Source organism: Tympanuchus pallidicinctus, unplaced genomic scaffold (genome assembly GCF_026119805.1).
Source record: "Tympanuchus pallidicinctus isolate F22 unplaced genomic scaffold, pur_lepc_1.0 scaffold2, whole genome shotgun sequence".
NCBI classification, from domain to species: domain Eukaryota; kingdom Metazoa; phylum Chordata; class Aves; order Galliformes; family Phasianidae; genus Tympanuchus; species Tympanuchus pallidicinctus.
In genome coordinates this window covers 36281113-37434545 of record NW_026294721.1, presented here as the reverse complement: position 1 = coordinate 37434545, position 1153433 = coordinate 36281113, and the positions used below count along the sequence as shown (strand labels likewise).

Here is a 1153433-nt window from a genome sequence, read left to right as displayed (position 1 = left end):
GAAAGGAAAGGAAAGGAAAGGAAAGGAAAGGAAAGGAAAGGAAAGGAAAGGAAAGGAAAGGAAAGGAAAAAGACTGTCTCTGAATTTATTACCATCAGAGAAGGAGACTGCGTACAGGATGATGCACTTTAGCGCTGGCAAAGATACCTAGATGGAAAGAGGCAAAATCTAGTGACTCACTCTGAAGCAGAGGCTGGACTTTGTCTGTTTGCCCTGATTTTGTTGGCTTTTCTCTGTTTTAAAGCCTCTTGATGGAAGACGTCAAATGCTTTTGGCTTTGTGGGAGCTGAGGATATTTAGTTCCCAGAAGACAGACTCTGTAATTACCATCGTTTCTGTGATCAGTATATTGATCTGCAGTGAAATGGCACTACATCACCATACCTGAGTGTTCCTTTCATCTTTGAGATAAAGACTCAGAGAGCTTATTTTCATGTGAGATTATTGCCTTCTTTTTTTTTTTTTTAATTTTTTTATTTGTTTTATGCAAACCATTAAAAATATGAATGAAGTAGCAAATATTTCAAGAGTGGATCATTTTTATTTACTAGGGAAATATGATCTACTAACAGAAATAAATAAATCAAGCAAAAAAAAAAAAAGGAAAATTACAAACATGAGAATGAGAATGACAACTAATTTAGAGTTTTGTACAGTTTTTTGCTTACCTTCTTAATGCAATTAACAGAGGCTATTACAAGGCACCTATATGGTTTGGTGTATATTAAACTAGAAGAGATAAATTCTCTTTTCATATGACCAAAAAATTCATACAACCAAATAGATGTAAGAACGGGCTGTGTTTTTCCTTATGAAGCACATCGGTTTGAATTCTGCACCTAGCTTCTTTATATGCTGCATTCGTTTGCTTTTTGCTCTGGGCAGATAAGCTGAGAACTATAAATATGCATTTCCATGTATTAATATGTTAATATGCAATGGTTAAATGCAGATAGATAAGGAGGTAGAATGAAATAAAACGTCCTCTATCCATCCAGATTTTCAACTATGTTCAGGTTTTCACTTTCTTTTTGAAGCACTTTGCTAAGAATTTGACTTTCCAAAATGATAAAAAATAGTCCCTCAAGAAAAGCCAAGTAGAATAAGAAAGAAACCCCCGCTTACATTCATGTTGGTCCCAGTGTCTTTTGTGTAATCACAGCCATCACAGGCTTCCTTTCTGAAGTCAGATCAAGCCATGATGTTATTACCCTACTGGGTGCTGTCTGCATTTTTTAAGTAACTCCTTTGAATAACTGCTTTTCAACAGCATCATTTTACCACTGCTTCTCTGTGAGGTGCATGCTGTTGCTGCAAACCAGTCTACTTGCTTACCAAAATTCTCCTGTGACTTTTTGAATATATATAAACTAAACACTGCAGGCTGTCAATATACATCTTTGGAGGGAAGGAGGGAGAAAAGTTAAAGTATTGCAGGTTTTTCCTTTTTTAGGAAAATTATGTGCTTACAACCAATTAGCATCAGTTGCAATTAGAATAAAAGTAGAAGTCATATAATGGCAAGAAATAGACTATGTCAATAGAAGTCTGTTAGCAAAGATATGCTCCAGCTTTTTAGGACTCTGTCACCTGAGGCAATCAAGAGCAAGCATGAACTTTCCTATGCTGCCTATAAATATGAAGGCAAAACAGAGATTTCAGGCTCCTTTACAAGTAATTATTAAAATGCCTTAAACCTAAACAACAGGATATTTACTACTCTGGACTTGAGTTTGTCTGGAAGAGTCCAAGATTTCCATCATAGTCTGTCTGACTGTGTGCAATGCTTCCCTCTCTGACCATTCACATTTGGAGCTACGCCCCTTCTGGGTCCTCTCTCAGTTGACATTTTTGTGGTTGGGGCCCAAAGACAGGGAATTAAGAGGATTCTGTCCCAGGATTTTTCATAATTCACAGTTAATATATACATTTTTATTCTTTTTTTAAGAAAAAATAGATTTTGTTTCCTATATACACAGGCCAAAGTTGTGCCTTGGTCTCCTGTAGGTTTGTTGCACCATGACCCACTGGGTCATTGAGTAAAAGTCTGGTCTTGCTTTTGTGTTCTTTGTTGCATCACAGTTTAAATTTTTCTTGGCCAAAAGTATTTCCAGACACAAATGTTGACTGCATTCTGCTTAAGTCTGTGAATAGTTTGGGGGTGAAAATAAACTGCAGTTTTTGGCAAACAGTTTATTTGCTTCCAAGAATTTATTGGCTCTGCATAGAGCAACACTGCAGACTCAGAGCACTAAAGCTGTCTCCTGAAGCTAGAGTGGGTTCGTTGGGCAAAGGCCAGTGAACTGTGTAAGCAGTATGGTGTTACTAATCTCTGAGCCTCATGTAGGTATTAAGAGTTCAACCCGCAGGAGCTGTGAGCTTTTCCCTGTTCATATGCCAAGGTCAGACCTGCTTGCCTCCAGAAACAATACACAGAAAACGCAGAATTTTCCCAGGCTCAGGAAAAGTCGTCAGAATCAATTAAAGATATACATTTTAAATGCGCTGCTTAGTTAGATGTGCAGACTTGTGGTATAGCAACACTAATTTAACGCTGATTACTCTTGCTAAGAATGACTTTGATTTTTTTTTTTTTTTTTAAGAGAGATAATCTAACTTAGAAAAAAAGAAAAAAAGGATTCTAAATGAAGTTATCTACTTGGGGTTCCACACAGTTTAACCTGTATAGATACGTTTTTATTCAGATGAACTCTCAGGAGTTCAAATCTTGCTAAGAAGGCTATACTTAGAGTTTTGGGGAACTCACCAGTTTTGAGTAAAAGATATATTTGTATGTGACCTCAATATACAAAGATGTGAACTCAAGTTTCAGCATATTAATTTAATATTTAATTAATATTTAATATTACTAAGCTGCTCTGACATACTGTCCTGTATGTATCATTTCCGTAATGCTATTGCTATGCTGTAATGTTATTGCTGATGTTTAAAAACAGAAATGTGTATATAATTACACAATGTAAGCAAACACAAGACCCATGGACCTCCAGAGAAAATCCAAAAGAGGAGAAATCCTGTCCTTTCTAACAGTTAAAAATGTTTCCTCAAACAGACTTTGCGGGCCTTTTGTCTCCTGCTCTCAGCAATCATATTTCTGTGCAAGCAGTAAGTTTGACACAGACGGCAGAGTGAGAAAGAAAGAAATATAGGCAAAGCACACCACAAAGAAAAGATAATTCAATTTTTACTTTTTTTTTTTAAAGTAACTCAAATGAGATCCACCAAATAAAGCTTATGGAGGTTGAGATCACTGTTCTGTGCTTCTGTTTATCAGAAAGGGGAAATAATATTGCATTATTTTTATAACTAAATACTATAAAACAGAAGCTTCTGCTGTAACTTTGTTTCTTTCCTATAATGGCTATTGTATTATTCCATTCACTTCAATCCGAGAGGAGAGGAGAGGAGAGGAGAGGAGAGAAGAGGAGAGGAGAGGAGAGGAGAGGAGAGGAGAGGAGAGGAGAGGAGAGGAGAGGAGAGGAGAGGAGAGGAGAGGAGAGGAGAGGAGAGGAGAGGAGAGGAGAGGAGAGGAGAAGAATACTTAGAAATATCTAAATACATATAAAGAAAAATCTATATTTCTAAAAGAAAAAAAGGAGCAATATTGTACTTTTTCAGAAAAATGTGCTAATGACTCATGGTGTGGATTGTGCAACTGTATATTTTTCTCTTTTTAATAGGTGCTTTTAATCTTCCCCCATCAATTTCCTACAGTAGGAACAATCTAGGAAATGTCAGGTGTACATGTGTAGTGAATCTATCACTTCAAGGTTACAATAGTTTTTTGAAACAGCCTTTGTATTGGTTAATTAGATTGAATGTAGCATGGTAATGAGGTCACAAAAACTCATTTTATGACCTGTGTTATAAATAGATAATAATTAATGTATAATTAATCTCCACATTCATCAGAGGCATTGCATCTGAGCAGTATAGTAGAACAAAATTAGAAAACATTGTATTCCATGCTATATGCAATTGTTGATTAAACAGCTACTGTATCTTAATGATTTCCAAATTGTCAAACAAAGTAACTATGAAGGTAATCAAATAACAATGATTTGTTTAGTGTTAGAGCTTGCTCAGTAGTAATGTGAATGTGTCTGATGACTACAAGGTAAAATATGAAGGAGCTGCTTAAACACAGTGCAGACCCACCAAGACATCCTAAAATAGCATTTTTTGTTTACAAGCAAGAAATCTTACTTCTGCTAATCTTTGGATTTCCTGATGGGGAAAAAAGTATACTTCTTCTAATATAAGCAATGATTTAATATCACATAGGCTTTTATATAGATCTTCAGAGTCACTAGGAAGATTTCTTAATGATCTAACTTATAAATGTGCTGTAAGAGTGAAGTAAAATGCTTCTGGATCCATGGGTTTGAATACTATCTCTCCTTTCCCCACCCTGCAGTGAATAATGGCTCGCACAAGCTCATAGTCCATAGATCAGATAGATGCAAAGCCTTCCTAACACAGATACACAAATTGAGGCTCTTTTTTTCCTTTCCACTTCTGTTCTTATCTGCAAATTATTTTGTCAAGCTTTGGTGACAAATTTAGGAAAATAGATTCCTCTGTTTTTCTCTTCTCTTTACCTTTAATTCCTCCTCCCTCAGCACAGCACAAATATTAGCAGAGCCTAATAGCCAGATCAACTGCCAGCTCTGGAAGTGTGGATTTAAAATATTAGATAAATTCAGCAAAATGACTTCAAATGTAGTACATCTTGGACAATATTACTAATGAAGAAAATGACATGCTTTGTTGCTTCACAGATCAGAAGATAAGTTTTAATGAAAAGCAATATAATAGAGTTCAATAGGAAGAGCTAACAAGCAGCAAACTTCTTATGAGTTGTTATAATATCCACAAGTGGCCATCTTATTCCAGCTAATCAGAGATGACTGAAATGGATTAGCTGCTGTTATATTTTTTTTAGGCACCATAGAGGTCAGTACAGCCACTGGAACTGGAGTTGTGGTGATGAGGAGCAGAGCTCCCTGGAGATTCTTGAAAGCGAACAGCTCAAGGAAAGACAGTGATAAAACTAGCAGCTTCTAAGCAGATCACACTGATTTTTGTTCTTCTCTGCTCTTGTAATGATGTGCAACCAGGACGGTCTTTTGTTCTTGTGTTCCTCTTGGCTTCCCCATTTCTCTCATGATGAAATGAGAAAGGAAGGGATTTTGGCAGACATCAGCTTGGGAGTCTGCAGATGCTACCCAGGTGACAGTCTTCTTACATCTTAAGTACAGTCCCAGCAAATCTGCCTACAAAGTGTAGCTGCACAGTCAAGTTCTCCATTTCCAATTGCTCTGATTCCAGCTCACTCACATACTTAGAGAAATCACTCTCAAATCATCGTACTTCAAGTAATCACTTTTGTATGGCCATAAGTGAATATTCAAAAAAATTTTCAATATGTTGAGACTTGTTCAATTCTAGAAAACAGTTGTAAAAATAGTGCTTCATTGGTTCTAAATGATTTCCAGATCAAAATTGCTTGAAATTAAAGCCTCAATCTGCAAACATTTATAAGTAGCAACCTTTTCATGTCAATAGTTTTACTGAATTCATGTTAGGAACTGAGAAAATGAAACCGTGCCCCCTCATTGCATACTCAAGCTAGGACACTGACTGTGTTCTGTACTGCATTATACAAATTACAGAACTGGATTTTCATTAGCACCAGGGCTAATCAAAGATGTTTGATCCAAACTGTTTTGACAGAGTATTGGCCTCTTGACAAAATTAATATTTTTACGAGAAGACTTTCCAAAGAAAGAGCCAATTTTTATTTTATTTTTCTAAAAGGAATTGCTCTCCTTTCTTTTTCCCTCCCACAGTTTTAGACACACACATGCATATACACCAGGGATTCTGAGATGCTACCAGAAATTCCTAGTGCTGTTTGTGTGGAGATCCCTGTACTACACCACATCTTCTGTGTGGAACTGATCCTTCAAATTAGAGAGCAGATGAGGATGCTTCACGGGAAACAACATCCAGGCAGAAATCCAGGGATTAAAAAAATAAAAGAAGTAACAGATTCCTGTTCTTCAATTTCCATTAAATACTGCTACAGCTTTCTGATTTCACTTCTTTGGTAATAGAAAGTATTTGAATCTCTGAGAAGCTGAATATTTCTTTGAAAAATGTTCCCCGAGTTTTGGATTAGGTATCATGCAGTGTTTTGTTGTAATTGGTAAATCATAAAAAAAAGAACTTACTGAAGCATAGCTATTGCCTTGGAAAATAGAATTAAAATAAATACTTTTAAATAGTGCCAAGTTCTCTGATCTCTTACATAGAAAACTGAAAACATAAAGCAAAAAACTAGAAATGCTGGGACTACAATCAGGAGTAATATTGAAAGGGTCCTTTCAGCTAATGTCGAACATGTTTTTAAAAATCCCTTTTTAACATCTACTGCAATCATTATGATTATCCTTTGGATTTGAATAGAAATTAAAATGAAAGACCAATACTAATAATAAAATGCAAGATCAAGACATCTCTAGAAGTCAGACTTGTGTCTGATCTGTGTATCTGGCAGAAGCAGACATCACAGCAATCATGCAAAAACTTGAGTTCATTGTTTAAAATTGAAAAGAAAAATAAGCAGCTAGCACTAGGGAGCTCTTTGTATATGTAACAAAATCAATCATTTCACAATCACGCGTAAGAAACGTTCAATTTTACATTGTGGTATGTTTTGGACAACTTCCTTTACAGCTCGTCCAGTCAGCGTGAGGGCCTCAGCGCAGGCACCTGCTTCCGCCATTTTGTGCCCTGCCAGGAGGAGGCGCCCTGGGATCCTTCTCACCCATCCCAGTTTTTCTTTCTCCAAGGAATGCAAGTCAAGGCTTAATACATTTGGGTAAGTCTTTCATTACCTTGTCCCTTTGCTGTTACCTCTGCCAAGTGACAGGAAAGCTAACTTTTCACACAAGAGGAACTTTTGGCACGGAGGCGCATTTCACATTGACAAGGTGTGTTCTGAGGTGCATTGCCCAAATGCTTCTTGAACTCCGGCAGCCATGGGCAGCTTGTTCCATGCCCACCACCTGCTGATGCAGAACCTTTCCTAACTCCCACCTGACCCTCCCCTGACACAGCTCCATACGTTTTACTTGGTTGTGTTGCAGAGCTCAGTGCTGCCCCTCTGCTCCCTGTACAGAGCTGCAGCCACCACAAGGCCTTCCCTCAGCCGGCTGTGCTCTGGGATGAACAAACCCAGGGACCTCAGCCACATCTTATAGATCTTGTCCTCCAGACACTTCTCCATCTTCATGACCCTCCTTTGGATGCTCTCTAATAGCTTCATGTCCTTCTTATATTGTGGTGCCCCAACTGCACATAGTGCTTGAGATGAGATCACAACACCACAGAGCAGAGTGGAACAGTTCCTTCCCTCAGTCAGCTGTTCATTGGGCTCCTGCTGCTAGCTCAGTGTTGACTAATTTATCCAATTTCTTTGAACGCTAACAAGATCTTCAGAAGATTTTACACAATTACAGTTATCACTCTCATGGTGTGTCTTACAGTACAGAGGGTATAAAAAAAGTATACATCACATTGTATACTGACATTCTGCTTTTCACACAGATAAAACTTGTATTTGAAGGAAAGTACTAAACTTGAATGTTGATTAGGATTATTTCTGTACATTTCTGCTGTACATTTCTGTGTGTCCTGATGATTTTCTTGCATTTTCTGTAGGCAAAGGATTAAAAAAAAAAAAAAAGAAACCACCTCTTTGAGCTTCCTGGTTAATAAGTGTTAGGCATGTGACATATTCTTAATACTTCTTTAAGAGTCCTCTGCATACACATAAAACTCATTGTTGCTTTTATCAAGAATTACTGCAAGGATGTTTTTTAAGATTGTGTTTGTGCTTCATGGCTGGAGGCTCCCTTATACAAAGAGCAGTGCATACTTGGAAAACATCCCAGCATAGAGCTTGCATGGTCCCTGCCCACGATGGAGGAGCCTAGGTGATGAGCAAGGTCAGAATGAGAAATAAAGAGATCATGGCACCTGTGGGTGAGCTCAGAAATTTTATGGGGTCAACAGGAAAAAAATGTGGGAGAACCTTGCCCTGAAGGAACCCTTTCTGACTGCCTTGTCCCCTAGCTAGGTCAGGACCTGTCTCTCCAAATGGCGCAATATGAAAGCAGTATTATGCAAGCACTGCTGTCTGGTACTTCATGCCAGTGACCAGGAACCAGAGGTTATGGGGTCAGTGGCCTTTCAGGATAATGCTCTGAGCCAGTAGCAGCACATTAGAGATAAGCCTGGTCTGCTCTTGGCTGTATTTTTTTAAATTCAATTACCTAGTGGAAAAGCTACCCTCAAAAATACAAATTAATATTGCAGGCTTACACAGATTTGGACAAATGCTTATGTACATGCAGCCAGGCTTGTCACTAACACTAATGCTGTTAGATATTTTGAACGTGATGACTTCCTCCTTGAAAGTTTTAACCAGGAAATTTGTTTCCTGAAGCACTAGTCATTCATCTGATGAAAGTAAGTTTCCCTTGGAGGTCTAAAGTTTAATCATCTTAAAAATAACAGCTTCTGAATTTAAGAAAGAAAAAGAAAAAAGCAACAGACCAAACTTTTATGAAAGAGCTGGGGAAAAAGACAGATTCAGAGAGCCTGAGTACTGATATCATTGTCTAGAAAGCCTTTTTATTGTCCTGACTCTATGTAAGGACAAGTCCCAGGATGACATTTTCCCCTTTTTCACATTGTGATTTTTGTGCTGCAGCCCTGGGATGCTGAAGCTGGACAATCAAAGAGCAGAGGCTGTGAATGCTGCAGAGATGGGACAGACTGGAATTTAACTTCTAATGCAGGTATTTCTCTCCCTGACAAAAAAAAAAAAAAAAAAAAAAAGTGACACAACTATCACTAAATAGTAGATATACAAACAGGAAAAAGGCTTATTTGCTCTTCTTCAACAGTTTTGTTTTTGTTTTTTTTTTTTTGTTTTTTAATGTGGGTTTTCTGAAAAGACCTTCATATTCTGTCATTTTCCTATGGTAGATAATGTTTCTAATGCCATTTAGTTCATTACCCAGGAGTCTGTAGAGTAAAACACAATTTTCATACTTGGATTCCAACCATACCTGCCATGCATAACAAAAACCATGCAGTCATGTCACAAAACCAAATCAAATTCCTTTTGAGATGTGTTTTATAGATGGCTGAATCTGCAGTGTTTCTAATTAGTTTAAAATGAAAAGGCAAAAGAAAGAGAAAAAAATTCTCCCTCTGGATATTTGGTCTCAGTGTTACAACACCTTCTGGAAAGGAGGATTGCCTGTTTCTTTAAATAGAGCATTACTTGTTAGCCATGTGTACTGCACAATTAGGCATGAGACAATTGCTCCACTGTCTGTAGACCCAGGAGGAACGCATGCACACAGATGCATTCTGTTCTGCTAACAGGCTGGTGAGCAGCATCCTGCAGCTGCTCTATGCCTCCCCACTCCTGGCTGGCAGATTTTAAGGGCTAATGTTGCTTGATGGGCTCAGCAGGGACAAAGCCACAGATCCAGAGCTGGAGCCTCATCCCAAGTGAGGAGATATCAGCAATGATGGTCTCATTCCCTACTGTTTACTTACCACTATGCCAACAACCTACGGGCCTTTCTAGATTAATCTGATGGTGCAAATATGTACTCCTCCCAAGAGAATCATGGAATCATAGAATGGTTTGGGTTCAAAGAAGTACTGGTCTATTGGTTTATTAATTATTATGACTCTCTATGTTGCCATTTGGTGTTTTGCTCTGGAAGCGGCACCCTGCTGTGAGGAAGGTACTCGTGGGGGCAGAACCACTCTGACATCTGCATGGTGGAGCAGTAATATTGCACTGGGTGCTTAATGCTTTTAGCTTCCACATGGGTCAAAGGAATCGAGGCTTGCTCAGCACTTCAGAGGAGCATGCACTAATCATGATGCAGTCAGCAAAAAGATTAAGAGGCTGTCGTGTTACCTCACAGGAAATCATTAGCCACTATGTTTTATAAATTAATGATAACATATAGTACTCTCTCATCTCATACCTGCTTCTCCACTAAATATAATACAAGTTTGTAACAGAGAACATGAATATTCCAGCACCTCTGAAATCTGCATGGAAGATGTGTACACTTCTGTTTCTCTGTCCTCAACTTGCCTATTGCTGGGCACTCAGCCAGCATGAGAGCTTACAAAATTGGTAATGACCATATGAAGACATTTGCGACTCAAGGCCAAGAAGAATTCCCATGTGCATTTCCAGTATCTGCTTATGGCTAGGGACTGCCCTCTGCCAGATCTTAATCCAAATCTAACTGAAGTCAATCAAATTATGGCTTCTGCTTTCCCTGGTATTCAGAGAGGTCCCTAAGTCATCTGAATGCATAAAAGTATCACCATTGCAAAGGTTTTAGAGAAGGGCTCATATTACTTGCCATACCTGCAAGGTTTGTTATACATCTGGGCTGGTTGAAGGATGATGTATCAGTAAATACTTGTTTTAAATATACCTGTTATTCTTCCCTTATTTCAGGGGTTTTATATAAAGTAAGGTTAGCTATTAAAACTACATCATGTAAGAAACATAAATTTTGTGAAAGTGGTTGCTGTGTGTGTGATTAGGCAAGATAAATAAGTCCCAGGACTCCTACTGCCTTAACAAGGGATCTTAAGATTATAGTGGCACAGTTAATTTTGAATACAAAGCTTCTGATGTCTAAATAAATAGTTCTAAGTCTAAGTAAATAAGTTCAGGATTTCACTGGTCATTCATTCTGATCTGCAGTTAGATTTAATATATAAATTAAGATTTGAATGTTCATCAGGCCTGTTGGGAAGGAAAATATTTGAATAAAATTTCTTCAGGTCCTCCATTTAGACTCTCCCAAACTGATTCAATTGATATCTAGATTTGTGAGTGTTTTTATGCCTCATGCCCACAGGTAAAACTCTAACACAAGCTATACAAAATGATTAACCTTATATTAAGAAACAAAAACAAATACCAGCTTACCTACTTACAAAGAGACTTACCTATGGTTACATTTTCCTCTTGCCGTCTGTTTGTTATTGCCTTTATTGGAAAACCTACAAGAATATGAGTGCATTTTGTAGCCATTTTGCCAATGATAAGTATTGTATTTGCAGTAAAGTTTTCTATTTACAGTAAAGAAAGCAGTAACAGATCTGGCAGAAATGTCTTCATTCACAGCTACTTCTCACAGAGGCTTTTCTGAAATGTTTCACAGTGGCATGGACACCTTCTCAATAAGATATCTACGGCCTCATCTGGAGAACTCTGGGAAGGAACAGCTCACACTCAGCTGTAGCTTATCTATCCCCAGGTTCTCCACTTCTGTAAAGGAAGGGAGCACAAAACAGACAGAAAAGAGGAAACATTTTCACCAACTCCTGTTTGTCCGTTCTTGGCCTCTCTCTGCGTTAACCCATTAGCTTAACTTTAAAACACATATATTGGAAGAATGCTTTGTTAAGTTACTTGGTACTTGAATTACCGGTTACTATCACAGTACCAAACCAGACATTTCCAGAGTGATAAATTAAAAATATTACGAGAACACAGGCAGAAGCACTAATAGTGTATATATCATTAACTTGAGCTGATAAAATATTAACAGCTTAATTCCTACCAAATACATTAGATACCTCTTCCAGTAGTATGCTAATGTTTGAAGATTATCCATCAGGAACTGACAGTAGTTTAACTTTGGTTTAATCAGTATAGCATTTATGCAGTTTGGACATGCATAAAGAAGCAAACAATTCAAGCAAAAGACAAGGTTTTAGAAATTGCATTATTTTATACTTTCATAGATTATTAGAATTTGTGACCTTTTAGCTCAAATATTTTCAGCCCCTCCAAATGACCAAGTTTCAGAATGTCTAAGGATGAGGAGTAATGCACCAAGGCATGGAGTGCTTGGAAAGAATTTTGACAACTGAGTTTGAGATACAGCAAAGAAAATGTGCAATCCTATTGAGTTTCCATATTTTTTGTTATGATTTATCTTTAAGAAATGTTCCATTATGGCCCACTGGATGGCTCTGCAATCATTCAGTCATGGAGAGAGGTTGAATGGCACCAGTGTAAATCAGGAGTAATTCTACTTTTGTGAGTAGAATTACTGAGGTGCTGAATTTATGAGCATCTGACTGAATGAGCATCCTTTTAGATTATTCGTACTCATCTTTTATCAAATTCAGTGGCATCTCCCCAGACAACTCACAGTGCCTACAGGTGAAGTTTCTCTTTGTTTTTATTTGGGATTTTCTCCTCTTCCTAAAGAGATCAGGAAGAGAGGAGGAAGAAAATAGGGAGAATAGGGTTTTTTTCAGACTTTGTCTCCTGAAAACAAAAGGAGCTAAAGGACTAAGATTTTATATCCACATCATTTGGAGGTACAAAACATCAATAGATTTTCTTTTGGAAAAAGTTACTGCAGAGTTAAAAATTGCCCGTCGACTTCCAAGTGTAGGCAGGACAGAACGAAATCTGTGACGTCTTCTCCCCAGCTCTTGGCCAGGTGTGGACATTGATAAGAACTCCTAGGCTTAGAAAGCTCAGAAAAAACTTGGCTTTCTTGAAAATATCCAATGAAAGAAAGAGAGTTATAAGATGTTTTATCATGACAACATGAGACTTCCTTTTGACTACTTCTTCAAAAAGTCTTAACAGGAGAGAAATTATCCACGCACAGATAATTTTATGAAAGTCATGTAGGTGTCAGAAAAATTCTACCAAGATCCTCATTTTCCATACTCAGTGCCATGATGTTTTCAGCCACAGGACAAAACATTCTGTCTTGGCAAAGTTTAATTAATAAAAATTTTAAACCAGATTCTGTGGCATCTTCTAACTGCGCTTCTCCTTCAGGATAGATCTTTACTATACCTTTGTACTGAGAAAAGCTTATTTTGCTTTTATAGACTAGGAATTCCGCAGGAAAACTCTCCATTCTTTGTAGATCTTTGAATAGTTGACTCGTATATTTAATCTGTCAGTAGCACTTCCAATCTTTTTTGAAACCTGGGACAAATTTGTTAGCCATGTTATTCCCCTTCTGAAGGGAATTTTTATTCTCTTAAGGATAAAAATACAGCTTGATACTGCTGTGGGAAATTCTGCCTGCCTGGAAATGTATTCACACTTGCATGCGCTTTGTGTGCCATCAGCTCTCAGTAGCTGGACTGAGGTGAGGAATTAAACTGGAGCACTTTGGGAAAATGTATTCTTATACAGCACAGGAAAAACTGATGAGGTGTATATGCCACATCTTGTGTAGGCTGGGTAAAGCAAAGCCAACATTTATCTCACTGATATCCTCAAATCAACAAAAGTGCATTTATCAGGGAGAATACAGAAAGTAGTATTAATCATCCAACCAAGTTACCATCCACTCTGTCTGAATTTCTCAGACAGGCTCAAAAGAGAGAGATAAAAAAAAGAAAACCAGTAAATTCCACAGTCATGGGCCAACAGTAAAGGAATGCATTAATGTTAACCTCTCCAAGAAGTGTGCCAAGGCAGCGTTCCATCCTTGATTGGTAGAACACATTCCCACCTGTTTAGGCTTAAAGAGATTATATTCTACCTAATGGACATGGTAGGTCCCTTGTTGTTTTTTGGGATTCTGACACCTGGTTCTTTTTATCGGGAATATCACCAAGTAAATATTTCTATTCCTGAAGTCAAATTTAGTTTGTATTTTCCTGTAGACACTGAGACTCTGATGGGCAATCGTTCTTGCCCCACAGGTGAGCTATACACACAGTTCAATTCAACCATGTAATTAATGGCCTCAACTTAAAAGCTGTATTTCATTTGATTTATAGCACATGACACTCTTCTTCAGCCCCGCTTGTTAATTAGTCGTATTAGTAGCCCTTTTTTCCTTCATTCCTTTCATTAGCTACATACAAGAGTTTCCTGATTTTTGAGGGCAAGGGGACAAAATAAAAGCTTCTCAAAATTATCTACAGGTTAATTGTCAGCTTGCCCAACCAGCAAGGTCAGAGCTATGCCAGCAGCCTCAGATGCCACAGTCATGTTTCAATCCAGGGCTGTGACACATCACTGTGGGGTGATGTAGCGGCAAGGAAGAGGCCAAGAAAGGAAACCTGGGGATCCGGGATTTCCTGCATCAGAGCCTTCTCTCCTCTTGTCCAGTAGGCACTTAGCAGGAGCATTCTGTGAGCTCCCAGCCCTCTTCCTCCTCTGAAAGTAGCAAAAAAAGGGCTTGAGGGGAAAAAGTATCTTCAGCAGGGTGAAACTCTAAGGCTATGTCTGAACAGACTCTCCTTACTGGTAAGTGGCTATAGAGCACTTAGAGGCTGCCTAATTGTCACAGATAGATCAGAAAGCCTCTCTGAAAACTATGTCAGCCCCATTTAATTATTTTGCTTCACACTCCAGTGCCTTTAACACAACAGTGCTTGCAAGGTCCTCTCTGTGCCCACGGCTGCTGGGAGAAGAGTAGCTGATTTAGAGGTTGGAGGGGATCTAAAGCGAAGATTCATTATGGTTTCCAAGGAAAGCAAAATGAAATGTAACAGGAACTGTTAAAAATTGCCCCAGTGATCAGCCTCATGATTAAGGAAATGGGCCAGAGAGAGACCAGAAGATGCATCATAAACCTTCTGGATTGCTGCACAGAGATATCTTGCTGCTCACCACTTTCTGAAAGTGCAATTTGGATGCTAGAAAACACTGAGGTGCCACAGTTTCTGGTATGGACAACGGCATAGATAAGTTGATATGCTTGGTCATATTTTCATTTTCTCTAGAGCTCTTCTGAGCTGTTACGCATGTAGCTTTTCGCAGAGGTGTACTGATAAGAAAGTGGATTTTCTACATAAGTAAATAATGTCCCTGATTTTTTTTCACAGTTGTAAAGTGCTATACATGACCTTGTACTATAGATACAAACATAAAGGTAGTAGGAACCCAAACTCAAAAATCTATAAAATAATATTAGCCATGACTAACATTAGTTTTGCCAGGGATTATGTTTTCCAAATTCTGTTCTGCATTTGCTAATAGCAATCTGAAATTATATGGCACGTTACTCAAACTGCTACTTACAGTAACAATAAAACGTAGCACGCTAACATTATACCATAGTAATTACTCTTGTTGCTACAATATAAAAAATATATGGTAAAAGAAGCAGGTACTTGTCTACTCTACAGCTGTGTCTGTACAAATCAGCCATTCTGCTATCTGAAATGTTTCATGAGAGAAAAGAAATAAGGTTTGGTCTCTATACGATATAATTGAATCAAATACCATAGCTGACTATCCTAGTCTTTCTTCTTTATGAACGCTATTCTTCTATTAAAAATTGTCATGAATGAGATATGACTCTTTTATGTTTTAATGTTTTAAAACATTAATAAAATTAGATATAAAGAATTAGTTTTCATCATAATTTTACATTTTCTTTAACTTAATGCTGTTTGCAATTTTGTTATCACATTTCAACATTACAGGTTTCCTCAGTTGGCATCTTACAGAATTCTCTTTTCATATGTGAATTTTCAAAAAACTTTAATCTTATCATATGAAAAAATATGCTAAATGCAGCTAAAAAGCTGTTACTTGTAGCTAACGTTTATGTGATATGCTAATGTAATATAGATGTTATACATTATAAGAATTACTTAATAAACATTTTACTTTTAGCTCCTACTTTGTAGGAACCATAGATGTTACTGTAATTTTAAATCAAATGTAATGGTGCACTGTAAAGATTGACCTCCCTTACAGTTAAGTGCATTTATTGTCTTGTCTACTGAAAGTGAAAAGTGAAAAAACAAAGGGAAGAGAATTCCATCAAAAACAGCAATGATAATTGCAGGGAGGGATCTGAGAGTATGATTTTGTGGAGCTGGTGAGAGCTGAGATATAACCCAACAGTCAACCCAGCTCAGGAAAGATCTTTAATGGAGAAAATTTTGCCTCAATATCTAGAAACTTTTCATTGAGTTAAGTGATGTGTCTGATTAAGGTAGATTTCTGCCAGTGGGGCAAGGAGGGCTTAGCAGTTTTTCAGGAAAGAGGTGTATTGGTGGCTACAAAGTGCACAGGAGTCATTGCTTGCAAATAGGTCCACGCAGGACGTATCAGCTTAGCATAAAAGAGGCTTTAATACCTGCTTGTAAAACCCTGCTCTGTTCCTGGAGTAGTTCTATAAAGGAGATTTGTTTTATCTTGTAGTAATTCATGGCTGACTTGAGTTAAAACATGAATGCTTTAGTGCTCAGAAATGGAAAAACCAAATATTTAGAAAGACTGGAGAACATCTAAGAAATACACACCCCCTCCTCCATCTGTCATTGTAGCACCCTCGTGGGAGCATTCACCAGTCAGCCTCATGACAACTGCAGCCACACAGGGGCTGCCTTATGGGATACAGCTCAATTCTGCCCCTTCAAGAATTGCGCGACTACCACAGAAAGTGGCACATGGCCGTGTCTGAGTAGGAACTTGGCAGAGCCTGTTTGCTCCTCCAGGCAAAGGATTAGAATGCTCCCAGGCATTTCTGGATTTTTTTGGTTCTGCACTGCTTACGGTCAGCCCTGAGAAATTCTTGGCAGCTGCAAAGGGCAGATCATGAGCTGAGAGATGCACGTGTCCAGAAACAACTGGGTCTGACCCCTCACTGTACCAGGATTGCACTGTCAGCACACGTGTATGTGTACTAGAGAGAGACTGAGGAGAGACAAAAATAAAGACAAAAGAAATCTAGTCTGTTGCATCACTTCACAAGCATGATTTAGTTGGTGGTATGTGAAATCATTGGATTTCTGCTTTATAGAAATAATTGTTGTTGGTGCCAGCTTATCTCATACCTCAGTCTGTGGGAAGATCACATTAGATGCAGAACAGTAATGAATAAAGAAGGCTATTGGTTATTTTTGCCTCACCCCCACTCCTCTGCCTCTCCTTTATACTTTTCTCTGAAGTACTATATTTCAGCTGCTTCTACAGCTTACTTGTGTTGTCTCTTATGTGAGGTTTATTTATCCAGAAGATGCCTTCACATTCCCACAGGCCTGAATTCTTTCGACTGCTATTTCTGCTGTGCTGGTTGGTTGTTACATGGCTTTAAAATATCTTCAGCTTTGAAAGAAGCAAAGGAGATGAAAAAATAACCAAAAAAACTGTGAGAGGAAGGAAGGTCAAAGTACTTGACAAGAGTCTTTAAAATGGTGTCTTCTGAATAAATACGTTGTTTTCCAAAAGTACCAGGCCTTGGAATATGCGCACTGTAGGAAATCTCTAACACCAAGGAGCCAATCAAAAGCACTACAGTACTTTGCCATGAGGATAGAAAACATCTATCCTAGAATCATTTCAGGACCAAATCCTTCCCCTCTAAGTCAGTAAACACTCAGAGCTTGTGAGACTGTATTTGAAAGAGCAGGTTTTGGACAGGCTTGCAAGAATCTTAGTCATATTGTTATCCATGTGCTCAAAGAAGTGTTTATTATATGGGAAATGTATTTAAACAAGAGGATAAAATGCTACAGGAAAAGTTTTCTTCTGTAAAAGAAGCACAACAGAGCAAACCAATTATTTTTGAGCTTAAAAGAATCATTACTTCAACTGAAGCAAGTGATAATATTTTAAATGCAAAGCTGTCCATATTGAACGCTTTTCTCCTTCCTATGCCTGTTCTCAATTTCTTTCTTTAGTTTGCTGATGGCTATCAAGAACTTCACACAGATAAGTAGAGTGAGATGCTTTCTTCCTTACTGCCAGCCTTTGGAAACATTTGAAGTAATCCAGCACACACCCATCATTCCTGCTGGATTGACATCAGCAGTGCAAATACAGGCCTGCAGCATCACAGGAAGAGGTTATAGGGTGCTGATTACCTGGGAGAAACTTTCTTTCTATTGGAAACAACAGAAAAACAAAATCATTGGTGCTACAGTGAGTATTTAACGCTTGATACATGGTGCTGGTTGGGAAATAAAAAGGCAATTTTTGATTACAATCCCAGTTCTACACTTCCCAGTTGTGACAGCCTCAACACCAAAGCTTTTAATGATTCATAGGTGCCAAGATTAAAAAGGATTCACTGTGTGTCAGCATGTATGCAAACAGTGTCTCCTTGCACAGCAGGATATTCTTTCCGTACTGTCAAGAAAGTGCCAAAGAGTGAAAGCAAACAGGCTCTATAAATCCTAACTCAAATAAAGACGGTTTCAATTGACAATTGAGTTTCCCAAGTGACAATTCTGTGACCATTATAACGTGGCTGTTACAGAATATTCTTCATTTTAATGAAGCTCCCTGTGACTCCCTATGCTGAAGAGAAATGCATTTTCCATTTGCACTAAACAAATACTGTTACTGCAACATGTCCTGTGACCTGTGCAGAGCTATGATATGGACTTCACTAGGCACAGACAGCCTATCCTGAGCCTGATATAGGATGAACTATGTATAAAAAATCTCAGAATAGCTGAGTTTGGAAGGAATTTCTGGAGGTCACCTGGTCCATCACTGCTCACGGTAGGCCACCCAAAGCAAGGTGTCCAGGCCCACATCCAGGCAGCTTTGAAGATCTCCAAGGAGGAGATTCCGCAGGCTCTCTAGGCAGCCTGTGCAATTACTCCATTAACCACACATCACAGAAGTGCTTCCTAGTGTTCAAAGAGAACATCCTTTGCTCCAATTTGTGCCCATTGCCTCTTGTCCTGGCGCAGGACATTGCTGAAAAAAGCCTAGATCTCTCTTCTTTGCATACTCCCTTCAGGTATTTATACACATTGAGAAGATAGCTCCTTATCTTCACCTCTCCCAGCTCTCTCAGCCTCTCATCATAGGAGAGGTGCTCCATCACTTTGATCATCCTAGTCGTTCTCTGCTGGACTCTTTCCAGTATGTATATGTCTCCCCTATCATCTCCCATGTAATCTGTGTGATGATCTTTCTTATTATCCCTTGTAGCACCTATTTGATGTGGTCATATGTATACTGTACCTATCCTGATCTCAGCTTTGTAGCCTTACTCCCACCTCTGCCAATGCAAAAGAGTTAAGACCAGCCTAAAATGCTGAAGTAGGTGCCTGCTAGGCCAGACATCAAATGAAAAAATGTGGTTGTGGTGCATGAGAATGGTTGCTCAACTGTTTTTAATGTATAATTCATTCACTTTTACAGGAGAATAAGTGAAACAGACAGTATAAGCAGTCTTGGAAAGACTGAAAAATACAACTTTGAGACTTCTAGAGAAAAGATTTATGGTGTTTCAACATTTCAGAGAGATAAAACAGCCCAGAGATCTGAGTTATGGCCAAAATTAAATGAACATAATGTTGCTTGTCTAGCCCCATGGAGAGAATTGTCCACACATAAAATCACCTTGACCAAATCCAAAGCAAGCCAGAACCTGAAGGAAAGAGGACACTAACAGTGCTTTGGTTAAGCCATGCTTTAGGTTTGCTGGTGAGCAGTGCAGAAGTGAACAGTGAGATGACATAGGTAGACATGCTGGACATGTCATCTCTAACGTGTGTTGGAGATGAGGAATTGAGGGTTGAGACCAAGCTCAGCTTTCCATGCTTGTCTTCCCTGTCATTGAATGATTATGGTCCATGTTGTCCACAGATGCTGTCAGTCAAAGTAACAGCTAGGGCTACCAGGATGCCAGCAGGTCAGCCCCTATCACTGCACCACACTATGCAGATGGCAGCTCATACAACTTCTAGAAAAGAGAGGAAAACCTTTTTTTTCCCTCAAATCTACTCCTTTATTTTTTTCCATAGGATCAAGTTTTGATTTGGATTTACTGTAAAGCTAAACAGTATAGTCAGTAATAGATGGGAAAAGAAATTACAGCAGTACTTCTGCCATAATATTTGCAAGTCATGGATGACCTCCTTCTTACTTTTCTCTGTCAAATAATGATACTGTGCTGTGGTGGTTTTTTTTTTAGTTAAAAATTTATACGATAATATTTTCTAAAATTTCCCAGAAATGTCTTTTTCAGTACACTCTCTGTAAATTTATATATATATAATCTGTGTTGACTGGAGAACAAAAGCAAACATGAATTCCTCACTGCATTTCCTTTTCAGTCTCTTCCCTATCCTATCTCAGACAAGATACCACTGTGAGTCACAATGCCTCCTTTAATGCTTCCACATGAGGAGAAAGGGGTCTTAATCCAAAAATGAGGATTTTTACCCCTCTGGACCCCATTTGTGATTGTGGAGAGAGATTTGGCAGGGAAACCTAGTATGTAGCTGTAGTTTGCAGTACATCACATCAGCCGCATCCAATATCTCATATCCCACATCCTGTACCCTACATCACATCCTGGTGCATCTTAGTGAGTTTATTGGGAGGTTTTCTACAATGAGGCCAGGTGGAGAAATAATAGACTGCAGATGAAGCTGATCTTGGTGTTATGGCTGATATGGTTCTTGTGATGCCGTGGGGATTGGCTTTGCTTTTCCCAGCAGATCATGGCAATGAAAAAATGGTTAGAAGCTTTCATCTATTATTCCAGTAGTAGTAGGAAAGACAGACATATATATACCCAGCTAAGGCAACATAGTGGGGAGCATTAAGTGTGTGGCTAATTGTAATTACAATTACACAAGCCCATATAATAAAATCATTTCCCATTACCTTTTTTCTTGTCCAGTGGCATGCTGCAAAACTTGTGATTCTTCTTGTTCTTGGCATTAAGGTCTCTGCAGACAGGATAGGACAGTTCATATTGGATTTACACAGCTCTTTGTCCAAAGAAATGCTTTTGTACAGAATGGCTTTGGTAGTCTGGTTGAGTACAAAGAAAAATTCTGGTAAAATGTAGAAATAACTTCCTTTTTTAAAAAAAAAAAAAATTGTTGCACTATATCCTGAAATCCTGTCTAGCAAGCAGCACCAAACACACGATATTTGAATGAGCAGTGTTAGAGTGATCAAAACTCCTCTGCTCCCCATTAGGAAGAAAAGGTTTTTTTCTGTTTCTAAGCCATCTACTTATCACAGCTTCTTTTACATCTAAAAACCGATAATCATAACTTCTTACAGCCTGTTCATATAATACAGGCATAATGTTCCAGAACGATACAATGAAGTAATCACTTAATTTCAGCTCTTGGATACTGCACATAAGCAATGTAAGGAGGAGCAATTACTGCATTGCAGTTTAGGACTACACACCATCCTGCAAATGAGGCAGCAGCTCAGGGGTTTGTGACATTGCCTGGCTATTGCAACACATTGTGCTGCAGAGTAACACATGTGAAGCACAAATGAAAAACATTCAGAAGTGGACAAACATGAATGAAGGACAGTATTATTAATTGCAGTGCAATTTCAGCAGAGTCACAGTTACCAGCTGTAGAACTAACAAGAGCAGGACAGACAGCTCCACATACCACAAGCAGGGGATAAGTCAGAGCAGATATTATGGTGGGGAGCAAACACTCTAATGTGAGCTGTGTTGTAGGATTGTGCAGGACGAACAAAAGGGTGGAAAAGTGTTCTGGATTCCAGAATTAGCCCTTCCTCCACTAAGTCACAACAAATGGAGTTGTAGATAATATTACATAGCATAGTACCAGGAGTAGTTCTTAAATTGGTCTGGTGTCAACACTTTAGATTTGAAGTGTTTCTGTGGAAATTATTCCAGAGGGAAATCGCAGTGAGTTACAGAGACAGCTGTCACTGGTCTTAGAGAACAAAATAGGCATGGAGAGAAACCTTAGAGTATCAGGATACCAGCTAGGAACCAGGTTGCAGGGAACATATGAGACCAAGGAGCCAGAAAAGGCATAAAAAGGCATACCGAGTTATGTAAACTGAAAGCAAATTCTATTTTCTACAAGAAAGGTAGGCAAATGAATGGAAAAATGATGAAAAAAGGTCCTGAACCAGACCATGTATAATACAAGAAAAAAACCAAAATCTTACTGTGTTTGCATAGTTATGTTTTATACATCAAATCTTCAGTTTACAGTTTACTTCAAATTCAAAAACTGGTGATAAAAAAGAACTGCACTTCAGTGATGTGTGCGTGTGTAAAAGCATATACACATACACTGTTTACTTCTATATGCCGTATACTTCCATATACTCTTAGGAATCATTTGTTGCCTGAACTCTGCCTGTGCTCTGGCTGAGATCTCATCAGTGGCAATAAATCTATTCCATACAGATCTAATCTTGTCACTGAAGAGAGGATTATTCTCACTGATGACACTCAGGTTAGCTTCTAGTTCCAAGTGAACACATAGTTTATCAGTTAAATCTATGACTCACTAGAAAAGTAGTTTTCAAGTGTACTTTTTCCATGCAGCAGAAATAATTCAAGATGTATTGTTCCGAAGTATTCTAGGACATTTTACAGACTGTTTAAGCTATGTGCATTAAATTTTGTCAGGTTACATTGCTGCAAATCCACAGTTACTCTATCAATTTCAGTAAAATTAGACCTCTGGAGCATGTATACATACTCTCTAGCTTTTATGTTTTTCACTTGAGAATAACTTTTTTTTTTATTTTTTTTTAACACATTATTTCTTTAAGAGAATTCCTAAGCATGTCATAAACCTTTCTCATAAGTGTGTGTATATGGTGAACAAACTCCAAAGCCAACTGGTGTATGTGCCATTTTTTATCGTGATTTTTTCTGAGAAGTATGCACAGAGGATTTTATTAGTAAAATATTACAGGAACAATTGAGGCCAACTACTTGTGGAATTTATAAAGAGCACATAAAATGTACTTTGTTTCCTTGAAACATATAAGACCTTATCTGAAGCCAGCTCTGTCAGTCTTTCCATTGGTTGTATCACTGCAGAAAGTGTCCAAAACTTTTGCTTTTGCAACAACACTGATTCAAGAAACCCCTCTCCATCCAAGTTTTTCCTTTTTTTTTTTTTGTTCACATCCCCACTCTTCAGGCTCATAACCTCACCAGTTCCAGGCAACAACATGCGGACTGGGAGAAATTTTACTGGGAGGGGCTTGGCTGCTAATGCTGCTTCAAGTGGCACAGCCAGACTTTCAAGCTTGTGAAGTAAATTCTGAACTGCCTGGAAAATCATAGAATCGCAAGGTTGGAAACGACCTGCAAGATCATCTAGTCCAACCACCCTCCCATTCCCAGTACCACAAGCTACTAAACCATCTCTTGTAGCTCCTCATCCAGGCGCCTCTTGAACACTGCCAGGGACGGCGACTCCACCACCTCCCTGGGCAGCCATTCCAGTGCCTGACCACCTTTTGAGAGAAAAAGTTTCTCCTAATGTTCAACCTAAACCTCCTCTGGTATAACTTCTGGCCATTTCCTCGGGTCCTACTATTTGCCTGGGAGAAGAGGCCAGACCCTTTTTCCATCACAACCTCCCTTCAGGAAGTTGTACAGTGCAATGAGGTCTCCCCTGAGCCTCCTCTTCTCCAGACTGAACAATCCCAGCTCCCTCAGCCGCTCCTCATAAGACTTGTGCTCCAGACCCCTCACCAGTTTCATTGCCCTTCTCTGGACACGTTCCAGGGCCTCAATGTCTTTCTTGTAGTGAAAATGCAGCTAGGAAGGGTTGCATCTGAGGAGCCTTCATCTGGCAGCAGCTAAGTCTTGAGGGCTAAGAAAAAGATGGGTGAATATAAAGTAGGTGGCAAAAGAGAGAGTTTCTGAGAAAGGAAATACCTCCCATGGTGGATGCTGCCCTACAGTGTGAGAGATATCGGCAAAGGAAGGGAGCCTGGCAACCACAGACTCCTGGCTGAGGACACCAGATGCACAACTGCCAGGAATCTATTAAATATTAAAGAGCGAGCATTCACCCAGCAGTGGAAAAGCAACATATTGATTGAGTCATTTTGATGATCAGAGAAGGGCTTTGTGATATGACTTGCAAAAACAATATGCTCTTTCCTCCTGTTTACTGCAAAGGAAAGTAACAGAAGGAGACTCCAGTGCGAGCGCAGAGCCACAGCAGCCGGCTCTCATCCTTGTGCCAGCACCCGGATATCAGCAATACCCCAAGCCTCTCACAGATTCCTTTTGGCAGCTCCATGGCTATCACGTGCTCCCTGCATGCAAACAAAAGCCTTGACATTCACTTGGGGGCTGTAAATGGCCTGCTGTTAATATCATAACATCTGTGGGGCAAAACAGGCAGTGCATACATAATTTTTCCCCTCCTTAGGATGCAGTAGAGAGTGAGGATTTTTCACAGTGGGAAACTGGGTCCCTTGATTATGGTTTATTCCGTTGGGTATCTAAGCAACTGTTTGCTGCATGTGGACCTTGACTCTTAGGTAGGTTCACAAACTGATGAGGGAGAAACATTTTATTCCAAGCCATTCAGTTCAATCAGAGCACTTTTCATTTGGCTGGAAATAACAGCTTTCATCACCAGCTGGTTGGTAAATGAATTATTACAAAAATATAATTACAGTATGCCAGTAAAAGAGGTTGATGCCATTATCAAACTTTACCACTTCAGAACAGTCATTTTTATGGAGGTGCAGTAAATAAGTACTGTTTTACTGGATGTCTTTTGCTTTTAGCAGTAGCAGAGTAATTTATTTCTAACATACCTAAATTTAACTAAACCATATTCTAGCAGTATACTGTCCTCTTCCCTTTGAATAATATGCATTTTTCTATGACACATACTTTTTTTTCATTCTTTAATTCAGCTTGAAGCTAGAATCTTGGTAGTCAGCATGATAGTTTAGAAAAAAAAAAAGGTTCTAATCTTCTGTTCTTAAACCTTTAAGACTGAAAAGGTTGGCTTATTCAGGAATTTAAAAAATTGTGTCATTTTCTAACATTTCCACAAAAATTAAGAAAGAATCTACTTCATACTATACTGGGCAAACACTCTTTTCAAAGACATGAAAGATGGGCCTGAAGAATAACTGCAGTATCAACTTCCACACTTTTTGAGTGGTTCATAGAATCGTTTAGACCTTAAAGATCAACTAGTTGTAAAATCCCTGCCATGGTCTGGTTGCCACCCACCAAATCAGGCTGCCCAGGATCCCATGCAATCTGGTCCTGAATGCCTCTAGAAATAGAGCATGCACAGTCTCTCTGGACACCCTGTTCCAGAGCTTCTCTGAGTAAAAAAAATCTCTTCCTAACTTCCAACTTAAATTTTCACTCTTTTAGTTTACAGACATTCCCCTTTGACCTATCACTACCAGCCCATGTAAAAAGTCAGTTTCCTTCTTCCTTGTAAACTCCATTCAAGTACAAGAAGGCTGCAGTGAGGTCTCCCCAGAGCTCTCTTCTCCAAACAAAACAAGCCCAAATCCTTCAGCCTTTCTTCACAGGAGAGATGCTCCATCCCCTGACCATCTTCACGGCCCTCCTCTGGACTGCTTCAACAGCCTCACATCCTTCCTGTGCTGAGTGCTCCAGGGCAGGATATCAGGGATTCTTCCGGACTGTAAGACATTTAACACCTAGAATACACTCATCCAATCAACAACTGCCCCTTTCTTGCTCTATTTGATTGCATGGTCTCCTCTACTTTCCCCATGCCCCTTAATTCTGCTTACTAAACATAAATAGCTTTTCTTTTTTTAATTGTCAGATTCTCTAACTCTTTTTTAGTCAGACTCAAAACATACTTCTCATATTTGTTCCATTCCATAGCAGTTACAACAAGGCTTGGGAATATGGCAATAGGTTCAAAACCTGTGAAGCAGTAGCAGATCTCACCACTGTGAATATGTTCTTGAAACCCAATTAAGAGAGATTTTATTTGTTCCAAGATTGTTGAAATAGCCATTCACTTTAAAATAACATTGCAATTTTCCTTGCACTATGCTAAACTGAGATTTTCAGGTCTACTGTTACTTTGTTTTCCAGGATAATTGTTAAGTGTCTGTATAATCAATGAATATTAAGATGTTATAATTACAAAATAAACAAGAGAGCCTGGCAAAGCAGATTATAATAACAAAAAGAGAATTGACAGAAAGCTTACCCGTATCCTGGGCTCACCTACCAAACTCCAGCAAAGTGGATCTGCACAAGAGATCCCCCCTCATAGCCAGCTCTTAAATAGGTCTAGGAGGGGCGCAGCCAGGCTCCAACCCTTCCAGCAGCACAGGTGAATTGCCTTCACCTGTGCTCCCGTGGCTGACTCATTGCTTGCCTCAGGGGTTGAGGCTGTAACTCAGCAGTTCCCATACAGTGTCATTTACAGAATGGTTATTCACACATATTGCATAGATTTCTTTTTTTCTTTCTTTTTCTTTCTTTCTTTCTTTTTTTTTTTTTTTTTTTTTTTTTTTTTTTTTTTTCATAAATTATTCATCTGCCAAATTTCAGTTTAACAAAGTGCTTCCTTTATTTTTCTGTGCCTATGCCCCCATGATCAAACACAGTAGTTCGCAACCATCCTTTGTACACCTAAATGATAGACTTTTCCTTTTGTGCCCAGGCCTTTGTACACTACCTTGCACTATTCAAGTGAAAATCAAAGTTGTGCATGTGATTCTCTCAGGTTTTTTTGTTGTGTCCATGAGTAAAAAGAAAAGTTAGCAGACTCCATGCATGCTTCAGGCCACTTTGAAAATGTAGTTCAAAATCTTCCTGTTTTAATTAAACTCTCTTGTCTTTTCTGAATGCCTCTTAATATTTTAACATCTTTTGCTTGTTTTGTTTTGCTTTGTTTCCAGCTATACCGCCAAAAGGAAAAACCTTAATTTTCTCACTGAACTCTGTCAAAAATACTTCCAGTTTGACATAAGTAAGGAGCCTCTGTGGAGGTGGATTAATTACCTTATGATAACCATTCTCATCTCAGAGAAAGTTAGCCCAAAAACCAGGTTAATCTAGTCAGGATCTCTTTTCCACATATCAAACTCACTATCCACTATTGGCAGTACTGGTGGAGGAGGGAGAAGGGAAACTGAAAAGGAGCATATATCCTGATAGTCTATTTAAGGCAACATTAATTGATTCCTAGATACAGGCCTCAAGGATCACCCAGCTGAGGGAGATAGAACCAGAGTACACTGTTTTTGGCATTTTCTCTCTTGCTTCTCCTTTTCCTCCTGGCCAGGACCAACCTTCAGGCAAAGGAGAAACAATTTTGTACAGGTTAGAATGAACAGCCTCCTGCAATGCCCACATCTGCCAGCTAACCTGGCTCCCCTCTGCTCTTCTTATGATGATCCTAATACAGTGAGTCAGAAACCAGTTTTTCTTCAATTCTTGCTATAAGCACTCAGCTTGTTGCTGTACAGGAGATAGCATAGCGGGACCCGCTGCTCATGCATTTCAGGGCACTCTTTGATGCAAGACAATAGCAGAAGCATAAACAACCTGCCCACAGCCACACATTTAATTGAAAGCTGCAACCTGCTTACTAAGACTGCTACTATTACAATTTTAATTAACCTCTGCACTTTCTGCAAGCTATTTCATCTATGGACTGAATTAAGCAGTTCTCGCTCCCGTCATAACCTGCCCACTCCCAACCCACACACCTCTGAAATGACTTAGCTTTGTGTGGAGGTGGCACAAGGTGCCAGTCTGAGATCTGGACTGCTGAAATGTCTGCAATCCGGGGTATACAGCTTACAGTTTGACAAAAGATCAATCTTCATTTTCTTCTTTATATTTCTTTGGGTTCAGCTCTGGAATTGTAAGCCATCTGGATGTAAAAACTCCTCCATTCTAAGAAAAATCACCTGAATTAGAGGCTGTAGACAAAGAGGGAAGAAAATGTTTGCTTTTCTTTTTCCACTCACCTCTCCAGGGATAGAATTTCTCCTTCTTCTACTGCTGCTTGTCACTTTCATTACATCTTCATGGACTCCATCAGTTTCCTGTTTCAGCCTCTCTACTAACCTAGGAAAAAAGAAAAAGAAACCCCTGCCACTCCTCTTTTAGAGGTTTGTGACTCCTTTTATTACATGCCTATCATTTCCAGACTGGCCCCTTTACACTTCTGTGTGAAGATTGACTGCTCTACAACATTTACTATCAGTGAAACTACAATCCTTGCCACTTTTGGTCAATCAAAATACAAAAAGACATCAGAATTTTTTAGTATCCAGTCCAGCTTGCATTAAAATCAGTGGGAGTTACATTAGACCTCCTAGAGTGTAAAAATTACAATTTTCATGCTCAGATGATTCCAAAATAGCAGATTTTCTCCAGCTTTTGAAAACGATACAGCCCTAGACTGAAAATATAAAATTATTCTGATATGGGATTCTGAAGCATGAACAAAAGATGTTTTCAAACTTTTGCATCCATTTCAAGGAAAATAACTAAAAAAGCGTCACATCTGCTGGACTATTTCAGGGAAAATGACCTTTTTTTGGCACAGATAAGATGTCCAAGCAGGTGACACTGCTGATTAAAAATGATAATTGCTCTTAACTACCATGAGCTGGATGACTTTCTTCTCTCCCTCTGAATGGATTACAAATTTTCTGCCTCAGTGACCATAAAGCAGAGTTACGTTCTAGAGGGGGAGAGTCCAGCCCTATTCCACCACCCTCAAGGAGGAGACAGCTTGTTGCCAGCAATAGCACAGCATCTTGTCCTCCCCAAGATTGGAAGGGGCTCCAGGTTTGGCTGGGCTTCCCCATAGAAATGGCTCTGTCCTGCATGAGGCAAAATGGATGACGGGAAGCGCAGAGCCAAATGCTTAGAGCATTGTAACATTTTTCTTTGGTCTTCTTATTCTCTCTCTTTCCAGGGAGACACAGATATTTCTCCTTTGATTCTATTCATTTTCACAATGACTTAAGCCACCTGAGAGGCATTCAGGACACCTAAGAGCACATGTGGCTCTTTGGTTCAGTTGCATTCCAGCCAGGCAAGGAAATAGCTCTGACAGAGGAGGATTTGGGGGATGGTACACAAAGGAGAGCATCCAGTGGCCCATTCCAAACCCAATTAGAATTTCTTAACAAAAGATGAAAATTCTTTAATCTTTATTCAAGGTTAAGAGGTTCACATTTTATTCCCATGTGCTCTGACCTTCCCTAATTAGCACACTGTTGGTATTTCACATATGAAATATGAATAAGCTATTCATTATCACCACAGCCATTATTCTTCTGAAAGCTACCAGAAAGAAAAAGTTGCTTCTTTTCATAGGAGACAAGGTCAATCTACTCTATTAGTTGACTAAACTTGAATAATGTATAAACTGTTTTTCACAGTAGACTTTCTCAGTTGGACAGGTGATAAGAAATGAAGAAATGCATACCCGTAATGATGGTCAAGCAGCAAAGATAATCTACTGCTTGGAAATATTTTTACTGTGATACATTTGCTACCTCTACCTATTTGATACCTGCAGTACCATTTGGAGTGAGTGGGTCTTTACAGATAGAAAGCTGACTGTATTATCTCTTCACTTCAATTCCTTCTTTTTAAGAAAGTGGGAGTTATGATGCAGTCCATACCTGGCAGTGAAGATAGATCAGGAATTTTATAGCAGGAAATATTTTTTGTGTCTGATGGTTGGTATCAGATAAATCTCCACTCAGTGCCTATGTTTAGTAAGCCTGCTGATGTGCTTACAGAGAGGTAACAGCTTTCACTAAGTGACCTAAAACAGTTGAAAAAAATAGATGAATCCTTGGCATAAGAGCCTTTCTGGAGGTTACAAAATAAAACTCAACTTTGCTGATGTTTGTCTTCAGGCCTGAGGAAGTTCACGTGTGCCAAAAACCTTGTCTGCCTTCTCCAGCTGTATCGCTTCACTCAGAATTCTCTCTTACCTCTCCCTTCAAACCTTGCCTTGATACATCCTTAGGGCATCACAGCACAACAACATTACTGCTAATTATATTAACTCATCTCACATAATGAGAACTAATGAGAATTCTGCCATTCTGTAGACAGGTCAGGAGCGTAGTTCAGCACCAAAGACATTCTTAGCATTTCTTAGCTTTTTTTTTGTTCAATGTTATTTCTACATAATTTATTAGCTTTATTGTTTTACATACATGTGGAACACAGTAACACACACACCAATTTCTTCCTCCTCTGTCCAGTGATGAAGTTTTGTACTTCTGGGTCTATTCTAGGAAATGGATTTCATATCAAATAATTGCATCATTGCTTATCTATGTCTTTGCTTCTAAAACTAAAGTGAAAATTGCATATTTTTCATAGAGGCTGTTTTTTTAGTATCTTCTATCTTTGATCCAAATTAATACCTCTCTAATATCAAAGGAATATGAAAAAATGCTTTGTTTACAACGCAACCTTCAGATTCTGTAATGGCAAAACCGAAATGATTCCAATCTACAGCATGAGGAAAATTTTACATCCTTTTTTTCCAAGTATCTCTTCCTGATTAAAAACAAACAAACAAACAAAAAAAAAAAAAAAACCCAAGAGGGAAAATTAATATCATGCAATATAGCATATGTTCAGTTCCTTAATCACACGTATCTTTAACAATTTAGCTACAATGACTGTACAGCGGCTTTATATCTTAAAAAGTGACAATGTATGAAAACTAAAGTCTAGAATCATAACACATACATTTTGTATTTTGAGTCTGATACGTGAGCTTCCTGATGCTATCAGAAATTTTAGATTCTTCCTTATATATATATATATATATAATATATATATATATATATCTTATATCTATCTATTTCTTATATCACTTCTATTCAAGTGAGCAGATGAGGAGTGTCAGTAGCAGGAGTTCCCAAATAGGATTTGAATATTTGCATTACACTGATGAGCAGTGCAGACGGGTATGGTGGCCCACATACAGAAACAACACCATCTGAAAACCGAAGCCATTCTTCTCAGAAAGCTTTGCTCTCACAAAAAGATGCTGACCTCAAAAGAGTGTGACTGTACTTTAACCCTGGTTACATTCACTGCACTGTTGCAGCATCTTTGCTTTGATATAAGCACACCATTTCCATGTAACATCAGTATGGTTTTTGGGGAGCACTTTAAAAACTGAACACTTGTTGACTGACGTGGTTCGTCTGTGTCTCAGATCTGTGATCCTTTCATGTACCTTTGGCTAATCAGGAAACCACAGCTAATGAAGGCAAGAGAAGTGTCTGTTTAGTGTCTGCATTGCTGCCCAGAGAAAGGTTGCCATACGTGACTCATTAGCGTATCGCATTTAGCAGCACTGATGTAATGCCTCTGGAGAAGGCACATTTTCTCTTTCCTGAGGAAAAAGAAAGAAATAAGGTTTTTGAAGTGTTTTTTTTTTTTTTTTTTTTTTTTTTTTTAACCACACTTTATCCATGCCTTTGCATGGATTGATTGCTATGTGTGGGGTTCGTATTCAACCCTATTTTGACTGAGAGCCCCTTTCCATGCAGCACGAGCTCAGAGCTGTTTCATGGTGAAAGGGCAAGTAATACACTAGCTGTACAAGCATATATCTCCATGTGTGCACTGAGCAGTTAGTTACCTCAGGTGAAGTCAGTGAGGTTACATGCACAGATGTGTTAGTCTAAGACACAGCAATATATCACCCACTCTTGGTTATTGCCTACAAATAAGAACAAATAAAAATGTGCGTGAAAAGAACTTGTTTCCAGAAGTCTTCTGTCCAAATGCTGTTCAGGCTGACTACAGCAGTCACATATGCACAACAAAATCTAAAATCTAAAATGCTTGATCTCTCCAAAATTCTTTAACATTTGTTTCAAAGTGTTTTGATTTTGGAGATATTAAACCATTTCAGTTCCAAAGATTTTTTTTTCTCTGTTTCTTTTTTTTCCTGCATTGCCCTAATACAGACATAAACTTGTTGATTTCAGAGCACATTATTAGCACAAATCCTCTCTATCTATGGAAGTGACTCTACATATGAAAGTCTGCATTTGCTCATGCCTTTATATCTCTGCAGTCATCCATCTATGGCTGAAGAGTTTAAGGTCAGCAGAAAGTAAAGTCTTTGAATGTAATACAACTATAAGCCCACTCTGAGGATTTGATTAAATCTTCCCTGAAATTCCCTTGTTTCCCATATCCTCATGCCCTAGCTTGCATGTGGCCTAAGTGCTATCCTAATACCATTAGTAGTCATTTCACAAGTGCTCTTTAATGAAAAAAAAAACATAATTCTTGTCTGTGTGAAGGATAATAATAAATCAAAAACTTACTTTAAATTCTTCGGGTCAGATTTGCTAAGTCTCCCCTTAACACATTTCTCATGATGAGCTTGATCATTAATTTCTGTAAGAGAGAAGGCTATGTGACATGAAGCAAAATGGTGAAAGCAGTATTTTCCAGTCTGCAGCACTTACACCTTTTAGATGTTTCTCACCTTAAATGTTGAATTAATGATAACATTCTTACAGAAGCAAAAGAATTCTGGAAAATTTGCAATGGAAGAAATGGGGCAACAAGTTGGATGCTATGGACAAAAATAGGGTTGAGCCAATTCCTCAGAGCTTGCCTGGAAATTTGTTACAAAGGTGATGCTGTTTTCTGTGATGCTAATGTCCAAGCCTGTGACAGTGTCAAGTCACAGGCAAGTGTCTTCCAATGACAACTAGATCCTTTGCTTTCTTGATAAATTAGGTGATATTATTTAAGCAGTAAAGTCAAGGAATTTAAATTGGACATCTCTGAAGTAAAATGTGATATCCATCACTTTCAGTGATAGTGGTGACTTCTTCCTGGCTATATTAGTGGAAAGTTAGAATCATAATTGTCATAATTTCTTTTTCAGAAGTAGATTAATACAAACTGTCTTTTTCCCCAGGGCAAGTAAACCTGAAAAATATTGTGTCCCCTTGAATCCCCTTTATGAAAAAGGTTTTCCTTTTGCACGTAGAAGAGCAAGTTCTCCGAGTAGCCCTTGTAAGAACAGTATTAAGACATTTGTGAAAAATATGTTGTGTTATTTTATCAGCTATGTATATTTAGGGTAAGGAGGATAAGATGGTCAAAAGTTACATCGAGTACTTCCAGGATCTGAGTTCCTAAACATCCTGATGAAGAAGCTTGCTAAATGCCCTTGTCTCCTTTACATCTTGTATTGCTGATGGTTTTTTTTCACAGAAACTAAATGTTTTGGTCAGGAGGAAAACCATCACAAGATTTATGTGGCAATTTTACTCAGAACTCTGACACAATTTTTTAACTATTTTTCACCGAAGAAAAAAATGAAGCTTTTTCTTGAGTTTATTGCTTATGCCTTTTTGGATAATAATATTTTAAATGAAAACTAGCATTAACTTTGAAGTGAAAAAGGGCATTATGTATTATGGCCAGTTCTATTCTGTTATGCATCTACACAGCTGAAGTACTGTTCTCTTTTTACACCTGTTACAAGAATAGCAATTTGCAACACTGAGATGAAAAAAAAAAAAAAAGTTAAATAAAAAGTCCTGCAATGCAACAGCTCACCCATACTGGCAAAAATGGCCAGGGTGCAGGAAATAGCAAGCAGCAGACAAAACACACACTTTCCTCAATGAGAATCACTTTCTGTTCTACTTATCACTTGTGAGGCTACACAGCTGAAAGGATATGAAACATGCTTCCATCCTTTTCAGGACTATTAAAGAAATCTTTGGTGACCTGAATTGAATCAACAACTTCTTGAGAAGATATCAGCCTATGCAGGAGGTTGTAATACACTGACTTCTATTTATTTTATGTTTGAATGTTTTCTAAACCAAGAGAAATCCAAGTGTGATTACATGAGAACTGAAGTATACAATAAGGAGAGCAGGTGCTGCTGTGACTGGTGTTCAGAGCTCTAATTAACAGCTGGCATGCTTTTCTTAATCTGCTTGAGATATCAGCCTGCTAAACTGAAACACAAAGTTCCCCTGAGTTCCAAGAACACTGGGTGCATAACTCATTACTCCTTGTGGAGTCAAATGCTAATTTTAAGTGCTATTTCTCACTGCCTGAAGAACACTGCTAGTTTAAATGCTTGCAAATCTGACAAACTGGCATTTTTGAATGGATGTTTTAAAAAGGAAATATTCATGTTATAGCTTCAAATACCTAGACTTACAAGGAAAATCCTGAAATGTAGGTCACGTAGAATTTGGTCTGGAACCTCACAGAAACAGGACAATGATCCTCTTCTACTGTGAAAATTAATTGGAACTGAGATGTGAGCACTGAGAATAACAACACTTTTCAGCAGTGGGTAACAATCAGCAAAGGAACTCTAGACAAGGAGGATATAGCAGCACCATTATAAGAATTTCTTATAGAGGCACAGAAAGCTTTGCCACAAACGAATTAAATGTCATTCTCTTAGCAAAGGAAACATTTAGTGCTTTTAAATTGAACACAGGTGCAAACGCCAGCATGGTGCCACAGAAAAGCACTATCAAGCTTAAGAGAAAAGGAAATAGCTGATTTATGCTGGGAGAAAATGTCTGCCTGCCCTCTGGCAGGTGATGAGGAGAATATAGGGATAAACCTTTGATGGAAGATAGAACAGGGTATATCCACTCAAAGGCTTCACACTGTAATTTATGTCTAATCTGATGAACATGTAGAAATGGAAACATTTCTGTGTGATCTAACTTTGAAGTTGGTCCTGCTTTGTACGTGTGGTTGGGCCAGATGACCTTCTGAGTTGCCTACCAAACTAAATATTTTCTATGATTTTATCCTTATCTACAGGTAAATTTTTTTCTGTTAAATATTTTTCCTCTTTCAAAACATCTGTGATGTTCTGCCTGAAGCCTTCAGAAAGAGAGCAGTCTTGTGTGTGCAGTTGGCAACTCCCATGAGAAAGGCTGCCACGTGGGCTGAGGTTGGCACCCACGATATCTCTCAGAAATGGATACACATGCTTTTTGATGTACAATCATAGCAACCATAAGCGATTATGTGGTTTGTGAGGAAAAAATTCTATCACAAGCATATGAGTGAGAAAACTTAGAGCAATTTAGTGTGGAGTTAAAATAATTGAGTTTATTCTAATTAAACATCCACAGACAAAAATAAGCTGCATGAGAGAGGTGGGAGAAGTTAGAGCCCAGTAGAAGGGCTGTCATCCTCAGCAAGTCTTTTTCCGGAAAGGAGGAAAGGGAATTAAAACTCATTATAATTGTGGAATGTGAAAAAAGTGTGACTGATCTATCTGCTCATGCCATGAACTTGTGACATTCTGCAGCCCTGGTCCCTCAGCTGTGTGGTTGTGGGACTGGGCTAGACACTGCAGCTTCTCTCTATGCACTCTCTATGGTCTGTGGTTTAATTTCTCCAGAATCAGGGCATGGCAAAGATTTTAAGATCCCAGGATTTACAATGAGTGAATACAGTTCGCAAAGGCTACGAATGTATGGGAGGTCTGTGCTACACAAACCTGTCTTCAAACGTCGTACTTTAATGTCCTCCTAGTACTGACAGTACATATGGGAGGCTATTTTAGGATATAAATACTTTTTTTTTTTTCAGTGCAATATCTGAGAACAGTATTTATACACAAGCATAGAAAAATACATTGAAGAAGCTTAAATAAGTGCAAGTCTGATAAGCAAACAAAACAAAAATAAGCGAAAAGCAAACAAATAAAACATTAGGTGGCAGTTTGATAGGTGAGATGTGAATAGAAATTGTGAGAGCCACAGCTGATGGGAAATCTTGAACAAAATAGCTAAGGCTTTTAGTACAAGGTTACTAGGCTAGCCTGTTCCTATCATCTATAATGAATTGATGGCAGAGGCTTTATTATGACAAATGATTTGCTTAGAGGCACTAGATAATATTCCATAATCTGGGACAAAATATAAAGTGAAGGAGGGCATGCAAAAAATGATGTAAATACCTGTATTATTGTATATAAATATTTATAAGCCTGAAAAATTGTAGCTCAATGCATCATCCTATGCATAGGTGTATTATAATACTGCATTCTTCATAAAACAACAGAAATAGAGTGTTGCGCCCGTACTCCTCATATTTATATCACAACAAAATAAATATAAAGAATTTGTGAAAGTTAATTGTTCTGCACATCTTTAGAGATGTTGGCGAATAGTTACTTCATTTAATTTTGCAGAAACAGACATTTCTTGTCAGACAGATTTCTCAGGTTCAGCAGGGAATTTCTGTTCTAAGAAAACAGCAAAACATCCATCCAGCATAGCTACTAAGACACATAGACTGTTCTAAATCAGTTGGAGAAGGGCCTTGGGTGGCATTCCCTCATTTAACTGTGAGAGAAACAAGAGGCTTTTCTGGGGTGGCTTGCTTGGAGAGGAATATTCTCTCAGTCTAGATCCAATAGCCTATAAAGATTCAAGTTTCTTCAAAAAGCATGTGGAAATCCATACTCACTCCCTTACCGTCCCTGACCTGACTTCTTCTCCAGCTGTCTGATGACTACCCACTGGTTAGGCTATTGGTTGTCTCTTTCTCACCCATGAGATATTCAACCATTTATACAAAATGGAAGAGTCCCAGTAAAAGGCAAAGACTAAAAGTGGAAGATTGGCCCTGAGGGCTGGCAATTAGAGAGCTCATCTAGAATGGCAGAAAATAGTTTGCTTTTTCTTTCCCAGGGAGTATTTAGTCATTTATGCAACCCACTGTTGATTGTAGCTGGGACTTTCAGGATTAGTGGTCTGGTCATGGGTTCATACAACCTATGATACAAAATTTTCTTATTTCTAATATTAAAACAACATACAACCTCAGCTTAATTTCATATCAGTCTTTTTATCCTCTTGCATAACTGGTTTGGTAGGAGGTAATCTTACAGCTAGCCACAGCACTATACATAAACACATAGATATACACACCCATAAGAACGTATGTCTTCAGAAAGCTCAGCTCTTCTCTACAGAACATTTATCTTACTTAGCAAGCAGAGAGAGAATTGATTACATTTGCTGTTGTGTTTTTTTTTTTCCCCCCACAGAAAGCAGGACATTAGTTATACAGTAGTCTGGGTGCATAATCCTCAGGAAATAGCTAGTTATGCATTTATGGATGATGAATCTGGCATGTCACATTGCTATGTGAAGTGCCCTGTTTATTGTTATACCTTACAGCACTCCATTTTTCCTCCTCTCTATATATAAAGCAATGAAAAAAAGAATGTTTATTTAGAAAATTTAACTGACTCTCTAAAATGAAATTCAACATACTGTGCAAACTTTTTATTGACTTGAAATCTCACTTTACAACATTTTGTTTCACTGCATATGTATTTCCTTATGTACAGTAGTAAAGGATTTGATATGGATTTTTTTTACATTTGATCACCTGTGACCAGGAAGACACAGTTTCTTCCTGCTTCTCTTAGCACAGACAGATGCTGTAGTCAAGAGAACGCTGCATGCCTCTCAGTAACTGAGATCTGCAATGGTTGGTATTTCCTATAGGGTATGTGGGAAATATATTGCTTTCCACTTTCTGAAAAAGTTATATTGTCTTTCCTGAATTTATTTATCTTTAGTAACCAAGAAAATGTAATGACAAAGTCTACAGGAAGAATAGAAATGGATGCATCCTAACAGATAAATTCGGACAGTGTCCTAAAAAACTCTGGTTTCCCCTCTGGTTGAGGGGGGAGAATAAAGGAGTTTGTCTTGGCACAGCTGAACTCTGTGAATCAGCTTTTTGGAGGAAAAGAAGTTGAAACATTAACTTTTAGTGTATTTAACACTGCAAGTGACAGATTCTTGTACTTCATGAGAAAAATGAACTGGAGAATGTTTTGAGAGCAGCATCCCTTCTCTGGACTGAAAGAAAACTGTTTCTCTTGTGACTTTTCCTTTCCTCAATAGCCTCCACATTTTCTGCTCTCCATACCCACTGCAGAGGTCTTCAGAGTCTCATTCATGGCCTCATTTCCCATTACTGGATTCTCCAGAGTAATTTCACTTTGGGTTTTTACACAGTGACAGGGCCCAGTGTGGGTGGAATATACGTCTCCCTCAGCTCTTTCATTCATCAGCCTGTCATGGTTCTTTCACCTGTAGCATCAGACTGCCGTTCTACTCTTCAGTATTTCAACTACCAAAGAACCTAGTGAGGTAAAAATACACAAATACCTGCAAGTCCTGACATGATCTCTGACAGTAGTTCAAGTGTGGTGAGATCACTCCTCAGTTCTTTAACTTGAACTAAAAGTCTGGATTCAACATAAGTTTAGTTGCGCCCCTCCCCCCCCTCCACTTTCTTACGGAGGTAGTATCTAAGTAATCAGAAGAGTAAGTGATTTGCAAAACACAGACAAAAACAGGTAGCAATGGCAGGGAGTAAGATGTCAGAGCACCCAAAAGAAGTGGAAAGACTGGTCAGGCCTCCTGAACCCCGAGGCCAGATGAGAAGCAAACATCTCACAAAGCTGGGCAGAGCAAAGTAGTTAAGAAACCAAGGAGAGGAGAAGAAAACCAGAAGACTAACCTTATAATATGGCTGTCTCTCCTGATACTGATTCAGAGATAAAGCACTGAAGCCATTTCATTAAATTTATTTTCATTTTATGGAAAACTCTATGAAATGAGGTAAGAGCAAAACTTCGCACTACTTCTTGGCAAGTGTTTGAAATTGAAAAACAGGACTGAAATCTGCTGTCAGTCAGATTTCACTCAAGAATATGCTGAAGATTGAAACCTAATCTCATCAAGTCCATTGGGCATAAAGCCTACAATTTAGGTGAACCAAGATGAATTTGGTATTCCTGGAATGAATATTCCAAATATCCAATGGAATGATATCCAAATATCTCAAATAAAATGCTTTCATGTCGTGTTTGTACAGTAAGTGTTTGGTTTTTTTTTAATAAAACATTCAGAGCATCTCCAACCTCTTTTGCTGAAGAAGCACAAACAAGGACACAAAAATGTAGATCAAAGAAGATACATTTATTCAGGTTCTTTGCATTATCTTCATGCTCTCATCCCTGGGTATTAGGTGTGAGACATTCTCTCTCAGCTGGATTTTCTTCAAAGTTTCACATGTAACACTTTACCTTCCAAAAGCATCTAGTGAAAAAAACTGAGAGGTAGAATAAGAGCTGGAAAACCACTAAGCCAGTCCTATGGCAATTAAGACAGACATTTATCTAAGATACAGGAAGGCTGTTTGAAGTTCACCTTTCACACCACGCAGAGGGTGGATGGGAAGCTATCTAGAGTATTGGGAAAACTCCCAGAAGTGGCTTATCAGTCTTTCTTTCCTCTTCGCCAACCATTTCTGCTCTTTCTTTTCCATTGCTATTAAAACACCATGATAATATGAAATAATTTAGTAGAGCCCTATTAGAACTGAGGAAAGAGGCACTGACTCTGCACAGGGACTTATGATTCTTTTCCAGAAGTGGCAATGGTTAATGACAGTTATTTTGGACTAGATGTAACAAACTTGTTTACATGCAAGCAACATCAGTACTCATTCTACCTACTATATCTGATCCTTTTTTCTCCCTCTTGCAAATGTGAGAGATGAGGTTAGCTGCTAGTTTATTAAGATGGATTGCACAATCCTGGAAACTTTAATAGTAGTATGAGCCTTGGGATCACCCACATGAAACATAGTGGTTATTCAGAAGACTACACGCCACAGTGCAGTATGGGCTGCTCACTATTGCTGAGGCTTTTTGAAGAAATCAGCTGTTTTCTGCAGAAGACTCCACATGGAGTCTACCTGAACTGCTGCCTCAGTGTTTCTCTCTATATCCTGAAACAAGTACAAGGTCCGCATGTAACATTTATAACCAAGATTCATAGTTTCATAGATTCATAGTTCATTCATAGTTTGTCTTTCCTCAGGGACTGTTGATTATATCGTTGTATTTCTATTGTCACAAAGGAAGTTCTGTACATGAATCAGCATGTTGTTAGGTTGTTTTCTTTTAATTGCTTACAAATTCTGATGATCAGAAGTTTCGAATGAGTTTCAACTCAGCAGTAGTTGGGAAAATATGTCAAGCCTACCAGTGCAAAATAATTCATTACAGAGCTGAATTCTTTACTGTCCTCATACTCAACCACATGCTTGCCAATACAGCCTTCAGACAAGATTTTGGAGGCAGAAGTCTTATGATCCAGAGACCATAACTTTAGATAGGAGGAATACTTTAGATAGGAGGAATAATTTTAGATAGATTTGGAGGGAAGTGAGGTAGAAAAAGGCTGGGGATTTAACCAGCCCTTGTTACCTCAAGGTATACTAGTTCTGCCTTTTGACAGGCATCACATTGAAAGCAGATGACAAGTCACCCTATACAGGAAAATTAACAGAGGGCAGGATTACAGGGGTAGGGCCTGTTGTGGACAGGTGCCTTTAAAGTTGTAGATAATGAAGAGAAATACATGATCTTTAGAAATCTCTGAACACTGGGGAATAAGACTATAGACCTATTTGGGTTTTTCCATTCCATGGAAACTACAACCAATACAAAGAGTACACCATTATCTGCTAGAGCAAATCTGGTGGTGTACCATTAGCTGTACATTTTCCCCAGTGATGAACAAGAGCTTGCGCAACATGTTTTCATAGAAATCTTCACCAAAGGTGACCCACTGTCACCACTGCAGAAACATACCACCCACTGCTTCACTATGCTCACATCCACAGCTTGTTCTCCATAAACATTCAGTAAACACCAGTGAATGTCAAGGGGAGCCATTTTTTTCTGCATAGAGAAATTTAGTTACACACCTTTGCTTCATACAAACTTACGTCAGTGCATAATCAATGGATATTAAGATGATATTATTATGAAATAAACAAGAGAGTTAGGCAAAGCAGATTATAATAACAAAAAGAGAATTGACAGAAAGCTTACCTGTATGCTGGGCTCACTCACAAAATTCCAGCAGAGTAGATTTCCAGAAGAGATCCTTCCCCACTGGTAGCCAGCTCTTAAATAGGTCTAGGAGAGGTGGAGCCAGGCTCCAATCCCTCTGGCAGCACAGGTGAATTGCCTTCAGCTGTGCTCCTCTGCCTGACTCATTGCTCGCCTCAGGTGATCAATGGCCGTGACTCAGCAGCCCCATACAGTCAGACACTGTTCTGTCAGACTGCCCCTCTGTTCCCATCTGTCACATGCTAACAACATGGACTGGAATACTGGTGGGAAGGTTCAGCCTCTGCTGCCATACCACCAACATGAGCCTCATGTTGCAGGTCCACATCATAAAACAAGAGGCATTACTTTTGGAGCAGCCTTTGTAAAATATACAATATTTTTAATAGATAAGTAACATAACATTTTAATTTTTAATATTAAAAAACAAATTAGAGAAGAGAGAGAAACAAAATTATTAATGTGACATTGGACACTGTTTTTCTCAAACAAATGCCTCAGGCTGGTTAGATAGCAGTGGCTGCCATTCTCAGTGAGCTCTCAAGGTGCTCATCAGAGAATTTTGATGAAATTTTACTCTTGCTGTACTTCTCCTTGACAATTGTTCACAAATGTGTGTACTGCCAAAAGTGATGACATGAATAAGTTGTGTCTGTAAAGTGAGGGATATTTCTTTCTGGTAAGAGAGGTCTTACGAAAGTCTGGTAAAGAGACATGGTCTGATTTTTGAGATGAATATCTGATTGCATCTCTATAGATTCCATTTGAAAATTCACAGGCAACACACGTATATAACTGAAAATAATGCTGCAAACATAAGTTCATGATTTTTTTTTTTTTTTTTTCAATCTTGAAACTTATTCTCAAATTCTTTTATCAAAACAGAAAGCAAAGCTGTGTACTCTTTGCTGTTCAGAGCACTGTGTTTAGCCACTGAATCAAATTGCATACAGTTATTTGCCACTGCTTGTGTCAGCACTGCCCAGCACTGTCCTCCCCATGCCCTGGTTTCAGTCAATACAGCGTTAATAGTGCACTGACATTTTGGATGTTGCTGAGCAATAGGTGCTTACTGGGGCCGCTCCACAAGGAAGAGCCACCATCTTTATAGCATGGGACAGGCAGCAGCTTCAATGCCAGTTATGCTGGGCTGCAAGCAGGCTCCGGGCTGTGGGTTGGACATGCCTGTTACAATGGCTTCATTCATCCTTCTACTGTAGTCATTTGGTCTGTGCATTTCTTAATATTCCTGAGACGGGAGGGAGAAGGTGATAGAGGGAAAGATTCCACACTCTCATAAAAGAAAGCTTGTAAAGAACAAGTCCTTTGAGAAGTTGTAGGATGTGTTTGACCTTTCATACTGTAACATCTTTAATTCAGATACTGCGTTGCTGGTGCTTCAACAGCCTAACCCTTTCCAATCTGCACTTGCACAGCTGAAGTTAGCATTTACATAGTATCTCTTTCCTGAGTGATCCCAATATTTCTGTTACTGTTCACATTTTACAGTAACAATTTAGCAAAATAATATCCGTGTTTGCGCTAGTCTAAAAAGCTGTTCTTTCAAGTCTTTAAATGGCTGAATGTGTGACTGCTCCCTGACTCTTATGCTTGAAAATAATTAAATAATCCAATGTTATTTAATTGTTACTGACACAGCATGCAATAGATTGCTTGCTGCTTTCTGTCATACACATATCACCTTGGTGAACTTAATCCCACTAAGAATGAATTCTGAAGAACACTGTAAACACTGTTTAAAGTCCCTCTGTGAAGTGAGGTCTCTTTACAGCATTGTGATTATGATTAATTTTATTACTCTGCATCACCTTGCAGTGTTTGGTAGTACAAGGTGCTCTTTGCATTTTTATTTGAATCACACAACATTCAGCAATATGTTTGGAGTAGTAATATTGCCTACAGTCACTGGAGATAACCACAGTCCAGCTAACAGCCCTGGCATTTTGGGACTGTGGCTTGGAGCAGCATTGATATTGCTGACCACTGTGATGGACTCTTCCCCCAGCCCTCTCCAGCATGCCAGGCGCGTACTCCTCAAATGATGAAGCAAAGATTTGACACAAGCAAGAATTTCCCTAAGCATGGGAGGAAAAAAAAAAAAAAGATTTAAGATTAGTATACGAGTAAAGTGTCCAGATTGCTTACAGCCATATCTTTTGTTACTAAAATAGAAAGTGCAAAAAGCCATGTGATTAATCACAAGTCCAGGGAATAGCAGTCATACAAAACTGATATTGTGGTTTAATAGTAGATACAAACAACTATGCAGAAGGAATTTCAATATTAAAATAGAACATCTTAGTTAAACATAAAAGCAGAGCAGCATTATGGGTAGCTAAGTTATAACTTTCAAGAGCACCAAAAATTTCATTAGAGAGACAGGACTTCCATTATGGGTTCCTGGTAGCTTAAAAGTTAAGTGCACTTCTTTAGCTTTTGGAGAGGAAGTCAACACACACAGCTTTTGAAAACTAGCTGCTGGTATGGGCTGATGATAAACAAGGCTCAAATCCCTTGCCTTGTGGAGCAGAGGTGAAAGACCATCTGCCAGTGTACCTTGCTATTATGTTCTCTTTTCAGAGCTCTCTGGCTGAAGTTTTATATTGTTTCTGCAATTATTTGTTCTTTTAAATTATGTGGGAAAGTGTTTAGAAGAAGCACAAAACTTTTCCTCAACACATTAGGCTTGGCTTTGGCCACATTTTAAAGCTTTCAGAATTAACAGACTCTTTTCTTCAGCTGAACCAATGAACAAATAAAATCTCTAGGATAGAAGAATATTTCCTCTGATAAAAACAGTCACGCCTCACATATTGAAAACACATTTCCATATCCTATATTCTAGATTAAACTTTCATGTTAAACTTGTAACCTCAGCTGCAAAATTACTGCTCTATCTTGAAAGCTAGACTTGTAAAAGAAAAAAAGAAAGCAAAGAAATAACAAAAAGGAGGAGGAGAAAAGAAAATAGATACATTTTCTTAGCACACTTGCTAACATTATTACATATGATGTAATGATGGGTGCTTCTGCGGTATTTTAGAAGATTGCATTGTGTGGATGGATTATTAATACCAAGTAGAGAATTGGAGTGCTTCAGGAAACCCCTGTGATAATTCTCTTTTTCAAACTAGGATGAAGTATTCTGAAGCTTTTCAAACAAGCCTACAGAAAATAATAATAATAATGATAATAATAATAATAATAATCTAAATTAGCATTCATACAGCAGGTTAAATAAGCAAGTAGCCATGTATTAAATAAGAGAATTGCCACAGTCTACACGTTGTGAACTTATCCCCAAAGCCTCGAGCCAGCTCCATCACTTGGTCAGCCATTTAAGGTACTGAATGCCCCATCAGCCTTTTGTTTGTTTTTGTTTGTTTGTTTGTATATGTTTGGGGTTTTTTTGATGTTGTTACTAATTTTGGGTTGTTTTTTATTTATTTATTTACTTACTTATTTTGCTCTTTAGTAGAATCTCTCCCACACATACGCTTCCCTTGAATCATATGTCTGGACTTCAGTAGCATTTCTTGCCTGCTTTATAGTCTCACTGTCCTTCTTAGACATGGCTTCTCCTCCAGAGCCTTCCTGCAGATCCTCCTACTGAGACTTGTAGTGCAGCAGCTTGCAAGCTATCAACAGTCAAATAGCTTTGTCTTCTTGTCCCAGCACCATCCATGGTGCTGCCTCTGTGCAGGTGTGCATGCTAAACTTGGCATAAATGAGGTTGAGCCAGACATAGGCTATTGCAATAAAAAAATTTGCTTGTGTGGAAGCGCTGGGAGGAAGAAGTCACCAGAAAACTAAGTATCGTCATTTTTCCCCAAACTCCTCAAGAGCAATTTATGTTTTAAGATCTATTGCAGATCCTGTGTCACGAGAAGAAAAATGGTCTGTTCATTTAACAGATAGAGTACATTGGGCAGGGAGCTTATCAGCATGCAAGCAAGGTATTTTATACAGAAATGAGCCTAAGAGATTCATGGAGGTATAACTTGCTCATCATCCAAATTGACATGATGTTGACCATATTCAATCAAAGCAGAAATGTAATTAATAGATTCTATTTTATTCCTGACTGTGTAACACTATATATTTCACATGATAGAGTAGAGAATTTCTTATTCCAGTAACAGAAAACATAAACAGTCATGATTCTGGGATTCTAGTTTCATTCTTTTTACATTCCTCGCAGAAATATCCAAGAATCTTCTGATCCATGAAATTAATGAACCTTCAATACAGACTCTCAACTTATTCCAGAAAAAAAAAATTGCAGTTTACTGGATAAATAATTGGGTGTAATCTTCCAAATGTCCAGAGTTTTCTCGTACTGCATTTTTTTGTGTCTCATATTTAATAATGTGTATGATCTTTGATATTAGCGTAAACAGACAGAGAAATCAAGAAGGCAGGCTCCTCCAGTGCATTTCAGCTGTCTCACCTCCATTCTGTTTACAGACACAATAGCTCTTTCTGTCAAATGTTCTCCTCTTATTGAGCTCTAAAGACTGAATAGAAACTGAAATACAGTTTAGAATCATTGTTGCTGCTAAACTCCAGATAACTGAACACTGTTTGCTGGAGAAGAACTGGAAAAGACAAAAGTTGCTTGCTAAGTATCTTTTCATCTGTCTTTTGTCAATAAGCACTCCCAGGAGAAAATAACAGTGCTCCTACGTCTTGAAATATATGAAGGACGTATGATAGTCTGAAAAAGAAAAGAAAGGAAAAAAAAGCATATAGTAGTAAATATAAATTAGCTTTGAACAGTTATTTTGACATGTACATGGATTTGGCTTGTTACTCATCTACCTATAGGAAGTAATGGAAATGATGAGAACATGTATCATCCAACACTCATGCTTTGCAAATTCACAAATGTGTGCTAAGGTGATGTCAAACTCTGACCAAGTTTCAACTGAATAGATGCCAGTTAGTGGTTTTGAGCAGAAGCCATGAAAAATATGGTAGTTTAAACTGGATTTGGAGGGTCATCAAAAGCATAACAATATCTAAACCAGTAATAATTTAACTGAAGCCAATGAAGTTCCACCCATGTAAGGCAGAGAACTGAAATCCGGCCAAAGGTTGGTAAATGTCTACAGGATAAAAAGAAGAGGCACATCCTTTGGGCCAACACAATAAAGCCTGTGTAAGCTGTAGTTAATGCTTTCACCTTTCAACAGGTTCTTTACTTTCATTCATACCCACCTCTTTTAAAGGAATTGTATGGAAAAACTTCAAGAAATGTCAGGATGTGTTCTTACAGGAAGAATGGTGTCATCTTTACATGTCCTTGGAGATATTTTTAACAGAAAAATCTCCTGTCCAACTCTGAAGCATGCTTTGCTTTTAGTCTGTCTTATGGAAGACAGAGGAGTGACTGGAAAGAGAGCTTTTACCTCTAGCTTACAGTCTTTATTTCAGCTGTACTCTGTAGCAAGTAAACATCAGGTAGCAATTTGACAGCCTGCGTCAACCAAGTTATCAGGTTGCATCAAGTTTCTGTATGGAAAAATGCCATTTTATGAAAATCATTTTCTAAAATTGCACCTTAGATGACAATCACTTTCTGGGAAAATGAATGTATTTTCCAGAAATAACATTTGAATCTATTTAGAGTTGCAATCTCTCTGCATACAACATGAAAATGTAAATAAGGTGAGATGACATTAAAGAGAAGAGGAACCTTTTATAATCATGTCTGAAAGCTGAATTTCTTGTTTCAAACAATTTTCTTTGAACCTTAGTAATGTCGGTAAAACAACTGTCAGGTAAAAACATTTTGGAGGCCTGCATAATAAAGATCCTGCAAACAGCAGGGAAAAGGAACATAACAAACTTTACACTGACCTTTTCCTTGAGGTATCTTTTAGTACAACTAGCACCATCACTTCTCCACACTTTCTCATGGCCCACCCTGGGGTAGTACCAAATATTGAGTGTGTGTTGGAAACACTGCTGGAAACATGAAAGTTCCTATGGCAGTTTACCAACTTTGTCTTTTGAAAGGATTTCAAATCTTTCATCTTACCTACTATAATTGTGTGTGTTACTTCTTGCCTTTGGCCCTTTTTCTCAACAGAGTAAGCATGACTGTAGCCAAGCAATTAGAGCTCCTACCTACAGAGTACAATAGGAAAGCCTAAAATGTCATCTCCATCAAAGAATCAACTCTAGAAGAGTGGGTGATACATATGGAGTGCATAAGCTATCCTCAAATCAGAGATGCTTCCCAGATGAAAAAGAGTTTTCAGAATGTCATGTTCTGGACCTAGGCAGAATTCAATGGCCCTTATTACATTTCATTTCCAGTTGTACATGCTTTGTGGTATCAAGACTTAGGTCTTTGAAGAACTGAAAGATCCATGAAAGGATTCTTTATTTCTCTGAATTTGAAGACATCTTGAAGAAGTTGATCTCAAAGCTAACAACTGTACTATCTCTGCTTCTTTTCCTTATTTACAGTTTCTTAGTTTAAAGGAAGAGGATCTTTAGGGATGACCACTTGTGCCAACCCCTTATCATTTAACTGACTTAAAAGATTTGAAATGTACATTGCTACTCTGGTAACTTAGTCTGCATCTTCAGATTTTAATTGACCACTAAAAATATTCAATTATGCATTTATTGTGAAAATATACATTTAGCATACAGGAGTATAAGAGCAGCAGTTGACCTTTGGTTTAGGTGCTGTGCACAAATCTTAGCTTCTTTTAGTTATTTGGGAAATATTACAGGATCAAACAAATCCAGACTACTGTAAGTGTTCCACATATACATCAGCTATTTGAGAATCAATTTTTGTTATAATTTAAAAAGGAAATAAGCTGCATATGGCCGTCTTTTTATGACAGAGAAAGGAAGGCAGAAATATAGGCTAGTTACAGTGGAAGAAAAAAAAGCTAACTTTCCAGAGATTTCCAGCCTGACCTGTTTGCTGTGTTAAATTCAACCCCCTCCTCTGCTTTGCTGTGAGATGTTAACACTGCAACAGGTGTCAAAGGGTCACCTGGATCCCTGTTGAAGCAGATAAGAGCTAGACATATTATGGAGCTCCATGCAGCTGCAGGAGCTTGGAGAAAAAAAAAGATGAGAGGAGAAAAATGAACTACATGTCTTAAGATATCTGTAAGTTGTTCACCATTGAGTTGTATATCAGTACAGACTTCTTTCCTCAGGGAAGGAAATGTTGAATGAGAGAGGAATGAGATATAGCTTTAATCAGCTATTTCATGCTAACAGTATCTAAACTGAGATGAGCATTAGTAAGGTTTTGGCACCCTTCTCAGGTACCTCAGGCTAGGCAACATGTCCAAAGCATGCAACAGCAACTCTGCTGGCACACTCTTAGCTCTTATTCCTTAAAGAGAACATCCCAGAGAGAAGAAAAGGAGGAGGAGAGTTTCTTGGGCATATACCAAGCAGAAGCTTCACTGCAGAACTGCTTCAGCCTATATGAGTGCTATTTACAAGGCTGAAACAAGAGCCAGTGTCTGTGCATGCTCATTTTGAAAGTTTGCACTCCGACGTGAGGCGATGAGTGACAGAGCACTGCCAGTCCCAGCAGGCAGGGCAGAGGCACTTCAGAAACATGCCCAAAACTCTCCTCTGGCATGCATGGGCTTTCCCAGTGGTTATTACCTGTATTCCTAGGAAAAACAGATGTAGGAAGGCTGCTATAGGAGTAGGTGAACCAAGCTTCCCTTAAAGTCTGTAACTGAAGTCAAAGCCATAAAGCTGTCCCTTAGAGTCAAGAGTCATTGAATGACTTGTGTTGGAAGGGACCACAGAGGTCATCAGGTTCCAACACTCCTGCTGCAAGCAGCGTGGCCGAACACTGGACCTTTAAATGGAGTTAAAATAATTAATTAAACAACACACTTTTTTGGTGCAAAATGTACTTGTAAACTGCATTATTTTCAATGAAAACATATAAAATCATCAGTACTATGATTCAACTCCAAGCAGAGGAAAGAGCTCCAGTCACAGGGAAGGGAAAAGTGTGATGCGAGAGAAGCAGCTGAGCAGGCATTAGAATCTATGCTGTGAAATGCCTTGGAGATGTTTCTTTATGTCTTCTCATTGGCCTAAATGCATCTTACCGCAACTGAATCAAGAAAATAGCTGTGACACTCAGGGAAAGTACAGAGCAGTCATGGACTTCAGCAGGACATGAAACTTTCTGTACTGTTTGTGCATGAGCAGCAGTATTGATGGAAACAACTCAGACTTGCAGAATTGTCCTACTTAATCTACATTAACTGGAAATTCAAAGTTAAAAACTGTTGTTTCAAGGATCTTTTGGACCTTGATAGGATTAATGGATGAAGAATCAGGAGAAGATTTCACTTTATACTTGTGGTCGTAACAGCAGTTGTAATTTCACATCTGAAGATTAAGTTTGCTAGAAAAAATACCAAGAAAGCACCTTGGGTAGTATAGACCAAAGTATAAATATCTCAAAAGATATAAAAGCAGGGAATAGAGGGGAAAGGAATTGCTATTGGAGGCAGAGATTCTAAACATAGCTTAAAATTCTGCCAACCTCTAAACATAGGAAAGACCCAGAGCATGTCCATGCCTGTATATGAGCACTAAGATAGTTTTTGTGGCCAAGATAAAAAGTAAATTTTGAAATAAAATGCTTGGTGCTAAGTCTGCCAAGCTGAGGCTCCACTGTAACCTGCAGCATTACCCAGAGGCAGAACTGATCCCTGGTTGTGTACACTGGCAATTCCATGTCTAAACACACTGAGAGATCCAAAAGCTCTCATGGAGCAACTCCAAGGTACAAGAGAAGGGACTGGAACCAGAAGCAAAGTTACGCAAATGTACACTCTAACTCATACCTATGGGAGTAGCTGAAGACCCGGGAAGACTTTGACAGAAATAGTCCACATTAGGTAGGCTTTTAAATTTCTTCCAGTTTTTTTGCTTCAGACATGCTTTCAGACATGACACATGTCTTGTGTCAGAGGAAAAAAAGCAACAATTAAATCATTTCAAGCTATGTTGGACACTATATGGACCGCTCCAGTGGAAATGCAATCTTGTTCAACAAGAATTTTCCCATCTTCTTCAGTCTGTGCAATTGATGCATTAAAATGATTTCTTTGTAGTACATTTACACAATTGTATTAGCCTGGGACAGAACAATAGCACCTGATATTGTGTCTGTACTAAGCAGATGAATCACACAAGGAGTTTTCCTTCTCCAAAAATTTATACAGATTGTTTAATTGCTGAGTTCTTTAAAGGACTCACAGTCTTCTCTTGCAGGTTTAAATCAGAAGTAACCCCATAGAGTTACACATTACATGAAAAATGCAATCAATATGCAGTGTCGGTGTACAGCTGGCAGCCAGAGCGTTGCAGTTGGTAAGGGGCGTTCTGAACCGTAACACATTTAAAACCCCTCTCTTCTTTTAGCAGAGCTGGTGCACAAGAAAGATGGGGTGACCTAGGTATGGACACACGTAATGGCTTTGCAAAACATGATATTTTTAACATGGTTGTTTCTTGGTTTTTGTTCTGAACATAGCTTGCTGTGTTATGCTACTCTGAATCCTCTAAATGACTTTGAGGCAGTAGTGTGTTGATGACAGCCATTTGCCGGGTTGAATTTAAATTTACCTTGTCCCACATCATTTAAGCTACAACAGACACTGACAGCCAGCGGTCACAGACAGAAAATGGGAATGGTTCAAAATCATTTCTCCCATTAAGTACAAAGAGAATATTTGAGGGAGAAGAACTCATTAAGACAAAATGCTACATTCAGAGCAATATAAATTAAATATTGTGTTGACATGCTGGTTGTCGGTAAACTTTTGTAACAACATTTATTGTTCCTGAAATGGGGCGGAAAGTTACCATAGCATGAAAGTATGTAACTGCAAGAAAGGAACTGTCTCTTTGGTACACTGTTCTTTCCTTTCCACTGCCTGGCAGATGATGAGCAATGTTATTCACTCTAATGCAGAAAACAGGGCCTGACCCTTGCAGACAAAAGGACATGTGGATTTATGGTGGATTAAAGTAACAGAATTGTTGAATAATTGAGGTCAGCAAAAACTTCTGAAGGGGTACTGGACAAATCCCTGCTCCAAGCTTACTCTGAAGTTTGGTTAGGTCGCTCAGGTCCTGTCCAGAGGACTTCTGAAGATCTGCAGGGATGGAGATACCACATACTTTCTGAATAATTGCTTGCTCTCTGTTGATCTCTGTTACAGTGAAATTTGTCCTTCTGACATCTTCTGTCTTTGCTGCATCATGACCATTTTATTTGCTTCTCTTTAGTGGAGTATGCTTGAGAAAAGACGGGCTCCATCTTTTCCACTTACAGTTTTCATATTCAGCTTCCCATTCGGAAGCTGAAATCATTAATTTGTTGCCCTCATCACATTTTTTGTCTCCTGGCCAATCTAACACGTCCCCTCCCCACAGGATTGCTCTACAGCATCTGATTAGGAAAATGTGTGTATTAATGGAAGCTAAGATCAGATCCCAGGCACAGATTACAGTACTGTTGTAGATTGATTGCACCAGCTTCTAGAAGATCTGAGATAACAGAGAAGCTCATTTTTCTTATTTTCCCCTCACCCTTTATCAAGACTAGTCCAGTTTATCATGTCAATCATTGTGCTGAGGTTGAAGTGTTTTGTCTCTCACTGAATCAATAGGGATCAGACTTTTCTCAGTGCAACGAAGGATTAAATCTATGAGTTCCCATTCACAGGAAACCCAGACTGACCTTGCTGTGATGCAAAAAAAAAAAAAAAAGGTATTTAAACAGCTTGATGGAAAACTGAGCTCTCAGTTGTCGCCTGCTTTTGAAAAAGGTCTTCATCAGGCACAAGGGCACTTTTTTAGAAGTGCACAGAAATGAAGTCTCTGAAAATTTTGAAATCTTCATGTAAATTATCTCTCACAAAACTGAGCCATTGCATTATCCGCTCTTATTTCACTATGTAAGGTGAAAAATATTGCCATTTTGCAATATATTAATCTATCTTCTGGTAAGTATTCAGCTGCTTTTCCTGAGCAGATATCTTAGTGCCCACACAGGCTGTGAAGATAGAAGCAGACTGTCTGCTGGCTTTGCACTTTGTTGTCCTTCGAATTATAGCTGTGCTACTTTAACTATGTCAAAAGCACTAGTCCTCAGGGACAAATAACAAAAAATATGCCTAGGGCTTACTGGGTTGCACAAAAGTTTCTGCTACATCTCTTTTCCTGCCTCCACCATTCCACACAGAAGTGAGTTTGGTGCAGAGGCTGGCTGAAAGATTCCTGTATCAGGGAACAGCCTCATCTGGCTCTGCAGAGCTCTCAGGAAGGCCTGCTGCTGCTGAAGTGTGCAGAGCAGGTTTAGTTTGAGCTGAGAATCAGGCAAGAGGCATGGATCAGGCAAGGTCACATGGACATGAACATGTGCCTTTAATATAAAAATCATTTAGTGACTATTAGTACTTTAGGGGCACAGTAACAATCTGAAGCTCCCTTTTCCTAAACACATAAGAATTCACAGGACAGTGCATTAATACATAGATGAGAAAATTCTCAGTCCTTACAAAAGGACTGTGCTCTGTAGCACACCACATAAGAGAAACATTCAGCAGGTCAGTAACATCACCACCAAGGTAAATGCGTGCCCAGCACCTCCCCAAGAGAAAAGCCAGTTATGGACGCTCACTCACCTTCCCTTGATGTGAATAAAGGCAGCACAGTTCAGCTGCCTTCCCCTTATACAACACATTTATTTGGGAATTTTCTGAATGATAGCATGGATGCTTTGCCCTCTGCCCCAAGCTGTTCCACAGAGACAGAGAGTAGAAGAGACAGGAAAGGGATGTGGAGTGCCAAGGAGAAATGCTGACTAATAGGCTCTGTTCCTAGATGTTCTGTGGCTTTACTATGTGTATTCATCACTAACTTTCAACATGGGCCTATTATAAAGAAACTGGATGTCTTGAGGTCTATATTTGGAATTGCTGAAGCAAGAAAAATCCAAAATTGCAATTGTAGCCTACTGAAACATTGAATTTGTGCTCTCTCTAATTAAAATTTCTTATATAAACTTGAACTTCTTTAAGCATGCAAATTATTTTTCCTGTCTCTGCCTAATGTTTATATGTTCAGTGCCTGCAGAAGATTAATACCATATTCTTTTCCAAGACCACCCCCATTTAAATTGCAGTATGCTCTTTTTCAGTATCTGTGCCCCCAAAACGGGTGCAGTGTCTCCATCTCCAGCTGCTATAAATTTGCTGTAGCGCATGAGGAGCTAATAAATTAAGGAGTTACATATATATGTTTGCATGTACAATAAGCACACAACATTAAATATATTTATAAATAATATGAGAACTACCTATACAATAGAGAAACTTTTTGTGTGTGTGTTGGTGGGATTTTTTATTGTTTTGCTTCCCAATAATAGATTTCTTGCTGTGAATTCACTTCCTATGTGCAACTGAGGTGTTTTCTGCAAACAAAAAGAATGACATGCTTCTCTTATAGTGATGCCACAGTTGTGACTCACATCTATTTATATTCAATCCTGTCTTCTGCCACCAGTTTCAGACCTTAACTTGCCCTTCCCTCTCCTCTTTCAGTTTGCCTCAGCACTGGTTGTTCCACAAATGGCAAAGTGAAGCTGTGTGTAGCACGATAGCAGACTGAATTAAAGGGCTTAATGAACTGCAAACACTATTGAATGCTTCCCTTGCTGCATCCTCAAGCAAAAACTCTAGCAGCTAAATTAAAAAAAAAAAAATCTATACTAGGAAAATTATAGGAATGGTATTTTGAAAGAGGAAAAGAAGATAGAAGGGGTGAATATATGACTTCAGGCTTTAGTCTGAAAAAGCAAAATGAAATATTCAAGTCACTCTGCAGACTTCTGCAGCTGTAGATTAGGAATGTACATTGAGGCAAGCCGGCTAGCAAAGCAAAGAAGACATTGTTCTAAATATATTCTTTTTCAGCAGTAATGCATACCACAATAGTTTAGAGCTGCACAAAGACTTAGAGGATACTGTGGAATGCAAAAAGGTACATCCTTTGTCTATTACTTTAGCTGTTCTACTGTTACAGCATCCCTAACATCAAGAAAGCTGATAACCTGCAGCAGTTCTGCTACAATTCACCTCTATCCATGGGTGGTGTGTTCCCTTCCAAAAGATTTTCAGAGGGTCAGGATTATAGGGAGGCTTGCAGTTTAGTTCTGCTTGCAATACTGTGTTCTATCAAAATGACTTTTTAAAACTCACTAATTTGCATGCATTTCATCCATCCTTTCTGGCAAATCCTGCTTGTTTTCTGTTACTGTAAGATGCACGGAGCTAGGAGAGCCTTGCTTTCATTTTATTTACCTGTCACTGAATGGCATCCTAGCATTTATGATAGTTTCTGGATGTTGAACCTGGAAACCTCGTCTCCAGTCACCTTGTCCAGGATTGTGACACTGCTCACATGCCATGACCCATGGCACAAGGCAACAAAGCCACCTGACAAGGTCCTGCCACAGTCCAGATGGGACCAAGGCACTACTGGCACATCCAGTATCAAACTTCAGGGTTAGAAGGGTCTCTGTAGATTGGCTGCAAGATCATCCTCTGGTGACTTTGGTGCTGAAAAAGCTCAGCTGCACAGATTTGCAAACAAAGCAAATGAGAATCCTTTCTACTTACATCAGACCTCAATTTGCCAGTGCTTATTCTCAGCCCCGAAGAACAAAATGACTCTTTTACCAGAGAAAAGAGAGCGGAAAACACCAGTGTGATTGTTTTCATAAATAATGGAAGAAAATTCTCCATCTCACACTCAGCAGTGAGCAACTGAGGTTTTCATTTGAAGCAGCAGAATATTCAATCAGTGATTTAATCACTATAGGAGACCTATGGAGTCTGCCACAGACACAAATAAAAATGCAGCCAGCGCACACAGGAGGCGACGCAGAGGAATCAGATAAAGCAGAACTAGTTATTTTTAACAGTCATTAATATTGCAAGAGAAGCTGTGACAAAAGCAGCAGCTTTAGAATTTCGGATAGTGTTCTCATTAATGCCAGCAAAATATTATCCAATGAGATATGTCATATCAAGGATAACAGAAAATGAAGGCAAGAACAGACTTACAATAAAACTAACACCAATTATATATATTATTGAGAGATTTTGAACAAAATTTTCACTTAATACAATTAACAGATATTGCATTTACTGCATGCTTCAATATTTTAGTTGTAGAAGAGTAGAAACAATTCCACAAAGTGATGTTTTACTCAGACAGCAAGACAAGGTGCTGAGTATATATTTATAGAAAAAACATACATTCATTTTATGCCAATGATTGCAGACACAAACTGAATTACCAAAGATACATTAAGAGATGCTTGACTGAAAAGCATAGAGGGAGAATGAGATTCCCATAATCTCTTACCTGATAAAGTGGTTGTTCAAAAATTCAGATAATATGGATGCAGCACTGAATACACTTCAATCTGTTTCATTTCAGTGAATATGGAGAGGAAAAGATGTAACTGAAATAGTGCAAACAGAAGGTATCTTAAGACATCTAAGACATTTCTGGAAATTATATCAACTGGGGTACTGTAAACATTTTGCTGACAAAAAAAAAAAACAACAAATAAGTGGGGTAGCCTTCCCTAGCTCTTGCGCTTCCTGTGATTAACTTTAACAACTTATTGTTGAATAAAATAAAACAGAATCCATGGACTTTACAGGTGCTGAAATCATTAGCATAGTAGAGCTGGACTTCCACTAAAAACTATTTTTCTCCAAGGCTTATTGGTCAGTTGATCTATACAGCTATCTTTCAATCATAAAATAACTTTTCATAACAGAAGCATTTGATATTCCTTTCTTCCATGCTACTATTTATATTCCCAAAACTTCTTTTTTTTTCCAATCACTTGCGATAATGAATTCAATTCATATCACCAGAATACCAGAAAAAATACAGCATCCTATCTGATAATCTCAGTTACATAACTCAAGTGATAGTTCAGCTGTAAATAAATTGTCACGTTATATTTGTTCATTGAACAATCTATTGATTAAAAGATCACTATAATGAATACTAATTTATGGGCTATCTGTGAACAAACAAACAAGACTAACTAATGACATTTATTTATGTCTTGGATGACTCTCATCTCTAGTAATCAGCATTCTTACTGCAAAAGAAAACAGTCTGACAGACAACTTGGTAATTTCAGGCAACAGTTGTAAGAACATCAACCGATGATGTACTCTGTGTGGCATGAAAATCATAATGCATATTAAATGTGGCACTTTAAACATGACAGCAAATCATTGCTTTTGAATGAGGTAGTCCTCCCAAGTTCTCATTCCTAAGATGAATTAATATTTATTAGCATGAGCATTTGTGTGGTCACTCAATTAGGTCATGAGAGTGATCTGGATTAAAATTAACTTGACAAGGTAAACGAACAATAGTTGCTTTCAACATTAATTTTAAGGATTGCATTCATTTCTCCAGAGTGAAGGCCTTCTCCTATCTAATTCAAAGGATTTTTTTTCCATAATTCTTCTTCTTTACTTTATTCTCCTACCTTTATTAAATAAAATAAAATTGATTCTTGAAGAGATGAAAGAAAAATAAGTACTGGCAGTTATTAGTCTGACCAAAATTTCAAAATAATTGTTATTCTTTTTTAGCTTTCAAAAGATGTTTGTTTTCTTTTAATGAGGAAAAGTCATTATGAAAAACTAGGCATTCTGAAAATAAACTCACCAGAACACCTTGTTTTACATCCCCCGATAGCAATTTTCCCAGCAGTTTCACCTGAAGCCTGCAGCAGCTCTTCCTTGTTGTTGTTGTTGTACTGTTCCAGAAGAGCAGGAAGGAAATTTCACAGAAAAAACCTTGCTTTCAGGATACACAAAGACTCACACTCCGTGGGAGTATTTGTAACACTGTGAAGCCCAATGCTTTCTTCTACGTGTGCAGTCTGCTGAGTGGTACAAGAGCAGCAGAAATCTCATTGTTCAGGTCGCTTCTGCTGAAAAAACAGCGCAGCGCTAGCCAGGCAGGGGCTACCCGAGCTCTTCTACTTCTGACATTTCCATCAACTCTTTCCATTTGTCTGTCTACAAGCAGTACAGTGTATCACAACTTATCACTACAGCCCCTTCTAAGAACAAATGATATGCAACATCTAATGAAAGCACTTCTATTGTTCTAAAGACCTCCAAATTTTAACCTGCTACTTCTAATTACTAAGAAATTGTTGGATTTCCCTATCTCAGCTGGGAAAACAGGCTCCTTTCTATACATGTGCTGAAGAAGAGCATAGTACTGAAAAAACAGAGGAAAGTTGTGATATACAGTAAACAATTATAATGATGTTCAATAGCAATATCCCACTGGAAGTGTGCGTGCTAATCTGAGAACATGAAACATATCTGAGAATGAGCTAAAAGGAAAGCTACAGCCTGAAACGTATCACTTCAAAACAATTTTATGAAGTCACTGAGAAGCAAAAAGTTCCTCTTAAGCTCTGGTCAGGACTGGCATCTCCACATGTCTCTACAAAGCTTGGCTCAAGAACACCACATTCCCTCCATTTGAGCATAGGACCTTCATACTCCACAGCTTAGTATGACTCAGCTATGAGGTACGCCAGCTTGGTGTCCTCCTCCTCTGCACTTGATTTAATGAGGAAAACCTAAGGTCTGCAGGCTAGAAAGAGCCCATTGTAGATCCCCAACAGCAATTTACAATTACGTAGGAATACTATTCTATCACTAGATCTGAAATTTCAGCATTTTTGTAGGTTTTTTCTTCTGCCCATGCTAGACAGAACTATTGTACCACCATATGTGTGCCTTAATATATATTGAAAGATCACAACTGTTCTCTCATAATAATTTTCAGTAAATACATTTTTAACCCTGGGCCATTTTTATACATTGCCCATATAGTACGGACTTCCAGACACCTAATTTGCAGGGAATCAGCAAATCCTGCTTGTTACCAGAACATTTCAGGTATCACATGTTGCTGCAACTTCTCTTGCACACTTCCTTTTAGGTTATTCTCCACACTAGATAGCCTTCAGCTAATGGGTCCATGGGGTACACAGAAATCACACGACTCAGTGAATTTCAAATATCATGTTTCTATACTCTGGATACTATAAAAGATGTTATTTACCTAGTCTTAAACAATATGTTCTCAGAAGAATGGAAATGTTGGATAACATTAGCTCCCTGTGGCCTACTTTTCAATGATCTAGTAATGTAAATGAGCTGCAATGTTAACATAGTCAATTTTCTAGGGATATGTCCAACATGGGTGAATTTTCTGGGTAGATGAGATCTTCCTACATCACCTCAGTTGGTCACCAGCAGAGGGTGGAGCCAGACAGAAGGGGTTGTATCCATCCTCTACCTATCCTTCACATCTTCTCGATGTGTGGATAGTCCCTGAAGATACAGGCAGATGGGCCTAATTTATAATAGCCCCAAGGCAATGCATAATTATTCCAGAAGCCAGCCTAGACTCCAGACACTGCTAAAAAACAAAAAAGCAAAAAGCTAGCAGTCAGATACATTTTCCTGTTCACTTGTACTTAACAAATGTCAGCTGAAGACGAATTATTTCTACGTAATTATACTATGTTTTCAAGCGCTGATCATGTAGTTAGGAGGCACTACGGTGAAACTGAAAATAAAGCATAACAATGTTTTTATTTACATCCCTGATTCAATACAAAGCTATATATAACATCAAAGAAATCATAAAATGCAGAGCACTAATATCTAAGTAACAAATTGTCTCCATGTAGTATTCATTTCTGTGCTTTTCTTTATAGAGATAGATTTGAGGAAGGCTTGTCTTTTCCAGTTTTTTGTTTTTTTTCTTATGTGGAAGCTAGATTTAATTCACTTAGAAATAAAAATAACAATGAGCTTATAAAAAATGTTGAAAAAGATTTGAAGAAAGGAACAGTTAAGGTGAGGAGTCAGACTGATAAGATAGTTGGTAATTTCAGAATTCCAAGAAGTTAAACTAGACAGTAACAACCCCCTTGGAAAATAATAATAATAAACTCTAATTAAAACAGTTGTCTGTTTGCTCAAAATCAAGTTGCTGTAATACATACTCACAAATTATTGACAGAGAAGACAGCTGAAGAAAATGAAGTCCAGTTTAGTCATTACCAATATGAAGCTATTGCACAGAATAAATCTCAGAAATTAGAGGCAGAACAGAACTATCTGGTGGTTTGTCCCATGTCCCTGGCAGTTGTTGAATCTACACATTAGGTGACACTAGGCACAACTCCCAGTACTTCTTTTGCAAGTCTGTGATAAGCTAAAGCTCTCCAGTACAAAACACTTATTTCTGCATGGTCAGTTCTGGTAAAAATCATTTTGCTAGCCATACATATATTCTGTTGTATTTTTATGAATATTCCACACTCTAATATAAGTAGCCTACATGGAGTTATGAAGACATTCCTTAGAGACATTCTGACAAATTGTATTCAGCTTCTGAGTTTGATTTTTAATTCAAGTAAAATAAAATCTTGTGCAGCTGTCATTAAACTAAATTTCTACAGCAGAGATACTAGTGTCTTATCTGACTAAACATTTTAACAGACTACCTGCAAGCATCACCCATAGCCTTCCCCTGAATGGAGAAGGAAAGATTTAGTGATTAAGAAAGACAATTATTTTCACTAGTTTACACTCATGATGCATTTCACCTGCATCTTTGAGTCTTTGTGCTTCTTTACAGCTCCTAGTTTTAGGATGAAAATAACATTGCCATTTTACAAGTGAACATCTTCTCAAATGAACTCAGAGACAGAAGTGAAGCTTAGGCGTTAAGCGAAAGGGTGTTTAATGAACTGCCACAGAGAAAGGCACATTTAGTATTTGGGGACTTTCACTGCAACAGTCATGGGATCCATGCTGGACGAATAGCAAAGAGGAAATATCCGCTTCCCAAACTAGATACTAATCCCACCCCTAAAAGAAAAGAAAAAGTCCCATTCATATCAGTCTGGTTTGAAACAATCATGTGAGAAAGAGGTTTCATATCAAAGTTTAGATACTAATACAGATATACTACCTTGTCTCATCTATCTGCAGTGCATACATGGAATACCAACTCCTCACTGTTAACTCAAGCTACAGAATAAGACTGGTGATGAAGTTAGAGATGTTTTTTTTGCTTTTGGTTATTTTTGATGGGTTTTTTTTCTTCTTTTTTTTTTTTTTTTTTTTTTTTTTTCACTTTGAAAAACAACTTATGCAGCCAGTGTGATGATTGGTGGCTTGGACAGTATTGTTTAAACCAGGCTTATGTTAAAGCAACAGTTGTTCCTAATCAAATCAACGATAATTCATTTAGCTCTGCTAAGGTTCTTGCCCAGTTTCCAGACACTAAAGTAATATGCTGTAGTGTGATATGCTTTTTAAGAAAATATTTCCCATATCTCTTCTAAATAAATTGCTTAAATTTAATGGTATCCTATTAAGCAAAATAGAAGCTCATTAATCACTTTCTTGATATCATCCGTTAGTTTATATTTCTCCTCTCCAAATATAATTAATATTAATATTTTAAATTACTTCTAACATAGAAGACCCCTGTGTCTTTAATCATGCTCATTTCTGGAGCTGTTTAAAATTCTTCTCTTTTTTTCAGTCAGAGGGCATGACTGAAATTTTAATGCTGTCTGCAAAATGGATACGTGCCACTGTTTTATTGTATGTAGTGACATTCATTTCTCAGATAGCTCATCTGGCTTTCTATTGTTACACATTTAGCAAAAGTGTTCTTGTACATCCACGATACCATAGTGAACAACATCACAGAAACCGAATAATGGACTTTTCCAGGGTAGGCATTGACCTGTTTTCTCATCCTGAATGTGATCATTTTGGCTGAGGAATATTGCTGGAATAATTGCTTAGTCTGTACTCAATTTTGGATAAAATTTCAGAGACACTCTTAATAGCCTTGCTTCATTCACAAAGACTGTATACACCAGTGAATTTTACAGATAATACAAAAGATTTTTGCTCCAGAACACTAAAGAAGCTTATGGTTAAATAAGGCGTCTTTTGAATTATTTTTCTAAATGTCCCTTTCTTTGTAAGTACAATGAATTGCTGGATGCTGCATTAAGAATTCCTCAGAGAACCACACAGAGTAAGATCATACTTAACAATTGGTTTAGGCAGGTTTATCCATTGCCAGTCAAAGGGAGAAAGCCGATACGATGCCAGCTACAGTCCTTGCAAGTATCAGTGAGGACATTTTAAATTAAAATGTCTTTTGTCCCTAGCTTAAATGAATAGATGGTGTATGTTTTGTCATTAGAGATGGTGCTGCACAGTCACAGTAGCAAGTGAAGAAATGGTAATAAGCTCCCCTTGGGGCACTGAGGATTGTGGCAGTGACTTACTTGTGTGATCTCATCCCTCTTCACTTGGAAGAAGCAAGACCCAGCACTTCATAATCCTTCTGAATAGACAAAGCTACAAGAAAGATGGTTCAGTGGAGCTGAATTAATTTCTCAGTCCGGTTAGCTTGAAAATTGCTTGCACTGTTTTGCTTTAGGAGAAATTTTAGGATGCCTGGCAACAGATAAATTGTTGAACATCTATACAGTGTGGGGAAACTCTTACCTGGGAGCCTACAGAAGGAAGTTCTTGCATTTTCTTGATACAAACAAGATCCAGTACATCAGTGAGGACTGCCTTCTTTTTAGCCTACTGTTCCCTTTGACCAACAAATTATAGACAAGCCAATCTAAACTCACCTCTTTTTTCTTTTTTTCCTGTCAATTACATTACTCTCTTAGACAATCATTGTTTCTGTTTGATTCAGCTAGGAGATCTTAAAGACAAGGAAGTATGGTGTAAGCATAGAACGTATCTGGTCACCACATCATTGTATTATCTTTACCTTACTGAAAATCTATTTTCCATCTCTTTCCAAACATCAGATTTTGTATGAGTATAGAGTCAAAGGGCAGAACAATCTGAATTCTTGGACAAGGTTAATGGGTAGCCAAGTTTTTCAAAGCAGCCTTCAAAATGAAAAGCGCTAGCTCAGTGACAACACAACTTGCAGGTTGCCTGTACAGCCTGCTAGAAACCTGACAAAAATCTGTGCTATAAGAGTTATTTTTAACAGATTTAAGCCCATAGGTCCTATTTAAAGAAGCACCAGCACTTTATTTAACTCTTTGACCTACAGTGTTAATGTAGATTTTAATGCCAATAATGGGCTGTATTGTATATCAAGTATTTGGATATTACCATTTAGCCACTGCATTCTCAGCTTGAGGACAGTAGTAATTCAGGAAGTTCATTTTTTTAACACACAGTGAAGTCTATGATCCTATAAATCATGCCAGGTTTCAGAGCTTGCCTGAGGCCTGGGTTCTCTTGATAACCAATGAACTTCATAGAATGAGAATTCAGAAAAACATACAGCAATTCCTGTCCCTTAACTAACCAAATAAGGCAGCTATTCCTGAGGATGAGCATTTCATTTATATTATACAGTAGTGATGAGGTATCACAACAAATTGTATTAGGGGCTTATTGCAGTAAGATAAATAAAGGCATAGTAAAAGATAGCTCCTGTCACCCCCAAATAAACAAGTGCAACAAAATGCAACTTCTCAAGAAGAAAGACTAGCATAGAGAACCCTCATTATAGATGTCACAGCTTTCTGGTGGAAGTTCTACGGGCAGGAGACCAGCAACCCAGTACAATACAATCGATTACACTTATACCAATTTTTTCCATATTTACTTCCTACAGTGACTGTCAGCTTGACTCCATCCCTCATTTTTCTGTCTTTTTAACCTGCTATCTATAGTATCTGTTCACTCATATTTGATGAAATGATACATAAGAATGAAGGATGAAGGGAAGAGGCAGCTTGGTTGGCAGAACTGTGCAGAAATAGAGATAATGGACATGAAGGCAGGAGGAAAAAAAGAGAAGGAGTTGCAGTTAAAGTTTTATTGTTTCAGAAGTAGGGACAGAAAGAGGTTGAAGCCCAAAACAAAATTCAACTGGCAATGATTATTAGTAACTGAAAACAGTAACTGCTTTTACGAGTGGATTTCAATGCTAAGAGGACATCATACCTTACACTCACTTAGAGAATAGCCATAGGGAGCATCTGCATTTGACTGTGATTTCATCTCTCTTACAGCTTAACCGTTCTCTTACAACTGAGCTTAAAAAAAGCATTGAAGTGATATTAGGCATTAAAAACACAAGTACAAAAGACCATATAGTGGACTCGCTTTCCTTGCAGTTAGAATATCTGCATGTCCATTTGGTTCTTTGGTTTCACTGAAGTTGGTCTGGTGCAGATGATTGCACCCATAATTAATGCCATATGGTTATAGTAGGGAAGAGAAGAAATTTTGCTTTAGAATGTTTTATTAGCACAGTACCCATTACATTCTCTAGTTCTTGCAGTACATGCGAGTTGAATTTTGCAGTTTTTGTAAATGCCTTGGGAATACAGAACATTTCATTTTTATGTTTACATTTTGCACAGTAGCCAGCAGTCAGACACGGAGGGTATTCATACTGCAGAATTAGTTGTTTCACTGTGTGACAACATTTTACATAGTTCCCAGTATTCTGCATATGTCTGTGAAGAAACAGGCACAGTTCTTAACAAATAACCTACCTTCTCTATTCTGTTGTGGTCACATGGATTTGACTGAAATTTCCTCTTTGAAGGTAATTTTTGTTACTGCTGAAAGATCATAGTGAAACATACCATCTAACAGACTATTTCTTGACCCTGAGCTATAGATGTTAAATATTTCTTGTAGAAAATGAGAGAAATTGCCGCATAGCTTTTAAATTCCAACTACCAGGAATGAAGCTGCTGAGTAGTCAAAGCTTTTGTGACTTCAGACCTGTGCTTCACAGGCATTTGTAGTAGGGATGACTATTTGGAAGAGCTTAACTTTTACAACACAAAAATACAAAGACTCACAGTAACACATTTTCTCTTCTTATTTATGACATTGCTTGGAGTGCTGGGGTTTGCCATTAATTCAAGGAACTAATGAAATTACACAGGCATCAAACTTCTCCAGATATAACATGAAATACATGCCCTTCATATTTTAATTGGAAATAAGTGCAGTAGTACCAGCCAGCTTACTGTTTCAAAACTCTTTAGTGTGGTAAGAAACTACACCATTTAGCAAACAGATAATAGTACAATTGATTCACTAACTAAAAGTAAGCTTCCATTCTGTTTTCAGTAATTCAAGCACAGTTTTTATTGGTTCAGGAAATTCTTTTTGAGACTCGTCTCATTCTAAACTAATTATTGAATTGAGACTCTCCAATGAATTTCTTCCTCACAGTCCGTTTCAGACAATTACTATGTCTGTAGCAAAAACAGACTGCCAAAAATGATAGTTGGTAAAAATGACCCTGTTTAGAGAAAATGACTTGGTAAATTCTGCTCTTCTGAGTATTGAAAGCTGTCATTTTTCAGGAACCACTATTGCACAGTACATTAAACTATCCAACAGGAAATTTTTGACAAGATCAGTGTTTGGGAATGGCTTAGGACTGACACTCCTAAATAGTTTTTCATGTGACTATGTGAGTGTTTTCTGATCTGCCATCTTAATTTTGATATAGACAGCCAAAGTAACAGCAGTGTCAAAAAAAAAAAAAAAAAAAAAAAAAAAGAAAACCTGTTGGACATCCATATTCTTGTTTTCCCACAAAAATGATCTTTTTCACACGCAGGTGGCTGCTTTTTCCACACCATGTTTTACAGTTACTTCACTAAAAAGGATTTCTGATGCCTCTGCCGTTCAGCACTGAGCACTTTTAACGGCTATCATGTGCTTCTTGGAGTTTAAAACATTTAGCAAATTTTCTACTACATATACAGGCCTTCTGACACTGGTACTGCTGCTGTATAGAAACATTCAAGTATCTAAGTCTCTTGGTAAGAAATGCTGTCACCTATATTATACAGCTTGTCTTCTTTTTGATAGATTACTTGCTACAATGAAACATGCTACTTGTCCATATAATTTAACTACATACTTGAACAATGATTATGATATGCATTGCATTTTAAATTATCTTCCATTATGTTTCATTTGCTGTACAGATTTCAGTTGGCATTTACAAGACAGACAGAAAATTACAGCAATTATTGAAAACTATTGTGATATAAAAGCAATGTACTTCCCCTCCTTTTATCAATTTTCTTTGTACCGTAGATTCAGTGCCTGAGAAAAACTATATTTTTCCTCCTTAACTATTAACTGTGCAGAGAGAATTAATTCTATTCCCTTAGTATTTTTGGTAGCAAACATTGTTAGTTCTGAACTTGATTGTGCTTTTTATGGAGCCTTTTAATTAGATTAGAATTTGTTAAACGTACATGCACATTCACACGTATTTCCACAAGCATAACAGTCAATTCTTAATTCTTCTTAAAAAATATAATCAATTTTTAATTTCATTATCACTTTTCTAGTCCAGGTTGAGGAGATTTTAACAAGAATTTCTTTGGTCAGTCTTTCTTATTACTTCATTTATCTTAATGGCAGGGACCTGTCCCATAAACTCATCTATCCACGGTTAGTTCTACATTCATGAGTAGTTTCTCAGGATCCTATGGGTATAATCACACACAGAAAGTTAAGCATTTGTGTGTTTATATAAGAACAAGGTCTTATTTTGCCTGTGCTTTCTTAAATACAGAGCACGTTGTGTTCATTGTGTTCTTTAAGGGGAGAAACAACTTGAAAGTGTTTGAAAAAGGGGATTAATATTTTTCATAGCATGCATAAATAATAGCAATAATTTTCACCATGTATGCCTAACTCTAAAGTAAAATTTGTAACACAAATCTCTATAGTGTAGCATAACAAACTTGTACTTTGTGTATTCATGTGATTTAAATTGAATCTGGCATTGCAAATGGCAGGAATTTTAATTACTTAGAATAATATATGCATTATGACCTAACATACTAGTACAAGGGGATGCTGTTTGATTACAATTCAGATCTAAATGTGTGAATCTTTTTTCTTTACGATTCTCCAAAAAACAAACATATATATATTATTGTGACAAGAAGGTGTCTCCTAATAGCTGCTGGAAAAACAACCATCAAAAAATAACTGTTAAAATTTTAAAATAAAACAACAACGTCATAATTCCTAGTTAAAACCTTGTCATATTATATCCATTAGAATAGCTACTGGAAGACATAAGAAATTTCTCTGATGTGGGATAATGGCATATGCTCTGTCGTGATGTAACAAAGTAGGAGAAGTACAATAAGCAGGTCTCTTATTATTTACCTTTCCCTTCTGTCATGGTTTTCTCTCCATACTCCCTCATTTTTTTTCTTATCAAGTTTTAGCTTTGAAAAAGGCCACCAGGAACACAGATGAAGCACAGTTTAACCATGACCTTAGTTTGAAATAGCCAAGCACCACTGTTGTCTGCTTGGTATCAGTGTACACTCTGTTCAGCATATTGGAGACATGGAAGGTGGATGTTGTGATAGCTAACAGCAATGCCATGAGCAGGAGATGAACTGTGAAATGAGAGCAAGAAATCAAATACAATGTAGCCAAACGTCGTAATCTTCACTAATTCTACTTGATTATTTTGACACAATTTGAGGCACAAATTATGCTAATTAAATTAGGGAGCTTGCTCCCACACATCTATCAGTATTTTTAGAGACCTTCATTGATTTCTTCCAAGCATTCTGCACATGTCAAAAACTGCTACTTATAATAGTAACTGGTGATTAGTGCCACAGCAATTTTTAGCATTAAACACAACTTTCTCATTGTTTCTGATGAAAGCTGAACAAACCAATTTCAGGAAGATAAACCCTCTGGTTTGGGAATTGGCTTAAATGAGCTTTTCTCTTTCCTACACCCCTCCTCTTCACACAAGAAAACAACCCCAGATATTAGTGCAGCTTTAAAAAGTTACTATTCCAGGACTCTGTGGTGCTGTAGGTAACCAACCTGAAAATGCCAAAGATGTCACTGATTTCTTCTCCTCCAATTTTTGGAAGACTGAACACCCTTGGATCTGGTCCAGCTCTACTTCTGGGGTCCCTCTCATTTAAATGACGACACTGGCAAATTTTACAACACCTCACATATTATTTGGCTACAGATAGTCACAGAGCATGAATGCTTACTACTGATTATAACCAGATGAGCATATGTCACAGAGCTGCTTAGCATTATGGCTTAAAAATAGATGTATATTTATGTCAGCTCTAGTTGCCATGGGTAAGTCTAAATGATACTTTTTTTAAAACAAACAGTGCTTTAAGTTATGTGAACTCAAATTCAGAAACCATTCAATTTGCACTGAAATTTGTATATATATATATATGTGTGTGTGTGTGTGTGTGTGTATGAAGTACAGTTGACAGCAAGGTACAGTATGGCACATGTACAACCAGACAGTTTAGGAAAGGCTAATCTACCAGTGTCCTGCATCTGTCATTCATAAAGGAAGCTATCTACCCAGTATACATGAATATAGGTTACTATAGTAACACTGAGCTCTTATTTTTCTTCAGGTTTATTATATGGAAGCCAAGGAGTTTGTCCAGACACTGAGTGCATTCATAACCTCTAGAAATGTCTGGTGAATGCCTCCTTGAAGGCACTTCTAATAGACTTGTTCACTGCTAAAGACTGCAGCCTGGAAACTAAAAGTAGACAGCCCCCATAACAACAATATAAAGCCATTGTCCAGGCTTGTACCTATAATAAATAATAAAATACTAAAAATATAAAAACAAAATAATGAAAACTAAGATGACGTCAAAAAAAAAAAAAAAGAAAAAGAAAAGAAAAGAAAGAAAGAAAGAAAACCAAACAATTAATTCACTGTTACCTTTTTTTTCCAAGACTAAACTCAAGGGACCTATGGGCAGGACTTCCCCTAAGCCACCAGAAAGGAGCAATTCTGAGGAGCTCTGAAATATGGAGTAATATATGCACTTTGTTACAGAGGGAGTTCTCAAATCTCCTGTTAGATGTTCTTAGAGATTACCATGTGCAAGGGGTTCATTACAAAAGGAATACACAGATTCCACAGCCTGCTAAATGCTGGGCAACCACATAACAGAAAGGGTGAAACACCCTGGGATTTCTTACAAAACACCCATCTTTTAAGACTCATCTCTTCAATTCTCATTAAGCACCGATCAGTTTTAAGACTGAAATTTTTTGTGTAGCTTCAGAGCATCATAGACAAGACAAAGAGAAAGCAGTGGTGCTCCAAGATTGCATGGCTCTTACCAGGAAAGATATGAAGTGCCAGACCTAAGAATACATGCACGATCTATTTATAGCACTGTTATATTTTCTCATTCATTCATTTCCTTTGGGAGCTTGCTGTGTTGTGGTTGCATTCAGGAGCAAGTCTTCAATCCCATGGCCCTGTGGTTACAAGAAAAAAGCAGCTGAGGGTTGTATCATATTTTTATGTAGCTGTACAATAACACTTTGGGCATCCTGGAATGAAAAAAGAAAGAAAATTAGCTGAACTTTTTTTTGCTTTGCCACAGTGGACTGCTTTGTGGCAGGGATGCAGGATGATCCATGGTTAAGGAACTGGTGATACACTTGGGGATGAAAGTTTGGTTCCTGAATATTGCAGGAGGTTTTTTATTTCCGTAAGCAGGATTGTCAAAAGTAACTAATGATTTCAGCTTCCTCCAGATGAGCTTGCCCAATTGAAGACAATTTAATGGATAATAATGGATTTAATGGACAATTTCCTGGATTTCTCAGGAAACTGAGTATCAACATTCCCCCAAATAAAGTTTCTTTGTCTTCAGTTTAGGCAGTCCAGATTTCCTCATAACATTCATACGTGCTTTCTGGAAATATGGGCAATTGAGCCCCAGAGATATTGGGCTATCTACATTGAGAGAATACTCACAGTATGTTCCCCATCCTTTATCTTTCTTTCATTTTTATTTTTGTCTCCTGAACTGCAAATCCCATTTAATGTGTCAGTGTGCAGTGTCTGGTATTGAGTTCTCAAATCCCAACTGAGGATTTTCACTGTTACTAAAATACAAATGTCTCAGTATCAAAATCATGCAATTTCAGATGCATCTTTTCCAGTGCTTTGTACCGAAAAAAAATGTCCTGGACACCTGCATCCAATTAGAGTGTGGGCTAGTTAGCATACAGAAAGCAGCTGGAGTGCCTTAAAATATTTTTCTTGCCATGACACTGTGGCTTCTGTCAGATTCCCTTCTCTATCCTTCCTATTGCTGCCATGGGTTGGACTGCATGCAGATACAATGGCTGGCACTGGAGCAGATATGGGGGCACCACTGACCTCATCTCACATGGGCCAATTGGGTGTCAGGGAACACACAGCCCCCAGAGGAGATAAGCAGATTACTTTAGCCCCCACATTTCTGCTACACTCTCCTGTATTCAGGACACTGCAAGAAGCACTCTGAGAAGCACTGATCTGCTTTAGTACTCTTCATTAAAATTTAAATCCAATCAGCTGAAACATGCTGTGATTTAACAAAAAATCAGAAGGACTGAAAGAAAATAAAACAGTATCTCAGCCTGACCTGAGGACAGAATAGTTCAGCTGAAGTAGACATTCAAAGATCATCAAGACCAACTTCAGCAGAAATAAAACTATTTACTTAATGGTAATTTCTCATGATGATTATATTAGTTCCAATTCAGACAAGGTAAAGACAGCAGATCTCCACATTTATTTTAACTCCAGTTGCTATACAATCCAGGCAGTAAATCTTTGGTAAAATACTCTATCTAAACAGTCCACAAGCTTTATAGCAAAGTGTTAAAAACCTAGCAGTCTTCTACTGACTTTCTATTCCTGTTCTGACATTTAAAGCTTTACAGCATCTTTGTTTAAACTATCCAAGTTTAGAGAACACTTAAATTCAGCCTTATACTGACCTTGTTGAACAAACCGTAATTTTTTTTGGCACCAAAACCCCTGGCTTCAGGCTGCTGCTGGTTGTGTGCTGTGTTGTTTTTTAGGAGACATCCCTTGAATGCACTTCCCAGATAACAGCAAAAGACTGTTTCCTCTTCATGTCTAGACACTTTGCCAAGTGTTCATTCTTGAGTAAGCAGTACAATGAATTATCTCTTCTATACAGAACAGCAGCCACAGAGCAATCCACAGGTTAAAACAGGAGCCTTTGGAGCTATGGAGACATATGGGAGGCTTGGAAGTTCTGTCTTGTAAACATGAGAAAAATGTGACCTTCTCAACACCATATGAGATCATACTATGCATACCTGCAGACATCTGCTTGACCATATGTAAATGCTTCATGCATTTATTTTGGAGGTCCTGGCAGGTAAGAATAAGACTGGAAATCAGGAGTCAACATAACATAATTGTGGGAGGCATCCAGAAAGGTATAGCAAGGTACAAGCATCATAACTCGACAGGGAGAGCAGGAAACATTGGTGATATGGTTTCTCGCAAGAAAACTTATCCTGTATTTAGCTTTGTTAGGTTTTCTGGTTCTTTGATTGCTCTTTGGATCAGCACTGAAAAAGACCTAGATCTGAAAAAATACAAGTGAAGGTGTACAGCTTGTAACTTTGTAGGTCTAATGTAACTGGAGGAGCAAGATTCTCCTAGAATTCAGGCCAGAAAAAGTCTGACATAATAAAAATAATATATGCAATGCAGGGGTATTATAGCATCAACTCTATGCCTGGCAATATTTTTGAACCTATTTTTCTGTTAACTTATTTAAATATCTGTCAGCTTGAGTTCTCATACACAGTGTCCCGAGGCATTAATCTCCTTAATAAAATGTTATGCATTCCCACAGAAGCCAACAACACAAAAATGAAAGGGAAGCTCTGCTCATAATTCACCATAAAAATAATCTTGAAGAATTGCTGAGCGCATAGTTAAAAATGTACTGTAAGTTTGCTATCTAAAACTTCCTCCTGCAATACAGTAACAATGAGGATATCCTAGGAAAATAGGAAATAGCAAGAACGTGCAAACCGAAAATATAACCTGTGTTAGTTCAGCACCAAGAGAAACAGGATTGTACCAACACCTCTGCCTGGTTCTGGAGCCTGTTTGAATATTGTGACAAAGAAAGGAAAAATAAATGCTCAGAAACAAATCATTTCCAAACAGAATGAAGCCCTCAACATCATGCATAAGTTGTTAGGAAGCATGGATTTGCTGAGCTTAATTTCATCATTCTGTGCTACCACACTGGGCTAGAGAAACCCATATAAAAGGAATGGACCTACATGACCCAAAAAAGACATATTTGGGCTGCAACTCTTATTATATGATAGAGACGATGGCTCATCCTTATACCCTCTGGGAGAAGGTTCATTTATAGTAGCCTGTCTTCTCATTACATCTTTTCTAGGTATAGCAGGAAGCATGATAGTTGAGGAGATTTGCTTTTGACTCATGCATCTACTGCATATGCAATATGCATGGGTCATACATAGCTGCACAATGTAAGATAAAGCATTTTTGTGTGAAACTTAGCTATGTGAAATTGCTTTCTAACTCTTTTGCTTCCAAATGCCTTTGTTAGGGATTCGATATTTTTTTCCCCATTGATTATTTCTGGGCACAGGTCATTATGTTATAATTATTGGAAAGCTGTCATTTGTGGTTAAATCTCCGTGCTGAAAAGGATTACTTATCAGTATCTAGGAAGTTTGTGTCAGTATAATTCAACAGATCAGGGACTGGATACTATAATTTGGTGAATTATCACAGTTGCTGAACAAGTCACTCCAACTTTAGTGCACAATGCTAATAGCTGTGTTTTAATAAATCCTTCGTTTGTTTTAATAAATCCTTTCTTCATCTCTTTATAAATCAGAAGATATTATTTTCCTCATTTTTTTTTCCCACTAAAGGACCCTTTTCAGACCATATTCTGAAGAGAATCATTACCTCCAAGTTGCAAGGAGTTATTTCCCAGGCTCTTTCCCAGACCAGTTGTGAATGAAAAGATAAAAATGATCTCAAAAGCTATAATGTGCAGCACTGCACCTGTCAGTCTTTGTTTTTCTAAAAAAAAGTCATAAAAAGAAAAGCAATATCCCTTGCCACTCTCCTCTCAGGAGAAATGACACCTCATAGCCAGTCTGTACATTTAAGCAACCAGTCGCCAGGATGCATGCTTATTCGAACCACAAAATAGTCTGTCTTAGCAATTAAACTTGGTGTTGCCTTGAACAACTGGTAACACCCACTGACAAAGCAAGGCTGATTACCCAAGACCGGTACCCAAGATGGTTCAAACAGATAGTGCTGTGACACTGAGACTAAGGTTTGAAGAATGAATAAATAATCATTGATTAGACTTTCCCTTTGGTGACATGTGAATGGTTAAAGACATTTACATTCTTCATAGCTCACTATTTCTTCCTTTAAGACGCCAATGCAATCATCTTTCCCTGCCAAGTAAAATGGTATAATTTCCCAAATGGGTAAAAATTCCCCTCAGTTATTGCTAAAATTTCCCGTATAAAAAAGGAAATTATGTTTCTGAGAGCCTGGGGATTGAACACAATTTTCCAGAGTCAGTCAGACAACCTATAATGCAGAGCTTTTGAAATCAGCCACGCAGCATGGTATGTAGCAGCATCCTGCACCTAATTACGCTCCCATTTATATGAGGGTGTGAAACAAACCTGCTATCTCTTTATATTGCACATATACTTCTAATTATGTCTACAGCTTGTTATCAAAAATATAATTAGGCAAGGTGCCAATAGGTCATGGAGCTGAGTTAGTAACTGTGGCTGGCTGGCTAACTGCCTGTAGTTAACAATTGGGCTGATACACTCAAATCGTAGTTATTAAGGGAAAATCTCTGCAACTGATGGTTGTTTGCTGTTTCCAAAGCAATTCTAACATTCGGTTGGTTTTACTTCAAATAACTTCCCACTCTCCCTTCAAAGTGCACAGGCAGCAGTGAAGAGAATTAAACAAGTGTTAGTTAGCTTTGCTATAGCCTTAACAGTTTACTAATCAAAATAAAAACCAACAGGCTCCTAAACCTTTTTAATTAGCATGGAGTTTTATTAAGATCAAGGCTAGTCAGTTGGATTTTTTGGAAAATTTGGAAGAAATACATCAACACTATTTTCGTCCAGGTACTTATTAAATATTACTGACTTTCTCACCATCTCCATAAACTCTATGTGGTTTTTCTATCCACTAAATGAATAAACGAAGAGAAGTGAAGCAGCTTGATTCTTCTGTCCTTACTCCCTGCACGCACTGTCTGCATGCAGACTCTTGTTTAATTCACTGGGATTACAGATATGGGTGAGTTGCTCATTCCGAGACATTGATTTTCTTACCACAGCGCATTTTGTACTTTGAATTTACCAGTTCATGTCAGAAATTGCTCAGACTTTTTTTGCCTTTTGCTTCAAGCTGAAGTCAAAGGTGCTCACAACCACGCATATTTCGGCTAATTCTAAACTTTGCAGATGGGGACTCACAAATCAAAGCAGTATATATTGTTGATCTGTTCCGTATAGTAAGAAGAACGGAGAATCTCAAATGTAAACTATTCCAAGTTAATTTTAACCAACTTGTGACACATTTTTAAGACTGAATCTAAATCTACCAATGAGCAGGCAGAATCCACTTTACTTAAATTCACTCTGTAACAAGGAGAATCTGAGATTTCTGCCTTAATCTGAGATGATACCTTGCCTAACACTGTATCTGAACATTTTTACACCACCATGGAAGTCTGGGTTCAGATCTGGACCTAAACATCATGAGTTGCAAGTAGCTATGTGTTTTTCTTCTGTATAATGTCACCCTAGAATTGCATTTCAAAGGTCTGTTTGTCTGTACGATGAAGGTCGATTAGATTCATGTCCATTATCTCAGATCTTTATCCAATGCCTTCTCCAAGACATTAGTGATGAAGAGTATAGCTCTGCCAAGGTGACCTACTTCAGTGCTTCCTAAACTTCACTAATGCGAAACTTCTCTTACTGCCTGCTATGACTCATTCCAGTTTCAGCCCATTATTTCTTGTCACAGTGAGTATTTTGGCAGACATAAAGTGCTGCATTTCAGGATAATATTGTGACTTCAGTTTAAAAATATGCTGGTTAGCCCTTTACAATCATCTACAGATAACCATGCATACAGGTGGTTTTTTATTTTTTTTTAACATCTATCCAAATCATCAACAAATTGTTCTTTGCTCTTTTCTCTGAGAATTTCATATTCTTAAGCATAGGTACTGTAAGTAAATGTAAACACTGCAATAACATTAGTAAACAGAAATCACTCAGTATTGCAGTCCATATTATAGGAAACTCTCTTTGTAACTGAGGACTCTTCTTCATTGTTAATATTTCCAGATACAATAAAATGGATTTTTTTTGATCGTAGAATTCACTTTCATCTTTAGTTAAGTTTCAACATTTGCTTTGTTTTAAAAGGATTTTTCAAGGCAACAGAAATGTATTGGCTATGCAGAGCTCTATTTAGAGGTATGGACAATATTGCAGCCAGTCATCAGTTTATTTACAGCAGCATGTTTAGTATAGCATTTAGAATTAGCTTTTCAAAGCTGATCATGTTGCCCATTATAAGTTTCTGACAAATTTAACATTTTTTAACTTTTTAATCCTCTGCAAAAAGGTTCAATACCAATATTGAACAATGAATATCCAAAGGATACAGTTTAAGTTTCTAAATCATAAGATGGGCAATTTCACACATCAAATATTTCTTCTGTTCACCAACTGGAATGATGGACTTTTCTATAGACTTTGTACATAGAAGTATAAGTCACGCTAAGCTTTTAAATATTCAAATCAGCTGGGTAAACTTAGGAAAAATGAGAATCAAAGTAGATTTCTAATGGATAATGCCTTCAGCACAAAGGCTTTGTTTCTAAATTACATTTGTCATCACAACACTTCTGCATAACCTCAGCTGAAAATAAAACTTACTTGCCTAAATGTGAACAGGCAAATGAGCCACAGAAAACAGATTTCAGAAAACAGAATATCAAGATCTCCCTGCAATTCACAAAGATGTCATGCTGCTAGGAAATTGTTTTCAAATATATTCTGAAAGGCAGAAAACAAAACAAAACAAAGCAAAACAAAACAAAACAAAAAAAAAAAAAAAAAAAAAAAAAAAAAACCCAGAGGAAAAAAAAAGACAAAAACAAGCACTTATAAAGAGGAAGTGGAGAATAATAGCTGAGATAGCAACAGTCTCCAGAGAGGGGATCCATCAGCTGGTGTAGGGTTCATGATGGATGTCTGACTTCTTCTCAGAGTTAATAGGAGGGCAGAGAGGGAAGAGCATCCATACAGATTTTCCACCCAAAGGTAATTGTCTAAGCTAAGCAAAATGCATCTCTCAGGCATATTTCTCTTTATGGAAAGAGCTCAAACAGATTTAGACAGATCCTAAACGACTGCTTGGCCCAGGGACTTACATTTCAAGTGGATGAAGATGCAAGGGAAAGGATCTCATTCTCTGTGACAGACTGTGAGAATGAAATATCCAGGAGATAGGACCTATCTTCCCATTTATCTAGAAATACGTATCCCTACAGCAGGGCTTTGTGTGTGCATTTTGTTGTTGTTTATAACTAAAAATGCATAAAAGAGTCTTGAGACAACATTCCAGCCTGTCCCCTGTGGATAGGTGCCTTCAGCCACAGCCCACAGATCTCAGTCTATTTTCTCCTTTCTCCAGGCTGAAGAATAAGGAACATTTCCCACCTCCTGCATGACAGTCTAAGCAGTATCTCAGTAATTACAGCCCTCTCCTGCCAAGTAGAAGGTAGATCTCCACTTTTCTGAGGCTCCAGCTGCGCAAGCAATTTTAGACTCCTTAAAATTCTCTAAGTCACATAAGGAAAACCTATGGGTAAAAACCCAAGAGGAGAGAAGTTTAAGCTATCCTCCTGCCAGCACTTTGCATCAAAGCAACTAAAGCTTCTTCCTGCTCAGCACAGACACTGCTTTGCATCCTCCTCAGAAGTTTCACTCTGGCCATATGTTGGCCATACAGAGAATTTGGCACCTCACCCAGCGTTCTGAAGCAGGGAGCTGGCAACTCAACACCAACACAGCAACACTCCCTGTCACCATACACATGTCCCCCCACACACCTGCATACCTTCAGCTCTGCTTTTAAGATCAGATAAGTACTTGATTGGATAACTCAAGACAGGAACTGATGACTGATTTTGCTGTCTTTTGGCCACTGTGAGGACAATACAGAAGAACATTTTAAAAGCCCCAGCATTTTTCTAAATGGTATTAATTGTCATTTCTCTCCTCAGCTGTGCTCTCTACTTTGTGCTTTTTATCTGGCAATTTTACAACAGGGCAGATGCAGTTCACTTTTGCTGTATGCAGTTAGTTTTGAAAATTAGGTCTAGGACTCCTTGGGATAGCAGGCAGTATATAAATATGAAATAACATGAAAAGCATAGCCAGCTAGCTTCTTGCAAAACTAACTGTCGTCTTATAGGACATACCAGACTCCCAAGTATACAAAAGGAAAAAAAAAAAAACAAAAGAAAAGTCAAATAAACTCTAAAAGTAATGTGTTCACTTTTTCTTTATTCATTGACAAATGTACATATATGACATTTTAAAGACAGGTGGCTGTTTAATCCCAAAACATGGTATGGCAGCACACATAAGTGTTTAAATAATTAACAATGAACTTCATCAATGACCAAGAACCAGGGACTTTACATTCCTGAATCTTTAGTTGAGATACTGCAGATTTTTCTAAAGAATGAGGATGAGAAAGTCAGATTTTTTTTACTCTCAAAATATACGAACTTGAAATCTAGATGCTTTTATCCTGTCCTTGGCTCTCTTAGTGGATCTGTACCTAATAATACAGAGTACAAAATACATTTGATTCTGAACATTTGTTTTAATTATTAAAATGATGTAAACCAAATTCATGATGTAGTAGTAAGATAAAATAGAATCGCTTCAATTCTACAAGTTGCACAGTAACCAGAATGTAAGTTTCAAAGCTAGTCTAGTTGGTAGATGCACACATGTAGTATTCTTCCTATTTTATCTTGTAGTGCAGCCTAGAGGTTTAATCCATACAGTATACAAAACAAACACAGAAGAGATAATCCCCTATCAGTTAGAGCCTTCTCTACCTCAGCCTGATCCAAAACCCATTGAAATAACTGGAAAGGCTCCTACTGACTTCACTGGGTTTTAGGTCATGATGGTAGAAAGTCTGTTTACATCTCTAAATTATTTTGTCTAATGAAGGAAAGCAGAAGAGGATTAAAACTGCCATTCTTCCATTTAGTCCATAAACACCTTCAGAACCAACAATGAAAGGAGCTCACTAGTACACATATCTTCAGTGAATTGTGATTTTAGCTAGCACATAACTGTGTGCTGTATTCAGAGAAAGCAGATAACGTAACAGCCGAAGTTTTCAATTCTTTCTGCTGAGGCACTATTTCTGCTCCCTAAAATCAAGCAGAAATAAAAGCATAATGAACTCACTTTCTGATCAGAATAAGAATAGACGTATTTATACAGTCAACACTAAGGCTTGTCTTGCATACGAAAACCACCAGCATTTCTTCGGAAAGGCTTAAAAAACACACAGAAAAAATATTCAGGATTTCTTGATCACATACAAAGAATTTAATGTCATTTTTATGTATTATTTTTAGCAATAAAAATTAATTTTCTGATAATTACAATATTATCCATCCAACCAAAATTTTGTCCAAAGGAAAGTTCATGGAAAAAATATTAATTCCCATAGAACTGGAGTGGAATGAACAACAACAAATTACAAGTGGAAAGCATAGGAACAAAGAGAATACTGCAGTAAACTGGACACATACATCTAACATGACCAAATCAAATATTTTTGCACAAATTAGGTAATGCTAAAAAAGGATAGAATTTATATATAAATAAGAAAATAAAGAAAGTCATTCAGCCATCTTCAGCCTTCTGTATTGTTCTTTCAAGAGCCTTATCATCAGTGGTAAGGACACGCACCCAAACTGATAAAGAATACTGTAAACACACAATATTTAAAAACTATTTTATTTCCTTTGACATTACTTTTAAATTTTGTGTTTGAAAACAAAACTGAACCAAATCAGTGGAGAAGTTGCCAAGGTGCTAAGGTAATGTCTTTTATTGCTGTTGTGAGATATATATCTAATATTGAATGACCAGTGAAATGAAAATGCATTTGCTTTGGAAATCAGAAGCAAAAAACTCCTTTAACAAAAACAAAAGTTCTGTCTGTATTACACACACAGTAGAGTATCCTCGTAGGACCTTGAGAAGAAATGAATACTCCCGGGTGCCCCTTAGTTTGTTGAAAATGCTGAGCAACTTCAAAGATTTAGTATCACAAAGTCTACACAAAATGATCCCTCTGTGCACTCTTGCATCTGCACATAAATACACCTCACCACATTAAACTGGATGGAAGATAAATGATGGGATTATTTGTAATATGATACTTGATTCTATAATTCACGTCATCTTTTCCAGCTGTGCACTATTTTATGCTATGGTCCTCTGAAACTGAAGAGGAAACTGAAGTAAAGAAATAAATTAACCTAAAAATATTACGATTGTATGGATTCTGCTAATAACTAGCAAAAGTAAAGTGAAAATGACAGGGTTTTTTTTTTTTCATTAAACAATTCCTGAAGATTTGTTTGGCTGTGTATCATGAGTTAATTTTATGGTCTGCATTCTTTTCTAGGGAAAATTTTTCTGAAAACAAAATACAAATAAAACTGATGGGAAGTTCTTGAACTTCCAGAGCTGCAGCAGGAAATATCTGACCTTATTAGACCCCTAACTGTGATGTTTCCATCAGGGAAAAATATCACTTAGCAGAGTCTACAGTAAAGCTGTCTTACAACAGCAGTGAGGAATTTAAAAAAAAAAAAAACAAACTATGTCAAGTGTAGTTAAAATCAGAAGAAAGATCAAATCTCGGTTAACATTACCATATAAACAGCCACTACCAAAGCAAGAAACAACCTCTCCTAAAGATAATAGGGACAGCAAGCATCTTGTTTAAGGAAGCTGAGAAGTTCAGAGTTTATATGTGAGTATGTCTATCATTTCTTCCATTTGAATTTATACTGTACGGGTACACAAATTTTGTTGGTCTTTCACAAAGTTCAGCTGCAATGCAGTAAACAAGAGGAGATTTTATTGAACAACATTTCTGCTGTTCGATAAAATATAATTAGAGACTTTTTGAAGAATATTATTTAAACCTGTGGAAAGTTTGTAAGGGAATTTCCTTCTACACTGTGGCAAAAGCAAAGAGAGCCTCAAAATGCCCCAGAGCAGTGGTCACAGCTCCAAGCTGCCAGAGTTCAAGGAGTATTTGGACGCTGCTCTCAGACACAGAGTTTGAATTTTGAGTGGAGCCAAGAGATGGACTCGGTGATCCGTGTGGGTCTCTTCCTACGTGGGATATTCTGTGATGCTACTGATTCTGTAGGAATACAAAAAGGTTTTCATGAGAACTAATGATAAATAAATACAGAGCTAATAACTAATGATAAATAAATACAGGGGGAGGGGGGGGGAGGAGGGAGGGGGTTTGGGGTATTTCAGCACAACGCTGGCTCCAGTACAAGTTTGAGTGATGCTGTAGGAGTATCTGTGGGAAGCACATGAAGGATAAGAGGTGTGGCAAGGAAGGTATCAGAGTGGATTGTAAGACTTCTGTGGTTGAAGCTATAGTAAAACTAAATGCTAAGTGGGTGGAGAAAGGATTGTACCTATTGAGTATGTGTAAGTTAGTGTTCTGGAATATTTTTAGTGTGACGGTTTCTTTGTATTATAAAAGAATGCCACCTTGAAGAGTGTTACTGTAACTTATTTTGTGAAGCTTTCTGAGGAACTACTGACTGACTTCCTGCATTAAGACGTCTCCTTAAGAAAGTATTTATAATCAATTTCCCATCACTATACAGTATTTTCAAACCTTAGACTGATAAATCTTTCTATCCAGTTTTTTTGCTTGGAACCTTGGAACCTCGTATGTCTTCCAAGTACTGCCATGTACCATTTGCCTTTTGGGGCGAGTTGTATGTTTGTCGGCACAAGGAAAACCTTTTGGAATTCAAACATTGTTTGAATTCTGCAGATCTGAATAGTGACTCTTTAGATCTCATCTCGTATGCTGAAGACAGATTCAACCACATGAAGAAAAATGTTGACAAGTACATTATTGAATTATTTTTGTTATCTTCTTTTCTCGCTCAAAAGCATCAAAGGAAAAGTTACAGCTTTGATTACTTTAAAATTTAAGACTGACTAATGAGCAAAACAATCACAAGTTACTAAAGCTTATTTATTTGTATTTTTAAGGGGAAAAATAAAGGCCTCTTTAGATGTTGTTTTTTTCAAGGTCAGATTTTCATTTGTATGAAAGAGAAATAGCAACTGCAGTTGTGCAGTCTCCACTATTTGAATTAAATAAAGATTCCACTGGAGATCTTCCAATCTTCTGTCTGGAAAATATGTAGGATACATAACTTTAAGATCCTTTCTCATTCTTTTTTAATATTTTTTTTTTTCCTTTCACCTGCAGTTTCTAATGTAGACTAAAATCTTTATTGTCAAATTATTGTAAGTAGTAATGATATATGGATGTCATGAACTGATGAATCACAAAAAGTACTATTTAAAATCTTATGTAGGTGATTCTTTGCTAGCTATCATAGAAATGAGCTAAGATTCTGAGGTGAATATCATCACTTGCTCATCTAAATAAGTCATAAGACATGAAAAAAGAATCTGAGAGATAAACTATTTAGATGGTAAATAAAGATGGTTGATTAGGGCAAAGAAAAAATACAGAAAATGTAATGGAAATATTTTTCTTTCAAGATGTTCCTAACGCAAAACATTATCAGCTGAGCGTCATTAGGAAGGCTTTCTGAAAGGAGCCATAGAAATTTAGAAATTAAATATTTTGTGGTCCTCAAAGCATGACTATAAAGACCTGAATTCACAAAACTCTGGAATCTAACAAATAAAGGACAATTTTAATTACTTGTGCACCAATATATGTAGTACATTATTGTATTTCAGTGGAAGGTAAAATTGCATGATAACATCTGTAATGAGCATCTCACTCAGCATTCCTCAGGGGAAAATGTTTGAATGAGCTTGTTAAGGTTGTGTAGCTCTAGGAAGTGAAGAGTGCCAAAAAAAGTCAAAGGTGCTTGAATAGTGGAGAGCCCAGAGGTTTGAAAGAGGCTTTAATTCCTCAAGAAATGAATTATCTGCTCTTTAGACTACCTTCCAAGAAGACTGCAGCCCCAGATCAATGACTTGAGCTGGCTGCAGTTCTGATGAAATCCTGTGGGGAGTGGGAGGAACAGACCATTGTACTTCATTCCTCACATGTTTTGAATAGCACAATTGTGTTTTCTTTGCCACTAGTCTTTCCCCTGAAAGACCTTGCTCTCTGTGCAGCGTGGCAGCCTAAAAAAAGCCTGCTGCTTATCAGAATTTCAGGGGGCCAAACTGTTGGAAGGAATCTGTTACTCATGGCTAGTGATACCAGTGCTGTAGGTGCAGATGTAAACCTATTCGTGACTCCCACCAGCTTCTGCTGAGTGCCACACTATACAGCAGGGTTGCAAAGTGGCAGTCATGCTACTGCTGAAAAAATGCTGCAAGGCAGCCAGCAGGGGAGAATTGAGAACTATTGGTGATAGGTGGATGGTTGGACTGGATGATGTTGTAGGTCTTTTTTTTCCAATCTTGGTGTTTCTGTGATTCTCTGAAACCGCAGGCTGGGGAATAGACTACAGCAGGAGAGTGGGGAACTAGGGCTGAGTTGCTAATCTTGCTAATCTATTTCAACGAGGACCTACCAAACCAGCCAGTCTTCATCTAAATCATGCTTCTCCCTGCCTAATTCTATTAGGAAAGAGATGACCTTTGGTGTCTGCAAGGGAAGGGTGTACAGAGCTACACCAACAGCTTTTTCTTCCTGAGATTCAATAGTGCATACAAAAGGAGTCTTCATCTTGTGTGCCCCCTTGCTCTTGCCACAATTCTACAGAGAAGGAGCACATAATGCCTTCTACTGTCCTCTGAGATATAATTAAAATAGTTTTTACTAATTTTCTGATTTCACTGGTTAGATTCAAGAATTAGAAGCAAGACCTTGTGATACATAAACTACCTTCTTCAGCAGAACAGGTAAGGCATCTGAAAAATTCCAATGTGCTTTTTTTTTTTTTGAGATTCATCAGCAACTTATTGAACCAAAAAGTACTAGTTTCACAACTAGAAACTTGTCTTTTAAATGCAGTAATTTCCTTGGAAGGCAGATGTTTATTTAAAAACAGCCTAACTTATGTTTCTGCCAGGCATTTCTGAGAATGAAAGACCACATCTTTGGAAGCCTGCAATTTTAAGCAAGTTTTTGGGATTCATGGAAACAGAAGATCAAGTAGGTAACCAACAGGCAAAGGAATTATTTCAATCCTACTTTGGATTCACTTGTGTCTTTTAAGTTCTACACAGATTCTAAAAAACTTCAGACAGCATGGAATAAAACATTCTTCTTTTGAAATAATATTTTTGTTTGACATACTGACTGACCAGGACAAGAAGTGTTGTAACACAGCTTTAATTTGGTCTTTTCACATGAGCCATACTACATAATGCCTAAAATTGGAAATCTTTTGGAAGGGCACAGCATATGAAAATCTGTTTCACTGATTTCTGCTGTTGGTGGAAAAGCCAAATTGAATTCTATTGCAACTCTCCACTTTTTCTTTTGCATAAGTGTTCATATATTCAATATCCTACTTAAATAACTTGAAATTGAGTTAGGAATAAGGTCTAAAAGCCCATTATGTTAGGACTGAGTATATAATACCTCACTCCAGTAGAACCACCTGTGGAATATAAAGCAAGTCATTGCCAGAAAGATTAATAAAAATCAAGCTTTAAGTCTCTTAGTCATGTTCAGGAGTTACTTCTGTAGATAGGGAAACAATTCATTGTTTTTCTTGGGAATTTTAGATCCACAAAATACTTTTTCTTCTAGATTACTTTTCCAGAAGGCTTTTCTGTATGCTCCAGGAAGATACTGAAGATACCAAATAGTGGAAAAATGTAATTCCTAAAGCATATATGAGCATACACTCTTAATGTCTTGCGTCTGAGAATACCTACAATCGCTTATTTGAAAACTGAAACTTTCTGTTGTTGCAAGACAAATGGAAAGAAGGGAATTTTACTTTGTTCTCCAAGTATTCTTTACATCCTGGAAAAGCTATTTAACCTGTATTTCATTAAGTCGCCTGTCCCTGCAAGAAAACTCATAAAGCCCAAGTAACTAGTAACATTGATTGTTTTGGAAGAAACCTTTTCTTTCCATTTATTTTACCATTCAATTAAATGTAACAAAATTGATGTCAAATATTCTGGCTGAAATTCTTTGCCCCATATTATGCAAAGAGAGCAGAAAAGCATAATTATTTCCACAAATTACTACTCATTTAGCTGGATGAGACTTTTCCTTTGGAAGAAAGGGTTTTTTCTTGACAAATAGTCTTTACTCATCCTCTGCTACTTAAAAACCACTGGATATAACTGTAGTTGTAAGGTCTGATTTATGAGATCTAGCCATTAAAATGATTTAGAAAGCTCATCTCACTACTGCATTTCTCATAATGACATTACATGATGTACTCATTAGATAAAAAGTTTGGTTACTATTTTTAAAAAAGCTGGGATGTCTAATGGTGGTGTCAGAGACATAACAGTCTCAATAAAGGCTCAATTCACATCCTGCACAATAACAAGTGTATTGTGTTCTTTAGGGGAAAAGGTAATCAAAAGATTTAGGTATGATCTTTAAATTCTGCAAATGTAAAAATCTAAGTTTATATTTTAGAACTCTTTGACAAGCCAGTAATTCACATAAAAAACTGATTTGAGAGGAATTCTTAACCTCTTCCTTTAAATACTTCCATACTGCTATGGATTCAGTACCCCAAATGATCATTTGTTGTTACGTAATCTCACACTTCTTCAGCCTTATATTCCAACATTTTACTTGTATTGAAACTGGGAAATATGTGTTGATACTTCCCTTGAAAAGGAGGACTTTCTATGGGTATGCTTTTTCTTTTTAATGAATATTCCTATCTTGTGCAATCAAGCATTCTTCATGTGTGTCTGCCAGTCTTCTGTTCAGTACTTGTGAATCCATTAACCACTTTAAATCAGTTCTGATTGAATGATAATAGCCCCAGTAATGCAAAATTCTTGCAGGTTCTGTGGAAGTAGATGACAGTTTTTTTTTTTAATTAAAAAAAAAAAATGGAGAAAATGTCTTGGCTGAAGGAAAGGGTTTCAGTGTGAACTGAACCCCAGACGGTTCACACAGGATTATGTAGCTGATGTATGAACCTTTGATTATTGCACTCTTTAATAAAACAAAGCTGTAGGAAACAGTGTTTTATCCTTCTGTTGCTTTAATATAACTTCAGTAGCGACTTGTTTAAAGTGTTTGTCTCTGTACTTACTAGTGCATATTATTATCCTCCACTTCTGCATGATCCAGCACATAGCTACTGGTCTGATCGGAGGTGATAGGTTTACAAATTCTAGCTCTGTCCTCTATGGCGAGAAAAGATTTAAGAGGAAGTACTTTTTCAAAGAATGGAAAACGTTTTTGGAGGCAGGAACAAAAACAGCTGTGCCATTAGATAAGTAGAACTTAAGACGTGAAAGATCAATGTAATTGAGATGTGATTTTATACACGTATGTATTTCTATGTGCTCTGCAGCCTGAAACATGAGGGGTTAAACAGCAATTGTTTTCTTTAGATGCCTTATCAATCCATTTAGAAAGTGGCAAACAACTGTCATTGCATCCAGGAGGTGCAAAGCCAACAATCTGCTGAGAGAACTAATGTTGGATGTGAGTTCAGATGTGGAACTGTTCTTTTACCCGTACTGCTTATAACAGGAAGCTGCATTAACATCATCTAAGGGTGGTTTTGCTCTGGAGCAGACCCAGAAAGAGGTATAAATATATGTTCCAATCATAGAGGATCCTTGTTCTGTTGGATTAGAGATGATTAATGTCTTATTACTACAGCCCAATCCATATAAGTCTAATAGATTTACAATGTATTTTATGGGAACTGCCAAGTCTCCTGCTGCCATTGCTAGAACATTTTGTCTGATCTTAGTTCCATCTGCTTCCCAGTCCAGTCTCTTCCTGGCATGATTGGAGTTCTTCATCCATGGACCTCTAGCTACTTTTGATCATGGTTTTGCCATGTTATGTCAGAACAAGGCTCATGGGGAAAACAAACCTAACTGAAATACTGATCTGAAAATCAGGGAGATGCAGAGATTTGACCAGCAAACACCAAACCCTCTCAGTAATCCCTTTTCAACTATTTAAAAAACAAGCATTGTCAAATGTCATCACCAAGAGCCTCTTTGACTCCCTGAGAAAACTGAATGATGGTTTATCACCCAGGCAGAATTCTGTTCTGTTATGATTCTGATATGATTTTGCTAAAAGATGAGCATATTTTCTAGTCTTTGGCAGACTGTCATTTTACAGCACTAAAGGTGATGGACTAAGATCCTTGGCTAATGTGAAGTAATAATGGTTTTGCCCATGTTTGTAGATGTAGACAAGTTTAAATGGCATGAGAAGCTGGATCAATATTTTAACTGCAGTTTACTTCTCTTGCCCTTGCTATATACCTCTCTTTGCATGGGAAGAAAACTATCCTTCAGTAGTAGTGCAAGTCCCATCTGAATCAAACCATTAGTTGTTTTTTTTCCCCCAATACCTCACTTGCATCCCAGGAAAAATATAAATTTCAAGCTTTATACATCAAGATTTTTTTTTTTTAACTTTTCTTGGATACAGCTAAGTAACTTATTTCCCCCCCCCCCCCCCCTTCGAGATGAACATAAGGAGTAGTAGGCCTACTTGGCATCTGTTGAAGTGTTTCCTCAGACAAATCTGTGTGGCTGCTACCCGAAATTCTGTTCACACATTTGCACAACTCGGTGCTCTTTCTTGCCTCCTAGAAATAAAGATTGATTTAGAGGGCCAGTTCCATGCTCTGTGTTTAATTAAAGCCTACACTGTCCTCCTTTTCACCATACTGTCTTTCATGTCCTGGAACTCTTTACAGAGCGTATAACTGGTGTTATTCAATTTACCCTTTTGTGATCTTATTTCTTACCATTAATCACAGTTGTTTCATCTTTACTGCAAAACCTTCCAAATCCATCCATATTCTTCAGTGTGGGCTTCATTTCTCCCTGCAAAAGCTTGCAGACTTTTCTTCTATCTCAATTTTCTGATTCTGAAGACCTTCGGGATATTAGTACTCAGCTTTTCCACAGAAACCCTTGTAGCAGCCCTACTGATCTTTTAATGGCCATCAAAAAAAAAAAAAAAAAAAAAAAAACAACCCAGATTTTCCTGTTTGTTATCTACAGCCCATTAAAATACTTGCCTATCTCTCCCAGAGCTGCCCAAGTACCTTTTAAGAAAATAAAAATAACTTTAAAATTCCTTGTCCTTGAAACTGCAAGGCTGTATGATTCCTGGCTGATGTGCATGCTCTTTTTTCCTCAAGGATATATTTTTGCCTACCACATTTATTTACTATGTCTAGGGATGTTCTCTGAGAGAACATTCATGTGCATTTCTCAATTTTACAGTGCTCGTGTGAGTGTATTACAGAGCAGACTTTCCTAAGCAAAGATTTGTTGGCTAGCACTCTTTTCTCTCTACCCAGCAGTTTGTAAAGTTTCCCTATTTCTATTGTTAACAGCCTATGGTAGAAGAAATTTGATATTAAATGAAGTTTTAAAGGGCTCTATGTTTCAGTAAAGATTCATAGTATTCTTACATAGCTAAATATTTTTAAAAATCTATGAATAAGTTTATAGTAGGTATCTCTAACTGTGTTTCAGGGTATCTTCAATGCAGGCATTGTTTCACGGTACAATTTGGGTCCTAATAGTGGAATACACATTTCTGTGGGTAGATAAACATAAATTAAGCTCCTGTTCATATAGATCCCTCTGGCACAAATATACATATGCACTTGTATATGTTGTATATGTTAACAACTACACATGAATATGCACGTTGTTATTTAGAATACAAATCCAGAGTCTCACATTCAGCTTTTAATACACTGACAGTCCAAAAGGATGGTGAGATATTTCACAGTTACACAGGTAAGCATGGGTTAAACCACACAGGCTACTACTAAAATATGGTTCCTTGATGTATGTAAGTGGAAGTGTAAAGGTTAGCTGAAGGTTGCCTTCGAATACAGCTGTTGTTCTTAAAAATCAAGAACTTCAAAGAGGTTTTAAAATACCGATTTTAATATAAAGGCTATTAAAAGTGGCATTATGGTACTTTTTATATGTTTCTCAGACTGCCACTCTGAGAACAATTAATGTAGCTTAATCCATTTTTATTCGCTTCTATCTTTTTGTCTTTTATCTGGCTCCTTACTTCAGCATGAAAAAAACACTGAATTACCAACCCCACTACTTCAGCTTCTACTCTAAGTATATAACCTGTTTAACGCAGCAAAAAGAATAAAGAAATAGCAACAGTGTGTGTAAATGTTGACAATTTTGAAATGCATCAGGAACTCTTCGAAGTATTCTATCATTTTGAAAAGCTCACTGTGAAAATTACTTTGTATGGTTGGCAGTTTCAATTTTTCTACCTTGACTTGCTAATACAAGGTTTTTCCAATTGCAATGAGCACAGCTCAAATCTGAAACTGATCAAAAACATTTTAGTTTTATTTCATTGTCCAATTCAAATGGAATATTTGAAATAAATAAGATTTAACTTAAATTGGCTAGATACTATTAGAAACAGAACATAATTTTCTGTAATGGTTACTGACGAGAAATCATGATTTCTATGAGACAGCATTTGGTCCAGTGTTGAGCAAAGTCTTTCTAATGTACATTAAACATCTTGATAGCTCAAAGTATGTTTGGATTTAAATGAATCATGATAACATTTCAAATGAATGTACTTTATTTTTAAAGCCTAGTGTTTCTTGACTGACTGATATTCGCTAACGCTGGCAAAATCTCTACACTAGTGATGAGTTTTCCAAAGGTAATGCTTAAATGATTTTATTTCCCTGGGTAAGGTACTCTGAAAGTAGATGGCAGTTGTGAAGTGTATGACAAATTCCTGCTTCCTTGAGATTTTACTTCTGTAGCTACTGTAATTAATAATTATGCAGCCATTAGGATTAAACATAAATGTCACACTGATGCTATTCTTAATGAAGCAGATTTCATACAGGAGACAATGTGCCTTGCTTACAAACCAGCACGCTGACAGTTGTCATGCATTTCTTTTTGTGTGAGGTCTAAATATTCTACGCTCCTGGGAAGAACAGCAGCAACATGTGTTTGAGTCATCTGGCTCTGTTATCAGAACATAATTATGTACACTCATTTCTCTGACTCCATACCCATGAGGGCTACTGCTGCCATGTCCTCCCTGCTCTGGGGAAGTGACAGACATGGTGAGGACTGATTTCACATTGGGGTCTTGTCCTCTTCCAGTGCAGCAAATTGTTCCTTCTCAGGCCTCAACTATATTAAGGAAAATCTGGATCCCACGTTCTTAAAACACTTGCTTTGTATTGTCATAATTCCCCTTATCTCTTCTACCCACATGTTGTGTACAAAAACAGACATTGGTTTCAAGGAGTTTAGGAATCTGATAACCTGAGTTGATTACCATTTTAATAGAGCTAATAGTGATACTCAAAGATGAATTACCCAATTATACATTTACAGAGGTAATATTTGAGCTGTCACTCAGTATCTGGTGATGCTGTGCTTACTAAGATTTTATACTATTTTGCGCTCTTCAGCTTGGCTTAAAACTTTTCGTAAGTGTTCTCTTTGAAAGTACCAATTCAAATCGCTCTTGATATGACTAGCAGTTTCAGAATTGTCTGTATGCTGCAAACAAATTTTGCCCTTCCAGTATCAGCAGCCTACTTTCTGAGCATCTGATTAATCTATCTAATCTACAGCACTCAGCAAGGACCTAATGCCATCGCATAATTATATTTCCCAATTAAATATAAATTGATTTCCTTTGGAGAGATTTACTCTTCATGGTGTGGGTGGGTCTCAAGGAGTGTTTAGAAAAATCAAGCTAACTAGCAGTGGAGCTGGTGGTTGTAAACCCAAGAGAATGCAGGCAAAATGCTAAAGAATGTCACCAGCCCATGCAGGTGGTTAGGGTGAACAGATCAGACACAGGAAAGTAGCAAGTATGAAAGCTGGAAATAAAAAATATTTCTACTAAATGAATGTATACAGTCTTCCTGGATGATAAAGTTGGGTCAACTGTTGTTGTCTACATTGCTTTATATATTTCTCACACCTGACTTTGGTCTGTGTCTAGCAGTTGATACACAAGAGTGCTATTACCTACAATAATAAGACTCCAAATTAGTAGTAAAACACTTAATCCTCTCTCACTGAACTTAATGCTCTGACTATAGTGCAAGAGAATACCTGGATGATGCTAACACTTGAAAATAGCTGCTTTGTTCACTTAAGAGTTGCAAAGTAGAAAGTGTGTCCAAGTTATTGAATGAAAGTCTGTGAAATTTTAGTAGAACAGTGATTTCTGAAACTGGGAATGCTTGACAAAGTAGGGGAAAAAAGTCTGTTACAGAAATATTAGCATGAGATTAATGGAGAGACATAATTCATCATTTTTAATTAGGAAGGCATTGATTTATTTTATTTTCTGTTTTTGATAGAATGTGACTCAACTTCTGAAAAAAATGAACTTAACCTATTCATTTTCATTCACTCTAAGGGTAATCGTGATCAATCTATTTGAGATTAAATGGGAGGGAAAAAAAACTGAAACAAAACATTGTAGATATGATAATGGACTCTCATCCACCAAACAGACGCTTAGCACTTGAGAAATAAATAGGTATGAAAATAACTGCAAAAGTATTTCAAAATGAGACTCATAGCAGTGAGACTGCAAAACTGTTGATGTTATGAATACAGAAATAATATGTAATTGATTTCTACCAACATTTTCAGCATGTCTATTTGCTGTATGGTTCTCTTCAGACTACTTTCAATCTTTGCCCTTACAGCAAGTCTTTACCATGGTGATTAATGCCCTTTTCATATGTCTGTGGATACTGACCTTTCCATGCTCTCCTGTTTCACTTCCAAGTCCCCAGTGAAATGTTGGAAGTTCCTTTTCTTGTGCTAAGAATTACCCTGCAATCCTTAGATAACACTTGTATGGGTGCACACAGCTCCAAGCAGTTGCACTACTGTGACCATGTCATGTAAACGGGAACTTTACTTATACCAGCAAATAAAAAAAAAAATCCCCTTAGTGTTTGCACTTCCCCAGTAATTCACACCTGCCTCCCACCCAGATAATTTAATCTGTGGCGGCTTCAGGACTCCATTTATCATTCTCCTTCTTCTCCTTTACTAGATAGCTAAAGTTATCTCCACCTCCCCCTGCCTGAGTCCCATCGCCCACTTAATCCATTTAAATCCTTCCATTATTTCTTTCTTCTGCTAAATCCTCAGCTTCAGCGTCCTCTGTGTCTCCTCTTAATGTGTCGATAACCAGCACAAAGCTACTGGAGTGTTCTTGCTGAGACTTAGCAGAGCTTGCAAAATAAAGACAATTTATCTTTTGCCCATCATCTGCTGTTTATGACTATGCTTTATGCTTTTTTTCCACTTTTTTTCCATTCTACCTGCAAGATCAGGATTTCAGGAATTCAGTCATAAGGAAGTGAACAGCTCAGACTGGTACTCTGCTAAATTTAATAGGCCATCTTTAACATATTCAGAATTGCATCTTTAAATGTTTTGGGTTTTTTTCTTTTAACCTCAAATTTAGTTGTTTCTATTTTTCTTCTTTCTTCCTTTCTGACTAGACCTGCTTTAGAGAGACAGCAAAGACAAAAAGGCAAGCCTTTCTCCTCATCTAAATACACATTAATCTTTTTTGGACAGAGTATTTCATGGTTATAAACCCTCTGCTGCATAGCCAGATCTTCACCACTCCTCACAGGTTTCAATTTCCTTGTTTGCTTCCTAAGGGTATTAACAGGACTTTATGAAGATGGGGCAGTCGTGGAAACAACCTGAACTCAAACCCTTGGAGCTTTGAAGATATGGCCTGGATTTTGACATCAGTATGCATTTCTACAGTGTGCTAATGCAAATTGCAAAAAATGCAAAAAGCAGGGTATTTGGTAATATACAGTGAATAGTAGGAACTAATATTGATCAGTGAGATGCTCAGTAAGGTGTCCTTGCACTCAGACAGATAGTAGAGCCACCCCAAGGCCTTTTTCACATCTGTTCTCAGGTTCCCAATGCACTCGTCAATGGTTTTTAGAACGGTCTGCCTCTCAATTTCAGAGAGTACATTGCCACTTGCAGTTAAAAAGGATACTGTAGAAGCTGTTGGGGTTATTAGCTTTACTCTTATTTAGATTGCAGTGGCTTCCCACACGCTCCACAGGCACACACATAAAAAAAATATTTTCTGTTCTGATTGCCACTTCGCATATGTTATTTCATAATGTAGTGTTTACTGCAGCTCTATACGCATCTTCCCTCATATTATCCACGTCTGCTGGCATTTATAGAACAATTTTTGAGGACTCCTCCAAAAAATCCTATTAATGTCCACAGTCTGTAACTGCCCTGAAATTTAATGCCAGCTTTCTGTTCAGCATTATGTACTTGCTGAAATTCTCCCGTGTGATTTTCAGCATGTGAAGTTATATGTGAAACATACAACTACGTTTTGTGGGTACATTTTAGTCCATTAAATACCAATTTTTGACGTGCTGGGACAAAGAAAGTAGCAAAGTTGCTTACTTTGACATAGCCTTCTCTTCCAATATGCACAGAATTTTCTGAATCATTTTACAGTGTTGCATGAGAAACTACAATTTGATTTTTTTCTTTTCATTTTTTTTATAGAAGGAATGATTTTAGATTCCTTCTATTAAATCTATTAATATCATCTGGAAAATGGGAAAGAATTTCTTATTTGGGAAAGGGAGTAAAATTTTGCTTATCAAAGTAGACTCACGATCAAACTAAAATTGACTTCCACATTAAATGCAATTTTTTTTTTCAATCAACATTAATTTCTCTCATTTTATTTTCAAAGTCTAACAGTACCTGCCTAGGAATATATTTTAGCTTCTCTAAGGAATATATTTTAGCTTCCTTTTCTGGATCTAGAAGATCTGTAATTAATCTAAGCAAATGTTCATAAATGTGTTAGAAAAGCGCTAGTCAAGCTGTATCTATTTCATAGATACAGCTACTTCAGGAGAAGCCAGCTAGGCAAAGCTTGAAAGGACAGGCAAAATTAAATCCTGTAAGTAAGGAGTAAGATCTTCTTAGTCCTAAAGTGATGAGTTATGGAGTACTACAAATTTAGGAAAACAGCAGAAGTGCTTAGTGCTTAATGAAGCAAGTGCTTAGTGACCTTGGATATTCTATCAAATGGGCAGTTTGTCTCCACAGGGATTGCAGAATAGTGTTTAAAATGCATGAATTCACAAATACCAAGAAATGGTTTTGAGATAGAGTAAACTACGTTGAGAGACAAATGAGTTAAATTGACTATACAGTATATCAGCATGACTTCTCACACAAGGAGCATATGAGCTACAATGGGCTTAGGGCAGAGGTCTACAAGAGCCCATACAGTGAAAGGGATTTGGGTTATTTACTACTTATGGTTTAGTCTGGATAGCTCACACTGATTCAACAACACATCAGTCAGACCTGGCCAGTTAGAGCATTGCTACCTGGTATTACTGAAATAGTACAAAATATTTTGGTACATCTTGCTTTTGCTTGCAGTTAGACCAGGCTTAAGAAAGCAAATAGGAAAGATTTACTATCCTTATTGTACCAATGGGGAAACAGAAGCAGATAAGGTTACAGCAGTTGCTCAAGATCACAGAACGGGTCAGGACAAGCATTCAGGTGCTGATGAAAGTAGTGAGATTACATGAGCAACACACAGAAAGAGCATAAGCTATTTACACACACATTCCTAATGCTTACAGCTTAAATATTTCCAACACAAATCAAACACTACTTGATCAGATTTCACTAAGTTTGTATGTAGTAATTTTGATTCTTCATATAAGCATTATTTCTTATTTGTAGGCATCTGTTTATCTTTTGTCATGCACAGTCAATGATATTTTGACCAATATATTTCTGGTCTAACTCACATAAAAGGTCATTTTCTTGATTTAGTTTTATTATGGCTTACTGCTGACAGATTTTTTTCTTTCCACTCCACAGAAGTTTTCATGCCATCATTTAATGACATTTAAATTCTCTGCAGATCCTCATACATTTTTATCCAACATAACTAGTTATCTACTGCAGCACAAGTTTTCCAGAATTTTATACCTAATAATTAAGTTTGACTGGCATCATGTGTTGTCAACTCCTATTAAACAGAACAGTAATGTTATACCATAATTCAATTGCACCAATATTGGTTAATATGCTACTCTAGGGCAGGAGGAAGCTGGAGTGTATTCCAAACCTGCACACTTAGCAACATTTGAGGTTCGAATGACATAGGCCACTACGTTAGCATGCATTTCTTAGATTCTCTAGGCCACCGTTTTAAACTTTAGTTCTGTTTAGTTGCCCAAGTATTGCAATGTATTTTGCAGACAAACAGCTAAACCCACACTCAATATCACAGGTTGAGTGTCAATTTTTAAACATAAAATCTGCCTCTATGCAAATAGAGCAGATGCATATGCAGATACTAAAAAAATGGTGCAGCAAACCCTGGAAGCTATTGCCTGAAGTACTGGGCATGAAAGTGTCACTCTGCCCATTGACTGAATTTAGTTTGTGATCTCCAAATCTAAACTGGAAGGATGGTGCTCTCGTGTCAAGAGAAAGGCTTCTCCAGAACCATTTCAGAGCATTTGAACTGGGTTCTTGTTGGCAATAGCTACCTGAAGAAACCACATTTTATTTTATTTTTGTCCTGACAGTGTAGGTAGCGATGAGCAATTGCACTAGTAGCACGATAGTGTCACAAAATCATGGAGGTCAGAAGGGACTTCTGGAGATCATCTCGTCCAACAGGCATGGCAGCATGGCATTTCAGTTTGTCCTGATTCTGTTGAGTTACAAAATGACTGTGCCCGAAAGGTAAGGATGCATATATGAGAGCTACCCTCTTGCCCTTTTGGTGGCTGCAGGATATACGCAGTATTTTAAAGAGCCAGAGTCTGCCAGAATGCTGACCTGAATGTATCAAAGGCAAGTTATCTTCAGTAATCCAAAGCATAGTAGCCATTTTTCCACCAAACAGCAACTGGTATATATTGTAGCAGCAGTTCTATAATAACCTATAAATTAATGCTGTCAGCCTGGAAGTGGGAACAATTTCTTTGTAAAGAGGAATGAGGATATAGCTCTTTCCTCTCCCATTCAAGTGTTTGAACTACTGCGTTATCATACCCAGGATCTTTCGTTTAATTTTTCTTCAGTTCCATCATTCTTGCATCCTTTGTTCGCAGAGATCCCGCTTCAATAGATGGGATAGATAGTACCTCTACCCAAATTACTGGGTAATGAGGAAGGAACTGAAAGGAACTATTATACTTCCTAACTATATTCTTATGTAAAATAACACTATTGCCTTCATCTATTGAAAACCCACACCGCTGAGGAAAACTCAGCTAGAATAAAGTAGCATTATGAATAGCATTATGTTCCATTATGTTTTTTTTTTAAAAAAAAAGGCAAGAAGAAGCATCAAGGGAACTGTGTGGTCAGTGTCAATTCAGGCTGAGACCTCATAAAGCAGCTCTTGGGGTCAATTTCCATGTAGTCAGGGAAATCGTGCTATGCCAGTGCAAACTGAAGGGGATCCACAAACATGACAGTAGGTGTCAGGTTGAGCATGAGCTCCTTTGCATACAGGACTTCCAGATTGCTCTGTGGAGGAATTTTGTATGATACCATGAGGCCTAAAGAATATCTCACCCTGGGCAGGTTTTTGAGCTGGGATCTAAATATTAGTATCACTGAAATTAGACACTCATGCCTTTGCCTAATTGTTTCATGTGATAAAGCTTCCACTGTTTGCTTGGAAAATTATAATGTGCTTTTATGTCAATGTTCCTGTGTTATATCAGGTCTGCACTATCTTTCTTTACCATCAAATTCACTAATTTCACCTGTCAGAGAAAGTACCTGAATTAATAATGCGTAATTATGCATGAAAATCAGTAAGTTACAGTTAGAAAAGTAGTTAAAATGACTGCTGCAAGTTGGCAACGATGCTTCAGATCCACCCCTAAAAACTGTTTATTTGGGGATGTGAATGCATGTTTACCAAAAGCTCTTACATGCTCCTGGGATCTGCAGCTCCACTCCCTTCTCGCGCAGACGTGGCACTGACTTGACGGGACATGCAGCACCTAGACAGCAGGACCAGGGCTGGGTGTGAGTCATACACAAAACAGAAAGCAGCCAAACCGATAACACTGCTCCAAGCTATGTACAATGCAAATGTTTTTATGTGAACGCGATTACTCAGGTTTTGATGACTTTAAATATCAGCCTTAGTCCTACCTTCGCCATCACAATTGATTACATTCTCTGGCCTATCAGAGATGATTTATCTTAAAACAACCCTTCCTATCTGAATAGCATCATATTTTAACTGCTAACACATTAGTGGTCTTTACTACCGTTCTCAGAAAAGATGCTGCAATTTATTTAGAATGCGTAATAGCTTTTTTTTTTAATCAGCCCCTTAGATTTTCCAAGCACAGATTTCATAAAGTTAGAATTTTTTTGTTTTATCTTTTTATTAAAGTTTCATCTCATTTTCTCAGTGTTAGCTAGTATTTATAACCATAAAATTATGCCTGGAAATGCATAGCAGAAACCTTCCACTGTACCTTAAGATCAGGTTCTTGAACACATGAAATGTGTCTTCATTTAAGCAGCCAGGTTATTACCACCTCAGACCACTGAAGCTACAAGAAGAGTATATTTTTTTCAGATTGGAGATTTTGATATGTTTTATCTTCTTAGTGTCTGCTTGAGGTCTTATCTGTCAGTCTTGGAGTCTGCAAGGTGAACCCAATTATATCGTGGTTGGTTTGCTATCTATGTCAAGTTGAGTTATACAAAACCACAAAATAAGGTTTGGTTCTTATCCTGTCTCATTAACTACAGCATTGCACAATTGTATCAGCAATATCTGACTCTTAGCTATAATAATTCACCAGGATGATGTCATGGAGGCTGTGGCATTAGACATAGGAGGTGCTATTCAAATACACTTGATAACAAAATTCCTTCCTTGCTTTTGAAAGTTGACTTCGGGGTCTTACTCTTTAGCATACAGATGAAAGCTCCCAACCTCAGCAGCTGTGCCTTCTTTTTTTTTAACACTTCCAACATTTTTTAGGATTTTTTATTTATATTTTAATTATTCAGTATCTTCATGCTTCTTGCTCCTTCAGTGTATATATGCTTTTTGCTTCCTAACTAATTCAGGCAGGCAATGCAAGGCCACTGTGAAAATTCACCTTTAGGTCATATATGCATCCTTTTGAAAAGAAGCATGCAGGTCATACTTTCCACTTTGCAATATTTTGTCATCTTTTGAAAAACTAAAAACCCCCCCACTGAGAAGGGTATAATTGCATTCTAGACCAACTGCATTTTTCCTGAGTTTTATTCCGTCCTTTCAGCCTGCTTTCTTCTTTCCCTTTGCCATTCCCACAAGTAATTTCCATTCACATTAGTTGTAGAACTGATCTGAATGGAAGTTCTGCTCAAATGCATGATTTTGAGGGAATGCTTATTGTGTGTCTTCTGTTCCACGCTAAAATCAAATTACTGTCATCTATTCAGTTGCAGAATTTATATATTAGCATGGAAAAATTAGTATTTTCTAGTCGTTGTCTACAATACAACCTTGATTACATTTAAATATCTAATTTTAGCAAACTACACTATAATTCTTACTGTTCGTGTTGGATGTTGTGGAATCTAACAGCAATTTGTCACATAAATCAGTCTTTGCATCCCAGTCAACAGGAAAGGGGGAGCTCCTTTTCCCTTAGGGTTTTATCATGGCCCAAATTTTCATTTTTTCTGTTTTGTTTCCCTGAACACCCACCAGCCTAATACTTGTGTCTATGATGTAACCCTCAGCATCTTGATCTTTTTGGTGTGTTTGTGTGTTCGGTTTTTGTTTGTTTGTTTGTTTGTTTGGGGAGAGGGTCTTTGGTAGATTATTATTTGTTGGTTTTTTTGCACTCGCACTCTGTCAACCTGTTCTGTCTGCAGCCAACTCAGCTGACCAGAACTACAATTTCATCATTCTAAATGTTATCTATCACTATTCATTCGCTGTTAAGAGAAAAACAAAGGGGAGGCGGAGTGGGAGAGATTTAGCAGTTCAAAGGCTCTCATGAGGAGGTGCTGCTAGGAAAGAAAAAAGCTTAAAGAAGACTATTTGCCTGAAGTATGTAGTCTAGAAGAGAAAACAAATACATACATATAGATGTATATATAAAACCAACAAAACCAACACTTTTTCTAACTACTATTCTTATTTCTGTTTCTCCCCCACTCCCCATTGCTTTGCAAATTCGTAATTCAGTGCTTCCAAAGGTTCTTCAAACTTGTTCTACTGGTTTCCAGAAGTAGGCAGACTTGTTTTTCTAAGCTCTTCAGTATGCCAAATGAATTTATCCTTCATTTTTTCATTTTATTCCTACAGAGAATCCTGGGACACTCCTTGAAGGGCAGTAAATGAGTGTGCCATATTGCATGGATGTACTTGGTGTAAAACAATGCTTTAACTGCCTGGTGTTCAAAGCCGTACAGAGGGAAGGCTCTTTACCAACCATAAAGCCCCTGATCAGAAAGTAATAGGAAAGATCTTAGTATAAATAATGTGGCCAGCCCAAGAGGTGAAATTTTAATGGAAACCGTTCCCCTCCTTGCTCTCAGGCAGCCAAATAAGGGGTGAACTCCCACTTTCTCCCTGCATGTAGGCTGCACTGCGAAAGGTTGCTGAGCCCAGTGATGTTTCCAGCCCTGTCAAAGGGACCTCACAGCAGTTTTCAGGGGTATACAAACTGAAGGAGGGCGCAGGAAGGCAGCTGTGTTACATGGGTCTGTATCAGTCCATCTGCCCCAGGCTAGAGTGCCACTAAGCCCACACTCAGGCCTGCGGCAAATTTGGAAAAACGTGTTTTTCAGTATGTGAGGTGTAAGGAGCAAGGGGAAAATTGCTTGGAATCACCACATACGTTCTACGAAGCTGCACTGCCTCAGTGCACGTAGCAAAACACTGCCTGGGATGGGCTGGTTTGGGTGAAATAGGAACAGGCAGCAGCCAGGCAAAGGGAAAACAGCTATTAGGCCTACTCTTTTCTAGATTAACAAAAGTAAGGAAAGCTGAAGTCGTGCACCTAGAGAGATGGCATACATGATTTACACAGTGCGATTACCGTGCTCTGCGCGTAAGTAAAACAAACAGCCATCGATCCAACCGTTCGCCGAGAACCTTTATTTTTCAAGTTTCGATGCTCCCGCCCCCCGCAGTTCCCCTCAGGGCGCTCCGCCCCATCAGGGCAAACCCCGCGACCGCGCCCCGGCGTCGGGAGCCGCGCTGCCGCCCCCTGCAGGGCCCCGCCGGCGGGGGGCTCCGGCCGTTGGACGCCCCCTCTTCAGCAGCGGCGGCGGGACAAAGCGGAGGGGCGGTGAAACGCCCGCCCGGCGTCTCCCTCCGCCCAGGACTACTTGCCGCCAGATGTCGGGCCGGCAGGCGGGCAGGGGGCGGGGCGTGAGGCGGGCGGAGGCGGGGGCAAAGCGAGGAGGCGGGGTCTGGCGGAAGGGGTCAAGGAGTCGCGGAGGAGAGCACGGGCGGGCTGAGGCGCCGCGGAGCGGGCTGGCCGCGGGCCTGGCACGGCGGAGCCCGGGGGCGGGAGCCGAGTGGCACGGAGGAAGAGGAGGGGCGCGCCGAGCCGAGCCGCTGGGAGGCTGGAGCGGCCGCTGGTGGAGGTAAGCTGAGCGGCGGCGGGGAGGCCCCCAGCCCGGCGGCCGTTGGGGCGGTCGGCGGCCGTTGGGCGGTACCTGGCGGAGGTGGGCAACGGAGTGACAGCGGCGGGCTGGCGGCTGCGGCCGGGGGCTTTGTGCGGAGCCGTGCTGGGGGAGGGGAGCGGGGGGGCACGCGGCCGTTCGCTCGGCTTCGGGACCGCCGGCGCGAGTCGGGTACCCGGCCGGGGAGCCGCGCTGTGTGGGGCGACGCAGCCCGGGCTGAGGGCGCGGGCGGGGAGCCGCTGGGGCTGACAGGAGCGGCAGCCGGGGCAGCCCCCGTCCTGCTGCGGGCGGGCGGCGAACAAAGGGGTGTGCGAGGAGCCGTGGGCACAGCCCGTCTGTGGGATAAAGTTCCCGAGAAAGCCGTGGGCAGCGGCTGGAAGGCTGCGCGCAGGGAGGGTTCGGCGCTGGAGCCGTGGGAGAAAGAGTGAGTGGAGATAAAGGGAGCGTTCGGCTCTCGTAGGGAGGAAGTGTGGGGCTCGTTGTGCTGTGATTCTGAGGCCGCTGTCACAGCTGTCTATTGTTATGTTTTGATATATAACCGATTTTGTACCTTGAAACAACATTTTTTTTTTTCCTTTTAAAGCAGCTTTTTAGGTGAATAGTACAGGCAAAACTAAAGATAAGAGCCATTGACTTCACTCTTTGTTGTCTGCTTTGCAGCTGACTGAATTACGACTTGCATGCAGGGTTAAAAGTGCTGTCTTCTTTATTTCAGAGCTCTAGGGGAAGATGTTGTCTCTTCTGACGTCTCTCGATTAAGATACCTGAGAACAGGTTCAGTAAGAATCCTGGTTGTTGAAGAAGACACTTGCGAATATACTGAAATGAGAAGTTGTAAACACTTTTTTCCCTTTCATCTCTACTGCCTAAGAAACCATAATCCAAAGCACTTCTGAGACGCTTGCCCAGATACATGAAGTCTGCAAAGTTTCTTGTCCAAACTGACCGTTTCTCAGTAAGTTGTGCATATCCACATGGTTGGGATATGTATATAGTACTCTGAAGAAGAATTGCTTTCTGTATAAAATTCCCAGCAGGAACATTTTGTTATGGACAGCTTTTTCTGGATTTATATCCGGAGAGATTAATGCCTAGAGTTGAAAGGCATTTAGTATACACTGAAAAGCTGGCTTCCCTTCAGTTTTTCCAGATGTAGTGTCTCCCCTGTATGCTGGGAACGTGCACAACTGCATAAACTACAGATGTAGCCATGGAGCTGTGTGGACTTTTGAGCCATAGGAGAAGTATTGTTGAGCATTGGTATCAGATGCTGCTTCATGATGTCAGCTGAGCAGTGATTGTGTTTCACTACTTGTAACAGCATTCAAATGGAGTAACACCCTTTGCGAGAAGATGCTGTTAAGTGTTATGTGGAAGGTTAACTGATCATGTTACGCGTTGTCAAGTTCTGAGCAGAAGATCTTCCTCTGCAAGATGAACCCCTGCCTTCCTGTGCTAAGATGTTGAAGGTGTACTACTGCTTATGACAAGTCCAAGAGAAGAAGCTTTGTAAAATGGCTCAAACCAGCTTGCTGCAGGGAAAGCAGTTTTACTGTAGGGAGTGGGTTTTCCATAAACTTCAGCACTGCCTCCAGGAGAAAGCTAACTGCAGCGGTAGTGCTGCCAACAAACCATCTCTTGCAGCGAGTTCTGGGAATAATACTGGTGTTGTCTCTGGGAGAGGAGCTGCCTGGGGTGTATTGTTGGTAGGAGGGCCCGGTAGTGGGAAGACAGCCCTTTGTACTGAGTTACTCTGGCCAAGCTCACCTGCAAACCTACAAAGAGGCTTACATCGGCAAGCCCTAGCCTTCCATTTCTGCAGAGCCCAGGACTCCGACACGCTGTGTGTTGGAGGGTTTATCAGAGGTTTAGTTGCACAGATCTGCCGCAGTGGACTGATCCAGGGATATGAGGACAAACTAAGAGATCCTGCCATTCAAAGCCTCTTGCAACCTGGGGAATGTGAGAGGAACCCTGCTGAAGCATTTAAAAGGTAAAAACTAATAAACAAAAAAGCCTTGCCTAAAGCAAAAGCCAAATAATAATTTAAAAAAAAAAAAAAAAAAAACAACCTTGTTTCTATTTAGGTTTTGCTTCCAAAGAGTCTACAGTATAGAGGATTATTACATGCCTGTCTCTTGGTTTGTTATCTCTGCGGATTACTTAGAGCTTTCGGACCTACTGTGGAAAAATGAAGTTTGTCCTTATAGCTGATATAAATAAATATTTGCTTTTAAAATAAAATTTACTATTGATAGTGAGTTTATTTACATTACTTTAAAGTAATGGACTTAAGGGTGGACAATAGCTAGGATAAAGTCGGTGGCCTTCATGTTCTGTTAAAGGTAGGGTAGTTATTCACAGATGCGAAACAGACCTTTTAGGACCCTTGTGAAAGCTTCCAACACTGTTCTTTGTCAGAGAGGAAACTGGACTAATGGATCTCTGGGTCTGATCCAGCACATCAGTTTTATGTTTGTCTAAAAACATGTGGTAGGAAAATGTCAGTTAACTCCTGATGTTACTTCTCACAGTGTGGATGAATTATGTCATCTTTATCACTATTTATAAAATAAAGGCTTTAAAGTAGTAGGTGGATCAGAAACTCATCAAGAGAGTTTACCTTCCTCCTTCTTAGAACATGTGTCAGCTAAGCTGAATAAAAATATTAATTTACCGAAGTTTTTTCCAGCATGTTGTTGGGAATTGTATTTCTCTGAGAGTACTTGTGGGGTATCCATATCCCTTAAAGTAGTCTGCCATCTTGAGCATGGCATTCACATCAGTATTCCTTTGGATCACAGTGAAGGAAAATCCGGCAAGGTTAAGCAGTAGAATTTCTGCTGGTTGTTCAGCTAACCTGAAATTTCTTACTATTACATGGTGGTTTAACTGTTGTTTTTCTTCTTTGAGGACTGAGACTGGTCAAACAGATACTGAGGTTGAACACAGTGCTTGATCTTAATGTCATGATGCTGGAGAAGAGCCTTCCAGCTCTGGTGGCTGTGCTACCCTTGCCTGGTTAATAAACAGGATGCAAATCTACGTTGTTCGCAGCGTAGTGTCTTCAAAATAAGCAGACTAAACTAAGACTAATTCTGAATGATTGTTGTTGTTGCTAACTAAAGATGCAACTTCTAGCAGCTCTTAAGGTCCTAATTCCAGAACTATTAAGTCCTCTCGGTCTCTAATGGCTAAAAAGTGGGAAAATTGTCTGTAAACAGAATAACAGACTGTCTGGCTTTAAGCAGTCTTTTAAAGACATGGAAGTGGATTAATCTGGTGAATGAGAGCTTGTTTAAATTTAAACATCTATTACCAAGAAATCTTACTAATTTAGAGCAAATTATAAGAACCTGAACCTTGCCTTTATTCTAAGCACAACTAGCTTGCTCAGAAAAACTGTGGCTAAGTGTCCTTAGACAAAAATGCAGCACAGAAATATAAAAGATAATTGTAAGCTAGACTTAGCTTTTGAGATAAGACTGCTTTATGAATGCAAGATTTAATGATGGGCTGTTTGAGAATTTAGGTGTTTCTACAGGATTCTTGGCTTTGTATTGGAAAAATGAGATGACAGCATTCGGTAGCAGTTTTTTTTTTCTCAATTTTCTTAGCAGTGGTTGTACCCTCTTAAGCTAAAAATACTGAACATAGTGCAGCAGCTTCAATCAAGGGTTTATTTTTATTAGAATTTTATTTTTATTACAATTTTGTTTTGTCTCTTGCTGCCCACCAACCCTGGTCTCCTGTTCCCAAAAGCAGCTGTGGTAGCTGATATTCATCTTCAGATTTAAGGGAGATGAGATGTTAGTGCTGAGGTGCTGTATGTTTTCACTGCTATGGCAGGGGACCAGCAGGTGGCTGCTGACAGCAGTGCCAGGAGCTGGTTCTGCTGCCCATATGGTGTAATCCCAGTGCACAGACATAAGGAACGGGGCAATACCTCCTCACCCTGACGTACCTCAATCACTTGCTAATATATAAAGCGTGGGAGAAATATTTATCAGAAATAAAGCTTTGTTCACAAGCTCCAAGATGTAATATTCCAGACATATCCCAGTCCAGTACATTTATGTATGCTTCCTGCTAAATGCAAGCTGTATGTGAGCTTGAAGAAGACTTAACAGTCAGCTGATGGCCTTTCGTATTGAATAATGGCCCTGAAATGACACAAAGCTTCCATCTCAATGCTCCATTGACTTTACCTTATTTTAATTTTCTTTCTTCAGTAGAAGATGGCAAAGACCTTTCTTTAAAATTACTGTCAGTTTTTTCTCTGCTTTGCACAGCAGCTGTAGCCCAGCTATGCCTTCATTGCCTAAAATGGAAAGTCTTCTCTTTATAAGTGCTAAGCAAGCTCACACTTTTCTATTTTTGTGCTAATTTTCCTAGAAGTAGAAAGAAAGATAACTTGCCAGTGCCTTGTAAAGTGTCAGTTTATAAACAATGTAATTCTTTAGTCACTTTAGCCACTACTAAATCTTCTCATGATGAGCATTTTTAAACAGATTTCCAGAAAACCTTATGGTGCCCTATGCAAGTGGTTACCCATATAGCTAAGTCTTTTCCTTATTTGAATCTCTGCTCTTTAAAAAAAAAAAATAATAATAATCTAATGTATTTATAATCTTTAAGTGCTCTAAAAATTCTTTCAGGATTGGATCTTACCAAATTGCAGGTCTGGAAGGTTTGCTATGTACAAGTGTATTTGGCATTTGTTGCTATCCTGACAGCTGAGAGAAAGAAGAGCTACTTATGGCACTGCTTCTGAGGCATTTCTCCATGCATGTGGTTCGGGAGCATGAAGCGGTCTTAAGAACATGAGGGAGAAAGCTGAAACCTCATGTTCAAATTTTAAGTGAAAATTAAGACGAAAGCGTAAAGAAAATGAAAAAAATATTGCATGTTCCAAAATTCAATATGTTTAACTGAACAAATTTAATCAAAAAAGGGCAGTTAAGTTTTTCTTCCCCATATGAATAGAAAAATTAGAACCAGAATACCCCTGGATTTTGCCAGACTACATCTAGAGTTGTGAATGGGGGTTATTTTCAGTTCTTTTAGAGCAATCTTACATTTCCAGTAACTGGTAGGGATACAGGGAGCTGTCTGTTCCAAGCTGTAAGGAAATGGTGGAAGTCAGATACAAGCCGTGGATAGTACTGAAATGGTTTAAGCTTTGGTGTAAAATAACTCTTATCCTAGTTTGTTTTTCAGAAAAAAGCGATAGCATTATACCAGGCAAGAGGGAAAGAGTGCATCTGCTGCATGTTGGGCTGCATCTGGTATTAGGGACAGAAGAATGGGGTTGGTTAGGTCCCAGCCCTGAAAACTGGACTGTGCTGGAGGTGTGGGACCAGTTTACACCACACAGCTGATTTCATTTCCAGCCTGTTGTTGCTCTGAGTTTGAAAGACATCCAGCACCAGAGCTCATGAGTCAATTTCAGAGAGAGAACATCTGTCTGTTAAATAACATCACATTAAGTTTGTAGAGTGTGTGTGTTGGTCTGGTACAAACTTAAGGAATAGTCTGGATGTTGTCTAATGTTTGGGTGAATTGATGAAGTGAATAAATACCTCAAAACGGTGAATTACCACGTCTCTTGGAAGGCTGGTGTGGATGGAGCTGCTTTCCTCTCACAGTGAAGTTACTTTCTGTCTTCTGCATCTCTTTTTAAGAGGCTTCAAGTCAAGTCTTGTGAGATTTTGCACAAATGGTGAATGATGCCTTGAAACAGTGGTTGAGCACCTGGCAGAGAGGCAGGGCTAACCCAGGGGAGCTCAGGTGCCTGCAGTGTATCTGAGTGACCAGAAGGGGTGGAGCCAGGATCCATCCCTTCCCAGCCCTCATTTGAGGATTGGCAGTGGAGGCAAGGGGATCTTGCTGCACTTTCTATCACGTTACAGGTCTGTTATGATTTTTTAATTTGCCCTAGAACTTTTAGTATTAAGGGATATCTATACAACTACTTTAATGTAAGATGGACTTATCAAAGGGATGTACATACTAGAAAAGCGAAGCTGAAAATTCTGATCTTTACTTGTTTGCATTGCTGAAATTGTATTCTCATGTAGCTAGCTGTCCTACATCACTAGGGACCCAAGAAAAGAACAAAAATGTTGAGTGCTCTTCTGTGAAGTTTTTATGCAGTAGCATATGCAAGTGCATGTTATATCTTCACCAAGAAATGAATGTAGCAGAAAGAACACAATAGTAATGTCTTCCTTTGTGTTTCTTACACTTCATCTGTTCTACTTATTTGAAAAGTAGTTCCTGTGAAGAGTTAACTAAAATAAGCAGCTGACAAGAGTCACCTATACCATGTATCTACCCAAATTCTGGAATTCTCAGTCAAAGCTAACAGGCACTTTTATCCACCCTCCACTCCCTTACCTGTGTTGGATTTCCATGTTTGCAATTTTATTTCTTTCTACCACTCTGTTCTCTGCCAAGAGTTGTGAATGGTTGGAAGGGTATAAATTTCAAGTGTACAAGAGAGTTTTCAATAAGGGGAAAATTCTAGGCTGTTGTAGAGGTTTGTTTCACAAATATTCTGTGACAGTTGTCCAAGGTCTTTAAATCTGCAATATGAAATGCCATTTTTCTTGCAATATGTCTGGAATAGATGAAGGTAAAGGTTTAGAAAATGGGTCTTATGTGGTAAGATGAAATGTGTTGAAGCTGTTCTTTTTGAAACTCCTTGTATGATCCTTGAAGTCAGTAATATAATTAAAATTATCATTGACTGTGTGGACTTGATGGAGCAATTAACTACTGGGCCTCTTCAGTTTGCCAGAGTAGCTTATTCATAGTTGTAAAAACTTTTTTTTTTTTTTTTTTGAGTAAATCTGAAAAGGTGAGGGCCAGCTCCTTTCCTTTACTTTCTCTTTTTTTTTTTTTTTTTCCTTGTATCAATTTATTTTCACATTGCCTTTAGCTAGTAAGTTTCAAACCCACCTTGATGGCTGAGGCAAGAGGTTAATTAGAGCATCCCAACTTTCATGAGAGCAAGAGGAGTTGCTCTTTGTAAAGTATTTAACTTTGTGTTTTCTTGGTAGTGGCACGTATATGCTTCTGCTGCTGTCTGTAGCTGGTAATTTATTGTAGTTTTATTGACAACAAAATTTGTGATTGCTGCGAAAGTAATCATAGTATCATAGAATGGCTTGGCTTGGAGAAGATCATCTAGTCCCAACCCCCTGCTGTGGGCTGGTTGCCCCCACTGGATCAGGCTGCCCAGGGCCCCATTCAGCTTGGCCTTGAGTGCCTTCAGGGATGGGGCATCTACAGCTTCTCTGGGCAGCCTGTTCAAATAAGCAGTATTTGTTTTACTCTGAAGGTAGTGAGGTGGTAGTGTGAGGGGGGTAGTGAGGGGGTAGTGTGGTATTTACTTTGTGGGGTTTTTTTTGTAAATGCATTTAGTAAAAATATGTTTCTACCATGACCTTAGGAAGTACGTGGAGAGGCAGCATACTAGAAACAGTTACAGGTGCCTGGGCTCGTTTTTTTGGGAGACTTGAACCTATTGGAATTTCTGCTAATTTATTCTGTAAAACATTAGTAATTCAGTCTTAATCTTTCTATATAAAAGAGTTGCTTGACTTTTTTCATCCAAGTCTCAGACTCTGTGGAGGTGATCTGTGTTTTAGCTCTGATCACCTGCTGGCTGCGAGGGACTGCACAGGCCTTCCTGCTGCCTCTGCAGCACCAGTACAATTTTGTAGCTATAGCTTTGCCCCAATTGCAAGGTACCATGAACATGGATCTTGTCAGACTCTAATTTCATGTAGCTATAAACAATAGAAATGAAGCCAAAGCCTGTGTCCTGTTTCAGTGGAAAATCTGAAGGCATAATGAATTAATTTACAGGATCCTTTTAAGAACTTCACAGTGTGTTTATTCATTTACCACATGTAAAGTTCAAACATACAAGTAACTGACTTCCACCTAGATAGAAAAGGGAGGGTTGGAGGTCACCTCAGAAAATGAAGTCCATGTCCTTGTTCCAGGCAGAAGCAGCCAAGTCTGAGAGATATGCTTGTTTCATCTACTCTGAGAAAAATTCCCATATGCCTAACTTAAGCTTTTTTTGCTCTAATCTGAGCTTGTTACTAATGTTACTAATTATGGTATTCTCCAGAGATGTGGAGAATAGATTCCTTCTTCCTTCTTCTTGTGACAGCTTTTTACCTATATGAATACCATCTAATTTCTTTTATCTCATAATTAAGTTCCATAATGCTCATGGGTTAGAGCTTCCTCAAAGGTCACACCTAAGAATGTGACACTAAAAAAAATTCCTTGGCTAAATTAAGGGGTTTTTTTTGTATCTAGATGGAAATGTCATTAACAAAATTTTAGATGTGTACGTGTATATCATTTTACTTCTATACATTCTCAGAATTGTGTCTGTTCCTATATCATTCCCTTATGCTTGACTGGAATCCTGAAGTGAGTTGGATCCTAACCCAGAGAAGCTTGAACTGGTACAAGATTGAATTCCGCTAAAATAGTGGCCATAACCTTTTCAGTTAAAAGCAATCTCAGAGATGATTTGTTTTGTCCTGGGTACCTTTTGTAATCATCCAAGGATTGATACATCTGTGAATTGTTCAAGATCTTAGCACCTGTAACTTGCCAAAGGAGAAGCAGGTTTCTAAAGAGTCACAGAATCGTAGAATGGTTTGCGTTGGAAGGGACCTTTAAACTCATCTAGTTCCAACCCCCGTTCTATAGGCAGGCACACCTCTAGACCAGGTTGCTCGAAGCTCCATCCAACCTGGCCTTGAATGCTTCCAGGGAGGGTGCATTCACAATCTCACTGGGCAGCCTTTTGCAATGTCTTACCACCTCATAGTGAAGGATTTCTTCCTGATATCTAAATCTACTCTCATCCAGTTTAAAACTGCACTACATGCCCTCCTACTACGTTTTTGCTTTCCAGGAGGTAGTGGAAGAAGAGTGCCTTGAGTACTTTGTTTAGTTTTGGGCCTTTCGTTATAAGAAAGACGTCAAGGCCTTGGAGCATGCCCAAAGAAGTCAACAGAGCTGGCAAGGGGTCTGGAGCATGAGTCTTATGGGGAGTCTGTGAGAGAGCTGGGGTTGTACAGTCTGGAGAAGAGGAGGCTCAAGGGAGACCTTATTGCTCTTTGCAACTACCTGAAAGGAAGTTGCAGTGAGGTGGGGGTCAATCTCTTCTCCTTCATAACTAGCGATAACCAGGGGAGGTTCAGGTTGAATAGTAGGAATCATTTATTGTCAGAAAGAGTAGTGATTCATTGGTACAGGCTGCCCAGGGAGGTGGTGGAGTCACCGTCCCTGGAGGTGTTCAAGGAATGTGGAGATGTAGTTCTTAAGAGACATAGGGAAATATTGGTGGTAGATGAATAATCAGACTACATGATTTTGGCCTTTTCCGACCTTGGTGATTCAGTGATTGTAAGAGTTGTGGAGCTCAACAAACTTATTTCTTTTGAAATTGTACCTTTTTCCCTTATTCAACTAGGGGAAACAATATGGCACTGTTTCTATCTACTTTTCAGAGAATTTGGAGGAGAATTAATTTTGATTGCTGCCATGAGGGATATAGACTTTTTAATTAATGGTGATAAAGTTTATAAATGTGATGGAAAAAATTGTCTTCTGAAACCTTTCTGCTGTCATTGCATTGATTCTGATTATAGCTAATCATTGAGACTTTGTAGAAAGCCATGTATTCCCTTGCTGTCCCCTCCAGCATTTTAGAAAGCTTTTTTCTACTTTTTTTTCTACTTTTTTTTTTTTTTTCAGAAAAAAAAATAATCACTATTCTTGTTACATCTTCCTCCCCCTATGTATTTCAGAATATAGATATTGGGTCTTAAAGGCTGGAAAAGAATTCTAGGCGAAGAATTCCTAATTTGCAAAGCATATGCAGAAGGTAGCTGGAGTAGCCTTCTGAATCCTATCCTTTTTTAAAATTTGGTGGTTTGTCCCATGTAGTCTAATTTTGAAGTTCTGTGGAAGTTGGGTGTTGGAATGACAGGTTCTCAACTCTGTGACTACAGGCTGAATTAGTGAAAATACTTCAGTCTTTCTACTTCTTGAAAATTATGAGACTACCACTGCTGGTATTTTGTACTCAACCATAATGGAATAAATACAGAAAGGACATTGAGATACTGGAGCAGGTCCAAGGAAGGGCAACAGAACTGGTGAAGGGCTTGAAGAATATGTGCTTGGAGAGTATGAGGAGCGACTGACGGATCTGGGGCTGTTTGGTCTGGGGAAAAGGAGGCTGAGGGGAGGGAGACCTTATTGCTCTCTTCCAATAACTGAAAGGCGCTTACAGCAAGAATGGGGTTGGTCTCTTCTCACTGGTGACAGGGGACAGGATGAGGGGAAGTGGCCTGAAGTTGCACCAGAGTAAGTTTAGGTTGGATATCAGGAAACGCTTCTTTACAGAAAGCGTTGTTAAGCACTGGAATAGACTCCCCAGGGAGGTGGTTGAGTCACCATCCCAGTGGAGGGTTGTTAGGGTTAGGATAGTATAGTTAGATTGTGATGGACTTGATGGTGTTTTAGGTCTTTTCCAACCTGAGCAATTCTATGATTCTTTAATTAGATCTTGCTTTTAATACCTGATTTCTGATGAAGGAACTTAATGTCAGAAGTATCTATCTTCAAAATCAAGTGGCTAAGGGACTCTTTAATTAAAATATTTACTAAAGATCTGCTTAAACAGCACAAGTTCTGCGGGTTTCATCAGAAAGTCTGGATGGTTTTTCTGACTTTAGCTTCCTAGTAGGATAGTGTTCATATTGTGGGGCTTAAACTTAGTGATTGTGTAGGGGGAGACATAAAATATTAAAAACAGCAGACAGCTTTCACAGCCCAAAGTCTTTTACTACTCTTCATAGGAAGCAGCTGCATGTAAGCTGATATCTGCAAGATCAAAAGATCTTTTGAGATCTAATGAAGAAAAATGGTGTACAAGACAGTTTGTATGAAAGAAGTAAGGAACAGCATAAGAAAATCTTACACAGAACTTTAGTACAATCTCCTGCGTGGTGGTATGCTTTGAAGATGTAAGCAACTACAATGAGTGAATACTAAATGTGTGGTAAAATGCTGCTGGTCTTCAGTGTGTGGCTTACCAGTTACAGCAGTTCAAGTAATTACTAATTTCTGTGCCAATTTTCAGTTTTGTGTAGTATGAATCTGTTAATTTAGAAGTATTTACATGCTTTCGTTGTGTACCTTATGGAGACTTACAGTAAAGATAAAAATCTGTCTATATTTCAATTACTCAGCAGCACAACTTTATGCTCAGAAATGCTGTAGGAGCAGAACACTAGCAGAAGTTCTTAGCAATTTATGGGTATAGGGAGAAACGAGGTTTTTCTAAGAACTTGCACAAGAGGTTAAAACAGTCTGCTAACTCAGCTTGTATTTCCACCGTGTTGAAATTGATGTTCTGGAAGGTTAATTGGTGTGTTGGAAGCTCAGTCTGTTGAAAGTATTTCTGATTCCTGTAGTCCATGTAGTGTTTAACTGATGCTTTGTGCTTTTGCTGTTGCTGGGCGTCATAGGAAATGCTGTATTCACGTGCTCTACACTCTTAGAAAGTTGAGCATTGCATGAAGCTTAAGTACTTTGTGGCATGTTTCTCTTTAGGCTTTTACCTTAAATCTGTGGAGTTAGTGGGTCACTTAGCAACAGCTGGTGTTTCTGCAAGAGTAAGTTGTATGTTGTTCTTTCACTGTATGGAAGCACTGCATACAAGGTGAACGTAATACCATTTAAGGTTTTAACCTTTTCAGTTTGAATTAACATAAGAAAGTTTCCCTGAGGCATTTTAATAATGACAACTTACATAGGCCTTTTTGTCTTCTACTTCTATAGGCATTAACATTTTGCCTTTAATCTATGTGGCTCAGTCTTAAATCTTGCAGGTTTCCCTATAAGCCGTTTAGTTAGATGGACCTTCATAGCAATTCTCACTTGTTAATTATTTCCCTTCCCTCCTGTTTTCTATGCACATGTTCATAGCTTGTGCAAGGGTTTAAGTTTCTTTTTTGTTCCTTTCTAATGAAAAAAATGAAAAGGATTTGGAGGATTGTGGAGCAGAAGGGATTTAGTGTCTAAGATAGTGGGAAAAGTTAGCATAGAAATATCTCTTTTTGAAAGTGTTAGTGAAGCAGTGCATTGAAGAGGTTTCAGTTTCTATGTGATGATGTGTACAATGCACTGGGAATGTTCAGAAACCTTCCAAATGCTAAGAGAAGGTGTGTTTTAAATATTTAATGCAGAAAGACTCCAGGACTGATGAATCACCAGTCGGAAAGAAATAAGGGAAAAAAAGTGATTTAAAAATAATAATGATTGAACACCTATATATATATCCTTATTTCAAAGGTGTTGTGGGGGAAACATTGTGAAGAATGTAGGTGGGTGAGCTCCTGGTACATTTGAATGACATCAGAATGTAGTAGAATAGCATGAAAGAACTGAAAATGAAATTGCGGAGAGAAGCAATAGGGAAATTTTACGTAGCTGATGGAGCAAATGGTGCAGAACACTTGCAATCAGAGTTCTCTCCATAGTGCATTTGCAAATGCCTTCACACAAAGGAAGGACCAAAGTATCTTTGATAGAAGGCGATTACTCTTGGCTCAGTTTTGGTTGCTGTTGTTTCAATGGACAGGAATGGGAATTAAGGATTGTACGTGAGTGGACTTCCAGGTCAGCGGTCATTGTGGCATCTTTTCCTTTTTTTTTTTTTTTTTTTCTCCTCTCACTTTTGTCACATGCTAAAGAGAGTTGGTTATAGTGGTGCACATACAGAGGACAAAAAAAATGCCAACCACCTTGCACAAAAGCAAGTTTGTGTGCTAAACTTCTGTGGTTGTCTTAGATGAAAAGTTTGTAGGAAGCAGCATCCAGGACGTGGATTTGTCTTGGAAAAAGAAAACTTTTGTTAGTGAAAATAGTGGCTGTGTAGAGATGGCTTTAACAAGTGGATATGAATGAACCTCACAAGGGAAAACTGCTGAGAAAAGGATTACAACATGATTTCAGTCTTAAAGCAGCTAATTAACAAATCTTGGATCAACTGCATTAACTCTCCTGTAGTGATATAAATCATTAGTCTGTCTACCCTTTTTCTGTGCTTTCAAGAAGTGCTGTTCAGCAAGACGGTGGAAAAAAGGTGTATTTGTGGGGCAGGTGAGGTGAGAGGAATTGTCCTATGACTGTATGTTATGCTGTATAAGTGAAGGAGTATTAACACTGCCTTCTCTACCAGATATGTGCTTAAGGAGTCAGCAAAGCAAAAAATGTTAAGTTGCCTTACAGTTGTCTTGGTGTAAGTTATAGGAATTGTACCAACACATCCTAGCTTTGACAGACCTGCTGAAGCTTGGGTGAACTTTCCCAACTTTTACAGCATTCTTTTGCCAATTGTTTGGTTTCAGTAGTTTTACTTTGTATTGGATAGTGCTGCCGTGTTCTTTGCTTTGGCTTTGATCCATTTAATTTGTTGTTTTTAAAAAGAGAATTTTTTCCTCCACTGGATTTATAGCATGTACTGCACGTTAATATTAAGCTCAATTTTTAAAACTTCAGGTGTACTTTATTTTTTTCTTAGTGCCCTGTATTTTAATTTGTCAAAAGCATCTTTAACACAGTAAACTCTTTTTGGTGTATAGAGTGTTACGGATAAAAGAAGATCAAGTGAAATAAACTGCATTACCTTTTGTAGTCGAGACCAAAAATAGATCTAATTAAATATATAGCTCCAGAATTGGTTCCAAAGCTAAATGCACCACTGCTGTGAGGTAATAGAATCAGGTGAACATGGCGCTAATCTGGCAGTGTGTTTTTAAAGCAAATTACAAAGAGCTAAAAGGGACCCATAGGAGGCATAAAGTCAAGAGAAGCTGTATCTTTTGGAGGATGGTGGGTGAGAAAGGGGAAAAGAAAAAAAAAAAAAAAAAGCCCAACAACTTTACAAGGTTATTAAAATGGACTCTGAGTGATATAGGAGGTACATCTGCTTTGTATTCTACTTTTGGGAGTGCGGTAGAGTAATTTTGACTGGGGCACATGAAAGCTGCTCCATCTGCTGCCTCTTCAGATAAGACAGTGCAATTAAGGGTTAGGACAATCCCTTCGACTTGAGAAAATAATTTGGAAAAAAAATGCATGGTAATGCAAATATAGAAGGAAAGCTGTCTTAAGTGCATGACTCATAAGGTAAAATCTTAACAGCTTTTCATCTAGTATTTGTGCAGAGGATTTTCTGAGAATGAGGTCAGTATTATCTTGTGATCAGTACAATGATCTGAAGTAGGGGGTGCAAGAAATGAGAACGGTGGGTATATAGCAAGCTTACCAGGGAATGGCAGAGACTTCAGTTTTCACTGTTTGTTCAGTTTCCACCATTTCAGGATCCCCACTTGAAGAAGTTCATCCCTACAGCCCTTGCAACACCTCTTCTTTGTACATCCTGATTAATAATGCATTTTTCATCAGAAATCAGGTGTGTAGGAAAAATAACATTGTGATTGTCAGGGTGACTGTTAGCTATCGTAGTAACTGACTGGTTTTGTGTTGTCCATGCTAAGCTGTTGTCTTTTGTCACACAGTTATGGGGCAGCAGAAAATAAATCTGACTGGACGGTAAACTAGGATGTAGCCTAACAAAAGCCACTCAGTTGAGTGTATCCAGTGTAGTTTTCTAATTGTATCCTCTGTTGTTTTGTTTTAGTTTTTAGAGATAACACTTCTCTCATGTCAACAAATAAAATTGTATACGTGGAAAGCAAAGTCTATCTCTTCAGCTGTTTATTTATGTTCTGCATAAGTTGAGGTACAAGGAAGAAATGGATTTTGTCTGCCTCCAAAACACAGAATGATGCCAACAAATTAAAATGCCTGTTAGGCTACAAAAATTTGTATTCGGCTGTACATTAACCTCTATAGATAACGCTACTTCTAGTTGAAGCTAGATTTGATTAACAGATAGAGGTTAATTTTTATATGAAAGAACTAAAGGACCAAATGATTGATGAGAAAAACTGAGAAGACTATATTTTTAGTTTGCTATACCTTTCATTTCATAAATGATTTAAATCTTACTTTGCAATTTTAATATGTTCTCTTGCATATATGAGCTTGTTAGTTTTTGTTATTATGGTACCCTATAGCTACCTTTTGCATTTCAACTGGAGACTTCTGAGTATATACAAATGTATTATCATAACTTCACAGGTGTAAAAAAATAATGTGCCTTATGGGTAATTCTCTCATTTCAACTTGTAACTTACAGTGAGCCTGATTTGATACTTTCTTCTCATGCATTGATGTAAAACGCAGTTTCTTTGACTTTTTTTTTTTTTAAAGTTATTCATATAGACAGTGAGAGTGTAATTGATTTTTCAGAAAGAAAAGCAATGATGTTCTAGCCTAACAAGAGGCATCTTTTAAACCACACACAATTGATGACGAATCCTGGGGATAAATATAAATAAGAGTAACATGGACAGTAGCTCAAAAACTGGAGGTGGAGGAGGGGAGAAATGAAGGGTATTCAGGTAGGGACAGACAAAGAAGATGAGGCAGTTAATCAACTGTCATGAATATCTTTAATAGAAAAAAAGGTATGGGGTATAAAGAGACAGAACTGGAAATCTTAGTACACAGAGTCAAGGTTGATTTAAATGCTTCTTTTAAAGATCTTTCAGGATAACTTGTGTGACTGGTGTTGAAAAAAAACCAGCTTGTTTAGGAGTTGCTTTCTATATTGTAAGCTTGCTTTGAGTTCTAGAATAAACTAAATTTAAAATTACTGTAAAGTCTGTCAATGAAGAAATGCATTTCATGTGGGGATAGTTTTGTACATATGTATATCTATTTAAAGGATGAAGGTAGCACTTTCATTGGTAAAAATAGACCTACCCTATTAGACGATCTTGTCTATTTTTAAGATTATCTGTATTGGCAGATCATAGTTGTGGTCAGTAACTGAGAAATTCCCTTACCTGTCAGCTGTGTTTTTCTAAAACCTAAATGTTTTACTCTATCAAACCAGCAAGATCAAGTAAACTGACTTTCTTTAAGAGAACAAATGAGTTGTCCATAGCATAGGCTTTGGGTGAGAATGTCTGTGTGGCGGAAAATATTGAATTGTCGTAATAGGTAGGAGATGAACATTATCTGGGAAACAAGAGTCTGTCAGTGATAGATTTCTAGTGTGAGAGAGGAGAAAATAATGAATAGAAGGACAGAAATCTGCTTCCAGCAGATTGGAAAGAGAAGATGAAGAGCAGCTTTTGTTGATGGTGACTGTGAAATGATCTTAAATGCGTAATTTTTAGAAGAGAAAGAACAAACTAAAAGCAGTGGACTTTGCTCTCAGGTAATTTGTGGGTGAGGTCTTGTGACTGCAAGTATAAAGAAAGGAAGGAATTAGCTGGAAAGAATCCCAGTGTATTAAATAGCAGTTTAGTGAGACCAAACTCCTCATCATTCATATGTTAAACCTAAGAACAAAATCAGGAAAGTACATCAGCTACTGAATATGAATTTAAGATTGCAGAAAAATATCCTGGAAGAAACAGCAACAAAAAAATATAGAGTAGGTGAGATGATCTTAAACAGTCTATGAGTTGTCACTGTTGTCTTCAAAGGACAGGTTATCTTTTTCAAGATGGCAGAAAATGTGGTCTTGAAAGAAAAAGATACTTAATGTTTTGCTTTATAAAGGGATAAAAAGACATTAGAGAATTGTAGGCCTGTCAGTTGAATAAAAAATGCTGGAACAAATAATCAAGCTATCTGCAAGTGGCTGGAAGATAAGAGTCGAAATGACAGCCAACGTGGCATGACATGGTTTGTTTTTTACAAATCTAACTAATTTCTTGTTGTAAAGGACAATAATAGTACTTGTGGGTAAGGGATAACTATGAATGACATTTTTACTTCAGATGGGCATTGGGGATGTTTATATGATTCTGCTGCAAACAGGCAGTTTGGTAGGTAGACTGGCGTTTGGCTCCACTCGGAGGGATTTGGGTACCTTGGGAGTAACTAGGAGCAGTTCACAGTGACACTGCACGTCATGTTGGGCATCGCTGCTGTCTGTCCTGCATCTGTCCCTTCAGTGGGCTCAGTGACCTCAGCCACTGAAGCATTGTCTGGGAGAATTTGCGTAGGATAAGTAACAATTCTTTACTGTTTATTCAGGAAATTCTTTATAGGAGTTCTCATGCTCTCCTCCTCTTTCCCTTTGATAGAGACACAGATTTTTGTATGTTAGACTCTGAAAAGTTAGAACATATTGTGTAAGTAAGAACATAAGGCAAATACCTTCAGATAAAAAAAGAAGTGTGCAAAGACTCAACCTGCTCCTAGCAGCAGGTGTGAGTGGGTTTCAGCCACACTAGTCTTTCCTTAATACAGCTGAGTTGTTTGCAAACTGTTCTAGGCAGTCCAACTATTAGAACCAAAATATTTGCTCTTAAGGCTTCTTTTTCTGAGTAAATCTACCAGTAGATCCACCTGCGGAGCTGTGTAGAAGAAAATTACTTATATATTTGTATGAGACAGTGGGAGATCTCTAATCAATAAGCAGGGGTCCAGCATGCTGTGTTGTGTGAGTGATGGTGCTGGCTGTATGATAAACTCTGCTTTTGTCTGGCTCTATACCCTGGAGTTAGCTTTTGTGCTCTCCTTGTGGGATTGCAGCTCTGCTTTACAATGGCAGATAAAACTCAGGTTACTCCAAGGCGCTGCAGGATCAGGTGCTGAATTGCACAGCATGCCTTGCCTGCCGTTTCTAATTTGCCAGTCTGAAAACCCTGGACCTGAAATTTACATGCAAACATTGGAGCTTACTTAATGGGTGATTGTCTACAGTTTTTTTTTTCCTTCTTTCTGCTTCATAAGACTTCCTTCTTAAATCTCCCTTCAGTTGGTTAGAACCGATAGGGCTGGTTTATCTTTCTGTGCAGTCTGTGAATTACCAATTCACTTGAAACAATCATAGGTATTATACTATCGTTCTTTGGTGTGTATAGTTTCAGTATTGTGCTTTGTCAGGAAAGTCATAATCAGTTGCAGGCATGCTTTTATCATGTTGAAATATGGCTGAACAGCCACCTCAATAACTTGACCACATGTCTGAGTATGTACACAGGTGTGCACACAAAATCAAGCCAGGTAATTTTACTTTCACAGAAGGCATCTGTTGAACTTTACCATTAGATTGAGCCTCAATCTGTAATTCAGAAACCATACAACAACTAGTCAGGAAGTGTGATGATCCAGATGAGTAAGCTGCTGCTAGTTGTGATCCATAGGACCTAGAGGAAAATGTGCGCTGATCTAGAAATAACACCATAGGTGATTTGTGAAGATGTTCTTTTTCTTCTGAGTGAGTTCAGCTGCTGCAGGTATTCTCAGGAAGGGGTTAATGTTTCACCAATTGACCAGCTAAAACTGTCTGTTTAATTAGAAGTGAAATTTCCCTTTGCCTCTTTCATTGTGACCCATGTTCCCTATACGGTTTGGAAAACAAAAGAGAAAAATTCAGCACCTGGCTTTATGGATGCATATGCTGAGATGTCTAGCAATATTTAACAGCTTTGTCCTCCCTATCTTCAGTCTGCAAATCAGAAACCAGAATACCGACAACCTCACAAGTTTACATTCTGCTAGTTGACCACTGAAATATAATATACAAATGGGTACAGGAGGCAGTGGGAAGAGAGGTGGGCCACTTGCTGTCACATGTGAAAATTTTTTAAGTAGAGATTTAAAGAATAGCAATCTTGAATTCTGAATTTTGCCTTCTATTCTGAAACTGTGGATCAGTGCACTTTAAAGCATGATTATTCCAGTTCCAATGGATCTAATAAAAATCTAATTGCCTAGAGCTTTATATCCTTTGGCACTTCTGTCCTTAGGTATTGTGCATTGACCTGGGATTCTCCCTGAAATGATTTTATAAAATAATTCCTTCCAGCTGTGAGCTGGAGAGGATGGAGTTCATCTTCCACCAGATAGAGCCACCAGGAGCTGAGTTGGGATGCCTACTAGGCTTCTGCATGTGATTTTCAGGCAAAAATTCCAGTAATTCTTACGTTGCTGGCAAAAATTGTTATAGCATTAACTTAGTAAGCATAATTGGCTTACTTAAAGTTTCGTTTATGTATTTTGTCTTCCTGAATTTTCTGATACGGCGTAAATGAAAATGAGTGTCTTAAAAGTAGCATAGCAGGCTGCTGTGGTATATCAAGTAGTAAGTCATCCATAAGAAGAATGATGATTCTTTGTTTTTCCAGAGATGAACGCTGATGTTTGAAGAAATGTCTACTTAGCTATTGAAATGTGTGTATGTGAGTATATAGGGAGGTATTTATCCATTCAGTTTATATATAGGCATCCTTTACAATTATTTCAGTCTTCAATAACTCTTTAGATAAAATGTGCAAATGTGCAGTTTTGTAGGAAATATGCAAGGCAGTCTTATCTCTTGCCAAGGATAACACCGTGTAGTCTCTTTCATGTTAGGAGAACGTTTTATGAGGTTCTATTGGTAAGTTTTTCGCCAATGTAACAATAAATTCAGGTGAAATTCAGTGTGATATTGATTGCCAATTCCAGATGATCAGCTCCATTATGTTGCTTGTAGTTACTAAACTTAGTTTTCTGTGGTATTATGATTAAATGGGGTTTTTTTGTTTTTTTTTGTTTTGTTTTGTTGTTTTTTTTTCAATGAATGCAGTTCTCAAAGTTGTTTATTTGAAGTTGGCTGGTATTTTCCAGTACTTAGTGGGATCACTAACTGGCAGTGTGGTTTCTTGCAGTTCAGAATAGTTGCAAGCAATGTGGCATTGGTGTTAAATTAATTGTAAGTACCACATGTAAACCACCTCAGTGACAATGACTATTGTCTTCCTTTTTGAAATGTCAGATATCTTTGGAAAAGAAGAGAATATGCAGAGATCTCTGTAGTGAGGTGCTGGTGATTTCAAGTAGGAGAATAACAATTTACAAAAATTCTACAACTCCTAACTGAATGGAGGAGAAAGATTTGCTAAAGGAGTGGATAACAGCCTTACCTGCCAGGTGACAGTAAACATCACTGCTGAGCATTTAGCTCAGCATCACTTGGAGAAGAATTGCTTTTTTTGTACTCTTTTCCTGTAGTGTCATTTTGTGTACGTGTGTGTATATATGTGTTCCTCTATGTCCCTGCTGTTCTACCTGAGCGAAAGATGCCCAGTGCTATGCTAATGTTGTTTGCACCATCTTGGAGACTCATTGCACACTTGGTAAAAGTAGCAGCAAAACTTGGGAGAAAGCAGGAGGCTCTCTAACCCTCATGAGAAGTCGGTTTGGTTAGCCTGTACAGAAGTAAATTTATAGTGCTGGGGAGGCAGTGTGTGTGCCCAGTCATTGCTCTCTTTGAAAGATAAATCTATTGCCTGCTTCTTAAAACAACTCTCTTCTAAAAGAACAAACATTGTAAATGTATAATGGGCATATTATGTAATGTATACTATATATGTCACACGTATTGGTGTGGTAGTTCTTTGTGACAGCAGTGACTGTAACTGAAATGTAAGTGCTGAACCCTAATATATTGGCAAGAAAATGGCTTGAAAGGCAATTTGTAAAATAAATGTCATACTGATACAGAAAACGAAATGCAAGAACAGTAGTAGCAGTTAAACAGTTTCCAAATTCATTTGTATCATTATGAAATTTGAAATATTTTGCATTTTCCTAAAAGTAGCAGTGCTTAGACTTGGACAGGTATTGGATTTCTGTTCCTTCTTGTTTTCTCCTGCTACTTTGTCTAGGAGGTGAGTTTTATACTATTTTTCTGTGTGCTTGCCAGTAGTGAGCACTAGAAGCTGGCTAGAGGAAAGGGACCCTTTTGAGGGATAAGCTTTATTTGTGCTCTAACAGACGTCAGAGAATTTAAGTGGGGATGTAACTCTGACTTTCCTGTACACCAGAATCAGTCACATTAGGGGCATTTATAACAAAGTAGGCTTTATCACCCTTCTGCTTCTAGAACTGCTCATTCAGTGTTACATGGCATGTTTGCTTTTTTTTTTTTTTTTTAACAAGTATGTGCATTCCACTGTGACTTTCGGTCTTTGTGGACACTGCTGCTATCCCTCTACTTTCTTCTGTTGTGTTTCAGCATTTTTGTGGATCCAATCTAAAAATCTCAGGGATAATCATTTGCAGAACTTCAGCCTTACAGTTATATATTTCTTCCATATGTGGAAAATCATATTTGCATGGGTTCAGTCAACTCAGTAGCAGTCTGAAGAATTTTGTGGGAGGGTTCATTGTTCTAAGGACTCTCTATTTGCTTGAGAGCATACAAAACATAGCTCTGCATAAATAAGTCATTACATTACATTCCTGTTTAGCAAATTCTATTATTTAAGATACCTAATTGTGCTGCTTTTTCTAAAGATATTGTAATTTACTTAGCAATTTCTATTTCAGAACTATTTTGTAACAGGGATCTGCTATGTAATGAGAACCACTTTTATATCTGTATTGGCTGTAAAAATACTGAAGATAAGGCTGTTTGCTATTATCCTTTCAGAAGGTAAAGAAAACTCCTCATCTTTTGAAAGGTACACTGCAAATTAAGCAATCTATTACAGTGCTCTGTAGAGGAATCACCATTTACAGAAGTCCATTTGAGACATTTGTTCCGTGTTGATTGATGTGATTTCCATATGCAAGAAAGATGTTATGGGACAGTGGGAATTACTAGGTCTTGAACGTCTGAAAAATTTCAGACGTTATATTATCTTTTATATTATATTATTATCTTATCTTTTATTATATTATATTATTATATTATCTGGCCCTACTCTGAATTCAGAGATAGAAAAGTTTAGACAGAAGTGAGGCTATCAAGTGGTTCCTGTGAGCACTTTCAGAGAAAGCTATATCAGTGTCTTGTCAGTGCCACACTTTGAGTAATATAGCTGTGAGCTAGAAGACGTCGTCATGTCTCATTGAGTATGTTCTTGTATGTGTATGTTTATATACATAGGGGTTTTTTTCCCCAATGGAATGGAAGTTATGCTACCACTCAGAAATGAAAGTATTGTGAAGTGGAAGGGATGCCAAGTGGAAAACTAAATCTCTGTTCCGCAAAGCTCCTGCAACCACTGCAGTCTCAGAGATATGGAAAAATGTGATTTAGTGCTTGCGCCACTTATTTTTAATACATTATTCTTTGGACATTTTCTTCCAACCCTGTTTGGAGGCAGGATAAGCTTTTGGTTTGACCTACTGTGGCCAACTATTGCATGCTGTAGAATAATTCAGCAGAATAACTTGGGACTCTTTCCCAGACGTACCTGTTAGCTTCTCTTGGTATTTCCTCCAGGTAAATACTAACACACAAGAACATTGTCAGATTCACCTAAGGTATTGCATAGGTGTTTTGTGACAATCACTCAGATTTTAGGTGTGATTTTGCATTAAGGTATTATTTATTCACATCTCAAAGCAAAGTAAATACCTGAGGCTACAACACTGCATTCTGCTGGGGAAAGAGGTGGAAAATGGAAAATGATGCAATTTCAGGCTGCCTCCTTTCATTGTGGGGTTGATATCACTTTGGAAAGTAATTTTAGCCTTATGGCTACACTAATTTCCTGCTGTGTAACTTAGTAGCTGCTTAACTTCCTAGCTTAGAGAGCAGAGATTCTAGCTGTGCTGCAAGCATCTTCTGAAAGAGGGAGCAGCTTTGGGAAGTAACAAAGAATCCAAAATAGTTTTGCATTTCTGGAAACGTGAGGGGCCAGAGTTAAGTATTTAAATGCAACTAATACTGAAAGCTTTCAGAACTCATCCTTTCTATTCCTTTGGGAAAATGTCACCAACTGCAATAGATTGCCTAGCTGGCTCTGCTAGATTCCTTGCATGCCTCCAGGAATGGGAGATGGGAAATGTATTCAGTGGAACTTAAGGGCCTAAATGAAACTTGTCCACAAAAAAATAGTGTTGTATCGAAATACTAGAAGGCATGTGGCAGTTACATATAAGCAAGAGTTAGATATCTTTTAACAAGTACTACTAAAAATAACTGTACATGCAAATATGAGACAAACTCTGGATATTAGCTATGCCAATGCATTTATTCAGCTCCTTGTTCTGAGAATGCAAATAATCTTTTTTTTCAGCTACGGGGACATGGCAACTCCAATATAAATAAAAAGCAGTACCTCACCAGCCTGTTCGCTAAGAAATTAATTTGCATTTTAAGTGTAGTACAAGTGCAGAAATTCAGATCTTTGTAAAATTTGCTTACTTGGGGTTAAACTTTTGAGCTCTGATACTTCAGATGTCTTTTTACTTAATTTGATATCATGATCAGCTTCTGATAAGCAATAATAATAAGTTTGACAGAAAAAAAAGAGTAATGTACTTTTTACATTTTAGGCCAAGTAAATTCTGGTGTACTAAACTACCATTTTTCTAAATATTCTTATGAACATTGAACTATGTTACACTGTTTTAAAGCACTGTTAGACATATCAAGTTCATTAAAATGTAATTTTGCCTAAGCAAAAATTGCATCACTGCTTATTCAAGCATTTGATATATTGTTACATTTACAAGATTGATTTTGTTCTTCCTTCCTTGCAGGTGCATTCTGCTTCCTCTTCTGGGAATGAAGCCCCCTCAGCAGAGCCTCTTCTTGCTCGTAGACTCAGTTGATGAGGGCTGCAACATCTCTGAGGGTGAACAGACCTCTACGAGTCTATCTGGAACGATAGCAGAACTGTTAGCTGGCCACTTCGAGTTCTTCCCTCCCTGGTTGCTCCTTCTGTGTTCTGCCCGCAAGCAGAGTAAAGCTGTTACAAAAATGTTTACAGGTAAGTGCAAACCCCAGGAAGCATCATTAACTCTGTCTACAATGAGGAACTGGTATTTACAAAACCCTTGGTGATGGTTGAAAGCACTAATGTGTGCATAGTTCTAAAAAATGATAATGGCAAAAATGGTAATTCTAAAAACCTCGTGTTCCAGTTTATCTATCAAAAGCCTGAAGTGGCATTTAGAGGTAAATTATGTCTCTGCAATAGAGCTGTTGGTGGCTTTCAGTTCTCTTTTTGCTTTGCTGCTTCTAAAAAGCTTTGAAACCATGTAGGTAATGTGTAAGTGCATAAGTATGTTGGCTGTATATGCCCATTCTTCACAACCTCAAAAGATTTTTTTATCTCCTATTAAAATATTTCCCCTTATATTCAGAAAGCAGTGAATAACCTTTGAAGGTGGAACTTGAGAGGGTAATGCTGTCCATGTGGATTCTTAGCCTATACTTTTGGCAAAGGTTACTCGGTAAAGAATTCTTTACAACTTCTTCATCCAGTCTTTACAGTGTCATGAGAACATTTCTTCACTATAATCACATTGTTTCTGGATGTTGTCTGAAATTTAATAAAGGCCAATATCTAGACTGGATTTCAGGCCTATGTATAAAGCCTGTGTGCATTAAGGCAACGATTAGGACAAAAATGTGATTATAGAACATAGACCCATAGGCTTGCTCGTTTCCACTGTGGCAAAAGGTCAATGTGATAATTGCATTCTGGAATGTAGTCCTGTATTAATCAGCAGCAGACATGAACGTTGGTATTTAGGGGTATGTGAGAACTAAAGGAAGCTTTAGAGTAGTTTCATAAGGGCTCTTTTGGATGTTCGTATGGGAATAGTTTCATCAGAGCTTGGCTGATTAGATAGGTTGTCACTGCCAAAAATACTGACAAAACTTTTTTCAGAGCAGCTTTATTTCCTTTCCACTGACTCATATAATGTTTCAGACTAGTCCTAAAAAACTGTTGTTGTCTTTTAAGTATGCTTCCAGATGGAATTCTTGACAGGAAAACTCAGCAGAATTAATAGTATGCCTTGAAAATAAATTTAATTTGAAAGACTAAATTTCTCACTTACACAGTGAATGATTTGATGAATAGCTTAAAGAGAGTTGGCTTGTGATGTTATATTGCTATCTTCGCTGTGAGAAAAGGTGCAAAAAAAAAAAAATATATTACCAAAGAAATTGAACTCAAAATGAAATTAAGTTATAGGGCCTACTTGTGGTGAGGGGTGTTGTTGCTGCTGTGGTGGTGGTGGTGGTTTTTTTGTTGTTGTTTTTTTGTTTGTTTGTTTGTTTGTTTTTCAAATAGAGAGCAAACTGTGATGTTACATCCTACAGTACACTACTGGATGATTTTCTTCCTTATAGCCAACATAAGAAGGAAAATCTCAAGTATGTGAGGAGTATGATTGAAGCTTCTGTCAACTTCAGATACGTTGGAACTTTGTGTTGTAAAACTTGAAATAATATTGGTTTTTCTTTTTTTAACCTGCAAAGGATAGGCTGTTGTTAATGCTTCCTTTGGGGTACGCTTTTCTTCCCCTTTGCACAGTGTAGACGTTTACTTTTAGCCAAGTAAATTTCTTTTTAAAGTTATTTATTTGATGAATATGCAGAATTCAAGATTGATGAGAAGCGTTTTTTTGCACTCATGGCTGAAGAGATGATGTGTACAACAATGTGCAATGTACTCTGGAACACCATTATACTGAATTTCTAATGCTTTCTTATTTCTCAGCAAATGGTCGCAAGTGTAACATCATAATCACTACACATCTTCGGATGTGTTTCTTCCATTTGGAACAAAGAAATTGGTTTTATGCTTAGTAAGATAGGCTGGAATATTTTTAGCATTACTTTAGGAAAACAAGTCCATCTGTAGGCTTTTGTGCTAAAAGTTTTAGAATAAGATGTAATGTATGTACTAGCCGGTATTTATTTAATAATCTGTTTTTTATTGGCTTTCACTTAAAATTTTGATGTGTGAAATCTTCTTCCAGAAATGTGCTGAAATAAGAGCTAAACCCATTAGTCAGCATGTGGTGTAAGTGATTGGGAGCAGGGTTGCTGCAGTAGTGTGGCCTTGACAATATTCTTTTTTGGGTGTTGAATACGGACGAGTTCTGCATGCATCTCTCCAGCCAGAAATAGTCACGGACATGGAAGAAAGAGTGCAGCCTTTCTCATCTTCTGTCATCTTGCTGCTGCCAGCGGGGATGATGGATTCATCATCCCCACTACCAGATACCAAGCAAAGGAGCAGATTTATTCTAGTCCATTTCTTTCCTCTTGCTGGGGACTTATTTACGCAAGCTGAGTAGCTGTGCTTGCATCTGTTGCAGCCCCATGTTCAAGGGTGTATTGAGAGTTTCTGTAGTAGCACAGAGCACTACAAATTTTTTTCCTCTCATACCAGATTCTAAGTTTTCAATAATTAAAAATAAAATGTTTTTTGCCTCTTGTGGTTGCAAAGGCAACCTCAAAAATACGAACCAAATGTAAATTGATGCCTGCATGAGTCTGCGGTCACCCTCCACAATGAGCGAAAGCCAGCCAACTGGGGAGAAAAGGAAGAGAACAGATAATGCATGTCCTCCTGCCTCCTCTTGTATGCACTTCATCAACTGTCACATCATGCCTATTTACTTTTCTTACAGACATCTGTTTTGAAGGTTGCTGTTCTTTTTTTTGTGTCCGTGTTATCTCGATAGTCCTCTGCGACATCATTTGCTCAAAAGTGTGAGCAGTCAGGCAGCTGCATTAAGCACAGTCTTTCCAACCTTTTTATTATTTGTTAGAAGAAATTTTATTTTTCTAAATAACTTCAGAAAACTTTTGTAAGTTGCATAGGCATGCAACTTGTTTAGGTTTTATGTTTCAGCTAACTAGCAAATAGAAATGTTTCCTCCAAAATGAGGTTAAATATTAAAAGTGTATCAGTTATTCTTGCAAAACTAAATTCTAAATTCTTTTTCTAAGTTCTATCATAAAAGTTAAAGATCTTAGACATTTTAAATTCTGAAAATTTTACTTAGGTAAACTGGAGTGAAAATGAGGTATTTCCTCATTTGATAGCATAAAGGCAAACAATTGCATATGTACAAGTGCTCTGTTAATTGGTCTGAAGAGGCATTTTAATAGTCACTTATTTGTTTCATGAATGTTGCTCAAAAGAAGAAATTGTCTTTTGCATCTGGCTTGGTTATACCACTCAATTATTTGCCATTCTTGATCAAAATAGTTCCTTTTCATACCTAAGACATGCGTGCACCAGAGTTGTGTAGCCTATGTCAATGGCATGTCTTAGGGAGCTGTAGTTAGTATAGAGATAAAGTTAGATAATGGAAACTAGAATAAAAAGAATGAAAAATGGACATGCAAGCATTCACTGCAGCATCAGGGCAGCTTATATTCCATTCACCCACTTATCCACAGGCAGAAGCAGACCGTTTGTCGTTTTTCACTCTTGCATTTACCTGTCATTCAGCTCCAAGTGCACAGATATTAAGATATTCATCCAGATTTACTCCGAATTAACAATCTTGGGAGCATCAGTCTTTCTGTGATGTTTTTAGTTTGCCAACTCTGGTTGGAATAAATATAGAGGATTGTTCTTTTAGCCTTTCTTAAAATTAAATAATGAGCAAAAATGTGAAAAGCTAAGAAAAATGTACTAAAATAACTCAGTTTCTGCACCAGAAAATACAAGCTGCTTGGTTAGTTGTATTGCTTGCCAAATTTGGAACTGCACCTTTTTTTTTTCAGCCTTCCCATTCCAGAGAATAAATAGCACAAGACTGCTTTAGGAGAGATTGCTTTAAATAAAGAAAATCTTAAGTTTCACCATGCTTTAGAACTTATGTAGGCAGTTTCACATACTTTAAAGTCTTTGTAGGAGTTTGAATTTTGACAATAAAAGGTTATTTAGATACGTTTAAATATGTTTATGTAGTTGTACATTTTACTTCAATGTTATTAAAGCTGTGAAATAATTTGTTGATGTTGTGGCCATGACTCTACTTAAGATTTCCTCTCTTCTTACTCTTTGGATTACCACTTCAAGAATGTGATGCTAGGGATTTTATTATTTCGTAAAAAAAAAAGGTTTCATGTAAGTTTTCTATACAGCAAAGTGGACCAATGACAGGAGCAGGATTCAGCCCCAAGGCTGGTCCTGTGTCTCTTAATGTCTGTGATGGATAGGATATAATTTGTAATGGATTGTACACTGCAAATACGCTACAGACTAAGCATGCTGCTTCAGTTTTCAAGTGCTTTTTACTTTTCTGGATATGTTATTCTTTTTGAGTGGGTGTGTGTAAATGGCCATAGAAATACCTGACTTAATGTATGTTTAGATCACCAGTGTAGATCAATAATGTCAAAACATTGCCATGTTTTTAATCATTTAGGTTATTTCAAAGTTATCAGTTTAGTTAAAATGGGGTATATCAAAGTATTTAAACCTTCAGGGCAATTAGATGTATTTAATTAAAGATACAGAAATTGAAAGAGATTTACAATTATTTAGTGGAACCTGGTTGCTAATAGTTTATTTTTTTATTGTTAAAGTTTGAAAAGGTTGATATAGTGCAAAAGTATTTATATAGCCTAGATACTTTTTTCCCTTTAAATGACCACAGACCTTGCCAAGAAACACATTTGGAACTGATTTGTTTACAGAAGTGCCAGGAATTTAATAAATCAGGAAGACCCATACTGGAGCACCCATTGGGTTGAAAGTGATGTGTTGGAAGAAAAATCTTAACAATGCAAAAGGCAGTGTCATGGAACTGCAAGTTCTGTCTGCTATGCTGCTGTTCTGCTGAGCTGAAGTAGTTCATGGGAATGCATCTGAAACAAATGAGCTTTCTCTTAGTGTTTTGATGTTTCTTGTCCTTGAAAATAAATTATTGTGGTTGGTAGGGTGGGAAAGCAAATTTGCATAGTCTTTGTTCAGAAATGTAAAATGACTTATTTAGACAAAAGCTTCAGCAAAAAAAAAAAAACCCACACAGTTTTATTTTGCTCCTTCACAAGAAGAATATCAGGGTTTTGTATTTTTTAAATATCTTCTATCTGTAAAACTTCTCTTTGGATTACTTACTGTACTATGGCATGGTACAGTGGTTTAATATAACAGTCTACTTCTGTTCAAAAGGCTGTTACAAAGGAAGTGTATTAATCCCAGTCCTTAAGGAACGTACTGTCCTTGGGACATGTGAAGGCTGGGAGACGAGGGGTGTGAGGAACAGTCATTAGCCAGCCCTGAGCACTGGCTGATGTATCTGCATTGCTGTCCAATGGGTCTGTCAGAGGCTTTCTGGCATGGCTGAAATGATATCAGCTGCTCTACAAATTGCAAAAGCAGCAGAGTTATTTAAAAAATAAAAGTAATTTAGGTGCATATGTATTGGAAGGAAAGACTTGGGCATGGGATGGCTGTCATCCAATCCCCAACATGGGATGGCTGTGAGAGATGGGGATCTGGTGTGAGGAGTCCTAGGGCTAAATGCACTGGGAAGAACTTTGCAGAGCTCTGTGCCTGCTTTTCTTCAGGTGTAGATCTGACTATCAGGAATGTTTACTTCTCTCATATGAGAGAGGTGTAAGAAACTAGCAGGTGAGTGAATGACAGTGGCATTTGCTCTGAATTGAGCAAATCTGAGCTGTTCCCTTCGCGTGACATGGGCTAATCTAAGTGATGCTTGGCTGAGGGCAGCCTGCACATAGGCATGGCTGTGAATGCATACATCAAGCATTGTTCTCTTTTTAACTTCACTGTTTGCTTTTCTTTCTTCTGAATGTTCATAGTCTGGGAGCTCAAAAAGAAGTCTTGGCACCTGCAAAATTGGAGGGCACCAGCTATCCTTACTCAGCAACATCTCTTGGCTTATGTGAATTGGCTTGTGTGAATTATGGTCTCTGCAGAACCGCGCACAGAATATTTTAATGAAATGCACAGTCAATCAGTGAATTATGCTGTGCTGTGTGGGTCAAGTTAGTACATTGCTCAAAGCTGTGGTGACAAATTGCAGTGGATAAAGATAGTTCTGTATTTTGGAAAGCCAGAAAAAAAAAAAATGCACCTGTAGAACGGTGAGATCCTCCCGGATCTTATTTTCTACCTTCTTGACATTAAATGCAAATATCTACAAGTAGAAAGTCTTATTGTTCTTCTAACATGAAAAAATGACTGTGCCAAAAATATTCTGTCTGATGATTTTATTTTGAGAAGCATACTTTTAAGTGTTCTATTGATTTAGTCAGGTCAGATTTGTCATGCTACCATAATTAATAAAGGAAGAGGAAATATATATGTATATATATATATATTTTTTTTTTTAGTAATATCACTCTAAACTATTAGCAGAAGTTGTTGAATATCCTGTTCAGAATCTCTGCTGAAGACATTTGGGAACAAAAAACAAAGCTCAGTTATTGGAGCAAACTTCCAGACTAAGCATTTTGATCCACAGAATATTCAAATATAATAAAAACAGAGAACTGAAAATGACATTCTTCAGGGTGTCACTTCCAATTATTTGTTCCATGAAGCTAAGGCCAAGATCGCATTGACTGGGCTGCCCTATGGTTTCTTTTCCTTCAGGATAATTTGGGGATTAGTAACTGCTTTGGTTTGCAAAGCAAAGCTTTTTTGGACTAGATGAGCTGACTCTAAAGAAACTTTATGCAAACTGCTAAGCTAGAGGAAGAGATGAGAGCTTGTCCTTGGAGAAGCGAGGTGCAATTCTGGCCTAAAATAGTTACAAACCTGGTCATTCCAGATACTATGACTGCATCCTCTGCAGTTTTCCTCTAGCTTCCAAAACAGCAGCATTCAAATAACATAATATTTCATTAAACATAGAAAGTAGGTCTCCATCGAACTCCAATGTTTTAAATTATATAGCTGTGTATATCATGGCACAGTAACATCGTTCGTAAATACCATTCCTGCTTGGTCTCAAGAGCTTGTACTTTGTGAGTTGTGGGAGTGTGTATGCAGGGAGGAGATGTACACAGCATACACAGATGAAATAATTTCCCTTTTTCCTCTTAGAAGTAAACAGGCTGAAAGAACAATGGGACCGTATGAATCTCAGAAAAACTGTTTCCTTAATGCAGTGTGCCAGCTGTCAGAGAACTGAGCTGTTTATCTAAAAATCAGCCCTTATTTGAAAAGATATGTACTAGTCATAGCACACAGATATATAGGTATTTTAAAGTAGTTTTGAGTGTGTCTCTCTCTCCTAGATCATAAGAGTTTTAGAAAGAAGCAAAGGTAATCACGTTAACGTGATTTATGTTCATTTCTTCATGAATGTGTACCACACGTTGATAATATCTTCTGTAATTATATTAACATAATGATTGTCTTAATCTCAGTAGCTGAAAATTATCTGGAATTCCACTGCTGACCACGTTGGATAAATGATTATTCCGTAATAATATAGTAAGATTTACTAATCTTAAGTTGCAGTTTTGATTTTACTTTATACTTTATTTTTGGTCTTACTTAGGTGTTTAGTATTATCCATGGCAGACACAAAGTGTCTGACTCAAGGTTTGTTTTTTTTTTAAATGTTCTTGTTTATTAATGTGTATTTTGCATTATAGCAGATTATGATTAAAAAATGTGTTTGTTTTGTATCAAAGTGTTCTGCCGTTATTAATAATGATTTACGTTCAGTATGTTTGCATACAAGATATAAGTGGGTGTTTCCTACCTCAAAATGTATCTTTTTGCTAATGACTTTCTTCTCCTCCAATAGGTTTTAGAAAAATAAGTCTAGATGACCTGCGGAAGGCATACATTGTGAAGGACGTGCAGCAATATATTCTGCATCGTTTGGATCAGGAGGAAGCGCTGAGACAACATCTAACAAAAGAAACTGCCGAAATGCTGAATCAGCTTCACATCAAAAGCAGCGGCTGCTTTTTGTATCTGGAACGTGTCCTAGATGGAGTCGTGGAGAATTTTATTATGTTACGAGAGATCCGTGACATTCCGGGAACACTGAACGGCCTATACCTTTGGCTCTGCCAGAGACTTTTCGTGAGAAAACAGTTTGCAAAGGTGCAGCCTATTCTTAATGTGATTCTTGCAGCTTGTAGGCCGCTAACCACGACGGAGCTGTATCATGCGGTGTGGACCAAAAATATGACATTGACTATGGAAGACTTTCAGCGCAAATTGGATGTCCTGTCCAAAGTTCTTATTGATGGACTTGGGAATACAAAAATATTGTTTCATTATAGCTTTGCTGAATGGTTGTTGGATGTGAAGCACTGCACACAGAAATACCTGTGTAATGCAGCTGAGGGGCACAGAATGCTAGCCATGAGCTACACCTGCCGAGCAAAGGATTTAACACCGTTGGAAGCTCAAGAATTTGCGTTGCATTTAATTAATTCCAATTTGCAGTTAGAGACTTCTGAGCTGGCCTTGTGGATGATATGGAATGGCACACCTGTCAAAGAATCCCTGTCAACCTTAATTCCCAAAGAACAGGAAGTGTTACAGCTCCTAGTGAAAGCTGGTGCTCATGTCAACAGTGAGGATGACCGTACATCCTGCATTGTGAGGCAGGCTCTGGAAAGAGAGGACTCCATCCGCACTTTGCTAGACAATGGGGCATCAGTCAACCAGTGTGACTCAAACGGGAGAACGCTCCTGGCCAACGCTGCCTACAGCGGCAACCTCGATGTGGTTAATTTGCTGGTTTCCAGAGGAGCAGATTTAGAGGTAGAAGACACTCATGGTCAAACAGCACTTACCTTAGCTGCACGGCAGGGGCACACCAAAGTGGTGAATTGCTTGATAGGGTGCGGGGCCAATGTAAATCACACAGATCATGATGGCTGGACAGCATTGAGATCCGCAGCATGGGGTGGGCACACCGAGGTAGTTTCTGCTCTCCTTTATGCCGGAGTCAAAGTGGACTGTGCAGATGCTGACAGCCGAACTGCATTGAGAGCAGCGGCCTGGGGAGGACATGAAGATATTGTGCTGAATCTGCTTCAGCATGGGGCTGAAGTGAATAAGGCTGATAATGAAGGCAGAACAGCATTAATCGCAGCAGCATATATGGGGCACAAAGAGATTGTGGAGCACCTGCTGGACCATGGTGCAGAGGTGAACCACGAGGATGTGGATGGAAGGACGGCACTGTCAGTTGCTGCACTTTGTGTTCCAGCCAGCAAAGGGCACGCCTCGGTGGTCAGCCTTCTCATTGACCGAGGTGCTGAAGTTGACCACTGCGATAAGGACGGCATGACGCCGCTGCTGGTGGCTGCTTACGAAGGACATGTGGATGTTGTTGACCTGCTCCTGGAGGGAGGAGCAGATGTGGATCACACAGATAACAATGGTCGTACACCGCTCCTGGCTGCAGCCTCCATGGGCCATGCCTCAGTTGTAAATACGCTCTTATTTTGGGGTGCAGCTGTTGATAGCATTGATAGTGAAGGGAGAACAGTTTTGAGCATAGCCTCGGCACAAGGCAATGTTGAAGTAGTACGGACTCTGCTGGACAGGGGGCTGGATGAAAATCACAGGGATGATGCAGGCTGGACACCTTTGCATATGGCAGCTTTTGAAGGTCACAGGTTGATATGTGAAGCTCTTATAGAACAAGGTGCTAGAACAAATGAGATTGATAACGATGGACGCATACCTTTCATATTAGCTGCACAAGAAGGTCACTATGATTGTGTGCAGATATTGCTGGAAAATAAATCCAACATTGATCAGAGAGGCTACGATGGGAGAAACGCTCTCCGTGTTGCTGCTTTAGAAGGTCACAGAGAGATAGTTGAACTACTGCTCAGCCATGGAGCAGATGTAAACTATAAAGATGCTGATGGCCGGCCAACACTCTATATTTTAGCATTAGAAAACCAGCTTACAATGGCTGAGTATTTTTTAGAAAATGGTGCAAATGTAGAAGCTAGTGATGCTGAAGGAAGAACAGCACTCCATGTTTCCTGCTGGCAGGGCCACTTGGAGATGGTACAGGTGCTGATAACATACCATGCTGATGTGAATGCTGCAGATAATGAGAAGAGGTCTGCTTTGCAGTCTGCTGCATGGCAAGGTCACATGAAGGTAGTGCAGCTTCTCATTGAGCATGGAGCTCTGGTTGATCATACATGTAACCAAGGTGCTACTGGACTCTGCATCGCAGCCCAAGAAGGGCACATTGATGTTGTCCAGATATTACTTGAGCATGGTGCTGATCCAAATCACGCCGATCAGTTTGGGCGCACTGCAATGCGTGTTGCAGCTAAAAATGGGCACACTCAGATTATCAAATTACTGGAAAAATATGGTGCATCTACTCTGAATGGCTGCACTCCATCTCCAGTCCACACAATGGAGCAAAAACCCTTACAGTCAGTCTCCTCTAAAATGCAGTCCTTAACAATGAAGTCAAATAGTTCAGGGAGTACTGGTGGAGATATGCAGCCTAGCATGCGGGGCTTATCTAATGGGCCTGCTCATGCCTTCAGTTCTCCTTCAGAGTCACCCGATTCTACGGTTGACCGTCAGAAGTCATCTTTATCAAATAATTCCCTGAAAAGTTCCAAAAACTCTTCTCTCCGTACCACGTCGTCGACAGCAACTGCTCAGACTGTGCCCATTGATAGTTTCCACAACCTCTCCTTTACAGAACAAATACAGCAGCATTCCCTGCCACGCAGCAGAAGCAGGCAATCTATTGTTTCTCCTTCTTCCACAACCCACTCCCTAAGTCAAAATCATAATTCTCCAAGTAGTGAATTTGAATGGAGCCAAGTGAAACCTAGTTTGAAATCAACAAAAGCTAACAAGGGGGGAAAAACAGATAATTCCAGCAAGTCTGGATCAGCTGGAAAAAAAATCAAACAAAATATTTCCTCCCAACCAAAAGTGTTAGAGTATGAAATGACTCAGTTTGATAAACGAGTACCTATTGCCAAATCTGGGACAAGCGTGCCACTCAAATCTATGCCACCAGACCCACAGTGCAAAATCTTGGTGCCGCCAGCTCAGCAAGAGGTCGGTCGATCTCAGCAGCAGTTCCTAATTCACCAACAGAGTGGAGAACAGAAGAAGAGGAATGGAATCATGACGAATCCCAATTATCATCTTCAAAGCAATCAGGTTTTTCTTGGTAGGGTTTCTGTCCCACGAACAGTGCAGGATCGGGGGCATCAGGAGGTGCTGGAAGGCTACCCTTCTGCAGAGACAGAACTCAGCCTTAAGCAAGCCTTAAAACTGCAGATAGAAGGTGGTGACCCAAGCTTCAACTACAAGAAAGAAACACCGTTATAAAAGGTAATCAGTCCATTCACAAAGGACTGTAATGTATATTTTGTCACGTGCGTTTTAAATAAGCTGAAAATGCACTTCATTTTAGCTTAACATTGTGATTGTTTTCTTAATGAAGTATCTGTTTTGCTGTAATTTAAAGCACCAACTTTGGAAGAATTGGTTCAGGGCTGTATTTTCTGTTCAGTAGTGATTGCTCAAATCTTGCCCCACTGTTCTTGATACGCAACATAACAAAATACAAAGTTTCACGTAGCATAAATCTGGAATTCTCCAAGGTAAGAATAGCTGGGAGTCTTAATGTGTGGTATTTTCAGGTATAGTCATTATTTCGTGTAGTTCCACCTATATTGAGTAACTATTCATATTTGCAAAGATGCTTTTCAGGAAGCTTATAAAGGTTCTCACAAGTTACAGGCATTAAGCTTTTGTGAATTTGAATGGGAAATCTCAGATGTATCTACAAATTTGCATGGTACCATAAGACTTCAAATTTATATTTCTGTTACCGCAAAGTAATCTCCTATGAAAGAGGTGACATTCCTGATAGCAAAATGAGAGTCTCTCTCATTATCAATTTCCTCGCCATTCTGTAGTATGAGCTGAAAATCAGCAGAGTTCACTTTGGTTTTTCACTCTCTCTTTTACTGAATTATATGCTGAGAAAGAAGTGTTGTGTACCATTTTCAAACGTAAGTTGTCAGCAAGTCAGCAAAAACTGGGCTATTTTTCTGCCTTATCCTGATGAAGTTTGTTTATCTCAGCGTATTTGGATTATTAATAATTAATATGTACTATTTGAATTTCAAACAAGCAGCATCTTAATGAAATGTATGCAGCTGTCTTTGCTTATTTGCTTATTTTGAAAACAATTTTTTTGTTTGTGTAAATGCTGCCATTTTTCCAGACCAGACAGCTGCTACTTAGAACCAGAATGTTCTTGGTAGCCAACTCAGTTCTGCTGCTGGTCATTGAAGGCTATGTTTTTATAAGTCATTTACAGTTGGTGCAGAATCCAGAGATGGGAGATTTTGAGTTGTGGAAAAGTGTATTGGCAGGTTTTTTGGTTTGGGTTGGGTTTTTTTTCCCCAAAAAAGTATCTGGTGAATAGAATTCACTTTAATGGAACTCATCTCTCTAGATGTACCAGCGGTCTCTTGTGAACAGCAGAGTGCTGGACTGTGAGGCTGGTATCTTGGTTAAATGAAAATATTTGAAACAGTGCAGTGTTTCAAGAAGGTGTATACTGCAGTCTAACATGCAAATACTAGTGTTGTTTTCCAAAAGGTCAGATGAACTGTGAAGCAGAAAATAGCAAAGAGGCAGAACTATGGAAGCAGAGAGAGGAGTAAGCAAGAGGAGACAGGCCCTGGATATTAGGAAAAGTAAAAAGAACTTCAGATTCATGCAGTTCTACATCATGTCTAAACCAGCATTTAAATGTGTCATTTTTCCCCCTTCTACATACCTGCACCTGATACTCAGTGCAGGCACTCATGTGGACATACTCTCTATACTTCTGACCTAAGACGTATTGATTTGACCTGACCTGTCATCAAAATACTAGTTTTGATGCATTTTTCCTCTCTAGATTTTACAACAGAAAGCACGGGGAGTTTTTAACACTCTATATACAATTCTACAACTCAAGCTGGGCTTTTTTTTTTTTTTTTGTCAGTAGCAAACAGTACTTCTTCAAAAACGCCAGTTTTCCTGTGTGAAGCACTTGTTTCTGCAAGAAACAGGTGATATAATGGATAACTGAATTGTTTCTTTTACTTTTTTTCTAATGATTTCACATAATTTTAAATCTAGAAGTGTAAAACAATTGTATGCATTATGAATTGCTTGGTGCAGGCTTTAATTTACCTCCTCTTTTGCCCAGTCTTGAGCAAAAAGGCAGTTATTTCCTTGACCCCTGAGTATGTTAGTCACCTGTGCAGAATCACATCAGCAATATTCTGCCAGAGCACCTTGAGAAACAGCTTTCCTTCCCCTGTTGCTGCCTCTAAGCTGTATTCAGAAGCTTTCTTGCTGCAGGGACCTTGTTGCTGCTTTGGATGTCTGCAAGCACAGGAAATCCGTCATGTGATTTGAGTTAGTCAGGAAATGCTTTCCGTCATTGGCATGCTGTTGTGTGCTTTTAACTCTAATTAGAAGTTACACAGCTGTCTTGCTGACAGCACTGCATGTATTATGGAATATTTCAAAACTTGGTGTGTTTGTTTTATACTTCTAGGTCAGTTTCATGATGCCGTGAACAGAAGCGCTTCTGCTCCAAGTGATTTATCAGCGGGCTGGGATGGAAGCAAACAGTTCTTGTTTAGTCCACCTAAAAAACTCAAGAATGTGAATACTACAGTACAGTTACCTTAATTACTGTAACGTGCCTACATTTTCGGGCTGCCTTCCACCATATTATCCTCTGTGCTTCAAAAGTTTATTTTGTGTACTTCATATTTAATACACAGAATGAGCACTTTTTTTTTTTTTTTAATTGCAGAAAGATAAATGCGATATTTCCCTGAAAACAGCTGAAAATAGTAAGAACGAGGAATTGTGATTTCCTCTTCCAGAATGCTTGGCAAAGGTGCTTGTGCCAGAGTGAACTGCATATGAGAAGGCCATGCTTTCTGTATTTATTTTCCTGTGGCTAAAGGAAAGAAATGCAAACGCTTTGTCACATTTGCATTGATGTAGTGTATGGTCAGTCTTTTCTGTGTGCTTCAAAAAGTTCTCTCGAGAAATACAAACCTTGTAGTGGGATTTTATAAATGCTGTACTTGTATGTTCTGTCTATGTAATAGCTGATCAGTGGTAGCAAAGGAGTTGGACTGCAGCCCTCTGCAGTGTCCTTGGGATTTTCGAGAAACAAAATCCAGTGTCTGGTACTACAGCACCAAATCTGGATGGCAGACTGTGACCACTGAAAGTGATAGGTGAATTTGGTCTTGGACTCCTGGTCTTCAATAGCCTCAGTTATTGTTACAATAATGAGGTAACTGAATATGGGTATTTCTTAGGTGCTAAAGTAAAAGGTCTGATCCTGCTTTCCTGTATGTCTTTATACATTAGAAACAGCTCTTTATTTTTCCAAGGTAAAGGACTGCATTGAAATTGTCAATAAAACCAATGTGGAAAACACAGAAGCTTTGTTAGGCTGAAAGAATACACAATGAGAGTATAATGGAGAAAGAAAAGGTTAGGAATACCGTTGTCTGTGGACTAGAAAGATTACTGAGTTATCCCTGTCCTGAGACAGTAACTCTTTAAAGCACAAATTTGTATGAATGTGGTTACTGCTTCTGATGGATTAGGTAGAGACAGTGTGCTTCTCTGGACACAGAGCATGGTTAATCAGCAGCGTGCCTAGTCCCTCTGCAGGTAATGGAGACCTGGTTCATTGCTCTCACAGCTGAAAAGCATTACAAATATAAGGGAGAGCAAAGTCAAGAAGACGGTCGTCGTGAAAGCAAACACTTTGAATTTTTCCCTTGAATGTGTGTATCTTACTTGCACAGGTCTGAGTGATAGAATGAAACAAGTGATTATTTTCTCCTAAAAATGTAATCTATATTCTGCTATTCACCTTGACATGGTCCTGCTCTTTAGAAAATAAGCCTATTTTTGTAAGTCAGTATTTCTTCTAAAGGCTTGAGATTCGTCTTTTTCATACTCTGATTCTGATCATTCCACAAAGAAGATGGTACAAACCTGGCGTTATTTTTTCATAGAGGATTAATTAGATGTGTGGCTATCGTTGAACTTTGCTCAGTGGCCCTTGATGTATATGTAGTGCATATATGTAGTGCATATTATGAAGCACTAAAGGTCATTGTGTTTTGTTATCATAATTAACAATCGTCAGAACATTTTCCGAAGTTTTTTGTGGGTTGTTTTTGTTGCTTTTGTTTTTTTTATATCTTGCACCTCCATTCTTATTAGCTTGTTACTAAATGTAAAAAAAAACTTTTATAGTCAGGCATTCAGTGCATAGTAAGATTAAATGTTGAAAGTTGACACACAGCAATATTGATTATTCTGTATGTTTCAGGCATTAAATCTCTTGTCCCTGTGGGACAATTATAACATAAACATAACAGGAGTCTTGAAAAAAAAACTTGAGAGAGTTAGTGGCTCAGTAAAGGGAGAGTACCAAAATGTTCTCAACAATTGTTCTGAACCTCAAGTACAGTGCATTTGCAATGCTGTCAAGAATAAAACTTTTTTTGGTTGTTAGGTGTATGTTTTGTTCTGTAGAAAGGGATCCCGGAATGCTGTCATTTTTCTACTGACCTTGGCTGTCATTGGGATTATATTTATTTAATTTTATTGTGTTATTAATTGCACCTTGTGGACAGAGGACATAAAAATGTGGTCAGTTTCACAAGGGGCCACCATTTATAGATAGCCTGATGGTTTTTGTGTGAATAATATTTACATTTGAAACAGCTGTTGAAGAAATCCTGTATCCAAATCAGCAGAAAGCAGACCTCTTGAAAATGTTTTTAGAAAGAAAATAACAATTCTTACAGATTTTGAACATTAGCTTTGGAACAGAGCATGAATTGCTTTAAAGCATTCTACTTTCTCAGAAGGTCTGTGTAATTCCACATTGCTGTTGTGTGTGAGTTTTTTAATCTTATTGCTTGTGAGGTTTCTGCGTCCAAAGGCAAGTTGCTGTTCCCCTGTTGTTCTCTCTGTTCTGCTCTGCTCCTTTATATCTGTACAGTCTGGCAGAGGTGAGTGGAGTTGCATAGCTGTGACTCAGCACGTTTTCTTCTGACAGTGTGACGGTCCTCCCAACCCCCCAAAAAAACAAAAAGCAAACGAATAAAACATGAATCCTCTTTCTCTTCATCACATTTCACTGCTCCCTCCAAGGTCATCTCCACAAAACATCTGAAACTCCTAGTGGTGGGAAAGCTAGGGAAAAGACTGTTTTGTGGACAGCGATGTCAATACTGCATGCATGTGGAAAAACTCTTCAAAAGAGAAATTTATTAAGAAGTATAGAGGCACAATGATGCATTTTTGTCCTCTCTGTGATCAGTATTGAAAACATTACCATTTATTTAAAAATAAAAAGGTATTTTCCCTCCTCAGTTACTCTGCTATGCAAATGTCTGTTATACTTAATATTCCCCATCTGAACTCCTCAGTTAACTTGGTTTGCAGATAGACTTTTTCCTGGAGTGGGTTGTAAATAGCCTTTAATGTACATTGAACGAATTTCACATTGTAAAATTTTTATTTTATTCCTTGTATTATATTAAGTGAAAATCCCTGTGTATATGAAAGTGCATAATAAATATATTTGCTTTTCAGCAGACATCTAACTGTTTTAATTTTACTACCTCATTTCCTGGGATATCTCAAGAAAAGGCTATTAAACTTGATTAACATTTGTGTGGTACTTAGTAAAACACAATGTATGCGTCAGGCTGTCTGGACTAGCAAGACTCAGAGACCAAGATTAGTTCCTACAGCCCTTCTTATCACCCTACTGACCTTCCTCTTTTCCCCATTAAAAGCGAGTCAACATTTGCAGCAATTCTTTTGGTTAAAATGACAACTTATGCCAGCTGTAGCAGAAGGGCCAATAAATTAACTATTTCATTTGCTCTTAGTTCTTTACCGCCTCAAATGATATTTATTAATCATCTGTTTGTTCAGTGTCTGTCTGTAGTACTGTCACTTTTAGCAGAAACTTGCAGGATTTCTGCCAGCACCATCTTTTCTTGAACTTGTTACTAAGAAGTAGTAGAAATACTTGGAGAAAGGAGAGATTTTCCACTCACCGCTGTAATCTCGTTTACCCATCTTACTTCAGATCATATACTGATGGTGATCTCTCTGCAGAGTTTGGAGTGTGGAGTAAGAGTCTGCCTGTACTTTTTGGGGGAACGATTCAGGTTTATCTCTGCACATGCTGGTTCAAACTGACTGTAGCTGCTGCCGCTCACCAGCAGCAGACTGGTTTGTAAGATTAGGAGAGTGACATGAAAATGTTGGTGACTGCTCACTTATTTTCTGTATTGTATTTTTGTGGTTTCCCACTGTATCTATTGACACACTTCTGTTAAGTTCTTTATGTCTGAAATGGCAAAGTATAAGATGCGTTTGTTCAGTGGCTGTTTTTCACAGAGACAAATATGTACTATATTATGTTTCAGAGACATTTTCTTCAGATAATCACAGGAATAATATGTAAATGATTATTCAACACCTCTTTTTAATCTCTAATCCTACGAAATATAAGCAGTCAGGCTGAATAATCCTTCAAATCTTCTGTGAGAATCTTTGTAACAGTTTGGCTTGTGTATTATATATATTTTCCAAAAGAAATCTGGGATTAGTTGGCACAGCGAACAAGAGCATGGCTTTGCAGTCAGAGGCCCTGTAGACAGCAATGAGAATTTGGCATTGATCTAAATCCTGACTATTGTACGCTACAAAGAGTCACAGTAATAGGGCAAGGGACTGAGAAATCTACTCGGCACATCATCTTATTGAAAAAGTCTCTGAAGTTATATGGAAATAATACAAACAAATTGACCTTTATGGTGAAAATTTAATTTACTGGTGTCCCAGAAAGACCCGCTGTTTTCACACTTATGCTTATCAGTTACTAAGTTTGTATTAGACCAGCCAAGTTATAGAACTATAGATACAGGCAGATTTTAACCTAGAGAAAGACAGCTTCTAACAATCTCCTGTGATACAATCTTGAGGAATTTGATTTGTGTTCTGAAACCCTTTCGTACGGATTAAGAATGTAATAAAGGATCTTGTAATTCGGGACCTTTAATTCTTCTCTGTCTCATCAATTCATCTTTGACTTTCCAATCTGTTCTGTACTTTCGTTTGGGGGCTTTTTCCCAAAGTCCAGTATTTGTGCAGGGGGTAACAGAGCCACAGTAGGTTTCAGCCATTTATAGTGCATACCATTAAAAAACTTGACTTGGCAGTCTCTTACAGACATTCTTCAGTTTTCCTTGCTGATGGCCTATGCTAAATTGGTGAGGAAACCCTTGGTACGCTCTGTTTACTGTCCCTGTGCTTTTTGAAAGGGTGATGGTTCAGAGTTGACATAAGAAATCTGGCCTGCTAATTGTGGGTAAGGTGCAGCCTCATCAACAGTGATTTTCAAACTGGTCTGCAAAATTCTCATGATTCATGACTGAATTTTAGTGGTCCATAAAAAGATGATAAAGAGTCACGCTCATAAGGGAACCTGCCTTAGGCATTTGCAAATCAGAAAGCCACAACTCTGAAGTTCCAGCTAAATAAAGTAAGGTGTTTATGGATAGAAATATTTTATTTTCAAGTTACTTTAGGAACAAACTAATTTGCTCTCCTGAGCACTTATTGCAGCTTGTCCATTCAGAACCTGGCAGTTGAGTTAGGATTGAATTTAAAATTAGGATTGAATTTAATTGGGATTGAATTTAAAATTAATTGTATTTCTAGTTAAATCTTGTTACTTACAGACGTAGGGCAGACTGTAGACACTTTGTTTTGTATACGGTCATTTCTGTGTGCAAGGCTAGTTTTCTCAAGGAAAAATATCACAGAGAAGTGGTGGTCAAATAAGATGGTGAGGGTTGTAATGCAATATTGTCAGAGTGAGAGTTTCTATTTTTAAATTGCTAGGTTGGTGATGATGTACTGTCAGATAAGTATGGAGAAGGCAACGTTTGGAACTGCCAAGGGAGCAGGAGATTTGGAGACAATCCTTTGGAAGTTGTTTGGTGTATTTATTAAGGAGTGTGCAAGCAAAACAAACAACTTAGTTCCCAATGAAATTAAAGGTTTCTCCATGAAGTTGAAAATTCCACAGAGGAAAGATTTGGGGACAGAACAGAACAAGCTCTTGAGTGGGAGTGCTGCTTGTTTTACTTTCTTTAATGCATCCTGTTTTCAGTCAGCATCTCCTAGAGGGAAAGAAAATAATAATAATACAAATCAAGTAATATAGTTATTATTTTCCTTTCTGTTTTGGTTCATGCACAGCTGTTTTGTGCTTGCTGTGTCTTGACAAACAATAAGCAACCTCTCAGGGAGACTATTTAAAATTCTATGCTTTGTTCATACATGCTAAGGATAAAGTGGACTTTTATTATGATTTATTCTGTCATTTTTCATTATACTGGACATTCAGTTTGCTCTTTTGTGTTCCCCAACTAAAGAAGAGTCCAGGCCTGTTCAGCAGTTTTATCTGGATAAAATGCCATGCTGGTGCTTGAGATTGCTCTAATAAGCATGATGTAATAATTACAGCGGTGATTTTCTATATTGCTCTTCTATAAAATGTTACTTTTTACCAGTAAATCTCAAAACACTTTGCAGAAAAGAGCAGTATTGAGGTAAAGAAATTCCTGCTCTCTCAGACCAGAAACAAAGCCAGGAAAAACTGCTGGGTCTCTCCCAGCACTAGGCAGATCTGTTGCCTTGAATAACCTGTTGTCTAGCATTAACACATCTCCTTTTTTTATTTGCTTTCTTTGTGTTTGAAGCATAACCCATTGGAGGCTATCCACACAGCTGGGCACAGCCAGCTCTAACACTCTGGCCAGCCATCAGAGATGAGTCAGCTCAGATTTGGAGCCTCTCAGACAGCAGATCTGTATTAGGTTGGGCACTCTGATGCATTGCTGCAGCTATGGGACATTGAGGTCAGATCTGGCACGCGCTTGAGAAGCACAGCACATGAGAGAGCTCTGTATGTAGTTGTATTCATTATGCTGCTACAAGCAATTCTTTCAGAAATCCCTCTTAAAAAAATCAGACTTAGCCAGGAACATGATTGACAGTTGTAGGAACATCCAGACTTTTCAAATGCTGTGAGAAGCAATAGTTGGCATGCATCCCAGCTTTCATATTTGGTACTGTTTTTGTTTTTTTCCTCTCTGATGTAATGTTCTGAATTGAATATAACGCACCATGAATGATTCTGTGTCTGCTAACTTGATGTCTCCCTTGGCCAACTGTCAGTCTTTCGACAAACTAATGGGTCAGTCTATTTCTGAAGGTCATCATCTTGACTCTAGTTGAGATCTTTTGTGTGTACGATGTCCAAAGAGTTCTTTTCACAAGCTGATAGGACCGAGCTGTCTGCGTATCTTTCCAGTTGCACTTTTTTTGAAAGGTGGGGAGCAGAAAGCAAAAGAAGTATTGAGGTACAAGCTTTGGTTACATGGGAGAAAAGCTGAGGGCAAGACAGATATCTCAGAAGTCTTCAAAAAACAATTCACTCGTTGCCACAACCAGTAACTTCCTTATTAATACAAACCTTGGGATTATTAGTGGGTAATTAAGAGCAAGAGTCCCCACTTGTCCACCAAAGGTGATCACTGCAGATGAGACATAGGGCAGAAATGCCTTCCCTCTGGCTCTGTTGCGGTGTTAGCCCAGCAGTAACCCACTGCTAATTCAGTCTGCTTGCCTTTGGTTGAGATTTCCTGAGAGAGGGTGGGATTAAGTTGCTTTTTAAAAGATTCTGTTAATTAGTTTTTTTACATGTGCAATTAATGAAGAAAACTATTCAAGGGCATTCTTAATTACATGGCATAGAAACTCCTTCCTGGAGTTACACTTAGTTTTGCTGATTCTGTTACAGAACTTGATGGGCACACACACTCACCAGAGAGGTAGGAGGATCTGCTCCTCGACTGCTGTTACAGTGCTTTTTGGCTTGTGCTACCAGCTCATTTACATGAAGCCTGTTTTTATAAAGGGTGAGTCTCTCTTTGCCAGGATGGAATGATGAATTTAAGAAGGGTTGCTCTGGGACATCAGAGATCTCTCCAGCCCAGCAATCTGTTTTAAGCAATGACCAATACTAGCTATAAAGCAAAGAATGTAAGAACAGGGTAAACTTCTAATGATTTTTGTCCTGAGCGCTCTCCAGCAATCCGTGGTTTGAGGATTTCCAAACGGGGAGGCTGTGTCTTTATCTATAATATTTTATATGTTGGTCAATATTAAGCAAATCAGAGAAGCAAAGAAGGAAAAAGAACACTATTTTTTGTTAAGAAATATGTAATATTTGTTCTTTAAGAGTAAGATTGCTGAACAATCAGCCACAAAAGATAAGATTAAAGCCCTAGGTAGATTGATATTAGAGCTCTATATTAAAAAAAAAAAGAAAAAAGAAAAAAGTTTATTATGGACTAAATGTAGTTCATATTAGTAGCAATTCATATTAACATTATACAAACAAACTAAAGATACTATTTGAGACAAAAGAATGTCTCAAAACACTTTCAGAAAGTGTTTTCTTGCAATAAGCAAGAAAAAAACATTACCATGGATCCTTGTAGGGAAGCCAAGAGGTTTTTCTGCAGGGAGACAAGACAGACCCAAGAGTGAAAACATCAGTTATTGTATCCTTATTACCTGTTAGCAACAAGAACAAGTTTCAATATTGTTTCTCCACCTCTTAGTCAAACACATCAGTGAAATGAATGTTTCCAAAATTAAAAGTGAAAAAAATACCCATAGCTCAGCTTTAACATTACTTAATGATGTCCCATTCTGGAACTGTGCTTGGTAGAAACATAGCGCTATTTGTAGTCAAAAAATGGGAACAGAATGCTTTTTAAGTAATGATCCAGTATTCTTAAGCTGCAGCCCAGCATTGCTGGCACACTTGAGAATGCTGGCCCTGCATTGGCCCTGCAACCCCACTTAGTGGGGTTGGCAGCAGTAAGAAGCTGGTCAAGCTTAAGCCAGCTGCAGGAGTGCTCTCAGTTTCAAACAGTAATCTGAATGCTCATCTGCTGTCCACAGATTTGTTTTGTGTATTAAAGAGTGTTTCCACCACTCTTTAATAGTTCTCACAAGACCATTAGTCTGCTATACTCTTACTGGGAGACTATCTCATTTCACCAGGTTTTATAAATACCTCAACCATCAAGGATGAGTTTCTCTGTATTTTGCCCTGTGGTTTGAGCAATACAAGTGAAACACCAGTGCATGAAAGCTGAGCTGAATACCATGCAATGAAGTGCAGATCTTCTAGGGAACAGCAGACACACAGCAGTTGTGCTTGCTTCACTTCACAGCCAGCAGTGAGCTGAGACACTGTGACAAGTCAAGCCTCTGTGACTGCCATAAAGCAGCAGTCCTGGGCACAAAGGGAAACACAGGTGCAAGAAAACATTGCTGAAATGCTTCTCTTCTGTGTGACCTTGCTACTCAATAGTAACTGGGTGAAGAGGAATCTAGCAGGCTTATTCCCTCCTGCATTTCCTGAGCTGCCAGTTTGCAAGCCTTTTTGCCAGGATCAAGCTGCTATCCAGCAGAACTAATGACTGTCTTATCAATCTGTTTTCACTTGGCTCTGATTTTTGCAGATTATAAGAACAATGACTAGAAGTTGACAAGTATTGTCAAGCTGATTTAAAGTTGATGTTCCCTCACTGTACTGGAATACTGGAACCGTTAGGTCCACAGGCTGAAACAATGATTGAGCACCTGGTGAAGGGACATAGCCAGCCCTGGGAGCACAGGTGCAAGCAATTCACTGGGGGGTCCTAACCACAGCTGGCAGCTGAAAGGGAAGAATCTCGACTTGGAGATTGCCTCTCTGAGTTTACTCCTGAGCCTGGTATCCGCAGAAAGAGGTAAGATATTCCTTCTTTATTACTGAATTGTGACAAATACTTTTCTTGGATGATCTGAAAACTGGTCAATGGCAGCCGTATCCTCTGCCTTTTACAATACATTAATGCTTGCAATTCACTCCTTTTGAAATAGAACAAATTTCTACAATGTAAATAACATCTTGGTCAAAGTATTCCATGGCTGCTCCAAGCTTTCTTTCTCCTCTCTGTTAAATCTGCTCTGTTCTTCATTTAGACATACCAATTATGGAGCAAAGTGCTGCTGTACTTGGAGCTGGACAAGCAAAGCAGCACGCTGTCTCTCACCACAACAGCAAGTACCAACCTCAGGCAACACGTATGCATTTCCTAGGCTAGGAAACAGTGAGCCAACAGAACTGATGTCTGTTTTTTTGGGGGTTTTTTTTTGTCTTTTTTTTTTTTTTTTTTTTTTTCTTTTCTCTAAGCTGAAGTTTTATCAGATTTTGAATTCTTCAGTGTAAAAAATAATTATTAAGAAGGCTTGTGGAGGGAAGAAGTCTTTTTTTTTTTTTTTTTAAATGTGGATGTTTATTACTTTCCCAACTATGAGAGAATAGCTTGTTTGAACATCCAGCACCACAATGGGCAGTACAGTCTGGACAGAAGAATGAGCTGAAGATTTAAGATTATTTTTAATATGGCAGAGGAAGGGATGCCTTCTAACAAATTTATGGCATAGCAAGAGCTACGCTAGAAAAACTGTCATTGAACAATTACTGCAAATGGAAATAGTAGAAGGTGCAAGACAGAGGCGCTCTACGTCCTGAGAGAAGGTCTTGTATCCAAGAGTTTGCTGAGAGTCACAAAATAGGAACCTAAAAAAGAAAAGTCTGAGTTGAAGGGTTCAAGGGGAAAGCAGGTTAGCATACTGTGACTGCTGCCTTGGGATGTGGGCTTTAGTCCCCGCTTTCATTAGTCTGAAATTGCACAAAACTATTTAAGTGGGTTTCTTCTGTATTAAGGCTAAATCCGTTGTGCAACTGAAATTAGCCTATTCTATGTGATGTGACTGGCTCTGTAGCAGGGTCACTGCATCCAAAGCTGCTTCTGCCAGAGCAAGGCAGCTTTCCAGGTGTATGTTCTGTCTGCCTACAGGTTACTCCCAGCACACCTCCTGTACTCATGGCTGTGGGGAAGGTTAACTGCACAGGGCTAAGTCCGTTTGTTCAGGGCTTATTCAAAGAGCTTAAGCCTAGTTCTGCATACAAAATGCTGTTTATACCCCAATCAATTCTCTATTAGCTGAGATTAATAAAAGACTGAGTTGGCATGCTGTGGCCTGTGCTTGGGAATTGCAGTGTACACACGTCAGCTGGGCACGTTTGTTAGCCCTGAGGCAATGCTGGCTTTCCCTTGCCTGCAGCCTCCTGGCCACAGGCTTAGCCATTCCCTATGACTCACTGCTCCCACTTGGCATTGCCACCACGAAGAGGCATCCATGCAGGGCTAGTAAGCCTGTTGGATCTCGCTGTTTCTTAGCACCCTTGCACTCTTTTCCTGATGTGGGACACAGACCCTGCCATAAGGAGACCACCTGTGCTCTGCCTTCCTGAGCGAGCATGCCCTATCACATCTGCACCCCCCTGCCAGCCAGCCCCAGTCCTGTGACCAAATTCACACCTGAGACCTGGCTGCACTGATCTTGAGATGAGAGCACTGTGGGGTGCCCTGAGTGACCCTGCAATTACCGGGCCCCTTGTAGGCCTGGTGGGCCTGTGAAGAGTGAGGCCGTGTGGCCCACATCTCATGAGCTTTGCACTGGGCCTTTCTGTCTTAGCTGCACCCGTTTTTTGTGGTTCACAAGTAAAATTAGCTTCCAGCCATAGGGTGTGCTGTGATTAGTATGGTCCATGCTTGCTTTCTGAGGTAGGTAGCTATCAGCTTGCTGGCACAGCTTTCTCTCTATCATTAGGTTGTTTAGAGGAAACCAGAACAATATATCTGTTCATTTTAAGTACCACTTTAATCCCAAAATATCTGCTCAGGCTCAAGTCTACTGCAAAGTGAGAATTAGTTTACTTTTAAAGCATTCTAAATGGAGCATGATTGAAAACGACATAGCCAACTGCTTGTGCACCAACCAGCCGGCAAGGGGCAAAACATCTGCGCAGACATGGAACAGGCTGACAAAAAAAGGAAAGCTGTTCACATAGCGAGGCCCAGAGCCCTTTTCTCCCACCAGGTTGCGTGGCTGTCAGAAAGAGCAATGCAATATGATTTGTTTAAACATAGGCTTGACTCCCAAATGTTTTCCCTTGTTCTGTTTTTATTGTTGCAGTAGTGGCTTGTGAAACGTGAGTGTGAAAAGGCAAAAAGATGATAAACTTGGAACCTGTCTGAATGGCTCTGTTCCTGTGCTTCTATGTGCTGTTGTTCTATGTATAGGCACAGAAAGAATGACAACTGTTTATCACTTAGTGATGAAATTGCTTTATTACTAGTCACTAGTGTCAGTTTAGAAACTGAAATTCCACTGAAAGAAAGATATTTTATTGCTGAGTTCAGAAGCCATGGCAAAGCACCTCCAGAAACACAATTGCATTTTAGTCTGTGACAAATTACAGGGTGTTTGGACAGTCCTTGGTATTAACCAGATACAGTCAGATTCATTTTTCTCCATTGTAAAAGAAAATGACTCACATATTCCACTTTTATCCCAAGGGACAGATGCAAAACTGATTGCAGACTTTTATGCTGCTGTCCTTTCATGCAGTTGGGCCCATCCTCTACTCAAGCTGGGTTTAAAAAGAGAAGATGCTTGTGTGTAAGAGATGAAATATGTTCACACTGTACTCATTAGTTACTCCTGCCCATGGTGCTGTGCTTAATTCGCGGTGTGCTCCAGTCCTGGGGTGTGATTACAGGCTGAATCAGTATTGCATTCTGTTTTCACTCTGGTGTTGCTCCACTTGCTTTGCAAACTTTCTGATCAAAGGTATGGGAAACTACTGCTGCTTTAATCTGGAGTCTACTTCAATGATAAACATGCTTTATTTCCATGGAACTTAGATCTAATGAAAGTTTGTCCCAATTAAATTATGTTTATATTACAGTATTTGAGTGCTCTAAGTGCTGATGAGACTCAAAGCCAAACATAACTTGCAGTCAATGCAGACCCAGAGAAATTATTTTCAAATTCATGCCAACAAATGGTGATTAATTTGTTTGTTGTGATACAAGCTCACTTCTGAGCATGTTCCACGTTAGCTTGACAAGCATCCAATGCAGACGCTGGTGCACTGCAGAACAGATCAGTTCTTCCTTGTTGCACTGATGGCACAACACGCTGCAACCTCACTGAAAAGCTATGGAAAATGCTATGCTCTGAGGAGATGCTTATGACCAGCCGAGATAAATGTCATTTCTCTTCCTGGTCTGTATTCAGCAACAAGCAATGTTAAGGTAACGCATCTTAACTCTGACAATTAAATGATACCTCTCCATAGAAGTGACTAGTTGCCTTGTCCCTCAGATTCTATTGATTCAAGAATAGTCAGGAAGGTTTGGAAAGCTTCACATATCACACAGGTTTTGTTGCTGGGAAACCCAGGGAAGGTCTGTTTTCTTTAAACAATTCCCCTGGAAGTGGCATTTTATCTGAATTGAAACTGTTCAGTCAAAAGCATATATTTAGAGAAACACCCTATTTTAGTTTTCTCCGTAGTTCGAAATCACTGGAGCATTTTCTTTGGTAGTTTGACTACCTCTCCTTTTTAAAGTAAAATTCACAGTAAAAACAGAAATAAAAGAGAGCAAATTGTGCAAAATGCTAAAATAAGCAGACAGGACTTTTTAGCTGGTCTGAGGTGGTTTCTTCTTTAGATTCTAGGTCACATTAGCACTCAGGTGCTGACCCCATAGTATAAGCCGATATAAGCTTTTGCCTCCTTTCAGTTTGCTTTTTTTCTTTTGTGAAAATCACTCAGAAGTATGAGCAAGCAGTCTTTCATCATTCTGCTCTCTGACTTTCCTTTGGCTGCTTTCCATTAGAAAGAATTAAAAAACCACAGATGCAGTGTGGCTCTAAGGAAGCAGAGGTGGGGTTTCAGAAACTACTGAGACAGGACCAAAGGGAAAAAGAACGTGGGTGAGGAAACACATTTCCTCCTCCTGCATATTTTTCTCTTGATTTAATCATTCCAAGGACTCTGTAGATATCAACTCTGAGCATGGGTCCCTTATCTACTCATGTATAAAGTTTCAGAGCTTCTGCTCCACGTAAAATGAAATATGTGTTCTTCCACAGAATAGATTAGCTCATAATTTCATAGAATAAGTCACAGAATAATAAAGTCATAGAACAAAATGGTTTGAAAGGGACCTTAAAGACCATCTAGTTCCCACCTCCTACTGTGGGCAGAGTTGCCAACCACTAAATTAGGCACCAGATCGGGTAATCTCACGTTCTTGGCAAATGTTATAGTGAACTCCACTGATTGGATTTAGAATGATGGAAAATAATGTCTTTGCTTCTCTAAAATAAACATAATTATTTGTATAATCACAGTAATCTGTTCAGAGTTAATTTCAGAAGATCAAACAATTAGTTTATGATCTTAGTATGTATGATGACTAGTCTTTTGTTGTACAGACTCCATAAATACCAGATTCCAAATAGTTAAAGTAACTGGTAGAAGATCATACAAATTCAGAACCTGGTGCAGCTTTAATCTGACTGGAAGTTGTTACACGGATCTTCCAGTACTGTTATTTATGGCACTATGATCTTTTTACTTTATGACTTAGAGCCGTGACTGCCTGAAGTCATATCATCTTGCACTGTGATCAGTTTTCACAATCAAGTGGAGTCGCACCAGATATGTTCTAGGGTGGGAGTCCTTAAAAACACACCTAGTTTGCTGCAAGCAAAGGCACCTGACCCTAAGCTAGGAGGGATGCTTCTTCTTGGAGGTCTCTTCAGATGGGTGAATCTTAATCTGTCTTCTGTATACAGCACAGCTACAATAAGAAGGGTGTAGAGAACAGACCCTTTCTTTCATTCCATAGAATCATAGAATCACCTCTTTTAATCTCACAGGGCAGAATAGGATGGAGTAGAATGGAATTAATATAATAATACAGAACAGTTTAGTTGGAGTAGACCTAAAGATGTCGTTTGATCTAACTGCCTGACCACTTCAGAACTAACCAAAACATAAAGCATATAACCAAGGGCATTGTCCAAATACCTCTTGAACGCTTCTGGTACCGACTACCTCGCTAAGAAGTCAGTTCCAGTGTACTGAGCTGTGGCTCACTTCCCAAGGGACAAATTTCGCTACCAATGCAAGCCTGGTAGCTATCAACGTTGTAATGTTGTATTATGACTGTCTTTGTTAGTAATGAATTTGTTCTTGTTCTAGTGTCTAGGTATTTATCGGCCTCTTAAGCATGTAGGACCCAAAAAACCGTTATAGCTCCCCCTGGTTCTTTGTTTCACTAAAGAAGATGTTGAAGCTAATTATACAGACGCCAGGGCCATTACCGGCTTCATTCAGAAAGTGGCAGGCACAATAAGTGTTAATGAGAGTGATTTCTTCACAATAGCACTGGGCCTGTTGCCTCTGGGTCTCAATTGCGTGAACTCTGGGATGTATTTTTATACCTTTCAGTTTGCCTTAGCATAGTCTTGCAGAGACTGTTCGACAATAACCTTTAATGTGGGGAGAAGGCAGCCTTTTAAAAACAACAACAAAACAATTAACCAATAGAGTATATTTTTAAAGAACAGGAGTCCTCTCCTGATTAAGTTGTTCTGAGAGGATATTTTTAATTAGGACATCTCTCAGAGAAGTAATATGCTTTAGCTTGTGCCTTAAGCTAACAAGTACGGAGCCTTTTTCCTCAAGAATGAAAACAACCCTCGTTTTAAATATACACAAGATATTCCAGAGGGAGTCTTTTTGAAGGCAACTTCTTAACAAGTATTTACTAATATAACCAAAACAAAGTTGGGAAGTGTTCTGATTATAGCTAGGCTCAGATTTCATTTGAAGGAAGAGTCTTTTGATTATGTCTTAAATAATAGCTTGCGATAATATGAGCTCCTTTGTAATGGTTAGTTGGAAACAGTTTATATAAAAATAGAGACATTTAATGTAAAATAAACCTGATCTTGTCTGTATTTTGAACAGTGATATGCTTGATGCCCGACTAGGAGATCAAACAATTTTCATCTCAGTAGATAGCTGTTTAAAAAGCAGACCTAATTAGTTGCAATGTAATGCCTAACAAATATCTTAACCATTTCAAGGCTTGCTAAGAAAGGGATGCAATAACTTTGACAACTTAAGCTAGAGTAACTCATAAGAGTTTGAGTGTGTGTTGCTAAAAAAGGGAAAGATTCTTTTGTTTCCAAAAATCTTTTAAAAATCAACTAAATTGCAAAGTCGTTTCAGCTTTAAAGAGGTTCTGCCAGTAGCTGTAACTGCATTGCTTGATTTCAACACCAGTCTTAGAGGAGGTCAGCGCTGAAATTCTTGTGTTGTAGGGAGGAAACCCAAGGCACAGAGGAGGGGTGAGATACTGAGAACTGCTCCAGCAACCCAGGAAAAGAAGTCCACCAAGCATTCCACGTGGCAGCCTAGCCTCCCTCCCTACTGTGGGACAGTGTCATTCACAGACATGATAAGGCTAAAGGAGCAAGAGAAAAGGTAAGAGCAACCAACCTAGTTCTCACTGGGTTGGTATGAAAGGAAGGATGATATTAGTGTGATTTCTACCCATTTTGCATCCATGGAGTCTTTACAACCCTAAGGATTACTAGGTTTTCTGATATGTATGCAAGAGACTTCATACTAACCTAAAAAAGTGGATTATGGCTAATATTGCTGAGAAGGTTTCTAAGTCTAAAACAAGGAAAGAAATGATATTTGTGGATCAGAAACTGAAATCTAGGTTAGATTTTCAAATATATTTCAGATTTGTTATCTATACTGCTCAATAACACTACAATCCTTGGATTTTTTTTGCTGCAGTGAAGTCAGTGTTCCTTGAACAGAGGAAGTGGTGCTGATATTGCATGCTTTCTCCAACACAGAATAAATCTTAGAATGGTTTGGGTTGGAAGGGACCTTAGAGATTGTCTAATTCCAACGCTACAAAACATGTTCTTCATCATAATGAAGATGTGTGTTTTATACAAAGTCACACTCTTTTTTGTTTTGTTTTGAAAACATGTGAATTCTCAGTTGTACTGTGCTAAAAAGCTTGTGACATAATTTAGCAGAGAAAAAAACTGTGATGCTGGACTGGCTATTTCTGACTTAAATATAATAGTTTATGCAAGCCAGCCAATTGAGAAACGTTGTGTAGGAAAAACAGAAAATGAGATGGCTTAGATCTGAAAGCCAAGTCTTGAAGAAAATTAAGCAAAGCAATTATGATCTATGTATTTTTAATTAAATTTCATAGATTTTAAATGTCATTCAAAGAGATGAGAATTCCCAAGGCTAGCAATTATTTTACACAATTTATAATATCTAGAAAGTACTGATAACTTTCATCAAGCCAATGATAAAAATAAAGAAAGAAAATGCCTTTGAGTGTAATTTAGGAAGATTTATAGTACTGGAAAGGTTTGCAAGAATGACAATGTTAATATCCTAGCTTTAATTTTGGTGATGTTTGCCATTCATTTAATCTTTTTGCTTTAATCTCTGCAAATGAAATTGACTTAAAACCTCTGATTTTTGTTGATATCTAAGCTAATTCTAGGTCGTCCAAAAAAAAATCTGTAATAAAGGTGCCTGAAGGATGATAGAAATTGCTCTATTTGGCAATTGCATTTATGCAGGGTGTGCTTTGTACTATAAGCAAAAGTGCTACTGGTTTATCATCACATGCGATCTTTCTCTCTTTTCTTTCCCTTCCCCTCCCCCCTTTCCTTGTATTTTGGTTTATATTTAATTTCTTCTTGGTATGCGTGGAACACAGCTCTCCAATAGCAATATTCAGTTAGCCCGTTAAAGAAAAGCCTAAGGACATATTTCTAACAAGTAAAAACTCTGAAAAGAAAGGGACAACTGATAAAGTACCCACAGAAACAATTTCTCCAGAAGATTCTGCTTTTGATAATATATAATTATCTAATCACTTCCATCCTGGAATGAAGCGCACAATTATCTGACATCTTCTTACAAGAGAACAAATTCCAAAAAAAAAAAAAAAAAAAAAAGAGACATTCTCTTACAAGAGAACAAATGCAGCATGCATTCAATTAGAAAATTATTTAATAAAGATGCTGCTAGAGTTCAGTGCAAGAAGATACTAGAGGTATTCTGATTTCTTTGCCCTCTCTAATCATGTTGGTTGTATCTCTTAGCTTGCTCAAGACAAGAATTCTGGCAGCAGAGGAAGGCAAAACATGAATCAGGAAAACTATTGTTTAAATAAACTGGTAGACAATGCCAGTCAGAATACATTCAAAACAGTGAGGTATATGAATGATTCTTGCTTACCTAAGATCTTGAGTTTTTAATTAATATGGCCAAGAAAAGCCATCTGAGCAAGTTCAATGACTTCTTGAGCAACAGTCTTTAGACAATATGGTTTATATCACTATGAACTGAATTACATCAGCATACTGAAATGTAGGAAGGTGATAATTTTAAATAGCTGGTAGGTAGTACATTTGGTATGTAATGATTTGTTAAATTTACACAACGAATCGTTATATACTTAAGTACATAGTAACTGAGGTTCTGGCAAGTAGCAGTTTGTAGCTTACCAGTTATGAGATTGAAACTAATGGAAAAACCACTATGAGTAAAATGTGAAATCTTCCAGAAAAATAATGCTACCACGTGCAATAGAGTATTCAGCCCTAGCTTCTAATATCTTCCTTGACTTCCTCTTCTCTAAAGCAGATCTTTTGAATTAATGAAATTCAAGTGGTAAGCAAACGAGAGCTTTGAGAGAAAATATTCTTTTAAAGTGTATGGATGTAAAAAAAATACAGTTAAAACACAGAAAAATAGAACAATTATAATTCAATATGCTTTGCAAAAAAGCAAACCTGTATTTACATGTGGATGTACAACAAGTCAAAATGCCAGTTATGCAGTTTTCTTTCATAACTGAACTGTTGTGATATTGTGTGTTGTACACAGCAGATTCGTATCTGTAATCTGGAGTCAATGACACAGCCAGCAAATGTATTTGTTTCATAATCACAGCTATTTTTCTAGCGTGTGATCTCTGAATCTGGTTCCAATTTTGCTGGCTGTGTGCATAAAGTATTATTCCCAACAGATATCCCTCTGTCTCAATGTCTGTATTGGTTTGGAATGGCCATCTGTTAGTGAGACCCATGTGGGCCTGGAGAGCAGGAATGAGGATAGGCCTTCAGTCCTTGGTTAAGCAGAGCTCAGTGCTTCAACTGTAGAATCTCCTTAGAAAATGCTGGTTGTATCTTTACAAAAATAGACTTGCAATGAGGAAGATGGGAGCACGCCACACAGGGAGGCACTACCCAGGCTGTGCAGGGTGCTGTCTGTCTGGCTACGGGATTTCTGCTGGCCTTATGACTGTTAGCAAAAGACCTCTAGTTTCTAAAGTGGGGCTATGTCAACCCTAGACTTCCAAGAATTTTCTTCTCATTTGTAAATGCAGTTTAGTGGGCTAGGTTAGGGGTTTCATACCATATGGCCTCAGTACAGTGCTGTCTGCTTTGGGTTTAAAACAGATTTTGTCTTGTTATTTCAATTTTTTTCTTTACTAGTACCTAGAACTTTTACTTTCTGAAATGGACAAAGCATCTTAGAAAAGGTGCAGGAATATTAAGAACACAGTTTTATGACAGCTGTAAAAACTGTTGATTATGTATACCATTATATTTTGCAAAGCATTAGTAACTGCATCCTAGCTACAGGACAGAATTGCATTGCTTGGTACAGTATTGAGCATTAACGAGATTCTTTCCATCTGCCTAATTATTCCAAGCCAAGGATACTATCATGTTTTATTACGGCCATTTAAAAATTCCTGATGCTCTTCCAGGCTCACTCAGGATATGATACTACACGATTTCACCCAAAGTATTTTATAGGACAACTGGACTTCATAAGGCACACAAGGATAGTGTTTTGCCTGATGTTATCTCAGGTTTGTTTTCACTATCATAAAACATCTTTAGGTTCATTAATTATTACCAATACTTTTATTATTCTCTTTATTATCTCAGAGATATCTCAGAGTATCTCAGTACTGAAATACAAAACTGCTTTTCTGAGACCAGGAACTCCACAAAATCAGGAATGAGTGAACCCATATTTTTGCACGTTAATTAGCTGTTCAGCTTTCTCACTGGATAGCCAAGTAATTTAGCAGCAAGATTTGATGAGGTGTTCATTGTACCAAATCAGCAAATAGTTTAATGGAAAGTCCTGAGATCCTCACCCTGGCTAGCTCCTTCTTGCTGCAGCAGCTGCACACACAACATACTTCCCAGTTAAAAGGGGTTGTAATATCATTATGATTTTTAGGGTAAATGAGGAATTTATCTTGGGTTGTAAGGATGTGAGATCTTGGCAGAGTGGTAACTTTCCTATGTGCTATAGTTATCGAGATCCCTCCTTTGCCCTCATGTGCTGTCAGCAAGCATACATGCAAGCCCATGCTCTCAGGGTAGCAACGGCTATACAGAGGCACAGGTGCAAATACAAATGATGGCTTGTGAGGAAGAACAGTGGCAAATCAGTCTGCACAAGGAAGAGCAAATGCATTTGCTATTTCTCACTAGGATCGTGTTGACACATCCTGCTCCCTCCAGGAAAAGCAACACACACAATCAAACAGGCTGCTTATCTTTCCTTCTTTAACATAAACTATTTTAAATTTTATTCTTGGTATCTCACTCTGAGCAAATTTTTGGCATTAATTCCTTACTTTACAATACACTCCTGTACTTTCAAACTTCTAACTCATTTGTGAGAAAGAAGTAAGATATGTTCTCTGTGCATTTTAGCCCTACCTGGACAAAAAATAAATGCAAATGTCCACAGATTTATGGAGTAGACAGCATGCCAAATTTCCAAATTATAATAGGCTGACAAGGCCTCAAGAAATTGTATGACAGTGTCTGCCTGTTGTCTGAAGTTAGTTGATGTATAATGGGATGAAGGATTTGTTAGCAATTGAAACAGCCTCTTTTCGCCCCAGACAAGGGAAGACTGGAAGCTCAAGAGAATATTTCATGTATATTTTAGATCAGTGTGGAGGTGCTAGATAGGTATCTCTGTGATACTGGAACCCCACCTTGAATTGGAAGTGTCAGCATGTTGTTCCAGTGAAATCTGAGCAGTGATACCATTTTGTGCGTTTTTCCTCAGCACATCTATTGTTTCAGCTGTCTTTAGTGTCTTGCTTTGAATTGTTGATTATAAATGACCTAAAACCTCAAATTACCATTTGTATATTTTCTTCACAAAGCTTCTGTCAGAGTCCAGGACAGAATATCTTAGGAAGAAGATCTTAAAATAGACACGTGATTTTTAGAATAGAAGAAAAACACTGCAGTCCTCAAAACAATCTGAGTAGAAAAGTGATCCGTCTTTTGCCTATCCTAATTAGAGAATCAAAAATAGAAATATTGGAGTGGTACATATCCAATTAAACTTGCCATTCACTGAACTTGAGGCTTTCCTACAAAGACTTCTACCATAATGATAAGGAGATGGAAAAAGAAAGCAGTCATTAGCAATGCTCTGGGAATTCAGTTTTCTTGATGTGAACCACCAATGTTGTAGATCTTAAAGGCAGCAATACTCAGTGGCTTTTTCTTAGATATTTCTCCTTGTAGTGAAAAGTGTAATGACAGCTTTCTTGTAGCACTGAAGTACGTTGGTAATACTACTGAAATAGCTTAATGGATCTGGAAAATATACTTCTCACATTTTTTTAGATTTGTATGACTATTGCATTTAAAGGAACAACTTATTATCAGTGGTTACCATCGTGAAAGGATTTCGGGCCTTGATTCAAAACAGAAACCTTCCAGGATTTGGTGGCTGTACTGGTAGAAAAGATACAGGATGCTTATGTTTATTGGCAGAACAGGAATAAGATAACAAGTTTGGGTCATCAGTTCTTGCTTTTCTCTTCTGAGGTTGGTGTATTCTCAAATGGCTCCTTCCAAGGTATTGCACAGGCTAAATAGAGCACCTCTGGCAGCTGCTGCAGGTCAAACTCTGGCCAAAAAGCTGTTATTCCCCAGCAAAACCATGACTTAATGAGCAGAATCATTATGTCTATAAAGAATGAAAACGAGTGCAATCTGTGTGCAAGTGAACAAACTGTAGCCAGGAAGACAGGCTGAGAATCGTTTTGTCGTACATCTCAGGAAGTTTTGGCAGATGTCATGTCGCTGAAAGATTAATTATCAGATGAGATTTGTGGGAGGGAAGAAATTCTGAGACCAGTATATACACGTACTGCTAAAAACTTACCTGAAGTAATGTTTATAAGCTCTAAGACAAAGTCTAAGATTAGACAATCTCATTTGCCAATGAAATTAGTGGATTGGTACATTGTTAGGTTAGTTTATATCTACAAAAATAGTTCACTACTTTACAAAGAAGAATACATCATACTAAAAACTGTCCTGCATTTCAAACTATGGATTAATAGCAACTGAATGCATGCTGGCACATAATTTAGATTCTGCCATGAAGTCTCTGAATTGTGAACTGGAAACAATAATATATTTCGTAAATACAGCTATTGTTTTTGCTGGCATCACATCACATTGCATGTAGCAGCTAGAAGAGCACTCAGTGACTTTTAGTGATCTTAAAGACTGAGGAAGTCTGAAAGTCTTTGCATTATTTGGAGGATTGAAAAGTTTTTTCAAATTGAAATAAAATACACAGGTCGTATTACTAAAATGGAAAGTTTTTATATTAATGGTTTTGAAGTTTTCCCTAATTTTAAGTCCTGATCTATAAGGGAATATTTTACTAAAACAAATTGTTCTTAAGACCGAATATTTATCTAACTATTAGGTCATAGCTTTCTTCTGCATAGAACGCTTGCAGATGTTGGATATTTGGTGTCAAGGATGATTTGATGAGGAATCAGGATGTATCACTGCAGTGAACAATCAGTGAACCCAAGCAAATTTATTTCTCTCCTGCAGTGATGTTATCAGGCGCCTCCTTACCAAATCATGGCTTCTAGAAAATAAAAGCATCTGTGTCTTTCTTTTAGATCTGGGACCACAAAACACATCTGCTGAGCCATGCATGTATCAAATTCCAATCTCAACACCATAAACTAGGTGTAATTCTCTGTTAGGACTAATGTGATTTCATTCTATGTGTAAGGGATACAAGGAGACTTGAATACATGTCCTCTTCTTTTGTTAGAAATGGACATTATGGCGTATCTTTTTTATGTTTTAAATCACATAAAATAAAAGGAGGATATGAATTTTCCTCCAGAAACATTTTTCCTATGGGTAAGCTTTTGCACACTTGCATGAAATTAAAATAAATTTTTAAAACCCCATTTAAAGTTTTATTCATCCATATTCTAAGGCGGATGAAGGATTTCAGGAGTGAATCTGATGTGCCTGATTCAAGGCAAATGGAGACAAGAGGGAGAAGTAATTCTGTTCCCTGAGCACAGGCTGCAACAAGATTAGCTGAATAGGCCGTTGCCCATCCTACTTGAAAAGTTTCTACTGATTTCTGAGGGAGCTCATGCTGACTTTTTCATAAGAAAGCAACACATGCTACAGGAATAGTGCCTCGATTCCCTTGAAGAATATTAGGAGCTTAGTGACTCAAAACACAGAAGCTTTCAGCAGTCATACTGTGAGCCCAGATTTTCACAGCATTTAGGTTGCTGGAGGCAGTTGTCTTATCAAGAAACTTTGGCCTAAATGGGCCCAATTCACACAGAGAATTTCATTAAATTTGTAGGCTGTAGGCATAGGGATGTAACACATCCTGTATTAGCAGCAGGAACACATGGAGCTCCCACTACTTGGACTCAGCTCCTGAGTGCTGAGTATTAGGTGTGAGAACAGTTAAATATCTGACAAGTAAATTCAGAAAAGATAGCACATTAAACCAGGAGTCTCCAAAGCAATAGCAGGAAAGGTTGAGAGGAGAATTTTTCCTTGAAATCCATCTTTCAAAGACAGCTAGAAAAATAATTCCTGGCAACAGTATGGCATTTAACCCCAAAACGAAATTATAGCTGTGAATCTTTCTCTCAAGTTAATTACTAAAACTAAGGGTGCTCTTTTTCAAAAGCCACAACAAAATACGAGGAGGGGCATGTCTTCTTTTCAGGAGAATGCTCAATAGCACTGTAATGAATCCTGGCTACATTTTGCAAGAAATATGATGTCCTGTTCTCATACTCCACTCTTCTGATTTATCCCGGTAAAGTTTGCACTTTTACAACAGGTATAAAGGAAAGAAATTAGTTAGTATAGTCTTTTCTTTATTGGCAATGCTGGCTTGGTGCCATGTCCTAACCCTTCCTCTCGTTCTCTCTGCAAAGCAGAGCATCTTCTTTATTATGACCCAAGTCACCAACCGAAGGATTAGGAACTGATGGTAGTAATCACAAGCTTTTGCTTTGGTGTTCGATTCTGAGGAGAGCCTGGGATATTGTACATGAAAGATAATGAAGAACTTCTCAGAACTTGTAAACTAGCGTTTTCCACAGACATAAACGTGATTACATGTCTTGCTATGAACTGTGATTGCTACTTAGCCTCATGACAACTAGTTGGGCTCTTAAAATATCCTCCTAGGTGGTACCTTAAAATATCTGATCATCTAGCAGTGTCATTCATATCATACAATCGTGCTTACCTGCAGTGGTTCTTTATCTATTACACTTCCAAATTTCAGTATAAATCCATTACTGGTGTATTTTTTTTCCCCTCTACTTAGTTACCTGTTCAATTTCTTCAGAGTTAAGAAAACCATGATAGGGACAATGTTTTTTAATGTATTTGAATATATCTAGATATCTGAAATACAGACTTTTAGAGTTGGATTTTTTGGATTTTTTAAAAACCAATGAGTTTGAGTGTTAAAGGTAATCACATAATTGGGTGTCTGTGTGACAAATTGCAAAATTGAGGATTTTGTCTTAAAAAAAAACACAGAACAAAACATTGATTTTGAGGTTTTTCTTGGGATTTATGCTATTTCCAAGACCTTGAGAATAGAGCTTCCCAATTCTATTGACAGATGGGGTACAGGAAAGCTTGGAAAAGGAGAAGGAAAATGTTGTTCTGACAGTTTCATTTCTGACAGTCTTTGAAAGAGAGCATTAATTTCTCATAGAATCATAGAATGGTTTGGTTTGAAAGGGACCTTTAAGATCATCTAGTTCCAACCCTTTTGCTACAGGCAGGGAGACTTCCCACTAGACTAGGCTGTTAAAAGCCCCATCCAGCCTGGCCTTGAATGACTCCAGTGTGCTTCTCTGGGCAACCTGTTCCAATGTTTCACCAGGTCACAGTCACAGCAAAGAACTTCTTTCTCATATTTAGTCTAAATGTACCCTCTTTAGGTTTGTAGAAGTAAATGTGAAAGCTTTACCTGCACACACCTCAGTCGCTGGAGCCTGACCCTTGTTTGTAAGAATCACAGAACTGTAGGTGTTGGAAGGGACCTCTAGCAGTCATCAAGTCTGGAATCCTACTAAAGCTTGTCTACTTAGTGTTATTAATAACTGGCCTGAATTCTGGAGAATAGTGCACCAGACATAAATCTCTCATCAGAGTTGTCATTTTAGCCCACGCAAGTGTAATAAAATACATTTTAACACTTTGTGTTGTGGACTTCTGACAATGCAGCTCTCAGCCACTTAGTTATAGGAAATTAAGAGTTTGTAACCAGAAAGCAATGAATGGGTTGGAATTAATCCCATTTAATCACATGCAAATACACTGACCACCTGGAAGTTCATTGTTAACTAGTTATATTGCAAATGCCTTTGGGTCTTTATCCAGAGACATACTTAGTTTTTTGTACTTTATTATAGTTATTCAGGACCATTTTTTTCCTGTTTTTATACACCAGCTTATAAAAATACAAAAGCGAAATAAGCACAGTTTTGTGTAACTTCTTTGGATGCTTATAGAGAGCAAATGCAGTTTTCCATATCCATTGCAAACTTGTAAAGATTCCTCAGTTTGCCGATATAATTCCTGGCAAAAGTTAGAAATGTAACTTCAAGCAAGCTATTTATGCATTAATACTCAGATGAATGTCTGGCAAACACATCTGGATATATTTGCCTTTTGGTAATTGCTGATTTGTTCCTCCACAAGTATAAAACCATATTAGTTGCATTCTTTTTGTTGGGGCTTCTAAACAAATCAGTGAGGCATAAGAGTAAGGTACCCATCTATAAACTTCATTGACCATGAAAAGCCTTGCATAATTAACCGATACTCCAAAGAGCTTTAACCAGGGAAGGATGAACGGACCAGTCAATCACTGTTTAGTAATTTCTCAAGAATACTCTGAGATTGTTAGACTGTTTAGTCTATTTTATTTAAAAATAGGGGTATTAGCTTAGTATATTAATTTTCCAGATAACTTATAGGTGGAAATTATATCACTATGAATATATTTATATGAGACATGAGAAACAATCGGGGAAGTCATCTGGGATTAGCATCCAATACACTGTTGGGAGCCCAACTGATTCAGTTCAAATCTGAGAAGTTTAAAGTGGTGTGTAAGCAATGTAGTATTTCTGACAAGGCCCTTTCCTCCAGCAGTATGTTGTGACAGGTGGCTCCTTAGGTGCTATCACTACTGACTAATTAGCAGGGAAGAATCTGTTTCTTTGTGTTCCTTTCTCTTTTATCTCCCAAATCACATATGTGTGCTTCATCCACAAGAGTGGATTCATGAAGCCATGCACCTACAGTTCTTGAAATTGGGACTGAGTTGACCGGTGCATTCCAGTTTAGTCTTATTTACTGAATACATAATTGCATCAGGCTGTGGCTTAAACATTGATTCTTCATGGTTCAGAGAGCACTTTCAGCACTTCTGTGACATTTGGGCAAAGCTGGTGTGGCTAAAATTTATGGAGTCAGGCTGCAAAACTGTGATTTACTGAGCACTATCAATCTGACAGCGTGGAGGGAGAGAGCGAAGGACACGTGACAAATAATAGAGGCAGTGCTCTACTGTAAAGCATGATGGGAATTGAGTTGTAGATGTAAATCCCTTTCCATCTGAAACTGCAAAAACAACGAGTGATTGGAATTATCTGATAAAGGTTGCTAAAATTAAGAAATGCTACAGATTTTAGTGCCAAAGTCTCTGAGAGCGCATTCTCTACAGACTTACTCAGCCCTAAGCAGTGCAATAACCTCTAATGGAAATTCATTGGGGAAATAGAAATGTCAAAACTATAAAGTAGCCTGTACCAATTTCAGTCCCGTCCAAATAACCACTTTGACCTATGGATCTAAACACTTAAAACAAATAGGAGTCTTCAGCTACTGAGATTCCTGCTCTATCCTCACTGTCTAAATTTGAACAAAACTGACCATTCTTGTAAGGATCCACTAGCCACCATTCCACAGCAATGTGTGGCCATTTTTTTTCGTAATTATTACTTTTTAAACATAGCAGAACTGCTGTACTGTCCTCAGACTCAGTGGCACACCAGTCATTTGGCTGACATTTCAGTAAACATCTGTTTTTTTCAGAGCAAACCACAATAGTCATCATTGTTAGGATTTCCTGGCATTCTAATGTCATCTCCATGGATATTGAAGTCTGTTCCTGCAGAAACAAAACAACTATAAAACAAACCAGCCTCTCCAGAACTTAGAGTGAGATGGAAAGACCTTGAGAGCTTTTGTCCCTCTCCATTTGCGCTTGCCACCTGGCCCTGGAAGCAGTTTAGCCCTTATAAAGACTCACTAGAGGCTAGCCTTAACTTCCCCATGTGGTGAAGCCTTCCTAATGTAGAGCAAGGTTTCTGGGCTTTCCTGGAAAGGGAAACTGCAGTTGTCCTGGTCAAGCTGGAAGCATGGCGTTCTTCCTCAAGATCATTGAGGCTGAATGTTCAAGGGAATGAAGTGTGCCCAAAAGAAGAGGTTTTGCTGTCATTACGCTCTAGTATGGGTATTAAGTTGTGTTCAGAGTTTAAACTAGCACAATCTCTTGCTTCAGAAATGCACATATTTTTTAAAGATGTGGGATGATGGGAGTAACACTTCAAGGTGGTGAGACAGAGAGAGAGAAATTGCTTTCTCGTAAATTGCCAGCTTAAATAAATAGTGAATGTGCCAGACAACCAAACCTGTAAAAACAGTGTTGTTTCACTGCTTCTTAATCCATACTAACCAGGAAATGCCAAGAGAGAAAATGGTAGCAAGAGCTATGTTACACTGTGGAAATATTCTGTTATGACTTAGAGTTCATCTCAGTGAAACTCAATTTTTTTTTTTCTGAGGTCACAAGGTGAGAAACTTTAGAAAGTGAGAAACTCATATTTATAAAGGGATATGGACTCACTTTATTTTCATCTGATAACAAGTTAATCATTAGGTAACTGGCTTTGGAAACCTCTGCATATATATATATGTATTTATTTGCATTAAAGTGCAAAAATATTTGCTGAAAAACCTTAACAGACTATTTAATTACTGAGCATGTGTGCTGGGAAGTGTGAATTTCTGTCATCTTTGTTCTTATCAGAAGTTGCAGGGCAGGGGTAGAAAAAACAAATGTCTGAAAGTAAAGAATCTCAAAATACAACTTAGTGTGGTTTGAAAGTTGTAAATAAGCTCCCACACACATATGCAGAGCAGAAACTAAATATAATTTATCATATGAAAATTCCTAGATTTAATTTAGAATTGACCTTCATCACTACAGCCCAGCACATCATACAGATGTCTGCCTAAAGCAGGAAATCAGGCAAAATCCTGATCATGTTTCTGAGCTTTCATGGGATCCCAAAGGAGATCTGCAGATATTTTGTTATTGTTTGGGGTTTTGTTTATGTTAATTTTTAGGATACACCACTTGGCATCTGCCTCATTCAAAGTACAGCTGGGTATACTGAGTGAATCATCAACTCTGCTGGAGTACCTTGGAGCTGTGTTCTGGGTTTCATGGCAGATTCAATAAGGAACAGGAATGGAACAAATCCCTTAAGGCAGCTGGAAGGTTACATATGTATTTCAGGGAAAGGGAATACTCTTCAAAAATCAGAATGAAGGCTGCGCCTCAGATTATCCTAACAGTAGTTAAACTATAATAATGTCTGGGACCTATAGGCAACTGGCAATGGGTTGCAATGTGCTGGAGAAGGAGATCAGAGATTTTATTCATGTTTCAGACGGAGAAGCTGAGATGAATGGTTGTTGATTTGCACCATATGGAGAGGTCACGGTGCCTGTGTAGTCTCACTGGCCGTGTTCACTGTGGTTACAAATGCTGCACTTAACTTCTAGGGCAATATCTCACTCAAGAGAAAGGTAAGTGTTGCTCAGGACCGGTGAAATGCAAACAGCTCAACAAATGACACCCCTGTGCTTTGAGAAAAATTAATGATGTTATGTTAATTGCTACTCTGGCAAAAATTTAATCTTGAGCTCTCCTACAGCTCCCACCACTGCTCTGATATGCTTGCTCTACCTCATGTCATGCATATGTTGAACTCTTGAGCTCCTATTTGTACATTGCACTGGCTGGCTTTAAGCCTTCTATCCTTCTCTGAGAAATATCATTGCTCATCATTGCCCTGTCTCCTCACATGACAGCCAGTGAGGTTACTGTCAAAGCTTTCATATTTTCAGTGCCTTCTGAGCCCTGCATCCTCTTGACAGCTTTCCACAATATAGAACAAGTTCTAACAGAGGGTGACCGTGTAACAGCAGTAGTGTTGCTCCAGCAAAAACCTCCTGCTTGTCTGATATTCACAGCTCCGCCGCTTGTGATCCACTAAGCCAGGTTGCCTATTGATTTTCTAATATCACCAGTCCCACAAGCCAGCTGACTTCTTACAGAGTTGGTCATGTTCTGTATAAAGATAGAAAGAGAGTAGATCCTGTTTGCATTTGTTTTCTTGAAAGCATTGTTGACTCCAGAGTCTTCCTGGGAGGAGTAAATGCTAAATGTCAGGAAAATGTTTGTTGACACGTGGCATGTAAATGGCATGTACAGCCATTGCTTTACAATGACTGCTTGTACAAAATTGCTGTGAATCAAATTTAGACAACAAAGAAGGAGAAAGGGTGTTCCTGGTCTGTGCATGGGCCATCCCAAGGCAGGGGCTGATCCCAGGCTGACCAGACAGCTGGGCAGCACTCCAGTCCCAGGTTGGGACCTGAGCAAATCCAATATCATAACGCCTGAAGGAGCTGCAGTGACATAAATTTGACTTGGTACAGAGTTGGTAAAACTCTGCTTTCAACTGTCCAATCATTTTCAAGCCATCTTATTGAGGGCAAAGTTCCATTAGGTACGTTGTCACTGGAGTATATGAGAGAATATCTCAAACTAAATGACAGTATGAGCAGGCAAGTACTCTCCCTGGTGAAGAGGGTGAAGCAGAACAGACACACAGTAGCTCCTTCCAAGTCTGCTGATCAAACAGAAACGCTGTCAGTTTAACCTCCAATTCTTTAAAGAAATCAGAAATTCTCAGTACAGAGAGATCATTTTAAAAATATTTGAGAGTTATTAGTAGGGAATAAAAAATAGCTGGGCAAATTGGCACTGCCTGCCACTTTTTCCTCAGCTGTAGTTTCCATCTTCCTAGTGTAAACAGATTTAACTGTTCAGAACTGTTCAACTACTGCAAAAACAGTGTCACTGAACATTTATCTCAGCAGTGATCATCACAGCCTGCCCTTTAATGAAGAACGCCTATGCTATTAGCTTTTTAGAAGAATAATGACTGGTAGTTATCACGATTTGTTGAGCTATTATTTAAGTTCAACTTGTACACAAAAGCACAAACTTACTGTGTAGCCTGTGTGTCCACGTGGCATGAGGGTAGAATAACTGGAGCAAAAATTTTGGAACTCACTGTGCATGTTTTCCTATGTTATTCATCAGGGGTTTGTGAATAACAAACTGATTTTCTCTCATCTGAGAAGTTGGAATTACTTTCTGATGAGGAAATTGGATGCACAATTAAGATAAGTTATAGTAATAAATTAATCAATAGTTCTGCTTCTCTACATGTAAGGACTAACAGATCCACTCATGGCAATGCTGGGGAGTTTTAATCTAATCAGTGCACATAACTTGTTTATATTGTACTTATTGAAACTGAGATGTGGTATTTGAAATAGATAGACAGATTTTGGAAAGACACAGGTCTTAAATATTTATTGGTCTGGAGAAACCTATTCTTCTGCCCTTTGGCTGTCTAAAAGCATTACATTTTATTAATCTGCTAGAATTAAAGCTGCTTTCTCATTTTTTGGAAGTGCTTCTCTAGCTACAGAAGAAAGCAAGGAGCACCAAGCCAACGGGACCATTGGCTGCCCAACTTCTCAATATGTTGTCAAGTCCACACACATCTGCTCAGATAGGCCTGAACATGATCCAGGCTTCCCCAGAGAAGCTGAGCTGGCAGGAGATTTTAGGTCAGACTTCATGTATAGATGACTCCCAAGACAAAAAGAGCATTTTTGACCTGTGTTCTTAAAGGTGTTAATGTGATGTAATTCCAGCTCCCCTGAGAGAGAGTTTAAGGTGCTGAAAAATCTTTTTGGTGGCTCAGTTCCAAACGTAACTTCTCTGAAGTAGGGTTGCATTAAGATATGAATACTTCATACTGAATCTATTTTACTATTGAAAATTGAATCCAGCTGCAGGATGCTTTCAAAACTATTGGTTAATATAGTTGATCAAGATGTGGAGGTTTTCATTGCATTGGTTAAAAATTATTAATAATTCTGAGAAGATTCGCATTTTTACAATGCTTAGTAATCTTCATTAATGTGCTTTAATTCAGCCTATCTTAGTTATTTATTAATGAAAAAAGCAAAATAATAATATTGTAGGTCAAGCAATGTTTTTGTTTGTTGTCAGTGTTGTTTTTTAGAACTCCATGACAAATAACTGCAATACCATCTATATTCTTGATATAGTCAAAACAGACTTCTGAGCATTCACAGCAGAAGTAAATTTGAACTGGTCTGTAGCTGAGCTTTTGATCTTGCAAATTTTTTCCTCAAGTAGAATCCAAAATTTACCAAATAAGCTGGGAATTATCAAGCAATGGCAAGAAAATGTGTTGTGTTTTGAGGACTGGAAAAAAATATCTATGTTGTATTTAAAAAAAAACCCAACACACTTCATCAAAATTAAATCTAAGCATGGGACATGAATTAACTTCTCTTTTCTCTCTTTTTTTTTTTTTCTTCCAAATTTCTCTGTTAGAACTCTGTGTGTTTTGCAGTGAACAGAACTTGCAATGTTACTTCTTTGAGACTAGTAGGAAATATATTGTATTCAACATTTGCCCTTTGCAGTGCATGGATCCTTTCAAGTTTCACAAGGTGGCTTTCACTCTTTGCTGCAGTTTCTGAGGTGTGCCTTCCATGAAATGAGGTAGAAATGCAGAACAAATCTCCTGAATGGAAAAACTGGGTTGACAAGTCTGACATTTTTGTGGTTTATATTACCTCTTAGTAAAAACAAATAAGCAAACCCCAACCACATTAGGCAGAGAGAGAGAGGATAATTTGTGCAAATGTTTTCCGTCTTCCAGCATTTTTAATTACCCAGGTTTGGTTCTTCATGTCTTATTTTCCTGGGCTGAAAAAAGCATGCTAATGGACTTTACTACATGAAGCTATAAATTCTTCTAAGCATTCTGCGTTTGTTGTAATGACATCAATTATATATGAATTGTTATTACTTAGTGAAAAAAAAAAGGAAATCTTCCATTATTCTCTCATATCAATCTCCTTAGGAAGTGTGTTTTAATGTGTCAGCTTGGAATTGTATGTAGTAGGTTGCCAAAACCAAACATAGGTTATAAAGGATTGATAGCCACAAGCATGGACACGTTGCTTTGTTACAAACAGTCAAAATGCTCTAGCTGCAGTATTAGAAGTAACACTTTAGCACTCATTTCTTACAACTTACTTGAAAGGATTTGAAGGCTGCTCCCTTGAACATAAGCAGATCCCTTGTTTTTGGAACAGGGAAGGTTGCCAAATGAATTAATATATTAAAATTATATAATAATGGAATTTGTTAAGCATAATAAACTGTTACAGTAGCAGACATAAAATGAGCTTCTGCACCCAAAATTATTGCACTGAAGTCAAGATCAGGCACGATAGAAATAGATACGTCTGAAGGAAATATTGTAGACTTGCATTAAAAGAGAGAGAGAGAGAGAGAGAGAGAAAGAGAAAATCCCCTGATGACCTGATGAGGAAATCTAAGCGTGGACAAGAAGGGTTGGTAATGCCATGGTGTGTCTTCACAGTCCTTGGGCAGGCATGGCACAACTCCCATGTTCAATCTCCACCTTGGCTGAAGAGGCTGTTGCTGCTAGCTGCACTGCAGGGTCGGGTGGTGTGGTCCATGTGGGCAGGGCCACCATCAGCAGGTGGAGGGAACCATACAGGTCCACTTAACTCTGTACCTTAGATAAGTGCTCATTTGGAAATTACTAGTTCATACCTTTTTTTCTAGTTCACATCCTTTCTCTTTTTTTTTTCCTTTTAAAAATTTTCTTCCAAATTTACTTCTTAGAGATTCACATTGCTGTTTGCAGGAGTTGTCAGCATCTGCTGTAGGTGTCATCCTTCAGCAGTAGGTGTAGCATCTTTCCAGTCTGGGAGACCCCTCCTGCGCTCTCAGCCTTGTTTGCCATGGGGATATGGGGTGCTGCCCTCGCCATGTCCCCTTTTGTTCACCAATGACATGAGAGCTTGCTGCAGGCCTCTCTCCACTGTGTCTCTGATTCTCCTACAAATGGATCTGAAGCTTGGTATAGCTCTGGCATATGTCCTTCATGTGCTCGCGCTCTCTCTCTCTCTCTCTGCCTCTCTCCCTCTCCCTCTTACCTCTCACTCTCTCTCACTCTCCCTCTCACTCCCTCTCCCTCTTACCCCCCAACCTCCCACCGCCTCTCTCCCCCAGCAGAGGATAGAAAGTAATTGCTTCACTATAGGGTCAGGCAGAGCACCATATCCAGCTCTGTGGCTGCTGATGGTCCCAGCCCATCTCCAAAAAGATGCTGGAAGGCAAACTCCTGGGTTGGCAGAAGAGTCTTAAATGTCAAACGAGTCAGGGCAGAAAGTCAGCTGCAAGTAATCCCTACTCCAGTAGCCTGTTGTAGTATTGAGTTTTCTGAGGAGAGTGCCTTGTGCCATGTGGGGCTGGCAGCTCTGCTCCCTGTGTGAAGAACAAATACAGAGTACTTTCATGGGCTGTGCCACAGGACTGCTCCCACTGGTCTGATCACAGCTCTGTGTTTACAAAGGTAGGGAATGGCAGAGGAGAGCTGACTGTATCTCAAAGAGAAGGTTTTTTGAGAGTAATTTTTATATAAGGAAAGAGAAGGAGAAGCAGGCGTTCAAGGAGATGAACAGAAGCAAAACAAAGTATTACATTTTTAAGCCCTTTAAAAAGGTCATATCTGTCTAAGTTAGAAAGCAGCTCTGAACACAGATATGCAGTTGGCCCCTCTTCCCCTCTTGAAGATTCGCTAAAAGAAATTTCTGCTGGATGTCTGCTGCATGTTCGTTTTTACTTTTCTAATCTTAGGTGCTAGCTGTGCATCTCATATTCTGGAGTCCTAGAGGAACAAGAACTTCCTGTTTCTACCTCCCACCCACGATAGGTTGCCCAGTGGTCCACTAGTGGTCCACTAGTGGTCCTTCATGGACTCAGACCATTAAAGAGAGGACTACAGACTGGGGACAGGCATTCTTTCTATTCCTGTCTGTCAGTGAATATGAGGAAATGAGAGCATGGGCCAGACCTCACTCCAGGTACTCCTGTGCTGCTGCTGAGGACAGCTATGAATCAGAACTATTCCTCTTTTTAGTTTGTTGTTAACAGAACTAAATCAGCATGACAAATAATATAAATGTTTCTCCAGATGCATCAGGTTGAAGGGCTCCCCCTGACCAGCCCTGCAGTCTTTTGCAGCTGAGGAAATGCCATGTAAAGCAAACATCTAAACCAACTGCAAATACAGAGGGTGACTATAGGCTGCATTCAGAGCCCTGACCTTCTGGTAGGACTACTTTCATTTAAGGAGCTCTGGGTAGTCATCAGGACCAGCAGTTTTGGAGTGCCAGGGTGTGGGGCCTTCATCCCTCTATAACTATCCTTATGCCATTTTCCTTGAATGTTAAGGCAGGCTATGTCAAGTTATTCTTTTAGTGCTGAAGCTGGAAACAGCACCATCATTTGGAGAAACTGCTGCAACCTCCTTTCTGCAGACATATTTGTTGTGCTGAGCAAATACTTTATTCTTTTGTTCACCAATACTTTTTTAGACATAAAGTATTTTTCTTCGTCAGAATATTGCAGTTACATCCAGCAGCTGTAATTTCTGTGGAAACTTTTTTTTCAAGCCAAAGTACTTGTAATTAGATTTAGATTAATTTAGATAGTATAAACATGTTTCAAAATGTGAGACAGCTGCTCTGTCTCAAATGATAAGAGAATTAAAAAGGTCATGTTTTCATTCATCATAGCAGAGGATCAGGTGGCAGAGATAGATTGCAAAGGTAAGATAAAGCTTTTCTAACAGGTGCTGGAAGTCCTTTCGATCATGAAAGGATGCCATTGAACTGCTGAATCTTAAGTGACAGCACAGAGTTCCTTTGCACAGAAACATTGTCTTCAGGCTATGCTGACAACGTAAAATGTTCGTGCCATCAAGGACAATCTGTTTCTGAGCCTTCCTTACGGGTATGGAGGTGTTAGCTGAACATAACTTATCTGAGGCAACTTTTTGATGTGTTCCCGTATGGAGAGCAGAGATTCTGGGGAAAAAGGCAAATTACAGATGGTGCAATAGCATGTTGATGAAAGCTGTGACTTATGTATGGGTGTAAGAAACAGGACGTAGGTCCTCATCTACATTTTAGTTCATTCCAATCCTTAGAGAAGTTGCTTCCATCTGATGTTTTGGTTTGGCCCCATATGCAACTAGAGATCTGCCTTCAAATGTCATTCTCAATCTGGATTCAGTCAGTGAGCAGCCTGCTTTACCAGGTTAGAACAGGAGCTTTAACTTGGACCTTTATAAGGATTTGTCTTCATTCTGATTTAAAAAATACATGGCCCTTCAGATTCTGTTTTCAATGACTGAAAAGTCTCCTAAAATCAAAAACTTTGTCTTCAACTCTTTGAAAGAGAATGTTGAGGACTCTGATGCTGCCTCCACTATTACCACTCTAACTTTTTGTCCATTTGCTCTAAAAAATGAATGTACAACTCATTAACCTGGCTGTAAACTTAAAATCTCTAAAAAGCACTGACTTTCTAGAGACTTTCCAGGGCCAAAGAAAGCTATTGTGTAACTGAGTTTTCACTTTCTTGGTGTCTATCTGTGTAAGATATCTGTGGCTACCATGGATAGGCATGTAGGCATGTGTTGTCTTGCATTTGTTACGTGGCTCTAGGTATTCGTAGTTTCCATTTTGTGGTTCATTTAAAGGTTAAAAAAAAAAAAAAAAAAAAGGAAAAACAAAAGCTTTCTTCCTTCCAGTCCTTGCCACGCATTGTGAAAAATAGCTCCAACCAATTTAAAAGAGTTTTGTTTCTTATATTCTGAAGAGAAGATATTATCATGAGAAAACTAAAGGAAGTTAATTTTGCATTTAATTTGGCACACAGCAAAGTCATAGCTCTCCCCTGGGAATTCCATTTTATCTTCTGGTGATCCAGCTCCCAGGAAAGTTTCTGTATAACTGCCTCCTTATGGACCATTCTTAAACCGTTCTAAAAATGAGGACAGTGGCTATGACTGTTCAGCATCTTTCCTTCATATTATTTCCGTAGTTCATTTTAATTTTTTTTTTTTAAACAAACTGCATTTCTATAATGCAATCTCTTCACACCAGTAGCAGCAGCAGAGTTTAGAGATGTATGAAAGCTGTGTCTCCATACTGTGAATGGTGTAGAAGGTGATAAGAAGCTTAGAGGAGAAAATAGCTTGGGAGAAAGGAGGATTAACCTCCCTTACTTAGAGTGGAACAGATACCAAATTATATTTGACTTGACTTGCATTCCTAGTTTGGATTCATTCAAATTCGAGGGGAGATGTTCTTGGGGAAGTTGCGTGGGAAGGAGCTGTAGTTCTTGTATTTTACACTGGCTACATATGCAGTGGAGACTTGGTAGCAAATACAGAGCTGTTTGCTAAAACAAAGTATTTTTTTTAATTGAGGAGAGTGGTTATTTAAAAAAAACACAACAAAATCCTCTTCCCTGCACCATTTCAGAGAGCGCTTCCTCCCTGAGCTGCCGTGTCCTTCTTGGAGCTGTTCCTCAGAAATAATTCCCAGGGTGAATCCATCAGCAAACAGCACTGGTGACCGCAGCTAACTCCTAGCTGTTGATCTTGGAATGGATGATGAAATGCAATCCTCTTTTGTGGAGGATTTTGGGTCTGGTTCTTTTGGTGCTGTTCCAATCCAAATCTAAACCCAAGCATTTCTGAGTTCTCTATGAAAGGAAGCAACACCATAGGTGGATTGGGACTTGTAGGCTCTCCTGGGGCTATGGGTCTCCATTTGTGAAGGAGACCACATGGTGTGCTCTTCTGAAGCTGCAAAGCTTGTGGCTACAGGCCCGTGGAAGCAGGGTGAGCATGAAGGCTGTAACTTAACACTGAGAAAGACAGACAGGACCTCTGGTACAAGGATGAAACAGAAACTGCAAACTCCTAAGAGCCTCCTGCTCTTAGAACAGCCTCAGCGCTGCAGAGCAAATCTGCATGGGCAGAAGGCCAGGCTTTCTGCATGGGTGACTAGGAGAGTGCAGTTCCCCTGGGGCTCAAAAGTCTCTGCCTGAACTTTAGGGAAACTGCTCTACGTTTTGGATCTGTGTCCCAGCTTTCTCCACAATTTCCTCTTCCTCAGCAGAAATATGTGGAATATAGCTGACATGGAAATGAGGCATTTAAAATTTTACTGCTTGGCGTAGCACAATAGTTGTACTGATGGTGTCCGTAGAATGGCTTTCTGCATTCAGCCATAAACCTGGCATTTGCTATCATCACTTATGCTCGCCCCAAGGAGGGCTGTCATTTCCCCTTTACTTGTACTCAGGGCTTTCTTACCCCACCCCACCCATGGTGTAACTCTGGTTGCCTTACTAAATATTTTAGAAAACATAATTTCAAATAAAATCTTCAAGGCTTAATTTAGACAAGAATACTTAAACTTTTCCATAGACATGAAGTCACCAGTTGGCACTATTCTGTGTTTATAGAAATAGAATCTGCTTTTTATTATTTGCTTTTTGTTAGGTAAGCCTCTTTAACCCATGCTGTCTACTACACTGGTCTGCACACAGTGGTAGCCTGACAGGTGATGAACTTCTCCATCAGCTGGTTTTTCAGTGGCTGAATAACTTCCACAACTAACTAGTGGAAGCATCAAAGTCAGACCTGAATAATACTTCTTGTGTGTAGTTTTTGGATTAAAATGAAGACTAAGATTTAAGGCTATGTCTGAAATCCTATGGAAATCCTTTTCCTTGGCACCTCAACATAATAAGAGCAATGACTACTTTAAAGAAAATATTACATAATTGTGGGAAACAATTTTTGAGTCCATAATCAATAAAATAACTTAGAATGATAACTGACTAGTGAGCAGAGTGAATTATACCTTGGGTTCCTCTAAACCATTGGTACAAGTTACGTTTCAGAAATTTCTGCAAATATAAGTCTGTTCACAAAGGAGCCATTGATCAATAATTAAGGATAGAAAATATTTGGAAGACATTTTTTAGAAATCAGAAATCAACAATAAGAATCTATTCCTATGTGATACATAAACATGAAAGAGAAAAAGAGATGAAGATTATAGTATTTATTTTACATTTTTGTCTGACTTTTAGGTTTCTGGATAACTGTAACAAACTGTAACTTAAAAGGTATTATGAAACGATGATAAAAATCTAAAGTTTCGAAACACTGTTCCCAAAGAAGATGGTAATTGTGAAAACTAGCTCTTCCCTATTCAAAAGGAATATATCTTGAATGAGTGCCAAAATTGCATATTATTTCTGTCACTTTCATGAACATCAAAATTAGTATGCTTCTTTAAGCAATGTCCAAAAGAGAGTGAAGGGACTTCATTGTTAATGTTTATTGTGTAAATGTTTCTAAGCATTAAATGGCAGGCTATACTGTTTATATTGGACTTAGATCCAAAGCAGTTCTTGAAGCTGTTTTGTCAGGTGTTAAACTGCACATAAATATGCCATATTACTGATTATTGCAATTGTGCCGTAAATTAGATGATGTAAAGAGGACAGTTCACTGCTATTGTAAAGAGGAACTGTAAAGCACATAAATCTTCTATAGATATCAATAACATGACAGTCACAAGATTAAACTCTGACCATTCTTTTGCTGTCTGGCCATGCAGCGTGTGTTTACCTGAAATCTGTTTTCTGCCTTGTGAGGTGTGCAAGTATTTACAAATGGATCCTCTTGTGACTACCACTGGGTTTGAGGGGCATGGACATTTGTGTATGTGCACATTGAAGGAATAAGACTTTTGCACTTAAGCCAGAAAGATAAACTTGTCATTTTGTAGAAATACTCAGCATTCTCATATATTTTTAAATGTAAATCATAAGGCATAAACAGACATTAGGACTGCAAATTCCGTCCAATAGATTCAGAGACCATTCGCCCAAGGCATGTACTTCAAGGATCATGAAAACAGCAGATCCATGTTTAGCTATGATGCATCTGCAAGATGAAGTTTGTTCCATTGACAGCTGAAGAAAATTATTAGTGAGCAGAGGCCCCACCCTCCTTGTGCCTACACTGAGATGCAGAAAGACCTATAGAAAATACTTCTTCCCATTTTGAAGAAACCATCTGATAGTGTTCAGCAACTTTTTGTTTCAGTCCAATTTATGTGCATAATCCTTAAAAGCAAAACAAGGTAAGCAAGTAGGAATGTTCATAATTTCCTTCTCTGGCTCACACATGGTATTTTTGGTTGTGTTGGAAACCTAACTCACATCTTATGTTTCCAATGCTTTATAAGAGATCATTTGGAATATTGCATTTTACTGTCTCGCAGTGCATGGGTATTTCAAAGTAACGGCACCCAGCTGCAATCTCCTGCTACTAGCACATATCCCAACGGAACGACGTCCAGTATGAAAATACATTATTTTTAATCATAGTAACATTACTGAACCTTCCACATGGTTCTAAACTTCTGAGAAGTGTTTAAATGTAGCTTAACATTCAACCCAGTCAGCCAATTTGATCTTGCCTGCTCTTTGTCTGGTTGCAGAACATTGTATCTCTGTGAAATGCATTCCTAGTAGCTTCCTTCCTTTATCTTACACCAGTCATGGTACAGGTTTGTATTGCACAAGCCTGTACTGTAATTAGGAGATTTTCCTTTTTGATTTATATTTCTGGAGATTGTAGTTTATTGCTCTTAGCTGTACAGTACTAAACTGGCAGAAATGTGAGCAACTTTGTTTTTATGTTCAAACCAAGGGAAGAGCTCTAAACCTGCCTAGCAAAAGTTCTCAGTTTTGACAGCTTTTACCACTACTGGGTTGTATTCTTCCTTGTTTGCAAGATGGTATATTTTCAGGATTTTGCAAGGTATTTGTTGCCTAATAATTTTGTACATTTACTTTGTTAATATTCTTTTAATTGCTGTTTATGTTATAATCAACACAGTTATTTGGGTCTGAGCCTCAAAACGGAGTATCAAAATAGCATTCATACTAACTTCCATGGAAGTATATGATATTATTTTTACAAAGAAGCAATCTTACAAAAAATTTCAGGATTCAGCAAAGTCTAAAAGATTTTTCAGTTGTTGTTCTTGTGTTTTATTTGTTTTTGTTTTAGTCATTGCTGTTTAGTCATTGCCGGGGACAGTCCAAAAACTGTTTTGTAGTAACAAATGTTAGCCTGCTTCTCCTTTAATAGCTCTGCAGCAACGGGATAAACTCTTAACTGGACATTAGCCAGGGAAGAAAAGTATCTGGGAAGAGTTTCATTCTCTGTCAGGACTGTTTAAATGATACTGAGCAAGAAGTGGGAGACGGTGGAATAAGAAAAGAGCTTGTGCTGGTGTTGCTCCTCTTAGACAACATTTCATTGCTACTCAAAGCCAGAAAGACTACTTAGGAAGCAAAATCTTTGCTGTATTTTTTCCCCTTCCTGATATTTTAAGGAAGGATTCTTATTAATTAAAGCCTTTTTTTTTTTTTCTTTCCATTTTCTTCTATTTATATTCCCCTCCCTAGCACCCCCTTTTTCCAAGCTGCTTATCGCTGAGCTCTGTTTCCCACCAAAGAATTCGGAGAAAAGAGGGCTTTTCACTATTTTCTCTTGTTTATACTCTTCTCTTAGGGATTAAAGTTCTTTTTCTCTGCTATCTCAGTCCTTAAGGCATTCTAAAGCTTTCTTCATCTTTCCAACAGACACCCAGTTATTCTTACTAGAATCATTGGAGATCATTCTTTGTAAGGTTGTTATAGGTTTGAAGGTTCTTACAGGGTTTGTTGTGGAAGTCTTGAAAGAAACATCTCTCGTGGGTCATGTCTACACAGTCCCTTGGAAAAAAGGCACTACCTGCAGGCTTGGCTAGCCAGGGAAGTTAACTCAGTTTCAGCACCACTCTGCAGCTGTTTTTCTTTTATCTTACATAACCGGGAAATGATTTGGAGGTCAAAAAATATACTGACAATGAAGAAACAGTTATAGGATGGATCATTTTCAGGACATCTGAAATAGGAAGTCCAATATCTTTTTAACCTTATGTGCATATCACATTTATATGAGAACTGTGCATGTAAATGTGAATAAAGCTTAGCCTGAGCTGTGAAATAATTACTGTGAGACTGAAATTTTGTGGGATTAGCTGGTGATCACAAACTGAAACTGTCATTGACTGTAGCCATCAACCATGGCTATCAGACCACAGTTAGGTCAACTGCATAAAGATAGTGTCATCACAAATTAATTTCAGTATCAGCTTTATCACTTCCTCTTGAGGCAACAGGAGAGCTGACATTGGGATGACTTTTTGTATTTGATTGAAGGGATAGTCTCAATGTTTCAAATTCCCCTGTCTTTGAGGGATCTGAAGAAGACATGTTCTCCTGCTGTAAGTGTTGTGGGAGCAAAAGAGAAGGAAATGACCGACTCTTCTTGATTTAGAGCAGTTTTCCCCCTTCTCTCCCAGCCTGTGTTCTGAGAAAGGCTGACCAGTTGACTCAGGATTATGGAAAGCAGGATTAGGTGCCTGCATTTTGTTTCTCATAAATACGTTATTTACCCTTTTTGGTGAAAGTTCTGGGTAATAGCGCTTCATTTTTTTTTAAACCACTACTCTCTAATCATTTAAATTATCATTTTGTTACATGCATTTAAGGTATTTAAGATCAATAGGCTATTTAGAATTACTGCAAATGGTAAGGTTATGGTAAAAATGTAGATAAGCTGAATATCAGCCTGCTAAAAGTAAATAGCAATGAGCTTGGTTTCCTTTTGGCAAAAAAAAGAACAAATACTCTCTGCTGATAGCTCCTGCAGTCCTTACAATGTCATTTAAAGACTTTGCTGAAGTATGGTAGTATATATTTCATTTAATTTGCATTAAATGTTATTGATTTGTATTTGTTCATTCTTATTGTTTTTCTGATATGCACAGATGCTGCACAGGCAACCTGATTTCTTTTCCCCACCCTGAGGGTGCCTGTTTCAGCAATGTCCCCGTAGCTGATGAGGTTACAGTTGGGTGGGAGAGGAGCAAACACATGTTATGTAAATCTTCAGATCTCAGAAGCCAGGCTAAAGAGTTTCTCAGGAACTTCACCTGTGTTAAAAACAAAATGCTGTTATAAACTTAAAAGATGACTATGCTGAGTTATAAAAGATGCCTGTTATCTAAATGGTTTTCATGGCTACTCATTATTTTATTTTCATTCTACTTTCATTTTCTTGTCCCATTTTATAGACAGCTTTATAAAACCTACAGTGTTTTAACACAAATATCATGCCTTGCTATGATCAGGAAGCACTTATTCACACAAAAAAAAATATTGTAAAAAAATATTGTAGGGAGGTTAGCATACTAATTCTTCCTGACAGGTAAAGAGTTAAACTCATAATAAGTTCCCAGCATGAAAAGGGCAGAGGATTAATTTTTGTCTGTTGTGAGCATGGTAGTCTTGATCAAGCAAGTACCAAGAAGCTTTTTCATCATACAGAACATCAGCCTATTTGCCACAGCCTGCACAGAGGGCTCCAGTATGAAATTGCAATATTTGAGCAGCTGGTTTAAAGTGTCTGGAAGGAAAATAACTGCTGGATTATCTCAGGAAGCTATTACTAAACAGCAGTAATATATAAGAAGGATTGATTCTGCATTTCTCAGTTGTGTAAATCGAGTGTACAAGCACTTTTCAGAACAAATTACTGCTAGAACCATTTTTTTTCCGTGAAAGAATTAACTTGGTGCTATATATGTCTGAAAACTGATTTTTTCTTCAAACTACTCAAAGTGTGTTTTGGCGAAGTATGTATTTACATTGAAACACTGATCAAAATACCATCTAGGTTTAAGAGAGGAGTTCCTGGGCTGGATTTCCCTCTCCTACTGTCATTGTACCCAGAGGGCTGCCCTGAATCAGTGGTTCCCAGGGGCCACTATTTCTGGCTGGTGCCAGCAGGACACTTTCCTGGAGGTGCCAGAGTTGTGGTTTTGGGACAGCTCAGCTGTGTTCACATGGCTGCATGCTTTTGTAGTTAATGTTTTTCACAGAATTCTCCCTTTGCAACAAATATCAGAGATTCCACCTCTCATCCGGCATTTGTAACTCCTCCTTCTTCTGGAGAATGTATTTTGAGCACTCGCACCCCACTATAACTAGGCTTTATTTATTGACCGTCAGCCACGCAGTGCTGTTTGCAGAGAATACAAAAATGAGTCATCAGCTGGACATTCTGAGTATGTTGTTGTACGCCAATACCTCTTGCATGTGGGAGTGATAATGGTCTGTTGCTGATGTGCTTAATGAAAACTGCTGTAGGTGATGCTGCTCTGAGTCTGTTTACAAACAAACAAACAGCCTCCAGCAGCTACACCCTTGGGGCAGGCCAGACGCTGAGATTTGTGTGCATCATTATGCGTGTGTGGGCAGTTAAGATATTTGTGGTGAAACCGTGGCCTCATTGAAGTGGGTGGCAGCTTTCCCACTGCCTTCAGTTTGGCCAAATACTAGCCTTTCTGTTGGTATTTATTTACCCAGAACACTTAGCTGAGTTCAAGAGAGACTAAGCAGCATAAAATTCAGCAAGATGCTGTTGCCTTGCAAAATGAGTTCTGAAATAAGTTGACATACATGGAGTTTGTATTTATTTTACTGTCCAAACATAGTGGACAGTATAAATTTGAAATTGTTTTAACTCAGGATTTAGCAGAGATGATCTGTAGGTCCCCTGGAAGCGTTTGCAATTTTCTTGCTACACAATTCCCTATGTAATAAGAATAAATGATTAAATTCAGGTCCAGCAAAATACATGAGGTTCCAGAACAGGATGACCAACAGATGCATGATGGATTAAACCACATTCTAAAAGCCTCCCTCTTCCATGTGAGTTTCCCACAGAATAAGACTGAAAAAGAAAAATTTGATTTTTAATATTAAGCAGCAACGTCTGTGCACTATGTGAAAGCTGAACTTATCTCTGTGCTCCTTTTTTAACTGAATGTGCTAGGACTCCTTGGGGTTCAATTCCAGGCAAAGAAACGCTCTTGCATGAGGTCTATGAGTTGTTGCTGCTTTATAAAAATCCGGAGTATTTCTATACTTTCAGAAAATCTGTGGTTTTTAGTGGCATATAATAAGGATGGGCGAATCTGAAGCGGGAGGGTACATAACCTTTGGAAAGAGACTGTGTAATTATTGCCTGTATTACCATTCAGTAATGCTGTCTCTACCGTGACATATCCATCTTAGACTGTAAGACATAAAGCTGTGCCTTATCATCAGAATCTATTTCAACTGGTATGGCTTAGATTGTCCTGTTTTCTCATTTGTCTCTGGTATTTCCTGGCCTTAAAATCTCCAGACCACCTGGGGCTCTTAACCCCCTTTAATAAGTAGGTCCATCACATTTCCCCCGTGTTCAGAAATGGCACAGCTGCTTCCAATATGCTCTGCAGGGATCATAAAAATAAGTACAGTATAAAACATTATAACCCTATTTCCATTTTCTTTTGCATAGCTTATTTCAAGACATTAGACATTCTGCAAGTGCTGCTGTGATGGTTCTCTCTAACCACTCTGTTTTTAAACATCCCAGTCAGATACTGGTATCTTTAGGCCATGAAGTAGCAGTTTAATAGCCTCAAACAAACCTGCATGATTAAAAATAGTGTGCAGAATCCTGTTCCTAGAGTTTTTGACCCCCAATGCAAGTCGCTTACTCTTCTGCCTGGGCTCTGGGATGTTCAACACAGGCATCACCTGCACAGGACATGGGGCAGTATCTGTGCATGGTCTTCAACAGTGGGTCCCTGGCTTCTCCTGCACTTTGGTGTCTGCAGGCGCCATCTCTCATGTACAATAGTTTCTCCTGCTAGTGGGTCTGGACAGAGAGGAGCCGTGGCTTTCAAACAATATTTCTTTAAAATACTGCCTGAACTCATTCTGTGTTTGTGACCTGGACTAACAGAGTAGCTGTCAAAAAGTGGTGTGTGTTGTTTGGGTTTTTTATTACTAATCCAGTCGTTCTTCTCACATCAGCAAAGAGGATACAAATGTCTGTATGCATGCATCTCTGCAGAGCTCAAGGGTTTATTTAAACACATCGCAAGATGTTTTCAGGAATTAGCAGAAGGTGAGTGATGCTGGCCTTACAGAGGCTCAGTACCAGCACTCGTGCTGATTAATCAGGGGTCAGAGTTTCACCCAGGCTGCTCATACTGTACGTGATTCAAAAACTGCAAGCAGTTGTAAATGACCACACAGTTCAGAGGTTCACCATTTGTATTTAACCTACATTATAAGCAGCCATCTGCAGATTGTTGTACACCAAGAAATACATCATGTATTGGAGATAGTAAACCTAACTGTCATTCATAATCTATTCTACGTTTTGTTTTCATCATGTGTGAGTTATCTTTTTTGTTTCATTTTTTAATTACTTCACAGGTGTCATTGCATAGACTCCAATGAACATCTGTGCTAGGTGACAATATTCTTTTTTTTTGACTAGTGTATTTACAGTTCCTCCTTCTGGAGAACAAGTTTGTGAATGTGATTTAGGAAGGAGAAAATGCAGCAACAGCATTTTGCTGGCTCCCAGTATCTGATGACTTACACCTACAGCTGCATGTGGCATTAATACATTGAACTGGTCTTTTTCCAGGAGCAAGATACCGTTTTCAGCCCAGTGCCTCTCAGCATGTTCCTCTGGTGCACACAGCTGCAGCATCACCATTTCTCAGGAGACATCCATCTCCTTGGAACCCCCCAATAGTAACAAATTGCTTAGGGCCGTTTCTGTTGGAGTAGACTTTGAAATATGTACTTCTGCAAGTGATTCTGTTTTCTTTTCATACACCATTTTTCTTGCTACATTTACTGTTTCTTAGTATCATCAGTGCCTAAATAAAGGCTATATAACCCTCATAACCAAGTTTCCATTTGGACCAGGGCATGCCAGGTCCAGAATTCCCAGGCCCAGGATTGCAGACACATTGCTATGGCAACAAAGCAACATCATAAAGATACAGGCTGTGACGTCACAGAGGCATCCCAAACAATTGAGAACTGGATAGAAAAAGCCGTATTGTCAACTAAATAGAGTTTGGTCATGGGCAGAAAGGAAGACAAGAGCTGCAAATTATATTTTATGTCCTACAGATGATTTTCTTTTCAACTTTGCTTCCCTGCTTTGCAAACTGCTAAGATCTTTTTAGAAGCTGGAAATCTGTTCTTAATCCAGTCAATTTAGGCTTAACACAAGCAGAGTATAACAAATGGATAATGAAACATGCCTCCTCTATAAGTACTTCTCAAAGTTTACTAGTGAATGACGATTTTCAAATGAACTCAGGCACTTTTAACTAAACTTTCATCATTATTTTAATGTTTCTCTTTCCTTCAGTGCTAAAAGGCACTGATTACAGATGTAATCACCAACCAAGCAGTCCAGCAATACCCCTAGTAAGGAAGAAAATAATATTTCCTTGAGCTAGAATAAAAGTGACAAATTTGACTAAAAAATGGTGAGTGACAAACAGGCAAAGGGAAAAGGTACTTCAAGAACTTTTAACAATTGAAGAGACAGACAAATTATTGAGTTGTGTCTGTTAGATGTAAAGAGAATCTAAAACCCAAATATGGCACAATATTTTTGTGTTCCTTTTTTTTTTTTTTTTTTTAATAGTTTTCAAATATCCTAGATCTTCTATGATCTCTCTACATGAAAAAGCTATCAAATTATTTTCATCCATATCTGTTGTACAGCACATACTTCTCACAATTCAATCTGAGGAGTGCAGCCCATGACCTAATTGCGACGACCTCATGCGTCCATGAACCTGGCTCCTTTCCATGAGTGTGAATCATTCACAAACAGGCCTGGAGCCCTGTGAATATGTACAACCAGTTATTTTTAGCAACTACTTATTTTTTTCCAAAAAGCGTTGACTTCTCTGTTGAGTCCCTGGGGTTCTCCTGCTCTCAAATGCCAGCAGCCTCTGGTGCCAACAGCCGCAACTCTGCTGTGCTGCCTTGCCAGTCAGCAGGGTAGGGCAGCAAACAGCCACTCATAGCTTTCAGTGCTAAGAAGTATAATACAAATAATTTGTGACATCTGAGAGAGAGTTGTTAAGCCCGGGCAGCTCTGGATTGTCAGGAGTCCCTCTCTATCATCAGGAGTAACATTTTCTCTCACTTCCAAAAATGGTAATGAAATTTGAAAAGAGGGCTGGTTTGTTCTGATGCGGTGATAAAAGTGAGAGATTTGCTATGTTTGCACATCATGCTTCTATTCTTGAAATGACTGTTTTATGAACAACGGTGAGGAAATTAAACAGGATTTGAATTTGCCCTTCAGGTTATAAACAGCTCTAGTATTTACAATGCACTTTGCACTTGAGTCTGTTGTAGCAGCAGTGTTAACAGCAGCTAAATTAAAGTTGCCTAAAGATTTCCATTAGCCCATGCAAAAGATATTTTTAAGTACTTGTGTATATAATCTTTGACTTGCATGAAAAATCAAATAGTTATTTGTTGTAATACTTTCCATATTCATTTTTGGATATACTAAAAAGAAGCTCAAGATTCTCACTGTAGGTCAGCTTATGGCTCAATTTTTTAATCTTTTCTCCTTTTTCAGTCATTTTTTTTTAATGTTGAGAATTGTAAGAAAGCTCTGGTGCAAGGCAAGTACCTAGATTTGCAGAAGGCTCAGCACAGAGCACCAGCTAAGCGGAGAGCACTGGGAGAAGCACACTATCTCCAGCCTCCTAGTGCAACAGTCTCTGATTGACAAATGGAGGCTTAGGGTCCCTTTCATTGACTTGCTGAGTGTGAGGAATTGTTATCTGAGACAAAAGATACCTTCATTTTTATCCAGTGTGAACAGTGAATGTTTGTCAAAGACTTGGTTTCTTGATGTGGTTTTTAGCCTTTTTTTTCTTTTTTTTCTCTCTTTTTTTTTCTTTTCTCTTTTTTTCTCTTTCCTCTTTTTTTCTCCATTTCTCTGTTTCTCTCTTCCTCTTTCTTTTTCTTTTCCCTCTTTTTTTTTTTCTCTTTTTCCTGAAAAATAAAGAAAAGATAATAGATTATTCTTCTATACTTGTAATAGCAAGATTTTCAGATACACCTGGTTCATTATTATAGGTATATTTCAAAAGTGTAAATGAGCCTCTTTTCCCAGCTCTGAAGCAGTGCCTAGACGTAGAGTTAAGAACTTGAATTTGACCTGTCCCACAATCTAGACTTTAGCATAACTCAGCAAAAGCTGAGGAGCTGCTTTGCATGAAATTAGTCTTGTTGTATAAGCAGACTTATCTTGTCAGGTGAGAGGGAGGAGTGGGCAAAATAACTATCTGTAGCTGTTCCTCTCAGACTTATCAGAGAGAGTAATCTCCTGCATGATTTCCAGGCCCCACAGTGTTGGATATCTGCCATAAACAGCAGGAATTTGGTTTGCTGAGAATTTGAATATGTAGAAAAGATTCAGAGAGGTACCCTGAAATTCATAAACTTCACCCTTTTTTCACCATCAAGAGCAGTAGCCTTGACCTATGCATCCTAAGAAGTCTTTCTGTCCAAGTTGGGTGTCTCCCCTCTCACTCGAGAGTTCATTTTCATTTGCTATTTGAATATCTAATATCTTTATGAACTATATAGCGGAGAAAACAATCTATACTTTCCTCATTCTACCACTGAATGACTTTTTTAAAAATTAGAGTTGTTTCTGTGCTTCATTTAACAGATGCAGAAATAGGTGTACATTGCTGTTCAGCCTTGAATCAAGGTACCTTTGCTCCAGCAGCCTGCCTCCCACCACAAGCACTTCTGGAGGCCATATGAGAACTTTGGTACATGTAAATGTAAGATAATTCACTTTCCACAATTGGTCTTATCTGCATTTCTAATAGGTCATGACTTAAAGCTTAATTATTAAAAATGTTCTCAGAGCTACATTAAAAAAATAACAAAAACAAACACAAAGCAAAACAAAAAGAAAACCTGGAAACTTTAGCATTGAGATAAATAATCAAAGTGATTTTGATATTTGTTAAACTTTTGCTAGCAAAAACACCAATCAGCTTGGGTCCTTGGACCCATAACCATCCTTTCCTTGTAAGTTCCATTGCTTCAGTACTTGCTGTTATAACAACAGACACTTTGCATATTCAGTTAACATTATTTGGTTATAAAATGCAATAAACGATTGCTTCACCTCTGCAGGTTTTGCTACTAGTAAGCCTCAAATTTCCACAGCCAAAAGATTTACTGGAATATTCCTTATTAAAAAGCTTACCTAAACTAACAAAGCACTTTGAGCTTGCATTTGATATGTTTGGTATCTGTGGTATTCTTCATAAAATCAGGTTAATCTGAGATGGTTTGTTAGTTTGGCTGTGGTCCCCCTCCTCAGAGTAGTGACATGGAAGGAGACTGAGTATTCCTGAAACACTGATGGAAGTTGTACATAGAGGAAATGCTGCATTTCCTTTGTTCTTTATATGTTCTATAAATATTTAATGTGTTTGTTAAAGCTGTGTTATTTCTGGAAGCATGCCTACTCTCTTGTTTAATTTTTCCTGAATCCTTCACGGCTGTAGGTAGCTTGGGATACACAGAAATTTAGCATTCCATATTTATGCTTTGCTAATAGACTCCACATGAAGATTGGGAATGTAAATGGGTTACAAGGAACAGAGAGGGAAATTTTTAGCACATCTAAAAAAGATCTGGACTTAGAGTCCTTTGGGTGAAAGACATTTCTATTACTCATACTTATGACTTTCCATCCTTCTCACAGAAAAAAAAGAATGAGAAAGGTCATCAAAGCTTCCTAAGCCTGATCAGATATCAGGACGGTCCTGCTGTGTTTTGCATCTTGACACTTTGAATTACAGCAAAAGAATTTTTAGCAACATTCTCTTCTTTTTCCATCTTTTTATATTCATTTATCACAGCTAGTGATTGTTCCTGGCTTCTTTTGATCATAGCCAACTTCTTTCCCTTGGGAGAAAGTATTTCTTAATATGAAAAAGTTATCCATTTGCTTCTGCAATTAAATATAATCACTTCGTTTCCATTTTCTTGCCATAATGCTCCTAATACGTTCACCCTGCCCAGCTCTGAATGAACATTTGTAATATTTTGTCTATGGTAATATGTGCAAGAAAGATGCATAAATATTAGACAGAATAATAAATAAAACTTTATGTCTCTGCATACACAGAGAAAAATGAGTAAAAATGCTGAACTTCTTTCCAAAATGACTTACTCCTTGTACTCCATTCAGCTTGAATGACAGGTCAGCCAATGAAAGTTAGGATCACAAACACAAGGTTATTGAAGATGATTTTTAGAGTGGTTATTCTTTAAAGTCAATACATGGACCCATGTTCCTGAACTGCTTCTGGAAATTCTACTTGTGTTTTTATTTTACATTCTCTTCTACTGTTCGTTTGTTTACATATTCATGTGGAGGAGTTAGTGAAAATGAATTATGAATAGCAATTCTCTGTACTTTCAAATATAATAGTAACACTGTTTTGAAAGGAGTTATCCCCCACAAAAAGGACTCTTTCCCTTGAGCAGCTTTTTTACCTCAAGGCCTTGTATCTTTGCCTGGAAATTCAGCAGTGATGCTGGTGTGGTAACACCCACTGGGAGTCACTAGAAAAACACAGAAAATCTGGGTGTGAGTAGATTTTCCAATGCAACTGGAAAAAGAATGATTTCACCTTATGCTGTGTACAGAAGACAAGTAGTTTAAATGCGTCCTTAAGCCTTAGAATCATGGGGTTTCAGGTTGTATTTTCCATGATTATTGTCATCTTCAGGATGAACAGATAATGTAGAGGATATTTGATACAACACTAGATATATGTAGGGTGAGATTTTGATGGCTTTAAGAAGTAGTTAAAAACAATTTATCTCCAGAGTAGTCCAACCAAAAGCAATAAAACTTCTTGCAATATAAAATGCTGAGCAGAAAGTATAAGGCGGCCTAAATGTGTCTTCTTGTGTTTGAACTTCCTCTACAAGGTAGGTAGGAAAGGTCAGATGTATATTCAGAAAACAGGAGGCTGATTGATGCAGTAAACCTCAAGGCCCTTTCTTCTGTTTCCAAAAAAACTGAGCATAAAACCCCTGCGCTCCCCAGAAAATAAAGACCTCGGAGAACAGAGACCAGAAACATCTGATCTCCCCAGGGATTCAATCTTTTTATTTGTAGTGATGATATCTGTAAGAAAGCAAGGCAATGACTGATTCACAAACCACAATGGGAGTTTCAAGGGTATTTGCCCAGTGAGTTAAATCCTCAGGTGATTTCTACAAATCTTGGCAATTTCTCAATTATTTTTATTGCAGTTTTAAAATTCATCTATGCCATTTCCCATGTGAAAAACAAAACCCACACAGGTTTCTTGTGCAGTATTAACATTCTCCAGCTTTGTATGAGGTCCCACATATCAGACTGGAGACCCCAATGAAAAATGAATGTGTTCCTTGTTTCTCTAAGACAGAAATAATCAGGAAAGAACTTTGCCTAAAAATTCATCAGTTTAGGGTCCTGGCTCTATATCCAAATATCTACCAACATTTTAACTGAGAGCAAGTATTTAAAAATCATCTTCTCCTGTAAGCCTAGCAATCCAAATTGAAGTAAAAAGAGCTTTTGAAGTAGTTAAGAGCTCTGCTTCCTTTAGCCGCGCCACATGAAACTATTCGAAGTAGACATCTCTTAGAGTCAACAAAAGGTTCTGCTGCCAAGAGAGGAAGAGAATCAAGCCATAAAAGAGGAAAAACAAATTGTTTTGCACTAAAATTTGTTGGCAGTTTTCATACTGGAGTCAGAGCCTGTTTTCCTCCTGCCACAAGTAGATGAGACTAATGTTGAAGATTACAGCATCGCTGACACAGCCACAGCCTTCCTTATGATCCCAGTTTATACAGCAGAATATCCCACAAGTGCACAGGCTCTTTAAAGATATCATCATGGGGAATTTCCTTCAATAAAACCTTATAATAGAATCATAGAATCGTTTGAGTTGGAAGGGGCCCTTAAAGGCCACCTAATCCAATTCCCCTGCAACGAACAGGGACACCTACAGCTTTGTCAGGTGCTCAGAACCTCCCCCCCAGCCTGACCTTGAGTGCCTCCAGGGTTGGGGCATCCACCTCCTCTCTGGGAAACTTGTGTCAGTGCTTCACTACCCTTACTGTTTCAAAACAAAAACAAAAACACAACTTTTCTTATATCCAAGAAATATATAGTTTGAAACCATTTCCCCTGGGTACATTATCTCCAGGGGTTTGTGTCATTTCTCTGGATTGATTTAATGCAGGCAAATCTTTCCAGTGTTTTAACAATTCTTCGGTTGTGTTGTTATAATGCTTTTCAATGTTAGGATACCACAAGTATTTATTTGTTTTTGATTTTGAAGGGGTTTTATCAAGATCTTCTTGAATGTAATGAGAGATTTTTTTCATTTACTTTTATGGTGCATTTCCATCAAGTTCAAAACATTCTAGTCGATGCCCTCTAAGTCTGTCCGCTTAAAAAAAAAAAAAGAAAAAAAAAGTGATTCAAATATAAATATTTTTAATGACTCACCTTAAGAAACTGAAAGAATTACATCATTTCAAACCCTGCCCAATCTTTGTAGTTTCTACTGGACTTTCAGTCTGCCATCAGGAATCTGAGATCACTTTATTTTCCTGCAAATTCTTAGCTCTTTACAGTCATCAGTGCCAGTGTTTGAACTGCAAAATCTTGATTTGGAATTTCTGGCAGATTTGTACAGAACGGTATCTCTAATCCCTTTCAATACATGTTTTGTAAGCTGAAAGAAAGGGATTTTTTTAACATAGGCAAAATTTTACAAAGGTTCTTACCTAAAAAATTTCCCCTAACACAATCCTCTTTAAAAACGTGAAACCCAACACCAAATAGACACTAATTCAAATTTGTAACAAAAGCAGGAAAAGATGGGAGTGCCAGTTGATATAAGTCTCAGAATGAGCCAGACAACTTAATAACACTGTTTATTAGAGAAGCCTGTAATCCCCTTAGAGCTATTCAGCAGAACACTGATATTTTTCTGAAATGTGATTGGAAGCAGATAGGATTTCTTGAACTAAACGTGAACAGCTTTCCAGTACACCTCATTCCTTCTCCTCCCCCCCCCCCCCCCTTCATCTTTTACTCCCAAGTGCTACAGACCTTGATGCTCCACCATCCTCTCCATCCTCTCACTTGATGATGAGGTGAAACTGCTGCTCTGAAATAGGGAGGGATGGAAAGATGAAAAGGCAATTATCTACAGTTCTTCTCATAATGGCATGGTAAGAGAGCTTGTTGATGCTGCCACAGATTCCTTTCCTAGCACTGTGTAGCTGTGTAGTGGTAATTCAGGCAAACTGCTCTCTTTGTGTGGATATTAATTTCTGCTATATAGATTTGGGTTTCAGCTGCATGGGTACAGCTACAAACATGAGGGAAACTGGCACGTAATGCATCTGGTTGTGTGTGGGCATTGTTCCCTCACATTTTCTTCATGTTTAGCAATACTTGTGTTCCCATTCATGGAAAGCTGCATCTCAAATACGTGAAGTGTCCCCACTTGCATGCAAGGCCCTGGCTGAGTTGTTAGTGTGTGGTGAACCCTCATTGCTGAGAGCAAAGAGTGATGGTTTGACAGAGCTACAGAGAAATTTAGAATGACAGGAAACTATGATCTTGTTTGAACTTGAGAAAGAGTGAATTTCTGTTTTAAAGCACTTTATCTAAACAGCTCTTAAGGAAGGAAATCTTGTGAACTCTTGTTAAAAACCTATAGCTATAATTTAGCAACTCCTTTCATCTAGCATGAAGGGATTTTTTTTGCCTTGAAGAAACAAGGATGCAGTGTTCTCATTTGCATGTACTGTGTCAGGGAAACAAGGATATTTTCTAGCATGCTCTTTTCACTTTTAAATACCTGTGATTCTCTTGAATGGTTGGGACTCTTGAAGATCACCACAGAAATTGTCCTCAAAAAAGAGTAGGTTTATTTCTTCTTTATATACGAGCAGTGTCTGCTGTTATTTGGGCTTAAAAACATAAGCAGGTGCCTGTACTCTGTATAAACATTCTGAAGTAGTTTAATCCAAACAATCACCGACCTACAAGGATATCTGATTTCTCTAAAGGTGTCCATAAGCATAAGGCAAGGCTCTGCACCAAAACATTGCACAACTGTTCTATGGTTGGGGAAAAAAAAAAAAAAAAAAAAAAAAGAATATGATGGATCCAAAGGATTTTTTTCTTCTTCTTCAAGTCAGTGAATGCCTACTTTCGTTTGGGATAGTGTATCAATGTGAAAGCAGAGGTGTGAGCCAGTGAAGCCACTAGTTAGTGAATCCTTCCAGACATTGTTAAGCCTCTCCCATCAGGACTTTGCAAGGCTCTGGAAAGGATTTTTAATCTGGTGGTTGCCTGGGACTTGTTTCCCTAAAGGTGCTATTTTTGGAGTGGTTGAAATGTTGCTGGTGGTAGGGGTGTCTCCCCCAGACAGTTGCAGTACAGAGCTTCTTTGGGGTGTTAAATGTTATTTCCTAGCAAAACTGCTCTGCAACTCAACTTCTGGGTAGCAGCATTGTTTTTGTCAGTGTGTAACTGAAAGAAGCTCAGTGATTTTAAAACAATGATGGCTAGATGACTCTTTCCCTTCATGGCTGGGCATAAAATTTTCAAGGATCTCTGAGGACTGGGAAGTTTTATTGAGCCTTCCCAGAAACCTTATCTGCTGCTAAAACAGGTTATATACTACTCTTTTAGTAGCCTATGATTAAAAAGTGGAATCATTCTTTCTTTTTTTCTGAATATTAGCTTTTATTCAGGGATTTAATGTTTTCTAAAAATTACTCCTTTTGCCATGTATGTTTAGACTTTTCTGATTTTTTCTGATAAAACTGATGCTTACCAACACCACTGTGTCTGCTATGTACATAGCCTGTCCAGTGGCTTACATGTTATTTCTGTAAAACATCCCTGATATACCTGAGACGCCCAAAGTTTCTTTTTGTTTCTCCATACCAGCTCCATCTCAATGAATTATAGAGAGGAATGTGTTGATTATTTTCCAGTTTTTGCATGAAATGCAGGCTTTCCACACCCTGGTCTTAATTCTGACTTGTGTTCTGTTTCTGCCTTGGATGTTCAGGTGACTGGAGACCACATTTTCCAACATGTCCCTCTTTGTTCTCTTGCCATCTTTTCATCAATTGAATTTTATTTCATTTTGGCCTGAGGAAAATTAAGTCGAAGGAACAAAAGTCATCTTCCCAAATATGGTGGACAGAATGGGAGGAGGATGTTATTCATCTTGGAAATATGTCAACTATAACCTTCTACATGCTCTGCCTGGCTAGTGCCATTATTAATTTTGTTAGGATTCCTCTGCAGAATGAATCCATGCAGTTCATATATCCCATACTGGAAATATCCCCCTTCTTGTGGTTTTAGCATTGTTTCCTATATTTCGGTATGTTTTTGTCTATTTTTCTTCCTCTCACCATAGAGATTTTACTTTCAATTTACTCGGGAGCTGTTGACATGAATTCCTATAATTGCAACTTTTCCTTTACAATGAGCATTTCAACTTGCATCAATTCAGATGTTAGATTTCTTACAGCTAGAAGTAAATTGGCTCTACCTGATTGTTTCTCTAAGTACACAGAAATACGCATGTTTTAAGTTAAAACTGATTCTTAGTACTATAGATTTTTTTGATACATGTGATTGGTGCTTGTTTCAGCAGTCTTTTATATGCACTGCAGAAATGGGACCTTGTTGATTGTGCTTTCAAAATAGATCATAGTAAGAATGTTACAGCATTATTGAAAGACATGAAGAGAACTCTCTGAGGTTTTAGTGAAACTGGATGGATTGTTGTTGCATAAGTGAGGAACATAAAAGTTGTCAATGACTTCATTTTCTCTTTCCTTTGCTTCTGGGTGGGCAGAGCCACAGAAGGGCAACAAAAGGCATCTACTGGCTCATCATTTAAAAGCTCAGTGAAATACTGACTAGTATGTGTACTGAAAAAGCAGAGCTTCTGTCATCTGACAGCCTCTTGCAAACTGAGACCCAGCGTGCTGGGCAACTTCATGTGGGAGGAAGGAGAGGAGATGCTGTAAAGTTGCATATGCCCTTGTACAGTGGCAAAGCTTTCAAGTCTTCACTGAGGCATGAGGGCAAGCTAGGGAAGGGTCATGAATGCTGTCAGTCGCCAAGAGTTTAAAGCCCTTTGGCTGCTGCCTTTTCCCCATTCCATTCACATAGCATAGTTACCTAAACTCTGGTTGCCAACTATGTAGTTTAACCCAATGATCAGGTGGTAGAGGGCTTCCATAGGGCAGGAAGTGATGCAGGCTTCATCAGCTAAATAAAAACTTAATTTACAGAAGGGGGCAACAAGTTGCTGTCTTCTTTTGTTATTTCATTCTTGTTTTCTAAATACATAGCATCTGGATTACCTGGAAGTGAATACTCCCTGTCAAAGAAATTAATATCCAAATCACTGTTCTCCAAAGCGTAACAAGAAAGTACCAGGGTTTCTGGGAAAGTTCTTTTTCTACACTTGTCACACATTATTTCTTTCATTGATGTAACAGATTCATTGCTGCTTTGAGATATTTTTCTTTACTTTCCTTCAGGCTATGCATTTTTTATTAGAAGTGAGTGAATAATTTATTGCAAATTGCTTATTAGAAAAGGTTTACTCTATTTCATTCAGTCCAGGATAATAAATTTTCAAACAATTATTCAAATTATTATTCAAGCAATCCTCAGATAGTTTCAGTGAAAAATTATTGGTCTAAAGCTTACTTGGAAACATATTTGTCACAAAAGACATGAAACTACTGAAGAATATTTTCAAGTATTTTCAAGACTGTAGGCTGGTTTGGAGTAGGAGAACAGGTATCTCATTTTGCTCCACGTCTAACTGGTTGTTAACCAGTCTGTTCTTGGTTTAATAATGTAAACACTCTTGTGTTTTACAACACTCACTTTTTATAAATATTCTCTACAATTCAATGAAAATGTGCTATTTCTATAAACATCCCTGCTATTAAATTCATTTGAAGTGATATTCACTGGTAAATAAATGTAAATGGTGCAAGAAGACATGAAAGAAAAATCCCTTGGGGAAAGAGCAGGAGGAGAAATCAGAGATAACACATCCTTTGGAAGTTTTTATATAAATAGACCTACAGATTTCCACATATTTAGCCACTGTAGAAGACTAAAACGTTTGATGTGTGGTTACCATTGCACATGAAAGCAAACGGTAGTTTTTCAATTGCGTTTGGTCCTTATAATTCAAATGCTGACAATCACTAAAAACCTAATTTAATGATCATTCTATAACACCTTCAAGTACTGCATGGAAATTCCACCCCTCCTTGCAGGGCTGTTCTCTCCCTCTTTTTATGGTTCCATGTCTGTAGGCCCATTCTTTGCAAATCCTCATGTGCCACTGTTTCCCATCTCCCTGTTTGCTGTCTGGAGCTGCTCCCATTGGTGCAGGATCTCAACATGCCCACAGCTGCTTTGCTTTTCTTGGCCCTGATGGGTAATTTGTTTAAGCAACACAATTACTTGCAGCTCAGTCGGCACAACAAGATGAACATGCTGCCAGTCTCAGGGTTTCTCATCTCATTCCCAGAGGCATGCCCCTGATACACCACAAATGCTGATGCCCTTCCAAATGTCTGTAAGGTGTCACTCTAAAGCCAATCACGGGTCAACATCTCCTGCTTTCCCTCCCTCTCCTCAGTGAGCCAGCTGGATTCAGCTAACCCACAGGACAGGCACCAGCCCTCCAGAGGACAACTGCTCTCTGAATCATGGAATCACGGAATCACAGAATGGCCAGGGTTGGAAGGGACCTCAAGGATCACGAATCTCCAACCCCCCTGCCACTTGCAGGGCCATCAACCTCCCCATTTAATACTAGACCAGGCTGCCCAGGGCCCCATCCAATCTGGCCTTGAACACCTCCAGGGACAGGGCATCCACAACCTCTCTGGGCAGCCTGTTCCAGCACCTCACCATGTTCATAGTAAAGAACTTAACTCTCTTCAGCTTTTCTGTAATGTCCTATCATTTAGTGCTCTCAGCTGGGCTTGCTTTCTCTTGGAGACGTGAGCTATGATATCCTGGGGATTTATCACTGAATCATCATTTCTTCTTGTCTCTTCCTGTGAGGAAGACTCTTGATATGAGGTTGGTGGCAGATCACAAAGGACTTTTGTCACTTTTACCATTCTTGGTTAGCATGGTGCCCTCAGATAAATGCTTTTCATCCCTCATTTCCCCTGTGCTCTTAGGGAAACAGAGATTTAATTTTGAGCATAAAAAAAAGATTCCTCTTGAACAAATTTTTTTTGCTGGCATTTCTAGGGGCACAGCTATTCCATCAGGGTTGAGCAAGAAATTTGTGTATGGCCCTGAGTGAAGGAGGAGTTTGGCTGTGTTCAGGAAGAATGCTGTATCCAAGCAGTTGGGGGAAGCTGCAGAAGGAATTTTATTTCTTGAGTAATCCGTGCAACATGAGCCTTTGAGCAGCTTACATCCCCAGAGCAATGCGCACTGAAGGTGGCCATGTGCATTCGGAAGAGCACAGGAAAGGCAGGAAGCATAGAAGGGCAGGAGGAAAGGGAGGCTCTTTGTTTCCTGAATAACATTAGGACAATATGGTTGCTCAGAATAATTTGAGCATTTGCCAAAGAAACAGTTGCAGCCGTCCACAAATGCTGTGTAATGTTGCAGAGAAGATGATGGAGAATAACAATTTACTTGTGATAGATGTCAGCGGTTGCACCCACCTCCCCCACTGACCCAAAATTCTCTCTTAAGCTTTTCCATTTTGTCAGGAAAAACAAGACTTAGAGCGGGCCTTCAGTCGTGCTGTGGTTGCTTTTTAACATGAAAATAGAGTGGATACTTTGCCTTTTTCCTTGTGTCAAGCTGCCAGCGGTGCTGCAACAGTGCTGAGCCAGCCTGAGGTAAGGTGTAGTATTGCAACCAGGCAGCCTCACCTGAGAGGACATAGGCAGTGCAGCAATAGATGCTCTCCACAGCACTCCAAGATGCTTAGGGTCCTTAGGGTCAGTGATGTTTCCCTGCTCCTGTCCACTGTGAGACCCACCTGGTTTCCACTGGGTCTTGTGGCAGTGGCTCTCACAGATCAGGTTGAACCCTGTGTATAATAGAGATGTTTTCACAGATCCTCCTGTTTTCAGTGATGTGAACAATGCTATAAATGCAATTAGCATGAATCTTTTTTAAATCGTGAGAGAAAAAGTCAGGAAAATTCACCATAGGAATATTTTATGAATGCTTCCTGGCACAAGTGCATAAAATAAAAGAGCAGACATTTTTCACATCTTCATGCTTTTAATGAGCCTAAGTGCAAGACTCAGCACTCAGAACAGATTTTGGATGGAGATTTTCAAAGCAGTCTAGTAATTTCAGTATTCATTTCCCAGTGAAAGCTCCAGATACAGAGAAGAGTTTTTTAAGGGTAATCACTGCTTTCCAGCATATTACAGCATCTGTCGTTTCAAGAATGGCTTTTTTAATGCCCTCTCCTTGTTCTTGAGACTCAGGTTTCCTTCTTTTGTTCTCTTCCTCACTCCACCCCTATCTCAAAAAATAATGCACGTCTGTTAACTAGCATGCCTCTTTTAATGCAATATGAAATACAGAGAACAGATGACACTGTGCACTATGTGATAGCAAATGGTCATCAGAGGCAGGGCATTGAGCCTGTGCATAGAGTGTTTCTAAGTTTAGCTCTGTAGCTAAACCAATTGGCATCTCTTCTCTCCAGACAACTTACAACTTAAAAGGGAATATGGACTCAAGCCTGGAAAGGTCTAGTATCTATTTTATGCACATACTCTACTTTCCGTTATGCAGGGAATTGTTTAATATTCTTGTTTGATTTGGTAATTACTAGAATGCACAACGGCCTTTTTCACCTCTGCTTAATCTGAATGTTCCCAGTTGGTACTCATTTCATCCAAACTTAATAGATTTATTTCCTTCACTGCCCTATCTACTCTCAAGACTAAAAGAAGGTATAAGATATGAAAACTCATGCCTTTGGGGCCAATCTCCTTTTGATTTCTATATGCATGCTTCTGTCTGTGCAACTTTCACATGTACCTTCTAAAGATGCACCTCTTGCTAATGCACAAGGTACATGTTTCACCTGGCAGATCCTTCTTTAATTTAACATCCACCATAGGCAGTATTCCTACAGGAAATCATCGCCCAAGCCAATGGTTAAACTTAATTCCTTTCTGTGTTTGTGACTTTGGAAGATATATGCAACTATATGTGAGCTAAAAAAAAAAAAAAAAAAATTATTTCCAAAGTTATTTCAGACAGCTTAAAGAACTTTTATTTTCCTTCCAAGAATCTAGATCCAGTCAGAGATCAAGCATGGACATTTTCAACTCAAAAGATAAATATTTGGAAAATAATGCAATGTTTTGCAGAAGGGACACTGAACCTAACAGTCTCAGTACTTGATGACACTGTGTCATGAGGGCTCAAAATATGCTGTAATACAAATAAAAAAGGCATAAGCCATGCTATGGTGGGCATCTCTCATACTGCATTGTTCTGCAGGATCCTTGCTTTGTTGAAAGCAGAAACATAAATAAATTATATACCTAAACAGAGGTAGTCTCCTAGGCCTGCTCATTTTGGTCCAAATAGGTGTTTTTCATAGCCTTATTTAAACAACATGCAGACAAACAACTTTTTATGCAGATACTGGCCCTAATGCTGGGTGCAACTGGGAGGCTGGATTTAGGTGGGGGCAATTCAAACTTCACACCCCCTGGTTCCCCTAGCAAGGCTCTGTGGAGCTGTGTCCTTCTCTAGGTATCTAAACATGAAAGCCTCTAGTTCCTGAGAGATTGTCCACTTCTACACTCAGTTTGGGCCAGCCAAAGTAAGCTTCCTGCTTTTGCAACAGTGAGGTATGAAAAGAATAAGCACTAAATTGTTCTTCTAAGATGAGGAACAGGATGGAGAAAGGAAATGTTACTGAAATGTTTTGGTCTTGCTGATCATGGTGGCACTGTGAAACAACCTGCTGACCCAAGCTGGTGGGAATTAATGCTGGCTGAGCATCAGCATCACTGCTGTTACTTTCTGTGATCATGGAGAGCTGCTGGAAGAACATGGTCATGGCACAGCCCAGCAGCATGAGGCTGGAGTCAGGTTGTGTATCTAGCTCTCCACAGATCTCTGAGCATCCTCTGAGCCACATGACCCACCAGGCAGGATGGCTGCCTCTGACATCCCCCAGGAATTCTATCGAGGGTTAGATATCCTGTCAGCCTTATTTCTGCCCTACCAGACAAGAAGCTGGCTGCTTTGCATCTTTCTTGAATGAATTTTTCCTAATAGAGATGTCATTTCAGAAAACTATTTTCTGACAAATGTCTTTTTTTTACCATGTATCTAAAAACAAAAGGAATGACTGAAGCTGGAATAAATGACAAACACAAGAATGGAAGTAATTCTGAGCATTTCACCTGTGCCTTAGTTCCATGAAGCCCTTATTTGCGACAATGGCAAATTGTATAGTGCAATGTATGTGGCAACCATAAAAACCACACCAAGTGGTATAATGGCAGGAAGGTTAATCTGTGTGCATAGATACAAAAGAGGAGAAGAAATTCCAGAGAGGGAGGCCTAGGAGGAAACAGATTGAGACCAGCCTGAGCTTGACCCTGAAGCTTTTATCTCACTGTCTGGATGGGTCTCGTCTGGGCAGAAGAAGCAACAAGTCCTGATATATGGATGTCCCATCTCTTCCCTATGCTCTAAGCAGTTTTTGGCATGACAGAGTTGGGCACAGAGCCTGTCATGTCTGTCAGCTATACTGGGGTTCTGGCCAGACTCAGGCACTGGGCGTCTTTTGATGTCCCACTGCATCTTTCTATTGGTAAACTGCTTTCAGTAGACTTGAATCCTATTGGCAAGCTTGGTTGTGACTGGACAGTCATGCTCAGTTATGGGTGCAATGATAAGCAGACAGACAGACCATGTGGTCTCGTGTGCCTTGTTTCCTTTGGAAACTGGGCTAAAAATAACACAGTCATGAATAGGGCTTAATTGAGAGGCACACTGCAGAAACAGGCTGATGGAGACTGCAAATGAATGTGACTGTCCCATTGTTATTTCACAAGTCTGAATGTCAGCAAATGCCCCTCAGAATATTTCTAGCCATTTGCTCGCTTGAAACAGAGAATACAGATGGGTCTCCAGAGCTGACTGTTCTCAGTGAAAATTAACATATTGGTAATTTTAAACCCTGAAAAACCACTGAGAACTCCAGCAGATCTGGGATGAAGTCCAGTAGTTTTTTTCTTCTCACAAGAATCCCAAAGATAATAATTGGATGTTATGTTTAAATAAACAGGAGAGCTGCTCTCAGTGCTCCTGACTACCTCTAAAAGCATTCATGTGAGTTCATGATCTTAGAACTTCCTAGCTGAAGAGGTATTCAAGGGGTCTAGCATCAAGAGGACAGAGGTGAAACTAAAACACAGACTATTGCAAAGAAAACTGGAAGCATAAATGATCCTAGTTAAAAAAAAATAAATAAAATAGAGCAGAGATCAATACAGAATAATTATGAAGCTGATAGCAACAATTTTCCCCAGTGCACATTTTTCTTCCTTAGAGGGGGACAAGAACCAGGAGCTGGCTGTTCTGCAGCAGACAAGCTGTGCAAAGGATTGCATGCACAGGTGCAGTTTGGGCAGTAAACACAAATGCAGAGGTGCTTTTGCATGGATTTAGGTAGCTGGAGATTTTGGTGTCCCTGACCAAATGTAAAAATTGCAGAAATTCCTAACACGTGTGGTTTCTTTATTGGTCAGGGCACATTCATTCAACATTTGAACCTTTATGTAATTTTAGCTGTTCCTGCTCAGCTATTCAAATGGGAGGAGGTAAGAGAAGGAATTGAATACACCTCCAATTAAATCTGTTCATAATTGTGTTTTGCATTTCAGTGAACACCATCCAGAGAGTGGAAAAGTGGGAATTCTGGAGAACTGAACTCCACAGTGCTTCCCCGATCAAAACCAATTATGTTGACTACCTTTGACAAAAGGAGAAAATAAGATCATATACAATAACAAAATATTAGCAGAACAGGCTGCTCACCATTTGCTGATGATACATTCATAACATACAACTTTGTGGATACAAACAGGAAAACTATCTCCTCTCCCTCTCTCTTTCCTCTTCATCTCTACCACCAGCACTCCTAGTCTTGGGTACAAATCAAAGCAATTAACACCATACCATTCACTCCATACTGAGAGCCATATGCTGGACATTTTGAGAGGCATGAATATGAGAGTTTGAAAGCTGGTGCTATCAATCCTATTTTGTTCTAAGTGAGATGTAGGTACTTTACTTCATTTTGCTTGCCAGAAATCTTGCAGGTACAAGCTCTGATTTACATCAACTGTTTATCTTTTCAGGTACAAAAATATCCACGTAAACATGCTCACTGAGATAAAAGTTTAGCCAGGAGATGACATCCCTTAGGCTAAGCAGAAAATGAATAATCCTGAAGATGATATTTTAGAGCAACATCCATAAGGTGCTGAGTGCTGACTCTGATATTTACATTTACATATAATCATACCTGGCTCACTCTCCTGCAAGTGTATTTTGAAAAGCTCCTCTCTCTGTCTTCTGATTTGGGCTCATTTATGCAAGAACAACTCCCTCTCTTCCCATGCATGAGACAGTTTCATATAGGAGTGTTTGTGTGCTCTGCCCAGCTGTATATGTTTGAATGCATTGCCAGACAGAGCCATTCCAATGAAATCATTTGACTGTTATTCAGAAGGCTGAAATTTCACCCACTTCATAATTTATTTTACTCTTCATGGAGCCAGTCCATCACTTACCCACTGGAATGTGTTGCCAGCTGTCACAGCATACTAATACTCCTTGCTTAGTGAAACTTCAAAGTCTGGTAAGCTGTCCCAGCAGGGGTGGGAGGAATTGGCTGATGAATTTGGTGTTTCTTCACAACAGTTTGCTTACAAAGAATGCACAAATTCCTGTTTCCCATGCACCACAGAAGCCAAACAAGAGCAGAAAACCTGCTTGCTGTCCCTCACCTCTTTCAGACAGCACCCATGAGTCTCCCACAGGACTCTGTATGAATCAAAAGACTGTATCTGTGTGAATGAGAGCAACTTCAAGCTCTCATGTCTCTGTACTGGTATGGGTATTTTCTGCATTAAATATAATATCCTCATCTAACTTACAGGGGAAGGACAGTTCCAAAAGAAGTGGAAAAGCGCAAATGAGAAAGGCAAGAGGAGTTGGCCAAGAGATTCTGAGTGTTGGGCATCTCAGTTTTCCACTAGTTTCCAGAACCCTGCTTGGCTCTTTGGACCCTGTCTTCCATTTCAGAGGTTACACACAGCATCCTTGTGTTATAGAGGAGGGTTTTTTATCAGTTGTGCTAAATGACTTGCAAAAATTGCTATGATGGTGGTAGCAGGTGTTCCTCTGTTCATGCATTTTGCTCACAGCAATGAAAGGACTGGAAAGTTCACGTCACTAATATGTAGGGGTGAGGAGGTTATTGCAAAGTTAATACCAAAGCCGAGAGAGATATGGGGGATTTGCTTGTGGCCCCTGTGCCTTCAGGAAGAGCAGTGCTTGAAGCTTCTGTGGCTCACTCACTCTGGCTCTTGTGTTGGAGATGACGAGAGGAGGTGAATCTGGAGAAGGGGCCATGTCCTCCCAGCAACAGAGGGAAATCTTCATCAAGTCCTGGGTGTGCTGCCTATGCCTTGCACAGTGACATACGTGCTTAAATGCTGTTCTGGGTTTTCCCATCATCTGCCTGCTGTTCCAGAGAGATTAGGTCAAAATAAGGCATTCCTGCTCTGACTACTGAGCTTTTGATCTTAACCTCAACTGTATATGCATAAGGAGGTTGACAGAAAACTTTTGCCCTTCTTTTGTGATTTTCAGAAGATTAATGGTAACTGGTCACCACCTCATTTATTTGCAAGAATAACTTAAAGAGAGCACTGATTTCATCAGAGGGGTTGGCAACAAGTTCTATGTTACACATAATCTCCACCAGCTGCAAATATAGCTATCTGACATACCTTAGTTATGTGACTATCTGTCTTCTTCCTTTGCTCTTTTTCTTAGATATTAATATTTCTAAGGAATTTTACTGGGAGAGAGGAGAGAGAGAGAAAAGCAGCCCATTCTTCCTCCCTGCCATTTCCTGCTCTGTATACCTAAATCTGCTTATTTCCCCTTTGACCATTGCTTTTTTGTTGCTTTGTGCAATCCTCCCACTCAGTCCCTTCTGCTGTTTTACACAAGACTCATCTCCAGACTGCATCTCTGTAAATGTTCCCTCATGGTTAAACATAAATCTCTGTGCTGGTTGTGTTGTTTTTCTGTGAAATGTTAAGTACACCAATCTCCAACTCTTGTCTGAGCCACAAAGGAGTGTCATCAAAGCATTATTTCAGGTAGCTGAATTTCTTCATCTTTTATTAGCCTTGATTTATTTGTTTTCTTTTATAAATGTTAACAAAAGCTGTGTTTACACTTTTGTATCTTTCAAGTTGGCTGTGGTGCTTTTATTTTGGGAAGGAAGGACGGAAGGAAGGAAGAAGGAGGCATCCCTTCCTCTTAGAACAGGGGCTGTGCTAGCTTGGGGGCAGCTGTATTTCTGAAAACCTGGTTTCATTTCTGAAAAACAGAGTATTTAATGGATGGGCTAATACAGGTGGAGGCTCGTTCCAGTGATAAAACTCTTTTTGAGACTGTTTTGAAATGTGGTGTCTATTTTTAATATCACTGCACACCTGTGTCCTTGAGGCTTGTTATTGTCCAAGAGGAGGGAAACAAGGAGCAGAGAGGAGTGGGTATGGACTATCTGAGGGAGAGGGAATGCCCATCACTGAGGCCAGCTGAACAGTTTTCTTCTCTTTCTTTGGTGAAAAATATTACTTTTGTTAATTTTGAATTAAATTTAATTCTTTCTTCACAAATTATGAATTTCTCTATTCCATGTAAAATCACTTTGATGTGACTTATTTTTTTGACTCGGTTGTCTTGGCCAGCAGAGTACACATGAGAGAGATGTCTTCAGTGGTTTCAGAGCTGTTCCTGCTCATCTCTGTCTCTTGATGTTAACAGAAGGTAGGAGAAAGTGAAGGTTATAAGGACTTGCAGATGGTCACTTCACTTCCTTCTTAGCGCCTTAAACAATGGCGAAACTCCAACACAGCAAAAGAACACCGAGAAGGAAAGTTCCTGCATTTCCCAGGAATTTCAGATCCAAAACCTACAGCAAGGTGTTCTTGCCAAACCCAGCTACCTGCACTCCTGCTCACCCATAGCAGTCTTGCAAGAGGCACATGAGTTCAGTCCACAAAAAAACAGTATCTTACAATGGATGCTGAGATTCCCTGTGCCTTCTCCACCTTAAGACCACCACAGCTGCATTTTAAAAAGCCCAGTAATCAACCAAATATTCATACCTCAAGTAGATGTGGCATAAAGCTATGCATAAGTCACACCCTCCTCAACACTTAAAAATAAATAAATAACAAAATCTTGAGAGAGAGAAAAAACATTCAAATCACCTAGTTATTTGATTTGATTCCTTTTATCAACCTTTGCTAAGTATTTTCGAGGTGTACAGCTGTAAAATATTCATTACACAGAAGCACATATTCACTATGCAAATGGTCTGATGACTAAGATGGACTAACTCTTTGTTCCAGCAGGGCAATTCATACTGTTGTATCTGCTACAACAATACAGATTTGCACTGTTGTGTCTACTGAACTATTGCACGCCCATTGGATTGGATACAAAATAGTATTTTTCAAAACACTTGACAAATGTTGTAATTTATTTTTACTATGCCCCACAAGTCATAATTACATTCCAATTTTATGGAAGAATATACTCTATATCCTTTTGATTCTCTCAAACATAATCTGTTCAGTATCAGGCATTCAATTCTGCATTGGTAAATAGCCATTTGGCTGATACAGTCCTGAGAACGTCTGGATAAATGTCTGGGTATTTTCAGCTTGAAATTGCTCTGAGCCATTTGCAGCCCAGTCAGAAAGACTTCAGTCTGCTCCCAGATACTCTGAGTCACCAAAACACAATAAGAACAAGAGGAATAAGTGGGCCCCCTATCAGATAGATCTGTTAAGTCGTGGAGCAGTGGTGGTTTGCGTGATCCTTCATAAAAACTGAAAAACTACAGTGCAACTAAAGCCATACCAGAGTGAAATCTTCACTGAAAGATTCAGCTTCCCTTTCATCTGCCTCCATAGCGTGTGACAGAGCAACTTTCAAAAGTTATTTAGTTGAGGAAAAGCTTGGAGTTTTAATATAAAGCCTAATATGAAGTGCCTAGTATAAAGTTCCTAGCACTTCTTTCTTACGTCCTTCAGAAAGGGCTCAGAATCAATTGTGCATTCCCTTTGCATGGGATGCCTCTTGGAGGTTGATAGCACATGGATTTTGAATGTTTTCTATGCTTTTTCTTTTTCTTTTCCTTTAACCTTGAGATTATCCTTTATGAACACATGGTATTTCAGATCTCATTGATAAGCTGCTGGCAAGCACTAATCTATGTGACCATGAATGGCTAGTCAATAAGAGTGAACTGCATTGCATCTTACCACTCCGAAATGTCATTTCTCTTGACATTTGCATGTCACCTTTTAAAAATCACGCACAGCCGGAGTCTTGTGAGTGTGCTGGTTTTTTTCCTTACTGCTGGCTTTGAGTGGGAGAATTTACTACTCAGCTGCTTTCTCCATGCAGTCATGGCCATTTAGGAACTTCACCTCTGAAAGACAGCTCATGCTCTGCTGAATGTCCTGAGCCCCTTCAGACAGGCAGGGACCAGTCTCCTGGTGACCTTGCTCTCCCTCCCTCCACCAGGGCTGTGATCCCAGTGCTCAATTTATTGATTGTTCATTACGCTTCTGGACAGAGAAAAGCATTTTGCTTTTCCAAGGTTTTCTGTAGCTCTAGTAAAGTCCTACTCAAACTCCTCAATCCTCCCTTCAGAAGAGGCATCTAAATAAAAATGATGACAATGCTCAATGGAGGATATATAATCATTAAAATTTATTCTTTGTGCTTGTAAAGATATTACAGTGACTTCCTCTTCTTCACTTCTTATTGATTGAAAGTGGCATAAAATTTATTTTACAGTGTAGTTTTCATTCATTCTTAGCTGGGAACAATTTGAAGGACACAAAGAATAAAGCATGAGAAGCGTGTTAATTAATGAGACAATGGGAAGAGTGATTCAACATAGAGAAGGACCTGGAAGTAATCTTCCATATTTTACACATAGTTAATAATTCCCTCAGGAATTTGTGAAGAGTTCACAAGTAACATGTTTTTAGTCATTTACATATCTCCTGTATGGATTATTTACATAATCTGCCCCTAAAGTTTTTCCTTCTCTCGTAACCTATTTTGCACTTGCTGGCATGTGTCATGTCTGGTTGTAATTATTTGATTACCATGTTGCATTAAGCAATGCAAATGCTTCATTGGTTTTGTCTAATACTGCTGTGCGAGTTGTAAGTGCTGGCATTTCCAATCAAATTCACACATCTCCTTAGATTTTCAAAGATATCACTTGGTCCAATAATGAAAAGAGAGACGATGTGGAAGTAATGAGCTAACCACAGAATGAAACTATTCTGAAGTGTTAAGACCTTACAAGATTTACAGCTTGCTCCATTTTTCAATGAGGACTTTTTACTTAGAGACAACTATGTTCTAAATGCATTGTCACTCCCTCTAAGATGTACACACTTAATACTTCTCAGTACTGTGTTTGTGTTAAAAAATGTTCCCTGAGCTATACACAGCAGTGGCAGTGAATTGAACATAGTTTCCTGCAGAGCTCTTCCCGTGTCACCAGCAATCTGACCAAGAGGAATCCAACAAACTTTGGGCAAATGTGTATGCTATTATGTTTCATTATTTGGGTTTGGGTATGTGAGCTTGTAATTAACACCCCAGTCTTGCAAAGATTTATTTAAATGCTTAGCTCTACCCTGTGAGTAATCCCATTTGTATCACGTTATTCTGCAGCACGGAGAGAGTCTTCCAAAAAAAGGTTGTCATAGTGTGCATGCAGTAATGGAAATGGTTTTCAGAATGAATTATGCCAGCACTAAAAAATAAAATAAAATAAAAATGCATGGTGAAAAAGGATTGGAGAAATTCCCTCCGAATTGAAATTGTTATACTTAAATTTTGTTCCCGTCAATAGGGTGGCCTCCATGGAATGTCATAAAGACTTAAAGTTCTGAGATTCTGCACTTGACCATGATAGGCAGGTAGTCATCTATAATCTTAGGTTAGGTTGCTCTATACTCTAAGGGTATGACAGGGGAAAATATTACTTAAAGCCTTATATCCTCCAATTTTTGATTCAGAAAGATGAAATGTACTTCGTAGCCAGGCGCTGCCCTGACTTACACTTTGTATGATCTTACCAGCTTTGGCACGTCTCTCTGAGGTGTAAGTCAGGAGGGGTTTTGCCTCCTTTGCTTTAGTCCTAGCCCTGTTGATGAAAGCCAATGCACTGCTGGGACTGTATTTATTGCACCAGCAAAAATATTTGACAGGAGGACAGCACATGAACAGCTGTGAGCCCCTGCTATGGGCCTCTTGGATGGTATGAAAGTTGTGAGAATGCCATGGCCCCCAAAAAACTGTTGGAAAGACTGCCTCCCGTCTTTTCTCCATCCTCTTAGGCAACTTGTGCATCCAAAACACTAAGAAAATACCAACTCTTCCTGCTGAATGAAAGCTGGAATGCTACAAGTCCCTGATGTGTGTTCAGAGACAGAACAAGGCAGAAAAGACAGGGGATGTAATAAAAGGATGGGAACAGTTTCTGCACCTTCAACTTTAATGTTTGTTTTCGTAGTCACTTACTAAAGAATTCCTGTCTCTGAAAGCATGAAGGAGTGATCTCTACTTTGATGAAAAGAAAGCAAGCTCCTTAACTTCATGTTGAAACTGGACCAGAGGCAAGCACAGGTTGGGTTTCCACAGCCTTGTTTGGTGCTGGTCACCAAACTAGCTTTCTCAGTCTGGGAAACCTCAGTACCTTATGTCCAGAGTTTTGTTTTGTGATACAAACAAGTACTGAAATCAGTCAATCTTATGCCTAAACCACATCCTTGTGTATCTGGGCATTTATGCCACTGTGTTAAAAACAGTAAGGGCATCCTGATCTTTTCCTCCCTGCTCCCTGCTCAGCAGCCAAGGATACTGAGGCAGATTATTTTTTGGTAAGGTAATTTCTGTTCTGTGCCTCTTGCTGCTTGCACTGAACCTTACATATTAAAACACTGTTGAACAAGAGCAAGTCTCATGTTGTTAGCAATTTGTCATCTCATCCAAACGAACAGTCCAGCCTTTCATACCCATTATAGTCTCTCTGCTGTGTAGCTGAGCTTTACTGCACAGTTCACTGTTCAGTGTTTAACATAGCCAGACATTTTTCTCTTTCTCATCTTTTTCCTATCAATCTCAACGACATTTTCTTTCCTTTCAGTGATGTTGACAGAAAAAATACTATCCCTCCCTCTGCCCTTTCAGCAATCCAGCCTCTCCTTTTCCTGTGCTTTCCTTCACCAGGAGAGATACTTAAGCTCCCTCTCTGGATTTTCCATTACTCAATTTTTTTTTTTTTTTGTCACTGTGCATCCTTCTGAAGTATCAAAAGCTGATCTGATACACATTTATCTCAGTCTGAGTGGGAAGTTTTTCTCCAATTTGACTTTTTCACTAGGTTAACTGTGAACCTATCAGTGAACCTACTGGTTTGTCTGAATTCAAACAACTATTTGCTTTCTGATGCTAATGCAGAACTTTGAAATAAGTGCTGAGGATTATTGCTAAATGTCATCACAACAAAACAGAGAAAGACAGGCTTGAAATAATTAATGTGATTGGTAATGACACTACCTAACACAAGAAAGAAATTAGGAATTCATTGGTTTAATAAGAGGTTTGTTGCTTGTTATTATATGAGAAAGTACACATGTTTTTCTGTCTTTTACATGGGGATAGATGAGTGAAACAAGAAAATCAAAACAAGACAACTTTCTGCTAGCGGTGAAAAAGTGTTCTCTTGTCACTCAATTTATACCAAAAAAAAACCCCCCAACAATCATTACATGGAACTGAAGCTTTGTGTCATTTACCCTGGAGGAGCAATTTCAAAATTACATGTGCTAGATGTTTATATATGTGTGACTTGATCCATAATCTGCTGAAATCCTTGCAAATGCTCCCGTTGGTTCCAGCTGGATCACTCCCTGCTTTTAGTTTTCTTAAAGTATTGAGAAACATGCTTCTCTTGGGATCAGGGCAAGAAAGAATATAGCTACATTTTTCTTCATCCTGTGCTTTGTGCAAGCCTAGATCTCAAAGTCAATAAAGCTCCTGGGGATTTTAAGGTTTAGGAGTTAGGCTCCATGCTGTCTTCAGTTAGTGTATCCTTCTACTTCCCTGTATCATCCTTCCTCTTCACTTCATTCTCCTACCAGTGTAACACCAAAACATTCCACTACCATTTTGATAGTCTTCAAACTTCAGTGCCTTAGTTTTGATTAAACTAAGAACAGATCATTCAGCTGCAGATTATTTTGCATTGCTCCTCTCAATCTCTGGTAGTCTGAAAACACATTTGTTCTTATAAAAAAGGTCCTTCCTTTATCTTGTAGATAACAAAAATATTAGTGCAGACATTATGTGCTAAGGGAGAGTTTTTTATCCAATAAACGTCACAAAGAACAAAATCTCTAGATGAAAACTAAATGCAGTTTATGTACAAATTAGATTTGTTTGTGTGTGCACATGGGAGTGTGCAAATCCACATACATACTGAGGAATCTGTGTATGTTCAAATACATGTGTGCATGGTAACCACCTTTCTTTCTTTAAGGAATCAGGCTCTTTAGAAGGATTATGTTGTGAAGCAAGATATACCCTTGCAGCATGCTTGACTCACTGTGTTTGGCTGTGTGGGTATTTCTCATCTCCATTCTAAACAATGGCTACTTATAAGAGGAAATGACATCACTCTTTATCAATAAAAATCAAATGGCATTGAAAGTTACCATAGAAAAATAATAAGAAAGTTATATTCGTAACTGGGAAAGGAAACCTAGAACTGTGAGTTGTCAGTCTTGGTTGTGCCTACAGTATAATATAAGGATGTTGTGAAGACATTTGGTCATTTTTTTAAAAACTACCATTTAAAGAAATTACAAAAGCAACAGACAGAAAGAGAGGAGTTCAAATAAATTGCTGCAGGCAGGGTTGGCTACAGTTTGAGAGTTTATGTAATTGTTTCCTGTTAATGCTTGCAGTTCAGCAATTTGAATAACGCTCCGTGACATTTCAAATGTCCTCCTTCTGAGAAATTCACTTAAGTTTATGGATAGGGATATGAATGCAGCTGCAGGAAAATATACTATGAGGCTGAATCTTTAAACATCTAAGTGAGTTGACACCAAAAACAAATGCACAAATTAAAGGGAGTGAGACTGTACACTGGCTTCTGGCAAATTGAGTTTTTTCCTGTTTCAGGCAAAGTGACAAGTCAGATACCTACAAAGACAAAGTAAAGCTAAGCGGGGAAAGTAAGAGTTTTCTGCTGGCAGATTAATCACTGAAAATAATAACTAACTGCCTATTTACGTTACTGATCTATCTGGGAGGTGAAAGCAAGGACATGTTACCCCCCACATCCCCAGTTTTTACAAAAATAAATAATTGTAAAGCATTTGACTGCATGCTCTGCAGTCTCACTGACTCCAGTGGCATGACCTGTAGAGAATAAAACTGAGGACATGCACAAGTCTTTGAATCAAGTTTAAACGTACAACAATCTTGCTTCCAAATGTTTGGTAATATGCCTGCAGGCAAATGTGCCTGTGCCCTCCAGTAAAGCACGCCTTTTTTCCATGCTGTTTATATTATCTTTTGCTAAATTTCTTGCAGTTCTTCCCTAACGTTGTGTGGTTTTCTGCCTGGGAATTTCAGATAGAGCAGAATGCACATTTCTACTGGTTACTCTTATGTGGGTAGCCTGCCCTGTATTGCCACACTGTGCCAGCCAGCATCCTACAAGGCAGTTTTTGGGTAATACTCATCTGCAACATTGGAATTACTTGGATCAACAAATAACATTGTGTCTTTCCTGTTGTGTGGTTTAGTTCATCGGTGTGTCCCTTTATTTGCCATGTTGCAGCGGAAAATGAGGAAGGAAGGAGGATGTTTAATGGGGAAGAAACATTTGCAAGGATTGAATGATAACTTTGTGAGTTGCTGTGACCTTTGGAAAACAGAATAAAAGTTCAGCTGCAAATGGAGCCAGCCTGCCATGTATGTAGGACATGCATCAGGACAAATTTCTTTGAAAACAGAAAATGACAGGAAGCCACCTGACTACACGAATATATGAATGCATGCAGCTTATCTTACAGAATGCTATGCCTTTATGAATGTATTTGACTTTTAAATCTGTGTATCACAGACCCTCAGAATTTCATTTAGGTGAGACTTGAACTTTGGAGTAGAAAATGTGAGATTATTTCCTGGGCTCAGACTGCCTGCAATGACTAGCAAGCTCCCACCAACTGGGTGAACAAGCAGGAGACATTTTTTGCCTGCATTTGGTCAAACATCCAGCAAAGATTTCTTCAGCAAATGACCTTGTGAGAAAAACGTCTTTTTTTCTTCTAAATGCATTTGCAAAAGTGCCATCAGTGTGATAAAGAGGTGTGAAATATTTGCATGTATGCTACTTTACATTTTACAAGGTAATCAGAAAAAAGCCATTTGCAAATGCTTGAAATTCAGCTAAGTTATGCCACAGACCCTACCAGTTGCCTGCCACAAGGTTAAAGGTAAGTTCATCTCCAGTGTAGACATTAGTGTCGTACATATTTATGACCAAAAAAGTCAAGATACAACAGCTGTTAATGAATATGTTAATTATATCTGAAGGTTGGTGGCTAATGTGTGTTCTTTCCCAAGATTATCAGTGTTTCTATTACTTAAAGAACAGAAAGAAAACCAATATTAAGATAGGGTCCATGATTTTCAGATTGAATGAAGTAGCTGTATAGTTTTCTATCTCGTGTGTCTTCCTTCACCTCATCCTCCTCTGTCCTCCCATCTTTCCTCGTTAGAAAAGAATAAAACACACATATTAAGACCATATAATTTCAACATAAATGTTTTCCTGTGTATTTCTCACAGCAGCTAATGCCATCTTTTTTAGTGTAGCCAGGAAGGGCAGAATGTCATTGAATCTGTTTTTAAATGTTGGGTAACTGAATATAAAATATAAGAGAGTGAGAAGAGATTTGTCAAGGGAATTGAGTCTGTGGATCTGTAAAAGAGGCTTCTTGCATAAAAAATAATGGGAAATTTAATACTGGTCTTCAAAAGAAATATTATGCAAGGTAGTAAATTCCTGAGAGAAGAAATACTCGTGTTTTTTTTTTAGTGGACACAGACTGTATATCGCATAATCTTCACCTATGAGTTCAGAAGGGCATATGCCATGCTCTTTTTGTGTACATGGAAAGCCTCAGTTTTACTGAATGCCTGCTGGCAAGTAGTGCTGTTTGGGTTAACTTCTGCTAAGCTCTGCACAGCAAAGGCTCTCTTAAGTGATAGTAGTTACCCAAAACGCTGATTTAGAGGTACAAAAATGAAGCCCTATTTCTCACTACGTACACTTGTGGGGTTTTCCACCTACCAGATCCCCTATTGTTTTTTTGTTTTTTTTTTTGGTTTTTTTTTTTTCGCTATTACCTTGCCTACTACTTCTTTAATTCTAACTGAAAAAAAATAGGAAGTATTTACTTTATGAGAAATATAGGAACATAGTGTGGTCTGATGTTATATAAGTGTGTTGATCCTCTGTTGGGTCCACTAGAAAACAAATATTAGTAGCAACTTAGCTGTAGGAGATGTCATGTTCAGCACTCAAGATCAAGGTGACAGCCAGCAGCCTAGAGTTGCTCTGCTGTTGTTGAGTTAGTGATCTCTAAATAGTGATACTGGAGAGCATTTCCCATCACACAAGGGAGGTGATATCTCCCACCATGCCTCTGTGCTAAGGGAGACTAGGATATGCACTGGCTTCTTATCAGATCGTGCTTCCTGATAGGTGAAAATGCTAATAAGGATGCTGAAAACCAAACTCAAGTGTATTCTGACAAAACATGCATGCCATGCACTTTCAACATGTCTTCAACAACTACACCGATATAGAAGGCAGGCATATGGGCACTGGGGAAACTGCTCTCATCCAGTAGAAATTATCTTCCTCCTTTCATTGTAGAGATGCAGATTCTGTGGCACTCTTGTTTGCATCCTGCTTCCTTCATTATCTTTAATGATGAAAGACATCTCAGAATGACATAGGCAGTCAGAAACCAGAGATGTGATTTTGTGAATGCTCCAGTCATCAATCATGCATAAGCATTAGCCAGAAGCATGGTGCAGAAGCGGAAGTTAGGACAAAGTTATTAAAGCTATTCTCATTATCTCGTGTCTTGTCTGGGAAATGCTGATTGAGAAATCGTCTTTGATGTCATGACAATTAAATTGAGTAATAAAATTAGAAAGTGTACTACATGAAATGCTTTTTACACCATCCTTGGCTAGTAAAGCACTTCACGGTGCAAAAAAATTGTACTGATCTAAAGCAAATGTGTAATGCACTGTGTGCAGAGAATACAGACAATTTAAATCCTTCTCTTTCAGAGGACAGGAAAATTTAAAAAAATGAAAGTGGTAAGTCTTCTCTGCATGCATCTTTTCACTCTGCCATGTTATAATTAATGTTTTTGTCACCTACTCTAAGCTTTCATTATGCTTTTTGTTCTATACAGTGCCAGTAACTATGCAGTCTCACTGCAGGGTAAAAGAAAGTCAAGAAAAATGATAAATGCGTTACTAGAACATCTATTGATGATTTTGTTGAGCCTTGAACTCTGATTGTTTGAAATGTCAGCATCAGGAGAAACATACCCACTCGCTTATGTATGTAAAACTTTTATTTAGAATGTAGCTTTATTGTTTTTTTTCCTGACAGATTTCAGGATATGCATGCACTTCTAATCTCATAACACAAATTCAATACTGCAATTACCTCTGTGACTCTTACAAAATTCTCCCATGTACCAAAGAGAGAGAATAATAGCAAGCCAAAAGGAATTACATAGAGGGAGTTCCATCAAGGTTTTCTGGTGATGTTATAAACTAATAGAATGAACATCAAATTACCAGAAACCTGAGTCAAAATTATAGACCCATGGTTCAAATGAAACCTTGTAAAAATTAATATGTGAGTGTCAAATTTATAGCATTCATTTTAAAAGTTATGCAAAGGATCGTGTTCTTAAAATGTGCCTGACTGCCTCTCTTTAATGTTTGAGAGGAAGGAATCTTCCATTATTTCTGTCTTGCAAAGTAAATCTGGTTTGATGCTCTTTGATTTGGAGACACATTTGTAAGTACTTTCAGCAGTTTAACATTCTGTAGAGTTGCTAGCCCTCTAATCCATACTCTTTAAATTATTTTTGTCCAGGCTGAGTTAAAGCCTATAATCACAGGGCACCAACAGTTCTTGTGGTTGCAACACAAGTGCAAAAAGAGATTGCATATGCCCATAGGATGCAGAAAAAGTGTCATTTAAAACTACATGTATAGATGAGCTTTTGGGATATTTTCAGCTTTTCTCAAGCAACAAGGTAGAGACTTGACTAAGAAGGAACTACAGCCCCGAGAGGGGCAGATGGGGCTGTGCCAAGATTTCCCCAGGGGAATTTCTGAGGTGCTGTAGCCTGGCCATGCCTGACCCTACAAAAGATAGCCAAGCTAAGAGGTGTCCCTGAGAGGCCACATTAGAGTTGATGCAGGTGCTTTCTTTCTCAACTGTCTGCTCACACGACAGCCACATGCAAAATGTGTTTATCCTCAGGTAACCTCTGAATGCCATTTCTTTAAAACTTAATTCAGTCCGAAGTGATGATTGGAGTTTGCTTGCTACCCCAAAGGATAATCAGTGAGGAAACAAAGACTAACAATTTGCCACGCTGAAGCTCCAAAAAAACCTTTCATCCCTTAGCATGATGCATTGAAAGTGACAACCGTTCTTCACATTAGCATCTGCAGACTATAATTATCCATGTAATCTAACAGCTGGGGTAGAGGTTTTGTGATGCTTCGGGCTGCAGGTTGCTTTGGAAGGCTGAAGAGTGCTTATGAATAATAGGACCTCAAAGAAGTTCTATGGCTCTCCTTGTGACAAGGCCCCCTCTCTCTCACCCTGAGCTGATGGCAGGGCACCATGAGGCCAATGCTGAAACTCTCTACAACTGCCCTTTTCCTTCTGCTGTCTGATGTCCTGCCGTTCTCCAGTCAATTTGGCTGCCTGTTTTTTTTTTGTTGTCTGAGAGGCCTTTTCCTCTTCACGCTGCAAAGGGAAGCCTGCTTTGTCCTTTTTGGCATTTCCAGCCCAGGGATCTGCAGCTGGGACTGGGCAGCCAGGAGGAGGTGAGGAAAGCAAGCCGGGACCTCAGCCTGCAGGAAGAAAAGAGAGAAGCTGGCTTCACAGCCTTGCAGACAGAGTGCTGTCTGAGAAAGAGAAAAGGGTTTGTCAGCCCCCTGCCTGGACCATAAGGGCCAGAACAGTTCCTGGGTTTAATTTATTTTACCCATTAGCTGCCTGCGGTGGCTTAAGCAGACCTGCAGCTACAAAAGGGAAGTCCACAGAGTTATTGCCCCTTAAATACTCTTTCCCTGTCATGTGTTTACAAACAGTCCTTGCTGTCATTGACACATCTATCACACAGAATTCAAGGTTTTCCTGTGTGGAGTGTTAAAACAGGAAGGAATTCAAAAGCTCCTGAATGCTTTCCGTGCTGAGGCGCTATGCATGGCTGGCATGTCCAAAGGCTTTAACCCTTTGTAAAGTCTTTGTCTAACAAGTGCAGAGGCACAAACTTGTTGAAAACCATACTTGAAACGTCCAGGGTTTGCATCACTTGTCACATCCATGGGCTGCATGGCAGGTTGGAGAGAGTTTAAGGAGGCCACCAAAGGACAGCGATGTAGCAGGGAATCAGAATAAGATTTATTAATGTATGGCAGAAACAACTGTCCCCATTAATGGCAGCCAACAAATACCCCTTACAACTTGCCGCAGATACAGGACAGCAGGATGTCCCTGTTTGTTGTAAAGGGGTTGGAACAGATGACCTTTAAAAGTCCCTTCCACAGAATCTAAAGATTCTGTGATTCTATGATAATATTTATTCCCTGAAATTTAACTCTAACCACTGAACAAGCACCAAATCTGCTCAGTTTGCTGAGCGTGCCCAATGTGCCCTGGTGGTGGGAGGGTCTCTCAGATGGCAGAGTAATGCAGGAAGTGCGATGAAGGAAGGGCATCTTTGCCCTAAGTGAGCCTTTCTGTCTTCCTTCGGGTTAGCTGTGGCGTATCAATACCATGTTAGAAATCTGAGTCTCAAAATGGAGCCCAAGATGGTTTTTTTGAGTGAGAGGCATAGCAAATGTAGCCCTGACAGCTATACAGGGGGTGATAATATAAGGAACAGACAGAGCTGAGGGTGCCAGCTGGTTATACCTTTAAGGGAAATATATATCACACATTCTGGTGCTGGGATCTGCTGTCTGCCCAGTTCTTTCAGTTTCTGATGCAGCAAGAGGCAGCAGTCTCCCCAGCTTCCTACTTTCTCAGCTGACACAGAAGACAGGGACAGCTTTCCCTGAAAATAAGCATCAGCAGTAACACGCATCTATTATGTCTGCTACTGAGTCACAAACGTCTTTTGTATAGAAACAACTGGGAAGTGAAGAGCACTGTTCAAAAGATGCTTTCTCTCCTTGAATTGGCTGTAGGGTGCCTGGGCTATTTTAGGGATAACAGTTACTCTTTGTTCTTAGTTCTGCTTGCTATCGCCAGGGCTGAGAAGGAGATTTGTCTCATGGAGAGCTGAGCAGTGAGTCAGCAATGGAGTCAGGGAATGACCCCGGCAGCATTGCATCCTAGTTTCCTTTTCCCAACCCTACATAGTATCCCAGAGAATTTTGAAGTCAGAGGTGCAACATGAAACCCTGGGAAAATTAATAAGCAATATCTGCAGTGGCCAATTTTTTACAGTACTGAAACTGCCAACTGAGACTTCAGGAGACAAGGGCATATTCCAACTGAGCAAGATATCAATTAAATTAATTTCTCCCCTCAAGTGCTGCACATGCCTAGTTCCAAGATATTCTACCAAGAAAACAAGAACCAGATCACATGAGTGTTTCCCATCTAGATTTTGTCTAAGCTAGAGACATTAAAGAAATCTTCAGGGAAAATAAAGAGGCAAGGAAAATTGGCTCACTCTTCCCACATTTTGCTTTAGTAGAAGGATTTGCAAGGAAATGAAACTTCAAGCTATATTTCTTAATCCCAAAGCCCATAGCAAGCTGTCACTCTGTGTTTTCCCATGGAATTAGGTAAACAGAGTATACTTGGCCTTTAATAAATGAGAAAATGTACACATGAAAGAGCACTTGATTAGAAGTGACAAGAGAAAGAGCAGAATGATCCAGAGGAACAAATAAAGCTGTGATATTTTATAATAATGTTCCCTAAAAATATTACAAATTTTTTTCTCACTATTGTAAGGTTCCCCGAATACATTCTTCCAGAGCTTAAATTGTGTTCCATCAATGTTTCTATTGCTCTTGATCAAGACAAGGAAACCACCTCAAATTACAACTGGAAGTCACTTTAAGAAATTGTTCTCTCATGTTTTATTTCAAGGTGAGTACAAATTTATGATCTGAGAAGCCTAATTAGTGTTAACTGCCTATGGAGAAATGATGGGCTTGCTTGTTTCAGCTGTCCCTAGGGGTATGCCCTTCCCAAAAGAATTAAGTTGCCACTGTGTGCATCTGATGCTTAATGAATTGAGGTGTTATTACCCTTGGGTAGAGGTGGAATAAAATTGAGTCCAAGGCCTTTCCATTCATTTTGCTAATTATTCTCTGCATTCATTGCACACAGAAGAAATGATGACAGACTCCCTGTTGTGCAAGATTTGGACACTTCACACTTGAAACATAAATTGAACTGATCATCTCTACAACATTATTGTCACATTTGTGAGTTTTTGTGTCAGGAAAACAATAAGCTGTGAACTGCTCTATTTCCAGTCTGTCATCCCTCTGGGGATAGGAAGGAAAACCCTTTCTTTGTATGTTCTTCTTCAGTTTCATATCTAGATCATATTGGCACACAGTCTTAAATTAGAGATAGATTCTCCTCTCCTCTCTCCAAATGTATAAACAGACATCACTCTGAAACATCAGAGATCCTCAGATCATGTTTCTAAAAATTAGCTTCTATTCACCTGTACCCATGCTTACTGGTTAAAAGCAAGAGGCAAAATGCTGAGATGTTGTAAGCACCTTCTCTTGGCACTGCCTGCTGGGGAGCCCAGTGCAGGAAATCTCTTGATGAGTTGGTTTCTCATATGTATTATTGTCTGCAAAGAGACCTCAAGGGATTTGAGTTCATGCCGTAGACAGGCACAAAGTCTGGAATGTTTTGATCTTCCCCTCTTTTAACTTAATTGTTCTTGGTCATAGGGAAGAGGAGTTCTTTACTGTTGGGATGCTTGTGTCCTGGGGACATATATCCCATGAGGATATATTCAGCTGCTGATCCATTTGCACTGCACATGCATTTCTTCATATTTCTGTAGCACTGTCCCTTCTCCATTAGGATAGGGCCTTAGGAAAACCCAGCACTGCCCCAGATATGAAATCAAGACTTAACAGTCACCTCTTCAGCCTGTATTTTTCCAGAAATGCCCCATATTTGTGTATGTGCATGTATGTGTATACGAGCAAACTGAAAACATGCAATATACACGCACACCTTCATGTTACAGGTAATAAAAGCAAGCTGCTGAGACACACTAAATTCTAGTGTTACAAGTCAATAACTTAGAGAAATTTGTGGTTGTCATAAAACTTGAAATGTTTACGATAAATATTTCTATTTTGAAGAAAGATTTCAGAACATTCAGATTAAATGGTTTTTTGTTGTTGTTGTTTTTTTTTTTTGTTTGTTTGTTTGTTTGTGTTTTTTTTTTGTTTTTTTTTTTTTTGTCAAAAATCTCCCAAAGATAACAAAAAAAAATCTTGTATAGAACTGAACAAACTGGAGCCATCTCATACATGAACTTTGAATTGGCTCTTACTTATCTGCCTTGGATATGTGAAATAAACAAATGATTTGTTTTATTAAGTGTCTTGTCTGGCTAATGGCTGCAGCACTAGCATATGAAAGAGACTATGTAAACCAGGGGACTAGATTTATCCTTCAGCTGTTCTCTAGTAAGGAAGACAATGTTGAAAGCGGTAACATCTGTGTTGTGTGGCAAAGACAGCATAAAAGATGGCTGTAAACTTCACAAACTGCAAAAACTAGGGAAGTGTTTAACATCTGCATTCCCATTTTGTGATAATATGACTGTGTTCTTGAAAGAAATAAACTATAATTCCAGAATTTAGAAATAAGGCATTATTCCAAAGCCTCCCAGAATCTCATAACCTTGGCCAGTATTAACATGGACTTCAGGATAATTATTCCTGGAAAACTTTGGAAAGCAGAACATACATACAAATTATTTTAAAAATAGTGGCTTCTAATCCTGGAGTTAAAGAGCTTACTTTGGTATATTAGGACTGAATCTTAGGATTCAGTTTCAGGATTAGCAAATTTTGAGGTAATTTGGGAAGAGAAATCTTAATGGGATCCACATGCTCTTAGCACTGGTCCATGTGTGTTTCCACCAGAACATAGCTATCTCTTGACAGACATGCACCAGACATGTGCAATCTGCTTTTGGGTTGAAGGGGCATTGACAGTCGTGAGAAGACAAGCTGGCCACAGCGTGGAGCGTGGGACTTTTTCTTAGAAAATCTTTTTGCTGCAAAAGCAATTTTGTTGCCTAAGTACAAGCTGTTCATTGTTGTTTTGTGCTGTATGTTAGAAAGATGCAGCCAAATACGTAGACATGGGGACATGTCATGCCCACTCACCAATTCGCAGTCCTAGAACCGAAGTGTCTCTATGTGAAACGGCCACAGTCCTCAGGGTGTAACCATGTACCAAATTTTGAGAAACTATTTCTTAAAACAGTCACTACACTTCATTTCTGAAGTAAGGAATACTAAGGCAACTTCTTGAGCTGAGATGAAACTGCAGAATGTTCTTTGTACGTCTGCTAAATGCCTTCCAAATTGTTGCTACTCCAAAAAAATGAAAATAGAAATCACATAGAGCTGTTCTTCTATGAAAATTATTACAGCTTCTCAATCCAGACGCACTCTTGGCCTGCTTAGACTGTATTTATTCAAAGCCACCGTAATAAATGTAGTGTTCATGAAATGGGCTACTTACACTACCCACTGACATTAAACCATTCATAGTAACAGTGTCCAACAAACAAGTACATAATAATTTTATTGATAAAACCAGACTCAATTACTTTGCACACCATAGTTACAGTGTACTTAGCACTTGACAAGATATAGTTTGGTGACTTCTTTCTATTAAAAAGACTGTAGAAGTAACTGTAAAAAAAAGTGTTGCAGGACTCATGGAGCAGACAGGGTAGTGAGCTAGCTATATTCTATAGGATTTTTGTATCATGGGATTTATATCTTCTATGGACCAGCTGCTAAAACATGCTTCACTGGGTCGTTACCAAAATCCTCCTGAGGGGCAAAGTAATACAACAGTCAAACAGGTTCAAGGAAGAGGAGGAAAGTTTTCCCAGCAGGAGCCACTTCAGAGTTGAGAGTTGTGCAGTGGTGAGCACATTTATAAGGGAAGTGGTATTACCTCCATCAGGCATACAAATATTGTTCTCTCATGCACTTTTGCATAGTTTTTACCAGATTGTTGTGCTAGTCAGTGACATGAGACATTTCCTACCATGTCTCCCAACATATATGTTGACTTACATTCTCTCGTGAACTCTCATATTTGATAAGACACCCTCTTATACATGATTAAGAACTGGAAATGCTTCTCCTTGCCTCAGTAGGTGTCCCTCTTTGTCAGCAGTGAGCAAGACCAGAGCTTGTGGGAATACTTGGCAGCTTGTTCAAAACTACGTGTACATCAGATACAAAGATCTGAATTGCAGTATTAAAAGCAACATTTGACTGGAGTGCCTGGTGTTGGAATCACTGATAAAAGCAAGAGTGTTGCCTGTTTATTTTCCGGTTGAGAACATTTTGTAGGCTTTCTGTCTCTGTTGATAGTTATGAATGTGTTGCTTCTTTGAACAAGGAACACAGACCTGGGACTCTTCATTAGGGAAGAATGATATACAGTATGCAGATGCTTTGCATGACATTTCTTGGCTGAGAAAGGTTCAGTACTCTTGGAAGAGGCCCTGCATGCAAAATACCAAAGCTATCCCAGTACTCAAATAAGGAATCCAAACTTAAAGGAATTTTAGATAGCTCATTCACCCTTAATTATCTTGTATCCACTAAAGACATAATACGCTGTAACTCATTGACTGAACATGAAAGGCAACAAATTGGTTAATTGAGAGAAAGCAATCCAGTGCCTAATCTGTCTTCAGGAGACAAGGCATCTGTTTCTCAAGCAGAGTTGCACCCAGAGGGGCTGAGGGGCTATTTCCAAGCTGACCCTGTGCACCCTCTGGAAACAAAAGCTGCAAACAGCTTGTTGTGCTGCAAGGATCCTGCCACGAGCCAACTCTGGTGTGCTTCTTTTGCCCTCCCATGCCCACCCAAAATGCACACCTATTTCCTACATGTTTGAAAGACCCTGGATCCAAGCAGCAGACGTTCTTATTCCCTTGCTAATGTCCTTCCTGCCTCAAAGTACCTTTTTTGCCCCTAATTCTCCATCCCACTCCACCATTTGCAGGAGCTGGGAAGGGAGAAATACGGTTGAGCAAAGTTATTGCATCCGGCCTGCATGGTACTGGAGCAGCTGTCTTTTTCCTGGGCTTTGAGGATTTTTCCATATATCCTGCTTCCAGCTGTTTAGCTGTCAGGGCTGCTCAAATGCTGATGCCATTTACTCAAATTTGTGTGGAGGAAGCTCTCTACATAGCTTGTTCTGCTAATGACATGTATGTCCCTCAGTTCAGTAGGTCTGATGAGACTTATCATCTTTGCTTTTGGGGCACCATGCAGATATCCAAGATAGACACTTTGATTTTAAAGGAAAAGGTCAATTTTTAATAGTTTTCTCTTTTTTTTTTTTTTTTAATTCTTAAAAAAAGAAAATAATGAAAACCTTTTGTTAACTTTACCAACTAATGCAACTAATCCAGTGAGAAAAAAAACAATATATTGTTAGTCTTATTCCTTTTCTTGATAGATTTCTAAGAATTTGAATGCTTGTACTGAATGCTAGCCAATTGCTTTCCTTTGAATCTAAAATGATTGAAATAGCAACCGTGACCTTCAGCTAACTCAGAGTAGCATCACCAAGCTTTAGCCAAGTCTGCTCTATAGCTCTTCTCTAGCAAAAGGGAACTGTATTACAAGAACAGTGCTCACATGCCATTTTTCTTTTCAGTTTTACTGCCAGAAATATCACAGTTATGTTTCAAACATCTGCAATCATTCCTGAGAGTCTTGTGATGCTGAAATGCTCAGCGGTTTTCCAAGTCAAGTCTGCAAATTCTGGAAACCTTGAAACTCCTTTTAAAATCAGTTTACTAAGGCCTAACTTGCATTTGTATGCCTACCTCCAAGCTTCTTCAGCTTATCCTAAGAACAGAATACCATCTTTGCGAGTTAATATGCTTGAACGCTGAACAAACTTGCTTTCGTTGTGACTGACAAAATATAAATTCATTTAGGTTATGTAACGGAGACAGCAGTGGACACAATTTTTCCCATAAGGAAGACGTGGCTTGAAAATTCCTTATTAGTATAATGTCTCTGCCCAATGTGATATTAGATTTCTTGAACACTGAATGAAATCATCTTAGTCAAATGGGAAATAAAAGAGGCCTTGACCAGGTCCACTACATTATAGAAATTGCTACTCTGGAGCAAAAAGATGTGACAGTTCAAATGGTTTTGAGTTTGGAATTTCATTGGACAGACACTTGATTACTTTATTTTGAGGGTGGTTTTTTTTCCATTTCCTCATTCTGATGTTAATTATACAAACGTCTTTGTCCACATGCTTTTACCTCACTTGGAAAGGAAAATGATTTGGGCTTGTTTATACCTGTGTGTTCCTAGCAACTTATGGCAGTGCATGCCATTACCCTTCATTAGTGTGATGAATACTGAGAGCAGTGTGTATGCTCAAAATTCTCTGCAATGTTTCAGACATTAACATAAACCAGCAAGTAGGGCTGTCTGCTGCTCTGAGAACATGCAGCAGTTTGCATGGTTACTTGTGCACATACAGTGTCAGAGCCCAGCTGAAACCAAATCTAAGTATCATTTTGCCCGCTTCATGCACGCAAAGTGCATTTTAACAGCCTTTGTGTTAGTTACTGCATATGTCTAGCAGCTGGAAGTGAGAGACTGGGAAACAAACTGTACAGAAGAGCCATAAGGGAGTGATTGAGGAATACTTTCTATGTGAACAGCAGAAATAAAACTACAAGTAGAAACCACAGTTACTCTAACACTAATTCTATCTCAGCACCACACAGATTTCCCATTAGCTATTCTCCATGCTTGGCTTTCTTTTCACCTCTGACTTTTGATAAGAGATCAATTGCTGTACAGCTGTTCATCTCACTGGGATTCTAATATAGACAAGATTCCAAAGGGGCCTCATGAAAGCAGTTTATATTACAATATTCTGTCCCATACAGATTGTTTTGTTTTGTTTCTTCTATGGAAATAAGCATCATGTAAAGATGGAAACGATTTAGTTTTTGTCTTGTTCCCAGATGCTATTAGATGGTGTTCTTGCTGGGAGATGTCAGAGATAGAGCTTCCAAAGATCAATCACATTTTTATATACTTTGTGAAAATAAGTGATGAGGTTAAGAAAGAAGTCTAATTTGATGTAACATCAAGTATTAGACTTGATGATTCATTCACAGTTCCAGACTGCATTTTCTTAGACCTTTAAGTCACTTTACCACAAGACTCAAATCTGTAGGACAAGTATTCAGATTAATTCCCTTAAATACACAGATAAGCAAATTCGGAACCAATGTAGAGCTGAAGTATATTAAAGAAATCTTTCCTGAAAGATTTCTTAACAAACATTTTGTTTTTTATGGTGAAATATATATGCAGACATGTTAGCAACAAAACCAAAGGTTTACTACCACTGAGTTGCTGGTAAAGTAGAAGAGTGAACTAGTAAAAAGGTTGGAATTTATTTCTATCTTCATTGTTTATCATCAACAGAATTTTTATTAAGATGGCAGGACTGTCAAAGAACAGCCTCTTGTAAGATAATATTTATGAAAGCTATAATCATGTAGGTGATACCTAATCACAGATGATTACCTAGTCTGGCCAGGAATTGAATGAGGTCAGTGAAAAACAACTGAATTATCACAGTTGGAAGTAATTTTGGATCAAGCCATCATGTGTTGATTTGGTCTAAATTAAATAGAATTTAATTATAACAGGTTTGGGATTTCAGACAGAAAAAAACTGAGAAAGTAAGGGTACAGGTCAGTGAAAACACTTGGACTGGAAAAAAATAGTCAATTTAATTATCTCAAGGACAGGAAAACTATCAGGACTTATTTTGGGGAAAAAAAAAAATCCAAGTAGAAGTTTGAGATTACATAACACAAGCAAAGAAAATAGAAAACTACAACATTATAGAAATTCAAATTACAGAATTGTGTATTGAAATGTACGTGGTTATTTTCATAGAATCACAGAATCACCAAGGTTGGAAAAGACCTTCAAGATCATCCAGTCCAACCATCCACCCATCACCAATAGTACTCACTAAACCATGTCCCTCAGCACAACATCCAAACATTCCTTGAACACCTCCAGGGTTGGTGACTCCACCACTTCCCTGGGCAGCCCATTCCAGTGCCTGATCACTCTTTCAGAAAAGTAGCATTTCCTAATGTCCAGCCTAATTCTTCCTGGCACAGCTTGAAGCCATTCCTCTAGTCCTATCACCATTACAGGAGAGAAGAAGCCAACCCCCAGCTCACTACAACCTCCCTTCAGGTAGTTATAGAGAGCAATAAGGTCTCCCCTGAGCCTCCTCTTCTCCAGACTGAATGATCCCAGCTCCTTCAGCCACTCCTCATAAGGCCTGTGCTCCAGTCCCTTCATCACCTTTGTTGCCCTTCTTTGAAACCACTCAATGTCTTTCTTGCAGTGAGGGGCCCAAAACTGGACACAGTACTCAAGGTGCAGCCTCACCAGAGCTGAGTAGAGGGGGACAATCACTGCCCTGTTCCTGTTGGCAACACCGTCCCTGATGCAAGTCAGGATGCCTTTGGCTTTCTTGGCCACCCAGGCACACTGCTGGCTCATGTTCAGACGAGCATCAACCAATCCCCCCAGTTTTATCTGCTATATTATATTAATTATATTTAATATTGATATTTAATAAAATAAAAAATATGTAACGTTAGTAGGAGCCATTGAGAGAGCATAGAGAACAGTTGCCCTCTAAAAATGATTTACTATTGGCTTATTCAGATAGATTTCAGAAACTTGTCAACAAACACATTCTGTGTGCTTGGCAGTATTAACACACTGGATGGTGTTAACATGAAAATAAAAAGGAAAAGTGCTGTCAGCAGGAGATGATTGCTCTAGACCAGGAATAACATAACCAATTATCTTAGCCCAGCTGATATTCCGGGCTAACTAATCACTGAAATTGCAGAAGGAAAAGAATCCAGTTCCATGGAAAGCAGCTTTCAATACACGTACAACAAAGATTGCGTGCTTTATTTCCCTCCAAACTCCTTTTCCTTAGCATTAGACAAAAACGGACTGTTCCAGCCCCACATTTTGAGGTGAGTCTGTTTCCTCCTTAGTGAGCACTGTTGAGTCACCTGGCAATCTCACCTGATTTCAATGATGTGGAGTTCATGAGGAACAGCAGTGAAACTGGGTAGGGATTTCTTTGTGCGGGAGGCATTTCAGTGTCTTGAGAAAGGGTGGCTGCTGGATGGAAGAGGGAGTGGGTGATTTCCTTAAGCAAATCGTAAGGGCTTAATATTTTCTTGTTTGGTTGTTGTGTAGTGGTTTGGAAAATGTTAAGATCAATTGAATTAATTGTGTGAAGTATTTCACAAATGGTAATTGAAGTCTCTTTTAGGGAGTTGAAGCATCTTAAATTATAAAAGTAAGATAAAAACTTTGTCCCTTATTGTATTTCCAATATACTTTGAAAATAGCTCCATGTTTATTTGTGTAGAACAAGATTATTTTTATAGATGTAGAACCTATTGAAGCATGCTCTGTAGCCCTTTCACAGTTAAAGCTGTGACTTCAGTTTTTTGACTGAAAGCTGTTTTCAGCTGCTTTTGGTGTTCAAATCTCTGTTTTTTATACAGGGTCCTAACTGATGAGTCTGGGTGAAATGAGTTTGATAAGGAAGATGGATAGATACAGAATTCCTGGAGTGCAGTTATGGAAAGAAATTTTATCAGTTGGCTCTAAAGCATCTCACTTGTAAAACTACATACACAAGGCTATCTTTTGTAAGTGCTGATATGCCTGTAAGGTGTGACGTTATGCAGTGGTGATGTGGAGAGGTAGCTTTCTGTGCCCAAATAGCAGCATAGTGATCCTGTATGGGTCTTGCTGTCATAAATGACTAACTGTTCCTGTGCTCTGGAGGTGCTACAAGGTCTAGGGGTGTGGGAGAAGCAAGGAGAACTGTTGAAGTGCAAGGGTAGCTCCTAGAGAGCAGTGAGTCTCTTTCCTCATGCAAAACTATGTAGGCAGTCCACTATCCTGCTGCAGGGTGGGCTGAATCCTTGAGAGGAGGGGAAAGCAAAATTAGTAGTTTCTCTTCCATTACAGGCAGCATAGGTTACACCTCATAAAAGTTCAAAGTAGATAGCCTCACCAAGCAGATCAGCCTCTGAATTCAAGCTGTAGTGTTGCTGACCAGCTTCTTCCAAGCTGTGTTCCTTGCTTCTCTCTCCCCACCTCTGTTTCCTCACAAAAGGCTAAGCAATGCGACATTTACCTGCAGGGTGAGTAGTAGTAGAGGTGAATTGTCAAGTTTCTGGTGAGCATCTGAACATAGAAAAATTTTTGTGCCTGTACATTGTCTTTAGAAAGCTGCAATTGTTTCCTCAGGAAATGGTTCTCTAAGTAGGAAACCTGCAGATGTATGCAAGTGTAGAGGTGATAGCAAAGCTGGCTGATACCCTGCCTCCTGCGCAGTGGTATCTGAGCCTCTCAAAGAAAAGCCACAGCTCTGTGAAAGGTCATGGCTTTGCACTAAAATGGTTGCAAAAGGGAGGGAAAGAGGGGACAGGAAGATGCTGTTGCTGCCTGTAATTCATACAACTTCTAAGCTGGTTTGTGTGGGAAGAAATGGTTGTCCAACATGCATCCTAAATCTGACAAAATCATAACAAGGCTCATAAAGCACAACTATCCTATAACTTCAAATAAAAAAAAAAAATCTGATGGTGAAACAACGGGGAGACTGATGGCATTAATAAATTGATCTTTCCATGATAATCATAGCTGGAAAGGAGTATGTGTCACAAAGGGTAAGGTGTTACACTTCTTGCAACTCAAACTGGATGCTATACTGAAGTCACTAGGACAAACAACTTAGTAAAAAGCAGAAGGTACACGCAAAGTTGCTAACACTTGTACTTCATATGGTGCATACTCACACCAAGACGAGTGAAAAAAGGCATGGAGTGGGATTTTTAATCTGATTCCCCATGAGGATGAAGAAATCCAACCTCTTTGTTCAGATCCTTGTATAGCCATCCATACTTTCTAAATAGCTGAAACATGCTGACAGATGGATCAAGAGAAATTGAATATATTGGAGAACTGCATAAACTCACAGGCTAAGCATGAGATTTAGTCTAACGAATGCAAGATCAGCTTGTAATGCAGATGAGAATACTGATACTGTGATTACCATGCTTGAGTATTTCAGTGCACATGCCTGTTTCCAGCTGAAGTCTGAAATAGTTTTCTATCCGTTTTGTAAGGAATGTCTATGTTTTATTTATTTAGAGGAGTGGTTAGAATCCTACTGTTACATACAATAAGAGTGGGAGATGGGAATAGAGATGTAAATGTCTTGATTCAGTTCAGAGCCATTCATACTCCTTCCATTCTTTAATAGGAAGGCAGTGAAAGGTGTGGGGTGGCTTACTGGTGTAGCTCTGTCTTGTGCATTGTTGAACAGATCAGCCTGTGCAGAAGATAGCTTGCTCTCCTGAGTCACACCTGTGGCCTGGCTGCACCCTTGCTTGGTGGGAGGAGAATGCGCAGCTCAATTAAATGCAGAGGCTGTAATCTAAGCTCCTAGTATCTGCTGTGTGTGCTTTTACTGAGCTGGTTCTCACTGCTGTTAGCACTCTTGATTGGCCTGGGTGTGTTTTCTTCGCTGCAGGAAAACCACTTAGGCTGTGAATAATTTACTTATTTCTACTCTGTAGAGAAATGGTTTTAACTCCCATGTTGAATCTCTAAGATGCAGGCTTGGGAGGTCTGATGTAGCTTGTCTTGACCTTATGTGGAAAGCAGCATCCTTTACTGGCATGGCTGCCATGTGCTAAATACTCTGCATTGCTGCAGTGACAGAGGTGTGTTCTGATGTCTTTATGTTGCTGTGGTATCTGAAAGCCACGGGCCATTAGTCAGGTGACAGTTTGTGCCTAGATACTGCTGTGATTGATGCCCTATAAATACTTGAGAGGAAAGAGGTGAGAGGGAGAGGGATAGGCAGATAGAAATGCCCTTATTCCAGGAGTTGGCCATCATGTGTATTTGACATAAAAGTTAAGGCGAAAAAAATTAATTCTAATCAACTGAACTCAGCACAATAAAAAAGAGGAACTAAACTAGAAAGCTCCCTTTCTTGAATTGTGACATCAATAGTAGCCGATTAAAATCGGCAGGACATACTTGGGCATGTGGAATTATTAGAGCATACAAAGGGAAGAGCCTCTCTGAGGTTTAAAGTGTTATGTTAGGACCCAGGACTTGATCACCCCGAGGACTTCTTATGCCACTGTAGTCAAGTCACTTATTGTATGGGAACTGTTGAGTCATGGCCTGAACCCTCTGATTGATCACCTGAGGCGAGCCATGAGTCAGCCAGAGGAGCACAGGTGAAGGCAATCCTAGACCTATTTAAGAGCTGGCTACCAGTGGGGAAGGATCTCTTCTGGAGATCTGCTCTACTGGAGTTTTGTAAATGAGCCAAGGATATAGGTAAGTTTTCCATCCATTCTCTTTTTGCTATCATAATCTGCTTTGCCAAACTCTCTTGTTTATTTCATAATTATACCATCTTAATATTCATTGATTATACACTTGTAGCCTGTTTCCCTTTTTAAACATAGGTAACTTTCCACACAGTTACCTGGTAAAAGGTATTGTTTTTCATAGTGAAAGTGCATTGGCTACTATAATAAATTCAAGTACTATGTCTAGTAGAAGATTCTTGCTAAGATAAGTAATTACCTGTGATAGAAAGACAAAACAGTGTTTGTCCCTCTCATGTTTGCTCTGCGCAAGGCATTTAGTGCCAATTATGACCAGATCTCAAAAAAAAAAAAAAAAAAAGTCACTTAGAATCAGATATGCAAGGATGGCGTTTCTGCTGGTTTCCTTTGTGCTGGAAAGCCCTCTCTGTAGGGAAGAGCCTGGGGCTGAGCAGACTCCAACAGCATCTCCTTAAAATAACTCTATCAGTCTGACATGGGAAACTTGAAACAGATTTTGAGAAAGCTGTACACAGTTGTTTAGTGCATTTAGGATGAGACCTTTTGGAATAGGTGCTGCCCAACTCAAGCAATGAGTGAAGTATGAGGCAAGGGCCATCCAGGTCCTCTTGCAAAGGAGTGGTAAATTCCCTGTTTATTTTACCTTACCGTTTTCAGGCCATCTTTTTTGTGGGGCACAGGCTATTTTTTCTGTTAGTACAAGATGGTTCTGCAAAATATGCCAGTGATTCAAAAAAGCCAAATATCATTTTCATGTCTACAACTTCTTGTGTGTCTAAAGGGAGGTTGATGCTGTGTAGTAAATGTTTATTCTTTGATATTTTGGTATTGTTGCCAAAATATGCAGTGTTAGTGATGGCTTGCTCTCTGTTATTGAACAGCTGGGGGTAGTTGTGTAGGGGAACAGTTTGTTCAGGGCTGGTGATTGAGCACCTGGGGAAGGGGTGTGGCTGGATGAGGGAGCACAGGCAAATTGTTTGCACCTGTGCTCTCAGGGATCAGAAGATCCAGGTTGGAGTCACCCTGGGCTCATATGAGTGCCAGCCACCGAAGAGAGAGTATCTCTTGCACCTAGGCTGCTTCCTGAGGAGTGCTGCAGAGCCAGAGAGCGCCTTCTCCAGTTGGGTGAGTTCCATTCTTTCTGTACAAGACTACTAGCCTACATGCAGATACTTTGCCTGGCATCACTGAGAACCTGTCTGAAGCAGTTTTGCTTCTTTGTGTGTAGAACAACTGGCAAGCTAAATTCTATTCTGCTCTTGACTGCTTTGAATGTTGCTGCTTGATGTTGACCTGATTAGATTCAGGTGTGATGTAGAGAAGAGAAAGGACTCATGTTTCTGAAAGCACTACAGTTCATAAAATGGATTAGCATATAATTCACAGCACTGTATTGGGAGCTGTCTTCTACTATCTGATATTTGATTGCTATATTTTTGTTTAAATCGATGAATGTTGTGGCAGATGCCTTCCATTAAGCTTTGCTTTTTGTTTTTCTGATCAATTCTACAGTAAATGAACGAGCGTTTTTCTCTAGCATGTCTACACCACAAAGTCAAAATGGGTTCTCACTCCAGATTAAGTAAATTAGTCAAAAGCTTAGACAGAATATGATCACAGCATTGGTTTGGGGGTTTTCTTGGTGCTTCTTTTCCCCATGCTATTATATCTTTCTGTATCATTAGGCTGCAGAGGAGATATTTACCTGGTTTGAAAGGTATCTGAATATGTCAGCTGCATGTTACAATTGCATTCCAGTTTGTCTCCATTAGCTGCTTTACAATACAGTTACTTCTCAGGCAAAGTGTCTTACTGTTGTATCTTGTATTTATGCATTTCTTTTTCTGTGCAAATTTGATGTTTGGTAAATCTCTTTTGGCAAACACATTCCATCAGTTTCTTACTAATGTTGGACTAAGTGCTTTCAAATAATCTGTTTTTTTGTTTTTTTTTTTTTTGTTTTTGTTTTTGTTAGTAGTTGAGGAACTACTGTACTGAAGTAGCTGTGTCAATTTCTAAGAAAGGAGTAAGTTGATCTAATCTATAGCCAAGGTCAGGATTTTCAATCGCAGTTAGCACTGCCACTTGAAGAAAGAAAAAATCAAAACCCTTAGGGTACAACTACTTTCGGTTAAGAAAGTTACTAGACTATTTTTGAAGGGGACAGAGTGCTAATCCTGTCACAAACAAGAGGAGAATTTGTCTGCTTATAATATTCTGCAATTAGTTAACAATGATTAGCCAAAAAAGCAGATGAGGGTACTCAGCTTCTGAGACAGACAGGTGTGTTTCTCAGTGCTACAAAGAGTAAAAACCTTGCAGTAATTTGTTTGAAATTCCGCTTTTGTTTGAGAGCTAGTTATAAAGATATAACTATAACTAAGATATTTTGCTTTCTTTAGCCTTCGTTTGTATAAGGAGAGCAGGGGACCATGTCAAGGATAAGGTCTACTACCTATGTTGTCTTGGCTCATTGCTGTTGGAAAATAATGTGGCTTTGTGTTCTGTACTGCTTACCTTTTGTGGAAGCCTCTACTACTGCATCTTTGCTTCTGGAAGCCTCCCTTCACATGTTACCAAGCATTGGGTGCTACTGGCAGGATTTCTTATTTGGAGAAAACATTTAGGCAATGCTGTCAGAGGTCATGTTGTTAAGAAGCCTTCTGTGCTCTTCATAGGTATCTCATGGACGTTGGCACATAGTTTTCTTATGTCCTGTCCTGTGAAGGCTCTTTGGTAATCTCAGTATAGCAGGTGGCTATTACTTTTCCATTGATGGACATTTCTGTACAAATGAACAAGTCATTCATTGCTCTTTGCAGAAAGCCAGTAGTTTTCTTTGCTATGCTTGTATCAAAGTGCTATAGAGAAGCATGAGGGAAGTGAGAAATCTCATGGAATAAAAGTGATAGCTGAGCTTTTCTCGGGTAATATTCACCCTGACTGTTTCTAGGCCAGGGGAGGGATAACTGAGGGAACTGTACTGTGAATGTGGAGTGGGTGGAATATCTAGGATAGTCCTTAGGCTCAGATTCATGCTAATATATCTGCAGCTAAAGTCTATTTTCAGAACTGAAATTCCTGGATACATCTACAAAAATGCTCCTTATTGTGAAAGGTGAGATTTGGCATATCAGTTCTACTGTCCAAAACCCAGAGGAGAATAAATGAAGTAACCATACCTTATAATAAATCTAATTTTAGCAAGTATTGGCTTGGCTCTGTGTGAACTTGCCAGGAATTTTGCAGGGTAATTTTCTGTCTATCTTAAAACCACCAACCAAACCCAGGCTGAACTTTCCTCATGTAAAAAACATGCACGGGTGATCAAAGGGAAAATTTTAAATATGATTATGCTTTGCTTGTATTGAGTAGTACTAGCCATGTAGACTGCAGTTGCATTGGGGGGAGGGAAATAAAATGCAGACCTTGATGTGTTCTTATTAGATAATAACCTGCATTGGATGTTGTATATGGATTTCCTTGTCTTTCTAGTGAGTTTCAGTGTGTAATAGCATAGTGAAAGAAGGAATAGGCTGCAGAGGGGTAACTACTGTGATCAGTCAACTCAGTTTTCCTGGGCTTTCTCCTTACTCAGCAAAACTTCAGGTTCCCTGAATCTCTTGTTGAAGTGATCAGCCTCCAAGAACCCATAAACAAACTGAAAAGCTTTCAAAATTAATACTGGATGAAGACCCCACATCTGTCTCTGTTATGCACCTGTCTGACAGAGATCAGATATTCCTTCTTTCTTAATTTCTACTCCTTTCTCTATGCATGCTAAATCTGTTCTGATGGATGTAACTAAGTATAGCTGCAGTGAGTGAACTTGCATGCTTCATAAAGTGTGCTTTTTTTTTTTTTTTTTTTTTACTATTAGCAACCTGGTCTCTGAATTTCAGCAGCCATCAGTGGTATCTTAAACACAATAACGTTTGTGGATATTTCTGTAGGCAGAAAACATGCAATACCGAGTAAGAAGACTTGTGATGGTGAAAACTGAATTTTTTAGCAATGCTGCAGCAGTCTGAACCTTTGCATGTATATGATCCATTGCTAATGCTATTGATGCAATCAGCTTCATCAGATCCCAAGGGCCAGAGAACAATTTAATATGTCATGAACTGCTATAATTTTAAGTAACATAACGCTTGGCCTCTATGATACAACCAGTTTTAAAAGTTGTAAGATGATGTTGCATCAGCTCTAAAAATGCATTGCATAATTTAATTTCATGAGTAGAAACTAAAGCAGTAGGTATGTGACTACTTTCATTTGCTAATTGCCTAACACCCTTTCACAACTGTGCTGTGCGCTCTATTTTGTTTACAGACTATGATTAATGAACTTGTTAGCTCCAGATTTAAGTTTGTATGTAGGCAGGATGCTCAAGTTGACACTGAACTGGTTCTACAAGTGAAAGCAGCCAATAGGCAAGACATAGTAAGGTGGTCATAAACACACATTCAGTTAATGCTTATTTTTTTCTGTTGTCTTGCAAATTGGGTGAGTCTGAATTACTACATATCTCTCTGCAAATGGGGAGGTAACCAATGTGTTTTCTGTGTTTTGTGTGCTGAGTGATGCCTTACAGCTAGGAAAAGATAGCTTAGTTAAAGCTACCTGTGTATGGCATTCCTTGTGTTCAGTGTTCTGCCAGCTTGCAAGAAGGAGCTGTAGTTCCTCATCAGATCAAACCTCATAGTAGAGTATCAGTTTCCTTCAGCGTAAAATGTAATTTCTTCTTGGTCTCTACCATTTAAAATACATCTATTTCTTAACTCTTTAAATATTGGCATCATTCCTTTGCTTATGAGGACTGGCTTTTATTAAGTCTAGTTGGTGACTTTTATGTTCTGTGATAAAGAAGACTGTGAAATCTGTCAGCAGTACTGTAACCCATGGCTCTACGTATGTGACATCTGTTTCACTGTTGTCACAAAATCACCTTGGTGGATGGGGCACTGAAGCAGATGTACTGTGCTTACATGTTTCATTCTAGCAGCTGAGGTATGGTAGAAGTAACTCCTTGAAGGATCACTTCAACCAACCAGTGCAGTGGGGGCAAATATTTTCAGTCATCACTGACGCATCTGATAGCATGCTTCTAGAAAGGGAAGAAACTGCATATCACACACCTCAGTTTCATATTCTCAGTTACATTCTAGCCTTGGCATGGGTCTTCAATATCCACTGGCTGGCAATCCCTTCCTCGTGAAGTGTATCTGTCCTGCAGCCTGGATATATTCTGTGCTGAGAGTGGTCTCCAAAGGCTGTTATTGAAATGGGCATATATGGCAGGAAAAAATCCTTTTTTATTGTATATACTCAATTCCTCAATGCTTTAAAGTTTGAATCGTCAGTTTCAAACCAGCTGGCTTTCATGCTTTTTTGTAAGACAGTTTTGCCAAAATACCAACAATGGTCTCAACTGTTGGTTTGGCACAGCTGTGCTCACAGTGGTCTTCACAAAACAACTGCAATATTTAGAAAAATGCACAAGAAACTTGAGCCTGTTAAATACTTTCGTACAAGGCATGACATTGAAAAGATTTTGCTCTGTTTTTCAATTTCTCATCTGTGGGAATTTCCAGTCTTCAGTGACAGTTTCTCTTATTATTGTTTTTTTTTTTTTAAAAAAAAAAAAAAAACAAAAAACAAAAAACCAGGCAGCAAAAACAGTCAATCCTATTTTAGTAGTTTCAATAGTAATGAAATTATTTTGGTCAATCCAAAAATTCATGGAAGCTACAAATGAGTTTCTTATTATAAAACCGTTCAAGTGGAAAGCAATCTGATCCTGTTTAGCCAAACTGAATTTGCAAAGTTGGACTCCAGAAGAAAAAACAATAAATCACACATAGTAGGGGTTCTCACACCCAGCCAAAATGTATTTGCCCCCAGTGTTTCCTCTTCTTGACCCTATTGTTGTCCTTCTAGAAGCTCCAGGCCTCTCATATGGGAATCATTTGAATTGTCTCTAGTCATCCTAGCATCACTGAAATGACTGTGGATTGATCTCTTCCAAGCTTGGAGAGCTGTGATCTCTATCTTCCTAGTGTTTAGAGAGCACATATCAAGATGGAGCAAGCCCTGCAATGCCACTTACTATGTAGATACCAAAAGAGAATGAGGCAGGTATCTAGATACTCAAAGAAGTCCTGTGGCCACCAGCTTCCTAAAGGATTTTAGCCTCCAGAAGAAGGTAATACCTATGAAGGAATGAGATTATTGCATGGCCTACATTGTTCTGTTTTTCTAGATCTTTCACATTTCTTAGCTGGTTAGAGGTTATCTTTATGATAAATTTAGTTGTAGTTGGTTCTGTGTTTTACTTCTCAATATGTTACAGAAATGTCCACAGCCAGTAGACTAAGTTCTTAATTGGCAATCCAGCAGTTACTTCAATTCTGTTTCATTTGACACGTTCTCTGTATGCTTTACATTGGAAGAGGGATGGCCAGCAGGGATAGGGAGGTGATTGTCCCCCTCTACTCTGCTCTTGTGAGGCCCCATCTGGAGTACTGCAACCAGGTCTGGAGTCCCCAGTATAAGAAAGACAGGGAGCTGTTGGAGATGACCAGGGGACTGGAGCACTTTCTCAGCCTGTCTTCATAGAGGGAGCTGGGCTTGTTCAGCCTGGAGAAAAGAAGGCTGCAGAGCAACCTCATTGCAGCCTTTCAGTGTCTAAAGGGAGCCTACAAACAGGCGGCTAAAGGAGCCTACAAACTCTTTGAAAGGGTAGATAACAGCAGGACAAGGGGAAATGGTTTTAAGTTGAGGGAGGGGAGATTTAGGTTGGATGTCAGGGGGCAGTTCTTTACAGAGAGAGTGGTGAGGTGCTGGAACAGGCTGCCCAGAGAGGTTGTGGATGCCCTGTCCTTGGAGGTGTTCAAGGCCAGATTGGATGGGGCCCTGGGCAGCCTGGTGTGGTATTAAATGGGGAGGTTGGTGGCCCTGCATGTGTCAGGGGGGTTGGAAATTCATGATCCTTGAGGTCTCTTCCAACCCTGGCCATTCTGTGATTCTGTGAGTGAAACCATGCTAGATTATTCCTGCTAAGTGAGGTGCTGTGCTACATTCAGACAATTTCTCTTCTTGAAGATTCTTTCGTAAGTACTTTGTTTCTAGACTACTCCTCAAGTAGTCATCTTGCTTCTGACAGCCCCTTGAGTCTTTAGGCTACTTATGCTGACTATACTGACTGGGCTTCATTCCCTATGCAAGTAGGGGGAAATACTATTAGTTTCCTAGGTGTACCTTGCCCTGGCTAATTGGGTCTATTCTGTATACTGAAGGATGCCTGTTAATTGGTCACTTCTAATCAGTGCCTGTCAGGGGAGAGGTTGGTAATAGTGTGAGCTATAACCAGAACCTTATCCCACATTTGGGGGTTTCTTCTGTAACTGCAGCAACGGACTGACAAGTTATTTAAAAGATAAATATTTGAAACAAATGCATGGAAAGGTCAGCTGAAAGAATTTGAGCTGTAAAGCTACCACTTCAGGGAATAGAGAGAAAATGACCTCCTTTGCTGTGGTGGTTGTGCTGAAATATTGCCAAGCCTTGAAATATTCACATGATTGGTTGGCTGCCAAAAATTTGTTATTCATGAAATGCTGAGTGTATACAAGCTTGTAGAGCTATTAGAGATCCTAATGAACTGCAATAGAGACTTGCTTTGCAAAAGGCAGAGGAAGCGGTTTGTTCTTCCAGATCCTTTGTTTTAGTGGAGATCTGCAAGAGTAGGAAAAGAGGACTAAGTGACTTTGAGTTGAGGGACTGGCTGTCATTGCTCATATGCACAGAAATGGATTTGCCATGCAGGCAAGCCCTTCTCTCCAACTCACTGGACAATGTTGTTAGATTTTGCCTGACTATTTATGCACCAGTATTGGTCCCCACTTCAGACCAGACTGCTCAGTTTTGAATTAGTGATTAGTGCAGCCCTCCTTTCCCTGAATTCCCCCTCTCCAGGCTTTGCACATCTGACAGAGATGGCAAAGCTTTTGATTAGATGGAGAATCATGTCCTGCTGCTCTGTCAGTCGTTTTTGGCTTATTCAGCTAAGTAGCTTACTGTTTTACTTGTAATTGCAAGGCAGGCACCATTAACAAGCTACTTGCTTTCTCAAAATGAGGCTCTGCACCATGTGTTACCATTCACATACTTTCTGATCACCAGAGCCAAAAGGTTTCTTTTATCATTGGCTTTCTGTCCTTTTTTGTTTTGCCTTTCTTTCAAAGCATTTACAACATAACCCTGATTTATTTTTTTTTTCTCTCCCTTTGCCATTAAATTGAGAACTGCAGGTGAACTCCTAGCCAAATGTTCAAACTATTCAGATCTTGCTGTGAAAAGTCTTTTCCTGAATTTCCTCCATGTTCTGGCCATTAAGCTAATGCTAAAAAAGAATCTGGAAAGTGGTCTGATATTTATGGCTGAAGACTTGGCAAAATTTCTGAGAGGGAAACCAAATGGCAGCTTGAGGATTGTGCTTTACAAAAATGCTAACAGTCTGTGGTTTTTGTTCATTGTCTTTCCCCCCTCCTTGATTGAGAAAAAGGTCAGGGCTCTTCAGTTTCTCACACCTTGGATACATATCACTATCGCAAGGATTAAATGTTGTTCTTGGGGTGCTGCATACTTCTCCTGTAATTTAAGAGTTTCTAGGATAATCCTTGCTATAAAGGTTGGAAGGGAATATAAAACACATGTAATAAGAGTTTATTGAACTGTGCAAGTAGAAAATGTATCCCAAAAAATAATAGAATCTGCATAAGATTTTTCACTGAAGGAACATCAATCTGTAAACATCAAATAAATTGGAAAAAGCTTGACTTGTTGAAAATAAACTGAAAATATTTTGGTGACCTTTCTCATGAGCTCTGTGCTGTACAATACTGTGTAATGCCTGCTTTAGCATGTCAGAAGATAAAGGCTATTTTCTTATGGTATGCTAATGCTATATTTGAACATGCTGTATTTAGACTAATAAAACATTATCTACTAACAGAGCCATTAGCTGCTCTGTATTGTTGCAAGCTAGTAAAACTGCAGTGTGGGAGTGCAATTTCAGTTTCCTGAGCCGAGATATTTCTGCATTACAAACTGTCCTGGATAATACTTGAGACTATTCTAAATTCTGAATGGCAAGCCATTAGGACTTCAGCTTAAGTTCTGGGGAAATGCATACACATATTTTTTCAATCTGCTGGGAAAGATGCTGTATGTTTCGTGATGGCAACTTGGGCAGAACTTCGTGGCTACCTGTACTTGTGCTGTGAAGCCAGAGCAGAAGCCCTTCTGATGCATAAAAGGAATAGCTTGTCTTCACCTCGTGGCTTTTTTTTTTTTTCTTGTGCTGGTTTTCCAACACAAGCTAGTTGGAAGTGTCATGTTCGCGGCTGCCTGGCTCGATGCTCTCTCCATCGGCTCGGGCTCTGCAGGGCATTTGCCGGGCTCCAGATGACACCTGGTGGCAACTGTGCAACAGACCGGAGCCGGTGGGTCCACCCGAGGCTCGGAGTGATGCTTCATCTCCTTGGCCCGTGGTTTGTCCTACTTTGGCAGACTCTTACAAGTAGGTGGGAAAGATGTGTATATATTATATGCATATTACAATGATATGGATGATCCTGCTGTTTTATATGTGCATCTAGTTTGCTCTGTCCTCAGAAGGGTGCAAAAATCTGTTAGAGGGAGAAGCAGTTGCCCTTTGTCTGCCTAATGACAAGAAGCTACTTAAATCTCATCTCCAAAAGAGTTATTGGGTGATGGAATAAGCTGCCTGGGGGATGATGGAGTCACTGTCCTGGAGGTGTTCAAGAAACAGGGTGTATAGCACCAAGGGAATGTGGGTTAGTGGGGAAATATGGGTGGTAGGTGGATACTTGCACTAGATGATCTCAAAGGTCTTTTCCAGCCTTGATGATTCTATGACATGTACCTCTTGGTTGCTTGCATCAAGAACCTTAATGATGTCAAGAGAAATCAAATATTTTGGGAGGTGTACTTGGGCCAGAAAGGGGAGAAAAGAAATGGCAATGATGGTGGGAAATAATCCCACTTCTGTAACTATTTCTATGGCAGATACAGTTTAGTAAATACCCTCTAACAAATCTTTGAAAGGGGGCTTTCATCTGCAGTGATAATAATTTTGTTCTAAAATCTTATGTTTCTGAGGTGTGTTTAGTTAAAGCCATGAGGAAAAAGTTAGTTCCAAACTTTTAAATGTTACTCCAGTTAATAGGTGTGTGTGAAAAGTATGCAGCCATAAAAGAGCAATAAAGGCATCTGTGTGCAGCATGCATACTTCAGGGCTGTATTGTCCTGGGATTGGTCTAAGATGGTCTTGAAGCCAAATCTCAGATCCAAGCAAAACTGAAAGCCCAGAACTTCTGTCTGGCAGCTGGGTGGTGTTATGAAGTCAGCTGTATTTAATTGCATGCTGTAGTTATCTGTAACCATGGCAACCATTCCCAACAACAATAAATTATTCCACTTTGAGGTCTGGGAGCCAATTATCCTGTATGTTAAAGTCATACAGTATAAGGGCTTTGGTGGAGGGAAAAGTCAGACCTCAATAGCTATGGAGAAAGCAGCCACCTCCTGTTGCTGGGGAGAGTTGGCCTAAAGCTCAGGTTTCTCGTTTGAGGAGATTAGTTTGTTCTGCCACACACACACAGGCTCCCAAGGTCTTCAGCTGGAGTTACCTGCACATAAAAGAGTGACTAATGTGGCAAAAGATTTAAGTATTTAAGTCTCTTTAACATAATCTCCATTAATTTTTATGGATTAAGGAATTCTGTGTTAATGCAGTCACGGAGGCTTTTGAACTTCTGGTTTGCTAATTGGTGGACAGAAAATAATTCCTTTTGTATGTCCAGATAACTGCGGACTGTTAGCAAATTAAGGAATTAGAGAAAACTCTGCTTAAGGCTTTATTGTCCTCTTGATAAACATGTAGTAAGCACTGAAGAATTAGGAAAAATACCTAGAAATGGTTGATAGACTTTCAGTGTGCAAATTGCCAAATCATCTAAGCTAAGAAGGTCAGAAAGGATGCTGTCAGAGGTGAACCTGCACTTTTTCCTGAAAATAATGAATCTTTAGAGCAGTCAGTTAGAAGGATGCAGAGAACAAGAACACAAACATTGAGGTTACAGTCCTATTTCAATGATATTAAAAAAAAAAAAAAATTGGGCAAATCATCTTGCAACTCTGGATATTTCAAGATTCCTCTGCAGAGGTTTGTTTCATCTGCAAGTTTCTCCTGGTCAGAAGCTGGGGATAAAGACGCTTGCATAGGAAGATGCATGTATGCAGTGTAGGGAGGGCTGCAGTAAGGAAGGCAGCCCTATTGCAAATGGGTATGAGCAAGATGGTGAACTTCTTTCTATAAGGCGCTGAAAAATAATGTGCTCTAAGCTCAATCTGTCTGAAACAGGATTCTAAATACTGTACCTGCAGGGAAACAGGATGTTGTTCAATAAATTCTGGGGAGTGCAATGAGTGGGAAGGAGCACAAATCCTCTCCATTCCACGTAATTCAGTTAAGCTCTTAGGTGGGGAATTGATGTCTGAAATAATTTCCTGTTATTGTTGCTGTGTTACTTTCATTTACTGCTGCCAACAGCAGCATAGGACAAACACTGAACCAGCAGCTGGCAATCTCCAATACACATGTTTTTATTGGTGCAAAAATAGTGTCTAGAAATCAGTACTTTCCAGGATCAGAGATGCTTACTTCCTGAGATTTAAGATAGCATGCTTGTTTTAACCACACATTCCTTGTGCTTCTTTACCTCTCCAGCTGAACCTATTTCAATCATTCCAGCCCTTGACTCTGCTTTACTGAAACAAATTTCATAAACTAATTAGGTAAGGATGTGTTCTAAGGAAATCACAGTATCCAGAGAATATAAGTAAGCATTGATGTATATTTCCTGTTTGTTCTAAGGTGAAGTATGTATGAAAAGTATAAAGCATATGTTACAGTGTGAAAGATGCCTGTTAGACTTCCAACAACAAAATAACACAGCAAGAGCAGGATTTTGCTCAGCCTAGTCTCTTGCGTTGAAATGGCTCAGCTGCATCAGTTCAGTGCTCTGCCTATGCTGTTGCAGTTACAGCCAACAAATGTGTTGCTGTCATGCTCCTAGAGCACAGGCTCTGTGCACTGCTTTGATCTTAATGGGTAACACCTCTGGGAGAGGGGAAAAAAAAAAAAAGGGACCCTACTCAGCGCTGCAGCAATTCTCTTCAAAATTTCCCTTTCCGGGAAACTGTCTGTCCTTCAGCATTATCTAAACATCCTGCTTGCAATAGCTACCTTATAAAAAGTATTAAAAAAAAGTTGTCCTGCTGCTCTCTCCATTCTTCCCTCTTCCTTCCTTTACATACGTACACATTCCTAAGTAGGAAAGATTCTGAGACCCTTTCCTGTGTTCATGCATATTCTAGCAAGGATCTGCAAGACTTGTGAACAATTTCTCATCTCTGCAATAAAGACATCACATGGGAATTATTGGAAGGTGTCAATAACCATATTGCAGTATCTCTTGGACACTTGGCTATAGGATAATGGTGGATCTGGGAGCCTAGGCACAGTGTACTGTGGACATGCAGCTGATGATCCCATTACAGCAGAGTGATGCTGAGGAGACACCAGCGGTCATTATACCTCCCATGACCACATTATCCACAATGAATTACACCAAGGAACTGAATTTTTGTTTTGCTGCTGTTTATGGATGTTAAGTCTGATTAATTTTATCTAGTTGTTACTTTAACTGTCTGGCTTCTTAATCTGTCTGTTCTGTGGCAGTGAGCCATGATTTCTACTTTATTCCAGTTTTCTGATGTGGGAGGCTATGTAGAAATAAGTAAAACAACGTGATGTGACACCCTAGTATGAAATCACACAATCTACTGGCAACTTAACAAAACTGCTGTCCTCGGATGCCCAAAGGGGCAGAGATGCTCCTGTTCTGCAGGGTGCAAGGACTTCTCTGCATCCTTCCATCCTATCACAGGACCAATGTTTCTACTGTTCCTCTGAGGGAACAGCACTATCAAGCAAAGAGGAGTCACAGAACAGAGGGCAGCTGGCTGCTGTTAAATTGCTAATGCAAAGTATGCACCCATGTTTGCAAGGAAATTTCAGTAAATATGCACAACAGTTCTGAATTTTTTTTGAGTGGGGAGTATGCTTACCCACTTAAGCTGCCTTCCCTCCTCCATGTTTCAAGCCCTTTTGTTTTTCCTGTTTTGTTGCTCAATGGCTTTCCTCCATCCATTTCTTGTTCCATGAATTTCCAAGTTAATGCTTAAACACTAAGCAGCCCAATAATCAGGCACCTAGTATTATTAATTACAAAGCTTTATTTTTCTTATAATACTCTTCAAATGCACAGCTTTAGCTTGGAGTTGAACTCTATGAAGTCAGCCAAAAAAAAGTTAATTGGGTTAGCAGGCTTGTTTCCATTGTCTGCAACTGGCTTTGGATGAGCCTTGGAGTGGGTGGGAGGTTAACACTGCATCAGCAGTAAGCTAGTATGACTTCCCCATCATGCAGTGCTCTTTCAGTATATCTCACTAATATTAATTCTCAAAGCATATAGATGAATGGTTGCTTTGATAGGCATTATTCCCAAAATGCGGAATGTGGAAGACAGTTAATTTTTATCTAAGAAATACTGAAAGACTTGACATAATGCTGCTAATGAATCTCCAGGAAAAACAACTTTCACACTGAAAAATGTGAGTAACCTGACTGGCACTCGGAGAAAAGACGTGGGCATGGTTGGGAAGATTGGAAGGACTTTCTGAGGCAGAGTATTGTGCTTTAGCTGAGGGATAGCTAAGGAAAGAGGTGACTGCTACACAAACAGTGAAACAAGATAAAGGAAGAAGGCTTCTTACAGTAGGAAGACCAAGTCAAGAAAACAAAAGGCCTATGCTTTTCTGACTTGTGAGAGTTATTTTTCAGTTTTTATTTTTATTTTTTTTTCTGACAGGCATAAGGTTGAGGTAGAAGTATTTATTTGGGACTTGTGCCATTTTCTGGGATTAAGTTCCTTAGAAGTAGTTAATAAAATGTAAAGCTACATTGTAGCTATGTAAAATATAGTAATATTTGTCATGCTCTGAAATGAATGCATTACGTAGAAAAATCATACTCAGAAGATGGTGGCTTAATCTCTGGAAGGTATAAACCCTTGTGCCTCCATATGACTAACTTAGGAAATTATTTTCTTTTAGCTATTATGTAGATTCCACTGTTTTCTTGTGGAGAGAAAACTGATAAGCTTTAGGTTTTATCTGACACCTTTACTCCAAGATGATATGAGCTGAAAGATGTGGGGTCTGTGTTGGTATTAGAAGTGTGGGACTCTCCTTAGAAATGGTGAGCAACTGCTAGATGTCACTGAAGGGAAGGAAGTAATTCAGACTATGGCCATCTTAAGGAGTATTTACCATTTACCTGTCATGTTGTGAGACTTCTTAACTTCTGTGTTTTGGCTATTTCACTGACACACAGTTTTTATAGATCCTATCTCCTGTATTTTTCTCTGAGTTCTGCTCATGAATATCATTGGGATTCTGCCTTCATTAGGAACAATTTTTTTTTTTTTTTCTATCACTGACATCAGTGCATCAGTGTAAGATCAAATAACAAAAGGTTAAAAGGCAAGAGGGAAGGAAAAAAGAATCTGAAACATTTGTTTTACTGGAATACTAAGTTCACAAATTACGGTAAAAGAAATACATTTTTTTTATATGAATGAGATCATGATTTACCAAGCCTGCATGGTTCCTTGGAATGTCATCTTGATGGTGTGACATGAGCTGTACACATAAAAATTCAGATGGAAGTTTGATTATCTGTAGAGACACTGGGGAGCGAATCACGTTGAGGTCTCTTCCACATCTTCATCTGCTCCCAAAGACTCTGGGACCACAAGAGGACTTACATTAAATAAGGAATGGAAAACATTAGTTCATGTAAGGTTAAGTACTACAGCTTCACCTAGTACCATAATGCTTGGAGTGAAGATGAATTCAGGTTGCTTATCAACAAATAAGTGTCAGACTGTTCTTCCAGGAGTTACGACTCAACTGCAAATGCATTGCTTGTATCTGGAACTTGGCAAATGAATCTTAAATCCTGTGGAAATTAGTTAATGTAAATTCCTAACACTAGAATTGCTTGGCAGTCTCTTTCCCCTCTAGCCATCCACTAAGTAATTATATAAACAAAGACCCAAAGCACAGTGGTTCCAGATGTTTATTTGCACTCAAATGGGAGGGAAAAGATTTGTGATTTTAAATTAATTTAGAGATTTTTTCTGGGAAACATTTTCATTCAGAACTCAGTGTTTGAACATTAATGCCAGCAAGCTGTAGCTGCATCAGTGCTGCTTTAAACGCTGTATAGTTTGCAATCCTGAATTCCAGCTTCAGCTGGAGCTGCACAGAACTCTGTGAAGCGAGTCTGAACTTGCTTGGCTGTTGCATTGCAGCCTTGAAAAACACTCAGGTGTGCAAGCCAAGCCTACCACTGCTCACTCACACTAGGATTTGTAGTGGGAAGTCAGGCATGTGAAAGTGGTCTTTCAGTGAAACCGAGAGATGGCAAAAGAATATAAATATTTGACACTTGTCACCAAAACAGCTCAGTTTTGGTACCTCCATTTTGTTGCTGCAAGTAGACCTCACTTGTATGCCAGCTCTGTCCTAAAATAAAGCTAAGCATGTAAATAAGGTACACTAACTAAGCTTCTACTGCCTAGAAGAGTTGTCTCAGTTCTTGTCGCTTTTATTTATAGATTTGCTACCGTTTACCTTTGTCTTCACCTTCTGCTCTCTGCCCTTCACTTCAGTGAAAACTAAATTTCCCATGGAGCATAAAGTTAAGAGAACTGTGTGTTCTTTTTTTTTCCCTGTCATAACTACAGCAGCCGAAAAGAGGATGCTAACATGGAACCTGAGGAGCAGATAGGTTATGCTAAAGACTGTCCTCAGTGGGACTGTGCTGTGTCCTTACCAGGCGGGCATCCCACGAGTTGAAGATCTGTTTGCAGCTGTTGTGCTCCTGAAACCCACATTCAGTTTCATCACTGGGTCTAATAGATACTCTAGTGCAGATGGATGTCCCCAGTCCTTGCTTCTAGCCTCTCTCAGCTGTGTTTATTACTTTTGCTCAGGGAGAAATCTGTGCTAGGTTTCCCCACTTCATCCTCCTAAATATCTTTACCAGAGGTATCAGGCAATTAACATACTGTGCAATCCCACCCACTGCTTAGCGTGTTGCTTAATTTTGAGGCAGTATTCCCTCTTGAAGTATGCTTTAGGAAAACTTGAGTCTCTATAAGGTCTGGCTAACTGAATCTCTTTCTGTTAGTGCAAACTGTGTTATGGAGTAGCTTTTAAAATCTGCTTATGTGGAAGAATAGCTAGACAAGAACAGTCTTCAGAAATTTGCAGGAACGCCTGTTTTCTGGTGTTTATGTCTGAGCCAGTGCTAACTGCTTTACAATCATAAAAGCTTTAATGGAGAAGGAATGCATTTTCATGAAGACTTGTAAATACAGGTGACTTCTCTATTGCAGTAGTGTTATAGTTCAGTACATTTGGTTGGGTGTTGATGGCAGAGGAGAGTGAGTAAAGCTCTTTTCTTTGGCAGCCAATGGCCAAAGATTGTGTCAATCATGGAAACGGTTTTCTCTAACAAAACTGCAGGTGTTTGACTTATTCATTGTTTTGCTGTAAGTCTCCATCCATCTATTCTTAGCATGGGTAAAAGATGTCAATTACAAAATGGATAATAATCCACTAATAATGTCTGGATTTAAAATAGCCATTTATTTTAATTCGTTCTGTAAAGCGCTGTGTTGTACCATAAAACTCTTATTATTGCTTGAGCACAGAACTGCACAGAAGAACTGCTGATTTCATAAAATACGTAATGACATTTAAAAAGTTAAACCACTGAAGTTTTACACGAGTATGAAGATACTGGTATAAAAACTCCAGACCAGAAAGACCCCGAGTTGCCTCCTGGACCTTTCAATTTATTTTGAAAAGTAAAATCCCAGGGGCACAGCTCCCCCTGCAGCAGAGGAGCCTTCACAGTCAGAGCCGGGATGTGGATGCCACCTCGTGGAGTGTGGAAGCTAGGAACAGGGAGAGGTGGTGCCTTGATTCAGCGCATATTACGTAGTCCTGAATCATTTTCATGTTAGTTCTCCTAGATGCACTCTGACCTAAAGGCACTGATTTCCTTATGCATTCTGTATTGGTAAAACTACACGAGATTTTGGATAGCTACTGTAGGTGGCTCACATACTTAAGGGAGTAATGGTAAATCATTATGAAGTCTGGCATATATTTCGCATAGACCAATGAACTCTGCCTTATGTGGCAACGTTTACTGTTCTGAATAAAAAATGAACAGATATTTCAAATGAAATATGGGATTTATTTACACACTGCATTATGTTGGGTATTTTTTTTATTTTTATTTTTATTTTTTTCCTTAAGATACCCTTGAGAAGGATTTTGCTATAGCTTAATAGTATCTGGGTTGTTTTATTTACTGTTCTCTTGGCAAAGTTGCTAAAAGAGAGGGAGATCAAGATCTTTGAGTCATGTAAATTAGTTCAGAATAATGGAGAAATTCATTTTTGGCCATGTGGAAAGACTCTAGTGTGAGAAGATCATTCACCAAATGCACTTGGAGAAGGCTACCCAAAGTACTGACTCATCTATCAGTATGGCTGCAAGAAGGAAAAGAAAATGAGGTATTTTTCACTAGCAAAGAGTAAAATGGGAGAAAAATAAGGTGTATGGAAGAAGAAATTGACTCCTGCAGCTAAGTTAGGCAATGCCTGCTTGACTAAAGATCAGGACTTTTGTGTGCAAGTGTTTGTACTATTCCCAGAGATGGCTTTTAGGGATCTCTAGTCCCTAGGCAAGATCAGGGTACTGCTTGCTAATGGAGGGCCTCTTAGGATACTGTCACAGCTACAATGCAAATAACATGTACTAATTCTCAGGGAAGTAGTGTCCCAGTCTCCAACCTCTTTGATGCTATGACCTTCTCATCAGACCAGATGCTAGAAATGAGATTTGGCTGTAACGAATTGGCTTGGAAGCCAGCTCTACATTCCAGTGCTTCTGGGTTCTGTAGAGGAGATTATGGGCCACTGTTCAGAGGTTGTAACGGGATGTCATCTCACTCTTATCAGCCAGAAATCGCTACAAGGAGAGAGCTGTCCTAGCCTTGGGATAACTATGGGATCACCATGTATATATGCTGTGGGATCACCACAGCTGTCCCAGAACACATGCTTGCCCTGTGCTCCTGAACTCTCTTTGGAGGTGTTGTTATTTGATATCAAAGCAAAGTGGTGGTTCTGAAAACGAGGACCCAGCTCAATCTCTTGAATATCTTGTGAAATCTGACCAATATTCCTGATGCGTTGGGTTCCCATGGTCTTTCCTTTTTTTTTTTTTTTCCCCCCCAAATATCTGGAAATGTCATCATATTAAAGATAATACTATTATGAAGTGCTTTTTCTTATGTTTTTTTCTTCATTTGCCAAGAGTTTGACCCCCAAAATTATGATCCTGGGCAGCATAATTAGTTAATGTCAGTGGGGTGGAGATTAGTGTTCATCAAATGCAAGAACTAACTTGTAAAGCTGTGGCAAGCTTTCTTATGATTCCTCCTACCATTTGTTAGGGCTTACAAAGAGGCTTTATAGTCCAAGTGGTGTTTTCTATTCAGATGCTAAAATATCAAAGTAAATTGCAAGTGATTGAGACTGTGATTTAGTACAGCACGTGGCTCTGTCCTCTACTCCCACCTCACCTCGATCTGTTATTCCTGCTGTTATTCCTGCTGTTCTCCCTTGCCAGGCCAGCACATGGGCAGAACACGTACCAAACCTGAAGTGCATAGGGAACAATGACCTTGGCTATATTAGGCTGTGCGTCAGCCACTGTTTGCTATCAAAAATCCTGGTGAGGGTCTTATAATTAAAATAACAAAAACAACAACAAAACCTTGCTACTGATGCCTTTCGTTCCTAGACTCTAAAGCGAGGGCACAGAAGTCTTCTACTGGATCTAGAAATGAAGAAACAGAATATTTGTGAATTGCAGAGATTGCTGCCATCAGCAATCATTTTGGTTAAGAATGTTTTACAAAGTTTTGTGGTTTTTTAGGCTTACGGGGAGTTCTTCAGCGTGTAGTCTCACCTGGCTGGTGTTCCCACAAAAGTGTGGATCCTAATAACGCATAACATACCAGGCTGCATTTGAACTTTCTAGTCAGGTAATGACGAATTAGATGCTTGTCGAGTAATCACAGTGCCGCTAGAGGGCACAGGCGGTCTCCAGTTTTGAAAATGTTAGGCGTTGCAACTGCCTCCACAACAGGAAGAAACAGTGCGTCACTGAGAGCACGGTGCCGTCTGCCTTTTCAATTAATTTGGCACAGCAGTCACCTCGAAACACAAAAATATTCTATAGCTTGCTCCGAAAATAATGCCTTCTGGTTATTTGCATGAAAACTACAACAGCTATAATGAGCACAATAACAGTGTTTGATGAAGCAAATTCTCAGCTACAAAGCACTTTTTTTTTTTTTTTTTTTCTCCAGTGTAGTTTCCAGTGATGAACAAGAGCCTGCATGCTGTGCTAGTTAATTTCCTTTTTTAAAAAAACAAAAAACAAAACTCTGCATCACTGGAGGTGGAATTTCTTTGTCTTATAAACTTTCCATGCTTAAGTGTTTATGGAGTCTGAATCTGACTTTCCTATAGCTGAAGCTCTTCCTTAACAGAGGTTGTGGTTTCTAATGGCCAAAAAAGATTGCCAGTTAGAAGTTGTTTGTATTGATTGTCACACTTTGGCATAACTACTTGGCTGATTTTTAGTAATCTAATCCTCCACTTGGTTTACATCTGGGAAACAGTGGAAGCTATTGAAATTGACTTCTTTTTTTGTGCATATGACAAAGAAGATTTCATGAATCAATCTCTAATGAAGGATTTGACTGAAACTAGTAATGTTTTTTCATTTACTTCTTCCTTCTTCAAAAGAGATTTGAGCAAAGAAGTGAAAGTTATTAATTTAGCCATTAGGACTGATTGACATCCATGCCTGCATATGGTCTTCCTAAGATGTGTCATTTAATTCCTTTATTGATAGGTCCAAAGCGTTATTTGACCAGAAGTGTTCACTAAAAAATAGGATGCTTGTTTCTTAATGTTGCCTTTCATTAATATGTGTGTATATATAAACATATATATATTTATATACCTTTTTATATACAAATGTATAATTGTATTTTAGTAAAGATTTTCATGGCCAGCCTGCATACCTAAGAGTTTGTTTTGTAGTTCCACTTAAACATCCCTAGGAGTTTGTGAGCTTAATTTCTGAGGATGACAATCACTTTGATATCGAGTAGCTTAATAAAAAAGCAGTATGAACTAGTGAAAACAAAACAACCTTTAGCTCCATTCTACTTCTATACTGCAGTTCATGACTATTGATCACTGCAGGTATGGGCCCTGGTAAGGTGTGTGGGTCAGTGCCAGCGGTGAGCAGCAGCTCAGACAAGCTGGTTTATAGTATTGGCCTTTGAAATTACTTCTTGTGTTAAACACTATATGAAAGCATTTACAGGAAAAGGAAGAAGAGATGGGACTTGAGTCCATCAGGTTTTCTGCAAGGAGTATCTGTCTACTCCATGTCACGGTGTTATACCAAGGGGAAATGTTGCTGGGGGAGACTCCATTTTGCCCAGTGTGTTTATCATGAGTGATATAAACCAGCCCCTGCCTTTGTTGGGCACAAACAGCTGCATTCAAACTTCTATTTTCACTATAATTAGAGGCTTAGGCACTATCCCCTCCTCCCTAAAAGGGTTATTTGACATCTGTCTGAGAATCTAGGGGCAGCTAGGCCCCCACCTTCAGTTGTAACTTAATTCAGTTGGGCTCTATAATTGCTGCTTGTTTTTCTCTAAACAAGTTTTCTTGCTGGCTGCTGCATCAAAACCAATGATGTGCATGCTCTGCTGATGTATCCAGCTTGTTTTCTCTTATTGTATGTTTTTATCTGAGAAATAGGCAGCTATATAAGCTATATATATATATATATGAGCATATTAAACCCAGTTCCGAGAAACGTTATTAAAAAAATTATATTTTAATTATGCACCCATCTTTGAAGTTTTATGGTACTCACATGGCTTCTGCATGTTCTTAGGTATTTAGAAACATCTTTTCCTTATGTAATACATCTATTTTTTTAGTAGATGACATTTAGAATAAAATAATATAATAAATGGGGGAATGATTTTACATGGAAAAAAACTTTCAACTTATTTCTTTAGTGCTAACTGTCCTGCCACACTCCTTAAACTTTAGTGTATTTTAATGCTAAGCCTTTTACATTGCATGCTCCCAGCTATTTCAGATACTGTTAATAATGGTTAAGAATGTTTTGGCCAAATACACAGGAGTTTAGACTAAAACTCCTAAGCCATTAAAAATGTTCTGTAATGCATTTGCAGAAGATAGTCATACCTCCATGCAATATGTGAGGAGTCCTGCTGGTGGCTTTAGCTTTCCAGGACACATGCTTGCCCCCATTCATGGCCTTCCCTTGTATTTCAGGGCAGGTCCTTTGCAGAGGTGGCAATACATATCACTGTAAATCCCACAGATCATAGGTTCATGGCTTGTGGAGGCACTGGAGTTCCTGCAGGCATTTTCTTGATTAAGTGCAGTGGCAGATTTAAGCCAATGGGAGGTAGCTGATTGCGCAGTTCCTAATTACAGGCTTTCCACTATACAGGGTAACTTGTGTCGCACATAAACCTGTCAGGATTCCTCCATGATACAAAATGTAATGGAAACTCATGCTGACCAGCAGCAAAGGATTGAGATCGCTTACAATCATCTTTAAGTGAAATGCTGTCTCTAGCTGTCTTCTGCAGCTGGTATGTGGCATGTACATGTTTAACAGGAAATTGTGCAGTGCTATAGATGCCAGAAAGCAAAATGACATCTCAAACTGTTTTCCAGCATAAGGGCAACGTTCACGTTTATCTGGTAGTATCAATGAGCACCATGTGCAGGAAGAGGCATAAAAAGGGCAGTTTCAGCTATCACTGATTTTAAATTGAGTTTCTCTTAACGCTAAAAGTCTAGGGTCTCTAGGTTTAGCTGGAACAGCTTTATTTCTCTTAGAAGTCAGATTTAATGAGACTAAAGTAATGACTGCTGACACAGCATGAAATTGAGTGACATACTTATTTGCATGACAACATAATTTTAATTAAAAACTTGCAATTCTTTATGCATTATGGTAGATGCTTCAGGGCATGTACAAAGGAGACTGTGCCATATTCTAGATGTGAGAATAAGTACATGATCTCTAATGGACTCCCTAGAGCTTTTATTTCACCAGAATCTCAATTTTTCATCACTTTTTGCCTTCACTTTGGCAAAAGTCTTCTGTAGTGCCTTCTGATACCCAACTGTAGTCCTTGCAAAACTTTTGTATTTATTAGTAAAGGATGAAAAGAATAGAAACTGTAGCTTCTTGTTGCTAGTATGGTTTCTCGTATCATTTTTTATAAATAAGCATCTCCCACTTTGGTAAATCTGATAACAGATTGCAAGCATCATTACTTTAGCTAATCAAAGTATAACACAAGAAGAACTTCTCTCTTTGTTCTATAGTATTTCAACATCTGATCTTGAAACTAAGCCAGAAATGAAAGAAAATAATCGACCACAGCATGAGAAACAAAAGGAAGCTCATTCAGAATTAATTTGATGTTCTGAGAGAGCACTGTGCTTGAACATTTGCAGGATGAAATGGCAGGATAGGGTTCTGATAGCATCAAAAGAAAAGTGGTGCTTATCTCATGGTTATGCAGTTTTGTTTAATCCCTAGGAAATTGTTTAGAGTCTGTGCCCAACTTCAGTAATAAGACAGAGAACTCTAAAAGGGGAAATGAATGTGCAGTGCTTATGCATGACATGAATCTATGTTGTCAAGCTTTGTGAAGCATCTTGAAGGGAAATAATGCTGCATGTTTCTATATTGTCTTAGTATCTCGTGTTTATAAAATCAGCTGGTTTTATTGAGTTCTTTAAATTGTTAGCGTGGAGTTTTCAGAGCTCCAGTGTTTAGATATCCTTTGTAAACAGTATATAGCTTCCTAGAATAAAACTGCACAAGTCAGAAAAAGAAATGACAGCAACAATAAAAATTTAAGTTTGTTATGCTTTGGGAGAACTCTGCAGGTTTTTGGTTTTGATTTGATTTCTTGGTTGTTAATTCCTTCTTATTTTCCTGGTTCCAGGTCCAATAACAGCATCGTACTAGTGCTCACAAGATTGTTACTTATGAAATCCTTCAAGCTTTTTTGCAGTTTTGTACTTAGAGAAGGGGAAGTTTGGTTTTTCAGGATGCTTGTTCTTTTCTTTCCTCTTGAAACTTTGAGCAAAATTTGAAGAGATGAGTATCTCGGAGAATTCACAGCTATATCTACACTTCAGCACTTCTACCAATGTACCTTTGGGGTATTCCAAGCAAAAGCTATCACCTATTAAAATGAAGGACCTTCGTATGTGAGGGAGAAAAAAAATTCTCCACAAAAATTGGTCGCTTTAGTTTTGATAGGGTGTAAGTAGCTAAAACTCTGCTAATGATGGTATAGCTGCAATTACTAGTTTTGATGTCAGCTGCAGGTGCTGGTGGTTCTTTCTGGCAAAAAAAAAAAAAAAATCCTTTGATGTTAAAAATGGTGTTAAGATATCCACCTTTAATTCCCTCCTCCTTTTTTTTTTTTGGTATTTTAGTGATCCATTGAAGCACACCACTTCACTGACAAGCTTCAGCCAGTAAGCAGCCACTCATTACTTTTGAGGCTTATGTTGCTTATTACTTTTTTTTTTTTGCCTTCCAATTTGTTTGTTCAGCACATTTCAGTGGATTTACACTCAGTTTTCATTAATGTCACGTTAGCAGGTATTATTAAAGCTGTTGTGCTGTTAGTCACTAACAAGTGTCGCATCAATGCAGAATGATAGAGAATCAAGCACTCTTTTATAAGGTGGAGTTATAAACCACCATATGCAGATCTCAGCATCAAAATCTGATTTGAAGCATTTTAATAGAAGTGGCTTTATTTTGGGAAGAGAGTGATAAGGATTCAGTTCTTAAGCCCACAACTTTGACCATTCCTAATTCAGAAGAAGCGCATTCTCTTGCCCAGGAGGCAGATATCCGCTGCGTTCCCACAAAAGAGTGAGAATGATGAGGACTTGCCAGGGTTCCCACATGAGTGTTGAGGAGCGTCTCAATGACCTCTGGCTCACACAGCCCCTGTGTACCCTCGCCTTCCCTGCTCCAGCCGCTATCAAGTGATTTATGTGATCTGATTTGCTGCTGTCAGTTACTTCTGATTTGTGAACAAGCTGGAATGAGCCTCAGGGAGAGGGTGGGAAGGTGACAGAGAGATGCTTGAAAGAAAAGTTACATACCTCCACACTCTGAAAGGCTAAACATATAATCTTCTGTACTAGCTCTATAATTTTTCCCCTGCCTGGTCATCTGGTAGGAAGAAAAACTGTTAACTGATGACAGCCTTGAAACAAGCAGTTGGAGAGGCTTTTTTTTTTTTTTTTCCTATCTGCAGGTAGGAGCTGTAGGAAATGAGGGCATAAGGAAAGGAGTAGTTTGCATTTCTGGCATGTGGAAGTAGTCATTGCTGGCAAAAGACAGATGGAAACGTTATGTGAAGAGAGCTGCTCTTAACAGAAGCAAAATAGCAGCAGTTAGTTTTACATGAACTTGAAAATAAACAGGTAATTTACTCTCTTCTTCCTGATGACACACTTGAAATGTTTATGGGCTTTGCCAAGCTATTTTGCTGGGACTTCTCGGGTCCCAGAAGCACTGTTCCTGAGAGCAGTCCCTGAGGAGAGATCCTACTTGCCTTTCTTCTCAAGGAAAGCTCTCAGGGCATCCTAGGTGCTCTGTGCTTCTCTCACCTTGCTACTTGCAAATGGGAGCCTTGCCTGCATCCCTCGCAGCATCTTTTACAAAACCTTTCAGGCATCCATGCTGTGTCAAGGCTGACACTTCCTGGAGGGGCTTTTCCTGACACTTAGCACTATCTGAAGGGCAGATTTTGTAGGAAAAAAGGTGGTAGCCATGAAGGCAGTCTTGAGAACAACACCACCAACTCTGGCATTTTCAGCTCCCATATGCCCTACATAGCATGCTGCTGGCGTGCCTACACAGTCCATAAAAGCATGGATTGTGTTGTGTAGTGCCAGAAAATAAGACTTGAACCCAAATGTCCATGAAGCCAGAGCTTCATAGCAAATACCAGACAGGTTAGGTTTTCTTATCTCCTATAGAAGGCTGTTCTTCCTGTATCTGTGATGTGAAGAGTGAACATTTGTTACAAGACAATACTAATAGAACAGAACAAGTAGTTATCCTTCATTAATGAAGAATGAAAGAAATGTTTTGTATTGTGCTACTATTTTTAGTCGTATTAGTTCTGTGAGAACTAATCTGTCTAGAGCTGTTTATTATCCATTCTGTTTTTATAATTGTTGCTTTGAGGTCAAGCTGAGGGACATAAGATGCCAGGTATGGGTTTTTTTTTTCCTTTTTTTCTTTCGACTTTGGCTTGAAGCAGCTGTAAATAGTATTTGAAAGGTCAGTATTGCTCTTCAGAAGTTTACAAATCATTGACAGTGTTTATAAGCCAGCCAAAATAATCAGCTTTTACCAGGAATGTCACTGGGAAGACCAGAGCATGTTAGATGAGAATCTTCAAAGTTCATCTTACAAACGAAAATGGACACTGACATGCCCAAGAACTGAAAAAGTTTGGTATTGGAAGTGAATCAGCTCTGAATTGGAGAAATATGGAGAGAATCTCTAGTATCAGCTACTAGATGAATTTTGGTAATGAGTGTCATTTAAAATTCAGCCTACCCATGTCCTTGTCTTTTTTTTTATTGGGGCACAGAGAGGAAGGCACAACAAGACTCCATGCCATGTCTTTCTAGCTTATGCTCAAAGTCCAATGGACCATGAACAGCACCCAGTCCAGCCCTATGGTTGTACCTGGCCATGTTGCCATTGTCTTCTCTCCTTAGGAGATGGAGGAGATGCCCTGCGAAAAGCCCTGGTGCAGGTGGCACAAATACAACAGCAGAGTCCCTGCTGATAAGCCTGTGCAAATGCAAATGTTTTGGGAGTCCTATCTTTCAACTGCTTAAAATCTGAGGTTAGAGTTTAATTCAAAAATAATGCTTTAATTTATTTTTGGTTTTTTTTTGTTTTTATTTTTGTTTTTATTTTTTTTGCAAGGTGTTTGCCACATCTGTTACTGATAGGTGTAGTATTGTTTGATACAAGCTTTTCTGGAACAGTTGTTTCCTATAGGAAAAGCTTGTCAACTGTGGCAGCGAACAGCCCATTATGCTTTCATGATCTCTCCATACAACAGTGAGTTATCAAATATAAAATGTGGGAAGAAAAAAATGACGGAAGTCCACCAGGTGTTCGCAGGCAAGAGAGTAGAAAATCCCTGCTTTCTGTCCAGACTTCATTTGAAGTGGAAGAAAAGTTGTAATTATCTATGTGTCTTTAAGGAGATGAGTGAGCAAGTTTCTTTAGAAACAGCATGGATGTTAAACATACACGTTTGCACAGCTCGTAGAATCACAGGATGGCTTGGGTTGGAAGGGACTCCAAGGATCATAGAGTTCCAAGCCTCCTGCCACAGGCAGGGCCACCAACCTCCATAGACTTCAGGTGTTGCCTATCAGTTTCTGCCTATTCTTTGTACCTTAATTGGCATAAATAGAGTTCACAATTACTTTAAACAAAAATGCTTGTAAATTTTTTGTCTGGCACATTATTTTGCTCTTTCCTGCATACTGAAAGCCCTATAGACAGAGCTGTAATCTCAGTGAGAAATACTATAGCTGGTGTCTTGTTGTGCTGCAGTTTCACTGCCAACGTAGCAGCTGAAGTTACAAGAACCTCTACTAAAAGTCATTTTGGGTTATTATAGTGATAGCCAGCATTCAGACTGGTTGGAACTCACTTCTTATTCTGACAACTGGTAGTAGAAGTAAATATTTTATGGAATGGCCCAGTGGGATCTAGGAGAATTTATGAGATACTATGTGCCATAAAACTAGTTCACTAATTCATAAATAGCCCTCTGAGCAAACTCGAGAGGGGGAGGGAAATCTTGACTGAAACCTGGAAGAAAATTGTAAAGCCCTCCTGGCAGTGTGTGCTGGCTTACCCCTTGCCTGTCCCATGCTGCAGCTGGGCACAGCAGCTGTGCCAATCTCAGATGCTACCTGCAGACCTCATAGTGGCACCATCCCCTTGTCTGGCGCATCCAGCACTCACTGGGATGGATTGCATGCTCTCTGCTGCAGAAGGCAATGCAATGACTGTGGCTGCTTCCCTGGCTCTATATACACTGTGGCTGAGCCAATTCAAAAAAGTACAGATCTAGTTTGAAACCAAACCCAATTTTCCCTCAGATCTACTATGTTATTTATGAAGCAGCTCAAGTCTCAAGAGCACTTTCCAGAAGACATTTAAGACCTAGCCTCTCTTCTGAGGGATTGGGACTGTGCATGTTCACCGTTGCAGAGCCTTCAATTTGCATGCATGAGTACAGCCACTGACACCAGCACAAACTGCCTACAGCATGAAAGCTTAACGTGAGGCACTCTGTGGTAAAAGATACAAGGAAAAAGTGCTAGGAAAGCGATAAAAAGATCCATGTGCTTTTTCTGCTATTGCTGGAATTGTGGCCTGCACTTACTACAATTCATCTAAGAGAAGACAAGGTTTTGATATGTTTCTGATATTTTTCTTTTATTATTTTTTTACTGTGTTTTTTCTAACAGTTGGTGATTAGAGGTGTGGAGGAAGCTCCAGGAGGCAAGAACCAACCATCCAAAATGGGGCCAGTTCCTTTCCCCCACCCTTCTATTTACTTCCCGCCAGTGATGGCAACACTTCAGAAGGGAAAGCTTGTATCCCAATCAGTTCCCTTCCACTTTCAGGATTTCCTTTTCATAGCAGCCAAGTTTTTTGCTCTCTGTTGCATGTTCTTTGTGAAGAGGAAGATGTGTGGCAAGGTTCAAAAGCCCAGGGCAGAGTTGGTGCTTCCCCTGGTGCCTTTCTCCCTTTGCTAACCTTGGAGCAGCTCAGGCCAGAAGCAAGAGAGGAGAGGTGGGGGGTTAATTTGGTTTATTGTTTAGCGTAGGTTGCCTAATTTTAGGTGAATGGCCATTTGTTAATTAGCTGATGCACATTTGATACTCTAATTTGAATTGTAGGAGACTCCGGTGCCAAGATTGGTATCATAAAGTGAAATAAGGTAAACAAAAAGGGTTAAAAAAAGTCAGCCAGTCCAATTAAAATTGTGGCTGTCTGGAGCCATGGAAAAATGAAGCATAAACAGAGCTGCAAGATTTTCAGGGTGGAGCTGGCATGGCAACAAGGTGTACAGGTATATACCTGTCTCTCTGATTTGGCCCAAACAACCCACAACGTACTTCTTTCTGGGATCCGAGAACAAAAGTCAGGCTATCACCGCCGAGCTGAGGGCGAAGCAAACTCACCTGTTCTAACAGTCCCCAGCTTCCCAAACAGCACCCAATTGAAGGCTTATAAGTTCTGTGCTTATCAGTTTATTGTCATGCTTGCTGGCAATTAGTGATCCACTTCACCCCTTGCAAGCTCGCATCACTGCTGAGCTTAGCTGACAAGATAAACTCAGTGCTTAAAATTCCATTTCCAGTAATAGAAATGTACCCTGTCCTGTCATCTTTTAAGCAGCCTTTTCTTTTTCTTTCTTTCTTTTTTTTTTTTTTTTTTTTTTTTTTTTTTTTAAGTTATACAAAATACTGCCATATTAGATTAAGCCTGGAAGGCATTCATTTAAAGGGAGAAACCTGTATTTCTGAGCAGTATGACAGTTTCGAATTTTGACATTGTAACATTTTCAAAATAACTGTTTTCTAATGGTCTTACTTTACTTTTTGACTTTAACACTCAGATTTTTTTCTTGTCCTTCACAGTTTTTTTTACCTTTTTCCTCACCCTTTACTGCATTTCTTGCAATTAAAGCTGGAATAGGTAAAAATACTTACATACACGTTTCATTATAAGCTTGTAGATGGTCCTCTTCACACGTGGGGGTATTAAGGTATTGCCTAAGTACTTCATTGAGTCATAGCCAAGATCTTTGTTCTTCAGGTTGAGTATTAGGAAAAATCTTTTCTCAGAGTGGTGATGTGATGTGCAGGCTGCCCAGTGAGGTGGTGGAGCCACCATCCTTGGAGGTGTTCAAGAGCCATGGATATGTGGCACTGAGGGACATGGGCAGTGGGCATAGTGGAGGTGGGTTGAGGATTGGACTGTGGATGATCTTAGTTGTCTTCTCCAACCTTAGCGATTTTATGATTTGGTATTAGTGCATGGACAGGATGTTTCACTGAGCTTGCAGCTCTTCAAAACTATTTATATCTCACATTGTTATGGCAAAGCCAGGTTTGTTCATTGGCAGCATTTTATTCTGGGACGATTTTAGAAAATAATTCCAAAGAAGTCTTCCTTGAACCTGTTGACATTTCAGCAGCATTCTGATCCCTGGGTGGCAGCATTGGTTAGCTGGGAATAAACCTGTGATACAGAGCTGGGAATTGTCACACACTCCTAAGCATGCCTCAGCTTGCTTGCAGGTGAGGGAGCTGGGAGCTTAGGGAGTGACCCAGTGCCATCAGTAGCCCAACATTTGCTTCTCTGGGGGCCAGTAGTGCTCTAAAGCACAGGCATCCATCATGTGATTCAGTAGTTTTCACTCTCTGAGAGCTCTACAGCACTGTCACAGCTAACAACTGTCAGTCCATTCTCGAAACAGGTCTCTTCCTTGTGATACTTCTATTGCTTTTCTGTATATTCACTGGGAAAATTAATGCTTATGAAATACATTGTATTATATTCTCTTCCTCCTCATTTGAATTTGCTGTATGAACCAAGACAACAAATACAAGAAATGCTCTTAGAAAAAGTCTTTCGTGCAGGTTGACTGTGGACTTTTTTTTTTTTTTTTAATTTGAAGAGGGCAGTCTGCCAAAGGGTGTCCACTATAAGCTTTTGTAGGTGGCAGTTTTTCTACATAGAGCTGAGTTGACAGCTTTCCTCCTGGGATAATCACAATCTTCATTCTTCTGGGACAAAATTGCTTCTGACAGTATAAAACCCTGGACATCTTTGATCTGAGATCTGACTCAAACACATGAATGGTGAGACTACAGAGTCATCCCATTCAAGAGAAAAGATTGGTGGTGGATGTGGGATCAGAGGTGCCAGCTGAATTAATCACACTGGTAAAACGTGAGGAAGTATCAGTCCATAAAGCTGCCTAATAAATCTAAGTACACAGCACTTGAAGGAAAGTGCCTTTGGACACTAAGCTGGGTGTTAGACCAGGGATGGGCTTTGTGTGTGTGTAGTCCTGTCGTGTTGGTATATGCATGATGCGCCACATTAAATATTTTGAATGAGCATTTTTCAAAAAGCCCATCTGAACTTCTGGCACTTGTTGACATAGTGCAATACCCAGGGGCATGTTGTTCTTCCTCTCAGTCTTCATTTCCCTCATTTGAGGTGAGGACCCTAAGAGATGCTGTCTAATGGTGAACCTGGAGGCTTTGCTCTGTTCCCTTAGCCCCTGCCTGAGGCTGACCTATGGATGGCAGAGTGTGGGAGGCCCAAGCATTAACTGATAGAACACCTCTCTTATGAGAACAGGCTGAAAGGGCTGGGGTTGTTTAATCTGGAAAAGAGAAGGCTCTGGGGAGACCTGAGAGTGGGCTTCCAGTATCTAATGGGAGGCTGTAATAAAAAAGGGGACAGACTCTTTAGCAGTGCTGCTGTGATAGCACAAGGGGAAATGTTTTCAAATTAAAGGAGGGGAGATATAGATTGGGTATAAGGAAGGAGTTTTTTTACAATAAGAGTGGTGAGGCACAGGAATGGGTTGCCCAGAGAGATGGTGGATGCCCCATCCTTCGAGATGTTTGAGGTCAGGCTGGATGGCACATGATGTAGCTATTGGTCTCCCTGTTCATTGCAGATGAGTTGGACTAGAAGACCTTGAAGGGTCTCTTCCAACTCAAATGATTCTAGGACTCTAAATTAGCATAGCAGTATAGTAGTTCCAGAGCAGGGTGTGAAGTTGAGGAAGGAACCCCACAGAATGTAGCTCACAGTGCAGGACACCTTTTTTATCCTCTCTGTAGGTGCTGTGCATATGAGGGCCATGCAGCTCTCCTGTCTGTGAGTGACTGCAGGTTTATTTCTGCAGTGCTCAGATGGTTGTATGATAAATGAAGGTGCAGTTAAACTAGATGCACACTATGGCAACTAGCCCAGCAGTGTAAGTGGCTTACATTAAGTTTGTCATATATTTGAACATCGTATGATTTACAGAGTTGGGGAATAGAACTGAATCCTTCAAACCAGAAGTCTAAAAGAGCAGGGATGTTGCCGCTCCCTGAGACTGAGCAAAGAGCAATACGCTGCAGATGTGGGGATTACTGGCAAACCCTTCCCTCCGCCGAGCCGTGTGCAGGACGCAGGTGACAGCAGGTGGCACCAGGTGGCACTCGCGCCCCGCCGATGGCCGCGGTAGGGCCCTGCCGAGCGTCGCCGACTTTCCCCCTTCCTCCTCCTCTGAGCAGTGGAAGGAGAGGGCCAGCTTCACAGCTAGGCTGGGCCTGCAGCTGGGCTGCTGTGTCCCTCCTTCCTGCCCGCCCTGCAGCTGCAGTGAGGCATCTGAACGCCTGCAAGCTGAGATCTCCAGATTTTTTGCATCCTGTTTTCTTTTTTGCATTCACTTTTTTTTTTTTTTTCATGCATTTGAGCACCCTGCAAGACCTCTCCAGAAAAGTATTTGAGACAGAGGAAAAGCCAGCAGAAGTCACCCGAGCTGATGGGGCATACACAGACATCTCTCCTCCCTCTTGTACTTCTGTAACCAGTATGGGGCACAAGCATTTTCCCAAAGAATGGCTGCTTCTCAAGCATACTCACTTCTTCATCCTTTGGCTTGCAGGAGCACAGTGTGTGTTCCCTGCTCTCCCAGCTCTAAGCACAAAGCGGCCCTTGTCTCCATGCTTCAGACCAGCATGCAAGATCCCTGTACAGCAAAACACTTAGCCTCATGCTTACCTTTAATTATGTACTTAAACCAAGGACTTGTGAACCGGTGTAATGTTCTTACTCTGGTCTCATGTTGGATAGCACAGGTCTTAACAAGATGCTTAAATAGGTACTCAGTGGTTTTCTGGATCAGGACCTAAGGAGAAGATTGCTCCTCCTGGTATTTAAAATTAGATTGTGTTTAGTTTAAAAGTCAGGATGTTTCCCCAAAGTCTCATCAATTTGCCATAAATAGATCTGGGAAGCAATGCCCTTGAGGTCTCACCCAGGCCACTTTGATGAGGCTCTTGTTGACTTCTGCAGGTTTACCTCATCAGGCCTGGGCTCCCTGCAGAGCAGGGAGGACAGAGGCAGCTGAGATCACATTGTTTTTACCTGGCCCTTGGAACCGTGCTGGTGAGAACTGGCAATGAAAGCTCACCAGCCTCATGTCCCATGGGTGGGAGAAAGCTGCAGGAGAACAGGAGTGGCAGTACTGAGCCCTGCCTGGTGCAGGAAAATCATGTACTTCCTGCCTCTCTTTAACCTCCATGTCACAAATGCAGCTGTATAGTGCAAAAGGTGGCTTAAAGATGGCCCTCTTGTACACACAGACAGAATGTGCTGTGTGTCACTCTGCTATGCATTGTGTTTGCTCCTGGAATTAGGTGAGACTGACTTAGTGCACGCAAGCCCTGTAACAAGACAGTGACTTTTGTGTGAGAAGTGTAGAGAGTTGACTGCTGCCTGTATGATGCAAGTCTGTAGCTGTACTCTGGCACAAAAACAGCTTTGGAAGAGCTTTCAGTTGTTTTATTTTTCTTTTAAAGAGGTAAATGGCTAAATCAACAAATAAACTGAATTAGAACATACCCATAAATTTGTACAGATTTACATGCCTCTAGATGGTAATATATCCACTCAGTGTGGGGGAGGGTGAGGGAAGATAAAAATGGAGTTTGTTTTGGTTGTGTCTGAGTGGGGTACTGGAATCATCTTAAAACATATGAATTACAGCTCAGTGAGGATCTCACCCACAATTGTGCTCAAATGCTAACTTTTTTTCTCCATGCAAAACATCTGTCATCAGAAAGGGGAAACCATCTCATTTAATTTGCATTCCAGGTTACTAAGGAATTCTTTAGTTTGTTGCAGTAAGCCTGTGCAGTGTTTTGCTTAGCTACAGAAGCCAGAGGCAGATTGTATAATTCCCATTTCCTGGTTTTATGACATACATCAGTGAAGGGCAGAACTTGAGTAGACGCTAGTGAATGTGGAGTTTAAAGAACTACTGCTGAAGTTATGAGTGTGAAAACACAGTGTTTCTGAAGACCAGCCTGTTCTTGCCTCTTGTCCTGATATTCTCCTGAAGGACACCTTCATTTACACCTCTGGTTCATTGTATAATAAGGCTGAGATGTAGCTGTATTTTTATTAACAGGAATATGTTTGCAGGGTCTTAAGTTGTAGTCAGTGCCTACAGCAGACTCTTTCTTATCTTCAGCTTTCAGCTTTGAGGCACTCAAAGGTGAGCAGAAGCTCCTATCTAGAACCAATCATAGAATTGTTTGAGTTGGAAAGGACCCTTAAAGGTCTTCTAGTCCAACACACCTGCAAGAAACAGGGACACCTGCAGCTACATCAGGTGCTCAGATCCCCATCCAGCCTGATCTTGAATGTCTCCATGGATGGGATATCCATCACCTCTCTGGGCTGCAACCACACTTATTATTTAAAAAACAAAAAAAAAAAGCACCAACTTTATCTCCAGTCTAAATCTCCCCTGTTTGAAATCAATTCCCTTTGTCCTGTCACAACAGACCCTGCTAAAGAGTCTGTCACCTTCCTTCTTATAGCCCCCTTTAGATACCAAAAGGCTGCTCTCAGATCTCCCCAGAGCCTTCTCTTCTTCAGTCTGAACAACTCCAGATCTCATAAACCTGTTCTTGCAGGAGAGGTGTTCCATCCTTTGGATCATTTTGGTGTCCCTCCTCTAGGAGCGCTCCATGAGATCCATGTCTCTCTTGTACTGAAGACTCCACATCTGGACACAGTACTCCAGGTGAGGGTCTCATCAGTGCAGAGCAAAGGGACAGGACCACCTCGCTTGACCTGCTGGCCATGCTTCTTTTGATGCAGCCGAGGATATTGTTGGCATTCTGGGCTGTGAGGGCTCGTTGCTGGCTCACGTTTGCCATTCACCAGTACTGCCAGGTTATTCTTGGCAGGGCTGTGCTCTGTTGTTACATTCCCCAGCTTGTACTCATAGTGGAGATTGCTATGCTCCAGGTACAACACCTTACACTTGACTTTGTTGAACCTCATATGGTTTACCTGAGCCCTCTGCTAGATCCAGTCTAGGTCTCTCTGCATGGCATTCTATTCCTTGGGCATGTCAACACCCTAAGACATTTTTCATCTTTTTGTCTGTGTTGCCTTCTGTGTGAAAAAATATCTTCCCTTCTTCTCCCACAGTCTGTGAAAGCCGTTTTCAGTTTCTTCTTCATCACAGGCATCCTTATCGTAGCACATACCAGACACCTAGCATAACCCTTGTCTGGTTGTAGATGGTAGTTGCAGAGCAAATCCTCCCCTTGTTTCCCTATCTGTAACCAGCAAGAAGGAAGCAGCTAACTTCTCGTTAACTTCTCCTTCTTTTCCTCTTTACCTCTGCCAAACTAAGCTCTGCCTGATAAACTCTTCCATCAGTGGCTTGCAGGGAGCAATGAGCCTTACCACCTTTCTCCAACTGCTTTGTCCCCTCATTTGCCTACTTGAGGCTAAACATTGAGAAGGCAGAGGCCTCTTGCCATGCAAGTGAAATAAATTGGTTTTGCTATTGAGAATGCTTTATTTATTGAGTTCATAATTCCTTTTTCTACCACCTCAAGTTAAATTAGCAGAGCATTGGTTGTCTACAGTATCTACTCATAGAAAACATGCTTGGGCAGGGATTACAGACACGAGCTGAACTCTGATCTGTCAGATGAATGTTGCTTGGAGATGTCATATCTCCATTTTTCATTATGTGGACATGAGACTCAGACCTAAAACCATAGGTAGTTTTGCATCTCTGTCCTTTTACAAAACCAGTACTATGTCTAACTGCACAGCGAGTATAGTGTTAAAAGATAGGCCTGTGCCGGAAGCCCACATCCAAACAACTCAGCTCTGAAAATGCTCAGTGCTGGGTTTGAATCCAAACTCTGTGGCTCAGGCCCATCTCCATGAAGAATGAGAGGGAGAAATTAAACACCCTGCTCCTTTGGCCAACCAAGATATTATATTTTGTAATCATAACAAAAAGCAGCAGGGCCAGACTACATCTTGGCTGTTCTTTATCTCTGTCTATAGTATGAAAGACAAAAATCAGATGGGATGAGTAAAGCTCAGACTGTAAGTCAAATGCAGATACCTCCTGAGAGAGGAGCTCCTCATAGCTCATGGCTCTGCAAAATGGGAGAGATGCATAGCTGGTCCCATTCTTTGGCATCCTGGGTTAAGGATCTGCCAGACAGCTTCAGTATCAAAACAGTTGGTGCCGTTTGTTCCCTCTGCTTTTCCCCTTATTTATAAACTCCTTTGAAATTAAGCCTGTAGTTAAAATGTATGCAGAGGTATGATTACAGATGTGATACAGAACAACCTTTCCCAAAATGAAGCTTTAGTGTCAGCTCTCTGTCAGCTGTGTACCACCACTCTTTCACTTAATTCAGCTGAATGTCCTTTCACAAAAACACCAGTCCAGTGATCCTACATTGGGTTTTGCTTGGAAAATGACCTCCACCTTGGAGATCTGTGAACTTTCAGTCTTGCAAAAAGGTGTTAAACTTGCTTCTGAAGTCTTGAGGTAATGAAACGCTCAGGCACAAAATTACCTACAATTACAGTACTTGACAACACCAGAAATGACTTAGACAGATGGTTGTTATTACCTCAGGCCTCAGCAAGCTGTGCTGGCACTGTACAACTGAACATCTTCCAGAAGCTCATGCTGCTATTCCAGCAGCTACCCTAATCCCCTCAGCACACTCACTGCAGCTCCCCAGGGCTGACATTTCTAGACTTGCTTGCAAGCGTAGAGGCAGTGTTAGTTATAGAATCACGTGAGTTGGAAAGGATCCTTAAACGTCATCTAGCCCAATTCCCCTCCAATGAATAGGAACACCTACAGCAACATCAGGTGCACAAAGCCCCATCCAGCCCTTGAATGTCTCCAGAGATGGGGCATCCATCACCTGTAAGGGCAACCTACTCCAGTACCTCACCACTCTTTTATATAAAAAACATACTTCCTTATATCTAACCTAAATTTCCAGTCTAAATCTCCCTTGTTCTAGTTTGAAACCAATTCCGTTTGTCCTGTCACAACAGACCCTGCTAATGAGTCCTTCCTTCTTATAGCCCCCATTTAGATACCAAAAGGCTGCTCTCAGGTCTCCTCAGTTTGTGTTGTAGAGGAAAATAGGCTATAATGCAGCTGCTTTACGGTGTCTTGGCCCTTGCTGTGGTCCATTGAGTCCATTGATTTGGAGCTCCCAGATTTGCTGGAAAATGCAGGGTCTGATACGTTCCTGCAATGTGGGCTAAGCAACCTGTTGACATGAAGAAGATCAAGATGATTGCACTCAACAAAGGTTCTACTTTGCAAATGTCAATGTACGAGGCATTTGAAGTCTGCATGAGGAATGCCAGGAGGTGGTGTCGCAGGCTGCCCAAGCAACAGCAACAGGAGGGAGCTAGTCCCACTGGGACCAGCCCTGCTACCAGGCCCTACCACTGGAGGTAGAGGTTGCAGCCTGGCTGTAGTAAGAGGAGCTGTGGTGAAGGCTACACAAACCCATCCCATCTTCAGACACACGTGGTCCAGCTGTGACCCTGGTCAAGGCTGACACCTTCCTCCCCATCTCACCTGATCTTTCCCTGGTGGCTCTTGCACCTTGTCTACTAGAAAGTTCTCTTTCTTGTTCTTTCATAATACAAATAGCACTTAGTTTAAATTTGATTTTCTTATTTCCATTGAGCACTTTTTTGGCAGTGCCTTCTTTGCCCTTCAGCTGTTTTAAATGTTTATTTCTTATTTTGCACATGTTTGACAAAGACGCTACTTACACAATTCCTCCCTGAATAATTCCCTTTCTCCCCAAAGCCAATAAAATAAAGAGATTGTAAAATGAGACACTGCACTTCTGTGCTGAGTGTCTACATTGCCCATCTTGTTTTCCTACTCTAGAGAAGAGTACTGAGATACAAAATCATTGGAGGAGTTGTGGTCCAGGCATCCAGATATCAGTTCTTGCATGCTGCTGTTTTTTTCCTTATGTAGGAACTCACTTTTGGGGAAACTTGAGGAATGTATGAGTTATCAGAGTACAGACTATGCTTTTATTTTGTCCTGTTTTCCAGGGCTTTGAAGCACAGTTAGAAGCTATTCCAAATACCTGCATAACACTGCTGTGTTGTTCACTCTAGCTCTTTGTTTTGTAGCCCTTCTGCTGTGGCTTCCTGGCATCTCAGACATGGGGCTGGTTGTACTGACCTGGGGGCTTTAGATACTTGCCAAAACAGCATTGATGGGAACATAGCAAGCATGGGGCACTGACATGGCAGGAATACTTTCCAGTGAATAATGAGGATGGATATTAATGAGCTCATGTATGTGGAGTGCTTAGTAATTTAGCAGAGAGAAGAAACGTCACAAGATTTAGCTTCTTTCAGACACACAGTTGCTTTATGCATGGGTGTACATTTCTCTGGCAAAACTGTAAGCCTTCCAGTTAATTATCTCATTCAAACAAGTCAGAGGTGACTAAATGACCAACTGTGTTAAGTTCTTTACTTATATTTAATTAATGAGGGAAATGAGTAGATGCAGAGCAAACCCCTGTTATAGGAAAAAGAGTAGCAGAGAAAAACTGTTTGGATATTGTGTAAAATTATCTCCAGATTTGTTCCAAGTTCAATCTAGAATTAAAGTTGATAAGTGGCTGAAAAAAAAGCACAATTATTTTTTCTACTTGTTAGTGTTGCTAACAATGAAATATTGGAAGAAACAAGCAACCTTTGCCTCCACACTTGTAACACCCTTTTACACAAACAGTGCTACTTCATGTTGACCTTGTAAGTCAACTTGAAATTTAATGTCATAACAATAACACTACAACTCCTCACAACAGTGTCTAGAGTTTTCAAATGCAATCTAGGAAGAAAGCTGCTTTCTTTTTAACTCCCAGCTTTACAAACTATAGAAAGTCACAGCATAAGTGATGCATCTCAGGGATTTTAGGTTGACTACTGGGGCTGTGTATATGGAACAGACTTAATTCACTTAAATTCTTTATAAAGCTGGCAAAATTGTTCTGATTTGGAATTGTAGCCTGAGCCAATAACTCACATTAAATTAAACAACTACTGCTTTTTATGTGTGCATGGATTTTTTGTCCATAACTGACTTAGATGCACTCACTGACTGCTTTTTTATTTTTCCTGAGCGGAAGTCTTCCTTTTGCCAGTCATGCGTACTTGAAATTTGCAGCTGTCTTGTTTGTTACATCACAAATGTGGGCTGAAATAGTGCCAGTGGCAGAAACTCCTCTGAATTTCACTGGACCAGATTTTCTACCATGGGATACATTCATTCTTCCGCCATTTATCTAACTAATTGCTATAATGAGATTTGCAAAGGGCGAGCATGAAAGTCAACAGTGCAGTCCAAAGCGAGCTGTTACCTGAAATTCACTTTCCGTGAGTATTCTCACAAAGAAGGCTGCAGAGCTGAAATGCATAGGGAAAATAAACACAAAAGGCCTGCGAACATCATTATGTCCAAACTTTTTTTTGAGTTCAAATTACTTTGCAAAGAAATACATATTTTTTCAATAATTTTTCAGCCCTGCAAGCTCTGCAAACTTCATACTGTGAAACTGGCCATGCAAAAAAAAAAAGTAGGAAAATGAAAATGTGTAGATGACATGACAGAGTTTGCCAGACACTCGAGCACACCTGAGAAAATGTGCTGTAAGTCTGTTCCCCCTGAGCTCAGCCCCAGGAATGGTTGCACCTGGTTTGTCACTTGCAGCGGCTCCATGGGGAAAGCTGTGTGTGGCTGTGTGGTTCCTGACCTGATTGCATCATGGTGCGGCGCCTGCAGCCACCAGGAGTTGGGTGCTGATGACTTTTGCAAACCCAGCAACACCCACTTGGTTTTCCTCAGTAAATATTCAGGACGTCTGCTTCTCTTGCTTCAAAATGCTTTGACTCTAAATGATTGCATTGGCCGTCCCGTAGCCAGGAGGAAACTCAGCCTTTTGTTGCACTCAGCTTTTGCATCCACTTTTATCTTGTCATAAGTTTGAGTACATTGAGCTGCTAGGCAGCTGTGCTGAATGGTAAAGAGACCATAAGCTCTTGCATATATTTCAGTTTTAATGGTGCAATTCTTAATTAGGACATTTATCAACTGCAGAGCAGAAGTGTTTATCCTGTGAAAAATAGTTTGCAGCTCAAACTTGTCTGGCAATTGCTCCCTTGGACTACCACATCCTTCCAATTTGCAACAAACTTACTTGGCTCCATTTTAATGATTTCCTCTGTGAACTCTCATGTGGCAGACAGGAAACAGGTCATGTTCGCTGACTGGCTGTGCAGGTCTCTTCTCAAAGCTCCAGTGCATCAAGGCAGCTCCAAATCACCCCAATGGACTGGGGCAGGCATCAGGGAGAGGTGCAGTGCCTGCAATGCTCCTTGCTAAGCTAGCAAACTCCTCTTCCAGATCAGAAGATATCCATGTGACCTGATCTAAATCAGACTTGAAATCACCTGCTGAATCAGTGCTCTGTCAACAGCTCTTGTCTCTAATGCACGTACTCTGGTTTTGCCAAGCAGTAGTTGATCCGGGACCTTGAGTAAAGAGCAAATCACTGGAGCAGAAAGCTGAAGTATACACGGTCAAGGTGTTTTCCTCTGTAAGTCAATGAGTCAGAGAGTAGAGGTAGTCACAAGATGCTCTGGGCAACTCCTTTTATTAGAAATTGCACTCCAATGCCCATCTCCAGGAAGCAAATTTGCACAAAGAGTGAGCTTCAATAGCATTAGGAAATAGAACTAATTCTTTCATTGTTTTTCCGCTATAAAAAATTTGAACAGAGACCTGTGCAAAACCAGACATTACATTTTTCGTCCCAAATTGAACAGTGTATACATGCTCTGAGGGGGGAAAAAATTATAAAAAAAAATGCACAAAAAGCCTTGCAAAAGAATGCATAACGAAGTTGAGTTCTAGCTGCACTGGCATTAGCCTTCTAGTTCACAGGTACTCCTTCGGAACCATCATAGTGTATCCATATGCTCTTCATGGCCATATAGGGTGGGTTTAAGTCTTTTGTATGCTGAATTTCAGGGTTGTTGGGGCTTCGTTCAACAGAATTGCATGACAGGAGGAGTCATATAAATTGTCCATTCTATCAAAGGATGAGAGTGAATGGCCTCAAGTTGTACCAGAGGAGGTTCAGGTTGGATATTAGGAATAATTTATTCTCCAAAAGAATAGTGATGCACTGAAATAGGCTGTCCAGGGAGGTGGTATCAGTTACATTCTCTGGAGGTGTTCAGGAAATGTGGAGATGTAGCACTGAGAGACATGGTTTAGCAGGCGATATTAATGGCAGGTGGATGGTTGGATGAGATAATCTTAAAAGTGTCTTTAAACCTTAATGATTCTAATATCAGAGTGGTTCTTCCTGATTAATTAGTATTAAAAAATTTCTTAAAAAAAAAAAAAAAAAGGTAGCATATGCTCTTGTTGAGAAGTTGTATAGTTAAAAGAGTGCAAATCAATTCATTTCTGGATAGGGAAGATTCTCACTCCTTTTTGCTGCCATTTAATAGTAATAATGCTATTTGCCCTAAAGTCCTATGGATGTGATGGGAGGTGCAGGAGCCCGAGCTTCTCAAATGGCAACTAGGAACATGAAAGAGCCTCACTGCTAAACCATGGCTCTTTAGCAGAAGCAGCCCATCTAATGCCCCTTGTCAGCTACAGATGTGGCACCCAGATACAGTGCAGTGCCATGGCTTCAGGTTTTTTTGTTTGTTCGTTTGCTTGTTTGACTGCCCAAATTGGAAAGTGAATAGCATTTCATTTGACCTGAAAGATTTGCTTTTTTTCCCTCAAACAAAACAGAAAAACATTACATCAGGTTAAAGAAAATGATAAATTCAACTCAAATTAGCTTATTTTCTGGTTTTTTTTTTTTTTTTCTGTAGTTTTTATTCTTGTCTTTATGTGTGCTTTCTCCTTATGTAATTCAGATAAACTTCATAATGAACTGAAGGTGAAAAATAGTGGTTTCTTCACTTGAAGAACCAAAAAAAAAAAAAAAAAAAAAAAAGTTGCTTTTTTCTTACTGAAGAAGTTTAAAAGTTTAAATAATTTTTTGTATTCAATAATTTCTTTGCTTCTGGAAACAAAGAATGTCTGTCAGTAGGCATTTGCTATTGAAAAATTGCTGTTAGGAGAATTCAGAATCCTCAGACTTGAATCTGACAGAAAAGCTTCAGGTTTTAAAGTGTGGGATTTATGACAGCAGAGTGACTTTCTTTCAGCAACATCTTACACTGTTGTTTGTGGTAAACTGGCCTAAAAGCGTTACTTGTTGTAAGTTTAATATTGCTGATGCACAGTTCATTTTCTTTACATTTGAAAATCAGCAGGCCTAGCTTTGCTCTTTACTGTTTCATGAATTTTCCACATGGCCTCAAAAGTTTTGTAACATTAGGCTGTGGTTTTCCTTCTTTCTTACTGAGAAGGTTTTACTCAAATCATTTTTCTTCTGTGTATGCATGGCAGGTGGAAGATGGTTATTCAATTGAAATTCTAGCACATATATGAATTTAATGTTCAAATTGTCCATCATTCTCTTTCCAGTGCCTGACTGTGGCTCTGTAATTACTTTTCCTGTCAGCTCCAATGCTGCCTTGGATTTCCAGGAGTGGCATTTGCTCCTAACTATTTGCACACAGCTATCAACCATATTAAATACAACATCCCCAAGTTGACTTATCCGGTTGTACTTGTTGGAACAGTTCTATGGCATTTATTCAAGGGAGTAAGGAATTGCTTTTGCAATCATGGCTTGGCAAAGAGTGAACTTGAAAAGGTTGCCCAGATGAGAATGAATCTGTCAGATAAATTTTCTTCTTGCTATTAATGCTGAATTTATTTTGTCAGCTTCTTGAGGAAGTGGGACATACAGATGTTTGATACTTAGCTGGAAAGTGGAATTAATTTATGTTCTTGAGATAAAAAGAAAAAAACCAGTCTGCTTCACTTTTTACCATTCTCTACTGACCAAACCTGCAGGACAGCAAGGCACCTCTTTGTCTTGGTAAAGCCACCTAAGATTGGGTTTGAAGATTATCAGAAGCCAAAAGAGTATGAATATTTAATTGAAATAAAGTATTCAAGCTCTGTGAGAAAAAACCTTTTCACAGAATCACAGAATCACAGAATCACAAGGTTGGAAATGACCTGCAAGATCATCTAGTCCAACCATCCTCCCATTCCTATCAGATGCCACAAGCTACTAAACCATCTCTCGTAGCTCCTCATCCAGGCGCCTCTTGAACACTGCCAGGGACGGCGACTCCACCACCTCCCTGGGCAGCCATTCCAGTGCCTGACCACCCTTTGAGAGAAAAAGTTTATCCTAATATCCAACCTAAACCTCCTCTGGTATAACTTCTTGCCGTTTCCTTGGGTCCTACTATTTGCCTGGGAGAAGAGGCCAGACCCTTTTGCACCACAACCTCCCTTCAGGAAATTGTAGAGTGCAATGAGGTCTCCCCTGAGCCTCCTCTTCTCCACACTGAACAATCCCAGCTCCCTCAGCCACTCCTCATAAGACTTGTGCTCCAGACCCCTCACCAGTTTCATTGCCCTTCTCTGGACACGTTCCAGGGCCTCAATGTCTTTCATGTAGTGAGGGGCCCAAAACTGAACACAGTACTCCAGGTACGGCCTCACCAGTGCTGAGTAGAGGGGGATGATCACCTGCTCCTGCTGGCCACACTATTTCTAATGCAGGCCAGGATGCCGTTGGCCCTCTTGGCCACCTGGGCACACTGTCGGCTCATGTTCAGCCGAGCATCAACCAGCACCCCCAGGTCCCTTTCCTCTTCACAGTCATCCAGCCACTCATCCCCAAGCCTGTTTTTTTTTTGTTGTTGTTGTTGTTGTTGTTGTTGTTGTTTTTGTGTGTGTGTGTGATATCCAAGTCTAAATGGCACAAGGATAAAAAAAAATACTTGAATTTTCAATACCTGTTTGAATTAACTGGCTGCAGTGTTCCTTGGTGATTCTTGAGGAAAAGTCCCATATTTCCTGGCAGTGCCTGCATTTAACTTTCCTGTTGCGGAGTGAAATCTGTCCTGGGGCATCTGCACCCCTAACTGCCATTCATGCAAACCTTCTGCTGGCTGCTGCTGCAGAACTGACTTTAGCCTTACTGAATCCGTAGAAATAGACACTTTTCCTCTCTTCCCTCAGGAAGCATGCTCACTGAATTTTCTTTGGGTTGTGTATGTCTAAGTCTTTTTTTCCTCACTGTCTCTCACTTTATCTGTCATCTTCATCCTGTCTCTCTAGGAACCTCTCTAGGAATTATTAGCTTTCCAGAACAAGATTTAGATACTTTTTTCCACTTCTTGTAAGGTACCTCTTGTGCTTTTGGGAGTTTTGCAAATAATCAAGATTAATGCCGTCATGTTAGCTTCTCTGCTGGAGCAACTATGTTTACTTTGGGATGTTCCTTTGGGTATCTGCTGGATCTCTATGAACTCTGTTAGGTTTTAGATACAGCTGAGCTACCATTATCTGCCACCAGATCGACCGCCAAAATTATGCGGTCGATCTATCAGTGTTAAACAGTGCTTTTCTTTGACACTGGTGTAAGTTAGTGAACCAGTATGATTCCTGGAGGATGTTGGGGTTTTTAAGGGAGCTGGTTCCTAGGTAGAAGTGTTTCTGAGGGAGCAGGAAAATGAAGTTGAGTAAGCCTTCTGTAAGAAGAAAGTCTTGCTCAATGTTGATCTCCTTCAAACTTGTAGTGCAGTGTTCAGCCCCACTAATTCCTGACCACAGCTCTAAAATTCAACATTTGTTTGTGTGCTTGCTGCACCAGGGCCCAAGTTGCTAGCTGAAGTTGATGTAGTAAATCATGGCATTAGGAAAAATACATTATTCTGTACATATTTATCACTAATAATATGTGCTTAGGGACCAAGTAGGAAAGAAGAGATCATATTTCCTACCCCTTATCTGTGAAGGTCTTCACTAAGTTAAAATGACTAACATTTCCATATGGACTCCAGCTGCTGAATGCATAACTGAAATAAAGATATAGGACATAAATAACCAGCAAGATCCTTTTCCAAAATGCAAACCATCAATATCCTAGATTGGTTATGGGATAGACCCTGCAAAGAAGAAAAAGTAGCACAGGAAGTTTCAAAAATAGATGTAAGATGCAGGTTTTCCTTATACTGCCTGCTAGTGATTTTCCAGAGGAGTGATAAGGCAGGGGTCCCCACAAGGTAGTCAAGGCTTCACGTCGCTGTACCTTCAGCAAACCCTGAAGAACCCATCAAGTTCCAGCAGTGAAAGAAAGCTAAAAACCAGAACATGCACCATCCTCCCAAAGCCTTGATGGAAGAGCTCAGCAGCTTGCAAAACACAGAGTTAAAATCAAATGGGAGCAGGAATATTTTCTTAAATCCTTTTGTGAAACCTAAATGCTTTTCAGATTCAGAGTCCTGCCCTTAGGTTAGGAGACCTGAGTAAATTTGAGTGTTTTTAACAAGTAAAATTTCACAGCATTACCCATGCAAACAAAGTTTTAACTCAAAGTAGAAGGTATGGAGTTGCAATGGATTTATAGATATTTTATTTGAATCCTTTTTCAGTTATAGAATCCTTTTGTTTCCATAGTTTATTGTTGAATTATCGTGTATTTTAGCACTGAATTTTGTAAATTATTTTGATTTAAAGCTTTATTGTCATTCTTCTAAAGTTATGCTATTATAAATATGCTGTCTTTCTCTGTATAACTCCTGCGTAACATTCAAAGTTGTGCAAATTAGATTTGCACGCTCAAATTTGATGAATGGTAAACTTCATTCTTTATGTTGTCCTTTCGAAAAACAAAGTGTTTGAATTACTTTATTCCTTTCCCAAATCTAAGTTTGGTTACCTTATTTTTATGAAGTTTAAACAAAAACTTACAGCTGCCTGAGTACTTGCCTATTTTTAGAATGAGAAACTCAATCCCATATCTACCTGGTAAACTGATGCTTTAATTGTGACCTCTGCATAAAGCACTTCTGATCTGCAAATAGCAGGACAAATTGTTTAGAAGTAGATGAGAAATGTAGTATTTGTCAGTGCTGCAAGGTTGTCTATAAGTGACAAATGACTTCAGACAAGAGTGTAGAAGAGAACGCATACTGTGGTGAAAGAAAGTTGCATTTCCAAGGTCAATATTTTCCTGTATGCCCCATACAGAACCTGAGGAAATCTTTTGTACACACCCTCTAACTTAAAATTTGAAAGAAATGTTGACTGAAAGAAATGTGTTTCTATTGCATGCTGCTTTCACATGTCAATCTCTTTCAGCAATACGAAGTGTTATGTTGATAGTCAAGTTGATTTTTAGACCCTTCTATCTTCAGTTAAAGAAACCTCCACTGTGTGGTTTGAGTTTGACTGGTTTTATTAATTTACTCGGTCACTTGTTTGGAAACAAGATCAGTATTTTACAGAAACAAGCTGACATACACGATTAACAAGGTTCTAGTGCCAAAAAATAGATTTCTAACTACTGAAATGGCATGTGGCATTTTTGGAAGAACAGATGTGTGTGCCTTGGCTGTAAAACATGTTCTCCTCACAATTTTTATTTTTGTTTTTAATCCAGAAGGATTAAACATTATTTCATAACTGGCAGGTCCATGTCATGATTATCTTGAAGAAATCACCCCTTTGGTAACTGTGCCAGAGAACACTGTGCTAATGAAGCCTGGCTGGACAGATGGCAAGCAGTGAGAACCTCTGGTTAGACAGCCAGGTGCCTTGGCATCCTATAGGAAAAACTGGGAAAACCGTCACAACCAGTAGCTCAAGAAAGGTAGCTTTCTTTTTTTTCCTTTTTTTTTTTTTTAACTCCCAGAGGTAGAAGAGTGAAGGCAGCATAATAAACTGAATTGCTGAATTCTGCTATGTGCTGAGTAAGGCCTTTCCTGTTGAGTAATTAGAAAAACGTGCGCAGAATATGTTTTTCTCAGTGAGATTAAGTGATCACACTCAATGCATGCTTGGGACAGGCCTTCCTGCCACAGAAATCAGCCTGAGTTAGGCTTGCAAAACTGCAGCACAGCTGTGTCCTCACTCATTCCTGTGTTTTCATTGCACTGGGCACAGTGGCATTCTTAGAGTGAAACCTCTCAGGTTGGAGGCAATGTTCAGTTGCAGAATAAACCTTTTGCTTAGAAAGCTGTCTCCCCTTCCTCCCAGGCATGATCTGTGCACCACCAGGTCCCGTCAATAACAGACCATAAAATCTGCTTTGAGGCCCAAAGAGAGATTGCCTCAGTAGAAGTTACTTTATCAGAGCAATTCAGGACACCTATCACAACTTCCAGCTTCAGAAAGAATCAGAATGTTCTATATATATAACAGTCTCAAGCACAAACACATACTTACACATTTATGCATAGATACAAATATATCAGTTCTGGTTATTTAGCTGCTAACTGGATTATTAGCAAGGGTTAATATGTTAAATGAATCCCTTGTATAAGCACTTCGTTTTTCATGAAGTTATATCAGAGATAATCAAACCCCCACTCATTTCTCCCAGCTCTTCTATCTCATTAGAGACAGAAAATATCTCCCCAGCCCAATTAAACAATCCAGCTGGGAAAAGTGTGAATTTTGGAGGCCATTCTTTTCTCAGACTTGGCTGTCTCCTTCTGAATTATTGTAAATTTATTAGTTACAGTAGTTTGTTTTGGAAGGTAAACAGAAACAAAACATTTTGAAAAGTGATACAGTAGCACAGACCACAAGTATGTATAACTCTGTCTGTGGATTCCCATAAATGTCAATATTTTCATTAGATTAGTGGTATTCCTACTGAAGTGGCCAGCACAGTTCCAGTAATTCATTTTTTTCCCTCTTGTTCTCTTCTGAATATGAGCTACTTCCTGCTGTTTGTTCATCTAACCCAATATGGTGAATTGCTCAGAGCATCTGAAATATTTTCACATTGAGATCAGAAAACAAAAAAATTACTTTCCCACAATCACAAGAAGCCTAGGAAAGGAAAGAATTTCCAAACAGCTTGTTTGTGGAAAGTATGTCTTTCACTAGCACAGATTGATAGTGACAGCTTAAATCCATCAAAATCCTGCCCATCACATCCAGTACACAGTAGAATTGCCAATGTCATATACATCTTGATGCCAACTGGGCTGGATGTTTGTATGTGCACAAAGAGGAGGAAGGAAACTGCTCTACACAAAGTAGGAAGACTTAAAAATATGTTTTCTTGATGAACAAAACCTCACTCTTAAAGAAAAAGAAATAGGTACTAGAGAAATCAAGTTCTAGTTACAGAATAGAAGTTGAAGACCTACCTATTATTTTCAACACTTTCCATTGAGAAGGTCTGTAAGATCTGCTTCCATGTAATCACACGCTAAGGCAATGTGTACTTAACAGCTTATCAGTAAGTCAGAGAACCTATGCTGTCTTGGAGAAGGAAGGAATGATACTTGAATTACACTTTTTCACCTTATTTCTCTTTCCTATTTCTATGTTGTTGTTGTTGTTGTTTTTTAATGAAATACAGACATAGCAGGGAAAAAAAAAGTCTTATTTTGTGATACTGCCATTATAAGCTTTGGAATTAATGTTTAGCAATAGCAACTGAACAAGAAGCCATATTTTCCATTAATATTGTGGTAGTAAGAGATGAAGAAGTAACTCTCAAACCTCTGCAAATAGAGGGAACGAGTTAGTTTACTAAAATAGCTATTTTTACCTTGAAGGAATAATCAGCTACAAACTCAGGAGTTCTAAATATTGGTTCAATATGGCGTTAATATTTCTGGGAACCTGTAGATTGAAGCAACATTCAGAAACAGCTGAAGTATGCGTTATATAATGTCTTAACATGTCAGGAAATAGATAGATAGACTGATCAAGTGATAGAAGAATCGTACACAAATCTCACTTAGACTTTACCCTTTATCACTAGGTTTCAGCTGTTGCAGAAAAGGATACCATGCACATCCATCCTTGTGTTGTTTTTGTGTACCTTCTAATCAGTTTTTGATGTTGCACAGTCAGCTCTACACACCCCTTTCCTTGGTTACCCTGTGGCATTACTAACATGGCAGATGTTTGCCTTTATTCTTGGTATGTCCCAGATGCCCCCATTTTATTTGCCAGGGGTACAGAGCTGTGGAGCTCTTTAGTAGCTCCTGACATTTGTTAAAAACCCATCCCATTTTGTATTTTTATTCCATTTAGCATTTCAGAAACATTTTTTTTCAGAACTTCTAAGTTGTCAGTCTGTGTGCCTCTGAGGAATGGCTAGGTTTCATATCCAGATATTCAAATGGAAATGATGTTTAAGTTGAAGACTCATAGTTTGGTCTATAAGATACTGATTTGGCTTTCAAGTTGAAGATTTTCAACAACTAAATAACATTTAAACTGGTAAATAGAGCTGCCACCATCCCAGTTTGTGACCTTATTTTCTTCTGGATATCCCCACTGGGTTGTATGCTTCTGCCAAGGTAAATTGACCTACAGGTATTCTTTTGCCCTCTAAAGTAACTCTTCAACTGGGAATTGCTGGGGTTCTCATTAGATTGACTTTAGAAAACTAATTATGAGTCTGACCTGTTTGTGATTAAAAATAATTTGTTGTGATTACATAATGAAATATTGCTACTTTTGTAAATGCTATGCTGTAGTTTGTCTTCAAGATTTCTAGCTGCTTAGCACCTGGTGTGTTCCTAGCTCCCTTTCTCTTCTACCAGCTTAATGGAAAATATATGCAGCTACACTACCTGCAATTCTTCCCTCTTGCTAAAAAGAGGCCAGTGGCATTAATAAGACATCAATCCAAATTATTCCAGTTAACTTGTAAACCTGTGAAGGCTGCTCCAAAAGTAATGCTTCCTATTGTATTATTTGGCTCATGACTTCAGAGGCAGATGATGGCAGTATGGCAGCAGAGGTTGAGCCCTCTTACCAGTATTCTGTAACATTTTGTTGTTGTGTGACAGATGGTGGCACAGGGGTAGTATGACAAAATGGTGTCTGACATGGAAGTGCGTATGAAGCAAAGGGCTAGAATTGAATTCCTCTGTGTGGAATTTCTCCAACTTAAAAATAAAGCTAGGCAAGAAAAAGTGAGGGGCCAGGGGGGACAGAAAGAGTAACAGATAAAGTGGATAAAGAAATCATTTCTTGTAGTCAGATATGTTCTTAAAAGAGAGCTTTTAAATCAAGCTGAACTTATTACTTCAATATCCAATACAACTGTTTTAATGTCTTGTCTGCAAAAAATGGGATTTCTCAAAAGCTATGGGTTTTAATGAAGTGGGAACAGGTTCTCATGAGCAAATCACCAAATTAATGGGATGACCGCTTATCTAACCCTGAATCCTCACCATATCTGTGTGTCTGCTGCTGCATTTCAGAGAAGAAACATTGGTGAGACTTCTTTCTAACCTTTCTCCCTTGGTCTGTTAGTTGATAAGATTTGGTTTCCCATTCAAGCTATTGTTTTAGTTTACTAAATACTGGTGCTCTCAGAACACCATTTACTGAGCATACTGCTACAGAGACATGTACAGGGATTGTATGTGGCAAGGGATTATGTACAAAAATGGATCTCTGTGTGCTTTCCTTTTATTTTCAGGTCCTCTCCTTGTCAAAGTGCACAGAAAGATGAATAAGAGCTCCAGATCAGTTTTCATTATCATAAGCCTTGTTTTATTCATTTCTATTACTCAAATCTGTGGGTGAACACACAGTGCATTTTTCTTACTTGTCACCTTAACATAAACTTTCCCAGGAACTTCAGGTTATTTTTGTTGCTCTTTCTGGATGTTTGCAGTTGCTATGCAACAAAGATAAGGCAATCAAAACCAACCTATCCAGAATATTTTTTTACCTAGGTGTATGGGAGTATATATAGATGTATACAATATAGGGATATGAAAGCCATATATTCTGCATTATTTTGTTAAGATGCACAAAATAAGTTATGCAGGCTCTGCACTGCAGTGCATTGAAGGCTGTACAACTGTTTATCTGTATCTGGTAAGCTGGTGCTCTTGATTGTACAAAGAAATACTGCTGTGACTCACACTTTTCTAGATTGTTACAGCTGGCATCCAAATCAGGTTTTGGTTTGGTAGTGGTGCTCTTATATATGGTCTGTGTACCTGAGAAATTGCAATTACATTTTTCAGGTTATCTCAATTTTACTCTAATCCGCATCAGTCTTCTTTGTCACAGTAACACTTGTTCCAGTCCAATACTGTCACAATGGTATCCTCAATGCCAGTAATATATTAAAGACAGTGAACATCAGTCTTGCTTAGATCACAGAATCATAGAAAGGTTTAGTTTTGAAAGGACCTTTAAAGGACCTAATTCCAACCAGCTGCTGTGGACTCATTGCTGCCCACTGGATCAAGCTGCCCAAGGGCCCCATCCAGCCAGGCCCTCGACACCTGCAGGGATGAGGCACCCATAACTTCTCTAGACAGCCTGTGCAGTGCCTCACCACGTTCTGAGTAAAAGATTCCTTCCTAACATCTAACCTAAATCTCTCCTCTCTTACTTTAAAAGCATGTTTTGTTCTATCACTATCAGACCATGTAAAATGAGAGACCACTTGCTTGCAAGCTGCCTTCAAGTATTGGAAAGCTGAAATGAGATCTCCCCAGAACCATCTCTAAACAAGCTCAACTCCCTCAGCCTTTCTTCATAGAAGAGGTGCTTCAGCCCTTTGATCAACTTTGTGGCCCTCCTCTGGACCTGCTCCAACAGCTCTATGTATCTGGTTGGAAAAAAACTCTATGCCTTTCTTAGATTGATAGGGATCACCCACCCAGCTGCCATTTGAAAAAGCATGTGTCAAGGGCAGAAAAACAGCATCTTCTTCACCCCTAGCTTTGAGAAGGTGTAAGCGGGGATACTGGGCAGTGATGGAGTGTCCCACTTCCTCTGCATTCCCTGGCTTGGCCTGCAGAGCTGAAGGCTCTGGAGAGAGCTCTGCGTCTGCTCTCCTGCCATGCTGGAGAACCCCACGGCTCCCGGTGACTCATTAAAGCCCAAGTCTGTGTGTGTGTTATGTGGTTGCCCAGGCAACAAGATAATAGAAGTAATTACCTCCGCAAATTCCCCTGTTGATATGCAGCATGTAAGTCCGCATGTCATTGGGCAACCTGAGGCTTGCACATTGCAGCGTCTTTTCTGGAAATCAAAACTGTGTTTCCAGCATAAGAAGTGCATGCTCTCACAAGGGTTTTTATTGTTGCTTTTTTTCCCCGCTTCACTATGGCATGGCACTATTTCCAAGTCTGTCAGTTTTTGCCTTGGGTACTCTTCTGAGACTCGTGGCAGATACAGCAGCCACAGATCTGGTTCTCTCCTTACATTCAAATAAACATTCCTGTCCCAACTGGCAAAATCCTGTCTCTAGTTTCCACAGTACCTGCATGGGCAGGGCTCTTACTGCTACCATACAGACACTGATGCTATCAGCTAAACATGCTCCAAGAGAACACAGAAAAAATGAAACAGAAAGCCCTACCCTGTTGATAAGAATAGTGGATGCTCAGAAAATGTCCACATTAGCAGCCAGTAATGGAGATCACTTCAGTAAAACATCTGGGTCTCACCTCCACCAATTACACTGATGCATGTTTCTGCTCATGCACTTTTGGTGAGGCTTGTTTTCCTGAAAGCATGCAACTAGTGGCTCAAACCAGAGCCAGGCAGTGCCACATTCCCCATCTGCTCCAGCACTCTGCTCCTTGCTCCATTAGCATCCCATTGCGTGGGGAAATTTTTGCTTTGGGTTTGGTGATAGGTCTGCAGTGCACACTTCTCTGGAACTTGGAGAATTCATTTCAGCCGTGACTTGAGGCAAATTTGAACACAGGCTTCTAGGAGTGTAAGAACAGTATAGACAGAGTTTAATGGGCCAGACTCCAAGCTTTGCAAATTTAACTATTCCCATATATCCAGTGTAAGTTACAAGTTGATTAAAACACGTGTGAATTGATTCCCATAGACTGACACTTCACGGGTGGCTTTAGGCTGAGAAATGATCTGGTTTTGCTTTATACAGTGCCCTGTATCTCATATTTACAGCTTGGAAGTTATCTTTGAAACTCTCTGTGGCTGCTGATCTGCAGAACCAGCTGATCTGGCAGTTTGGCAGAGAGGCAACAGACAGATCACCATGTTCCTTTTATCACTTGAAGGCTACAGAAAATGCAAACAGTATGGCCTGCAAGAGAGAGTGTGTACCATCAGGAAAGCAGGTTCTCCTTTTTTGAATAAAATTTACTCCAGACTCAGACAAGTACATTAATTTTAACAACATAAATACACCAGAATGCTTCTTCATCAATGGTAGCACAGCCATATTAATTCACTCCAGAGGAAATGAGAGGCTCTGGACAAGTCTCCACCTGTGTACTGGGGCAGAAGAAATGGGCTGCAGGCTTCCATTGGAGATGGCTGTCCTTTCAGCTTTCGGGATGTATAAGCTGTCTGGGCAACTCTGGGAACGAAAGGAAGGCTTTCTCTGGCTCTTGCTATGCAGTGGTTTCCCCCATCCTTGCCATTGTTAGCAGGAGGTCAGTCCCCATAGCAGACAGCCTCTCCTCCCACCTCTCAGGATGCTGGAGAGGCTGAAGGGGGAGACAGGGAAAGATTCTAACTTCTAGCAGTCTTGACAAGACACCCTGGAGACAATCTTGATTTTTTTTGGGGGGGGGAGGGCGGGGTATACAACTAGAAAAGTTTCATAAACTGCTCCATCACCCCTGCCAGTAAAGATGTCAGTTCTCTCTGTTACCACTTCTTACCTATTATCTTTAATAGCAGTTGTTAATGTTACAAAGACAACTGATACACTCTTCAATAAAATTCCCATAGACTTGATTTTGATAGTAGAATAATAGTGAAAGGCATGTAGTTTCAGGTTTCAGCATAAATTTACAATGAAGTTTACTTCCAGGGTAGTTACTTCCACTTTTCTGTATTTTCTAGCTAGAAGACAATCTAATTTAGATACCTTGACTCTAGCAGTGGACAAGGGTTTTTTTCTAAGAGAGAGCAGCCAACACTACCATGATTACATGAGGTAATAAGTCTGAGAATTAAACTGAATGGCCTGAGATTTTATTAGCAAAATATTTATTAATCTGGCTTTCTCACTCCACTGGTTGCTTTTGGTTTTCATTTATGTACTTTGTGTGAAGTATGCATAAAAAACTAAGACCAATGAAGTGCAAATATGTCTCTGCATTTGTTTGTTTTATTATGCGACATGATGTTGTTTCTATTGAATCATACTTATGTAGTAAAGTCTTCTCTGAAGAGGGAGTTACAATAACTTCAGTACTGTGTTTTCCTAAGAATGAATAAAATGCAAATGCTGGGGTTCTATGACTGCTCTGTGAAATTCCAAGCAATGCATTCCTAGGATTTAGCTGGGAAACCAGAGGAGTGCATTTTTGCAACTCATATATCATATTGCTTAAATTCCTTATTAACATACATAACTATCTCAATAATCAAGTATGCTGGACTATTTTCGGATAACCCAAACCAGATGCAGGGTTTGTACATCACTTCAATTACTGAGACAGTGGAAGTGCCTAGTTCCACACTCTTCCTGTTCTGCATGACTTTTAGGCCTTAAAAATCTGCTTTTAAGTCTTGAAGACCATGGCACGTGCCTTGTCTCAAGCAAGGATGCCCACCACATGACACTGCACACATACTTAAAATTAGCAAGCACCAGTTGAATTCAATTATTCATGGTGGTGAAGTATAGGTGAACTGTGGAACTGTTGTTGGTGAGAAAGAATATCATAGACTCATAGAACGTCTGGAGTCGGATGGAAATGATCTTTTAAGATCATGTAGTTCCAGCTTCTCTGTAGTTTAGGAGGTAGGAAGTTTTGCCTCCTGCTAAGCCTCATTTTGAAGGCTGAGTTCTGGTGTGCATCCACAAAGCTACATACATCCTTCTGTCTCTTTTTCAACTCTTTAATTTTCACATGGCCTAGAAATGAGAAGTTCGGCACTTGAATTGATGGAACGCTCTCCCCTGAGCAAGACTGAAAATATTTTAGCACATATACAAAGTTATCTACAGATGCTGCTTCTCTGGGGAAGCTGATTTTGCTCCCATGGTTGGTGGTTCCTCCTGAGCTTAGATTTACTTTAAGAAGTTAGGATTGGAAAGTGCTATCTATTTTAGCACAGTGAGTGTTGAGAAGGTCTCTAGCCTGAACCTGTTGTGTTCTTAATTCTAAGAGAAAGTTTGTCCTGCTATCATCCCATAGTTTCATTTCACAAACAAACCTGTGATTTTTTTCTTTTCCCCCCTTGATTATCCCATTTCTTACTTGAATAAACAGTGGCAAGATAGATCACCTTCCTCTTTTTTTCCATGTGAGAAGCAAACAGGAAAATTAGCATCTCTTTAGCTTTCAGTTTATGATAGCTAGTGCCATCTCAATTCAAAGGTTCACTGGGAACACCCCTTGACTCAGCGCCTTCATCCCCTCCACTTCTTTTTTTGTAACAGGAACAGAAAAAGTCTACTCTTTTTAGCATTCTCGTTACACAATAACATGATGGAAAGTACAGTAATAGCAAAACAGCACAATCTTAGACCATAGCAAATGAAAACAAGCCCAAATACAGCACCTGTAGGTACAGAAATAAAGGAAGAAAAACTACTAACCTTTGAAAGACCTCAAGTAGACAGGGATCTCCAGTAAGATAGCCTAACCCACTGCCAACCCTTAAATGAGATCTGGGAAGGGGTGGATCCTGGTTCCACCCCTTCTGGTCACTCAGATACATTGCATGCACCTGAGCTTCCATGTGTTGGCCCAGCCTTCTTATCTATTTTTCAGTCACTGATTCAAGCTTTGACTTAGTATTTCTACTTCACCTTATATACTTAAATATATTTCTACTTTGCTAACTTATGTACTTAAATGATCTAAAAATTTTGTCTCTGTTTTTGAAATTTGGGAAAGTCTGTTGAGGGTTTCTTGGTTTATTTTTATGTTTGTTTTGTCTCGGGACCTGTGGAGAAAAATAAGCTCTTTTAAGGGTGTGTGGTTTTAGATTATTTTGTTTCTCTTTATTATCTAAATTAATGGATATTTTTCTATCACATTAATGTTTATATAACTCTTGCTAGTGCTGGAGGTGTTGCCTTTGCTTCGGCAACCTCTGATTAATGTCCCGTTGTGAAGTGCTTAGACAGCCATTGCCAAATCACACGCTTTTATGACACCAATGTGGTGAGCGGCAAAATGGCGTTTATTACAAGCAACACACTCTTCTTATAGTTGTCCCTTATATCATAGTGCTACCAATCACCCTTGCTACGGTTATCTGTGTCCAATAGACATGTGGCATGTCTTGTCTTGCCATGTCTCATCATGGTTTCTCATGAGTTAAGGAGCCCCCGCAGAGCCTGATATCTTCCACAGCCCCCCTTTCACGTATTCGTTAACCACGCAAGGGGCCCAAGCAGATCCTGTTACGTCTGGTGACCTTGACAGCCCCTGCTTTACGTATTTTGTTGACTACATCTCTAACTTGTGTATTTTCTTAACTACATGGAGGTAATAGGTACTGCTATTGTACTGTATTTTGCATTCTTTGATATTTATGTTATTTATGAATATACTGGCCAAAATTCCAAACAAGTGCATAATCATACTGCTTCAAGCCTAAAGTGGAGTTTCTACTCTCTAATCCATATGAGAGGGCAAGAAGGGAGTAGTGAGCATGATCAACTTTCCTATGTACGCTGAGATTAGAGGTCTAGATAGGATACAGAGGTGTAGTTCTCTTTGAGCTATTTCACAGCTATGGTTCACATGCAAGCAGTCTTAGGTTTTTCACAAAGTGTAGATAGTTGCTGAACACTTGACAGTTCTTTATGTCTGATAGTGGAAAACTTTTTCCATGATCCTTTTCCTGGTCTTCTCCTTTGCAAGAGCCCGTGGCTCAGTTCTTGCAGTTACCTAGTGTGACATCTGGGGCCTAGAAAATTGTAATTTTTAGGTACTGGTAATGGTGTATTCTATTGATACAGGGATTGATATTGCAAAAAAATTCTACATTAGCAAAGCAAGTAAATCTTTCTCAGTGCTGCTTGAGGTACAAACAACTTTATAAGCAATGCTGTCAATGCAGTTCTTCCTATTCCAGCCAACTCACTCTTTTGGCTTGCACAGTGCAGAGAAACTGGAGAATGTAATACAGGAATATGTGATCACTGTGCACACAAGTGCATTATGCTTTTTGCTCTGAAGAAACATGCTCCATTTTTTTCTAGTCTTTGCCCCAGGTGAGAGACCAGAGCTGTCTTATGTCCTAATTAAATGCAAGAGTTTCTCAGGGAAAACAACTGAACCTTCAGCATCTTCTGTCCCTTGCATGAAAAAGGGTTTCACTTCGAATTAACTCCCCAGAATATTGCAGCTTCTTAGTTTATACTTCATCATCTTCAGCCAGATAAATACGATGTAGAACTGTGTCTCAAGAAAAGATTTCTGCTGAGACATCAGCATACCCTCCTGAAAGCGTATGCATCTCCCTTAATTTTCCTTATAGCACTTCTAGCCGCTTTGCTTTGTGCCCTAGCTGGATGCAGAAACTGCCAGAGGTTCATAAAAGCGAAAAATGGGGAGTGAAATATATTGTAACTTTAAACTTTCAAGCCTGAATAAGGCTTAATTATGATTTCATCTAGAGTGACTTGCATAATAATTTCAAGTTTTAATGCTGTAAAGCTGTCTTATGCAGCCCATATCCACGTTTTCCTTGGCCATGCCAGATTTGCCGCTTGAGCATGAAAACATGATTCTATAAAATCTGCCAGTTGCTTGAAAGCTAGATATCATTGCCTCAGTGCTAGGAGTATTCTCTAAAGTAAATACAAAGTGTAGGGAACACTGAAGAAACCAAATCTATTTATCTAAGACAAAACTGGCAAATTTTTAAGGACATCTTTTCCAGGTACTGTCAAATTCATGTCCTTACATAATTTGGACCAGAAATGATAATCCATTAAAGAAAGCAAAGAGTGTGTCAGAGGTAATTTCTTTTTTATTGTATGTTGTCATTCTGCCCTGCTGCTTCTGATGTGATGCATGTCATCACTAATAATTCCTGCACCCCACAGCATGTCTGGTTTTTCCTTTAATTCAGTGGTTAGATGAATGAGCCAAATTACACACAGTTTTTTCAGTAGGGAAATGACTGGTATATATGAGAGACAGATTTCACAAGTTGGGCTGAGAAGGGAGTAGCACTCAGCCTCATATCACTCCCCCCCCCCCCACCTTCACACCTCCCACTTTAGGAGACCTGTGGGGGAGCTGCAGGGCCCTGCGGCCAAGCGGCACTGGCTCCCTTGCATGGGGATGGAAGTTCAGGGGATGGAGGCTGGGAGGAAGAGAGCTAGCCATCAAATGTTGTCTGAAGACAGACTGGAGGATTTGTATGTGGTGACCTTAATTTGGGGAAATGGTGTGTGGTTTCCACTTAGAAACTCTTAATTAAATAGTGTGCCTATGCTTGTGAGTAATTCTGTATCTGAAAATATGTTTTGTTTTTGTGGGGGTGGGCAGGAGCGCGCACTCTGGAATAATAATATCTAATGTCGACTTTGCCAGTCCTGCAGTGAGGAAAGCAGAAGTGCAGAGATTCTGCTTGGCTTCCAGTTTTCCTGTTTCTGGTTTGAGCACTTAATTTATGCTGTTTATCCAGGAAGCTTGCTTTCCTCTGCTTTTGGAAGGCAAAATACTTTGAAGACAGGAAAGTAGCGATCCTCATGATTTCACCCTGGGCTGGAGAGGTAGGGCTTTGTTTAAAGTCGCAGTCTATCAAATGGGATTTGCATTCCCTTGCATCCCTCCACCTTCATTTTTTTTTTTATTTGTTTTAGTTTTCTTTTTTCCTCAGGGGCACTCACTGACTGAATTGTCTAAACACATTGACCAGGGCTGCCAAGTTATAAATACTTTCCTTCAGAGATGATAATCTAGATAAAACAGTTGGCAAGCTGCCTTCAGAGGAGGAATATACAGCAGGGCAAGTTCTTAGCACTTTTATTTATCATCTGGAGTGTCTAAATCATTAGCATTAGACAAAGGTTTGGGCATTTCCAAGGAGCTGGGAACAGATGTGTGATTTATGCTGGCGAGTCATCCATGTGTCACCCCATCCTGCCCTAGCCCCAAGATGGCGGAAGCCATAACCCTAAGACTCAGGATGGCCACGGGCAGAGCTGCTGGGATGGGATGTACAGCTCTCCTTTGTGCAGCTCTGCTGCTGGTGGGGCTCACTGCTAGGTTTGGGGTGCTGGCACCTGGTAAAGGGAAGATGAAGATGGAGAGGGAAGCACTTCCTTCTTCTCGGCCTTTGCTGCTCATGTTGTCTCCGGTGCCAAAGAATCATTTTCACCTAGTTCTCCAACGGCGACTTTCATCAGATAAAAAAATAGATGTGGCAGGTTTACAGGTATGTAAACATCTTGTTTTACAAACAGTAATATAAAAGCATGACTTGACCTGACAACTTTTCTTTAAGGAAAATATTCTCCTGCTCTAATGATTCTTCTGATTCCTGTTTCCAGAGACAAGAATGTGTTGCACAATGAATAAAAATAAAGTAATCATGAGGAAAGCAGGTTCCTTACAGCAAAGCTTTTGTAAAGCATCACAGACATAGTTATTTTAATCTTCTACTGTGTCTCTATCAGCACTTCCCTTCCTCCAAGCAATTTGGACCAGAATGACAGCAGCAATAATTGCAGGATGAGTCACTGACTATATTTTAGGTGAGACATCATTGTGGTGGAAGGCCAAGAAGCACGGCTTAAAGATGGACTTGTTTTTACATTGCTTCTTCCATCAGCTGGGTAATCCTTATAATATAATAGCACCATGAAGATCACTGAGCTCGGTGTTCACTGGCACTGCTGTACCAGTTTTAGGTCTTCAGGGCACCCTCAGAAAATAATTGAGCACCTCAGATTTCTCTGTATCCCATGTGACCAGGTCTCCAGTTTCCTTTTGGAGAGGGCCCACATCCTCTCTGATCTTCTTTTTTCACTGATATACCTGTAGAATTTTTTCTTTTTCCCCTTCATGTCCCTGGCTGGATTTAATTCTGTCTGGGTTTTAGCTTTCCTAACCTGATCTCTGGCTGCTCAGACAACTTCCTTGTAGTCCTCCCAGGTAATCTGTTCCTGCTTCTGCTCCCTATAGGCTTCCTTTTTGATTTTAAGTATGGGAGCTCCTTGTTGATCCACAGAGGCCTCCTGGAATTCTTGCCTGTCTTCCTTTTTCTCAGGATGCACTGCTTCAGGCCTTGCAGGAGATGGTCCATGAATACCAACCAGATTTCTTGGGCCCTTCTTCCCTCTAGGGCTTTCTACCATGTCACCCTGCCAAGGAGTTCCCTGAAGAGTTCGAAGTCTGCTTTCCCGAGGTCCACAGTAGCAAGTTTGCTGCACACCCTCTGACACCCTAAGATTTTGGAACTCCACCATTCAAATCAGGGATTTTTGTGGAGCTTTTGGAGAGGGTCCAGATGGGAGCCATGAAGATGCTTGGAGGGTTGGAGCACTTCCGCAAAGACAGGCTGAGAGATCTGGGTTTGTTCAGCCAAGAGAAGAGAAGGCTCCAAGGAGACCTCATTATGGCTTCTAGTATTTGAAGGGAGATTATAAACAGGAGGGAAATCAGTTTCTTTACATGGGTAAATAGTGATAGGACAAGAAGAAATGCTTTTAAACTAAAGGAGGGAAGATTTGGATGAGATGTCAGGGGGAAGTTTTTCATGGAGAAGGTAGGAGGCATGGGCACATGAGTGCCCAGAGAGGTTGTGGATGCTCACTCTCTGGAGGCATTCAAGGCGAGATTGAATGGGGCCCTGAGTAGCTTGATCTAGTGGCTGGTAACCCTGCCCATGGCAACGAGTTTGTAACTGGATGATATCTGAGGTCCCTTCTATCTATCCCAAGTCATTCTATGATTCTGTAATTCTTTCACTCTTTTTGCAATCTTACCAAGAGATTTAAAAAAGCAATACTGTAGTCTGAAAACTCTGCAGTGAGAAAGAAAATGTAGGAGCTAATGATGCAAGAGCCCAGAGCAAGAAAGGAGAAGGATAAGCAATTCCTGCTGGAGCTTAAAAGGCTAGAGCTAAGTCAGCAGTCCTGGAAAAATGAATTTTGCCATCCATAAAGGCTAGATGCTTTTGTGGCTTGCTAAAAAAGGGGAAGAGCAAGAGGATCCTGTCTTTCTCTTACCATGCATTCATATATAGGAAATTAGCATCATTCCTTCTTTGTCACAGAGCACTGTTGAGATGCAAGCTTTTCCCAGGGTGGAAACCGAGGAACGTTTATCAGATAAAGGAGGTGCAAGAGCAGGGAGTTGCAAGTACCTGGCACTTCCAAGGCTGTGCTCCCCGGCACTGGGGCCCAGGAGTAGCTGATGAAGGTAACATGATCTATCTGTTGTGTAAAGGGAATGAGTGGAGCTGGGCAGCGAGGAAAAGGGAGGGCTGAGCCCGAGCATGCACCAACTAGCACCAGTGCAGAAAACAGCTCTTGGAACCACTTCCATATATTTTATTTTCCTTGAAGCATCCAGCAGAAGTAGAGTGAGGAGGAGGGGGAGGGGCATGGGTGGAAGTGTGATCAAGCCACAAACTGTTAGCGCAACCTCCCAAACGTGCAGATAGGCAATCATTTCCCACCATGACACTGCTGCCCCCTGCAATGCCTAAAGAACATCACCTGAAAATCTGGCAGCTCTTCTCCTCTGCCAGCCATCCCGCAGCTTGCCGCTGGCTTGGTGTCAGTCTTGGAGAGCTCTTGGAGAGGTGAATATAGAGAATGCAGCAAGCAGGCAGAGGCCTGTGGAAGAGTGGGATGGGAAGGGAGCAGGGATCCTCCTAGCAGCAAAGCTCTTTCACTCCCAACCTTCCCACACACTGACCAACAAGCATGCTTCAAGCCTTCTTCAGGATCAGTGAGAAGACTCCAAAGGGTCCACCACCCAACCACCTGCCCAGCCACAGAACTGAAGCCAAGCATGTTTGGGCTAGCAGAGCCAGGAGAATGGCTCCTTCCTCACATTTTGTCCTGTCCTTTGAAACCTTGCTCTGCTCCCTTCATTTCTGTGGTGAGAAAGTATTTATTCATATTAGGAATATGTCAATGGGAATCAAACACATAAACATGTCATTCATCATCAAATATTTCATGTTTTAATTTTGAGTACTTTAAGCAACAGTGAATATAAACAAAATATTACTTCTTTTTAACCTGTAGTTATAGTGGCTAGATCATTAACTATTTGCTTATCTGTTATCATAACAACATGTGGTTAGTGGTAGGACAGCTCTCAGGCAAGGAGCTTGAAGTGTGATTCCTGTTGTTATCCATGTTCTACAAAAGTGTGAGGTGAGCAGAGGTGGTGAAGAGATTCCCCACGATGGTGAAAAAGGCTGGATCCAAACCCTTTTGAATCAGTAAAATCAGTGACATTGACTTTATCTGAGGATTTGGAGACAGCCTCAGAGTGAGTCAGAGAACGAAGAATCGCAAACACTGATGCCCTCAGCATTTGTCTTTTGGATTAAATCAATATTTTCTTTTATTTAGGGGCAGGGGCAGGGGAATGGAAAGAGAATGTAGGAGGTGCAGTTGCCAGGGCAGAGAACAGGATTGGCTAAAGCATATAAAAATGTTAAAGTGCTTTATAATAGTTCTAAGAACTATTATAATAAATGTGTAAGAACAGAATAATATTCACAGAGCCGTAATTCCTTCCAGCATAGACTGAATGCAAAACAGATCTGATGGCTCCCAGGCAGAGAGAAGAAACTGATTGTTATTGAAGCCACCATGTAAACCTCTCAGCACTGTACTGTAGTTCCAGATGAGAAAGCAGAGGAGTAGATCATGATCTGACTGATATCACAGCAAAGACTTAGCTGTGCTTACAATAGCATAAACTCTTACAGTGACATCTTGATTTTAGTGCTGCTTCTGGTACATCTCATAACTATAACATCTGTATATTCATTGATTATACAGATACCCACGTGAATTGACTTTTGGCTAAGTTAGAGGAAGTTTCAGTCCTGAGGCATACACAAGATCATTCCTACTGTACAGGTCCCAGTGTTCACAGCATCATACTCCAGCTACCAGGGACCAGGGCCTGCTGAAGACCCTAGGGCTGTAATGGGATTGCTCCAGTTCTCACAGTGACTTCAGCAGTGAAATAAATTGTTTTGTAAATGCTTAGGTGCTAAAAAATCTAACAGTGTTGTGAACATGAGTGCAAAGAGAGGTAAAGTGGATAATGATATGTGTATACTGAACTACTTATTCCTTAATACGTAGGTCACAATAGGGTTTGGAATGAGGTACTTTGGAGTTAAAAGAAAAATGCAAACAGAAAAGCATGCTGCATTAATGTGAGAAGATAGTGTGCATTCATTACTACAAACAAAAGGCAGTGCTGAAATGAAGCAACTCCTCTGTGATGTAATCGGGAGGGCATTGGATAGGATCCTTTACAATTTGGGTGCAAGTCATTCTTCTGTTTGGTGACCTTGGGAAAGTCATGTTCTTCAAGCCTGTGCTGGACAGGAATAGTCACATTCTTTTCTAACTGAATTATTATCATCCTAACTGAAAGAATGAGTAATTGTGTCTGTTGTTTTGGTCTTCTCCTGTCATTTTTCTCAGTCAGTTCAGCTCTTGTATCAGGGTGACTCTCACATTTGACATGCTGGGCATGCTAAATCAAATGTCATTTATGAAATCAAATGGGAATAAATTTTACTTGTAGTTTAACAAGCATCCAACTCTAATATCCATAGTGTCAACTTCTTAAAATTTACTTAGCATAAACAAACCACAGACTGTTGCTAAGGAAATATTATAACACTGTAATAATTATAACAGAAAAGTGTTGCAACAATTCTCTGATGGAGGCATTGTTGACTTTCCATATTTTCCTCAGATTTGTATGGATAGCATTTAATTTGATTGCCTTACACGGAGCTTAGCACAATGCTTATCCTTTATTTTAAAACAATGCATAAAGATATTTGTCAAAAATCTTACAAGTGAAAAAGCATTCAATGTTTGTACATGGTCCAAGCACAGGACTGCATTACACTGCCTGCTTACAGTCCTTTTCTGTAAAACACAGTTGTTAAAGTAAAATATAGCATTTGGTATCATTATTTTCTTTTCCATTTGCTAGGCATGAGTGTCAACACAGCTGACTAAGGAATGACACATGCATTGTTTCCCAGTGCCAGTTGGAGGTAAAATACTACTCAGTGCATTTCAGTTCTGTATTTTAATGCTACTGAAGGCCACACTTGAGAACTTAAGAGAGGTTGTATAGATTCTGAAGCTTCTTAAGTTTACCATTAAAAAGCATTTAATGTGTGTTTATTAATCACATAATGCACTTCCTGCATTACCCAGCCCAGCCAGCTTTCTTGGTGCACAATTGTGTTGTATTTATTGCATATCCTCCAGGGCTGGGATTTAGTGTTTGGACGGCTAACAGGAACAGAATGTTTTTGTCTATGACTAATGTAATGACTAAGTGCAGGGCTCCAAATGGATCCCAGATCTACTGGGACAGAACAAAGCAGGATATGAAGATGATAACATCTGAAACCACTCTTAGTCTTAGTGAAAGGGGGTCACAACTGTCTTTGCCAACACATCAAAAAGGTCTTGCTTACCAGAAAGCGTTTCAAGGCTCTTACAGAGGTGAGGGTCAATTGAAAAGATAACCAAAGCTAGTAGTAATTTACTGTATTTTTAATGAAGTTCAGTATATGCTGATCTATGAGTTGCTGGGGCATACATGCACCATACTGTGATAATGACAGGACAACAACATGACCTTTCATCTTAGTAAAATGAAAAAATAACAACCAAAAGCCTCTATGCCTAATGAAACAAGGGCTGACCAGGAAATGGAAGATCATGGTTATTTATAGTTATTTCTATTTATCACTATTTCTTCTCCCAGATTGGTCATGCAGATGAACCAGAGATCTGAGATATTAATTTCTCTTTATAGAAACATTTTTCCTGGCATCCTTTAGTCTGCTTTCTCATCTCATTCTAAAAATGCCATGTGAAACATGGTAGCATTTTGAAATTCTTTTATATGTTTTAAGAATTTTTAAAAAATAGTTTAAACCTAACTTTACTATATACTGGTTGCAACAGTTTACAACAATACTGGTTGCACAGTTTTTCTTTAATGGGTAGGGAGTGCATTATCAGAAGTCCACCACAGAACAGGGCAACCTTAAAAACTCACCAGAAGCATGGCAAAAAATGAAAATTCCTTAACTCCTACAGCCCTCTCTTTCCATTCTTTCTCATAACTCGCCCTCTAATTAAGGAAATCAGTAGAATGAATAGATTGGGCCTTGTATATGGACACAGGACCATTAGATAGATTTTCCACATAAACTTTGAAGAAAAGCAACTGTTTAATATGTGTGTTTTAGGAATGTGTCTTTAGGAAATGTACAGAAGTTTTAGACCTTCTGTTTCTCCAACTCTGAGACAAGCAGAAGATGCAGCTGCTTTATCTAACAGAGAGTTTCATATCCTTTCTTGAGTAATCTGACATGCAGGGTAGGCTGTTCTTGAGATTTTGTCAGGTACTATTACCTTCCTGTGAAAGTATGTATGTGGCTCTATGTTCTGCATAAACCAGGCTTGTGTAAAGATAAAATATTTAAAAATATGCAGTTGGGTTTTCTTTACCTTGGCCTTATTAAGTATAGAAATAACCACTTGTGCTTGTGTTGAAGGAAAGTGTTTCCTTATGGGTTACTGAAATGAACTATTCAAAACCACCAAATCCTTCCAAAATATCCTTGCAGAGTTGTCAAAGTCAGAGAGACCTTGAGTCGTATTGTCAACAACATGCTGTAAAAGTTGCCAGAAAATGAGGGAAGTATGAGCTTGACACTAAACCCATTCAGAAATGACATAACCTTGTCTTAATTAATTAATGGACATTGTTATTTCAAGATGTTACTTTTCTATTTATGTTCTATTCAATGCACTCACCCTTCCAGTGACAGGCCAGGGTGTCTGTGTGTACCAATTAGTGAAAGCGAATAACGTGAATATAGAAACAGAAAGTCACTTGAATTCTTCTTCATGCATTAACCTATTGGTTGAAGGGTAACAGAACAAATCCTGCAGGTGTTTCTGTTCCACAGGGTCCCATTTTCTTCTCTAGGACTTCTCTGAGAAACAGTGGTTTGTGAGATCACCTCCTGTAATTACACACAGTCCATATGAACCCAACTGTCTCACTAGAGAACAAGCAAAGCGTCAACACAAAGTGTGGCAACGTCACACTTGCTGAAAAATATGTTATCTGTATTAACATAATGGTAAATAATTCCTGTAATATTTTAAGTATTGCTTTTCAGAATTCAAGGGCTATTATCTATCAAAAACTAATTTCTACATAGAAGCTCATTGCAAAATATCCTTTGCCACTTATCGCACAAAAAAATAGTTGCTACAGAGTTGACCATTGTCTTTTCCATACTGTTAGCAATGAAATAATCTCTTCCAAGACAGATTTTTTCCTAATACTTGTGTCCAACATACAACAAAACCTTGAGCTTTTGGTGTGATGGGAATGCGACACTTTCGTTATGAAGTGGATGTTATGATCTGCTCACTAGGTAAAAAATGAAACACATTCCGAAGGGGATCTTTAAATTGCAAATCACTCCTATATGTGTACTTTAAGAATTCCAGAAAAAAACTGAGGTGCACAGAAATGTGCACCTTGTTTTTCTTGTTTAGAATCATAGCATCATGTGAGTTGATGCCGTCTAGTTCAACTCCCCTGCAATGTACAGAGAGGCCTATGACTACATCAGGGTGCTCAGAGCCCCATCCATCCTGACCTTGAGTGTTTCCAGTGATGGGGCATCCATCACCCCTTTGAGATGTGCTGACTTCTTGATACACGGAACTTTTTAAGATTAAAAAAAAAAAGTGATGGTTGTATGGAATTATTTTGTTTGATGCAATATCTAGTTCATTTTAAACTACAGAGTGCAGTGCATCTCCTTTGTATACCATGGACCTTTGATCATGTTTAGTGAAATGTTAGTAAAAGGAGTCGGTACCTAGGATAAGCACTTTTTTTTCCTAATTAGTGATTTCAGAGATTGAAAATTAATTAAACACAAAGGCAGAAGGCTGATTTGGTTCTTTGCAAACATACTGGCTTGTAGCTTATTTTACAGTTAGTTTTATCCTAGTGATAAAAATCCCTACCAAAGGGAAGTTATTGGGGTGGGGAGAAAGAAAATTGTTGCATGAGTGGTTCTTCTCAGTGCTTTGAGAAGAAAATTGTCTTTAAGCAAGTACCTGTTTTCTTCACTAGTTTTGAGTACACCTTAAACCTCCTGGAAATCTTTGTCACACCATTGTGGGAAGGGACAAATTGGATGTTCTCAAAGTTATGAGAAACGTGTTGTACTTAGTATTTTTACTGAACTACAATGCACTGACTTCTGTATTACAGATCTGACAGGGAATCAGTAGATTGTCTTTTGGGAGACAGCTTAGGTGAAATTCAGGTTGAGATATATTCAGTGCCTTGCCATCTAATTGCATCTTTCCTTCTAAGTAAAAATGTTTGTTGAAAACATCTTAAACTAGCAAAATCTGAAGAGTTCTCATTCCTAGTGTTCATGGTTTTGTTTCCCTTTTCTTTGTCTCCTAGTTCATTTCTAAAAAGGAGACTTCAACCCATGGCATAGACAATTAGACATTGCAAAACTGTGTTCAGTGCCTACCAGTACTGTTGACTGTTACAAGCAAGGAGTTTTCAGTGTTACTGAGATATAGAACATGTTGCTGCCAGAGGAAACACATTTCTGTGGTAGATAATTTTAATTCCCTAGAAGACATCTGTTGCAGAGAAATGTGTGAAATAGCTTTTAATTACTTATTATTTCCACTAACATAAAATGTGTCACCTCAGAAGAGAGCAAACTGAATAGATGAGTGTCACTCCTTCCCAAGTAGCCTGCACTCTAGAAAAATGAGCTTCCACCAAGTCTATAAAATGTATAACAGACTTTTGAGACATAATAGTTAAGTTGATGGCAGATAGCCAAAACTACCAGTTCTGTGGATTAGGAAAAAGTCTCCAAGTACAGCTTGAGGTACATGAAATCCATACATCATTTGGAGAGCAAAATAAAGACTATGAAGAAAACTATGCTGCCAGCTGAACAGGCTCCTATTTCGTTCATAGTCTCAACAGAGCAGATTGGTGCAGCTAGAAAAAATTCCTCTCCTACTGTAGCCTAGCAAATGAGAATGTAGAAAAATTACAGTATCCTGTGCCTAGTATCCTTCTGTATGTGGGTGAAAAAAAGACCACCTTTCTGCTATTCTTTCCAGTTTCTATCATCTTTGTATCAAAACACCTCTTTCTTGTCTGTTCTACTCATATTTATCTGATATCTTGTTAACTATACCGAGTCTTAATAATACTTGCCATGGAGGAGCACTGGCTTCTTCTTGGCTCTGAATTGCCATGAGGTGCCTGAGACTGTAATTTTCTTTCTTGTTGGTATTTTGGAGTGTATCTGCCACACCCCTGCTTCAGAAGAATTATCTACACAAGCTAGGCCACAATGATTTCAATGTGCTCTGAAGATTTTGAATCCCAAAATAGATTCCTTTTGGTGAAAAAAGTATTGAAAAATTTAAGGCAATTATTTTAAAAGAAGGCAATAACTTTTCTCTATACCAAATTGGAATTATGAGAGACTCAAAAGATGTAATAGTGACAGTAACTCAGATGCTCTTGAGGTGCTAGAAACAGTACTGAAATCTCACTTCTGCCACTTTTGTTTATTGCTGAAATACTCATCTGGGGGAAAATGAAATGGGCTGGCATGGAGCTCAGGTGCGGACCCATGGCAGTGTAGTGTGGCCAAGCTGGTGTGGGTAACGTGCCTTGTGGTGCTTGCTGCTGGCAGTCCCCATTCCCATTAACATCAGTTTGTAAAGCAGACAGTGAAACCCAAGGAAGCAAAACAGAGCACTCTGATATATTCCATATGGTGTGAGAGCAGTTTTTGACTCTATCTAGGCAGGATTGGATAGAGAAATTTGAAAGTGAGGAAACAGAAGGCAAAAAGAAAAGTCAGAAACCATCATCTGGTTTCCAAAGAGGTTGAGCACTATTTGGTTTGGCTTTCAGACATGGCAATTTAGCAACAGGAAATGTCAGCTCATTAGAGCCATCGCATGGCATCATATGATGATAGCAGTCATTCCCACTGGCTGGGGTCCAGCAATCACCTTTGGTGGGGAAACGGCAGGATTTGATATGAATGTCTCGATTTCATTTTTAAGACGGGATAGTTTAGAGGGCTAGTTGACTTGGCAGGCTGTTAACAGAATTAATTTGATTGCCTTGGCAGTGGCAGGAGTACACATGAAGGAAACCTTCTGGTTCGGCTGCCAGCATTTACTACCCAATGATTATCATATACCATCAAAATGGTGCTGGATGAAGCATGTGTGAGGGCTTGTAACAACTTTGCCTAAAATAGTAAGTGCCATTTGAAGCTGGCAAACATGTATTCTAGAGAAAACAAGCTTTCCAGTTAAAGCCAGTTGGGACTTCACCCCACAGGCCTGATACTTTTCGTGTTCCTGGACTGTGTCATTTTTTATCCATGCTCCAGTTGTGAAAGTGCTGCTTTGTATTATCTGCTACTAAATTACATTAAAGCCATGTCTGTCTGCTGTTGATGGAGGACATTTCCACTGGAGGGTGGATACCTGCATTAGTGATAGCTGGATTTTCTGTTGAACGCTTTGTAGTTCTGGCATACAGTGTGATATTTTGCCTAGAATACTCTCGGAATAATATGACACAGCGAGCTATGCATTTTACACATGCAAACCTCACATCTTTGTTTGGACTGAAAGAAAATGCCACGTGGCATGTGATTCATTTGTATAATTGCCTTTTCTTTAGATACTTAGCTTCCTATGTATCTAGCATGTTTCAGCTCTGGGATTATGTCCTCTGGAGCCTGCGATGGCATTTCTGCCTTCATCTGAGTAGATAAAGGTAGAACTGGTGTAAGTATTTTTCATGCAAAGGACTGAAAGTGTTTAAAAGCATTCACTAGAGCTGAATGCCTCTCCAAATTTAGAGCTGCAACGCAGTTTCCATGATCAGGCCAGTGTTAGCTTCACATCCAAAACTAATATAAAATGGAATATCTGTCTCAAAACTGGCACAAAGCCTATGTCTGAAGAAGCTGTTTTCTCTTAGGTTTAAGGTGAAATGCAGTCAAGGGCCTCTGATTTTGAACACCAGGAGGGAACCATGCCAGGTCTAACCCAAGAAGCTGTCTGCCAAGCCAGAACAACACTGCTGCGGACAGGGAAGGGTCAAGGGCAATTTTTTTTCAGCAGTATGGATCAACTCAAAGAGCGCCAGATCTGACTGAGTTCTGGGAGGGTAGGTGGGTCCCAACACATCTCCTAGCCCAAATTTTAATTAAAGTGCTGAGCAGTGTTATCATCAAGATTGCTTAACACTTCTGATGAAACACTCTAGTTTTGCAAAAGCCAGGATTTTCTTTCTCATGCATGTTTGATGAGAGAAGAGGGAGGTGCTCTTGAGAAGAATTATGAACCATTGCAGCTAATTTTGTTCATTTTGGGTTGTTGTTTTTTTCTTTCATTTTGTTTCATTTTTGCATTTTAAAAAGTGCTGATCACTATAGAATCTGCTGATCATTTGCTAAAATCAAAACTATGGAATATAAAAATTTATGTATCGATTGGGAAAAAAAATGGGGGGAGTGGAACTGGAACCACAAACAAGTGTGCGATTAAGTCTTCTTTGCTGTCCCTGATGCTGTTTTTTTGAGGTGTTTGGTTTTAGAATCCATTCTACCATTTCCTGTCCTTTATTAGCCTTAACAGTCGCATTTTTGTTTTAGTGCTATATACATTTGCTTTTTTTTTTTTTTTCTGGCAGACCATAGCTTGCACATGTATGAGTACACTCATCTGCACACACACACAGGAGCACAGAAAGATCAGGAACTCATAGTAGAAATCATTACTAAGCTAACATTCTAATGGCCATTTCTGTGTAGTAGATGCATATTTTATCCAGATAAATAATCTCTCCTGAGACATGGAAGAAGACAGTTCTTCATCCAAGCATCGCCAGGACCATTTTATATTTGCTGCAGCCCACTAGTGTGTGGATTGTCTGTCTGAGCACATATAGCTGCAGCCATCCAGTGAACTTCTGGAACCTCACACTAAATCAGTGATCTGCTTTTGTTGTTCAATACACTATTGAGGGAGCCAGTGTGATTAGCACACCACATCACTGCTCATGTGCTTGTTCTTCTGCACACCCACAAGGGTAAACAGGAGAGGAAAATAAATGGAAAAACAGTGTGAGATATGTTAATTTTAGAGAAGGAAGGAAAGAAGGAAGAAGAGTAAGGCATTGGGAGAAAAAAAGGCTGACAGGAAATAATGAGTTATATACATTTGATTTATCAATAAGCAGCAGTCAGGTTCCCCAAGAAATGTCACGACCAGGTGTTTTCTTTTGAATGTCTTTGGTAGGCAGGCCTTGAGCCTCCTGGGGTGTACTTTAAATATATGTGAAACAATAACAACAGCAAAATGGATTCTGAGCACAGTGGGTCTGCCAGCACAATCGTAACAATATCAACCACAAGCTTATGGGAAGATAACTCAGAAATAAGTTAAATGCGGGTTGAGTCTGCACCTGGCCTCAGAGATGACTGCCATTATTTCTGTGGTTTTTCATTCACATTTTCCTAGGTTCTCTCATGCCTGTTTTCTCACAGTCACATGCGGAGCCCACACAACAGGGGAGCTGGCTGACTAACGGGTGATAGAGAGGAAACTGTGACAGTGAGTAAAGTGCGAGGCAGCACCAAGTGTGGGGAAAATGGGTGGAGAAGAACAGTCTGAGTCGGAGCAATCAAAGAAATCACAGTAAATGTCAACGGGTGGAAATGTTCAGAAAACTGTAACCACTGTGCAGTTCCTCCCGAAAGGCACATGGATCAGGAGAGCAGGGGGGTGCAAGGGGCTCATACCCAGTTTCTTCTTCCATCTTCCCAGGGATGGCTTTGGCACTCTCATATGTGGCCTCTGGTGTAACTCTGCAGCTCAGTATGAGGCTCGTGGACTCAAGCAACCATTGGATGCACTGTGGTGGCTGTTGTGCATGAAATGTCGTGCATTGCTAAAGCCTGTGCTCTAACTAATCTGAAATAGCATAGACCATGAGAGTGTAATTATGTCACTATTATGGGGTTACACCACTGCTTAGTCTTTGAGAAGCATTGCTCCCTACATGCATTATTTAGGCACAAAATCTATTGAATGCTCTGATATGGTTTTGAAGTTCTGGTTCCTACTGTATTTCTAGTCACTTATACTGAAAACAGCTTCTAGAGATGGAATTGCATTTTTAAATGCATCTGCTGTCAAGGGGATGGACTGATGAAATCCGCTAGCTGAGATAACAGGTGGGATAGTAATGCTGCATACCAATATGTACAGCTCTGACTTCCCAACAAGAATAAGGATTGCTCAGCTGAGTCCATCTTCCTCAAAGAACTTTGCCATGACTTTAAAGAAAGCTCAGTGATGTGCAGAAGAAATATATGGTAGCCAATTTGCTCCTTTTGCACAGCTGGGAGCCAGATGTTGGAGGCAGAACTCAGTGAGCAGTGAGTAAATGCAGGGAGTTGCCATGAGTTTCCTAGAGTGGACAATGCTAATCCTCCCTCCCTCGTGGAGATCAGTATTTATAGTGTGGTGTAGATTTTGTTTTGTTTGTTTTTTTTTTTACAAGGGCAATTTTAAGCTCCCCCACTGCTCACCATGCTTTCTGCAAGATGGTTGTGCTTGTACATCTTTGGCATTTCTTACAATTTGCATCCATCCAGAATTCAAACATGTGGCATTCAAATGTAAACGTTACCTGTGTTCAAGCAGGGGCCAGCCTCTGCTTAAAATCATTCTATACCTCACTCATTCTTCTGGAGTGATTTTACCCTGGGATTTGTGTGTTGACTTGCAATGCTTTTCCTTTCTTCCTCTCCCTCACACTTTCTTGGAAGCAATGCATTTTTTTTCTGTCTGGCGTGCTTATAGAGGACTTGATGTACTTGTAACCTGAGCTCTGGCAATTGTCAGAGCAAAAAGCAAACAGGAACACTCCGTTCCAGTGCATATTTTTCAAACATATTCAAAAGGCAAATGGTGCAGCAGAAAGCTTACTTGCTGCTGAAATACAGGTCTTTCACTGTGTCACAACTGCCCTGCTCTGAACACTTGCATGCAGTCGGAAGGAGTCTTCTTAGGGTGGCTGAAGGCTGTTTTTCCTTTGCAGGATAAATATATAGGGAACAAGAAAATTCAAAATCAAGCAAGGGATGCTTTGCAATATTTCTTTTATTTAAGAAGCACAAAGTTTCCTTCATATCAGATTGGATATTAGGAAAATCATCCTCTCTGCAAGAGTGGTGAGGAGGGAAACAGGTTGCCCAGGGAGGTGGTGGAGTCACCATTCCTGGAGGTTTTTAAGAACAGTGGTGATGAGGGACATGGTTACTGGGCACAGTGTCATGGGTTGGTTGCTGGACTGGATGATCTTAGAGGTGTTTTCTAACTTCATGATTCTATGATATATGAAGAGGAAGTTAACTCTTTTCGTTCCCACAGGAGTTTACATGTTATCAGGTTTAATAGCTCTCCTTGGTGGATATAGGCCATATACTGCAGGATTTTATATATATATATAGTAAAATATATATATGTATATTCTTGTTAAATATTTATCTCCTTATTTCTTGATCTATTCCACAGATTTTGGGAGTTTTACCAGTGTATAGTGACTACTGTATTACTTTCCAAATACTTTTAAGAATACATAGAAATATTGGTGATCTTCCATTTCTGATATCCTCAATATCTATACCTGTTTTATAAGAGAATCATTTGGGTATAATGGTGCAAGTAGACCTAAAATGTGATTAGATGTCTAAGATTTGTATTTGTGTGAGCAGAGATCCTAACACATGAAGATTTTGAGTGCAATGCACTGCACAGTCATCCTGCCCTTAGCACCTAAGTCTGAGGGGATGGAGTGTGCTGTGGTGCCAGTGGAAGCTACCTTGCTTTTGCTTTTTACCCCCTTTAGATGTCAAGATGGCAGAATGCCTCTCCTGTCATTAAAATAGATCCATCCAAAGGATGCTTCTTTTCACTGAATGCTTTCTAGATGTTAGCTAGCCTCATGCTGGCTTGTTTTAGGGATGGACAATATTGCCTCTGACCACATCAGTATATATTTTTTTTTCTTGTTAAAAGATAATTTAGGCATAGAAGTGCAAATTAGAATTGGTCCTTTCTGCTTTATTTGTTTGTTGGTAGAGACATTTGTAAGGAAGGAATGGAGGACTGAGAGGCAGCCATGAGACTACCTGTGAAAGGACTATGTCCAGTACTTACTTCCCTGGTTCCATCTGAGCCTTTAAGACAATGAGCTGCTTCACTGCCTCTGCAATTTCCTATACATGACATTTTACACCCACCAGGTACATCGCCAGAAACCTCAATTTTAAGACAAGGATGAGTCAAATACAAACAGCACTCAGTATTTTTCCACTCCTGACCCTTCTTCACTGAGCATGTCTCTGAGCAGGCAGCTGAGGGAAGAGGATGGCCATGTTCCTTCCCTTAGGTTGGTATAACCCAGTCTGCCATTCTGACACTCATTTCAGGGAAGTTTTATGGGATGCATCAAAACCTCAATGACCTAATTAAACAAAGTAGAGGGATTTTTACAGCCCCCCCTACCCCTCCCATAAATTTTTATAATTCCTTTTTGGTAGAGGATATAAACTGAAGCTAATTCAGGACAATGTTAATTGCACTGCCCAACAGCTAATCATACTGCATAATGCCATTTTTTTTTTTTTTCAGGGTTTTTTGTTTGGTTGTTTTTTTGCAAATGTGACTTCATTTGACATTTGATGGCAAATACTGTTAGTCTGCATTATCAGAGGTTATGTTGTTACAAGACTATATGGAAAGCAATGCAACAGTTAGTGGTTTAAGGCTGCATGCCTTAGCCTTTCCCAAGATCATCTCTGAAGATGCTTCTTCACCTCTCTGGTGCAGGACTGCAATCTTCAATGGCATGAGTGTGATAATAACGATCATAATAATGCTACATCCATAGAGCTGTAATAACAATTTTGTGGCTAATCCTTGTTTACATTTCCCTTTGTGGTGCTTGCTGGCAGGGGTGCACAGCCAGGGAGCCAGGAACAACAACGGGGTCTTTCCGGCATACACCATTATTTCCAGATCAGCAGTTTTCTTTTGACCTGCTTTAAACTCTGCCCCATTCAGAGGAATAATGTCCATGGGGGAGATACCTCCAGCACAGCTTTTAGTCCCTTTGTGATGGCTGCCTCAGATCCCTATTTTTTTTTTTTCCTTTCCATCTTTTTTAAAAAAGAAAACCTTTAGTATAGAAATGAAGCCCAGAGATTTATGTGACAGGGTTGATTAAATCCCAGCTGTGCCATTCAAATTTGGGTCCCAAAAAAACAGAACAATTTCCAAGGTGGGCAGCATGAGGTCTGCCCAAGGGACCAGTTTCATGTTAGGGAGGAGAGTAGCATCTTCCTTCTTCGTAGGGGCTAAAAAGCCACTAGCAGTTATTTCCACACAACACAGCAAGATTTCATGGGAAGGGGACGGTGATTGTCAGCAGCATGCTTCTCCAGATGGAAGCCTTAAAAGTTCATTGCAAAGTACTAGCATTGTGCTATCCCCAGTAGCTTCAGGAGACATCTTAATTCAGGAAATGCTTGAGAAGGAAAGTGCAGTATTGAATTGCTGAGTAATTAGATCAGCACTTAAAGAAGTTCTTGAAGCAACACAATTTGGACCAGCATAAGTGTTCACTGGGGTTTGGGTAGATCTATGTGCAGTTTCCACCAGCTCCTGTGCCTAAAGATGCATAAGAAGGCTTTGGAAGGTGCTGCCTAGGGATGAGCCCAACAACACTTGCCATGTGGCTTTGCTGCATTTCACTTCAAGAAGAAGTAGAATGAGTGTAACAGGTAGCCTTTTCATCATAGTTGTCTGAGATTATTTAGGTTTTTTAGCCTGCTGAAAACATTTAATTAGCTTGTAAGGGCAAGTCATAGAGGCTGCTGCCTTGTTAACTCCCCCAGGAAAATGGGGCTGGTCTCTAAAGACGCTACTGCAGAAACTTTTTCCTTGTCTTTTTCAGAAATCCAATTTCTGCCCTAAAAAGAAATTTCTGTTTCAGAAGCAATACTGTATTCTTTCCCACCTCCAAGTACATCAGTTGAAAGACTGAGAAAAGAAAAAAGCACAAGAAATTCTCTCATTGGACTTCATGGAAGTTCTGGATTGGGTGTCTCAGGAAACCATACTCCACAGTGAGCCCAGCAACAGCCACAAGATGAGAAGCCACACATCCCTTAGGAGAGCCAGTCTAGCCAGAAAATCCTTCCCAGAGACCATGGCACTTTGAGGTTATCATACTGTGCCCAAGGGAGCTGACTTAGCACTGCCTGTCAGTGTTTTTATGTTTTGTCAACACTTTTACGACATAATATTTTAATAAAAAATACAGGCTGGTTTTGTATACAGAAGTTCAGGTCAAACAATTTTTTCCTCCTCATTTTTTTTAAAAAAATGTGGAAAAAATCTTTAAGTTGCATCTCCTAGGGCAGCAAGAAGATCATATTGCAAACAAATCTGTGGAAAAATTTACAGTATTTCAAGTGACTGTGACCTGTTCATTGCCGTTATGAATTCTCTGATTGCACACTAATACTGCAATGCCCCTTCCAGCAGTTTCACATTTGTCAGTTTGCTACCCATCTTTCAGGATGTTGAATGAGTGAGAGTCATTCATGTGCCCTAAATCCAGAACATAATTGGCACTGCTCTCTGATGGTGAATGGGCTGGCAATTTACTACATCAATTTAATGAATAAACCTGGATGTTTCTCCAACATAAACAGGATACTTTTTCACACAATACATGTTACTATATTTTGAGTCAAAGTGAAATCAACATTCTCTTTGGATTATCTTGTGAACAGAATAATCAGAGACTCCAGAAAACTGGGTTTTGTTACTGACTGCTGATGAGTCATTCTGTAACCTGTGGCAAATTACTTACCACTTCTTTGCCTGTAACTTCCCATATAAACAGAAGAAAATCTGAGATGATCAACAACCTTCTCCACCCTTTGCTACTGCCAAGTGCTTTAAAATATTCAGGTGAAAGGCATTAGACAAGTGAAAGCCATTGCACACTGGAAAATATTTCCATTATTGCTAGTTTAGAGCAGTGTAGGAGGACTGGTGGATGAGAAGCTGGACATGAGCCAGCAGTGTGTCCTCACAGCCCAGAAAGCCAACTGTATTCTGGGCTGCATCAAAAGAAGCGTGACCAGCAGGTTGAGGGAGATGATCCTGCCCCTCTGCTCTGCTCTGGTGACACCTCATCTGAAGTGCTGTGTCCTCAATACAGGAGAGATGTGGACTTGTTGGGGTGCATCCAGATTAGAGCCTTAAAAATGATCCTAGGGATGGAACTCCTATCCTATGAGGACATGCTGAGAGCTGGGGCTGTTCAGCTTAGAGAAGAAAAGGGTCCAGAGGGACCTGAGAGCAACCTTTCATTATCTACAGGGAGGCTGTAAAAAAGAAGAGGACAGACTCATTATCAGGATCTGCTGTGATAGAACAAGGGAAATGGTTTCAAACTAAGGGAGGAGATATTGCGGTTGGACATAAAGAAGAAGGTTTTTTTACAATAATGGTAGTGAGACACTGGTACAGGTTGCCCAGAGAAAGGGATGGATGCCCTAAACCCTGGAGATGTTCAAGGTCAGGCTGAGTACCATGCTGTAGCTGTAGATGTCCCTGTTCATTGCAGGAGAATTGGACTAGGTGGTCCATTACAACTCAATTCTATGATTATAGGCTGCAAGAGGGAAGCAACAATTTGACACCATCACTTTGAAAAGAGGGAAAGAAGCAAAGCTGCTTGAACTAAAAAGGGATTTCTTTTATTTTGTTAGTTGTAGTCCTTTTGAAAAATGATACTTAGCCTGCCAGTGAAGTGCTAATTAATGTTAGGATGTGGTACACCATATAATAAAGGCTGCTGTTCAGGAATGCGAATGAAGAAGAAATTGTTCCGGAGATGTTGATGGGTAAACAAGATTAGTGGAGAGGTGGGACACAGGTAAGCTTGACTGCTGTTGCTTCGCTCTTGATGTTCATTATTAGATACTTCCCATAGTGGGAAACCAAATAAGAGAAAACTCCTTCCCTTTTATCTACCACTAACTTTCCTATTCAGAGCCTTAGCTATTTAGAAACAGATGACTGTAGGATAGGAAGGACCTCTGAGTAGCATCATTAAAAAATTGTTATGTAACGAAGCGTCATCATTTAAAAAAGGTAATTAAGATTCCACTTCTCACAATGCAATTCTTATTTGGCAGTTTGCTCATTTGTCTGATTTTACACGCTACTGTGTAACTTTGGCCCCACATAAATGAAAAGCTTTGTAGTCAGTGGACAATTGCCTGCATTTGTCTTTAATTTCTTCAGTTTTCCTCATTTTTTTTGGTTGTTCAGACAGAAACACGCCATATAGTACCTTGTCCAGGGAGTAATTATTGATTTCTCTCTACTCCTCAACTACTTAGGGGAATTTTCTTTGTCTATCATAAAGGCTTCTGGCTTTGCATGTAAGTCTTTTCCCATGTAGATACATGGAGGAGCACTTTGCTGGTACTTGTTGTTAATAATGTGCCGCACTTTGTGACATACCCCCTGTGATTTTCTTCTGCAGCCATCCTTGACTTCACCCCAGGAAAGCACAAAAATTAAACTGCAGGTTATTGAATCAATTTTTTGTAACTAACAAAAGTCAGAGAAAGAAAAAGTTTATTGCTTATGGATTGTATTACTTGCACACAAAGCTTCAGAGCTTCCTGCATAGCTTTTTTTTCCCCTCCTTTTCTCTCCCATCCACCTCCTTATGACATGAGGAGTAGTGTTCCTGCCACCAGCAGATACTCTGTTTGAAGCCAGTTCTTCATTAGGAATATAGGGTGAAATTAAGGTTTCTTACACAGTAGGGAGAAATGCCCCTTGGGCCATTTCTTTTAGCAGCACTGCCAAGCCTTTTTGTCTTGTGTAGCTGAAGATGAGCTCTGGTTCTTCCCTAGACTGCTCCACTTATCCACTTCTCCCTGAGTCACTTCAGCCAAGCACAGGAGACATCTCAGGATCAGCCTTAACTCCCTTTTGTCTTGTATCCTGTGGGAGGTTGAGCACAAAAAAGGAATCCGTCTAGATGTACCAGAACAGTTTTGCAGGTAGTGCTACTATAACATCAAGCTTTTCAGAGATGAAATGTTCTTTCATTTAGTGAAGAGAAAATCCTCCAAATATGAGGATGTTGATAGCACAACCTACCCAAATGATACTGAGTTTAATGCTGTGACAGAACTTGATATTCTTAAGGGTTGAGGGCTGACTCTTACAGGCTGCACTGGGAACAAAGCATATTAATGCTTCTGCAAATCTGAGCTCAGTAATTTAATGAATCGCTCCCAGTGGATGGAGCAGAGGCTCACCAAGCACCACAAGATGTGTTTACTTCTGTTATGAGTAAAATGGGAATATCTTCTGTGCTGGAAGGAAAATAGGAAGAAGATATATTGAAATAGCTGGGAGTGCTTACACTCATAACTCAAAGCCAAAGGAAGGAGCTGAGGGTCAAAGGAAGGACACTGGATCCAATCAAGGGTGTGTGTAGAGACAACTTTTCGCTGTCAGCTTGCCAATATTTGTGTCACCGTGCTATCTGCAGTCTTCCTTCATTTCATTAATTAAGTGTCCAGCAGCACACAGCTGCATGAGGATACTGGAGCGCCTACTTCAAGTGAACAGTTCAGTACCTCAGCAAAGAGCAATGCTCTTGCAGCTGCAGTCACTTGGAAAGGAAAAACAATTTCCACACAGTTACATAATAATCACAAGCCATTATGGTGACAACCTATGTCCCAGCTTGGAACATCTTTGGCTTCAAACACATAAAACTTATGTGTTTGATGCCCTCTGGGGCTTTCTGAATATACTAAATGGAGCCTACCATGGATTTTTACAGCACACTGCAGATATTTTCCTTCCATTGTCATATATGGGCAGATGAGAAAAATAGTAAGGTACTGAAAAACTTATTGTGAGAAGAACATTTTACAGGAAGAATACAGTTTTGATAAATGCAATTGTATTGTGATCAAAATTCTTACCTTGCTGAAAATATGTAGTTTTTTGTTTGGAAGGAAATGAAGAGATAATATCATTCTGACATACGGAGGCATTACATAGTAGGTTGTATCATCCAAATGATGCTTTCATCTTTTCTAGAAATATTTTTGAATTCCTGTGCCATGACATTCTTTACTCCCTTATCCAAAAGGATAAAAACTTTACAATACCAGAAAGAATTAATGTTGGATAATTCATGCTCTTCCCCATCTACTCTGCCCTTTGTGAGGCCCCATCTGGAGTACGGTCCAGGCTTGGAGTCTCAAGTACAGGAAGGACATGGAGCTGTTGGAGCAGGTCCAGAGGAGGTCACAAAGATAATCAGAGGGCTGGAGCACCTCTCCTATGGAAAACAAGATTGAGAAAGCTGGGCTTTGAAAGCCCAGAGAGGATGTGGATACCCCATCCCTGGAGGTGCTCAAGGCCAGGTTGGGTGGGACCCTGGGCAGCCTGGTCTAGTGGGAGACAACCAGTCCATGGCAGGGGGTTGGAACTGGGTGATCTTTGAGGTTTCTTTCAACTCAAGTCATGCTACTGACTGATTTCTCCATAGTCCTATAGCCCTTCTGACTTTAAGATCCACTGCTTAATAATTTTTACAACTGCACCATTTATAAGGTGTGGAGATAGCTTTTTTTGGTAGTCCCAGTATTCCACTGCACTATATTTCATGTGGAAAAGCAAAACTTTCCCAGATGTACAATCACAAAATTTTGTGATTTTTGAGATTTACTTGATATGGCAAAAGCAAAAGTATGCCAATGATAAACAATTGTGAAGTCATTTGATCAGCACTGAACAGAGTACAGAAGTACTTTGTTATTGTCATTGTTTTCAGTCTCCAAAGGATCATAAGCTATTTTAGACAATGTAAATGTCTGAACAAAACTCTCAAAAAACAGAACTTAGACAAGAGCTCCTTTTGTTTCCAAGGTATCTCTCCACTTCCCATACACATACAGCTCACTCTTGGATATGTATTTAAGGAGGAGGGAGCCCCAGGCTGTTTGCATAATGAAGTTGGCAAGAGGCAATCTTTCATTCAATCACAAAATTGTGCCCTTGTAGTATAACCTATGAAAACAACTAATAAAATAATTTAGTGATTTGAAAAGATACCTCATAGAAAATAAATAAGCTTCACATCAACTCAGTAAAGTGCTACCACTTTACTGTAATCTTACTTTCAGAAAGCGTTTTTTACCTTGAAGACTTCCAGAGCCTCTACAGCTGCCAACACTTTGCACATGTCCAGCCATACATCACAGCCTGGCGAAAGGCACTCCTCTCCAGGGGAGGACAGCCAGCTCTCAGCTTTGCAACTCACTGATGACAGGAGATCTCAAAGCCAGTTTAGGCATAGAAAATACATGACTATTATCTGTGCTGTTTCTTTGAACCAACCAGACCAATGCAGATGCTGTACCTCATGCTGGGTCCTCAACATTCAGAGCTCTGTCTTTTCACAAAGATATTTTGAGTCTTACGTTCTATACAGCCTGCTGGGCTTCATAATTGCAGCCTGGGTGTAAGAATTTCTCCTATTCTACTGGGGTTTGTGATGGGCTTATGGGAATCTGCAACTTCCTCCTTTGAAAATGTGTTTCAGAACTCTCTTGGTTGACTGAGAGGAGTACCCGTCCAAATTCCTCATTCAGATAGTGTCTGCTCAAGTCACAGTGGTGTACTCATCACACTTTGGTGAGCCTTGGCTTGGCATATAAGCCTAATTTTACCAAGAACTGTTAGTGATCAACAATGATGCTTCTGGTTGCCTTTCAGTGACAAGTTTCATGTTCATAGCCAAGATAATCTCCTATTGCTATGTAAAACTTTCACAAATGCAATGAAATAAGAAATGAATTTCAGCATTTCTCTGCTTCTTCAGCTTTGCTTGTTCTGCTTGCTGATTCTTTTCATCCTTCCAGTTTCATAACACAATCACGGGCACTTGTGTGAGGATTTTACAGTCTTGCTATAAACTGAGAGTTGGCGCATCAGATTCATTTCTCCAGCGGAAAGTCCAAAAGGTGATGAGGTTAGATGAGTCTCTTAGACACAAATCCTATAACCAGATATGGTGAAAGACACTGCTCTATTTCTCTTCCTGCTCCTTCAGTGCAGTATTTTTCTTGTTCACCCTCACACAAAGCACATTTTCACTTGTGTTTTTTTGTTTTGTTTCAGTTAGTACTGTGGAGAACAAATCATTTTGCTAGTTCCATCAATGTACTGTGGGTAAAGCTGAGTACAGCAATTTAACTAAGTCTACTTATTATCCCATTGTAACTGCATCTCAGAGGCAGACAATTGTCACAGGTTTAAGTTTTCTGAAACTTTATGTAAGGCAAAAGGTATCTTGTACAGGCATAAAGCAGCAAGTTGATTTTTCCAAGAGCAGCTTGCCATTTTAAGGAATTGTTGGCTTAATAAGTGAAATTGCTTAGGGCTGTATGCATGCTATAATTATTGCATTTTGTAAAAAATTTTGTAAAAAAAAAGACTGTGCCTACGGGTCTCAAAGTTTCAGAGCCAAGACTAGTCATATTTGTGGTCTTTAAGTTGCAACCCCAAGCTATTTTCACCATCACAGATATGGGGTTGCTGATCAAAGAATAACGCTGATTTTAAAGTAAATATCCACAGCAAAATTAAAATGACCCAGTCAAGTAATACAAAGAGTATTACAAAGACTGACGAGATAGCTGCTATGTGAAATGTACTGCAGGCTGTAAATATCACCTCTGACCATATGCAATTATTTTTTTTTGGTAAAGCCAGGAATAATGATCTGGCATCTGTGCTTCCCGAGTGAGGCTTCAGTTCCGAAATCTGCAACAACTCCCTCCTAAATGCCTCTGAAAATGACAATGATGGTATGCTAATGGATTGTAATTATATCACAGGACTCTTTTTTTTTTCTTCAATAGTATTTCTCTCAAGTGTAAACAGCTGTGCTGGGCTAAAATAGGAAGTTTCATCTCGTATGTGCTGAGGCAGGTTTAACTTGCATATTTGGGGGGATGGGTAGTGAGACTAAGAAATGCAATAGCAGCAGGTTCAATTTCTAATTTATCTTTGTCACCATCATAATTAGAGGGGCAATTAAGGTTTTGTTGAACTGTGATCTAGGTAACTTTTCACAGTGCCACAGAGTTCAAACAACTGCCTGGCTTTACTGTACATCTCCTTTCTGGCAAAGAAATACACTGTATACAACTCAGATGTATATGATTGGACAGTATTCACTCAAGGTGTGTATTCTTGAGCAATGTGATATAGGCTGTGGTCTATGTGCATCACGACATGAAACATTGGGGGTTTGCATCATGCCTGAGACCTCTTACCTCTTAATTGCTTTTTAAGTGGTTGTCTTTCTGGTTTTCTGTCTTAGCTGGGCCAGGGAATGGCTGCAAAACATAAAAGCTGGTGATTGTTTCTGTTTCTAGTTTCTGCTGAAATATATAGAATTATAGAATCAGAGAATCGTTAAGGCTGGAAAAGACCTCTAAGGTTATCTAGCACAATATGCTAGACATTGCTTTTCACTATAATGTTTCCTTTTATGTTGCTGTGTACAAGTACAAGCAGACAGAATGGCAAACTCTTCCTACCCAAACAATTGATGTGCAGTGCAGAAGAGCACTTGTCTCATTTTTCTCATGTCACTGATTGGGGATATGGTCATGGCAGGATCTGCCTATGGCAGCTCGGCAGCTGAACTGAATTTATCTAGTATATCTTGGAAAGCAATCTGATGATCAGAAAGCACTTGGAACAGGTGACTCTGTAGAAAGCAAAGCACTCCCTCTTGCAGGACTGGTATGTTTTCTGATGTTCTTGTGGGCTTGTGGGTAGAAAGGAGAATGGTAACTTCCTTTACACCAGTACACTAGCATAATACGTTCCTGCCTTCAGGTACTGTATGTCATTGTTATGAATACATTTTGACATCTCTCACACTTCCAGCACTCCGAAGATCCATGACAGAGCTGAATGAAAACTCCTTTTTTTTTTTCCTTCCTTGACTTGGCAGGAGCAGTAAGAACACATAAAACCTGCCAGCTGTCAAGGATGTAAATGGTGATTTTGTTTCACTTTTTTTAATGAATTAAAGCAAGACTGAAATCTGTCCAAAGACAGCATGTTTGGCCTTGCAAGGAAAGAAAAAGATTTTTTTTTTCTCTCTTTTGGCACTTCTGCTCAATACAGTGTTTATTTGTGGTAGCACGGTATAAGACAGAGCTGCTCTGCTGAAAGACCCGTGGCCATCAGACTCAGACACCTTAGCAGGGACTCTTTTGAAAGAATAACCATTCAGAGGATCAAAACCCCAAAGTGCAGTATTTTAATATGTGCACCAGAAAAACGCAGTCACTGTTTTGGAGGAGACTGACAAGAAATAGCTAGAAGAAATCATTTTTCATGTTGATTATAACACATTGGAGCTAAACTACCATTGCAGAGCATGTGCCATCCTTCTTAAACATTTTGTGTTTGTTACTATCTTACTGACGCCATGTTTTTCTTGGTTTTTTTTTCTTATTTTGGAGTGGGGATATTTCATTTGTAGAGATGGCATTTGAATCATTCTATAGCTTTGAGTTGAAGATGTTCTCTCTGTTTTCTGCTCTCAAAATCTAAAACTGATATGAGTTAGAGCTTGTGGGAGAAACTCTGAGTGTTCATACTTACCTTTTGTGATCTTGGCACCCCTCTCTACAGATAAAAATGTTACTGTTGTGAGTTTGCCCACATTTCATATCCTTAAACTACATTTTCTGCTAATAAAAAGTCTACCACAATGCTTGGTTGGAAAAATGGTGGATGTATGAATTGGCTGCAATTTCTCTCCCATCTTCTTTCTTAGCTTCTTCAATTTTGCACTTGAAATAACTTTGGCCATTATCCTTGACTCAATGCCATTGTGATTGTTCTGTGGTAAGCACCTGTATGAGGATTGTACTGAAAGTAATGCTGCCTATTTATTGGCCCACAATACCAGAGGTCTACAATGGTGGTATGGCAGTAGTGGCTGAACCTCTCACCCATAGTCTGTTACATATTGCTGCCTTGTGACAGATGGCAGCAGAGGGGCAGTCTTTCACAATGGCATCTGACATGGAAGAGTGTGTGAAGCAAAGGCGTGTCACTGAATTCCTCCATGTGGAAACAGAGGCACCCGCTGACATTCACTGACACTTGCTGGACGTTTGTGGATTACAAATAGTGGATGTGAGCACTGTGAGGCAGTGAATGGTGCATTTCAGCAGCGTTGGCAGCAGTGGGTCATCCCTGCTTGTACAGATTTGTGTGAGTGTGGCATGCATGCTTTTGTTCATTGCTGAAAATGCAAAGCTAGTGGTGGTGCTTATGTTGAAAAACAGTGTTTTGCAGCTGAAAATTTGCTTTATCAAGTCATGTTATTGTGCTGTTTGCATCTGTTGCAGTTTCCATGGAAAAAAAAATAGGAGGCATTACTTTCAGAGTGATCTATATGTATCTTTTCATTTGGTTACTCAGTTTGTACATGTAGATGTTCATCTATTCCTCTGGTGAAGTCTGTATCACATGTACACAAAAACACAGGGCACACCTTTCTATACAGCAATAAATTCCTCTTCAAAGGTGAAAATATAGTAAAGTATTTACTAAGTACTTTGTCTTTTACGCCAGCATTTCTGCCAGGGATTTTCAGATGATGTTCCATTCTATTTCATTTCAGACAATAATTTCAAAGGTTTTATGTTGATATCAGTCGTGAAAGCTACCTCAATCCTTTAAAGATGGAACTGCAGTTATTTTAACACAAACAGGGAGAAATGGAGCCTGTTCTTTCAGATAATGTATCAGTTCACATCAGAATAATTTCATACTGACTGATATTCAATATATGTTCTTGTGCCAGTGATCATCCCAGGCAGCATAGTTCAGATTTGGAGTTGGGCCAAACCCAGTGCAAGTACATCTTAAATAATTTGGGCTGACCTGGTCTTTTGTGCATTGCCAAAGACATTCCTGTGTGCCCTCATGGAATAGATGAGCTCTTACAAACAGGCTTCAGCTTATGCCTTGTGACCAAACCTATTTATTCACTTTTCCTCGAGGAAGAAAAGCCCAAGCTTTACTTCAGCCAGATGATTCAGACAAAACAAAAGTGAAGAAATTTGTTTAGACAAAACAAAAGTGAATTGTAACTGCTTCCCAAAGCTCAAGATGAACCTGAATTTCTAAAGAAAAAAAGTGTAACTCTCTTTTCCTCCCCTTGCCTCTCTCAGCCTTCTAAAACCTTGGCACCTACTCACTTCAGCTGGAACAGAACAGCTCTTCTCAGATTTCCAGCCAGTCTTCAAGTAGGAAGTATAGAAAATGTTGTAGGAAAACTTAATTCCAGGCAGATTTTCTTAATAAAGAGTCTTGTGCATCTCAGTTATTTACCAAGTCTTCTGAAAATATTCCATCCCCAGCTTTAATATAATTCTTGAAACAAAACATGTAATTATAGGATGAAAGGCTGCTAAACCCTACAATCACTTCATTAAGCTTTGTAGGATTGTAAGTGATCAGAAATATATTGAAAGTGAGAACTCTCCTCGCCTTTGCAGGAACAGAGATCTTCATTAACTGCAGCACGCCTGTTAATTGTAACACTTACATGAAAGAACAGAGAAGGGTAGCCCCATACAAAGAAATGTAGCAGCTCAGCTGTTACACATAAATTGGATTATTTTCCTCACTTAGAGGCTATTGTGGACTTTTGGTGAAGATCCCATCCCTGGAGGCATTCAGAGCCAGGTTGGATGGGGTCCTGGGCAGCCTCATCTGGTGGTTGGTAACCGTGCCCATGGCAGGAAGTTGAAACTGGGTGATCTTTAAGGTCTCTTCCAACAAACCATTCTATGATTCAGTGAAGGTTTACTGGGCTCATGTTGAGCATCACTTACCTCTGGCTGTGGAATGGGGAGAATCTAGGCACAAGTGGCAATGCAAGCAAGAGAGATGAAAGAAATGAAATCCTCTCATGAAATCTCGAGGTCATGATCTATCTACACTGATGTCTGGGGGAGCTTCCCCATCTTGGAAGCCATGGAGAGGCAGTGCTACCTACATCCATGCTCCTGAACCCCACATGTGGGAGCTGTGTGCTCACAGTCACCAAGGGAAGCTGTGAGGCAACAAAATAAAATTCCTTTTATAGAGGGGTAAGAAAAAGGGAGTTGGACATCTCAGTCTTGCTGGTTGGTGGTGTTTCTGGGCCAAGACCAATGAAAATGAGATGCATGATATTTAGCCTTGTTTTCTTTCATGGGGCTGCGGCACTTACCCATGTTTAATCCTTTTTAATGAACACTTTGCTGATGCAGATCAACTTCCCAATCTCTATTTAAAGCAAAAAACTGAAAAATTTGTGGAGAGGCTGTGACTCTGTATGATAGACTGGCTGAAATAAAGACTGCCCTATAAAGGGGAGTTTGAAATAACTGCAACTTAAAGATTAACTTCTGATAAACTCAGAGTGGTGTTTCAGAGAAGAATGTTTCTGAATATTTTCATTTTTTTATTGTGAAAAGAAAAACAAACAAATCCTACTCCTTCCTTCAAGAATAGTTCAAAATAAAGGAATACTAGGGCTGTTTTCAAATAGAGCTTTCCTGCATTTCTGACTGTCTTTATTTCTAAAGGCAGGAGAGAACACAAAGTAACATTGACTGTTTTGCCAGTTGGAAAGCATTTAGAAAGTGTGAGAACGTGGAGGGGAAAAAAAAAAATCACATCCTTAAGCTTTGTCACTGTTTTTCAGCTGAAAAAATATTGGAAAGCAGACATTTCTTTTTCATATGTTCTTGCTTTGTTGAATGGTTCCATAGGAAAACTCTTATCTCCTAGGCAAGAGCCTCAACTGCACACAATCGGAGATTTCTAGCGCTTGTTCACATGGCTCAGTACCACTTCTACACAATGATACAAAAACAAGGCATTTATGAGGCTGGAAATTGACACCTAAGGACAAGTCACTAAAAAATAAAGGACAGTGGCAAAATAGATCTTGTTGACCATAGTAATTTTCCTGGATTTTTCTTTTTTTACTGTGAGTGGATTTTTAAAATGAGTTTTAAATAAGCACTTCCATACAAACATGACACAAGCATTTCTTTCTTACTTACAAAACAGCAACATTTTAAATGTTGTCAAGAGCAGAATAATCAACAGCACATGCAACAAAGCATATTTACAGCTTGAATAATTATTCACTGATTTGGGAACTCAATTCTCAATCTGTAATAATTCTCACTTCACTGTTTTGAAGACTTTGAAAAGTTTGTTGGGAGGCTTAATAAATAAAAAGTTTCACACTGCTTCAAAGTTATACTTCCTTAACTGATGACCTCCACTACCACCTAGCTTTGCTTGGTGACCCTTCCTACTCGCCCTGGCAATTATCCTAATCAAACAGTGTTTGGGGTAGTCTGGAAAGTTGAGTGATTCAAATGCATTTTGCTTAAAACCTTTAGCCTAAGCCACTTTTTGCAAATTATTGCACAAGGTGCTGTGCTTTCCTCTTATTCTACCAGAGGCTATTGCTTAAAAGATCCAGTTCCTGTAAAAACAATCATAGGTCAAAAACTGAAAGAGTGATGGAAAGACCCATTTTAGTCATGTATTTTTTGGCATGGAAGCACTGAAAGTGCATAATCTGTATAAATGTTAGCTTTCTAAATAAACATAACCTCTGATTGCATGAAAGCAGGGAATAAAGTTGAAACTTGTTCTCTCCATTAAGCAACCCTTCAAAACTTTCAATGCTTGTTTTGTTCTAAACAGACATAAATCTTGACAAATAATGATCAACAAATGGTAACAATGGCAGTGAAGCCAACACAGCTACCACGGGCTCTTCACCTTGTTCCTGCCTTCAGGTATGGCTGTATTTTGCTGTCTGTACAACTCAGACTTCAACATGGGGGATGGTGATGGGGTGGTGAGGTCTACGGGCACATATGCATGTCATTGTTTTGTGTTGATGTGATGTGTCTCCAATACTGCTGTGCTGACAAGCAGTGCTGCGGATGGGGTTGAATTTCATCTGTCACTACTTGTGGATTTTTTAAATGATGTAAACTTCCCATTCTGAATCTGTGAAGGTTTTGGCCAAAGCCAGCTGTTGACAGTAGCCACTGTTCAGTAGTTTGTCCGTTTTTAACTCATCCCAAAGCTAGGGTAGTACAAGCAGGAATTCTTCTATTTCTGGTTGCTATTGTGATTCATCATGATGTCACTCATAAATGTGATGGTTTTTCTGTATAAAAAGGACAAATGGAGCATTCTGCTTATGTTCTTAAAATTGCCTGGAAAGTAAAGAGGGAAAAAATAAAATTGATCCACCTAGCACAACTATAAAGAAACGTTCCTGAACTATTAGTCCATAGCATGTTTTTTAAAAATGAATATTGCTCTGGAACTGCATTAAAATCTATCTTAACATATTTTAAGAAAGGCAAAGCACTGTGGATGAGAGGGCACAAAGGCGTGGTTTTCAGTGTTATACTGCAGGCTCCAGTCCACTTTCTCTCTCTGCTTGCTTAGTGCAAGGGGTGACCTTGTGCAACACAGAACAGCATTTCTAGGACAAAGTTTCTCAGTCTTACTAACTTCATAAAATCAAATAAATCAGAATGAACTCAGTACTTCTACTGGGCAAAGTGTAACTAGCTGGTAAAGTATGCTGTCCCTCAAGAATAATATCAGGGTGGCAGGTGACATAATTTGTGTACACCGAGCAATGGAAATTTACTTATTCTAGAGAAGCAGGATATTTAATTTCTAGTGTAGATGGGATTTACATCACTCACCAGTATGTCAGAGGCAAAGATCCAATATATGGCTATTTTCTTAAAGAGACTGAAATGATGTACTGCTTGTCCCATAATGCTAAAACAATGCAGAGTTACACCTGCCATTTTTAAATGGCTTTTTGGTGGGGCCTGGGCTGCAAAGAATTGCAAGAGCATGGATCTTAGCTGCTAAGCACACATTTTTTTTCTTCCTGGTATGAGAAGACAGCAGAGCCAAGCCAGGCAACCTGAGTTTAAGGACTATAGTACTCAGGTAGTGTTCATAAACTCCCTACTAGAGATAAGCACCACACTCCAAATAAACACTATATATATAGTACATTTGTTATATATATATATATATATATATATATTCCTCGCTCATTCAAAAACCCTTCCAAATAACTACAGTAAAGTTTCTGTCCCTTCACTATGATAGGCATGCAAGAATCTGTTAATGTTCTGGAACAAGAATATCCTAATGAAGTTATCTATTTAGTGGTCATGGAAGGTCATCCCTTACATCTTCACTCCTTTGTGAATGCAGTCTTGGGTGGCTCTCCTCCCACTTTCATGTCTACACACGATTTCATAGTTTATTAACTATTTGGTGGCTTTCATTTTCATTGTGCTTTCATTGTGCTATGGCTTTTTTTAGTTGAGTGCCAAGCAGGCTTTGACGAAGTGTGTCTTGATCTGCAACTGTGACAGAAAGGATGAGGGCAGAACGCGACCCATGCTCTCTTGTCACACAGAAGATGTCCAGAAAGAAAGGGATAAGCATTAGCACATAGAGCTTGTTGTTCTGCTCCCATTCAGCATGCAGAGCCAGTGAGGCTGTAGAACACACCGATTGTTGGGTTTAGCTCTACCAAACCTATAATCCCCTCTTAATTCTTTCCAGGACAAGCAGAACTTGAGGAGTCTGTTTCTGACTCACCTGGCAGACAGGACTGCTGCACAGTCTTTCCTTTTCTGTGAAACAGTAAAAGAGCCAGCATCTCTGAGTTTTGCTTACTTCCAGATACATTAAACAGGGCACAGGATTTCCCACAGAGTCACTCAGGGCTACTAAGAAAGGTAAAATAAAGCAGAGTGAAGTATACATTCACTGAATGGCTAAAATTGTTCTTACACAGTTTGCAGTTGAAGTCTACAGCAATATTCTTTTAGTAAACAAAGCCTTTATATATTATTTGAAGCCCCAGAAGACTGCAGCATACGTGAATTCTCACCAATAGAGTGTCTTCGATGACCACATGGTATGACTATAACTAAGAGCACAGAATACTCAACTATCTTGATAGCACTGACTTTGCCTTGCTTTGAAAAAATCACTCAAATATGTGAAATGCCAAAAATCTCTAAAGGTATTTCTAGCATTTCAGAAAGTATTTTGAGGCTCTCATCATCACAGAAAACTGCACGCATATCATTAGTAAAACATGATTAAACATCATTTTCTCTAAATTAAGTCAGAGTTTTCATTTTTTTGAAGTAGAAAAGATACTTAGATGAAAACGCTCCATTCTGCAGACAACTTGAAAGTTCAGAATTGCCCTGGAGACCTTCATTTCAGCCAAAGCAGATGCTGTAATAAAATTACACATACAAATACTTTAACGGGTAGTTCCAGTATCCTAGAACTAGAATCCTATTTATTGGAAACTCCCTACCTTTGGCAATTCTGAACAGTTGCTATAATAAATGCTCAATTTTCTGCAGGCATGGTATTCATTTCATAGAAGCTCTGAAAGTACTAGTGAATTTTTGGCATTATCTTCCAGAAGCCTACAAACTAAACTACAGCCATTAATCCATCCTTTATCCTTGTTTAGTTATTAAAAGTTTCTGTAAGATCTATTTCCAAGACACTTGAACTTTTCAGATGCAGCTTAAGTCATTCGTAACACATGCTAAGTTAATTACATATACTTTTCTAGTAAGGGGTTTCAATAAGGTAGGATGGCATTGCAACATTCTGTAAACCCCCTCAAATCCCACTTACTTAAAACTATCAAACCTTTTTTATGCAACTCAGAAGTATTTCCTGGAACATGGGGTGATTTGACCATGTCTTTATCTTGTTTTAGAAACCAAAGTATTGTAAAAATATTTAATTTGTATTTTATTTATCAGTCTTAGAGACGTATAGGCTGTATTATCATTATATACAACACAAAATATAACAACAAAAAGACGGAAAGAATGCTTTGCCTGGCAACCTTGGACAATATTTTTTACTTTTTAGTGAAGGTATAGATTTAGTCTTACAGGAAGAACTTTTCTTCTCCTAGCTTATCCTCTTAATCAAAACTTGCAGAATTTATGGCAGTATGAAGCAGTATAGCTGAAGCTATCATAGAATCATCAAGGTTGGAAAGACCACTATGATCATCTAATCCAACCATCAAGTCATGGCCACAACTGCTCTAGATTATGTCACTCTGTGTCACATCCACCCTTTTCTTGAACACCTCCAGCGACGGTGACTCTACCACCTCCCTGGGCAGCCTGTGCCAATGCATCACTACTCTTTCTGAGAAGAAATTTTCCCTAATATCCAACTTGAACATCCCCTGGTGCAATTTAAGGCTGTCATCTCTCATCCTATCGCTGATACCTGGGAGAAGAGGCTGACCCTCATCTCACCACAACCTACTTTCAAGTAGCTGTAGAGAGCAATAAGGTCTTCCCTGAGCCTCCCCTTCTCCAGAATGAACAATCCCATTTTCCTCAACCACTCTCCATAAGACCTGTGCTCCATAAACTTCACAGGCTTTGTTGCCCTTCTTTGGAGATTCTCCAGGACAACTGTGCTAGAGGGTTTGCTGTTCCAGTTATAGTGAACATGGAGCAGAGACATTTTAAATACAAATTGGCACTTATGGTCCTAAGGCTCTCACTGATAAAACCAGTTTGTGATGACTAGCGATCCTGGAGGAAGACTGAGGTTGAATTTTGCCTTGTACATCAATAATAATATTCTCCAGATAGCTCTGTTTTTCTCAAGTCCTAAGGTCAAATCCTAAATTTATGAGATCTCAAACCATAACTCTATTGAGAGAGATCAGGGCTATAAGTGTCAACAAGAGAGTAAGTAAGCTGGGTGGCTCAACATTTGCATTCATTTTTTGATTTGGTGAAGCTACCATTTAAATCGCATTCCTTTATTTTAGGAGCCTTCAGTCAGGTCATCTAGATATTGAGATCAATTTCAAAAAGTGAATAGCTGCATGGTATTTCAATGTTAAAGTCTCAGCATGTCTATAATGTTTTCCTTCATGCCATTATTTCTCACTGACAGGTATGGGGAGGTTTTGACACTGTTAATATAGCATAGGGTGTTAATCTTATAATCGCCCTGTCAGCACTTTGTGTCAGGGTGTTAATGACCACCTTTCAGCCACTCAGAGCTGCCTGCCAATAAAAATAGTCCCGGCACCTATCCAACCAGCAACTATGCAGCTACTTTGCTTTTTCCCCAAAGAATAAATAGAAATTTTCACTAGCCATTGGCCATAAAGACGCTCCTCTCTACTTACTCATTTCCTTTTCCTTCTCCGTACCCACTGGCAGAAAAAAAAACAACTTTGTCACTAGGCCCTTTTAATATATTTTGCATGCTTTATTTTAGAATGTACAAATTATTTCTCAACAACTTTTAAATAAACACAACACCTTGGGCAGGATAAAAGCCAATTTTTTAACAGCAAGAAGCACACGTATTTGCTGCAGTTCTTTCCTATGAAAATATAACTCAAAGGCAAACAGTGAATATTTCTGTAATTTCTGTGTTTGAGACAAGCCCATATTTTTGTCTCTGCACGAGAGAGAGGCTTTTCCAGCTTCCTGGCAGAGGGAACTGCACAATTCCAGATGACTTACTTTGTACGCCTAGAGGAATTTTATTATACAAATAACAAAGAGAAACAAAGAAAGGAAGAGGGAGAGTACACACTCAAAATAATAAACAAAGAATAATAAACATTCCTCCAATTGCCCATAGGGATTCCAGATGTGGCTCCATCCCTCTGCAAGTCCTGTTTGGGACTTCTTCACAGGCTGCCTTAGACAATCTCACCCAAAAAATCTACTGAATCTCATGGGAGATTTTTCCACAGAGTGACCTTGTCATTGCACTGATATGTGTTTATTTACTTGCCTTCTGATAGACACAGACAAAATCCATACAAAAAGTACTGGTCTGCACCAGTGTGGCTTGTGCCAGGGTGGGTGATTTCTTATGGCTACACTCTCAGCTGAGTTCTTCAAGTGCACCATTGCCCTAAGAGAAATAGGTCCTTGTGGCCCTCTGAAGTCTGATGACAAATTTCCCCCCTCATCTTGCTTATCATGTATTCTCCATCACTGATATTTTGGGGCATTAACCACAAGTTCCACGCATGCTTAATGCAAATAGGTTAATTTATGATAAGCTTTGAGAGGGCCAACCAGCAAAAGTAAAGCAATATTGGAATTGTGATGAAATCCCGTGCTGCAGCCAGTTTGTTGCTCTTACTACTTTGTTGGGATTCTATTTTTACTTAAATTATTAGGTTTCTTTTAATCAAGTGACATGGCTGATTGGCCAAGGCTGCTTCCAGCCTCATGTGCTATCCATCTGGATTTTATATGCATTGCAATTTCCCAGCTGAAAAAAAGCAGACGTACTACCCAACTTATTAGAACTCAGTCCCAAAAAAGTAACATTTTGTTCCTAGAAAAAATTTGTTTCTCATGTGGGATTTTAATGCAGACCAAAAAAAGTAGCAAAGCATAAACAATCACCAGTTTCCATGTCATACAAAGTCAAAGATGCAGCCAGAATTATTTCCATATTAAACAGAATTTATCTCGCTTTTGCTTGCTGCATTTTATAGTAAGCACGAATGCAGGATTCCTATTAACTTGGACACACTAAGACTTATTATTCATTCAGACATAGTTGTTATATAATTATTTTTATAATTATTATATGATTGATTGTTATATTATTAACAGTATTAATGAAATAATGGATTTGGATTCTAAATGCAAGGGAATATAAGATTTACCATTAATTTCCAGAAGCACCTTCTGCAATTACAACCTGATGCAAGTCACCGTGGCAACTGAAAGGTGGGCTGCCTGTCCCCTTAAATAGCTATCATGCAGCCTATCATTTTTCACTTCTGCAAAATTACTTATCAGTGTAAATATTTATGTAATTGCAGAAATACCAAAAAGAAGGCACTTTTATACTTATTACTCCAAAGTGCATGCATCAGCATGGAAATAGAGTCGTGATTTAGTTCATTTTTGTAGCTTTCCTAGCTGGCACAGAAGTATTTATGACTCCCACTAACTTTCTGAAGAAAGGAGCAGTTCATTATGCTTCAGTCTTGATTTTGTGCCTTGATTGTCTGCGTGCACCTGAGCTCGCAATGCCAATCACATCATCTGTGGAGCAACACTTGATTTCCTTTTGCATCACAGTGAGTTCCCATGTCTCCTCTTGCAGTGTGATCCCCAAAAATGTTTACTCCACCTCTTCACAAATATTTTCATGCGACAATCCACTGTAGGAAGAGGCCACACTTGTTTGTCCTTGTTGTACTCTCCAATTAAGATAGAGCACAGCCAAGTGAAGACAAAGTGTTTAAGTGTTAGGGCTCTTGAGGTCCATCCCCATTTAAATTGATTGACTAGTTTACCCCACATCCTGTTTCTCTTATTTTACCTTTTATTGGGGACTCACAAAATAACTGTACTTGGCAGAAGGGAGGAACTTCACCATCTTCAGTAAGAACATCAATTCAGCTAGTTGGGTGCTGAATGTGGAATCAAATCTGCATATATATATATATATATATATATAAATGAAAGAATGATATGTACAGAGATGGAGGGGAAGAGGGTAGCAGAGGAGCATGAAAGAGCAGTCCTTCCACCTGCAAATCCTAGAGCACTGTAGATCACTTTACCCAGGTCTGCTTGGCAGGCAATTTTCACATCCCAGTCATCATCTGTGCAGGGATTTCAGAATTTCACATGATGGTAAGGCTGAGCAGGTCACTATAGTTCAAAAGGAAGAGGTCCAGGACTTCCATCCAAACAGCTGTGGTTCATATTTGAATTTTAGCCTTGTGGACTATAAAAACCTCAGACCCTGTGTTCCCCAAGGAAGTCTTGCATAAGCTTTGGTCTCAATTAGTGGAGCACAGAGAAAGTAAAAGGTCCAGATTTCAGCTAACCTTGGAACACTGACAGTAAATGGTCAAACCTGTCTTAGATACGTGTGTATATATTTAACTTAACAGTAACGAGACTAACATGAATATTGGAGGTCAGTTATTACCCAAAGTAAGCAAAAAAAATAGGAGAAGCCAAGAGCAATCAAACTTTTTTACATTTTAGAATTTTGCCAAAACAATAGCTGTTCCAGAACTATTTTATAGGTTAAGCAAATCCATCTATCTGCAGTGCAATTTCATCTTTCCAACAGAACTTGGTTATTTACCAGCTTTTCAGTGGCTTAGTTCTGATAAGTGAAGCATGTCTCCAAAAATCTTGTGCAAAAGGGAAGCAGCTGTTTGCAGAGATGAGGCATTATGGTTAAGGAAACCTCCTGGGAGCACTAGGACAGGCACAGTGCTTACAGATTACAAAGATGTAAGAAGAAGGAATGCTGTTTAATTTTGTGATCCCTCTTCCCTGTGGGAAAGTGATTTTGGAAGAGTGGGAAATTCATATGAATGTGATTGATAGTTCTGAGGGCAGGAGTTCTTTATTGACAGCCTGGGTGGTGCTGACACAAATGTGCCTCTTTTCGCTTCTTTGCTGGCAAAGAGACAATACTTCTAGGGAAGAGACAAGTTCACTCTCCTCGTCTTTAAACCTGTGGTTGTCCCTGAGCCTTGAGTTAGCATTTATTTTGGAGGAATTCACTTGGAGACAGTGAGATTTTTGTCAATAAAATTTGGTCTGAGTCCACTAAGGGGATTTCCACAAGTTATTCATTCAATGTAGCCATCACCTGGTAACAGCTTTCAGCTACCGCTAGCCTTATTTGACCAAATGGGCTAAATGGAGGGCTGAGACCATCAAGGTTAAGCTGTTAGATTCAGCCACGAGTTGAGATAGCAGAAGAATGATGCTGCTTGGTCAATTCCTTTATAATCTATAAAAATAACCACCAAAACGACAGCCAGACCTTCAGCATCCCATCAATTACACCTCAAACTATCCCATCTCCTTGCTGTTGTTCCTCAAAGAGATCGTTGCACATTAGCATAAGAAGCATAGGGGCAAGAGCGGAACTTGTGGTCTTGGCGGAAATATTTCTATCATACTCGTAGGTTGCAGTAGTCTATTTCATGTAGGACTTTGTAGGATGACTGGAGAATATGAAAGTTGCCTTCTGTTTCTTTTTTAGAATAATGCTGTAAAGAGGAAGATATTTAGGCCAGTAAATATCTACAGAAATACAAACCAAAAAAAGAAAACTGGCTGCTCCCCTGAGACTTAATGGCTGGTCACATACTTCCAAAACCATATGAAAGCTGCCCCATTCACACTGGAACACATACCAAACAAAAGATCCACTACAGAAAAGGAAACAGAGTGATCTCGGGAATCAATAAACCCAGGAAAGAGGCTGCTTTATCTCCAGTGGCATCTAGAGTGGGGTGAAGGAGAAGATATGGGCAGGTTCAACAGATATGTATAGTATCTCTGGGAAAATGGAAAGCTTAACTTACAGTTAGCACTGAAGAAAACATTACAGATGATTGTTAGTAGCTTCATTTTGCCTGGGTTTATCTGTTTTTGTTCTTAGGTGGAAAATAATTATAGCCAAGGCAATTTTTCTAGCTAATAAGCTATGGAAACCAAATCAGAGAGCAAATCAGAGAACTGCCAATAAAAACTGTGACCTGCACATTTTAGGCAGAAGCTGGCTAGCTTTGCGTGTGGTGTGGCCTCCATTTAATGGAGAACATGCAGTGCCCTTAAATAATAAACAAAATGTCTCTGTTTGAATGAAAAGACCCAGGAGTAGAGGACTGTACCTAGCATGAAGAATGCTGAAACTTCCGAACAAACAGCAGTTTAGCTGGCGTATGCAGACACATACACATGCACAAACACATATATCTCTAGGTTTTCAGTTCCCCTCTCAGCCCTTTCCAGCATCCTACATTCCACTCCTTTCATCTTCTCGAGCTTTAGACACCACTGCTTGTGTCACACATTCTGTAAAGAACAGCATTTTCCCTGTAAGCCTTTATTATTGTTGGTACTGAGATAGTACTTAGCTTTTCCAAATGAAACTCAGGCTCTGCAGAGCTAAACAACAGCAAATACAGGCAGCCAGTAAGGTAAAGGTCTTGTCTCGGTAGTCTTCAAATATGGCTGAGATTATCGTTTATGATTTTTGTTCAGAAGATTTCAGTGCAGTGGCTGAGATTGACACAGTAATGAGGAATGTAAGCTCATTCATTTAAAATTTCTTATGGTAATAATAATTTATATTTTTGATTTCAACTCTATGCACTACCCACAATTAATTTGGACTATAAGCATTTTCCACATTCAGAACTCTCATCCTATTTGTACAATGAGTTGACTTGTCTTTGGGAAACCAGCACCCTTTTGAGGACAGTGAAGAAGTTCTCTCTTGCTTAAATACCATGCAATAAGGTCATTATATTTGCAATCCTGGATCAAGGCCGTTGGTCCCAGAAGTCATTTCTTAAATGAACCAATGTGTGTAATATTTTTCTTCAAAGTAATAGCCTAGAAAATAGTCTGATAGCCTCTTTACATTCAGTAGACTTTTAGTTTGTACTGTTGCAGTTATTCACAAACAGTATTACTGGACAAACTGACAATGCTGTTCTTAAACACTTTTTTTCAATGAATTTGTTACTTTAAAGAAAGAATAGAGCCTTCTGAGACCATGTCTTGGAGGAGGAGCTATTATTTCCAGCTTTGGTAAGCTATGATTATGAAAAGTTCAGTTATTCACTTTTCTTTCCACACACCTTTAGCTGTTCTTCTGTGCCACTGGTTTCATCATTCTTATGATACACTTACTAAAAAGGAAGTACTTCTAATAAATTTTTCAGCAAGTTGGAAGAAATTTTATTGTTTGCTTCCATAGTCACTTTCTTACGCATACTGATCATTCAAATGATGTTGCAGTTTTTTGACTGGTTGAGATGCTATTGACTTTGGCATTAATAAATGGTTTTCCAATGGTTTTCCAGATAATAGGGAAACAGTTATTTCTTCAGTGTCAACAAGAATAGAGTGCAGCTTAACCAAATGTTTATAAATTTTCACATTTAGTTCATTCAACTCAGTTGCATTAGGAAGCATTTTTAGTAAGCATTTATTCTCATTTGGCAATGAATCTCTTCACCTCTTACACCTCTAAAACTGGATTTTTTTTGTTTTTTTTTTTTTCAATGCTTTATTTTACTTACATGCTATTTTATGAAAATCAGTAAAGACAAAAATTCCAATTAGTTATCAATATGCCACCATTTGTTGCAATTAAATTTGATATATACCAACAGCTTTTTTTCAGTTCAAGATTATTCATCACCATCACCTTGGAACAGTAGCTTCCGAGATGGTTAAAGCACAGACTACGCTTCATTTTGGGAGAATATGAAGAATCATGCCTTTAAGTAATTTCAAGTGTTGGATCTTCAAAGTAATCAACGCTCTGTTTTGAGTTTGCTCAGTATCTCAATGTTGTGCTCAATTCTGACCAAAACATCTACATGTTTTAAATAATAGAACACACACACACACCCACACACACACAAAAAAGCATTATCATAGTAGTCACTAAAATCTATTTTCAAAGACATTGATGCATGCTTTAATTTTCAAGCTTTTAAGTTGTACCAAGGGTATGCAAGCTTCATCCAGAGCAGAGAAGCTGCTTAGTGTGGACAAAAGAGGGATCTTGGAAAAACTTAATTCTTCCACAGAAAAACTTGGTAAATAGGTCCTTGCCTTGTTTCACTTCATCATTTACTAACAAGATTAGTTTCCAAGTACAGCTAAACAGATTGTTGCTTTAGTTACTGCAGGGAGGAAATTATCTCTTACCACAAATTGAAAAGCATTGGAAAAATAATGATGGCCCTACATCCCAGTATAAAAACTGGCCTGAGAAGAGTAGCAATTTAAGACTGACCACTGGCATTCATACCGATATTTTTCTCTTCTGTTTACCCTGTTTATACAAACATTCTCTAAGTGCTCATTTGTAAAACTTACTTCAGTTGGCACCTTAAACTTTTTCACTTCAGTAGGTGTGTCGAAGGATGTCAGCTCAAGCATAAGATACTGAAATATCCCTTGCGTATTTCTTTCAATCTGAATGAAAAACTATTATATAGTTTTATAGTATACTTCCCAACCTAGGCATATGGCTATGGTCAATAACAGTGAAAGTCAAAATCCACAATCAAAGCAGAATTTCTGAAAAAGATTAGACTACTTTGGAAATTCTGGTCTTAATTACATTATGATTCACCAGTTCTCTGCAGTTTTGAAGCTCACATAGCAAACCTGAGGTTTAAATTGAAGCAAGTAGCCTGAAGTTAGTAGTGATGTTTTCCTTCCAATCTCACTAAGGCATGTTTATTACAAACTTTTACAAATTATATGCTAACATAAACCCAAGCTAAGTCCTTGTCTGGAAAAAGTTCTTGTGCTACTAGTAGAACTCTCCTAAAAACATAAAAATATTACTCAGGCAAATGTACAAAATAGTAATTTGAAGGGTAATTTCTGTTGCTATGCCTTCAACACAGCTGAGAAATCTGTGATGGTTGAGCAGATGAGGTTTCTGGCTACTTTTTAGAGTGTCTATATTTTCTGAAACAGACTTTGGAAATACTATTTAAGCTGAGTCAAAATTTAAGTTTATTAGCTTCTCTTATTTCTGTCTTCATCATTAGAGAAAGACACTCAAGAACAACTTTGCCTTGCATCTTATTTCACAATGAGCCTCATTTGCTATTCCTTTTCTATCTGTACAGATCTCCTTTCATGCTTGTGCAAAATGGCATATTATTTTTAAGTTTCTTTCAAAATGCGTAGATTAAGTATTTAGGGCATAGCTCATCCTTCTGAGTTCATACTCTGAAATAAAGATTTTTCCAAGGCCAGATTTCCCTCTAGAGGTTCTGCATCAACAACAGTGTAAACAGGTACAGAAATTAAACATCTTAGTTATTTTTTCTGCTTGTCCTCTATCAGACATTGTGAATCAGGGTACGAATGTAGAGCATGCCTGGTGTTTCTGTGACTTTTTCACAAACTCATTCAGTTTCAGCCACAGGAAACATTTAGGAGTCTTTCTTGGTAACTGATAGGCCATTATGATTCAATTTTTTAATAACATTTATAAATTGTGTGGCTTACAGAAGCGTTCCACATAAACACAAGAATATCACCAGTACCAGAGGAACACCAGAAGTCATGAGCATGGGTAGAGGAGTTGCTGCAGCTGATATAAATGAAACACTTTATTAAAATCTTGCTTTAGCATGTTATTCTACCTTTGAAGAGACATTTGAGTGGAAAGCACATAAAAGGCTTGGTGCCTTGTGTCAGAGACTACTATATCACAAAATCCCTTCACAAGCTAATCGAGTTTCAAAGTAAAAGCACTGAAATTTCTCACCTGCCTGCAGCAGTTCTTGTTGGTGGACATATCTTTGAAAACTGTCATCTCCTTTTCCATTAGATAAGTTTATTACATTGTTAAACTCTATGTTGTCATCAAATCCCACCACTTCTCCATTGGTGGTTTTTCAGAAAAAGTACCATCAAAAATAAAATAGTTGTGAAATATTACTCTCATTTCCCTACTAGAGTTGATCACAGCAAGGCCTTTTGGTTAAAACTTCTTAGACATTTCAAAACATCGAATTGGAAAGAACTTCAGTATTTATTGTTGCTTGGAAGTCTTCCCACACATCTTTTCTGGCCTTTCAGTCACTCTAACAAACAACATGAACATGTGAATGCAAAACGTGATATATCCTCGACAGTTTTCATGCTCTGTCTCTCTTCACAGCTAGGACATTCAAGAAATTAAAAAAAAATAAAACAAAGTAGTTGACATTTATTGAAGGGAAGAGGTTATGGAATTATGTCAAACAGAACACCAGCAGAATAAAGCGTGCCAGTCAGTTTAACTCCTTCTAGAGCTTTATTGCTCATCATAATTATTAACATCTTTAGTTAGAACACCATTTGGATATCATTAAAATAAATGCAAACGATCTTGGACTCTCCTTAAGGTTTTTTCTAGATGTGCTTGTTTATCACTCAGCTCACTAATAGATTGCTTTTATCATAGAATACTAAGTTACATACATTAAACAGATTAGCAATGTCCAATGTCCTGTGGAGCTAGAAATAAAATCACACAGATTTATCACTGTATTACAAATTACTTGAAACAAATGCTGTGGGAAAAAAAATGCATCTTCATTTAACTATGACTTCATGGTGTATTCTCAATACACTAAATTCATGTTATGAACTGAACTTTCTGGAATGGAATTCAATCTCATTTGGAGCTTAACTTTCAGATGGTTTGCAATATCTTCTTCAAAATATTCTCATGTCCATGCAGCAACAAGAAGGAGACAGGGAATCAAAAACTGACTTGAAGTCTACACCATTTTAATGTGATTTGTTCTCTCCTCCCAAATAATCCAAGACAGTAATTTAAACTGATCTGGCTATTTTGTCACTGACATGGGCCAAAGTACTTGCTAAAGTACATACCACATCTCAGCTGTAGCCACCAGCTAGAAAGTAGGAATTTATACTTGCAGACAATAGTTTTTTAAATTCCTCCTCTTGATCCATTAAAGGACATCCAAATGTGTACTCACCAAGGCTCTTACAGTACTGGCTAATTACTTCTTCCAAAGCCAAGAGCTTAGACTGTTTTTTTCATATCACTATTCTAGAACTATTAATTCATCTTAAATTGATTTCATCTTTAATGCATCCAGATAACTAAATGACTTCCTTGCACTGTTTACCAGTCTTCCAAAGCACAGTATTTTCTCAACTATAGATAAGGCCACTTAGCTAACAATACATTTCAGCATGTATAACAAATATGATCCCAAGGGATCATTTTTATTTTAGAACACAACAGAGTCATGATTAATAAGTGGCATTTTTATATAGCATGTTTTGCAGATTACAGCAAATAAGCAAAATAAAAAGTTAACAAAAGATAATGTTCTTCCTGCTGTTTACATGGGGAAAGGAATTTAAGGAAAGAACTTTTGCCTCTCCCTCTAGAGAATAACATCAGGAAATCTATGTGTCAGGATCTTTGTGATCTTTTCCAGTTTGCTTCCTCCGTAAGTATTTCCTCCCATGAAGGATATGCGAGAGAAAGATCAAGTTGGAATAACTCCCTTGAACATCCTCTGAGCAGGAGTACTACTTGCTTTTGGGGCTGGGTTTCTTTGCCTTGTTTTGCATTTTTTAAGTTAAATGCAGAATGAGATGGTTAAGCAGATTCAAAGAGTCGTCTGTGTGCTCTCGGGGAAACGTAGACCCACATAACTAATCAGTGGCTTCCAGTCTTTGTTAAAAGGGCTGAAAAGTCACTGTTTTGTGTTTTTGTCTTAAAAATCTTAAAGTGGATAAAGCGAAGATTTTCTGCCAATCTGAGTCTAAAGGTTTAGTCTGGAAGAAAATACATCTGCTTAGCATTTGTGTTTCCTGCTGGAAATCTCATTGTGAATTCCTCCAGAGCAACGTTCCACAGACATCCGTAGCTGGTCGTAAACAGGGAGCCTCTCCAGCCCCACGTTCACACAAACATTCAACTATTTGCTCTATGAAATAGCAGGAGAATGGTACCTCTCCATGTGATATGTGTCTGCTTTAGCAGTGAGTCCTCACTCCGCCAAGCCATTACAGCTCAATTCACTGCAGAAATAGTCAAAACAATCTGATCTCTCTGCCAGTTTGCACATCTGTGCTCCCCTAAGAAAGCATACAAAGTAAAGGATTTTGCTGTTGTTCTTTTTCTTTTTCCTTTTATTATCTTCGTAATGTTTTTCTCATCAGACTGTGGTATCTTCCATGTTTTTTTCTGAACTTAGCAGAAAAGTTCAGTAAAGACAGAAATACTTACTATCATTTGTCCTATATACTGAGACAGTACTCTTTGTGATATGTGTGAAGAGAGATGATTTTTGACTGGTCTCTGGGTTAATATTCTGTCTCCATATGTACATTACCCTGTGTTTGAATGCTGATTGCACTAATTTACTTAAATTGCATTACTCTGAGCTGACTCAGCTCTTCCTCTGCATTCATTAAGCAACAGAAGTGCGTAATCTTAGAGCAAAACTTCTTACTAGCTGGCAGGATGCCTTCAAGTTAGGTGAAGCACTGTATTTTTTGCAGATTTAGCTCTGAATTTCTTGCATGTAAAGCTGTTCCTTTCAAATATTGAATTATTAGGTAGATAATTAGTATTAGCTTTCACTTACTTAGCATTCTTCAAATTAGTTTAAGATACCAATAACAGTGAGCTGTACTGAGAAGAAAAAAAAACAAAAACACGTTCACTACCACTGACATAACAGTTGAGAATAGCCAAGATACTTAACATCTATCAATTTCCCCCTATGCTATCATTTCCTAAATAGCTATTATCAATGCACAACGCTTTTTCTTTCGTTCTGCGCTTTGACTTATACAAAAGTTTGTTCAGTTACACTAGCAAAAGAATTCTGCTGATATTTTGAGAATCTTGTAATAATAAATCATTTTAACTTAGAAAAAGCATGACAATAAAATTGTAAAAATGACTTCACTGAAATCTAGTTTACAAATATGTTTTAGATAAGCAAATGTTTTAAGCATGATCTCATCATTTCCAGCTGAAAGCAAGACTACTATTGAGAGGACTAAGCCCATGCGATTATTGCCACACTGAAATTTCTACCAGTAAGTTGAAAAAGCCATTGCATATGTATTACATGTGTAGATCTGTTTGTCTATTAAATTTAAAAAATAATTTGAGGGATAGCTTGATATTTTTCTGGAACCTGAGTTTATCTTCAAATTCCTGGATTCTGACAACGTAATCAGGAGTACCCTGCAAAAATCTTAGCACGTACTTAAATAAAAAAGAAGAGCTTACCATTCTTTGGAGCTTATGTTTCTTTCACAAAAGTATCTTTTGAGGATATAAAGACATTTAGTAACGAAACAGACATCAGCAGATCAAACTACAAATTTTACCCTTTTTACATTTATGACTTCTTTTCATCCAAGAAAAAAAAAAATTGATGCTCTGCTAATGTCTGGCAAGGGTCCTGATGGCAGAATTAGTTTTGAAAAACCTAACATCTTCTTGAAATATTTAGTAGCATTTTTTGGCATATCTATAATCACATGCCTTCCAATAGAAAGGAAAAAAACTTTTTGTTGTGTCTGATAATAGCTAAGGCCGCAAATTCTTTTGGTATCAATAACAATTTCCTTCCTGTACTTGACTTAATTCCACTTCATGCTGACCAAAGTTTTTGGCAGTGAAAGAACTCATCAACTTCTGGACAAATCCTGTGTATGGTATTACCTAAAAATTACTTGTGAATGGAACCAAATAATGAGTAATTACTCAATCTTTGAAACACTGATGATGTAAAGCAAAGTGTCAAGACCTGCAGTTTTTGCTAGTTCCTCAGCAACAACCCAGTTCAAGACATTTTGGGCACATAAAAACTGTTTTCTCGGATTACAAGTTTCTGTTTAAAAAGTAAAAAAAACAATAAAACTGATAGGAATTCAGGCCATATAGATCCCAGCATTTTTTCTAAATGATAAACAAGAATAAACAAGAAATATAATGTCTGGTCTAGTATTTAGGATAGGTTATTGATTATTTTATGTTCTATTTATTCCTGCCCTCTTCCTATGCGTGTCATGAAAGCTTGGGGCAGTCACTTAATGCATATCTTAAGGTCCTGAGTAAGAAGTTAAATTGCTACTTGCCAACTGTCTCAGAAATCACTTCATATTCATCTACTTTTCAGTCCCGTTTTCTAGATAGGCTACAAAAAACAAATATGGACCTCTCTTTTTGATTTCAGTTTGATTTCAGGGCTGAGTGGCAGAAATTTCTATTTTTTTCCTACCATTTGGAAAAGCAGGCAGGCTAAGTGAGATTCAGAGATCATTGTTTATCTATCTGGCATTTAAGAAGGCCAGGATTAAGGGCGGGATTTCAGAAGCAGTTAATAGTAGCTTAAAATGCTTCTGTAGGAGTCAACAGTAAAAATTTTATTGGCTGATGGCAAAAGAATCATGGTCATTTGGGGAAATATCTTTTTCTTTTTCTTTTTTTTTTTTTTCCCCCTCAAACACCATCTAAATATTAAGGTATGTGCTTAAGTACTTTTTTGGTACTTCAGCACTTTGGTATTTCTAGTAACTATGATTGTTGACACCTATATCTGAAGAGATTTCTTAAGGCTGACAAATGTGCATTGATGCTAGCAGCAATGGGAACATGCTCAGCATCCACTAATACTAATACTGCCCATGGACTTTTGCAATGAGATATTTGCAGAGGAATTAGCCCCATTCACCAACATCCACCACTTTTCCCTGTACTCCTTTTATGCTGTTTTAAAAACACTGGAAAGATTCTGAAGAGATTTACTGTGTGTGAAACATTTGAAGGTCCACTTTCAAAAGTCTCCTCAGCAGCTTAGATCAGAAAACCCATAAAATTCGCAAGGTCTAAAGCTACCTGTCCTCAGAACTCTTAAGATATTATGTCTGAGGCAGGCATTATTTCTGCAAAAGGAAACAGAGCAGAAAGTTAGCATGCCTTGCCTACTGCTTTGGGGAAGGGGGTCCAGCTTCTCATTTTCAAAACATTCAGTCAGAGAATAAAAGTAAATATCTACCTGTTTTTTTCTTGCTCCCTCACAAGAAACTAGCAGCAGAGATGATGTAGCCTTTCACTCTAGAGCAACTGTAATGGATAGCACTGCAGTTGAGGAGGTTATAAGTAAAATTGGCTAGCTGAAATAACACAAGCATTTCACTGCAATAAAATATCGATTTACTCCTGCTATCTCCTTACGCTTCCTTCCTTTCCAGACAATGCTTACCAATAAACAATTGATGGAACTTCAGAGAAATGAGTAACACTTATATTTTTAGAACAGTTCTTTTGAACACACAAGGGCAAGACAAAGCATCTTGCTCTACTCCAAAGGAAAAAAAGCACTTTGAAATATTTTTATTACTTGGAAGTTAATTTTGAATTCACCACCTGGCTCATCTGACCTCCTTGTCATCCTCACATCCTCACATGCTTCCATGCCCTCACAGGAAGGAGATATCTTTCTTCCTGATTGACCCCTCCAGTCTTTCTGATGACCATCACAAGAAGATATCCTTATTCATTCTGCTCTATCTCTATTGCCTGTAGAGAATAAATTATAAAGATTCTCTTTATAAACAGAATAAATCATAAACACTAAGCTAGTGGTGCCAACATGCAATTATTAAACAATGTCTATAGGCAGGTGCAGATTTTTCCTTTACTTACATTTTTTGGCTCTTAAGTGCATGCAGTTGATGTTTATTCTTGTTGCATTAAAAAAAAAAAAAAAAAAAAAAAAAAAAAAAAAAAAAAAACCTATATAAAAATCCGTGTAATGCAAATCATAATAATGAAAAATCATGGAAGTAATGAATCTTTTTGCTTGTTTGTTTGTTTGCTTGTTTTGTTTAGGACACACATTGAAAGAGAAAGAAATTTCCACACCAACTGGGTTGGTGTTTACGGAAAATTAAATCACTAAAAATTTTTGTGTAGGCAATATATAAAGACAATCTAGCTGGACATTTACATAAAATAAATAGCAAACCTTTTCCATTTTATTTATCGCTTGACAATCACTTCAAAAATTTCAGCTGGCAGTGCTCCTGTAATTACTAAGCATTCTGCAATAAAAGTTGTAGTTCTGAGAAGAATAGGTGATGATAATATTTCATAATGCAATTTTATTCTTAAATGCAAACAAGCTTTTGTTTTACACATGGCCTACTCGACAAATTTTCATAATGCATCAGGTATATTTTCATAATGTATCAGGTATATTACAACTCGTTTTGGAAAATGGCCGAGCAGTGATACATTTAGGACTTTAAAATTAAAAAGTCAATTATCTGAAAAAAAATCTGAAAATGTGATTGCAAAGCAAATCTTCCACATGTGGAGACAAGGGCTTCTCTAATCAAAATAGGTCTTGGAATTATAAAATTGCTTACATTTTACAGTCCATGCACCTGTTTTTGAGGTTGCCACCTTTTAATCCTTTCAATTTCTTAAACATATGTAGCTATAGAAATTAGTCAAAATAAAGAGGTTTTGTTTGCTTTTTTCCAACAATTAACTAGAAACAAGGAAGGCATTAATACTAAGTAGTGAATTAATTTCAATGGTTTCATAAGAAATTATATCTCACTTGGAAACCTACAATTGTTAAATTTAATAGGTACAGAAATTGGCTTCATTTATCTCACAGGAATGCTATTATTTTCAGCTACAAGAGTGATCTTCATTTCTGAAAAGTACTCTTTTGAAGTCAGTGTCCTTTAGTTAGTTCAGCAGTTAGTGCTGGAAGATGGCTGCATTTCAGCATGAGCATTACAAAGCTTTGAATTTTTTTTTATTAGAAAAAGTCTACTAGTAATTCTCAAATAACTTATGCATGGCAAAACTGAACTGATATTAGGATATAGATCGTTTACTATTAAAAACAGTTCTTGCATCCAGTATTGTGCAATGTATTAAGCACTGTACTGGTGCTGGAGAGAACAGACTGGTTAGAAAATCAAGTGCAAACAAATTTTTGACAGAGTATTACTGCATCTGAGATTTAATGGAAAAATGGAAAGAGAGAAAGGATGAAAGAGAAAAAAAAAAGAGAAAGTGAAAGATCATGTTATGGTAGAACCAACATGGAAAAGAGGAAAATACTTTGGGAAATCTTCATCTACAGAAAAGTAACATGTCTTTATGGGACTTGTACACAAGCATATTAGCTACTGTATTCTTAGATATGACAAATTAGTTGATAAGAGACACAGGCAGGAAAAGGATTCTAATACTCGTGACAGAGACAAGGAGTACAGCACGAAGCTCAAGAATAGAAAATAAGACATCTAAAAAATGAACGAGCTGCAACAGGAAGAAATATTCATAATACTGTGAATTGCAAAATCATGTTTGGACCAGAAAAGACAGGCAAAGAAGTTCTATATTACTCACAAGACTTTATTTCTATATTAAGTAGAATAGAGTAGTAGAATTAAGTAGAGCAAATTCCCAGATATCTGGAGTCTGGGGGATGCTTCTGCACAGCTGAGCAAAGCCCAAGACCATCTCCTGGCAGGACAGTGACAATGGATGCCAAGTCTATCTGAGAATGGTGTACATGAGAATTCTGCTGATGAACGCTGCCTCACATTACAAATGGCTTGAGGAAAAATTGATGAAACTGATGCTGGCAAAGTCTCTGATAAATCTTCTTCTCCAAGACAATGCTGTTCCCTTGAACATCTCACAACAGACTACGAGTGGGAGATCCTTGTAGCTTCAAGTCACCAGTGCCTCTAGAAAGGGAGCCTGTGTATGCAGATGTGACTATTCTCATGTACATGTAACCAGCTAGTGTTTAAATAAGTGGCATTTTGCTCAGACTCATTACAGATCTGCACGTATTTTTTAGATGTGTACAATATGCAAGACTAACTTTGACTATCTAGCCTTTCACACTAGATGGTTCAGTACGTCTCTTTAACTCCCCACTCCTCTGCCTTACCCCTATGTGAAAGCAAAGACAGCACTCAATACTCAAATCACTAAACATAAGTTCATTGCTGCACCTCAAACACGTGTTAAAATACTAAGCTGTTGTCTTGTGACAGTAACATAATATGTCCTTAACATCAGTTTTATTTTATTTACTCTTCCAGAGCACCACATCTTTTCATGAATGGGCAATGTATGATGCAGTTCTGACCTTATCACAACATGTGTAACATCTGGAAGAGCTGCCGCTTGTCAAGCCAACCAAGGCCTTGCTGACAGACAAAGTGAGCATTATACTGAAATGCCATTCCTCAGCTGTTTGCAGAATTGATTTCCCTGTAGAATTTTCTAATTAGTTGGCTCTTTCTAGCCCATTCCCCACAGAGGAAGCAGAAAGGAAGCAAAATGCTAGCACCTGCTCCTAGAGCTCTGGCTGGAAAAACAAAACAAAAAAAAAAAAATTAAATTTAAGGATGACATATACAGTATGTATTTAGGCAGTAGAAAGTCTTCTATCCATGCAGCTGTGGGGATGAAGTAAGTCTGCTTGAAAGCTTAATGGGGATTCTTCTGTGGGGAAGAATTTCCAGTGGCTCACATTCCAGACAGTTAACCACATTATCGAGGGGAAGAAAAAGGGATTTGTTCAAGCGTTAAGAACAGTTGTTTTTTTATTTTTGTGTGTGTGGTTTGGTTTTTTTTTTTTTTAAGGAAGAAAAAAAAATCCACACTGATCTGTAGAAAAGAGAGACAGATCAATTTAGACCTGCAAATGATTTTATATGTAGTTCATTCCATTGCCTACAGGTTATTTTTGATCATCTTATTTTTCCATAATTTCAAATTAAAATCCATTATTATGATGGAATGCAGACTACGATACTATCACAGGAGTAACAACTAAATCCACAGAGTTTGTTCCTAAGTGAGTCACTGGAACAAAAGAGATAGATGGCACGGTTATTGATATTGCTTTGAATTCATATGCAATACTAATGTACAGGAAGAACATATGAGTTCATGGAAAACAGAAGTAGTAACAAAACAATCCAAGGAAAGCAGTTAGTATTTTTGACTACACAGGTTACACACAAAAAAAAATAAAATCAATACTGAATATAAAGGAGTTTACTAAGGGTAGAACAATTGATTAAAACACTCTCTTTTTATATCCATTAGAATAAGGCAAAACTACATCAATAAAATATTTCACTGGTAGACCTTACAGAATATGTGTGGGGGGGAATACAAGAAAAGCTATTCAGAGCAGAAGCTGTGGAGCAAGATAAACAGCATGAGAACCAGGGACACCTCTAGAAGAAAGAGCATCTCATGGCTCTGACTGGATAAGCGCCTGTGTGAACACTTGAAAAGTGTTTTGTAGAATGCTCTGTTGACATGTAATAGTGGATGGGAAAGTTGTAGGGGTGGATGGGAAAGCTAGAAAAAGAAAACTTGTGAAGGTATATAAGTGATGTGAGAACTTGTAATAAACGTTTTGGATCATGCACATCTGAGCCTTTGCATCAGACACTGCATATGTGGGTAAGAATGAAGGATTTAGACACCATCTAACCAAATTATGGACACCATCTAACCAAACAGATTTGCTGGGTATTGATCAGCATTACGTATGAATTAGGCCTTGCGATGAGCACGAGTTTTCCATTAATAAGGTAGAGGTTTTTTAATTCTACAGTACAAACTAATTTTTGTATAACTGCAAAACTTTGAAAGTCGTGTTTAACAAAATCAATGTGTGTTTTTCAATGTGTGCATATCCTTGGAGTAAGGGATGCAGGGGACTAAAAGACATTTTAATTAATGATGTAATGATTTCATGCATCAATAGGAAGAGTTACTTTTTTATAAATTTACTATTCTCCAGTTCACCTTTAGATAAATACTCCCCATAGGGAGTGTATTTAGGAGTACAGGTTCTCTTAGACCAAAAGAGGAAAAAAAAAAGATCCTGTTGCTTGCCTTTGACAGATGCTCAGACTGTATTCTCCATTCAATGACAATTTTGAAATAAAAATAATGAAATAAAAAGTGGAGGCGTAAGGCTAGACTATTCTTGTTCTCACTGACACTGCTTGGCAATATTTTCCAGTATATTGTTTTTACTGTGAAAAATTAGTGTGTGCTATCATTTATTCTTGTTATTTAGATATTAGTAATGTTTTGTTGTTTTCTTTTCAAAAAATCTGTAATTATTTCACATGGACTTCTCCCTGAAACTCATATTCAGGAGGAGAATTTGAAACTTAGAAAACTGAAGTAAACAACACTCAGAATTGGTACAGCTAAATTCATCTATGGCTTTGAAAGTCTCCCATGATACCTTAGTCTTGCCCATTAACTGCACCTGTTCCTTTTTCCTTTTCTTTCTTATTCTTTTTCTTGGCCATCATTTCCCTTTCAATAGCAGGTGTTTGGCTTTCTAAGAATGCATAGAATATTTTATTTCATTACTGTCTCGGCATTTCAACTGAAAAAAAAAGTCTTCATCCCATCACTCTTCCCTTCGAATTCAAAGAGTGGAGGGAGAAAGTTTTTTTTATGTTTGGAAAGAAAAATGAGCGATAACTCACAGAGAAACACAAAGTGAAACAGTAAATCTGTTTTCCACAAATAACAATCTAAATTAACCGATTTTATACATTTCTCTTTTTTGCTTTTTTCCTTTGACAATATAATTTCTTAAAAATAAGGTTTCGCTACAGTCATTTTGAATTGCTTCTAGTTTGGGTGTATACTTTTCATGAATATAAACACACATAGGCTGCTACAGCCAGCTATTCCATAGAAGACCTATCCTGTCAATCGTAGAATCAGTTAAATTTCAGTTACCAGTGGCTCATTCAAATACGTGTGGTATTTTTTCCTAGGCAAAGTGATGATGAATAACAATTTGAGTGTGAAGAAGGCATTTTTCACAAGCGATTACAGTTTACAGTATTTTTTTATCTAAGTTTGAAGTCAAGAAAACAAGCTAGGGATACCTTGGTTGATTTCAGGAAATAATCTCTGCTTCTTTGTTACAAAATAAAATTAAGAAAAAATTAAGAATACGTTAAATCTAAACATAGCCGTCTTCTACTTTGCTTCTAATTAGCTTGCATTAGTTTAAATCTAAAACACATTAAGAAAAAAGTCCAGAGAAAGAGAAACAAATCAGATTTTCTCTGGGCACTCTCTAACCTATTACAAAGAATAACTCCATATTACAGTGCAGATGACTCAATCCTTCTTTCTCTCAATTACCAAGGAAAGTACAAAGGTCATCTTCTGTGCCTTCCCAAAAACATAGAAAAATACCACAGAGATCTCTGAAAACAAATGTTTGACTCAAACACCACAGTATTGTTTCAGGAATCATTTCTTACTGCAAGTGCTATTTTAACACCATCAGTAGGTGTTACCTATGTTTTGGGACAGCAAAATGTCACCCATGCTAAAAAGGAAGGGCAGAAAAGTACTGTCTTGGCTAAAACTTTAATAAGTATCTACAAGTGGTGAAGATAATAAGAAACAAAATATAATTTGTATAGTTTGATGTCAATTAGGTGACACCTTTCAAAGTCTAGGGTTATGGCCTGCTTTCCCTCCTTCCACTTTCAGCTGGCAGATTTTCTTTTCCTACTCCAGTGGAATCCATCAGAAACATAGTATTCTTCCTTACTCCTGTTCTGTCTTGCTTATTCGTTTTTTTTTTTAATAATCTATTTCTCCACTGAGGTGACTCATACCGTTTTCCCTGAAGGTGTACATGCGGGCTAATGCTACTGAATGACATGTGGTGAGATCCTAAGTTCCTGAGCCGACTCAGTGACCACCTCTATTTACAACACAAGGCATAGCTGCCAGAGAGAGGCTAGCAGGTTGCAACATGCTTGTTAATATTACTTTATAATTCATATCCTTATCTCTAACAGCAAATCTACGTAGCTCAGGATATGAACTGCAATTGAGAAATGAGGAACCTTTCAGTACTTATCAGGAATGACGATATTTGAGATTTGGAGATGAAGGGGTTTTTTTTTGTTTGTTTGTTTTGTTTTTTTCTCTTTTGGGGGAAGGTAGAAGGATTTGGTGGTGGTGGTGGATTTTTTTAATGAGAGGATTGACTGATGTGTATCACTTGACCCCTGTTTCAGGTAATGGAGTAGCTGGCAGGGAGATATTCATACTGATTAGATTAAGTGAGCTGGTATTCAGATTAACTTCTGATTTCCCCAGTTATTATTTGTACAAGATCTTTTTTGCTTTGAGTAATTCTCCACTTACTGGTTTAGAAAGTGGAACTGACATCCTCTGGGACTATTGCTACCAGCTCACCATCTTTTATTATGTGAGATGACATGATAGTTATAGATCCACCCAGCCTACTATTTTTTCAGTAGTAAAATTAGACTTATGTGAAATTTGCTTTGTTCTAGCCAAAGAGCAGAAATGCACAACTTGATCATCTAAACAAGATTTATAGTTCTGACAGTAATCAGGATATTACTTTGAACTAACATTTCTGTGGCTAAGGCAACTGCTGTCTTCTCTCAGGAACAAAATGTTTGTTTAACCAGGGCAGCCTTCAGCTCTTACACGTTCTCAGAGTCCCACAAACTCCTCTGTTCTGGCTGGATGAAACTATGATATTCTTACCTTCTTTTGCTATTGCTAAGCTTGTGTCTGACAGTATCTCTGGGTCTTTCTGTTTTCACAATTAACCTGCTATTTGTCACTGTTTTGTCTCAACTGCCTTCCACAAAATGTCTTTGAAGTAATGCATCAGAGGAGTGGATTCACAACCAGTTTTCCAAAAGCTCCCTCACTGCATCTGCAAGCCCAGACCCTGCAACTACAGATGAGATTCACCATAGAATGCAGCAAGTTATCACATGTGTATGGATTTCTACTATTCCATTGAACACATTTTCACTGACATTTCCTGCATATTAAACCTCATATTTCACATATCTGCACAGAAGACCAGGTTTGGTTACCATGAATGGGCCACATTATGTTTTTATATGTTATTCAATCTCCTACAGGCTTTTATCCAAACCAAGCAACTAAAATAAAACATGGCTTCCTTCCCCGAGATGGTTTCATAGCTCAGCTCTCCAACTTTCTCTCCTACCACAAACACGCAACACAATTGTGCAACAGCCTAGGAAGGAATGGTGAGATCAGAGCCTTGACTGCAGACATCCTGACATGGGGATCTGGCAGCTATTCAACACAAACACAATTAGAGGACTTACCCTTGCGTGAAGTATTTGCTTTCTTGATAGTCACCAGCCTTAACCTCTAGGAATGCTTACGAATCAGATAGCGTTCCTTGAGGAGGGTGAGCTTTTTCAAGCTCTTCTGTCTTGTTTTAGCCAACACAGATGTAAAGAAGAAAGAAATTCCACCACATCATACAACTTCTCCAAGTGAAAGCATTTCAGAGTACAGAAGAGCTGTGATCTCAAAATTTCTGCCAAGGATTCAAGAACCAAATTTGAGAACATGATACTTATTCCCTTCCCCCTTCATTATGACCAGCAGGAAAAAACAACAGCACAACAGGCAAGCTTTGGAATTCACACCAAATGTGAAAGTACGGGCTCCCTGAGTCCTACGTATTGGCTTCACATTACTGTAGGCTTCTCTTGCACTGCATATCCCACAGAATGATGGCAGAGTTTTGCGTATCTTAGGAAACTTGGAGGATGTGTGTGTTTGCATATCTCTTTGTGACCTCGTTCATGCTTTCAGAAAATGTAGCCTAATATACATGTGTGTTATCCAACCTACCATGAAAGCTAAAGCATAACAACACAAGTATTTTGGTAGTTCTATTTCTACTCATGGTAAATCCAGGGCTTTTCACAGAGGTAACAAAATCTTAGCAAAGGCAACAACAGTTGACCTTATATAAAATAACTGCTAGCAAATAAGCCAAATGTTGGTCTGAGAAAGCAGTTACAAAGGGAGATTCATGTTTTAAAAAGCCCAAGGATTTATATTATTCTCGAGCTATGCTAGTGACTCAAAATTACTGGACAGAAGAAGTACACAACCTCTGGTGTAAAGTAGCAGTTCTGAGAGGAAGGCTACATAGGGGGATTTCCAGATGATGCCATGTAAGTGCCTCGACTACCATGGGTACTACAATTTACAGAGATGCTTAATAGAGCAAATTAGCCAAGCTAAGCAGAGTGCAACACTAAGGATGTACTGCTCCTACAACTCCATGTAACTTATTCAATTCGTGCCAGGTGTTTCCATGTAGCACTTATCCCACAGGAAAAAAAAATCACAGAAAAATGTGCAGAGTCTATCATAATGATATAATATAAAGGAAAATAATAATTATAGAAAATGGTAAGGATACCAGAAATTCTGGACTGAACTTAGAGTTGCTGAATTGTATGACCTGCATGAGCTAACCCTCCACCTCAGAGCATAAGCACTTATTCAAGAAATGACATTCAAATGCTTTATGACCTTTAGCAGCAGCTTAACATCTGTAGGAGGAACAGTTGTGCATTGTAGCTGCCTTCCCAAGCGATTAAATGCACCCTTCCATTGTTAGTAACTTTCAAATAACAGCAATTTAAAAAGCAGAAGAGAATGCCAAAATATCAGAGATCTGAATCCAGTCGGAACAAGATGCTCCCAGTAATATTTCTAACACTATGAAATTTCCTCCCTTCCCCAGAATACAGGGAAATATCTTCTACGGTATGAGAATAACAATAATGCCTCAACCTGAAATTAATGGTCACCAAGTTTCAACTAAAAGAGCTGATTTATGTTATTTGGGTGCACATGGAAAGAACAGGTTATGTTCAAGACATGGACTGCCTAGCTATTGTAGCATTGATCTTAAAGCAGGGGCATTAAGCAAGCAAATACAGCAGAAGGAATTATTTCTGTTAACATCTGCGGACCTACCCAAGCCAAGAAGTCATCCCAAAATAAATTAAAAAAAAAAATATTGTCAACCAAATATGAATGGTTTCTGGTCTTGACTTTTTGTAACTCTACTAAAAAAGCACAGTATAAATCTGCAACTCTGTATCCGGGCAGTAATTGAAATACATCAAGAAAATGTCTGCAGTCATTCCAGATGGAAAAAAAAAAAAAAAAAAAGAGAGAGAGAGAGAGATTTCAAAATCTATCAGTACTTATAAACAAGGATGTTACTTTCCCCTTTCTTATCCAGAACCGCCACTTAATTGAAAGGATCAGTATCTAAAGCAACTGGTGCTGCCCTGCACATGAATCCCCTTTTCACCTCTTCCTTCTTATTTCTTCAGTGTTTTTATTAACGTTAGTGACTTATCTAAGTATTAGAATGTTTGGCTGCTTGGAAGCTTATCAACAGCAAATTTTATGGGCTGTTTAGTGATGGAAACAGGAGGAGTTGGAGCTCTCCCCCCCCAGCTCCCTCGATATGGAAGTCTTCAAGAAGCCATGGAATGCGCTTTCTGGTATTTTTGGTATCTTTAAAGTGTCAAGAGTGCAGAATTTCTCTTGTCAGTTGTCACAGTGTGACTCACAATTAGAGCCATCTGCTCTGCATTCACCTCCCCAGGGGCACTGCTCATTTTTCACCAACTTCCTGTTGTTGACAGCACAGTTCCTCCCTGTATCACTCTCCACCAGCACCCATACTCCTCACAGACATTGCAGCAGGCTTAAGCAGATTTCCCTTGGGAAAGCTGTTAGCCTTGTTTTGCTAGTGGTTGGGAAAAAATATAGCCTGCTGAGAAAACTCTGAAGGCAGAGGCTGGTTTTCTAAAGGAACTGAACAAATTACATTGATTTATTTTTTTTCCAGGAAGGTTCCATGGGTCTCAGATCTCGTTCAAAAAGCTCAGCATTTCTCTACATCCCTTTTTCTTTCAAGGAGCACAGAAGCATGAAAAAATGTAATACTTGTGCTAAGTCCTTTTAAATAACTGACAAAAATTACTGCCTAAACAATAGGCAAATCATTTTTTAAATGGCAGAAATAATTTTGAACAACAAACTTCAGACGAGGAATACATTGCCTCCACTTCCCTCCCCCTCTCCCTCACTCCTCCCAAAATAAATAAATAAATAAATAAACAGAGCAGTTGTACTAGAGATTTTTTACACCAAATGCTTCTGCTGATTGAATCAAACCCCTATACACAACACCATGCTGAAGCAGCTATACAGTTGCTGGGGTTCATGTCTGAATCATGCAGAAATACCACCTAGTCTGGGTATGTCTAGCTGACCTCTGGTATAACTGTATGGTATAGATCTACCCTTGACATTTTGCCTTTAAAGCCCCACGGGCTGCTTAGGTTCTGCCTGATAGTAGCTAAAAGATTTGGCCACATATACAAGCAATTATTTGAGTGACAATAACATTTTTACCCTTTCAAGACTTCCTAAACTAAGGGTTACATTCACTTAAGGCCCTAGAAGGCTGCAGATCTGGGGGCAGAATGTCTGATGTGCTAGGTGCACCTCCCTTAGCCATAGAGTACACAGAGCTAAAAAAGATGCAAGCTCCCATGCAGTAAATGGAGAGAATGATTGGCCATCTCAGAACAGGAATGACAACAGGCAACTGGTTAGGTGTCACCTCCTCACTCTTTGACCAAGTGAGTTAATGAAAAAACAAATCTGCAATTCTGCTTTTCATGAGTTTTCCTGTCTTCCTCAAGTCCTGCAGGAGGACAAGGTTTTAGATATTCTCAGATACTATAATCATTTTTTCTTGTTAGGTCTCTTTTTGGTCATATGCTTCTCTTTTACATGTATCACATAAGGAGTAGCCTAACAGAAAACTCAAATACTCATCGTAATACAATATGCATCTCCCACAATAGGCCATGATTTGTATGCCTGTAATACATTTGTCTGAATCTTTAGGGCAGCTCCAATTCTGTGTTCCTGACCTAACAATATGATAACCTCTAGTGTTGTCTGTCATATTCACAAGCTTTGAATATACTGAGAAATCATCTTATTTTGTACCACATCATAGCAATAGATTAGCAAAAGGTTGCAAGAAATAGCAAAAGATTAGTTGCATAATGTGATGTGCTGGACCTTTCCAGAAGCAGTGGTAGGCTTCCATCAGGAACACTCTCTTACATTCATGCCCCTCTGAACACAAGTTTAGCAGACTTCAGATCATGGTGCGTCTGCATTCATTCAGACACATCACACATCAGTACAATGCACAGAAGCCTTTCATTTGCTTTCTAGATCAGGATTAACATAACAGCTGAAATATTTCTCACTGACCCTGGTCTTCATCACAAAACTGAGCTTCATTGTTTCAGCATTCTCTTCACCAGGATTCTATTTAAGGTCAACGCAATTTGGGCCCTGGATCCACACTGCTTAAATTATTACAAAAAATATGAGTTCTCTGCCAGTTTAAACAAGAAAATATGTTCTAAAGAGAGATAAAACACATCCTCTGTTTAAAAACACATTTCCAAAGAGCAACTCTAAACTCATCTCATAAAACTGTTATGAAATCCCTAGTTCCTCCAAACACGAGGAGACGAACTCTCTGCAGACTAGAATATTAGTTCATATTTGTTGGGTAATCTAGTAAACCCAGATGGAGAGAAATTGGAACAAGAAAAATGAAGGATTCTTTCAGTGTTACCTCATCTTTAGATCTTTAGATATATTGCTCATCTATCCTATGTCCCAGGAATGTAACTGCACTGAAAGCTTTCAATTTTTCACAGAGGAATCTCTACTCAAAATCAGCATTTACTGAGGCTATGAAAACTTTAATCATAAAAGATCTCTACTTGCGGGATCAGCTTTGGAGCTGCTTTTGAACGCATTTGCCACTCAATAATAATAATTAGTGTTCTGATTGACAGACTGATAGGAAATTCCATAGCAAATTCTTTTTACAAATGACATAACTATGGACTTGGCCACCTCTTAAACGCAAGCCTCTTGGCCTGAAGACTCATTTTGATAGCTGTTAACTATGGATAGATATCCAGCCTCTAGTCGTGCTTTAACATTCAATGCAAAAAAAGGACAGACATTTTCCAAAATCCTTCCTGTTAAGCTTTCTTGTTCTTCTGACATGGTGTTCTTGTTATTGCCATAACATTTTCCTCACTTAACTGTCTGAAGGTGGACTTGAAGTCCAGGAAAGATGTTCTGCCATTTGCAAGGTTAGCAGAATTGGATGTGACGATCTATCCCACAAATTTCATTCTTTTTATCTCTTTTTGTTTCCTGCTCATTATTTGCTGTATACTTGTAGTTTCAGCCCACTCACTGCAGTAATGTTCAAATGCTTTAATTATGGAAACATAATCAAAGCTTCACAACTAAATAGCTTATTTCTAGCAAATAAAGTTTTGTTTGCACCCGAGGTCATACTTGCCAGAACTTGAGTATTTTAAAAGTAACATCCAGTCATAAAGACTAAGGTATACTTTGAAATTTAATGGAAATGCACTTAGTTAATAGTGCTTTGCAGAAGGGCAAAATACAGTTAATACAGTTGATTAAAAAAGCACAATTATACTGAAGGATCTCTCTTTTCAAGTAGATACTGTTTAATATATAAAAATTATTGTGACTGAAAGAATCTGGTTTTGTTCTGGAAACCTCAAGCATTACATCACAGACAGACCTAAGGCCTAGCATTTTAATAATTAATTTCATGAAAGATCCCAAGAGCAAGAAAAAGGTCACAGAAGCTATTCCAGTCCATGGGCAGTTACGCAGGAGAATGCTTCCATGCTCTTTAGCCTTTCAGTGTGCTGCAGGACAGGGTAGTTTGGTGCTAAATGACAAACTGACTTAGAAATATTTGAGCCATAAACCATAGTAAATCTTTTAGCACTTGAAACACCATGTGACACTCCAAACTGAGAGCAAATGAAGTGTTAGTCTATGCATGTTTAAAACGCAGAGAGACTGTGTTTACTGGATTATTCATTTCTTAGCTATGCCTCCTTCAGGAGTCTTCAAGCCGGTGTCCAAATTCCCACCAAAGGAAACCACTTACAGAATAGTTCCCCAGCATGATTTAAGATTTAAAATATATAAAATATATGCATCCCCCTGAAAGCAAAATTATTTAGGCTGCATAGTCAAGCACAGCCAATTTAGGAAGTGACAGATTTATGTCTGCCTACATAACCTCTCCTCAGCCCTCTTGTAGGTCCTGTGCCCTGGGTGAGGCAGAGGTCCTTTGGAAAAAGTAGTATGTGATTATGCAATGAAAGAGTATGTCTTAACATAGAAAGGGGCTAAATCAAGGTTCCGTTTCCTAACATAGAAGTACAGGTCTTTGCAATCTCAGCACAGAACTTCTAGCAGGTGACATCTGTAGACAGCTTTTATATGTAGCTAAAAACTAATTCTAACATGACTCCTGAGCTGTATTTTTTTGCCACTGAAGAGCTCTCTAGTTACCTGAATAAAGATTAGGAGTCATTTGGAAAAGGATGCTCTTCCTAAAATGGAAAGAATTGCTATGGCTTTGTAGTGGTGTCAGCAGAGGCTTGATATAAGCTGGTTCTTCATCTTCACTTTTTGGACAGTGTTGATTTCAATATGGAAATGATAACAAATACTCTTGTAGCCATTATCTGAATCTTACCACACACATTCTTATTCCTGTGTTAGTTATTCCAGTAATCAAAGTCCTCAGACTAAATTCAATAACAATTTTTTCATCTTCCTACTTTTAGTGTATGCTCAGAATTTCTTAGGAGGATTCATATTGTCAGGAACCTTATGCATTACTATCAAAAACCTTCTGATCAACATGATTACATATTCCCAGAAAGAAAAGGTCCGAAGAGGCTGGCACCAACCTTTCTGCCACTTCTCCTTGGCCAGTCCTTCTGGGCCTGTCCTGTTCCAGCATGACTCTTTCACAAGAGGACAGACTACAAATATTTCTGCTGATGCATTCACCAGAAAACTTCTGGCTCCTCTGCTAGAAGTACACAACAGAAGCCAGCATAAACTTTGAACTGAATTTAGGTCAATGTACTTCTTGTTATTTTAATCTTTCTCTTCTTTGTTTTATAGATTCAGTCAAGGAAATTAAATATTAGAAAAGCATGTTAGCTGAGCCTGTAAAGGTGCCAAATTGATGAATGAAAAGGCACTAAAAAGTTGGCCACACTGTACAAGTATATGAATGTATAAAGTCATCACGCTACAGAATAATAGAAAAAGTCACACATTTCTGAGGCATCATAGTTGTAGAGAATCAGTGCTTTTTGTTTCCTTACTTTTTTTTCGTTTCCTTACTTTTTCTTCTAGATCCTTAGTTCTTATTTTGCACGTGGCATTTTTTGTTTGAAAATTTAGCACATACTCTGAATATTCTCACAGTCATATGAACAAAAAAAAAAAAAAAAAAAAAAAAAAAGGAAGATTCTTGATGTAGATCTTAAATGCCAAGCAATCTTTAACCAGGAAAAAATTAGTTACAGATAACACAGATTTTAAACACTTTGAAAAAAGGTGGGAAAGGGAGAGCTGCTCAAGTTTGGAAATATTTCCAAAATAAAAGTTGCTCCAAAACACTGTAGTTCTCCAAAATATTGTGAGCTCCAGAATACTGTGGTAAACAGTATAAGTACAATTTAGGACACTATTGTCTTGACAACATCATGCAAGAAATGAAAGAAATACTTCTGATTCATGAAAGAATCAGTGCTTCTATTTAGAAGCACTGTTCTTCTAACTCAAAGTATTTCACTCAAGAGTCTGAGAACTGTCACTCAAAACGAAACAGCAAAATAACAATCAATATGAACAATACTTGGAGAATACATTATTAAATCCAAACCTTCAAAGTAATGCTATAATGGAACAAGCCAATAAGGGTTGCAGAAACTATTCTGGATGTTCTTTTTTATAGATAATTATCATGATGGAAAAATCCTGGGGTGTGCCACTCTTACCCAGAAAGCTGGTCAACATTTTGGCTTGTTTTCAATGGGCTTCATCTCTGTTCATATCCTCTTGTGTAGCTGAAATAGAAAAGGAGGTGAAGGAAAGTTCAGGACTAACAGTAGTGCTTCCCAGAACAGCAAATTGAGTATCAGCACTGTTACCAAGCTGAACCTTACAGGACAGAAATGTGTCCTGTCAATGTGGAACAGATGGAAGAACAGTGGTGAGGGTTGTATTGAAGATTTCATAAGAAGTTATCACAAAATGCTGTGTGCAACACATCTTTCCCTTTCTAGATGTATTTACCTAAGGAATTTAATGCATTAAAAAGAAAGAAAGAAAGAAAGAAAGAAAGAAAGAAAGAAAGAAAGAAAGAAAGAAAGAAAGAAAGAAAGAAGGAAAGAAAGAAAGAAAGAAGGAAAGGAAAGGAAAGGAAAGAAAGGAAAGGAAAGGAAAGGAAAGGAAAGGAAAGAAAGAAGGAAAGGAAAGAAAGAAAGAAAGAAGGAAAGGAAGGAAAGGAAGGAAAGGAAGGAAAGGAAGGAAAGGAAGGAAAGGAAGGAAAGGAAGGAAGGAAGGAAGGAAGGAAAGGAAGGAAGGAAGGAAGGAAGGAAGGAAGGAAGGAAGGAAGGAAGGAAGGAAGGAAGGAAGGAAGGAAAGGAAGGAAAGGAAGGAAGGAAGGAAAGGAAGGAAAGGAAGGAAGGAAGGAAGGAAGGAAGGAAGGAAAGGAAGGAAAGGAAGGAAGGAAGGAAGGAAGGAAGGAAGGAAGGAAGGAAGGAAGGAAGGAAGGAAGGAAGGAAGGAAGGAAGGAAGGAAGGAAGGAAGGAAGGAAGGAAGGAAGGAAGGAAGGAAGGAAGGAAGGAAGGAAGGAAGGAAGGAAGGAAGGAAGGAAGGAAGGAAGGAAGGAAGGAAGGAAGGAAGGAAGGAAGGAAGGAAGGAAGGAAGGAAGGAAGGAAGGAAGGAAGGAAGGAAGGAAGGAAGGAAGGAAGGAAGGAAGGAAGGAAGGAAGGAAGGAAGGAAGGAAGGAAGGAAGGAAGGAAGGAAGGAAGGAAGGAAGGAAGGAAGGAAGGAAGGAAGGAAGGAAGGAAGGAAGGAAGGAAGGAAGAAAGAAGGAAAAACAAAAGTAAAAACTGAGTGAAAGGGAATATTCAAATACATGACAGAAACAAGCTTCATTGTTATTTCATTCCCAGCCAGTGCTTTGTTTTCTTTTAGTCAAAGTCTGAAAGTCGTAAAAAGCTATTGTACTTGTAGGCCAGTAAGAAACAAACCACAGTCCTCCCTGCAATGCAGAGGGTAGGAACCATTACATCGTTAGTGTACCATTTGGAATTCATGCAATGCATCCACTCACTCCTCTATTAAATTAAAGCATTTCCTGTAGCAATTTAGGCAGGATAAAGAAAATAGGTGCAATTATGAAGGCATTGTTTGATCGGCTTTTTTCTCTGCAAGCCATAAGAACATGGTAGCTTATACATTTGAATTGCAGGACCTCTTATTTCCCATCAATTACCAACATGACATAAATGAAAAACGCTCCCCCTGAAGCCAGCACCAGAAGACATACAAACTGTAAATGAGACAAGGATCCATCACCAGTGTATTTCGCCCTCTCTCACCCTCTCTGAACTGTGCATTCCCTGCACGGCAGGTTCCTATCTCCTTCTAGTCACTGTTTTTCAGTCAGAGCTCTTCCTGTGGGACTCTCCCGGGTATCTGCTCCTCCCTTCTTTCGATAAGGAGATTCCTTGGAATGAAAGTAGGCAAGCAAAGGCAGCAAGACCACCTGCTATAATTTGTTCACTGTTTTTTGGACAATATGAGATGGCTTGCATTTAACCTTTTTATTCCCTTTTCCTTTTTTTTTTTTTTTTTTTTTTTTCTTCTTCACCTAACATTAGCTTTCAATTCATTTATGCAGAAGTCTGAGGAGTAAATATGCTAAAAGTCTCTATTCTCCTGGCTCTAACAAAGCAATTTGCTACAGTATTGTACCCATGACAACAGGCTCTCCCTCCACAAGATTTTCAAGCCTCTGGCAGGCACAACAGAAATGTAAACCAAAAGCTCTTTTTAAGGAACATTTGCACTCTCTCCCTACATCTGCAGTAGTGACCTACTACAGAAGTGGGCTTCCTTTCAGTGCAAATTTGCTTAGAACCTATCTTTGTCATCTTCTGGCATCCTCTCAAGTTCACCACAAGTGCAAAGATGTTTGCCTTGTGATGGTAACGTGAAGGTGCAAAAATAAGCACTAATGTTACATCTGCAGTGGAGGCATTTCCAACACATCCCTCTCAACAGATGCATCTTGCCTGCCTGAGACTGCCAACTAGTGCAAATTTCACTGTCTGCAGAGACAAAGTTCTTCAACTGTAAGAGACTACAGTTCAAATGAAAAAGCTACTAACTTGCTTGACAAGCAGAGACATTGAAAAATCACTCTGTTCTTGATCAGGTTCTTGTTTACACCAATAATGTTAATAGATAGTGTTGTTTCAAAAGGAGTCATATTTTCCATGATCATCACTTGTATAGCAGGACTCTGTCAGCTATTCTCAGTTCAGCCCAAAAGGGGAAGAAGAAATCAATTAATAGTTTGAAAATCCAGAACAGTAGCCTGAACACTAAATATTAAACAGCGCTTCACAAATTTTGGTCCAAATTTAAATCAGCAAGAATGACCTGAATCCTAGAAAGCAAACTGATGAGGAATACACAACAGACAAGTAGACTTAAGAGATACAATTTAAAGCCAGGGGAAATAAATATTACCTGCACTTCTTCAGATTTTGTCATCATGGGAACATTTTTGTATATACAGAAGAAACATTTAAGCCAGATTTTAAAATATCTCAGGAACATGTTGGTTAAACATACCTGAATAACTCTGGTTTAAAGCAAGGTTGGGTATTTGTTGTCATATATATAGTGCCTACTGCAGGAAGTGCTCACAAGCTCTGAGGTCACCTTATTGCACGTATCCCTGAGAGCACAACTAGCAGCACCAAATGCAAAACAAGTCTTTCGGTGCACTTGTGAGGTGCTCTGTGAGGTCTAGCAGTTAACAAAAAGTGATGGTTTTATAAAGTCACTTGAGAGCTGTAGATAGAGAATTTATTCCTGAGTTGATATGTGATGTTAGGCAACTTGCTTTTTATCTTAGTATTTGTTTCTGCCTGCACAACCTAGGGATAAGTTAATTTTCTTCTGTCAGTTTTGAAAGAAAAATGCCTAGTCATATCATTATTCATGACTCACTTGCGTTCATAGGTTAGATCCTTCTGTTTTTTGAGGTGGTACTTTATAACATCTTAAGTCAGATGCATGCAGTGTTTCATTTATGTTGTGCACATAAACCTTCACTGGGATCCAATACTTTTCCCCTGAAATTTACTTAACCCTTAGCTCTTAAGATGACAGAAAATTGGACTCAGCAAGTCAACAGTGACTCCTAATTGAAAACATATCCTTAGAGTACACCACTGATGCGAAGATTTACCTGTGGTTATGAAGGGAATGTATACAGACTGTTTCACAAAGAAACACTGTGTATGCCACTCTCCTCGAGTGTGTCTTTTGTACCTTCAGTACCTGCAGGAGTGATCAGGAATGCAGAGTTTGAATTCCTTCAGATACATTATCTGAAAGTGTTGCCTTTTGTTTGCTTTCCTTCTGTTTTGTTCTACTAGTCCTTGTTTATACATTCCGTTTTTCTTGGTCTTCTTGGCACCCAGCAGTCAAACACTCCTTCAGATTGATCCCTTCGTTTACAATGTAGCATGAGTACAATGAGTACAGCCTACGTAAGTTTTAGAAGCAGACAAAAGAGTGTACTTGCAATGTGATGATTTCATTTCTAGTTTTCCAGCACCTTTTGTTTTTTTTCAGGGTATTTTTTTCCTGGCAGGAACAGAGACATTCAGCTGTTGTTTTCATGTTGAAACTCTGTGTGGAAGCATTTGCTTTTTTTATTTTCTTTTTTTCTTTTCTTTTCTTTTTTTTTCTTTTTTCCAGACATGTCTTTCAGCATGTTTCCAAAGACTTGGAATCAGTGCATTGTGTTGTGACATGTGCATACTTGACATTGCTTTGTTCTCTGACTTCCTTTTGCTTGCAATCTTTAGGAAGTTATCTCACAATTAGCAAGGAATTTTGAGTCAATGTTATTGCAGACCCAGCATATTGTCCTGTCATCTGCAAAGAAAAAGCGTCGAAGAGTGAAAGGGAAGAAAGTAATTTTAGTGTTATTAACTGACTGAATAAAACGGTATTCTGTTTCAATTGACTGGACAGAGAAGCACAGCTGTGGCAGCAGCAAAGAAAAAAAAAAGAATTTTGGTATTACTATAAATATTTGGAATTAAAGGAAAATTAAAGTAATTGTCCATAGATTTGATATATACTTTTTCTGTGTTTTGCTCTGGTGCTGTGATTCTTCAATTGTAGGGGAAAAAAGTGAAAATGTCCATGTTGGAACGAGTTACCCAAGGAGGCTGTGGATGCCTCATCCCTGGAGGCACTCAAAGCCAGGCTGGATGTGGCTCTGGGCAGCCTGGTCTGGTGGTTGGAGATCCTGCACATAGGAGGGTGGTTGAATCTGGATGATCAACCCAGGCCATTCTGTGTTTCTATGATTCCATGATTCTATGTTTTTCCAAGAAGTTTATCTTGAACTGACTTTTTCATCTCAACTTTGCACCTTTATGTAAATGCAACTTGTTTGTGCAGCCTATAAACAAAGTTCATAGAAACTAAAAACTCAGGTAATTTATCTCAGTGACAATTATATTCATTTTCAACTGGCTTTTTGGAAAGCAAATATTTTTGTGGTGCTATTTTCCTTGCTGGATTTTACACCACCAGCCTACTGGAACCAAGACAAGAAATCAAGGTACTGAAATCCTTACCACTGTGCTAGGAGAAGAGTGAAAGTAGAAACAAGCAGCTGGGCCAGTAGTAAAGTACCTATAGATAAATACCATATGTTACAGTAATACAGAGACCTTCTAAACCTATAACACTGTAGCTGGCTTATTCTGAAAACACATTTTATAGTGCCTGCATAAGCTCTGAAGAATTGGCTGATATTTAGAGATACGGAAATCTTAACATCTCAATGACTCCCACAATTAGGTTATCACTACCCTCTGAATCTGAAAATTAGTTAGGGATACACAGTGTAGTCAGCTTCTTGTGCTTTAAAGAGACATCTCGTAGACCACGATGTTAAGCATGGTGAACATTTCAAGTTGGATATTAGGAAAACCTTCTCTGAAAGAGAGGTGATGCACTGACACTGCCTGCCCAGGGAGGCAATGATGTCACCATCTGTATGGTAACTGTCGGATCACGGCCTGAGCCCCTGATTGAGCAGCGGGGGAAAGGACCCAGTCAGCCCTGGGAGCACAGGTGAAGGCAATTCTCCTGTGTGACCAGAAGGGATGGAGCCTGGCTGCACCTCTCTTAGAACCCATTGAAGGGCTGACTGCCACTGGGGAAGGATCTCTTTCTGGAGATCCCTCCTTGGTGAAGCTTTTCTCTGCAAACTTAGAAACTTCTGATATGGGTGAGCAATACTCTTGCCTTCCTTTATAGCACATCTCTATTGTGCCATTCTTTCTGTCATTACACGTTGTTCTAACACCTTTCCCATTGTATTGATCTTCTGATTGCTACACCATCCCTAGAGGTGCTCCAGAAACATGGAGATGCGGCAATGAGGGCCATGGTTAGTGGGTATGGTGGGAATGGGTGAGGGTTGGACTAGATGATCTGAGAGGTCTTCTCCTATTTTCATGATTCTATGACTCTATGATTAGTTTATTCTGGATATAAAGACTCAAGTTCAAACATACTTGGCATTATTGTATAAAATATGTATGACCTGTAACAGCATCATTCAGGCAAATACCCATGATGTGAGAGGTGGGGGAAGAGTCTCCCAGTCAGCATTTTGAGAAGAGTTTTCTTTATGTGAGAGGAAATGCAGATTATATTATTTGGAACACATTCTGTCCAGAGGCTTCATCTTTCCATAGGAATTGAGAGATTCTATGAAAATGCAATGAAACATCTGCTTCAGACTTCAAGAACAGACCTGAGGAAACACTTTTTTTTTTCCTACAGATGCCCACAGGGGCTCAATGTATCAGTAATGAGTCTCTGTTTTCTGCTGTGCTAAAATATATCTCCTTGAACTCCCCTAAAAAAAAACATGACTTGAGTCATAACTCCAGTGCACTACACAGTGGAGTGTAATGCACTGACACACAAATAAACAGCAGTTAAACTAGCTGCTGAACTGGATGCCATATGAGCATGTCAGTGCAGGGCTCTGCTCAAGTTGAGAGATCTGCTTTACAGTTTCCAAACAGCAGTGAGTAGACAAACCAGGATTTCTCAGAGACAGACCAGGCACAACAGCAAGTCCCAAACACTGAGTAATTATTCATCTAATGAGCAACACAGAACTAATCAGGTCCCAAATTTTATAATGCTGCCTCATATTTGTCATCACAAACTCTCCCACTGAAATCTGAGGGCAAGCACATTTTGAAGTCTGTACAGGACAACAAGCTTGCAACAAGAGATAAAGTCTAAAATAAAGTCTAAATAAATATACCTGTCATAAACACAGCACTAATAATATGCATAACTTCAGCTGCAGAAAATGAGATTATAATGTAAAATTGAACGAACAAAAAATAACATCAACAACAACAAAAAGGCTAATTCTTGGAAAAGAGGGCTGTTTTTAGTATTGGAGATTTGAAGTTTTGCTGGTTTATAATAATAAAACCCCACAATCCATTTTCCTAGCTCCATAATCTGTGGATTACAATGTACAGTACATAGAACAAGCCAGAGAGAAAAGAAAATTGTCTCTCCCTTGCAAATTTGTTTTCAGTCATTCAGTGGATATTTTCTATCATTACTATTTTCCTGCAATATAAAAGACATTGTGGCTCCCCAGTCATGACAGCTGCACAAATTGGAAGTTTATATAATATCCTTTCCCTCATGAAGCACATCTGACAATTCCTTAAATATTAAATAATTCTTTCTGTAATACATTTTCCACACACAGACACCCAAATTGATATGCTGGTGTACTGTGTAACTGCATGTAGTTGCAGATACTTTCATAATACTCCTCTAAAAACTGCTTCATTTCTTTTTTCTTTTTTCTTTTTAAAACATAACACATCAGAATAATCTATCGTTTTTCAGCACCAGTGTCATTTATTAGTGTTATCTAAGTTGTACTACTTTCCTTGTCACATCATAAGTTAACCTTTCCTAATCACTACCCAGGACATTTACCAGGCTTTCCCTGGGGATGTGTTTAACTAGGCCCACAATTTTCCTGTTATTATGTACTCCAGGGCTCTGAAAGCTCATGTTGATTCTAGTCAGAGACTGTAAATAAATCCACGTGAGTCTGATGCTGGGGAACTTAATGCACTAAGTGGATACGTGCCTAGTTTAAATAAACTCCGTAGTCTGCAGTGTGGTAAGAGTTTACCACTTGAAGAATCTTGCCTTTTGCTCCACTTACTGAACAGCTGATGTCCTCTCTTTTGGAAACTTCATAGATGTCTTTCTTTCTGAAAACACCCAGCAGTTCTCTCACTAGATTCACTTCACTGGTTGGACAAAGTACTATGGCCCTGCACAGGGTCTGAAGGGCTGTACACAATTGCTGCACAATCCTCTCCTTCAAACCTGTACTGGACTTAAACTAGGTTCTCAAGCATCTGCATGAGCTAAATGTGTGGTTTTCCCCATCAGCTTTCATATGAGCCCTCGTCTGCCTCTTGCCACGCACATAGGCTAAAGGAATGCAGGGATTTCTCCTGGAGTCTGCCACCAGCTTCTTAATTCGAGCACCAGCAACAGCACAGCAGTCAGAGATACTAGAAAGGAAATGCTCCTGTGGAAACTACTACAAGGGAATACTTACACTATAAACAACAAACTCATGCAATAGATTATTGCAGTTCAATACAAAAGATAGAACAATATCTTGAAGATCAAGTGGCTTGGTTCAAAAACACAAAACCAACAACCCAACAATAATCTGCAGTTTTCATTAGCAGAGATACTGACAAAGCAAAGAGATGACCATTCAACATCTATTCTCTGAGGGATATTTTTCTGCCTTAACAAGGCAAGTTCTTGCCAATACATCTAAAAGTACTTTTCTGAGTATAGCAGGGGATCCAACAAGAGATGTCCAGCTGTGCTGAATTAAAGCACTCCACTTAAAACATCCCATGAATCACCGCACAGGAGAGTGCTGACGTTATTTGTATGAAATGTAAGAGTGCTATTATTCACCTGCAATTAAAAAGAATAGTTTGATTTGGGTTCTTGCCGAGAGTTATGTGAATATTTTTCCTTTTGCCAGGTTATGAATTTTGCCAGCTTCCATAATCTGAAGGTAGCTTTCCAGGTTCTGACTAAATCATGAACAATGACACAATACAAGTCTTTTTTTTCTTTTTTTTTCTGAAACCTAAGTCATAAATCCATTTTATTTATCCACGTTCTCTGCAATGTCATGAAAACACAATTTTAATTGGCACACTTGTTGGCATAGTTGACAAGAGTCCAAGGTCTGTATAGAGACTGAATTATTCCATCCTCCCTACATTTAGACCCTCGAGGCGTGGATTAAGATGAGACGCTAATGGGGCAGCATGCAAAAGCTTGTATTACTGAGACAGATCTCCTTCATGGATAAAAAGAAATAGGAACCTGCAAACTTACAATTCTAAATGAGAAGAAAGCTACAGATAAGGGAAATGGGTCAGACAAGGATCTAAGCAAAGAGTGGTAAAGTAATGAAAGCATCAGAGCCATCTAGAGGGGATTTTGGCTAGATTACATCTTCCAGCATTAGGAACAAGAAGTCCATAAGGCTCTGATGCAGGCTTACACCACGTCTGGCAATGGGAAACATTTCATATGCATTAACTGTGCACGCAATTTAAAAGGCAGAAGACAAGCACAGGCAAGTAAAGAGAGTTATTCTGAAGATGGAATCTCTTTGGGTAAATGGTTTTGGTTTGACTATTCCTTTACTTTCAAATCCACAGTTTTCTACATACAACAATTCTTTTTTTGCCCCTTGCAAGATTACTAAAATTGGACAACATTCACCAGGGAAATCCCAAATAAAACCTTTGGGGTATCAAAAATTCTTTTTCTCACTCCCAGAAACATTTCCCAGAGATTTCACTCACTGCAGAAAAAAAAATATTTGGAATACTCATATGAAACAATACCTAAGACAAACATCTATACAGCTGTTTTAAAATGATTGGTTGATTCAGATCACAAGGTCACCAAAGTCAGTGAGACAGGACTGGAGCACTTAGGCCTGCATATAACTTTCAGCTGCATTTTGATGCCACATTAGACATCTAGGTGCCCCTACACCTACCCTTGGTCTCTGAAGATAGGAAGTCAAGCTTGTGAGCCTGAAGTTAGCTGCAACATGAGGCCGTTTGCAGTATTGCTTTGGAAGATCCCACCAGCACTGTCCTAACATAAGCAAATATAGCCAAGAAATATCACATGATCTATGTGTTGCAGAAACAGGCCTTTTTGTTACTCATTAGAGAAAAACTAAAAATAAAGGTAGCATTATACTATACTATATACTGCTTTCGTGAAAAATGTACTTCAGAAAAGATGGTACACTGTGCTTTTTGAGCCTTCAGCTGTGTTTTCTCTTCAACACATGGATAAATTGTTGTGCAGAGCAATTGCCTGAAGGCATTATTTCTGTAAAGCTTACCCCATGTTAAAATGCACAGTAAGGTTATCAAAAATGCTAGCTGGAAGTGCGCATAAACTCTGCTTCCTTCTGCTGCATCACTCACTCTTCCCTAAGGTATTCTCAGAGATTTTCAGTCTCAATTTCAAGAAACAATGTATATGTTCCCATTATAGACTTGGTATTAAAAAACAATTACTAGTCCGTGTCTTACAAAGCACAAGTATTTTGTCATGTAAATCTTTATATATCAGTTCCTCTCGTTATGATTTTTTTCCTATTTCCTGAACTTTCTTGAGGATTTTTGAGGGGTTAGATAATACAAAATAATTTGCCATCTTGTGACAGAATGATTTGAAACTAGCTTATCTTAGGGTCATATCCTGCCATTGATTTTTTTCTGTTCTCCCTATTGATTTCCGAGTTGAGTTCCACATGCAGATCAATACCAGGATATGGTCTTTATTTACTAGTATACTTCTGGTCTACATCAATGTCTCAAAAATATGGAGCTAATCATGACATTCAACATTAGGTTGGATTTCTTCTCTTTAGAGGAATGTCTTAACCTGGTCAGTGGAATGATTTGAAAAGGTTGTTCAGTGGTTTCTGCCTTTGGCCCAGAAATAGATCCTGTGACATGTATTACAGGGCAAGACTGAACTACAGTAGCAGAGATACATCGATAAGCACATCCTTTGATGGGTACTGGAATAAAAAGAACTACAATTGTCAAGAGATTACAGAGTTTTCACCTCCTGGTGCTTGGAGACCTAGCTGATCTGGGAAAAAAATCTGTATATAATCACAAAATAGCCACCAAGAATAGGATTGAATTACAATCAAGTTTTGTCAGAGATTTGTAAAACTTGGCCCTCGTGTTACAGTTGTCCCCTCTGCTATCCAGAGCTGTACTGGTCGTATGAAAGCTGTGCAGTGGAGTGCAGCCCAACTGTGCAAAGGGGGCAATGGCAGTTTGCAAAGTTCCACTTTAGATAGAGACTTTGAATGGCACAAGAAGCAAGATGTGAACTATCTAAAGAAATGGTACCATTTCATAGTTCTCTCTCTGTTCATGGCATTCTCTTCACAGACAGCATGGGAAAGTATTAGTCAAGGGCTGAGAGGAAAGCTTTTCCTCTTCAAAAGGCTGATCTTCTCCACTGAGCTGTAGCATTTGCAAGGCTAAAATGCAACACAGTATTAAACAGCAAGGTAAATAAAATTCTTCCTATGCTCTACCCTTATATTACCCTTCTATACTTCTTTTTGGTGGAAAAAAAATGAAAAACCTTGTCCTCTAGGTTTACATTAGAGCAAAAGACAGGCAGTCAAGACACTTTTTCATGTATTATGTGCTCAGTTCATTCTAATATTCAGATGCAACAAATGGACAGCTGCGTATATACTGCACATATGCAGTCTATGTTTGGTTATGTTTGGTTAGGTATGTTTGATTTAACTGGAGAGCACAGGAACAAATGAGCAAAGAAAAAAACACACAGAAGGAAAACCCGAGCTTCACCATTTGCTCAACTGCCTTGGAGCAGTTAGGGAACATCAGAGCCCTTTGCTTCTCTTGTACTCATTTACATCACTACAGGGCCTGGCCTGTGTTTTAAGAAAATACTGCTCCTTTTCAATTGTTAAATAGTGACAAAGTCCAGGTGACCCTAGCCCAGAGTCTGAGTGGTTTATGTCAAGTCTGGAGACGGTGACTCATGGAGTCACAGATGATCAGTTGATAAATGTCACCGGTATCTGAAACTTGGCCATTAACATGAGTGATGTGAGAACTAAGAGGTTAAGTAAAAGCTACCTTCATAATGAGTTTGTGATACCGAAAAGCAACATTATGAGCCAGGCTTGGATTTTTGTTTTTGTTTCTCATTTCCATTTAAGGTCGATTTAGTTTGGGAAGTTTGCTTGTTGATGGATGCTTTGCAAGGCTGTTTTAAAGCTCCATACATCTTCATGGGCTCACTGTCTGTGAAAAGTCTACAAGAAAGACTATAATTTGACTATAATTTTTTTGCGACACTGCAGTACATTTGCAACAAATGCTAGGTTTTGGAACCGCTGTAATTTCAAAGTGATTCAGAAGCTGGGTTTGGAAATGTTCCTAGTAAGCAGTATACATTAGTACATACGGTACATGCAGTAGGTTCCTCTGTCTGTGATTTAACATAAGGCTAGGGACTTCGCTGAAGCAGGGCCCTGACAAAATCTTCCAAAATAACTTCTTAAATTTTACTTGCTTTAATTTATAAGCACAAGACATCACTCTAAATATCCTTCCTATTGCAATTCAAGACACCATGTCAAAGTGGCATCCCGCTTAAGGCACATACATTTTTCTAGTCATCACTGGCTTAAGGCAAAATAATACAGTTTGGAAAAACTCTGGGATCCCTTGGCTTTTAACATACAAAATCTCACAAACTCACTATTGTACTGCTTTACAGCATCCAAACAGAAACTAAAGAAAGCAGGCTTTTCTTCTCACTTAATTTATTTCTCATGCAGTAAGAAATTAAAAAAAAATAGTCAAAATTGAAATAAAAAGTCTTACATGATATTTTCTCAACCACTTTGTTAAGAATTTATTTTGGCTGAATCCTGGTCCCTTGGAAAACTTGGAGATTTTGTCTCTTCTGTGTGGAAGCAGGCAAGGAAAGTTTTAATAATGCACTGAAGATTATTTTACTCTGTAACACCTGTCCTAACTCTGTTCTTCCTCAGCTTCTGAAAGCACATTTTTTCATTCATTCCTTTACTTTTGTAGCCATATTGGACTCAAGGAGTGCACCTGATTCTTTCTCACATTTGCATTTGTATTTTCTTTATGCTCTCCACACCTTGTCTTCTTGCCCCAATAAACACGTTTATAAGAGTTCTTGCCAAGTGTGATGCCTAGATTAGATTTGCGCAGAGATGGCTCGAAGCATAGTGAACATAAACTGTTCTGGAACTCCAGAAGTTTGGATCAGCTTTAAGGAAAAGCTTTTTTGCGAGGTTGATCACAGAAGCAGGTTTCCTAGAGAGTCTGAGGAATGTCTGTCCTTGAAGATGCTTAAGGCTTAACTAAACCAGTCCTGAGCAATCTGTCTAGTTTTGAACAGAGGGATCACACTCATCCTCTGGATGAGTGAATTTTATTTCTTAAATCACTGAAACAGTTTCATCACAACCACTGATATTTTAAGAATAATGGCAGTGGTGAGCAGACAGCACCGGTGCATGCATTTTCCCTTTCATCAAAGACAAGACCAAAAACGACAGACAAGAGAAAGTATCTGTCTTTCAAGAAGCTGGGCTACAGACAATCTAGCAGGTTTCTGCACCTTACTCGGCAGGTTGGGGAATGATGGCTGTTGACTGATGACCCATTGAGACTAATAACATAGATGCTGACAGATTTTCTAAATCAAGCATCAAAGGATGATTTCCAGAAATACTGCATAAAACAACTGGGGATATTTGTTATCTGAGAAGTTACTGCACATTACCAATTGGAACATGAAACACTGAATCTATCTGATTTCCTGTCTGTAAACCTCTAGAGCATTCTATAATTGATAGTGTTAATTTCACTGATCAAAATATCATTATCTCTGTCTAGAATAAATGCACTGAAATGGCTGCTCATGGCAAAAAAATACATTTATATAGTATGTTAGATGATAAGATTCTTATAGTAAAATTGAAGGAATGAAATACTGTTCTTGGAATTCAAAACCAGATGCTAAACTTATATCTCAAAAAGTAAAACTGAAGATGCAAATACATTTTACATGAGAAAATTAGAAAATGCCATATTATGCCATTCAGAGGTAGTCACACTGACTTATTGAGAGCAGCGATTTTCATAATAGCCAGTGTTTTGAAAAAAGGTATCTAACACAAATCTCATAAAGCTGTTCTTAGACTCTGAGGTAAAATACTGAACTCCTTATAAAGAAAAGTATATTCTGCCCAGGAAGGGTGGAGTCACCGACCCTGGAGGTGTTCAAGAAATGGTTGAATTTTGTGTTGACGGACATGGTTTAGTGAGTGCTATTGGTGAGAGGTGGATGGTTGGACTGGATGATCTTGAAGGTCCTTTCCAACTCAGTGATTCTGTGATAATAAAGTTCAAATTTAATTTCAGAGAGTCAGATAGTAAGAATTTAATTTTAAAAATGTAAAACTGTTTACATGTGGTGTTTTTTACTTGTTTCTAAAACAAAATCCTCAATTTTCATCTTGGTCTCCTTAGAATTGCTGCACCTGATCAGTCAAGTCCATGATGAACCCTGACTCAGTCTGACACTTATTTCAATTCAAATTATATTTGGCTAGAAAAAAGTGGGGGACTCGTTCTTGGGACATTTAGGTTCGATATTAGGAGAAGTTTTTCACTCAGTGGGTGGTGATGCATTGGAACAGGTTGCCCAAGGAGGTTGTGGATGCCCCATCCCTGGAGGCATTCAAGGCCAGGCTGGATGTGGCTCTGGGCAGCCTGGTCTGCTGGTTGGCAGCCCTGCCTGTGGCAGGGGGTTTTGAAACTAGGTGATCATTGTGGTCTTTTTCAACCCAGGCCATTCTATGATTCTCTGATTCTAGTGTTAGAAAATGACTTCTAGTTGCAGAAACAGCAAAAATGAAAATCTTGCATCCTTTCAAGCAAGATTTAAGAGTGCAAGATGTTTATACCTGGAATTCATAGCATTAAATTTGTCTGTTTTAGATATAATTTTGAAAAAGCAGGAAGCAGATATAACAGTAAGTAAGAACAAGAATGTTTTACCACACTTACAGGGAACCAGAATTGTCTAGTTAATGTCAGACTTAAAAAAAAGAAAATAATAGAGAAGTAAAGGAGTGTTTTCCTCATGAGGAGAAAAGCAAAGGAGTGTATTTTAAAGATGTAGAACCTGTTAGAGCCAATGGGCAAGTTAGAGCTGCTTTTCAAGTGAAATGGGAGGTAACCTTATGCTAATATATCTGTATGAAAGCCACCTACTTGACAAGGGAACTAACAAACACAAAAGCACATGCTGAGCTGATTGGTTGGCTTCTCATAAATAACCTGAGCTGTCTGCAGCACCAGAGCACTCTGAAGATCCAGAGTTTTTTCCAAAGACTGTTCTGTTTATTGCTGTTGCACTCCTATCCGCTTAACATGGCACTGAAATAAATACCACTATCACTTAGGTTGTCCTGATAGCCAATAGACTTATTGCCAGACACTCCTAAAATATAGTAAACACTGTTCTCTCTGAGCCAATAGGAACCTTGAGTCTGCTATGTTTTCCTAACTTACAGAAGCTACAGAAGACAATAGAGGACTCAAAGACTTGTGTTAGTGATTGTCTTCAGAAGGCCAGGACTTGAAATCATAAAGGTCTGATTTGAACAGAACTGCAATCCAAGAGTTAATGGTTATGGACATAAAGTTAAGAGTGACAGAGTGGACTCATCTGCATAACTAATAATTGGCATGACATAACCAGAGTTTTATGATCAAGTTGACACCAGATTGATTTTTTCTGTCTGGAGTGAGATAAATAAAGAAAACATATTCAACTTTGCAGGAAATTCTGAATAATAATATCTGCTCATATGAATATAAGGTGAAAAACAGATCCAGAAAATGTTTCTAAAATAGCTTAAAGGTCATTATTGGTGTATGAGACAAATATGCCTTCTGGTTTTCAAATTCTTTATATTCTTGGGCTAAACTAAACTGTTACAGCTGAGGCCTTCTTGTGAATGAGCAAGCTTCCCCGTTGAGGGAAGACACAAAGACACATGCGATATCAGCAGGTTTGTATAACAGAATCATAGAATGGCCTAGGTTGAAAAGGACCTCAAAAATCACATAGTTACAACCGCTCTGCCAACCACTAGACCAGCCTGCCCTGAGTATTGCTGGTCAGCCTCGTAGCCATCTGTCAGTCCTAATTGGGCCCTGCTTTGGGTTAAGCTTGTATAGCACTTGGATTGCTGTAACGATGGGCTTCACTTTGAACTACACCTGACCTTGATTTAGAGCAGTGGTGCTGTGATGGCAGCTTATGTTTTTGGTTTTTTTCTTTTTTTTTTTTAAGTATTATTGTAATGACTTCTATAAGTAGAGGCTCCTAGTAACCGAGTGCATTTCTCTCTTCTTACTCAACGCAACTATTTACAGGAAGGCAAAGGCAAATTCAAATCCTAAAAATTTTATTTCATCTGTACACTATCCAGCTGAATAAAATAAAAAATAATTGATCAAAAGCTGACATGACTTACATTCAAACATTATGGTCAATCAGATTTTAACAACACTGATTTGTCAGTGTTCTCAGATATTTTTTTTTAAATCAAAGTCATGAACTTGAAGTTCAGCTTTAATGAGTAAAAGTAAAGGCAAGACCTTTACCTTGTTTGGTTTGACAGAAAATAATCAAATATTACAAACCATCCTCTTTTTCACTAAAAAGAAAACAACCTGGTCAAAGAAAATCTGATAGTAATCTTCTATAGACTTTCCACAAGCGGTGGCAGTGCATACAAGCATGCCAGGACATCAGTCAGAGGAGCTTTTTACTCTGAGGAGCACTGTGATGTCCTTTTGCTGGGACAGCTCTTAGTCCAACACGATCAGCTGCCTTGTTGAAGACTTAATTATATGTAGTTTATAATTTTCTCTCATAACCAATAATGCATTTTCCCTTGCAGTCATTTAGTACAAAGGGAACTCACGCTTTTAAGAAAGACACAGAGATGAGTGTACATCAGAAACAATAGGAAAAGAATTGCTATTCCCTTTTGCTCAGAGACAAACCTCAATCCAAGAAAAAAATAGACTAAAACAATTCAATTTTAATGCCATAATAAACTGAAATTATATTGCAGTGGTATCTGGAGCATCTAGTAAAAGCAAGCACCCCCACCTATTAGGGTAGACCCCTGTCTCCACATTAATGCTTACTAAAAAAGCTAAATCACCTTAGAGGAAGGATTTTACTGTTCTCCTGCTAAATGAGCTTTATGAGCCATTTGCTCAACTCATTCCTGTGTCTTGTCAAGAGCACTGGCAGTATACGACACTTGTCAGCATTTGTTCTAACCTTCCATTCAGCTGTATATTTTTATACATCGACAGCTTCTATCACCAAACTTAATGACTTCTTTCAGACAAAGAAATAATTGACTAACGAGATCTTTTATTTGCAGTAACTCTAACAAACCAATTTATCAGCAAGCCCTCAGACGATTAAAAAGCATGTCAATTTCTATATAGCAAGCAAGTGACACAGAAACACTATGCACAGCACCAGGACAGGTGCATAAGCATGAGACACGACAGTATTTTTATCTTAGTCCCATCCCTTTCACTGTCTTCAACAAAAACATGTCTTCTGCAAAAGATTTTATACTAAGCAAATTTCTTGATGAGCCTGATCCATATCTTATGCATAATCAGCTCAATTGGAACATGCTTTCTGTTAGTACTCTATCAAATACATATATATATATGTACATATATATATATATATATATATATATATGTACAAATACATATATATATATATATATGTATGTGGGAGTGTGGGAGTTGGGGACCCTGGTTTTAAACCTTATATCAAACATTTCTAATATTGCTTGTGTTCTGTGTTAGCGTATATATTTTCTTGAAACTTTGGGAATATCCATATATTTTCATCTGAATGAAGTCACTTCCTGTTATGCATACCTGAGAGTCAAAGATGTCACACAAAATAAATATACAGAGCATTGATTACAATTAGTATGATTATTGGTTATAAGAGGAAAGATGTAATTTCCATTAGCCACAGAGAATCCAGTATCTGAAAGAAAGGAAATTATTTAATACTAGATAGTTAAGTGAAATAACCTTCACAGAATTGACTCAAGATTTGGGAGCCATTAAAATCAGAACAGTGTGTGCTACCTTGGAAATGTATTCCTGTGGCAGCACAAATGATTAGCACTGAAGTGCCACAGGTCATGGTAAGATGTCAGAGAAAGCCCTTCATTCATTTTGATCTATGCATTATTTCCTCAATTGCAGTTATTTAGTAATATCTTCTGAAACTGCTTAGAAGAATTTCCCAAGGGAAATGCATATATGTCTCCTTGCTTTCAAAATCTTTCTTCTGTGGGGAGGGGAGCTGATGGAATACTTGCAAAGCCTGTTGTGGAAGAAAAGCATTTTGGTTGCCTATGAGTGTTCCTAGCCAATGGAGCACAGTTTGGAACAGGTCTCTACTAGATAGAAAGGATGGAACAGGATTTTACAAAACAAAGAATTGCTTCAATAAATTAAGAATTCCTGATCTACCACAGAAGAAAAGGAAATGGAAGGGGAGGAAATTTCTTCAGGCTTTGTTGTAATGCTAATTTACAAGATTAGTTCTCCAAAAGAGGAAGCAAACCTGCTGGATGGTACAGCTTATATAGAGTGGAGAATTTAACATGCATTTATAACTCAGCAACTTCACAGACTGATGTGCTATGTCGTGTTATATCACTCCTGAAGTCATGAGAAAAAGTAACACTGAAAAAGCATATTAAACTAGAAGTCAATTTAATGCCTATTGGCAACTCACTTGTGCAGCCCACATCTTTGACTGATCACCTGAAGTCACCTGAGATGGACCAGAGTCTGGATGGCACTCCAAATACCAGTAGCAATTCAGATCCTGATTGTCTCATCCACATTATGTGCCCACAGAAACAAAAACATGAGCTGAATACACCAAGGTCAACCAGAAACTGTAGCACTCAAGGACGTGAGAGAAAAGAATAACCTCCATTTGATCTGACAGTAACCATGCCAGTCTCAGGGCTCTAACCGGCTCTGAGGAGATGGCCCCAGGGTGTGATGACAAATTGCTTCCACAGCATGACATGGTCACGTGAAGCACATGGATAGGACAGGTCACAACCCTTCCCTGGGGATTTTCTGTGTTACACAGACTTTGCATCATCTCTCAGCATATGAGCTTGGCAGGCTGGCACTGAGCACTCTGAGTGCACACCACCTCACAGCTTATCACCCCAGTTGGCAGCAAGGCTGCCTACACATCTCTCCTTTCAGTCTTGCAGTTGTGCCCACTACATGATCAAATATTGCTCACCTGGCCTCCTGCTTGTTGGAAATGCAGATAACAATTTATGGAACAGCTTCAGATAACTAGTAAATACATAGTTAGCTGTAGAGCTACAGTATAAACATGTTCAGAATCAAGACTTTACATCTTTCACAGCAGCTACAGGAAATGCATCATCTGTTAGCAAGAACTACATTTCATTGGTAGAAGTATATCTTGCAGAAAAAAGGACCAAGAGAAGCAAAGGAAATGCTCTCTTAAAAGCTGGATTCAGCTCTGTGTCACGAAGCAAAACCTGTGCAGTTGTTATAGGGCGTCTGAAGTCACTGAAATTTTATCCCTATGGAGTTGGATAAGAATACCAGCATTTACAGAAAAGGGTGCAAAGTCCCTGTGCTTCCATCTGCTCTCTGCTTTGAACACTGGTTTAGCTGTTGGATTGAAAATTTCAGCTAGCAAGAAAACACAAACATATATAAGTAAATAAATACTATTTTATCCACCTTAATCGTATTTCAAAACCTTAATTTAAACACTGTGTAACAAACTGGGCTTCATGGGGCAGCACAGTACTCTTTAGTCTTCAGGTAACAAAATAAACACATGAATGATTGTGTCAGTTATAATGAAATCCTACACACTATTAATTTAAGATGGGAAATACATATCTCTAAAAGAGATATTATCTCTAAAGAGATAGTATCTCCTACTGTAATTCCTTTCCCCAAGGACTGTATTGAAAGTAGGCCCAAAATATAAGTGACAGACAACGCAGTTGCGCTCTTCTCTATTTTGCTACCTAGGAATCACTTTGCAAGTTCATGGTTTTACTAATCCTTTTAAATTCTAATATTTTCTTTTTCTGAACATTAATGAGTGTTTCCAGTGTTTCCTACTGGTAAACAGAATTTTTTTATAGGTGTGGTGGTATCAATATGGACTAGAAAACAGGGCATTATGAAAGAACATAGTGCACACTCAGAGCAAAGACAGTATAGATTTCTCTCTTGTCTGACCCCAAGCCTCCCATCTGAAAGCTATCCTTTCCCCTGGGTATGTATATAGGTACACTGGTTTTGTTCCATGACCTTTTCCCAGTCTTGTTTCTGTAACATCACACTGCTTCACCAAATGCACTTGCCATTGCAGCAGACCTTTTCTTGAACAGTGAGCTTTTAGGATGTTACATTAACATGTCTAGGGAATTTCTAATATAAAGCATCATGAAAAGTTTAGAGAAATCCAAACTCTACTAAAATCAGAGTCAGAATTAAGCTCCCTCTTTACCTCTTCATGTTGTTTTGGTGGTAAGTATCACTGAGGGGAGATTTTGCTGAGTAGCCAATGAAAATCGTATGCCAGTCCAGTTTCAGTTAAACCTTTTCCCTAATTTGAATAAAACTTGACTCAAGATTTGAGTTTCTGTGGAAAAAAAAAAAATCAGGTAGGTTTGGTTTAGATTTAGGTTTCACTGGAAAAGTTACACTCAACTTTGGTATGTCACTGTTTGCTTAAAAAACATTCTTTCTGAATTCCACACACTATTTTTATTTTTTTTTTCCCTCTAAAGAGTTTTAAGTCATTCTTGCTAGAGACAAGTGGATTTCATCAAGCTGTAGAACTACTTTGATGGTCTGGAGTGTATTTTACAGGGTCATGGATGTGCTGCCTATAACATTTGCTTAAGTAGCATGTCATCACATCTCAAACGGTAACAGTACTGTCATTAAAGCACTTTTATCGGGCTTTGCTGTCCTGGCATGCAACGAACCACATAACTTGTTATGTACACTTTAAATTATTATTTTACTCGGACAAGTGAATGAAATTGAATTTGCATTTTGGGCTGCTTCCATGTTTTTCTGGCTGCTAGTTCTGTGAAGTTTTAGGCTGTGGTGGCTGGAAGGTTGAGGTTGCTTGTCAGCTCTCTTTTCCCCATACGTACATGTGTGTACATGTGTGGTTTGCTGTTTCCACGGCAGTTTTTTTAGGTCAGCTTGTTTGGCTTTTGTACTGAGAGCTGTTGGATCCTTATTTAATCTGGGTTCTGCCATCACACAATGATGCAAGACCCACATTACAGTGGATGAAGCAAAACATGAGACTACAGGTAGCAAATAAAAACAGAGAGCCTTAGTTACCTAGGGTAATCGCTCCATTGAGCTTGTGCCTTAAAGACTTACTTAAAGAGAGTGTCTAAAAACTCAAAAATAGTCTATTCAGAGCATTAGACCACTTAATCACATGGCTGCTTATTATTGACAGAGTATCCTTTAGACCCTTTACCTAAAAATATTCTGAGAAACCAGCAGAATAAGCAAGCGGGACTTGTTCTAAATAAAACAACATCCAACTGTATTTATACACAAGTTAAAGAGAAAGGGCATCTCCCATTTTAGTGCAGCTGAATTATTTAAAAGGAAGAAGGGGAGAGCAAGGATCATAACTGAAGTATGTGCCTTATCAAAATTGTCAGGGCTTTTACATTCCATTTCCTTGTGATAAGCCTCTTGTGCTGAGCTGGTATTTGTAAGTGAGCCCAAAGGGCTGACTGATAAGTTTACATAAGGAAGGAAATAATCAATTTAAGGCTGTTACTGAATGAGCTCTTATCATGTTCATTTCCTCACTATTGCTTCTCAAGCTAAATATTACATGTTTAGGAGCAACTTCAAAAGACTTACCATTCTAGCCTCTGCATTTTATTACGGAAAACTCTTTCAATAGCATAAAGCATTTGCTTGCACCACAAAAGGTACAATTCACACACACTGAAAAACTTTCATTTTAAGACTCTGATATTTATGCTGAAAGAAGCAAGATGCTCTTGCAGAAGAACTACATTTTTCCAGCCCGCTATTCAGTATCTCATGCACAGGACAAAGACTTTAAAAAGTAGTACACTGTATTCTCTTTCCACCTCCGAGTTTTCCTCTTCTCTTTCTGAAATGTACTGTTCTAAATGCTCTAGTCTACTTTTTCTCCAGGAAGTATGTTTTTTTTAAGACCTTGATGACAAAAACATGATCTGTGGGTGTACAAGACCTGTCACACAAGAATTAAAAAATGTGACTCTTATTTTGAGTCGACATTGAGCTTTAAAAAAAAACAACCACAAAAGTGACCCAGTATAGCCCCTTGGTCTACTACAGTAGCAATGCAGGGCTCCCGGGAGCTTCACTGAGAGCAGGATTGGATCCACAGGATCAAAACTCTGGGAGTGAGCAGGGAAGAAGACTCTCAACTCAAAAACACAGGTAGCAATTAACAGATTTCAGCAAGATTGTTACCATGAATTGGTACTTAAATGTAAAGCATTATGCATTTAATACCGGACATTCGCCATTTGCCATTGTACAAAAGTAATACTTGTTTTTCCATACTTGAACCAGCATGTACCTTGGCCACAGTCAGTACTGAGCAGAATTTGCATAGGTCTTAGCTGGGATATTTATTTTTCCACAGACACAGATAAAATTTGTACCCTAACATGTTCGTTACTGTGTCCAGTGATTAGGAAAAAGCTTTGAGATGCTACAATATTTTCACTGCTGCAAAACATTCTTTACTAGTGCCCAAATGCTCTAGAAAATGCTGTGGGGTAAGTGAGTTGTGGCCAATTCCCCACGTCAATGAATTTGATACTGATACCATGAACAAATTGAGACTAAAATAAGGTCAGAAGACCATGCTTTGCAATGGCATCTGCAATGCAGTGCATTTAGAACCAAAGTATGCTAAGTTTAACTGTTCATTTGAAATGAGGGGGGAAATAAATATATATATTTTATTTATATATATACATATATATATATATAAAGCGTTGAAGTTTTGAAAACACATGTACAGAATTGGGGTGTTTTTCAGTCACAAGTTAAATTACTGTCTGATGTTCTGCCACCTGAACATAGTCAGCCTGAAAACCACAGTGAGAAAGATCATGTTATTTTCTATGTTCCTGGCCAACATGTTAATTCTTCATTAGACTACTACAGTGCTTCTAGTGCTGGCGCAAATTTTCATGCTCACAAGGAATCACAAAGAATAGTGAAAGCAACAGGCTCAGTATTTAGTAGAGCAAGTAACTAAGAAGAGTTCTATGAGTGCTTATCCTCTTCTAAAGGACACCGATTACAAGAGATGACCTCTCAGAATATAATCCAAAACTCTTCTTTTTGTGAGGCTTCTTTGGAAGTGTAGTATTGCAGCATTTTTGATCTGAGATCACGCTCAGACAGGAGCTCAGTATACAGCAAAAGAGAAATCCTGGCAGGGCCTCCTCCATGAGGGACCTTGTTGCTGGAATGTCTCCTTCCTCCAGTCCAGTGCAGCCCAGATTTTTAGACCATCAGGGTGCTCCATAAGGTTAATCCGTTCCACTGTGAGCAGCCTCCTTCCCACAGCTACCATTACAAACAGTTGCCTTGCTCAGGTTACAGCACTGTTGGATCCAGGTATTTCATTCTAGCACGTTTGTAATTTACAGGGCTAGATTTATTTCTGGAGTGGACTACTTCCCTCCCAGAAAGGTTATACACTTTTCACCACCTATAATGAATATACAGTTTAATGAATTCATCAAGAGTCTGATCCAAGGACCTTAAAATTAAGGGGTATCTGTTCAACAGTTTGCTGCCTCAAGAAAATACAGAACACTCAGCTTGGATTTTATGTAACACAAAAGATGATGCATTTGCATTTAACAGTCAATTTTAAGGAAGAAATTTAATGCTTCTCTACTTGGGCCCCATGATGTATGCAGTCTCTGAATCTCAGTTAGGCTTTGATCCAAGCCTCTTGACCTAACTCTTCAAGGTACAAATACTCCAGTACAGAAATTGTTTGATACGGATGTTCTCTCAACCATTTCCCAGAAAACACTTGAATAAAACAGGCATTGTACTTCAGCAGATTGTCCTACACTTCTGTAGGATGGCTGACATTAATTTACAGAGGGCAACAAAACTGTCCAAGAATAATCGTGTGCTAAAGAGATAGCAGATCTCTCCTGCTGTAGAGCACATTCAGAAAGTTGAGAAGATCACTGAAACAATGCAGTAATGAGTAACCAATTGTTCTCAGCGAGATTTTCCCTGATACTATGTCTGTACACTTTATAAATCATTGACAGGTTTGTTATGCAAGTGGTCCCCAGTACCTTGTATAATCTGAATGTTGGCTTCTCCACACTCTGTTGATCTTTCCACTGCAATTTGTTGCAGACCTAATAGCTGCTTAAATCACACCTGACATCTAAAAGCCAGATATAAAAATACAGAATCAGAACTCATAGGTTTTGCTGCAGAACTCAGGCATCTATAGCTGAATTTGGAAAATCTGTATTATGGTGCTGATAGTATCAGTATCAGCAGTATGCACAGAGTCTCCAGAGCAAGTTTATTCTGTTATGTATCTAGCTTCAGTTCCCAATGTCTCAATTCAGGGAATCAAAATGGTAAACTCTGATGCAAGGCAGAGGACACTCAAAAGAGGGGTGAAAATCTAGAACAAGTAAAATTGGTGTGAATTCTCTAGACATAAGTGCAGTTCTGCAGAGTGACAAGGGATTTACATGGCCCAGCACTCAGGTCTCTTCAGAGTCTTCAAGAGCCAGATTGCTAGCAGCTGGCTTCTTGGAAATGGAAGCAGGAAAGTGGCAACAAAAGCAGAGGCAAAGGAAAAAGCCCATTACATACATACAGAAAATACTTTTTGAGTGCAGTGAAGCAAAGTTTTGTTACTATATTAATCTCCCGTGTAGCACATGGTGGAGTTTCATCTTGTAGGAAAGGGAAGTAATCAGTCTTGGTTTGATTTCCTCCACCGGTTTTAAGATGGAAGTACAGCAAAGCTTGATCTAAAATTCACTAGTAACACTATGTACGGGCTATAAATAATCATGGGTCTATACGTGTTTCATTTCCATCTTATGCAGAAGTGCTAGCTGGATCATTTAACCTTTTGGATTCAGTTTGTCTGCATAAAAGAGCCATTAATATTCATTATCCACTGGAGGATATTCTTGTTATTGTTGTCACTGTTTCAGTTAGTCATTATTACTAAACCAGATAATGATCACATCGGTAACATGAGCCTAAGTCACCAGTTTAGGATTGCTGGGTTGTCACTACACTTATAGATAATTATAAAGTGGGTTAGCTTTTTTGTCTTTACTGTCTATTACAATGGCAAAATCTAAATATATACCTAGCCTGGGCAGATAACAGAAAACACTGAGTATTGTGTATGTTTGCAAATGCTAAAAATAACAAAGTTAGTCAGATGGCAACAGAATTTTGCAAAATACTCTGGATTTATACTAAGAGAAATGAAATCAGGCTGAACTTTTATTAAATTGGCCTGTGTTTTGCAATCACAGGCTTACTAGCCTACCACCAAAATTTGACCTAAAAGGCATGAGTACCAGTGCCAAAAACTGTACTCTGGCCAAAACAAATATTTTACTTTCAGTAAATAAATTTTCACTTTCCTGCCTAAGACTAATGTTGCCGAATTACAGCTGAAAAGCTCAGAAACTTTGCTTCCAACATAAGCTTCTAATGAACACAAAGGACATTCTGCATGACAGTCTAAGATCCAGCAGGATCTTCCAATAAAGGTCTGCAAGTACTTCACAGTAGCATGACCTAGTGGAAAAAAATATGACCAAATGCAATACTCAATAGAAATGTTCCTTACATCTGTCCTTTCCAAGAATCCTTTCTAATGGTGTAACATTAGCTATTCATAGTGTTCTCAAGTACGCCTGCAAAAGTCTTAACAAAAAGGGCTTTAGAAAACTATAAAAAATAGCATAACTCAAGACTCTGCATAAAACTGCAGGTGACAGCCTGTTTTGTTTGTATTTTAATTACTTATTTACTGGAAATTTGCATCAGTGATTTGCCCTGATATCTTTTTAGTGTAATTTGATTTTAAAAAAGCACACCGGAAAATAACAAGCAGCAAAATGCTGATTAAGATGGTGAGATTTTTAACTTCAATATAAAACTGATATCCCCGGAGCTAATCTATTCTGGAGCACAGTCTGAATATCAACCAGCCGTTTCAGATGTATTTTCTTGTATTTCCATTTTTCAGAATGCAGCCAACTGTGCAATTTGAAGTACTAAATTTAGGCTTCTGTCTTCTTGATGTTAACAATACAATTCAGGAGATCACCCTAGCCATGAACTTAAGGTCCACATTCAGAATCCCTGTTTTAAGAGCATCGTACAGCTGCAGAAGGCAGTTATGTAGATCACTCGTGGTGCAGCAGGAAATTGCTCACAGCGTGGTGTACTTTTCTCCTAGTCATTATCATTATTTTAATTCACAGAAACAGTTTAAGAACCAACAAAGGAAGAAACTGCCATAAGCATTTGCCTGTTTTGTCTAGTATCTTGGCTCTGAGCCTTGAATTTTTGTCACTGGATGATACGATAGCATTAGTAAATAATATTGATAATACCACTACAGTAAACATGTCAAGAAGATAGAAAAAAACCATGTCTACTGTAACTGCTCCCTGATTTTTATTTTGTCTTCTTCTCACTTGTATTATGGCACACTACTGTTCATCTGTTTTCCTGCATGAGTCTCATCACAAACTGTATCCTTTACCCTTTCACCGAAACTCAGTTGATACTCTAAACCATGGATTGCAGAGCTGCCTGACACCTCAGTGCAACCAGAAGTGCCACGTGGTATAACTGTATGCCTGTTGATTGTCCTGCTAATAGGGCATATAAACCAAAGAAAATTCATATGTTTGACTGCATTTTTTTGCTTTATTTCTACTGTCTCATTCTTCCATACCTCTATACCTAACATTCTTCCCCACTGTCTGGTCTACCTTCCCACTAGCATCGTAACCTCCTAGTCCTTCCCCTTTCCATCTTCCTTCCTTTCTGCTTAACTCTCCAGGGATAAACGGATCCTTCCTTTTCCTAAACTAGAAACTGAAATAATGTCCCCCAAACCCTGTAAAACTCATTTGACTCTTCTATGCACATCGTTTAGATATTCTGAAGTTTTTAACTAGCAGCCGTAATAATATCAAACGCATGCAAAACACACTGGGCACAGTGTCCAAGTCACTGGTTCCAAGTCTGCATGTAACCATCCAAGCAAAAATGTATAAAAATATTCTGAAACATCAGATATGCATCTCCCCTCCCCTTTTATTTCAAGGTCTGAGTTGCAAAGGTAGAAGATATATAGTTCTGCTTTTAGTCAATTATTCTGGTATAATAGAACTGAGTCATAAAAACATTTTTCAGAGGTAACCTACAGTTTTCAGATTGCATTACGTGGTTGTTGTTTTTTTTATTTGTACTCACACAAAATGTTTGATTGCAAATTGTTTTTTAACTCTTTAGGCTTACATTTCTCTACACAACTATATTTGCCTAACTGCATTTTAGAAATTGTCAAACATCATTCCATCATACTCTGAAGCTGGTAAAAAAACTACTCCAATATGTGGGCTGCATTTATGTTATTCAGTTCTGACATATATTTTATATGTCAAAAGTCATTTAAAAAGTCCAGTACAAATTACTTACAACAGGGCTCTGCAACAACTAGGTGGCAGAGAAAAAGGAAGCATTTTGAGATGTTGAGTGTTAACTAGTTGCCGTCCTGTCTGCTTCAGGAAACTCAGTTTGGAATATAATGCCTGTCAAGGCTGTATTTTAGAAATATTTTCCCACAACTTCCAAATGTTGAAAGAAGTGACCCCATAAAAAAGTATTCTCCGACTCTTCATGTATTGCATGTTATGTCATGACTTTCACTGTTCACTCTTTATTCAGTAAATAATACATAATTATACATTATATGAAACTATAATCATTGTTAATTTGTCATTTTCAAAGAGTATTCGGAAAACAGAGCTACTGTGCAATGCATTGGGTATTACATGACTTCTGCTTAGGAAAAGTATTTCTATAATAACCAATATGTGGAAACTTAAATTTCTGGTAAAATATACACAAAAGCACAGTGTTCACTTTAAAACCTGATAGAGGAGAAACTCCTTTTCAAGCCTGTTGTTCATAAATATATCATAAGTGCTCCTCTTTCTTTCCATACTTGTATACTTCCACTACTATTTAGTGGAATTCTGCATGTGATTTTTCTGGTATTTTTGCCCATGACTCATAAAATGGGCAATAATAGCAGAAAGCCACAATCCTTGGTAACTACTTAGACTGCTGTCTCAGAGCAGCTTTTCTGCCTCTGCATAGGCTCACACAAATCCTAGGAAGGATAAAACTGCTGTGGGTTAGGAAACAGTTACCAGTACCCTTGCAAGCCTCAGTTGTGAGACAGTGACACAGAAAACTTCAAGCTTATGAGCTGACCTAATGTAACAGTGCAAAGTGGAAGTTACAGGAGCAAGAAAGTGGAGAGGTGAAGCAAGCTGCTATATGCAGTTATCAAAGAATTTTGTCACTTTCGGCTCACAAGTTGGGGCCCACAGACTGCCTCAGGAAACTCAGTTTCAAGGAAAGATGCAAGAGGCTGAGTGCTCCAAGTCATGCTGGGCAGTGACATCCAAGCATTGGGGAGCTTGGATTTCAGGAGTTTAAAGCCTGACTTGTGTTAACAAGAATGAAGAACAGAAATGTGTTTTTTTTCTCAAAAATTGGATTCGGAGCCAGTGCTTTCACCCTTCCAGCAAATGGCACTGGACTTTGGTTCAGGAAGCACAAAATACCAGAACACTGAGGTGTAGAGCCTCTAAGCGTCCATTAAAAGGCCTGTACTGTATATATGCCACTACATATTACAGACATGTTATACAGTATCATTCACTGCCATCACATCATTATCAACTCTCTTCTTGCTTGTCTTCCTAACTGTAAAATGTATGTTTCTAGTGTTCCTAATAACCTTTTTGAAATTATAGCCTTTGGTTCAATTTGTACCTGGAGGAATAGGCTGACAGATCTGCATTTACATGTATTTATGGTTTACATTCAGCTTTCAAAATGTGGTTCCAAACTACCAAACCCACAACAGCTGTTTTCAGAAACAAACATTTTTTATCATTCAGTATCAAATATTAAAGCTTGTAATAGCACAGAAGGAGTGTCACAAAGTAGCCAGGTTCCTAGAATCCCAGGAGATTGGTCTCAATTTCTAATCAAACTGGTTTCCAGAATTAATTCAATCAGCCCTTATTTTTTCCTACATGTTGATAGGAAGAGGACTTTTTTTTCCCGATGCAATTACTGAAAATATAAATGGCTAAGCACCCAGGCAGTATATTAACGATTATAAATCCCTTTCTTCTGCTCTTGATTATAAAAAAACTTTCCTTCCAAGCAATCAAAATACCACTCTTCATAGCATAAAACGCATACAGACCATCTGTGCTAGCATGACTTCCTTTTCATACTTACATGGATTCAAGGTGACCTCTTCCAATACTTCAGATTCTCTGATAAATTTAGAAATAACTAGATACTTCTTACAGCTTGTCTTATGGCCAGAATCTTTTGAAGTCCGTCAGATGGATTAGAGGAGACAGAAGAAGAGGAAGGAGGGTGAATGAAATGAATTGATACTGTGTTACTACCCGTGTTTATTTCAGCCTCACTTGGGAGAAATTTGTCCAGCCAGAGGATAGTGGCTTCCCATATTACAGTCAACAAGGGAACCAAGCACATAAGAAATGCTTTCACTGCTACAAGCAGCATACCACCTCTTTAAATGTTAATCATGTGGTGACATGACATGTTTAAGTGTTGAAAAGACAGTGCCCCATGATAATGGAAAGTGACATACTGCAAAGAGAACCTATTTGCAGCTGGCAAAAGCATTCGGTTTGCATAACAGGCTTCCCACATAAACCAGCATAGACGAGAATTATACACACACACAGAATGAGACAGAAAAAGTTGGGGATATAAGTTAATTTTAAACCAGTGTAGAAGCTGGCTTTTAATTCTTGAACTGTCAACACACCACTTTAAACACAACACAATTGCAGCCCATACCACAGAAGATCTGTACAGCTCTGGAGAGAAACTTACAAATGGTCCAGTATTTTTATGCTGTATTCATTCCAAGTTTGCCATAGGCACAAAATGTTCCTTAATTATATTCATGCATAATAAGCAGCATTGATTACTTAAGAGAGAGACAAACCCCATGCATGTTTACCTAAGATACCCCAATGACTTCTACAGGAAAAGCTTTCTTCCTGTATGTCAGATGTATCAGCCTGAAGGACTGGGGTTGTCAGCAGTCCGCAGAAGAGAAAAGCAGGAAGGTTACTAGAAGGCAACAGCCTTCCATTCCCATCAACTCTGCAGAGAGCCCTCTCCTTCACACAGCATAACATTTTGGTACCTTTGCTTTGGTTACACTTCCCCAGTTTTCATAATCCACATTAAAAGAGTATTAACATTATAATGCAAAGCCACACAGGAGAGAAAAAAATCTCTGAAAAAGATCTCAAGAACATGTCATCAGCATTACAAAAATAAATAAATTTAGACACAGCGTGATGTTTTCATGTATTTTATCATTTGTCTTTAACGACTTGGTTTCATTACCTTTTGTGTAAATACCCTACCTTTTAAGAATTCTTTGCTTATATTTTCACAGCTATTTACTTCAATTTTCTGTTCTTCCATGATAAAAGTTTATGACATTTATTTCAGCTTCATTTAATAAAAGTCTTCACTACGATGGCAAAATTGTTACCTAATTCCTAAGTGCTAAAGAAGCAATATTTAATTTGCAGGCATTGCTGAGGTTTACTAACATTTCCTTCTTGTTTATTCAACTGAATATCATCACATTCGAAGCAGAACATTTTGTATTCATGTGACTTTTAAAAACTGTTTAATTACATATTTTAACAACGCCTTATTGTTAGGCAATAATTTACAGTCAGGACTGATTACAAAGGAAGCTTCTAGATCACAAAGATCCCAGTGCTTTTGAATGGTTTCTCCATGTTTTCGTCCATGCTTGTTGTATGCATAAAGGGTGACATCACTCATCTGCATTATTGTGTTGTACATTCATCAAAGTACTGATTAAAATCTAAAAGTTCTCAAATAGCAGTAGGATTTAGTAATTTGTAATCAGATACATAAGAGTGAACAAAAGGAAGTATCAGAGCTTTCAAAGGGAGTTTGTGACCTTCTTGTGTAGGTTCTGGAATGACTTTCTCTGTCAACTTTAAATTGTACCTGAATAGCAACATTAACCAAAGAGCTAGACCTATCTTACATGTGAAGGAAAGTTTTTTGGTCATCTATTCTGTAATTAGATTTTATTATTTTACCATATATTTAGGAATGTTAGCACACAAGAAGGAAGATAAGCAGCTTATTATGATATGAGACCATCAGACTTTCAGTTTGTTGTGGCTAATCTTTCAAGCAGTGATATTCTCATTTCATGAGAGCATGTGGCTACATTATTGCAGAGTTTTTTAATTAATTTTAGGCTGTGAGATCTTTTTGTTGAGTAATAATGAGGACCACAGTGAGCATGTGTTGGATATTAAGTGAAAAATGTTGTGCTAGCTAATGTTACACATCTGTAGAGTGTATGAACACTCTCTCCAAGGACACGTAGAAGATTGCAAGCTACATCATGATAAAAAGCAAGTCAAGCATTTTATTTTTATTTCCATCAAAAAGAAGCCTATTTCAATAGGGTATTTGTCTCTCTTCAGACCAAGTCTTCTATCTGCATAAAATGCCAATAAATCATTCCATACTTGATTATTCAAGCACAGAGCATATCCCAAAGAAAGTTTACAGTTTCAAGTCAAGACATCTTTGTCAATGACCTCCAGGCTCTGGCGAATCCCAGGTGGAGCACAGCTCACTAGTTCACTTCTCACTTTCAGCCTCCTAGGCAACACCTGTTACTTCCAGGGTGTTATTAACTGCTTGCTTCACTTACAAAACACAGATAGATTTAGATGATAGTCAGGGGTCTTTATTCCCACCCAGAGAAGACTGTCTCTCTGTTTTGAAGCCACTGATGGTATATTTGGGCACAGATAGCCAAGCATCACCTCGTACAGCAAGACCTGAGCCCCACAAATGTCAAATCTCCCACCCCACACAGGAGTTTGCAGCCTACTCAGAGCTGCCTCCAGCTGCAGCACTCTCCCAAGGGCCTTTCCTGCAGCTGGGGCTTGCCAGAGTTCACAAATGGTTTCAGCATCCCTCCCAGGCTTTGTCCCAGGCATGGTCCCCCTGAAAACCAAAGCAGGAGTGGCTCCCACAGCTCAGCAGTGCTGAGGAATTCCCTCATGCAACAGTGGTGCAAAGGCAATGGATGTCAGCCAAAGATCTGGCTCAGAAACTGCTTATTTTAGATAGCGATTATCCCCCCACACACTGCTTTTGTTACATAAATGTTACCATGTGTTAGATTCTATCAAACTAAACAAGACCAGGAACACAGGGAAGCATTTCCTTCAACTGACTGGATAATATGAGGTCTTAAAAATTCAGTTTCAAGCAGATTTCCTAAAAATGTATAAATGCCTATTCCTGCAGTTTGAGGGATGAAAATTTCCTGCTCTACTCCAGGAACAGGCACTTGTCTGCACATAGATGCATTCTGGACACACAACTGATTTCATCTATTTACAGCCATTTTTTTTACACAGTGTTATACGGGATCTCCTCCCTAGGTCGGAGACAATAAGAATGTAGGATCTAGAAGAAAGATTTTCAATGAGGCTGTGTGAATCCATTGTTTTTTGCCACAGCCTCACTTTCAGAGCTCTGCCAGCACGAGTTTTTTCCACTCATAGAAAAGTCAGTGAATTATTCATTTTTGGTCCATTATCACAAAGCACATGGTTCTCTCTTTCTAGTCCGTATTTTGTCTTGGTACATTGTCATTAAAACCTCACTGACAACAAGCAGATTGAAAGGGGTGCAAATGAATGTAGCCTCTGCCCCCTCTTCTGTATCCTGAATCTGGCCAAAATCATCACATTTCATACATCCTGAATAAAATCATAAATCCTTCCCCGTGGGGAGCAGGGTGTTCCCCTTGAAAGTTGGCCTGTGGTTGCAAACCACTTCAGGAACGTAGGCCAGGTTTCTCAAGCTCATTCTGAAACTGAAACTGAGGCATGCCCAAATGTTTTGTAATATATAACTTTTGTTTTGTTTGCTCTGAAAACAAAGTTTGCATATTTCTTGAATAATTTTCCTCTCTGAGTTCATAAACTTAAAATGTAGATATCTGAGCTGCCAGATGCTATAAATTGTCCCAACTCAGTTGGACATAAGGAATCTATTCTGCTTTACGCAAGGGGAGGATGTGACTGTAAATGCAAAATTTCAAACCTATTTTTACATGCACATTACTTATACTGATAGGTTGGAGACTGCTTGAGTCTGACCGTCATGATGTATTAAAATACTTTTGCTTTATTTTGCAAAGGGTTTTCTGTGCAATCTTCAGTACATGGATAACTATAAAAATATGTTTATTACCATCTTGTTCACATCGCAGGATAGCACCGCAGTCTCTGTGGTGCATTTTCACTACCATGAGAACACTTCAGGTATTCTAATTTTGCCTTTACACACCCACCATTTCCAGTATACTCTCATCTCCTTCAATGCAATGTTGTTACCAGGGATGACACATGAAACTATTTTGCAACTTTTTAACATGGTGAGCAGTGGTAAAGTAATACAATCCAAACCTCCCAAGTCTATATTCCTCCCAATAAACTTACTGCCTCCCTACAGACTCAGCACAAAACCATGGGTTTTTCTCGTAATTATCACTATTACTCTTCTCCTAGATGGTATATCTCACTGTACATGTATATAGTTGTGAAAATAAATTTCAAGAGGAAGAACACTTAGGTAAATCATCTTTCAGGATTTTGAGTATTCTTGAGGGAATTCACATGAATAAATCACTATTTTTCCCCATATACATGGACTTTAAGTTGGATATTAGAAAAAAAATGTATATGAAATAGTGGTCAGGCATTGGAACAGACTGCCCAGGGGGGTAATAGAGTTACGGAGAGTAATAGAGTCATCTTGTACACCAAGGTCTACAAGAACAATGGAGATGTGGCACAGAGGGACACGGTTAGTGGGCAATATTGGTGGTAGGTGGATGGTTGAACTAGATTATCTTAGAGGTCTTTTCTAACCTTAATGATTCTATGATTCTATGACTTTTCCCAGAAAATAAAGAAATGGTCACTCAAATTCTAGTAGTTACTGTCCTACGTTATCTGAAAGTAATGACAGTATGATTTATCATAGCTTTGTAAATAAGTGAAGTCCAGTAAGTAAACAGCTCTTGCCAGCAGTCAGCACATTTTTTTCTAAAACCTCTACTTGCCACTTTTGATTCAGTAGAGCAGGTTCATTGAGTCTTCAAATGTTTTCCAATGAGTCAAAGATCTTCTGCTGTTCCTGGCATCAACCAGTGCTATATACACACAAGGAAATTCCCATCTCTTTAACCAGGAACACCCCTGTTTCCTTTTTAGCTTGCACTGCAAAATCAGCAGTAATGGCAACCCATTCCAGAATAATGTTCATCAATGAACTGCACCACGAGCTCACTCAGGTCCAGAACTGGCATGGTTTAAAGTCAGTGGGCTTTGTTCTCTTTCTTACTTTGTCTTTTTTATTATCTTTTTCCCTCTTTGTTAACTGCATTTGAAGTAAAATGCTAATGCGCTGTAAAATCTAGTTTATTATAATTCAAAAATATTGGTTCCAGTAGTACTTACATGCTAGAACCTTGAGGTTGTATTACAATATTGCACAGGAATGGATTTACAATGTTTAGTATCAAGAAAATGCTTGGTGTTGAAATTAAAGTCACTGTGCACCAAACCCTAACATAATAGCAGATGCAGGAAGGTCAGACTCAAATTGTTTGGTGTATTATGTCTATACTCCTATGTCTTTGGAAGACTACCTTTGTTACTCAGGATTTTCCATCTTCTATCATGGGACTCAATTAAACAAATATTGGCCAGCCAACCTCTGACCTCAGCATGTATCTCTAATGATCACATTATCTGTCCATTCATAAAGTGATCAAGTCTAATGCTACAGTTGTCATAATAACTTGAATAAAGTGTGCAGCTGAATTGCCAGGTCACAGCCTGAACCAATGGCTGAACACCAGGTGAGGAGGTGTAACTAACCCAGCAAGCTTGGGGACACCTGAGTGAGCCTGGATCCACCCCTTTTCATCTTCATTTAAGGGTTAGAAGCTGAGGGAGCAGTGTCTCTCTGTATGAAGATTGTACTCCTCTTGTGCTGGTTCTGCTGTGGAAAGGGGTGAGATAACTTTCTTTCTATGTTACCTGTTATTGCTATATAGTGCCTGTATTCCATTTGAAGGCACTGTCATCACCTTCTTTTGCCATACAAGGTGTCAAAGTGGAAACTGAAAAATTGATGTTATAGACACTGACCAGATTTTCTAAGAAGTAAAGGACTCCTAAAGGGAACACAATCTGAAGAGCACCACAGCCTTCCAATATATTTGGTCTTTCATTTTTTCTATCAGTACCAAATATTATTCTCAACAGCACACTTCTGAGGAGTCAATTTTCCCACATTTTTAAGGGAGTTTCCTTGGCTCATACATATCAGGAAGTACTAATCTAATTGATTAAAGTGTTTGCAACCCTTTTAGGAAAGCATCAGAGCCAAAATGAGTGACAAGGAAAGGAGAAGCAGAGGAGGAGAGGGAGAGAGCAAGGAGAGTGTGCACCCATCATGACTATGGACAAAAGGAGGAGAAGCAATCAGAGCAGAAACTAATACTCTTTTCCCACTTGAGTTTCAAAAAAAGTTGCAATTCATTAATTCTTGTTTCACTGTACCCCATCATCATCTGCAGTCACTAAAAGACACAGAAAAACAAACTGTAATTGTGAGTAGCATTCACTGGAGGCACGGGATAGCTTCAAGGAAACTACCTTGCATTTTCCTGTTCTGTGAGTTGTTCCTGTTTTTGTGAAAATTCTTCAAAAAGCTCATTTTGTAATTTGATATGGAAATGGATATCACTGATTCCTCTCCCACTCACAAGTCTACTCTTGCTGAAAGTTCACCTCTGAATAATTCTAAAAGATGAAAAAGGAAAAGAAAAAACAAAAAAACTCGTCTTCTCACAGATCACATCAACCTACCAGACTTGTTTTGAGAATGCTTCTTCACAAGCTACCTAATCAGATGCTCATTCCTCCTTCCAACAGGCACTGGTGCTTCTCTAGCTGGCATCCACTAGAGAAGAGCCAGCATGCAACTTTTTGTGCCCAAGTACTTTCAAGACCATCACACGCAGTGAGTCTTTGACCAGAGCAAAGAGGAGTCATTATGAGACCTTAAACTTCTGTGTCACCAAGGCCTGAGCCAGGCATATTTCACATTGGTTTTAAAAATAAAATAGGATGCACTACAAATATAAAGAAAGACTTCCCCTTACATCTGCATTTCACAATAATGCCCAGTTGCTGCATGCAACTTGCTTGATGCAACAAATATAATCTCTGATCAAACTATGTAGTAAATTAGCATTTGTAGGGCTGGGACATAATTAAATAGTATACCCCTTGTGCTCTGTAAAGAAAAGGAAAACAGCTGTGGTAATTTACCATTATAGAGAAATGGGATGTCTAGTTTAAAAGGTATTTCGCACTTTTTTTCCCCTGGCTCTCTCTATTTGCAACACCTCTGTAGTGAATTTCTGAATTGCATAAAGTAGTGGTTTTATTGTTTCCTAGCAGTAAAATGAGGAAACAAAGTCAAATTTTCAAATCAATTACCTGTAAAACAGTGTCAGAGATTACAAGACTTCTTTACCTTTATTTACTATGGAAGATTAAAATCCTTTGCCCTGAACACAGACTCTTTCTTGTAGAAATACAACAGATGTACATTAGGGTTACTTTCTGTCAGCCATGTGAGCTCTGAATAACGGTGCCAACAGAATAAAACCAGCTTAGCTGGTGCACAAATGACTTAGAATAAAAGCAATCAATGTAAAGATCACCCAGAGAGGTTGTGGATGCCCTGTCCCTGGAGGTGTTAAAGGCCAGATTGGATGGGGCCCTGGGCAGCCTGGTCTAGTATTCAATGTGGAGGTTGGTGGCTCTGCATGTGGCAGGGGGGTTGGAGATCCATGATCCTTGAGGTCCCTTCCAACCCTGGCCATTCTGTGGTTCTGTGATCACAAGAATAACCATGGATGCTGAACAACACACCAAGCTTTAAGAGAAGCCATGCCAGCCTATTTTACCTTCAAGCTACACATCCTGCACACATCAACAGCAAGTTAGTTTCAAATGCTAAAACTGCAAACCCCTAGGACCAAAACTCTCTCATTATCTGCTAAACATCACCAACCACAGATTTCGGTTCTCAAACATTAAATGCAGATAGAATAGTATTGCACTACTGATGTGCTGTTGCCTTATCACTGTGTTGATCAGTTATGCTCAACCAGTGATGAACGCAAAACAAAAATCATTGTACACTGCCTGGTTGAGGACAAGCTAGTGGTGACATGCTCTTTATAACCTGACATGGACAACTTGAGGTCGACCGTGAAAAGAGCTTCACATGTAGGAAAGTCCATGAAGAGGTTCCTCTTTTTATATGAAATAGAAAGATGACAGATTCATGCTGAGTAAGAACATGGGGTCTTGGGCCAAATGCCAAGAATCACCCTTCATTAGGGAGCACAGATAACAGGACACAGGGAAGAATGTATTGTAGTTAGCTGCCCAGTGTAGAAATTATATTTGACAAGTCCGGTCAAGCTGAAATAGAAGTATCAAGGTCTACTCCAAATAATCAACACACAAGTCTCCAGAGATGAAGAAAGGAACCTCTTCAGTCCCATCTCAGAGAACAAAATGGGAATGAGGTAAACAAAAGTAAACAGGTGCTCTTCCAGAAGGAATGTGAGTCAGTGTTGTCTCCTGCTAAAGTCTGTGGATTATTTACCAGTCCAGCTAGTTCTTAAACCATGACAGGGCCTTGAGGTAGACACATGATGAATTCGCTCTCTCAAGTGGTCTACTTGCACTACTTGGGGGTTTTGAAACAAGAAGAGACACTCCCATAGAAAACAGTATAAACCATATCTTAAATTTGAATATTTATATTTTCTATACATTACACTTGAAATTCAGACTGCTCATAGGCCACAGAATTTTGAGAGAAATGAAATCTAGTTATCATAGTTGGGAAATAATGACAAAGAATTTAGCAAACACTGAAGAGCTGCTTTGTAACATTAAATCTCATCGTTAAAAGAAACTGACACAGATTATAATGTGTAGGCTTAAGGGGAAATAAGATGATAGGGCTCTTATACGTACTCTTAAGTGGATCTGCAGCCAAGCACTCTAAGGAAAAACATAGTAAGTCAACTCAGCATCTGCAAGATCAATATAATTCCTTAAGAGGAAAAAGTTCTGTGTTTAACTTATTTTTCTCCCACAGGGGACCATGTCAGACTGTTGCAGGAAGCAGTAAATTGCAGAGTTTGTGGACTCTGTTCAGGCACAACAAGAAATCATTGTAACTCAAGTGATGAAGTCGAAACTACAGGAATCCAGTGGAAACTATTTTTCATGCTCTGAATTGCAGCTAGAATTGTGGCTTTAAACTGTGTCAAATAAATGGCAGCACTTGAGATCCAGATCTGCATAGCCTTAAGTACCAAGTTGAATCCAGCTCTTACAGCCTATAATGAGTCCAAGAATAAAAATCACTTTTCCTGGGACTAATTTGTTTCCACAGAGTATTTCATGACTCCAGGAAAGCTCCTGTCTTTCTCAATAAGGGAGACCTAATCCCAAGCAGCTGCTGAATTCACATTCAATTGGTGAGAGTATGGCAAAGCACTTAACCTGCTCTCAGCTCCTACCCTGAGCCTTGCAGTGCTTTGTGCGCACCTCAAAAAGTTTCCAGTTGTTGGGATGGAGTTCTACAACCTAAGTTTCAGTTAATCAAGGATGTGAAACAGATTCAGGATGCAAGGTCTGTTACATAATATAAAACTGTGTGAAAGTTAAAAAAAAAATAAAATAAACCTGGACTTTAGTGCCAATCAAGAATACATCATAATAAGGCTGGAGGTAAGTCCTGGGTGCCAAGCAGAGGGAAAGAACTTATTTCATTGAGAGTTTCATCTGCCACGGCCAACATTACAAATGGCTCAAACTTCCAGTTTCACTTAAAAGAGTTTTTCCAGAATGCTGCTGATCTTCTTCAGGCCTCTATCTCTGGGCTTGCACCTACTCATGTGCTTTCACCTCTTCCCAATGGTTTCAAAATTCCCTCTCTAGAAATACCTATAATTTTTCTAAAGAAAACAGTCATTCATTTCTACTACAAAGTTTGAATTACAGCTGACAGCATCAAATGAAAATAGGGCACTGGAATTATTACACACAAGTGGAAGACACTCCACAAGCAATGTTCAATAATATAACATGAGAAAAGGACTAGACAAAAGTTTTAGGATACCAATTCCTTAGAATTAATAGCTATAATTCATTAGAAAGTTTAATGAAGTATAATAAACCACAGAGATCTTTTTCTTCCTTCTTTTGAAAGCCACTTTTAGTTGGCAGGGCTCTGTAGAGCACTGTGCATGTCAATGTGTGCATTATTAGGACTACAAAATTGTTAGTGCTAGAAAATTGCATGTTCTCTTCATGAAGCATAGCATACAGTGAGCTGCAAGGTTTCAATACAAATTTCACACAACAAAACAACTAATAAAAAAATCCAAAGAAGATGTGACCTTCAAAAAAAAATTTTTCTTTTTTTTTAAATGAAAGATGAATTTGGCGGTTATTCCAAGGAAACATCATTGTCAGGTTGCAGTAGTTCACAGATTTATCTCTACTTAAAACTGCATTACAACAAAGCCATTGTAAAACCCTTAATACTTGTTTTAATGAAAAGTTTTTCAAAAGCAAATACTTCAAGCCCGCAGGAATGGAAAGAAGTTGCAAGAGAGAGTCAGAACTAGAAGGAGAAATATTACATCTCCCATTCTTTATTCTGTCTTATTCTTTTCAGATTTTGGGAGGGATCCGAGAGGAAATGTGAGGAGTATTTCCATGACTGTACAGAAATTATATGCTGTCTGGGTTGTACCAATACTTGTTCCAGTTTGGAGAAAAGCAGAGAACTGAATCCAGTTAAAATAAATTTGAATCCTGTGATTTCCCATTGCATTATTTAACAAAGGAAATAGATACATCTGGCATAAGTTTAATTTGCAACCCCCATTTCAGAAAACTCTATGTTCACCTGTGCACACTTCTCAAGTTTATATCTGCAAGCTTTAGGGACCACAGGTCTGTTCTCTCAATTTTGTACAGGTCACTTTCTGGTCAACATAGTGATAAGCAAAACCTCAAAGTTAATGAGGGGCTAAACCTTTCATCCCCTATCTATGCCTGTGACAGGGCTCTTTGAGGGGGAAAAAGACACAAAAGCTCGTAAGTTGCACAATTAGTCTCTGCAGAGCAGTCAAACATGTACAAACTGTCAATGTCAAGTGAGGAACAGGAAAGAGAAGAATAGTAATTAAGGAATTAATTAGAGAATAGACAAAAACTCTTCCTGTTTTCCTCTCCCTACTTGGATCTTCCCATCCAACTCAGAAAGGGTATAGCCATTTCAGTATCTCATATCACCAAGGGTGTAGATGCTCTCAGGCCACAAACTGCCTGGCACCTTGTAGCAAAAATGTGGGCAGTCTCCTTTGCAGGAGTATTCCTCAAGGAGCCTTCCTGTCCTCCTTCCAGGTAATATTCTCTTTGGATGAACCAAAGCCCAGAGCCTCCTCAAGGAAATATTTCTCACAAATCTTTCTCAGAAGTTAAATGGAAGACAGGCCCTTCTTTATGTCTTTTATTCTTGCAAATTAATTGCTACCTACAGTGTGTTCTCACTGCATCACTGATTCCGCATTGCATTCAACTCAGGTTAGATGGGCAAAGCAAATTAGTTTTGCTAGTTTCATTAGCAAATTGAGTGCAGCATAACCCTAAGCTTCATTGTGAAATTCTCTGTAAATCAAGACCCAGCTTAACTAACATCCTAGGGACCAACAGAAATTGCATGTAGACACCAAGCTAACATGGACCAGCACCATCACTTCCTTAAAAGAAGCTTACATTATGATAGCGTAATATAGTTTAATTGGTGCGACACCTGGGAGACAGAGGTGCGCTCATGCTCAGTACATCTTCTGCACCATCATGCTCAATGGCACACAGACTCAGAGCAAAGTGAAGGGCCAGACCACAAGCTACAGGAGAGAAATGAGAACTGCAGACAGACATAGAAGCTCACAAATATGGTGAAACAACCCAGCTCATCAGACTCTCAACATCACTCCTCCCAAAGTGGTGGACTGGTGGCGTGTTTATGAAGAGGAGTTTGAAGGACGGCAGCGAAGCAACTTTCTGTGTATTTACAGATTGCTATGACCACGCACATTTGGATAAATCAAGAGATCAGTCATAAGGCTTGGCATCATACAATGGAGACATCATACACTGGATGGAGATACCACAATAGCGACTAGCAGAGTGGTGAAGCAGAGCCTTCAGACTGCAGGCAAGCAGATAGTGAAGAGATTTAGAGGGAAAAGGACTGTACTCAAAACCATGGACTAAAGAGTGCAATCTTGGCAACCACATTCTGGGGGAGCTCCACAAGGAAACACTGCAGTTGTCACGGAAAAGATGTAAAGAAGATCCTAGTCCAATATATTAGCTGGATAAAAAATGCCTTAAAATTGAGTTGATATAAAACAGAATCTGCACAAGCATAGGTCAAGCTGCAGACTGAACTCAGATTATGTGTGACAGGTTGGACCATGGCAGTACATGTTGTGATCAAGAAAGGAAATGCATTCCAACTTGGAATTGAGCAAATACATCATTTAACCTTTCCTCCCACCCCATCCCACCCCTGTTTTTGAAAGAGTTAGCATGGAGTACTTGATATCTGCTGTGACAATTTCCTGGCACTTCTTTAGCTGCAGATGAAGAACATCTAAGTTTAACTAAGCCATTGTTAGAGAAAAATCAAAGGTAATGGTCAAGAAAGCTCTAAGGAATTCGTTCACTTGACAACTTTCCATAGAGTATCTTGATTCTAATGCTTGATATCTTCGTGCTACAGGAGGTAAGAAGACTGAAAGTAACTGCTGTCTACTTCCACATGAATGTGGAAATCCTCTCTTTGCCATAATCTTAACTTCCTACTTCTTGCTGTGAAGCTGAGTTGGCTGGAAGACAAGAATTTCTCCTCATGAAAAACACTGAGGTTTTGGCATTTGCCATTCAGACAAAAATGAGGGATTTCAAAATATTTCACCACAGGGGAAAGAATGTCTGTGAGGTACTCCAGAGCAGCACTGAATGCACTTGTCTAGTAGTGATTCAAGTCTGCTCTTCTCCGTTTCTGTAGCTGACTTTTCAAAGAAAGAGGGGAAAACATCCAAATCTTCCTTTTGGATTCAGCTGTTCCTCTGAATAAAGTTAAAGAAGGAGGCTGAACGTTTCCTTCTCTATTTATGAAAGGCCATTATTTACGCATTCCTGAGATAAACTATGGGAAACATAAAGCAGGGTGATTTCTAATTGAATCAATAAGGATGAAGGATGATGAGAATGGTTTTTGTATTTATTACCCAGAGCATAACACCAGTTATAAGCCATGCAAACTGTCACTGGGGCAGGAGCTGAGCCCCATGCACCGTGGAGCATACAAATCCAGGCAGACTGTGCAGGGGATGACAAAAGCACTTCAGTCCTCCTGGTTCCTCATGGCACTGCACTTGTACCTGGGAAACTCTCTACCCAGAGGTGAGATTAGGTAGGCACATCACTAACTTGATAGTTCACAGTATCCTGTGTAATTGTGGTATTTAGCACATGTTGTTGGATAAAGGCTGAAACAAATTGCATTCTGGTTAATATTCCTTGAGTACTGACAGCTGGCTGGCTGGAAGAAAATTATTCTGAAATGAATTTGTATCTTATAATAAAGGTTACATTATCCAGTAAGACCAGTTCCTGGGCTAGTCCTGCCCTATGTCCTGAAAGACTTTGAGGAATGTGCGGGAGGAGGAGAAACTTTCCATTTAAATGCCTCTTGAATTTTTTCATTCTTTGCCTTGGTCCTCCTCTCCTTTTCCCATCCACGCTGTTCAAACTGGGATTGAGAGTATCCCATGAAAAGTGTTTAGTTATCTGGATATTTTTCTTTAGATAAATTTGCCTAGTGGTTAAATAGATAAGTTTTCTTGTTTAAACCTGTCTTTGAAGATATCTGTAGCAAAAAAAAATTGAGGCTACTCTGTTTCACTACGCACCTAGTGAACTGGCTAACTGCTGCATGCTTCTTAAACCCAGGACACAGAAGTACCTATGCAGTTTTATAAGGTTACATAAAAAGTTACAAATGCCTTATGTAAGTATTTGACTTGTTCGTAGTCAATGGGAACTATTTGTACATGTAAGGCAAGCAAGATTTGCCCTGTAATGGATAATCCTTTCTTCATTTAATAAATAATCCTTTGTTTACTTTTCCTCAGTTCTCAAAGTAAATCTTCAGAACCTAAAAAAACAACCCATGACCTCATTACCTTCTTCCATCATGGTGCTGGAAGCCTAGAGATGACTGAGCTTACATTAATATGTTTGCTGGTAAGCATTGGGTCCTTTTCCCCCTTCTTTGAAACAGGCCTTCTGACTAAAGCTGTTCAGAGAATATCCATGATGTTCTATACATGACTTACAGGTAATTCTCTTTTGTCCTACACTTAACCCAGCAAGTCAGAAGCTTCCCATGAAAAGTGTAAACCTTGTGCCTAGAAAGATAACCAGCCTGAAAGGAAAGATGCAAGAGATTCACTTGCAGCCACAGAGCTAGAAAGCAGCTTGCTGGTTACTCCCTGCTTCCAGCCAGTCCCATGTGGCCACAGCATCAGGAGGGCATAGAAGACACAGTTGTGGGGCGCTAAGCAAGATACTGAGAGCTGGTCAGCAGTCAGCACACCACTGCCTACCCTGTTTTAATACCAGACAGTTGCACAGGGCAAGATTTGGACACAGAGCAGAAAAGCTTAATTCAAAAACAAATACCCAAACCAGGAATTTCAGAATTAATTTCAGTGGCTGAAATTAATTTCTTTTTCTTCATGTTTCACCACTGTATGTCATTTTGTGACTCAGAGTCTTCCCGGTTTCAGACTTTGAAACCTCCCCACTGCACATCAGGGCCATAACATACTCAGCTCCTTTTACTGAGAGGCTTCTGCTGTAAAGGGAAAGAAATTCTACTTGGGCCAAATGATTTCCTATCCAGGCAAAAGCCTCTTAAAGGAACAGCACTTTGCAATACATCATCATAAATATTGACATGATTTATTTGTAAATGGTTATTAAAATTAGGTTCCTAATCCCACACTGAAGCCCTTAAATCAATGTCAACATTTTCAAAATGGCAAGTATCCAGCCAGTACCCCCTGAAATATATGGTGACTTTGGTGGCCAGCACTTCTGAATGTCAAGCCATTAATTTATGTGGCTATCTTTCAGCATCTAATTTTGCTTCACCTATATTTCAAAGATGTCTTAGAAAGCTGGAGAAGGAAGAATTTAAAATTCTGGCAACAATACAGCTGTTGCTATCAGTGGGGAGTTGATTTAGTAATAAAGCTGTTGTGAAACAGACCATAGGAAGATGTTTAAACCAGGACAAAATAACTCCTAACGTCCCCTTTCTTTTTGGTAAATTATGTACCGTGCTGCCTGTATTCCATCCAGTTCCTGGAGCATGCTTCCTACCATCTGTTTTCCATTTTTCTTTAATTTTCATTCATGTCCTTTGGCCTATTCCCTGTGTTCAGAAGAAAACATTAATTAAAATTGACATTATCTCTGTGTCTTTTCCAGACTATGTAAGTTGGAGATTTTTTTTCCATGTCCTTATACTCTGGCTCCTATCTTTTACTCCAAGATCAACCCTATTGTAATTTTTTAAGGATCAGCACACTGTGACTGATTACAGACTCTCATCAACCTCAGTAGAGTAAAGAAGTTTTATAAATCTGCTTTGTCTACAAACTTATATACAGTGATTCAATAATATTAATGCTTTTGTCCATAGGCTAGCTTGAGAATAAAGCAATACTGAACTATGTTGCTTTTTGATCACAGTAGTCATAGCATCCAAAGGGGCACAAGTGCATAGGGTGTTTGAAACAACAAAAAGCAGAAAATGCCAGCTCTGCTGCCACAGGAGCTTTTTACAAGGAGCTTTTTACAAGGACAGAGAAGGAGTGAGATGCATGTTCCTTTCTCATTCCGAATATTCTGCAGACAGACAGAGTTTGATTCTTCAATTCAGAGTCATTCACGCACTAATAAAAGTAAATAATGCTTTCAGCTTAAATCTTACTTTGCCTTGAAATTGAAAATCTGCATGATCTTTCTTATATTTCTTGATTTTCACTTTTTAGTCTTCAGAGTGCCTAATCACAAGGTTTGTATGTAATATAACCCAATCATCACTGGTATTTTACTTAAGAACAGCAAGTTATTGTCTCTCTCTTTTGTAAAACAACGTTTAACTTTCAGTTAGTCTCATGTTAAGCCATATTTCATAACAATGGTGTCAAAACACTAAAATATAGCCTTTTCTTGACGCTGGAGTTGTGTTATATGACCACAGTCATGTATTTTGTGGCTGCCTTTCTGGGAGTCATATATTTTAAACTTGAGAGATATATAAATCACTTATTGGGAAAGGGAAACCGTATCGTTAAAGCCGTATATATAAACTCTAACAAAGATTTCCTCAATAAATACTGTCTTATAATAGCTCCAGATAGTACATAGATGCAGTACACAAAATAATTAAAATTTATTTGCAGTATATCAGTTGACCAAAAATATCTAGAGGATGCCTTCATACCAGTGTCAGTAGAAGATAAGTAGAAATTCAGAAGTCATATATTAGATTCTCAAATATATATCAAAGAATGACTTGCCTTCAAATTCAAACACTTCTATGTGTCAGATAAAATAGTCCAGAACCCACAAATCATCACAGAAATAATCCGACTCCTTAGCAAACTCTAAAACTTCACAAAAAGCCAGCACTACAACAAGAAGAGACAACTTCCACCATCAGTCAATCCCAACAAAACAAGCAACAGGTACAACTAGCACAAGACTGGGCAGAGTTGAGCAGGGGGAAGTTCTTTCCCTCACAGCCGATGCAGTGAATTACTCCATTCCACAATTCCACTTCCTATCTCTTAATTTTCCTCCCCTAGCACCTTATGATCTTCTCTCTGCTCATTCTTTATTTTTCATTCACCATCTAATTTTTGTTTCACCATTTTGTTTTCTCAATTCATATTTCTAAGGTGCTGCCATTCCTCCATTGCAATGGATTTGTTCCTTCCCCTCATTCCCACTTTGCTTTACCAACATGAACTTTGGGTACATTCAACATCTATTTAAAAAAGTAAAATTCTCTAAGCAATGTCTAACAGGTCAAACAAGTCAATCTCCATGCTATTTGTTTATCCCTCTGCACTGATTTCAGACAGATGTATATAAAATCAGTGCAGTTAAAAATGTAGAGTTTCAATGTACTTCAGCTCAATACAGTTTAATAGTTGTTGTCAGAAACGGATAGATAGCTAAGTTGATAACATAGCCCTGACAACCAGCACTGGGTTTGGGACTACCGGTTACCCAGAGAGGTTATGAAGTCTCTTTCCCTGGAGATATTCAAAAGCCATCTGGACATAATCCTGGCTAATGTGCTTTTCCTGCCTGAGCAGGGAAGTTACACCAGATGACCTCTAGAGTTCCAACCTCAGACATTCCGTGATTCTGTGCATGGAATCTTCCAGCATCTGTCTTAGGTATTGCCTTCATGGGAAATTCTAACATACGTGCTCAAAGCTATGCATACAGGTGAGTATTTCCTGAGTCAAAGGCACAGTTATTAAACTGTGAGCAAACATTGTTCAAAAATAATGTAAAATTAATACAAACATATTACTGTCATTTTTTATTCAACAGTAAGGATATTATTTTGTAGTCTCCTATGCTGCAGCTGAGTTTTGGATTTAATGTCACTTCATTATTTGCTATTTTTGAAAATTGTTAAGAAAATCTGTCAATATAAATCATAATATATATATATGTGAAGTTTTGTCAAGTTTCTGGATAATTAATCTTCAGTGCAGGATATGATTTTGACTACAGAAAAAAAGTGCTTCTCTCATTGGATTTTCTTTGTTCTGACTTACGAAATGTTTTTTAAAAGCCTACAGAGAAACATGAAGCTATTGGAACAGATTTCTTTATTTCCACATCTCTCCAGTTCCTCAATATCATATCCTCTGCATATTTCATATTTCCTCCCCCTTGCTCAAGAATACAGTGAACTGATGCCTCTGCTCTGATTAAAGCAGTGTGTATTTCTTTCAAACATGAGTTAGTGCTACACAGAATGAAGGTGTATTTAGCTTCTAAGAAATACAACTTGTTTCTGCAATATTCATGGCATCCAGATCAATAAATCATTTAAATCCTAAGACTAAAACTTCCCTAGGTACAGAGGTCAAACTACAGTGGAACTAGGAAATATCAATTTCTCACAGATGTGCAATTAGAACATCTGTTAACTGTAGTCAAATCATAACTGTTGTATTTTTGCTTTTGTTCTAACATGAGGAACTTAGCATCCTATATTCAGCTTAAGCAGGGCAATTGGTCACTACCATATTTTTAATGAAGGGTATCGAGTCTGGCAAAATTTTGGATCTCAGGTGTGAGTTTGCTACATTTTCTACCCTAAACGCCATACAGAAGAGACATTAGTTCACCAAATCATCTTCTTTTTACATGTATATATCCAACGAGTTTCTGCTTTGTAGCTATAATGAGAAGCTGATAGGATTCTACACGGCTATTGATCTCAGGTGAGCCAACTGACCTGATGTCTCTTAGACTCCAATCTAGCAAATATGTTACCTGCGCATTCAGCTCCGAGATGGTGACTAGCATGCACCCTACCAGTGCTTGTATTATACAAAATGAATGAAAAGCGTTGTAAAGAAAACTCTGTTTTCTTTAGATTTCTTTTGATTAGAAGGAAGGAACACCAGTCTGAGTCCATAGTCATCTTCAAACCAGTGTTTACTTGTGACAGAAATTTGGCATGCTATTTAAGTTCCCTTTGTTTCAATTCTTCTGTCTATCTCTGCAAAATCAATTTAGATCCAGAGATGAGTACTGGTTTAAGTGCTAAACTCACTATTATTGCTCCTCTGGGGTTGGGGTGAAAGCTCTCTTTCTAAAGAGGGTTAGAATGCCAATTGGCACTGATTAAAGCTAAAAACATGCAAACAGCAAATCCATGTGTTGTTGTTGACAAATAGCCTCTTAAAAGGAGGCATGGTCTAACTGGCTTTGAACCAAAAACCATAATTGTCATTGGCATTCTTGCATTAAGAGAAGTGATATGCTGGCCTGAAGTGTCCAAGGCAGGAATAGTTGAAAGCATACTGGTCTTCCCACTTCTGGTACTATCATCCATTTCAGAAGATACCAGAGTGAAACACTGGTTCATGACAAAGAAAGTTTTTATGAAGCATCTTCTTCTTCACTTACTCTATTAAATGTAAGTATTACTTTTCAGCCAATTATTTCTCAAATGCATAATCATTAGAAATGTCAGTAAAATAATAACTGAAGGGTGCTTCCTGTTAAATTTGTTAATAACCACATCCTCTGCTAATAAACACCTAGGCCTTTGGCCTCAAGTTTATTTAGCCCAGGATACAGATATTATTACCTCATTAAGAAAAAACACCCTCAAGATATTATTTAAGTATCTCCAGAAGGAGAAACAACTGAATCAATGGGATGTTTTGGCCAGCTATTTAAAATTCACTAGGTGAATTTTAAAACATTCTGTAACAACCAAGGCAATTTCACAGGTAAATTTTAAAAAAATTAGATTTACATTACACAAATAATTATTTCTTACATTATAGCATTCAGTTGCCTTTGTGTTTACAGGAACAAGCTGAAGCCAGGAAGAAGAAAGATCTTCATTACATTTCCTGGGCACTGAGAATATATAAGTAGGCTGATAACTATTGGCTTTTCCATTGTCATGTCTTTTTTGCTATGCTGGAAAACGTTGCAGTTACTGAGCTTTGTTTTGCCCTTTCAGAAAAGGCTGTTTTTAAACGAAATGTGATGAAACTCTCTATAGAACTATCACTTCAAGTCACATGCTCAAACCTCAGTACACAGCTAAGGTTTTGCAGATCCAAATTTGGGATTTTAAGCATTATAATATTCTTTCAAATGGAAAACAAAAAAATACTGTATATCTTCAATTAGCACAGCACCATTTTATACATTTCTGAAGGTAGGCATACCATTTTGAAAAGCATATTTCTTTATATATTTTTCTTTTTTTTTAATTTTTGTTCCCTATGAAACAAGGCTCAATTCATAAAGAATTGCATATGCAGTGTATATCAATTCAAGATCAATTGAAGCCAGTTGCTTAAATTTAACATAGATGTATGTTCAAAAATATATCTGCAAATCCTTTAATAATGAAAACTGAGAGAGGCCTATTTCACTGCCTGCTGCTCTTGCTTAAATCAGTGAAACACAATATGGGAAGTCAAACTCACTGTCTCTAACAACATCCTCACTGGCAAACAGGTAAAGCGCAGCCCAGACAGACAGACACAGCTAGGTGGATGGAAACATGGCTGAGCTGCTGGGCTCAAAGGGATGCAGTCAGCAGTACAATATCCAGACAAAGAACAGTCACCAGCAAACATAAGATGACAAACTAATTTTGTTACAAATATTAAGTCTCAGGGTAATTCTGCACAATATTTGACTCATCCAAAAAATTCTTCAGTAGAATCAAAGAGACCGCACAGGACTCCTGACAATCATTCTACTTCTTATATGTCAGGGATGTACAGTGACTCCACAAAGGCTTCACTCAATGAGCAATAATAAGAGCCTAAAGTGAAACATCAATAGTGGCATTCATGCAATTATTCATACACTTACTGCCCGTCCATTTTTAACTCAGCTCACTCATAGCTCCCCAACCCGGTTACTCATCCCACTTCCTCATCAAGTATTGGAAAACAGTTAAATAACAAAATGGCAAGGATTCCTTTATGTCATAAGATTAACAGAATAATGGAAACTTTACCCTATTAAATAAATATATAAATTGGCAATTATTTTTATTACAGATAAGATTTGGATGATGCCAATAGCTCCAAATTTTTCTTTTTTTTTTTTTTTTTTTTTTAACATATTTTGTTTATGTTCAAGTATACAACATAAATTAAATATACAGCTGTCGTCTCGCTGTTAAAGACTGGCACATCATTGAAGATGGATTTCCTTGAAATCACAGAAGCTCCCAAGACATATAAAGCATGAAAACAGACCATTCAATAGAAATTACTCATCAACAGACTCATACAGTTTGCCTTTCTGATTTTAAATATAAGACTGAAACTATTTCACAAATGCTGAGATTTTGTTTTCCCTTTTCCTGCTTTTCTAATCAAGACTCTAGCACAAACTACCAAAAATCTCAGTAGAAGTGTATTATTTTATTTTTAACTTCTTCCTCATTATTGGACTTTCTTAAGGTTTTTGTTTTTTGTTTTTTTTTCAATGCAGGTGTCAATGGAAAGATGAATGGACTTAAATATAAGCTTTTGAGTTTAGGATCTCATAACGTTAACAATCTGAAAATCAGAAAATGAAGTTTGACTTCTAATTTTTTTTTTTTTTTACACTGACATATAAAAATACAACATTATAGCAGAGGTAAAACTCAAGGACATCTCTCGGATTTTGGAGAATGCAGCCATGTTGGAGACAAGACTGACCAGTAAGTAGAAGCTGCAAAGGGCAGCCAGGGAAAAATCAGAAAATAGAGCCCATTAATTTGAAACACCCAAGGGATCCAGGAAGGGACTGGTCACTGTGTCTGTGCAATCTGAGGAAGGACTAAGAGCTGATGACTGTACTGGCACACAAAAAGCCTCACTAAACTGGCCATTAAGAAGGTGGGGAATGACTGAGAATTTTCAGAGCTAGCCACAAAGAGCTGGTTTTGCAAAAGCAGAGGTTTCTGTGCTAGGACAGAAACTAACAACACTCTGACCTCTAAGCTCTTCCTGACTTACTCATCAGTGTTTATGGCATTAGAGACTTGACAGTGGCTTTCATAGACCACATCACCCTCTTATGAAATATTTTTCTCCAGAACTTCACAGCCAGGTGTTGTAAACAGTGATCGTGTCATCCACAGATAGAATATGAGTACAAGCAAGGAATATGTGGGAAAAGCCACTTTAGAAGAGGGGTTCTTCACAAATGGAAGTGGTGAACAGAGAATGGTGAACAGATTAAAAAATGTCATTTTAAGAAAAGTAGACAAACATGGTTTGGAAAATGTCAGTTCCCATCAAAATAGGGTTTTTTGTTTGTTGTTTTTTTTTTGCCACAGTACTTCCTTGTCAGCACCTGCCCTTCCTTCTCTGCCATCCTCAAAAAAGGACAACATTTTCAATTTGATTTCAATGCCTTAATTATGTAGTAATATAAATACAGTAACTAAAATTTTAAAAAAACTGATTTATTATTGAAAATGCAAGGTTTAGGGTGAATTACTCACATGATTAGCTTTCCTAGTGCAAAATGCTGAAACAAAGTACTATTTATATTAAAAAGGAGACCGTTTTTAGTGAGAAAGTCTTGTAGGAGTACATCCATATCATATCAGCTGTTATGAAATGATGTCAACGCTGTTATAAGATATTCATTCTTTTAAATAGGATTCATATGAACTCAGCAGTCAGTTACCATTTTAAAAAGACAATGTTTTTATTTTGTAAGGCCATGACTTTATTTTTAGCTCTTTATAATGTTCATTTACAGAGTACAATGACATTACCCAATGTGAATGTCAGCAAAGTCTCTCTAGGTGAAAATTACCCCTAAAAAGTGTCCAAGACCATGTCAGGCAAGATCACCTGCTTGTGAAAGCTGTTTTCTAGGATGTTCTAACACATCTTTTCTCTCCAACAGAGACAGGACTACCACAAGGGACATGCAGCACTGTGGATTACAATTGTTCTGTTTATTGCACTAGGTTGCTAAATTATTTAAAACTTGACAACTGTCCTGAAGATACTGCAGCATTTCTGCAGATTGTTTCAGTGTGAAACAGAATGCAGGGGATCTGCCTGCCTGTACGCTGGCATGCAGGATGATGTACATATATCAGTAACAGCTCAGAAATCAGCATTTTGATTATGTGAAGTACTTTCTGCCTTCATTTTCAGTTTCTAAACTTGTTATGACTCAACAGAATCATAACAAAGTTATGAAGTTGGACAAAGCAAAGGGAAACCAAAACATCTTCATTGACTGGCAGCCTTCTGCCAGATGTTACAATTGCAGGGTAACTTTGATGCAATTGCTCTGAGTTATCACATATTTTACGTATGTGCATATCCAAAAAAGATGGAAAGAGGCGTTACCTTAGGCTCTCAACAGGACAAGAGGTAATGGGCTTAAATTGCATGGGGGCTGAGGGAGACATGTCAGGTTGGATATTAGGAAAAATTTCTTCTCAGAAAGGGTGGTGATGCACTTGAAGAGGATGCCAAGAGAGTTGGTAGAGTCACTGCTCCAGGAGATGCTCAAGAAGCATGGAGGTATGGCACTGAGAGACACAGTTTAGTGGGCAATATTGGTGGCCGGTGGATGGTTGGACTAGATGATCTTGGAGGTCTTTTACAGCCTTAATGATCCTGTGATTCTTAAAATTATACAATTGATTGTTAATTTGGGTATAGGCTGTTCTGGAAGAAAAGAGATCAGAAAAGGAGCAAAAATAGCCCTTCAAAACTAGAAGAGAAAACCAGCTGAGCACCCTAAAACTCTGAACTTGGAATTCATAAGGCAGATGCAAGTGATCCCCAGAGGGCAAATGTAATCGTTGGGATTCTCAAAATTCCCTGCCTGTCTGCCACATCTTTCTCTTTGGGTCTTGCTTAGCTTTCTGCGTTTGAGCCAATCAGGAAGTTGGCAAAATAAAGATCATTCTGTAAGGGCCCCTTGTAAGGCCCCATCTGGAGTACTGTGTCCAGTCCTGGGGCCTCCAGCACAAGAAGGATGTGAAGCTGGTAGGATGGGTTCAAAAGAGGGCTACAAAGATGATCAGAGAAAAAAAAGTTGAGGGATTTTGGCTTGTTTAGCTTGGAGAAGAAAGTGTTCAGAGAAGACCTCATCACGGATTTCCAATACTTAAAGGGAGTTTACAAGCATTAGGGAGACAGACTTGTACAAAGTCAGAAGACAGGACAATGAGGAATGGCTTTAATCTAAAAGAAGGGAGATGGAGGTTAGATGTTAGGAAGAGATTTTTTACTCAGAGGGCAGTGAGGCACTGACACAGGCTGTCTGGAGTGGTTGTGGATGTCCCATTCCTGCAGACATTCAAAGCCAGGTTGAACAGGGCCCTGGGCAACCTGATCTGGTGGGCAGCAACCTGCCAACAGCAAGTGTTTTGAACAAGATGATCTTTAAGGTCCCTTCCAACCTAAGCCATCGGTGGATAAAACGAGCCACATCCTGTCCCTCCCTCTATACTTTTATCATGCTGAGACCTCCAGCTCCCAAAATGTGGTGCAAGTCACGGGAAGGGCTAGGGGAGTCAAACTCTCTGAAATTAGAATTTCAGATAGTGAGCTGATGCTTTCTTCCTCAAAAAATGCAAAATAACCCAACAATGCTTCCCATTAATTCCCCACATTCCCATGTTTTGAAGTCTCACAAAGAATGAGTTCTGTACTGCTGGCACCCCAGCAGGCTGAGCTTCCAGTTGGGCAGTGGGGCAGGAGCCAAGAGTGCAGAGCATCTCAGGGCACTGCTACCTGCGCTCCTTCCTGCTGAGCCTCTGCCAGCAGCCTCTGCCAGCACAGCAGAGCCATGGAGGAACTGAACAGCATGTTTGTAAGCTAAACAGGAAGGGAAGCATGCCAGACACTTACATCACCTGACAGATGTGCTTCTCAAGCATGCAAGTTTATTTAAGGCTTTTTCATGGTGTGTGCTGACCCAAAATCAATAAATAAATGAATAAATAAATAAAAGGGGGAGGGACGGGGGGAGAAAGGAAGGAAGGAAAGAAAGAGAGAGAGAATCGGTGTCATGCTCAACATGTTTTGCACCCTGTAAAAGGGAATTAAGTGACTGAAGCTCCCCGCCTCCCTCTTCTTTATGTCTGGAAGTGAGCCCTTCTGAAACACTATAGCTACTGGCTGCACAGCCACACATAATAACATGGTAGCAACACATAAACCTGTCAGTCTTGGATGGAAATAGATGGTTAGGCTGAGGGGGTAAACAGACTAAATCAATTTGAACATGCATGTTAAGGACTGTGAAAGGGCAGAGTTTAGTGCTGCTAGGCTGGAAAACATTTGTCTCTGTCTCGTTGTATTTCCCTGCCATTCAGCGGCATCCACCCACAGGCCTCTCGCTTGGCTCCAGTCAGGCTCCACGGCTGATTAATGGCAGCTGGAGGTGTCCAGTAATTTCCTCACCTTATAATAAACTACAACCCAAAACAGAGGTTCCCCTCAGGCCCACATTTAACATAGCTCTACTTACTACCAGGAGAAAGCCAATTATCATGTGTCTGCTCACGGCTTAAGTGAGCAGGTTTAAGTGGCTTTGAGAGGTTACTTAGCTGACTTTGGGCATATCATCTTTGTCTGTGGCAGAGTAAACAAGGCTCAGATAACATCTGCATCACTCTTGCAAAGGAATTGTACAAAAAGAAGAAAGCGGGAAGAAAGGGGGAAGAAAGGGGAGCATCCTCACAACTGGAATATAGCCCCCTTTAAAAAAATCTTAACAGCAATATGATCTTAAAAACAGAGTGATTTTTTTTCTCTAATTCAAATCCCAGGGTCACCAATGCACACAATTACAATTTCAGTGTCTGAGGCTTAAGCAATCAGTCTGGCTCACCACTTCCTACCCAAGGGTGCCCAATAAAGTGTTTTATATGAAGAGACATCCTTAACAAGAACTTTTCCAGATTTTGCTAGCAATTAAAGCAGAGCCTTGTTACTGAAGGAGTGGCATAGCTTTGTGCCTCAGTATTGAGTACAAAGGCAGTATTGTTTACATGGGCATCATTCTGACTACACAGTATTACCTCTATATTTGTAATGATAGCTCAACTATCTACTTGACTAATAGGATGGAGGCCTGGCTGTCAACAACTGATAGCAGTATTTAGAGCATGAGATAATCTATCACTCTAATAAATAAGAAAAGCTTAACATAAGAAAATGCAGTTAAAACCACAGAACTATTCTGTGTGCACCCAGCAGTGTCACTAAAATGGAACAAGGCATCAGCCAGCATAAGAAGAGTTTCTTTTACAGGCAGCTGATTGCAGTTTCTTTTCCCTGGGATACAATGGTGAAGTTGATGGAACTAATGAGTGGAAATTAGGTATTCTGTGGACAGAAGAGCTTGTAACTTCATGTGTGATACAGCACCATGTGCCGTGTGCGCATGTGTATAGCACCATATTTGATGTAAGGAAGAGTAATGCAACCGAACGCAGATTTCTACCTTTCATGTATATAAGTGAAAGAATATCAAGGTAGATGCACAAAGAATGCTGGAATAATGTTTGATTTGTAATGTGCAGCAAAAAGGTGAAATAAGTCTGAGTATACCACTGTTTCAGCACACGGGCTATAGCAAGCAATGCAGATGCCAACATTCTTGCAGTAGTACTTCCTTTCTATAGGGACAGGATATACACAATGCCAAAAAAAGGAATGGTGTTCCATATGGTTTGACAGGTCCTGTTAATACCTGCAGTTCTTAATCTCTGTCAAAATGTGAAAATGAAAAAAATGCTTCTGTTTATGTGCGCAAGTGTGCTTTTCTGCAGGAACAAATCCAATTAGCATGTGGACACTGAGGAAAGATTGTCAGACACAGAGCACTGCTGTCTGGTCACACAGGCAACTGCTGGCACTAGGGGATTAAAAGGTAACATAATGATTTCTTCAAAAGTATTACAACAGCTTGGGAGGAAACCCATTTTCCAGACATCTGTGCAAATGGATTTTCCATTCTCTTCAAAGGTATTTTCTGTTCCTCCTCTATCTTCCCTTCCTGAGGCACAGATCATCAGAAAAAAAAATTTAAAACAATGCTGGATGTTGCTGTTATGCAACATATCCCATATGTAAAAGGCATTTCTGCCACAGATGTCACTACATGCAACTTTTCAATAAGTTAGAAACTCAGTAAGTAAAAACAGGGAAGAAATGCATATACAAAAGGCAATATTTCAGGAACTGGTGTTTTCAGTTGTGTTAGAGAAGCCATTTTGTGGAAGGTACTGCTTCTAACCACTAAGTTACAAGCAAGAACAACTTCAAGCAATGCTTTCTAAAAGCAGGGAAGGAGGGAAGCTTGTCTTATCAAAAAGCTGCTCGTTTTGTTTTTAACTGTTGTTCTAAATGGTGAGGCTCAAGCACAGAGTTTATATCTCTTCTCAAAGAGGGCTTCCTACATAAAATCTCACATTACTTTTACGATCTCAAAAGTCTACATATGTGGCAGGTCAAGCCTACACATTAGCTATTACAGGACCACACTGGAAATTACACTTTCCTTAGCCACATAATTCTGTTTAAAATTATGAATGTCTTAAATTCAAGGCCACGTGAAATATCAACTCTTCCAAATACAGACACAGTACATAGCTTATTTTCTAGGTGAATTTAAGCTTCCTGACTGATGAAGAGTCTTTCTCCCATATTGGACTCCAGAAGGTAGGTATAGAAGCAGATTCCCAAATATTATATATAAATATATAAATATATAAATATATAACAGATTCCCAAATATTGTCTCAGAAGCATAGTAATTTTGCAAGCATTTGGCTCAAAAATAAGCAACCATGACAATTTAACATCACACAGTTAAGTAGCTTCCTAATATAAACTGCAATAGACACACTATGAGAAGTTGCAGAAAAGTCTCATCTCTAACTAGCAAATAAGTAGTATAATTAGCATGAACCATGTAAGAATTGAATCTGATAAGTATTCTGTCATCATCAATACAGACTATACTAGCTATTAGCACTTACTGTATTAGGTTTTGCATTAAAGAGAAATAAGTATTTTTTCCTCTGAATATTAATTATACATTTTACATATGGTATTAAACAAATGCTTTGCTTTTTCCGCATGGGAGAAATATTAATAAGTTCTGTACTTTTCTTTTAGTTTTATGCCAAATAAAAAACAATCTGTTCAGAAACTAGGCATAGCAGAAGCAAGCTCAGAGTGCACAATGCTGCCCAAGAGAAGGATATTTGTTGCTTTGCAGAAGTAAGCTTTCCCATGCCTTTTCTGTGTTCCCTGTCCCCATTGCTCAGTCAGCCAATGCACTCCTAAGTAATCATAGAATCAATCACAAAATCATCTAGGTTAGAAAGACCATTAAAATCACAGAGTCCAGCCGTGTACCTATGCCTGTGACCGCTCTAGATCAAGTCGCTCAGCATGATATCTACCCTTTTCTTGAACACCTCCAGAGATGGTGACTCCAAGCAAGCTGCTGTGCTGCACATCACATACCAATCCATAAAGGGTCAGTCAATGAGGCAAGAATTTCTTGGCAGTTGGCAGCCTTCTGGCCTGCCTTTTTCCTTGGGCCAAGAATAGGCTCTCCATTCCTCAGAAGAAACAACCAGAGAAAAAAAATGGAGATGCCTTAGTTTTCCACTGGAAGGAAACTATACATAAGCCTATTTCTTGTGTTACAGCTACAGAAGGAGGTGAGACCTCAATCCTCTAGTGTAGGTTACTGAAGTTCAGGGCATGTAGTGTTAGATACTATATTGCCATATCTACAGCCAAGTTGTAAAAGCTGTAAAAGAAGAGATGGGAATTTTTAAAATGTGGTTCACTTGACCTTGAAAACAGGTCAACACATTCACTTTATCACCAACTACCCTGTCCTATAGTCGAAGTTCCCACTTTTCTCCGTTGTCTCTGAAAGCAGCTGAGTATAAGTTCAAAGATTTAGAGATGTACACATGGTCATGTTGCTTCTTTTCCTTTTCAGCCAAACACACGGCCAACCAGGCCACCCCTCTCCTGGATTCCTACTTCACCATGCCTTATCTTTTTCGGCCATGACTGTACTTAGCTTATGAAAAACAGTTATCTTAATCCTCCTAATGTTGCTATTTCACCTTTGTGATAGTTGCACTGGTTCTGCTCTTAGGACTCTGATTAATTTCCTTTCCCAAGTGAGATGTCTGTATGTCAGAGCACGTTTGGTCCTTTTCACTCAGGAATTTTGTTGGGAAACACAGAATTTCTTTCTTCTGTCAATTTGTAGTAGCTATTATTATGGATTTGCTTTTTTTTTTTTCACAACACATGCTGATGAGACCTTTGAGGTGGGCTTTGTGGTCAGTATTAGTCAATCTACTTAAAAGAAGAAAAGTGGTAGAGAAAATGAGCTTTATAGAGGATATGGAACATTTCAACAGTCTACAGTGTGACAGAGAATGCACAAAATACAGCAGAGCTTATGTGCTGGGCCAAAGTAACTAGTGAATCCGAGATAATAACAGCAATATTTCTTGTTATCAGTGATATTCAGAAAAAATATTAGAAAGGTTCTGATTTTTTGTATAGATAGTTATATTTCAGTGAACACTTGTAACACCTTGGAGAAAAGGTATATGCTTTTTCAGAGAAAAATGAGCCATTTGATTATTTTTCTTTCAAGACGTATACCAGTAGAAGTATCCAGAAAAAAATGAAATAAAATAAAATAAACTTATGTTACTGAAGAAGAATGTTACTAAAACAAGGAAAAGACTAAAAGCAACTTTTGCTCACAAAGTTTCCAGTGATTTTTTTTACTGCCAGTATTATTTATATGTCTAAAATGCTCGCAAATGTAAAACTCAGCGCTAGAAGTTCTGACCTGTTAATCTTGCAGACACTAAGACAGCTCTGTAACAGTTAATCTCCACATAAAATTCAAGTCTGATTTATTTCCTCTCCAACTTCACCTTTTCCTGATTTCATAAAATATTTTGTACGTATGGCATTAGTGTCAGATCAGTACAGTACTGCGCTTAGCACAAAACACAGAGTTAATGACCGCCATCCATATTTATTAGGAGGGGCAAGAACTTCCAGTGATTTTCTAGACAACAAGAAGCTATCTTACATCACTCATCAGTGCATAAGTGAAGCCAAAGTTAAGCATGATCACATAGGCTATGCAAGTTCTCTCTATAAACAAGAAAAGCTTTATGGGTAGTTATATTTTCTCTTATGGTATGCTATGTTAGGAAAAGAAATCTTTCAGGCACAGAAGTACTTTTTAAGATCTTGTGAGGTTTTTCCCCCCAAATAAGTCTATCCTACTAATAAAATCTGCTTCTCCCTTCTAATCTTTCCTCTCTGATATCCTTTAAACATCCTAGCTATAACAACGTTACAATTTTCTATGTATCTTCTGGCTCCCCCTTCTCTATCAAATGAAATACGAGCTGCATGTCTCGCAAAAACTGGTTGTAAAGCTACCCCTGCATCCACATTCAAATCCCCTCTGAACCAACCATGAGGGACTGCTAAAAACATAAGCTGCTGATGTGCTGTGACAGCTGGTCTGCCTCTCCCTGTACTTCTGCTGCTGGTTACAAAAGGCCTGCAGAAACCGGTTTTTCATTATTCGTTTTACTGGTTTCGCATCTAATCCAACAGGCCTCTGGTTCATGACCCAGGTTCCTAAGCAATACCATTAAACAAATAATACTAATAAAGGTAGCCTGTATGGTGCCTGGGCAATCTCTGCACGGACTGCATCTTGTGTTATTTGGATTTTTATTTTTCTAAGGACAAAATTTTTCAGTTTGAAATGAAGTCTTCCCTCTGCATCACAAAACTGGATTTTTTGCAGAAGAAGGTGTTTGTGTAATCACAAATGACAATGACATGAAAATGCAGTTAATTTATATTTTGGGCACATAATTAACCTCACTTGTAGCACACTTCTTTCTTCTTCAGACTGCACATAGACATCAGCAAACAAAACTTATTGTCTCTCCACTTACAGCAGAAAAGTATATGCACCGTTCTGGAGATTTCCCCCAACAACGGAACCGTTTACTTCAGACTTCACCTAATGCCCACCAGTGTCAATCAGAATTCTCTATCAGCTTTAACACACATGAAATTCTCTGACAATTTTAATGGAATTATTGGGGAAGAGATTTTCAGGCTTAGAAAGACTCCTTAGTAAAGAGAGCTGGGAAAAGCTAATGTTTTGGCACTGTGTTGAATCTGCCTCAAAGATGGATGCAAGCCTACGTTCGTTAATTTTATGTACTGAAGCTCTGGCTTACAAGCCTGCCTTTGAACCCAGGAACCTTGCAAAGCTGGGCTGCACAGTTAAGGGGCTGAGCTCTTTACCGACCTCCCTAGCTCCTTCAAATATCTCCCAAAGCCATAATACTACTCCTTCTGTGCCAAGATTACATGTTCCCATACTAGGGAAGGGGCGAACAAAGTCCAAAAGAAAAGGGAAAGCTGGTCTCCTGTCAGAGCCTCGGCTTATCTCAGCAGCCCCCTATTTTTAACTCGATTGCAAACGATATCTGTGATCAAAGGGCCAGAACCCCTGGAGGAGCTTAGGCGAACAGCGTGGTGGCCACAATTCTTCCTGATGATTTGTAAGCAGGAAAGGACTTTTGACATGAAAGACAGCTTAAACAGCACAAGAATAGCAATAAACCAGCTGTAAAATGCTTAACATTGCCCTTGAACTAATGCAAATTGTTCCAAACAATTTTATTTTCTTTTTCTTTCTTCTCTTTTTTCTTTTTTTGTTTTTCTTTTTTTTTTTTTTTTTCCCTCTTTGCAGTCCCTTGGTGCCCTGCTGGGACATTTAAACAGTCACATGCTCACCATACAAAAGCCTATATAAGTGGGGAAATACAGTGTACTAATGTGTTTAGAATAAGGCAACCAAACAAGGGCTACAATTCAGATCTGCTGCCTTCCTTTCTTTTGTTCAAGGAAGTGTTCATTAATGACTAGCTTGTTTTGGATACTGACTGAGCTTCCAGACAGAAATGTTGAAGGGTAATTTGTTAGCTTAAAATATTCCATTAAGCAATTGAGGAGATAGTTAGCAAAGTAAGCAAAAACAGAATGTCCTTAAAGTAAATTAGTATGGTCACTGAATATTCTAGGTGCTTAGAAAGCAGGAATATTTACACTCAGAACTTCAGCAACAGTAAAGAAAGGTAGTAATATATGTTTATAGAAATCACATCTCAAGGGAGTGCTCTCTACTATAATAGCTCCCTATGGAAACTGCACTGCAAGAGTCTTACAGAATCCTTTAAATTCACCTTTAAAAGCATTTCTTTTTTCTCCTACTGTAGATGTTTTGTTTCAAGTAATAACACATATCCTTATCACTAGCAATTAGTTACAATCCTTTTAAAAACATCCAATATGGAATAAAATATTTATCTTGGTACAGTTAGAAACAGGAAGGACCAATGAGATCATTGCTTCAATTTCCCAAATCTGTTGAGTACTGTGAAGGCAGATATATCAGCTTTTACAAAAACATCAGTAATTAGAAGTTGTTTGGTGTGCATGTACGTATTTAATAAATTAAAATTCTCTGGTACGCCTGTTCTCTTGTATTTCTTTCTGACAAAGCTTGTTGCCTTAGAATACCTTTATCTTTCCTCAAAATCATTTTCATTCCTCATCATTGTTACTCATGCCACTGTGTCAAATATTCGTATTAAGAAATGAAAAAACATAATGAAAGAAATGGTATTTCAAAGAGCACTTAAGTACAGACTTAACTCAGATGGACGAAAGCAGAGTTTAACCAGACATTTGAACTCAAACAATGTTAATCTTCAATTTCTCTACTTTTTTATAAATTCAGTTCACTTCAGAACAGCATGGTAACACTACCATTCAAATTCAGTAGATGAGGAGTATAAAGAGAGCTGTGCATCCATGGTCATAAATACAAGAGGTTTGTGACCTGCCTAGGACACAACCTTGGGAATTCACATCCCAGTGTATCAAAACATATTTCTTGTGATTTCATCTCCTCAGATTTCTCTTATGATGGTAGGACATGCACTTTTACTCATTCTGTGCTGAGGATAAGACCGCTTTATGTCTTATTTATGACAGTGCTGTAACCACTCCTTGTCTTATGCTAAGCACTTGGATCTTAGAGTTGTTTTAACTAGCATTCTTTGAGCTCCCAAATGCAACCACAAAGTAAAGCATTTAAAATGTTTCTGACTCTCAAATATGATGTCAAAGAAATATAGTTGATTGACATTTTAAATTAAGACTTGGAGTCGATTTGCTTTAATTGTAATCATCTTCCACTCAGTAAAATTATTCTATTGTTCAATTTAATGTAAAATTTCAGCGACTTAAAAAAAAAAACTTCAAGCATTTTACTGACTTCTGTTCTTACTTTGTTTCACTTGATTTGTTTTTTTGTTTGTTTGTTTGGTTTGGTTTTTTTAGTTTGGATACATTATGAAATAACTATTAAATTTGCAAAATTTTACTGCACGTTTCCCAACTAACAGAGAAAGTAACTGCCCAACTTTGTTTCTGTTTTTCTTAACACTAATTTTTTCAAGTGTTAGAGGTTAATAACACTTATTTCATCCATTGCTGGGATCTAATAAAAGCAGTGGGGCATAACATTCTGTAAAACTGAGCAATAGAGGAAATAACGCTAATGTTAACCTCTAACATAAATGTAGTGGTAATTACTTTGGTCTACTTTTAAAATTAATGTCTTTTGCAGTCCCTCAAGTGGCATGGTAAAAAATTCCTCTTTGTGTTCTAGGCAGCCACCAATTTCCCAGATCAAGAGCAATCTATGCTACCCATTTCTGCTTCTCACATACCCTTTTTAAGCCACACTTCACAGTAATAGACAAAGATGTCACACAAAGAGTAAGCACACTACTACAGACATAAAAGGGGCAAACAGTGATAGCTACCTTAAATGCACGTATCTAAGATGCAGTTGGCAGCTTCCTGCCAACACATTTTCCCTACTTTTCCTCTGTCTGAGATTTAAACAAAAATATATTCCAAACTGATTCATAGTGAAATAACTGAGAAGATATCTCCTCATGCCTGCTTGGATATATGGAGTTTTTATTAGTTAAGTATAAATGCAATTTTATTTTTAAATAAACTTCTAAAAATTCTCTTGCATGATTTTTGAAATAATCTGAGAAATGTGTGCAAATATTCTTTGTCACCTAATAGCCTCCACTGATATGAAGACACAGCCCAGCCTTTGTGTGTTGATATCATATGTCAAAAATAGAATTTTACTTATATTCACAAATATATTCTTGGGATTTACCTCAATTTCCAAAGCTCTTCAAGCTTGATAGGAAAGGCCATGACTTCTCCATAGACTTCTATGTAGAGGTCTAAGCCATTACACACTACTGTTTACCCTATGTTTAGGAGCTCAGCAAATTACTGTACCACAGTAGTACATGTGTACTGTACTACTACTACTGTACACAGGACTAAGCTAGAACAACATATTCAACTTGAAATATACTATCATTAGTCCAATGCCAAACCTTCTTCTCTGGTTTTAAGAGCATAAGATACAGACACTACTATATTTTTTTTCTATTATACAATGTAATAATTGTACTGCAGACCACAGCAAGAACCTCACCAACAAAGCAGAATGTCACTACACACTAAGATCCTGTTGTTGGTCTTACTCTATATTCTGCTAAAGCAAAACAAACCAAACTTGAATCCAAAAGAATATATATATTCATTAAAAAAGTGAAGTTTCCTCTCACTCTGCTTAGAACTGCAAGCACAGAACTAGTCACACATTTCATTTTTTTCCCAACAAAAATGTAGATAAGAATATATTTCAAAGGTTTAGAAAACCTCACAAAGGAAAGAAAAATTTTATTTGCATTCTGTCCAACTTTGTTACAGATGCACAGCATCACAGGGAGATGAAGCTACAGGACAGAATACTGGAGGGAGGTTCATATAAATTTACATTTGTGGGGAGTATTTTCAGGGTAACAGCAGTTATTTTGTTTAATTCTCACACTTGCCAAGGAGCACCCAAGGAATGAAACACTTGGATACAACTAGACAAAGGAGTATCTAGTTTAACGAATATTCATCAAAATACATTTCAAATGAGTAAAGTACCTGTGGATGCATGCACATACATACATAAATGCATGGAAAGCAGATAGAGATATATAGGCAGTTATACCTCAGAGATACCCTCACAGCTTATTTTCAGAGAGTGATTATATGAGGAGAGCACAGACCAACTTGGTTGCAATTACAGTGTTGTAGCTTGCTGGGGCTCACCTAGAATTCTGGACCACTGCTCTAAAGAAATGTTCTTATCCCTCTCACAGGCTTTGAATTATTCAGTAATGCTCCAAATCAGTTATATATATATATAAAAAGTGAAATGCTATGTCAGCATATTGCAATTCAACAGAGTAATTGCTGTACTTCATTCAAAGTTCCTCTTACTGTGTGCTAGGACCATGAGATGCTCAAGAGTTCTGAACAGTGCTGAAGGAAAACTACTTCCTGGAAACTAGCATCACGTTATGAACAAGGTATGAACAAGTAGAGCAGACAGAAAAAGTTTAGTGCAGGGTGATGGCGATTATAAGCACATTGGTAAGTAATATTTTCATTCAAGCAAATTAAATGAAAAGCATATAATGATGGGAGAAGAAGAAAACCTCTGCAGAAAAATCAAAACATGGAATAGAAAAGAAAGGAGATTTTGATACATTCACCTAACTTCTCTGAGTAAGCTTGAATATACAGCATAAAGTCAAAGTAGAAAACCCTGCATATCCATCTAACCACAACAAGCTACCTGGTACAGACGGAGACTGGGACTGTTTGTTGTGCTGCCACACTAATACTCTTCAGACGCATTACATTCACTGAATTCTTTTCTAATAAGGCAAGACAGGCCAGTTCTTTTCTCTTGACATTTATGAAGCCTGCAAAGTGGAAACAATCAGTACTTTGTCAACACTTGACATTTAGTCTGACCTTTTTTTCATAATTATATTAGAAGGCTAGACTAGACCCCAGAACACTTGGAAACCAGCTGGATTTATAAACAGACAAGTATACGTAGGTCCACTATACTCAACTGAACCAGTTCAGAGTAAATTTAAACATTAGTAGAGATATTCACAAAAATTGAAGCACTGAAGAGTAGGGATTTTTTTTTGATCGAAATGGACACAAGGTCTTTGCACAAAATGTAGTTACAAGCTATCCTCACAGACTGACCTTTCTGTCTGACTTACAGTCTTAAAGGAAAGACAAAATCACTTAGGGAGGCTGATTATTATATGTTATTCATTCATGTATTTTACTTATTTCATAACTTTGTTGTATTTGGAGGTCTCCTGCAAAACATGCTCAAATGGAAATACACCCAATAGCTTCACTATATCCAGGAACTCATTACATCTGTCTGCAGAGGAGCAACTTCTCACATCTTCATTACTTTGTTATAAGACACATTTGAACACATCATGCAGATATCAACCCTCTCTAACTAACAGATTTTCACTGCATTCCAAAAGCAGAACAGTAGATCATCTCAGTCCTCTACAGCATTACTATTTACTTGGCCAATAGCTATGACTGTGGAATCATTGATTTCCAGCACTTGTCGATTAGGAGAGGTTTTCCCCTGCCCTATAAAAAAAGCGAAGCCTGAAATAAAGGAAGAGAAAGATGAGCTAGACTGGAAATATGGGTTTCTTTAAGCATAGGAAGAGCTATGCCACAAAGAAGTATTTTATCAAAAAAATCATTCTGATGCATGAGAAATAGTATTATTGCAGTCCAGAGGCTATGAAAGAAGGTATTCTGCTGTACCTGCTGTAAATAAGGCCCCTGCTTTAACTATGTCTGAAGTTTGGTGTACAAATATCCAATTCCCAAGTGAAGGAAAGAAAAAGAGCTGGGTTTTTTTTTCTTTTTTCTTTTTCTTTTTTTTTTTTCTTTCTGATTATTCTGAGTCTTTGACACTTTAACCTTTTGTTCTCTATGAATATGCCCTGGGTATCCCTATAGGCTCAGCTGAACCTGACTGAAAGCAGTTAAATCTTTCTTTCTACAGTGCTTTAAATGCTCTCCACTATGCCCAATGTCTACCTCACTCCCTCCTCCTGCTCTATCATGAAGAGACAGACACCAGTTCTTTCCATTGGTGTGAGCTGGAATCTGATGAATATATTAAAAATGCAAAGAGTTTATTTCATGACTAGTTTCTATGAGATCCACTGCATACATAAAGCAATGTGGGCCAGTGAATGATCCAGAGACAAACATTGCCAGACAGCCATGATAATAATAAAAGCTTAGATACCAGTATGAAATTGTTGGCCAGTACACAAACAAGACTGACTGGTTCCTCTAAGGAAGCCCTGTGTTCAAATGGAATCTCCAGCCAGCTTCTGGGGACAGATTACACATAAGTGACTTCAGAAAGTGTGAAAGAGAATAAAAAGAAAGGGAAATTCAGGATAAAGTACTTCAAAACACATCCTTTCAGAAGCCTAATTGCACTGAAAGTATTTGATCCTAAACATCAATTGTTCATCATATATTTGATATATCACTCAATTACAACTGCCCAAACTGAAGCTGGAAGGAGATACTCTAGCAAACTCTAGCTAAAAGATTGAAAAATAGGAGTGTAGGAAAGTTTAGAATACTTTTACTACCAATGTCCACCTTTTTCTTGCACTAAATATACATGGAAGCTTGAGGAAGAGTTTCTCAACCAGCATCCGACTTACATGCTGAGAATTAGGCCATAAAAATAGCCTGCTAATACTGCCTTTGAAGCTGTGATAAGCAGTATTGATTTGGCAGGACTTCTCTTATATCTGTGTCAACAACAGAAAATGCACCATGTTTCGTAACACATAAGCAGCAGAAGCCCTAAGCGTATACATAAGACTTCTCAGGCCTATAAACTCACTCCTTTTCCTTTTCTATTCACACTCTTTTCACTTGTTTTTTCTCCCCTGGCTATTACAATTTCCAGGTATTTCAGCCTCCCTTATGTCCGTCACATCCAGTGCATTCAAAATGTCATATGCTTCCTCCAAAATCACTTTCATTCACAATGTATTCAGAAAAGAGTTGAACAGTTACAGCAATGCCATTGCTATTGATTCAGTGCAATTTAGCTTTATTTTGTAAATAAACACCTATCTCCTATTCTGATAAGAGCTTCGCAAATAAATAAATACATTAGTATGTTAGGTTATGCACCAATACGCTTCAAAAACACAGTTCAGTGGGAGAAATTCATTCCTTTCCCAGTTGATGAATCACAGACACAGTAATTTACTTTCAAATGTAGTCTAAAAGATCCAATTTCTTTCTTGGTCAGATAAAAGTTATACTGTTGAAAACCTTGTGAGAAAGCTGAGATGGAAGTTCACAAACAACTTTTTGGTAACTGGCCTGATCAGACAATCTTCTGCAGCAGAAAATAAAGAAGAATTGCTAGGTTTGATTCATAAGCATTATGGAAAGCTTCATTATTCATTATAAATGGCAAATTTATAAGAGGCACCGGGTAATTTTTTTCTCAGTAATAAATTAAAGACCACAAACAAATTAAACCAAAAATAAATAAATAAATAAAGCTAGGAAAAAGACCTGACAAATGGTACTTAGTGTAGAGATCAAGATTTACATTAAATGGGTGGAAAGTATAAATATGATCCTGGATAGTTCTCCATAGAAAAACACTGAAATCACTGGGTAAGTAAGAATGACCCAGCCTCCAGCATGCAGCCTGTCCAAAGGAGGTTAATGCCCAGTCTGGTCAGAAAGGGGACTTGAATTATTGTGCTAGTTTAAATAACTATGATATCTGGTATTCAAAAATTGAGGAAAATAATTTTGAATAGTAAACAGTTTTAAATGAAGAACAGGTTATTTGAAATCAAATTGTTGGCATCTGATCTGTGGAAAAATGTCTCAGTGCTGGGTTTTCATCCATCCTGTAAATCTATCTTCATCTATCCTGCAATAAAACCATGTAATTCAACTGTCACTCATTTAGGAAGGTGATATGGATCCATTACCAGACTTCCTCCTCAGAGGCCACCACATCTTGCCTTCTCTTCTGCTGTGGATTTTTTCCTGGTGCATACCCTATGAGTAGATGCGCCAAGAGAACTGCTGTATTTCTTTAAACAAATTATAATTTAAAAAAAAAAAAAATCTGCAAAGGAAAGTAATGATGAGAAAAAAACCACAAGTTTTTCTACATCTGTTTTGTTTTGCACGGTAACCATGGAGATAAAAATATCCATGGGCCCTTGGTTCTGCTACTCATAACAAAGTGCTACTGCCTTATACACTGAATGGTTTCATTTGATTTTTTTAAGAGACTGAAAATAAACATGATCTCTATGCACAGTTTCCTCTGTTTTCAAGAACTATGACCTTTGACTTCTGTAAATCTATTTAAAGCTAATGTCTAAAGTTGTGTTGTTCCAAGGATGTACAAAATACACCCAAGATTTCTCTAACAATAAATCTTTTTTCTGGGCTTTCCTTTGTCAATTCTATTTTTTTAACCAAAAGAGCTGTACATCCTCTGGAAACTATCTAATGCGTTATTTATTTCTATTACAAACAAATACTCATTTGTATCTCATATTAACATTGAAAGCAGGTGAAGACAGGATTTACTGTCACACGTGCAGTGGCACTGCAAACAAGAGTTTTTAATTTAAAAACTCAGTGCCATGATTGGCATTCATCTCTGAAAGCAACTCCATTAAAATAATCCAGATATGAAGTGTGTGCTACTGCACATAGCACTTTTGAAAACTGGGTTTCCTGCTCTCTGGAATTTATGGGAAATGCTACACTATTGGTACTACATTGCCACTTTAAGACTCAGTCTTTGAAAACATCTTCATCCTTCTATTGCACCCTTAGAAGCAATATCTTTGCCTTCACCAGCCACAGCTTATAATTGACTTAAACTGTTTAAAAAATAATTTCTCTTCAACAAGAACTATGACCATTGCAATGGTTTGGATACATCATCATATCATACAGCAAAAAGGCCGTGAAATCATAACCAAAGAAAGTAACTTGATTAAACCACCAGTCAGATCAAAATTCAGTCAGCAATAGAGAACATACACTGTACATAAAGCATGGAAAAAAAGTAAACAGAAATCCATAAAAATTGGAAGTTAGGCACAGTGCAGAAAACTTTTGAAGAAAGCTTAAAAACGAATAACGGCAGGGTTAAGGACAGCAAGTGTTTTTGAATAAATCAGAAACAACAATAAAAAAATCTTAGTACTGGAGTCCACCAAGTTAGCAAATGTTAATGTCAAGCTAGAAACAGAATCCTCAAAGCTGGAGAAAAAGGGGTTGGAAGAAAACATCACTGGATGAACTTTATGGTCAAGGAAGATGCTAAGTGGTACCTGCTATCTATAAACATGCTAAAAGCAATTGACTCTAAGTTCACTGAATACACATCAGGTCTGATGAAGTAAATTTTAATAAATCCTTCAATAATGTGGAAATTCAAGAAGACAGAAAGAATGCTAATGATTTGCAAGTACCCACAAAGGGCAAGCTGGATGACCCAGGTAATTACAGGCTGGTTAGTGCGACATCTATTTTAGGCAAAATATTAGAAAACCAATAGGGAATTGAATTGATAAAGAACTTAGATCAGAACTTAATTGCTGCCAGTCAACATGTTTTAGTGGAAAGTAGATCTTGTCAAATATATCTTATCCCAATCAATCTTTTGAGGAGATTATACATTTCATTAATGGATGTAAGCTATGCAGACGCAGTAATCTTGGACTTCTGCAAGACATGCAGTTCTGATTTCTTTAGCACCATCCATGAGACATATCAGTGGGTTATTTCTCAGTGGGGAATAATCACTAAATTTCCTGGGAGAGTTCTGACAAATTGGTATTAGTAACAGTGCAATTCAACATTTTCATAGATGATCTATAAACACTAATTACTACTGATCTATGTAGGGGGACTTTCACAGAGATACATATACAGGTCTCAAAAGAATTTTTACAGTGGGAGATTAGATCTTTAAAGGCAGGATATAAAGGTATTTAGGTTTCAGAATGAGAAATTAATTTAAATTGAGCATGATGCTTCGGCGAATTTAAAGAAAGATTCTTTAAGTATGGAAGCATGGGTAGAAGTGTTTTTTAACCGCCAGACTGGAGCTGATTAAACTACTAAGGAATATCAGCCCATTGTTTTGATGTTCATTTTCTAAAAAGAAGACTAAAGAACTGGAACAATTAAAGGGGGAAAATTACAAGAATGAAGGTTGGAAAAAATTCCTTACACTGAAATTTGATTGACATAAAAATCTCATTTCATTCATTTCAGCTGATAGAACATGAGGAGAATCATGATGTGTAAATACCTTCATGCAGAAAAGATACCAAACACTAAATTCTCTTAGATTCAACAAGATAAAGATTCAAGATCCCATGACTGGGAACTGAAGCTGGACATTTAAATTGAAATAAAGTACATTAAAGTAATTATTTACTCCTGCCTGGAAAATATAAGAGGGTGAAGGTGCGGGTAGAGGGTGAGAGGTCATAGATTCTCCAAATCTATGTATCTTCAAATCAGAATTGGCCTTATCCAGAAGACACACTTTAGTCAAATATAATTAATAGGGTTCAATACAGAATCAACTATCAGAAGTTAGTGACAGGTAATCTCCTGGTCTTTCTTATTTTAGGCTACATAAGCCTGTGGTTGAAACAAAACAATGTTTCCAAGTCAGTTAGAAAACTTCCAGGGAAAACATATAAAAAACTTAAATAGTAGATCTGAATCGCAGAAAGATGGTTTATTGGTATGTCACTCAGAGACTTTGGAGCTCATCTCAATTTTTTTTCCTTTCTTATTCATACACTATATCATGTTCTGCTATGTCAGAACTTAATTCTGTGTAACATTCAGATTCAACTTTTCTTTAACGTGCACTGGGCAGGCACTAAGTCCACTAAAGCCAACCTGTTCAAACAAATTGGGCTTGTAAATAGGGGCTCATAGCTTCTGATGAGGCTATTGCCCACTTTTCTTAACAAGATCATTTTAAGACACTTCTATGTTTCCTTCTGTTAAGGTCCTACCATAGATTATTCCACTTCCCATAAGGACCTTCAGGACACACTGCTAAACAGTCAGTTCCGTAAGACTATCCAAACACTGCCTCCATAAATGGAGTACTTTTGCGTAACCTCTTGCCTACAAGGAAGAAACAAGGACAGAAGATAGGAGCTTTTAATTTAAAAAAATCACAAGACTTTTTTAGTACCATCTCTCAGTGCATTTAAGAGGACGTTCTCAGCATTTTCCTCCTACCACTATAAAGATTTTTTGTTTCTCATGATTGGGCAGCAGATGTTCAGGAAGGGATTGTTCCTGCCTTACGGGCCTATGCATTTCAGAGGAGATGAACAAAACAGAACACAAAGAGGTCTTTTAAAGTGCAAGTCACCAATAAAACAGGAACCTTAAAAAGTCTGGAGCATAAACATATAAGGCAAAACTCTTACAAACCAACTCAGGCCTGCTCTTCTGTTCAGCAGGGATGGCATGAAAAAAAGATGGTGATAATATGAGAAGCAGATGGATTTGGCAATACTGGAGGAGCAGATGGGGAGGATTGGGAACAGGAAGTCTGATGTGGGAGGACAGCTAAGGAGGGCAAGCTGTTCTTACATACAGAGCTGTGAAAGTGGTGGCAAGCTGTCCAAGGCTGATTCCATAACAGTTGAAGAGCTAGTAAAGAAATAGAAAAGAAGGAAGAAATGCAATCAAGCTAAGCAAAAGCTCATCAGATGCACTTCCTGTTCATTGGAAAGCGTTCTATTTGGTTTTGGGAAGCAAACGTAGGAGATGGCTCAACACTCAGGGACATGCAAAAAGAGAATCTGTGGGAACAAATACAAATGAGGATTTTTTTTAAAATGGTTAACTCATGATGCAAAAATTACTCACCATTAGATTTGGGGACAGATGTTTAATTATTGGGGAGCAGAGGAACTGTATAAGTTTCAATGGAGCTATAGCATCTAGTGATTACTAGCAGGTTTAGATCTGTTTCTCATTATCTAACAACATCTCATCAACAAATAGCACATTTTGTATATTGGCAGTTATTATTTTTAGATTGAGAACGTTACTTTATTTTCAAAGTGAGTTAAGTTAGCTGATGTTTCCTCCCTTTCATAATTCTGCTAATGCCATTGATAGACATTTCCATTGGCTTTAGCTTGGTACATGTTCAATATTTTATGTATTAGTCAACTGGACATTGACATATGCATTCCATTTAGACTGAAAAACATAAACCAGAGCAGAGGATTAAGAATGCCATTTACAACCACAAAAACTGCAAGGAAAATGCAATCAAGAACAATGTTGGCATTCCTCAAAATAGCAGATATATGTGTAGCTGTGGTTAGGAGAGGGAAGACAAAGGGGAAAATTTTTCATTGTAATGGAATAGAAAATTTACAGTGGTTTGTCTGGTTATTCTATTCATAGAGTTTGTTAACTACCTAAAAAAATAAGTACAGAAGATCATTTGCATTTTGAATAACTGTTTTTGCAAATGTTTTTTTTTTAATAATCAAGTAAGTAAACAGAAAATATATATATATATAAATAAAAATTAATGCTAGCGAAATATCTTCAATTTGTAAGGCTGCACCATATGATCATCCAAGAGTCTTTCCACCTTTAAAAAACATAAATAAATTCAAAACCTGAATATTTTCTCAGGTTGTTTCTTTGTTTTGTTTTTAAATTTGATTCATTCTTTCTTCCAATCTCTGCATTAGCAGGGTGAACTTTACTTTACTTAAAGGTTTTCATAACTGAAGAAAGTCTTCACCAAAAACTACTACCTGAAATTTCTCCGAAGTTGGCCTAGCTCAACTGTTCACATGCCCTCACAAACATACATGTACAAGAGACTAAATTCTCATCTCTATCCAGCAGTAACTTCTAAATGGAAAACAGAGATGAGGAATAAGGAGACAGGTGCCTACTGAATGGGCAATTTTTGTTTTTCTCACCAACTATGACATAGGAAATTTGCTCATTTATTTTTTTCCCCTCACTTTACTTATCTTACTCTACACCTCTGTATGTTGTACAAATACAATCTAAATAACATCTACTGTTCAACAATCTAGAGATTTGTTTTTGTCTCCCTTCTTACCCTTATCTTCAATTCTGTAACCAGCACAGGCAAGCTTCTCTTTCCTTTTTCCAGTATTTTTATTCTATCTTCTTTTCTAAATTTCCTGTCAAGTCCACTACTATTTTATTACCTCTCAATGTGCAAAACAAAGCGAAAGTCTGTCTCTTTGACTGTGGTGGATTAATCCTGCTAGCAGCTGAACACCACAGAGCTGCTCACTGACTCCCCACCCAGTGGGATAAGGAAGAGAACTGGAAGAACAAAAGTAAGAAAACACATGGTTTGAGATAAAGACAATTTAGTAAGTAAAAGAGAAAAAAAGACAGAACAATGTAAACAAGTGATGCAAGAAGTACACTACCAAAGAGTCATTGCCCAGTCAATTCCCAAACAACAGCAACCCCTGGCAAATTGCATCCCAGTTTTATTGCTGAGTGCACTGTTACACAGCATGGGATATCCCTTTGGTCAGCTGGGGTCAGCTGTCCCTGCTGCCCTCCCGTCTATGTTCTTGTCTACTCTCAACATGCTCAGTGAAAGTGAGGGCAGAGTGAGAAACAGAAAAAGCTCTGATTCTGTATAAGTACTGTTCAGCAACTGCTAAAATATCAGTGTGTTACTAACAGTTCTGGTCACAAATCCAAAACAGCCTCATATGAGTTGCTATGGAAAAAATTAATTCTTAAATGTACATATTAAAAAATAATTTAAAAATTAATTTTAAGCCCTCCTCACCTCTCCCACATTGCTCATGATTACTTGATGTTACTTGTACCAAAATCACTGGTTGTGTTATCGTAATCCCCATTTAAGGTCTTTTACAAAAGCTTAGTACGTGCATTTGGGAATTGAAGTCAGGAATAAGCTCTGTAGAATCATTAATAAAATGGAAATAAAGGACACACCACGTCACATTTACACAGATAAGTACTTCTAATTTTGATGACGATTATGACATTGGTAAAGTCATAGGTCCTTAAGTGCAGAAAACATCGTTAATTCATCTACTGATGACTTCTACAGTCAGACCTTGTGTTACTTCCTGTCATTGAAATTCACTTCAGAATTAATATCAAGGTGTCTGGAAGCTAAAAACTGTACTATGGTTCTTAAATCAAGGAGATTTTCTGATGCTGCTAAAGCGGCAGAATGGCAATAAGCCACCCCATCTGTACTTCCCTTCTCATGAATTCTTCTCTACTTTTCATCTCCCTACCAAAGAATCAGATTTCTTTCTGCTCCAATTTTCAATAAGTAATAATAATAGTAATAATTTTTAGATCTCAAATTCATTGTTTCTATTTAGGTCTAAAACTAATTCAATGGAAAGCATTGAATCAAAAAAAAATTTTATGGGCAGCAAACAAGATACTCGTGGGTATCAAGCAAAAGGGATAAGAGGCATCTTTTCTAAGAGATAGCTCATTTTCAAAGAGAAACACTGTTTGTTGTATTTATGAGAGTCATTATTCATTTTGAAGATATACTGTGAAATAAATAAAGCAACAGATACAGCAACTATGGCCTGGAAATGTCTTAAAATATTAATAGCCAGATACACTTAGATGAAGATACAAAAAATACATCTGCTCAAGCCAATAGAAAGTCATAAAAATACATTCGTATGGACACTTGCAGTTTCCTGCTTGTCTTCTTCCTGTTCCCCATTGATTCTATAATGTGTTCACAGAATTGCAAGGTTTGGAAGGAACCCCTGGAGATCACTGAGTCCAACCACCTCATAGAGCCAGTTCCCTCAAGCAGGTCACACAGATAGGCAGCTGGACTGGTCTTGAATATTTCCAGAGAGGAGACTCTACAACCTCTCTGGACAGCCTGTTCCAGTGCTCTGTCAACCTCAAAGTGAGTAATTTCTTTCTCATGTTCAGATGGAACTTTCTGTATTCCAGTTTGCACTCCTTGTCCCTTGTGCTGCCACTGGGTACCACCAAAAAGATGCTGGTCTCATCCACTTGAGACCCCTCTTTTAGATACCGATAAGTAAATAGAAGTGTTGGCATTACTCAACAAGCTCTTGGGAAATACAGTTGAATAGAGTTTCAGAAGCTAAAGAGGAGGAACGTGAAGAAAAAAATACTTAGCAAAAGAAGAGTGTTTTTTTCCAATGGAAATGTTAGCTGTGATCATTCTAGATCTAGCAAAGAATGTCAATATTGAATTTCAACTTACTGGAAACATTTAAGTCTCATGAGTGCAGTATTCTAAAAGATTCACAGTGTCTTGCCTAATAAAAATCTCAGGTCAAATTAAATAAATCAAGGAGATTTATTTTCAATTTTATAATCTACATACAAGTTTAGAGCAGTGCAATAGACTTATTTATGCCTGCACCAACAGCCAACCACTTAACATCACATAGATTAATCAAGTTAGGAAAACAAATCCATGTATGCCATACTAGTTATAGCTACACAGCTCAAGATCATGTTTGGCCACACGTTCCAAATACTGCTTTATTCAGGGTACTTAAACAGATCTGTTTAACAGATCTGTAATAGCTGCAGTGGTCTTCCCTCAGTTGGTAGGAAATCAGAAAGTAATCCATGTAATTAAGGGTGGGAAAAGGAAGTTGCCTGATTTCTTGTGATGAGAATAATACAGTGGAGAGAAGCTATCAGAATAGTCAGCAAGATCAGAGATGCACGCATGTGTGTGTTCAGCATGAAGATAGCTGCAGAGTGTGTACTTTTGAATGATTTCTAGGAATACAGAGTTGCTATGACAAGATGCTCTTTTCATCTTTTTGAATGATGACATTCATACCCTCCCTCCTGCCTCTACCCTGCTAATTCCGAATCTAAAAAGACAATTACAACTATTTTCACTTAATAGAAACTTGAACTTAACACATAGATAAAATGCTAACAGAGTTGGATGCAATGGATTAATATATAAAAGAGAAGATAAATTCTTAGCATCAGTGATCTGGGATAGCACTCTGAGCATGAAAGATATGACTAGGTTATAAGATTTAGAAATAATACCAACAAATCAGTTTGTAAAAAGGACATCTGGGGACATGTCTAGGGCCAGGCAGCTAGATGTTTGTCCCGACTGATACATTCTTTTTTTGCCTCCTGGCACTATGGGATTTTTTCTGATCTTCCTCATACTCCTTCTTCACTCATATTGCCTGATTTTCTTTCTAGAGCACTTAGATTTCAACAATAGTCATAACCATAAGGTCTACCAGCAGGAAGAAATAGAAATTGAGGAAGAAGCTGGCATTGTCCAACAGTGGAATAAAATGCGTCTTCCATCTCAAAGGCTGCACAGCCAGATAATTAATATTCAGTAACATCCACTCTGCTCGAAGAATGCGTGTTTTTTAGGACAATGACACTGACTGTTGGAAAAATGCATGCTTTGGAGAGTGAGGACATAACTTCCTTTTTATATTTGCTATTGTAATTACAATGCTCTGATTTGATTTCAAATTAAAGACATACTAGCTTTTGCTATTTCACTATGTAATTATAGATTTCTCTAAACATTCTTTCCTTCGGTGGTTTGCTCTGTACACACATTATTGTGTAAATACATAAAACAATCAAAATAACTTCTGAAATCAAAACAAAGAGAAAACAAATGGCGTCTCAAATGTTCTCTTAAAAATAGCTCTGTGCATCATCCTCAGGCACTTTTGTCATCTGTTGCTATAATAGCCACTTTGATTACATGAAAACTCACCAAACTGTGCTTGGCTGGCTACAGGGCACTTCCCAGCAGATAAACGAATAGTTTTAAAGTACTGATCATTTCCAACTCAATACCAGATTTTATCCTATCATATCAACAGCCACGCAGCCAAGAAACTGAGCTCTCTTGCACATGGTCTCCATGGTGTTTATGTGTTTCTTCCCTAAACAGGCAGATGCAGATTAAGCAATGCATGTCAATCTCATTATGAGACTGTGAAATGTGCAGAAAGTTTGTTACACACTCATGCAATCATACGTATTGTGAACATCCTGTTTATTTGGCCTGTTCTCTGATGATTGGCTGTGGTGTTTCAGCACATTACTGACAGCTGGGAGTCACTCCAATGGAACATGCTTTTCCTATGACAAAGATCCAGAGAGCAGCAGTAACATGTGTCTGCCCATTATTTCAGCCATATGAAAAAAAAAATAGAGGGGGAGAAAGAAATGTCGCAATCCCTCCAAATGAATAGCTCAGTGGTTGTCTCGGCTGTGCTGAAGCTCCAGCAGACAGCCCTTAACGACCTTCGGAGGCCATCTGAGATAATAAATCCTCAGACCCCCAGTTCCGGAATGCTTTGGGCAAGGTCAGGATGGCAAATTTCCCACTTCCACAATATCAGATGTTACGGTAATTCCTTTCAGCTAATGTGTAAGAGCAAAGGAATGTCTTCAAACCTCATCTAGGCCCTGTGGAATCTGTTGAAAATGCATGACAGCTGCAGGCTTTGGCCGGGGTCTGCCTGTGAATATATGAGATTTGGAAGCCATTCAGATAAAGGAAGGAGGGAATGACTCTACATTCGATGTGCACCATCGGTCTCTTTCCCGCTCTCTCTTCCCAGACGCATTTCAAATAACATAGCTGTAACACATCTCTATGGTCATGGCTGTCATGCATTCCATATGACACAGTCTAACAGGTAACAGCACAGAAAAACACAGATGTGCACGTGCACATACCTACACACACGCAAAAGAAAACAGATTTCCCTAGAGATTTGAGCAAAGGAAATTGAATAGCTCATCCATTTTTCATAAAATGGTAGACAGCAAAGTAAGTAGCTTAGCATTATGCTATTACTTACTGTGTCAAAATGACCAGGATGAGAAGGAATCCCACATGAATTCACTTGTTACTTGCTCTCCAGTGCCCAGATAAGAGACTACATCATGCTAAAGATCACAGGCCTCCTCAACCTTATTTTGAAGCAAAAAAGTAGGGTCTCTTACACATTTGTTTTCACATAACTAAGCAGCAGCCAGAATATTTATTCCATTTGCAGTCTTGTGTTTTCCAAGGACATCATAGTTTCAGCTTCTCTAATTTGATCATCAGCATGTTGGCAAGTCCCACTTTTTACGTATATACATTACTAAGACACCAGCCAAGGAAGGATCAAAACAATTGCCATAGAGAGCTACTTCCCTATATATAGCTTTTGCATTTTAGTTAACAGTCCAGATTAACACAGATCTTTGACTGTTTTCAAACCTTCACAGTGTGAGAAATCCCCTAGCACATGGGGCTTCTTCAATTATAGTTAGCATTCCTCGCAGTGTTTCATAAATTTTATTATATTGCATTCTACCATGAAGCCACCTGCCTATACAGTACATCTATCTTCTACACTGAAATTTGCAAATCCTGTTTCATGAACAATAATAGTCACTACAGATTGTTAGTAGTAGTAGTATAAATTATGGATTCAACGACATTTGGATACAGTGCACTTGGAGCAAGCGCTTTCCCCTGATTCCAAAAGGAATTCTTTTGTTTTCAAAAGATGTAAAGAATAGGGTAGAGGACTTGAAAGCAGATCTCAATACATATGTGTGGGACATTCATACCTGAGATGCAGCAAAAAGAGAAGAGGAATTAGGTTATTGGAAGAACATTAATTAAAAAGGCTCACATCAGCATGCTTGTGGCTTCTGGCAAGTAATTACTACGGACAGCAAGGCCAAATTTATCAGCCAAAGACTAGTAACAAGAGGTAACAGTATCTGCAGTCTCTGGTAAAGTCTAAATATACTGAAAACATTTTCCTTTTCAAAGGGAAGAGAGCTAGAAAAGTTGTCATTTGTCCCAGATTTTCATTGGAGTAGGAAGAAAAACAATTTTATTTACTTATTTATTTATTTATTAAGGCAGCTGAAAGTACCAGCTTAAAAAAAAAGATGTGAGGAAAATAAAGCTTGGAGAAGAGAAGGTTCCATGGGGACATCATTGCAACGTGCCAGTAACTGAAAGGAGCTTACAAGAAGATGAGGGAACAACTTTTTACATGGCCTGAGAGTGATAGGACAAGAGCGAATAGCTTTAAACTAAAAAGGGGAGAGATTCAGGTTACAAGTTCAGAAGAAATTTTTTACTCAGAGGGTAGTGAGGCATTGGCACAGGCTGCCCAGACTGGTTGTGGATGTTCCATTCCTGGAGGTATTTAAGGCCAGGTTGGATGGGTCCCCAGGCAGCCTGATCTGGTGTGTGACAAATCAGCCATGGCAGGTGGTTGGAATGAGATGACCTTTAAGGTCCCTGCCAACCAAGGCCATTCATGATGTAATATGTTCTAGTTTTGATTCAGTCTTTGTAAAGGATACTATCACATTGAAAAATACTGACACAGTGGTTTTATCCAAGCATACAAAAAATAACACAGTAGCACAGTATTAAACACAAGGACATCATTACAAATTGTACGTGGCTTTACAGTGCTTAAGACACACTCTCACGTTTTGTACTTATCGATATACTCTGGAGTTCCTAAAGCTGGGAACCCTAACCAAATGTAAACTCATTTGTGAAGGACTATTTGCACACCAGTTAGTTCAAAACACTCAGTAAAATCAATGACAGGAAGGCAAATGGAAATACAGCATATCAGGAAAGGTTACATACACTGGTACGAAACTTTGTTCAGTGACCCCACTACCACTCTCTTCTCTTTCCAGTACATCTGGTTGGTTCAGAAGGAGCACAAAGACAAGTCGTCCAGTCTCTTTACAGATTTTGTTAGTTTCTCCTCTTTCGCATGAGTTCTGTAAAGTGATGTGATTTCATATATAAATTGCTTATATGCTGATTTGGCTAGCAAACTCCTCATCAGGGGAGATACAGACACATTTCTTAACCCATTCCCATATTTACTTCTCTTAACTGTGCACAGAAAACTGATCATATCATCAAGCTGGAAAGTCTTTATCACTCAACTGGATAGAATTTTCTCTGGAAAGAAAGAGAAATGGATGGTTCTGAACTCATCCAAAAGATTTTTTAAAAGATCATAGATCACAGAATAAAAGAACTCCCTTCTTTCAGTGATCAATAGGTCTAACGAATATCTGCCAAGGGAAAGTAAGCAATAAAATACAATTTGCAATTGCAATAGTCAACATGAATCAGCCACACTGCTCTAGTTCTCTGAAGCAGCAATAATTCAGAGCTTATACAATCTTAAAAAACTAAGACCAATTTTTCATTTGTCATGCCCACAGATACAGAAGCACTCCAAGCATTAGCACAGGAGAAAGAAGATGACATGTGTAAAGAACTGGTAGAAAATCTGCCTTTTGAACTTCCATTCGCTTTTCCCAGTTTCCCTGGGAACAAATATCAGCAGATAGCTTCTGCCCTACCAAGGCAGAGTCGTTTATATACAACTCATATAAAATATTGCAACAGTCTAAGAAATGAACCATAACCGTACCTTAATACTGCTGTAATTGTTGGTGTAATTAACACAGATTATCATACCAGATTGCTTTCAAGAAACTGGGATAACAGTATACTAAATCAAGTGCAATTCACTTTTTAGCATAGAAAAATTCTCCACAGATAATATTGGTCTGTCTAGTGTATTAGACATCATTTATAATCCCACCTCTGCTCAACTGAGAGTTTTACTCTTGATTTCAAAGGAATTTTACCTACTGTCCCTGCTTTCATGCAAACTTTCTAACTTCTGGTAAAGAGCAAAAAGTATCCAAAGAAGAGGAAGAGCTCTAATTTGAAAACACTCAAAATTCAAAGCAATCTATTTCTAAAATTACAGCTACTGAAAACCTTCTTTTCACAAGTCTACAGGCATGCTAATTTTTTTCCTAACTATATTATCAGCCAATCCCTCCCACAGTCACAGTTGATTTGCTTCTACATTCAAGAATTTTCAACAGAGCTTAATAAATTCAGAAAAGAGAAATTGCATTAAAAAAAATACATGAAATTCAGAAGGATAAACTTTCTTTCTAGAACCTTATCGAATAGCAGGAGATTTCTTGTGTGATCAGTGGTTCTTTCAATTATGTCACTTGGTCAGATTCAGCACTCTAAATCAACAGTAAAAATGTAGAATAAATCCACACATTTAATTTTGTCTCAGGGGAATTCACCTAGATTTATACCACTTAAAATAAAATCAGAACATCACCAACTGTTTAGATTACATCATTTCAATGATGCATCTGCAATGTGATAACATTATTTCACAGTATCTACTGTCAGAACATATCAAATAATAAATCCTGCTAATGTACATTTCTTCAAAAAAATGCAGAGCAGACTTCAACTTGAACATTTAAATATTTTTTTTTTTAAAAGCTGTAAATAGCTATCAAATTGAAATTGTATAATGCCAACATGGAAATACAGATTCAACCTTAATACTAGAAAAGCTGCAAATTTCTTTGACCATGGCAGCCTTTCCCCCTAAGATTATTTTCCAGTACTGTACAGGTTAATAAGATAAAGAGACTATAGAATCCTCAGCTAGGAAATATTTACTGAATGACATGCACTATTCAGGATATTTCTTCAGTCATGATGACTTCCTAGGTTTTCTGATATTCATTTTCTAGTCTGCGTTTAGGTACAGTTTCTCCTTAAAGCATAAGTTGAAAGAAACTGTGGCAGCCTTTCCAAACTTCTAATTGAATAAATAGTCAAATTTCCAAACTGCATGCAATAATTAAAGTAGCATGTTATACTTCAGGAAAATCCTTTTTTTATATTGGATGTTACCCTTGGTTACAGAGTGGAAGAACATTTCTGTTTTCTATTACACGTGCTTTTCATTTGGTATCTAAAAGTGATACTGCCATATGATATGTAAGCAAAACAGCAAGTGGGCAGAAAAAGTACGTGGAAAACTAACATTTAAATTTTCAAGGACTGCTTACAGCTCAAGAGATACCACTTTATATCAGTTTATCCCAACATCTACTCGAGAATATTATCCTGTTCTGACAGGTCCTAGGATGTGTTTACATACCTGAGAACTGCCCTGCAAGCATCTTCCCCAGCACAGGCAGCCCCACTTCCCTTTTCTTATTACCCCCAGCCCAAAAATTCTATCCTCTGCTGAACACCTTCATTTGCCTACACCAAGGAAGTCTACACTGAATGAAGTCAACTCTATCACCATCATCTCTCAACTTACACATGATGCGACACAAATAGCAAGACTACTTTTGATGCAACAACGGGCTGAGAGGTCAGTGCTTAGCAGGACCTCCTCACACGGCTTCTCTTGGCAAGGATTTGCCAAGGCAAAATTGTCACCTGCTCTTGCTTTGACTTTGAGTGAAAACTGAGGTAAATTCCAGTAACTGTTTTTATATATCTAACAGTTTTCTGACTGAATCAGCTTGTTTTAAACTAGGCAAGATTACCGGTAGCATATATACACTCTTGTCTGTACTGGTCTAGTTGAATGTTTGACTCCAGACAGATTTGTTTATGTTACCTACAAATTCTTTTTCAGTAGAAGGTGATACACAAAATAAGTGAAATATTCATGACAATGTATTAAATTCACCCCTGTGAAGAAACACAGTATCCTAGGACATTTGCTATTGGAAGCTTATAATGTAATATTTTAAAGATGTGGCCTAGAAAATATAAAAATCCAGAACAGGAACAATAGAATATCGACAGCATTCCCAAAATAAACATAGGAGTTTGTGAATTGCAGGCAATTTGATAAAGGTGAACTTCCGATGGTAAAAGCACTTACTATTCAGCATAGCTTACATTTCCAGTAAGCTGCTCTCTTGAGATCTGTATTTATAATCATTCCTGTCTCAGAAAGAAATATTTTATTTCCAACAAATCTATATCAGAAAAATCAGTTTGTGTACCAAGCCTAACTGACTAGCTGGCAGGCTACAAACTGCACATCCGCTGTTTTCAATTGGATTGCATTTTTTGGGCCTCCTACATTTGCAGTGGACACAAATAAGAAAAGTTTTGATGTACAGTAATTGATATTTTACCAGGCATTATGAAGCAATAGTCCACAGAAGCTTTAACAAGGCCAAGTCAAGTGAAAAATCAAAGTCTTGAGTGAATTGCTACAAGTCCACACCCCACCAAAAGCAACTTAAAGCTTGTCTTCTCACCAGAATGATTCTGTAAATGCAGCACTAATGTTTGCTATTAATGCTTTCTATTATATTGCCATGCAAACTGTCCCAAGAGCCAACATATTGAGCCCCTAATGCAAGTCTCCATAAGACATCACGTCTACATTATCAGATGGTTTGCTCTAGTTGGCCTTAAGGTGGGAACCAATAAAGCTCTTTGAACTTGTTTTCTAGGAACTAAAGAGCTTTGTAGAATAGGAGAAAACAATCCTACTGGAATCAGGTTCTGTGAATTTTCATATTTTTGATTCAATAAAAGAAAACCATGAGTATATATGTATCTTCTCTTTCTCTTGAAGGAATATAACAGTTCAACTGAAATTCAGTTTCAGCTCTTCTTCCCCTCTCCCGTGGCATGCTGGATTTTCAATACCACTGTGAAATCACAGACACAAAAGCATGAGAAACTTAGCTGACCTCATTCTGCTTATGGTGCTTCCTAAAATCCATACTGTCAGAAGAAAGAGATTAGCTCCTGTTATTCATGCAGTCTTGTAACAGGTGAAATAAATTATTTAATTCTCCTTAATGACAGAAATGACATGAAGAACTGTGATCAGACTTCATTAAACTCAGCTGTATTTGGTCTGAGGCTACTAGACTTTAACACCCTAGCATCGCGTCTTCATATTGTAAAGGACTTCAACAACGTCTGTTCCTTGAGGGCAGCATCCTCATCTATACTTGCCCACACCCTTTCAGAAAAGCAAACCATCCCACAGAGCCTGAAAAGATTCAAAGTATTCTTATCTTCACACTGCTATATCTAAGAAAGTTTTATGTCAGAAGAGGCTGGTGAGGATAGATATTTCTTACACTCTCAGGTGCTATTACTGCAAAAAGAGAGGCAATAAACACCAGACACTTGATCACATATTTCAGCTGCATCAGTAGCTTTTCCAGAAGCTGACCACTAGACAGCTCGGCCTGTTCACAAGCACTGGAACACTTTGTTGTGCTGCTCACACAGCTACAGGAGTCTTCTTGGTAACTCACTACTCAGTTGGGAGAGTAATTCCTTCATGGTCCTCCTCTGGTGCAAAACAGGAAAAAGTCTCGGTGTACAACGTGTTCTTAAAGAAGAAAGTATCAGAAAATCCAATAGCATTTATTCACTTAACAAGGGACAGCAAGGCAGGCTGGAATTCTCTCCTGAGCAAGCTCACCATCGTCTGTTGACATAGTTTACTTTTCATGCTTAACGAAAAGAGAAAATTCAAGCACACTGCATCTCTAGAACTGCACCTCTAATTTGACCTTCCTTTTTTTGATCCAATCATATTTTGAGGAAAACAGTGAAGTCATTACCAAATGAAATAAATATGCTTCATTTTGAACCTGTACATTTGGTGAAGTACCAATTTCTGTCATTTCCTTGGGCATTAGCGCTCCTCAGCATTAATCTTTATACTTTTAAAATTTACTGGAGACGAAACCAACATGCCACAAAAAGAATTTGAGAAATTTCTACATAAACTAACCTATTAAATGTAGCAAAAATTGTAAACCTTGTAATCAGGTTTTTAAAATGGATCCTAAAGTGGGAATAAGAGTCTTTACTCAGTTGTGGGAAGGTTCAGAGACTCTGCATAAAGAGTATCAAATCCAAAGGCTTTTCTTACACATGCTTACAATGGTACAGCACTTATTTCACAGCATTATAAGCAAGTAATCTTCTCGGTTACCAGGGATAGAGGGAGTTTGTGGGTTTGGCACGCAGCCGAACAGGATATGAACTGCAACGCAACAACAGGCACATAACAGTGGCATTCTCCTTACAAAATCCTTTAGTTCCTGCAGCAAGATCTCATAGCTACAGAGACTTCCAACACTCTCGTACAGGCATTTGGGAGTTAATAAGGTATTTTCGTTTTGACGAGACTGCAGACAAATATTAATTTAAAAACAAAAATCTCCGTGCAGGCTCAGTTCCTGTCACAGCCACGTTTTACAGATCCCAAAGCACCATCACAGTAGCGAGCATTTTGAAGGGTTGCTCATCACTGGTCCCCTACTTCACAGTTAACTCCAATTGTGTATAGAGGTACAAAAAAAACCAAAACAAACAACAAAAAAAAACCCACTATATTTCAAACAGTAAAAGAGCTTAAGTGAATAAACAAGTGCTATAGACTACTATAGTAGAGAACAAGAGAGTATAGCTGGCTTCAAATATGAGTGCCCAGCTCTGCTGTCTGTAAAGAAAAGATCATCTGCTTACATGTATGGGCATCAAACTCTGCACATAGAGTTCAAATCTTGGACTTTCAACCCCACAATCACATGGCTCCCCATTCCAACTAAAGAAGCAACAATTTCAGCTGTGAGAAGCAGCAGGCTGTTAGCACACAGAAGCAGGCTGCTACACTAATCACACTGACTACAAGTGCATGCAATTCTTACCCTTAAATGTTGTTTTAGAGAAGTCAGCAAAATTAATTCTGTCCTTCTCTTATTGGGTATTCACTACAACAAGCATATGTTACAAATTCTTACCCACCTACAGAAAACATAATAGGTGGAGTCTAAAGGGTTCCATTTTGTTTCACATTTGTACTGTATTACTCTCACATTTCACATATGCATTGCACAACAACTTCTAAAGGCAAAAACCACCGAGATTCACAAAACTGATACTGCACATTAATCAAACTGTGTGCTGCAACAGCGACTGGATGCAATAGTCCTGTACTCAGTGATTATTCTTTCCCTCCTGCTCCCCATATTTCAGTATTATTGTGTCAACAAAGCTGTTGATTTAATAGAGAACAAAAAAGTTAGCAAGATCTTGAAGAACTGAGCAGCTCTCATCAGGTCACTTTCTCTTTCCAAGTATATTACACCAAGATCTAATCATCACATCAGCCAAATGCCAGGTTCTTTATGAAGGACATCATACAAAATTGAACGATTCCACAGAGCTATTGGATTAGGGAAGGCAACTTTTCAGATTTCAGATTCTCTTTTCTGCCCAGACAGTTATGTGCAAATGCAACGTGATGGAAAAACCTGACTTCATACACTCATTTCAGACTGCTCTCTCTGAATAGCTGTATGCAAAATATCTTACTTTGAATCCTAAACCTTATTTACAGTTAGATTTTTTTCAACTGGAGATGGAAAGACAGAAAAGCAGGAGTGATTTTGATTTTATGAATTGCCAACAGCCATTTTTGGGTGCTACTTTACAAATATAAGTTCTAAAAACTCCTAAAAGCTTGGATTCTACTCTCACTGATTTGTGCATACAATTTTAGGATTGCATTAAGATGTTTTTAATATTCAGGAATGGACACACTTGTCCTTGTCTACAGAGAATACATACTGCAAGATGTAGGGAAGAAACACATGGAAGATAAATGCTGCTTCCCACCTAACCATTCAGGTACTCATGATAACTTAAAATAATTTCATATTGAAAAAGACACAAGTTAAAAATACAGAAGCCTCTATTAACCATCATCTACTCTAAACCTTTCCTGCATGTACCCATTTGTTAAGTTATAGATAGGCTGACACCTCATTGGACTTCTGCAGTTTTTCTGAATAAATGTACAATTTCTTCACTCAACTTCACATAGGTCAGACTTCTGCCAGAATATCATTCTCACTGCCTCTATGTATTCACCTATTAAATATTGAGAAGATGTGGATAAAGGAGCGATTATTTAAAGCAATGAGACTACGCAGAAAATAAGATATATGAATATATAAGGTAAGATATAACCCCAAAAGTGGGTCTGATTTTTGGATGCTTATTCTAGAGAAGGTAGGATTTAGGAAAACAATTTAAACCAAAAAATTACAGGAAAGAAGAACAGAATGGTCTGTTCTCCTTGTCCCTGGCAAACAGTAAGAAAAACGCAAGTAAGACAAAGTACCACATTTTAACTTCCGAACCTGAGAAAGCCAGAAGACTTTGCAGAATCTCTCATACATAAAGAATGTCACTGATACACCTACACAAATTGCTTAAGCCGAACTGTCCTGCAGGCAGTTGCCTGTAAGTTAAATTACACGGTCACACCATCACAAGCACTGTGACTACACCAAAACCAGCACAGCTCAGAAGTCCTGGCTTTGTACGTACTACATGGTGATAAGCACTGTGAGAATGAAACATACAGATTTTCTCTGCTTACTTTTTGTTCTTCTAGAAATGAGAAAAGGTGAACAGTGGAAGAATAGCAGAGACATGCCAAACCACAAAGCTGCTGAAGGCCTGGTCAGTTGTCCCTAGCCAGAGTGCAAGGGTGTCAAAAGATGTGACACTCAGTTGCTGTTTGGATGCTTGCTCTTACCAAACCTTACCAAATGTACTGAAAAGGCTCTTGGGAAGTACACAGTAATACTTTTGGCATTTCTGCTTTTTGCCTCAGCCAGAAATAGAATCACAAAGGGAGCCAACATAAAGCATATAAAACCATTCCAATACCATATAGTCTTGTCTAAAGACCAACTACAAAGGGTGACTTTGAGGGTGACTCAAGTTGTGCCTTCACATTTACCCAATCTAATTGGCTTCTCCTCGCTGGGATGAAAGTCTCTCTAAAAAGTTTGCATCGCAGACGTCATTGCAAGTATCCCACCAAAATCAAATATCCCATCTAATCAAATGTGGCCTGCAGAAATCAGTAGAGAAAAAAACAAACAAACAAACAAAAAAAACAAGTACTAATTCAGGAGACTCTCTTAGGAGAGTTCCATTTTTATTTGCTTTTTGTTACACACCTTTAAGCATTTCCATGGCCTAGAAATGCTGTAGTTACCCTTCATTCAGTTTTCCCTTTATTCCTATAGACCAGCAGAAAACACCTCAGCTATTTTAACAAAAGACCTACAACAATAAGGTTGACACCTAAAACAGAATTACTCCAAACTGGGGCCACTTCTGCCCATTGTCTGCCAGAAAACCAGCACATTTCACAATGTGCCCTCTTATTAAAACACTGCTCTTTACACAGGGAATTTCACTATTGCTCAGTTACCAAAGTTCAGCAGTAAACACTATAATGAATATACTGACTTTTTTTTTCCATGAAACACAGAAAGCAAAATACAAAGATCCCAGAGAATGATGAAACAGAGTGTTTCAGTGAAAGGAGCCATTTTCATTCTGAAGGATTGAAGCAGAAACTTCAACCTGAGATGCAACACATAGACTTAATTCCAGCTTTCTTTAGCTTTCTTTTATTCTGACCCACCCCTGCTGCAATATCCTTTTGGTTTTTAAACATTTGGTAATAAAAGAACCATCCATCAGCTGTCAAGAGAGCTATCAGGAAGCCAGTTTTTAATCCCCACTCATGTATTGCAGGCATTTCCTGGAACACCTGCGCTGGCAGTTTCAGAAACACCACTGGGCAAAGGCAGAAAGCTTTGAGAGGGCACAGACCAAACCACATAAATAGCAGCAGCAGCAAAGCCACAGGAATCTATGTGTGTGTGTGTGCACGTGTGTGTATGTGTATTTGAGGACTGTAGACAAATTTGTTCTGGGATCAATATGGTTTGTGGATACAGCCTTTTCGCCACACTACCCTGCTGTTTTCCTGGCTTTTGGTAACAGATGATAATTGGATACACTACTCTAGAGTAGGAAGCACATAATATGAGAAAGCTGCTGTTAATTCAATACACAGGTCTTTCCCTGAGCCAGGGGACCAATGGTTATGAGCCTCATTACAGATGACCGAGAGTTACAGTTTGGCAGAAGCTTGGGAGATTTTATCATCTCATGCTAGCCCTCATAGGAACAAAACCAAAATCTTCTGAGTGCTTGTGCAAAACACAAATTTAGCACAAGACTCATTTGTTGGGTTGCATTTGGGTTTGGTGTTTTTTTTCCAGTTTTTGTTTCTTGTAGCATGGACCAGATTTTTTCAATTAAGAAAAAAAATCACTCAAGAAAGCAGAAATTAAAAAAACAGTTTTCACTATGACCAAGTTTTCTTCTGGATGTCTTCCCAAAGATACTAAAGAAAGTTCCAAGTCATAAATTTAGTCTTACAAATAGTGTTGTTCTAAAGGAATCATGTTATTGGATACTCTTAATTTACCCATTTGAATGAGAGAAAACTAATGTTCCAGACATCCATTTCAAGCAGGTTATAAAAGTGAGGATAAAAGAATTTTATTAATTTTGTCTAGCATTATAGGAAACAATCTAGTTGATGTTTGAAGAATATCTACAGAAATACAATTTCCATTATTTTTTCTAGTCCTTTGTTTTCAAGGTACTTGATGACTGATTAAACCTGCATAACTTTGGTGTTTACCAGTGTATACCAGCAAGTCTTTGAGTAGTTTCAAATTGTAGAAAAAAAAAAATGATATGCAAATTTAGCACAAAAAACCCAGATAGGGAAGCATTACATAAGATTCTCTGAAGTACGAAATATCAGAAAAGAATGCCAAAACTGACACCCCTAAATATTAACCAAACTCACACATATATATTGTTACCCTTTTTATTTAGATAGGCAAAATTCAAGATGGGGATGAGGTTGTCTGTTTCCAGTAGGAGACAAAAGCAACAATGGAGCCAAGTGTCTTTTACGCAATCCTACTTAATTATGAAGTACATGTACAGCCCTGTTTTCTTGCTGAAACACAGCATCAGTTTTGTTAGACATTTTTCTTTCAGTTTTGATGACCAGTAAGGAGATAACATTTTGATGCTTCTTTTCACACTTTTGCACAATAGGTTCCTGAAATATCAGGAAGCCTTTTCTGTAATAATTTCTCATATAAAGGAAAGTCTACTTCGATAACCTTATAGCAAGAAGTTAAAGGAGACTTGAATATCAATTAGCATTTAGGGTTCCCCTATAATCAATTGTGAGAAACAGAGCTTATGTCAGCCTAAGGTAAGACATAACACAGGTTAGGTGAATGAATCAGTCCAAGTGCCTATAAAGGAACTCTAGAGATAGACCCTACTTATTTTTTACTCACTTCACCAAAGAAGAGAAACATTATTCCATACTTTGGAAAAGCTCCCATCAAAACAATGATGCTATTATGTTAAGAGTTTTTTGTCTTACAGAAGACAAAAATGTACTGGGTAGACAAAGTTGATCATTATAACTGCAAAATGATCGAGAATTCTTCATTACGCAGCGATATCCTGGGATTTCTGATGTCCAGGATCACAAGCAAATCTGCTGGTGGGAATCACCTGACTGCTGCATTAAGATTATGTAGGCTAATATCCTGTCCCTGTGTCATGGTTTTATGAAACCGCTGACACTCTGGTTGTAACTGTAACTTATGCTGCCAACTGCCTCTCAAAAAGGCGAGGTTATACTTTGGCTTCTGTGGGAAATAGTTAAGAGAATAATCAGGAGTAGTATGAAAACATACACAACAGTATAGCAAAAGAAAAAGTATTACACAACTTGAGAAGAGCTAGAAACAGATTACGCATCATTTGCATTGTAAATTGTATAAGCACGTATTTACAGCACATAAATCTAGGCCCAGTTGGGCTCTGATTCTCTCAGGACTCAGGCATAGAAAATAAATCATCTGCGGAAATATGCAGTTCTGTTCATAATCTTGTGCCTCTGTTTCAGTTCCTCAAGAACTGCTATTCCGGTTATGAGTATGAATGTGAGTTGAGCTGACACATTCTATCACTCTTACTGGAGTTTCCAGGTGTGGTTTATCATTTCAGAAAATGAAGAGACAGCCAAAGAAAATTAAAATTATTAAAAGTTGTAACAAGAAAGGAAATTATGAGCTAAGCTTAAACAGAGTTGTTTTGTACTATCTGCAGTATAACACCATATTCCAAACAAGAAGCTGGTGTTGTTTTCTTGTTTTTAATAGCAAGACTCATCTGTCCCAGACTTTTCTACATTATAACTGGAAAAATTTTTAATTGAGTACACACTGTGCTTATTTGACCTTGTGACGCCACTTAGGAGTTCATTCTGCAAGCTACCTTGTCAAATCAGAGGTTCTGAGTACTTTAGCCTTTCATTTGGATATTACTGGACATTTTCAAAACTGCTACTCATTTTCTGCTATTCATTTTCTGGGCCTTGCAGGTCCCACTAATTATTCTCAAAGGGAAAAAAATGTTTATTTTAGATCCATCAGAGAGGCATGTGTTCACCATCTCTGCTCCACACAGAAATCTTGGGTGAAGGATAACCAGCCCACATATTGCACCTAGCACACCAGTACACAGCCCACAATGAAACTTTCCGCAAGGCAGTGCAGAAAAGCTAAATGCTGCTACGCTTAATCAAGCAACAGCTCGCAACTGTCAAGAATCCACTTGCCATGCACAAGATAATCCAGGCTGCTTTCATAGCAAAGAAAAAGAGGGTTTTCAGTACTAAAAGCAGCAGGATTTTGGAAAAAGCACAACATGCTAGTTTGCATGAAAGTTTGAGTGAAATTCTGGTTCTGCTGAAGACAAGTGGATTTTTCCAGTTGATGTTATTGAAGATGAAATTCCAATCTAGATACTTCCCATTAAAAGAACTTTACTATAAACTTTCTTTTCTCAATAATACATGAGAGAGGGAGAAAAAAATAGAATACTTGCAGCAGATGAAACAAAAGAAATCTCTGGTGTCATTACTTACACTGCAACTAATAGAACTTCTGCTTTGAGACGGGAGTCTTCTTGTGCAAAATGATTCGTTAGATTCCTGAATTCATTCCCTTATCCATTAAAAACTATCCTGATTTATTAAAATCAGAAGTTAGGTGTTTATAAGAGGTAAGGCCTTAAAAAGATGACATGTTTTTTTCTCTGATCTTATCAAGATGAGGTAAGGTTAATAATCTCTTATGTTTTGAAAGAGAGAGAGCAGGTACAGAAATTGGTTTTGACAATCACTTATTGCTTACATTAGAATAACTGGACTGTGTCATTATCGGAAGAGATGAACTAATTAAAAAAGAATGAATGAGTGTTCCATTAAAAACAGATGAATTATATATAATTCATTAGCTACTTTGGCACTGTACTCCCATGTGTTGCATGCTGTATCTTGCATCCTCTGTGGCATAATTTACATCCTCAATTTCAATATCATCATGGTGGGAGTCAATAGATGCCATTGTATGTTGCTTTACATCTTTTATTTAGCTGGCAAGTAGTATTCCATCTTTCAAGACATGCTAATATTTTCAAGTTTAAGTTCATGTTTTTCCAGAGAGACCTGTCACAAGTAACAAGGGAGTTTGTTCTCTGCTGTCATATCTCTAACTAGAATTAATTCTTGAAAGAGTCATTGCATTGGCATTGCTTTTCTAGCAGCATAGGAAATAGAACAAGGATAAGGGAGAACATCTCTTATGCACTTCGAGCATCCCAGTCACATATCTAGTGGATGCAGTCTTAAGTAAACTGAGAACATACCCAGACTCCACATCACTGATTTCTCATATAGTGGGAAATCAGCTTGCATGACCAGGAACATCTGCTACCACTCAGCCTTGGGATGATAAATCTTACATAAGCAACTATCTTACACTGTCAACAACTCTGTTTTTCTTTCACTGTTCAGGTACTGACCCCTGCTAAATAATTACAATGGGATTTTTACAAAGAGTAAAAAAGTAACCCCTTTGCTGCACATATAGATTCCAGCATATCCTCCCTTCAGTGATAACCCTGACTCCTTGAGTACGAATAAATTTTACATTAAGATGTAAGATAGAAACCATTCATTCCTGGCTGCTCTTCCCACAGCTATGCTAAAGCTGGATTCTCAAGAGCAGGAATGTTGATCTAGATACTTCAATAGTACATGAGCACATTCAGCATTTCAGAGCACACTACCAATATTTTCATATTGCATTAGAGGCCAGCAGAAGAACAGTCTCAGAACAGTCAAGTTTAAAAACCAAGAAATCTGGTTTTAACAAAACACTTTCATGAAAAGGATATAATATTTCTTTCCAAAGACTGTAGGACTGTGTTCTTCCTTTCAGTGCTACAAAAACAGCATTTGCATTACAGTAAATCACGTATCTAGACTTTTACAATAACATTCATCAGTAGTCCATCTCAACCATGAAACTTCACTGAGAGAGGAGGGATCTATACCATTTGAATCTAGGCCTTCTGATTGCATCTACATCACCTCTGTCATTCAAATCGAAAGTACAGAGTGTGTTGTATATGGTGAAACACAGAAACATACCTAATGTACTCCTTCCACTTAAAGAGAGTTCAGCCCCTAGATCCAAATTAAAATCACCACAGCACAGGCATCAGGTCCTCAATACAAATATTTTTGCTTTCCAGATTAATTCCTTCTGAGATCACTACTTGCTGACAGACACAGGAACTTACAAACTCTTAGGGTAATCTCCTGTCTATAGCATATGAGAGTTTCTCTCACAAACACAACAGGAACTTAACACGATATCCATTTTCTCCACGTGTGATGGAAACATCACATTTGGTTAAACAAAACACAGTAGTACACTAATTTCACAGACGATGGTGAATTTTGGTCTATTTTGCCACAAGCAAAATAGAATGCATCTTCTGCTGTACTCTCAACATATTTTCTGAATGTATTGTTTAAAAAGAACAGAAGTTGTTTTTAAAATCAATGGATTTTCTACTGGCTGAATGGCTAATTACAGTACAATGTGAACTACCACCTCCCTTTTTCCCACTCGCCCAGAAAATTAGTTTCCTTGCTTTTATTTCTACTGTTTCCTGTTCCTCCTGAGTGCATTACTCCTCCTGCTTAACAAAACACCTTTCAGGACCTTAGAGAGCTTGAAGATGTTCCATTGAACTTCTTAGCACCTTTTTCTTTGTTACTTGTGCTGATATGTAAGTTCAGGTAGTCCACATAAACCACTCACCTGACATCTTTCTGGAAGTTATCCTGTTCTCATTGTGAGCGTCTGCAAGGCAGACAAAAACACAACAGAAAGATATTCCACTTCAGAGCTTTTCAGTGTGTGACAGAGCAGGGAGGGTTGAAAAGCAATCAGATACTGGATGATTTTCCTTCCTGTCTCCGCTGTCTCCACTAGCAATGATTTTAAAATACTTGTTGCAACATACAAAACAAGAGATTATTTTTTGCTTCTATTTAGCTCCTAGCAAATGGCAACAACTGATGAACACCCTACACCCCCACACCCAGAGCACCAGACTCATCCCAGCCATGTGCTGTCCACTTTTCCTGCTGCTTTAAGCTTCTTTCACTTTTTCAGGTTCCAGTTTCTGGTTTCAGCTTCCATGGCATGCCTTATTCTTTAACAGAGCAGTAATTGTCCATGTTGAGCATTAGAAACAGCAGCCCATTACCAATGTGAAACAAATCTGAGAGGAGAAATGGCTACAAGGTGGCAAAACCAAATTCAACAACATGTTTATGCCATTCCAGACCCAAGTGCTCCAGAAAAAGGCAACAAACGTTTTTTCAGTCACAGGGATTTTCCACAAAAGAATTCTCAAAACTTTTTAGAAGTACATTTCAACAACAACAACAAAAAAGCAATGGAGATGGAATAAAAGAGGAGTCCAGCAAAGAGTTACTTGTACAGCAAGGAGTGCTTCAGTAGTAGAGACAAATCAGGAAACACTCAGCACAGTATTTACTGCATGCAACTGCAATGGTAAATACAACGGGCTCGTGTATTCCATTCTCTCTGTACACTATTCTCTCTGTTAGGAAAGGAAAAATATTTGGAGCCAAATTCTCCCTGGGTATACTGCACAAGACTAAGCATTAAGTACTCAGAAAATCTTAATCTTCCCTTAGAAAAGAAAAAATACATGAATTTCAGTTTCATCCTAATAGGGATTATCATGGTAGCAAAATAATATGTGCTTTTCTTCCATCCCTGCCTTCGTCTTTTTACTGAAAGCCACAGGTTGCACTGACCAAAGTGATGAAAAGTTTTTCTCATAAAGTGTGAAGCACCAGATGACACCAACACGTGAATGAGATCTGTCTCATCACAGTTTGCTTTGTCTTTTACTCCAATATGAGGTGGCAGCGATCTCTGCAACTCCCATGTGGCAGGGAGTCTGCCAATTGTGTAGGCAGTGAGAAATTCCAGCTGGCATACCCTGTAGCTGTCTGTTGTCTCCATCACCTGCTTCAAAATCCTTCCACCAAATGCTGGTTCTGGCATCAGTTTAATTCCTTGATCTCCTTTCAAAGCAAAAAAAAATTAACAAAGCTTCCAAGAATACAGAAAACTAAAAAAATCAGGAAATACTCATCTGGATTTTAGAGAATTGTAAAACCCAAAGAGTTAGGAAGGCGAGAAGAATGCAGCTTATATTAAGACTTGTGGGATACCTATCTAGTCTTAGAAAAATTGCCAAGGAGATAATAAATTAAGGTAGTGTGGCTATCTTACAAAATGCAGTGAAATTCATTGAAGATTACTATACATAAATGTACAGAATTCATTTTGGGGTACATCACTAAATCCTTGTCCTGGTTTTGCAGACTTTCCGAGAAGCCACTATTGGCAATAGTTAGAAATATCACATAGGGCTATGAAGGACCTGGGGCCCAACTGGCAGTTCTGTTAAATCCTTTCCAAAATAGCTATATTCTCAATAAATGAACATTCATGGTATTCTACTAAATCAATTTCAACCAAGTGAATGTTTATAGCCACAGCTTAAAATAAAAATAATTGGAGATTTTAACCCTGAAAATAGAAGTGCATTAGATTACATGCATTCAGTAAGGTCTGCATTATTTTTATTAAATTGATATTAGATTCTAATCAGATTATCACAAAGATCCTTAACTGCATAAAATAAATGGTATATACAACTGAATATCTTAGAGAAGTGAACTGTCAGCGTCAAAAGGACAGCCTTTCAATCTTCAACCTCAAAATGCTTTCCACAATATTTCTTCTTTCAAGACTTCCCTGAGATTACTTATCCTACCATTTTCAAATTCTTATTTCTGCATCTTTTCACTTTCTTTTTTGACACATGCTCCTCATTATAGAAAGCATTAAGCATGTGACCTTTTAGCCATGCCAACCACTGGGCAGATCCTTGTATCATTGCTACAATCACCATATATAAAAGGAAATTCAGTAACAACAATAAGATCATTTTGAACACATACAGAGAAGCTAAATTCATACTTTGTTTACAAGCATTCATTAAATATATATGAAATAAAGCTTATTATCAGAGGCTGCCTTCATGGTGTTAGTGTACTTCATCATGTATTTATTGCCTTATTCCTTTTATTTTCCCGAAGAGTTGCAGAACAAAATGTTTGTGACAAAAATAAGATCAGTTCTCTCCTTTCTTTCTAGAAGCCAGCCTAGAATAAGGAGTATCATCTCAAATAAGCGTGATTCATGGAAACAAACAAGAAAAAAAAAACCAACCGTATCCTTCAGAGACAACTGATTGATGAATTGATTAATAACTGGTCAATATGCAATTTGCTCTGCATGACATTTGGAAAAGTATTTCAGAATTTCACTTTAATACATACTCTACTAGAAATGAAAAACATTTGGCACTGATAAGCAGCCTTACCAGAAGAGTTTGTGATAAAAAGGCTTTGAAAGAAGGAAATAGAGTACGGCCTTTCATTACATTAGGTAAATCTACTTGACCACAGAGAGGTTGAGGCTGAACTCAGGTTATAAGCTAAACAGGTCAACAACTTAATTAATATATGACTTTTCAACTGAGGGTGTATTTGAGCTACACCCCAGTGATCAATGTAATTCCTTTACAAGGTGAACCTTCTGTCACCAAGGCTGAAGTTGGCAGATGGCCCACAAACAGCACAGCACAGCTTGCCAAAATATCCTGCAGCACCTTAGGGGAGCAGGCAGTTCTCAGGCTATAGGCAGACAGCTGTGGCCAGCTGCAGGCAGAACACAGCCCCTGTCCAGACTGCCAGCTATGTGCCAGATGGCTCTTTTCCTCCAGAAATGGTAGAAACAGCAGCAACCCTATTGCCTCCGAAGCCTGCCTTCCCCTCCCTTATCACAAGAGAGAAAGGTGGCCAAATCTGGGTGATTAACCAAAAGATGTTTCCCACAGTCTTCCAGTAAGCACATCCTGTACAGTGATAAGTACATTATCCTATTCTTCAATTCTGCCTTAAAGTCCCATTCTTCTGCCTGACAGTTTCTGTCTTGCACACAAATCCAACATTTTAGATGTTGTCACTGGGTGAAGCTGGAAACTGTTACTCATGCAAACTGTTTGTCCTGAAATTTGAAACCAGGTGAAAATTCTCTGCTGCCTCCTCCATACCCTCACTTCCCCCAGCCCCAGATCTCATAGGCTTTGCAGAAGATTTTGTCAAGTTTGAGAAGCATTTGAGCATGCCCGGATTGGGCCTCAGCAGCTGAGAAAGAATGTATTGATGTTGACAGAAATTAGACAAAGTGAATCTAACCTACCCAGACATTTCATTCTCACTGCTATTATGCTCCTGGTCACTTCTGCTATATCCAGAATAACCACTCTGATTGTATGAATGCTGCTTTTAGAGTGATAGATTTAGCTACTTTTGCTGCTGCACAGAAACGCATTCACAAAACATGCTTGCCTTACTCTACTTGTAAATATTCTGAACGCAATGCCTGCTATTTTATTCCGTTGGCCCACAAAGTGAGATGTGGATGTTGGTGGATGGTATGCCAGCAGAGGTCTGAACCTTCCCACCAGTACTCCATCACATGTTGATGCTGTTGATGCAGGTGGCAGCAGAGGGGCAGTTTGACACAATGGTGTGTGATATGGAAGCACATGTGGTGCGAAGATGTGTCATTGAACAGACCTCATCATCAAGCTCCAACCTCCCTGCCACAGGCAGGGCAGCCAACCTTCACATTTAATACTAAATCAGGCTGCCCAGGGCCCCATCCAACCTGGCCTTAAACACCTCCAGAGACATGTCATCTACAACCTCTCTGGGCGGCCTGTTTCAAAACCTCACCACTCTGATCAATGTTTGTGAACATTTACAGAGACCAAACAGTGGATGCGAGCACAGCGAGGCAGTGGGTGGTGCGTTTTAGCAGCAGCAACAGAGTCTGAAGCCACATTCCAGACTGCCACACAGATTTTTATGAGTGTGGCATGTAAGTTCTTGTTCAACACTGATGAAAATGTAGAGCTAATGATGGTGATTCTACTGAAAAATGGTATTTTGTAGCTGAGAATTTTCTCTATCAGACAGTATTATTGTGCTCTTTATACCTTTTGTCATTTTCATGCAAATAAATAGGAGGAATTACTTTCAGAGCTACTTATGCAATTTCATAAAACTGAAGTTTGGTAACATTAAACACAAGAGCATCACTGAACTCAAACCTCCCTACACTGCAAAGCAAATTCCTGCACACACTGGGAACCTGGTCCAAACAGTCTGTGGTTACTCTGTGCCTCACTTCTCCCTTGAGAAATCCCTGTTCTGGGGATCAGTGGCAGAGCCCACATGCCCAGGTCTTACCTCCTAGATTTCACATCTAAGTTAATCCCAAAATAACATATCCAGCAACTCTGTGTGGAACTTACAGGTCATGCTTAGCCTGAAGTATTTATCTTTTTAGGCAAGATATTTAAGTCTTGTTTTGTAGACACTGAGGGACAGAGGCACAAACTCAGATTACAAAGGAAACAATCTAAACAAAAGCTAGACATTATAACCATAGCTGGCGCATAGGTACTTTGCTCCCTTCTCTCGGAGACACTCTCTTTCAGAACAAATCACATGTTCCGAAAGGGTTAAAAGAGGTACACGAGCCTAAACAAGAGAGAGAATCCAGTTCTGTGAACAGAATTTGCTCACATTATTAGTAACCTATAAAAGAATTAGTTTCACATACACATTATCTTTACCATGCTGAACAAAAACACTGGGATTACTTCCTGTATTTCTCTCTTCTTGAATGGTATCTAAAAACAAAGGAGAAGGTGAGGCAATTTAAAAATCATTTCTCATCTGCCAGCACAGCAGAATCGCACCTTCCTACTGCACTGTCAGTTGAGTTTCAGCAACCAACATCAAGCAGTTGCTTCTCTAAGAGTGAAGCCAGAACTTTGAACAGTCTGACTTTTCTTGCTTTGATTTTTGAGCAACAGCAACTGATTTCACCTGAATCACCTCTTCACACTTCAGGCAGTGCAGACCCTGTAAAAGTTCACAAGTGGTGAAGACCACTTCCTTTACCTTTGGTTGCTCATTGCTCCGCCCTCTCCACATTCTTTGTTCCCACTCTCCTGTCAGCTTCAGTACTAGCTAGCATTACAGTAGGAACATAATTGATACAATTGAGCTAAAATTGGGGATAGATAGCAGTTTTTGAGTAATTCTTCAAATATCCTCATCTCCTTTAAAAGCATTTTTGCATGCATATCTCTTTCCACGTCACTGAGACTGGCTTGGTCTGGGAAACCCAGGTAGTAAATGTGATTCTACTTTGATCAAGACCTTGCCTTCTTTCTTTTTCAGCATAATAAGAATGGGCCAGACAAAGCATCCTGATTTACCCAGGTGAAGGGATTTTTTTTCAGAGAGGAATGGAAAAGAAGTGGGTGTGGTGGCTTACGCTAATTATCATCTATTTATTTTGGGAGATAAGCTACTTATACATGGTATGTTTGGTTTGGATTAACTTGGGCAGACACAGAATGACTGCCCACAGTTTGACCTTGACATGAGTAACTGGCCTTTGGTAGAGAGGGAGGACATTGACAGATATTGCCTGAAGAAAGGGATCAGTCATAACCCCACAGCCACTGCAGAAGTTGCTCTGGGCAACAGACAGACACTAGGAAGCACCAGCTGGAAATAGCAGAGGGGTAAGGGGAAATGTCAGACCCTGGTTGGGAAAGAGGGAGAGCAGGAAAAAAAAGGGTTGATGTGGGGCACAGACACCTCCTGTTAATATTGTTTGGTTTGGAATGACAATGTCTGCACTGAGCTGAACTTAGGGACAGGAAAAAGCAAACAATAGCACAAGGTTGCAGCATTGTTCATTGAACGTGCTCTTTTTTTCCCTTGGCTCAGCCAGCATATCATTATGTAACCAATCAAGTGGGCTAATTTTCAACCCGTCCAGGATATTCTCAGTAATGCATTCATTATGGAATGCCACAGCTTATTTTTAAAAGGCCCAGAATACTTCCTGTGATTAATGTCTGGATTAGCCGTTGTTTTACATGGTATATAGACTTGGGCAACAAATCTTAATCCCAGCTGAAAGGGCAGTTCAACATGAGCACAGTTTTACTTAAAGTATCTTAACAAAGGGATTATATATTTTTCCCCTTCCTTACAAATCTTCATCTGCAATGGCAGATGAAGTGGGACATGAAACACATTGTTTTCTGTTCTGGGAAGGTCTGCTTAAAAATGGAGCAGATTTCAAGATGATAAAACAATTTTTCCTGGCAAGTTTGGTATCAGGCTTTGTTTTGCTAAACCTGATTATGTACTTTGGCTGTACAGCACAAGCATATATTCCGAACCAATTTAGTCCCTGCTCAGAATGAGTCTCCTTATTTGTCCAACAGCCTCGGAAAAAATAATTTTTTCATGCTGACTTTGACTGACTGTTCTGCACACATTGCAAAGGTATTCCAGGGACAACAGACCTAAGTAGTAATTGAAGGTCCAATTCATATGGGTTTTTTTTTGTTTTGTTTTGTTTTTAACACTTCTGGACAAGCTGCTTTAATAAAGCCCTTCTTTTACTTTTTGAAGATGTTATCTGTATCATACACATTCCAAGGGAATAAATGCGAGTCAGAGTCTGCACTACAGAATCACAGAGTGTCAGCAACTGGAAGGGATCTCAAGAGATCACCTAGTTCAATCCCTGTGCCGGAGCAGGAACACCTACATCAGGTTACACATGAATGCGTCCAAGTGAGTTTTGAATGTCTCCAGAGAAGGAGACCTTACAACCTCCCCGGGCAGCCCATTCCAGTGTTCTGTTACCTTTACTGTGAAGTTTTTTCTTGCATTTATGTGGAACCTTCTACACTCCAGCTTGCACCCATTACTCCTTGTTTTATCATTGGATGTCACTGAGAACAGTCTGGCTCCATCCTCATGACACTCATCCTTTACACATTTATAAACATTCATGAGGTCACCGCTCAGCCTCCTCTCCTCCAAGCTAAAGAGACCAAGCTCCCTCAGCCTTTCCTTGTAAGGGAGATGCTCCACTTCCTTAATCATCTTTGTGGCTCTGCACTGTCTCAAGCAGCTCCCTGTCCTTCTTGAACTGAGGAGGCCAGAACTGGACATAATATTCCAGATGTGGTCTCACCAGAGCAGAGTAGAGGAAGAATTCTCTTGACCTACTAACCACACTCTTCCTACTACAACCCAGGATGCCACTGGCCTTCTTGGCTAGTGCTAAATCATGGTCATCCTGCTTTCCACCTGGACACCCTGGTCCCTATACTGCTCTCCAACAGGTCAGTTCCCAACTTATACTGGTACCAGGATTTCAAATATACATTCCTTATGTTACTAAAATACGAAAGTCTTTGTAAATGCAAAACTCAGAATTGAAGATGGAAAAGATACCCAGATATCTGATCTGATATTCTTCATATCCTCTTGCAAGTTCTTGCTTTTCCAAGACACTTCTAGTGCTCTGCCCAGTTCAGGTTCTAATTCCTGAATGAAAAGATTTCTGTACTCTCTTCAGACAGCCTGGACCAGAGTGGAAGAATGATGCATGTTTCACTAGACACAACTGCTCCCCACAGTTGGCAGATACATTGTTTAGATTCAGGGTACTATCATCCTGGCAAAACTACTAAAATCCTGTTAAACAAAGCTGTATCTTCTGCAAACACCCCTTCACTCATAATAAATACTCCAATTCACTCACATTCATGTTTCCCATTCAGTAAAAAATTTCTGGGCATCTTCTGCTCTGAGAGACAGCTGCACGATCACAACACACTTGTGTTTGGTATGAAAGCAACACATCTAAATACAGGGATCTGAGAACAAAACTAGCACCTAGTAGAGCAGTCACCTAGTTTGACTAAATAAAAGAAACCAGTCTCTCTAGAATCAGCAAAATAGTGCCAGAGGAACTGAATATATGTCTAAAAAATCACGTCTTACCAAAGTGCTCAGTCAGATCTACTGTACTCCCTGACCATGATGAACATCATTGTCATCTTATGAAAACTTAGGTCAGTGCACTATTGGAAACTTAAGGCTCATAGTTGAGCTAGACACCACTTCCCTGGCAACTTCACAGTCACAGCGGCATCACCGCTGGACCTTATTTATATCAGTGGGTTGGACAGGACACCCAACATAACCTATAATAGGCAGGCAGAAGCAGTGCATGCCAATGCTTATAGCTACACACAGTGACAGTGAGCAAACAAGTTTAACACTTTAGCCAGTGCTACTACGACTTGGCTAAGATTAACCTCTGTTTCAAATCACTCTTCCTGCAAAGGAAAATAAGTGTACAGACTTGCCTACCTCAAGTGAAAATCTTAAGCTAAGCAATAGTGCTTGTTGACAGATCAGCTACATACAGTACCACATTTAGCTTTCCTCACTCAACGGGAATATCAGATATTTCAGAGTTTCTAATTGCCTCTCAACCTCATGAAGCAAGGAGGACAAGCAGCCCTGGCACAAATAAGTTTGATTCTTTTTTGCTTTCCCATAGATCTGTTTCTGAAGGAAAAGATTCAGTTCCACTGACTACTGTGATAATCAGGTTGACTGGGGGCATTGGATTTCTTATGAAAAAGATTACTAAGAATATTTCCAAGGATGCTGAGAAGTCTCAATACCATACATAGGAAGGGGAAGGAGGAAGAGATCTGACATACAGAAAAACAAGAAAGCTTCACTACTTAATTTGTACCAAATAACATGTGGATACAGGATGAAGACAAACCAAAACAAGCACTACCATCCTCACTCCACAAATCTGCATCCCACCAAGCTCTTGCAGCACAACTCCCAAAGCATTAGGGAAAAGACAGGTAGTTTACACAGGTCTTCTGCAGAAGAAAATCATATTTTCTTGAAAGTGACTCCATGAGCTGGTCACACATACATTCCTCCCTCCCTTCCAAAGCTAGAGACAATGTATCAGAATAAGGTGTCTATGTTAACAGTCTTCAGCATCAGTGCCTACAATTCTTTGCAGGAAATTACTAATATCTAACAGCTTAGACCAATATTTCCAGTCTTTCCCCCACTATCCATGCTGCCTTCAGCCTCCAGATACTGAGCTGAGGGGAACAGGCCAGTCATACTGACACAACATTTCTCAAATGTGACAGGTTTCTGCTGCTTGTGCATGAATTCACTCCAGGGTCTCCTTGTAACGTAATCTGAAATAAACTCTTTCAGGCTGAAGAAATGGATTGTGTTTCTGCAGACTTAGGAAGGAGAGGCTTGGAACAGATAATTTTTTGTTGCTATCATGGCAATCCAACCCATGGTACCCCCCAGGGACATGACAGTCTTTGTTCTCAATCAGCTTCTGGCTTGCAAAGTCTGGGTGGTCAACCACACAATTCTTCTGCAAAAGGCTGAGTCTTTCCTGTGGTCCATAAAAGTTCATCCCTGCACTATGGTTTCTCCTGGAGAAGCGTAGTTGTACAGGCCAAGCCCAAACTGATCTGCAGAAGGCCATCAAAGGAAGTACAACTAATGGGCTCTTAACTGTCCATTATGGCCAACAAAGTTGCACTCATGGCTCAAAGCACTCTACTGTCTTGGCAAACTACATGTATTCACACCCCTACCCTTATTCCAAGAAGTCCCAGCCATTTTTGTAAGATTCATCTATATCTGTTGGTTGCAGTAAGTTTTTAGGCCAGAACCAATACCTTCCTGTAGCTAACTCCAACTCTGACAGGACACCTTGATATTTTCACAGCACATAAAATTACACAGGCTGAGATTTTCTAACAATAGTTTTCTCTCAGGTGGGGTGAAGGAAGAAAGGGAAAAAAGATTATTTCAACAGTATGATTGCAATCACTCACAGGTATCATATGATACTTATTCTCTGGCTACGTACGTCTATCCCATGGGATAGAATACTTGACAGCAGTCAGCTTAACTTGTTTTCTTACGTGGAATACCAACATTTGTGCACTAAAGATCATATCTAGCAGGCTGAACAGCTTGAGTGCTAAAGTCTGTAGGATGCTCAAGTACAAGAGTGATATTGAATGGAATTTGATGACAATGGCAATAGAGTGGCACTAAACGAACAACATCCACTCCCACCATTTATTTTACTTTTCCTTGAATGCTAGGTAAGGAGAGTTTTTTTAACCAGGAAGTGATTAAATCTGTCAAAAGTACATAAGCATGTGATCATTCAAATACATACCCTATAATCTTAAGCACAGTTATTTATATTCTGCTTGTTTTAAGGCTCTTGCAAGTAACTTCAGGCTTTATGTTTGTTCTCATAAACTCCTTTTTTCTGGAGTGTTGCTACCAATTAAAGATGTCATTGTATACTTCAGAGGTAACTGCATTCCGATTTTGAGTGAATTGCTTCCTCAAAAGCAATTGTGTTTAGCCAGCATAAATAGAAAGGTGCTAGTGTAAAGTACAAGATACTGCACACCTGAATATATGCAATCAAGCTGAGAGGAGCTGTTCACCCTTGGCCTCCTAGAGCAGGACTAAAAGCTTTTGCTTTGGGAAGTTACCCAACTGTTGGAGAGACGCTTGTGTGAATGAACAAGATGGGGTTGCACAATCTAAGAATAACTCTCCGTTTTCTCCTGCTGCAGCTCTTAGACACAATGCTCCCTTGTTAATTAAACAGAATTTTGTTCTCTACCAAATGCATATTTATTTCTAAGTATTTGTTTTTAAGCAATTCCGAGAAACAAGCTTTCCTGACTGTTCCTCCCCCTCCATCATTCAGAAAGATGTCTTATAATTCTGACTCTCCACATGTATCTCCAAACTACTCCACGAACAACTACGCTAAGGGGAAAAAGCATGACAGCTCTGCTTGGGGCCCAGGGAGACCAGCTTTGCAGAAGCTTTTTTGTTGTCCCCCAGGTAGGATGTTTAGCTCTCCATCCATGCAGCCCAAATTCCTTTCTCACCACACCCAAGGTCATTTTAATGAAAATTCCAAAGCCCATGCCAGAGGGATAGAATTGCTCCTAATCCTTCAGCAACACGTCATTTGATCCCCAGGCCCACTGGGGTTATTATTGTGTGTCTGCAGAGCACTGCAAAGCAGACAGCAGTACAAAAATGGCAACCACTGCAGGAGATCTGCTTCCCTTTCCCAACCTTTTTTTTTTTTTTTTTTTTTTTTTTTTTTTTTGAATGGCTTGTTTTTGTTTTGTTTCCCTCCGCAGCACATTCACTACCTGCCAGTTTTCAGGGAATAATGCCTTGCCTTAAGCCAGCTTCCACCATTCCCTAGAAGCTGCACAAGTTTTTAAGTTTTTAATGAAATTAATGAGGAAGTTTAATTTTAAAGGCAGATTTTATTTTGAAAGGAACTGCATATGTCTGTGTGGTCCACATCTTACAGTTCTGTACTGATGTTTTACATCTGTGCTCAAGTATCATGAAAAACAACAAAAAAAATTAAAGCAAAATAGCTTTTTTTTCTTCTTCTTTTTTTTTTTTTTTTCTTTTTCTTTTTTCCAATATATATGGAGAAGGAGCTAGTGAATTCAGTACAACTCAATTTTTTCCTGGAATCTTCCCCACACTGATCCAGGGACCTGTGTCCTATACAGTGAGCTTTTGGCAGATAAGATTTTTCTTCTCTGACTTAGTCTTCTGCCCATGGCCTATGTGAGCAGTGATACTCTGTTGTGACAAGATCTGGAAATCCACTGCGTCCTTGTCTTAGAATAGACTCAGGCCTCCTATATTTCTGCCTACTTCTGTAAGCACTGCTTGCCTCCCCAGCACAGAGATCTCAGAGATTTCAACCCCTATCAAGATGCACATACATAAGTTTGCAAATTTCCTCCCCTGGATTTAAATATTTGTAGGGCTGGGCTCACTAACTACTTCCTACCCTTTCATCTCTTCCCAAAAAATGAAGATTTCCAGTGTGTTTCCTACAAGGAAGTAGGATAAAGCATTTCCTTCTCTAGAAGCAATGAACCAATCAGTCACCTTGCTCAAAGGCTGCTGGTGCTGTAAAACATACCACAGAAACATACCAGAAAAAGTCTATATTTTGTATGAAATTTGCCCGTTTATTTTCTATCACCTATCCTGTGTAAATCTAAAAGCTAGGCACAGCCAAGATGGTTATCATTATCTCAAAAGAGAAATGGTAGCAGGAGAAATGCAGTTCCTTAGCCAAGGTCATCAAGCATGCAATGACTGAAAACAGAAAAGAAAACTTTCAAGACAGGCTTGGAATGTATCCCAGCTTGCTTTAAACCCTACCTGGACTATAAGGGAGCAGTACACCAGAGCACCCCCTCTTCCAGGTATAAAGGGGTAAGTGGCAAGGCTTGGTACTTTTCTGAATCACTTTCATTGTTTCACCCAATCTGTAAGCACTTAATTTTACTAACTGCAGTCAGCAAATAGCATATTGGCTTTACTCTGAACAACTAAGGATCATGGAATCATTAAGGTTGGAAAAGACCTCTAAGATCATCTAGCTCAACCATCCTCCTACCACTGATATTGCTCACTAAAGCATGTCCCTAAGTATTACATCTACCTTTTCCTTAAACACCTCACACAACTCCACCACTTCCATGGGCAGCCTGTTCTAATGCCCAATTGCTCTTTGAGAAAAAAATCTTGCTAACGTTGCTCCTGCAGGTTTTAAAAGCACAGCTACTAATGGTACTCTGTCCCACGCCCTAGAAAGTAATACATCTTAACCAAGTAGTTAAGCTATTCCAACTGCTTTCCTCAGGTGCAAATCCCAAAACTTGAGTGTTATCCTTTCACAACTAAGCCCAGTCCTTGTTCCGTCCTCAATCCTAACAATCATTAAACTGCAGAGAGAAAGATTTTATTACATTGAATTTTATTTGCGTTTTCTAAAGCCAATTCAAAATTCATACTTTCCTAGAACACTGGCAAACTGATGGCCCCTTATGATAGACAAGCTGTTATCACAGTTACTATCAAATAGACTACCAGATTGCTATCAAGGGCCAGGGTAGTCTTTTCTGCCCATAATTTTACACCACATTTCAGAATTGTTAAAAACTGAAATTGATTCACATAAATTACAGAATTTTGAATGCTTTTATAAGTAAAAGTTACTAATTTTGACTCCCCTTTTTTTTTTTCCTAAATGTCCACCAGCTATCACATTCTTCATCCACATATGAAATACACTGTTCATATTATCTTTTCAGTTTAGTTTCACTTAATACTACCTTTTCCTAACAACTATTATCATACAATCATAGAATGGTCTGGGTTGATAAAGACCACAATGATCACCTAGTTTCAACCCCCTGCTACATGCAGGGTCACCAACCACCAGACCAGGCTGCCCAGAGCCACATCCAGCCTGGCCTTGAATGCCTCCAGGGATGGGGCATCCACAATCTCCTTGGAGCAACCTGTTTCAGTGCATCACCACCCACCGTGTGAAAAACTCCCTCCTAATATCTAATCTAAACTTCCCTTGTCTCAGTTTAAAACCATTCCCCCTAGTCCTATCAAATTTATCCTATAAATTATTCTATTCTATAGGATTCTATTATCCTGTAAATCATTCTTGTTTTATATGATATACTTCACTATTAGCTGTAAAGAAGCAATATATGGAGCCAAATCTACTGATAAACTGAGCTCCAGCCAGAAATGATGTAAACATGCCTGCACTGCCAATCCACTTCTTCCATCCCAACCTGTCATGCTTTTGTTATTCTAGGCCTGGGCCTGATCAGATACAGTTCTTTGTGCCAAACAATTAGGTAATCATACTCACATGCAAAACTTAATAATAATAAAAAAAAACATAATTAAAAACATTCATCAGATTTTAGTTAAAATAAAGACAGCAAAATATTTGACAGAAAAGAGGAGGAGAACATCACTGGGGCTGATACATAAAGAACATGTGGATTTTTTTTACATTATTTTACCCAATTTTTTAGATTTTTCTTTTCCTGTTAGGGGTAGTCTGGCTTTTGTTATTCCACAGCCTCTGTGCAGCATGATAGGAGACTGATTGACTGATCACAACTCAGCTTGTCAATGACCAGCATTATAAAGGTTGATGTATCCCCTGTGGAGGAGCTGTGCAAACAGACTTGATTGATGGATTGAGTAGAGCAGAGTCTCACACTAGTCTGAATTGTAAAGGTTAACATCATACCATGCAGGGGTCCTCCTGATTGTTAGGATGTTTGACTGATCGAAACTCAGTCCCACAACGGGATTCTGGGGACTTGCGGCATGCAGAATTCCTCAGCCCAACATGAAGTCAGGCTCCAGTTTACACGGCTTTCTTACATGCTAATCAAGAAGGTTAATTCGTGACAGGTGAGGCCTGCTGTAGCTTTCTATTTGTTAAGTAAAATGAAGAAATTATTTGATATGGCACCTATCTTGTACATGGCTGCATAGTTTTTGAGACAGCATCTGCAGTGTCCACATTCACAAAGACGCATCATAAAATCATCCAAGACAATTCTGAGTAGTCAAATCTTTCCTCAACTCAAGCAGTCTGTCTTTGTGGACTGACACCTTCTATTGAAGGGTCCTCAAGCCTTCCACATTATCTCTGTATAAAAGTTAATAATAATATGATAGTTAATGCCATTTATTTAAGACATCCTGAAATTCTGTAGCAAGAGAACATGTTCTGAAGCACAAGTGGCTTTCCACAAATATGGACTTAAAAATGTCTTGAATGTATTAAATTTCACATTTACTGCTAGTGTTATGATTATGAGATGATGCTTTCAACCTTACTCAATATCTTTGCATTTTAATGACTAGTTTTCAAGTGTGCTATCAAAAAACTAGAACCTTGCTCTTTTTAGTAATTTGCCTATCCATTAGCATGACTTCAATATGAAACAACATAAACATGTTCACTCAGACTGGGGGCAAATTTACTTACAAATATAACAGTCTGCATTGTCTTCCAGATGAAAAATTTCATCTCCAAACTCAACAAATTCTCTCCCTGTCTTGATTTGTCTAAACCTGCCATCATTCCTTAGTACTAGGGTGCATGATGAATTTTGTATCCAGACCTTTTTCGAAACCTCAAAATGCAAAAAATTGATTAATGTCCTGGCAAAGAAACTGCACAGATCAAGCACTGATATTTCATATATTGAAAGTACAGCAAAAAATCTATTCAAAATAAGAAAGAAAAAATACATTATTACAAACTTCATGCAGAACAGAAAGTGCGGGGTGAAATAAGAGTTAAACACCATGTAGCCTCTGAGGTTTCCTGAGGACCTGATGACCTTGCTACTGATGGGGCCCCTGACAAAGGAAGAGGAGAAAATCCACTGAATTTTTGGGGAAATCCCATTACATTCTCTGGAAAACAAAACAAAAAAATGATTTAAAAAAAAAATTAAAAACCAGACAAAACCCAGAAGAACGGCAAGTTGGAAACCACAACATTTCCCCCACACAGTATTATGCTCTAGTAGTCAAAAGCACAGCAGCTACACAAGCACTAAAAGAAGTGGTTTTGCAACATGGAGCGAAGCACTGCCAGCCATTAGAAAAATAGACGTTGGTGCAAACCTGCGACCATCTCTGACTGTCAGCAAATATGCAAAAGACAAGCTGCAGTTGGAAATACTGGGGGATTTAGCTGAAGATACAATAGGAAAGCGAGAAGAATTAGCATGTATCATCAGACCATCATATTGTCTCTCCATTCTTCTAAGACAAGAATCCGTGGTCAAGATCACTGGGAGACAGGGCTGATGGGAGAAGGAAAAAACTCATACGTTCATTAGGAATACCAGGTCTGGCAGTTCTGATTTTGTTCTGCTATAACAACAAAGTTCTATTTTACCACTCAGCTCATGTCATATGAAAGAATACCTCCTATGCTAACCACCCATAGAATTGGCTTTCCAAGCCAATTGTTTTTGCATAGATCTCTTAAATATGGCAGAGGCAGCCTTTTACCATGTATGCTTTTCACACTCGGGAATTCTTTCTGGACAGAGATTTTTGCCTGACTGGTTGCTGCTCCAGAAAGATTGTCTTACAGAGACACTTTTTAACAATTAATCAACCCAAGGATTTGAGGGTTTAATCATGGATACTTTCAGTTTTACTTAACAAAATACAGTATTTATACTTTTAAATTTAGAACGCTAAAAAACCATAGCGCCCACCATGTAACAGAAGAACAGGATCACCTCCCTCAATCTACTGGCCTCCCTTCTTTTGATGCAGCCCAGGATACATTTGGCTTCCCATGCTGCAAGGACACATTGCTGGCTTGTGTCCAGCTTGCCATCCACCGGTATCCCCATGTTCTTCCCAGCAGGGCTGTGCTCTATCCTTACATGCCCCTGCCTATACTGATAGCAGAGGTTGCCATAACCCAGGTGCAAGATCTTTCAGTTGAACAGGATCTGTTGAACCTCATGAGGTTCTCCTGAGCTCACAGCTCAGCCTGTCTAGATCTCTCTGGGTAGCACCCCATTCCTCAGGTTTGCTGACCTTGTCACACACATGACAAAAGGACACCTTCACCTTCCAAACAGCTCTATAATCACAGAATCATAGGGGTTGGAAGATGTTGAACAATTAAGACCCAGCACTGACCCCTGAGGAGCACTGCTAGTCTCCGGTCTCCAACCGGACTCTGCGCCACCAATGACGACCCTCTGTGCTCTGCCAGTTAGCCAGTTCTCAAGCAGCCAGTATTCTTCTGGTCCTGCAACCCTGACTGACACACATAATTAAACTTGAATGAGGAAGCACATTCAGAAGAAGCCAAAAGGTCTCAGCAGACGAATGGACCTAAATAAAATCTACATTTGCTACAGAAGTAGCTGATGTCAACTTACTAGTAGAGTGTACAGGTAGTATCACAGGCTCAGTTCAAATATAAGATCACTAAGCCTTGGTGATATTCTAGAACTCCGTATCTTTCACCATCTTAACAATTAAAGTAGATCGCTGTTTGCTTTCTTTTATTTGGAGCAGAGGTAGGAGCTTCCAGAAGGGTGTGACCAACCAGAACACAAATTCTAGTAACTCATTTTGAGTGGAAAAATAGACCTATCTTACCTATGTCATTTGGCTCTAACATGTGAAACGCAGAAAGACAAGAACTGTATGGGGGAAAATGAATCAGGGTACACTTTTATTAAAATGGAAAGATACACATACTTCCAGTTTTTATGCCTGCGAAAGATTTAATTTAATGTAATCTTTTTCAGAAATACATGAGTACTGTCAATAGCAAGCATGATTTCTGTAGCCTCGCTGAATGCACAAGTGTTCAGGAACTTGTGTGATTTAAACAATAGAAAAGATACTTAAATACTAGATTCTTTACAGAAATAGCAAAACCTTTTGCAAGACAACTATTCTGGAAACAATTATACCTTTATGACCAAAGAGTATCTATCTTAACAGCCTGACTTTAAAATTAGAATATTCAGGAATGTGTCATGCAGGAGCATTTCTAGACGTGGAAAAGAATGTGAACAATTCATACACTGTATTGAATACTCAAAGAAAATACAACAGTCCATCAAACTGCATATGACTTCTTTGCCATGAGTCAGATTTTTACCTCCATGGTTGTATTCTTCCAGTGTTAAGAAAAAAAATATTTTCTCCAGTTGTGGATAGAAATAGGCATTATTTTTATTTATGACTCATACCTTGCTTTCCTGACTACTTCTAATCTGAAGGTGCACACAACAAAGCGTAAGTAATTCCAAAGATTCACTTTATGAAAGCAGTTCTGTCCAACATTTACCAACATAATTTGCATCATTCTCTTGCTATCGATACTGTTCCTCCCTCCTACACAGCTAAGCTCCCCCATCATGTTTTGTTTTTCTAGCTGTGCTATCTTCTTCACTGGAAGATCTGACATAGCACAAAACTTCCATTTCACATACTATTGGGCAGCCCTGGCACAAGCAGAGGCATTTTTTTCCCCCTCTTACCATGAAGTTTATGAATCCTTCTCTTTCTCAGTCAATCTGATCCTCACATGAACTTTAGCAGCTGCAGGGCTAAATGCAAATATGCTTCCTCTCAGCAAAATGCCATATAGTCTAGAAAAATTATATTCCCCACGCTGTGAGATAAATATGAAGAGTGAGTATGGTTTGATTCTACATCTTCTGCCCGGCTAAGAGGCAAGACCGGAAACTGGTTCTCTAGAGCATGCCCAATTCTAAAACCTGATTCTTCCCTTATTTTCATTCTATTTTGTATAAATATACCAGCATTCACAAGAATACCTTAACAGTGATATTAGTCTAACTCTCATATATTTTGCCTAAAAATCTCTTACTACTTTCTTTTAATCAACAAGTTTTTGCCTTGGGATTGGACCTTGCCCAGATCCCAGCCTCAGGCTGATAAGAAGCATGGATACCTGATTAAATCTGCAGATTCCACAGGATAGGAGGGCACCCAAAACATGGGCTGTTTGGCTCTCCTAGTATCTGTCCATGCTATAGCTTGATTTCCTCCCCACCCATCCTTTCTAGCAGAGAAGGAATCATCTGCAATATACTTCTGAAAGAAATTAGATGGAATTAGTGTTTGCAACTGGGGTTTTTATTAATTATAGTCTTATAAGTGCAAAAGGGCTTTTTAAATCAGCTTGGAATCAAAGACTTCCTTTCAGAAATACAAAACAACAACAGGAAGCTTTTGTACTTGCTGAAAAGAAGATCAAAACATTCTTTAGAAATTGGGTGCCTTACCACATCTCACTTTGTTTAATGAGGAGTTTTGTACTGACTGTATTTAGTGAAGTGGGGTCACTGAATGACATTTGGAAAGAATGCAGATAAGACTTGAGTGGAGAGTGGGAGGCCCTCTGGAAGATATTTTTCTTCTCTATTCACGTAGCTACTGTGAAATCTTCCTTCCTGGAACTTAATCACTAAACAACTGAGTCTCTTCCCATTCTCCTCCAACATATCACAAGTTTGACCCTTCCAAAAGATGTTACTAGCCAAATTACATTTTTCCACTTCATGTTCATTTCTAGTATAATCAAAGGTGTGGGAAGAACTTTACTTTAAACAAACTTAGTCTGGCTTTTGGCCAGGACACATTTGCAAATAGTTGCCATTGGAACTTCTGTGTGGAGGCTTCTTTGTCTCTTTTTTGTTGTTGTCATTGTTGTTGTTTTTAAATCCAAAGGAAGTAATTCAGAGAAGGTAAAAGAGGGGAATATGAGTGCAGTTACCCAAATAGACACTGAAGGAAAATGACAGAAAAGAAATTAAAGATATGATGCTTCTGCTTGAGGTTTTTTTTTTTTTCACATCTACATATTACATATAACACTAAATAACTTCAGGAAAAACAAAACTTACGGACACTTGTCAGCTCTTCAATAACTGACACAAAATCAACCAAAGTGATTGACTTCAGTCACTTTTGAATGCTTGTCTACACAACTAAAAATTACCACTTTAGTCATTACAAATGGAATCTCACAACCAGTTTTACTAGAAAGACTAAGAATTGGACAGCCTCCAGCACTGGACTAATACTATTTGCAGTCCTTCTCACAAATCCGACAGGTAACAGTGAGGCATTTGCTATCCATACTATACCTCTCCCATTGATAAGTTTCAGACTGCAAACAGAAAAATATGTCTTGCCACCAGTAAGCTTCTGATTTTATTTTTCTCTTCATTTCTTGTATTCATCAATGCACGTACTTTATATTCTTATCTACATTTCACAGTGCCAACAGCTGCTGCTGTCTTTGAAAGGAAAACTATAAGTAGATCACAAAGCATTATTTTCCTGCTGCTGTACTGGAAGAAGTTGAATATGTTTGGTCTTTTCATCTAAGTCAGAAAAGAGAATATTTTATAGTGCCTCAGGATCAGGTGTGGGCTTTGGAAATCAATCTGTCCATTTTTCCCCAGTTAACTGCACCTTAGTTTATATCACAAGCCTGTCTCAGAGTATGCAACCTGGCAGCCCCTTCTTGGTGAAACCAAAAAAGCTGAGCTACAAATGCACACCTAAAATGCTTCAACTGCTAACAAAGACATACCTAGAACTAGTCTACAGTGTACAAAATCGATTCAAGGAAAATGAAATTATACTGGAACATTCTCATAAGAAATGCATTCAACAGTCCAACCAATAATGGACACTCACTCAAGAGTGGAGATGGTCCGAGACTAATGCCCCTACACTGCACTGTAGATGTGCAGGCAGTCCCAAGCATTATTTCAGTCTACAAAACTTGTGGCACAGGACATTACTTGGTATCTGATCTCCACAGCCCAGCTTTAGAAGATACCTGAAGTGGAACACTAACTTTACTAGTTTACTTGAAAATGAATCTTCCCTGCTGCTGCCTCTAAGCGGTTAGGCACTCTGGTCTGGTTTTATAGTTGCCCTTTTACAGTGCTTGGTTGCTAGCCAAAGAAGTAAGCAGAGGTAAAGCAGAGAATAGGCTTAGCTCCCATTGGCAAACCTGAAGAGACATACACCACAAGTAAAAGCCAGAACATTACCTCATCATCTCAACATATATTGATGCAGGCTCTGACAACCTCTTCAAGTTCCTGTTTTTTCACTGTGTCATTACACTCCAGACTACTTTCCCTTTACACAATGGGTAGTGCTTTTTGGCTACATTCAGTTGGCACACTTCAGGTCAGGCGAGATGAGTGGGAAGGGAAAATATCTGCTTTGACAATCATGCCAGCTGAGGCCTAACAATTCAGTGCTCTCAGGATTTGGGTGGCTGTGCAAGTATGAACTGGAGAAAAAAAAAAAAAAAAGAAAAAAAAAAGACTTGACAGAGGTTCTCAAGCAGTTATGCTATCAGCTGGCAAATAAACAAGAGTTTTTGGAGACCTAAATGGTAACTCCTTAAGAATGCAAAATAGAGAACCAAAAGGTTAAAAAATTGTATACTGCCTTATAAACTCTAATCAAAGGCCCACAGTTTGTAGTATCACAACTACAACAGTGATCAGTAACACATGTTAATAATAGAATAGGAGAACTCCAAAAATAATGGTATTTTCAAAGTGAAGGAGCCATGAATGAGGCGATATAGGATATAGGTCCTTGTCCTCAAGTCAGAAACAAAATCTAAAAAACATTTTCTTCTGAATTTCTGAGTGTTGCAGAAGGTTATGCATCATCACTGGCAAAAATTGGAACAGATCCCATAAATCTAATTTGCAGCAAAACTATCCTTAGCATGGAATATTTTACTATGCCTCCTCCAAAGAGAAATACTTAGACATCCAAACTAGGTGGTGTCATTTCATTTGTGGTTAGAAAACAACAAAGAGAAAGAGGAAAAAAAAAAAAGAAAAAAAAAAAAAAGAAAAAAAGAAAAAGGTAATCTGTGTTCAGGGTGACGTATTTTTTCTCTGTTGATCTAACCACCAAATGATGCTTCCACATCTTAGACCTCATATTATTAATCTTAGATAGTTACAGAGTTTACAAAATGCCTCACTTTCCTACTGTTTGGCTAGGTACACTGAGTTTCTTAATCATTTTGGCACGTCAATTTGGACCTTGTGCAAGAAGTTTGTGACCAGACACAGAATTATAACATCACAGAATATCCTTAAAGTTTGAAGGGACCCACAAAGATCGTTAAGGCCAGCTCCTGACTCTAAACAGGAAAAATATGGAGTTCTGTGACGTGCAAGTATTTTTTATTATCTAGAATAATTCATAGATAATGCTATAAGAATGAATGCTACCATTCACATCTACACAAATCAGCTTTTTATCGTTGTTCAGGAAAAACACTTGCATAAATTGTTGTCCTTTAAAGAATTGAATGGCCTTGATTTTTACTTGGAGAAGAGAAATCCTCAGCATTATTTAGAGATGTTATCACAAAGAAAGTTTGGAAAATCTTATTCCCATACCTAAATTTCATTTCCTCATGACCAGACAATGTGCTTTTGAAAATTTCCTATGAATTACAGTATCATCTGTGAAGAGTAGAAATAAAATGCTTCCAATTCACTAACCTATGCTATTTCACCACATCAATGAGGGCCTGAAATCCTATTTCAGAAATTCATCCTGCTTCTTCAATCATTTGCTTCTAAGGTTGTTGATAGCTCAGGTCCATGCAAAACTAGCCCACATTAAAAAATAAAAATTTAAAAAAAAAAAATAGAAAAGTCAGTTTAATACCTAGCATTAGCAATCCTGTCCACTATGAGAGGCCTGCGTAGTTAACACTGGCGTACTTTGGCAAGCTCCTTCTTCAGTATACAGTATCAAGAATTATGGCAGCAATACACACAGTTACTAAAGGTAGGTGAAGCTTGCCACTGAGAAAAGTGTATAGTTACAATGATGCAGTGTCCTTGACAGCTCTGGTTCAAAAGAGTTTTTTCTCCCCCTTTCTGTTGTTACCAAGGTCCCCTTCCAAAAAGATAAGATCTTCCTTGGAATTAGATAAGAGAGTAGATAAAAAGAATAATGAAAAAGAGGCAGAGCAATAGAGAAGACAGCCAACAAACTTCATAATAAGGAATAGTGTTGAGTAATTACTCAGTTATATTTCCAGAGCATATCCATTTTCCCTCAGAATGGCAAAAATAAGCTATCCAAAAATCAAATTAGGACATGATTCTTGTGGGGAATATATTTCTGGTTATGGATATTTTCAGTCCATCTTGGTGAAGCTAGGTGAAGCTAATACATTTTATAAAGCTGATACTGGATATTTCAGCCTAAGAATTCACCAAAGATTTCTTGAACAGCGTACACTGTGAAAATTATACTCTTAGATCCCTTGCTATGTGATTTAGAAAAACAAATGCATGCATTAAAAAAAAAAAAAAAAAAAAAAAAAAAACACCCAAAACTGTAGCTCATACATAGCTACTTTCTGAATAATAATCTTTCTCTCTTGAGCTACTAGTTCACTGGACGTTGCTTTTACTCTGTATCCTAGAGTATATTAATTAAAATAGCAACACAAGGAAAAAATAAAAGTTCTCAAACTTAGAATTCTACATGATATGGAAGGCAGCAATGCAAGGTACTTAGCTACTTTGTGAGTAATTCCACCCAACAAAATCATTCATAGGCATCATCACCATTTCTGTAGGAAGTTGCTATTTTCAAAGAGAGGGAAAAAAAGTGAGATTTATTGTAGTCACAGCAGGATTGGGTAAAATTTCAGATTTACTCACTTTACGAGTAAAGGATGCAGAAGTACAAAAGTAAGATGTCTGCAAAACAATGCTACCATGGTAAGATCAAAACCAGGTTTTTGTTAGAGCTAGGGATCTCATCTCATGTGTTTAACAGGTCAAACATTCAGTTTTCCCAAACACCCTTTATAACTTAGCCCTGAAGTCACTGATCTAATCTCTCCAGAAAGAAGGGCTCAATAGTTCATTTTCCAAAAATCCTTTTATACCGAAGACACAGCTCTTAGGAGAATCAGTCAGGCAGAATGGATTTCCTAAAGCCAAAGAAGAGATGATACTATAATAGATAAAGCTGTTCATATATGGATTTTGGAGAGATCCTAAATAGAAAGGCACTAAGAGAACCCAAAATACAGGGAGAGAGCCTCAAATTTTCTTACGTTGATCCATTTAGCATAAAATCAAGTAAGCATGGTATTACAGAACAGATTAGAGAGCTTGTCACTAAACACTTGTGGTTTATTCCCATAGTCAAACTAAAAACCAAATTTTTCCAGGAAACTCAAGCTCATTGACATTCAGATCCATCCAATGAGCCTACTTCGTACAGTGTAATCATTTGAACTCAGTTCCTTCACACTGAAGAGTGTTATCTGATCAGAGAATAGACAGCAGTCTGGTGCTTATCATTAGTCACAAATCACACAATAATTCAAGCAGTCTATCAAGAGGCCTACTGCAGTAGTTTTTGTGACTCATTAGAAAGTGTGTCTGCATCTACCCATGTAGCTATAGAGTTGTTTTTGCTCTGGTGTCAGTGGAAGCTGTGCTGCTAGCTCAATAAAGGAGACTTGAAACTACCGTTATTTTTCTCTGATGAATTCTATGAGGATATGATAAATCCACTTCCCTATACTTCCCCATACTTGCTACTATTTTTCCAATGGCCCCAAAGAACGGAGTTGATTACTATTTGTTGAAATTAAATGGTTAATCTTGCAACTTGCTTCAGTCTCAGTAAGATCGAATAAGCAGAAAATGCATTTTTTTCAGTATTATCTTCAATAAAGCAAAAAATATGAGCACCATTATTGTCGGAGGAAGCTCTCAAGTGGCAAGAACTTATTTTTATCCTTAGCTGTATAGGCTTTTTTACAGGAAAAGATAGAAAAAAGGAATAAAGGGGAAAAAAATGAAAAAAATGAAGTAACACAAGAAAAGAGCATCCTCTGGTGCAGATCTGTGATCAGCAGAGAACTAGCCTGAAAGAGCGACACACAAAGGCCCTTGGAGAAGTTCATCAATATTTCTGCAGGCTCTGTACACAGACTGTTACCAATCTCGTTTTTTCTTTTGTATGGCAAAGGATAATTATGACCTTAAGAACTCAACCCAAAAGGAACAAGTTAGTTCTAACTACGAGAATACAATTTATGTGTGGGGGTTTTTTTTCATACCAAGTCTAAAAAAGCCAAATTTCAAGATAATTTGTGAAAAAGACTTCCAGATCTCCCCTCTGGGAAAAAAAAAAAAAAAAAAAAAAAAAAAAAAAAAAAAAAAAAAAAAAAAAAAACACAGGAGTCATTTTCTCTAGAAATTATCTTTCCTCTTCCCTAAATCAAAGTATTTGCTTTCTCTTCCATCTGCAGAGAATTCCCATCCCTCTGAACATTTGAAAGGACACTGGCATTTTGATTATCCTTATGGAACATATGATCCTTTTAACTGAAGTAAAAAAACCACAAAAAGCTGAAGATTAAGCCCACAAACTTCCTGCTGATCCTTGTTTTTGTAGCTTTCTCTTTTTGGAAGTGGCAAGCTACCAGGCCTCCTCACCTGGCTGCCCTTATTCAAACAAACTTCTTATGCTCATATCACGACTACAAGATTGAGTTGAGTTCCTTATGAAGGGGCATCCGGTTTAATTGGCATACATTTTGCTGTTTACGTCCTAAAATGGCTGCAGGCTCTGAAACTGGGGACAGTGAATATGTAAAGTCTCTGTGATTGGGCTGATATACACCCAGTATTTTTTTTCTGCATCACTGTCTCATCCACTGTTAACATCCAAATTCTCTGTGTTCAAGGAGGTTTTCAGAAAGCCCTTCTATTCCTATCCTTTTCACAGTACGTATCCTGAACTTTCACCAGTTATTTATGCTTTAGAAAAAGAAAATTTAGTTCAAAGCAATAGAACAGCAAGTGCCATGTCAAAAGGAAGATTCTGCAAATACTGTGACTTGACTGGTTTATTTATCAGTATCAACTGTAACTGCTAGTCTCAGAGATAAAATTACTGAAATTCCAGCACTGCATGAACAACATGCTACAACTTGTTTCCTCATACATTCTATCACCAAGTGCTTCTTATGAGCAATTCAATGGATGTCTGTCCAGAATTGGAGCATTTTCTTTCTTTGGACACAGAATTTACCTTTCCAGATGATCAGAAAGTGTTAGAAGTCTTGCCCATTTTCCAAGACACAAAATGAGCGAAATCTCTGCATCTCCAGCTTCACGAGTGAAAGGTGCAAAAAGAATCAATTAATCTTTCTACTTATTTTGAAAGAAGCATTAATTTACTTTTACTCTCCACAAAAGGACCCATTAGTTTCCTTTAATATATAATTGCAATGCTAAACATCAAGAATTCAAATATCTTCTCTTTAATTTCTCTCACAAGGGATGACTTAGACCATTAAAGATGCTCCTATGAAGGAGCACTTCTGCAACAGCATTTCTTCTCTCAATAACTGAGGTTCTTTAAGAAATTCAATATAAAGGAAAAGAGAATGAAAATTAAAGATGAGAAGAAAGAATATCCTGGAGGGGAAGCGAGAACAAAAACACACAAGCTTATGCAGCCAGTCATCTGCAAAGCTAAAGGTTGCACAAAGAAAGAAAAGCCTCCACTATTCCTGAATCAATGACTTCCCATTTACAAGCTAGTTGTATAGAAAGAGGTTCAAAATGGCTCTCAAGGAATTCATGCCAATCGTGAAGTCTGTTTTCTAGGCTGTATTTTCCCCCTCTTTCTTTCACAGTCACAAGGATGTAAGTATTTATCAGTTCTGTACCCCTGCCAGCATACACTGGAATGAGTCAAAGGGAACTGGCATTGAATCACAGAGATTTGTGTTGCTAATAAATACTGCAAAAGCCCCATTCACTGTTGATTAATTTTGACTGAAATCTAAACACCAAATACTCTTCTGAACTGCTTTGGTATCCATTAGCTTGATGCGTTTATTAGACAAGATAGTATTCTTTCAAGTTTATTAACAACAGATTAGAGAATCTTCAGTAAAATATAGGAGCTTTATTATTTAAAGGTGTTGGCACCATACATCAACATTTTTTAGGATTTAACAATAAATCGAAACAAACAAAAAAAAATCTGTATCATTATAATAAGCAATAAAAGGAAAAAAGAAGAAAAAAATGTTAATGTCAAAGAGTAACACAGTGCTAGCCCTTTATATTTTAGATTTTCATTTACATTGAACATTTACATGAACATTTCATCTATGGATATCTCAAAAGAGCTGACTTTTTCAGTAAACGAGAGGATAGGAATGCCATAATAGATTCTATTCAAGCTTAATTCTCAACTACATGGTCAACCATAAGATGGCTTGCACCATAAGATGGAGCAAAGAGCCCATAGCCGCATAGTGCCATTTTTTGCCTGCAGAATATTCATAATGCTGTCTAAATACAGTACAGAGAAGATACAAACTTGCAATACAACTTGTAGGCTTAGAAAGTTTAACGACCTTCCAATACACTGAGAAAATGATTGCTTTTCCAAACATCGTGATTCTTATGGTTTTACAAACTCATGAAATACTGCATTCCTGTGCTTCAAAGCTACAAAGCCAAGAAAGGCAATCTTCCTGACTAGGCTTGGTAAAATAGAAGCAGGCTGCATAGCCACTGGTGGCGATATCACATTTCTAGAATTATCTACCCTGATTCTCAAGTAGAAGCACTGACTAGGATGGGAATGGCCACTGCAGAAGAAAAACAGGTAAGTGATGACTGGTTTTCTACTTCCTTTACCAATTCAAGTCTCTAAACAATATAAAATGATTTCCTTTAGCCTCGTGACAGAGATAAAACATAGCATTTCGTACTCTTATTTTAATTTAATAAGCTCTTCTTTATTTATTTCTCTTCAGACATTTAGAAGCCTTTGAGTTTTAAAGCCAATAAATTAAAGTGCATCATTATCACTTTGACAGATGACAACACTAAATTACCTTCCCTGTTTCCTCATATAACATTTTAACCCAATCAAGGATCAAACCCAGACATTTCAAAAGAATTAAAACAGATTTCTCTGTTTGATGCACTGAAGCAAAAAAAAAATGGTTTCTGCCTTACAGACCTTGGCTAAAAATATTTTAAGAATACGTACTATTAGAGTTGGTATCTTAATGATTCTGGAATCAGCAAAATCACACTCGGCTGGTATCTGCACACCCTCAACAGGCTGGACAGCCAAGATATCTGTTATATAAGACCATGAACTTATCCAAAAGAAAACAACATGCTGATCTTAGCAAGACTTATTAGTTTTCATTGAAGATTCAAGCTTAGTTAATTATTCCAAAGATGAAGCCTATCTAATAGCAACCTTAAAGGATTTAAGGGCCTGCTTCCAAAAGGTACAATGCAAAAAAATTCCATATCTCCTTATTGTACTGACAAACTAATCTCCACAGTTGGAAACAAATATCACTACAGACCAAAGGTCATAGAAGAGTTTTGCATTAGAGGTTTATGTGTTAGGGTTTTTTGCCATCTCCACTCTGGTTTTTACTATTTATATATCTTATTGTATTCAACTGTCTTAAGTAGGAACACATCACTTATCCAGTTTTTCCAAACTTCTCATAATATATTCTGCAGCCAGAGTATGTAATTGCTATAAAGCAGGTTGACTTGCACAGAAAAATAATTTTTGCATTTTCACTGGCACATTAAAGACAACCTATCCAACGTAATTCACCATACTCCAGATAAATGTATGCAACTAGCTGCAAATCTAGTTTGTATCTAATTTAAACTGAAACATGCTTGCTACTCTTTCTGGTGTAACTTCATCATATTAATGTCATGCATTCCAGACCTGCCACAGAAGTATTGGTCAACACCATTTTTTCTTCACAAGTTGGTGGAAATCTCCAGCTAAAGCTCACAGCAATAATTCTCAGAAAGATTCCAACAATTATACAGACTTTACTTGGCAATAGCATGCTTTCTGTGTTGACATGGTGAAGCTTTCACATTTACTTATGAGAAAAGTTCAGAAAGATAATTTCAAGTCACTGCACCAAACTTGGAAATGACTTGCCTGGGAGGCAAAGGGAGATAAGTAATCTCGATGCTTTAAAAATTTGCAACGCTCCCAGAGAATCACAAACGTGACTATGTTCCAAAGATTCTTAAAGACGTTTATAGCTTCCAGCAAGTTGACCTCATGCATGCATTGCTGGTTGCCCCATCATTGTTCAGGTTTACTAGTATGATTATCAAGTATAGCTAAACATTTTTCATGCTCTACGTATTTAGGTCTACTAAATTGTCTTACCAAACACGTTGAGCAGGTTGGCTAATTACCAATCTCTAGAAAATCCTCTGACCAATGCAGAACACTAAGCAATCAGCCTCTCCAAAACCACTGCGTTCTTTAACACTAGTTATTTGGTTCAAGTCTATAAATTTACTTGACAAAAGGTTTATTATCTGTAAATATTTGGTGAAGTGGACATAGTTTCTTTAGATGTTGCATAAGTTTCACCACAAAAAGAACCAGTTCTTTTTCTGGTTCAGAACCAGTTGACCTGAAGAACAAAGTTTTAGGAAATATTTCTGATAAATTTCTCTTGTTCAGCTATATCTCACGATCTGTTACCAGGTCAAGGGGAAGAAATACATTACAAATCAGAAATCTCAGCGAGTTTTTCTTTTTCAAACCAGGCATCTTGTCTTGAACAAGCTACCTAGCTTGTTCCATTCAACCTAGCTATTTCCATTCAACCACTTCTTGACCAAGGCAGTACAGACACAGAAGGGAGGAGGGTCAACAACTAAATAAACATGTGAATAGTGTTTAACCAATTACGACAACATCTTTACAAGAAGACAGCCCCAAATCTACTGCACAGCAGCCGGAGAGGGAACGGCCAGTTTACACAAGAAGGATTTCAACTACTTAAGAAGCCCAACCAATTTGATTGTAGCACCTCCGTTGGACAGTGTCAGGGGCATTGCACTTGTCATGCTAACCTTAAAATAATGCAAGGTGGAAACAAACGAACTCTGTTCAACGATTACCTACTGCTACTAAGTGAACAGATTTTTCTTTTAAGTTATGCTTCTGTCACGTAGAAGACTTCAATGTATCTAGTTTTAATTTGTAGAGCTTCATGTTCCAGAGTCATAAGGCGGGAGTCAAGATAGCCTCAAACCTAAAAGCGAGCCAGCTAAAGTTCCTACATATTGCTTTGCTTTGGGCTACACTAGTATTAAAACATAAACACACACACACACTTTCCTGCCCTTTTCTAAATGATGACTGTTTAGAAGATCACTGTAGCTTTCCTCCTAGCAGTCAGTGAAGACGCTAGGTTAACACTGAGTACTATGTTTGGAATAATCCCTCTAACAGATGAGATGTATGTAAGGGTAACTTGTGTTAGGCTTAAAATAGTGCTATGAAACAAGAATTCTTACTTATGGTTTAAGAGTGATCTTTGCATTTTACTCCTATGCAGGTTAACTTGGCATGCACAGCATAAATTTTGAAGGAGGCTAACTGCTAAAAAGGGATTTTCCAAATAACACAAGGAAACATTTAATTACATTTGGGCCTGCTGAGCATTCAAAGCCTAGTAAAACTTGTCAAAAGTTAGTTGAGAGTAATAAAACAGCATCTGTGTTTCACTCTGATTCCCTGAGTGAGATGAGGTATTTGCATAACATTTTAATATAGAGTAAAACTGCAACTCCTGAGTTAATTCCTTTTGGCAACACACTAGTGAGACTAACACCTTACAGATAAACAAATTGATGAGGCAGTAGCATCATTCCAGTGCCCAACTGCCCTCTCAGTGAAGAATCTTTTCCTGATATCCAACGTGAACCTTCCCTGCTTATAAAGTATCTGAAAAGCAGAAGTCAAGTCGATGGGGCCAGGCTTTTTTCAGTGATGCCTAGCAATGACAGGATGCAACAGACACAAATTGAAACACAGAAGAGAAAGAAATCCTTTCCTATGAGGGTGACAGAGCACTGGAAAAGACTGTTCTGAGAGGTTGTGGAGTCTCTTTCTCTGGAGATACACAGAATCTGCCCTGGATGAGTTCCTGTGCAACATGCTGTAGGGAACATGCTTTAGCAGGGGGTTGGACTCTATGATCTCCAGAGGTCCATTCCAATCCCAAAGATTCTACAATTTCTACTTTAAAAATCTTCACCAGAATCATGAAAATGTAAATGTGCAATAGTATCCAATCATTATCGTGCCATTTACAAGGTAATCACACAACAATCTGCTTTACAGATTAACTTAGGAATGTACAGTCCCTGTACAGTCAGTGGAGAAAAATTCCCCCAAAAGATGAACCACCTTCTCTAGGTCATACACACACTACAGATACTTGCAACATAGTACGATCCATTGATGCTTTCACATTTATTCTCTAAACATGAGGTATCATCTTACACATAGGTTATTAGAGCTGGCACAGTTCCACAGGCTGTTCTGCACAATGTAATATAATTGTACATGCTTTTTTCAGATATAACTACTTTCGTACCGTGGGTTTTCTATCAAGTCCTAGTACAATTGCTTTCTTTAGGGTTCAAAAAAAAAAAAAAAAAAAAAAAAAAAAGTGTTCATTAGCAACTCCAAGAAAGTTTCATTCCAAAGAATAGCCTTGCCTTTTATCAAGCACACAGTTCTCAGCCCTAAAGCATGTAACCACTTACAATACCCTGTGTTGTCATTATTCTTCAGAATGCTATGACTGTGTTTTGGTTAGCTTCCTTTGCCTAAAAAGTTAACTGAAAACTTTTCAAAATAAGGGATTGCAGGAAAACTGTCATTATTTGAGAACATTATATATCCCCTATTTGCCATTTGCATCACCAAAGATTTTCAGTGTTGGTAGATTAGCTAGCTTCAGTCCTTCCCACTATAGTATCTCTGTTCATTACATTTTTGCCACTGTGTATTTGTAAAATAATCACTCAAAGCTTTTGTGAGAAGTCTCTCCAGTGCATCTGTGCTCTACAGTCACTGCTATTACTTAGTACACTAACTTAAACAACACAGCAACTTCTTTTTACTGTAGTTTCTTAGAAGCTCTTCCCAACAAGCTTCTTTCTCTTATAACATATAATAATAATTCTTTTCATCAGCCTTGTTCTTTAAAAAGAACTGCACTGAAATTAAACCTACCTACCTGTAGAGGTATAGAAAAGGAATGAGAGGCAGTAACAATATATTTTATTAAAGCTGTACATGTGTGTACTGTCTTTACAGATCTTTTTATGAAAACATCATTCCATACTCTTATATTTTCATACAAAGCAGAGATCTATAAACCTTGCTACTTCTAAGCATGTCACAAAAACAGCCTCTGAAAAGTTCAAAAGCAGCAGAAACCTCTAGCAGTTTCAAGGCTTCAATAGCTATAAGTTCTATATATTTTACTTCTATAGCTATTACTTACAAGACTTATGAATGATTGTTTCACGTTCTATAAAAAAATGCAAGGATTTTTCTCACTATAGATTATTTCAAGACAATGAATAGATGAATAAATAAAATCTCACTATAGGATTTCCTGAATGAACGGTTAAGCAAGTTGCTCAACTGTTTCACTTCAAAGTTTCTCTTCATGTTGCTCAGAACTTTATTGAGATGGAAGGTCTGAAGGAAAGACTTAGGCCCAGATCTGAGCACTAGGAGAGTCATTGGGCAAGTTTACATCTGAAGTGGTTTCAGTTCAGCAAGCAACTCCCTCTACCGAGCCTTTCCAGCATGGTGCTACAAAATTGGGAAGGTACAATTTGCTGTCTGACCGCAGTGGAATGAACTCAATAAGCAAAATCAAGGGACAAAACACATATACACCAAGACTGACTTATGTACTTAATGTACTATTGCTTACCAGTTTTAGATATACCTGCATACCGTGCTACCTTGGCAGATTCACAAAAAACAATGCAGCAAATGACTTACTATCCAGGTACAGGCTTCTGACCTTTATAGTTCAATTAATCCCAATCCATCATACCACATACATTCTGGAAAAGGTATTTCAGACTCCATATCAATCAGCATAATTAATTAGACTCACGACAGGCAATATAATTTAAAAAGACAGTATTAAAAGGAGTTGGAGGGAAAGACAGTTGTGTTTGGGTTTTGGTTTTCCTTGTTTTTTTGGCTTTTTTTTTGTGTGTGTGTGTGTGTGTGTGTGTTTTATTTCTTTTTTTTTTTTTTAAACAATGTCATCTTCCAGTAACCTTCCTGTTTCATCTTATTCCATCTCAGCTTCAGAGGTTACAGACTTTGCTTCAAAGAATTTCTTGGCATTCTCATAGTCATAAAACAAATATTCTATAACTTCCAAGATCAAACAAACTTTGGCAGGATGGAAAATAGCTACCTCTGTCCCAGTTTGGGCAGACATGCTTGTAAATTACTGAATTTTTGCCTCTGCACCTGAGTAGCACATGATATATCATGAAATATGCAGGTCTTCATTATGCTTGCCTTTCAGAAACATAGCTTGTTCTTTCATACAATCAGAACTACATCTATTTGAACCTACTTCTCCAAAAAGATTAAACATACAAATAGCATTCATAAAGAACCATTTCTACTTCTGAAACTCCAAAATGTGTTCTAATTCCATGAGCTCCAATTAAATATTGTAAAAGTTGCTGTCAAAATAAGTTCCACTCCCATGGGCATGCTGCTCAACTGGCCTCCTCAGCCAGTAAAAACTATTTATGAATAAGTTTAAGGGTAAAAGGCATGTAAAGGCCTTAGCATTAAGGCAAAGCGAAAAGTGGAAGACTGAAGATAAAATAAACTATATAAGGATTTCCAGCAATTGAAGCCATTCATGTCCCCAGAGTCCTTGTTTACAGACATGCTTACATTTAAAAGACACATACATACATACAATCCTCAGCATGAAGCAGCAAGATTAACACAAATATCTCCAAAGAACTGAATTTCATGCTCCAGAGGCTAAAGAGAGAAACAGGATTTCTAAACCATTGTGCATTATCTTCTCTCAGTTGCTACCTAAGTCTGGGCCAATAGGAGATAAATAACATAAAACCATAGAGCCTGCTCCTGCTCCCATCCTTTTTCCTTCCCACTTTGCAGTGACAGATATCACAAACTCCCTTTAACTCAATATGTATCTTCCACTGCTTCATGGAAGCAGTTTTCCATCTGCTCTGCACTACACAGACTAAAGCTACTGGAGCAAAGACTAAGACAGCTTTCACTCCTAGAGCAATCAAACACATGTCAAACAGGTAGATGGCCATCCTGCAGAGACGGCTTGTGTGGGTGGCCCCAAACCAACCTGCAAAACTATTGTCAAACAGACTGCACTGCCAATACTATGGACTTCAAAAGGAGTTGTTTTTAAAAGATAAAATATGCAAAACCAAGTAAGTGAGTTACTTTTATTAGCTGCTTAATTCCTCAGGCTCTCTGGCTACACACATGGTAGTTTTCCCAAATTCACTGAGCAAAGGCAGGGTCATATATTACAGCATAATATATGTAACACATGTAAATATTTCTGCCTTTTTTTTTTTTTTTTTTTTTTTAAGACCAAACACAAGCATGCTAATTACCAAATCAAATTATCAGCAATTCATGCAATAAGTCTAAACAATTAGACTATGACTGACTTTTGAAGAGAAAAACATTTCAGCTTTGTAATGCAAATTGAAATCAGACACATGAAAGCTAGGTACTTTTAATAACAAGTGTTATATACGCACTCGTGTATGTGTGTGTGTATTTACACACATAAACGCTAATCCCCTCCACTTGTTCTCCCAACAATTAAGTTCAAAATTTTCTTCTGTAGAAAATACTGCTTTGGAACAGAAACATTTTTCAACTTTCCAAACTACCACCAAACTCAAATACTACTTTCCAGCATGGTTTCTGCAGTAATAAGTGTTGTGGGGGGGGAAAAAAATAAGAAAAAAAAAAAGAAAGAAGATAAAGAAAAACAAACAAGGAGAAAATTAACAAGTTAGTATTCAAAGCAAAGCTTGAAAAATAGACAGTGAGTTACAGCCTAGGTTTTGAAGGAATAAAAAAAAAAAAAACATAGTACAGAATTCAATAAGCACTGATGTTCTGTATGATGCAGGAACAAAGGAATTCAGAGGAAAAATGTCTGGGCTAATGATTTTGGCACTTTGTAACTGGTTGCATAGTAAAGTTCTCAGAATTTCTCTAGTACGATTTGAGAGCAAGAATATAGAATTCAGAAGGACAGTTTAAGTCTCTTTCTAAAAAGAAAACACTTCTTTCCTGGTTTTTAGCATTTTTTCAACATAATTCTAAATTATATAATCATAACACGACTTCCTATGTGTACACATATCAACACAAACAAGTGCAGTTTGTCATAGATTATTAACTTCACTTTACATTTTGGAAAATTGATATGCAGAGGAGAAATGAGCTATCTAAGGTCAGAGACAAATTGAGTGAACAAGACAGACAGAAGAAACACCCAGTTCTCCTTATCAGACAAATGTCAACATTCCACCTTTAGTCCAGCTATGGAATAGGGTGCTCACTGAGATGGCAGAAGTCCATCTGAAGTCTTCTAGTCTGGCTACTAATGACAACAATAATCCTCAGTCAGTAATTCTATCAGGGTAACTGACACTCTACTAAAATATTCTGTTGCCAAAACATTTTCTGAGTTGTCCTATGGCAGGGCTGCGGTGCCTTTCCAGGCACTCTAGCATCGCAACAGGAAATGTTTACAATCCAGGGCTGGGAAAGGCCTACTAATTGGAGATTGACCACAGACAAAGCATTTAAATGAACACACAGTTCTGTAGAATGGCTTCATCTGGAAGGGACATAAAAGATCATCCAATCCCAACTCTCTGCCACCCACTAATTCAGGTTGCCCAGAACTCCAACCAACTATTCACGTGCTCCTAAAGCCTCACCCCAGGTTAAAGGAATATGAATACACTGTACTAACAAACAGGGTCTGTAGGTCCAGAAGACTGATAAGACACTGCTGACAAGTTTTAAAATAACCAGACAGTGCTAGACAAGGAAGCATAAGATGACAAAGATTTGGACAGACTTGAGACTCAGCACTTACGTGAGCTCTCTTCCCTATCTAGAATGTCCCTGGAAGCCAAGGACACAGAGCTGCTCACCCTCAGTCCATTCTCATTGCATTCACTCTCTAGAGAGGTGCATCAGAATATCCTTTATATTTTGTGGTGTAAGACAATGAGTCATGCTACTCTGTCTCTTCAGTGGTCTACATTTCTCCAAGGCATCAGACTTTCCAGAAGCTATTGAAGCTCTGAAGAGGCAGTTGGCATTTAGACAACAGAACATTGAAAAGGTCAGGGCTTTGTAGCTCAATGCAGCCATTCATAGGGCACATCAGCTACTGAAATGCCATTCCTTTTTTCTAAAGACAAGGGACATGGAACACAACAGCAAACAAACCAGCATAATAGCATGCTTTCACAAACTAACAGGCTTTGATTTGCTTCATACATCATGAAGTATGAAAGATCATAGCATTCTTTTCAATGCGGCTTCTTGAGCTTCCATCACTCACCCCTGACTACTACGCATTGTAAGCCAGTAACTTCCTGCCATCTTCATTCCTGACTGATTTGATTTCCTGCTGCCTTGTTCGTTCTGGAGGCAGGACTACCTCTTCACACCTGTTAGCACAGACCATGTTTAAGGTGCCCAGGTACAATCTTGCTAAAAACTTAGTCTATTTTTTCCCTATTAAAGCTCCCTAGGGAAAAGGTATACCAGTAACACCTCTTTTCTAGACAGACTTAAGATCTTGAAGCCCATTGAGAACTTTCAGCCAAAATGAAGTTTCTGCTCAATTCTCTTGTTTCTGCACGCATCAACACATTTCACAGTCAGGACTAAATCTACTAGTAGGGCTAACTTCCTGGACCTCACTAATTTCCTGATTTTGAAAAACAAGATTTTTCTCCATTTAAAAAATGAGAGGAAGTGAAAGAAAAAGCCTCCTCACTGCACAGTGATGAGATCAGCCCACAATTAAAAAAAATATATATCCATTCCTTGCAGTCAAACCTGCATGTTGAATCAAAAAAAAATCCTTTTTAACTCCTTAGCTAAGCCTCTCTTAACAAGAAACAGATGTTATTACAGATGAGATTGAGGATAGCTGATAAACTGGAAGGTAAAGTTCTACTCAACTAATTAAGGTATTAAGTAGGATGCTGAAATCGACAACAGTTCAGCAACATTTGCCACATCCAAATCTGTTTGGATCCACTACAGCAATCCTATGATTCACAGATACCCCTATAAAATTTGTAGCATTTCTTATTCTCTCATATTATACACTTGGACTGGAAATTAAAATACTTCAATATTTTTCTCTGCAATTCATCATAAATCAAGTATCATTAGAGTAGACTCCAAAGTGACACAATTTAACTGAGCCTTAAAGGTTTTAGATCGTCATACACTTTGACCCTAATTTCTTCTATTTCATCAGGTTCTCATGCACAACTGCAAAGGCTACTATGAGGAAAGTCTCTCAACCTTTCCAGCAACCAACTCAGTAATATGGAAAGATTTCCTCTTGCAAAATTTGGTTGCCAAGACACCTTCCCATTCCTCTTGCTCCAGAACTCTACAGAGTCTGTAGAGAAATCTGTAGAATCTGTAGAGAAAATAAGGATACCGGTCCTTACTCAATTTTTATGGTACTTCACAAATTCTGCAGTAAAGAGAAGAAAAAATCTCAAGTCTGTGATTTTTATTTATTTTTAACAAGACAATGGACAATACAACCTAATGATTCCACAGGCTCCAGATTTCTAACTAGCCTATTTTCAGTGAAGCAGTGCTGTCTGAAGTCAGGTACGGACACAATAAAAATCACTGGTTCCTCACACCAGCATCAAAAAAGTTATAATCCACCACGCTTAACAAAATGTCACCCTCAAAAGCTTTAAAAGAAGTTTATTATTCACTTGCTTAGCATACAATAGACTGTACTTGGAACATTGCATATAGTTTTGGTAATCCTAGTATTAAAATACGTTGATAAACCTGATCAAACACAGCAGATGTCCACCAAGATGGTCAGGGGGATGGGATCATGACATACAAATACAGTCTGAGGGAATAGGGTTTATTTAACCTAAAAAAAAAAAATTAAAAGCTTTGATGGGACCTATCAGATGCTTATCAATGAGAGGTGGTTATTCAGAAGACAAAGCCAAATTTGTTACAGCTGTGCAAGGCAGGAAAACAAGAGATAACACTTGTAAACTCAGACAGAAGAGGTTCAACTGGATTATCAGAAAGAAATTATCACAGTGAAAATAATCAAGCACTGGAACAGGTTGCTCAGGAAGGCTGTGGAAACCCTTCTTGAAGACTTTCAGAATCTAATTAGATATAGGCTAGGCTGGACTCTGACTTTCCTAAGGTATCGGATTATGAATCTATGAATCTATAGTACCTGCTAGTTCCCACATTTCAGGAGCATCCCAATCTCAAAGTGCTTCACAAGCAATAGCTCTGACCTTCCATGCATCATCCTACTGAGCAAGTGAGATTGAGAGAAGAGCTAGAAGGAGTAAAAGCTTTGAAGTACCATTCCATATGCTTTCTGTATTGCTCTCCCTGGGATTCAAAACATAAGCGAAGAACATTACTTTTCAATTGAAATAGGAAGCCATCAAAATCAGATCTGGCCAGGTTATATGAAAAGATAGTTAAAAATATCATCTCTGTCACTATCCTTCTCCCACTGTGTGCATATATAGCTTCCCTTTTTCATATTATCAGATAAGGGAATTTCTGTCAACACACAAATTCTGAGGCACACAAAAAATTGTTCCCCATCCAGCTCTCCTCGTACTTTGTGAGTTGTTCTTCCTTACTCATTTAACACTCATAATTCACGCACGTCCATCATTCCCCTTTTCTCATTACTTCGCATAACAGGCTACTTTTTGCCAAATTAACAGAAACAAAAATTTTCACTCTAATTCCATCTCCCTTAGTCATTCTCCATTTATTTTTCAGTCACATGATTTTTACCCTTACCTACACCTTTCATGTTTTCTTGCAATCTCTTACAGGTCTTCAATTTATTTATTTATTTATAATTTTTTCCCATATATACAACCTTCTTTTTTCCATCTTTTTTATTTTTTCCTCCAAATTTAGACCACGTAGTGTTGGGAGTTTTTAACTATCGTGAAGTGCTTAGAAATGCAGACTATGAGAAGGACAAAGTATAGTTTTATTTTGAATCGCTATATTGTTACTCTCTGGATAGACTTAGTATTTGTAGATGTTTTTATTTGCAAGCTGAGAGGCAGATGAAGATGGGATAAAAGGTTTATGGTACTTCCTTTAATATAAAAAGACAGAGCCTGATTTTATTTATACTTGTTTTGGGACTGCCATAAAATCTGATGTAAAGAGAAGACAAAATGTGTTATCTTTCATTTATTTAAGTATGACTTCTCACTAAACCACACATACATCCATGCTAGATTTATAGCAGCAGAGACACAGTAATACAAGTTTTAGAGCTGCTTATAAAAGTCATGCTTATTGCTCAGGCAGCAAGCCTGGAGTAATAGTCAATGCCTCTGCACCTTCATAACTGTTACCCATGCGACCTACGCTCATCAACACACACTTGCCCATACTGCAAGCCAACAGTCACAGTCTGGTAAGATCTGATCTATAAATCAAGGCTGCCAAGCATCCACTGCAGGGCAAGACTAAGATAAAGCCTGCTTGAATTAGCTGCCCTGAATTCTACCCTAGAGGACAATAAGCACATGAAAAATTGCCATCCACCTGGCGCCTACATCGTGTCCTGGAAGGTTAACCAGTATCAGGATTGTACAGCAGTGTAATTAACAGCAGAGCTTTATATGTGTTGAATGTGATGTTTTCAAAGTCTAGAGGTGCAAACAGGTCCCCTGGATTTCACTTTTCAGGCTCCTTAGGGAAAAAAAAAAAAAACATCTTTTGTTTAACGTAAGGTTCTATCTTCAGTTTTAGGCTATGAGGTTTATATTTAACTTAATTTTTTAGTTTGCAAACAAGGCAGCATTGTACGTAGTTCTGTTATTACAGCTATAAGCAGTAAGCTTTCACCATCCATTTTCAGCTAGCCATTCTGGAACACAGCACTGGTTCCTAAGGCTATACACGTCTTTATTAAGGACCATTCAAAACTAGGGATCAACATCCTTTCTAAGACACCTTTCTGACTTTTAATGCAAAGTCTTACTAGTCTGTTTACATTATCTCTAGCATTCATTTAGGAAATGACTAACAACTTGTAGGCTACAACTTCTAGTCAAGAAGTTTCAGCAAAACCACATGAAGAAGAAAAAAATTCCACTTCCATTCAGATTTCTTGATTAAGAAAATTAAAGGGCAGAAACTACATATTTCAGTTTAAACTGGCTAATTTCACAATGCATTTCTAAAGTACATCTCCATCAGAACAGTGCTACTACAGGCTTTCATGTCTCTGCCAGCTAAGTCTTCCACACATTGAAAGGTAGAAACCTTGATACAGAACAGACCTGGATCAGAAATCACTTGTTTTCACTGAAATCAAGGTTCATTCACAAAGAAAACAACACTAAAATGCCTAATTTTTTTTTTTTTTTTTTTTTAACTATATTGAGATTAGAGGAACAATAAAGATACTCTGAAGAATGAAAACCATACTATGACCCTTACTACTCAACTGAACTGAAGCTAGTTTTTTTTTCTTTATTAAATAGTCAAAATATTTTCCAATTTCAACTGATAAAAAGACAACCAGTATAAAAGAGACAACTGCAACTGACATTTTCAGTCAACCATTTTAGAAGTCCACTATCCAAACTGTAGCTGGACATATAGCTTGCAGTGATGTATCACACTATCCACTCTCAGGAAAACTTGAGACTGCAGTGTATCTACCATCTGAGCAAAAGCATATTGGTAAGTTGCTGATGTTCTCAACATATGAAGAGACAATAACAGGCAAGCAAATTCAGAAAACAGTCCAAATGGACAGACACGAAGGTAAGATTCTTTTTGTCACACACAGAATGTCACGGTTTAGGTTCTCAGCCTCAGCAAGCAAGATGTATGATTTCTTTTCAGGACAGTTTCCATATAATTTATTTTCTTTTGAACTACATTTGAAGTCTGAAATAAAAAGATTGCTGCGGGGCAAGGTATTTTAATCCATGCAACATAGTTTCACAGAGAAGAATGTTGTTTTGTTTCCAAATTTATATTTCACTTATACTTCAGTTTAACATGTTTATCTGTTTGTTTTCCCAAGTCATGTCCTCACTAAGGTAGCTTTGCAAAACAGACCTGTCAAATTCTCTCCTCAACCTTACCTTTCCTCCAGATGTAAACTGGATGCCCTACATAAAGACCTTTTAAATGAAGCTAGAGCTAATTCTGTAAGAACACCCATAACTGATTAAGATTCTTTTTATTTCCCTTGGCTTACACGAAGAAAAACACAAGAAAAAAAGAACAGAGAAGATGCTGTACTCTGTTAAAAGATAATACTTCATATAATAATTGTCTAACAGTGTTGAATGTCACTGTAGGCACAAATGCAGTGAGTATTCAGTAATTATATTCCTTTCTGTACATAAAAATTATGCTCTGATATAGGTTAAAGTCATTTAGAAAAATTCCCATTTCCCAAGGCCTCAGGCCACTGTACTGTGCCCCATACTATTTCTCTTGCAACAAGGGATGCATTATTTAGAGAGCTATCAAGTTCTGACAAGGCCAGGCAGCAGACTCTACCTCCCCCCAGCATATTAACACACAGCAAGATGGTGTGTATGTGAGAAGGTGTACATGCATGTGTGCCTCTCTGCACAAGAGGAATGCCTGTCAAGACTTCAGAAGTTGCAGGAACAGAAGCGGCACAGCAGAAGGATGGAGGAAAGGAACTTATGTTTGTTTCTTTTCTGAAATCCTTGGCTAGGGGCACTTAATGATAATACAAATTGGACTGACTGTGTGCTGTGGACCGTGCTGACTCTTAAAAAAAAAAAAAAAAGAAAAAAAGAAAAAAAGAAGAACCTGAAACTCAAGAAAGCTCACTTCCTTACCATTATTTTTATTTTTTTATTATAATGGAGTGAGACTAGACTCACAAGGTCACCAAAAGCTACAGAAAGATTTCTTTCCACCTCAGTAGCTAAAACTTCCACGCACATTTCCATTTCCTTATAATTTTCTACACATTAGTGAACAAAGCAAGCTGAATATCCTCCCAACCACTTTTCATGTCACTATCACATACATATATTCTTTAAAGGTGTATTCCAGTCTTCAGCTGACTTCAGTTTTTCAGCACGCTCATTTTGCACCAACCAGCAAGTCAGGGTCTGCATCTGCCTACATAGAATTGAGTTGGAAGGGACTCTTACAGATCATCTTACAGATCATCCAGCCCTGCAATGAACAGGGATGTCTACAACTACATCAGGTACTCAGAGCCCCATCCAGCCTGACCTTGAGTGTCTCCAGAAACAGGGCACTCATCATCTCTCTGTACAACCTGTGCCAGTGCCTCACCACCCTTATTGAAAAACAACTTATTTCACATAGCAAATGACTTCACGGTGCTAACAAGCCAGCTTCAAAAGATCAATCTGCACATCACCATATAAAGCTGACTGATCAGTACTGCTGTCACCAAGAACCTGGAGCAAGTGGAATGCCCCAGCAGTTTGTTTGTATTTTTCTCCTCAGTCTCCAAGCCACTTCAAGCTGTTAGTTCACAGGATCTCTTGAGAAAGTGTAGGTAACAGAAAAACAAGAACTGAAAACACTGTCATATTGCCAGGGAACTTCCAGGTTTATCAGTGCAGAGAAAGCTTTTGAAATAAGTTTCCTCAACTCTGCTCTGAATAGTTAGACAAGGAGAAAATAAAACTATTTGTGAAGCAGGAAATGAGATCACAAAGGCAAGCAGAGATGAAGTGGGACATCTCAGCTACCCAAAGCTTGTCTTCAGAACAGTCCATACCCCTAGCACAGTCAGTAACCTCCACTAGGCATTGCAGAACCCTGACTCTGAAGATCCTGCGCATCACCTCTGAGCCCCAGCCTACACAAGAGGCAAGTGACTTTTCTATACAGATGCCAGCTATGCTAAGGTATCCTCTTGGAGCTCTAAAACAGAGTCACAGAATCACAGAATGTTCATGGTTGGAAGGGACGTCTGAAGAACATCTGGTCCAACATCAATGGGGACCCCGAAAGCAGGTTGACCAGAAAAAATGTCCAGACAGTTTCTAAATCTCCAAGTAAGCAGTCCTTTTTTCACATAGCCATTGTGCTGCTCAGGAGAAGATGAAGTTTTGCTCTCACTCAAGCTAACTTCTGGAAGTAATTACTAATAGTTCAAACCAAAGTTCAGCTGAGTTAGTAAGTTCTTTGCAGAAAGTCTTCCAAAATTAGCAACTGTCATGAGATTTGAAACATGGTAGAGATTATCTGAAGAGTAGGCTTCCACAACAGTGCTGCTCAGTTACAGCCATGTCAGCAATACCACAAATGCACGGCCATGCTACTAATAATGCTTGCTAAAAGAAGGGGGGGAAGGAGTGAGTTGTCTTTTGGTACGTTACGTGTGCAGGTTACAAAATAAGTCATTGTGTCCTACACCAGCGCTCACTATGAAGAGGCAATAGGACAGAACAGGATTATCAGGACTACTCTCTGCCCAGATTCCACTCCAGTTCAAAATTTTTTTTTGTTTTAGGCCAGTTACAAACACCAACCCTCTGAAGAGCGCTTTTCTTTTACATGATTAGTTTAGTTTTAGTTGTCTGTTCTTAAATAAATTAAATGCAGAATTAAAATCAGGAGACTGAATAGGAAAGCCTTGGTTTCCAGTTCAGTTGGTATGTAAAGATCTTCAAAACAGATTCATTTTACACTTCAGAAACAAATCAGCTATTTTACACATACAGTGTACTCTCAAGACACAGATATGCTTGTAGACTTCTGCAAAACAATCTCAACATAAAATTTTAAAAGTCTGTTCAGGTCATGATTCCATCAGCAGTCTGTGGATTAGGAACACTTCATATTTACACAGCACATTTGTAGACAGTCTGTTTCTTCCTGACTGACAGAACACAGGCTCTGCCCACCCCTTTCTCTTGGTAAAGGAAAGCTGCCCCAAGGGCTCTGGTTATTGCACATTGCCTCGCAGCACTCATGTAGAAGATTAGGCTACATTAAGATACATGCCAAGCGCCAACAGCATAGTAAGCTTTAGCACAGGAGAGTAAGAACTATTTACAGGAACTGAAACTTCTTCCATTTAGAAGTGTACTGAAAGCACATACAACTTTTTTTAAAAACACTAGGCAAATAATAAACAGCTCTATTTGTGAACCAGTCTGCAGACCAGAACAGAGCTCTTCAGGATCACACTACTCAGCTTTCATCCAACAGTTTTGCCTTAAATTGCCTTCTACCATTGTCTGAAGGACTTTAACTGCTTGAATTATCTTTTCTTTCAGCTTCATCCAGCCTGCATAAAAGGCCCAATGCCCTCTTGTGGCTTTGTTACTTGTGAGCAGACTTTGTTCACAAGTAAGTCATATCTGAGAATAGCCTATCACAGATTCGTCATACATTTTAAGATCTGCATCATGGAAGGAAATGTTGACTCACGCCTAGGTCCGTGATTTACTATAACTCCAAAGGAACATCTGGTTGGACAGCCAAGTCAAAAACAATGAATGGCAATATTTTTGGCAGCTTCTTTTTCCAAAGGTCCGGGCACAATTAGAGATTGCACCTCTATTTGCCATTTCTACACTCAGAACCTGAGATTCTCTGCTTAGCTCTCTTTAAAAACTTATTTGAAATCAGATATTTTGGATGTGACTCACTGCTGTATCAGAAATTGAAACATCATTACTAAAGGGAAATAGTCATTATCCTCTCAAATATATGGAAAAATTATTACACTTGGTCGTACAAAAAAGAAGAAAATCAACCACAGAATACCTGGAAATATTCACCAGTACAATACACAGGCATATGTAAACAATACTAAATGGGCAGCAAAATAAAAAGTAGTCTTTTACTTCAAAATAATTCTGCTTTTATTGTTTTAATGTTTTCTAGTCAGCACAAAGACTTGTGTCAACTGCCATTAGAAGTCATTATTTAGCACTTCTCACTCTCACATCACAGAGGGTGATAATTTGCTGGTCATACCTACATTCTCTGAAACCATCCCTCAAACAGAATTCTTTACTTTCCCAAGAGCATTTCATGCACTGTATCCATGAAAATAGCAAGATAAAGTGGAAAATAACGGAACAGATTGTTTTTCTATACCATTTGTGGAATAAAACACACCAAAGAACTGAAACCAGACAGTAGGTAGATTTAACTGAGGACCTCGCTGTCTTTATATTATGGCCAGTGAAATTTTATAAAATATTGTGACACTGAACAGCAATTATCAGATTTCTAGTCACTCCATCAAAACCTAGCCATGTTTAATTACTATGGCCTTCCTTCCTGAAGATCGTAATTCACCCATTTGAGTTGCTCTATTTTCATTAGCTGAGCACCTTAGCAAGAATATATTAAAGCACCACTGCAGTGCCAGAATTAATCTGCAGGACAAAACTAGTAAAATTTCAACTTCAACTGTAAAGTGAAAAGTCGGAGCTGAAAAATAGCTGGATTTAAAAGAATCACAGGTTTGCTTTTGTTACTTTTTTTTTTATCTTAAACTTGTACTCCATTCACTGCACCAAAACTTTAGCCGCATAACTCCAGCAGGTGGATAAACGATTGCTGTTAGCCCAGCTGAACTCAGGAATGTAGAAAACAAGTCCAAGGCACAAAATAAAGTATAAATAAGAAGTAATTAATGTGCACCCATGTCATGCTTGGCTAGCAAAGTGCATCGGATACAGGACGTGCAGCTTTATCTCACTGTTTGTGATTACAAATCTCAGCACCTGGCTGTCATAGTAGATGCAAATTTGGTGGCAGATGTTTGCAAGAATCCCTAGGGAAAGACTTTTTGCAGTTAAAAGCATGCAGAGCAGCTTGTTCTATTTGCCATGTTTTTGTCATCCTGCCATTTTGAACCATCATCCTTATCCCTCTTGTCTGTCAGTCTAAGACAGAACAAGTCACTTGGAAATGGCTCACTGAACAGAATCTTCTCCAGAAATATCCTCACCATCCCAGTTTTTCCATACTTCCATTCCATTCCATTCCATTCCATACAGTTCCTAGTTTTTCCATACTTCTCCACTTCCACCCAGACATCGCTGACAATAGCCAAGGCCTCCTCCAACATTTTGCATATTCAGGAACAGCCCAGATGTGAACACTGACTGAATTTCCACAGCCATGGGCTACAAGTGACATTTTGCCTTACAAGTTGCTTCTAACTTGTATAGTGTCCCTGGGAGGATCATGAGCCTCTTACAAAACTTAGTACTTAGTTCAGAACCACTGCAGATAATTGTGACTTTTAGCCAAGAGCTTGAGCTGCGTTTGAATTCATAACTTACAGGCAAATGACTTCATAGTGTATTACCAATCCCCCCCCAGACAATTTGGTCCCCCACTTGGCATTCTACTGTTGGAGCACTCTACCCTGTGGCTCTCACACAACTGTTGTGCTCACGGTTTTGGAACTGAATGGAACTTCTTCTGTGACTACTTCTAACTTTCTGTTGCTAGCTAATATGCCATCTAACATTTGCAGACACCATTATTTCATTTGCTTTAATTGTCCTGTAGATGTGTGCTAACAGATAGCAATGCTTTCAGAAAGTAGCAAGGAAAACTCAGATTTATGAGTGCCTTTTTCAGTTGCAGCAAAAAAACAAGCTCATTTCAGAAGATGCTTACTTTTACAGAAACACACATTGAACTTCTTCAGATGTCTGGTCATACTCTCTCCTATGCTCTCCTCCAAAATCCTAGAGCTATGTAGTTGCAATTACTGATTTGGAACAGTCAGGCCTGTTTTCATCTAACAGCTATATATGTGATGAAAATAGGAAAATGCCTATTACTGTTTCCCAGAGAAGAATACTATGCAATGCCATTAATAAAAGCATTAAAGAAACACCATCTAACTTTCAGTACCTTTAGTAATGCAAACATATCTGCTCAATAATTACAATTTAACCTTCTTTGAGGCAGAACTAGGGGAGGCATCCTCACCCCCTTTTCTCCTTTTCTTTTTGAAGACAGAGGATTATTTTATTGCTGCTCACCACAGGCACTCTGAGCTCCACAGAGACAGCAGACAGGACACCTCCAAAGCCAAAACCTTAAAACCCTTTGCCTTCAGCAGGAAGCCAGCTGTTTCTCAAAAAAAAAAAATGGCCTGCGGCAAAACTTGGAGCAGTACCTACTGTATGCAGGAGAGGGCAGTGATATACACATGCACACAGTTAGCAATTAAATAGCATAGTTGGACACTTCCTTTGAGTGCATGACTGTCCTGGAGACTCCGATGCTATTCAAGGTCACATAACTAAGCCAACGGAGATCTCACTGGCATGCTGCAACCCCACAGTTAGGATTCAAATGTGCCAATCTGGCGTATAGAAGGTATCAAATACACAGGTGGGGAAAAAAATGATTCTGCTTGGAAGCAAAGATCTGCATCAATTTGTCACTTTAAAAGCCAACAATTCTAATTTGGATTTCAATATGCACCCAGAAACAGATATTAAAAGCTGGGAAAAGGAAGGAGGTTTGCAAAGTATCAGAGGCTGCAGTTTGTAATGTATTTTGCCAACGGATTCAGTAGGACCTACACATCTGAACACCAGTAAGAATCTGCATCTCAAGGATGTTTCAGTAGCAAGATAGTAAGACTAGAAAACCTGAAAAGATTTGCCCCATTTATTAAAGTTTCAAGAGTACCTTCCAGTTTTGGAAAGCATTCCAACTTTTCTCCTACAGTTCAAGTAGTTTTTTTAAGACATTCACTTGCATTTTGATTTGTTTGATATTTTTTTTTCTCCTTTTTTATATAGATCTCAGAAAGAAAGCTTCATAACAATAAATAACAGTCCTTAATATAAAGAAACAAAATGTGTGATTGAAAATGGGTTACTTTACACACAGAAAGTAATAAAGATAAGCCAAAACCAAGACAATGTTACTTGTGCACTTCTGATGTGTCTAATACCAGTAGCATCAAGGTATGTTTAATGTGAATCTTAGTGTAAATTACAGACATCTGCAGAAATATTCACTTAACTATAAAGTTTGTATTCAGCCAGCCCATAGGGGAACCCTTACAAGCACACTGAGAATCCCAGTACATCCTACAAACAACCTGAAGGGTAAAGCTTCACAAAGGAGTGAGGCAGGAAAACTCAGGACGTAGAACTGGCTCATTCTACAACATACACAAACCTTGAAACAAAACTTTTCTGTACTAGTGAAAAACTATCAAAAAAGAGCGTTACTCAAAACAGAAGCAATGAAGAGAAGCAAGCAGGGCATGGACAGGAGCAACTGTCCTGAAGGGCAACCTCCTCCCAAAGTAGGACAACACTCATATGGGACAAATTACAAACTTTCAGAAGTAGAAACCAATGCTCTCTGGACAGCAATTGGGTAGGAGACAGAGAAAGGCATGGAACAAGGCCAGGCTAAGCAGGCAAACACAGAACATAACAGGAGCAATTAGAAGGGCAGCAAGTGGTAGTACCCACATCTAACAGGTGGCTTTCTTTTGAGCACTTTGTTTCCAGAATAGCAATGCTACTGAGTAACATGGCGCTGAGCATGGTATAGAATCATAGAATCGCTTTGATTGGAAAAGACCTTAAATATAATTGAGTCCAGTTCCGTCTAGGTATACCAGCTCCTACCATCAAGAGCATCCAACTCTGAAACGAGCAGCCTCATAGTTTGCTCCATTCCCTCAGGGATGTTTAGTACTATTTCCCTGGTCCAACTCAATCTCATGTAGCTCAACAAACTACCCCACAGAAACACCACATCATGCACCAACAAAGGTCCCATAGTAGTTTCTAGGGGAAAATGTCCATCTGCTAAAGGCCTGGGGGAAAAGAACTGCTGCTCAAGCTGTTTTTTAGAGTAGAGGGTGATCTGTGGAAGGGGCATATGTTTGCAAACTGGTGCAAAGTGCCTGCACATCACCCTCTGGCATAATAAAAGCTAACACAACGGACATGTTATCAGCATGAGCCGACAAACAGGCAAAGCATCTGGCACCTCCAACAGCAGCATGTGGGAGAGGCAACCAGGGGGCTGAATGCCAACCACTCCATATTGCTGATACTGGCCTGTACAAGTGTGTGTGCAACCCATATCCACATGAGATGTACATGGATACAAAGCACACCACAAAACAAAGTGAATATTTAGCTAACGTAAACAGCCTAGTTGGTTTGGGGTTGTTTTTGTTGTTGTTGTTGTTGTTGTTGTTGTTTTTCTTTTAAAAAGATGATGAAAGAGCAACTCAAGTATGCAAAGAGGACACAATAAGATTTTTTACTTTCAGTAACTAAACCACAGCAACTAGAGCTGTACCAACAGTACCTCTTACTGGTTACATAGATCTGCTTCCAAGAAAGGGAACAAGAAGGAAAAACAAGTCATGGGTGGAAACATTAGTGAGTTGTGGGGCGACGGGAGAGATCCGGTACCCTACCCCAGAATAATCTTGAAGACAGTGTTTCAGATAGGTTGTCTGAAGAGATGAACAAATGCAGCTCAAACTACACTGTGCCAAATGCATACACTTTCCACAAGTCCTGCTACCATAATTCCCCCACATCTTGAAAATTCACAAGAACCTGTTGGAAATGTTTCAAATACGTACAGTTTCAAAACAAATTAAACAATCTTCATATTCCTTTTTACACAAGCTGCAGAAGGGGCAAATGGGAAATGGGACATATATCAATTTACAGTTTATCTGGACACCTAAAAACCAACAAAGCATATCTTTAGCATCCCTGCACTTAATTTCTGTAACCTGCGAAGGATTGCCAGTGAGCTAGATGATCAGTTTCTATCTAGCAAGATGTGGACTCTGAAGGTGACAGAAGCATGTGTAAACTGTCCACAGGGCTGAGAAACGCCTCTCTTCTTCCAGCTAGGTCACTGACTACTTACACAAGTCATGCAAAGGCACCACCTCCAGAGCCCACAGTTAACAAAAAACTTGTTAGAGTTTAGAATAAGGGATAAAAGAAAACAAGGGCTATTTTGGGTAGATTCCTGAGAGTAGACCATCTTACAACTAGAGTGAGAATCCAAGTAAAATCTTCATAAACGTAGTCATAAAAGTGTTGGAAAATTGAGCGAAAACAAGGCCTGCAGCCACTCCTGCACCTCACCAAGATAATCTAAAGAAGTTGAATGGTACCATGCAACATTGTCCAGCCTCAATAAGCTTAGCATTCATCCTATTTAATGTAGGAAATAAGTTTACTGCTGGCTGAATCTAATGTGATGTCCAAATGTCTTCTACCTATCATTTAACTACAATCTGGTGTGTTAAATTTCCCTCTGACTCCACTTCATGCCTGTAAATCTTCCAGCCAGTCATTAACTGCTTGGTTAAGGACTGGCACCTCATATATTGTCACTTAATTACGTTATGCTACATTGGGCTTCCTGGGAGGCACTCATTTAGCACAAAAACACCTCCAAAGAAAGCCATGTAGACAAACCGCCCAAGCCAGAAACGATGAAGAGTGCTGTTGACAGGAGAATAGAAATGACAAGTAAAACAGCCTTTGGAACGGAAGGAGGAACTGTAGCAATGGGGAAAAAGAAATCAAGCACGGACATTTGAATCATCAGATAAACAGCAGCTGACAGGACATTTTAGACCTGGAAGGAGGGGGGCAGAAGAGGAGGAGGAGAAGTGCACTAAAGTGGAAATAGAAAATTACCCTCCTGAATGAATGAGATGTGTTTGGAATGAGTCACATGGGAAGGCGAGAGCAAACATCAGCAAACTGAGAAACTGACTGCACAGTACCTTGCTCCTGAACCTGGTCTTGAGAAACAAAAGGCGGCTGAATAAACAATAAGAAAATACAGCCCATTCTCGGCTCCTACCTTACCGATGTTGAAATGCGTTCTGTACACAGTTCTACGAGCCCAACGAAGACATCACTACCGCTGGAAAAGGGCATCCACCACCTCCTTCTGACCCTGGGGAGAGAAATAGGGGTTAAGAGATGCTTCCATCTTTTCTACTATGAGAGGAAAAACAACACTTTCTGCTGTTCAACATACTGTCTTCAGAACCTATTTGCAAAAATAAATAAATAAATAAAGTAAAAAATTGAGAACAGCAAACTTAAGAAAAAAATGTAATTCAGGGATATTAAACAATATAAACTGTGCCACATAGCAAGAACATGTACACGCACACACACATGTTCTTCAGTTAATGGACTTGCTAAAACCTTTAAAATACACTGTCCCAAGGATACAGGTCTTTGAAGTCTACAGGAAGACAGATCTGGATATTATGCTACTCCAAACTGGAGAAGGATTTGGAGTATCTGAGATTGCAAATGGATACAAAGCTTTCATTCTCCTCTCCAGCTAACGCTATATCTCCTCTTCTTTGCAGACATCAGCATTTCTCTCAGTCCCAGTGACATCTATCTGGCTGGCAATTGTTACTGCTCAAAGCACCATTGCAACTGCAGTGCTTGGTTGTTTCACACTCCTATCTGGTGTAATACAGCTAAATCAAACCACTGGACAAAGTCAGGTGTTACATGGAAATTGTCAATGTGTTAATATTCAAAGAGCCCCATCCCCATCCCTCCCTCCCCCCCCCCAAAATGCATAGTATATTTTATTTGACATGATCTAATTTAAGGTGCTCAGGAGCTACATTGGAATTTAGGTTCAAAATCTAAGTCAAATGCACACACATACCCAAAGCAACTGAAAAAATTTTCATTTTTCCCCCATTTTTCATCAAGAAACTGATGCTTTCTACTTGCAAAGAACTCCACTCTCCTGACAGAGCACAAAAATGTGGTGGGAACCAATAATTCTTTTTTAATCTCCCAGATATCTCTCAGGAAAAGCATTCTATAGAATCCATGAATGGTAAGCGATTAGAGATGCTACTTGTCTATAAAGACCAAATCATTTACTATCAGATCATGCTGTATCAGTAGACTTCCCTGTAGTGAAGATGTTTGCTTTCAAGTTCCGGCTGGTGCAGTTAAAGCAGACACTGTTAGACACGCAATTGCCTTATGGGCTACTTAAACAATTATCACTAACTGCTCTTAGAGGATATCTAAAACAAGAACCTGCAACAGTGTTTACTCCTCCAGGATGGATAAAACAAGTGAATGGAAATATATCCTCTTCCTTTTCTTATCTTCACATCACTTTGCCAGCAAAGGTCAACCACATGCTCACAAACAACCACCTCACAGAACGTGCATTACCGAAACCTTAGTCACCAGTTCCAGTAGCATGCAAGTATAAATAGCAGCAGTGCAGAAAGCCTGTATAAGAGCTAGTCAGGAAATTATACCACCATTTCCCAACCCACATAGAAGCATTTTAGGAAAATGAACAATTGTCAATTTAATTGGAATTTCCATTTTACATATCAAGTCAAATTTTATTTGGGTAAGTTTCAGCATTTTTGAAGATGGCCTAGAAATTCAGTGCAAGTGGAAAAGTTTTCCTTTAAGTATTTCATTTAATCAGAAAGTTTATTTCCCCAATTCCACAAACCTTTGATCAAATTAACCAGCCGAGCAGGAAAATTCCCTTTCATCATACAGGACTTCTAACTTCTTACTCAGTTATTACTCATTCAGTTCATGCTGTACTGCATACATCCAAAATCATAAATTTAAATGGGCTTTTTTTTCTAGCATTATTTGCAAAGGTTGAAATCAATTTGTAAAACTCTGAAGTTGTGCAAATGTGTTTTGAAACATTCATTGTAAATGTCATCAAACAATGCTGATATCAACATTTTGGACAGCTTTTTACAGGTACTAACCGTGCACAAAATCTGAGAAGATTAGTATCTCAGTGCAAAATTAAAGGCAGATGACAAGGCTTCAAATAAATTACGGCAGCATAAATCTGCACTGTTTTCAGGTCACTGAGGGCACACTTTGAGATGTCTTTTCATCATGGGGAAGGTGAAAAGAATCCCCACAGAAGTTCTGCATATGAGAGTTTCCAAACCTCTAGATAGTCCCCTATCTTTACCAAAGGTGCAGTAAGGTAGATTCTGAACAAAAAGGAGAAAATGAAATGATAACTGGAAATAAAAACAGTAGACACACTATACAGGAGCTGAATTAACCTAAATTTTCATCTCAAATTTGACTAGCTTCCTCAGATCTCAAAAGTTTTCTACATGGCTTGCTTATTATTGAATGTGTATTCATATTGTACTGGGAATACAGTGTGCAGAGCACGTAAATATTGCCTGTCACATTTTCTGTCTATGAGGAGATATTATTTCTGTGCTCCTTTATGGGTCAGAAATACTCATTAGTATTTTTCCGATAACTATCAAAGATAGTGCTTAACAGGTTTTAGTATTGTAAGGTGTAAGCCATCTGATCTCCACAGTTCAATTTTGATCTACATTTTGCGAGCAACCACTAAAATCCTATCTCAAAACTATCAAACTGAAAAACGGAACAAGAGAATACAAATCAGAGCAAGAAACTAGGCAGACAGATGCCATCTCTTCCTCATTCTGCAGCCCATGCCACACAACCCCACTCTTTTCATAAATTAATATCTAAACCACCCACACTGCAGTCAAGAGCACTAGAGGTAGGCCTAATGCTTTGGCCCAGCAACTCCTTAACAAGATGAGATCATTAAATCTTATGTTTCTTGGGCTGGGACTTACTGTCAGTAAGTGGCCACATTCCATTACAATTAATGGAGTCCCACCACTGATTATTTGACCTACCAGAACAGGTTTTTGTGTCTTCCTTCCCAAGGTGGCTTTTTTAAATTCTGTCTGCCCCTTTTGGAGGGCTTGGCTTAAAAGAGATGAGCAAGACCAAAAAAAAAAAAAAAAAAAAAAAATTACAGGGGGGAAAAGAGCTCTAATCTCCACATTAAAAAGTAACCTACCTAGGAATTAGGAAAACAGCAATGCAATGTGGCTCCTCTACAAGTCCTCTATACAAGTCCAGTTCCTGGAAGGCTAAGCTTGAGGAGCCACAATCTAACCTGCTCTTAACCACTTCTATTGAGATAGTGCATGTCAAGTATATGGATTTCCCCTACCAGATAACCTGCACACCACATCCCAGTGGCCATATAAACAGCAGCCACCTCCTTGTTGTAAAATATCTTTTTATTAAATTCACTCTGGTCATCCTAACAGGGAGGGAAGGAACAGAATTTATTTTCCTTATTTTCTTCTGATCAGTAAAAACTGTCAGTATTTTCACTCTGAAAATTATTGAAGTCTTCTTTATGTGTAAACTATTTTAAAAGCCAACGTTAGGCTATCCATGATGTACTTTACACCCTTTTATGGTATTCAACAGGTAGCTATATGGTTCCTACATGACATCACATCCTATTAATTCATATTGGAAAAGATGTACATGTGTTTTATGTGTAAAATAATCCAAGTAATCCATTAAGAGATTGCACCATATTTCAAAATGGTCCTGTATCACCGAGTACTTGGAAGTTGAAGATACACATTATCCCTAAATGCGGTTCAGTCTAAATCTCCTTGTCTCAGATCCCATGCTCACAGTTATATATTTACTTCAAACACAGTTCCTCTATCTTAAGTCTTATTCAAGCACACCAAGGGAACAGTGCATCTAATGTTGCCATTCAAAAAATATGCTTTATCCTGATAAACTTGGTCTGAGAATGTAGGAACCAAAAGGAAATGGAGTGAGCCTTTAAACCTTTGATGATATGCAAGACAACACTTCCTATAATAAGCAATCTACAGCCATAAGTGAGCCTTTGACAGAAGCAATATTTCACCATGGATTCTGTAATAACAAGAAATTTACACGCTTCAGTAGACTATTAAATCCAGTCTTTCACATTGTCAAATGGGAAAAATATTTTAGTAAAGCAATTTTGAAATGAATTTATTGTATTTACCAGCTCAGCACATCAAACTTTGCTTGGAAAAAACTGCACATTTAGAACTCATAAGAGGGGGTAAAAAAAAAAAAAAAAAAAAAGAAGAAAAAAAAAAACAGGAAAAAAAAGCCAAGAGCACTCAGAAATATTTTAGCATAATAGCAGCGTAATTAGATTGTGATCTCCCAGAAATCAAGTTGATATTTAGACAGATTTTTGGGGGCTTATATTCAATGTTCTCAGGATAAGTATGCTAACCACAGTTTTGAGTATCTGCTTGGAGAACCTTTCAGTTTTTCTCGAAGTAAGAATAATCACAATCTTGTACCAATATTCCTACTCATTCACAGGTGAAGATTGCTTTTCTTTTTAAGCAAAATAAATCCTATGTTGAGTAGAATGTATGAGAGTATCATCATGCTAAAGCAGGAATGTCTGTAGTCAGGTTTGAAATGAACATCTGTGGGTGATCAAGTGCAGACAACAAACTTCATAGCCTAGAGTCTACATTCTCACATTTCTACACAAAGCAAAAGTGAAACAAAAAAATGTACTTTTCATTCAGCATCATGATCTTACAAGGCTGGATCAATCCCAAGGTTCTCTCAGCCTCTGCACCAAAAAGTACCTGAAATGATGAACCATCATGGATTAGGAAACTATTCTACCAGAACAAAGCAGCTGAAAAATCTTGTATAAGCAAATATTTCTGCTCCTTTTCCTTAGTTCTTCCTCTGATACAAAGTGTCATATTTTGCCTTCTGCTCCATGACTCCAAGCCTGGAAGCCTTAGCGGGAAGGAACTGCAGAATATACATTTACACCCTCCTGGCAGAATACAGTCTAGACCAGAAAAATCTTCAAATATCTGACACTGTGGCCGTTTTTCTGCACTGAAGTTATGAAGTTATAAAGTCCCATTCCAAAGCACAAAGCCTCTGGCATCCATAAATTATTATCAGGCTCCCTTAAAAATAAATCCCACCTCCCTTGCCTCTTTGAGTGAGCAGGCCAAGGCATTTTGGCTCAAGTCCTCCCCAAAAAACGTCATGTCTAAGACAGGCATCCAACAATTGAACATTTCATCCCAAAGCATGAGACATCTGGCAGAGTTATAAAGCACATTATCACAAGAGAAAACCCTAGAGGTTATCATCCTCACCTGTAACACCTAAGAAAAGTGACTTTGAACAAACATCCTCTTGACATGCTGGGAGATTTTCCACATCCTCACGGGAAGGTACTCTGATTGTATCCAATACTCATGTCCCAGCAGGCTGCCAGCACACTGTGTTCTGCATAACGTCTCCTACTACAAGATGTATGCTAAAGCCACAGCTGAGGGAAACAGCCTCAGTCTTTGCCTCTATTTTCAAACCACTGACTATCGGCTTGAATTTTCCTAGCAGAATAATATAAATGCTGGTTAGCAACTGGAAGATATTACCCAAAGAGGATGTGGAATCTCCATCAATGTAGCCTCTTCAGAACTGATCAAACGTCAGTCAGAGAATTTGTTATAGCTGAGTTTGCTTTGGGGAAGGAGCAACCCAGTGTATTTGCTGGAGATTAAAGCTTCCAGCAACAATTGCTCTAAGTCCAGGATATGCAACAAAAAGCAGAGAAAAACGTTCTTGCATTAAGTTTATTGAAATAGGGCTTCTTGACTGTCCATACCAAAATCAAACCAAGCTGTACTTCCCCAGCTTAAAGCTCTGCTTCGTAGCCAAAAAGAAAAATAAGTCTATCATGCATGAACAAATTCTGAATGATTTGAACTGGTTTGCAGGTTTATAATGAAATCAGGCACCTCTGTGCAAAAAGAAAGAATAGTTTAAAGTTTCACGGAAATAAAGGCTTTACTTCTGATTTTTTTTTTTTTTTAACCTTATGTTTAAGAAAAGGCCTATGGAGTTTTTTTGATTCTTTTTACTACCTCATGACAAGCCCCCTCAAATTGCTTTGAGCCAGTTATCTTTTCTACAGTTTACATGACTGATAAGTCTACAGAAAAATCTTCAAATACAGCAAGCTCGAATTTTGAAGAATAACATTTTTATACAGAAAATCATCAAATCATAGAAAAGATTTTTTCATCCTGTTGTCCTCCAGGGCCTGTACTTTGAGCATTCATTCCAAAATCAACATTGGCTCTGTTTGCAATCCATCTCTCCAGTGAACATTTTTAAATTTGAAGAAATGGCAGGGGGAAAACAGAGAGGCCAGAAGACAAAAATGTGAACGTACTTAAAACAGGGATCCTATAGCAATGGGACAGTTCAGTTTTGTGTGCATGTATTTAAAAATTTAAAGGAAGTTTCACTTACAAGGCAAAACCACTACTGGTGTGAATTATACGGCTCCAACTTCCTCCAGTTTGACAGGGTGGTAAGAGCTCTGCGGAAGGCAGCCACTGTGGTTTGACTCTCTCACTGATAATAGCAGACCCTCCCTCCACCCCCTGAAAACTCAACACTAAAAATAAGAAGGAAGCAAAAGGAGAGCCATTTCCTTGCCAACACCAGTAGCTGGGAGGCCTGGAATTACGCCATTAGATACCCTGCTATTTATTGCCCATTTCCACCCCATAGGAAGCTTGAGGAAGTAGTTGCCAAAAGAAAAAAAGAAAGGAGAAAAATAAACCTTCCTGTTTGGCTTAACATTTGACAGGACAAAGTCAGATAATTCCAGCTCTACATTTTGCACGTTCTTGCCACAGTTGTTTTCCTCCAGAGGCTCCTTCTAAAAACAAACATGGACTTTTATACAATCAAGGCTTTCAGAGCAAACACAGGAAGTATCTTCTCCACTCTCCTACGCATACTTCTCTCTGCCTGCTGCTTCACTCTCTTCACTAGGTGCTTTCATACTGGCCGGCACAAAACCAGAAGAGTTACAATATATATACTCATTTATTCAGTTTCCTCCAGGAATTACTATTTCATCAGTACAAAAAGCTTTTAAGTTGGCCATAATTTTAGTAAATTGTCTCAAGGTAGGAGTGTAGCTGGGGGGAAGTAAGGGAAAGTGTGGAAAGCCAGCCATTCCTTAAGATTCATGAAGTATGCTATCACCTCTCCGTTCAACTCATTGACAATTCAATTTAGTCTTCTACTTGCCCAAAGAAGGTCGTATTTGCTAGGCTAGAAAGTCTTTCTTAAGATGTTCCACTTACATATTATTGAGGACCAGAACAGACTATCACCTGGTCAATCTAAACTAGTAACTGAGGGTTTTCAAAGCCCGCTCCATTGAGGAATTATAATTAACAATCTGTTACAGGAATGACAGCTAAATAAAACAAGATTTTCTGAGGCAATTTTTTGGTGAGAGGGACATCAACATGTGTAATTTTGAAGTTGCCAAATTTTTTTCTCCTGAATTCTTCATCCAAAAAAACTTATTTTAGGAACTTAAATCCAAGTACGTAAATAATTTCCAGGAAATCAAAACTCCACTCAAATATTTTAATGAATAAATAAACCACTTGCTAATAAAAAGGGGGGGATCCACCCAACTCATCCCACTGAGTCACCCTGGAGACGAGCAGAGCTGATCAGATCCCAACTGCCCCAGAGTCTACAAATGTGCAACAGTAACAGAGAAACTGAGAGATCGCATGCAAAGGAAGCACATGCAAGTGCATCACTGGAGCAGTGTAGGAAGTTTGTTTCTTCTGTTTCTTGTCCTGCTTAGGGTTTTTATGATTTAAATAACAGATTCTTCTGTAACAAGATTAAAAAAAAAAAAAAAAAAAAAAAATGGAGACAGAACTTTTTCCTCCTCCACACCCCCTTAGGAAAAGAGGCATCCACACAGAACAGCCAAAAGCCCAGCACTCATAGCTTACAACAGCTAAGGAACAGGAACCTGAGAATCAAGACCTCATGTTTGGCACACACATCTCCTGCATTCCCAGGAAAAGCTTCACCCTCCAGGGTATTGGCTATTTTGAGCTCTCTGGTCTGGCTTTGTACAGGAACTCAGTGCCAGATCACAGAAATTTTTCCTAGCAAAAGTTTCACCCAAAGTGACAAGTTTCCATGAAAAGTTCTGATGAAAAAAAAAAAATGTTCTCTTGGACAATTTCTAGCTAGCTGCAGTTGTCATGTTAAATCATGGCCATAGATTTATAGCACTTTGTTCTACACATGGTGACTGGAGTCTGGTAAAACTGTACTGAGCCCTGATTGCCTCTCCACCCCTCCTTCGGGACATGTAAAATGTTGCATCCTCTGGGTCCTATATTAACTCCTGATCAAAACCACAGTACTTATTGTACGTTGAATTAAACTCCACCTATCTGTTGATAGAAAGGCATCCAGGCCCAAGTCTCCATACCCTTCCCTTTTGTATTCATCTAGTCCTACCAAGCTATTCTCCCTGTCAGGTCATCTCAGATGTCCTCTCTGAATGGGACAGCAAAGATTTTTCAAGCCTAGGAGATTTTCTGTTACTTGCAAAGGGTTACAAGCAATTACAGATTCTTTACTTAGTCCCTGCTGTTTCATTAGAGCGGTGTCATCTTCTAAATAAGGAGAGACTGTCGAAAACTGCAATGAATAGTCCTCCAGTGCATTGCACACCATCACTGAAACTTTTGTGAGTTCAAATATTCCTATCACAATTTCCAGCTTTAATTGAATTTCTGCGCAGAAATTAAGTCATTGTCTCTTGACAGCTTTCAATATAAAGTGAAAATGACACCTTTCCTTCATGAGTACTAAAGGTAGGAAGGCAGTTTAGGTCCTCACACTCCAGTATTTTAGGAAGATGCTCTTTACACAACTTGCAGCCTTGCCATTCACAGTCCCTTTATTTCCTTCTTTTAAAGGACGGCAGCAAGGACCTGACACAAAGGTATCTCCACTTACGTGTCATCATTAATACAAACTCCAGATCTATCTTAAACCCGAGCTGAAACACGTTACATCCTGGCACTAAGAAGTCACAAAGATTGTTGCTTTCTATACTGCAGTAGACAAAGGACACTGAGGGCTGGCTTGAATTATCTCATTATCTGCTGTTTTAGGACAAGTTCAAGTATGTGGACAAGTTCCCCAGGAGCAGATGATGTGCAGTACTCTTCCACAGCAATACATGTGCATGCCCATGCACTTGAAGCTTTTGATTAATCAAGACTTACAGTTGATCTCACTTTGTTGAGAGATAGTCAAATGAAATGAAAACCCCTAGTCCCCAAGCAGATTTCTTCCTACCCAGGTATTACAAGTAGAATGACTCATTTTGAAGTACATCTCCAAACAATCAACATATGCATGAAAAATAGCCTACCAAGGATGGAAATAGAGCCATTCAAGTGTGTTGTATAGGCAACACTGCTAAATTATGCAGTTCTCTTTTTAAATCACCAAGACTTTTGACACCAGAGCTGTAATCCAAATTCAAAGAAATTGATGTCAGCAAAAAAAAAAAAAAAAAGGGCTACTACCACATGCATCTCACAGATGTGCATGGAGATTACAAGAGCATTACCGTGACTCCCAGTTTCTGTGCATTCAAATAGAATAAGGCAAAGAAAAAATATCCACCCTCCAACCTCTATTCCCTATACCACTGAAACAACAATTGCTCTCCCATCTTATCCTCCCCAGCTGAGAGCGCACTGCACATTTACAGTGTTTGTACTCGCTCTGCTTAGAATTCAATTTCCTCTGGCGATCTGCATGCAGGCAAATATTGCCAATGGCACTAATGTATATTTGTTCTTCTTGAATTGCATACAGAAATATTGTTGCTATGTGGCAAGCACAAAACAATCCAGAAATCACCTGACATCCTCCATCAAACATTTAGGAGTCATCAAACTTAATTTCCCCTTTGTGCAATAAAACACCAAGAGGAAGCTTTAATAGATTGTATTATGTAACGGTTCTATAAAAATAGCAGGCCAGCACTGGAGCACTTCCTTCCTGGGGCCCAATAACCTATGCTGAAAGGATACACACCGGTTTCCTTGGCAACCCTGAGAGATGACACTGGGGGAAAAGCAGCAACAAAAGGACCATTTTTTGCTCAGTGAAATAAGGTCTGGCTTCAAGCTTGCAATACAGTGAATACAGAGTGCCTGACAGAGAGAGAACCAGTTAATAATTCTGCTCAGGTCCCAGTGACCTTGCAAGGCTGTTAACACTTTTCAGTCCTTCTTGCTGGGCCTATTAGAAACAAACAAACAAAAAAAACCCCCATACAAAAAAAAAAAATCTGAAAATCTCATGTCAGAATATTACAGTTTCTTTTTTTTTTTTTTTTTTTTAAATTTAATTTAAATAAAAAAGTTGAGGAAGGACTGTTAGAGATTCATCAGCCCTGCTAGCACTTCCAGAAGACGTTCTCTTTCTTCCCTCCACTTGCATAGAGGCAGAATTTTCACATTTGTCTCAAAAGAGCCCTTTCTACTTCCAGCCTTGCCATGCTTAGTGCTCCATTGTCCAGGAGACAGCTGCTCCCAAAGCAGGGCCTTTGCACAAACCCAGAAAACAAACTCCCTCTGCGAGAATCCAGGATGATCTGACACTATGCTGCAGGCACGACCCAGTGGGCCAGAACACCTCACAGAACAGTTGCCTCTCTCGCCTTATTCAGCCCCTATGCACCCACAGGGAGCCACAGAGAAAAGGACAAAATGTTTTTTGTTTCAGCCTAACCAAAAGAGCTGGTAGGGCTCCTTGTGGCATAACTACACAAGCTTATTCTTGTCACCTTCATCCTTCCCTGGCCAATTTTTAACCCTTCCTTGCTGCATCAGCTCCAGCAGAGGCAGTTGTCACACCAAAAAGGCTTCTCCCACCTCTCAGAAACTTGTGGCACATTTGGGTATTACACAGTGCCAAGTAGCAGTGGTAGTGAGCAAACACATTTCTGCAGAAAAAAAAAGAAAAGAAAAGAAAAAAAAAATCTAAAATCTGGAAAGCAGATGTCTCCTAAGGATAATTTTCACTCTTTATGACAAACTCCCTTCCTCCTTGCAGTCAATAACAAGGGAGGAAACGCGCTTGAGCAGGAAATGCAGTGGTACATAACCCCCCCCCCCCCCGCTGAGCAACTGCACCATCTTGAAGTGATCCTCCACTCCTCACGCACAAGAGGGAAATATCACACGTGCTGAAGAAGAGGAAAGTAAGCACTGGGAGATGAGGTGATTTATCCACAATACCTCGTTACTCCAGAAAGGAATGGAATCCAAAGCCCCACAAACCGCACTTCTCAGCAGGATATGTAGCATGGATGTATCTCACAGATTGGACACAGACTTCCATCCCCAACCCACCTCACTCACAGCACACCCATGCTTTAACATAGAACACAATGATAAAAGGCATTAATACTGGATACAAAGTAAATCAAAGTCCTTTCAGTCTCTAACCCACAGCTCTATGAGATTATAACACTGAAGAATGACTTAAAAAAAATTAATACAAATTTCTAAATTTCCATAGCATTTTTAAAAGTTTTTGTTTGTTTTGTTTGTTTGTTGTTTTGTTTTTTAACTAGAAATGATTAAATCCTCTCTGTAAACCTCTCCATTTTTTTGATGCATTTACAGCAAATGCTACTGTGTTTTTTTCCTCTCCTTTCACAGAGCTATATAGACAAGGGACATTTCAAAACAGGAGTTGACCACTTTGTAGAAACAAACGCAGCAAAAGATCTTTCTATTAAGGACCACAGATTCCAGTCCTCTTTGAACATACGCTGATGCTGTGTCAAACATTTTAGCATGCAGCAGCATCAATACAAAAAAGAATCCCTTAAATTATGTGGTTAAAAGTGAAGATAACAGCAAAATCCCACCTACAGATTTTCAGACAACATAGGAAAACAAGTTCCTAGCCACCCGTGATTACAAAAATCCTGTGGCATTTTTAAAAGAAGCACTGGGTTGAGAAGCCCAGGGATCCTGGCTAAAACTGCATTTCTGGTCATTACAGTTCACTTGTTTAAAGCACGTCTTCAGTCTTCAACAGCATATTTGGATATGCCTTTTCATTTCCTTCTGGAATTGAAAAGGAGTTTGCTGTGGCTGTATTTCAGTGAGGGATTAAGTCACCCCTATGTGTTACCTACTTCACAGGATCATTCACATTCCTCTAGACCTGCTCACACTGGGCGAAATTCTCTCCTATGCTGAAGGCCAGCACACAGCCAAGGCATTGCGTAAGTATTTAAGGGATTAAACAGGATTTGAGGGGGTGTGTAGGCACTGCAGCTGGATAAATTTCCTTCAAGATGATTTAATTCCGACACACTGACCCTTTGAAATACATACATCAGACCTTTATGTAGCATTCAGCTTAGTTAGAAACTAGAAAGAAACAAACATTTCCACCACCTTCAAGGAAGTTACATTCATATTCATCCCATTCCTTTGCACAAATCCTGCCCAGCTTGGCACTGGGAACAGGGCACCAGGGCACTGGTGCAATGCATTGCAGCTGCCAGCCTTGAGGTTCAGCTTGAATACAACTCTCAATGGGAAGATCACAAAGGACCACAAGGACAGAAAACTTTAACCCCATTAACTCCAGCTGTCCACATCAGCAGGACATTCCCCAGTCTAACATGGGATGGAGCAACTGAATTGCACAGCAGCAGCAAGGGAATCTGGCCCAGAGACCAATTGGGAACAAAGCAATAGCACAGGTGCTACAGCAGCATGATATGTGTGCACACTTCCAGAGGCAACCTGGGTAACCACTTACCTGCTTACCAGCTCCTGCTCCTTCCTGAGCTCACTGCTTGGGAGCTGTAATCAAGCAGTCAACTTGCTGGCTTTGCTGCGGGCTTCATTAACTCAGAGAGAAAGACCTACCAGAAATGCCTCACTCATTCGTTATCATACAGCACTTCTCATTTTCCCTGCCACCAACCATGCCCACTCTTGTTCTCAATAGGGCATCACTCGGATACAACTTATTTACGGCCCAAGTATCTAGTTACTATGTTAATTAAGTACCTGGACATGTCAGGATTTCAAAAGACAATGATCTCACTGGTCATTTTCATTCCCAAGCCACACCAAACAGCACAGGAAGAATTAAATCAGCTATAAATGCCTCAAAAATGTAATCCTCACATAAGCCAGGCTGTTCATTGGGTATGTTCAGAGTTCAGTGCTGACTGAGTTTTGAGTGTAAAAGCAAAGAAAATATATGCTTCAAAAATTTTGAACTTCAGGTAAATTCTCAGTAAAATATTTAACCCTATAAAAATACCTCCAACCTCTGCAACACAACACAGATACAAGGAATGTACAAAAGTACTGAAGCAAACTGTGAGAGAGCTAAGTAGATGCTTGAAGGGATGCCAGCCTATGTTAATACTGTCAGTTAGCATGCTGCATTTGCAGTCACTAAGAACTGCATGCTACCCTGGATATACATTCTTAGAAATAGACTGTTAACAATTAACTAGCACATGGGGGCCACAATGTCAGCTTATTTGCATCTATAGAAACGTGTACAAGTTCCTCGGCTTTAGGTTGCATCTACCCAGCAAGTAGGAAGAATAGATTCAGTGTATATGGACTTGGCACCCTGTGGGAAATGGCACAAGCAGCTTCCCACAAGATCCAGCCAGCTAGGAGCTGGGCCCAGATTGCAGCAGCTATGCTAATACCAGCCCTGGAAACACAAATGGGATTTAAGGATAAATATTTTCTATTCTCAAGTTAGTCATTTTTCCAACTGTTTTAGCATTTCACCTTTCAAATCGTATAAGAGAGCACAGGAGCCCAATGGGTAACGGAAGTATTTGATGCTTTTAAGTGAGAGCAAGCTTCAAAACAAAGCACATCAGCAGCAGATCCTTCAAATTTGCTTCTTGATCTTTCTACATTAAGGTCTCAGCTGTTTAAAGGAGGTGCTCATATTTTTTGTTTCAGGGAAAGAGGCCATGCACAAAGCCATAAGAACAGCCATTCTGCCTCAGAACAGAGTACCAGTGCTAACTTCCCATCCCTTGATAGTAGCAGAGAGAGCAGGTACCTAAGACAAAGAAGAACTAGGTGAGCACATGGATACCTCCCTGGCAGTTTCCCAGCAGCCAGTCTTTTGAGGATAGATACTCAGATACTTCCTGTGCCAGACTTCTTTTATCTATTTAGTCACCCTCAATTAATTTCCCTTTCATGAACCTGTCCAGTTGACCCTTGTACCCATAAAGCACACAATCTGGTTGCTTTAAGCAGATAGACAGGTATCCATGGTATGCGAGTCAGCAGCATTTTACAGCTACCAAAGGAAGAAAACTACAACCCACTAGCTATTGCAAGACTGCAAGCTGAACATCTCATAATTTCACCACCAGTACCTCCACACCATGCAGACTATACAGTAGAAACAAAAAAGTAACAAAAGAGCTCAGTGAGATAGGCAAAATCTGCATATCCAGTGCTGCAAGTTCAGGTGGGGGCCTGAAAACAAGATAGGAATGAAGTTTTAAAACCAGATATTTGAACTCAGCCTCTGAACAATCTTAGTGGAAGCAGAAGTTTGCAGGTGCATCTCTACCAGGAGTGGTATAAAGGCCACAATGGTGAGATTCATCAGAGGATAACAAAGATTATTTTCTTATTTCTAAATCCGCAAAGGAGAAAACATTCACCAAAACCATTAGATAACAGTGTTTCTATAGCTTTCCATTAAATGAAAACAGAAAAAAAGAGGTGGCACAGAAACAGTTGAGACACACCACTGTGATTTTTGAAACCAAAATTCCACTGATTTTCCATTACAAAAAAAAATCTCCAAAAAATGATGCATTAATTTTTGCTTTGATTCTGGTAGATTTCTCTCCTGGCACTACTGAAAAATTCCCCCATAATCCTACTACCTGTTACACAAGTATGGACTGCAGCAGTTTAGACTTACTTAAGCATCATAAATAGCCTTGAAGTGGGATTGAAGTGATGCAAAGAAACTATGCAGACCTCTTGCACAGGACGGAATTTGACCATCTGTGCTCTGCATGGGACCTGGTTAGCACCTGCTCAGTGGGTCATCTCCTGTTCCTGCAAACAGTAACCTGAATAAAATACCTTCCCGTCTAGAGGCTTTCCTGTGGTAATATTCATATACATGATATCTAGACATCACCTAAGCCAGTCATCCTGCAATGAAGAATTTCTACCTCTGCTTTATGGATTCAAAAGTAAGGTGCAAAGAGGTTGAAGACACAGAAAACCCCTTTGGAAAAGTCTGACAAGGCCTCTGGATGGAAACCCACAATTTTGACCACTGAACTACAAAGGAATTCTTGAATATCTCTATCTTTTTCACTCTGCATTAATATGTCTTACTGTAAGGCAGAAATGGCTAATCTTGGCTTCAGAACAACTGACATATTAGAGGAAAAATATAAGACATTCTCCTAAAACTCATGCGCACAAAGAATTACCTTAGACAAATCACCTCACATGTTCAGTATGTCATGAAAACAGGCAGAGAAGTCACCTACTGCCAGCAAAAGGACAGGGGAAGGTCACAATCTCACTCATGACTGCACCAGCACACAAACTTCATTCTTGGTGGGGGTGTTCATGCTATCTCTGATTTACTCTTCCCAGGGACCAGCAGAAGGAATTCTGCCCAACCCAGCCAGAGCACCATAAAGATTCCTACAGCATGTAATCCAGTAATATCAACCCTGACCATGCCAGAGGCACAGTCAAGCCTTTGCTATGCAGATCCACTGCTTATAGATTCATACTTCTTTTCATACTCTCACATTCACCCTAGGAACAGCTGTGGTCCATATATGATCCTCATGTAAATCTCCCCACCTTTCATTTGAATCCATTATACATGCCAGGATCTTGAACAGTTACACAGCTGAGTCTACAGGAGTCTTCTAAAGCAGTTAGAGACAGCAATAATTTAAGGATTAGAAATACCCAATACTCAATATTGCTTAGTAGAGCAAAAATTAAGATAAAACAATTGCATTTGAGATAAAGTTAAGTAAATAAAACTAATTAACCAAAGAACACAGTTTTTCAAATTACTCTCTTCATTTTCAGACTTTGCTTTTTTACACATTCATTGTATTTGCCTCTGAAGAAGGAAGAACAAGAATACGGGAACACTCTTCAGTGGGCAGCGTTGGCAGTAGGTGGACAGACTAGTCGATCTTAGAGATCTTTTCCAACCATAATGATTCTACAAAAAGTAATTCTCAGAGTTGCTTTCTCTCTTTCCCTCTCTAAATCAAACAAAAACAGAAGAGAGATTCTGGCATAAAATGAGAAGAATAATATAAGAAAAAGTCCCATGTGTCAAGCACTGAGAACTGAGACTTCCTTAAAAAAGGAAAGAGAAAAAAAAAAGCTCCATGTTCTCCACTGCTCCTGAATTTAAGTTATAGCTTCAAAAATCCAAGGATTCTCTGCCATTAGTTGCATTTTCCTTCAGACATTCTCTGGACAGAACTCTATTCTGTTTTTAGACATGACTCTTTTGCATGTGTGCAGTTAAGCAACCAGCACATCAAGGCAAACATTTGTGGCTTGCACTCAAGGCTTTATCTCAAATGTTGTTGCGTGTAAACAAAGCCAATGCTAAAAAAGAAACAAAAAAAAAAAAAAAAAAAAAAACAACAATCATGCTTCAAGGTATATAACAACTGTCTTTTTTGACGAGAAGAAAGAAGCACTTAGCCCTTCATTGTAGCCTCTCACTTGGATAGATACCTAGCAAGAAATCCCACTGTTGTCTGAAGCACTGATTAAGGCCAAAGGCAGAGAGCAGACTCGATGAGATAAGCCATTAGTCTGACCTAGCAAATCATGTCCTTTGTTCACCATGTTTCCTGCGGATTTCAAACAGCTCTTCCCATTCTCTTTAAAACCAGCTAAATAGAGAGTGATGGCTTTAGAGCTTTTCAAGTGACAAGAACAGGAGGAAAGGCGGGCTATAGTAATAGGCTTTAACAAGGGTGGTATCAGCTGACATAGGAACCCCTATATTGGCTTATTGAGCAGATTCCTCCCACACAAAATAACAATAGTTTCCTCCTTCACATGCAACTCTAGCAAAGCTTTAGTACTTCCTATAGCCATGTTCCTAATTAGGAAAAAAACAAAACAAAACAAAATGTAACTGCATGCTGAAAAGGCAAAGCTACAAAACAGGTAGGGAAGGGCTAGTGGAAAAATCTAGTTAATCCTCTCATAAGTCTTACTTGATATCAAGTGTCTGTCAGTATCTAATAACATACAACAAATTTCAAATCAATAAGAAAAAAAAGGCAATCATAATGTTGCATCTGAAAAATACTTCATGCAATTAGAACAATAAAGAGCTGGTACAGAGCACAACACTCCCCTCCTCTCTTGCATCTGTTCTTACTGATGCCATACCATCAGAACAAAGTAAGGCTACACTAGCACTCCGAATGGTGATAACACAACCAAGTTTCAGCAAACTAAGAAAAAAAAATATTTTCACTTTTTTTTCCAGATGCTCCCACACTCAACATCTAAGATGAACAAAAAACCCACAGTAAGGTTTGTGGTTAGAGCAAAAGTAAACCTATTATCAAATTTCTCCGAGACTGTCCTGGAAGTTTACATTGTGAGAGTAAAGTCAAATTGTACATACACGATTATGCATATCACACACCTCTGAAAGTAAATATGATTAGCCTGATTTGGGACTATCTGGGACAAAGAGTCCACCACCTATTGGAGGAAATTTATTTCACATGGTAAGTATTGTAAACGGACTCTACATTCCACCAGCTTGCTCGCAAAATTCTTGCTCATAAAAATAGCAAGAGTTGTTACTCTGGTGCATTCAAGTTCAACACTTGTCTAAATAAATGTTGTATCCTCAAATACAGCAATATTGAATAGTACAATATTCCATGACTCTCCAGAGTTGGATAATGAATTCTCTCTCTAATGCTTCTCACAGTTTCCCTGTGCAACTCAACAGGTTTATCAAAGATTTCTAGTCAACTTTTCATAATAAAGTATAAAAACAAAGTATTTTAAAAACTACAGCTGGAATAGTGTAATCTGGAGCTATAAATGGATTTTGGACAAAATACTTAAGAGGCACAGTAACAGCACTGTAAAAAAAAAAAGCTGCTTAACAGTGTCTGTACTGAAACCATTGCAGAACAACAATGAAAATAACTCAGCTCTAGACAAAAGTTGCATGCTTTGGGGCACTCTGTGGTTTGTCTTTTCTTCCTTCTAAGATTCAGAAGACTCCTCAGTGTAACAGAAGCTTCTCGTCTTAGGAACACCTACGGATCAGTTGAGAGAACAAATACATAAACCGCAGAACTTCAGACCGTACAATGGTTTCTACTAGAACATATATACAAAAGGTCTCAAGGTTTTCAAAGCAATGGGATTTGAATCTCATCAGCAAATAGCTAGAACATCCCTAATAAAATATAAAACCTGCTCCTTTTCAGAGTTTGTCCAGGAACAGGTTTGAATGAAGTTAGTGAAGAAAAACAATGTCTCATGCTGCAAACTTGCCTGCTTTCAAACATCATAAGCCAAGGAGAATCTCAATAATTATTCTAGGAGATAGGTAGTTTCCCCAAGCACACTTGTTGGTTTAAACTAAATCGCTGCACACTCCAGTTTTGCTCAACTTTAGGATTCAAATAAACTAAAAACCTCAGAATAATTCTGAGGTCAAAACCATTCAAAGGAAAATGGCTAATTCCACATAGTTTTGATTCTGAATCATATGGTAAAGCCAGTTTTTAGGGAAAAGTGTTTACCCAAAACTGAATAAACAAAATCTGTTAGGAGCTCACCCACAACTACATTTTTAGAGAGTTCATTCTTGGCACAGATAGGGATGACTTCCATTAGCATGAATGGAATACTCACTAGGACTAACCTTGGTCACCAGCATCTGCTGGACCTGCTTCCCCACAGCTAACTCAAATTTTACATCTTTGCGAATTCACTCTTTTTGATGAGGTATATGGTGGCAAAACCAGAGGTCAATCAGGATGTGGGCTAGTTTGTTTTCAGAGAGATTCAATACGCAACAGACATGGCCATGTTTAAACAATAAAGAACACTGCTTCTGTCCATCATAAGGACTTGTCTGGAAATATAAAGACATATGGTATTTTTAGAGGCTGAAACAAACATACTGACTCACACTCACCACTGCCAATTGAGAATAAGGCACATTTACTGATGCAACCAATGTTCCACTTCAATCCACTTTCCAATCAAACCTCAATGTTTTATTTTAGCTGCAAAAAGGCTTGCAGCCACACGATAATTCTCTCAACTGAGAAGTCTACTGTGAGACTTAAATTAAACCTATGATATTCTTTCCCTTTAAGAGTCAACCTTTCCGAGCAGTATTCAGCATTCCACTGAGTTCATATTTTCATTTAATAAAAGCACCATAAGAAGTGAGAACTGCAGCTGCTTCTTTGGTTTTAATACATCCAAAAATCAGGAGATTTGGGGTAGTATCTCCAACTTTGTCATCCAGTGTAGCTTCAGACAAATTACTGAATGTTTTATTGTCTCATTTTACTGTTCCCAATTTGTAGATAAGGATTTCTCTTTGTACATCAGTAGCATCCTCATCCTCTTCTCCACAAGCTCCACTTTTCTCTTATGTGAGAGTAAGAGACAGTCACAGCAGACAGGCATATATTTGTATACCTACCCTCCTCCAGCAAGAGTCTGAAATTTAGATGTGTAGGTTGGTTGAGCTTTTTGTCTTTGTTTGGAATTTGTCATAAGGAAGATGAGGAATGTATTTCAATAATCACTTGCTTTGTGTTTAAGAGGTATTTTTAAGCAAGAATATCTTTTCAAGAAGTTACCTAAACTGGGGTCTTCAGTTTTCCCTAAAAAATTTAGGACTCCAAGTAAAATGTAGCTGTTTGAATGACACACTGCTTTTCTCCTAGATGACAGCAAACAAAAAGCACAGGAAAAATTTATACAGTAGTGAATCATATGCATATTTTGACTGGTGGAAGCTCTGCCAGAGAATGGAAAGAAAGATTAATTTAGTTGGTTTATCCCTTCCCTCAACTTCCACACAGACTAAAACAGTGCTTTCTTACAAAGCCTGCCCACATCCTGGCTGCCCTCCAGGGAGGCACTGGTGTATGCAGGCTGTGTATCAGACCGCACTTTGTCCTCACCAGGATGTGGTCTGCCTTTGTAACAAGGCCTATGCAAATGGCAGCCCATGAGCCCTTGCAGCCGACTGTAGCAAATACCACTGGTTCCTTCACTAGACATAAATGAACTGTAACTACCTCAAAGCAGAACAAACAATATAAGAAAAGAAGGGAAAACATCCAGATTTAACCAGATTAACGATAACAGCTCTCCAGAGGAAAGACTCCCTGAAGAGGAGAATTCAGGGAATTATTAGCAGCCATTAAGCAAGTTGCTAGTTTGTGATGTGCCATGCAGTAAAAAATACAAGTCTAAGACTTTTTTTTTTTTTTTTTTCCCTGTGAAAGTATTTGGGAGGATTAATAACTTTACAGAAGACAGCCTAGTCAGAATGCAAACTGCCATCCTAAGTGTTTCATATTTGTTTTGCATCCCCACAATTCTACTAAAAATAAAAGTTACAGTGCAACAACAACAAAAATCTGCATAGGGTTTAGCTACAGATGCACAGCTGAACCACCAAAATGGCCACCATTCCTCTGCTGCACAAATACTCTCAGCTCATCGTGAAGTCTTATTTCTATCCCTTTACTTGACTTGGCTTACCTTTAGAAAAACTTTTTTTTTTTTTATAAGCACAAACTGTAATCGCAACATTAGAACATTAGAACATTTGCTTTAGAAGGGAGAAGAATAATGAACAAACAGTGAATAGCACCGAACTTGTAGCATTCCTCCTCAGACTTTCTTATCTTATCCTGCCATCAAACTGTTAATGCTTGATCTTGAGAAAAAGATAAAAATCATTACAGCTGGGAGCAGTTTTTAGACTGCAGGACTCCCTTTTCTGAAAGTTAAGATATTAGAGTGATGGAAATCTGAAGTACTGATACTTTACTGGAAGAATGGATACTGCCAGCAGCTCATAAACTCAGCAGAACATACGGATCTTGACAACTGTATTCAATCCAGATAACAGAGTCAAAAATCCCATGAAAGCAATAAAGCAGAGTAGTCTCCCTCATGACTAATAGTGGATATCCACCTCTATTCACATGTGGATTCACGCAGACAAGTATTTTAGTCACTGTCCCTTGGAGGTTTTCAAGAAAAGGATAGTTTTGGCACTGAGGGACATGGTTAGTGAGCATGGTGTGGATGGGTTGGCAGTTGGACTAGATGATCTTAGTGGTCTTTTCCAATCTCAGTGATGCTATGATTCTAGGATTCTATGGACTCCATTCCCTTGACCAGAAAAAAGTTTCAAGGAACATCAGATCCACATATACTATGTATATATACTAAACATATACACATAGTGTATAGATATATAACAGTATACTTGGAACACATTAAAGGACAGTTGTGACCAAGCCTGTTCAGCTGACATGGAAAGAATACTCCTCTCAAAAAAAAAATAAATAAATCCATCCAGTGTTAAAGATCACAGCCCCCTTGCTTTCTTCACAAGTCTCAGGCTCAGGACAGCTAATGAAGAAAATACAAAGGGGAAAGCAGAAAAGCTGAGTTTCCCCGGCCCACTGCTAGCCAGTACTGCTTGCTAGCTGACAGGCAGATTACAGCTGAAAGTCGGGGCAAGAGCAAATACAGCAAAGGCTGACATTAGTCCAGGATGCTCTGATTCAATGCAAACCTACTGTAGTGACTTCTAACCAAATCTTTTTCTTATTGATCTCAGATATAATCAACACCGGATTTATATAATATACCAGAACACCCTTACAAAAAATTAACCTTAGGGTTTATAAATCTTTCTTACTTGCTAACAAATCACCTGTGACTTCATAGACTACATCCACAAAGATTTCAGTTTGACGTTAACACTTTTCCATGTTGTAGCACAATCACCAGCAACTTCATGCTCTATTTCAGCTGTTTTCTCTTCCCAGAGCACAACTCTTCCCCCTCAGCAAGTTACCTTCCGCTCGTAATGGAGATAGGGTTAAATTTACAAAGTGTTTTTTATCCTAATTACAAGCCTTTCAGCTAGTACCTTGGTTTTAGTCACAGCAGGAAATGATATGCAAAATATACTTTCATGCATCTGACAGTCCCCAAAACTACCGGTCATATAAATTCTGCCAATTTACTCTAATTAAAGCTAAGCAGTGTCGTGTGTGCTTAAACGGTCAATCTGTCTTGAAGTAATTATACCTGAAGGCAGGAATACATCAGGGTTTCCTTCTCTTGGAATTAAAGTCAGATGGGCAACTGAGAAACAGTCAAGTGACATTTGCTAATGATTAAATCCAAATCACATCTCTTTCCAACGTTCATACCGAGTACAAGCTGCTGCATGGATGCTGATGGATTTGTGGAGGAAAGAGGCAGATGGTATACGGCACTTGTCAACACCACATGGCCTATGCAAGGCTCTCTCAATCCCACTGCTGCAGAAGCTTGCACTCTGAAGCTATGCACTAGGGAATCAAATTGAGACTCTGCAATAATGTAAGGCAAAACATGCTCACTACCATTGATGAGATTTCACATAATGCTTAATCAATTTGTTTCTTTTGCAAGGTAACACTGCACTTACTGAGGACCTGTTTAATTTATCTTTATCATCAACCCTGACCTCTAGCAGAAAGATGAAGGAAACCCTCTTCCACAATGCTGAATTCAGGGCTTTTTCTCTATGCCTGTGGAAGCTCTCATCTTTGCATTTCATTGCGGTTTATGAGGTCAGCTGAGTATAGAAATCCTGAAACTGTAAACAGATTCTTTGTAGTAAGCTATGCTTTTAAGGAGATGATACTGACAGGAAAATGCCTAAGCAATGTCATGTTTTAATGTAAAGATGAAGAAGAGCCATCAGATAGAGCTTCCAGCAGGCAGGAAACTGCTAGTCTCCCTTCCTCTCAGTAACATATGAAAGAACATCTGTCCATTCTTGGTGTTTTTTCTAGGAGAAGACTAAAGATTCCTAGAGATGGACAGTCACACCGATTCAGTTAAATGGGTTGCACTGGTCCATTCAAATCCTTCCTGCTCTCATATACAGGGCAAGGAGCACAGAAGGCAGAAAGAGAGTGAGAAAAGAGCAATCATTAACCACTAACTACACTTACACAACCATATTTTCAGCGCCACTCAACAGCATGCAACTCTCACACCACTCCCAGCTGTGCTCAAAGACAGTTAGTCAGAAGGATGCTTACTTTGGCCCTCTGGGAACTGAAACTCAGCTTTATCTCTCTGGGATCTGACTATTCCATCCTGTCACACGGGAAGATGATTATGAATGACAACATGATGAGTAACTTCTTAAAAAGGCAAAAAAAAAAAAAATCTGACTTGAATGTTCTGCCTAGATTCTCATCCTTACTGGTTCACTTGAGATGATGCCAAGGTTTCTGGAGAAGTATATATTGGTAGAAAAGTGGTGACTTCAGAAGGGAACAGATCTGTAGACATTTGGAGGAGAATAGTACTGACCTAAAAAAAATCTCATGCCATCATTTTGCTAAAAGTTTAAGCAAAGTCTGGTTTCAGCCTTCAGGAATACCATTTGAAAGAGGCAATAGGTTACATGAGGAAAATCTGGAAGACCTATGAAGCTTTTACCTGTAAGCTTTGACCATCAAAAACAAACAACAAAACAAAACACAACCCACACACAAGGCATTTCATTAAGCTTAGCTTGCATTCGTTTTTGAATAAGAGATGAAGCTTCAGGTCCCTTCTCATGCTCCTGTTTTTCTTCTCCTGTATTTTACAAAAATATGGTTTTATTTCAGTTGGATTAAAATAGTATGAGGGACACCTATTTAGAAGTATTCTTTACTCCTTTATTATGAAGAAGTCCAGCTATATTAAACACAATAGACCAGTTCTTTCTATTCCTCTGCACCCAGTTCTTTCAAAAAAGGCCAGAAAACTTTCTATTTAGATGTACTTAAAATAATCCATTAGCGCTTCTCCAGTACTATCCTATTTTAAAATGCAAACATAAACACAGCAAAGATTATTCTATGCCAGAAATCATTGCCCAGTTTGCGTTTTGTTAAAATACTTCTAAGGGATTAACCTGATAAAAATGTTTATTTGGGGGAAAGTCTTAAAACCTGCTTTGCGATTACATTTAGTCACTAACAAGATTCCTAGTACTGGGCACAGGAAAAAAAACTGAGAACGCAGTTGTCCATAATCACAGAAGTTTGTCATAGTAGTCTTTTCCTACGTTAATGATCATCTAGTCCAGCCATAAACTCGCTACTAAAGTTTCCCCAATAAACCACATTCCCTTAGTACAACATCTCTGCATTTCTTGAATGCCTCCAGAGATGGGGACTCCACCACTTCCCTGGGCAGTCTTATCGAGTGTCCAACCACTCTTCAAAACAAGTTTTTCCTAATATCCAATCTGAACCTCCCCTGGTACAACTTGAGGCCATTCCTTCTCATCATCAGAGTAGGCAAAGCAGGAAAAGCCACTCTTTGAAGATATTTTGTTGAGAGATATTCCTCACAACATTGGTCCCAAAACAACATCTTCCATTCCAGTCTCTGTGGAGTTCTGGTTGCAGGATGACTTTTAACTTGTATTAATTGTGAAGATGGGCATTGGAGTAGGAATACTCGTCCACCATGAAATCTTCTAAGCCAGTAACTTCATTTTAGCTTTCCTATGGAGTGTTAGATGTTACTGATTTCAGATCACTAGCAAAAGTGATCTGTGCATTATGCCTGTGCGTTAGCAGTGAATGGTAACAGAATAATGAGCTTATCTCTTGATATATCTAGTCTAATTTAGACCAACTGAAAATGGATAAACTAAATTTTACCAAACCTGATTCCAATAATCTAATCCAAGTTTATTTCTCAGACACCCTTTAGGAAAAAAAAAAAAAAAAAAAAGTCTCATCCTTTACAAAGGGGAAAAGAGGAAAGAAAAAAAGCCAATTAAGTATTCTCTACAGAGATATTTAAGATTCCCTTCCTTCCCCTTAGCAGAAATAATGTATGCATCTTCATCTTTTGGATATTTTCCAGAGTGCTTAACTTTGGAATTTATATACTCTGCTTGCCACAGCAAGTATCTCTTCAGACTAACGTTCCACTCCTATATTGGTCTGCATACTGTCACTCATCCGACTTCTCAGAGTTTGCAGTAATGAGTGGACAGCTTCTTTGCTGTAATTGTGGTCTGTCAGAAAAAAACAAAGGAGAGGAAGTGTGTATCATTTGGCTGCCTACTTAATTTTAGTGTAACAATTCCATTTTTAGATACAGTGTCTATACTACAGTGGGCACATCCAAGTTTAGTACACAGAGATCTAAATAAGACTTACTTTACAAAACCACAGCACAGAATAGCAATTGTTTCTAGCGTGGTAACCACAGTGGTTAAGAGATGCCCAAAGTAACTTCTTTTTTAAAGGAGAAACTTCAGTGCGTGGTGGTAAGCTCTGAAACCACAGATATAAATGGATTAGGCTGTGAGCACAGCAAACAATAGTTTCATTACTTCAGCTTAGGTCTGTTTTCACAAAGCCAGGCAGCACTTAAAAAAAAAAAAAAAAAAAATCCTGTTCTTTCCAATATCACTGGAGGGCAGGGCCAGGGAAGAGATTTTTTGTGCAAGCACACACCAGGATATGCTAACATTACCGAGGTATTCTTACTTTGCTTCTAATGCTACATGACTGTTTGACTGCAGTTTTCAGTCCACATAGCAGCTACATTACTGGAGGTTCCAGTCTGTTGTTTTTCTTCGAAGCTAGGCTTCAGTCTCGGTTAATGTTTGCCCAGAAATATGTAATTGCGGACTTCCTCCTCATAAACCGTTCCAGAGCGCAGGCTGCCATCCTTCCATGCTATTATTATCTCTACGCCTGCAGGCTAGAGTAGGGTGTGCTCTCACATTTGAGAGGATAGATAACCCTTTCCTTGCAGGAAAGATGCTGGATGCCTCAATTGCTGCAGCCACTATTAAAGCAGATTATCTGAAAGTTTTGTCAGTGTAATTTTATGCCTCTAGCTTATAGAGCAGAATTAGTTTCAACACAGGCCTCATAAGTTGCAAATGTATCTAAGGGAATCTGAGAACAGAACAGACTTTGCCAGTCATCAGCTCCATAGCTGATTGCATAAACTTCCCTGTGCTTCTTCGTTCCCTGTTCTGCCAGATTGTTCACAAATTTCAAAAAAAGAAAGGCCAAGTTAGAAAAAACTCATTTTCTATATTTTTTCCATAATCTCATCCACAACAGGAAAGAAGAAACATGGACTATCTTTTGTACTAAGCTTTTTACTTTGGGCACAGTATTTGAGCCAGTACAATGCCAGAAATGCAGTATCAGCAATAATAGTAAAGTCCTAGGCACAAACAAACAGGAAGGTACTGCTCAGAATTTAAAGTGGTGAATATGCCCCAATTTAAAAAGTCCACTCATTTTCAGCTCCTGATACCTTGGAATCTATCTTTTCCCAAGCACTGTCCACATCTCCCAGGGGTAAAATAGAGAATCAGCAACAATCTTTGCAACATTATGTAAAATGATCAGAAGATTTGCAATAGAAAAAAAACAACTCAAAAAGCAAGAAAAATTAAACTGATTAAATCTCTTTTGATATTATTTAGGTAACAGGTCTTCTGAGGTCTTGCCCAGATCCATGCTGATCTTATACTGGCATGCTTTCCAGTCCTGACAATTGCCTCTTTGCCCTCAAACCATCCAGATCTGGGACCTGTTGGAGTGTGTTGAGGCTCACATCTAGACTGTTCACCTGGATTGCCTCAAACAAGGGGAAAGGGAAACTCAGTCTGAGCCCAGAATCTCACCTTGATGTAGACTGAATGCATGTCTGGCACATGCACATAATCTCAAGATCTGGGAAGACTTCTCAAGTTAAGTAATATAGTCACAGGCTAAGAAGTTCACTGTCCCTGAACAAGCAGATCACACTGACCAGGGCAGATCAGGTAGAACTCACATACTAAACAAAATAAAGCTGTGCCCAACTCCTCTGATCAGAGAGATGAGTGGATATCTGGAGTGCAACAAGATAAGACAGCAGATCACGTGTAGGCAATGGTAGAAAATGGTAAAAAGCCTTCACTTCTCTCCACATTAAAATTCACTGACAAGCAGTAGCTAGGAAAAAGAAAAAGTAGCCATCATCTAAATCAAAATTAAATCAATCCTTATTTTTGACAAGACTGACAAAGCCTACAGAAATTAAATGTTGTCAGCACAAATGCCATCCATACACTATTGGATGGCATTGGGATAACTGGTTTCCAGGCCACCACGCAACCCAAACCTCTGGAGTTAACTGCCATCTCACAATACTGCACTTGATATCAGAGGTGAAAAAAGGTGCTACTGTATGCACAACACACAATGTCCTCAGCCATTATCCAGGAACTGTTAAGTTGGTTTGTCTCAACAGCTTGATCGCAAGCATTTGCAAATCTTCCCTCATTTTTTATTAATAATTGCAATTTTAGAGGTGCCTTTTAGTAAATGAACTAATGCAAAACTCTTAATTAAAAGAGATTTCATGTCAAAATATGCTGAAATTCAGCGTACTAATACTGAATAAAGTTTCCTGAAGGAAACTGTGACAGCTGCCTCTCACTGAAAGCACACAAACTAAATCACAGTGAAAGGCAGCATCTAATCAGCTTTTTTTCCTGAAGTTCACAAACCAGTAAAATTCCATTTCATAAAATAGATGCAGTTTACTTTTTTACACCTTTCCAGACATTTGTGAGTTCACTTAAGAGGAAAATAAAATATTACAGCTTCCTTTAGAAAGTTTTGTTTACTTGCTTTGTTAGTTTCTACCACTGAAAACACATAGATTAAGAAAATATGCACTTTGAGAAGTACATAAGTGTCTGAATGGAAGTGTCTGATGGAAATTATCTGTGAATTTATAAACTAAACTACCATAGTAACAGCAAGTTCTGCTTCTGATTGCAGCCATCCTATGCCTCTGCTACATCCACACATGAAAAGTCACGCTTTTGTGAGTACACATACACACAAGGTTGAATTAAGCAGCACAGCTTTGCTGCCTTAGCTGGCCAAAAGGCCAAAGCTTCACACCCACCACTTAAAAAATAAATGCTCTAGGATATTCAATAGCTACAAATTATCAGGAGGTCTCCACTTCTTACCTGAAAGAAATGTGAACTCAACAAAAAGGAAGCATTTGGAGACAAAGAACTGTCTTTTCTCAAAGCTTTCTGCAAGTTCCCAATAATTTGCATGTTTCAAGGCAAAATGAGATAAATGAAGCACTGAAGACATTACCATCAGAACATATAAAAATTCCACTCAAAAAAGTCCCACTTTAAATATAAAAATATAAAAAAATCTTAGAAAATACTCAAAAAAAAAAAAAGAAAAGAAAAAAAAAACCAAGCATATGCTTCAGAAAGGAATAGTTAAACAGTACCAGAAGACGAGCTACAGGATTGGGCCTCTGGCATACAGTAATCACAAAATTAAAAAATAATCAGAGTAAGATCACTTCTGAACATGAATTCACAAAGCCAGCTTACTGCTAGAAGGCAGTTCAGCTACTGAAGATTTGTCCTTGAATTCCTGTTGAAATCAATCCATAAAAATCATATTAAAGGATTAGGCATCAAACATCCGAGTGTTGATGTGCGTAAGAAATTCTTCACTCTGACTGCTGACCTTACATTCTTAAGAGGATCTTTTGCCCCATAATAAAGTGTTCGCTGTCAACAGTAATTCTTGTGTTTCACGCATTTATTGACAAAGTCTGAACAGGAAGATTTTCTGCAGGTAAAGCTCTCAAGCGCTGCGCTTTTACAGGGTTTTGTACAGAGCACGATCTACTACCCAGACATCTTGGTGAATGTATATCAAAGGATTTAGAGAAGAAATTAAAGTTAACATCTAGAGCCTGAAGAGAGGCTGTGAGTTTGATTGCAGATCCCACTCCTCTTACTTCACTGGCTCACAGCTACCTTAGACCAGCAGTTCTGAAGCTCAGCTTCAGATTCTATACACAGAACTAAGATATTGGGAAAGAACAGTCACAGTCTGCTCTGCTCAGCACAGGGTAATTTCACTACCATGTACTTACTCATTTTGGAAGTACATTTTCAAGATAGTAACCTAGAAGTAAGAGGTCAGATCCTAACCTGGTGTTTACCAGCCAACATCAACTGGCAAGAAGTCTCATAATTTCTATTCATGAAATAAATACACCCTCCATAAGAAAATCTTGCATCTTCTCCTGAAATACAAGAGGCAAGCGATTATAGCAGACTGCCCAGCTCATGCTGAATTTCTTCTAGCACAGATATTCAAGTCTCGCTCAAAGACGAAGGACAGAACTCAGGGTAACAAGCAATCAGGCATGCCTGACACACACTTTATTTCCACAAAATTACTCATCGCTTTGAGGCCTGACACACGTTAAAAAATTTTTCTTAATTCACACAAGGAGATCTTGTAAACAAATGGCAAGTGTTCCTATGACCAAATAGCTATTTCATAGATATTTTTACGTAAGCGCTCATGGAGTTCTCAGTAATGTCATCTTCAAAACAAAATATACGTACTTCCCCCTCCTTTCACTTGTTTTTTTTCAGGAAACTGCATTTGCAGACTTCCTGCAGCTTGGGTAGGTCAGGTAGATACTATCACAGCACACAGCAGTGCTCAGGCTCCCCACAGTGATGCTTCATTGGTTTGAAAAGTCAGACCAGAAAATGAAGAGGAGCTTTCATTTCTTTCTTTTCTTTTTTCCCCACAGTTAAACTACAGTCAAACAAACTGACTGCCAAATGAAATAGGAAAGATGCTCTGAGACTAACTGTGTGGCTAGCACATCACATGTTTCTAGGAGTCAATACACAAAGCTAAATCCAAAGAGGGATTTGGGCATATTCCTTCTGGTAACACTAACCGTCTTCAAGGCCTGACCTAGTTGATCCTAAACCTAGGCTTTCCTCAGCAGACAAATTCAGAAGGGAACACTCAAAACACCTATTTTCTCAGTTCCTCCTTCCTCAGATGGGACTTTCAGCCTAACTTTTTTCTGCCTACTGCACTTGTAAGTCTTGCTCCAGTTAAGACATTGGTTCTGAACACAAGGTTAGACCTACCCCCAGAAATCTTTCAGGAAAGCTTCCTGGCAGCAGGTTCATATAGTGCACAGGCATCCCCAGCATAGCCAACAGCTGTGCTCATACACACATATCCCTGAAGACTGATAATGGAGGAAGAAAAGTATGAATGGGGAAATAAGATAAGAAAGATAAAGTGAAACATTTGTATTCCCATTGTACATTGAAGCAAGGACATGGAGTTTCCCTCCAGACAGCTATGTCCTGGACACTAGACTAGAAAGAGATTCTCTTTCTTTGCTTAAATAATCAGGCACTGGGAAAACTATAATAGAACAACTCCAAAAGGACTTACTAAGGACAGCTCTCGCTCCTTCATTTCCGTAGCTGAAGATACTATAAGCAATACAACCCAATGTTCCCAAGCCTGTAGACAGCCCTATATCATAAGACCTGATCTGCTCACCCCTTCTGTGGCCCAAAAAGCTAAAACTCAACCATTACCATGTCAATGCAACTGTCATGAGTCGTTTTAATGCAAATAATTTCAATAGAAATATACAACTAATATTTATCTCATTACTAGAAGCAGCTTGAGATGGTGAACTAATCATTTTCCCACAGTGCTGAGGGGAAAGACAGTAAAACTAATCAGGTCTGCACAGAGTTTAATCACCTGAAATCACAATTTAGAATTAAAAACTTTGAGAATCATCTCCTGACAGTAATTTTTGTGCCTTTCAAGCAACAATATATCTCATTATACACAAGTCATTCTCTCTCCTCAACAGATTTGTACAGTCATCAGTAAATTTTTTTCCCTAGAAGTGATCACTAATGAGACAGACCACTCAGAATCTTTTCACATTTACAGTTTGATATCCACATTCTTGAACTGTGTTAGACAAGAACAGGTGTTGTAGTAAAGGCACAGCAGAGAGACATCAGGTAGTCTTTCATATACCTGCATATTCCATTAACTATATTACTCTAAAAGTTACCTGAGAATTTTCTCACTCCCAAGGTCAGTGTTGTTTCAATACTCATACTCTGCACTGGAACAGATGCTTTTTTGATCACTAATCATTCTCCCTACTGGTTAATAACACTACTTTAATGAGCCTTGTCTTCCTACATAAGGGTAGAGTTGTTCCATTCTTTTTTGTATCCACATGCCTGCCAAAAAGCCTACCATGCAAGCTGAAGTTTTTGCTACATCAATATGCTATGCAGCATAGCAGCTATTAAACAGACTACACCCAGTTCTCTTCATTTTTCACTAGCACACATGCTGTGGAACAAATAATCTGTTCCTTCACTAAGGAATCATTTAGTTCAGAACAAAAAGAACAACAAAAGTGAAAAAAACATTTCTTGAAATAATCTACAGCATGAAGAGCAAAAGCAATGCAAAGAAAAATGAACTTCGTGTAGGTATGTGCTCCATAAATCCAGAAAGCTCAAACTGAGCTGGAGGAAAACACTGCTGTAGCATATAAAGCAATTTAGCTTCCAGGCTAGTTCAGTCCTGCTTGGTTTTACCTACTTTGTGTTCATGGACTTCTACAAAACGGAAGACTCAAAGCTCATACTCAGGCTAGAAAAACAAAGAGAAAAGGAGAGGTAGGTGCTCCTTCTGTGGGTTTAGACAGCTACAGTTTCCTTTCTAAAGTTGTTCCTACCTTACCCAGGTAAGTTTCTCCAAAGTAACTACAGGGTGTATAGAAAGCTTTAAACAAAATCCTGCTAATACCATGACTGTTAGAATGACCTAGGCAGCAGAAATATTAAGCCTACTTATTTTAGGAGGAGACTGGCTAAATTTTTCCTTTGCCATGTGACTTATTTGAACAGTAGCAGACCTGGAAAAAAATTTGAAAGATAACACATTATACACAAAGGTGCTTAAAAAAAAAAAAAAAAAAAAAAAAAAAAGATTATTATAGTATTAAACAAACATGGCAAAGCACACGTTTATCTTCTTATAATTACTCTGTCCTGAGTCCTTCTACAACCAAGTCTCATCAGCATCAAACTGATAGCCACTAGTATAACCTCAGGCATTAGTTTCTCATGTAGGATTTGCTTCAGTATTCCAGAATTAGCTTGAAACACAACAGTTCCATTTTCTTCAGCACATGAAATATTAGCAGTCAAGCCACTCTTAGTACAAGAATAAAACACATAAGGCTTTTGGCTTTTATTGGCAGTTCTTACTTTGGATATGGAACTCAAGCAATGGTTTGGATCTAAATTCACAGTAATCCTCAGTACAAAACTAGGATGAAGTCCAGATGCTGAAATAAAGCCTTTAGGAACAGCCCTGCTTCGCTGGTGGGGCATTAGCCCTCTGTCCTTGCAACAGCTTGGCAAGGAATTGTTGAACTTTTTCCCTTCTCTTTCCTGATGGAACCGAATGCTGTAACACTTCCCAGAAAGACGATGGTCCCTTCCTCTTGTCTTCTTAGCTCCCCAAGAGGAATGGGTCCAGATTTGCTAGAAAGGACAGCTAGAGAAGGGAGAACATATTTCTCTCTTCACTGAACATAACTCCAATCTACCCTAAATTATTTACTTCTAAGACTTGTGTGAATGGCTGCTCTCGAAGCGCTCTATGAAGGCAAAGATTTAAGAGACACCTCAAACACAGTATTCCTGTAAGAATAACATCTATCATGGAACAGTTTGGGTTGGAACGGACTTTTAAATCATCTAGTTCCAATCCCCCTGCTGTGGGGAAGGACACTTCCTACTAGACCTATAGGTTGCTCAAAGCCCCATCCAGCCTGGCCTTGAATTCTTCCAGGGTAGGGGGCATCCACAACTTCACTGGGCAACCTGTTCCAATGTCTCACCACCCTCACAATAAAGAATTTATTCCTGATATCTAATCTAAATCTACCCTCTCCCACTTTAAAGCCATTTTCCCTTGTCCTGTTGCTACATACCTTTATAAGACGTCCCTCCCAGCTTTACTAGGCTGCCTTCAGGTACTGGAAAAGCCACTATGAGGACCCTCCCCAGAGCTTTAAGGTTGGAAAGACTAATAAAATAATCTAGCACAAAAGTCCAACCATCAACAACAGACTGAAAATCCCACAATCAAATAAAACTCAGCTCTACACTTTAGGCTGTCAACTCCAATCTCGTTCCAATTGAAAGATTACTTTGACTTGTGGGTTATAAGGTTCAGAGCAAGAGGGTGTGTAATAGATTTCTGTTTACAAGTCAGGAACAATATGTGTGTGTGTGTGTGTGTGTGTGTATATATATGGGGGGTTTTTTTGTTTGTTTGTTTGTTTTTTTGTCTCCAACGCTTCAGACTTCCATCACCCTATGACAGCTAGCATCACCGTTTTCTTTTGACAGACACTATTTTAAGCACTGGGATTCTTAGTACAGTGTAGTCAAAATTTTGGCATCACAGCTGTAACCTTAGAACAGATATGATGAACTTTAAACCATACAGATAATCCTTGTTTAGTGCACTGTCTTGTTCTAATACCATGTTGCATTGTTTAGGTACTGCTCTTATTGGGCTAATCAGCCCAAGCTTTGGCTTTTGCTTGTACGAGAAACTTTGTGGGATTACACACCATGGGTAGCACATCAAGGTCTGCTGATTACAATGCTGCATTAATCTCTGCACCATGGACCTCATAAAAGGTGCAGCAGAACTAGAAAAGAGTAGAGAAAAAGTTAAGAAAGTAAAGGTAGAGGACAACTTCTGGATAAGAAGAAACTAAATTGAGATACATCAGCTGGCCAAGAGAGAATAAAATCAATATCAAGAAAATTATGAAAAAAAATGAAACGATTAAAATATATAAAATGTTTAAAAAGTAGGCAGTTAATCATTTACTGTATCTAATAAAGGAATCTGGAAAGCCTGTTCTTAAATGGGTAGCAATTCAGAAACAGAGACCAAGGGAAGTACTTTTTCTATTACTAGTTTAGAATCCTGTGCCACAGGGACTAATCAAGACAAAAGACTGTACATGTTGAAGTGGAAATTAGAGGAATATGTCTAACAGCAGCTATCAAGCACAGCAGTCCAAATGCAGACTTCAGATATGCATGCTGCTGCACGACTGTCAGAAGCCACAAAGATCATTCCAAACACACGCTCCTTTTCCCAGGCCCTTTCCCAGCGTTGCTCTTGCTGACCTCATCTGGAGCCAGGATACCCAACCACAATCACCTCTGATCAAATCTAAAGTGACAGTTGTTCTGTTCTTGTAAGTTTCATGTCTTGAGCAAGATTCACACTGAACTTCACAGACCATTGAATCATTTTCAACACTTATTACAGTGAATGACAGAATACATTCCTTCCATCATGATTTCTTGTTTTCTAGGAAAGATCCCAAGAACAAAACCAACTCCCTCTATACAACTCACATTTGAGTAAATCTTCAGGAGACCAAAAGCCCCTTGAATATTGTCTCGGTTTCACATTTCAACAGTGAAAACATAACTATTTGAAAACTTATGTGATCTAATGAGACCTGCACTCTTTCCAATAGGGTTAGGCAGCAGTTTCAGTGCTAGATCCCATGACAGACGTTCTCTGTAACATCCTTGGTGCTTTTCTTGGCCAGGAAGCCACTTGGCAATACAGTGTACAGAGCTTGCTGGAATCCTCTGTGTTTATGAGGAGTCATTTCATGTGAGTATGGCCTGCTCCCTCTGTTTACCTGCTGCCCCATTCACACCTTTCCAGTCCAAAACTGCAAGAGAGGGAGGCCACAAACACCAGTTGATTAAAGAGAAAGGCTGACCATCAGCATCGGGACACAGCTGCCACACAGCAAATGCCTTAATAATTGTGAGGTCCTATGCATGTGGGCAAATTACTTGCTACTGGAGATCATCTTGAGTTTATTTGCTACTCAGTGCTTTCTCTCAATGCATCCCCTGAAGAATTTTTACTAAACTTCAGAAAAAAAGGCATTAATCATGAATAATGAAATTCTAATATAGTATTTACTACAATAAACCTGAAAGGATGTTGTAACAAGGTGGAGGTGAGCTTCTTCTCCCAGGTAATTAGCAAAAGGACTAGAGGTAACAGCCTCAAGTTGCACCAGGGAAGGCTCAGGTTGGATATTAGGAAAAAAGTATTTCAAAAAGAGTGATAACATACTGGCACAGGCTGCCCACAGAGGTGACAAAGTCATCATCCTTGGAGGTGTTCAAGAAACGTGTAGATGTGGCACTGGTCTCAAGCAGTCCCAGGCATGGGTTGATGGTTGGACTAGATGATTTTAGTGGTCTTCTCAACCTTAATGATTTTATGATTCAAAACATTCCATTCAAAAATACGTTCAGTTCTTCCTTTGTCCACCAGAGAACTTAATAGACTGGATGTCAAATGATCAACACAAACATAAAAGATCAGTATTAACTACAAATTCCTCTGCTTTCAAGGAACTGCTTAGTTTAATGATTAAAAACCTCATGACTGCTTGAATTGTGTGAACACCTGTTAACATACTCTGTTAGAAAAGGTATTTGCTTGTTTATCCAAAAACTCTAGGAATATATTTGACAAAGGAATCTTATTTGGTTTTCAAAACAAAGGTGAGATTATATTTTCAGGAGAAAAGTACAAAGCTGCAGTACAAGATCAGCACACACAATTTCATTACTCAGCTTTTGCTCAAGCAAGCATCCACTGTTCTGTAGGCACAGTAGCTGGAACTGTGAGTACTGCACCTTTAAATTTCCTGCTGCTCTGCTCCTGTAAGTAGCTGCATTAAAAGCCCCATACCCCTGCATATCTAGGACGTCTGCATGCTTTAAAAAAAAAAAAAAAAAAGAGAGACACAAACAAAACACACACTGAAACATCATATGGCAGAGAATAAGCCAGAAAAATATCTGTCCAATCAAGAGAAGTTTGGGGAAGCTGAAAACAAAGAGTTACACAAGAAATGCTTATGTAACCCTAATTATAGAGGATGCTTCTTCCATAACCACAATGGCACATGGATGGCCTACAACTGCAAATGTCAGACAGATTAGGGGTTATTCTGCTGGCTTCTCCTTGGGTCTACCCCTCAATCCACATTTTACAGTGCAGCAGTAATTCACTCGCGTCCACCACACCTTCATCTCCTCCCCCCCCAAAAAATGAAAAAGAATAAATTAAAGAGTTATCCCTACTAAAAAAAGGATATTATTCTAAATAGCCACCAGACTCAGTAAGTCAACAGAATTTTTCTGGTTACATAAGAGCCACCACACAGTGTTTGCACAAGGAAATAATCAATATGAATATCATCCAAATACAGAACTGACAACAGCAAGGATTATGATCTGAGGGAGGAGATGGGGGAGGGAAAGGGGCTATCCAAGTAGAAAAAGGGGAAGTATCAGAGGTACTGGAGTCAGGAAAACCCTTCCGAGTTTCAGTGCCTCAGCAACCTCCATTCATATCTTGAGAAATGTCAGAAATCAGGAAATATTACTTCAGGTTGCATGCTTCTGTCCTGGCCTATCAAACACGCGGAGTAGTAACAGCAAATTACTGGAAACTGCACTTTGAACTTAGCCACTGGCAAGGATCCCAGTCAAACAGAAATGTAAAAGTTCCTTTCCTCCATGGGGCCTCTTGTATGGGGGTGTCCCCATAGACGTTCAATAGCTGGTTGCAACAGGTTGGAATGAGGCCCCGAGCCAGAAAAACAAGCCCTGACCAGTATTATTTCCTACAGCCTGCGTTGTTTATGAAAAAGATATTTTGGCACATCGCTCCCAGCTTTGTTGGGCTACACTAGAGGTTTGAGCCCCATCGAGGAAAAACTGGCACTGTTTTCACAAACTGTTTACTCCTTCTTTTCTTCCAGATCTCTGCCTCATGCTTTCCTGTGTGCATGACAATAGGTGTAACATACAGGTGTATTTAAAGAAGAATTAGAAACGGCCAGACTAGTCGCTAAGCAAAAACACCGGATTTTCTATGAATGCAAAGGAAATTAGCTTCTACACCCTATCAATATTTTTAGCATAGAACAAACAACATTTTTCCCAAACACCAGACTTCTACAACACTATTATAAAGAAAAAAAAAAAAGTCTCCAATGAAGTGTTCAGAAGCAGTAACTTGCTGTTGCTAACATCCCAGAGAGTGCCACCTGAGTGCAGAAAGGCACTGTAGATTGCCCTTTTCCGGAGGTGAAGCGATCAAAAGACTGGACGCTTTACAGCATGATACATTTCTGCCCTACAAAAACTCAATTTGCACAAGCAAATAAACTAGCTCACTATAAAACTAAAGGGTCAGACCAAGTCAGATACACTCAAAAGTTAGACAGCTGAAGAAACAAACTTTTATTTAAGCCACAGCACAGGTGATCCTAGGAGGAAATGGTAAATCCCCATAGATCTACACCTTCTACATCAGGCAACAGAGAGCAAGGGGAAGAGAGGTGTGGGTAGAGAGTATTTGCGGTTTTCTACAGGCACACAGCTTACCGCACATTTAATCAGAAACAACAGATCCCAACACTGCATTTGAAGGGGGGAAAAAAGGCAAAAAGCTACCATCAAACGCTGTAGTCTCAGTGCAGCAAATCGGATGTTATTGCTCATACCTCACTCTGTTTTTTAACCCTACAAATCATTACGTGTAATTATTTGCTTTCATTTTTTAAGAGACCAGGATTTCCTTTTCTTCCCTTTCACCCCCTCTGCGGTGTGAGGGGAAATAAAACAAACTTCCCTCTTCTCTCTGCTTTTGAAGATTTAAAATGAAGAAAAGGCAAGAAAGAGATTAAGAAAAAAAGACTATAGTATTTGTCAGGTATTTCTTTTCTCCATTTGTGTCTTCCTTGGTTTGCCTCAGCCCCTGTAACTGAGAGCAACCTCCTCCTTAACAATAATCCTGAAATTTCATCTATCGCTTCTACAGACAACAGCCCAGTAAGGAGCATTGCCTCAGTCAGGTCTAGAGCTGAGAAGCATGGGTCCCATTTTTCCTTACTACTGAAGAAGAGGAAACAAAATTTAAAAAGACCACATCAGGACTGGTGAAAGGGAATGATTAAGAAAAATAATAGAGGGTAAACATCTTAGGGATCAAGCAAAAAAAGTCTTTCCAATTGATAATGGGTTGTGGGGTGAGTTGTTTTGTTTGCTTTTGAGATTTTGAAAGTTTGGTATAAGTTCCTTTTTGAAAATGAAGAAACTGGTACATTGTAGAGATTCCAGATCAGTAAATTCTCTTCTAATGAGACCTGCAAAGGCACATATCCTGACCTTATGAAAATAAAGAGTGTTTGTGACAATTTCAGCTCATCATCATATATCATTAGAATAGCACCACTGATGCCATTCTCTAAGCCTTTTTCTTTCTCCAGTGGCATTGTAACATATGATGTTACTGTAGTAGCTTTCCCAATTGCATTGTCTTCTATACAAACCCAATAATTATTGTTTAAAACAGAAGCACCACAACTTCAGTGGGATAAAGTAGTTTACTCTGTAGTTACTTATAATCTAGATTTGGCCTAAAAATAAGTCTGTTTCTTCTGCACTTGCAAACTCAATGCACAGAGAAAATGTAACATTTGAATTATCACAGCTGTTTAAGTAGAAAAAAAAGTCATTAGATCACCAGTTCAAAAAACTACATGTTATTCCATGACATTGTCTCAAGGAAAATGATATCCTATAATCTAAACAAGGCTAGATATTTTGTAGTGCCTGTGTAGCACAGAGCGGAGAAGTTGATGTTTCATAACTAAGAAAATATATAAATGAAACATTTCCAGGCTGTCTTGCATGTGAGAAACATGCCACAGCTGGCAGTAACATGACTTGTCTCAGGTGCACTAGCGCCTGACTTCTTTAAACTGTTCTGCATACATTTGCGTCACGTGCAATGAAGAGCTATATTTTGGAGCACACTGTTGTACCTGTGTACCCTGTAAAGATTTTGGATTGTGTATAACCTGGCATCTAACAGGCTGTCTATTTCACTGAGAGCTGTGTCATGTATGAAGCTTTGCTGATAACTTTCATATCATGTACAAGCAAATTCTACTTTGTGTTGTTTCCCCAAGAACTGCTCTACATAGTTATTGCTGTTTTGGGGCTTGCTTGTTTTCAAACTTTGTAAATTGTTTGCACTAAATGCCATGGCCCATTTATTGACAATAAATCTATAAAAGCACAAACTGAAAGCTGAGTTATTCCCACAGTGCTGAATTATGTAACTCATGAATCACACCCGGAGCTGTGGGTGAGCAGGTTAAGTAGAAGTAAACAGGAATTCAGCGAAGCACAGTTCTGCTGAAAAAATTTTGAAGTGTTACCCACCGTCTGTACTGCTTGGACTGCATGGATCACTGAACTTATCCCAGGGAGTCAGATTAGATGTCAACACAAATTCCACCAGTTAGCTCATTGCAACACATAGTAGTTGAGAAGTTACAGCTGGGACATCATCAAATGAGAAAATCCTCTGGCATTGGGAACAAGGTTTGTTTTGGAGGATGAAAGAAAAACTAAACTACCATGTGGAGAAAAGCGAGGGGGAGGGGAAACCTAGGCCACTACCAGAAGCTGCATTAACCATTTTTCATCATTGCAATTACTATTATCAAGGTACTAAGCTGGCACTTTTGTCATGGAGACTGTATCATGCAGCAAATAAGCACATAACTGGTTTTGCTCCCCCCCAACTCCTCCCATTTAAAAAAATGATGCTGACATTAGAAGGACAGAGGGGAGCAACATTAAATCAAAAGGCTAAATAGAAGTTGTTCAGTCATAATGATGTTGCTGCGTTCTCCTCACCACCCAGCTCAGACTCAGAAAGACTCATTTTTTAATTATACCTCAGCTTCCCTCCCCTTTTATCATTTCTAGAGCTGAATTATGCTACTTTTGCAGTTCAGAAGATTTACAGGACTAAGGTTTCTTTGCTTACTACCCTATTTCATTTCCACCTACGAAGTCTGATTCCACAGATAGCCTTATTTCTATTTTTTAGAAACATTATTTAAGCACATTATGTATGTACCACTTATCTCCGCATTTCCTGAATATTGTGTATATTGCCTCACTGAAGTCACATGGCAGTACAGCATTACTCTACAGCAGCTTTGCTGCACCCTGCCAGAGGAGTCAAGTTACCAGGAATGTCAATGCACTTTGAAAGGAGAGGGCTAGAAGAGAAAGACAAACACATTTAAGTCTGTTACAGAGAAGACATGCTGCCTTGGGACAAACACTGAAGTATGCAGCTGATTTGGCTTGTGTAGAAACAAAATACAATGGGAACGTCCAAAGATTTTCTTTCCTTGAACGCATTATTTGTGAGCATATTAACTGAGAACAAATATGGAAGAGCCATTCTAAATACTGGAAGACTGTACATGGTAAGAGCACAGCTCATGTCACGCTAGGCTGCTGGCTTCCCAATTATGTCACTTTTCATGCAAGGTCAAGAGATCAAATTCTGTTCTAAGTTGCACTAGTAAGCGGATAATGAGTACCGTAACAATCCTGAGTTTGCTAGATAGATCTGCAGCAGGGAAATAGGAGAGACAAATTTCCTCTTGGAAGGAAACATTCTCAAGCAGAAGAGAATTCTCTGCATGCTATGAAACACACAGAGAGATGGAACAAGAATACAGAAGGAAAAAAACTGTGGGAATTGAGTAGAAACAAGTAGAAATCACAGCTGATACCCTTTCTCTCACACACTAATACCTTGAGGAGTTCAAAGGTTTTCCATGCCTATGGCATTTAGCAATTATAATCGCACAGTAAAATACCTAAGGTTAATGAGTAACCTCTAAAGGAAGTTACTTCACATAATGACAGCAATTTCTCTGAACTAAATGTTAATAATCAGGCCTGTAATACGGAGAAGGAAATAGTGGGCAATTGGCAAATGGAACCCTGTTACCTAGTAACAAGTCCTTGAGGAATGAGCCTGAAAAATTTGAGCAAGCAAAACATTTGCAGGCAAGCAGAGTAGCCTGACAAACAAAAAACATTTTGTAAAAACAGCAACTGTCCATGACACCCAAAGTGGAAGCAGGTGCAGCAAATTATTTTGTTAACAGGCAGGCTGAGGGAGAATTAGCTAATGCCAAAGTAAAGGAAATGCTGTTGCATAATCAGCAGTAAAAGCAGGGCAATGAAGTCCACATTACTCCATGCAAGATATCAAGCAGCAGCAGTGTAGGTAGACAGGCATCCTGTCACTTATGCTTAAACGGTTCTTGTTTCGCTCTCCTGCTCATTCCCTTTTCCTGCCCACCACCCGACAAGCAGGGAACCCACACAGCTGTGTGTACAGCTGCCAGAGTAATGCTGCTGAGTCAGCAAAAACACCCCTAGCTGTGAGACTGGAGAAGCTGTTGCAGAAGGGTTTTCGATACCACTTGCAGAGCAATATGTGCTCTGATCCCGGTTGGGGTTATTGTAGTTTGTGATGAGAAAGGCAGCAAGATGAGTGTCACACTTCCACATGCTTTCTTATGTTGAGAAACTTACCAATAAAGTTGCCTTGCAAATCCATCATAGTTAAGAAAACCACGTACTCTCCTTATTCTCCATCTCAAAATTCTTTGGTCTGCTGTAGAAGCTACACAGGAAAGAAAGAAAAAAAAAAACCTTGGTCAACCTCCTTTATGCATTTTCCTGCAATAAGCAAACACCGCTTTTTTATCTCAAGCTGGACAAACCAGCTCTTCGCAGAACAGTAGCAAATCCCATCTAAGCCACAACTAAGAAAACATTGACTACAGCAGCTGTGTTCTCCCAAAGCCAGCCCTTCCCCTGTTCTTCACCAGTACGCACAGCAGTGGGCACAGAATCACCCAAACACTTGGATGCGTATGTTCACTTTTGATTCTTGTTCACCACCATTGGTTAAAGCGCTGTGAGACAGTAGGATAATGCAAGAGGCTTCATTCTACCTTTCCTCATAAGAAACAGAACACTTACACTCAGAAGAAATGAATTTTAACCATTTATGAGAACAAAACTGTGGATCTAGGTGATAGTCTCATTGTCAGACCCTAGGTCCCAGCTGGGTTTTTCCTAATATTTCCTGGGAATTAAAGTTCATCTGCGCTCACTGGCTAGATTGGTACACCTTTATGTAACTTTTCATTGCCAGTGAATGTTTCTAGAAAGCACCGTGTGATAATGGTGATATTGCCAAGTCTCTGCACAGAAGCAAACAGCATACATTTCTTTCCAGAAGGGAAAAAGAGTACTCATTCCTGACTGAACTTGTCATTCATTTATAATCAGAAAGTGTGGCCAATTTGTTTATTTGCTTGTTTTAGTAAAATCCAGTCACAACTGGCCTTAATGCATTTTCTTTGGCAAAAGAAAATCCTGTTCCCAGTTTTCTCCTTAACATAAGAACAACAAAGGAAATTTGATTTTAAGATGTGATGTTAATGCAAAGGTAAATTTGATTTTCTTAAAATCCTCAAAGGCCAGGAAATTCACAGTTAACCTTAGTTCTAGTCTGAGAGCAAAACCAGCGTTTTCATTTCACAACCACAAGTCTGGAAGATGTAACATACTGTTTAGTGCTCCCATTTTAGTGGAAATTCGTATTTGAGACAATCCCTGCAAGAGGCATCTCTGGAAAAGAGGTCACAGTGAAACCAACACAATGACTTGACTGCTCCTGCTCTGGCAATGCACTGTGGCCCACAGTGGCCCATTTCATTTCTTTCAGCAAAACTTCTTTGCAAAATAAAGTTTTACTTAACGTGAAGAGAGATTACGCCCCATAACCTCAGGCTAGGCAACAAGGTGGAGTCAAGTATGTAAATAATCTTGACAATGAAAACCTGGAATCAATCTGAATTTCCAGTCCCTCCTTATGAACACTTCGAGAGGAAATAGCTGGTTAGCTCTAAAGTGCTTTGCTTATTACGCATGCCCTTGATCTAATCTAACTTCGCTGGATGAAATACCCAGATCACCTGCATCTCTTCATCATATTTGGAATCCCAGGAGAGTCAGATAGAAATGACCAAAGAAAAACATCCTCAGCAAGTACTGCATAAAAGCCTTTTAAAATTATCTGATCATATGATAGACACACAAAGAGAAGAAATATCAAATGCAGCAGAAATTGATCTTCTAACCTGGTATCCATTATCAAAGAGATTTTATTATTTGCTCCTTTAAACGTAGGAGTATATCACTAAATCATGAAGTCATAGCCAACAGCAACTACAGAAAAGACAGTCAAAGCCCCACAGTAGTGCAGCAGTGTTGCTTCTAATGCTTGCACAGGTTCACTTTGTTATTTTACTGTATGTCAACAAACCCTATCACATGCATGAGGAGGATGTTAATTGGTCACAAGTGACTTCTGTTCCCCAAGAGCACACACAAAGTATCAACTATAAAAGCAGAGAATGATACATACAGAAATAATTACAGATCTGGCAATTGCCGTTGTTCAGATATGTGACTACAGGATCAAAGAAACTGGCTGCTTTTCAGGAATAGGCAAGTACCACCTTCAGACCCTTTATAGCATCCAAAACCAGAAGCTAGCAGAATCACAAGGTGCATTCTGACTTGTTCAAACAGAAGCTGATAGTCAGCATTGCACAGTTTGGATATTTGCCTCCAGAATGAAGTCAAGATGCGTCTCCCATGACTATGCTCTACTATGAGCATGTGTGTGCTTCAAGTGCCAGGGCTACAGTGAGGCACCTGGCAGCAAGACCTGGCTGGCACAGAGGCTGCTGGGCAGACAGAGCACACAGAGGAAGCTGGACAGCAGGAGTTACTCTAGTGACACCAGGTCACCCCAGGACGCAGCTACATACAGAGCTTTGTTATGGAAGCAGTGAGGGAGCTCCTGTAGAGCTGCTGGCAGCACCATCTGCAAGCCACTCCTTTCCCCCTTCTAGCATGTAACCTCAGAATATTGTCCCTTGGAAGCTGAAAAGATGTTCCTAACAAACTCAACAACAGGCTCTTTGCGCTGATCCTGCCCTTGCATATGATACTTTTACAGTACATGGGCTCTACCAACAATTTCAAGCAACTCATTTTGTATTTGTTAGGCAGATCAGAAAAAAGCCTCGTGACTTAACAATCTATAGCTAAAACTACAAGAGCATAAAAACAAGTTATCTGACAGAATGAAAGTTAAATAAATACAGGTGCCTTGTGGTTGCTACTTGCTGTTCTGGCAGCAGCTGTTAGTCATTTCATCAGAGGGCCCATCTGCAAGGATCTGAGAGTCAAATGCTTTGATTGTCTGCCCTTCATGTTGTCTGGCTCCTCTTCATTCAGTCACAAGGGCCAATGAAGCCTCAGAAAAAAAAGAAACCTACCCAAGCCACACAGTTTTGCAGATGTTTAAAAGATAAATGCGGAAACTGTGAAAGAGTTCACACAATGCACAGCAAACCTTTTGATTAACTTTCTTAACTAGAAGTTATGGATTGTAGGCTCTCCTAGCATGAGTCTCGGCTTTTAAGAAAGGAAGTTTGCAATGGGGTTTTCTGCAAGTGTCTGTCATCCTGAGGCAATTTGGAGCTGGCTCAGCCCGCTGCTCTGCAATGGGTGAAGGCTGCACTGCGCTGAAACTGATGCAGATGGGGAGTAGTGGGAATCAGATCCCTTTCAAGAAAGCCTTATGAGGACCCTGGGAAGTTGCAGCCACCACTGAGCTCGAGACAGCTTCTGGGGAGCAGCTCCACAGTCACTCTACAGCTTCAAAGAAATTCCTTCTTCTTGGTTCAGTCTGCTCAGTGGCCTGGATACCAGGGTCAGGCACACAGCTCTGGGCTCAGCCCTTTGGGAATTACATGGGAGATGAACAACAGGGAACAAGCAGAGCATGAGGTGATACACGGGGCTCTCTTCAAAGCAGGCTCAGGCTTGGAGTTTTGCAGAACGTCAAGCAACACTATGGTTATTTCTTCTCAACCTTAAAATCCAGGGCAATACCTGCCATAAACAATTTTGTTCCAAAAAAGAAGCAGATATCACATTCATAAAATACCTTCACAAGTCAAGCAGCACCACTGCCTCTTGCAGTGAATGGTTCACACAAGGGAAAGGTCACATCCACACAGACGACTTGATGCTTGTTGCTGAATTTCTGTCTCATATTTCCTGTACTGAACAATATAGGACACGCTAAGCATTGCAGGAAGCATCGGCACAAACCAGCAAAACCAAAAGAAATTCAAATTCAAGGCTGAAGAGCTTTCCTTACCTCATCCCATTGTACTTAGTTATTTCAGCACATAATTGCTAACATCCTTCATTGATCTGAAATTCCTGTGGATACAATAAGACCAGCCACGGATGGATGCTAGCTTTCACTTTGAGTTTACATGCCTTTGTTACAGCCCCTAGGATCAAAATGTACAAAGCTTTCAAAGTGTCAGTGACCTAAATACATTTCTGAAAGCCCTGAGCGTGTTTGTGGGCACCCCTCAAGTTGCATGCAGCCCATTTCCTGCAACCACACCAAAAGCCTGAGGCTCCCATGCACACAGCTGTTCTTCCAAGCTCTGTTTAATTCATCCTTTTTCCACTTACAGTCATAAAGATGTTTTCTCTTTTTCCTTGGCTCCACATTAACTATGAATAACTACCACAGCACAGCCCCCTTCTAAATTCTTTATGCAGCCCCATATGAGGACTTTGGTATCAAATGCTTGGAGATGAGTAATCAGAGTATCATAAAGGTTTCATTATTCAGAGAGTGAGGACAGATGTATGTGTGACTGCATCCTGCAAGAGCATACAAGGAAAAGTGCTGTTGCATAAGACAAACAAATTGAGAGATGCATTTGAAGTTTTATAAATGCTTTTCACCAGGAGAAAGATGTAATGATGTTTTCTATACCTTAAACAAACAAACAAACAGCTTACTTTTTTTCTATTTCAGTAGCCCACTTTTTAAAATTCTAAGGCAGTGCAAGTTACTTAAGCTCTTTAACAAAATACACTTCAAGAAGGAATTTCTGGTTATTTCTAATGGTTCAGTAAAGACATATTATCTATCTAGACCATGTTTGAAAATGTTCGGTCCCAACCCATAAGTTAAGAGCCTATCACCCTGAAGGTGGCAAAAACATTCCATGGTTTTCATGTTGCTTTCCAAGATCAACTCAGAAGACATATTTACTGAAAGCAGGACAGAAACAGATGGCCTAGGGTTTAAGCAATAGGATTTGGAAGAGGAAAGTGAGGGGAAACATGATGTGGATAAAACATATCCTTAAAAAAAAATAGGAAGGACACCTCATTTCCATATGCAGCATAAATATTTTGTTGAGATTAACTTACTGAACAAATATGTCCACATCTTTAGTAAATCTGATCAAATAAAGCCAAACCAGACCAAGAAACTGATTTTCAGGGAAACTGATTCTGGGAGAAGGACAGGACAAAAAGCTACTTAAAATGAAGGTCTCTGTCTTTAAGCTCTGCAAAATACAATGAGACTTGGCTATTTTAAAATTGCAATCTAAACCTACATTTATCTAAACCATGACAGTCCCTACAGCAGTCCAAAATGCCGTAAAAGCACAAGTTTGTTCCAGAACTGGTTTCTGTGATTTTTATGAAGACATATGTGTTCACTTCAACTAATTTGGTTTTGAAAAGTTATTGACCAAGATACAAGATTCCTGTGCTAAACACAGCTCCATTAAAACTCCCATTTCCTTTTCTTGCATCAACATTTTTGGGGGGGAGGGACACAGCTCAAACCACCAAGGCTTCCTCACAAATAAGTGCACTCAGCAATAGCCAGGATAAGTGGGTCACTGACTGATAGTTGACTGACCCTGCTTCAGGCTGACCTACAGGACACATCCAAACACTCAGGAGCCAAAAACTCAGAGGGTTTATTTGCTGTCAGAGAGGTGAGGGTTACCAGCTTAGCTCCAAGGAGCAGAAATGATCCAAACCTGCAGTTTGGTATGTTTGTGAATATAGAAAATGCATCAGTAGACCTGGACAGTCTCTCTCTGCTCCTTAGAACAGGGAATCCTTAAGGTTGGAAAAGATCTTTAAGATTACCTAGTCCAACCATCCATCTATTAACAACATTGCCCTGTAAATCATAGCCCTCCAGCGTCACATCTCCATCAATCTTGAACGCCTCCAGGATCAGTGATTCCCTCACCTCGCTGAGCCACCCGTGCCAGTGCATTACCACGCTTTCAGAGAACAAATTTTTCCTAATATCCAACCTGAAAGGCACATGTATAACCATAGCTTCCCACAAAGCAACACTGTGGAAGCAGTTGGCCAGATCCCCCACTGGGGAGCACATACACGAGCCCATGGACACCACCATCCCTCACAGAACCAATCTGAGGGGCACCCGGTCATCACCACCAAAGTTTGATGATGCCACACCACCTCTGCATGCCCACACTGCACCATGTGCAAGTGGAAGCAGGAAGGTCATCTTTCATCACTACAGCCCTCTGTGCTCTTCAGTCACCCTGCGGGATACCACCATCATATTCTTGGTACAAGGTCAGACCTGCAAGCACACAAGAAAAGCCTTTCAAAGCTCATGGCAGCAGTGAATGGCCCTGCAGTCAGGGTGACTGATGAGGAGCAGGCTGCTGAGATAAATACTAATATCCTTGGATTTTAAATGCAGGGGCTCGGCACCACCTGTCCCAACCTAGTTTACTTGAGGGAGACTGTGAGGCATACCTGACTTTTAGGAAGGTTCTGCTAGCCCCCCTTCCATCTCCTCTTTCCTACCACCTGCAGTGGTGGTATGACAGCAGAAGTTGAGCCTTCCCGCCAATATTCCGTTACATGTTGCCACATGACAGATGGCAGCAGAGGGACGGCCTGACGCAATGGTGTCTGACATGGAAGTCCATGTGAAGCCAAGGCGTATCATTGAATTCTTCCATGCACAAACAATGGCACCCACTGACAATCATCAACACTTGCTGCACGTTTATGGAGAACAACCAGTAGATGTGAGCACAATGAGTGGTGCATTTCAGCAGTGGCAACAGTGGGTCATGTCTGCTGGTGTCTGTATCTATAAGCACAACACACAGGCTCTTGTTCATCAGTGGCAAAAATGCACAGCTAATGGCAGCAACTATATTAAAAAGTAGTTCTTAATAGCTAAGAATTTGATCTATCTAGTTCTTTGTATCTGTTGCAATTTCCTTGAAAAGAAATAGGAGGCATTACTTTCAGAGCAACCTACATATAGCATCAGACCTTTTTGTCACAAAAGAAAGATTTTATGTGGAAGTAAATTAAAAAAAAAAAAAAAGAAAAAAAAAAGTTGTTTTTTTTTTCCCCCTCCAGGCAACAAGAAAGCATCATTTTCAGCATGAATTCTGGAGAAGTCCTGTCTAGGAAAGTGACATACTGTCAGAAGTAGACCCTCACTCTTGAGTCTAATTAGAAGATTAGAAACCTTTGCTGTTCAGCAAGGTTTTGAGAGGACAGAAGCCTGAGGCAGCTAGATGTGGGAATATGAACCATACCATGTTCATGCAGCTTTCTCATGTTCTTTCTGTAACCAAGATCCATCTGTTTATCATCAACAGAAATACATTCTGGGACAAAGTACATTGTTAATAGGGTGTGTTTGAGAGGAAAGTCACAAGGAAGTGCCCTAAACTAAGTGATTTCTGAAGGTAATGGCTATACAGTTCATACCACACAGTAGCACAGCTCTAACAGATATTTTACTTCAGTCATCACCATTAACAGTGTGTTTTTGCAGGCCAGATTCAAAACCAAAACAGAATAGGTGGCAAAGCAAATTCCCTGGTTAAGAGATAATAGTTCTTAAAACAATATTTTAAGGCTTATAAAATATGATACAAGATAACTGCAAAATAATAGCTATATTTAAGAATGGGGAAAGGAGAAGGATAAAGAATTTACCTAACTCAACCAAAGATGCAATCTTTCCTCTAGAGAAGCATGAAGATTTTGGATCCTTCCAAAGATTTCGAACCTGGTACCCACTTTATCATTTTAAAAGGTAATAAATGTGAAATAAGTACACAGAAATTAGTATTTGTGAAACTATAAGCACATACATACACACTGAAAAAAAAGGAAACCTCATAGAACATGGCACACTCAAGTCCACACATGCTCAGCTATTTGAAGACATTATTTTCTTTCTCCTCCTCATGAGGAAAACAGGACTCACCGCACACAGCAGAACAACAATTCATTTTGTCTGTAAGTTTGTCTCCAATAGTAACTTAAGGCAGTGTTTCAAAGTATGGAGACTATTCTTCAAGAAATAGTCCTATATTATCTTGCACCTATGAAACTACATATTAATTCCAAAATATTAACTCATTTGAAGGCCTTCACCCCTCATCTCAAATTCCTCTGCTTCTAAAATACCAATATTAACGTCAGCACCCAGAGATCCTGATTTTAGGCCACAGTCCTACTCCATTCAGAACTGTATGAACATGAATGGTGAGATCACGCTAACACGCTTGACTGAGGTACTGTAAAAATACAGCTGAAGTGATTCCTCTGAGGGATGCCCCACACTTGGATATTACACACGGTTGGATATCAGTTTGACTGAGAGCTGGACATTCTCCAACATTTAAGAAGAAAAAAAAGGAAAACAAGAATATCTCAGAAGTTGAACAGTTTCTATGTGAAGCAGTCAAAAAGTCAGTGACCACAAAAAAAGATTATTGTATTTACGTAAATAATACATTACACATAATATACATTATGTATAAAGGTATATATGTCAAGAGTTCTTTCTACATTCATCTGCATGTGCGTAACTACTAGATTTCTACCAATAAAATGCGAAGGATGCACAATAACACAAGAGGCATGGGGTGAAATGCTGTACAAGAGAAGCATGTTAATGGTGAGCCTAAAGCGCACAAAGTGCACTCTAACCTGCAAGAGGATTTAAGTCTTCCCTCCCTAAAGCCTGCACAACTCAGAAAGAGGCATTTTGCAAGTGACACGCCCCTAAGTTTAAATCAAAGGTTATGGAAAGATTTTTGTTTTCCTGTTGCCCTTATTTCAGCTTCTAGTGATTTAACAACATGCTGTGCTATCAGTCTTCATTTGCCATCTTCATTTCCTGCCTCTCCCATTGTAAATGCAGTTCGGACTAACTTTACTTGTACAGTTGCTCTTAGGTTCACAGAAGGTTCTCTGAAGACAGGTAGACACTAGAGTAACTCAAGCAAATTATTTTATCTGGTAACAGATTTTATATGTATACTTATTTTATAAATGTTTATATCTTTGTTTTATAAAAGATAAATAATAAAAACAAGTAGTTTCCTTTTCTACAACTGTACCCAAGTGAAAAATGGATTTGTTTGCTGGTAGAAGCTTGACTGTATGAGTTAAGAGTCAGGACAGAAATAAAAGCTCAGATTGGATCTTTTCCAACAGGACCTAAACCCGGAAGAATTACAGTAGTCTTGTGATACAGAAAGAAGTTATATAACACTTGCCATTCCCTTTCAGTAATTTCCAAAGATGACTTCACAGTTTGCTCTATGGACTTGCTCTGTGTGCAAGGTGATCTACTTTCCAGGTTCAAGTTGCTATTATCTATGACTGAAACTGATGACCCTAGCATAAGAGTCAATTCAGTTCCCAAATTCACTGACTTGAACAAGTTTCTTGCATCATACTAGATCACATGGCTTGTAAAACAGGTCATTTAATCTCTGCTCATCCCAGTAGTTTGTGTTTGATTTACGGGCATACAGTCTTGATCTGAATATTTCAGGAGATGGGTATCACTTTGATTGGACAAACCAAGGCACTGCTAAAAATATAGGATGGGCTCCAACTTCAGTCACAGCCCCGGGACATGAGCACGAGTGGATGCCAGTCACCTCTTCCCTCCTGTGGCAGGAGCTCTTCCCATACCTTGGGAAGCCTCCATGGCTGCTGCCAGTCCTCTGACTTCTCTCAGTTGATTAACTCCAGCATGAAGAACAAGCAGCAGTGGAAAAGTGAATTATAAAACATTCCTGCTTGTACCAGTGGAAGATGAGGCTCATTCCTGACAGAACATATCAGCAGAGAGGTGGGAGGCCTGTTTACATACAGAGAAGTAGAGAACAGATCTAGCATTTCTCCACAAGCTTTAGCTCCTACTTATTAGTCACTGTCCCTATTTAAAGCAGAAGGTGAAGGTAAAGAGGAGAAGCCACTTCATTCCAACTGACTCGCAGAGGCATGAACCTGGTCCAAATTGTATCCAATTCTTGGGTTTGTAGGTAGCCTTCTAATGGCCAAAGAATCTTCCTCTCACCTCCTGTAATATTGTAGAGGTGTGATATTACCAAGAAGGGGGCTTTGAGCTTTCTTACAATGAGTTTTGCCCCAGAAAACAAAACAAACAAACACAGCCAAATGGATGGCAGCATCCTGCTTCACTGAAGCAATAGAGTACTAAAAGCGTGCTGATCTCAAGGCAGGCCTTATTCATGCAGACAGGCTCATTATCTTAGTCAGGATGAATAAGCAAATAAGCCAGGGCACTGCCAGCGATCATTGGTAGCTTTTTGTGGTAGTGGTTCTTAGAGAAAAGGGAGGGGAGAAGTCAGTCACTTTGTGAAGCAAAGAGTTCACTTGCTTGAGCCGATTATTCTAGTCTGAAATCCAAAGCAAGTTACAGCTATACAGAAACAAACCTCAGCTGCAGACAATGAAAAGAGAATTCCCTCTCAATCTATGAAAGGTGGTTAACTGAGGCTTATCTTTAAGCAGGCCACACTTCACATCCCACTGCAAAAGGTTGGATGCTCTTCCCTTCATCTTCTACTTGAATTGCCACAGAAACCACCATTAAATGGTGCTGTACTTCATAATAAAGTAACCCCCAATTCACTTCGTATCACAGATGACTTGTGGAGGAAAAGCACATTCTTCCAGCTGTTTCCATTTCATCCTGCTTTTTTGTTTTTGAAGGAGAAGAACATTTGTTTTCAATTTGTCCATAAATAAATGGAAAACACAGCTGAGAGGCCTGGTGTGATTTTTATAGAAAGTTCATTTTTAGAAATCTGATAAGCTTATAATGACATATGTTTAAAATCACAATGATATAAAATACAGAAACTTTAAAAAACTAGTTGTAAAGCACTTTAATATTTATTTTATCTAGCATTTAGCAGCATTTGTCAAGTATTGCATTTTGGGTGAAACTCTGGACCTGGATTCTGAAAGCATGAGGAAACACCTTGCAGATCTTCAACAAGGTACTAACCCAGAAGGCTCTCCAACCCAAAAGATACTGCACATGTGAGCAGCCCCTGTCCAGAAGGAGGCTTGCTCATCTGAAGAGTGTTCCAGCACAACGCTGTGTCAGGACAGGCTGCTGCTGTCAGCTTAACTGAGAAACAAATCGAGAGAGCACCTGCAATGCTAATCAGATATTTGCTACCAACTGTCTGCTGTGACTTCAAGGACTATTACAGGTCCTCTGGCTGGAAGAGGGAACTAACAGACTAGGACTTAACCCTCCTCAGGACGAAACCGCTTGGGTTTTTCCCAAGCTTGAGAGTTGCCTCACAAGCCAGCATGAGAATTACTTAGCTCATGTTTATCAAAATGACTCATGAAAGCAATGGACTGCACCTCCATTTTACTCAAACTGCTTTGACACAGACCAGACAGAAGATTGCCAATGCTACTGATGACATCTGTTCCTCAACCTCTCAGCCAGTAAAGAGATAAATCTACTTTCAGATGCGTGAGAAAGACTAAACAAGCCCTGATGACAGCCAGAGCACAACTGCAAACCAACTAGCCACCTTATCTTCCCATAAAGTTTTAAAGTATTAAAAAAAAAAAAAAAAAAAAAAGAAAGAATCATCATCATCAGGAGTTATGCCACCACTGTAGCAAAACTGTACTGGAAAATTCCCCAGCCTGAAGAATTTTTTCCTGATCATTCAGTGAGATCACTGATTTGTAGTAGGTTTAAACACAGTAGAGCAACCCAAGGAGAATGGGACAAAAGTCAGAGGGGGGCAGAACATAGCTCCAATATAATAGCATATCTTGGAATGTTCAAAGTCTCTCTCCGCAGTCCTAGAGCTATAAAACTGTATGTAATCTTCTACTTTGCTAAAATTTAATCACTCCATGTCATGCCTATGTCATTTACATTATATGAATAAGAGCTTGACAACATAACATGATGTTAAAGAATATTTCGAGTCTGACTTGAATTTTAATCCCTAGTTGCTGAAGCTATAGGAAGTGCTGTTCTTGAAGAAAAGCAATTTTTATCTTGCACCATGGCTTGTGAAAGCTATGAGAAGCCATTAATAAGCAGAGAGGTTTTTATTTCAGAGGCTCTGGCTTCCACCTCTCAGGTTTTCCATGGAATCAGAAATCCTGACCTGTTAGTATCAGAACAGTACCTGGAAGAGGTACAACATGCAGCCCAGGGAAGCTTCTAAATCTGCACAGGAGATGCTGTACCTCCTACATAAGGATGCATGTGCTGCGTTAAAGGAGATGTGACACTTGCGGGAAGTTTCCTGTGGAAGATTTGAGGTCAGAAAGGAGCACCCTATCTCAGACCAGCTGGCTGGGTCCAGCTGTCCAGCATAGGGGAACCTCTTCAGAGCTTACAGGAACAGTCAGGGAGCAAAAAGAGCCTTGCTCCAGGAACTACAGCAGTCATATCCATCCTTTAATCCGGAATAAAACCCCCATCTTAAAAGCAAAGTCTGGTACAGAATAGCCCAGAGGTGATTACTGCAGGGCCTGAGGGGAAGAAAATGGGACAGCAGCCACTGCCTCTCAGGGATGGTCAGGCAACCCTTGCTTACACGTCTGGAAGGAAGGAATGGTTTCCTTTTTTGCTTTTAGGCATTATTTCCTAAAGTTTTAGTGGCCATCTAGCACACACACACACAAATACAATATCAGTTCCCTCATCACAGCCTGTGTAGTTGACAGTACAGATTGTGATTCTATCACATATGACTTTCAAAAAAATTGAAAGGGAACTGCTGACTCACAGCCTTCTAAGGCCTTCCTACAGCTGTGCTGCTTCCCAAAGAGGCAGACAGTGCTTTTCACTGTAACTTTAGGAGATGTTAACTCATCATTTCAAGAGAACCTTCTGTTTCCAGATAAACACGTGGAACAGGCTGCTTAATGAAACAAGACTTCTTCGCAAAAGAAGTTCAGCATAGCTCTCAGTGGACATAATCTTGACTGTGAAAGCCAAAAATAACTTCACTGAAACCCAATGGAAGCCTTTAAGCAAAGTTCTGTAACCTTTAGGTACCTCCTGCTCTAGTGCTTTAGCTCCCCTTGATCTAAAAGCATTGAATTAAAAATCTCCCATAGCCTCCATCTTTGTAATATACTGATTCACATTACCCACACACACACCCTGTGAGGACATGACCGATTCGTTCCCGTCATCTTCTACCACTCCTTAAGGAAAATATGTCACCAGCATCCCACCTGTCACATACTGAGTCACCTCCCAGTTAAACATATTTCTTATTTGGATTTTTTTTCCCCCGATTCAACAGATAAACATACTTCATTTGTCAGAACAGCTCACTTCCTCAGGAAAAGAGCTGAAGGTTATGCTAATCATCTGCCAAAACACTTGCTGTAAAGCATGTGCTTGTAAGTGTTCCTGGAAGCAGTGAAAGGTATGAGGGATCTGTTTCAATCAGATGCTGAGGAAAGGGGGCCTCTTACATTGGATAAGAAAAAGATAACTCTGCTTATGGACAATCCTATCATACGGAGTAAGAATGGCTACATGGCAGAAGGATGTTACGTGAGCTGGTTTTATACACTATAATCCAATTTAAAGCATGTATGGGAGCTGTTGATGGGTGCCATAAGACCAGACAAGCTCTTCTTGCATGCAAGCTGTTTACAGCACCCCAAGATGCTAAGTCTTCATCCTGACCAGGAGGCCCAAGAACCTGTGTATAATAAGCTATTTCCACCCATTCTGTGATTTTACTCTCAATTCTGAGGTGCACACAAAGCGCGAGGATTATATAGGGGTTGTTTGCTCATGGAGCAATCTGGCAGCAGAATTAGGAGCAAGTTTGGCATTGCCACTCTTGGCTTTGTGCTTTAATCAATTTCCACAGAAGACCAAGGAGGCCCAGGAACTGGTCTTCCTATCTCTAATGTCAGGAACTGATTACAGAGGCACCATTGGCTCTTGTTCTCACCAGTACAGCTCCAGTCTGATTGAAAATTTCTTGGCTAAGGGCTGGTTCAGAAAGGAGCCATAAACTGATAATATCCATTACTACAGGAACCAAGAACTTAATCTCCGATGGTTATTTCCCAAAGTAAATATTTAAATAAACTAACATCTAAAAAATAATAAAATGTCATTAGAGATAAGCAAGATTCTAGAACTTATTCTCAAAAGCTGCAGGAAATTTTATTTCCAAATTCTCTCAACATATGAGAAGCTGAGAGAACTGGAGCTGTTTGTGCTGGAGAAGAGAAGGCTCCAGGGAGACCTGAGAGAGGTCTTTCAGTACCTAAAGGGAGGCAGTAAGAAAGAAGGGGACAGACCCTTTAGCAAGGTCTGCTGTGAAAGGACAAGAGGAAATAGTTTCAAACTAAAGGAGGGGAGACTGAACATAAGGAAGAAAGGGTTTGGTTTTTTTGTTTGTTTGTTTGGTCTCTTACAGTAAGAGTGGTGAGACACTGGCACAGGCTGCCCAGAGAGGTGGTGGATGCCCCGTCCTTGGAGACACTCAAGGTCAGGCTGGACAGGGCTCTGAGCACCTGATGTAGCTGCAGTGTCCCTGTTCATTGCAGAAAAGGTGGACAGATAATCTTTAAGGGTCCCTTCCAACTCAAACAATTCTATGGTTGGATTAAAAAAGAATCACTATGTTAGAAATAGACAATATAAGAACATTTTTCTTGTTAACAGCAGAAAAAGTTTCCTGTAAGCAGAAGTCTGTGAACAGACCCTAGCAGAACCACTAGGTATATTTTAGCACTGTCTTTAGGGAACATGGCCCATACGAATAGCCTCCCTATTTGCACCTGCTTGTAGCATCCAGATTGATCTGTCATCATAAAATACTCCAAGACTCTCATAAAAGATCTCTCTCATCCAATAATCCAGGAAGCACTATGAACCTACAAGCTTCTTCATTCCTTTTTTTTTTTTCCTCCTCCTTTCTGAGATGAGATTGTTTTTTTCTGCCAAAGATCTTCAATTCCTAGTTCCAATCCCTCAGTTTGCAAAATAGTCATCATTACTCTGTCCATTTGTGTCATTGCCTTACGACATTTAAAATCACCTCAACAAGAGAAGGAAGACATTTCACGAAACGTTCCAGCCCCAACCTCAAGAGCACAGACTGCAGTGAGCCTCGACCAGGCAGAGCCGAGGGAGGAAGAGAAGGAGCAGAGCCGAGGGCTGCAGCAGGTGCAGGGCTTCCATTCACAGGCATGCTGACCCTCTGTAGGAGCATGGCAGGAATTTCAAATGGGATTAGCCACCCAGACAAGAGAAAGGTCATACTTGACATTTCCCCTGGAAATTCTTATGCAAATAGACCTCTGATACTCATGACATTTTTTTCACACACATCTAATAGCCATACATATGTAAAAGGAAAATGATAAAATGTGATGACTAATTTATGTAAATCTCATAAAGGCAATAACATTGAGGGCTGACTAGCTAGAAACATTAGTCAGGCAAAGGAGCACAATATTATTGTGCTCCTCTTGTATTTGCTGCTATTTGAAACTAGTTTATTTTGGTAGGGTTATTTGTTTAGCTTTCAGCAAGCACTCAGTGCCATGCAAGGAGTGGACCATAGAGCCCTGCTCATTAGTAATGAGCAGAGCAATTTCACAGCTTTATTTTGAATGGCTTTGGGTTATGCAGTGGGGGCAGGAGATGAAGTGAGAGAGAGAGAACCAAAGGGAGGCTTGTTTTGCCGTCTGCAAAGACAGTCATACCCAGCCTGACTCTGGCATGAATTTCTGTACTCAAATAATAGCATCTGAATCATTGAATGGCTTACATTGGAGGGAACCTCAAAGATCATCTAGTTCCAATCCCTGTCATGGGCAGAGCTGCCTCCCAACAGATCAGGCTGTGCAGGGCCCCATCAAGCCTGGTCTTGAATGCCTTCAGGGATGGGGCACCCACAGCTTCTCTGCGCAAACTGTGTCAGGACTTCACCACCCTCTGAGTAAAGAATTTCTTCCTAACATCTAACTGAAATCTCCATTCTTTTAGTTTAAAGCCATCCTGAATATCCAAGGAACATCCAAGCAATTCACATATGATACGGCAGTAACATGAAGGGTATATGGAGAAGCCATTTGGTTGAAACAACCGTTTTCTCACCTCAAGGAGCCTTGACAAGAGCATTAAGGTCACATCCACCTGCTCCCAAAATCTGCAACATCAGCTTGCAGTTACTGCTATTTCTACCACTAACTTTTATGAGCAAGTTTCCTGTTCCTGTTTTCTTTTGTAGTTGAAAAACTAGATGCAGCACAAGTGCCTGAAGTACGTTAGAAGTGCAGGCTGAACAAAGTAATGGGGACTGATATTTTGGTTGCCATGTCAGCAAACCGTGAGGAGTGCATGGCAGCATTTGCAACAGTCTCCCACTATGGTAGGAAGCTGAATCAGCCAAAGCTAAATATAAACCAGGTAGAGAAAATCCAGCACTTTCAGAGGTCTTGCTTAATTTAGACTGCAGCTAGGAACAGGTTTTACTTCATTTGTTAGCATCACTTACTGTACTTCAGTGCATTTATTCCAGTACCAAAGTGGTTTGAAAGGGCACTGCCTCATTTTACCCAGATGGGGGTGAGGGAAAATGTTTATTAAACTCCCTCAAGCTTATTTGTTTTTCTCAGGGCTAATTACCTGCCCACACTGACTTAATTCAGTTTATTACAAGTTTTAAAATGACAAGTTCATCTGAGACCGGAAAACAGTTTACTTTAGCAACAACAAAAGGCCAAAATCCTGCAAGTGCTTACATATATGCTTCACATTTTGCATGTAAATAATCCCATGCTTATAATAATAGTAATCCCAGTTCATTGAAATGAAAAGACTGAAAGGCCATCATTGTTTTCCCAGGCAAAGAGTGCAGGACGAGAAAGAAACAAAAATATGGATGATTAATTCATTTCCCCTCTTCCACTAAACACACACATATCCTGAAGCAATTTCAGATATTTAGAGTTTCTTCTGTAAACAACCTAGTTTGTCAGAGTCTTAGTAATTCTACAGAGCAATTTATTTAGGATCCAACATGGCAACAACTTCAAACTTGGAACAACTAAGAAAGTGCTCCACTTGATATTCAGCCTCTCTTTAAAAGGGAGAGGGGAAAAAAAATAAACCACTAAAGAAAATTGTATTTGAATGTTATAGAAAGGAAATAAATAGTAATTCCTTGAGCTTCTCACTGAGATTCGTCTCCATTACTTGTGTGCTGGGTAAGCCCAGGTGCATTGCTACAAGCAGAGTCATCCTTGGTTAGAGCTGGCAGAACTGATCAAAACACAGCCAGCATACTTGACACTCAGGGCAAGGCCCAAATTCCATGTTATGAGCCAGAAGGAGGCTAGGACTGGAAGTGATCATTGATTTAGGGCATGAGTGTCCAACTTTTTGGCTTGCCTGGGCCATTTTGAGCAGACAGGAATTGCACATACAATATGTAATATAGTTAGTGTGTATAAATAACAAAAAGCTTCATTTAAGTATTTATCAAAATGTAGGAAACAGAGCAACAAAAACATGAAGCTGGAGGGATTTTGTTTCCCTGTTTTCACAAAACTAATGCATCAGTGTCTTGTTCACTGGAAGTAGCCACAATTCTCAGTGAATTATCAAGGTGCTCATCAGATATTTTTGATGACATCACTCTTCCTGTGCTTCATCCTTGAGAAGGCTTGGTCACAAACATACATACCGCCAAAAAGCAGTTAATGAATAAAGTGTGATTGTGAAACACGGAATATCTTTCTCTGTTAAAACAGGTCTTATAAAAGTTCACTAAAGAGCCACAACTAAGTTTTTCTTTGAGTCTGGCTGCAACTCTATGTGTTCCATTTGGAAATGTGTGTAATGCATTTATGTCAACTGAAAATGGCATCACAAGTATACCCCCCCAAAAAACTGTGTTTCTTGGAAGTCTTGAAACCTATTCTCAGATACCCTTATCAAAATGGAAATTATGTTCAGAGGACTATATTTAGCCAATGCATCAAAATATATGAAATCATTTGCTGCAACTTGAGCATGTCGTAATTTAAGTTTCATTTCAAATGCCCACGTGGTCTGAAACATCACACAGATAAATTCATTTTCCACCTTGAAGACAGGTTAGCTCATTTAAACAAGAGGTTAAATCCACCAAAAATGCTAGATCTGTAAGCCATTTCTCCATCTTCACATTGTGGCATAAGTTTTTTTTGTTTCCATAAAGAACTTGATTTCATTTTATATACCATAAAGTTTTTTTTAGCATTTTAACTCAACTTTGTCTCCTTCAGACAAGTAAATGATGTCCCCCTAGTCAGCATCCATACTTTCAAGGAACTCCTGGAACCAGAAAAGAATCAATCCATTGGACTTTATGAAATTCACAGCTTTGATGACATTTGCTATTTTTAAAGTTTTTGCACATAAATTTTCTTGATGTTTGATGCAATGATAGTTCATCAAACATGAGTTGCTGGTGGAAATTGCATTGCCTTCTTTTAAGTTTGTAAGTTTTTTTGTTTGTTTGTTTGTTTTTTTAAATGACCACCACCCAGGGCAACATTGGTAGCAACAAAAGTTAAGAAAATGACTTTAATGTGTTTTGTTTTTCTTACTGCTTCATACAAACCAAGATGTTTATTGTGCCTTTCAGTGACATCAATGAAGCCATTTCTTCAGTGATATCATGATCATTATGAATACCTCTGATGAAAACAGCTAGTTGAGCATATCTGTAGCACCAGTATTCAGCAGTACATGCAGACCACAGGCTCAACATGCCTCATTTAGGGCATTAAATGACCACGTACTGACATGAGTTAAAATATGGCTTCTTCTATGAACATGCTACCACAGATGCTGCAGAGAAACTGGGTAAGATAGCCCATGTTAAAGCCAGCGCTTCCCTGGTTTGCTCACTAAAATTCCATCTGGCTTGCATCTCTCTGCACTACATTGCAGCCAAAGTTTTGACATGTATTTGAGACCTCTAACGCGTGGGCACAGTGAGAGAGTCCAGACACGTAGCCCACAAGATATGTTCAGTGGGCAGAGGGACATCATTATTTGTGAAAAAAAAAGTCTGAAAAGACATGCAAATAGCTAAAAACAACATTGCTAACGGTCACGGGCAACTTACCAGATACTAAGAGCAGCAAAGGCATTAGTAAGTGGAAATAGCCCTATTAGATAAACGTGGATTCCTGTACAGGACGATGAGAACAAGATACCCTACTTTGCCTGACACCGGGTCACACTTTTTCCACTTGGTTAAAAAAAAAAAAAAGAAAAAAAAAAAAGAAAAAACATCAAAATCTCCACTCTTTCTGAAGTTTCTTCTGCTATTTTCAAACTTTCAAACCTGACTTTCATATTGCCATTGCTGAACCCGTAAGAGATCTAACAAGTGGAAAGAATTAAAACATTTTCTTGCATGAATTTTCCTATAACTGCTCTTCATCAGATTCCCATAACAGAAGTAACCTAGACGTGCACAAACAGTAAACTTGAATAAAGTAATCTGGAGCAGGATAATTGCTCTGAGATTCCTCCATTTTCACCAGATACATACCTGTTTAGCTATTACCAACAGAGCTGGTTAGCCCACCGCAAGCCAACCCATGGCTTGCTGACAGGCCACCCTGTATAACACTCCTGGTACATCAGACAAAAAGAAACCAGAGAGTAACACAGCTGCCTGTTGTACTTGGGAACAGTTGAGAAGAAAAAGAAAAATCATATGCAAAACTTACTCCAGACAGACACCACTGTTCAGCATCATGAAGCTCTCACACCCCACATCAGCCTGAGCTTCCTCTTACTTTCATGTCAAAGGCCCCAGTGACACATAGCTTCCTGCAGCATAACAGCGTTAGGGGTGACCCACAGCTCTCCAGACATGGCTGGTCATGCAGGTACCCTAACACAGAGCACTTCCAAGTTCATTTTAGAAATAAAATATGTTATTCTTCAGAGGTTTATTCTCGCACATTTCATGCCCTAAGGGTGTGATTAATTGCACGATAAAAGGGCAAGTACCACTTTCCAGTGGATAGTTCTGAAAGACTATGAACACACGTGGATGTTTTTCCTACGGAAAATTACGTGGCACTGAGAATCTTGATGTATCTGCATATTCAGACCAACCTGCATTATCTAGTGAGCAATTCTCTAATAGACTTCAAGGGGGGGGAGAAGTACTGTAAGATGCAGGCACACTCAAAGGAAGTTGCACAATCTATATCAACGTTGCCAAATTATTTAACATAGTTGTATGGAGCACAAACAACACAAGGCTTGGATCACAAGATCAGGTATACGTTTACTATGGTATCCCTGCAGCAGATGTCACCAGGGCACTCCAGCTACCCTCCCTGTTACCCCAACAGAGTAGCAATACTCAGAATTAACAAGTTGGCATTGAATCAGCAAGTTCAAGAGAGCATTTTTATACATTTATGTATAAAAAGTTACTTAAAAGAGGAGTACAATACATAGTGGTAACTAAAGACAAATTATCGCCTTCAGAAAATTCTGACAGGATTGGGTAAAAACAAGAAATGCTATAAAAGCCTTGCAGAAAAGTGATCTCCTTCCTTTAATTTCTACACGAGTGGAAGCCAGATATAGTTTTTTCCTTTGTGTTTCAGACTACTGAAGACTAAGCCTCTTGAAGACGGATTGAAAACTTAATTTAAAAAAAAAAAAAAAAGAAAAAAAAATATATACTAATATAGTTTTTGGATGACTGAATAACATATAACAGCTTTACTCTGCTGTTTCTAAGCCAGACAGCCAGTTCAGAGGAAGGCAAAATAGGAAAGGGGTCTCAGCTTAAGCTCATGGGTGGCTCACCCATTTTCTTCTAACAGGGTGATTTTCTTCCCTTCCCTCCCCTCCCCACCCCCCAATAGAAACAGTACATTTTGTCTTTAACTGAAAATAGCAGAAGAGTATAAGATTCATATACTAAGAGAGGTATAACACACAATCAAATTCTAGGGTGAGGTGGCTTCGTTGTTGTATTGTTGGTTTTCTTGGTTTGTTTGCTTTTTTGCAGATTTCTGTAGTATCTCCTAATTTCCTTCCCATTTCATTTTACAGAATTTCTTCCATCTCCCTTAAACAGACCCTCTTTAAGCCCACAGATAACCAGGAAGCCTCCTCTTTCTGACTCTATCAAAACTGCTTTTCAGAACCAGAGAGGCATTATTTCCTCCAGAGCCTGAAGGCATTGCCCCAGAAACAACTTTTCCAGCCTCCCCATCAGGGAAACACAGCAATCCAAAGCTCTGCACCAGCTGGAGGGCGGGGGGCTCCTGCTCTGGGGGTGGGTTTTGGCTACCTGACTGCACAACCCCATCAAAAAGAAACAAGGAGCGGCTTTGCTTCCCGCTGCTGAAGAGCTTGGGAAGGAGCACGGAGCAATTTGCATGGGTGTGCAAGATTGAATGTTAAATAAAAAGGACCAACAAAATTTGTTTTGCAGTTTATTAATGGGAAAGTTTTGCTATAATTAATCAGGGCCCATGAGGCTGCTCTCCAGCACACCATGCCTCCCTGCCCCCAGCCAGCCCCACGCGGCCTGAAATTCTGCAAAGCCCCACATTGTTCTCCCTGACACCGGATCAGCCAACACAAAAAAGCAACTGCCAGCTCAAAAGCAATCCGGCGATAGAGCCTGGTGCTATCTAATCAAGGGCAAAAGGTCACTTCCGAACAACTGGGCAATAAAAGATTATTTCCAGCCGCGGAACAGAAAGGCCCCGTGCTGGATGCTTGAAAGGGGGGGTTGGAGGAGGGCAAAAGGGCTCCCGTCTGTGGGAGGAAGTGCATTGAATACAGCCAGCAGACGGGAACCATCTGGCTTTGTGCGCGGTCTGTTCTCCAGGAGAGAGAAAAAGCCCCCTCAGCAGGCCGCTGACTCTGCGCAACAATTCAAGCCTCTGTTTCCCCCCTCCCACTTCCCCCCCACCCCGAATTTAAGAGTGGCTTTCCCAGGCACGGCAGGACCAGGAAGGGGAGCTTTCCCCAGGGGCGGATGCACCGTGCGGTGCCGGGCCCTGGCTGTAACGTGGTCACAGAGGGCTCAATTCAGGGCAGCCAGCCTGCAGACAGCCAGGTGGGGTCTTCTGGCTGTGTTTTTCACAGCAAACAGAGGTTTTAGCCCTTCACTTCAGGCCAGGCAGGCTACAGGCCACGCGGCTCCTCTCAAGGCACAGCACACAAATCCTGCAAGCAATGGGTCCCAGTGAGCTCAAGGCTGGGGCCTGAGCTAATGGCTGCCCAGTAACCCTGCTGCACGGTGGGAATGAAGCAGTTAAACGCTCAGTTTATCAACAGAAAACAACAACTGAGCCTTTGTCCAAACAGGGTGCATTAGGAAACTGCTTGGCAGGGCTCATATGCATGAGAAACCAGGGCAGCTGGGAAACACTGATGTGTGCGTTTTAGAGAGCTGCGAAGACATTTGGTGAGAAAAATACTCCCTGCATTCATTTTCTCCTAGGTCAGCTTCAGAAAGAACTCAAGAATTCTGAACGTGTCTGACACAGCTTAGCACTCAAAGGGTTTCATTGAAAAAATGCACCAAGAAACTCCTCAAAGCAAGAGTTAAAAGTGAGAAACATGACAGAGCAGGCCCTCCACCACACCCTGCAAAAAAGAAAAAAGCAGCAGCAGCAACAGCACTGTGACCAAATGGTCAGAGCAGGGGCTGAACAGCTGCAGCATTTATTCCCTCCAGCTCCGCAAAGCTGAGCCACAGTGCAGGTACACCTGTGTTTCCACTGCTGTCCCACCAAAGGGCTAGGAATCAAACAGATACAGAAACGTGCAGGTTATCGTTCAGAGACAAAAGGCTGATGGAAAATCTTACAGTTAAAACGCATCACTGTAAAAAGGGTAAAAAAAAAAAAAAAAAAAAAAAAACCTAAATACCACCATATTGTCACTCTCCAATCCACCTCCACCAGCTGAGCCACTCAGTATCTATTCTCAGTTTCTAAGCAGCTAAAGATTTCTAATTAGGCAAAGGCATTTTTCTGTAAGGATTTGAAATCTCATGGATATTGAGGAAGCATAGGCAAAGGGCTCTCCCTTCACTTCCCCCATTTCCTTAACAGCTGAACAGAAAGCACTACCGTGTTCATCAGAGTGAGGTTACAACCATGCAGCAGACATGGAAACCACGTTCCATTGGCTGTGCGAGCCCAGTGGGAAAACAGCCTGAAGGTGGAAAAAATACATATACACAAGCAGGTGAATCTCAGGTCGAGCCTGTTGCTGCTTTAATAACAACTTTCAACACTTCAGGAAGTGAAACCACTTACGGAGCAATAAAAGTCAGGGCAAGGAGTAGTGCTAATTAAGCTTGTACCCAGAGCAGTCCACCCACAGACAAAGCCAGGTAAGATGGTAAAAGCATCATCAGGAAGATCACAGCTCCAAAATCCCAGAGCACATCCTACAACAGGATTTTGCACAGAGCTTTTAAGGAGAAGCAAACTACAGATTTCCACAAGCATCCCAAAAAAATGCCTCCCCCAAAGTGATGCTTCTTTGCCCCAGCATTTCAGTAATCATACTTCAGTCATAATCAAGCCAAACACCTGAGACTGGGGGCAAGCATATTCTCCCTCAAAACACCAAAAAACAAAACAAAAAACCCAAAACAAACAAAAAAAACCACCAAAAACAAAAACCACCAACAGAAGTGATTACTTCAGAGCTGTACCAGCATCCTGGGAGATCAGATTACATCCCCCTAGCCCTGTGCTAAGCAGCCATCTTCATTTCCAGTTTGTGTTAATTACAAGCCTTTGCTTTAGGTAGCCTAGAAGCTTGGTGATTCAAGGGGGGAAAACAAAAAAATAATAATTCACATCTTACGAGGAGTAGCCCAGCAACCCAAAGTCTCTGAGAGGTAAGAAGCCATCTCAGCATAAACAAACAAACAATAGAGCTGCACTTCCATACAGGCAAGTAGCTGCAAATACCACAGGTAGCTGCAAATACTGCAAATGGCAATTCTAAGCCACACTGCTTCCTGGGGCTGCTATCAGACAGTCCATGCCCAATAGCTTCCCACCACCAGCCACATACACGACAAGGCCTGCAAGGCTTTACTCCTGCACTATTTGTATCACAAAAGCCTTCCAAAGCTCCAGTGCTGACGGTGCTCTTAACAAGCACCATGCAAGTGAGCTTACCCTCATCAGATAACTACCACGGCTTGGTCTCTCTGGAAGTTCTTTCAGAGAGTAGACACTGTAATTCACACACTAAGCAGCTGAAGCTCAACCACAGTTCGCAGGCCGGCATGGTTACCCACACACGTCAGAAAGCATGCTGCTCCTGAACCTAATACCCCAGCAGAGACTCACCAAACATTCACCACATGCTCCAGAGCAACTCCAGCACAAAAGGAGATGGTGCCATCACAGCCATGAGGGAACAGTTGGTCCATTTCAGGCAACAATGTAGCAGAGCTCGAAGCAGGTCTGGAGAAGACTAGGGCACTCACGTCAAGTGGAACAGCCGTCTCTTACCTCTATATATTAGCAAAGGCACTGTTCTGGGTGTGCTCCTCAGCTGAGATGAATTTGCACCTGATGACTTGGTGCAGCTACCCTCCAGGTGCAGAAACGAGCCCCACACAGGGGCCTCTGATTGCTCACAGCTTTCAGGACAAAAGTTCTCCATTCCAGCCCAGCTCACTGAGCCTGCCATGCCCTGGGTGCCCTAACCTGCCCAGCGAACAGCCTGCAGGTACACTGCTTGATCCCACTGCCTTGGGATGCTTCAGGGAAGCACGCTGCAGTAATCTCCTCTGCAGATTAGCCACGCAATCGCTATTTCTTACATCCAGTTGTAAATCACAGGGTTTCCTGCCTGGGCCTAGATAAGAAGATATCCCCTAGGCTACACACTAGCTGACAATATCAAGTCTTTTTGTTAGAGAAATGATTGCAGATGACTAAGTGCTTTCACCTGCTTCTCTTTGCCAGGTGATGTCTCAGCCTTGTGCCCCCAACTGAGCTAGGCCTGTACTGACAAAGCTGTGGGGGCAAGGGGAGGCCACGGGGCGTTATGGGGAGGCTGAGGCCCAGCTGTGGGCCAAGCCGCATGGTCACCAAAAAGCAGCTTGTTCAAGGACAGGCTGGGAGATCACCGGGAGCTTTCACCATTCTGCCTTTTGGTGTGCTACCCACTTGTCTGGGAGGCATCTGTGAGAGGATATCGTGAAGGTCACACATAACCAAAACTGAATAGGCAAGCATTTTCCCTACCCACCGTTGGTTTTGGCAAATTAACGTTCTCTGAGTATCATAACGGAGACACTGCTTTCTGCAGCAGTGTACAGGTGAGGCTGGCAACCAGAACAGCCTGCCCAAAGACATGGAAAAGATCTTAGACGTATGAGACAAAAAGTTTTGCTGTTTGGTGACTGCATATGCAAATATCTCCGCATATCCCCTCTATGCCCACAGAACGCAAAAGCAGAAATTGTTGCCTATTGCACAGCTAGGTCACTGGATATTCTTTTTACTGTGAGTTGTATTTTATGTAAACACTCCAGAAGAGGCAAAAATATCTCTCTTTAAAAACATGTCTCAGTGGAAGCCAGAAAGTGAGCCATTGATGTCAACTGCAGGACAAAATAAATTCATTGAGCTGAGGTGGTTGCAGCTAAGTCACCTCATGTCCCTCCAGCCACGCAATCTCAGCACTTGTGACAATCAGAAAGATCAATGCAGTGGAATGGTGATCAAGGAGGTGTAATGACAAAGGGTCTACTAGTATGATGGAAATGCATTACAAAAGAAAAGCGCTCACCTGTCTCCAAAGATCTAGGCTCACAAAGAAAACTCCACCAAGGAGGGATCTCCAACCAGAGATCCTTCCCCAGCAACAGTCAGTCCCCCTTCAATCAGGTCTAAGAGAGATGTAGCCAGGCTCCACCCCTTATGGTTGCACAGCTGAATTGCCTTCACCTGTGCTCCCAGGGCTGATCCAGTCCTTTCCCCAGGTGCTTAATCAGTGGTTCAGGCAGTGACACAACAATTTTTGTTCCATTTTCCATTCCACATTTTTCTTTCCATTGTTTTAATTAGTCTCACTTAAATTTCAGAAGTAAAAATTAAGAGTATCAAAGTTTACAAGACTTCAGATACTAGGCATGTAGATAGACAACAAAATACACCTCAGTGTTCCTGTTCATTCACACCCCTGCAATCGTTCTAGTCTCAGCTCTTCTAGTATGGCCCCTATGCAGCAGCATCCATGCCCAGCCTTATCTTGACTATTCCAAGGTATAAACTAAAGGCAAAATGAGCAACAGAGGCCCATCCTCTCATTTGTTCCTGCTCTGAAGAAGACATACATCCTCTGTGACTCTGCTTTCCTGTTCTCCACTGGAGATATTTTTTATTGCAAGATTCACAGTCAGACAATTCACTGATTCACAATCAGTGAGGTCACAGAAGGGAGAACTGCACAAGAAGGAGGAAAAACATCGGTAGGTTACAGAGTCAGCCAGTTATTCCAATAGCCTTGCAGATGGTGAGAACAAGAGGCAAAAGTAATATCCCCATTTAAAGCTAACTAAATGCTACAAGCCTCATGGGAAACTCAGAAACACAGCTGTAAACTGCAGAATTGCTTCTTGCTCTCATTTCTTCCTTTTTTTCTTCTTTGTTTTCAGATAGTTTGCTTACACGTTCAAATTCATGTAGATATCATTCATGTACAGAATTCTAAAAGGTGCTGCTAGAAAATCTTGCCCTTTTTTGGCTCATCGATCTGTATCATTCCATGTGATATCAGTAACCACCTACACAGCTGCACCTTCAGACAGGGAAGTGAGGAGAGAGCCGATGACTGCCCAGAGCCCATTTACCATGGAGAAGCAGCCTGAGGCTGGGGCCTCCAGGTATGGCCATGCGTGGCATTTCACCGGTGCCAAAGTCAAGCATCACAAGTCCTTTTCTTTTCCCTTTAAGGATCAGCTGTATCAATGTCACCAGTGCAGACAGCAGGCTCCTGCCAGTGGTGCCACCAGCAAGCAAAGCCCCTGGCTGGCAAAGGCAAGCAGGACAAAAGCTGCCCTGGGGTGGTAGTAGATGCAGGGCTGTGCTCCTGAGTAGGACTGCTTGCATCACACCAGAATAACTGGACCAGGTTTTGCCGCCGTTAACTTTTCATCTCTGCTCTAGCCTTAGCACACATCGTGTTTGCAGATGCTAAAGGCAAGAGTGCATTTACATACCGGACACCTACATTATGTGCGTGCACGACTCTCCTGCCTGTTCAGGAAGTTTCCGCATATGCAGTGAGGCCAACTAATCAGCTTTTCGTGCAAACCGTCAGTTTTTTGTGTTGTTTTATTTTGTTTTTTGTTTGTTTGTTTTACTTTTTTTGGGGGGGGTTGTTTGTTTTGTTTGCTTGTTGAGTTTTTCCCATTTTTTCAACGCCCGCCCGGCCGCTACCCCACAGCCTGCAGACACGGAGCCCACTCCTAGGGCTGACGTTCATTTTGATGCTAATCTCTCCCCGGCTCCCTGCGGGGAGCCCAGGCATCCCCATTCAGACGTTTCCTCTCCGCCCCAGCCACGTGGGTGTATCTCTAGATACATACAAATCATGGCGCAAGAGCATCTTCTTTGGCAGCTCCTTTCCAAGTGCCCACAGCTCTGTATTAACGAGATATGGTAAACAACGGGCGCCGTATTTAAGATAAACTGTAAAGAACACGTGTTTTCCTAGGATTGAATAGACATGAGAAAATATTTAGCCGTCCTACAAAAATGTCAGCAAGGTATGAGAAGTACGCACCTAATAAAAGAGATAGAAGATACAATAAAAAGGGGCCCTAAATCAAAGAGCAGGTCCGTAGCAGCAGCAAACACTCGCACTGATGAAGGAGGGAGGCCTGACCGGGCTTTTCTGCTCATACTGCAGCACTGCTAGCAACCTAACGCCTCTCTGCCCTGTTTTCCCCTCTATCCCTTTGGGTGTGTGTGGGACCCATCGCGCTGCGGCCTGGCACCGCGGCCGCAGAACAGCGGTGCTGTGTTGGGAGCTCAGGGTGTGCTTCTTCCACCTCCATCAGCCTTTTTTTTAAAAAAAAAAACCGCAGAGCAAACATTATCTATTGTTAATTACCTGTAAAGTAGGGCTTTAGCCACTTCCCCAGTTTCTAAGAGCTCTGAAGTGAAACCTGAAAGAAGCCACCCATTGTTTTCAATTGTGCAAGAGCCAGGAGCAAATAGGGCTCAAATTGCAGCTCTGAAAGGCAACAGGAAATTGGCATCCCGGTAATCTGCTCCCGACTATTCATAGTAACAAAGGCTACATTCCTCCTAAAATATTCCCCATTAGAAACCCAAGGCTGATCTATTTAGTAAGGCCCACAGAATAAATCTGTGGAAATAAAGGTTTTTAATTAGAAGGCCATAGGATATGGCTCTAGCTTCCAGCCCCGCGAGCACCGTGTCGTATTTAGAGCCCTGCCTCGTTTCCCACATCTCCAGACACCCGACGATCAGGATCACTGCCATTTCCAAATATTAACAAACCCCAAACTGACAAACGCGGAGCTGTTGGGACTGCACAGCACACTATACCAAGGGCATTTACAATTGGCCCCTGTGCTGTTATCACGTACCTTTCCACATGGGAGTATTATCGCTTCCAAATCAGCGCAGTCAGAGGCACACACCTACACAGCCTGTGGCACGTTACAACACCCTATTTATAAATACTCTCCAGAAAGTGCTACAATGGCAGATGCTGACTGCCTTCCCCATTCATTCATTTACTCGTTCATTCAGCTTTCTGTGCAGCAGAGTGACTTTACAGTGGAACACCACACTGCAGAGGGAGAGCTGCTGCCTCTGGGGCTCTGCGCAGCCCTCTCATCTTGTCTTCCCCGCAGCAAAGGGAAATGCTTTCCTCAGAGATTTTTTTGTCATTCCTTATGAAAAGAATGCGTTTTCAGTACAAGCTCAAAATGGTCTGAGCTACTTGGTAAAGAGATATTGCAATTTTTGTCACCCGAACAGATAAAGTTGTCCCCAGCCAAGTACATTACAGTTGTCAGCAAGCAGAGCAAACCGGATTAGCGATTACAGGGGATGCTATCTGCACCTGGCAGCGGTGATGTGATGAATGAGGGAGGAATCACCACGTGAATGCTCCTGCTCCAGTATGCGGCAAGAGATGGAAAGGGGAAAGAAGCCTACCGACTCAAAAACTCAAGATTTGAAAAACTCACACAAAAAGATATACGAGACTCCAGAAGGACTTCATCTATGTCCCCCACTTGCTCCTACAGTGATCCTTTGACTGGTTATTACAGCAGAAATTGTGCATTTCCAACTGTATTTCCTTACGTAGCTCTGCAGGTTGGTAAACCTAAGCACAAACACTAGGTGCTGTCAAATTTCGGCACAGTTCATATCTGGATCTGAACTTTGAACCAAAATGAAAACCTGAGACTCAGCTGTATTTCCCACTCTGGCTAACCAGGATCATCATCACTGTGAATTTAAGGGAGACAGATCTTGCAGAAACACATTACAGCAGTGAGTGCCCAGTAGCTGAGGGGTAGGTGACTCACACAACAATGGTTTTTTTTCATTTAGAAGAGCTTTGCCTGCATTGTAGAACAACGAACAAGCACACAATTCTCTGAAAAGAGGAGGTGTGCTACAGGACACAGTAGGAAAAGGATTTGAGTAGGAAATAGATTTTGCTGAAAATGGAAAATGGCAGCTGGGAAGCCGTGACGTTAAAAACAAGATACTATGCAACCTACCAAAATTCAGAGAATGGAAAAAAGCCACAGCACCTCCTCCTTTGTCCCTTGCAAGTGGCTTATTCATTTTCATCTTCAAGTGTCCTGCTCAGAACATGTAGATCCAAAAGTATCTCACTGAACACTATCAGTAAGAAATAGTGCTGTTGAGAGGATCTTTCCCAGGCCAGACAACATCAATGTTTTTTCCTGCTTTAAATGTGGAAGAAGAATCCCCATAGTGTCAGAAGGGCTGTCAGATGGTCTGAATCCTGAAGTGTTCTCCAGAAGATGCACAATTTCTTTAAAGTCTGTTAAAGAGTTAATCAACCAGATAATTTCAGCGTATGCTTGGAATATTCCAGCATCTTTTCCCAGTTACTCTGACAGATCAACTAGGAACATGTTAATACTGATAAATCTTAGTCATTTATAATATAGCATTCCATGTAAACCAATCTAATTAATACCATCACTGCAAAATAAAGAAGAAAAGAGAAAAAGAGAGAAGAAAACCAGCACCAGGATGGAGCCCACTCAGTACTGGCTGCTGGGCACTAGCTACTAGTGGCTGTACGCTGTCCTCAAGCGAACATAGGAGGTGGTGTAAATCTGTTGACTTCATTCAGAAGCAATATTCTGTGTACCAAAGCAGTCATACTACGGTTGTGGCCTCGAAAGGTCAGGCAGGATGTGAGCTCCATTGTTTTCCCTATTGCACAAACACAATGTTCAGCCCTTTGGGGTAGAGCCCCTGTCAAACATTTGTGCTTTTTGACAATGTGTTCTGTAGGATATTTGTTTTCAGAGTTGCAGGCTGTACACATATACAAAGACAGTGCAGGAGAGGCATGCTTACCACTACACCTTTCTGCAGTGGTTAGACAAATGTATGATTCTTTAAAAAATGAGCAATTCACAATAACTGTATTTTCAAGCTGCAGATAATACATGTTCAAGCTGCTTTGTAATACATGTAACAATGTCATTCCCCTGGGATGGCAACTCTTTCCTTTGACAATGCGGTCTTAGGTTTTATTCCAGATGCATGTGTGTATCAAGAGCACTGAGAGATCATGGCATTCAGTATGGCTGGGTTTCACCCCTCCATACTTAAACCTAGTGAGAATATGTGTGGTTTACAGGAAATCTGTCCCATGTTTGTATTTACTAATAAGTAAATGAGGAAGTTTCTCATCTGAAGATACCTTCACCTGGAGAAGCAAGAGTGGCAACTGCAAGTGTTACACCAGGGAAAATAACAGCATTGTATCTCTTGGTCATAAATATGAACTGAGCGACACACGTCACTGGGAATAAAGCTAGGCTAACAGGCTACCTACTAAATATGCTACTGCTATCAGTGAAAAAGGTGAGAAATAGTTGCAGCTAGGAAGGAAATAACTACCTCTGATCCGCCCTGACAGCAACTTGACAAATGCTAATCGGGACACCCGCGCCACCCACACACTTTATAAGGCTGGTGAATCCAACTGCGGGATATGTGAACAGAACTGTATCCCAGGTTTCTGGATGCACCACTGTGACTGTGTGCTCCAGCTGGAAGAAAGCCAACAGTTCTTCAGGATTCCTTAGCATCTTGAGGTAATTTTAGCAGAACAAGAATCACAAAAGCATCAGTGAGTCCTGAACATTCCTCCAGGACAAAAAAAAAGAAAAAAAAAAAAAAAGGAATCTCTTACTTCATATAAGTCCATTAAAACATTTCATATAGCCCTTTTAATCCCTCTTAACAGATTTGTTTTATCACAGAGAGAGGAGCTAATCCTCTCCCACCTGTCTTTATGATACGGAACCATAAACAAGAGCAAGTACTTTTCATTTGTTAAGCATTAACCTCCCCCCGGATAACACTATCACCCACACTAGAATTAGTGTAATGAAGCTGCCTTTAGCCCAACACATGAACTCTCCAATTTTCACCCTAACAATATATTCTTGCAGCAAGGAACATGGAAACTTAACATGCTTCCCAAACTCATCTCTTAGCACAGTTTTCAAGGTGCTAAGCAAACACAAACCCGAATCCCAGCCTGCAGAAGCTTCCCTTTTTCCTTCCTCACAGACTCTACACAAGAAATTTCAGCCCTCTGCTGCATACAACCAGATGGCCAGCTTGTTCAAATCCATCAGTGACCTATACAATTAGGTTAGTAGGTCAGCTGAACTTCTTGCCTAATTACACATGTCCAATCCTTTTACACACCAAGTGCCTTTTTTTTTTTTCTTCCTCCAAAATAAAAGTGATCTGAAATGGTTAAAAAATCATTATCATTTGCATCGTAACAGCAACTGGACCTCAGACAGTCTGACTTGTGGAAAGTAACCTGAGCAACACTGACAAGTTCTGAAGAACTCAGTCTCCCAGTCACCAAAATTTCCATTACCATTTGGCAAGTCTGTTCAGCTCCTTACATGACACTGTATCTCTAGGTGGACATTCCAGTTACTGCATTGTAGGAAGTAGAACTGACCATAATGCCTGACCACTTTGAGCAAATTTAAAATAGCTTCTGTCTCTCCAAGTCCTGGAGGCTTCTTCGTGCATCTGTCAGCTTGCTTAACGCCACCACCCCCAGAAAGACACCCACTTGCTCTCACGTGATCCTAATAGGTTCTTACATCACAGAAATCTGCCTGAGAGGACACATACACTTCCATACATTAAGGCAATCAATCCTGAGTTCTGAAGGACCCAAGAGTAAACTCAAATATAGATAAACATCAAATACAAAAGATACAGCATCTACAACAATCTGTTATTTCCACTGCCTCAACACTGCCTTCTCTAGGTTCACAGCACTTAGAGTAACAATTAAGACATACAGTGAACAGTTATCTTCTGAATCTGCATAGGTCAAATGTTCCTCCTAAGAAACTGCAAGTCCCCACTTCAGGTACTTGGCTGGAAACGAGAGGCAGAGGCCAACAACGTATATTTCTTTCCTCGAAGAGGAAGAACCTGCACCATTCCAAGCAAGCTTACTCAATGCAGAGCTGGATTGTATCCAGTTATGGAAATGTGCTTGGCTCAGTATTTTTGATGGTCAATACATAGTCTTAAAAACAGTCTTATCTGACCAATGGTGACTGTTTGACAAGGATTTCATTGTCTCTCGAGGGCTGTTTGCAGCTGCCACTGTTGGAGAAGAATCAGTGATAAGGAAGTAGTTCAAAGTGAGTCACTTACTCCTCAGAAACATTCTTTTCTTGGCTTTGGTTCATCTCAAGAAGAACAAATCTTGGAAAGCAGATTTAAGTACACACTGCCATCCCACCAGCTTCCTCTCCTGTAAGTTCTGTCATGTTTACATGCAGGATTACCAACTGTATTCCACAAAGCAAATGGTTTCCTTGATGCATTCATATTACAATTTCACTGCATACCTTGAAGAAATCATACAAGCCATTCAATAAAGAACACAACTTCCAGTCAGCTCAGACAACACTGGATCGAGTTCGATGGAGTGAGATACAAAAGCCCAGCTTACTCAAATCATCAGCGTACTGCGAGTTACAACAGCTTGAGTATGACAATTCAAAGCAGCGAGATTTCAAAATGCAGCGACACGTTTGTCAGATTATTACTATGCTCTTTAAGTGGAGTTTCTCTAGAACCACTTTCCTAGAATACCACGTGCAATTACATCCCTTTAATAAACCTTTTGCTTTAAAAGAATTGCGAGGTTTGCCTTGACCCACACGGACAGAAGAGTGAATGGGGAAACCTCTTAATGAAAAGCTTTTTTGTTGAATACGTGTTAAATGGCCACAAACAGCCGTGACACTTGGGTCACCCTTAAGAGCCTTTAATTTAAAGACAAGGTAGACTCAGTTGACATTGGGAAAACTATGGGAAAAGAGCCAAGCAAGCCACACACATACGTACGTTCCCATATGCATACACAACCTTCAAAGCTAGCAAACTGCAGAAACACAAATGTTGTTTTATATCCTGCCTCTTGGTTTTTATTTAGATTTCAGCTTAATTGGTTCATTGCTTCAACTGACATACAATTTAACCAGCCAAGAAGTTCCATGGAGGAAAATTTAAAGTACTTTTACATGTTAATTTGGAATTCTTTAAAAAAGAAAAAAAAAAAAAAAAAAAGGAAAAGAAAAACCCTTGAAGTTATGGTTTCCTCCTTCACAAATAAATGTCCAAATGCTGTTAAGTAAACAGGGCCTATACCTCCTGGCACCGTCCAGCACAATGCATACATCCAATTGCAAAACCTTGCTTGACAAGTAGTTAGCAAACTTAAAATTAGGTAAACTAAACTAGAGCACAGACTAGTGGTTTTGAAGTAACAACAGGAAGTTACTTGCTACCTGATATCCCACTAGGAAGGAAAAATAAAAACAGAAATCAAGAACCCAGAATATGCATGAGTAGCTCACAACTTCTTGTTGCAACAAAAGAACTCAAGAGCCATTTTCATTAATTAATATATTTTCTGCATTATAGTTAACATATGTACTTTCTTCGTGTCATCCTTATTTCGTTAAGTATTGATATTTTGTTATATCAGACATGAGTACATTTTCAAAGTTTTTTTGCAATAAATATCATAAAATAATAGAGATTCACATAATAAATATTCTTTACAATAAAAAAAGTTTTAACAGACTTTTGTCTTAAAAATAGTTGGGATTCAACTTTGTGTTTTATACATAAAATATACAAAAAAGGACCACAATTTGTGGCTAAGGCAATAAAACAGGGAACAGAATAAAATTATAAAGTACAGAGCGGAGCTAAATCCACTAAACCAAAGGATCACGAGAAACATTAAAGATTCGAGAACATTTAGGTGACTCAATGACACCTGAAGGCTGTCTGGATACATGAACACCACCAACTTTAATATCAGCATGATACTGATGGACTAAAACAACAGGAGAAGGGTGGAGTGAGCAATATCCTTCAAACATCTGACAGCAAGAGAAAAACAAGTACAGTTGCAGCCATAATGTCTCCAATGTGAAGATCTACACAGTGTAGCAAAAACCAAAGTTGTGTTAGGAAAGAATTAAAAACAAAGCAATAGGAACAATTGGCTAACTCTCAGGACTGAGAATATTGCAAAAGTCAAAAAAGGAGGAAAACAAACAAACCAGAAAGCAGGCTGCTTACTGAAGAATCAGGCCTTTCGTTTGGTAAAGCCTTACATCTCTCTCCGGAAAGAACACAGACAAGAATTTCACAATCCAGCTCACTCATGAGAGTTATTCCGTGGAGGTACCCAAGGGGGTCAGAAGGAAAAAAAAAAAACATAAATTGCTGAGAATGAAAAACATCTTTGGGAAGATATTCAGAGCAAGAAGCTGCAAGAGCCAAATTAGCCCTCACTGTCTCTTTCAGGAGTGGTTCAGTTACAGACTCAGAAGACCCTGCCAAAGTGGGTGGCAGACACAGATACCAAGTCCACACTTACCAAAGAGCAGCAAATGACTATACGTAAAACACTCCACACTCAGTTGACTCAATTACAGGAGGAGAACAAAGATTCAAAGGGAATAACTTGTGTTTTTGAAGGAGGGGGGGGTGAAAGAAAGCAGCCCCCCCCCAAGCACCCCTAAAGGGGGGAAGGGAAGAAAAAATATTTATATATCAGCTACAACCTGAAAAATCAAAAGTTGGAGGAAGTAAACCTCCCTCCAAAAATCATGACGGCTTGCCCTGACCCCGGGAGGGGCAACTCTCCAGTTTACAATAGACAGTGTTGGAGTTCTTGCATCGGCAGCCCGGACGATTGACGCGGTCGTAACACCCTCGACACAGTTTTAGGCATCCTTTTGCAGGAGGGTAACAGAGCAAGCAAGGCAAAAACAAGGACATGGCTCCCATGCACAGGTACCTAGAACAGCAATGTGACTGGGAGCAAGAGCAGGGATTATCCGCGTATGAGTCCCCTTCATCGTCGTTAGAACAGTGGTAGAAGATCCCTTTGACCAAACACATGCAGGTGCCATACTCCACCATGCTCTCCGCCGAGCACAAGCACTGCCGGTTGCAGGCCAAGCAAGAAGGCAAGGCCCTGGGGGCTGTGCACTCACCACACTTGCACTTCCCACACTGTTCGCAGATAAACTTGTGCTGCGTCAAGTCCTCTTTCAAAGGACCCTTCAGATCATCTACAATCAGCGACAACTGCTTGGGTTGCGTCTGGATTGTCCGCTCGGACCTGTGGCCTGGCCATGACGGAGGTGATCGTCCCAACAGTCCTTGCTCCGAAGAAGCACTGCTGTTGCTCCCAGAGCTGGCCGCGCTCCCCGTGCTGGTTGATCTGCTCAAAACAGGGACCCTCGCATTATGCTGATGTGCCACGTGCCCCACGTGGCTGGGTCTGTGTTCGTAATTGTTATTCACATTAATCGGTATGATCTCATGAGTCCTTTCGTGCTTCTCTTGCCTCGGTGCTGTCCGCGGACCGGATTTTTTCACCACAGATGGACCCTCAGTGTAATCATTGCTGCCGCGGATCGCCTTGATCTGGTCCAGCGACAAGATAGCTGTAGGCTGGCTCTCCCGCTCGTACTCCAGCCGCTGCCGGCTGTCCAGAGAGGGCTGCTGAATCACCACCAGCGAACCACCACTGCCGTGCTGGCTTTGGGGCTCCATCTGTAGTGATCTCTACTTCTGGCATTCAGCAGGAACCTGGCATGCATCTGAAATCCTAGAATAATAACCAGAAGACAGGAGGTATAAATAAACATTGCTTGTGTACATATATACACGCATACACAAGATCAAGCACAAAAGAGGAACAAAGAACAGGATGCTGTCTGAAAATAAAAATGCTATAGCAAACCACAAATTGCCCGAGCCACCTGGTGCCGAACTCTTTCAGCAGGGGATTACAGCAACGCTGAGGATCTGGCCAAAGTCCAGCAGCGAGGAGAGCCTGGGCATGGCATCATAGGTGAGGAATGCCTGAGGAGACCCCTCGCCATTAAAATGAAAACTCAGAAAGAAAATAACTATAAAAATCACTATTAACCTGTGCACTAACTTGGCAAGCCATACAAGTGCGTGCTTCTCGCGTGCTACCGAACTTGGTGTCTACTTAGCAACACAGTTCTGCCTGCCCCCAAAACTAAGCTGGAAAGGGGAAAAAAGCACTGTCAATTCAGCGCTCTGCTGGCAGAATGAAGGGCGCACACAATCCTTGCATTTCTGCCTGGATCTACAGCACAAGAAAGCTGAAGAGATCTGCACTCTATTGCATTTGGGTACAGCTCCTCCTGGAAGCAAGTGTGCACACAGCAGAGCCTCAGAGTAAGTCAGGTGGACAAAGCATTTCCTACAGAAATTCAGCATCCAAACCTCACAAAATTAACACCTTCAGATACTTTCTCACCAAAGGGCAGAGTGTGAATATGGATACAAGAGCATAAGACAAGCTAAGTGTCTTAGCTAATCTAAGCTATAATAAAGTTCTTCACTGACTCTCTAGCTAAAGTGGATGAACAGATCCCTTCGTACAAGATAAACCAACCGAAAGCTTCCCAAACACAACCCTCACAGTTTATCTTTCAACTACTGACCCAAAGATTACAAACGCTGACCAGGAAAACTGCAGTGACAGCACTGCACCCGTTTAAGAGCTGCACGAGACCCACGTAAAAGCTGCCGCTCTTATACATAAAGCTAAGAAAATAAACTGCTTCCGCTTAAAAGAAAGCCCAGGACAATTCACTCCCCTTTCACCCCCACGAGGTGTCACACACAAACGCACAGTGGAGCGGACAGGCAGCACTAGGACACATGCTGCGGCCAGGGCAAGGAGCACGTCGCGCTCCCAGAGCGCAGGGCAGGCAGGCTCGCTGCAGCAGGTGGGGATGCATGTCCGCTGCCGACCACTCAGAGAAGCGGTACCCGTTCATAAGGATTCAAAAGTCCCCGCACTCGTCTGCCCGGTAAAGATCGCAATTCATATTTAGGGTCAGCAGATGAAGGAAAAAAACATATGAAACGGTTCCACGCCACCGCGCTCTTTTCAATTCATCCCACACCACGAGCCGCGCTCTTCCCAGGAGCCGAACGCGAACCCGCGACACGCACCGAGCGTGAAGGGAGGTGAGAAGGGCGAGACGCACACGCAGCTGCGGCAGCCCGAATTGAGCTCCCGGGGGAGCAACACGCGATCTCCTCAGGAAACGCGACAGCCCCCGCTGCCTCCTCCGGGGGACGCGGACTGACAGCACCAGCTGCGGGCCGGGAGCGGAGAGAACGGCGGAGAAGGTCAACCTCCAGCGTCAAAAGCGGCCGCCCCCCCGCCTGCGGCCAGGCGCACGAAGTAACACAGCGCACACGGGCAGGAGAGCGCGGCGCTGCCCCCTCCAGTCCCTCCCCGTCCCGCCCCGCTCCCGCGGAGCTCGGGCGGCCCCGGGCGGGCGGCGCGCGGCGCCCTCTGCGAGCGGAGCGGGGAGGAAGGAAGAGGAGGGGAATTAAAAGGGAAAAAAAAAAAAAAAAAAAAAAAAAAAGTTATGAATGAAAACAAGGGCTGCCCCCCTTCTGCGGGGGGAGGGCGCAGCCCGAGGTCGCCGCCGCCTCACGAGGGCGGACTTCCCGGCGTTTAAAGCGGCAGCGCCGGCACGGGGATTCCCCGCCGCCGGCTCCGGGGCCCCGCGCAGCCCCTCCAGGAGGCGGCCGTGCGCTCCTTCTCGGGGCGCCTCGGTCCCGCACGAGAGCCGCCCCGCAGCGCGGTCCCGTCCCGAGAGCGGACCCCAGCTTCCCGCCGCGTGGGTTCTGTCAGGGCGCCCTCCCGCCCGCTCCCCTTTGGCGGCGGCTTTCCCGGGGCACGGCGGTGCTGCAGGAGGCGGAGGGGGCGCGCGCGTGTGCCCGTGCCCGGCGGCACCTGCTCGGCTCCTGGCGCGTGCATGCCGCAGGCCCCCGCCTCCAGCTCCCCGCGGCTCAGACACCAGTCCCCAACGTGCTTCTCGCCACGCAGCCGCCGCTGACGGCGCCGCTGGCTGCAGCTCGGGCTGCCACAGATCGCGCCCGGCGGGCAGAGCACGAAGCCGCGTCGGGCGGCACCCAGCGAGCGCACCGCACGGCCGTCAACGCGCCGAGAAAGCCCTCTGCAGGCGCTCTGCACCAGCCGGGCTCTCTGAGCCGACCCTGCGGGTCGCTCTTCCTCCGCCGCTTCGGAGCTCATTCCCCGCGCCGCGCGCGGTCCTTGCAAACGGGCGCTGCGCCGCACCGCGCGGTCCTCGCCGCGGACGCGGAGCAGCCCGGAGCGCTGCGCTGCCATGTGCCCGCTGCCGAAGGCTGACACGCCGCGAGCGCGCCCGCACCCCGCGGCCTCCCTGCACCTGCCTCGGCCCCGCACGCCCGCGCTCACCTGAGGGCGAGGAGGCAGCCCGCTTCCCGAGGCACATTGGCGGCCGCGGCGCGGGGTCCAGCCCGGGCAGTGCAGGCAGCCGCGCGCCGCTCCGCGCCCTCCCGGTCCCGCCGCCGTGCCGGAGTGAGGGCGGCCGCGCTCCGCCGCCTTTCAGCGCGCAGCCCCCGCCCGCCGCCCGGCCGCGCCCCCTTGATGTCAATGTGTCACCGCGCGGCGCCCCCGAAATCCCGGAGTGGACTCCCGCGCCCTCCCGGGAGCTGCTCCCGCCGCTCGAGCCGAGGTCACGGCCGCCGGCCTCCTCCCTCCTTCCTTCCCTCTTTCCTTTCTTCCTTCCTTCCCTCCCTCCCTCCCTCCCGCCGCGGCCCTCGGGCGAGCTCGGGGCGGGGCAGCGCGGCGCCGCTCTGCACAGCCCCGGCCCAGCGCCTCCCGGCACGTGCTGAGGCCGCCCGCCCGCCCCGCCCGCAGCGTCAGGTGGCGGCACCGCCCGGCCGGCAGGGGGCGCCCTGCAAGAGGGCACTGCACGGCCCAGGAGGGTCCGGAGCTTCGTGCCCCGCTGCGCTGCGTCAGCCAATGACTTCAGAAAGCATTATGCTTATAATCCGTTACCCTTGTACCCATCCACTGGATGGAAGACCGCTCTTTGCGGGCAGGTACTGAAGCACTGGGGATTTACAGGGCTCACTCCTAGCCCTCACTGCCCTCCCAGGCCTGGCTCTGCAGATATACATGGGAAGTTTGGCACTTGTGGCCTTCCTACTATGATGATGGAGAGGGCGCAGCAATGCCTTCAAAGCCATTGTTGCCTTTGCTTAATGCTCTCTCTGATACATGCTATTGTTTGAGTAACTACAGAGCATTAAAAAGCAACTATACAGAGAAAAATCATGGAACGACTAAGGTTGGAAAAGACTTCTAAGGTCATCCAGTCCAATCATTAACCCATCCCCACCATAGCCACTAACCATGTCCCTCAGTGCCAGGTCCACGTGGTCCTCTCTGGATGGTGACTCCATCTCCTCTCTGCGAGAAAAAGAAATGATAGAAAAAGAAATCAACATTTGGAGAGTTATAAACAATAACGCAACATAGTGGGATGTGTGAGACTGTTAGTACCTGGGTAACCATGCCCGAAGTCCCCAGCCTGGAGCACTGCAATCGGCTTTTTGCAGTCTTTCTCAGGAGACTGATATTCTGCCTCATTTTGTCCCAAAGCAAAAAATAAAAACACATTAAGAATACGCAAAGCAGCTTAGGAACCTTCACCCAAAAGCAAATCATTGTTACAGTGCCAGTACAAAAGTATTTTGCTGTCACATCTTCTGTCTGCCCAGACCACACTCTCACGCTTCAATTGCATTACTCTAAGATTAACTAATCTTAATCTAAGGTTGAGTTAATCTAGATTAATTGCATTAATCTTCACTAGGCTTGTGAAGAAAATGTCCAGGCTACACTTTTTGTTTCTGCTACTGTACCAAAAAAAAAAAAAAAAAAAAAGCTTCAACCATGAAATAAAAACATTTTTGCATTAAAGTTATATACTGAATATAATTACAAATTTAGAAGTAGTAAGAACAGGCAACTGATAAACACAAGCTACAAATACTGTCTTCCAGCTACAGAGGTTTCAGTGACATCAGCATGAAAATCTTAGGTACTGCCACAAAGATAGGCCAATTCATCACTGATATTGCTAGGGGAATTAGGCAGTGATTGCCCACCCAAACCATGCTCACCACTGTGAGCGGAAAGCAAAAAGCTATTGTCACTGAACCCCATCTGAAATTTGTGGAACCTATCGCTGCTCAAAATAACAATAAACCCTGCCGAACAACAAAAATTACTGTGGAACTGTAGTGCTTTGTAGGCCAGTACACTACATTTTAGATGTCTTTAGAAGCAGCATTTCTGTATGTGTGCTCCATGCAGTAATTCTAATAGCAACACTGACTGCAGGAGCACCAGAGGCAGCAGGAGGCAAACTGCAGGCAGACTGCAGGTAACCATGCCGCTGGGGCCATACAGCCAAGAATACTGCACCTAGCAACCAGCTGTCTTCTCTTAGGAGGCAGAGTGCTTTTTTTCCTAGGAAACTGCTATAAAAACACTGCTAAACACCTTTTTTTTTTTTGCACATCGCTAAAGCAGGTACAACCTTAAAAAGCTATGCCAAGCGTAACAGCTTAATTTTAGAAATACAATACAGGGCTTAAATGGGTCGCTAAAATAATCAAAAATACTGGCAACAGTCTACTATCACTTGGCACCAGAATTAACACTCCATTGAAACAAGGCAAAACCCTCCAGATATATCAGGAGGCTCTCCACACATTCAAGCAAACATGCCTGCATCTCCTGCAAGTCATCTCAGATTTTTCTTGGAAATGATAGCAGTAAAAACTTTCATTAGAAAATGGAGAGCTAGAATTCTGGAGAATAAGTTGGCAACTTGGAAGAAGACTGACACACCTTATGACTACATCCTGGCACAACCTTGCTTTGAGGATTGACAGATAGACAGGAATCCAAGCTGTCCTGCAGGGAGCCTCTCTCTTATACTGACAATTAAAGGAGTTAATAGAGACCAGCCCTCTATGCACAGAGTTAATCCTCATGACAAACCTCTGAGAATTAGGTTCAAGAGACTGAATGATCGTTGATAGTCATGATTCAGCCCCTATTTCCACTTTCACTTGTGGGATAACTACAGATAATCTCCTCATTCTGCAGTCTTGTAGTGCTTCTCCCTGGTAGCGGATGGCTCATTTTTGTTTGCTTGTTTGTTTATTTTTCCTAATCCACACTTTCCTAACTCACTTGATTGACTTTCATAGATTGTGAACCACACCTCTGTAAAGGTGAACTGTGATCCTCCCGCTACCTGTAATTAATAACAGTGCTTCCATCCCACCGAGGAGTACCTTTATATATCCCTCTAAGCAACATCTAGCCCATGCTAAGGCACACATCCCAACTGAGAATGGGGATGCATTCTCAGACCACACATCAGCACCTCACGCCTCCTCCTCAGCAGTATGAGGTTGCTTCATCTGCAAAAAGCAAAAGCCGTCCCATCTATCCTCACACGGTGTCATTTCAGACAAAACAGGTGTCCAACAGCCTGTGCTTGAAGAATTCGATATTTACTGTTCCCATCACTCATCTTCTTTGGTGATAAGTATCTTAAGCCAATACGGCTTTGAGGAAACTCAGCAGAGAAAGTGTTTATCTTTGCACAAGTTATTTGTCAGTCACCTATGAACCTTCACAGCTGTAACAACAATTATAAAGTTATACAGGAATTTAAAAGCAATTAAAAAAACAACAATGCAGATTAGCATCTAAAGCCAGATACAATTAGAAGCAAAACTGCTGTGCCAGTCTCCTTACCTGTAGAACGTGTAAGTCATGCCATGTCAACCGTAAGTCATGCCGTAAGTCAACCCGTGCTGTGCAGAGGGAAGCTTGCAGAGGCTGTGAGGAAGAGCTGGGCTCTGCAGCTCCAAGGCCTGTGTGTGTCAGAAACACAAGAAAGTACTTTGCAGCTATCAGTGCTGGGAAGCTCAGGACCCACAGTGTGCTCAGGGAATCTCTGAAATGGAGTGCAGTGAAACTGTGTGCTTTTGAGGAGAAGAATTCACCAGCACTGTGAATAGCTGTGAGCACTGCTGTAATAATTGGACATTTTCCTATCAGCTCACTTGAAATCTCGGCAGCCCTGTCTGAAACATGGCATGAAATAAAGTTGTTCCAAAGAGCCGAAGTGAAAATCATACCTGCGATAGTGCAGGCACACCTTGAAAGACACAGTGAACCATTCCAGGGTAGGAAAGAGAAAGTGAAGGAGGTTGTGAGGTTGCGTTTCCGATCATGCTTTCTGCTAGACAGGTTGACCTTTATCTGAGATCAAAGGGACCAGCGGCTGGGGATTTCTCCAGCTACCGTGCAAGGAGTGCTTTGAGAGCTGTGTGAAGAAGCGCAGCCATGTACAGCCACTGCTCTGTGCTGTCAGTGCACGGGCTGGGAGCAGGCACACAGGAAATTCTCAGTAGCAAATACAATCTTGACTTTTCTCTTTAGAAGATAACATCAGTTTTTCTTAGAGGCAGATAGTACGAGGCAACAGCCAGGCAAACCTCTGAGAACAAAGGACTGAACCTCAACTTGAACCTGCTTTGTGAACACGTGAACATTGAATCAAAGTGCAGGGGGAAATGTTGCAGAGCGAGGGGTTTGCTCCATACCCACGTTTAACGCTAGTTGAAAAGAAAGAAAATCCAAAGGTTCAATAAGTTTAGAGTTTGGCAATGTGCTGCTCTTCCCATCTCTTGCATCAAATCAGACAAACCAATGTTTTCAGTGCATATTTCTCCCAGACAGTTCTGTGCTGGGGTTAGAGATACAACCTAGGTATTTCTAAATCTCTGAAAACAAAATTTTGTAAATGAAGTTTTTTGAGAAACACCGGGGTAGGCTGCAACTCAAGTAGCACCTGTATCACTTTTTAGCCTTCCCTTGTGATATTTTGTAAGGCAGTCTTGCTTTTGCTGTGAAGAATTAGCAAAGTAACTTTTGCTGCCAAAAATGCAATTGAAGACAAGCAGCACTGAAGAAAAGCTGTAGGAATGACAGCACATCTGCAGAGACACCTAACAAGAAGCAAAACTGTTTGCTCTTCAAAGCACAGTGTGTCTGTTCACTGCTTGCCATTCGCTTGTCCTGGAGGGAACTGATACATTCACTTTTTCCCTTCAGAGAGTCACATTTATTCGCTTTCTGTTGAGTTTCTCTCAGAGAACTCTTTTAAGACCTTGTGTGTAGCTGCTGCACTGATTGTCTGGCCTTAACACAAGATGATTCAGTGCAAGCAGGAAACCTGAGTAATTTAATTTCTGTAACTGCATGAATTTAAGTAGTTCCTTAAGCCTGTTTTTCCTTTTCTCTTGCTTTCTCCTACAGCTGAGTTAGGTAACAAACAGGTAGAGCTACAAAGCTTCTCACAGTGGGATTAAGCGCTGTCGATCTAGCTGCGTAAGTATGTGCTGAGAGCTGACTGAAAGGAGGTGGCTGTTTTAATTATAGCTGATAAAATACCAGCCAGAGGAAATCCACCAGGTCTGAATAATAGCCTCGCTCTTCAAAAACAACCGAGGAACAAACCTTTCCCATTTCTGTTCAAGAAGTGGCCGCTCCCTGGGTGTGGACTGTATTATCACAGGAAGAGCGAAAGCTCCGTGCTAATTCAAAGACATTGCTCTGTGCGTGTTTTTATTAGCTCACCACTTGTGGAGACTCGGCTATTGGTACCTCAGTACATCTCTAGGAATGCCAACTGTTGATCAGGTTGTGCAATCTGTCACCGCCTGCTAAAGGAGGTCTCAGGAGCAGCATTTCCAATTTGATTTGAAAATATACATGGAAACCTGAGACTGCTTTTAGCAAGAATGATGGGGTTGGCCTAATGAACACAATTTCTTTTGTTGTTCTCGAGAACACTGTGTCAACAACTAAGTTCAGATTCCCTCTGCAGCTGCAACAGCTTCTGTAGGGAAGCTGTAACTTATGTCTATGTCACATTCTTGGTTCTGCTTTACCAATTGAAAGCTATTTCAATGAGATTTTAAGATACAGCCTTCAGTTCCCTGGAATGCAAGAAGGGAGGAAGTTTATCCTCAAAAAGAAGTTTGTACTGAGAGATGATAGTTTTTTTTTCACTGACACCTCTTCCTCTGCACCTTACTACTGGTAATAGTGCTTATGGAAACGCATATCTAGAGAACCAATTCTCACATAGACAGGGCACTGTCATGGACTTGAGGCCAGAAACTGGCTGCAGAAAAATAAACGTGCCACAGAATGTCCTTACAGGCAGACACATGCATTTCTGGCTGCAGCATCATCCCCTTCAATATATAAGTATCTAGGGATCTTGACTTCTTATGGGGAAAAAAAGAAAAAAAACAAAAAGAAACAAAAAAAAATTTCCTTTACTCTTTTATGGCTGAAAAGACATGGAAGAGATCTCTCATCCAATAAGACAATTATACAATATCATTTATATATATATATATATATATATTTGGTTTTTTTTCTGGTCTTCTTTGAAAGATATTATTTTGCATTTATCAATTCAAATATTAAGCCCCTTATGTGTTTAATGTGGTTTGTTGTACTTTGCTTTTGCTACCTCAGTGAGAGCTTCCTAGTCACATCTTGGCATTTTTCTTCACAGTAACAACTATCTGACCAGGAACAGTGAGCACCAAACGCCTGACTGTTCCTTGGGAAAGTGAATGTTAATCCTGGCTCCCTCTGGGATTCATGAAGAATTCTGTGTTTTGGGGTTATCTGTGAGTTTGCTCTGTGCTGTAGTTACTTATCTAATATATCTATATATTCCATCTATACATAAATATTAACCCTCAAGGGCTTTTGTTTCGAAACGGTCTGATTTCTCTTTACTTGACAGTAAAGAACATGTCACTGCACATACCACAGCGTTACTGATGGAAAACCTCGTTTCCATTGCGGTGGGAGACAGGCCAGCGATGACACAAGAACTGTGCTTCTCGAATTGGGCACGGGCTGATAGGAAAGTCTGCTGGGTGTCACCCAGAAGAGCAGGACACACTAACAGGTACATGTTACAACACCAAAAGCTGGGGGTGGAGGTAGGAGAGGTGTTTCCCTCTTAGACTTCCTCAGTAAGTTTCTTTGGAAACTACAATGTTTCTTATTTCTTTCTCTGATTCATTAAACGTGCTGGTCTTGAGAAGCCAAAGAACTTCAGCGTCTGAAGACCACCATCTCCTATTGAAACATGCACTCTTTACAATATCTCAAATCAGCATCTCGTATCTATTGCTTCCCAAGTTCAGGAAACTGAAGCTCACTGGTTTTGAAAGTTATTTAGAAAATGGGGTAACTACCTTCTGAAACACCACATTAGCACCACCGCAAAGTGAGTATTTTTGGACCACTGCTATACTTAAGTATTATAATAATAGTTCACGTGGCTGGTGCTTTACTGTTGCTTACAGCTGGTTGCATATGGAATAGTCTAGCCCAAAAGAAAGATCCGAGTAAGTAGAAAAATATGAAGTGTGCCCGTTGAATGATTAAGAACTTTATCCAATGGAAGAAATGAAAAAAATACAAAATGCATTGCCTTTTCCAGCATTCTTACTGAGCATGTTCCCACTGGCTTTTGTCTTAGCTTAGAAATGTGGACGTCATTGCCTGACTGAACTCAGTGTTTGCAGTTATTTCCTGTCCTGTTGTTAAGTAAATAAAGAAAAAAAAAAAACAACCAAAACAGCTCCCTAGTGGGCTCCACTCTGTTATGCACAGCAGACCAGCCAGAGACCTCAGAGTATTCAAAAAGGTCTTCAGCTTCAGCAGATATTGGGGTCAACTGCTGCTTATGTCTGTATCTCTTAAAAGTAGTGAGACAGCTCCCATTGCCAGGAGTAGTTTTCTGCTCTGTAGAGGATAATTATCAAAACATCAGTCTGTTAGAACTTAAACACCACTCTTTTCCTATAGCTAAGACTGCTTTTCTAATGTTTCTCCAAATGCCTAATTAAAAAAACAAAAAACAAAAACAAACAAACAAAAAAACAAAAAACCAGAAGCCTATCATATTCTTATACATATAAGATACAGTTTTCCACATATTGCTACCATATTCTGAGTTTTTGATGGAAGTATGGTACAGATTGCCCATTGGGACCTTCAAAAGACAGTGGTTTTATCACATAAATCAATGGGAAAAAAGCTTGAAAAGTAAACAAAAAACAAAAATTTCAAAGCTGGATTGGTGTCAAGAATTAAAACTATTTACCATTCTTTTCTAAACTTGCCACACACACAAAAATAATTTGAGTCAATTACAAATACTCCCATAGACTCATTAGCTCCTGTAGACTTAATTTTGCAGAGTGCTAATTGCTTTAAAAAAAAAAATAAAAAAAAATCTCAGCACTTCTTAGAAGACCAAAGAAAGAACCAGTTGCTTAGGAGTTTCTCCTAAGGCAGGAAGGGAGAATTAACCTCCTGGGGCAGATCTTGAAAACACTGTCCTTTACAAGAGTTATTGAAACATACCACCGAAGCACTAAATGGTACCAAGTAGATTCTGTGGCAGTTATCATTCTCGATTGGATTACATTATTAATATCACAATGACAATAATCTTCATACCAATCTTCATACCAGTTTAAAAATGGGCATTTGAAAATGTTGCAGAAATTTTTCAAGTACGCAAAAAAATTCACCTGCAGGGACTTGCACTGACTTCTGGATATGATATCCCTATCATATCAAAAGAGCAACATTCTAAAAGGAACATGGATACCCAAGAAAGAAGACCTTGCAGCCAGTCTTTCACTTTGGGGTAAGACTGGGAAGTCAGACTGGCAAACAGAGATATGTCAATAAAAGCCTATTTAATCTCAAGTGCATTTGTAGGTTCCTTGCCAACTGATGCTTGGAAACCCTGCCTGCTGCAGGAGGGTTGGAACTAGATTGCTTTGACATCTCTTCCATCTCAAGCCATTCTGTGATTCTATAGCTTCTGGAGGTTACAGATTTTCTAAATTATATGCATCTGTCATGCACTGTTAGTTATTCGGATACCAATATGTATACTAGTTTATTCCTATAAAGATGTGAGTGAGGTAGTGAATGAAAACAATTTATTTCAACTTTGCTCCCTGTGGAACAGCTAAACTGTAAAAATTACGGGTAGTATACAGAGAGTGCTGTTGGACCATTAATTCTATTACAAGCTTAGCCTTCAAATTAAAATTAAAAAAAAATAAATAACCACAAGACTTCCTCTGTGCATATGATCAAGTGATCTCTTATGACAAGCAAAGTCAAAATGCTGAAAAAGGAACAGACAACCTTCACCAACCATTTTAAGAACAAGAAGAAAAATGTATTTGAAAGGTAAGTTGAAGAATAGGCTCCAAAGCAAAGCCATCCAACAGCAGAGTCCAGCCACAATTCACACTGTTCTTCGTCCTTTGACAAGCTGCATAAGCTGCAGGAGAGCCTATACTTACTGCCACTCTTTCAAACTCTTAGGAAAAAATAAAAATTAAAAAAACACTGGAGTTCCTAGTACTGTGGACGTTATCAACATTAAATGCATTTTTAATATTGGTAAAAGAAATTGTCATATCACCTCTCTGAATAGTAAAATTAGTGGACAATGCTTTAGCTCTTTAGAGCCAGTCAGATTTAAATGCCAGTCTACTGGGTCCTGAAGCAGGCCCATAATACAAAGCAAGACCCATAGCTTAGGAAACCTCATGGACATTCAGTGCTAACACGATGGGCATGTTGCTTTGTCTTGTTCCCAATAGATTCCCTGACAAAGATAATTACCAAGAAGTGAATCTCTGAGGAAAACAAAAGGAGCTTTTCGTGAAGTATTTTACAGTTGTAAGCACCAGCCAATTCTTACAACATTCAATACACACTCATTGTTTTCAATGGGAAGTTGGACTGTGCCCTATTTTGCAAAACCAAATGCCGTATAAACTTTTTCAACGTACTTTTTCACTATTTACTCTCTCGGAGGACTTGATATGGTTATCAGAAGAATGGTTTGGTCATAAGCAAATAAAAGTAGACGAGTCAAATCCTGACTGGATGGCATCCTCATCCAGTTCTCTATGGCACAGCTCTCCCCCTGACTTTACAGGAAAGGATGCCTCACTGATGGCTGGCGGATGTTACTGTGCAGATATACTGTTTGTTTGATGAAACATGCCATCTTTCAGATAACTTCCACATCACAAATGCTTTCAGCACTGCTTTATGCTCTGCTGAGCTGCATCTAGGAAGACGATCCCTTCTGACAGCGGATGGCAAAAGGAGGCAGAACAAGACAAGAGGAAAGGTGGAAAGGACAAAAACAAATGATGAGGAAAGCACAGCAGAAGGAATAGATCAATAATGTTGGACTTATCTTTTTGGCAGCAATGCACTAAGCTCTCGTTCCACATTTCACAAAGGAAGCATGAATAATTCCTCTATTGTCAGCACCTTTCCAACGTACTTCATACCACTGTGCTCCAAGAGGGGAGATAAGTGAACAGCTTCTAGGTATAAAAGAGGCAAAGACTGAGCTCCTGGAGGAGAACTACCCCTGTGGTATGGTCTGTGCACTGCATTATTAGCAGTCATCAAATTAATCGCTGCATCTGTAAGCAACAGAGCAAACACAAATTGATAGGTACCATATATGCGACTGACAGACTCATAAACACACTGGGCTGTTCCCATGGCATTGCTGAGTCCAGCTGAGAGAAGTATGAATACTTTTGAACACAATTTTCAAGAGCAATGATTACTTAGGACATTAATATACCCAGCAGCCTTTCAAACTGCCACTTAATGTCAAAAGTGAAATGAGATTGCACTGGGAAGTTCACTGCCTGCGATAAGGCACTAGAAATTACTTGCAAAGAGGGCTTGTTTCACCAAAAGACGTGCCAAGGACAGAGCCTCCATTACTACTTTCAGCGCTCCATATCACAGCAAGACTTTAGTCAGACTACATTCTGTTCTAACTTTTTCTTTCACTGTTTCCCCACCCAACTTCACACAAATTCTTACAAAGGTTATGTACAGACTTGTACAAAATTGAGATTGACACTAGCTGCTGGAAAATTTCCCAGAGCAAGTTTAACAGAGATTATATAACATGTTAAATCTGTGTTGTTGTTGTTGTTGTTGTTTTTAATACAGTTATTATACTACTAGTTTCTTCTTCCTAGCTTAACCTTCCAACCACCCTTTCAAATAGTTAACTGTGTTTTGTAGAGATTCAAAATCTGAGGTTATTATACACATCTTGTTTGCAGCCATTACATAACACAGGACAAATGTGTTACAACTGGAGGGTCTTAGCAAGTCGTAACAACTATTATTTTCTTTCTGTATATACTACTGTGAAAGTCCTGGGAGGTGGAAGAAAGCCTTTTTTTGCAGTTGATGTAAAAGCAGACGCACAGAGCTAGTGCAGAACTTGACTTCTACTCTATTTTTTAATCAGAGATATGCATCCAGAGACCACTATGGGAAGCAAAAATGACTGAAATTGCTCCAGTGCATGGCAAGCTGTGCCAGATGAGAAGTCATTTTGTACATAATTTGTTCTGACTTCCAAGCTCCACAGGTTCTTATCTCACTTCCAAACAGAATTCAAAACCCTGATAATCCTGGTCTGCACAGCTCTGCTTCATCTCAGCTGTTGTGTCTCCTGGGTCCCCAAGATAACATAGTAGGATAAATTCAGCTTAAAATTACAGCACAATAGTAACATTAGAAGGCACTGGCTATACCCAAAACATCAGGCTAAAGAGTCCAATGCTGATAGAAATGATTTCAAGGTGTAGAGCACATCTTTGTGCAAAGCCATCTCCAAGACACCAAATCAACAGTTCTGAAAGGATACCCAGAGCAAAGCTGGCTGTACGTCGTTCCAAAGGAATCACCAGGCAAAACCCTGTTGCTTTTCTTGGACATTCTTGAGAGTCACACGCTTTTACCATGCAGTAACATGGAACTTTCTTTTTTAAAATAATCTATGGAGATTTCTTTTTATAGCATTGGGGCTTTTTTAATTTCAGGCTTAGGGTAAAACCTAAGGACTTTTAGGAAAAAAAAAGAAAAAAAAAAAAAGCCTAAGAGTTATGAACACCCCTCTTCTCCAGCTGATGCTCACTCACAAGGTTGATTTTGTCATCACACCACACCAGTACCTTCCTGAATTCAGAACACATAACCCCAGGTTAACTTAAAATAGTCACTATGGCTACACCAGGGTGGATGCTTAAGTGCAAACTGCCTACAGCTCGTTTGGTCAGTATGGCAGACCTTGCCAGTAGGAATGGCCAAAGGAATGGCCCAGGGCATTGACTCAGTTTCTCCTGAAGCCATTAGGCTCTGTGCAGCAGAGAGCAGAGCAGTGCAGGGATGCTACTCCTCCCAACGCTCTGCTTCAGCCCCTACAGGTGCTGTTCTGGGACCTTACTCCAAGTGTCCCACAGTTGAGAAGTCAGTTGCACTCTCTTGTTTCACATGGCCCACAGTTCTAACTTCACATCTGCTTAGCATGTTCTTTTCCACAAAACAACCATCTCCTATCACAAGATCTCAGGGGACAACCAAGAAAACTTCCATGAAAAACAGCAGGGAGGAAAAAAACATCCTGCTGGAGGTACTGGATCCTTTTGATGGTTACAAATACTTATAGGAAAATAAAACTTTTTTGAGCTTAATGATGTACTGTGGGCTTTCCTTCCCCATCTCATTGTTTTTCACGTAGAGTTTAGAAACAAACAATGAGCAGACTTAGAAGGAGGAAGTTTTCCACACATGCTTTCTATTAATTTTATTTCCTCCCCAGATTTTCTTATATTTTTACTCACCAACATTTTCCTTCTGTTCTCATTGAGGAAAACAGGCAGAATTCCCCTTCTTTCTCCCTTAGTTGCTACTAAATTTCTGGAAGATCCAGAAAACATTTCATTTTTTTTTTTTTTTTTTTTAAAATAAATGAATAAATGTTTCTTGCAGCAGTGCTGGCTGCTGCCAATGTTATTATAATGAAATATTTCCAAGAGGATAAGAAATCTGTAAAAATACCATGATTTCATTCCATTCTAGCCATAACAGGTATAAGCAATGCACAGAAGTAAGCCATAGCACTGTACAGGTTGGCTCTGCTTTATCCTCTAATAAAATACTCCAGTAAAAAGATGACATCAGAAGATGACATCTGGGGACTGTCTCTCACCTCAGGGACAGAATTCCATGAAGGTCATCTCTCTGCACTACCCAGAGACTTTGAGACCAATGCAAAAGCCAGTGGGTTTGGCCTAAGAGAACTTAATCGTAGAATCATAGAATGGCCTGGGTTGAGAAGGACCACAACGATCACCTAGTTTCAACCCCCCTGCTATGAGCAGGGTCTCCAACCAACAGACCAGGCTGCCCAGAGCCACATCCAGCCCGGCCTTGAATGCCTCCAGGGATGGGGCATTCACAACCTCTCTGGGCAACCGGTTCCAGTGCATCACCACCCTCTGTGTGAAAAACTTACTCCTAATTTCTCACCTAAACCTCCCCTGTCCGTCCCTGTTTAAAACCATTCCCTCTTGTCCTGTCACTATCCACCCTCACAAACAGCTGTTCCCCCTCCTGTTTATAAGCTCCCTTCAAGTACTGGAAGGCTGCAATGAGGTCTCCCTGGAGCCTTCTCTTTTCCAAGCTAAACAATCCCAGTTCCTTCAACCTTTCCTCATAGGAGAGGTGCTCCAGCCCTCTGATCATCTTAGTAGCCCTCCTCTGGACCTGCTCCAAGTGCTCCACATCCTTCCTGTACTGGGGGCCCCAGACCTGGATGCAGTACTGCAGATGAGGTCTCACAAGAGCCGAGTAGAGAGGGACATTCACCTCCCTCTCCCTGCTGGCCACCTCTTTTTTAATGCAGCCCAGAACACAGTTGGCCTTCCAGGCTGCAAGCGCACACTGCTGGCTTACATCCAGCTTAATCTTGAATTTGATTTTACTTTGAAAGAAAGAAAACATGAATCATAATCTCAACTTAAGTAATTGAGAGAGTCGGGTTCCAGAAGAACATCTGCTAATCCAGCATTGATGAGGTTACTGAGATCAAAGCCAGATCCCACTGAGAGTTTAACAGAGATGCTTCCTAACACAGGGCAGAGTGACTACAGCTCCATTTCAAGGTCACAAACACACCAAAATCAGCATCAAGATGACACAGATCAGCCCTTGCTCTGATTATGCTCTCTATTCCCACCCCTTTCTGCCTCCCACCAACTCCCTCAGCCCCTATCTCTCCAAACTAAAATCAGTCAGTGTTTGATTTCAGGGCAGTTATTCACATGATCCTCTTCAAGCATTTTCTCCATCTCCTCTCATCCCTAGCCTCCACTAGGCAGTGAGGGCTCTTCGGGCTCTGCTTCAGGCACTTACCTTCTTACCCCGCAGGCAGAGTGACCCAAAAGTCCAATCCCTTCAATTCCGTGATTCTGCAAAAAGCTCAGACCTGCAGCAGTCAAGCACACGGGGAGCAACTCTCCCACCATCTTCTTTTAATTCTCCCCAGCAAGCAAGGAGGGGTCTAACAAAGCTCTATGCAGCCAATTGTGTTATCAAGGCACTTGGCACTACCAGCTGACCCTTGATTGCTATTCATGCCTCGGGAAAATAAAACACTCTTTTGTAGTGAAAGTGTAACTGGTTACTATGATGCATTACATCAACAAAAGCAGCTTTTAACCAAAATTATGGATGATGAGAGCCTGGATGTGGGCTAAGACCAAGGTAACCAGTTGTTTCTACACATTTCAGACAGCTTAACCAAGATTTTCACAACACTAAGAAAGAGGTGGATGAGTTATGTTACATGTTTGTAGAAAAAACGTCAGTGAGTTCTGTAAACGAAATTTCAAGGATTTTCTGTTGCAGGAATTGTTGTGTGGCCAGCACCCTGTGTACACAACGGCCAGCACTGCAGTAACCTCAATATTCACAGTGTCTCTGGTATTTTTGTGCTTTGCTTGAAACTTACATAGAATGTTTTCATATGCTTTTATATTTCTATTTCTTTCTTTTTTCTAATGGTACTGCTTATTAAAGAGCATAACTATCTGAAAGGTAGTTATCTGTTGGGTAGAAGGGTACGGTTTGCTGATTTGATGGAATAAGCACCATTTAGGTGGTGAGTAAGCATTTTGGCACATTAAAAGTTATCTTTGTGTCCTAATCTACTCAAGTACTCCTTGGCCTTCACACCCGCAGCCCTGTTATAGGGATCCCTAACTCTCAAGGCAATAGCTCTCCATTAAAGCTGCAGTTTAAAGGCCAGGTTTGGGTTGTGGCAGTGCAGCCAAGAGGACATTCACCTGAAAGAAGCCCGATGGCTTTGGTCACCTCACCATTCTGCACCCAACACAGCCAGCTCCCAGCTAACACAGCAATCCAAATGCCACAAAATGCCTCACACATAACTCCACGAGGCCAAATGAACACATTTCACATCCTCAGCTTTGGGAAAGCTTGCTGACAGGGAAGTTGCTTTCCATAGCATTAAGCAGAGAAGGCTGGACGGGAGTAGCTACCCTGTGTGAAACTTGAGGCTCTCTCCAGCAGTGTAGAGAAAAGACATGACCTCACTGTTCCACAACCCAGATAATCCATTCCTGGATAAAGTGAGACTTGATGAGTGCTTCACCTTGAAGGTTATCAGAGTTTTCCACACTCCGTGGAGGTGCTTGCTTCCCCAGGCAGGGATGTGAGAACTCTTCTGTGTTAGTGAGGGAGATAAAGCCATCAGGGGGTGGCAGCTGAGACCACACAGCCACGCCACACAGGCGCAGGCACTGAGAACAACAGCGTTTCCAGGCCTATTCATGTACACAGGACGGAGGTATGTCGCTCCGAAAGTAATGCTTCCTAGTTTCCACAGAAACAACAGCTACAAAGAGCACGACAACACTAATGATAGAGCAAATTCTCAGCTACTCTTTTTCAACATAGTCATCACCATCAGCTATGCATTTTTGCCAGCTATGAACAAGAGTCTGCGTGCTGTGCCAAATCACTACCTGGGCCCTCTCATCCCTCTCCAATGACCGCAAAGGGAAGCGAGAACAATCTCACTCCTCCAGCCTTATAGTGAGAGGAATTCAAGCCTTTCTGCTATAGGTTTTTAGGCAACGCACTAACCTCAAATTTTACTGAAAAGACCCCAAAACTGCTTGAGTATTGGCTCAATGGGAAGGAATGTCATCTGGTTGCCATTGCCTTCCCTTGCAGCACCTGCACTCCTGCTGGAGGCCTGCCATGTGAGCACAGAGTAGAACTCTTCCCGCATCACTGCACTCTTTGGCAGATGGGTTAACAGGGAAAACATGCCTCCTTCTGCTGTCGGAACATTGCAGGTACTGGGTTTAAGTCTGCAGGCAAGAATGACACAATTTAGAATACTCAACACAGAACACATGAAGCACTGGAGAAAACACATGGCCTGGTTTCCTACAGAAGAATTTGTAATAAATGAACAGGCAGAAGTTGCAGAAGGAGCAGACAAAACCCAAGATTAGGGGTAGGTTTCAGCTGAAATATTTCTCTTCCACATGTCAACTTGCCATTCAAAAGTATGCCCACATTCAATTACAATCCTGCATACATTTTGAACCCACTCCTTAAGAACAGATCTTTACTGAGCTGCATTTATGAGATCACCTTCAGCATTTTCTTTCATGTCAAGGAGAAAAAAGGCATCAGCAAAAGCAAAAGATTTTATGGTTCCTCACAGACAAAAATAATTGTAATTCATTTCAACCAACCAACAACTATAAGCACAAATACAGAAGAGCCAACCAAAAGCCTTACAACCAGTCTCCTACACCTTGCCTATTGCAGTAAGGAGGGGTAATTTTCCTATTCACAAACTCACAAGTATCCCCATCTAACTCCAGCTCAACCAGACAGCACACAGGAAAGCACCGTGCTTTACCTGTCAGCTTCCTCTACCCTTGCCATGCCCCATCATCATGGGGTTTGCACAGAGCACCATCCCCACGCAGCCTCACTCACAGCACTGATCGCTGACACTGATCTACAGGAGCGTTGTGTTTGGCACATGCCCAGTTTCTAGAGGAAGAACCACACTTTGACATTGAAAATAAGTGAAGCAACTAAAAGGACAGAGCCAGAATACACAAACCTGAAAAATCAGCTCTACAGACACAAAACTCGTAAGGGCTGACAAATTTGCTGATTTTAAATAGTCATCCTTGAAAATGAACTCAGCAAGCCTCACGTTCCATTCGCGCTCACATTGCAGAAAATTATCCACAGTAAACTTCATTCTTTTTCCAGGATTAAGACTTGTGTATTGTGCTTGCAGTGAGAATCTGTTTTACGCATTAGGGAAAATACAGAACTGGATGTTTTTCAGGTTAAGTGAAGGCATTTCTGCATTTTGATCGTAAATATTCTCTCGGTCATTCTTTGGCAAAACTGTCAAAAGACATTTTATGCCATTTTTCAAGACGTTGTTATTGGAGGAAGAAGTTAAACTCTGTATTTAAACAAAATGTGCCTGAAACATTGAAAAGCTGATTTAATGTTAACAATTCTGCAATTCAAGCAGTACTTGGGCCAAAAACCAGCTCCAAAAGATAATGGCCGGCAGGAAAAGGACTGCATTCCTAAAGAATGTAAAGAAATAAGTATGGAAACCAGTTCAGGAAGTAAAGAGGGAATGGGAGAGAGATGTTCCTCTCAAATGTGTTCTTTTCTGTTTGCCAAGCTTCTATCATTTTATTAAAATAATATCTCACGCACACACCCAAACAACAGTAAAGGTGATTAACCCAGTAGTTGAAAGCACTCCTCTATCTCTGATTTATTCTGAAGCATCGAGGTATTCAGGCTTATATGGTCTCACACTGCAAGCAGCTTGATTCGGTGCCAAGGCACAATGTGTGCATGAAAGCAGGCTGTGAAAAGTTCAGCTCTGAAGTGAAAATGGCTCATGTCAATGCTAGACGAAGAGAAGCACTTCTGAAGTGCCCTGTCCAGTAGTGCCCTTGTCTGCATCTTCCAATGGGAGCCTGAGGGTGCAGAGGCGCTCGCTGGAAGCCCACCCCTCAATCCCAGCCAGAGCAGCAGCCCATTTCATAGAAGCACAGAATCATTTCAGCTGGAAGGGACCCTTAAAGGCCATTCAGTCCAACTCCCCTACAAGGAAAAGGGACACGTACAGCTACATCAGGTGCTCAGAGCTCCATCCAGCCTGATCTTGAGCATCTCCAGGGACAGAAGGATTCTTCAAGGAGGTTTCAAGATGATTACAAAAGGGCTCTCATGCTGACAAGCACTGACCAAAATTGCATTCCAGCAGGAAGTTGGGTTTATTTTCCAGAATTCCGACAAGAAACATCTAAACGTAACGGTTACTATAAATGGCTCTCACATCCTGAACTCCAGGTTGAGAATACATCATTTAGAAAAGGATAAAGGAGTTTCAAATGTGGCCTGGATCCCCAAGGCAATTTTTCCTGTTCTTTTTTCTTTTTTTTTTTCCCTTTGCCTGCTGAGTGGGTATGGAAAAGAGTGGGTATGGGAAAGAAAAAGAATTCCCTGAACACGTATCAGAACTAAGTAAACTATTTGCTTTTCTGAATCTTCTAATCCTGGTCAATGACAGTAAAATTAAATGCTAATTATAACAACAAGAAGTTAAGCTGAAACTAATAAAAAGTTATCATTATAATACATAATGAGATTTCTTTTTTAAAGGCTACAAATTGCAGGCACGGTGGAACTGTGTAAAGAGAGAAAAAACAAAACCTTTCATACTGATAATATCATTAAATGTGATAGAAATCTCTTAAGTGTATGCAAATTTCTTACTAAAAACCAGGCATTTGTAAATAAATAGCACTCTCACGAACAGAAATACAATGGCTGCAGGAAAGAAAGGTCCTCAGAACCATCAATAAATAGATGCCAAAGACAATCTTATACTTGCTAAAGCCTGAAAAAGATCTCTCCTGCTTACTCCGAGAAGTAAAAGCAGGGCTTGTCTAAAATTTTGACTTGTAAATTCTTCTACTTACCTGCAAAGCACAAAGGAAGCACAGAATTAAGCCATGAAATTCTGGTTTTTGTCACCTTTTAAAATTTTTTGTTAATGTTCAGATTGGTTTTGTTGCATTATTCCCTCTATTTTTCATTCCCAGAATAGAAAAGCTGCCTTTCCACCGTGGGGAAGAATGCTGAAGATCAATTTGCTTAATTAATTCTTACATCAAGTGCAAGAGCAGGGAGCCCAGAAATATCTGCTGCCGTTTCAACAGGTGATATAACAAAGAAGTAATTTGAAAAGATCTTATCTGTCCCTAAACCATTTTGTGGTCATTTACAGCACTTTTTGTAAGGTTTTCTTATTCATTTGTAGCTGTGATTTCCTCTGACTGACTGGAAATTACCAATCAATGCTCATATTTACGCATGTTGATGGAAGCAAACAACATCATCTTTCACTGATGCCTGGAAGTGGTTTCAGGTGAGGCAAGAATCAGATGCAGGTTGCTTTCTGAAATGTGTTGGAAGCCTGGTGATGTACAATTTGTAACGTGCCCGCTTTAAAGCACGCGTGAAACACTGCTGCTGAAGATTGAAGATAAATGCTTTGCTGTAATCAATCAGGGAAGTGCTACGGTCGGCAAGCCTGTTTGGCAGCTTCTCTGGAGATCGTAAATCAAAAGATTCAGAATAATTTCCAGCATTTTTGTAGTGAGGCCACTCCCCAAGTCTGTGCAGTGCTGGGAGGGTCCCTGGGATTAAGCTGGATTTGAGGCACGAACAAACGAAGGCAGCAATGACACTCACTGCAGTTCTTTTAAAGGCCAAGAATCCACTAAAACTTCAGATTTGGGGAATTACTTTTGGACAGATGGGTGTAGACTCAGAAATACTGAGTTAAACCAGCACTCTTACGGCCTCTGAAATGCAGATTATGCCACTGGAAATGTAAAATACAAAGCTTAGGTGATTTCTGTTACACTCAAAAAATCCACATGGGCATTTATTATGATGATTTCACATTTGAGTAACGTTGGACATTCCACGTACAATGCAAAATTCTTCTGCTTTTGTCAGCTTTACAAAGGAAATTTGCTATTCACACCATGAACAGGCATATGTATTGGTTCGCCTTTCAAAGCGTGTGCAGTCCACTTTGCTGCTGATAATCTGCATAAAACTGGATTAAGGAATCGGGAATTCTTGGTGTCACAACCATCAATGCATCCCGAAAGTGCCTTCCCAAGATACGTTTGGCATTGATGTCTTCTTGAAGTGCCAGCAGGGCAGCTTCTCTACAGACTGCTGTTATCTGCAACGACACAAAGCATCCCACCTTGTTATTGTTTTAAAATGTATTGCTTGAAATGAAGAAAGCAAGCATGAGGTTATCAGCACATTCCAAACACCAGATACCCATAGGACAGAGTTTCTCTGACACTTTTTTTTTTAATTTAAATGAATGAGGCTGTGGGTGATTAGCACTTCCCAGCAACGGGATAGAACTCCAAATTCAAACCACAGTAACATTACGTTTCATGCATGAGTATGCTGCAAATTACTTTAACTTGATAATCATATTACCTTGCCTTAACCCCTCTGCAACACCTGATAAATTAAAACTCCAGAAAGCAGCCATACATTTTTCTGTCCCCAAAGCACAAGAGCAGATATTCCCAGGCTCCGCGGGCACTTTTCCTTTTAAATTTTAAGCTGGGAAAGAAGTAAAACCAATTAATTCAGCAAGGAAAGCTCGAAGGAGAGGGGGCTATGTGGAAAGGGAGGGGGGTGAAGGTCTCGTACCCTGAAATGTGTTTTTAAGCTCTCTGGACTTCAGACAGCGGAAACAGACTGATGCCAGTGTCATTCTAAAGACACATTGCTGTGGTGAAAAGAGCTTGTGGAATGAAAAGAGATATTGTGATTTCCAGTGCAACAGGGAAAACAGTGATTGATATTGACTGCTCCCTTATATCTGTAAATGAAAGAGCCAGCTGAAACACATTTGTCCAGCTATTCAGCATATTTTCTCTGTTTGTTCACTTACTGAAAAGAGTTCCCCTGCTTATGCTGTGCTAATGGTTGCCAAAGCCGTTTAGTAGCTTTTTAGAGGATTTAGCAGCATGTTTAGGAAGCTTTCACAAGAAAACATGCATGGATTTAGATGGCTTTGTCAAGTTTCAACAATATTACTTTTAGTTCCTTGCTGCTCTAATGAACAGTGAAGCTAAACACTGCTGTTATGCATTTTAATGCACTTCAGAGACAGTTAAAGGTGGAAGCAGAGCTGAGCTTTAGTGCCCTGGCTTCTTAGGGAGATAAGCAATGCATCTTTCTGGAAAGTAATGCAGGTACTTCAGTCCTTCCATTCAGGTTTTTCACTAAGTAGGTGGTGTGACTATTTCTTATTTTCCAGCACAAACATAAAGATATTGGGAAATTTAAAATAATAATAATAATAAAAAAAATAAAAAAAGCAGAATACAAAACTGAGATCAACCCCCACACATCCCCACCTCTGCTTGAAACCAAACATAGCAGACTTTCAAAAGAGAGAAGACTCAGGATGGAGAAACAGATCCCAAACATCCTGGACTCCAAAGCCCTGCTTGTCCTTAAGGAAGGCTGCGTTTTCCCTTGCCAAATGCAGCACTAAGGGCAAGTTTTGCACAACACAAAGAGGAAGAGACCTCTGGGTTCTGTCCTTTCAGTTCTGCTCACACAGACCGACTATCTACAGCACCAAAATGATGAAGGGTATCACTGAAGTTCAGTTGTTCAGTTAGTAATATATTGCACTGAAGAAGAAGCTAAGTAAAGGCTGTCACACTGGCAAAAGAAGGCACTCTATTGCCAATCCTATCTCTTCCTGCTTCATTTGCTCAGGGATACATTTGGGAGGAATTTGCCCATAAGCCAATATTTCTGATGATGTCTAGATACTTTCTTTGAGCTGTACAAAGAGTAGCAGTAACAGCAACCATAATTAAGGATTTTTTTTTCTTTTAATTGCATTCAGAAAGACTGAAACATAAGTTCTTTGGTAACCAAAAATTATGAGACATGAGGAAAAACCAGAAAAAGATATTCTGTTATTTGGTATTCAAGAATATCTGAACTGCTTTTAAGGGAAGAGGAAAAAATTTTAAGGCATAAGTTATCGTCCTCTCTTTTCCTGGCTGCACTCAGAATTTTTGTGAACAATATCTTTCATATAATATTGAGTAATAAAGAGTAGGCAATATGACAGTGTTTAAAATTCAGGCCCTTGCACATGGTCAAAGAAGACCTAGGACATTGTTTCCGTTCCTTTGCTAACTGAGGCCATCAGGTCTCTAATAGATATTTCTTGTCATAATCATACTGGGACATCTCATACCAGACCAAGAAATGGAAGGGATTTAAAACTTCATTTCTTCCTGGATTAAAGCACAATATATGTTAGGTTGAGTGAGACAAAGAGGAAAGGGAATAGAAGGGGCTTGCAGACACACAGAAGAAAATCAGTGGCTTTTCAACACAGTGTGCAAGGTCCTTCCCCACAGGACTCAGCATCATTCCCACACCAGGCCCTATATCTAGATCATGAGTTTTAAAACCTTACAGCAGACTTTTCCTCAGTCTGTCCAATTACTTTCTTAAATCACTTCTCCTTTTGGCCTCCATAACATCCTGTGATGAGTGCCACAATCTAATCATGCACTGTACGAAAAGCACTTCTGTTTGTCTTCAAGTGGGTAATTTCAAGAAGTGCTTCCTAGTTCCTGTGTTATGAGAGCAGCGACTCATCTGCTCCCTGTTCATCTTCCCCGCATCATCAGTGATGGCATGGACTTTCACTGGCCCTCTCAGCCAGGTCTCCACAAGCCCTCAGTGACAGTTTCTGCAGAGCCCTCAGGTTCTGCTCTGCCCTGTGACTGGAGCTGCACCATGGCACTGAAATGCTTTTGGGGTGATTTTTTTCAGAAAATAACTCTGAACACCTTCAGCAGCTTTTTCCGTGCAAAAACACCTAATTTAGACCTCATACTTGTGAGTTTGAACCCCATCTGACTTTCTTTTCTTTCCACTGCACTTGTCAGCTTGAACAGCATCTGCCTGCTCCAGTAGATAAATGCTGTTAAGCACCATTACTTACTTGTTTTAAGGCAATTCTTACCTATTTTCAAATACAAATCTGAAGGATCACAATTTCTGTCTTTTCAGTTAAAAAAGACTTTCAAATCTCAGCATGCTGTAAAGAATAGGAATAATGTCCTATTGCTGTCCCAGAGACAAAATTGCAGCTAAGAACACTGAAGGACAAAACAGGTATTCTCAGCTTCATCTGAATTGAGAGCAGCTTTCAGCAATGACCATTAAAGTGGTGATGAAGACATTAAGCGAATGTCAGAAACAACACTGCTTGAAAAGCAACAGGCCAGGCAGCAGGTAATTAAACAAGTAAGGGGTGAAGGTTGTTACAGCAGGGATGAATGGCAAGCCAGGTGGGGCTGAATATTACTAAATCTATAAGTGCCGGAATATACCCTATGTTGATTATTAGCATCATTACAAATGAAAATTTAACAGACATGCTTCTCATTTTCAATTCAGTGAGAGCAAATTACTGACCTGTTTACTGACATTAGTCTGATGTCTGGTCTTAACACGGAAATAATTTTCAAGCCTGCTTTAAAGAACAAATTACCATTTTTTTCTGGTTAACAACAGAGTTGAACATAAGGAGTGATTTATCATCTGAGTGAGTGCTTCCAAGGTCAGAAAGTAAGCAGCTCATTTACTCCCGCTTGAGGCCCAAAAGGCACTGTGTCGGGTTATCCTGGGAAGAAAAGAGAGCCCCAGCGAGCCATCCAAATCACACAGCTCAACTGCAACCAGCAGTGCCACACACAAGCTTGCAGCCACTGCCCAAGTAACGGTGGGTCCCAAAAAGCAACGGGTTTACACTGGCTCCACCTCCAGCAAGTACAAAATGCCAGGTGCTGGCTGCAGCCCCCTGAGCAAGCAATGCTCAGCACAACCCATCCTTTCCGTGCCATTTCACTGGGCTGGCTCTGCCCACTCCTGGCAGTGAGCACCAGACCTTTCCCGGTGAATGAAAGTCCTTTTCAGCTTTTTTGTGTTTAAAGTGCTCTAAATAGCTTTAAAGAATCTTAAAAAAAAAAAAAAAAAAAGGAAAAGCAAGAAAGAAATGAGCTTCTGTGTTAAAGCCTTAGGTATTCTCAAGAAGGTGGTTTTGTTCATGCAGGGTCTGCGGGGAACACCTGTGAATGTCGGCTTTAATTGGGCTGCAGCTGGTGTCAATTGTGCACACAGTCCCTGGCAGACACTGCCTGCACATTGTGTTTCATTCCTTTTTCCTTCCTTTTTAATTCACTCCTCCACCCCACCAGTTAAAGTTGTAAGGGATTGTGTGTAAGAGGGATTAGGAGGCTGGAAGCAGAATGGTGCCGTGGACTGTGAATAGCACGACACGGTGTGCTGCCCTGCAGGAGGCTACCTGCGAGCTGCTCCGTGGCACCAGGGCAGGCTGCTGGGCCCCGGGGTGGGCGCTGACCCTCAGTGTGGTCCCATGAGGGGACTGCTGGCCCCACTGGGTCCCTCCGTGGTGGGGAGCGGCACCGCAGCCCACTCTGTGACCCTCCGTGCAGACACAACCCACTGCTGGCCACAGCCTCTAGTGTAGGTGCAGGCACGAGGTTGGGCCTTTCATACCAGGCACAAACCACCAGACCACTGGGAAAGCAATCCAGATGCTGGCTGACCGCTGGGTTGCTGTTCTAACAGCATCGTGCTGCTTCTGACGGGCAGAGCAGTTGGGGTATCACAGCATGACACTGGCAGCGAGGCATGCCCAGATAATGTTTGCATACAAGATGCTGCTTTGGAGATAAAAATGCTGTCTTAAGATGCCATAATTGCCATTTTATTCCCCTTGAAAACAGGGGACAAAATCGAGTGATTTTTAAGTGTTGAGAGGTAGACTTTTGATGCATTTCAGAAAGTCTTCAATTTTGTATTTCTCTCATGTTTCAGCTTTCCTGTTTATATATAAAATAGGAAATACAGGATAACGTGCCTTTCTTCTCTGAGAAGATTAATCCTTACAGCCCACTACAAATCTTGCTCTGTTTAGGAGAACAAGCTTCCAACACTAGGAAATAATTGATTGCCCCTTGATAAATTTTCATCTCATCTTTGAACAACAGAATTACTCCTATATGGGCACCTCTTCCTTCCACTCACATCTGTGATCTGTAGATTTAAATCAGATGGGTTCTGTGTTCAGTCATCCTGAAAATGGAAAATCACATCTTCTAAATGGAAGACAATGAAGTATATTAGTGCAATACTTTTCATACAGTACCCATTCACTCTGAAGACTCGTGCTGCACCCATCACTGGAGCTTTGCAGGGAATTGACTTAAGAACTGGTTGTCTCTTTACACAACTTTCACAACCTGCTACAGCAATGCTAGAAAAAAGCAAGTGTGCAAAGCACTCACTGGCCATGTAAGCACCCCAGTGAGACAGAGGCTTCTCTGATCTCTAAGCAACTATGTTTTAAAACATTATTAAATGTTTTCCTGAAGCTGAAGTGCATACATGTATTCTGGTTCTGTGTTCATGACCACTGCTCCTATTCGTATTGAAACCATTCTCTGCAATGAAACACTGTATTCAAATATTATGTTTTTACAAAACGATAGGCTTCCTTCTTCCTTGTTTATTAAAAAGACATTTAATATGAGCCAATGTTGGACAGTTACTTTAAAAGAGAGAGGAAGAAGCAAGCGCCTTTGTAATTCTTAAATAAAAAGGATAGGTATTATGTGTGTCTTGTGTCTCTGATCCAACAAACCGAGCTAACGATCTCTGCTATTCCTGATTTCTTTTATGAGAGGTCGTTAAGGAAATGTAATCAAACAAAACCAGCTCCTTTAATGATCACTATAGGTAACTTCAGAATAGACAGGCTCAAGTCTTCACTTAGTGTTTAATCTGCAGTGTGCTTATTTGCGTAACTTCACAGGTTGATGCACTTGCCACTACATGTGCATGTGTACAGAGCCTAGCTGATGATCGCACCAGGGACACTAAGTTTTCATTCTACCTGAGTACACACAGTCTGAGCAGGGCAGCAGTCCCCTTGGATCTTTCCATGGTGGCCACAGCTACTCTGGGGCTGCGTAGAGACCATGTCCTCCTCTTGGTCTCAGCCAGGAGGGCTGGGCTTCATGCTTGTTTGCCTACTGTGGTCATAGCACGTGGCACACCAGTGAGGAACCGAGCCAGGCCACTGGTCCTGTGCTTGCCGCTGGTCCTGTGCTCTCATGGGGCAGCAACCAATGATCTGCTGCATGTAACTGCTCCTACAGGACCAAAAACTGGGCAGGGCTGTGCCTGGGCAGCAGATATTGTCGCATGTATCAGTAGCTCTTAATATTCTATGAAGTTCAAACACACACAGAGAAAAATAAGGAAAAGATAAGGTAAGTAGCCAAAATTAAGCATATGTATCATAACTATAACACATGATGACAGCTAGTGAGAATAAACCAGAGCCTTCAGTGGTACATGGTAAGTGTCATCATACATACCTCTACTCATCCCAACATGTTCTAACAGAGCGAAACTTCGAACCCATCTGTAAGCTTTCTTTATTCTTCTTTCCACTCTCTTAAAAATGTTAGTAGATGTGGTATCCTTCCAAGCAATATATAAAACATGTAAATTCCAATTTAACTTCTGTAACTACAAGCCCAAAATGCAGCTAGTTTCCAAAACGTACTGTGTCGATATGGATCCCATCACTTTGGTAGAGACATGTCATAGCTACACCTTTCACAAAGGAATTCCGTAACGAAACGAGTTTTTACATGCTGGGACTAAATATTTTTAAACAGCGCTCTCTGCCAACTTCAAGTTTCAGCTATATTTGTGCAACTGAAAAAAGAATCACACACATGTTTCTATACAAGATTAAGCTGCATTTCTGGTTAACCTCAGAATTATTTCATTTTTATATAAACATTTAATGAGAAAGTTTAACTTCTTCCCTTCAGTGAGAAAAAGGAAGCCAAGCCACTAGAAAAACAGTCTTTCTGTATGTACACATACATATGTGTGTGTGTTCATTTTAATTAAAAGTAATTAACAGAATACTGTGTTCTCACTCAGAGTATGCTGTTACTACAGAGGACCTGCACAGTAAGCCAATGCTATTTTGCTGAATGCCGCTAGCAAGGTGGATTGAATTATGCAACTAAAAATTTAAAAGACTTGGAGAAGATCGTTAGCTGCAGCCATCATAAGTTTCTCTCTAGAAAAGCAAAACAAAAGAAAAACAACAGAACAGATTTGTCAGCTTCTACCTGAGGAAACCTATCAGTGTATGGGCATTAATCAGCTCTTTTGTTTGCTCAGCTTCTTTCAGATGATGAGGCTGAGCAACACATTCAGCATATTCCAACTTTCTTGCATTGAAAAATAATGCTTTTGCTTCTTAAGCCAGTGCTTCCTTTCTTAAGTTTAACCTAGGAGAGCAGCAGAGGTCTTAGACTCCTATCAAAACAAAGCAAATAAATTCAATTCAGCAAAAGGAATTGGGAGACGTGTCCTCCCTTCCCTAAAAATATTTATTCTTTTGTCAGTAGAACTCAGCCAGTCTAGAACTGTCTTTCAACTTGTTTCAGCTCCAGTAGCATTTCTGTTACATTATGTCACCAGTAAAAATGGCTGAATCCACTCAACAAAAAGCCAAAAAAAAAAATTCTTTTTCATGGTTTTTGAAATCCTGTTTTCATCCTGTTTTTAGACCTTCCACTGTGGCAAATACTATTTCTGATTTGGATCTGGTATACCAAGTTAACAGCAAATATATTTATAGTACCTATGCACTATACCATAATACAGTACAGTAAAATGCAAACAAACTCGGCTAAAAATACTGGCCACAGAATCTAGGAAATCTTTTGTAGTCCTTCTGTTTCTATCTGTTGGATAGAAAGCATACAAATCATAGGATAATGAGAATAAAAGGGATGTTATACCTTCTGTTTTTTTCTGTATGGCTATTTACACACACATATATATTCTGAATTGTGGCAGGGAGTGGGAAAATACATTTGTTGCGTAGGGCTTTTAGACTGAAAGATGAATTATGTCCTTAATGGGAGCTCCCTTGCTTTTCATTTATTGGATCTCAGTTCCTGGAAGGTGCGAGGTGTCTCTGGTGGAGTATCTATTTCCTTGGCAGAGTGCTAGAGGAATTTCAGACTGTTTCTAAGTTTACCTCTTGGAGCTTCCCATGGTACCCAGCTGCTCATGTTTCCCAAGAAAATCAGAAGATTGCATGCCTGCATTCTAGGGAGGCAGAGCAGTCAGACCTAAGAAGCAATGCTGTTGCCAAAGGTAGATCCCTCTGTGCATGGTTATTATTCCTTAAGGAAGAAGTAGAAAGGCTGGTAAAGAACTTAAAAGTTAAGCTTTAGGTTCTTAAAGGCAAGTTTTGCTAGTGCAAAAAAAGCCTAAAAGGAATCAGCAAGAAAAAACAAGAAATGACATAAATACAAGGAAGAATAGTGGCATGCAAACAATTACTTCTAGTTAAGGATTTATTTAAGAGGCATACTGAAGTAGAAATAGAAAATAGAACAGAAGATCAAGAAAATAGCAGTAATACAGACGTGACAGTGAAAGCTGTGTTGCCATGACAGATGGTGAACCTAAACAAATGACACAGTGGCCACCTTCTCTCTTTGATCTGCTCCCTTGATGAGCCCATCCAAGGGCAAGGGCAGAAGCCTAACCCAGCTGTACTGAAGAAGGCAGCTGGGGCTGCTTTAGTACACTGAACCAGCTCACTCAAGCTGCAGGGCAGTGAGGAAGGATATTTGGAGTTATTCAGTCCTAAACCATTCAATACAATTCTGATGTCAATAACAGCATATCTGCTAACTACTTTCTGTTTCAGTAAAAGCTTCCAGCAGTATATTTCAGGTGTAGCCCTGTTGTGTCTGCTGAATCACTGAGTGCATACACTGAGGAATTCATAGCACTGTTCAGAGCAGTGTGTCTCTCCAAGTAGCAGACAGTCACTGGTGTGGGCATACCTAGCACACTGGGAACAAACCAAAGGATCACATGAGGCAAGAACCTATAGATGGAGCTGCCCCTTACCTTCAGGGAGATGCTGTGAGTGACCAGATCAACATAACATCTGCTGTTGCAATGTTAACGTCAAAGGATATCATTTGAGTGCCCTCTTGCAGCTGAAAAGATTGATTGTTATGTCTGAAAATCACTTAAGAATTCTGGGTAACTGCATCTGATTATTACTCCTATGATAACAGATCTTGCTTAGAAAATTTTTTCATTTCCTCTCCTTTGTATTCAGAAACTCCTCAGTTTGTGCCATGATATTAAAAAAATCTCCCTGGTCTCTGGGGTTTTCTCCCTCTCCTTTCTTGTCTAGGCAAAACAACATAATGCAAATTTCTACTGCGACAAAGACATAGAAAACGCATCTGCATTTCCCTCTAAGTTCAAAACTTACACTCAGCATTTTTTACATTCATTGAGACAATGTCAGGCACCTCCCAGCTTTCCTGGCAGTAAGAAAAAGGTTTTAAGGTTTTCCAGGACAGCATCTTACAGTATGACAGAGACCAATACAGCAGGGAATCATGCCCAAAGGAACTGGTATGGCTGCAGTGCAGCAGAGAATGCCACAAGAGTGAGATGACAAAGATCCACTATCACAGAACTAAGGACCACAGCTAAAAAACCTCTAAAGTCAGTAAGAAACATCAGTGACACCAGCAACAGGTCTGTTTTGTACTGCTGAGGGACCCTGAGCTGACAGGTGCCATGTTTGTGGGACAAAATGAAGCTACCAAAAGTTTTCCCACAGGAGCATGCCTCTTGCTCCTTCACTGATTTCACAGAATCACAGAATCACAGAATTGTAGGGGTTGGAAGGGACCTCCAGAGATCATCGAGTCCAACCCCCCTGCCAAAGAGTAAGGTCTGCCAGCCATAACATAATGGTTCCCCCACTTTCCATCACTGGAGAAAGGAGTTATCCCAGCTCTGTTTGTGCTAACTGCTACAGAGAGAAGGGAGGAAAGACAGATGAAGGTAACAGCTATCATGGAGTGCAATGGAAGAGACAGGCAGGACCCTTGGACAGGGAAAATTTTTGGCAGAGGGAACCGAGAAGAAAACGAGAAGAAAACCCAACACTGTGGGTTGTGAAGATCCTAGCTTTTCTTCAAATCCATAGCCTGAAGAGTAAGAACATAAAGCAGCCTTACCCCATATGTCATGTTTCGGTACAAGAACTATGCAAGTTTAGGCCTTCAAAATACCTAGCAGTCTGCTTTGGGAGAAGCTGGTAAATACACAGAGAAGAGCTCATCTATTCCTCCTACCTGCAGAGCTGTGAATGCAGTCATCCTCATACAGCCTGCAGCACACATGGTGGCCTTCTCATGACTTGCCATACATATTTTACTTCACTGAATTGGGCAGCCAAGTTACACAATTCCACAGTCAAGCATCACTGCACAATCAGCACTGCCTCTTGTCAAGAGATGAGTTCGTAAGATTCACCCAGGAACTGTCTACATGCTGGAGAAAGGGGAAACTTTCCAGTGAATTACATCTACTCATTTTATGTTAGATGCACAGACACCAGGGTTGCAACAGTGCGTGTTTCAGTGCCTATACAAACACAGCAAAAGAGTGAGGACAGCATGTATGGGGTGCTAGCACAGAAGCACTGGTTTACATACTGAACTGAAATGCTATACTCTCTCTGTTTTTTAATGGGCCTGTAATCTCAAGATTCTTAGCACTTCCTACTTGAAATCACATTCAACATATTTCATGATATCTGGAGGACTTTGTCACGTCAATGATCTGCTGTGTCTGGTATGAGAGCATCCAAAATGCATGAGATGTCATGAGGAAGCTGGATTTCATTGCTTCCTCTTCATGGTGTGATGCCACGCAACCTGTCTGGTGCACATACCGCAGCCTCAGACCTCTTCTGATATTTCACTCAGGTGTGGGTCATTCAAAACCCCATGGAAGAAATATTTCAACATTCAGACTTTTTTTTAAGAGGAAGACCTTCCACACCTCAGTGGACATTGCATTCAAAGCGCACTGCCAAATATTATGTGATGTCCTTTCCAGAGTTAATTTTTAATTTCCTGACTTCTCTGCATGAGAAATTTTCAGATTGTCTTGGCAGTCACTTGACAGCATGTGCAGACCTAATTGCAGAAGTGAATGCAGTGTCAGCCCAAATGCAAACCTCCAGACTGAGTGATTTCTGCAGAATTAGTTAGTTTGCTAAATAAAGTTCCAGAAAACACTGCAGTCCAAGAAATGATCACAAATGTAAGGTAAAGGGCACAATCCTTACAAACCTTGCCCCAATCTGCCATGCACTAAGGGGACACAGGTGTCCTAAACACATCACTCAAAAACCCGATGATTTTCCATTTCATTTTTTAATGCTGCGGTTCCAAACCCACAGATGTTGTGCATGGCTATAAATCTTGGCACCCTCTCCATTATGGAAGAATTTCCCCTGGTATTCAGCGTTCCTTGTTTCACCTTAAGTCACCCTAATCATGCTGACATCTACTATCGATGATTATATTAGCCCTAAAAGATCCTTAAACAAATGAAAAGGACTGACTTCCACTCCTAAAGTTCTGCTTCCAATTTTCTAAAGGAAATTAAATAATGTATAAATCAAATGCTGGGCGCAAGCCCAGGCAGCTGAACATCGCTTTGTCCTTTCAAAGTGAAGAGGAAGTGTCTGCTACAGAAGGGACAAGCCAAGAGAAATAAAGTTTAACCTCAGCTCCATGTGAAAGTGATTTGGGATAATCGAGGGAATCTGCAAAGAGGTTAAAACTGGGACCACATAGTAACAGCGGAACGTTACACAATGATCAAAAATCTATCAGGGGCTGACCTTCACCGGGGGGAACTGTGTGGCCCTCACAGCTCATTATGCTGGAGTGGAGCGTGAAGGGCAGGAGGAAGAGCAGACGAGCAGGAAGGGGAAATCTATTTATAGCGTGTGCTTGTCATGTCAGGGTAATCTTACCATTTTTCTCAGGTTTGCTATATTCATAAATAAGTTCTGCCTGACAACTTTACAGCAAGGCGGCTATGCAGGAAACATTCACATTGCTTTCCAGTTCTTCTTTAGCTAATACACAGCGCTCAGACTGTTGAGGCCGCCACCAAGAGACTTCTTAATTTATGCACTATTGATGGACTACTGATGCTTCTCTATAAGATGGTATATATCTATAAGGGGAAAAAACACTAAAATTGTGCTATACATTTTCCTGGTATAATCTGCTAAGCAAGAGATGGCTGTAATTGCCACAAGGCATTTCATAAAACTATTGGAACATACGCAGTTTGTAATATGATTTCCATACTAAAAGAAGATTCTGATCAAGTTTACACGGTTTCAAGAAGACTTTGCACTGACATTTTTGCACACAGAAGATCAGCACTGGACTTCACAATTAGGGTCAACATAACCCTGTTCACATAACCCAGACTTTGATGGAGAGACAAAGACGTGACGTCCAGCTATTAACACTTCAACTATGTACATTTTTGCCCGTTTAGAAAATCTTCCTCTCCTCAATTTTAAAGGCTATAGAATATTTTAGATGCCATGCAAATGGCCCTTAAAAACAGTCTAATCCCTTCACTTCCTTCAGAAAGCAACAAAATTATTTTCAGCACTGTCACTTAGTTGTTTTGTCTGTCAAAACACTAACTGAGCAGCTGGCCAAGCATGGATAGCCACATAACAGCTACATGCACACAGCAAATTAACAAACATCCTGCTTAGCTGTTGCAAACAAGTCAGGAAATGCTTCACAGCTAAAAAAATAAACAGAATAAAAACAAATACCCCTCCCCAGAATATCTTCTTTTAGTTTTCCCTTTTAAAAAGTCGAGTTCATAGACATACTCCTACAGCATAGAATTATTTTATATTTAAAAAGCATAATGACTGTCACTTAAATCTCGGGATGCAAACTCATCTGAACATTAGCACAACTGATTCAGAAGAACTAACAGATTTACTGAGCCCGTAGACTTGTAATTTATCAACAATTATCCATACACTTTAGATACCTATAAAAGATTAGATCAGACTTCAGGAACACTTTATTAGCATAAAGAGGCAATTCCATCAACTGCTATGAGCACAGAGCTTCACCTATCCATCTATCCATCTTCCACACTACCTCTCTCTCAACAGAGCCTGTGCTAATGAAGTGTCAGCCTGTGCCAAGGCTGTTTAAAAGAGCAAAGCAAGCAAAGGAAGTAGGGTTTTAGTGGGACCACAAGGCTTTACACAAACACTGCTAGAATAAACGCCTCCGTAAAGACCTCCAAGTTTCTCATCACTTTGTCTCGGCAGGTTACCAAATCTTGAGAAGGAAAAAGAAAACAACAAAAAATAAAACCTTAAAGGAGGATGGAAAATGGTAGGAAGTTTTCACAGAATGTGGTTGTTTGCCATCCTTGAATTTAAACAAAACCAGGTGCACAATATGTTACTCACACATGAGAAGAGGAGAGCCAGCAAAGGAAGGAGATCTCTCTCTCTCTCTCTCTCTCTCTCTCTCTCTCTCTCTCTCTCCCTCTCTCTCTTTCCTCACTCCTTTCAAGAAAGCATCCCTGAAAGCACACAAGCATATGCTTCGGGCTCCACTGACGTCAGTAAACACCACTGAAGTAAAGCTTATGCTTACACACATTCCAAAACACATCTGCTGTGTATAATTGGAAGCTGAATGGAAGCTATAAATCAGAAACAGAATGTATTCAATCAACAAACAAGACATCTTTTGTCTTTAAGGTGATGGTACTCATTCCAAAATTTTGCACTCATTAGAATCCACTGTTAAAATGAGAGACAATTTCTAACACTGAATTCAATCAATTAATTTACAAATGCTAAAACATTTGCACTAATAACAGAAAGACATCACAATTAGCACCAATGTGTCACATTTCTTTGGTTCTTTGTAACTAAACCCCAGCATTAACATTAAATAGTTAAAATAGTTACAGATAGGTTACTGCATGCAAAGCACCTGACGGCAGTAATTGCATCCTGGGTTTTCCATATCTCTGATGTATTATGTATTTAACATAAAGATCTTCTACAAACTACTGTAATTCATTTTACTGAATTCTCTGTTCACAAGGTGCAAAACCATTTGCATTTCACATCTACACATGCTAAATATCTGACACAGGAAGCCTGGGGCTTGCTGAGAGCCGCAATGCACACAGGGCACAGGCAATGGTACCTAGCCCACCATGCGTTATTCTCTACATTAATGCAAAAAGGGCTTACACCTACTTCTTTAATCAGAAAAGTCTCCAGTAAAAGGAAAAGAGGAAGAAACACGAAGGTCTGGTACAAGGCTACCCATTCCTACTGATGTCAACTGGATAATCTGCTCCAGTTCATTAGATCCCATATGGTAACGTCTGTGCTGCGATAATCGTCTTCATACAGGTAGTTACTTTTCTTTAAAAACCTATCATCTGTCTACTGGCAATAACAAGGTTCACCATGGCCTGCAGTGACTTTGAGGTTATTACTATCTGTACAGTCATTCATTATTTAAGCACAGGACATTGCCTCTCATGTCTCGTAACACAGAGCAAAGACAACCTGACCTGAAGCTGAACGAGTGTTAATGCATACTTGAAACAGGCACAAAGCATTACAGTTCTCACTAGAAATACAGTTTGGTGCAAGCATGAAGGCACGCAGCCTGTAACACAGTTAGTTGCACGTGCTTTTATTTGAAAATAGAGATCTCCCAGAAATAGAGAACAAGCTTTGCTATGAGCTGTATCAGTTCCAATACGGGCAGTGGGCTGATGGTGGTTTCTATGGTGCTTGGTGTGGCCAGGGCTAGCCTTGCCTAAGCAAAAACCAGTCCTGAAATAACATACTGACTATAGAACTACTTTTTCAGAATGAAACAGTAGCTCCAAGATGGACAAAAGAAATGCAGATTGCAATATGCTTAACAAATAGAGAAAGTTACCATTCTCCTGTATTTTGCTTTGGGAGTTATTAGTACCTGGATATTCTCCATGGTTGAAAGTGCATTAATGATCTAAAAGACACACAGTAATTTATCCTGCAGATGACCTACATGCAGCAGCCATGTGTGTTTGTTTATGATCACTTCATCTGGCAAAGAGCATTTGACACAATGCAAAGCTGAGGTAGAAAAATGCCCTGTTCCTCAAGCCGACTAATTAAAGCTCTACTTAATTTGGAAAAGGGCACTTTGAAAATAAACAATAATTTTCAGCAGACTGTAAAAAAAATAGGCAACGAATGAATCTCATAAGGTAAGGCCTGAAAGCTATTACAAGCACCAAAGAAGGTGATTTTAATTCCCACAATACCACTGTGAGTGCGCACACAAGTGTGCCTCTGACATTGCAAACAGTACATTCATGTTTACACTTTATTACTAAAAGAGAAGCCTAAGTATGCGTTTTGTACTTGCAGAAGTTTTCCATTTGTTCTGCTTCAAGAGCAACAGAACTCCAATATCTGCAGAGATGATCAAAGCTTACGTTATAATTTCTATGAATCACACAAACAGTAAGTGATGGCTGAGCTGAAATAGTACCCACCATTCATGTGTTAGGCATCAAACTATGGCTTGCATCTAAAGTCAACACTGTCAGTTGTCACCCTCTGCATTTTACTAACAACCGATAAAACAAGAAGGAAATCCCATTTTCCCCAGGTGACATGGGTGGAAAGAGCAGCCAGGCCCAGGGCAGCCAAGCCTTGCCTCCCCACCAAAGGCAACTGGGGCTTCAGTGCCCCTCAGCTCCCACCAAAGCCATCCCATGGCCTTGAGTCACTTCAGCAAGGCCTCATCTACACAGGATGTTATTCTGGAACAGCAACCGCATTTAAATTCACTCCCTATCTCATTCCAGGACAACTTCCTCACGTTGACGTGCCCTCAGAAGTACAAGAAAGAGCATTCGTCTGTGGCTGCATTTAGCCCGAGGCTGAAGTCTCATGAGGTAACAGAGAATAGAGATCTGGCTTTATCTTATAAACGGTGTGAAAATATATCACCACCCTTTGGAATGAAACCAACATTTTCTCTCTAATCTCCCAACCGTTTCCCACAGAAAGCGTGTACTTTCTCCAGCCCAGGAAAGAAGGCAAGGACGTTAGGAAAATCAGAGGGATTGCAGAGCACAGAAAGCCTGCGTCAGCTGCGTACAAAGAGCACATTTCCCAACCCAAGCCACTGGAGCTATGAAATGGTCTCTGTCACTGACTGGGAAACTACCAGGATGGCCAAGAGAAAAGCAGTGTAAACTGTACTGAGAAACAATACTGCAGAGCTTTGGGACTGGCTCCCCAGATGGAATTAAAGGTAAGCCAGATAATACAGATAAGCATGGAGCAAAGTACGTGGGTAGAGATTGAAGCTTTTCATGTATATTGAAATGACAATGTCAAATTACAGTTTTTTGTGGCAAATACAACTGCCACCCTCCCACGCACACAGCCGGTGTACAAAGTTTGTAACTCAGGAGTTCTCGTGTGCTCCTTAACTCTCACAGGAAATACATTTTTGCTGTCCTGGCAGGTCAGACCGCTAACCGTATCCCTCAGAGATCATCTGCCCACTTCCCCTCTTCCCTGCACAAGGCAGCAAAGAGGCTCAGGTTTCCCAACACAAAAGGAGAACTCAGATAGGGACACCACAGCAGACATATACATCCTGCAGTACAGCCGGGCAAAGTTGTAACTTGTAATGGCAACAGGAACACAGAGATGCCAAATAGAAAACACGAATTAACTAAAAGCTTTAAGGAGAAGGCCGTGCAGGTTGAAATCCACAGAGAAGTGCCAGCATCTGCTGCAGCATCAAGCACGTGTGAGCAAATGTCACAGAGGCTGCCAGTCTCCTTTGCACTTCCCCCATTAAACCTTTTCAAATAAGGATTCTAATTTTTTTTTTTCTTTTTTTTTTGAGTGTGTGTTCCCGGGTCCACGAAACATGCTCGTTCCCTTGGAAGAATTCTTTCTCTTTTCCTTTTCCTTTTCGTTCTGTTTCTTTCCTCCTGAGAGACGAGTTACAACTTCAAACCATGTTGGGCTGCAACTTCAGTGCTGCAGAATCCCCGCTCACCCGTACTTCTCTTTCCTCAATTCCTCTCTATCTGATTTACTGTTTACTTGGAGAACATATGGGAAACATGCACAGAAAGCATGTATCCGGGTTCATGTTCAGAATAAATACTTTTTATGACTATTCCTGTGACCTGCAGCAATAGACTAGATTAGTCACCCACAACTATGTATAATCATACAACCATTTAAATATGTTTTCAAAACAGAATATGTTTTAAGGTACAGATCAACCTCTATAGGCTCTCTAACACCTATTTCCTACAACTTCACCATTTCCACCTGAGATAAAAAGCATTATCTTCGAAGTGTGGAGTTCTCCCTCAAACATACAGTGAAGGAATAGAAATAAACTTGAAATTATTAGTGCTATCCAGTCTACTCAGCTTTCTTAAGGAAAGGATGATGAAGAATTGCAATAGATAAATATCTGAAAACTGATGCAGAGGCTGAAGTAAATGTGTGATTTCTCAACATGCGCAAAGTAACTTTTTTCACAAAAGTAACTTCCAAAGCAGAATATGTAATTTAATCTAAAGGCAAATAAACTAAAGGCTCAAATATAACCTCACCCATTATACTTAGCAATGGAATTAAAAAGAAATCTTAACAAAGCCATTTTGAATTGAAACACGTTAAATCTTTTCAAGTCAAAACATTCTGAATTTTTCTAGGGTAAAAAAAAAAAAAAAAAGTTAAGGACAAAAAACCTGATTTCCTAATTTAGTTCTGTATTTGTAACAAAACAGCTAGGTCCTGCTTTACTGTGGTTTACTTCGGGTTTTTCTTCTCCTCTCTACTATCATTCACCTTGGATTGCAGAAAAATCTGATGTATCTCTTTTGTTGTAGAAAATGGTCTTGATAATCTTTTAAGGGCTGTTGCATATATAGCTACCAGCAGTGAATGCTGCATGCAGCTTTCCTCCTCGTCTCTTCACCATCCACCACGCAGAAGCCAGAAGTCACCTGCTGCAGGAGAGCTACAGAACATCTCTTCAGCCAAACTGCCTGATTGTTTCTGATCTCACGGCTTAAGCAAGCTACACAGACATTTTCCTTTTGTCACAATCCAGTCATATCCAAAAGACGAAAAATAGAGAGATTTCATAAGGCTACTTGGCTTTTACAGCTGTTTTTTTGTATGAAACAGACATCGGGTGTTATTTCTATAGCTCAAGTGCTGCAGTAAATCTCTAAAAATGAAAGCGGTTTTGTTTTCTTACTTTTTAAGAAATGCTTCTCCCATGTGTTTCTGAGAGGGTTTCTGAGGCACTCTACAGTCTTTCTGTCTCACCACAACAGTGCAGTTCAGAAAAATACTTGAGCAAAAGCACACTTAAGACTCCATTTATTCCTACCCAGTGTAAAGGATTTTGAATCAAGAGGAACTTCAAGCACACAGCTTTCCTGAACTGAGGTCTCTCAGCAGGTTAGCAGTCAGGCACAAGCGGACTCGTGGTACTGACCACACTGCTGAAAAAGTCACGCTGTTCTTGGAAGAGTGGTTGATTGATCTCTGCTGGCCAGCCAGTTCCTTCACCAGCTTCATCCGCACTCAGAAAATGCAGTCTCTGGAAAATTATTTGAAATAACAGATTTCCCTTCAGCAGGCTTGCTTGTTGTTCTGCTTATTTGGGGAGCAGAAGGCTGCTGTGAGGAGAGTCATTATTTGCTGAAATGCGAAAAATTCATTTTCACATGTAATTACTTCTATTAATATGTATCATTTTACATACATAGTTCATCTACATACGGAATCTATTATTATTGAGGAAATGACTTTTTAATGGGGGTGACTGAACAATACTTGAGAGAAAATGTTCAAACCAATGTTAATTTGCAGCAAGAAGTTTGGATTTCATACCCCAGACCAGCCCAATCATCCTATGCTTACACCTTGAGAACAGAATTCAACTTGTATGGCTTTTCCAGGCTCTGCAAACTTCCTAAGCCTAAATTTAAACTCTGCCTCTGTCAAAGAGCTTTAAAAGTTAGAAACTGTTTCAGCTCTACAGAAGAATGAAGAGGTAGCTCACTGTATTTCTGCATTCTATCCATGGAAGTATTTTTATTCTCCCCATTTTCTTACAGAGCCTGTGACTGCCCTCCTCTCCTAGCCTCAAACTCATACAAAAAAAAAAAAAAAAAGAGAGAGAGAGAAAGAAGAATTAGGTAATACAGTTACTTCTGTATAAACGTAGTTAATTATATTCTCAATTGCTAAATTGCTAAATTGTTTGTTTTCTCCCTCCCTGCATGCTGGGGTTAATTAAGCTCCTTAAATGCTGCATATGAATTAAGAAGGAACAAACAACCAAAATAATACTGGCTGTTCTCCTATGAAAAAAATCTGGTGGTAAAATGTCTTGGCAGGCTATACATTAGTAGAAAAATACTGCTGAATTTTCAATGGTAAAAATAAAGTGACTAAAAACTTTTTGCCATCAAAAGGAGAGACTTTCAAGAAAGTGCACTCATGGTAGGAGAGAGCTAGTTTCTTTCAGAAATCACAAAAAAACCCAGGGATGAATTATTACTATCAAATACAAGCCTCAAAATAGAATCTCTGTTATCGTAATGCAAATATGAACGCATATTTGCTATTCCTGCAAAATGTTATCATTACTGTTCCAACTTGCAGGGGACAACCTGTTCCGTGCAGATCCTGACTGACTAGAACTGGACTAGGTTCACCATTTTCACACCAATAACGTTGTTTTGCTCACCTTCAGAAAGCACAGCAGGTAATGCTTATCAGATGATTCTGCAAGGATCTGCTCTGGCTCTGCTGGAAAAGTCTCAGGAGCCCCAGCACTACGAGGGGAGCAGAGCAGCTCCTACAGTCCCCAGTGCTGTCACTGGTCCCAGCACCTTATCTTGCCCTCACTGTTTGCCCTTGGACAGACAGCAGTTTTATGCACTTTTTTGCAGGCTGAACTGATACATTACTCTCTTTTTTTTTTTCTTCTCCTCACTTATTTATTTATTCATGGTCTCTCTGAATCTCCAGCTATTTTCCTTGTCACAAATGTCCCTTTATACTAATTACAATTTCCTGGAAGAGGAATATTTGCTTCTAATAATCCCTTGACTTCTCTCATTAATCACGTTATTCTTTTCTTTATTTTTGCTTTAGTCCACACAAACTTCTTCAGTATCCTCTGCTTTATTCAAATAAAGCATGGCAGATCTGCCTTGTCTCTATTCTTTTTTTCTTTTTTAATTTTAGCAACTTTCTAGGCTTCCTTGCTGCATTTTCCAGGTGCCTCTTTCAATGACATGGTATCAAAAAGGCAGTGAAACCGATACCAGTCCATTCTGGTTTGATGCAAGTTACTGGTAATATTCCATAGTAGCCAAGTGCTGAAACAGATGTGTGTACTGCCAAAGACATAATTTGTGGTAACATCCCAATGGTATTTTTGAAGGTATGTCCTGATTTTAAATCTGCACACTGCAAAATCAGTCCAATAGCAAGAAATAAGGCAAATGGACTAGAAAATTATCCTTAGTTCTTACAGCTGATATACCTCCTAACAAGGAGGGCTCAAAACCACAAATCCGAACTAAAATAGCTCATGTATAGGAAGAGGACTGGATCATCATGTTTGTCACTCTCTGCTTAGCTTTCTTTGGAGTGAAAACTGGCAGATGATCTGTCCAAAAGAACCTGGCAGTATTTGGAATTAGGGAGGACAATGCAGGCATTTCTCCCGTTACATAAGTGGCCCATAGATGCTACCATATACAGTGTTGAATGCCTTCTAAGCCTTGTGTAACAACAGATTTTAAATATAAATCAGAACACCAGCACCACTTCAGGCTTTGAAATACAGTTTACCTCTTACCAAATATGATGTGTCAAATTAATCATGAAATTCACAAGAAAAAAGAAACCTCTTAGATGATCCAAGCATCTCCCTGCAAGTCCAGGACTGTTGCCAATGAAATGCAGGATTGGCAGAAGAGAGATTTATTGCCACAGTTTCTTAACTCTGTATTTCGTACTTTAGTAAGCCATCCTATCCTGCTTCACATGGTGCGTTTAACAAGTAGTCAAAAGTAATTTAAGAAGTAAAATGCACTTGTCATCACAATATGCAGTGCTGAGCACTGCTTATTTCCTGTAAGACTTTGTTAAAAAATAAATTGACTGCAGGCAGTCTACAGGTTTGGCATTTCCTCTGAAGGCCAGCATTCACCAAGGGTGCACCTACACCAAAGCTATAACTGAAACAATCCAGACCATACTGTTAGAACTGCATGCAGCCAGCAGCTCGCCTGATTTTCCACCACTTGGCTGAGCCAGTGGCCCATTCCTTTCCTGCATCCTCTGAGCAGAGTCCTACATGTGAAATTGGTTTCATTCACATTGCATACCTGCATTACTCTTATGTATGTGTTGCACTAGGGAAGAGATTTGCTGCATAATTGCTAACTGCTAATTAAAAATCACATTAGTAAGAATGTACTGGATGGCAGGAGTGGCAACTCAAAAGAGCTTGCTGCTTCAGAAAGATATGAAGAGAGCAGCAGGCTTACAGTAGTACTGAGGCCAAGCTGAGTTGTGCTCGATTCCAAAACACTTCCCAAAACAAAAGAGATTCATCTGGCCCCTACTTCTCACTGACACATATAGTCATGTCTTGAATGAGAAATCCACAAAAAGACACCCTGAAAGACCTGGCACTTATTGTACATTTACAGTGACACAGTTGGGCACAAAATGAAGCAAGGAACATGGCTACTCTTTGGTATAACTGAAATGCAAGAGGCTTTCTTGATCACGGAGAAATCATTTTGCCATATGAAAAGGTAATCGCACAGAGTGAGCAGGGCAGTTTGTGCATTAGTTGGCTCAACAGAAGTGAACTGCTGGGAAACGGGGCATAAAAGTGGCAGCACTACAACATCCCTTCAAAAATACATCTTACCTTGAAAATTGAAAAAGAAAGCTTGATACTCACATTCTCTGTTATTCCTGCTGACTAGTTAACAGTATACATTAAATTAGAAGACATTTTAATCTTTAGGAATTAAATAAATAATACTTGGATTTAGCAAGCTTAAACATGTACTTGATTTTAAGTGCATTAAATAATTCCATTGGTTATAGAGAATTTTTTATGCACATGAAAATGTTTGAAATGCTGTAGGGTAATAATCCAAACTTTCACTAGGCCAGAAATGAGTCGGTATTAACATTCTGGCTTTGGTTGAAGTGATAAAGGTGATGAAATTCAGCTGAAGAGTTAAACGCAGACCTGAAACCCTCTCAAAACTTGAAACTGGGTCAGACCGATTTTTAATTAGCAGTTAGCAATTATGCAGCAAATCTCTTCCCTAGTGCAACACATACATAAAAGTAATGCAGGTATGCAAGAGGATACATCAGTTCCTTGGTGGAAGAGTACATTTTGGAGGACTGTGGCATCCCTGTGCACTTCCATGACCAAGAACAGCAGCAAAATGCTGTCACAAATGGAACATTAAGGCTTCAAATAGCTAACGAGAGATCTTTTTTGTTTATGTTTGTGATTAATTCCTTCTTCTCTATGTTTCATGTACAAACCAGACAGCTTGGAACAGAAACCTGACAAGCTATTTATGAAATCTGTCGCACATGCAGAATTGAAGGAAGCTGACTGCTGCAGTAAATATACAGTCGGCTGGAACACATATAATGAAAACATTTTTGGGTTTGAAATAGCCTCAAAATGCAGCACGCCTCCAACATGACCTGGCTGGATGAGCAGTTTGTAGCTTTTTCTCCTTCCTCTTTAACAGTAAATTCACTGACCGAGCTAAGGGATGTTCAGTAAAGAGGAAGGGCTAGTAGACTCACCTCCAACAGTGCAAAGATAGACTGTGTACAATCAAGTACTAAGGCATTTATAGCACAATATGTAATGCACTGCCTGTTGCCATCCAAAGGTGTAGTTCTGGAAAATCCTTAGTCTTAGTGAAATAAATATGTGGTAAAAGACCCTACTATGCCTTCTTAAGTAGGAAAAGAGACGCAAATATATACACACAAAAACGATAATGCAAGTAAGACGCAAAACCCAAATGAACAGTTATTATGTGAGCAGCTCAACTGAATGAAATGAAAATGTCCTAGTGATAATATGAACAATTTTTTAAAGCTTCTAGCAAAAGTTGAATTTTTCCGTCACTTACGAGAGATTTGGGCTGAGTATATTATCCTGATAGCACTAATGTTTATCAATACATAATAGCCATCTTTTGCTATTGTTTGAAGTAAGGGAAGTAATTAAAGTAGTCATAAGCATTCTGATACAACCTGGTTGTTTCCTGTCGGTGTATGTAATGAAATGCCCCTCCCAGCACCACGCTCGCTGTTCATTAACTCTCCGCAATAAACATCATGCTTCCATATCACACATCTGAAAGCACTCCTCAACTGTGAGGTTGGGCAACAGCACTACGCTATGCAAAACCAGCCAAGTCCAGTCAGGAAACAGATTAATTTGAAACCCTTAATTAATGACTGAACATTTACACAGTCAAGATTTATGAGTTACAAGGAAGTAAGTCCAAAACATAACACTCCCTCCTGCATGCAAGCTTTCTTTTTAATAGTAAACAATTAGCCTAGGGTAAGACAGCGTCTAAATTCTCAAGTTCATTTTCTTCCTCCAGCTTCCAAGCATTTGCAAAAGATAAACTGATTCTGTGCTTGTTTGGGGGGAGGCCTTTTTTTTTTTTCACTAGTCTTACATAAATATAATTACTAATAAACAAGTGTTAATTAATGCAAAACACCGATTTATTTTTTTTTTTCCAAATAAAGAAATCAGTAGTTTCAGACTGTTATTTTAAATAACCTAAGTAACACCATGTTTAGTAACAGCGGACAACAAAAATGAGGAATAAACTTTCAGTTTTGAACATTCTGGTTATATTCCATTTTGGATCATAATCATAGCAGCACTTTCTTCGGAAGAGAACTGACACCTTATTATGAGGAGTGCTTACTGTTTGAATATTAGGACTGCCAGCTCTTGTGAATCCCTCAGGCCTTATTCTAGAAAAGTCAAAATCAGGAAAAGTTTTGCTCTCTTGTTTATGCTAAATTAGTGAATACATTTTTTTGCCTGCAAATTCTGTTTTGCCAATAAATGAGTGTGGTTTGTTCTTCCACCCAGATCATACAACACGTAAATAAGCAAAAGTGATCACAGGAATGGCAATATCCCAATATCCTGCAATATCAGAGAGCAATCTGAGTATGTGATGGGCCACAGACAAGTTACATGCTCCCCCAGCAAGAGGATTCCTCAAAACACCTTTCTGCATGTAAACAGTCACATCTGCGAATGCAGAAGTAACCAGGAACACAAGCAGAACACAGGTTTGTGTTTTTTATTATTTCCCTTCCTGTGGCAGCGTGCCAATGCTGAACATGTAGTGCACACTGTGAACCCCAAACCTATACAGCAAGGCTCGCTCCCATGTGCTCTGGGCATTGGCACAAATTGCTGGGTAGGCAATTTCACCTGTGCAAAACAGAACAAGCTACCTCAGAGGTGACAGAGTGAGTCACTGTCCCTGCTGTCCCGTGAAACACGTAGATTTTGCACTGAAGGACATGGTTAGTGGGCATGCTGTGGATGGATTGATGGTTGGACTACATAATCCCAGGTTTTTTTCCAACTTTAATTATTCTATGACTCCATGAAAATGCTTTGTGACTGTTATGAGAAAAATCTCCCACAACCTGCCTCCTGGCTGCTTCTGTTTGGTCCTTCCTCCTCGGCTGAGCAAAGAAAACCAGTCCTTGCATGCGACAGCGGCTGCTGGAGAGAAATCAGGTTCTCTTGACACAGACTTACTTGGAAACATGCATTGCAAATACTGGCAGCCTAGGTGCTGTGTACATCATTTTTTCCCCCTTCTTCATCAGTTTCTCATCAAACAGGAGCTCACTGGGAACAGTTCCGCAAAAAGACAAAGCTGATTTATCCCAGCATAAAGCAAAGAAAGACAAAAACATACAGGACAAAACAGAAGACAGATTGCTACTTTCCCGCTCCCTTCCACCCAATGCAATGCTTCACTATGCAATGTAAGTAAAATAGTTATCATTTAGTTTTATAATAAATTTATTATTGGAAATGAAGTGTGAAGCTAATCTCTGTTTGATGACAATTACCCTCAAATAATAACACCCGCTTCTCCAAAAAAGAAAATCAAACAAATCCAAAGCAGCTCTTTTAAATAGAGCAAAATACTCTTAGTTCTCTTCCCTTACAATGGGGATGTCAAGACCAATTAACTAGCACAGCCATCTGCAGTTTCGCTCTGTTTTCTTCCATTGCAAGTGGACAGCCCAGCTCCCATGGCTCTCTTCTACACACTCAGTGTCAGAGAAAGTCTGAGTTGTTTTCCACCTGAGGCTCCTTGATGTCTTTGATACTCAAAGCCAGGACACAAAAAGCTTAGGCTAAGAACGTGGTAACAGTTAGAAGCAGTTTAATTAAAAAGCAAAATGTTCCACAGGATTGCTCCTACCATAGCTAATAATTTGCTGCACAGCTATTACCGTGCTGTTTCCATCTGCCAATAACCATTTAATCTTTTTGCCAAAGGCAGTGGAAAGCCTTAGGTATTTTCATATGTATTTTAGGGGAACCATAAAAGATAAATTGGAAATAGCAACTTCCAATTCTTGAAATACAAAAATCAGAGCTAGACTAGAGCATACAGCCATCAGTGTTTCAGAAACTGCCTGACAGCTTCTACTCCAGGCAGTGTTTGAAGGGTAAGACTCAAGTTTGGTGCAAATGCACAGTCTTCAGTAGAATCCAAGTAAAAAACACAAAGTGAGCCACGGATAGCTCCCCTTAAAGTGCATTCCTCAACAGGACTGCAACTCTCATTCACAAGAAAACCCAGTGTTCAGGAGAGCATTCAAAACAGAAAGTATATGACATAAGTGCAAATCTCTGTCTGACAATGTCAGTAAGGTTGCAAATACCTTTCCACCTTCTACACCACGGCTATCTTAATCCTCATCAGCTTCTCAACCTGTTCTAGAGTTCCTGCTGCACAGCTACATCTCCCCAGAGGGTCTGCAATTCTAACAAGGTTATCACTACCGTTTGTGGTTAAAGAAGAAAAGCCTGATATCTCCCTACAAAAAACTCACTCAGAAAAATAAAAGTATGCATAATCCAAACTCCTTTGAAAGAAAGGATGATAGCAAGTATGTAAGATTGTGATGGATATCCTTTTTTTTTTTTTTTTTTGGATGAGAAATACTGAAGAATATCATAGTTACAATGCTAAAACAAGAACAATCAAGCTCTCCAATCACTATATTGTTAGTGGCCATCCCTCCCAAAATAAGCTCAATGTTTACTTAATTAAAATGAAATTTTGGTTTCCATGCCATGAGAAAGGATTGGATGCAGAATAGTCGGTGCATGTTCTATACAAATGAAGCTTAATAATGATACCTTTTATGTTTAAAGCTCAGTATACCCAGTGTTTAAGATACTTACTGTCTAACAGCAGACAGTGATTTTATTAGATATGTTTCTATTAATTGTTTATTACTAGGTTCCAAGTTTTCACAAGAAACAATTACTTCACCAATGGCTGCAAAAGGCAAACATCCTATTTCATGTGTACACAAAGATACCACTATATATTCAAATATTTCAATTCACACACACCTCTCCAATCTTTGTGGCTCAGTGAAGTGTAAACAGTTAGCATTGTTATTAAAACACACATTCTTCATTCACAGGAACAATGCTCAGCTAGATTAATAAGCTTTTATTCCCAGGCTCTATTATTCCTCTGCCATTCATTAACATTTCTTCCACCTTGACGGCAATTTAGCTGGCACAACACTGGAAATACAAGTAGGTCAGTACAAGGTGTTCCTCTGTACATTTTCATAGGTTATAAACATCCCATCTGAGTTAGCCTTCAGGTACTGCATTTAAATATTCCTAATGCCAACTAAGATAATAATCAGAACTCTTGGGGATCTTACTGTCCAAGTACTATGCTTATTTATGGAGGACGGATTCTGTTAAGACTGATGAGGCAATTTCAGTAGGGAGGCAGGGAACCCTCTGCAGCTCTCCTGGCCAACCTGATGCCTGAGATCATGCCTCAGTGCTACCTTCAAGGGAAAGCCCCTTAAAATCCTCACCGTGTCCAAAGAGAAAAATGTATATAAGCGTGGAAAAAAGCCAGACTGAGCACCGAGGTCTCACAGTCAGACACTGCATACTATTAAAAGAAATCATAACAGGCATTTAAGCCAGTCAGACATGCTTTAATCTCAGGACATGGGAAACAGCAGGAGATGCAAGAACATTTACTTTTTTCTCCCTTGTTTATGAAAAATGTGGCTACAAACCAGTGTTTTCACTGAAAACCTACCAAAAACTTTGGACGGTTCTTTCGCTAACGTACTTTGTCATAATCAGTGTTCACAACAATTTATATACATTGAGGACCTCGTCTTGCAGTAGGGGTACAAGAGTCAAGGATCAAGATTTCATTCTCTATGAAATGCAAAGTCTTATTGATGACTTTCTCTGATTTTTACACCTTATCTTTTACTTCAGGGCTTGAACTGAGTCAAACTCAAAGCAGCAAACTTCTAACTACATTCCCCATAATACATACCTTACAAGACCAAGTTGCCATCACTACAGGCTTAAATCAGAAAAAAAGAGGTCACTGGGAAAAACATGTTGAATTTTTTTCTTTTCTTTTTTTCCCATAAAGGCAAAGTCTATCACTCTGCACTGATTTGAGCCTTTGTATTATGAAAATGAAAGCACTTCAAAAAGCAGAAAGCAATCGACACTTTCAGTTCCTTCCTGATGGTAGCAAATGCTGTTTTAACTCTCAACATTAAATACCTACATTTGTGATTACTGGCATATGGAAAACGTGTGATATAAACCACTGATGAATAATCCTCCCTTTCAGATTGGGGAAAAAAAAAAAAGGAAAAAAAAAAAAAGAATGAATTAAATTAGTTGTTGCTACAAATAACTCACAGGCAAAAAATAAAATTAAAAGAAAACAATAGCGGTAGCCTAAAGAGGCATATTTTTTCCTTCAGGAATGAATTCCCATCTGCTTTTAAAGACCAACATGTTTTTCCATTACGAGGAATTACAGCCAAAACCAGGACAAGAAAGCAGCAGAGTCACAAGCAAGAGCAGAGGGCAAGGGAAGCTGGCTGACAGAGTATCAGTCAAGGACCCTCTTTACGAGGCCTTGCTGCAGTGATGGCTGAGCAGCCCCTGCAGTGATGGCAGCATACTGTCCTCTGCAAGCCACAGCTCAGCAGCGGCTCTGTCCTGCAGCCCTGGCCATTCTGGTGAAACTTTGCTCCTTATGGTTTCATATAAGTTCATCAGAAACAAGCAGCACCGTCAGCAGAGTACTGCTTGCTTCTTGCATGGTTAACGCTCATGTTGCTGGTTCTCTCTCCAGACAGGCATGCAGCATGAACCAGCCCTGCGGGGGCATGGTGAGGGTACGAGTATCCGTGTACAAAACCCATGCAGACAATGCCATTAAAATAATTAATGAAGACACAAGTGACAAAGGAGGAAAAGACATACTGAAATTAGCCCTAATTTCCCTGAACCCCAGGCAGTCCATCATTCACAGAATCCAAATTTTCACGTTTCAGAAGCTGGATAAATTTTATACCTAAATGCTGTTTGGGACACACTTGGGGGCTCATTCAAATTCCCTGTGGCATTCTCCCCAGATTTCTTTAAGGACTGCAGCTCTTTGGGTTGTTTAGGAAGCAGTGCTGACGGTACCCTCCTGAGCTGTTAATGGGACTGACCTTTTCGGAAATGCTACTGTCCCTTCAGCCAGATGCATTAAATCTCATCTGCTTGATTAAACTATTAGCAAATCATTATCTCACTAAAGGATAAAATGTTCTTCCCCAGATGAGCAAGCCATGCATAAATTTCAGTGCAAACACTCCTCTGTATATCAAGCCTTATGTTTTACATAAACACACTAATTGTCAGCCCTGTTTTATATACTGGTGGGATGAATGCATGCAGGATGAATGCAGTTCTTTTTTGGGTCCTGGCTGAGACAAGACATGATGAGAATCAGCCCTCTCAATGCTATCGTCCCCAGCCCCATCTCGGAAAAACACAGGAACGGAACCAGATCCTTCTAAAGCAGCTGAAAAGGAGATCGGGGAGGCACAGCACAATGCCACGACACTCTCGGGCTGATGAGTGATTACCCAGGCACTCAAACTGCCCTGGTTTTCAGTCTGTCCAAGCACATTCTGCACGTACGAGGTTCTTGCGAGACCGGCAGTAAGCAAAATCCCATGGGAAGTCCTGTGTAGTTAGTTATTTCCTTTCAAGTGATTCATCTCATTTATCCCAAGCACTGACATTCAGAAAACATCTTGAATGCCAGGTATTTCCTCACCTTCCAGCCACCTGTGCCAAACACATCCTTGGTGCTGATAAACATGTGTAGGAAGGTGGTGATCCTGTATTACCCATATTGGATGAAGGCTGAGTCTCTTTTCCACACCCACCCACACAAAAATGTTCACTTTTCAATGGCTGCCATGAATTAATAGATCTTATGCATCAATCCAAGAGAAACTTCAGAGGTTCATCTGAGGTCTTAATCTTGCTGTATATTTCAGTGTGATGGCATCCCTTGTCATACAGGATAATGTTATGTTTTGGTGCAGAGCAAAGCAGGACTCCTTCATACGGAAAGGCTGTCTAGCAGAGTCAAGCCAGAGCTAATTCAGCACAGATAATTTAACTAACAAAGCACATTTTCAAACCACATATTTCCGATGAGACACAAGCTTTTTTTGTGTGTGTGTGTGGTATCTTACAAGTTCAAAACCTGAGGCTCAGTCCCACGGCACAACATGTTGAGCACCTTCAACAACTGATGAATTGAATGGGAATTGAACATGCTCCGCATGTAATATAACTAAGCAGAAAAGAATAAAACCACATTCATGCTTAAAAAATGAAAACCATGAGCTTTAGCCAGGACATGATTTCCAGAGTCACAGAAACTCTTCTCTATTATATTTAATTTTAATTTTTTTTTTTAATTGTCTTAATTCCCTAAAGTCTGAATATATAGGCTGCTACACAATGGATCAGTGGATACATTGCTGTTTAAAAATGTTAGAAAGTCTTTCTCTGAAGTTTGGAAGATCTTTTGCTTCATGGAAAACTACATATGAAGAAGATAATATATCCTAATTTGTCTGATGCCTTGTTTTCTTTATATCTAAGCCCTCTCTTGTGCTTATTGTAGATGTACTTTAATAACTGTTTTTTCCCCACTCTTTTAAAATACTGTTTACATTTCTGTATGCCTATGGTGAAATATATCCTCATTTCTTTTGTAGTTAGTGACTTCTTATAAGAGAAAGAAAGGAGCACTGGTTTGGTTGTTTGAGATGTTTGGTTTCTTTTTAAGTTTCTAGTTTTAGTATGTCTGCATCCGGTAAACAAGTACATGCATGTTTTGAAATAAATATTTTAATAGGCAAAGGCTTCAGCTGATTAGAGCTAGTGTGCTGCTGCAAATACACTTTTTTTGGCATCAAATATGCACTCATTTGAGCCACAGCAAACCTTCATTAGATTTTTTTTTCTTTTTTTTTCCTCCATTGTGTTCCCATCGAGAGTTATTGCAAAGTGAGAAAGATATTTTTTACATTAACTACTCTGCTCTGACTAAAAACCAGTGAAAGATTTACAGGTTCCCAGATTCCCGCTTTACTATTGTTTCCTGTAAGCATGGAAACTGATAATGCTATAGAAACAATGTCAGACTCTGCTTTCACCATGACCTGATTTTAAGAGTCAGTCTCATCAGCTTATCTTTATAAGAACACCTATGTACCCTAATCAAGAATATTTGATTTGTTTTATTATTTCTAAATAACTTTAAACTCAAAACAAGTGAATATTTGGTTTCAGCTTCTACCTAAAACCTCCCTCTTTGTTACTGCCTTCTGAACTGTGACAAAACTGTAACATAGCTGGGGTTCAAACAATTAAAGAAGGTCCTTCACTCTACCAGGTTTATTCTCCTTTTAAGATCATCAACTTCTAGAATAAAATATCTCTGTAGTGGTGAAACTTTCTACGGTGGTCTTAGTCCCTTGCTCATTCCTTTTCACAAAGAAAACTTCAGAGATCTGAAGTAAGGTACATTCCTTCCATTTAATTTTTAAAGGCAAATGATACTTTTATTTATTTATTTAACAACAGAAGTCCAACAAAGATATCGGCCTTTGCTTTATAAAGGTTACTGTCCTTTCCCCAGGTGAACAGGTGTGACAGCTACAACCTCTCATTTCTGGAACAATGTATAATTAAAAAGTTACAGGGTAAACAATTTCCTAATCAGACACTGTCCACATAATTTTGCTCTTACTTGCACTACAAAGGGTTTTAGAATCATAGAATCATTCAGGTTGGGAAAGACTCCTAAGACCACCAAGTTCAACTATTGCCTAACACTACAAGTCCACCACTAAATCATGTCCCAACATCTCTTAAATACCGCCAGAGATGGGGACTCCACCACCTCCCTGGGCAGTACAATTCCATTGCCTGACCACCCTCCCCATGAAGAAATTCTTCCTGATACCCAACCTAAGCCTCCTTTGGCACAGCATGAAGCCATTGTCTCACATCCTATCACTTGTCACTTGGAAAAAAAAAAAACAGACTGGCACACACTTTGCTGCAATTTCCTTTCAGGTGGTTGCAGAGTGATGAGCTCTTCCCTGAGCCTCCTCCTTCCCAGACTAGCAACCTCAGCTCCCTCAGCCATTCCTCATACGTCTTTGAGACAGATTGAGACTACAGATCTCAAGCCAACAAGTATGATAAACCTAATCTGAACTTCAAATGAAAAAGGTGAACCTCTGAGTTCTTTGATGGCCGATCTTCCATAATGCAAGCTGGCTGTAGTGATGTCAGGAAAGAAAACAAATAAGATCAAAAGAACTCACATTATTTGCAATTTAAAACATAACACTTCTATGCTTGAATCTTTAACTAATCACACTTCATAGAAACATGGTGACATACCAAACAGATAAAATTTCTCCACATGAAGAATGGCAGTGAAAATGCTCTGGAAAAAACTATGCCCAGATTGAACAATCTCTGAGTGAAGACATCTCCAAAGCCATTACAAATTATCTTCAGTTCTATAAAGGGGCAATTTTGCTCAAAATAAAATGCAGTAAGATAAAAGAAGAATTAAATTTTTAAGAGATTCGATGTTACAAGGCATTTGTTACTCTAACCAGTTTTATTACTTACTACTTTTTATTACTTATTACAGCAGACCTATCCTTGTAGCTAGCTGCCCTGTGCGTGGCTCCCACAGTGCTAGCCAGAGGTTGAGGCAGTCAGGGGAAAAGGAAAAGCTAAGGATGCAGCCAAATAAGCTGCCTTAAAGGATAGAGAGTATGTTTCTTGGTGTTGGTATTGGCTCCAAGGCCAAACACTGCAATTCAGAAATGTCTAAAAACTCTCTCTCACTGTCCTGATTTACAGACATTCGGGTATCCATGAAGAAAAGCCTAAAGCACCACTGTAGAGCAGAGCTGTGAAGGTATCAACATGCAGTGCAGAAGGGCCAGGAATTAAAGATCAAACTAAATGTCAAATATTCCTAAAAAGCAGAGGCTTTGCTTTACCTATTTAATTGCTACATTAAAAGCTAACTACATTGATATTTACATGAAACTTCACTTGCACATGAGAGAAGGAAATGCTAGTTCATCATCATAAATTATCTTCTATCTTCTCTCAAATGAAACAGTGGGAAGTAAACACCCTATTTTCCTACTGGATGGACCTTTAACATACTCATTAAGATAAACGTATGTCCAGCAGATGAATGGAGATAACTGGTCATAAGGGCTGACATGCAAAAAAATGCACGTGCTGAACTATGTGTACTGAACATTTCATCGTAGGATGGTTCAAGGTATCTTTACATGAAACCCCCATCTATACAGCACCCTCTAGTCACAAAACCAAGCATTTTCCATTTCTTTTTCTAAACAAAGGGTATAACAGTGGAATGAGAACTTGCCATTCAACAGCGGAAACTATTTGTAAAGCTGGGAAGCTGAAGACACGAGGAAGAAAAGGCTTTAATGAAACTGGCCTCTGTGCGTGCCAACTGTCAAGACTTTTTATATATTTTTTCCAAGGAACACTGACTGAGGATTTTTCCATGTTTACTCTTTACATCTCAATTATTACAATTCTTTGAAGGATGCCAAACTACAAAATTCATAAGAAATGCATATTAGAAACAGGCAGGCTTTTTTCCCCTGCAACTAGTCTGCAGTTGCATTCAATGACCCATTAACTTATTTTTGGTTCTGTACAAAGCCAGCATCAAGACATTTGCAACTCATTATCTAAGCTAAGCACAAGAATTCACCACTAGAGCCTCGGCTGACCCAGATCCAAAGGAAATCCCCATATGCTTGGAATTTCTGAAATACAAGCATTACAGTCGTTGCCTGGTAAGAAAACAGTTTCCATACACAACCAAAGATATGTTTATATTTATGTTTTTGGAGGCTTATAACTTGGCAAGAAGCACATATATCTTTCCAGGGCAGTAAAATTTTTATCACTGACATCAGGGTAAAAATACAGTAAAGTTACCAATCCACAACACTGAGGCAGTATAGATGCAACAGCTCTCTAGACCAATATTTTAGCCCACAATAGGAAATTCTTTACTTTTATTAAATTATTATAATGAAATCCCACTTTCAACAAAACAGCTTCACTCACTGTGTCATTAATTCATTGCCAAAGCATGGCTCGTCCTGTACTGCAGGGGAGGAAGGCCACAGGGCATTTAACTTTGGTCTCTGCCCTTACAGAGCCTCCTGGAACAAGCCTCGAAGCTAGTCTGGATGCTAGAGTTGCACATACAGCTGCACATGCTGAGGTCTGACCCCAGTGCCTTTGACTTGGAGAAGGGCATCTGCTGCACTCTCAGCAGTGCCCTCACCAGCCAGAGGTTGCTTGTGGGCAATATAGCTCTGTAAAATGCACCAGCACTGCAGTCGTTAAATGAGCAGAAGCCTTGCCTGGGAGTAAAGAATAATTAGTGGCCAGTTGAGAACAGCCATCAGCATTACAGGAGTCATGCAAACACTTTAGTCATTTTTTCTTTCGGATCAAGACAAAAGTTCAGCTTATTTCCTCGTATTTGTAAACAGCACACAGAAAGATGGGGTGAAGTAAGGCAATCACATTTTCCACTCTGCTATGGAAAATGTAGAAGGTGACTAAGTAATTAGAGATGGTATGATAATGCACACAATAGGACTGGCTACAATAAGGCAGAAACCTTAACTGTGGCATTTCATATCTTCTAAGAGATCGAACTGGCAAACTAAATAACATTCTTTGAATTTCTGAATTATCATAAAATCATAGAATGAGGAAATAATGAAATATTCTTCTATAAGACACTACCATGAATAATACTCAGGGAGCAGAGTGGTGACCACAACGCTAACTATTATTGCCAGGCAGCCTATTTGAATTATTTTCTCCTCCAACCCAGGCGGGAAATAATTGCCTGACATACACTGTCAGAAGCTGACTAACAGCAATGAGCTATAAGAGCTGCTGTGAACTCTTGATTATACAGAATAGGAAAATATGAGCCTTAAGTGACCAGTGAATACCCTGCAATTCCCTTATGCTGTCTGACAATTGTGTCTCTCCTTCAATCTGAGGCCATTCACCATAATCCTAAATGCAAAATATCCCTGAGGAGACCCATTTGAAATGCCTAGGCAGCTGGGGACACTTGCCTCCATTTCCTTGAGCTCATTCTGACAGCACATCCTAATGAAGCCACCCGTGACCTTACTAAGGCTCATCCTGGAAGAGGCCCTTTCTCTGGCAGCAGTACTCTGATAGGGATCTTGAAGGTTAAAGAAAACCCAAAACACTGATATTCCGTTTTCTGAACAGAAACACAGAAATCATAATGTACTCAGTCAAACAGTCTCTTCTTATGACTCCATCCTCTCACATACCATTTTGGAATGGTATGATGGATGACGCTTGATTTCAATTTTAAAACTACCATTTTGTGCATTGGCTCTGTGGCTATTACCATACAAAAAGCTTTACCTCTGCTCCTGAATACTTGTGGGTGTGCTGAACAAGCTCTGCTAAGCAGATTTCCTCACTGACTGGCATGGACCGAAAATGAAGTTTGAAGATCTCCCCACGAGTGGCTGCATCTGGCAAAGGCACATAGATAATTCTGTCTATTCTTCCCGGTCTCAGCAAAGCCTGCAAGGAAAATGTCACAGAAAGTGGTATAAGGAACAGCATATCACATCAAGAAAGTAAAAACAGTAAGTCAATTAAAAACAATAATAGCAACAAAACCCAAAAACCAATTTCAGCAGAAGCAAGAAACTGCACAAGAACAATTAAGCTATGTGCTAGAGAGATTACTCTCTCACACTGCAATATATCAGTCACTGAAAAGACAGTAAAGCTATTCAACTTGTGAAATACCAGTTGATGGAAAAAAGGCATCATGAAGGAACTAAAGTCATTTTCCTAAAATAATAATTCTAGGCTTGTTGCAAGGTGTACTGGAATGCTAGGGCTTGGCAAAAGGACAGGTGGCAATGAACATTTCCTAAGTTCAGATCTTCAATCAAGAGAAGCAGAGGAAAAGAAAGCTGAAATAAAGCTGGCATCCTGCATTCGTATTTATTTATCCCACATTACTAGCACTGCACACACTTAACCAAGAACATAGTCACGTTTTTCACACACAATAAGGTAATTCTAAACAGAGACAGTGATGTTCACCTTTAAAAAGGAGGAGAAAAAAACCACAGACCTGCAAAAATAATGTAGTTTTGGCATCAGTTTTGGACTGTTGGAAGAACGTTTCTCCTGTGCCACAAAACAGCTGAAAATTCAGCAAATGATTAGTTACAAGGCCAGGCTCCAGTTCTGCAGCGTCATACAAGTACAGGGAACCAGTGCCATAAAAAGCAGCTGGAGGGTTGTCTGGGGAGTTCATCCCTGGGACAGGTCAGTGATGAGGCTGTGAAAACTCCATCCTTGAGGCTCGGCGCGATGAAGCCAAGCCCTCCTCAATCTAGTGCTGGTGACAGTCCTGCACCTCATGGGTGGGGACTGCAAGGCCTCTGGAAGCCTTCTTCAGCCAAGCTTTCTATCATTCCATGGTTTCTGGAATGGGTCAATAAGTAAATACTATCTATGAATAAAATGATTATGTCTGATACACAGGAGAAGCCAAATCCTTAGATAAATGAGATGAGAGGAAGCTTATTTCCCTGTATTTTTACAAATCTGTAAGAATTTTTTAAATTAAAACCATTTACTGTAAAAAAACCTAAAAAATAAAAATTAAAACTCTCCCAGCCTGACTTGACATTTGAGGGGGAAAAAAAAGTGCAGAGCAAATGCACCTAAATAGTATTTAAAAACTATTTTTTAAAAACTAGGCAATGTTTATAAGATTCAGCATGTAACCTAAATTGTTTTTATGTTATGATTCTCCCTTGGGCAGAGTAGTTCAAGTTTCAGATGACTGGAGATATTGCATGGCTGTCCTGGGCTGTCAGCCAATAAGTCTTTTCCCAGCCTGATCATGTCAGTGAAAGTCATGCTGAAAAAAATAGTAGGAAAGAACTTTTCTTCCTGCACAGCATTGATCAAGTTAACACCCTTCCTAGAGTTTCTTTAAAAAGACTGTTGTGGTGCTTCAGAATGGAAAAATGTATCCTGAATGTTAAGAGATGTCTTGTTATTTTTAAAACAGAACATGAAAATGTTCAGTAGAAAGCACATGGCACTGCCGTGTGTTTCATTGGCCTAGCTAAGGACATAGCAAGGGAAGACTTAAGGCCCACACCTAGCCCCATACTCTGACTCTATCAGTGGCCAATGCTGGATCCCAACAAAGGAGAGCAAGAAGCAAGCTGTCCACCAGTACTTCCTTATCAGGCTGTGCTACTTGCCCCAGCACTCTCGGTATATTCACCAAGCACTCAACACACCAGTGATAACAAAACTAGTGTGCAATTTGGGGTCTAAACCATGTGTGTATCAAGATGTTGAGAACACACCTGGAAGAGAAATTTGCATGTTTCAAGACTAGGCTTGGAGGAAGAGGAATTACACTGCAATTGCATTCTGCATGCTGTTAAGAAAATGCCCATAGATAACTGCTATTTAGAAGAAATACAAAGTGCTCAAAAGAGTAAAATGGTGCATCTCTTTTAAATCAATGCAGGTTTAATCAGGAAGCCTAGATAATTAGAACATTTTCTAGAGACATCTTAGATCCTACTAATAAATAATCACGGCAGTTGTGCAAGAGGGTCAGCAAAACGTTTGATAGAAAGAAGGTCCTGACCAGCCACAACTAAATGCTACAGCCACAGGTTTTCAGCTGTGGGACAGACTCTTAACATAATGCAGCACCCACTCTAGAAAAGCACAAATGCAGATATCAAAGAATGAATGAATTTTTTTGCTCCACATTACTTAAAATTGAGTTTCTTCCAGTTTGTCCCAAATGCTTTGTATATCATATATATAGTCTTAGTTGGAAGCTCAAGATTAAAACATGCCTCTTGCTACAGTCAAGCATAGGAATGTTATCCAAGATAACCAGATGTGCTGGAATCCTACAAAACAAAGCGCAAGTCAGTCTCTGTAGTGCTTCCTCGTTACGTAAACAGACAAAAAGAGAGGAGAGAAAATACTCTGTTAACTTCACTTGTGAGGAGTTCCAAATTCCCTCCTCCAAAGAGAAAAGCAGATTCATCTGAGAACTGGTCTCTACCAGTGGTCACAGCAGGTCAACCAGATGGACAAAACCTGGCTTCCCTGGAAGACCCTGGGCACAGCTGCACTTTTCCCTGAAGGCCAACACCAAAGCGTCCCAACACTTTGACTTTTGGCAAGCTTTAGAGGAACTAAGAGTAGAGGCCAGAAATGGGTTGCAGAGCTGTTGTGTTGCCCGTGAGTGTGAAGACAACCAGAGGGCAATGGCAAGCCAAGGCCATTTCCATCTGCAGACACCTTGTTAGCCTCCTGGGCTGGATGTTGAGGATTTTGTCTCAGTGTTCTCACACTCAGTTTTCCTCCTTGACCAAAATAATTTGGTAGTCAGAACCGAGCTGCACACAGAGCATAGCACTAAAGGAACAAGATATCATTTTTTATATTTTTGCACTGTTGGAAGTTTCTTCTGAAGGAAAATGAGCCCTTCCTGGTTTGCTTATAGAAGCTTGATCTGGTATTTTATGTCAACAGCTGCAGCACCATTATCACCAAGGCCATTAATGGATGCTGACACAATCGTCCTCCTCAGATCCATTTCACTTGCAGAAGTAAAGAAGGCTTTCGGAGATGGTTGCTCAGAGCATGCTATGACTTTTACAGGTTGTCCCAGAAGACAAAGCTTCAAGCTTGCAACTTCCCCTCTAGAAATGTTCATGGGGAGAAAAAAGCACATCCAGGTCACCTCCAGCCCAGTTCCACTGCTCAGAGGGTGCGGTGGGCACGGCAGCCTGGGGACTCACCAGCCATCACGGGTTGGAGATGAAGCCACCTGGAATTGACCCTCACTGCCAAACTGAAGGAGGAGAAGTTTGGCAAGAGCAGCAGCAGCAACAGGAGAAGCAAGACTTGGCTGTGCGAGGAGAGGCAGCTGGGGGAGGGTGAAGAGTTGAAACGAGGCTGCAGGTTCGGGCAGATAGGAGCTGCTGGGAGTACAAAATTAACTGCTTGCGGCTGGGAGATGCAGAACTGATTTGAGGCTAGGAGCACACAGAAGGTGGGAAGTTGATGCAGCCAAAATTAATTGATGTGTGCACAGAGCTACATAATTCACTGATGTAAAGATGTGAGGGTTGCATAATTTATGTAGGCCAGGAAGGGCACAAAATTAAGTAATTGGGGTTTTGGTAGAAACCAGAATACTTCATGCCATTATGCCTTTCTTTTGCAAGTTTATATAATTTTTTGTTGTTACCACAACAGTTATGAAAGGGGTCTGAGTGCCCACACACTGAAGGGTTATGAGTAGTAAACATACACAATATTCTTCAGAGGAGCAACAGCATTCAGGAAAGTAAGATAATCATCAAGTAATACACAGTATCATCAATAGAAAAAAACACACTTTAATTAAGAAGAAACTATTGCCCTTTGAAAAAGAAATGCTTAAATTCTGTACTAATTAGAGTATTACTTCAAAATATAGCATTGGAAAAGATAAATGGTTCAAAAATGTGTATTTTGTGTGCAATTATGAAGATAATTATTTCAGGAAGCAAAACTTAAACATGCAAAGCCAGGAAAATATTTGTGGTTCCTGTTAAGAATGAACTAGAATTAACCCTAGGGCTTTGCTAATTTTCTTCTTCTTTTCCTTTTTTTTTTTTTTTTTCTTCCCAACATAGTTAGCTTTTTTCAAAGAATGCTTGGCCATTTCAGCAACTACATCATCAAACAATGCAGAATTGTAACACTGCTAGAAGCACCCACAGCTGATGAGCCTTCTCTAAGATGGAAAAAGTAGCTTTCCTATTGACATACTTCTTCAGTTACATCTACATTCATCGAAATTTTCTTGATTGGATCTTGCAACAAAACTGCATACATAACATAAATGTAATACCAGGAAACATCATGAACGCTGACAAAAATTTTGATAGCAAAATGTAAAGTACGTAGCAAAGCATAAGCTGCACAGTAAAGTGCATACTTAGGTGTGTAAGAGAGAGCAAGTAGGTTCAGCAGGTAACAGAAGTTCATCTGGAGAATTAATGTTACTGCATGTTCTCTGCTGCAATCAATCTCCACAAGCAGGAACGGATTTTTATATTAAATTTAAGGCAAGTATATACTTTCTTCTCCTTCTCATTATTACTGTTAAGAACACAGAACCTGAAAAACACAACTAAAAGTTTAATCCTGCCTTTGGAGTCCAATGAGATTAGACCACAGAAGAAAATGAGAAAACTGGAAATAATAGAACAATCTGTTTCCTTTGTAATTAAATCCTCCCAACTTGAATTAACAATTGCTATTTATGAACCCTGGGTATAGTCCCTACTTACATGAACTCCTGAACATAAGAGGTACTTTATATCTTGTAATCTAATTTAGTAATGCAAATCTTTTTACTTTCATCAGTAGAGTATTTAAACATATGTAAAGCATTTAGAAGTAAGTCATGTTCCTGCTGTGTAACTTTTTGTGAGATCCTTTCAGTGTTCTTGCACACATGTCAGGACAGATGTATTGCAAGAAAGGAAAGTATTGGGGGTAAGAGATAGGCCAAGGAAGTTAATTTGTTAACAACAATGAAAGGATTTTCTGGAGCCATGATATTTCATCTTGCAGAAGTGAATTCAGCTCCCATAAAGATGCTTCAGCTATACTTCAAGGCTCAACATGTGTGAAATTTTCATTCTTACTTTGTGCCAGGGGAGGTCAAGATTCCAGTGCAATATGTCAAGAAACACTTAGAATTTTAGGATCTTTGAAAGTTGCTCTTTAAACAGACAGATGGAACCTTTGTGCAACCATGGATTAATTAATCAAGATTAGAAGGTACTAAGGAGAAAAGGGAGGCAGGGAAAACATTTGTGTCAGTATTGTGCACTTGAAAACCATGGTCCTGGGGAGATCTAAATACTATTGCTCTGCAAGGTTTTTCTTCCTCCTCCATCTGGCATGCGCTTACTCAGCAGGCAACACTGCCTCGCCATTTCAGGGGACACACTTATGCGCCATGTCACAAGGCTGGAGTATTGTAGTCACAGGCTCCTGAGTCAAGCAATACTGCTGTTTTCTCGCCAAGAGCCCCTTTCCTCACACTCTTCCTCCTCCCCACCTTCTTCCTCCTGTGCCAACATCTGTCACCACCATCAGCACATGCCAACATCTCTAACCAGTTCCCCTCTTTGATGACTTGTTTGTTGGTCACCACCCTTGTACTTCTCCCAAGATTTGTGCAGATTATTCTCAGCTCTCATTACACAACATCTACAATTGCACTTGGGGTGGAGCAGTTTTCTTCCTTAGATTACAGTATACTCACTAATGTAAAATCTCATCTGCAGACAGAATTTTATTAGATATTATTGGAGACTAGGCCCTGCAAAATGCTGCATTCTCCTTTTCAGTCCCTACAGAAAGTCTTTACATTCTACCAAGCTTTCTAAAAATAAGGAAGCTATACAATCCCTCTGTCATGTCAGTCTTGCTCAAGACCTGGAGCATTGTGCAAGTTGACAAGAAAAGACATGATACATTTGACAGCAGGTGTTCAAGAAGAATGTGCGCTATCAAGTGGCAGTGTGAATATTTTACTCAGACACTAACCATAATTACTAATTAAGGGCAGAGAACAAATATAAACCCAACAAATAGTAAAGCAATTTGATCAAGGATACAGTTTATACCATCCCAGCCAAAAACAAAATGAAGCAATATGGAGAGTTAACCGTCTGAAAAATAAGACTAATCTGCCCCGTCTGTTAAGCAAATGTCCCTGCCTGCGTAGTATTCATCACTTTTCTCATCCTCCAGGTGCAATACCAGTAGCTTATCTTTTTACTCCAACCACAGACTTTTAGCTGTTTACAGTTTGTGTCATCAGCAGAAAAGAGAAACTTCTCAGTGTAATTCACTGCATGCTCTGAAATGGCTTTCTTTGCTAGCTACCTACAGGAAACAACACCTTCAGCTGTCATTACAGATCAGTTCCAGAAGGCAGAAAAATTACATACTCTTATTTTCTTATAGAACAAAACTTGAGAATGCCTTTACTCAGTAGAAACCATTGGTGTTCCTCATTTGAACAGTATATCCCACTTCTTTGTGTTTCACAGCACATCAGCCACTTCCACCAATGTGGGTGGGGATTTTACATGGATATGAGCATTGCTTCAATAACTGAAGCTTATAACTGAAGTTATAAACAGTGCATCAAGAAAGCAAAAATGTACAGAGTTGATGTGAAACCACATTCAGCCTACATGTCCAAAGCACCCAGAGCTTATGATTTTGAGATAGTTCTTTTCGCCCATGTGTGCAGTCAGGCACAGATGAGGTCCTACTGTGGGCTGGTTCTCTAATCCCCACAATTGCATTATCACCACAAAGTGCTGCCTGAATCTGGCATCCACACCACAGCCCTGGCCACGCTGCCAAACAGTGGGGTTTTGGGCTGCTCCAGGCTGGAAGTAAATGTGCTTCTGCCTTGGGGATATGGCACTGAGAATGTAGTGCTGGGGATTATTTATTTGCTTTATCTTGTCTATGCAGCTCAGTGAAGAGGCTCCGGGTCCCTTCTGCCTCCTCATAAGCATGATGGGGACACACGTTGCGAATGGCCAGGAAAAACAGGGACAGCTCGCAGGGCTTATGCCTCTCTGCCACCTAAACAAAGTGCTTGCTGAAGCTGAGAAGAGCTGAAAACCTGTTTGCAAAACAAACCTGCAAAGAGCTGGATATATTAAAATATCCTTTTTTTTCATCAGAGGAACATCACTGTCCCAAACCAACGTGCATCACAGTGCTGACACAGACAGACTTTGATTAATATAGCTACTTTAAGGGGAATCGTAGAGAAAGAGGGCTTGAGGAGACTTGTTCCTTGCAGCAGTGAGACCATGTAAACACAACTGTAAGGAACAATGTGCTCCTTGGCCCATGCAGACAATACCAGTGTACGTTTCTATGTGTTTTTGTTCAGATAGGATTAAAATATCTCAAGAAATAGAGTTTCAATCACTTCTCTTGGCAGAAACATCTGCAGGCAGATATTCTGCAGCTGCAGAACTAGTATCTCCATGCTTTTTTTTTTTTTTTTTTTTTTTACTGATATTTCAAACAGTTAAATTGGCCAGTTGGCACGGCTTACTGCAATGCTCCCTGGGAGCCAAGTTTTGCCCAGGCCTCGATCTATAAAAGTCTAAACCTGTCAGCAACACACCACATTTTCAAAGCAATAAAAGCAGTGCAAATCCAAGCAACCCTACTGATATGATTCCAGATACTCCACTTTATTGTGATGGAAATTCAACTCGAAATTGAGCCTCTTAAAAGTATTCAAAGACGTGCAGACTTTGACAGCAGCATCAGGCGGCTTCTCTGCTCTGCACTGTGAACATTATCTCAGAAAAACTGAAGCAATTCAGCAGATTCTCTACAATCAGACTACCTTCTGGACAACCTAATAAAAGTTTTCAAGTGATGAGCTATTAAAAAAAAAAAAAGAAAAAGTGCCCAGCCTTACTTCTTGTTCCTGTCCTTGTGTCAGTCCCAGATCCCAGCGCAGGGCCGTAGCTCTGGCTTGCAAGTGGAACTTCAGCCACGAGCTCTTGTTCTCACCTGTGGCAAATCTTAATGGAGTGATGTGAGGAAAGAGGATGTCCTGAGCTTTGGCTGCTGTCCCACAACTTCAGTAAGAAGCAGCAGTGAGCTAGGACTCTGCCACTTGCTGGACTGCACAGAGAGGTTTTGATATGGAGAGGGAATTGTAACTCCTCTTCCTCTTCTCTAAACAGGATGCAATGCTTCTTCCCTGGTTTCTAATAAAATAATTTGCAGTGAAGTTAACTAAAGGAAAAAAACCAAAATCTATAGTCTGTGAATAAGCAATGTAACACACCCTCTTCAGCGTATGTTTACATAAGGGAGTCCTCCATGCTCTCATTTAAGAGGTGCAAAACCTCAGGAATGTCAGCTCTTTTTTTTTCTCCTCCCTCTTTTTTGGGGGTGGGGGTTTAATAAAAGAACCCCTTTAGAAAAGATAACAATTACATGTAATGGAACCTGGAACCAGACTCTTTTGGCAATTAATCACCCAGGAGCCGTTGCAATCCTGCAGGCTGTTTCTGACAGATTTTGAGAGCATTACAGGAATCACTGGGATAAGATGTGCCTGGGCTGGCTCCTGACAGGGACCGATCATGTACAAAGTGGGTTGTTGGTTTTGGGGCTTTTGAGTTTGTATATTCATACAGATGCACACCTATACACACACACAGCCGTGTGCGCCCATATACACATCTATATGGAATTCTTTCTTTACATACATGGAACAACTGCAGAACTCATTATTAGCCCAGAGGCAGAAAAAGAAAGGAAGAAAGAAAAAAAGAAAATAAAGTCCTTTTTTCCTCTTAGCAAAGATGAGCTATCCATCACTTAACAGAGATACTTCCTGTTTTGAAGCAGTTGGGAAGGCATGACTTCCAACCCAAATACTTGGCTTGGCAAACTATTCCTGTGTTGACAGATGCTTTTATAACCACTTCATTCCACCTGAAGTTTCAGCATAAAAGGAGGTGGGTTTTTTCTTTTCTCTCTCTCTTTTTTTTTTTTTTTTTTCTGAAGGAGGAGAAAGGGAAAGCAGAAAGGAGAGGAAAGGGAAGTAAAAGGAAGGAAAATACCACAATTATAACAGCTGGATGACAGAGGTTAGCATAGCTCTGACAGATGTTACCATATAACCTTATAATGACATGCTAGAGGAAAAAAAAACAAAACCCGTTCCTTGTAGGAAAGAGAATTTTGAACCCTTGCCAAAATATTACAATTCACTTTAGAAGCTTTTGAAAATTGTAACAACAATCTACCATATAACAAAATAGATTTCCGTACAAACCTATGGCTTTAGTTTACCATCACTCTGACAGAATAAATTACCAGCACTGGATGAGATTCTTTTCAGAGGAACAACTTCTCCTCAAGTGACAAAACACACAGCACACCAGCTCCATCAGGATCTGCCTAGCAGCACTTTTTTTTTTTCATCTTCTATGTTCTGTTTTCATAGGATTCATTAGCACTTCTCAGGATTGAATACTGCAGTGCGTGACAAGCAGCAATAAAGATGCATTGCACATGAGAAGATGTGTCTGTAAAGTTGCACGATCCACTTTACATAACCTTTTGTCATTATCAGTTTCTGTACTGCTTACACCTGGTTACTTTGGTGACTATCCTACCACAAAAATCTTGAACACTTTCCCTGGCTTGAGACTGAATTTCACAGACCTGTCTAACAAACTACAAATAAATAAAGTGTAAAAGAAATGTTCACTGACTGAAATAGGTATGTGAAACAATCTGCTTCTGAAGAAATAGATCAACAGAATGGGAAGCAACATCAATGAAACAATTAAAAAGCAGTTACAAAAGGCAGTCAATGACCTTCCATCATTACAGCCAATGATGTGGCAGAAGAAAAGTAGCCTACAGCTTTCATTATTTGAAATACGCTATTTTACTATCACAGCTCCGAAAGACCACTTGAAGCAACGAAGTAGATGCTGGTCCCAATAACAGTCATTCAATGGAAAGGCCATTCAACTTGAAGAATAAAGTCACAATATAAAAAATACCACTAATTTGTGTTTGAAATTGGAGACCAAGGTGATCTACTCTTTAAAATCTGTCTCAACATTTATTTTTCAAAAAGTTGTGTAGTGAAACCAATAAATATTGTTTCAAACACCTTTTTGGGAGAGGTACGGCCCTCTCAGCCCTTACTGAGACACACACACGTTAGGTGCAACCCAGCTGACTGGTGCCACTTGGGGACCAACCAGTGCACCCAAGATACTTCTCCGAGTTTAGCATGTATTGTCAGTGAGGCTTCTCACTGTCAAGGGGGAAGCTGTTGGCCAGCAGGAGCCTGCTGAGAACAACAAATAACACAAATAGTTCTCCTGCCATGTTTTCAGTACAGGAACGAGCAGAAAACACTCTAGGATTTTAACTGATAGTCCAGATGTCTGAACGCCAAGGAAGCCCTCTCACTCTTCCAAAAAAAAAAAGAAAAAGCACTCTTAAACAATTCTTATTTATAACTTGTGAAGAAATTAGATGAGTATATATCATAGAAAAGAAGCAGCTCATCAGCATCCCTGAAGCAGAGGGCACACAGCAAAGCACTGGGTGCTGGGGGCCATCTAGCAGCAGACATGCAACACAAGACTTTAACTACAGCCACTCAGTTGCTGGGGCCAGAGGAACACGCCAAGTAAGCCGTGCTGCTTGGGAGCAGCCAGGTGCTGCCCCTGATGACACCACAGCCATAGCTGCACAGGTGACACGGTTCCAGAGGTTGAGAATGTGTGGGTAGGACAAAAGAACTGCACACTCGACTACAAGATCTCAGAGAGTAACACGACAGGATATGAATGTAGTCAAGAAAGAGCTTAATTAAGAACAGCAGTGCACTGGCTGGGTCAGAAGCCAGGATACTCTGCTTCAAGAAAAGGCCCCAGCAGACATGCCTTCTCTTATTACTGTAAGCAGACAATCACTGACTTCCTCCACCCGGATGCAGGAAGACAACTTGGTGGTTTTCTCCCTCAAACATGCAGAAACCACTTTATGTGTTGATCTTAGAAACTGGTGGGTGGTGCTGAGTTTACATAAATTACAGTGCTTACTGTGGCTGTCAGCTGCAAGTGACAGATACAGCTTGGACTTCAGGATTAAAATACGTGTTTTCTAGTTATTAGGCCTGGAGCAGTGCTGATAAAAGTCCTGAAATCAGTTTAGAAGTCTGCCAAGTGCTTATGCACCCTAACAGACATGAAATGTTGAATAAAAAACTTTGGTGTCAATCAACCCACATTTTTTCCCTACACTGTCAAGAATTACCTCAAACAAATGTGAGTTCCTGACTGTTGCCCATATACCATTCTTCCTGAATGCCTTCTTTTTTGTTAAGTCACCCATGACGTCCACCTCCAAGCACTTTTTCGAGGGAGGAATTATTTTGGTTAGCCCCTGTTTCATCTTCTAAAGTCAGTCAGAAGGGATTCCTGCTATGGCAGACAGTCTGGCATCAGATCTGGCTTAATTCTTACCACATATCCCAGATATTTCCATCTTTGTTTCTGGATAATTTAAGAGATTAAGTCTTGTTCAACTCCCTGACGAATCTCAGTTTTTGTTATAAATTCATTTCATTTAATACCTACTATTTCCCTGAGGCATTTACTTTCAAAAGCTTTTAGATGTCTGTCTGTACCTTTGGTGGATTTCCAGCTTTTGCATCCATCTGTTAAGGTGGAAGCAAAATTTCTGTGGAAAACTCAGAGATCAGTTTTAAATCATAGATTATCAACATCCAAATCTTTTTCGTGCTGGTAAATGCAGCTTCTGTCTTGCTGATATATATTATCATTTCTTTCTGGGCATCTTGTTAGCTCTCACCTTGCTGCCATGCAACATGAAGCTGCCTGTTCTGCATATGACTTGTTTTTGTATCACATTAATGGAGCTGAAAATTGCTGCAGTTCTTGTTACATCGTTATGTCAATTTGGGTTTTAACTTTTTTTTCTTTTTTTCTCTTTTGTGCATGAATGTCTCTTGGTTGCCTGAAGAAAAACACCTACCTGTGGTTTCTAACAACGTACATTCTACTAGAGCCAACCTTTTCTCTTGTACTTTTTCCTCGTCAAAAGAGCAGTGATTCCAAATAGCAGAAGTGAAGTACTGCACCTCTACTTGACACCATTGTCTACAGAAAGGCGCATTCATTCTGTCAATACATACTATGAGCAAGTAAGCTTCACCTTGATCTAAAGCCTTGACGAGGCAATTACTCTTCTTAACATATCCTGTCATTTCAAGATGTTACAGACTCAATCCTGATGGACAAAGTCAAATATTATCTTTGAGTATAATCTAGTTTATAGAACGTGGTTGTTTCAGATGAGTTATGGTGGGGATTAAACTTGATCAGCACATGATCATCCTTTTGTTCATTGAACTTCAGCTGCCTTTTTTTTTGCCTGAAACAACACAGCAAAAGACTTTTCTACCAATAAAAAAGCATAGTATCATACTAAACACCATAGTAGTTTAGGCTTTAATTTCTGTGTGTGTGTAATTAAAACTTTTCTACTGACTCCATAGTTAAAAAATTCAATTATTTTTACCCATGGAGCCTTTCAACACTTTCTGGGAGCTGTACATTTCCATGTCTTTAGTTTTTGTATCATGTCTTGCGCTACTCAGCTGTTTGGTATTATCATTGCTTATTTTTGTCTCTTTTTGTTACTAAGGGATGGGCTTTTTTTCCTTAGCAGGCATCTTGAAGGGTATAAATGCGCTGGTAAATTGTTTTCCATTCACCTTAATGCTCATTTATGCTTCCTTGATAAGATCAGCAATGTATCTCTTTTATCTTCTTATACTGCATACACTTGTGAATACTTAAAAATTTACGTAACTTATAGGGTTTACTTTTTTCCCCCCAAAAGTAACAATGTTTGAATAGTTATTTTGTCCAATTTTCTCAGCTTTTACACTTACAAACCTACTGTTTTTTTCTAAATGCTTGAAAGTCTTGAAAAATACACTCATTGCACAAGCACCAAAACTGCCAGGCAGAAAGGACTAAAACCAAACTCAGTAATGCTGAACTCTTGAGGTGAATTCATTTTTCAAAGAGGCTTCCATGTTAAGTGTTTTGGGAGTATTCTTCTTCCATTTGTAAGTGTTCAAATAAGTGCGAGCTTCCAAAAGAAACAAGCCTGCACTTTGCAGGAATGCAAGTTTTTGAAACCTGCAGTAATTCCAAAGCATAAATACTTAAGTTATTGCCACATCCAAGCTGTACATTCAGTGTCGCAGAATCTCACTCTTTCAGCACCGTGGAACTGTGATGTACTAACAAAGCAGAAATAACATGGATGGTACCATCACCTAAAAGAAGCTCCATGGTTTTCCTGTCAAACTTCATTGGTGAGTTATTGCTCATTTTTAAAGTAGAAATAGGAAATAAAAATCCATTCAGTGTTCATAGCAAAGGTCTTCCCAGAACTCAAAGGTCCTGAAAATTTATTAGGTTACTTGCTTGGGAGTAATTTCAAACTATTAGATTTATCTTGGGCTCCAATCATTGTTTAGAAATAAGTTTGAACTGTTGTTAGTTTAGCAGAAACATTTGATTACTTCATCTGTCTTTATTGATTACTTCATCTGTCTTTATGTAGTAATACTCAGTTAGGTGCTATACAGACAGTAGCACAGTTCAGGATACACTTTAGGAATAACATCCCCAGAGCTTGATGTTGCCCAAAGGCAATGAGGCTTGTAAGGAGACACCTACCTTTATTCTCTACTGACTTGGATTTAACTGAGCATTTGCAAATTGCAGGAACTGTAGCAACATATCTAATGTTTAGATTATTTAGCTTACTTCTCAGTGATATCAATACTTAAGGCTGACAACTAATGACGAGATAATTTATAAGATTAGTCTCTGAAAATTGACAATTCTTGAGCTCTAGTGTTAGCAAAGGAATGCAAGGAAAACAAAATTCTACTTCACATTAGTAGCTAGATTTCCAACAATGAGATACTCAGAACTCTTGAAATTTCCTCCCACATATACTTTAGTTTTCAAAATTATTCACATATTCATTCTGAATCCATGAAGCTGTGCTTTGGCTGAAGGCCAAGATATACAGAATCAAACACTTTAAGCAAGCTGTTCTGATGAAAAACTCAGAGTTTCAAATTCTTTCTCAGGATGTAAAGATTTAATGTACCAATAGTATACGCATAAACAAATCTGTCTGTGGGAAGTCTATGCAAGGGAAATTCAGCACCTCTTAAGACGAGCATCAGAACAAGAACAATGACTGAAGCCAGGAGAATTGCATGCATGTTCTCTAAAGGCTTGTGCATTTCCACAAAATACAGACTTGGCACATACTCAAGGCCAATGAAGAATTGCCACAGTCACAGTCCCTGTGAAAACAGTACACTGAAGTAAACACACCCTCAAAGAAGTATAGACACTTAATGAGGACAGGAGAAAGTCAGAACACGCAGAAACATTTACCATTCTATGGCCAGATAGAGGATGGGGGACTAGTACAACATCATTTTACTGTAGATTTCCAGGTGAAAGAATGAACTTGGCTATGGAGCACCTTTCTGCACAATGGTAGAAACTCCAGTTCTTGATACTTTAGGACTAAACAGTCTGCTAAAAAGATTTCTGCAGACAACTTGCCTATGTATATGCACAGCGCGTGATGACATTTCCCAGCAGTTACTCTTTTTATCTGCACTTCAACATTTTATTTTCAATGCAGAGAACAGGAAACAATTTGATTCTAACAGGAATTACTGAAGAGATTTCTTCATGCTGTAATTTCTCTCAGAAAGTGTTGACAATAAATTAGAAAAACATACTTAAAATGTAAAAATGAAGATTATTAAAACGTAAGCTGAAATAAGTTGCTCTCCAGACCGAGTTAAGGATTGTGAACATCAGATTTTGATGCAACTACAACTTCACATCTGCCCAAGGTAAGTTAAAAGTCATTTGTGGATGCACAACTTAAATCTTCCCTTGCAAAAGATGCTTGGCTAAAGATCTCTTTTTTGAAGGCTGATCTTTTAAAAACAATACTTGTACATAATAGAGAACACGGTTTCAAAACTTTTGTTCTTAAATGTAGCCACAAGACTGCTAGCATTATAAAGAAAGTAAAGCAAAAATGCCACACTACAGTAACCTACAGAGATGGGTGTTAGCATCTGCATTGGAGAGTTCTCTCAGCAAAGCAAACTGACTTTGCTGTGGCAGTACTCAGATCTCCAAAGATTCAGTATTTGTTTCTGGAAATGCCTGCACAGAAACTAACATGAGTGTTTCATAACTTTCAGGAGTTTTGATCTCCAGGAAGACTTATTGGCCAACAAAACAGTCGTTGGTGCCTCCAAGAGCATCACATCAACCAAAGATGGTGGGGGGACAATGAATCTCTACATTAATGCTTCTTCCGTCTCACTGTGCACATAGGAAATGCTTTCAGAAAAATCCCAAAGGCTCTTGCACACAATGTAGAGCCTGCCCTTGTTGCACAATACTTCACACTTTATTTTCTTACTCATTAGTTCAGCCCTGAGACTGATGAAAGCCCTCTCAGCTGCACTACAGCTGTGAGCAGCTGCAGTTCTGGACCTGGCCACCACTTGTGACTCCCCTTTTTCCAATTGCTAGTTTAGTTGAGATTTTAGTATCTCATTGATATTTTCTTCATAAAGAAAGAGTCGGTTTCAGTTAAAAGTAAGTAGCATTGACCCAGAAAAAAACTGACTTAGTGATTTCAAAATGAAAATACTTGAATTAAGGATGGAATATGCTGATCTAAGTAAATCTACGAACAGACAGGTCCGTTTTATCGTCTTCTTTTCTTGAGCAAAAAATATAAAAGCACACAAAACAAAAAGCATTTTCTAAGAAGTGAATTGAATTTATTACAGTTACTGCTATATTGTAATATAAACACTACTGCTTACAGATCTTACAGATAGTTGGAGACAAAATAAGAAGAAATTATTCCTATCCATTAACCCAACTCTACCTTTCTCAAAATAAAATGGTACGAAGCAACTTTTCACTTTCATTGCAATAATCATCACAAAACTATGCTCAATTTATGAAATGAAGGACTATTTCTCACTTGCTTTTGAATGACAACTTGATACACACAGAGAGAAACAATATTTGAGAATTCTATTAGCTACTATATATCTGATGGAGGCTAACTACATTAATGTAGATGATGTTAATCTCTGTATTGCTGAGATGAAACCTGACACAGTGTAAATGGTATTGAAAATACCTTTAACTTCCTTATTTTTTTTCCCTCATTAAAACAGGCTTTTGGAATATCCCCAAATACTTTCCTTCTCTTTACCCTGGAAGTTTTCATCCTTGTGAATTTCAGTGAAGAAGCTTTAGGAAGTAACAACTGCAGCAAAAATGCTTAGTTACTAAACTAGGTTTTAAACAGTACCTGCGGGAGCACATGGTCCTCACATGAAGTTACTTAAAAGTAAACCTGCAGGAATTACTGTTAAATAACGGTATGATTATCAAAGAAAATTATTACCTGTGAGTCATTTTACGTTAATTACAATACAATATTTGAAAGGCAATGTAGGTACAGTTTATTCTGCAGTGCTCCTAGGGGAGTTTAATGAGCAGTCCCTCTAGGAACAATAGGAAGGGACGTGACACAGCTCTCACACAGACCAGATGCATGCACCAAATCCATTCCACATATGCCGAAGTCTACATCAGCCTTGAAATTGGCAGGAATGCACTGATGCAGTAAAACTAATGAAAATGTGTTACAAGAGGCTACAAACAGCCCTAAACTGTTTAGAGAAAATAATGGAATCATAGACCTGACCAAATTTCCAAATCCCATATTCTAATGCACTTAAAATACCCACTTCACTTTTTAAACATCTCTCCAAACAGTGGTTTGATTTAGCAGTACTCCCAAAAAATCTGAGAACCGTTCAGGAAAAGCTATTCGCGAACTATTTATAAGTGATGGGAGAATATCACTCAGGCAGCATTTATATATGCATTAAATAGAAAAGTAACAGAATTTTCAACTCTTCCAGAACAAAACTGGATCATGCTAATGCTTTTCAGAAGGCAAAATCTTCTTCTACAGCAACCATCATTTTTAAATGAGATGTAATAAACAAAGCTTATATATTGCTCATGTGTGATGCTGTGTTTATGTGAGAGCTCAGCAGGAGTTATCATTGCTCAGTTCTGTGAACTAGACTACAGAGATATCTCTTTGCAGAGCTTGCTTTGGATTATTTTTCAGAGTACCCTTATAGTACCTCCTCACAATTCAGATTCAAAAGTCTACTGAAGAAGGAAATCACTGTAACTACGTACAGCTACATTTTTTGCAAAATGAGAACTGCAGTCTGCTGTGGGAAACCAGTGTAGTTAAAATTAAATTGCAGCCAGTGTCTTCTCCATAATATGAACCAGCAAAGTTTATATAACCTCAAAACACCAAATCTTGGGCAACTGAATCTTACTGATATCCCCTCATTGAGCCTTTTCAGTCACTGAAGGAATTATCTGTAAGAAACCTTGATCAACCCACAAGGATTATAGACAGTTCTACTCTGCCCGAGGAAATTAAAGCCCAGGTTAAGGAGCTTCCTTTCTGAGGAATTGCAACTAAAGAATAAAGCAGCACAAACTGCTTCTACTACAGAAGAAAACTGTCTGGAGTTGGAGCCAGACTAGAGAGGAAAGAACAAGAGAAAAGAGAAAACACAGGAGCACAAAGAGAACAGAAGAAGCCAAAAAGAAGAAAATAAAGAATATTTTCCATGATGATCTGACAAAAGAGTCAAAAGATGTCAATGAAATTCACACACACATGAGAAATTCTTGAAAGGGTCTGCCATAATCAGCACTGCAGAGCTTGATGGTGAATGAACACAGCAGTTAGATCTGGTCAGATCTTTATTTTCCTTTATTTCTCAAAAACAAAAGCAAGACTTAATAATGTTTATATGGTGCCTCCCTGGAGTTCCTGCTTGGGGACCACGAACTGTGGAGCAGTCATGCTCTGCAAGCTTGGCTGAGCTACACCCCTCAGGATGCACTGTGAGAACGAGTGATGGCACATGGCCTTTAAGTTTGGGGGGGCATCCGGCATTGACTATGAGCAGAGGGGTCCAAAAGCTGACCTACAGTACCTAGCAAGTACAGAGACAGTGTTTTCAAACCAAAGCACTTCCAGTGAACTAGGGAATTCATGTGAATAACGTTTTGTTCAGTCAAAACTCATTTTCTATTAAAATAAATCAATCAGAAACGTTGATTATTCATATTGGAAAGTAAGATCTTAATTTTTTACCACAGGAGCATCTTCAAGAAGTTATCTGCTATAAGAGGAACAAGAAATCTGCTTTTCTTCAGTCACATGGTTATCTCAACTATGCTTCAAATATTGTAAGTGTGATAAAGAAACACCATCAGGTCCTTTCTACTCTGAATGGAACTAACAATTCAAAGTTAAGCTGATGGCTTTCTAGAAACAGGAACAGTTAAAAATTCTTGCTTTTTCTATGCACGCTAGCCAAGATCAGATAATTTTATAAGTTATTCTTGTTATGTTTTAATCCATGGAAACCCACTGACCAATATTTTACTGGAAGAAAAACCTGTTCCAAATTATTTGCCATTGTTTCTTAGAATCATTCATACAAAAGCACAACAGTATGGTATATATAACTTGATCTATATAATCAAAGAAAAACTAATCTGAGAGACAAGCAGTGTAACAATGCCTATTCTTCACATTCTTTTGATAAGTGCAATCTAGAACTCCTCCAGGGAATACGCCCAATCTTCTCTGCTGTCTTAACATGTTATCTTGAAGTCTCTTCTATTATCTACGCCTAACATACAATGACAGATTATCCTTCTATAGCTTGACACAGCATTAGAAGCAGGACTTGGGAATCTAGCCAAATACCTGAGGCTAAATCCCTAACACATTAAAATTCTATTTACTATTGCCCATAAAGCTATTTTATATATAAAAATGCAAAAGGATCCATATGGAATTAAGTGGGTTGTTCATTTCTGTGGCCTTTTCTCTTTTTTTTTCTTTTTTTCTTTTTTTTTTGGTACCCAAAGGAACTAGGTCAATACTGTCCAGAATTGCATGACATGTTTTATACTTCTAAGAAAGGAAAACCATTCTACTTATTAATGTTGTTTTGGGGAAGACAGTACTAAATTTATGTCAATTTTTCTCATTTGAATTTTCAGCACACGGAACAGTACAATAACCATTATGTAGAATAATACATATTTTTATGGGAAATATTGGTACCAACATCTGCCACTGGAGCTTAAAAAGCAGCAGTATTCTATTACATGGGACAGTCACCACAGGAAAATGAAGTACATATTTTGCCACAGGTCTATTTTGATTTCAGAGGTATGCAAAGAAACCTAAATTCTGTGAGACATTTAACACAGCAGTTACAAAATCCACCTACTTGTTTTCACCAATATCAACTTCCATATCAGTTCCCTCCAATTTCTTTAGCCACTTGATACCAAACTGCATGAATGCCATTGCTCTCCACTCTTTTACACTTCTGGGTGCCGTACTTTCATCTTTTAGCCTTTTTGAGTTATATGTGTGGGAAAAAAAAATATGTCAGCAGAACAGATCACATCCAAAGGCGACTGTTTAGCTGCCATTTTCCATTAAACACCTACTGTACATGCAGAAATCAAGGTTTATGGAAGTCACATCTGACCAAATCTGGATAGATATTTCACAAAGATAACAAAGTTTAAAGGGAGGGAAAAAAGATTGCAATCTCTTTTCCAGAATACAAGAAGTGACAGTTACTCAACCAAACCACAGAATAAGGAAAAGAGAACAATAACAGAATGGGCAAAACTAAGTGAAGAATTCATTTCCTTGTTAGTTTTGTTCTGAGAAATACAGAAGTGGTATTTTTTGCTGAAATTAAGAAAGCTTGAAGCAGGCAAAGGTCTCAGCGATCATAAAGAGTTGGACAATTTTAAATAGATGGATCACTAGACAGTGCATCTAAACTACAACTAGGAGTTGAACTTCACAAGGGCTGATGGCTAGCTCGTGCTATTCTACCTTGAGAGCAAAAACATATAATTTTCATAACTACGTGACTGAAAGAAACTCTATGGAATTCATTAAACTAACATGGGATGGTTAAGAGTTGCTACCTCCACATGAATTAAACCATGGTTTTAAAAGAATGGGCAATGTCTCTATACAAACTCCAGTGCTGATCACTCACATGTATCAACATCAGTAAAGACATCTGATTTTGTTTTGAATTTGTTTGAAATTAATATAAACAAGATCTTTCAAAATTCAAATTTTAAAAGACATAGATAGCACTTTGAATAGAAAATGGCAGGCAAGTTGGAAATACATTTTTTTCACTGAACTTAAGCACCAGTTGTTGTAGGTCAATCCCAGCAGCCTGGTCTCATCTCTTTCCAGCCCTGCTGGAAAAGCACACACATTGCTGCCTCAACGTCAGTCAGAAGTCCAGGGAGTATGAAGAGGAGCTCATCATTCCTCAACCTGTACCTTCTTAATCATCAGCTGTTCATAAAAAACCCACAGCATTCAAAGATGCTCGTAGTTGTTAAGATGCTTAAATCATAGTTAATGCATGTTAACATCATGGATAGATCCCACTTGTGTGCACCACTATAAACAACATGTAATTCCTTTGACAGTTCATGTCCGAAGTGTTTAGGGATGCTGGGATTATTTTAAAGTTTATTTTACTTTTCCAGCACACTGACATTCCAACTGATAGCTGGAAGTATATTAACACTCCAAACTACTTAAAATATTCAAAAGTTGATAGTAAGTGGAGGAAAAGGTAGCAGATAAGGATAAGTATGCTGAATCACATGCTTACCTCAAACAAAGATACTGTTTATCTTTGATGAAGCAAATAAGTAGCTACACTGAAAGCATTTATATTCCACTATCACAAGACACTGTTTTACAGGCAAATGCTTTGGAAGACGTAAAGAGGGCAACACTTAAAAATCATAATTTCCCTGTGCAGGCAAAATAACATTTCTGCAAAACTGAGCATATATATATATATATATGCAGTATCTTAAACTGATCAATAATAGTAATAGATTTCTCTTGATGGATAGTCATATAAATAAAACAGATAATTTTGCTAAACCACAAGTATTTTTCAGGAATCCATACCCACTTTGATGAAAGCTTTCTTCAAAACATTTTGGAGTTTTGTCTCTACTGAGTGAGAAGTAATTGTGTAGGTATGTGAGACCAAAGCTTAAAGTGACTTATTGTTTTGAATAATCCAGTGACATTTTTTTTTCTTATTTAAGGAGGAAATAAATCAGATTGTGTCGTGACCATAAATATCTCAAGCGTCAGCTTATGAACACCTATGAATAGGAGGGGTTATATGGCTAAACACAGATTCAAGTTAATCAGCCTACGCACCACTAATAGACAGTGAATTCTGAATTGCAATTCATTTCTCCATAATAAAGATCTCTAAACAGAAAAAGCAACTTATATTCATTAATATCAACTATCAAAATGCAACAGACTATAAAGGAAATAGTTTAACTTCAGTGAATCCCCTTCTGCCCTTCAGTGTTGTGACATTTATTTTTCACCTTATCACTGTTATTACAAATCCAGGGTAAGAAGAATTGGAACCATTCAGCTTTACACACTTATACAGTAATAAAAATGCCATATAATTTGTGCACCACTTAATACATAATGTACTAAACAATTTTAGCCTCATGATATTGAATTAAAATATGTAACAAATTTTTATATATCTCATTAGTAATAAGATGGTAATGTAACAACAGATGCAATGTACCAAATACTAATTTCAAATTATTTGGTATTTTTTGTATTAAAATACAGACGAAGAAAGTACAGAAGTGCAACAAACATAATTTTATTTTGTGCAGTCACGGTTTTGCTGTCATAGGATTTTTCTCATTTGATTTTGTTCTTTACTTGCCAGTTTGCTTGAATAATCATTGTTCTTGGTTTAAAGACCATTCTCTATATTGGATCATTTAAGAAAATTTTAATGAACTCAAATACTTCATGGTGCACTACGAAAGATCTGTAATTTCAGGAACATGAAGAACGCTGTAACAGTGGAGGAAAATCTGAGTTAAGAAAAATATTGGAGAGGTTTGAAATAAAAACAAGTTACTGAATGCAGACACTGGCTGCTAAGGCTTTACGAACACTTGTGCTACCTCATAACCTTTTGCCTTGGATGACTTCTAGATCACCAGGAGCTACTGAAAGAACTTTTCAGCTCCTATCAACATTTGGCACTGAAGACCCTAAAAGCTGCTAAAGAATTTGCAGCAATACTTGTTCTGTTTGTTACTGGCTGATTTTTCGTGTAAGACCTTGCCTTTCACGTAACCTCTCTAACCTCAAGAAGCATCTCACTAGTCTGCAATATTTTGGCGTAGGCAAAAAAAAAATAAAATATTTTATATACTTGAATCATTAAACGATTTTTAAAAACACCTTTCAGAGCTAATTAACATCAGAGCATGATTTAAGACCAAGCAAGAAACATCAAAAGACATTACAACATTGTTTGATGCTCCTCTCTTGGCAAAAAGCCTTCCACCATTTCATAGAGGGAAAACAAATGTTTCCAGTTACACGTATGCTCACACTGTTGGCTAAGTGAGGGCAAATCTATCTCTGTTAACTACACTGGTATGCCTTAGATGCCAGTAGGCTTGGGCAAATCTATCTCTGTTAACTACACTGGTATGCCTTAGATGCCAGTAGGCTTTCAGTATTCCTCAGAAATAAGAGGTTTATCCTGTAGCAATACCTGGACAATAAGGGGTGATTATGAGATAAAAACATACTGACTTCTACAGGAAAATAAATGGATACGAATACAGCGCAATTCAGTATTAAGAATCTTATTTCTGCATCCACAAAACATATTTTCTTCAAGGAGCTAAGCAATCACACAACAATTACTAAAAACTACAGACTTCTTGGAGTAGTTTAAAGGAGACTGAAATGAGAATTAGGCCCATTATCATACGAGAACATGCTACCAGTGAAATGAGGACTGCCTTCCCACGGCATCGCATTCCACTTTACTGACCAGTCCCGCCCCAGTCCCCTCTAGAGGAAGAGCAGAGAGCTGCTGGAAGGCATGAGTAGAACCTTTTTGTGCTCTTTCCTACAGGTAACTGGAAAGTCTGGAGGCACACGAAAACTGTTCCAACAGACAGATAGAAGAAACTTAAAACAGTTTGTGATTTGTAATGTAAAGTGCAAGTGTGACACACAAACGTTTTGAAGCTCTTTCTTGGATAACTATTTTTTTAGAATGGTTTCTGGATATATATTTTTCTGGATATTCTGGTGCGTAAATTGAATGGAAAAATAAACAGAATATAATATATATATCTACAAAGAACAGAAGTAAATACATCATCACAGCACAACAAATATACTCAGAAAAAAGTCTGCAAGATTTTGTTGTTTTCAGACTAGAAAGTGTAAGGATATCAGAGCGAAAAATACAACAAAGCAACTAGAGAAGGCCAGTGAGGTATAGCTCTTCACTGAATATCCTTGGGTGTGCAGAACTACCGAGAACAAATAAAAGATACAATGAATAAAAAGAAGTTTTCTACAGAATAACTGGCAATACCATTTATACTATTGCTTGATATTTTCTTTTTTTCTTCTACTGAAACAAAAGGATCTTTAAAGTAGCTTTCTATTCTTTGTTTGTCTATGGGCACTCTCGGTCTTTACTATAACACAACAATATACAGCCTTTGACAAAGTGAGTGGTGCACAGCCACAAAACATTTTTGATCTTTGACCTACAAATCAATCTGGGGATTTTCAGTCCCTTTGGTAACAGCAGTGGCAGCGTGGGAAATGACAGAGCTAAAACACTTCTGACCCATTACCAATGAAGGCACCCCACACCAACACACAAAATATGGCAGCTGCTTTTCCTTTTCTGTGCTCAATGATGAACCTCAGCAGTCACCTTTCTCTGTGTAAGAGGGACCATCTTACGGTGCCTGGGAGCCACAAAAGTCTGGCAAACTATTTGGCTCTGCTTTAAATATTATGCAGATTACAGAGGACAGAGAACAAGTTCTACTCTGTAAACACAATTAATAGCTGGTACATCTGTACTTCTGCATTCAGGTTTTTCATTTTAACAATTTACTCTCTGAGTTGCACAAGTGTGTCTTCATTTATTTGTCAGCATCAAAATCCACAGACTTTTCCCTATGATTACTGGGACGCGGAGTGCCAGTAGTAGGCAAGACTTGCCACTGGGTTCCCAAATAACTAGTTTGATTTCCAAACCAAATTGGCACCCTGGAATACTGAGCTCAGGGAAGCTCAGAACCAAGGAGATCAAGCTGCCATTCAGGGAAGTCATTAAAAGCCAGTCTTTAAATAAGGAAGGGCCTAAGACTGACATTTTGAGAATCTTTTTTTTCCTCTCCATATCTCCATGGCAAATTTACTAGTGCTCTAAAATCTTCCTGGATCACCTGATTGAGAATAAATGACTCAGGAACAACGCAAGGGAGTTCTAACTTAAAAATTCAAAACTGAGTGTAAATGTAGCAGGTATTGTACATGAACACAGAAGGCTGCCACACTAGGAAGAGAAATTTAACTGTCTGAAAGGAGTAGATGGAATAGTAAAAATGGCTGAGCATCTACACAGAAAGAAAAATTGACCAATTACCTTGTCAATGGAGACCTGACAGTAGCTGAATGAACAAGCAGGAATCCACCTTAGTAATAATAAATTAGCAGATGTAACGATAATAGTATGTCATACGCAGTTCTGATTTCAGTGGTTATAATGTAGTTTTACAAGGAAGCTTTTGGTGTACCTACTAGTCTAGAGCACCAGTAGTCATTCAGTAAGCCTGTTAAAAATGTTTTAGATTTTTTTTAGTATCTAGAATACTGATGTCTAACTTTATTGTGGGCAATAGAAATGAAAGACCTGGGTGTCAACAGACAGGTTCTATTCAATGCATAGGCTTTGGCAGTTGTAAACCTTTTCTCTCCATCTGCCTGTTTTAAAATTCTGTCTCAAAATTTGTCATAGGACAAATGAAAAAGAAATAACAAAAAGCTCACAATCAGAAAAGATGAGACTGCAAAGGACAACACAAGAAGCAAAAAGTTTTCAGATGCATAGAAGTTAGAGATGCAGCCATTTGTCTCAATTAACAGCCCTATTTCCCCACTAATCAGAGTAAGTTAATTATTGATAGCCTCAGCACATTTATCAATTACTAGAAGAAACTGGTTCTCCATTCAGGATCAAGTGCAAGTGCTTCTAAATCCTTCCATGCACTTGCATGGAGTATCACCTTGGAAAACGAAGCAAAATTTAAAGCAGTTTGTTCAGGCAAACTTCCCCAGTCTTGGGGTTAAAATTATGAGAGAAGAAAGAATATTCTGCAGTGTTTTTGTTTTGCTGTGCAACTTCCTCTGTATAGTCAAGATAGTCCTAATTGATATTTGTACAGAACACCAGTAATCTTGCCTATGTGCATTGTATCAGGCATGGGTAAAATTAATCCCCGGTATGTGAGGATAGACAAGAGATGTAAGTATGCTTTTCAATCCAAGCTGTCAAACTGAAAGAAAGCAGTCATTACGATAAATATATTTGAAGCCTATTTCTTAGACATAGTATAATCCCTTTCCTCAAAGCAAAAAGCCTTCATTCTATACGTACCTTCTATTTTTGTACACACCGCTCCCCATTTTTGAAATAATACTTTGGCAAAGCATATGAAAAATTCAAAAATGTTTGGTTGAGTTTTGGCAAAGCTTGAAAAGTATAAGGAAAGTCTGGGAAACAGGAGGCCAAGCACACGTAATGACGACTCTGTTCTTGTATATAGGCTGAGTTATTCATAGCCCATAATTTCATGGATGTCTGTATTCACAATTTGCAGGTTTTATACAAGTGTTCGTATTTCTCTAGAAATATCAAGTCTAAAAGGCTTTTCATTCTAAAATAAAAGGATATGAGCATGAAGCTGCAATGTACCTGTTAACCAAAATTTGCTTCAAGCAAGGTGTGACTTAGAACAATTATGTATACCTGTTACATGCCATTTCTCTGAAGAGATGCCAACCCCAGCTAGGCTAAATCTCTAACATGCTGTCAGAAGCTAGGGAAGCATCTGCATTAAGCACAGACAATACTATCCTGCTATTTACTTCACCTACAGAGAGCAACTCTGCATTAGCTAGGAAGTGGCTGGCATCACCTCTGAGGCTGCTCCTATCTCTGCACTCGAGTGATCAAATCCAGAGATGTCTGTCAGTAACCACATATACGCTGGTGTTGCCTTTCCCTCAACGCACAGTTCTGACTCCGTGATCCTCTACTGACCAAGTCAGCAAGCCGTCCAACATCTTTTACAGAATATCCACTTCTTTTCTGCTGTTTTAAAATTCTGTTTACATATTAAAATAATTATTTATTAGTAATTTAACTTCAACTGACTACTGGATACCGGATGCAGGAATTGTTTTACATGGCATAGTCAAGGAAAAGGAAATTCTTACCTGAAGGGAGTCAAAGGCAGAGGAAAAACATAACAATCAATGGATATAAGATAGCAGGGAAGTCAGCAGGGAACAGCTACGGGTACAGAAAGGTCACAAATCTCTCAAATCATGACCATTGTTTGCTTAGCTAGAATAAATCTGGAAACATGAGTAGGTAACTCAGACTGGGAAGCCATACTCAAATTTCACACTATATTTGAAAATTCTTCCAGGTACTTTAGGAGTATGAGCCCTAGACGCCTGACAGGATGGGCTCCCCAATTTTTCAGAAGTTAGAGCAAATTTTTTTTCAAGTTTCACATTCACAGAGGTCATATCAGACTGAATTAATAATCTTTATAATCTAGAGAAACGACTACTACGGTTCAGGCAATTTTCTGGGGCACCTTCAACACAGCAAAAGTTGTGGATGGCAAGGAGGAGAAAGAAGAAGATGAATCCTTAGAGAAAAAATGATTTTAACAATTCCTTCTGGGGGATAACTTTTCTTGAGTTGCTGCAATCCAGGAATATGCCATGTATTATCTTTGGTTTAAAGTGCAGCTGAACTCTGAAGAGCAGATGGACAGAGACTGGAAAGATTTACGTGGCTAAGGGATGGTTTTGGTTTTACTGTGAGCTAGTGCCCAATTCTGATTTAAGATGTGCTGAGAAGGCTTTATCTAAAGTAAAAATAAATTACTGTTCTACACGTAGATTTATGTGTCAGGAGTCTAAAGCACAGAATGTATACTTAATGAGTTTTATAAACCTATATAAATAAACAAAAATGAAATCACACTGTGGGATGTCCCTGTCTTGTGTCTCTCAATAGTATCTAAATTAGATATGGTTTATTTTCAACATGCATTTAAATATGCTCACAGAAACACACTAATTATCAGTCTGCAAGATCAGCTTGGGTTTTGAGAGCCAATTAAGTTCCCCACGGGTTTATTTTTGTCAGAAAAGTCAGTGAACACAACTCAAAACACACACAGGAAGCATATTTGCTGCGTAAGATGAGATTTTTACAATTACTTTTCTGACTATAAATATACTTCATTTCTTTTTCCTAACTCTACATTTCCCATATATGATTCATGGTGTCATGCAAAGGTCACTCGGGTCCTCAGTATTGAGAGGTTATATAAACATGGATCTAGAGGAAGTAAAATGAATCAGATAGACAGGAGACAGAGAGCAGACTCTCTGGAATTGCTAACTAGAGGGAGGGAGAGTTAAAGCCAGATGATCAACATTTAAAAATTCCATTTTCAAGTTGTAACTTCACACCAAACACAAAGAAATGCAGCATTGCTGTGTAGGGCAATAAGTAGCAAATGTTTCATTTAAGAGAGCTCTGTGGAGGAGCAGGGAGACAAAATGACAAAATTCCCAATATTTATCATTTTGGAACTATCTGGCAACCTTAGTGTCCCACTTTCTTGTGTCATGCCACAAGCCCAGAACGTAGGCAGATCACTGCTTCAAAGTCTTAGCACTGGCAAGGCCTTGCAGCCGAAGCCCAGACTCAAACACTGCCATTTTGAACTTAGTTTTCTGTCTGGCTAATTACTCCACAAGTGAAACAAAAGTTGAAGACTATATTCTTTCCTTTTCCAAGGTACTTCTGTTAATCCTATTGCCTTTAGCTACAATCATTGGCATTATGAACTAAAATGCTATTAGAGGAATAGTATCAGAGAAACAGAGCAATAATTCATAATTTCACATCTTCCAAATCCTGTAATATAAACAGCAACACTTAATGTTCATAGCATTTCTGTAAAAGAACACAGTTTTAAAAGTGTGAGAATTGAGGAGCAAAGTCTTTTAGTGGTTTGTCAGAAGCATCCTAGAATTTCAGTGGTCAAATTAGAATTAGCATCCATTTTTTTGCTTTTCATGTTTCATGTGTGTGCAGCCTTTTAATCCTCCTTTCCCTCAAGCAACTTTTACGCTCTTAAGAGTAAGCAGCAACTCCAGCTCTATGATAAAGCATTGAAATGGAAAAGCGAGATGAAGTAGCTGGCTTTTAATGAGTTGTTGGTGAACAGGTTGGGTAGTAGCAAAATGGTCAGCTTTGACTTATGTCACAGAACAAAGAAAGTCCCATATCTCAGAAAAAAATCCATCCTCAAAGAGTCACTAGGCTAGCCCTACACACCCTGGCCCAGCCAGCATTCAGTTCATACAGGTGAGTGTGCACTTGCCTCTAAACTGGACCAGGGAAATCTAGGATGCAAGCTCTGCTGCAAGCCCAAGAGACTTGAACAAAGCACTTCTGCAAACTTGAGCTTATACTTCAGTGCAGGTCATGCTGCTGTTCATGACTGTAGATGTTATGTTAGAAGTAATGACTGCTCCTTTCCTGAGCAACCTCTGAAGAATATTTTCTTCATTAAGACATTAACTGGAGATGAAAAGGTCAATACTCATTCCATTATTCCTGTAAGGATCAGTCAGGCCAAGAAAGAGCACAACCGGAATATCTGAAATCTCAAGCATACCTATTTAAAACTTGACAAGCAGTGGAAATATGTAACCCAGTGTGCCTGAGCACAGTTCACAAAACCCCAGTTTCCATTGGAAAAGGAAGCTCTACACGAAACAGAAGTAAATTGCGTGGGTAGTCTAGATTTTATTATAGTCCTAAAATATTTTATAATTTTGTCCCCTGGTATGCCTTGTTTTTCTCTCACTTAAAATATCCCTGAAGTATGTGATGGTCCCAGTAGATTCAGTTATGGAGAGTTGGCAAATGACAATACATTTGCACAGAAGCATTTTTCATGGATTTATGTATTACCCAGTACAGTTTATTTCTTTCTCTGTCAACGAATAAACTAAATTCTGAATTTCTAAAAACTAGAAGTGGGAAAGGAAGTAAATGCTACTATTATTCCCATTAGCCTGCAATCAGGAAGCTAAAGACTGTCTATCACTCCCAGATGTCAATTTTGTAACTTCGTTGCTATATGTAATGGCAAGGTCCTCAACACAACTCCCTGAAGCAGCTTCGTATGTTCTTCTTGCCTTAGTACAGTCTTACTGCAATACCTAAAAATCTATCAGTATTTCATTCTATTTTGTTTTGAATGCTTGTTATTTCTATTACTCATCAAATAAAATTCAAAACATAAATGGAACAAGATGGCAGAAACTAGCTTCCAGCTCTAAATTCCTGACACTACAAACCAAAGCCTGTAATTTATAGCTAGGAAAAAAAAAAAAAAAAAAAAAGCGCAATAACTTCTTGTTATTGTTACCTTTATTTGAGAGGTTACAGCCAAAACCTATCCAAATTCCAGACAGTGCAGAAACAGTCACACTTTCTCCTGCCAGTTCACAGCATGTTAGGACAGGAATAATTTTTTTGATGGAGGACAGCATGGTTAGGCTTTTGCAGAGAAATAACTTTGTGAATGGTGATTTCAGAAACACAATCTGTGTTCACTGACAAACTGACAATAGCCACAGCTCTGGCATGCAACCTGCATGTTCCCAACTGGACCAACACCCATTTCCTCTGCTCTTGTTCTCGTGCTGCAGATCATCATTGTTGTATATCTGGAGATCTGGCTGATATCTTTCACTGCAACTTGACTTTCTCTTACAGTTCTTCCACATTTTTAGCAAAGTCAGTGCTGATTCTCCAACTCCAGTGAAAACCATTCTCAAAATACTAACATCCTTTCACCAACTTTCCATTCTTACAACTCTAATCCTAGTTTGTCTTTAACCGACATTTTCCACGACAATCTTTTACCTATATCATTGGATATTATCTTCCTCACCAATCCAATATTTGATTACTTTTCCACTGACTTCATCTGACACCAACAGAGGTGTGCAAGTCTGTCTTCCCCCATTTCCTACATTTGACCTTTGTCAAGGGTCTGGTTGCTTGCTTGCCTTTGTTTCTTCTACCATTCTTACACTGACTACTCATAAATTCTCAGGTTCAGTATTTCACTCTCTTCCTCAAATCAAAATCCTGAGCAGCGCCTCATAAAATCCTTGCAGAGAGCCACCATCAGCTAAGGAATGACACGGACAGATCAGCTGATTTATTTACATTCACCACTTTTCCCAGTCAGTCAAGGTTCCAACCTGAGCACATCTGACTTGGCCCATTTTCAGAGTTCTTCACTCTAATGTGAGATGCAAACTTTGCACGTATTTTCCGCAGAATATTTATAAAATAGATTATCAAAATACCAACTCCTGCCTCACACCTCAGCTTACATTGCAGTACTCCATCACGACTCATCAGATGTTTGCTGTACTTAAAACCAAACACACACATAAAGTAATATTAGACCTCTTCCAACACTTGGACTTGCGAGTGCTTTGTGCCAATAATTTTTGCTGCATGTCCTCCAAATATTTCTTCAGTCTCTTCATAGCTATGAAACACACACACACCCACATCAAAACCCACAGTCCTTACAAAATTTAGCCCATTAACATGCCAAGGCCAGTCTATGATGTCTTTATAGCTTTGCTGTTTTCACCTTTCTACCTGTAGTCTTTTGTTGTCTCAAGTCCTGTAAAAAGATTAAAAGTTGTTCTGGTCAGAAATCTTAATGGTGCTCTTGTCTCTGAGCAATGGATTTGACACCTCAAAGTCCCAAGGCATTGCCATTTGATAAATAATGACAAACTAAAATTTCTGTCCAATTATAGGTAGCTCCAAAAGTAATGCCTCCTATATATTTCCATAGAAACTACAACAGATACAACGAGCACAATGATGTTACATGATATAACAATTTTTCAGCTGCTACACACTATTTTTCCACACAGCCACCACCACAAGCTGTGCGTTTTCACCAGTGATGAACAAAAGCCTGCATGCCACATTAGTAAAAATCTGCACCAGTGGAGGTGATCCACTGTTGCCACTGCTGAAACGTACTACCTGCTCCCTTACTGTTCTCACATCCACTGTTTGCTATCCATCAGTGTTCAGCAAGAATCAATAAATATCAATGGGTGCCATTGTTTTTGCATGGAGGAATTCAGTGATACTCCTTTCCTCCATACTTCCATATCAAACACCACTTTGCCAACTGCCCTTCTGCTGCCATCTGTCACATGGCAACAAAACATAATGGGATATTGGTGGGAAGGTTCAAACTCTACTGCCCTACCACCAATATCCACCTCTGATGTTGTGGGACAGCTTAATAAAATAGAAGGCATTACTTTTGGAGCAGCACTTGCACTTCAAGATGAGGTACTTTATAATTCTCTCCTGTACACTAGCCATTAAAAGCCAAACCACGGTCTGCATTTCTGAGATTTCAGCAGTCCTTTAATACCCATATTATGCCTCTTTTTCCTACTTGCAAACAATATAAAAATGAAGTGTACCACTTGATTAGTATTTCACACTAATTTAAACCAAACAACTTCAGTTCTCAAAGCACAAAAGAATATTTTCTAGATATCTTCAAAAACATTCTCTAAGCATACGAACAATTTCAAGAGGTATTTATAGAGACTGCAGAAATTCAATTTTATAGATGGAATAATGGAAAGTAGAAAAATCTATTAGTTTGTACCAGCAAAATCATATAGAATCACCAACAGGCCTTCAAATATAACCTTATCCAACGTCTCTTCATCTGGCTTTACCCAACAAATTATAACCCTAACAGTGCAATAAAATAATAAGGTTCAGAATGTTCATAATGAGATTCAGGAAGGATTGTGAAGGGCAGCAAAGCCTAAGAGTCTCGTATCTTCTTTTCACTTAGATGGAACAACCAGATGAAGAAATCACTTAGTGATTTGCAGATCCTGATCGGTTTCTTTGCCAATTAATACTTGCAAAATGATCTACTTAATTGTAGTCTAAGATACAATTATTGAGAACAAAATCCAGACTAGTGAGAATATTCCCAAGTAAGTTAGTGAGAGTAAAATGTAATTTTATAGGAATTAGGCTATGACTGAGTACAGCATTACAAACAAACCATTACAAAAGCTCCTGCTTTTCCATCTAACAAGAACCAGCTATTGCTCTACAGTGTGGGCAATGGCTCCTTGTAGAATTAGCCATACAGCCAAGTCCACTCACAGAAGACAGAACAAAAGGATAATGAAACCTCATTTCATACTGAAGACATCCCCACATCCAGTACTAAATCAGTCATTTTCAGAATGGAACCTGTGTAGATTACTTTGTGCAGGTAACACCAGTTAAGACTTCTGCATGGAAAAAGTTCCCTCCTGGGACACTGAGAAGCCTGTCTCAGACCCACACTACCAAATTTGACAGACATCTTTCATCACAGAGCTGCCTCTCAATGTTGCCAAGAACTCAAGCTACAGCTCACAAAAAGAAGGAGCGGGAGATCAACACCAACAGGAGCAGAGTCTGCTTGCAATGAACCTGAGGGCGGCTTTCCCTGCCTCGGGCTATGAGACCGGGCTATGGTCTCAGCCAAGAAAAGGCCTTCAGCTTCTGCTGGCAATGCTCCAGGCACTTTCCACCAATTGTTAAAAGCAAACGCAAAGCTGAGCTGTGCTTTAAGAAAAATTCTCTGTGTTTTTCCTTTCCTAACAGGGCAGCTGAGCATGCACCAAAACCGAGCCACACCCAGCCACAGGCACTGCTCTAGGAAAGCCTCCAGCTACCTCCTGACGATGTCATCAGGTGAAGCAGGCACTCGGTGCCCTAAATAAACAGTGCTGGGCGAGGGAATGAATTACTGACATTTCCGGATCTCAAAAGAGACCTCCGGAGCCTCAGCTCCTTTCCAGGGCAGACTGGCTGCCGCCACTGACGCTGACAGGGAAAGGGAGAGCCACGGTGCTGCCTTTAGTGGGCAAGGGCCAGGCACAGAGACAGAAAAATCTATTTCTAATAGCTCTCAGGCTTCTGCGTTACAGAAACCTGTTAGCCCAGCCTTTTGTTGTTATTGTTCTATCAACGGGATTAAGATCCTTATCTCAGTAGCTGTTTTCCTAAAGTTAAAAACCAGTACTAGTTATGGAATCTGGGAAGAGAAATGGACTGGAGAGCATGGGGCTGTTTACATGCCCCAGGTGCAGAATGCTAACTTCAGGCCAGGGATGTGATGTATTTACATCCATTTAGAAGAACTAACGAATAAACAGAAGCTCCTGTTCCACCCAAATCCAATTTCTCTACTCAAAATGCAGATTTAGTATGATGGAAAGACTGAAATGGAAGACGCATAAAGAGTTTTCTAACCTCAGAAAAAAAGTAAACAACCCACCATGTCAATTATTTTAATAGCACTTGCAGATGAAGTCCATGGTATTCAAAGGCTTTTCAGTGATCCTGGGAACCTCTGGCCTTCCAACTTCACAACCTTGACTTTTTTCTTATCTCTAAGAATTACTAGGAATGGGGAAAGGAATAATCCCAGGAAAACAATTTCACATTGAGTGATAAACTCTACAGTTTAAATCTGGGACTTCCGATATAACTTGCTCAGCAGATACAGTTTCTTCTAACTACTGAGAATTAAACAGAGATCATTACAGCTTCCCCAAGTCCCACCTCTTCCCAGTTTCACGTGCAGTGTGTCTCACCTTGCTTCTTCCATTGGGGATTCCAGAATGTGGCTGGGCACAGCAGATCGTAGGGAATCAATCCTTGCTCAAAAGAAATTTGCAGGAATCCTTGGTAAGCCTAAGGTCCTCACAGAACAAACTATAATGTCTTAATCTTCACAAAAGATGTAACTCAGTATCACAAACCCAAGCACGCAAAATATCACAAAATATTTTCAATATACTGATCTACCGAGTTGTTTAGATGTCATTAATAAACACCTATCATTTGTCAAGCTCATTTTAAATAGGTGGGTGGGCAAACAGCTGAACGTTCCTATTCCCACATAATGCAGAACAGTATTCTTTAGGTCTGTTTTGCTATTATTATGTAGCTGATGTCCTTCCATCAGCTCTTTGAGAGAATCTATCCTTTAACAATTACTGTCAAAATTCAAACAGTACAAGAAGTCTGCACCCAAGTGCTATTACAGCTGTCTCTCTGCGAATTGAATAGGTGCCTGTTACTGGATCTAGAAGGAAGAAGTGTGGAAATGCAACCTTTTGTATCTCTTCAAAAGTTTTCCCCTCTAACTGCAGTAATGGTTAAGAAATGCATTGTATTGAACAGAGAACTAAAAAACAAGCAAGATGCAGCCATCACATACTACAGGTCTTGAAACATGCAACAGGGATGCCCCTATGCATAATTAACTCACGGAAGGACAGTTTCAGTTTAGTACTTACCTTAAATTACACTGCCCTAATTGTTACTGCCAGGGTACAGTCTTTCTGAGACTGAAGTTACGGTGTCTTCAAAGAGGGCAAAATAATTAATTTCATATCAGGACCATATGGAGTAAGAGACTGAGGGAATAAGTCTCTCTCTGCTGTCATGCCATCCTTCTTTCAAAACACTTGGGACATCAGTTTCCAAATGATGGCTTTCTTTTTAGTTGCAAATTATTCTGAGTGTTTGGTAACAGCAGTTTGTGTGTACTAACCAGGCAGCTAGGATGGTCAGGATAGAAAGTGTATGCTCTTCTTGATCATCACAATAATGATTTTTAAATAAAAACAAAACAATTCTCTTTTGACACAAGCTTGGAACCAATTTCTTTGTTCCACTTTGTGCTGCCTTCAACATACCACCACTCTTCTATGGTTTATTCATCAGATCTGTCTTGACTTGACAGTAGAAGTAACACTGCTTTAAAAAAATAAAAAGAAAAGAAAATCTCCGCCACTCTTTCTCTGACCCAGTGAACCTCTTCTGTAACTTTACAGCAGAGAACAGTCCTGCTCTGTGTTTCAATCTTATTAAATGCTTTTAAGATTTTAATCATTCATTCATTGGCTGCTAAGTGAATATTATATCCCTTTCCTGTAGGCATCAGATACCATAATACTTTAATGTTAAAACTTGTTACTGCTGCATACAAAAAAAGTAACAAATAGTTTCTCATTTAGTGCTGGATTGGTACCCAGAACACCACCTAACCAGCTGCAAATATCCTGAAGGCATCTTTATTAATTGAGCGAACCTGACAATACCTGAAAACAAAACTGAAAAAGACAATGCTTATAATGAAAAAAAAAAAAAAAAGGGCACAGTTTTAAAACAACAGCTAACAGTGGTGACACAGGATTTTTACAGGTACATGCTAAAATTATATCAGTGCTTTACAATAACATTTTGAATTTTCACTGAAAAGCTCCATTACCATTGTTTTTGTTTCTTCTTTTTGTTTACCAAGAGAACTGCAAAAATTAACAGCTTGGTTATGTGTTTTGCAGCAATGACTGTAATGCACCAACAGAGAAAAACCAGTGTGGATGATATGCATGCTAGTACTCTGTACCTCCAAAGTGCAATTTGGGAAATTGAGTAATTCTTGTATTCTTTCTTAGGCATCTACACTTTGGCAGTTGCTAGGGACTGGAAATTGGTTAAGATGAACCATCAGCCTGGCTCCTTTTATGCTCCTAGGGTTTGAAAATAATGCAATGAATTGGAAGAATGTTTATGCACAGCTTGATGAAAGCTTCCCAGCTGCAGGGTCAGCTCAGGAACCTGAGCCAAGGAGTGATTGCTCCCACCACTGCATCATCCCTTGCCCTGTGTTGCCTCAAGCACTGGTGTGCACTACAGCTGGGGAAATGAACGCTGACTGACTTTTGCTGGGTTCTCCTTTTTAGACATGTCCCTCACTGCATATCACCATGAGGGCACACAAAGGCACACGCTCATGCTGAGCAGGAGGCAGCAACAAACTGCTGTCAAACAAGCAGCTGTAACCTCTTGATGCATGCTCTGCTTCTTTTAAATGAATGCCTATTTTGAAATACATGATCGCCATCAGCATGAGGTTGGATTGCTCGTCTGCTAAATATGAAAACAATCATATTATGATTATTTAACTAAGTTTTCCATCATGAAAAAATGTAAAAACTTTCTCTTAATTCCAGATGAAACACTTGCTCTGAATTAAGCTATGATACGACACAATAACCACATAAATTATTGAAAAATATTTTCTTTCAGTCCTCTGCTTTTGCTCTTCTTTCCTGCTTTTTCAACTCCCCAAGGATCCGACCTCAAGCACAATAAAGTCAACGACATTTTTTTTTCCACTATCTTCATCAGATTTTTGGGTCAGGACCAAAGTTGTTTCCCTCCCTCCCCCCCCCCCCCCATAATAGTTACAGGCAAAATAGGCGGAATAATAAGCTGTTGACAGGTAATACTAATTTACAGTCTTATGAGAGCTAGAAGCATCACACAGAGATATGCTGTAAACCGAGCGCAGTATTATTTGCAACATATACATTTTCCTGTCTCAGGTTTCTTTACAATCATAACAAGAACTTCTCTTTTTGAAGACAAGTTTTCCTCCATATTATTATGTCTTTTAAATCATTGGGTATCTCCTAGTCTGTCATCGAATAATAAAGAACACAATGAGTGTATAAAAAGTCAGAAAGGAATCCTTTCAAACTTCTAACAAGATGGTTCTGTCAGTTTTGCAGCTCAGACCATGCTCTACACATTAACGAGATAAAGAGGCAGCTGACAATTTTAAATGATGATCTTTTAAAAACATACACATTTTTAAAATCTTCATGTTACAGAAACATCTCAGTTAAAAGAAGGGAACACAGTGGATGAGGTAACAGGGAAGAATTACTGCCTTTCCATCAATTCCAATGAAAATTTTTCCTTCAACAGTCATTTCCCTCCAAAAATGTTAATTCCCTGCCATTTGGTACTCCATGAAAATGAAAAAAATAAAAACAAGAAAAAATTTAAAAATCCATTCGCTGATTTAAATTTTGAGTAAGCACATTCATGTGCAAAATATTTCTTGTCCATGCTGCTTACCAACAAATAGCATTTCTAAACGTCAGTTTGTACCACTGAATTACAAAGAAGGTATTGCTATTTCTTATTTTATGCTGAACTTTGCCATCCTTCATGCCTGCTATACCTTTATTCTCCATGGGAGCCCTCTGCCTTTCAATAAGCTACTAAACCACTACAGACAGAAAGGAGCCATGACTCTTGGGGGAAGCTTATAGCATCTCCCACAAATAAAAACGAACACCATCAGGCTTCTTCCTCACCTATATATTAATTGATTTTTATGTGTGTGTGTGTGTGTGTGTGTACGTATACATACCGATTTGTTATATTTAACAAGAGAACTTGAGGGGGGGAAAAAGGCAAAAAACCTGGTACGATCCCATGGTTTTTGGTATGGACCCATCCAACAGCAATGTGACAGTTTGGTTGCAGTGGAATGGGCCCCCTGAGCATCACACCAAGCACACAGTGACTTTTCTGTAAGTAAATGAGGTTATCCTTAGCCCAGAAGGCTAATCCAATAAGGGGCATTCTTTCAGCTGGAGAAGAAAGATTCTACTCACAGTCACTTCTTTTATCCTGACTGTTTAGCATAAACAGGAAAGATCCAAATTAGACGAGATACCTCACAATCCTTAATTTACTGTAGTGCCATTTAGCCACTACTCTGCAATCAGAAAGGACTTATTACTGCTGGGACATGAGGATGGTAATAAATTCCACATTTTCCATTTTGGAGTCTATTCTCGTCTCGACAGGCTACCAGTACAGCTGTTCTCAGAAAGCTGAAATACCTATTAACTCAAATGCAAATAACTCATCTGTCATTGAGAGTCACCAGGCTTTTCTCTTATACTGGTTCATGAAGTTCCATTGATGTATTTTGCCTTGCACCAATGATGAGGGCATCTTGAACAAGTTCACAAATGCACAAAAAATAAACTCTATTGTGTTTTTCAGTGTGTAGCTCCAAATCAAGAAGCCAGCGACATGTAAATAGATTTCAGCTCAAGCAATGCAAAATAAAATGGCACTGCTGCAAAGCCAGGCACTATGAAATCAGTGCCATTTGAGAAAGCTTAAATAAACATCCTCAGCGTATTATTTGCATTTCTGTAATCATTTACTGTAATTTTTTGAATTTAAGCATCCATACATAAATACATTTTGTTTAATCAGCAATCACATAAAATCAGAAGAAAACAAATTTGGCAAGATATCAAAATGAGTGCTCTTGCCAACAACTACACCTACCCTGCAAGATATATCAGCACAGACTTCCAGGCAGATTTACTATTTATAACTGAAACTCACCTTGAAACAACGCAAGGCAAAGATGTAAATTTAACCCAAAAAACACACAGCCCTTTACTAAGCCACACATGCAATCTTTTTCTTTTCAGCAAGCTGTTTTGCAGGACACCCTGTTGTGAAAACACAGTCACTGAACAACTGTAACAAAAGGGGCTCTGATGAATTCTGTGGCTTCACTTCTCTACCTGGAATAGTCATATTGCCACAGCAATGGGAAAGGTATGAGCAATTCTTTAAACAGTTGTTTTAATCCTGATGCCAAGCCTTTTGGTTAGGAAGAATTTTTTTGACTGAGTTGAAAGTCTATCACAAGTACACAGAAAGACCTAGGGCAAGAACAAAGGTGCAGGGCAGAAGCTAGTTTATTCAGGCTTGTCAAGTTAAATCTTGTAAAGTATGTACACATTTAATTGTTTTCATCACTTATATATGTTCTAAGTGTGGAGGGGCCTCCTGAATCTTTTCAGGTAGGACGCAAGCTCTGACTCTGACTTCTGCTTGATCTGCAAGAAAGTCATTCATTTCTGGCACAATCTGAAGCTTTAAAAGACTTTTTTTCTGTCGCATTAAACACAGGCCATTTAGAGTCGTTAAATTTATTTCAAGCAAAAATCTCTCAACAGCAGCCTGAGCTCTGCAAGCAGCCTAATGGTGGATTAGACACATTATAAAGGATTAAACAAAGCAATAAAGTAATGGGGAATAAATGAGGGGCAATGAGAGTGTGGGAGACACACTGTAATTGAGAAGGCATTATAAAATGAGATACCAATTGTGATAACTGCTGTAAAACAGCTCAGGAAAGCACAGCTTTCTGCTTTCTCTCTTTTGTTGTCACTTATTTTTCTGAATGAGTGGATTTGCTGCCTCTTTTCTTCTAAAAAATGAAAGATTACAAAAGGGACACCTGGAAAAACACGGATGTGGTCTCTTAGCTCCAAGCCCACCTCCCTGCAGCCCCTCATGCACACTCCTTGCCACCCAGGCTCCTCCCCACCTCCTTTCTTTCCTCAAAAGCAGTTCCTGTCAGCCACAGGAATGCCAAGCCATTCTTTCAGGTAGCTCAGCCTCACCAATTCTCCTTTCACATGTCAGGATGTGCCATTCAACAGAGCTTTGTAGGCACATGTTGGGAGGGTTTTTTCAGCATCAGTACCAGGAGTGCACACAAATGTTTTAAGAACAAAACAGGGAGCTCTCTGTACCAGCCTACCAGGTCCTCAAAGACCATTTGATTGCTTTTATACAAAGATTTTCCTCCTAGCACTTGCTTTTTGGCATTGTTTTGACAAATGTTAGCTACAAGAGGTCCCAGGGAAAAGAAGAAAAAGGTTGCATTTCTTCATTCACCAGCAATACTATTTTAGACAGAAGAATGACAACCTCAGAGGAACCTCTTTGTTACATCGTTAAGGTTTTAGCTGACAGATTTAAAAAAGCAAGGCCTTGGGCAATCAGCTCCAATCAGCTTCTCTCCACCTAAAAGGAAATCAAGGTGCTTATCCTACTCAGTAACCTGACTTGCCTCCTGTAGCTAGAGAAGCAAGCACCTAAAGAGCCCAATGAGAACAGCAGCCACTAAGGAGAATGCAGATCTATGACACACCTAGAATGCTGCTGTGAAAATATTAGTGAGAGAAGTCTGTCCCCAACTATGTATTTCATGTAGTTACTCCCAGCTAGACATAAATATTCAGCAAAACAGCAGGACTGATACATCACAGAGTTCTATCCTCAACATATGGTTAAGCCAAATTGACCTCAAGAAGTAGGATACTGAATATAAGTCATGATATATGCCCTTAAAACAAAGCCTTACTACATTGATGCTTGGGATAGATGCAAAATAACAGATCACCCTCTAAGAATTTACAGTACTGGAAAATATCTATTTTTTCCACGATATAACAGATTGACTTATTTTACACAATCAAGAGCTCTGCAACATTCATACTAACAACAGAATGGAGTTAATGCATGATGTCTCCTAGTCAGGGATGGAAAGGATGGCCTAGCTGAAAATCATCTGGGGACAAGACAGGCTTTTGTACAGTCTGCTGCTCTATGAAGAAACATGTCAAATCTTCTGGGGAAGCCAATTTGCTTCTTTCCAGTGTGGTGATTTTGGGAAACAGCAATTAGGGAAACATCAGAGCTTTGCAGGAAATTCACAGAGATCAAACGTACACTGGGAATTGCACAACAGCTCACTGGAGGTACTACTGGGACAGGTGTTTGAAACAATAGATTCTGTTTTCTTTTAAGAATACTGAGGGGAATTTAAGGTCTCTGAGCCCTTTCCCAAAAATACAACTAACAAGATCACCAGCCCACAATCCAACACTGCGGCAAAACAAGTACAAAAACAACCAGAAATCGTTCCGTTACACCCACTGCCTGCGAAGCGAACTCTAGGCAAGCTTTCAGCCTCTTGTGGAAGGGTTCCTCCAGTATAGCCTGGAGCTCTCTGGTCTCACAAGTTCCACAGAAAGCAATCCACAGAAGTCATGAAGAATTAGATGGGTGATCTCTATCCATATTGATCAATAGTAAATATCACATGGCAAGCATCAACAGCAAGACCACTCACATTAATTGCTTGCTTTGCAAAGAAAAGGACGCCTGTTTTCTTTTTTCATAACAAAAGAATATTAAAGTTCCTCATAGTGTCCCTCTTCCAAAATCAAAAATAGTTGCCAAAAATATAATCTGTATATGGTTAGTGGGGAAAAAAAAATCCTGAGGGAAAGGTAGTGTGCATGTAGTTTCCACTATCTACCACACAGAGTATTTAGGAAACAAACATTCTTTTCCCTACAATGACAAAACAAGTTATGTGAGCAAGATGAAATGATTCGCAAGTTTGGGCTTTATTCCAAAACCCCTATATATTAAACCCAACCATTACCTGGATCATCGTGTCTGTTTTCTGAAGAATATAATAGATGGAAATCTGCTTCTTAAACTGTTTTTCATGTAACAGGAAACAGTCCAAATAGCATTGCAACAGCAACATTCACAAAGGCAAAGAAAGGACTGATTTTGAAGTCAGGCCTTTTCCTGCTGAATGCTTTTTTCTTTAACAAAAATTGAAAGTGTGTGTTTTCACCAACTTGGTTTGTATCTCTGTTAGGCCACATTTTTTCAAGGTACTTGTGATCCAAAAAAAACATATTCCACTACAATCTGATACACAAGGCTTTTATACAGTCATGCCAGACTGGTACAGAGAAGCTCATAAACGATGCACAGGCAGCTACATGGAGCACACGCACAGATAAGTAACATCACAAATAAAAATCATTTTCCTCCAAAATTTGGTCATAATGAAACCAGATGATTAAAATATGCATCTCACTGACAATAAAACAGGTTCACTTGCACAAAAAAAACCTGTTCAGTAGACAAAAATTGATGAACATTATTAACCATGATCCGTTAACTTCCTAGTCTCAACATTCTGAGCTACCAGTGCTACTACCTTCTCAAATAAACACAGCTTTTGGAAAGGTTAAACCTGAGAGATCCTCATCGGAAAGTCCCTGAGTAAATTATAACATTTGATGATGGCATTCCTGTGTCTTTTGGAACCAGGCAGGGGAAGTAAGGGTAGGTCATTATAAGCCACTTGCCTTTACAACCGGCTGTAAAAGACAATGAGGACAGGAAGCTTCCCACCGAGATCAAGGTGCACAATCCCCAGCTAAAAATAAACAAGCACCGATAGTCACATCTGCTGGAAAATATCATTGGAGCCTGAATTCCCAGGTGCCAAAGCAACGGGAAGAGAATGCCTCAGCTCAGCAGGCTCTCCAAAGAGCACAAAATGATAATTACAGGGATTGGCAATGATTGCTGTTCGTGTTAACACTGCAGATAAAATTATCAGGGAGCTAGCTTGCTTTATCGAGGAAAAAAAATTAAATAAAAATCAGATTTAAAATGCTTTTATTCCTACATCCACATCATTTGCTAGCTCTCAAACACAAGCCTGGAGACAATCTGTAGCAAAACCACCCTATTAAAAGTAAGGGGAGTAGGAGAAAGCCTCAGATGTCCTCCCCTTTCTTCCCGTATTTCAACTGTGAGGGCACCTCCCAGAGATAACAAAGAGCTGGCAGCTCAGCTCCACATTTCTGCCACTTGCGGTCCGCTCAGCAATTTTAAGGCACAGGCAGTGTGCTGTAGGACACTAGAGCAGGCTGTGCTTTTCCTCTCTCAGTGGATGGGATCCCTTTCCTCTCTTATCCTAAGTAAGTCACCGAGTTGGCTAACATTGGACTTTAGACACCTGAGGGCTCCAGAGCAACTCTGTCATTCTGAAAGCTGCTTATCCTGTGCTTTAGCATCAGCTTGCCCACCCCACCAGCACTGCTTGCAGCCTCTGCTGGCACAAGCAAGGACACAGCTGAAGCACAGGAGATGCCTTTGGCACTGCTGCTGGAGCACACCTGCAGCTCATAACCCAGCTGAGAAAATTACAGCCCTCTGCCACCAGGGCTTCCACAGCCCCAAGCTAACAAACCAACCTGAGCAGCCAGTGAGGGGCCTCCACAGCACAGCTTAACAGTTACCATAATTTAACTTATGTGATGATTTTCATCTGTAGATCTCCTGCTTTTACAACAAAGTTGATTCTTATTTCTGGCCTCTATTCCACAGACATGGTTATTGCGTTTACTTATTTATTCTAACCTTAACAAGTCCATCTTAAATGCAGCTTCACAAAAGTAAGGGGCGAAGACTTACACAGAAGGTGAGCTGCAGCTCCTCCCCCCTGCAGTCCTCACCCTGAACTGAAGGTGGTCACGCCATCAGCATGGCTTCTGCAACCTGTGAAAACTGCGACTGCAATCTGAATCATAACATTCTTCCCTAGCCTGATTTTTTTTTTTTTTTTTTTAAAGAAAGGCCTGACAATAGACTAGACACTGCAGTGGAAATAATCAAAATTCATAACGCTCCAAGAATTCAATCTGATTCCATCAGTGCATAAGTTTATTGGACCTGAGGCTGTTCCATTTCATTCTTAGATATCCTACAAGAGTTTTAAAAACAACGCATTGGAAACCACTTCTGGCTGTCAGTACTAGGAAAGACTGCGCACAGGAACGAACTCAGAAACCTGGTCTAAAGATTACCTAAACAAAAACAAGACCCAGGACTAAAATACAGAATGAAAAGCACTCCAGCTGCAACAGGGCAGGAGGAGCATTGTGTTTCGGTTGAAGCCTTTATAATGTTTTAATTACTGACATTTCATGGTGCACCACTCGAAACTTCCTGCTCCAAATAGCTTTGCATGTTCTCAGTACTCCTCACCTGCATGCTGGGGGGCTCGCTATTTCTTCAGCTTCAAATGGCTTTCTAAAACACTGCCTTTCTCAGAGCCACCCAAGAATGGCCACAACTGATATGGGAGAACTGCTGACGTCTGGTTGTAACCATACACTCATCATGAAATACAGAATAGTATAATTATACAGAGAAGGTGATTTTAAAAAAGAGTTCCCACAGAAAAAAGGAGTTAGTGAGGAAAAAACAGTCATTACCTTTTAAAAAAAATGAAATTAAGAATAGCCTTATTTCTTGTTGATAACTATTTTCAAGGCACCTGTTAGTGCAAAGCATTGCTGGCTAGTCTTTGTCATTCTCCTGCAGACTCCACTGCACACGTAACCCTGAGAGCTATCTCACACGTTCTCTTGGACACATTTTCCACATCATTTGAATATATCCTTCCCTTATAACTGCTCTGGCACAACATTAAGGAAGCTGTGGCTCAGATGGTAAATCCAGGACCATCTTGAAAGGAAAGCTGGTAAATTAAGCTATATTCAAATTAAACGGGAAACCACTGGTTATTTAGATTTTATAAAACTACCCCTAAGAACAAAAGGCATTTTAAATTCCTGTTGACTGCCTAATAGCAGGAGCTATATTCTGGTTCCAGAGAATTCAGTGTACAATATAAACAGCCCTCACTTACCCACCTGTGAGAGCCTTCAACCTGTAGCAGTCCTAAGGCCCTGTTCTTCAAGATACCAAGGCAAAATGAAGTTTATGAGCTTATAATTGTTCCATCTCAACCCGCGATGCTCATTAAGAAATTTAATTTAGCAGGATTCAGATCTGCTGCGTATAAATGAAATGCTCAGCACATCACTCCATCACACAAAAGCACTCTTTTCAGCACAGCTGAGGATATCATGCTCCAGATGAGGAAAATAAGAGGAACAATTTTTTAGGGTCTTTTCTGGATCAGGACTATCTTCCAGAAGGAAAAGCAATGTTTACACAGAAAAGAAGCAAGTTACAAAATATTCTGCAAAACTGAATTGTTTTAAAACACAAATTAATTATTCTTTTAAATCTAAGTTAACAAGATCCTTGACAGTCTATAGGATAAACATAGAGATGCAGAGAAATAGGTCACGTTAGTTTCTAACATAGAAGACTTCTGCAGCAAAAACCTCTGCAAAATAACTCTGTGCACAAAAACATCACAGAGGTTCTACTGATGAGCTACCAGAGTTTATTAGAACAGTAATTCATTTCAGCATGCTAAAGCAGCTCTACCCGATTGCCTTCTCAGACCAGTTATCCTCTCAGCTGCTTTTGTTTATTTATTTGTTTTGGATCAGATGGAGAAGGAAACTTCCTGAAGCCAGAGTGCTGGGAGGACAAGCCTTTGGTTCAACTGCTGTGCTGATGGAGATCAGACACACAGCTTTGGGGGAAACCTCTCATTTCACATTTTAAACACCTGCATAAAAAAAAAACAATAGTCTTGCTCTGATCAGAGGAATCAGGGGACTGGGATTTATGAGTAAGACTGTCAAGAGTATAAGAAACAGAATACGGTATTTCCAGCTCACTTGCCAAATAGGTATTATGACTGCAGTTCATTTTACATAGATTCAAGCAAGCAAAAAAAAAAAAAAAGAGAAATAAAGAAAAACTAAAAAAAGCCTTACACTCTTACAGAGAAACATCAGGGATTAAATGTCAATAGCAAATCTCTCAGTACTTCCTGCCACCAGGCCAAATAAAGCCTGTTTCCAAGCCAAACATCTGCTTTGTCTTTCCCAAACAGGAACTCAGAAGAAGGAAATGTAGCACCCTTTACAACCATGTCATAAGACAGCATTTTTAAAATTCCACTCAATTCAAAACAATTTACCTGTAAAATCTTTGAAAGTGTAAATATTAAGGAAAAGAAAAAGAAAAAAAGAGTACTATTTGTCCTGTATTCCTCAAGGGCTTCCATGAGCAAGACATCGTTCATCAATCATGCACTACTGAGGATATTCACCCAGGCTAATGCTTTTCACAGAAGTCCCCATTCCATATGCATTAATTCTAAAAGAATAAACCAGACTGACATTTATTATGTGCATATGTATATAGAACCCTCTTTCTCTTTTGCTCTCTAACGTACTCAATTACACAAAAATGAGGTGCTCAAATGACATTAACACAATTTGAGTGTACAGCTTTATCTGTGTCTACGCTATCAATGCCTTCACAGTAACTAGAGATGATTACACGTTTTCCTATTTCCCTGCTCTTTGCTTCAACTGGAGAGCAACATTATAGTAAACTAGATGATATACTGTAAATTGATGCTGCAAATTAACATATGTAAACGTTGGGCCAGGAGACTGCATCAGAGTTCTTGTAGCAAAGCATTCTAATGCAGTGGGGGCTTCCTAGGAACTGCATTTGAAATTCCCTGCTGTCATTTGTGAAGGCTGACAAAAGACTGTCCCCAAAGATAACAAAGCAGCATTCTTTATGAGGAGTTGGGATCTTTTCAAATGAATGCAAGACTTCTACAATTACAAGTAACAGGCTGTACTTCTTCATTTTAGAAAGAAAACCCTTGTGGATGCCAATACAGGTGGAGGCAAACTTTGAAACTTAGCATGCATTGTGAAATAATCTAGAAATGTTCCCCCTGCATTTTACAGAGCTAAACAAATTTCTGATATATTTTCCTTCAAACAGTTATGTATCTCATGTATGAAAAATGCCTGTTTTTTATAACGGCATGCCAAAAATTTCAAAGCAGATGTGGAAGAAAGTAACCAAAGATATCTTTCACTTATATTTGAGCTGCTGTTTCATCCAGTTGAACCGTACCGATTTACACCACCTGACAATCTTACCAAAACATTCTCTGCATTTTTGTACACACAATTAATTAATTCTCAAGCCACGTTGTTGAGACGCTCGGATCAGCCTTCTCTTTTTACATGAAGGAGATGTACTGACTAACAAAACTTAGAGAGGCAGGAAGGAGCAAAGCCAGCTTAGCACTTTTTGTTCTTTAATCCTGTGATTGCTCTCACAGATCACAGTGCACGTAAAAGCTATGCTACTGTTCAGAAAAGATTTAAAATTAAGAGTAGTATTTGGCTATGAACTTCAAACACACAGTTCAAAACCATGGTGAAAACAATGCCTTAGCAGAAAACAAGAAGGAAAGTAGAGAGAGAATGGAGATAATCCACACACACCAATAAACAAAACCATGCCACTATCAAGAACTGAATAAAACAGCTCAATAAATTGACTATCGGTTCTGATTATGAGGGCTCTTCTAACAAAAAGACTGAATTCTCTGTACTGGATAACATCCACAATGGAGAAGCAGAATGAGAAATTCAAATCAAATTACTTTTTAGATTCAAAATATGCACACAGTTCAGTTTCTTAAAGTTCAGATACAACATCAGTAATGAATAAAGAGATTGAAACTCTTTTGCAAATAGAAAACAGATTTTACTTTCCCCTGATAAATACTACTGGCATTGTTATTTAGGTATTACAGCAGTAAACAGCAAAGTACAGCCTCTCATAGTGAAAGGGGTTTTGATACATAACAATATTTACTTAGTGTGCGTTATTTAAAAAAAAAGTGTGTTGTTAGGACTTGTTGAGGTTTTTAGTTGTTTTTATCTTGTGTATCTTCCGCATCAGTTTGAAGCCAAAAATCGTGTTTCCACATGAAATTTAATAGTCTTATTTTGTACTACTGGGCATCCTGCACTGCAACAAGCTGCAACTTTCTGCCAAAGGCAGCTGGCATTATGGGGGACACATTACAATTTTTAGATCAACATTTGAAAGAAAAACTGTCATTAAGCACCTCTGTAATACAGGATGAATGGATGCCCATCTTCCCTTCATCTCCTTTACAACATCCAGTACACTTACAAATCCTTACATACATTGATAATGCAAGGATTGCTAAGTGATATTTCTTCTTAAACTGCTTAAACTGTGTGTGAATCTGTACTGCTGGTGGAAACCCTTTTCTCTATTCTTGAGCTACATAATATAGAAGCAGACAGGAAACAGAAACTGAGAATTGAAAAAGAACTGATAAGTGCCAAAACACATTAAAAAAAAAAACAAAACAAACAAAAAAAACAAAACAACCCTCAGGCCTTGAGTCCCATTTCCTCAAGTTTGCTGTTACATTGGACATAGGAATAAGGGGAACGGTGCTCCAGCTCGGACCACCTGGTAGGCTGCTGAAAAGCCAGGAAGGCCTGGGAGCCTCTGGATCTCACTGAAATGAAAGACCTTTTCCCATCCAGCCACCCTTAATTGCTCAGTGTGTTTCCTGGAGATCAGAAAGAAAATGAATTGCTGCTCAATTCACTAAAATCCTGTTCTATAGCTCACTTTAAAAACGACAACAACAACAACAAAATCAATGAGAGGGAAAAATCATGAAAGAGCAGCCAAGGAAAATGGATTACTGAACATAAAGAAGCTTAGATCTAATTCCTAGGCTACTTTTAGTTTCCCATATAGTTTTGATCATATACTAACCTACCACAGCTGCTTCTTAGATGGATAAAATCCACAAACAACTGTGATCTCTCAAAGTATTTTGGTGGAAAGTGCTATGTAGATGCCAGCCTACATTCAGTTACATGCTCTCTACCAGTGGTGTGTATCTCTTCTTTAAAGATACGCTCCAGGAATATGGTCCCGCAGCACCTTCCTAACAGCTAAGCCTGCAAGAGCTTTTCCAGTAAAGTTTCCAAGGACTCAAGAAAGAGCAAGCAGGCCTTTCGAAAGGTCAAGCAGTTTGTATTATGGGAGCAGTGTTTATGAACTTACCTTGCCATCAACCAGTTCCCATCCTATATGCAAACTTTATTATCACAGTTCTTTTTTTAACCTAGTCAGCAATATTTCCCAAGGGTGCTCCCTTGTAATATGAAAAACAAGGACACTAGCAAAACAAAAACTGGAATTGGAAATTAATCAGAGACCATTTATGAATTCCCTTCCTGTGAGAACTAAATTTGCAAAACTGAATATTTTGGAAATGTGAACATCTACAATGGAATTAATTTGTGTGAATCTTTTAATATGACACACATTGAAAGACTTTGTATCAGACATGCTAAATCAATAAAGGGCTCTCTCACTACTGTCAGCCTAATAAACCTATAAATGGTACAGAACTATTCCTCTGATGTACTCTCACATGATAGCAAATAGGAAGAGATTATTATTTTTACTTAATGAAATTGTCATCTAATTTATTGTATCTGGTTTTGGGAGATTAAAAAAAAACACAAACTTCTGAGAAGCAATACTTACCATATGACCTGAGCATCATCCACTGCATAATTCCTCAAGTATTTCAGTAAAGCATCAGACACAAGTTTCTATTAAGCTGGCCTCTTAGCACACATTATTTGTTAGTAGCTTGTGAGGGGGATTAGAGAGAAGGAGAAAGGAATACAATGAAGAAACATAGGGGATTGAGAAGAAATAGCAGTGACTCACAATACACTAAACTACAGTAAAGTACTCAAAAAAAGGAGAAAGAAGTGTTAGAAAACATGAATGTGTTTCGTTAAATCTAACAAGTAACTCAAATCCCACCCCAGGAGGTACCAGTCACATCCTGTTCCCTTCAGCAACAGCGTGGTTTCAGCAGTAAATTCTGGAGTTTATTTTTGGAGGAAGGATTTTCTCTGACAGCTACAAAATACTTGCAAAAATTTAATTTGAGGAACACATTATTCCTCTGCTGCTGGAGCAGCAAGAACATGAGCAGCAAATAACTGATCTCAGACACAAGGTACTGGAACAGTAGAGCACAGGTGACAATCGAGTGGACTTAATGGTCCATCATCAGATTGGCTTCCCAATCAGCACTCTGCTGGGTAGCACACCGTCACTCTGTTAATCACAGGGGTCTGAGTAAAGGGACAGTTCTGCCCCTCACACTGTTTAATGACAAGCAACGTACACGCAGTCTAAGGTTTTAACATGAAGAATAAATGTCCTTGCACGAGTGCCCGTGAGTTCTGGATCGGCCTCATTCTTTAGAGGAGGAAGGTAACGCGAACAGTTTTACTTAATTTGCATCTGTCATTTTTCAGTTGACTAATTGACAAAATCAGAAGATGATTCTTTAGAAATGGCTTTGAAATGTCCGGAAAGTTTTCCAGCAGAAAATTCTGATTTTCAAGATTGAATTATGCAAACCGCTCTGTGCATCTGGGTTGCTTCTGTAGTCTGTGTATTTCTGTAAGGAATAGAGGAGTTTTCCACACCAGTACACAGCTAAGAACAGACCTGTTCTGTTTGATTCCCCTAGCTATTGCAGCTTCTGATACTCAAAATGCAGCTAATCCAGCAAAACATTAAGAGCTTCTTCCCTGCTTCTTTCATCCAGACAGTTACAATTAATTCAGTAGGTTTAAGTATTTTAGTACACATAAGATATTTTAGATTTACTTTGGTTATTAAATATTGGAAAAGAACATCTAAAGATTTCTACTAGATTCAGCCACAGCTGCAGTTTACCTATCTCCAAAATTAAAAGTCACAACAAAAAGGACTGGAGCAAAAATGTAACCATCCTCTCAAACTCCTGTGCTCCATTACAGACCCTGGAATTTCCAGGAAAATCAGAAAAAAAGATACTTGGAGCAGGAAAGAAAGGTCAGTTATTTTACAATTCAAACAGGTTTTAATTTTCATTTTCTTATAGATAATCTCCCATAGCTGAATAAGCATCGCTGCCTTAAGAACTATCAAAGCATACCAGTGTTACTGCATCTGGCAATACCACCATAAGGACAGTCAAACTTCTTCATCCCGCCTGTTTATCGGCATTGGTTTTCTTATGTCAATTTCATGCCAAAATGAGGACAGTGAGTTTCTTGGGGCAGCAAGAAGCTTGCTTATACTTGTACTGGTACAAATCCAGCCTAGTTTTAGGCTGTAACAAAATGAGGAAAAAAATAATGATGATAGCAAAATACACACTGAAAACCTACATTCCATTATTTTACTACAATCACTGAGTGTGTTTGCCATTTTTTTCATATGGTAGCACCTAAACAATAGTAAGAAAAATACACACTTTGGAAAGACAGTAGCTGGTATTTGAGAAGTAATTAAGATCAATGGAAGGCTTCCAAACTAGCCCACTAATGCATCATGCACAGCCTATTAAGCTTGACACAGCAAGCTTTTTCTCATGGCCTTGACTGCAATGACTATTTAACATATCTGGTGTGTGCTGTCCCTTAGGACCACATAGACTTCATAAACTGTTAGGACAAACACTGACATGCATCTAACTTTGTTTATCACTGAAGCCAGGCCAAATAGTGCTAATTGGAGTTCTTCTGTTAAACAACGTTTACACTCTAATTAGTCCACTTCCTAAACTAAATGTTCCAAGAAAAGCTAAGATTATATGGCAAGCTGCCACTGAATTACATTTCATCAAGTACGTGATTTCACAAACAGACACAGACAGGTAACAGAGTAAATTCAAAATGATGATCCTATATACATGGCTACAAAACATACACAAAGTCTCCACTGTCTCAGAAGGGAAACAGTTCTGTGATTTTAACTGAGGATTTATCCAACTGTTTTATCCAGTGAGAGACAACGGGGGCAGGCAGAAGACCTCTCCAAGGGAATAATATGCTGTAATTTGAATGTGAATGCACCATACTGCTAACATTATAGTTTAGACAACTTACAAAATAATAATTTTTAAAAATCACACAAAAAAAAGGCAGTCAGATGAAAAATAAAACCTGGTTGTTCTGTATGGATAAACTCAAGACTATTTTGGAGGAAGAAAGGAGATTAAAAATAATTGAAGGTCAATAAGAGCAAGTGCCCACATCCCATACACAGGCAGCCCCTAGGCATGGAGAGGACAAGAGGAAGCAAAGGAAAAGAGAAGCCACTGACAGCAAAGCAAACTGCAAGATTAAAGTAGTGAAAGAGAGTGTTCTCAGGGGAAGTATCCCCTTTTCCCCCCCATTTTCTTTCCAGGATGGATTTGGTTATGAGATAGTGTCCTTTGGAACACCCAAATTTTTGTTTACCCTGAATATGATCAATGTTTTATTATGTATGATAGAATAATTGAGAAAGAGAGTCAAAAGGCTTGAGCATTAAGGTTTCTAGTGCTACTTCTTTGGAAGGCTACTTGCAGAAAAAAAACGGTAGAAGTATAGATGTTTTCATGCATCAGTCTGATTTCCAAGAGTGTTCCTCAGAGCCCAGGCGGTCAGTACAAGGCCAAGCACAAAAGGATCCTGGTCTCTAGACACTACTGTGTTATCAGCACCACTGATAATCACAAATGCCTTTTGCTCTGTTTAATGAAAGGAGGAAAAACTCTTGACCTGGAATTTCAAGCTAACTTTGCAATTTTTGTCTTCTGACCCCATAGTCTCTGACCTGTGTTTCATTTCACTCTGATGCTGAAAGACTTCCTCGTACAGCTACAGCCAAGCGCCAGACATGCTGTCTGATCTGGTCCGGATCTTCAGCAACCTTATCTCCAGCCAGAAACTTCCTCTGCAACTACAAAGGAGACCAGCACCATGTTTGACTCCCTGCTGTACGCTAAACAGAAAGGAGAAAAACCCGCAGGCCCAGACACCTGGTCCCAGACCTGGTCCCAGACACCTCAGGAGTTGCCTGACTTCCCCCCCTCTGCCCCACAGGGCAGCATTTTGCCCACATACCTTGAGCTAAAAGGGCCTCCCTTTCACTGCCTGTGCCTTCACAGCCTGTGGCCATGCCTATTAAACACAAACCCATGTCTCAAGAAGGTCCTTTCTGCTTCCCACACACAGCTTCAAACAGTTTTCCCCTCTACCACCAGGTACCATCTGATAAGAGCAGCCGTCTCTGAACTGTCCCTCTCTGGACTGGGAAGATATGGAGAAAAGCTGTGGGAAGAGCTAAGTGCCCATGGCCCAGGGAGTGCCCTGCCGTGAGATAAGATTCCTCCAAGATGTGAAAAAATCAAACTGGCAAAGAACAAGCACAGCAGATAGGAGAGGGGCAGAAGTAAGGTCCATTAACCAATACTTGACCATTTCTAGGATGCATCTGGGAGCTCTGCTTGATTTCCCTACCCAAGCTTTCACTTTGCTAGCCAGAGATTCCCTCAGAAATAGGGGGAGGATGCACAACATCCTTCCTGCTTGGAGTCTTTCTATAACACTCTAGAAAAATTGCTAGTTTCTCCTCTCCATAGCTCAATCTTTTCTAAACCACACGATCTAGATATGACCCTTTCTAAATCACATACTCTCACAACTGGAACTGCAGTCTTTTTTAGCTCACTGGTTTCTCAGTTATCAAACCCAAGAGCACTGTATTGCTTAGAAGACTGTAATCGTAAGAAAACAAGCACTTCCAACAGTTCAGTATTGTCAAAAGGAAGCAAACAGCTAATAGGCTCGTAGAACTGTCCCTTCAAAACCTCTACCTGAAATGCCAATAATTTTACTTATTAACAATTTTATTTTTAATTCAATCCTTAATCTCTACTATTATTAAAAGAATAAATGCTTTTTTCCAGCGGTGGGGAAATCCATGCAGAATCCAAGGCCGCTTAGTTAAATTCCCAAACGCATCACGTTGCTGATAGAAGAAAAAGCAGTTTCTGCAGCTTTGTTTATGCTTGTGAATGCCAAAGGATATACTCAAAGTAACATGTAATCAGCAACCTGCAGAGTATAATTAAGAATAAAGCACAATGCTCCACACATGGTCCATACTGCAAATGTAATCAGCTTCAGAAGATTTCTTTCTTAAAACATGAAAACCTTGAAAAAATTCATGCCCTCAGTATAACTGAATCTGTCACACAAGTTTTATGAATGCTCTCATGGACTGGCAATCATGATTTATTTTTGACATTTCTTTATAAAGCAAGACCATTTTTTTTTGCCTGTACATGTGTTTGGAAGAATATTTCAGAATTCAAGCTGTTACTGTTGGTAATCTAATATTCCTACAGAACCAGAAATGCCACAAAATGTCATCTATAAAGCAGAGTGGATACTATTTCAGGGCTGTATACTCTCAAAAATGCAAACAAGAAGTTCTGCATTAGCGTAATTTTTGAAATAAAAGTAGTAAGAAATATTTATCAAGAAAATACACTCAGGGTCAGATTTTCAGGATCTTCTGCCTGCAGAAATGCTTTTGCAAAAGCAGCATTCCAGAACAGTCCTAGGGCTAGCAAAGAATAAGAGCAATTAAAAAGCATAGCAAAGCTGTTGGCAGCTTCCTTCTTGTTCAAGCTACTGTGATTTCTGCTTTTAAGAACACATCCACTTTGATGAGAGAAATGAAAGACTGAGAATGACAATATGTGCTAAATATACTCTAGTAGAAGATAGCATGTATCTCATGTAACTCACCTTAAATTCTCCCTACCACCAAAGTCTGTGATCATAATAGACAGGTAGAGCCTGCTGAAAATTTGGGATGTGATACCCAACAGAGAGAGACCCCAGAGACTCTCCCCCAGATAGGTGTAGCCTCTCCCTCTCTTAGCAGCACGTCTGAAGCAGCAAGCAGCTTCTCACACCATGTCATAGCAAAGGTCACATTTCAAAAGACCTCACTGCTCTTGATAGGCATGAACCTCCACCCCATCCCCACAGGGAAGGGATGATGGCCTGGATGGAAAAATGATCACCATTAAGTATCCCTCAACTTTGAACTTTGCCTCAGGCATGGTAATGAGTGTTTTGAACTTCTGAAAGAAAATTAAGAGAATACGGACTTCTTTAATTCTCTCTTCTCCGCTTGTCTACAAAGACATTAATGGCTACACTAATCCTGCTGGAACACTTGTATTCCAGGATTAATGCTCCTTACCCTCTTTGCTTGTATTATGTACACAGAGAAAACAGAAGAGAAGGGAACATCCCAGCACGCAAGTGTCCCTGTGAGGGGCTGTACTGAGAAAGCTCCCACAGGATAACTGCATCAAAGAGCCTCCTCCGAGGATGAAATCCTTATCTCTGCTGCTCATTTGTTCCTTTCCTGTTAACTTGAAACAAAAAGAAAAGCTAACTGCTGCAGTTCTTCTGACTACTAGTTTGTGAACTGTTGGACAGCTCAGGGACCATTTCCTCTATCATGAAAATTTTCTTTCTCATAAGATAACACAATTTTTTATGAGATCATGCCGTTTCTGGGCCAAATTCGCCCACAGTTTTCAGTGTAGACCCAGCAAATCTAAAACATCTGGGCAGATATGACAAAGACTAGAAGTTAGCCTTTTAAGTCTCGGCAATATTAGTCTCCTCATGCTTAGTGCCATAATGCTCAAGATAATTTTTTTTTTTTAATTACAAGTTATTTTTCAAATTCAAATTGTGAGAGACACTTGCTTTTAATTCACTAAATTAGAAAAATGAAAATATATCTTTTACTAACAGTGGGAAACCGCTACTATTTCATTCCTCTACAAGAGAGGTCTGATTCCATCAGAAGCTGACAAGATGGAGATTCCCCTTCATCCCTGCAGCTCTAATGCTGCAGACGTCAGGTCAGATCCATCAGATTCCTCCTGCAACATCTGTCAAGACGTAAGACATTTATGAACACAGAACAGGATTTACTTAGCTGGGCCTTAAGCTAATAGAGGTATAGAACTGTAAACAGGCAGTGCTTTAGGACAAAACATGTCAAAAGAGCAGCATTTAAACAATGACATGTAAAGAAAAATGAAAAACCAATCTCTTGTAATTAGATTCAAAATATGCCTAGTTCCTGTTCCTCCTGCCATAGCTACAACACATAAGGCGCATATAAGTGCCTCCTACAGCAACTGTAAAAAGCAATACTTAATAGAGAGTAAGCCTTATTTGATGCAACAGATACAAAGTAAAGAAGAAAAAAATGATCCATAAACAAACAGCAAGTTATTTCCTCAGTTGCCAATGGAACTTAAAAGAGTCTATTCTTTAGCATTCTTACTGATTAGGGCTGCCTCTAGCAGAAGACAGCCTCTAGCTCTTGGAAGCAGATTTACATGAAAACTCTGTTTGTGTTCCCTAACATTCATTACTGCAGGCTGACACTGAAGAAGGAGTAGTGTGCTATGTCTCGTATTTTCTTCAACCACTCCGGCTAATCATTAACTTATTTATTTTTGAAATAGCAACAGACAGCTGAAATCCAATTGTTTTTTTCAAATAAAGCGTAGCAAACACTGTACATTTTAATAAGCAAAAATATTGTTGTATTTAATACTCTAGTTTGTAAGCATAGAAATAATAATAACAAAAAAGTATTCACAAAGCAAAAACATTGCTTCCATTCATATTACTTACTGAGTAGATTAGATTAGAAAAACTGATGCTCACTCTAACATCATTATGTTATGATCATATCCATAATTGTTTCCTAAGGTCCCCTCTGCTGGCAAAAATAATGAGATTCGGGAGTACAAATAAATGAGATACAGTTATATGAGTTGTACTGCCATGAAGAATAGAAAAATCACATTCTGAAAAAATAGACCTTCAGGTACATCTCCAAACAGGCTCAAATGTTCAAATCAAAAGAATGCATTTCCCACATTGGCCAGCAAATTAACAGTCATCACCTCTACTATGAGACATCTCCAGTATATTCATAAAAGGCTTTTAACTAGCTTAATATCTCAAGTTTGGGAAATTCTGCAATTGCTACAGTAGCAGTAAATATAGTAGATAAGAAATGGCTGCTTTATAAGGCATCAAAACCAACGCTATTTCCATTCTGCAATTTATATTTTCATACAAGGTTTTAGCTGTCATTTAGAATACAAAATTAAACTGCCATATTCTACACCAAGTGTGTAGATATACATATATACTACATGCCAGAAGAAAATAAATTTAATTTTAAAAATTTCCCTCCTACATATGTTTTTGTATGGCCTTTTTCTCCATCCCGTTCAAGTCACTGCACTTACTTTCCATACCAGGGTAGCTCTATTTCTCCCCTGGATGAACACGCTACTTCCTCCAACATGCGCACAACACGCACGGTCCTTTTCTATGTATTGTTACAATACATAGTATCTATAAGCACCTGTGGAACTGAACAGTGAATTTTACCCCCATGCCTGATGCTGGCCAGACAAACGTGACTGGATACCGAATTGTTTTGGCAAACAGCTCAATCAGGAAGGTTAAAAGTGTGGATAAAAACACAGATAGCTACAAACAAGTCCACTGCCAACCTGCAGGAAACCCACAATATATTTAGTTCATGTCGTGACTTACATTCCTTTATATGTGCATGCTCCATGTCAAATGAATAACTTAGTTTCTACGCCAAGTGAAGCAATGATGCTCCCCACTTTTGCTATCACCAGTTCCTTTCAATTTCTCTGTGTTGTAACTTGAATTCCCTGGGTATTGTTGGGAGGGGGAAGGAGAGGCAGGGTGGCAACGCTGCGTTTATTATCAAAGGCACGCTCACCCATTTCAGAGAAGACAGGGTAACAACGATGTCAGCAGACATTGACTGCTTTAAAAGGTGGAAATTAAAGGCTAGGAAAGAAAACTTACGGGAAAAAAGTTCTTTAAAAATAAATAAAGAAATGAGATTTTACATATAACACAGCAACTGCCAGTTGAAAACAAGAGGGAAAGCTGGGAAGGAAATGCAGGAGAAGGGCTAACAGAGAGCAATAAAGTATGCGATGGAATAAAATTTGGGGAGTGGATAAAAGGAATCAGAAGAAAACAAAAGCCTTGAAATAGACACGAGACTACAGCCTCTTGAAATATCTTTTATAATGTCACTTGTCCTATGACCACTGACATATTTCAGTCGAGTTTCATCAGGCAATTGAGTTTCTGGTATCACATCACAATATATTGGAAGCTTCCTCAAAGGCATTTTATTTTGTCATAAATGACAAAGTGAAAGGTAGCTGACATGAACAGAAAGGCAGAGACACACTACGATGGAGAAATACAGTGCCAGGGAAAGACAAGAGGAGGATTACAAAAGGAGGGAGGACAAGCAGACAAAAACTTGAAACCATGAAGTCAACAGAAAGAAAAAAGGTCAAGCAGAGAGCAACGGAGAATTTCAGCTGTTGAATAGACCAGTGTTCACAAAAGGAGCAAGTCAGAAGGAAAACCATCATTAGTGGTGGAAAAGGGCAAGTTGTGGTTCACAGAAAAACAATTGAGAAAGATCTGGAGGGGAAGAAAAAACACAAAACACAGTTTGGTAAAGACTACCTCAAGTGAATGAACTGGAAGAATGAACAGGAGGTGTCATCCAGAGAACAGGAAGATGGCTTAAAAAAAAAAAAAAAGATTCTAGAGACACAGGAATCTGGTTGTTTTTGACCTTGGTAATGGAGCACTTGTCTGGAATATTTGATAAACAAATGGGTCTTAAAATTAAAAAGAAACAACAACAAAGGCAACAAGAAGAAAAAAGGATAAACTCTGAATCATAACTTTTGGCACTACTGATGTTTCTGAAATAGTTCTGTCATTCCACTGCTTTTTTGTTTGCAAGCAAATTTAATTGTACAGTATGAAAGGAAATAGATTTTGAATATGTGAGAAAAAACTGATCACAATGGCAATTATACACCATCATTATGCCTATACACGCATTAAAAAAGTGCCTAGGAATTACGTGCACATAAATTCAGTAGCTAATGTCTGAGAAATTAAAGAACAAACTGAAAGCTAGATAGGATGTTTCTGAAAGGGCAATGCAGACACTGGTCATCACTACCTAATGCTAGGACTGATGGAAACTTCCAAAATGCAGTTTGTAATTCTATCTTCAACAGCATACAGGAAAAGTACTATCTGTATGAATCAGCTGACAAATGAAAAAAAGATAAAGTTCCTGGCATTCATACCATTCTCTGGGGCAAAGAAACATGTGCCTGAAAGCATTTTCATTTCTGTAATGTGTTTCTTTACAAGCTTTGCCCTTCTTACTGAACCAAACCACGATGTTAGTTAATGCGATTAACTAACAGTAATTAATCTGCTCTCATAAATTGTCCTTGTCTTTTATTTTGCAGTTGTGATTATAACAGGTTGTTGGCTTACCCCTGGAAAACTGTATTTTCTAGGAAAAAAAAATAAATTAAGCAGTGGTTTATATTGGTCTTTATATCAAGAGGAACATTTTCAGAAATGAAATGGCTCTTAAATACTATGGAATCTTTTGAGTGTTTCACATTCCTCTCATTTCACATAGACCTGGTGAACTTGATGAAGAAATCAGGCTTTGGAGGCGAACAAGAGGAAGAAAAAATGCATTATTCCACAGAAAAAAAAAAGTTTAGTAAGTTGCATAAGAGGTAGTCATAAAATTCTAACTAGTTCTAATTAGTTTAGATATCTCTACTGTGCTACTTCAGAAGTGTTTCCTGACATGAGGGCACTGACTACACTTCTTTATGAAATCCAAAAGGAAAAAAAGCAAAATGGTAAAATAAACAAAAAAAAAGAAGAAAGTCTAATGCTAGCAGTAGTGAAGAAGACACTTAAGAAGGAGCTGCAATAAAGTTTGCAGCTGAGGACTAATGAATACTTCCACTTCTTTTCTCATGAACACCAGCGTGGCACCAAGTCACATCCGAGTCACAACCTGCTGCCCTTTAGGTGGGCTGTCATCCTGGCAAGCTGCACAACACACTCCGAGCCCTTGCGAGGATTTCACTTCTCAATGAATCAGTGTTTAACATTGAGAACGCCTTTCATCATCGGCTTGTACTGCCTTCAGGTGCCTATAAATTCCTCTCAGTCTTTATGTAGCACTTGTCTATCAGACCATGTCATCAATTTTACTGCAGGCAAGAGGCAGCCACACCTCTTCCTGAGACACAGACAGCACAACATAACCACAGCCACTCGTGCGTTATCATTACATCAGCTCGCTGCCAACTGTGGATCACCAGGACTCACTTTGCAGACCATGTCCCTTCTCTCCTCTGCCGTTAACACACAGTGAAAAGCCAACTGTATTCCATAAGAAAGATTTTTTCTTTCGTTATGACTTCACTGCTCATTCACAGCCTTTTTATTGACTATGCCAAGTCTACATGAAAATAAACCATTAGCTGATACGTGCTATCTGAATGGAAATGAATACCTAACAGATGCTTACAGAAAAACAATCAGTCTCTTCAGCTTTTTTAAACTAAGTCTGTTCTGCACTTGCTTGTAAAAAGTTATTCCGTTAAAGATGGATTCATTAAAATGACAGCTTCCCCAGGAAATGTTAAAAAGCAACACATGAACACAGGTTTTCCTCAAGGAACAAGGCAAATCACAAGATGAGATGGGCAACGTATAACGTGAGGGTCACTGATTTAATCTTGCCTATGGTCAAGAGAGATCTGAAGCTGTAACCATCACCTCACCACTGCTTGGTTAACATGCTGGTGCCCTGCTCACCTACAGGTAGGAATTCATTCATATGATGTTATCAGCCAGCTGCGGGATTCTTCAATGAAACAGAAGGATGAATGAAGAGAAAGATCAAAGCATTTCCTGCCCAAAGTTACCACTGTCCACTTAAACTCATATCTCAGGGGCTAGTTAAAATTTGCACTTCCGCTGATAAACGGTCACTCAGGTCCTGGTCCTGAATCCTGAACTTAACACTGCATACACACACATATTCCAGTTAACAATTAGCATTTTTCTTTTTAACTTACATTACTCACAAATGCAATTGAGCTAGGCCAAAAACGTAGACAAAATTAAATGAGAAGCCTTATGTAAGAATGATAATCTAAGTACAGAGGATTTTAAAGGCAAACTTTTCCATACGTTTGACACTGAAATACATACTGTGTGTTAAAGGAAGTAGTCTCCTCAAGTTCATTTTAAGAGCTGAGTGAGGTACGCAGACACTTGAAGCTAAGGCTTCATTTCATTTAATTAGTTTTTTTTCTTCAAAAGGGACAATGAGAATGATGGCACATTCCTGTGCAGACCCCAGGAACACCTCTTGCCAGCTGTAATACTCAAAACTCAGATGCCAGCAGCAGGTCAGGTCTAACTGCCTGACAAAAGTAGAAAGAACCAAAGGCAATGGAATCCCCAAATCTCAGTGCAATTACTGCCCTGAAGCACAGTGACTGGGCTCATCAGTCCCAACCCATCGCAATTAATATCAAGTAAAGGGAGTTCAGCTAAACTGCCCTAATGGTTCAAACTACTGTGCTTCAGCACAGGACAAGATCCCACTCATAATTCTTTTACCTCATCTCAGCAGCAACTTTAAGTTCAGGGGTAGGAAAGCCATGCAATCTGATAACTCCAAGGGTTGAGATCACCAATCCGTACTTCTATTGCATACAGTACCCTTCTGTTGGAATCATCAGATACAGCTGATCAGTGCTGTCAAACACCATTTTTCAGTGTCATATTTAAGTATTCCAGGAACAGCTTCAATGTCTTAGCAGTGACTGTACCTATCCCCTGTCGATGGAACATTGTGGAGCTTGCTCTCCAGGTCCCCACTGGATAAGAGAGTGAAGGCAAACCATCAAATTATTCTTACAAGACAATTCAGTCTTCAAATTGCTAAATTTCATCCAAATGTGTATCTTGTTTGTCACTCCTTTGATTCTGTTTTCATAGGAAGAAAGTAATGATAAACAAATTACTGCACAAAAGCATGTGAGCTTTGGCAGGCAGTTTCAAAGCTATTGACAAAAACCAGTCTATTCACTGCGAGCGTCCTACTTTTACAATCTGTCTCTCTGATCAGGATGCAGAGGACTAATTCAATCGTTTCCGATGGAAAAATACCAGGTGGGTGTGTTTGTTTTCCAGACAATGGTTTGCCAAGTGGAGCTTTTCTCTACCTCCATCTCTCTATTCTCCATCTATCCTACACCTTTTTTTAAAATTATTATTATGAACTGCACAATTTGTCCTGAAATACTTAATTTCTGAAATACTTGATTTCCACATAAACTCATTAAAAAAAGAAAGAAAGAAAGAAAGAAAGAAATGGGAAAAGGGAAAGAAAAAACAAGATAAATAAAAAAGTTTAGTGAGGAGAAAAAACATTTCAGTTAGCTGGGAGCTTACAAAGAGCTACTTAGAATCACAGAACCATAGAATTGCTCAGGTTGGAAAAAGACCTTAAAGATCATCAAGTCCAACCACAAGCTAACCATACTACCATAACTAACAATCCTCCACTAAATTATGTCCCTGAACACCACATCCAAATGGTTTATGAACACATCCAAGGATGGTAACTCAACCACCTACCTGGGGAGCCTATTCCAGTGCTTAACAACCCTTTCTGTAAAGAAGTTTTTCCTGATATCCAACCTAATCTTACCCTGGTGCAACTTGAGGCCACTTCCCCTCATCCTGTCACCAGTGAGAAGCAACCAACCCTGCTCTCATTGTAAGCACCTTTCAGATATTGGAAGAGAGCAATAAGGTCTCCCCTCAGCCTCCTTTTCCCCAGACTAAACAACCCCAGTTCCTTCAGTAGCTAAATCAAGGCAGGCTAAATCTCACAGACAGATCTACAGTATGTAGAAATAGTAAATGTTAAAATCCATTTTGTACTGTAATTTGTTAAGCCATTCAAAGAGAATTTTGTACTCTAAATTGGATTTCTTCAAAGCTCTTTCAATAGTAATAGGCTAAATACAGCAGACCACACAATAAATTTGCAACTTATTGTACCCTACCTGAAAGCTGGAGTCACTGGCACTAGCAAGTCGATTTGCTCCTTGGTCTTCAAACTATGTCAGGGCTTTTCATACATGAGTCACCAGGAACAGAAAAAGAGCACATGAAATCTTATCGTAGAGGCTATATATCCCAGTGTTTTAACCTCAGAGCAGCACCAGCCACCATCTACCATTTCAATACCACTTGAAAAAGCAAAATTTCATAGTGTAAGCAAAGCTATTTCAGTCATGGTTTAGAATCTTGCCAAAAAAGAACTCTAACAGTTCTCCTTTAACTATATTGTTTATTAGGAATGTAAGAACAATCTATCTAATGCAACATATTTATCAATATTTCTCTTACATTTCTAAGGCAAGTGCCTGTTCTCTTTTGCAACTGAGCACAATTGGGGTAACAGTCTGAGATTTAAGACATACGACAGGCTTGAGCCCACATCAGAAGGTCTCTCTTACATTTCTGAAAACTATTTGACTAGTTTGTGTTTCAGTTTGTTTTGTTTTTCTGGCTACCACACCTCTATGCTGTCCCCATTAAAGTATGCTCCAGGCTGCAGCCTTTCCTCTTGTTGGATTTCCAGGACCTGTGGAAAGGTGTTATTGAGCCCTTTCAAGGTTGCAAGCTTCTGCAAGAAGTGGGCCTCATCTCTCTGGAGGAATTGCTACCCCATGTTTACAGCTGCAGACAGATGGGCAGAAATGGTCAAAAATAAAAAATTCTTGCCATTTGAAGGCCATAACATTTCCAACAACCTGGCAATTGTGAAAACTTAAGAGTTTTCTAAACTGTTATGCTAAAAGACAGAAATTTTGGAGGAGAATTGGATATAATTTAGAAGTTGTTTTCACATCCATAATCATTACCAGTGAAAGTTTGAGATTTAGAAAGGAGTGTATATAGATATATAGAAAGGAGTGTATAGAATATATTTTTTCTTCCTCATTTTTGTCCAGATGGCTGATTCATAGTCTTAATCTTTATAAAACAAATGCTTAATCTTTATAACAGAAGCGGTTCTTCCAAATGAAAAAAATTATGGCAGAAATATGAGGCAATTTCTACAGAGTAAGTAACTCCTAGAAAAAAAACACCACCAACTAAAACACCTGAATTCTGAACATCTTACATATAAATTACAGATAAACGTTCCTTTCAGTGAAGAGTTAGACAATTAGACAAACAGCCTCTGGGCTTAGCAGGTTTCCCTTGAAATTTCTCTCATGAATAATGGCTACATCTTATTTTGACCAGCACTTTTTCAGTTGAAAACCTGCAAATATTTAACCATCCACCATCTCCTGCCTCTCTGATTGACGAGCAAAGCTGAGCTATTAACTCAGAGTTCAGACATAACATTCAGAGTCCTAGGCCAATTCCGCATTAGAAAGGAAGCTGACCATAACTTGGAGCTTATCACCTCCTATATCACAAGAACTTTAGATTGCAATTGCATCAACTAGACAGCTTTTCACTTCAGCAAACCACTCATCTAGGTCTCTCTCTTTCAAATCCTCCACACGCAGACTCTTCACAAAGGGCACAAACCAGCATTACAGTACAAATCCACAAACGACCATCCACTGAAGAGCTCTCTTTCTGTTATCTCCATACAGCGACAAGAAAATACAAAGCAGAGCTCAGCCCTTGAAAAAGTAGATGATGAACTCTGGACTGGTCGTGCTTCAGAAGTTTAAGGTCTGAGAATATTTTAATTAAACAAAATTGGTATTTTTATTAACATCTAAGACTCTGCCACATGTGGAAAGAGAAAGCATAATGTTGAGTTCCCACGATTCTCTTTGTCTTTGCTCTCCAAACACACACACATTCACACACATTAGAGGACTTATTTCACTTCTGCAGCTTTTCTTTGTTTCAGCAACAAACTGGAGAAAAACCAAAGCACTCTCCTTTCTTCAGCACTCCTCCTACTGCAAATGATCTGCTTTTAATTACAACTAACATTTAAAACAGACATTAGAAAGGAGAAGCTACCCCTTTATAATTATGGAGCTGATAATTACCTGGTGACTTGTAACAGAACTGTTTTCAATGCATCCTCCTTCCTCTCTCCCTTGATAATGTAATCTAATCTCCTGGCTATGCTTTCATCTGGCATCCAATGCTGTTCATTGTTTATCAAACAACAATCTTTTCTTAGGTAATGACAGAACAAAGGCAAGGAAGAGCAACTTTGGTAATACTACAGCACTTACCACTTCAAAAGTAACCGTGTCAGTATAATTTACATTGCCTGTGTGCTTTTTATTTTTTTCCTCTTAAATCTAGTATTATCTTCTCTACGTGAGCCCATGACCTATGCTCATCCTTTTACTGGACAGTCCCCTCCCTCTGCCTGCTGCCACTCTTCTGCTGATGCAGCCAGGATGCAGTCAGCCTTTTGGGCTGCAAGGGCACACTGCTGGCTCACATCCAGCTTTTGTCCAGCAGGCCCCCCAAGTCTTTCTCTGCAGGGCTGCTCTCGCTGAGCTCTTCTCCCAGTCTGTACTCATATCTGGGATTGCCTCAATCCAAATGCAACACCTTGCCCTTGGCTTTGTTGAACCTCTCATTAGGGTCACATGGGCCCACTTCTGAAGCTTTTCAAGGTCCCTATACCACAGATGCCTTTGCATTTGAAAGAATAGGCAATGTCCTGTGGCAAGGAAATCATGTGCTTTATGACGCCAGACTACCACAAAGTCTTAGCAATAATGTGCAAATACTTCTTTTTCAAACACATTTTCCTCTCTCAATAGCACAGTTAGAAATTCTGATAGACTACAAAACAAGTTAAATTTCTCAAATTTCTTACACCTCTCAAAAAGAGGTCAGTCTGTAGAAGTTTCTGCTTTGGATTTTCTGGGACTAATCGTGTTTTCTACCAGTGCTTGTACTCCATATTCCATTTGCCTTAACTTTCACATCCAGAAACCAGAACAGGATGATTTTCCCAACATCCTATCTGTGCTATGATCAAGACTTAATTCTGGTGTAACAAAGAACCAGGACCACTTAAGCCTTAACTTTTTGAGAGTTTGTAACTAAAATTGGTCAGCAATTGGTAGAAGCTTGGTATCCAACAGACATAGTGTGTTCCTCTGCAAAAGTGGTACCTGCAGCCTCAAGATAGAACTAATCACTGAATTCCAATGTGCTTACTCTTACCACCTACCTTGTCACCAGAAATGATGCAAAACAATTAAAAAGTAGACATAGGAGAAGGAAGAGAAAGGTGAGTATGAGGTATACAGATGCATAATAGCATTGTAGTTTGAGCTTTAATATCTTAGTATCAAAAGAAATGTAATGTATGCATTATTATAAAACAAAGCCCCTGGGTACCACTTTCGAAGTCTTCACAAGTTAAAGTGAGCATGCCCTGGCCACACTTGTATAAAACTGATGACAAAGGCATAACAGCTTTACAGTGTGTTAAACAGTAAAGTACAGTACAGTACAGTGCACTGTACACTGACCCAAACTATTGTTGTTAAGGAGATGATGATGCACTTTCCCAGTTCACTTTTCATGCAGTTTGAACAGATACAGAAAGAAACTCCATCCTCCCCAACAAACAGCTGCAATGAATGCTTCTGACACTGCTCTCAGAAGATACAGTGAAACAAACTGCTTAATGAGGAACAAACCAATGGAAGACTCAGATCAATAAAATTAAAAAAAACACACAAAATGCAGTTGTGTATGAGTGCGAGTTCCAAGTTCTGATATCGTTTCAGTCCAATTTATAACACTGCCCTGGTGCCTGCAAATCAAGTCACTTCCAGAACTAAAGGTGGGAAAAATCAAATAATATCACTGAAAGTCAAGTTTGAGATTTATATATTCTTTTATAAGCCAACAACTCAGACATCCATTCCTTGAAGCATAGTAGTTCAGTTTCCTAATGACACTGACTTATCCCACGTTAGCGAAAAGAAAAAAAAAAAACAAAAAATACAAAGGGGAAAGGGTTCTCTCCTGAGAACCTTCTGCGTCCTGAGTGAAAAGAAGGCAATAGAAGAAAAAAAGTAATTATGAAGAATCATAAGTAATTATGATAATATGATTTCAGAAGCCTTCAAAATAATTGTCTTTGCAGGCATTCACATAGTTACAGGAAGCTCACGAGGACTACCTGAAGAGTTATGTCAAAGCTTTGCTGTCAGTACAGAACTCTTCTCATTCTCCAAATGAAGAAAGGCCTCAGGACCTAGTTATCCAACTAAAACTGATACTTAAGCCGTGCCATAAGAAAGCAGTAGTTGCACATCTATTTCTCAAGCACAAAAGGAGTGAAGCTATAAAATGCAAGCTTATTTATTTAATGCCAGTGCTTAAGAGCTTTTACTGACTCAAAGCGATTACGCCTCTGGCAATCCTGCAAGAAAGTAGGGCACTGCCTCCCCTGCCCGCTCCCCCATGCGCGAGGGAAGCTGTTGTGACACGGAACAGGTGTGGAGCTTTGACTCACCAGCCACGCACGACTTCCCATTACACACCCATCACTTATGGGACCACTCATATTGTCTTCTGCTACGAGGTTAAGCTGGAGGTGAAAGAAGCCATGCCACATCCTATCAATCCGACAGCATGCACACAAAACCTGTCTCTTTGCATCTGTTACATGCAGAGAAGCTGTACCTGCTGTGCCTCCTCCCTATGCAGTCCTGCTCCGGCCTCTTCTGTGTTACCAAAAGCAACCCATCACACTCTGAGAAGCTTCTGAGTAAATGGAGTACATCTCTAGCTAAAGGAAAAGTTTCATCAGCAATGCTAACCATTTAATTTCCTTCCCATCACTCGAATAACAGCAGTGAGCAAATCAGATGGATTTAGGCTGTTTCTAGTGGTATTTGTTTTTAAGTGGCTACACTGCCAGCTGTGACAGCAACACCACTTCAGTAATTGGAACTCAGCAGCTTTTGCACCTGAGCCTTTCAGCAAAATCCTTTTGCTGTGGCTCCCCTGACATTCCCCGAGCAAAACAGTGGCTCATGAAGAGAAACCCAGGGTAATTCAGAACAAGTTAATTCAGGTACCAGTCACACAGTTTGATTAATGCAACCTTCAGATTCAATCAAAACCTGTTTCTCCACAATGCCACGTGAACAGCAACATTACTGTTAACTGTGCTGCTCCATGGTCCAGCTCATTCAGATCAGAACAGCTTTGCACAGCCCAGTGTCACCTGAGACACTTCCTTACGCTGCTTTTACACCATAGTTTTCCACCTGAAAAACTGGGAGAGACGATGGAACAATTTGCACAAGAAGCACTGACAACCCATGTGCCTCTCACAAAAGCTGCAATTATTTAATCTACCCTCTATTCAGTGCTGACGAGTAATAAGATCGGCCTCCCTGCAGGGCACGTGCAAGTATTAAAATCTCTCTGCGCCTGTTTATCTCCTGTGCATTCACAGGAGGGAGAGGCATTTCTTGGTCAGCCAGAGCTGAGCCCTGGCTGGGCTACTGACAAGAAAGCAGCCCCTCCATTACAAAGGGCAGGTAATAAATGAAAGAGGAATGTGTGTTCAGTCTCAGCACGGGTGAGAGCTACAGGGCAAGCAGCTGCTACTCCTCATGATGCACACCACAGCCAGTAATTCTTGGTAAACGCTAAGGTTAACAAAGCTGCAACTATTATTGAATATCACTTGTAAAAATGACAAGCTGTGAATGAATCATAGCTTTATGAGGCACCCATTATCCCTAGCCTATAAGAAAACTGTTGTAATTAGCTTTCCCATCACTGTTCCCAATCCTTCTTACCTTTTGTAATAAAATCTTAGCACGATTACTACTTCTATTTTACTATAAAAGAATTGTGCTATGATTTTGCTACAAAGGAAATTTTAACAGTTAAAGTGCATGTTCCAGAAAATTAAAATTGGGGTCTTCAGTTTTCTAAGAAAGTGCTGTAACAGCTGAACAAGGAAAGATTATTTTAACCTCCAAAGGCTATTGTTCCTTTTTTTCTCCCCGAAAATTGTATGGAGCCAGACAACATAAGACTGCTGTGCCCTGGGCTAGAATGGAAGGGGGGATGACAGGAGGGGTGCCTGTTTACAATTACTCCATTCCTGTTTTTAATGAATCTTTCTGAATGACCACTAAGTGCTGGTTTTGTTCTTTGGAACAAGGGAGCTATTACTGGAGGACTGCAAAAAGGAAGGAAAAGGGAAAGCAAACGGAAAGCTGCCAAACTCAAAGGCGTTTCAAACATTTCAGCTGTATATCCCGGAGGTAATCTGCTCACAGGCTCAAGGCTGTCCCTACACATTTGTAGCCTCTTTTCTTCCTCTTCCTTGACAGGCTAAAAGGAAATAGCTGAGATAAAGGGTAACCAAACCAAAATAAAAATTCACAGGTACCTACTAAAACATGAAAAACTGCATTATGAAAATGGGGGCAACAAGAACTAAATCACCATCTATATATGTTGTTACTGCTACATGCGTGCAAGCCTTCCAAAAGCTCATCAGCAGACTTCAAGAGGAAGGGAGGAAGGGATGGGTCACCTTGGTCTTCCACCCTCTGCCTCTGGCAGCTGCCCTTCTCCAGAATCTGGTCTCATGTCCCAAATAAGCCACTAACAAAAAGCAAATAAATAAATAAATAAAGCTAATATATTCTACTTCAGCAAGGTCAAAAAATTAAATGGTACAGATACAAGAAAACAGCACTATGTGTTTTGCCTTCTTGTGTGTGGTGTGTTTTAAGTACTGTCAACACACGTTTAAGGAACATCCTTGCATGCAGTTTAAGTAATGTTGCCATGTCAGATTTATGCCAGTGAAACCATCATGCAAATTACCAGGTTCTCTATATGTGCAACTCAAGTTAATTGAAAACATTACTAAGAAGAAAATATTTTACTCTAATTCTTAGAAAAAAATGTAGGTACTGCATGACTTGCTATATGACTGTCCACTTACAAAGCTGAATGGAAGGGGTCAGTTTCAATTAACTAACATTCACTATCATCATTATTTTTAGTTTACAAAAGGTATTGGTCCTCTACCATGTATGAAACCATCCCACTTGCACCAGGATATTAAAACGTCATGGCTGTGATCTCACAGATCTGGAGCACTGCTCCTTATTGCATCATTTCCAATAGTTTAAAAAGCCACCAGACCTGGGCTTGTATAAACCGAAGCTGTACATGAGATTCCTGCATCTCAAAGAAACACGTATTAACATTCACCTGCTGGACACAGGATGAAGATGGAAATAGTTCTGCACAGCTTTTCAGTTTGTCTATTCCTCCTGTATAGAAGCAGGTTTTTTGTACTGTCCATAAATCATGAACTTGGTACTGCAGGAGAGGAGCCCCAAATCAGCTAATGCAGGAAAGAGGAGAAGATTGTCCAATCAATCTTCAATATTTCAAAGCAAAGGAAAAGGAGAGAAAGAGGAAAGATGACAAACCAAAACAGCAGAAATTAAGTTTACCTCAAGTTCTTTTTTCAATTTAGAGAACTAACAAATCAATAAATAATTGTTTACTTTCATACTAATAGTTGGACAATGCATTTAAAAAAAAAAAAAGCTAAAGGGTGGAAAATGTAATAATAAGCTTGTATCTACTTCTCTGAGTGGAAGCAGTGCAAAAGAAAGCTTTTCTTAATTGGCAGCACACATGGGATTCCTAACTTACAAAAGTGAAATAATATATATTATTCAGCATATTGGTTAATCATGTGTGGCTTTTGCTACAGCTTATCATGAAGGATTTGTCAATAGTTCTGCAGCCAACATGGTAAAAGCAAAAATAAAAACAAAATAAAAGGAAATCTCATAACAACATCTTGTCTCAGAGTACCATATACAGCAAGAAACTGTTCTAAACAGAAAATTAGCAGTCATTATCTCACAAAAGCACTACCTGTCTTTTATTTTAAGATATCACTTCACATTTGTATTTGAAAGAGGCTGACATCAGTTAAACATTACCTGTGTACCTTCGTCCTTCAACCTGAGGATGTACTTAGAGACTTGGAACTGCTATGACTTATTTGATGATAAGAAATTGTATTGCTTTTACACTTTTTGCCTGCAATGGTGGTTGAAATGCATGTTTTCACTATCAGGTTGATGCAACTCAAACGTGAGACAGTTCATGATAAGAAGGAATGGTCTAAAGTTGCACCAGGGGAGGTTCAGGTTGAGTATTAGGAAAAATTTCTTCTCCAAGAGTGGTGAGGTACTGGAATAGGCTGCCCAGGAAGGTGGTGGGGTCACCATCTCTTGGGGTGCTCAGAAATGTGGAGAATTGGAACTGAGGGACATGGTTAGAGGGCATGAGGGGGATGGGTTGGTGGTTGGACTGGATGATCTTAGAGGTCTTTTCCAACCTTAATGATTCTATGATTCAAGACAAGTCACCACATATCTACCATGGCCCACAATGCAGGACGTGCTTTGCCAAGGAACAGATGCCACAATTCAGCTGATCAACTCTGCTGCTGTTTGTGTAACAAAGCTTTTGATCTTCTTTTTGTGAGGATCCTCCAAGCTCCAGAAAGCAGAGAGCAACTAATATCAGCTACTATGAAGACTGGGATTCATTTTAAAATATACATGTGACAACACACATTTATATTTAATCATTCCTAAAATCTGGATAGATTTATTACCTGGATAAGTAGGAAATCCATTCTATAATCTGGCTAAGATGCTCACCTCAGTGACACACAATGGCAGTGATCGCTGTGAGCAATTTGTCTCTTATATTTCTTTTCCATATCCAGCTAAGATGAAAATCATAGTGATAAAAGACATGTTCCTTCATCGGAAAGCAGCTGCACTTCCCAAACAACCAAGCCTGCCGATCTCAGCCTCCTCCACAACACCATATCAGTCTCAACCACATTGCTGTATAGCACTGACCTATTTTTATATCATCTCTATGCTGCTCAGCTTATATCTCAGCACTGTGTTTGTTTTTTGATTGTTGCTACACTCTGAGCAGATATTTTTACTGGCATTGAGCCATCCATAAGTAATCCCTCAAACAAATACATTGTGCTCGTGAAATCTCAGATGGGACCCTATAACATACACACAGAGGGGAACAAAATAAAGCTGCAGCTGCCTATGTAGTTCTATGTAGTTCTGGTAAACTCCCAGAATTTAGCTTTACTGCCTTAAAATGGCTTTTATCAGATCTTCTCTATGTATTTTTGAGACTTAAAAGACACCTAATCTGAGAGGAAAACCAGAAAGTCTGTCATGTGGCAGACTGCTGAAGGAGAACACAGGGTCCTTACCTCTTATGGTGGGCAAGGATGAGTATTTCCTTCAGCATTTTACATGGTACCTAACCCCAAACCCAATCACTGCTCAGGGCTCCCAGCAGCCTCCTGCACACGCTAAGCTAAGTAGCCAATTCACAGACCAGACACTTTGCATTTGGATGAAGAGAACAATTTGTGGTGGCAGGATATTATTCTGTATGCGGACCAGCCATTTGAAAGTTCCACCACAGTTACACAGCCTGCAGACCGTACTATTTGCAAAGCAGCAGAGAAATGATTTCTTTCAAGACTTGGCTTCTTTTTCTGGCCCCTAAGGAGCAATGTGGTCCAGCGGTTACCAGCATCACAACCAAACCCAGACCTCTCTGGAAGTCTGTGGAACTAAATGGATGCCATTTAAGACCTCTGCTACAGTTACAATTAGACTCCTGCTTCTCCACAAGTATCTAATACGACCGCAAGCAACATCTCAATCATGTCATCTGCAAATAAGGCAAGCGCTCACTGCTTGCCTTCTATCCGACATACAGTTCCACACTGACTCCAGAATGCAAAGAACTAACAGTTGCTCAAGAGAACAGCATGCATGATTTTATTTACTTGTTTGTTAGATACTTACTTACTGCTCTTATCTTTACCACAGAGAACAGTGGGGGTGCTCACTCACCTCTTTCCTCACCCCAAGCCCAACGTCCAGCTTTGTGCTCCACAGATGAAAGCCATCATGGAAAATGAGACTGCAATCTGCACACAGAAAGCAGCACACTGTCCAGAACGTCCAAAACACAGAGAGGATGTTTGGAGACTTTTCTGATAAGCCCATTAAATTTGCTAAACAAATACATTTTCCACGGCTGAATCTAGGGGAATCCTCCCAGGGGAAGCAGTTCTCCTGTCTGGATTATCACCAACGCTCTAAAGACGAAGAGCCTGCAGTTTTTCAACACTTGATTTAATCTTGACAAATTATTCCCTTCCCTTCTTTTGAAAAAATAATGTCTTTCGCTCTCATATTCAGCTACAGGACTGTCAAGAACCAGGTCAGTCCATAACAAAGAGGTGCAAGCACAGAATACTGCAGTTAGAGTGGCAAACACCTGACATTATTTCTTTTGTGTTATCTACAGCCTTTGGTACTGCAGCTGTCAAAGAGAGTGAATGGATTCTTCTGGGTTTCTTGCCTGCTTTACTCATGCACAAACATTCACATAAGTGGGCTTTTTTGGCTTGTCCTGTGCCATTCAGGTAAAAGGCACAACTACATCAACAGAAGATCTCTCCTTTTCTCCTTTGCCAGCGTAGCTAGCAAAATGGAGCTTGGGGACAACCTCAACTGCAGCCACACAGTGGCACTGAACCCATCCAACTGCTCCAGTACACTTACAACTGCACAGACCTTGGGAACAGACAAGACTCAAGTAGGATTTCAGACAGATGGATCAAACTTAATGCATCGAAAACGTTTCTTTTTAAGTTACTTAAACTTCTGTTAATTCAAGCTGGTGTGTAATTTACAATGAGTCGCACAAAAGTGTGACATTAGGTTGAATTTCTTTTCACATACAACATCATTACTGTTAGCCTTTTGTCAGCTGACACTTCTTTGGGAAGCATACCACGTACAGAGATTGAAGAGACAGTAGGAAACAAGGGTATCTTAAAAGGAAATTCCTCACTTTCTTTTTCCTCTATAAAATACAACAAAGATTATTTCAGGATTAAACCTGCAGCATCTTTGGGGTGTCATCCACAGACCAGATAAAAACTGCAGTGAAACCGAGCACAAAGATGAGACTTTTTTTCACAGCATTTTCATCAGAGGTTTTAACTGGCAACTACATAAAGTTGGACTTAGCAAGTTAAATTTGGAGAAGAAAAATCTGCCCTCCTGACTCCTGGTTTCCTTTTTGGATGCATTTTGGAATGCAAGCAACTACTTCACATGTTCTGGAGGGCAGCTGTATGCCTATGTTATATGTTAACAGCTAATTTAAAGGGTGCAGAGAACAGAATCAGTGATATGGACAGTCTAAACAGCATCATGTCAGACAACAATAGTTCTACTAATTCTTACATAATTAATTTTCTGCCTTTATTTGCCACTTTTTTGCTTCTTTGCTTCCTCCTGTCACCAGCATTTGGATGCGCTCTATTCTTTCTTTTCTGTAGACTGAAGTGCAGTACTTCAAAACACAGCCATGATGGCTACACCACCTTTTTACTGAAAAGGGAAGAAAAAAGATTTTTTTCCCATTTGCTCTTTTTCCTTCACTCACCTTCTCAATTCCTTGCATCTTTTGTCATTACCACACAACAGAGATTTCCTGTTAGAGAGTCTGTTTAGATGAGCTTAGATGGGATGATGCATGAAGATTAAATGCTAATGGCCAGGTGTGTTCAGATGGTGCAAACGATGTGTGTAATACCCAGAGGTCTGCATGGCAGGAGTTAATTGCAAAATCACTTTTTTAGACATTTCAGTAACAATGCAAGTTTTGCGCATTCCAAACAAACAAATAATAAAGAGAAACTATTATAAGAGGACCTTCAATCAAGGTAAAATATTTCTAATTAGTCTCAAAGTTAATTTTAAAAAGAGTCTCTGTTACTTTCCTCTGTAACCTTTCTATTCTTTAGAGAGACAAAATAAATCTCAGAAATAACCAGCCAGTTAGTAAGCACCAGAAAGTGGCAGTTGATTATGAAATTTAATTACTTCTGACTTGATCTCCATTACATATTATCAGTCTTGGCCATCATTCCACAGCCACCACAGAAAAAAATCAAGGGACAAAGTTCAGTGAAAATCCCCTAACCTCCTTATTTTTTGCAGGTGATTTTAAACTGCAATAATAGATTAAAAAGGAAATTAGTAATCGTGTTAATGGCACAAGTTCATATTGAAGCTTTCAATTTCTCCTAACACAGCTTCATTCTGCAGATTTTCTTCTCCATATGACTCTATTACAGTGTCAAACAGAGAAGTTTCCATGCTGAAGCTGCGATTTTCCCTTTATGGCTTATTAGAGCCAATTTAAGCCACAATAATGAAAAGTAAGGAAACAAAACAAATGCACAGCTGTCATTTAAAAACATATATTGTTAAAAGGCTTTAGGGGTATCATTTATGAAACGCAAAGAGATTTCCTTCTTTAGCAGTGTTCCAACACATTACTCTTTTGTGCTTACTCCAAGACAAGAACATACTTGCCTAACATGTCAGCGAGGTATTTATACAAAGGCAACTCTTCAGAAACCTATTACTGTGAACACAAAACAGGAAGTACAATAATACCACCAGTGTATGTTAAATAATGCTTAGTATATAAACTGTGTTCTTCAATTAATGAGTAGAGTTAACCCCTTTAGGGGAAAGGGAGATGTGAAGTGTGAATTGAAAATACTGACTCACAAGAAAACCTTTGACCATCTTTCCCACAACATTTTTTATATTGTTGACTTTTTTTTTTCTCCTCCCATTCTTATAGGAAAACACAACGGAGGCCAGAATTTACAATCCAAGATGACAATTTTCTAAATGAGAAAAAGTGAGAGTAGAAGTTTGATGACATATTGTGAGGAGGGAAAAAAGGCATGAAAATACAGTAAAGTAAAGGTGCCATAAATGCTTAATGATAGTCTGCACTCTGCAACTTCTTTCTGCTATCATGCTTTCACCAACTAATCCTTGTAACAACTATGCCATATGGGAGGTACAACTTTAGGAAACAACTCCATCAACTATTCAGATACAGTTGTACTGGTGTACAAGCGTCACAACTATTTATAGCAGGATGCTAATAAAAATACCATACAATGTGAAAATTCTTCAGCAACATAGCTGGTATCCTCCAGAACATCATGATTAAAATAGAGGTTAAAAATGAATACAAATATTTTTGTCTGTAAGCATTAGGCGCTGAATTTAAAGAAACACACTTTTACATAAAAAAAAAACAACCAACCCAAAACGTATCCCATGGTGAGACAGACTTGCCAGGCATAAAAGCTCTCTCCTCACACGTGTGGAATAAGAAAATATTCTTGAACAGAGCGAGAGAATATAACTGAGACAACGCAATCACCAGCACATTCTTTGCAAAACAGCCAGAGACGCAGTCAAAATAAATAAATAAAAGTTCAAGCACTTCCTAAACACAAAGATTGGGAACCCAAAACACATTCTCATGCCAGTGGGCAAAAATCAAAGCTCCTCTTCTCCAAAGGTTTGGCAAACCTTAATCTATTTCCAAATGTGTAAGAACATCAGTTCTGACACAGCTTGGTCGCACAGTCTCTCATGCGCACAGAGCTTTGAAAGCTAACAGATGGAACTTTGCTTTGACTGCCATCTGCTGATCCCCTGTTTTGCAAACCAGGGGAGTTGTTCCAAAAGACACATACAAAGCTTTCAAATTCTTCATGTCTCTTCTTTCTGTTCCTGGTAACAAAGAAACTGGAGAATTAGAGACAGCGCATATTTATGTTTAAACAAAATCAAAATCAACCAACAGCCCTGATAACTGTAGCACTTCAGACAGTTTTCAGACCACCGACAAACAAAAAGCTTAATAATTGAGTGTGTGAATAAGATGCCTACTTCAACAAAATCAATTCACACAGATTCATTACAAGAAATAGAGGATCAGGTACAACAGCTGAAAAAACAGCTTACAGAAAAAGAGAACATAACTGAAGCAACTATTAAAAAAAAGCAGGGAAAGTATAAAATAGTAATAGGCCATCTTCATAGCCCTCTACAAGAGAGAAAATCACAACAATCCAATTTAACACAAAAATCTTTGGTATTTATATAAGGTCTTTGTTTCACTGTAGTCTCACAAAAAAATAAAATAAAATCTCTCACACACAGAATAGAAATTTACTTTCAAGACCTGGGCATTTCGCTGATTCATTCCTTCAAAAAGAAGCTTACACTTAAAGGGCTGAGCGAGTTGCTGATCCTGAAATGATCAGCATGAATGAAGATGAGGAAACGATCGAAACCAGCTCCAAAAATGTTTTTTATCATTACAACCCACCATTACACTCATGTCACTACAGCTCAAAGCAGAAACTGAAGCAGTAAGATTTATATTCCTGTTCTATACAGGAATAATTTCTCTGGTCATGGAGCTTTAGCATATAGAAGTGTCTGTAAGTGGAAAAATCAAGTGAATATATTTATTCAAGTGGACAACCTTAAAGCTGAACGGGCTCAGAACTGCCAAAACAACAGCTGTTTCAGTCCAATTTGTATTCATGGTATATTCTTGCCTGATCTATTACCAACTCTAGTCACCTTTTCTAGTTCCCGAAGCTCCAATTCTGTAAACATGCATATATTTCCTTAGCCTTAGAGCAAAAGGTAAATGATCCCAGTGTTGGGAAAAAAAAAAAAGATGCATTCTTTGTCCTATGGGAAAACAGCTACAAAGGTTGGAGCAGGGACTGAAGGAGTTCCAACAAATCAAGTTACAAGTTAAGATCTTTTGTATCAGTATTTTTATGAGAATCAGATCCACCTGAATAAAAAGTAAGCTCATGGAAATCTCACCACAAAAACAGGCTGACATTTGAATAATGAGTTTAGATTTTTGTACAAGCCCAGAAAGTTCAGGTGGCACGCCAGGTACACAAATTCTGGTAATTCTCAATGAAACCACAATTTCTATTCTCTTAGAACAGTACTAATTAAAACAATTTCATTTAAAATGTATTCAGTGTCTCAGAAGGCTAATGGTCCAACTTATATTTTGCCTTCTTTCAAAACTTACATTGTTTGTGTTATGTCACAACATTGCTGGCAGATCACATTAAAATACAACTTTGTTGTGGAAAAAGTGTGTGCTTAAACAATTTCTTTATTTGTGAAAAGGCATCTTATGTGAAATGTATTTTGTTTTCATGTTCAAAACAAAGACAGAACAGATCTCCATTTCTTTACAAAGCTTGCAAATGATCTAGTACAAATCGTGCACACAATGTAGGACCTTCAGTGCTTCAGTTTCCTTTTCATGCTCAGTCCTCTGGAAAGAAAAGCAACTCCTTAAAAGTATGCCTGGAAACTTCAGTCATAACTGAAAACTCCTTGGATGCAAAAGGATTGCACAGTCACAGAGTAGGGAGGGATTTTGTCTCCTGTGAATGTTAACCAGCAATTTTCTTAAGAAGCAGTGACACAACAGCACCTAATGCCTCAGTTACAGTCTCCACAGCAGCTACAGCTATGCCACCTTGTTCTCACCACTATGGTGGTCACTTCTGCATTCCAACACACAAACAATACAGAGGTCTTCAATAAGAAGGTGCTGTTCTTCTACAGCTACTATACAAGCCATGATTGCAGCAAGGTGCACAATCTGTTTCCACTTCACATCTCACTCCTTGCACTGTTCCATTTTTCTTTTTTTTTTCCTCTGGAGAGTAGGCACTTGAAGCAGTATCACAAAATATTTCACTGTTGCTGTGCTAAGTTTACATTCTGACACTAAAATGCACACGAACAAGACAAAAATACTCCAATAGTTATTTTCCAAACAACAAAAGAACTGTTATTTTGCACTTGCTGGTACTGATAAGATAGACTTTCCAATAAAAGAAATAAAATCAAGTGCTTCTCTCAATGTCTGCCGCAGGAACCCAGGCTGTTAAGAGCAACATCCAGTGAAGACAAAATTTAAGGTTTGTACTCTAGCTTCCCTGGGGACTACATTGCTTTTAAGTCAAAGCAGGGAAGCTCAAAAGATCACAACAAAAAAGAACCAATGAGGAAATCTAGGACAAAGCCAGTTACATTTCCTCACACCTACACTCTACTGGCATCATTAGTGCATGAAGACAACACAGAATATCAGATCAAAATGGTACTTAAACACTAAAACAGGCATTGAACATAGTTCAAAATGAAATGTATGAAAAAACGGGGTTTCATTTAGAAAAAAAAAAAAATCAGGAGAATTTTTTTTAAGTTTGCACAAAATACTTACATTTCTTAATAAAAACTAAAATAAATGGCCATTTTATAAGTGTAGTAACATGCTCCAAGGTGCGTGTTTGCCAATTACACACACCTCACATGTTGACTGATGAACACACACACCCTGGCGTGTGTTCTTGATTACATATCTCACGTGCCTCCCTGTTAAGTAATGGAATAAGACTTGCCTTGCAAACTGGCTAACACTGCCCCTTCTTGCTTGGTGACTTCTGCAGAAAATAGTCACAGCTAAGAAAAACAAACTTCTAGAGCAGAGTTACGCTACCTGCAATCTTACATACACGCTCTCTATCTACAAGGCCTAACCCTGTGCTAACCTTCATTTTCTGTGCCATTATCAGTCCCCTCAAACTGGGATGGCATTCAGCATTTTTCTGCATGCTTTTTTTTCATACCAACTAATTGTCCCCAGTGTCTGCCTGTTTCACTACTGCCATTTTAATGAAAAGACAGGCATGCTCATGCTCTCTATACAGTGAACAAGATACACTGCAGTATGAAGACAGTCTTCTTCTCCTTCTTCCTCTTCCTTCTCAGAATCCATGTGAAACAAGGTAAATGAATTCAAATTCTCTAGGTTCACGGTATTGTGGGATGCTTTATCTCTCATTCTTCTGTTTTCAGCAAGTCTAACTGTGCTTGTCAGGATCTGCCATCAGGTAGCAGCACACAGCGTCAGGGTAGAAGCCTTTCCTATGTTACCTCTCTATTGTGACACACTACAGACCCCTTAATCTCATCTATTTCTCCTGTATAAAATTTACATTTTGTTTATGACACTTAGTACCAAAGAAATGACGTAATATAGGAGCCATGACTTCCAGTAGTACAGCTATACGAGGATGAACACTGAGGGTAAAGAACTCTGTAAGGATTTCAGAAGCCTTAGCAAATAGGCAATATTCAGTGAAAGCAAACGCAAAATTATGAACATGGGAAACTCAGTTGTTCATATATCAAAGCATGAGTTCTGAGATGAACAATTACCACTTAAGAGGCAGACTTTCTAATTTTAATAGACAGTCATGAAAACTTGAGCTCTGTGCTTGGCAGCAGTCAAACAAGCAAATTAAGTGTTCAAAATTGCAAACTGCTAATAACAGTGTAAAGAACAAAACAGAAAGCACCATTATGCACACATGCAAATCCATGTTTCACCAGCACCTTGAATACTGTGTGCAATCCCAATTCTTTTCTCTCTAAAAGGATATAGTAGACTGGGAAAAATTTCAGAGAGGGATAGAAAGTCATAAAACATATTTGGTTTAAGGAATAGTTGCCTTTCTTCTCATTTTGCATAGGATCACCTTGTTCACCCACTCATTTTTGCAGAAGTCAGTTCTTTCAACAAGATTACATTGCTTCATAGCACGGTGGAAGGGTGTACATAAGGGAAATCATGAAAAATTATGAAAAATTGTCATCAGCTGAGCTTACATACAGGTTCTAAAATATCCAAAGAATTCTTTCTTTTTAAAACTTACCTATGACACATTAATGAGAGCCCTACAGTTTTGTCTCACTTTAACCTCTTCTCCCATCTGTGAAGTGAAAGCTACATAAGTTGCCCTCCTTTCTCATATTAGGGTTTTGGAAAGTTATGCTCTGGCAAGAAACACAGAAGTGTATTCATACACTTACATAAAGCTGCAACCCCCTGATGAAATAGTCCAATGTTTCAACAGGTTTATTTACCTCTGTTTATTTATCTTCATACTTTATTAATGCTCTTTGTTTTCACCAGAAAAAAAAAAAAAAAAAAAAAAAAAAGGCACCCTCTAATGGCGTTGATACAAGTTCCGTCATCCTTTTCTATCATCCTGCCAGCCCAGTTTCCAAACATACTTTCCAAAGCAGAACTCCCTTTGCAGGAAAAAACAAAGCAGATGTGAGGGAAAAACAGAAATGGAGGGGTAAGGGAGTGGAAAAGACTTATTCCACAAACTTACAGATGTTGGTCTGAGGTTACAGAGAAAAGATAACAGTAGTACCAGTGTAAATTTAACATATGCATTTAATTTCATAACAGATTTTTCTTTAAGTAATATAATATGTATGCTGGAATTATAACTGTGAGCGAGGATATTAATGGGAAAATTGAATACGCATCCTGTTTGAAGTAGTGGCTAGAAAAAGTGAAGAAGTTCATTTTTAGGTTTGCAAGATAGAAACAATCCAAAGCAGGAGCTGTCAGCGTTATGTTACCATCAGAACAAAGGAACAGTTACCAAAAACATCTTCTTCACCATCTGACAGGCAACTGAAAATTTGGAAGATGTTCTAGACAGCAATTGGAACACTGCTATAAAGCATGTATGAAACACAATTAAATGAGGGCTGTTTTAAACTCTTCTCTGTACATCTGGAACAAACATGCTTCTCTGTAACACAACGCTTAATTCGCCATGGAGGGAGTGTACTTTCATTTACAACAAAGGAAAAAGTAACTACACCCTGTTTAATTAAATTCTTCAGCTCAGTAAGAACGAGTAACAGACACAAGCCCCAAAAGAGGCAGTCACCTCAGATTTTTAGAACTGCTGAGAGAAGGCCTGTCTACCACTGCCCAGCACCGCTGAATCAAAATACTCACCTGACTTTCAGACATTTCTCTCTCAATTAGATTCAAAGGCCTTATAGCCTACACGCTTTTCTAGATCATTCAAAAAATTTGAGAATTTGTTGAGATTCTGAGCAAGTTTTTATAGTTGTATATACATCAAATCACAGAGAGCTTCAAATAAACTTTTGTTATTAAACATGTAATCCTGAGGTATTCTGGTGACCTACAAAGTCATACACTAAGCCTGCACTGATCACAAGAGACAGTACTGTGAAAAGAGCCCTGGTTTTCTGCTCCTGCAGGTATGCATAACAATCCCTCCACGTACCTTATAAAAATGATATATTATAAATCAACAACTCCCAGATTGTTTCCATTTTGATTATAGTACTGCCTTCATTCAGTTTGATGTTAAGACTTTTTTTAAACAACTAAGAACCTGGTTTTCTCGAACAACTCCATTTTCTTTATTGATACCTGCACTGCACTTGAATGCTATTTTTACCAGTGCATAAGCAGAGCATATACTAGATGTGCAAGGTATCCAACTTTTATCACTGCTAGAACAAACAAAATGTAAAGTTGGAGCTCTTTCAATGAGAAAAAAAGAATAATCAACTAGTATGAACTCTTCAATGAAGTCTTATTCTGCCCACAGAAATCTCACAAAGACAACACTACTAATAAACTGAACAGACAGTGACTACATCCAACACTCCTAAAGAACCTTAAGCAAAAGCTTACTCATCCTTACTGAGAAACAAGTGCGTATCAACTAACGAGCTGCATTCAATACGTCTTGGGTGTCTTTTACTAACATGGAAAGATTGATCCTATTCCAACTTGCCCATTACAAAACTCCTACGTTCAGAGGTTTTCTAAAAGTAAAATTTAAAAGGTCACCTCCTTTCTACATACAAGCAAACAAAGAAACCATACACTGATCCCTCACACTTCTCTCTCCCAGCACCGTTGCAAGGTGTACTGAGGTATGATCCACACTAACCAGTGGCACAGACAATCCTCAGCTTTCTGTTTCACCATGACTTCCATTTTTACTGAAACATCCTTCACTCTATTAGGAGGGAGATAAGTATCTGCACTTATTATAATGTAAAATGCTGAGTGACTTCTATAAGATGAGGCATTTGGTAGTTTATTCTATTCTGAGCTTTGACCTTCTTGTACTTTCCAAGCTGGCTGTCTGCCTTCAACTGATTTGTTTTGTAACATTCCAGTCAAAACATTTCAGCTGTTGCATGAAAAGGAGACTAGGAAAAATATGTTGCTTTGTTTACAATTTAAAAAAACTAATAAAATGACTTCACCCTAACCTTTGGAGGAAAGTCTTGAGATCTGACCACGCTAGGATTTGAAACTTCTTAGTTAGAAAAACTCAGTGATTCTTCTTGATATTTAACAGATACATTTTCAAAGATTGAAACTACCAAGATTTGAGGAGTCTGCATGTTCCTGCTGAATCCAGACTACCAAAGTCACAGCAGGAAAACAACCTCTCCTCTCAGTGGAATAATCTGAGTCTAGTCAAGCAGGAGGAGATGAAAGAGGATACCAGAACAGATTCTGGAAGGAACAAGAGCCAGATATGGAGAATGAACACACTGAAGTCAGGAATCTGGACTCTGCAGCAAAATCCACGGTCATTAAGAAAAATTCTAGATACAGGATCCCAGAAGGCAAAGAGAAGCGGGAAATGCTGGCTGGGCAGGCAGGCGAAGATAAAAAGTTGGGGAGATTTGGATGACTGAGAAAATGATTTTACTGAGCTTGGGAGAAAAAAATTGTGAAAAGCAAAATGCATCCAAGCACAGAGGGAAAAAAAAAAACATGAGTAGAGCAAATAGACTAAGAACAAGGATGATACTGAATTAGGTTTGCCAAAGATGAAGAAATCAGGAGACAAAGAAAATGCAGACCAAGAGGATACTGGGTAAAGAATAGAACCACAGAATGGCTTGGGTTAGAAGGGACCTCAAGGATCATAAATCTCCAACCCCCCTGCCACATGCAGGGCCACCAACCTCCCTATTTAATACTAGACCAGGCTGCCCAGGGCCCCATCCAATCTGGCCTTGAACACCTCCAGGGACGGGGCATCCACAACCTCTCTGGGCAGCCTGTTCCAGCACCTCAGCACCCTCGTAGTAAAAAACTTCCCCTTGATAGCCAACCTAACTTTTCCCTCCTTCAACTTAAAACCATTTCCCTTTGTCCTGCAGTTATCTACCCCTTCAAAGAGTTGACTCCCATCCTGTTTATAGGCTCCCTTTAGGTACTTCAGTACCTAAAGGCTACAATGAGGTCACCCCATACCCTTCTTTTCTCCAGGCTGGACAAGCCCAGCTCTCTCAGCCTGTCTTTGTAAGGGAGATGCTCCAGCCCTCTGATCATCTTTGTGGCCCTCCTCTGGACCCTCTCCAACAGCTCCCAGTCTTTCTCATATTGTAAAAAGAGAAAAGACAAAACATCCCACAAAGAACAGCAAAGTAGTTGAACAGTGTTGTCAATTTACCACTTACTTCAAGCAACCAAGTTTTCCACAACAAATCTAGAGGCTCCCGTACAGCTGATAACCATGAAGATATCAACATGACACTACACCATGGGTTCCAGACTCTCACACCAGAAACTGGTAATTATTAATCTGATTTCAAACACTGTAAATCAGAGCTCTTAAAAATAAGGAAATGTAGGTATTAGGGTAATTAAAGGTGATCATAATGAATTGTAAAAATAATTTACTAAATTAGTGCAATTTAATTAATCATGCACAATGAATACCACTTTCATTAACAGAGTTAAGGACTGCACGATGATTCATATGCACAAAGAACAATGAATTAAGATTGTACACGCAATCTTACCTATGGCATTTCTGAAGTCATGGGTGTTCAACAAGCACAACAGTCTCTACAATGCTATTTTAATACAGTGTTCACAAAAGCACTTCATATATTCTGCACATTTTGCATCCACAGAGACTAAGCAAAAGACCAGTTGCAAACCAAACCCTAAATGTATTTATGGCTACTGGGCAAGTATCCTGACTGGGCATTTCTCTCGTTATGTAGCTCACAGCACCACATTAACTAGAATCATGCCCTTAAAAATCAAGTCCTTTTGAAATGTCTCATCCTTAACTGTTATCGTTACCCTAGTGAAGTTTATCACATATGAAAAGATTCATGCCATATAACACAGCGACTGTGAAATGTACCTTGCTGTGCGTTTTTCATCTGCCATGAAGTAGTGCATCTCTAGCTACACATCCCTAAGGCTCTGATAGCTCCTGAGGGTGCTCCTGGAGGAACTGAGGCAAGCCATATGCAACCCAGCTGCACCGCTCCTCTGCACGGCCTGACGCTTCATACAAATGGGAAAGATTGAGCTGGAAGGATTTAGTAGGCAGAAGTTAGCATCACATAGGCTGTTCTCAAGTAATTCAAGTAGGAAGCTAAACATTGTGTTTCAACAAGCAGACAAAAGTTTTAGGGGTTAAAACTTACTGTACAGGTACAAGAAACTTAATAATAAAATTACTATTCATTCTCTAGATGAAGGTGCTATGTTTGCCTCTAAACCCACATGAAGAATTCAGTTGACCTAACCCAGTGCTACAGGTACTCCTTAAATTCACTTCACTTCTAGAGGCATGATTCATCTTAACACCCAAGCGTATGTTCTCATGTTCTCTTACAAACAGTGTCACTTTCATGTTACACACACACACAGAAAAAACCTCACACCCAAAAAAAAAAAAACAAATGAAGAAAAGGCAAACAAAACCAACCCCAACGTGGAGACACCAACGTGGTATCTCAATTACAGACTCACTAAACTGCTGCATGGTGTGGTGCAAATAACACTCTGATAAGCCTCTCAAATTTCCCACTTTTAATAGTTTGGAGGTTTTCTGACACATGGTGCCTTCATTGGTATTTTATGAGGATAGGACATGGGAATAAAAACAAACTCTGGCCATTACTCTGCCATCTTTGTACTTTTCCAAATTTGTATATATGCTGTATTTCCAAATATGTCTGCTTTGATACCTTCAAATAAGTTTTCTGGCACGTGTCGCAGAGTTTATGAAAGTATTAGTGATGCTACACTACATGAACGAATCAATGTAAGGAATGCCTTCTGTTATAAAGAATAAGAACAGGCATATTTACTTCTGTTCTACTTGAAGTAAAACTATTATATTTTTACAAACGCTGTTTGGTTTTATGTTTTCACAGACAAAATAAAGCCAATTTATCCTGGCCCTATGGTGTGTCTGTTAAAGGAGAAAATATGCAGCCCAGCAAGTTTTCCCTCCAACCCCTTATTAAAGGCAGGTAATAAATCTTGAGTGAAAAAGTCACTGTGCTCTTCAGCTGTCACCACTAAGATTTTATTTTTTTTTTAAACCATAGCAGCCTTAAGGCTGATTTACTACTCAGGCCTCCACACTCTGACAATCGATGCTGGAAACAAAAATCACTTTTGCACACCTGGAAATATTTTATTTGCTGTACTCATGAGAAAACAAAGTTTTCATCAGCAAGGAAGGGGGTGGGGATGAAGGAAGGAGAGAGCTTCAGGTGAATCTTAAAACCCAGTTCTCGACTCAAAGAGTATTATATACGTACATTCATGGGGAACACAGAAACTAACTCTGCGTTCAGACAGGTTGATAAGGTGCTGGAGGAGCTCAGGGTTCACTATCCAATCCAGCCTCAAATCATCAACTTGGAGATCCTGGCCAATAAACAGCAGTGTTGGCCAACAATGTCTGCCCAGTGTTTTCAGTATAACAGATGAAAATAATTTGCAACATTAAAAACATTTTACTCCTGCTTATGCTTTTCTTCTTTTAAATAAACTTAGAAAGCTCTTAATCACCTGAAAATGTAAGCATCTTTTATTAATAATGGCAAAATTAGATCTCTGAGAAACAGCTACTTTCCAGAGCACATCTTTGCCCTAGTCACAGTTGCAAGTTTAACTGCATTAAAGGGTAAAAACCCAAACACATACCAGAGAAAACCAATTGATGGAAAATGTGAAGGTGCCAAGATTGTGAAACAATTTTAAAATGTCAGACCCTCTTTTCAATGGCATGTAGTTTGATATCATTTTTCCCTAAAGCCTAATTTTTTGAAAATTTATGATATGCTCCAGAACAATCTTGTCTTCAAAAGAAATCCCACATCTTCTGTTATTTCAAAGAACCATACTTGCACCTGGGCAAAATGATGTAAACACGCTAGGTGCTGGCTGACTAAAAAGTCACAAGACAAAATCTCTCTCTGCTTTTAATCCCAGGGCTTTAGAAGAATATGAGGAGTGCCTTTTGACGAGCAGAGAGGCATTTCAGCATTTCAAGTAAAAAATGTTAAAAAAAAAAAAAAAAATTGACGGTTCAGCAGTATGGAAAGGCATGGTGATTGCATTTACATGGTTTGATTGCTATTCTGAAACACATTCCCACCTGTTCTATTCTAGTGATAACTACAAAGTCCATCCACAAATGAAGATTGGTTTCAGTCATGTAATATCAGACAGGGCAAGCAGTTTAACAGATTACTTGTCTGTTATCTCCTGTGATCCCCAGACTGGACTATTTCCTCTCCAGTAACCTAACAGTGAGAAACCAAATAAACAAAATGATTTCACTCTAACCAGTGCTTACTTGGTACTAGTTTATTCAGCTATCATAAAATACTTAGACAAGGCATTAAGTGTCCCAGCATTGTCTCCTTCTAAAAGTACCTACTCTTGTGCCATCAGTCTTCCAAATTGGACAAAATCTGCGTGGAAGCAATGCTGAGATGCAACAGCCAGAGATGTATCCCAGTTTCCTGTCTGGGACTCAGCTCATATTACATCACTGCAAAGCTAAGAGACACTTGGGTGGCTTATCCTCAATCAAACCAAACCCAACATAGAGTAGGATGAACAGGTAAAAATATTTACAAGCAGCAGGGAGCAGTAAAATGGTTTTCAGAGGAGATGGAGACAAACGCTTCACAGAAGTACGCAGCAGGACAAGAAGGCAGAAGTTTTGGGAAGCTAGACTGCTAGATACAAAGAAAAAAAAGAATCATGGTGAGGATGGTCAAACATGAAGCAGGTGCCCAGAGAGGCTCTGAAAACTCCTTCATGGAGATACATAAAGACAAGTCCGGAACAACCTCACCTAACACTGAAGTTGGCCCTGCGCAAGCATGAGGTTGAACTGGAAGATCCCCAAAGGCCTCTTCCAACCTGGAGCTTTCTGTGACCTTTGATTAAATTTGGAGGTCACAGAGGGGAGCAGAGCACATGACTAGTGGGCTGTGTGGCCTGTAACTCCAGTCCTACATTACGTTTGGAAAACCTGAAATAGAACCTAGTCAAGGCTGTATGAAGACACTCTGGTAAAACCTATCTGACCAAAATGGAAATCACACACAAACAAATACGCAAATAGAACAATATAATATGTGTAATGAGTTAAGTTAATGCTACTGCATCTGACTGCTAAGCATGCATCTAGTATCACCTGCTTTACAACAGCACCTACTCATTTCCAGACAATAATGAATAAATATGCCAGATTCTTTCCTATTTCTTTTAACTTGTAAAACTGCAAACCTAAATATTTGAATTTCTTCCATAAGCCTTCAGAAAGACAGAACTTTGATGTTTTAAAAGAGGAAAGATTGTTTACTTTTGCTGCAGGCAAGAAATTATAATTTCTTTACTGATTCTGCCAAATGGCTCTATCATGGACTTTTTATTTTCATCAAAACAAGCCACTTTAAATTAAGGTTGTCCCAAAATTGCACACAGTAATCACCATTTTAAGGGTCAAATTCACTTGTCAAACCTCTGTTTGACTTCTCTGACCAAGAGAACTCCTCCAAAGCCCAAATGAACCACAGGGGAGAAAAGTTTTATTCTATTTCCCCATAGTTGGCAGTTGCTAGGACGAATATTGGCTGCAGTTTTATTATGTTCCTATAAGCAGTCTAGAAAACTCAATATCCACATGGTTCTTAAATGAAATAAGCTGAACTCCGGCAGTTAAGACACTGAAGTCAACTGAGCTTCTCTGCAGAACAGTGTGGACTGAAGACTTCAGGGTAAAGGAAGAAAGGGTGGAAGAGAGAAGGTAAGGAGGCAGGCTGGAGAGTATGATGCTTTTAAAGCAATATAACTGTTCTAAAGGAGGCAGCAAAAATCCTCTGCACTGGTACAATCCACAGAACACATGTTCTTATACTAGCACGCAAGATACTTCAAGATTAGAAGCCAAACTGTACTAAAAAAGTATTTTTTAAAGATTCAGTATTAAGTATCAGTAGAGCTTCTGGTTTGAGCTACTCTTGAAGCCCATGAACACCGATGCAATCCAGACCATCATCAATTTAGAGACAGTGAGTAACACTGACAGCACAGGCTCTCATTAATCTTCATTTGTCCTATCACATACTGTCATTCTTATGCAAATAGCATATTTGACGATGCATCTTTTCTGCACCCCATGATAAGGACAAGTGAAGCTGTCAGGAGCACCAGGATGTCATTATATATCACAAGCCATCCCTTCACTTATCACCTTGTGTTTTACACCATCGCCGATGTGTTTGACAATCAAATTTGACCCAGCAGGAGGTAAAACTATCAGATACCACAGTAACAGGCATCTTGCTTCCTGTGCTGAAACATTCACCAAGGTCCCTGGGGATCTGACAGTTTCTCTTCCTTAAGTGTACCCTAGCTATTGGAGATGAAATGCAGAGGAAAAAGGTATCAGCATGGGCAGGAAACAACAAAAATTCACCTTCCTCACCCAAGAACTAAGGTCAGCATTAGAAGTTTAGGAAAATACAGGTTTCAGTGCAAGAGAGAAGGACACGCAGTCCTGTTGAGTTGATCTAGGTTTTCTCTGTGGAGATCTGTTGGACTACAGTGGAAAGCTCGTCCATGCATATATGAAATGATCACTTAATGTCAAGCAAATCAAAATATACACAGTGCTCAAAATAAATTATGTGCGGTTTGTAGCGATGAGTGAGATTTCTTGTTAGGCCAACTGATATGTGGGAAAATACCAGCAAGCTTTGAATTGCAAGCAGCTCCATGAAGTTACTGTAAAATATTTCAGGCATGAAAAAAAATCACTCTTGAGTGGAGAAGTCATCAAAAGTTACAAGTATTTTTCCTACTATTGCTCATCAATTCTACCTCTAAAGTAAATAGAAAACCAAGATTAAAGGGTAGTTTTACTATTCTTACTGACTCACAATGTTTTATTTCTGTATCACTTTCCAAGTATGTTCAGAACATCTTGTTCCAGAGTACATCTTGTTCCAGAATACTTCTAACTGAAATCACTCTTTCTCCATCATATGTAGGGTGAAATTGGTACATGCTGGTTTTGTTTCGTTACTTCAATGGAAATTATCCCAAAGTACTTCCAGCATAGCATGAATGGGATGCAAAGTAGCTATGTAGCCCTAAACATGGCACACAACATAAGTCTGGAATAATATTTCAATAAAATAATGACATCTTAGAGGAACTATATTACTAATAGACATTTATAACAAGTCAAAACAAGTTCACCCTTAAACATAACTCTATAAAAGACTGATTCAAAATCATTCAGTACTCAAAGCCAGCAAAGTGTAGCGCTTGCAGGGATGACCGTATCCACACCAGGCACAGGGCAACACCTTTAAATGCGATATTCCCACGTGCTGTTTTCAAAGTAAAGAACACAAGATTGCCTTGTGCCTTTATACAACGTGTAAAGTTCACACATTAAGAATTACTGCATGGTCATGATACACCTACACAAACAGGACACTCATTTATCGTCATATATTACTGAAATACTATTTCCAATACACTGATTTAATAAAAGTTTACATTTTCAAAGGCATCAGTGATTACTAAGTGAACTGTAAATCCATATAGAGAATTCTAATTAACTGAAGTTCAGAACAAACACTTTCTGGTGTCCATCTTTTTTTTTTTTTTTTTTTTCTTTCTCTCTCCAGGAAAGAAAAAGTGTACAGCCTGGTGTAGCTTACCTGGTTTGTCTGAAACATGATGTGAGTTACACCAACTCAAACATGATTGTCCAGTCCCTTTAAATCACAGTTTAAACACTTTCTCCAGACTGGTGAAATTTTGCTCTGCTATTCTACAAGCAAACACTTTCTACAAAATTATCAGAACTTTTTTCTATCTTCGCAGAAATCATTTTAAAAATCTCTAAAATATCAATCTACAGTTTCTAGTTAATAACATTCCTATAATCACACAGATCACTATTCTGAGAAGCACTGTCTCATGGAACTTAGACCTCTTAGTCAGGATTGACTTGGAGTTAGAATACATCAGCCTAATGCTGCCATCTCAACACAAGTGTGTTGTTAGTCCTGCTTTTCCTCTCTTCTTTTACCATCGGAGTTCATACTCTATAAGGATATATATGTATTATATTCTTCCTTTCAGCCACCACAGTGTCTACAGATCTTGCCTGTGGTAGCTAGCATGGTTCCCTACACACAGAATATTCAGGTGTTGCTGGTAAATGCAAGAAAAAAAAGTTGGAGTTGAAAGTGGGGTTTCCACAACATGCTGCAAGTACTGGATCAGTGATGTTGCAGAACCTAGCTAATTTCCATTTAAGCCCATCTCTCCTCTGACTGTATCACCTATTCAGTGATGGGCTATCCCCCTATCATTTCTTGGCTTCAAGGCTGCTTTTAGTTAAAATAAATGATTCCTGGAAAGGCAGATATACAAACAGATTTTTTCAGAATCAATATCTCCTCTCATCACACCCAGAAATTCAGATGCAAGGAAGATGCCAATTTTTTATCCTCCAGATTAAAATTAAAACTTGCAGGTACTAGGGCTGGATCTGCATCAGTGACAGAGATATAGTGCATATATATCTAGCAATTTCAGTTCTACGTGTTTTGTGTATTGCAGAGTGGCCCCTTTAACACACGCTAGTTTTGTCCCAGGTAAATGCCAATATTTCAGATAAAAACGCAAACCACAAGAAAACAGCATTCACAGGGAAGGGAAATCTAGGCAAAGGGAGAGTGACATGAGAATTGAATGCCCAGGTGTGCCAGGCACAGTGCCAGGTGACGGAGTGACCCAAACAATGAACTGATCCCAAAGGAAATTTCTGTTCAACCGATCAAAATTTTTCAAGTTCAGCTTAGTCCGACGCCAAAGAGCGTTACCAAAGAAAGCTGAAATCAATCTGACTAAAATTAAAATCTATGGAAAATCTCAGTTTTGCATAAGTGTATTTTTCACTGATTTACCACTTCTTGCTGAATACACTTTGCGAGTTCTACTTCGCCTTAGCAGACGCATAGATAGTCCTTAAGGAAGCTGTAAGCAAGCCTTTATCAGGCTGCTATCAGCTGGGTGGCTTCCGGCAGTTCAAAAGGCAAGAAGCTGTGTTATGCAGCCAAAATACAAGGTTTTTTTTTTCTTCCTCAAAACTTCACGTGTACACTAATATTGTTTTAAAAGCTTGCACCTCATACATATTTTTACCTGAATGCTCCAAGACAAACAGAAAAACACTATTCCAGAAATATCTTTAAATGTAAGAATTTGTTAACATTGAAAATAAGAAAATATTTTAAGAAACCCTACCAAAAGACCAGGAAAAATAAATTTCATTAGCTTGTCATCAAATTCACAAATGCTGTGAAGGTGAAAAGCTGCAGAATAAAGAAACCTCACCAACACCACGAAACATATCTTAAAGGAAATCACTTCAGACTGGTCCGTCTACTGCACTTAGCTGTGAGAAGACACAGCAGTGGCAGACTTTTAAAGTGGATTTTGTAGAGGGCTGCTGGGTTTGTTTTGCATTTGGAGGCTTTCTGCTTTAAGTGTTACAACCATTCTGGTTTTACATACTTGTCTCTCCAGCAAGGCTGCTGCAAGACTTAAGGAGAAACCGTGCTGTCCGCAGCTGGAACCCCCACTGCTGGCAGCAGGCAAACAGCACGGAGGAGATATTTAATCTTTTGAAAGGAAGTAACTAATGAAACCAGCAGTCCAGCAAACTCTTGCATAAACAAACATAACAGAAGCAAAACCCACAAAAGCAGTTTGACAGAAATGTTGCTGCACAAGTTCAATGAGCTCAATTTAAGAATAATTTCTTCTAGGAAACAGACACTGGGGGATATCACAAAACATTTTGTTTCTGTTAAAACATTTGTATAGGGAAAAAAATGCCAGGGACGTTTAAACCATTCCTTTGCCTTGCCACCATTTTCCAACTTCTACCCTCATCGTAAAATTATTAGACAACAGTTTGCAGAGTAAACAAAGAGAACGGAATTATTCCAGAATCAGGCCTTCTCAAGAGAACGGTGCATTCAACACTGTATCAATTCGTACCTTGTCTATCATGTCCGGTCTGTTTGTAGCTGCCAAAATTGTCACGTCCTTCAGCTGCTCTATCCCATCCATTTCCGTCAACAGCTGAGCCAAGACACGGTCTGCTACATTCCCAGCACCTGAAGAGCTGAATAAAAAAAAAAATAATTACAGCTTTTGTTTGTCCTTCCCAGAAATTTGGAGAAAGGAAAAAATCTAGAGTTCTATTCAATTTATAGGGATACACTTTTTTTAATGTTTAATATAATTCTGATTTTTATTTTCAATTTCAATACCTGAATGTAAAATACTTTCAATCATATGAAATTAGTAAATGCAAGTTGAAGAATCAGTCCTTCAAAAAAATTGCTTGGTATTCAGAAACCACATGAGGTTTGTTACTTACTAACCTACTGCAGAGGTTGTAAAGATTTTACAGAATGTGGATATCTGGAATAAACATTTCTAAGATAACCAGATCCATCCAGATTCTTTTCTAGTCAGGCAGATTTTAATTTCCAGCATCCTGCAAGTGAATGCTTACACCATCTTGGGTGAAAAATTACTTAGTTACGTATTTTACAGAGTTGGTCTATATTTGTACATCCTCTCCATCAAATGAGTACAAATTCAGTGCATACCAACTCCTTCAAAATAGCATTGTCAGTCCTTTGATGCCAGGAAAGAAGGACTGAGAAACAGAAAACTCCAATTTGAAAGTGCCAATATGCGAAACACCTAAAGAGGCAAGACAAAGTATTCTAAGTGTTTATTTATTTATTTATTGAGGCAATTAGCCCTGGTAACATTGTAGTTTACAGAAAAAAATTGTTTAAATAGATGTAGCAAAATATATTACAAAAATAAACCAGTATATTAGTTAAACCTTCCAATATTTTAAAAAAGAATAAGTGATATACCACCTTCTTTCTAGGCATTTACAATGTATGTGCTCACATACATATATACCCATGTGTATACATGGTCACACATGCTGTAAGAATGCAGAAGACACTACATAATTAAACCAAGACCAAGCACCTGTGTTGCAATAAGTAATAAATGTCATCAGCGGTTGTGTTCTTTATGACATCCTTTTAATTCTGCATCAAGAGGCTTTATTTCTGAAATATTATTAAAAAATAGGTCAGATCATGTTTTACTTTTTCAAAGATGCTGTGCCTAGGAGATACAAGGCCTGTACACAGACAACCATTCACTCAGATATAGGGGCTGAAGTGAAGCAGTGGGAGCCCTGAGAGCTGGCTGTTGGCCACCACCACCTCCAGTTGTGGGGAAGGCCCCCAGCACCTGCTAAAATGCCATTTAAAATACAGCTTAAAAAAATAAACCTCTCTCGTTTGTGATCGCTGAAGACAGATTAGCTCTAAGCCAGTGAGCGCTGAGCTTTTCCAGCAGATGCAGGCAGGATGCCCCCATCCAGCTGTGGCACTTGGCACCAGTGCGGCCATCCACCACTAAGGCAGCCAATGTGCCTCCTGAGAGCCCTGGAGCCAACACAACATGCCACTGCCACCACTGCACAGATTTCCTCCTAATAAGCTCTGTAGCTTTCCTGTTCTGCAACCGGTTCTGTAATTTACCAGAGAAAAATAGTTAACTTATCAGACCTAGCCTGGAAAGTATCTTTGAGGAGCTATGCTGGCTAAGAGAGTCTTTAGGTTGCTAACAAATATTAGAGAAGGGACTTGGGTCAGCTTGTTGTCAGCTTTTTGGTTTGCTGCAGCCAAGCTAGGAACTCCCAAGGGGTATCAGAGCATGTCTAACACAGCCCTGAGTCACAGCCCCTAGCTTTCCAGAGGGCTGAGCGTGATAAAACACTTCAGGTGTTGCACAAGGATGGCAAATGCTTTTCGAAGAACACAGAACTGAAAGGAAATTAAAATCAACTTTGTAACATAAGCTGGTCTCAGGTGGGATTCAGGCCTCCCATCTCGCACTAGTTTCACATTCACTCAGCTTTATACCCCATGGGCTGCATACAAGGAAAAGCTAAGCAAAGGGAAAAACATTAGGAGTGGGACCAAAATGTTAGTGTTATATGAGATGATCTGAACCCAGAAGGCACTGGGGGAGATGTCAAACGTTTTTTTTTAAAGAAACAAAGAAATACCTGTTTATAAAGAGAGGTGACTAGAACGGATATTACATCTTTCCCCAGTATAAACATTTCTCTTACAAGTATCAGACTAAAAGAAAAAAAAGTTTCCAAGGAAAACTCTCACTGTTAGAGGTGAACATATCCTGCAGTTTCACACAGTTAGGGCATAATCAGAAAATCACTGTTAAGCAGTCATGGATGGCATCCTGCTCCTCAAACAACAACAGAGGGAGGACACCAGCATATTAGCAGGGGTTCTGTTACTACCTGTTAGAAGTGGAATACTAAGATTTTAAAACCACATACGGAAAAAATATCAAAAATAATAGTACTGTCAAATGAAGACATGTCTGGGATCTGTGACACCAGAAGTTTTCAATTTTGGTGCTTTTGCTGACATAGCTCACCAAGTCATCATACGATGCACCATATTCAGCACAGAGTCTAGAGCAAATTAGCTTTTGGCTTCAGAGGATGCCCTATGAAATTCCCAGCAGGCATGTGCGATCTCTTTACAAGCCGCTCTGAGTTGCATTGCACGCCCCGAGAACGCTAGCACTGCCTAAGCTGTTAATCTGAAGGGTGACACGCAAGTACGCTTTTTTCCATTTTCCCATGATTTCCCAGCAAGGGTTTCAAATTAACACAGGCAACTTTCATTAAAGCTGCCTGGACTTTTGACGCAAACAGCAGTCGGAGAAACAAATTATGATTAACCCTCCAGTCCCATGCAGGCGCTGCCAAAACCAACTTCCAGCCAAGCGACTGCCTTTGCCCCCCTTAACCTGACCTCTGTGAGTTGATGTCATCATTGCAACTGCATGAAAATCACTCTCCGAAGGCACGTAGTGGTACAAACTAATTTCCTGTCAACACGCCGCCTGCAAATCCCAGCGGTCGGAATTAGGAACCTTACATAATCCATGCAGGGCCATGTGTGCACGGATGCGTGCACACAAGAGCTGTGCCCCCACCAGAAATACCTTGAACTTCAAAATAAAAATGTGTGAGGAAAGAGCAGCCTGGCTGCTACACGTGGGCCTCAGAATTCTGAGTAATCTCTAATGGTGTCGTAATTAAATACATCAGTCTGTAAGCTACGTGCTATTTTAATCTTTTTGCCAATTCCTAAATCCTCGAAGTAGTTATAAAGGGAGAAAAACATATCTGCTTATACTGGTTTACCACATTAGGCAGATCCAGATACCCTCCCCCAGCTGGTGCTGCAGAAGCCCCAACCAGCCTTGGGCTGCATGCCCTTCCAACACCCTTCCCTCGACCAACAACGGAGAGGCTTCTCGAATTGCCAAGCCCACCAGGTAAAACTATCTATGGGGAATAAAAACCTGCTCACAGTATTTTTTTTGTGCTAAAGGCACTTCCAGTGTGCATTCTGGCAGAAGAAAACACATTCTACAGTGTACCAGTGCCTTACCATTAACCTGAATTAATTTTTACCATCTGCTGCATCTGAGAGACTGCTGCCTAACCCCATGCAGGTGAGGGCCACCCATAACTCCCCTTCTTTTTCTCATCTCCTCAGGATTCATCCAGTGCCCATTCTCATCACCTGGAATTAGAGGCCAACAAGAACCATCCTTTCCATATGAATGCTTGAAGCTGCTCTCACACTTTTTCCCATAAATATAAGACTAACTGCAACTTGATTCTACCATTGCACCAAGAAGTACATAAAATTTATCAGCATATATTTATCATATACCTCATCACACCAAGGAGACTTTTCAGACACAATCAGATGTAAGTAATCAGCAGACTTAAATAGAATCATTAAGGTTGGAAAAGACTTCTATGATCATCTATTCCTGCCTTCTGCCTACCACCAATATTGCCCACTAAGCCATGTCCCTCAGCGTCACATCTTCACATTTCTTGATAACCTCCAGGGAGGGTGACTCCATCACCCCCCTGAACAGCCTGTGCCACTGCATCACCACTCTTTCAGAGAAGAAATTTCTCCCAACCTGAACTTCCTCTGGTGCAACTTAAGGCCAATCCCTCTCATCCTATTGTTGTTACCTGGGATCAGAGACTGACTCACACTTTGTTACAACCTCCTTTCATGCAGTTGTGGAGAGCCATCAGGTCTCCCCTGAGCCTCCAGACTAAACAATCCCAGTTCCCTCAGCTGCTTCTCATAAGACCTATGCTCCAGACCCTTCACAGCTTCACTGCCCTTCTCTGGACGTGTGCCAGGTCCTGTTACCTTTCTTGCTATAGCTAGTTTGTTGACAGCAATAGCTTACTTATTTTCTATGTTCTCACTTGTTTAGCTCTCCTTCCCTATCCACCCCCCATCTAGCAGGCTTGTTTCATATTTGAAAATTGAAGTCCAAGAAAGCAGTACTTATGATTTTACCTCATGATCAAATCTAGTAAGCAACCTCACTGCAAACTGATGCAAATATACATTTGCACAGGCTGAAAACTGAGAACACTCCCAAAGCCAAGGCAATGAATGTTTTTTCAGAACACCAGATGTTATTTCCATTGGAAAAACCTATTTAAATCCTGATCTTCAATTAAATCCTGTCAAGGAAAACCAGTAACTCTCCTTCTGCCACGGCCTTCAGTGGCAATGAAACCATCAGAACACGTTAGCCTACAGAATCAGGACCTTAATTTGATTACGTTGATAAATGATAGACTTGAAAATGCAGGAACTATGCACACACCAACACTGAGAGCACTCTTAAACTCACAGGCAGGCCTGCAAAGTGGCAGGAGCAGGCCTCAGGGCAGGCACCCGGCTCACTTACTGCCCAGGGATTCATCTCTGCACAGCTGAAATCTGTAATGCAGATCTGGTGAGGAGGAGTACAGCCCATCTTCCTCTGCAAATCAGCACATCAGGCAAGATTCACCTACAGAGATAAAAGCTGCTTTTCTTATTATTCTCTCTAACAAAAGAATTGCAATGACAGCCAAAAGTGACGGGTTTTAAAAGTACTCACTGGACATGATATCATCTCAAATAACTCCTTTCCTGGAATCTCTGGAAATAATTTCCTCTCACAACAAATGCAAAACTCATTGACACAACAGAACGGCTGGTATCCTAACAATTAATGCTGGCTGAAGCAGACCTTGCTGTCAGGCCCTCAGCCCTGTGCAGATGCAGGGCAGAAGGCTTCAGTCACACCTTAGTGCATGTTATTCTGTGTTCCAGAATTACTAATTCAGTCTTCTACGTACGTGAACATGCAGCAAATAATGTATCTTGTAAAGCAAAAAGGCATAGGAAGCATACCTAGGTACAAATGGTCGTTATGGCCGAATTCACATCTGGCACAAGTACAGCACAACTCCAGTGCATATTATTAATTCAAACCATCACTGATACCACATAATTGGATGCTATTAAAAAAATCTAGGAGAAAGACACCTGCATAACATCACCTCAGTGTATTGGCTGTTCATAAAACAACAACAAAAAAACATGTCTTCAGTGCTGAGATAATAAACATTCCCAATAGCAAGGAATTTTTCTGCCTGTATCAGCAGAAATATTCCAAAGGAAGAAATTCTAAATCCCTCTCTCCATCAGCACCCTACAATTAGATGTTGTTATATTCATAAAATCATAGAATGGCCTGCGTTGAAAACGACCATAATGATCATCAAGTTTCAACTCCCCTGCTATGCGCAAGGTTGCCAAAAACTAGACCAGGCTGCTCGGGGAATATTTGACATACACCTATATCACTTTTACCCCCTATATTGTTTCACATCTTCTGTTTCCTCAAGACTAAAATTCAAATCTGATATAAAGGAAATGTCCAGAGGAAACTTGGGAAAGTCACCAAAATTCAGAGACCAGGTAGAACATTTCACTTTATGATTATCTCCAGCCCCAAAACTTTCTTTACTCTCTCTCTTAGAGTTCCTTGAGTGACCATCAAGTCTAAGCAAACTTCCCTGAAATGAAAAATTGGGCTTCATGAAAACTGGAAACAGTGCTGAGCTGTCAGCAGGTGACACTGTATTAAACATAGCCCACAGGTCACTTTTTACATCCTAATTACCCTCCATATTCATGTAATCAACATCTTCCACTTGACAAAATTTCTTATTATTGCAGCTTTTCAGAAGTCAGTGAAGCAGGCCCAGAAAAAGGCAACACAAATGAAGGAGAAAAGGAGCCAGTCTGAGATGGGCTCAGAACCACCAGGATCTCTTCCAGGGGGCTTTTTCCCTGCATTCTTCTGAACCCTCATGTATTGGACAGTGATCCATCACCTGTTTCCATCTGCTCACAACCAACTCCAGACATGTGTCTGTGAAGGACAGATGTTGGGCCACACATTCATCTGACACCAGCACTACCCAGCTGAAACAAGAAGATGCTAACATCTACAGTTCTCCTATTCCTTCAACACTGATGTCACCTTAAAAATAGCCACACACCTGATGTACAGTGTATTTCCCATTTCCTTTCATTCTGTTTCCCCTCAGCATTTCTCTTATGTGCATTCCTGGAAGTTAATCAAGTCGAAAACTGTAATCAATCATGTCAACCAGGGAAGTTAGAACAGTTTAAATTGGAAGCATTACAGACATAGAAGCAAGTAACTAGACTGGAATTCATTTCATTATAACGATATTCAAATACGAGAGGCTTACACTGATCTGGAATAAGTTTCAATTATATGTTTTGATGACAACTAGTTCTCCTTTTATTTCTTTTTTTTTTTAATACTATTTTTAATTTATCTTTAAAAAAAAAAAAGAAGTATTAAATGATTACAGTCTTAATCCTGCTGGCAGTTGCAGCCTGCTTGGGCCCATTTAGCATGGGTAAGCTGATCTTTTCCTATAATCAACATCATACCAGAAAGCAAAGTGGCCATCACTTGTGCCTGCTTCTGATTCCTCTAAACCAAGCATGTTTCATCTAGGCCTCAGGCAGGAATTCAGACAACAGCTCAGATGCATGTCTTTGGCTGAAGCACCTTGCTGCAGAATCAGCCTTGCTACAGCACTCTTCTGCACTACAGAACAGGCTTACCTACTTCATGGACTTCATAGGTTTCTCTAAATCCTGTAAATTTATCCATGCATTTGAATGATGGCAAAAAAACAGTTTACAAATTCAGTCCTGCTTCCACTGATGCCAGTGAAAGGCTTACTGACTCGAAATGGGCACAAAGCTTAAAGTGTAAAATTATGGTAAAGACTGGCAAAATTAAACTTTGTTGTTGTTTTCACAAAGGAAGAAACACAGATTTAAAACACATCGTGATAAAGGATTTTTGCTGGACAAGAAGGAGTTTTGGTTCTTTTTCGCTTTTCAAAAATAAAGAGATTGCAAAAATTTCTCATGTATACAGCATATGGGCAATGTTATTTGTTAAAATTGCTATTTCAAAGCAAATTACAAGTTTTACTGTGTGATTCAGTTATTTCAAAACTTTTGCTTCTCCACCATTTCTTTTAGGCCTAAAGTAGACAGCTGGTATCAGCCACGTGGCTTTTTTACCCCCACACAATATTTTCATTTGAATGGCAAAGACATTAAAGATCTCAGACCACAACCACAGACATTTTGAATGCCTCAGTTCTCCATCAAATCCAAATTCAGCTGATGTTCTCTGATTCAGGGACAATGAGTGTCAACGTAAGTCAAAATAGCCAAGTTGCTTAGTCATCTACTAGCATCAACTCAAGTATGGCACAGGAAAATTGTTTCTTCACATAATTTGGCCATACATAATACGTAACAGTAGGGTGACAATACCTACAGCTCTTCTGCTGGTGACTTACCATGTGCACTGCAGTTTTCCATCCTACCTAACGCTGCTTTGCTTTGTCCCAGCTCACAGATTTCACCTCTCCCATAACAGAGGCTGCCAATGACACCAGGAATTTGCATAGATATAAGCATATGACTGTATCTTTGAGTGTACAGTGTAAGCATGTGCTGTAATACCCCAAAAAGACAGACAGCTTAATTTAAAAAGACTGATCATTATCCCTGTTAAAAGCACAGGTGTACAGAAGAGAAGCCACGATTCTTCATAGCTTCATGTGCCCTGGAAGTCCAGGCTGCAGTGGAAACAGCACAACTTCCAGACATTTTGAGTCAGTTATTTTGTGGCTTCAGAATGTAGTTATCGGGGGCCCAACACTCAGGATAGCATAGCTCCACAGAAGAGCATCATCAACCTGTAGGGGATTTGTACCAAAGCCTCTTCACTTCATCACTTCTACTTTTGCTCCGAAATACTACTGTTCATCTACTCACTTGTACTGGCACTGACTAATGCAAGGTACTTATCTTTGTTCCTCAATTTCTTTTTTTTTTTTTCCCCTGCTTTGAAAATGGTATTTAACAGTCTTTCCCATCAGCCTACATTTCCTATCTTACATTACAAAGATCTGCAGTTAAAGGGGAAAATGCTTTGCTTCTGAAAAACAAGAAAAGGAACAAATATGTCCATTGCCCAAAAATCCTAAAAATCCTACTTATATAAACAATGTCCCATTTCCAAAGCACATAGATTTCTTAAGTTCAGCAAACAGACTGTCTGTGCTGCATTTACACAGAGCCATGTTCATTCATCACTTTCAAGTCTAATTACCAAGCCATTTCCCTCTTGGCAACCTCTAATGGCCAGAAGAATTAGGTTTTACATAGTCAGGATACCAAGGAATAACAAATACCCATAATTCTTCGCAGCTGTGCAATTTGTTAAAGAGACTTGAGCTCTGAGCAGGGAAGGGATTACTGAGAGGCAAACATTCCTCTCCATGTGCTGCCGTATCTGGACCAGTCCTGCGGGGCTCCCTTTAGCACAGTCTCTCCTACACAGTGTTCTAACATCAACTTGCAAAAGCAAAGAAAAAAAAAAAATCATCAATCTATCATTAATTACAGCTATAGGACGACAGAGAAGATTTTGTGCATCACACAGCTCATTTGAAATATGCCAAGTCGTAGGTTGCATGAGCTTCTTCCACAGTACCAACCCACAATAAAGGAGAATTCACTATCAAAAGTCTTCCTGGTTTTCAGAGGTTTCTCCTGTCTTAATGTGATCATCTATCCTACTCTGGACTTACCGTGTACCTGATTTCCCCTCCATCTTTTCATTTCTAGATTTATCATTTATTCTTTAGAATCAGTTTTAGTACATTCTTCCCTTTTTCCTTGTCAGTCCATCCAAACCCTATTCTTGCCTTGTTTTTGTTTAATTTTTATTTCTCTCTAAGCTTCCTTGAATGCCTCAACATAAATCAGAGTGAAAAGTCTTCCAAGAGGGCTTAGATACACCAGAAAGGGCATTACAATTACAGAATTTTGGCTTGGGACTAGTAAAATAAATAAAACACTGTGGCAGACCTGAATTCAGCTACAACGTTTGCCATGGCTTGTGTGGTGTCAGATGGTCCACAGAGTGGTGCAAACAGGAAGATTCTCTAGTTCTGTTGATCTACCTGCTATAACTGGCTACAATCAATTACCAAGTCTATTAATCTGTATGTGCTTGCTGATGAGAAGGGATTGTTTAGCGACCTCTACAGAGAGTTGGGAGCTAAACATTTATGTATTTCAAACGCACACGTTTTAGTCAAATTTAAACAAGTACTAATGGGTTAATAAATATTTGGCAGTGCTCTGAAGAGCATTAAGCAATTAATGTTACTTCACATCTGTATATTAGATCTGAACTACAAAAGTGCTCCCGCAACTTCCAGAGAAGCACGAACTGTTATCTCTTGACACATCATGTGAGGACCAGGAACGGGTACCTGCCCAGCAAGCTTTGAGATGCACAAACCCCACAGCCCACAAAATCCTAAGATTTAAGCTAAGAAGAAAATCTTTTCCAAAGTTGTACCACAGAGAGTTTTTCACTGGCAAGACAGAGAAAACCAATTCAACCAACAGAGGGAATAGGGAGACAATATAAACAGGTGTTTCCTTGAAAACTTCACTATGGCTAGTTAACAGTACAGGAAATGGATCTCCAGAGGCCACAAATCGTTAGCATCTCTAATGCATTTGCAAATTCCTACTGTGCGAAGTCAGCCTGTAAAAAAAGGTCATTTCTAATAAGTGCCTTGTCTGGTTTCCTACACCATTTAATTTCAGATGAATTTTATGAGAACTCTGCTACATATTTTACCTCCCATCTGGTTCAGATTTGACAATGAAATATTTGTGTGTCCCACCCTGTTCTTTTTAAAGCTCCAAAACCAGATGTCTCCAGCACAACATGACTGCAGCAGGTCATACCACATTCTTCAGCAAGCTGTGCCAGGCCTACTACCCCCCACAGACAGTTCCAGGTAAGGTAAAATTAGGTTATTTATCCCCTAAAAGAATAAAACAAATAAACAAACTCAATGCCTTCAGGGCATGGGGTGAAAAGGCTGATTAAAATGTACTGCGTCTTATTCTTCCAAACAGTTTTATCTTGATGAAGCAGTGTTTCTGAAAGCTAAACACATTAACATTTCAGCAAGGGGAAATTTTTTTCTTCCTATTGGCTTGATTCCAGCACACATTTCTGCAGCTTCTCTATTGCGATAAGCAGGCAGGTGTTTCAGTGCATGCCACAGGTTGGCAGGCATTTCTAGGAAGTTTACAGATTTCACAGTTGCATACACTGTATTATGAGAAGGATGCTGTGAAGACATATCAGCTTTTACAGTTGCATTTGTTCATACGTTCATTTGTTACCAGTTTCACAGGGCAGCTCCGTGCTACTCTGGATGTCATCTCCTATTATGTAAACAGTTTCAGTTGCTGAAATATCAAAAGGACTGATGTACTTTACCCTCTTCTGCAGATACTAACAGCCCCCTTACAATACAGAGGAATCTGAATGGATGCTGAGGTAGCTTCTTTTCCAAAAACAGAATGGAAATCTGACATGCCTTTGAACTAGAGAAATACTTCCTACATGCCTACTTTTCATTAATTCTTCAGACAAATCTAACAAAACAGGAAAACAACACAAAGTCATTTACTCATTTACTAGAAGTATTTTATGGAAAGATACTCCCAAGAACAACTCCTCCCATAGCCAGCCAAATCTTAAATGCCACTGTAGCAAACAAAACCACCTATAATCCTCCTTCAGACAAAAGTTAAACACCTCCCATAATCAACAACAGGAAGGGTATTTTAGTAAGATTGTTAGCTGTTTGCACAAGAATCCCTTTTTAAGGTCAAAATTCCCAGAACTATTTCATGAAATTTTTCCCTTGGCAAAAAGCTTAAATGCAAGTTTAAATTTTAGCATACGGGTAATCTCTGTAGAAATTCCAAGTTATATAACATAAAATCATCTCCCTTCCTTGATGGAAACATTATATTAGGACAGCGCAACAACCTTGGGAAAAGAAAGGAGTTAGTTACTGAAAATAACTGCAGGTTAAAACCACAGTAAAGAGCCCAAGAGAATGAGAACCAGCAGAATTCTTCTTGCTCGTGACATGAGAAAGAAGGAACTTCACCAACTTACCTGTTTGTACCAACTTAAATATGCTTGATATCACTACTCTTTTGCATGTGGAAATATATTTAATAAAATAATTCTAGAAAAATAATACACTTCTGATTGCACGACATAAAAGTAATTTATCAGAAAATAACATCTGTGATTTTTATAACAGAATTTACTTACTTTCCCCTTTCAACTGCCAAGGCATCTATTTCATCAAAGAAAAGAATCGAAGGAGACACCATTCTGGCTTTCCTAAAGATCTAAAAAAAACAACAACGGCGCACTCAGTTTTAAGGGACTGACATTTCTTACACAATGCTATCACCACTGTATACCTCAAAAGCTACAGAGCATCGCAGAAGAGCCATAAGACACATAAGAGACATTTTTTTAAAAACACACCTTTCAGTGGGTATTCATGATTCTGTGTGATATAGACTTGTAGTGAAAGTTGCTAATGGAGACTAAATTGGACGTGCATCATGAGGTTGCAGGAGGACGTAAAACACACAGATCCCTTCTGCGTTGTTTTGTTTTTAAACTTAAACCAAAAGATTTTTTGGAAAATTTAAAGGTAACCTTATAAGCACAGAAGGATTTGAATGCCAAGACAGCTTGTGCTTTCTCACCTCTCTCACTGCTCGTTCCGACTCACCAACATATTTATTCATCAGTTCAGGTCCCTACAAAATCAAAAAAAATAACCATTTTAAAAATATGTTAACATCTCAAATGACTGTCACAAGCTGCCAGTGCTGTGATACTGGTGGCCCTACAAGGAATTTTGATATTTTGCCACTTACAAAGGTCTTGTTTGTGCATTTTCAGACTTACCTTCTACCCATACCAAGTATTCTTCCTTTTGTTATAGCAAGTAACTACTTGTAGGTTAGTCCTCTTACTGTAACGCTTACCTACTACTCTTATGTGAAACAACATTAACCAAAAAACTAAACACATCAGTTCTTAGAAGTTTATGGATCAATAGCAGCAACAAGGTGCCTGCAAGTCAATTGAAAAAGATGAATTGCAGGAAAGCATTTACACATACACCCAACATGCTTCTTATCTAGCTAAACACCAAAACAACGACCTAAACCCACATCAAGCAGAACTTTTTGAATCTGACAGCTTGCAGGTCCAGAAAGAAGCAGCTACCACAGCAGCACACCTGAAACCTATCTATCTACGAGGGCTCTATCCCTAGTGAGAAAGCTGTTTAGTGTGTTCACTTCTCTCTGCATTCCTTCTCTCTGCTGAGACTGCTAAGCACGATTATTAGTGCCAGCTGCTGCCGTGCCTGTCTATACTCACAGTCCTGTCCACCAGGAACAGAACGGAGACCACAGGGTCAACGTTCAAGTCTTGAGCCAGTACTGACAATTACAAAAAGCAAAACAATGGAGAATTCTCAGAGCATTTTCTGTTTTGCTGTATCCTGTAGGATAGGCTGCTAAAATAATGCTTCTTAATGGGACTAAGATTCTCATGGGATTGGTAATGACTCATTGACTTCAGCCTGGTTTGCATCAACACTGACCTACAGCCATGACCAGCGTGATTATCCACTGCCCTGAACAAAATGAGCCAGTGGCTTCAGGCTGTTTTCCAGGGAACAGGTGCCCTCATAATTTCACCAGCAGCAATGACATCCTTCTTCACAGCTGGAAAGCTGCACAGTCTTCCTGTGCTTCAGTGCAGTGAGTCCCTTCAGGCAAGGCTCTGCTCGGAGCAGTAAGGCAGTTTTAAACAAGCTATGCTAGAATTAAAATGGGTGGCATATGCATGCTTACACACTGACAGTGACAGAGCTTCTGGTGCAAACCCTACTTCAGTGGGGCTGTCTGGACTTTGTACACAGACCAGCAGAAAAAAAAGATTAATTTCCCCAAAAACACAGCACAAACTGTTTTTACGCAGTCTCCCCATCTCCTCAGCTATTTGCAGCATTTCAGTAAAACTTAGGATAAAATCAGTGCACTGACAGTGGCACCACTGGAAAGTACCTTTGCAAATGTCTGTGAATAATGTATACTTTAATAAGAAAAGCACAAGTTATCTGGCGTCAGCAAAGCGTACTGGCTATGTCATAGTTTTCTGTTTTCTTTTATTTTTTAGTGTTGTCTATTAATCCATGGGACCAGGTAGGATAGAGCAGCAGCCAGCCATAGTGTACCATGTGGATAAAGTCAAACTGTTTAAGGGCTGAAGAAGAATACTGCTCATCTTGCCAGAAAAAAACTAGAACGATACAGCTCGCACTGTGTCCATCCTTCAGCCTTCCCCCCTAAAACAACTAATGTTGAAGTGTCACCTGCAGGCTTTCTACATTCGGAATTTGAATCTGTCAGATACCTGCAGAGAAACAGAACCATTCAGACACATAAGTGAGGAAAGAAGATTGAAAAAATAAGGTGAGAGAATTATGAAGCTATTTCCACTGTGGACCCCAAAGACAAGGACGTGCAGCCAGTTATGCAGAAGTGGATCATAGCTCACACAGACAGCATCCAGCTGCCCTGGGCCTTTGCCATTCATCATGTTCATTGCAGATGAGGAATCTGATAGTGCAGGCCTAACAAATCCTTAAGTAACAGGAGAGCAGCTTTTGCCTTCTGTCTAGCTTTCTTTCAAACCCAGCTGATGCACTGAGAACCCTCTGCCCAGAAGTACAGATTTCTATTACTTGCTTTTCCTTGAAATGTTTTTCTTGCGCCCTTATTCTTAAAAGCAATTTTGATCTGTATCAACATTCTCATGGAAGACAATGTCATCCACATCAGTGCCAATGGTGCACTCCTCTAGTACGACAAACAACATCAAGCAGTCTGACATTTCTTTTGTCTGAGCAAAAACTAAAAACTACTCCCTTTGAGCTTTAATATAAAATATAATTTCAGATGCTTGGAGTTTTATTTTTAATTAAGCATTAAAGTATATGATCAAGGTAACATCAAAGCAATAAATGCTGTTTAAAATGTTTCCAAAGAGAATTATTTGAATGCATGGTTTTGCTGTAAGCTTTGGCTTGAAACTTTTCTCCATTTCTCTCTTTATTAAGCAGCAACTCAGGGTGAATGACCACTATGTATTAATGACCTGTGCCTCCTCAAGGAGAATTTCATGAAAGCTGATTTGAAGAAGAAGGTCTCCAGAGTTCACCACTCTCATCAACAATACCAAAACTGCCATTCAGAACCACACAGTTTATTAGAAGCAGCTTGGAACTGTTATTATACATGGTAATAAAAGGAAAAGACTCCAAATTAAGAGAAAGAGAAAGAAGAATTGGTGTACGGTTCATCTAATGCAAACACTTAAAACCACAACACAAAACTAGAAACGTTCAAAGAAGCTAGATGTAGAAGTTGGACGTAGAAATCAAATTGGGCTAGCTTCAGTCCAACCTGAGCTGAACTTCTTCCTTGCTGCTTGTGCTGTCCTCTAGCAGGGACGGAGAGCCATTCTTCCAAAGGATCTGACCGTATGCCAAGCAGCCATCAAGTCACTGGCTGCCAGCTGAGCACTGATTCAAATTTTCTGAAGGCTCACCTTCACTTTTCAGAGAAGCTTCCTTAGCAGTTGGAAACCATACAAGAAATACCAGGAATATATTTTTTAATTATTTTTCAATGTTTTTCTAATGCTTCAAAAATCAGATGACGTGACCTTCTTCAGTCAGCAAATTGACAGTTGGTGAAACATCATATTTGGCCTGGAGATGGTCACTCTGATTCCATTAAAAGTTGTTGATATACTAATGGAGAGGCTTAGGATCAAGAGGTACAGTTTAATGATGCGTAGCTCTGTTCTCTTCTGCAACACAAAATCCTCCATATGAAAGAACATGAAGAAATAAAACCTGTTCCTTCTGGTAATTTGCACAGTGCCTCCAAAACCAGAAAAACATTTGGAGAAGGAAGTTGGCAGAAGCCACTGTAGCATAGCTGTGCTTACAATCATACAACTTGTGAGCTATGATCCAGAGCAATAGTACAAAATTTGCCAATTCAGGCACACTGCATACTGCTGGGTTTTTATTTATTCAGCCTCAAAGCAGAGAGTTTCCATACATGCACGGTTGAAAGGCGATCCCATCCTGATTTATAAGATGCATGACCCTTCTGTCATGAAACCTCCCATTTGTTTATGTCTGGATTGGGTGTGGATTTTTCTCTTATGTTGGTAATGGTCTTGTTTTGTTGTTGTTTTTTTTCCAATAACAAGAAAAGGAAAATGCATTTTAAATACTATCAGAATAAACTTGAAAGATTAACTGCACAAAAGATAAAACCTCTGTGTACAGGCTACAACACAAGATAAGCTTATGTGCACTTTGTTATGACAGAAGTTCACAATGTTTTAAACAGCAAGAGCAACATCTGGTATCCTTGAAGGTAAACAGTATGGGTAATTTTTCTAACCAGTGCTTGAATTTATCTGGGGACATCTTTTTTTACCACCTGAAAATACTATGGCAATGACTTTCAACTAATACGAAATCCTCACTTTTTGTCTCTTTATATATATATAAAGTACATTTTATATATAACTGTTTTGACAATCAACTAAGTTATGTACTTATGCTTGTTGAGCCAGACAGACGTGGCTCTAGATTTCTTCAGCAACACAGGTTTGTTTTCTCCTCTCTTACAATATTTCCACCATAACAACACATGAAGGTTTGGGGCTCTAACACACATTAAAACGTGTTAACTATGGAGTGCAATTTCTATTTTTTTAAAAAATCCTAAGAATTAGAGAATTTCTATCACCTCCTACACATTATTACTCCATAATATTTAATGCAGTCTCTTCTTTGTCATGTCCAAAGTAGAAACAGTTCAACAGACATGAAAACATCAGTCACATATTTCATTTCAAATGAAGTGTCTAGAAACTGTGAAGCACAAAAGAAAAAAAAACTTCATGTCAATTCTTAGCAGTTCTGTCACTCAGACCAAGCTCACTTGCCTGCATTCAGACACTGGCACCTGAGTTAGGTATTTACAGTAACTGATCTGGAGAGGCAGACATCAACCTGCAGATGTGATCCACCTAGCTCTGATGTGCTGACTTCTCACCAGGCTGCTGGAGCAACATGAACAGCCAGCTCTGAGGAGCATGGCTTGATCCCAGCCACCACCAGTACAGCTTTCATGGAGTCAGATTCAATATTCTGGCTGGTTTTGTTTCCAGCTCCCCAGCTTCATGATGATGTAAGTGAGCAACCTGCTATCACAACACTAACTGACTGATTTGGAAGGAACTCAGAAATCAGTTACTTTGCATGTTAAGCAGCACCACAGAAAAACATTTGCTTATAAAAAACAGAGTTTATTTGCTTGATAAGAATAAAGCCTGCTTCTTCTCTTCAGTGCTGTTCGATGACTTAACCTGCATCACTCTGATTCTAAGCAGCCCACAAGCCCCAGGCTCAGCACGCTCGCCATGCGAAACACTTCCTCTTCCCCTGCCCAGCATACCAAAGGACACTAGAAAAAACATGTTGGCAAGATTTACGGTGCAGTGTCTTAAAAATTTCACATTGGACAGGTTTCTGTAGGCTCCAAAATATCTCAGGGAGCAGGCTGGCAACACACTGTGAACTACAGCCCTTGCAATTACGGTTCTAATAGAAAAAGTGGAAAGAAACAGAGACAGAAGATAATCTCTGAATCATTTTCTGTCTGCACATTCTCTGTTGGAAAGCTTATGGTAAGAATGGATGACTGTCTTACTTTTTGTTGGGTAAAACATGCAGACAGCCTGAGGATCAGAAGTCTTCATTAATGTACCTCAAATTGCTTTTCTTTGTGGAAAATGTTAAACATCAGAAAATCTTCTTAATACACTTTGTTTCATTATCGGATAATTAACTGGCATGGTACTGTAAATGCGTTACTACAAATCTTTTGTAAGCTTTATCAAATGTTTGCCAGAGTTTCCCATAAAACCACAAGGCTTCTTCGTTTTTAAATGTGTTGCTCAGCTAGTCACAGCCACCCAGCTTTTTTCATCGTCTGGCTCACAGAAATCCCTGTCAGAAGGCAAACTATCTTCCCAAATTCAATGACAGTTCTTCACAAAGCACAGCACTCAGCCTTTCCAAGCCTCATTAATCTGTTTGAACTTCCCCAGCCAAGAGCTGAAGGGAAAAGCAGAGGAAACTTCAATTGGAAAATATTTTGACGTAATTGACCCAGACGACAAACTAAACTTAAGCACATGTCAAGCACAGGGAATGGTACAAAAGCATCTGCAGGGCAATACAGGAAGTTAAATCAAGCCAAGGTGAAATCAGACCTCTGAGAACACTGTATATTTTTGTAATTACTGCTAATTGAGAAAAGAGAAAAAAATGCCTTCAGCCCAAGCTCTTAAGTAACAGGAGAAAAAAAAGTGTATGTTGGGAATATCTTTTCTAACCTTCTATTTGTTTTCTCCTCTAGCACAATTGGAGCTCCTAACCAACAAAATTAATATTTTAGAGCAATGTAATACGTGTTGCCTGCACCACTGATTTGCCTGGCATTAATTACTTACCATCACAGGTTTTTTGGTTGTTGTTTTTGGTTTTAAATATTGTTTCCATGTTTCGAGAGATTTACAAGGATCATTGTGTCTCACTCAGAGAGCTGAATTCTAAGGGGTTTAACTTTTGGAAATCTAAGTATTCTGAAAGGCTAGGCTGTTGGGTTTTTGTTTTGTTTTGTTTTTTGCAGTATCACTATGTGAGTTTTCACTTTAATTTTGATTTTAAAGAAAAAATATATTAAGAAGCACTGAGCAGCAAGAGGAAAAATGATGCTTCTAAAACCATTACAAGCACACAGAAGTTCTTGGTATTGATTTAGTAAACTCAAGTAATCTGCATGTTGCACAGAAGCAGCACTCAGAACCCCTTGATGATACAACACAGAGCAAAGCCTTCTGAATTCAGCAGGGAGTCTTTCTCTGATTTTAGCCAGCTGAGTAGTGCATGATGCCATCAACAATATGCACCCCCTCTGGGTACACTGCATCCTGGGCTCATGGACAACTCAAGAGGCAAAAGGATTTCCCAATCCCTGTGGCCCTTTTGGGACCACCAGGTGCTGCAGGTGGAGCCTATCAGCTTTACAATATAAGAGGAAACGTCAGTGTTCATTTTGTAATAGGCAAAAACCAAAAAGCACAACTGTTTTCTTGGTAGCAAAGTTAATTACATAGATACCATAACAACAGAGAGATTAAAACATAGTTTTTCTACAAGGTGCTTCCCAGAAAACGAAGGGAAAGCCCACAAAGAAAAGTAATATTCACCAGATTGTTGAAAATCACATCCCCCATCCTAATAAGGTTTATAGGTGTAATATCTGCATAAAATTTTCCCATTGGTAGAAGAAATGCATAAAATACATCTCTGAGAAAAAATAGAAGCTTTGGGGACCGTGCAAGAGGAGCACGAAGAAGACACATAGAAGACTGACAGAAGTAAGAATTCAACCTGATCAGAAAGTTTTGATAAAACCAAGACTGATGTTCAATCACTCAAGAATGAAAAAATCATCCTAATTCACTCCTTCACCCAGTCATCTACCTGCGTATATTCATGATTACAAAACACTGACAGCATTCCTGGAAGTTGAGCAGAATTCAGCGGTCTTTTGGTAAGAGGTTTTGAGGAAAAAAATGTATCAAGATGAACACTAAAACCCTGGGAAGCCTCAATGCTATAAGAGATTTAGAAGAGGGGTGATAGGAAGTAACAGAAAGAGTCATTCCCTGGGAAACAGTTGAAAACCTCCTCCGGAGTAAATTTAGCTGATATATTGTATGCAAGACAAAGAAAGACAGTCAGTGAAGGAATAAAAATAAACAGTTCCCCTTAGGAATTGTAAAAACAAACAAGCAAAGCAACCGCTTTTCTCTGGAAAAGCGAAAGGTCACCCATCTTGATGAAAATACAGCTATAAAAAGTTTTGGAAAAGTATCAAAGAACGTGTTTACAAAAGGGCACGTTCATTGTAATACTAACCATTCAAACTTCACAATAGATTTCAGGAGAGAACAGGATGTAACGTCAAACATCTGTTATCACATTATTTTCTTCAGCTCCTCTGCCCAGAAATTACATCTAGACTGCCTAGCTTCCAGACCATGTTAGAAACAAGTCAGACGTGCACTCAAGGCCATGCCATGTGATCACGTCTAATAACGCACTGTAACAACCAGTCACTCCAAAGACATTCGGAAACATCATGTTTTAGGAGATGACACACAGCCCAGAGTAAGTACTTAACCTAACAGAGGCAGCTAGCCAAATCAGAGAGACACTGCACATACACATCTGGACAATAGCACGGAGTCCTCCTGGACCAGGAGATACCTGCTGCACTCCAGTTGCTCACTTCTGGAAAGAGATGGACTCACCGCACCCGCTTGCCTTGAATGTGGTAGGGCCATCTTCCAAAAACCACAGGTCCAACTAAGAGACACACATAACCTATCCAGTTCCCTGTCAGGTTTCAGGCACGGGGAAGAGAGGTGGCACCCTGCCTCGGCCTCTTGCATCGCCAGAACAATGCCTCCTGCCCACGGTCCGTTCCTGGGCCCAAGAACCTTAACCCTCTGAACTATGCTGCAGGAGCACACGTATCCTACCGGCTGTACCGCAGACACTTTTCATCAAGGTCACTCATTTGGAGCAGAACCAAGGAAGAAAAACAGATCTGAAAAGTAAATTATCACAAAACTCTCTTCCATTTCAAAAATGCTGATATCAGTTACAGCAACAAAGATGTGAGACGTAACAAAGGGAAAACTGTCAGAATTACAAGAAAAATTAAATAAAAAATAAAATAAAATTGTATTCATCTACTCTGGATTTATTGCAGGAACACAATCAGTGGAAATGAATTCAAGCCTGTTGTGCTTTAAGAAGTGCTACAGACAGTGATGTTTAACACATTTAGTACATGATGGATGTTGCCTTTTCTGTCCAGGAAGCAAACATAAAGTTAGGGAAAGTGGGCTACATTCCCTTCCTGGAGACAAGCTATCCAAGGCTGGACACACTCCAGTGATGTGCCTCTTAAAACATCTGTACATTGAATATTTGATCACTTCCAGGCCAAGGGATTAAGTCAAGAGAGAATAAAAGGCTTTTCCCCAAGGTAGCCCCTTCTGCTGCAGCTGTGGGGGTTACACCCTTAGAATTACACCCTGAAGAAAGGCCGCATTGCTGTATCAAAAGCATTTCATGTTGGTGCACCTTAACACGCCTCACACTCAGCCCAAGCCATTCTTTATGATGATACAGCTCCAGCAGGCATTTCAGTGATGCAGTAAGACTGATGAATGAACAGGTGACATCAACATTCATTTTTAATTGTTTGGGGGGAGAAGGGGTTGTTATTTGTTTTTTGTTTTTCCAAATTGAAACTTTTATTTCCCTTCCTTTCAGGCATCAGTGCATTGGGCAAAACAATGAAAGAATGTTTTCTTAAGAAGCACAGGAAGAAAAGGTTACCTTGTTTACCAGTAACTCTGGAGTACAAAGACCAACTTTGTCTTCATGGAAGGCAGGAAAGCCAGCATTTCTTAAGGGCTGAGGTTTCTGAGACCCTTCTTGATGGTGTGACCGAGACCCAGAGGCCTATTTGCAGCAGCAGGAGGCACATGCAGCAGAGGGCTGCAGGATCAGTGCAACCACTTCTGCCTCCAGAGCTCTGCTGGCAGTGTAGCTCAAAGGTCAGGCACAGGAGGGAGCTCTGCAGGGGCTAGCAATGCCAAACATTCTGTGAGTGAAGGGATGCTCAACAGAGAAGAATATGTGATCATACTGTTAAGAGATACTTTTAAAAGAAAAATACTTAAACAAATGTTTTTCCTTGCACTTCATTAACATTCTTACACAGCTGCAAGACTACTCCATGTGGAATCACTCTATCTTTTTTCCTTTCTATGCATTGAAGCTCCATATTATTATTTAATAACTTCCATTCATGCATTTTCCATACAACCCGCAGTAATCAATTACTCTGTTTCACAGGCAATTTCTCCGTGCTTCTTAATGCTGAGAGAACATCCCACTGATTCAAGAGCACTCCAGATATAACAAATTTTGCAAACTTTCAAAGTCATGATGAAATAGAATCACTTTCCCTGAAAATAACACTAACTGGGCATGAGAAACCTGTAACAAAACAGGGGTAGTATGACAAAGAAAGTGATTTTACTGAGGAATAAGAATGAGCATAAGAGATGAGTCAATAATATCTCTAAGCAAGCATGTAAATATTACAGTAAGAATAGCTACCCACTGTCCAGATTTGCATTGTTGAAGAATTTCATTGTTTCCATGAAAAAACTTTTACAATAAAATAATGCTAATAATTAAGACTTTTCACTAGAATAAAAATAGCATTTAAGTGCTACTCAACCTTATCTCTATGCTTTGAGAAAGAGAGAGAGAAAAAGAGGCACAAGCATCTAAGGAAGCAGCAGACCTCTTCACAAGACAATACACATGCTAAGAAATGCAAAGAGCCACTGGATTTTACCACTGGAAATTGATAAATTGTTATCTGAGAGTTAAGAAACTCTAAGAATGAATGGCCTACCTTCACTGCCAAGAAGTTGAGGCCACTTTCATGAGCCAAAGCTTTCGCTATCATTGTTTTTGAGCATCCAGGAGGTCCGTAAAGCAGCACACCTTTTGGAGGCTGAATCCCCATTCGGATGAAGGAGTCAGGATGCTTGAGAGGCCATTCAACTGCCTGCTTCAATTTCATCTTGACATCTTCTAGTCCTCCTATGTCTGACCAAGATACCTGCAAAACAGAGCAATTTTATTATTATAAAAATTAAAAAATGACAGCATGACCATCTAGGCAATAACACTTTCTGTTATCATGAATCACAACTCAGCTCTCTTTTTCACTCCACTGATGCAGAAATTCTAAATTTGGTGTCTTTCTTGAGTATTTACTTGAGTATTTACATGAAGACTGCATGAGACCAAGAAGGTTTTACTTAGTGTTGCTCTGGTCCTAGGTGTTTGACTTCAGTAAGCTCAACTTTTGAGCAGGGTTTGTCCAGTTGCCAGCACCATCACTCCTATCTCTGACAGAAGCACTACAGTCTTGACTAGAAACTGATAAATAAACAAACAAATATCTATGAAAATAAAAGAATATTATTCAAACTCAACTAGTAGTCAAATTTGCTTTGTTAAATACACAAGACAGGCTTGTCATAGATAACAAATAATTGCTTCCCAAAACAGCAGACAGATCTAAAACATGCTACACATCTCCAGCTCAACACAAGCCTGAGAATTTTACCCACATTCTCCACTCATTCTTGTTCTGTCACCATCCATTCCCATCCACCTTAAATATTAAACACATCAAGACACACCAAAATCAAATGATCTTCTGTCTTAAAACGCTCTTCAAAAAATTTACTAGGCATAAATCACCATTCAATTTCAAGCTAAACTTGAAACACAAGCAGAATATCACCAAAGGCAATGGATCACCTTTCTCTGTTATCACTCCTGGCTCATCCTTATTTCCCTGATACCAGCTCAGAAGGTCAGAGCAAAGAGAAGACTGAATAAGACCCAGCAGAGTAACTAAGCAGCAGGAGGAAAGGATTTTAGTGGGAGCATTACCAAAGTGGCAGGACTGTTCTGGTAACTCAAAAGCCAACTTCTGCAGCCTGGCAATACTCCTTCTTGAGGCACTTGTTCAAAGAAGTAATGTAAAAACAAAAAACAAACAACAACAACAACAAAAACAACAAAACATCCTTTTCTGTTGCTGTTCTATAATACCAGCAAGACCAGCCACACAATCAAGTTAAAGAATGGCAGCAAATACATGGAAATGGGCTGCACAAAAAGGTCTCTAGTTTTTACAGTTGGACTAGATGATGCTAGTGATCTTTTCCAACCTTAATGATTCTGTGATTCTATGAAATGAAAGCATTTGTCTTAATTCAGTAAAAATAGTAAAGTGAGAAATTCCCCAATGGTGTAGAAGTGAAGAGGGAAAGAGAAGCTCAAATTCATACCACCTAGCTTTCACCTGCATACCTTGGGCTCCCAATAAAGTCTAAAGAGAGAGACCTTCACAGAGTGACCCAGCTGAGGGATGAACACTTCCAGAGACACGTAGTCTCTCACTCAGCTTCTCCCTCTTTCATTCAGATGGAGCAGATACAGTGACAAGATGACTGAGTTAGGCACATTATAGGCCTAAAAGTTTGAAAGACTCCTTCCTGAACTGAAAGATTCCTGCCTGAACTGTCACAATAAGAGACAGAAATACACGTACAGGTTTTTAATTACCATAAAAAAGACAAGTTTTAAGAAAGTAAAGACATGTATCAAACGCCTTACTTCCAAATACAGAAACAACCTCTTTTAGCTCAATTTCATGGCTGATTCCCATTTTCAGTATGAGTGCTCCCTCACACCTGCTAGTGTATGGTTTTGTAATGTCCTCTTTGCAAGACAAAGAGATTTTGGCAAACACAAAGGAAGAACCTTAAAACTGATTAAGCCATCAGGAATTTCCTGCAACTTTTTAGCAACAGTAGGCAAACCCACTAGTGGTACTTGCACACACAGAAAAAGCCAGGGAGAAAACACATGTATGTTCTTTTACCCCCTCTTAATACACACTATTGCATAGACTGCATTATTTAAATGGCTTTAGGACCTGCTATATAATATCTATCATCACCAGTGATGGAAATTATAAAGATGGTGAAGTGAGTCCTCTCTATATATTGGAAAATCTGAAGACTTGCTCTGATTTTGCTTACATTTTAAAAATGGAAATGGAAAGGGAGAAGTGAGGCGGGACATACAAACTGGGACACTAAAGGTGAGCTTGCAAAGTACGAGTTATAAAACAAACAAACCAACAAAGAAGTTAACCAGGCATAATTTCAGCCAATTTAATCAGGTGGAATTCGAACAGCAATGGTGTTAAAAGCAAAAGCAGCTAGTAACACACTACCTTCACATTCTGGATAAGTCTTTCACAAAATATATTTCTTTTTCACTCTTCAAAAGGAGAGAGATAAGTGGGGGAAAACCACCACAGTCTACCAACACTAATACACTCAGAACTAAGGATTCATTTAGATTCACATAAGCTAGTATACACTTAGCCGAATTTGGAGGACTGCTTTTGCAAACCATCCTCAGGAATTTCCTGACAGCAATTAACACACATTACAGTACACACAGCAGAATGCCTAGCTGCACATCCTAACCTGCACATGGACTGAAGGGAAAAGCCTTGCAACACAGCAATTAAGTGTGATATTCTGTCACTGTGGAAGTGGTGGAAAAGATTAGCCTTAGGGCTGAGCTTACGCATCCGGAGACAGCCACAGAGACAGACAGTGATCTGCTTCAGTGCAAAAGGCACCAAGATTTCATTACTGCCATAATCTTTAGCTCTCCCCAGGTCAACAGAGCTCAAATATGATGCAGAACAGCAACTCCCCAGAGGTTGTGAACAGCAGCAATAAAGAAATAAAGCAGGCGTGCAAAGGATGTCTCTTCCAGAACCTTTTGTCTGCAAAGACACAAATCTGAGTGTTCAATTACAGTAAAGGGAATGAGGCAGGCAAGTGAAATCCACAGCATTCCCAAATATTTCTGAAAAACCCACAGGAGAGGGAAGAACTGCAACTGCGGTGCAACTTTCCAAACAGCTGAAGTATTAACTTCCTGATTTATAACGTGCATCCCCTTTCTCCTAAATTCCTGCTGCAAAAAACCTTCTAACAAGGTTGTGACACATAGCAAAGTTCAAGAAAGGTTCTGAACAAATGGAAACTGAGAAACCATGTAGAAGCAGGCAGACAAGTCTTTTGCTTTGGTCCCAGCAAGGCACGCAGCACTGATTTCAAAGAAGCACTGCAAAGTTTAAACAATTTGGAATTCATAATAAAGTAAGTATGAGGGGTAACACCAACCTCCAAAAACAAAAATGGAAAATGGTCTCTAGACTACGAGGGAAGAAGCATTTCAACTACATTCCTTTAATGGTGGCTTTATTTATAAGCTATTCTGCACTCTGCTCATTCAATTTGCACATAGCTACTTCAAAACAGTTGAAAATGACAACCACCTTAGAAAAAAAACAGAAAGTTAAAAATCACAAAAATCTCAACTAATTCAGCATGTGCATCAGTGGACTTACTTATAACCAAGTGCATAGCCCAAAAGGTCCATTCACACAAAGGGGGCTGCCAAGTGAGAAGTATATCTACAACTAACAGCAAGAGGATATCATTAACATCAGATTTCTGTCTGCTATTTGGAAAATAAACGAACAAACAAACAAACAACAACACAACAGATCATTTATTTTATGTCTGAAGATATTTTAAGAAAGGATTTTGTAGATGACAAACAGCACTGATGTCAGACTTTGAAACATGAAGGAATGTAATACCTGATTTTCTAACAATATTACCTGTACAACTAACTGTCAACCTGGATAGCTCCTAGGAAAAGGAGAGGAGGCAAAGAAAAACTATTACAGTTTTACAAATGAGAAGAATATAATGAAGGATAATTTTGCAAAATACGACGAACACATTAGCCAGAATAAAAAAGTTTCTTGAAGAAAGCCACATTCCTATCTTGTTCACGCTTTCCTTTGCTTTTCTCCCCTCAGCATATTTTCTAAATTTTGATAAAAATACAACAAACAGGAGTAAGGAAGCTCCTGTAGGTGTGCACTACCGCAGAGCAGTTATATAGTGTACCACAGTACAGCATGTTAGCATCCAATTAGTAAAGTGCTGAAAAGTTAAATGGTGCAAGTCCATGAACAGAAAGTACTGGATTGAAATAAGGGCAATTAGTAAAGAGGAATAACTTACTCCAGAAATGAGGGAAGGTTACAGTTCTGTATTCACACTACTTTGACTTTCACAGACAGCTGTGCAAGGTATTTCCCAATATTTAGACAGCTTCAGAACACAGACAGGTACCTTATGTTGATAGAAAGGTAGCTCCACAGTCCAAAATAGTGGTTAAATTCAACTCAAGCATCTCCTTCAGTAGCTTAATGTAGGATAACACACTTTCTGAATGCATCTGGTATATTTGGAGCCTAGCTTCCACTTTAAACTCACCACAGGCACCAAGTAAGTGACCTGAAATTTACCCTGTATCTGCACAGCATATTCACTATTTTGTAAAAATCAACATAAAAATCAGTAAGCACAAAAGGAATCTGCACTAGATCATGCCTTCCTTCCAACAAAGGAATGAATTTTAGTAGTATTCCAGTGACTCAGCTGGCATTTAACAAAAACGTGACGTCTGAGAAAGCCACTAAAAGGATGGTTTTATGGATTACAAGAGCCTGAGTAGTAGGTTGATCTGGATTCAGACTATACTTTCTGCAGGACTTTGACTAACATATGTCTTAACTGTGCTGTTGAGCAGTAACTCCAAATGGGTTGATATGTCTAGAAGGCACAAAGCAGTGATAATGACGTGAGCCCAAGAGACAGCAGCACAGTAAGCAACAAGAGGATTAGCAGTTCTGGTTCTCAGAAGAACTAATTAGCTCTCGTGGATATTAATGCCTCTACACCATTTCCAGAAAAAGCTGTCAGGGGCCAACCCAGGCATTTCTACCAAGCACTCCACTGCACAGCGTGGACTCTTAACAAGCCAAGTGTGATATCCGACCTGGCTGCATGCAGCATCCTGTTCAAAGATTTTATTTCCTATTCTTATAGTATGGGAATAGGGGTCTGTAGCTGTGTAACCTAATTCCCTGATGACTCATAGTCATGCAGTAAGACATAAATGTTTTCTTCAGGTTGGAGAGCTGATGAGAAACATTGGCACAACTGCTAGCAGAGTCAAAATGTAGCACGATGAAATACAATGTTTTCTTTTGCTGAATCTTCTTAAACCAGATGAGAGCCACAGAGCAATTTATGTGTTACAGTCATTCAGTAGCAGGCACAACATAACTGAAAGGGTTGCTGAGTGTGGTAACCATGACTGAATCTGGCACTGCCAAGAGAACTGTTTGTGTAATGACAGCACCTGATGGGTAAGTGACCACTTATCTACAGAGCCCGATTCTGCCCTTAAAGTTTTGTGATTTTTGAAGACATGCAGGTCACAGTAGTAAGAACTGCATGTGGAGTTACTCAGCTGCTTTACACAAATCACAGCAATCACTCTCTCTTTGTTTCAATACACTTTGATTACAAATGCTATCTTGGTTTCTATTTAAATTTGTATCTGCTTTACAGAAGGCTTCAGCTTACACAGCTAATCAAGATCAGCTTTAAGCAGACATCTTAAGATTTTTACTCCATTAACGTGCTCAGAACATAAAAGTGCAGATCAGGAAATGTGCTCCTACACGACCAGTTCTTTCCAGAGCATTGCAAACTAAATAGGTTTTCAAAATTATAATTAATTAAATATGCAAACAAAAAGATGATGCACAGCATTTATTGGCAACTTGAGACTTCCGCTTTACAAACCAACTCTCTTTTGGTAAGACGTTTCAGTGCGTAGCTGTGACTCTTAATGTGGCTCTAACAATGTCGCTAGTGTACTGCAAAAAACAACTTACTTTTGGCACATCGACTGCCACCTCCCTCATGGCGCTGGGCCTGACATCCTTCATCCCCTGCAGGAAGTCATTGAAAGCAATCATCACTGACCCAGCCACCTCGGTGTCTGAGGGGCGAGCTCTCTTCCCCAGAGCTCTCCGCAGTGCGTACAGACCTATTAAAAACAAAAAGCAGAAAAACATGTAGACTTCATCCTGTTTCTCACAAACATGAAGCGTACAATGGACAAACACACAGCAGCACTGGAAAGGAAATGACATTCAAAAGCATGCCCCAGTGCCGGGCTCTAACTAGGTCAAGGAACATGCAAGACACTTCTGCGGAGAGAGGAAGAAAAAGGGGATTTTATGACCACATATAAACAGAATATAAACTAGATTGCTTCCAAAAGACAGAACAAAACAGCCTTATCCCCGTGTTCCAAGAGATGAAGCTAAGAGGGCAAGAATATCCGTACACTGACCTAGACACATTTTTAAACCACAAACTGGGAAGAGGGAGAGATAACGAGTAATTGAGGCAAGTGTTAAATCAGTACTCGTAAGATGGCTGTAAAACTGTCCATTTCTCTGTTGATTAGGATTCTCTTTTCCTTTGTAACCCTGCTCTACGAATCAAAACAGTTCAGTGTGTGATCTGTCAAAGCATAACAAGTATAATCCTGAGTGTAGACATACAGCCATGTACGCACTCCACATACACACAGATATGTAGGATAACCTGCCATGTGCTGCAAGAAAATACGAGGCAGCCACTGCAGCACCAGTTAGTCTTGCATGACCATAAAAAGGCAAACATTTGTTAAATCTTTTCTATATTTAACCAAACAAAACATCAATTAACGCTACATGAAAGCACAATAAATGGGATAAGCTGTTTCTGAAAATAGATGCGGTGTTAACTTTCAGCAGATTATTGTCTTTATTCTACGGAGGAATGGTAGATGGGGACACACAGTTTCTGACAATGACAGGAATTCTGCATTTCCTACAATATATACAGCGTGTGAAGAGATATAATACCTCCCCTGTGCACCAGTACAGCTGGTGTCTCTCCATTAACTGCCAATTATGACAGAGCCACAGCACCTGCATTTAATACCCCAGCTCTTAATACAATAATGAAAAAAAAGTTTGTAATTCAGGTTTCCCCTTGTGCAGAACATCCAGAACTAATAAGATATATAAATAAAAACATTCCACAAGGCTGAGGAGAAAATGAAAATCTGGTCACCAGAGGACACATATAAAATACAACTGATTCATTTTAATAAGCCAGACAGTTTTCATGGTTCTTCTTCCCCCTTTCTTCCTTCCTCCAGAACAGTTCATCTCAAGCAAATGAAAAACTTGAGTGAGGAGGCACCCCTGCAGAATTAAAATTTGCATTCAAGCAAATAACAAATCGGGTGAGTTATTCTAGAGGCACTGTGGTAAATGCTCAGAGGTGAAAGCAGGCACTGGGGGTCAAGTCCTACATATTCTTTTGGGTGAAGTCAATTCCTGTGGCATACTCACCCTAACATGAAAGAATAAATAAAATATTAGGAAATTAAGGCTTGGAGAAAGCAGCTCCGCGTTTCCTTTTTGTACATAACTGTTCCATCAGTTATGCTTGTTTAGCACAAATTTTAATCTCGTCATGGCTATCTTTTTTTCCATTATGTAAGGAATTCCTAAAATAAATGACTTTACTTCAAAGTGGAGAGAGAACACCACATAGAAAGGCCCAAAGAGAAGGGCGCTCTTCATGATGGTGCCTATCTGTGCTGCTGAAACATAAGAATGAAACTGCGGTCACTGGCAGTGGGTCTGAGATGCCACAGCTTGATCCAGAACAGGAATAGCAAAGTCACAGCTCTCCAGACAAAGCCTGAATTCATTTCAACACATGCATGCACACGCCATTGCACAGGTCAGCATTTAATTGAAACAATGTTTTACATTAAAACAATAATAAAAAACAGATTGAAAAAGAAAGCATGATTCTTCCTGTTTCCTCCTGTTATCATAATCATTCTTTCCTGCACTTCAGACTGACCTCTAACCAGAGGGGGGGAAAAAAAAAGTCTTACAAACAGAAGGATACAGTCAGCAGCCTGCCTGAGGGAAAAAAACACATCTTTGTCTGGAGACTCCGAGAGACACATGTAACATATGGAAACATGGGGCAGGGTGCACAATGGGCTGCTGCGAGCAGGGCACAGGCAAGGGAGGTGAAACACCACAGCAAACATGAGCTCATCACTGCTGATGATGGAGATGAACCAAAGATTCAGACAGGGTGAGGGGTGGTAGAGATGGTCAGCGGATCCTCACTGTGGGGAAAGGGACCAGCCTGGTCCCCAGGGTTCTCCTGTGCTGAGCAGGAATGCAGCTCAGAGGGCAGTGACTGCAACTGTGAGCAATGCTGATCCTTGGGGTAGTATAAATGGAAAATCCCAGTTAAAAAAAATAACACAAAAAACTGGAAAAAAACAAGCATAATAAGTCATGCATGATTACAAACAATGGAAAATAAACAATCTGTTCCAGTCCAGCAACTGTGCACTCCACCTCACTAACTCATCCTGTCTGTCTAGAACAGAGGAAATTAAGTGGACAGGAGGGAAAAAGCCAGCAGAACACGTTGTCCTGGTACAGCTGATCCTTCCTTGGTACCAGGCTGAGCAGGAGGTAGGTAGCATTGTTTCCTGCAAGATTTTCCTGCTCGTAGTTTGGCTAAGGGTTGGCACATTAGATCAGAATCACAAATGCCTGAGCCTAAAAATAGACTCTACTACACTGCTGCATTTGTCAGTCTGTGTATAATTACATACTACTGTAAATAATAGAAAGCATCCACTCCAAACAGAGAACACACATACTTCAGGCTTTAAAAACAGAATATACACAACACATGAGGAAATGAACCAAACCAAACAAAATCATTAATCATGCTTCTTTCAGTGCCATCAGACATTTCTTCTGCTAATCTGCCCTGCCTGGACTTACTCTACCAGAAGCAAAATACCAGAACTTGTAATTTCTGTGCAAGTTTGTTTACAAGAGGAAACGTTTCTTCTTCCCTGCTAATCAGGCATTTTCCTCCCAGATTATCATGGCCAAGTCCAGGACACACACACCATTTCTCCCTGCAACAACTTTCAGATCCAACCCAATGCTTTCCTGCTGGAAACAGAAAGTACAGCAGCACGTGGAAAGATTTCAGCTCCCTAATGGCTCTACATGGGGCATCCTCCTGTACTTCTTGATCTCTAGACACTATCCTCCAAAATTTAAGTTTTATCCATAGAAGAAAACATTTCTTTTAACTTAGACTCAATTTTGAACTTTAGAAACCATAAGAGGGGTATCCTTCATGAGCAATGGGTACAAAGTTATTCCAATGCTTAATATTTTTAAGATGAGGAACTCCTCTCCTTTATGTGTGACCATTTTTACTTGCTGCAGTCATTCATGACTGAATGCTAGGAAATCCCTTAAAGGACTTCATGCACCACATTCTATAAATCACAAGCATTCCTGAATATAAAATGTCATTAAAAAAAAAAGGTGTTCACAGCACCTTATTACATAAAGATATTGGATGGTCAAATTCAAAGGAGAAAAGAGAACACATGTATTTTGTTTGCAGTTGTGCACAGATGCGTAAGAACACAGAGCTCATTAATGTAGCAGATGGAAGGAGACCTGGCTGCCATCAGCTAAGGTGACACACCCTCACATGTTCAATCTTGCATCCTATGCAGCCCCAGCAAAACTGTCACGGTGAGGAAGCCACAAAAGCAGCTGCCATGAGCACTGAGGGACGACAGAGCCATGTCTTAGCAAAGCCACTCATTCCCTCTGCTCCACAGGCAAAGCAATGGCACAACAGCACTGGGTCTGTGCACCACTAGCGAACTTTCCTCTTACCTGGGGGCAGGAGTCATCACAGCCAGCACAGATGTGTACCTCCATCTGCGTCCCAAGAACTCACCACAATTGAGGTTTTGTTCTGTTGGTGTGGTTTAGTTGGTACAGAAGCAAATGCACCAATCGATTACCAAGGAATGAGAAAATATCTACGGATAAGACAGCTATAAATGTATTTCTAAAACTTACTTCTTGTGAGTTTAACCTCTACACAAAATTCATGCCCACGTAGAATTTTTTCAGAGAGCAGAAACTCCTAGCTTTGCTCTCATAATCATATTCTGCAATTTGCCTTTAGCTGCCAGCCTCATAAGTGAAAATCCCCAAAGAACTTTTGTATGCTCTTTGCACAAAAAAGATAATACTCTGAAACCTTTCATAGCCATAACTCTGCAAACTCACTCAGCTAACCTGAGCACTGATCTGCTGAGGGGAATCTGTGTGTGATTTACAGTCCTGCATGAGGAGCTCTGGCATCTGCTGGGACACGTCTGCGGGGCCGACTGCGAGTTGCTGAAATCTACAGTAAGGGAGGCAAAGGAAGGAAGGAGGAACAGTATTTTCCAAGCTTCTTTCATACAGGAAACAGTTTATTCACAGATCAGATAGGCACACACCAAGCAGATGACAACAGAAAGAAATGAGGAGGGCAGCCCGCTTTTCAGGCTGCTCTCCTGTGCAATGCTCCTAAGCATAGGTGAGAAGAACAAAGGCTGCCTTTGCAGTCCTGGTACCAGGCAGAGAGACAAGATACAGCAAGCAGTGGCTAAGTGCTGCTCTAGTTGTGAGTAGGAATACTGTCAGACCACAGCAAGTGAGGAAGCCAAGGAAAATTTCTCCTAGAAAAATTGAAAGTTGTGTGTCCCAACTGCAGTCATTCATTCCACAAATACCTACTAGTAATTAATACCACTACAAAACCAACACAGATACAAAAACCAAAGTTGCTGGCAAAATGTCACTATCTTTATCAAGTAAAAAATCCTAGATTTGCCATTATGTATGAAACCATTTTATCTGGAGTCTAGGAGGGAGCAGAAAACACTGCCCTTTTCTGCTCCCATTTCTACATGGATAGCTCAAATAAAATACAGCCATGCTCTAGTCGTGGGGCATTTCTTTTTCTAGGTAAACTAGTCCCAGATACAGTAAGCATCACCCTTTACTCATATACTGATAAAAACCATAACTTTTCAACCTGAGCATGAGCATCTACTCAGAACAGATCTTAAACGTGACACACATTTCAAACAAGCCATTTCCCAAAAAAGTATGTCTGTGCCTCAGAGGAAAAAAAAGCTTTATCCCAAATATTTAATTCTAATTTGTAACTGGAACGCACTCCAGAACCAGGAAATCAAAGAACACTTTTCACCACAAGGGACCTGGTCTGAATCACCTGTGATAACTCAGAGCCTGCTTAACGCAGAGCTACAGTGAACATGAACTCTGTCGGCAGCAGAAAGGCACCAAGGTGCACATGTGCTGGCCAGCAGCAGCAGTGAGCGTGGTTGTCCCACCTGGACTGGAGGTGGAACATCAGCAAGGACACGGTAGGAGACAACGAGGGAAGCACACACCTTGCAGAACACTGGTCAAGGCAAGTGACCTGAGTAAGACTGGTCCTGTTATCAAGAAGAAAGTCTACTGAGTTGCTTCTCAGCTGAGATTAAAGGTCCTGAAGTCTTCCTCAGCTCTTAGATGAGTAAACCCTCCCAGGTCAGCACAAGGGAACCAGCAGGTCCTGGCTCAAACCTGGTGGCATACGGCTGGCCTCCTGCTCTCGCTCCCACCTCTCCTCCTGCATGGCCATGCATGGAACACTAGTTATGATGGAAAAATCAAACTTCATATGCCCTGACAACAATATTCTCCATAGGAAAAAAAAAAGCATTCAAGAAAGAAAAGAAAAAAAAAAGACTGATGTTAAATATGAAAAAATAACTGCAAAAAGAAACATACAAGAGCATCTCTTTAGAAAGGAAGACAGTAGGGCAAGGGTTTTATTTTAGCACATGTGTGCTCAGACAGCCATCCTTCTGTGCAACTGAGTTACAGAAAGACTAGGAAAAAAGATTCAAAAACATTGCAGCCTCATCAGAACAGCGCTGAGCAGAAGTTAAAGGGTGAGAGTCTCACCCTCTGCAGCTGAAACATAGTCCAGAGAAGCCACATCACTCCATTACATGTGCCTGCAAGCAAGCATACATTTGTTCATAATACATTAAGAATGCAAACAAGATCATTTACTTCAGCTTAAAATTATGGATATTTATGGTCTCTGCATTATGGACCCAACCTTAGAACTAAGAGCACAGCACTGCCTTGCAGCTCCTTAATGCCAAGGATGGAAATTGATTCTCTTGGTCTTGTTACACTGGAGATTTGTGTGATGGAGCATTGTGCAAGAAAACTTGCACATTCCAGTCTAAACATTCATTAGCTGTGTTACTTCTACAGCACATCTGAGTTTTTCAGCACATTTTAGAATCCTGTGTTCTGGCATTTCTACGAAAATCGCTCCATTTCATAAGAATGCATTCTTCAATAAACCAGTATTAATAATATTCCCATCAAAACCATGTTTTCTAAATGACCTTTGTGCATCAAGACAAGTGGCCTTTCCCCAACTTGTTTTGTACAGCAACAGAAATTGGAAAGTGCCTTCCCTTTCTTATCTGTAACTGTGACCAGTCAATCTGCAAACAAGCCCAAAAATGCCCTGCAAAATAAATAAACTCACAGGCTTTGGTCACCCACTGCCTTTATCACTTTTTCAACAAGCAGTGCCAGAGCCCACATTCCTACTCTTGGGATTATAGCCCAAGAACAATATTTACGTTTACGGCACATCCTCAGCAGAACCCTGGTCCAAATCGTCTTGGGAAAGGCTCAAGCTGAACCATGATTTTCAAGGCTTAGAAAAAGGCCTGGATCTCAGGGAATTTCTCTCCTCATGGATCATGGCGAATAACAAATTAATTAATTAATTAATTAAAGGAGACCTGCAATTGCTTTGCCTCGTTTTGTTCTGATGCAAGAGAGCAAAGGCAGATGAACAGCCCCGCAGATTTTCAGGGTGAGTTGCAGAAATTCTTTTCTTTCATACATGGTGCAGAAGCAAGTTTCTCGGCTCCAGAAAAAAAAAACCAACAAAAAAACAGTACAGTATTTTATTAAGTCACTTCTATTTCTACAGACCTAATACCTCCCCATAGTCAATATTCCAAGGTACAGATCCCAACCATATTATTTATGAGAATGCAAGGGCAATAAAAGGGACAAATGATTTTGATGGACAACAAGATCTGAAGAAACAGAATTTTTTAAGAGATGGACCATCAAATTGCATCTTATGTCTATGCAAGTTGTGTAGCTCCTCAGATTCAGTAGTAATGCTGACTTATGCTACTCAAAAACACAGCTCAACTTCTTATTCCTGTAAGGTTTTTGCTAATAGCAGCTCAAATCAGGGAACCACTATCATATCAAAATCTAAGCAAGGTGATACCTCTAATCGTAATGCAGTCTGGTGATTTACAAAGCTTTGATGCAAAGCAAAGCGATTACTGCTTCTCTCACACTAGTTTGGAAGTTACACTGGTTGCAGCATCCTTACTGGAACCAAACTGATGTTATTGCAAGACAGACCACAATTTAAACAAAGACATTTGTTCTTCCTCTCCTCATGATGCTATCTTATCACAGTCCAAGTGTTTTATATCAGCACACTGAAATTATGTGCAATGAACAAGGATGTTTGAGATAAATTCTAAGAGTTACAAAGCAAATACTTCCTCTCTCTGTAAACAACGTGACTGAACCCACTTCTTGAAGAAATCAAGTTATATTTATATTCACTCTCTTGAAATGCTACAAGCAGCCATAGAAGGATAAGTTTATAAAAAATTGCTATATTTGGAAACCTTTGTTGCTAAGCATCTTCTAACATTCAGTACAGTTTATACCATTCATGTCCCCAGTACATAATTAACATTTCATATGTTTTTCCAAAAAAGTGGAGTGCTTATCTTTGTTGTTAAATTAAAACCATTATTATTTTTTAGGGAATTAATAAAAGGCTGTGTGGCCACTTAATGAAAGCAGAAGCAACAAGATCTCAGGAGGGTACAAACATGGACATTACATGCAAGGATATGGCAGTCTATTTCCCAAACACTGCCTCCACCTGGAGACAGAACAATTCTGAAGGCAGCTGTTCACATTAGAAGGTAGTCTACTAAACAATTTAGGTAAACGTCTTCCAGTCTTAAGAATACAAGTTTCTCAGCTGCACACATCAGTAAGCCCTTTCCTCGGCAGGACTTCTGTGCACATGAATCCCATAGAGGGTACTCCAGTCATCCGGAGACGACCGTGAGGATCCCATCGTACGCTGATGTCCAAGGGGTAATGGGTAACTGCCTACTGAGGTACTGGCAGGTTTTCCATACTATGCTGTCATCCTTTAGGACAGGTTGCAAGAAGCAGCAACACATACTTAACGGTGGGAATCACAAGCAGACTGCCAGGCAGTAAAGAAACCTAACAAATCACTATTTTTCCAGTGTAGCCATTATAGACAACGGAACCTTGAATAGAGATGACGTATGTTAATTCTGAGAAGCCTTTCATACAAGCCAGTGATTCTTGCCACAGTAGGACTGACATTTTTTATTTCAACTTTGTAAGACTGATCATAAGCAATTTCTTAGTTATTTCCAAATCTGACAAACAGTATCTTGCTTAACACTAGATAAGTACATGTAACTTGTGCAACAGCAAGGCCTGGGACACAGAGCTGATGCTCATCACCCTGTTGTCAGCTCTTGCAACAATATCATAAGGCTCATGATACCTAGCATTTTTTCATACAAACAGCCAGATGATTTTGTCACTTCATTTTATGCTAAGGCTATCTTCTGTAGTGGAAAAGAAGGTACTGAAAGAAAAATCCTCTAATACTTTAGAAGGATGAAAAAAAACCATGCTTAACTGATGATTATACCATCCATACATGAGTATTTCACGTGTTTGGTCACGTTAAGACTGGAAAAGCCCAGAGAATGACACACGTTCTCTCAAGAAACACGGGTTTCTTGTCTCCATTTCTTCTCCTTGCCCATTCCAGCATACACAACATTGCCCTTCCTTACATCACAAACACAAGACAGTAGAAGCGTTCAGTGCAAGATGATCTTAAGAGGCTCCTGAAAATTCTTAATGACTTCCATGAAAATGCACTGAGCTGCTGGACAGAAAAGAGAAATGGTTTGTCTGACCCCAGAAGTATAAGCAAGCACCACTTGCATGGAGAACAAGCGAGTTCTGCCAAGAAAACAGTTGGAATATATTTAACTCTACAATAGCTGTTTACTTTCAGTTAATTCACATTAGTCAGAACTGGATAGAAGACAAACAAAAGCTTTTATAATGAGGGATGTTAGAAAACTGAACTATTGATGCCAAAGTGAAAGTTTTGGCTGTCGTAGCCATACAGTTACTACTTTTACCATGTTATATTAATTTCTACAACCTTGGTTTATATAAGCACTACATACACAATATTATACATGTGCACAAAAAATAAAAACAAAGTTGAAGTATAAAGATAAGGAAGGATGAGTCCTTCAGAAATTCTCTAAACTTTGTGTTGAGAATATAAACAGTTCCAGCTTGTAAACTTTCAGGCTTTCCAACCACAGACAAAGCATCTCAAGATGCTAAAGGACTAACCAAGAGCCAAGAGATCTCCAATCAACAAGCAAGAATAATCTTGCTGTAACAACCGAGTTCGGAATTCACGCCTCTAAATTCATTTCCATGTTTTACCCGTACTTGCATGCATGTCAGACGGTATTGTTGCATTTAAAATTTGCAAAGGAACTCTTAACTCAGATACCACCTGAATATTAAACATCTTGATTACGTAGAAACTCACACCAGCAGTCTTAACCATACGTTTACATTGTGTTTTGTATTTTAATAAATACGAACAGCGGGTTCAATTCTCAGCACCACATTACCAGATGATTATTGACGAACTGGAGGGAGTTCAGAGAAAATCAACAGAAGTTCTCAGAAGGCAGGAAGGGCTTATTTATGAGGAAAGATTAAACGAGCTAAATATTTATAGTTTGGCCAAGTAATGAATGAGGAGGTAGGGGACATGAGAACAGCCTTCAGATATCCGAAGGGTGTAAACACTAAGGAGGGAGAGACTGAACGTGTTATACAAGGATGTAAATAGAAATAATAGGATAAAAGTAAACAAGGAATACTTAGGCAGACTATCAGAAAGCATTCCTGGACAGCAAGCTGTCTTGGCCCACGGCACAGTTTCTGAAGTGAAGCAATAGGAGCCCACTGCTCGGCAAAACAACAAAAAAAGACAAATCACTGGAACACTTGCCACATGGAACAAGCCTGTGCTGCTACGGAGAAACTACCTCATAAAAGTTCTCTTTTCTAAGACTAACTCCAGTGAAACTAGTAATATTTTACAAGGTGTTGAAAATTTAATATAAAAATAGATTTCGAGAGCTTAAACAATAAAAAAACCCCACACTACTATGGATATTCCTTAACCACTAGCAATTTAATTTCTGTGTATGTAATGTTAAAGCAGCTGGGCTGTATTTTCCCCAGCAGAGGTCACTCCAAGTTAGCAAATGACAGATATTTAACAGCATGGCTTCAAACTTCAGGGAAGATCAATGAAAAAGGAGAGATCCTCATTCCCCTGTTCCAAGCACTGGGTTTGCATGCAAAGCTCCCAGATAGCAGTGCATCCTGCAGTCCCACTGGTAGGTGCCAGAGCTTTGGGTCTATACAGAGCTGAGAAAACACTTAACATTCAGTGTACACAACGTTTAGAATTTGCTGTCTGAAAAGCCCTCTTAAAGAGGGTAAATATTTCCTCTTTGCAGCTGGATGAGAAAATATCCAGAATTCACAAGCAGCACTGAGGCTGGATCACATCTGGAATTCAAAACACAACATTTTCAATGAAAATTTTAGATTACCTTATTTAAGGATTTAATATGTGAGGACTGTGACATAGGCACACTGACAAACTCCCAAAAGCACAGTGGAAGAAAAACAGACAGGGAGCCTCTTCTTCTGCTGTTGGTTGTACACATTTGTCTTTAAATGAACGTTTGCTAACTTAGAACACAACCACAGCCAGCAGAAGAGCACTTTGTGAGGCCTTGCTGTGTCCATACATTTTTTTTTTTCATCTTGATCCGTGCAAAGCCCACAAATTCTTATTTGAGAACCATCTCCTTAAAATTCTGGAAATTGGCAAGCAAAGATCTTGCCGTTCCCAGCGCCATCAGCGCTAATAAAACTTCTGTCAGCTTAATAGTTAACTCTGATGCAAGAAGTAACTGTGCAGGGTCACTGCCAGAGGAAGCTGTCCAAGTGCCAAAGGAAATAGAAGTAACCAGCACATACAGCAAATACATATTTGCCAACTATATGGGAGCAAATATGCGTAAGCAGAACTGAAGAGTCATATTTTGACTAGACTGCTTTAAGCGGCTGTTCTTGGGTATTCTCAAGGTCCAACACTTAAACCGTGTCGACACATTCTAGCAAAATGTAAGAACTGATACAGTGCACTTTCCCTATTTCGGCCAATGAAAACAGAACTGAGCTTGTGTTTAAGCACTGCCTGGAACATACTGAACCCTCCTTGCAGGATGTGTGGATGGTTCTACAACGCTGTGCTGGTACCGGAGGCCAGGGGAGGCCCCCATGCTGTGCCCCAGCTGAGCTGCCTGACCCAACCAGCACACACAGCCCCAGTCACAGGCTCCTGCTAACAGACAAATTACACAGAAGCACGCAGTACAGAATTAATCAACACTCAATGTCTCAGCATCTTGGGAATGCAGATCTGCAGGACAAGCTGTCCAGCCTAAGCAACACGGGATTTCAATCCAAGCAGAAAAATTCCTAGGGGTAGGTCAGTTAATTCACTAAACCACCAGAAAACCAAGAGATAGATATCAGGTGTCCCAGAACTGGCACAAGGGATTCCTGGTGTTAATAATCTTAACATTCGTTTTTAAAATCAATAAATGCTCAAACATTTTCTGGGTCTGTGCAGGAGCAGACATGAGGTGTTCCTCATGCTCTGTGCCGGACTAAATTTCCTTTGACAGAAAAAAATATCAGATCTCATCCTTTCAAAAGCCATTAGTAGGCTAGTTAGTTAGTGGATTATATATTTATTATATATTATATACCTGTTAGGTAGCTCAAGAAGACTTAAAACATCAAGACACAGGCTTGCAGAACTTTATATCCATTAGTGGATTTCTATTTGTTATTTTTCATTTTTTTTGAAAAGAGGCTAACTGTTAAGTAAGATACTGAATAAGACACACAAATCCTTACCTGCTTCCTTGCACAAGGCTGCTAAGTCAGCACCCACATAACCATGCGCGCTATCAGCCAGTTGCATCATCTCTGCTGCCGTGAGAGAATGGGGAACTTTCTTCAGAAGCTTCTGTAGTATGTCCAGGCGGTCCTGGCCGTTAGGAATTCCTATTTCTATTTCTTTATCAAAACGGCCGGGTCTGCGCAGTGCTGCATCCAGCACATGAGGGCGATTGGTGGCCCCCAGTACCACGAGCTGCCCCTCACTGCCTTCCTGAAGACATCAAACAATGCAAAACATTAACTGTAAACATGTTTATAAACATATATAAATGTAATTTAACATAAACATATTTCCTACTCACTTTTCACAGCTCCTACACACATTAAATCCTGATGGTAGACCTAAAGGAGCAAAGCAAATCAACCCCTGAACTGTACCTGCAATTTAGCAATACCTTAGGTTTTATGTACATACAAACAACAAAAGAGAAACTACACTCCAAGATCCCCAAATCCCAGCGTATACCTCTCTAACTCCCAAGAACTTGCTTTCCAGTATCAGGAAAGTAAGCACCTAGGAAAAAGCAGTCAGCATTTAGGCTAGAAGGTAGTGCTGGCCCAAGAACAAAAAGGTTTCAATAGACCCTGAACAAACAAGGTTGGGAGGCAAATCATTTAGGGTATAAAAAGCAGCAGAGATGGCAGGTTACAGAACCCCCTGTAGGCTCAGTAGGAAAAGCAAAGTCAAAAATCCTAACAAGTTTCCTCAAATTCTGCTTTTCACATTCAAAGAGAGGCAAAATCAATGACGTCACTTGCACTGTCATTTGCATTTTGAGAATGCAGTACTTTCTCCATGGAAAACAGTCAGCAGTCTTTGCCAAGAGAAAATATGTTCTGACTGTGAACAATCCGTGACCGGTCAGTAAAAGCCACAGTGCAGTCAAATAACAAGAAACTTGCACATTAAATAAACAGCAGAGGCCCATTTTTCATATTGTGGACAGAGTTCTTTTGTCTCTCCTGCTAGTAAACAGAAAAGAATGAATGACAGATTGGCAAATTTTATGGCCTTAATCTGTAATACACTAATGTGAATTGAATTCACTGTTTCTTCAGTAGGCTTTTGTTATATCCTAAATTTTACTATGGCAATCTTAAAATAGTCATTGTTTCCTTTAGTAACGTAGACCACATATCATCAGAAATATCTTGATCTCTTTGCCAGAGCAATCAAATTAGCTAGTTTAGTTCAACGACAAGCTCGCAGTAAAATACCAGTTTTGTCACCAGAACTACAGAAGTAGGAGAAGTCCAATGAAAGACCAGAAATGGAGAAAAAATTTACTTTCTTTTTATCCCACAGCTACCAGGAGACATTCCCTCTCCATGCCTAGCATCCAATAAAGCATTAGATCACTACATAAAGTTTCATCTAGGGCTATTTTCTTTTCCCCTGAATGATATATCTAAAATTGGCTTAAAAGAAGTAAAATTACTTTGCTCAGTTAGTTCCCATACACACTGAATTGTCTTAATGAGTCTACTTACAGAGCCAATGCCATCCATTAATGTCAGCAAGGAAGCTACAACTCTCTTTTCCACTTCATTCTGAGCCCCTTCTCTCTTTGGGCAGAGTGCATCCAATTCATCTATAAATATAATAGAAGGACGACTAGAAGAAAAAATGGAAAAAAAAAAAAACCTAAAAACCTGTTAGGTAGCTCAAGAGGACTTAAAACATCAAGACACAGACTTGCAGAACTTTATAAGGAAAATATCCAGTTCCAATGAAAATTAATGAGCATCCCACTGCTTTAAGCAGCTGAAAGTTTCAACACAGAGTATGGCACTACTCTAAAGGAGAACCAAAATGAGTAAAATATCAGATAACATCTTCAATGACCAAGTCACTTTACTCTCCTATGACTCTCTTACAAAGACTCAATACCAATTTAGGGAATAAAAACACAGCCTCTTACTTGCCACCTACACAAATGCATCATGTGACAGCATTTTGCTAAAGTATTATCAACAACGACCATCTCAACGTCTGCCTCAATCAGATCCAGTAAATTTGCCACCATAATTGAGAGGCATGCTATATCCAGGACCAACACCAGCTCATCTAGAGCTAGCTTCCACATCCCAGCTCAGTCTTACACTGCTCTTTAAAGACAAAAGTAGAAAAACTTGGATCCCGGTGAAACTCTGGCTCATGCTTCCACCTGCTGAATTAAGTGCACCACGCACTAATGACACAGATAAAGCACTCTGGCACCTTCCGTAACAGACCCTTAAACAGAGTAGCATCCAAAACATTAAACAGGCATACTAGAATTTCACTGTTCTCCTTTTACTCAGCTCTATAGAAATAAATTTATTTCCTTTTAAAAACCACTGCAAGAAAAGAAAAATGATTCAATTCAAGGATTCTTGCAAATGTTTTTCTTTTAAAACCATTAACTCTGGGACCAATGCTGCAAAGAAATGAGCACGAATATAATTATCCAAAAAAACATACCGCAAAGAAGCTTCGGCAAATATCTGACGAAGTCTTGATTCAGATTCTCCATAAAACCTATGATAATTAAAACATTTTAATAAGAAATGGTGAGGCTTTTTTGTATTTTCTGAGCAATTTAAATAATTACTGCTTGTGTGTTCCAAAAGCCATAGCGCACCTTCTCAAAGTCTCCAGCAAATTTATAAAGCACATGAAAATCGAAAATAACCACAAAAAACAGGTTAAAAAGCACAAGGATACACCTGTGTCCTAAATAGCAAAAAAATCAAAACTGCACTTGGAACAATTTATGTCTGTGTTTTTAAAGAACAACAAAGAAAAGTCTTCTGGAGTCATTAATCTGTACACTGTCATCTATTAATTTCAAATACAATTCAACAAGTAAAGTAATTCAAATACGCATCAGCAAGTAAAGTAACTCCTCTGGTTGCAGAAACAGCATGCGACTGCAGGTGCAGTTCTAGTCTTCTTTTTAATTCAGCCCATGCTTACCCAAATTTCTAAGCCAAATCCAATGAAACTCTTACTGCAACAAGAAAGAGGAGTCCTACTTGAGAGAAGCCTTTCCCATCTGTTTTTGACTCTTGGATGGATAGCCTACAGCCCATTCCACAGAAGATGATGGGCCTCCAATGGGTAGATGCCCACACAGGTTGTGGGCTAACGTATCTACAGAATTAATTAACATAAACTGAGAGGACTTACTTGCTTATTATTTCAGGACCATTAATAACAGTTACGTGAGCACCAACCTCACTTGCAATGGCTTTGGCAATGAGAGTCTTCCCAGTACCTGGAGGACCATACAACAGGACTCCTCTAGGAGGTGAGATTCCTTCAAACCAGCACATGCACACAAACAGAGAAGAGAGTTATTTGTGATAAATGCCTCATTTATCATTTGCACATTATGCTGCATTGGCACATTTTGCTGCCTCACAGTTATTACTGATTAGAACTTGATCTCAGCATTCACTTCTCTACCCAACATTATTCTTTTCATTTTGCTATAATGGCATTTTCAGGGGAAAGAGCTCTCTACAAGATGTGTGACACTTAGACAGGATGCATATTCAGCTTTTTTAAAGTCCAAATGATTTTGTTTAAAAAGAAAACATTTCAATTGTTTTCTTTCGTGGTTTTCCCTGTGTTTTAGGGGTTATTTTTTCCAAAAAATTATTGGTCTAAGCACCTCATCTTCACAAATGTTCTTTTTGAAGTTATTAACAACTCCTACAGTGCCATTATTCCAAATTTCCAACACCAGGAAACCACCTTTCCTCCACACTCCAGGGATCTCAGAAATACCACAAGCCTGGATTGAAGTACTCAGCTACACCCTACAGCAGTCGTCAAAAAAAAAGATGAAAAATACATACCCATGTGTGAAAAGGACAAATGTGCCCCTTTAATAGCAAACATGAAAAGCCAAAGCAGACAGAAAGATGCACAGAACATAATGGACACTGAAAGAACAAAATATTCCTGGGTCCAGCTAAAACTGGATACAAGCTACAGATGACCACAGTGAAGTTAGATTGTGACCCCAGCTGGAAAAGAAACATTTCAGACCAGCGAAGGCAAATTGAGAGAGTAGAAAGCCAAAAGCAAAAACTGAAAATTAAGAAGGTCCCCCCCAAAAGAGGGGACCAACTTCGGATGAAGTGCGTTGCCACAGTAACAGAGGGTAAGACACCTGATGTAGGCACAAAGACTGAGTCTTAGGAACTCAAAAGGGCGAAACTGATGGGCTAATTGACAGAGGACAGGAATAGTGCCTTTGCAGACAGCCCACTTTCTAAGAGCCCATTCCAGCACACACTGCTCCCTCGTGTGGTGTTTCTGGTACCGCAGGATATAGAGCCGCCTGGCAGCTCTGGCCTCCAGGGCAGCCCCTCTGCCTCTGCTCCCAACACTCCTGTGGTTGTGGAAGAAGCAGAGAGTCTGACTGGATACACTGGGAGCCAAGTGTGAAGAACCTTGCTGCTGAAGCAACATTTGGGTCAACACAAGAACACGTGGTGATGCTGGAGTTGGAGGTCAGAGCTGGACAGTGCAGGGAAGGGGGCTCCTCACAGCATCCCACTATTTGCTATAAACTCTGCCTAAGCATATTTGAGTTGTCTTAGATATAGACACATGTTACTTTCCTACTGAATTACTTTTCACACAAGCTAACCACTACATCTTCATCGCAGCCATGTATACAAACTGTAAAACAGTTTGACAATGCTTGGACACACAGATATGCTGGATCAGCACGACATAAAATTCTGTGCATATTTTGGTAAAATAACTTGGTTTATAAGAAAAAAAAAAAAAGTCACATTAGAGGAAAAAAATTACTAGTATCAAGTGAAGAAAGTCAACTCTTAGCATCATACCGTAACTCTTGAACAATTCAGCTTGCTTCAGGGGCAGTTCAACCATTTCTCTAATAGTTTTGAGCTGGCTGCTTAAACCTCCTATCATGTCATAAGTAACTTGGGGTCCATGGTCACTATCTTCTGCTATGTTCGTCCTAGTTTCTATAAAATTGATTCTAGTTCTTGAAGAAATGTAATAAAAAGTGTCTGTGCTGCGGAATGCTCCAGGTTTGGCAGCCGATGGAAGTCTCTCACTGCCTTCTTTTCCAGGCAGCTCCAAACCAGCAGCCAAGTCTGCAGTACCCTCTCTGCTGCAGGCTTCATCTCCCTGAGAACCTTGAGCAGCAGCTGTCACAGCAGAACTGGGTGTAACTGGTGAACCCAGACACACCGGTTTGCATGGAGTGCTCGCAGATGCAGCCTCTGGATCTTCATCAATGTCCATCCTGCTGAGCTGTAAGGACAGATCCAGCGCACTCATCTCCAAGTCAGATTTCTCCAGGTCTGGCTCACACATCTCGCTGGAAATGGCACCAGCCTGGGCATGCAGCTCCAGACTGTCCGTCCCCTTCACCTTCATCACCAGCACATTACACAGTTTGCCATAGAAACTGAATGCCAGGAGATTTTCTGGTAAAACAACTTTCCCATCTGTGAGAGAATTGAAAAGGAAAAAAAAGGAGAAAGTTGATAAAAGTAATTGGTGGCAATAATTTTAGGATAGCCTTCACAGAAAAATGTAAAGAGTAGTATAAATTAACACCACAGAAGGTAGTTCATAGTTTACATGTAATTTCAGGTAATAAAAATGATCCTTTTATACATAAAAAGACTGTACTGGATAAACATTTGTCATCATACTTAAACTCTTGTACTGAGCCCATCATTACTTGAGCATTCTGAACTTCACACAGTGTGCACAGCAGGATTACAGAATTAATATTGTAAGATGTAAAAAAATTGTATTTGCTGTGTGCCCCATAGGTTCACAGTATTTCATATTCAGCCTTAAGCCTTGATCTACAGAAAGTAAAGTTTTATGTCTGTGTTGGCAGAGAGAGATCTGGAAATGTGATCTTAATGCACCCTATGGGCACACAAAAGCACTGATGTAAACAGGATTTATTATTTCCAGCCAAACTCACAAATCTGCAATCCAATTTGTGCTTCCTGCTTCTTAGCTTGCCAGCACTGTTATAATATATTCCTAAACCAAAAGGTTTTTACTGAGAAATTTAAACTTTGAATTTCAATACCTTGAAAAACACACTGGTTTTATTTTTTCCTTACTTACAGACACTTGCTACCCAATGAAAAGTAATTTTGCTTATTTATTATCAATACATTAAAGATTCAGAGCATGGGATTTCACACCAGTACTGATCCCTTATCTTGTTCTTAATGCATAATATCGTTCTCTTTTTCATCGCCACACAAGAGAATCCCAAAGTCCATCAGCCAGTAGGCCAACAATGGCAGCTCAACAACTGTATTTGAAACAGCCGTAGGTACGAAGGACAGAAAGAGCAGGATTAAGACAAGTTAGATATTTGAATCATAGTAATATGACTTAGCCCAAAGAAGATCCCTGTGAGACGAATAATCCCTTCTATTTCGGCCTAAGCCCTCAAGTGAGAACAGAGGAAACACTCTGCTTTTCTGTCCAAAATGTCCTTCCACTGCACTATAAAAAACTGAATAGTCAAAAGAAAAGCAACAAAATTTATACCTAAGTTTCTCAGCAGACAGACAGACATTTCCTCAGCATTAATGCAGGCATCTTTATCCCTGTGGTAAGAAGAAACAATATTTTCTCAGTCACTAATTGCTACAAAAACTAGAGTCTATGGAGGCTATGCCACCAAGGCATGAGGACAATGAATACCACCAACTTTACACATTGAGATTTAACCCCACAACTGGAAGACAAATGAGCTCCTCTTCGGCTCCAGTAACAACTCTTAAGATATCAGTCACACAGCTAACAAAATGAGTGTTTGCATGCAATTTTGTTCCATTTTTCATACAAAATGCTGCAATAAACAACAGAGTAAATTACATTTACAAATTTAGATTATATATTATAAGCCCACAGGTCAGCCCCTGTAAGAGAACAGCATCACCAAAAACATTTGAATCAGATGCAGCAGCTGCAAATAAAATTATGACCAAGAGAGGGAGCTCCAAGCCTAGAAATAAAAATCCATTTCTCAGTTTCAGCGATCAAAAAAGTAACTTAAAGGAATGAGGCATTCTGCTATCAGAGGGGAGCCCTCAAAATGGCACAGCTGCTCCTGACAAGCAAACACACATTCAATCACACTGATGGGGTCTGAAACTGAAGGTTGGTTTTAACTGGAAAATAAATAATGCATGCAAGCAAATCCCCAGAGATACAAATTTTCAGAGAATAAATTATACCTGTAAAGCATCTAGAAAACAAAGAAATTCTGGGACAACGGGATTCCATTTATTCTTTTAATAACTAATATTCTTATCTGACAGATTGGCTGTAAATTTACTATTACTTAGTACATATCAACTCACTGTAATTTGCTTCAGTGGTTTGCAGTACATCAGTAGGCTTAAAACAGACTAACTCCTGTTTGTATGTGTTCTCTCCTAGAGCCATTCTAGAAAAACCTTAATTTATGTGACTTTAAATTTGGGGGCACACTGTGCATAGCATTTCTAGGAGCCCAAGTAAAGGATTCTGGCACAAAATCCTTCTTCAGAAAGAAAACTCTCCCTTTGAAACAGTTTCAAAAAGAATCACAGTTATCACAAGTATTTCAGAAGCGATGCCTCTGATTTCATCCTTATCACAGGTGCACAGAATATCCAGAGCTGGAAGGGATGCACAAGTCCAACTCCTGGGTCTGCACAGGACCACCTGAAATTCAAACCCTATATTTTTTATAACCAAACTGTTTGCAATAACAATCAAATATTGTAATATCAAATCAAACTTCCTATAGGACTAAATTAGCAGTAGCAAAAAGCTGCAATGACATGATTTTTTCATTTTCTTAGAGAAATTACAGGTGTTAGGAGACTTTTCAAAGTGATTAGAAAACAGCTTTATTTAGGAAATGACCATAACCAGATTCTGTATCAACCCACATGCTGACTGCGGAACGTTAAGTCAGTGACAAAGATAAGAAGTCATTCAGCAGACCAATAAATGGCTAATTTTTCAAAGCCTTTGTAATTTCAAGACAGCCTTAATCTGCACTTTCTGCTCTCCACCCTTGATGAATTCAGAGGGGAAAAAAACCAAACCCCTTCTGCGAGAGTTTCCACTTAAAAAAAAACCAACAAACATTCCAATAAGTAAAAGCCACACACATCATAGATGAAGCTCTGAGGGCTCTCCCGAGCCTGTCAGCCCTCCACTGCCCCAGCCATGGCACAACTTCTCACCACGAGCTCCTCAGGAAGCAGCTTGCAGCACAACCTCCAATGACAACAGCCACAACACAGGCTCCTTCTGGTTCTTTCTAACCTAACATCAACACTGTGCAGAGACCATCCTTGGGCCTTACAAGTGACTCAGGAGCTTAAAGAACCCACCGTACCCACACAGTCACAATCTCGCTCTCCACAACAGCACTAATCCTCCCTCAGCTGAGATCTCCTCACGCTGCAGCTGTCCCACTCTGCTTCCCACACAGGAGGCAGCAGTTAGCCACCAGGTATTAAACTTCAGCCTTTGTCCTTCAATCATCTGTGGATGCTTAATTTTCAAAGAATCGCACAATACCCTGAGCTAGAAAGGACCCGTAAGAATTACCAATTCCAACTCCTGGATCCATACAGCAACACCCAAAAATCAGACAATATGTCTGAGAGTGCTGCTCCTTGAACTCTGGCAGCTTAGGGCCATAATCACCCTGGGCAGCCTGTTCCATGCCCACCACCTTCTGCTGCAGAACCTCTTCCTAACACCCAACCTGACCCTCCCCTGACATAGCCTCATGCCATTCCCTTGGATCTTACATACCGATTTCATGCAAGCATGAAAGAAAAATGGCACCTTTTAAGAGTGTGCAGTACAAAGCAGATGCCTTGCAGTAGGCATATTGGTAGGGGACAAGATATTCCATACCTCATCTTCACAGCAACTTCTTCTGCTTGGATGACCGCACCAGTCACGGGCTGCACGGTGACGGCATCACCCACACTGACTCTCAGGCTCTTCTGTGTGGTGTCACTCAGCCCAATCTTCCCACCTGGGAAGCCTGGAGTGGGCCAGGCAGTGCAGACCTGGAAGAATCATAGAATCGTAGGTTGGAAAAGACGACTAAGATTATCTAGTGCAACCATCCACCTACCACCAATACTGCCCACTAAACCGTGTCCCTCAGTGTCACATCTACACGTTTCTTGAACACCTCCAGGAACAATGATTCCATCACTTCCCTTGCCTGTGCAAGTACATCACCAATCTTTCAGATGTTTATCCTAATGTCCAACCCAAAACTCCCCTGGTGCAACCTGAAGCCATCACCTCTCATCCCATCACTGTTAACTGGGAGAAGGAGGTTGATGCCAATTAACACCTTGCCACAACTTCCTGTCAGGCAATTGTAGAGGGCCCATAAAGTCTCCTCAGAGCCTCCTCTTCTCCAGACTGAACAACCGCGGCTCCCTCAGCCTTATGCGAGTCAAGTGCTCTAGACCCTTCCCAGCTCTGCTGCCCTTCTCTAGACATATTGTAGGGCATGGATGCCTTTCTTGTAGTTAAGTGCCCAAAAGTGAACACAGTAACTGAGATATGGCCTCATCAGTGACAAGTATGGGGAGACAACCATCTCCCTGGTCCTGCTGGCAACACTACTTCTGGTAGAAGCCAGGATGCCATTCAAAGCAGATGCAAAGCAAACAGCTGTCAGCGGCCCCACATTCAGTTCTCCAAAGTAAGCAATATTAATAAAAACACGGGCTGAGGAAGAAGGAGGATTAGACTGCAACCCGGTTCCACAGAGGGCTAAGGTACGAGTAGCACCAGCGGACGGAAACGCGAGGGCTGCCCAAAGGAGGAGCAGAGTATGGAGGGGCCTCACCCACCTCCTGCTTTCCTCCCGCCGCCGTGAGCAGCACCGGACGACCGATGCAGATGTTGGCGGCCTTCATGCTGTTCAGAGACAGCTGCGCCAGGGCTCTCCGGAACATCGTGGGGACTTTGTCATCTTCTGCAAGGTTCGGGAAAAGCACATCACCGCTCTGCACACGGGACACGTGCCGCACACCCCGCGCTCCCACACGAGCACGCCCGCAGGCCGCGCCTCAGCAGCACGGGCCGCGCACGGACAGAGCGCGTTCCCGTGGCACCGAAGGCCGGGTGAGCAGCCGGGCCCGCGTGCCGTTTACCAAGCAGACCTCACGTCTGCCGCAGCGAAAGGCCGTCGGTGCCGACGCCGCTTCGGGGCGGCAGATCCCGGCTTCAAGGCCGTTCCCACCGTCCGGGCCGCATACCTGCCTGCACCGCCTCGGCGACGTGCAGCAGCGGCGGCCCGCCCTCTGCCCCGCCGGCCAGCGGGGAGCTCCCGCCCGGGGCCGGCCGTCCCCTGCTTCTTCGCCGGGCGGCCATGCCGCCCGCCGGCCGCCGCGCAGTGCTTCCGGAGGCGGAGGCCGGCACCGCCCCCGGGGCGGCCGCTTCCCGCCGCTCCATGGCGGGGCCGGCGCTGTGGCGGGCGCTGCGCGGGGCGCGGGGCCGGGGGCCGGCGGCGGGGGGGGGGTCGGGGCGGGCCGCAGCCTCGGCTGGACAAGTATGGCGGGGTGAGCGTGGAGCTGGCCGAGCTGCGCTGGCCTCGCCGCCGGGAGCGGGCCGCCTTCGGGCGCTGGCTGCGGGGCAAGTGGCGGACACGGGGTCGGCGCGGGCGGGGGAGGTGGGTGCGCGCGACCGGGCGAGAGCGGCGCCGCGCTGCCGGTAATCTAATGCCGCTTACAGCGTAACGCTGCTGATGCCGCTCTGCCTCCCCCTGGCACGTATTTATTAGGCCCGGAGCGTCGGGCCTGAGCGCAGACCTCCCTGCAGAAACCCTACCTTGCGCGCCACTGGAAGCCGGCCGGCTGGTAGTCTGTCCTAAACTTCTCAGGCCTGCGGCCTGACCGGTGGCCCCGCGTTTCTCTTCCAGCCTCGGTCGCCCAGTGGCAGCAGGAAGGCCGGGTCGCCGTCTGGCTCCACGTTCCCATCCTCCAGAGCGGGCTGGCGGCCGTGGCCGCGTCGCAGGGCTTTGACTTCCATCACGCGGAGTCGGGCTCGGCCACCCTGACGCGGTGGCTGGGCGAGGGGCCCAGCAGGCTGCCCGCCTTCGCCAGCCACCAACTGGGAGTCGCAGGTGAGTGGCACGGAGCTGCCGCGGGAAGGCTGGCAGCAAGTGTGGGAACAGCGATAGGAACGTGGGATCGCTCCACCGATCTGCCCTGAGTGCATCTGTGCGTTTCTCAATCTTCTGATTTCTGCAGCCATTCCAATTGAGGAAAAAGTCTGTGCACGGGGCAGACGGAAGCGGCAGTGATTGCTAAGGAGCTAGCGCAGCTGTTGGCTACAAGTGTCACAGTCCAGAAGCTGCTCTGACATGTCTGTGTAACAGGGCTATGTCCCAAGCACCTGGACAATACCTAGGCCCATCTAGACCTCCCCCCAACCACTGCTGGAAAGGTTGCTCTAAAAAGGAAGGAAACTCAGGACCAAGAAGACAGTGTCCCATTTCTTACACATCACAGTGCAAGGAACTAATGGAGAGCCAAAACCACAGTCAGTTTGAACTCAGCCTCATCAAATGTGCATGCTTCTGCCTTCCTTCTCAGCATCATCCACAGACACAACTGTCAGACACATCACTCAGCAGTTTCTTGTAGGCTGGTGATGATGGCTCAGGCCATGCCAGCCTGGTACAGGTTGTGGCATATGGCAAGTATGGCAGAGCACATCTCCCCCTGAATGTCCTCACTTTTTCGGTCTTGGCCGCGAGGGGCCGAGTGACTGTGTGACTGTGAGTTGCTGTGACAGGAGCTGGGCTGTTGGCAGCAGGCCAGGTTGAAAGCGAGCATTCGAAAAGCAATGGCTTCAATTACTAAGCGGTGCTGTAGTCAGTGTGAGATTGCGGCTACAAAGCCAGCAGAGGGCAGCGTGGAAGCCGAAGGCAGGCTGGATTTTTCAATGGGCATGTTAGAGCATGTTTTCCTGGTGGACGAAAATCTCACCATTAAAATATGTGGCATTAAACTCGAGTTAAGATAATGCATTCTCAAAAAAAAAAAAAAAAAAAAAAAAAAAAAGCATCGTATTAGCACTTTTATTTCTCACATTTTTGAGGAAATATGACTAACTGAAAGGGGATTTTTCTGCAGTAGGTTGTGCATAGCTGAAAGTGCTGCCTAAAAGAAAACCACGCATTGGGAGTGTTGTGGCCCCGGTGGGTTGTCAGGAAAGGCTCTCTGTAAGAAAAATCAATTTGGAAAAATTATAGCAGGAAAACCTGCACTTTCAAAATATCATTTGCTATTGTGTTTTTTATCACTTCAGTTACATTCTGTGAAAATAGAAAATGAAATATCTGAGAAAAGCAGCAGTTTAATAAATGGGAAGATAGGGATTTCATAGTTTTTGCACATATATAAATAATACACAATAGATAATGTATATAGTGTGCTACTGCTTTTCAAATCTATCCATTCTTATCCATGGCTGAAAATTCTTTTAACGGGTGAAGATCTCAGAAAGGCATTTGGTGAACTAAGCTGACATTTCTGCATATGAAAGCAATTACTGCAATAATATTTTTATGTTTTATGCACCATCAGTGGATGTGGAATACACTGCAGGAACGCACCAAGCAGTGTGGACAGCACCTGGCATGTGTTTAACCTGTCATCTTTCTACCCCATCAAACAGATCCTGGGTAGCAGAAGCATTTTGTTCTATTTTTAACTCATTTTATTCTAATACCAAAATATTTAAATACGGTCACACTTAACATCAGCAGTGTGCATGTGCCAAACTCCAGGTGTTCTTATTTCTTGTGCAAAAAGAACTCTGTGTTTTAGAATAACCACTTAGGGATTAATGGGCATGGTGGTGATGGGCTGATGGTTGACTAGATGATCTTAGCAGTCTTTTCCAACCTTCATGACACTATGATAGCTTCTGCAGTAAGGAGAAACAAACTTGCTGAGAGTCCTCATCTCAGCACTATGGCCAGCCAGCTAAAGACAAGGCTTTGTCCCTTGAGCATTCTGGAGATAAACAGCAGAGCCTGCACTGCCAAGCAGACCAGCAGCTGTTGTTGTACTGTCTGTGGCTTCCTACGCGGTGAACATGGCACATCCAGGGCTGCTGCCTTACCCTCAGCCAGCCAAGAGATGACAAAGGTGTGAATAAGCAAGGTCAGGCCATATTGGCTAGACTAGATCAGAATCGCCAAGAAGAGAAAGTAGCAAATGTTACTCATAGGGTTTGGCCATTATTGTTTAGAAATAGTGGAATATGTGATGCACCTCCTGGCTAACTTACTGCATCCGTTCGTAGGCGGCAGGATTTTCCAAATATGTAAAGGGACAGGAAAGCTTCTGGTGAATGAAATGATCAAAGTGTTTTTGAAAAGCACTTGGGAAGTTCTCTGCCATCCAGAAAGTGACATATTTGTAAATATGCCCCATAGCAATGGCATGAGAAGTTGAGAAGGAAGACTAAAGCGGAAAGAAGCTTTTACTTAAGGAACTGTATGGAGCGAGCCGCTGCACGAAGGTCAGCCTGCTGGGAGGATGCCTTATGTAGTCATGGCTGTCCATGCAATCACAAGTGATTTAAAAGAAGGCACCAGGCTGTTTTACAAATCAATACCTGCTGCTGCTTGGTCATGTTTATAAAGCAAGCCCTCAGGGGTGCTTGCCAGACAACCGGTCTGCTGTTATGAACATCTTGTCACATGCTTACATCAACTGTAAATAAAACTGCCAGAGGGAAGGTATTTTTCCCCTCCATTACTTATTATGAAGTTGTCTCAGGGCTTTTAAACATAAGATTCTTACCTACCAACAAAAAGCAGTTAAAAGAAATCAGCGTTGTACCAGTGACTGCTTGGTTAGTCTCAAGCATCAGCCTTTCTGGAAAGGCATTCTAGAGCTGGATGATTTCAAGAGTGGAAGTTCTCAAAACCAAAATCTGAGCCAATGGGCAGAGCCTGGCCTCACTGATGCTGAGCAGATGTGGCCCAGCGAGCTGCAGCAGGGGACTCTCAATTTTGCTTGGCAAAACAAGACCAGAGAGTGAAGCCTATCAGTGCTATTTCTTACTTCTCGCTTTGCATTTAAGTGTCATCTCTTAGAGATTCTGGGCATCTCAGAGAATTTTATGGCCAGAAACTACATTCATGGGCATCAGTTTTTGGGGAAAAAAAAAATGAGTTCTTCCTGTCCGGTTCATACTGCAGCATCCTGTCTTCAGCAGTCCACCTGTGTCTCACCAAACCATCAGGCTAAAAAAGGCTTTTCTAGAAAATAATCCCTGCAATCACAGCATATATCAAAAACTCCCACTTCCCTTTTTTCCCCCTCTTTTGATCAGTGCAGTACTTGAACCTGGGCATTGCTAAATATTTACAAGAGAAATGAGATCACTGTCACAAATAATGGGAAGCAGATTCGTGACTACCCTCTTAAAGCACATCCTTTGACATATCTTGAAGGAGAACTAGTATTTCATTTTTTAAGTATTCCTCCTACACATAATTCCACCATGTATTTTTTTTTTTCAAGAAAGATGTTTTGTGCTGGACACTCATATCTTAATGATTCCTTTCTGTGGAAATATTTCTCCATAGCATTTTAAATGTGCATATCATCACAGAGCTATCCATATATTCTTCCTCTTGCTGTACAGTGCCAGAAGCACTTTTTACCCACTAATTTTAAACCCACGTATGACTGATGTGGAAAAGGACCTGGTAAGCTGCACCGCTGTACTTATTCTGCTCACCACAGCGCACAGCTTTAAAATCTGACAGAATGCCTGTTTTAAAGGGAAAACATTTTTACACTATGACTAATGAGAGTGACACGATGCTTAGACATGCAAGCACTTGGGTTTTAAACAGTAGGAAAACTCATTCTGTGGGAGAAATTCCTGGGCTCAGCATGAGGATGCACGGAAAAGCTGAATTTCTCATTCATACATTCTAATAAATGTAATCTCTAAGTGAAAGCATCATTTTTCCACTTGGGAGCAATGGTTCTTTGATTAACAAGTTAATCAGAGACTGTGCACTGTCATCGGTTGTTTTATGGGCAGTGGAGTATGAGTCCGTTCAGTTGCTGGAATTTTTTCCTCAGCAGTACACGTCAGCCCCCCAAGTATTAAGATTTGAGTGTTATCAGCCAGAAAACACACTTACTGCTTCATTGTAAGCAGTTTTGTCATGAATTTCACTGGAGAAAAGTTCTTGCCTATCCTGGCTATTTGGCCAAAATAAGGGGAAAAAAAATCTCTTATTTCAGTAAGATTACACATTCCTGCTGAAGAAAGCAGCATTGCTGGGTTATCTGTAGACATTCTGATCTTGCATTCTTTAGGTCTGCTAACGATCATTAGGGGTTTGTCACACTTCATCAAAACACGTTAAATTGTTCAACATCTTTTTCAATATTGTCTCTCTAATAGGTGCTGTATTGGATGAAAACAATGGAAAGGTGCTGGTTGTACAAGACAGAAATAAGGTAAGTTTGCTACAGGGCTGTAAAATAGAGAAGTTCATTTAGGTTTATATGGTTTCTCCTTTCATCAAATTCATTTAGGCGAATGATGCCAGCTAAGGTCCACAAGCATGAAGACAGGCATGTGCATGCATGCTCATTTGTATTGCATTTGTGTTTATCTTACTTGACGATTTTTAACATTCATTAGTAGTGCATTAGATTAAAAAGCGTGATAGGTAGAAAAAGGACAAGTAATGTAGTTGGTTACTACTAAAAAGCAACAGTGTAAGTATTCCAGGCACTAGCATACCTGTAGAAAAGAATACCTACTTCCTCCTTGATGAGCATTCAGTTTGCAGTTCCCAGTACTGTGAAGATGTACCAGATCACTGGCTTTGTCCTTCCTCTGCCACAACACATGGGTTAGAAGAGTCCAAGAAACTCACTCTGTTTCTTGGCTTCATCACCCCGTACCCCTTCTGCTTCATGTTTTGTGTTTCTCCTGTAACTGATCCAGGAGTACCTGAGCTTATGTTTGGATCCATGCAGATCTCTAGAAAGCACTCACAGCTTAAAGCAGATTTTGGGAGACTGTGATTTTGCTTGGTTTCTGAAATTCCAGGCATATTTGTGGGATTAAATAAGCAATGCCATGGTTGGCCATGACCTGTAAACCACCTGTGTAAAGCAGGTGTAAAGATTGTGAATTTCTCACAAACCAAAGTGCTTGACCTCACTACAGAGGATGCCAAACCAGAGAGTGTTAGTGTGGTGCGGGTGGGTTATGTGATGTGGCTTGAGGTAACTGAGCATCCATCACTGCAAATTTCTTCTAGCAACTATCAAGCTAACCTAGGTTTTAACACAGAAGTGCATAAAGCTCACTAGCTCATTTGCAGCTGTCTCTGCTAGTCTGTTTAAAATACATTTAGTTTACACTGTGCTTTGAACAGACAAAGGATCTTTCACAAATGAAGTAAGCATCTCTAGGACAGCAAGGTTATTTGCAGTTTTAACATGGAAAAAAAAAGTCAAAATCTCTACATGCTAACTGAAGTACACGGGGTTGCATCATCTTTATAATTCAATCTAAGCCAAAATCTCACTGCCTATATTGTTCTGCTTTTCCCGAAATAACTACTAAAGAATTTTTCTTGGAAACCAAGTTAACCATCACTTCATGGTAACACAACAGTTAATGAAAATGTGTTTTCATAGGCAAATTCATTCATTGAACTTGCAGTGCAAATTGGGAGGAAGAAAAGCATCCTTTTCTTGTTCCATATAGATTGCTGATTGTATATTTGTACTTACTGTACAGTAAAATTTCAAGGACTTCTCTACAACGAGATCTTCAGGCTTTCATTCAATAATTACCAATTAAAGCATAAACACAGTATGCAAGGCATAGGCTCCAGAAATGGTTCTAATCCCAGAGAGCCTCTAAGAAAAGAACAGTATATAATACAAATACTCCATTTGTTTTTCCTTAACATTTCTGTGCATGTAACAGTGAGAAACTGCACGCTGACCTTTCAATAAGTACCTTAAATAAAAGAGATCTCAAAGAGTAAAAATGGAAGCTACACATTCTGCAACTTCAAAGGAAGCAGTAGCTTCCATGGGACAACAGATTTTTAAGATTTAACTTGCTAACACTGAGTTATTGCTAAAGCTCAACCACAGCCATTTTAAGTGCAAATATCTCCGTCCAGTTTTACAGTGAGACATCAGATATTCTGTTGAGGTTCGACATCCAGTTCTAGACTCACCAGAATTTGCTTCCTTACCCTCTGGTCCCTGAATGTAACAGGACCAAGTACAGCACCACACTTTTCTCTGGCTCCATCTGAAAGGTGGGACGACATTCCAGGTCAGCTGTTTCTGCTTACCTTTGTAGAACAAAGCTGTTATTACAGTAGGTGAGCTGAAAGGAGAAAAGTGATTGTTTCTGTCTCTTCTCCTTACAGCTCATTTTTATTTTTTTATTTAAATTAAGTATAAAAACTGAGGTGTGTGAATACCCATACAGTTCTTGTGCAGCAAGCAGTTACCTCAGTGCAAGCAAATTGGCTCAGACAGTTATTTGCCAATGCCAGTCCCACCACTCTTCTCTCCTCCTTCCTCCCAAATGAACCACTTCCCCGAAATGGGTAATTACAGATTATGGTCTGGAAGGTTTAGAAATTTTAAGTTTATATGCAGCTTTATGATAGAAGCTTGTGGATTTTTAAGAGCTGTTTGGGTTTCATCATGAAAAGACAATTCCACTGCACACACAGCAAGATTTCCAGGATCTGAAAGCAAATCTTAAAGCCAGCAAATCTATGTACTTTCCATCTGCACTATTTTTAATCTATTACTCTCAATTCCTATTCAAGCCCTTTATGAGTGCCCAGAAAAAAGCATTTTCCAATGTAATCAGTGGGGCTTAAAATCCCTGGAAAGCCAACTTTTTTTTTTTTTTGCTAGCATACATTTTTTTCTGCATTAGTTTCTAGTTAAAGGTTAGTTAACTTCTTCTTATATACATATTTATTAAGGAAAGGAATAAAAAGTGGTATGTAAAATAAAATCCTGCAGATCTTTGTGCATTTGCCAGGTGTAGGAACTAGGACTTTGTAACCAGTATCGATTACAGCACCACGTCTGCAGTTCTGTTCTAAGTACTGAACTTTATTGCAATTCCATAAATGCTTCTTTACATAAATCACACACAAGGCCTCGGTTTTGGAACTCCATAAAAACAAGTGACAGGTTGCACAAAATGGTTATTACAGACACACACAGTCATCTTAAAGCCAGTGCAGTATAGAACAGTACTAAATCATACCTGTTTGTAAGATTAAATATATATACATTTTTTTAAAAGCCAGAAACATGGAAGTGGGATACATTAGTGATTAAATATAAGAGTATACAGTCTATAGCAGCTTTTTAAAATATTCAACTACTATCTAGTTATCTAGCAGCAACATTGTCTAATGATTGTTAGACAGTTTGTTTCAGTCAGTAGATGTTTTGTTCCAATATTTGATACAGACTGTAGATGTCTCTGATCATCACATTAGCAAGAAAAAATAGTTTCGACTTAAATCTTTACTGACATTTGTAAGAGTAATTACAATACCTCAAGTTCACATAATGTGTTAACTGTCACCTTCATATTCCAGAGTACAAAATAGGCTGCATACTTCATTAATATTTTTTTCTCCAATGCAGACCGTAAGTGGATGGAAATTCCCAGGAGGTCTGTCTAATCCTGGTGAAGACATTGGTAAGTTCAACAATAACAGGTCAGACATCAGTGGAACTACAAAGACATTAACACTGAAATACATAGTGACCCACACCACTCCTGTGACTACTCACTGCCTTGAAATAATGGCTAATGGATTAAGTGACACGATCTTATAACATGAAGGTTAGGGTGAGATCATATTGAGGGCAGGGAAGCATTATAACATCTCCATTTTTGCACAGGTTCTTGTAAGTACTTAAAGCCAACTTTCATAGGTTTGTTGGCTATGTTGCAGTAAGAGTAAGAAGCACAGAGGACTTAAATAATCAGCAGATAAAACGTAAAACTGAAATCGCAAGTCCTCAGCTCACACTGCAATCCAGGGCAGGGGGCTCAGAGACGTCCTGGGCAAAAATCTAAAATTTCCAGCTTTCAATATTTGTGTGCAAAACAGCAATAAATACACGTGCCTCCTTCCACCCTCATCCACTGATTTGCTTACACTAAGAGCTCTTGGCACAGGACCAGCGTAAATGCAGTTCCTGATGTTTGGGGCCACCTACTTTGAGGTGACATAAGGCACTTCTGCATTAAGAAACAATGCTGTTTTGAGGACAGCTATTTCTACCTAGCATAGCACAAGTGATGCTCAACACAGCTGCTGCACTTAGGTTCAAAGGTGAATGAATAAGGATGTGTACGAAGAGATAGAAGATTGTGCTTTTGTCCTTGTATTTCACCTCCTGAAACTACAATCCACAGACTGGTTAATTCTTAAATTATACTGCAGTTATTAGGTAGGTCTTAGTTTCAAAAGGTAAACTCACAGTTATTTAGCCCACATCTGTCTTCAGACAGGAATATATTCTTCTAATAAGTGAAGTTTGACAAAAACACTGCCCAGAGCAATGCAGAAGCTCTACAAACAGTACTGATACCTTAAAATCTGTTTCATACCTTATCTTAGCAGTGATCCAATAGCAATGTGTGGAAAGCTTGTATTCCAATTCATTATTTCAACACACGGAGAAAGTTGACTTGTAGTTTTTCAAACTCTGGAATCACATTTCAACTGCATTGTCAAACAGTGATAGAAATCAAAATTCTTTGTTCAACACCGCAATTACGTTCAGCACAATGGAATGGCTTCACGCTTTTTAAAGAACCCCCAACACTGTTGCCTAGCCAGACACTCTTGCCCTTAGAGTAAGAGGATCTGAGCCAAGAGATACCAGAGGAGCTTTTGTAGTGAGGGAAAATAACTAGAATGAGAGACTGCTTCACTAGGGCAATTCTGAGTACCAGCAGCCATCCCTCAAGTAACAGGTGAGATTATGGATGGAGCCTGGATGTAAATATTAAGAAGGACCAGGAAGAAACAAGTCACTCAGAGCTCCCCTCCTACCTCTGCTTAACAATATCATAATAAATGCTATGGTTCTGTGCATCGCATTTCAATATTACCAAAGAGATAAATTAGTAATGAATAAAATAAAAAAAAATTTTTTCTTTTTCCATCACTTACATGAAGTCTTATAAACTCACCCAAGAGTCCAAATTTTAAGCGGTGTTACGCTTGAAAATCCTGCTATTATTGAAGCAACAAAATACAACTGCTAACTTTAATGAGAACAAATTGATTTGCACAAGTAATCTGAATAGCTTCATAATGGAGATTATGCAAATAGAATAATCTGTGCACTTTGCTTATTTCTGAGATTCAAGCCCTACTGTTTCTTCTAGTTTAAGTGTCATATTTAAAATACATACATTAAAACAGAAAAAGAAAATGGCACTTGATCTAAAAGAAAAGCTCAAAGCTTAAATGAAATCTCTGTTCAGTTTTTCTTACCATAGCCTGCCTTGGCATTCTGCCCAATCTCAGTTGTTTACCTTCTTTGACCATTTCAGTGCAATGGATCCTTATAATAAAAATCACTTGCCCTAGGGAGTTTGCTTTGCAACACTTTTAAACCAGAGGACTGCAAGGGCCACCCTGGGCTGTGTACAGTGCAGTCTCCCTAGGCATTAGTAATGGCACATGAGTATCTTTCCCTATAGCCAGTTGCCTTGTAATTAAAACTGCAGTGAAAGTTACAAACACAAATGTTCTGCAGGCACTAGGTATTAATGGGCTTCCAATCCCCCAAAGGCCTCTATATATTTGATGTTAAACTTATGCAGAACATTCTACTGCAAGATAGAAGACAAATTTCAAAACTACACCCTGGAGACAGTATTAGGGAAAGTTTCTTTCATCTTTTTGTAGCATATGCAAAAGAAAGGTAGTTTGCAATTAGTTTTGTTCAGGGACCAAAAAGTTAGCTTGTCCTTGTGTAGAAAGGCAAACAAGCTCTGCATTTTGAAAAGCTTGCTAAACAGAAGAGAAGATGTTTATTCTGGGATCAAAAGGTTTAAAGAGTGTATGTTCTTGTATATATTCAAACAATTGCTCTCCTTGCCTAGGAGACACGGCAATTCGAGAGGTTTTTGAAGAGACTGGCATCAAGTCAGAGTTCAAGTCCATCCTAAGCATAAGACAGCAACACAAACACCCTGGAGCCTTTGGGAAGTCAGACATGTACATCATCTGTCGCCTGCAGCCCTCCTCCTTCACCATCAACTTCTGCCAGCAGGAATGCTTGCGGTGTGAGTGGATGGACCTGGACGAGCTTGCCAGGACAAAACATGCTACTCCCATCACGAGCAACGTAGCTAAGCTGTTACTTTATGGATACCGGGAAGGGTTTGATAAAATTGATATAACCATGAGAGAGTTTCCAGCTGTTTACACAGGCCGCTTCTACAAACTATACCACAGGGAGCTGCCTGAATCCTATAGAAACATTACATGATAGCAACAAATTTCACATAATTATATTAATAATTTAAAATTTTTATTCAGAGTTACTTAGACCATATTGAAATTATTTGTGGACTTATTTTTGAGAAGAAAAAAATCAGTATTTATTCTCTAATAAGCTACAGATATATAAATTATTTCAAATGGCAAGTTTTCCTGTTAGCGTGCATCAGTTAGTTTCCCTTTACTCTGTAAAGTGAATATAAAGTAAATAAAATAGCTCTATAGAAATCTCTAGCAGAAAATAGAGGTGTTACTGATCCTGAAAATAGATTCTCTACATAATTTTACCTCCACACACACTGGCACAATAGGTTTACAGAGCAGTATGAAGACAGGAAGAAACATTCATGTTTTAACCTTTCTGCAAAAGTAGCTGATATCAGCAAACAACAGCTTCTATTTTTACTAGTTTGGTGAGGAGCAAGAAACTCTGCCTCTTAAAGTGTAGTGTGGCATACGTTCAGAACCCACCCTGCAAATCAGCTTTTAGCAGACATTGGAAGAAAAAGGATAGCTTTCTGTCCAGGTCCAGTTTTTGGTCCGGGTTTGTACTGTCCAGTTCTTTTCAGTGCCACATACCAATCAGAGTACTTCCGTGACCGGTAAGTGTTATAGTTATTAGATTCCAAACGCTCAAAAAAGAAACATTCTTCTGTTGCACATTTCTGAAAGAGAAAAAGAAAGGGATTATTTGATACTTCATCACAACCCAGCACTTGGTCTGATTTACAGGACTAACTTATGATATTAACTTAGCAGTACATTCAGATTTAAGAAATTTGTATGAAATGTTTCATGCTTAAAGAAAAATACAATTACTGTTAATGCGGTGTTTAAAACACCTACAAAAATAATTTTTAACTATGACTCATTAATTGTCTTTAATAAAGACAAAGCAGATTCTATCCTGGTTTTGCTTCTTTCTGTCTGAAATATAGTCAGGTGTAAGGAGAGCCATGTCTATCAGCACTGACTGACAGATCCCAACTCCCAGGTTGTGCACATTCATATTCGCAGTATTTTCCTACAGTCACCACAGAGAAGATGCTCAGCTGCACTAAGCTGCTCAGAAAGTTGAGCCCGCTTTAACCAACAATGCAATGTAGTTCAATCCACACATCTCTGCTCTCAGTGGAAACCAACGCTCCCCAAGAGTGACCATGCTGAAGAGAAAGTATCTTAATTTTCTCATGATTCCATTCAGATCAGTGAGATCATTTAAGAAAATTCTTGCAATAGATGATGTTCAATTCACAAGTTTCCTTGGATGCCTATTATGTCCCAGTGGAGAAAAAACCTGGCTAATGGAATTGTGTCTGGTACTTAGAGCTACTGACAGTCAAGAGAAAGCAGGACAGTTTAACTGCAGTTATCCCATAGCATATTCACAACAAGAAAAAAAAAAGATTATCCCTGTCAATCAATAATCTTGTTCCAATAGCATAAATAGCGCCAAATTTGCCTGCAGAACCTATACTTTAAACAAGAAAAATACACTCAAATGAAAAGACGGATGAAGTTCAACACTGCAATTAATTTACTGGGGAAGGGAGAGCACCGTTATACACGTTTACCCTGAAAAAGAGTTTGGGATGCCTGGAGGAAGAAGGAAACATGCAAAATCTCGGAGAGAAAACAGGAGATGTAAGGAAATTTCCTATACAAGCAAGCAAATCTTGGCTACAGTCTTCTGGTAATATTCATTAATAGATAAAGTAGCTGTACAATCAATGAATATACAGATGATACAGTATATCCAGGAGTTTGGCTGATGTAATTATCATACTAGAGCAGGAAAGAAGAACACTCATCTTACCCTGGGCTCATGTGGTAAACTCCAGCGGAGTGGATCTCCAGTAGGGATCCTTCCCCCCTGGCAGTCAGCTCTTAAATGGGTCTAGGAGAGGTAGAGCCAGGCTCCACCCCTTCCTGCAGCACAGGTGAATTGCCTTCAGCTGTGCTCCCGTGGCTGACTCACTGCTCATCTCTGCAGGTGATTAATCAGAGGTTCAGGCCGTGACTCAGCAGCCCCATACACTAGCCAAACTATTTCAGACTAAAAAAAAAAAAAAAGTGAGCTTGAAAGAACCAGACTTCACAGAGAACGCACAGAAACACATGAGTTCATTCCTTACACATGCCCAGCTACAAGCAATTAAGTCATTCAAATGCAGACTATAATAAAGTAATCCATCTCCAAACATATGTCTTCAAGTTTTGGCAATAAAAAAAAAAATACAGCTCCTCCACTTCAGCCATTTTCAGAGAGAAGTTTTGGTTTCTAAGGAAAAGAACTTAGGAAAAAAAAACCACCCATAATTAATCTATCATTTTTATAAATGACTAATGCTTTTATATTTGAAATTGCATTGACCAAATGAATTTTCATATGATTTATATTTTAAATAATCATTCTGAACAGTGATTATATTGTAATGCCTTTCAGCATAGCAGTGGGAAAACAGATGCATTAACCAATGATTCAAGTCTGAAATGGATTACAGGCAGCCTTAAGAGGACACAGAAACAACGTAAGAAAGAACAGCGTTCGGGAACGGAACAGAACTTGGAGCCCAGTGTAGGTCAGTGCAGTGCAGCTGCCCAAAGTGGAAACTGAAGCCCTGTGCTGGGCTCAGCCTCAGCTGCCACCAGCATGGGAAACCATCACAGTGAACCAAAGCAGGCACCAACAGTCTGGACACAAGTGAAAGACAACTTGGCACAAAAGCAACACAATCACAGTTCAAAGAAACACACTCCTCCTATTAGGCTTCCTCAAATTTTTCAGGTTTATGAAGAAAAATAGATTAATAGATTAAACTCCCCAAACACATTCATGCAACTTGTGGGTGTGATAAAAATAACCAAAAATAACCAAAAATTGGCAATAGAACATTAAAAAAAAAAAAAAAAAAAAAAAGAAAACCTATTCTTTAAGTTGATAAAGATTACTTAGAAAGGTGCCACATGGTTTGCTCTGAACACCGAAGTCCTCATTTTTGCACAAAGCTTAACTGATAAATATTCTTGTGCCACAATTCTAATCCCTGAGACCAAAGGGAAAAAATGTCCCTTCAGTCTAGCAGAGCCTGCCTGATCACAGCTAAACCACATCAACGTGATGGGCTGTACACTACTGGCAATTTATTTGTTGTGAAATAGGAAAGGCAGTCAAAAACAGTCGTTCCTTTCACAGGAAATTTTGAGACGTTTCTTCATAAAGTGAAATGATCAGAAACATTTGATTCCATGAAGTGAAAATACTTAAACAGCGTAATTAAATGAAACTAGAAAGTCAAAATAAAACACAGTAGCCATATTATAAGTGAAATGTTTTGATTCTGCCATTCAAAATCTGATGGAGTTCTGAAAAAATATTTCTGAGAAAATATTCTTGGTTAAAAAAGCATTTTCAAGGAAGGCTTTAGATTAGCTGTATCAATCACCAGCCATCTCCTCCACCGACCAGACCAGTAAACACCACCACTCTCCCACAGCAACAGAAATCTGTTGGCAGAGGGCACACAGAGCTTAATGAAAAGCCATATCTAGATTTCAAGACAGGAATGCAGCCCACCACGCAAAGCATCACTGTAAGTAGTAAGATACTGGCTAAGCAATAAGCCATTTCACAAAAATCAAACTAGGCACAAACCACAAAGACACAAAGAACCCAACTGGAAGAAAAGCGAGGCTGAATGAAGATTTTCAAATGGATTTATGAAGCTGATAATATGTTTATTAAACATCAGAAATTGATACTTGATAGTAATGAGAATGAAGAAAGAAGACAGACATTAAGAAGTGTTTACATAAAACTAGTATGCCTACCCAATGTCGTAAGGAGCTATAAGCCTTAAAATGTTTGTTTCACATAGCAGAAACCTGGCTCACACAACAAAGCAAGACGCAAGCACAGATAGGAGAGCCTGCAATTACAGAAGAGCCAAACATACCCAGGACAAAGAATAAACTATGTAAAGTGATGTTCAACTTAGCGTGCATCTGTGCAATACCAAAGAGATTCTTAACTGTGGTATCTCAAAAAAACAGGTCCTGAAAAACGGGCATGCTCTTAGCTGTTGAATCACTTGGCAACGTACCGTACGTGCCTATGAACAAAACTGAACAGGGAAGGAACATGGGCCTAGGCTGGTTTACTGATGACTAAGAAGGTGATCAGACAAGGAAAAAAATAAAATAAATAGAAAAAAGAAAAAAGAAAAAAGAAGAAAAAAGAAAAATTGAGAAAATAACCAGCAGTTTCACCACAGAAATTTGTGAAGGCCTCATAATGTTTAGGGGTTTAATGTTCTTCCTGGGAATAAATCTATCTTTCAAATTCTGTCATAATTGGAAAGTATGCTGTTAAAAACTAGTGATGGAAAAACACAGAATACTGGAATAAAGAATTAAACAGCTGCTTAGAAATTAAAGCTCAGCAGTATTTTTAAAGGAATACCCGAAGATCTCAGCAGATACAAATTCACATGCACTGATGAGATCACTTCAGCACAAAAATTTCCAGAACGCGCTCTTACAATGCTCCTGCTGAAACAACCCTCCTCAAACTGAAGAAGAAACACTGGCAATTATGCACAATTCCACGGATGTGTTTATAGGCAGAAAAGAGCAGAGGCACAACTGACAACTAACTCACAGAAATCCTCCTGGAAAACACAGCTTGTGCCTCAGAGAACAACTGCAGAACTGCAGAAATAGTCATTAGACGTGAAACACGGGCTGGATGAAGAACAAAACCTTCTTAGAGCAAGGAGTTTTCTCCTATGAATAGCAAATCTGAAGGGTTGCAGGAAGCAGTGTTTGCAGCAAACATGATTCAAGTAAAAGCCATTTCCAAAACCGCTGTGCATAGCTGCAACAGAGGCACATCCTACAAAGGACACAGTCAAGATCCCACTGTGCAACAGGAGGCTGGAAATGCCAAATACAAACACAGCCAACTGTTCGTAATTTTACAACTGATGCCAAACGTTTACTTTGACCATTCACTGCTGCTTAGGCTAAGGAGGGTAATTTGAACAGGAAGCAGAATGCCAGCACACCAGTACCACAGGAAATTCCCAATTATCCTTAATACAAGAATAGCACAGTAGACTACTATTCACATTTTCTTCAACTGATCTGTCAAAACATCCAAGTAAATAACACTGTAACTTGAAAAGGGTTATTTAATTATATTCCCAGGCATAAACAGAACCTGTTTGGAGAAGCAAGAGATGGTGCGCTACGTGGTTGAGAAGCACACCAGGGCTCCCTGCACACACAAAGCTGTTGAAATATTCCATTTGCCTTTGGACTAATTTCACTGAGACTAATTTCACTTTCGCTTAGTGACTTCTGTAGCCCTTCGCATGGGCCTTCCACTAGCTGCAGTTCAGCTGGGGTTAGGAATTCACTTTATTATTAACACCTGTTCCCAGTGTTGTTAGCTGGGACACAGAATCCAAATGTGACTATTTTCAGGATACCAAAAGCATCACAGCTAGTTTAAAACTAAAATTCCAGTGGGATGCTCCACAGCGGTATTCCATTGGACACTACATTTAAAGACTGCTCGAATTCAAAGTTATGAACATGGACAAAAGATTTTTTTTTCTTGCACAGGCTGCCCAGAGGTCTGTGAAAGCTCCACCCCTGCAGGTGCTCAAGGCCAGGCTGGATGGGGTCCTGGGCAGCCTGAGCTGGTGGGAGGCAACCAGCCCCCAGCAGGGGGTTGGGACTAGATGGACTTTGAGGTCCTGTGCAACCCAAGCCATTCTGTGATTCTACAATTTACAGCCTCTATTTAAGATTTAGGCCTTGGAGATCTTATTACCTTTCAGATTCTGCTAAGCAGATTGGCTTCAAAACACAGTTAAAAATTAATGCGATGGTAATAAAAAAAGAACAGAGTTTAAATTAAAATTAGTGCTAACAAACTAGTTTTATTTATTTATTTATTTTTAATTCTATCATTATATTGACAAAAATGTTTTTCTTGCCAACTCACTAGCTTGGAAGTGTATGTACTCAAAAAAAAAAAAAAAAAAAAAAAAAAAAAAAAAAAAAGAACAAACTTGATTCCCTACAAAAAGGAGAATGAGAAAGTAATATACACAAGCTACTGCCAAAAACATCAAAGTTTTGTACGAGTTGGCTTTACCTTCTACTTTAAAAGGGTCTTTACCATCACTTATGTGAAAGGAAACTTAAGAGGAAAAAATTACTCTGGAGGAAAAAAAAGGAGAACATTTATACTTTCTTTGTTCGCATCGTTTCCTACCCCACACATTCATTCTGACTTCTCTCTAACAGACAGTGCCACACTCCACTTCTTCAGCATGCACTGCTGTTGGTGGGTGAGGGCAGAAACCTCTCTCTTCATTGACACAATTTTTTCTGAGCTGATTTCTCCCCAATACATTGCACAGACTGAAAAGAGGACCTAGCAATAAGATACAGAAAGATACCATTAAGAAATACTGCTTACCAGTGCCAGCAATCTGCCATCCTCCTTCATAGCCAGAAACCGGTTTGCACTTAAACCTTTGATTGATACCACTCCTCTTTCTTCTGCTTGAAGCTGCAGTTTGACTGTGAACAACAGGACAAAGTTATTATGAACTCAGCAACGGAAAGCTAAGTTATTCTCCTGTACACATTTCACATGGAAGCAATTCAAAACAAAACAACTCCTGAAGCAATACTTTATGGCCCTGTTAGCTGCTTACAGATAAGAATTTTTAAACGTTCTTAGAGCTCTCTCTTAATGCTTATAGAACAGCAGCAGAGAGACTGTATGGTTAGGCTGCCAATGCTTGAAGGTATGAGTATCTTCTCTGGTTAAGGCTTAGGACTATGCAGCACTGTACCTCTGTGGAAGCTGCTAAATACTCCACAGGTTCCCAGCAGACAGCACTGATGCACTTACAGTGTGACCTCCAGCAATTAAGCAAACAGGAGGAACGGCAAAAGTAGATGACTACAGCAAAGACACGAGAGACGGTGCTGTACAAATTAGGCACATGAAAGTGGATGCAATCCATTAAAAGAAACAACGCCAGCAACCCTCTAAATAGTCATGATTTCTTGAAAGCCTGCAGGAACACAGGCACAGCATTTACCTACTGACAATGAAACAGAACAAAGTCTGAACTGAGTTTTCTGGTCATGAGCGAAACGCAGTAGTTCACAAGCATTTCCCCTTTACCTACAGCTTGTCTCAAGACATGAAGATAAGCATTTTTCTTTCCTTCTTCTTTTGCAATTCCTCACATCACTTCATTCAGAACAACCAATTGAGCCTTCAGTGGTTAAAACAACAGAACGCGGCCTAGGGAGTTTGCATATATGCCATATTTCTACCGAACTCCAACAAGAGTATCTGCAATACGTTAACTCACAGCCCAGACTTTTCAGCCATTAGTACGTAGGACTGAGAATACAACCGTACAGAAAGTCCACTGAGCATTTTCTCAATGTCTCAGGTTTTTGAGACTCAAAAGAAATCTAAACACTGTGCTGGAGCTTCCCTTTTTCTGGAGAACTAGCAGACGGAGAAACAGCAATGTGCACGTTGTCCTAAACCTCACCACAAGGCACTATTTAATCCCAACCATTTCAAAACATCTCCCTCTGAAAGTTCAGCTCTGATTGTTTAAAATGTCATTTGGAAACTACAGGCACTCTGGACTGCTTACAGCTTCACATGCAGTCTTCTCTCCCCTCTCTCCCTGCCTTCAAAGAATAACGAAGCCTTTCCTTCGGTTCTGCTTCACTATGGGTGTGCCCGAGCAATACAACTTTATCTGATTTCTGCTAAAAACAAACACAACCATCTCAGTAACACTTTCCCAAATCCCTGTTTGCCCTCTGTTCTGGATGGCCACTCCTTCCAGACAAAACTGGACCTGCAAAGTCCGTTAGCACACAGAAGCAATCCCAGATTTTCCTGCACAGTGCTGTGCTTTCACTTACAGGGATTTTTAAGAGAATAGTATTTCCATGGAGAAAGCAAGAGCATTGCAACGCAGCCATCCACAAAATAAGGAACAGCAGAGGAATAGTTTCTTGCCTTCCTGGGGTACTTGGAGAAAAAACACTTTTGCCAAAGAACTGCAGCAGCTAAAGAAAGAACAACCAGTGCGTTGCAAGCTGCTATGGGTTACATGCCCATCAGGTGTTAGAGTAAAGGATGTGACTCATCTGGTGTGAGACTTATCGGCGTTTCCAAAAACCAAAACAGAAATTTTTCATTCCAGAAATTATTTTGGGAATTAGTAGGGAAAAAGAAAGAAAGAAAGAGAGAGAGAGAGAAACAACAACAACAACAACAAATAATATTTTGCATTTGAAAATGCAATAGAGAGAGATCTAACTGTGACAAAGCCCAGCAAGACGAAATGACAGCTACACGTGGAAGTACTCAGCAACAGACTTGCAGTAATAGACTTGCAGACAAAACAGTTTGGGTTTGCTGCTCAGAACCAGCATTTCCAGCTCGTGTCCTGTATCATAAGACAGGTATTGCAGGTTGGTGAGATCAGTACGCGAGTCTCATGCACCCCTCTGCTCTCATGAAGCATTATCAGTTCTTCTATTTAAAGATGTATTAGAATTATACAGCTTCACCCTTTAACTCTCAGAATAAATGTTTGAAGCAACGGTAAGGTTTGCAGTGGAAGCATCTCCAAGGATTCTGAGGGTGGCTGCGGCTCATTTGACCTTTTGTTTTGGGGAAAAGATTTTCAGTCCAAATGGAAGGCCTTTTTCTGCTTTTCTGAAGGAAAGGACTGAAAAAGTCCTAACAAGGAGAACGCAGGAACATGGAACTTTTGGGATAACTGTCGCAAACTCTTTTTCAAGCACTCCACTGGATTTTATAAACGTACTGGCAGATACTGTGTTTACACTGACTCCTCTAATTTTTATACAGATCTGAAGCTAAATTAATGCAAATGCTACTCTATAAAGAAGAAATGGTTTATTATGGATTATGTGCCTGTTGCCGTTTTACACAAATAAAAAAATATCAATAACCAAGATCTTTCCAAATCACTAATAGCCCAAGACTTCTAAGGAATACAGAAACCTCTGCATTTGTAAGAAGACAGCTGAAATGCTGAATTTCACCCCAGAATCCAGTACTCAAAACACAGCCCTCCCTGCATTAGGCCAACAACAGAGCTGTGAGCAGCTTCCAGCAACGTGCAACACCCAGCCTTTGGGGGAAGCTGGAGCGCAGAGAAGTGCTCTGTGCAGGGTCTGGGGGGGAAAGGGACTTGTGAGGTGCACCCAAACATGCTTAACAAGGAACAGCTGTATCAACCATCTGAAAAGCAAGGTGATGGGGTTTAGCTGAGCAGAACTTAAGAGAATACTTGGCACTGTTGATCCATATCTTTTGTACCCCTTAAGTCACCAACGCAACCGTTGAAATGTGAGCCATCATTTTAGGTGTATTCATAACATTTGTCTTTAGTGTATTTGAATCTCAAAACCATGAAAACCTTTGGACAAGACAGCAAATAATCTTGAGACGTGACAGCAATCACTCCACGCCTTAAAACCATGCTCACCAGCTGTTTCCCCTTGACAAAATGTAGGTCATTTAATCAAGAAGTTTGTAACCTAAGAAGGAAGCACAGAACATTGTCAAACAGCTAATTGTGAACCCGGGGGCCAAAAGGGTGTGTTTTCCCAGTTATTTTCACAGTCCTTTGGGAGGGCTCCTCCAGGACAGCACAATATATGTACGTGCTTCACTATTCACGTTCACTGAACACCCTTTGGTTTGTGGCGAATGCCACAAATGCGGTTTGGTAGCAACAAAGGACCCGGCACACTGAGCAAACGTCATCAGGACTAAGGCTGCATCACCACAAGGTTATAAAATGTACAGCACTCCCATCCCAGTTGCAACCTACATGACCTTTACTATGAAGGAGCATTCACTACTGCTAGTAAGACTTTCTCTTGCACTTCTCCCTAATAAAGTGAAATGTGATCACCTTCCCTTTGTTTACCAAGTAAGAGGAAATGAAGTGCAAGGCGGAAAAATTTCTTCTCATGCCACAGTAGAAACTCTCAGGAAGAAGGATAAAGTGGTACCTTTGGGAAGATACAAGAAGAGATGACTAGAAGAAAGATAAAGTTAAGGCACTGAACTGTAATTAGGAGATGAATTTGAAGCCCTCTTTTGCAGCAGCCTTCTCACACTTGAAGATAGGATTGCAGAAGTATCCTAAATAAAGCCCTCTTCGGAGCAGTTTCCTTGTTCCTGTGCTGTGCACGATCACAAAACTTTTACCTGGACACAGGAATTGGTTCACAAACCACAACATACAGCTTTAACAACATGACTGCAGCATGCATATGCAACCTGCATATATTGCAGTGTTGAGTTCCCAGCAGGAAAGAGTGCTACAGTACTAGATATAGAAGGATGACAATCTCAAACCCGTATTAAAATAATAATAGATATTAATTGCCCTTGGGACAGAATGTATCAAGCAAATTTTTTAACCAGAATGTTGGTGTGGTTTTGTTTTGTTTTTGTTTTTTTTTTTTTAAATAATAAATACATGCTTTTGTTCCTTTGTTTAAAAAAAATATTAAAATAACTGGCTCAAAAGCAAGAAGCACTGAAAGTGTTCCAGGGAAAAGAAATGCAATATAAAAAAAAAAAAGCACATGACAGACAAGTCTCCTTTTGCTCACCCTGCAGGTGACATCTGGAGATTCCTTCACACTACTCTCCTGGCAGCCCTGTTCCCTAACTACTGCGCTGCAATAAGCGCAGGGGCAAAGTACCCCAGCTGGGCCACCAACCCTCCATAATCAACTTGCCCTTGCAAGCAAAAACTGAATTTGATTTTTACATGGGAATCCTTTTGCAAAATTTCAGAGAAACTCACAGTAACAGAATGAAAAAGAAATCCCAAGATCTTGTACATTTGCAAAATTTACAAGTCTGTTTGTCATTTTCTTGAACTAAAAAATGCTTTCACAGAGGACTCTATCCAAATTCTTTCCCCAGCTACTAATTAAGAGCAGTGCATCCCACCTCCAAAGTGTGGGAATTCTACATCTTTTTGGCAGCTGAGCTGAGAGAGCTCTGGTCCCCATGCAGATACACACTGCACACCAACAGCACTGACTGCAGCACTGTGCTCCTGCCCCGCAGCCAGCAAAGCCCCGCAGGCACTCATGGCACTGCTGGCCTGTGCATAACAGACTGCAGTTACAGCACTGATGTGACCATCCCTCTCACACAGGATACATGGCCAGGGCAAATCTACAGGTTAAACTTGCCAGCGTGTCTGAGAAAGAATGATAAATGGGCATTTATTTCATTTCATTTATTTAGGAGAGGCTCCTCTAAGAATGTGAGAATTGAAAAGTGATATTCAATAGCACTCTGGCTGGCAAGGTTTCCATCAGATCTCTGTTACCTACTGCATCTTTCCCACGCTTTCTTTGAGAGCTCAAAAAAAGTATTTCCAGCTCAGATTTGCGTACTCCAGTAGAGGAAAGAATTTTATGGCCAAGTAGCACAACGCAGACAGAGCAGACGCCTGCAGACGTGGAGAATGCAGAAACTCTGTATGATTTCCAGAAGGTCTTCTACTGATCTGAGTGCCAGGACTGAAGAGTTACATGCACAGAGAAAACTCCAAGGTCCTCTTACAGATCTCCCAGCCCAGCAAAGGTTTCGTATGGGCCCAGACCAAATAATGCTACGCTGACTTAAATAATCCCAAATGGTATTATCATTCTGCATCATAAAGGGTTCAGCCAAAAGCCTCTTAGAAAATGGGCTTATTTAGAAGATCTTGTCAAAATCTAGAAACGAAATGTTTTAGCATGAGAGAGCTACAGGTTTTGCCTGGGGCAGCAGCTGTGTGCAAGGGCATGCACTGCGATTTCACTCACAGCAGCCATGCCATGGTATCACAAAGGAGGTGGGAAAGCAAGGGTCAGACTGAGGAAAAAAAGTGACAAAAACACATGAAGAAAAAAAAAAAAAAAAGATGTAAAGAGCAAGCTGCAATGGAGAAAAGGCAGGGCAAGCATGCTATACCTGAAGTCACTGCACTGCAGCACAGGGAAGTGGGATTTGAGATGTATGAGTGGAGTCACATCTCCTTTTTCCTATTCCTGCACAAGGATGTGGGAAATTTACCTACTACATAAAAAATCCTAAAGCAAGTACATGCCATGAGCATATACACTTGGGTACACTTGCACAACAAAGGAAGCAGGGATAAAGGCTTGAACTACAATTGCACTACAGCTGACTTAGTGAAAATCACTACAAGTGGATCTCAGTACAGACACAGCCATGCTTTCACGGGATTCCGGTCAGGCAGGCCCCTGCCAACCCCAGCCTCCTGCTCAGGGCCCGTCACCCCACAATGAAAATCCCACCACCCAATCTCATTGCAGTCAGTCACCCAAGCTAAATCTGAGCTTGCTAGGGCTCACCAAGCCTCACCAAAATGCCTTGCAGCTACACCTACTGCTGTTTGAGACAGGCCACTGCCCCTACACACGCAAGCAGGTTTCAACTCTGCATGGTCTTCCTTGCACTGAAACACTGCTTCCAGGGCTGAAGCAGGTGGTCTCAAGGTCCGCTGCCAGCACACACAGCTCTGCATTTTCCCACTTATCTCTCTTTCTCTCACACTTAAGACAGTGACTCTTTTCACGACTGTAACACCATCATTAAATCCCTGCAGGAATGTGATGGGAAATAGATTTTACCAAGAGGAACTCGGGCTCCAAGCACTGCCCAACTCCAATATGCATGTTGTGAACATCTCAACAGCAAATGCAGAGTGCTCGGACACAGCAAATAACAGAGCAGCTTACAGACTCATGAAAAAGAGGAAGACCTTGATACTACTTCAGGCCTTTTGCACTAATATACAGCTGCTGTATTATAACTGGAAAGGTCATTAGTCAAACACCTTGGTTTACAAGAAAGGAGAGTTTCTGTACCCTCGAAAGCTCCAGGCTGCACGTCCCTGGATCAATGACTGTGTTACTGCAGCCTCTGCTATGGAAAAGAGAAATCCAAGCCAAAGGCTCAGGGCTCATCTCCAACATATTTGCAGAGGCCCTGTAAGGAAAACCCTTCCACGAGGCCCCCGAATGACACTGATGCAGAGCTGCTACGCCAGCTCCACGCTGGTTGTCCTCTGCAGCTCCATGCCTGCAGAAAATAGCAGGGCAGCAACACTCCACAGCCTTGCTGCTACGGAGGCAGAACAACTCCAGAGGGAGTAAAAATCAGAAATGTGAAGTTCAGAAAAAAAAAAAAAGAAAAAAAAAGGGGGGGAGGGGGTGAAAATAACAATTGATATTTTGCTAAATGTAACACCCTCAGAGTTCCCACTCCTGCACACTGTGTGGCTGAAGCTGACAATTCCTTCGCACTCAGGGCAACTCCTATTCCCAACCAGGTGTCCAGCAGGACACAGTTGGCTGCGATTGCTCCACAATGCACACACCAAGCCTCCCAACCCTGAGGGCTGACTCAAAAATAGACGTGCATGCACACACACACACTAACACCTCGGCTTTGGCATTCCCCGAGAACTGCCCTGTGGGCCAGAGATGCCTACTGAACCCGATCTCTAGCAATCAGAAACATCTTGGGCTGTATTTCTCCTATACGTAGCATACTCGTGCCTTCTACTGACAAACTTTGCACCCAAGGTACCTCCAGTCCTGAAACTGCAAATGGGAAAACAGCACTTTGCTTGCTTTCTGCTTGACCGTTGAAAATAACAGTGCTATCGGCAGAAATACACGCTGCCCAAACCCCAGAACACACGTGCAGGGTGGGCAGGAGGGACACAGACAAAAAGCAGCAAGCAGGCCCCAGCAAAAGAGGTGGTCATTTCATAAACAAAAACCACAGAACAGCAACAACAACAACAATAATCAAGCAAATGAAGTGCCACACTAAGAAACAGTGAGTCACGCTCCCATACAAAGGCACATTTCTTTGCTTTTGCATGACAGCATTCAAAGTGTATCTTTTTCCTTTCTGCCAGCCAGAGGCATAAAACCACTTGCAGACAGACCTAAGGTCTTTGAAACGTAAACATCCATAACAAAAATACACACTTCTGCAATACAAGCACTTTGAAAGTTCCGGCTGCACTTAAGGTTCAATGTGAGGCGCTGAGCGCAGTAACAAGGAGTGGGGCCAGCTACCAGCTGACTAAGTCAGCCTTGAAGCCATTCATTGGCTTTGGGGGCTTTAGTCAAAGTACAAGAAACACTGACTGTAATGAAAATCATTTCCCTATTTAGCTTCTCCCTTTGCTATAAGTTATATCTTAATTCCAGTTCCAACAAACATCCAGTCCCATCCAATGTACACCTATCACCTCAGCAGTCCTCTTCAGGAAACACCGATTACCGACTGCAGAGCATCCTAAGATGCTCCCCATACACTGGATGGTACAGAAGTTGTTTCAGAATAACATAACGTGCACTCTCTCTAGCTAAAGCCAGGCTCAGCCCTCCTTGCCTATGTGCCTGCATGTAAGATGCGCACAGTGGCACTTCTCCACTGCATGCAGCTTGCACCAACTGCACCATCAAACTTCACAGAGTGCTTTGAAAGTTAAAAGCACAGCAGCTGCTGTGTTCTGCTGACAAAACACAACCTGGGTATTTCATACTGCTGAGTCAAGTACAGAGCAATTGCTCGGCATTACATGAGGATATGAAGTGCCAGACACTACAAATACACCTTCCTATACAACATTTCTAAATCCCTGCCTGCATGCCAGCGCCCCGGTCACTGCAGAGGAACTAAATGCATCATTCTGTTTAGAGGACAGAACCAGCAGGAAAATTCACCAGTAATTAATAGAGTTCCTTGGTAAAACTGAGTACCAGTGACAAAGTTCAGTCTTTAAGTGTCAGTAACTTCACCCAATAACTTGATTTACAGCCATATTTGAGGGCTTCATTAACAGAACCATGAATGCACATACACACGTGGTTTTTCAGACTCGTCCCGCCTGATCTGTTTTACTGAGAGTAAAGTAATCCTTCACATTTCCTCTAACTGCTTTCACTTAGTATTCCCAACAATAAGTGGTAAAATAACCACTTTCCATTCTTCAGCTTTAAAACAAAGCTGCTGCAGCAATCCAGCCATAACATAATGCCACTGGCTGATGATAGAAGGTGCATTTGCAACTTGCAGAATTTAGGCTCTTCACATTTATTGCATATTCTCTGGTGTCTTACAGCTATGAACTGTTTTTCATTTGCAGAAAAATCAACACGCATAGAAGCAGGAACAAGGCAAAGCACGCTCTGAAAATAAAAAAAGTAAAATGTGTTATATTTAAAATGTATATTTCAGTACAGTAACTACAGGAGTATGGTTCTGTAGAGATATTGGAGCACGTAGAGAACGGAGTCAGAGGAAAGGACAAGCCAGCACAGCAGCGGTGTGAGATTGCTAGCCCACAGATACAGTCAGCCTGGAGTCTGCAGGTGAAGAGGAAGAGCTGGACTTCAGGAGAGCCTGAAATACAGTGGTAACAGTGGAGCTGTGTCAGGCATGCAGGGTGCTAGACGGGCGTGGAAAGAAGAAATAACAGAGAGCTGCTGAGTAGAGACGATTGCTCAAGATCTCACCAAAAGGTTGAGACGATGACAATGACAGTTTTGCACTTTTCAAATTTTCAGTACCAACAAAAAAAGAGCTGATCAGAATCAACCACTAAGCCTTTAATAAATATTTATGCAAAGACAATTTAAAGCAATTAAAATCCATACGCATGCACACAGCATTTCACTGGTGCCAGCTTACTGCAAGGACAATGCAAAGTCAACATCAAGCCCAGAGACTTACTTCATCCTCCGTGTATTTTATCCCCTTCCATCAGGCCATGTATCCACCCTGCGCTGACATTTAAATAACGCACCCACAGGGGAGCAGCGCAGGCTGCACGCAGTGAGGCCAGCGAAGGACAGCAGCTGTCAATCACTGCCAACTCACAACAGCCAACTGGAATCATCACTAACAGCCCGACTTTGCTTGAATGCAGCCTTGCTCCCAAATAACGGGTTGTTCTTTGTATGAAACCAAATTCCCTAAATCCAAGAAAACGCGTAGCGTGGTTTCAGATCTTCCTCCAAGTGCTTAGGTAACACTCCTAGCTTTATCAGCCCCAGTGCTGACGGGGAGGAGGCAGATGGCACACACAGTAGGACTCAGCCTGTGCTGGGGAGCCAACGACTGGGGTCTGCAGGGCCACGTGGAAAGCGATCAGCCCATCATCACTTCTCTGTCTTCCAGCTGCATTTTTTTCTTGGCTCGGAACTTAATACATACTACAAACAATACTGATCCATGTTATTAGAGCTTAATCACTGAAATTCAGTCTTGCTTTGCTCTGCCACTTAAAGTAGTAACACCTTACAATTACATGCACTAACTCAAGCACAGACGGTTAAATGCTCTGGAAGAAATCTTTCCTTGAAGCTGGAAATCAAACAAAATTTGGACTGCAGTAAATTAAAACAGGAAACACAGGACAGTTTTGTATATCTCTGCAGATTTTATGAATCCTGCATTTCTAAGGACATGAGCACCGTGGGCCTTTCTTCCTCAATTTTCCTGTATCAACTACATTAGTATCAGTAAAACATACCAGTAAAACAGTATCAGTAAAACCACCAAGTGAATCTTTCACATCTGCATATTCAGAGACAAGGGCAGATGGACATTTAACTGTTAATCTCAGTTGCTCCACCAAACCTAGAGAAATCCAATGAATGGAATGCCTCTCCTACTTCCCCCCCACCAGAAACTGCTCTGCCCAACAAGTCTGTGTAGCAGGATACCCTAAGAGACAAGCAAACAGAGATGCCAGCCTCTCTCCATGAACATTCCACATACACTGCATTCACTGCTTCTCCACGCTAAAATAGGCACTCCTTTCTATATCCATCTCTCCTGGTATAGGTATCAACAGCACCCAGGAAAATACTGCACAAAACTACTCTCCACGTGCAATCACCTACATCCAGAGTCAGAACAAGTCTTCCCCCAAGCTGCTAACTATGCTAACACTCATTGTAATATAGTCCTAAAATTACCAATCTGACCTGTGATGAACTATAGGTGACAGCTGCACGGACTGCATCAAGTGTACCACGTAGTCAGTGTAAAATGACCTCCATCCAACTACATGGACACCATCTCATTTATTTATCCTCTCCAAGCCATCCATCAAGCAGGATCCTGCACCTTGTCCTGCACTGTAACACATGAAACGGCTCAGGTCATGGCAAAAGATGGGCTGTGACAACCAGAGCACCAGCTGCTGCTGAAACAGGAATGTTCCTGCCTGTCCCACACACCCAGCTGCACACTATCATCACCTCCCTCGCACCAACTCTGGCACTTTCTGTGACATCCTGGGGAACCAAATCATTGCAATAAATCAAACAAAAACTAATGCAGTGGAAAGGACTGAGAGAACAAACACATTTCTGCCAATTCAGCAAAAGAAACTATCTGGCCCTTTTGTGAACTCAGGGCTAGAAGTAATGCCAACTACAGCACAGCTGAAACTGGGTGGGGGGAAAGAGTAAAAGAGACCACCCCTTTTAGCAGCAGAGACTTGTTAGGTCAGCTGAAGCATCTAGCCAAAGGATTTTGGTCAGTCAGCACAGCAGGTACTGTTCAAATACAACACTGAAGTAATCAGAAAAGGGAAAAAAAAAAAAAAAAAAAAGAAGAAATGAAGGGGGAATTTGGATAGACCAGTAGACTTGAGTACTTATTCCCCAGTATCTAGAAGCATCAAGAAATAATACTGCCTGCCAAAAACATAGTGCTGGTCCCACCAGGTACAACTGTCATTTCCCCAAAAGAGGGATACCAAGCACAAGCTAAGCTGCTGTGCCACCTAATTCCAGAGTCTCATGTATTTTGCCGGTACACTTCAAAGTGGTAAGGATATTCTTCATCAGGAAAAGACAGTCACAGAGCTACAGCACATCCAGAATAGCAGCAGAACTACTAATTAAACACAGACGCAGAAATGTTTCCAGATGGACAACAAGCAGGCTGGGGATCGGACTGGGTCACCTTGAGAGAAGGAACACCATACAGTATTTCATAGCCATGGGCATCAGGATTTTGCAGTGTACAAATTCCAGGTAGAATCCTAATGACTACTGTTTTATGAGATCTGCTGAAGTCTCATCACAACAGGCAAGCTACAAGCTCCACAGTACGAGATCATTACTTGACATCATATCATAACTACTGATGACTATAGTCATATAGTTTGCCCTTTCTCCTTTGAATCACTCAAGAAAAGTGGTTTCAAGCTCTAAAAGTCAAACATGAGTGATAATCTATATACAGGATCACTCAACCAGAAGTGTACAGTGGTAGTTTGTGTAAGACGACCTCCACCCAACTTTGTAGACATCATCTCATTTATACTCTCGGACAAGCATATCAGCGTCCAGTCAAATTCTGACCCTACCCTGAGGAAACAAAACAAATACATAAGATGATAATCCTGAAATGGCATCAGCACTCCAGACAGTCACCCTTTAAATATTTTTATGGAAAAGCCAGGAGGGAGAAGAAGCAGACAAGAACTCTGGTTTACCCATATATTACCACAAAATACATTTTTGAAAATGACAAATAAAGAGAGCTGCTTTAATTTGAAGTTCATGGTCTTGAGAGAAATTACTGAAGTTATTCATTTTCAAACAGAATTTAGATGTAATCTCATTACAGACTTTTGGGCTTCAAAAGTCATGCCATAAATATTTCAAATACTACTTAGTAAGGATACCCAATTCAAAGATCATGTGCAAGTATTCTTTTGCAGGAATGGAAACTTTAGCATTCTCAGGATTTTTTTTTTTTCTTTTTGAATTAAATTATATTAAGGTTACATAGTCCATACTAGTTTTAGTAGATAATTACATTAACCATGCTGCTACTGACAGCCAAACAGCTCCACTGTTTCCAGGGTCACATATCAGTAGCACAACTGATCACTTCCCTCGTACTTTAAAACAACAGATGACGGCCAGTGATCTGAGAATCATGCTCCCAACCATGACAAAAAATTGTAATAATCAGAATATGAACTCAGTCTTCTTCTGAACAAATCATCAAGTTATGGATGAATTCGTTGCTTTAGTTCTAACTGCTTAAACAAAGGAGGAAACACCAGAAAGTATTTTCCTACCTAGGGAATAAAAAGGAAGAAAAAAGAGAACAAATTTGTAGCTCAGGGAAAAGCAGCTCGGTCAATAAACTCTTTTTACGAGTTTCACTTTAGCACATTAACAACATTAAAAGGTACAGGAACCACTGGATAATTATAAACTGCTTGCCATGTATAATAAACTGAGGGAGATGAGTAGCTTACAAAAAAAAAGACGTCCATGAAAAGATTAGGTTTAATTCATTAGTCTCTTGACCTGAATTTTAAAATAATTAAATAGAATTCTGGCCCTAAACTGCACGTCCCTCTCTTTCAGAAAATACAGCAGGTGTGCGCATTCTGTGCAAAGTGAGAAAGAGACAAGGGTATTATTCTAGGATTTCCTCGTGACTGTTAATTCTACTGTCCAAACCAGATCTTCACCCATACCTGATCATTCAGCAGCCTGTGCCTTTAACACTACTCTTGCTTTTATTATGGAATGGAAGATGAACTTAACATCTTTTTAAAACCTTTTGCAATATAACGTCAAGCGTGTATTAAAGGGGGGGAGGGAAGAGAGAGAAAAAGGAAAAACCCACAGCTTTAATTAACTTCAATTTAGGTTCTTTGTCTATCCAAAGAAATTGTATATTAAAAAAAACAAAAACAACACAACACACCACATATTACTGAAAAGCTTAAAATGCTTTTAAACTTATCTCTGCCAGAAGATAAACTTTTTCTCATGACCAGCTGCACAGTTTTCAGACATTTATTAGCAGCTGCCAAATCTGATTTGCTTGATGAGCAATTCCAGAATACAAGGCTCTATTTTATCAAGATCAAAAATATCCAGAAGTCTTCATCACATCTTCACCAAACATTAGATGTGTGTCGCTGCAGAGTTTTACTGAAAGACTTAATATACCCAAAAAATGGGATCACAGAGAATTTTCACAAGAATTTGCATTTCTGTGACTGTCTCCATAATTTGGCCATATGCTGTAAAAATATTAAATATTATCTGTATTTACCATTCAGGTATGTTGGACATGAGCTGGACTTGTTTTTTTTTGCTGTGAAGATGAATATTTAAGTACCATATGAGCATTCCTGATCTATGAAGCCCGTTAAAACACTGATGGGCTAAATCCTGCCCTCTAGTGTACCTGTGGACAGCTGTGCCCTGAGAATCTTCCACTCCTCCACCAGTCTTATCTGCACGAAGCAGAAAGCAGGTGGGAGATGGGACAATTCACATCTCTCATTTGCCTCCCTTCACCTTCAGAGAGCCCCACTGCTCAGCCACACACCTCTGTGGCAGGTAAGATGCACTAAAATCAGAGTATGAGGATTAGCATGCATGATAACAGAACAGAGAATACCCACCCCTTAGCAGCACGCTTGTCCCAGTGTGCCCAGCTAACATAGGCAGTCTGCCTCTCAATTACTTTACCTTATGGGACCCTGCAGGAAACACGACAGTATTTCTATGACAAAGTAAGCCAAAGACAGACATGAAACATAATCTCAGCTTTTTTTTTTTTTCTTTTTTCCCCCTTCATGAGAGCTATGGTACCCCATTCCTAAAAACCAGCTACATCCAGGAAGAATTTCTGTATGGATCATGTTGCAAAAAATCAGTATTTGACAACAGCTGAGGTCTGTGCAGTAGATCAAAGGTAAGGCCAAATGAGTCCGTTTCCAGAAAGACTTCAGTAGAAACAAAAAATTCTGACATTTTGTGCCAGATTTCCAATAAATAAATAGATAATTAAATAATCAATCTCTCATTTACTGTTAGGATTTGGAATAGGATGCCTTGTTAACAGTTCTGGCCACATCAATGGGAAACTAAAATGGGAGACGAGATGATCTGAGTCCTAAATAACTTGCACACCTAGTTACGCAAAACTAAGCATTGGGTGTGGAACGGTTACACTGAAACACTTCTTGACATTCACCAAAATCTCTGTTTCTGACAATGACAGCTAGCTTTCTTTCATTACCATGATTTTGCAAAATTTTATCTTCTTGACAAAGCTGGTAAGCTCTAAAGTCAGTACCTACTTGAACATATTCTTTCAAAAACTTTTAGAGCATAATCATTTAGACGTTGCACATGATACAAATAAAACTCACAAGTACTTATGAAAGGAACTTTCTTAAGAAGAAATTTTCCTGGACCAATATTACCCTACTTTACATTTCCCTGAGATATTTCTTGAAAGGCAGCCAGTTACTGAGCAAAAAGAAGGGATTTCAGACATCTGCAGGGTTGATGGAGCTCACACTATTGACTCCCTTCCGAGTGACAGACTGGAGTCTCATCACTTTGTTAACAAGTGGACAAAAGTGACAGAAGTGGCTCTGGATTCCTCAGATGCCTTGTTTTATGCCCATCATGAAATAGAGCAGCTTGAAAAATTATGGAAATATACAAATGCCAACCATTCCTCAGTGAGGGAAACTGAAGGGAAAACAGCTGTGCTGTTAGACATTTTCTAAAACGTATGGATACACGTTCCTTTTCCATCCCCCTTGCTTTTCCCTTTCACCAGCACTGTAGTCTCTTTGAGACAAAAAACTCCGGAGAGTTTCTGGAAGCCCTTCCAAAAAGACTGGGATCTTTGTACTTTTCCGCAACATAAACCAAAAGTTGTTGATCAACAACAAGATGTGGTTTTTTGTTTTGCTTTAAGAAACAAAACTCTAAGAAAGCCTCTTCTGTTTTTTGTTTGTCTGAAATGCACCTCTTGCAGGGGGGGAAAAAAAAATAAAACAAAAGCTCAACAGCAATCCCTAGGGTATGTCCAAAGGGGTACTTTGCTGATGTCAATGCATACACGCATCAGATGTGGCAATATCAGCAATCTCAGATGTATTGTCCAGCTTTTTCGCTATGTGAATCATAAGAGTCCACTCCTCCAGCACACAGGGCATGAACTTCCATTCCTTCATTCCACTGACGACACAATTATGAATAAACCAACATGAATGGGATGAGTGTGAAACAATCAAAACTCCTGACATCAAGACATAAACCAGACCATATACTTCTAACAAGCTGTCATTAGTGCTTAAGGCAGAACAGAGGAGGCAAAAGAAGGACACGAATAATGGAAATTTGTTTATAGCTTAAGTATTAGACTTTGGTCTGAAACATACAGAGAGAGCCATTCACCTTCTAAAATACAAAACTTCCTTCAAAAGTGAAAATGAGAATGTAATAATCAAATGCTATTCTGTATAATTAGAATCATAATTAGATGATTAGATTATATATGAATCTATAATTAGATTCATAATTAGAATCATAAGATATCCCAAGTTGGAAAGGACCCATGAGGATCATCACATTCAACTCCTGGTTCCACACAGGACCAACCGAAAAATAAAATAAAAATCATAAGAACAGCAGTTCCCCCAACGACCACTCCTAGCTGTCCTGTAGTTAGTTTCCTAATCCAAATTCTCTGCAGCCATAAGATTTCTTTTTTCAAAGCTATCTTATAAAACCTTTTATTTAATCCAATAAAACCTTCAGTGCTGGAGGTGCGCATTTTCTTTGTTAATTTTTGAAGTCTTCTCACACTGTCCAAGATTTATGGCACTTCTTTGCCAGCCGTCACGCCAACGTGACCCGCCAGGCATACCACAGGATTTCAGAGGCACTTCCCTTGAGCAGCACTCACCAGGTCAGAGTTTAACACTGCTCATAGCTGCACTGAGTGACATATTTATAACGAAGATGGCAGAGATGTGACCCACGTAATGTCACAGCAACACGCCTCACTGATGCTTTGAGCGTTGACTTCTCCCTTTTCTCTGCTTCTGAGAACTGAGGTCTTCCAAGAAAAAAAAAAAAAAGCTGTCTGATAGCAAGAAGAGGAGGGAGTCACCAGACTCAGAGCAAGTGCACAGCCTCACACCAGGGAAAGAGGGAGCAGCCAACGGAGAGTGGGCTCACCACATAATGCCCTCATCCCAGCCCATCACCTATACCACAGATCCTGAAGAGGAAAACAGCCTTCCAAGGGGAGTGCACAGAATGTAATCAGTACAGCAGTATCAACACTGGAAAGACTTTCACGTGTAATTCACTGGTAGGAAAGCAGCATGAGAAGCCAGTTAAACAATTCTACTATTAATAAGGCTTAACAGGAAATGAAAGCACAAATTAGAAAGACTCAAGAACACAGAACTAGAATTACTGAGCCAGAACATTCAAAAATTAAAAAAAGAAGGAGCAACAAGGGCAAGCCCTACCACAAACAAGAAGGACAGTGTTTGGGGCAACCTGGTCCAGCCTGGTGAGCACAGAGCAGCATGCAGACTCACAGCCCTTTTCAACACACAAGGCTGAAATGCCATGTGAGGCGAGGACCCAAGAGCAGCATCTGAGACCTGCCTTCAGCATCCAATACACCCGAGTTGTCTTTTCCCTCCATGTCGCATTTTCAGCAAATCCCCAGAGCTACTTCTAGGCATAAGATTACCTGTTTTATAAACAAATTACACTTATTTCCCGTAAGAATTTCCACATTTCCCAAATACAAAAGGCTACAGAAGACAGTGCATTACTGTACTCGTTCCAGCACAGACCTGATGCTGTGCAGTCACTGGCCAGTATGCATGCAGAGCAGGTCTTTGGCTGGTAGGTGGTAAACCAGCACCATGCTTAAGGCACAGACCTTTGAGAAGCCCAGGCTCTATGATTTACCCTGTTGTTCTGGCAGCAAACATCTTTTATTACTGCTCATGCAACACTGGGCATATCTCCCTTTAAAACTGTTACTGAGAAAGAGAGAAATGCAAACATACCAGATGCAGCCCAAAAGCTTCTTAGCTTTTTCTGGGAGCGTCAGTTGGACTAATAAACTTTCCCTACACACATCCTGTTAAACAAGCATCTTTACCCCATCTGATGCCAAACATTTCTACCAAAGGATCATGAAGTTGCACACGCTCAGAGCGAAGTCCAACCTGGCAACACTGTTATTTGTGAACAGACTGTTGCAATGCTTCTTTGGAACTCCAAGAGGTTTTTTTGCAGATGGTGAAGGTCCTAAATCAGAACAGAATAAGAAGAGTGAGAGCTTTTTGTCACTTGTGTGCCCGCACACTGATCTCATCTCCATTGCTCAGGCCTTGCCCCCACCTGTGCAACTGTCACTGGGAGGGCAGCTTGGAACCAGGCAAAGGATTACAGTAACACATTTCACCTGTTTGCTGCACCAAGGCTCTGCAGGTAGGGCACTGCCTGCTCAGGGTGCTCATGCTGTGTAACAACTGTGTCAGATTGTCAACCTGACAGCTAACCAGCAACAACTGGTACCTGCTGCAAGGAAACAGACATTTCACAGACCTGAAGCCACATGAACAAAACCTGAGGGCTGACAGCTTACAGAATGCTCTGAGGTGTGAAGGAAGGATCAGACACAGAGCACTGGTCTTAAGAGCAGCCCAAGCCCCGCCAGCAGCCTGCTCTGCCTGTTCAGGGTCTCCTCAGGACAGACTGCTGCTGCAGAACCACAGGATGCGGCTGCACCTTGTGTGCCCTTACCACATTCAATCATAAATCACACTATCCACAGTTTTCAGCCAGCGATATGCTCTGACCACTATAAGCCCTGTTTCCTTAATCTACACCTCTGTTCCCGACTACTGTAATAAGAAAATAAGAACGCCTGTATTTGTGAGAGCATAGACCAGAAAAACACCAGCTTCTTTCACCCTATGGTCAGCTGGCGCAAAGAACCAGTAGCTAAGCACCCACTTGAGGGCCACGCAAACTAGTTTTGACACCTTTGGGCGCATAGGCAAACCCCGCGCACCTGGCGAGCCCTGGGGCACAGCGGAAAGAAGACGGGGAGGCTGAGAACAGCCGGCCCGCGACACGGCAGCGGTGCCCGTGCAGCTCCGGGCACCGACCGACACGCGGCACGGGCAGGGACCGGCCGGGCCACTCACTGTGCGGATCGCTCTTCTCGCGGACGCCGTCCACCCTGCCGTCGGGGTTGATGCGCAGGAAGAAGCCGCCGTTCTTGCAGTAGAGCCGCTTGGGGTCCTTGAAGTGCCCGGGGGGAAAGGCGCCGCCGCCCCCGTCGTCGGGCAGCGCCGGCAGCGTGGTGATGCTCCCCGCCGCCCCCGCCGCCATGCGCCGGGCCCCGGTGGCTCCCCGCCGCCCCGGGCCCCCGCCGGCCGCCGCCGCCAGCCCCGGGCGGGCTCGCCCCCTGCCGCGGCCGTCCAGCCTCGCCTCGGCCTGGCCCCGCTCGGCTCTTGGCCCCTCGCGGCCCGGCCCGGGAGCTGCGCAACGCCGCTGCCGGCCGCCGGGATGGAGGCAGGAGGGCGGCGGGCAGAGAGCGGCGGCTGCGGGCTCCCCGCGGCACCGGGCTGCCCCCGCCCCCGCCCGCCCCGCTCCACTCCGCGCCCGGGGGCCGTCCCGGGGGCGGGGGCCGCTGGCTGCCGGGGCACCGGGCGGGGACACGGGGGCGGCGGGGCCGCTCCGGCGGTAGCGGGATGATGGGGCGAGGGAGAGAGGGCGGGCTGCGGGTCGGGCGGCGTCTCCCTTGGCTTTGAAGGGAGAAGTAAATCGGAGAGTTACGCGGCCGCTGTATTAAAATGCGTAAGTTTAAGAGAATAAACTCGTATGGTGCTGTTCAAATCCGCACGGTGATCACCATTTCGCTTCTATACATGCACCACAGAGACAAACTCGCTCCGCTCCATTCAGTGGCAAATAGAGCACCTGTTACCTCCAAAAGCAACACAAGACAGCTGGAGGGGCCCTCCGGCAGCCTCACCGCTGTACCTAATGTGCACGTCCTTTACCATGCCACATCTCCCGGCTGTGAGGCAGACACCTCTGCACACACCTGCTCGGCATAGAGGCTGTTTCTGCAATGCCCAGCAGCAGCACACCCACACCTGTGCCTGGGAAGCTGGGAGAGCCTTCCTGGTTCCGAGGCAGCACAGCAGCCCTAGTCCTATCCCAACCCGTACAGCAGCATTGGTTTTTGCATTCCGCAGAGCCAACATACTGCAGCTCACACTCAGACATGAACCAAAAGCAAAATACATTGTCCAGCCTATGCTATTTCTGATAATATTTTGCTAGCCCAGAGTAGTTTTGTTGCTGGCCAGCGTTCCCCCAGGTCTGATCCCTCGCAAGCCATAAGTTGTAATTCATTTCCAGAATCGGTGACAGCTGTGCTGTCCCCACACCCTCACTCTGGAGGCTGAATCACAAAGAAGGCAGCACAGGGAGCTCAGTGCAGCCTAGGGTGTCAGCTGGCCACCTCAGACATGCTGCAGGAAGGGGGTTTTGGCCTTGCTCACCAGCATCCCCATCTTTATGTTCCTCAGCTCCTGCTTCTTGCTGCCCAGCCACTTCCGATGCTTTCTGCTACTTTCCTCTAAAATCTGAATGTTATCACAGAACCCAAGAGTTTTACAGCCTCAGCCAACAGCAGAGATACTCCTGGTTCCCCCTTGCTCTTCTTTTGCAACAGAAGTTGCATTCAGGACTTCTTTTGTCTACAAAATGTAGGTTCTTCCAATGTCCTCTTTCTAAGAAGGGGGAATTATACACATAGCTGAAGGGAAAGTGTGGAAAAAGTATCATTCTTAAACCTACAAGAAGCTTTAACAAAATAGACGCTTTTCTAAAGAATAAATGTTCATAGATTTGCTTACCCATGGCTGATACTCTCTCATCAGGCCATATACATTCACACAGCATTCTACCATTGGGACTGAGGGATGGCACAGTCTAGGCAGGAGGCGACCTCATGCTGGGAGCACCCACGGCAGCACCTCTTAGCTGGCTGGAAGCCTGAATGCACGTTTTACAAGAGAGAGCCCTGACATATTCCAGATGCATCTGTAAAGAAGAATGGTAGAGACCAGCTCAGCAATGATAGGATGGCTCACCATTAATCAGCTCAAATCCCCTGCCAGGTGATCCTTCTAACAACTTGTGCAGCTCTAAGTGACCACCATTACAATGTATGGGGCTTAAGAGCTCTTGAGAAACTGGGTATTCGGACTTACAGCTGTGTGACCTCAAAATAGACAACAGAGCTGACATTCTCTCAGCTATTTGTACTCACCTCAAGATCTGTCCCACTACTCTTTTTCTTTCTAATATATGTTTGTTTGTTGTTTTTTTTTTCCCCCCATTTCTCATCTTCAAATAGAAAACATGTCAGTTTTTATTTTCTCCACACTATTTTCTCCTGTACTCCAATCTTGTAACATGGTCATTAATATTCCTCAAAACAATTTTGGCACTGGTATTTTCCTTTCTTGTGGCCTTGACCACATTACCCCCAGCACCACCCTTCCTTGGCTCAGATCTGGTGCACAATTACACCCGTACAGCAACTTCCCCTCCACCCAAGCCATTAATTAGCCCTGTTTTCAACCCCCTTTACTCACATTCTCATGGCCTACTTACAATATAGTCCACGTTAGAATGCCTTGAACCCTACCTTTCTTCTACTTAAAAAGCAAATCTTAAAGCTCTGTTCTTTAGCCTGTTCCACTTATCTAAATTGTCTACCTTTCTGTATTTGTTTTGCATTGTTTAGCACACAGGGAGGTTTTTAACTGCATACCTCTTAGAGAGAAAAACCAGCTTTGTCCAGCACAGCTCTCATGCGTCATACTGAATGTGAGGTACTCTTAATGCACATCCAAACATGGCTTGTATTCAGTATATAATGCTCAAATTTTCTGGAGACTCTCAATAGCATCATCCTCAGAATACCTAAAAACAAAGAAAAAAAAACCATAACAACTAAACAAACAACAAATTAAATAAGACATTTAGCCTTGTTACTGAAAAAAAAAAAAGCAAAAGGACCTTGAGAAACACAAGACTAACCTTTCAGATTTTTTAGATTAAGGGTAACAAACTCCATCAGCTTTATTCCTTTATTTTTTAATTCTGAATCCAAAGTGCAAGACTCAGGTCTATGCCTTTGCCAGACTTCCTAGCAGGTACTACCACAAATCCTGCCATACCACAACCCCAAGAAATTTCAGTCCCCTTTTTATTTCCTTCATTGTGCTGGGACCGTGTGTGTGTGACCAACGCACTGTGCAGACATCACAACATCACAAGGCTGCAGTCCATCTTTGAGAAGCATGAGAAAGATCTGATTGACCATAAAATTAAACCAAACAAACAACAACAACAAAAAAAAGCCCTCACTTTTGCAAAGAAAATTAAAGCTACTGGAAATTAACAGGACACGTGGACACCTCAACTACCTCCCCACCATTAAGACATGCCAGCGTATGGCTTGCATCAGCACAGCAGCAGGAAATGCCTCCAAGTATAAAAGATATATTACTGCTTAACTTGAAATATGTCTCTTTCCTTCAATGTCTGAGCATGAGTTTAAGAATTCAGTAGGAATTTATCCTCCAGAATGCTCAGTTCCTTCAGCATCCACAGCTGATATTTCTACTGTGAGTCAAAATTCACATTCTCGGGAGCTTATTCAGATGCTTCATCTGCTTTGTATGATGGAAGCATACAGCCACAGATCTTCCTCTAACAGTCTGAATTCATCTTCTAAGTGCTCATTACAATAAAATGCAGCCTCATTTTTTGCTCTCCTACTATTTTTAAGTGCAGTTTATTTCAAAAAGTTTCTGTATTTTAAGTATTAATTCATATTATTAATTGCCTGAGAAAGTCCTCTTGCACAGATATATTTTTTTCCATGCAACATAAGCTCAGCTTTTCATTTACATTTCTGATGACTTTATAACACTTGCTATGCCTTTCTAAAAGAAAATTTTCCAAATATATGCTTAGTTCAAATACAACGACATATGGCCAAAGCTTTGTTTTGGGCTGTCTTTACAAATGGCTGATGCTGGAAATATAGCAGGCCAAGATGGCTGAAGATAAGAGGACTAACAAACCGATGAGGCTTAAATTGGAAGTAAATCAAGTTTGTTGTGGTCCAAAATGATTGCACTTGGAAAAAGAACTAGACTGTCTAGAAGCAGTGATAGCTGTTGCAGATGTAAGAATGAAGTAGTGACCTCAAACAAGAAATAATGTTTCAAAAAGAAACATTATGGAGGTTAAAGTTCAGAATCAGCAGTTACCATTCTCCCTCTAGTTTATATGCGTCTAGGATCTCTGTACCCACGTTACATACAGTAATACAATAAGTCAGCAAAATTACTCCAGAAAAAAAGTAAGCAAAATCAATTTAAAGTCAAGATTGAGAATATGCAAGAAAAAAAAAATAATAATTTTTAAAAACAATCTGAAATCAAACTTGATTAACTCAAAGAATGAGTTCACATTGGATTTCAAGGAAACCCACATTCGTTAAGATACAAAAATCCTTAGTAGGAGCAATACTAAATCCACTTCTTTCTCACAGCACTACATTATAACTGTATATCATCATTTAGTCATTCACTGCTGCTGATCTCATGCCACTGGAAAGGCAGGGGCTGGAAGGTCTCTGGTCTAGCTGCACTTCCTATCTGCACCACAGCCGTGGCTGAGCTGCCTCAGCACAAGCTCGAAGTCAAGGCAGTTTAATGTTAAGTTGGTAGTTCCACCACTTGTCCCAAAGCAACTGTCTCTGCTTATTACTCAGACACATTAGTTTCATTACATCCAACCGCTCTGCTCAAACAAGGCTACTTAGATGCAAGTTGCAAAAATTCTACTTGCATGAGTTCTAAATATTGTCAGTATAAAGACTTCCACAACAGCTGAAGACTACTCTGGGAAAACACGTCTACCTCAGAGCATTACACAGCCTAACAAGCAATCAGGAAATAGTGGAAGATCTATGGCTGAATCTTTTTCCTCTTGTAACTTATTCTCTTGTCTTACAAATTTCCTAAGATTCAAAACTTCCATATGAGCTAATTCTGCAGCAAATCAAATCATTCGAAGGACTGCATATATAAAAATATAGGTGTAGATAGGGCACATATTCTTCCTGTTCACTAACATATTGTAGTAGAAGGTCAAACTAATTTCAGGAGGAATACAGGAAAAAAAAAAATACTATTCCCAAGGAACAGGAGTTACCACATTATGCAGCTTTTGTCATTTCACATTTAAGAGCAAGGAGAGATGAGATCAGTGAGATGTTACAAAATAAACACTATTAAAATTGTTTATTAAAATCGTTATTAAAATAACATTATGTTGTTCTACTATATCATGGATTTATTTTCTACCACTTGCTCAACTGAAATATTGTTCCGCATTACCTCTGTAGAACACATTAGCTGGCAGGTTGAAAACTTCTAGAACAAAGAAAACAAAACCCCAAATCTCTCTCTTGGTGACAATCTGTACTTGCTGATAGCATTCCAGAAGGCACGTCACAACTCTCCAGTTTGTTTTCTCTTTGTTTCAGGGCTGTTTCCATGGATCCCCAAACCTAGGCCCCTCTGTAGGGCTCCCCAGAGCACAACACCACACAGCAGCAGGTCACAGACCAAGCATCACATGCAGAACACAAACAGAATTCCAGTAGTAAGTTAACATGTTAAATCTACTGCAAACATAGTTCAGGATACCAGCACACGAGTATTTGGGGAAAGACAGGCGCTGGAACGCTATGATATATAAGTGCAAAGATATCAGGCAGTCTCATGCTGCATCAGCTTTTAGTTCTAGAAAGGGAGAAATATCCCCAACAAGTTTGAGAAACCATTTAGTGCTGGGATGGATGTAATTATTACTATTCCACCGCATCCCAATTCACCTATCTACACAATGGCTATCTTCAGTGAGAAGCTTTTTGGAGCTCTCCCTTTCATCAGATATAAAATCATTCCTACATGTCTGTAAGTTTAACATTATCACATACGAACCTATACTCCTTATAATATCTAAAGTTACAAGTACTGTAAGTGCAACTTAAGCCAACTGGCTGTTGTGAAACCTTGTTTGTTTCTTGGAGAGAACCTCAGAGCATTTCTTTATGGCTGTTTAAAAAACTGTAATCTTCTGTCCACAGGCCAAAAAAGAATTTGTTTCCTGCCAAAAATAAATGACTTTCCCAATACTGTTCAGGCTATTACCTCAAACCTGGCTCACAATAGTTAACTTCCAGCTATCTGGGAGGTTAAACTGCTCCGTGATTTGTCCATTTCTATGCAGAGGCAATATAGATTACATAAGAATCGTACTTAATTCATGTTCATTTCTCCCTCATTCCTGAATTAGCCTCCCTATTACAGCCTCACCAATTTTATCAAATACAATACTCAATGAAAATATTGAGAAAAATGTGGTCATCTTTGAGAACAAAATGAATAGTGAAAAAAACCTCTATGTTGCCACATACTTCTTATCTCAGTGACATTAAACTGATGTGAAAATGGATTGTGCTTCTTCACCTCTAATAGAACTTCCATGTAAAAATATTGCTGTTTACAGACAAGACAGCAGATAATCTGCAAAATGACCAAAGAAGAACCTGCTCATACTTTATTATTTTTATGTTGTTTTGCTCTGAAGAAGCTGTATTTCTTGGCCAAAAAACCACCAGCGAATGCTGAAGAATTTTACTCCAACTTCACTGTGGCTGGCCAGCTACCAACTTTGTCCTGTTCAAATGCCAACTGTGTCATTCCAGCCATTTCATAGTTAAGATGGCATTTGGGAAAACTCTTCAGATCCCTACAAATCTATGCAAGAAAAGCTAACCTTGCCTTAAAAAGAATGCTGAAGGTGCAAACTTCAAGCAACAGAGACAGCGAGGTGAGAAGTTGGAGCTACAGGTGACATTACCATTCTGAGTCTTTTGTGCAACTCCTGGTCTGTTGGTGTTGTTAATCTGCCTTAACCTACAACTCACAAACTCTATTGACACCCAAAGTTAGTTATCAGCTGATAATGCAAAGGAAGCTGGGCCCACTAGCTTTGCCACAGGCCGCAGTTACATGATATTAAAAGTAAAGGGCTGTCTCTCACTCTACTGAGCAACAGTAGTTGGGGTCAACATATGCATGCCAGCAGTGTATTTCACTGTCTTACAACAGAAGCCAAATGGAAAGGCTCTGTAATCCTCTGGAGACCCAGGAATAAAAACTAGGAGGACACTGAAATAGGCACAGACTTGTCTTCCTTTCTTTTCTCTGATCCACCCTCCACCTCCAGCCTGTCTCATCTCCTCATCCTTTGTCCCCACCCTGTTCCTTTCCCATCCTCTGCTTTCAGTTGCAGGTTTCTAGCCTGTTTCTAAATCTTTCCTCAGCACTCATGCCAAGCTCTGTCTTCTGGACTACTTCTCCTCTGCATCTCGCTATGGCTCCTAGCCATCTGCTCCATAGCTAGGTTTTCTTTCTCCATTTCTTCTTAATTCCTGCTTCTGTTTTTGAAGCTTAAAGCCTATGTTCTCATTCTCCAGCCAATTCTTGTAACTCTATAGCCTAGTTTTCCCATAGACTTTCCCCCTTCTTTATCTTAACAATTTTTCTCCTCCCAGTAGTTCCACCTCCCTATATTTCACTCTCCCCCAGTCCCATCTGATTAGGAATCACCATCACCTGCCTAGGTAGTGCACTTACTGTTTACAACAGTTTTCCCAGCTACAAAATAGGGCTAACATCACTGATCTAACTGACAAGGTAGCACTGGACATTTCACAGCCAGCTCTGGTGGGAGCCCTGCTCCCCAGACCACTCTGCTGCACTTCTCTTTCAGCTCAAACCAGCCCTGGGGACCAAACACCACTCCACACCACCATGTCTCCTTGGGTCCTACTGTCCTCAGAATGCAAAGGTAGGGTTCAGAGAAAAAGAAAGGCTGGTTTGGCCACTTTCCTTTCAGCTATTTTCCAGCCCTTCAATACAGAAGTTCTAATTGAAGTCATTCTGAAGCATCGGGACCAGTTTAAGAATTATATATTAAAAAAAAAGAGTCAGTCACAAGGCTTCCTCAAAGGTAAAACAAGATGAAGCTTCAACTGTTCAGTTTCAAATATGCATGAACTCCAGTCTGACAAAAAGGCAGGAAAACTGAAAACATTTTTAAATCACATCCCTTACTTCAAAACCTTCCTTCTTCAAGAAGATACTATTGCATAGAATTCTCAGCAACTGCAGCCAGCGTTGATGATTCCCTTAATTAATTGTGTTACATATCTTTTATGTCAGTTTCTCCTAATATGAAATTTGGCTTTTCTTTTACTAATTTCTTATCCATTGTTGCACTTCATACTGCTGATGTTGAAATACAAACAAACAGGACACTCACCTCCAAGGTATTAGTCTCTTCTTATGACATCAGTGTGTAGGCTGTGCAAAAATCAAGGCATCTGTTAGTCACTCACACCATCTGTGTGGGCCTGTAGAAAGGAAGATGTAATCTCTCATATGGTTTTATACAAAACAGCAACAATCCATATTCAGCTGCGCAGATTAAATGGATCCCTGGAGGAGCATCAGCCTGCCAGAGCGTGTGCTTGTGGGTGTCAGTTGCTGGGGGTCAACTCTTCAAAACACAGTGATGAAAAACTTCTTGTTTGTCCAGAAAATAAATTTGAGGGTGGTGGTAGTCAGTTTCACAGACTACAGTTTGTTAGCCAAACTATGCTGGCATTAAGTAGCATTTAAAAATCTCAGGGCCAACATCCTTTCTCAGTTTTACTGATATAAGAAAATTTGTTCTGGGGTGATCTAAATACAAGAAAGGAGAAAGTGATGATATCATTCCTTTTAGGTTTTGTCTTCCCTGGCCTGTCTGGAACTACCACCATGCTGTTCCTCACAGCAGGGAACACAGAGCTTACTGTGCAAAGGGAAAGTCAGCAGGTCTACGTATGTCTCACTGCACAGCAAGAAGCCAGCAGAGGGAAGACAAGAAATGCACAGGACATACCTCCAGGCTACCTCACCTATTTGTTTGGAATTTAAGATAACATTCTTTTTTGACTCACACCCTTCAAATAGCACCTCTCCGGAAGCCTATAAGGCATTATTACTCACTGAATAATGCTTCTCCTTTCTCCTTAATATATTGTGAGCTACTTTTTTGGACATATTTTCTTTTTTGACATACCAAACTCTGATATTTATTTTCAGATTAAGAATATAGTTTATTACTAAACAAACTTGTTTCTCTGTTAGTGTTTTTATACTAGTGGCTAGTTTCAAGACACTTGACAATCTGAGTTATCATCCTGCATGTTCAAGTACAGCATATTACATATGATCTTGTCAGGTCACAAGTTAGAAACTTCAGACCAAGATTCTCCAATATCCCCTTTTTTTTCCCCCACCATTTCATCTGCTTTCTTTTCAGATAATAGCACTGCTAGCACTTCCACCCCAAGTTACTGGTAAACAATGCACAAAACAATTACAATGAATTCTGTGGTTCTCAAAAGTCAGTTCATTTTCTTTCTAAATGAGAAATCAATAATGCTCATCCAAACTCCACAGAAAAATAAGTTAGTGCATGAATTTCTAGTTTCAGCAGATCTGTTAAGAAACTGAAAATCTTACTAGAAGAGAATTGTACAAGTGCTTGAAAACATCTTGAAGCTTTCTTCTGAGAGGAGTTCTGTAAAGGAACAGTCTCAAAGTCAAAGAAGGTACAGGGACCATCTCCACAGTCCTGATAAACTCACCAGGGACACAGATGAGCATAAATACTTTTTCCAGTTCTGCCTGCAAAATGGAGAACATTACAGAAAAGCAGAGAATCGTAACTTTTAAGAAACAAAAGATTCTGCAATTGTGAGAGAAGAGGAATGCAGTTTGTCATCTTATCCCAGGAGTCACCAGAAATGCAGGAGTCAGGTTTCCAGAATATTAGATACTCAGTTAAAAAAAAAAAAAAAAAAAAGAACCTGCTAAATACAGCCCAGGAGCATTTTGTTACTAAAGCCAGAAAAGAACCTTTTGTTATGTTGTTGTTGATTTTTTTTTTTTTTTTCCTTCTTTTTCTTTTCCTTTCTTGCAGTCATCCTTGTTTCTTAGTTTGCTACATCTAACAGCAGGTGCCCTCCTCTGGTTTCCAGAATAGGTCTCCCAGCTCCGTGACAGCAAATAGATGAAACAGTTAAAAGTATCATTAAAAAAAAAAAAAAAAACAAAACAGATAACAGAGAGGGAAAAATACACATATGGGAAGAAATGGAAGAAATATAAGGAACGAGTTGCTGCCAATGAGCCTATAGCCACTAAAAGGCTCAATATAACGTCAGAGTCATTTCATCGGAAAATCAGGTCAGTCATCTAATAAAATCTGCGATTACATTAAACAAATAGCTCAACTAGTATTTTGAACTAATTTGATTCCATGTTTAAAATCGTACAGCCAAGTGTTACACGACAGAGATACACAATTAGTAAATGTTCCAATGGGTCGATTGGATCTATTCAGGAGCACTACTTAAAGTCTTTTTTCAGTCTTGCAAGATAACTACGATTAAATTCACTTCACTGGAGTGGTTAGCTTGATGACAACACACTTTAAGTAAAATCTTTTCTGTTACTCTTCCTTAAACTTTTATGTTCATCACTGAGCATTACTTACTTCCAAAGTTGCTTTCCATTTTGCTTGTTTTTTGAAATGTTCCATTCCCAGACAACAACTCCCATGGTCCCCAAATTAAGCATTTAAAATTGCAGTGCTGAGATGCACCTTGATCCAAGTCCTTTAAAAATCTACTGAACTCTATCAATCTATTCATCATGGAAGCAATAGGTTTTAAGACATTTCTGTCAGTTCTTACTAGATGTTCTGACCCTATCCATCACATATGTGTAACAGCTCGGTTCTAGGACAGCAAAGAGAATTGAATAATTATATGAAAGAAACACTGATGAAATTATTTCCATAAAAGAATTATAGTCAGCATAATTAGCAGCTTTATCCAGTTACTTTAAAGTATTGTACTTAACAGACGGATGTAATTTTCCATAAGAAGAAAAAAAAGAAAGTGGCCCCTGAAATTTTACGAAGGCGTGAGCAAGTACTCCATTGCTGCCACATGTCCAAAACACAATGTCCTTGTAGAGGTATAGGTACAAAAACTGCATTATGGTGCCACATGTGAAGTGGTGACAAAATTAGTACTTTTGATTGTTAAAATTAATAAAGCAGGTTACCTTTGTTCTTATATTCACCCACCAAAATAGATCAGCACAAATAGTCTCTAACTTCAATCTTCTTACGCCAACTTTATGTAAGGCTTACTAAAATAAATATATATATTTAACATATATTATGATGTTCGGATTAGTACCATGTGAGATAATTAGAAAAACAATTATATTACACTTAGACACAAGGCTCTTTTCCAGTATGGTTACACAAAAGAAAGGCAAATCATGCTGTAAACATTGAAATGAAAACACCAGAACAAACTGTATGCAATTAACTTAGCTGACCATATGGAAGTGGTCAGAATTCAAATGAATATAAACAAAGAAACTGCATTTGCTTACCTTGTGTCTGAATTTGATCTATTGGCTGAAGTATATGAAAAGCAATAGTACTGGGAGCAATTTAGCTGTAATCCCTGCTCCACTGTAGTTAACTTGACTGTTGTTGACTTCAAGTCTGCAGAAGATCAAGCTAAGGACAGTCAAGAATTTCCCCACTTTTGAAAGCATTATCTCCAATATATCATAAATTAAAGGCAAGGCACAGACATCAGATCCTAACTGCCTTCTAAAGAAGAAATGTTCATCAGATCTTTACTAGGTAACTTCAGTTGTTGAAAAAAATCTTTAAGCATGTGCAATCAAATAAAGCAGCATAAAGAATAAGCACAAGTCAGAGGCGAGTTACACACAGCAAATAAATTCTGTTCATACTGATATGCACAAGGCATGCTTTTCACTCATTAGGACACATTTTGAGGTTTTCAAATCTATCTGCTCAGTAGAAATCACTGCACGTCCACTGCCCATAGAAAGTCAATGATTCAAACCCAGTGATAACCTCAATTTATTTATTTATTTACTTTTGGTAAGAGACCTAATTCATGAGAAGAGAAAAACAACAGCCATTCTTTTTGACACTGTATCTGTTGCTGGCCCTTCTGCAGATACAGCTGCCTTTTGCATGGGAGTGGTAACATGCTACAGGTTAGAGTAAAGATGCAACCATAACAACTTTCCATTTACCTCCCTTTGGTGCATTGTTACCTTGCTAATTATCAGTTCCCAAGAGTTAGGGAAAGAAGACATTTTTTATTCTAAGGACTATGGCTACAGCCCAGGGAAAGCATAAACAAGCAAAAGCCTTTTGGTATGCCCAACTTCCTCCCTCAGACAGATAGACATCATTTTTTTAGATGAGGCACAATCTATCAACCCACAAAACAAAATTAAAAGGCAACAACAATTAGTTCACTGCTAACACCAGCCAATTTATGTAATATCCTTTTACTCAGCATTTTGAGTCTACTTCAGGATGAAAAATCTGAAGAATCTCAATAAAGTGTCTCTGGGGAATTGAAAGTAGGGAATTGAAAGTCAGTTGTACTCACAGTCCTTCTCCAGTCATAGCTACTGTTGGCTGCTTGATAGTCTATATGTTACATCAGGGTTACTTCACTACCAGTGAATAAGGAGGCCTTTCATTAGAATCAGCAATGCAATTAGTGTTAATGTGCTTTAATTGTTATTAACAGCAGCTGTCATTTTAAGTTGACTGAGCACATATGCTCTGTGCTGCTGCTGTTGACATCATTCCATGAGGCAAACAGAAGAATTAACTCCAGAACCCAGTTTGTCCAGAGAATCATTTTACAGATGGCAAGGGGCCAGAAAGTACAGACTGAATGATAGCAGTACTATGACTTACTGCTTTAACACACCTAGGAAATAAAGGAAAAGCTGAGAGTGTGGAGGTGAACAGGCTGGACATAAATAATACCAATTTCTTCCCCGGAGAGCCTTTTTAGTAAAGAAATATGTTGGCAGTACACTTGCATCACCTTGAAACAGGACTAAGAACCTTCCCTGTTCAGTCAAGTAGAACCTTTGTCACTACTGTACGATACCCTTCTAATATATATGTATGTATGTATGTATGTATGTATGTATTATGTATATTTAAACATTTATTTCAGAACTCCATTCCCCTGCTCTTTCCAGAAAAATGAGCAGCAGCAAGCTGTTATGACTGCTGCAGCTTTGTTTAAATAAGAAAACTGGAAGAAAACAGAAGAAATGTCAGCTAACTAGCTTACAACTGGAAACAAAATATAATATGATCCAAACAAAGCTTATAAGACACATCAGATATCAGAACTCTGAAATTAAATTATATTTTTATGGTATCAAAATAAGAAAATATTAAGATTGAAGTTTGAAACTCAAATTACATTTGCTTTTACAGAAATTGTTTGCCACATACCCTTAGTGATTTAGAACAGCCATGGAAAATTCAGTTGATTAGTCTTCTTTTAAAAGCCATTGGTTTTCACTCCTATTTGAGGCTCTTAATTCAGTTTTCCTTACTCAAAAGTTCTTAGTAATTTACCATATGATTAAGATAATATATACAGTGGACAAGATATTTAAAAAATCCTTTTGAAAGTCCCAATAATTTTGTAATGTTTGGATGTTCATAAAGGATCTGACCTACAGGAAGAAAGCTTATTCTGGATAGTACTATCATAGTCATCCACAATTATAATGAATATCTATGGCTTTGATGAAGAAAGATCTACTTAACATATGGATCTAACCTGAAAAACAGTGGGTAACATTTCCCTCAAAAAGCTAAAGGTGTGTGTAGAAAATAAAACCTGTATCGGGTTTCTATGAAAGAAAATGTTCTGCAATAATCATAAACATAACGTCAGCATCCATTTCATTTATTTACAAGATTTGAGATCTTTCCATGGCTTTTCTTTTTCAGTAACTAAAGTTTCCATCTGTTACTCTTGCTCCTCCTGGAAATACAGCAGTAAATGATCATAAAAATTGTTATGAAGAACAGTGTATACCACTTTCCAGAACAGAAGGCACATTTCTACATGTCATAATAGAATAAATGACGTACCATTTGCAGTGTCTCTAAAAAGACTGAGAACTCCAGAGCTGCAGTAAATTTCCCTGAATTCTGCAGAAGTCTCCTTTGACTGAAATATGGAGCCAATAAGGCATCAAAGCCTGAGGAAATGCACCTTCCACGAACATGCAGACACCACAGACTTTTGAGTACACAGGGGAATGGCTGCTGATTTCCAAAATGGAAGTTAATGTGTTCCTCTGCCACAAATAAATAAGTAGAGGTCTGGTGGATATCTGTTTTGCTTTCAACTCAGAATTTGTTTTATTTAGAGATTTTTAATTTATAATTATATCATGCTGGCTGAATGCTTAGTTGTGTTATGGCCCACTGCCCACAGAACCTAATTGTTGCAACTTTTAATTTTTCCATGTTTCATAGATGGTCTGTATTTGCATTTCTTTTCTCCCTCCCTTCAAATATTAACTGTAAGAGTTAAAAATGAAAAAATAAATTTTAGGCTTTGAGGGGTTACTTACCTCCATAATTTATTGTGGAACTGAGCTGCTTCAGATTAATAAAATTCACCAAATATGGTTTGAAATATTAGCAACTTGTAAGGTCTTCAGAATTCAGACCAGACATAACAAATATCAGATGCTGTAATTCAAGTGTCTACAAAACTTCTCATAAGAAATAGCCATTTAATGTTAGCCTGCTATAGCGCACTGGATATTTTCTGCCTCAAAGGTACCTGTAAGGCAATAGGTAGATTTACTGGCTGAATTTTAGAGACCCACATCAAGGAATGGGGTGAGGGCTTGATAGTTAACAACAGATACAGACTGCTGGAAAACCAGAAAAACAGGAACAGTGATCTTCTCCCTGAATAGGAAGAACTAGCAAACATCCTTCTCCAGAGCAGTTCTTTCTGAGACTGCCCACTCTCAGGGAGTTCTCTATATGATGTACTGACCTTCCCACACACAATCCAGTGGATTGAAAGAAAAAAACAAAAAACAACAACAACAAAAAACAAAAAACAAAAAACCAACCCCCATGGTTCCCACAGATGTCCCAAGTACCACCAGTAGTCAATCTTTAGCATGATTAAAAAAAAAAAAAAAGATTATTGCCCACGTAAGACCAAAAAAAAACACCAAAAACACACATTAAAAGAACACAAAACCAAAACAAACATCCAAGCAACATTTATATATATATAAATATATATATATATATAAATATATATATATAATATATATAATGACATTCTACAGCCTGACTTGTACATTACTTCACATAATACATACACACGTTAACTTAATTTTTGGTGAATTTTCATCTACAAGACTGATTAAAAACCGAAGGTAGCCCAAGTTCTTCACAGAAGCAAATACTGAGATCTCGATCCTAAATATCTCACATTTGAGCATGTTCTGAGATTTGGTCTGAAGTCCTTCGTTATCCTGCCGATCTCAAATATGAATCACAATGGAGTTCATTTTCTGATCTCTTGCAGCCATTCTCATGGGACTTCATTATAAAGCAGAATATAGAATGGATTTAAAGAAAATTACTTAGATGGATTTCTGGAATTGGCGTGTGCAAAAGGATTTAAGAGGCTAAATGAGATCACAAAGCTATCATCTTTATGTGAATCCCTTCTTTCCATGCACATTTTGGAGGCCTGGGAAGAATTTTCTCTTGCCTAGATTTTGAATACAGAGTACTACTCCCATAGAGACAATCTCTCTGCTGTAGAAAATACGCTTTGTTTGACTGTCTTGTCATTAAGGAACATGAGATTATTATCTAATAAAAGATGGTGACACCATAAGGCAATCCAAGAATAAATCCAATAGCACTTGTGATTCTTTCCCAGTAAGTTAAATTTCAGCAGGACTTTTGCTATTGTTCTCAATAGACCATGACAAGAAACTCCAGGATTCCAAGCCAAATAAAAAAAGAGTAAATAAGTGTCTTGGAGCCACAAAGAATCCTTCTTAGGCTGCTGGCAACAGCACAGCTAACAAAATTAGCCACTGCTTGTGACGTTCAAACATATGGGTGTCACCCAGGTGGAACAGATGACACATTAGACAACAGTCAGTCTCTGACTCTCTCACTGACCCCGAAAAAAAGGCCAGGTTGGATGGGGCCCTGGGCAGCCTGGTCTAGTGGGTGGTAGCCCTGCCCATGGCAGGGGATTGGAACTAGATGACCTTCAAGGTCTCCTCCAACCTAAGCCATTCTATGATTCTGTATTTAAGGAAGAAATTACTATCATTTGCTATGCAGATTATGCAAGTCATCCCACATTCATTTGAGACGAGTACAGAACAGACTGTGTGATATAGAGGTTTTAACTAGTCATTCACCCAATGGGGATTATGGAAAGGTAAATTGGTGGCAAAGCTCCCCACACAAAATAAAGGCATTCTGATCTGTCTGTAAAGCAGATGTCTTGTTGCATAGTCAAGAGAAGGCAATACTGTCACTGGTGCCATTAAAAAAATACAAAAAACAATAAAACCAATATAAATCACAATGAAGACACGAAGGGCAGTGAAAGACAAGAAACAAACTAAAGTTACCTTGGAAGACCTGCTGTGCTTTAAGAAAAGGAATCAACAGATCAATGCACATGGGGCTTAAGGGAAGTAGACGTATAATGGCTACATGCTTGTGGGAAGGTGCTCCTGTTTTACAATGGGTCCCACAGTTCTGAGATGGACATACAGCAAGAGATTATCAGGCTATTTATCAAATTACTAATGGCACAGAATACTTTGTTGAGTGAAGTCTCCTACTGGGTCAGACCCTGCCCTTAAAGGCTGCTCTGGGGAATCGAGCTATCCCAGTATGTTGACAGCTTGGCTCCTGGGGATGAAAAATCACGCACAGGAGGAACTCATCACAGCACTGACAGTATTAGGAGAAGATCTGCTGTACAGTACATACAAGTCTTAAAGGACTCGTATGTGAAATTTTAAACAAAGCTGGATCACCTTGGTTAGACTTAAACCCTGTGAAATTCCTAAGATGTCAAGCCAGGTAACTTCAAGTCTATTTTCTCCTCAGGAAATTTGCTTCTTGTTTTCTTTTGTTTTTAAGATAAAAGTATTAAGAAAAACAGGTAGGTTTCCATCTATTCAGGATCCTTGCTGAAAGCAATGAGTTTGTAAACAAGGGAAGCAAAATACGGTATGAATTCATCGCAGAGGAAGTATAATTAAGAAAACATTATTTTTACAGTCCACAGTAAAAACCTTCAACAGCCAGAAACATTTGCTGTTTTCCAAAGCTTGAGTATTCCAAAAAGACTGTTTTCCATCCAGTATCACAAGAGGGAAATAACCAAAACCAAAATAATGTCTCACGGATTTTATTTTATGTATGAATCAACTAGTCTAAAGAAAATACTACCTTCTTTAACTGGAAGCATGGGAGAGTTCAAGGATACAGTACGTATTTTTAAAGAGAAGCCTAATACACATGTTTGGAAAGGAAAAGGACAAGACTTAGCTCCTGGCAGTATTTGCAGACATCCACAGACATTTTGAATAGAGGTATTCTTCTGGGGGCTTTCACCTTGTCTGAAGGTTTTGTACTTGTTCCAGGTCTTACGCTGTTTATTACTTTTTGAAAAGTCAAGTTATTCTTTCCTACTGCACTGCAAACTAGAACATTACTCCTGCTAATTCTGGGGACTCGAGCAAACAGAAAAAAAGAGCCAGACACAGATGAAAGCATAATTCTAAAAAAGTAATTTATGTTTTCAGTCAGGGGAGAAGGAAAAAAAAAAAAAAAAAAAAAAAAGAACAAAATCAGACAGAAGGGTATAAGGATCTTTCTCAAGCTTGCAGCAAAAGAGTCAGTTAAAGCCAATTAATTTTCTTCTTGCAATACTTACAATACTAGCTGTCTGAAATACCTGACCCAGCACTGCATCACATCTGTGGCACAGAGACATGCAAAGGGCAGCTTTCTATGTTTTTGTCAGACCACAACTAACAAACAGAGATCCAACTCTGAAGATCAGCATTTAAGCCATAAATAAAGACATCTTATATAAAGTAAGTGATCACAGATGATAGGGAATTCCTTTAAGGAGACATTAGAAAGAATCAGTGAAACTCAAAAAGAAAAAAAGCCCTAAAGGAACCAAATAACCCACAAACACTGCAGTCTCAGTTCATTTCCATATGATTTAAAAAGACTACATTCATTCCACCCTGCCAGTATGCCAGTTTGTATGTGGAGAAACCATTCTGCTCAGCCGAGTTTGCACTGTACGTTATACAACTACTGGTAGCTCTTCCAGGCACTCAGTAATCACAGTGGTTTAATCTTCACCCTATATCCCAAAAAAGAGCTACTGTGTTCCTTGTCAAGATTTACTACTACCCTCCAATTATTCTGTCTTAGATGTAAACCTTACAGAAACCAAATCTGTGTGAATTCTGCATGGCCAAGCAATGCAGAAAGCTTTTAGACAAATTCCATCAGCTTTATCAGCTTCAAAAAATAATCAAGAAAATGTCTTTCAAGGTGAAAAAGACGAATCTTAAATGGCATCTAAACTTCATTAATTACTACAACAATTCTGGCTTCTTTTCGTTATCCAGGGCCTCATTCTGTTAAGCGGCATATGAAAAGAACAAAGTTTCTTCTCTACAGAAGCCTGCAGCCTTAGGGATAAGAAACAGATTGACAGAGCTGAATACAACTGCCTCCAAAGCTGATCTCTCTAAGTGACCCTGCAGGAGACATGCTTTTACCACTAAGGATGCCGGGTTCTTACTCCACATTGAATTCTTCAGTGGAAAGAAGGGTTTGACCTACTGCATCTCTGAAGTTTTTTTTCCCCTCCAGGTCATCATTAAATACTCAATTTCTATCGGTATTGGAACTTACTAGAGGTTCATCACAAAAAGAGTTCATGCAGCCACTGATTCTACTTCTTTCCAATAATGATCACAAAGTTACCCTTTTTCAGCATTTGCAGGAATGGGAAAAGACAATCATGGTTTTAAATTATGTTTCTTAGGGACTGAGCATTTTACTTCCCAAAGCAAGAGAAACTTCACTGATGTTTTTGATGAAAGCGGGATTGGTTCCTGTATTACTTTACCAAAGCATGACTCCCCTTTCCCCTTCAGCCTCCTGAGAATAACAGCAGCACAAGAACATCTCGTCACACAAGCACACCAGCAAAAGCGTCTGTTAATTCTCATACAAGAAGTGAATTGGTGGTAGAGGCTCATAGCAAGAAAACAGATTAGCTGGCCTTTCAAAGGAAAATCCAATTAATAACAAGTCCTATTTTATCTTGTTAACTAAGGTAGATGGGCACGAACACTTGAAAGAATAGAACTTTATATACAGTAATTTATGCAAATAAGTACATTACTTATTTTTGCCATGACTTGCCTCTCTTCCAGTCAAGAAGGAATGTATATATATAAATAAATACATTAATTTCTACTTAGGTTATAAGTGAATTAATTCACTTAGTTGTAGGGGAAGACAATAAAATCCTTCCTTACTTACTGCCCCCATACACCAAAACAGTGGCTTACAGTAAGTTAATTGGAGCACAATTCCTGGCCTTGAAGCTCCTCTCTTTTTATGTAGTTTCACTGTCTTAGGAAAGGTTATGAGAATAAACTGGAAAGCAGAAAAGCTTTTAAAGCTTTTAAAGCTCTGTTTGAAAACAGTCCCTAGAATCCATCAGGGGAGCTGAAATTTAAGAAGGATTCTTGTATTAGCCACAGAAACTTCATGTATACTAATCAGCGATCGGATACTTGGCAATTCTGTGGAGCTTATTTATAGCACAGCTCCGAAACGTCAAACACTTTAACAATACAGGCTAGAATAATTGCCTAACCAGGATCAATATATATTTTTTTTAATTAATTGCCTCGTGTTTCAGATAAAGAAAGATAAATTTGGTATCCAGTAAAATTCTCTTACTGTCATTGGAATCTGAGTTTCCTGGCTTCTGGCAGCCATCAGCTTACCATCACAGTTAAGTGGCTCCAGAAAAGAAATATCCCTGAGCAGAGTGAATAATATTCTTGAGATGGCTATTTGAACAGTGCTTACATGAACTAAAAGATAAAGAGCATCAGGAAGGGGAGTACTGAACACTGACTAGCCCTTGCCCTGAGCAAGGTATACTTGAGAAACTGCAGTGCTACATGAGAAGTAGTTTTCCAGTTAACTAAATCGCAATACTTACCATATTTATATTGCTGCAAGAGGACTAGTCTAATTTTCATTACTGTCAGAAATCAGTGATATTATACAGATACGGAGTTTTTCAGTAAAATAATACTTGCATGGTGTACACATATCTGAGCTACAGTCAGATGAATTGACAAAGCTGCAAACACAGTGAGCAGAAAATGAAATACGGGATTTAATACCCAAAACAAGACAATTCTTTTCCATTTACTCTTTGGGTTTTTGTGGGTTTTCTTTCTTGCGTTTTTTGTTGTTGGCAGGTTGGGGTTCTTTATTTGTTTTTGTAAAAGACTTTTTCAACAAAACTAGGATTTACTGATAATAGATAGTCTGAAAAATGAGACAGATGTTTTCTTTGACGTAAACAGAATGTAAATAGATTAGCTGTCCTGGTTCAGGATTGTGTGACTACAGGTTAGCATGTTCTGCTGCAGAAAACACATATCATAGATACATATATTTTCTACAACTCTCCTGGAGTTCTTTTGGCTCTCCAGTACTAACAAATAGATGTTTTGTTTTGAAGTTTAAGCAGCGTAAGCAGTGCCTCAGATTACACCTTGGAAATAAATCAGTTCAAGCACTGTTATGTGTTATTTTTAGTCATCTCTCCAAATCCACAACACTGATTAAATATTTGGTCTCACAGCACAGCAGACAAAAGCTGCTAATAACACTAAACCCCAACCTACTGATTTGAACTGAAATTGGTCACTACTAAATAAAAACTGCACGGTCTCTTTTGTAATCTTGCAATAATGAAAAAATAATCCTGTTGTTTTGGACTGAGTCTCAAAGAAAAGAATTCCTTTCCATCCAAACAGATGTTTACTCATGTTTTGAATCTGTGTGAGGCAGGGAAACCAAGTACAGGCTTTCCCTTCTTGCTTCCCCTCCTGCCCACGTGCTCTTTCACCATCTGTATATGATCAGGGCCAGCCTTTCCCTTCCAACCCGCTGAAAAGCATGCTAGAATTCCTCCCAAACATGTCTCTTGTCCTTGTTTTGTCCTCTGAAACAGCTTTAAAGTAACTCTAGAGACTTGGAAATCTATGCTGTAGCAGATTACCCGACCCTACTTGGAATCTCTTTTTACTGTATGTTAGATTTAATGACAGATTTAATAAAAGAGTAGCACCACCATGTAATCTTGTAGCAGACATTTTAAAATTCAGGTGTATATTTATCAACATGTGTCTATTTCCACTCTGAAGGATGACATGCTTATTATATAATCATCAGAAAGCTAGCGATCCAATTGCCTTTTAACTAAGCATTTAAAAGAATCATCCTCGCAAAAAGTATAGCTGAGAGTGCAGTAGCCCTAAACTCACTGATGCAACATCTCCATGAAGCAGAGCAATCTCAGCTCTCACTCTGTTCTAGCAACATTCTTCTATTGAAAGCAACATTCCAGGTACCTTCCCATTATATAAGGGATCCTGGCCACCAGTGAAAACCTAACAGCAGTTTTCTTGTGCCTCCAGCTGGCTCATGTGGCTACAGCTGCATGACATCCATTCCAAGACCCACTTGTTGAGTGACATAGAAACTTGTGGCTTCCAGGGACCGTGCTGGTAAACATTGGGTTCGCTTAAATGTAATACAAAGCCACTCCCCAAGGGCCTCCCTTAGTAGAGGGAGAAATTAGGGAGCTACTTTTTCCCTTCATGCTGGGAAGCACCTCTTTCCTGAACTGCCTCTGTGCCTCCCTGAGCTGTGTGTGACAAGGAGGACACTGTCACTTCCTCCACTACAAACTACCACATCTACATCTGCCCTGAGGTTTGCCCATGTGCTCCCCACTTCAGCAACTACTCTGAGGACTGCTGCTCTGTTCAGCCTGTAAATCCATGCGCTGACAAGTTCACTACTCACATTTCTACATGGCCATGCCAAGCCACCAAGCTATTACATAATGTCCTCTCCACTGTTCAGGATGTTCCTCATCACGTCCTCTGGGAGTTCAGTGCCTTGAGCTCAAAGGCGTTAAGGTAAGGAGATGGTGAGCAATGTGGTCAACGCTCAGCTCATGAAGATCACACACCAGTTAGTCAGTCTGCAGGAAACTTCACTGTGACTGCTGTTTACACTGACTGGTGTTTACACTTTGAACAGCAAAAACTAGAAACTCCCTTCTAAGAAAAATTAGCTTCTCAGAGTCCACCAAGGTGCTCAACGTTGTAGACACGTGACTATTAATGTCATTGATGCTCCTCTGCTAAGTCTTAAAATGCACACTGCGTGTCTGGGGAGGAAGCACTTGCAGAAGTGCAGCTGTGCCTCAGGCATTGTTTTTTTTCTCTGATGACACACTGCTACCTAGTCCCTGAGCTATCTGCAAGTATTTGCCAGAGGTTCCCAGTTCTGTGTTCTCAAAACTTACTGTAATGCACATAACACAGTTCCAGCTCTGCTGGGCACTGTGCAATATACAGCCCAGCATTTGCAAAGCTTGCACATACAGACACAGATGCTAATAGCTTCTTTCAAAATGGAAACAGCAGCAGAAATAACAAGGTTTTCAGGAACATAATGCAACAAACAGAATCACAGCACTACCATCACTGTGGGTGTTTCCAAATTCTAAAGAAATGGGTATTACTAATGGAATAAACAGACAGAAAGCCAAAATAGAATAGTGTTCTTTCATGCCTCCACCATTTAGGATCAAAACCAGTCTCTAGTTTGTCCATGCCTGAGCTTTTCTCCCTCTCCCTTCTACTGCACAGAAATCACTGCTGCAGACATTGGTTCTTGGAGCAGTGTAATCTGCAAAGAGAAAGCCCATTTGGAGTGCAGGCACAATCACACCAGATTAACACGCTGCCTGGAAAGAACATGCTCTGCTCCTGCATCTTTGCAATAACTCGTTAGTTAACACAGCAACCCTGGCAGCAAGTAGCAGAATTAAGTCTGAGATTTTTTACATTCTAAATTCGTGTCATACTGCTCTAATTGTACTTGTATGGAACTGAGCTGAAGGGGGCTGCTGGACTCCCTCCATTCAAAGTAGCACAGTGGCAGAACCAGGCATCCCATAGGGACAGGACTCCAGCAGAGTCATAGCCTGCCTACTTCTTGAGACAATTCCTGCTCTAAAATCACTTCTGTCTTCCAGTATCCCCAGCACGTCAAATATAAAAGCTTAGCTCTTCCATCACATCGTATTCTATACAAAAAATCTTTGTGTATGGCCGAGGAACATCTGCCAAGGGAAAAGCTGAAACTGGCAGTGGCAGTTGATGGCATAATTCCCCTCACTAGGTCAAGTCATGCCAGACACGTGCACGGGACCAATTCCATGTTGTAGCAGCAAGGTTTTAGAGATGAGGTGCTGAGGTATCCATACGCATATCAGATCTCACATTGCAGAAGGAGGGTGCCTCGAAGACAGAGCACCTTTATTTTCTATGCAAATCAAAGAGACAATTTTAAATAATCCACTATACAGCATCCAGCAAATTTTTTAAAACTTCCCATTTTGTTGGCCTGTAGAAAAGCAACTGTTAAATAATCAAAATGTTATGTCTGAGAGCTTTTCAGAAAACCTCTGCTTTGCAGAATTCAAATACACCATTAAGTACTTTTAAATAGCCTGATTGGAAAAATGACATCATTGGATTTTCTCAACACTTGGTGCGTCAGCTCGCAGTGCCTTACAGCCTTATAAATAGACACTTGGACCACTTCAGCACAATTCATGTATGAAGTTTTTCCATAATCCACTTAACTCTATTATTCAAGTGAAGTACAACTGGATCTTTTCTTGGAAACAGGAATTATGCAACACTAAGTACAGGAGGCTCAAGAAAAACAGTAAAGCCAAACACGAGCTGCAAACATCTGCAAAGAAGCAGAGTTTGTCTCTATTTATACGTCGGGTTTCCCTTTCTTTTTTCCCCTTACATCCTCTAGCTCCTTTAAAATTTTGATTTCTCATAGAATCATAGAATGGCCTGGGTTGAAAAGGACCACAATGATCACCTAGTTTCAACCCCCCTGCTATGTGCAGGGTCTCCAACCAGCAGACCAGCCTGCCCAGAGCCACATCCAGCCTGGCCTTGAATGCCTCCAGGGATGGGGCATCCACAACCTCCTTAGGTAATGTGTTCCACTGCATCACCGTCCTCTGTGTAAAAAACTTCCTCCTAATACCTAACCTAAACCTCCCCTGCCCCAGTTTAAAAGCATTCCTTGTCCTATCACTATCCACCCTCATAATCCTCCCTCATATCCACAACTTGTTTAAATGCTCCCTTCAAGTACTGGAAGGCCACAATGAGGTCTCCCCGGAGCCTTCTCTTTCCCAAACTAAACAAGCCCAGTTCCTCAACCTTTCTTCATAGGAGCCCTCTGATCATCCTAGTGGCCCTCCTATAGACCCGTTCCAAGAGTTCCACATCTTTCTTGTGCTGGTTTTCAAACTGGTTTCTCTGATGTCTTGAGATGTGTGACCTAGCACTTACAACGGCCAACTGACTAATAATTAAAACATAATTGCAGTATGATCACAACTTCAAAATAGATCCGTATGGTGCTAAGAACTTTTCCTTCAAACCTGTATATTACTGATGAGATTTTACCAAAACCAGCTGATTTGTGGAGTTAGTAAGAAAAGCAAAATACGCATACTTTCAGATGAGTGGTGGCCAAATAACATGAGCATAGCTTTCCACAAACTGAAAAGTTATTTTGTGATATTTACAAAAAGTAACTGCAATTCATACGCTCCCTTAGCCTTCCAAAAGGCCTTCTTCCATTTACATTCATTTAGAAAACATAGATATTAAATTCAGCAACAAGAGCTCTCAATGCAACATTTGAAAACACACCAACATAACACACAACATAACTCATACACAAATGCATCTATAGGCACCTACAACATTTAAGGATGAACTTCATTATCTGTGTCTTTTCTTGCCCTATATACTAAATAAAACAGTCATTCAATTAGCATAAACCACTCTGACAAAAACAGGCCCGTGAAAGAGCTGCATACAGAATTTGCTAAAAAACATACAGCATAGAAGGCTGCTGCAGGCTGATGGTTGGCACCACGGGAGAAACAGTTTAGGAACTGTCTTTCCTTTCCATAAAGTCAAACTCTCTGGAATTTGGCACCATGAAACACATAGGTAGGGAGGAGAGGCCTTCCCAAGCAGAAGGAGTAACTCCATCAGGAATCAGAAGTACTGGGGCACTGCCAAAGAGCACAGGGATTCCACACAGCTGACGGCTCCTCTCCAAAGCATCTTCTGTGGTGAAGACATACAACAATGAAAGTAAGCCCGGAGGAACCAGGACCCAGAAAACATATTCTTCAGCCCACCCCAATTCTTAGATTTCACCACCACTGGACTGTCTGTCACCAGAACTCAGAATGGGAAAGTGCTTAAGCCAAGTACTGCTAACCATCAGCATTTTAATGAGAATCAACTCCTGAAGTGAATTCCTAATTCTCTTCAAATGACCATTCCCATTCTCTGTTTTCACCCAACACATCACTGTGTAAAATGCTAGTTTCAGAAAAAATATCCCCTTACAAACATATATTACAAACCTCTTTCTTGCAACGAAGTGCCACTTCTGAATTGTTCTGTTTTCAGTTTTAAGTGCTGAGACACACACACAGTACCATGGCTGTGCCTCTACCATTCAGGTAAGATTCACTGTCAGTTTTTAGGAAACAGCTGACATAATTACACTTTTCTTCTCCACAAGGCTATCTGAAAGAACCTAAAGGAAATAATCTAGAAATCCAACTTGCTACTGAAACAAAACTGTGTAGAGTTATATCCACTCTGTAACACAAAAAGGGAGGGTTCGGCCTGAATTTATACAGAAACCTGAGAAATTTCAAAGGGGTATATTTCAAAATAGAAAATATATTGCCCATACAATTATGCAAAAACAGAATCAACCAATACAACCTCTTATTTTAAGATGTAACAGTCATAAGTTATTACGAGCTTAACTTGGAATGCACAGAAATTAAGATATTAACTCATAATCGTAATTGATAATTTCTTAATTACCTCTTATGTCTAACGCAGACAAATAAGCCAACAAAATGTAAGAAAGCCCCCTCTTCAGAAGATATTAAGTACTTTACTGCATACGACTGCAAACACCTCATACAGACAGTACATGTTGGGAAGTTTACACAAGGAATCTAACATTTCTCCAACCTTGATTTCACAGTGCTCCTCTTCATAATAAAAAAAAAAAAAAGAACTGCACGTCTGCTCCGCTAAATAACGCTAGAAAAGTCAGCTGAACTGGATTAGCCTACCTATATAGACAATATCATCAGTTAGGAACACATGGCTGGGGTTTAGAGATTAGCCCACAAGTGATTTTTGTCTTATTTAACTCCAGTTTCTAGAAATGGGTAATGAGATCTATCTTGTTACTGTTTCACATGGAGGTTCCTGCTATTATACTCTCAAGCCCTAACCACGTCTAAATGTTTGCTTTTTGAAGAAATGAAGATTGTACCTGGACTTCTTTCACCCGTTGACTCCCAGACTCATTAAAAAAAAAAGAAAAAAAGCAAGCTTACAAGTCCTACAAAAACATAAATTCGCTTGATGAATGTGAGTTTAATAGCTGACTCCTTCTGGGACCTATGATGATTTCGGCATCCGTTTGAAGCACTAGCAGCACCAAGTCTAGAGCTCTCCGCCACGCCTCCATCTTGGCTGTAACATTATCATAAGCCTTTACACCCTCTTCACTGTCAGTGAAAGGGATAGAACCACCTCTGAACATACCACCTCTTCTGAACTCTTTCAGTACATATGCTGAGGGAGAGCCACAGTAAGCTGCTTTTTGGAGGTGATGATCAATTAAGGTACGTGCTTCAAACTCTGATGCTGCTTTTGCAGTGTTGCACATAACCATGGAAAGATACTGGTTCCAGCCAGCAGCTAGTGCTTGAAGCACAATTGCTTTATACTCTGATGAAGATGCTGCCAGCCTAGGACTATGAAACTCCTTCACAGCATTTTTATCTGCTAGCTTTGAAGACTGCTCTGCAAGCATCTGAATGTGACTAAGACATAAGAACTCAACAGCACCACCACCAGGAAAAACCTTCCCATCCTTTAAAGCATGATGGAGTCGATAGACAAAAGTCCAAAACTGGTCTTCAATGAGCTGCATTTTTGAAGCTACTGTGGTGGTGAGCACGGCTGTCAGCAGGGGAATTCTTTGCACTTTTATCGTGACTGGCACAAGCTGACCCAGTTCCATTGCACGCTCGTCACAGCCCTTCCACAGCTCTACCCAGACCCCGCTCCCCAGGCAAGCAGCATTCAGCTGAGTGAGGTATGTCACGGGCTGGGCACCAGTCACCTCCCCAAAGGCACTCAAAACATTCTGAGTCACTGAACTAATTACCAATATATTGTTTGCGATGCATCTTTCCATTAAGTTTTTACACACAGCTCCTTTGACCAAAACCAAGTTTACTTCCAAGCTTATTAGAATATCTAACGTACTGCTTAGCCACGAGTCTCTTGATCCACCTTCCTGTAGGCTAGGATACTCCAATACGGTCTTTACATTCCGTGGCTTAGTGAAACCCAAGTGACGATACTGTTCGGTTAGGTCACCATCCATTAGCAGAATCCAAAGGGATTTGTCCCGAAAGTATGTGATAACTGTGGCTTGTTCTGGTGAAACCAGAGTGATAAAACCTGGGCAAACACAAGAGTAACTTTCAGGCAGACCTGGTAAACAGCATGTTGCAATTTCTGCGATCCTGAACTGAGAAGAGCCACTACATTCTGCTCTCTCGTGTTGATATGCAACAATGCCTTGAAGCAGTTTCATGCTAGGCTGATTACCATGACTTAGAGCCATTGCAAGGTGTTCTAAACCATAACATTCACAAGTATATGCTGACTGTCCTGAGAGGTATACCTGAGAATCATGTAGGTGACTTGAAACATGGCTTTTTGCTACGGTGCTGAAGTATCTGCTGTGAGTTAATACTTTTTGCTTACAGATGGATGCAGAGACACCACTTCCAGAAATCACAGATGTACTTTTGTCATCCACTGACCTGACAAGGGAAGCTACTGAACCAAAACTGGCCAAAGGCCAAACCAGGCCCTTATTAAAATTACAATCAGCTTCCTGAGGGAAACAAGAATTTCTTGGAACAAGTTCTTCTGATGCAGAAATATCTTTCTGAAAATACAGAGAAATCTGATGATTTAGAGAACTGTCACATGGAATTTGGGAAACTTTACTTTCAGAAGTTCTTGGCCTAACACTGCTAGAACACAGCTCTTTGTTTACATCATGTATTGATATTTGAAGACACTGGACTTTCTCACAGCAAGAGTCCAACCCCTCAGACATCACAGATACTATTGCTGAAACAGGAACATTCTGCTGGAGGCATTCCAGTACAGCATTACTCCACGCACCAACAAGGAACAACAGGGTACTCATCCCAGTTTTAAATTCCTTGTTTTGGGCCTGAATGGTTTCATTAAGAAGCTGTCCAGCAGCACTAGTTAAATCCAAACTTTCCATCAGTCTAACAGCAGAACAAATCAACATGCTTTCGTTGGTGCTTTCATCCACAACAAATTTACAGGATTTCATTGGTCCCAATAATGTTCGTCCAGCCCACGCCAAGGATGAGAGCTGCTGGAGTCCAATATGTCTTCTTGAATTCACAGCCCTGAAAGCCATGGCCAGTGTGCAGCATCTGGGAACAGAACACAAACTTACTGTCCCATCCTCATAGTATTCCAGAGAACACATAACAAAATATACTAAATTAACAATTTCATACAATAGAACCATAGAATCACAAGATTGGAAAGGACCTACAAGATCAGCTAGTCCAACCGCCCTCCCATTACCACTGCTACCACAAGCCTCTAAACTCTATCTCGTAGCTCCTCAACCAGACACCTCTTGAACACTACTAGGAAGGCAACTCCACCACCTCCCTGGGTTTTGTTTAACTGAACAGAGCTCTCCAGTGAGATATTCCACAAAAATCTTTTATCTTGTGCATTTATTTTGAGACAGCAACTCACAGACTTGCTGAAAAGATGCACTGCTAAAATATCATGGATTTTTGTGTGTGTGTGTGTGTGTGTGAGAGAGAGAGAGAGAGAGAGAGAGAGAGAGAGAGACAGGTAGTAAAAAGCTATTGATTCCAGTGGTTTCTTAAACGTGGAACAGTACAGATCTAACAGAACTTCCAGTTCTGTTGTGACCTGTTATCTGGAATTAGAACAAAAGTAGGGCTGAATAGACAATTATACACAACACCATTGGCCTGGTACAGATCCATCTTGGTACTATTAGTTATGCCATTGAATTTAACTTTCAAATATGGAAAAACATAAAACTTATTTTATTCCAAATTCTATTCATTCCATTTAACATACATTGATACTCCATTTAAGTCTTTCAAGTTTTGGTTGACTACTCAGCTTTAACACACCAAAAATAAATTTTCTCTCCCTTAAAATCCTTTCCACACCACACTCCTGTGGGAAACCACATGGATTAAGCTAAAGCTTTTCTTTTTTTTTTTTTAAATGAAAAAGTATATACACCAAAAATTAGGAAGTCGTAACTCATACACCTTTTCTGTCCAGATTCAAATAATACTTCATCTCTCTGAAGGTCTCTTCGCAGAACTATTCCAAAATCAAAACCTTTTTTGCTACTACATTCAGTGAAAGTTCATCCACATACTAGCTCAAAAAAAAAACCAAGCGGGAATTTAAAGAGTAGCATTGGCCATCAACATAACCTTTATATGGCAACAACCTTCATGTTCACTCCAAACTGCCAATAGAACTTCAATTGCTAGATACTCCTGAAGTATCAAAACAAATATTAATGAAGAAATTACATTGTTTTGTAGTTACCTGCAATCCCTCCTTCTGGCTTTAAAACTGCACTGGAAGTACACTACTGAAAATATCCATCCAAATTCCTTAAAGCCTTTCTCTGGAAATTTTTCTTGGCTGTCTTTTTTCTAGGCATGCTATGCAACCACAGCAGTATTTCCAGTAAAAATATTTTTTTAAGCCTTATTTTTTTTTCTTTGCCCTTAAATGAAACCTTAACTTAAAATCACAACTAGACTGTTTTGAAACAATGACCAAATTAAATAACAATCATTAGATCATGGAATCCGATATGAAACATGATGAAATGAAACAGGCAGAAACTGGAACACAGGAAGTTCCATACTAATAGTGGAACAAAGTTTGTTACTGTCAGAGTAATGGGGCATTGGAACAGGCTGTCCAGAGAGGTTGCCCAGCCTCCCTTGGATCCAAATGGACACTTTCCAATCCAACTGGCTGCAGGAAGCATGCTTTAGCAGGGAGATTGGACTTGTTGATCTCTAGAGGTTCCTCCCAACCCATACAGTTCTGTGAGTCCATGAGAATCGCAGCAGGTTACAAGATGGATTGCACAGCTAATGCAGCTATCAAAGCCATGCACTTTGAAATCTCAAGGCAGCCAAAAGGATATACTTAGCTAAAATTCACTCTGAAGTTTTACTTGAAAAATGTGTCTTTCACTTTCAGCTTATACTCATAATAACAAGCTTTGTTCTGGGCACCAGCCTGCTCTCCTGCAGATACATAAACCTGCACTGAATGGGCCCAACGACTTGGCTGCAAAAGTAGATGAAAGCAGGACATGCACTTATAGGAAAATACGCTCGTATTTTGTTGCTTGCACAACCTCTGACACGTGCAATCCAGACAATTTTCCACCTTTTTGTTTTACGTGTTATTTTGGCAAGAAGATGGAGCTAGGAACGAACACGCTCCAGAGATCAACGTAAAGCAGACCCCCGTTTAACTTCTCCCCCCGCTTACCCCTTACCTCTTTGTCCGTTCAGCCCGAGGCGTAAAAGCTGAGATGGAGCTCAGCAGAGGGGAGGAGGGATCCCGCAGAGCCGCTCAATAAACGAGACCAGCGCTGAGGACAGCCGCGGCCGCATACGGGGCCTCCTCTACCTGCACGCCGCGTCCCGCAGCAGGTGGCCGAAAGCAAAGGGCGGACACGCGGCTGGGCTCGGGACCGCTCGTCACGTTCGCACACGGCGTTTTTAGGACTCGCCAGTACAGAACCGGACGGGTACGAGAGCCGGGCCCCACACTCACTGCGTAGCTTCGCACACGTGCTAGAGGCCTGCCCGCCAGAGGAAGGCCCCGGTTCCTCAGCGCTTCGCTACGGCCTCCCTTCTCCCCTCACCGCCCGCCCCTCGGGATTCCCGCGGCGGCCCAACGGCGGCGAGACGGACCGAGCCGCGCGCTCACAGCCGCTCCGTTGCCATGACAGCAATCCCGCCGCCGTTGCGCGGCGAGCGCGGCGCGCTCGTGGCGTCACGAGCCCACCGAACCTCCATTGGTCCCGACGAAGCAGGCGGGCGGGCCTCCGGCACATCCGGCTCGCCGATTGGTCGGCTCGCTGTCGAGTGTGCGGCGGTGGGGAGCTCGTCTCGGCGTCCCGTGTGATCCCGGCGCGGTGCGGCCGCAAGCAGATGGTGAGCGCTTTCCCCTTCCCCTACGCCAGGCTGGCTGCGCGCGGCCCGCGCCGCTCCGCCTCAAAGAGCCTGCAGGGTGCGGGGGATGGCCGGGCCCTCACCGCGCTGCCTCCCGGGCCGCAGCGTCCCCACCTGAGGAGCGTGGCGGGCCCGCAGCGTCCAGCCGCTCAGACCTGCGCCGCGGGGACGCGCTGGTTTGCAGTACGACCAGGGAAGCACCGAATGCCTTTGCCCCAACGGAGCCGATGCTCTCAGGCCTCCCATTTCAGTACTGAAGTTGAGGACTGTCTAAATTTGTGTGCCTCTTCCCGTCACGACCCATATAAGCGGTTCATTTTGAGGCTGTCTCCCGCTTTCTGTAGCATTCCCTTCAACTGGCAGTCTTTCTGCTAAGAGCTGAACACGGGAAGCTCGGATACTTCTTCCCTCAGAACAAAGTCTTCAGCTCGGTTTCTTCCTGGAATAATCTAGGAAAACGCACATAGAAACCCAGTTGCAGTCGACCAGGTGCAGCAAAGAATGTTTCTCACTTTGCTACACCTTTACTGTTACTTATAATTTAATTTTGTTTTGACTTTTTTTCTGAGTGAGCTCTTTCTCATTTTTCTTCTTTCTGAAGGCGTCCAACTATAGAAAACCTGGCTTCAGTACAGCCCAGCGAAAGAAAAGTGGCTTGAAACCTGAACTTACAGAAGAGCAAAAGCAGGAGATCAGAGAAGCTTTTGATCTGTTTGATACTGATGGATCTGGAAGCATCGATATAAAAGAACTCAAGGTTTTCAAAGTTTTTTTTTTCTTGATTGGAAGTATCACGGGTCACAAGATTGCAGCTGCTTTTTCTATTTGCCCAGGCCTAACTTGCTCTGTTTTAAAATACTGGTTTATAAAAAGCAGTAATGCTTACTGCTTAATGCTTACTGGTTTATGAATAGCAGTAATGCTTACTGCCATGACTGAACTTGGGGTGTACTACATGGGTAACCTGAGAAACCTGTATGTAATAGACAGCTGCCAGACTTCTCTAATGCAAGCATAATTGGTCAGGTAGTTTTGAATGCCTGGGCATGAGAGGAACTTAACAGTTCCTGAACTAACTGTATGCATTTCTGTTTTCATGACTGGCTAAGGCCATTGTTTCTGGGAACTGGAATTCTTTTGTTTTAGGATGAATACCAGAACACAAAATGTTTTCTTCATCCTGGAGGTAAACACACAGATCTTGCACTTACTCCGGAAAGATGCTACTATTTTTTTATACATACAATCCACAGATTATCTGTTCTTTTATTTAATAAAGAACAAAACAGAGATGTGAGTTGGACTTCAGTTGGGCATTTGGGCAGTATCTGTGTGTGCATGCACACGGTGGTACAAGGGGAAATTTACTTTCTGTTATGTTTTCCCTACCAGCGCCTCATTTTTTTTTTCCCCAAGCCTGAACATTTTATCTTCTTGACCTTGATTCCTCACATAGAAGCACATTACCTCTGCTTCTGCACACATTACCTAAAAGTACAGCGTTGTCTAAACTGTAGCTTAATAATTCAGGATTTATCTGGTTGTACTTGTACTTGATTAAGGTGACTGTGTTATCTGAACACAGTTTATACCTGTGAAAATATAGTTCTTAAAATGGACTGAACTGGTGTAGCACCAACCACCTCATGCTGTGTTTTACTTTTTGAAAATTAATTCCAAAATATGGATACTTTACAATAGAAAATGGCCCCCTCTGAAAGACAAAGTAGAATATTTTGAGTTATCCCATCACAAGGCATTAGTCAGAAAACACACGTCAGATAAATGTGAAGTTTTTAGTGACTTAACACTTTCCAATAGAAAAATGTTTACCATGAACATTTCTGCCACTGTTTCCAGCATGTCATACAGAAGGAATCAATATTAACTGAACAAATCCTCCTCAAGTTGCATGTTCTTGAAACTTCAGTTTCTAAATGAAATATCCTGTAATCATTTGGCACACCAGGACCAGCAAATTACTAGTCTTTTTTTTTTTTTTTTTTTTTTTCAGTAGTGAAGTAAATGTTGTAGGCTGGTAGAAGAGCAGAGTTTGGTTTAAACAACATTAAGCTTTTATACAACCCTCTAAACCGCAACACCCACTTTTATAGTAGTACTTTGCTTGTGCTCTGTAAGACTCAAAGTTTGCTTTTCTTTTCCTTAGTCCAGCAGTAATTGAGTGATGATTTGCTGAGGCAAAGATTTATGGAGTGTTGTCAGTTGCCCCCACTCCCAAACATGTAACCAAAAGTGCCAAGAGCTGTCCTCCTGGATTTCTTTTATCTGTTCACTTGACTGTATAAGTTAATATCATGTAATTTGGAAGACATCAAAATTAAAAGGCATTCTGCCTGCTATTTCTGATGAATTGAGATTACAACCCTGATTGCACTTCTCCCCTTTCCCCTCCAAGTCCTGTCTTGAGAATCCAGTCCTTTTAGGAACCATGCTGAAAAGTAATGTGTAGATCAGAAAAGTAGATTAGACACAAAAAGTTTCTCAGGTTCAAGAATACATCTATGTTCCACATGGACCCAAAGAGACAATACATGAGTCTTACAAACATCAAATCTACTCTATTACTAATATGAAAGATAAAACACACAGGCAAGAGCTATCAGAATGTCTTCCTTAAAGTGACTTGTTATTACAGTTTGGAAGAGGAAATTCGTGTAGCTGCTGCCTTTAGAATTCTGGTGGCCTCCTAACACAATTGCTTTTTGGCACAGGTTGCGATGCGTGCTTTAGGCTTTGAGCCAAAGAAAGAAGAAATTAAGAAAATGATAGCAGATATTGACAAAGAAGGAAGTGGCACCATTGACTTTGAAGACTTTTTGGCTATGATGACACAAAAAATGGTAGGAGTTCTTAAAAATACATCTATATAATCTTGGGACAGCATAAAGAATACTATAAAAGGATGTATCACATTAGCAGGTGTTTTGTAAGTAACAAATATTTTACTCTCCTTCTAGAGTGAAAAGGATTCAAAGGAAGAAATTTTGAAAGCTTTCAGATTATTCGATGATGATGGGACAGGAAAGATTTCATTCAAAAACTTGAAAAGGGTTGCCAAGGAGCTGGGAGAAAATTTAACCGATGAAGAGCTTCAGGTAAATTTAATTTGCCAGAGCTTTCCCAGCCCCTGGAGTTCCTAAGGACAGGGTGGGAAATTCATGCAATACAGAAAGAGCTGAGAGGTTAGAGATGTGCAGAATAATAAAATACATGGTTCTGTTTTCTTATTAAGTACTTCTGTTCTCTTGTTTTTTAATGAATAGAAGGTCTTAAGTTTAGATTCAAGCCCAGTGCCTGATCAGATATACTCTGTTTTGTAGGAAATGATTGATGAAGCTGATCGAGATGGAGATGGAGAAGTAAGTGAGCAAGAATTTTTGAGAATCATGAAGAAAACTAGCTTATATTAAGATTTGTTGCCTTACAGCTGTTCCAAAAGACGACAGGGAAAAGACTTAAAAATGGGTTTGTGTCTCCTGCCTATTATTATGCTATGTAATGAAAGTCTGAAAAGACAGATTTTCATCCCATTCTTCTCTTTCACCAAAGTTAGTTGCTGGGAGGGGGCTCTGGTACCCAACAAACTGTTCAAGTGAGATACTGCAGAAATTAAACAAAAATATTGCAGAAATGAAAAGGAAGGATGAGTGAGCTGGCAAGGCAGGGTCCCTTTCTCCTCAGGCTCCCAGATGAAGATTTCACTAATTGCCATTTTGGATAAAGAATGCTGTGTCTTACGTAGATAATTAAAACAACCTGAAAACATTTCACTTGGGTTGCAAAGATTACTGCTGTTTCTTGGAGAAGCCAAGTCTCACCTTCCCAAGGCTACATGATAAAGAGATCATCTCATAACACCTTAAAGAACCACAGTACAATATTTTTATTCCTTTTAAGGCTTTTAGGTTATTTTTGTGTCCTTTTGTTTATTTCCATGAAAGTCTCAGAAATCAACTGCATATTTATATTTATTTCTGTATTAAACACTGTATTCTCCTGGCAAGTTCATTTTGCACCTAGTGGGAAACAAACATATATAACTAGTTTTTGGTTCTTCGTTCCAAGCAGAATGCCATCAGTAAACAGTCTTTTCTTTAACTATTTCATGATCTGAAAACTGGCTTACTTGAGTCTTACCTGCTTGGATTTTCAAAGTTTATAGTATGACCAGTCAACATCTTGTGCCATTGCTCTTACTCCAGAGACTTTGCAGAATTGTTACTATGCCATGATTTTAAGTACTTAAGGAAAGCACAGTTCGAGGGCACAGTAGAGGAAGTTCTCTCTAGCTATTTAGAGTCAAGTAGCAGAGAGGAGTTGCATCTGAAGTGAAAAAATAGCTCACTTTGGGTACCTGTGGATGTATTTAGATCCATGCAATCCAAATTCATTTCAGGTATCGCACCCTTTTTTATTCTTATTAAGTACTTCCAGTTTTTAAATATTTCTTGTATATAATATCAATCCAGAACTGGAGAGCCACACTTCCATCCTATTGTGACATAGCAGCAATGCACAGCCTGAAATCTGATTATTTGCTTAGGCAAGGTGGATTTATCCTTGTGTCATGATACAGCATTCAGCCTGGGGAAACTATACTTTAATCCACATCTCTGTTTGGCTCCTTGTTACAGCTGCCTCAGTTCTGATGAGCTGTAAGGGCCCACCATGGGGAGAGTTACTTTCAGTAGCGGAAAGGGGAAGTGTTTATTGACACTTCTCCTTAGCATGCAAATGTGGAGCTGGCATGTAGTCCTCTGAGTTTCATACTCTGAACTGCTCTCTGACTAGACCCTCTCTAACCTACACAGTAGGCTTAAGCCTGCTCACAGCCCTAACAAGCTCAGAGATCTGTGAAGTCCACTATTCAGAGGTTCAGTGGCAGTAGATGTAAGCTAGAGTACTGTGAGCTTTTTAAAATGTGTATTAACTTTGTATAGTGTGAAATAAAACTGTTTTGTGAGTTAACGACTGTGTAACTGTTTGTGTGTTTAATAACTTACACTTGCAAAACTACATTTTCAAAAATAATTTTGAAGCGTTAAGCAGTTCACCAAGTATGCATTTCCTTTATCTTTTCTTTTAGAGGGAGAAATTCCTAGTTGCAATAGTCTTTCCTTCTTCTGCTGTGCTGATTAAAAGTTTCTAGTACTAACCACTTCTAATCAGAAAGGGAAATTTCAAGTTCTAGTTGATGCTGGGGAATCCCAGAGCTGATTGGAGTGACTGTACTTTTAATACTGTCACAGGAAGAGATTGATGACTGCTGTTTACCTATGATGCATGTCACATCTCTCTTCCTGTTCTAATCCTGTTACTTGACTTCGGAAGGTAGGAAAAAGATACACAGTCATACATACTGCTGAGGAAATTTCATTTCTGGCTTGCACATTAATTTCTTAAGTCTGGAATGTTGGACCGTGCCTGAATTAGCACAGAACTTACAAATGTTAACGTAACAGAACAAGTGTCTCATGCTGCTTTAGTCTGCGTTATAGTGAGAGATATCTTGCCTTCTCTTCAGCCACAGACACCACGTATGATGACTATCAGCAACTTTGGCAGCAGCCCACAGAAGTGCTGTGGTTCTGTGCAAATTGTTTTCATAGAATCATTGTCACTGTGAGTCCTTCCACACCTTAAAGAATTTCTTGTTTACATTTCTATAGCTGGTGGTGGAAAAGGAGCCTGACTGAAGCCAATGCTGAGCTCAGAGTTAAGTTTCTGTGGGGAACCAGTGCTGAGCTGCACAATTATGCTTCTACTGGGCTGGCAACATTCTGCTCAGTGAATTGTGAAAATACTCTGCAGATGTTTTTCCCAGACTCTGCCCTAGCGGCTTATCCTAAATAAAAGTTTCACTAGAGAAGACAGATTACTTGCACCCCCTCCCACTCTTCACTCTATATTCAAAAATACACTAACCTAAGAAGTTAGAGCACTTCTCAGAGACCTGGATTCAATACTTCAGCACTAAAACTCTGAAATGGAGGCAAAACAGTGTTTCAGGTTTCCTTGCGGAAAGAGACTCATCTCTAAAAGCACCTGAATCCAAGAGAAATCACCAGTATGTGCACACAGAGACCAGCACCTGATGCTGAGCAGATAGCTTCATTCCTGAGCCAGAAGCAGATGGCTGTGAGCTCCGTTCTATGCATCCCTTTACCTCTTCGTGCTGAGAGGGGGGCAGGTTCTTACCTGGCCATTGCAATTCCACTTGGACAGCTGTAGTTCAGATGTATTTCCAGCTGGAACCCTCCTCCTCGACACGAGCAAAGCTGGACTTCTAGTTTGAGTTTCTGTTGGAAACTGGACAAAATGGAAAGTGGAACTGTTATTTGTGTTTGGCAAGCACCTAAATATCAAAGTGTTGATAGAGGATAATAGTTGCTTGGGAAATAATGTTGCAAATTACATCCAACAAAAAATGCTTTCATATGAAAATGCACTGGGATTTTAATAGATGCCAAGTAGTTCAAAAGAAAAAAAAATGTTACGTAGAAGTTAAATTCCAAAACATGCCAAATGGATGGCTATTTTAGATTAATCCTTCCTGCTATCTTCCCCATGCAACTTGAAGTTGTTATCTCTCAGTCTTACAGTCCTGCACAGTAAAGGGAAAGTTGGCTTTAGAGAAGCAGAAGTGAAAAAAAAAGTTCCTATGATGCTCCAAAACACAAGTTCTCTTTCCAAGCTTAGTTACATATACTAACAGAAACCAGCCACAGCTGCCTGATGCATTTACAGCACTCAGGCACAGAGAGTGAATAACGAGTTCAGGGTGTTCCTCAGACACTGGAGGCACACCTGGCTGAGTGGCTCCAGCAAAAAGAAGACAACAATCACCCCTTTTCTACAGCTCAGAGTGACTGTGAAGGGCCACACTGAGCAGGCATGGAGTTCTGATTTCAGTGGGCATTCCACACACTGCTCAACTACAGGATGTGCACTCCTCCATCTCTACAGGAAGATGTGTAAGTCTTTCCAGTTCTCTCTATGGTAGTAAAGAACTGATAGATCTCAGAGTCTGGCAGTCTCGCTAGAGGGCATCCAGTTACTAATGTGCGGGTGATGCTAATTTCTCTTCTCTGTGGCTTTTAACAATGATCAAAAGTAGGCTAACAAATACCAGCCTGCTGGAGCTTGAAATACGCAGTTGGATACCAATTTTTTTGCTTCTTTCTTTGTTAAAGAACGCAGCACTTTTCAGGGAACTCCAGCACAAAATATTCTAATTAGCTGCTTGTTCAAAGCTAAGCCCCCAAACCACACTTTCTCAAACTCCCACTCTGTATCAGTAGCTCTAGGCATGCTCTCAGAGCAGAGAGCTGAGTTTGCCCTTCACACAGTCCTCCTGAGCTCTCCAACCACTATTCTGCAGGGTTACTTTCTCTCTTTAGAAATACTGCTACCAAGTGGAACCACTTTAAGCAGAAAGACAGAGCCAGACCCATTGTGGAATGCTGGTAGCCCTCTCTTGGAATGTTGGAAAGCTGGAATCTCAGTCTTGCTTTGGGACAAGAGGAAGAAGGATTTGAGAATCAGACCTTTGCCCCCAGGTAAGTGTGTTGACCTTATGGAGACAGTTTACACTAGGATGGATGTCTTATTCCAACAGCCTCTGGTGTTGGAGAGCGATCCAAGAAATAAATGTTCAGGAAACTGCCTGGCCAAAGCTCACAAGCTGGGTAAATGGACAGCTGCCTAACAGGTTAATGATGGCTCAGAATGTCAAAGGTTTTACAGCCTGTTTATGTCTACTGCTGGAAAAAGATAGGGCCTATGAGGAAAAGATGTAGAGTTACAATTGGTTCAAGACAAAGGACCAGGGAAGTCTGACACTCTAGAACCTGATCTGTATGTGACCAATTGCTCAAGAAGTTCAGAGAAAGAGTCTTGAAGCCATCAGCCAAGCCTCCCTGCTGCATCAGGAGCCCAGCAGAGCTAGAACACACAGGAAATGTGCTCCCATTCAGTGCAGCAGAACATGCAAGTTGCAGAGACTGTGGTACCTACCTTTAAAAGACTCAGCCCTTTTTTGACCTTGCATATTTTTAGGGGCTCACTCTCATAGAGACAGAAACCTAAAACTGTAACTCTTAGCTTCTTTGGAAGCCTGGCTGCCACCAACTACAAACTTGAAAAATGTGTCACTTTTTGTCAGTCAGATTTTACTGACATCTGATTATCAGATTGTGAATAAGAACAAAACAAAACTGTCAAGCCTGAGTTGGAAATATGAAAGATTCTGGGCACAACTGTAACAGTTTTGCATGCATTTATTCTCCCAGTGTTTGATGTGTGTGCATGGAAGTGCATCCTGTATTCACACATGCAAATCTCACAGTCTGCTACTACTTGAAGTTCACAAGTACAAATGTGAACGTGAACTTAGAAGTGTCATTTGGAAAGAGGGCGGATTTGCTGTAATATTTTAGTCCCACATAGGATAAGGTGTGTTGGCTGTGAAGAAGCGTAACCCTTACTTCTCTGGAACAAAAACCCAGTGGGTTAAGCCCAAATACAAAGTCAAGGCAATACTAGGATGGATACTGCCACTCCAATGACACAGTTCAAGGCCATGAGGCAAGGCTGTGCTGCAGAGCATTACACACACACTTCATCAAGAAAAAGGTGACCATAAACACTGTAAGTCTGATTTATGAATACATCTCAATAGGAACAAGCCATATGTACATGAGCTTCTAAAGATGTCCTACCACATTATCTCAATTTAAGGAAACATATATTTTTAAAAGCTATTTTAAAATAAAAACGAAGCTGATGTGTCCTCTTTAAATAGCTTAATGCAAGATCATCCAAAGGTGAAATACACAGAAACACAGTTTCCAAACCTTTTGAATATTTTGTGCAAGTCAGTTCATGTGATGTAGTCAATTATGTGTGGTCAAAGGTGATAATGATTGCAGAGTGGCTCAATTTTGAAAGTGAGGTTAACAAAATAATAGGAGACTGAGGTACAGAAAAGGTCCAAAAAACGGGGCACACAGAGCCACGCTATCTATGAAACCCAACATCTAGGTATGTGTTATTTGTTGTTTCAGATTCCTGACAAGGTCCCTTCTGTAAGTTTGAGTAGGAAGGACTCATAGTACCATCTTCACTTATTCATTGTCACTTATTTCCAAAGCTGTCAATTACTCACTGCTTGATAGCTAATTATTTACAAAGAGAAACAAAAACCAGCTTTGCATTCAACCCTTCTGAATAAACTCAGCTAAGAAAGATTTTTCAGTAACTTTCAATTCTGATAGTATAAGCTTCTACTTGTGGTCCTAAAGGTACATTCTGCAGAAACAAAAGGTTTTTTTTTTTCCCCAAGGTGGAAAAAATCCATCACACACCAGTGGGGGTACAGTCTGCCTAAAGCAGACTGTAAATAACATTGCAATTGTAAAATAAGTGCAATAATTTTCTGTAAGCAGAAAAATTCTGTAGTTGAGAATAGAATTTAGTAAGCACATCCCTTACCAGGCAACTTTTCAGCTTTCTCCTTCATATTATGGTCCAATAAAGCATTTAACAAAATGGCTGACTGTCCCAAGTATTACTTATGTTCATCCTGCAAAACAAATACATGTTCTCTGTTGAGTCCAGGTAAAACAAGTCACCACACACTTGGGGTCCTTGTGCAGAAAGCCATTTATGGTATTAAAAACAGCAATATCCAAATCCAAGAGAAAATCAGTCGAAAATACTATCAAAATTGCTAGAACCGTTCCCAGAAATGAAATGACTTTCAGAAGAGTGGGAAGAAGCATGCATTCTTTTTCTTCCTATACCAAAACAAGATGTAATAAAGGTATTAGAAGGAATATCATTTATTAAGTGGGGGTTTTTGTGCGAACATTCAGAATCCTCCTCACTATCAAATGTCATGCAATACTATGATTAAGTCAAGATCTATCCCTTCAATCCCGACCACCTCCTGCTACTGGCTGAGCATCATCTGTTCCCATTGCCTTCAGGAGGACTGAGCGGCGCTTAGCACTTCTGCAAAACCAGGCCCTAGACAATGAAGGCTTCTGGTATGGGCTTCCTATTTCCTGCAGTGGATTTGTGTAGGTGGCTTTGTTACCAGAAATCCATACTCCTACACAGCAACTTCTGACTGTGTTTCTGCAGAAATGACTATAATGAAAGGAATGAAATATTTTTAAAATAATAATCATGTCTCTGTTTCTCCAAACCAATTAGGGTATATCTCCTGCTGGTGAGATTAATTTATTCACCTCCTGGGTCACAAAATTAAGTGTAGAGTAGAAAACAACAGGATTAAGATTTGCAGAGGCACCGAGGCTTCGACTGCCACATGCATGAGGAGGCAAGAGCCCGTCTGGACTGCCTCATCTCCATGGCCAGCAGCTGAGTCACTGCCCAGCCTGCAGAGCTTCTCACTGCTGCATTTTGCAGCCAGGAAAATCCCACATCCTCCCAGCGGGTGTAGGAAATGCAACCACAGCCTCTGGACGTGCCAACACCAAAAACAAAGGGTGACTGTGGAGCAGGCAGCTCCGTGGACTGGAGGCCAGCATCCCATCACCTTGATGATGGGAGCCCAGCTCCTGCAGCACAAAGACATGGGTGCAGGAGCTGCCCACTGGTTTCGCAGCCTTGATGCTGGTAAGGTATGTGACCAGCACTCAGTCCCCCACTAGGATCTGCTGTGGCCCTTGGGAAACCACCTCTCCCGTCCCGTCCCGTCCCGTCCCGTCCCATCCCATCCCATCCCATCCCATCCCATCCCATCCCATCCCATCCCATCCACATCTCCATTCTTGCCTGGAGAAGGTGTGGATACCTCAGCCCCGGAGGCACTGAAGGCCAGGTTGGATGGGACTTTGAGCAACCTGACCTGGTGCCTGGCAACTCTGCCCCAGCAGGGAGTTGAAACTAGGTGGGCTTTAAGATCCCTTCCAACCAAAGGCGTTCTATGATCCAGTTTCTCTGCTCTTTAGTAAGGGGCAGGTTGCAGCCACCCCTTGCTTATGTCCCCTGCAGCCCCTCCAGCCCCATGTGGAGCTTTCACCTTCACATGCAGAGACTTACTGCAACCAAGCCTTGCCGCACTGGGGCAGCCAACGTAGCCTGGTCAACTTCAGGGGAGATCACCAGAACACTTCTCCTGCCTGCCACTCATCTCTGCTGAGGTGGGCGCAATGAGCCAAGCAGATTTTCATCTATAGGTTTGCCAGTACTGTCTGAACACTGCCAAATGCTGCTTCAGACAAGGGCTCCACAAGCCCACTTCTAGAAAAGCAGCTGGAGATGCTGCTCACAGATCTGTATTCCTTCTGTGAGTTCCCCACAGCACTTCCCGAGCTCACACTTACGGTGCTTTTACTCAAAGCAGACCGCAAGCATCCTGGGTCAGACAGAGCTTGCTCCTCCAGCCTAGGGCTAACTTTAGCTTTTGGGAAGGAAAACACACAAGCAGGCTGACAGGGGTTTGCCTGGCTGTCTGGGCAAGTGCTCCAGACAACAGCTCCTTTGAGAAGCTGCTCCTGTGCAGCTGACAAGAAGAGACCTGCCATCCCTGAATGCATGCTCACACATGCAGGTGGCAGCAGAGCGGGCACCAGAGGTTGCCTCAGGGACATACCCAAACAACCTCTGTCAGTCCTCTGCAGTATGAGCCTTCCACAAAGCCTCCAATGGCTTGAGAGCTGCTTAGAACCAGCACCAGCTCCCAGCCATCCCCACCACACAAACACAACTCCTGGCCGGCACCACGCACCACACCTCCTCAGCAGCCTCCCATCCCTCAGAGTGCTGCCCTGTGTCTCCAGCACTGCCTCTCTGCACTGTTTAACTACTTGGGCTTTCCCTAGGAAGGTTAAGAAGCAAGCGCTGTGCAGTAAACAAAGAAGAGAAGAGCTTTTCTGGCATCCATGCTCTGTCGTATTTGTTCTGTGCTCATACTGCATGAAATGGGAAAGCAGAGACGGGGGAAAATAGTTACACCTTGAAGGGAAAAAAGAGACCAGCCTTTCGTAGCCACATCTCAGCACACATCCACTGCACGCAGCACATGCTGCCTAGTCTTCCATCAGGTGAGCTAAAAGGTGCGTGCATATTTTTGGAATTAATTCCTTTCTACAAGCTGGAGTTAGAAAGAACTGATATAAATGAGTAGGATGTGAGATGCTGCCTCATTGTCCTCAAGTTCAAAAGTTTATGATGGCTTTTGAACGCTACTTGAAAATGTAAAGATGGCAGATGATTTCCCTTTAAACTACAAAATAATCCATTTTTAAAAACAAAGCACTGACTGAAACTGAATCTATGTATTTAATGGAAAATGGAGTCTAGGACAGTATCTTTTGTGGCATAGTTGCCACCCTGAAACTTCTGTAGTTCAGAAGGTAGCATAAGTGTTTGACAGAAATGAAATTGACTCTTACTTCAGCAATTTCCACTGAGAAATTGGCTTGTCCAAGGCACTATTGCTTTTTAAAAAATTACATCAACTTCAGTAGATTTTACTTGATAATGCTCACTGAGTTCCTAGTAATTACCATTATTTATTATTTGCATATGAAATTTTAGGGACTATCCAAGCAGAACAGTATCAGCCCCATGCCCTAGAAGGCCTTCAGCCACAGGTGAAGACAACTGAAAATGAACAGTACAGCAAAGAATACATAAGGCATTACTGGTCTGAAATCCAAGGAACATGAACATCCTTCTGATGTTCATTTCCTAGAACAGGGACATTTCCCAAAGGCATAAGAAAATTGAAATTGGAATGCTTTGGAAGTATTAAAAAAAATGTACTCCTAAATATGCAGTAGGAAAGCAGTAGGTCCTTGGAGAGTGGATCAGGATGAAGCAGAAGGGAACATACTGACAGTGAACAGGACGGCCAGTGAGGCTGAGCTCATCATAGCCAGCCTGTGCAAACAGTCTTGCATTTAACATGACAGAGCAGAGGGATTCCACAGAAATTATTTGAGCAGTGGGAAGACTTAGAAAATTAGCACAAAATGACTATGTGAAAGCCAGAAAGAATCCTGCAACAGAAGACAGACAAGAGGAAAGGCTTGGTTCTGTGAATAAAACCTATACGTGATTGAATAAACACATCCGGATTTAAACACCATTTGTATACAGAGCAATTCCTGTCAAAGATGATGAAGCCCAAGTTGCAAGTCTGATGGAGAAACAAAAGAAACATGATGCTGAGGGTTTAATACTCAGTGATCCAGTACAGCCAGAGCTCACATTTCTGCAGGCGTCTAATCCATGTTGTGGATCAGCAGTGCTGCAAATGAGGAGGCACTGGAGAAATCCTTGAGCACCACCAGCAGATTCAGGCATAGGTGGTACAAATGAAGCTGCACAACCCCCTAGGCTTGCAGGTCCTTTTGGGCAGGACTGCTCCTAAATCACCAGCCCGCTGATTAGTCACTGCCATGTCAAACCATATGGGTGTTTTTACCTGGGGCTGCTCAGAAGTTAGGGTTCCAGGAGCATGTCACCACATTATTTGCCCATCTTACTCCAGGCTCCTACACGTGAATCATTGACAAACCAATACTGCCATCAGAAAAAAACATTCATCACAGTTTTCCCCATCTGAGACCTCTTGCCAGGGAAGGAATCGCCAACAGCTCCTTTCAGTTGGTCAGTCTTTGTGTTTACAATGACTGGTGTTGCTTGGCTATGCTGCACACAGCCATTCCTTACTCTTTAGCTGAATGACAATGCTAAAATGCTGAATGGGAGCTGCTAAAATGCTGAATGGGAGCAAACAAACAATACATCCTCCACATCTCAGAGATCTGATAAGTTAACAGCAAACACACATGAGCAAAAAGCAGGGAAACAGTCCTCTGGTTTTCTGAAACTAACAGAAGATTTCAGGAATTGGCTTTGGATCTGGCAAGCTGAGGAGTTGTTTTCTACTCTTCATTTGTTTTTTGAGCTTCTTCAAGGGCATATTTCCTGCTTTATTCATTTATAAGAAGCTGACAACCCATACACAATAACCCACTAACAACTTCAGCATCATACGTTAAACAAAAGAAACACAGAGTGCACTGTTGGTCAGTAGAAGCATTTAAGACTGAGTGAAAAACTACAACTCTCATCACTTGGCTTAGGCTCTCAATGCACATTTGTGCAGTAAATTTATTCCAGTTGTCAGGCTTTCCATTTGACCTTTTAAACAGTGGCATGCAGCACCAGTCCTTTTGCAGCCCCACATCTCTGTCGTCAGTGACTCAGCAGCTCATCGGATACCCCGCAAAGTCTGCAGGCACACAGGATTATGTGGTTTTCAGTGACAATTTTCCATTAGCGTTTTTTTTACTTCTAACTTAAATCAGCCTGATATTAACAAGCAAAAGATGGAAGCCTTTGATAATGTCTTTTTCAGCAGACCAGATGGGATACGTTAATTAGAATCGCAGAATCATTGAGGTTGGAAAAGACCCCCTAAGATCTTCCAGTCCAATCACCAAACCATCTCCACCACACACGCTAAGCCTGTCTCTCAGTGCCACATCTCCACGTTTCTCCACGTTTCTTGAACACCTGCAGGGTCGGTGACCTCACCACCTCCCCGGGCAGCCTGTGCCACTGCAGCACCACTCTTTCTGAGAATAAATTTTTCCTGATTATTCAAACCAAAACTCCCCTGGTGGAACTTGAGGCCATTCCCTCTTCTCATCCTATCACTGTTATCTGGGAGAAAAGGCCAACCCCTGTCTAAACACCACCACCACCTCCTTTCAGGTGGTTGTAGAGAGCAAATTATTCATATGAAAATCATGATGTTAAAAATGAGGCATATACATCACTTTATGATGGCATGTCCTTCTGTTTAAAAAAAAAAACAAAACAGTTGAAGTTATTCTCAGTGCTTTTTGCTTTCATAAACACTTGCTGATGTTTAGTGGCTGATTAAATAATGATTTGCAGACCTGTTGATGAATGGCTGATATAATGGTATCACATTGCAGCACTTGTGGTCAAATGCAGTTTCCATAGCATAACTGAGAATGCAACAAGTAGAAATAGGAACCTGTTGGTACTATGCAGCCTGCACTACTTGCATAATTCAGTCCTTGGTGGCTGCTTTATTTTATGGGGCTGCAAAAGCATACACAAGAGATTGTTTTTGACAGAGCCTGACCTATTCTAACAAAAGGCTAAGTAAGTTGTTCAGAAATGTTTCTATACAAAGAAACCATGGGAGATTGTTTCAACCACTTTCTTTTCATCATCCCTCTTAAATCCAAGATTCACTCAGGTACAAAGACAAGAGGAGATGGAGGAAAACAGGTTAGTTATGCTAACACTGATGCAAGAAAATACTGTTTTTAGAGAAGACTGTGGAAGTGTATCTCACAGTACTGCTACAGCTCTGCTTCGAGCAAGGTCCTTCCACATCAGACAGCTCTAAAAGGAAAATCCAGGTAAAGAGCAGAACAGCACCAACATGACCAGAAGCCATCAAGCCCGTGGGGAACTGCCAGGAAAGAGCAGTATGCTTGCAAAGACAAGCTCTTGTAGTTAAGAGCAGCAATAACTATTTTTGCTTAGTCAAGTCCCTTTTTGAATACCATCATTGGTTTTCAATTACAACCTCACAGATTTCACCACATAATTCTTGCTACTGACAACAAAATTACTCAGTTTATCAACCTCATTCTTCACATTATTTTGTGTCGTGTAAATCAAGCATAAATTCCCATATTAATTTTTTTTTTTTTAATGTGATGTGCTCATGTAAATCTCATCGCTCTTTACAAACCTGACAACATTTTGTTGCGGATGAAAAACAATGCAGGACTGTTTCCAACTTTCACTCACAACATGAAGCTGAGAGAAAAATAACAGACAACACAGCTGAGAAAATCAGCGAACTTCTCATGCTGAGGGCAGTCAGTGTCTTTCATATTAGCACTCAGCACAAGGCTCTGATTTCTGCCAGCTGATAGTGCTCACCTATGCATCAGGACTCCAGGCAATCTAAGATTGGAATCCAGAAAATGCACAATTTCTGTCCCTGTGTTGGAAAAAATTTTGCTCTTTTTAGCTTGTGATCTTTACATATAGTTTGAGGGCTGAACCCTCACACAGGCAAAAGGAATTCTGCAATTGACTTAATAGAGGAAGTCAGTGACTATTATGGAATTAGGGGCAGAATTAATTGCTGGGATAAGGGACAGATGGGAAAGGAGTGAGAGAACACAGTCTGACTTCAGCTTTGGTAAATTAGGGAGAAGCTGAAAGCCCCACGGGTCCCCTATTCATGGGCTGAAAAGTTCTGTTTCATGCACGTGCACAAACCAAAAGTGATGGTTACACAGATGAAAAAAAAAATCCCCTCCTCACTCTTTTGAGGGAGTCTGACTCATGATTTTCAGACTTTTGGGGACTTTTAAAGGCTTTTCTCACAGTAGAAGCCACAGCACTGAATAAGCAAAGGTGGGTGGGAAGGTCTCACACCAGCGACAAGCAGAAAGGAGCAGTGAAGCAGTCAGGGCATTTCTTAATTTTTAGCACTGGATTCTGTGCTTTGAACAAGATTTTACTAAGCTACCTTTTGGGGCAAGGTAGAATTTGTTTTGATGACTAGGTTTCTAACATTTAAAGAAAAAGAGAAATTTACTTTCCCTGCTCAGAAGCCATGCAGACACCTGACCTTTGTGACCAGGGCTGGGATACAAGCTTCTGTCACTTGAGCTAGTACCTTTCCAGGCAGTGTGGAGGTTTTCCTCCCCTGTGTGGAGGCATGGATGCATTGGCTCTGCTTTGCCATGCACAACCCTCCCCATCACTTCTGTTCCCTTCTCTCTTCCACCACCACTTATTACTTGCCTTATTTTTATTCTCCTCTGGTCCCAGCACTGCAGAGCCTGGCCAGCTCCCTCTCCCATCCAGCCTCTCTTGCATAACCCAAAATATCTGCTTCTGGATCTCTCTAACACTGCTGCTTTTCCTGCTAAGGAAATTAAAGAAATGATTATTTAGAGGATTTTGGGAGAAACTCAGTTCTGAATTCACAACCAGCTCTCCCTGATGAGGAAGATCTGTTTGACATGCTGTCTTCAGCATCCACAGTGGAAGGTGCTTTGGACAATTTCATTGATGACCTCTAGAAGGACCCTACCAGCAAAGTGCTTGGTGTTTGTCACCAGGCTGTGTTTGAGGAAGGGATTTCTGTGGCACTAGCACAGGTGATGCCTTCCCTCTCCTTCAGGCAAGCACTGCAAGCACTGCAACCTTGTTCCAGCTGTTAAAACTGTTAGAGGTCTTTGACTCCTCTTCACATGATATGATACCAGACTATATGAGTCCTCTGATGTACATCTTTTTTTCATGAAAATTTTAGGAATTTCAAAGCCCAGTTCTGCACACTTGAATTGGAAGGAATCAAGCGCATCTGGTCTTTAGCTGGAGACTACCTCTGGTTTCTGCAAAACTTCAGTAGCATGTGTGCTCATCACCTATGTTTGTTTTTCATTTTCAGTAATCCTTAAAAGTTATGTTCCTACCCTAATGAATGCATTGATCTTTTCCAACTTAGCTACTTTGGCAAAGGTTGTGTATGGTTGATCAGATACGTGGTAAACAAACGTTACTGTCAGTCTCAGTTCACTTCTGAGTAAGAGAAGCCCCCACAAGCCAACAGAAGTATTAATGTACAGGCGGAACCAGTGGTTAGGCTGATTTTTTTTTTATTTTAGGAAGACTCTTTGCTGACCCATTTGCTCTGTACGCCAAAGAAATGCAGCACTGCAGATAGGAGCTTTTCTCTTCAAACCACTGACATGCACAAATGGTTTAATCTTTTTTTTTTCTCCCTTGCGCAGCCTTCATTTCTGTACCAACGTTTACGTTTTTATGGATGAGTAATTGAGAGGGAGAATGCACACTAAGAAGGTAAGACTGCAGAACAGTGTCTGTTTAGCTTTGGGAAGACTCTAGCCCTTGCTTAAGCTGATATTCCTGCTATGCTTTTCTATGGGTGCAATCTGAATCGACTGAAATGCAAATCTTTCTGAATAATGTGTAGACTGGTGTGTTCTGGATTAAGAGCGATGGGTCCCCATATAGTTCATCCATTTTTATTCTCCCTTGTGTAGATTACCAACAGAGAGGAAGACGATTGTGTGCTGATAATGACTGCTTCCAAATATTTAACTTCTAGCATGTAGAGGCAGATTTTTCCCAGTCTGGAAATTCTTCTCTATTTCTGACAGGAAAAATAATTCACTGTATCTTTTAAACCTTTCTTTTCCTAATGTAACTTTGCCTTATTAAATATTAGGCAGTGCTTTGCCTCTCACATGCCCGTTCAGCAAAGCATTTGCTCTTTCATTATTCAATCGGAAAAGGATAATATCTGGGAAACAACAAGATTGTATCTGAAGACACAAATTCAAATCAAGGATCCCTTCTTTAGTCAACTCTGACCAATCCTCCAGCTCACAGACTGAGTCTTGTCCAGTTTCAGAGCACGTAATTTTAATACTACTCCTTCTAGTTAAGAGCTGTATCTTCTGTTTTTTAGGCCTTTGCTTATCTCTGACAAAAGAATAATTCTTAATGGCAGTTAGCTAAGTGAAATCCTTCTGGCGGTTCTGGTTTTCCCACAAGACAGCCTCCAAAATTAGGGTCTTTGGGGTGGTGCATTTGTATCAGTGATACAACACATTGTTGTACAGCATTTTAATGCAGTACGACTTCTGATTGATACAAATACGCAGACTGTGCAACATGAACCAGTAGAACTGTGCAGCCAAAACCCATCTGCTGTCTGTAGCTGCCCACACAACGTCCCTGGCTATACCAAGCACCCCGGACCTGCATGCTGCTCCCCAGCGTTGAGCATGAGCTCTACCCCAAGCCTCTGCAGCCTGCTGCAGCTGACACGGGGAAATCTGCCTTGGATTTTCTGAATGAATTGAAAATATAACCAGAGAGCTGATTCCTTGACAGCGGAGACACTGAAAGAAACGACTGAGAAATCAATAGACAAGCTCAATCCAAACTCCTCAGTACATGGCCTGCAGTCACCAGAAATGACATGGTGTGTCACAAATACCCCTTGCTCTGCTGCCCCTCTGCATACTTGTGTGCCTCGGGCCAGTGACACTGCGAGTGGAAACGTCCTGAATCATGTCCAGATGCTTCTGCAGCTTACCCATTGGCACTGGGCAGTTCTGCTGGGCTTAGAAAAAGCATCTTAGGAAGTGATAGCAAAGAAAAGGCAAAAGGCCACACCGCCTGTGCCCAAATATTTCTGTGTGGTGGAGTACTCCAAAAACAGCAACATTTTCCATTTCTAAAAACAAGAATTCTGCTCATCTCTTTCTAGGTCACTCATAGCATCACACAGATAACAGATCTTAGCAAAATGTCACCAAAGATAAAGCTTGGGGTTTTCAGAACAGTGCCTCTGAAGACGTGCACTTTATTTAGGCGTCTGCACAGAGGGACAATTTTCATGTGCTCTTTCCAAGACTTTCTGTCAAAAGCATTGGCCCACATAGTATCATCATATGGGGGGATTCAGCAGTTAGGCAGGTGGGTCTGTGTGTTTCGACAGGGAAAGGAAAGCTGCAATGGTCCATTTAAACACTGATCGCAAAATAGGAAGGAGCAGTGGCCACGCCATTGTCTGTACCACCAACTTTGCTGTTTTCTGACTAACTGTGACTCCTGAGGACTGAGTCACCTAACTGATAGCTGCCAGTGCAACAGAGACAGCTTGCAGGCTGGAAACAGCAGCTCAAGCTTTTATCCCGAAACAAGCCTCTTTGCGCCCTGCTCCACTACGACTGAAATTTGCAGCTGAACAGCGGGCAAGCAGGAAGGCCTAAACATGCACAATGTACCTCATGCAAGGGAAGATTCTGCAAAATGTAGGGCTGATTGCTGGTTGCAGCACAGCTTTTGGAGTTTGATGCCAGAATGGTGCTTTCCTATCAGGTCCTGCGTAGTTCAAAAGCCTTTACTTGGAGAAAATAGAATAGTCCCTATTTTCATGAGCTAGTCAGTAAAATAATGATCTTTGGCTAAAATACATATATATATATATCACTAAGCCATAATCACAATATTATTTTCTTTTGAATACCAGTTAATGTTCAAGGTGCTTGAGTCCATCTGTGGCCATACAGATAGCAGCTGTGCCGTGTCTTGACACGAGGAGGGAAAATACATAGGCTTGTTTCTACTCTTCTCTGTTCTCGCCTGACTGGAACAAAGTTAAACAACCACAGACATAAGGAAAAATAATCGCTGAACAGAAATGGAAATGTGAAATACGTCAAATGATATTCTTTTTTTTTTTTTTTTTCTGTCGTCAGAGGTGCTCGGGGGTTGCATGTGGCCAATAAGAAAAGAATAGACAGGCAGTCTGCAGAATGGGAGATTTCTGACGGTGAAGTCCTATTGAGGGTTTTTTTTTGGAACAGTTACATATAAGACACCAAAGGAATGGTTCAGAACTACTATCCCCACCTACAGTGTTTCTTTCCCTTTTCATTTACGGTAACAATGTTCAGGCAACAGTTTGGTTTTTTCAGTTCCCACTTACTATTCATTGTGAAACTTGGTAAGATGGGCTATGTTTCAATGTTCCTCCACAACTGTACGGATTAACACATTTTTCTTCAACAGCTTTTTGCTATTATAAATGCATCCGACTGTTTGGACCATTCCTTGGGACAAATGGTTGGCATCAGTCTGTCCTAAAACTTCTGCCATTCCTCTCATTTTTATTCATGTTTATAGAAAACATATACAAATGATTCTGATTCCTTGTATAGCTGCTGAAATACTGAGTATCAAAACTAATCAAATAAATCCTCATCATTGGTACAGCAGGCAACTTAGTAATAGGCACGTTTTGGAGCAAAGAGCAGATCCGTAAGAACAAATACTGAAGTAAAACTCCATGTAACAAGAGCAACAACTGCATGGCAAACCACAAAGATCACCTTTCAAACTGAAATATTCCAAACTTTTTAATGGTAATAATAAGCCCCAAATCAAAGCTTTTACTCTAAGCCAGATTGTATGCTCAAAACCAAAGGGATTCATTTGGTTATGCCACAGAACAAGGAATCTCTCCAAACCGCACTATGAGTGCTGCCATTGCTTTTACTTAGTAACTACAAAAAATTTTATTTCAGGTTATTAATGCCTTATATTCATAGAAAAGTAAATTTAAATTCATGAACATTTAGTAGCTCTGTATGTAGATGTGGCACTGGGACATGGGTTAGTGGGCAATATTGATGGTAGGTGGACGGTTGGACTGAATGATCCTAGAGGTCTTTTCCAACCTCAATATTTCTATGATTCTATAGAATTCAGCTGAGAACAGCATGAAATATCTGAGTCCTAGTCTGTTTAGCAAAACTTGAGCTTCTATGATAGCAAGTAAAAGCCCCTCTTACTGCCATTTCCAACTCTAGAAATAATACCCAAGCTATTGACAAAGTTTCCAGGAAAAAAACATTTGCAGTAGTTGGATATCATATTTAAAGCAATCTTCAATGAGAATTTTTGATATCTGACAACAACTTTTTCAACATCTGGGAATTATCCACTGCTTGAAAACTCTCTGGTGCCTAAACACTCCTTTGGTAGACAAGTTTGCCTTTGACCATTGTTTACTCTTTTGTGTCACAAATAGTATCTATCGCTTTCACTGCCTGACACTAAACCTGGTTGATAGGTACATCAAAATTAAATCTAACTAAGTGTGTAAACTGTGAAAATTAGGTTAGGAGGCAGTTTGATTGTTTGGCAACCCTTGCAGAGTCTGTCTGGGGAAGCTGCCAATGTCTGTGCTTCGTGTGTACACAGCAGATCTGTTTGTACATCACTGCTGCCACTGTGTCTCTGGCAACTGAGAAAATGTGACCTGTCAGCAGTGGTACTTCTGTCCATGCCAATGCTGATTTGACTTCACATCACCACCTCCCACCAGCTTCACAAGAATTAATCAAAAGTCATTCATGAAAAGCTTTCACTATACAGCAGTTTTGATTTCTGCTCCACACAGCCCGCAACAAAAATTCAAAGAGCCGGGCCGTTTGACCTCATGTAGCCTTTTTCCTCCAACTCACAGCACTCTCATCAGCACTACTGAAATCATCACATCTTTATTCATGGCAAGTATTCACATTGCGAACTTTTGCCACCTTTTCCATCACACCTCTTCCTGGAGTGACCCAGTGCCATACTGACCTGCAGAGCTAGGGGCTGACAGGAAACACGCTGTGGGGGCTGTCATGGAGCTCCGGAGGAGTATGGGCCGCTTCTCAGCAACTTCTATGCTTGGTTAATTCAGTCTTTTTTGGAATAATTTTGAAGAAATCCTGTTAGGGAAATGCACTTAAAACTTCTGTTTAAATCCCACGCTTAAATCCAAGAACATCCCTTCCCCTCTCTGAGCAGTGCCCCTCGGCCCCCAAAATGGCCACTGGGTTTCTGTGTAGCTAATGCACACAGTTCAGCTTCCACCACAGCGGTTTTTTGGGGCACTTCTGTTGGAGGACAGTGTGAGAATATAACAGTTGACAGAATGCTGATGTGAACACTACATGTTTTCACATAGATTTACAAGTGCTGTCTTTAATTGTGCTGCATCTTTACTGCATTGCTTGTCATAACTTATTATACCTTTACTTACATTTTCCAAAATACTCTGTGGTTTCAAATATAAAGTATGCTCCACATTCTTGATTATATAAGCAATAACTAAGCTTATTATAAGCTTATAATAAGCAGTGACAGACTTTTAATTTACCAACAAAATAAAGTCATCTTCCTGAATGAATCAACAAAGCCACCAGGCCATTTTCAAGTAAAGCGATACCACATTGCCAGAATGACAAGTACAGCATTGCCACACAGACAGTAAACAAGAACTGAATTGGAGAAACTTCATCTGGACTTTCTATAGTGAATCATCTCTTTTTTTTTTCTTTTTCTAACAGGAGGTTGAAGAAAGGGTGATTCGTTCTACTCTGAATTCATTTTCTGTTTCATTACAGCTGTTTTCTGCAATGTCTTTTGAGCAATCTTGGAAGTGCAGCATAATAGCCCACTTACTATTAAATCAGTCCCAGCAGAAGAGAAAACCAAGTCTGTGGGAAAGAAGAAACATTTTCTCTTTGAGGTTTAGGAATAAGTGGAAAATTGGGGAGGCAGAGTTGAATGAACAAATCCTTCTCAAGGCAAAGAAAATTCATCTTTTTAAAACAGTATCCTGAAGGCAGAGCACAGACAGTCAGTATTAGGTGTAAATCATAGAATTACAGAATCACAGAACAGTTTGGGCTGAAGGGGACCAAAGATCATCAAGCTCCAACCCCCGCCATGGGCTGGTTGCCACCCACTGGATCAGACTGCCCAGGGCCCCAGCAAACTTGGCCTTGAAAAATAGCAATGTGGGCTTTGAAACTGTGAGGCACGTGGAAGCTTTTCCTCAGCCAGCAGAAAAGTGAATTCTCAGGAGGGCTGGTGAGGCAGCAACACGTTTCGTTGCAGCCAGTGATGGTGATGCTGCAGATGCACCGGGCCAGCCAGAGCTGGGGCGAGGGGAAGGAAGCGGTGGAGGAGGATGCACCGATACCACTGATGCAGCACCTAACACCACGGGAGCACCACACGCCAACATGCTCCCAGGGCCAAAGTGAAGTGAGCATAGGCTGAAAGCTAAAATAACAAGGAATCAGAGGGATAAGCCAGGTTTGAGAGAGGACCTTTTTCACAGATGGGGAAGCCTGGTTTTGAGATTCCTAACAAGGAAGCTGAAATAAACCATCATCTCTCTTACTCAGACAGCCAGCATGACCACAGAGCTATCGCTAGTTGTGACTAATGCCTAAAGCTGAGAACCTGCAGGTCTTGTGTCTTGCAGCAGGAGGTACATGCTAGGCTCTGAAGTCACTTACTTATCTACAAGATAAGTGTCACCTTCTTATCTACAAGACACCTACTGTAACCATATCTTCACCTTTTTGAACAGAAGTTTGAGGTGACCTGTGCAATGAGGTGTTCTATACCAATCGCAGAGCACTGGTGTTGTTCTTACCTCACCTGACGAGATTCAGCATGGGCAAGACCATCTTTGCAATCATGGGAGATGTATCTCAACCATACGGCTCCTCAGCAAACAGCCACCTCTCACATTAACCAGAGGACATTTACTACTTGGAGGGTGGGGGAAAGCTGCCAGAGTGCCCCAATGCTGCCTGTGTAATGGTGAAATAGCAAAAAAGCAAGCAGGATACAAGTCTTTCACACACAGGCAAGAATAGAAAGATACTGAGGAATGGGAGTGAGAAAAAAAATATGTGGGGAGAGAAGAGCAGGGGCACAGTTTAAAAAGAGATAAAGATATCTCTTCCTCCTATCAGAACAGTCTCCTTAAATGCAACCCATAGTTCCTTTCTTTCTCTTTAGCCATTTATAATGTGAACCAGTTCATACCTGTGTGCAGGCCTTGTGGAGTAGGGCTGTGGGAGAGGTACATGACAGCCTTCCTTTCATCTGTTAGCACTGGCCCACTGTTATACATTCCTGCATCTCGTGTATGGCTGCAACCCCTGCTTCTCACTTTTGATTGCCTGTTCTTGACATTAGCTGTGAATAAATGTAAAAACATATCAAGTATGGATGCAGGGAAGAAGAAGCAACAGCTCAAGGTTCCTCCAATCCTGTCCTAAGGCATATCCCAAATATTTTCAGTAATGTATCCTTTTCCTAAACAGGCACAGCAACAAAGAAGTCTTTGTGTGGGACTTAGGGTTTCCCCTTTTCAACCCACACATGAGCAACAACCTTAACAAGAGGAGGAGTTCGTAGAGTAGCTATGATGTCATTCAGACATCAAACCTGTCAATCTACAACCTCCTGATGATGTGTATGTAGTGCATTCAGGCAAAAATCCTACAGTGGTTGTAGAACTGTAAAACATTCTAAGCTGGAATGTACCCACAAGCATCACTGAGTCCAACTCTTGGCTTCACACAGAACCACCCAAAAATCAAATCATATACGTGAGGGCATTGGTCAACTCTCCAACTAGGCACCCTAGGGTAATTTAGCCAGTGGTGGATCTGGGCTGCTATTCTTGCACTGTTGTGATGTCTACACTATTACAAGCCAGCTGTTGGGAACCTGGCAAAAGTCTGTTTCCATTCTGGCAGGGAAGCCAGAACAGGTCAGTTTCACCCATCTTTTCCAGTACAGTGCTACCCATAGGATTGCTGTTCCTCAGATACTTCAAATCCTGCTTCTTCTACTGTGCTCTGCATGAAAACTTTAGCTAGCCCCTTCATCAGCCAGGCTTCTGAAAAGGAAGCTGAGGGCTACTCTTCTCCTTTCCTACATTCTAGAAGAAGTTCACTTCATCTAGGTCTAGTCTTCAATCATGGAAAAGATTGCCTGTTTTACTACTAATGCTGGAGCTCTTCTGTTAAATTTTTTCACTCCAATTTCCTGGAATAAAAAATAAGTCATTTCCCCTCTGAGAGCTCAGGGAAGAGAAGACTGGCACAAAGGCTCAGCCTACGTAACTGAATGGCTCCATAAGATGCTATGGCATAAACCACCAATCAGTATAAATGGTTTGCACAAGACTTACCCGCTACTCACACTTCATTATTTTTAAACATCTGAGTGCTCATTTATTCCCATCTGTGTGATCTACTAGGATTACTTATCGTTCTGCTCAGCAATACACAATGTATGGAATAAAATAATGCAGGTGAACAATGGTATTTGTGCTGCTGCTGTTCTCCATACTGAGTCAAATGAAGCATCTGAAGTCCATAGTGTTGTTAGCTCTGTTTGCTTTGCTAGCTCTCCCAGCTGTTCTCACACACAGTCATGCAGCATACAAACAACAGTATTATTAGTGAGCAGATCGAGCACTATTTAGATCTTTGGTGCTTGAAGGGAAGAGGTTATTTGCTTTCCTTCTAGATAATGGTCTATCAAAATATAAACCGCTCCACCCTGGTTTCAAAACACCAACATGCTAAGGTGGGGTAAACCAACTGCATTTTCTTCCTGCCTTTTTTTAATAAACATTTTTGTTCATCTTCAAGCAACAGCAGTTAAGCAAAAAAACAAAAAACAAAAAAACAACAAAAAAACACAACACTGAGCAACGTATAGGAGACTCACCTCAAAGACAGTCTTTCTTGCTATCCACACACAACATCATCGATTTTTGAAAAAATCATGTTCCTAATACCTGTGCATAATACAGAACATCAAGTTAGAGGACAGAGAATGCAAGAACCGGACTGGTCATAGTGCTGTGATGCCTGTCTGCCTCTCCTTTGCAGATATACTGAAGCAGCTCTCAGGGCTTACTTGGAAAGGAGCAGAGCAAATTGCACCAAGGGCTTGTGCGGTGCCTGGCCTAGTGTGGTCCCTGTGGGGAGAGCTCTGCCATTCTCATGCTGAAGCTCTCAGGCTGGAGGGCAACTTCGCTGTGCATCAGTGTTATTTCATAAATGCAACTGGGCTTTCTCTGCACGCACTCTAAGAAGCAAAAATAGGGAGAAAAAAAAAAAAAAAAGATGCTTCAAAAAACGATTTCATTTTAAATACTCTAAATCTACTTAGGTTTCTAAAGTACGTAAAAAGTAGAAGTCTGATTGCCATACAAAGGAGACTTGAGAAGAAAACTCAGCTACTTGTGCAAGTTAAATTTGAGAATGGTCACCTCGTGATGACTTATATTGGTTTTTGAATATACATGGACCACATCTTTCCCCTAAGCACTTACATCTCCTTAAATCTCAGCCTATGCAGGAAGGACTGGTTTATCTTTTGTAAGAGTGCATGGGTTTTAAGTTGAAAGGCTTCAGGGCATTTCATTAATTAGAAGTAAGAGATAATAGATACTTTGTGTTTTAAGTTACTTCCTACTGTATCCTCTTGATAAAATGAAGGCAATACGCCCTCACAATTTTCCATTTACACGGAATTCCACCAGTTTAATCAAAGTGAAACATAAGGTACTGTTATGGTCCTTGTACCTTCAGATTTCCTTACTGATAACCCACATACTATCCGTTAACCCATTGCATCATTCAGAAGAATAAACAACTTGGGCTCATTATACAGGAAGCTGAACAAAAAGGAAATAGAAAATATTAGCTTTCAAATATATATATTGGCCTTTGCACAGTTCAGACTGACATATTTTTACAGATCAAGGCTCTTCTTCAGAACAACCTGCTAACTAAAGAGAGAAAAAGTAGTTCCTATTTTACTTTACTAGTTTACTTTTTCAAGTAAACTATTTTGTTACACAATTTCCATCCCTAAAGGATGGATCTGGTGGTTGATAAAGGGTGCAAACGTCAAGACTTTATTTGTATTCTTTTATAGCAAGGTATTGAAAATCATTCAGGCTATACCAGCATGAGTGTGCATTTTTCTAAGCATCCTCCTGGTTTAGTAATATTACCACATGTACGTCAACGTGTATGTCTATGCTCCATGGACTTGGGACACTAATTGCTTTAACAGTGCTGAGATGATTATAAAAGCATTGTCTCAGCTTACAAGGTTGAAATAAATTGAATATGAACTAACTTTGCATAAATTAGGAAAGCATGCTGGCATCATAATGTCAAAGGGCAAATGTCTTCACACATAGTTTCTTTCTTTTATGTCTTTAATGTCTGGGATGCTTTTACCTCCTGTATCTAAAGGCAGCTTTTGATGGGTGGGGCTGCCATATGCAACAGCTGGCATGGGGTCTGAGCCCCAGGGAAGAGCAACAGCCACAGGATGGAGGCGCAGGACAATTCTTGGTGCTCCTCTTCTGAGCATCAGCTCTCATGGAGAAACAGCCAAAGAGATGTTCCATACTTTATAATATCGTATTCAGCAATTAGATCCACAGTGTCTCTAAGCCATTGCTTAGAGATTGGCTGGCTCCTCCTTGCAGAAATCACTGATTTGTAGGGGATGAAAGGGATCTTTAAAGATCATCAAGTTCAACTCTTTGCTAGAACAGATCCTCTACAGTATGATTCCAAATATCCAGGCAGGCTTTGAGTATCTTCAGAGAAGGAGACTTCACAACCTCTCTGGGCAGCCTGTTCTAGTGCTCTGTCACCCCCATAGCAAAGAATTCTTTTCTCATGCTCATATGGAACTTCCTATGTTCTAGTTGTTGCCCCTTGTCCTGTTGCTGGGCACCACAAAAAAGAGCCTAGCCTGGGCCTCTTGACTCCTGCCCATCAGATACTTATAAGCATCGATAAGATCCCCTCTCAACCTCTTCTCCAAGCTGAAGAGATCCAGGTTACTCAGCCTTTCCTCATAAAGGAGATGCTCCAGGCCCCTCGTCATCCTTGTCGCCCTCCACCAGGCTCTCTCTAGGAGAACCGAGGAGCCCAGATACACAGTACTCCAGATGTGACTTCACTAGGGCAAGGGGGAGAAAGGCGAACCTTCCTCAGGGCCAGGGAAGAGATGAAGTTGTCTTTACTTCCTTTTTTACTCCCTCTTTCATTCACTTACTAAGTGCTGTGTTCAGACACGAGATTTTTGCTTTTGTTCCTCCCGCATCCAGCTGCAGGAGGGAGTGAGTTTCTGTGTGGGTGTTTAGCTGGTGGCTGGGGTCATCTCACAGCAATGGGAAAGAGCTTGGTGTTTGAAAGAGGCTGGAAGCAGTCGCTTATGTTCTGGATGTTTGCCAACCCCACAGAACCATGCCTCATACGCTTCTGCAGTGTATCACAATCGTAGAATGGCTTAGGTTGGAAAGGATCTTAAGGATCATCTAGTTCCAATCCCCTGCCATGGGCAGGGCTGCCAACCACCACATCAGGCTGCCGAGGGCCCCAGCAAACCTGGCCTCGAATTGCAACATAGAGGCACTGTTCCCACATGCTTCTTCTTCTTATGGCCAATAATGAAAAAAGCACCTGATTCTAGATAGAAAGTTTAAACAGCACCAGTCAGGGTGTAATTCTATCCAGGTTACCCAGTCACCATTCAAGCATCTGAGCAACAGTCCACTGAAGAGAAGGATGCAACACAGTTCTATATTTAACAGGACCTGCTTGTATAGCTACATCTTCCAACAGCATACAGATGACCTAGAAAGTACATACTACTACTGCTGCTATAGAATTAGTGTCTTGCTGAGGGATTGGACCCTAACCAGGCAGCATAAAATACTCCTCCTTGAAACAAGCAGAGTACCACCAGAAGAAGCCATTTTGCCAACTCATTTGTAACTGGGAAAACATAGTTTCCTCTTTTCTTTCCTTCTGTTTTATGATTTTCTGTGGGATAAGGGAGCCTTATCCACTTAAAACTGAATTAGGTAATGCAACTCCCAGTACAGTGTCTTACCACTACAATAGCTTGTTATTAAAGCTGGCACACAGATTAATGATTGAGGTGGTGTAAGACTTTATAACAAAGGTTATTTTTTATTTCTTCTGTATTTGATTAAACTTCTTTACAATGGGAATACCTTTCTCCATAATTTATATCACAGTCCAAGAAAAGGGATGGCTAGGTTATTTCTAAGGCTACTTGTGAAATAGATAATATATCTTAAACAAACCTTGCAAATATAAAAAACTACTTTGGGTTAAGTACAGGTAATTTTCTTATACATATCACATTGTTCATATTGAAGACTAACTTTTCAGTCACATTCATAAATTTTCAGTGGGATTGAATCACATTATTTGGTCACATTAGCTTATTGCAAGGCTGCTTGTGAACTCTGACACTATTTTTTTGCTTATGCTATTGCAATAAAGAAATGTAACCAACAGATTTATACTGAAATTCTTCTAGGGTTTACCCACTGGGAAATCAATACAGAAAGAAGATTAATTCTGGGGGTATAATATCTGGTGGTTGTAGGAGAATTCCTTGACATATAGCAGAGAGCTAGATCAATCCTGATTAAGTAAAGCATCTGCAGAGGTGCAGAGCAGAAACGCAACACTGCCTTGTTGTGTAGGCAGGCTGAGTGCTGTTCAGTACCACACAAAGCCCAGACCCTGCTGGGTAGAGGTCCTCTGCATGCATACACTCATGCTTCTGCACACTGACACATTTGACTTTGAAGTGGACCTCACTTTCGCAAAAGGCAAAATCCAGTATATGCTATGTATTTTTTTCTCTGCTTTCTTTCTGTAAAGCATTAGCATAAGGAGATAAGCCCTTGTACTTTGTACATCTTCTCACCTTTTCTGATAAAAGAGTTCTCCATAGCTCTGGGATATTCGCTGCTCCGCTCCGATGATAGGGGAAGCACTGGCACCTGCTAATAAACCAGTTTATTATCAGGTAAACATAGGTTAACAAAATACTGCTCACCATAGCACTGGACATTAGACACCTGTTTTTAAGTTGCTGTGGCATTCTGCAACTTCACTGAAACCATGGCGTAAGTCTGCTAGATAGAGAAGTGAGAGACAACAATAAAATGAAGCAGGAGCTGAACTCACATGTGAGAAGATTTCATCTTCTTTCTGTCTCTCAACAAAAGCATCTACATAATTATCTTCTGGGGATGTTAACTGTATTTACATTGCTGACGCTATTCACAAGTCCACTAGAGAGCAGCTATGCCTCACATTTACTGTTTTTTCTTTCTTTTTTTTTTTTTTTTCTATTAGTTTCTCTGACATTTACTGCACTTAACACAAATGACTAATCAGACCTGAAAAGCTTTCCCAGTACTAGACTGAGGAACAACACAGGAATGGACTCGTTGCTCTGATTCAAACCACTGTAATCTCTTTCTTACCTCTGATCTGCTTATTCATACCAAATTGCAGTATCGTTCTTACAGAAATCCAGTACCTGAAGGGGGCCTGCAGGGGAGACTTTTTGTAAGAGCAGGTAGTGACAGGATGAGGGGAAATGGCTTTAAACTGGAAGAGGGTAGGTTTAGACTATATATTGGGAAGAAATTCTTCACTGTGACAGTGATGACAAACTGGAACAGGTTGCCCAGTGAGGTTGTGAATGCCCCCTCCCTGGAAGGGAGCCAGGCCAGCCTGGATGGGACTTTGAGCAACCTGCTCTAGAGGGAGGTGTCTCTGCCGATAAGCAGGGGAGTTGAAACTAGATGAACATAAAGGTCTCTTCCATCCCAAACCATTCTATGATTCTATGAAATCTTCATTCATATTCTGGTTTGGGACATTTCATTTAAGCTGAAGAAATGCAGAGCTGGTTTAGAGGCTTTTCCTCAAGCAAGCCTTGAGTAACCTGCATCATGCTTTCCACTGCATACCTTCAAGAAGGGTGGGAGTGCAGATTTTTTTGGAAGAAGTCCATTGCAAGGTTCAGTCATAGTGCTCACTGTGCTTCCAGCACCTTGCTTGTTCTTTCCAGTCAATGGATAAAACAGGAATTGAAAAATAGATAACTGAAGTTCTTGTGTATCATTTCCCCTAAGCACAAAGAAGTCTGTGCAGGTCCATGGCATAGCAGTCCATATCAACCCATATAAGGCCATCTTCCACTTAACTTATGGAAGATGTTAAACAACAGCAAAGAATATTTTACATAAATAAGGAGGTATAAAAATGTTATTGTATAAAATATTGGCTTCTCCTGGTTATTATTGTAATATTCGAAAGTAAATGGGTTAAACAGGCCTTCCTGTAAAACATCAATCAGCAGGCTAAATATAAAGGCACACTTCAAATTCCAAAAGTCACACTATTTAACTTGTAAAGGAGAAAAAAGAAACAACAACAAAAGAAATGACTGCTTGTCCAAAAAGCTGGTAAGTCAGATTCCTTAGCTTGGTCTGTTAATGAACAAAGCAACTCATTCTGGCCCTGTTAGAAGAAGAAAAGCATTACTAAAGTAGAGGAACATCAGCCTTTCTCCAGCCTCCAGACTTCAGTCAGATATATGCTTGCCAGGTTTTCCCTAAACCACACAGGCTTTTTACAGCTCTTCCAGATTTTTCCAAGAGAATGACTGGTAAAGGCTGCACTGCCTAAAGCAGGGTGCTGGGGTGAACCTTACATTTGTCAGAAGATGTATGCAGTGGCACAAAACACACTGCAGTTTCTGAGATGACAAAGCAAAAGGAATTCACTTCAGGATTAATATTCTGCATCAGACTATGAAGAAAAAGTTCTTTCCCAGCTCATAAAAACTATTAAAAAGAAATAACTGCAGTCTGAAATATTATAAACAGAAAATTGAAATGCTCATGTGAAAGTGTCAACATGAAATATTTTGATACTTCAAGTTATTCGTTTCATTAGAAAGTGAATAAAATCAATACAATCAAATAGGAACTGATAAGAGGAAAAATATGTTTTGTTTGATGCTTAGGCACTGAAATAATCTAGCAATAGAAGAGACAACAAGGCAAGGCAGAGATTGAGCAGGGAGAGCTTCTAAAGCATTTGACTATATCAGAAGGTAAAACAGTTCAATCTTTGTTCAATGTAAGGACGATTTAAGTAAACTGAATGATGGTTTTTATCTCAGGAAAACTCAGCATGGTCAACACAGAAATGTGGAGGGCAGTGGCAAGAAGAAAACAGGATGACAGCTACAGTGTCTATTGCTTTCTTCAACATGCAGCATTTTTAATGGCACCTTCCAAAATAGAGTAATGTTCGTCTTCAATTTCCTCCTGCAGATCCGCCGCAACAGCAATCTGAAAGAACGTCAGCCTCCTTTGATCTCCCCATACTGTTTTGGAAATTGCGTATTCGTCTCCTCTGTTCCTTCAGGCCATTTCTGACAAAAGCATTCTAACAAAAGCAAAGAGTTTTCCAGTTCTCATCTTTAATGTTTCCACTTCCCTCTGTGCTGTCACCCTTTGTGTAGCAACATCATATAGAATTATTTTGCAGACTGTAGAGTCCAATTGGCATCTTCTTACTGTATGGTGCACGGCATGGACACAAGTATGGAAGATCAGGGTGCTGAGGCTAAAAGAACTGCTGTCTGTGCACTGTTTGACCAGTCCAAAGGGCAAGTAAAATACAAGGTTCCTACTGATTTCAGCTCTTAACACTTTCTTTTGCTTGTGGCTGGGCTACAAGCACATACACAGTTGCCAGAAATGGCTCTGCTGATGGCAATAGTGGATGAAGTTCTGAGCTGAAGGTGAAGGCTGGGTAGGTCACATCCACCCTACCAGGGCATGATGCAGTTTGGTCTGGGTCATTCTGCAAACTCATTCCCTGAAAGCAAACACAAAGCTAGTGAATGGCTGGTACTGGAAAGAACGTCCTTTTGAGTTGGGCCCTCAACACTGGGAGATTAAGTCAGTTGAATGGGAGATGTAAGCTGTTGCTTTTGCTCCATATTGCCACAGCACTGCAATGAGAGGACAGGGCTGCCTGTTGCTGGTGTACAGTAATTATGCACCGCTGCCTATCTTCAGCCACCAACAGGCAGGTCGGCTGGGAGGAAGACCAGTCCCAGAAAGACAAGTAGAAATGGAGTGGCTTAGAACCACTTTAAAATGCTGCCAACCAGGTATCAAGAACTGTAGTTACAGAGCAAAGGAGAAAAAAAGAGGAACAGATAGTTTTTCATAGGGTTCAGTAACAGTGCAGTTGTGTAATCCCTGTGACAACCAGCAGAAGATGTGGACTGAAAATTCTGATATACAGAGGAAAACAGAATCTCAAGATACTACTTACAGGTAAATTTCGGATGCTCAAAAAGACAGTACTTCTCTGGTTATCTACATTTTCCATGCTTGCAATGATTATGGAGGAAAAAGGTTATTTGCCATTGATTTCAGCTAGCACCTGAAGCGGACCCTCATTTTTCTCTCAGCTTCCCACAAGTCAGTTCAGGTAAACAGCATGGTATGCTCAAAGAATCTGGTGTCATAATTCTGCAACAAGCATACAAATAACAGGCAATAAAAAATGTAATTGTCCAGAAAACTAACTTAAGATAGCAATTTTACCATTTGCTTATATACTTACTTGCAGCTGCAGTTGTAATGATTATCAGCTCAGGTTTCTGGAAAGAAAACACCAGCAGGACAAGACATCTTTATTTTCCAGTGAATCGTACAATAAGAGAGTAATACTTCTTTTTTTCCTTTTTGAAAAGAAACAAGTCTCCTATCAGAACCAATGAAGTTGTAGGAAGGAACTAAAACCTATGGCTTTCTATTGATGTTTTGATATAGAAATGAAATTACTGAAAATTATTAACATGAAACTTGACAGTCTCCCTCGACAGTAGGTGATGACACTTTCAATCTTTGCTCACAAAGAAGTATTATATAATCTTCGACTAAAGCTTCCTGACAGATTTTTGTACTCCCACAAATGCAATGAGTAGTTGCTTTGCACCTAGGGTCATTTATTTACACGGGAATTGGAACCAGATGATCTTACAGGTCCCTTCCAACCAAGCCATTCTATAATTCTATGACCCTATATTTTAGCAAGTAACTTTGTTTTGTACCTCAAATGTTCTTTTTCTTTTCTTTTGTATTTTATTCAAAGGTCTTTGATCATCTTGTTTCCCTAGATTTGCTTACTATGTTTAACCACAGAGAATGGCACACATGCTCCTGGGAATTTACTTCTCAGAGGCAATACTTCTGTTGGTACTAAGTGTAGTTCTGCTGCTTGTGACAGAAAGGAAGGTGATTTGCCACTATTAGAGGTTCAGCTATCTATTATTGCCACAGCTCAGCTTTCTGGGGATTTCAATGATGGCAGGCACTCACCAGAGCAGAAGGCAGAAGCAGAAGTGTAAATGAGGAAGGTAAGAGTCCATGGTGGGTCCCAGTTCCAGTTTGGCAATGCAGTTGTGGATGTATTTCTTCTGAAGCTACACAGCATGAACAAGCCAAAAAATTTATTTTCTCCTCCTTCCAATTCCGGTTACACATACCTGCTGTGATATCCTTTGCACCAACATCAGCATATTTCACTTGTCAAGAAACTGCATTATTTCACTGTACCTAGCATAAAATAAAAGGGAAAAAAAAATGCATTAACTGACTAAGAGATGACTTACACTGTTTTGCTTGTTTGATGCAACTTCAACTGTTTAAGCTGCAGATACATCTTGCATTTGCCCTGCATGTGAACTTATCAGTTTGCAGAGACTGTCTGAAAGACAACAGATACCTTGGTTTATTCTAAACTATCTTACTTTGTTGTGTTGCTTTTTTTTAATATCATATTCTCACTTGGAAGGTTTTTATTTCATAACGTCTATGTGACTTCTCACAGCTCATTTCTCTGTTTGTTTCCCCACCCGATAAATACTTTCTTCTCAACTGCAACTCCAAGTATTTAATTTTAATTTCCTTCTTAGAACTTAATCAAAATCAAGGATATTTTTATTACTCTCCCTTTTAAGGTCAAAACAGGTTCACAGAACATCTTAAAACATTTCCATTATTGTTTCCACTGAATGCAGGGAAAACATAATGTTGACTTCATTAAAAAAAATAGAATAAAATCACACCAGAGATAATTTTCATAAATTAGATGTACAGATTTCACCGTTCAGAAACAAGGATGTCAAACGTGTCCAGCTTGTGCATCCTCCTACACAGAACCACAAGGTTTCAATGATAAGTTACTGAAACCACAGCATTCAGCTTTTTGTCCAAGACTACTGAACGGGTGCTGCTGCTGCAGTGCGATGACTGATCGCACATTAGTTTTTCCAGGGTTCACTAAAGGTGCTGACCTGTGAAAAAAAATGAAACTCATTATGCAAAGCAACTGTATCATTTAGCTTTTAAAATGTGTACGAGTGCACACATATAAGATAAATCTGTTGATGCAGGTATACACATTCACGTCCGTTATATGCATCTGGCTGCAGATGAAGGCAGACCAAACAATTTCTGAAAAAATAGACCAAGCTTTTTTCTTTTCTAGAGATATTGCATTTGAGTTTTATCTGTTAAGTATAGTATTAGGCAGCAGCCTCTGAGCATTCTGTAACCTGCTGTAAACAATGAAATAGTACATTTACTGAAGCATAAAGTCATAACAAAGTACATTATATTCAAAGAGTACGAGAAATGGGACAGTTTGTATTGCTATTTAAGACAATTCTATAATGGTATAGTTGCAACCACATCGGAGATGTTATTGATATAATTGCCTGGAAAACAAAACAAAACAAAACAAAACAAAACAAAACAAACAAACAAAACTCAACAAAATGGTGACATAATACCAGCAAATTTTAAATGTAGACCAGGCTGCTGGGTTAAGACTTTCCTAAATTCTCTTCCTTAAAATGATTCTGTCAGAAACTATGTTTCAGCCACAGTGAAAGGGCTTAATTCTATTTGCACTGGCAAACAATTGCTGTTCCTGGAATGCTGTTGCTCAGTGATACCCAGTGGCCCCCTCGGCCCTGTGTGCTAGGAGGTACTTGTTGCGTAGGCGATCCATGGTTTTGATCTGCAGCAGAGCCATTAGAAGAGGAGTTTCTGACTTCTAGCAATGCACTGCTCGTTGTAAACCTGTTGTGCTATGGAGAAAGCAGAGTTGGTAGTAAAATAATTCTAATCAAAATGAAGCAAAACGAACAGGCAAACTCCCTAACTGTTCGCTAGAAGGACTTTTAACTTGGATTGTTCCATTGATACCAGCAGCTGTAACAGAGGCTCCTGAAAGACAAATAAACTGTGACGCAGAGCCACAAGAGAATGGTGGTGACATGGAGTAGAAAGTTCTTTAACTGGCTTTGTTGCTGAAGAAGGCACTTGTGCTACTACAACTTGAGGTTTGCAGGGGTGCCTCCTGCATCAGCCTGCTCTTTGGTTACACAGCGTGACAATAGAGCCTCTTCTCTGTGCAGGAGCTGAAGCACAAGCTTCTGATGGCTCACACAGTGGTTTGCAGCACTCAGTGTAGTAGTGCACAATAGAAGCTGAGGAGCTGGTCTGCAAGCAGATATGTGGAGTCACTTCAAGGGGAGGCAGACCACATCCTCCTGTGTATTCTCACGCTGCTCCTCTGCATTCACCATTTCTCACTGTGCCACAGAAATGCCCCAGCCTGGTATGGCATGACACAGTTCCTTGACCTGGGAAACAAAAGCCATGGCAGGAAAACAATGTCAATGAGTTTACTGATCTTCAAACCAGAAGTATCATTAAATAATTCTAATAAAAACTGTGTATGCATGCACAGACATTAAGACACTTATGATCAGTAGTAAAATCTAAAGATATTTTGGTAATGCAAGAGAACCCAAAACTATTTAGAAATAAAAGCAGTATTCAGTTATCCGCTTCTACCAACACATGCCAAAAAAGTAAAACATAATAAAAAGCAAAAAACTGTATTTGATTTTAAAGATAAATTGATGTAGAAGGTATCTGTAAGGAAGATAAAATCAGTGCATATTTGCTGGAAAAGAGGGAAGAGAGGCCACAGTCTCTCCCCCCAAAAAATATGTCCTATTGTTTGCTCTAGACCACGCAATAGGGAAACAATTTTACTGCTGGAGAGATCCCAAACCAGCACAGCAGCCTCATCAAACCCAGAGAATGACTTCCAAAATCCATAACAAACCTGTAATTTTGATATTGAAATAGCAGACTGCAATGTCAAAACTGACACTACAGGAAGGCCCAAAAGCCAGTGGTTTTTGTATGTCACACACGGCCAGAAACTGCAGCAAATTTGCCCATTCTGAGCCTGTAGTGGCTTGGTTTTTACTTGTTTGATAGTGTTGATATTGTGAAATAGAAGTAAATTTCTTTCAACTTCTGTTCCCCTTCTTCATAAACATTAATAAATTAACAAAGACTGAACTTTTTCTTTGTGTTGTTCTGCTTTCTCTGTTCCCTGTCCAACATCTGCATACATCTCATTTGACTTCTCTTTCTGAACATTTTGAATGAACAGGACATTTACATTTGGGTTTCAGTACCACCACGTCACAGTTTGTCACACAACATGCCATACTGTTCTTTAATGGAATTATTCCAAAACATGTTTCATACAGAGAACACTCCTGTGGTAGAAAGATTGCACACCCACTGGCCATGCTTCCTAAGATCTGAAGAGCCACAGAGAAATGCCACCATGCAGCTGCAGGAGATTTCATTGCTGCAATACAGAAAAGGAGCACTGACTTTTCTTGCTTATAGCCCTCATCTCCCTGTATACGTGTGTCTTTCAGCTGAAGAACTACTTTCTGTCCTCAAATTGCTATCTTGATATCCTGACAGCTGCTGCCTTGCCTACTGAAGGTGGCTGTCCTTTAGTAGTGGGGAAAGATGTGCTGTGAATAAAAATGAAGATGCCCTATAGAAGCTGGAACACAGCACAAGCACAGAAAAAGCTCTGAGCTCTTATCGTTACCAAGATTGAACTGATAATGACTTATGCGGGAGAGCACAGCCGAGATGTGAAAGAGACTGGATGACGTGAATGCCTGCAATGGCAGAAGACTAGACTCAGTGACCCAGCAAGGCTTCTTCCTTCCTACATGCAGAGAAAGGTACTACCCAGAAGGTGGGTGACTGCTCCAACAATAAAAGGAAGACTTGAAGTGATATGGCCTCAAAAGGACAGTTCTTCTGAGCATCTTGTGCTGTGCATAGCTGGTCCAGCCTTGCGTCAGGCTCTGGATGTCTCAATACAGGCATTTCTCAATACAGTTTGTCATTATTTGTTGATAAGAAATACATCAACCACACTTCATGCATAAGAAGACACCATTGGGTTGACTGAGGAGCAAGATGCATCTGGTATTTAACAAATATACAATTACTGTTAACGATAAATTGTTCTGCTTTACAGTCATTGTCACACCTTCAGAAAAAAAAAAAAGGAAAAAAAAAGAACACTAAGACTATAACACTTGGTACAAAGCAAATGAGACAGTACGGGAACATTTGCAAATGGCTTTGCATTACTCATGCATCTTCACTAACTGAAGCTGTTTCCAAAACTTAGACAAAAACATGAACAGGGCTGTATTAGATTCAGAAAGTCTCTGCCTGTTCTTGAAAGCAGGTTCTATTTTCCATCCAAGTCTCTTTCATTCTTACATTACCTTTTTCTGTTGCGTGATGGCATTGCATCTCAGCCCTATCTGCAATCAAGAACCAGAGGTTATAATGTAGCTGATGTTCACTACTCAAAGAGTAAAAAAATGATTTTTAAATCTAGTAATAGCCAGAGGCTGAACACAGGCATACCCACACTGCCTAGGTACCAGCTCAGCCCCTACTATGAACAGATATGGGGGTTCTTTGACACTCATGGAAGTTCTCCACAGACAGAAGAAATCCATCCAGTGATTTCTCTGTACTACATACCAAGTCTGATTTGTCTCTTCTCAATGACCTTTGGATTTGTAAAAAGTGTGGGACAGGTATGATGCCTTGCCAGCTCCAGGACTGTGAGCTAGTTCTGCTCCAGGTGTCCATCACTTTGTACTCGTTAAAAGAAAAAAGTACTGGGGCTTGCGGAGTCACATATTTAGTCCCCATGTAGAAAACACTCTACCTGTTTGGGGAATTTCTTGCTCATGACTTTGGTCTGGTTGGACAATTATGGTAATGAAATGTTTATCATGAAGAGTAGCAGGAGGATTACTCTGGTTTTTTTTTCAGTATCCAGAAGCAAAGAAGATGGAGTACAACACAGTTACTTTAATCTGACTCGCCAATAATGAACTTGTAAGATTCTACTTTATAACTCAGCCAGATGAGCACTTGTGCTCTTTTCCTTGCTATATATATATAATACACTGTCTCCTCACACAGCCACTCCCTTTGTTCTTTCAATTCCTTCATCTACTGCATGGGATCTTTTTATTTGCCAAATCTACTTCAACGTGGATTAGAAACTATAACATAACATTGTGGAGGAACATTATGGAGAATCTCAATAATTTTATTGTACTATATGCAGTCTATAAATTTTTCAGTGCCTTTTCAGCACACTGAGAGTTGTATTTTTTCTGATTTTCATAGAAAATATAACTTATAGCTAAGAAGAGGTTTTTTTCCCTGCTTTTGGTAGTTAGTTTTCCTCTTTTCTAAGCAAGGTTAGAAGACAGAAGACCTACACAAAGTTAAGAAGAAGAAAATAATATTTGGAGAGAGTTGTCAGAAATATTTTATAAACTAGTTTTCCTAGATCTGTTTTATAAAGGTCCTCTTTCTAGGCTCACATTTTCCAGTTTGCTTTCCTACATTCTCCCCATGGACGGCATACATGTGGAACGTCACATACATAAGTTACAAAAATTCTTTGAAAGCAGCTCCGTGCATTACAGGCTTCTCCTTTTTTTTTTTTTTTTTTGGCTGAGCCATAGCAATGAGTAAGCTATAGGAAAAGCCTCCATTCAGCTACACTGTAAAGGAAAATGTGGGTGGGGAAACCAGGTTTTCAGGGTCGAAGTCATTCAGTACTTGGGTGTTGAGTGGCAATGTCGCAAAAAGGAAAGAGGAGGACTTCACTTAATGGGCCAGGGATGGGAGGTTTTTCAGATTTCCACTCTGCAGCCATCCCTCCAAGGCCAGGCAGGTGACTGTGTGAGAGTGAGTATCATTATTTGACTCAGCATGTTCCTAAGCCACAAAAGAGAAGTGACGTATATAAAAACCATGTTGCTCGCTCTTATCTGATGAGAGGGATATCAAGGAGTTTTCTCCACTGCCTAGACAAAAAGGAAGCTCTGTGTCCTTATATTTCACTTTCTCTGTCAGTGTGCCTTTCTTCAAACAATTATTATGTTCTTAGAGCCTCTAACACAAAACAGAAGACTACACAAATTTAGAGAAATGATATGCAATCACTTGCTATCACATTACCAAATAATTAGTTGTTTAGTTTCCTATTCTAATTGCTCCATCGACTTCACAACTGATTTACAATACAACAGATTTAATTGAGGAATATTTTAGATAGAGTTGTCTCATTAGTATACCTCCAATTAGCCCATGAATTATCCTGCTAGACTGGTAAAGAGATGAGGTCTGCCAAATTTTTGTGATGCTTCTGGGTATTAAGTGACAATGCTTCACTAAATACCTGCTGCCCAAGTGCTCTCTGATGCTGTTTTACAGGTACCTTTTCACACATAAGGTTCCACTGTAAAATAGACAGGGATTTTCAAAACTGCCACCTACCATTCACATTAATGTCTCCTCTGATGTAATAAACTGCCTTTTACAGTGCATTGATATAAAAAGTGTTTTTGGGACTACATGCAGCATGCACAACCTGGCATCTATCAGCAGAGTTCTCCCTTAGTTTGCAATGTCATTAAATATTCCAGAATGTGGAGAACCAGAGTCTAACAAAACGGCTTTTTTTTTTTTTAAAAATGAAGCTTGCAATGACACAGCCTCCTTTAAACAAGAAGAGAATTTTAAAACAGTTCTCAACATGCTTGAGCTTGATTCAGGGAATTTAAAGCTGTCTTTGCCTGCCATTGTAATTATTTTCTTTCCTACAGTGACAATCTCAGGACCACTCATGCACAACTGTCTCATTGTTTTTCAGACTATCACTAGAAGCTGCTCTAATTTAAACTCTGATCACTGCATTAGACCCATAATTATTACTTTAGGAAAAGAAAAAAAAAAACACCAAAAGATGACAATTAAAATGGTTGTTAGCTACACAGGTATGGTTCTTCTATACAGCTGTAGGTCATGGTCAAGTGTGAGAGTACAGTCCTGGGAATCTGCAAATGACTCCCAGTGACACAGTAATATCCACAGTGTAGCTGTGCGTTGCTCATGTCCAACAAATTATCAAGGACCAACAAAAATGCAATTTTAGTCAGTAATAAGTGAATCACATCCAGATGGTTCAATACAATATTATAGCTCCTGCACAGTGAGATGCTGGGACCTCATCCAGAATATTATCAACCATTCCAATGGAGGTGTCTGCCAATCCAATGGAGGTGTGCAGAGCAGAATGGATGGGATGATCAGAGGACAGGGACACTTAAAGGCATCAGTGTGCTTAGTCTGGGGTCCAAGGGGGTCTGACTGCTCTCTGTAAGCTAAGCAAATGAGAAAACATCAGTTTTCAGTTTTCAGAGAAAACAATCTAAGCTGAATGACAGCATCAGTGTAAGAACAGAAGTGACTAAGCTAACAGTCGGTGCCATCAAGGCTGGAAGTAAAAATGTCTCTGATTGCTAAGCATAGAGACTTTAAGAACCAACTATGGAAGTAAAGACAACAGTTAAATAATTATGACATATTGTCATGGCAGTCGATAGGAGCTGATGCCTCTGTGTTTCCCATTCAAGCCCTGAGTTCCTGAAAATACACGGACAGCACTAACTGAAGTTCTTGAGTGGTCCTGAAGTTGTCTGGTCAATGCAGTGGCTTTTTTGCATGAGTAACTGGCAACCATCTAATAAGCTAACAGAGTCAATCTCACATCCAAATGAAAACCTTCCAACCTATCAACCAAATAAAGCTGCCTAAAATAAAAGCTAGAATAAAAGCTAGACAGAAGCTGGCCTCAAAGAAATTTCTCAAAAAAATTCTAATTTGAAACACTGACAATAAAGGCAGAAACATACATATCACTGGTCTGCTCCTTAACTATGAATGCTCCAATGGCATTATCGAAAACCGTATTGAGAATACAATGTATGTTTATCTAAATTACTTGTCAATAACCTACAGAGAAGATGAAGATTCAGTTAGGTTAAAGAGGAGCAGACTTTAAGTATCAGCTTCACATAAACAATACCACAATAATAATCTCTTCATCCCTTCAGCAGCTTCACAGAGGTGTTAAACAATAGATTTGAAAACAACAAACTGTACAAAAATTCACACAAATAAGGTGAAAGAAGGGATAAAAATAAGTACTGGTTATGGTTTCTCAAACAAAGTGTCTCTACTGCTTCTGATTTCCACTTATGAACGTTAGCTGTAAATTAAAAACTTCTGAATAAAAACTGAGATTCCCTCCACTTCAGTCCATCTAGGCTGCTCATCTAAAATGAATACAAAACATGTCCTTCAAAACAAGTGAAAAAAAATAATGACTGCACTACCTTTTATTGATGGAATTATATTTTAGACTGTGCTAGAAGAAAATATTTTTCTATCTTGTTTCCATTTTCATTTCTCAGGATTCCTGTTCTGTCAGGTGTGGTTAGCTGCCCCTTTTGCCAGGAGACATTTTGTACATACATGAAAGCATGAGTGCATTTGTGTAGACACACATGCATACACCTTTAAAATCTATTCCTCCAAGCTATCCAGTTGCTGAAAGATTATAAACTGTTTATAGTGAATAAACATTTGCATACAGAAAACAAACACACCACATTAAATGGTGAGAGATTTTGAAATAGACAGAAATCAGTCATCCCAACTGAGTGTCTGATTGACCCACCTGACAGATAAAAATAGAAGCATTTTGTAGAGTGCCAGCTTATTACACAGACTAGCCTTCTAAGTAAGACAACATCAAAATGAAGTCCAAACATCTATTCTGCTTTAAAATTTTCAAGAGGCCAAGATTTAAGACACTTAGCTAGGTAGCTTTTTATTTATCACAGTGAAGGTGCTCAACTGATTTTATTTGCCCTCTACCTGTTCTACACAGCAACCTGCAATGGTCATACAACAGTGTTGATAACCATTTATTACTGACAGTATTTAACAGACATTTAAAGGCATTTTACCTCCTTGCAATGAAGTGTTAGGAGCAGTGGTGTTGCAGAGATTCCCAGAGGTGGCAGCACGGAAGCCCCTCGTGCTCACGCAGCGCTGCTCTGTATGCTCAGTGCAAATAAGTGAGATTACTCTCTCATGAAAATGGAGCTTAGGCTGGAGGAAAATAATTGATAAATAAACAAATAGTAAGCAAGCAAACAAATAAAAAAAAGGAGTATATTTGGGAATGTCTATAAATACCGTGGCACTCATTTAGCAAGAAGACAACTGAGGTACCCCCATAAAAGAACATTCCTTACTGATGTCCCTTGGAAAAGCTCCCAGCACTAATGCGTCTTTCAAGTAATAATCTCAAATCTGCTTCCTCAGAAGTAGCATACGTACTTCATTGCAGTAGGCAACAATTTTGAAGGAAATCACAGGAATCTGACTTATTTCTTAATTCAGATTATTCCACTGTTTTTATTCTCCCTTTAAATTTTGTAAAGTGCATTTTTAATCTATTTCACACCGCACAAAGGCATTTCGGCGTTCTCAAGAGAATTCTCTAGTCTCAGTGTCACATCTCCATTGAAGGGGTTGCATAGATATGCAACAGCCTGACTGTGACAAAACATAACTGAACATGTTTAGCTGCCGTATCCAACATGATAACGTTCTGAGGGACTGACAACTTAGTATCGATCCTCCAGTATCGTTCCCACCTGGGCAATGGGCATGGGATAGGAATCCACTTCTCCCATGGCAATGCATCTCCATGAAGTCAGACCCCTGCAAATGCACTTTCAGCCCCCAGTGCACATACTCACTAGCACGTTGTTAAAATATGTGAAAACAGTTTGAAGTAAAAAGTAGACATCAGCTAGCTTGAATGTTAAAATGACCTTTTATCCACAGCTGTTGCAGAAACCAAGCATGAATGTAAAGGTGACAGTTCATGGACATCAGCTGGATCAAGCTACATATCCTCTGGAGCTATAAAGAAAAGTAGGAAAAATACTTTAATGTTCTGAAAAGAAGTCCTGCCATATTTCATCAGCATGATATGGATGATTTTCAATTGGATTGAAGAGATTCTTTGCTGCAAGAAGCAGGGAAAAAAAAAAAAAAAAAAAAAGCAGAATCTTTGTTTACCTGGGCCTGTGGTTTCTAAGCATCTACTTTTTACTACGTTCATTTTTTGACTCAAAGCGAAAATGGGAATTCACCCTTTTCTCTTTTTTTCCTGTCCAATGTGCAGATGGGGCATATTTTAATTCACTCCATCAATCCCTGCCCCCCTACGCACAAACTCACCTAGCCAATGGAAAAGAAAAAAGGGTTACTCATTAATCCATTCTTCAAAGCTTTCCAAACTGAAATGGGTGGGTTTTACATCTGCATCAAAGACCAATATATAGGTAGGTATGTGGCATACCTGAGCACAGCTCAAACTGAAGTGTTCATCTTGGATAGCGCAACTTTGCTCCTAACACAACAAAACTCATCAGAGTATGGAGAGGATGATTATTTTCTGTATGCTCTTCTTCTGTTCCAGTATGGTGCTGACTGCAGCTCCACCAAAAGCAATGAAATACAAACAGCTTGCAAAGACAATTGACCATCTAAAAGATGTAGTGAAAGATAAGGTAAGCAGAGCATTTGTCCTAATTCTGAAATTATTTTCAAGTATTATGCATTGAATATATCTTTTGAGGGACATTGCTCAAATGCTAAACTTTTCTAACTTAGATTTGTTTTATTGTAGGATGTTGAATTGCTGCATACACCAGAAAACCCTGAGGTGAGATCGGTTAAACACTTCTTTCTAACTATATCAAATGCATTTTGTATTGGTTATTTCCACTGACAAATCGACATGCCTTCTTTTTCAAATCTCTGACCTAGAATTCTTAGCACAAGCTAATCTATGTTTGAAGATGCTTTGATAGAAGTTCCTTATTCCTGGATTTTTCATATTGGAAGTGTTTATATTATGCAGTCTTAATTATTAGGCTAGTGACAGGTTAGGTTAGGTTGGGCATTCTAGCACATCTACATTCAAATTTGTAAGTGTTCCCTTTACTCAGTGCCATGAGTATAAAAATGCCTGACTAGCAATGCTCCTGAGGATGCAGTTTTTGGGCAATGAAGCACCTCCAGCTACCATGAGCTCCAGGTGCATTGGCAACACTGCTGAACGGAGTCTGAAGGGATCCCCTTTCCCTCCCACTGGAGATAAATGTCAAGAGTGGTACTGTAAGGCTATATTACATAGCACTTCCTTTCATGCAGTCACACTGGTTTCTGTCAGACTACTTGTGAGCAAAGTGTGTGCTACCACACAGACCAGGAGACAAAGCTGCATTCTGCAAGTATTCTCTTTACATTATAACTTGTTAAAATAACCACAGCAGGTCTCCATGAATTTCTTTTTATACCAATATTTATTAATACATTTTTAAAATGATGATACTATGTATTATTCGAAGTCAGGAACTTCTCATATGTATTAAGTTACGCTAGAGTCACAGAAAGCGTGCACGTATCTACATACCGGCAGGATGCGGGATTTACAGCATAATGAAATGCTAAAAATAACAGCATGTCTTAAAAGTTTAGAAACTCAGTGTGCTCTGCATTCTTTTGATAATCCCCAACATGCAATGAAGTCCTTGTTATCTGTTATCTTAAATTTACCCATCATGTTTGTTTATGGGTGTGGACACCTATTTCAGAAAGAAAGCGATTTTAAGCAAGATGTAAAAATAATCATCATGCATATTAAAAAAAACCACTTGCAGAATATAAAGGTGTTTACTCAGGGCTGTAAACTTTTTTTTTTGCAAACTGCAAGAAGAAAGGAAAAAAACTCACCTCTTTTGACAAAGCTGTTAGCCTCCTCCTAAGATTTATGGCTGGTGCATTTTTGACTTGCAAAAAACAGAGAAGCATGACCAAAACAGATACATTCCATTCTGTCTGATTGCTAGAAACAACTGCAATGCAAAAAGTAATGCACCCGATGTTGTTTTTTTTTCATTAGTCCTCTTTCTAATTCGCACCCTCAAAGTGAAAAGAGCCAGATGGTTAGCCATCATTTTACTGCAGAGTTTACTGCTACCTCTGAAACAAGCAAATACACCCAGTGACTAATCACTTCATCGGGTTGTTGCTTTTTTTTCTCTTGAAAAACACCAGGAAGGAAGACAACAGTTCATTTGCAGCACAGAGCTTTACGGGCTGGCTCTGGGAGGTCCTGAGTACCTCTGTCAAAAAGTATAGCAGATGAAGAATTTAGGTATTTTGGAAGGTACTAAGATCGATACAGGTTTGATCCCTGATGAAAAGATAATGCTAATTATTAAGAGTAATTGTTAACAGTAATTATTACCAGCAATCAGACTGAAAAGGATTTTATTCTGTGGAGTGAAATTTACATGTATTGAATTATCCAAATACACATATGTTATATATTCTATTATTATATTATATATATTATATATCTCTCCAGTATCTAAAGGGAGGCTATAGGAATGGGGACAGACTCATCAGCAGGGGCTGCTGTGATAGGATGTGGGGAAATGGCTTCATACCAAAAGAGGGGAGATTTTGATTGAGTGTAAGGAAGAAAATTTTTACAACAAGGGTAGTGAAGCACTGGCACAGGTTGTCCAGAGAGGCAAGACACTCAAGTTCAGGCTGGATGGGGCTCTGAGCACATGACGTAGCTGCAGGTGTCCCTGTTCACTGCAAGGGAGCTGGACTAGATGGCCTTTAAAGTTCCTTTCCAACTCAAACAATTCTATGATTCTATACAAACTATAGCACGCCAAAGTTGCAGTTACACCTTAATGCACAAAACTAGATTTAATTAAAAAAAATAGGTTTAATTAAAAAAAAAAACACAACCAACTAGATTTAATAAAACTGCACTTTGAATATCATAGTATTACTTATACGATAACCTGCTTACGGCAGACTTGAATTTGGCCTTCAATACGTAGGAAGAATACAATTTTTCATTACATCAAAAATTCAGTGATTTATCAGTATTGGTTTTGAATTCCTTGAGATACCAGTGAATGGACTGAATGTTAGCCCCAGTGCAATCCCACATCGTTTCCCTGTACACTCAAGTGAGATTTAAAAAATAAAAAATAAAAAATAAAGTAGTGGAAGGCTAAAGATAGCAGAAGATACAAACTCAAAAGAAAAGATACTGAAGCTGAGGAAGACTTCATACTGAGTTGATTCAAAAGACTGGAGGGAAAATAGGATAGACCTTGGAGACAGACCGTGCAGCTGAAGCCAATGGCACAATGCCCATTTAAATCACATAAGCATCTAACTGCTGTTGTTAGTTCAGGAAGCAAAGGTTTTTCAAGGTAATCTGTAAAGTTAGTCAGGTGTAGAATGTTTGTTTCTGGCACAGCTATTTTACACATTTGCCTAGTGCCCCTCAGACTTCACCACCGGTACACACTTTTTAATGCCTCTTCATCAAAATGCTGAACCCATCACAACATACCAAAAATCCTTGTGGCCCTCTGACTGTTGGCCTTCCTACAGCTAACTGTTAACTCAGCAAAATAAGAAAAAGCAGCATATATGAGAAGTGCTAGTTTCTCAGCTCATCGCGGATGAGGCACAAAATGTTTTCAGTTTCAGCTGGAAAATCGATCTGTTGAAAAAAAGAGTACTTTTTTTCCAGTAAGCAAGTCTGGTTACGGTAAGAAGCTTGAAACAAACACAAAAGTGTGGTTTTTAATGAAAATAAAATGTTGTATCTAACCAACATAAGATGATGCTATTAACGTTTGCTATAGACAACATACACTGAGGTTGCCTTGTCCTTGCAAAAGCAGCACACTGCAGTGGCATCTACTAAACCAGACGAGATTCAGCTTCGGTAGCTGTTGGTATGCAAAACAAAGATGACGTCTTTGGAGCCATTCTAATATGCATAATCAGCAGTTTTAAGTGTGTGTTTCTTTGAAAAATGGAAAACGCGTTAGAAATGGGCTTCAGTAAACACTGCTTTTCTTTTTATGTTGATAATAGGTTGGCTTTGGTGGTATTTTCCACAGTTGTATGCCTAGTGAGGAAAACTGCTACCACACAGGAAAGGAGATTCTGGAGAGTTTGTAGCCTGTTAGTGTAATAAAAATTAATGTGCAACCACACCATGAAAGAGAAAAAGCAGGCTGCTGTCATCATTAATATCCAAAGGGAGACTTTAGGCACGTATTTGATGAGGAAACACTTAAGCAATTATCAAAGAATAGGAAAATCAAAGGATCCTTCGTGTATCTAAAACTATACTAAAAAAAAAGTACTGTTGGATCTCGGATTCTTAATTTTGAACAAAAATCACAACTTAATACGTGTGGTGATGTTCCTTTTAAAATTGTTCCTTCTGTTCCTGTCCTAGGATGGATGCCTGTTCACAGCTGTGACCTGCTTCCAGGATGGCATACTGAAATTACAGCCAAAAAACAGCCAAGTAAATGTTACATTCACCAAAACTGTGAAGATCTTGAGAAGACCCATTTTGCCAGACTCTGGAGAGGTAGTATTTTCTGCCACTGCTCAAAGTCTTGATCATTGCCCCTTATTTTCTGCAACGGACACCACCTCTAACAGTAGAATCGTAAGAGCCAAACTTGTTAGAAAATCAGATCAATCTTTCATTACTTTGGAAACAAAAAATATCAATTTTTGTGCACTTCCAAGAGAAATTCATTCCAATCCTACCAGTCAATTGCATGTATGCACTTTAATGATGACAACAATGTGACGTACTGGGCAAAAGAACAGGGAACACTGCAAAAATTGTGAATGAAAGGTGTAGTTACTATTTTCAATCCCTTTCTGAAACAGCCCATGTCTTGGTTTTACTGTTCATAAAAGGCTGTGATTACAATCAGCTAGATTTTTTAATAAGAAGTCTTTAAGTATTATTTACAATTATGGTCAGATCTTTCAAAGTGGCATGCTCTGCTTTATCTTTCAGCATTGTGAGTCTTCATGTCAGTCTTACGAGAGAAAAAAGCCCCAAGAGTTTCTGAACAGCTTTTCAAAACTGATGCAAAAGGTAATCAATTAGATTTGGATCCTCCTGTCTGGTTTCTGACATTCTGTAAATAAGCACTGATACCTGTATTTTCTGTTATTCCTAACACTGCATTTTTTTCACAGTTATTCAAGAACTGTGGATACACCAGAGCTGAAGGCTACTGAAAATCTACTATTTAAAGCAGACACTATCTTATTTAAGACTGTGAAAAATGTAAATATTTCTCATTGCTACTTTGCTGTGCTGTGTGTGTGGTAAGTGAAAGCTTCTCCCCAGAATATAAAAGAGGCTTATTTGGATGGCTAAGCATAAGAATGATGCTGATTTGAAAGTAATCCTAGCCTCATCTCACAGTGAAATTCCAACCAGTGAAATTCCCTGATTTCAGAAAACAAGGCTCACTTGTGGGACTTTACTGTCACTTTACGCTGAACTAGAAATGCATGAGATGGCTGCTAGTCTTTTTTTGCATTCATCTCAAATGAACCTCATACATAAGTGACTGAAACATTTTATAGAAGACAGACAAAAAGTTACCAGTATGTCTGAAGATTCAGGTTTCTACTTGGACTGATTTCCTTATCTTCAACAATAATACCACACACACAATTTTATTTATAAGTTTTTAGATTGAATCTTAGCTGAAAAAAAATATCCTGCATGTAACTATCACAGAAAGAGTGGAAAAACATTTACAAATCTTACTGTATGGCATGGATCTGACATGCTTCCATGTTGAACTTAACCAGGCATTTGCCCTGGTTTCAACGGGGAAAGGGCTAACTCAAATGCTTGAAGTGGAGATGCAGAATTCTTGTAGAATTCTCTGGGGAAAAAACTTCTCTCAGGACTCAGAATTCCACCTCGACTCCTTCAAGCTAAGATAAATTCATGGTTGATATGACAGGCCACTGAAAGAGATCCAGCAAATACAGTAACTGATGATTATTCAGAGTGAAGCTTCTCAAAAGCATATTTCCTTCCTCAGAATATTTTACTCTTATATCCATGTACCATAACACTATTTCTTCTGTTCACTCTTGATTCACCAGAATGCTTCAAATAGCAATTTTTTCTTTAAAATCTGTCAAGTTTTTGTGGAAACTTCACTGTACAGCTTCTGCACCTTGTACATTTCTGTGAAACTTTGGCCAGAGACAGCACTGGCTTTTTATTTTTATTTTTCAATAAAAGTAAGTATCACATCACTTAGAACTAATTTTTAGCAACCGAATTATGTACAACAATATTCTGCTTGCCATGATTCTGTAGCTTGTGAAGCAGCAGTTAATTTACCCTCCAAAGAGATATTAGAACCACAAAAAGCTGCTCTTGGAAGGGAGTGTAAAGACTGCCAGTAAAAATTAACCTTCCATCTGACTTTCTCTTTACTTAGTAGAAATACAGTATAAAAAGGAAACTGGAATGGAAAATGATAAGCTTAGTTATCTCCAGAAATATTGAGAGGCACTATTAAAAACATTTCCTTTCTTACAATTGTCAGCCTACAGAAAAACTAACAGAAAAAGCTTTTTTTTTTTTTTTTTTTTTGCCTCCACATTTTTACTGTCCTGAAATGTGAACTTCTTCAAAACATACATATGTTAAGAGGAGGAAGGAAGATCCTCAGGGCAACAGTGAACAAAGTTTCCACAGTCAGTTCTTTTTTGCTTTCCATCTCCTTATTTCTGGCTGATGACAATTTTGCTTCGGATTGTCTTTCTTTTATCTTTTGCTTTTATTTGTTTGAAAAACTTTTTCCTCCGAGTAATGTTCCGCTATATCTCAGTGTTTCTGCATTTCTGAATGAAAATTAACATTCTAAAAATGAACTGCCCCTTGTATGTATGGGGAAAGAGCTTCCTTTTTTACAAAATATAAGGTAGGCATTTTTTTACTCATAAATCTATCTCTTTTCCAGTAATTCAGTATGTGCATTCAAATTAGTTTTTTCCAAAACCCTGTTACAATTACGTAGCAGAGGTGAAATGTGATTAGCATGCTTTAAGAGAACACTGCACATTATATATTTACTAGCAGTCATTATAAAAGATTGAAAAGCAGCTTTTAACTGCTTTAACTTCTTTTTTTTTTTTTTTTTTTAACTTAAGATGGATCTCTTAAGAGAAAAATTGCCATTTCCTTAACAGAATATCATAAGCTAACTGGTTATTCCTGCCTACACTGAAACAGTTGAATTTTTTTTGATTGTTTGTTCATTTTTGCACGCAAGGCAGCATGTAACAAACTAAGTAATGTAGCTATTTCTGTTTAGTGACTTGCTCCACTGTTTTTAATTGACGGATCACATCACAACAAGCGTAGTGGCTAAAGATTTGTTGGTAGGTTTTCTGAATCTCAATATACTCGTTTGTAAAGTAAGACTATTTCTTATATCTGCAGAGTAACTTTAGTCAAAATGCTGAAGTCATGATCTGAACAAACAAACAAACCAGCAAGAAGCTGTAACAAATCTAGATCTGTAAGGGCTAATTGTCCCTAAGTCCTGGAGAAAACTGTATTAAGCGATAATCCAGTCAGACATATGGGAAAAATTAATCACAACATTATCGCAGTTGCTCTTAGTTGATGCCACTCCTCTGGGCAGTGCCAGCAGTCACTCTGGAACTCTCTATACGTTTAAAATACACTTAAGACTCACACGATGCTGAGGCCTCCTATTAAGTTTTTGATTTGTGACAGCTATGAAAGATTGAGTGTGTTATTCAAGGATGTACTATTTTAATCCCAAATGAAGAACAAGAAAACAGCGAAGGACAGATCAGTCTTCAAGAGGACATCACCTTGTTCTTCAACACTATTCTCACGAGAATAATATGACGATGGCCCAACTCTTATGTTGGGAGGACTAGTAACCACGATTCCAGACATGAAACAATCTTGATGCGTTTTCATTTGTAAGGTGAACTCTCTTTGTACTGACCGCATTGTTAGAAGAAGAATGTTTCTTTAGCTGAGTACATAGGGTAAGCCATAAAAGCTCATTACCTCCCAGGGAGGTTTAACAATATATTTATGATTTTGGTCATAAGTGTCCATTGTGGGCACTTCAATATGTGTCTTAGCACGGTATATACAGTTCTGTATAATATTTACTTTTCTTGAGAGGTTTCTGTATTATTATACCAATTGTCTCATTTAATTTAATTATTTATTGTATTTTGTGAATTGAATGTTTATACTGAGGACCTCATGGTTTGATTTATTTATACACCTATGATATTAAATAATTTTAGCTAATACAATTTTCACTTGTTCTTTTCTTAAAAAGCTTCCAGCCATTTCAATCCTTACTGTGGTTTATACGATTCCTCATGTGAACTTTATTAGCCCACACTATCACAGATACTGCCAGATGAGACCAAAGATATGGTATATACAAAGTATATTCTCCCTCTGTACACAGTGACTACAGGGTGATCCACAAGACAATCACGTGAAGTCTCTATCACTACATTACACCTTCCAAGGGAGCACAGTGTTCAACACACAGCTGTTTGCATATGCCATAAAGCTTAGATTTATTGACTACCATGAAGTTCAGATTGCACACATACTGCTGAGAGAATCCTTTTGGGCTGCTCTCTGGCCTCTTGCCCCTTGGTCTGTACAGACATCCAGGGTCACCCTGTTCCCAGGTGCAGAATCCAGCACTAATTCTTTTTAAACTTCACAAGGTTGGCGACTGACAGAAATCTTGTGATAATATCAGCCAGTTCTTTGAGTACCATGGGTTGAATCCCATTGGCCCATTCAGCTGAAGCAGAAAATCCTGTGCAAGTTCAGAGTTGGCTGGAGTTTATCACTCCCACAGTGACTCTTGAGTCCTAGAGCCCTAGCCCAAAAAGGCATTAAACACCTTTGCTTTATCTACACTCCTATCTGTGAAGTGATCAATCTCATCAAGTAATGGTCCAGTGTATTCTCTGGTCCTCCTTTTCCTGTTAACATACTTCAAACATTTATTTGCTTTTAAAGCTTTTTTTAAAGCTTAGGAAAATTGAAAAATATAAAAGTAATGTCTCCTATTTATTTCCATGGAAACTACAGCAGATACAAAGAGCACAATAGTACTATGTGATAGAGCAAATTCTCAGCTACAAAACATTGTTTTTCAACATAGCTATTAGCTATGGGTTTTTTTGCCCACTATGAACAAGAACCTGTGTGCCACTCATAAAAATCTTCTTGGCTGTCAGGAATGTGGCATGTCTTTCATGTCACTGTAATCACTACTGCAAAGCACCACGCACAGCCTCACTGTGCTCACATTCGCTGGTTGGACTCCATCAAAATTAAACAAGAATCAATGAATGTCAATTTGTGCAATCTTTTTTCACATGGAGGAATTCATTTCCACAGCTTTGCTTCACATGCACTTTTCCATGTCAGACGTCACTGTCAGACTGCCCTTCTGCTGCTATCTGGCACATGACAACAAATTGTAAGAGAATATTGGTGGGAAGATTCAACCTCTACTGCCACCCCACCACCATCTGCCTCTGACATCATGGGCTAACATCATCAAATAGGAGGCATTACTTTCAGAGCAGCCCTCATGAATACATAGAGTAAAGATGCTAATCCATGATTCCAGAAATATTATTAGTAGCTGATGAAATAGCATCTCTGCTGCATTCAGACTATACTGTGTAAATAAAAACCTTGACACTGCACTGTGACAAGCAAATAGACCCAGAAGTCCTGTGGTCGGGCTACTTTATCTTCCTAAGAATCTTGTTCATTTGTGGTCTCTGAACTCAAATTATAGTGCTCTGGTCATAACACAATGTGAAAAAGATTTCACAGCTTTAACATAAGGCTTTAGGCTTCCAGTATGTTTAGAACTATTTGCTAGAGCAGAGGATACACTTTATGGGCATCTGCTCTGCAGTGGAAAAGAACAGAGCCTCTAAAACCAGAGGACTGTGCCTACACTAGAGTAACTCAACTATTTAACCCCACTGAGAAGTTTAGGCACCATTTTTTCCACATCAACCAAGACATTGGGGCATAGATGCTGCTGCGTACACGTATCACAAATCTTTTTCAGATTTAGAACATCTCAAAAATGTTAATTTGTTCTATATAGATATGCTGTATTCTTTCTGTCATTTGTTTACATCTTCATGGATGCATTTTCCCAACAGCTGTGGATTGTACACTGCTCTTGCTTTTCACTTTTACTGATGATCCATGTTGTAAAAGGTGCAATGCTGAAAGTGAACATTTCCTACTCGAACATCCTTCTCCAAGCTATGATCTGAATTGCTGTACTGCCACCTGTTGATAACTGTGACAAAATGTTTTGCTATACACTGGAAATAATACTTATTTTCTTCTCATTTAATTTTCCACTTTTCTGCTTACACATCTGAAGACTTCCCAGTATCCTTTTCTTGTCCAATTGCATTACCGCTGTAAGACCATGAAGTATATGTTTAAAAAACCCAGAGTGAAGACAACCAAAAAAATTACTTCAAAAGCAGTTCCTATTTTCTAGACTTCAGAGATGTTAAAAAACACCAAATATGAGGCTTTGGTTCAACTCATACAGGATAATCTGTTTTTTTCTTATGGAAGTTTTGTTTCTGAAGCTTGCATGTTTCCAGCATATCTGTTGTGTAATTCTTGAACAACTTGTAGTGACAACTTACATAGGATGAAAGGCTTACAAGAGTAGATAAAAATTCTGAAGGAATGAGAGGATGAATACTGATGGCAAGGGAATACAAAGTCACTCAGAAAACTGAAAGATGAAACTTGAGATAAATCACCTGAAACCACACACAATACTGCCAACATACAAATGTTTTGTGGCTAGATTAAGGTCTATATTCCTTTGGATAAGAGCATCTTCAAAGGGTTTACTACATTTTAGCTTGTGTACATGCATTTCACATCATCAGCTGGTTTCTTTTTCTAATGAAATTGAATTAACTCAAGTCTGGCTGAAAGATAAACACTTGGTGTTTGTCCCGATGCTGACTCGCACACTCAAGAAGTAAAGAATTCAGCAGTGAAGCAGATAGGACTGCAGCTATGTGTAATCCAGTTGGTCCTTGGACAGTAACATTGCCAGGTATGTCAGAGACAATGACCTATAATGAATATCTTCAAAACTTTTTATGGAGAAAAGCTGATTACAACATATATTTATATGATGTAAAAAGAGAATACAGATTAAGTTCTCAAAACTCACTACTGATACCAATTTGCCAACAGATTAACAGTCAACAAAGATATTTTACAACAACTTCCTCTCCTTATCATCTGTACACCAAGCTTGAAGCTATCCTCATAATTAGGAACTTAATAAAGTTAGCAGTGAATACGCTTGCTGTTCTTATCACTGTCATTAGAAGGGAGTAAGATTACAATTTCTGAATGTATATAATTGCTTATTTATCACACTTTGCCTTTAGGCAACCTGCCATCTTTATGTCCAGCAGTCTTGCCTGTGTTGCTTCATTCACAGCCATACAAGGGAAACCTGAAAACCTGTTACATGAACAACCAATTTAGGAATATCAATTCAGGAAAGGCTGTAATCACTTTAACCAATCCCTCGTGCTCATCACCAGCAGAAGCAACTCAGTAACATTGCAAATCTCCACTATTTCCAGTGGATGGCAGTAGGTAACTGCCAGCATCAAAGGGGTTGAGTTTAGTGAAGACCCACACCACTGCACAGATAAGAGCTTCCAGACACTGACAACAATTCGTTTTGCACTGCTAAAAGCTTCCACAATTCAGTCATCTGGCCAAACAATGAGAAACATGGTAAAGCACTACTCAAGGTATCTTGAGCTGCATCATAGCACTTCCAGACACCAGAAGTTGTATTCTGATTACACGACATGCACACCAGTGAAGGACAGATTGAAGAAAGATTAGAAGATATCAGAAGTAAGCACGGGTTTCAAACAAGGGGAATAACATAGACATTTTAAATGATCTTACAACAAAGAGACATAAGTTGCATTTCTTTCTCTTAGTATTTTTCATGTTCTCAGTGTTAAGTTATAAGACTGCAGAAAAACTCACCTTGCTGTGGCTTGGTCTGTGCAAACATACGCTCTTCCCACAACAGACTTGCATGGTCCTTCTGATCTGAAGCATCTTTAACAGCTTCCATCTGTTTGGCATGGGACTCTCTCCTTTCCACTTAGCATGTAAGCTGACCATATGTTTCTTGTGACACAGGGCCTAAGGCACTCACTGTACACGGCAGTATCTCACGTCACCTTTTCAGCAGTAACTATTAATGCCAGTAAAAGGTGTGCAGTGGCAGCTGGAGATGATAGGCAGAGCATTGCACCTACCCAGAGATTTCTGCCATCCAGCAGGAGATGGCCCTACTATGGTACCAATGACTTCTCTTCAGCTGTTATGTGATGAAGTGGGAACCAGGACTTCTGAGTAGTCAAGGAGGCAGACAGGATGTCAACGCTAATTTTCCCTTTGGAGAGAAAATATGGGTCATTAATCAGCTTTGACCCACACTCTAACACTGCTTCAACATCTTGTGATTGCAGTGCATGACCTGGTCAGCTACCAGAAGACAACTTTTGGACTTCTTTTGATCAGGACTGCACTAAGACTCTGCTAAGATCTCTAGAGAAGGATGTGCAATGAACAGTTCACACAAAAGCCTTGTTTCTCCCATGTTTCTGCAGAGTTGTCGTCTCCGCAGGACTCTCCAAGTCCTGCAGAGACCCTTACACCTGACACATTGCCCTGCAAAGAGTACACTGGTGCCTATTCATTATTGTCATTAGCATGCCATTCAGTGATCATCCTTTCAAGCTGATCAATGCATAGATTGGTGCCCTTCAGAGACAGACTTTGTTACTTTTAGAAATTCAAGTGATTATAGCAGACAAAATATTTTTATGCATATAGATCATAGAATCGTAAGGTTGGAAAGGACCTACAAGATCATCTAGTCCAACCACCCTCCCATTACCATTGCTACCACAAGCCACTGAACCATATCTTGCAGCTCCTCATCCAGGCATCTCTTGAACACTGCCAAGGACGGTGACTCCACCACCACCCTGGGCAGCCATTCCAGTGCCTGACCACTCTCTGAGAGAGAAAGTCCTTCCTTATGTCCAACCTAAACTTCCTCTGGTACAACTTGTGACCATTTCCTCAGGTAGATGTTAATTCCATGAAATATTTTTTTATGTTTTTTCTAAGGCACAGTTCTTCTTTTCAAAGACCAAAGTTACTGTTCTTGAGCAGATTACATTTACTCAGGCATCCACTAATTCTTTTTTTTTTTTTCCTCATAACATCTATGTGTTTTCCCAGTTTCCTAGATTCTCTGTGGAACCTCTTTAGAACACTGGCTTCTTATTTATCACTGTTCAACCCTCACATAGCATGGCATCTTCAAGAGAGAGGTTATACCTGCTAGTCAGCAATTCAAATATTTTAGAACTCCTGGGTGAACACTGCCAGCAGTCTGCTACTGTTTGTTTTAAACTTTGCCTCCAAAACACTTTCTTAACCTCTTCAGTTCCAAAGGACTTTTCAACAATTTCTTCATGAGAAAAGTTACCAACATTCTTACTTTATTCCATACAGAACCTTTTCACTTCTTGTACACAAGTAATTAGCTAGCTTGGTTTTGATAGTCTTGTTTATCAGTCTTATTTTTTTTTAATTATATATATATCATTATTTTACATTATTTTACAGCATTCTTGGTCCTGTTACATTTAAAATAAGACTTAGTATTAATTTTAATGATGTTTTCTCAAATTCTTGTACGACCCCTTCCATCCTTACTTAAAACCTTAAACCAAATATAGGATCACAGAATTGCAGGGGTTGGAAGGGACCTCTGGAGGTCATTGAGTTCAACCTCCCAGCTAAAGCAGGTTCCCTATGGTAGGTTACACAGGAAAGCATCCAGGTGGCTTTTGAACACTTTCAGGGAGGGGGATTCCACAACCTCTCGGGGCAGTATGTTTCAGTGCTCCAACACCCTCACAGCAAAGAAGACTGAGAGAGAAAGCAAGAATGAAGGTGTTTTATACTACGACAAGCTGAACAGAGGTCAGTACCAGCAAGGAGTGAAGCACACAATAATATATGAGGTTAGCACATCTAGCATTTCATCAAATTGGGTGGCACTGACTTTTTATGTAAGTAAACAGACCAGTGTAAAGACCAGATCATAGCACAAGAGGGCACCAGGCAACTGAAAACAGAACACAGAACTCCCCACCTCAATTTTTTAAAGAAATAAATCTCTCTAATCCCTAAATGTAGGGAATTAATGTTCAGAAAGATTTACTGGATCAAGCAATAGCGTTCTCATTCCTGAGAAATAATTAAGGATCAAAAATTATAAAGTTGGCTTTTTCAATACAAAAGAAGATAATTTAGGATACAATTACCTCTTTGAATGTAAATCCAACATTTAGCTGCAATGGCCTTAGTTCAGTGGAACAGATCAAATCAGTCCTGAAGATGGTTATTTTAGATTAAGAGGATAATGTCTGCACTGATAGTATTAACTGCAATAGGTAAAAAATAAGGATAAGGAAGATTATTAGAATAAATTAGTAAATCTTAGTTTATGCATCAGGCGTTTCTAAAGCATACTAGCATTCTGCTTGAGGAGTTCATAAACACCTCATCTAATCATTACTATTATTATCCCTTTCTTTATAAACAGGTAAGTAAGTCAGGCACAAAGTCATGACAGTTTTGCCAAAACTACATATAAGCTCCATGGGAGGCACACAGTAAAGCAAAATGAAGCTAATGGATTCATTCTAATCACCTTTGTCAGACAAGTACAAGCATGACACAGAGTATCTACATTCTTCCTAATGATTCACATAGTATTTATGAATGCTTTTCCCAAAAGGATGACACTTCATAGTCAGACAAGGTTAATGCCAAGGCCATTTTTAAAATTCAGGTAGAATATACAATATTTGCAAGGCAGTAAGCAGGACTTTTCTACAAAGTTTTGCTCCGTACTGTATTCATTACCACTCTTTCCAGCACTGCTTAGTAAGTGGAGTATATAAAAACACAAGTAAATCCAGTCAACTCAGAAACATCTGTCTTACCTGCAAAAAGCACAGTGAAGTTTTAAGACAGTCTGTTGCTGTCTCCTTGTTGTGTTCTCTTTGTCCAGAGACAGTTTTTCAGTTCAAATATTATTTATTATTCAAATATTACTCTGTTCCCTCTTCCTACATTAATCTCTTTCCCAACCCTATTTATACTCTCCCCCTTAACACTTTCAACCTCTCTTTCATCTATCCTCCTTCTCTCCTTTAGATGAAGCCAGTTTAATGGTGCATGACATCCACAACTATTTTGGATTAACACAAGGAAAGTCAAAGTATTGGTAAATCTTGCCCTACCATACAACAGGTCATTTATGTCCAGTTCCCACTGCACTTTGCTTTTTATAGAAGGTGAAAGTACCATATTTTGTCAAGGAAGCACAGCCAGTCCAGTCAGCACATAGCACGGATGACAAAAGGAGCAATAGGGCAGGAAGTGGTGGAGGGCTCAATGCTCAGCATAGCTCCATGGTGGCACCAAACCAATCCAGGGTGCGCCTTTCCATGGCACAGCATGGCTGCCCTCCAGGTGAGGAACAGGCAGCCTTTCCTTATCATTCCCTATGGACTTGCTTACTCCATATATTTACTTGAATTCTCATTTCTTCTCACATGCTCTTTTAGACAGCTGCTATGTTCTACCCTCCCCCAACCCCACACCCCCCGACAAATGCCCCATATACAAAGTTCAGCATCAGAAATTCTTTTTTTCCCTACCACCATCCACTCTTCTCTCTTTTCACTCAATCCCAATCCTTCACCTTAGCTGGCAAGTGTATCTTCATATCTGTTCGTCAAACCTGAAGTGAGTCAGGTTAAAAACAGTCTTGGCCCTTCTGGCGAAACAACTGAGTATTTGGGGGAATATTATTATCACTGATCCTTTCCATTATCAGATTTACACCATGGCACTACCAACAGCTAAATAAGTACCAAGTACCAATGCAATGTGGTAGAAACTACTTTTTATGGCATTAAAACTACCGGGTGCTTATTGATTGCTTCAGACTCCTTTTTCACCCGTGTTTCACTGGAACTGGGCTGGCTTAACCCAATCCCAGTTCTGCTCCCACTAGCAATCCTCAAACAGTTGCATTTTTGAGGGGGAGCTTACCTGAAGAGACAAGTTACATTTGATCTGTATCAGTTCTCTGACCCAGACAGGTGCACTGCACAAATTCATGAAGCAACATGATGGCACAGGCAACCAGAGGAAGTGAACAAGAATCATGCATCAAGATACGATAAGCCCACTCAGCTCAAGGAGCACAATCTTGTCCTCCTTCAGCATGAATGTTCTTCACTACAGTAAGACTTTCCTCAAAAACATTTTTACAGGGCAAACTCAGAAGTAGAACAGGCTGGGAATTTTTTAGTGAAATGTTTTTCCACTGGAGGATAATAAATCTACTGAAACTGAAACATTTCAACTTTCACTGAAACGATTTGACAAATCTTTCAACAATAACCATTTCCCAGGTCCAGAATTGAACTTCTGTGAAAAAAAACAAGACAATGTGCACCAGAGCAGACTACAGGTTTCTGGTGTGAGCATTTGACAGGAAAAGTGAATGCTGGAGCTGGGTCCCATCCCCACTCTGCTTGATTTGACTTCTGCATTTGGACATGCCCCACCAACATCCCAGAGGAGGTACTTACTTAACAGGCTGTTGAAAGACATGGATAATTCTCTTTCTTTTCTTTAAATTAAAATTGTTGAAAGCTTGCAACTTCATTTCAGTGTGACATAGGGAAAAAAGGTCAAAACTGAAAAAAAACATTTTTGTAAGATGGAAAAATATTTTTCAGCTTGTTCTACCTAATTCTCATAAGCTTTCTCTCAGGGTTGAGACAATGCCCTGGCAAATTTCCCAGTCTGATGCATGCACGTTATTTACCCTTTAAGCAAAATCCAGTGGGCGGCATAATTACAAAAGTCTGATGAAGAACAGCACAGGTATACTGCACAAACAGTAAATCCCATTATGGAATAAAGGAAACTGTAGGCTGAAAAGTCAATAGGAGAACCAAAATGGATAATAATCTCATTAAAACTTCTCCCTCTACAAAAGTTTCCATATGAGTATCAATCAATCAATAACCCATTTCACAATCAAAAGCACCCAAGGTGTTTTCCCAGCCTCCACATATGTCCTTATTTTCCACCAAGATGGAGCACCAACACAGCTAATTCACTTAAGTGAAACTGCTCTGCATCAAGTTAGTTATCAGCAGCCACATGACATTGGATATCTCATGCCCTGTTTTTGAGTTAAAGAGTGATTACTTATGCTTTGAAATGCATCTTAAACTCCTTTGAACTTTGGACAAATATGAAGCTCCAAATATATGTATGTCATTATTTTAATCATAATATATGATTAAAATTGTGGTCCTTTCTGTTGTTCTGTTTCAATGTTGTATGAAAAATGATCCAGACATACATGAGCTACGAAACGTCACACAGCTCACATACGTGCAGCATAAATGTGCTTCTACCCCTATTAGTCCTAGAGATGTGTGATTAAACAATTTATGTAAATGTGCCATATATCACTTGTCATGGGCATGCTCTTTTACTGCCCATCCAACAGGCAATACTAAATAATTAGAGAGCATCTAATTAGAAAGCATGGGCATTGGAATCAGTGATCTCTGGTGGTCCCTTCCAACCCCTAAAATCCTGTGATTCTGTGATCTCAAAGAGCTAGGATAGTGACATTAAATAAACAGGAAAAATAATATTGTATAACTTCATGAAGTTGGCAGTATTTTACTCATTATATAGTTAGTGTCATTTGCTAAACGGCATTCTTCTTATGAGCACCATCACCAGTGGAAAAGGATTATAAAAGATCAGGAGCACGCTAAACCTCTGTTACTGAAAGCACAAGGAACTGAGCTGAATGAGAACTGCAGGTGCTTCACGCCACTAAGGGATCACAGAGATTAAAATTCTGCGTAAAACACATACCCATATTCAGCAGACAGATGAGGAAGCTCCAGCAGGTGGTGCCCCAGAACAGGTACCACATGAAACTCCTTCGGTTTGCTGAGCTCCACACCAGAGTGAAGCCTCAGCCGAAATGGCTTCCTCTGCAGAAGCTTCTGCAAGGTGCTCTTACCAGCTCACGTCCCTGAAAATCAGGAGGCGATCATTTCAGTTTCCATAATTATCAATTTCCAAAGTACCCATTCCCTTAATGAAAAAAACACCCCAAACTTTTATTTAAAAAATTAATCACAGGAAAAACTTACAAAGAGCACAAATCCTTTACAAGAAATCCTTCAGAGAATATGACTAATGTACCTGTACTTATAAAATATTATAAAACACTGAGTCAAAGCCTACTCATTTCATTTGTTGTTTTCACAAACTTACAATCATTTTCTGGATGGAAAAAATATAAGACTAGTTTCTGAATACAAGTGAAAGTCCTTTCACTTCTACTTAGAATTCAGGATTCTCAAAAGCACTGCGGTATGAGAGGCCCCACACATCCCTTTTGGCTACAGCAGCAAGAGAAATGCTCCTCAGCACACTGCATGGTGCGACTGATGTTCTCCTAAATCTAGAGAGCTTGATCATGCTCTAAGCAAGCTTGAGCTTTTCCATGTGCTTCTAATAATGCGCAGAGAATGTCTAGATGCACGTAGACTTAAAATGAATGCTGGGGCCTTTGCATGTATATATTGTGTCAGAAGGAGCAAACTGTTTTTAGTGTCAGCCACTGCTTGTGTGTATGCAAAAAAATTGGTCACTCTTCCTCAACCCTTTGCTAAACACCCCATCACCCGTCCCAGTACGCTCTCCTCCACACCTAGAGCTAGCTCATGTTCTCTTCTCCAGCTCCATTAAGCTCAAGGAACGCTACAAGTAGCATTTGAATATCTTGCTTTTCAACTCAATGGACTCCAAAAAAGCAGAATATAACTTTTTCTTGGTGCTAAACCATTTCTGGAGATAGAGCTACTGAAAAGGACAACAAAAAAGAAGTTACAATATTTAGGAGCTTAAAAGGTTTTTGTCTTATAGGCTACTTAAAAACATTGTTTTAAATACTATAAACTGAAATATAAAGCATTCAACTTTTTTTTTTTTTTTTTTTTTTTTTAATGTATTGCTAAAAATATCAAAACAAAATATGTCATTTTTTTCTAGGGTTTCTTCCTAAAAGTTCTTCTGATGATTCATTCAAATAGTTGTAAGGAAAAATGAACACAACCTGGAAATAATACAATATTTTTCGCTGTCCTTATTTTTGGAAGTGGCAGATCCACTCTTGCTTGCCCTATCAACTGTATGTCACCACAGACAAACCAAACAGTTGTCCAGCAGGACCCAAGAAATTAGATACACTTTATACAACAGCAACAAAGATTTTATAATAGATGAACTTCAGCTTTTCAAGCCAAACAATGTACAAGCAGCAAAGTCCTACGCAGCCAAAATCAGTGTCATATAACAGAAATATTGGGTAAATTCAGTTATAATTAAGTAGAAGCACTGTTCACTGAAACATACTTAGGATTTCCTCATAGCACCGACATATTGAAAAGAATTGCTATCATTATTTCATGTATAATTAAAGACACCTGCAGTTTAAGTTAGCTGCACTAGGTTAAGCAGTAATTCAATGGCACAAGAGGCAACAAAACCCAAATATTGCCATGAAACTTACATTACCAAATCTTCCCATTCCAAGTTCCTAAACTCCAACTTAATGGAGTTGGAGAAGATAACAAGAGCTAGCTCTAGCTGTGGAGGAGAGCAGACTGGGACGGGTAATGAGGTGTGTTAGCAAAGAGTTGAGGAAGAGTGACCAATCCTTTTGCACTCCCATAGTCTGCTGCTATGCTGTTTCAATGTTGCTTACTTAATATGAAAATTAATTGGTCTTTTCCTTCAGTTTAAAACTTAGTTTAAACTCCAGTTTAAAACTGGAATTTCCCTGTGTAACAGGGAATTTAAAAAACTTCACAGAATCACAGAATGGCCAGGGTTGGAAGGGACCTCAAGGATCATGAAGCTCCAGCCCCCTGCCACATGCAGGGCCACCAACCTCCCCATTTAAAACTAGATCAGGCTGCCCAGGGCCCCATCCAAACTGGCCTTGAACACCTCCACGGACGGGGCATCCACAGCCTCTCTGGGCAGCCTGTTCCAGCACCTCACCACTCTCTCTGTAAAGAACTTCCCCCTGACATACAACCTAAATCTTCCCTCCCTCAACTTAAAACCATTTCCCCTTATCCTGCAGTTCTCTACCCTTGTAAAGAGTTGATTCCCCTCCTGTTTATAGGCTCCCTTTAGGTATTGAAAGGCTGCAGTGAGGTCACCCCGCAGCCTTCTTTTCTCCAGGCTGGACAAGCCCAACTTCCTATTTGTAGAAACACGCTTGCTTCCATACAAATGGTAAAACAGCAGGACCAGTATGGTAACATGTTCAACCTCAGAGACTACTGGCATATTACAGATTTTGCTGCTGGCATTTCAGAAGCTCTTTTCACCTATGTCTTTCAAATTCTACAGGAAAAAAGCACCACCTAATCTTCTTTGTAAAATGCACTATGATTGATAATCAACACTACTGTTCAAATCTTAGTTATTATCTCAAGAATATTATATCAAGTTATTATATCAAGAATAAGAAGCTATAAAATCTACCTGAATAACATAAGCAGATCATATAATATTAATGTTGAACTATGTGACAATAAACACACTTCCTTTAAAAAAGTTTTTTTCAGGCACAGTGCTACAGTATTAGTGAGCTAGTTGGTTTTTTCCCCTCACCATCATCCATTGGTTACCTCACAGAAAAAATTACCTCTTTTCACTTTTGCAGTTTCCAGTTTTAATATTAAATTAGACAGCCTGTTATTTTAAGCTCCCCACAAGTAAAAGAATAATCTCTGGATAGAGGTGAGCGCAAAATTTAACACGTCTACACATTTAATAATATTAAAGATGCTTTTGCTAACATTTGTGTTGAGCATTTAAGCTTCCTGTTTAACACTGGAAATTTGTCTCCCCCAGAATTTGGTTTCACTCTTGGTTTTTCTCTTAGGCATTTAAATAGAATCTTCTATCATTTTTGTTTGGTCACACGCTAAGGTATTTGGAGGCACAGTAATAAAACTGCTGAGAAAAATTGTAAAACATAACATAGCTCATAAAACATTCTTCCAGTTTCTCTGAATGTGGAATCTGAACATAAAGACTTTCACAGATTTCAGACTATGTTATTGTTCAAGCAGTAACTGAAAAATTAAGTCTCAAAGACAAATTTAACAAAGGGATTTTCCCCTTCTTTCCTAGGCAGTACCCACACGTACAATAGATGCTAGCAGTCAATTACACACTCCCTAGTTCCAACTCTCAGTAAATCACAGGATTTGAAGTAAAAAAAACAGAACCAAAGACAACCCAGCCACCTACTTGCAAGGAAGATTTACAAGTTTCCTTGCTAGGACTAGGATCTGACTCGTGGATTGTTGTTTTTTTTTCTCCCCTTTTCCTAATCTACAACTACACAGAATCTCCCACACAACAAATCAAGAAAAACAGAGTAAATTCAATAGCTATTAGTGAGCTAGTGAACTACTTATCAGCACACAAGTAACACAGAAGCCACTGATAAGAATTTACATGGGAAAAAAAGTCAGGGTTAAGGAAAATCATTGTAATAGCAAGCACACTACAAGTAATGTAATTAACAGAAGACCTAGGCTGGGAAGGTGACTGTAATGCCTTTCTAGCCAATAGCATCTGTATGAGCTACTGCTATGTCAGTCTGAGAAAGCCTGCCAAGGAGCTGAAGATAAATACATACAGATGGTTGAAAAGGCACATTTATGGGCAAACTCAGCATGAGAGAAACTTACAGCACTCCCAGCACAGTGTTATTCTCCATACATGTAAAATCAAGCAAGCATTCCCAGTAGACAAACAACAATCTCACACTCAAGACAGTGTTGCTGTGGAAGAGGTTTGGTAGGCAGGCTAAAAAACCCCACCTTCTTTTCTCTACCTTCACTGCAAGCTGTAAGGTACAAACAGGATAATCAACCACATTCTAGACGTGGTTTGCAAACCAGGGGGTAAAGGTAATGAAGTACTAAGATTTCCTTGGGAACAAAAGGAAACTTCATCTGTAGCAGTAGATTTTTTTCATAACTACTTACTACTACCGTTAAAGCCCAAGTGCGTTATTTTATCACCAATTCCAGGGGGGGGGGAAGAGGGGGGAGAGAATCAGAGTCAAAATTAAGATATATTTCTATGGTAGTTATAAGGTTACACATCAGAATGAAGCAAAATGCTAATGCAAAGTACTTCTTTGTTCCTATGAGAACAGAATTAGGACTGGATTATTCAGAAGGAGGCATAAAGTTCTCACAAAATGTAGTGGTGAAATTTCATTTTCATTTATTCATGAGGAAAATTGAAGAAGGGCTCAACAACTTCCCCAGGTAACAGGGAAGGCAATCTAATTGCGAGAATGACAACATGGGAGTTTCTAAACCACATCCCTGCTTAAAATCACATTTCACCTCACCAGGCAATCCTACAAAAACCTGTCAGGATTGGACAGAAAGGAAGAAATTACTGTATAGTCATCTAGGAGAAGTGTTAGACTACATGCCTAACTGAATAGGCACGAGAGGAAAAACCCTGAATTACCACAAGCAGGGATATACCATACACTACAGGGGAAACCCCTGTGTTCTATATATGAATTACTTTTGTTAATAATGAAAATATGACCTAAACCACAAATGGTATTCTGCATTTATTCTGACAAACATTTTAATTAAAAAGGTAGAAAACGAGGGGTCACACTGGTTATTCTTCTTGCACTGTATCTCAACTTCAGACTTGCCGCATTAGGTTTGTGAGGTACCTGCAGATCCATTTTTAGCATGGAAAGACAATACAGTATTTGAAATAAGCATTCTAAACAAAACAGTATTTTGGACCGTTTTCTTTGTGTTTAACTCAAGCAAGAATGAAAAGCAACCAGCCAAACAATAAAACAAACCACAACATCCTTCAGTGTACTAGAGCTACCTTCATTACTTGAATCAGCCCCTGGTCCTTCCCTCATTCACTTTTTTCTTGCCTCACATTTGGTTGTGAAGCCACAAGAACCACCTCACCTCATAAAAGTCCTTGAACACAGGGTCCTCACTGTGATCCCTACATGCCACCATAACTTAAGTTGTAAAGTATAAGCAACATGAAGGAGAGTATCGTAAGAATTATTATTTCAAATAGTGCAGGAACATAGCTGCAGGGAAAACCTAGTCTCTACATGTTATGGTGCTTACTATGAATCAAGTGTCGATTATATCTTTGGAAAATGTAGCCTCTTTGATGAAACAAACCTATGTCCACTGTCTTCTTAAAACATCTCACTTGCATACTGCACACCATACTCTAAATGAATCTTATGAAATTGGTCATTAAATAGAATCACAGAATCCTTAGAGTTAGAAGGGACCTTTGAAGATCATCCAGTCCAACTCCCCTGCAATGAAAAGTGACACACAGCTAAATCTGGTTGCCCAGGGCCTTATCCAGCATCGCCTTGAAAGTCTTCAGGGATGAGGCGTCAACCACGTCTCTGGGCAACGTGTTCCAGTGCCTCACCACCTTCCTGTAAAAGACTTTTTCATTACACCCAATCTAAATTTACCCTCTTTAAGCCTGAAGCCATTTTCCCTTGTTCTATCATCATAGACCCTGCTGAAGAGTCTGTGCCCTTCTTTCCATTAACTCCCCTTTAGGTATTAAAAGGCCACTAATCAGGTCACCTCAGAACCTTCTCTTCTCCAGGCTAGACAACTGCACCTCTTTCAGTCTGTCAAGAGGGAGGGAGATCTGCAACTGTGTTTTATTTCACAAGCAAATGTATGAAATTTTAAGTACTGAAAGATTCAAGGAATCTCTACCTGAAATTTGATTCAAATTTTCTTTTAAATGCTATTTCTATTTAAATGCTATTACTATTATCTCATATGGCATCAACTTGAATTTACCAAAATAATAGGTTTTCTCAATGAAACTAGCAGCTCAGTTGAAATTTCAGTTTAAAAAGAAGGAAGACAGTAAGTAGACTTGTCATAAATTTTGAAAGGTTGAAGCCTCAACTGGTATTTTCAAAGAAATGCTATTTTTCATTTGGGAAAAAAATGCAAAACAAACTAATCAACTACCACGATCCGTGATTAGATTGAGTCCCTTCCAACTCAGAATAGTCTACAATTCTATCTGGACACTTTGTACTCAGGATATTCTATGATTCTGCGACCTTTTGTAAACACGTCACAGCATTTCAAAAAGCACACAGTGGAGACCATACAGCTCTCTGTTACACAGTATTTTCTAGAGAAGTTGAGTCACATTTGTTAAGTCATTGTCCACATGAAGCAGAATCACAATTGCTCTAACATGACAGTCACTTCTAACGCTTTTGGCAGCTACTGAAGTAAGAAATTTGGCATAAGATTTACAAAAATGGAAGAAAGTAGGTGCAGTATTAGGACAAATCATAAAAGTCAATAGCTCTTTTTCAAATCTCCACAGAGATAACATTGAAAAGATTGAAAAAAAACTTTCGAAGAACTATGTAAAACAAAAAGTACTATAGAGATTTGTCATTAAAATAATAGCAAACATCTTCCAAGAGTCTAACGACAGCATTACATGTTTTTTTCCTACAGTCTCAGACTTAAACAAAGGCAATGAACAGACAAATATGGTACCCGTTTCAAGCACTCTGTACCTGTGTAATTAATCTATGTGAAATCCTGAAGTGTCTGAAAGAAGTGCATCCTACTTCTATATTCAGTATTAATTAATATTTTGCATCAGATCACAGCCTTCTGCTTTACCATTTTTGTACAGGTGAAAGGTATATTTACAATATCAGCTTACTGTTTTTCCCCCACTCTACTCTCCTGTCTCAGGTTTACATCTGCTGCAATGTCACCTTTCAGGAAGCATCACCCTAACATCTGGATATAAAGGTCAGGTCCATTCCATCGGGATGTCAGCTCATCCCATAGAGAAAACCATGATAAGGTAATTACAGTTTAGTAAGCTCTAATCATCTTCATACTGATAGTGACACGTACTCTCTGTAGTTAAAAACAGAACTTAACTGATCAAACATTCACTGTTCCTCACTCTGCTTCATGGATGCCAGGCTATAATGAGTGTTGTATACTACTAACACTTTACAGCAAATTTAAAAGACATTTTTCTTAAAAGTTTTAAAACTCAACAGGGACAAAATGACACGTTCAAGGCACTCCCTGCTCCTACTCACTTATGTGAGTTAAGAGTGTGTATTAAGCCTGTGTATTAAGAGAACACTTACTTGGGTCTGAACGGGGCGAGAGAGCACAATGCTTACTCTCTCAAGTATTTGGTTATGGAATATATGACTGAAGTTGCTATGATGCATTTGACACCAACAAATCACTGTCAATCTTTCCCTCAGCAAGATATGGAAAGTAAAAAGTACAGTAATTTGAATAATGTGGGAAGACCAATACCCAACCAAATTTCTCCATCTCTTTTGATTCCACTGCCAAATTTGTCAATAAGAAATTCCAGAAAGCAAGTGAGAACTCCGCACTAAAATTTATCTTTGCCTTCCACAATACAGTCTATTGACTTTTGTATTTAGCTATTGAAGAGAGAAATCATTCAGAATAAGTCTAGACTGTTGCAAAACCTGTGTGCAATTTCAACTCTTTGTGGTTAATAGATTTCTCATATTCTATCAAGATTACAAAAATAAAGTGAGACTAGAATAAAGCCTAATCAGATCACTGTGGTCCTTTCAGAAACCTCTAATGACATGTTCAAAGTTTCAGTTTCCTGAAATTTTTATTACTGATCTGCAAACGTGAATGCTCACATACAGATGTACTGAACTTATGGAGCAAATGACTTTTTGGTATTTGGATATCGTAGCCTGCTTTGATCAAATTCCTTCTGTAGCTTTCAAGGGTGCAACTTTTCTTGTGGAAATCACAGTCCTTCTGCTACTGTGCTGTTCAGTCTTGTCTCTACAAAAACTGCTTCCATAGCCACAGGAATTTAAAGACATCCTTGTCAAAGTCCAGCAAACTTCCGAGGTGACACAATTACTACCCAAACCCTACTGAACACAGTTTTTCTAGGGGTTACTTAAGAGTGTATTCCAATGTAATAAAAGAGCACATTCTCTCCTTTAGGGTTTATAAACTTAATAAAATGGATTTGGATTTCATTTGTCATGCCTGAATATTATTTTAACATAAGAAAACCATCGTAATAGTGCATGCATTTAAACAGTAAGTGTGTTCTGGGTCTGCATGTTTCTTGTCCCTTGTACCATTTTGTCAAGAAAGTACTCTCTACTGGTTTGAAATTTAATATTCCCAGTCTCCAAAATGGCTTAGTTCTCCAGAGAATTACTCTTCCCATTCCAACACAAGTCTTGGAAAAAAATTTGCTTTACCAAGATCTACCAATTTTTCAAGGCACTGCATGATGTTCTTTAGGCATTAAAGAATTAAGAGTATAGATTCTGACTTCGGCATTTAGACCAAGTGATGGCTGGGAGCTGATATGGTAGCTATACTAATCATCCAGATCACAACCTAGCTAGAATGCGCAGCATCTCCTTTCCAGCCCACGCAACTACATTTCCTTTCTGAGAAAACCAAGGTACAGGAGGAAAAGTGACGCACATAAATGTCTTGCATGGTTTGAGGTCATGATGTGGCTAGGGCACACATGCAGGTCTAGAGGCATGCATTCTTTTAAAATTACCACAGGACTTAATATACGATGTATAATCTCTGTATAACTTTCTACTGAGGTAGCTGTCATTTTTTTACATAATTTCTACTTTCCCCAGAAGTAGCTGCAAAACATATCCTAGATACTACTGTCCTGCACTGATGAATTGCTTGGTAGTAGTCATCTTTAAGCCTTGTATAACTATGAGGATACATCCTAGCCTTACGTTCCAGCTCAGCGCCAAAACTCTCCTCTCCCCTTTGTTTGCACAAAGGTTCAAATAACACTACACAGAGCTAACTAACTCAACTACTTCACATCGGTCTCTGCTCTAGATTTTAGACACGATAACCTTATTTCAGTCCCACAAACGCCTGCTCCTGCACCTTTGCTTTGCTGCATTTTATTAGTACTCAGGTAAAAGTGACGCAGAGCCCTTTCACTATCCCTTCTTAGCAAAAGGCTTTCTGAGCCCAGGAAACAAGGAAAGCTAGGTCATAGAGAAGCTGCAAAAGAGCTAAACTTGTGAATAAAGGAAGGAAAAAACAATCATAGGAAAACACACACTATTTCCTTCCAGAAAGGAGTAGGGAATGATCTCCATGCAGCTGTGGAGATCTCCTGTGTGAATCTATCAACTTTTCTAATGACATGGCAGCAAATACCCTGCAACAGCATGTTAACAACTGTCCAAATAGATAACAAATCAAATCCTGCATGGAGGCTGTTTCCAAAAGCACCCCTGTGCCCAAGTTGCTGCTACCCCAAGGGCTTTACGAAAAGACTAAAATGATTACTCCTAACCTCAGAGCACATTGGAAATCATACTAATAAAGTTAAAGTAATTGTAAATAACTTTGGCAGACCTTTTAGTAGTCTTAAGATAAATAAGACATTTATTCCACATCAAAAAGGCATCCAAGGAAGAAGGATCAAAAGAAATGACCATAAATACATAAGTACCTCTACAGCTAGAAATGACCACAGTGAAACGAAACTGCTGAAATAAGGTGACAAACAGAAATTATGATGGTTTGGTAAAATTAGAAAACACCACCTCCCATCTTTTTGTTGCCAAAATCATCACATTTATGATCACATAAATAATGATATTTATTTTATCTGGTGTTTGATTTATCAAGATTTGGGGTTACCTTTTCCAACTCTCAGCACTAGTATGATACAAGCAGTCACATGACATTGAGAATGACCAAACAAAGATGATTTAACATTAGTTAATTCAAAGGAATCTTAATGAGGAAGGTATAATTTGCATCATATCAGAAATGCATAATGTGGTGGTCCCTTTCAGTCAACATATGAGAAGTACTCCAGAATGCAAGTCATACAAAGAACAGCTAAGAAAAATTACCTTCTGCTACCTCTCCAAAAACAGCTGGATGAAATTTCAACTTCCATATCATCTCATTATAAAAAGATGTTCATTTTGAAAAGCTCATCAGTGTGCTTACAGAACAACAAATAAACTCAACAACAAAACAAACAATCCCTGAACATACACTGTTTGATATTGCAATTATAAGTGTTAATGGTGTTACCTAAAAAAGGCTCAGTGCTAACACTTTTACTAATTACTGAGGCCTTGAGCAGTGCAAAAATTTTGCTCTGATCATTGTCCTGATGACTTTATACCAAATCAACTGATCTAATGATTTTTCTGTAAAGAAATAAAACACTTGTGACACTGCAAATCATATACTGAATTACTGTGCCTCAACAGGATTAAATGCTAAAAAACTCGTAAAAACAGTGGTCCAGAGGAAAAAAATAATAGTAACAAACCATTTTAGATTTTAGGACAAAAACTAGCTCTGCTGCATCTATTAGTAATGAATGAATTTTCAACATGAGTGGAAGGGAAAGAACCAAGAATATTCCTTAGCTCTGAATCAGCCACTGAAACCCACTGTGGATTTTCCTAGTAACATTTTTTCCTCCTGTTTTTATGTTCAAATTCAAGTCATGCCAGGCAGGTAGTATGGAAATTTGTCTTAAATATTCCTTAAAACTTCCCCTCAGACTGAAACAAATTTCATTTCTTTTTCAAAGTTGATAAGTGGATTTACCTATGATGAGATTAAAGAACTATCACAAACCTCATTTGCTGTGTTTCGGACAAAACGGATGTACTAGCAAGGTAGAATTTTAAACACCATCTCTGCTAAATGAAACTGGATCCACACTCCCCACATTTGATCAGCCACCTTGTCTCCCTGACCTGGGCATCATTAATAGCAGGGAAGATTACAGAACAGCTTAGGTTGAAAGGGACCTTAAAGCCCATCCAGCTCCACCCACATGCCATGGGCAAGGTTGCCGCCCACCAGATCAGGATGGCCAGGGCCCCACTCAGCCTGGTCTGGAATGCCTCCAAGTATGGGATGCATTAATTTTTCTTAGGAAGACTTGAACTCTGTTAGGGGCTTAAGACACATTTGATATTGATCACTATTTCATCAATTCATTCCTCTGATTAATTAATTTTTAATGCACTGGCAGAAAAAGACAACACTGGCCAGCACTTCTTTGAAATGCTGAATAGCAAAAACTTCAATAAATAAATTTCTTCCTCAGCAAATACCATACTTTAGCTGCTACTGCACTAGATTAAAAACAAAAAACAAAAAACTCCAAAAACCACCAAAACAAGCAAACAAAAAAAGGAGGAAGAAACAAGGTATGTACGGAGCACTCTGGGCTTGCACATTTTACAGTTTAGAAATAAAGCAGAAGCAAGTAACCACGTAGTTCCATATTCCTGAGGCTATTTTCAGTGGTGCTCGGTGACAGAACAAGAAGCAATAGACATGAACTGGAACACCATCTAAACATCAGGCAGTACCTCTGTACTGTATTGGTGACGGAGCACTGGAACAGACTGGCCAGACAAGCAGTGTCCTTACCTCTTAAGTGACCTTCTCCAATCCACACTGAAAACAAGTATTGTACCAATGAGCTACCTACCGTGTTTGACAAATTCCAGTTTCTTTGCAGCCACCATAAAAACTCTCCTTAAGTCCACCAAGGCTATTGCATTGGTTGCCAAACAGTGCTTACTCCTAAAGGTACGTAGTACCTATAACATCACCTTGGAATTTAAGAGCTGGTTTACATCACAGCGAGTAACTATGGAATAACTTTAGAAAAAATCTTCACAAAGTGACCCTTTCACTCTGTAGCTCCTTCCTATCACACTGCACCATTAACAGTTAACACACTGTGACACCATTCAACAACATTGCTCCAATTTGATTTCGTTTCTTCATACTCCTCACGTTTGGCTTTCTTTTGTCTCAAATAGAGAACTGGTATACATCCAGAACACACTATCCATCTGGAAATTGCAAAGAACAAGAACTTGAAGGGCCTATTCAGTTTTTCATACATATGCCAAAAAAATCAGTGAGCCAAATTCACAGAACTGTCTAATCAGCAGTGCGTTCGTATCAGTCTCTGTAGATTTTCACTTAAAAAGAAGTGTGAAACAAAACTAGTAGAGGTTAACACTTGTATTGTTTTGTGGGTGTACTGGGAAGACTTTCAGAAGGTATGGGGCACATTCAACTGAAAGGAAATAGGTGACTTAAGCTTTTGCTTGTGGCAATGTTCACTGTAAAGACTGTTCTTACAAAAATCCATTTGGCTCCAAGAGGAAAAAACAAACAGGACTGATCATTCTTGTGAGTATATATTACTAAGCATAGATTATACGTACACAGAAAGAATCCATTTAACTTCACAAAGAAGTCTTGCAAAAATTAAACAATTTTATCTACAAATACAGCACACCATCTTAACCTGCATTAGGTGCAGTTCCAACCTTTACCCTTTGTTAATCAACTTACCAGACTACATTAGACTATAGCTATCACAGTAATCCATTTTCTGACTTGCAGTCACCCCAAATTGTACCTTAGAATGGAAACACCAGCTCTGAAGTTCATAACCTTGCTAAGTTTACTTTCTGAAAGATTTTTCTTTCCTGCCACTCTTCTTATTGCAATGCCCTAACTGTATTATATTTACTACGGCCAACAGTTAAATGAGAAAAGTTAAGAATGGGCAACATTTACCCTTTTCTTTTGCTTGACTTCTTAGTTATTTCACAGTCTTGATCTAAAAAAGTTCTGTAGCAACTTCAACACCTGTGAGCATCTTTGCCATAGATATTTTTGCATTATGTCAGCATATCTGCTGACATAAAGATCTATTGGCCGTTCTGCATACATGGAAAACCTATTAGTGAGATCATTAGTAAGTACCATCAACTGTTAATCTATAAAAGCCAAAAGAAGAGCCTAAATGCCTCTCCAGTAACCACATGACAAGAGATCTGTATGACAAAGAGGCCAAGACTTCCAGAGACTTGATAAATGGTATTATGTGTCAGGGTACCTGCCAGGTTAGGAAATTGTGGCAGAGTAAAGCCTTCTCCTGAAGTTGTGTAAGACCATACTTTTTAACAGCTTGAAGTTTTAAATGGAACAGATGAATGGAAAGCTCTCCACAACTGTCTGAAAGGAGGTTGTGACAAGAAGGGGGCTGGCCGCTTCTCCTGCGTAACCAGTGATATGACTAGAGGGAAGAGCCTCATGTTGCACCAGAGGAGGTTCAGGTTGGGCATTAGAAAAAATTTCTCTGAAAGAGTGGTCAGGCACTGGAACGGGCTGCCCAGAGAGCTGGTTGAGTCACCATTGCTGGAGGTGTTCAATAAACATTCAGACATGACACTAAGAGACATAATTTAGTGGGGAAATATCGATGGTAGATGGACAGTTGGACTGGATGAGCCTGGAGGTCTTTTCCAAAGTTGGTGATTCTATGATTCTATGATTCTACTTCCCCTACAAGGACAGGCTGAGAGAGCTGGGGCTATTCAGCCTGCAGAAGAAAAGTCCTCAGGGAGATACGAGAGTTGCTTTTCAGTATCTAAAGGAAGCTTATAATAAAGAAAGGGACAGACCATTCAGTAGGAGCTGCTGTGATGCAGGACAGTATGAAATGGTTTCAAACTAAAAGAGAGGAGATTTATATTGAACATAAGGAACAAGTATTTTACAGCAAGGGTGATGAGGACTGGCACAGGTCGCCCAGATATGTCATGGATGTCCTATACCTGGAGACATTTAAGGTCAGGCTGGATGGGGCTCTGAGCACCCTCATCTAGCTGAACGTGCCCTGCTCACTGAAAGAGAGTTGGACTGGATAACTTTTAATAGCCCTTTCCAATTCAAACAATTATATGATTCTATGATGATACCGTGATCACACAACCCCCACAGACAACCAGCTAAATTATCACCTAGATAACCACATAATTCCTGCGCAAACACACACTTTTTGAGTATTTTTCGACTGTGAGTCCAGAATTCCTCTACCTGCAACCTGAGATTGTTCCTTCTGTCCTTTTGTAGCATGTCCCCAAGAAGAGCCCCACTCCATGCTCTCTATGATCTCCTTTTAGAGACTGAGAATATGACTTTCTGTTCAATCTCAGAAACTTCAATTCCCTCAACCGCCCCCCATACATCATGGGTTCTTAACCATCATAGTGGTATTTCTGAGCCATTAGACTTTGTTCAGTTTATCAGTGTCTTTTCTGTTCTAGGTGCCCCGAACACATGACCTGAGATGTAGCCACAGGAGAACAGCATGGAGCATGGGACAGCCACTTCCCTCCATTTCCTGACTAAGCTCTTTAATGCAGCCCGCTATGCCATTAATCTTCATCACAGAATGGCTGAAGTTCGAAGAGATTTCTGGAGGCCAACTGGCTCAAGCAGTGTCACCCAGAGCCAGCCACCTGATGGCTTTTGAGCATCTCTGAGAAGGGAAACCCTACACAGAAACTCTGGAAAGGATACACAGTGCTGACTTGTTCAACTCATCCACAGAATTCCCACCTTGCTAATGGCAAAGCAGCTCCCTAACCAGTCAGTCCCCAGCCAATTGCACGATGCTATTCTGTTCCAGGTGCAAGACTCAGCTTCACATATTTCCAATCAGCCCAAGGACTGTGGTGACACTGACCACTCTAGCTCATAATCTTTTGTTTTGGTTGTTGCTTTTGCCTTTTCCTAATCACTGGAGATCCTCAATCACCATCATCTTCGTCCACATGTCATATACCAATAGAAATGGATGTTCAGAACATACTGCTACCAACAATAAATCTGGTAATTTACTTTCTTTAAGGAAAGGCTAGTTTATAACTATTAGAACTGCTTCTGGTCCATCCTGATGTTGATCATTTCAATGAAAAATGACTTCAAAACAGGTTTTGAGGAAACATTCCCAACTGTCAATTATTTTCAGATCTTTTAAATTTGTAAAGCCAAAAGATTTCTTGCTGTTATTGACATTCTTGCAGGAAACATTATTTCATTTTTTCCTTGAAGAATTATTTACTTTGGGTGTTCTTCTTTGCACCTGATACAGTGGGTACTTGCCCTTGTCAGGAACAATATTAACCTAGCTAAAACCACTGTTCTAATCCAACACGGCAACTTCTGATTTCCTATTTCACTCATTGCTTAATTTGTTCCTGTTCTACAAGCCATCCAAAGGATACTTTCCTTCATCCCTTATGTCCCAGTGAAAATGTCATCACATGCACTGGTGAATCAGAAAACCGTAATCCTATAAGAATCAAGAAATACAAGAAAATCGTTTCATGGTCTCTCCTGTCTTTTCTTATATTTCCTTATAAATACAGCCAGCAACTCTCCCCTGTATTTTATGTAATCCCTTGTATTTATCTGAAAATTGTTCTAGTACTAAAAACATGCTGCAACTAGGACACAGATTATTAGTTGTAACTGATACTGTTACAGTTGTTCTTGCTCAACAGAAAATACAGCAGCCACCTATCTAATAGCTTGGCGATGTTGAGTGTTAGGTTCACAGGGACTTTGGAAGGAAGTGCTCCATTCTATGTGGTGTACTAAAATACGCTTCAGTTCTTTTATTTTTTAAGCTTCTGTACTTTTTGTTATCAACCGAACTCTTTTTATAGAATTAGTTCTCCATTTCTTAAATGGAGGCCAGATCATGAAGCTCTACTGTGGCTTGACTGAGGAGAAAAACTGACAAAATGCTGTAGAAGGAAAGAAGGTGCTATTTTGAGGGTTTAAAATCAAATGAAGAACAGCTACCACTCAATTCTTTATTCAAACTTTTACTTCAACACGTTTACATGAATTTCCCTAATGAAGAAGGCATTCTTCTAGTGGTTATTGCTTAGAACTATGAGATCTGTAAACATGAATATAATCTCAACTATTCAAAATTCTATTTAAAGGGCCAGGAAAACATTTGAAGAGTTAAGTCAACAACAGTCTGTGATCACAAGTTGATAATTAACACCTTTGCAAGAGATAAAAACTTCACTGGGGTTCCTATGACTCTCATTGACAGTAATCTTGTGAAAGCATGCTACTGAAGCAGGAGTCTGAAAAACTCCTGCACACCAACTAAAATGTACCAAACATGTGGTACACGATGACTCCAGATGAATGCAACTTTGCTGTGGTGATGGAGAAAGGAGGCAAGCATCTTGATGAACAAAATGTCTAATACCTCAATGAAACCAAAACTTCTCTCCAAAATTCACCTGTCATCAAGTTTGCAAGGAAAAAAAAATAAAAATCAAAAAATCAAAAAAGAAAGCAAGCTTTCAGTTTAGAGATACACAAAAGAATGAGAGCCAAAACTGAGAAGTATCAGATCCTATGTAAAAAACTTTTCCAGACTTTGAAGGCATGCATAATGCATACCACAGATTTAGTCAGTGGGATCATTATTTCATTTAGTTTAGTTTCCAGAATTAAAAAATGAGCCTTTTATATTAGGCACAAGTATTACAAAAAGTATACAAAAATCCTCTGCAACAAGAAAGACATAAACATTCTTCTCTCTAGATCCACAAATATTCTGGAGCAACTTCTAATCAATGCTAAAAACTACCTCATAGAGTCTTCAGACTCAGAATCTCAAATTCTCTGCTTCCAAGTGAATTTCCAGGGATTACTCTACAAACAGGTGAGAAGCCTCTATAATATTACAGAACAGCAAAGACCAAATAGCACTGAAAGTAGTGAGCAGTAATTCCAACTTCATTATCAATAAGAATGTGTCTTGCGCCCAGTATTGAGGTATTTCTTAACACTTTGTACAAAATACATTAAACGAAAAACCTCAACTCCTTGCATAAAATGACCAAACTGTACAAGCACTCTTAGAGAGGAAAACCTCACCACCTATTGCTCAGCAGCTCGCCTCTGCAGCCATAACTCCCATCTGAAATTAACTGCTATCAGGAATAAATAGGTGAGACAAAAGACACAGTGCCAGGAAAGGTTGCAAACTGCACCTCTACTTATTGTATTGTACAATACTTACGTATTGTAAGTTACAATAGCTTCTAAGACTTCTGTATGACCTTACACATTACATGTCTGTGCTTATTTCAAAACTAGGAAACAAAAACTCAATTATCCAGGTACTGAGATCACACTGATGATTAACACCAGTTTTATGGTTTTCAGACATTTACACAGACTCTAATAAAAAACAAGCAATGGATTAGCCCTAACCCAAGCAAAAGCATATTCTGAGGTTGGACAGAATTTTCTCTCCCTGGCCCCATACACATATATTCTATGGTCAGAACCTACAAAACAGATCTCCACATCTAGTTTCCAGATATAGCAATGGATGAAGAAACAGTCACCTGCCCAGACTTCTGAATGTTACATGTAGAGCCACAACAGTGTACAGAAACTGAATTCATTCCATGTGGCTTAAGAAGAAAAATGCAACGAGCAGAAAAAGCATTTTTGACAGAGATTTCTGGGCAGCAGGGGGAGTATGTGGCTCAGAACCGTGCACAGAGTGAAGAAAACTGTGATTTTTAAGCACTGCTCACAGGATTTCCAAGATAATGAGCAAACAGACCTTTGAACCAGGAAAGAAAAACAATGCAGCAATATTAAGCAAGAGTCCAAGGTGAAATGACTGTTGACTCTCAACTTCAGTACTGCAGTGTGCACCACAAAATGCAGTGGTTTGGCTATCAGTATGAAAATCTATAAATAATCTTAAGCTGGAGAGAAGAAAAAGGTATGCACAAGGAAAAATGAACGGCATTAAGACATACGGTAACAGAAAACTTGGTTAAACATCCCAAAACAAAGAACCCTGATGGATTTTTTTTCACACACATTTTAAAAGTTTCATATGAAAGACTGACCTATGCACCTAAAGCTGCTTTTAACTGTCTTTGCAAACGATGACAGGTAAAACCACCTTCAGACAGGAAGCCAACTTTCTTCCTGTTGTTTAAACAACAATTAGTAAAGTGAGAGTATGTCTTTCTTCTGTGCTTAAATGATGCCACAGGATTTGTAGAAGGACAAACATATACCAGTAGACACAGTGGTTAACTTAAACATCTTTAGAACATTTGGTGTGTCAGTAGTATACTGTATGGCATATTCTATGGGGGAGTGGGACAGCCCAAGAGGGAAAAAGTGTTTCATGCAAAAAGCACACTGAGAGAGTGAGTGCCAAAAGTGAGTGTGGGCTTCTCTTACACCAGTGAATGTAGGTAAAATCCCTCTCGCAGTCAAAAAATTCCAAAGTGTCATCAGGGAGGAAAAACAAAAGTAATGATTCTTGCCATACAGGTAAAGCATATGAAAAAATGTGTAATAAAAACCTTCTTTACATGACGCCCCCATCTTTTTCCCCCCAGAGAGAAGAGTATAAATACTAAACAGTCTAATGACAACTAATCACCTCGTATTGTACATCACAATTTGAATACCAGCATACAGATAATCAGGACATTGACATGATGTGCAAAGTACTGATCTTCAGCTGCATTTCAGTAGCAGTGCTTATGACTACAGCTTACGGAGCATCGCTATCATCAGAAAAATTGGAAATTCTTTCAACATTAATAACAGATTTAGGAATACTGGAAAAAAGCAAGAACGTAAGTGATGGTTTTCCTATATTAGTTCTTTTCTGCTAATGTTTTCTACTTATTTTTTTCCATGCAATTTTTCCTCAAAAATTAACTTTTTCTCCCTCTTCTCTACAGGAGATTCATCTCGAGCTCTACACACCAAATGAGATCCAGGTGAGCTTTAGCCTTCTGTTTTCAAAAGGACTTCTAAGAAATGGCAACTTTAAAATGATGTATTGTTGATTTAGACCAAAACAATTCACTTATCAGAAGGGACGACATAGAAAGCAAACGTGAGGTGTTTGAATTCAGTGTGAGGTTTCCTAAAATCCACTTCTGCCTTTGATTTATATTCTTAAACATTAACAAGATAATGAATAATGAAGAAAGATATTACTTTCTTGGTCTGTGCAATACAAAACATAAAACTAATCCTCTGTATTCATTTTGCCTTCAATTCACAAGAAGAGAGTTCTGTGAATCAATTATATGTTGTATAATATTTGCAAAAGGCAATACTGTTGTATCAACACTAATATAAGAACAATTTGGAGAATGAAGAAAGAGTTAGAAACTTTTTAAATACAGCAATATTCATAGGAAAATGCCAATATTTTATCAAAATCAGATGCAGCAACAGTAGCTGGTTCTTTTTAACATATCTCTCATATCCCATTAATAATGAAATTTAATTATGCTCTAACTAGCTCTTTCCAGAAGTAAAACTTAACCAACTCATCCTAGATATAGCTATGAATTCTTATTTTATGGTGTTCAGTACATATGTAAGACTTATTTCCATGCCAATACCATCTTTGTGGTTTCTTTTTTTTTCTAAAATACTGCATACCTGAGTCCAGGAGCATTCTAAACACACCATTATCACAGTCTATTTACTATTCACAGGTTACTGATCTGTACAAATTTTCTAATTTAGTGTGCAAGCAGCCAACAAGAGCATCAATTTGTTTGTTACCGTGAAGTAGTTAAGACACTTAGGCAAATTAACTACTTTGAGCCTCTAATTAAGTTTTTAATCCAGCAGAATTCTCACTTAACAGAAATTTTGTTTGAGTAAAGATTTAAAACCAGATTCTGCAACCACTTCCTTATCTGAGTCATTTTTCTTCTATGCTGGCAAGATCAAGATGTAACTATCTCAGAGCTCCAGTGCTCAAATGTAGACGTGTAAGGCTGATTTAATAGCATATTATCATCAAGTGCCTGAAAGAGCTTGTAAGAGTGATCTGTAAAGCGATGTACCCACATCAAGGTCAGGAAGGATGCTGTCCTGGGCAGCCTGACCTAGCAGGAGGCAGCCCTGGCAAGGGCAAAGGGTTAGAATGAGAGAGTCTATAAGGACCTCTCCAACCCAAGCAATTCTGTGATTCCAAGACATTCAACCATAGGACCAGATATAGGCATTGCATAAAGGAACCAAAGTGCATTAATTGAAGATTGCCACTGTAAAATAGAGGCTTTACTAGTAATCCTTTTCTTAGGACAGGATTTCCAGACAACAACTGGAAATAAGGCTCAGTTTAAGAGCTAACACAGCAGTTTCATGTTCTCAAGACATAGTCCATCATTTAAAATGTCCTGTAAAGATCATCTACATTTCAAAAGCTACAAGAACTAAGGCCACATGTAGAATTTCATAATGTGACTTGGTGGGAAAAAATGATATTGTACAAAGGGAAACAAGGAAAAAAATAATGGGCAACTAAGAAAAAAAGAATTCAATCTTTTTCAAAAAACATTTAATATAAATACTATATATCTCTATGTATTTATATATGTGTTGACTTTGATTACTGTATTAGGAGTGCAGTCGGCAAACTCTGCAGTGTTACCTGGAAGAAATGGTTACTCTGGAGAAAGAAATTGAAGATGAGCCTGAAATTGAAAATGAAGTTGAAAATGCTCTTCGAAGTATCAAAAATAACCTCCAGAGACTTAGGGTAGGTAATCTTTATGGTCAGTTAGTTAAAAGCAAATGTATTTCAGCAATAATGAAAAAGAACATCAGAATCAGTCTTTTTTTTTTGCCTTAAGGCCATTGTGTTATGGTTGCTTAAGAATACAGCATTTTGTACAACAATACTGTAATGTCAAGCTACTTGACAACATCTGTTTGCATGAAAATCCAAGACTTTAGAACAGTTGGGCCACATTAACTATTCAAGTCAACATTTTAAGAAGTATGAGATTTGTTTTCTATGCTAAATCATGTAAGTCACCATACACTGTTTTTAGAAGGGTACCAATTATTGACGTAAGTAGTAGTTCAGAAAGCTGTGCCATAAATACATGGTTCTAACACTTTCTGGCAAGAGAGCTATAACCAATTAACAAAATCTACTGTATTGCAGGATCTAAATCCCATAGAAGGTGACTGCAAGATCTGTGAAGCTAACGACAAGAAAAATTTTCCTGATTTTCTCCAACAACTGACCAACTTTCTGAGATCTATGCAAAAATAAGCAACTAATCATTTTTATTTTTACTGCTATATTATTTATTTAATTATTTAATTACAAATAATTTATATATTTTATCCCGTGGCTAACTAATATGCTGTCCATTCTGGGACCACTGTATGCTCTTAGTCTGGGTGATAAGACGTCTGTTCTAAGATCATATTTGATCCTTTCTGTAAGCCCTACGGGCTCAAAATGTATGTTGGAAAACTAATTGATTTTCACTTTGTCAGTAAAGTGACAAGTATTTACTGAAGGAATTTTTAAAAGTCACTTCTAGATGACATTTAATAAATTTCAGTAACATATGAAAATCATGTTTAGAGTCTTCCTTTTTAAATGATACTGTCTTTCACTGGTGACTCATTGACATGCTTAAAAACTATTTATAATTAAAAAGCCAACAACATTTACCAGTATACAAGTGTGTTCAGGTACCATACTCAAAACAAGACACTTGCAGCTAATCTAGGTCTTCCCAGTTTCTGAAAATTGATATAAAATACTAGATTATGCTGGCATACAGCAGAGGGTATGTCATGGAAAAACAAATGCAAGAGTACCAAACTACTTGCCCCTCCAAAAAATACTCAAAGTGATCCTAAACCACCTGTCCTACTTAGCTACACAGTCTCATATACTTTTCTGTGGGACTATTTTTCTCCATGCTGCAAGAAAAAATACGTGGTTCTCACAAATCTCCAGAGACAACTGAAACAATTAAGCAGTTGAAATAATAAACATACAATTAACTTAAGTACCAACATCCCAGAACACTTACATAGCCAGTTCTTTCCAGCAATGACTGACATAAAATTGATAATTAATGTTTAAATCCAAGCAAACACGTACTGCATTAAGTATTGAGACAAATCTTTTTGTGGAACCTCAGAAATGTGCTTCAAATGAAGATGGAGTCAGTCACGTGACATTCTAAGATTTATGCAGAAGGAAACAACTAAGTGGAGCATCTTTTATAACCCCAAAACCACCACTAAATGCTAGCGATGCACACTGTAATTGATGAAAGTAAGCCATACTCAACAGTTATCATTTTATCATTTAGTCTTTGATGTGTTTTGCTGGTGGGTGTGGTATAGAGTATTTCAAGTCATACTTAAAAACAGACTAACAATGGAAAACACAGCACTTTTCTTGAATGCTGTGAAGAGAAAATAAGCCTAATGCTAGCTTTCTGCCAAAACTGAGAAAATACTCACAGGGTCGGTATCTGTTGCTCCACTTCTCTTCCCACAGTGAAGTGCTTTGCCCCCACCCACGATGACTCTGAAAAGCAAAATACTGTCAATCATCTTAGCCACAAAGAGATCAGCCCCACCCTCTTCTCAATCAGCTGCTTTCCAAGTGACAGCCTGTAGCAACAGTAAGACCTAAATACAGCCAGATTAGAAACCAGAAAATAACTGTTATAGATATATTTCTCCTTTGTCAGTATTTACAGAATGCTACATTTTTGTACACGCTTTCCTTTTCATGGGATAAATTCTTAAAAGCAGCAAGCTAAAATAAATAAATAAATAAATAAATTAAAATAATCTCCTTTAAAGCCAAGTGGAACAACAGTAAGCATTGAGCCTATAAGATGGCATCAAAAAGAGACTAGTGTTAAAAGCATCTGGGAGTGCATGACCTGAACAGCAGTGACTGACTACTGATTACTACCAGTTGCAGACAGACTTCAGTGTGCAGAATCTTGCTAGGCCACCTATGCCTAAGTGACCACAGCAATTAATCCAGATAAGGCTGAGACTGCTAGCAGTGATACTAACCAGCACAGCCAAATCCAGAGTATACCCTGAACACCTGCTGGACACTCCATTATGTTTGCATCCAAAAAAAAATTAGTGTAGGAAGCTGGGGAGTAAGGGAGGCTTGCCTGAAACCTGAATATTAGAAAGAGAACAGAAGCCAAGTTACAGTTCAATAGCAAATACACAAGTTTAAGTGATTTAAAATGAATTCTTTTACAGTTGTAAGAACATACTATGATATCATTGTAACTCATTGATAGTGATATATTTGTAGATTATCTCTAACTTGATATTTTTCATTGGGTTACTTAATAAACTTCCAAACCTCTTAAATCTGTGGCATCTGAATCCTCTGACCTACAGCAAAAGGCAGCTCCCTGAACTAGCAGCTTTACACATAATGTGTGGATTGGCAGGCAAACAGGTTTCAGTACAACACTATGAAGGTTTATCTGTGTAGATGCCTAGCCTCTAGCAATCACAAAGAAGGTAGAGGTACAGTTCTTAATGGGTATAGGCCTGCTACTAAATAGGGTTTCCTTTATCATTTACTTCAACATGAGAAACCTCAACTTTAACAATTTGGTAGAACCAACTTTGGGATTAACCCATAGAGTCAGACACCAGAAAAGGAATAACCAATACCTCTTCTAAGTCCCTAAACAGTAAGTGTAAGGGAGTTAACAGTCCAGTACTTGAAAAAACAAACAAAAAAAGGAGCACGAAGAGATTCTTATCCTATAATCCTAAGGAAGATGGAATCATCAACAATTTTAGGAATGAAACACATACAACATGAAACTATAAACAAGTTTTCATTGTTTTTTTGTCTGCACAAACTGCTTTGGAGTCAGGCAGCAGTTGACAAGCGAAGGTTGCTTATAGTCTTGGAAAATGGCAGTTTTGGTAACTGGAGTTAGTTCTGGGGACTGTAACATCATTTCTGTACAGTAGCCATGCTCTGCTGTGGATTTCCAAAACTACATTTTCTGACTGGCCTGACCCCTATCTAGCATTTCCACATTCAAGTCACCTTTTCAGAGAAGTATCTACTTCACTATAAAGATTGCTGAAACACACAGCTGGTTAAGGTAGCTGTAGAAGAAAAGCTGTGTTGCAAATGCTTGTACTCATGAGGCCTCCTAGATTCTTCCTTTTATTGCGATATTTCATGACTGCAGATTTCCTAAAAAGTATATACAGCACAATAGTTTAGTTCAGGACAAAGATAACCTAGTCCAACTTCCTGACCTCTTTTGGGCTAAGCAGAAACTTAAAGCCTATCACTGAAGGCACTGTTCAAACATCTCAATGCTGACAGGTATGGGGCAACTAACACCTCTCTAGGAAGCTTGTTCCTGAGTTTGATGACCCTCAAAATAAAGAAATGTTTCCAAATGTTCAGTCTGAACCTCGCCAGTGCATCCTGCCATTGGTACCCAGGAGCAAAGCCCAGCACCTCCCTCCATTTTCCCTCCTCAGAGAGCTGCAGAGAGCAGTGAGCTCGCTTCACAGCCTCCTCCAGAGCTGACAAACCCAGTATCCTCAGCCTCTCCTCATCGGACATGCCTTCAGTTTTGTTGCCATCCTCCAGACGCTTTCAGGGACCTTAACATCCTTTTAATATTATGGAACCTAGAACTGCACATAATATTCAAGGTGAGGCCACGTCAGTACTAAATACTGCAGGGGAATCACCTCTTTCAACTGATTATGCTGTGCTTAATGCACGTCACAACTCTGTCTCCTTGGCTGCCAGGACACACCGCTGGCTCATGGTGGCACCAGCATCCCCACACCCTCTCAGCTGAACTGCTCCAGCCACCTGTCTCCCATGTGAGCCCATGTCTGGCACTGCTCTATCCTAGGTGCAACACTTTGCTGCACATTCAAGCTCATCCATTCTCTAACCCACGGGTGTCCGACATTTTGGCTTGCCTGGGTCACAGTGAATGAAGAGTAATTATCTTGAGCCTCATATAAAATACTTAATGCAGTTCATGTATATAACTAATTTTTTTTTTTTTTTAATTAAAACCATAACACAAGTGGGATAATTTGTCCTCATTTTTTGTGAAACTGCTGCATAAATGCCTGATTCAAGAGAAGTGGGTGCAATTATTAGTAACTTATCAAAGCTTTCATTAGTGATTTGGAAATGAAATTTTACTCTTCTTGTACTTCATCCTTGAAAACACTTGCTCACAAATGTATGTACTGTCAAAAAGCAACAACATGAATAAGATGGGACACCGAAACATGGGATATTTTTCTCTGGTAAGACAGATCCTATAAAAATCTGGCAAAGAGATATGATCTTGCAGTTGAATATTCAATTGCAACATTTGAAAATCTGCAGGTAATGCATTTACATCAACTGAAAATAGAGTTGCAAATATACAGGAAAAAAAAAGCTATTTTTTTCAGTCACCTTGAAGCCTATTCTGAAATTCTTTTACCAAAATGGAAAGCACGGATGCATATTCTTCACTGTTCACAGGGCTGTGTTTAGCCAGTATATTAAAATGCATTAAATTATTTGCCGTAACTTGAGTTAACAGCATGCTGTGCTCCCCCACCCTTGTGGTGATTTCAGCCAAAACAGTGCTAATAACACACCTGAGAGGGAAGTGTTCTCAGAGCCAGACCAGGCCTCAGTGCGGAAGAGCCACTGCCCTGTCAGCACAGGGCAGACGGCGGGCTGTGGGTTGGACACACCTGATCTAGGGGATGGGACCCATTACTGGGATGAAGGACATGAGCATTTGAGGATTGCCCAGGACTTAATAACAGGATGCTTAGAAGGAAGAAGCAGAGGTGTTTAGCTGACCTGGGGAAGATGAGTGTGCAAAACTGAGAGATAAGGAGATATAAAGGACCGGTCATTTAAATAGCATGCCAGTCAGCACACCTGCCTGGTTTGGTCTTGTCCAATCCCATAAAATTCCTTGCTAACACATTCCTCTCTGTTCTGTCTGTATGTACACCTACAGGGCTCTAAGTGCTAATGTAGTCAAGAGTGCCACTGTGCACAGAGAGCAACTAACGCCATGATCACCAGCAATAAACAAACACAATGAGCTGATGAGTAGGCAAAGAGGCTTGGGAGCAAGAGGGTTCTGAGTGGGGCTCTAAGGGCAATTCTGGATATAACACCACCACGGCTCTAGGGTCAAGAGCTATGGGAGTAGGGGAGTCTGAGTCAGCTGTATGATCGTGTATCTCTACAGGTGAGATCTCAGAGGGGCTAGGAAGTAGAGGCCTGGCCTTCGACTGCATGCATCAGCCCATACCAGAAACTGGCCCAGGGCTCTATCCTCAAAGGCTTTTATTTCCAGGTTCAGAAACAACAGGCACCTACTGGGCAAACATGGTTCAGCCCAGTTGCTGGAGGACTCCACCTTGCACAGAGACACGTTCTAATCAGAAATCTCCGTTGTGCTCAGCCAGAGAGAGTAGCAGCTGAGCTCTTAACCACAGGGCAGTGGTGCTGCCTTCATAAGAGTACCCTCATCTGCTGGTCTTTAAGCTCTGGGACTGGCTATGGGAGTATACCCACATGCTCTGCATGCATGTGCCTGACAGGAATGCCCCTTCAGCCTGATGCCAAGGGGAGCAACAGCAATCTTGCCTCTCAGGAGTTTGGACATATGCTTAGATATATCAGGACCTGTTTTCTCTTAACAGAAATAGTTCCAAAATATGCCACACTTTTCCAAGTGCTTTTGAAACTATGTAAGTAGGTGAGAAAAACTGTTAACAGCATATGCATCAATTTACTACCTGAATGCATTGCTCATTTACTCCTAATTCATTAACAAAAAGTCTCAATTAAAAAAAAAAAACTGAGTCCACTGTTGTAATCAAGTGATGCCTCAATGATACAGCTATCATACACAGATTACCAGATCTCATTCACAAAAGAACTTCTCTCCTTGAAAAAACACTGTTTCAGAGAAGTTTTAGTTTGCTATTCAATTAATAAAATGCCTCAAGTACACAAAGAAAATGAAGTTAATTGTACATATTTAAGACTTCTAGCTTGATAGCATTAAACACCTCGGTCATGCCCCAAAGGTCTAAAACCATAAACAAAAACTGTCCAGAAGTACACAAAACACTAACAGACTGTCAAGAATATGTAAAATAGTTTTAGTATCATGAAAACAACAACAACTTTGCTGTAAGGTTGTCTGTGGTGAAGATTCAACTTGCTAGTTAAAAAAAGCCATGCAAGGAAAAAACACTGTCAAATCTTGTTTTATAATCATCTCACAATAAGAAACAAAAAATTCAACTATTACTGATATACAGGAACTTGACATAACAGCTTCCCAAATTTGTATGAAATACAAAAATCAAGAAACACAAACAGCACAGAATCTAGCATCAATACACGAGTATTTCACAACACACAAAACAGTCTGAAAAAAACCTGATGATGGTTAACACCCAAACATTACCAAATTGTCACTGTAATATTATGGTAATTTACAAGGAAGCAATTTCCCTCTCAATAAGCAACACTTTTCAGACTATTCCATACAGAAACAATTTTGGAAGGATGAACAAGTACACCAATTAAGTACTCTGTGGGAGAAAGTGTCCAACAATCATATCTGACAGCTGTTAAGGAAGCTCCAAAAACTGAAGGAACCTCGTTACTGGTGACTTCTACATCACACTATTTTTATTTACAGTTTTGAAATCTTTATGATGATTTAAACTCACTAGTGAAGAGTGTCACAGCTTGTCACAAAACAGGTGAGTAACAGCTTGATAATTCAGTTTCACTTTTTGAAATACAAAGACCACAAACAGCACGTAGTGAATTACAAGCCACGTGATGAACCCATGCTAAACAAAAATCATATCTAACAGAAGACACCTCCAGCTAAAGCACAGACAGTCAATACTGCTTTCCAAAAGTAATACACAGGAACAATTATCTATTTATTACAGAAATCCTACTTTTACTGATTTCCCCCCAAAAAAGAGTTATGAAAAAGGCATACAAAAAGTTTGAGGCACAGTCAACTAGCAAGGAACTTAAGCACATAAGTGACTCTGTAGTGTAGGGAGGGAATGAGGTGATGCTGGAAGGCAAAACAAAACAGACATGCAACACTGCTACATACTCCTACCTGTGAAAAAACTTCAGTGTTACAGCCAGTTTAATAACTACAAGTAAGTAGGAAGCTCTACAACATGCAGACGCAACGGGTGTCCAACCTTTTATCTTGCCTGGGCCACAGTGTGAAAAAAATCAACTCTCTTGTTGCATGTAAGATACATAACACAGTAAATGTAAGTAACAAAGCTGCGTTTTTTATTAAACAAGAAAAAAAAAAAGTGGGCAACAAAATTATAAAACTAGCAGGTTGGACGCACATGCTCAACAATTCTCTCACCACGAACATGAACCCAACAGTTAAATACTTGACTAAGAGCCAAACTTTCTACTACTTAGTATCTCATTTTACCAAAAGAAAACGGACTCCACACACAATCCATCTTGCAATCATTCAGTGAACTGTTCAATATGCGGAGACTTCACAATCCAGGATCCATAACCATGTTGCTCTAAGTAGCTGTGCAGCAACTTTTTAGCTTCCTGATACAAATTAGACTTGACCTGGAAGAGAAAAGGTAGGATCTTGAAAGATCTCAAGTATAATGGTTACAGTAATCTGCATTCTTCAATGCTATCATATAATATGCATAAGAACAAGCCTTGCTGAAAGCAAAGCCTATAAATTTTACAGTTCTGTTCATTGCTGACAGGATGGAAAACGTCCTAGAATCGAAAAACATGCTATTTTTGTACATTCAGTCATTCACTGGAACGGGAGAACTCCTCTGTTAAATACAACATGCATGTTTTGTGACATCTCTTCAGACCCAATAATATCTTTAAGACAGAAAACAAGTCAATCCTATGTCAATCAATATGTCGCCCAATGCAACCCTAAGTATACATGAACATGCAGTCAATTAACAAGCCGGTCTGCTTTAAAATAGTTTTTAAAAAATCTTTATTAGAAAAAAAACAGCACATGTGCAAAAAAAACACTCGCAGAATATTCTGAAAAGGAAAAAAAAAAAAAAAAAAAAAAGCTTTCAAAAAGTTCAATATGAAATTTTCAATTCTCCCACAAAAATACTTCATGGTAGAAAAATTATCTATGTATGGAATTGAATATAAAGCTGTGATTTAAAAAAAAAAAAAAGAATTTTCCTGCATGAAACTAGCCCTACTGTGAGAAAAATGTTTAGTCTTTAGCCACAGTACAGAAGTTTATACAGAAGCGTGTCAAGACTGATACAGTGGACTGATTTTACTTAAAAACAGCAATTTCAGAGATGCCCAGGTAAAAATTACAAGGTAATAATGGAATCCACCTGCTCATGCAAATCTAGAAAGCAATACAGAAAGTCACCGCAGCCAAATGAACTGGTTTTGAGAGCAGCCATCAAGAGACCTCCTTTATTTCTTCTCCCTTTGCAGCTTACCTTAGCTTCATGGTACGTAGTAACCTGAAGCAGGTCAGTTCGTTTTGCTCGCCCAGCCAGGCATTTGAAACGACTCAGCATTGCTGCCTTACAAAGGCGGCTTGCCATGGAAGAGCCACTTTTAAATGGTGAACTATAGGTAAAATAACAAAGAACACAGTAAATCTCAGTAAGAAATACACTACAGGTATATTGCCTTGATCGTTACACGGTGGGTTTTTTTGCCCCAGTGCTTTGTGAATTTGATCACGTGATGTTGCTTCTGCTCTGAATGAGCAGAGTTGATACAAGTCAGCAGCTGAGAGAACTATAAAATAAGATGACCAAGAACAGTTTTCAAACTGGAACTCATCTGAACTCTTTGGTAGTATTTCGAAAAGTAAAGCAATCACTAGAACATGTAATATATTATTTCACATTTTGGTACGTCACTGAAAGATCTCTAAAACTGTGTCTAAATACAGGATGCATACATTTAGTACAAGAAAGAATCCCTCTCATTTGAATTATACTGTGGTCTTTACATGCAACTTAAAAGCTCAATATTCAAATGCACACAACAGGCTAAGCATTTTCAATGCAAGGAATAAAGAAAAAAATCTGACCTTTCAGTGACTTTTCCATTTAGCCCATCCACAACTTCCAGCTGCACATCTGACAACATCCAATTCAAACTGAGAGACCTCTGTTTTACATCCACTTGAATTGGTTGTACGGTGTTCACCAAGTAAGTAAACGATCTGTTGACCATGTAAAGCACTGGAAGCTTTGCTGTGAGCGCATCGTCAATACGTTGTCTTATAGCTATTTCTAACCCCTTCAAACTCCTGCAATTTCCATTTCCTAGTACAAACAAAGCCAGTCACGTGTAATTACATCAACAAACAAAAAATAAATCAATAAAACAGCCAAGAACCCATCTGTTTCCATTGGTCATTGGAACATTCATTTTTTTCCCCAAAAGATTTCACTTGAAAAATCAGCTTTGCAAAACAAAAATACTGGAACTTTTTTTCTCTTTCAGAAGCGCCGTGATTTTCATTGGACATCTCCTTTCCAAAGTGGTAACTTTTCACCAGGACACCATGAAAACAGAACTTCGATGTTCTAGATTAGTAAACAGCCCAGTGAATTTACACAACGTTTGTTCATACTGAAACATATCTTACTCAAGAAAAGTTCTCAGGCTTTTACACCAGAAACTATCAAACTGCACACTTCCATTACACACTTGCACTGACTGCTTAAATGAATTTACTTTGGTCTGTTGCTTCTCAAGGAATAGTCATAAAATATCTACCAAATAAATACACTTTGGTCCTCAGCATCTTCAAGGAATATTCATATAATACATTACTATTTACTTTGAACAATGCTTAAGTGAACCTGAGAAGCTTTGTATCACTTCTTTTAAGTAAGTGCCCAAACTTCCCTACACCCATCAGGTAGCTGTTCTGTGCCACAGCTTCAATGTCTGGGGAGCTCAGAGACTTCTGTACCAAGCCTCATAATACAAGTGCACAGAGATTAAAATCTTGAAGATAATACTTGCTAATTCCATCACACAAAGAAATACGTACTTGACAGCAGCACTGTCTTTTTAAATGCTACAAAACCCTGACAACTCATTATCACCTTGATAATTTCTGTTCCACAACAGGACATGTATTTACAATGACCAATAGAAACGAGTGAAAAACAAATGTTTAAAAAAAAAAAAAAAAAAAAAAAGGAAAAAAACCCAACCACCAAGACCCCAAGACTCTCTCACAGAGCTGTTAAGCTCCCCTGGGGCAAAACTGAGCATTTTGGTGTGTTTAGTTGTATTAGAAAAGTTTTTCCACCACTGCTCATTTCTACCATTAGCCAAATACACCATCACCCTGAAGTCACCATATCTGACCAAATAGTTAACACAGCATTCATCAAGTATGTGATACTTTTTCAGTATCTAACATTTTATCCATTATAAAACAATATCTAAATAAAAACACAATGACAAAAGAATGAGATAAGAGTTTTACATCAGAGCAACTCCAAAGCAAGTGAAAACAAAACATTCTGCAGCTCTTTGGAAAACAAACAACTTCATTCAGTTCACTATTTTAATTTCATTATAAAATAGAATCAAACTTGAAGATGAAAACATGGAAAAAAGACTGAAGTTTAAGCTTACCTACAAGAATAGTGTTGATATACACTGGTTCAATGAAGTAACTCAGCAGCGCTCCCTGAACACCAACCACTTCCCATTTTGTTAACTTGTCACTAGCTGACATACTGATTACTCTCACAGTTTTAGAAGGACAAGAAAGAGAAAGATAAACTTTGCCTTCTATAGCAACATGGAGACACAGCTCTTCAGCAGCTTGGCAAGCAGTTAGAGAATGTGGATTAAGACATCTAAGGAAAGACAGAAAAAGAAATCTCAGTGAGGAAGAACTCGAAAATTATTATAAAGTGCTGTTTCTCCACACACAGCCAATCACTTCTAAATAAGTAACTTCCTTCTAAAAACCTATCCTTAAATTAACTCACTTGATACATAAGCCAATCTGCTGTATCAGAAGAAAGCATTTTCCAGAGTTTGTCTCTTTGACCAGACCAGACAAAAAGAGAAAAAAATAACACAGAATACGTGATCAATCAATCACTACAAAGTAGCTGGCAAACTGCATCCAGATTCATTAATTAGTACTTCTAAGAACAGGTTATGATACAGAAAAAGAAATACCTAAAATCTTCAGCAATTCTAGTGGGAGAAGCTCCCCCAGTCATCACAACTGGGGGTGAATTGGCTGCGACTTCCAGCCTGCAAATTGTTTTCTGAACACCAAAACACAGTATGGAAGAAGTGAGCTGTCTTGCACGTATGAAGAAGTTTGACTGTATAAGTTTGAAGGAGGTAAACCACCATACTAGTGCTAGAGACAACAAAATAATACTGCTCAGAACAACTTTGTTAAGTCATTGACTGCTTCAGTTAAATCTCAAAACTATTAAAATTTCAAGAATGTAACAAAAGTTAGAAAGAATGGAGGCAAGCACAGGAGTCTATGTGCCTCATCAAGTGTGCTCATTACCCCTTCCCACCACCCCACAAAGCAGAACAACCTTGTGCACTTCCCATAGCATACACAATTCAAGACTACAGCCTAGACCTGTGGTGCAAAGGACGACATTAAGCCACCACATTTGCTTTCTCAATGTGGAAATTAACACCATCTCAGAGTAGAGGTCAATAGATAATCAGATAATCTGTAATAAAGTAACAATCTGAAATCACAACCTACATACAAGTTTTGTGTCCCAACACGTTATGCTTACCACAACCACTTTGTACACTAACGCTTTCAAAACACGGAAAAACTCAGCAGAGGCTTCCCCGCTATTTGTAAACATGTAACAACGGGTATTTTTCACACTCGTGGTGGTCACTGAAACTAATGAACTTTCCATTACAATACCTCTGAGAATACCTGGGTACTTACAACTGTGTTTTTATCTGAGCAGATCCTTTTGGCAGCTGATTCATATAGAGATAGATATTTATATTCCGCTTTAGGGTAAGCAGCTTCGAGTCAGGTGCTGTGCAAAACAGGGATTGCTCTCTGTGTGCTGGATTTTCATTATAGTACAGCAAAAGATGTCGATAAAAATATCTAAAATGAAGCGGTGACAACAGGCATGAGAGATACTAAATTGTTTAAAAATACGTGAACATTCACATTTCATTTACATTGACTCAAAAATAATCTCAAAGGGACACACTAAATAAATGCAAATGTACTTGTATTTACTCTCAGAGAAGTAAAACTAAGAACTGGCTACAAAAGTAGTGGTAACAACTTGTACACAGAATCTCACCGGAGAAGAGAACGTCGTGCAGTAACGATGGCATGGCTGTCGTGCACCACTCTTCCCTCAGGTGAATAATCATTGCTGTAATTACAGTCTCCTGTTCCTAGAGCTACGACTTTATGCTCTCCACCTAAAAAGAAAACATAACATGCAATAAAACACAATGGTCAGTCAGTCAAAACACAAAGAGGTGAGAGGTCTGGAGCACCATTTTTAAAAGGAGCAGCTGAGGGAGCTGGGATTATTTGGACTGGAGAACAGGAGGCTCAGGAGTGACTTTATAGCTCTCTACAACTGCCTGAAAGGTTTTGGAAAGATGGGTGTTGGATGTTAGGAAATACGTCTCTGAGAGAGTCATCAATCTCTGGCACAGTCTGCCCAGGGAGGTGGTGGAATCACCATCCCCAGAGGCTTCAAGGAACATTTTGATGTTGTACTGAGGGACAAGGTTTAGTGGGAAATACTGGTGGTGATGGTCAGTCAGATTGGATGATCTTAGAGACCTTTTCCAACCTTTGAGATTTTAGTCCAATTCCTATTTAAGACAGCATACTGAAACACACTGAATATTTATGATGAAGCCACCAATAAAGAGTATGACAAAGAAGAGCAGCTACTGCTTACATGCAAGGTCAGAAACACATTGAATCAAGGCTCCTAGGGAGCACAGGCTAGACTGCTTAAGCCCCAGAATCCCATATCAAAACCAACTTGCCTTTCTCAATGATGAAGGCAGCCAGTGAACTGCCACAGCTTTGGTACTCAGGATTTTCAGCAGTCAGGCTGTTAAACACTCCTTCAACTGTCTGCGAAAATTTCTGATATATATGGTGTCGTCCTTCTAAACAGAACAATAAAAGCCAGCAAGACACAAATGTGCAAAGGGAAAAACAGACAGAATCAAGCACTGAGCAGATAATAAATTTACAGACATGGTGAAAGCACTAGCACCACTTGTGCCTCTGACAATTACAAGGATGGATGTGAATAAACAAAGACAAGAATACTGCTAACACTTCATGGCTTTACTATTCAAGGTAAAGTAGGAACACAGATAAAGTTTATCAGACATGGTAGTTCAAAGAAGGACAGCAAGGCTTTATCTATTCCTATCTCTGATTCAAGATTTTAGTTGAAGAAATTCACTTGAGTTGTGTCTGTCAGCATTCATCCATGTGCTACTTAAGCGACCAATTCTTCCAGCATTCTTTGAAGACAACACATATAAAATAACAGAACCTTCGTACAGATCACAAAGCGTTTTAGAAGAAGCATTAAACAAAATTAAAGTATTTTCTTTATAGATTCAGATCACACAGCTAAACAAGATTACTCCTTACCAAAACTGATCCTTGAAACATCAATAGAGCTTGCTGGAGTTTCAGGCTCAACCAGAATACGGGGAGGACCTGAGGATTCAAGACAACTTCCAATAGGTGTCAACAATACAAATTTCAAAACACCAATCAAACACTATTTGCAACACATTTAACCTTCTAATTCTTTAAGAATTAGAGATTTTTTTCTGGAGTCCTTATAAGAATAGAGTTATTTAAGCAACAATCCTTAAATAAAGGTAAACATTATGGTAACTTCATTCTTTTGCAAGTAGTAACACAAAGCCAAGGACATAATTATAAAAATTCAAACATACTCAGAACAACTTGATACTGCTGTAATCTAGCAATTAGTAAATCAAGTGCAACAGATAAATTAATTCCTTCTGCAGTTCTCCATTCTGAGCCAAAAACTGTTGCAACTCATAGTACAGAGGAGACAAAGAATTTCAAAACTAAACAACAAATAACTTCCAAAAGGACTCAAAACTGACAGAGGTTTTAACACCAAAGCATTTCACAAAGCTACACAGGGATTTTAGGTAGAAAAGCTCTAAGCAAATCTTTTGACGTTCTGCTCAGGTACTGCTTTAATATTTACTTGACTTTCCAGAAGCTGGTGCCACCATATACTCCAACTTCAGTAGCTCATCAAGAGCCAATTTAGCTGCATTCTGCTTAGACTCCTTCTTGCTTCTTCCTAATCCAGTCTTGTAGTAAACACCATCCAACACAGCACTAATGCCAAAATAAGGACTTATGGCGTGTCCTTTTAAGGAGAAAAAGAGAATCACGATTAGTAACACTAAAGAACGTATTCTTTTCCATAGCTTTATGCACTTAGATTGACTTCAAGCATCACTACAAGATGAAAAGATGATTGTAACAAAATACCTTTCACCTCCACAAGTATCCTGACAGTTTTCATTCGCTGTACTTCTCATAAAGCTCTCTTCCAGCTCTAACAAGTATTAACAAAACACCACGTTTTCCGAACTGCCTGGCAAAATCACCACACCAGTTCCAAGTGTCAGCAGGCATGGCAAGCAACCCATCATCATCAGCTGGTCAGACAAACAACAACTGACAGGGGTAACAAAGGCCCTCTTTAATTAAAGCAAGGCAACCTGTGACAGAACTATGCCCAGCAAGGGAAGAAACTGAATGCAACCCAATAAGTTTATTAATTATTTGCATTTCAGAGAAGACATGCATTTAAAAGAAGTAATCTTATGCCTACAGAGAGCAAGATAAAATAGCTTAATAATAATAAGGGAGCAGATTGGAATACATTTACAGAGCAGAGCCTTCAATCTCTCCAATGGTTAACTTTTCCGTACTGATGAGGTATCTTGTAAACTCAGCCTGAATTCACAGAAAATTTCGACTATGGCAACCGTGAGAAACCTCTGTAACAGCAGTAAAGACTGGGAGAAAAGAGCTTATCCCTATCCAGACCTCTCTCCTGTCACCTTTCTGAAGATTTGAGAACAAGAAAAACAAAGAAGAGTTGGGACAAAAATCTCAGAAATAGATCACGTTAAGTAATATTCATCTTAAGCAATATTAAAATAATGAGGAAAAAGCCCTATGTAATGTAACGAAGAGGCATATCTACCACATGGTATGAGAGGGATAAATATTAAAAAGGAACTATACCAGAGCAAAAAAAAGCAGCAGAAAAAAATAACATTTCAGCTCAGGAAAGTTATCAGATAACTTGCTAATATGGAACCTCTGCCTGATAGAGGGAACACTGAAACACCTGAAATGAGGAAAAAGACTGCTGTTTAGCCACAATACACAATTATTTGTAGTAAATTTTGAATGAAAGGATTAGACTCACAGAAACTGGAATACAACAGCATACTACATCTGATTCAACTTACAACTCTTCAGCAGAATAATGGAATTCCTCATGAAAAAAATCGGGCTGGCCCTCCTCCAAATCATCAGCTGATGAATTCTAAGATAAACGAGTAAAAGTTCTGCCCACATCATGCAATCATCCACTGAGGCAAGCAGGCATTCAGACTACTGCACAGAAACCTTGCTCAGAACGTTATATGCGGCCCTGCTCAGAACGCAGCCCAAACTGGAATGCATGTAATAAAAGGACAACTTCTCTTATAGAGGAATTGCAGGAATGCTCAGGTTTGCTGACTCTGCTCCCTACACAAAATAAAAAATAAAAAAAGTTCCAGGGCAGCAAACAAAAAGCTGCACTCTAAAGGAGAACAACTGCTTCTACAGGAAGAAAAAAAACAACACACAAAACTGGGAACACGGCAGTCATGAGGAAGCTCAGGAAGCTAGAAGCAGATTCTGATCAAAGCACAACAGCTCCAGAAGGGCAGCAAGCAGCCACGAGAATGAAAAAGGCAATCACTTCCCAGGGAAAAAAAAACGCTCATGTGAGGAGAGTGAAACCAACATTAAAAAATGAATAAGTAACTTGTGTTATTGGCATCAATGCCAGCCCAAGAAATCGAATCATCTCAAACACAACTGTATGTAAAGAAAGAAGCATTTACCTGCCACACCGGTCTCTTTAAAATCAAGCTGCATGCTGTACCTCTGCGCAAAGCAGTGCAGGGCTGACACCGGGTGAACTGCGCCCTTCTGGTACCCCGCAACGAAGTCTGCCAGCCACGCGTCCTGCACCACTGCTGGCTCTGGGGACGGGCGGGCTGGGCGAGGCAAGGACATCGCTGCAACGAGACCGAGGAGTCAACACAAGAAAAAACTGAACGCTCTCCTCAACAGCTTGTTTGGTTAAAAGAAATGCTCTGTAGACAGCTCCCGGCGCTAGAGAAAACGCACTGACAAGGAAACCCAGCAGAGTGCCAAAGCCACACGAGGTTCCTTCAGTAGCAGTAACAGCTCGTTTACACAGCCAGTCCCAAGAACGAACTGAAAGCTATACCTGGGTTTTCTCTCGTCTTCAGGGCGCTCGGTCCGTGCCGGCCCTGGGAAGGCGCGAGCCCGAGCCTTGCAGCCGCGGGGCTCAGCAGCAGGGCGGGAGCCTGCACCAGCACAGCCTTCTCCTCTGCGGGCTCACAGACAGCCGGCCCAGCCCTCTGCATGCTGTCACTGGTGGCGGCCATCCCCGATCAACCTGACGGAGCTCAACAGGAACTGTGCCAGATGCTGAAGACCCTGCCGACCGGGAAGCACCGGCACGTGGACCTCAACCACCACGCCGCCGCCTCCAGAGCCAGCACGGCCGGCGCTACGAGAGCTCGAGCAGCCAGCACCTCACGGCCCCACACCGCTCGCCACGTGCCGAGGCGCGAGGAAAAAAGGCGCTCAATGGCTCGGCGCGAGGAGGGGCCTCGCTCCGCGCCCTGCGTCCCCGCGCGCAGGGCGGCGCCCACAGTGCGCAGCCGCGGCCCGCAACGGCGAGGCGGTAGGCGCTCTCGTCGACAGCGGGGTAACCGCCTTAAAGGAGACTGGATGCAGATTTACACTTAAAACACTTTTTTAATCAAAGAAGTTGAACAAAAAAAAAACCCTGTACAATAGTTAAATTTTATTACAAGTGTAATAAACTTAAAGATTTTTAGCACTAAGGCGATCACAGTTTCATAAGTTATATTTATATAAATTTACACAAGTCTACATTGACAACTCGATTACCAGTCACATCAACAAAGGGGCTGTGTTATGGCAAAAGAAGTTTAATAAAATTCACAGTAAATCTGCAATATTTTGAAGATGCAGGAATCATATTGCACAGAATAAACCAGTGGGTGCTGAGAAGCGACTGCCAGTGTTTGCGTGTTCCTTCACAGAATATACATTGGTCGTAACCATGCAATACTTCCAATACAGAATGGTATCAAGTACCACAGTAAACAGTTACTCACAATGTAAGTTCTAAATAGAGTAGCAAAATGCTGTTAGGTTTCTCTTTAAACCATATATAAACCTTGTAGTAAAACACTTTGATAAAAATCAAACGGAATGGTGGTTGTCACATTATCGCTTCAGTACTCCTCTTTGTCTTTTCCTTTCTTTTCCTTTTCGTCCTGTAGCGCAGTACCGAGTTTCTTTATCAGAACTGACAGAACCTTGTCCAAAGGATCCATCACCCCACGCTGCAGCCACTTGGGGATGGTAGTCCTGGCGTGGTGGAAGCCCAGTTTTTGGAGGATGTAGTCAACACCAACAGGGTCAATTTTTCTCCCAGTCCAGGATATTAATCTTAAAAAAAGAGAAAAAAAAGAAAAAATCCAAGAAAAACAATAGTAGGTGGATTCAATCTCAGGTATAGATTGCAACTAGCTTTTTGGAACTACCTGCATTTAGCATTAACATGCATCTCACCTTCCAGACCAGCACTAACAGCCAAACAGAAAACTACTACAGCATCCATGTAATTGATCCATAGCAGCTGAACAGTATGGAAACACTTGTGGTGTGAAGGACAGTACCCATAAATAAAAGGCATAGACAAAGAGATTACTGGTAAGTCTGCTTGTTACCTGAGTGTGGGCTCCAAATGCCAAGTATTGCAGATAAATTCTCTCCAGTCAACTGTAGTGTAAGTAATGCTTTCCTCTGCTTCTCTCTCTGTGGAGCTGTCCTCAAGTACACCAGCAGAGTTTTTCTGCCCTGGACGAGAAGCCAAAATGCGAGGAGGAAAAATAGCTACAAAATGGAAAGGGGCAGAAAAAAAATAATCAACCAGTCAGTTTGAGCATCTAATCTCTTAAAAGAAATTCCAGAGCACGTTTCCAACAAGAGAAAACCATCTTGTGTTTCACCTTGTTTTGTAAGAACTTCTGAATTTCTAGCAACAGTTCTGGTTTCAACAAAGCATAAATAAAACATACCATAAGGAAAACTTAAACATTAGTAGGTGGTACAGGAATGTGGAATTGTTTCCTCTGCCACCCAACCCATTCATATACAGAGTATTTCTTTCAAACTCATCATGGCACACAACAAAACATATTGCATTCCATAAGCTACATGCAAACACATACTTAGTTTTTAATTTTTTTTAATTGACAGCATATTCTGAGCAGGAGGATGGTGGGAGATTAATTAAAATCCATCTTTGCCCAAGGGCGTGAGAGGAACCTGAACCCAGCTCTTCCCTGAGTTTAAATCCTAGAACACAGAAAAAGAACAGCAGCCCTTTCCACCTCCAAACAGCACAAAGAATAAAATAGATACAAATATCTGAATTAGGACTGAATTTAGAAATACTTTAGGTAACAGGAGCAGAATGCCCTGAACAGCAGAGACATGGTAGTATGCTATTTGTACCATCTGTAGGCAACTGCTCTGCTTCCACTCCTCTAGGACTTAAAGTCAGCTGAAATGGTTCCCATGCAACGCTGCACTTTTTGCTAGGTGCTAGAACACCTCCTGGCTTTAAGCTCCCCTCCCCAAAATAGAACAAGAGAATTTGGTTAATGTAAAGTTAAATTTCACTTGTCAGCAATTTAAAGAGGTAGCTATCATCTCATAGCACTAAGCCCAGACTTCAGATCTCAACAATATTTATAGTCAATCAGTATGTAATTGTTTGACTAGTGTTACCTCAGATACCTCAGATACTAATAGCTTACCTTTTTCTTTTTCTTTTAGATAAGCTGACACCAAGTCATGCAGAAACATGATCAATTCAGCATCCATAGTTACACAGATATGGTCTGTAAATTCAGTTACCACACTGCATTCCACCTTTGGTTTAACGCTTGTATCTACAGTTGGATCAAAATAGCATTAATACATTTTAAGTACATATTGCATAAAAGTATACTGAATTTTAATACAAATGATCTGTAAATTACACTGCTGTTACAGAGCAGGCATTTCCCCCTATTCCATTTGTAGTCTGCAGGTAATATTTTGGAAATAGAAGCATGACATTTAGGTTCTTCTCTCCTATTTCCTTTTTCAGTACAGGCCTTTTCTAGCTTATAAACCAACTTCCTCAGAACAGCCAGCCTAGCTGAAATGTTCATTTTCATTTCTTAGCAAATGGGTTTTTTTTTTTGCTTGTTCGTTTCTTTGTTTTGAAAGCAACCAGTATCAGGACTTGGTCTTCACTTCCTCGTCAGAATTCCCTCTGCATTTCATTACAAAAATGTGTCCTTTATTGCATATGTCTGCTGTAATTTCTAGAAAAAATCCTCTTATCAGCACAGTATTTTTGTATTTAACCCCTTATTTATGAGAAACAGCTTTAGATCAAGGAAAGCAAATAACAATACCTTGTAATGAAGGCTCTTGAGGCTCTTGGACATGAATAGATTTAAAATCCAGCTGCATCCTTGGCAATGCAAAGATGGTTTCAGTTTCATGGTTGTAACTAGAACCACCTCTGAAACCACTTAGCAAGCTTGAGCTTTTCACAGTTGTGCTGCTCTCTGGGTTATTAGCATCAACATTTCGAAGTAAGTTTAACTCTACAAAGACAATGGAAAATACCTTAATTCAGAAACCTTTATTTAAAAAAAACAAAAACCAAAAAACCAAAACAGTTCTGTCAGCACAAAGAATGACAAAATTTTACAAAATTATATACTGGCAATTTCATATACTGAAAGAAAAAAAAACCTTCTAATAAAGAAGAGGGGAGGAAACATATGTCAGTACTGTAACATACAAACATTAATTTGGATGGTTAAAGATCAAGTTTTATTCATCTGATCACCTTATCACAACTTTGTTCTAACAATGAATTTTCAGTTAACTGAAATACAGACAATGGATTCGAAGCATGCCATCTGTGTTAGAAAATAAGACAGGACTTACCCTGAAAATAAATGTTTTTTATGGATGCAAGTGGCACCTAAATTCACTAGGCAGCACTGATATAAAAACCACTATCAACCAGCTATCCAACTTTGTCATGATACTTTCACTATAGCATACATGCAACATTAGCTATATTGGCTATTTTTTCAGTTATTAAAATTTATGACAAGACAAAATGTTAAGAAAGGTTATTACTTCACTCTAAAACTGTTGTTCATATTCTTTAACCAGCCTTCCAGAAAAACCAAACAATCAAAAGTCACTGTTGATACACTTAAATAGTCTGGATGTAGCCAAACAGGGCTGTGTAAAAACAATTAACAATATACTTTCAATAACTTTCAAGTATTTTTTAAGAAACTATAAACTGGTCATTTCTGACTATACAGCATAATCTGTTATTCCACACTTTGCTTTAACAGTCTGTAGAAGAATGCAGCTTCCATTCAAGCTCTCTTCCCCTTAGCTCACTTGAAATTTAACACAATCTGCACTGACTGACAAGCAGACCAATCCCAAAATGTAATTGATACGAATCTTACCTTCATTCCTTGTGGCTGTAACATAATTGAACCACTCCTTCACACTGGCAACTCCATGTGGGGGGTTTTCATGGCGGCGCCTTGTAATTTTTGTGATTGTTGCCATGGGGCTTTCGAGTGCCCCACATGGTTTGGTGACCATAGTGTTATGGCCTAAATGAAAGTCTAGGGTTTGCACGATGTATGTAGAATGTTCACTAGTGCCTGCATTGAAGGTGTGATGGATACAGAGCGAGAGGGAAAAGAGAAATGGAAAAAAAACAAACACCAGCTTAGTAAGGGTAGTGGGATTTTTCCTCTCCCTTCCACAGGTATCTACCAGAGATAATTACTAACCCAGTAGCATCAAAAATCTGTGCTATGCTTACAAACAACAAAAAGATTTAAATCCTCAGTATTTACAGATAGTAAAAACTTCCCAACACGAAGACAAATAAATAGTAAGATATTCAGAATTCATTATGTAGAAATGAAAGGCTGCATCAATGCAGACAGGCAGTTAATAAGACAATCAGTCCCCTCCCTAGACACACTATCAGGAAAATCTCTAATACACGTCAATTATGTAATAGTATACTTTTTTTTTTTAATATGCTTTTTTGGATTTATTCTGACATGTAAATATATTCTTCAAAAGTTCATTTAAAAGATGTTAAGAGATGAGGAAATGGTTTAAATTACCATCTTCCCAAACTTTCTGTGCTTCTGTCCAAAATGCAATATTGGGTTCTTCAAGGTGAAATAAGGCCCAAGATTTTGAACGGAAATTAGGCCCATGGAAACAAGCCAGCGTCATATGGTTTCCATGCAAGCTCATGGACCCTCCAAACTGCATTCCGTCTTCTGGCAATGGCATCTGAAATAAGGATATATGGCATCCAGACACCATCTTCAGAACTCCTGGCCAGTGACGATGATGGGCTGCATCCAATACTAGAAATGAAAAATCCAATAACAAAAACAAACTTCAATAAAGAGAAAGAAACAGGAAAGTTTGCTGCCATAGTTACGTATTTTATTAAAAATAGAGACATCGTGGGTAATTTCACTGGTGCTGTCTCATCTTTGCCATCTAAGATGGTTGTAAGTTTATGAATACCAGAACAAGCATACTTGTGTTCAGATAAACAATAGCTTCAGCTCAAGATTAATAGAATAGCACCACACTCTCACAGTTACTCAAAGTAGAAATGTTTCTGATGAAGTAGACTTTGTAAGTTCGCAGTTTTCAAACTGCAAAAATACACATTTTTAAGAAAATCCTGAAAATAACATAATTTATTTCATTCTTGTACCCCCACGTATATCAGGATACTTGAGGTATTTATGTGCTTCATTGAAAGGTTAGCGCAAGCCTCCATTTATAGGGCAAACCTAATGAAGATATTATTTTAAGTCAAGTAGGTATACTTGCACACATGAAGTTTCTCGGATTGATTCTCACAATTAAAACATCCAAATTATAAAGTACACTACTTTTTGGTACTACTTACGTTGTTCATGCGAGCTTCTCTCCAAGTTGTTGACCACTGTCTTGGGAGGCAGATAAGGAACGGGTCCCCAGGTAGACAATGCTCGTTTGCTTGTGTCAAACTGCTGAGTGAAGAACTCCTGCAGTTTCATTCCGATTTTTATTAGATCTGGTGTAGTCGATCTTGAAATCATCACTTGGAAGATATCCCATTTCAAGTCTCCATGGACAAATATCTCACTAAGTATTAAAAACAGCAAAAACATGTACATTTAACCAATTTCCTACTGAAAACAAACAATAGGACTCTCTGATTGCTGGCAAACTTATTATTTTAGCAAAGCTTGTGGAAGCTTTATCAATACTGGACAGAATCCATAGAAGCAGAATTTGACATTATCTAGTATTATAAACTTGAAAATCAGTAAGCAGTTTTACCTTTTATCAGAGATGCTTGAGTCCAAAGCATTGTATAGGTTAATTTTCCATTCATCCTGTAGTTTAAGATCTGCATTACTGAAGATTCCCATTAGGATACTGGACCCCATATAGTCAACACGTGCTTCAGTAGAACCCATGGTAATCTGAATTTTATGATTGGGCTGTTGGTTTGGGTGCTCAGAAATATGAGCTACAATAGAAGGAAAGCAGCACAGAAACACAGCATTAAAAGTAAGAAGATTTGTTTTTCTAGTAATATCACCCTTATGCAATCCTCATGATACAGGGAGACTGAGAAAACACTGGTTTCTTCCTTATGCACTGGGAGACCCAGAACACTCAGACTCTTTCCAAATCACTTATCCATTTCCTAGACTGTAAGTGCTCAGGAAACTCTATGAAGAGCTGAAATGTTGTCAAATCTTTTTGGTTTCCAGACAGCTGAAGGAGGCTAAAGGATTGTACACCTCATTAGTATAATTTTAGGGCAACACTAATTCCAAACCCACCCGCAATTAGGCAGCTACTCCTTTAGTTCAAAATATTTTTCATAGTGAGAAGACACAAATAAGAATGCAAACTTGTAATATGCTGCTAAGTTTACAAAAAAGGAGAATTGTTTTAGCTTTACAGGACAGTTGTTCAGAGCATATACCAGTATCAGGCAGCTTTCCAACTTACCCACCATCTCCAGGGTGTTAACATCTATGGTACCGCCAACAACTCCTCCTCTAGAGTCCAGCTGTGATCTTCCCAAACCAACAGACATGCTAATTTCCCGATCTCTGCTACTGCCCACAGACAAACGACCTTGACTTTTCAAACCACTGGTGGTCCACCTAGAACAGAAGTAAAAATAGACAACAGTTTTCCAGAAAGCAGACAACAATTTTCTCTGTCAAAAGAAAAATGGAATATGATCTTCTGCAAAGAAGTAAATAATGTGGATTGAGTACGTGCATCTTCATGATTAAGCACCTACCAGCACTCACCAGGGGTTGCTTCATCTTTCAAAACGGAAAAAGTTAGGGATTTAAAGTCAGAAAACAACAGGCTCTTGGTGGTCAGTGGTGATTATTTATTTATTTATTTTTGTGTGTGTCCTTAAAACAACACTGTCTGCTAAATCACACTTATATCTTGTTTTATACTCACGTCGTATTGCCCATTACGTTGCTCATATTCATTTGGACATTTAATTGCTTCAGGTTCATAGCAAATACAACCAGTGTTTCCCATGGTGTTCCTTGTGGGCTTCCAGCTTTATTTGATTTATTAAATGGAGTTGATGTTTTTGAGAGTGCATCTAAATAAGAAAGTAAGCAAAACTTAAGTCACAAAAAGTGGCAGAATATAAACATTGAAAGATATTACAAAAAAAGAGACAAATACCACACGTAAGAGGCACCACAAAACTACAAGTGAGGATAAGTGAGAACTTGAGGATCTGCATTACACATAGAAATGAAAGTCAGAGAAATGAAAGTATTTTACATATTTAGTTTTACTAGTAACCTTAAGAGAAAAGATTTTAAATTTGCCATCAGGCATGCAAGAGTATGTTTTTCACTCTTTTTTTTTTTTTTTAAAGAAATTATTAGTATTAGAATATTCATGTGGTGCTTGTTGGTACAGTGTCAACTTAGGATTTCAAGAATTAGGGTTCTCACTCTTCTCACAAAAATCTAAAGATACTCTTAAAAGACTGTGCAAAATTTCCTTTGAACAAGCCATTCTATCAGTCTTATATTGTTTTTTTCAGCTGCTTTACCTTAAAAACTAATATCTTCCCTTCTAAATAGAAAAAAAAAAATCTGTCATCCCTTCTCACATATATTTTTCCTAGAATACAATAACCACTGTACTTCTAAATCTCCTGTCTCTAATTCCATAAACATTCCCAGCAGCCAGTGGTACACTGCAGGAAGACACAACAAGATCTGTAGTAAAAGAAATTAAAAGTTACTTCATTTCTTATATGAAAACCTTATTAGACCTTTCTGGTTATTGCTTGGATGAGAAGAGAGGGCAAAGATGACAGTACAATCAAACTGAGCTGGAAAACTCTTCTAATAATGATAACTTCTACCCTAGTAAAAGAAATAGCAAGTGTATCAAATCATAACGCAGTTTCTCAGAGTATTGTCATCTGTTTCAGACATTTTCCTTGCTTTTTTTTTTTTTTTTTTCCAGACTTTTCACTCCCGGGCACAGTAGAAAAGAGTATCACTATTTTCTGTGCTGTAGTAACAATATCTTTTTATTTCAACTAATGAAAATACTTGAAAAACAAAACAAAAAACGATGAAAAAAATGTGGTCTACTAACCTCTCTGAGGCACTGAAGAATCAGACACACTCCTAGATCTTGTAACAGCTGGAGACTTTAGGTTATGAGCTGCTGTCCCTGGTGACATGCTACTGTTTGCATTATGTTCATTAAAAACATTAGGTGACTGTGCCATGTGTGTAAATGAAGCAGACTGGCAGGGTTGCTCCCATGTCCTACAGTACGCTTTCCGTGACGATTCAGGAGAAAGATGTTGGCTGACTCCTTCAATTGAATCTGGTGTTCCAGGACCTGATGCTACTGGAAAAAAAAAAAGGAAAAAAAAGGAGTATGTGAATGACAACAAAACTGTTTTGTTTTTCGTGAACAATATCCTCCCACATACTAAGTAGCGTTTGCAGAATTTCAAAAAAAGCTTCAATTATCATAACTAAAGCTTAGTTGATGTTTATTAGCTCTAAATTCAATTATTACTTTGAAACTCTTGATTTTTTTTATTTCTAGAATCTTTTAATTAAATTTACTGGAGTGCATACAGAGCGAGTTACAATACATTTCTATTTCTACATTTGTATCTTGTCCCATGTATAATAGTAAGCATATAATATGTGCTTATACACTTCCTAACCTCTTCTTTCTAACCTCTTGCACAAGAGGGTTTTCTGTGATAGGTAGCAGTACCATACCTGGCAGATTTATGGTTTGATCACCCAGGAAAAGTCGTCTAGCAATGCTCCTCCTGTACCACGCCCTTGGGAAGGCTAAAATCTCACTGAGTCGACGCATATCGTATTTAAAAGATGCAGATCCTATGTCACAGACAGCTGAAAAATAAGGCATGCATACAAGACTGTAAAATCTCACTAGTAACAGGTTTTGGTAACCACATCTAATTAATTAACAGGTCTGCAAAATCATCAAATGTCTCTTCACCCCAGCAGTACAGCCTGTGCTGTAATGAAAAACAGTTACTAAAACCTGCAGTTTTCTTGAGGCATTGTGATATATCCTAGTACAACATTAGATACACACAGATTTCTTAAGGAGAAGACGAAGCCTATGTATATAAATGTGGTTAGGAACTACTTGTGTTGCACCTGCCTCTGAGACTCCACATCTGAGGGCTTTAATAGCAGATTAATCACAACTGTAACGCTGTGTCTGACCACTAAGGATCCTGTGTGCAGTGGGGAAAAATAAAATCATGACGACTTCAAGGTTCTTCTGAATATTTAGGCATTTGGGTCTCACTGCAGCTCTGTAGGCACTAGGGGGCAAGGTGGTGACATTTCACTGCCAGCAAATGAACAGACTGCAGAACTACATCACCACATTGACATGTGGCACTGCAGTCAGAATTAAGGTAACCGCGCACGGCAAATGTTAGAGTAAAACAAAATCATGAAGAAGGCAGCTTGTGATTCAGGAGATTGACTTTGCTGTCATATTTAACGTGCATGGCGTATTATCTCTGTAGTACTACATTTAATTGCGTTGCATAGTTCACTTCGATTTTTCTGAATGTGAAAATGGTTTGAATATTTCTAATTCTCATAAAGGAAAAAAAAAGATGAGCATCTGTAAAAGATTTTGACTTATTCAGGTAACAAAACAGTGCTCTGAAATACCTGCTTCTAAAGAGGGGACTATCGAAACGGGAAGTTAGGGGTTAGCAGATGAGGACCAATGGAAAACCAACTCTGGGAATCAATCTAGCATTAAGTTCAGTTACATTATCGAATGTATGAAGAGATGAATCAACTACAAATCCAAAGCCCAGCTAACGAGGTACCGTGACAAAAGTTAACTCCATTCTAACCAGAGCCAGTACAATCTCAAAATTTTCAAGAGTCGTTTATAGTCACTTGAGCTGCTATCAGCAATGAGCTTGAGCAAGTCCATTTGTTTACATTTAGTGAATCAGGGAGATAAAAAAGCTGCATCTGCAAATAGGTATTCCAAGTACACCGTTTAAATAATGCATCAATCCCTTCTTCCTTTGAAACTAACAACTTCCCTAATATCTACAAAGGCTGCTGAGCTTTGAGTATATAATCGGAGCAGCAGTTCTTTAAGTAACTAAAGACAGGGATTAGAATGAAAAAAGATTTACCAGAGATGTTTATCAAAGTTGTATCTATCTTGCTTGCAGCTTTGCTTGCAGACTGACTCTCAAAAAACGAGGAGCCTCCTGAACGCCTTATTCGTGACAGGCTGACTTTCACAAACTCAAGGTTAATGCTCAAGGAATCCTTCCGACCAGTGACCGAAGTTGGTTCCTCATCCACATTCCCTAGAAATAGAGAGAGTTTAATCTTCCAAACACTTCCACACCTTGGTTTGGCTTGGCTTTCCCAACTTGTTCTATGTTCACAAAGCAAACATTTGTTCTGTACCTAAGGCTCCTGACCCAGGAGTTAAAACAGTAACAGCAGTCTTCTGTTTTCCAGCTCCATACGGATGGAACACATAAAGGGAAAAGTCAGACATGCAGGCAGTAAAGCTCAGGCCTGAAGAGCTGCTGCTAGAAGTGGTCAAGTCTGACTGGCTGCTGCTGTGGCGCGTTCTGCCAAGAGGACTGCCTAGCCCAGGTGATGAACCTGAAGGCAAAACATTTTCAGAAGTCAGTTTTAATATGAAACCATCTTCAAACATGAAATAATAACAAGAATACATACTGAACAGATGAAATGCATATCAAATTACTCCCTTGTAGCAGCAATGTAGCTTAAATATTCTGTAGAGCATTTTATAATAAATGTTTAACCAGGGGAAGAAAAACTCCAATACACAGAATATGTGCAATCTTCTACAAAAGATAAAGAACTGACATAATATGAAGCAATCTTACTGAAGGCATTGCATAAGATAAACGTAGTGAGAAGAAATAGTAAAAATAAATGTAGTTCATATGAATAACTCTAAGCTCTATAAAAGCATATATTTTGTTCCAATTTTACACAAAACACTGTTTAATTATGCTACAAGCTGTGTATAGGGTAATAATTCATGTGGATTTTACCTGGTGCTCCAGATTTACTAACTGAATTCTTTGAGCTGCTTTGCGGAGTACTGCCACCAACAGACACATTTTCTGATGGGTACATTGTACCTAAAGTTTCCAGTTCTCCTCGGTTTGAAGAGAATACAAGATCCAGTGAAGGCAACTTCAGCATACATTCAACTCTTGATACTGGCAAACAACTGAACTTGATTTGAGAGGGCTAAAACACAGAAAGAAAATAAAGCATTCAATGAACACACATAAAACACTAAAACTATCCCAGTGTTGGCTTTTAAATATATATACATCTAAAAATCTAAGAAAATTACAACCTCTTCAGACTTGTTCTATAATTAGTATGGTAACTCCATACCAGTTCATAATGATACATTAATTTAGGGAAGTATTACTTGGAAACAGTTTTAAGGAAAGAAGTACAGAAATCTTGCATGCAGATGACATGAACTCTCTTCCTCCTCCCCAAGTCAATTCACAGTTTCGTGCATCTTATACAAGAACTACACAGAATCAACTGACTCTTCAGCTTGGCTAGATGAGATTGCAAAAAATGTTGAGGATTAGCTACAGACTGTTGTACGTAATTTTCACAGGCATGAAAAAATCAAACATTTTTTAGAGTATGTTATTCAACTTGGGAACATAATCAAATCTGTACCATGAGATAATGTTTCTGCAGGTGCACCTTTCTCTCTGACACAAAAAGGCCAGAAACATCCAATATGAAGCAGAATGAATCTGTATGCAGATGAGAGCTGCACATTCCTGTATTTCCACACTACCCCACAAACTGAGAAAAGCTCTAATTATTATTTTTGTTTTGTAATGATACCCCATAAATAATGAATGCAAATAATCATTACGAATAATATTTTCAAAAATGCATTTTCAAAACAGACAAGGCAGAAGTAACAAAGTATAGAATTTTTATCATTTCTCAAAATGACTGATTTCTGTTGGTTCCATGGGACTCAAAGATATCAGAGCTTCTGCTTAAAGAAGTTTTATTTACTATCATACCAGACATCAATATCTCAAAATGGGCACTTGAAAGTATCTTTTTAGAAACCATACTTGGTAGCATAGACTGTTTCAAAGATAGTGATTGAAGTCACTTATTCTGAAAGTCAGAACCTCACCTGAACCCGTACATAAACCACCACATCTACAGGGAAGGACGAATATGCTGACGTCGATGATGATACTAATGATGTTGTGGACTCTTCTAATTGGTCTTGTATATCAAATTGTCCCATGTCTTCATCTTGTGAGCTAACAGCTTTTAAGAAGCACAAGAACTCATTAGAAAGTAGAATTTAAAGAAGATGCAGGTCAGTGCCACCAGAAGACAAAAAAAGAAAAGCATACTAGAATACAAAGTCGCAATTTACCTGTGTAATTCCTTTCAATTGGTGTAATTGGAATGGTTTCAAGAGCTTTCTCTAGGAAATCCAGTAAGCATGGGCTAATCACCATTTCCTCTGGCAGTGACTGAAGTGCAACCCATGCATACAGTTTAGCAGTTTTCACTCCACCACTTCCTTTTCCTTTGGCTGCAACATTTAAAAGATAAATTTGTCTAATAACAACACCATAACAATACCACTGAATACCATTCAACTGTAATTGGTAAGTATAAGATAATTCACAACTAACAGCTGCATGCCCTAATTTTCTGTAACGGTATCTGAAAAGGCATACATCTCATCGTTTAGAAAAATATAAACCATAAATGTTGTGCTAAGAAATGTTATTTAGTTTGGCATGGTTGATTGTAGTTGCATTGTGCTTGCTTCTCACAAAGCACTATTACATCATTTTCATAACTTTGCTATTTTTTTTTTTTTTTGTTAAAAAAAGCAAATTAGCCACACAGTGCTTCTCTTAACTGGAAATAACTGAAAATGATAAAGAATTGGAAAAGTGAAAGAGATTGGGAAGAATATCAGCTAAGACAAAAAACAAACAAACCAACAATAATTAGACAATAAAAAAAACCCAACAAATTAAAACTGTAAAAGGCATGTCCTACTATGTTAATACAAAGAATAACTGAAGATTTAAAAGAGCGTTTTTAAAAGCCTGGAGATAGAAAATGAATAGTAAAATGTAAATGAAAAAAATGTTGTCTTCTAATTTTTGTAAAAGAGTAGCACTTGGATCCATGCTCATCATGAGAATAGCTATTCTGTCCAGTCCCTCTAACTACTTAGATTGTTCTTTCTTGCTCTAATGGTAGACCACAGACAGTAAGAGAAGGGGTTTCCATTCAATGTGAAAATTAATAATAATAAATAATACTCTTGAGAAATCTGCTTTATTAGGGGATTGGACTAGATGGTCTCCAGAGCTCCCTTTCCAACCTCTATGATTCTGTGATAACATATTAAAACAAATCAAAAGTAATAAACATTTATAAAAATGTAATATAGAGAGAAGCAAGCGAATTGCAACTTCTATTGGGCCCTTCTGGATTCATACATCTTTGTACAGGCGTGATGTGCAGAAGTCCTCCCAGATGTAGAGGTCACAGATATAAGAACAACATGATTCAGTAATTGGACAGAATATGGTAGAAATTAAAATGCAAAGACTGGAAAGAGAATTGGTAAATAAAAAACAAAATGAAGAAAAGCAATATAAAGGAAGACTGTACAAAATACTGTCATCATAAAGAAAATGCACATTTACAAGAGCAAGAACTAATGGCTGAACAGCACAGGTAACTGAAAAAGGTGATACATTTTCATGTTCTCTCTCAGCATCTCAGCTGCTCTTACATTAAGCAAAGAAACAACTCTCTTCAGCTATTAATTTTTCCTACTCAACAGATTTTTACCAAGTCTCTGTTTCCTTTTTAAACTGATGTTCAAATGCTGAAGGAGAGAACAGTAAATGTCTCAGAAGTTGGAGGTGCAATCTACATACCTCTAGATCTGACATGATTTTGCAATGGGCTCCTGCCTGAGAACATGAATCATTTGAGATAAGACAACCTAAGTTAGGTTCTTCCAAATCATGGCTATTTAAGGGACTGCAACAGCTGAAAACATTGGTATTTTCATTAATACAAATACTACTTTCTGGAACTACATTCCACGTACTACTGACAGCACTTCAAATTCCAGAAAGCAGTATTTACACATTGCTTGCTTGGCAAAAAATAGTGGAAAGTTTCAAGAATTCTTCAAACGGTGTAATGTATGGAAGCAGGGATTCATCTGAGATATATAAAATTATTACAAAGAACAAAGTAATCAGCACTCACTTTTTAGGCAGATATGTAAGTTTTGCTTTCCAAACTAAGGTTCAGTTTGTTAAAAGAGAACTGGGAGAAGGCAATCATAGCCTATCACTGTGATATGGTGTCTATGGCAAATATTACTGAGACTGGTTTGTCAACAAATTTCTAAAAATTCAGCTTTATGAACCACATTCAGGTATCTGCAGATAAAGTCAAGATTTGATAAATATAATTTTTCAACTAATAAGCAGGCAGATCTAAAGCTGGTAGATTAAATGAAGGAAAAAATATATCCATTATAGTTTTAGAAGGTTCTTGTCTATAAGTACCTGATGGAATGGGTGGGGGTTGGGGAGGAAGTAAGGTGTTAGTCTTGCTGTGGATAGTGCTAGATAAAAGAGATGTGGCAGTATCTTTCATACCATACAGTTTGGACTCTTTGGAAAGGGTTCTTGGCAAAGATGATCCTCGAGAAGTATTTGGCGATTCAGTCTTTAAAGTCTTAGAGTTGTAGTGTAACTGAAAGAAAAAAAGATTAATTTGCTTCATAAAATTGGCTCAATTTCTGTACAGAAGTTTTGTATCAGTCCTTCCATTCTGATTTTTTTCATGTGCTATTTACAAAAGTCGTAAGATACGTTACATTCCAATTTGCATTCTACAGATACAGCCAGTGCACAGAAAGATCTGAAATCTTTGTCCAAACAAACAAACTCACACATGTAAATTATAAAACAAAACAGAGAAAATTAACTATTTAAAAATAATTAACTGTTCAAAAATAACGCCTAATGCTTGCTCATCTTCTCTGTAACACCTTCTAATTCCTGTGTCACCAGCTATTTCTTCCTGCCCACGCAGCTTTTTCTGTATTACTGCATGGTGAAAATATTTAACTATTAGATATCTGCATTTATAAAACTGCATTTAAAAAAAATTCAGAGCACTCCAACGTAATATATGTGAAATAATACACTACCAATGAAAGTACAAAGTATAATAAAAGCTGTAGATAATATATATTAATTTCTAACTTCAGGCTAAAAGCCACAGGCAGGACCTGAAGTGTAACTTATCTCTGAAGATAGCCTGGAATACAAAGCACTGGAGAAACATACAAAGCATTGTCACATGAAGACTAGAAAAAACAGGCTACTTCAACTGAAGAGCATTTGATTCATACATTTAAAAGGACATACAGTAGGAATTCCTTGTCACAGAAAAAAATATCAAGAAAAGTGTCCAATCTCAGTTTTCAGTATAGTATTACAGCAATATCTACACAACTGAAAAGATTTCCATGAGGTGCTATGCATATATAAACTCGCTTATAACACAAAAACAGATGTGCTTTGAAATTATATTTGAGCAGAGAAAAAGAGTATTTTCATGCTTAGTTATACATTGCTCTTACCTTTACATCCACTCCAGGAATATAAAAAACTGTTGTTTCCACTTCACTAGATTTTGTTTGTAGAGATGATGGCACTTTCTTGCCAGCTAGTAAGTGACTGGTAGATGCATAATTCGTCTGGAATTTCTTCTTTTTTGAAGGAGACTCTCGATCCAAGCTTCTGGAACTCCGATCATAACTCCTAAAATAAATATACTGCATGCTATTATACAAACTTAATACTTTTATTAAACAGAATGTATTTTCTGATTAAAAAAAAAAGAACATATCGAAAGCAAATGTGTAGCATCAATTACATAAGGAAGCCTATCAACATCTGCTTCCTTCTTTAATTTCTGTGATCTCTACTCTTCTGTCTGCCCGCTCTTTTTACCGTTTTTATTATACAATTATTTCAAGCAGTATAATCTACAAAATTGTTAAAATTGAGAAAATTTTCAAATAAATTAGAGAAAAGACATCCAATGCTCTTTACTTTTATAGTTAACTTCACCTATATTACCCAACATTATCTAAGAACAGCTCTTGATGTAGAGGGCATGCTTACCAATTCTACATTTCTGCTGTAAAACCTGTCTTCATATAAGTTCATATGAGATTATTTTTCCTTGTGTACCATAGGAAAAAAAATGTTGTGGGAGGAAAAACACCAACCTGCTTTCTAATTGCTAACCTCTGATGCATACCTCTCAGTGAAAAAAATAATTTCTCAGTTGACTCTATTTCTCAGAATTAAAACACATAAATTAATTTCTTAATACCATGTCGTTACAAGTTAATGATGCTGACAAGTAACAAATTTCTTAAAATTCATGATACTGCTAATATCCTGCCAAAGTTAATATCCTATGAAAGAAATGTAATGCTGCCACTCAATACTCAGCCATATACAAATGAAAAGTAGCGGGAAAATTTAAAATCATGATCGGAAGCAACGCTCCCACATCAGCTTAGGTGGTAAGACAAAAAATCCACTTAACTAAGCAAAACAACATGAGAATGTTAATATGCTTTTACACTCAGCAAACAATAGCAGCATGGAGAATAATAAGGAAATACTACAGTAGTCCAGCACTAGTCAAATCATTGAGTTGATTTGTTAAGTTGTCATGGTATTTCTTTGAAGGCGGAAATAAAAAAAAGAATCCATGCATTTTGAAATCCTTAAATTTTGTTTACAGAAGATAAAATATGATTTAAAAAGAAATAAAATAATAAACAGAAGAGAGGCATATGCTGATTTTATTCTCCATAAAGCAATTGCATAACACATCTCTTACCTTCTTAAACTAATGTCATCGTGTTCTTGCTGAAGTGTTGTGGGGTGCAGTACACATTTTCCACAATCGATTTCAACCCTGATATCAAGTTCAAAGTCAATATTTCTCTCAGTGGTTGTACCAGTCATACTTCTGTTTGTAGGTGTTGTTGGCCAGCGCTCAGTGAAGAGTTGGTGGACAGCAGCAAAGCCTGTTGCTTTCTTGCGAGATGTACTCCTGCACCAACATAATAATAGGTTAGATAATTGCACAGCATTTACTTGAACAGACAGTAGGAGAGATTCTTAGACATTAATAAATCCACTCTGTGGACGTATATAATCCTGGAAAAGATAAAGTTATGCCAAATTTTAACATCTGTCATCTGTTCCCACTAAAACCTGTGCTGTGCCTCAAAACATCTCACTTTAGATTTTATTCTGTTCTCAGCCCTGAAATTTCTAATAGCTACATCTTTATAAAAAGCAGCTACCTTTTCTGTTCAGAATTCCTCCTTCCCTAACAATGACCTTTTCATGAACACAATTCCTGACTCTTCCACATAAATGCTTAAGGAGAAATTCAGTCTTTCACCAATAACAGATTTTCACAGAATCACCGAATGTCCCAAGTTGGAAGGGACCCACAAGGATCATCCAGACTCCACGCAGGATCACCCAAATTCAAAACCACTGTCTGAATATTACTTGAACTCTGGCAGGGTTGAAGCCATGACCATTCCCCTGGGGAGCCTGTTCTATGCCTACAACCCTCTGGTGAAGAACCTTTGCCCTGGGCCCCGTTGCAGAAGTCAGTGCTGCCCCTGCACTCCCTGTGAGGCCGCCATGAGGCGTCCCCTTAGCCACTCTGCATGTCTTGTCCTTCCCCATCTTCATAGCTTCTCTTTGGACGCTCTCTAATAGTTTTCTATCCTCCTCATATTCTATTTCTCCAAAACAATATTTGTAGACTTAAAATCAATATTTCAAATGCACTTTCTTTATTTTTGTCTTCTTTCTTGGGACTATTACTTACGGTGGTTTCCTATAAAAATACGTTCGCTCTCGTTCGTGATCGTCTTCCTTCTCGGAGTCTTCACTGCTTGATGATAAGCTGTCGTCCCGACGTCCTTCTTCAGGCTGGAAGGGAATGCCAGGTGAGAAGACTGCTGGAGTTTTAGGTGAACCAAATACTGAGCATGAGCCTTCACTAGGAGATGAGTAATGGGAGGGACCATCAATAATTACAGACAAAAGGTCCATTTCTGTCTCCTCTGGAAACTGATTGTAAAAAGAAAAAAATACATATTAAATAGATAGATATATTTCAATCAAGAATCATTAGATAGCTCTGGAAAAAAAAGATCAAGAGTGTTATGAGAAACTTGCAATCCCAAGCTCTTCATAATACAGCCATATGAGGTACAGAAATCACAAGGTGGATTATGAAAAAGAAAGAAGTGAAAGGTTGGTATGGAGACACTTGCCATTACCTGTTGATTGAGCTCAATCTGTTAGCTAAAGATTTATCATGCTGTGATCAATTCATTCAATCAGAAGGAACGGAAATATTTCATACAAGTTTTAAAATATTTTGAGAGAAAAGAGCAAAAGCAAAAGTTGTCATGAACCTTGTAAAGGGGTGAAGTAGCCAGAAGCATTAATGAGGTGTGCATGCAGAATGCTAACACAGAATGTACAGTCTTGTTTTGCAATTCTAGGCTGAGACCTCGGACAACATATTGGACAAGCGACTAAACACGAAATAAACTCCAGGCTGCATTTCTGAAAAGGGCCACTGATTTCTCCCATACAGCACACTGCAAGAACTGCAAACTACAACGAGATCTGTGCTGAAATTAAGAACTGGCATTATAAGAATGCAGGGGGATGCAGTGGGAAGAATGTTCAAAAACTAAGAGTTTGAAGTATGTGATAAAATTTTGCTACACCAACAAAACCTAACTGGGCTTTCGTATATATACACACATACATGTATGTACATATTTTGTATTTTATATAGCCTACTGCTTTTATGAAACAGAAAAAAAAAAAAAAAAAGGCAAGATAATGAAGATATTTAAATGTACAAAACATATTTTTGTTTCATTTCCTCTTCCCCCTCAGAAATAAGGATTTATTCCCAGAAGGGTGAGGTGAGTTGGAAAGTAGAAAGGGTATGTTACTATAACTAGATTTGACTTTCTTTTTTTTTGTGCATGATGGTGTATGTTTATTTAAAATAAATAATTTAAAAGACTAAAACAAACTAACCAAATCTTTGCTATTACCCTTCCACATGTTTACTTTTTTTTTTTTTAAAGCATTTTTTAAAAATTGCCTGCGTATTAGGTTTTGAAAGATACGTTTGTTGGAAAACATCTCTCTGCATTAAATATAGGATTTCCAACAGGAAGAATAAGCAGACATCCTCCTACCCAGCAATTACTTCATACTGATGTTGACACCTATAATCTTGGAACAAAACATAACAGATGAGGACAACTGCACACACTGATGTCCTCTTCTTAAAGCACATTCTTAAATCCAAAGTTAGGTCACTTCACACCAGCCTTGGTCAGACTTCACAAGGATATGAACAAACTTCCAGTAAATAATTTTTAAAAGGCCACTTAAAACTTAGTTTTAGGACTACAGAAAAACATACCCAGGGAGTTCATTAACAGTTTATCACATTCTTCAGTTTACTTTACATATTCCAATTTAAATATTTTTAGGTTTTATATACATTCTGTTTAGCTGCATGCTAAAGAGATGGAATAGTGAAAAGCAGCTCCCTGAGAGAAGAATTAGTTATCTGGCAAAGACTGTTTCTTCTGAGAAATACCTGAAAATACCCTTCCCCTGGACAGCTGGATTGTTGTGCAATCCCCAAAACCGTTTTATTCAACTTAATTAGAAATGAAAAAGAAAAATTAAAATTAAAACAATTACAGTAACCTCAACCTGAAAAAAACAACAGGAACATTTTTAAAACGACAAAACACAGTGACTAAAAAAAAAACACAAACCAAAACCAGTTTCAAACACACAAAATGATAGATCCATAGGGCTACAGCAAACTTACTAATGTCCATTTCTAAAAGTCTAATGGTGTATACAGACAAGATAATGTTTGTGATTTTTGCACATATCAAAAGAACTAAATTATTAAGTGAGCCTAAAAAAAAAAGAAGAAAACAACACACCAAAATAATTCTAATATTATACTCAATTAATTTCTATGTTAGGAGCTCAAAATATATCTATCTTATGTCAGAACAAACCTGTGTTCCAAACATCGATAATTTGAGTTACACAAATGAAACCTATCAGCAACTCAGGTCTGCCTAGGCAAACCCGTCTTGTGAACTTGTGACCAAATGGTATGGGACATAAGATGCTAAAGAATATAAAGTAATTCTTACAGAATCCTGTATGTTGAAAGTTACTCTTGGCCCAGGAGATGCAGCATCTAACCGGATATCTGGGAGATCTTCACTGTCTCCTAGTCGAGAACTATAAACAAAAACAACACATAACAACTTATTTAGTTTTATTACATGATTTTGTGTTCATACAAATATTTAACTACACAAATAGAATTTGGTCATATGAGGCCATTATAATATATAATAATATATATATTGTGTATATATATATATATACACACACACAACAAGTATATATATAATAATAATATAATATATAATAATGAGGCCATTAGGCCATATGAGGAGAGGCTGAAGGAGCTGGGAATGTTCAGCCTGGAGAAGAGGAGGCTCAGGGGAGACCTCATTGCTCTCTGTAACTTCCTGAAGGGAGGTTGTAGTGAGCTGGGGGTCGGCCTCTTCTCTCGTGTCATTAGTGATAGGACCAGGGGGAATGGCTTCAAGCTACGGCAGGGGAGATTCAGGCTGGACATGAGGAAGTATTACTTTTCAGAAAGGGTGGTCAGGCACTGGAATGGACTGCCCAGGGAGGTGGTGGAGTCACCGACCCTGGGGGTGTTCAAGGAAAGGCTGGATGTTGTGTTGAGGGACATGGTTTAGTAGGAGCTATTGGGAATAGGTGAACGGTTGGACTGGGTGATCTTTTAGGTCTTTTCCAACCTTGGTGATTCTATGATTCTATGATTCTATAATACAGACATCAGTGCAATCAGTACTTAAGATTTTGATACGTATGCAAGTATTGGATCATAACAGGGGCACTTAGAGTGCACGGAAAGGAAAATCAAGGGGAGAAGAGAAGGAAGTTGCACATTACTCATCCGGTAGTCTATCACTAAACATTCTTTGCTTTATTTATTTAAATTCTTCTATCTTAAGCCAACATGTAGCCCTTTTCAGAAGCAGATCACTGAGAGACAATTAGAAATCAAAACAATTTACACTATGCCTACTATCCTTTTATGCAAGTTTCCTGTATGTCTTAAAAGCAGGATTCTATAAAAACCCTGGAGTTTTTTTTGTGTGTGTGTAAGAAAAAAATTTCTCACTTGACATGCTACTAGGTCTACCAAAAACAGAAGTTTGATAAAAGACAAAAAATTACTTTTTGGCATAGATATATCCATCTTCCAAAATGATTATGAAAGCATGTGTGAAGCAAAAGTGTGTCACTAAATTTGTCCACAGGGATAAAACAGTACCCTAATGACATTCATCGATGCCTGCTGAGTATTTACAGAGACCAAGCAGCAGATATGAGCACAGTGAGTGGATCACCTCCTCTGGTGCAGACTGTTACAAGCATGGTATGCAGGCTTATGTTCATTGCTGGTAAAAATGCATAGCTAATGATGGTGTGCTGAAAAAAAAGCGTTTTGTAGCTGAGCTTTTGCTCTAACAAACAGCATTACTGTGCTCTTTGTATCAGTTGTAATTTCTGTGGAAATAATTAGGAGGCATTACTTTTGGAGCAACTTTTGCAAATGCAGCCCTAGGCTACTCCTTTTCACTCAGCGAGGCCCAAGCAAGCCACATGAGATACCCATGGTTTACGGAGACCAGGCAATGGATGCGAGCACAGTGAAGAGGTGGGTGGTGCACTTCAAGAGACGCGATGCAAAAGGCAAGCCATGTTCTGGATAGCCACGCACATCTGTCATACCACTAAATGAAGAGTGTCTTAGTCAGCTCACCTACACAAACTGGGATAACGACCAAAGAACTGTGTATGGAGCTAAGTATTGGCTTGAATACAATGCAAATGATAGTGGCAACATTGGAGTACTGTGAAGTTTGCACTAGGTCGTTCCCACGAATGCTAACACAGGAACAGGAACTTATATATAAGTTTGTCAGGGCCTAATGAACCAATACAAGACTGAATGTGACAGTTTCCTTGATCACATCATTACAGATGACAGGACATGGTGTCAGCACTATGAGTCAGAGTCAAAACAACAGTCCATGGAGTGGCAACGTGATTTCCTAACTGAAGAAAAAGTTTTGATGCATCCCTCAGCAGGTAAAGCAATGTACACTGACTTTTGGGATAGGAAAGAGGTGATCCTTCCAGATTTCCCAGAATCCAGACAAACCATCAACACTGACTGCTACATCGCAACACTGACTAAACTTAAGTCTCAAACTTCCAGAGTCAGGCCAGAGAAGAAGACAACCTTTCTCTTGAAACACATGAATGCCAGGCTCCATACAAGTTTGAAGATCATAGAGCACATTGTCAGTCTTGGCTGGACTGTCCTAGCACATGCACCCTACTGCCTGCAGTTGCACCTTCTGACTTCCATCTGTTTGGGCCAATGAAAGATGGACTGCATGGGCAAAATCTGATGCCATCATAGCAACTGTTGAACAGTGCGGTCACCTCCACTGGTGCACTTTTTTTTCTTTCTTCTTTAATGAGTGCAGTATGCAGGCTCTAATGCATAATTAATGATAGTGACTGTGTTGAAAAGTAGTGCTTTGGAGCTGAGAATTTGCTCTATCAAATAGTGTTACTGTGCTTTTTGTAGCTGGTAAATAAATAGTGGGCATTACTTAGATGTCTAAGAAAAGCGTAACAGCTCAAGTCCAGTGTTTCTTCTTTACATATGCTGTTGTTACCATCACCATTTACCTTGTTCTGTCCATTCTCTTCAGAGGTGGTCTTCCTGATGCTGAAATACTCTTTGATCGGCTGTAGCTAGGTTTGTAGCTGAGACCCCATTTGTCTTTCAAGGAAGCAGCCTAAACCAAAAAGAATATTTAAATACAACACTGAGGCTATAGAGAGAAAGAAACTTAGGAAAGCTGAAGTCTTGCTTCAGATAAGCCAGTAAAAAATGATACTTATGTACTACAGGAATGAAAATGCATCTCTTTATCAGCATTTGCCAGCACCTTCATCTTTACCTCTGGATAAACATTCACACTTGCTGGAATTTGTAGTGTCCTGTTGCTAAAAGCTAATAATCCAAACACTCTGAAACATACCCTTCCTACATTTCGCTATTACAACAGAGGAAAATGAGCTAGAAGACAGAGCTGCACACAATAGTAATATTTTACTTCCTCATGAATGAAGCATTGTACTTGAAGCTCATGCACTAGTGCACACTGAAAATAACATTTTGTCAGTTTTATTATCAGATTCTGGGATAACAGCCATATGCTTATGAATTAGCTGCAAGACTTTGTGTGTGTGTGTGTGTGTGTGTGTGTGTGTGCGCGCGCGTGTGTGTCCAGTTTCTTCTGCTCTCTCTTTAGTAGCTTGTTTTTATTATTACTTCAGTTACTTTTGGAAGCACGCAGTTTATGTATACAGAGAACAAAATTATAGAGAATACATATGACAAATGTAAAGAAATACAGTGGGTATCTATTGTTCGCCCAGGCAGTTAACATGCTGGCATCTGGCATTCTTCAGTCCAGTTAAGAATCATTTTAAAATCCTCCACAAAGAGTGAACTACATCCTCATACACACATTTTCTGACATGTATTTCTGATCTTGTGAATGTGAAAATAAATACATCTACATTATAGCATCTATGAAATTTCAGTTTTTCTATCACTGTTATTATAACTAAGGGGTTACCTAAACCACTTGATATTCTTAGTCTTTCTTATTCTTCCTTTTCTTTAAAAAAAAAATAAAGCATTTTCACTGTTTTAACTAACAACCAGAAAAGAAATACACCATGCAAGTGCAACCATGTTTAAAAGTAACTTGATACTGCTCACCCTCATACTGGATCGACGTAGCTTCTTTCGAACATCTCGGCGGATATCATTCACAGCCACCGACTCCAGTTGCTGATAGCGCTGAATTTCTTGATTTATAGTTCCTTCACTCGCACCTAATTTTCTGGAGATAAATTACAGTGGAGTTATCTTAGAAAGAGATAGTACTATTTCCACTATCTCAAAAGCAGTGTTGCACTGATGTTCCGCTTTTACTGAAAAAAAAATGGGATATTCCCCAGGAGTTTTATGAGCGCCAAATATAGCTTCAGAAGATTTATCCTTGTTTCATATTGCAACTTCTAGGTGGGTGTTTTTTCCTTAAAGAGGACTCTTTGATTTTAAGGCTTTAGTGTCCAAATCAATTAGCAAAGCAGATAGAGAACGCAGAACAAACTAGTATGCAAGACACCAAACAACAGTATTAACACAGGGTTAACTCATGTGGAGAATACACATCACTAAATAACTTAAACAACTCCTTAAAGTACCTACTATTTTGAAAGAATCACAGTGCACTCTACTTCTTGTACAGTGAGAACAGACCCAAAGCATATTTTGATTGTGGAACCCACATTAAAGAACATTTAGCCTAAAATCCATAGTTCAGATACAATTGGCTTGTTAACACTGTCAGTAATTTTATTCCAATACAAGTGTCTCCACTCTGTTATTTAACACCTAATTACCAACCTCTATATTCCTCTCCATGACTGATGCATAAGTAACTCTTAATCTATTGTAGGTGAGGAAAAAAAAAAGCAAAACCAAAAGTCCAACAAACTATATTTGTGAAAAATAGTAAAGTTCAAAGATGAAATTTATGAAATTTTAAACAATTCTTTCAATGTTCTGTGAAGTTCATCATGTGAGATTTATTTTAAAATACCATGTACAAGATGCAAAAAGAGTCAATTTATTCTTCCAGTGAACAAGACTAAGTTTACTACTTCATTAAAGTAGTCACCATAATAAGTCAAGTGGGAATTAAAATTTTGAATCAGCAAGAAATTGATAATGATTGCCATTGTAATGGAGAGATTAATTTGATGCTTGGGAAAGAATGTGAGAAAACTGATATTTGCTTTTTGTTTTTTCACGGAGAATCAGAAAAGTCTTTTTTTTTCTCCCTCTTTTATTATTAAAAAACAAAAAACAAAAAACAAAAAACAACCCAGCAATTCCCTTTTGACCATCACAATGCTGCAAGGTATATGATAAGGAAGGGAAAGAAAGAAGTCAGCTGCAGTCAGTTATCCCCAAACATTGTGCGAGTTAAAGCAAAATCCAACTTACTTTAAGTCATCAATAACTTTAGCTTGCTCATTGAGTTCTCTGATATCAACTAAACGTTTCACAAATTTTCTTCCTCGCTGTTCTCCAGTTTGAATGCTAGAAGCTCCCTGCCGCCGGTGATCAACAATTTCCTATTTAAAATAAAGACGTATCAACGCCCTCGTCAGAAACTTTACATGAATACGATTTAACAAAAAAAGTGAATTTTACACCTTAAAATTTGGACTAGAGCATGCAAAAGAATCACTTTCAACTCAAAAGGCAGCCGATTGGAATTCTTCCAGTGATCCAAAGCCCATCATTCAGTTAGACACAATTTAGCTACTACATACATGTCCCCATGAGCAGGATCTGCCTGCTTTCATATGTGATCTGCTAGACTGAAGAGAATCACAGCTCGCTGACCCCAACAGAAATTCTACAGGAACAGAGTATCGTTGGTTTGTGGGACTCAAACCCAGCAGGTGATTTACAATCCGCTGCCCAAATGTTAGCTTGCGTGCATCTCCACAAAATGAACCTCCACCTGATTTCTAAACAACAAACAGGAACATTAGTGTTCTGAGATGAAATCTTCACCGGTGGCAGGCAAGAGACATTTACAATAGAATACCTATTAAAATACCTCTATGTGAAATTGAAAAATAAGATTAACAGATTATTAGGTAGATGTATCAGAGAAAGTTTCTTTCATTTGTTTATGTTAGTAATACTCTCTATACACTTATAAGAAAATGTAAGAAAACATACATATAGCTACAGCTTTTCCAGTTCAGGCACCTGAAGTTAGTTATCGTATCTCCATGTTTCCAAATTCAAATTCTAGATAACACCAGTGGAAATATGATCTGTGACTTCTTGTGTCTTGTGTTTTTAATATGGCATTAGAAAACTAACAGATTTTTGTTTGCTTGTTTGAAACATGAATCTTACAAGCTATGAGACTAGCAAGTTGAACTCAAAAAACTCAAGACTAAGACCTTTCCTTTTGACTGAAAACTTTGTCAAGCTCATTGCAATCAACAGTACTTATTTTGGTTGATTAACTTACTGCATGTATAGTCGGAGACATAGTGTCAACTTCATCCTCATCTGACAAGTCAGCTATGTTTACAGAGTTGAGGTCAGCAATATCATCAATATCTTCTTCTCCTGTCAGCGTTGTGAGGGTGTTGCCTAAAGCATTCAGTCTTTTCCCAATGTTTGGATCCATATGAACATCGATACCACACATCTTCCATAACACATTGAGTGTCCAGGTTCCAGCACTACTACTTTCTGAATTTATTAAAAGAAAAAAAGAATGTTTGCCCAGTTAGATTAGACAGCATTTATCAGTTATGAAGAAATGTCTTCACTGCCCACTTGGGAAGAACTTTGAGGAAAATCTACCCGGCAGCTTGTTGCTACAACTTTGCAGCTACTAAGTTATTATCTCTTCAAAAAATTATGTATGCAGACAAATCTAATGAAAATAAATACTCTTCAGCAAAGATAACAGAGAAGGAAGGATTTCTAATAGCAGGAAGTCTAAAGGATGTTCGTCTGCATGAAAAGAATGCTGACTTTTTTAATACCACCCCCCCTTTTTTTTTTCTTTTTAAAAGTGTCAAGTCCTTGAACAGTGAGGCCGGAAGATGATATAGGTATAGCGTGTCATCTGAATACCGTGTCCTCCCAGGACTTTTCTAATGAGTGCCACACTTTGTATCACCAAAATCCAGTACTTCTGAAAAGCAGAACTACAGAATGTATTTTTTTTCCTTCTAAATGAATTCAGCCTGTTTCTCTCCATTGAGAATTCCACCCAAGATACATTTTTATTAACTGCAGCATGTATTTTATTCCTAAGTCTCCTCAACACAGAAAAACAAATGAGGGACCATTGTGAGCAAAACTATCGGTATAAGAGACACTGCAGATGCAACGTTTGGGGAGATAGATGAGAACCACCAATCTGCAGGTATAATGACTACGATAAACAGTGTCACTTAGTTTTGAAGCATATCAGAACTCAGCAGGTGTGGCTGGGAGGAGAAAGCATGGGAACAACAGGAACTGTCTCAGGAAGCACCAAGAGAACACAGCTGATACAATGAACTATTCTCCAATCAAGGAACAAACTGATACACACAGAAAAACCCACACCAATTAAATTACAACACAGTTATCAAAGCATTTAATTTTCCTGTTTTATGAATTCTTTATTTATATCTGAATGTAATTATTAAAAAGTATATTACCTGCTGCAGCTTGTCCTGTTGTCCTAGAACATACTTCATATGTACCATCTGGCACAACACCTGCACATAAAGCACATGAGCAGGTTACGCACACAGTTTGGAAGTTGCTTTAGACCAGCCTTTCCAAATTCCCCCTCAAGTCTCTTGTGCTCCATAATCAAGGCTTAAGCATAGTGGACTGGATTTTTAGTTTTAATTCCCATTGAATTCCTTCGTTCATATTTGTTAAGGTTGAATTTACAAGGTAACATCCAAGTTCATATCAACCTGAAATTTCACATGAATTCTAGAACCTTCAGTCTGATATAAATGAAAATCATCGGTATTAAAACACTGAAAATTTTCTGGGACCTTATGACATCATAGAAAAGCAATATATCTAATTCTTTCAACATTTATCAGACAAAACTTCAAATTAATTCTTACAGTAAGACAGTGTCCCTTAATAAGGGAAAGCAACGTGTTCTAACAGTAATATGACCGTTCAGATTCACATTATTTTGCTTTCAAAAAGCCAAAGGTTTTTCTTTGTGGGGAAAGCTCAGTAGTTTAAAAAGGAGCAACAAAGAGTAAATGGAGATTTATATCTGCAATTCTATTGTGCAGTATGAAATCTTACTTACATGCATTCATGACTAGATCTCCTCTTATTTCTGGTTTCCAGTCATCCCAACTTGTCTCAAAGCCATCAGCAAAGCGGATACAGAAGTTTTTAAAGTGACCTTTGCTAACTAAAGATTCTGAGGAGCAGGCGGTGATTAATGTGCTCTCAATGGTCAGGACTAAAGCAGAGCCAGTGTCAAGATCAGCTGTATGGTTAGACTGGAAAATAATATCAGAGAGAATTCACTCAAAATTGCCAAGTTGAATACTGACTACACACTTAATGTTTATCTTTGCCTATCAGAAAACTGATCCCTTTCTCCTATCTTTTTGTATTTTCCTTTCCCTGTACAAAGTTTCAAAAGTATCAAGTCTGTTCATATAACGTCTTGAATTGCTGTTTTCTAGCAAACTCTGCAATCACATTAGGGCAATGGAAGTTGACCTCATCTGGAAAGGGAAAGAAAATCCACATTCCATCATGGACTAGATACTCAAGTACTGTGAACCATTTTGTTACCTCCTAAGCACAGAACAAAATTTGAACGCTTTAGTCTGTAAAAAAAAAACAAAAAAAAACAAAAAAGGCTTAGGTTGATCAAATGATGATGAAAAGCAGCTTCTAGACTTGCAAGATTCTTTGGTGTTTATTTTGTTATCTACAATGGTGCAGAGCATTGAATACACAAATTGTCTGATTAATTTCCAGCTCTCTGTATATGTTAGTCTCTCAAAAGCCCACATACTCCCTCTTCTAAAGCTATACTTCTTTTCATACAACATATTTATTGCAAGCATACTGTTTTATATACAGCTTTATTAACCAGATTTTTTTTTTTAAAGAATTTACTCTTTTTTTTTAATAGCATAAAAGCATAAAATACCATCTGCTTTGTCTGCAGCTGCCAGATACAAGATTAAGTATCAGAATATTATGTCATTATGAGTTCTTGGTTATTGCCTCATTACTCCTTTATATTTCAATGTATTATGACTATCCCTTTCTACATCATTAAAATGAGTCGTTTCTGTTCTGGAATTATTTCCCTGTAAGAATATTCTTTATTCAACATTGGAACAGTCTCTGAATTCAGGGTTTTCTCTTGAAGCTATATTGCACTATTTATCCTTACAATGCTCCACTGTTATGTGTATTTTATTTTTTAAACTGCTGTCAACAGGCAATGTAGTGTTTTCTATTTTGTAATTAAGAGGTGCTGATCATACTTTTACATATGAAGAGACAGACACAACTGCAGTTATTTCTAAGGCAGGATGAACAAAAGGAATACAGATTACAAAGAATTGCTCTGTAACCGAGACTAAAGCTTCATACTTCCAAGAAAGTGAGGACCACTGATTTAGCTGCCTTCCTATTTATCTGAAGAAAGAATCAGGAAGCAGATTTGCGTTCAGAACTGAGGAAATGTCCTGCAACATGCTCTACTGGTTGCCCAGAAACTCAGAAACCCGCACAACCTGTGAAAGGATTGCTGTGGGGCCACAAAGCATGACCCTTCGGATGCTCCACTGAGCCGTTTCTCATTAAACTTAAAGACAGGAAGGGATACCAGAAGCATAATGCAACGTACATTCTCTTACAGAACGAGGTAACAGCGCATGAAAAAATACATTGTCATGTACATCATATTAGAATCTCCCTGCCCTACGATATACTTCATGCCAGCAACTATAGTTACTATAGTTACATCTCTTTCTATAACCTAATCTGAATTCTTAAATGAAAGTAACTGCTTGAAAAACACAAATCAAGTAGTAATTCATACTGTCATTCCTCGTTGTGATTAAACAATAGTTCGTTTGCGTATTTTAAAAAGGCTTTCTATTTTTAATCATATGAAAAAGAAAAGATTAATTGAAATTTCTGATGCAAGTTTTCAAGGAAATACGAGTCACGTGAACATTTCCAGGGACTTTTAAAAGGCATATGGCATAAATGAGAATCCAGTACATTTCCCCAAAGCAGAGGGACCAGCTGAAGCATGCCTAACTTTGTCTTGCCAAAAGTAAGAACGTCATTTCCATCATGAACGCCATCACTACTGCAATTATCAACATGCTACAACTTTTTCGTCGGTGTAACAAAAAATTACATTTACGTACATAAAAGCCATATACCACATAAAAATGGGTATTTCAACAGACTATACAGCCACGCTGCTTCAGATACTTTGCTTACCTGAGGTGTGTTTGTGATGGGTAGGCAAATTCCTAAGTCATTTACAGTCAGCTGAAGAAATAGAGTCCCAAAAGCCTGTGCAGAGGTTTGCTGGATTCCAGGCAGCATGTCCACTACTTCTTTTGTGGCCATATGAATATCTTTATGCAAAGCCATTCTCTGCTCATTCCAGTTGTCATATGCAGCCTTGTAATTCAGCCAAAATAGCACAGCTTTAGGAAGAAACCAGAATGCTTGGTTGAAATGAACTCATACAAAAAAAAAAAAAAAAGAAAAAGAAAAAGAAAAAAAAGCACATCTGTTTTTTGTTTTTTTTTTTTTTCTACTTGTACTGTTTCTCCATTATGTTTATGCTGTGAACGCTTAGCAATGGGCATGAGTGCACATACACACATATACATACTCAGGATGTACTTAAGAGGTTCATGGTGCAAAGAACAAGACCAGCAAAGCTGGTTACTGCACTAAAATATAGAAAACAATGCTATTCTCAGCTTCTCAGCTTCAAAAGCATATTCCTCCAAAACTACCTGAGAACTAATCATCTCACTAAATCAAATTTTTGACATGAGGACTTTTTAATCTATTTGCAAGCAGCAGATCTCCTATAAATAGCTAGGATATTTCATTAAACATTTTTGTTTGGCATGAAATAAACTGAATCTTGAATATGCAAGCCTGTTTGTGAAAAAAAAACACCACTGAAAGTAAGAAATAGCTAGTTCTCTATGAAAAGAAATTTTGCAGCAATTGTCTCTTCCATACCTCTATCAAAGGCCACAGGCTGAGCAAAAACAATTGGTCTGTTCAAAGTAATAAGTACAGCTTCTCTATCCGATGAGCCACTGATTTCTTCTCGGAGAGCATTTCTTAATCCAATTCTTGTCTTAAAATAGGCAACCTGATGAAAGTCTGAGCCAGCTTCTTCATAAACCTTAGAATGTTCAGAAACAGAGAGCAGGAGAAGTTCATAGCAGGGAGGAGGAGAAATAAGTTAGTCTATTTGACAAAATATAGAATTACAACATGAAGTAAAGATCTCTCCTTCCCCCTTTTCTTCTTTGATCCAAATCTTCTTTGAGGATAATCAATTTCCTCCTGTTAGTTTCTAATCACAGTGTTATTTTTCTTATTTATTGTAAAATAAGTTTACTGTTAAATAAAATAACTATTCAGATTATCTATTTTGATACCATGTCTAGATTCTAAAACTTGTATTTGTTTCTAGGCAACAAAAAATATTTCTGTACCATAGAATTAGTTATTCCAGGTGATACCTACTCCATCGTTTTATCACAACAAAGAAAGAAAACGAAGCCATCAGTTGCCTCAGTTCTGCATTTCTAAATCATGCTCTACTCTCAACAGCATATGGATAGATGATGAACACCAACCTGATGTTTAACAATCTGTCCTAGTGCCAGATTTAAATCCACCTGGCATTTCCCAAACAGTTTGAGGTAGCTGCTACTTCCAGGCATTGCTTTGGTTTGAAGTCTGTTTGAGAGTTCAAGTTCTATCAATCCAGTTTCAAATCTTACAGCTCGCATCGAGGGTGTTGTAGCCGTCACTTGAATTCCCTAATAAATAAGGAAAATAAAGAAGGAAATTAAAGCGTGGCTCCAAGGCAGTAAGGGAAGTGGGGGGAATAAAACAAAAAATCTTTTTCACCTTGCATCTAAAAAAAGAAGAAAAAAAAAAAAAGGCATAATGATTTTTCACAGTGAAACCTCAATAAACTATAAGATTACTGGAAGCAAATTCAAGATTCTTCATGCAGAGTATTCTTGATTCAGTTAGCTTTCAGGTATAAACCAAACTATTCCACCACTAACAGCATCTAGAGCCATTATCATTATAAGGTTACCTTAAACTGTAGGCTCAATGAGTATAGAAGAATTTTTGGTTTTTCTCCATCACTTGTGCCATCATGTTCATTCCAAAGAGGTATTGGCTGCTCACCTCCTATACACAATAAATATACACATTCAGATTTTTAACAGAAAACATTGTAAAACAAATAGGTTTTAAGAAAGTGACATCGAATTAACCCTCATTTCTATCAGTAATTTGCTAAAGTTTTATAAAAACAGATATAGGTTGAAGACATGACATACACAAGTACAGGGGTTCAGCTTGTTAAATATAGCTAGTCCTTCCCTACTAGAAATGGAGACAAAGAGATATGATCCTCCCTCATCAGACTTTCTGCAGGAGGACTCGAAGCCTGCTAGGCAACTTGAAAACCTCATTTTCAAAATATATTAGTGCAGGAAAAAAATACATATTTTCTTATTACTTGATAGTACAAAGTAAATGCCAACCAAATACCATGCATGGAAAGAGGCACTGAAATCATATCAATATCTTTCAATAATGGAGAAGAAGGTATTCTCTGGCAATTTAATTTAGCAATTAATTCCTCATCCTGGCACATTTCATGCCAAGTTATACATCCCTAAGTTCAAGCAGCAATCCTGTCTTAGCTACCCCTTGAGATCTTATCTGCATTCCATCCTAGTCTATAGGAACAAGTTGTTACTGGGAAAGGCTAAGGCCATTAATTCTCTTGAAAAATGCCAACTCTTCTAATTAGTTATTTGGTGGTAAGAGCTGGTAGTTAAATCATGGATTTTTTTAATGTTATATACAGTAAGCTTTTATCACCCAATATTTATCTGAGTGTCTTTCCTCTCTGTAGTGAGGCTGTGAATGCCTCCTCCCTGGAAGCATTCGTGGCCATGCTGAATGGGCTTTGAGCAACCTGGTCTAGAAGGAGATGTCCCTGCCTATAGCAGGGTGGTGGAACTAGATGAACATAAAGGTCCCTTCAAAACCAAACCATTCTACAATTCTGCTTTTTTAACCACCCTTAAATATTCTTAACTATGGTCACGCAAAGCTACAATAGGAACCTGAGGGCTCTGAGAAGCAAGAGGAGTTACTATTTTTCCATATATTCCACATATTCCATATGTTATCCATATAGATATTAAAAACTGTTTTTACAGTGCTCTGTTCATTAATTAGATTGTGATCTGTGAAACTCCACCTTACATTGTTTATTCTTGTGTAAAAACTAGCTATTGGCATTTCAGCGGAACAGAAATCATATTTAGGGAATCCACTTCAGTCTACTAGGCTAATTGGGAAGCTCAAGCCATGTAAATTACTTCGTTATAAGCCCAAAGGACAAAGCTGGTTTTTTTTCCCCACTGCTTCACATTCAGCACCCAGGCCCCAGGTCTGGATTGCTCGTGCCCTGACCACACTCCTGCTGAATTAGCACAGTACAGAAGGCAGCAGTCACATCCAAAAGAACAGCAGGCTACTACTCCCAAATTTATGGTCTTAAAAATCAAAGAAGCAGCAAGTGGTAATAAATCTCTCACATAAAAACAGAGAAGAGGCTGTATATATGAAACTGTGAAATGCTGTAAAAGATACAGTGTATATGATATACCTTTCCTATTTTGCTGCTTAATGCTCTTTCAAAAAAAAAAAAAAAAAAAGAATAATGATAGCTGTTAAAGTTTCATTCTTTCCCCAAGTGTTCTCTTACTACACAATGTTGATGTATTTTGCCTCGAACAAACATAAGGTGGTATAAAACATATTTCTTCCTCCCATTCAGCAATTCAGATATGTTCAGTTTCCTTCATTGCATCTTTGAAGTGTATCTGGACCTGCAGAGCTGTACTATGTGTATTTACGTGTGTCTTTGAATGTATGAACACACACAAACACTCCTTTCACTTATACACCACTTGCTAATTTAGTTTTCCAGTGTTTCCAATTACTAATGAATTTTTCCACTATGCAGTCACTTTATTTCTGTAATAGCCTTTTCAGATAACCAGAAACATATTAAAAATCCAACTACTTGAAATTCCACCCACTTGAGTATGTATTCATGTTTGTTAAGCAGTAACATTTCTTTCTCCTACATCCTTCTGCCTTTAAAACCTTAACTAATAAAAATTGTATTTCCTTTATTTCTCACGGTTATTTCGCTTATTTATTTTTATTATTTATTAATAAACAGTCTCTATATTTTACATATTAGTTATTGCTTATATTAGTTATTGCTTTTCTTTTTTAATATCGTTTGTCCCATCTACCAATTCTTCTTTTGACCTAAAGAACACGAAAACATTTTTTCAGTTTACTTCTTTGCTCTTCTATTCACCTCCTCCTTTACTGTATAATACCCACAGTAAGTACTGTGTATTTTTTTAAGCTACCAAAAGACAACTAATTTGTAAAACAAAATTTCCAGTCCATACTTTATACTTCCAGAGTAGTCCTGTATCAGTAAAGAGTTCTGATTCTCTTTCAGACTGAGAAAATGAAGTCTCTAACAGGAAGAGCTGGAAGTGATTGGACCTATTATTAAATGATGTGCAAATTCTGATTCACCTATAACTAAAAAAACCTTTTGTCCATTAGTTTGTTAGAAAATAAATGCTTTGTAACTCTGATTATTCCTAAACAGATAAACACAGATATTTCCCTTGCACACTGAAATGGGACAATACCAATATTTTGCAGCTTTGGATTAACATGTCAAAATGATCATGTTTCCCTCTAAAACATTCTCTGGAACAGCTGCAAGATTTTCCAGAGTCTCTGTTCTTACCTCAAACTCAAACTCTGTTGCTTCCTTCCATGCAGTGTTAGGCACAAAATACGGTGTTTGAATTAAATTCAGAGAACTACATAATGTTGCCATCAAACAAAGTTTAATAAAAGTTCATTTTAAGTGCTTTTCCTTACCTGAAACTTTCTGTATGACTTCATTTACTTCCTTCATGAACACTTTTTGTACAAACACTAAATGATTCAAGAGATCAGTTGTGAGATTATGTTCAAAGGAGCCAACCTACGGGAATAAAAAAAAAAAAAAGCACAACTTTAGAACAGCTGTCATAGCTATGTTTTTAAAACAATATATTTTTAACTCTTACACATATATATTTTCAAGACCAATCATTCTTGACATAAAAAAACCAACTGTGTGGAAACGGGTATGCAAATAGAACTTGTGACACACAAAACTCTAAATGATTTGCTGAAGTTGCATTTAGCTGCTCCTTACACCTATGCAGCCACCTTATCATTCAAATACGTATTTTTAAATTTTTAAAAAAATACACATTTTTGCAAAATGTCTGGCAATTATCTGATACAGAAGCATAAGCTGTCAGTTTTAAATGACTCCTGAATAATCAGCATGATATGCTTTTACTTAACTTGACTGATTAGAAATATTCATTCCAAAAAAGAAAAACAAAAGGGAAGTTTATGTACATCTTCCTTATTTGTTTACACAAAATAACATATTCAAGATTTTTCAAACATAGTTGGCTGCTCATCAAACCAAACACTGAGAACGTTCAGTTTCTATTTCATGCAATTACAGATGTTACATTTGGAACAACTTGTGAACTTGAGAGTTCTGCAGAAAGCAGATAATTAAGCTAAGATGAAGATGCACAAACAGAAATACAAAAGAACAGTTATCAAAGATGTCTCTTGTTTTCAGCACCTACTTCAGCCACACAACGTAAGTAGTTCCCTTGTAAATAATAGCCTTGTTTAGCAGGCAGTTCATCTATGCTCCATATTTGGTCTGAGTAGGTATCGTGTTCTTCCATGATATATTTGCCTGACATAGTGACAGGAGGAAGGTTGAGACTTGCAGAAGGAGGAATGGTTGACATATCAGTGGCAGAGACTTTTGAAGTGAAGCGCAGTCTATGACTTGGAAGCTCGAAATTAAATCTTGTCTGGGCACCTGTTAAAGGAAAATGGGGAAAAATATCAGCTGGAAAAAAAACCACCCGTATTTATGCTTAAGTTTAAGAACACTTTTAGAATTAAAAAAAAAAATCTTAAAATGTTATTGAAAGGCGTATGTCTATAGAGCTATATATATCCACCCACATGAATTTGAATTATCTTAATTCTTAAAGAAAACAAAGACAACTTTATTAGTTGATGAAGCAGAGGGTCAAACTAGCTCAAACTAGCTCACCAGCACTGAGGTCTTATAAGAGTATTCCTGAGTAGCCTGGGCAATCAAAATTCAGTTAATCAAGTATAAACTGATTTAATAGTGAGAGAAAGCTGTACCTATCAATGTATATATTTCTCAGTCTGTTTTTGTATTCTGCGTTTGGCAATAATGTAATAAAAGCATAAATACTCTTTATGGCCCTATCTGATTGAAATTCAGATTAAAAAAAAAAAAGCCAAGAGCAACAGTCGAACCTCTCATGGTGACTGAGAGAAATATCCAGTCCTCTTGTTTTTTTCTGACAAGACCAAACTAAAAGCCATAAAGTTTAAAGTTTCAGAGAATTCTTACCTGTCATCCCATGACTCCGCATTCTTCCCATCTTATATTCCGCCTTCAGAGAGGGCAAGAGTGCTGCTCCAATAGCTATACCATCTATCATGGCACTGAATTTAAGAACTATAGGCTTCTTTTCTAAGCCTTCTGGCAGCTGTGGAAATTCATTTGTTTCAACAGGTGTTTGATTAATACTTGTTGGAGTCTTTTCAGAGGGCAAAGGAGTCGCAACATCTTCTTTTGTGGGCTGAGAGCTATATACACAACGAAGATAAGAAAAGACCATTCTAATACAATGCACTCTCATATACTTAAAGTGGCACCATGCCATAAATGGATGGCATTCAGTCAGTGGCATGCTGATGTGCCACACAAACACTTACGCCGTTGATGGCTGCCTGATGAGATCTGAAATCTGCTTCGAGAGCTGGTGAGAACTGCGCACCATCATGCTGTGAAGCGTGGCAGGGTGCTGTGGAATGTTTATGCTGATGGCTCCAACTTTGACCACAGCAGCATTGTTTGTTTTCAGCCCTCTCTGGGCACTATACAAGGCTTGGGATTTGGCAATACTGCATTTCACTACAGTTCTAATAGAAAGTGAAATAGGAATTATTTGCAAATCTTTCAAAATAATTAAAGCTTTATGTTAAAACGGGTTTTAAGGATTAGCTTAATTTCCTAGTATTCAGATAAGTCTTTGTTTATAAACTACATACACATGAATGTTTTGTTCATTTACACACACAGATGCACTACATGCCACAGACAACTATGCTAATATTTAAGAAACCCACAAGGCATGCATTGCAAAAATACCGATACCTGTTACACTGTTATTCTGGCATAATCTAAGATCATTTGAATTTACACACACCAGGCTGCACATCCAGAGACAAATTTTCACGCACATAAACAAGAGCCTTCCATTTCAATTCCTTCTCAGGAATATACTTGAATCATCCTTTTCATAAGATGACTTAGTGAAATCTGATTTCAGCATCCAAAAAGGTCCATGGAAGGAATACTTGCTAAGCACTGAATACACAGAAAGTGATAAATTGGTTAATCAATTAATACTGACGTTTATTAGACTTGGTAATTTGCACTAGTATGAGGCAAAAAATATTTTTATATGAATTTAATATTAATTTGATAAGGATATCATTCACAATGGTTATATAAGATAAAAATAGAAATGCACAAAGATGACAGTTGTAGATTGCAGAATGAAATTTTGGCATATCAGAATTCACTAAGTTCCTGTTAAAAAGGATGCAAGGGGTAACACATTTATGTTTCTAATTTCAGGTTAATTACTGGTGGGTTACCCAGGGAGAATTTATTATGTAGCCAGCAAAGAGTGTTACAGCCTCAGAGTGAAAGACAAATAGTTTGGAATATTCAGTTCATCAACTAAAACGTGCAAAAACTATTACTCCCTAAGTATTCTTATTCGCTTATTCTGTGAGGCTCTAACACATTACGTTAAACAATGGTTGGCCTAAAACATCTTCAGGTGTAGAAACAAAACACCATCATCCCTCTGCTTATAACAAACAAGTCTGCAGCACTACTGCACAATCACAGGCCTATCTACAGTGGATTCCAGAAACAGTTTCAGATTTTCACACTCATACAAGGGCTACAAGAGACCTAAAGCAGTTACAGATTAAAATTTTTGAGTGGAAGCTCAGTATGAAGAAGGAAACAAATCTCTATTTGCAAGTATTTTCATGAAGAAAGCATTTATACAAACACATACTACATAAGAAAAGGGCAGATTTGACTCCACGTGGCACGGAGAACAGAACTAGATGATCTTTAACATCCCTTCCAACCTAAGCCATTCTATGATTCTGTGATTATTTCTCTGTTGATGTGTCCATGTTTTCCGCTCAGCTCCACCAGCTAAGCTCTCTGACTGATCTACTACGAGGCCAATCAAAAAGATATTTTTCTTCCTTCAATAATGCAAAATACTACTATATTGACTGTTCAGGGAGTCGGGGCTTGATGGACAAGAATAACACTCAAGGGAAGTTGTAAGATCTCTTCCTGGTGTGTACCATATAGACATAACATAATCTTAATCCAGACGTGCTTTTAAAGCAAATTCAGTTGGAGTTGAAGTCTGTTAAGAGTTTATAACCAAATCTGAGCACACACTAATTCATACAACTTAAAGCAATTCCTTAATTTAAAAAAAAATAAATGCACATATACAGCTTTCATGGAAGAATTAGATTGGAAATAATATTCTCAGTGTGGACCTCCCAAGTACCGAACAAGATTAACAGTGCATCTCTGCTTATATATTTGCATATTTTATGTAACTAATGAATTTCACTGTCATTTGTCTGGTCTACAGAAAGTCTACTTCCATGACTTCCATGAAAGTAGAAGTCAGAACAACTGGGTACCTATACACTTATTCTGAATAATCACTGCACACTGTTTGTCTGCAGTTTCACAGTGTGCAAGCATGCATCTATAACAGGACTGCTTGAGAACTGTCAAAATAATTAACACTTAAGTTACATCGATGTAACTCATTCAGAAGCAACTCTGTCTTCTAATGCCAATTCCAAAAATGACAGTTCTCCCAACTGAGTCTTGAACAAACTCTCTGTCCCACTATAGAAATAGCTGTATGGCCACCAAATGAGAAACGACTTCCACACAAAGGGAACTAAGAGACCTGAAAGGGTTCACCTTCACGAGTAGCAGATGCACAGAGTTTTAATGCAAACATTCTATGTTAGTACACTGTTGTCAGCAAAGCTAGTAACCCAGCACTGAAGTAAATAAAGACAAAAAAAAGAAATGGTCCTCCTCATACTCGGATCACAACAGGTACCACCACAGCAAGCACAGCAGTTTCTTATCCAATTAAAAACTATCTATCTTTTCTGTCCTCTGCATTTATCAGCATTATTTTCACTCATTAAAACAAGCACAGAAGCTCTTCTAAAGAACTTAAATCAGTGAAACCACTCTAGCATTACAGTATTGACAATATAACGCAAGAACTGCCACTAAACTAGGCTGTTAAAAGAGAACATACATGTTGGGGTTTTTGGACACATTTTGCAGGCCACGTTAAAACCTTACCTAGCTATTATTAGATGTTAAACTGAAACGTATTCAAGCAACATCTTCCTACACAATCACACACAACGAATGCAGCCGTTAGCTATATAACAGTTAGTTGCAAGACTATTAAACATAATAATATGACATACAGAAACTCTTGTTTGGCTGTGCTTGTAGGAGATGTAGGAAAATCCTCCAGTCTATAGATGAAGATTGAAGAGAAAGCAAGAAAAACAAAAACAAAGCAAATAAAGAATAAACAGTCATGCAAAATTAGTCAGTTAATTATTTGTAACCCACAATATGACATTTACTTTCAAAGTTAATAACTTTGAGGTTTGGGGTTTGTTAGTTATTTCTTGTTTTATTTCCAAAGATTTAGTCAACATTTTCCCCCTTTTTCCACCACTTCTATATTAAAGTTCTGTGACGTTATGGCATAAAAAAGACACAAAAAACCTCAGCCATCTTCAGAAACATTGCATGGCTGTCAGATCAGAACTTCTATTTATCCTTCTGAAATACGTTTATCAGGCACAATTTAGCTGTGAATATCAGTGAAATTCTATCCATTTGAAGTCCTTCATAGTATTTTCCAAACTAAGCAGGAATAAATAAATAAAAGGAAAAAAGAAAGAGTGACTCAAGTCAAGTTATTTATCTCCTTTTCCACAAAATTATTAATATTTTAAAACCAGATCACATACTGAGGGTTACTCAGCTAACATTCAAACTGCATGAGGGTGTTCTGTTACAAAGAGTTGTACATTAACTGTTGTTTTGCAACTCAACAACTTTCAGCTGGAAACAAAGAAAAATAATGCATGCCTTTCCTGAGTCTGTGAACCCGGTTTAAAAATAAATAAATAAATAAATGTGGATGTTGAGAATGTCATTCAAGATGTTCATGCACAAAATATGATTTTCTTTCTTTTCTTTTTTAAATTGTGTCAATTATATAAAGAACAGGGAATGAATATCAGAATGGTAAAAATAACAAAGGAATCATGCAACAGGGAAGCTCAGAAAGATTTCTATTACAGTAATGATACAGATCTCAAATAGGATAAATCAGCATTAGTAAGTTAAATATTACAGATAAAATCTTGTATTATTTAGTGGAATCTACAAGTTTCCAAAAGCAATTAGAAACATAATAGAAACATTAAATAGTATGTAATATTGTTTCCGTGAGTACATCACATGAAATAAAACTGGTGCAGAAAGGTCTGATTGTATGATTTATTTATTTATACGAGAGGATCTGTTCCCTACAATTTTTCAGTAAGGTCACCCATTTACACTGCGATCCTGCAATCAGTTCAGAACTCACTGACACCTGCCATTCCAAATAGAAAGAAACAGGAGTATTTTGTTCACAGAACTGTAACTAAAACTTACATAATTGAGGGCCCTACACTGAAACCATCTGCACACCGTAATCCTTAGCTCATTCAAAGATGTGCCTTTCATAGAAAAGCCTCCAGTCAGCAGGAACACACAATTAGCTTCAGGAGTCAAACTCGGGCCAAGTTCTGCAACAGCTGCACAGTCACCATCAGACTGTAACTTCATGGATTCTACCTAGAATCACATTATCAAGGCTTTCTCCATAAGCTACATGACATTAATGTCACGAAACTGATACTGCTACTACACAATGTTGCTTGAGACATTTTACATCATCAGGCATCATACTTACTGAATATTTGGGGTAATTCCCTCCAGCAGGACAATATTGACACCTCCTATGTGAGCAGTGGCACATGTCTCGGTCATCTTTTGATGCAGTACATCTTTAAGAAAAAACAGCACTTAACACATATCATTCCTTCTAATACTTCCAGGTAAGCCTACTACTTTCAAAAACATAGAAGCAACAACGTAATTAATAGATTACAGTTTTGGTAATCACAGTATGATACATCACATTTAAACTTTGACCAAAAAAAAGACTTTTGAAAATGAAAGCAGTAGCTTTATCTCCTGAAAGAATTTTTTCTCATAAATCATTTTATGGAAATTGTGCTTCCTTTTAAACATCTCAGCATCCCAGCAGCATTCAGTACGTTCTTCTAAAAACCATTCTTGTATCACCCTCACTCAGTCGCTACATACCTCCATTTGTAAATAAAACATACTACAAATACATATACATTGGTATAGGTATGCACATACATATGCAATGTAAAGCCACTACTGAAATTAATTACAGTGCACAATTTAGCTTATCACACCTTTCATTTTTTCTTTCAAAGTGAAACTGCCATGGATTCTCTTCAGCTCCGATTCCATTGTCAGACCACCAATATCTGCCTCCAGGTGGGTTCGATTCACCATGCCTATCCCAAATACTATGAGAGTCACGTGCTGTGGCTCCGAAGTCACCAGACTGCGCTTCCTCTGCACATCTCTGCCATTATCCTGTTCATTCTCAAACACCACTCTGCAAGCAGGTTCAGTTGGGCTTCGAACACCTACAAAAATACTACTGAGTTACTTGAGGATATTTTAGAAGAAATCCTTAGCGTATCTGATGTATAAACTTTTGTGTTTGGAACCAAGGATATGTCTTGTACATTTTCAGGCAAATCATCTGAGCCCCACTTATTCCATTTTAATAAAATTGGCACCCAAACCAAATCCTAGACAAAACAGGGACAATAGTAAAACTGGTTTACCTGTTGGCCCAAAGGTTTCAGAAGACTTTTCTAAAATCCCAGTTGGATCAGAAATGAGTGAATAGAAGTTCAATAGTTTATACATATTTTGCCAACACTCAGCAGAAGGTTCACTCTGTTCTGACACAGTAATAGAGTCAGAGTCATCCATGTGAATAGTCATGTCAACCACATCTTTTGAGCCTTTCCTGGACACCTTAGAAGTTCTTCTTTCTGACCTGCCCAGGGAATTCTTGTTTCTAGACTCCTTCTTATTGTTCTCGTTGTTTGCTCGTTTGTTCTTAGTGTTGTTCACTCTGTTACCTCCGTTAAGACTTCCTCGAGAGCTCCGGCTAAAATCCGAGGAGCGGAAGTCCCTGTGTTTTCGGGTTTTAAAAGTAGGTGTTGGAGAGGCGGAACCAGCTGTGTATCTGCTAAGTTTGATGTCTGTTTGCGTGGCTTTGATGTCATCAACCATTGTACTGAACTGATGAATAAGACGAACCAGTGCCATATCTACGTGCTGGCTTATGGACTGGCAAGATATTGTGAAGTTACAGTGAAAAGTATTATAATAGCGTTTATTCAAGTCATGAAAAGAAAGGGCGTTGGCAGAGTGATGAGGTGTGCACATGGATTTCTCCATTACAACTGCACTAATACTGAAAGTTTCCAACATCAAAGCTGGTTTGAATTCAAGAGGAGGAAGGTTGACAGCTCCTTGTCTAGGAAAGAAAACATACAAGTTACATTTTATTTCTCTCTATAACTGGCATAGAGTCAAATACATCTTACAGTACAACTGATTTACTGAATTCAACCTTTCCTCTTATGGTATTGCATTCATACTATAGTTTTAAATATTGGAGATGAACTTTGTACTTCCATATAACATAGTAACCATTCAGTTCATTGAAAACTTAGTTCGGCATGCAGTTCTTTTATTATATCCTAAGACATCATCCGAAACACTCAAGGGAGGAAGAAAAGAAAAAAAGAATACATTAATAAATAATTAGGCATTTACAATGAAAATAACAACCTCATTGCAGGTGAATTACAAAACCTCAATTCAGAACATCTCAAATTTCTCCCACAGTAATTCCTATCTACTACCCTTCCCCAGTCTCCAATTTTCAGAAGTAGCTGAGGTTCAAATACTTGAAATTTTGAAGTCTTTACATAGGAAGAGAAATACAAAACAAAAATAAAATGTGTCAGATTCAAAAAAAAACAAAACAAAACCACAAAGCAAAAAAAAAAAAAAAAAAACAACAAACAACAACAAAACAACTGCACTTCAGAATTGCATTTGTCTTCTTCACAAATGAAAGCCCTAATTTCCATTCTTTAGCCATTATACGTGTTTTCAAATATTTAACAAAATACCTTCGAGCTCGCTTGCTTTTTCTGTCCTTTGCTGTATCTGAATCAACAATATCTGCTCTGAGGCAGTCCAAAGTTCCTGAGAATGAAAGGTACTCTCCAAAGTACATTCTGTAGCAGAGTGGCATTGCATCCTGAGACTGAATCCCTGTGTAACTTAGAAGAGGTTTGAAAACAACCTACAGAACAAAGAACACTGATTTACTTCACATTGCCTAGAATATTTCTAAATTGTCATTTTCCTACATCATCATTTGTTGATCTATCATTACAGTAATATATAGAAAAAAATAATTTTATTGACTGTACCAAAAAACAGCAAAAGAAGGAAAAAAATGACAAGCTTTATGAAATTTTGTGTACATAACAAGTTAACATTGGATACTTAGCTTTGGGAGCAAGCTTTATGCAGTACAGTTGAATGTCCCCCCCCATTAAAAAGCACTCAGAAGATCTAGGCTATTGTCATAAATGCTCCAAACATTTGTTGAAGTTATGAAACAATTTTCCAATCACTGTTCATAAAATTTGCTAAAGAAATCTCAGACGTTATTTGAGCCTTTCATCCTTACACAGGATGCATAAGATAAGCACATAAGAAAATCAGGATAAAATTCTAATTACTGTAGAATTTTATTAAGTAATCAGCGAGCCACCCCTACCTGTGCATCCGCTAGCTGGACAGCAGGAAATCCCTGGTTACCTTCTTCCACACCTGCAATGTCATCCTGACTGGTGCTGTGCTGTGAATGTGTGCCATCCAGGGTGTTCTGGTCACTAGACAGAACTGTGTTGAAGTCTGAAGCAGAGGGTATGGTAGGAAGATTGGGTGCAACACCTGAAAAATAAATACCCTTGGAACACTTACACCACAGCATTTTTTTTTAACATGATTAATTCTATAAACTCATCCAAGTTTATAACACATTATAAACATAGGAAGTTAGCCTCCTAATCTAGTCCACAACCTTGCAAAAATGGCCTTCAGAAACAGTATGATATTGTTCAGCTCAAATTTGAAAAGCACAAAAATTTTCCCTCCTTTCTGTACTCCTTCTGAAGGCCTGTATTGCATTCTACTGGATAGCTAATACACCCAGCACCTTGAGTTTGTATTGGACTTGCTTCCTGTGAGACAGAGATGTTCTGCCAATGCATGCTCAGCCAGAACTCAACATTAGAGCACTTACCAGAGAGCCATGGCTATCTGCTTTCAGAGAAGAATGATTTGGGTATATCTGCATCTGAGTCAGAGTCACTCAGTCTAATTACAGGAATGTAAACTTGTGAACAAACCTTTACGGTTTCAGCAGGAAAAAAAAAAAAAACGTAACTTTCTCTGAAAGCAAAATTGAAAGCTATACTTCTACCATATAATTCCTTTTGCAGAGAACCACATCACATTTAATAGAAAGGCCACACCAGTTAAGCAGTCTATAGAGAACGAAGATGTTTTAGGGAGATCAGACTACTTGTTCAACATTAAAAACAAACAAGAAACAACTCTGAAGTTATTGACCACAATTAGTATGTTGTAACTGGAAGGCTGTTAATCAAAGAAACATTCAAATTCAGAGTTGCAGAAAATGAAGACATATTTCAGAAGAAACAGTAAATGCAGGAAAGTCAACCCATAGTCACATCTTCAACTCAGTTGCTACTAACAATACCTGTTGGAAGACTGTTGTGGCCAGATTTGGTGGCTGGACTTTCTTGTACTACACTCCCTCTGTTGCTCACAGCATTTGACATCCAGTTGTAGAAACTCACAGAAGATGGTTCAGACAGCAAAGGATGTTCAGATAGCATATCTGTGGCCACAGTATTTCCTATACAGATAAATCATAACATTTCACATTTCAAGTATCAATGTAGACAAAAAGCAGGAACACAGCATAATTTTACTGAGAATACACATCTACTATCAAAACAGCAAGTCTAGTTCTCTGTCTGTTCCAACAGATTCTGCATCAGGCAGCAACCTTCCAAACTACACACACTACCACAGAAACTATACAAGGACATTAATAGATGTTGCATTACAACTATTTTTGTGTTTGTTCATTTCTACCATAATTGGAGGAAAGCAGTCATTAAGAAACAGAAGTACCTTTTCTTCTGTAAAATATTTCATCCTCTGACAGCAAAGGAGAGAAGTTTTAGAGCAAAAGCAACATCAAACTTATCTGATATAAATTGCAACAAGGCACGCTCAACAATAACACACAATGTACAAATTTCAGTGCATGTAATTCAAACTTCTACAAAGCACACACGTTCAAAGGACCATTAATTTGTATACAATAATAAAAACCTGCAAATTACAAAGTTACTGGAACATTCATTTCAGTCCACTTTCTGACCCACTTACAAGGTCAACAAAAAAGAATCACCTGACAAATGCAGAACAATCACTTATTCCTTCTTCATTCAAAGAACACATGTATCTACACACATACACTCAGAAAGTAGGAAGGCTATAAGGCTATATAAAAGGCAAACACCTTAGTTTGTTAGTTGCCTTTTCTTTTTTTCCTAATCCAAAGCACATACTATTTGTTTCCAGGAAGCTGCATGACGCATTGATCTCTAGAGCCGATTTTTATTTTTAGGGTGGGATCTGCCCTCTCTTCCTACGCCATCAACCCTTCAGCTACATCATACCTGTTCTTGTTAAAGAACTACTTTTAACTGCAGTTGTACTTCTTTGAGGAGTTCCTTCCAGAAGATTGTGCAAGCTAGGAAAACTTCCAGTAAGATAGCTGAGCAGACTCTCTTTTCTTGGACTTTCCTTGACTGCCATGCCAGAACGGCCAACATGCACTGGCGAATCCGTAGCTGTATCTCCACTGGTGTAACTTAAGGAATGATATGGATGTATGCCCTTGTAGACAAAACATAAAGAAACTAATGAAGCGTTGTGTAAACTGTAAAAAGGAAGTGGCATTTGTTCTGAATATGAGATTGGAACACAGTTAACTATGAAGTCTCACTCCTAGAAATTTTAGACAAGTAGCATTTTGCTTGGGCCAGGTTATACACAGCAGAGTTATTGCGCAGTAAGTTGCTTTTAAAGTTGCTATAATATTTGAAAAATAAGGTGTAAAAATAATTTTAAAAGCAAAACGTAACAAATGGACTTGCAGATGTGTATAATTAATCTAAGACAAATACATAGAAGGAGCAGATTTACACTGACTGTAAATCTCATTTGGATTTAGTATTTGAAGATCAAATCCCTTGCACCCATAGTATAAATATAGTCAACTCCAGGGAAGGCAAAGAATGGGAGCTGGGGACTTTTGGCAACAAGAGGAAGGCTCCTGCTTCACTTAAGTGCTTACAACTTACAAACAGGATCTCTGCCTTCACAGCTGAAGAACAGCCAGATATGCAGAGCATCTGGGCTACCAAACCCTAAAACATGCAAGACCAATAGGAGGAAGCAGTGAGTCACAGGACTTGGTGACCCCTTGCTACAGGCGCACATATCTGCTGATCTGACTTCACACCTAGAGAGGTTTGCTGTCTGCGGGGAGCCCCAGCTGGAAGACAACAAATTGCTTAAAATGCCCAACTTTTTCTGTTCAGAAAATGGAGATGAAAAAAAAATATTCCAGTTTTCTGAGCAGTTTGTGGAGATAAAAACAACAATACAATTTTGCAAGCTAATGGAATGCTTTGTCAATTTGAGATTTGAGATAACGAGAAAGATTTCTGTTCCCACCAGCAGATTATAAGCAGTGATCTGCAGGCTTAAATGACACATATAGATGTTTTTAAAGTTTGGTTCTGAAGTTCAGTGGCAAGAAAAACAATAAAGAACAGATACAGAATGTACATTGACTTATCAAACATTTCTTTTACAGCACAAGAAGCACATTCTCTATGTATCAGTTACTTTTCAGACTAGTGCTCACCTGCAGCCTACATAATTGATTCTAGACAGACCAGCTATAAACCTCTTTTTCCCTTTGTGCATCATGCTATAAGCTTACCTTTATTTTCAGAACAGAATCACTATGAGTGTGAGTCTTGGACAGTTTCCTCATGATCTCAGCACCAGTAACAGGCCCAGAAGAGCCACTAGTAGGTGGAGGTCGATTAGCTGTTCCTTCCAAGAGCATTGTATGCTCGCTGACAGTAGCTGGAACCAAGCAAACAATTCTTCCTCAATTGTATGTATTACAGGGAATCAAGATTATCTATTACTAGACAATTACCAGTAGTCGTGAACTTCCAGGTTCTGTTACATACCCACACATTGCTGCCTAGGGAATACTAAGACACGTAAGAAAATCTCAAACATAAGTACAATCTTTTTGTCCTTCCAACATCCTACAACAAGAACTGCACAAAATAAATGTGCTATACTGCAGGTGAGCTCACTTGCTTACAAAATTCCTGCTTATCTTCCTCTCCTAATCCGTTTATAAGAGTCCTCACAGGGGACAGCATTCCCCACAGCATTCTTATTAACTAATTTTATTTCTTAGGACAGTAAAACTGAATGTAGATGCTAAAAACAGAAAATAACTGATTCAACTCAAGATAGTTACATAGATTGTTCTAATTGACAGATATTTATGCCCTTCCTTCCAGTAGTTCTTAATTAACTTAGCTGTAAATCAGCTGAAGAGACAGATGGGTACTTTCTGTTACACTGGCAATGTGTAAGTTGGCAGTAGAAATCTACCACAGACAAACTAGTAAAAATGGAATAAAACAAGATTTATGAAAATACATCTTCATAAAGGGAAGATGGTAGATTTGAAGCTGTTCCTGAGAGTGTTCATAGAATTGTGTGTTACAATCTTAAGATAAGAAACTGCACAACAAAATTATAATTGCAAGCTAACAAATAAGAAAGTTGATATATTTTGGGCTGTGAATAAGACAAAGTATGTGAAGCAAGACACGAAATTTCCTTTTTTGCTTTTTCCCAAATGACATACAATAATAATATTATATTAACACTACAACCAGTGGTTTCAAAATGAAGAGGATTTTATAAAAGAAGCTTGATGATTCTACAGAAAGAATATACTATCTTGAAAGCATTAAGTGCTTTGAGAGGAAGTTATTTCTCCCTGTGAGCTTTTAGGAAGAGAGAAGAACGCTAAAATACCTGCATCAAATTCAAACTCTGCTCCGTCAGCACTTGTGTCACTCTGAAGACCCCCTCCATCCAATCCAAGCCCGTCCTCGTGCTCACGGCAAACACTTGCATGCAGTTTCACAGGCTGAGTTGGTCTGTGTAAGCTGACTCCTTTAAAGGCTGGGGTCACTACAATGAACTTCATCCACTGCCTCGCTAGGGCGACCAGACCTTTCTTTAAGGTAACTAATGCAGGAAGGCCATCACTCTTAAAAAAATTAACAGAAATGGATATCATGTTTTAGAGTCAACTGTAGGAAAAAAGTCAGCATTACAGAATTATTTTTTCAAAGACAAAACGCTGCCATTCCTGCAGGCCCATGATGGAAGTGTGCTGGCACCACATTATTTCCATTTAAATATATGAAGTCAAAGTGCTAAGAGATAAAAACTGCTGTTTTACCAAACACAATAAACACATTAATGTATACGACCTGAGGATCGAGCCCAAAGGGACAAGAATAAGCAACAGGAAACAGGATTATTAAATATGAAATGAAAAGTATTCAAACAGTTATAAGACTGTAAACTATGGACTGAAAATTAGAGCAGCCCTCGAGTGACTGCAGAAACAATTTAAAAAAAATGAAATTTGGGGTTTCTTTTGTTCATAGCAGTCATTCAAAAACATAAAATTGAAGTAAAAACATAGATTGTTTTGACTGCATCACTGAGTAGCACTAAAAGAAAAAACACAAATGAAACCAAATAAACCCCAACACCACATACTTCTTATTTTTAACCACAAACCAAACAGTGCTATTCTTGTCACAAATTGTGCTATTTCTGATCACTGGAATACACAGAAAAGCAGTGTTCAACTCTGGCAGGCATGTAAATGGCTTATGAAAATAACACATAATCAGAGACAAACTATCTTCCTTATGCCCAACACATTTGTCCGAGCAATAATTTACCATTACAGTTCAGATATTTACTAAAGCCACCAAAGAGACAAAGCCATTCAGTCCTAAAGGTTTCTACAATTCTAGCCTTGTGAAAATCATTAAGCTGTCTGCATTATTGAACCATTTCTAAATGACAAGAAGTCTAGTTCTGAAGAGAACATGTGAAATATAATCTAATTACTGCATGCATTTGCATCAATAATTGAGATTTATTTCTTTTTAAAACCACAGATGCAAATTTTTACTACTTTGTCATTATCTTTAAGCAAAAGGAAATTTGATTAAAAGGCCAGTAACAATTTCAAATATGTGCCTTTTTATCTAGGATTTTGTATATAGTTAAGAAAAAATAATGCATATACAAACGCCACACAAAAAAACAGCAGATCTAAAAGAAAATAATAAGGATATACAGAAGTTTGGGCTTTATTCCACAATTTCTTAGTTTTCCTTATATAGTTACCTAATTTGGAACATTAGAAATGGTCTGCTTTAAACAAATATGCTGAGTTATTTACATTTTTACAGAGTGACTCACCATGGTGGCATCCTCAATAATTGAGTAGTTTGCTTGGTGCAGGTAATGGTGCAATATATTACACAGTAAACAAGAAGGATTTTCTTGCAAGAAACGAGCCACTTTGGTGAGTCTGTTGTACTTGCTTCTCAGAGGAAAGTGCACACTTTTATTCTAGATTGAAATGCAACCGTTTTTCACACATTAATATACTTGCAAACAGAACGTGCATGTGAACAACAATTTCAGGTAACTTTTAGCACAATATCATTTTGAACTTCTACAATAAAATCTCGATACATGGATATCTAGCATAATTTTAAAAAGCACTATATGAAAAATAACATTTGAAGTTTATTTATATGGTAACAAAGCAAAAGGCAAAGTTACTTCTGGACTAAAGGACACATATGCAAGAAAAGTACATAAAGCAAAATACATAAAGTGAGTTTACAAAGGGGACTGCTGCAAAGGTTGATTTTGAGTGTAGCACAAAACTAGTCTGACACTAAGGTCTGAGACTTGCACAAGATGGGATCTAAGCAGGTATCACCTCTCAACATCATCCCACTAGATGGTGCTAATTAAACCAACAGCAGAAAACTGCCTACACACAAAGAAGCTCCTTATCTGATCACAGTAAGACGCAATTTGTCACAAGAGATTTACCAATCCTAGTTTTCAACAACAAAAACATCTGTTTTGCTCTTCTTGCAAGAATTTTTCACTCTCGGTTGGTTTGTTCTCCTTTCTTTTAATAAGTGAATCTGATACGCACAATGTTTTGATACACTGCAGAGGCACAAAGTTCACATTTTTCTCCCAGAAGATAACCTGAATAACTCACATGTCAAACCTCCAAATTCCATAAATTATACCAAATACCATAACCATACATCCTTCAAGAGAGAGAACCTCCAGTTTCACAAGGAGATGTGCTCCTGTGAGAAGCACAAGACGTCACTAGTAACAGCTGATTTTGTTCCCCATGCTTAAATATAGATTCTGTACAAAAAGCAAAGGCAGTAAATCCTTGTAACCAATTCTTGTAAGTAAACCATCATAAAAGGCACAGTATGAAACTCACTGTGCAAATAATCGGATCTCGAAATGAATATATACAAAGAATTACACTGTTCTGATTTCCATATTGGTTCTATAAAGTTCATTTACCTCTAATGCTTCTGTCATAATGCAACCCATAACAGCACAAATTCGCAGGGTTCCTTCAGTCTCTAGTTTATTTAAAGATGATTTCACCTGGTCAATGGGAACAAGCCAAGCACCAACTGCTGGAGTTGCAGTACTCAGGAGGTTCAGCTGCCTAATTGAGGAAAATAAAAAAAAAAAGGAGACATTCACATTCAGCAGCAGTACTAAGCAAGTTTTACTACTACTATTATGAATTACTTTCAAAGAGGTAGAATACAAAAGAACAATGTTAAAAAACAATGAACATAAACTTATAATGCAGAAAATGACAACTAGCAATAAGTACATAATTCAGATTGTTTTACACACACATCCATAATTCCATACACTCCTGTTGTCACTATTCCCCACGTTTCCTATTCGCACTCTCTACTGCAATCATAAAATTTGATATTATCAAAATTAATTGAATTCCAAATTAATTGTTATCTAACATATCATGAATAATTTTTGCTGAAAGACTGAGGCAAAAACTCTTAGAAAGAAACCCAAAAACATATTCTAGTTTATTGCTGTATAGCAACAGAGGTTTGTTCTATATTTTCACGTTCTGTTTATTCTATATACATGCAAACACAGTTTTACCAAGTTCATTTTGAGCTTTAGAGATGCTTAAATATCTATTATAGAGTATCTAACATTATAAGTGTTCAAGTGTTCTCACACAAACACTGTATGAATAACTCCTAGAAAGGGTGCAGTGGTAATAAAATCGCCACTAAAAAAGTACTAGATTGAAGACTAAACTAACAAGCAGTTCTCCACTCACATCCCTCTTAATCAAAGCCAGTTTTCTCCTCTACACTCCTCTTCTCCTTCAGAAATCTAATTCTCACTGCAAATGTTTATTTTTCATTTTAATCATCTCTAAAATATCTAAACATTTTCTATCAACACCTCCATATATATGATGGCAATTACAAACTGAAGCAAGAGTTACTGTGACATACATACATACAAGCCATCTCTGCCAGAGAAGCGTCATTAATTACATAGTTAAATTCAGAATCTACTAAATACAACTGTAATTTACTAAAGCAGAAGTGATGTTATTTTCTTTCACGTCAGTTGAAGTCATACCTTGAAAATACATGGGCTGGAGATCGTACATTGGTGGGGGCTGCAAAGCTAAACCAAATTTCTTTGATCGTTAACTTCATGCTGCAAGAGTCAGGTGGAGGAGGCATCAAAGGGATATCTTTTTTCAGATCATCAGATTCAACCCCTTCGTCCTTAAAATACAAAACATAATCAAGTCTTTTCCAAAGCAGTTAATGTTAAAAGGCAGTAACATATTCTACAGTGCACTGTTTGCATTGAACAGTTTCATATCCACTTAGGCAAACAAAATTAATGCTCTTCACCAACTCTTCCAAGACCCTACTAAGACACTTTGCAGAAAGCTAAAAATTTAATGCACAAGATGGGAGTTTGAATTCAATTGGTACAACAAATCTATCAATTTTCAGTTTTAAACTACAAATTATAATCAGTTTAAAGAAGTACAACCTAAACCCTGTCATATTTATCTAAGTACATACATACCTGCTCATCTGAAACTGAGTTTCCATTAATATCTGAAGAGGGACTTATTCTATCACAAGGAAGGTTATCATCAGACACATCAGTATTGTAACCACTACCAGTTGGAGAATCTGAAGAGTTATTTGATGCAAGCAGTCCACCTCTCTCAGTGGCACTTGATTTACCCATGACTCCAAATGCATTATACAATACTGCACCAGATTGTCTTCCTCCTAAAAAAGAACACACAGCAAAACTGTAAATGTTTGCCACACATATATTTCTATTGCTACATCCCATACTGTACTTAAAAAGAGAAATAAATGCTTCCGATTAAACAAGATGCACTATCAATTTACATACAATTTAAAATCTATTTCTAGCTTTCTGTAGATTTGAGAAATTGAAGCCAATTTCTATGGAATTAATTTCTGCACTACGGTAAGTAACATTGAAGACTAATAGTATATTTATTATAGAATCTACAGTGTTACGTGATTTATGTACAATAGCTTTAGTATTATCTATATTCAGTATCCTTTAGTATTATCTATATTCAGCAATTTTAAACTGTAACTCCTCAACCAGAAGACCCAGCAGCACAACTGTTATCAGTTTCATAAAACACAGAAATATACAGCACACACAGTCTTACCTTTTATAGTTAAATTTTCAATTCCACATTCGAACATTATCCAACCCCACTTCTCTTGACTAGGACCAATTCGAGTTACATCTGGAACAGCTTGTTGGTCTGTTTCATCCACAAAAGTAAACTCATCCAACTCTTCCAAAGTAAAAAGAACTTTCGATTTTCCAAAAGGAATTGCTGTTATTGCACAAGTCCCAATATCTGGAAACAAACATGTTTAGCACCAATTACTAAATGAAAGAAAAACCTCACATCTTCAAATAGCAATCACGTTCACAGTTTTTGAAAGTGTTGCTTGTTTATTATAACTCAAATCAGAAGGAAAAAAAAGCAAAAATCTACAATAAGCAAATTTTAAAAAAGCTGTATTGTTCTTCAAGTCTAAATACCTTTCTCCTAGAACTTTTATTTGGGCATGGTAATTTCTAAGTGTGGAAAAGCAAGGAGCGAATAACATCAAGTTGAACTTTCAAGACATTCCCAATCTTAACACAACTGCCTTCTTAATCTTTTTATAGACATGGTTCAAAAGACAGGCATACAAACAAGCTCTTCAGATTTTTATCTAAAAGTGGCAATCAGCCTGAAATTATTTTATCAAAAAAGAATTCCTAGCAAATACCTCAAGTTTAACAGCAACAGTAATAGTGACACAAACAGTGCTCCTGTGTAAGACACATAAGTAGAAATGCATGGGGTATTAACTATAGCATACTTCACAGATATTTAACACAAACAGTTTTTGATTCCTTATGATCTTTGCTGTCTAAGATACTGGAGAGGACAATGCCACCTTGATTTCTTTGATATTAGGACACAGCCTAAATATAAATCCTTTCTTAGAGTGCCATTTCTGAAGGAACATTTTAAATAATTTTGTAATTGCTTCGTATTACCTCTCACACAGAGTTAAAGGCCAAATATCTGGGGAAAAGAACCATACTAAGTCAATTTATATTCCACTCGCCAAACTCTTACTCTGCTTCTGACTGATAACAGCAATCACTTTCAGAGCATACGTGAAATGCTAAGTTCTCTAGAAAGACATTTCTCAAACCTTTTAAATAGAAGATGAGGTTTTCTAGTTAGAATTCAAGAATTATCTGGCCTTCTTGAATATCTGCAGCATACCTAACACATAACATTACTGCCAAAGTTTCATCCATAACTAAATTGATTTGAGCTAGCCATTTTAATATTCTTCTACTGACTGTTTTCCTCCATTTTCATTTGCTCACTAGTGTTCACACAGGCTTTTTCTCTTGAGTGATCTTTAATCATTCCTGTGCTAAAGAGCATCTCCTTTCTCATGTCCTACAGATTCTTCCTACTAGCTGATAAATTAACTTCTTCCAGGATCAGAGGTTATAGCAACTGAACTGAATTCATAATCTCTTGAAGGAACTACCTTAACACTAACAAGAATTAACACAATCAGGTAGATTTCATTTTCCATTTTTTAGATACAGTTAAAAATCTACCACTTGTCAAGCTGAAACTGACAGTACAACAGTACACCTATCTTCAAAGTGCTAGAAAGTACTAAAGAAGCTGATAAGCATAATTCATTCTAAGTATCAGGTGACAAAAGGGCAGATGAAAAGGAAAGAGGAGCTGGAAGGAAGAGAATCTAGGCATTAAATTTTACCAGCATACGTCCATCTTTACCATGTAACCACACAAGCTGCTTAGAAATCCATCTTCATAGCTTTCACTTTCCCTACGCTGAAATCAGCATATCAGTAAAATAACTCAATGCAAATTAGAGTAACCCATTTCAAAATTCCTTTTAGACTACCTGAAAAATTTCCACATTTAAGTGTCTTTTCATATGTGTTGACAAAAAAATGAAATCAAGGCAAACTCTCACTACTTGCCTCTATGAAAAATGTTATTTCCACAATTACCTGTTGTATCAAGGCCTCTAAGCTGTCCATGAACACGATGGATATTCAGTTTAGCAGCAATTTCTTTTCCTTTTTCTGCTCCAGCATTGGATCTCAGTGAGCCAGAAGACTGGGGCTGCATTTTACTAGCTTGGATGTAACGATCAAACGTGACAGAATTCCTCCCAATCTCTGCATTGTTTGAAGACTCCTCAACTACACCCCTTTGAATATAGAGGAGAAAAGACTTTAAAGCAAATCTCTGACAGACATGGTTCACTGGATTATTTTTGTTTTAAATTTTAAGTCATATTGGCATGGCAGCATTAGAAATTCTTTGTAAGGTTGTAAGATAATTAAATTTCGATAAAAAATTAATTTTATTCTGTATAACATAATTGAGAAAGAGTTAGAACTTAAATTCCAAAATGATTATAGATGGGTTTCTCCATTTCTCAAAGAAATTGCAGTTTTAATTGCAGATATTAGATGTTAATTTATACCATATGGAAAACATATTTTATTGTTTAACTCGTTCATGACAGATTTTTTAATACTTCCTTTCAAAATTGCAAGCTACGTTTCAAAAGAATTGTAATCACTTTAAGTCTTTAGATTAAAAAGCAACAAATAGTGAATTTTATTCTTACCTATTCATACGAACTTGTGTAGCAATTCGATCAAAGCACAAAGCTACTAACGAAACATGAGTCACAGTTTTGCCAGAAGAAACCCCTGGGGATTCATCTACAGATGCTTGTAGTAAACACAAGTTCACCTAAATGGAAAATTTCACCAAAGAGTAAATAAATTTAGGGAAACATGTTACATCACAAACTTCTGATACAATCTTACTTTATAAGCGAGATAAGTAGTCTTATACTTCTGAGTAAAATGAAGCTTTTAAAGATAAAAGACATCACTGATGTCTTCACACACCTACATAATAAGATTAGGCAGCTCCAAAAGAGTCTACACTATTCAAAACGTTAGCTACCTATCAAAAATCCATAGTTTCAATTAAGCTTTCCAGGAACTGAAAGGGATTCAAAAATAAGGGTAATTTATGAGGAATACATCTACTGAATAAGTTCAATGACGAGTTCTTACCTTTGGTACAGTAACATTGGCCTGAAGGCCTTTAATTGTCACATTATCTTGCTTTAGTGAGAGATTTGTCTGTGCTGGTCCCTGGTTTGTTGTGCCTGTAGCAGTAGCGTCTATTTTTGTTCCTCTAATATCCTGCTTGGAAGATAGCTTGGAAGGGAAAAAGGGTTTTACCATTTAATAATCTATTCTCATTAAAAGTCAAAGCTCCTATGCTAAAGAGCTTCAGTAGAGTTTATCAGAGCTGAGCTACAAAGAGATTCTGACTTCAATCAATGTGCAGTGCCATGATTTCTAGAACAAGGACTGTAGCACTTAGAGATAGGTTATGTTTAGATCCCATAGGGTAGCAATGGTACCCATAGAATAGCTTTCGGATGACCAGAGCTCAGCTGAAAGTTTGAATTCAACATGTATTGGTTATACTGGAAAAAATCATCATGAAGAAGATAAGTAGTGTCAGTTACACTATGAAATCAAAGAAACTCTAATTAAAAAAATATTAACTTTGTCATTATGTTAGACAGAAAGAATTCTTAGCTTTATAGAACTACCATACAACTATTTTGAAGCTGAATTAATTTTATAAGTTGTCAGATTAACTGCAAGGAAAAGCACAGACTCCCACAGCTTTATGCAAACTTTCTTCCATCTCACCAAGACTCCCTTCCCCTTCCTGACCGCCCTAAACGAATTATGTATTATGTTCATATCTGCAATACATATGAATGTCAGTTATCATGTCAGAACATGATCTCAGGCAAATTATTATTGTTACTGACTAGATCATCCAAAGGGGAAAAAAACTTCACTTCAGTCCCAGAAGTAGGAGAATTTTCTGGTCATTGACTATGAAAACATGTATCAAGATAAAATATATTTCTAATTGATACAGTAATTAGGTCCTGTACCCTAAAACACTGAATTCAGTTAAATCTTTCTCAGTGTAAAATAAAGAAAACAGTATTCTTTCAAAGTTTTGGATAATTTTCTTGTTCCCTTCCTTACATTTTCTGAGAAGCTTGTTTTGCTGTTCTGTACAGCATCTCGAAGAACTTTGCAATGAAGATCATCAACAATGGCTGCTGGATGTCGAGAGCTTGCACAGTGCACCATTGCTTCTATATACCTGTGAGAGAGAACAAGCCCACAAAGGATACTGAAACTTCCACTTTACATAATGCACCGCGCTTAATTAACACTGTAAGGAGAAAAATTAAGTACTGGCAGACAGAAACTGCAATTCCCATGACAGCATAACATCCTTCTAGCTTTTTTACAGGAAATGCAAAATAATATTCAATGTACACTAGGCAATGCCATATCATTACTCACGTGTTATTCAATTCTTCTACCTAATCCTTTGCTCAACTCAACAACTTTGATTTCAAACAACATTTACAATAATCAACCAACACTGAAGTAGCACAAAAAACCTAATTACCTGTCCAATGCCTCTGCAACAAGAGGAGTCAGAACTACATCTACAGTTCCTTTTACTTCTACAATTGCTGTTGTCCTTGTCTGGAAGACTGGATGATCTAATGTCCATTCTTCTGTTATAGTTTCATCATCTGTATTTTCTGCAGACTTCTTATCCAAAGGAGTGTAAGGTGTACTAAACAAGTCAAATACACATTATTAAACTAGATTTGCAAAAAATATCAAGGTGACTATCAGTAAACACCTGTCCATTATATATATATACATATATATATATATTTTAATACTGTAATAGAATACCAACAGTACTAAAACATCAGTCTTAGATTGTAGATAGATCTAAAGCAAGGGAAGAGTATACCGACATTAGTAGAGTCAACTGCTTCATGCAGTAATTAATGAGACTATTCAGAATAAAGTGATGTGAGGTTAGAGTCACATACTAGAAAAAATTTTTTTGTCAGGAATAGTGTTTAATCAGATCTTCAGCTTGCAAAAATTCTCCTGAGGCACTCTTGGTATGATTTTAATACTCAATAAAGTGCATATAACAAGAAGTTTATTTTTCTGCTCAGCTCAGAAAGGACACAAAATTCCAGGCCAAAGTTGTTAACAAGATTCAAGTTGTGCTTTGGGCAGTGCAATAGATAACTGCTAGAAGCATTTCCCAGAATTACCTAAGTAAATTGCCAATTCACAGTCTTGAAAACATGCAAGCAAAATCATCTGATGATTTCATTTTGACCCAAACGAAATGTCTTGTAACAATACACTCTGCTCTAAAAGAGATCTGTACTGAAACTACAAATCAAATTTGGAAAGGTCAAAGTGTTTAATGAGCATCAGGCAAATCCTACTTCGAAAAAAACCAACCACATATGCAGTTATGTTACGCAGTTTCAACTTACTTAGATGTTGATCCTGTAAGCTGCATGCCTCTGTCCAGTAACGAATTAGCTGTGAGACCCTGCTTAACAATCTAAGAGAAAAGTACAAAAAATATATTATATTCCTTCCGTATATAAAAAAAAACACCCAAGGAATCTTTAAATTACGACTCTTCTTCCAGGTTTTTCTAAAAGAATCTCTTACATGCACATTCTCCAAAATAATGTAAAAAAAACTTCTTCAGTTTCACTTCCTAAATTATTTGAGATATTAGATTACAAAAGCCTTGCAAATAATTGATTAAAAAGAAGGATTTTAAATACTCATCTAGTAAAGAATTACGTGAACAGATAAAGCTTTTGCTACAGAGTGATAACAAGATTAATTTATGGATCTTAGACACCTATTATTTAGCAAGTCATTTCCGTTATGCTTCACATATTTCATCTCAGCTCCTTCCTTAAACACATCTACTCATTTTACAGATATCACTGGAGAAAAGAAAAAATAACAAACATTTACAGAAATAGTATTGTAAATCTAAGTATTTCAATTTTACTCTGAAGTACTAACCATCTAACACGTATCTCATCAGTACTGAACGTTCTGCTGCTAAAATTCTATGTAATGTGTATTTTAAACAAAACCCACATAAATATCCTTCATGTCACTCAAGAGGTAGCATTTCTAATGTTCAGCACATATCCTACCCACACAATTCTAACAGTTTTCTTTAGCACAATATACCTGCCACACAGCCTAAGATTCAAAGTCAGAAACCCAAGGTATTCCTTGACTAACAGCCAAGCCTCAAGTGTATCATGACTCTATACAATATGTGTATTAAACAATTTGAACTTGTTTCCAATTCTTATTTCTTTTTCTTCTTCCTGTATCTTTCATACCTTAAAAGTAGGGATAGAAAGTTGCTCAAAAGATGATGAACTCTCTTCACTTGTTGGTGTGTCAAGGTCTAAAGGGCGATGTAATGAGGATTTTGAAGTTCTTTTGTTAGTTGGATGCTTTACTGACCAATTGATCACCTGGAACTGTGTAAGATAGTTCTGGTAACATGCCATTACAGGCTGCTGGGAAGTTATTTGTTCACTTTCTACAGTCTTCCCAGATTCCATGACATAAATGTTCTCAATATGCTCATCCTCCCCTCCTAGAGCTGAAACAAACGAAGTCTGTGAAGGATGAGTCTTAACTGGCAACGTTTTAACATCTTGATTAATTTCCCCATGGACAGAACTTGTTAAGGGTCCTTCCACACTGTGATAAATCGATCCTCTGCTGTATTCAATTTTCTGAGCTTGCTTTTTTCTCTTTTTTCTCCCTGGGTAAGTTCCTGGACCTTCATCGCTACTAATTGGCTCAAACTCTTCTGCTGCAGAAAAATAAGCTTCACTATCAGCCATTGACATACTGGAATCCATTGAGCGATACTGGTGAAATGAATTTGAATCTGCAGATGGAGTATAAGGAAAAGAACCAAAGCTCCTCCTTTGCTTTGGGGAGTCTAACACATTCTCATCACTGCGAGACACATCACTACTGAACTGCACGCCAACTGGAACAGGCTGCTTGTCTCCGTAAAAGGCTGCTGTGAGGCTCTTGGTGCTGCCAAGCCGGGTGGAACACACAGACGCCTGTCGTTTCAGAGGAGACCTCATGGGAGACTGACCAACAGGCCTTTCCTGGCTGCTAGGGGATGCAGGGCTTCCCTCCGCACCGTCAGCTGAGACACTGAAAAATACATAAAATAAAATCATAGAACCATAGAATGGCCTGGGTTGAAAAGGATCACAATGATCATCTAAGTTTCAACCTCCCTGCTATGTCCAGGGTTGCCAACCACTAGACCAGGCTGCCCAGAACCACATCCAGCCTGGCCTTGAATGCCTCCAGGACTTATTTTATTCTTAATGCTTCTTTTTACATTACAGGTCAGATGCTGTCAGATGCTTCTGTGATTTACTGCTAGCATAGCAATTATTTTCACAACACTGATTACATATTAAATTCTGAGACTTGTTAGTCTACTTGTTTACATATAGATAGATATAAGTGACTGGTAATGGCAAGTGTTGTTATCACACATGCTGGAGTTTCTACCCAAATCAGGCATTTATTCCCTAGCAGGGGATCCAAATTTGCATTGAAACTAGGAAGCATATTTTAGCAGTGCCGTTACAAGTAACCACTACTGAATCCATTGCAAAATATAAGGTGTGTAAAGTTCTGTACTGAAGTGCTGAAGAGTCCTTCAGTCAGGATATTACTAACCTTCCATGAGCATCTTCTCTTTTTGTACCAGACAAGAACTCCTTCTGTCCCAAGTGATCCTCAGCAGTTGAAGATGGGCTGTCCTTCTCACCTGCAAGCAATGGGAGGGCAGCACTGGAACTGCTCGTTTCCTCTGAAGATGATGAGGAGCTATGGGAGCGCAGTGGCACTTGGAGGCTTAGATGCTGTGCCTTTCTTTCTATTTCTATACCTATAGATCTACAATCCCAATCCTTTCGTTTTACACCATTTGTTTTACCTAGAATTGGAAACAAGAAAGAAAAACTGAACATCTGATAGACAACTACAGTGGTCTCTTTGTCGCTCACTGAAATAAGAAGTTTTATTAAAAAAAAAAAAAAAGCCCTCATTTTGAAAATGCACACACATACTAGCATGTTTCCTAATAATATAAAATCAGAACAGCAAAACATCAAATTCTTTTAATAGACTGATTTCTAGACAAGTAAAATAGACACAAGTCAGAAAGCTTCTTTTTAATCACAAAGAAGCTGCATGTTAATATAAAAATTCACCATATGAAAATTTGCTCATTATTATCAATCCACTGTCTTCTCTCAAATAGGTTCCACCACAGAACCCTTTTCAACTACTTAATAGTCAGAATTAGAAAGACCATAAATACCAATGTGAAGTTGGGAAATGATTCTTTTGGACAAAACCGAATGATGTTACAGCACAATGCATTCTCACCATCTAAAATTTTAGGAATCTCTTTAGTAATTATCCATTCTCCTGGCTGCAGTAATGACTGACCATAAAACATATCAGATTCTGCACTTGTACTTGAGAAAGCAGAGCTGCTTGAAGGCGTCAGTTCCTCCAGCTTGAAAAAGTCCAGTCCTGTTAGTGTGCCACCAAAGAATCGACAACCACCCAGGCAGCCACACTTGTTCTTGCTTCTCTTATTCTTCAAATTGTCATCAGGCCACAGAAACCACAATCTACACAAGAGCAGGAAGGAAAAGAAAAAAAATAAAACAGAAACACAACCACATCACATTTAGTACATTTAAAATTAGTTAAGACAAGATAAAAAGACATACACTAAAATACACTCAAATGCATCTCCTCCAAACTGCATCTCTTACCTTTTAGTTCGGTTATCATGCATCTCCAAGAAATGCCTCTGCACTTCATGTTTAGAAGGATGATCCGCAGCTAAAGCAATGTCAGCAGTGATGAGCCCCAAGTTGACAGATCCAGCTTCCAGCCAATATGCCCTCCTCAGGATTGGCTGAAGACCAGTTCTGCAGTTGTTCACCTGCTCAACATATTGTCTCAACTGAAGATCTTGAATAGCAGCACTTACACCTTCTCCAACAGACTGATTGTGGAGGTTGCAGTTTGCAATACGTATAGTACCCATCTGAAAACATAAGTAATAACATGAACTCTGAATACATGAAACTTAAAGAAAAATTAGCCTTAAAACAATTAATATAAAATCTATTTAATTCCAGGAAGGCTTCAGTAAACTACCGTCTCCGAAACCAGTTTTAATAAACTACAAGCAAGTGCACACACACACACACACACACACACACACACACACACACACACACAAGAAGGCAAGGTTTCAGATAGTTTTCAAACAACAAAAACAAAGTCTTGACTTAGGAGTATTTAGTTGTAAAGGGGTTCAAAGAGAATTCCCAATTTTAGGCATGTTATAATGAACCTTTAAAAAATTAAATCATTATTAACTTGTTTGCTGTAATCATAAAAACCAAGAAATCTGGAACATGACATCACTGTCACCTTTGACTAAAACACTGCATACTTCCAATACAAAGCTGCATTAACTTGCAGAATACAGACATTTAATGCCACACCTGATAAATACTTCAGTGAGAGATTCACATTAAATAGTGCAAAATTCAAAATAGAAGAAACTTTAAGTCTTGAGCTTTAATTCTGATCCATATGTATTGTGCTGTAATAGCCTTTTTATGATCACAATCTACTTTTTTTATCGGTACAGCTCCAGTAGTTCTGTTGATTCAAAGAAAAGACCATCCATCTTCTGCATCTGGAAAAAGTTCTTGCTTTACCTTCGCCCTCAGCTATGGAAACTGCTCACCTCACAACCAGCCTACCCGTCCATACAGAGCCAATCGTCTCCCGCAGTACTGAACCCCAATAAAATATGACATAGCCCTGTCACATGTCTTAAAACAATCTGAAGGTTGATGAAGTTTTCTGCACAGCTTCATTAGTTTCCAAAAGGTTTCCATGAAATACCCAAACCTTTCCAACTTAACATTCAAACTTTTCAAAGGGTAAGTAAGGAAAGCTGCAAAAGAGCCCAGCTATGGAAGAGCAACTCACATAGTTAAATTTTTACTTCTCATCTTTGTCACAAACCATAATGAAACACTGAAAATCCTTTTTTAAATATGAATGGAATGCATTAGTGATATAATTTTCTATAGCGGCTCAGGTTATTAAGCTGCTTTTAAAAATACTGTCATTCATATTTATGCCTGCAAACACAGTTAATATTTGTGCTGATGCATTATAATATTAGACTCAAAAGATTTTATAGATGAAAATGCTTTTTCTTTTTTTCAAACTGCCACAAGGTACCCAGCCACTCAAATGACAAGACATCCTATCTCAGATCACACAAGATGTCTAAAATAACTGCCACTGTCCTTCAGTTAGATTCTTGCACATAATATGAAGCTGACCCCCAAGCATTAGATATCGAGTCCAATTTTATAACTAAATTTATTACTGGACAGCACAACTTCTAGTCACTTAGTAATTCCACTCAGTGTAATACTTTAATGCATTCCTATATCATCTCTTAACTTCCATTTTGCCATAGTTTTCTCTTGTATACAATGAGAGAGAATGCCAGCTCTTCTCTGTATATTGTTTTTTGAACAGAAACACTTTGCACATTTTAGATTTGGTCTGGTAGCAACAGTAGTATTTCTCCCATCTCTGCCAATGATCTTAGTTCAGACAGCTGTCTCACATAACATGACTGTGAGTTATCACGCAGTGAGCTGTATACATTTTTTTCCTCAATCATTTCCAGTTGCTGAGTTACTAACTTATAGAAAAAATTCTTAACAACTCTCAGATGTAGACAATAGCTTTTATAGTGTTTTAATTGTTTTAATTTATTATGCCAATCTTGCAGCTCACATTTTTAATTCTGGAAGATAGACCATTTTCTGAGATCACTAATGGAAGTATTAAATATGACCAAAACTGAACTACTTCTCGCTCGGTCCAACCATTTTAACACCAACCTTCTATCACTTAGTTCTACTACAGTGAGCAAGACATAAAAAACAGGCAACTGTTACATAAAAAAAAAATGCAAAGACCTCTATTGACAAAAATATTTTAACTGTTGTTACTAGTAATGTCTTTTACCTTTATGTTGGTGGCACAGCCATGTTCTACTACATACAGATCTGCACCATCCATGGCTAAGCGTGTCATTGTGTACTTTAAGTCATCAGATGTTGGGCATGGCCCAGGGATGCAGTTCATCTAAGAAAAAGAAACACATCATAAACAACATCACAAAAACTGGTATCTGTATGTTAAAATGGGGAGGAGGTCAAGAGATGAAATTCATGAATCACACTTTATATATTGCAAGACTTCTTAAGTCTTTAAGTGAATGTCCAAATGGATTCCAAGTGATATATATCAAATCTAGAATCCATGATAACATCTGTTTTCTCAAGCCACAATAGTAAGAGCCATAGAAGCCATAAGCTGTTAATTTAAGTCCCTCATCAAAGCACTATTTTAACAACAGAGAATAAAAGCATGGCAATGCGCCAGGACCATGATGAGAAGCCTGATCTTTGTCTCTTAAGGGAAATTGAAGCATGCCATTTGTCTCTTAACCGTCACTGTAGAGGTAAGAAAATATGCATGACTCTTCTGGATGCTGTCTCTCAAGATAATTAATGTAGCACAAAAACATGGCGTAAATCCCCAGAAAAATTCAGATAGAAATTGCTTTTCTTTCTGAAACATAATTAGCTATAATTTATCAAAGGGAGCAGCCAATCTGAGTACATGCTCCATGTGCCTTGATAACCTCAAGGTTGGGCTTATAAAGTTAAAAAAAAAAAAAAAAAAACTGTTAAAAAAATATAGTGAATAATTAAGATGGATAAAAGGTTACCTTAGAGTCACAAAAACGACGATCAATTCCATGCTGGCATATTATTACAGATTTAGGTCTTTCCAATTCAAACTCACGGCACACTACATGAAACACAAAGGTCTGCCCCCATTCCAGAAGACTTGCAAGCTGTAAGCAAATAACATGTTGTCCAATAGTAAGTATGCAAAATAAACTTATAGTATTCAACAGATTATTGACAGAACATCACTAAAGATTGGAAGGTTAGAAAGAGTAAAACCAAACAGAAGATCTCATCATAATATTCTGTCTTCATTACTTTGTTCAAACATAGCCTATTGCCCATTACGTAAGATTTATTTTTGTGTATACTAGAAGATGCACATGTAATACTGTGACATGAACCTAAACAATCCCTAAATCACATCTTAATCTAAGGAAACAGCTGTACTTTTAGGGTTAGACAGGTATTTCATTGCAAAGATGGAGATCATCTTATTTCTCCTCAAAAAAAATGCCTCTAAATACCCTAATATCTTAAGGGTCCCTTCCAACTCAAATGATTCTGTGAGTCTATGAATTTAAATGTCATCCCTCCTTGTATGTAAGTAACAAAGTTACACTCAGAAAACACTGAAGGAAACCAGCTAAACAGAATACGACTGAATCTCGCTGGACCTAGTAATCACCCAATTGTTGATTTAAATCTTTTATATAGTTAGCTTATTCAAAAAGGAAATGAATCATGACTGTCTAGCTCTATTATGAAAGGGAAATGGGTTTTCTTTGGCTAATCAAAGGAAAGGGGACTTTAAATCAGGAGCAATTTAATTGGAATTTAATATAGCTATGACTGTCCTCCACAAGATCTCTCGTCCTCCCTTTAGTTGTATACCTTCACAAATTCTTACAAGACATCACGCTATGGATGGAAAAAGCCAATGACCCTGAAAGAAGCAAATTCAAGTTCTGGTTCACATCAATGCTGACGACATAAAAAGCAAAATTAAAACCCTCTGTGAAGTATTCAGTTGAGAATTTCTACAAGAAGAAAACTCTTAAGTTATATCAAACATTTAGAAATGTTCCTTAAAGCTTGAACTATTTTTAATCAACTCAGTTTAAACTGAGCAACTACTGCTACAGTAAATACTACAGCTAATCTAAATCAGTAGTTGTAATTTAGGAAGTATCTCTACATAAGCCTGTATATGCAGCATGAAAACCTATCTGGAGCCTATTCTACAAATGCAATGTAATTGCCTGTAAGCCTTGTTTTGATTTTGTATGCTTAAATAAGTGTTTAAGCCTTGAAAATAACACCAATTTTTAGAGGAATATGAGCACACAAAAATGTCTTAAAAATCAAGCTAACTACAGAATAAAATGTATATATTTTTCTCATGTTTCACAGCACAGTGACAAAGGAACCTTTTCTGAAGATCTCATAGCCCACACCAGAAATAAGACTAAGCCACTGGCCTAACACACGCTTGGAGTCACTGTTATATAATGGAAAAATGAAGACAGCATAAATGGCAGAACTAAATGACTGAGCACTGTGAAAGCAAACTACCTTACAGTGGGGCCAAGCATTAGAAGTTACGCAGCTACCAGCTACTCTGTTTGAGAGCTCTGCTCATTCTATTTCCCCACAAAACGTTCCAATTGCCTCCTACTTTAAAACTTGGCTTTGTCAATAGGTTTCTATGGAATGTCAAAACTTCATCTGCAAGGTAAAATTTTTGCCAATTGCTGAACCTGTTATCCTCCTTCCTGATAGCATTCCTGCAAGCAAATGCCTATGTATCTGAATGAATGTTACATGTGAGGGACAAGAAGATGCCTTTCAAACTGTAACCATAAATGGGTACTTAATTTGTTCTTTCCAGATTGTTAATCAGTAGGAGTAATGAACTTGAATCTCCAAAATTCAGCATCATAAAATGAAAGTGATTTTGGAAGAAGTCAAACACAATTTCACTAAGAATTCCTTACTTGATTTTTTTAAACAGAATTTTTCTCTCTGCTCTTTGTTACATTCTTTAGCTTATGGCTGAAAGGGTCCCAAAACACTGGATCTGTTTACAGAGAAGCATTACTTATTGTACGATCAAGCCACTTTAAGAACAAGCAGTTACTGTGGTTGATTTTCTAATCAGTATTCAAGTATATTAACATACATAGACATAACATGCATTTACACATATTATCATCAGCATTCACTGCTGATTTGTTCATATTTGGTAAATATCACTCTTTTAAATGCTTGTTTTACACCAGACATCCTGTTATATCTAGGTGAATATCAGATTTGGCTCTGCTGGAATCTCCTGTTTTTTCCATGTAAATGGTTAGATTTCTAACCACATACTTGAAGTTACTTAAGGCTGAGATCGCACATTTTCTGATATTCATGCTACAATAAAGAAGGAAGTTGATATTTCATAGCCAACAGTTTCTAGATGATACCTGCGGTGCTGTAACTTTGGCAGTAAGACTTCCAGCCTGCACATCTATTAGCCACGCATATTCTAAAGTATCACTTCCAAGAGGCAAACCTTCTGCAGAAAACATCGCGTGGGCACGCAACTGCAGACCTGATAGACTAATGTGGCCCTCTCGAAGGACTTCATCAGCTGTAGGTCTCTGTCAAGGACAAGGTAACAGTTAAGTAAACTGCAAAGACTGTATAATTAGAAAGTGCAAAAAAACAAAACACAGTCAGATATTTTATATACACTCATATTCGCTTCCTAAACCCTGTTGACTTTTATACAGTTGCAGAGTCCCAAGACTTCCCAGCATCACACATACAACAGCATATATGTAAATCTTATGTGGGGAAGGAAGCCTTATCTTTTAACCACTGGCAACCAACGTCAATTACCTTCCCTAGGGGATTTCCACCCTGTGACATCATTGGGAACATCTCTTAAATAGTAATGCAGTAAAATACAAAGAATGGAAGACCACATTTGACAATGGAAGGAATCAAGGTTAAAAAAATAAATGACTTATGAATGTCTGCCGCAATCAGCCAACAACTGAAAAAGATCAGTAAATAAAATCAGAGACTGTCCTCTAAATTGCATTTTTCATTGAAGAATTTCTTGGTTAACTTAAAGCAAAGCTACTCAGCTGCAGATACAAGAACTCAGATAAAATAATATGGCCAAAGAAGAAACCAAAAAGATAAAAGCTGCACAGACATACACTAGGAGCTTGTGGTTACACTGAAGTAAGCTGTGATTTAAATCCAATAAGTCAACAGCAAAACTTTTCTTTCCCTCTGTTTCAACACACTGCATTGCCCAGTTCATTTTCCACCATCAGGAAACCCTTTGGAGCTGCTTAGCGAAGAAGAAACGCATCTTTAGATATCACCTGCGACCCAAGTCTCAATGTAGGGAAGCTATTCAAAACAACAGGAGGCTAACCTAACTGGCACTACAACCATAAAGCAATGGTACTTGCTCAGTTCTGTAAAGAGAAATTCCTATTCTGCATATGTTACAACTATGAACTGCATACTTCAAGGTTGAACTGCAAAGGATCAAGCAGTATTTTTGTGACACATAATATGAATAAGGGGTCAAACTAACAGGTTTTTTTAAACTGAAGTATGAATGTTTTCATCATTCAATGCCAGGAAATAACACCAGGTGTTTCTAACACACATTAACGGATCAAATCTTTCTTCATGATATTTTTAAAAACCTGCCTGCTGGTGTGTTTATCATTTAAATCAATAACAATGCCCCACACAGTAGTTTCACTAGGAACCAATCCAGGAATGAGGAGCAGACAAAGAGAAAACAGCAAAGATAGCATAAACTGAAGGAAAGAAAATCTGTGAATGAAAGAACAGCTGCAGAAGTGTCTTGCAGTGTCACCTAAACACTCCAACACGAGGCAGCAGTAAAACACAGGGAAATCAGCTGCAAGCTGAAATTTCTCATAGCCAAGATGTGGTGCAATGCTGCTAGATAGCAGCACTGCAAGCAGCCTCATTCCCTGTACTCCCTCTTTGCATCTAGGAACTCTTTTTGCTTTCACTTGATTAAAATCATTCTGGCTTTTATATTCAATCTGTCCCCCCTGATATTTGGGATTCTGAAAGAGAGTAACAGAAAGCCTAACCTATTTTTTTTTTATATATATATATATATATATATATACACAAAGGGGCTGGGGGTGGATGGTTTAAAGTCTCAGGGCAATTAAATCACACACACTAAAAAAAAAAAAACACGCTCCAAAATTAAGGTTATGGCTGCAACCTCATCTCTACTTCTTTGTACATATGTACTGTGATTAAGTTACAGTTAGAAAAAAACCTTAAAGTCATTCAGTGTACAAAATAGATTATTTTCTTTAATACATGGGTATAGAAAAGCTTGGATTCCCCATAGAATAATACCATCCCCCCACTCCACACCCCATCAAAATAAAAACAAAACAACCGACCAAACAAACGGCAACAAAAATACACCAAAGAAAAGCTTGCAGCAGACATGGTTACCCCAACTGCAAATTCTCAGGACTTTTTTGACATACAGGTTTTATTACAGTTTCAAACAGTAATTCTCCTTGCCTCAGCTGCACCTGTCAAAAACAAGTCCTGCAATACAGACACTTTGCTCCAGAAACAAAGTTACAAGGGAAAGAGAATTGCCTGCCCTGTGTCATGGTATATCCAATTTAGGCAGCTATCCGCTGTATTAATCCCATTGAGATCATTCATTTGCAATTCCTCCAACTCCACACCACCACTTTTTCTCAGGTTACTATTACAGATAATTGCAGCGCTGTACCCAAAGCCCAGGCTGCAATTCCACTTCCTTTGCTAATCAGAGCTTAAGAAAGTAACACTCTCAAAATACAAGGGCTAACACGGCACGGCCTATGATGCTATTTAACATCTTATCAGGACAGTATATTATTTCTTGCAGTCCCTTTCTCTTTTAGTCAATTTACAGCCACAGGTTATATTTAAGGTACTTTTGTTCTTGTGCACTGGGTCCAAATCTGGAAAGTTTAAACAAGCATCAACCAATTTGTTCCATTAGCTTTCAGACATAGCAGAGAACAGGGGGACACGTGTCTTTGTCCGTGTATGGTTAGCAGTACACGGTGGTTTCAAACAGTGCACTATTATTTTTGGCAGCAATATATTTCAGGATACAGGGATTGAAAAACAATATAGCCTATAAGGCCCAGTGCAAGTACTGGGGTTTTAATGCAGCCAGCTTGTGCATAAATAAAACAAGAACTGAAATAGTCACCAGCTTCGCTGAGTAAGGATAATTGCTTGTGCTAATGAATTGCCACCTAAAATCCTCACTGAACTACATTTACGCATGGGGGCAATTTTTGAAAAGTTTACTAATAATTACAGTAAAATTGTACATAGCTTACCGATAAGCCACAAGTAATGCTTAATTCTGTCTCTAATTATTTTCATTGTACCCTTACCAGAGGAAAATTACAGGTCATGCCAGCATCTTGATTGTAAGCTAAAGATCCAGCTCTGTGATTTATTCTAACAAAATGCATAAAAATGTGAAAGATGTAGTTATTTTATTTACTACCACTTTTCTGTTTGCTGCTTAAAGAAGTGAAACGTCTCCAGGCACTGCACAAAATTTACTTGAATCGCTACCTACAATAGACTTCAAGACAAAGATCTTAAAGATTCAACATTTCTAAGACCAATCTGACTATTACTTTCAGTTCCCTAAAGAATCTTTTCAAGGAGGATTTAAATAAAATTAAGAAAACATTAAAAAATGTTCTACATGCCTTTCACTTCAAATGCATGCTGGAGAAACAAGAATAATATATATATATATATATATATATATATATATATGCATCAAAATTTTCTTTCATGTATGCTTCAAAAGCCTTAAGCTTTGTAAATATCAAAATAAACCATATTAAAATGGTTACAATTCCCCCAAACCAGATGCAACCAAATAAAATTGGCTAAATACCTGATAATTGTCATTCAGAAACAAATTCACTGGAGACAGCACAAGTTGAAGCATTGTTTCTCTAAATCCTTTCTTCATCTCAAAGCACAGCCTCTCCAAGAAAGCTGTAGGGCACTCGGGACCATCAGGACTACAATGCTAAAGTTATAAAAAAATAACATTAAAAATCAAATCAAATAGCCATTTCAGAATCTGAAAAAGTACAACACTGTTGAAGTTATTAGATTAGAAGCAAACCTGTAAGCAGTAAGTATGCTAGCTTTCCTTCAAGTTGATAATTAAAAAGAAATCTGTGCAACTTCAAAAATCTTTGAGCAGTTATAGAAACAGCGATGCAAATCCATCTGAGCTAACCCAAACCTTTATCTGGAATAGTTTTTAAATTCTTGGGAATCCCTCACAATGCAGCTACAAAGAGCAGGATGTGTCATCAGGAGATAGCTTTACTATTCAGCAGAGAAATCACACTTTCAATGAAAAACAATAAACTCTGATCACATAAACCTATCTTCAGTTCACATTTCAGATAAGCAAAACCAACCATGTCCCAAACTACTTCAGATAGCCACAGTTTTGCTGAAGAGTACCCATGCACTTTAAAAACACCTCTGTAACCTAACCTCATGTTCTAGGGAGTTACATTTGCTCCAGATCACACAGCTGCAAAAAAAAACACAAAAACACCAATTACAAGCAACAAAATACTTCAAGATTCTAAAGCTCTTACCACTGGCAATCGCCCATGCACTTTGTACAGATTAACAAGGACAGTAATATCCCATGGACGTAGACTAAGAGGGTGAACTGGCTTGACAGAGCTTTCATTTTCCTTCTTTTCATTTTCTACTCCCACAGCTGTCCATCCAGAGCTCGAAGATGTTGACAGAGACAAAACAGGGCTTGAAATAACTTCTTCAAAATCAGTATACATGTCATCTTCTCCAAAATAATTTTCCTAGGAAAATCAATTATTTGCAATTACTGTAGGGAAAACATTTTACAAAATTTTATGAAGGTTATTGCTAAGCTCTTCCCCTTCCTGAAATTCATCTGCCTGCTAAGGCTTCTTCATTCTTTTCGAAGCACAAATCTGTAGAGCAAGCAAGCAAAGAGGAAATGTACAACACAGAGAAAGCAAGCAATTGCAAAATGCTCATGTGTTTGGAAAAAGGTCTGCAGGAAAAGACAGGCACATTATTAGACCTGACATGGATATGGATATGTAATTTTATCGTCTCATATTTAAGTCTCCAAAGTATTTTTTCTGTTAAACGCTATGTATGAATTAAGTACTGCTCAGTGCACAAAGCAAAAAGTTCACGGAAGTTGAGCAAAGTTAACTGGCTTTGCTTTTTAACGAAGTGAAAGACAGAAGTCATTGCGAGGAGACAAATCTTGAAGCTTTTGCTGTTGTTGTTGTTCTATAAAGGAGATCCAGCAGAGGGTGCTAGAAACTCCAGTTACTTATTCTTGGTACTTTCTACCAGGACTTGAACATCATTCATTCCCAGTAGGTAGGACATCCCTAGGGAGCACAAGACACTATACCAAAAAAACTACCTCCAAAGAACAGAACACTTATGAAAACTACATAAATCTCTCCCACATTTTACTTAAGATCAATGAAAATGAACTAAAAACAACTAGACAGAAAAATAAGCATAAAATTAAAAGACACCACCAATAATCTACCACAAGATGCTATCAGTACAGCTGAACAAAATGATGTAAACACTGACAGAAATGCTGAAAAGAACATTACATTTGCATTTTCAAAGATGAGTTATCTAAATTTTCTTTTGAGATTCAGAAGACAAAATCTGCACGCCAAAAATCAAATTACCATGGGATCAAGGGATCTAACGTAACACTGTTTATTTATCTTCCCAGAGGAAACAAGTATTGAAGAAGAGAGAGCTTGTATGGAAAGACAGTATCACCTCACAAGCTTAGGAACTCCAAGAGGAGATCAATAAACAATTCAATAAACTGTGTCAAACACGAGTCGAATTCTTTATCACAATATATGACATCTTCTCAAGACATTCGCTATTGGCCTAATGTTGTTCCTGTTTCTTTGAGTGCCAATGTGAAATAATATATGAGCATATTTGCAATTCCTGGACTCTGCAAAAGCTTCCTTTTCTGCTATTCACTGCATACATGCAGGATCTTTATGTAAGAACTTAAAAGTGACTTCTTCAGTATGAGTCCTTACAAGTAATCACTAGCCTCAGAAAATTTCTTATCCCAACCCTAAATGAAATCATACAGAAAAAGGTTAAAACAAACCTTAAAAAAAAAAACAAAAACAAACAAAAAAACCCTAACAATTAAACAGAATACAAGCATCTCATAGCTATCTAATAGAAGTGACATGTTCAATCACCTCTGCCTCTGTCGTAACAAGTTCAGGTGAGGTAGGTAGGAAGAAATTCAGTCACTGTGAGCCGCCCTAAAGACCACTAACAGAAGAGGACTTCAGATAAGCAACAGATGCTAGCATATTGAAGTGTAACAGAGTAACATCAAGGCAAGACAAAAAAATTGTTTCTAAATATTCCCTGAAGTAGCTTTTTAAATTCAATTTATTCTCACATCCTTTCCCTCTATGACCCCAACTGCAGACATTTCCAACAACCTGATTAAAACAAAAAACAATCAGGATACTCTGTAGAACTTAAAATGTCCTAAAGGCACAAATTCTGATACATCTTTGCATAAAAGTAGCTGTTAATGTACACTCCAGTCGAAGATGCATTTTTATGTTTCTACATATTTACATGCACAACACCACAAAAGAAAAACTATGCTGATACAAGTCTACCTCTGTTCTGTAAGCCTTCTTATAAGCCTGTGCCAATTGTACTCAACCTAGCCATACCAAACTAGTCCTTATGAAAGAACTAAATTCACATATTCTGCAGAATTCTGTCCATTTCAAACAAATCACTTCCCTTTCCAACATGTGGCCATCCATAAACATTGTGAGCTGTATTTCTTTGCTTACCTTTATAGATAGAAAGGCTTTTAGCAGTGGTCCATACAGAGTTATCTGGGAATCTGGAGAGAGTTCCAGTTCCACATGGAGCTTATCTGGGGGCAGCTCTGCGGGGTCGAGGGGAAGGCGGGTCGAAGCAGTGGGAGATGAAATCACACTCTCAGATGTCTTCTGTGATGGCCTTAGCACAGATAGCATTGTTTCTTCCATTTCTGACACTTGGGAGAAAATGAAAACAGATTTTTATTAGGCTTCAACCAGACAAAATTATAAAAATACGGAAGCATAATAAAGATACAACTTCTTGCAGCTTTCTGACTTGAATTCTATAACTATGATAACATATCTATGCTACAGAATGGATTTCTCAGATCTAGTCATCATGAGAATACAGTAAAACACAGAATATTTTTGTCAACATGAATTATGCAAGAGAAAAACAAGCCCGCAAGTTACAAAAAAAGATCAATTTATTTATCTTGTTTTTGAAGTTAAACAAGACCTGCTTTTATTTCACTGTAGCAGATTTCCCACAACCACATAGCAATTGCAGAGTAAACAGAAGTGAATAAACAGAAACACCGCAAAAGATGTATGAAGAATCTGTTCTGAACCAACGAGTCCATATGCTACAATTTCCTCTCAAACTCAATTGCTCTAGTAACAAAACAGTCCTGAAATTCAAGTTCTATTTCTTCTTTTTACTTGGACCTAAGGAGAAGCTTATTGTCTTTTTTAAGCGAGGAAAGACCAGGAAAAGGAAGTGAATAACTCAGGGTTGTAAAGTGATTGCTGAAAAGCAAAAAGCTTTATGGGGAAGTCACAGAAAATTCTGTTCCAGATGGAGTAAGGGTTCAGGTGCTAATTTAATTGGGAGAATCAGCACATGTAGAACTACAGTGGGTACACACGTGTCCAGCAAACTACCTTCAAGGCTTTAACCTATAATTATTGCCTGTAATACTTGTTCAGTGTTTTCTTCATGTTATATCAGTTAGCTAAATGCCACAATGAGAAAACCACTTATTTGGAAATTGCACCTCTTTATTATACAACTTGTTTCACAGAGATTTAAAGCGTTTTATCAATTGATTCAAAGGAAAATACCACTGGTTATTACTATAACAAACACACTGTGTCAGCATCACAGCTCAAATGCAACTGTGGAAGCGTACTCAATTTTATTAATTGAAGGATTCCCCATTGAACGAAGCTGTAGGTGCAATTACCTGTGTATATACAAATGTCCAAATCCAGGTTGAACTGTTATGATTACAAGTAAATGCTTTCAAATCTGAAGTATGCAAATTTAACTCAAACTCACGGTCTCAAAACAACACTCAATGAATATATGCACAATGGACCTCATTTATCCTGTTTCACACTCAAAAATTTGATTCCTTCTAGAACTCAAAACTTTAAAATCTTGTTCAAAACCACACCTTCAAACACCTGTTCATTGAGGCTTGTACAAATTAGTCCTCATTATTGTTACTCTACTACCACTTCTTCCACAGTTCCTCTCTTTATCCTCAACCCGAAAGACTTCCAAATAACCTCATATCATCTTGCATACCACCCTCTGCACTAAAAATACTATAATAATAAATAAATAGCACAGAGACAAAATTAGGGTATTTTGTAACTTTCATACATATATATTTCACATTTGGAACTTCAAATTGAAAACTTCTTAGTTAGAAATACTTGTTGGACTCATAAGTCTAACATTCCTATCAATCTGCCCTGGTTTGCTTTACCAGTATGACTTTCAAATGCATGAAGGTAAGCCTATGTCACTGTATCTCATACAAATATAACGTATTTAAACATTAAAATCATAGGGAAAAGTCACAATATCACAAGGAAAAAGGTTTAGAAAGGCTGTGTAACATAGTACTGCCAAAAATGCTATATTTCACATTTATTAAAGTAAGTGATAACTCTCTTCAGATAACAACCCATTAAAGAAACTGTTATGGATAAGGAGAAACTAACCATAGATGGTATCTCTTTTTCCCATAGGGAATTTGGATACTTTCTGAAATCTTAAATTGAAGAAAAATTTGTCAGATGTGAAATGAAAATTAGCAGTCTCACCTTTGACCAAAAAAAACCTGAACACCCACAAACAAAAGCAGTTCAGTTTAAAATGAATTTCTGAAAATTTAAGTAGTTATAGCCAACACAATCACAGCACTTCCTGAAATGAAACACACTGGGAAGAAAAACATATTTGCACTTACAGGATTGTTTTAACTGCTCATCTGCCTTTTGAGGATAAATTGGGTGCCACGAGTAGTCAATCGTAAACACAACGCTTGGGACTGTCCAGCATTCAACCCATCCAGCCCTTTTGAAAAGAAACATTTGTAGCAAAAGTTTCATCATATACATTCCATTAACATACTAAGTTGCTTTTTCACAAAGAAAATAAGTAAATATAAAAAGCCAATATAGATACATAAACATAAATCAAAACTAGACTCACTCTTCCTGAGTAATGTTCCTCCACTTGGGTTTGCCTGTTTTCTGACCACTTGGACATTCACCAGTAATGCAAGATTCGGGATTCATTTTATTAGGTTGACAATCTTTCACCAACATAAAAAGAGAATATTTGCTAGGATGACAATCTGGTAGATACAAATGAAGATCAACATCTTCTCCCTAAAGTCAAAGATTAATAACGTGAAAGTATATTTGCATTCATTTTCTGCATACTGCTCATTTTATTTACATGCTCACCATGCACCACAAAGATGGTGCGTGGTACATGATGGCAAGGTGATGCACAATGTCTCACTCTTTACACGACTGCTGACCACAGCTCCCATCAATTCATTATAATATCCCGAGATCTCTGCAGTTCTTAGCACTTACGCATCCAGTAAGAACACATCCTAGCAAGCTGCAAAACACAGGTGCACAGCTTTTGGGGATTTCAGTTATTCTTCTGTTCAATCCATAATGCAAAAATTCAGTCACTGGCCCACAACTTACCGACTTCCTAAAATCAACCACACTTTTTTTTTTTTCCTTCTTAATTTAAATACAGCCTTGCTTATTTTGCTATCAAATTACGCAAGCTTACCAACATCACCCTCAACCAGTTTTTAAGGTTAGTAACACTACACAACTTCTATTTTAAGGAAGACAAAACAAGAAGCACAGTGTTCCAAAGAATTAGTTTGGCACATTAAAAATACATTTATTATTTTATAGAAGATAGCAAAAATCTGAAGACAAGTTTCCAAAACAGTTTGGATTACCCATTCCAAATGTGTATATATTTATGCGTGTGTCTGTATGTCTGTATACATATCTAAAAACTGAAAAAAAACCTAAAAAACTCCACGATTGGATGTTTCATGTAATCAAGAGAAATACTTCTGGTTTATTTAAAGAAAAATTATATGATCAGGAATTGAAAGTGAATATTTTTCTTTCAGGAAGGAGTTTACCCTGAAGTTCCTATCTGAAGAAGAAAAGGAAGTAAAATATTTCACATTCAGAAAACAATTTTTTAAAAAAGAAGAAAAAAAAAGAGGTGCACTGAGAGAACAGAACTTACCTTTAAAGAGAATCTGGTATTGCATGTAGTTGGAACAAAGTCAGTGAAAGGCAGAGAGAAAACAATGTTTAATGTTTCTCCACAAGCTGCTAGATAAACTGGGAGAGAATAGGAAAAGCAAACAAATAAAACACTGTCAAAATGACTCCCTATGTTGTTCTTAGGCAAATATCAAATATACAGGTATAATTAAGGAAAAATACACGAACTCATGACAAAGGAAAATGTCATGCATTTAGAGTATAAACTACCAAATTATTCTGAACATTCAAAGGGTCCTCAAAAATGAATGCTAAAAATGTGATCTGAAACTACACTCCTAAGAGAAGGTACATATTTGCATGAAATGTACAAAACAAGTGAGGACTTGCAGCAGTTTCAGGATGGCTTATGAATTAACAACAGTAGTAAAAAGAGTAGTTATCACTGAATTCACTTCATAGTGAACATGCTAGAATTTTTGTCACTGTGTGCACTGTTTCAAATCTTAAACTGACTTTACCATTTTCTTGTTGTTTGGTGGAACAGTCAATCCAGTTGTGTTGATTAGCTGCCCAAATCATTTCAAATTGATGAAACATGACTTTGAAGTTCCACATATAAGGAACAAATGAATAAATATCGGGTGCACTATCACTAGACCAGTCTTGGATCAAATCTAAAATTACATAAAGTAATAAAAGATGAGTTAGTAGCAATCGGGTGAGAGATTTCCTCTTTCAAGTTAACCTGGCTTTTAATAAAATGTAAATCGTCAACATTCGTTTCTTTACAGAAAAAATGAGAAAATGAGGAAAACTACACACAACATCCATTCCTCAAGCAGATATTCCACACAGACTTCCTGTGAATCCATCTTCTTCCTTGCTCAGCTGTAACGGCATAGGTTTAATCATGCTTTCTAGATTTGCTTTATTCAGTAACAAGGTTTCAGATTTATCCAAAAAACAATGGATTAATCAATGTTTTCCTTGGTTTTCCATTCTAATACTATGAGCATCTATTAACTGTATTTCCTACCACCAATCTGATACAGCAAAACAATGTTTCTGAAGAAGCTCACCAGTTCATTCTGCATAGATTGGTAGATTACAGTATGTACAGTAGCACTCTATAAATGATGACTCTAGCCTCTCTAGGATATAACTTTATTAGCATCACACCATGCTCATACTAATTAATCCTCCACTCAGCAGGGACTAATTAGAGCAGGCAGTGCCCCACTGATTGGGCTATATTCTTTCTATTTCTGCAGCCGGAACATTCAGCAACAGTTTGGTGATGCAGGGTTGTCTTGTGTACACGTGTTCTTCCTCATAAGCCAAAATCCTAAGGAGCAAATTACTTTCTCTCATCATCTGTCAGCCACACACACAAGACCTAAGCCTGAATAACTAAAAATCAGTCAGCCAAAGAAGAGAAATATCAGAGAAATCAACATCCTAGTGGCAATTATTAAATGAATCAATAGCTCTGGTTAAAAAAACAAAACAAAAAAAACCCCACATCTTAAATTTAACATCACTTAGCATAACTGCAGATCAAATTTTACTTAGCTGTTAGAAAACTAAATTATTCAGTGTATCCACTGAAATATAAGAATATCATGTAATTAGACACCAATAGCCCACAGAAGGTATTGGGAACCTGGTCCTCAGAAATAATCTATTTTCCTGAAGATGTGAAATCACTGAATCTGCAACTGTAAGTTTGAAGAAGTGGCAAATAAAGAACACTTCATTTGTTACATAACTTATTGAGTAAAGCAGTTACCTGTAAAGAAGCTTTTCTGAGCAAAGATAAAATGATATGTTGCTTTATAAACCTCAAGTTCACATTGCCATGTCTGTGGCATGTTCCATATCCGGGGATAACTTGCATTAATGTGAAACTGTGAAGATATTAAAGCATGAATTATTTGAAAACATGACGGTGTTTGACCCTGTAGCACAGCAGTTTTCACATATGTACTTTGCTGAATAATTAAAACTCTTTTCCTGCTGAGATGAACAGAAGGCCTCTCCAGTTCCTTAATAATTTAATCTCACTCTCTGTCTTTCTGAGTTTGAAGGTCAAGTGTTAGTGTATTCATTTATTTGGAAAGGTATTTCTACAAACTTCTGCTTTGGCTCAACAAACGCCTGTTGCACTAGATGTATAATATGAACGACCGATATGATGCTCAAAAACTAGACATTAAAAACATCACTCCAAAAAGGTCATTTCAAAACTAGTGAGAAAGGTAGTTGACAGAATTGCAGAAGTTGACTGTCAGGCAAATGAAAGAGAACACAGTATCGTTTCAGAAAGTTTAAATACCTTGAAATACCTACACAAGCAGATATTCTTCAGCACAGCTACAAGTGTAATGATTTACTACAGTAAAGTCTGTACAAACACACAGCTACAAAGTCAAGTAGGCAACCCACCACAGGTTTCAATTCACATAAAACCTTCCCTATGTATCAATGTCTTATAAAAAACATTAAAAGGTTGTGCTTCTGCACTGATTACAATCCTGAACATCAACTCTGTAAGCAAACAAATATGCTCTTTATTAAAAAATCTTTAAAGAATAAAGCTTTGTTCTTAATAATGCAAACTCACAGCTAGCATTTCAGCTTCTAAGAGAGTCCGGTACTGCATGCTGCTGGTGGCATCAACGTGTAGAAGCTGCCCTTTAATTGTAGGTGAATAGCCTAATATATAAAAATACAAAAATCATTGTTCCAATATAATAGTTACACAAACATTTTAAAAAATATCATCAGTGAATTCAGCAGTTCCTAAACAGTGAAGAACTGTTGTGGTGAAAATTGCTACTGCGATAATTCCATTTCCTATTGGTCAACAAACAGCTTACTGTCTTCTGATGGAGGGACGGTGTGGCTTAGGTTCTGGAAATCTTAGCATGAATTGCACAAGAAAATCAAATATACCAGAGAGAATCAAGAGAACAAACAAATCAGCAGAAAAGATTCAAACCATTCAACGAACTGAGTAAATCAAACAAAACAACGTAACTTTACATTTATCTCAACTACTTACATTTATCTCAGACTTCAGAGTTTATTTTAAAAAAGTATTACTAAATTATTTTTCATAATGTATTCCTCAGCACAGCTCAACTGCGACACTAATCCTACTGAAGATGACTTCCTGCTTTGAGTTGACAATGAATACATCATCTGCTTACATACACACATCATTAAATGATGCACTTTCTAGTAGTTAGAAATTTTGACTTAGGTTTCTCAACCTAAACAAAACACAGAGGTAACTTAATAATTTAAACACATAAGTGCTTTAATAACTTCAGTGAAACGAATAAGGAAACTCCTTTTCTTTCCTTATGTAAGCATACATGTGTATTTACATATAAATGTGTATGTATATACTGATATACTACATACGGATATTTGTTTATCTCACATTCAAGGAAAACACTGCAAGATAGCCACACTGATATGTATTAAGACAACTGTTCAGGAAAAAAAAAATAAATCAAGAAAACAAATTAATCCTAGCCTTAACTCACCATTTTCACCAACTGTCATGGGAATATTCACTTCCAAATATGATCCTGCACCAACATTTACATGGACAGCGTTTGTTTCCTGCATGGATTAAAAAACAAAACAAAACAACCCACAAGCATTATTTCTAGACCTTCAGCATCAACCAGTAAGTATACTTCATGCATCCAGCTATTATTATCCACACACTGGGTTAAAAAAAACTCAATGATTGACGGTAAATTACTGATGGAGTAGCTTTGGAGTAGCTGAAACCAGACATTCAGTGAACTTACACTACACTCCATTTATAACCCCCCCATATATGCAACTTTTGTTTCTCCTGCTATTATCTCTCAAGTAATACCAGATATTAATCCAATATCAGAAGAAATTCTGTCTTCATCAGGGCAAGTTTCATCCTAATATACATCTATAATCACAGAAAATAAATACAATTTCTCCTAGGTTTTATAAGCACCTGAGACAAGTAAAAACATGTAAAACCAAAAAAAAAGCACAGTGGAATCACAGTTGAAAAAGCATTTTAGAAACAAGATTTCAGTATTTACCCTATTTTTTGTAAAAAGCAAATCAATGGTGGCATCTGCAATAATATTCATCCGCAGTTCAAATGCAAGAATCTGTCTCGGTTTCCCAGGCTGAGCAATTTCAGAGATTTTCATAACCTGGTAGTCTGGCGGGAAGAAAAATTTCCACAAGCAATCCCTAGCGGGGAAGAAAGACAAAACAGTTGTTTTAATTTACAGAACAAATATACATAAACATGTCTAGTTATGTATTTGGTTCACTTAATGATTTTCCAATTGCTGAGTCTGCGGACAACCAACACGTGCTTTAGGAAGGGATGCTTGTTTAGAAGGCTCCCTGATGACGAGACTAACTCACTACCAATACAAAACTCCAAAACTTCTGTTAATAAGAATTGTCTATTGGATAAAAGTCACAGTAGACAGACCATAAAAGATTTTTAAAAATCCAACTCAGATTGCAAACTATGGTATTCTTCTTACTCCTGATCTTAGTTTACAAATCTACCAGAGAAGTGCAACAGGAAGGAATCTGTTTATGCTTCAGTTTGTGCATAAGTGATCATTGTAATGTCCAGAAAGAAACAAAGTACAAAATGTTTAGGACTTCTGAAAGGAAATAAAATGAAACCTACATTTCTAAATACTCATATCTGAACATTTAGTTACATGGAAAGAAAACCACAGACAGTAGAGCTTATTTAATTGAGGAAGCAAGTCCTTAAGCTGAGTAACAGTTCTCATGCATCAAACATCCGACCATCAAGACAACGTATAAGTTAGCACCAGCAGGGGAAAACAACCAAACAAAAACAACAAAAAGAAACAAACCCACAACTTCAATAAGAAGAAAACAAAAAATAAAGTCAATCAAAAAATCAATCACTACAGTCAAAAATCACTACAGTGACACTGATCTGGAGAAACTCAAAGCATTATTGCATTAAGTAGTTAAGATCAGTATTTGTGGAAGCTCTTACATGAATTGAAGAGTACAACGTAGTGCAAAGAATTTCCACAGATCAGTGCTTTGAAAACATACAGGTACTTTCCAAAATTCTATCTTCTATCCATGGCATGATGGGAAAGTGCTCCCAGGTACAAATGGTTCATATGCCTATGAACCTTGTGCACACTGTGCACCAAAGCACATGCTGCCTAGCCACTTGAAATTATAAAGAGCATACCATCACAAGCATTAACGTCATTAATAATTCATTGGCTTCACATTTTGTTCTAGAAATCAGCATTTTCTCTCAAGTTCTAAAGACACTGGTGTACGTGATGACTAATCTGCCATCCTCACATTCTTAAGAGACAGTCCCATCAGTTTCACAGGAGAATTAATAGAGGCCAAGAAAAGTATTAATTTGTAATTAACAAGAGAAAAAGGGAAAGTACTGATTATGTCACTGTTACTTAACAGTCTTTCACTATCTAAACAATCCCACTGTCTCCAACAGAAATATTCATGCACAAAATACAGAGAGCATAGTGAAGAACAGCTCTCGCCTAATATTTTAATCACTAAAATATCTAGATTATAAACACTTTTGGAGACTGCATCAAGTGGTTGATTCTGTTAAGCAGTGATAAATGATAACACCTCATTATTTTCAAAGCCAGATTTGTACTTCCATGGATTTTCTCACCAACATGCAGTGTATTTCAAACCATAAGCTTCAGAGAAATAAACGAATAAGGACTCAACAAGTTTAAATAAAAGCAATAAAAAAATTAAACCTTTAGGTATGTAACACTTGACAAATAATAAGACTATGTTGTTCCAAAAAAATAGGAACAAAAAGTATTAATCTAATAATAAAATCTCACAGAAAGATTCTACCTTTAGGACAACACAGTAAACAACAGTGAATCTACTAACTCTAACCAATTGTGACAGAACTCTTTTTTCCTTACAAGACTAGTCTAATGCACACAAATTTTAAGAGAAGTAATCACATACTGCAGACTCCATAATGTTTGCACAATAATAAGAGATACTAAAGATTAAAATTGAAAATATAAATCATGATAATACCTCTGCCTGTCAGCCCAAGGTCCATAGTTGAAGTCTGTTCCTTTTCCACAAACAATGTCCAAACCCCAGCATGGTGGCAGATCCTGTAATTTGCTGTCTTCGTTGCTAGCTTCTCCATCATTACTTTCCTCTGTCTCCTCTGGTACAAGACCTATATTACATAATATAATAAAGAGATTATCAAATGAAGCTCCTTAAAATTAACATGAAAAATATCCACAAAGCACAGTACAATTAAATTGGGTTTTCCTTGTTTGGCTGGTTGGAGTTTTTTTTTGAGACCATTGTAGTATGTAGGTATCAAGCCATAATTTGATACAGACTCTCATAAGAAGAGCAAGAAAATGACCCCAAATCCTTGGGATATTCTCAAGTACTGGCTTCTAATGTAACTGAAATATTGGCAAAAAAAAGCAGTTTTATCTGCTAAGAATGTTTTTTACTAACTCAGGCCTTTATGCATCCACTTTCAGTTCTCAATCCTACTTACAAAGTTAGAATAAGTTTTAAAACAAAGATTTAACAAGAAAAAAGAAAAAATATAATCTCCACAGATACCACAAGCAAATAAAGAGGAAAACCTTACAACAGTACACCCAGGATTACTAGCAAAAGTTCAAGCAGTCATTCAGTAATGATCCAAAATAGCCATCAATCTTCCACCAACACACATTACTATTGAATTATGTTGTTGATTGCTGAATTATTGTCTTACCTTCTTTAAAGATTCAGGTTACACTTCAGTACAATCAAAATAAAAGCTTTTGCAAACAACAAAAAAAGAAACCTCCAACAAAATAATATGGTAATAAAATGCCCTGGATTTAAAGTGAAAACGACAGACACTACAGTAGTCAGACATCAACAATTACATAACCTTTCAATAAAAACTAAAAAAATCAGTAACACATATTGACCATAAACTGTCTCCATCCCCAAACTACCTTTGGAAACCAAAATAATTTAAATTCACAGCTTCAAAAATAACCTTAGTATCTATATTCATTGGTTGCTTGGTGCACGTGAATTCAAGAAGGTACTGCCGACTGACTTCCTGCATCTATTTAATACTCATCAATAAAACTTTTATTTCTACATGTACAGTTATTCTACCCTTGGGATTCCCTAGGCCTTCTAGATAGTCCAATCTAAACACTGACAAGAAAGTGCTTAAAAAGAAAGTGGTTAAAAAATCTCACATTCTCTTAAACATGATATTCATCAACTCTTTCCAATTTGTTTGTGTGGAATTTGGAGGGAATTTTTTTTTTTTTTTTTTAATTTTTCAGAAATAAGGGTGTGACTCCATTGCTTAAGAATGCCTTTTTCCCCACTTCAAAATACTATATTTTTCCAGCATGAAAACAAATTACCCAACAATCCCAGACAACTAAAAATACTATCAACATTTTGCATCCCTTAAAACTTGATATTTAACACAAGGTACCTGGTTCATCCATATAATAATAGATGTCAACATCATTGGACTGCATTACCACAAAACCTTCACCCATCAGTCTTGGTGGTCTGAAATGGAAAAAAAAAAAAAGTGCAAAGACTTGTTAAGTGTAATGAAAGAGTAACATAGGTCAGATTCACTCATAGCTTACAAGCAGTATGTACTAAAGAATCATCAAAAACACTCTATCAAACCATTCTAAAGAAGTATTTTTTTGAAAATATCTGTATAAGCCTACCAGAGATTTGTGCAAAACTCCAGGGTTTTCCATTTCAGAGGAATTGCAGGCAGTTGCCTATCTCAGTAGGGTCAATGAAAACCCTCCCATTTGAAGATTCCAAAGTATTGGAGCTTGAACAAACCAAATGCCAGCTCTAACCCACAAGCAACATATTATACTCCTGAAAGTCTGCGGATTCCAAGAGATCATAAAACATACTGAAAAGAAGCCTCATCATAAATTTACAGAGAACAGAAGGGGATATGCTTTGTGCAGTTCCTCAATATCCACACAGCAAGCACAAGCACTAATACACTTTTTTTCCACATTTAAGCAGGTTGAAGAAAAGCCAGTTCTGAGCAGGAAACCACATGGATACATTAAAACCCATTTCCAGAACTCCCTTAAGTGCAATTTGCTGTTATTGTTTGACCTTTGATGCCCATTAAGTTTCTACTGAACAAAGAGATCTGCAGCACTGGAAATACGCTGTAAGGGGCATCTGACCAAGAAAGTTTTATGGGAAAAACTCCAGCTTGATGCAATCTGAAGACAGCAGCTCCACTTGTCTGTACCATGGCTGCTGGCAGCTTAACTTCATACTGACCATAAGAGCCAGAGGCCATTTCATCTACTGCCCTTTGGTCCCATGACATTAGAAGCAGGGCAGGGGGAACACATGGAGGGGTCCAGGCACATGGACACATAAGGCACACACCACACTCCGTCCCCATCTTGTTTGTTCTGAAGTGAAAAGTACAGGTTAATACTTCAGTCTTGTTCCCTCCCTACCATGCTGCACTTCTTAGTCTACCTTCTATCTAAAGCTGAACATGCTTAAGAAAATAAGCAAGGAATGCTCTGGTCTTGTCTCCCTTTATCAAAAGCAGAAGTCATATTGCTAAGCAGTGCCAACCCTGAATTGCAGAAACTATTTGATTGTTACATCATTACTTCTATATAAAATAGCTAACTGCTTCAGTTATCTCATGCACTAAGATACAAGCTTTCTCTTGGCACAAAGACATTTCTCACGTGTCACAGCTAATAAAGCTCTACTTTCAGTGCTTCTTCTCTATCAAGAAATCCTTTCTCCTTGTCCTACATCATGTTCTTTCACCTGCTAATAATTTCTTACTAAAATAGCACTCTGAACCAGAGGGACCAGCCGTCTTCAGCTCTTCAGTAATTAGACCATGAGTTTAAAAAAAAAACCAACAAAAACAACAAAAACACTAAAAGCAAGCCCTCTTCTTGCTTAATAATGTTTCACTTGAAAGGATCTAAATACAAAATGCATGTAACATTTTTCCTAACACTAGCATGCTCGTATACTACAGCCATTAGTTTACATTACCTCATACTAATTTAGAAAATATTTTATTGTAACAATAAAAAATACTATATTGTGATCATTGTATTTTTACTACAAAAGATGTCTTTTGCAATTTGCAGCCACTTCTGTACGTTTGCACTTCTTAATGAAAAGAAGAAAATCCAAAAATACATGGTGTAAGACTAATGGGGTAGAAGCATGCTGCTTATTGCACTGCACCTCATTTCAAACATAGTAAAGCTTGGAATATATGAGAGGCAGCAGACGAAGAGCCCATGTGCTGCCAGTCCTTCATAAGCAACTTAGTGGGAGATTTCAGATCAATTTTACTTTGAGAGTAATAGCAGCAGTGAAAGATGAAATACTTCCTATTCACTTTAATTTTCTAATTATTTCTTCTTTCTGTCTAAAATTGAATTGGCCTCCCTAGTGAGATGCAAATAGAGTAGGATCTGAAATAAAAAATTATTTAGCTGTCTGTGAATAGAATTGGGAAGAAAAGTACTTAGATATATTCAAACAGTAATTCATGGAGAGAGCACAGTTCATTCTGCCCACACCCACTGCATCTGAAAAGTGCATCTCTGTACAAGCAGGTCAAGCAGGTAGCATCAGCTTCTCCAACTGAGTGCACCACCAAGAGGGCGAGGGCTTCAAAAAGAAGGCCTCATCCAGCACTTTCCTTTATTGTTCTTTCTAAATCCTAGGATTTGGAGAGTTTACTCGCAAAAAAAAAAGTGATGGAGGTGTTGAGGAGTCTGTAATAAATGACAGCCATTAAGTCTGCTTTTTGATGTTTGCATGGATTAGTCAGTCTGTTACAAATTTAATCATCACTTTACTGTTTTCTATTCATACACTGCCTGAATGTTACGACACACCGCTTAATGTTTAAGCCAAAAAAGCAGAAGAGGGCAGGCTCTCAAGATTCACAAGCACTCCCACTTTGCAATGAACTGGGTCATTTATTGAATCTACACAGTAAATTAGGGCACATGTTTTCTGCACACATGCTATCCTTCAGCTATCAGGAGCTGCACGGCAACTGCATAAAAGAAAAACACTTTGCGGAAGCAGGAATAAAAAGCTAATAGTTCCAGTATCTTAATCCTATTTTGTTTTAATCTTGTTAGCTTGCTCTCAATATTAATTGAAGAAGTTTCCTTTGTCGTCATGTTCAAAGATCGAGATATTCTGCATACACCCACAGAGTGCAATCTGAAGTTAAAATACATAAAGGCACTTCATATAGGTGGCAGTATCTGGCTGATACAAAGCTGATTAAGGTACAGACTAATGAAGTTTATTTCCAAGTATTGTAATTCCTTGTCTGGATACAGTTGTTTGGGAGCTATATGGATTGATATTATCATTAAACATAGAATCATACATGCAGTTGCCCAAGGATAGCATGTGTTATTTTTGTTGAGCAAATAATGCCTGCGACTCAAATAATGACTGAAATTCTGCAGCTTTGTCCAAATTATCTGTTGACTATACAGCACTGCAAGCATTGAATAATATAATGCAGAAAAATTCTGGCTATGAGATTCACACCATAGCAATAGGTTTTCATATAGTATACGCATAAATGTCTTCTTGGTTGAAGTGCAATAAAACCTGAACCCTAGTATCAATTTTTTTCATGCAAGCAACCTACTTTTTTTCTTTGCCTTAGTATCTTCCAGTTTGTTAAAGCTGCATAATCCTGGCTGTCTACAAGCAGGACGCACAGAGGTAGAAAGATCTGCCTTCAGAATATAACACAATTTCTACTACATCAGGTACCTTTTCCCTGCTTTTATTTTCAAATTTCTTAAAAATGTTTTCCAAATTATATGCAAACTACATCTACAGAACAAAACATCTCAACTATTGCACTTATCCTGAGACAGTATAGCTGTCAAAGCCTGAGCCCAGTTTTGCACACGCAGAGTGAAGAAAAATAACTGAATGCAGAACATTAACCATAGACCAGAATACCTTAAAAAAAAGTCTGGAATGTGATAGAAAAACAGTACTTTTCCCCATAAATGAAATTGCATCAATGTTTCAACATTTCAAAACTTCAGTGTGGTAGAAATGCCAATCATCTCAACACATTAAGAAAAGTCACAAATGCATTCAACTTTCTTTACTTGATTTTCTTATAATAAATTTGGAAATAATAAAGAATCTTAACAGAAACTTCAACAGAACTTACTCATCATTTTGAAGACCAACATATCTTGGACTTGGAACCAGCATGACTCTAACATTCTCCAATTTTCCTTTCACAATATGCATAAACTGATCAAGGTGGCTGGAAGGTGGCTTTGTGGTATATGTCAAAAAAGCATCATCGAAGTTAATGCACAGTGTTTGTGGTTGATAATGATTCCCAAATGCCAAGCGACCCTAAATTAAGAAGATAACCAATTACTTCTAATGCATTGCATTTTCATATATTTTTATTTATAATTCACCTGTAATAATACAGTTTAACCATTCCTAAGTAAATAAAGTCTGAATATCTGAATCTTAGCCATAACCTGTGCATAAATAAAATTTTGCCTTGCACATTCAAACTCCAAATGTTTATTTCCTATTACAACAATAACAGTTTCTCTGTTTTTTGTGAAACAGCAGTAACTTTTAAAGTGTTTCAAAAACTAGTAAAAGATGCACAGAAACAAAAAATAATAATAAGAATGCATAACACCCATTACCTAGCTTAATTATTTTGTGACATTTTAAAAATCATTAAATCATTACAAGCCTAAGAAACATACTATTTCCCAAAATGGAAAATATGACTTTGTTTCTATGCGTGCTAGCAGGATCTACGACTGTGTAAGGAAGGGGGGGGGGGGGAAAGAGGGTGATGTCATTCCAAAATTTACACAAAGCATGATGGAAAACAAAAAAATAACAAGGAACATTCAAGAAAAATGAGTTGCAAATCTATTTTTTTATGCATGTACTACTAAATAATTTCATTAACAGGGACGTTTTTCCCACATACCGTGCTCACATTGACTTTAATAACAGGAATGAGTGACCTCCATGAAGAAGATGGGTCTTGAGATTCTGTTTTTACTTTTACACTGTGAAAAAAAAATTTTTATCATTCAGTCTTTTCTACAGAAAAACAAACCAAGCTTTTATTCTAGGGATCTTTACTGCACAGCTCTTAGAAAACACTTCTTCCCACAAGAGTACCTCCTCTAAGAAACCTGCTAGCTGCATACTGCAGACTCCACCAGAGCCTGGAAGAGCAACATGAAGCTTGTACACCTAGACCTCAGGTGCTGGTATACTGTGAGCTCACACAGGTAGAAAACAAGAAAACAAGTACATCGTCCTTGAGGAACTTGGGCTTTTTTCCAAATATGCTTCTAATAATCCTTTTAAGCCTTTGGTGTGTGATCTGTCACTTAGCAAATGCAGAAGTCCTTCATGTATGTGTCAGCAAGAGTGTAAACAACAAAATATGAAAAAACTGGTTAGGAGGTGCAACCACTACCAAGACTCAGCACTATCACAGCACACTGCAAGCAGCCCACTACATAACTTAGGCCTACAGTTGAATACATCACACCACTACAAATAAGTTGTTATGCACAAGAACTCTCTCTATGCCCACACTTTGTTTTATAGAGTACCCAAAAAGAGGAATGAAATAGTTAAGGTTTGTATAACCACATACAGACACATAGAAATCCACTCAAGAATCACTCTGAGTGTAAGACTCAAAAACCAGTATGTCCTCCCAACATTACACAGATCCTAACATTTAATATCTTGAGGGATTATTACTTCTACTGAGCAACACCGTTATTATTCTGCAAGCATAATCCTTATCAACACATCCTCCCTTTCCACAGTGCTTCAAATAGATTTTTCAACCCATCTCTGATGATTAAGCAAGGGGTATTAGTTAGTTTGGCCTTTTTTTTTTAAATTACTGTAGTGGGAAGACTGAGGAAAGGAAAAAGATTTAAACTGTCATGCTTGTCAGTGCAATTTCTCTCTCTCCTGTGCTTCAGCCATTTGTGCTTCAGAGCTTACGTTAAGAAAACATTACCCAATTAGTTCAGCACTTCATAGAACAAAGCATCAACAAAATAGCAGATAATAATGAATAATGATTTACCTTTCAAGATTGGTATGTGTTCTCTGCCTTCCATTCACTTGTGCTTTTTCATCATCTTTCTTGGCTGGAATTATTGTGGGATCCAAGCCAAATAGCTCTTGAAGTTGTCCATAAAGCTCAGAACGGTTGTACACATGAAATTCAAAGTCATTCACCATAATATACAGTCTTGTTTCTGCCTTTGGATCTAAATGAAGAGTAGGAAAAAAATCCTCATTCCATCTCAACATCCCCTTGCAAGATTTAGTTTTATAGATGTACAGACTTGTCCAAAACAATCTTCGTGGTAGTGAACAGCTACTGAACTTCATACTACATATGAAGAAGCAGTGAAAACCGCACAAAATAATTACGCTGTTTCAAGCAAATCAGTGAAACCTGGCAAATACAACAGTTGTATACAAAACATAAAATCTGAAGGCAATTCCACCCTCAGGTCACGATGAAAAAATAAACCCAGAAAGAACTGTAAATGCAAGTTATTTGGTCTCATATATAAAAACAAATCAAAAACAAAACAAAACAAAAATCGCTCGCAGCACTAAATCCTCGCTGCCAAACTCTCCTTCCAGCAGTACTCAATACCAATCCGATCCCAAAAACTGAAAGTTTTCCTACAAAGCTCTGCAGTACAGAAGGTCCAAATTGAAAAGAAGCTTTCTTTTATTTAGAAACAGACAGTAAAAGCACACAGAAATAGGAAGCAGCATGTTTTATGCAATCAGTCAACATTTTCACAAATTTAAAATGTTAACTGCAGTACCAGCTTGGCTCTTTACTACTTAGAGGTAAGTTTATCTGCTATTTGCATGCAGAGATTTTTGTGACATACTTTGACATACTTTTGCCTTAGATAGTGTGGCCTAGTTATGTAGTTCATGTGAGGAAAAAGCTCGCACAATTTCCCCCTAATTACCCAGTTGAAAGAATGCCCATTACACATTTACTCAAGAGACCTGAGCTGCTCTAAAATCTGATCTGGTCTTTGTAAGTCGAACATACCTTAGGAAACAGAAGCATTAATGTTTATTACAGCATTCACATGAAACTGAAGGTAGTATTTCCCACAAGACAGTAGAAATTAAGAAGTCAGAGCTAACACTGCTGCTGTGGTCAGTGTCAAGAGGAGAAACACTGCAGCCCATAGTGCATGCATGCGTCCAAGAGCTGAAGTTTAGAGACACTGACTTTATTGAATGCATTCCCTTCACTAATAAAACATATCTATCCCCTTATGTGATGTATCTACACAACAAACTGTCCCAATAAGAGCAACCCATCCTTTGCCATACTACATGAGGGGAAAGCACTTCTTGGTCTGGCAAATATGGGCGTAGCAGCGGATTTTGTCTACCTAAGGCCTTGGACATTGTCTCCCATAAAGCACTTGGAGACAAGCTGTTGAGAAGATGAATAGACAGAGATGTAGGCTGAAAACTGCCAGAATGGTTGGGCCCAGAGTATGATAATCAGTTGTGAGAAGACTACTTGGAGGCCAGTAACCAGCACCAGGGAGCCTGAGGGCAAATACTGGGTCCAGTCCTGCTTAAATTCATTAGCAATCCAGATCAGCAGGTCATGCTGCCATCCAGAGGAATCTCAATGAGAAATGCAGAGAAATGGGGCAAGAGGAACCTCATGAAGCTCCACATGGGGAAGTGTAAGGTCAGACATCTGGGGACAAATGATCCCAAGTACATTGGTGTATATTGGGAGCTATTCAGCTGAAAAGCCTTAGTGAAACCTCCGAGTACTTCATGATCTTTCACTAGCCTTGCCTTAATAAACAAAAAGAAAGGAAACATCTCCTAACGTGCTTAAATACGTCAGCATAAAAATACTATGAGGTCCCATCAAATCTACAATAACGAGACTTCAGTCAATCATCGCTATTAACAACTAATTCCCATTCCTGTTTCATGCAATCGTTAGAACTACCCAGTGCTTCAGCTGTAGAACAATTGTATACAAGACCAACGAAACACACACATACACACAAGAAGCCCAATATAAAAACACAAACTAATCATTACTGCTTATATCTAAGCTTTCAATAGACGTACACTTTTCAGGCAAAAAATCTTAAAAGACTTCAAGTTTGTGTTTTTGTAAGAATACAGTGGGGTGTCAAATGCTTATTAGCCCAGATTCAGACGATGCATTTTCCAAACATTCCAAATAGGAATGTTTCACCTCTTGGCCTTAACAATGTGGTTTAGTATTTAGGCTTCGATTAAGTAGATTAAAAAGTACTGGGAAGAATGTATTTCAATAGGCTAAGAGTCATCAATGATTTTAATTTTCAATTTAAAAATAAAATAATCTCTGCTAAGTAATTACAATAAAAAGTAAGCAAGGTTATTTTTCCTAGGAGGAACAGTACTTCTTTAAGAGAGTAATTTTTTTTGTTGTCAAACACATAGATTTCTGACCTTCTCAATTACTTGGATTATTTGCCTGCTAATTAGGCAGGCTTAAGTACCAATAGTAATGATTAAAGCATTCAAAAACTCACAAGCAAAAATACCACCAAAGACAGGCAGTAAGAACAGCTGTGTCTAAGTTCATTTTATTTTCCATTCTTTGAACCACTAGAGAAATATGTTCTAACATTCAGACAAAAAAAATTCTATGAATATCTGTTGCATGGTAACCTGTAGTTACAAGAACATAATTAACTTTAAAGGTTAGTTCTACTTTCTGAATTACTCATCTTACAGTATAAAGAACTTGAATCATGCATCTTATCATGCAATGCCTCAATACTTAAAAAAAAGTGAGCAACTTGCTCTAATTTATATCAGTATTTTGAAAGGTGTCTCTAATCTACTTGCATAACATGCACACACTACTCTTATCACTGTTGAGTTGGTACTGAATAAGCAACAGCTGTACAAACTTCCAGGCAAATCTAAGAGGCTTTAATTTGCACCATCAGAGGCCACTTCCAAAGGAGAGAGGCAGAGGGGGAGAAAGGCCCTCCAAAATTCATTTCAAAGTTAAGTTCAATTAATGCTCTCCTCATTGGCATTCAAATGCTATTTCTGTACCCCCTTGAACTAGCAATGGAACTGTGATGCTTCAAAAGTCAAGGCAGCACTTGAGACATCCATCCAACTAGATTCTAATCCTATAAATGTCTAAAAATACATCACAGGGTTGTTTTTGTTTTCTCAAAGTGTATTCTGCAGATGGAATCAATCTCTTCTACTCAGTCTTATTCCTCCCTCGTCAGTTGTGGATAAGAAAGAAAAATAAATGTGTTTTTCCTCACTTCCTCACTTCTAGGACCACAGATATCAGCAAGACAAGTTATCAACTACTGAGCATCCCTTATTGTAACTTTATACTAAAATACTGACACAATAGCAAATCTTGAAAACTAAAATCAGTTCAGAACAACAGTCTCTATTTATCATGGTTATAAACCTCAGTACAGAGTCAATTGTGCTCAGACTACAGCTAATGAAGGCTACTATTAAGATTAATCATGTTTATGTTGAGAAGGTTGAGTCCTTGATTATAAATCCTGTATTTATTTTATTGTGTTAATATCAACGAGCCAGCTTAAAGAACTTCCTGATGTTTCAACATAACCCAGGTACATATTAACAAATCAACAGCTTGCACGCAATTGTGCAAAGGAAGTACTTTCATGAAGACAACATGTAAACTGAACTCAAAGTTGGAAGCCCTTCTGAGATGCTTACCATGCTGCTTCTGTTTAGGGTTGTACATCTTCCACCAGCGAAATATGATAAATCCATCTTGGATTCTAAATTAAAGTAGATAAAACAGGAATTAAAAGATTAATCACCCAAAATTCTTTCAGCAGCTTCTTGACATGCTGCCTTATGCACTGCAGAGATTTGCAGTTTCAATAGTGAACAAGCAGTATCAAAGGATAAAGAAATTATTGTCTCACAGTATAATATTCCACAATTACCCTATTAGTCGAAGTTGTACAGAACTCTACAGCCATTGTCTACTCAATATTTTCCAACTTTTATGATTAGAAAAAAAACATTATGAACTATTTGCTAGACTGCAGTTCATGAAACACATTACTCTCAGTTCCAGTATTAAGACAAACTACTTGGCCAAAATGAATCTTCAAGACATAAGAGCAGAAGCATGGAGTGAAAAGAGATTATTAAAAAATAGTTTTCTTCAAACTCTAGAATATTTTAATTTACAAATATTAAGGACAACTATAATCTTATCCAGCACACTGTTTCAACTGATAATGCTAAAACAGAAAATCAGCAAACAACACGTCTATCTCTAACAATGTCAAAATACTATCACCAAAAGAGTCTGCTTATTTTTAAAATTTGTAAATATCCACATTGCTCACTGGTAAAATGGCATTTTAATTACAATACTTAAATATACATTAGAACAATGACCCCTTGGAAATCTGTACCTGATAGACATGTCTTCTGTGATGAAATAGATTTCACGAACCATGACTTTTCCAGACAGCACAGAGAATGAAAAGGAACCTAACGTGAAAGAGATTACAGGCATTAGCCTCAACTTGTTGACACTTCATGTTCTGTACGAGAAGAATGCAGTGTTCAATTATCTGAACTGTGTTTGCTTGGTATCTCGAGCTTTCCCTTCAAAAAGGCATCAACTTTCAGAGGAGAAGCTCAGAATATATAAGACAAAAAGTACACAGCTCTAAGAGCTGCCAGATTCAGCACCGTCCACGAATACAGCAGACCACCAGAGAGACATCAGTCACTCAGGGATGCCTGCATGCCTTGAAAAGCTTGGGAGACAGTTTAAGGAAGATATTTCGAACATTTTTACTATGAAGCCACTGTATGCAAGACTTTAAGTAGGGAAACAAAGATTCTTGCCTGAAGAATTTTTCATATCTTAAATGGCTATCAAGTTTTCAGTGCAATTGTAGTGACAAATTGTGTTTACAGCAGAAAAGGATTAATGAATAAAAAAAGACCAGAAGGCAAAGCAATAGCCTATATTTTTCCTAATGCTTTTCACTCCAGTCACACATAGTTAAGTAAACCATGACTTTTTAAGACAAAACAAAAAACAACAAAAAACTCTGTCACATTAATAGATTGAAGGTAAGCTGTTAATCATGGGAATTTAATGCTCTTCCTACTGATTAAGTTCATGAAGAATGCCATATATTTTGACAGCTATGTCCAGTTGTCTTTACTTAATAGTAATTTCACACACAAATTTTAATAAAAGCTTATAGCAGTCAGTAAAATTTTCTGTATCGTGTTAAAAAAAACTCAGATTTGAAAATGGTTCAGATTACAGTTCTCAAAGTCTTGAGGCCACACTGAGATAGTCTCTGTGGCAGATGGGTATGTGTAAGGTTGTTTTCTCTTGTTTTATTTTAAATTTTCACAATATTTATGATCAATAGTTGCACTAAAACTAAAGTAGTCATTCCAGAAAGCAGAGAGAGAAAGGCATGGAGGAATAAAGGAAGTTAAAAGTGCAATCAGAGTGAGGTTGTGGGCTACAGCCCTTTGTCTAAGTATCAGATATTTCTGAAATGTGGGTGAGTGCCCAAGTGATTTGTACTGACCTTATTCAAAAGGTATTTTAAATTTTATTTATTTATTTAAGTTAATGGATTTTGATGGGAATGTTCTAGCTAGCATAAATTCAAGATACGGTGTTCCTAGTACAGATTAATATCATTTAGTTGCTCTGATAGCTTCTTTGGAAAGGAAGGACACTGCTATAACAAGGGAGTCAAGGCTTGGGCGTGCTTCTTCAGGCCCCCTAGCAGCTGCTACCCATGCTTCAAATGCTGTATAACCGCCCCTAGAGGCACAGGAGAGCAGAAAACTGTTGCCCCTTAAAATCAAACCAGCAGGCTAATTCAAGCAGACCCTGGGCTCATGCTAGCCTTTTCCTTTCAGAGAAACTGATTATTATAATTGCAGGCTTTTGAAAAGGGTATTAGAAACTGTCCAGATTTTATGTTCATAAAAGTATAAAGCCTAAAACAGACAATAAAACTTCATCAAGTGAATGTTAATATAAAGTAAGACATCCATGAACAATTAGGAAATGAAACAACATTTCATCACAGAATGGCTCAAGTTGGAATGGACCTTATGGGAGGCTCAAATTCCAACCCCCTGCCAAGGGGTTTCTAACTACACTTCAAGCACAATATTGAACTTTTTTTTAAAAAAAAAAGACCAATAAATCCATGCTGATCCCTTACCATGGGAGTGCTTTGATTTTAGCTACAGCTGGTTTTTAGCATACCAAAGTATAATAAAAAGCTGTAAATGAACACGTAACAGCATTAATGTAATCATAACTTACCAATATGGATGTAGCCATGCTTATATAGTCTGTTAAGAACCAATGTTAAGATTAGTCCAATGTTCCGGGAATTATAATAAGTCAGGTAGATAATCCATCCACAAGACAATATTGTTGCTGTTGAAAGATTAAATGAATTAAAATATTTTTAAAGTATACTGACCTGGATAAAAACCTATTAAGACTAATTGATAAAAACCTATTAAGACTAAATTGATATTGATGGAACATTTAGATGGGTGTTTTCAGTGGAAAGGTGTGAAAACAGGAAAAATAGGGAAATAGGAAGCTCAGAAAAGCATAGATTCTTCACTGCTCATCCATTACCAAGTTTGAAAAACTGGGCTGTTGAGCCTCTGCTACAGGAACCATATGTTTCACTATCATTTCTTGTCATCCACTAAGCTAAATTTCATAGATCACACAATAACTGGCATTATTCCACACAATCACTTATTTTAACATTCTCAAAACGACCCACAGAAGCCATACTATGATCCTTTTCCAGACCATGAATTCTAACTTAAATTTCCTGAACACTGAAAATGTTACTTTGAAATCCAAAATTATTTCCTACATCCTTGTAGCCTGAGAAAAATAGACTAGTCTTTGGCTTAGCAGAAAGCTGGCAACAGTTCAAACATGAACTGTGACAGGAGATTAAAAAAAAAAAAGAAAAAAGAAAAAAAAGAAAAAAAGAAACAGCAGTCAAGTGAAAAACATGTTAAAACAAAAAGAACAGAACAGAACAGAATTAGGTCTGTTAATCCCCAAAGTAATTTTTACTTTAGTTGATTAAGAGCTGGTAACCTATTTCTAACTCCAAGGGTTCTCAAAGATTCCAGAAGGACAAACCCAGAAGAGGAATGCAGCTGCCAGAGAACAGACTACTTCTAACTCGCACTTGATAATTACCAATCTCCTTCGTCTGAAGCAGAGTAGCAAATTGAGCAACACTTGCATTTAAAGTACCCCTATTAATTACGCTAACTGACCTGTATAACAGAAGTTTTCCACTTGTATGTACTTCATTTTTAACTCAGATTTATTGTTCTTTTTGTGGGAAAACTGAAGTGCAGAAAATCATCTGGGTGTGCCTTCACTGTGAAGAGACTTCAGGTGGTTAACAAAAAAAGATTTTAAAAACACCTCCAATTTTTTGCAACTGGATGCTCCACTGCTTTGTAACAATTCCTGTGCTTTGTTGAACAATGAGGAAAAGACAGAAGAGAAAGACTTGTATGACTTTGTCTTTTCCTCACTGGAAGATGGATCCAATGTGACCAAAAGTCAAGTAGCTCATACACCCAGGCAAGATGCTTGACATACAGAGCAAGTTGAATCTCAGATTTTGCACAGATGCTTGCATGAAAACATGGAATGCAGAGTGAAAACTAAATTACTGAAAAGAAATTTCTGTTGGCATTCAGTGAAGGCACACACCATGGATAGCATTTACCTCGCCTTGCTTTTAAATGAGTAAGCTCCTCACTGCCGCTTCTTTGGCAGTACAGGGAGAAAGGTGGCATGACTCACACTCAAGAGGGTCTCATTCCAGTCATAACATTTAATTTGAGATTAAAGTTCAACTAGACACTTAACTTAAAGCCAAGAATGTCAAGGTGACATTCTGGAAAAAAAAAATTAAAGAAAAAAATCAGCAAACTAAGAGTTTCCAGGTGCTACGGTCCTAATCCATGGTCTTTGCCACCAGCCTCACATCTGCCCTGGATTTTACTCCTTTTCTTTCCTCTCAACAAATTTTGTCTCTGCTACTAAATGACAGATCCTGTAAGTTACACTGTTCTCATCATTATATTCCATTATTTTAAAAGCCTCTTTGCTTAAGTTACATTTTGGAAATTACATCTGGAACAGCTTACTATATCAAACTTTTTTTTTTTTTTTAATTATTCTAGAATTGAGCAACAACTCTTTGAAGAACATGTTCATTTCTAAAATTCAGCACCTCTTTTACTGTTTCAGGTATCAAGTGAAGAATTTATCAAGTGAAGATAAATTACTGACTTTTTTTTTTTGTTCTGTTGTAACAAGGTGCCATGGGTCAGCATATTAAAAACAGAGGATGGATGGTTGCAGCTGGGTTGGTTAATAAACATTACTTTAATGTCTTTGCATCCAAACCTCACATAAACAGGAGGCTACCAGGATTTTGTTTCTGTCATTGCTTTCAGAATTCTAGGCAGGTTCTTAGAAATAATGAGATTAGCAGCCCCTCAATACTATATAATTTTACCCAGGTCTATCTGTCCTTAGAAAAAGAGAACAGACCAGATAATTTCTTGAAGTTTCACACACTCTTCTTTGAAACATACAAACAAGTAAGAAAGCTAAACAAAGCTTTTGGTTTAACTTGTACAGAATAAAGAATCGTACAGATGTACAGAATTGTTTATATTCTACATACTTCCCAAGTAGTATTCCTAATAGTTTGCTTCCACTGTGAAGAGTGAAAAATCAGAGAAAGAAAAAATTCTGCTGACTGCCATTGACTTCTATACTAGGTGAACAACCTCAGCATATCTAGGTTTCATTTAAAGGTTCTGGAGACGAATTTTACAAATCAGTTCCATACCCATCTTTTGTTTTATCATAAGCAACTGGCAGTATGGTGACTTCTGCTATTTTCATCTTGATTACACTTAAAATTTTATACTGAGTGAAAACTTTCCACTTCAGCGTATTGAAAGAGAAATGATTAACATTCAGAACGCATCCTCAGCTAATCTGCCTATGTCCAAATCATTCAACTGGGTCTACTGAAAGATACTTCCAGTGCATCAATAGCCAACAGATATGCTTCAAATCCTCAAAAGTCAAAAAAAGAAAGGTATCTTTCCTTCTGCTGCTTTTTGCTCCAGATCCAAAAACAAGGGCTGAAAAGATGGTAGTATGTGTCTCTGGACAAGTCCAAATTCATCCTACGCATCTAGTATTCTCATTCTGATCTGAGTACAACTCAATCATTATTTTGCTCTCCCTACCCACTCACTCATAGATTCAGAGAATAAGAGTAGCTACACACAAATATAAAAAAAACAATAGCAGGAATGTAATGAAGACTAACATACCTAAGTCAGGAACTTTAAAAACAAAAGAACAACAAAAAAAACAATCTACAATTGAGTATGTGATGCTTAAATGCTTACTGAGACAAGCAATTTAGTCTAAAAGTTATTAAGCACAAGAGTTTTTATATCTTTATTCAAACTAGGTACACTGTATCAAATAGCAGCTACTGACATATTTGTGCTACAACATCAATCCTGTTATTGTGTTGCAGTTTATCAACAGCTTAATCTGGTGTTAGAGAAAACTTATTCTGTGGACAGGAATTCTCACTGAGGTCTTCTTTTCCAGCACTTGTTGAGCATTGTGCACAGGGCACACTGGATTCAGTTTCCATACGTCTCAGCAGGATGATGCTGTACATCACTTAATAGTCATATGACAAGTAAGAATCTATTTTCAATGCTTTGATGTCTTTTGGCCAGATATCAACGTTTTGAGAAGCGTGTTTAAAAGTACACCAAAAAAAACCAAAACACCCAACCAACCATTTAACCAAAACAACATAAATTCACCTTACCTACTAACAGCCAAACAACATTGGAGTCGTGTTCTGTTAAGAAGTCTTCCAACTGTGTGATACTTGGGACAAAGCTATCATTTTTTCTTTGATCCATTGCTAAATTGTCTTTGTACCACCACCTATAGAACTGAAGGGGAAAAAAAAAAAAAAAAAATTAAAAATTAGTTCTAAGTACATCACACTGTGGAGAAAATTAAGTACATGCCATGTTAAACAGTCTGTAACAGCCCTCTACACAAAAACATGAATTTGCTTTATTCCTTCAGTGGCATCTTTGAGATATCCTTTCTTCTTTAGATCAGAAACACAGAGCAGAAGACTGCTGTCTGCTGAAACAGTTTCCAGACAGGTGCCTACCTAAACCAGATTACAGATCAACAATATCCCAGACTATGCTCTCTAAATTTAGTAGCCTGACTGCCCCTACAGCACATAATAGAAACAAGTTGATACAACTCTTGTACTGCAGCACTGAGTCAAACAGCAGCAGAACATACAACTAAAGTAGGACTGTGTTAGAATGTTCAAATGCCCAACAAGATACCAAGACAAAGCACACACTTGATATTCACTCAGTAGAAATTTGCTCAGTTAATACGTTCCTTCCAGACAGGCAGCAGTTGCAGCTCATTACAAGGGAATTGCCCTTAGTCTTAAATCCCCAGTAACTCATGTATTCCGTACTTATTTTTATATGCAGAACGGAAACCAGATTATTCGAAAGCAAAAAGGATACGTGCTATTTCTGGAAGAGATGAACCACTCTCTAAAGGCTATTTTAGTTCAAATCTCTATTCACGCACTCATGCATTTTATAAACTTATTCCTGATTTTTGTGGGTGACACAGGAGAAAAAAAGAAGGCAGTTCTCTGTACCAGCAAAGAAGTCATCATAGCCCAAGACAACGATTCACAAGTTCAGTTTTCAGCTACTGAGCAAACGGAGACCAACCAAAGCATTTGCTTACATTTGATTGTTTCCTTCAGTAACTAAGCAGGGAAAGCTGATTTCCTTCTATATATAAGAAAGAAGTATGTGTTTATGTCAGCATATGGAAGCATCAGGTTGTTTATGGGTATGTGCAGAAGCCCAAAGGTTGAAAGGCAGCTGAACTTGATACGAGACTTTCACTCCTCACGCGAGCAGCATTAAGCCAAAATCTAATTCAGAAAAGCAACAAGTTTGACCACCTGTTCTGCAGAGACATCAAAGAAGTACAGCTACCTCCTCTGAGAAGCAGAGGCCACACAGATCTCTACCTACATATCTTCTCCCTGGGCAGTACAAATGCAATCACACGTGTACGCAAAAATTCAGGTGGAGATGAAGACCAATGCAGCACAGGATTGCACAGAGGTATCAGTACTCAACACAGCTCTGCCTACAGCTCGAGGCAGCTGCCGTTTGGCATCCTACAAACACTGCAATGTGCACTCAGCCGGCAGCGCAGACTCTGCATCCCCGAAGAAAAGAAAGGCTCAAGGCTGCACTCCCAACTAATCAAGAGTGACCAAAACTTTCCACAACCTATTAATCCAGCATGCCCACTAATTCCCTTGCTTCACAATGGATTTGCATTAGTCACTGTAAAAACTGACTACACAGCGTTGCTGTTACACAGAGCATAGAAAACCAGTCCTTCTGATCTTACGCCTTTATTCAAGCCACCCATAAATCACCCTGCAACTGGGTTATATTAATTAAGCATGATTAGCAGGGAGTTGCTCAACTCAATAGCATTTGTAATCACACGGCAGTATTTTTCTTGCATTAGTTTCATTTGAAGCTTTCTCCCTTGGACATAAGCTGTCAAGCCTTCTTACAGAGAAATAATTCTTCCCTTTTTTAAACACCCTCCAGCTCCTGGCAGCCAGTCTTGCTGTCAGCATTCAGCCTTCAAGAGAAAAAGATTTTTTCTGTGTGAAGTCTCCCACACCTTCCATCCAGAGCAAAAGAACATAAGTAGCACATCATCTTTGAAAAGGCAGAAGGACTAATATTTATCCAGTCTGTCCTGTGGTATCCACACCATCTCTCAGTAATAGAATTTGAGAACAAAGCATGGAAGTTGGAAATACTCACTTTCAACACATTTGTTTCTCTCCTAGTTCTAAAAATACAGTACCTTGGAACTATGATCTGCTGGTGAGGAACTCTGCAACAAGGGGCTCAAGAAAAAACAGGGATCTCCTAGAAATTGTTCAGTGGAGAGCCACAAAGATGATAAAGGCCTGGAGCACCTCCTGTATGAGGAAAGGATGAGTAACCTGGGTCTGTTCAGTGTGGGGAAAGAAGTCCGAGGGGGAATCTGGTAAATATTTATAAATATCAAAAGGGAGGTGGGAGGCAAATGGATGAGGCCTGGCTTTTTCCAGTAGCACACAGGGACAGGACAAAGAGTAACGGCCTAAAACTTGAACACAGGAAACTCCATACAAGCATGCAGAAGATTTTCTTTACGGTATGAGTGACAGAGCACTGGAACAGGTTGACAGAGCCTAGACAGGTTGTGGAGTCTCCTCTATGGAGATAGCAAGACCCGTCTGGACACCTACCTGTGGGACCTGCTGTAGGGTCCCTGTTTTTGCAGGGGAATTGGACTCAGTCATCTCTTAAGGTTCCCTCTAACTCCCGCAATTCTGTGATATGAGCCTATGGTCTGAAATAAAGAACAAGCACAGCCCCACTAACAAACACTAGCAATTTGTTCACATCTTCTGATAAGAAGGAACAGAATGGGGAGGAAAGAACGAGAAAATAATAAGCAAAAAACACTGCAAAAAAGAAATTCCACCACCAGACACTGCTGGCAGGAGTGGTGACAAAGAATCCACTACCTAGCTTCCTCACAAACAGAGATAAGCAGAATGACTCAAAAACATTTCTTAAGAAGAAGTCCTTGTTTTAGAAGAGCTGTTACAATGACTAATTAAATCACATAATGGCACTGTAATTTGCTGTAAGACATTCACAATACCTTAATGAAAACCCCATCATAATAGAAGACACACTACAGGCTGCCTTCAGGAGACCTGGGTCTGTGAATGGCAGAACTGGAGAAACTGATGAACACACTCCAGCATGGAGTCAAAAGAAAACCTTTTTTTCCTCCCTTACTGCAAAAAATAACTAAATTCTACTCTTTTGATCAAGACCACAGTAGATGCATTGCCAAATAATAAGGACTACCTTAACAGACAACACTAAGCCTCCAAGAATTTTTAAGAAACTACCATTGAAATTCCTAGCAATTCAGGAAATCGCACATTTCCTAAAATACTTCCAAAGAAACAAAGCCAACAATACATGATACAGAGTCAGGATACTCAAAATGGTTATGGCCCTAACACAAGTCAGAGACTGGAAGCCATAGGATTTGAAACTACCTATTCAGAGTCCACATTCATCATTTTTTGTCATCACTACCCCAACCATAAGCTGGATATCCTTGTAAGTTTTCTGAATAACATTTGCAACTCACACACAACTAAGCCCAGGAGCCCCCTGTCAGACATCAGTGCGAGTTTTGGAGCTGCACGCTGATGCATTATCACACTGACCTCATCTGAGACCCTTGAGGAGGGAGCTACATGGTGGTAGAAGTGCTGGTGTCCAGAACAGGCAGCACTGCACCGGATGCACGTGGATCTCAGGGGCACAGGTGTTCATTTCGATTACAAAGCAATTCCACCTATGTAGATTAGCTTAACACATCCCTGTGCACTTATATGGCAAAGGAGGACAAACAGGTGGGATAAGGACCACCAGCAGCATCAAGAGGAAGTGGTGTGGTCTTCCGGGAACACATAGCAGCCGCTGTCAATGTCCAGCTGTTACATGCATTCTTAAGGCCAAAGTCACTTTGCAGTCCAACAAGAGTGCAACCCAACTGCTGCACTTCATGGGAGCATTAACCAATATCTTGGTGTACCTGTAGTTTAAATGTGAACTGCTAGGGCACTACTGTGCAGGAGCAGTGTGCTTTCCAGAGCTCTGGGAGGCACGAGGCTAGATGGGAAGAGACTTACAGCCTGCCAGCACCAGGCAGAAAACAGCAACAAGGAAGAAAGACCTACACATAGACATGTACCTCTTCTGCATTTATTTACATTTTATCAAGGTGTCCACTGTCTTGTGATGCTCTCAATAAACAAAGAATGCTCCAGAACCACAACAACACACTTTTTTTTTTTCTTTTAATTTAAACACATCTTCACTATTCAGTACATCACTAGTAGCTTTAATGACTGCATGCCATGTTAACACATACAATAAGCTTATTAAGTTCCTCCTCAGAGGACAAAAAGAGAAGAGGCAGAGTCTGGAGGCACCAAAGTGGAAGAATCACAGTACTTGTTGTCACAGCAGTCCTTTAAGGTGTCATGCAGTCATCTGCCCACAGATGAGATGTGTGGAACACTGGCAGACAGAAGGCCAAAGTTTTGTTTGTGATGGCACACTGAAACACTGGGGTCTTCTTCCCATGTGCATTTTTAGATCCAGCTGCAGATGCGAGGCTTCCCTGTTTCTTCAGACCTACTATTCCTGGTCAGAAGAGCATTATTTGTAGGAGAAACATGCACCTAACAGACTTAACAAAATTAATTACTTAAGCCACAAATTATTCAATTTTTCTCAGTACTAAAAAGATGTAAGTGATGGAAAAATTGAGGTAAGTAATCTTGCAGTCCTGAGGGAATGCACCTCATTTCCAGTCCGCATCCAGTATTCCAAACCTGACTGAACTTCCACAGCAAATACACCATTCCTAAGAAGCCAATCTCTCAGAAGCATCCACATCAACTACCCATAAACATACTTCAGTTACACCACATCAGTAAACTAGATTAACCACAGCCTGACATGCTTGCTCTTAACCCCAAGACAAATCTCTGCTTGAACAACATCATTAAAAGCGTACAGAAAACATGCGTAGCTAAGAATTGACTCCCAAAAAGTGAGACAGAAGCCCACTCAAAAGCTAGACTGGAAAGACAAAAAGAGAAAAACACAAAAAAAGAAGCCCAAATCCAACAGCCTTGATACCCAGATCCCTTATCACACTCGGACTTTGCCCCGGCAAGAACACCACCAAAACCCTTATCATGATTAAAATGTATGGGGGAAATGAAATAGGAATTTAAACTCACCATGGGCATTGCTTGCATTTTCACAAAAATTAAGTGCTTACTGAGTATTTGTTAATTGGAAAGAAAAACAAAATGTGCTTTCTAAAATAAAATGCACATTTGCTTCCTCATGATTAAAAGTTAATTTCCACTCTGAAAACACTTAACTCTCGATTTCTACACTATTTGCTAGAAGGTGGAGTTACAATTACACTCAGAACACCAGCAGGAAATAAATCCTGCTAGTCTAAATGAATGTACTCAGACAATGTGCATGGATGCTTTGTATCTGTAGTAAACACTTCCTTAAAGAAAAGCAAGGAAAAGGTATTTTTGTGCCCTATCCATCCACTCCTTTCTCCAGGAAAACATGGTACAAAATGAGAGCTTCAGATAACTGAGTGATATCAGAACGAAACCCTGCAAATGTAAACAGAACTCAGGTGAACTTGCTGCACAGGGTACACTGAACCTGTCATCATCTGGATGCACCTTTGGCACGCCTCACAGAACGCAGAGCTGCCAACCTTGGCTCTCTCCAAACTTTCCAGCTGAGTCCAGTGACTTCCAACTAGTCCCCAGCCGGCTCAGGAAGCTCAGCTGTCCTGAGCCAGCAAGTACAGTAAAGAGGGAGGAAGAAAAGCAAAGTTGCTGGAGTTCTTGGACTAATGAGCAATAAACTGTAAACAAGTTGCACTACAGCCTCAAATAGAAACGGGTGACACACCTATCAGACTGCGGTGTGGATGGTACCAGCTACACCCTATTCACACTACAGAAGCCCACATTAGAAAATACACTTACTTAAGAAATGAATTAAATCAGAATTGAGGAGCTCTAAGATATAAAAATCATTTTTTACAGCAGTCTACCTGATGAGATTTGCTTTATCTAGAAGGGAACTACCAACTGCCAAAGCAGCAAATACATTAAATATTAACACTCTTGAGAGAAGGAGGAAAAAAAACAAAAATTAAGTTTCAGTGGTTTAGACATGTATCACATCCAAAAAAAAAGTGCAATGAAAAAGATGATTTTTAGCAGAAATCTATTGATTAGGTATCCAAAGGTGTCAGAAGCGATGTATTTCTTACTTCAAATCTTTTGAAAAACAAATGCTTTTGGTACTCCAACGTTACCTTTAGAAAAAATAAAATGAAATACTGTAACAGATAACCCCCTGTGCCCTTTAAAAACAACAACAAACAGAAGTACAGATTTTCTTCTTATTATTATTTATTTTAAAAGTACAGACATCAGGTATCAACTCCTACTGTGGCAACCAACAGATAATACCCCTTATTCACCCAACTGCTTGTCCAGCAGTGCCCAACTGAACTTTGCATGATTTTTCATTTACTTTTAAACTGGGGGATGGGTGGGAAAGCATGCCTCCCTAACTTCCTCATGGGAAAGTTGCTTGGTCACTAATGTTGGTAGCTTTTGGTGTTTAGAAAAAAACAAAACCAGAACAGAACCTAAAGCTTGTGTAGTTCTAATGTTAGAAGAATTATGTACGCTTATTTAGAAAACTCTATGTACACTCTATTTAGAAAAAAAATGTATCTTCTTTGATGCAGACTCAACAAAACGACAGATTTCTTGTCTTCCTCTTTGTTAGGTCTGCACAGCAGCACTGTTCCTCTGTGCCTCTAAAATATTCCATGAAATTACTTCTCATGTATTTTTCCAAAGCATTCCCTCTAAATTTCTCCTCTGACATATTGTCAGACTATGGGGGAAAAGGGAGCAGTCTGCTAGAAATCAAAACTGAAAATGAATCTTATGACCATCCATCACATCATCCTTTCATAAGCTAAATGCAGATGTTCAGTAGCACCTGTGCCAGCCTGCAGCCAACCCAAACATTTTGGCACAGCAACAAGTGCTATAGGAAGTTATAAAAGAATATCAGTTGGTAGGAGAAAGCAGCATCTCAGCACAGGACAACTCCACAGCTGTCCATAAAACAAACAGTCAACTCGTAGCTTATTTCCCTAACAACACAATTATGTAAAGGGACAGTTACCCAAGAGCAGCTGATGCACACTCCACATGCCAGAGTTTTCCAACAGCTCACCCAAAAAGAGTGCCCTCCTTCAACACAGAAACATAAGGATGGAAAACACCACTAACATCACCCAGCCCAACTGCCAGCCCACCCCTGTCGTGCTCCCTGACCATGTCTCTTGGTCTCACATCTCCACTTTCCTTGAACACCTCCAGGAGCAGTGACTCCACTACCTCCCTGGGCAGCCTGTGCATCACATCACCACTCTTCATGGGAAAAAATTTCTCCTAATACCCAACCTGAATCTCCACTGGTGCAACTTAAGGTTGCTCCCTCCAGGCTTATCATTAGTTACACAGGAGAAGAGGCCGACTCTCACCCCTCCACAACTCCTTCCAGACAACTGGAGAGTCACGAGGTCTCTCCCGAGCCTCCTCTTCTCCAGACCGAAGCACTCCAGTTCCCCCGGCTGCCTCCCATAAGACGTGAGCTCCAGCACAGCACAGAAAAGGACGAGGGCTTCCCACAGAGAAGTGCTGGACACGTGCAGACTCAGCCAACACTGTTCACCACGACCAAAATCCACACTTGCATCGATGTGTCCACAAGCACACCTGCATGGCACACACACACACAGGCCGCACCCTGAGGCAAGAGTCCTCCCTCCAAAGCGGGACTTCAAACCCCGCCACTGCCCACGGTTATGTGAATATTCTCTCAGCGTGCTTTCGTGAAAGCTCCCCGTGCTTCCCAGTGGCAAACACTCCTGGCCCGAGTGCTCAGTGCACGCAGAGATGCAGAAAAAAACACGCAGCTACAACTTGTGTGGCACTCACAGCTTCGGGCAGCCCGCTCCAACGCCCCCACCGCCCCTTCCCACGGCCGCCACCGCCTCGCAACGCCGCACAGGAGACGGCCCAGTCCAGGGCACCACAAACACCGCCGCCCTGCTAGGACTGAGGCCAGGACGGTGACACTACCGCAACCCCCTTGACGCCCCGCAGCGACGCCCCGCACTTACGCCATCGCCCTCCGCGGCGGCTCCACAAGGAACCCGGAAGCGGCGGCGACGGCCCGGGCCCTACCTCACCTAACGGCGGACACCGGCCCGGCCCGGCCCGGCCCGCCCACCGCGCCGCCCACCCGCAGCCAATCGCCTAGCGCCGCCGGCTAGCGGGGCCAATGGCAGAGAGGCGGCTCACGGAGGGGGCGGGAAGAAAGGGCGCTCCACCACCAATCGCAAGAGGCGGGCCGCGGCGTCTGAGTGCGTGCGTGTGTGAGGGCGCACCTCTTCCCTATGGGAAGACGTGTTGCGCATGCGCGATTTCGGCGCGCGTCTTGGTGGGCGGAGCTAAAGGTGTGAGGGGGAGGCCTCTCTTGTGGTAAAGCGGGCTACGGCGGGACCTGGGGCTGGTGTGCGTGTGCGTGTGCCAGGCCTGGGCTGCCCGAAGGCACCAAGCAGAGCCCTTGGCCCGGCCGTGGGGAGTCCCGCCGGAACTAGCCTTACTATATGTGTGCGCACTTTATGTTTTCTCACAGCATTCCTGTCACGCTGCGCGTAGCAAGAAAAATATTGTTCACGTGCCTCTGGTTATTATCAGCCAGGTCACCTTTCCTCTTAACTCCCCCGCTGTCTCAGGGAGCGCTTGGGGCCCTGCCAAATGCTTTGTCCACATGGGGCCCGTGTGCTGCCGAGAGCCCTGTGGGTCAGCAGCAGCGCCGGGGAAGGTGGGCCTTGATGTGACACGAGGGGAGGAAGGAAAGCTTTGACATTGATACATTCCTGGCTAGAGAAAAGACGTCGTGGAGCTCACTTGAGAAATAATATTTACCCCTCCGCTGCTTTGAATCTATTTGTTTCACACAGCGCACAAATATTTACCTTCTCTGTAAAAGAAACTTGTACTTTCTCCTTGGGAAAATATTTCTACGTTTGAAAAGCACAATGTAAATTTATTTTTAAGCTCTATTGATTACAGGGCAGGACGTGTCCCAGAACAACCAAAATATGGTGGAGAAGGAAATAGTATTTGTTCTTAGGGTCATACCACCATTTAAAATTACCAGGATCGAAATGTAAGAGCCAGGATGGCTGAATTGCTGGGCCTTAATACAGCTCCAGTGACTGGGAGGAAAAGCAAAGGAAAAGTCTTAGAGTCTACTTGTGGAACAGATAAAATCAAGAACAGAAGTCATGCCGTGCGGTATTTTAGTAGGAAGGCCGGCTTAAGTCCAGCATGCCACTGTTTTATTTCATGTTCAGTTTGCCTGTCTCAGAGATCAAAGTTCAGCTCCTTCCACTTTCACACTGAGGAGTGAATGCTTCTCTGTCAGCGTCATCCAACCCTGCCCAAATAAACCTGGTTTTCACACACTCTTGCTGAAGCCTGGGACTGAGCATGTTCAAACTGCAGCTGGTTGTGATGGAGCACTGGGTGCTGAGCTTTTTGCACATGACCATGATATGGAGCAGAGCTGATGGCTGTCCTATTTTGGCTCTGACATGAGGTTTGTGGATTCTCACAGAACCCCTGCCTGATTGCCTGCTGCTCCCTTGAAGACTGCATTTTTTTGGATGTTTGTCTGTGTTGCTGATTTCCATCACCAGTTTCATTCCTTCCATTACCTCCTATGACCTTTTGGAGGAGTATCCACAAATCAGCTCACAATACTTTCCTGCGGCTTCCTTTTTTCTTCTTTCTTTCTTCTGTAAGGATTTTTCCCTTTATTCCCAGAAAGAAATGACTGTGGATTACTTCTTTCAACTTTTCTTTCCACATGCTGATGCTAAATGATGAAATATATTTGACATTTGAAATTTATTTGTAGAAATTACTTCTAGAAGGGTATGCAGATGATCAAAGCTTCAAGATATGTCACCCACATGAACAACAGCTCTCAGAGTGGAGTTAATTGATTGCCTTTTACAATCCAGTCAGTGGTTCAAATCTGAAGCACAGAAGAGCTTCTCCTGACACATCCAGACATTCACAGGGTGTCTTGAGGCTAACAGATGAAATGCAATATACTGTAGTATGATTAGATACCTAAAAAGTAGCATAACAAGATGATTGTCTTATTTAGACTGAAATTTAATGGAGGAGAGCAAGGTCAGGGGGTTCTTTCACCGCATCCTTTACGTCCTTTCTAGGTTGTGCCAGAATCTCACTCACTTTGTTGGGGAAACAGGCAGCTTGTGATGGCATTATGTGCACACATGAAGCACCATCAGCCCCAGCTGGAATGCTGTCCCTGGGGAAGAAATTTTCAAACTTGGCCAGAATTTTTTCATGATCTATAGTTATTCATGCTTAATTCTTTGCAGTGTGTGATGTTGCATTTCTAATTATCAACTTGGGAAATGAAAAGAGGTTATAAATGTTATATCACCATATAACCTTCAAGTTGAAGAAAATTATAACACTGTCCTCTACCTTTGTTTTAAATGAAGCAGCATTTCTGCTTGCCTCAGAGTTTTTATTTTTATGCAGTGTTTATTTTTATCCAAGTTTTTGGTTTTTTTTTTTGGTTTTTTTTTTTTGTTAGTCTGTTTTCTTACTGCTGTTTCTTGGCTTTTTTTGCTTCATGGGCTTTTTGGAAGGAGGAGTGAAAGAACTCGACTACTCCTTCTTTAAATTATTTTTTACCTCTTCTGTTTTGCAGTCAAAGACACCTCTCTGAACATTGTACTAAAAGCTCCAATGTCTACTAATTTATATGTTTTATCTTTGGTTAATGCATTCCAAGGTTCAAAGTCAAGCTAATTTTGAAGTTGCCAGAATTTATACAAAACTGGAAGCTTCTGGGCACATGACACTATTTAACAAAAACAAAAATGTGATTGGAAACTTTCGTTCTCATTTCTTGGATTACTATTTACCTTTATAAGGCAGCAGGATCCTACCGCAGTGTCCAGGGGAAGTGAGCGGTCACTGCTCCAGCTGACAGGACCTTGAAACTCCCAAAAGCATCAGGGGACTGCAAAAGTCTCCAGCCAAGAGGGTAAGCAGGAACACATGTCTACAGTCAAGGGGCTAGAAGCTGATTCGTTGTCATCAGTTGCTTGAGGAGACAATTTAATCAGGAAACTGAAAGGAACCTTCATAGGATCAGATTGAATAGCTTTTGTCAGACAATCCTCTTGCACGGAGCTCTCTAACAATACATTTGGGAAGTTGTTTTCTTGATGCTGCGCTCAACAGTACAGGAGGCTGCCAAACTGCAGATGCAAACTTCTCACAGCATTAGGCTTCATACACTCGGACCAAGAGCAGCAGGAAAAAAGCAGGAGCTGTGCTTTATGGAACTGCCTTCTGTTTCCAGTTATGTTTTAATGAGCACTTTGAAGAGCAGTGAGTGTACAAATGGAAGTACTGCTTGGTTTACACTATCTCTAAATGACATCAGTGTTTACTACATGAGTTCATTCCAACTGCACTCAAAATAAACACTGAGTTTAGGCATAACTATATAAAAATAAACATCCTACTCCTTCATCCTGAATATCTGCTGAAGTTTCCTATAGCATAAGTCAAATGCCAGCAGCTAGTGGCCCAGAAACACTCTTGCTTTAGCTTAGTGGTAAAACCTTAAATGCTTTTGTTCTTTTCATCTGAGGACAAAATCACAGACAGTCCTTCCAAAAAGAAACGCATATTAATCATTTGAATTAGGTATATAATTTGTCAGAACTTGAAGTGGCTTGTTAGCAATCACAGAATAAATTTATTTCATACCTGACCTTGAGTGCTCACAGGATCTTCTTTTTCTTGCAGAGCAGCTTCCCTCAAGTAGCTTCAGTGAAAGTTGTCTGTCCTTTAACAGCTTGTCTCCTGTTATACCTAAAAACTGATTTCAAAACAGATTCCCTCTGAGTTGGAAGAAATCCTCCATGCTATGCAAAGAGTTTGCATCAGATCTATGATCTGACTTGGGTATAGGACACACAGAGAAGGACTGAGTTATTATTCAGTAAATCCCTAATTGAGATCTGTACCAAAATATTTACCTTACTTAAATAATATACTGCCATATTCTGCTAAGTGATGTAGTTATTTATTTAGACGCAGATAATTTATATTTGTATTTTTTTGACAGGTGCCATTTAGTAAAATTTACTGAAAAAATCTCATGCATCCCATTCAGGCCTCTCTCATGAAGATTATTCTGAGAGGAGACAGGCATTGAGCCCTATACAAATGAACACTCATTTCAGAAAGTCCAGAAATTTGCTTGTAAAAGTCAGAAGCCTTTACCTGCAACTTGTTAAAATTCTACCAAAACTGTTTACAGACAGCATTAGAAATCTTACATGCATGAAGAAACTTACTTTCTGAAAATAATACAGGTGAAAACATGCAAACAGCTAGGAATCCTAACACATCCATCATTTTGTCTTGGCAATTACTAAAACAGAAACGAGTGTCCTTATGCTGCACCTTGGACAAGTTTTCCACAAAATCCTTCACGGGTCATTTTGCAATCCTTCTTCCTCATCTTTCTTCTGCATCTCCCTAGATGTGCACTCAGGAAGCCTAATGGTGCTGCAGCTTCCTTTCTTGGTATGGATTACAACTTCCTTACTATTAAGGATACGGTTGCTATTGAGGAAGTTATTACTGTTACTATGGTCCCTGAGACTTCCTATGTTTTCCTGCGATCTATCCTCTGAACACATCAAAAACCTGTGCTCAGCTTTGGGTGTGCAGGGGATCCCACACAGATCCTGCTCCTCCTCCCTGCCCCCTGCTGTGTCCATGAGCATCACCACATGCACCGTGGGTGACATCAGTATCCAGAGCTGTGGGGTTACATCTCCAGCCTTTCTGCTCATTTTGTTTGTCTATCTCTATTGCTGATATAAACTGTGTTTTATTGGGCGTCTGTAACCCTATGAATAAATGTCTGGTAGGTAAGTATAAGCAGTTATTTCCTTCAGTATTCATATATATCACAGCTCTACAATGTCGCATTATTATCAAGGCGTTCCTACTTTGAACGTAGAAAGCGCTTTACAAAGTAGAAGATGAATCAGAGGCAAATTGTGGCTGGGTGTAAAATGTGTTCTAGATTGGAGATTATTGATTGTTCCCTTTTCAGGTCCCAGAGGCACTTTACAACCAAGATACCCAGGAGAACACAGAGAGCAAATCCCAAACCTCTTCTAGCAGAAAGGCACCTGGCTTGCTGTCTACAGGACTTCAGCTGTAGATGCTGAGGAGACCTGGTTCACAGCAGTGCAGAAGGGAACATAGCAATCAGCCCTTGCTGTGAAGAGGCCAAATGCAAAGAATGCAAAGAGAGGAGGAAAGGGAGGAATCTGTTACATAAAAGAGAAAGGGCTGTGTAAAAAGTTGCCTAGAGTACAGTGGGCAGTGCATCGGTGTCTTGCTGATTACCTTTTGTGGTGTTCTGATGGAAATAAATTTCATCAGACTGTAGGTTAGCTCTAGCTGTCATTTTTTTAATTTCTCTTACTTTTAGTTATTTCTGCTCTTAAAGGAAGTGCATTGTACCAAAACACGCTATTAGAAGACTTTTTGTGCTACATGCACAGGCAAATTGTATAAGCTTTTTGTCTAAATAATCTGAAACCGATTTTGAACATATAATGACAAGCATTCACCAAGTAAAGTTTCTTTTTCGAACTGGAGCTCCCATTACTGGCCCTACTGGTTATCTGGAAGAATGAAGTGGCACACAGCAAGTGGGTGGAACACCCTGTTGCCAGAGAAAGAGGTGAAAGCAGAGGCTTTTTAGCCGTTCATGACTATTTTTAACTTCAATTTCCTTTGTAATTATTTCCTTTCCTGGATTCATAAATTTGCGGTAGCCTGTTATATAAATCTCATCTATCCCATGTTTACAAATAATTCTGACTTCGATTCTGTGCCTTTTGCGCTTTGGAAATTCCCACAGGCTTGAAGTTTAGGTGCACAAAGACATACGCGGGATACCACCCCACATTTATTGCTAGCTCTATTCGGTAAGCCTTTTATAATGACAAATGCCCACCTACATTTTTTTAACCTCCTCTAGTGTTTTTGTTGGACAAGCTACATTACACTCACTGTCTAAATGACTGCTGTGATGTAGGATCATTCTGAGACTTTGTGGAGGCTTATTCCTTTCATTGCTTCATAAGGAGGAGGGGGATCCAACAGTGAGTTCTTCTTGCACAAATATAATGTGGATTTTAAGGGGCAATATACTTGCACAAGTAGGGAATAATCACACTTAAATGCAGTTTTTAGAAGAATGATTTAGAGGTGAAAGGAAATATACGGAGGAGAAGAAATAAAACATATACTGAAAGAAGAAAGGTATCTGAGTAAGGTCAATAATCATGGCACGGAGAACAAGACCAAGTGTTTTTAGAATGGTGCTAATTGAGAACCATTTAACGTTTACCTGGGCGGCTCTGCAACAAATTATTGTGCAATGTAACTTATCCAGGCTGAGTGCTTGAAATTCTTATGCCCTGTGAATTCAAGGGCTTTGGAAGCTGCTTAGCAGATCCTCCTACAACTTGTACATCTGTAGGGTCATTTTTCTAATATCTGGGGCAGCTGCTTTTTTGAGCATTGTGACTGGGGCACGGCAGTGACCACGCTCGGGTAAAACAAGGCCAGCTCCTTTCAGTGGGGGAAGCAACAGCTGTGTAGGCATTTCCCAGGTCTTCTGAGAATCTTCAAGGATAAAAGGGAAAAATACAGGCAGAACATCGACCTGGCTGTAAGAACAGTAGGCTTCTCCACATGTAAAGGCTGTAGCATCAGATTGGAATCTTTTTATGAACTTCATAAAATCACAGAATATCCCAAGTTGGGAGGGACCCACAAAGACTGTCAAAGCCAACACCTGGCTCCACAGTGACCACCCAAAAATCAAACTCTGTGTCTGAGAGCATTGTTCAAACACTGCTTGAACTCCATCATGTCAGGGCCATGCCCACTGCCCTGGGGAGTCTGTTCCACGCCCATGACCGTCAATGGAGGCAGGATGCAGACCCTTCCCCAGGTGAGATGCTGTTGACACATTCACACTGTAATTAGAGCACATCTCTCTTAGCCTAAGTAGTTCATAAAGCCAATACAAATAAATATATTGTTGGTGATGATGAAAGCTATCCAGTGGTAATATTTAGTAATAATCTGAGTATCATTGCTAACACTCAGTTCACAACTTTAGAGACACTTAGTTTTGTGAACTATAACTAGTAAATCCTTTACGATTTATATTTACACGCAATAAGTAATTTATAAGTAAGCAGTTTATCACATCGGCTTCTGTTAAATTCCCTTCTTGTACCCTGAATATTTAGTTGTGCTGCTTGCTATTGTATGAGACTGGGTTGTTTTTTGCCTTCAAGGAGGATTTCTTGCATTTTGCTGCCCCTGTCTTATTTTTATCACATTCAACTGGAAAATGCTGGCTCAACTTTTTCTGTTTGCACACTGTGTCTTCTCTGTCCACCTGAAGGCCCTAAGCCATCCTTGACAACAGCAATCCCCAGTGAGCATTCCTGAACTGAGGGTGAAAGTTATTTAAACTGCCTGTGTTAAAAAGACAAAGCTGATAACAGTTTCTGTGCTCTTTCAAAAGCAGTTATCTCAGATGCCGGATGCTTCTTCTGACAGTGGCAAAAATAGTTTTCCCTCTGTTATGACAGCAGGTTTCAGCTCCGGGTGAAGGGGAACGTCTTCAACCACAGGATAATTCCCCAGTGCTGGAAGGACATAAAACAAAATCGAATAGCAAACTAACTGCATTTATTTAAGAGAGCAAAAGACAGCACAGCTGATCTGCTTGGGTTGGGCTCTGTCCAGCAGCTCAAATATTCCCACATTTCCAGGTCTCCGAGCCATGCAGCACGGAAGCAACGCATGGATACAGGCTCTGGGGAGGCAGGGAAGTTCTGCCTATCTCCTAGCAAAAGGAACCGCACCATTTCCCTTTCAGCCTGTCCAGCCGCTTGCCTGCTGGGTGAGGCCAATATGCACAGGAAAGAAAGGTTTTTCTGTAGACTTACCCCACTCCCTGGGATGCAAAGGAAGCTTTATTTTTAAGTAAGGAAAGAGTAGCACTTTGGGAACCAGCTATCACTGCATGCATATGCAGGAAATGTTTATGTTTTGTTGTTTTTTTTTCTGACAACTGAACAAAATGTTTTAGGAACACAGCTCAGAGCTGATCTGGAGAGTTTGTGAACTGGGAGATCTCTGAGTCTGCTTTCACCTCTGTTTCGATATCCTTCCTTTTTTTGTGTTCTTCAAGTGTTCTTCAGGAACACGTGTAAATTCTCCCAAGCACCTCTACCTAACCATGCACTGAAATGAATCAAATTATTCTTTCCAGGAGATTCTCTTTCTGCTTTAGGTACTGCTGTGTTGTGACAAACGTGAGAACGATGTGACAAACATTAGCACGTTTTCCCTGAGATGCCCAATATGTAGCTGAAGAAATGCAACCTTTTACTTTTTTGTCAGTCAACAGAACAAATCCAGGCTTTTCAGACAAGCATCAGCACAGACTGTTTTGCCACAAGTCAAACAATAGTAAAGAACTGTTAAAAAGTCCAAAGATACATTTTCTAACTGCTGCATATTTCTGTAGTGAATTTCCCTTAGAGACACTACCAGAAGACAAGATGTGACATGAAATTTCAGAGAACATTGGGGGATTTTAGATTTCTTCTTTGAAGCCTTATTGCAGAGTTTACATTTTATTATTATTAAATTTCCATTTGCAAGGGACAGGAAAAAACTGAATAGCAAACTTATGATGGAAACTGTTTCCAGTACTAACTTTGCAGTATAAACAACTCTTTCCAGATTTCACAAAATCCTTTAGAATTATGCTTACACTAAATTGACAGTATTCCTCTGATTTTGACCATATTGCTCTTTAGTTTTGCAGACTTAGCAAGAAGGAGAACTGCTTACTTTAGCACCAGCACTTCCATTAAAAAGCAAAGCTCGCTTTTGGCTTAGTGCATCGCATGCACTGACTTCATATTTCAGTCCAGAATGAACATTTGCATCAGACCAGAGTCAGCTCTTGCTGGCAGAAAGCAACACTGTCAAAGCTCTAGATCAAATGGTCACCCCCCCAAGATGTATTTATCTTTGTCACTGTTACCCACAGACACATCGTCTGAAAGCAAAAGGCAATGCAACTGACTGCTGAGCAGGGTGCATAATTCACATATCAAGGAGGCTTCTGACTGGCTCAGCCCCTAGGATTGCCACTGCTACTGCTTTTAATCAGCTCTTTAAATACTTTATATTGATTCCAGAACGAATCCCAAACCCATTGAAATCAGTAGGGTAGGCTGTGGCTGGGCTCTGGTGACAAATGACAGAAATGATGGCTTTGACATGAGTATCTGAAATCGCATAATCCTCCTGAGGACTGATCTGGCTGGCTTGTTTTTAACATCTATTCTGTAACTTCTTCATGATTTTCTTCTTTGACATGCACTGCTGTGTCTCTCACCACCCCAACTCCATCTTCACCCCTATCCACAGAGCCCATCTCCTGGCTCAGCTCTGGTGGTGGCTGATTTGGCCACCTCTGCCATAAGCACTGCAAAGTTTGGGGCTATATTTGTTTGGAGAGGTGCAGTGGTGGTGGTTGGGTCTCTCAAGATTCTCCCCAGCCAAGCAGATTCTTTTCTGTGCTGTTTTGTTTTCCTTGCTTTAACTATAGAGCTGTGTATTTTAAATTCAGAAAGTAGAAAGCTTCAGCAAGTACTTCAAAACATTATAATATATTTAATGCCATATTCCTTTAGAGTCTGTCAATCTATAAAAGAAGTCAGCTGCTCTCTGGGCTATGTAAGCTCTCCCTCTGTCCTCTTGGCTCAGTGCAAGTGACAAAGTGACTCCAAGAACCTTCCATTCAGCTAACTACTTCCAGATGACAATATAAAAACTTCATCAGCACCTTATTGCTGCACAGTTCCCATAAGGGAAAAAGACATATGCAGCACTGAACTAAACATATTTTGTTTTCCTTTGCAGGTGCAAATGCTAAAGGCCATACTCAGACAAAATATTTTGCATAATGTCGTAGGCTGTTTCAGTAAGAGCAGCCGTAATGAATCCCAGTATCTGTTGAGCCATCTTGCCTCCAACAGCAGCTGCATGCTTCTCAAGCTTTTGAAACATTCCTTCTGTAAAACCTCTGTCTACTCAGACTGATAAGGCCTCTTCACAGCTCTTGATTTCAGTCTGCCGAAGGTAGCTTACTTCTGCAGTGCTGTTGATGAGGAGCACTCAAGTGATTTGTTCCATTAACTGAACCATACAGGTAATTTCTGGCAGAGAAGTAATAGCCAGCTGTGGACATCTATGTCTTAATCTACCTCCATCTTTCCAGCAACAACTCTTAGATCATAGCTTAAGTATAGGAAATGGTTAAATTACCGTTGGGATTTACAGCACAGTATACATTATATCATCACAGATTATCAGAGGTTTCCAGAGCCCTTCTCCAGGTACATGTTCCTAACAGTAAGTATTCTGAAGGGCAAAAGATTCATGCAAATACCCACAATAGTAGAGAACTCATTCTTACTAACACTGCTGATAGTATTTATAGAGTCAGATGCAAAGTCTGAAGAACATTGAAGAACAATGCTGTAATCCATACTGCTATGTGTAATTCCTATGAACATAAGAAGAGCCACTCCTGCCCTGAAGGAAACAGCTGAAGGCTTTATGAGTATAATTTCCTCCACAGAACCGTGTGGATCTTTGCTCTGAGATGCAGAAGTAGACCGAATTAGTTCTATCCATGATGACTGAAAAATTGTCGTAAGTTCACATGATCCCTAGCGAATCAGTAGGCAAGCAGATCAGCCGATGCTTTTGTGCTTCCAAGCATCACGTAGCCCTTAGATGCTATTGTATCTGGAGATGAGCTCTCCTTCCTGAGCACTAATATACTATAGTCTAGACTTAGCAGCGATGGGCTGCAGAGAGCATGTGGTTTAGCTGGCAATATTTTCATTCCCTTCTGTTTCATTTGCCTGTAAATTCTTCTGGTAGTTCCTGCCTTTAAGGACTGCAACCATCCCCAGCCCACAGAGCACAGCAGTCTGTGTACGTGTGGATGTTCGCAGGGACTCAACATTAGCTGTCCTCATGCTCATGACAACCAGGACAACTGTATCCCAGGTGCTATGAGGAGGTGCATTCTTTCTTCCAGTAGAGATTGCTGGCATGAACACGCTGCTTTGGAGTGGTTATAACTCCAGAAAAGCTTTTTATCATCATTTCAAGAGTGGCATGTCTTAGCTCCACTACAGTTACAGTTTTACCTACTATAGATCGTTATTAGTCTCAGTTCAGCCCAGGGCCATCCATGGCTATCCTTGGCCAATCTTTCACCTGGCTTGTCTTTTCTGACCAGACCTCTTAGGTTTGGCTTACTTGCTCTGCAGTCTGTGACAAAGAAGAATACATGCAGGTATTCTCATTTGCTGTGCCCCTGAACTTGTGAATTCTCTGGTCTTTCCTAAGGCGTCTGTTAGGTTTCACAGGTTCAAAATGAATTACAACTAGAGCAAAAAAAGAAGAAAAATATTTTTCCACCACTCTGAGTTTCTCAGAAGTCAATTACCAGTAAAAATCTGAAATTAGGAATAAGATGGAAAAAATAGCATCTTGTTTCTTAGTGAACCATATACAAAGACTGAATTTTATTATGATACAAAAGGAAAGAATTTGTCATCATTAACTGTAATATTTTTGGGAAGGAGGTTAGATGGGAGACTTAGCATCATTAGATGTTTTTATCTAAAGATTTCCTGCTTTAAGTCATTGTTTTGAAGAAGTAAACACACAGAAATTATACAGTTTATTCTCTTTATTGAAGTTCTATGGTAAGTGTTTTTTTATAGGCTCTCTTGAAGGATTATAACAGAACATCTGGGGTTTTATTTATTTACTTATTTTGCAGATGCTTTGCAAAACTGGGACTAAATAATATATATTTAGTGTTCATTGCATTGCTACTAGCTCAGTCCTTTGAAATTTAGTTGCAAATATACTTCTTTTGTAATGTTAATTTCCATGCCTAAGTGGCTTGTCAACTGATAGCTGTATCTCTATGCTGCTATACTCTGTGATCTATACAAAGTATTTATAAGGGACTCTCTGGTCAAATACAACCAGTATTACTTATCTTGTTATTCTAAATACTCTTCCTGTTCCCTGTTCTTTAGTGTTACACCGTCCTGCATTCTGCAAGAAGCAGAAGTAAAACCAAAAGCATGTGAGCTTTTTTTTTTATAAGAGTGTATAAAATGAGAACTATATTTTAGGTAAATACATAGACATTTGTGCACACACCTGAGCAGGTGAGCACTATTTTGGGAACTAATAACAATATTCAACTGTTCTTATAAGAAAAGTCCATTTTCAACTGTTTATACTTCTATTAAACTTGAATTGTTAAAATAGCCCCTGTAGAAAATGTTTTTGATATTAACAAAATTAGGATTTTTTAAATTTTTTTTTTATTTTTTGGAAAGTCCTACTCATCTCTCCACCTATGTTATGGCCTAAGGGCTTAAATTACTCTCTGAAATTGGGCCTTCTGCTTTCCATACAAAAACTTAGTCACTCAGTTTTAGGTATCATACAGGCAGTTGCCAAAGACACTTCTGACCTCAAAACAGGTAGAGCATGGATCCCATAAGGTACCTGATGAAACAACCCCAGCTCTTCTCTGGGTCATGCTGGAAAGGCAACGTAAGTCTTTCTGATGGAAGAATGGATTGCAGCATACGTGTTTTGAGGAACTGAACTGAAGCTATGCTGATGGTACCTTTCACATTTCATTGGCAGAGCATAGCTTTCCAGTCTCTGCTTGTTCGGAGAGTTTGTGAAGGTTTTACACTCAGCCATAAGGAAATTTCTGTAGGTACTCTTCCTCTCAGTTAAGCCAGTATTTTTCTCTTTGTCTTACCCAGCTGTACAAAATTCTATTTGTGAATGGAATTTTAAAGAGTTTTCCCAAACCATTTTCTTTGTATCCTTCAGTAAGACATTTCTCTAGAAGAACCTCATGAAAATTTATCTGTTCTTACACATCAGGCATGGTCTATTAGAAATTAATGTTAAACTTACTTTCCTGTTTGGAGAAGCATTTTAGCAGCTATTAGGGTGCAAATAAGAATTTTGCCACCAACTAATTGTCTGATTACAGAATTTGAGTTGTTCACAACTGGAAAAAATCGCAAACACCAGAAGGTGTGCATTGCTGATGTTTTCAAAACATCTTGCTGTACTCACAGAGGCTTATTCTGCTGGGGAGATAGTGCTTCACAACACAAATTAACCTACAAAGGAATTTCGTGTGCATTATCTGTATTTCCTGCTGTTCTCCTTTCTTGTAGTATTAGTACTTTTCAATGCTATCTGATAATTTACCTTTCTAAGCTTACCCTATTCACCATGAGCCCTGAATACCTTGCAGGATCTTTAAGTCTCCATTTTCTGATCTGTTTTTCAGCACATTTGTTTGCTTCCTGTATGACTAATCTCTGGTCAATAAATTAAATCTATTTTTCTTTTCTGTCCTAAGGCTAGAACTTTATCCTCCAAAAAAGATTTGGTCCTCCCTGTTCTGCAGAGCAGTACAAGACTAATTTTTACTGCCTTTATTATCTTACTTCTCACCCATAGCTCTCATTCGAGTTTGACAACCAGAAAAGTGCGGGGAAGTAATCTGCCACTTGCTTTCTCACTAAGAGATTTTGATCTGGTTTGGTGTCCAGACAAGCCATAGTGGAACTGCTGGAAAGGAATCTAATAGTTTGTGAATCATTTTGACCACGCTTCCATCTTCTTCAAAATTTTCATTGAATGCTTTTTCTTTTTCCACATTTACATCTGTGGCAAACTGCAGAAAACTTGGTGAAAGAAGCTATAAAATCTTTTACAATTTAGGAAAGTATATATTTTCCAGTATGCTACTACATAACTTGAAAATAAAATCTTGTTAAACTTAAAAAAAAATAATAGCAATGTAACCTCCTGCTAGAATTCAGTGTGATGCAGTTCAGCACAAAGAACATTCTTTCCCCCTTGGAAATTTACACATGCCTTAGGGGAATAACACCAGAAAATGACTTTCCTGATCACTTTCAGCTGATTCTGCAATAAATATGAGGACTCAGTGCAATACACAGAAACTGATGCCTTCAGAAGATTTAATCCACAGCATAGGAATGCATGCTGGTGTGGCACTGGAATGCGGGAAACATTTTGCCATTTTACTCCTGCTCTAAAATGCCTGTGTCAGACGTGTGCCACTCCAGAAGAGAGGGCAGCAGAAAGGAAAGCTCTGTAGGATGGCAGAAGCACTGTTCTTCCTTTTTGAAGAGCTTCCTTCATCATTCCTCCCTTTTGAAGATCCTAGGATCCTCTGCTTCCAATTTGCCTACTTCCCTACTTCATTGGGAATGGCACATTATAGAAAAGGGAGTGTTCTGTGTCTGTTCCTTTCTGAACAGTGAACAATTCTTTCTACTACACCAAACAAACTTAAGGAAAATATTATTTAGTGTTGAATACCTCAGATAACACAGGTGCTTGACAGTATGTTTTGGGAAAACTACCTCAAATATTGCATCTGTGGGCATGTGAAGGTCAGTAATAGTGGTTCTGGGCACAAGTATTCTCAAGATAAAACCCATTGCTTGTGCAGTATCTTGGGATTATGTTTGCAGAAGCCAAAAAACTACTGGTCCCTGATCTCTGGGATAACACTGCTTTGGAAAAATACAGTACTCTACTTGAGGTTTCTTTTTTAATAGCATCAAAGCACACAGGTGGGATGTATCTCTCCTCCTACAAAGCAAAAATACACAAATGATTAATAAAAGGTCTAGAATTCGGGGGATTATTCTGCCTGTGACTTAAGCCTGAGGAGGATCATTATCACCAACGAGCAGAGGATCTAAAAATAACCCATGGGGCTGAGTTTAAAGCAGAAGATTAGCCTTCAGTGGAAATTCAGTGCATCTGTTAGTATGGTTAGAGGCAAATATTATCTTAAAACAACTTGTTTTACTTCACAGTGGTAAGAAAACAAGCGTTTCTTATTATTGGGACAACTGATGTTATTTCAACCCGTCCTTAAGACTCATGACAGAAGAAGAAGAAAGAATGAGGGAAAGCTGCTATTCCCCAGCAAGAACTTTTTCTTGGAAATGGGAAGAAGTAGATGAATTAATTCTGAAAGGCCTGACTAATAGCGCTGGAAATCAATTCACTCTACCCACTCATGGGCAGGTAGAGCAGAATCATCAGCTATGCAGGCGGCCCCACACTGCTGTGAGCTGCCAGCAAGCTGCCCAGAAGTAGTGCTGGGAGAAGAGCTCACACTCCGTCACTCAGCTACTTCTGCAGGGCTGCAGCAGATCTGCTGGGCAGTGCAAGACTGGGTTTTTTGTCAAGTGAGCATTCTGCAATAGAGAGCTGAACTCACTGCTGCCTATTTTTGCACAGAGAATTAAACAGCTTCCTGTCACCGATGTCTTTAGCCAAACTGGAGCAGGGACAGCCATCGTATGCCTGCATCTTTATGAGTCTGGCTATCAAGGCAGACAGTCTCCTCCCCTACTTTAGATTCTGAAGCAATGTTTTCTTAAAATAAGTTCCTTTTATATGTTTCTACAAAGGGTGTGCATACATTCTATCTGACCAGATATACTGCATTTCATTCAGCTAGCTGGTTATCATGTAATGTAAGTGCTTGTGAGCTTTATCAGATGGTAAATTCTACTGTTGGTAGTTTTACATGTTACTCTCTCATGAATACTGAGAAACATTGGACAAAATTCTATTATTAGGTGATTGTTGAAAGCTCATGCTCAAAAGAGTTTCAAAGTTGCATCTTGACTGTGCCATATCTGGATGTGGGCTTATTTAGTATTTTAATTAACAGCTTAAAAGCATAAGGAATGCATTTATGTAACACTCTTTCCAAAATAAAGGTAGAATCTAGGTGAGATACACTGTTGTACTTGAAAATTGATGTAAGCTAGTTTGGAACATAATACTTACCTATTTGAATACCAATCTCAGTCTGAAAAAGGACTAGGATGGATTAGACTGGCGGACAAGTGAAAATATGGCCTATGCAGAAGAGTTGAAAAAACTGACTATTTATTTTTAGAATGGAGAAGTGAAGATGCAGAGAAAGTAAGATGTCAAGAGTATGGTGACCAACTGGTCACCATAAGTATCCTCTATTCTCCATGCCTTCAAGAACAGAACAAGAGTTCATCTACTCTCTTTATAGCAAAGGAAAAATCCACCTTGAATAATAACTTTCTAATTATATGTTATCACTAAGAGGGAATATTTACACACTTTGTAGAATTTGTGGATCCCTATTTCCTGACATGCTCAAGAGCAGATTACAAGTATCTGTGGCAGATACAGTCCCAGGGAATGGAAGCCCTGGTACTTCATTCCTGAGTTTATGAGACCTCTGTTACTGAAGCGGTGTCCTCTATATTGCACCTTCTAGCAACACAGTGACCCACAGATATCATCAACCCCAGCTATACCTTATTACCTTAAATTGGTCATTGAATATTTTGTTAGCTAACAAAGTCTAATGCATAACTGACAAGTTATGCTGCACACTAGTAACGGATGTACACGGACATGCATTTTCTACAGTCAGGCTGAGAAACTCTTATCACATTTGGCAAACCTATTTACCTTGCTACCTAAAAACACAGGGAAGAAAATACATTTACAAATTGGCAAGCACTAAGTGGGGTGAGCTGTACACATGCTGTATTTCATAATCTGAAAGAACAGTTGTATTTACTGTTATTGCAATCACAAGACACAAACACATTCCCAGAAGCATTCCCTGGAATAGAGCAGGGTCTGTTAATACAGCCACAAGATGGCCAATCCAAATTCAGGGCAGAAGGAGCTGGGCAACGACCCAAATAGATCTTCCTGAGCTGTGAATTAGTGAACGAGAAACGCATGTTATGGTTGTTTGAGATCAGCTCTCACACAGAATGTTTTATTTGCCTTATCCCCAGCCTGCTCTGATTTTAAATGTATGTTGAATTTGTTTTTTAATCCTTAAAAATTAATTAAAATAGCTTAATTTCTCATGCAGATATTAAGATACATATTTTATATCATATATTTGCAAATGCTTTGTTAAACAGCTCAGTTAATTAATGTTTTTGTTCCAATAAACAGGAAAGAACAAGGCATAAATCCTCTGAGACATCATATTCCCTGTCTGCTCAGAAATGCACAGCTGTGGGCAAGCCCTCACATCAATTTCTGTAACCTGGAAACTGTAGTAAACCTTAGGTTTAACTCTGTTCTGGAAGACAGAAGGAATTTATGGGCATATGCAGCTTCAAGGGATGCTTGCCCACATGCTCCATAGAGAGAGATTCAGAAAGCAGAAGGCATTAGGTCAGGCAATCTGGGAATCAACCTCTACATGTAACTGTCTTGGCTCATTATTCACAGTCGCCTTTGTTATCCCCACTTTCCTCATCAGAGGTTTCTGAAATGACTCAGGTTTGTGCCCAAGCTGTCAGTGTGAAAAGTCATTGTTTTGCTCATTGTTTTCTGCCTCTCCAAAATCTTACAGCCGTAACAAAGAAAGAAAGAAAGAAAGAAAGAAAGAAAGAAAGAAAGAAAGAAAGAAAGAAAGAAAGAAAGAAAGAAAGAGAGAAAGAAAGAGAGAAAGAAAGAAAGGCTCTGTGCAGTTATTACTGTGATTGCTCTGTAATATGTACTCTCTAAAAAAATGATGTGCACACATTAGCCGTACAGTGCAGTGTTACTTCACTGAGAGCTGTAGTCACTGGACTACAATGGCAGTGCTCAGCAGGGATCTGGCCACGGCAAATGACAAAGAGGTAATATTCTACAACAGCTTTCTAACAGAGGAGGAGAGAGATGTGGGTAAAACATCCAATTACTTTCAAGGCAAGTCCTTGTAAATGTAGGGAGGGGATTTTCTATCACTAAGCAGCAGATGGGCAGTCACACTGCATGTCCTGCCTTGGCCTTCTTCTAGTGTGGACTCTCCGCAAAGAAGACAGGAGAATTATGTAATTCTGAGATATTTATCTAATGCATTCCTGCCTTTACCTGTAAAAAGGTTTGCATGATTTTTATGTCTTAATGCTTGGTTCATTCTGAGAAGCTTTATGGCTGTGAGGTAAATATGTGGCATTATACTTCCTGAATAATGGAGACAGATTGAACTGCATCTCTACTTTCCCAAGACTGTTCCCTTCATATTACCCACAAGCACTTTCTACATCACTGAAACATCTCTCAGCTACACGGATCTTAAGACCTCATTTGCTTTTTTAACATGGCCATTTAGAAAAGCCACCTCAACCAACTCCGTTCAAGCAAAGCAAGTCAGAAATGCAACTTAGATAAAATAACTCATCATCAGTGGAACTTTTTCCTTTTAGATTGCAGAAGAGTTCTTTATCTTCATATTCAGTCTCAGTAATAAATCACTGTTATTCTGAGGTCATCTGTAAAGCAGACTGTTTCACTGAAACCACAAGGATACACAGAATAAATATCCTTTAACATAAATCTTATAACTTAAATATAGGGAAGTTCAGAAGGACACGTACATTTATTTTAATACCAAATTAGAATTTGGAACAGTGCCCTCCTCCAGTCAGTTTTAATTGGAACATAGAATCTGCCACAGCACATTAAGCCAATGAGCCATCAAGTCCAATATTCTCCACTCTGCTTGGCAAATGCAAGATGCTTCACAGGAAGGCAAATTTCTCATCATGCTCTTGGCCAATTTTTCAATTTGAATAGTCCATTGTGCAAAAAAACCTCCATTCTTCATGTTAAGGCCTTGTCCCATACAGCTACAAAAGTTGAAGTAATCAAATGATATGCATGACCCAACGTACAATTACAATAACTTTTAAGCCTATGTTTTTGCTCAGATCCAGCCTGTTTCTCTTGAACTGTCAATTGCTTTTGTGTACAAAGTTGCTCACATTCATTCTCATTACATCTCCGGTTTCTACTATACTTCAATTTAGCAGTAAAGCATATCAAGTGTATTCACAAATCTTTACAAATTTGCCTCTGTTAAAAAATCATCTGTGGTTCATAAATAGCCATTCAGGGATATTTCTGTTAGAGTTACTTGGTGTAACACAGCATCATGCACCAATCAGAACATTACAAAAACACATAACTTACCTTCTGCATTCCGTGCTGATTTGCTTCATTACTCTGCAGTAGAGGAAAACAGTCTCTATGGCACAGCCACTGTAATGCATTTGAAAAAACAGAACCCAAAATTTTTCGGTGTAAGTACATGAAAAGAGATGATGCATCAATTCAAATAACATGCAGGTTTTTCTTTTCTAATCTAGGCTATTTTGGGGTGCAGCAGTGAATGACAGAGAATATCTGAGGGACTTGATGACTCTAAGGGGACCAGGGGAGACAAAAATGTAGGAATAAAATACTAGGGAAAGGGAAAGCTAGAGGAGACAAATGAAGAAAATATTCATACATGCATACAGTTAGCTGAGAACACAGAAGAGAATAACCAAAATTTTGACTGCAGTCCATAAAAACAGTGTAAAATCCAGCAAGGACTGATCAAAATGGCCTGGTGGCATTTCTCTTGACATCTCTTCCCACAGTTTCAGAAAGAATTTATGGCAGTTACAGGTATTTGCTGTCAGGGCTTTGCTGCTGAACTGAGATTTAAATGCCTGGGCTAATAGTTGTTTCTTTGCTACATGGGGATGGCAGAGTAAGGGGGGGGGGAGAAAAAGGATGGGTAAAGTAAAGGACTGTCAGTAGGAAACTTACACGAATACAGGAAGCATTATGTGACTTTGTACACAACATTTCCCACTTCTTTTTCTTCTGGGATGAAGAGTCAGGCTTAAAATCTAATGTATCTTGTAGATCTTTCAGTTCCTGTAGAAATCAAAGGCAACCTCATGTCATTTAGCTGGATATCATTTGTGGTTTCCTCAAAACTGAATGCTGATTATTGAACTGACATGGCATAATCAGACAATGAGGAATGCAATAGATCTACAGAGGGACACTGTTAAGGAAAGTGTCTAGCAGTCCTTTCAGATCTAATGAGTTGCAGAGTAATAACTGTGGGGTTTTTCATGGGAAGAAGATGCCCAGATACTCATGCTTTCTCCCCTTCATTCCATCTCAATATCTACTTAAATTGGTTAAAAAAAAATATTGCGTCTTCCTCAAATATTTTTCATTTTTCCTTATGTATCTCACTGTTTCGGACAGGACAATAATTGGCTTTTTTAGAACTCTGCTTGTATTCACAATTCTTTTCACCCTCCTCTTTAAAAAATGCATAGGTATCATTTGGGGTAATTTCTGTCTGGTACAAGTATCTTCATTACAAAGCATCCAGAAGAAGAAGCAGGTAAGCCAAGACACTTTTCTGTCACTCGTGCATTCCTGAGACACCATTTTCATTAGACAGTCATGTGGTCATTTGCCACCAAACTTTCCATTTTTTAGTGTCGTACAGAACAAGTAACACAAAAGATTTGCTCTCATTAAAAGGTTTGCTCAAATTATCCTGAATTATGTTCAGCACTAAATTTGAACCCCAAAACAGACTCAACAAGGACAAAATCAAGTTTCTTTTAAATGAAAGTGACTCAACTGTTATGAAATTAGAGGGTGTCCTTGTTTGACAGATTATGATGCAACTTCAAAACATAATTGCATCAAATACTATTAGGTTAGATGTTTTTTGATGACTACATGTGTAAAAGTGAATTTATTAATTTCAGAATCCATCATTAGCCAGATCCCTATCTCTGCAATTAAGAAAAATACTCCCTTATGCCTTTTAACACAGCAATTTTACACCTCGGAGGATATTTGAATTTTTCACAAGCCCCTGTAAGAAGCCTTTGGATTTCCCCACATGAATTCCATGGCTTTCACAAGATGCCCACATGTAAGTCCCATTTATACAGATTTCTAAAATCTGCAGATTTTATCAGAGATTTTTCAAAATCTCTGATTTGCCAGACTTACATTTCTATCAGTAGCTATTTCATCTCATGGAGAAACCATTTATATCACTATTTGCTCATAGGCTAATATTAATGCTCAATATTATGTTTTTGTTTTGTTTTGTTTTGTTTTATTTCCCAGTGTTTGCCTCTTTCTTTTAAGAAGAAATGGTATTTAAGCACTCTACAAATCCCTTTTAGTTGAATCTGTAAGGTTTGCAGGGAGGTATTCCTAGACATAGAGTTCATTGTTGCATGCTGCTTCCACACAGAAGTTGTGTCAGCGTAGTGAAAAATAATGTGGGAGGTGGAAATACCTCTGCCGCGATCAAATAAATGCTTTCTATGTGAAAGATACTTCTTTATGTCTGACACATTATTGCAAAATAGTCTGCATTCTACTGCTCTTCTGGTGAATAAGCATCTCTGGTTTCATTTCTAACAGGAACTGGATTTGCTATTTACTCCTAAAAACCAGGATGTGGGTATTTTAAAAATTAATGTGACCTGGCCTGCATGGATCTTCCGAGATTTCCTTTTTCTCCTTTATTTATCTGAGTACCAATCCAGCTGAATTCAGTGGGGAAAACCCTGGGAAAATGTCTTCCATGTTTTCATGAACTTGGGATATTTTTTCTATGAGAAGCAAAATAGGAAATTCAAACTCCATTGACAGTGACTGCAACATTTCCATTGATCTGAACTCATCGAAAACTGACAAGATCCTTCTAGATTTTGTTTTCTAAATAATTCCTGAAGTTCCAAAGTGAAGTCCTGAGAACAGAACGCCAGGGGGAAATCAAAACTCCATCTCTGTGTCAGCACGTGGTCATCTGTGTGGGGGTACACAGGGCCTGCAAAAAGTCTGCATTGCTCTCTAACCCTACTGTCACCTTTCCAACCATCTTCCTCCCCAAAATATGTATTAACTGACAGGACATCCATCTGTTACTGACAGCAGTGGAGTTTTTCCAATTTTCATGGCAAAATATATTGCATTTTCAAAGTATTTTAAATATGCTTCTGGGAATTCTTTATAAATAGTCCTATCTCCCTTTTTTCACACTTTCCCTGTCAGTCCCTTTGAAGATTGTTGCCACCAAATAATTTGTTTACACTGAAATATCCTGTTTCTTTTTTCTTTTTTTTTAATAATTGAGCACCTCTCAGCTACCAGAAACTTTTGCATCACTCCAGTTTCCAAAAAATGTGTTCTCTCATGTACAAGGCAGGAAGGCTGTAACAATGATGGTTACAGGAACTTCTTTTATTTCATAAAACAGAATACATAGATGCAACCTTGCCTTGTAGGACACCTGAACTTGGAGGGAACTAGAGATGTTGTGTGCTGTACTGCCAAAGCAGGCAGCTGGTATCTGGTGGCTGCTTTAATCAGAGAAGTATGCAGCTTCGTATGTCATCTCACACGGATTCTCACTGCTTCCTGTTGAGCGTCTCAGAGCACATATTACTTCTGAGATAAGATTTGGCCTTTTCATACTAAGTTTATTACCAGTAGGCTTAAGACTAATCCACCGGTTGCCAAAATTATCTCCCAGCAAGCTGGGAATAATTATATTCAAAGTGGTCCTTATACACTGAACAGTAAAACATTTCAAGAATAAGAACTATTTGGAAGAGCAAATGTAATTTTTGCCCTACCAGACACTGAACAATTTTTTACTTAGTCACAGATGACCATGAAGGAGTATATACACCCACTCACTGTGTGCTACAGTACTTGCCAGGATCTTTTAACCTACTCCCCACTCCTCAAATATAGGAGCTGGGAGGTTTCAGGAGACCCGTGGAGTTGCTGTCACTCAGACAGCAGCAGAGTCTGAATGTTATCGCCTGTTCCACAGCAGCTCACGGAAGGAAGGATTATATTTGCAATCAGCATAGTGTGCTGTGGTATTTTCTCCTCTTCCACCAAGAGAAATTTGATGCTTTGCAGTATGTTAAGTAGTCAGTACCAGTCAGCATTCAGTACCAGTCAGCATTCATCCCAGAGTTCTGAAGCAGTTTAGGAAAACCATGCTCTGAACTGCAACAGTCAGGTAGTCTTTCCATTACAATTGCCAGCCACCCTGAGCAAAAGAGTTTTGAATGGTAGAAACCAGGAGGAAGGACATTTTCCTTCTCAGGAATCTAAAAACCTCTGCAACCTGTTTTTATTTGTTATGTGGCCTGCTTGTCTTTTGCTATTATTTTTAATATGTCCTGCTTCTCCTGTTCTCATCCCCACAATGACTCAAATCCTTCCCTCCAACCAGAGAAAGATCAAATTGTGTTCGAATATATTCAGACTTAATTCCTTGCACTAGACAGAAATCATTGCTAATTTGCTAACAGAGGAGCTGCTCTGCACTCCATACATCCGCTAGGATACTCCATCTCAGTAGCAGTTATATAATATATGCTGCAAAAAAAATACACACTGTTATAAAAAAAAAAAAAATAAACTGTTCAAAAAAACCCCACATTTAGCTGTTGTCCTGTGACATGAATTTTGCCTATCGTCTGGCTGCCAGCATTCACTTAGTGATAGAGTAACACTCTTTTTATTTTCAGGAAATACTAAATGAGACGAAAAAAGGAACTAATTTAAGGAAGAAAATCCAGCTTTACATAAAAATGATAAGTAAAGCAAATCTTACAAGAAATGGAAGTATGCTTTTCTTAAGTTTATAAGTAGAGTTCTCAGGGCAATGTACAGATAAGAGAATTGATCTGTAATCCCTTTCATAGTAGCACAGCCATTAACTTCTAATTTCCACTCGCAGGAAAGAAAGAGGGAACAAAATTTTACTGGTTTAGGCTCAGAATCCTGTGGACTTCTTCAAAAGTGTGCAAACACACTGGATTTGTTTAAAGAAATATCCATCTTGCCTTAGAGAAATGGAAATAATGAGTGCAAATACGTAAATGTACACACAATTGCCACTTAATGTATAAAGAAAGAAAGATAATTGTGCATTTTGTGTGAACAGCCAATTTGCAGACCTTTGAAAACGTAGCTAGTATCTATCTAATGGTTGTATTGGCAGGAGACTTCAGAAGCCTTTATAACATCACAAGGTACAACTGCAGTGCATAGCTCTGAGGCTTGGTGTCCACCAGGAGATCTGACAGCATTTTATAGCCCTTCACGTCGCTTGGGCCTGAATGGCTGCACAGTGTGTGTGAAAGCACAGCCTCGAGTGTCAGGAATTTATTTGTTCATCTGCTTTAAAAACATTAAATCGCAATATTAGTTCTGAGGCTGAGATCTGCTTACAGATCAGTGACATCACATCACTCTTTTCCTCATGCTGATTAACCTGTTTAGACTTCCATAGAAGTCCTTGGTGTAGGAACTAAGTGTCCTTGAAAACACCGGGTTCCTGGCAAGTAGGCAAATTCCCAGTATGAGGCAAAGAAGGCCAATTTTGCTTTCATTACACTGTTGCTATTCCCACCAACTTCCCAATTTTCATGAAAGTAGTACAGACACGTTAGACAAGGGTTGGGCGCGCTGCACGACCTGGATTCTATTTCTAGCCTTACTGTGCCTCTCTTTACTCGTCTCTTCAAGCAAATAAAAACCGCTGTTTTGTCTCCTGAGAGAATATTCTCCCACTTTTTAATAAAGCTCCAAAATAATCATGTGACATAATTGTATGACATGCAAGGTTATTCTGTAGGGGAAACTGTTGCTACAAGTTCCTTGTACCTTGCTTATTCCTGTATCTACATCACTTTGTTTCAACAAGGGGGTCTTACTATTGACAATAAGTAGGGTATGTTTATTTTAAAATTAACACTCTTTAGTTACCTCTCAGAAAAATTCTGCTAAATGAAAAACCCGGAGTATATTCATTAAATGACCCTTTCCCCTATCCCTTGTCACATTGCTGACATGCTAGTGCAGCCTAAAATTCTGAACGTATTTCCTGATCACTTCAGATATCAAATGCCAACTGTGGTAACTGCTTTTGTATTTCAGAGCTTTACTCCATTCATTTACTGCCTACTTTAAAGAAACTAACTAACTAACTAACTAAATAAAGGAAAGATAAATATGGAACTCACGTTTTCAACAATAAATTTCAAGGAAATTTATTACTGTAGGCTGACACCTTACTTCAATTTAGAAATGCTATTTTTGATGACTTCTTTCCAGCTGAAGAACACTGCAGCAGTTATTTTTAAATCAAAGTTGTACATTTTTTGTAATTCTGAGGTCAGAAAAATTCCATCGCAGATCAGTTGATCCATACAAACAAAACGCCACTCCAATCTCACTCCAACCTGACATGAACAAATCAGCCTGGTTAAAAAAACGGAGGGATTATATACTGGCTGTGGATCTAATGGGAACATGAAACACTGACAGATTAGTACTGTGGATTTAATGTTCTAAACAAACAGGAGCATGGGGAATAACCTACCAAACAGCACCTCCAGTAATACCATATTGTGTCTGCTAGGCTTCACTGTGTTCTGTAAATATTTCCAGCCTTTCCACTCAGTCTCAGTCCTTACAACAGCATAACTTTTTTTTTTCCCCTGTCTAAGGAATTTCCAGGAATCGGTTTTCTAAATTACAACGTCATCATTCCAGAACTCCATAAATTCAAGTCAGCTTTCACAAAATGTACTAGACTGGAAGCCAGTGACTGTATCTCCGACCAGCTAAAGAACAGAACCTTGGACAGAACAAGCCTCCCTGTGCTGGCCTGCCTGGTACTTCACTCACTGTTAACATCTACTCCATACTTTAATAGTACTGAATATTTTGGGAAAGAACGATGACTTCAGAACATTAGGACTACCAGAATTATTAACATTTTCAAAAATGTGTAAATGATTCATGAAACAAAAAAATCCTTTTTTGGATTTGGCCGTGTCTGGATCTAAGATGTATTTTCAGTAGACTGAGATTCTTTGCTCATTCTGGTGATTCCAAAATATCATTCAATGCGTTTTATTTGTTTGACTCTGGAACTTTGGAGCCTCAACCACAATTCTTACATTCCTGCCATCAAAGAGGCAGTGATGGCTGAAGTCTAATCAAGAATTCTCATATCCTTGTTCTGATACTGTGTTCTGGTAGCAGCTATTTCAGACCGTGTCTGAATGTATTATGATGACTGAGATTGTTTTCTTACATGTTTCTGTGGGAAAGACAAAATATTTCTAAATCTACAACCATACAAAGTACATCTGAAATGTATAATATGTTCTTTTGTTGCTATCCCAATTGTTTTTCAGGTAGGATTTCCTCCAAAAAAGCAAAAACAAAAAAAAAAAAACCAAAAAAAAACAAAAAACAAAAACAAAACCCAAATCCTTCTCCACTGTTACTGGAGAGCTCAGATGCAAGGAAGTGCTGGCCAAAAGTGGCCAGACAGCAAGTAAAGCAGGATGGGCAGGATGAAGAAGAGTACTTAATCTAACTGTACATTAGGAACATTCTATTTTGGCTTGATGGCTTTGGAACACTATAATGAGAAGGATTATTTGTTTGCTCAGTTCTTTTTTTATCCTTTTCCTTCAGAATCAAGACAAAAAGCTTCCCTCTCTAAAAAAACTTGACAATCATTTCCCCTGCAACACTGGCAGTGAGGAGAATACAGTCACAGCAGCCCTTGAAACGGAGGGATGTGTCAAGATGGCTTCTGCACTTCCAAGCTCAGTATCGTAGTGGCTTGGATAATGCAATAGATTGTAGTCATTAACCATGATTGTAGAAACAGCGAACCAATTTCTATTTAGATAACGCTCATACCATGAAAAGTACAGCTCATGGAACACCTGATACAAATCAGCAATACAGAGAGCAACGGAAGAAGCAGGAATGCACCTTTCTTATGGCTAAGAGCCGATATTAAATAACTCTTTTATTCATTTCTGAAAAGAAAATAAGCTGTGATAATGTGGAGGCCTTGCTTTGAGCATACACTTGGCAAGCAAGCATTCCTCATCTACTTTCAGCTCTACTTTTATATTTTGATCTTAGGGGGAAATTCTAGAGGCAAAAGAATGCCCATTCATGCAACCCACTGTGATAACAGAGGATTTCTTCTTTTTTTTTGTGTGTGTGAAATGGAATACAATATGGGCAGTATTATTATAATTATTAAGCCAAAGGGGCCCTTCAAGAATACAAATTTTGATGCAAATGGATTGTTGCATTCTTATGCTTTAAAATGTTTAATACTGTTATGATATATATATATATATCATATATGCTGTACACCTAGATTCTCCTAAATGGGGGACTCCCAGCAGCTCAAAGCTACAGTAGCTGCATGATACCATCAGCTTCCTAGAAAGCAAAATTTGCTCAACCATGTATGTAATTCCACTGAAACTAAATGGGATTTTCAAGTGACAAAAGACACAAGAAAGCAGCTCCCTAAATAGTTAAGATGCAAACAAAACAGACAAAAACAGCCTTTCAAAGCTGCAGATGTTATTTATCTCTGCGAACCTCTTGGTCAGTTGTTTTTTTTTTTCTTTTCCTGGGCTTCATCAGTACAAATTTTAGATGTATGGAAAAATTAAAGGCAGAAGCTTGGCTGACACCAAAAGCATGAGGTAATGAGCACCTTGTATGGACAGCCCGCATTGCTGGCTCAGCAGTGAGAGCTCTATCTAGACACTTGTATTACGACTTAGAGCCCACTTCCTCTGCAGCAATTGGAACACCTCAAAAATTTCAATTCGGTAGGATCCAAGTTTTGGAATTCGGGCAAATTCACCACCTAATGCTTAGGAAAAGTTTAAAGCAAGAGAAAAAACGTCACCTCAGTTGGATGTAGACAAAGGAATAGATGTATTGCATACCTAAACCAACACACAGTCCCTGCATACCTACTGTTCTGCATATCCTGCATGTAAAAACGTATGTTCTGCCTTCGTTCTGTTGTGGCTGCAGTTTTGTGATGGAATATTTTCCCTATCGCACTACAAAATCTCTCAGCACAAGAAGATGCAATGCATCTCTGTACAGCAAGAATCGTTGTGGCTGTTATCTATAGAGTGTAATTACTTCTGATTACACGCAATAGGCATCTCAACATCCTCCCACTGCTTTTAGCTCGACACCACGCAGCATTAAACCAGCCGTTCTCAGGTACCGACACCTGGAACCCTTTGGGAACTTGGACGCCTTCATCCTTGGTAAGCCACTCAAAATACGCTTTTTTTTTTTTTCTTCACTTTAAAATCTTCATCAAACTGCTCCCAGAGCAGAGGGAAACTGTTTCCGAATGCCATGCATGAGCTGTCCGTGGCTGCGACGGGGCCGGGCACCGAGGCCAGCTGACCCCGCGCCCCACGACCCGCCTCACGCCGCCGGCCCCGTCCCGACCCCCAGAGTCGGCCGCTGCCCTCGGGGACCGCGTGCCCAAGGCGGCCGGCCGCGTGCTCCCCCCGAGGAGCGCAGGCGGACGGCGGTTGGCATCCCCGCCCATCCCCTGCCTTCCTTTTCCTTCTCCCCCTCCTTTCTCTTCCCCCTGAGCCGAGGCTGCCGCCGGGCGGGGGCGGTCCCGATGCCGGCAGGTGGGAGCGGAGGCCCCTCCTCGGCGGGGTGCCCGCGGCGGCAGGCGGCCGCCCCGCTCCGCCGCGATGCTGCCCTAGCGAGGGATAATGACAAGGAGAGGCGAGGGGCAGAGCCGCCGCCGAGAGCCCCGTCTCTCGCTCGCCTCCCCGCTCGCCGGCGCTCCCCGGCTCCCGCTGTCGGGCCGCCTCGCTGACGGGCGGCGGGCGGAGAGGGCAGAGGGGCGGCGAGGGGATCGCGGTGCGGCCGCCGTTCCCTCCGGGCGCTCCGTGCCCGGCCGGGCAGCGCCGCCCGCCTCTTCCTCCTCCTCCCGCCTCCTTCTCCGCCGCGCGCGCTGCCCGACGAGGCCGGCCGGGAGCAGCAGCGGCCGCCGCCGCCGGCGGAGGAGACCCCGACCATGTCCAGCAAGAGCCGGAAGAGCAAGGAGCAGGGGAGAGTGACCTTCCCCCCGCAGCAGCAGCAGCAGCAGCAAGAGGAGGAGGAGGAGGAGGAGGAGGCAGAGGAAGAAGAGCGGCAGCGCCGGCGCCGCGGCTGGAGAGGCGTCAACGGTGGGCTGGAGCCGCCGCCGTTGCGCGCCGTGAAGACCCTCCGGGAGCCCTACGGCTACTACCCGCCGCCGCCCTTCGCCAGCACCATGTAAGTCAGGCCCGGGGGCCGCCAACTTCCCCAAGACGGCCGCGGGGCGGGCCGCGGCACCCGGCCTCCGGCTGCCGGACCGTCTCCGCCCCGTCGAGCCGAGCTCAGGTGCGGGGCAGGGCTCGGAGGGGCCGGGCGCTGCGCGCCACTTGTCCGGCCGTCGTTTTGCAGCCGGGGCTGGCCGAAGGGAGAGGCGGGGCCCGAGCCGGTGCTGGCGGGAGCTTCTGCCGCCGGGACCCTGCGGGCTGCGCGCCGTCGGGCTGCGGGGCTGAAGCCGGGGGTGAAGCCGGAGCCCCTCGTCCCCCCGCGCCCCCTGGCGGTCCCGCCGCGCCCCCCGGCCTTTCGTCTCCGCTTGCGGGAGGACGTGCGGCTGAGATCCCCGCAGGCTGAGGCTTCGCCAAACTTTATTAGTTGCTTGGTAGGGCTTTGAGTCATTAGTCCGCTCGTAGTCATAAGCGTGCCTGATGCGCTTTGTGTGTTGAGTTGTTCACTGCCTGCTGATGTAAGTGCCGAGAAAATCCAGTCACTGATATAGGTATGGTTTGCTGAACCCAGTGTGCCCCTTTTTCCCTTAGTGCCTTCAGAGCCCTCGGGGTGGTGCCTGAAGGCAGCCACTCGCAGAGATCTGAGACACCTGCACTGGGGACATCCGTGCGTGAGGTCCTGCTCCTCCGTTTACATGTCATGTCTTGGAGAGTTGCTGTTCCTCGTTCTTAAAGACACCATCATGTCTCTGAGTTGCAGCTCTGCCTGGTGTTTGCTGCAGGATAAAAAATGCAGTTTTACTGATAGGAATATTAATTTTCATTTCTCTGATTGACTGAATGTGTCATGTCCGTGACATCACTCCCCATGTATCACTCTCCTTGGTTATTTCTTGAGCATTTGATACTTAGGGGCAATATTTGATTATTAATTAAATAACTTGTTTACTAAATGACAAACACATTGAGTTTTAAGTTAACACATTCAGCATTTACAGAAGAAGCCTTGAATAAAATCACCTCAGAGGCAACGGTGAAGTACAGGAGTAATGATCACAATCAAAGCCCTGCTTTAATCAGAAATAATGCTTTCTGCCATCCCAGTGCAGAATTTCTTTGCAAACATTTGTACCCAGCAATCCAGGCTCCGAGTGAAAGGATCGTTCTCTTCTTTGAGCTGCCTGAAACTCATGCCAAAGTCGTTTGCCTGAGCTGCGTGTGGAGTCAGTGAGATGAGAGAGGACATGGCAGTGGGCTTGCCAGCCTCAGTCATCAGTCTTCTTGAGGTGCTCATCTCTCCTCATTCCCCACAAAAAGAGCCTGGAAGATTAGTTCAGGCTCATACGTTTGCTTTTTAAACAGGTCAAGCTAGGCAGATGAATTGAATTTGGTAGCTCTTCTGGGTTCCTGCCCTTGGAACTGCTTTCTTTAGCAAACTGATGTTACTCCAACGTGGACTAAAACTGAGTTCAGTTTGCACAGCAATATGCTTTTGGACCTGTGGAAGCTCTTTGAACTGGCAGGGCATTGGGTCTGCCTTGGGGCTGTCCGTCTTCATATACAGTGGGCTTTTCTGGAGTAACACTGTGATTCTTGCTAGAGCCTAAAACTGTAGCATCTACGAACAAGATAAGTGAGCATCAGATTGCTTATAATGTACTTAGATGGATATGCATAAGGCTTTGGCTTGCATGCAGTAGTCATGAGAATCCTTGTCTGAAAAAATTCATGATCTAAACTACAAGGATATAGAGGTGAGAGGATGTGGAGACGTTTGCAGAGGGAGGTGCACTTGGTATTTGAGAAGTATTCTTTCTAAAAGCATGTAACCCATGCAAGGTACCTGTCAGTGTGTGTCTCCTGTGCAAATATTGCTGGAAAAAATTAATTAACCTGGGATTTCCAGCAGGACAGCAGGCCAGAGGTAATACTTCTATTTCACATGGCCCTGTATGTCCTACGGGTGAAGGAAAAAAAGGGCTAACATTGCACATTAATGTGGTGGGCACTGTGTGCCTGATTTCCTGGGGTCCTCTGAAAGCTCAGCTGTTTTTCCTGAGCAGAACACCAGGGCACAAATGAAAGGCAGTGTAAAAGCAGCTTTACAATTCCGTGTGCGTTGCTGCAGCCCTATGAGCTTGGTTCTCTCCTGGTGAGACCCCTTTGCCTTTTTCTCTGTGTGCACCAATATGATCCTCTCATCAAAACATGGTGCTTTAATTCCACTGGGATTCAGACAGGTGGTATTTCATTTGTTAGTGATGTGCAGTGGTAGGGAAAAGCTCTGTGTAGTTTGGGGGTTTTTTTTAGGAGGCTGGAACGAACAAACAAAGTGTGTATATACCTCCTCCTGATGCCTTGTGGTGTTTTGCTCCTTTTTTGACTGTAGTTCTTTCCAGCTCTGTGCCAGAACTTCTGTGAGCTGACATGAGGGCATTTTGGATGATGGATTATGTCATTTCAGAGCAGTGGGAGAGCACAGACCGGGGTCAGATGTTGCAGCTGGCCTGATTGATGTTCTGTGTTGGGCTGAATCTGTCTCCATCTGATATGAACTACTGCCTAGGCTCTCCAGAAGGGAGAAGGAAGCTGTCATTTCATACGTTTTAGCTTTGGTGCAGATTCCTACATTGTGTGAAGTACATGTGTGCTTCCTCAAGATGCAGTATGCATGCATGCATGTAACACCGTTTCTTTTGGGGGAAAAAACAAAGCAGGCATTTAGTAATGGCCTCTTTTGGCCCATGCCCATAGCTGAGCTTGGAGGGCAGGCAGAGATTTTGCTTGAGAGAGTCTGGGGAAGAATCACCTGTCCAGCACTGTATGGCCCTGCCTGAGATGGGAACAAAGCAAATGTTTGAGATTGCTTGGTTTAAGAGATCTTGGGAGTCATGAGCTAAAATGCTGCATGTACATATGTGTGTGTTTGAGCACATTCTGGGTGTAAGGCAGTGTGTCATTCTGTAATTTCAGAGCAGGACCTCAGAGGTTACTTTTGGCAGCACTGGAGGCACAGTGTGTGAGTGCTGCATGGCAGACTACAGCGTGGCTGCCTTGAAGGTGGCATGCTGCTGCTCTGTGATGTACTTGTCTGATCTGCCTGCAATCACCGGGCTGCATTTCAGGGCTGCCATAGGTTCAAGACTGCTCATGTACTGCAGTTTATTAGTGGGGTGCTTGTAAATTGTGGGTGCCATCCTTTATTGCAATTAATAGTTCAGGAAGAGTAACTGCTTATTCTTCAGCATGAAAGGTGTAAAATTACTCTATAGGTTTGGGGAGTCTGAGAATGACACTTCTTTTTTTTTAAACTCCTCTCTAGTTTTAATTATTTCATACGTAATTTTCAGAAATAAATATATATTAAATAAAAGACTTGGGAGATGTGATTACAGATCTTCTCAAATGCATCATCCCATATTTCTGTCCTCCTACGACAATTCTGAAAGCCAGAATGTGAAGAGATTTAGCAGAGGTTAGCACGGCAGATTGAAGTAATTCATGGTAGAAGCAGAGGATTTGTACTGCATACTCTGGTCCTTAGGAGCTGTTGCTCTGCTGAAGTTTCTAGTATTGTACTTAGAAATAACTCTGCCCAAGGGAAGTAAAGTCAATTTCAAGAATACTCTCCAGTGACAGGCAGCACTGCAGCGTAGTACGAGGTCACAGCGTATGTGATGTATGCAGGACACAAGGGACACACAAGGGCATTGCTTGCTTAACAGGGAAAGAAATACGTTTTTTAATGCACATATGAAAGTCAGACTTGTATTTTAGTTTATTTGTATTTTACAGCTGCTTTGTGGAGTTTTCTTAAGGGTGGGGAAACATGCCCTGATGGGGTGAGACTTGGGCTATTTCACTTAAAGTGACTGCTCTTTTCCAGTTCCATCTTTCTTATTTGTGCTGAGCAACGCACAGTGGCTTGAGGCTTTATCAGCTCCCTCCCTGTTTTCCTGCTGTGAATTGTGAATAGTACTGGTGCAGAATGATGGAGGGGCTCAGCTTCACACAATGTTGTGGCGCACCACTGATGCAACATTAACATGTAGTAAGTCTACATTTTTCTTGTTTGGCATTTTTCTGTATTTTTTCACCTTACATTCTCTGGATTCTTTTATTTTATTTTAGTTTATTTTATTTTTATTTTTTAGCTATTGGGAACAAAAGTGAAGAAAACATCATAATTTTCATCTCTTCTTCCCTCTGTTAATATAGGTTGTCACCTCCTTATGGAGTCAAGGATGAGAAGATAAACTTTAAGGCTCTAGGAAACAGGGCATGATACAAATTTTCTTTTATTTTAGTCACATTTTTAAGACAGTCTAACAATGATCAGAGAGCTGGAGCACCTCCCCTATGAGGACAGGCTGAGAGAGCTGGGGTTCTTCAGCCTGGAGAAGAGAAGGCTCCAAGGAGACCTTATAGCAGCCTTCCAGTACCTGATGGGGACCTACAGAAAAGCTGGGGGTGGACTTTTTGCAAGGGCATGGAGTAACAGGATGAGGGGAAATGGTTTTAAACTGGAAGAGAGTAGATTCAGATTAGGTATCAGGCAGAAATTCATCACTGTGAGGGTGGTGAGACGCTGCAACAGGTGGGCCCAGAGAGGCTGCGAATGTCCCCTCCCTGGAACCATTCAAGGCTAGGCTGGATGGGGCTTTGAGCAACCTGGTCTAGTAGGAGGTGTCCCAGCCTTATAGCAGGGGGCTGGAACTAGATAATCTTAAAGGTGCCGTCCAACCCAAGCCATTCTATGATTCTATGTTTAGAGATAGGACTTGAGATTGTTTTGATTACTTAAGTTGACAAATATGGCATATAAATTTTACCAAAAAAGTTTGTTTTAGTTTTGAGCCATTTAGACCATTTTCTTGATGGTTTGGGATAGCTTAAACATCTTAGTTATAGGAAAAGGGGAGCAAAGAATGGCACAGTGGCCTTGTACTTGACCCTTCCTGCTTACAACGCTCTGACTGGAGCTGCTCAGCCTTCAGGGCCTTGCTGCACCACGAGGGGAGGAGGAGCGCAGGGAGGTACGGGTGACCCTGACAGAGCAGCACATTGTCAGCACACTACAAGATTTTTTGCACTTTATTTTTTTCAGAAGGCCTTGACAATATTTTAGTCATGAAAATACCAAGCAACTTTCATCTTTGTTTAGAGAAGATATCGCAGTCACTTCAAATACATCATTTCTGTAACAAGATTTATAGCGAAGGAAATTTTCGTTATTGAGTATGGACATTCTAGTGTAACACCTTTGGAAAGGTATATTCCTTTTTACAGAAGTCAAATGAGTCACCTCAGTCACACAGTGTGTTTTGAAACAAGTAGATAAAACAGAAAATAAAAGTGACATGTTTCAAATTATACTGAAAAATTACCCCGAATATACGGGGGAAAATGTGTTATGTATTTCATAAAAAGATAAATGAGATTCAAGGTGACTGTTTAGAATCTTCTTTAATCAAGAAGTCAGCACGAGTCAATCTGTTCTGTCTTTTGTTTTGGTATACTTGATTTTTTTTTTTCTTTACACTATTACAGTAAACAATTACATTTCTGTACCTGTATGTTTTAAGATGTGGAAGAGGAACAGAAGCCTAATAGCACAGCAGACAGTAAGATCTTGTTATCTTGTTTAAAAGGTAACGATAAGATGGCAGTATTTCTTGCTTTATGTCTGTTTATTTTGGGAATAAGGCAGTTGCATAGTGTGGCTGTTCACTGTGTGTTCTCTGGGCCAAAGTCATCATATCAGAGTATTTCCAAACATGAAATATGTTTATGCTTTACATGGTAAATCAATCCTGTGGCTAATGCAGTTGCAAATTTCATCTCCTACACAAACATTTTCATAGATAGAAGGAAGGTTGTATGGGATTGAAAAGCAATGGATGTGTCGTGTGTAGCAAAGCAGCTTTGGCACATATTTCAAGAAGTACCAGACAGCATAACGTATGCTCCAGTGCCACCCAGGGCACTTCTAGCAGTACAGAAATACCGATCCCACATGAAAATATCAGAGTTCAGATGCTATGGAGAGTCCTGCCTTTGGTAATGAGTCACTTCATTCAGTTTTCCATCTCCAGTGAAACTTCCCATCTGTGTCACCTGCAACTCCCTGTGTGCAAACCAGTTTTTACAGTGCTTGTAGCTTTGATAAAGTGAGTAAGATTTAATGTTCTGCTGAATGTATTACAACTGATGCAGACAGCTGGAAAACCAGGTGTATTCTTGTAATCTGAATAGGATTAGGTCTGCCAAGTGAAAACCAGTAGGGCTGACATGGCAATATATGGGGAAATCCAGGGATATCAACCATTACATAATGTAATGGTTTGTGTAGTAGCAGCATAGCTGAGCTCTTTGCTGGAAGGTCACACACAAAAATAAAAAAGATTGCATTTAAGAGAAGGTTGCTCACATTGTGGATTTGGTCCTGCAGCACTTAGGATTTGTAACTTTTGGAGCTGCCCTTCAGCTTCCACTGCATTTCCCTGAGTGGTGGTTATGCATGCCCAAGGTGTCATTTCTTCCCTTGGTTCTGTTCTGTTGCAGACTGACAGGGTCTGCTTAAAAAGAACCTTTAACTATTTTGTTATGCCATCCATCTCTTCAGGTGCACCTTACTTGGCTTTTGCAATGAGGGTAGATGTATTTCTCTGTAGCTGTTTATTCTCGTGTCTGCATTTTTCATTGAGATGAATGAATTAATTTTCACAGTGCTCCTGTAAAATTGGAAGCAATTGTTCTTTTTTCAGTAGATGAGAAATGGAGACACAGAGGACTTATTTTACCAGCTTATAATTTCAGTGTGTTTCTTCAGTTAGCTAGTTCACTCATTCTTTTCTCCCGTGCCCTTCTTGTTTCTCCCTTTCTGCTTTTGCAGCCAGTGTTGCAGAGACTTCACAACTTCTCCAGTTAGTTTCTTGTTTCCTTTCCCAATCTTGTCCTCCTGCACCCAAGTTTCTTCTTCACTGTATGCCTGCCATCCCATTTTTCATTAATTAAATATTTGGCTTTTACACTGTTTTGCTCATATTACAAGAAGGCACAGGTGTGGTTTTTTTGTTTTGTTTTGTTTTTTAAACATGACTCACTTAGTGATATTCCTTTCAGCTCCTGGAAAGGCAGGGTGGATAGTAGAGGTAGGCTCCGCATAGCGCACAGCATTGCAGAACTCCAGTTACAGGGAGAGCTCATCCCAGTCTAGACTGAATCATGTCTGTTGTCAGGAATCTGAGTAGCTTAGCTACTAGTATCCAGAAAGTCTGCTGAACACATATGCACTCGTGTTTTTCAAAGACGTCCAATGTGACCAGATTCACTTGTGAGTAGACCCTTCCACATTTGGTTAGTGTTCTTCATAGTAAGCACTAATGGGCATGAGATCAGGCTTCGCTGTATACTGTACGCAGTCTATGGGGCACTCACAGGTTCAATTCCAGAGGCCCTTTCTGTTTTGTTGGTGTGGCCAAGATTTTTTTTCCCCTTAGTATCAGGTGTCACTTCTCTTCAGAAACCCCTCCCAGCACACTATTACGTATAAAATGAAAATGCATCTACAGTATCAATAGCAATTAAATACCATCCACCACAGGGACTCAATCTGATTGTTCAAAGAAGGCAATATTTACACTTACTGTATCATACTTTCCATAAATCAAAGATGAAGGAAAATTTTCTTTGCACTGCCTGCCGTAAGGGCAGAAAGATCCTAAGAAAGAATGCTTCTAGGTAATAGATGGGCAAATGGTAAGGATCAGAATGAGGTAAGTGCTCATTTTTGTAGCCACAGGAGAGCTTGAAACTACAAATAGCCAAGACTGAACTTTTGTTACTTTTTTATTTTTCTCCCCATCAGGTACATTGAAGAAAGTCCGTCTCTGAGGCGTATGACTATGATGAGGGAAAAGGGAAGGCGGCAGGCCATCAGAGGCCCAGCATTCATGTTCAACAACAGAGGCACTAGTCTCACTGCTGAGGAGGAGCGCTTTCTAGATGCAGCAGAGTATGGGAACATACCTGTGGTGCGCAAAATGCTGGAAGAGTCAAAAACACTGAATGTCAACTGTGTTGACTACATGGGCCAAAACGCCTTGCAGCTTGCTGTAGGGAATGAACATTTGGAAGTGACAGAACTTCTGTTAAAAAAAGAGAACTTGGCACGGATTGGAGATGCCCTGCTGCTTGCAATCAGCAAGGGCTACATTAGGATAGTGGAAGCAATTTTAAATCATCCTGGGTTTTCAGTAAATAAGCGACTGACTCTGAGCCCTTGTGAGCAGGAGCTCCAGGATGACGATTTTTATTCCTACGACGAAGACGGCACCCGCTTTTCTCCAGATATCACTCCCATCATTTTAGCTGCTCACTGCCAAAAGTACGAAGTCGTGCATATGCTGTTGATGAAAGGAGCAAGGATAGAAAGGCCTCATGATTATTTCTGCAAATGTAATGACTGTACAGAGAAGCAAAAGCATGATTCCTTCAGTCACTCCAGGTCAAGAATAAATGCCTACAAAGGACTGGCCAGTCCAGCTTACCTGTCCCTCTCCAGTGAAGATCCTGTGCTCACTGCGCTGGAACTCAGCAATGAGCTTGCCAAATTGGCTAACATTGAAAAAGAATTCAAGGTAATGGTAGTTTTCTATTTCTTGCTGTCTTTGTTGTTTGTTTTAATGTTGATGCTACCTTATAATGTCCTTAGATTCTTGAAATTATTTCCTGTGTCAACTTTTTCAATTGCAAATGCTTTTATATTTATTCTCTGTAGCTCTTGATTTTGCATTCTGAATACTTAAGTCTTTGAAAAGGGTTTTTAAAGTGAAATGGAAATGCTTCAGTACCTGCTGTGCATGGAGAAAACTGGAAAAAGAGATGGTATGTATTCTGCTAAACTTGCAGAAGATTAAAAACAGCTCAATTTGCTGTAGCAAATAGTGTTTTAGTTACAGATGCTTTGTAGCACAGGTGTAGAAAGCAGAAACATTAAGCCTACTGCAGCAGTGACCTTATTCGCATTTTGTTATTCATACTAATTTTGAAGAATGTCTCCAAATTGTTAAGAATGCAGGCAGTGTTCTTTTAATGCACCTTTTAGAACTGTCGCTTGTTCAGAACTGTCTGTTAAGCTGATTACAGATGTCTGCTGTTACCTGTTTCAGAGATATATCTAGTTTAGTTTGTCAGTATCTCAACTTTTCTGCGTATTTCAGCTTCTCCACTGGACAGCTAATGACTTAGTTAACTGTTGTACAGTGGTGGTTCGTGGACTTGCAATTTTTTTTAGTGCCTTGAAAAGTATATCCTCTCTGTGCACCTCTCTCAAAAAAAAACTCACCACCAACAAAATGGAACCAAACACACAAACCTCAATGCCAGTAGCAGCAGAATACTATACGTGCTAAGATAAGTTTGTCCTGGGGAATGTGACAGATTATTCTCAGTGAGTGATGATGTTAATAGCACCACGTCTAGTCGTAGCAAAGTCAGTGTTGGATGCCACTTTTTTTTCACTAATATCTTCATAAGCGATCTGAGAGAGGCAAGAGATGTATTCATCTTTTAAAACAACAGCAAGCATTGCTAATGCAAGGTCTTCTTCCAAGAAGAAATGTGCAACAACTTGCAGGAAAATAGGCAGAAATGCAAAAAGTGAACTTTATCACATATATTCCAGATACAGCTAAGTGGGTTAAAATACAATTTAAAAAGAAAGCTGCTGTGCTGAGGAAGATTCAAGTATTATACCGCTCACTAATAAAGTACAAAAGTCAGCTTAAACCTTTTCTCTCCCTCCTTTGCTAAAGGGACCTTCTCATACTGTGCAATTTTGCAAATGGATTGAGAATTTACTGAAATGTATTTATTCAGTGTAGAAAAAATGTCAGATTTTTCTTATCCTCTGCTGAGGAACCTCATAGTGAACATAAAATTGAGGAATTTGAGATTTTCATTGGATGTGTTGAACTTGTTGGCTTCTGTGCTTCCCACAGTGAATCAATCATAGTTACATGCCTCATTTAGAGATCATTACAGAAGGTTATATTTCTGGTGTGTGCAGCTCAGTCTGGTGTAGTATTGATTTCTTTTCAACAAGGCCAACTTCTGAAGAGCCACAGAGTGTCCCAGAATCATGCACCTAAGATGGAGATATGTGAATTTTCTGAGTAATGCTTTGATGGCCAAGGATGCAGCCTCTGTCTATCTGTCTATCTATCTTACTGATACTGCATGCAACGTGTGTTATTAAAACTGTGCACAGAAACACTGTTGGATTCAGGGCCTAAATTTAAGCATCATGCAACTTGTAAGGCCCACAACGGCCTCAAAAGGTAAATTATGGAAAACCTCTATTTATTTATGTACTTATTTATGTGTTTGTGTATGTATGTATTTATTTATTTATTTAATGGGGATGATGTAGATTATTAGAACTGAACAGAATAGTTTCAGTAGTTACAAAATTCTGGTAAGCTCCCATGTCCCAGGCCCTAATATCATAAACATGACTTCAGTCTAACAAATAGCTCAACCTTTTGGAGGTGGTGAAGACGCATGTTTGGGTTGGACTTATTTCAAAGTAAAACTTAAAGAATTAACTTTTCAAACATTAAGTTGTCATACAATAAAGGTATTCTGGTCTTCAGTAATTTTTTGTTTTGTTTTGTATTGTTTTTTTCCTGAACTGTTCAGCCTCTGTTGGCGTTTTTGGGATGCATAAGAACCCAAGAAATCCACTTCATGCACAATTTTCTCTATTTGTAAGTAGTATTTACATGTCAGCTAGCCTTCATAGGTGTACGTGATAATTCAGTTTTGGATCCTGCTGTAGGAACTGATGTTGGCTCTTGTCTAGCCTGGAAATTCCATCTTCTCATCAAAACCACAATATTCCAGTGAGGTTTTCCTCATTAACCTCACATTGCTCCCTTTTCATTCTTTCTTATGAGTGTCCGAGCAGTCATTCTTTTCTCTCAGGCTGGGAGGCAGAGGCGCGTCTTTTTCTCTGACATATTTTGTTGGTTGTCTTTCTTGGGGAGAGAGGAAATAGGAAAGGAGGAAGGAGGAAAATGAGGCGAGGAATTTTTTAGCATCACTGTCAAACTGAGGTTCCAGAAAGGGACAACTGACAGCAAGGCTGTGTGCTCCACTGGGGCTGTGCATGGGTGTCTTGGACTGCTGGCAGCATGAATGTTACACAAGATGCTGCACTGATAGCCTCACATGGAGGTCGGTTTAGGAGAAAGTGCTTCTGTGGCTGATGGAAGTTAGTTGTGAGATCTGCTTAAAGGGATTTTTAATGATATTAATTATTTATTTTTAAAACCTATGGGACATTAAGGCCCATAGCATTTCCTCTGCATGCTTACAGCAATGCACTTCTTAGGTGCAGAGCAGGAAATACCTCTCTAGGTATTTCCCACAGAGAATGAATGTGGGATGAAGCTGCATTAAAATGCCTGAGGACAAAGCTTCTGAGTATATGCTTGCTGAACTGAACTTTACATCTTCTGCATATGCAAAGTCCAGTCTGCCCCTATCTCTTAGCATTTACACTAACAAATTCAATAGCCAGAGTTTGCACAAAAGCATTGAAGATGTGGGAAAATTACTTATGACATTCATTCATGACAGTCAGCTCCGCATTAAGTTCTCTAGTGTAATTAAAAAAATTTTTCCTCAGAACTAATGAGATAGGATTCGAAGAAACCAATGAACTCACATTTTGCTAGGAAGATGCAAGACATAGACAAAGGAAAGTTACTAAAAATGAGTAAATAAAAAGAGAAGAAGGGGAAACTAGAACCCTGAAGGCCACTGTACTCATTCTCTTCTGACTTCAAACCTCCTTACTTCTTACTCTCTTGTGAAATCCATTTTCCAAGCTCCAGCTGCTTCCTTTGCTATTCTTCACCTATTTCACTGTAGTTCTTCTTGATAGTGTTACTCCCTTTTGTTCTTTGCTTCTGCTCATCTCCTTTTCAGTCTTTCGTTTACCTCTTCAGATTTCCTTCTTTTCACCTCTTTTTTAAATTGCTCTTATGTTTTTTTTTTTTTTTTTGGTTATTCTCTAATCTATCTTTCTTTTTTTTTTTTTTTTTTTTCTTATTAATTTCTATCATCCTCCCATTAGATTCATGATTTATTCTTGCATTTTCTAATCCTAGTAAAGCCTGGTTGGCTTGTCTGTATCTGCAGGTGGCTCCTCTTTAGATCTGGGATCTGGATCTGGCAAAGGGAACATCAGAGGTGGTCGGTGCTTGGCAGTCAAAACAGCAAGGTACTATTTTAGTGCAGGATCATCCCTTTGGCCAGGGCAGAAACTGCAGTGTTTCTTTTCTTTAGTGATTCTAATCCTCATTAAAGGAGTTGACAGCAGGATGTCAGATTGACTCACGAATTTTGGTTTGTTTTGTCCAAGTCAAGGCTGCTACCAAAGCCTAAAAAAACCCCACCCTTTGTTCTGCTTTACCTACTGCTTTCACATTAAATATTGGTCTATGAAAGGAGCTGATTAGATTCTCAGATGTCACGTTTTCAGATCGTTTTATGTGTGATAGAGATGATTAGAATGAAATCAGCATGAATTTCTGTGTTTGAGATGCAAGACTAGGATTCTACATCACTCTGCTGATGTAGAAGTTCATAAGTAACTTTATAATGAACGTGCTCATTTAGGGAATGTTTTTAAGGTTTATTAAAACTGCTGGTTTGATTATTTTCTTTTAGAAAGGACCAGGCCCACTCTACTGTAATCTCTGAGTGGCTGGAGACTGCAGGATGTGCTGTGTTGTGTCTGATAGCCTGGCTAGAGAAGCTCAGTCTGGAACCGTATCTTCTCTAACGTAAAGAAGTATTCATTACTACAGTTTGACAATTGCATTTTCTAATCCCAGCAGCACTACAAATCACTTTGCAATACAAATATTCCCAATTTTTGTGTGTTCTTACTCTGTTTTTAGCAAATGTGGCCACTGCAGCTGCCATGAGTTATTGAAGTTAATTGTTACTTGCCATCTTCCTTGAGATGTCACTGCGCAGTGATGGGAGAGTTTCTAGTGGATAGAACAGCTGATGGAACTTCTCTTTGGAGTGACCAGAGAGAGAAACAGGACAAGGGAACATGAATGGCGTGTGTCCCCCCTCTCAGCTGAATAGAGTTTAGTGTGAGAGAACTTTGTGAGTGAGAATTGCAGAAGCTCATGTCACATCAGAATTTGGTCCATTGGAGCAAGTATCCAAAAGGTCCTTGTCTTGCTTTATATAGGATAAATCCCCATTCTCAGCTTTGCTAAAACTCCTACTGAAACCAGTGGAAGGCATGGACGTGCATCTAAAAGCAGCATTTGTCGCTGATCCAAGTCAATTTACATAGTGTTATCTCAGCTGAACTAACAAAGAGCATTCAAGCTTGAGCTACGTTTAGGTCCAGCTTTTAAACAACAGAGCTTAGATCCATGATTGTTAGTGCAATTATCTGCTTGATTTGCGTATACAGTTCCTACAGTTCTGTATGCAAACTGTCTAGCTATATTTGATCTCAAAGCAGCCATTTAATACTTAATGCATGTGTGATTGTGTGCAATGCCTTTGAAGTAGTGATGCTGGTGAGTATAGTCATGAATTGTGGAGCTTATGGAAATGCAGCTCCTGTGTAATAGGAAACAGATTCATATGTTTTGCCTAACTATATGTAATTGCTTGTTATAACATTTCTTCAGAATAGTTAGATGTTATTGATTAAATCATTGTAATATTTTCATTCATAAACTTCATTCTTTACACACAGATGGCTATTTTCTTTGTCCACAATCCTGCATAAGCTCATGAGATAGCCTCTAATATTCTCTTCTTGCTAAGAATAGGCAGACTTGGACAGGCTGAGATATAGCAGCCAATGTGTGATGGGACTACTGGAGAGGCACTGCAGTCCCAGTCCTCATCAGTTGTCTCTTACCTTCTGGTGTCAACTGTCTGTGGGCTGATGTTTTCGACGGAATAAAGATGCCTATGCAGCCATTAGGGGCTTTTGAAAGAGATGGTTTAAGATGGTACAGCAAGGAAAACCGGCTGAGTCAGGCTGTGAATTAATTGAAGAGGCACTTTGATCAGGGCGGCAGAGTGCCTGTGTTATCATGAGAAACAGGCTGAGAGCCCCACTGTGTAAGCAGGTCTGTTGGTGCCTCATTCTTTGGCATTCCCCTGAAAAATAGCTTCACCTTATTAAATTGGCAGCGTGTGCAGGATGTAGCAGGGTTTTTCTATGTGGAGTTGGATGTATCAGACAGAGTTCTGATGGCATTTCTTAGGGCAGGGAAGAGATGAGTGATCTGGTGGCTTTATTTGCTCTCAGTGTCGCCTCAAGAAAGCAAAGACCTATGTGGGTGACTGAGACCATGGATCTGGTTTCTGCTACTCATGCAATGCCCTAGAGACAGAAGATTGCTAGAGAATTGGATCCCGTGATTACAGTACGGGTAGCATTTGGCTGTTTAATTCTATCAAGCAATCAAATATCCTGAGAGAAATTTGATTTTAGTAATATGTAAGTAAGGACCCGGAGATGGAAATCTGATGTGCTCTCCCAGCCTAAGATTCAAAACCTGAATCAGATATTAGCAATGCACAGACTGTTCTTCACTTCTCAAAAACAGCATCCATAAGCAATACAGCCTATATTTAATCCTTGGCTTTACAGAATTAAGCTTAATCCATCATATATCCAGTGTTGCTTAGCAATAAGCATAGCTGTTATAGGAAAGTGGTCTATCCACCTATGAAGAGATGTTGCAGCACTGTTAACTTCTCAGTAGAAATTCAGGTAGCTCCTCATAGTGGGCAAGTTGTCCCTGCGAAGCAGTCTGTCCTTCAGCAACTAGCGGGGCTGCTCACAGAGAAAACAGGTGTACTTCTGTGTGAGTGGTGTTATTCCCTCACTCTCAGAAGCACACTACTTCTCCTGATGTTTCTTCGCAGTTAGCAAAGGAACGAGAAGGAGAATTTTAAGTGAAGGTGATTTCCTGCGGATGGACAGTACGCTCATCCATGTGGGGACTAAATTTGGGTTGTGATATATCATAAAACACATGAATAATATCAAGCCATCTAAACTAAGCTTCATTAAACCTTAATGAGATGTCACCTTTGAGCCTAGGATAGATGAACATAATACTAAAACAGGCAGTTATTTTTCTCGTGTAAATTTATGAATGACTGCAAATTCAGGTGAAAATGAACATTGTTTATTTTAGCTGAATAGTAAAACTGAAGTCATGTGAATTGGCAACAGCAACTTCCAAGTGTTAAAGAAAAAGTTGATTATCAGTCTTATTCCCATTGAACTAACATTATGCTAAATCTGATAATTAGTCTGCTGTTAGTCTGATAATTTGCTTGTCTCCAGCCGTGTTTCATTTGGATTCTTATCTGAATCTGACCTATGGGATTGTTGGCTGATTCCCACAGTTGTCCTCTTTTCCCGTCTTTCCCCAAGATAATTGGATACTTCTGAGTGTGTATGTGCACCTCTATCCCATTTTGTAGATGCTAAGTGAAAAAACAACAAAACTAGCAGTAAAAGCAGGGAAAAGTAATATACTTAGGCAATGGTGAGGAAGGTAAGGTTTACAGGAAAAAAAAAAAAAAAAAAAAGGAAATGAAGAGGTGGTAAAGACAGAGAAGTAGAGCAGTAGGGAAACATTTTTGAGAAAGTGAGAGCCACAAAGGAAAAATTTTAATACCCAGAAAATTATTTTAGAAAGATAATGTATGAAAATGAACAGTTCACTGAGGAACAGGGAATGTAGGAAAAACAGAGACGGAGGACTCAGACTGGCATTTTGATGGCTGGGGCAGGGGAGAGAACATTGAGAAGAGTTATAGAATAAATGAAAAAGAAGGCTACAGAAATGGAGTTGGACACTGGAACACTTGATGCAACAAGGTAAGACAAGCAGGTGCAGTCAAACTTCCTCTTCCACCTATGGCTTGTTGTGGGGAAATTGAAGGCTGCATCTCAGATAAAGTCATAGAGATCTGTCTGAGAGGTCATGGACAGATGAATGAAGACAGGTTTCTTCCAAGGTAAATAGCAGATACGAGTTTGCAGGTAACAGCACAGAGGTGATGGAAGACATAGAAGCACAAACAGAAGTGTGAACAAAGACTCAGATTTAAGTGCTTGACGGTTAGCTAAAATTTTTGAAGCATAGCCACAAATGTTTTGTCAGTAGAAACAGGAGATAAATGGAAGTCTTTGCAATATTGACAGATGCAAACAACCAAGAAGATTAAAGGTCGTGCTTGAAAAATATGCATAATCTTGCTTATAGGGAGACAGCCCGAAGTTACATGTTCTTTTTTTCCTGTATTGTTAACTCTTAAGGCTGTTCCTCACATGTCATTTTCTCTAACCCTTCTGTTTCAGAATGACTATCGTAAGCTGTCTATGCAATGCAAAGATTTTGTGGTTGGAGTTCTTGATCTCTGCCGAGACTCGGAAGAAGTGGAGGCCATCCTTAATGGGGATTTGAATTCAGAGCCAGTTGAAGCGCAGAGACACAGAGCATCACTGAGCCGTGTGAAACTGGCCATTAAGTATGAAGTCAAAAAGGTAAGTAAGCGCTTTTGGGTGATGTAATCTGAACTGTGTCATCTCACTGTGCCATGGGTATTATGAACTGATGCTCAGTTGTGCATTAATGAGGTGGTGCATGTAATTGAAACACTCACAAGGTGGAAGCTGGTGGGAGCTGCAGCAAGGAAGTTCTGTTTAATCTGTTTTACGCTTTTGAGAATTGGCAGGAGATTTTAATTACATAAATCAGTTATGCTAGCAAGACTATACACGGTTGTTCAGATCTTTGTCTTGATTAAATAAATTAAAAAAAAAAAAAAAAGGTGGAGCCAGATTTCCACTTAGTGAAAGTAAAGGATGTGCCTTTCTGCCAGCCTGTGATAGCCTTCTCTGTTGAGTAGGCATTGTTTTTATGAACAGTTGGCTTCAGCAAACCAATGGACTGATTTATCCCTTATTTTTTCTCTTACCTTTGCTTTCTGCCTCAAATAACTGAATAGGGAAAGTAAATTCTGGAAAGTAAATTTTTGAAAGTCTGGCAGCTTTCTACTAGTGAGCACACACACATCTTTTTTTGAAAGAGAAGTGTTTTTTTTCCTACTTTGAAAGGAAAAGCGAACATTTAAGTTGCCATCAAATATATGGTTCTTTCATTGATTCTAAAATACGACAGTAACATAAACAGCTTATCTGTAACTGCGTGGATATAATAAAAAGTGGTATTGTAGTGAGAAATCTTAAATTATTTACTTTCCATGTTCCTTCTAGAAGATTTTTAAAAATCAGTCCTGAAAATGTTAGGGGTGTGTTTGTAGGCAGTTAATCTGTTATTTTCAGTTCTGCATTTGTGCACCTGTATCTGTCAGTAGTTTGTAAAGTGCAATGTATTTTCTATTGGTGCCTTAGGTATTTTTAATGAACAGTTACTTTAATGAATGCTACACTTGAAAAATGAAGCTCAATATCAAACATTCAACATAATTATATCCATTTGCTGTGGCAATTTTCACTATATAGCCATGCTGTTCTCTTCCACAGCACTAGCACAGAAAGTAGTTATCATTGTGTCCTGCTGTGATAAGACTCAAGAAATACTGTAACACCTATGTATTATTTACATGGACACGTCATTTCTGTTCTTAATAGCCATACAGGTTCATCATCTCTGCCAAGAAGTCGGGTGTCTTTCAGAATAAATAACACTCTATTACATGGCCACCTGTTGAGCCAATCTGCCATATACAATGAATTGTAAGCAACCTGCTAGAACATCTGGGAAATATTTATGTTTATCATATCCCCAGAATGCAGTGACAGAAATGGTAAACAGATTTCAAAGAACAAATTTCTGTTTCCAATATAGAATTATTCTATAGCAGGTAGATACATATCAATTGCCAAAATTTGAAGTAAATATTTGAAATTAATTAAGAGAATGGAATGGAGGAAAATCAAAGCATATGGACATGTAATCGTATCCAAATAACGTATGGATTCTTTATGCTTTTGCATTTCAAAATTCAAAATCTCAGCAAACCTTTGCTGAGAACTCACGGCTCTGCTTTCCTACTGAGAACTGTGGTTTTCTTCTAAGAGTTGTCATCAGTGAAATTTATTTCTGAGCAAAGGACCACACAGATCTGCTAAGAATAACAGTGCAAAAAAGACAATTTCATGTAGCAAACTTGTTCTCTTCTTCTGTGAGAGATTAGTTATTTGTAGATGAACTCAAGATTTTGGCTTCAGTTCCTGACAAATACAGTTCAGAACCTATGAGACTAATGATCTTGGTGGGAGGACATAAACAGATGGTGCAGAGTTGTTACCATATACATACATGTTCTGTACTGTGTAAGTGTCCATCGCAGAGGGCGTGACAAAGGTTGAGCCAGAACATTTCTCTGCTGTGGTGGTCTTTTGATGCTGGGGTTGGCTCTATCCAACTGTGGCAGATGGCTGTGATATTCTGACTTCAGAACAGAATCAGATGTGGGAACTTCACAAGGGTTACTCTGAATGCTAAAACTTCAGGAAGCAGGCAAGGATGTGGCTTACATTTCTTAGCTTTTGGAATTTCTAGCTATGCTTCCAGAGCAGGTACGCTAAGGTCAGTACACTGTTGTAAGAATGATAATACAGCAAAGCAGAGCAGCAATTCTGTGAATTGATTAATGACCCATATGTCCTTTGTGGGGAGAGGAGAGACAGGAGAAAGCGCATGATAAGTGAGCAATTCAGAAGTTCACTGTTGGGAAAGGGAGATTTTGCTTCTATGACTAAGGAAACTCTTGCATTTAATACCTAGGCTCTGCATCGAAGGGCAGCCCATCCTTGTAAACAGGACTTAATTTTTGAGATAAGGTTCAGACTAAAACTGCAGGCCCAAAAATGAATGTCTGAGGGGATCACAAGCCCAGAAAAGGTGATTACAAGTATTCTTGCTTTCTCCGCTGGATTGTTGCTGTCGTATTGCTTTTAGTATTGCATCTTAACTCTGTCTGCAGATTGCCAGCAAAATTTGAGAGGGCTTGCTGACAAGTTGCTGACAAGAGCCAAATTCTGCAGCTCTGCTGAAATGAGAATCAAAATGGAATTTCTAAGTGAAGTCAATAAGGTTTGAGTAAAATCACATGACTTAATTCTCAAATATTGAAGTTTCTAATAGAAATGAAAGAGGATTCAAAATTCTCTGTGTTGTGTGCTTGTGAATCAGATTACGCCAGGATCAGCTTCTGCCAGATCTGAACTCAGTCATTAGGATGTTAGGAATAAAGAACATTCTAATCACTCGTAGTCATACAGAGAAATAATTCCATGCTGATCACTTGGTTCATGGTCATGGAACTGAATGCCTCTGAAAAGCCGTAGTCAGTTATGCACTGTAAAGCAGATAACATTTTGGAATTCCTTAGTAATCGGATGTGGTCCTTGTGCATCTCTTTGTGTGCTTGGGTTTGGGCTGTGTCCTGATATGTTAGACAAATGTGATAATAATGTGAAATCAGCATGTGTAATGAGAAGCTGGAGACTGCATGGAAAGTAGGTTGAGAGAAGAGAAATATGGAAGGAAAGGAAGAAGTTGTAGGATGGTGTGATTGGTAGGTGAAAGATAGTGTGTTTTCTTAGGAGATGATGCTGGGAACAGGTGGATATAGAGGAAAAGTACCAGAATAGGCTGGAGATGCATTAAAAAAAAATAAAAAAAATCAAGTATTTCAGCAATGCTAAAGAGAAGGATAAGTTGCAGAGTTTTCTGGATGAGACAAATGCCATGAGTTGCTGTGAGGGATTGGAAGTGGTGCATATTGTGCAATTACCAGCAATTAAATAAATTACTAAGATCTTAAAAGCCCTCAGACTTATTGCCAAAGAACTTGCCATAACAATTGGCATTTCACTTGCTAACTCCCCCTTTGGCTGGGGAAAGTTGCAGCACGTTCTGATGCCCTCTTAGCATTGCTGCAGAATGTTGATGGATCCAGAGAAATAAAGGAGTGCACAGCTTTGGGTGAGAAGTAAGAGGGCCCTCAGGCTGATTCCTAGCCTTGGGCGAGCTCCCTGACAACTCCTTTGCCATTTTTTTTTGCAGCCCTCTGGCAATAGGAGATATGACGCAGGTGTTTCTTTCTTCTCGTCTTCCCTACAGGTTTAAGCCTGTTTTGTAAAAAAGTCTTTGTCATTTTGAAATGATTACTTTCCTATCTTTATCTGCTGAGATGTTTGTCCTTTGGCCTGACTTGAGGATGAAATATATGCTATAAAAGAAGAGACAGGGGCATATGTCAGAATGTATAGTTTACATAAACACACAGAGCTTCTTCTTCCTCTGAGCCAGCCTGGCAGTTTTTATGGTGCGTAAGCTCAAAAAGTGACAGCCTATTAGAGAGAATAAAAATATTATTTTAATTGTCACTAATTTCTGAAAGGTTTTTCGAGACCTTTTTTATTTATTGCTGTAGGCCATTCCATCATATCAACAAACTGTGCCAGTGTGTGATCTAACTAGCTAAGAAATAGCACATCAAAATACTTACGGATTTTTGTTTTAAAGACAAGTGGATTAGAATATGAAGATACTTCCCACTTTAGAGTTAATGCAACAGCTTCAGATCCTTCCTCCTGAGAGATTTAAGGTTCCCTGTTTTCATTCCCAATGATTCAATTTGTTTTTTTTTGAAGAAGTCTGCCCTCTTGTACTACTGTATGCTCTTATTAATGATTTTGGGAGTATAAATAGAGTTTTGCAGGCAAGACCTGGCATACAGCAGTGTATATGGTACATTGTGATCTCAGCAGAGTACAAAGCCTAATAAAATTGATACACAACATTTACAGTATTTTTTTTAACTGTAACTTAAATCAAATCTCTCTTAAACCAACATGCATTTATCAGAATTATTTTCCAAACCTTTTTGTGAAACCAGCTAACATTCTTCACTCCAATTTACTAGTAATTGTTGATTCATTTGAGAAACATGTTATCCAATTGCTTCAAATGGCTGTGATTTACTAGGTTCCTTACCCTGCTGCTCAACCAAGACCCCACGTGCTCTTGTAATGCAGCAGTCTTGTGGAACACGGGGTAATTACAGTAATAGCAATAATGATGAGTGTGACAGTACTTTGGAAATGGACTTGACCAGAAATGTAAATATAATGAGAAGGGAGCATAGGGAGCTGCAGCATTCTCCCCTCCAACATGTTATGCTTCTTCTGCACTCTCTTGGTTACATGACATGATCCTAACAGGAGTGGCTGTACAGTCTTTATCCATGTAGCAGATGGCTTCATTCTACGGAAATACAACAGTGCTTTAAAGAAATTTTTCAGCCTATGCAACCCTGTCCTCGAAGTGCTTATTTTAGTGAACTCAGCAGTTTCTTCTTCATTTATTAACATTTCTTTTAAAAGAAAGGAGAAGGCATGTTTTTAAGGCCTACATTAACCGCGAACGTTTAAGATTTGCTGATCATCTATGCAGCAGTCATGTCACTCATTAAAAATGTTAAATTTTTACTTGTTTTCTTTGCAGTTTGTGGCTCATCCAAACTGTCAGCAACAGCTACTGACTATCTGGTATGAAAATCTCTCAGGACTGCGGGAGCAAACCATAGCCATCAAGTGTCTGGTTGTGCTGGTTGTGGCGTTGGGCCTTCCGTTTCTAGCCATCGGTTATTGGATTGCACCATGTAGCAGGGTACTGACTTTTAAAAATTACAGATCTTGTACTGTTCTGGGTACTGTTTTTCTGGCATTCCAAGCATAATAACATGCCTCTAATTCTGCTGCTTCCAAATTTAACTAATTAATGATATTTTTAGTTCTCTGTAGTCTCGAGCCAAATTATGCTACTTGTTTCATTCACGCTGTAAAGAGAGAAGCATGTGAGGAAGCGTGAAAATACTGTAAAGTTTATAGAAAGAAAAAAAAAAAAGCCCTTCTCTATGAGGTGAATGATCTACAGAAATTTAAAGAAAGAAAACACAAAATTCCATCTGTGCTGTGTAATTACATTCTCGTATTTGTGGTAGTATGGTGCATTTTGTTTTTTAATCGCCACCCAGTTGGCCAGAAGATTCTGTAGTTGGTCTCCTTTAGTAGCAACTGAAGATCTGATGCTGCTTCCATATAAACAAATAACAGAACATCTGTTGATTTTATTCATGCAGAATTTAATCTTAAGTAAAATATTTGTTATTAGTCTGTTTGCCAGGTGAACCATATAATAGAAATCAAATCAAACAGTTTTTCAACCATGTGCTAGAGCATATTCATAAGAGCCTGTAAATGTGAAGACTTACCTTCGAAAATGATAGGAGAATGTGGCTTTCTTGGTGATATCAAAATGAAATCCTTACATTCTTTTGCATGTCAAGTGTCTGAAAATTAAGTACATTAATATCTTGTATTAAACCAGAAGGAAAAATATTTTTCCAAGTTACATTAACATTATTTTTTAAAAAAATGTAATTTTTTTTGCAGAATGTTGGTCTTTTAGTTTTCTTTCCTTAGCGAGACTGCTAAAAGAGAGAAGTGTGTTTGGCTCATTTATATACTTTTTTTAGCTTATCTCAAAAAGGAAAATAATTTGCCCCTCTCCTGCATATTTCAAGGGAAACTGTATTTCTTCTTGGTTGAATATTTATTTACTTCTAAGATAAACCTTCATGATACCATATAATTATTATTCTAATTGTTTTCTGAAATCACTTTGTGATTATCTTTAGTGAAGATATTCCTCCCATCCCATTGTCATAGAAATACATTAGTATTTTTTTAGGTAGTGTCTAATATGGAGAAGTGACAATTGTCCTTGAGCTTTAGTTCTCAGTGCCAGAAACGCCTGGCATTTTTCACAGTGCCCGTGTCAAATAAATGTGCTGTACATTCAGATCAGTTATTTGATATTGTAATTTCAAAATACTTTATAAAGGTCAGGAACAGGAAAGGAACCTGGAATTGTTTGCACAGGTAGCAAATGCAGTTCAGTGTGTGCTGGTCTTAGTTCACAGTGTGTGCTTAGTTCACAGTAGCTGACCCTGGTTTCAGGAAAACCATTCCTTGAAATAAGAAAGCTACTTACAGTTCCCCATCTGCTGGACTCAGTCTTCTTCTTCTAACACAATACACAACGCTGCTGATAATGCAGCACTTCACATGTGGTTTTAGGATGCTGCGTAATGCTTGTTAATGTATGTGAAAATGTATCACATCAGAACTGGATATTAACATCAACAAAGATGGGGCATTATGTGTGCAGCAGCATGTTCTGCTCATGGAGGAGATGGGAGAGACCACTAAGAGATGTCCTGCAGCTAAGTCGAAGAAGTCTGTCTGGCATCCAGCTTGCCACACATAGAGTAGAGGTGGAACAAGCCTTGCATTCTGGAACAAGGAAGGGAGTATATTCTGAAGGTACAAATCCTTCCTTCCAAAGAGAAGTAGTCTGAAAGGGACAGTTAAACTCAACTGTGCAATCCTACCCAGAGATCTCCAAACAGGGCCTTTGGAGAACCTCAGTACAGTCTCCAAACAGTGAGTAACAGCAGCAGGCTCATTGCTCTTTCCAGTGTGGTCTTCTAGAGGTAATTGTTCCTCTCGTGAGCTGTGGAAAAACTGCCTGTACAGAAATGCTGTTCTGTCTTTCTGCCAGGTGCAGACTTTGAATGCACCAGCTTAATTTATTTGAAAAAAGCATTTTTTCCGTTATTTTCATTCTTAGTCCACTGTGATGGAATAGTCATTAGTTCTAGTAGACATTTACAGGTTATTTATCTGGAACTTTCTTCTCTGCAAATATGTTCTCCAGCCCCTCATTGGCAAATCTGTGGGCATTAGAGATTATTTTCTGTGACTGCCATTGTACAGTCGTAATTCCTTGGGGCTTCTCGATAAGTATTGCCATCTAGAGTTTGTTGAGTAGCATAAATGTTCACTAACAGGGCAGCACGTCTCATGTGACTGCCTTTGGGAGAGTTTTGTCTGAAATGCCAAACCATCACAATTCAGTGCATTTGGAAGAGTACCCTTTGATAGCAGCGTTTCAGACTGTCCTGAGCACTGAGCGCAATGCTTCTGAAATACTCGGCATAAGAGTTTGTTACTTCGAAAAAAAAATGTGACTGCTGTCATTCTGTCTCTGCAGCTTGGAAGAATTCTTCGAAGCCCATTTATGAAATTTGTGGCACATGCAGCATCCTTCATCATTTTCCTAGGCCTGCTGGTGTTCAATGCTTCTGATAGATTTGAAGGTATAACAACGCTACCGAATGTCACTGTTACTGATTACCCTAAGCAGATCTTTAGGGTGAAGACTACTCAGTTCACTTGGACAGAAATGCTGATCATGGTATGGGTACTTGGTAGGTATATTGCCCTTTTGTCTGTATGTCACTGTTTATCTGCAGTTGTTAAGAAAGAACTGAAAAGAAAGGAGAGAAGCCCAGGTCCTAAACCTTCACTCCAGCTGTTGCGTTGTTCCAGTAAGCCTGCACAGCAGAGCAACACATCAGAACCAGTGAAAGCATCTCTGTGCCTGCCCCTTCTTGTGCAGAGCAAAGCCCTTGATTTGCAATGACTTTGCTGCAGTGTTTGGTAATTCTGATGTTTGTAGCAGGAACACAGACTTGCTGAAGAGAACACAATAGAGATTTTGCTTTGAAGTGGTTTACTTAAGTAGGATTAAGAAGTCTACTGTGTTGCTGTACGTATGAGAAGATCAGGAGTTCTCACTGCTCAAAGTTACTGTGCTAATACAGCAGAGCTTATGTACCATTGCTGCTTAGGTAGCATTTGGAGAAATCACTGTTTCTACCAAGGGTCAGTTCAATGAGTCAGTTCTCATTATTTAGTATTCATCACATAACCTGATTAGATATCAGCCTGTTAGAAACTGTGTGGCAGAAAGTGCCATCTTCTAGCTTTTCATCAGTCAGATTCTTTATGTAGGAAAACATCAGGTAGCCACATGATAATGTAGCATTCTCAACTTTTACAGGCTGCAAAAGAGAAAAGAAGTGTAACTGTGGCTGGACACAAAGGTGCCTCGCTTTGCCTTTTGAATCACCTCTATGTCCTGGCTGAAGCACTCTCTTTTTGTCAGACTCTGTTGGAGCAGGGAGATCATCGCACCTGGTGTGGTGCCTTGCTGTCATCCCTAACAGGGATAACAAAACGAGAGATTTTTTTTTTTCCACATTTAACTTTTTTATTCTTTTAAACAAAGCATCTTAGGCCATAAAGCTTTCAGAACAAAGTTATGACTCTCTACTTTCCTGTATGGAGATGTTTGAACTGTGTCCTTGTGTGTTTATTTCTGTCTTGCCGTTTGATCAATCCTGTTGAAACCAAGTCAGCCTTGCTCAAGGTGTATCACAACCCTGTGACACTGCAAATCATGGAATTTAAATGAAAGTGTTCTGGCTGACTTTGCTATAGTTTTAAATTTCTTGTTGCAGGTATGATGTGGTCAGAATGCAAAGAGCTGTGGCTGGAAGGACCCAGGGAATATATTTTGCAATTATGGAATGTTTTGGATTTTGGGATGTTGTCCATTTTCATTGCTGCTTTCACAGCGAGGCTTCTAGCATTCCTGCAGGCAACAAAAGCACAACAGTATGTGGACAACTACATTGAAGAGAGTGACCTCTCTGAGGTCACACTTCCTCCAGAAATAGAATATTTTACCTATGGTGAGTTTAAATTTTCTGCAACACAAATCTTATAATGAAGAAACTGGTAAGATGCCAGTAGCATTTGAAGACTTAAAATGAGTATTTTCATGTGTTTGTATTCATAGCATTATTTAGTCAGTTCTGCATCTGTATTTTTCATTCTCATCTGCTTAGGCTATAATCATTACGATGCTAATTTGGCAAATGTTTGCCAATACGTTAAAACCAAGCGATGGGCCTAAGTAAGGACAAAAGTTCAAATAACTGCATGCCATTTAACTGCCTTTTGTTGTAACTGTTTATACAGAGCTAAATTTGGCTGTCATGATATTAAACATTTGTGAGCTATATTTTACTCTCAATGTTATGTGCAACAGATACAATTATGATGAGAATCTCTTTTTTGCTTACTTCACTTGTTCAGTACCGTCATTTGTAGTGTGAAGAGCTGTCAATATTTCATGCTAAAGGAAGGGTGCCAGACTCAGAAATCTGTTCAAATAGAGTGAAGGTACTAAATAGTTGTTGCAGTGCAGAAACTGTAACCAGAGATGTGATGAGGCTGTTTGCAATGTCAGTAAAGACTGCATTTGCTCCTGACAGTATGTTTTAGTATATGCTATTTGAATGCCTATGTATTACAGTAGTAGAAGTGGCTTTGTTTACTTCAAGTGCTATATAATTGATTTGAATTTGGACATATGGAAGTACATACTTAGAAATACTTGGTATTTTGATATCAAATACTAAGATAGCAGTGTTGTGCTAAAATAGTGCAATAAAAAAATTATGAATCTATACGTAACAATTGTTTCTGTGAATATTATGGGTAAAAAATCATTGTCCTCTTTCCACTGAGGTCAATGGCAAAATTCTCCATGACCTCAGAAGGAACTAGGTTATATCCTAGATTTTTAGCATGGCAAAATTTTGGTGGTTAGTAAGTGGTAATTACTCATCAGCCATCACTGTTCACTTTTCATTAACGTAACTTAAAATATGGATAAATTTCTGGCATAGTGTTTACTAATATAGCTAATATTGTAATCATGCTAAGAAAAGCACTTAGAATTGCTTATTGTTATGTAGTTCAGGCTGAAGTACAAATTGTAGAAGATGATGCCTTTTTTTTTTTTTTTTTCCAAGTATAATTTTTCTTCTAGCAAAAAGTAAGGTAATTTACATCCATCATTTGTGACTTGCAGGAAATAGGAATAGACTCTCCAAATATTTGCTTTAACTAAATTCAGACATGTTCATGGCAAGTCTTATCAAGATTTATTTTTAACCACAGTGATAAATGAGTAACACTTCATATTTACCCCTCTATTTTGTATCTTCCAGCTAGAGATAAATGGCTTCCATCTGATCCTCAGATAATATCTGAAGGCCTTTATGCAATTGCTGTTGTTCTTAGCTTTTCTCGGATTGCGTATATCCTGCCTGCGAATGAGAGTTTTGGACCCTTGCAGATTTCTCTTGGAAGGACTGTTAAAGACATCTTCAAGTTTATGGTCCTTTTTATTATGGTATTTCTTGCATTTATGATTGGAATGTTCATACTGTATTCCTACTATCTTGGAGCTAAGCTAAACCCAGCCTTTACAACGTAAGTATGAAGTTATGTTTAAGTAAAAAGCAGCTATGAAACTCAGTTTTCCACTATGGTAACAGTCTGTCAAACTACATACCCTCTTCCTAGTGTTAAGATAAAACCTTAGAAAAGGAATACAAAGAACCAATTCTTTCCTACTTGTATATCGGAAACTGTTGTTTCACTATAAAATAATTTTACCTGTATCTTGTGATAATCAAACAGGCTTGTGAACAACAAGTTAATATGGTAAACTGAGAGATTGAGCCTAGGTGTCAGTAACAGGTCTCCAAACAACACTTCTGTTTTTCAAGATAGGGACTTAGAGGTTATGTAGATGGCATATTTCTTTCTTAGTTCTGTACTGAACAATTCATGAGCTGCACTGGATTCTTTCAGATCAGACTTACAGTGTATGTGCTAACTTCTTTTGTTTTAGTTGGATGAATACAGAGCGATGGCAGTTAAACCTGTTTTCACACAATGTAATGGTTTGCCATGATCTCTGAAGCTTCCATTTTTTCTTTTCTTTATTCATTTTACTTCCTGAAACAAAATAGTGCAGGAAGTGATAATTATTAAGGGCATTTCAAACTGGAGGTAGTTGCACAGGATGGTGAGATTTAGAAGTCTTCCTTTCCTTCCATCTTCCTGTAGGAGACATGACCTCGCTTCCATATTTTTCTGTGGCCAATTCCATGACTTTTTCTTAAACTGAATATGTCTTTTCCTCTAGCTCATTGTCTTTTCTTTGGATAAGTAAGTTATGAAATACTGCAACAAAAATATCATTGTATCAGATGTCTAATATGCTTAATATTTGAATGCTTATTAGCATAGTTAATTGTTTTAACAGCAATGTGATTCTACTAAACAATATACCCGTTCATATATTATTTTTATATAAAATTATTTAGCAGTGTTAAACAGGTAACTCAATATATGCGTACTGGCTTATTTTTGTTATGCTGCCTGGGACACAGCAGTCAGTTTGCTTTCTAGTGACCCAGAGTAAGAAGTCATTTCCAATAACTTCTGTACAGTACAATAAAAGGCACATTTTAAAGGGAGGGTCAACATTTTAATGAATATCTGTGTCTCTTAGCTTGCGTTTGTTAGTCTAGTTCTCAGGGAGGTGGACTGTGTATTGCAGTGAGCTGCATCCACATGGTGTGACAAGTCAACCTGCAGCAAAATTACACCGATGGAAAGCCGAACTCAGTTGTCTGTCCTTCGATGCCAGCAGCAGATCTGTCTGACCTATCTGATAGAAGCAAGGGCTAAACATCTGACCTGTGGGCCAAGCACAACAGTCATTTTCCAACACGATTCAGAAGGTTTCGTGATGCCGAGTCACAGTAATCTGCTCTCAGACTCCCTGAAGGTCTGCAGAGGTGTCTGGCAGCTGTACCAGAGCCTTGGCAGCACAGGAGTTGCCCTGACTAAGACAGGAGTATAGAGGCACTGTGTCCTAGACCCAGAGCCTTGAGTATTTAGGTGTCTGCATCCTACTGAGTGCCAGATTTCCACTGATTTCAATAGCAGTCTTGAACAAATCCCATTAAAATCTGTTTGGATTCTGAGTTTTGTTGCTGAACTTTGTGCTACCTGTTTTTGAATGTGCCATTCCTCATATTAGGCTTAATCAGAAGCTGTCAAAAGAAGTGCAGTAGTTTTCTTCCCATCAGCCCCACTGTTAGAGTAGGGAAGGTCTGCCCCCTGCAGAATTAGACCGGAAAATAATGAGAATATCCTTTATCTCGAAACCTGAAAATATGATAGCTTTATAATTCCTGGACCATTCTTTTGCATGCTTTACTGGTGTTGCACCTATGTTATCTACAATATATAGTTGCAGCACAGTGGGGAAACTGAGCATGCCACGAAAAATGCTTCCTTATATCTTTGCTTTAATCATCTCTCTACAAAGCTGATTCATGAACCAATTGCTTGAGATTTTTTTATCACTTGCTGTAAGCACAGATTATGTATTTGCTGGTGTAGTTAGTAATAATGGCTTCCTTATTTATTTATTTATTTATTTATTTTCTCTCACTTCCTCAGAGTTGAAGAAAGTTTCAAAACCTTATTTTGGTCAATATTTGGCTTGTCTGAAGTAACCTCTGTTGTCCTGAAATATGATCATAAATTCATTGAGAACATTGGATATGTTCTCTATGGCATATACAATGTCACGATGGTGGTAGTTCTGCTCAACATGCTGATTGCTATGATCAACAGTTCATATCAAGAAATCGAGGTAGGACTCTGTTCTCAAATGGTTCTCTTTTGCTGTCATAGAATCAAAGAATCATAGAATTGCTCAGGTTGGAAAACACCTTAAAGATCATTGAGTCACAACCTAGCCATACTACCCTCACTCTTACTTCCCTAAATCACGTCCCTGAGTTGCAATATCTGAAAGGTGCTTACAGCAAGAGAGGGGTTGGTCTCTTCTCACTGGTGACAGGTGACAGGACGAGGGGAAATGACCTCAAGTTGTGCAACGGCAAGTTTAGGTTGGATATCAGGAAAAACTGCTTTACAGAAAGGGTTGTTAAGCACTGGAATAGGCTCCCCAGGGAGGAGGTTGAGTCACCATCCCTGGATGTGTTTAAAAACTGTTTGGATGTAGTGCTATGTTGAAACAGGGCAACGTTATTAAGAATTATTTTAATGATTGCACCTAGACGTGCAGAAGTAAATCAAGGTATTGATTCTCTGTAAAGGAGATCACAAAAAATACCGTGTCCTACAACTAACAGAAAATCTCTGCAAAATCTTACAGAGTCTGTATTACATCTTAAGGCAGATGTATGCATCTGATGAGACGCTATTCATCCAGAAATCTTAAAATCTGAAGTTATGTTCAAATGAAGACTGCTGCGAAACAGAAAACAAAGCTACTGGGCTTAAGATCTTAGATGTGGCTACATTCCTAGCTTCATTAGAGTGCATGCTGCATGTTTTCTTTATGTAGCACACTTCAATCTTTGATGGACCACTCAGATATGGTTTAAATGTATTTTAATGTGTTCTTTAATGGAAACCTGGCTTTCAGTTCCACTTGTTAAGCTTTTTAGCTAACTGTGCAGGAGTTAGACACTTTGGTCCTCACTCTACTGCTGTGCGCACTTTATTACATTTATTTGCATCTGTACTTGGAGTATGATATAGGTGTTTATCTTCAGGACTTAGGACTGAGTTGCACTTTGCAGTGTTTAAAAGATTTGATTGTAACGTGTTGGGGTTTTTTTCTGCTTTAAGTACAATATTAGAACTTGATTGTAGGTTTCCTGCGCTTTGCCATATGCCCTGAAAACACTGATGCAGATTTCTCCAAATCTGGCAAATGGCGTGGTCAAATGAATGTTTGAATGTCACGCAGGGTTCTTGGCTGCACTGCTGATTAAAGAGAGATATTTTATTTGAATTGCATAAGGGTGACAAAGTATCTTGAAAATTGAAGATAATCAGGGTGTTTATTGGAACTGAATGCTAAAAATTTGGGAAAACTCAAACTGGGGAAGATAACTGCTTTTATAAATCAGACACAAGTTACAAACTGCACACACCCCAACACACACACACACAGCAGGTTACAGGGTATGGTGTACAGTTGGTTATGATACTTCACTGATTTTGGGGGTCAGGAACTTCAGCAGGAGAAAGCTACTTATGTTAAAGCAACTTTTTGCCCTTGAAATTAACCCAATTAAGCCTTTCAGTACAATTTGTCAGTTTGTAATGTGATTTCTTCATGACAGCGAAGCTTCTGTTTCATGTATTCCTTTATAAATCAGTTACTTCTCATGGTTATGTAAAAAGCTGTGAATACTAATGCTTTAATCCATGTCTGCTTGGAAGCCAGTGAGTACTTCATCACTTTTTTGAGTACCATGTTCATGTGACCGACCAAATTAAAAAAAAACTTCCACTTTAAATAACAAGTTTATATGTTAGCCTTCACGTGGTGCAAAAATAGCATTTGTTTAAATTGTTCACGTGCTTGAACTAAGTACTGACAATGAGATGTTGACATAAAGTGACAGCTGAAATTTGTTTAAAATAGTCTTGATAGAATAATCACATTTTTGCACAACTGTTTTGCAGCCTTTATAGCAAACAAATAATATTTATATAAAAACAGAAAGGGTAGTTATTTCTTTTGGAGGAAGTTTTTACATTTCTAGAAATGAAGTATATATCTGTTTTTATGCCTTAAAACAGGACGACAGTGATGTGGAGTGGAAGTTTGCTCGTTCTAAACTTTGGTTATCATATTTTGATGATGGAAAAACATTACCTCCACCATTTAGTCTTGTACCAAGCCCTAAATCATTTTTCTATTTCATCATGAGGATCATTAACTTTTCTAAGTGTAGGAGGAGACGGCTACAGAAGGACATTGAAATGGGAATGGGCAATTCCAAATCGAGGGTAGGTACTGAAATTTTTTGTTGTTTTAAAGAATAGTTTCCATTCCAGCAGTTTACTTTTGTTTAAATGTTAGGGTATAATCTGTACGTCCGATGAAAGTACAGTAATAAATCAACTACTTGTATTTACAGATCTATAACTCAGATTGGTTTTATGCAGTACATTTAGGCAAATAATAGCAATAAATTTTATGAAGACAACAAGGTCCAATGACTGGAAAAACACAGGTAAAACAAAAATAACTGACTGTTCAAAGATGCAGATAATTCCCACAAGCAGTGACCTAAATACTGAATGCTTTCAGCCTCAACTAGAAAGACTTCTAGTTGACGATTAAAAAGAAAAAGAAAATCACAACAACAACTGAGGGTATGGAGAGAGGTTTTTGTTTTATTAGGCAGGTAAGGGAAAAATGTGGCCAGTATGATGCCTTACTTCCTACTGTCAAAAGTGTGTTCGCAACAAAAGACAACATAAAAGAGGGGGGAAGATTGGTGGTCATAATCTTTAGCATTTGCACAACATTCTCAATTTGGGTATCAAAATGTTCCTTACAAAAATTAATTAGTGCAGCGTCACCTCGTTCTTATGAGGATTAGGTAACAATTTCTCTGTTTTCTTGATATGGCAACTGGGGCACTAACAGGTGAAAGAAGAAGCACATGGCCCTTTTCTCAACCTCCTCTTTTTTTTTTCTTTTTTTTTTTTTTTAATTAGGTCTTGTATATTACAAAGACTGAAAAAAAAAAAATTATTTGTTTTACTGTAAATTCCCAGAAATGGCAAGTCCAGTTATCTTTCCTGTAAGTTTTTTCTAGAGCCTAGGATGTTTTGAGCTGTTTCTGCTACTGATTTTTATGCAAAGAAAATATTTTCTCTAATTTTCTGTAGGCAGTGAAAGAAGATAAATGTTTTTAAAATGTCAGGTTCAAACAATTTAGCTAAAAGCACTATTCTGGTATTAACTACTCACTTTTTATTAAGATACACTTTCAGAACAAAGCATTTAGTGCTTACAGATAGTGCAGCAGCAACTTAGAATGTTACTCAGTAAAGAACAAAAGTTCTGTCTGGGTCTCTGGTGGCAGATCAGGTGGAGCTAGGTTTTTATTTGTTCATTTTTTAACTACAAACCAAATTATTTTTCTGTGGGAAAAGCAGCCCAGAGCCTCGTCTGAGTCAGGCTGAGCAGGCGCACTCTTCTGCACAGTGCACAAAGATAGACTGTGGCCTAATCCATAGCCAAAAGTATGTCTGATTGCCTGCAGGAAAGCAGCAGCCTGGAGTAGGCAGAAATCCCCTACCTGGGGACCAGCTGAAGTGACAGGCTGTGTGTAGAGGTGCAATACATGTGTCAGTTACAGAAAGCATCCAACCGAGTACATAGATGCAGGCTGACTTCAGTTAGCTCCCTTTGCTCACCAGAGAGGTCAGCCATCATCAATTTAGTGACTAACTGAAAACAACTGTGAACTAATGACTGATTCACATGAGGAGGCTATGCCTTTACTTCACTCACACTAGGTATATCTGAGGGAAGTGGGTCTCTGATTTGGTAGTAGCAAACCTTTGGCCTAAGTCAAAAAGCATCTTGTCCAAAGTAGCTCTTTTCCCTTCTGTTTCTGGCCTGCTAGTACAAAGATGGTGAATTATTTGGGACCTAATAAATTTATGGTGGAATCTGCTGATCCAGAGCAATATTTCCAACTGTATTGCGATTCCTGAAAACTGTACTTAAGCAAAACACTTTTTACTTAAAAGGAATGGCTTTGAGCATGCATTTGTAATTAAATATATGCCTACGAGTGCAGAAGTGCAGCAGCTCTGTTAAACCCTCTCCTTGTGGCCACTTATCCCCACCACCAAGGTGTAACTCATCTCCTCAGCTGTGTGAGCGCAACTGTTCTGGAGCTGTGCAGTGAAAAGTGCACTTTTCACATGGCTAAAATAATCAGCTTTTCAAATAAATAAAAATCAGGCCTATCTTGGTGTTTTTTTGGAAATACTATTCTGATTTAGTGACTATGGAGACATCCAGAGGGGGAAAAAAAAACGAACTGATTTCTGAATGTGAATTCTATCATGTGTGAACTTCTTCTTATTGCTTCCTAGTTAAACCTTTTCACTCAGTCGAACTCCCGAGTTTTTGAATCGCACAGTTTTAACAGCATTCTCAATCAGCCGACACGCTATCAGGTAAGTACATCCCTGGTCCCTGTTCTGAGCGATAGAAGTGTGTGAATGTACTAGCAGAATCTTTTCTCAGGAACACATTGCCTTCTCCAGATGAACAAAACCTCCTGTAGAAAACAAACTCTGGGATGCTACTGAGAAAAAAAAAGGCTGCTCTTGTTCAGGCCTGATTTTTGGAAGCATTTAAAGAAGCGAACCCAAATAAAACTTAGTTGCTGCCTTGATATCCCAGTTCTGAAAATCCAAGGAGCACACTTTGAAAACTGATTTCTAGAGATGTGAAAGCTCAGTGGGCTGACGAAGTTAGCATCCTTTTTCCTTCCTTTCTTCTTGTGCTGTGACATTTGAAACTCCTACAGACGAGAATTTTCCTCTCTGTTAAGAGGAGCCTGTCAGATATTACCTTCATGACTTCTTTTCTGTTCAGAAATAAGAGTATATAGGAGCTTTTGTTCCTGTAGTGAAAATGTGAAAGCTACGTAATCCACCTGTACAAATTCTGTAAGGCAAGTTGCATTAATTTTGATAACACTATGTTTTAGAAAGTAGATATGTATTGCTATTACAGACGAATCCTCACATGTGAGCTGAGTTTATCAAAGAGTAGACCTATTTTTGTAGCTGCTTAATGCCTAAATTACTTGTGCTTAGACACCAGGCTTCTGGCATCAGTTCTGACAGATACTTATGTACATAGTTGTCTGCAGCAAATTTGAATAATTTGATAGTTTGGTCTGCATCAGAAAGGGCTTAGTGCAAAATTACATTATCTTGCATTTGCTTTGCTGACAGTTTGCGTGAAGATTACTTTAGTGCAGGTGACATGAGGTAACATGTTGAATTGCAATACTCTATATGTGCGGAGCCTCAGAAGTTAGGAATTCATTATACTAGAAATTCATTACAAGCTTTAACAGCCTGACAGCATCAACGTTATTTCACTGCCAATCACTTTGATGTACAGAATCAATAGTGATGTTTAAAGGGCAAAAAAAACCCTTTGTCCCTGGGGATAGTGGGTAGAGGATGCTTGTGAGGTAGAGAGAAACGAGAAAAGAGGAGGAAAAGGAAGAGAAGTAAGTAAGGAAAAGGAACAGAAATAAGCTAAAGAAGGTACTGTCTTTCAAATGGAATATATTTCAGTATGTAATGATGCTGACTGATAGAAAGGTGATAAAATAATAAAAGATTAAAGCTTAAAGGCTGTGCTTACACTTTGTCTTGAAAAGCCTTGTAGGAAGGCTACGTGCATAACAAGTAAAATGGAAATTTTGTCCCCTTATTAATGAGTTGAACCCACTGCTGCCTGCCCAGTATCTTCTTATGCACTTGAATAGTGGAAGTATTATGGTAGCGGTGGCACAAAATGTTTTTGCTGTGTTTTCCTTATTCTTAGCTCTCCAGCAGTAGTTGAAGAAAATGGCAAAACAAGGTAACAAGCGAGGGACAGCATGGGAATCTCTTAGAAAACTCTTAGAAAAGTGAGATTAATGATGGTCCTAGTGTAACAGTTCCAAATACGAAATTGTGAAACAGAACTGACATTGGTCAACACTTTGAGCACTAAACAACAATAATACCTGAAGCTAAACGTTGTTGTTTCTATAGTTAAAATGTCTGAGCCTGTGGTTTTTATACGTGTTGCCACAGCCTTATGAGTAATTACTTTCAAACACCTTTTGATGTTTTTATAGAATCATAGAATACTGAGGTTGAAAGGGTCTCACGTGGGTAGTCTGGTCCAACCTCCTGCTTAACTTAGGTGAGGATGGCCTGGGGTCTGGCAGGTGCAAGTTTGAAGAGCTCCGGAGATGGTGATACTACAGCCTCTCTAGGCAGCCTGTTCCATAGAAACTGCAGGATAAAGACACCAAAGCCTATGCCAAAAAAGGACAGACACAGCTAATACTCAGCTAAGCTGCAGCATTCTTTCTTGGTTTATTACACAGAGTGGGCTCCTTATCAGCATAACCGTACCAGACTGAGCAGCATTTTCTAGGTATAGCTTTGTGTCTTTAGGGGCTTTGCTTAGGTAATAGTTCTGTGTTGTGTTAATAACTGTCATTATACAGGTGGCTGCATAAGTGCCAAAGGCATTTTGAAGTCATGGCATCAAAGCATTGGAGAGAAAACACAACGTCCTTAACTAATACAATTTTGTCTTAATTTTGATGGGGGTAATAAATCTTGAGATTGGGTGTGTGTATGCCTCTAAATCCTGATGGTGCGTCTGACGACTTCTCACAAAGCTAATTGGTGACAGGAAGCCAACCTTTCTTGTCTACACCTGCTAGCTGTATAAAAAGAAACAAAATAACATTCTATATTTCCCTGTTGTCCTATTCTCTCCTAACAGCAGCAGTGTTCTGTAAATTAAGAGGTAATTGGGTGAGAGAGATGCTTTGTTGTAATGATGAATCCCTGCATGCCACCAAAAAAAGCCCATATGAGGCAACTACTTGATCTGGGGCTGCTCTTTCACTTGCTTATATATTTTCTGTCCTTGTAAGAAGAAGCAAATAAAGTTTTACTATATGTGCTAACCATGTCACTGTTTTAATCTGACAGCAAATAATGAAAAGACTGATAAAACGTTACGTTCTGAAAGCACAAGTGGACAAAGAAAATGATGAAGTAAATGAAGGTAAGAGGCTGTACTTTTTCACATTTCAGAGAGAATTTTTGTCACATTTATTAGAAATTGGTATTACAGTGGTGCATGGGGCCTTCAATTAAAATGAGTTTATTTCTACTTCATGTGCATTGAAGTCAGGTAGCAATGGAAGTATGCACAATAAAACTGCACAAGTAGGACCAAAAAAGAGGAACTGAGAAAGTTTATGGGCCCCATTTACAGAAGGAGAGTTGGGATGCAGACATGATGCACCCGCAGTCACAGAGGAAGTTTGTGAGGAAGCCACTAACTGTACTGATGCTTTCGGAGTCCTACTCAGAGCTGCAGGGTGTCTTTCTGTTTCATTCAGTTGAACACACAGTTTGCACTCAACAGCATGAACCACTTGTATTCCCTTCTTTGATAAATCTGTGTGGAATACTAATCTGCAAAGTTGCATATCATTTAAAACAAACAAACAAACAAAAACCAGCCTAGTTAACTGTATGGTGAAAAAAAGGTGAGAACTGTAGCCACTGTTCTAGTGTACAACCAGAGGTCATTTCAGGGATGATGCACCTGAGCACTGTGTCCACATCAGGACTGGTGGGCTCTTAGGAACATCTCTAATTGCAGTGAGAGGTGCATGCTCCAGGCACAGAACCCCACCTCCCCACTGTGGGTTGTGTACAGGTCTTTCCAATTCCCTGATACCTGTTTGGGTATTTGCAACATGTGTTTAGGTAAGTGCAGAGGAATCATGATTCATGTACTTCACAGTTCTTGCTTATCACCAATCTTCCTGGTGTCCACTTTGGACAAGGTGGCGAGCCCCTGAACCTGTCTGCATCGATCGTTAGATAATATAGGTATTCTTTCATATTTTTCGTATGTGACAGCTGATTTCCTGCAGTGGGTTCTGTGCAAGAATTAAAATGCCTTATACTTGCAGAAGTAGTATTTGAGTATTTTTAAAAGCTTATACTCTTGATCTGGGTATCTTATACTGGGAAATGTGATGTATCTTGTTACAAGGCTGACCTTGCCTATTGTTTCCATTTAAATGTTGCTGTTGTCCTTGTGTCAAACTGTACCAATTTTAAATTGGCTGACTCTTTCTGATTCAAAGGATGTTGGTAAGGAAGAGGAGAGAGACTCAGAAGCTGTGAGTTTTGTTGCCAGCTCTACCACATTTTCCCTGTGTGACCTTGGCATATCACTTCAGAAACAAATCTCTTTTGCCTTTTCTCTCTCCAAGGGGGTACTAACATTTACCAGCTGTTTAGCAATGTTGCCTTGATTAATTCATTAACCTATGTGGAGGGTTTTTTGAGTCTTTGATGTTCTGTGTATGTGTGACGCACAACACTGGAGTTTGTTGGATTCTTAAAACACATTTGGTTCTGTCCAGGGGTGGACACACACGCATCTTATAGAGAATGAGGAAGAGATAAAGTCTTCTGCCCCCTTCCCCAGCTCTCATGAATGTTCTGAATGATCAGGGGATCATCTGAAATAGGCACTAATGTGACTTGTTATTTAATAAACGTTTAACAGACTTTGCTAATAGTATTTCTTTCCATGGTTAATACAGGTGAATTAAAAGAAATCAAACAAGATATCTCCAGTCTTCGCTATGAACTTTTGGAGGACAAGTCCCAGGCGACAGAAGAATTAGCGATTTTAATACATAAACTCAGCGAGAAACTCAATCCCAATATGTTGAGATGTGAATGATGCAACAAAGGAACCGTGGCTTCGACTACAGCACAACTATTTATTGGCAATAATATTTCAGTATCTCATACTTGAAAAATGTATTGTAGATTTTTAGCACTAAATAACTTTATGTACAGCTTCTCTGGAATTTAGTCATAGGAAATTTTATTAACTCATCACCAAAACATTGTTGTCTTCATCTTAAACATCTGAAAGTTAAGAACTATCAAACTTTTTTTTCTTTTTTTTTTTTTTGCATTGATGCATTAAGAGGGTATAGTGATACAAATTACTGATATTTTAACAGGTTTATGAATACATGCTGAAAATCCTTTGAACTGAATTTGCAAGAAGAAATGAACAGATACAATGTAGTATTCTGCTCCTTGCAGCAGCGAGGTGGGAACAGGATCTTTCAGAGTGTGGTGAATCAGGTAGAGTGGTGGGGGATTGCCTGAGATCCAGATCCTCTCTAGTGATGCTGATCCCAGGCAGGAGCTGAGGAGGAGCAGGTGAGGGTGAGTGCAGCTCACAGGTACGTCCACACGCTTCCCCACAGCTGCTGTTTCACAATTCAGCATATTGATTTCCTCTGGCAAGGTTTGGTGGTTGGCTGTTCTTTTTCTAACAACTTTTGAAGGTAACGTGATCTCAGTCCAAAGCTCCTCTTTATGTGGTAGAAATGGTTTTTTAAAATTCAGACTCTGTGCAGGGCCGGTATTTTGTTACTCGATGCCTCAGATGCTTCATTGTTAAATAAAATATTCCGACTTTACTGATACTTCGCCTCATCCTGATAGCGCGGCGCCGACTAGCCCGTCTGGGGGCGGCCCCGCGGCCGTTGCTCACGGCACTAACGACGCCGCAGCCCCGCCCTGCAGCGCCGCCCAATGGCGGCGCGCAGATCGCCCTTGTCCCGCCCTCTCACCGTCGAGCTCGGCCAATGGGAAGTCGGCTGGGAGCGCCGCCGTCCGCGGGCGACGGTTGCCGCGGTGACGGGTAACGGCAGCTCGGAGCCGCGCTCGGCCGAGCTCGCGCCGCGGGGCGGCTGCCGGCTGAGCCATGGAAGTCAGCCTGGCCCGCGTGGACTACCTGCAGGTAACGGGCCGCGCCGCGCCGCTCCCGGCCGCGCTCGGGGCCGAGGGGCGGACGAGGTGAGTGAGGGCCGTGCTTTCCTCTGCAGGTGGGCGTCACGGCGCAGAAGACCATGAGGCTGCTCCCCGCGTCGGGCCGCAGGGCCACCCAGAAGGTACGGGGTGGCGGGGCGCGCGCGGCCCTCGCGGCTCCTCTGGCGGAACGTGACGTACCGACGTACGGAACTGCGCTCAGCGGTGTTTGAAACCCGTGCGATGACGTAACGCTGTGTCTGCTTTCGAAGGTGGTGGTGGGCGATCAGGACGGAGTGATTACCTGTTTCGGCATGAAAAAGGGGGAACCTGTGGTGAGTGAGAACGTGCCGCTTCAAAACGGGCTTTTTAAAGCTTTCTTCCTTAGGAGTGCGGAAGGCGTGCAGTCAGTGTCGCTTTCTGTCCCTACACACTCTGTAGCACCCTTAGTTTTGCCGGAGGTTGTAAAGCAGATTTAGTATCCTTTGCGCGAAAAGTTGACTGTAAACACAAAACATGATTGCGATTGCTTTTCTTCTTTACAGACGGTGTTCAAAACACTGCCCGGCCCCAAAATCGGACGCCTGGAGTTGGGAGGAGCTCTTAACACACCCCAAGAGAAAGTCTTTGTGGCTACGGGATCAGAAGTCAGAGGTTTCACAAAAAGAGGGAAGCAGTTCCTCTCCTTTGAAACTAACCTCACCGAAGACATCAAAGCTATGTGTGTACAGTGCTTGGTGTTTGTCATCTCCCTGAAGTTATTCTCAATCTATACTTTTATGGTTTGGGTGGGCAGTGTTCAGTGCTGCTCTAACTTAAGACTGTGCCTTGGCATGTAGTAAGGAATCTAGAAAGGAACAGTGCAATTGGAAGAGTGGGGGGAAGGGCGGAAGGCGGGGGGGGGGGGAATCCTGGAGGCCTTCCCAGCAGTGCATGTGCAGGTGAGTGTAACTGGGGTTATTGGGTTTTTAGTAGTGTATTCTGTCCCTCTGTCCTTCCTGTAGGAGATCAGGAAGATTTTTCTGTGTTTTTTTTTGTATGGTCTTGGTTTAAGGTGTTTGCCTTATAAAAGCTGATGTGTGGAATCTGCAAGCAATAGCGCACACGTATACTAACCTAAAAAAGATGTGACTGAAATATTCTGGCAAAATGCTACAGTGTTTTCTTTTTCTCAGGCACATTTCAGGAGCAGATCTCTTTCTTTGTGCAAGTTATATCTATAACCACTACTGCGACTGCAAAGACAAACACTACTACCTATCAAGAGATAAAATCAATGATGTTCTCTGCCTTCCTGTAGATAAAGTGAATTGCATTACCCCAGTGCTTGCGTGTCAGGATAGAGTCCTCAGAGTTTTACAGGTTAAAATATTTGCTTGTTTTATGTGTTGACGCCATAACATTAGATTAATTCTTATAGAATAAGCATAAGCATAGTGTATCTCATTTGTCAGTGTTACTGTCCAGTGCTGGTACTTTTTTAAATTAGAAAATCATGATTGTGAACTTGCAAAACTAGTGATAACACTACTACTACAAATAGACTTTGGATTTCATGGATAGAGGAAGTAAAGAAATTCTTCCATTTTCCACTTCAAATTAAAAATGCTTACATAAGGAAATGAAATATCTAAGTCATTATATGTTTGAAAATTTGTATATTATTTTTGTAGCAATGTGAATGATATCAAATGTTTTAGCACTATTGTTTCTTTGTGTCAGATTATTTTGTCATAACTTTTTAAAGTGGTAACACATGGCAAAGATTTGTTTAAGTCATGTTTTAGTTACGTAAAATTTCTTCTGGCTTAGAAGTGATTTTATGCAAGAAAATCTGTGTAAATGAAGCATGTCCATATTAAAAAAAACAATTTTGTCTTTATTCTTGATTTCTCCTTTTGAACAAGAACTCATTCAAGGTAGTTCTCTTTGTCTCTAGGGATCTGATCTACTGTATGAAGTACAAGTTCCTGGACCACCTTCTGTTCTTGCTCTAAACAATGGAGATGGGGGTAACAGAATTTTGTATATACGCGTAACTAAGTAGTGTACTTCTGCTGCATTTTGAGATTTCAACACTCATATTTGTTAACTACATTTCATCTTGATTTTGAAACTGATTAAAAAAATGTAGTAGAAAACTCTGTGAAGCCATATCTTACTACCCATTCTATTTGTAGAATACAGATACAGAATATCTATATTATGGTGGGAATGGTAGTTTGTTGTACATATACTGAATTAATGAACAACCAGTAACTGTAAGGAGGGGGAGGAGGGGGGAAGGCTAAATGTTGAAGATATTTGCTTAAATTATTCCTATCTAGAAAATTGGAGGGGAAAAAAACCAACACTTTTAGCAGTATTAAGGGATTTTGCTGCTGGTTTTCTGGTAGAAAAGGTTTGTATGTGGATAACTGGATAAAAAGCCTGTTGGCAGTAACAGAAATAACACAAAATCTGTTCCTGAGAGAGATTACGAGTGAGGCAAGAGGCTAGTAGGATTTCAGGTGAAAGTTGGGGAGAGGGCAACCATGGGAGTGTTAGGTTGGGATAGCATAGGGGTTATTAGCTTTGTTTTTAAACTGCTTCGGATTTTCATTTATATGCATTTAGAGGTGTTATTTGTTTACAAACACACAATATATACTTGTATGCACTTAACTGTTTTAGTTCTAAATAACGTTTACATTGGATGAAAGCCTCATACATAGCAGTGAGTTGTGAGGTGATCCTGTGTGTAAATGAGAGCTGGACTGTTGGGGGTCTCATTCAGGTGCTGGGTTGGGTTTCTCTTACGTCTGGATTTCTGTAAGTAGAATCACTACTTCCATCCATCCATGGATTGATGAGAATATTGAGTAGAGCTCAAGTCAGAAGACTGTGGAAGGATCCAACTTAAAATAGTTTGATAATCCTTTTTGCTAATCTCTTCTAACCTGATATAAATCCCTTTAGTATGTGCTTAATTTAGTTTCTGTTAGATTATTTGACAGTTCTCAGATCTAGTTTCAAGAAGCAGTTCTTATTTGCTTAAGGTGCAGTACAGCATTCACAATTAGATGTGTGTTCTGAATAAATAATAATGAATGATTTCTTCTGTGAAGACCATTAAATAGCCTGCCTTTTCCTAAATTTAAAGTATTGGAGAAGTTTGCAAGCAGAGCTCCAGAGCAAGAAGGCATTTGTTGCGAAGCCTGACAGTTCTGTTATACAGCACTAACGTTAGGATTTTCTTTTTCCTCTGGTGGGATGAATATTTTCAAAACTTTTAAATATGTCTCTTTTTGTTATTCTGAATTTGCTGAATATTTTTTTTTTAGGTGATTCTGGAGAAGAAATTGTGTATGGAACTTCTGATGGTAAACTGGGGCTTATCCAGATTACTGGTTCTGCTTCTGTACCTAAGTGGGAAATTGACAATGAAAAAAAGAGAGGAGGTACGTGTCTCAGTATCTCCCTCTTTAGTTTTTGAGCAAAGCTGAGGCTTTGTCACAATATAATCATTAGGAAATAAATTTCTTGGGTATTTTAATATTGTCGATATGTGATATTAATGTGTTAATTCTCTTCCATTCTTAAAAGTTTGCCCTTATGTTGTTTCCTGTACATTGTCATTTTTACAGTACAATGTTAAAGTGCCATTTGTCAAACAGTTTCTTTGTACGTCATCGCTTGGGATTTTTATAATTTTGGTGATTTTAAAATGCAAATCTACATACTAGATGTTTTCAGATGTGCAGTGACCTTAAAGCCCCTTCAGATTAAAGTCAGGCATCTACACTGCAAGACAAAAAAAGAAACAAACAAACAAAAAAAAAAAAAAAAAAAAAAAACAGAGTAAGGAATTTTTTCTGAAGATGGAATAATGCTCTCCTTATTGCTCCATAATATGATGTAACTTGTTTGGGCATAGAACAGTATTTTTCCCTGCTATAGCCTTGGTATGCTGTTTCTGCAGCATGTGTTAGAACTTTTGTGTAAAGGAGAAGAGCAGTGATGTATGTTTTTTTTTTTCTAAGCTTTCATGAGGTAATTAAATTACTTAACTCTTTTGTTAAAAATCCTCTTGGTATGTCTAAACTTCAAATATGAAATGTGAAGGAGTTTAATTCTTTTGCAGGTTCTCTTGCTTCCTTCTCCTTCTTCCATACTGTAACTCTGTGTCCAGTCTAGCCATGGTTAGCTGTTAGATCATCCGGGGAATCTTAGTCAACGGGTGGGTTTGTCCATTAAGGTGTTGTGTAGCAGCACAAACCTAAGGCAGGTCTGATGCAAATCAGGATCCTGCATCTGCCACATCAGCTGAAATTCATAGCAGTTCACTTGGCTTTCTGTCAGCTGTAGGAGATAAAATGTGCTTGCCTCTTCAGCTGGCAGAGCTGGTCAGACAAATAGTCTGGGAAAAAAAAGTGGACTTCAGTCACTGGAGAGACACTTCAGCCCTCTAGTGGACTCTTCCAGAAATAGCATCAATAAAATCATAAAATCCCAGCAAAAATCTCTTCCTATGCAATTTAATGTGGCGTTCATATTAATGCATCATAAACAACCAAAGATGAAGTAGACAGTTTGTTTTCTTTTTCATTAGGCATTTTATGCATTGATAGTTTTGACATTCTGAGAGATGGAGTTAAAGAGTTACTCGTTGGGCGAGATGATGGAGTGCTGGAAATCTACAGCTTTGAGAGCGCAGATGATCCCGTCCTTCGGTATGATTATGTAAGCCCACATCCAGTGTCATCTTCTTTGCTGGACAGATGAATTTAAAAACTCTGTATTTCAAAGTAACAAGTGTTCACACGATTATTACAGCTAAAATATATTTTTTGGCTTTGTTTTTAATTTTATATGCTCTGTAATGTTGATAACACAAACGTCAAAGTGGTATCTAAGTATTTAAGAGCCAGGCATTACAGAAGTCCAGATTAGAGCAAAACAGTGCAGAGAGTATGTTAAAGCTCTGACTCTGCTCTTACTAAGGTCTCTCCTGGATCAAACCTAATACAGTGCTTCTCTCTCAGGAAAAAGAAAACAAGACAAAAAAACCCACCATCACATTGTGTGAGGTTTGTTTTGCACGTAAAATTGTAAATGTAGCTGTTATGACTTTAAGAACTGATAGACAAAGTAATTATGCTCAGTAAGGAAGTGGATTTGATCCATAGTGATGATTTCATCCTTCAGACAGACTGTAAATCTTGCTGGAAGAGTGTTTTCCTTTAAGCCACATTTTACTGTCTGTATTACTCAGGGTTAATTCAGAATGCATTGGTTAAAAGATCTTGCTTTAGCTGTGGTAGTCATCAACTAGCTTACTCTTGTGGATCTAGATATTTTGCATCTATGTAGATATGTTGTGATGTAGGTAACAGTCCCCTCCCCCTTTCCCCACTCCCCCCCAAGCAAAAATAACAGCATAAAAAACCCAAAAACAGGTATTTAAAACAAGTGCAGTAATATTTTCCTCTGCTTGAATGTGTTTTGAAGGTTTTATCAGAGAGCATTTCATCAATCCAGGGTGGCTGTGTAGGAAAAGATGGTTATGATGAAGTTTTAGCATGCACATATTCAGGTAAACTTTGTATTATTTACTCAATAAGGTCTAAATAGGTAGATACTGTTAGCATACTGATAGACAGAACTGAAGCAGGCTGCATTGATGGCACAGCTCTTTAAAGTTTTGCTATGATTGGAATTAGGGTGCTTTGTGAAAATATTTGTTTGAATATGGTATTTACTCGTCAGGATACAATCAAGTGATTTTTGCTTTTATAAGTAAATGGAATTAAGAAGTTAAAATACATATATATATGTATTGGATATATTGAAAAAAAATATATATATATATATATATATATATATAAGTTCAGCCTTGAGCATTCTGTCTCAAAATACACTGTGCAATTTGTACTGTGCTGCATACACATTGCATCTTTTTTTGTTTTCAACTGTAGTACTGGTTAGCAATCACAAATTATTCAAGGTATTTATAGAACTTATTTGTCAGAAGCAGAAGTGGGAAAAACGAAACTCATAAAAAAAAAATGATACAGAGGTGTTTATTGCACAAAGTGCTTCATACAAAAGTAACATTTTCCAATTTGTAAAACAAGAATGACCGCCTACTCATAAAATTTTATGCCTGTTGTCTAGCTTAGTCCTCCAAGATAGGGTAAAATTAAGTCTTAAATCTTAAATCAGTACCTGAAACAAACATCGTTGCACACATACAAGTACCGAGGGAAGATTTTTACTTATAGCTTGTAATGAATATGAATTTCGTATGTTGGTTTAGGCTGGCTGACAGGACTGACTACAGAACTTACCTATAGAGAAGGTGGATCAGGTGAAGAGCTGAAACTAAGTCAAGAAATGCAGAGCAAGATTTCATCCTTGAGGTAATTTCACTAGATAGAAATTGAATTGGAAGAATTGAAGTGTTACAAACTGAAATGCCATCTTTCCTTCCTCTGTCATTAGATTTTCTGTATCATTAGTGTATACAGAAGGACATATGAGAACAGTGTTCTCATTCCATAATCCTTTCCTATATTGCCTTCTAGTGGTTATGTTTTATTTCCTTCTTCCTTGGCTTCATCAAGATAAGATTCCCTTCTCCTGTGCTACCTATAGCTTCTGAATGATGACAGGCAAGTTTTTCACCATGTCTTTAAAAATACATGGTGCTCTTGAGGGAAAACGTTGCCCCCTCCTGGAACTCACGGATATTTCCTTTGTGAAAGTACAGTAAAATCTACATTTTCATGTGATACAGTTTGTATTTTATCCTTGATGTGTTGAGTATGGAAGGGGAATTAACAGTCACTTCTTGTTGGAAAATCCTGAAAAGAAGTGAAGAAAGATTGCCTTGAAGCATAATTGACTTATTTCCTATGGTAGCTGTTATTGTTAATTTTATGGTAACATTATACCTGGTTTGTCTCTTCTAGGAATGAAGTGGAACACTTACAGATGAAAGTACTTGGAGAACGTGAAAAGTACCAGCAGTCTTCTCAGTCCAGTTCTGCTGTTTCATCAGTACCTGCATTCAGTGTGAATGATAAGTTTACATTAAATAAAGATGATGCTAGCTACAGTCTCATCTTGGAGGTGCAAGCAGCTATAGATATTATCCTGGTACAGGTGAGATAAATGACAAGTAATCTGCAGCTCTGTAGTATCTGCAGGTTCTTTAGCGAAGTGAGGAATAATGAAGTTGGTTAGTCTAGGCTTGAATTTAATGTAGAGTTCAGAACAAATGGCTTTTTCTGTAAAGAAATATGCTGTGATGCCTGGCTTCCTTCTGTTGTTGGACAAGGCAATAAAACCAGCTATAAACTTTTTATTTTTGTTTTTAGAAAGCGTGCTTAATTTTTATCAGTGTTTCCTTCCACTGCTGTGAAATTAAAAGCAGTACCATATCAAGTAATTAATCATTCAGAAGCCTTTTAATTTTGTTTTCATAACAATCTTAGATTTAATTACACAAAAAACACATCTATATAAGAAGTAGTTTGTGTCAGAAGCATAAATTTTAGTAAAGGAATCATTAATAGACCTCTAACTTGATCCTTGGTTTCATGAATGAGCATTGTAATCTCCTTGTTAAAATAGAGAAACGCTTCAGTCGTGAATATACTTCATGTCTGAAAGACAAAGTTGCACATCTTACATTAAAGTTGTTGTAAGCCACCTGCACAGGAGTTCAGGACACTGTATGAGAATAAGAGAAAGAGCACAACGTTAATCTGGGATTAAATGTTCAGGTGTAAGATGCTTATCTACTAAGATTTTATCACTTGAATATGAATGATGAAGCAATCATTGCTTCTCACTTATTAAAACAATTGGTGACAGTAGATGAATGCATTAGGAGCTGCTCAGGAACTTAAGCTCTATGTTTTTCCTTCTGTTCTGCAGAGTGATGTCCCTGTAGACTTGCTGGATGTGGATAAAAATTCTGCTGTTGTTAGTTTTAGCAACTGCGATTCTGATGTAAGTGAAACAAGAGATATAATGATGTTTCTGGAGACTGCATGATGAAAAGCTCTCAATGCAGTATATGCAAAATAGAATTTGGATTTATATGTTTGTAATTTGAAATGCATAGAAAACTATTTGGCAATCTGGAGAGCTCAGATTCAATAGAGTTTACAGAATTAGGTGTCAGTGACAAGTCATGGCATAGGGCAAAGCCAACTGTGCATAAAGGGATTTGGGAGCTACTGCTGTAGGGCTTTTTTCTTGACCAATTAGGAATGTTGCAGGCACACTCAGTGATGTTCTCTAGTTTGAATTTGTCAGTATCTCTTCAATGTAATTTAGGTGAAGAACATCGTATCCTTTCCTTAGTGTATCTCAGGAAAATCAGACCATTAAAAAATTCTGTTGCCTGGAAAGTCATATGTTTGCATTTTTTAATATAGTGTTTATAAACTTAACTACTTGTAGAATTACCTATGGTGCTTCTTTGGGAAGGGCAGGTAGGATGGGAGACTTGAAACTACTTTAGCACTGTGAAAATATTTATAATGTCTTTTTAACGGTCCTCAGAGTATTTTAGTCTTAAAAGCTAAATTTGCACATCATTTCTGAAAGCTTCAGCATATATCAATTAAATTTATATTCTAAGTTTCTTGTCGTTCATGATCATTAATTTAATTTAAAAAAAATCCGCTTGTATTTTCTTAATGATTTCCCTTTTGTTTCTGGATGTCAGGCTATTTTTGCAGATAAATGAGCAAGGCTGATAGATGCCTTCTTGAGGTGAAAAGTTTCTATCTGTGTAATTTTTATGATGGTATTAAGGAAAAGAAGAAACTTAGTTGATTTCTATTTATGTAGAGAATTGTTTTTAAGTTCTGACAAAGTTAACAATAATTGGAACATTGCAGGGAACCGATGGCTGCATTTTTGTTTTGTTTTTTTTTTTTAACTTCTGTGAAGGAGCTGTGCATAAATACTAACAACTTTACAGTGCATGTCTTCAGTTAAAAAAGACCTGTTCTTTATTATTTTTCCTCTTTTATTGCTGTTCACAGCCAAATGGCAACTGTCTCCTTGCCACTTACAGATGCCAAGCAAATACTACAAGACTTGAACTTAAGGTAAAGTGCTCTAAGTTATTTTCCATAAGAAATTGTTGCATGGATGTTTGCTGCAACGTGAAGGAATCTTGCTTGACCTAGAGCTAGTATTCCTTTCTCACTGGTGTAAGGTTTCTAAAGGCTTCTAAAATCGTGTTACATCAGAGGAGACCTTGGGATCCTTCCTCGAGTTCCCCTAAAATGAAAGCAGTTGAGAAATCGTCAGTAGTGAATATACTTGACTGTGGTGGCTGTGCGTGGAATGAAAGGGGAGAAATGTGGGAAGGAAAGCACTGGCACTTTTTGCCCTGAGAAGTGTATGAAAAAAGTTACACTGATGAGGGAATGTGGCACGTATTTATATTTTGCAGAGGAAGCAAATCCTGTAATTTTATGCTTATGCTAAATGCACATGGCTATTCTCAGTTTTGTGGTTTTTTGTTAACAGTGTAACACATTCAAGCATTTTTGTAATTACCACTGGGGAAAATAAGAAAAGAAATCAAGATTATTGAAGTCAATCCTCAAGATAAATTGGACTAAAATCTATTTTCTTTTCATGCAGTCGCCTCACACTGCAGCCTCCTACCCTGATATCTGTTAACTGCACATTTTAAAGGAAAAGATTATGGTTAGATATTTAAGCCTGAATAAAATGCATCAAATGTGGGGAAATTTGTGTTTTTTTTGTTGTTGCTTTTTTTGTATGAGGGCAGTTATGGACCTAGTGGGCAAGGTTAAGACTCTTATTTCCTGGGTCCCTTTCCTAAGCATTTCTATTGGTGTCCATTTTGACTCTTGAGGAGGTCGCTTACTCTGACTCTATCTTTGTTTTTTATTTAGGGATATGTCCCTGGCTGCTATCTAATGTATTTTTATTAAAAAAAAAAAAAAAAAAGTAACAGTAATGGGGTCCTGAAGAGTTAGACTTCTTATTTTAACTAATCAGAAAGTAAGTTAATGAGTTTTTAAAATTAATTCTACATTCATCAATTATTGCAGCATTTCATTAGGCAGCATTTCCCCTAGTTTTAAAACATTCTTGATCTGCTCTTTTTACAGTGGTTCTATCAAATAAATATAGTACTCTAAATACTTCTGTAGTACCACAGAAAATCTACAGATTTCTTTATTATATTTTGAATAATAACAAGTTCTCCAAATCTCAGTAAATCATTCAGTTCACTCTTGTTCTTTTTTGTGGCTTCTACGTTTTCTTCTTCAGATTCGATCAATTGAAGGACGATATGGGACACTTCAAGCATATGTAACTCCAAGAATTCAACCAAAAACCTGCCAAGTTTATCAATACCAAATTAAACCCCTTTCACTGCATCAGAGAACTCATGCTATTGACCATGACAGGTATTTGCAACAACAACAAAAGCCTATTTCTTTTCAAAAAACTGACGCAATCCAGTAAGAAAATTTACTCTATAGACTTAAGCATGTCATTCCTAACCTATATTTTTGAGCCTGTATGAGTTTATGGGCTTTGTAGGTTTGATATAAAATGCACACTTAACAGGTTCCCACATCCCTTGCTGCTCTTTACCTGTTTTCAGAGCCCATGTATTTTTCACTTTACGGACCTTGGCTACAGAGCAGTCCAATGTATTAACAGAGCTGAGGGTGTGGTAGAAAGGAAACTCTGCTGTGGTAGTAACCGCAGCCTTTTCAGTTTCAGCCTCAGTCTCTCCTTTACCCCTTTAATGTAATTCTTTCCCACAACTAATTTGACTCTAAAATGGAGCCAAGATTTTTCTTCCTTATCTCTGAATTTGAAATCTATTTTATGCAATTTCTACTGGATTACTCTGTCCTTAATTAACATGTTATGTTGCTTGCATTGAAACAAAACTGAAGAGTTGAAGGAATTGAAGGCCAAATGCAAATGTGTTCTATTCTTTTATGCCTCATTCTTGAAATGAGGCTTGAAATGAGGCTTGAAATGAAAACCTGTTTGTGGTTTACAGGAGGGGAAACTGTTCAAGCTTAGGCATATTTCCTGTGTTTTTAGCTACTATTCAGGTTTAACAACTTGAAATGGTATTTGTCAAACACCTCCAGTTTCTTGCCCATTTCTGACACACCTGCTATAAAATAAAAGTGGAATGTACAAATAGGTTTTTGTTCAGAAATTAACTAACAGTAATCTGTGCTGCACAACTACTTAGCGGGATACCTAATTCATGCACAGAGTTAATGAAAAAAAGACTACTTGGAACTCAACATTTTTTTCTCATATGGGTTACCAGTGCACTATCAGTGTCCATCCTTTGGAACTAATACTGATTTTTATATTTTTTATGTTTTGACTTTCATCCTGTCATAGGCCAATGAATACACTGATGCTCAAAGGACAATTCAGTTTTGCTGAAATTCACTCTTGGGTTGTCTTTTGCTTGCCTGAAGTCCCTGAAAGGACTCCACCTGGAGAGAGTGTCACCTTTTATTTTCAAAACACCTTCCTGGGTACCCAGCTTGAAAGTACTTACAGGTAAAATACGATTACTAAAGCACTGTGTTTTGATTTTTTTTTTTTTTTTTTTTTCTTTTTCATTCTCAACTGCTCTGTGAATATCTTTTCATGCACATACTACTGTTCCTCTCCAATTTGTTTCTAGAGTTTGAAGAACATAAATAATACAGTCAAATTACTTTGTGACGAGCATTACTTTCCAATGTTTGTTTTTTTTTTTCTTTGTTCTGAGAAATGGAAACAACTTGTCTGCATGAATATTAAATGCTTTTCAAAATGTGAATAAACATTTTTCTGAAAACCTATTGCTGCAACTTAGATTAAATATGTCTAAGATCAGTACTCTGCTTATGACTTAATTAGTTTTATCTTCTTTCAGCAAAAAAGGCATTAATTTGTAGGTCTTATCTCTTAAAACATGGACACATCTAATGCTTGCATGTGCTCATAAGTTTGTTCAACAAAGTTTTTTTCCCTTTATAGAATAGGTGAGGGATGTTTCAAGTCTGACAATATTTCTACAATATCCATCCTAAAAGATGTACTTTCCAAAGAGGCTACTAAAAGGAAGATCAATCTCAACATATCATTTGGTAAATTTTTTTCTGTTTTATTGTCCTTTGCATCATTTTATATTCTCATAAATGGAATACGTATTGCTCCTTCATTTGTTGGGGTGTGTTGTTTTGTTTTCTGCTACTAGATATAAATGAAGAATCTGTGAGGCATACGTTAAAGCTCATCCACCCCAAATTAGAGTATCAGCAGCTGTTGGCCAAGAAGGTTCATTTAATAGATGCTTTGAGAGTAAGTATCTGAGCTCCCCTGGAAGGATTTTGTTAGGGATTGTGCTGTCAGATATCAGACTCGTGTTGTGGCTCAAGTCAGAGCCGTGTCACACCGGTATGCGTATCTCTGTTCCCAGGACATGTACTTCAGTTACCTAGGAGACAGCTTCCTTGAAGAAAATTCCTATTGGTGCTATATCATTATTGTATAACGTGGGATTACTGACAGATGTTGAGGATGCATAAGTCAAACAGTATAAGGCAGCCAGCTTTGCCATTTCACGTTCTTTTTGCTACTGTTATTTTCCAGTTCCATCTTCATCTCTCTGCACTAACCTTTTAAAGTTTGTTAGCTCTAGGTATTATGGTCCATGCCAGATGAGACTTCTTGCTTTGGACTGTCATCCCAGTGTGTCATCGTTTCTGAAGCTTCTCTATTCATAATTAATCTCTGCCTAATCTCTTCAATGGTTAATCTCTGAGAGATGTCACTTTGTCAGCTTGTCTGAGTTTTTGAATTTCTCCAACAGCCAGGATTTTATAATCCAGAACCTGCTGTAATCTTTTGTTGTGTTTTCTGGAGGGAAGAGGGGGGATAAAAATGGACTCCTTGGCCTTTGGTGGAATCAAATGCTGGTTTTAGACCTCTTTCATCAGCAGAAAAACTTCCAGTGAGCGCAGTGATCTGACAATTGTTGGGAGCACTTTAGGAGTGTGTAGAACATTTTGCTAAGTATAGCGATGCCTTTTATGTTCAGACTGTTAATGTGTTATGCTTTCTAGGAATTTCCTTATTCTAAAGCTGAAGTGTGCTGAAGGCTTTTAGCCTTCATTAGGCTTCATTCTGTAAGGGCTGAGCTGTGGAGGATTTTGTAAATCTAATGTATGAAGTGACAAGCAGCGTCTGATGTTCTGTTAGAAGATCTAAAAGAGGCTCTTTGAAAATAGCTCTTCCTAGTTTAGAAGGGGATTGTCTTGCTTCTGAAATGCTTCCTCCTGTCAAACCCAAGCTTAATTTCTTTATACTTTTATGTTCTTAAGCTACCTTACTGCCTTTGATTTTTATGATGTAAAATATCTTTGAGGAATTACAAGTTCAAGAAGGAAACGTGGACTTCTTGGTGCCAGAATACCGCAGTATTTTGGAAGAGGCAGATCAACTGCTTGAGGAATACAAGAAACAACCTGCACATCTTGAGAGACTTTATGGTTTGTTGATTGATTAAACTTTTTGTCCTAACTGCAAATTAATGCTCAGAGAGTGTACCCTGGACGCCACTGAAGTAGTTACGAAGTCAGCATTAGTAGATCTGAAATGATTTGATAGGTAGGTACACCTCAGTAGCCTCAGAACTTCTGTACATTTTACTCTAGCTTTTTAGATCTGTACAATGCTTGTCTTTTTTGGCAAGATTAAGGGACATGATTCAGAGTGGAATTTAAGAATGTATAGGTGACTGATGAGGTTCCCAGTGGTGAAGTTTTACACAATAACAGGAAAATGAAGATGGGGTGGACGGGGAGAATCTTAGGAGAAGATCTGATTTAGCGAAGGAAATTCTGTAACGGCCAGTGTTCCCCATACAGCTTTCAGCTCAGGGATTCCCTGCCAGTCACCAACTTTAACATACAGTGCCTACTCTGTGAAGTCAGTTCCTTTCTCAGTTCAGAGATAGGTACATGTGAGGCAGAAATAACCACGTGGAAATTAAGCTGGTTGCTGGGCTGTTGTAACATGACACCAGTTTAAAAAGTCTTGTCTCTAAAACCCAAACCAGCTGGAAGAGTTGGTACACAAGGAGGAGCTCAAAGCAGAGATACTCCTGAAAATAGGGCCAAGTGTAAGTCTTGGAATTTTAACTTTGCAGGTATGATCACAGATCTCTTCATAGATAAATTTAAATTTCGAGGCACCAATGTGAAGAGCAGAGTTCCTCTCCTGCTGGAGCTGCTGGATGGCTGTGAGCAGGACCGGCTGATCGCATTCTTTGAGGCTGCATCCTGAGCGGGAAGCGATGAGCAGAGAGCATACACTGCTGCTTGTCCTTCTTTGGCTCATTTCTTTGGTTACATTGAGGTGGTTACATGCAGGTTTTGTTGGAAGGAAAAGTCCTTTTTTTGTAAAGCCAGTTTGTTCCTCTGTGTGCTCTGTATTGCTGTTCTGAATGCAGTAGTCACTTGCAGTTCGTGCAGATTGCTCCTGGGTGAAGCCTGCACACACGTTCCTATGCACGCAGCTGATCTTTGCACCTCAAGCAAATACACAGAAACAGCTGTAACCACCGGCTTTTTTTCAAAATGTATTTTCAGTACTGTTAAAAGCTATGCACGGGGAGCAAGGGGGCAGGAATGTAAGAACGATGTTTTTATAAAAGCATGTTTAGAAGCCTGTATGCCTGAAATTCCGAGCTGTAAGTTTTTAATTAAAGCTTAATTGAAGTTTTAACCCAACTTGTGCTGGAGGAGCGCGGTGCGCCTGCGCGGTAACGGGGGGGGGGGGGGACCGGTGGGGCGGGGCCAAATGGTGCGCGGGGGGCGCGGCGCAGGAGCGGCGCGACGCTCCGGCTCCGCCCGCTGCGTCGCATGGAACCGCGTGACGCGCCGCGGGCCGCCGCCGCTCATTGGGCGATTCAATAGTCGCGGGCTGCTCGAACGGAGAGAGCGGCGCCGCGGCGCGAGACTCCGCGGCGGCGGGACGCCGGCACGAGCCGCCCATCCGCGTCCCCGCGCTCCGCGGCCGCCCCCGGCTCTTTCCCCTTCCCCGCTTCTCTTCCCCCCCAACCCCGGCCGCCACCATGCTGGCGGAGCAGGAGAACCAGGAGAACGTCCCTCCGGCCGCCAAAGCCCCGCCGCCAGCCGCCGGCACCCGCGTGGCGCTGGGGCTGCTGCGGGGCGGCCCGGCGCGGCCGGGGCTGGCGCCGCAGGTGAGCGGTGAGGCGCGGGGGGCGGTGGACGGGCGGGCGCCATCTTGGGGCGGCGGGCGGCTGTCAGGGCGGCTGTCACGGCGCGCTGACGGACCGCTTCCGCAGGCGGCGCGGAACGGAGAGGGCCGCGGCGCGGCGGCGGGGCAGCAGCAGCAGCCACAGCTGCAGCAGCAGCCCTTCAGTGTCTACGTGGACGAGCCCGACGGGGAGCGGCGGCGGCCCCAGAGGAAGAAGGAGCGGGATGAGGACGCGGCGGCGGACGCGCCGGGGCTGCGGGCCGCCCTCGGGACCCTGGGGGAGCGGCGGCCCCTGGCGCCCCTGGGCAACGCCATGGAGCTCAGCCTCGGTAAGCGGCGGCCCTGCCCCCCTCGGCGCCCGGGGCGAGCGCCCGGCTTGCGGAATGCGGCGCCGGCAGCGGGCCGGCCTGCGGCTGCGGGACGGAACTGGGGAGTCGGGATGGGATTGGGGAGCGGGACGGGACCGTGGAGCGCGGCGTGCGTCAGGCGGCTGGGGAAGGGCCGCTTAGCGGAGAGAGCGGGCCGCTTCCTGCTCTTGAGCTTCGGCTTCCCCACGGCCTGCTCGGCTCCCGGATGGCCGCCCGCCGGTCAGCAGCATCGCCCCAGCCGGTGGGGGGTTCTGCCGGGCCGCGTGTTATCGCGGCCCTTGCCTTCCTCCTAGATTCCCCGAGTATCATGGATATCTCCATCACTTCAGAAGCAGAAGAGAGACCAAACGTTAACAATGTACCAGACTATGTCAGCGATATCCACACGTACCTCAGGGAAATGGAGGTGAGGTACCACCTGTTCTCGTGTTTCATATTTGGGCTGAGTGCATCTGAGGATAAGTTACTGCTGCAGTGACTGTGGTGAAGCTAGGAATAAGTCAGTCCCCTGCTTCCTGCTGGGAGGTTGGCTGTGCTCTGCACAGAGTGCAAGCTGCAAAGAAGATGATGGGAATGTAGCTTTCTGAGTCCAGATTTACTGTTGCTTACTTGTGACCAGTTAAAAACAATCTAGATATGGTAAATTGAGCGTGAGTGACTGCTTCCCTACAGGCATCCAGTCCAAACTCAGTCTTGTCTGTCATCTGAACCTGCAGGTAAAATGCAAGCCTAAAATAGGCTACATGAAGAAGCAGCCTGACATCACCAACAACATGCGGGCTATTCTGGTGGACTGGCTGGTGGAAGTTGGAGAAGAGTACAAGCTCCAGAATGAAACTCTGCACTTAGCTGTAAATTACATTGACAGGTTTCTTTCTTCAATGTCTGTTTTGAGAGGAAAGCTTCAGCTTGTGGGTACCGCAGCCATGTTGCTTGCATCGTAAGTGAAATTTCTTGATTGAAAATTCCACCTGCTGGTTTCATACTATTGGAAATCACATAGCTTTCATAAGATAAGTCTGTAGTTTATTGTCTAGCAAGGGCTTCATAATAGGTTAAAAAATACAAAAGTGTGGCAGTCCACGTGAAACTTTGCAGGTGAGATTGCAGGCTGTCTTTCTAGATTGGCTTAATGTGAAGATTTCCAGATGCAGGAGTGAAAGGCTTCTCAACAGTAATTAAGGCAATAGTAAGAAAGTGTATGAAAAGACAACTTGGTTTTCTTCTGGAATTTCAGCAACTCTTAAGTCCTAAATTACTTAATCCCCAAATAACAGAATGTTGAAACTCTAACTTCAAATTCAGCTGATTCAAGACCTACCAAACTGAGTGCAGCAAACTTGCTTGGTCACTGTATCCAGTTACTTTGGGAGTCAGAAGATAATTTAGCACAGTGGTTTTCATGAAGTGTTGCTGGCTACATGATTCTCTAGTCCCTAACTGTTTCTGTTTCTCATGGCAGGAAGTTTGAGGAAATCTACCCTCCTGAAGTAGCAGAGTTTGTGTACATTACAGATGACACCTACAACAAGAAGCAAGTTCTGAGGATGGAGCACTTAATTTTGAAGGTTTTGTCATTTGATTTGGCAGCTCCAACGATCCACCAGTTCCTCACTCAGTATTTCCTGCACCAGCAGACAAATGCTAAAGTTGAGAGCTTATCAATGGTAAGGCTTGCTAGCTCTGTCTGTGGAACTGTAGAGTTCTGTCGTTAATATGCTTTACAAGAGCTGTATTTGTACAGACAAGAAGTAAAGGAATTTTTAGACTGGACTTCTCAATCTCCTAATATATTTAAGCATGTTAGCTCTCTTGGAGACTTCTGAAAAGTGCACGTGATGTGCTGCGGGCTCCTCCAGAAGCAGTTCTGTACTGCTGGAAGCAAAAGTGTTGTTGCTGCTGTTTGAGATATTCCATTACTATTACAGTCTGGTGCTCCGCCTGCCTCCACATGAGTGCTTACTCAAAGCAGGCCAAGACTGCTGAATTTTAGTTTGGGATTTGTTTCCCCGCTACATATTTCTCATGTTCCTGTCTAAAATTGCCATACATGCACCTGCCCTCTCACTTGGGCAGAAGGGATTTTTATTTTTCCCTCAAGCACTGAGCTGTACATCCAGAGGCCTGTTTCTCAGCAGAGCACAGGCAGTGCCTCGGCTGATGTTATCTTACAGCCTAACCGCATTGCAGGTACTGGAGTTCCTATATGAATGCCTTTGTCACACTGTGCAAAGGTCAGACCAAAGATTCTTTCTTCTTGGCTTCAGGTGCCTCAAAGGATGAAATACATTGAAAAAGCTTGTATGAGAACAGTGTTGGACACTAGCTAACAGTAGATGCTATAAGATAAATATTTGGAGGTATACTCCTTGTGTTCTGTTGCAGTTCTGTGACTCTCAGAATCACAAGTGGTAGTATAGCATGCTCTCAAGTTTTCTGCGTCATTGCCTGTTTAATATGACGAGTCATATTAAATGACTTATGAGTAAGCTTTTTCTCAAAGACTATCAGCAGTAATCCAATGGAACAAATCTGTGGGCTAAGAGAAGTGGGAACTGGTAGAAACTGTTCCTCCATTTGATGTTAGAAGCTTAAATTCCTGTCTAAATGAAGCTGCTTAAATGCTCTTCTATGTCTTTTTGGAAGCGGATGATTCACTTTCCCTTGTCTCCCTTGCAGTATCTTGGAGAGTTGACTCTAATTGATGCTGATCCTTACTTGAAATACTTGCCATCAGTAATTGCTGCTGCAGCATTTCATCTAGCAAGCTATACGATCACTGGACAAACTTGGGTATGTAACACTAACACTTGAGCTTTCACATACCTTTATGCATGCTTAGTGTAATTGAAGGAAGTTTTGAGTGCTGGGGCCTACACTGTTGAGTTTTGGGCTGCTGGAGCTGGCAGCCCTTCCATACGAGTAACCTGTTAATGAAGGACTGTGGTATTTAAAAGATAGGGATGTACCTTTTTTGGGAAGGCAGGAGGCATCTATGATTGCACTGTGTTCTGTTCATCCTCCTCAAAGCTGTAAACAGCTTCCTTGGGATGAGGGAGCAGGCAGAAAGCCTAAGTAATGGAGGCAAGGAATACTTGTGCCCTGCAAAGAATACAGTAGTTCTCAGGATTCCTGTAGACCCACAGGAACGCTTCAAATCTTGGCAGTGATTATTGAGCTGCTTTGTTCTTGAGATAATAACACTGCCAGTATACTGGGACAACACTGTTTCAACAGGAAAGCTTGAAAACCTCCACCACAGTGACATGAACATATTTCAGTGTTCCTCCTTTTTCCTCAGCCTGAATCTCTGTGCAAGGTGACGGGCTACACCCTTGAACACATTAAGCCTTGCCTCATGGACCTTCACAAGACCTACCTCAAAGCAGCACAGCACACACAACAGTCCATAAGGGAAAAGTACAAGAGCACAAAGTAAGTATCTGCAGAGACGTGTGGTTAGCCAGTCTGCTCTGCCTGAGCTTAACTGGGGCTGGGTGGGTTAACTTGGGGAGTCTAAAGTCACACCAAAGTGGTGTAAGTGAAATGGTTGAAGAGACCCTCATGGTCTTGCACAGTGCTTTGTTGAGCAATGTTTCATGTTCACCAGGCCTAGTGCCACTACTCAAACCGTTGCCTGAACTGGGTAGGTAGAAACTAGAAGACTTGACTTGGAAATTCCTACCATTGCTAGGCAGGAGAGCGTATGTAATGCTTCAAAAAATCCATGCTGGTGTGGTGGCTGACATGCTCCAAAATGTTTCCAGCTGGCTGTGCCTTGTAAGCAATGTGCTTTACTGCAGTATCCATGTTATCTTTTACAGCAGAGAGCACTTCAGCAAGATTCCATCTTGCATCTCTTTGTGTTTTTTTTTTCCCTTCTCTAGGTACCATGCAGTATCGCTTATTGACCCACCAGAGACACTAGATTTGTAATAATCAAGAGACTTATCTTTTAAATACGTAGATGTATATTACAAGAAAATGATGTACAGTTTTTAAACGTGGTTCAAAGTTCTAGGTATGATTACTCAGAATATTAATGCAGGTTTTGATGAGCTTAATTCTGAAGTTTGTTTTATGTGGTTTTAATGTAAATCTTTTGTACATGCAGTCTTCTTAAAATATGTAGCTATGTTTTTATAAGAATGTTCTCTTGAAGCACAGAAGTAACCATGAAGACCAAGTCAAGTCTGAGACTTACCTAATTATAGGCTTAACAGTAATACTAGCGGTGCATTATTATTACAGGACTTTTTCTCCTTCCAAGTAAGAGAGACTTGAACTCCACAGAGGTATTTGTAGCATTTTTATACTCCCTAATCTAAGCTGAGACTTATTATTACTAAACAGCTACAGTACTGGAAGAAACTGTATTGCTATGAGGAGAACACCTTGCTGAAATTGACTTTTGTGAGGCTCTCTGGTATGTGCCGGTTACTGGAAGCCCTGATTTGTCTTTAATGGATTACCTGCTCTTCATCATTAGAGGTTCAGTACTCTGCTGCAGGAACTGCACAGCTGAAACTAGTGAACTACATATAGAAAGTGGTCTTACTATAGTTATTTTCTAGTTAAAGTGTAAAACTGATACTAATTTTGAACCTGTGGAGTTCCCACTAATCCTTTAGCTTTCCCAATAGCCCATCAATGTAGTAAATAAACCTGCAGCCTGCTGACCTCTTTAGGGGTGATGGAACGATTATACTGCAGGAGAGTGAATTCCTGCTCTATGCCCGGGAGAGGAGGCAATGTCTTCTAGGGTGTGTGGGCTGTGTGCAGAATGGTACTAATTCTGTACATCCCTCTCAACTGGGAAGGATTCGTTCTGAGGCACGCAGCAAAAATGTAAACCAAGTGATCTTACTTTTCCTTAGTTACTGGAACGGCTACATGAACAATCTAGCGTGTGTCATTGGATAGAAATGAACATCTACCTTCAACCTGTATAAATGGAGTGATGCTCCTTGTACCTAATGTTCTTTGTGTATGTAAAGAAGTGAGCGCAAGGAGGTGTTGGATTTAACTGAGCCATTTCTAGGTTGGCAAATAAACAAGTTTTATACCTGCTCTTAGCAGTCTTGCCCAATACCTTTAAGTCACTACCTCCTACTAATACCATCTTAAATCAGCATTGTTTTTTGATTCTTTTTGGCAAGGGCTGCCCCTTGCCAAACGTGCCCCTTAAACTTCAAGTTGATTCAACACTGGTTATCTGCACACCTAGCAGTATAAATTCTATGTGTGTGTGAAGCAGTGGGTGTGGGCTATTTAAAAAAAGAAAAAGGAGATAAAATCAGCAGCCATCTATCAAGCTACCATCTATGCATTACTGTGAGACCATTCACAACACATCTAGATTCAGTTACTGAACTCTTGCTGTTCTGTCCCACCCTACTCTGTGGTTCAAGCCCTACATGAACCAATTCAGTTACTAAACTGCTCTAGCCAAGTGACTCATCCAGTCAAGGCAAAAATATGCAACAGAGGCTGCTCTTTAGCTAAATGTAAGCTTTTAGGATGTACTTTAACTCTTCCACATATTCTAAAGTTTAACAAGGAGCCATATTCTGCTGGTCGACCATGTTCTTCAGTAGTCTTCAGTTAGTTTAATTTCAATATCTTGCCACTGGAAAAGCTAAAATCAGTTGGGGAAGACCGCAGTATATCATGTCTACTGCTTAGTATTAGAAATGCTCTACCTTTGCAGGACAGGGAATATGTATATACAGGAACATGTGTACCACAGTTGTGATATGAGCTTGTGACCTTGGAAGGTCAAATCAAAAAGCTGCATTGGTCAGTATCCCTGGAAGATCACAATGCTCTTTGTGAGAAACAGGCTTCTGCTTTCACCTTCCTGTGGCTTCTACTGGGTAACTTTCAAGACCGCTAAGAAGCATGAACAGTGGAAGAGGAGTTAATTTTAGAGAAGCACATGAATTATTTTCTGCAAAGAATAGGTATCACTGAAGTGAATGGACATCAGTATTACAGTATTAATTTACTGCTTAATGAAATGTCGCCTTTTTGGCGACATTTGAATGGAAGCCATTCTCTTATTGTTCCCATAGCACTGAAAAAATTTCTTCTTTGCTCCCTCAGCTTTGCTTTCAGCAGCCAGTATCTGATACGACTTCCTTTACAGCCTTAATAATGCTTTAGTCACAGGCTGCCATCTCTGCCTAGTATGCCTGTGTTCCTCTATGCTCGCTGACAGATGCAGTAATGTTCTTTTCCCTCTTTTCATTCTCTAAAGCTAACATGGGGGAATATTCTAGCTCTCACTTCCACATTTTGATTAAAAAAAAAAAAATCCCAGGTTGTGCTGTATTACTGTTTTGCCTATCCCCTGTACTTTCTCCCATTCTGAAATAAAGCTTCTTGGAATAGAGGATGTCAGCTGTTAAATAGGAAAAGAAGATAAGTAGTAGTGGTGGCAAAGTATACTACTTGTGTTCTTTAAAAAGCTTAGGGGCTTGTTGGAGAAAAAGAAACAACTGGTGTGCAGAATATGTTGCAGAAGAACAACCAACCTTCACTCGCATCTGTGCTTCGGTAGGGAAGAATTTACACTAAGAAAATGCACTGATTCAGCTCCTGCAGGGACAGGGCTTTCTGTGTTTGTCTCTTCCTACATCTTATTACAGCTTTGGTGGGAAGCAGTATTTTTTTTCTTCCACTATTCATTTCTAAAAGTGATGCTGAGAAGTAACATCTGTGACAGCTACTTCTCTCCTGTTCATGTCATATAAAACTGAAAAAATAGTCCTACGTTACTCTTGTACATACGTGCATGTTTCTAATTTACTTGGTTTTCAAAACAAAGCAGGCAGGTTTGAGACATCCACTGTTTTGCCAGATATTAAATTCAGAGCCTAATTCTTTGAATATAATTCAAGAAAAATTCATGTCTGCGCATGCAATATTTAATTAAACTTTTCAAAAAACTACTGAGGTATGAGCTGCCTCTGTGTGGAAGTTCTACAGCCTCTCTTCTTCTGACCAGAACTATGCATCATGTATGAGTGATTCACGTTGGAATGGTGAGTAGTCTGTGCTGCAGATGGACACTACCACACTTTCACTTACATTAACTTTTTATTTTAAGCTGTATACAATTACATAAAATATACAAAGATGCAGGATGAGAGTTGGGGTGGGAAGAAATAAAATTATCTAGTTCAGTAATAAAAAAAATGTCACATTCTATGGCATTACTGAAGGGGATGGCTTCAACGTGAAGCTCTCTTCTTTCTCCTCTTTTTGTTAAATGCTTTCTTACTTGCATTTTCTTGTTTCAAGTTGGTCTGTGGTCTGAGAGTAAACAACACTGTTTATCAAATGTCTGTACTATGGCGTTCCATCTCAAAAGAACGGGTTTGTCATCTTTAACAGGACAACCACTCACTGTACTCAGTGCAAAGTTCAGTTTCTAGAAAGCATTCTAAATACTAGGAGGGTTACGTGGCTAAAGTAAGGATACAACAGTAAAACTAACTTACTTGAGATAAAACTTAAGATTAGTTATAATGTAGCAGCTCAAATTCACCTTTAAGCTCTGGTTCCTTTTGGAGTGATTAAGACAAGTCAAATATCTGAAGAGCACAGGAGGCTGTGTGCCCCTGTGGTACCACCATGCTCAGGCAGGCCCAGGTCACACAAGTGCTCAGTGTGGTGGGGCTGTGCCCCAGCCAGCAGTGCTGCTATGGAGCTGGGCCAGCGTATTTTTAAGAGAAACACACACTAACTTCTTACCCCATCACTCCTTATTTTATTCAAAGATGACTGCCTGAACTGGAGGTGGCCAGGTTGGATGGGACCCCAGGCAACTTCATGTAGTGAGTGGCAACCCTGCCCCAGGCAGGGGGTTGGAACTAAATGATTTTTAAGGTCCCTTCTGACCTAAGCTTTTCTAGGAGTCTGTGATCCACAATCATCTCAGACAGCAGATCAGCCACAATGACTGGTCACCTAGGAGAGGAGCAAACTAGCACAGCTTTTAACTTCCTCACTCTGCTACATAATCTCCTTGATCAACCAAAACCTTTCTTGGCATGGGTAAAGTTCTGAGCATAGGCCATGAACATCATGTTGTCAAGTATCCCTTACCAACTCCTTCCCCCTCTTAATTTCATATGGTGTTTACCTTGTTTTCTTTGGTTGTTCCTGTGGTTCCAGAATGACAACTTCTTCCTCTTCACTGTCAGACAGTACAATAGGTTCATCTAGAAGAAAAAATAATTAAAAACTGATCCAATATGTACAAACACCTCCTGTGACAATTAACTCCTGTGCTTTTTAAAGTGATACTCAGAAGTGGAAAAACAGGCTTACAACTACCAGTGCTTATTCTGGAGCTCTTCAATATACTACAGAAAACAAGCTTTCTTTTGAAGAAAGCAGATGTACAGGTGAAGTGAAAGTACCAAACAAGTGTAACTTCCAAAAAGAAGGTGACTACAATGGTTCTTTCTTCCCAAGGGCATCTTGCACTTTTTAATAATTTACACTTGAAGTAATATAAATAAATGCACGTGGTATCACGATAAATAAATACCTTTAGCTTCACTCATCATACTTGTATCCTCTGTTTCTGTTCTCTGGCATTCAAAAGCAGTAGCGCTGCTTTCACCTTCCTCTTCTGCTGCTTCTTCCCTCTCAGATTCTTCAAGGTCTCCCCATGCATTCTCTATTCCTTCCCCAATTTGGGCTGTGCCGGGAGTGTGCAATATTGGTTTGGCAAAACTGAAGCAGTTAAGAAAATCTTGGAGTTAGTAATTTCACTGTATAAAGGCAAAATAGTAGGTTTTCAGCTATAACTTTTCTCCCCAGGCCTCCAGTGAAAGTTAAGAAAGAATACTCTTTCTCCAGATAGTGTGACAACTAGTTACTTCAGCCCTGTTTTGCACTTTATGTTAAGAATTAATTTAACTAAAAGCAGTCAGAACTAAAATCAGTGTAAGGTTAATGTTTCCTCTGAAGGCTATGAGGCTACCCTCAGGTAGAACCATCAGATAGCTTGGTTGTTATACTAGCTTCTAGAAGTGCTAATGCAGATAAGAGGGAAGAGTGTTTTGGTTTTTTGTTTTTTCCTCCTGGAATAATAAATAGAAAACATACACTTCTGAAGGAGGGTCAGCTTTAGTTATGATCTCTTCTGCTTGTTCTTCCACATCGTTGGTATCTACAGCAGCACTGTCCATTTTGAAGGCAGTGATCTTTTGATTTGGTATAGATTCTGCAAAGCCAAACTTCCCACCTTCTTTCCTAGTCATTCAACAACAGACAGTATTTCAGGATATTTCACATTTATGAACATTTTTCAGGTATGGAAATACTTGCTATTTTAAATGATTACAAACAGAAATAACTTGCTGTGTTATTACAAACTGGCATTAACTTTTAAATTATTTCTTAAAAATATTTATCTCCATTTCTTCCCAAAAAACTCACCTAACTTTCTGGTCGTTCTCCAAAGCTTTCTGAATTAATTCTGTTATTTCTGCAACCTTAACAGCTGTTATTTTACTGCATCTCAGAACCTGCAAGTTACATATACAATAACAGTTTAGAATCATGAAAACAAGACTTTTAAAATAGAACCATAGAACAGATCATAAGAGTAACAGATACTTAAATATTTTCCTTGACTTTTACCTGATCTTTTAATAGCATAATCCCTCCACTAGACTGGATGGTACAAATTTCACGATGTTTATTCATGGCAATTACAAGGAGGCCATCCATTACACGTTCCTCTCGTTCATTTGGGTCCACCAACAAATAAGTCCTAGAATCAAGTTTTTAGCATAAAATGACAACAGAAGTTTGAGGCTGACCTTGACTCCCCCATTACAATTTTCCGCCTATCTCTGGAAGCTGTTGAAGAACAGCAGAACACATACAAATGTGTTAAGAGATCTGTCTGTCAACATGAGTATTTTCACAGTGTTATTGTCAGTCCTGCGAAATTGTTGTTACATAGGTTGTTTCTGTCAAGAAAGGCTTTAAAAAAATAAAATAAAATCTTACCCCTGCTGGAAGAAGGCAAAACTGACACAAATAGGCATGTGGTGGATGCTCAGGGGCACAGGATCACGCTCCTCAGGAGAGTACTTAGAAAAGAATTGGTCCAGAAGACAGTTACTTACGACATTCTATTTTAAAAGGATGTATTGTACAAGAGAGATTTAAAGAAACAGAAAGAAAACCTAAACATTAATTAAAAAAACCTTTTTTGTTCTTGTATAATACTTTCTGTTTACTACTTATGGAGATAAACAGAATAGTGCCATAAATTCAAACCGAAATAGTCTTACACTCAGCAGGCTTGCTTCACTATCCTTTTACATTTTGAATAGGAACACATTTATCTAACAGCTCTTTAAGCATCTTGAGTTTATCTGATCACATCAGGATATAATTCCTCCCTTTTATAAACCCAACAGCTACCAGCAGTATGAGGCTTAGTGCAACCTGGTATGACTTACCACTGTTACTTCTTTTCCTTGCACAGAAACATCTGGTCTGCGAAAATGGCACAGGGCCACGATTCCTGCTATGCTGGCAGCATCAATAATGTTACCATCATGATTTAACAGGTGCAGATCCACACGAATTTGCCAGACCTGAGGGAAAACACGCATAACTGCTTGGTAATGTGTAACATGATTCCACAGAAGCTATTGCTTTTCCAAGCCACTTCCAGTTTTTGAATACAAAAAGGAGCAGTTTACATTCCTCAAGTATTTGCTTAAGAAGTTAGGATGAAAAACCTTGGTATACTCAAGGTACAAGTCTGCTAGATTTAAAATGCTGGTTAATTTTGACAAAATAAACAACAGTTAAGTACAATTTAAACTTTGTTTTACAAAAAAATACGTTCATGTATGCACATTCCAACTGTTCCAAAAGCACGTGTAGATCGTTAAGTTAAAAATACCCATGAAGCAAGAAAAAAATATTCAAGTCAAAAGTCCAGTATTCAAAACAAGATAGAGCACCTGAAAAAGTGACTTATGTTTAAATTCATGAAATACAGTTACACATTATTAAATTCAAGAAGTGTTTAGATGTTGTACTAAGGGACGTGGCTTAGTGGGCAAATATTGGTGATATGTGGAAGGTTGGACTGGATTATCTTGGAAGTCTTCTCCAACTTTGGTGATTCTATGAAATCATCTGGAACTGGTAGTTTTTTTCCCCTACCTTTTCACCAGCAACAACGCAGAGGGATTCAGTATCTATACATTTGGAATTTCTTAGGCATCGTTCTATAAGTCTGTTCACTTTCACCAATAACTCAGATTGCCTGTTCAAACAAAATTAAACATAATTATGCTGTGCACTTGTGTGTGTCAGAACAGTGGTTCATATGTCATTCTCACCTGGACTTTTTAAGAAAGCTACATACCTGCCAGGTTCAAAGCCAGGGGCAGCCATCGGTGAGAGCTCAAGGTTACAGAAGAGTATACCTTCTGTAGCCCGATTTGGCTTCGGGGGAACAAGTTCACATGAGACTTGCCCAAGAACCCTGCAGAAGAAATAAACAGCTAGGCTACAAAGTTTAGCAGGAAAACACCTTACAGTGAAAACAAGATAGATACAAAAGGAAAACACAAGTGGATGTTTTTCCTACACATTTTTCATTGCTCAACTCAAGTTTCTCACTCAAACACTGTATTTAAATGCTAGTCAAAGATGAAAATAACTACATCTAGAAATCAGAACATTCTTCTAACATCTAGAATTAAAGCAAGCCTCAAAATACTGGAGAACTGGAGTACTGCACCCAGACCTGGGGCCCCAGCATAGAGAGGATGTAGTTGCTGCAGTGGGTCTAGCAGAGGACCACGAAGATGATCATTGTACTGGAGCACCTCTCTTACAAAGACAGGCCGAGGGGAGAAGAGAAGGCTCCACGGAGCCCTCGCTGTAGCCTTCAAATACTTGAGAGAAACATAAACAGGAGAACCAATTGTTTACACGGTCTGATAGCGACAGTCAAGAAGAACAGCTTTAAACTAAAAGTGGGGAAATCGACGTTATTTGTCAGAAGTAAATTCCTCATTCCAAGAGTTGCAAGGCGCCGGTACGGGCTGCCCATTGACAGTAGATGCCCTACCCCCGGAGACCGCAAGGCGCGGACTTCCCGCCAGCCGGCCGCTCCCACCTGGTCTTCCCCAGCTCCACCACGCAGCAGCCGTTCTCGGGCCCGAAGGAGATGCGCACATTGCGGTAGTCGTAGCACTGCCGCCCGTCCAGCCGCTGCGGGGACACACACACACACACACACACACGGGGAGGTCACCGCATCACGCCGGGCCGGATGCGGCCGCAACGAGAGGCCGCGCCGCCCCGCACCTGAGGCGAGAAAGGACCGGGGCAGAGTACAGGGAGGAGAGCCCGGCACCGCACCTTCCTCTCCTGGATGGCGCGCAGCAGGAAGCGCCGCTCGCAGTTCGAAAGCGGCGTCTCCTTCATGGCGGAACGCGACCACACGTACAGCGCGAGCTCGGCCCGTCGCCCGCGCGCTGCGATTGCGTCATCAGCACGCGGCGGCTGAAAGGCGGCAGTGCGCAAGCGCGGGACTTCAACCTCCCGTCTCGAGCCGCCTCGCGGCAGTGTGCGGCCAACGGACCTACCAACGGGCGCCCCCTGGCGGTGGGCGGGCTCGCGGTACTTCGGTGAAGGCGCCCACAAAAGGGCCGATCATCAGGGAAATCAGCCGGAATCAAAAAACCTGCATGTCAGAACCCAGGCAATCAGATTTTTCTCACGCAGAATTGTGGAGACAT

The 1153433-nt window shown here is 39.3% G+C and overlaps 14 protein-coding genes and 6 long non-coding RNA genes across 66 annotated transcripts; 12 read left to right on the top strand and 8 right to left on the bottom strand.

Moving 5' to 3' along the window:
- Nucleotides 1-19255: 19255 nt before the first annotated feature.
- Nucleotides 19256-40992, bottom strand: LOC128080126 (uncharacterized). Of its 2 annotated transcripts, XR_008206493.1 has the most exons (4): nucleotides 29504-29646; nucleotides 27830-27929; nucleotides 20729-20925; nucleotides 19256-19799 (listed from the first exon to the last, which is right to left on the bottom strand). It is a non-coding gene; the product is annotated as an uncharacterized LOC128080126 (long non-coding RNA). The 2 variants fall into 2 exon arrangements; XR_008206494.1 differs by lacking the exons at nucleotides 27830-27929; nucleotides 29504-29646 and adding an exon at nucleotides 40813-40992 and having other exon boundaries at nucleotides 20729-20878.
- Nucleotides 40993-78995: 38003 nt separating this feature from the next.
- Nucleotides 78996-85954, top strand: LOC128080121 (uncharacterized). The gene is made up of 4 exons (XR_008206492.1): nucleotides 78996-79092; nucleotides 82163-82220; nucleotides 82391-82473; nucleotides 83077-85954. It is a non-coding gene; the product is annotated as an uncharacterized LOC128080121 (long non-coding RNA).
- A 13083-nt stretch (nucleotides 85955-99037) lies between these two features.
- Nucleotides 99038-139802, top strand: ANKRD50 (ankyrin repeat domain containing 50). The gene is made up of 5 exons (XM_052682016.1): nucleotides 99038-99194; nucleotides 99949-101226; nucleotides 122919-123148; nucleotides 130929-134476; nucleotides 136710-139802. Exons 2-4 carry the CDS (start codon nucleotides 100748-100750, stop codon nucleotides 134471-134473), a joined length of 4254 nt encoding a protein of 1417 aa, XP_052537976.1. The 5' UTR covers nucleotides 99038-99194; nucleotides 99949-100747; the 3' UTR covers nucleotides 134474-134476; nucleotides 136710-139802.
- An 88173-nt stretch (nucleotides 139803-227975) lies between these two features.
- Nucleotides 227976-230017, top strand: LOC128080450 (uncharacterized). Its single transcript, XR_008206685.1, has 3 exons — nucleotides 227976-228705; nucleotides 229715-229844; nucleotides 229948-230017. It is a non-coding gene; the product is annotated as an uncharacterized LOC128080450 (long non-coding RNA).
- An 87658-nt stretch (nucleotides 230018-317675) lies between these two features.
- LOC128080447 (uncharacterized) lies at nucleotides 317676-347093 on the top strand. The gene is made up of 3 exons (XR_008206682.1): nucleotides 317676-317862; nucleotides 338839-338958; nucleotides 339894-347093. It is a non-coding gene; the product is annotated as an uncharacterized LOC128080447 (long non-coding RNA).
- A 55227-nt stretch (nucleotides 347094-402320) lies between these two features.
- On the top strand, nucleotides 402321-414222 carry LOC128080448 (uncharacterized). Its single transcript, XR_008206683.1, has 3 exons — nucleotides 402321-402528; nucleotides 407629-407729; nucleotides 408980-414222. It is a non-coding gene; the product is annotated as an uncharacterized LOC128080448 (long non-coding RNA).
- A 158060-nt stretch (nucleotides 414223-572282) lies between these two features.
- Nucleotides 572283-581101, bottom strand: SPRY1 (sprouty RTK signaling antagonist 1). Of its 4 annotated transcripts, XM_052682672.1 has the most exons (4): nucleotides 581080-581101; nucleotides 578803-578880; nucleotides 578652-578709; nucleotides 572283-575019 (listed from the first exon to the last, which is right to left on the bottom strand). In XM_052682672.1, exon 4 carries the CDS (start codon nucleotides 574962-574964, stop codon nucleotides 574008-574010), a length of 957 nt encoding a protein of 318 aa, XP_052538632.1. In that variant the 5' UTR covers nucleotides 574965-575019; nucleotides 578652-578709; nucleotides 578803-578880; nucleotides 581080-581101; the 3' UTR covers nucleotides 572283-574007. The 4 variants fall into 4 exon arrangements, with proteins under 4 accessions (XP_052538632.1, XP_052538630.1, XP_052538629.1 ...); XM_052682670.1 differs by lacking the exon at nucleotides 581080-581101 and having other exon boundaries at nucleotides 578803-581066; XM_052682669.1 differs by lacking the exons at nucleotides 578652-578709; nucleotides 578803-578880; nucleotides 581080-581101 and adding an exon at nucleotides 577690-577821.
- Nucleotides 581102-597319: 16218 nt separating this feature from the next.
- On the bottom strand, nucleotides 597320-777271 carry SPATA5 (spermatogenesis associated 5). 4 transcript variants are annotated; one of them, XM_052682666.1, is made up of 16 exons: nucleotides 777152-777271; nucleotides 776744-776868; nucleotides 775782-775939; nucleotides 773403-773461; nucleotides 771692-772324; nucleotides 770013-770142; nucleotides 769305-769361; nucleotides 768332-768455; nucleotides 766796-767051; nucleotides 754472-754626; nucleotides 748451-748660; nucleotides 738473-738526; nucleotides 738024-738103; nucleotides 726267-726393; nucleotides 632829-632993; nucleotides 607822-608064 (listed from the first exon to the last, which is right to left on the bottom strand). In XM_052682666.1, the coding sequence occupies exons 1-16, from the start codon at nucleotides 777264-777266 to the stop codon at nucleotides 608020-608022; spliced, it is 2493 nt and encodes an 830-aa protein (XP_052538626.1). In that variant the 5' UTR covers nucleotides 777267-777271; the 3' UTR covers nucleotides 607822-608019. The 4 variants fall into 4 exon arrangements, with proteins under 4 accessions (XP_052538627.1, XP_052538628.1, XP_052538626.1 ...); XM_052682665.1 differs by lacking the exon at nucleotides 607822-608064 and adding an exon at nucleotides 615969-616172; XM_052682667.1 differs by lacking the exons at nucleotides 607822-608064; nucleotides 632829-632993 and adding an exon at nucleotides 597320-597646.
- LOC128080449 (uncharacterized) lies at nucleotides 613391-615991 on the top strand. The gene is made up of 3 exons (XR_008206684.1): nucleotides 613391-613476; nucleotides 613588-613838; nucleotides 615451-615991. It is a non-coding gene; the product is annotated as an uncharacterized LOC128080449 (long non-coding RNA).
- A 141-nt stretch (nucleotides 777272-777412) lies between the features above and the next one.
- On the top strand, nucleotides 777413-788713 carry NUDT6 (nudix hydrolase 6; the record flags this gene model as incomplete). The annotated part of the gene is made up of 5 exons (XM_052682675.1): nucleotides 777413-777527; nucleotides 777814-778017; nucleotides 782340-782395; nucleotides 785597-785651; nucleotides 788082-788713. Coding segments are annotated over 5 exons (819 nt in total), but the record flags the coding sequence as incomplete, so codon positions are not given.
- A 116-nt stretch (nucleotides 788714-788829) lies between these two features.
- Nucleotides 788830-813896, bottom strand: FGF2 (fibroblast growth factor 2). Its single transcript, XM_052682674.1, has 3 exons — nucleotides 813684-813896; nucleotides 794975-795078; nucleotides 788830-789146 (listed from the first exon to the last, which is right to left on the bottom strand). The coding sequence occupies exons 1-3, from the start codon at nucleotides 813868-813870 to the stop codon at nucleotides 788961-788963; spliced, it is 477 nt and encodes a 158-aa protein (XP_052538634.1). The 5' UTR covers nucleotides 813871-813896; the 3' UTR covers nucleotides 788830-788960.
- Nucleotides 813897-839360: 25464 nt separating this feature from the next.
- On the bottom strand, nucleotides 839361-930989 carry BBS12 (Bardet-Biedl syndrome 12). 27 transcript variants are annotated; one of them, XR_008206678.1, is made up of 20 exons: nucleotides 930888-930989; nucleotides 908368-908530; nucleotides 902619-902755; nucleotides 902341-902514; nucleotides 892071-892126; nucleotides 890632-890818; nucleotides 890349-890510; nucleotides 890099-890189; nucleotides 889223-889367; nucleotides 880284-882616; nucleotides 879526-879643; nucleotides 879232-879431; nucleotides 875786-878766; nucleotides 871925-872095; nucleotides 871733-871802; nucleotides 870032-870184; nucleotides 867782-867912; nucleotides 855035-855125; nucleotides 851741-851851; nucleotides 845850-845970 (listed from the first exon to the last, which is right to left on the bottom strand). XR_008206678.1 is itself a non-coding variant. In XM_052682650.1 (17 exons), exons 16-17 carry the CDS (start codon nucleotides 851746-851748, stop codon nucleotides 840523-840525), a joined length of 2166 nt encoding a protein of 721 aa, XP_052538610.1. In that variant the 5' UTR covers nucleotides 851749-851851; nucleotides 855035-855125; nucleotides 867782-867912; nucleotides 870032-870184; nucleotides 871733-871802; nucleotides 871925-872095; nucleotides 875786-878766; nucleotides 879232-879431; nucleotides 879526-879643; nucleotides 880284-882616; nucleotides 889223-889367; nucleotides 890099-890189; nucleotides 902341-902514; nucleotides 902619-902755; nucleotides 908368-908530; nucleotides 930888-930989; the 3' UTR covers nucleotides 839361-840522. The 27 variants fall into 27 exon arrangements, 23 of the variants coding, with proteins under 23 accessions (XP_052538610.1, XP_052538609.1, XP_052538606.1 ...); XR_008206679.1 differs by lacking the exons at nucleotides 845850-845970; nucleotides 851741-851851; nucleotides 855035-855125 and adding an exon at nucleotides 859492-859817; XM_052682650.1 differs by lacking the exons at nucleotides 845850-845970; nucleotides 890349-890510; nucleotides 890632-890818; nucleotides 892071-892126 and adding an exon at nucleotides 839361-842680.
- On the top strand, nucleotides 845164-850510 carry LOC128080441 (uncharacterized). The gene is given in 6 exon segments (XM_052682662.1): nucleotides 845164-845433; nucleotides 845436-845503; nucleotides 846123-846278; nucleotides 848254-848382; nucleotides 848500-848637; nucleotides 848863-850510. Coding segments are annotated over 6 exon segments (723 nt in total). The 5' UTR covers nucleotides 845164-845291; the 3' UTR covers nucleotides 848953-850510.
- On the top strand, nucleotides 890708-895870 carry IL21 (interleukin 21). The gene is made up of 4 exons (XM_052682664.1): nucleotides 890708-890842; nucleotides 890962-890997; nucleotides 894628-894765; nucleotides 895210-895870. The coding sequence occupies exons 1-4, from the start codon at nucleotides 890708-890710 to the stop codon at nucleotides 895300-895302; spliced, it is 402 nt and encodes a 133-aa protein (XP_052538624.1). The 3' UTR covers nucleotides 895303-895870.
- A 4694-nt stretch (nucleotides 930990-935683) lies between the features above and the next one.
- ADAD1 (adenosine deaminase domain containing 1) lies at nucleotides 935684-946530 on the bottom strand. Its single transcript, XM_052681567.1, has 11 exons — nucleotides 946077-946530; nucleotides 945685-945861; nucleotides 943752-943919; nucleotides 943154-943222; nucleotides 942529-942654; nucleotides 941820-941943; nucleotides 941444-941614; nucleotides 940129-940355; nucleotides 938558-938795; nucleotides 937953-938085; nucleotides 935684-937074 (listed from the first exon to the last, which is right to left on the bottom strand). The coding sequence occupies exons 1-11, from the start codon at nucleotides 946255-946257 to the stop codon at nucleotides 936961-936963; spliced, it is 1728 nt and encodes a 575-aa protein (XP_052537527.1). The 5' UTR covers nucleotides 946258-946530; the 3' UTR covers nucleotides 935684-936960.
- Nucleotides 946531-946613: 83 nt separating this feature from the next.
- BLTP1 (bridge-like lipid transfer protein family member 1) lies at nucleotides 946614-1056411 on the bottom strand. 11 transcript variants are annotated; one of them, XM_052681555.1, is made up of 87 exons: nucleotides 1056304-1056411; nucleotides 1048139-1048268; nucleotides 1044529-1044645; nucleotides 1042625-1042703; nucleotides 1041909-1041973; nucleotides 1038199-1038385; nucleotides 1037068-1037149; nucleotides 1036267-1036460; nucleotides 1032496-1032575; nucleotides 1031049-1031199; nucleotides 1029029-1029185; nucleotides 1028480-1028558; nucleotides 1027549-1027640; nucleotides 1026715-1026832; nucleotides 1025444-1025599; nucleotides 1024942-1025039; nucleotides 1023859-1024037; nucleotides 1023614-1023720; nucleotides 1021377-1021585; nucleotides 1019094-1019321; nucleotides 1018367-1018504; nucleotides 1014840-1015016; nucleotides 1012407-1012535; nucleotides 1011638-1011757; nucleotides 1009336-1009613; nucleotides 1008938-1009188; nucleotides 1008224-1008482; nucleotides 1006840-1007683; nucleotides 1005955-1006025; nucleotides 1005048-1005221; nucleotides 1004612-1004732; nucleotides 1003607-1003753; nucleotides 1003147-1003274; nucleotides 1002518-1002720; nucleotides 1000614-1000811; nucleotides 999980-1000191; nucleotides 999515-999666; nucleotides 998396-998546; nucleotides 997244-997396; nucleotides 995768-996005; nucleotides 994638-994786; nucleotides 993304-993523; nucleotides 992310-992468; nucleotides 991302-991477; nucleotides 990643-990818; nucleotides 989275-989978; nucleotides 988831-989070; nucleotides 988296-988389; nucleotides 986743-986793; nucleotides 983881-984087; nucleotides 983513-983751; nucleotides 982695-982939; nucleotides 981919-982024; nucleotides 979010-979107; nucleotides 978537-978722; nucleotides 977908-978076; nucleotides 977143-977354; nucleotides 974963-975161; nucleotides 974340-974399; nucleotides 973148-973374; nucleotides 972429-972629; nucleotides 972097-972227; nucleotides 970801-970924; nucleotides 969696-969805; nucleotides 967037-967127; nucleotides 966457-966519; nucleotides 964645-964889; nucleotides 963631-963846; nucleotides 962351-962531; nucleotides 961266-961455; nucleotides 959084-959245; nucleotides 958832-958971; nucleotides 957693-957894; nucleotides 957067-957270; nucleotides 956784-956963; nucleotides 955357-955494; nucleotides 954710-954970; nucleotides 953537-953687; nucleotides 953063-953220; nucleotides 952379-952571; nucleotides 951963-952180; nucleotides 951151-951402; nucleotides 950470-950673; nucleotides 949381-949575; nucleotides 948733-948867; nucleotides 947638-947803; nucleotides 946614-947356 (listed from the first exon to the last, which is right to left on the bottom strand). In XM_052681555.1, the coding sequence occupies exons 2-87, from the start codon at nucleotides 1048233-1048235 to the stop codon at nucleotides 947140-947142; spliced, it is 15264 nt and encodes a 5087-aa protein (XP_052537515.1). In that variant the 5' UTR covers nucleotides 1048236-1048268; nucleotides 1056304-1056411; the 3' UTR covers nucleotides 946614-947139. The 11 variants fall into 11 exon arrangements, with proteins under 11 accessions (XP_052537515.1, XP_052537516.1, XP_052537522.1 ...); XM_052681556.1 differs by lacking the exon at nucleotides 1056304-1056411 and having other exon boundaries at nucleotides 954710-954967; XM_052681562.1 differs by lacking the exon at nucleotides 1056304-1056411 and having other exon boundaries at nucleotides 961359-961455.
- Nucleotides 1056412-1085019: 28608 nt separating this feature from the next.
- TRPC3 (transient receptor potential cation channel subfamily C member 3) lies at nucleotides 1085020-1124634 on the top strand. 3 transcript variants are annotated; one of them, XM_052682305.1, is made up of 13 exons: nucleotides 1085020-1085554; nucleotides 1093409-1094180; nucleotides 1101977-1102162; nucleotides 1107159-1107323; nucleotides 1109772-1109988; nucleotides 1111084-1111317; nucleotides 1112644-1112908; nucleotides 1114958-1115153; nucleotides 1117124-1117333; nucleotides 1119446-1119529; nucleotides 1122095-1122170; nucleotides 1123270-1123305; nucleotides 1123735-1123849. In XM_052682305.1, the coding sequence occupies exons 1-12, from the start codon at nucleotides 1085316-1085318 to the stop codon at nucleotides 1123278-1123280; spliced, it is 2655 nt and encodes an 884-aa protein (XP_052538265.1). In that variant the 5' UTR covers nucleotides 1085020-1085315; the 3' UTR covers nucleotides 1123281-1123305; nucleotides 1123735-1123849. The 3 variants fall into 3 exon arrangements, with proteins under 3 accessions (XP_052538265.1, XP_052538264.1, XP_052538263.1); XM_052682304.1 differs by lacking the exon at nucleotides 1123270-1123305 and having other exon boundaries at nucleotides 1109772-1109877; nucleotides 1123735-1124634; XM_052682303.1 differs by lacking the exon at nucleotides 1123270-1123305 and having other exon boundaries at nucleotides 1085022-1085554; nucleotides 1123735-1124634.
- A 108-nt stretch (nucleotides 1124635-1124742) lies between these two features.
- On the top strand, nucleotides 1124743-1139770 carry BBS7 (Bardet-Biedl syndrome 7). Of its 2 annotated transcripts, XM_052682306.1 has the most exons (19): nucleotides 1124743-1124957; nucleotides 1125043-1125108; nucleotides 1125238-1125300; nucleotides 1125511-1125686; nucleotides 1126141-1126327; nucleotides 1126905-1126977; nucleotides 1128289-1128405; nucleotides 1129557-1129687; nucleotides 1130456-1130540; nucleotides 1131264-1131366; nucleotides 1131919-1132111; nucleotides 1132889-1132963; nucleotides 1134010-1134075; nucleotides 1135280-1135419; nucleotides 1136390-1136554; nucleotides 1137020-1137129; nucleotides 1137240-1137343; nucleotides 1138410-1138533; nucleotides 1139193-1139770. In XM_052682306.1, exons 1-19 carry the CDS (start codon nucleotides 1124922-1124924, stop codon nucleotides 1139327-1139329), a joined length of 2151 nt encoding a protein of 716 aa, XP_052538266.1. In that variant the 5' UTR covers nucleotides 1124743-1124921; the 3' UTR covers nucleotides 1139330-1139770. The 2 variants fall into 2 exon arrangements, with proteins under 2 accessions (XP_052538266.1, XP_052538267.1); XM_052682307.1 differs by lacking the exon at nucleotides 1139193-1139770 and having other exon boundaries at nucleotides 1137462-1138527.
- A 195-nt stretch (nucleotides 1139771-1139965) lies between these two features.
- CCNA2 (cyclin A2) lies at nucleotides 1139966-1147594 on the top strand. The gene is made up of 7 exons (XM_052681628.1): nucleotides 1139966-1140594; nucleotides 1140927-1141039; nucleotides 1141350-1141573; nucleotides 1142096-1142300; nucleotides 1143313-1143426; nucleotides 1143935-1144068; nucleotides 1144521-1147594. The coding sequence occupies exons 1-7, from the start codon at nucleotides 1140120-1140122 to the stop codon at nucleotides 1144567-1144569; spliced, it is 1314 nt and encodes a 437-aa protein (XP_052537588.1). The 5' UTR covers nucleotides 1139966-1140119; the 3' UTR covers nucleotides 1144570-1147594.
- A 121-nt stretch (nucleotides 1147595-1147715) lies between these two features.
- On the bottom strand, nucleotides 1147716-1153194 carry EXOSC9 (exosome component 9). The gene is made up of 12 exons (XM_052681627.1): nucleotides 1153054-1153194; nucleotides 1152809-1152903; nucleotides 1152050-1152169; nucleotides 1151845-1151947; nucleotides 1151127-1151264; nucleotides 1150669-1150751; nucleotides 1150294-1150426; nucleotides 1150090-1150178; nucleotides 1149757-1149903; nucleotides 1149194-1149381; nucleotides 1148783-1148861; nucleotides 1147716-1147950 (listed from the first exon to the last, which is right to left on the bottom strand). The coding sequence occupies exons 1-12, from the start codon at nucleotides 1153117-1153119 to the stop codon at nucleotides 1147869-1147871; spliced, it is 1323 nt and encodes a 440-aa protein (XP_052537587.1). The 5' UTR covers nucleotides 1153120-1153194; the 3' UTR covers nucleotides 1147716-1147868.
- Between the last annotated feature and the right edge of the window lie 239 nt (nucleotides 1153195-1153433).

Coding starts and splice junctions, on each gene's coding strand:
- BBS12 (XM_052682637.1), bottom strand. CDS start 852,062: ATGTTTTGGAATTTAACTTCTAC. Junction 851,852..852,039: donor TTTTGGAATTTAACTTCTAC/GTAACATTTTTT, acceptor CATTTTGTCCAG/TTTCCAACAGAAACTCAAAC. Junction 842,681..851,740: donor AGTGGAATTGCAATGGCCAG/GTAAGAACCTGC, acceptor TTCTGTTCCCAG/ATGCTGCACACTGGCCATGG.
- SPRY1 (XM_052682672.1), bottom strand. CDS start 574,964: ATGGAGCCCCAAAGCCAGCACGGCAGTGGTGGTTCGCTGGTGGTGATT.
- IL21 (XM_052682664.1), top strand. CDS start 890,708: ATGGAGAGGATGATTATTTTCTGTATGCTCTTCTTCTGTTCCAGTATG. Junction 890,843..890,961: donor AAGATGTAGTGAAAGATAAG/GTAAGCAGAGCA, acceptor GTTTTATTGTAG/GATGTTGAATTGCTGCATAC. Junction 890,998..894,627: donor ATACACCAGAAAACCCTGAG/GTGAGATCGGTT, acceptor TTCCTGTCCTAG/GATGGATGCCTGTTCACAGC.
- SPATA5 (XM_052682665.1), bottom strand. CDS start 777,266: ATGGCCGCCCGGCGAAGAAGCAGGGGACGGCCGGCCCCGGGCGGGAGC. Junction 767,052..768,331: donor TAATGGATGGCATTGGCTCT/GTAAGTAGACTC, acceptor TGATGTCTTCAG/GAAGGCAGTGAGGGGCAGCT. Junction 632,994..726,266: donor GACCGGACATGATAGACAAG/GTACGAATTGAT, acceptor TTTTCCTTGCAG/GCTTTGCTGAGACCGGGAAG.
- BBS7 (XM_052682306.1), top strand. CDS start 1,124,922: ATGGAAGTCAGCCTGGCCCGCGTGGACTACCTGCAG. Junction 1,124,958..1,125,042: donor CCCGCGTGGACTACCTGCAG/GTAACGGGCCGC, acceptor TTTCCTCTGCAG/GTGGGCGTCACGGCGCAGAA. Junction 1,130,541..1,131,263: donor TTTAGCATGCACATATTCAG/GTAAACTTTGTA, acceptor ATGTTGGTTTAG/GCTGGCTGACAGGACTGACT.
- EXOSC9 (XM_052681627.1), bottom strand. CDS start 1,153,119: ATGAAGGAGACGCCGCTTTCGAACTGCGAGCGGCGCTTCCTGCTGCGC. Junction 1,151,948..1,152,049: donor CCTGGCTTTGAACCTGGCAG/GTATGTAGCTTT, acceptor TTGTTTGAACAG/GCAATCTGAGTTATTGGTGA. Junction 1,150,179..1,150,293: donor TTATGCTATTAAAAGATCAG/GTAAAAGTCAAG, acceptor TGTAACTTGCAG/GTTCTGAGATGCAGTAAAAT.
- TRPC3 (XM_052682303.1), top strand. CDS start 1,085,316: ATGTCCAGCAAGAGCCGGAAGAGCAAGGAGCAGGGGAGAGTGACCTTC. Junction 1,102,163..1,107,158: donor TTAAGTATGAAGTCAAAAAG/GTAAGTAAGCGC, acceptor TTTTCTTTGCAG/TTTGTGGCTCATCCAAACTG. Junction 1,109,989..1,111,083: donor GATCATGGTATGGGTACTTG/GTAGGTATATTG, acceptor TTCTTGTTGCAG/GTATGATGTGGTCAGAATGC.
- FGF2 (XM_052682674.1), bottom strand. CDS start 813,870: ATGGCGGCGGGGGCGGCGGGGAGCATCACCACGCTGCCGGCGCTGCCC. Junction 795,079..813,683: donor CGAGAAGAGCGATCCGCACA/GTGAGTGGCCCG, acceptor TGTTGTTCACAG/TCAAACTGCAGCTTCAAGCA. Junction 789,147..794,974: donor ATGGCAGATTGCTGGCACTG/GTAAGCAGTATT, acceptor TTTCTCTTTCAG/AAATGTGCAACAGAAGAATG.
- ANKRD50 (XM_052682016.1), top strand. CDS start 100,748: ATGGCTCAAACCAGCTTGCTGCAGGGAAAGCAGTTTTACTGTAGGGAG. Junction 101,227..122,918: donor CCTGCTGAAGCATTTAAAAG/GTAAAAACTAAT, acceptor CCTTCCTTGCAG/GTGCATTCTGCTTCCTCTTC. Junction 123,149..130,928: donor TGTTACAAAAATGTTTACAG/GTAAGTGCAAAC, acceptor CTCCTCCAATAG/GTTTTAGAAAAATAAGTCTA.
- CCNA2 (XM_052681628.1), top strand. CDS start 1,140,120: ATGCTGGCGGAGCAGGAGAACCAGGAGAACGTCCCTCCGGCCGCCAAA. Junction 1,141,574..1,142,095: donor GCAGCCATGTTGCTTGCATC/GTAAGTGAAATT, acceptor TTCTCATGGCAG/GAAGTTTGAGGAAATCTACC. Junction 1,142,301..1,143,312: donor AAGTTGAGAGCTTATCAATG/GTAAGGCTTGCT, acceptor TCTCCCTTGCAG/TATCTTGGAGAGTTGACTCT.
- ADAD1 (XM_052681567.1), bottom strand. CDS start 946,257: ATGGCCGCCACCAGTGACAGCATGCAGAGGGCTGGGCCGGCTGTCTGT. Junction 941,615..941,819: donor GCACGACGTTCTCTTCTCCG/GTGAGATTCTGT, acceptor GCTTCATTTTAG/ATATTTTTATCGACATCTTT. Junction 937,075..937,952: donor CTACGTACCATGAAGCTAAG/GTAAGCTGCAAA, acceptor TTTCTCTTCCAG/GTCAAGTCTAATTTGTATCA.
- BLTP1 (XM_052681555.1), bottom strand. CDS start 1,048,235: ATGGATCAAAGAAAAAATGATAGCTTTGTCCCAAGTATCACACAGTTG. Junction 1,000,192..1,000,613: donor TGAAAATTTAACTATAAAAG/GTAAGACTGTGT, acceptor GTTCTTTTTTAG/GAGGAAGACAATCTGGTGCA. Junction 963,847..964,644: donor TATTTTTATAGGAAACCACC/GTAAGTAATAGT, acceptor ATGTTGGTGCAG/GAGTACATCTCGCAAGAAAG.